Source organism: Triturus cristatus, chromosome 3_2 (genome assembly GCF_964204655.1).
Source record: "Triturus cristatus chromosome 3_2, aTriCri1.1, whole genome shotgun sequence".
NCBI classification, from domain to species: Eukaryota; Metazoa; Chordata; class Amphibia; order Caudata; family Salamandridae; genus Triturus; species Triturus cristatus.
In genome coordinates, this window is record NC_140584.1 from 199,457,302 (window position 1) to 200,610,734 (window position 1,153,433).

The following is a 1,153,433-nucleotide window of genomic DNA, read 5'->3' on the forward strand; positions in this document are numbered from 1 at the left end:
TATTAACGATGGCACGTAAATGCTGGAGTATTCTGGCATGCACCTGTAGCTTAGTGCTGCCCACATATCTGAGGCCACAGGTACATGTCAGAATGTAGACAGCAAAATCAGTTTTGCAATTAAATGTGCCCTTGATGTTTTTGGCAATAGGACTGAACGGTGTCAAATATTGGGAAGTGTTTTTTCCAAATTTACAAGCTCTGCAAGTTGAGCAACGCTTGAATCCCGGCCGGGATTTCAACCAAACCTCTTGTTTTGCTAGCTCAGGGAATTCGTGACTGATCTGGGTTTTAAAGGAGGGTCCCCTCCGATAAGTAACCACAGGGTTGTCTGGAAGCCTGGGGGCCAGAACCAAATCTGTTTTTAAAACAGGCCAGCGCTGTTTTATGATGGATTTAATTTGTCTGGCCTGTTTGCTATACCCGGTGATAAGCCTGGGAGTTTGTTCCTCCCTTGAATCAGTTGATGCAATTGATTCACTGTTAGTAAACAGAGACTCACGGGTTCTAGCATTGGTTTTCTGGATGGCAGTTTTTAAGACTGATTCTTTATATCCCCTACATCTGAATCTGTCTAGGGCTTCATTTGTGCAGGCCTGTAAATCAAGATCAGTGCTACAAATTCGTTTCAACCTGAGCAACTCCCCAAATGGAATGTTGTCAATCGTGTGTCGAGGATGTGAACTACTGGCATGCAAGATGTTATTGCCAGCAGTTTTCTTTCTATGTAGTTTAGTGACAAGACGGCCATCTTTAACGTATAATTTGACATCCAAGAATTCAGCTTCATTTGCGCTTACATTAGAAGTGAATCTTAAATTTTCTTGGTTGTTATTAATACAAGCCAGGAAATTGTTGACACTTTCCAAATTGCCTCTCCACAGAATAAAAACATCGTCTATAAAGCGTATCCACTGTATGACATGTTTTCTGTACATTACACCATGGGTGTGCATGAGGACCTGTTCCTCCCACCAGCCTACGTGCAAGCATGCATAGCTGGGGGAGAAACAGGCCCCCATCGCCACACCTCGCTTTTGTATGTAGATGTTGTCACCAAATAGAAAGAAATTGTTGTTTAGACACCAACCAGTAAGTTCTAAAATCATCTTATTGTGCATATAGCATTCAACAGGTCTCTTACCAAGAAAATGTTCTAATGCACTCAAACCAGTTGTATGTACAATACTGGTGTAGAGCGACTCAATGTCTAGGGTGATCAATAAAAGATCGTCGCTCCACGGAATATCCTTAATCTTGGCAATGAAGTCTCCCGTGTCCCTTACATATGTTGGTAATTCCTTCACTAAGTCCTGTAGGAAGTAATCTATATATTCGGTAACATGTTCTACCATTCCCCCGATGGCCGAGATAATCGGTCGGCCAGGTACTGGTGTGACTAGTTTGTGTACTTTTGGGAGGAGATAAAGTCTTGGTATTATAGGAAATTCCACATATAGGAAATCAAATTCTTGCTTTGAGATCATATTTTCCCTCTTCCATTTGTGGAGCAATTTCAAAAGTGATTCTTTGGCCAGATTGTAGTCCTTGCCTGAAGATTTAACATAACACGAGGAGTCATTTAGTTGTTTCATGGCCTCCTCAATGTAGGCATCTTGAGGCCAAATAACCACATTGCCTCCCTTGTCAGCAGTGGTAACAATATTTTTGTAGTCTTTACTCAGTTTCGAGACCAAGGATAGATATTGTTCCTCTTGTTGACTTTTATAACGCTTCTTGTGCTTGATCTTATATTGCAGTTGTTTTAGATCTTCCACAACAACGTCATGAAAAACATCTATCGAGTCTTTTGGCATTACAGGCATGAACTTTGATTTAGCTTTAAATGGACTGCTGTTTGCGCCCATCTGAGCCACAGAGGCCTCTCTTAGTTCTTCCTGGGTAGAGATTGGAACAGAATTGGATGTGTCATTGTTGGCCAGTTGATGCAAAGTGAGAAATGCTTTGGCGTCTCGAGCAGGCACATTTAAATTTGCGGTGACTCCACTGGTATTGCTATTCGCGGTGTTGCCTGAGGGACCATCTTTGATATTAAAAAACTTTTGCAACTTAAGTTTTCTAATAAAACAGTAAACATCAACCCGGGTTTTGGCATAGTTAAAGTCTGATGGCGGGCAGTAAGTGAGACCAAGGCTGAGTAGTTGTTTCTCAGCCATAGTGAGGGACAGGCTGGAGAGATTGATTATAGCATTATTCTCTACCGCTTTTTGCGCCAATATTGCTTTTTTGGTTTTTTCGGCGACTTTGTGCTTTTTTCTGCGTTCCCTCCTTCTTTTGTTACGTCTTGACTTTTTTTCTGCTGCCTCGTTAGGGGCCTGAGTGTTTGCAGGCGGTCCGAGACTAAAAAATCAACTTCTTCTCCCAAGTCCAGAATCATTGCATTTGGATTTCTTGCAATATAATCACCATCTTCAGATGATGGACTACTGGTAAGTATTTCTTCTTCACTGACAATGTTGATGGAGTCAGTGGTCATTGATGTTGTAGCTACTGCTTGGCTGGTTTGTTGGGCAGCTTTAGTTTGTAACTGTGCAAGTTTATTACTCTTGGCTTTTTCATATTTGCGCGCAAAAGTGTAGATTCTGCCCTGCGCATAATCTTCCTTGTCTCGGGCGAATTTATATATTTTGCGCGCTTTTATCTTCTCCTCCTGTTTTGAAAGCCTTTCATCAATTTCTTTGCGTGTTTTGGTAATAATGTCTCTTGGTCCAAACTTTGCCAGCAGTTCATTGATTTCACTAATTTCCTTCATTAAATTCTCTCTATCAATGGAGGCATACTTAATGAGGATTTGAACCAGTTTAGCTGATGATTCTAGGTTAGTTTTACCCCATTCTCGTAGCATTTCAGGGTTGGGGTTTTCATAGCTTGGAGCCAGAAGAATGCGTAAACCGCGTGGAACACGTCCTTCCTCCAGGTATTTGGTGAGAGATTTATGCTCCCACCACTTTGTCATTTCTTGACGCATGCATTTCTCTAAGCGTTTCAAGGCCAGTTTAATTTGATTTTCCTCGCTACCATCTTGCTCATTAGACACATGTTTGCTGCTTGTTGCAGAATTCAAAGTCACATTGGGGAGATTAGAATATAGGGCGTCTGCTGCTGCCTCTCTTCCCCTTAAAATTTCATCTGACATGGCCGTGAACTTGTATTTGCCTTTGAGATATTTTTTGAACAAAGCGTAGGACCCAAAAAACGATCTTTAACAGAGTCCAAAAACGCTTTTTGCCGCTTTTGATTCCCACCCCACCGCACGTATACGAAGGAGCACTCACCACTGCTTTTACTGAGAAGTATTCAGCATTTTTCACCGTCTCTTTGTTCAGACGTGCCGCCGTCGTTGGCTTCTTTCAGTAATTCATGAACAGCCGCCTTGCATTTGGACAGAAATAATACTGCCGTGGATGGAGAAAGATTAATTGCTGCTTTCCGCAGAACACACCATCAGCGTTATCTCCAGACGTCAGTGCTGTTCAGATCCAAATCAGGTGCAGTGAAGGCTCCCACTTGTGCGGGGGCTGTCGCTAAAGAGTTTCCCTCCAGGGAAGCGAGAAATTGAAGGTTGAATGCAGACAGCCAGCATGTGGGGGGTGGACTTGCCTCGGAAGCAACCTCCTCCCGAAATTGTATGCGCAAACAGAAGTCTTTCACCACAGAACCACCAGGCAGGCAGCAACGAGGAAAAACCACGCAAGTCCCAGTCTTCTTTCGGCAAGTTTATTTAAAAAGGCAAGTTCACCAAATCTGACGCGTTTCGGGCGTCCGCCCTTGGTCACAGATCGTCAGGCAAATGAAAGAACATCCCTTTTAAAGGGTACATTGCACGAATTTAATTAGTGATTTTTTTCTTTTTGCAACACCATGTGATTAGAAACTGAAAACTGAGGACACACTACATATAGCTAACATAGATAGTCTGTTTTCTAAATCACAATTTAATATATATAAATCGAATAACGGGAGGTATAATTACAATATTTACATTTTGTTGCCCAAATTTGTGTTAACATTCCATTGTGAGTTGCCATGCTATATATTTTGTAAATTTTATATCAGACAATTATTGTCAGTGTGCATTGAAAATGGCACATGATATCATGATATATATATATATTAAACAATGTGCCCAAGCATTAAAAGGGCACCCGACAGCACCCCTTACCTTCAGGCGTCTTCTAGCCTCGCTGCAGCTTACCTACTAAGGACAAATAAATGCTTTTAATTTTAAAAAAACGGCACACTCAACCTACTAAGGAATAATGATATTCACTTTAAGGGACCACGAGTCCCATAATGCCTTGTAAACAAAGATTGCACTAAGCCAAGCCCATTGGGGGCGTTTTGTCAATAAAAGCGCACTGGTTAATGAAGTGGATCTTGAATGCCTGTTTTTATCAAAGCCCATGAAGAAGAGGTGTTTAAGCCTCTAAACGTGTTGGCATGAGGACACCATAAGGCACATGAGAGGCAAGCTGCAGCGAGGCTAAAAGACTCCTGAGGGTAAGGGGTGCTGTCAAGTGCCCTTTCAATGCTTGGGCACATTGTTGAATAAATATATATATACATATAAATCCTTCTTTAACTGTAATTACCTGTGCAGAAATTTGTATTGGATTACAAACCAACATGCATATCTTAACTTTTTTTCAAAATAATTTTTTGTCAGGAGATGCCATTGATTTGTTTTGCATACTGAGTTCCTCCTTGTCCCTTTCTCGAGCCAGGACTTCCCCCATAAGTCCCTTTTCCAAACGATCTGCTGGTTCCTGCTCCAATATGCCCTTCCTTTTATCTCGGAGGTTACAGGGGGCTAGCAGACCTGACCCTTTAAAACCATTCCAAAACTTGGAGACAAGCGGAAGCAGGATCCAATGCCTCAATCATTCCGCAGGCAGACACAGCAGATGTTTTTTAGGTCTTGCCTGAACCAGCGCATGCGCTGCTCTGCGAGACATTTAGTAGGTGGATTTTCAAAGTGCTACCGCACGCTTTGGCCGGCCTAGCGCTTGCGTTCACGCGAGCGTGCACGCGCGCAACCGCCAGCTTTCAGCGCCCGATCAGGCGCCATCTGTCTTTCCTCTCGCTTGCTCTCTGAACGCTCCTCCGCCCCCCCCCCCCACCGCATCTCGCATTAATTCGCGCTGCTTTCACTTTCACCGCACACCAAACAGAGCCTTGATGACTGCAGTGACTCGCTCAGGCTTTCGACTGGCTTCAACTTTCCAGGTACTTTCTTTCTCAGCATATACTTGTTCTGCTTCCTCATAAGTCTTGCACTTTTCATGCTAGCCCACCTCAACCGACCCTCATATTCAACCAAAGCCCCGACTCAAGAGAAAACGGCAAACTTGTTCTTTGTTTCTCTTATCCTTTTAGTCAAAGGCATCGTCAATACTGATGGTGACAGGCATTTATTTTTGAGGTTCGGTATTCTGCTTTGAGGTGGGGGAAAGGAGGGTAAAGTACTTTAAATGCCACACACTCGGTGGACCCTTGCCCTGCAATTTTTATTACTGGTGTACAACCGGATAGATTGTGCTTTTAAGACTGCACCAAACCAGCAATGAAGATGCCGGCTACATTACTGGGCTCACTTATTGAAGGGCTGTCCTTTATTCTGTGCAGAGCTTGTGCGTACCTTCCCCTGAAACAGTTGTAGATGTGTCAAAGTGAATGCTCTTTTCGTGAAGTATTCAGCGGTATAGTGGAATCTCATTCTCCAGTTCATTGCTTCTCAAATCATGGAAGTGCTGCTTTTATGGGAAATTGGAGCTGTTGCTTAGAGACGCATATCCTCATACTGTGGGTAGTGTCTACCTTTTTGAAGACATGCTCCACCATCTGAGGAAGTGAAGAGGACCTAATATGGATATACTGTACCTTAGAATAAACAAGCTGGGACATACTATTTTCCAGTTTCTATTCTTCTGATTTTCCTGTCAGCAGTCCACTTTTCTGGTACGAGTGACCTGAGCAAGCTGCAAATCATTCTGATAGAAAGCCCCCATGAATATAGAATTATTATTTGGTTCACTTCATTCAGAACGCTGAGCCAAGAACTAATTATTGTGCACCCTTTCAGCTGTGCTAGATCTGTTTGGGTGCCTTCCGGCTCTTCTGGCTCAGGAAAGTCCTCTATGTGAGGTGAGCTGGTGCTTCATCAGTGACTGTTCCATCTACAAATATCGGAGCTTGTTTCCAGTATGGTGACAATGCGAACATCTCAGTTTTTCAACCCAGTTTCATGAGCATGGCACAAGCTGTTCGAAATTTCCTCTTAGAGAAACTGCAGAATGACCTAGATTTTGAAAGTGGTACATGGACCAAGGCTTCGGCCATTTTGTCTGGGTTAAAGAATAAAATCTTGAATAGGTGTTACTCTAATTGATAATTTCTTATGACGATCCAGACTCTAATGCATCACTAATTTGTGGGTTTTCATCATCTCGCATTCCGAGACATGCTATAGCATCAAGGCAGTCTGTGAACATTGTGAGGCTTGATTTTAATATTTGATAGTAGTCTTGTTTTGTTGTGCGTTGTTTTAGATACTCCTATGCCTTACTGCCTCTACACAGAACGAGATGCTCTGTGATAATGGCTTTGTGATCCAGGCCCAAGTACACGCATCAAATTACTCACATTCAACACCAAGATTGGCCCCAAGCACTGAATATTGCAGTTCCCTGCAACAGAAAACCACCACAGCAGTAAAAACACCACCTAAGAGATGTCAAGTGTTGGCTCCACTCAATTTCATGTCCAAGCAGTGTGAATCTAATGCAGGCATTAGAGGCCAAAACCATCAATCTGGTTAACAAATTGGCTGACAACGCTGAGGGGAACCCCACAGTCAGTAATTGAGATATCAAGTGAATCCGATCAATCATTCCATAAGGGCCAAAACAATAGTCAGAAGCCCCCAGGAAATGATGCGAAGCCCCCAACGCAGGCTTAGTCACATGACATTAGACATGATATTAGTAACACCTCAGCGACAATGATAACAAAAGTGCCAGTGAAATTAATGAGAAATTGAACGCTTTAGATTTATAACCGGAGATCATTTTGAATTTGGAAACTTCACGACTAAACATCAAGCAAGCATCCATAGCTGCGCTCAATATGCAGTCTGATAAGTTAGACATTCCGATGACCTTCTGAATATAATATCCTCTCCATCACAAATACAACCCAGCTGTACAAACAAACTGCATGTGGCCCAATCATAGACAAAGTAAGCACCGTACCAGGCATTTTAATGAGTATTTTAAATGATAGGGAAAACACCTGCTTGAAAATAATGACTAGTCGGCCTACACCCTTATATAGTTGCAATCTACAAACATGATGATTGAGCATCCACAGACGCCGATGCCAAGCAATTCAAACAGTAATCCTGGACTTGTGCCTATTATTGTGCAAGCGCCGCACATCATCGACCAGCTACTCTAACAAAACAATCTCTCCACCCCTGCTCAAACAAAGAGACCGAAGAAACAAGCCACGAAGGCTAGAAAGAATCAGCAGTGTATAGAAATGGACCCCCCATGCAGAAATAGATTATTACCTATTTTTGAGGCCTAGTGTGAGCAACAAGACGTAGCAACTATGAGTACTCTAACAAACTTAGCAACTGACAAAGGAATCTTGGAAATCCAAGAACGTCCATCACAGGATTCATTAGGTACCATGCTACCAAATAATGAAACAGTGAATAACACGCAGAAGGCATCAGGAAGCATCCAGACTCAAACAGGCCCTCTCCAAAGTTCGCCAAATGGAAAAAAGGGAAAACACTCCTGGTGGCGAACTCTTGGTTCAAAGGTAGACCGGATCACCCCCACTGTAAAACAGGAAAAATCGCAACCTGCTCCAATTATGGTAACCTGCAGTGGTTACTGGCAACAAATAATGAGAGGGACAGTTGCAAAGGAAGCATCCAAGGACCTATGCCTGATGGACAAACAACCCCCTTAGTAAGAATTGACCAGAATAGGAACTTTGTGAAGTGACCTGGCAGAGCTGTTCCCAAAGAAGCAACGTCGATAACAACCAGATAGTAATTAATGTTTGTTTAAATCTCTTTATTGAAGTTTTCAACATATACCACCATAATGAAAAAAGAGGAAAAAAGGAATCTTATAGGCTTAGACACCGTGCCATTGACATTGCTAGATACATGCCCTGAAAGGGTCAGGCGAGATCCGCCGGTACAGCTGCGGGTGCCTTACAGGGTAGGGAAACCTACCTAAATTAAAATAAAAAAACAACAATACGTAACCATTACAATCCCCCCCTCAGTCCCATCCACCACCCCCACCCCTGTTCCTTGTCCACCACAAAAGCTATTTAAACTATACTAGTCTCGATCAACGCTCCCCCATTTGTGTGTCAGAAAGGCGTAATAAACTGAGGTATCGGGGACAGGTAACTTCCCGAAATTCAGAGGCTAGTAGGGACAGAAAAGGTTGCCACAACTCAATATATTTGGATCCCTCCCCTGCAATCGTTAATGTCAGTTTCTCCATGCCCAGTACATACCAAAGGCGGTATAACCACCCTGTGAATGTCGGAATGTGCGGAGTACGCCAGTGAGCGAGCAGGTTTTGTATCGCTGAGCCCAGCGCAATAGCTATTTGGCAGCCCCTACGGGGGCGCAGTGGGGTTCAGGAGGCCCAAGAGAACATATGCTGGGAAACGTTGAATTTCTGTCTCAAAGTGTTTGTCCACTTCATCTAACACTTGTTTCCAATAAGGTTGAATATGATCACACTCCCATAATAGATGTACCAAGGTTCTCACTTGATAACAGCCCCGCCAGCACGTAGCCTCCCTAGTACGATCCATGAAGTGAAGGCGTTCTGGGGTATAATACCAGTAAGTCACAATTTTTGTGAGGGTTTCAGTGAGGCCCATGTGGTACGCTGAGTGGCGGGCCCTGTAATAGATCCCTTCCCATTCTTTATGACTGAGCGTCCAGCCTAAGTCCTTTTCCCAACGTGCTCGCCCTGAGCTATAAGTGTGGGCGTGTCGAGCCTGTAGCATCTTGTATAGATCTGATATAAGCTTTTTATCGGACGTGCGTGTAATAAGCCACCTCTCATAAGGAAGGAGATGTCTGTCAGCCACGGAGCGGACTTGGTCTTGGAGTGCCCAATGTCGGACCTGCAAATACCGAAGTCTCTCCACCTTGGGCAACCCATATTCCTGTTTAAATTGGTGGAACGGAATGACTCCCTCCTCGGCATACATTTGGTGGAGGACTCTGCACCCAGAGGGTCGCCACCTAGCAAAGGCTACCACATCCATACCCGGGGTAAAGTCGGGGTTGTCTATCAACGGGGTGAGCGGAGACGGGAAAGTAGTGAATTCGTGTTTGATATTGGTTTGATCCCATATCTCCAGGGAAACCCGCGTTATGTAAGAAGCGTATAAATTAGGGGGCCTGTGGCATTTGCGGAGGAAAGGGATTTCCTGCTAGGGCCTGGCAGCTACCGCCTGGTCTTGGAATAACCAGTGTTTCTCTGACTCCCAGCGACTCCACTCGACCAGATGGCGCAGCTGGGCCGCCAGGAAGTAGAGTTGTAGATCGGGGAGCCCGAGTCCGCCACTCTCCGGAGGGAGTGTCGCCAACCTATGCTTCACTCGCGGCTTCCGACCGTTCCAGATGAATTGAGCAAGATCTGATTGAATCTGTCGTATCCAACCTGGAGGCGGTCGAAGTAGGATGGTGCGAAATAAATAGAGAATCTGAGGGAGAATAGTCATCTTGACCAGCTATTTTACCTAGCCACGATAGGGTGTAGTGCTTCCACCATCCCAACTCTCGCCGGATTTTCTGTCGCAGGCGCGAATAATTAATGGCAACTGTTCTCGAAAGGGAGGGGGCCAATTGAATTCCCAGATATGGGACTGAGTCTGTCGCCCACTGAAGTGGATGTAGCCCTTGTAGATAGTCACGAGTGGATCGTGACAGGGAGAGGTCCAGAGAGATTGATTTATCCATATTCACTTTAAACCCTGCAACCCGTGCAAAAAGGTCCAGGTCTGTTAGGCATGCTGGTAGCGCGTCTCGCGGGTGAGATAAGGAAATCAACACATCGTCGGCGTATAAGCTGATCGTGTGAGTATAACCGCCGAATTTGATCCTGGTGATCATGGGATTGTGCCGCATCTTTTAGGCCAATGGTTCCATATAAAAGGCGAAGAGAAGGGGTGACAAAGGGCACCCCTGTCTCGTACCTCTCTCGATGGTAAATCGGGAGGACGTGTGTCCATTCACGCGGACTGTGGCCTTCGGGGATCTATAGCAATTAAAGATGTATGTGAGGAACTTCTCGCTTATTCCTACTCGCTCTAAATAGGGCCAGTGGACCCTATCAAACGCTTTTTCAGCATCAATAGCGAGCATCATATATTCCCACTGTGTACGCGTGGCTTTCTCGATGAGGTGTAGTGCTCGTTTTGTATTATCGGAGGTTTGGTGTTCCTGGATAAAACCGGCCTGATCCGGATCTATAAGACTAGGCATATAGGGTGCAAGGCGGGCAGCTAGAATCCCCGTGTACAACTTAAGATCTACATTCAACAGGGAAATAGGACGGTATGCACCACACCGTGTCTTGTCTTTCCCTGGTTTGGGAATCAACGCAATAGAGGCCTCCAGGAGATCCCTTGGGATCGCACCGGGCTCGGCGAAGGAATTAAAAAGGTGGGTGAGGAGAGGAGCAATTTGGGCACAAAACGTTTTATAAAAAGCGGCAGAGAAGCCATCCGGCCCGGTTTGAGGCGGGCAATGGCGGCAATAACTTCTGGACGAATGTCTGTCTAGATAGTCAGCTTGAGCTTTGGTCAGAGCTGGCAAAGTGATGGAGTCCAGAAATGCAGCCCCATTCGAGCACTCTAGGGAGAGCTGGAATAGAGATCGGCATAGAATTCGCAAAATGCCTCCGCAATATCTCCATCCTCTGTGGTTCGTCCAGCATCCCTTCGATTAATTTCCTGCACCCTCTGTTTTTGCCTGGTCTTGCTTAGTTTATGTGCGAGAAGGCACCCCCCTCTATCCCTCCCTGTGTAATAGGCATGACGTAATCGTAGTGCTGCATATTCCGCCATGCATATTCCGCCCTGTCGAGATCGAGCGCTGCAAGTTGTTGGCGCACCGCCTTAAGTTGTCTCCACACCCGGGGGGCTCCCGTTCTCTGGTGCATCCGTTCCAACTCTCTAGTTTGTTGAGTGAGTTCTTCTCGCTTGCGTCTACGTTCTACATTATCCGCAGCGGAGATGGCTGTTAGCTCCCCCCGAATGACCGCCTTTAGTACTGCCCATTGTGTTGCAAGGGTGGTGTCGGTATTGGCGTTGTGTGAGATAGTCAGTGATGGATTGCCGTATCCGCTTAACCACTTCTTCGCGATGCAAAAGAGTATCCCGAAGGCGCCAGGTCCTGGGTGGCTGATGCATGGGTGGATGAGTGAGAACAGCCGTTACTGGTGCGTGATCTGAAAGGGAAGCAGCTCCTATTTCTACCTCTGTTGTTAACGCATGTACAGGTGTGGATGCCAAAAGGTAATCTAACCTGGCGTACGTCTTGTGCGCACTAGAGTAGTATGAATATTCGCGGCTATGGGGATGGAAGCTACACCATAAGTCGGTGAGACCTAAGTCGCGCAGACGGATCAGCCCCTCCGTGGAAAGGACGCCTGCTTGGTGTGTGCGTTGACAAGTTCTGTCCAGAGTATTATCAAGTACAAGGTTCAGGTCCTCCCCACCAGGAGAATGTGGCGATCCACCGTGGCTGTTATGTCAGTAAGGACAGAGTGCAAGAACCGTTCTTGGCCCTCATTCAGGGCGTACAAGGAACCTATGGTGAATGTGAAATGACCTAAGGCAAATCTATAAGCCAATAGTCTACCCCTTATTTTGGCGTCCTTGTGAAGGACCTTCCCCCCGAAACTGCTGGGCTACTAAAATGGCTACCCCAGCTGTTTTAGTTGGGCTTGAGGAAAAAAATGGAGTGGGGAATTTTCGGGATCGGAGACTGCAGTAGGCAGATATCTTCCTGGGCCTGCTCTAGACACGACAGAACCGCTGCGCGCTTCACTGGGTTATTAAGACCCCTCACATTGAGGGTAAGTATCTTAAGCGTGTGGGGCGGCATTCACAGAGACAGTAAGACATAGGGCAATGGTGACGTGTCGGCGCAAAGACTACTGAGGTGCGGGTTATCCCTGGCTGTGGGACTCCTTGGTATCGGGGAGCTGCGCTAAGCCTAAATGGAAGGTGGACAAGGAACATTGGATCCCACCCACCCCTCATAAAAACCCTCCCCAAAAAACTAAATTGGGAAAAAGGAAGGCAAGAACATATCGTCCATCATCTGCAGATGATCGGAAATGTGTCGAAATGGGTGGCTGACCAAGGATCAGTATGCCCCCTCCAGCCAACGGCCCAGGGCACAAATCAGGTATTCAGTCGGCCATTTGGTACCGCAGGGTTCAGCTGGGTGGAGACCTGGCCAGGTCTGCCGAGGCCGCAGCAAGAGCGGCCTGTTGGCCTTTTGCAATTTCTGCGGCGGGAGGCTTTTTAGAGCGGCATCTTCGGCCCTGCTGGTGCCATCGGGGCCTGGAGTCCTCCTCATCAGTTTTGGGGCCTTCCTTGCTATCCCCCTCCGCTGGGAGATCTATGCCCAGTAAGCGACAGGCCTCCGACAGGGATTGCAACTGGTATAGTGTATTGTCTATGCGGAAAACCAAGCGAAACGGATTACCCCATCTGTAAGGAATGTTGCGCTGCTGTAGATGCGCCGTGATGGAACGGAAGGATCTGCGTTTTTGTAGGGTGAGGGCAGATAAGTCTTGGTAAAGGAGCGGCGTCTGGTCGCGAAATGTCAGGGGATGTAGCTGGCTTGCTCTTTGTAGGATTATCTACTTGGTGCGGTAATCTTGGACGCAGACCAGAATGTCGGATGGCGGAGCTGATGGGGCCCGCGGGGGGCCTACCCTATGCGCTCGGTCCAGTCGCAACTCCGTCTCTAAAGGTCTGCCCAGGATGTGATTGAAAAGCTCCCTCGTGTATGTGAAAAGGTCTTTCGTATCCTCAACCAATTTCACCTCTCGGATTCGGATATTGTGATGCCGGAAGCAATTTTCTAGATCATCAAGGTGGGTCTGGAGATCAACCTGCTGATCGTGTATCCTAAGCACCTCCTGCTGCAGATCCGCCAATTCCGTATCCCTGCCATCACTTTTCTCTTCTAGATCAGCAACACGTTCGCCGATGCGTCTACATCTCTTATGACCTCTCGGAGCTCGGCAGTGAATTCCTGCTTGAAGGTTTGGATATCCTCTCGCAGCGCAACACACATGGATTCCAAGACCGCTTTTGTGATGGGTTCCGCTCCTTCCTCTCGCCCAGGTGCTGGGCGGGCAGCGCCTGTCGCCATGGCAGCAGTCTGTTGAACGGCCTGTGCTTTGGCGAACAAGTCTTTTAAGTTCTTGTCTTTGCCCCGTCAGGAGGATGACATAGCTCGTCACCAACCAAGTCACAGGAGGGCGTGAAGCTAACTGCGTTTCCCCGGAGTACCTATGATAGAACTCTAGGGAACCTAATGCTGTAGAGTGTCCTGGCCTCCTCGCTGGCTGTGATGCTTGTGTGTCCCAGGGCCCAAGAGTAAGTGTGCCGAAGTGGGGGGCGACCCCGTGTCCACAAGCAGGAAGTGTCACAGCTCCCTCCTGCAGGGCGCCCCCAAGAGGCCCAACCTCCCGACCCTGGGTTGCCGTACTGCCCAATCTGCCCATGTCCCAACATCCGTGGGGGTGCCTCCCTCGCCGTTCTTTCCCGTCCGAAACTCACGCTCACCGAGTGTCACTTGCCTGAGGCTGTCGGGAGATACCACCGCTCCGCCTGATGGTCCGCAGGGTGGGGCCAGGTCACTCTCCGCTAGGGCTCAGTAGCTGTATTATCTAGGACGGGGCGACCCGTGGACTCCCGGGACCTCTGTGCACCCGAAGACGCCACAACAATCCGGATGCCAGAAGCCAGCAGCAGGTAGGTCCAGCAAGTCTCCTGTGAGGGCCTCCAGCGCCAGTGCTGCAGCAGTCTAAGTGGGCCGCCCTAGGTCCGTGCCCCAAGGTGTCCACAGCCGGACTAGGCCGCCATGCACTTCCTAGGCTGCCATGCACTTCCTAGGCTGCAGCCGCTCCGCAAACCCCCTGCTATGTCCGCCGTCCGTGCAGCGGCGCCAGCGACCTGCACGCCGTCACCCACACGAGGCTCAAAGGGCGACTGACGCGAGGCGGTTGAGTCTTAAAGGCCCCCCAGGATGCGCGCTTCAGCCGAGCCTCACTCACCCACGGAGGCCCCTATAGTGCAACCCCGGTGGGCCTCAATTGTTCCACTAAACTCCGGGGCTCTGCCGCTCCTAATAGTTAATGTCTCTGGGCGCCCCCGCAGCAGAGCCACCACAGGAGGGCGCCGGCTCCACTACCGTGCCCTCAATCGTATACGCAAGCAGCTCCGCCACCTGGGACCACCAGCAAGATGGCGGCTCTGCACCTCTCCTTCACCGCTGCTGGCGCTCTCCTCCGGCGCAACCACCCTCCGCTGCTTTCCTACCGGCGTGGAGCCTTCAGCTGCGATCGCCACTCCAGCCGGGTGTTGCGGGCCGCCGCCGCTCCATCTAGAGTGCGCCATACCGCACCGGATGGCTCAGGGCCTCACCTTGCGGCTCCGGGGGAAGGGCGCGTATGCAGCAGCTCGCCCTCTGCAGCCTCCGCTGTGTGGTCCGGCAAGAAAATCACCCTCTCCGAGTCCTGCAACCCAGGCGGCACCGATGCCAAGGTCAGTGGGTGCTGGTTCGGCCAAACGCCGGTGCTGTAGCGGGCCGTCGGCGGGAGCAGTTGAGGAAGACGTCCGCTCACTCCGCCATCTTGGCCACGCCCAGTAATTAATGTTTAAAGGCAAAAGGATGATGGGGCAGCCCAAAAACCAAGCAAGCGAAAACACACAGTGAAGCCGCTCATAGTTATGTTATGTTATGTTATGTTAAGGTAATTTATACCGCGCATGGCTGCCCCAGCAACAGGGCGTCCCACTGCTAGCAGAACTGGTAGCCGGAAGAAATGACGCTAGATGGATGTGAAAAGATGGGTTTTAATCAGCTTCCTAAACACCCAGTGGTCGTGAGTGCTGCGGGCAGCCTGTGGTATAGAGTTCCATAGTGCAGGGGCCAGAGCTTTGAAGGAACGACCCCCTGCTCTACATCGGCAGACTCGTGGAACGCATAGCAGATGAAGATCGGCGGGGCGTAATGCTCGCGTAGGAACATAGGCGGTGCAAAGTTCCTGCAGAATTTGGGGACCCTGGCCGTGCAGAATCTTGTGAGTGGTGCATAGGGTTTTAAACTGAACTCTTAGTTTAATGGGCAACCAATGAAGACGGTGGAGAAGATTGGAGGTATGGCCCTGCCTAGTTGAGGCAAAAAGAGTATGTGCCGCTGCATTCTGTACTCGTTGGAGTCTTGCACTGACTGTTTTATTGACGCCAAGCAGGAGACCATTGCAGTAGTGTAGGCGAGATTGGACAACTGATTGCACCATCAATTGATGGGTGGGAGCATCGAAAAACCCCAAAATGGGTTTGAAGCTGCGCAGGAGGCTGAAACAAGTGCCAGCCACTTTCTTTGCATGGGACTCTAAAGAGAGGGCAGTATCAATCAGAACTCCTAAATCTTTGACAGTGTTTTTCGGCTGCGGGGAGAGCCCAGGATTCCGGTCCACCACTGGTAATCCCATTTGTGGGTGTCGCGGCCTACCAGGAGCAAATACGTTTTGGCAGAGTTCAACTGTAAGTAGTTGTTTGTCCTCCAGTCTGAAATGGCCAGAACATCTGCACGGAATTTCAGTTGGTCAATGGCCGGGTTGTTGGAAAAGGTGAACACCAACTGGGTATCATCTGCATAAGATACCATTTTGATGCTACGTTCTTTGGCCAGGAGAGCCAAAGGGCGGGCGTACACGTTGAACAACAAGTTACAAGTGTAATTGCACTATGTTCAATGACCGTTCATCTCCACAGCTTCCAGAGACTGACCTCAACAACCCTTGGCATTCAAATGACAATGTACTGTAACCAAGGGAATGACATCATAATAAAGGACAGCATGGTTTACATGCTGTCCACTACAACATATCCTTCCTTTCTATAGAAGGATAAAAACTTAGAGAAAAATGTCAAGGGAGGAAAATGAAGGAAGCATAGGAATAATATACAAAGGAAGAAAAAGAAAAAACGCAATGGCAAGCAACAATAAAAACATGAAAATCATGCAAGGTACAGAAGCACAAAAATGAATCACAAGAAGCATTACATTGCGTACACCGTATATAATATGTGAGAACTACAAATCCAAACATTTAGGTGGATTTACTTTCCTACCACTCATGCGTGGTTTACATCGCTGAGTAGAACATTTTCCTCATCACATGTTGACCTTGTAAACCGGTAAATCTACTCTTAGCTTCCTCCCCAGATCTAGTCTTTACACGCAAACCCAATTTCCTCATCTAAGCAGGACACATATCAAAAGTTGCTGCTCTCCCTCGTAACAGTTCAAAAGGACTTTTATTCAAAACTTGATTGGGTGTCGTGCGATGTGCCCACCACATGCTTTGCACCGCCTCCTTCACCTCCAGCCTGTTGCTTACTGCCCATTGTATGCACTCAACCAGCACACGGTTCATGTGTTCAATAAAACCATTGGCTTGTAGGTGATATAAAGCCACTCTGCGATGTAGTATGCCAGATTGAATTAGAAAACTGGACATTTCCTTGGAGGTGAATTGGACCCCATTATCTGACACAATATCTTTGGGGAAGCCCTCCCTAGTAAAGAAGCTTTGAAAAAACTTGATGACTTCTTGGGTGTTAGGATCTACCATGAAATGGACCTCTGGCCTAAGAGTTATCTCAAAAAGACCCTGGTGATACCAGCCCAATATATTGAGTCCCTTCTTAGCTACATAGAATTTCCCTTGTATGCACCTATCCTCAAATATCAAACTGGTCTCAAAAAAAACTTTTAAATCAATCCTCCTGCTCTCATAATATATACTTCTGCCTGGTGCTTCCAGTGATTTTGTCAACCCAAATATGATCAAACAGTTCTTCTGTGATCATGGTCATACATGCCCCAGAATCCACCAACAACTGAAGAGATTTCCCGTCTACAACAATATCGACCACGGGGTCCACACATTTGTCTGACTCATCCTTAACCACCAGGATCAAATCATTCACGGAACTCACCACATCAGCAGACACATCACCTTTATCCTCCGTTTAGACCAAGTTGACTTTAACCCTGGAACCACAAACTTTGGGGAAATGCCCCTGTTTACCACACTTACGACAGGATGCATTCCTTGCTGGACAAACATGACTATTGGGATAATGCAATGGTAACCCACGCTTTGTGCATACATTTTTATGTTGATTAAATCTTTTCTCTGTCCTAACAGCCGTGTTCTTATTAACTCTTTTCACTTTGTTGCTTTTCCCTCTGATCTCTGTTCTTTTACCGCTCTCACAACAGCCTTATCTGATTTTACTAACTCCCTTGATGCCTTTTGTGACGGCTCTATACTCTTAACAATGCGGATGGTCTCTTGCAGGGAGCCATTGTTTAACGTCGAACGTTTTTCCTGTACCTTTTTGTCCTACATTGCACTAGAACCTGGTCTCTAATCAACTTTGTGGTGAAATGTGCAAACTCACATTCATTTTTTTTTTTTCTTTTTTTTAAAAGGAATTTATTGATATCATATAAACCAACTCCGTGAGATACAGAAATAGGAAATACAATCTTAACTATATAATCTTTTAGGGTAAAATGGAAAGGAAAAAAGGAGGAAAGAGGGGAAGGGAGGAGGGAAGGATATAACATTTTGTGAAAATAATTTTTAACATAACCACATACAATTATTAATATCTACTTGAATTTCATAATAAAAAGAAAATGTGACTAATACATAATATTGGTACAAAAAAATAGATAATTAAACAGCTAAAATGAGATCATGGAGGTTTAGGCACTTCTTCAACTCGGGGATTATGGATTTGTGTTGAGTTTGCGGATATATCCAGGAAATGAGTGATAGGTGACCGTAGATATTCTCGTTTTATAGCAAGAGAAATGGGGTGGACATACACTTTATCTAGCCTGTGATTATAGCAGACCCCATACCACCAGGCTTGATAAGAAATATTGTTGGTATTTTTCCATGCTTTAGTAATTTGTTGGAAAGCAACTGCAAGGAGTAGATCTATAATATGAAAATTATTTGAATGTGTTTCCCAGTCAGAAGATACACTACGTAGAAATATATTAACAAAAGTGAAAGGTATTTGTGTGTGAAAGATATTATTGCTTCGCCTCCAAACTTTTTCCCAGAAATTATGCACATGAGGACAGGAGAATAGCTGGCGTTGCAAGTCAGCCGGGGATGTAGTCCAGGGCCAGCAAGAGGGAGAGAGAGAGGATTTATTTTGTGTAATGAGACAGGAGTCAATAAAAGTCTGTTATAAATATAAAATAAAGTTTGGGTTGTATTAGCAGCCCTGGAAGATTTCCTAATTTTATTCCAAACCTTATTCCAGGTAGGAATAGAAAGGGATAGTTGGAGATCACTCTCCCATAAGAGTTCCACCTGTGTTTTATCTTGAGTAACTGTAAAAGAGGATAAACGTTTATAAATTTGAGGTGCAGAAGGGGAAAGAGATAAGACTGGAAGGACAGTAAAAGGTGAAGAGGCCAAGGAGGTATTGAATTTTAAACTATTGTATGTCGATTGAATTAATGAAATTAAGGATGCATATTTAGATACACATGAGGTAGGTAGAAACAATCATGTTTGAGCAACTGAAAAAGTGATACATGTGTTATCTTGGAAAAGTTTATGTACTCAGTGAAGTCCTTTAATATGCCAAACCTTCCGAAAAATAGTTCTAGTATTGATTTTAAGATGTTTATTGTACCATATTTAGGACTGCAAAAAAGTGATCTTTAGGAAAACGGTGATTGGTAAGTAAAGGTTGGAGAATTCTGCAGCTGTTATTAAAATGGGAAGAGAGAGTGACAAAGGACGATGTGTAAAAGATGAGAATTCTTGGAAGGAGAAAGTGTGAAGAAATTGTTTTTCAATAGAAGCCCATAATGGTAATAATGAATCCTCGTTGTCATCTTGAAGTAATAAAGGGGTTTGTTTAAGAGAGAGAGCGGTATGTTTAAAAACCTGGGAAATTAACACCACCTAGCTGTTTTGGTCTCTTAAGTTTATGTAGAGACATATGAGGTTTCCTATTATTCCTTAGAAATTGCGATAGGATAGAATAGATTGTTTCAAAATGTAATTTAGGAATATTTACCGGAATATTAGAGATGTAAAAAAGGACTATAGGTACCAACATCATTTTGATCGTATCGAGTCGACCCCACCAAGACAAATACATGGGATTCCATCTGGACCTGATATTTTTCAAAAGCGTCTGTAGTTCTCTTAAATATAGTAATATGGATTCTTTATTGGGAAAATTAAACCATGAACCCAAGTGTTTGATTTTATCCGAGGTCCAACGAAAACCTGACGAGGCGTAATCCACGGAAAAGCACACTTTATTTAATGGAAGAATTTCACATTTGTCTTCATTTAGTTTATAACCAGAAACAGAGGAAAAAGACTGTACTTCAGATGAGAAGGCTGGCAAAGAGGTCTGTGGCTGTGATAGAAAGAGCAAAACATCATCTGTATACACAAAGTTTTTGTTGATTTGTGCCATATTTAAAACCTATAATCTGAGAATTTGAGCAAATCTTAATTAAGAAAGGCTCAAAAGCAAGTATTAAAAGAAGGGGAGGGAGAGGACAACCCTGCCGTACCCCACGATGTAAAGGAAAGGAAGCAGAGATAAGACCATTAGCTAAGATGGAGGAAACAGGAAAAGAATACAGTAAGGAAATATAATTTATAAACTTGTGACCAAAACCAAACCAGGACAAAGTGGAAAAAATAAAAGACCAACCGAATCTATCAAAAGCTTTCTCAGCATCCAAAGAAATGGCTGCTAAGAAAAGTCCAGTGTTGTCTGAGAGATGTCTACCTTTAATAAAACCACATTGTTCTCGTCCAATTAATAGGGGTAAAAATGTATCTAAGCGTAAAGCTAGTATTTTTGCGAAAATGTTATAATCTAAATTAATTAAAGAAATGGGTCTGTAATTTTTACATAGAGTATGATATTTACCTTCCTTGTGAAGAAGGCATATCAAAGCTTCTTGAAAAGAGCCACTGGATTGTCTGATAGAAATAAAGAAGTGAAATAATTGATGTAATTAAGAAATAGGAGTTTGGGAAAAGTAAGAATAAAATTCATTCGTAAATCCATCAGGTCCTGGAGCTTTACCGCGTTTAATAGAGTGAAAAGTAGAAAGGATGTCAAGTTCTTGGGTATCATCTTCTAACATTGAAAAATCTAGATTGGCAGAAGGAGGTGGGTTTGATCCAGCGGCGCACCAACAACAGATACTCCAATACCATATATTCACCTGGGCCCATCAGTAACACCTACACTCAAATTCACCTGGTTAGCCGCTGGGGGACGTTTGTTTAGCTCATGAATTGATCAGTACTGTAATAATTTGTACTTTTTCCTAATTATTATCACTGATCAATAAGTTCTTTCCATTTGGTCGATGGACCAAATTAGTTGGAATTAATTGATGGTGAGGATGCACATAACCTCTCTTGCAAATAATTAATCTATAATAATAAACACAGACTCAGGCAGTTTTCAAAACATTTATCTACAATTTAAATGTGAGTGTACCATTCAAATACACCACGGACATCTTCAATCATAAGGGAGGAAGATTCAATCAATTCAAATACTCTCACAAATAGATTGACGTTGCTCAGAAAGGAGAGGATAGAGACAGCAGTACATCTGAAAATATACAAAATTTATAAATACCACAGATGGTGTGAAGACCAACCCCCTGGCCAAAGGGCTGGTAAGGGTCCTGGGGAAAGATCAGGGACAAAGACTTCAGGACAGGAGTCCGGACAGAACAGTGAACCTCTCTAGACAGCTGAACATGCCACACCCCTCTCTGACACTCTCTTCCGCCGCGAGATTCTTCCGCGATCTTCTTCTAATCAATTTCTTTTAGATAGGTTATACTCTATTGAATCTTCTTCAGCATCTCACAGCATCATCAATAACTCCGACAGCATCTTCCCTCTCAGCATTCGCTCAGGATCACGCACACCCAACTTACTAAACTACCTTAGTTATACCTTTTGGGATTCATGTACCACCCCCTAAAGTTGCAAAATCGTAAAAATACGAATTCTGAATGGACAAGCAAGGGGCGTTTGGTCATCACACCATGATGGCATAGCACTTTTCTTTGTTCCAAAACCCATCCCCTCTTTATTCTCACCTGAGTTTATTCACAGTTGAAACATTTTTATCAATAATGTTCATATGACTTCAGCCACTGCACTTCTGACATCTGAGTTTCCCAGGGTTTAGCGGTCGATGGCCTTGAATGTGGTCCAATCATGGGATCATTCTTCCAGGGGAAGAAGCGGTCACACATGCGCAGAAGGCTCTCACTCAGTCACTCAGGTTATGGCAAGAAGGCCCAAATTGCGAAGTAATAAAAGGTCAAAAGAGAAAATATTAATTCAAGAAATAAATGATTGCACTGTATACCACCTATCTCTACTCTATTTCCCTTCATTCATTAGTACATTCCCTGCATTAGCTCTTAGTAAATAAAGTGTTTTCTAAATAGCAAAGCAGGTGCCATGCATGTGGGTCTTGAAGACGCCATGTTAGTGCGTTCTGCTCATGCACGAGAGATTCCCTCCGAAGCTGTTAAACGTCACATTACGTAGATGCAAACGCTTGCACAGTAAAGTTTTCCCTGTTGGAGCAGCACTTTTAGTCCGCTATTTGTATTAATGGTTAGAAAACACATAGGCAAGCTTCTCTGTCTTATTTATGTAAATGTAGTATGCAAGGATAAATCGCAAAACAAATTTAATAATTCATGTTAATAAGTTAAAACAAGTAGACTGAGTCCGAGCAAAAGTCACACATAAACGAGTCCGTGCTCCATCAATCCCCTCTCTGATGGCATCTTATGCCATCATAAACTACCCACCCTAAAACAGATACCAACTTTCAGTATTGTCTAAGCTCCAATTCAGTTTCCACTTTCGCTTCTTTCTCATTATTCTCAAAATATTTCATGTCTTTATAAAGCTTGCCTTTCATTTCCTCCATCTCTATTTAATCATTTTCCCTCTTTCTTTTCCTTCCTTTTTCATTAATTTTATATTTTCTTCTTCTTCTACAACACTTACACAGATCATTATTGTTAATGCTATTATTGTCATGCCTACTAGGGGCAAAATTATTTGACCTAAAAGACTTTTCCCTATATTAGTAAACCAAGTCCCTATTGAAGTTACACTTTTTGTTAGTCTCTCCCACACACGGTCAACCTCAAGTGGTTTCAAAATTTCATGAAATTCCGTAATATTCTTTATGTACCCTTTAATTTCCTTACTTTTGTCAGGAATGTAAGTGCAACAATGTTGAACTTTCAACATTCCACAGACTCCACCCTCTTTGCTAATAGGATGTCAAGTGCAAGACGATTTTGTAAAACCATTGATCTAATTGCAACCATTTCTGTATTGATCATCAAGAAACCTCCAGCAATATCAGTCGATAGACGATCAACTACTTTTGATAACTGACAAATTCTACGTGAATTTATTATGACTCCCACTGAAGGTATTATTGCACTAAATATATCACTTATAGTTTCTGAAAAACTAGCTCTCTTTTTTCGTGTTAGTCCATTAGAGTTTTCATTGCTTCCAGTGATTCTTTTTATATGGTAAATTTTCGGAAATAAAATCCCCAGGTAGGAGCTTCCATACCACTGTGCAGGTAGCTTAAAATAAGCATTATTACCACACACATAATAAATTCCTAGAAATACTGCATCAGTTCCTCCTTTTAGTCCCCAACCTCCCGAAATTAGGAAGTTATGTTCACATTCACTGGAACCAATAAATATGTTGTTGTAATCTGTCTTTCATCTATGAATGCAGATCTTTCCTTTCTTTACAAAGTTGAGGGACATCGCAGCATGAGCCTTGCCAGCAGTATAAATTCCCTCCCTTTCAGCCCATGTTGGAACATGAGTTTTCTGTTCAACAGCTTTCTTTTGGAAGTCCTGCCTTCTTTTCTCTACTAAATTCAGGAATACCTTTTCCTCTTCCCTTAATGTACATGTTAAATTGTTTTTATGTGCTTTAACTAAATCTATAGACTTCATTGTCTGGAAGAATTCTCCCATAAACTCTGCACTTTGAGCACTAAATACGGGATTCATGTTCCTAAGAATAGGAATTTCTGAAAATACTATATCTAAGTTTGAATAATAATACTGTAACTTCCCAGTGGCATAAAACAGACTTACTAATACACTACATGATATACCATATGTCAAAGGAATGTGTTGGTATGTGACTCCCTCTGATACTGACACTGGTTATTTCATACAGACATAACAATCACTAACTTCCATTGTGTCAACATACTCTATTAATAACTTTGTGAAGACATTTAATGATGTGTCATTATCTGTCACTGTGAGATGGAAATCTGTCTCATCTGCTACTTGTAATTCTACCCTATCTTTTATATGTAGCTGTGTTCTCATTAGTACCTGTGTCATTTTTTTTGTTTGTTGTCAACGAAACTGCTACTTAAAACTAACCACATTAGTATCACTATTATAATATTACATATGAATGCTGTACAACATCTTTGTACACAATTTAGTTTTGGTTGCTCAGTAACTCTGTGTTCGAGGCATATGACCTGCAGATCACACACTTAGCATAGATCGCCATCTGGTGTTGGGCCCGGATGTTTGCACTTGTTTTTGTCCTGGAAAGTCTTTGGAAGTCATGAGATAGGTGACTCCTCCTTTGGATCATAGTACGCATGGGCATCGGCTCCATCCTCAGATTGTTTTTTTCCGCCATCGGGCTCGGATGTGTTTTTCGCGCTCCAGTTCGGAACCGTTACCGATTCCGTTTCGACGCGCAATCCTTCACCCTTTCTACTGTATTGTCTCGATCGCGAACCCTACTCGTCGCGCATCTCTCCAAGTCGATGTCTTCGATTCCGGTCGTCGACGAAGGCCTTCGGGCCTACCTGGGCCTTAGCATCTGGCTCATGGAAAGGACGCCATTCAAGAAGTGTCCTCGATGTGGGTCGAAGTTTCCCCATACCGATCTGCATGAGGTGTGTAACCTCTGCTTGTCACCGGAGCACGAGGCCGGAGACTGTCCATCTTTCCACTCCAAGAAAACCATTCGGGATCAGCGAGCTTGGAGGACCATGGCTCGCTCGTCGACAGCCTTCCCCAACGACATCTTCCAAGAGGGCGTCGATGTACCAAAGCGGGAGCGGATCGAAGAAGGCCTTGTCAACGCCTCCAAAGCCGATGACTCTGACGTCGAAGAAATCCCTCCGGCGCAGAGGGTCGTAAGTAAAGACGTCGACCCCAACCCCCTCCATACATAAAAGGCTTCGGTCACATCTTCACCTTCGGGCCTAGGTGCACACCGACACACTGCTTCCCACTCCCTGCCCTCAGGCCCGGCAAAGAAGCCTACCAAGTCTTCAGGCGACTCGGGCTCGAGTCAGCCTGCCTCTGGTGCCGAAACTCCGTTCAGCACCGAAAAAGAAACCGCCCTCCTCCTCTGTGTCGACCGCTGCTTCCACCTCAAAGCCTTAGACACTGAAAACAACGAGCACCGACTCGCCGGCACCGAAAAAACACTCGGAGCCGACTAAGAAGCCTCTTCCCAAGAGTTCGGACTCACACTCTTCGGAGCCGAAAAATCATCTGGACCGAAAAAGCATACAGAGACTGCAAAACAACACGGGTCCAAACCTAAAGACACTCCGAAGCCGGTTCCGAAAAAGCCCCCGGAACCAAGACAGTCGGTGCTGAAAACCAAACTTCATCAGAAGAGCTTTATCGACCGGGCCCTGCACAAAAAACTCTTGTTAAAGACCCGAAAACTGGTCAATTGACACTAAGTTCCAGGAAAAGACCACTGGACAAGCCTACACCTCCTCCACCACCTAAGAAGAGGGACATTGCTACATCCCCTCTTAGAGTCCCTTCTCCACCTCCTCCTCCCCCACCACATCATTCTCCTACACAATCTCCTACACCAGTAGACGATGATGACACCTCTTATGACACGGGGGGTGCGGATGATGTGCCACTAGGGGGATCCCAGTCCACCTGGTTCCCCTGACCCCTGGGATGACTATAATACACCTGATGTACCTAATCTCCCGCAAGACGACATCTATCCCTCTAGGCCTTCCCCACCAGAGGACACCATGGGCTTTAATCAGCTCGTACACCGAGCTGCCCAGTACCACGGGGTTGACCTACACACAGACCCTGTCGAGGAGGATTTCTTGTTGGACACTTTCGACAGCACACAAAGGTCAACATCTACTTTACCCATGCTCAAAGGAGTTATTAAGCATGCTCCTGATGTATTTAAAGATCCTGTTAGGGCTCGAGTCATCAACCCTCACATAAAGAAAAAATACAAAGCTGCCCCTACAGACCCAGCTTACATTAAGGGCCCTGTCCCATTAGACTCCATGGTGGTATCCAATGCCAGGAAGAGGGCTAACTGTCAGACATCAGGTGACGCAGCCCCACCCGATAAGGAGTCTAAACTCTTGGACGCCTCCGGCAAGAGAACAGCCTCACAAGCAGCTAACATATGGTGCATCGCCAACACTCAGGCCCTACTAGCCAGATACGATAGGGCACATTATGATGAGTTAGAGTCCCTATTGCAACACCTCCCAGACAAATACAAAAACAAAGCCAACGACCTCATACAGGAAGGTAAACTAATAACCAATACCTCCATTCGATGCGCTCTCGATGTGGCAGATACCACCTCCAGAGCTGTAAATACAAGTGTCCTTTTGCGTAGGCACGCTTGGCTACGCATTTCAGGCTTTAAGCCTGAGGTACAAAGTTCGATCCTGAACCAACCATTCGACCAAGAACACCTCTTTGGCCCTAATGAAGACTCATCCCTGGAGAAAATGAAAAAGGACACGGACACAGCCAAGTCAGTGGGAGCCTTTCAATCGCAAGCTCCCAGACGTTCTTTTCGTCGCTCCTCCTACAAAGGCAACTCCAGAGGCTACTCATCCGACAACCCCTCCACCTCTTAGAAGGCTCCCACCCAGTCATCCTTCACCAGAGGTTACCAGAGAGGAGGTTACAGAGGCAACAATAACAAGGGCAGAGGCAAGACAAACAACACCCACCCGCTCTGCCTCTACCCCTACCCAATGACTTCCCTCCGCTTCCCCCGGACCATTTCACTCCAGTTGGGGGGAAGACTACAACAGTTCCTTCCTGTCTGGACCAACATCACCACAGACAGGTGGGTGCGACAGATAGTTCAATCAGGCTATTGTCTCGAACTTACCTCTACCCCCCCCAACATACCACTCAAACAGCGTCCAATGTCACAAGAACATTTATCACTGCTAAAGCAGGAGGTAATCTCCCTCCTACAAAAAAATGCAATAGAACTGGTTCCCCTGCGCTAGCAAAACACGGGCGTTTACTCCCTGTATTTTCTCATACCAAAGAAGGACGGCTCTCTGGGACCTATTTTAGACCTCAGACCCCTAAACCTATACATACACTCAGACCAATTCCACATGGTCACACTTCAGCAGGTCCTTCCCCTTCTTTCACAAGGCGACTTCCTTGCTACCATAGATCTCAAGGACGCCTACTTCCATATTCCCATTCACTCAGCTCACAGGAAGTATCTCAGGTTTGTAGTGGACGGGCAGCACTATCAATTCGAAGTACTCCCGTTCGGAATCACAACAGCACCAAGGGTATTCACCAAGTGCCTAGCGGTAGCAGCAGCCCACTTAAGAAGACAGTACATTCACGTCTTCCCATATCTCGACGACTGGCTCATTAAAGCCAGCTCATACAACCAGTGTGTACATCACACTCACGCGACTATCCTACTACTCCACGACCTGGGGTTCACAGTAAACCACACAAAATCTCATCTGCAACCGTCCCACATACAACAATACCTCGGTGCCACCATAGACTCCTCAAGAGCGCTAGCCTATCCCACTCCAGCCAGGATAGCAAGCATGCAGGCTCTCCTCCCCAAATTTCAACCTGAACACTCCCTTCCAGCTCGAGTGTTCATGCAACTCATTGGGATGATGACCTCTTGCATATTTTTCCCTTCCAGCTCGAGTGTTCATGCAACTCATAGGGATGATGACCTCTTGCATATTTATAGTGCCTCACGCAAGACTCCAGATGCGTCCGCTACAAGAGTGCTTGGCACGCCAATGGAAGATCAGCTAACAGATCTGGTGTTGGTAGGCGGTCGCACTCATTGCTCTCTACAGTGGTGGAACACCAAAAACCTTTCCAAAGGGCGACCGTTCCTAGAGCCAGTTCCGCAAATTGTCATGACAGCAGACGCATCGCTCTCCGGCTGGGGAGCTCACCTATTACATCACACAATGCAGAGCAAGTGGACACCTCAACAAAAGTTACTCCACATCAACCACCTGGAGTTTCTAGCCATATTCTTAGCCTTAAAAGCATTCCAAAAGGAAATATCAGGCAAAGCTGTCTTAGTCAGCACAGGCAACATGACAGCCATGTACTACATACAGAAACAAGGCGGGACACACTCTCTGCAGCTCTCTCGGCTAGCACAGAGCATATGGAGATGGGCTATACCTCAGAATATATTTCTCCTAGCCCAACATGTCCCGGGAGTTCAAAACACCATAGTTGATCTGTTAAGTCGTCAAACACAACAGATCCACGAGTGGAAACTTCATCTGCAAGTTCTTCAGCCATTCTTTCAAATGTGGGGGCAACCACAGATAGACCTCTTCGCCAACCACGAAAATGCCAAATGCCCAAGCTTCGCCGCCAGATATCCACACCCATTGTCCAAAGGCAATGCGATATGGATGAATTGGTCAGGCAGATTTGCGTACGCTTTTCCGCCTCTCCCACTCATTCCACTGGTGGTGCGCAAACTACAGCAACACTGGCTGACTCTCATTCTAGTTGCTCCAACCTGGGCCAGACAACGGTGGTACACCACATTACTGGAGCTGTCCATAGCTCCACACCAAAAATTAAACATCTTGCCACGCCTCTTAACCCAGAACCGTGGAGAGATCAGACACCCGTATCCAGCTCAGCTCAACCTTGCGATTTGGCTCCTGAGGTTCTAGAATTCGGTTACCTTGATCCTCCCCCTGACTGTATGAACGTCATTAGAGAAGCTAGACGTCCCACCACTAGAGCCTGCTATGCAGCCAGGTGGAAGCGATTTGTGATATATTGTCATAACAACACCATCAATCCCCTAGACGTGTCTATCCAACACATCATAGGGTACCTTCTACACCTCCAAAGGTTGCAACCTAGCCTATACGTCTATTAGACTGCACTTTGCTGCCATAGCAGCATACCTACAAAATAGACAACACTTACCACTTTTCAGGGTACCTGCCATCAAAGCCTTTATGGAAGGCCTTAAAAGGATAATTCCTCCCAGAGTTCCACCTTCACCTGTGTGGAATTTAAACATCGTTCTCACAAGACTAATGGGCCCTCCTTTTGAACCTCTACATAAATGTGAACTACAATTCTTAACATGGAAAGTAGCTTTCCTAGTGGCCATTACTTCTCTTAGGAGAGTTAGTGAGCTACAAGCACCAACTATCCAGGAACCTTTTTTGCAAATCCATCATAATAAGGTTGTTCTACGAACTAATCCTAAATTCCTTCCTAAAGTCATTTCTCCCTTCCACCTCAATCAGTCTGTGGAGTTGCTCGTATTTTTCTCGCAACCACAGACAGTCGCAGAAAGAGCTCTTCATACTTAAGATGTTAAAAGAGCATTGCTTTATTAAATAGAGAGAACACAACATTTTCGTAAGACCAAACAACTTTTTGTGTCTTTCTCACCACCACACAAAGGCAACCCCATATCAAAGTCTGGGATAACTAGATGGATCGTTAAATGCATACAAATTTGCTACCACAAAGCAAAACGTACTTTATCTTTTCCTCCGAAAGCACACACTACACGAAAGATAGGGGCTTCTATGGCATTTTTACTGAACATTCCCTTAGATGACATCTGCAGGGCAGCTACATGGTCTACACCGCACACATTCACAAAACATTATTGTGTAGATGTGCAAACAAAACAACAAGCTAGTGTGGGCCAGGCTGTTCTCAAAACACTATTTCAAACGACTGCAGCAGATACTAGTGGTCGCCGCTAAGGATGGGTACTGCTATACAATCTATGCTAAGTGTGTGATCTGCAGCTCATATGCCGCGAACGGCAAATGCTACTTACCAGTGTGCATCTGTTCTTGGCATGTAGAGCTGTAGATGCACACACGGCCACTGGCCTCCCCGGCTACCTTTATCTGTTTCAGTACCATCTTATTTAGATACAGCATACATGGGCATCTTTCCTCTTTCTTACAAAGCTCCATCATTTCCCTGCTGGCAAAAAACAATCTGAGAATGGAGCCGATGCTCATGCGCACTATGATCCAAAGAAGGAGTCACCTATCGCGTGACTTCCAAAGCCTTTCCAGGACAACTGCAAACATCCGAACCAACACCAGTTGGCGATCTATGCTAAGTGTGTGGATCTGCAGGTCTACATGCCAAAAACAGATGCATACTGGTAAGTAGCATTTGCCTTCTTGCCATTTTAATCTGAGAGGATAATTTCCCCTCTTACTTTAGCACCCAGAATTTTATTTTATTGAAATCTCACTCTTTTTCTTTCACTGGTTTAGGATTCTGATTTTCAGGTTCCTCTCTTATGTCCAAATTCTCAAACTCTTCTAATATAATGTAGGTCCATTCAGGACCTTGATATTTATTGTTCAGAGTTTTCAATCTTGGACTTCTTCGTAAATTTCTCTCTTTATTTTGTCTTGTCCGGGTTTGACTTGAGATCTCATTCACTTGTTCTGGCTTTTCAATTATCCTTTTCAGAACATATCTCAGTCTTTTTACTCCTCCTGGCCAGTTGTCACCTTTTCTGGCTCTTTTTATTTGTACTGCACTTTCACCTTCTTTGTGTTTATTCAATGTTCTTTTATTATTATAGGGGTTTGGCACAATATGTTCTGTTTCAGTTGACTCACTTTCTATCTGTTCCTGTTCAGGTCTTTTGTTTATAATCTCATCCGCCTGAATGTGTTCTTTTTCTTCTAGCTGGTCCTGTTTGGGACTGTCTTTAGCTTGTCCTTCTTCTTCTACCCAAACTTGTTCTTCTTCTCCTTACTGTCCCTCCTCAGGATTGAAAATAGTTTGTTTAATCTACCTGAGTATGTTCTTCTTTCCCTGTCTGTTCCTGCTTAGATTCTGGATTTGCTTTGTTCTCTTCTTCTTGAGCGTGTTCTTCTACACCTATCTGGTCCTCACTATCGTCCTGTCTCTCTAATCTTGTTCTGCTTCTTGTTTGGACAATTACTTCAGTTATATCAATTTCTGGTATCCATCCCTCCTGGCTTGTGCTTGGTTGTTTCAAGTCTACTATTTCAGAATCCAACTCTCTAGATTATTCGACTTCACAACCTTCAGCTACTTCAACTGTCTCAGTCAGTTGTTCAGTCTCAGAAGGGGCTGGTTCCCGTTTGGTATGACTAGCATGAATCCAATTGGGTAATCCTGCACACTTTACTGCAGTGGTAGTAACCAGTATGACTTGACGAGGATCATCCCACCTCGGTGCTAGGCACGTTTTTCTGGCTGGTTTCTTCACTACCACCCAGTCTCCAGGATTCAAATCATGCGCTTGCTTTGGCTGCCTGGCAAATGTGTCTTCTCCAACCTGGTGAGAGACAGAACGCGCTAGGTCAGCCAATCCTTTGCAATAGTCCATTACCAAATCATCATTTATACTCATCAATTTATTTCCAGGAATAAATTCCAAAACCATATTGACTATCAGTAAATATGGTTATCGCCCAATTTTTCCCAAATTAGCATGCTTTAATCAAAGCCATCAATTCAGCTACTTGTGCAGACTTTACGCCATCTACAAATAGCTCATGATCTGGGTCTTTCAGGGGTTCTTCCCTAATGTCAGGTCGGGGTTTTGTACACAGCTCTGTCACATCTAAGCAATCATGATCTATTTCATCCATCACCTCTTCACAGGCGGGATCTGGCAGAGTTGCGGTGTTTAATATTGTACATTTCACTACTGTCACATTTTCTGCTCCCAGAATCACTCTTTCGTACCTAGTCATCCGACTGGGAGTAAGGTGCTGAGTTCGAGTTTTTGTTAGAAGAATCTCAACTGAATGTGGGACGAAAACTTTAACTGTAGTCCCATTACAATAGGTTTACTTTGTTCTAAGCTCATACAAGTAGCAGCAACTGCCTTTAAGCAGCCAGGTAGAGCTGAAGCCACAGGGTCTAAAGTAGCAGAGAAATAGGCTACTGGACGTCTGCTCAATCGATGCCTTTGAGTCAAAACTGAATGTGCACAATTTTCTCTTTCATAACAGAACAATGCAAATGCTTTTGTGTAGTCAGGCATGCCTAAAGCAGGAGCCTCACACGGTCTCGTAATCTCATAAATGCTTCAACGCATTCATCAGTCCAAACAATTGGGTCATTTTCACATTTTCGGGTCATTTGGATTATTGGTTTTGCCACTGTCTACAATATCCAACTACTCCCAGAAACATTCTCATCTCTCTTTGAATGTGAGGTAGTGACATTTGTTTAATTCATTTTATTCTTTCTGTAGTTACTTTTCTGACTCCTCTTTCTAGTGTATGGCCTTAGTATTTTACTCCTTGTTTACAAAACTGCAATTTTTCAGGAGATACTTTGTGTCCTCCTTCTCCCAAATGGTTCAGCAATGCAATTGAGTCAGTGATGCAGTCTTCGCGAGTCCTTAATGCGACCAGAAGGTCATCAGTATATTGCACCAGGACTGACTTTCGGGGCATTACTAGTGTTTCCAGACACTTTTTCAAGATCTGGTTAAAAATTGAGGGACTCTCAGTATACCCTTGAGGAACTCTGCACCACGCCAAGACACGGTCATCAAACTTAAAGGCAAACAGATACTGACTATCTGGATGCAAGGGAATAGACAAAAAGGCTTGGCATGAATCAATTACTGTAAACCAACCTGCATTCCAGGGTATCTGATATAAAATCACTGCAGGATTTGGTACTACTGGACAACAAGGCACCACAATTTTATTTATTTATTTTTCTCAAATCCTGTACTACTCTGTATTTTCCACTAGGCTTTTTAAGTCCTATTATGGGCGAATTGCAAGGACTACTCATGATTTCTTTTAGAATGCCTTGTTCAATCATCCAATTTCTAGAGCAACTCCTGCTTTTACTTCTGGACTCATGTTGTATTGTCTAGTGTTTGGGTAAACTGCACCTTCTTTCGCTGTCACTTTTACTGGATCTACGTTTGCCATTAATCCAATTTCTTTTCCTGTAAAATCCCACACTTCTGGGTTCACTGTGGTTTTCAACTCTTCTGGTAATTCATTTGGAGTCATCAGAGAAAACAATTCATTGGCTTCGGTACCTTGTTTGGCAAGCATGACTTTATAGATAAGATCTTCATCAGGGGTTTGAAAAGCAACACCATCCGGTGTTCAATACATTGTGCAATTAATTTTGCACAGCAGGTCTCTACCTAATAAAAATGTACAGGACTGGAATCACAAACAGTGAATCGATGCATATATTTGAAATTACCAATATGCACCTCCATTGGCCTTGTAAGTGGGGTTTTAATTTGTTGGTTTGAAACACCAACAACTTGCATACTATCTCCTAAGAGGGGTAGGTTTGAATGTCTGCTGTTCTCACAGTAGAACGGTTAGCACCAGTATCCAATAGAAAAGTGATAGCATTACCTTCCACTTTCCCATCAATAAATGGACCTTACTGATCTAAAGGCAAGGATGCGCCAAGTACGCACTCCTCTTCCTCCCCTCTCAGGCACTGTCAATCATCTGAGTCACTGTCATCACTTTTCAAAAGATATTGTGAAACCACAGAATTTTTCTTACCACTTCCTCTACCAATATGCACCTCCATTGGCCTTGTAAGTGGGGTTTTAATTTGTTGGTTTGAAACACCAACAACTTGCATACTATCTCCTAAGAGGGGTAGGTTTGAATGTCTGCTGTTCTCACAGTAGAACGGTTAGCACCAGTATCCAATAGAAAAGTGATAGCATTACCTTCCACTTTCCCATCAATAAATGGACCTTACTGATCTAAAGGCAAGGATGCGCCAAGTACGCACTCCTCTTCCTCCCCTCTCAGGCACTGTCAATCATCTGAGTCACTGTCATCACTTTTCAAAAGATATTGTGAAACCACAGAATTTTTCTTACCACTTCCTCCTGGAAATCCGGCATCCGTACCGTGTCTTTGAGGGTTCACAAAGTTTGGCATAGGAGCTGGAGGCACCTGATACTGTGGATTGACTACCTGCTGTGGCTGATTCACAACCCCTTCAGGTTGCGTCTGTGGGTTTAAATTTTGATTCAGCCCATTATTCTGAATATTCTAACACTCATTTCTCCAATGTCCAAGCTGTCCGCATCCGTGACATGGAAACTTCTTTTTCGCATCCTCTCTATTCATTCGTCCTCTCAATTTACCACCCTTCATTCCTTGATCACTCTGGTTCAACTCCTTGTCAGTCTCTGCATTTAATTTTAGTTCCTGCTGTTCTGCCAATTTCACTTGTGCCCACATCATCTTCTCTTTTAACTTTTTAAGTCTGGCCTCAATATCGTTGCCACAATATTTGGCGTACTTTAAAATATCGTCACTGCTTTTGCTCTGCCAGCAAAGCATATGCTGCTGAATCATCTGACTAATCTCTGGTTCAAGGCATACACAAACCGATGCACAAAATGTCCCATGTCCTTATCGCCAATATTCTCAAAACCGCTGTACTGCTTGAACACCTGTAACAGCCTCTCTTAATAGGCATGTACAGACTCATTTGACTTTTGAGTTGTCCTGTCTATCTTTACCCAATCTGTCTCTTTTGGAGGAATTTTCCCTTTTAAGAAAATAATCACTTGGTGATACTTTTTCATCACGTCATCTGAGGGTGCTCCTGCTTTAGCATCTCTTGGATACTCCTCACTTGGCCAATCAACTGTGATTTTACACTCTGTCCACAAATCTGTAGGTACCACAATGTCAAACAAACCATCCAGGTCCTTCAATAAAACCTTCGAAACCATCACAAACCTCTCAACCTGCTTGTACCACTCCACGGGTTTTTCTCTCAATTTTGGGAAATCATTTGTAAATGACAAAATATCCTGTCTGCTCCACGGGACATGTTCTTATCCACCACCAGGTACTTCTTTCATGGGACACAATCTCTCTACCCTTTCTGTGTCTTTCACTAAGAAAGCAGATGTTGACGCTTCTCTAGCCTTTGCTTCCTCCTTTTTTGTCCACCTAGTTTTCCACTTGTCTATATCTCCCCACTTCTGCAAAATGTTCATTAGCTCTTTTACTTGTCATTTTCTACCAGACACATTCATGGTTTCCAAATCCTTGTCTGTGAATTCCACTCGATAGGGCTTTTGAAACACCTTAGACTTCCCTATGTCTACTCCAATCTCCGCAGCCATTTCCATCAATCTTTCATGATACACCTTTGCATTTTGTGTAATACTCCTACATACAAACAACAATTCCTCTTCATTGTAATCATTCAATCTCCCTAATCCCACATTTCCAGCAATCATTTCCTCTAATTCCACTTTCAATTCATAAATGTCTAAAATCTTTGGGACTGAACCACGTCTTTCTATTCCCTGTGACCACCTCTCCAAATCTTCTGGGGTAACTGCTGTTGTTCTTTTAGTGATTGGAGGTGCCACTGTCCCTCTTGCCCTCCCATGATCAGGTAAACTTCTTTTTGAAGTCCCAATTACTGGCTCTCTTAAAGGGAGATCCATTAATGAAATGACTGAACTGCACTCACTGGTTTGATCTTCCGTTATTATTATTTCTGTTCTAGAGTTGCTCGTTGGGACAGGTACAGTTTGAGAATTTTGAACATTCGCTTTATTCCCGAATAATGGTATAACAGGACCTATTGTTACAGGTACTGTCAGGGCTTCTGTTGGCAAAGGTATTTGATTTATTTTCCGAATCAATTTGTCTCTATTTTTGTTCAGAGCCTCAATTTCCTTCTCTTGGAGAACTCTATTGAATTATCGTGCAAAATTTGCGGAACTAAAGGAGTCCCTAATACTGGGGCACTTGGGGTGACTACTCTATTGAGTCCTTCCTGATATGGGGGAGGATTTTTAGTTAAAATATTCTCTAAAAATTCATTCTCTGATTCACCATATCCTGTCACATTCATGTGCTTTGTTTTTTCTCTACACTTGCTTCCTGTCTGTTCTTCAGCCATCAACACTGGATATAGCCCTTCTGATACCATATCTCTTCTCCATTGTTTCATCTGATCTTCTCGTGGTCCATTCATATATCTTGGAAAATATCCCTTCATTCTCTCTCTTCCACGCTTCTCTCTCTCATATGACTGTCTCACATTCTTCTAAAGCCTCATACTGAGTTAATCTAGGTCTTGTTTCTGAATCATTAATTCTCATTCTCAAATTCTGAAGAGCTCTCCCATTGAATGTACTATATTCTGGGAAAGCTAGCACTCCATCACCTTTGGTGTAATTTACCCAATTCTCCAACCATGAAGCAGGTGTTTTTGGTAGAGGGATAAGGATTCCCTCTCTAGTCAATACAGGCTTGTCTTTCTTAAAGAAATTCTTAATTATTTTTATTAAGGACATTTTTCTCTCTTCTCTATACATTTTGGGTAAGTATCGATGTATAAAATTGTATTCTGCAAATCCTAAAAATCTTCTGTCTGGGCGATTCCCTTCAATAGCCTTTTGCCAATCTGGCATATCATTTTTCCTTTGTCCAATCCTAAAGTAGCTTCTATTTTCCCAACCAATCAGACTCAGGCTCACACTCAATCCCAGCACGGCCTTTTTTGTGACGTCAGTATCTCAAACTCAAAAAAGCTTTATTTCGATTGTATTGTAACAATCATAAAAAGCACAGATAAAATACATCACAAATTTAAAAATAGATACACATTTTTGTCTGATAGAAAAAGTACATTTCATGTATATTTAAGTCACATAATCAAAAGTACGATAAATAGAATAAAAACAATACATCTAAAATGAGCCGCCTCCTCATTCCTAGATTGCAATACTCTTTCTTTGATGCAATATTGTAAGAACATAGACATCCTCCAAGCTACATTCTCATTTTCTAAAAGCTGAAGCTTAATGAACGCAGGGCGACATTGTCTAAAGCCAAAGTTCTGTAAAATTGGCACTATCCAAGTCTTTCGTAACTCCTTATATCATTTGCAGAATAAGACCAAATGTAGAGAGGATTGATTTGACAAACAGTCACATGGACATAGTTATAACTCCCTGGCCCAGTCGTTCATATTGGGGAAAGAGACTAGTCTGTGTATTGTCCCCAATCTAAATCTTATTAATAAAAACACTGGGAACAAATACTAAATATGGCTGCAGATTAAAAGTTGTAAGTACCATCTGATGTTGTAGGACACTGGGCTTAATGATTTCCACCGGCAGTCATGGTGTGTCCAAGAAAGACAGGGTCTTTTTTCTGAGGTCTTTCCTGGGTACCAAAGTGATGGTGCTAGGGTTGGTAAAGTATTTGGGATTACCCATATCTTTAGTAAAATCTTGAATATACTTAATCCATGGTATACTTTGGGCACCGTCCAGCCTAAGACTTTCTTGTAGTAAGACCCTGTTAAATTTAGCCTTTTCCTTCGACCAGATCCTGTGCCAAAGCAGAATTGGTTCAAGTTTTATGAGGTCGGATATATACGGGAGACCCGGCTCCGTATGACAGACATAGGTGGATGTACTAATAGATGCCGACAGAACATATCTTAAAAAAAGAGTTCTCAACCAGTTGAATTAAATTAGTGTCAGCAAAACCCCAAATCCCAGCTCCATAACGACAAGTTGAGACACATTTGGCTTTGTAAATCTCCAGATGTTCCAGCGGTGGTTTACGTCCCAATTTTCTTGCAAAGCCAACAAGAGCAGTTGTTGTTCTGATTAATGCTAGCTTTTTGGCTGTGACAGCTTTTGACCATGTGTCATTATGGCTAAACAAAATGCCTAAATATGAAAAACTGTTGGTTGGATCCCATGACCGCATCTCATTATAAAAGTTTTTGAGATATTAATTTTAAGATCCAAATCCTTCATAAAGTTAAAAAAATTATTTAGGGTCTTTTGTAGGCCTGTCTGGGTGCGAGACATGATCACAGCATCGTCTGCATATAACAATGCTGGAATAGGGCGATTACCTATTTGTGGGAAGTCTTGAGCGTCTTTAAGGAGTGTCTGCTCTAACCCAATAATATAAAGATTAAAAAGGAAGAGGGCTAGGACACAGCCCTGCCTAACCCCCCTCCTAATAGGGAAAGAGGCGGTACACTCTCCTCCCAGGCCAAATCGCACACGTATTTGAGCTCCGTTATAGAGATGGCGGATAAAGTAAATTATGTTTTTGTCAATCTCCATTGCTTCTAAACGTCAGTATCACTCCTTACTACTGACCCCTCCTTTACAATCTGCGTTTGTCACACACACCGGTTGTTTCCACCAATCCCAGCGCGGCACACTGTGACGTCAGTCTCACTCCAGCGACTGACCCTCCCTTCACAAGGTAATGCGATAACATTTCTCACTAACTTCCATTAAATTCTTCGTTTAATAACCACATAAAAACATTCGCTACTCTGCCTGTTCCACTAAATAAAGGATAGATTTCTTTTGCTCACTGCAAGTAACACATTCCTCTTATTCTTCATTGAATAAGAACTTCCGGTTACTCTTCACTCAAGCTCAGAAGAACCTGCTACTCCTTCGGAGTTACCCTTTCTAGGTTATGTAAGACCAAAGTTTCACCAGCGAGCTCTTTTGCTGTCACTCTAGCTCGGAAGAACCTGCTACTCCTTCAGTGTTACCCTTTCTAGGTGATATAACACCAAGATTTCACCAGCGAACTCTGCTTTCAATCACTCACTTTTACACGAAATAGTCCCTAATTTAACACTGCCAGCCCTGCATAGCTTCTCAGTGCTATTCCAACAGGCGAGTAACCTCAGCGCAGTGTGGCTACCATTTACCACCCGCTATTCCTTCCCGGGAGTTCCAGGTATCACTGTACCTGTGTTTCCAGACAACATAAAACGTGACACGAACGGATTTGTTAAAACATAAATCAAAAATCAATACTCCTCACCAAACTAGTCAATAATAACCATAACTCTGCTACCAGAAAACTGATCCAGCGGCGCACCAACAACAGATACTCCAATACCATATATTCACCTGGGCCCATCAATAACACCTACACTCAAATTTACCTGGTTAGCTGCTGGGGGGTGTTTATCTCATGAATTGATCAGTACTGTAATAATTTGTACTTTTTCCTAATTATTATCACTGATCAATAAGTTCTTTCCATTTGGTCGATGGACCAAATTAGTTGGAACTAGTTGATGGTGACGATGCACATAACCTCTCTTGCAAATAATTAATCTATAATAATAAACACAGACTCAGGAAGTTTTCAAAACCTTTATCTAAAATTTAAATGTGAGTAAACCATTCAAATACACCACGGACACCTTTAATCATTAGGGAGAAAGATTCAATCAATTCAAATACTCTCACAAATAGATTGACGTTGCTCAGAAAGGAGAGGATAGAGACAGCAGGACATCAGAATATATACGAAATGTATATTTACCACAGATGGTATGAAGACCAACCCCCTGGCCAAAGGGCTGGTAAGGGTCCCGGGGAAAGATCAGGGACAAAGACTTCAGGACAGGAGACAGGACAGGACAGTGAACCTCTCTAGACCGCCGAACACACCGCACCCCACTCTGACACTCTCTTCCTCCTCGAGATTCTTCTGCGATCTTCTTCTAATCAATTTCTTTTAGATAGGTAATACTCTATTGGATCTTCTTCAGCATCTCACAGCATCAGCATCATCAATAACTCCGACAGCATCTTTCCTCTCAGCATTCGCTCAGAATCACGCACGCACACCCAACTAACTAAACTAGTTATACCTTTTGGGATTCATGTACCACCCTCTAAGGTTGCAATATCGTAAAAATACGAATTCTGACAAGCAAGGGGCGTTTGGTCATCACACCATGATGGCATAGCACTTTTCCCAAACCCATCCCCTTATTAATATGCATTTTTCTTTATTCCCACCGAGTTGATTCACAGTTGAAACATTTTTATCAATAATGTTCATATGAATTCAGCCACTGCACTTCTGACATCTGAGTTTCCCAGGGTTTAGCGGTTGATGGCCTTGGATGTGGTCCAATCATGGGATCATTCTTCCAGGGGAAGTAGCGGGAACACATGCGCAGAAGGCTCTCACTCAGTCACTCGGGTTATGGCAAGAAGGCCCAAATTACGAAGTAATAAAAGGTAAAAAGAGAAAATATTATTCAAGAAATAAATGATTGCACTGTATACTACCTATCTCTACTTTATTTCCCTTTATTCATTAGTGCATACCCTACATTAGCTCTTAGTAAATAAAGCTATCTGAAAGAAAAACGTCAGTTAGATTCCTCACCTTAGAATATCCCCAGGCGTCAGGCTGGATCCGGAAAGATTTTTGTAGCAATACCCCTTGCGCGTCGCTAGACGTCGTCTGCGGCTCCGCATCCGTTGTTGGCGTTGTGCGCCGGAATGACGTCGTCGGAGTACTTAGACGCCGCCCTCGCGCGCTGACGTCAGTTCTTCTTTTTTCCGCGCCAGACAGCGCCGATCCGGGAAGAGCTTACCCCTTAGTCAATTGTTTTTTTTTTTTGTTTGTTTTTTTTTTAAACCGTTTATTGCAGTTTATAGAAGTTACAGGTATGGGCCTACAACCACACGGCCGGCCGCTAGAGCATCAAAAGCATATTACATACACACAGCAAAAAAAAAATTTCTCAGCGGTGCACAGTAGGAAGACAGGAGTAATCAATGGTGCAGGCCTCACAGCTCCATGCCCACAGTACGGTTCCATTTTCTTAAAGCAAAACAACATCAAAAAACCACAACCGCAAGGCAACCCGCGATCCAAAGTGACAACACGTGCTCCATAAGTGGGGGATCCAAACCAGCAGCAAAACTCTGAAGAGGGGGACGGGAGTAGATCAGGGACTGGGGGACCGCGCGCCCGCGGCCGAGGGAGGGGGGCCATCTAGGGAGACGGAGCAGGCGAGGCGGCCGGAAGTAGTGGCGGCTCACAAATACCCCCGCGGTAGGCGTTCCAGGGGCCCCAGAGTTTCATCCACGCCCAGGCTTACCCCTCGCCACATACACCACCTTTTCACGAAACATACACCAATCCATATGCTCTTTCCAGGCCGACACCGCAGGGGGCCTCTGGGATCCCCACAATTGAGCAATATCACGCTTAGCTATCATGTATCCCAGAGTCACCCACCGCGTCTGCGGGACCGAGTAGTCATTTGGTTCCCAGACATTCAGCAAGCATCTCCTCGCTTCAGGCAGCAGCGCGACACGCGTAACCATTCGTAGAACCTCATGCACACCACGCCAGAATCGCTCCACCTTCGGGCACTCCCACAGTATATGCATGAAAGTAGCCAACGCACCACAGCCACGCTTACACACTCCGTCACCGGCAAAACCCATACGTAGAAGCCTTGGCCCCGTCACGTAGACCCGGTGAAGGATCTTGAGCTGGACGAAACGAAGGCAAGCCGGGATGGCCACCTCTTTCGGAGAGGCCACCGCGGAAATCCAATCCTCGTCGTCCAGCTCCAGCCCGTCGGCAACCCAAGCCTCGCGGAGACTAGTCAGCAGGCACGATCTATCGTTAATCAATTTTTTGTATATGAGGGAGATCGTGCTGTCCGGGACATGGCCATCTAGCACTCTGTCCTCCAGGGGGGAAGACTCCGGAATGGATGCAACATCCGGGAAGACGGAGCCCAGCGCATGGCGGACCTGTAGGTACCGAAAGTACTCACTGCCCTGCAGCTGAAACTCCGCCTGCAGCGTCTCAAAAGTTTTGAATCCCCCCCTCGTCCAGAGATCTCCCACCGTGCTGATTCCGATCGTGTCCCATTTCTCGAAGCCCTTCGACGTCCACAGGGAGCCCAACCTCTCAGATGCATACAGCGGAGACGCCCGGGTCAAACGGTCCTTCCACCCCATAGCTGCATTAGCCGCGTGCCAGACACGCACCATGACACGCGTCGGTCCCGTCAAACGGGAGTCGGGCGCGCCAGAGTAGAGCGCTCGATTGTAATCGCCACCGGGCAGGAGCATCTTGTCCATCTCAAATGCCGGGTTCAAGGCGGGCCCGTAAAGGCCATGATTAATTGCAGCTAGTTGGGAGGCCCAGTAATACCGTTTAATGTCCGGGAGGGCGACCCCTCCATCGTACCACGGGAGCGTCAATTTAGCCAGAGCAATACGCGGCCTCCCTTCCCAGAACAGGCGCCGCTGGAGGCCCTCCACCTCACGAAAGTAGCGTGCCGGGACCAAGTCCATGGTATTCTGGAGGGCGTAGAGGAAGCGCGGCAGGGACATCATTTTAAATAAGGCCGCTCGGCCGAGCGGCGAGAGCGGAAGACGCCGCCAGCGCACCACGTCCTCCTTCAAACGCTGGAGGGGGGGCAGCAAGTTCCGCTCATAGCGGGCCTCCGGGTCAAGAGTGATATATATACCCAGGTACCGGAAACCCTGGGAGGCAATCTGGATCGGACAGTCCCGTGGCAGGACCGGAGCCTCCCCGGAAAGCACATAGACACAGGATTTCGCCCAGTTGATGACCAGGCCTGAGTTGCGACCGAAGGAACGCAAAACATCAACCAGGACGATCAGTGATTTGCGCGGGGAGGCGAGATACAGAAGGATATCGTCAGCGTAGAGGGACACACGGTCCTCATGCTCGGGGGTCCAGCGGAGACCACGGATAGAAGGGTGCCACCGCAGCCACTCCGCCAGGGGCTCCAGGGCCAGGGCAAACAGGAGAGGCGACAGGGGGCAACCCTGTCGCGTACCCCGCCCCAGCGCGAATGGGGCCGAGACTCGCCCATTCACTACCACCTGCGCCAATGGGCCCGAGTATAGCAATTTGACCCAGCTGACGAAACCCGGGCCGAACCCAAACCTCGCCAGCATCGCCCAGATATATGGCCATTCAAGCGTATCAAACGCCATGGTGGCGTCCAAGGACGCCAAGATGGCCGGCTCCCGCACAAATGGGACACGCGCGAGCACCCCGTGTAAGCGCCGCAGATTAAGCGCCGTGTTGCGGTGTGGTATAAAGCCCGATTGGTCTTGGTGGACCAAATCGCCCACCACGCCAACCAACCGGTTGGCCAACACCTTGGCGAGGATTTTGGGCTCCGCGTTCAAAAGCGAAATCGGCCTATAGGATGTGACCCGTTCACGAGGCTTCCCCTCCTTGTGGATCACCACAATTGTAGCCAGACGCTGGTCCGGCGGGAGGGAGCCCTGCGAGTGGGCCGCAAGGAACATCACGCGCAGGTGGGGCGCCAACACATCCGGGCGTAACTTGTATAGCTCAATGGGAATACCATTGGGGCCCATGGCCTTGCCGGATGCAACCGAGCGAATAGCCGAGGCAATTTCGTCCGAGGTGGGAGGGGCGTCCAGCGAATCCCTGTCCTCCACCGTAAGGGAGGGCAGTGCGATGTCCCGAAGCAAGGCATGGGAATCTTCCTCCGAGCAGGGAGAAACCGGGGAGTAGACTTCGCGGAAATAATCCGCGAAGCAGGAGACAATGGCTTCCGGCTCAGTGACGCACACACCATCCACGCTCTCAATCAAAGGCACCACGCGGCTCGCTCTCTCCCTCTTGTCCAACCACGCAATCAATTTGCCAGCCTTGTCACCCACATCATACAATCGCCCCTGCTGCTCTCTACTGAGGCCCCTGGCCGCCTCCGTGACGAGGGCCCGATAGGCCGCCTGCTTTAAATGCAAAACATGCAACTTGGCGTCTGTTACCCCGCTCCCCAGGTCACCCTCCAGTTCTGCAATCTCGGCCTCAACCCGGGTCACCTCCTCCCGCTCGCGCCGCCGGGCATTGGAAATAAAGGAGAGGGCCTCCCCTCTAAGAACCACCTTGAAAGCCTCCCACAGGGAGATGGCAGACGGGACCGACCCCACATTCTCATCGAAATAGCGCTGTAAGGATTTGATCAAGTCGGCACGAATGGTGGGGTCGCGCAAATACCATGCATTGATCGGGGCCACCCTGCCATCCCCCCTCGGGAAGACATCGAAATGCAACAACAATGGGGAGTGGTCTGAGATACCCCGTGCCAAATGGCGCACCTCCCCCACCCTCCCTGCATGGGCCGCCGGGACAAGGATGTAATCAAGCCGCGAGAGGCTACCATGGGCCCCCGAGTGGAAGGTGTACTGTTGCAATACGGGATGCTTTAAGCGCCAGCAATCCACCAGGCCCAGCGTGTCTAAAAGGCCGGGCAGCCACGCCTGTGCCCGGGGGAGGTCCCTAGGGGGATGGCGATCCATAGACCCAGAGGCAACCGCGTTAAAGTCCCCTCCAACCACCAACAGGCCACCCGGAAGGTCCAGAAGGAGGCGCCCCAGGTCCGCAAATGTAGTGGCTTGTAACCCAGGCGGGACGTACACTGATATAAAGATAAACACTCTACCCTCCATTCGTCCCACCAGAACAGTGTAGCGTCCCCTCTCATCATGGCGCACCTCGTCAATCTCCAATGGGAGCGAGTTCTTGACCATAATACCCACCCCCCGCGAGCCCGAAGTGAAGCCGGAGTGGGCCGCCAAACGATATCCCCGCCGATTCATTGCATGAAAGGTGTTACCTATAAGGTGCGTCTCCTGCAGGAAGACAACATCTGGTGAAATACGTTTTAAATACTGCAGGACCACACCACGCTTAATCCTATCCCCCAGGCCGTTAACATTCCATGACAACACAGTCAAATCCCTACCCCCCATCATACGTCGAAACAATCGGTCGTCCCCCACCGAGCATCTTAAAAACAACAAAACAGTTGCGGGTTTGCCTTGCGGTGCTAACAAACAACACACCCCCCCCACCCCCCGGTCCCAACAGAACTCCCCCCTCCCTGCACCCCTGCATGAGCCCAGACAGCCCCCCCAAAGTGCAGTGTGCCTGTCGCCCCATAACTAAGTACTAACTAGTCCCCCAGAGGAGGAGGGAAGCCCCCAGCAGACCCCACCCGACCTCCATGGGAGGGGAACATACGAAAGCAATATATGGTAAAGGAACAACATCCCGAGCAAGGCCTATACAGTCACCCCTCAATTCTGATCCGGCGGGCCCTCCCCGCCAGCCGCGCCCCCCCCACCCCGATCTCCAGGCAAAGTATCTAACCAGTCCCCAGCCGCCTCGGGCCGGTCGAAGAAGTGCGTACGGCCATCCACCTCCACCCTCAGCTTAGCCGGAAAGAGCATTGAGTACTTGAGGTTTAGGTCCCTTAGGCGACGTTTAATACCAAGAAAGCTCTGTCGCTGCTTCTGGACCGCCGGAGTAAAGTCTGGGTAGAAGTGTACATCCATGTTGTCCAGCCTGACCGGTCCCTGTTGCCTGGAGGTCTGGAGGATGGCATCTCTGTCCCGGAAATTAAAAATCCGGGCAATAAGAGGCCGCGGCGGGGCACCGGTCTTAGGGCGGCCCCCGGGGACCCGGTGGGCACGCTCCACCGCAAAAAGCTTACTCAGCCCCCGGGGCTGGAGATGGGTCAGGATCAATTCTTCCACGAAGAGATCTGCCGCCTCCGCCTCTCGGCCCTCCGGCACACCAATAATGCGAACATTATTCCTCCGGGCCCGACCCTCGGAATCCTCCAGTCGCCGGTCCATCAGGGCGCTCGCCTGGCCAAGCCGGCGCACCTCCTTCTGGAGGGCCACCACGTCCGTCGTGAGGCTCGTTGTGGTGTGGGCCAGGGAGTCGACTCGGTCGTTTGTTTTTGACAAGTCTGCCCTCACAAGGCCCACATCCACCAGGACCGAGTCAATTTTTTGCGCCAAGGTATCGAAACGCTGGTCCACTGAGGCCTTCATCTCTGCGATGGCGCCCATGACGTCCCGGAGGGTCAGATCCACCGGTTGGGCAGGTGCCTCCGTCGGGCCCACCAGGGATGACCGCGATGTCTCCGGAGAACCCTTCTGGAGCGTGTAGCGATCCATACTATTGGCCTGGTGCGCCGTGCCACGGCGGGTTGTCTTCATCTTCGCCCGGTCGCCATCTTGTTTGGTGGACATACTGGCCCTTCCACCGTCGTGCCAAGATCTCCAAACGGGCCGCCACACCAAATCACGGGTGTCAGGGGGGGGGCGGGGGCGACCACCGGGCCGCGGGTCAACCCACCGCCGGCGGGTCAGCCGGGCACCTGGACAAGGCAACACCACCGCACCCCGCTCCGCAGCCCGACCCCGCTTGAAGCAAGGAGGGCGCAAAAGCGATAGTGAAAGTGCGGGGTACGCGAGTCGCCCAGCCCCGCTCGCCGCTGTTATTCACTTCGTCCCCGGATCGCCCCACTACTCCAATCCGGGGGGCCGGCGAGGAGAAGGCCGCAACCTTCAATCGATGCTCCCACAGGCGTTCGGGGTCCGATTCGAGCCCAAAAAACGGGTGGCGCCTCAGCTCGGGTTCACCGACACAGTCCCCTCAACAAGGACAGGATATCGCCAGGATTAATTCAGGAGGTCGCGGAGGTCCTCGGGAGCCTCGCACCTACGCGGCCATCTTGGTTGCGCGCTAGGCTCCTCCTCCCCTTAGTCAATTGTTGACTAAACTTTTTTTACTCTTTTTGGTCCCCTGTCGACTCGACTGAGGTGCCGGTAGGATGCCCGGGTTTAAAGCCTGTGACTCCTGTCATCGACTGATGTCGGTGACGGACCACCATCGCCGGTGCCTTTACTGCCTGGGGGACGACCACGACGCGGAGTCGTGCCCCGATTGTCAGGCCTTGACCTCGAAGGCTAGGCGGGAGCGGTCCCGTAAGCTTCTCGAGCTTTGGCACTCGGCTCCGCGCCGCTCACGGTCCCGGTCCAGGAGGAAATCCAAGGACCGGTCGCGGAGCCGCAGTCACCATCATCGCTCGTCAAGTCTTTGGGTAAGTCCAAGCGATCTAAGAAGTCCATGAGGCGACACCGCTCTTCAGACTCCCCTCGCCGGTCAGCCGAGGGTCAGGGTGGTCCCACCCCCGCGGCTCCGTCGGAGCCGCGTCCGTCCCCATACCCGCCGGACCCTGAGACTGATGCGACTCCGGCGGAGGTCAGTGCCTTCCTCTCGGCCATGAGGGGCCTGGCTCCGCCGTCGACGCCTGTCGGCGTGCCTTCAGGCCCTGCGGGCTCGACTGAGCGACCTCGCGTGCCTCCGGCCCCGGTGCCGTCGACGACTTCGGTCCCGACGCCGCAGGTCCCCGAGGGACCCAGGCCTGGATCTCTGTCGGCGCTGGTCGACCTCACGACGCCTCCTCTGCCGGCGCCGACACCGGTTCCGCCCCCGGCGCCGTCTCTGGACGGCGCCGTTCCCCGGTTTAGCCCCTGTCCGCTTGACGCCACACCCGACGCCGATGGATGAGCGTTTCATCTACCGCCCGGCTCCGATCATTCCTCCTGTTTATCAGGAATCGGATGACGGGGGCGACTGGGAGGGGTCTGAGGACGCTGTGGCCATACAGGGCCAACTTTCACAGGACTGGGCAGACGAACTGGGGGATGCCAGTGGTCTGGACACTTCCCCGGACGCTGGTTTCATCTCTCCTCCGACTGTGGCCTCGGAGGAAGGTGCAGCTTTTTCAATGGTGCTGCGCAAGGCGGCCGCAGCCCTGGGGCTCGAGCTGCCTGCTGTGGCCGTGAGGACTAACGTCCTCACAGAGGTGCTTCAACCGTCAGCAAGCTCCACTGAGCCTCTGCTGCAGTTCAATGAGGCCCTCATTGACGTTCTGCAGGGCACTTGGTCCAAGCCCTCCACAGTTCCTCCTGTGGATCGGAACGTGGCCCGGCGCCACCACCCTGCTCCGGGCGACCCCAGTTTCCTGTCCCAACACCCCACCCCGAGAGTCTGGTTATCCAGGCCTCCACTTCTCAATCCTTCTTCCCGTCCGCCCCTCCGGATCGGGAATCCAAGAGGCTAGAACAGTTCGGAAAGAAGCTGTTCTCTTCCCTGAGTTTGGGCCTGCGGTCTTTGAACACCGCTTGCCTCTTGGACCGTTTCTCCCACTCTCTGTGGGATACGGTGGAGGACGTACTGCCCCTGTGTCTGGAGGAGGCCCGGACACGTCTCTCCCAGGCGCTTGCTGACGGGCGAGATGCAGCACAACATGCCATACGGTGGGGACTAGACACCACGGACTCGCTGGGTAGGGCGATTTCCACCACGGTGGCGCTCCGGCGCCACGCCTGGCTGCGGTCCACGTCTTTTTCCGGGGATGTCCAGAGTTCCCTCATGGATATGCCCTTTGATGGCACTCGCCTTTTTGGTGAGAAGGCGGATAGTGCGCTGGCTCGTTTTAAGGACTCCCTTGGGTCTCTCGGCCCCACGGCGGCAAACTTCCGCCTTTCGCCCCTTTCGTGGCCAAGGAAGGGGCGCCTCCTCATGTCCGCCTAGCCACCGGCCGCAGAACCAACCTGCACGCGGTCGCGGACGTGGATTCCGCCGTGGCGGTACTGGAGGACAACGTGCTGGTCAGTCCACATCCACCCCAGCAGCATCCGCCTCGAAAGCCCTCCTAGTGCGAGCTATCAGGCCCATTCCACGCCAGTGGGCGGCAGAGTTTGCCATCACCTGCTCCACTGGCGATCCATCACTTCGGACAGGTGGGTGCTGCAAATCGTCCGAAGGGGCTACTCCCTCCCCTTCGAGACGACCCCTCCAGCCATGCCACTGCAGTGCCACCGTATATCGGAGGATCAGTTGAATCTTCTGCGGGAGGAAGTTATGGCCCTCTTGGCCAAAGAGGCCGTCGAGCGCGTTCCTGGTCCAGGAGTAGGCCGTGGTTGCTATTCCCACTACTTTCTGGTTCCCAAGAAGGGCAAAGGGGGCCTACACTCTATCTTGGACCTCAGGAGCGTCAACGGCTTCCTCCGGAATGAACGGTTCAAGATGCTAACTTTAGCTCAGGTTCTGGCTGCCCTCGACCCTGGAGACTGGATGGTAGCGTTGGACTTGCAGGACGCCTATTTTCACATCCCCGTCCTGCCGGCCCACCGGCGTTACCTGCGGTTCACGGTGGGTCAGGAGCACTTTCAGTTCACCGTGCTCCCCTTCGGCCTCACCAGTGCCCCTCGGGTGTTCACGAAAGTGATGGCGGTGGTCGCAGCTCATCTACGCAGATCGGGGGTTCCAGTCTTCCCCTATCTCGATGACTGGCTGTTGAAGGCGGGCTCGCTCCAGCATGTCGTCTCCCACCTCCAGACTACGGCCGACCTCCTGCATTTGCTGGGGTTCTCCATCGACGTGCCGAAGTCACATCTGAGTCCCTCCCAGAAGCTCCTCTTCATCGGAGCGGTTCGCGATTCGGCGCAGTTCCGGGCTTATCCTCCGGAACAGCGGGTCCGGGATATTCAGGCTCTGATTCCCATCTTTCGGCCTCTATCCTAGGTTTCGGTCAGGTTGGTGCTGCGGCTTCTGGGGCTGATGGCCTCCTGCATCCTGTTGGTGCATTACGCCAGGTGGCGAATGCGGGCTCTGCAGTGGGACCTGAAGTTTCAGTGGGCCCAGCATCGTGGCAACCTGTCCGACCATGTCTTGATCTCGGAGGGCACTGCGCAACAGTTGCAGTGGTGGCTCACGGACCGCGATTGGGTCGGGGGCAGATGCCTCTCCCTACCCCAACCGGAGCACGTAGTAGTGACGGATGCGTCCCTCCTGGGATGGGGGGGGGCCATATGGGAGAGGCGGAGATCAGAGGCCTCTGGTCTCCGGCGAAGTCTCACCTCCATATCAACTTGTTGGAGCTGAGAGCGATCCGGCTTGCACTGAAAGCCTTCCTTCCCTCTGTCCGGGGAAGTGTCGTGCAGGTGTTCACGGACAACACCACCGCCATGTGGTATTGCAACAAACAGGGCGGGGTGGGGTCGTGGACCCTTTGTCAGGAGGCTCTGCGCCTCTGGACATGGCTGGAACACCAGGGCATCATCCTGGTGGTTCAACATCTGGCGGGCTCTCTGAACGCCAGAGCAGATGAACTCAGCTGCCGTTGCATGATGGATCATGAATGGCGTCTGAACTCGGACGTGGCGCAAGGTCTCTTTCTGCAGTGGGGAGAGCCTTGGTTAGATCTATTTGCCACCGAAGAGAACGCGCAATGTCAGCAGTTCTGCGCGTTGGAATTACCAAGGCGGCACTCGCTCGGAGACGCTTTTCGTCGCGAGTGGAGTTGCGGTCTTTTGTACGCCTTTCCGCCTATACCACTTCTGCCCAGAGTGCTGAAGAAGATCAGGTGCGACCGGGCCCAAGTCATCTTAGTGGCTCCGGATTGGGCACGAAGGTACTGGTATCCCGAGCTACTCAGTATGTCAATCGATCCTCCGATACCACTTCCTCTTCAGGAGGACCTTCTGTCGCAGCAGCAGGGGACGGTCCTCCACCCGAACTTGTCCAGTCTCCACCTCCATGCGTGGAGATTGAGCGGCGACAGTTGATGCCATTTGACTTGCCTCCTGAAGTCTGTGATGTGATTCTGGCAGCCAGGTGTCCCTCCACAAAATCGGTATACGTCTGCAGGTGGAACAAATTTGTGGCATGGTGCACAGCAAAGGCTGTGGATCCCCTTTCCGCCCCTCTTTCTGAGGTTCTCCTCTTTCTTCTTTCTTTGGCCAGGCAGGGCTCTAATCTGGGCACCTTGAAAGGTTATCTTTCTGCAATCTCTGCTTTCTTACGGCTTCCTGATCAGCCTTCTCTTTTCAAGTCCCCTGTTGTTTCGCGTTTTCTTAAAGGCATTACTCACATGTTTCCTCCTGTCCCCTTCGTAATGTCTCAGTGGGATTTGAATCTTGTCTTGACCTTTCTGATGTGTGCTCCCTTTGAGCCCCTTCACAATTGTCCACTTTGTCTTCTGACTCTTAAGACTGCTTTCCTGGTTGCTATCACCTCGGCTAGACGGGTGAGTGAGCTCCAGGCTCTGTCCTCTAAGCCTCCCTTTCTTTCTGTTCATCCGGACAAGGTTGTCCTCCGGACTCGTCCTTCTTTTCTTCCGAAAGTGGTGACCCCCTTTCACATCGGGCAATCGGTCACTTTGCCTACCTTCTTTCCGCCTCCGCATCATTCGAAAGAGGAAGAGAGGCTCCACCGTCTGGACCCAAAACGTGCGCTGTCCTTTTATTTGGACCGCACCAGACAGTTCCGGGTGGACGACCAACTTTTTGTTGGATACGTAGGTGCTAAGAAGGGGAGAGCCGTACACAAACGGACCATCTCATGGTGGGTCGTCTTGTGTATAAAAGTTTGTTACTCCTTGGCGAAAAAGGACCCTCCTGTTGGGCTGAGAGCCCATTCCACCCCGGCCACGGCGGTGACTACTGCCCTGGGACGGGGAGTTCCTTTGCAGGACATCTGTCAGGCGGCGACATGGGCCAAGCACTATTGCCTGGACAGCCAAGTCCGGAGAGATAGCTTCTTCGGCCGTTCTGTTCTCCAGGACTTTCTGGTGTGATCTTGGTTCGCAGACCCTCCACCGGGGTTGGTATTGCTGGGGTATCAATTCTAAGGTGAGGAATCTAACTAACGTGTTTCTTTCAGATGAACAAGTTACTTACCTTCGGTAACGATGTATCTGTAAGAAACATTAGTTAGTTAGATTCCTCACCGACCCACCCATCCTCCCCGCTCTGCGAACCGACATCTAGGGTTAAGGTCATCCTGTTCAGGGCCCTAGACTTTTTGGCACCAGTGTCGGTCTCTTGCATGGCTCTGCGTTCCTGGCGCGGAAAGCTATGTACAAGAACTGACGTCAGCGCGCGAGGGCGGCGTCTAAATACTCCGACGACGTCATTCCGGCGCACGACGCCAACGACGGACGCGGAGACGCAGACGACGCCTAGCGAGGCGCAAGGGGTATTGCTACAAAAATCTTTTCGGATCCAGCCTGACGCCTGGGGATATTCTAAGGTGAGGAATCTAACTAACTAATGTTTCTTACAGATACATCGTTACCGAAGGTAAGTAACTTGTTCTTTACTAACTAGCAAAGCAGGTGCCATGCATGTGGGTGTTGAAGACGCCATGTTAGTGCGTTCTGCTCATTGCGAGAGATTCCCTTCAAAGCTGTAAAACGTCACATTACGTAGATGCAATTGACGCATGTGCAGTAAAATTTTCCCTGTTAGAGACACACTTTTAGTCCGCTATCTTAATGGTTAGAAAACACATAGGCAAGCTTCTCTGTCTTATTTATGTAAATCTAATATGCAAGGATTAATCACAAAACAAATTCAATAATTCATGTTAATAAGTCAGAACGAGTGGACTGAGTCCGAGCAAGTCTCACATAAACGAGTCCTTGCTCCATCAGGTTAATAGAGGGTAAGTATTGCTGAATATCATCCTGAGGAACTAAAGACTCAGGAGTGTATGGGGTTTGAAGGAATTGAGTGAATTCAGATAGGATATCTTTATTTCTGTAAACTATATGGCTTTAAGAAGAAAGAAGAGAACGAATCTTGGTGCGTAACTTTTTAACTTTAAGATAATTAGCTAAAAGTGTCCCTGCTTTATTTCGACCCCCATAGTATTTGGCTGGGGATTTGAGCAGAAATTAGTACGCGTTTTCAGTAGATATTTTGTTGAATTCGAATTTGGATTTAATTAGCTCATCCAGTTTTTAGAATTTGTATGGAAATCGGAATTTTCTAGTTGTTTAATGCGTGTCATGAGTGCAAAGTAAGTAAAGAAGCTTTTTTTCGCTGGGTCACAAATGAGATAATAAAATCTCTAGAAGCAGCTTTAAAAGCATCCCAGATAATCTGTGGCGACATATTTGGAGTTTCATTTTCAAGAAAGAAAGTGGTAATAAATGTTTCAAATTGTTGGGTACATTTGCAGTCTAAGAGGAGGGAGTTATTGAATCTCCATCTTCGAGTACCTTGAATAGGAGGAAGAAGGTCCAAATCTAAGGTGACGGGTGCATGATCGGAAATTAATATAGAACCAATATTTGAATGAGTGATATGTTGTGTGAGCGCTTTTGAAGCGAATAGATAATCTAAGCGAGATTGGGAAGAATGTACTAGAGAGAAAAAAAGAGTATTCCCGGAGTGTAGGATTGCATGATCGCCAAGCAACCACTAGAGATCTTTGTTGAATAGTGGATGTGAATTGAGAATACATAGGAGAGGGAATGAATTTAGATTGAGAGTGACGGTCAATGATAGGATCCATAACCAGATTACAATCCCTACCAACTAACAAATATTCATCATGAAAGGACATCAGTTTAGATAATATTGTAGGCCAAAAAGTAACATCTGGGGCAGTAGGAGCATACAGATTAAAAAGAGTCAAGGGGATATTATTTAGTAACAATGAAACAGAAACCCATCTACCCACATCATCAGTATCTTGTGAGAGAAGTTGTAAGTCAAGACGTATGTGACATAAAATGGCCACACCATTAGATTACCCACACCCAGAGAGGCAAATACATGACTCGCCCATTGTCGTTTAAGTTAAGGAATTTCTGTATCTAAAACATGAGTTCCCTGTAATAAAGCTATATCACATTTCAAATTAGATAAATGGGAGAGTACCCATTGACGTTTTATAGGAGAACCCAAACCCTTAACATTCCATGTAACAACCTTCAAAGCCATCTACATTAATCGATAAGACATAAAGTATACGCAGTAATGATTAAAACAACTAAAATTTCACAATATGATATACATAATAAAGCTCGGCAAAAACTTGCAAAACCAAACCAGTAAAAATCAAACGCATAGAGAAGTGAATGAGTAGTTGTGAAAAAGGAGAAAAATATAGAGAAGACAAGTATAAACCAGTAAGGAGGAGAAAGTGTAAGGAAAGAAGAGGTAAAAGGAAGAATCATCCGCAGAGGGAGAAAGGTGTCTTGAAAAACATAGGTAGAAAGGACAAAAGAAGAGACAGCTACAACAAACGAAAAACCTATACCAAAGAATTCAAAAACATAACTATGAACTACAAAAAACAGGAACAAAATTAGGGTGGTGAAGCTACATGAGGAAAATGGCATAACTAACCAGACAACTCAAGGCAGACCAGGGAGGGAGGACGTCATCCAAGCAGACCAGGTATAACAAAACGTGCATGAAGGAAATACCGCGCCTAGCAAGAGAGGATAACATAACAGATAAGAATAACATAGGGGAATCAGAAAAACTTAACTAGACCGGAACAAAAGCAACATAGACTGAACAACAGAGCATATTAGACCAATAACAAACACAAGATTAAACACTAAAGTGTCTGGGCACATCCATATCTTCTAATCTGCACTATTCCAAAAATTGTTGTAACAAAGCAGGATCTTCATAATTCGTAGTCCTATTTTTATATGTCACTTTGAAAAGACAAGGATGAAAAAGATTAAATCTGGCATTGAGAGAACGCAGTGTTGGCCTCATATCTAGGAATTTCTTTCTCCGATCCGCGGTTCCTTTGAGTTTAGCTGCTTGCAAGATCTTCAATAACTGAGTGAATTTCAAGAAATATATAATTACTCCTCGAGGTTCGGCTGAAAAAGTTGTCATGGATGGAATACGACCCAAACGATGCGCTCTTTGAATGTTTAGGACAGTGGAATTAGGTAGACCAAGAACTTGTGGAAGGAATGACTTAAAGAATGAAATGGCGTCTGAGCCTTCCAAACCTTCTACTAGACCATAAATGTGTAAATTGTTACGCCTGTTACGGTTCTCCAATTTTTCCACGTGTTTTTTGAGTAGCGCAATTTTGGATTTCATTGAAGGACTTTGGTTCACCGCAACCTGGGCAGAGTCAACTTGTTGTTCTATCTGCATAACACTATTCGCCATAGTAGACCATTTGTCGTCCAAAGTTCAGAGCCTTTTATTTGTTTCCTTCATGTAAGGTCGAAGAGCTCGTATCTCCTCAAGAAGCACCTCCATAGTATTTGGTGGAGGAGACGCAGTAGGTGCAGGAGGATCCTTTTTGATGCGTTTTCCAAAGGATAATAAAAATGATGTGGTCAATTTAGGAGGAAGCTTGTTGGTTGGGAGTGGAATATTAGATGCAGCTATTAGTTATTCCTTATTGGAAATTGATGAATTTCTTTCAGAGTTCTCCATATTGGTTGAGAGAACAGAATAAGGATTATGGTCTGCCAGGGAAGATAATGGTAATGAAGAACCAGTAACACGACAAGTCGATTTTGTTCTCCCCATAAAATGTTGAATATGAAGTTAAAAACACTGAAAATAGCAAGACCGTCATGCAAAATTTATGTTAAAATGGAATTTCAGGGTAGGAACACAAAGGCAGTGTGTTGTTGCAGCCAAAGGAAAATGGTCGTTGAAAAAAAAACAGCAAAAAATATTATGGAAGTAAAGATGTTAAGTCATAATGAAAGTCAATTTAGTTATAGACCATTCCTGTTTGACATGAGGTCTAAATGAGACATAATGACAAGGGTCAAAATCTGTGTGAAAAAGACCATCTCCTCAACAGCAAACTTGGACCATTTAAACTGCTAATTTTAGTTACAGCCTTTCGATAAAAAACTAAACCAGAGAGTCACTATGGCAAAGTTCTAATCCTAAGTCCTTCGCTGCAGCACTGTGTATACTTGAAGCAATGCCAAACTGACTGAATGAAAAATCAAAGTCAGTAAGAAAATACCTTTCATTGTCCAATTGTCTTGCACATATTCATAACCATAAAGAGTTTCCCATTAATAAAAGTAGTGTTAAAACACTGAAGTATAGTCAAGTTTTAGAAGATAACTCCTGAATGCTGCGGTTACTGTTGCGTCGCATCAGGAGAAACAAAATGGTGGGCGCAAATCCCGTGAGGGAAACGCTCCCGCCATAGTTAAAGGGTAAAAATGCTTACCCACAGTACAAAAGTAGACAAAAGGGCATCTAGGGACTTTTACCCAGCGAAGGACCCCATCCAGAGGCTGCAAAGCGGCAGAGGTCACAGGGAAAGCCGTCACTTCTCATGAGCCACCACGGAGCTTCCTAGCGAGCGGCCATCCTCTCTTGGCGTTAAGCCACGCCCCCCGTAAACTCTCATTCTGACGCCAAATATGCAGCGCCGCAACATACGACACAGTGCTCTCATCAGCTTCCTGTTCCCTTGTGAAAAACCTGTCTGGCTACAACTAAACTGCCTTCCACATCAAATTGTTTTTCTAGCATTGCTACTGCCTCCTCAAATTCATCAAGAGCCTCTTGACCCTCAGTAACCTCAAGAGGAGGTAGATGTTCTAGGACAGCCTGCCCTTCAAATCCCAGATTGTGCTCTAGAATAAATCTCTTGCGTTCTGCACTGAAGCTTGTCCCCCCACCGCTACTAAATACTCTAAACCATACTTTCCACCTCACTGGTGGGTCTCCTGGAAGCTGTAAAAAGGGGGGTAGGAGCCTCTACATTTTCATGTTGTCCATAAATATGCACCAACGTTGCGCTACCAACCAAAAGCACAGTTAGAAAGAAAAAAAAATGGAGCTGTGCACGATCATAAAATTAAAGAAACTCACAAACGAATTTCCGTTGTGTCACAGTAGGTCCTACAAATTTTTACCACAGCTCAGAATTTTCGTGAACATGAAGTCAACCAAGCAACTGTCGGAAAAGAGCAAGCCAAAGTAAAGATGAGTCAAATACAGTCCACTGTAAATATTTAAAAATTGTCTGACTACGCTGGCTGTGGCAGAGAAAGACGCTCAGTGCTTCACAAACGGTGCTTTGACGAAGTTCTGATAACCCCTCACGCAGATGGGCGATATGAGGTGAAAGCCCAGATGATCTGCTCATGAGACAGAAGAGAAATAGGCGGAAGATTAACAGTAACAGGCTGCCATCACTGATCAGCTGACCGGCACGCGTTTACGCTTGCCAAACAAAAGTTCTCATGCGCCATCATTTGGGGCCGCAATCTTGAACTGTACGGACCTCCGTGGTCCCAACTGCATTCGCCACCACTTATACACAACCAGGGTGTGAGCTCCTATTTCTGTTTGTACCAGTTTATACAGTCGTGAAATTATATTAGAGTGGGTGGTGGCGTCTATCAGAGTCTGTAGTGGTTGCAGGATAGGGGGTTCAATGGGATAGGATGGATACAATTCCCTGATAGCAGCTCTCAGTCTATGATAAATGAATCTAAATAATAGCGATTGGTTTTTTATATACGTCAGGTCATCAGGGGTAATGAAGGTACCATTGGGGTATAGGTCGCCCATCTGGCATCATGCTATTTTGTTCTTGTGTGACAGATAGCGCAGGGTGGTTCGCCAGCGGTGTATTCGGTGTGTATATGGGAGTTTTGTTCGCTAATTGATTGATGCACTGCCATGCTTGTGAGGTTGTCCGTATCATATTTATTTCCTTGCTTTGACAAATGAGGATGTGTATGTGTGAGTATATTGGATAGTGGTACTGGGTCCGCATCAACATCTTCTACTGCAAGGTGCGGCAGGTATTTTACTGGGTGATACCAATAGTATGCATATTGAGCCTGAGCGCATAAATAGATATCGGGGGCCGTAAAGCCGCCTGCGGCATATGGGAGTGACATGGTCTGTAGACTTATTCGGGCCTGTTTGCTGGCCCGTATCAGTTTGACAAAGTTTGTGCGTATCCTGTTAAATATTGAAGCAGGTGGTGGTATGGGTATATTAATAAATAGATATAACAGCTTGGGCAGTAGTACCATTTTTATTAACGATATTCGATCAGCTATGGAGAGGGGAAGAGTGATCCACCCATTTATTTGTGTTTCTGTGCAATCTATTGCTATGCCATAATTGGATCTAAGTACTATTTCAGAATCTCGATGTATCCAAATTCCGAGATACTTAATTGGATCCTCCTGCCATGTAAGGGGGAATTCCAAATTCGGTGCTTTTGTAGTTCCTGTTAATGGTATCACCGCCGATTTGCTCCAGTTAATTTGCAGTCCCAAATGACACCCACATTTTATATATTCTCGTAATAGTAATGTAAGGTTCTCGTCAGGATCTCGCGTATAATGATATGCTAATGGGTCGCAGATGAAACCGTAGCGCCGTGTGTGCATATTTCTGACGTATTTTGCAAGCTAGCGGCTCCAACGCTATGGAGAAGAGCAGAGGGGACAGCGGACAGCCTTGTCTGGTGCTGTGTTGTATAGATATTATTTCTGATATATGTCTATTTACTTTTATGCGGGTGGTGGACTTAGTGTATAAGAGGGCGATCCAGTCGATAAGCCTTGGTGGTAAACTGATCCTTTGTAAAATCGTGAACATATAGGGCCACTCAACGGAATCGAAGGCTTTAGCTGCGTCTGGTAGTACCGCTACAGCTTGTAGATCTGGATTCAGTTGGTGTAAGAGGGCAAATATAGTGCGCAAATTATGTGTGGTTGATCTCTCAGGAATAAATCCCGATTGATCGGGTAGGACTAAGGTGGACATGAGTGGTTGCAGCCTCGTGTCAATAATCTTGGCCAATATCTTTACATCCGTATTTATTAGTGAGAAGGGTCTGTAAGATTCTGCTTTTTCAGGATTTTTGTCTGGCTTTAGCAAAGCTACTATAAGTGCTTCTCGTAGCTTTGGAGGAAGGATTTTATTGTTATAGGCTTCATCGTACATCTCAAGCAGGTGTGAGATCAATAAGTCTGAGTATGTTTTATAAAATTCCCCGGTGTATCCGTCAGGGCCAGGTGATTTGCCATTGGGCAATGATTTTATAGCGAGCAGTACTTCTTCCTCTGTTATAGGTTGGGCTAGGAATTCGCGATGCGAATCAGATAACCATACCAGCGCTACGTCTTCAAAATTTTGCAGAAGTTTGGATTCTGGTACTGTATGCTGGGTTCTATAAAAGTCGCTGTATGTGTTCACAAATGTTGTCAGTATACCTTGGGTATCACAGTGTATCTGCCCATTGCCATCCTCTATTTGTATCACAGTGTGCTGTTTGTGAAAAATGCACTAGCTCTTAGATGATAAATGCAGACTAACCACTTGCGCACACACCTGAATGGTCCTTCAAACATACCCCACACTGAAACCGGCTTCATATTTAAGTACACCACTCTTGGTACATCTAAAGAGAAAACTATTTGTGACTCGCTTTGGTATTCTGCCCTCCTTGGTAGATCAACCATCTTGGCAATAGAATGGCCCAAAGACCTACAGACTGTGTGATTCAGTAAAAGAGGACTTTATTCATCTTATTTGTATATGCTCCTTTTTAAAGACTGTTGGCATTTTATTACTGAAAAATGCTTTTAACACCTGGGGCATTTGATCCTGTACAACAGCCATAATGAAAGGTCTTGATCCAACTGACCCTCAACTCAACTACAAAATGATGAAATAGCTGATTTTACACGAAATATTTGCTATGCCCGAACCTCCAAAAGGCCCATAAAATCTAAATTAAGTTTCTTAAGACTGCTGGACCCAATGCTGAAAGTCCTATCAAAAAATGTATGATGATTCCTTGATCCAGTATCAGGGTATTTATTGATCACTAATTTAACCAGTATAGATTTTATAATAGTATTATGGCATCTGTTAATGCCATTATGATGATTTTCTGTAGAAGAACTAATTTGGTGGCTTCATATTAAGATGTTATTAATAATGTTATTTAACCATTAATACAATTATTAGTGGCTGGATTCAATGGCACTTCAGCACTTTATGGATGCAATTGCAGATGTTATTAATAACGTAATTTAATTGATAATGCAATCATTGTTGGCTAGATTCAATGGCACTTCAGGACTTTATGGATACCATTTTGGCAGTTTTCAACACTGGAAAAGAAAGTTTATAATGTCCTTGCATTAATTGACAAGATGCGATAGCTATTAGGTTTTATTATACAAATATTGCGCCATCAGTCCCACTGTTCTACTGTTGACGTCATTTTTTAGATCGAGCCTATGGCAGCGCGCATGCGCTGCATAGGAAATCGACCTCTTGGAATCACTTCAGCTTCAGTAGAGGCTCGTGCGTGTGGTGCTCACACGCGATTGGCCTTTGCGTCTGGCTTTAGTACGCAATTGGCCAAAGGCGTGTGGAGGTCCAGGCTTCTTTTGAAATATTTACTCCCAGAGCGTTTTGCTCTCTGGAGCCAGCAGCAGCGCGCAGGAGCCATCTGGTTTTAATTAGCGTGCCTGCACTTGTCTCCCATGCAATGTCTCTCCCCCCTCGTGCAGGCCGTGGTTCTCGGACTCACGGACTTTCACTTTCCCAGAAGTTGGAACGAACGCGCACACACCCTGGTGACCTCTTGTTTTGTTAACTTCTCACCGTCTGCACAGCGCTTCCCCTCTCACTATAGGGCTTCTCTCAGCCTGTTGCACAGTGCTTCTCTTCTCACTATGGGCTTCTCTCAATGTCTGCACAGCGCTTCCCCTCTCACTATAGGGATTCTCTCAGCCTGTTGCACAGTACTTCTCCTCTCAATATGGGGCTTCTCTCACCATCTGTACAGCGCTTCTCTCACTATAGGGCTTCTCTCACTGTCTGCACAGTGCTTCTTTCACTATGGGCCCTCTCTCACTGTTTGCACAGCTCTCTTCTCCTACACGTACCTCTCTACTCACCTTCTCCACACCTCCCCCTTTAGCGCTGCACCTCCTTTCACCCTCTGCACAGGGCTCCCCCTCTCACTGGCTGCACTCCTCCGCCACTAAACGCCTGGACGCTGTTTTTTCCTCACTCACCGTCTCCATGGTGATCCTCCGGCACTCACGCGCTTCATTAAGTGACTACACAGTGCTCTCAACGTTTGCTGCAATGGCTGAAAGGCCAAGATACAATAGGATTTGCCTGACTTCCCGGGGGCGTAATCTGTTGGCCTAATTTGCATGTGGTTGCATCTCTTCTGTAAATGCGTCTATGAGTAAATCAGGCCTGGAGTCCTGTAAAAGAAATGTGCCACACCCACACTTGGCAACAAACCTACACCCATCTAGGCACACACCCTGGCACAGGCACACTCAAGGACACTTATCACCAGTGCTTTAAATGGGCCGGTACTCACCGGTACGGAGTACCAGCACTTTTATATTTTCTCCCCCTGAGTACTGGGACCTTTCCTCGGGAAAGGAGAGTACCGGTACTCATAACGGCACGGTTTTGATGCGGTTGGTGCTGCGCTCCATCCTTGGCAGGTCTTTCTGCACGGCCTACAATGGGTTAAAGCGCTTTTCAAACCAAGCTGAAGCCTGGGCTGTGCTGGTTCAAAAGCGCCAGCAGAGCAGCTCGCTTTCAGTAGGACACAGAGCTGCGTGTGCATCTCTGGAATGAAAGGTCAAGTATCGCTGCAGGGTCCCTTTCAGAGGGGGTCTGAAGGTGACAAAAAAACCTGATTGGTGCGAGCGTGGGCCACATTTTTCAGGGACACAGCTTGTTAATATGCCCATTGTTTTAATCACACGCAAATCTTCGCCCATCAACAATTTAAATGAGAGGGGTTTGCATGAAACAAAATCCCGGCCCTCTAGATTACATCAAAGCATTCACGCTTTAAAAAAAAAAACTGCAGCACTAGTACTGATTTATTGGAAAACATAGCCCCGCCCCCTTGGCACACCCCAAACTCCGCCCCAATCCACTACTTTTTGTGTGAGTACCTGCACTTATGTTTTTTCCATTTAAAGCACTGCTTATCACTAAACTTTGTAGCTTTATGTAGCACCAACTCCGGGCATTAGAGCGTTTCCGTGAGAAGCTGACATTACACTTTTTTTCAGCACAGAGAGGTTAAGTAATTTGCCCAGAATCACAGGATGTTGAGCCGAGGCCGGGATTCTAACCTGGTTCCCCATTTCCAAGGTCGGTAGCTCTAACATTAGGCCACATCTCCTGCCCACCTAAAGGCCCATAACCATAAACAACATACACACATGAGAAGGGATTGGTGGTATGGAATTAATAATTTTAAAAAATGAAACACGTCATGCTAATGAAAGCTTCACGTGTTTTCATGGACTTCCTATGTTGACATTTTGCTACAGTTTGTGTTGCACCAGCACTTACTTCTTCTAAACTATTTTTTTCTTTTTGTGTGTTCTACATTCTGCACCATAACCGAAAACAGGTTTTTATTGTTCACCGTCCTGCGAAAACATCCAGCAGTGAAAACAACAGATGTACTGTGATGACTGGGGAGAGGTTACCAGTGTGAAAAAGTAAAGGACTTAGGTGCACATGCATCAAAATTCTGCAAAACGAGTCCTTATTAGCGATAAATAAGGAATCGCAAATAAGGACTCGCTTTTCGGGATGCATGTACAGATTCGGTAAAATTTAGCGTTTCCTTAAAAATCGCTAAAACTAACCGAAAACACTATAGCGATTCCTTAAAGTAAAGAATAGCAATTTCCGAATTCGGTATTTGCGAATTCGGTATTTGCGAATTCGGTAATAGCAATTTCGCTAAAACGGGTCGCACCAGATGCGGCCTGATGACATCACAACCAGGAAGTCATCCAGCCCATCCCTCATTCACTGCCCTGAGGAGCTCACAGGAGGAGGCAGAGCATACAAGCTGAGCCAAGAGACTTCACCCTCAGAACCCATCCAGACTACCTTCATCCAGGATGGACAAGAATGCACCTGCCGCATCAGACGCCCAGGAAGAGGAAGAGAAAGTTCTCTGACAGGGAACTTGAGCATTTGATCGAGGGGGTGAGCAGCAAGCATGATAAGCTGTTTGGGAAGCTGTCACTCAAGGTGCCCGAAGCAGAGAAGCGCAAGATATGGCTTTGCATTAGGGAGAGGGTGAATGCTGTCGGAGTGACGCACCGCAGCATCGACGACCTTAAGAAGAGGTGGTATGACCTCAGGAAGAGAGCAAAGGAGCGCATTGCCGAAAGGGTCAAGGAAGCAGCTGGCACAGGAGGGGGGCCATCCAGAGTACCTGCCAACACTGCCCTGGAGGAGCTCATTGAGGGGACCATTGAGCCTGAGGCAGTCGTCTGAGTAACCCAGATGGACACCTCCGGCGCAGCAACCACAGAACAAGGTAAGACGCATGCCTGCGCCTATACGCTGCGCATTGTATACCCATGCCCATCCCCCCAGGTCAATCACAGTGTGCAGGGAGAAGTGCATAACACGTATACCCTCACATTAGTATTGCATCATGGGAGTTGTAGTCATGTTAGCCAAGTGTGCATGTATGATCACTAATGCACAATAAATGAGATCAGCAGTACAGGCCCAACAGTGTGTCTAAATATTTAATTTATTGTAGGAAATAAATGCAGAATGTAGTTACAAACTAAACTAACAATGCACTGTTTCACACACAGATGCATCTCCGGTGGACTCTGATGACAGTGAGCGCCTCATCATCTCCGAGACACTGGCAGATACCGATGGAGAGACTCCGCAGGAAGGTCAATCCACACCACCGACAATACCACCACCAACACCAGCGACAATACCACCACCACCACCAGCGACAATACCACCACCACCGACAACACCACCAAGACGCAGGGCACATGTCCCCTCCCTGCAGGTGATGGATACAGAGCCGAGTCCAACACCCACAAGTGCCCCCAGTCAGACACGTGTCACACCGCCAGCCCCACCACCAGTGCGTGGCCGAGTCACACAGCGGCGCAGGTCCATGCGCAGTATTGCAGAGTGACCGGAACAGCCAAGGAACATCTATGGTGGTGTAGAGGCCCAGATGCTGCGTGTTCAGCGCCTGCAGGGGAGACACATGGGAACAATGAATCTCAACATCTCCAAACTGGCAAAACACATGTGCACTCTGATAGATGCTGTGCGGCACATGACCACAGTTGTGGCTGAGGGCAATCGGGACATCAATAAAAACCTACAGGAGCTAACCCGTGCCATCCTAACAGGACAACACAGCGAGCACAGGAGGCATAGGCAGAACTTGCTCCGTACTACTGCATCTACCAGGGCCATCACAAAGCTCTGCAACAGCACTGCAGTTTTGTCCCGCCGTTCCGTGTCACTGCAGGTGGACCTCGGCCATTACTGTGGGGATGTAGCGAAGGCCTTAGGCCAGGTGACCACTGCAGTGGAACACTTGCAGTCAGGGACAGTTAGTGGCAGCAACTTGGGAGTGGAGGAGGGCAGTGAGGCCGCATCAAGTGTGAGCAGCGTATCCGTGCCGGAGACCTGCAACAGGAGGCGCAGTTCGCGCAGCTCTACAGCCACAGACACACAGCGTGGTTAGGTAGAGGAGACACGCGACAGGAGGCTGGGGGTACGTGGGAAGCGGCACTAGACATTCAGTCCCGCATCTCTGTCCATGGTGGTGTAACCATGGGCCCCTTGCATTTTGCTTTTGCACTCCCGTGATGCCAACGGTAATGTTTTCGCCACAATGTGTAGAAGCACTGTAATTTAGTCTACTCATGTTACATCACTTTGACAAGTGCTCATGTGAAGTAAACCTTAGCACTCCAAAATATTTAGTCATGGCTCATTCTCACCTGGCTCTGAAATGATGTTGTGTGATGTATGTCCGCCTCCTTTAACCTTCAGCTGTGTTTGGCACATGTGACTGTCGGTGTTGGGCGGGTGGTTGGTCATCCCGATCGTTGTCGTTTCTGTCCATCTCTATGGGTATCCCCCTTCTGGTTGCAATGTTGTGCAGCATGGCACATACTGCTACAATCCTGCAGCAGGTCTCAGGCTTATATTGCAAAGCACCACCAGTCTCATGTAAGATCCGGAAGCGACTCTTCAGGATCCCGAATGTTCTCTCTATCACATTTCTTGTGCTAATATGTGCTGCGTTGTAGCGTTGCTCCTGTGGTGTTGCTGGGTTGATGTAGGGGGTGAGGATATATTCCCGCAGGGCGTATGCACTGTCACCTACAGGGGGGGAAGCAAAGGCTTAGCGGCAGTAATGCTAATACATGTGTGATACTGATGTAATGAATAGGTATGAGTATGTACCAAGCAGGAGTCCCTCTCCGAATTCTCCATTGAGCAGACGCCTGTGGATGCCACTGTGTCTGAATATACATGAGTCGTGTGTGCTCCCTGGAAATTGGGCCACTATGTCCGTGATTATGCGCTTGGCATTGCACACGACCTGCACGTTGATGGAGTGATAGGACTTCCCGTTACGGAAGATGTACTCATTGGCCGAGGGGGGACAGATGGGGACATGCGTGCAGTCAATGCATCCTATGACATGGGGGAATTGGGCCACCTGGTAGAATTCCTGTTTGGTCTGGTCCATCTGCTGTGGGGTTGTGGGGAAGCTGATGTGGGCATGTATCATTGTCAGCATTGCATCAATTAATTTACAGAAGAAGCATGAAAGTGCGCTTTGTGATACGCCTTCCGCTACCGCTACGACCCCCTGGAAACTTCCAGACACCAGTAGGTGCAGGCTGCATAGGACCTGGACGTGTGCAGGAATGGCATTGGTCCAACGTGTCTGGTGCTGCAGTAGTGGTTCCAGGTCAGCAATTTGGCGCATTATCATGGCACGAGTGAGACCGTACTTGTCATATACTTCCTCCTTATTTTGGCCCAGCAATGTAATGCGCACTCTGAATACCCTCTCCTGGATCCTCCTCCTGCGCTGTGCTGCTGCATTTATTCTCATCCCCCTTGCAAGCACGTAGAGGGCTGCAATTTTATGAAAGGAAACGGGGTCTCCAGGCGCATTTTTGAACGCTTTCTGATTGACTACACCTGTGGTACACTTTGACTACATATTTTTTTTTTTTTTGGTGTGTCTGCAACTTTACCTCCTGGTTCTGATTCCCCTTATTCAGCTCATGCTAAATAGCGATTTTTTAGGTTTTCGGTATTAGCGATTTTTGATGCATTCTTTAGCGATTCTTTATTTGCTACTCGCTAATTCCTGGAGCTATTTGTGTTTTCGCAATTACCGATTCCTTACTTTGCGATTCTTTATGTTTAAAACGTTTTTATTGAGACAAAACAAACCATGGGGGAAGGGGATAGGAGGGCAGGATACATGGAATACAGTCAAAGAAAAAGGGTGCAACTCCAGAGGGTTGGCAATAGGTAGCGCGGTGGGTCAGGGGGAAAAACACAGTAAATGAAAGCTAGAAATACAAGCTGTGAAATCCCCGCACGCGTATCCGACACCCCAAATCTAAGCAATAAACCCCCCCCCCCATCAACACCTCAATAGAACACAATCCCCCACCTCCCATCCCCCATCCTCCCAGTAACGAAACAACAACACTCCCCCCCCCCACCCCCCCCCGTCCTATGGTCCCGCATCAGAGGAATCCTAACCAGGAAGCCCCGCACCCCCCCCCCCCCGCTCCCCGGGGGGTCCCAGTCTCACATGTAAGCTAGTCCGCCGGAGTCACCGGCGGCGTCAGCCTGAGAAGTCTAAGATACCTCGGGCAGGTGAGCTCCCGGAATTCAGTGGACAGCAGCGCTAGAAAGGGTTGCCATAGCTCTTCAAATTGGTCTATCTCCCCCGCAACCGTAAGCGACAGCTTCTCCATCCCCAGCACATGCCAGAGCCGATGCAACCAACCAGTGATGGAGGGGACGGTGGTTGTGCGCCAGTGGATTAGAATGTTCTGAACCGCAGACCCCAGCGCGATTGCGATCTGCCTACCCCTACGGGACTTCAGTGGGTACATTAGGTCATTGGGGAGGCCCAACAGGACATACGCCGGGAGTCGCGGCAGCTCTATCCCAAAGTGCTTATCCACCTCGTCCAAGACTTCCTTCCAGTAGGCGGTCAGCACTGGGCAATCCCAAAGAATGTGTGTAAGGGTACCTTCCTGCCCGCAGCTCCGCCAGCACCCCCTGTCAGTGTGTTTATGCATTTCATACAGTCTCTCCGGGGTGTAGTACCAGTATGTGGACACCTTAGTAAAGGTCTCCGTAAGGCCCGTGTGATATGCAGAGTGCCGCGCCCGATACGCAATTTTGTCCCATTCCTTGTGGCTGAGTGTCCTACCCAATTCCCTGTGCCAACGCTCCCTCCCCGGGTTGTAATAGTGAAACGGCGGGGGTTGTAGGTATTTGTACAGATCGGTGATCAGTTTAGCGTCGGAGGTCCGAGTAGCCAACCACCTCTCATACGGTGTAATCGGACGGGCGGCGGTGGCACGCACCTGGGGCTGGAGGGCCCAATGCCGAACTTGCATGTAGCGCAATCTGTCCAGCTCCGTCAGGCCGAACTCCTGGCGGAGTTGCTGAAAAGGAACCACTCCTTCCGGGCCATAGATCTGGAAGAGTGCCCTGCAGCCCGCCTGCACCCAGTGGGAGAAAACCCCCGGCTCCATCCCTGGGGAGAAGTCCGGGTTGCCCACAATGGGCGTGAGCGGCGAAGGGAAGGTGGTAAGGCCCCGGGCCTCACAGACCGCGTCCCACACACGCAGGGGGACCCGCGTTACAAAGGAAGCGTAAAGATTAGGGGGGCGATGCGCGCGGCGCAGGAATGGAACCTCTTGTAAGGTGCGGCCCGCCACTGCCTGGTCTTGGAAGAGCCAATGTTTGTCGGACTCCCACCTGCTCCACTCCACCAAATAGCGGAGCTGTGCCGCCTGAAAGTACTTACGGAGGTCCGGAATGCCGAGACCCCCCGCTTCCGGAGCAAGCGTGGAGAGGACCCTCTTCATGCGTGGCCTGCGGCCCTGCCAGACAAAGCGGGAGATGTCAGCCTGCATTTGTCGTATCCAGCCCACCGGGGGTTGGAGCGGAAGGGCCCGGAAAAGATATAGTATCTGGGGCAACACCGTCATCTTGACCGCCGCGATTCGCCCCAGCCAGGACAGCAGGCCTTTGTTCCAGCGGCCAAGCTCGTCCTTGATCTTCCTGCTGAGGGAGGCATAATTGGCCGTAACCATCTCCGGTAATGTAGGCGCCAGCAGAATCCCCAGATACGGCACCGTGGACGAGGACCACTGCATGGGGAAGAGCCGCTGAAGATCCCTCCTGGTTTCCGCAGCCAGGGACACGTCTAATGCCATCGACTTGCTCATATTCATTTTGAAGCCGGCCACCCCCGCAAAGGCGTCCAGCTCTCGAAGGCAAGCAGGCAGCGACCTCCTAGGGTCGTCCAAAGTCAGCAGGACATCGTCCGCGTAGAGACTGACGGTGTGGACGTACTGGCCCATCCGGACCCCGACAGCATCCGGATTATTACGAACCCTCTGAGCAAACGGCTCCATGTAGAGGGCAAACAAGAGCGGCGAAAGAGGGCAGCCCTGCCGCGTGCCGCGCTCGATGGCAAAGCCACCGGAGCTACACCCGTTGACCCGCACCGACGCTGAAGGATGCTTATAGCAGTTAAAGACCATGGTGCGGAACTTATCGCCGATTCCCAGTTTCTTGAGGACCAGCTCAAGATACGGCCAGTGAACTCTGTCGAAGGCCTTCTCCGCATCAACGGACAGCAACATCCGCTCCCCCGAGATCCTTGAGGCCTTCTCCAGAACATGCGTCACCCTCTTGGTGTTGTCAACAGTCTGTCTGCCGGGCACAAAACCAGCCTGGTCCGCCTCCACCAGGTCGGGGAGGTATGGACTCAGCCTGGACGCGAGAATCCCCGTGTACAACTTGAGGTCGACGTTTAAAAGCGAGATGGGTCGGTACGAGCCACAGAGGGCCCGGTCCTTCCCAGGTTTCGGGATTACCGCGACCGTCGCCCTCAGGAGATCCGGAGGGATGGCTCCCGGTTCGAAGAAGGAGTTAAAGAGCCGAGTAAGGACAGGGGCCACGGCCGTGCAAAAAGTCTTGTAAAATAGCGACGTGTACCCGTCCGGGCCCGGGGCCTTGCCATGTTTCAGCCGCGCGATAGCTGAAATCACTTCCTCAACATGGATGTCCCGCTCCAGGTGGTCAGCCTGAGCCGGATCCAATACCGGGAGGGTCACCGACTCCAAATAGCCGTCGGCATCCCGTGGCGAGGAGGGCTCCTCAGCATACAGCGCCTCGTAGAAGCCGCGGAAAGACTCCGCCACCTCCGCGTCCCCGGAGACAACCCCCCCGTCCGCGCCCACCAATTCTTTCACAACGCTGCGCTGTTGCGCGACCCGGAGCCGGTGGGCCAGGAGCTTGCCACATCTGTCCCCCCCAGTGTAGTAGGCATGTTTCAAGCGTAGGGCGGCGTACTCCGCCCTGTCAAGATCCAGAGCCGACAGGAGCTTCCTCGCTGCCTTCAGCTGCCTCCACACCCTCGGCGCCCCCGTACGGCGGTGGACCTGCTCAAGCTCCCGGACTTGAGCTGTCAGCTCATCCCTCTTCAGTTGCCGCTCCTTATTCTCAGCTGCAGAGATAGAGATGAATTCCCCCCGTAGGACGGCCTTCAATGCCGCCCACTGTGTCGCCTGCGAGGTGTCCGTGTTGTCATTGTGGGTGAGATAGTCCTGTATGACCTCCCCGATGCGTTGCACCACCGACCTTTTGTGTAGAAGTGTGTCCCGGAGGCGCCACACCCCCCGAGAGGGGGAGGCCGCCGGCCACTGGAAAACGCCGGTGACCGGGGAGTGGTCAGACAGGGTCAGGACCCCGATGTCCGCCGCCGTGGCAGCGGCACGCATCGGTCCACTCACCAGGAGGTAGTCCAGCCGTGAGTAGGTTCGGTGTGCGTGCGAGAAGTAAGAGTAGTCCCTATCCGTGGGGTGCATGGAGCGCCAGAGGTCGTGCAGATCCATTTCCGCAATCCGGGCCCTCCCAGCCTGGGACAGTTCCCCCGTCTGCGGGAAGCGCTGCGCCGATCTGTCCATCACAGAGTCAAAGACAATGTTGAGATCTCCCCCCAAGATAATGTGGCGGTCGGGGGAAGCAGTGACATCCACCAGCGCGGAATCTAGGAAGCGCTCTTGGTGATCGTTTGGGCTATAAACGGAGCCGACCGTAAATGCTATGCCTCCCAGGCGCATGCGATACGCAAGGAGCCTCCCCTTCTGTTCAGCACACTTATGCAACACCTCCCCCCGAAAGGAGCTCGCTAGGAGAATGGCTACCCCCGCCGTCTTGTTCGCTGCCGAGGAAAAGAACTGTGTAGGGAACTTCGCAGAGCGCATCCTATGGCAATCTCGGGGCAATAAGTGTGTCTCTTGCAAAAGGCAAATGTCCGCCTGCGTCCCCTCCAGCAACGACAGGATCGCTCTGCGCTTCACCGGGTTGTTCAGGCCCTGAACATTAAGGGTCACTACCTTTAGGCCCGGCATTCCTCGCAGGGGTCGGGAGCGCCATGCAATGGGCAGGGAGTCAGCGGGTGGGGCGCGCGGGGCCGCAGCGCAGGACAAGCCAAAACAAAGCGGGCATAGACAACATCGGACGGGACCTTCCCAACCCCAAAACAACCCCCTCCCCCACCCAAAACACAACCCTGGCAACTAGCCACCCACAAACTCAAACACCCCATAGTCTCAGTCAAGCCCCAAAACGGGCAAGTCCGTAGAAAAGAGCAAAGTGGACGTTCAGCCACTCACCTCCAACCGCTCCCCCCAACCCCCCCGCCCCGTACCAAGCATGTAAAGAAGCTAAAGACATCTCCCCCCGGAGTGTGTGTTAGGCCGTCAAGGCCACGCTAGAGGAGCCGGTCGAGTCCCCGGCCGCCGCCCTCAGGGCGTCGGCCGTGTCCGCTCTGATGGTAGGGGAGTCCGGGCGCCCCACACTGGTCGCTGAGCGCCGCCTCGTTGACCTCCGCCGGTTCTGTCTCTCCGAGGACCTCCACGACGGCGTAGCTCCCTCCTCCTCCGCCGCCGTGAGCCCCAGGACACCACAAATGTCTTGCAAGGAGCGTAGCTGGTGTAACACTCCGTTCCACCGAAAAATCAGGCGGAAGGGGTGACCCCAAGAGTACGGCGTCTCATGCTCGCGCAAAAAGTCAGTGGCAATCCTAAAGGACCTGCGTTTCTGCAGAGTGATGGCGGAGAGGTCCTGGTAAAGCGCCACCGGCCGATCCCGGAAAGTCAGGGGCTGTTTCCTGCGGGCTTCAGCCATGATGCGTTCCTTTAGTGGAAAGTCGGGCAGGAAGGCCAGAATGTCCGGTGGAGGTGCCGATGACTGGCGCTGCCGGCCAACCCTATGCGCCCTGTCAATGCTGATGGGAAAGTCCGCAGCTTCCCCCAGGATCTCTCGGAACAGGGCCCGCAGGTAGCTCCCCAGATCGGACCCCTCGTCCGCAGTCGGCACGCCACGCACTCGGATGTTGTTCCTCCGAGATCTGTTCTCAAGGTCCTCGGAGTGGGCCTGGAGCTCCACACACTGTTCCCGGAGGCGAAGAACGTCCTGCTGGAGGTGGACTATCTCCTCCGCTCGCTGTTGGCCCTCCGTCTCCACCGCTTCCACACGCTCGCCAAGGCCCTCCACCTCCCTGCGCACTTCTCGGACCTCGCTGGCCACCTCCCGCTTCAGTGTCTGGAAGTCCTCCCTGAGGGAGCTGAACAGTTCCTCCATAAAGGCCCTCGTGACGGGTGGCTCCCCTCCAGTCACATCCGCCGGAGCCCGGGAGGGCCCCGGCGAGGGCTGCGTCCTGTCCCGCAAGTGCTGGGCCCTGCCAAGCATGTCCGGCAGGGTACGATCCCCTTTCTTCGGGCCTCCTCTTCCAGACATCGCTAGCTCCGCAGTCGGGCACCGATCCAGGCGCTCCAGGGATGCTCAGCCGTCGGCTAGCACTCGACCTGGGTATCCCCCACGAGCGAAGTCGCTGCGTCACAGGTGACAAAATGGCGGCCCAGTCCGGTCACCGTCAGCCGCATGAGCTTGTGTGAGACAACCAAGGGGGCCGCCGCAGAGGGGTCTCACCAGCACATCCCTCCGGTAATCAGCCCAGCAGCAGCGGGGGTCACTTGCATCCAGCAGCCAGGACTCCGGCGAAGGCTGCCACCCCTGCTCCTTCGGGGACAAAATGGCGGCCGGGCGGAGCAGGCCAAAACGACCAGGCCCAACGACACCACCGGAGCCCCCGAGGCACCCCACAGTAAAATAAGTTCCACCACCGGCCCCCGTCTGTCACGCACAGGGGCCCAGATGGTCCAACCCCATCAGGGGGTCCGCTGTACCTCGGCTAGGGGTTAGGGCCTCCGCAGTGCGAGGTGTCGCCGTCACCAGTCTGAGTGCCGGGGCACCCGTCCCAAGCCTTCCACACCGACGGGTCCCTTCCCGCAAGGCTCCTTCAGTCACCGTCGAACGGCGGGCCAGATCCCCTCCAGATCGCAACTTTCAGCACCAGTCCCAGCCGAGGCGCCCGGACAGCTCTCCAATGCGCTCCGCCCCTCGGGCTCGCCGTCGTCGTTCCTTGGTCTCGATCGAACTTTTTTGGGGGGTTCCCCCGAGGCGATCCGAATCAAAACAGCACCAATGTGCACCCCTGATGCTCCGCCACGCTCCTCTCCCGCGCTGAGCCTCAGCGGGGGGAGAAAAGCATAAGAAAAGGGCTCTAGCTTGGCCGGGCCGGAGGAGCTACGGGAGGAAGCGTCTGCTCACCCCGCCATCTTGGCCACGCCCCCACTTTGCGATTCTTTAATGTAACGGGGATTATTTTAGCGATTCTTTATTTTTTTCGCTATTGGGGTTGATGCATTGGAATTTGGTGTTTGCCACTCGCTAACAGATAATTTTTGCGATTCGATATTTTTGCGAGGAGATTTTTGCTTGATGCATGTGCCAGTTAATTGTGAAAAACAACATGCCTCTGGCAAGAAGGTTTTGTTGCACTTCGAAAAAACAGAACGGCAGACACTGTTCATCCTTGCAAACATTGTGAAAGGGGCACAATTAATTTATTTATTAATCAAGTTTTATATAGTGTGAACTAGACCCGAAGGTATCCGAGTGCTTTAGAGAGATATATCAGCAGCAATTGCATGAGATACATGTGGAATAAATGAAAATACATAGTGACACTATATATTTACAGCAAAAGACTTACGCCATCGTGGAAACTCCCTGAAACGGGTATTTCTTGAACGAAGCGCATTACAGACACAAGAAAGTCTCTTACTAGTGGTGCAACGCCTAAACACTACAAATCATGAACTCCTCACCCAGCACCTGTCACGCAGTCTAACCTTTCTTCACTTTTCTTGAAAAGTCAATAGGTGTCATGACTGTGGCTAATGAGCCATTGTGACCTTACCTAGACCGAATAACACCCAGACGAGTTCGCTATAGTCTAGAAGCATTGGACAAGCAGCTCGATCCATCACTAGCTGGATGTATACGAGTACCAACCACTGTTGCAAGCCATCAGTAAACTGAGAGAATGATGCTCCAGGTCATAGAGGAAATACAGATTCCTCTATCCTCAAACTCCACCCCAACAAACATGGACGTTGTTTGGGGGTCACCAGGGGTAGCTGCTGCAGTGACTCCTGGAACTACCTTTGCGACCCGTTAGCATCAGCAGTGACAAAACCAGTGCCGGTAACAGAAGCAGCTGCTCCTTATGGACGGCGGTGAGGGCTTTACTCTCCTTCTTTAGTACAAATAGCTGAAATATGACTTTCCCTGGCAGCTGAGGTAATTAAAAAAAATGCTTTTAAATGCACGTATGTTGTGTGCGTGCTTGCAGTTTTAAGTGTGTTTATGTAACACAGTGTGTGTATGTGTCAACGTGTGCGTAAGTGTGTGTGTGTCTGTATGTGTAGGCAGTGTGTGTGTGTGTGTGTGAGTCAAAGGGAAAGTGAAGGCCAAAGGGGAAGTGAAGTCACTTCCGCTACCCCTGGCATTTTGGTGAATTGACGTCCATGCCAGCAAACCCTTTGTGCCCCAGGCCTCTCCAGCTGCCCCCAACTGTATCTCAGTGGATAGCCTCCAATCCTCACCCATGTCCTGCTGCCCCCTAGCACTGCTCTCATTGGCTCTTCCTTCGCTCAGCTCTACCTTTACAGCCCTACAGCCAGGCCCTATGCACCCCCAGATGACCTGCTGCTACCCGGTGCTGTAAGAAGGATGGATAACGCGGCAGACCCTAAAACGGGTGTGAAACAGAGCTTGGTGTTTGACTTCTCGCTGGACAAAGCACAACAATCAGCAAGATATTTTATTCGAGTTTATTTAGCATATTTATCAGGAGTCAAAAGGAAGTAAAACAATCTTGATCAATTAAGTTTTAAAGTAGCAATATATTAGTTATTCAGTTGAAATGAAACCATGCTTTTTTCAGCATTAAAAGACAGAAAGGTGCACACTTCATTAGATCCCTCATGGTTGTCTGAAAACATTTACAAGGGTGCGAGTGTTGGCCTGTCCCGAGGTAATATAACCTCAAAAGTAATGTTGCGACAATCTTTATGGTAATCAGAATTGGGTTAAGAAACTCGTTGAGGTTAAAGCAGATATAGAGTTAGGCGACTGGGCAATGTTTAAAAATTCCTTTAGCGCAAGGAGCGGGAAGTCCAAGTTCTCTGTACCGGGGAGTGTAGACAAGGTATGCAAAAACACTGCTCTAGTTATGGGAAAAGGGTGATGGAACCAGAGCAGCTGAGCAAAGTTAATTGCCCAGTGGACTTGTAGGTAGGAAATCAATTATGGTTTGAACCGTGTAATTGTTATGCTTTCTGTGATTATTCTAGGAAGGTTTTACTATGTTTTATACCGTACATTTCGTTACTTTTGTTAGTTTTTTATTTTTCTTCTTTTTTGCTTGTTCTGCTCCAATTGTAATGCATTAAATTGTCTCAACATGTTTTGTTTTATAAGGGGGAAGGTGCTGTAGTGATAGATATTTAGTCCGTCTTTCATGTGACACTTGCATGGTGTTTCCACTGTAAATGTTTTGACTCGCTCTGTCTTGATATTTGTATGTGTTTGCTTTCAATGGCCCGCAAGCTTGGCATTCTTTCACCAGAGTATACAACTACAGCTTTGACAGCTGCGGTTTGGACTCCATAGAGATGGGACATGCGAGGCGTGGGCTCCTTCCTTATGAATAAGTTTACCTCTATATTTACTTTGAGTTTACCTGCCTTCTTTTGACACGCTACACTGGGTGCCATTGTTACCGGAGAACTGCACCACAGCCCTTTCTGCTTAGGAAATTACACTCCCGTAATTAATACATCCCTTTGCAAGTCCCTCAAGGCCGCTTGGCATTCACCTGAGCCCAACGTTATAAATATGTATTCTATACCTGTACTAACCTAATGTGTGTTTTTTTTGTGTGGTTTTACGTGATTGCCACCTCTTACTTTATTTTACTTTCTCAACTATCCCGATAGTGTTTGTAACATGTATGTATGTAAATCTCCTTATGTAACCTACTTGGTTCTATTGTAAAGCGCTCTGACACCTTTCGGTAAAGTCCGCGCTATATAAACAAGCTTTGGCATAGCCCATAGGTCTCGCCTCTGGGACCTTGTAAGTAAAAAAAAAAAAACTGAAGTATAAGACTTCACGTTCACATTTACTTCGTATTTAGGATGCAGTAAATGTAAACGTGAAGTCTTGCACTTCAGTTTTTTTTGTTTTTTTTTACTTACAAGGTCCCAATGGCGAGACCTATTGGCTAAGCTAATACTTGTTATTATTAAGCCAACTATCAATGTTCATAATTACCTATTTGATTAGGTGCAATTAATACCTTGCTTCGTTGACGACGACAACTATGATGTTTTACACAAAATGCTACACCTTTTGTTTTACTGTAACATGTTTATGGTTTTTGTTAACTTAAACAATAAAGAATTAAATTGAACTGTCCATGATTGCAGAAGAATTATCATTTAGGGCTGCAAGCCTTTTTACATCCAGCCATGTGGCGAGACTCCCAAGAGCGCTTTTTGATAAAGATTTGTCCAGTCCCCCAAAAGTGGGGCCTATTTTGTTTCCTAGAAAGTTGGTTATGTGTGACTCGTGTTTTTGTGACCACTGTTTTGTAATTTATAAGCAGAGGATTCCATTTGGAGATTAGTGTGCATGGCTACTCATGCACTAGAGGGGACTTCCTTGCAATTGTCATTTGTCGATGGCAGACATGACAGAGTGAAAATCTCTGTTGATCATGGCTCTCTTTCTTAGAATGGCAGCACAGAGAGGCTTTCATTATTTAGTATAGCATTTCCATTTTCAGTAAAATTCATGATCTCTTTCCCAGTGTTGCAGGATTTGGCACAGCAATATGCGTGTAACTAACCAACTAGGATACACACCTTGTTATTAACCTGTTCTCACTGGTCTGGCCTATGATAATAAAACCAAGAGCCAGCAAACATCTGGGCATAAAAGCAGGATGCACTTATTCCTAGTTGGAGGAAGATTTTGAACTTTGATTTACACAGGTTTTCCACTTGTTACTCAAAGGTTGAATAACAATTCCCCCTTAAACAAGCATCATGTGCATATCCCAGACATCAATGAGTACTTTGATATCGTGGCAGGGCAGACACCTACCCAAGACAGAAGGTTTCCTGGTGGATGCCCTACTCTGGTTGCTGTAAGTTGATTGGGCGAAGTGGAGCAGAACTGCCCTTTAAAGAGAGTAAAGGACCCCTAACTGCATGCATTTTCATAATGCCCAGCTGTCTGAAGAATCTCCCTTGAGGACATTGCAAGAGATTGAGCCTCAAGATATGTCCTGCTAGATGGCCCTTAAAAAAACAAATACTGAACTTCTCAATGATCACTGAGCTGCAGAGATGCTTTTATAAACTTGCTCCCCATCCAATTCTAATGGGCCTTTTCTGACCATGTACTCACCAGAGTGGCATAGAGTTCCTTTCATAGCCTAGCCATTGACATTATGGTTTGTTGTCTGGAACTGATTATCCTGATTCCAGAACATTTTGAATTTCTTTATAGCTCATACAGTCATGGTGATAGCATGGTTGACTGTAAACCTAATGTCCAGTTCCCATCTGGATCATGTGAAGCCTTGTAGTCCAATATGAGAACAGGAGTTTGTCTATAGGCACACTCCTAACTCAGTTCCAACCACAACTGATTTTCCTGTTCTACAATCCTTGAGAGTGATTAAAAATAGCCCTTTATGCAGGGTCACCCCCAAACGTTTTGCCTTTTTCCTCCTCCTTTTACTGCTTTCGGTATAGTTGGCCTTGGAACTGAGCACTTTACTACTGCTTACCAGTGCTAAATGGTATGTGCTCTCTATCTAAAAAATGTAACATTGGCTCATGCCCAATTCGCATATTTAATTTACTCATCAGTCCCTTTTTATAGTATATTTCATGTGCCCAGGGCCTGTAAATTAAATGCTACTAGTGGGCCTGCAGCACTGATTGTGCCACCCACTTAAGTAGCCATTTCAAAATGTCTCAGGCCTGCCATTGCAGAGCCTGTGTGTGCAGTTATAAACTGCCATTTCGAACTGGCAAAATAAACCTTTTACCAGGCCCAATCCTTCCTTTTTAAATCACATATATCACCCCTAGAATAGGCCCTGGAAAGCCCAGAGGGCAGGGTGTAATGAATGTAAAAAGCAGGGCATGTATTTTTAAGTTTTACATGTCCTGGTAGTAAAATACTCTTAAATTCCTTTATAACTACTGCAAGGGCTATATCTCCTATAGGATAACATTGGGGTTATCTTATTACATTTTATAAGTGTAATTTCCAATATATAATTGATTTAAGGTTGGTGTCTCTGGAATCCTAATTTAAAATCCTAACTTATGTTGAAGTCAGATTTTCAATTACAATTCTGAAAATGACACTTTGGGAAAACGATCAAAGAAATATATGCAAAACAATTACAAAAAAAATCACAAAATAATACACTGGAATCTAAAACGAGGGTGAAAGAAAATTGTTAGCGCTCACTCATATCCACACAGTATACAAGTTGGTGTACAAATATTCAGAGAATCACTGTGCTCAGAGGAATAGTGTTCATCCCACACCCTAAATTCACCCAAACGTTTATAAACAACAACAGTTCTCAAGCACACATTATTGTTTGAAGTCCAAATGAAAATCAAGATCCTTAGTGTCCAGTAATGTCACGTATCCACTCTTTATTGCTTCTCTGCCTACTGCCAACACATGTTTGTCATTCGGGAGTCTTGCCCCTCGACTTCCTTAGGACTAACAGAGAAATAAGACCTCTACTTATAAAAAACAAATAAACGTGGAATTCTTTAGGAAAAGCGGTCACCTTTTGATAAAGAAGGAAGACACTAGACATCAGATTCATTCCAGTACTTTGTGGAACCCCAAACAACAACAGTATAGAATTCCAAATACTCAATAATATCCATTTCAGATAGACTGTAAACAATACAAATTATTGTACAGCCTTATCCACCAATTATAATATGCACATATACCACCACCAAAATGATGAGACACTTCAAATGAACCGTTTGTGCAAACTGTCACATTACAATATCTTACAGGCACATGCCAATCCCTTTGTGTTGCATGCCCATCGCTTCTCCATCTGTATACAGTACAAAGCATTTATATTAGACCCCAATTCCCAGCGCAAAACTCTGCACCCATACCTTAAAAACTCTAAATATCTTCCTGTGAACCAATGAAAAAAATTATTATAACTGAACCATTGTCCATATACTAACTCCACACTATGTGCAGTGATCCATACCTCATTTCTATACTACTATTGCGTATCTGATCCAAGGGTAAGTCAAAACTGTCCCACTGCTGCCAGCACCCAGCTGTAAACAACTGTAGTTCCATTAGCACGTATCGGAGAGAAACGGTACCACAATCAGTATATCAGTTTGTTAAACTACACCCTCTCACCCATTCTTACTGAGGTGGTTTCTCTCAGGAATACCACGTATAAGTGTTGTCGATATACAGTATGCGGCGAGTGCACTTAATGGAATCAGCGTTCCTGACAGGCGTTATCGAGTCATAAAAACCAAAGAGGGTCAAAGGACCTTCAACTTCCATTGTTGCCATCTTAGAGCTTTCCACGAACAAATCATATGAATTAAGTCCCCCCTTCAAATATCACAATAATAGTGAAATTACAGTTTCAGCCCTCATTTGCATTATACTGATCTGCAAGTGTGCAACATATAAGTCATGCGCAAAGTCTTTGAAGGTGAATTATCAAAATCAAATGACCCATTCATTCCAGGTTGAGCAAATTAAATCCAAACCAAAGAGGGACAAAGAACCTTCTACTTCTATTAATGCCACCTTAGAGTTCTCCACGAACAAATCATATAAGTTAAGTTCTGCCCTTCAAATGCCAAAATAATAGAATACATTCAACATATGGGTAATGCGCACAGTCTTTAAAGGTGAATTTTTATAAGTCAAATGACCCATTTATTTCAAGATGAACACATTAAATCGAGACGGAAGTGCCCCTCCAATCCCTGCCATTTTGGACTAATTCATAAACATATTCACTAAATAAAATCTTACAACGGCACACACCATCAAATACAACCAACCGTTGCAAATACATTATCCATCCTTTGTAGATTCCACAACATCAGAGGAATTGACCATATTCAATTGCATGAATTATTTGAATTTTCTCTTGCATACATAAGAGCATTTGTTCTAAAACAAATTCCAGACGTCAAACCAAATTTATGATGTTGGGTCTATCCCATAACTGATAGATGCCCTACCACATATCAGTCACCATCGGGATTGCTATAGGAAATTTTGTATCGCCTGATTTTAGTGCTCGTATAGGCTCACCAATCCTATCTCTCAAGGCTCTTATTATGCTCCCCACATATATGCAAATACATTTGCACACCAGTACTTAGACAACAAACTTAGTGCCACAATTGATATCCATTTGAATCTCAAATTCATCATTGCTAATGCGTGTGGTCCCATCAAGGGACCATCTACACATACCGCAGCAGCCACACTTATATAATCCTATGTGTGTTCTGTCAATCAACTCATCTGCATCTGTTGCCTTGGATAACTCGGACTCAAAAGACTTTTTTGGGATCTTCCCTTCCAAAAAATGATGTCAGGCTGATCTTAGATAAAGTCTCTGAACATTGTATCTGATTGCCACAAATGCCAGTGTCTATGCAAACATTTCTGAAATGTATTTGAGTTCCAGCTAAAGTCCGTGATCACTTGCACTTTGTCTGGACCACCCATATCACATTTATTTGCATCAAGCATACTTTTTTATCCACTTTCAAAATTCTTTTTCTGGCTTTACGAACTACATTTGGATTATAACCTCTACGTTTAAATCTCATCTCCATATAATGTAGACAGTCTTGAAATTCATGCTTCTCGCTGCTGTTACATCTTACCCTCACCATTTCTCCAAATGGAATAGCATTTATCTGACATTTTGAATGTGCACTGGTCGCATCTAGAGTTGAGTTGCTAGGAGTCGCCTAGCGAAATAGCCTATTGTTGATCTTCGTATTCTTGATGTAAAGCTCAACATCCAAAAATACTATCTGTTCGTTACTATATAGGTATGTATATGTTCGAGGCATATGACCTGCAGATTACACACTATGCATAGATCGCCATCTGGTGTTGGGTCCGGATGTTTGCACTTGTTTTTGTCTTGGAAAGTCTTTGGAAGTCACAAGGTATGTGACTCCTCATTTGGATCATCGTGCACATGGGCATCGGCTCCATCCTCAGATTGTTTTTTTCCGCCATCGGGCTCGGATGTGTTCTTGCGTTCCAGTTCGGAACCGTTAACGGTTTTTTCTTTCGACGCGCAATACTTCCCTTCTCGACGGTATTGTTTCAAACGTGTTTTCCAATCCACGCGACCCTTCAACTTCGAAGTCTTCGATTCCGGTCGTCGATGAAGGCCTTCGGGCCTACCTGGGCCTCATCTCCGGCTCATGGAAAGGACGCCATTCAAAAAGTGTCCTCGATGTGGGTCGAAGTTTCCCCACACCGACCTACATGAGGTGTGCAACCTCTGCCTCTCACTGGAGCACGAGGCCAGAGACTGTCCAGCTTGCACCTCTTTCCGCTCCAAGAAGACGATCCGGGCCTGACGAGCTCGAAGAACAATGGCGCGCCTGTCATCTTCGATCCCAGACGACATCTTTCAAGAGGGCGTCTATATTCCGGAGCAGGGTCGGGTCGAAGAAGCCATCATCAGTGCCTCCGAAGCAGATGATTCCGACGTTGAAGACATCACTCCAGCTCAAAGGGCCGTGAGTACAGACCTCGACCCCGACCCACACCCCCCCTCGACACTATCAAAAAAGGCTTAGGTACCACCTTCACGCCCAGGTGCACACCGAGACACTGCTTCCCATGCCCCGCCTTCGGGCCCGGTAAAGAAGCCTATTAAGCCTTTAGGTGACTCGGGTCAGCCTACCCTCGGTGCCGAAAAACATACTCAGGCACCGAAGAAGAAGACGTCCTCGTCCACGCCGACCGCTGCTTCGACATCAAAGCACTCAGCGCCGTAGGCTAGCACCGGTTCCTCGGCACCGACAACACCCTCGGAGCCGACTAAAAAGCGCCCACCAAAAGGCCCCGATTCTTCGAAGCCAGAGACCTCGGAACCGGAAAAAACAACGGGTTCCATCGGATAAAGACACTACAAAACTACACGGTTCCAAACCTAGAACCGCTACCGAGTCGACGCCGAAAAAGCTTACAGCACCGAAGCCCTCGACTCCGAAGGATCTGCCTCCAACAGACAAACTGTTTAGTCCGGATCCTACCCAAAAGACTCTTGTGAAGGATCCTAAGACCGGTCATTTAATGCTTAGCATCAAGAAAAGACCCCTGGAAACGCCTGCTCCCGCACTACCACCGAAAAAGAGAAACTTTGCTACCTCTCCATTAAGGATCCCTTCTCCTCTTCCTCCTCCTCCCCCACCACACCGCTCTCCAACACCATCACCTACCCCAGTAGATGATGATGATGATGACAACACCTCAGATGATGCAGGGGGAGGTGCGGACAATCAACCCCTTGGGAACCCTACCCCTACTGGCTCCCCGGATCTCTGGGATGATTACAGTGTCCCAGACGTTCCTTACACCCCACAAGATGACATCTATCCCTCCAGGCCTTCCCCTCCAGAGGACAATATCCGCTTCAACTAGCTCCTTCACCGAGTTGCCCAATACCACGGGGTTGCCCTTCATACAGACCCAGTAGAGGAAGGTTTTCTCTTGGACACTTTCAATACCACACAAAGGTCCACCTCAATTTTGCCCATGCTTAAAGGGGTCATTAAGCATGCACCAGAGATCTTTAAAGACCCAGTCAGAGCTTGAGTCATCAACCCGAGAATAGAAAAAAAGTATAAGGCTGCTCCTACTGATTCAGTATACATTAAAGGCCCTGTACCGCTAGACTCCTTGGTAGTCTCTAATGCAAGGAAGAGAGCAAATTCCCAAACATCAGGTGATGCACCACCACCAGATAAGGAATCAAAACTCCTGGACGCCTCTGGCAAACGCATAGCATCACAGGCAGCAAACATTTGGCACATTGCTAATACCCAAGCGCTGTTAGCCAGGTATGACCGGGCACATTATGATGAGCTTGAGTCCATAAGGCAGCACCTCCCTGACAGGTATAAAAACGGGGCCAATGAACTCATACAAGAGGGTAAAACCATCACTAACACCTCCATCCTTTGTGCCCTAGATGTAGCAGATACCGCCTCAAGGGCAATAAACACCAGTGTCCTTTTGCGCAGACATGCCTGGTTAGGCATATCAGGTTTTAAACCCGAAGTCCAGAGTTCTATACTCAATCAGCCTTTTGACGAGCAACATCTATTTGGCCCCAATGTGGACGTATCACTTGAGAAAATGAAAAAGGATACAGACACGGCCAAATCTATGGGAGCCTTGCAGTTACAAGCTCCCAGACGGTCCTTTCGTCGCTCATCCTTCAGAAGCACCCATAGAGGCTACTCCTCTGATAGCCCCTTCACCTCTTACAAGGCTCTCACCCAATCAGCCTTTACTAGAGGTTACCAAAGAGGTGGTTACAGGGGGAACAACAGCAAAGGCAGAGGCAAAAACAACTCCCGTTCTGCCTCCACCCCCACCCCATGACTTCCCTCCAGTTCCCCCAGACCATTCCACTCCAGTCGGGGGAAGACTCCACCAATTCCTCCCTGCCTGGGCAAACATCACTTCAGACAGGTGGGTGCACCAAATAATTCAATCAGGCTACTGTCTCGCACTAACATCTACCACCCAAACACCGTCCAATGTCACAAGAACATCTGTTACTGCTAAAGCAAGAGGTAATCTCCCTCCTACAAAAAAGTGCAATAGAACCAGTTCCCCTGCACCAACAAAACAAGGGAGTTTACTCCCTCTATTTTCTCATACCAAAGAAGGGCGGATCTCTAAGGCCTATTTTAGACCTCAGACCCCTAAACCTATACATACACTCAGACCACTTCCACATGGTCACACTTCAGCATGTCCTCCCTCTGCTTTCCCAGGGCGACTTCCTTGCTAATCTAGACCTCAAGGACGCCTATTTCCACATTCCCATTCACCGTGCTCACAGAAAATATCTCAGATTCTTAGTGGACGGTCAGCACTATCAATTCAAAGTACTCCCATTCGGAGTCACCACAGCACCAAGAGTGTTTACCAAGTCCCTAGCGGTGGTGGCAGCACACCTAAGAAGACAACACATCTATCTCTTCCCATATCTAGATTACTGGCTCATAAAAGCCAGCTCATACAATCAGTGTGTACAGCATACTCACGCCACTATTCAACAACTTCACGACCTGGGGTTCACAATAAACCACGCCAAGTCCCAGCTGCAACCGTCCCACACACAACAATACCTCGTTGCCACAATAGACACCTCAAGGGTGCTAGCCTATCCCAGTCTGCCAGGATAGCGAGCATACAAGCTCTTCTCACCATTTTCCAACCGCAACACTCTCTTCCAGCTCGAGTGTTCATGCAACTCATAGGGATGATGGCCTCTTGCATATTCATACTGCCTCGTGCACGACTCCAGATGCGTCCTCTCCAAATGCACGCCAATGGAACCAGGCTCAAGGTCAGCTAACAGATCTGGTGTTGGTAGACGGTCGTACCCATCGCTCTCTGCAGTGGTGGAACACCAAGAACCTTTCCAAAGGGCGACCGTTCCTCTAGCCGGTTCCTCAAATAGTCATGACAGCGAACGCATCGCTCTCCGGCTGGGGAGCTCACCTACTTCATCACACCATGCAGGGCAGGTGGACACCTCAGCAAAAGTTACTCCACATCAACCACCTGGAGCTACTAGCCATATTCCTAGCCTTGAAAGCATTCCAAAATCACATTTCAGGCAAAGCTGTCTTAGTCCGCACCGACAACATTACAGCCATGTATTATATACAAAAACAAGGCGGGACACACTCTCTGCAGCCCTCTCAGCTCGCACAGAGCATATGGAGGTGGGCTATACCTCAGAACATTTTTCTCCTAGCCCAACATGTCCCAGGAGTCCAAAACACAATAGCCGATCTGTTGTGCCGTCAAACAGAACAAATCTACGAGTGGGAACTTCACTCACAAGTTCTTCAACCATTTTTTCAGATGTGGGGGCAACCACAGATAGACCTCTTCGCCATCCACGAAAACGCCAAATGCCCAAACTTCGCCGCCAGGTATCCTCACCCATTGTCCAAAGGCAATGCGATATGGATGAACTGGTCAGACAGATTTGCGTACTCTTTTCCGCCTCTCCCACTCATTCCACTAGCGGTGCGCAAACTACAGCAACACTCCTTAACGCTCATCCTAGTTGGTCCAACTTGGGCCAGACAACCATGGTACACAACATTGCTGGAACTCTCAATAGTTCTGCACCAAAAATTACACCTCTCTCCACACCTCCTAACCCAGAACCATGGAGAGATACAACACCCAGACCCAGCTCAGCTCAACCTAGCGATCTGGCTCCTGAAGTCCTAGAATTCGGTTACCTCAACCTTCCTCCTGACTGCATGAACATATTCACAGACGCTAGACTGCCTACCACTAGAGCATGCTATGCAGCCAAGTGGATAAGATTTGTAATATACTGCCATAACAACAACACTGATCCCCTAGATGTGTCTATCCAACACATCCTAGGCTACTTACTACACCTCCAAAGATGCAACTTAGCCTACACATCTATCAGACTGCATCTTGCTGCCACAGCAGCATATCTACAAAATAGACAACATCTATCACTCTTCAGAGTACCTGCCATAAAAGCTTTTATGGAAGGACTCAAAAGAATAATTCCCCCCCGAGTACTACCTTCACTCGTGTGGAATTTAAACATCGTTCTCACAAGGCTAATGGGTCTGCCATTTGAACCTCTACATAAATGTGAGCTACAATTCTTAACATGGAAAACTGCTTTCCTAGTAGCTATTACTTCTCTACGAAGAGTTAGCGAACTACAAGCACTAACTATTCAGGAACCCTTTCTGCAAATGCATCATTATAAGGTTGTACTCAGAACTAATCCTAAATTCCTCCCTAAAGTCATTTCTCCCTTCCACCTCAATCAATCTGTGGAGCTGCCTGTATTCTTCTCGCAGCCACAAACAGTCGCAGAAAGAGCTCTTCACAACTTAGATGTCAAAAGAGCACTGCTGTACTACATAGAGAGAACACAACCTTTTCGTTTGACCAAACAACTATTTGTGTCTTTCTCACCACCACACAAGGGCAACCCCATATTTAAATCGGGGATAGCTAGGTGGATTGTCAAATGCATACAGATTTGTTACCACAAAGCAAAACGTACATTATCTGTTCCTCCTAAAGCACACTCTACACGAAAGATAGGGGCTTCAATGGCATTTTTATGGAACATTCCCTTAGACGATATCTGCAGAGCAGCTACATGGTCTACGCCGCACACATTCACAAAACACTATTGTGTCTGTGTAAACTAAACAAGCTAGTGTGGGCCAGGCTGTACTCAAAACACTATTTCAAACTACTGCAACAGATACTGGTGGTCGCCGCTAGGAGGGGATACTGCTATACAATCTATGCATAGTGTCTAATCTGCAGCTCATATGCCTCGAACGGAATATGCTACTTACCAGTATGCATCTGTTCTTGGCATGTAGAGCTGCAGATCTACACACGCCTCCCCGGCTACCTTTATCTGTTCCAGTACTATCTTACTATGATCCAAAGGAGGAGTCACATACCTCGTGACTTCCAAAGACTTTCCAAGACAAAAACAAGTGCAAACATCCGGGCCCAACACCAGATGGCGATCTATGCAGTGTGTAGATCTGCTGCTCTACATGCCAAGAACAGATGCATACTGGTAAGTAGCATATTCCTTCATATCTGAGTCAATTGTATTTAGATAATCAAAATCCTATGAACTGAGTCTCATCCCCTGTCCAAATCACGAAACCATTGTCAATGAATAGTCCCCAGTATAAAATGTAGTCACTCCATCTTGCACCACATGGACCCCAGATTTGCCCCTCCTCCAGCCACCCCATAAAGAGTTTCACATAAGGAGGGGCAATTTTGGAGCCCATCGTTGTCCCCTGTAGCTGTCTAAATCATTAATCATTGAATACCTGGAACGACCAACTCCTAAATAGAAATATTCATCAACATTCAGTAAACATTCCTCATGCCACTTCTTGGGTTTCCCACTATTCATTTTAGTCAATTCAAAGGTAGGGTTTACATCAGACTTCTCATAATACAGCCGATCATTTAATTACTTCTAAATCTCCAGATCATAGTCTGAACGGTTCATGACTACAATGTTTCCCTCCTTACCCGCTTCTGCGATCATTAGGTGCAGATCACATAGCAGTTGCTTCAGTGCCACACGTTTACCTGGGCAGAGATTATCCCTGCCCCTACCATGCCTCATCATATTTCTCTTATTCCATCTATCTAGATCGCCACATACCAATTTGTGGAACATTTCCAAGTTACTGCCACTTGTTTATTGCAGAGTCCACCTAGACTTACTCTAGATGCCACTGTCTAGGCTGGACTCTGTATCCTGTCAACCAAATCCTCAAAGACCTTGGGAAACATCACGAGGTCCTCTTCAAAGTCAGTAATAGATACTAATGTCATTATCATAAACACCCTGAATTGTCAACTTATTATGCAAAGTATCCACTCCAATAATGTCATGTCCTCTATTAACTATAGGGTGTATGGCAAAGTACGTTTTGAGTTTAAACCGCCTGATAAATTTAAACAAGTCAGTTTAGAAAGCTGTCAATTTTTAAAGCACACAAATCCCCACTCGCCCCTGGGCAAAAGCATAGCAGTACTCAATGTTTTGTTAGATTGATAATAGACACATCTAGATAGGTCAAATGCAATCCAATTCCTATTTCCTTTTGTTCCAGGAACTGGTCTGCATCCATCTACTCTCATTTGCCCGTTCTTCCACTCCTTTTTCTCCTTCTGGTTATCTTACATTGCCCATTCTCATGTTCATTTGGTTTTTTCCTTTAAAGTTAAGCCTGACTGCTATGTGCCAACCCACCAGAGGGTGAGCAAAAGTTACTTTAGGGTTTGCTTTCTTCTTACCCTTTCTAGGATTATGGCTGCTGCTTCACAAGGGCTCCTACCCCATGACCCAGTTCCTAACAGAGAGTAATTTAACAAATAAATGTCATTATAGTTTAAAGTCTTTAATTTTATAAGAGATGTCCAGCTTCTAAACTATGTACGTAGCATTTTGTTACTTTTTAAAAATGATTTGAGCCAGTGTTTGTACTCTGTCTCTAAATACATATCTTGGTTGTTTCAAGAAATGTTTCTTTTTCTTTTGCAGCAACCGCAGCAGCAGCAGTAGCATCAATCTTCAGCACCAAACGACCCACTGAGAAAAAAAAAAGCTCTAGTTTTGTATTCGAAGATAAAATCGAGCCAGCAGTCTTTCAGATTTGTGGTGAAAACCCCAAAAATGTGAATGACACTGCATCTTGGATTGAAGAATTAATCAAAAATGAGTATTATGACAGCACTATCAAGGATGAGTGGATTGCAGAATTTGAAGAGAAGGAGCACCAAGAATTGACTGAACTACAGAACAGTTTGCAGATCCGGATACAAGTAAAATGCAAGCAGGATAATGCCTCTATTCAAGTTAGTGGTCTCACCAGGGACGTTATGACCGCCTGCATGGAAATACAAAATATGATAAAAAAGATTAGTAAGGAAGCGGGACAAAAACGGCAAGAGGAACTTGTGAGCAACATTGTAGAGTGGCAATATGACAACGGAAGGACATTTGTTGCCTTTCATAAACCGGCAAATCTGCAGCTTGAGAAGGCATTTATGGAAAATTTAGGCACCGTTACGGTCCAGAATGGTAACAGAACTTACCATGTTAATTTAGAAGCTGAATCTGCAACAGATGATAAAAACAATACAGTGAAAATTAAGCGAACTTCAAAGATAGAAGGTAAATCAAAAAAGTTTAAATAATGTTTATACTAGTCTGAAAAAAATAAATCTCCGCTCCAACACACACACATGTACATGTGTTAAGGAACATTACTAAAGACATCACTATGATGACAAACTCCAAAGTGTTTCACTTTTTCACATCTGTTTCTGACATTACTTCCATACATGTTTGCTTTGGTATCCTAAGCGTAAAACTATTTGGAAATGTCTGTTGTGATTCACACCCAATTCATAAACCTTACTGCTTTTTATTTAGTTACATATGTATTTATTCACTGCATAAGAATTTAACGCACTGCAACAAAAAACTAAAAGCAGCAGGTTTAAATCCAAGCTGAAAGACTAATGAACCATCCAAATGTAAGTATCAACCAGAATTTGTACATCAGGCCCTAATATTTTTAATGAGATACTTTTATTTTTTTTTTTTAATAAATTCCTTTTTTATAATAAGTATATAGTGAGTACTATTGGGCGATGTCACCTCACTACAATTTGGGCCCTTGCCTGTCGCGGGTACTTGGGCCTCCCACACAAGTGAGGCACCATTTTTACCGGGAGACCCATGGGAACGCTGGGAGGTGGGAAATTTAAGTGAGCCCGGTGATGCCACAACTTTCCCACACAAAAATGTGTGAAAAAAGTGATTTTTTCAGCTAAAATTGAGGTTTGCAGGGGATTCTGGGTAAGGAAACGTTGGGGGATCCACGCAAGTCATACCTCCCTGGAAGCCCCCGGGTGTCTAGTTTTCAGAAATGTATGGGTTTGGTAGGTTTCCCTAACTGGCCGCCGAGCACCGGGCCAAAAACCCAAATGACCCCCCTTGCAAAACCAGGTGGTTTTGAGATAGGCAATTTTGATGTTACCTCACTAAATTTTGCACCGTTTCCTGTCGCGGGCACTAGGCCGACCCACACAAGTGAGGTACCGTTTTTCTCGTAGGACTTTGAGGAACGCGGGGTGGGTGGAAATTTGTGGATCCACGCAGATTCCGGAACTTTCCACCACAGAAATGTGGGGAAAATTTGCTTTTTTTGACAATTTTTTAGGTTTGCAAGGGATTCTGGGTAACAGACCCTGGTGGGAGGCAGTCAAGTCACCCCATCCTGGATTCCCCTGGGTGTCTACTTTTCCAAAATGTATAGGTTTGCTAGGTTTCCTTAGGTGCCCGCAGAACTAGGGTTCAAAAACTACAGCTAGACATTTTGCCAAAAAAGGGTCATTTTTCACTGCGAAATTGAGGTGTGACCACGTTGCGTTTTGCGCCGTTTCCTGTCGCGGGCACTAGGCCGACCCACACAAGTGAGTACCGTTTTTCTCGTAAGACTTTGAGGAACGCGGGGTGGGTGGAAATTTGTGGATCCACGCAGATTCCGGAACTTTCCACCACAGAAATGTGGGGAAAATGTGTATTTTTTGACAATTTTTTTAGGTTTGCAAGGGATTCTGGGTAACAGACCCTGGTGGGAGGTAGTTTTAAAAAATGTATAGGTTTGCTAGGTTTCCCAAGGTGCCCGCAGAGCTAGGGTTCAAAACCTACAGCTAGACATTTTGCCAAAAAAGGGTCATTTTTCACTGCGAAATTGAGGTGTGACCACGTTGCGTTTTGCGCCGTTTCCTGTCGCGGGCACTAGGCCGACCCACACAAGTGAGGTACCGTTTTTCTCGTAAGACTTTGGGGAACGCGGGGTGGGTGGAAATTTGTGGATCCACGCAGATTCCGGAACTTTCCACGACAGAAATGAGGGGAAAATGTGTTTTTTTGGGACAATTTTTTAGGTTTGCAAGGGATTCTGGGTAACAGACCCTGGTGGGAGGCAGTCAAGTCACCCCATCTTGGATTCCCCTGGGTGTCTAGTTTTCAAAAATGTATAGGTTTGCTAGGTTTCCCAAGGTGCCCGCAGAGCTAGGGTTCAAAAACTACAGCTAGACATTTTGCCAAAAAAGGGTCATTTTTCAGTGCGAAATTGAGGTGTGACCACGTTGCGTTTTGCGCCGTTTCCTGTCGCGGGCACTAGGCCGACCCACACAAGTGAGGTACCGTTTTTCTCGTAAGACTTTGGGGAACGCGGGGTGGGTGGAAATTTGTGGATCCACGCAGATTCCGGAACTTTCCACGACAGAAATGTGGGGAAAATGTGTTTTTTTTTGACAATTTTTTAGGTTTGCAAGGGATTCTGGGTAACAGACCCTGGTGGGAAGCAGTCAAGTCACCCCATCCTGGATTCCCCTGGGTGTCTAGTTTTCAAAAATGTATAGGTTTGCTAGGTTTCCCAAGGTGCCCGCAGAGCTAGGGTTAAAAAACTAGAGCTAGGCACTTTGCCAAAAAAGGGTAAATTTTCACTGCGATATTGAGTTGTGACCACGTTGCGTTTTTCTGCGCCATTTCCTGTCGCGGGCACTATGCCTACACACACAAGTGAGGTACCATTTTTATCGAGAGACTTAGGGTAATTCAGATTTGTAAAGGAACTGTTATTATCTATTGACTTTCGATGCATTTCTGCCTTCCAAATGAAAGACATTGTGTAAAAAATAAGTCATTCTAAAAAATGACTGATAATTCTCATGCTAGTATGAGTATTCCCAATTTCAGAAATGTGCAAATATCTACTGTTTCTAAACTCTATATTTTGTTCCCATTTCAGAAATACATAGGTGTCTTTCATACCGATTTTTCCATGTACACATTTTTACAGAATAATTACTATATACCCGGTACATAATAAAAAAACCATTGCAAGTTGCTGCTCAGTTTTTGGCTCTGGGCTCGTCGGGTTCTTGGTGAACCTACAAGTCCTATATATCCCCACAACCAGTAATGTCCAGCGGATGCAACGGTATATTGCTTTCAAAGAGCTGTCATAATTAGAAGAGGTGAAAATGTTGACACAAAAGACTGTTTTTTTTCAACTAATTTTCAGTTTATCCTATATTTAACTGTTTGTTTCTATAAAAAAACCTTGATGGATTTACACAAATGACCCCTTGCTGAATTCAGAATTTTGTCTTCTTCTCGAAAATGTATAGCTTTCCAGGATCCATTACTGCTTTTGTACCCATTCCTGCCATTAACTGGAAGGAGGTCAAAAGCACAAAAAATTGCAAAAATAGGCTATGTCCCAGAAAAATGCCAAAACTGTTGTAGTGGGTTCGGTGTGACAGATACTCAGGATCAGGCTCAGGGCTCTTAATAGGGTTTTTATTGTGAACAGTTTTTACAGTACTCCGCTCCCCCTGGGTGACTGCTGTCGGTAGTTGCTAGTCCGTCTGGACGTCCTCTTCCGCGAGCTGTCCCTTTCCCTGCCGGTCACGTGGTTAGGTGGTCGGATCTGGTCTCTCCAGCGCACGTGCCCCAAAAAACAAAGGAGAAGCAGGTATCAGAGGGATGCTGTGAACCGTTAGGATTTAGGGCCGGGAGTGAGGGACACCGTGATGGGAAACACTCGCTTCGTGCCTAGGTGCTCAGGGGAAAGGTAATTGGTCCAACAGGAGCTGTGTTGTCTACAGGTGGCTCTCCTCAGTAGAATTTCCCCTTCCCCACCCACCCCGCAACTTTCCCTCGTACCTGCTCCAGCCACGCTCCTCCCCCGGGAACGTGGCAGGGCGCCTCACGGATACGGTGGCCTCCTGGCTTGTCGGTCTCTGGTTCCGTAGCTGTCTCGCCGTGGTGGGTTCTTCCTTCTACCGCTCGGTCCTCTCGGTCAGCCCTCCTCCTCCACTCCAGCTCCCTCGGCTCCACTCTCCTTCTCTCGAGCTCGCGCACCTCCGATGTTCCCAGCTCCGCCTCTCGCTCCTCCGATCTCCTCCGCTCCAACTCGCACTCCGCTCTCCTCCCTTGCTCCGACTCCCGCTCCTTCGATCTCCTCCGCTCTCGCTCGACCTCCGGGGAAATGCCGTCCGTCGCCTCCTTCCTCTGACTCTCCTTTGAAGTCCCGCTGGCTGAGACGTCATCCAGGGGTGGGGCTTCCAGGCAGGGAAACTCCGTCTTAAAGGAACGGCGTCCTTCTTCCATTGTCCAATCGAGGCGATTGTACGGAGCCCAGTCGTCCAGACGGGGCTGTCCCTCAGGAGCCTGTATGGTGACAGAAGAGTATTTAGGACAGTCTTGCACCGGATAGTGGCAGGCAGGGGTGTCTAGGTCTGTATTGCTCCTTGCCCCGTCGCACACCTCCCCCCCCTTGCGTCTCCCGTTCGGGGAGAGGAAAGACCCTAGATAAAAAATCGGCATTGCCATTGTCCTTCCCCTTTCTATGTCTCACAGTAAATGCATAGGGCTGCAAGGACAAGAACCAACGCAGTATCCTGGGGTTCGTGCTTCGGTTCCGGTACATCCACTGCAGAGGGGCATGATCAGTAAACAACAAGAATGGCTTGCCCTCCAGATAGTAGTGCAGTTTGTCGATAGCCCATTTGATGGCCAGACACTCCCGTTCCACTGTGGGATATTTGGTCTCCCTGGGGAAGAGCTTGCGGCTAACAAAGAGCACCGGATGTTCCAACCCGTCCGCCCCTTCCTGTGATAGAACAGCCCCTAAACCTATCTCAGAGGCGTCGGTGGCAAGGATGAAGGTTTTGGAAAAGTCGGGGGATGCTAAAACTGGTTGTGTCGTTATGGCTGTTTTTTTTTTTTTGTTTGTTTTTTTTGAAAAACCTTTATTAGCATTTCAACCAATAACAAGTATGGGCCTACAACCCCCCGGGGCCGGCCGCTAAGCAGTCAAAGCAACAGAGATCCAATGTTAACACAGGCAGAATCTCCATGCTAATATATTCTCGGCCAGTGAACGGCGCAAGTAGGACACCAGGATTAGGAAGGCTTTCATTTTATAATAGGGAAAGACAAAAGGATCAGGTGCCAAACAATTTCCCAGCAGCGAAAAATGGCAGGCAGAATAACAAACGTAAACAATAAACGGCAATCTATCGAGTCAATGGCGCTAAGACAGGAAGTGCAGGATGTAGAGAAGTATCATGACCAGTTCCGCCTGCAGTCCCATGCCCTAAAGCCCAGAAAAACACCCCAGAAATTGTGGCACACATGAAAAAGCAGTGATTCACAACAAAGGAGTTGTACCACGCTGATCCCAGAAAGAAAAACAAAGAAGAATCGGAGAAGAAAAAGGAGGCCATAGAAAAAAAAGGGTAAAGACTAAAGAATCCCCTTCCCCAACCCCCCACCCTGCACCTCTGCAGATGAGTACGGCCCCCCCCCCCCCAGCAGTGTGCCTGTCGCCCTGGAACTAGACCCGAAATATAGAAGAACAGAGAAAAGGGAGTAAGAAAAGAACCCCACCAGACGGGGGGGTAGAGAGAGTATTAATAAACTGGAGGAGGGCCTTCAAAACATGCCCCCGGCTTCTCCCTCCCGCACGGTAAGTTTCCCCCAAAACAAACAGTAAGCAGCACAGAATCGACCATGTCAAAGAAAGATGGGGAGCATTATGCACCAATTATACTAATAGCTATGCCATGAGAGCACGCAACCCCTGAGCCCGCCCGTGTACTAGATGACCACCCCTGAAGGATCAGCCTTATCCTTGACCACTCTTTGCAAGTCTGCCCATGCATACCCCTCGACCCAGCGCCATGTCCAATGTTACAAGGTAAAGGAGTGTCCAAAAACGACCGGGAAGCGACACACACAGGTGGGGCGGAAGTCTCTGAGTACCAACACAGTCCGCATCATGGAGGGACGTCTTTCCCAGGGTTGCCCCAGGATCTGCACTGCACACAAGGTCCAGGAAGGCGGATTCAGCCAAAGTAGACAACTGTTGCTTGAATTTTCCCTGGGTCGCCGGAGGCCGTGCACGGGACGAGGCCACCACCTCCCACTCAGGTCCAATACCTCCGGAACAGATCAGACCCACAGCCAGCCGATCACACGGAAGCATACTGTCCGGAGTTTCCAGCTGTTCACTAATCTCAGGGGTGGCCGCGACATTGTCCTCCTGTGTGCAGTGTGGGAAGTCCCTGTGTACCTGAGGACAGGCAGGCCGCAACCGTTCCGACGCTGATGCCACACCATCGAGCTTACTCCCCAAGACCCCGATGCCATGAATCAAGGTGGAATGAAGGGCACCGAGAGCCTCGAGGAGGTCGCCGTACCCCAGCACAGCTCTCTGCGATCGCTCCGCCACACTCCCAAAAGTCACACACTCCCAATCCTGCTGTGACCCGGTGGACAGGATGGTAGGCTTCATCATAACAAGATGGCCGCCGGGTAGGCCCGACCCGTATTGGGACCGGGACCCAGGGACAAGCGCCTCAAGGTCCACGTCGCTGGAAACAGGGTTCCGGGGGCAGGCAAAAATTTTCCGTTGTATGGTCACGGGCAACAGTCGTCCCCACCACGGACCAGCGCCCGCGAAAATCCGGGAGGAGCCCGCGAGAATCAGGGCGAGTTACGGGCGGCGTCCGGGCAGCTCACCGTCGAAGGCAGGGGCAATCGCCGGAGAATCTCAGAATTGCCACCCCGGGCATGCACTCGGTCCGCTACGCTTAGCGGTAGGAACGACCACGGCGAAAGGTAGGCCGAGGTGTGCACCGCTCCGGTGATCCGACTCCACCCAGTCACCACAGGCCGCTGTTGTTGAACTGCCACCCGGCCAAGGCGTCCACTCGAGGTCCTGGCTCCGGGGCTGCACGGGCCGCAAATTTCAAAGGCACATTTCTCCGGCGGTACCGCCGCCAGAAACTTCGGAGTCACACGGTCGGTTGCCACTCCCATTCACCAATACGAGCGCATAGCGCAGGCTGAGGATCTCATGCAGGATATCCGTGCGGGATGCGGAGGTTCACGGAGCCGGGAGTCTACGCTGCCGTCCCGGTCGCCATCTTGGCTCCTCCTCCGTTATGGCTGTTTTGAGGGTCGAAAAGGCCTGCACTGCCTCTGGGGATGGGTGTAGAAGGTCTCGGGGTTTCGCACCTTTCTGGAGCATGTTCGTAAGAGGGGCTGCTATGTCGGAAAACCTGGGTATAAACCGTCTATAATACCCTATGAGGCCTAAGAAAGCCCTGAGTTCCCTTTTAGACTGTGGAAAGGGGGTCCCTTCAATGGCTCTCCCTTTTTTTGTTTGGGGAGTAATTGTTCCATCCCCCAATACAAAACCCAGATAGTTTACGCAGTGGAACGCCGCCCTGGATTTCTTGGCGTTAACATGTAAGCCCGCTTTCTTTAAGGCGGTCAGGATAGTCTGCACGTGTTGTAAGTGTTCTCGCCAGGTACCACTGTATATGACGATGTCGTCAAGATACGCGGAACAAAAGGCCATGTGGGGTTTTAGGATAGCGTTCATCAGGCATTGAAAGGTGGCAGGTGCCCCATGTAGTCCGAAGGTAAGGACGGTGAACTCGTACAGTCCCTCCTCGGTGATGAACGCTGTCTTTTTTCTGTCGCTTTCCCGGAGGGGCACCTGCCAGTACCCCTTTGTGAGGTGCAATGTGGTGATGAACACCGCGTCTCCAAGTTTCTCGATCAGTTCGTCCACCCGCGGGATGGGATAAGCATCGAACGTCAAAATGGCGTTCAGTGCGCGGAAGTCCATGCAAAAACGCCGCGACCCGTCCGGTTTGGGTACCATCACAATAGGTGACGCCCACTCGCTCCTTGAAGGCTGGATGACTCCTAGTTGCAGCATGTCGTGTACTTCCCGCCTTATGGCTTCTCGTCGAGCCGCAGGTATCCTGTATGGTCGTTGTTTCACAATTTTTCCTGGGTGGGTCTCAATGATATGTTCCACCAACGTAGTTCTCCCTGGTAGATCAGAAAATATATCATCAAACGGTTGTAGCATCTTCATGAGTTCCTCCTTCTGTTGCGAGGAGATCTCTTCGTTTACAACCAGGTCGGTAATCCTGGAGTCAGTGTGGTGACCCGTAGGTAGAAGGAGCTGGGTGTTTTTCGGAGGGGGTCCTATCCACTTTTTCAAAATATTTATGTGGTATGTTTGGAGCTTGGTGGGGGATACCCGCAATCTATAGGTCGTGTCTCCAATCGTCTCCAGGACTTCATAGGGACCCACCCACTCGTTTTTGGTTTTGTTGGCGATCGAAGGTAGGAGAAGCAGGGCCCAGTCGCCTTTCTGTAACCTCCGGAGTTTTGTCCCCTGGTCGTAATACCGCTTCTGTTTCGACTGCTGCTGTTCCAAATTGGAGCAGGCTAGGGTCCGTAGCTTCCCCAGCTTGGATCTGAGTTGTTGGGTGTAGTCGAGGAGGGATCTCTGTTCTCTGTCTTCTTCGGACTCCCACACATCTTTGGTTATTTCTAATAAGGAGCAGGGTTGTCGTCCGTACAACAACTCAAAGGCGGAGCAGCCTAAACTGCTTTGTTTTTGTGCCCTCAAGACGTACAGCGCCAGGGGTAACAGACGGTCCCACTCCTGGCCTTCTGCCGTGAGCATTTTCTTTAGTGTTCTCTTTAGACTTTGATTATATCTCTCGACGAGACCGTCAGTTTGCGGGTGATATACAGAGGTCCGCAGGTGATGTATCTCTAGGGTTTTGCACACCTCTTTCATCAATTTAGAGGTGAAGGGAGTACCTTGATCCGTTAGGATCTCTTTAGGAAATCCAACTCGGGAGAACAACTCCACTATCTTCTCTACAATATGTACTGTTGTCGGGGTGCGTAAGGGAAAAGCCTCAATGAATCTTGTGGCATAATCGACCACCACCAGGGCATATAAGTGTCCTTTGGATGTTTTTGGCAGGGGTCCGATCAGATCCATTCCCACTCTCTCAAAAGGGGTTCCTATTACGGGTAGAGGACGTAACGGTGCTGCAGGGGGTCGGTGTATGTTTTTCCTTTGGCATATCTCACAGGTCATGCAGTAGTTGTGAACGTCTTTATATATCCCCGGCCAGTAGAAGTATCGCGTTATGCTCTCGGTTGTTTTCTCCTTTCCGCTATGACCTGCAGTAAGGTGCGCATGAGCAAAGAACAGGACCTGTTCTCGGAAAGAAACAGGGACTAACAGCTGGTGTGTCCCCCCTTCTGTTCCCTCCCGGTATAATAACTCGTTTTTGATCAAAAATCGGGGAAACTTCTTAACCCCCTGGGCTTGGGACACATGGGCGCTCTCCCAGGCATTAAAGAGTGTGGTATCATTAGCCTGCGTGAAACGAAAACTGCGATCTAGGACCCAGAGTTCCGGGGACATGAGGGCGGACCTGGCGCTCGGACCCTCTAAAGGGGCCGCAGTCATAGACCCTGAGAACAACGCCATGAACTCCGGGTTATCCACCCCTAACAGCATCTCCTCGGGAAGGGTCTTCACCACCCCCACCTTTACCGTACAGGGCTCTTTATTCACGGGATGTATTGTTATCTGGGCAAGAGGGTACGGTCTCACATCCCCATGTACGAAACGGATGTGGACCACTGCCCCTGGGATATACTGGTGTGGGTGTATGAGATGGTCCTGTACCACCGACTGTCGGCAGCCAGAATCAAGCAACGCCCTCACTGTCCTCCCATTCAACTGCAGACTCACATAGAAAGAGCTCCCCATCTCTGCTGAATACAGTATGGACCGCGGCAGGTATCCGACCTCCATCGGCTCCTCGGTGGGTCGCTTCCTCGGGCAGAGTCTCGCAATGTGACCCCACTCCCCACATTCGAAGCACTGTGGCCCTCGGACTGGGGGACCCTCCATCCGTACAGGTCGGAGCCTAGGGGGTTCGGCCACAAACCTCTGCTTCTTGTCCCCTTTCCCGAGGCTTACTCCCTTTTGAACCTTCTCTCCCTCCCATCCTAGGGACTTTGGCTGTGCTCTAGCATAGTTAGCGGCCATTTCTATGGCCTCGTCTAGGGTTAATCCTGAATGCTATCTCAGCCACCTCTGACTGGCATATGGCAAAGCCTCCATGAATTGTTCTAGATATATTTTAGTCATCACTTCCTCCATCGTGCTGGTCGATGGCTTCAGCCACTTGTCGGCGGCCATCTTGAGTCTGACGAACAAAGTTTTGGGGTTCTCCCCCGGTGTTCCCCGTTCCTTCCGGAAGCGTATGCGGTAAGCCTCTCCATCAAGCCCTAGGTGGTCAAGGATGATCGCTTTAATAGTAGCATACGGAACCAGTCCCGAGGGGTTGGCCACCTGGTAGGCAAACTGCGCTTCTCCGGTCAGCAGGGGAGCCAAAAAGTAAGGCCATTTGTCATCCGGCCACCCCAATGCTCTGGCGGCCCTTTCGAAGTTCATTAGGAAGACATCGGGGTCTTCGCCATGGATATACTTCTGTAAGGAAATCCCCGACGGATTAGGGATAGACAGGGGGCGGCGGTCTATGGGCACCGGAAGGGTAGGGACTGAGCTGGTCTTCTGTATGCTTTCCAACTGCGCTGTTATGGTATTTTGAAACAGGTCCCTGTCTGCCTGTGCTGAGGTCATCTGTCGCTGAACCGCCCATTCCAGCTTCTCCTGTCCCTGGACGAGATGTTGGATCAGGGCGTCCATCTTTTCCATACAGATGGACCTTGTGGTGGAAATCCCACTTCTGACACCAGTGTAGTGGGTTCGGTGTGACAGATACTCAGGATCAGGCTCAGGGCTCTTAATAGGGTTTTTATTGTGAACAGTTTTTACAGTACTCCGCTCCCCATGGGTGACTGCTGTCGGTAGTTGCTAGTCCGTCTGGACGTCCTCTTCCGCGAGCTGTCCCTTTCCCTGTCGGTCACGTGGTTAGGTGGTCGGATCTGGTCTCTCCAGCGCACGTGCCCCAAAAAACAAAGGAGAAGCAGGTATCAGAGGGATGCTGTGAACCGTTAGGATTTAGGGCCGGGAGTGAGGGACACCGTGATGGGGAAACACTCGCTTCGTGCCTAGGTGCTCAGGGGAAAGGTAATTGGTCCAACAGGAGCTGTGTTGGCTACAGGTGGCTCTCCTCAGTAGAATTTCCCCTTCCCCACCCACCCCGCAACTTTCCCTCGTACCTGCTCCAGCCACGCTCCTCCCCCGGGAACGTGGCAGGGCGCCTCACGGATACGGTGGCCTCTTGGCTTGTCGGTCTCTGGTTCCGTAGCTGTCTCGCCGTGGTGGGTTCTTCCTTCTACCGCTCAGTCCTCTCGGTCAGCCCTCCTCCTCCACTCCAGCTCCCTCGGCTCCACTCTCCTTCTCTCGAGCTCGCGCACCTCCGATGTTCCCAGCTCCGCCTCTCGCTCCTCCGATCTCCTCCGCTCCAACTCGCACTCCGCTCTCCTCCCTTGCTCCGACTCCCGCTCCTTCGATCTCCTCCGCTCTCGCTCGACCTCCGGGGAAACGCCGTCCGTCGCCTCCTTCCTCTGACTCTCCTTTGAAGTCCCGCCGGCTGAGACGTCATCCAGGGGTGGGGCTTCCAGGCAGGGAAACTCCGTCTTAAAGGAACGGCGTCCTTCTTCCATTGTCCAATCGAGGCGATTGTACGGAGCCCAGTCGTCCAGACGGGGCTGTCCCTCAGGAGCCTGTATGGTGACAGAAGAGTATTTAGGACAGTCTTGCACCGGATAGTGGCAGGCAGGGGTGTCTAGGTCTGTATTGCCCCTTGCCCCGTCACAACTGTGTAAAAAATGTTGGGTTTCTGACAAAAGTCTGGTATCCCCGAAAAGCTGGGAAAATGGTGATTTCAACCCCACAAACCCTTTTTTGATAACATTTGCAGGGAAAAACCCAGAGGCTTTCATTTGCAGCCTGTTTTTCCAATTTTTCCGAAAAAAAACAAAATTTTGCTGTATTTTGGCTCATTTCTGTGACCCCTCCAGGGGAATCCACAAACCCTGAGTACCTTTAGAATCCCCATGATGTTGGAAGAAAAGGACGCAAATTATGCGTGGATATCTAATGTGGTCAAAAAGTTACAGGGGCCTAAGCGCGCACTACGCCAAATAGCCAAAAAAAAGGCTTGGCACAGGAGGGGGAAAAGGCCTGGCAGCGAAGGGGTTAAAAAAAATAGAAATTCACTAAAAAAACAAAGGTTACAGGAACGTTTTAGTTAGGAAATATAATTAAAATAACCTTACAAATTCACTAATAAACCCAAAGACTATAGGGACGTTAAAGTTGGGCTCAGATTTCACTCGTACAAAACCATAGTAATTCAGCAGTTTTAGTTACCTGTTCTAACTGTAACTTATGCCTCTACAATGCACTGCTTATGAACTCGCATATTACAACACTCATTACATGGTCAGAGACATTACTGATGACATCATCCACAGAACCACTCACACTTCCATGCAATATTTCATACACCCACCACCACAACCACTCACATACCCATTCATAAACTCTTACAAATAGTCATGCACTCACTCATGCATAAAGCCACTCACATACCCACTCACATGTACAGGCAGTCACACAACCAGTTACTCACCCATACAGATTCTCACACACCCACTTACTTATACAGATACTAACACACTCAGCTACCTAAACAGTCACTGAGACAACCACATAGTCTCACATAGAGCCTCTCTCACACTCACTCACTTATACAGCCACTCATGCACCCACTCACCCATACACCTACTTACATACCCATACAGCCACTCGTGTACCCTCACACTCACCCATACAGACACTGATGCACCTGCTCATTCACACATACAGACACTCATGCATTCTCTCATTCACTATTTACAGCCATTCATACACGCTCTCACTTACCCATACAGCCACTCATGTACCCTCACATTCACCATTTACAGACACTTACACACTCACTCAACCATACAGCGACTAACTCATACAGCCACTGACACAACCACTCATCTATACAGTCTCTCACATAGCCAGTCACACGTCCATACACCACTTACATACCCACTCACCCATATAGGCACTTACACAGCCACTTACTCAACGATACAGCTACTCACACACCCATTTGTTTACCCATACACACACCCACCTACACTCAGAGATACACAGACACTTATATAATCTATGTTTTAAAAAAGAATCACTCAGTAGTACACAAAGTAAACTGATTTAACTTTTGTGATACCAAAGTATATATGTTTATTTAAAAAAACACTCACAATCACTGGATAATATCATCAATCTTGTCATTGACCATGTCATGAGTGATGTAATATGTGAGGTCATAAGCAGTGCTTTGGGGGGCATAAGTTCTAGTTAACTCGGGTAACTTTAACTACTGAAGTTCGATGGTTTTGTATGATTGAAATCTGAGCCTATTTATAACGTCCCTGCAACCTTTGGTTTTTTTCAATGAATTTCTGAGGGTTTTATAATTGTATTTCCTATCTATAACGTCTATGTAACCTTTGTTTTTCAGTGACTGTATCAACAATATAGAAATTAGGTACTCCAAATAGACAGCGCAGTGATTGTGGTTAGTAAAGAATAGTGAACAATAGCACACAGCAATATATAAAACCAAAAATGTTGACTTCAAAACTCAAGCCTCTCTCTGAACCTAAACTCAAAATAGCCATACAGGTTCCCATATTAGCAGTAAACATCAATTTGAAGTCAACATTTGTATGTCGATGTTTTGACTCTTATGAAAACACTTGTTGAGGAGTCTTCATCAGAACCACTAGCCACCCACAATTATTAAAGAATCAAATATAAGTCCCCTAACTGGTACTTAAAATGAAGGTAAACTGGCTAATAAATAGTCAGGACCAGTTTTACCTCTCATCATGGGTCAAGAGCACAAGTAATAATTTCTTGGAACATAGAATTCACCAACTTGAAGATCAGTAAACAACTAATTTATAAGCAGTTGGTGAACTTGAAATCCAATGCACATTGGCATACCGATATACTCGCCCAAAAATGCAGGAAAAAATCACCTTATTCCACAACAGTATCACCATAAAAAGGTGCCTTTTCATCCTAAAAAGTGCCAAAGGAATAGAATTCCATCTTATCAGTCTCACAGTATATGATTCAACCAATTAAAGTATCCCTGTGTGAATTCCCTTTATAAAATGGTGTGATAATCAAATACTACTATAGTAATAAGAAAAAGTCTCCAGCAGAATTCGATTTTCCTTTAAAAATCTATTTCTTTAAAAACATTTTTCCTGTTAAAACATTTTGACTCTGGCCTTTCAGGCCCTGTTGCCTTTTTCTTACTACTACGAGTTAATATCGTCATTGAAGACCTGGCTCTGCGGTTGAGCCTGCACCTGGGTCATCTTCGCACCTCCCCGAGTTTCCTAGAGTTGCAGCGACCCCCACCCAATTCTGTGAGTTTTATGAGGCCATGCACCTAGTATCTGGGTGACCTTTCCCTGCTGGTACACCTTCAGGGTCCGTGGGTTCTGGAAGGGCCCCTACAGGTTTTCCACCACACCAGTGGGGCCTGAGGATCCATGGACAGATCCGGACCGATCCCGGGCGAGCCACTTCGACCTTCCCTGGCGCCTGTCCCACTACTGACCTCCCTGGCACCGCTGCACCTATTCTTATCATGGACTACGACACAAGCTGGATGGGCTGCATCCAATGCTAACTCCAGCACTGAATGGAGGCATTAGTTCAGGCCAAAACCAAATTCCTATGGGCTTGGACTTCGGGAAGATTAGGAGCGGCCACTGGATCCTTATGAATAGTAGCTTCTAGTCCTCATCGAGGACAACTGGTGTGAGGATTTGGTGGATGCCAGTGGACTAGACATCTCCCCAGATACTGGCTTTGTCTCTCCTCCTACCGTGGCTATGGAAGAGGAGACTCATTTGTAGTGGTGGTGAGGAGGGTGGCTGAGATCCTGGACCTTCAGCTTTCCTCTGTGGCTGTCAAAATGAACGTCTTGACAGAGGTGTCCAGTTGGGAGTCACTTCTTCTGAACTGCTTCTCCCTTTTAATGAAGCCCTCACGGACTTTCTACTTGGGGCCTGGTCCAAGCCCTGCGCAGGGGCTCATGTGAATAGGACAACTACCTGCCATTATCGCCTCACCCTAGGTAACCCCAACTTCCTCAAGTCTCCTATTCCAAACTAAATCTTGGCATATTCCCCACCACTGGACAGGGAATCCAAGAGGCTGGATACCCTAGGAAAGAAGATGTTTTCTTCCACCAGCCTGGCACTGCTGTTGGTGAACAGTGTGTGGCTTTTGGGCCATACTCCCATTCGCTCCTGGACTTGGCTGTGTAAGTGCTGCCTATAGTCTCGAAGGAGGCCCAAGCCATACTCTCCTATATCTATTGCTGATGGGAGGGACACAGCTAAGTTTGCCATACCCAGTGGGCTGAATATGACTGACTCACTAAGCAGAGCGGTTTCTTTGTCAGTGGCCCTTAGGCTCAACACTTGGTTGAAAACCACTGGCTTTTCAGGGGATGTCTATGACTCCCTCCTTGATATGCCCTTTGATAGCCCCAGTCTCTTCAGCAACCACTCGAATTTAGCGCTAGAGAGCTTCAAGGAAAGCAGAGCTACGGCCAGGCCGTTGAGATTTTCCAGGATTCCTCGCCAACCCCACTCTGCCTTTAGCTCCTTTAGTGGCTTTCAGTCTGCACGGCATGCATGCTTCCCAGCCCATGCGTGGCCAAGGACACGGTACCCACAGACCCGGAGGGTCAGGTAATCAGAAGTTGGCCCAGTCCACCAATCCCCCGACAGCCACTGCCTCCAAGCCTCTTTAGTGTGCCAGGGGAGCCATAGAGGGGGTGCCGGCATCAGATGTAAGTGGTGGTTACTATTCCCGCTAACACTGGTGCCCAAGGAGGATGGAGGCCATTGTCCTATCCTAGATCTCCGCCCTCAATTTTTTTCTGATGAAGGAGAAATTCAAAATGCTTTTGCTTGCTCAAGTCCTGTCTGCCCTGGATTGGACTGGATGGTAGATTTGGATTTGCTGGATGCAATCTTCCACGTTTTGCCTTCCCACAGAAGTTACCTGTAGTTCACGGTAGGCCACGAGCATGTGCAGTTCACCGTGCTCCCCTTTGGCCTTACTAGTACCCCTCTGGGGTTCACCAAGGTGATGGTGGTGGTTGCAGCTAATTTGGTGATACCAGGGGTGCCATTCTTTGCCTACATTGATGACTGGCTACTGAAGGCGGGCTCGTCCCAGGCAGTCGTCTCCCACCTCCAGACTATGGCAGACCTCCTGCACTCGCTGGGGTTCACTGTCAACGTGCCTAAGTCACACCTGACCCCTTCTCAGACGCTCACTTTCATCAGAGATGTTTTGGACACAGTGTAGTATCAGAATTATCCTTCAAAACCGAGAGTCCAGGATATTCAGGCTATGATACCGATGTTTCAGAATCTCTATCCTGGATTTCTGTGAGATTAACTTTGAGGCTGCTGGAACTCATGGCCTCCGGCATCCTGCTTGTGACACATGCCTGCTGGCATATGCGGGCTCTGAACCAGGACCTGACGTTCCAGTGGGCGCAGCATCAGGTGAATCTCTTCAACATGGTCCCAATCTGGGAAGGCACTGCAAAAGATCTGCAGTGGTCATTAACAAACCGTGATAGGGTCAGCGGTTAACCCCTCTCCCTTTCCCAGCCAGATTTGACAGTAGTGACAGATGCATCGCTCCTGGGTTGGGTGGCCATCTGGGAGAGGTGGAGATAAGAGACCTCTGGCAGAATCTGGACTCCACATCAAACTGTTGAAGGTCTGAGTGATCTGACTGTTATTGAAAGCCTTTCTACCCTCCAACAAGGGAAGGCTAGTGCAGGTGTTCATGGAAGGAAACACCACTGCCATGTGATACTGCAACAAACTGGGCAGGGTGGAGTTGTGGACCCTTTGTCAAATGACCCTGTGTCTGTCTCTGGACATGGCTGGAAGGTCAGGGCATTTCCCTGGTGGTTCACCCCCTGGTCGGAGCTCTGTGTAGCAGTTTGGACAAACTCAGTGAAAAATGCCTAGCGGATCACAAATGCATTTCCTTCAGGAGGTGATTCAAGGTTCGAGGCATGTGGGCTGCTGAATTCATATCTGTGCATAGATCGCCGCCTAGTGTTGGGTCCGGATGTTTGCACGTTGTTGTCCTGGAAGAGTCTTCAAAGTATCCTGAGATAGGTGACTCCTCCCCTGGACCACAGTGCGCATGGGCATCCTCTCCATCCTCAGATTGTTTTTTTCCGCCATTGGGTTCGGATGTGCTTATCTTAGCTCAAGTTAGGAAAAATTAGTTTAAGGCCAAAAGGCCTTTAGTTTGCGTCGGTACTGTTCCCGCTCGGTATCGACAGCTTTATTGCTTAGTTTAGCAAACTTATTCGAGTTTTTTCGGATCCGTTTAATCCGACCATCGAACTTACATCGACGATGGAATCGAGGACCCCATTCAAACGGTGTCCTGTTTGCCACGCCAAATATCCACATATCGACGTCCACCCGGTGTGCAACAAATGCCTCTCGCCGGATCACGACGAATCAAAATGTATGGCCTGTGCCCGATTCCGATCCAAGAAGACTCTCCGGAATCGACGGGCAGCGAGATTAGAAGCGCAGCAATCGGCACCGGCCCCGACCAACATCTTCAGCACCGAGGACGAGGATGTTGAAAGCGTGGAAGACATGAACTCCAGCCCTGCTTCCGAACACGATTCCCGATCGGAAGACGCCGATGAAGCGCTTTTTCACAGGGAAGAAGCCGACGATGAGGTAGGAGACTACGATGAGGCCTTTGGGGCCGAAGAAGATAGCTCTGGTGAAGAGCAGGGCCTACCCGTCGAAACGGAGGCTATAAAAGTGCGTCATTCTACGGCTCCGGTCAAGGGATCGCCTCCGGGCCTTACCCAAGATCAATCCCACAGTTCTTCGGCCCCGCCTTCGGGCTCGGCCTCGAACATTCAACAAGAGCCATTATTACCCAAAAAGACTGGTTTCCCTTCAACGAAACCAATCGTCGCAACGGTTCAACAGAAACCGAAAGTGAAACTAACAGTGGTCGGCTCGAAGCCCTCGAAGACCTCCACTCCTTCGACGCCAGCCAAGACCATCAGCTCCGAACGCACTAAAAGGGATTTCGGCGCCGAACTCGCTGCAGCGGATGTCGGTACCGACCCGAAAAGGAAGGCCATCGGTACCACAAAAGCGCCTCGGCCCCCGGTACCGAAGCAATCGGCCCCGACCACCAAGGTTAAAATGGCCGCTCCATCGGAGTCCACTTTAAAGGCAGCGACTACGGTCAAGTCATCGACTCCGTCGACCGCTACTGCCTCTCCTCGACTCGATGACCCTGTGGCTCCGAAGAAGTCCACGCCTACCTCGGCAGAACCACTCGGCACCAAAGAACCTTCGGCGTTCTCGGTGCGACAAGTTGCGGCGTCATTGCAACGCATTAGAGAACAAGCAGCCCTCCAGTCCACGTCGGGCCCCGACCCGAAAAAGGCTCCAAAGGCACCTTCGGCACCAACCAACATTACTTTTGGTTTGCCGCCGTCCACGGCGCCAATGATGTTCGAAATCCGAACACGGGTCAGCCAGACAATGTCCCCATCTACTGGACACTCTCCTACTGGGCCTTCACCGTCCCAATTCATCGACGCCGACACCGGCAGACTCATGCTCCGAAAACGGAAGGTCACAACAGAGCAGGCCTTGGACTCTTACAGAATCCCTCTAAAGCAGAAACTGCCAGCAGAATCGGAACCGGTTCTATACGAACGCCTACATACCTCCTATCCGGATCCCCAGTCCTTTTCTCCGACGCCCTCCGACACAGACGTAATGGACGATTACATGGGTGATGAGATCACCTACCCTAGGGATATAGATCCTGAGGAGCAGCAGGACCCAGATCAAGCTTGGGATGACCCTGCAGACCCGGGTGCAACAACAGATACCCAGGACACACAGCTTTATGGCGCAAAAACATCGCCCACAGAGGACACTGCTGCCTTCAATGCACTCATAGAACGTGCTGCAGCCAATCATGGAGTGCAACTCCACTCTGACACAGTTGAGGACGACTTCTTGGTGGACACTTTTGCCTCCTCTGAGAGGACTGTCAAGACTCTACCCATGTTGAAAGGTGTTCTCAAGCCAGCAAAGGACATTTTCAAGGAAACAACAAGGGCACGGGTGATAAACCCCAGGATTGACAAAAAAATACAAACCTGCGCCCGGGGACCCTATGTACATTAGAGGTCAGTTACCTCTGGACTCCATGGTGGTTGCTAACGCTCGCAAACGAGCGCACTCGCAAACAACTGGTGATGCTCCTCCCCCAGACAAAGAGTCCAAGGTGCTGGAGACCTCAGGCAAGAGGATTGCAGCTCAAGCAGCAAACATCTGGCGCATTGCCAATACACAGGCCCTCCTGGCTCGCTACGATCGTTCCCACTATGACACATTAGAGTCACTACTCCAACATCTACCAGACGAGTACAAAGAGGCAGCGGAGCTCCTCATCAGAGAGGGACAACTTCTTACAAACGCATCCATTAAGTGCGCACTAGATGCTGCCGACACAGCCGCAAGGGCGATAAACACCAGCGTCATGTTAAGCCGACACGCTTGGTTAAGAATCTCTGGATTCAAACCTGAGATTCAAAACAACATCCTAAATCAGCCTGTCAACCCCGACTACTTATTCGGACCAGAAGTTGACACCACCTTAGAAAAGATCAAAAAGGACACTGACACTGCAAAGTCAATGGGGGCTCTGCAAACGCAGACATTTCGTAGTGGCTCCTTTCGTTGCCCCGGAAATAGGGGAGCAGCTAGAGGACAGGGGTCACAGCAGACATACAATAAAGGGGGCACACAGAGTACCTACGATAAAAACAACAGAGGTGGATATCGTGGCTCCAGCACCAAGGGCAGAGGACGCGGGTACAGCAACACCAGGTCCTCACCCAAGAACAAACAGTGACGCCCTCTCCCTTCCCCCCGACCACATAACACCTGTCGGGGGGAGACTCCAGCGGTTCCTGTCCACGTGGAATACCATCACCACGGACAGGTGGGTCATGGATATTATCCAGCAAGGTTACTGTCTCGAATTAACCTCCACTCCACCCACAATACCGCCAAAGCACCGTCCTATGTCCGCAGACCACTTAGCATTATTGCAGCAGGAAGTGCTAAGTATGCTGCAAAAAGGTGCAATAGAGGTCGTGCCCGTCAACCAGCAGGGGACAGGGGTGTACTCCCTGTACTTCCTCATTCCAAAAAAGCACGGGTCGCTCAGACCTATACTAGACCTAAGACCCCTCAACCACTACATTCTCTCCGAGCATTTCCATATGCTCACCCTACAGCAGGTTCTCCCGCTGCTCAGCCAGGGAGACTTCCTAGCCACACTAGACCTCAAAGATGCGTACTTCCACATACCCATATACCCGTCACACAGAAAATATCTCAGGTTCACTATTCAGGGGCAGCACTACCAATTCAAAGTCCTCCCCTTCGGTGTGACAACAGCACCCAGAGTTTTCACCAAGTGCCTAGCTACAGTGGCTGCACATCTACGGAGACAACACATTCACGTCTACCCTTACCTGGACGACTGGCTTGTTCAGGCAAAGTCAGCCCAGCATATGTGCCAGCCACATGTCCCTCACCATTCACCTTCTTCACAGTCTGGGATTCTCACTAAATTACCCAAAATCACATCTCCAACCCGCACACGTACAACAGTACCTAGGTGCGACCATAGACACTCTGGCAGCCACAGCTCAGCCAAATTTAGTGAGGATCAACAGCATGCAAATGCTGATCTCAAAGTTCAAACCTCAACACTCCCTTCCTGCGCAAGTGTTCATGCAGTTGATAGGCATGATGGCCTCCTGCATTTTCATAGTCCCACACGCGAGACTACATATGCGCCCGCTTCAGGAGTGCTTGGCACGTCAATGGAATCAGGCTCACGGGCAATTAAAAGACCTAGTGTTGGTGAGCGGTCGGGCATACAACTCTCTGCATTGGTGGAATCCACAAAACCTTTGCAAGGGCCAACCGTTCCAAGAGCCTGTTCCACAAATAATACTGACGGCGGACGCGTCTCTCCAGGGATGGGGAGCTCATGTACTCAATTACACAGTGCAGGGACTATGGACAATACAACAAAAGAAGATGCACATCAACCTTCTGGAACTGATGGCAATCTTCCTAGCCATGAAGGCATTCAAAGTACACTTGTGCAACAAAGTCGTGTTGATCCGGACGGACAACATGACTGCCATGTACTACATACAGAAGCAGGGAGGAACACACTCTCCACAGTTGTCTCATCTGGCTCAGAGCATGTGGAAGTGGGCCATTCAGAGGAACATATTCCTCATGGCGGAACACCTCCCCGGCAAGGACAACCAAATGGCGGATCTGCTCAGCACACACAGCCACCAGATGCACGAGTGGGAGCTACACCCGTCAGTGCTCCAACCATACTTCCAACAGTGGGGTCATCCAGAGATAGACCTATTCGCCACAAACGAAAACGCAAAATGCCAAAGCTTTGCCGCCAGGTTCCCACATCCACAGTCGCAGGGCAATGCGATATGGATGAACTGGTCCGGCAGATTTGCGTACGCTTTTCCCCCAGCGCCATTAATACCGCTGGTGGCACGCAAACTGCGACAGCACTCACTGACACTCATCCTAGTTGCTCCCACATGGGCGCGCCAGCCATGGTACACCACCTTTCTAGAACTTTCCGTGGTGCCGCATCAAAGACTGCGGATCAAACCTGCACTATTAACGCAGAACCATGGCGAAATTCAGCACCCAGATCCGCAACAGCTGAACCTGGCAATCTGGCTCCTGAAGTCTTAGAGTTTGGCTACCTAAACATGCCACCTGACTGTATGGAGATCATTAAGGAGGCCAGGAGACCCACTACCAGAGCTTGCTATGCAGCTAAATGGAAGAGGTTTGTCATTTACTGCAACAACAATGACATTAACCCGCTAGACGCATCCATTCGAAATATAATCTGTTACCTCTTACACCTATACCGGTGCAATCTGGCATACACCTCAATACGTATCCATTTGACCGCAATAGCAGCCTATCTCCAGAACAGGCAGCACCTCTCTTTATTCAGAGTGCCTGCCATCAAAGCTTTCTTGGAGGGACTTAAACGAGTAATTCCCCCAAGACACCCACCAGCACCGGTGTGGAACCTCAACTTGGTCCTCACCCGCCTGATGGGTCCACCCTTCGAACCTCTCCACTCATGTGAGATTCAATTCCTCACCTGGAAAGTAGCTTTCCTAGTGGCAATCACCTCGTTAAGAAGAGTTAGTGAACTCCAGGCACTAACCATTCAAGAGCCATTCATACAGGTTCACGCAAACAGGGTCGTACTACGTACCAACCCCAAATTCATGCCTAAAGTAATATCGCAGTTCCACATGAATCAAACTATTGAACTGCCTGTTTTCTTTCAAAATCCACAGAATGTAGCAGAGAGAATGCTCCATACACTAGATGTAAAAAGAGCCCTCATGTACTATATTGACAGAACTAAGGTCTTTAGGAAGACAAAACAGCTTTTCGTTGCCTTTTCTCCACAGCACAAGGGCAACGCCATTTCCAAAGCAGGTATAGCCAGATGGATCGTTAAATGTATTCAAATTTGCTATCAAAAGGCTAAACGCACGTTAACGATTCCACCACGAGCCCACTCAACACGTAAGTTAGGGGCGTCCATGGCTTTCCTGGGAAACATTCCTTTACAGGAAATATGTAGAGCAGCCACATGGTCCACTATACATACATTTACCAAACACTACTGTGTAGATGTACACTCAAAACAGCAAGCAGCTGTAGGACAGGCTGTTCTCAAAACTCTTTTTCAGACCGCTGCTGCTGGCACTGGTGGCCGCCGCTAATAGGAGGTACTGCTATGTATTCTATGCACAGATATGAATTCAGCAGCCCACATGCCTCGAACTGAATATGCTACTTACCAGTATGCATCTGTTCTTGGCATGTAGGGCTGCTGACATTCATATCGCCCACCCTCCTCCCCGGCGCCTGTAGCAGCTGCAGCTCTCAGAATTACTGTATAGCATGTTCATCACTTTCTGTATCTACTCCATCACGGCCACAATGGCGAAAAACAATCTGAGGATGGAGAGGATGCCCATGCGCACTGTGGTCCAGGGGAGAAGTCACCTATCTCAGGATACTTCGAAGACTCTTCCAGGACAACAACGTGCAAACATCCGGACCCAACACTAGGCGGCGATCTATGCACAGATATGAATGTCAGCAGCCCTACATGCCAAGAACAGATGCATACTGGTAAGTAGCATATTCATTCTCTTTCAGCACTGGGGAGAACCTTGATTAGACCTTTTCACCACCTCAGAGAACGTGCAGCGTCAGCAATTCTTTTTTTTTTTAACTCTTTTATTGAACAAACCTCAGTATAGATGACATAATCACAATGTTGAGGTTACACAATCCAAAATTATCATCTTTTGTTTCCAGTTAAGCAATATTTGCATGTCTCTGAACAAATCTAGAGTCATTATCAGGAAGTTTCTAGTCTAATCTAATGTCCGGCTCCCCACCTTCCTCCCATTTACCTTAATACCTGCGATACTTCTTCCAATCCCCCCAGATTTTATCCCATTTGTGTGGACATCCTCTGGCTTTGTATAGCGCCTTCTCTGCGTTGGAGGCACCAAAGTGCAGCAATTCTACGCACTGGGGTTTCCAAAGCAGCTTTCTCTCTGAGAAGCTTTTTGTCTAGAGTTGTTCTTATGCCCCCTGTACGCCTTTCTGCCCATACCACTCCTTCCCGGAGTTCTCAAGTATATCAGGAACGACCAGGCCCAAGTCATCCTTGTGGCTCTGGACTGGTCTTGGAGAGTCTAGTATCCCGAGCTGTTGAGCATGGCCTTCGGTCCTCCAATCAGGTTGCCCCTTCGGGAGGATCTTCTGTCTCAACAACAGGGGATGTGTTCTCCACCCGAACCAGTCTTTGGAGACTTGAGTGGCAACAGGTGACAGCTTTCAACCTTCCGCTGAAGCGTATGTCATCTTGGCAGCCAGACTTCCCTGCACCAAGATTGTATGCACCTGCCGTTGGGGTTAGTTTGTGGCATAGTGTGCAGAGAAACAAGTTGACTACCTTGCCTACTCTTCTTTCTCAGGTCCTTCTGTTTATTCTTTCTCTTGCCCAGGATAGTTTGGTTTCACAGTCAACGTTCAGAAGTGGCACCTGACTTATTCGCACAGATTCCCTTTCATTGGTATTATCCTAGACACAGTACAATTCAGGGCCTTCCTCCACCTCAGTGAGTCCAGGACATTCGGGCTATGATCCCAATGTTACAGCCTTTGTTCTGATCCCAGTGGGAGCAGCTCTAAGGTTCTTTTGTTTCTTAGCCTTCTGCAGTGGCACATGCGGGTTCTGCAGTGGAACTTGAAGTCCTAGTGGACCTAGCACCCCAGAGATGTGATGGATTCCATTCAGATTTCTGGAGGGTGGCCTGCCTTCTGAAGTGGTGGCTGCTCAAGTGGAATTGGTTCAGTGGCAGGCTCCTCTCCTTTCCCCACCCAGAGCTGATGGTGGTGATGGTTACATCAATTCTTGAGTGATCATTGAAGGGTGGTGGAAGTCAGAAAACTCTGGTCTCCAGCAAAATACCCGACTCCATATCACTCTGTTGGAGCTGCAAGACATGTTATGCCATCAAGGCGAGGCTAGTGCTGGTTCTTACAGACAACGCTGCCACCATGTGACTCTCCTTCTTGCACAGAGGTCTGGTTTGGGACACAGAGGCCGGAAGAGCGCTCGTGCAGACGGCCTGTAAGCTTCAGGAGCCTGGACAGGGTTGCTGGGGGCCTCGATGGATGCACACAACTACGCTCCACAGCAGAGGTCCGTGCAACGGCAAAAACCTTGGTGGCACAGGGGCGGGGAGTGCTCTGTACCTCGCCTGTCATCGGCCATACGATACCCTGGGTCCTGGCACCAGCGGGGCACCCGAGTTGGTTGTGGTGATTCAGTGCTAGTTATTCCGCACCACGTCTGCCTCTCGCCCTGAATCGGTGTCAGTGGTCAAAGGTGCCTGCTGTGATGCAACAACATGGGGAAGACAGACAACTCGCAGTCAAGGTTACCATTTGAGCAGTGGAAATCACAAAGGCAGCAGGAACAAGATAGGTACCCTTCAGAATCGGGCTCTGAAGCTGGTGACGCCGCCTTCGATCCAGACATCAAACAGCTCTTGGCCATCATGCTACGTAGTCTAAATAAGATAGACGGCAAGATTGATGCCCTATCCTTCAGATTGGAAATTGTGTCTGAAAGGTTGTACAAACAAGTGGGCAGGCTGGACAGCGTTGAACAAGGCGTATCTGAAGCGGAAGATTCTATAAATTCAACGACCAGATCACAGACAGCTGTGGAAAAACAACTGCAGGTGGTGCAGGTCAGGGCGGAGGACTTGGAGGCCCGCCCCCGGCGGAATAATCTTCGCATAGTTGGGGTTGTGGAGTCTACGAACATTCCTAATATAGAGCTGTTCATGGGACGCCTTCTTACCACACTGCTGGGCTCAAACTGCTTTTCTGCAATGTTTGTGGTGGAGAGGATGCACTGGTCGCTGGCCCCTAGACCAGTCCCAGGGGCGCCGTTGCGCCCAATAATAGCGAGACTACTCAACTATAAGGACCATGATAGCGCACTTCAGAAATCCAGAGAACTGCAAGAGTTGTATTACGAGGGGATGGCAGTGTCTCTATACCCAGACTTTACACCTCAGGTCCAGGAAGCACGTGGCTTGTTCGTGCCTGCCAAAAGGAAACTGCGTGAACTCAACTTAGACTATAACATGCTGTATCCGGCAAGCTACAAGTCACAGCAGGTGGCAAAACGCATATATTTACTGATCCCTCCCAAGTGATGCAATTCATCAAACACAGGAAATTGCCGGTTCCAAAAATGTCTCCGAGGCTGGCGGTGAAGACGAGACTCATTAGTATGTACAGCTTCCAAAGGTGGAGCTGAGTGGTCCTGCAGTGGATTTGCTCTGTCCTGGGCCAGACAGTGAGTAGGGCGGCTGGACTGAAGTACCAGCCCAAGGATTGCTGATGAACATTTTCCTGCCCCGGGTGCTGCGACGGCTCATTCCAGGGTCCGGGCGATACCAGAAGTTATCTGCTTTCGGAGTATTGGACTGCACTGCTTGCTTGTGGCCCCTACCATGAAGGGGGAGGGCTCTACTCCTGTTTAAATCTTTTGCCGACGGCTGGACTTGATCGACGGGGACACGTATCACAGACTGAATATGATCCTAGCAAAAAGCCGGTTGACATAATTTTTGGGTTGGGGCTGGGTGACATCTGCCCCGCAGTGTGACCCACTGAAGGGTTTTTCCTTTTTCCTTTTTAGTCTATTGGTCTTCACTGGTTAATAAGAAGAGTTGGGGGGGCACAGGAGGGTTTCCATTTATGCACGGTTGGGGGTCGCATAGTGTGGGTGGGGGGATGGCGGAGAAGGGGCGAGACTTACACTGGAACTGCAGAGGACTGCAAGGTGCTTATGAGTATATTGTGGCTGATAATGTTGGATGCATTGCAGGAAGATCTATGACACACAACATTGTTGCCACTCCTGCTGATCATGGGTAGTACGATTCATCTCCTAACATGGAATATTAGGGGGCTCAATGATCATAGGAAGCTTAGGAAGGTTGTTACATACATGAAGCGGCACCACATAGATGTTGCGCTGCTGCAGGAATCTCACTTGACCCCACATAGTAGCATGTTAGCGCACAAGATGCTTCAGGGAAGGGTCTCTGCGGCGGGTTTCACGTCACATCCCAGGGGAGTCCTGACATGGGTGAACCCGACGTCGGGTATTATGCGGTGTAGACACTTGAGACTGACCCCAACGGCCGGTATGTCATTGTGAGATGCCAGAAAGAAGGTCTCGAAGTCATGGTTGTAAATATCTAGGGGCCTAATTACAATGACCCACATTTTTATAATAGCCTGGGTAGCAGCCTGCTTCACTATAAGGACTCCTCTGTAGTAGTAGGTGGAGACTTCAATTGTATCCTGGATCCCCAAAAGGACCGCTCTAATGGTCCTCCGCATCGCAGTTCGGCAGCAGCCGGTGCGATCCTGGGTCTCATGGTGGGTTTAGAATTGAAGGACGTTTGAAGGCGTCTCTCCCCCGACATAGCTGGATTCACTTACTACTCTGCACCGCATGACATCCACACGAGAATAGACTACTGGCTTGCGTCTAAGGGCCTTATTGACCACATCACGGAAAACTTTCTCCACCTGCACACTCTTTCAGTCCATTCCCCTTTACAACTAGATTTGCTCTGCCCAGTCAGGCAGGCGCCTGCTTTCCTTTGGAGATTCCTGCCTTACTCTCTTCTTGATCCAGTATTTGTGACAGAAATCTCCACAGACATTGAAACATACTTCGAGAAAAATATGGGGTCAGTTGACAGCTTCACCACCATCTGGGAGTCCTTTAAAGTGTATATCCGAGGTATGGTCATAGCTAAACACTCTGGGGTGCTCAAATCATTGAGGAATTGACTGACTAAACTTGAGCAGGACATCTCATCTTTAGAGCAAAAGTTTCAGGAGACATGGTAAATCAATATATTGGGCGACATTAAGGGTGCTCTGGAAGAATACCAAGATATAGCTGACAGGGAGGTTAAGCGCCTTGGCAAGTATGCCACGGCCAGGGTCTACGGTGAGAGAGATCGCCCAGGGGCTACTTTGGCAGCACTGATGTGCCCAAAGCACGAAGTGGACGCTATTTTTGAAATATTAGATGAGGGAGGTCAGCCATTGCGTAGCAGTCAAGACATAGCATGTCGATTTCATAGATATTACTCACAACTGTACACCTCCCCCTGATGTAGATGCTATATGTGATTATCTGGAACACATACAGATGACCTGGTTATCGGACACGCACAGAGATGACCTCATGTCCCCCTCTCTCCAGGGGAGGTCAAGGTGACCATCAACTCCAAACGAATCGGCAGTGCCCCTGGCTTACTGTCTCCTTCTGTAAGACATTCCAAGATTTGTTGGTCCCGAACCTCATGACCTTGTATGAACATATGGCCCAAGCTGGCATTATGCCTCCCTCCATGAGAGAAGCCCCGATTATCATGCTATTGAAGTCGGCAAAGACCTGCTGCTCATACGGACCACGGTCCATTATAAATGTTGATACCAAGATATATGCCAAAACTTTAGCTAGTCGATTGGCCCTACTTCAGCCATTGGCGGTTTGCCTAGAGCAGTCAGGGTTTGTCCCAGGGTGCAGCCATACTTCCAATTTATGTACCATATTCAGCACGATTCAGGGGCTTGTTCGGGGGACAAAGCGACAGCAGCATTTTTAGATGTTGAAAAGGCTTTTGACTCCGTAGAGTGGGCCTTCATGAAGGGAGTTTTACAAAGAATAGGGGTAGGAGATATCCTTCTAAAATTAGTAATGACTCTGTACACGCAGCCCAAGGCACGTGTCTGTCTAGGCAGGACAGTTACGACTCCTACACACATAACTAGAGGGACTAGACAGGTCTGCCCACTGTCCCCGCTCCTGTATGCTCTGGTTGCCGAGCCCCTTGCCTGTGTGTTGCGTGAATATTATTCACACATGGGATTGGGATTCCCAGGATATCGGTTGATGATTTCTGCCTATGCAGATGATACCATACTGTATGTTCGTGACCCAGTGAACAACCTCAATCCAGTCCTGGCAGAGGTGGTTCAATTTGGGAGAATATCGAAACTTCGCATTAACTGGTCCAAATTGCTGGTGTTTCCTCTTACCCCGGTGACTACCCCAACGGCGTTAGACTACCTCATGCAATGCACTACAGATTCAATTCGTTACTTGGGGGTTCAAATACATGCCGACCCAGCTGTTGTCATAGCGGAGAACTATGGGAAGGCCGTTTCTAAATTAGAGGACGACATCAACAGGTGAATCAAGCTACTTCTCTCTCTGATAGGTCGCATCTCCTAAATGAAGATGGTTATCCTGCCCAGGTTCCTCTTCCTATTCCTCAATATCCCGATATTACTCCTGCGCTCTTTTAATGTATTCCTTCGTAAACTACTGATTAGATTAGCCTGGGCCGGGAAACAGCCAAAGATCAAATGGGATACATTGACGCTCCCATACGCGGCTGGCTGGCTGGGGGTGCCGGATCTAGAACTCTCTTATTGGGCAGCACAGGCTTCGTATCCTTACAGATGGCTGCATGCCCCTTGTGATCTCCCACATTTGTTTATGGAACGCTGCAGACCCCTTGACTCTTCCACAGTTCCTCTTTACCCTTCTATAGGCTTCTGAGGCCTATATCAGCAATGCTCAGTTGGGAAAGTCTGGCGAGGAGGAGGGGGTGATGAGCAGACTGCCGCCTGAAGAGAATTGTTTCTTGCTGCTTTCTCTGTTATTGAGGCTGTTGTTACATCAGCCGTAGGGAGATGGCTGTACATTTTGCTTTTTTGACTCACCCTATGTCCCTTCTGAGGCCATGCATTCAGGTGCAATTGTGCACCTATTGTCAGGTTTTTGATGATGTAACTTGCCACAACTGCCTCAGCAGTGATCTGGGGATGTCTCGCCTTGTTGGGGGGTGAGAGGGCGGGGGGGGATCAGTTTGACTGATCATATGCACTTGCTATAAGACTTATGAGCTGCTATGGAATAATTGATGTATGTTGTGCAATGTTCTAAAATGCAATAAATAAATAATCATTTACAACAAAAAAAAGAACCTTTTGAGCACTTGACTGTCAGTGGTATCAATGGCGAGCAGTCACAGGTTACCAAAAGGTTTATGTGGGATACAATAAACTCAACAAACACCCAATAGCATGATAACTTGATTTTCCAGCCAAGTGCTCATTTTTATAAAAGAGAAGCACTGTAATGCACTCATTCTACAAAACTCTTGTTACAGCCCCAATGTCCTATGGGCAAGGATAACGAACTCATGAATCCCATCCACATCCCCTCACACCTTCAGTGTTGGGTTAACTCTGGTGTAGGACTCAAGCACAGGTTCAGTGCTCACCCTCTCATCTTTCATGTACTATCTCCAGGCAGAATTGTGCTCTCAGTCTCTCGGCCTTGGGTCACTCACCAAATGAGGGTCATTTTAGGAAGTGTTGACTAGGTCACGCATACCTCAGTCTGTGTGTTCCTCTTTGTGCAGGAAAAGGCGCTGGCCGTAGGTGCAACTGTCCGCTGCTCCAAGCCTGGTAACAGACACAGGGCCAAGCAGCAGAGTTGGGAGGTGGCGGCAGGCACAAGTGTAGCTGTCTTCAGATCAGCAGCTCTCTGCCGTGCTCATGGAGGTTGGTGAGGCAGCGGCTTAGCTGGACAGACCTTCTGGATGCAAACAGGGATGCAGCAATGCAGTCTGCTTTCAGGCTCTTGTCCAGCTGGTCGTATTTGGGGCGCTTCACAGTTTGGAAGTGGCAAAGTATGAGTGGTGCCCTTCTGGTCAGCACCTTGGACAGCTGCACAGTCACTCTGGTTCACATCGGGAAAGTGCTTTGGGCTTAACAGGCAATTTCGTAGCAAGGCAGGCTGCTCAGGCACACTTGGGCAAGAGCTGTGGGCTGTGACTGTAGGGGTTCGCTTGGGCACACGTATAGCTGCTTTCACAGACCAGCAGCAGGCAGGAACTGTAGGAAGCATTAGAAACTGAGAAAAACAACAGAGATGCTGGGAAGGGGATAACCTGGATGAACTAATGAATAATGTACCATGCAATTTAGCAGCTGCTAGGTACTTGGCAACCTCCACTGTTGCTTTAGTTCGCCTGGAAGCACCCACTTTCCCTTTGAGCTTTACTCTTGTTTGTCCTGGTGTTAATCTGACCTGGAAGCTTTCCTAATCCTTCTGTACCCCAGCCACAACTGTCTAACTGTCCATGCCGCTCGCTTCCTGTACATATTTTTCCTTCTGTCTCATGAATCACGGGAGATCAGGGTATGAATTCCCTGCTTTCCTCAAGGATCTCTTCCTCTGATTCTGGACAGAATACCAGCTTTACAACTGCTGTTGGTATTTCTTATTCTTGCCTGCCCTAAAAATCCACTCAGGATTTTCTCTAATTTGATCATCCTTTAGTCACATAAGGTTGACTTGAAGCCTCTCGTAGAGATCCTCCTTTTAATAATCCTGATGTGTGTATTTCATTTGTGGAGAATGAGGCTTTGAGGTCGCCTGGTATCATACTTCTCTCATCTAGCCTTAAATGATCAACCACTACATTCAGATATTTTCCTGAATTAAGTTATGCATCTGTCATTTTCAACTATTCACATCTATTATTACCATTTGTTAGTTAACACAAAATATAGTGAGTGTTTATGTGTATTTAATTCCCCTTTTCGACTGTAGTGGTAGTTAGTAATCTTTATTGCTTGATGATTAAAAACCGTTGCAATACAGTAGACAACAAATGCATTAAAAATGTTACAAGAAATACATAAAACAGACACAGTGACATCACAGTTGACCTTTAAAAGTCAGAACCAATCTAGATAAATGTTTTATGGAAAGATTTAAAAGGGACTCACTTCCCTTAAACCTATTAGTACCAGTTGTCTCTACCGGGGGGGGGGGGACAGTATAACATTTTAATCGCACCAGTAAAGTTTGGCCAGTTTTAGAAGTGTATTCTTCCTACCCCAGTGCATTACGGATTCATGAAAGCAGATATTGTAGTCAGTGAACCAGGTCCGGCTTTAGCGCTAGTGGCGCCTGATACAGCGTGGCTATTATAAAAACCTTTCCTTATGACACCAACCCAGAAAAAGCCTTACACCACTTGTTCATCGGTGGGGCCCATAACACCGAAACACACACTCACTCAGTTTTCTGGATCAGTGATAGGTAGACGAGCTGCAAGACATACGGGGTACCTTATTAATATTTTTACCTAAATAATAACTATATACATTATATACATTTTACTCTGGAATTGTCGGTTCTAAACATAAAGGTACTCCGCTATTTGGGTCGATGGACCAACTAGTAGGAATCAGTTGATGGCAATTAGGTCCAGCTCAATCACAATTAAAAACCTTTTGACAATTATTAATCATATCTTTAATTCTAATACCCACAGACTCAGCTTGAGTTAACATGAGATTTTATCTAGATTCATTTAATAAATTGAATAAGTAAAATTTTATTAGACAAATATTCTAAACATTATTTTCATAAGCATTTAAGTAAAGATTGGAAATAAAAACGAAAAATACTCATTACCCTTGGCATTAGGGCGATGACGAAAATGATTCACCAGAACATGAATCGAAGATCACAGGATAGGTTCCCAAGGCTGGCTGACTGTCCCTCTAACCTCCCCGGGCGTATTCCCTCCCAGGATAGAATCCTGCGACGGTCTCGTTCCTTGTTCCCATCAAAGTTCGAAGTCCAAAATTTGTCAAAGTCTTTTCAGCATCATGAAAAATCGTCTCAACAGACAGTGTCGTGTTGAATAGATCGATGTAGAATAAGTGCTCCGAACCCTATCATTGTAAGCACAAGCTCTTTTATACCCTTTCACTAACTTGCTATACCCAAAATTGAAACTTTTTATTGTCCTCCTTGCCTGAACCGGTTCTTCAAATGATCCATTCATACAAACTCTCGAGATTCATCAAGTCCACAAGTCCTTTTTAACTTTGTTAATATATTTTCAACATATTTCGATAATCATGCATTGGTTTATCTTCTGGAGTTCGAGTCTCCCATCCGTTCCCAGGCTTTTATGCAGAATATTTTGGCACAACTCTTGTCTTAGGTCAGTCTGTCCTTGACATCTCTCACTCCGGGCATAGGCCACACATTCGTGACTGGAACTGCCATTCTGCTCATGCGCGGGGGCCATCTTTACTCTGCACACGCATTATTATTTCTTGAGGACTCTAACCTGTTTTTTCTGTCTGGTATGCTCCTCATGCTCATGAGCACAAGAGGTAGGGCATCTGGCCATTTGAGTCCTGTGGCTAGACGCATTTTCTCCACCCCAGAAGCCTCTGGTCTGTAGGCACAATGCAGCTTTTGTTGAATGTCTAATGCTTCACATATCAGCTGGATAATTTCATTTTGGAAATTACTTCCTCTATCTGTTTCTAGTGTTACTGGAAAACCATATCTAGGAATGAATTCTCTCTGTAGGAGTTTTGCTACAGTAACTCCATCATTCCTTCTTGTTGGATATGTTTCCACCCAATGAGAAAACAAACAGACAACCACCAAGACATACCTCTGTCTGTTACTCGGGGGCATTTCAATAAAATCTAGTTGCATTCTGGTAAAAGGACCTCCTTCTCGTCCTATTGTTTCTAAACTCACTACTGTTTTCCTTCCAGGTTTTAACTGTTGACATATAAGACATCTTTGACAAAGGCGTTCAGCTATAACCCTAAATTTTGGGTTGTATCATGTCTGTTTAAAAAGTCTGATCATTGCATCTCTACCTATGTGTGCCTGTCCATGCTACATCCGTGCCATGTTAGAGATCATGCTATCAGGCATAACTGGTCTTTCATCTCTGTAAACCCAAACTCCATCTTCCTCTCTTTGTCTACAGCCTGATTTTATCCAAATGTCTTTTTCCTCATCATTTGCTTCTTCCTGCAATTGTCTCACTTCTTCCCGCATTTCAACTGTGTTAGTAAACATCAAAGGACATGAAACGTGTTCTTTTTCCCTCCTCCGATTCATTGAGGTTGTATGTCTGGCACAATATTGAGCTATTTCGTCAGCAAATCTATTGCCTTCTGTAATGTAGTCATCACCATTCTTGTGTGCAGCACACTTCACTACTGCAATCTGTTTAGGCAGCTGTAGCGCCTCAAGCAACATTTTCACAAACTCACCATTCCTAATTGGAGATCCTGAAGAAGTCATGAATCCCCTCTGGGACCAGATCCTGTCCAAAATCATGTACCAGTCCGAAGCCATAATGGCTATCTGTGATCACAGTGATTCGGAAATTCCTTCCCAGTTTACAAGCTCGAATCAGAGCAATCAGCTCAGCACCTTGGGCTGAACGTATTCCTCTCAAACAAGATGCTTCCATTTTGTCTGCCACCGTAGGTACAGCATACGCTGCACTTAATATTCCTTCTTTCGTTCTCAAACATGATCCATCCACAAACCTCACATGATCTGATTCTTCTAGAGGTTCATCTTTGATGTCAGGGCGGGGCTTTATGCAGAATTCAAAACATCCAAGTAATTGTGATCAACGTCATCTTTGACCTCTGCATTTACTGCATCAGGCAATAAAGTGGAAGGATTCACACTTATGCATCTCGCAATCGTTACATTGTCTGCACCCAGAATCACCTTCTCATATCTGGTTAATCGACTATGTGTCATGAATTGGGTCTTGGTTCTGGTCAGAAGGATTTCAACTGAATGTGGGACATATACCCTTAAAGGGTATCCCATCACAATGCCTTCACTCTGTTCCAGACTCACACAAGTGGCTGCTACTGCTTTTAGACATCCGGGCAATGCTTTTGCTACTGGGTCCAAAACAGCTGAAAAGTATGCTGTCGGCCGTTTCATTCTTCCACGCCTTTGTACTAGTACTGAAAGTGCGCATCCGTCTCTTTCACTACAGTACAACTCAAATTCTTTCTCATAACCTGGCATTGCCAATGCTGGGGCTTCACACAACCTGTTTCTCAGTTGCTCGAAAGCTTCCATCTCTTCCTCATTCAACACAATTGGATCTTTTACATCACGTTTTGTTAATCGCTGTAAAGGTTTTGCAATCGATGAAAATCCATGTATCCACTGTCGGCCGTAACCAACCATTCCGAGAAACATTCTCACCTCTCTCTGTGTCATTGGGGCTCTCATTCCTTTGATAATCCTGATTCTTTTTGTTGTGAGTTTTCTCATCCCTTTTTCAATCTTATGACCTAAAAACTGCACTTTTTGTTCACAGAACTGCAATTTAATGGGGACACCTTATGTCTTCCTTCTGCCAAATGATTCAATAATGCAATTGTGTCAGTAATACATGCCTCCTTGGTCCTTGATGCTACCAATAGGTCATCAATATATTGGACCATAACAGATTTTTCAGTCATTTTCAAACTTTCTAGAGATTTCTTAAGAATCTGATTAAAAATGGAAGGACTTTCAGTATACCTGTGAGGAATTCGGCACCATGCCAAAATACGCTCGCCAAACTGGAAGGCAAATAATGGGTGGCTATCAGGGTGTAATGGAATTAAAAAGAATGCATGGCACAAATCAATAACTGTGTACCATTCTAAATCATGTGAAATTTGATACATTATTACAGCAGGGTTTGGTACAATTGGACAACAAGGAACAACAATTTTATTCACCTTTCTCAGATCCTGTACTATCCTAAAGGTTCCATTAGGCTTTTTCAATCCCATTATAGGTGAATTACATGGGCTACTCATTATTTCTCTCAGAATCCCTTGTTCAATCATCTTATTAATCACTGGTGTTATTCCTTCAATGATTTCTGGCGTTAATTTGTACTGTGGAGTATTCGGTTAAATTGCTTCTTCTTTTACAGTAATTTTTGCAGGATTAATTCCTTTCATTAGACCTATATCTTCACCCGTAAAATCCCATACATCAGTCTTCACTGTCTTTCAGTTCAGTAGGTATTTTCTCTGCATCAAACACAGGAAATGCATTCTGGTTCAAGTGCTGTCATAGTCATAGTCATTTTATACAGAACATCATCATCTGATGTCTGGAGAGCAATACCATCTGGGGTACAGTAGATGGTGCAGTTCATTTTTACAAAGGATATCACGTCCAAGCAAATTTACAGGACTGCAATCGCATACTACAAAACGGTGCATATCTTCAAAGGGACCAATTTCCACCTCTACTGGTTTAGTAAGAGGGGCTTTAATTTGTCTGTTGGAGACACCTACGACTTGCATGAATTCTCCTGAGAGAGGAAGGTTTGGAATTTCAACTGATCTTACAGTAGAACGAGTAGCACCGGTGTCAACAAGGAAAGTAACATTTACACCATTCACCTTTCCGTCCACAAATGGACCTGACTGAGCTACCTCTAGAGTTGTGCCAAGCACGCACTCCTCTTCCTTTCCTAGGCACCGTCATAAACTTTCATCCGATTCATTTCCATCCGGTCGTAGCCAATACTGTGAAACCGTTACCTGCTCTCCACCGTAGAATCCTGTCTCTGCACTGTATCTTTGAAGATTTACACTCTTTGGGAGAGGTGGCTGCGGCACCTGACTCTGTTGAGTAACTACCTGTTGCTGTGGCGGTTGTTGATAACCCACCTCATTCTGCACCTGTGGATTTAATGATTTATTCTCGGTATTAACTTTTGGAGGTAATTTACACTCGTTTTTCCAATGCCCTAAATTTTCCGCAATTATGACATGGCCATTTCTTTTTAGCTTCTTCTAAATTCATCTGAGCTTTTCCTTTACCAATGTTCATCTGAGCTTTTCCTTTACCAATGTTTGGTTTCATTTTGGTCTGCCCTGCTTCATTAATCTGGTTAATTATCTGGGCTTCTTGCTGTTCTGATACCTTCACCTGTGCCCACATTGCCTTTTCTTTGAGCTTCCCTTGTCTGGCTTCAATGTCATCACTACAATATTTTGCATATCTTAGTACCTCATCCACTGTACTAGACTGCCAACACAACATGTGCTGCTTAATCAGTTCACTTATCTCAGGTCTCAGACCATACACAAATCGATATACAAAGTGACTCATGTCTTTTTCACTCAAACTCTCATATCCACTGTACTGTTTAAAAACTAGAAGCAACCTTTCATAATAAGCATGCACAGACTCCTTAGGTTCCTGAGTTGTTCTATCGATCTTTACCCAATCTGTTTCTCTTGGAGGAATCTTATTTTTCAGAAATGTGATTACTTGCTCATATTTTCTCATTACTTCTGGACCTGGAGCTCCTGTTTTTGCGTCTCTAGGATATTCTTCCTTTGGCCAATCAATAGTGATTTTACATTCTGTCCACAAATCAGCAGGTACAACAATCTCAAACAATCCATCCAAATCTTCCCACAATACCTTTGAAACCTTTACAAACCTTTCCACTTGTCTATACCATTCTACAGGCTTTTCTCTCAATCTTGAAAAATCATTTGTAAATGACAATATATCCTGTCTGGACCTTGGGACATGTACATAACCTCCTCCTGGAATTTCTCTCATTGGACATTCTATTACTGTTGGTTCTTTTTCTTTTACTGGGAAAGCTAAAGTTGCTTTATCAGCCGTATCTTCTTTTCTCCTTATCCATCTACTTCTCCATTTGTCTACATCTCCCCATTTCCTCAGTAACACAATAAGTTATTTTATCTGTGTTAACCGTCCTGAAGTGTTAACATTTTCTATATCTTTCTCACTAAAATCTACTCTGTATGGTTTCTGTAATACTCTAACTTTTGCAAAATCTACTCTCAATTCGTTTGCTGTTTCTTCCAATTTTTCATGCACATTCTTAGCTCTCCAAGTAATACTTTTACACATAAACATCAATTCATCATCCTGATATGTTTTTAACCGATCTGTACCTATAGTTCCTAGAATCAATTCTTCCATGTCTATTTTTAATCCAACTACATCCAAAGGTTGTGGTTCTGTATCTTTCTTCTGCAAATTCTTGACCCATTCATTTAATTCTTCCGCCGTTGGACCCACAGGGGTTGTATTTAAATCTACTCTATTCACACTTTTCTCTGGTGTTTCAGTTGCTGACTCAGCTCCCATAGGAATTATATTTATTGGACTCTGATTTATTGTCGAATCTATAGGTGGAGTTTATCTAACCGAATCTTTCGTCTCCCTAACTTCAGGATAAATCTTTTCTCGTACCTTTTGCATACTGGAATTTAAGGGAATCGATCAGGAATGCTCATCTATCTTTTGTATGTCAAATACGGGTATCACTGGACCTATAGTTACTGGTACAGTTACAGCTTCTACATTCTTTGTCAATTCTTTTATCTTTTCAGCCAAATATTTTGTTCTTGCTAGTTCAGATGCATTATGATTATCAGGTTCTACAGTCTGTGGTATTTTCTGTCTATTAAATGGACTATTTATTTCAGAAAACCGTTCTAGATTTTGATTCATTACAGTTTTCATTGGAGGTGCATTTGGTGTCACCACCGCAGAAACCTGTTGATATGGAGGGGGTCTTTTATTTAATGTGTCCTCCAGCAATTCAACATCTGCATCACTGGCTCCATATCCACACCTTTCTGATACTGTATGCTTCTTTTACTCTGTACACTTTTTCCCTGTTCCCTCCTCAACTGTTCTAGCAGGAAACATACCATCCGTCATATTAGCGTACTGCCATCGTCTCATCCTGTCTTAATGACTCCAACCCCATACTCTTCCATGAACATAACTATAATCCCTTGTACCTCTGTGTCTCTCTCTTTCGTACATCTCATCTTCCCATTCACCTAGGGCTTCAAACTGATTTGTTCTAGGTCTCGGTTCAAGTTTCATGATTTTGTTTCTCAAATTTCGTAGTATAGCTGTACTAAACAAACCAGTTTCTGGAAACGACAATACTCCATCATTCATTTTGAGTATATTTTGCTCAATTTTCCAACCAAATACAAGTATGATAACCATATCTCGTCATCATGTAAGATGCTGGTGTTTTCGGTGAAGGAAGCACTTCTCCCTCTCTCGTTACAATCCTTTTATCTTTCTTAAAAAGGTTCTTGAATTTCATAAGCCATGAAGGTTTCTCTGTCTCTCGTCCATCATAATAAGCCATATTTCACAATTATCTGCCGAAGCAAATTTACACAACTCTTCTTTAATCTGCTTGACTATTCTGACCTATCCCAGCGCGAATCACACTAACACACCAATCGGAAAGCTTTACGTCACTCTCACACTGACCTATTCCAGCGCGAATCACACTAACGCACCAATCAGAAAGCTCCTCGTACTTCCGTGAATGTCCAATCTCAGCGTGACTCACACCTGCGTACCAATCAGAAAGTTCTTCTTACTTCCGCAACTGACCAATCCCAGCGCGGTTCTTATTGACGTCCGCCCTACTCCTGCTGACCCCCTCCTTTACAAAATGTATCGCCATGTTTTATAACTCGTTGATTTGACAAAATCGGTTAGTTACGACATAAACATGTTTCCATTGTCCGTTTCCCTAAACCAAAGAGATAGTTAGTTCAAACATTTAAGAATACTGTTCTGTTCGATAAGTGTAGCACTTCCCTCTACCTTACCCTTCTCTCAAGCAAGAAGTAAACCTGTTTCTCTGGGGATAAAACACATGTGGAGACTACACTGCTCCTGAGAATTAAGGCCAGAGTTTCACAAGAAAACCTGTTGCTATTCCACTCAACACAATTCACACATGAATTTCCCTAACATAACACAGTCCTGTGTTATCACCAAATTGAAATCAGACAATGCAATCCATGTGACTTCTCTTGTCACACAAATCCACTTCCTACTTCCCGGAAGCTTCAAAATTCTGACTACATATAACATGACACAAACTCAACATGGAGTGTTAAACATAGAAATTAATAATCAATAATCCATAATCCCTTAAACTGACCTATAGAAACCATAACTCTGCTGCCAAGAAAACTGATGCAGCGCGGCTATTATAAAAACCTTTCCTTATGACACCAAGCCAGAAAAACCCTTACACCACTTGTTCATCGGTGGGGCCCATAACACCGAACCACACACTCACTCAGTTTTCTGGATCAGTGATAAGTAGACGAGCTGCAAGACATACGGGGTACCTTATTAATATTTTTACCTAAATAATAACTAGATACATTATATACATTTTACTCTGGAATTGTCGGTTCTAAACATCAAGGTACTCCGCTATTTGGGTCGATGGACCAACTAGTAGGAATCAGTTGATGGCGATTAAGTCCAGCTCAATCACAATTAAAAACCTTTTGACAATTATTAATCATATCTTTAATTCTAATAACCACAGACTCAGCTTGAGTTAACATGATATTTTATCTAGATTCATTGAATAAATTGAATAAGTAAAATTTTATTAGACAAATATTCTAAACATTATTTTCATAAGCATTTAAGTAAAGATTGGAAATAGAAACGGAAAATACTCTTTACCCTTGGCCTTAGGGCGATGACAAGAATGATTCACCAGAACATAAATTGAAGATCAAAGGATAGGTTCCCAAAGCTGACTGACTGTCCCTCTAACCTCCTCGGATGTATTCCCTCCCAGGATAGAATTCCGCGACGGTCTCGTTCCTTTTCCCCATCAAAGTTCAAAGTCCAAAATTTGTCAAAGTCTTTTCAGCATCAGGAAAAATCGTCTTAATAGACAGTGTCGTGTTGAATAGATCGATGTAGAATAAGTGCTCCGAACCCTATCATTGTAAGCACAAGCTCTTTTATACCCTTTCACTAACTTGCTATACCCAAAATTGAAACTTTTTAGGGGCTACATTCATTCTGATTGGTCCATTGGAGGGGTGGTGATGGTCACCTCATTGTCCTCCTTGCCTGAACCGGTTCTGCAAATGATCCATTCATACAAACTCTCGAGATTCATCAAGTCCACAAGTCCTTTTCAACTTGGTTATTATATTTGCAACATATTTAGATAATCATGCATTGTTTCATCTTCTGGAGTACGAGTCTCCCATCCGTTCCCAGGCTTTTATGCAGAATATTTTGGCGCAACTCTTGTCTTAGGTCAGTCTGTCCTCGACATCTCTCACACCGAGCATAGGCCACACATTCGTGACTGGAACTTCCATTCTGCTCATGCGCGGGGGGCATCTTTATTCTGCGCACGCAATCACATCTCCCGACAGCGGCCATTTTCCCAGCGAGGCCCAGCAGGCCAGAACGGAACTAATATGAAAACAACATAACAGAAATTAGATCTAGAAAATAAGCCCTTCGGTTTACCACCCACCATTCTAATGACCTGTGTTAGGTGTTACCTAGCGTAAGCGACATTTAAAGCCATTTTACTTACCATCTGCATTCTTTGCCACAGTATATTTTACTACAAATGAAATACATGCAATTTACTTCTACTTTCTACACAAATCACAAACCTATGTTAATTTAATTTCACATTTGTAAATTAATTAGAGTTTCGCAAATGCCAGTTAGTTTCCCGCGTGTAGTGTCTAATTAAAGGTGCATTTATTGATTAATTTATGCATTCAAACAGTTAGTGTTTTTTAAAGTTATGAGGTCATTAACTTCGAAGGGGGTACAAAAACGTTTGTATTTTCACCTGCTCCATCACGCCCTACGCAACAATCATTTTTTACAACTCCCCATGACCTCCTCCTTGTATTCCCTCATGACCACCGGGCTAAAGAGTCCCTCATTTCTCTCCACAGACACCATCTCACATACATTTAATTTGTTTTAAAGCACTGGCAAGGGGTGACTTTATTAATAAGAATATATATATACCCAAACAAACCCTCTTTAGCAACATAAGTAATAAATAATAAAAGAGGGGTGGGGGAACCGAACTACCCCCGACATAAATTCCTTTTCCATAGGCTAAATAATCCACCCACTGCCATACACACACGTTCAATATTTAGTGAAGTTCTAGTTCATTTTGTACTTTTTATTAGTTCATTCTTTCTTTTTGACAGTTAGAAACATTATATCAAAAATATATAATTTCGTTGTACAAATGCCTAACAGTGAGGCAGTTGGCACGTTGAAGTGTGGAAGGTGCCCCTCAGCGAGTCTATTCAAGTATCTCCAGGATGGAATGACTCCAATATAAAATAAATTACATTTATGAAGGAGTTTAGGTCAAATGGGAGTTTTTTGCAGTATAAAAGTCTGTTTCCCCCCTCACTCCCAGACCTACGAATGATATATATCGAGGGGTACCTTCAATTGTTCGTAAAAAAAAAAAAAGAATCTATTTTTTGCAGTTTACATGAAGCTCTTAGTTGACAGTTCGGAAGTCACTGTTCTATATTAGGGTTGTATCTTATGAATTGCAGTGACAAAAGGATACTTGTGACAAAAGCAGTAATCCACCCAGATAGTCACATAAAATACAGATCTGTGATCTGCATGGTAAGAGTTCTTTGCAGCAGGCATATTAACCCCCTGCGCTACTTTATGACAAGTGAAAACTGTCACTAGACAAAACTCCGATCTCTTTCTGTAGCATTTTTAATGCTGCCTGAAAACTGGACACACAAGGAACTCTGTCACAGGTTTTCTTCAATCATAAGTTATTGCTAAATACAGCACCCCCCTGAGGTCAGCGCCCCCTTCCCAGGCCTGCGCCTAGTGCGGACACACCAGTCGCACTATCCTAAAACCGGCCCTGAGTGAACCCGTGAAAGTGCAGGTGTTGCGGGTAAAGTGCAATGTTTCTAAGATAAGATAACTATCAAAGCACAGGATGATTACGGTGCTTAAGCTGTTGTCGTTAGAAGGTGCATATGCAAGGGTCTAGGCGTCTATAGCCGACTGGTGGACCTACGTATACCTGATGAGTCATTTAGGGGGAGGTCTTTATAAGTGTTCAGAGTGATGTTCAGTAAGGGAAGACAGAGGATAAAACCCCTGTCCGCAGTTCCAGGTCGGTAGGCCGCTGGAGGAGTTATCATAACAGGTGCGCATGCAATGGGCTAGGCATATGAATTCTTTAACGAGATTACAGCTGCGTACATACATAAAAGGTCAAGAGCGGTGGTTTGGGCTAAAATCAGAGCTGATAATTGTCTAATCACACCCCTTCCCTTCAACTACTGGAACCATAGCCTCCAACCTTTTTGAGAAAACCATAAAAAATGTCACCAGTGCACAGTTTAGTCTGCTGTCTGATGATTCAAAGCAGGCCAACACTGCCTCCCTGCAAAACCTTATGCCCCGAGCATTATACCTTTTTCGTAGCAGTTCCTGCCGGTCCTCCATAAGGATCAGCACACACACACTATATGGATAATATCTTCCTGACCCTGGTCGCATAGCCGATAGTTCACCTGTTCCTCACATCTTTTCCATGTGGGATAGTAAATTGAGGTACGTATTATTTCCATCCTGAGTTTCATGAACTGTACCTTGGTCTGATCTTTATAAAGTTTACTTAGATAGCACTGTTGTTTCAGACGCTTATAAGTATGGAGAGTCATCCAGCCATGTTTGTGTCGAGACAGGCAAGCCTTATCCTCAAGTAGTGAGAGCTGTTGTTTGCTTACATTTGGCAGCTTTTTGAACTCTTGATGGCTAGTGAAAAAATACCAAGCGCTCATTAGACCAAGCGTGCTTAGGCCTCAGACAAGTAAGCCCTTGCCGGGAAGCTTTGCTTTGTTTCCAGTTTGGACCAAGGGTGATGGCCCAGTGAATCTTCTTTCGCTGACCTGAGTTTGTGACAACCTATCGTACAGGCCACCTTCCATGCCAGTGTTTGCTTAGCAGTGCCAAACTGCAGCCTTACCTGGGCAGTAGATGAATGGGAGGGGAGCTAAAAAATTGTTCTGTAAATCTTGCAAAGCATTGCATCCAGTATTGTGCTATCCCGTCCCTAATGAGCCTCGCTTGCATAACCTAAGGTCAGTAGGACCTTCACTTGGGCTACCTGGAGGATCAGCATAAGCGTAGGACCTTTTAGTTTTGTATAAAGAGACTTAAGGGCAAAGGCCAAGGCTATGCTCTTCTTTCTGAATTAGTTTAATTGGTCGCTATATCTCCCATTAAAGTGGACGCCAAGGTACTTAAAACTTTTAGTTGACACTAACTTTTCTTGCTCCAGAAACCATGTTGGTTTTTGTGATCCAGTTCCTTGAACCACCAGGATCTTAGTTTTCTTTTTGTTGATTGTCAGGACATTCCTAGTTGAAAAAGCTAAGGTAGCTTCATGAAAGCGCTGCAGGCCGATCTTGGCTTTGCTAATCAGTAGAATGACCATGTACAGCAATTTCGAGAGCAAAAAGCCTCCCGGTAGGGGCAGATAGGAATTGAATGAGTTTAGAGTGGGGGTCAGATCTGATAACAACAGGTTAAATAATGTTGGTGCAAGGACGCAGCACTGCTTAAGACCTTGCGTGGTTTTAATTGGCCTGTACAAGCATGACCTGTCTCCGATTTTTATTCTGACCCACGTTTCTCGATTTATTAATTCCAGGGCCCTTACCAAGCCACCCTGGATGTTAAGGAGATCCAGTTTCTGCCAAAGCATCCCCCTGTCTACCCTATCGAATACAGTCTTGTAGTTGATAAAGCCCAGGTAAACTGGTTGGCTGTTGGATTTTGCATGGTCAGATAATAGGTAGAGTGCCATGATGTTTCGAGAGGTCCCTTAATGCTTGGTGGAATGATGTTATTGGCCTCGGTCCAAAGCTGTAGCTCTTCTAGTAGTAACTTTGCAAAATATTTGGCATCCTTGTGAATTAGAACTACCCAATGATAGATCCCAGGGACCCCCTTGTCTCTGCCCTTGAAGATCAGTTCGAGTATCGAGCAACGCCATGAAGGTGGAATACAGTTCAAGTGCAAGATGGTCGAAAAGAGCTGAGTTAATTGTGCAGCCTAGAATGTTGGATCTACCTTCTAAATGGCAGGAGGGATTCTACCTGGGCCACGTGACCCTCTCTGTTGCCCTTTGTACATTTTCTGAACTAGAGGAGTGTGATAGAGCACCAGGATGCCGTGATCACTGCTTCTGGAATGAGGTGACAGAAATTTGAAAGCCTCCAAGCCACCTTCCTGTGGATAAGACTGGTCCGACTGTGCCAGACAGATTGAAGTGGTCATGCAGGAAGTGGTACCAGATTGGTTCTGGGATGTTGGAGTTGGCCACATTTGAGAGATTTCTGCCCACTCTGCCAAATGTTCGTGGAGTTTTTTGACCTGATGTCATACAGTAATTCTGACTAGAATTAGTTCTATCCCTACCTTTGATTATTCCTTTTCTCCACCTTTATATTTATTCTTGCCTTCCTTAGTTTGCATAGTATTATAGAGTGTATTGGCAACCTTTGAATGGTGATCTACAGCAGGTTATTCCTCTCTTTTGTCCTCTTCATTAGGTGATGTATTCCCCCTCCTTGTTGGAGGGTCGAGTTTTGGATATTGGATTACTTTTTTTGGGCTAGGACAGACTGAGCATGCTGACTTGTGAATTTTTCAGTAAACCCTACCTAACAAGATATTATGGGTTGATGCCAGTAGTTGTTTCGATTCTGAGGCCAAGGTTGAGAGGGTGTCAGTGGTGTACTTGATGCGTTTGAGATTAATTGTGTGCCCTTAGATCCTTTGATCTGCTGGGCAGTCATAATCATCCATACAAATATTGAGGGTTATCTCTTGTGGTCGGTGGTTGATATCCATTTGTTCTCCAAAGCCAAATGAGGAGATGGTGTTCAGCAGAGGGAGACTGGCAAGGTGTAATCAATTAAAGATGCACCTGAACTTGTTAAATATGAGAGGCCAGGGGGTTTGTCCAGGACTATGTGGCCGTTTAAAGCAATTAGGCAAAGGTGTTCAAAATTGCCTTGTATACTCTCTTGTCTTCTTTGTGCCACCCAGGGGATATTGAGACGGAGTCATCCAGTGGCTATCTTTTGCCTCTGTGATATCATTTTCAGGTGTGCGCTCATTAACCACATATTGAAGACGCGTGACATCATAAGGTCATTGCTGGACTTCTCCTACTTTCGGCCTTTAGTGATGTCAATCAGCTTGTCAGAGACCATTGTCCTTGATCTAGCATTTGGGTGGATATAAACTTTTGCTATGATAATTCTCTTGGTTTGGCCGTTGGAAATTTTGAATGATAGTCCTGCTACTTCTAGCCCTGCATCGTTGCTGTCTTGTACCCAGGACTCGAGTTCACTGGTGATGGATACGTGAATGTCAAGACCAGCCATGCTGCGCCTGTACTTCTGTTGCTTGATTTCAGGGATGAATAATTTGTGTAGCCCTCTAGATTGTGAGCCTTCTGTGACCAAATTTCTTGTAGTAGGACAGTTTTAAAAGACAGTGGTGATGAACGGTTTCCGGGTCTCCCAGCTTGCTTGTCAATCCATTTATGTTCCAGGATCATACCTTGAGCACCTGATCGAAATGATCGATTTAGTTGGTGTTTTGACAACGTAGCAGTCTGTTTGAATATAAAGCTCCCTTCTACGACTGACATAATGCAAACGGTTCCCATTTTTTTTATATATCAATAGCTGCTTTTATTATATATCTAAATTTATTTTATATGAATGCCCTTAATCGGTATACAACCAATGTTATAAGCAAATATGCATTTATTCTAGAACTGCCATCAGAATGTATTAATGGCTGTCCATATTTCCGAAATGAGAAGTTGTCACCTCACTTAGTCATGAATAACTCATATATTAATGACCATTGGGTGGGGGGGGGGGGGGTGTGATCTGCTGAATGTTATACACCTAATTCCTGTTACTCATGACGTTTTGGGTTTTAATTACAATAGTCTGCCATTTCCATACAGTGTGCTCTAATTTCATTTTCAGACCCTACCTGGAATAGTTGCTGGAGCCCTGTTATATTCCCTAGCTTCAATTGAGATGTCTCTCCAAATTTCTGGCCAAAAATCCAATGACATAGTCTGGCATTGCAGGTTCTGTTGTGGAATGATGTGGCAGTCCCCAGAGACATGGAGATCCTTAAGGAGTGTCGCTGGGATCTATGTTGTCCGAGCAAGACATCAAAAATTGGGAAGAAAAAAGTTGTGAAATACCATTTTATTTATAATGGCTGTGAAGCCACTATTGTGTATGGATTTCCGTCAACGAGAAGTATTGAGTATGAACATAGTAACAGGCATCGCAGACCCTGAGGAAGATAGTATATAATATGTTTAATAATGGCTGGTTTGCTGGCAAAAACAGTGTTGCATTCACCAAGAGTCCCCTAGAGGCATTTGATAGACAATGAGAACAAAGTTTGAGTTGTCTATAATGTCACTTGGAGCCACAAGGTGGAAAAACCTGTTACTGGCAACAAATCATGCACAATTTTATGTTGTGTATGCCACCCATGTCACAAAGAACAATACTCTCTCAATGCTTAAATAAGCAGCACAGGTGTAGAAGTGTCATAGAGGAGCTGAACACATGTCACCGCCCTTAAAAGTACCTGAAACCCTGGCCTTTACCTCACCGCCCTCAGGCAAACCCTTCCCTTAGCCTTCCCATCCAAACGAATACTGGCATCCTGCAACCCTACAAGATTCTCTCCTTGATCCCCCCCACCAAAAATAAAATAACTGATGAGTTGACAACCATCCGTCTTACCTTCAGCTGAAACCTATTGCAACCTCTGCCAATACAAAATAATTACCTTGCTGCATGCCACCCTTCCCCACCAACCTTACTATCTAACTGAAGCTATGCTCTCTGCCCTGAGTGAGTGGCAGTGGCATTGAATGTGGTGGCTCTGTGAGACTCGCTTGTCTGCGCAGCATGCTTATCCATGTCAGCACGTTTCAGTGCAGACATGCATCTTACAGGATGGATAGTGTGAGGTAGCCCAAGAGCACAAGTCATAATCCCCCCCCCCCCCCCTCCACTTAAACCCACGGAGTCATGAGGGTGGTGGATCTCTGTCCCTCAGAGCAATAAATTCAGAACCCAGGTTTTGCTACTAACTCTGACATCAGAACAATGCATAACCAAGTTTCAAGCTTATGTTTACGCTAACAAACGTAAGTGTTATATACTCAAAACATGTGTCTATAGTCACACGACTGATGACCGTTTTTGCTTTGCAACAGAATTGTTGCTCAGTACTGACTTGCCCATCAGACCAGTTTCCTGTTTGAAAATGGTCCGAACATTTGCCTTGAAGTCCATGTTCAAATCTCACAATAATTGGCAATTCTGTGAATTAATATTTGTATGTTTGACAAATGTGAACTTCACTTGCATTTACATAGGTTTTATGAGTAAAAATAAGAATTGTTATAGTATATGTTTATCAGCATTGTTGGTCTCTTTTTTGTACCTAGGAGAGAATGATATCCCTGCACATTGGGAATCAGTGAGTGCCAACAAGGTAAATCAGGTACAGTTATCACCACAAACAAAGGAATACAAGGATGTAGAAGCCCTGTTTAAGAAGACTTGTACTCACACTATACATAAGGTAAATTATCATGATACTAATATGTTGTCAGTCAAGTGGACATCGTTTGTAGTTTTGCCTTTCTTGTATTTTGAAGTGTCTAAATTTCAGGTTAAATATTTGGATAGCAAGGTATTTCTTTATATTGCTTGTTTTATTCTTTCATTTACCTCTTGTGTCGCCAAGAATTGTCTTTGTTTCAATATTTAACTTATGTTCACAAATGTAAATCTTTAACTGCTGAGGATGTGCTGCCATTATCTTTTATTCATTTATTTTTTATATTTTTGTGTGGTGCTTGCAAAGTTCAAAGGCCCCTAGAATGCGTTATGCAAATGTAAGGGGGAAGGAGTTTACAGTGTGATCGATGGAGAAATCGTCCTTTAACTTCACAATGACATTACATTTAAATGGAGTAGAACATTGGAACCAGTCTGGGCAAATACAATGTTGGAGGGTACCGTTTCCTAAATAAGGCGACGTCCCCCTGAGCACAGCAGGAATATCGCTTGATGCGATGTCAAGAGTTCGTTAAGAAATTCACTTCAAAATATAAACAAAGATCTTCAAAGTAGATTGACCAAGATTTTTTATTCTTTGGTTCATGAGATGATATTCAATCCATCATATCGCAACTCCATAGAGCCAACTTAAAGGCATATAAGCATACATTTCCACTTCTCCCAATGCATTTCGGGGAGTGTTTGCCCTTCGTCAGGGGAAAATCTATACAAAAATAAGGCAATGATATCATAAGTAACCAACCCACATTGGTATACCTGCACCTTCACCCAGGTGACATCAGATAGTGTAACGAAAATAAATTGAACAAGGCACTGCATCGTTCTAACTCTCAGATGAGTGAGGTCATATTAGGCGTCCATAAATAATCATGCAGACGTATTTACTGAAGGTATGTACTGACTATTGAAAGTAAAAAACATGCAAAAATCGCAGGTGTGTCAACCAATTAAATAAATAAAGGTTGTAAGTGGACACGGGTGCGATATAGCTATGAGCACTGTTAGAGCGCAACAATTATGGCTGCACATGTTCTAGTGGTGAAAATGTACCGCATGCAAACAATTATATGAAAGCAGGTGAGTAAACGTGGGTGCATAATAGTAATGAGCAATGTAAGAGCTAGTGGATTGTGGCCTCGCCTGTTATAGTGGAAAGCTTCCAGCGGTATAGAGTGTAGCAATTTAACAAGCAGATGATATAAAGTGACAGGAGTGACCGAAACATGCGGAGTGAAGGCTAATGGTGAGTTAACTTACTTCGATGAAGTGGCGATGACTCGAGGCAGGTGCTGGTGTTCAAACAACAGTGTTGTGCACGGGAAGCTAGATAACATTTCGGTGCAGTAATAAAAGACGGGCTACGTGTTTAACGAGAAATGTTATAGTGACTGTAAGCACCATGTTAGACGAGTGAGTTTGTGCCGGTAACCGAGTAGCAAAATATAAAGAATGATACAGGTGAATAGCAAAATATAAGGAATGATGCAGATGAATACACAGTTATAGGGTGCAATACCAATAAAATCAGTGTACAAAAACAGAATTCACAACTCAAAAATATATAACATGTGTAAACCATAATCAAACGTATAAACAAAAGTGAATGAATGCTACCTTCTAGTTTTATGTACCACACTCAACGACCAGAGAGTGATACCTCGAAGCACACAACAACTTAGCACCCTGTTCAGTTAGTTGTGCGTGTTCTACCACATTTTCAAATATAATGTTGACCAAAGGCAGGTGTTTTCAGTGATTTCCTAAATCTAAAAAACTTGTCAGGTGAAGATGAGGATATATGTCTCAGTGTTTTAGTAAAGAGTATTTTACATTAGGCTTGTGCATTATTTATCTACCCAATAAAACCTTAAAATGGTATTGAGTGTCGCGTCTGCATTGACTTAATGACCATAGACTTCTGTTTAGCTTTTTTGGCACCATCGTTTGGAGAGTGGTACCACATGGTGCATTTATAGTTCATACCCAGAGAGGGATTCACGCATAGTGTCTTAAATTTGTTCCTCTGTTTGGTCTGTAGGCAGTATCATGACCTAGCTGCGGAATAAATAATCCATTTACTTCAGGCCTAAGATGGTTATTATTTTGCACTTTTATACTCTTTGTAGATGAGACATCGTCTTTCCATGTGGGCCCTATAGATAATGGTGCAGTAGTTGATTCTGAATCTGCTTGCAGATGGTGCCCATTTGAGAAAAGAGGAGAGGCAGTATTCTGAATAGGACACATAGGCGTGTTTTCAGTAATGTCATTCACTTATGGTGTAATTGACAGGTTTGTATTGACAGTGACTCGAGACAGTCCAGTGGCTGCCCCAGTCATATGGAAATGATGTATGGTAAGCAGGGCCTTATAGTAGGAAGTCAGTCTTTGACACGATGGGAGGAGACAATTCTAGTGCATCCACTTGTAAAATGGTAGTAGTCAGTCATAGGCTTAAAACACACTGTGTTCACTGGAAAGTTTGATGTGACTATGGTGTTGCCAACAGACAATTGTACACCGTGGTGAAACTACCACAAATGTTTGTCACTGATACCATATAGACATTAAAGAGGGTCTTACATAAAAACGTCCCTTGTGAAACACCATTGGCAGCTTTGTTGGCCACTTTTACTTGGTGAAATGTGTTGGACAGGAAAGAGTTAAACCATTGGAGGGCCAGTCTTCCAACACTGCTGTGGATTGCAAATACGCCTCAAGCATACTGTGTAGTCAACAGTGTAGAACACATCCAAGAGTACGGAAGAATTAAGGCACATTCCTGATCCTTTGTGGTATGCAGTGCACGGCAAAATGTTCGAGGCATGTGGGCTGCTGAATTCATATCTGTGCATAGATTGCCGCCTAGTGTTGGGTCCGGATGATTGCACATTGTTGTCCTGGAAGAGTCTTCGAAGTATCACGAGATAGGTGGCTCCTCCCCTGGACTACAGTGCGCATGGGCATCCCCTCCATCCCTAGATTGTTTTTTTCCGCCATTGGGTTCGGATGTCCTAATCTTAGCTCTCTCATTTAGGCCTTTAAATTCGTCGGTATTGTTTTCGTTCGGCGCAAGGTATTTTTGTCAAGTGCGTTCTCGAGTAGATCATCAACGATGGAACCACAGACATCGAATAGCCCCTTTAAGCGTTGCCCTATTTGCAACGCTAAGTATGCTCGTTTCGACGTGCACCCGGTGTGCAACAAGTGCCTCTCGCCAAACCACGACGAAGCCACCTGGATGGCGTGTTCCAGGTTTCGATCGAAGAAGACCCTTCGCATTTGTCGAGCAGCTCGGCTCGAGGCGCAGAAAGCGACGCCAAACCCGGATAACATCTTCGGGACCGAAGATGAGGAGGTCGTGGACCTTGAAGTTCAGGGGGAGCTATCGGATCCGGCTTCGGAGCAAGAATCCGACTATGATGCCGAAGACGAGCGTATAGTAGATGACGAGGACGATGATGTCGTAGAAGAGGTAGGAGACGACGAAGAGGCCCTTGGGGCCGAGGAGGATGGCTCGGAAGATGAGCTAGGCCCACATGTCGCTACAGGGCCCAAAGAGGCACTCGATAAGGCTCAGGTCGAGGTATCGCCACAAGGCCTTACCCAAGATCATTCATCTCGTTCTACAGCCCCGCATAAAGGCCCGGCGTCGACCTACCCTAAAAAGCCATCGGTATCGAAAGCGCCATCATTCGATCAAACGAAATCGAAACTGAAGGCAAAGGCACCTAACTCAAAACCGAAAGTGAAAGAGTCTCTCATCGGCAACAAGGCCTCGAAGCCCTCAGAGCCGAAACCACAAAAGAAGGCCGTCGACGCCGAGAGATCTCATAAGGGCGTCGAGCCAAAGGCGGCGCACAAGACCAAAGCCAAGGTTGCCGACCCGAAAAACTCGGCGCCGAGGATGGTCGACACAGATATACGGAGCGACACGCGAGAGCCGACCCATCCCAGTCCTCGTGTCGAGAACACGGCGTCTGGTTCAGGGTTAGATGCCATGTCAAAAAGGGTATCGAAGGAACGCGTCAAATCGACAACACCGTCTCCCTTCCTAAAGAAGAAAGTGTCGGAGTCGTTACTCCGCATCCACGACACGGCTTCCATGCTCGGCGCAAAAGCACCCCCGCAGCCGAAGACGGTCAGCACAGTTCACATCGCGTCGACGCACATAAAATTCGGACTACCACCGGCAGTACGACCGAAGATGTTCGACGCAAAGACGGGTCCCGAGCCGCAAAAACGGGTCGACCCGAAGAAAACTGTCGACGCACCAACAGGAATGCCAATGGGACAGGGAGCTGTCGAAGTACCTCAGGAAGATGAGGAGCCACGGCAGTTTATCGATGCGGAGACGGGTAGACTTTCAATATATAAAAGAAAGATACTGCCAGAGAAATCAATGGAGCCATACAAAATTCCATTGAAAAAGAAAAGGGCCACATCACCAGTTCTGGTAGAACATATTCAATATTCTGACCAGGAGCCTCAGTCATTCTCACCCACACACTTTGATGTGGATGCAGGGGATGCTGGTGATGTTGAGGACACTTATCCTGTGGACACTGACCCTGAAGATCAAAAACAACCTTGGGTGGACAATACTGGTACAGGGGACCCACAAACTGCTCCAGACACACAGGCATATGTGGTAAAAACATCTCCTACTGAGGACACTGCTGCTTTCAATGCCTTGATTGAGAGAGCAGCTAAAAATCATGATGTACAGCTCCACACTGATCCTATTGAGGATGATTTTCTGATGCATACCTTCTCTACCTCAGAAAGATCTGTTAAGACTCTGCCCATGCTGAAAGGGGTCCTAAAACCAGCTAATGACATTTTTAAGGAGACCACAAGGGCGAGAGTACTAAACCCTAGGATTGACAAAAAATATAGGCCAGCTCCTGTGGACCCTACCTACATAAGAGGCCAGTTGCCTTTGGACTCGGTGGTTTCCAATGCTCGGAAGAGGGCCAACTCACAGACAACGGGTGATGCTCCTCCCCCTGACAATGAGTCTAAGGTCTTGGAAACATCAGGAAAGAGAGTTGCTGCACAGGCAGCTAACATCTGGAGAATTGCCAACACTCAGGCACTTCTGGCTAGATACGACAGGGCGCATTATGATACCCTAGAGACACTGCTACAGCACCTCCCAGATCAGTATAAGGAAGGAGCAGAGTCGCTTATTAGAGAAGGGAAACTCATAAGCAACGCTTCCATTAAGTGCGCTCTTGACGTAGCGGACACTGCAGCTAGGGCTATTAACACCAGCGTCATGTTACGAAGGCATGCTTGGTTAAGAATCTTGGGATTCAAACCAGAGATACAGACAACTATACTCAATCAACCTGTCAACCCTGACTCCCTCTTTGGCCCCGAAGTTGACACCACCCTAGAAAAGATAAAAAAAGATAAAGAGACTGCGAAGTCTATGGGGGCTCTGCAATCACAGCAGTTTCGGAGTGGGTCCTTTCGTCGCTCTAGCAACAGAGGACCATCTAAAAACCAGAACTCCCAACAGTCGCAGTACACTAAAGGAGGTTCACAGACCACCTATAATAAGAATAATAGAGGTGGATACCGTGGAAACAACGTCAAAGGCAGAGGCCGAGGGAACAACAGCTCCAGGTCCTCCGCCACCAACAAACAGTGACGCCTTGTCACTGCCCCCCGACCACATAACACCTGTCGGGGGGAGACTCCAAGAGTTCCTGCCGGTCTGGAAATCCATCACGACAGACAGGTGGGTGAGAGACATTATCCAGTACGGTTATTGTCTGGAGCTTACATCCGCTCCGCCAAACATACCACCAAAACACCGTCCTATGTCCGCAGAGCACTTGCACTTATTCCACCAGGAAGTTCTCAGTATGCTCCAAAAAGGAGCCATAGAACTCGTGCCTGCAAAAGAACAGGGATCAGGAGTGTATTCACTGTATTTTCTAATCCCCAAAAAGGACGGATCTCTCAGACCCATACTGGATTTAAGACCTCTAAACCGTTACATTCTGTCAGAGCATTTTCACATGCTCACCCTTCAACAGGTGCTACCGTTACTCAGTCAGGGAGACTTTCTCGCAACACTAGATCTCAAAGATGCGTATTTCCATATACCCATACACCCATCACACAGAAAATATCTCAGGTTCACTGTTCTAAATCAACATTACCAGTTCAAAGTCCTCCCTTTCGGGGTAACAACGGCACCCAGAGTGTTCACCAAGTGCCTAGCAACAGTGGCGGCACACTTAAGGAGACAGCACATACATGTCTATCCTTATCTGGACGACTGGCTTATCCAGGGAAAGTCAGCCCAACAGTGTGCCACCTACATATCCCACACCATTCACCTTCTTCACAGCCTGGGATTCTCACTGAATTATCCAAAGTCCCACCTTCAACCCTCCCACGTACAGCAGTACCTAGGCGCGACCATAGACACTCTGGCAGCCACGGCACAGCCCAATTCAGTGAGGATCCACAGCATGCAGTTGCTCATAAAGAAGTTCAAACCTCACCACTCACTACCGGCACGAGTGTTTATGCAGTTGATAGGCATGATGGCCTCCTGCATCTTATAGTCCCGCATGCGAGATTACATATGCGCACGCTTCAGGAGTGCTTGGCACGTCAGTGGAATCAGGCTCACGGACAGTTGAAAGACCTAGTGTTGGTGAGCGGTCGGGCATACAACTCTCTGCATTGGTGGAATACACAAAACCTTTGCAAGGGCCGACCGTTCCAAGAGCCTGTCCCACAAATTATACTGACAGCGGACGCCTCTCTCCAGGGATGGGGAGCTCATGTACTCAATTACACAGTGCAGGGACTATGGACGACACAGCAAAGGAGGATGCACATCAACCTTCTGGAACTCATGGCAATCTTCCTTGCAATGAAGGCATTCAAAGTACACTTGTGCAACAAAGTCGTGTTGATCCGGACGGACAACATAACCGCCATGTACTACATACAAAAGCAGGGAGGAACACACTCCCCACAGTTGTCTCATCTGGCTCAGAGCATGTGGAAGTGGGCCATTCAGAGGAACATCTTCCTCATGGCGGAACACCTCCCGGGCAAGGACAACCAAATGGCGGATCTGCTCAGCAGACACAGCCACCAAATACACGAGTGGGAGATACATCCATCAGTACTCCAACCGTACTTCCGACGGTGGGGTCATCCAGAGATAGACCTATTCGCCACAAAAGATAACGTAAAATGCCAAAACTTTGCCGCCAGGTTCCCACATCCACAGTCGCAGGGCAATGCAATATGGATGAACTGGTCAGGCAGATTTGCGTACGCTTTTCCCCCAGCCCCATTAATACAGCTGGTGGCACGCAAACTGAGGCAACACTCGATGACGCTCATCCTGGTTGCTCCAACGTGGGCACGCCAGCCATGGTACGCCACGTTTCTGGAACTCTCCGTGGTACCGCATCAAAGACTACGGCTAACACCCACGCTTTTAACGAAGAGCCATGGCGCAGTTCAGCACCCAGATCCGCAACAGCTGAACCTGGCGATCTGGCTCCTGGAATCTTAGAATTTGGCTACCTAAACCTGCCTCCAGAATGTATGAATATCCTCAAGGAGGCAAGGAGACCCACTACCAGAGCCTGCTACGCGGCTAAGTGGAAAAGATTTGTCATTTATTGTAAGAATAATGACATCAATCCGCTGGATGCATTAACTCAAAACATTATCTGTTATCTATTACACTTATACCGATGCAATCTAGCATACAATTCCATCCGTATACATTTAACCGCACTGGCAGCTTATCTTCAAAACAGGCAGCACCTCTCACTGTTCAAAGTGCCTGCCATCAAAGCTTTCTTAGAGGGACTCAAACGTGTGATTCCTCCAAGACACCCTCCTTCACCAGTCTGGAATCTGAATGTGGTCCTCGCCAGACTAATGGGACCACCATTTGAACCTCTACACTCTTGTGAGATTCAATTTCTAACCTGGAAGGTAGCTTTCCTAGTTGCCATTACTTCACTAAGAAGAGTTAGTGAACTTCAGGCACTAACCATTCAAGAGTCATTTATACAGGTTCATGCCAACAGGGTTGTACTACGCACCAACCCTACTTTCATGCCCAAGGTAATTTCGCAGTTCCATATGAACCAATCCATTGAACTACCAGTGTTTTATCCTAATCCCGAGAATGTAGGAGAGAGAATGCTCCACACACTTGATGTCAAAAGAGCTCTCATGTACTATATTGACAGAACACAAAATTTCAGGAACACAAAACAACTGTTTGTTGCCTTTTCTCCACAGCACAAAGGCAACCCCATTTCCAAAGCAGGAATAGCTAGGTGGATCGTTAAGTGTAAACAGATTTGCTATGAAAAAGCTAAGCGCACACTAACGATTCCTCCGAGAGCCCACTCCACACGAAAGTTAGGGGCCTCCATGGCTTTCCTGGGAAATATTCCTTTAGAGGAGATATGTAGAGCAGCCACATGGTCCACTATACATACATTCACCAAGCACTACTGTGTAGATGTACACTCAAGACAGCAGGCAGCTGTAGGACAAGCTGTTCTCAAAACTCTTTTTCAGACTGCTGCAGCTGGCACGGGAAGCCGCCACTAAATGGAGGGACTGCTATGTAATCTATGCACAGATATAAATTCAGCAGCCCACATGCCTCGAACCGAATATGCTACTTACCAGTATGCATCTGTTCTTGGAATGTAGGGCTGCTGACATTCATATCGCCCACCCTCCTCCCCGGCGCCTGTAGCAGCTGTAGCATTCAGTAATTACTCGTTAGCATGGTCATCATTCACTGTATTACACTCCATCTATGCCACAATGGCGTAAAACAATCTAGGGATGGAGGGGATGCCCATGCGCACTGTAGTCCAGGGAAGGAGCCACCTATCTCGTGATACTTCGAAGACTCTTCCAGGACAACAATGTGCAATCATCCCGGACCCAACACTAGGCGGCGATCTATGCACAGATATGAATGTCAGCAGCCCTACATGCCAAGAACAGATGCATACTGGTAAGTAGCATATTCGATACTGTCAAATCATGGTTAAATACGTTTTTTATTAATGCTTAGCCTGTATAAACCATGGGGAACTCTTAGTTGCATCATTGGCCAAACCTAGACTAGAAGTCACTAAGGAGATTATTTGTTTCCAGGTGTGCACAGAGTTAAGTGTTCATCATGGTCTGCACAACCTTCCCTGAAAATGTAAAATTAAATGTTGATTTGTGGTCTTCCAAGGAGACTGTCCGTCTTCGGCTTCTTCAACAATTAATCTGATAGTGAGAACTTGTGTCATTTGAGGCATTGAAAAACGTGCGGAGGACAGGTGTGAGAACTTGTTGATGCAGAGTAATGATTTTGCCATGTTTGTTAGGATGACCCTTGGGTATTAGCAGCTTGATAGTTCTGTTGCATTCTTGATCTTTCCCATTCTGATCCATTGAATATCGTTGCCAACTAGCAATGGGACTGACATTTTTTCTATATCTGGTTTACTATACAGCTTACTGCGATGCTACCGCATACGCATACATACATCATTTTGATAGATACTACAGCTTGCAGATTCCTCACCTTGTATATCCGTCAGACACTAACCCTCTTATTGGGAATCCTTCCATGAAAAGTCTTGCCGAGGGCCTGGAAGTTAAATGACACCAGTGAAATTTAGCCCCTATTTGGAAATCTATCTCTGTGGCAGTGAAAACATGGTTTAGGTCGATCAGTGTAGCATGACTGTAGCAGTGAAAAACCTGCAATTCTACCCATCAAAGTAAATCCTTTTGACAAGTTAGAACCTCAGTTATATATATTAATAAGTCACCCCCATATTTGTCTTGTCACTCAGAAGGTAGGGTACGTAGTATTTAAAAGAAGGACGTGTAGAACTTTAATGTCAACATGTCCTTATAGTGACTAGCACCCAAAAGCTATTTTTACTGCGATTGGTCTTGCTGTCTTACATATTACAAATCTCAATAATGTATATCGGGAATGTGACTAGCCAAAATAATAATTAAACAGACAATATTAATAGTTATTAAAATCCAATGCAGTGGTGAAGTTGGAGTTGTATTAAATATTAAGGGAGAGTAACTTTTAGAGAGTTACTTTTTCCTTGCCTGAAGTTCCTAGAGAGTAAATTTGCATTTACTCTCCCACTTCTGCCAGCCTGTAAGTAGCATTTCGATAGGCGTGGAAACTATTCCTGTGCCGAGTACAAAGGTATAGGTGTGGATAGTTGGTATTGTTCCTTTGACAGAATGTCTAGTGAGGTTGGGCCCAGGAACTGGATTGACTTCAAAGAGGCTCCCACTGTAACAGGCAAAAATTAGCTGACATCCAGACTGGACCCTTCTTTTGTCCCCTCCAGCCAGGCAGGCTCCAATCAATGTGGACCTCTTTTGAACTTAGATGTCAAATCCTGATAGATAGGTGTGCTGTTTTTTACATGTAAACAACGGGGGTGCCCTTGAATGGAAAGAAAACGGGATACCAAAACAATTATTGTGTATCCACTGTCTGGTTGATGGTTTGTTCTACCAGACTTCAGTCTCTGGGGTTATCGTGGATACAGTGGCTGCCCCAAACTGGATTTTTGTGTTAGGTGTGAGAGGATGCTTGGATTACTATAATAAACTCCCCACACCCACAGCCAGTCCTTAGAGCCTACGTTTAGGGTGGCTGAAGACATTCAACATCTTAAACTTCCCAGAGTGGGTAGGGTTGGGCCCGGAAACCTTGACCCCATTGGTTAGGGTATGACAAGGGGTCATTTCCACCTACTGGCTCATGCCAGGCATAAATGTGGCACTCTGAGGCACCCACTTCAGAACACTCTTAGACCTAAGGAAGATTAGAAGAGGATTAAACCTGCTATCTGTGACTTGGGAAGAGCCCGAAAGGACTGGACCTGCTCTCCCTCTTGTAACCAAGACAAAAAGTGGACTCCAAGGATGATAAGGCTGACATGAATAAAGCTCAAGGACACAACAAGCTAGAAGAGGCGCACCTGCAACTGCCGAGCAGACCAGTGGCACTGCACCCTGCTGTTTGGCCGCTGTCCAACACTATTTGACTCTCTTAGTGCTCCCCTATGGTTCTGGAGGCTTTAGAATTGTATTTCAGTGGGGGATTGGGACTCAAAGCACTTAAGTCAGAAGGAAATTTCTTTTACCAGGGCGAAACTGGTTCATGTTATGATCAGTGTCAAATTACACCTAGGTCCAGGTCTACTGTGACAGTTGACTATCATTGGCACTTTCTGCTTCTTATTGCTATTCCTACTTAAAACTTAAAAAAATTATATCTGTGGTTCCAGTTATTGGATGTTTGTTGTTATTTTGTTTTTTACATTCTGCTTGATTTGTCTAATTTGAATTGGGATTTTTGTTTTGCATTTAGACTTTATTAATGCTTTAGTTTCGCATAAATACTTTACATCTAGCTCTAAGTTAAGCCTATCAGTTCTGTGCCATTGCCAACACGGGGTAAAGGTCAGGTTAATTTAGTGACTATGAGGGTTCACCCTGACAAAACTTAAAATTATTCCTTCCAGTGAATAGTTATCCTCCCCAAATAATAATGCAATTTCTTATATTCAGGACATCTGTCTTTGGTGCTTGGGCCCCAAAATAATACTTTAGCTGGTGCAAGAATTGTGATGTCATGTTCTCCAAGATGATCAAGAAGAGATAATTGTGAGAACGTGTCCTCTTTCTTGCATGGTATGTCCCCACTTTTTGCTGAATTGCTGATGTTCTTTGACTGAGTGTGCCCTGGGCTCCTGTTAATCAGGTACCCAGGGCCTATGTTCCTTCTCTAAAATTGCATTGTAGCCTAAACCCAATTGGCATCTCTGGCCACATGTCAGCCCCAGGTAAATGGTACCACAGGTACCCAGGGCACTGTGACCAGAGAAGGCCTCTAAGGGCTGCAGGAATTATTGTGCCACCCTTAGAGGTCCTGCACCCTGACACACACACACTGCCTTTGCAGGCTGCGTGTCTTGGTGCAGAACAAAGTGAAGAGTCGACATGGCACACATCCCTGTGTGCCATGCCTACAAACCACTACCCTGGCATAGATCAGTCACCCCTCTAGCTGGGTGTACTATGCCAGTGGTGAGGGTACAGGTGCATGAGCCCTGTACCCCTACAGTGCCCAAGTCCATTCCTGGGCACTGTAAATGCAGTGCTGCCATTAAGAGTATATGGTGCTGGGAGTTTGTCATTACGAACTCCACAGCACCATAAGGGCTACACAGAAAACTGGGAAGTTTGATATCAAACTTCTCAGCACATTAAACCCACACTGATGCCAGTGTGAAATTTAATGTAAAATGCACAACAGAGGGCATCTTAGAGATGCCCCCTGAAACTCGACCAACTTCTAGTGACCTGACTAAGTGGTGCTTAGGCTGCCACCAACAGACGTGTTTCTGGACCCCTGGGTCGAGAGCCTGCTGCTCTCGGGAGCCTGAAACAATGCACATCCTGGGACGAGGTGCCAAGCCTCCTCCCCCACGATGGGCAGGGTTCACGAAGAGGAAGCTTCAAAGGCATGCCACCTTTGTGAGCCTCCCCAGACCATTTGCTGCTTTCAGCAACTGGTCCCCACTGGTTCTACCCCCCACTTTGGGCGGGAGAACCAGCAGGAAAAACAAGTGAGGGAAAGAGATGTGCCCACCTCTGCCAACTCCACCCCCCAGGTGGGGGAGGCGAGGTGAAGCACAACTCAGTCCCCGCCATCTTGAGGATGGGAGGACCCAACCAACCAGGGACAGGCTCCTGCCCCCCTCCCACTGGAGGGTGGCACGATAGGGGGTGTACCCACCCCAGGGAAGGGACTCATTGGTCCCTGCCCTTTACCTACCTGTAAGGCCCCTAAATCTAGTCTTTGGGGGCACCCTGAACCTTGCTTCCTCAGATCCAGCCTGACAAGAAGAAGAAAAGAAGGACAAAGAGCCGTGTAGAGCTAACAAGAGGACGACGCCCACTGACTTGGCCCCAGCCCTACAGGCCTGTCTCCCCTCCAACCTGCTCCTGTGATATCCCGGTGTGTCCTGCTGCCAGCAACCTCAAAAACCCTGGAGGACCTGCCTGCCTTCACTTCCAAGACTGCTTCTCCCGTGAACACCGGACTTGTCCAAACTGCAGCTTCTGGCTCCGGCCGGATACCGCGAATCCAGCCCACTCTGCACCCGCCGAACCCGGCCCAAACTCGAGTGGAAATACACAACGAGGAGGTCACCCTGGCGATCCTGACCCGAGATCCGGCGACTCCTGACCTGCCTCAAGACTCCAGTCGATGCCTGCAGCCTAAATCCAGAGGATCCCCTCTACCGCGACCAGAGTGGGTAAGACTTTCCGACGTCGCAAGGCACCCTTGCACCTGACGCCCCATGGCCATGTGTGCCCAAACCAACGGTGCCTAACCAACCCAAGACATCCCAACTTACCCCTCAAAGTGGTGGTCGCACCCAGAAGCTCCTCACCCCAGAGCCTGCAGTGTTTCTTCTAACAGGAGGTGCTCCATTGAAAACAACAGGGCACCCGACCTCAAAACAGCACCCTGCACCCGGCTGCCCTAGTGCCGCTGAGGGTGCACCTTTGGTGCTAATTTGGTTCCCTATTTGCCCTGACCTAAACCCTAGGAGCTTTGCTCCCACAACCCAGTGTCCTGCTTGCCAGCGGCCACCAACCAGAGACCCCCTATCCTCCATAGGATAACATTGGGCCTCAACACTCTGCACCCGGTCGCCCTAGTGCCTCTGAGGGTGCAACAACAGTGCATCACTGACTCTGGGAGACCCCTGAGTCTAACCCCAGAACCTTAGCTCACACAGTCGATGACTTACCTACAAACCGATAACCTGTTTATCTGAAAGAGACACGTTAGTGATAGATTCCTTACCTTAGAATATCCCCGGGCGTCAGACCGGATCCGAAAAGTTTTCGTCAGCAGTACCCCTGCGCGTTGGAAGGTGGCATCGTGCGGCTCCGCATCCGTCGTAGGCGTCGTGATAGCCGGGATGACGTCGCGGCAGCTACTTAGACGCCGCCCTCGCGCGCTGACGTCAGATCTTTCTTTTTCCGCGCCAGCAAGCGCATATCCGGAGAGAGCGGTACCCCCAGTCAATTTTTGACTGAGTTTTTTTTAGACTTTTTGTCTCTGTTCTTTTGAGTCTTTGACTCCTGGTGAATAGGGATGCCCGGTTTCAAGTCTTGCGAGGCTTGTCCCCGCATGATGTCAGTGACGAACCCGCACCGCGAGTGTCTCTACCACCTGGGGCGCGACCACAACCCCACGTCGTGCCCCGACTGCAGAGACATGGCTCCGAAAACTTTGCGGGAGCGGTCCAGAAAGTTGCTTGAGGCCTGGGAGTCGGCTCCGTGCCGTTCAAGGTCCAGGTCCCGCGGGAGGTCGAGGGACCGGTCACGGATCTGCCACCATCATTCGACGAAGTCTTCGCACTCGGGGTCCGGTAAGACGAAGCATAAGAAGTCGAAGAAGCGACGTCGCTCTTCGCCTTCCCCTAGCCTGTCACGTGACACGGCTGAGGGTGTGGGTGGTGCCACCCCCGCGGCTCCGGCAGAGCCTACGCAGTTGCAGATGGCCTACTCGCCCTTCCCGGGTCCGTCAGCAACTCCAGGCCAGCTGCAGGATTTTCTGTCGCCATGGCCCGCCTCTTTGACCTGTCGGGCCCCACCGGCGCGCCTTCGGGCCTCGCAGGTCCGACTGGGGGTCCTCGCCCTTCTTCGTGACGGCTCCCGCCCCGACATCGTCGACGGCTCCAACCTCGGCGCCGCGAGACCCCCATGGATCCATGCATGGATCCCAGCTGATGTCGGTTGCCCTCTACTGACATCGACGTCTACCGCACCGCCGCCGGCGTCGGCCGGTCCCCCGGCTGACCTCGTCCCCGGTTTCCACCCCAACGTGGAGACGGTGCCGAACTGGTGTCAATCGACGCAGATTCCGACCCCTTTCTCTATCCTCCTCCTTCTTTTCCACCTGCCCAGCAGGTTACGGAGGACTGGGAGGGGTCTGAAGACCCTCTCTCAGCCCAATGCAAGTTAGACCCGGACTGGGCAGAGGAATTGGAGAGCATAGGTGATCTGGAATTCTCCCCAGAACCTGGCGCACTGTCTCCTTCTATCGTGGCTACGGAGGAGGGTGGTACTTTTTCAGTGGTGTTGCGTAGAGCGGCAGAGGCTCGCCACCTCGAGCTCCCTACAGTGGTCATCAGGACTAACCTCCTGACAGAAGTGCTTCGGCCGGCGGCTTCCGCAGCGGAGCCACTGCTGCCCTTTAATGATGCGCTTTCAGACGTTCTTTTGGGCACCTGGTCCAGGCCCAACACAGGGGCTCCTGTGGATAGGAACGTGGCCGGACGCCATCGCCCGGCCCCGGGCGAACCCATTTTCCTAACCCAACACTCTACCCCTGAGAGCTTGGTTGTCCAAGCTGCTGCGTCCCGAGCGCATTCCCTTCTGCACCTCCGGACAGGGAATCCAAGAAACTGAAGCAGTTTGGGAAGAAGATTTTCTCTTCCGCCAGTTCAGGGTTGCGGTCTGTGAACACCGCATGCCTGTTGGGCCGTTATTTCCACTCTGTGTGGGATACGGTGGCGCAGGTGCTGCCTCAGTGTCCGAAGGAGGCCCAGACGGTGCTCTCCCAAGCTATTCCTGAGGGGAGACATGCAGCCAAGTTCACAATTCGGTGTGGCCTTGACACCGCCGACTCGCTGGGCAGAGCAATTTCCACGACAGTGGCGCTACGCCGTCACGCCTAGTTGAGGACGACTGGCTTTTCGGGGGATGTCCAGAACACTCTGATGGACATGCCCTTTGATGGCACTTGCCTTTTTGGCGACAAGGCGTATAGTGCGTTGGAACGCTTTAAGGACTCGCGGGCTAAGACCAAGTACTTTGGCCTTTCGGCCACGCACACTCCTTCGGCTTCTGCTTTTCGTTCCTTTCGTGGCAGTACCCCTGCATGTCGGAAGGTGGTGTCGTGCGGCTCCGCGTCCGTCGTAGGCGTCTTGATTGCTGGGATGACTTCGCGGCAGCTACTTAGACGCCGCACTCGCGCTCTGACGTCAGTTCTTTCTTTTTCTGCGCCAGCAAGCGCATATCCGGAGAGAGTGGTACCCCCAGTCAACTTTTGACTGAATTTTTTGAGACTTTTTTTGTCTGGTGTATAGGGATGCCCGGTTTCAAGTCTTGCGAGGCTGCTTCACAACTGTCCTCTTCGTTTACTGACTTTAAAGACTGCTTTCCTGGTGGCCATCACCTCTTCTAGGCGTGTGAGTGAACTCCAGGCTCTTTCCTGTAAACCTCCTTTTCTGTCTGTTCATCCGGACAAGGTTGTGCTTCGCACTCGTCCTTCCTTCTTGCCGAAGGTTGTTACTGCCTTCCACATCGGGCAAACTATCACCTTGCCCACTTTCTTTCCGCCTCTGCACCCTTCCAGGGAGGAAGAGAGGCTCCACCGTCTGGACCCAAAACATGCGCTCTCCTTTTACCTGAATCGCACACAACAGTTCCGGGTGGATGATCAGCTCTTTGTTGGCTACGTAGGCGCCAAGAAAGGCTCGGCTGTACACAGGAGGACTATCTCCCGCTTTGTCGTCTTGTGTATAAAAGCCTGTTATTCTCTGGCTAAAAAGGAGCCTCCGGTAGGGCTGCTCACCCATTCCACCAGGGGGACAGCAGCTATTACTGCATTGGGACGTGGTGTCCCCCTGCAAAACATCTGTCAGGCAGCCACGTGGGCCTCGCTGCACACCTTTGCTCAGCATTATTGCCTTGACAGTCAAGTCCAGAGAGACTGCTTCTTTGACCGTTCTGTTCTCTGTGACTTTTTGGTGTGATCTTGGTTCGCAGACCCACCTCCGGGGTTGGTATTGCTGGGGTATCTATTCTATGCACAAGTTTAACAATATATCTGTAAGAGACATTAGTTAGTGATAGATTCCTTACCGCCCCACCCAACCTCCCCGTTCTGCAAACTGATTTCTAGGGTTAAGGTCATCCCTTTCAGCGCCCTAGTTTCAATGCACCAGTGGTCAGTATATTGCATGTCTCTGCGTTCCTGGCGCGGAAAGTCGTGTACAGAACTGACGTAAGCGCGATGGCGGCGTCTAAGTAGCTGCTGCGACGTCGTCCCGGTGATCACGATGTCTACGACAGACGCGGAGCCGCACAACACCACCTTCCGACGCGCAGGGGTACTGCTGACGAAAACGTTCCGGATCCAGTCTGACTCCTGGGGATATTCTAAGGTTAGGAATCTATCACTAACGTCTCTTACAGATTGATCGTTACAGAAGGTAAGTAACTTGTGCTTCCTCCGTAGGATAACATGGACACTTTTTCTCCAAAAAGTTTTTGTAGTGTGGCGTTTTGAAACCTAAAAATCGCACGAATAACCAAAACGTGTTTACTTACCTGTTTGCAGGAAATGTCCCAGTGCTGAATCTAGGCATCCAGCACTGAGTTAGAAAAGTAATGTGGGCTAGCAGCCAAGCAAGATGGCCGCAGCCTGAGAAAGCTCCGTACCCGAGGGAGGCCTCCCAATTAATCCGCTTATTAATCTGGCACCTGCACAGCCCAAAAGGGGAACTAACGCAATCGGAACACCGACGGAACAGATTGCGACGTCCCGGGGCTCTCAGATCCAGACGACTGCGGACTTCTGGCGAGCTTCGTATCCGGACCTGCGGGAGGCACTGAAGCCGCGTCCTCGCGTGAGCCCCCCTGCTGTCCCGCAGTGAAGCAGAGAAAGGCATGTGGTGCTGCCACGCGCGACTGTTGGCTGCGGCACAGAGCGAGAGATACGGGCGGATTTCAGGCACAAGTGGACCATCGCACACCTAAGGCTGGGTGAGTCCTGAAAGGCGTATTTAAAGCCCCTGAGGCCCCAACCTGCAGAGGAGATGTTTCCGGTGTGACCGCGCACGGGCGACCCTGAGCAACGTGAAGAGGCAGGGGCCCTGCCCTACCCGTCCCGTGCAACTTAATTGGATCGGGCCAAGCAAGTTCTCCAGGGGTTCGCACACCTGCAAACACATTGAGGCAATCCTGGTGTAAAGTGTAGCCAAGAAGGGGGCACTATAGACAGAGACCGGATAAGACATTGCAGCACCATTGCTTCCTTTTGTAAACTACAGACAAGTGTTGTGGTGGCAGGAAGCCCTACTAAAGAGCGCAGGACACCGCTAGGCGGAGACACCACTGAAATATACATAACCGACCTTACGCTGCTTACCCATCAATTAAGAGACTCCCTCCCCAGCCACAACAGCCTAGAGTATAGGCAGCTCTGATGTGACAACCACTGATGGGCCACATAAATACGAACTTGACAGGGTGACGCTACACAGTATTGGCCTACAGACCTTTCACCTCCTGTGACGTGCCTCACCACTCCAGAGCAGGTGGCACCTGGTAATAACGCAACAGACAGGAGCCCAGTGCGGAGTGAAGCTGCCTAACCCTGAGGGCACAGGAGGAGCAGGTGGGAAACCCGAAAGGCCGCGTGTGACAACGGAACACGTGGCGGGCAGCAGCGATTACTGCCTCCCCCCCCCCCTCCTCCCTGTGTGCCTGCGAGGCCCCTGGTGAGCGGGCTGAAATGGGAGGTAGAGGCCAGAGGGGCCCGCCAACTGTGCGATTGGACAAATATGCTTACTGCAAAGACCAGACTGAGAAACCGCCTACAAATAATGCCCAGACTGAGGCCTCAACACCTAATGACCCGGCTGAGGTCACACTGGTGGACATTATGTCCGCCCTACAACAGGTCCAGTCCTCTATCGGCACGATCTCTACAGATATATCCGTAATAAGGGCGGACTTTTCTAAACTATCGGACAGGCTCACGGATGTAGAATCTACGACAACCGCACTCTCCACAGACACAGCAATGCTGAAGCGCCAGATACGCCACCTGGAAGCTGATAATAAGCTCATTCTGGCTAAGCTAGACGACCAGGAAGGCCGCTCGAGGCGCAACAATGTGCAACTTACTGGTGTACCTGAGAAAGTAGGGGGGCCGACCTTGGACCTCTTTGTGGGGGACCTCATAAAAACCCAGCTACAGCCACGAGGACTATCCAGCTTCTTCTCCGTAGAAAGAGCTCATCTTGTGCCGGGAGGGAGACCGAAACCGGGTCTCCACCCCCCCCCCCCCCCCCCCCCCCCCCCAGACCAATACTGGCGCACATTTTCAATTTTAAGTACTCCATCCTCTTCCCAGCGAAACTACGAGTGGAGGCCGAAGGGAAGACCTGGTTCTTTGCCACACCTGAAGAAGCCCGAGAGTGGTTGGATGGATGGCGCCCTACAGCAAGACCTGGTAAGCCGAGAAGCATGAACTAAGCTCACGGGGGCTGCACAGTGCAAGGTCTATGCCTTGCTTTGTCTAGAATGCAAAGAGACGTCCACCGCCCTATGCGGTTGTGAACTATGGATTTGCAAGTACAAGGTTGGCCGTTGCAGTCGACTGACAAGGGAGGACCAGCCGTGGGTCGTTGACAGACTCTCCCCCACGCAAGTACAAGTTTTTGGGGGAAAGCACTCTGCTCAGTTGGGGTGGCGGAAAGTTCTAGGACCGCCGGGCAGGGAGGCAGGGAGGGGGGAAGGGAACGAGGAACAGTTTAAAGTTTTCAGTTTGTATTCATTGATGTTTTTGTTCAGAGGCATGCACAGTGATAGAATACAATGGGTAACACAAAGTACATCACACCCTTACATGGCCAATATCGTAAATGGCGCACCGAGACTCACCAAGGGACGCTGCGGATGACCCTCCCCTAAACCTCAGAGGGCTGACCCCTCCTTTTACTGTATTATTGTGGAATGTGAACGGCTTGGGGGACAAGATTTAAAGGGGGCTGGTCCTCCAATACATTAAACGTAAAGGTCCTGCACTGCTACAGGAATCCCATTTGACGTGCACAGTATGCAAGGCCCTAGATAGATGGGGTACAAGATGTCAGTGCACTCTGAATTTACATCTGGCTCTCGAGAAGTGGGAATCCTGATTAATAAACGTTTCCCACTGATACTCCTGGGTTCACTGATAGATGACCAGGGACGATTCGCAGCGCTGACCTGTCAATGGGAGGGACGTTCATACAACCTAGTTTCAGTCTATATCCCACCAACACTACAGCAAACAACCCTCCAAGCGTTGGGGAAATTTCTACTCTCCCTTCCACAGGCAGAAACTATTATAGGTGGGGACTTTAACGCCATAATCGATGGATCCATAGACAGAAACCCCCCTAGGGTCCCTAACGGCGCAAGCCTCAAATTGGTGGATTTTGTAGAAGCTATGGGTCTCATTGACGTATGGAGAGCTAAGCACCTGCGGGATCGACAATACACGTTCCACTCAGGGGTACACAATAGCCTATCAAGAATAGATTATGTATTCACATTAGCGACAGGGCTAGACGGAATATCAGAGATCCAGTACTTACCCCGGGGCTTCTCAGACCATTGCCCAGTGTATATGACCTACACAACCCACAGTACCACTCGACGTAGAATGTTTCCAATATATCCAGGATATCTTAAAAATCGACAGATAGGAAAGGGGCTACTTTAAAACCACGAAGCAATATTTTGCCGAAAACGAACGCTCATTGGTACCCCCTCTAACATTGTGGGAGGCATACAAAACGGTGCTACGAGGCCAGGCAATCTCATCAATCGCTGGACATAAAAAGACACAAAAGCAACAGATGGAGGCATTAGAACAGGGTGTAGCCGAGGCAGAGGCGGATTATGCACTAGACATTAACGATGGCACGACACATAGGCTAAATCTATCGCAGAAGGAATATAGGACATTTGCATCGGAGGAAGCTAAGGCCAAGCTCACAACTACGAAACAATGCTGCCTACGAGCTGGGTGACAAAGCAGGTAAGCTTCTTGCCTGGTTAGATAAGAAAGACAAAACTAGCCGATGGATAGCCCAACTTCTGTTGGAAAACGGAGATATGACATCAGACCCTCAGCGAATAGTCGACGCGTTGGCCTCGCATTACGAAACTATGTACAAGCCCACAGCCAATAACACCGTAGAGGATAATCTAGCCTTCCTGAAAGACATTCGTATGCCCAAGTTATCACAAGACGCGGCCAAGGCGTTCGACGCTGATCTGACCACAGATGAGCTTACATTAGCCATAGGCGCACTGCACACGGGAAAAGCCCTGGGGCCTAATGGTATCCCAGTGGAATTCTACAAGAGAGCAGCTATTTGCCTTACACCACACCTACTTAACATGTATGAGACAAGTCTACAGGTTGGAGAACTGCCCAGAGATCAGCGCCTTGCAACGATGATAGGGATTCCCAAGCCAGGTAAGCCTCCGCAGGAATGTATGTCCTATAGGCCCATATCTCTGATAAATTCAGAAGCAAAGATACTGGCTAAAACACTGGCAATGAGATTACAACCCTGTCTCACAACAGTGATCCATCCGGATCAATCAGGCTTTATGCCAAGCCGGAACACAGCCTTAAACCTCCGGAGGCTCCATGGTGTTATGGCACAAAGGTGCACTATTGTGGAAGTCGCAGTTATACTTTCCCTAGATGCGCGTATGGGATTCGATATGGTTGAGTGGCCCTTCCTCTTCGCTGTCCTACAACATCTGGGCTTCGGCCCCAAATTCTGCGACTGGGTACGCCTACTCTACAACAAACCTCTGGCACAAGTCGTAGCCAATGGCTGCATCTCGACAGACTTCCCCCTCTGTAAGGGGACGAGGCATGGTTGCCCCCTCTCACCGCTCCTGTTTGCCATAGTGCTGGAACCTCTGGTGGCCTGGGTACGCCAAGACCCGGTCATTCGAGGGATGAAGTGGTCTATGGGGTGGGAAGATCGAATATCACTGTACGCAGATGATTTATTGCTATATTTGACGTCCCCAGCACGATCTATTAATTTCTTACTCGATATCTGTGCGGCATACAGCAGGGCCTCAGGTTATACTATCAACTGGGCGAAATCACTCCTTTACTGCCTGCATGGCCCTCCGCCCAAACTGCAGTGCAACTGAGACATTCAGATCGCAACACAAGGATTTATATACCGCGGCATATATGTCACACATCAGGACACACGTTTTACTGAGGAAAATCTTTCGAAGCCCCTGGATAGACTGCACCGAGATGTTAAACATTGGCGCTCGTTGCCGCTCTCACTACTGGGTAGGGCGGCCCTTTTTAAGATGATGGCACTTCCCAGATTCTTATACTTCCTACAAAATACTCCATTCCCGGTCGACCCCACCTATTTTAAAATGATCAATGCTGAGGTAACCCAGCTGCTGTGGGATGGAAGGTCAGCCCGTAGGGTTGGAATGATGGCGGTATCGCCCTCCCAAACATACAAACGTACTATTGGGCATCACAGCTAACTATGATAAATCAGTGGCTTCATGTGCCTCAAGATGACCCAGCGTACCGTATGGATCGGCATCTTCTAGAAGCGGAAGGGATCATGGGAGCATTATGTAATAGATCTAGAAAGATGACATATACAGGTCCCACAGTGCACATGCTGTATGTATGGAAAGCGACACAGAGAGCATTGGGATAGACAGGGGTTATCACACAAGCGACACCACTGTGGGTCACCCGAGAACTAGGACAATTGCAAAACACCAAGGGATTCCGAGAATGGGACCGGACAGGCATCTCTAAGGTGGGTGACCTGTGGAAGAAAGGCGCAGCCATCCCTTTCACACAGCTACAAGCTACATATGGCTTGGCACAGGCAGAAACCTTCAGATACATGCAGGTTAGACATGCGCTTATGGCAGCAATTCCACCAACCACACAACTCCCAGAGACCTCGCCACTGGAGGACAGACTGCTTGCAGAACACCTAAGGAAAAAAGCCATCTCCCTAACATACCGGAAGACAACCAACAATCAGCCGGACCCCATGAAGGCCCTTAAGGAAAGATGGGAAGCAGACGTAAGCGATTTAGATGAGGAAGACTGGCGAGCGGCCCTGGCGTCCCCTAGAGAAGTAGCTATACCTTCCACACTTAAACTAATACAATTGAAAATCCTACACCGCGTGTACTACACACGAACCCTGCTCCATAATCTAGGAAGGGCAGACACTTCACTCTGTCTCAGGCAATGCGGTGCGATAGGCACCTTCTGGCACACACTTTGGGAATGACCAGCAATTACACGCTTTTGGGAGGCAATCATATATATAATTTCACAGGTGACTAGAGTAGAGGTCCCACCAGAACCAAAGAGATGTTTGCTTAACATTTGGGAACCCACAGATCTCAATCACGCAGATCAAGATTGGGTGGCTCTAGGAATGGTGTTGGCGAAACGCAATATAGCACAACATTGGGGTTCAGGGACGGCTGTGGGGAAAGTGGAACGCATTTCGTGGTAACATTTGCAAACCCCCTCAAGAGGGGCAGATGTCGAAGATAGTGATTAGCTGATAAAAATGGGGTAATCTGGGTTAGGGACGCAACACAAAATAGATCAAAAAACGCTAAGTGTGAGATGTGACATATTGTTTATTGTAAAGATGTAATAGTGGTCACTGATATATATGTTATTCACTGTATGCACTGTGGAATTACCCATTAATGTCTTGAATGTTACATGACAAAATGCCAATAAAATGTTTCTTTTTTATTGTTTAAATCTCTTTATTGAAATTTCAAACATATAGCATCATACAAAAGGAAAGGAAGGGAAACAGGGAACCTTGGGTTGAGACACTATGCCATTGATATCGTTAAGTTTATGTCCTGGAAGTGTCAGGCGAAATCCGCCGGTACAGCTGCGGGTGCTTGAGAGGGTAGGGAAACCTATCGAAATTAAAGGGAAAATGACAACAATACAAAACATAACAAATCCCCTTCAATCCATCCCACCCCCACCCCTGTTCCTTGTCCACCGCAGGAGTTATTGAGACGTAACTAGGCTCGGTCAACGCTGCCCTGGTTGTGTGTCAGAAAGGCGTAATAAACGGCGGTATCGGGGGCAGGTAACTTCCCGAAACTCAGAGGCTAGTAGGGATAGAAAGGGCTGCCACAACGCACTGTATTTGGATCCCTCCCCAGCAATCGTTAATGTCAGTCTCTCCATGCCCAGCACATGCCAGAGGCGATATAACCACCCCGTGAATGTCGGAATGTGTGGAGTACGCCAATGAGTGAGCAAATTTTGTATCGCTGAGCCCAATGCAATAGCTATGAGTCGGCCCCTCCGGGAGCGCAGTGGGTAAGTCAGGGGGTTCGGGAGGCCCAAGAGAACATATGCTGGAAAACGTGGAATTTCTGTCTCAAAGTGTTCATCCACTTCAATTAACACTTGTTTCCAATAAGGCTGTATACGGTCACATTCCCATAATAAATGTACCAGAGTTCCCACTTGATCGCAGCCTCGCCAGCACGTTGCCTCCCTAGTATGATCCATGAAGTGAAGGCGTTCTGGGGTGTAATACCAGTAAGTCACAACTTTTGTGAGGGTTTCAGTGAGCCCCATGTGGTACGCTGTGTGGCGGGCCCTATAATAGATCCCCTCCCATTCTTTACGACTGAGCGTTCGACCTAAATCTTTTTCCCAACGCGCTCGCCCTGAGCTGTAAGTGTGTGTGTGTCGGGCCTGTAGCATCCGGTATAGGTCTGACATAAGCTTTTTATCAGACGTGCGGGTAATAAGCCACCTCTCGTAAGGAAGAAGATATCTGTCGGCTGCGGAGCGGACTTGGTCATGGAGCGCCCAGTGGCGGACCTGCATATATCAAAGTCTCTCCACCTCAGGCAACCCGTAATCCTGCTTGAATTGGTGAAACGGAATAACTCCCTCCTCGGCGTATATTTGGTGGAGGACTCGGCACCCAGATGGTCGCCACCTAGCAAAAGCTACCCCATCCATACCCGGATAAAGTCGGGATTATCTATCAATGGGGTGAGCGGCGACGGGAAGGTTGTGAAGTTGTGTTTAATATTTGTTTGGTCCCGTATCTCCAGGGGTACCCGCGTTATGTAGGACGCGTATAAATTAGGGAGTCTGTGGCACTTGCGGAGGAAGGGGATTTCCTGCAGTGGTCTGGCAGCTACCGCCTGGTCCTGGAACAACCAATTTTTCTCGGACTCCCAGCGGCTCCACTCGAGCAGATCGCGCAGCTGGGCCGCCTGGAAGTATAGCTGCAGATCGGGGAGCCCGAGTCCGCCACTCTCCGGAGGGAGCGTCGCCAACCTATGATTCATTCGTGGAATTTCTGTCTCAAAGTGTTCATCCACTTCAATTAACACTTGTTTCCAATAAGGCTGTATACGGTCACATTCCCATAATAAATGTACCAGAGTTCCCACTTGATCGCAGCCTCGCCAGCACGTAGCCTCCCTAGTATGATCCATGAAGTGAAGGCGTTCTGGGGTGTAATACCAGTAAGTCACAACTTTTGTGAGGGTTTCAGTGAGCCCCATGTGGTACGCTGAGTGGCGGGCCCTATAATAGATCCCCTCCCATTCTTTATGACTGAGCGTTCGACCTAAATCTTTTTCCCAACGCGCTCGCCCTGAGCTGTAAGTGTGTGTGTGTCGGGCCTGTAGCATCCGGTATAGGTCTGACATAAGCTTTTTATCAGACGTGCGGGTAATAAGCCACCTCTCGTAAGGAAGAAGATATCTGTCGGCTGCGGAGCGGACTTGGTCATGGAGCGCCCAGTGGCGGACCTGCATATATCAAAGTCTCTCCACCTCAGGCAACCCGTAATCCTGCTTGAATTGGTGAAACGGAATAACTCCCTCCTCGGCGTATATTTGGTGGAGGACTCGGCACCCAGATGGTCGCCACCTAGCAAAAGCTACCCCATCCATACCCGGGGTAAAGTCGGGATTATCTATCAATGGGGTGAGCGGCGACGGGAAGGTTGTGAAGTTGTGTTTAATATTTGTTTGGTCCCATATCTCCAGGGGTACCCGCGTTATGTAGGGCGCGTATAAATTAGGGAGTCTGTGGCACTTGCGGAGGAAGGGGATTTCCTGCAGTGGTCTGGCAGCTACCGCCTGGTCCTGGAACAACCAATTTTTCTCGGACTCCCAGCGGCTCCACTCGAGCAGATAGCGCAGCTGGGCCGCCTGGAAGTATAGCTGCAGATCGGGGAGCCCGAGTCCGCCACTCTCCGGAGGGAGCGTCGCCAACCTATGATTCATTCGTGGCTTTCGACCGTTCCAGATAAATTGAGCAAGATCTGATTGCATCTCTCTTATCCAACCCGGAGGCGGTCGTAGGGGGATGGTGCGAAATAAATAGAGAATTTGGGGCAGAATGGTCATTTTGACCGCCGCTATTTTACCTAGCCACGATAAGGTATGGTGCTTCCAACATCCCAACTCCCGTCGAATTTTCTGTCGCAAACGCAAATAATTAATGGCAACTGTTCCCGAAAGGGAGGGGGCCAGCTGAATTCCCAGGTACGGGACCGAGTCTATCACCCATTGAAGTGGACGCAGCTCTTGTACGTAGGCACGCGTAGATCGAGACAGGGAGAGGTCCAAAGCGATCGATTTCTCCATATTCACCTTGAACCCTGCAACCCGTGTAAATAGGTCCAAATCCGCTAGAAACGCTGGGAGCGCATCTCGTGGGTGAGATAAGAAAAGCAACATGTCATCAGCGTAAAAGCTGATCGTGTGAGTGTAATCGCCGAATTTGATCCCGGTGATCATGGGATTGTGCCGCATCTTTTGGGCCAAGGGCTCCATATAGAGAGCGAAGAAAAGGGGCGGCAGAGGGCATCCCTGTCTCGTACCTCTTTCAATGGTAAATCGGGAGGACGTGTGTCCATTCACGCGGACTGCGGCCGTCGGGAATCGATAGCAATTAAGGATGTATGTGCGGAACTTCTCGCCTATTCCTGCTCGCTCAAGAACTTGCTCTAAATAGGGCCAATGAACCCTATTGAACGCTTTTTCAGCATCAATAGCGAGCATCATATATTCCCCTTGTGTCCGCGTGGCTTTCTCGATGAGATGTAGGGCCCGTTTCGTATTGCCTGAGGTTTGGCGTTCCAGAATAAAACCGGCCTGATCCGGATCTATAAGACCAGGCATACAGGGTGCAAGGCGGGCCGCTAGGATCCCCGTGTACAACTTAAGATCTATATTCAACAGGGAAATAGGGCGGTATGCACCACACCGTGTCTTTTCTTTCCCTGGTTTGGGGATCACTGCAACGGAGGCCTCCAGGAGATTTCGCGGGATCGCACCGGGCTCGGTGAAGGAATTTAAAAGGTGGGTGAGGAGAGGAGCAATTTGGCTACAGAACGTTTTATAAAAGGCGGCAGAGGAGCCATCCGGCCCGGGGGCTTTCGCCGGTTTGAGGCGGGCGATGGCGGCTATAACTTATACTTTGGTCAGAGCTGGCAAGGTGATGGAGTCTAGAAAGGCAACCCCGTCCGAGCTCTCCACAGTAGAGCTAGCATAGAGATCGACATAAAATTCGCGAAAGACCTCCTCAATATATCCATCCTCTGTGGCCCGTCCACCATCACCTCGCTGAATTTCCTGCACGCTCTGTTTTTGCCTGGTCTCGCGTAGCTTATGGGCGAGTAGGCGTCCGCATCTATCCCTCCCCGTGTAATAGGCATGATGCAATCGCAGTGCCGCATATTCCGCCCTGTCGAGATCAAACGCTGCAAGTTGTTGGCGCACCGCCTTAAGTTGTTTCCACACCCGGGGGGCTCCGGTTCTCTGGTGTATTCTCTCCAACTCCCTTGTTTGTTGGGTGAGTTCTTCGCACTTGCGTCTACGGTCTACATTATCCGCAGCTGAGATAGCTATTAACTCCCCCCGAATGACCGCCTTCAGTGCTGCCCACTGTGTTGCGAGGGTAGTGTCCGTATTCGCATTGTGTGAAAGATAGTCAGTGATGGATCGCCGTATCCGGTTGACCACTTCTTTGCGATGCAATAGAGTATCCCGGAGGCGCCAGGTCCTGGATGGTGGATGCATGGGTGGAAGAGAGAGGACAGCCACTACAGGTGCGTGATCGGAAAGGGAAGTAACTCTTATTTCTACCTCCGTGGTTAACGCGTGGACTGGTGTGGATGCCAAAAGATAATCTAACCGGGCATACGTCTTGTGTGCACTCGAGTAGTATGAATATTCGCGGCTATGGGGGTGAAAGCTGCGCCATAAGTCAATGAGGCCTAAGTCGCGCAGGCGAGTAAGCCCCTCCGCGGACAGGACGCCCGCCTGGTTTGTGCGTTGACAAGATCTATCAAGTGTGTTATCAAGTACCAGGTTCAGGTCCCCCTCCAGGAGAATGTGGCGATCCACTGTGGCTGTTATGTCGGTGAGAACAGAATGCAAGAACCGTTCTTGTCCATCGTTCGGGGCATACACGGAGCCGATGGTGAATGTAAAATGACCCAAGGCAAATCAATAAGCCAACAACCTACCCCGTATTTCAGCCTCTTTGTGAAGGACCTCCTCCCGAAACTGCTGGGCTACTAGAATGGCTACCTCGGCTGTTTTAGTTGGGCTGGAGGAAAAAAATTGAGTGGGGAATTTCCGGGAACGGAGGCGGTGACAGTCTTTAGTTAAGAGGTGCGTTTCCTGCAGTAGGCAGATATCTGCATGGGCCTGCTCCAAACATGACAACACACGCTGCGCGCTTCACTGGATTGTTAAGACCTCTCGCATTGAGGGTAAGTATCCTAAGCTTGTGAGCTACCATTCAGAGAGACAATAAGACCAAGGGCAATGGCGACGTTGCAGTGCAGAGACTACTGAGGTACGGGGTGGTCTCCGTCAGCAAGAAACTTCGATATCGGGAAGCTGTGCTGGGCCTAAAGAGAAGGTGGACAAGGAACAATGAAACCCTCCCCCCAAAACCCCTCCCCAAGAAAGAAGGTAAGAAATAAGAGAGCAAGAACAGATCGTCCATCATCCACAGATGATCGGTAATGTTGCGTAAGGGGTAGTTGGCCAAGGATCAGTATGCCCCCTCCCGCCAACGGCCCAGGGCAAAAATCAGGTTATCAGTCGGCCATGCGATATCGCAGGATTCAGCTGGATGGAGACCTGGCCAGGTCCGCCGAGGCCGCAGCAATAGCAGACTGTTGGCCTTGTGCGATTTCCGCAGCGGGAGGCTTTTTAGTGCGGCGTCTTCTGCCCTGCTGGCGCCACCGGGGCCTGGAGTCCTCCCCATCAGTTATGTGGGCATCCTCGTTATCCCCCCTCCGCTGGGAGATCTATGCCCAGTAAACGACAGGCCTCCGACAGGGATTGCAACTGGTACAGTGTATTGTCAATGCGGAACTCCAAGCGGAACGGATGACCCCATCTATAAGGAATGTTGCGCTGCTGTAGATGCGCCGTGATGGGACGGATGGATCTGCGTTTCTGCAGGGTGAGGGCTGATAAGTCTTGATAAAGAAGCGGCGACTGGTTGCGGAATGTTAGGGGGTGTAACTGGCGCGCCCGCTGCAAGATTTCTTCTTTGGTACGATAATCTTGAACGCAGACCAGGATGTCAGATGGCGGAGCCGAGGGGCCCCGCGGGGGGCCCACCCTGTGCGCCCAGTCGAGTCGTAACTCCGTCTCTAAAGGCCTGCCCAGGATGTGATTGAAAAGCTTCCTCGTGTACGTGAATAGGTCTTTCGTGTCCTCGACCGATTTTACCCCTCGGATGCGGATATTGTGGCGCCGGGAGCGATTTTCTAGGTCATCAAGATGGGTCTGGAGATCAACCTGCTGGTCATGGATTCTAATCACCTCCTGCTGCAGCGCAGCCAGCTCCGTATCCCTACCTTCACTTTTCTCTTCTAGATCGGCAACGCGTTCGCCAATGCTGTCCACGTCTCTGCGGACCTCTCGGAGCTCTGCAGTGAATTCCTGCTTGACGGTTTGGATATCCTCTCTCAGCGCTGCAAACATGGACTCCAAGAACGCTTTTGTAATGGGTTCCGCTCCTTCCTCTCGCCCAGGTGCAGGCCAAGTAGTGCTCGTCACCATGGCCTCAGTTTGTTGGACAGTCTGCACCCTGGCAAACAACTCTTTTAAGTTCTTGTCCTTGCCCCGCCTAGAAGATGACATAACACACCGCCAACCAGGTCACACAAGAGCGTAGGACCAGCTGCGTTCCTCTGGAGTACCTCTGACAGGTCACTAGGAGCTGTAAAGTGTTGAGCCGTCACTCCGTCCGTGATGCTTGTGTGTCTCAGGGCTCAAAAACGGATGGGCTGAAGTGAGGGACGACCCCGTGCCTCAGAGCCGGAAGTGTAACAGCTCCCTCTGCAGGGCACCCCCAGAAGGCCCAGCCCCTAGTCCCCGCGTCACCGTGCTGCCCTCTCTGTTCGTGACCCAGTGTCCGTGAGGGGTGCCTCCCGCGCCGGTCTATCCCAACCAAAACTCACGCACCCAGAATGTCACTTGGCTGAGGCCGTCGTGAGACCACCGCTCCGTCCGATGGTCCGCCGGGTGGCCAGATCACTCTCCGCCAGTCACCAAAGCCACAATATCCAGGACAGGGCTTCCCGCAGACCCTCGGGACCTCCCTGCACCAGAAGACGCCACACCTATCCAGATGCCAGAAGTCTGCCACTATGCGGATCTGCAAGTCTCCCGCAAGGCCTCCTCCACCGGCGCCAACACCGCAGCAAGCAAAATGGGCCGCCCTTGGTCCGTATCTCAAGGTGACCACAGCCAGACCCGACCGCCCAACCCCTGCAGGGCCGCCGCCGCTCAGCAGATCCCGCGCCGTGTCCTCTGGCCCCGCAACGACACCAGTGATCCGTCCTCCGTCGTCCTCACGAAGCTCACTGGGCAATTAATGCGAGACAGCTTCGTCGCAAAGGCCCCCTCAAGCGTGCGCTCCAGACCGGCCCTGCTGCTCCGACCAGGGCCTTATAGACGCTGTCCCAGTGGGCTCACATCCACCCCCGCATTCTCCTCTGGCCTTGCCGCTTCAAGCAATGAGGGTCCCTGGGTGCCCCCGCCGTAAAGCCACCACGAGCCGGCACCGGTTCCACTACCGGGCCCTCAGTCGAATCTTCAATTAGCTCTGCCGCCTGGGCCCACTCGCAAAATGGCGGCGCAGCTCACCTCCGGCGCCGCTGCTGGGTTGGCGCCGGCTCACTTTATGGGCGCCGCCGTTTCCTCCGCCGTCTCACCTGCGCGGCCCCAGCAGCCATGACCGCTGCCTCTGCCAAGAGCTTCAGGCTGCCAGCACTCCTCCAAAGCCGCGTCGGACCGTACCGGCCAGCGCGGGCCCCGCCTCACGGCTCCAGGTTAAGGGCGCGTACACAGCAAGGCGCCGCTCGCGATCTCCGCCGCGTTCGTCGGTGCCCCGTCCGGCACCAAAGCACCCACCGCAAGGCTTGCGACCCCGGCGGTCCAAATGCCACGGTGAGGTGGTGCTGGTATGGCCGCCGTTGGTGCTATATTCGGCTGTCGGCGGGAGAGGAGAAGCAAGACATCCGCTTACTCCGCCATCTTGGCCACACCCCGTTTTAAAAAAAAAGTAATGTGAACATTAACTTACCTGCAATTTACTGAAAAAGCATATTCATTTCAATGTACTGCTCCAAAAAGTTTCCAAGTGTGGAGTTTTGAAATCTAAAAATATTCTTTAAAAAGCACACAAATAACCAAAACGTGTTTACTTACCTGTTTGCAGGCAATGTCCCAGTGCTGAATCTAGGTATCCAGCACTGAGTTAGAAAAGTAACGTGAAAAGTATCTTACCTGTAATTTACTGAAAAAGCCTATTCATTTCACTGTACTATATTTGCTGAGTGTTGCAACCTACTGCATCCCCTCTAAATCAAACAAAGTACAATTTCTATTGCATCTTCAAACTGTTCCATATTCAGCAACTTATTATTGCAAAGTATTTTATGCTTACCTCTGCCAGGCTTGCTTGGTTCTAAAATAAAACAACTGTATATTTTTTTATACAAAAACAATTGGCCTAGAGTTCAGTTCTTGAGTGTGTGAATTAATTTGCTGACTGAGTGTGTACACCAAATGCTTAACACTGTCCTCTGATACTGCCTTACTGCTCGACCACTCTACCACAAATAGAGAGTAAGGTTCTATCTATCTTTAACCTCTGCCTACCTCTGGGGTCACCTGGACTCTATACACACTATACCTCACTTTGGTGTAGTATATATAGAACCGGTTTCCTACATTGGTGGATCTGCGGTGGGATATACAACTTGCATTTGTTGGGCTATTTGGTTACCACCTGATCACACAACATAACTCTTAAATTGCCTTTAGAATTCTGATGTTTTCAAATTGTCATTTTTTCCAAACTACTTGTTAGGGCCTTGCTTAAGTCTCTCTAGAATTTAAAAAAAAAAAGTCACTGTAGTCAAGGGTAGAGGAGTTAGAACTTGTTTGTTAGAATGTCTCAAAATAAGAACCCAGCTAGTAGTAAAGATAACCATAATGACATACAGGACATGGTTGAGGAGCTCGACCCCACCCTTTACCATCACTTGTCTTTCAAGGAAGTAAGGTCCTTATGTAAAGTTAAAAACATACCAATGGGTCCTAATCCAATCCAAAAAAAGCTCCAGGAGATGTTGGCTGAGTATGCAAAGGACCACCCCTCTGAACAAGGTGATGACCAGTCAGATGGGGAAGTAGTGGAAGAGGATGACCAGGTAGATCAACCTCCTCCACTGCTTAGAGAGAAAAGGGCTCCAATAGCCCTGACTCCAAGAATCACCCTCTGGGGACCTAGAGGCCACACAGGTGGCTCAGGTTCTGGTGAGGACATTGAGGACAGCCTCAAGGAGGAGGACAGCCTTTTAGCAAGGCTGACCAAAAGACTGGACCTAGAGACCAAACTCTTGGCTCTAGAGAAAGAAAGGAGATGGGGTTAGCACCCATCAATGGTGGCAGCAATCAAAATAAGGATAAAGAGCAATTTTATGATCCTAAAACCCTCAAAAGGTATTGTCCCTAAATTTGAGGAGGGTGATGATATCACCAAATGGTTCACAGACTTTGAGAGGGCTTGTGACATGAGAAAGGTGAAGAAACCTCTTTGGGGGCACTCCTGTGGGAACTGTTCTCTGGTAACTGCAGAGACAGACTTCTGACCCTTTCTGGGCCAGATGCTGGGTCTTATGACCGCATGAAGAGAACTCTGATTGATGGATTTGGACTCACAACTTAGGAATACAGAATTAGATTCAGGGGTGCTCACAAAACCAGGCCTGGATTGATTTTGTAGACTACTCAGTAAAGGCACTAGATGGTTGGTTAACTGGGCACAATGTGCATGACTTTACTGAACTTTACAATTTGTTTATGAAGGAACATATTTTAAGTAATTGCAGGAATGAAAAGTTACATCAGCATTTGGTAGACTTAGGTCTAATTTCTCCCCAAGAATTGGGAAAGAAGGCAGACCACTGGGTCAAGACTAGAGTGACCAAGACGACCACTGGGGGTGACCAAAAGAAAGGGGTTACAAAACCTCCCCAGGGGAAGGGTGGTGAGAATCCCCTAGATAAAAAGTCTGAGTCTTCTAAAGGGCCCCAAAAACCTGCACAGTGGGGTGGGTCCCAAAACACTCCCTATACTCCACAGCCCTATAGGGGGAAGAACTTTATTCCTGCAAAGGCCTGGTGTAACAACTGTAAAAGGTTGGGACACTTAACTGGAGACAAGGCTTGCCCTAGCAAGAAGGCCCCTAGTCCTACAGCTACTCCTGGTGTAGCAAGTCTCCAGATGGGATCAACAGTGTGCCCAGAGCAAATCAGGTTGCACACTGAAGGAGTTCTAGTTTCAGAGGCGGAAGTTGAGTTTGCCACTGTAGCTGTGTGGCCACCCAACTTAAAGAAATACTTACAATACACTTGGATTAATGGAACTAGGATAGAGGCTCTGAGGGATACAGGTGCCAGAGTCACTATGGCGAGAGGCACACTGGTTTCCCCTGAGCAATATTTGACTGGGCGTACTTACCCAGTCACCAATGCTGACAGTGTTACCACTAACCATGCAATGGCTTTGGTGACATTAGACTGGGGGTGGTTACTGGCCTGAAACAGGTAGTGGTCTCTCCAAAGCTACCAGCTGCATGTCTGCTTGGCAATGACCTGGAAAACTCAGCCTGGGCTGGGGTTGAACTAAAAACCCATGCAGCAATGCTGGATATCCCTGAATTGGTGTGTGTAAAAACAAGAGCACAGAGCAAAAGGCAGGGTGAAAAAGTGTTGGACCCTAAAAGCATGGCCCAACCTTCCAAGAGAAAAGGTAAGAAGACTGGTGAGCCAGCTTCTGTTCAGCAGAAAGATCAGGACCTCTCTCCTCAGGGAGAGGATTGGACACCCCAGAGGGAACTGAGCCTATGGAGCTTGACCCTTACCAGGTTGAACTCTTGGGCCCAGGGGGGACCCACTAGGGAAGAGCTGTTCCTGGGGCAGGAAGACTGTCCCACTCATGAAAGCCAGAGGCAGCAAGCTGTTTCAGAAGCAAAGAGAGATGTCAGTGGTACCCACAGAGTTTATTCGGAAGAGGGATTACTGTACACTGAGGCAAGAAACCCCAATCCTGCAGCCACCAGGAGAGAGGTAGTGTCACAGACGTACAGGGAGTTCCTCCTAACTTTAGCTCATGACATCCCCGTAGCTGGGCATCTGGACCAAACTAAAACATGGAAAAAGGCTAGTTAGCCACTTTTACTGGCCCCAGATGCACCAATAGGTGAAAGAGTTTGTCAGCTCCTGTGTTACCTGTCAAGCCAGTGTCAAGACAGGTGGCCCCCCAAAGGCCCCCCTGATGCCACTGCCTGTGGTGGGGGTTCCCTTTAAAAGGGTAAGCGTAGACATAGTGTGTCCACTTGAACCTCCCACAGCCTCAGGGAACAAATTCATACTACTGGTAGTGGATCATGCCACTAGGTATCCTGAAGCAATTCCACTTAGGAATACTACAGCTCCTGCAGTAGCCAAGGCCCTCATTGGTGTCTTCACCAGGGTAGGGGTTCCTTCGGAGGTGGTTTCAGACAGAGGTTCTAACTTTGTCTGCTTACCTGAAACACATGTGGAAAGAGTGTGGATTGCAGTACAGGTTTACTACACCCACAAACCAATGGCCTTGTTGAGAGATTTAACAAGACATTGAAAGGCATGATTATGGGGCTCCCTGAGAAGCTCAAAAGGAGATGGGATGTCCTCTTACTATGCCTCCTTTTCGCTTACAGAGAAGTGCCAAGGAAGGAAGTAGGTTTTTCCCCCTTTGAACTTCTGTTTGGCCATCCTGTAAGGGGACCACTCTGTCTTGTAAAAGAGGGTTGGGAGAAGCCTCTCCAAGAATCCAAACAAGATATTGTGGACTATGTGCTTGGCTTAAGGTCCGGATTGGCTGAGTACATGAAAAAGGCATCCAAGAATTTTGAGGCCAGCCAGGAGCTTCAGAAGCACTGGTCTGACCAAAAAGCTGCACTGGTTGAATTTCAACCTGGGCAACAGGTGTGGGTTTTGGAGCCAGTGGCACCAAGGGCACTCCAGGACAGATGGAGTGGCCCTAACCCTATCCTAGAGAAAAAGAGTGGGGTCACCTACTTAGTTGACCTGGGCACAAGCAGGACACCCAAAAGGGTTATCCATGTGAACCGCCTAAAGCTCTACAATGACAGGGCTGACATCACCATGCTGATGGTGACTGATGAGGAGCAGGAAGCAGAGAATGAACCCCTCCCTGACCTCCTCTCATGCAGCCCAAAAGATGTGTCAGTAGATGGATTGTCTTTTCAGACACCCTCTCTGCCCAATAGCAGGCTGACTGCAAGCAAGTCTTGCAGCAGTATGCTAAGCTCTTTTCCTTGTTCCCTGGTCTGACAAACTGGTGTACCCATGATGTGGACACTGGTGACAGCGCACCTGTCAAAAACAAAATCTATCGACAGTCAGACCAAGTCAAGGAAAGCATCAGAGCGGAGATCAGTAAGATGCTGGAGATGGGGTTATTGAAGCCTCTGAGAGCCCCTGGGCTAGCCCAGTGGTTCTGGTCCTCAAACCTCACCCACAGCGTGGAAAGAGAAATGAGGTTTTGTGTGGATTACAGAGGGCTCAACTCTGTTACCAAGACAGATGCTCACCCTATCCCAAGAGCAGATGAGTTGATAGATAAGTTGGGTGCAGCCAAATTCTTAAGTACCTTTGACTTAACTGCAGGGTACTGGCAGATTGGCATGGCCCCAGGAGCAAAAGAAAAGACAGCATTCTCCACACCTGATGGGCATTATCAGTTCACTGTTATGCCCTTTGGTTTAAAGAATTCCCCTGCCACCTTCCAGAGGTTGGTGAATCAAGTCCTTGCTGGGTTGGAGTCCTTTAGTGCAGCTTATCTTGATGATATTGCTGTCTTTAGTTCCACCTGGTAGGATCACCTGATCCACCTTGGAAAGGTTTTAAAAGCCCTGCAAACTGCAGGTCTATCAAGGCATCCAAATGCCAGATCGGCAGGGCACTGTGGTGTACTTGGGCCACCTTGTTGGTGGAGGCCAGGTACAGCCCTTACAGCCTAAGATCCAGGCCATCCTGGACTGGGCAGCTCCAACAACCCAGACCCAAGTCAGGGCATTCCTTGGCTTGACTGGGTACTACAAGAGGTTTGTGAAGGGATATGGGTCCATTGTGACTCCCCTCACAGAACTTACCTCCAAGAAAATGCCTAAGAAGGTAAACTGGACAGTTAGTTGCCAAAAGGCGTTTGACACCCTGAAAGAAGCAATGTGAAGGCTCCAGATTATGCCAAGCAGTTCATAGTGCAGACTGATGCCTCTGAGCTAGGGATAGGAGCGGTCGTATCCCAAACTAATGATTAAGGCCAAGACCAACCTGTTGCTTTTATAAGCAGAATGCTTCTCCCCAGGGAGCAGGTTTGGAGTGCCATTGAGAGGGAGGTCTTTGCTGTAGTTTGGTCCCTGAAGAAGCTGAGGCCATACCTGTTTGGGACTCACTTCCTAGTTCAAACCTACCACAGACCTCTCAGATGGCTAATGCAAATGAAAGGAGAAAATCCTAAACTGTTGAGGTGCTCCATCTCTCTACAGGGAATGGACTTTGATGTGGAACACAGACCTGGGACTGTCCATGCCAATGCAGATGGACTTTCCAGGTTCTTCCACTTGTGAAGACTCTCTAGGGCAAGGTTAGTCTCATCACCTTTCATTTGGAGAAGGTTGTGTGAGAAAGTGCCCTCTTTCTTGCATGGTATGCCCCCACTTTTTGCTGAATTGCTGATGTTCTTTGACTGAGTGTGCCCTGGGCTTCTGCTAATCAGGTACCCAGGGCCTTTGTTGCTTCCCTAAAATTGCATTGTAGCCTAAACCCAATTGGCATCTCTGGCCACATGTCAGCCCCTGGTAAATGGTACCACAGGCACCCAGGGCACTGTGACCAGAGAACTTATTGTGCCACCCTTAGAGGTCCTGTACCCTGACACACACACACACACTGCCTTTGCAGGCTGCGTGTCTTGGTGCAAAACAAAGTGAAGAGTCGACATGGCACACATCCCTGTGTGCCATGCCTACAAACCACTGCCCTGGCATAGATCAGTCACCCCTCTAGCTGGGTGCACTATGCCAGTGGTGAGGGTAAAGGTGCATGAGCCCTGTACCCCTACAGTGCTCAAGTCCATTCCTGGGGACTGTAAGTGCAGTGCTGCCATTAAGAGTATATGGTGCTGGGAGTTTGTCATTACGAACTCCACAGCACCATAATGGCTACACTGAAAACTGGGAAGTTTGGTATCAAACTTCTCAGCACATTAAACCCACACTGATGCCAGTGTGGGATTTAATGTAAAATGCACAACAGAGGCCATCTTAGAGATGCCCCCTGAAACTTGATCAATTTCTAGTGACCTCACTGAGTGGCTGCGTAGGCTGCCACCAACAGACATGTTTCTGGACCCCTGGATCGAGAGTCTGTTGCTGTCGGGGGCCTGAAACAATGCACATCCTGGGACGAGGTGCCAAGCCTCCTCTGCCAGGATGGGCAGGGTTCACGAAGGGGAAGCTTCAAAGGCATGCCGTCTTTGTGAGCCTCCCCAGACCATTTGCTGCTTTCAGCAACTGGTCCTACCCCCCCACTTTGGGCGGGAGAACCAGCGGGAAAAACAAGTGAGGAAAAGAAGTGTGCCCACCTCTGCCAACTCCACCCCTCAGGTGGGGGAGGCGAGGTGAAGCACAACTCTCTGAGTCCCCGCCATCTTGAGGATGGGAGAACCCAGCCAACCAGGGACAGGCTTCTGCCCCCCTCCCACTGGAGGGTGGCATGATAGGGGGTGTACCCACCCCAGGGAAGGGACCCATTGGTCCCTGCCCTTTACCTACCTGTAACGCCCCTAAATCTAGTATTTAGGGGCACCTTGCTTTCTCAGATCCAGCCTGACAACAGGAAGAAAAGAAGAAGGACAAAGAGCCGTGTAGAGCTAACAAGAGGACAACACCCACTGACTTGGCCCCAGCCCTACAGGCCTGTCTCCCCTCCAACCTGCTCCTGTGAAATCCTGGTGTGTCCTGCAGCCAGCAACCTCAAAAACACCGCAGGACCTGCCTGCCTTCACTTCCAAGACTGCTTCTCCCGTGAACACTGGAAACTGCAGCTTCTGGCTCCGGCCGGATAACGCAAATCCAGCCCACTCTTCACCCGCCGAACCCGGCCCGAGCTCGAGTGTAAAAACACCACAAGGAGGTCACCCCAGCGATCCTGACCCGGGATCCGGTGACTCCTGACCTGCTTCAAGCCTCCAGTCGACGCCTGCAGCCTCAATCCAGAGGATCCCCTCTACCGCGACCAGAGCGGGTAAGACTTTCCGACGTCCCAAGGCACCCCTGCACCCAACGTCCCACGGTCTTGTGTGCCCAAACCAACGGTGCCTAACACACCCAAGACATCCCAACTTACCCCTCGAAGTGGTGGTCGCACCCAGAAGATCCTCGTCCCTGAGCCTGCAGTGTTTCTTCTAACCGGAGGTGCTCCATTGAAAACAGGGCACCCGACCTCAAAACAGCACCCTGCACCCGGCCGCCCTAGTGCTGCTGAGTGTCCACCTTTGGTGCTAATTTGGTTCCCTATTTGCCCTGACCTAAACCCTAGGAGCTTTGTTCCCACAACCCAGTGGCCTGCTTGCCAGCTGCCCCAACCGGAGACCCCCTATCCTCCATAGGATAACATTGGGCTTCAACACTCTGCACCCTGCCGCCCTAGTGTCGCTGAGGGTGCAACAGTAGTGCATCACTGACCCTGGGGGACCCCTGAGTCTAACCCCAGAACCTTAACTCTCACAGTCAATGACTTACCTACAAACCGATAACCTGTTTTTCATCCATAGGATAACATGGACACTTTTTCTCCAAAAAGTTTCTAAGTGTGGAATTTTGAAATCTAAAAATATTCTTTAAAAATCGCACAAATAAGCAAAATGTGTTTACTTACCTGTTTGCAGGAAATGTCCCAGCGCTGAATCTAGGTATCCAACACTGAGTTAGAAAAGTAACGTAAAAAGTAACTTACCTGTAAATTACTGAAAAAGCCTATTCATTTCAATGTACTATATTTGCTAAGTGTTGCAACCTATTGCATCCCCTGTAAATCGAACAAAGTACAATTTCTATTTCATTTTCAAACTGTTACGTATTCAGCATCTTATTATTGCAAAGTATTTTATGCTTACCTGTGCCAGACTTGCTTGGTTCTAAAATAAAACAACTGTATATTTTTTTATACAAAAATAATTGGCCTAGAGTTCAGTTCTTGAGTTTGTGAATTCTATTGCTGACTGGGTGTGTACACCAAATGCTTAACACTGTCCTTACTGCTCGACCACTCTACCACAAATAGAGCGTAAGGTTCTATCTAACTTTAACATCTGCCTACCTCTGGGGTCACCTGGACTCTATACACACTATACCTCACTTTGGTGTAGTATATATAGAGCCAGATTCCTACAGTAATGCTTACTCTTCTTGGTGCATGCCCTTGACAAATATTGGGTCTGTTCCTTCTCCATATGTTCTTTCACAGATAGGTCTTTGAAGTAAGAGCATCCAAAGTAGATGTCTTACTGTTCAGAAAGATTGGAAACATCACAAGAGGCGTAGAACCATCAGTGTCACTCCTGTTCTTTGGAGATTTCCCTGTAGTTGGTGGCTGCCTCACCCCAACTAAGGCAATTTCAATTCTAAAGACGACGTGCCCAGAGTTCCCAGCACCTTCAGTGAAACCCTGCAGGCGGTAGCCTTGACTTCAGCCATACTCCGGTTATTTTGCTCAGTTCTCACTTCCTCTGTTCCTGCTCGTCCTTTAGAACATTTGTATCCATTGACTGGTCCCAATTGATGCCGGCTGCATCCACATCCTTGGTCAGCCATACTGAAAGCCACCTGAAAGATGATTTGGAACCGAAGGTTCTGACATAGCCTCACCATTTGCCCTAATGTTCAGCGCTCTTCAAACGGCATCTTTTCCTACAGAGGGCATGCCCCAGTACCGTTGGTATTTTTGGTTCTCTTTTTTACTATTCCTTTTTTTGCATTTTCTCCTTCCTTCTGATTGAATAGCTTATGCTACACTACTCTGGTGTCAAGCCATGGATTTTGACCTGCATAATCTCTGAGCTTCATCCTTCGAAAACTATTTACAGGTACACACTTTAACTGTGTGCTATAATCCTCCAATCATTCCCACGTGGAGGCCGCTATCACTGGCATTCCCCAAGTATGAAAGTGAACAATAGGAATGTAAAACTACAATGTATAAAGATCATTTAACCATCAATTCTTGATAACTAGTTTGAGCCGGTCCCGTTTCATTGTCCAGGAGAGAAGAGTGAAGCACAGGGGAGAAGAGGAGCCTAGTCCTGCTCTGCGCGGCAGACACCAGTGCACTGTTGAGTCCAGCCACACTCCTTGTTGGAATGCTGATGCCCCATACTCGAGCCAATCTCTTTTACTGCCCCATTGCTGCAGGTCCGTAATATGGAGTGGGACAAGTCCAACTCCTGCTCTAAGAGGAGATCTCCTGGGACTCGGGAGGCTTGCTGTACTGAGTTGAGTCCTGCTTTTTCACAGTCTCAGGGAAGAACTCTCTTCTTACTTCTCTATCCAGTGGTTCATTCTGGCTTCTGCAGTGTGCAGGCAGCTGTTGAAAAGTGAATCCACACCCAGTGAATAAGCAGAGCAGGAGGACAGCTTTTCCAAATGTTTGACGTAGCCCGAATCCCCTCTGAGCCATAAGAGGCACAATAGGGCCATGGCATCTTCTAGTTCCTCTGGACTTTCAACTGCCCAATCCCTGTAAGAGGGTTGCCTTGACATTTAAGGTACACAGGACCAGAGAGTAGGTGACCCTGTTGCCTTCTCTGCTGATCTACGCCCTTGAAGAAGCAGTAATCAGCACTAACTTTTAGGATGCATTTTTGAGCTTTGAGGGGTCTGTCCCAGTACCAGGGGTGTGTCATCGCAAGGCGAAGCTTCTAGTGGATTCTGTCTAGCTGGCCTTCTCTCTGGAATTTTGAACTTCAAGGTGGACAGATCAGATTGGTCTGATACTGGATCTAGAGTTGCTACATTCCTCCCAGTCTTATGTGGATCTGAGTGCTGGATTCGCCGCTATGCTGTCCTCAGTTACTGCACTTGAGCATTATCCTCATTGCTCCTGAACAGTCCCTAGAAAAATGGAGAACCCAAATCATGGGAGAGAGGGAGCCTGAGAGAGGCCTGTTGGAGAGGAAGCAGGGTGGGTGCAGCATCTACAGAGAAAATGTCCAGAGACACTGACTTGTTGATGAATGCTATAGTGTGTACTATTGAGTGCAGCTGTGTGATTGCAGTACTTTTTGTGTTGCAAACTGAAAGACTGGGCTAGACTCTCACTTTAATGTGTCTGTTGATTGGTTGATGCGCTCTGAGCTGAACACCCCCACACCACCTTCCTGAGAAGTCTGACTGCTCGCCATCACTGCCCTGAGAGGCAAGTGCTGAAAGGGCTGTGCTTGGCCCAGTTTACTGAGCAATCATAGGTCATGCACTGGGATATCAGAGGCAAACAACGTCAACCCCCACGGTAGCCTCTGTCTATGCCTCTCACATGTGGTGTGACAGGCACTCTAACCACTTGTTTACCAACAGAGGGACCATGTCTGTCTTTTCCAGAGGAGGAACTTTCTTTCCATGGAGGAATGGAGAGTGATGTACCACTCCATGGCATCGCTTGGCTTATCCACATGGTTCCTAGGAAACTGACCTTTCAACAACAATGCCTCTCCTCGGGGAACTTGAAGGCCCTGGCGACTTCTATGAAATCCTCCATTAGAACAAGGAGGAGCAGGGTGTCATTAACAACCAGAGGCTCTCTGGCAGCAGTCACGGGCTGGTCTCCCACCTGCCTGCCTTCTTTCAACATTCAGGAACTAATACTGCTCCAGGAGCTGCGAGGCTCCTCATTACACCATCACTCCTCTGCCCTCCTTGCCAGAAGCGTTGATTTTGGCACTTGTTTTAACTCTGACAGCCAAGAATGCTATGACGAACTGCAGCATTAAATAAAATACGAGGCCATTATATGATCTGCATAGTAATGCTTATTGTGTTTTCGGTGGTTTGCAAAATGGGAGTACTATATTATTTTAGGTGCATTCCATTGATAGAGGTTTCCTTTAGGGCAGTCATGGCATCTGTCAAAGAGAGTCTACAGTCTTAATCTTTCCAGGTGTTACCCTCCCTCGCCCTGCGCACCCCTTCCCTTTGTAGTTACCAAAGTTTATCTAACTTTCTTCTGTGCTTTATTGCCTCGTGCGGAGAGGTGTTGTTAGAAATGGGGGTCTCTAGTTGGCATTGGTTTTCACCTTTGTCCTAGTAGGGACCCTTCCTTCTAGTAAGGATTAGAGAGTTACACTCCTAAAATAACCCCTGCTCACTCCCTTGGTAGCTTGGCACGAGCAGTCAGGCTTATCTCGGAGGCAATGTGTAATCATTTGCACATTACCAACAGTAATACAGTGAAAACACTACAAAAGGATACCACACCAGTTTAGAAAAATATCCAATATTTTTATATATCCAAAACAAGACCAAAACAATAAGAATCCCACATACAGGACTTAAAAATATATACTTTGCAAGATATCCTTAAAATTGCAGAAATATTTCAAAAACCCAGCTCTTCCGAGTCAGTAGCTCCGTCTGGGGCTACCACGATGCTGAAAACAACAGAGTCTAACAGTTTCAGCCAACCCTGTCGGTACAGGCCAGCTAAAGCGTAGACAGACTCGTGAAAAGTACCTTTCTCATTGCGGCTGGCACATTGGTGCGAGCCGTTCAGGGCAACCACTGCGCTTGCGTTGCAAAATGGAAGCGTTGCAGGGTGCGGTGCCCTCACGATGCGGTGCAGGCAGCGGCTCGGTGACGATCGTCCAGACAACGTCGGTGAGACCAAGGCTTGCGGTGGGAGGCAGTGCTCAATGCGGTGCTAGCAAGTTGCAGTGCAGGCGACAGAGCTGGTTAGCGGGAGCTGGTGTCGGTCGACCCAGACTGCTGTGTGGTACGAGGCAGTGCGTTGTGAAACTTACAAGTGGTGCCCCCAGCCAAAATGCGGTACAGGTGTCGAAGTCAGCAGGCAGCGACGGCGTTGGTAAGACCATGGCGGTGATGTGAAGCGAGGCGGTTCAGAGTGCTGTGCCCACAGGTCACGGTGCAAGCAGCGGCTTGGTGGCGACAGTTGTCGGTGAGAGCAGGGTTGCGGTGCGAGATGCGCTGTGCCTTATGCGGTGCCTTCAGGACACGGATCCGGCGATGGAGTTGGTTGCCTTTACCTTCTGTGGCCACTGAAACAGCAGTTCCAGAAGTGGTACCCAGAGGTTGGTGAAGTCTTTGAAGTCCCTGAGATTTCAGAACAGGAGGCAAGCTCTGCTTCAATTCCTGGGAGATACTCAGCACAAGTAAAGAAAGTTCAGTCCAGTCCTTTCCCTGCCCATGACAGAAGCAGCAACTGCAGGCCAACCCAACTAAGCAACAACACAGCAAAGGGGCAGTACTCCTGGCAGCTCTTCCAGTGCTTCTTCTTGGCAGGTTCCTTGATTCCAGCGAGTTCTAAAGTTTTAGGCCCCAATATTTATACTCAAAATTCCTTTGTTCTCTCAGGCAGAGAGCGTCTGGGCTTTGTCCAAACCAGTTTAGTCCTATCTGGACCAGCTTCCCAGCAGGAGGTGGAGACAGCATTGTCCAAGGCAGACAGGCCCTATTCAGGTGCAAGGGAAATATTCTCCCCCCACTCTAAATGCAGACCAGGCCTATTCAGGTGTGAGTGAAAACTCCTCCCCCTACTCTGAATGCAGCCCAGGTCTATTCAGCCCAATCCTGACTCATTCAGGAAAGGTAGGACACACATCAAATCCCCCCCTGTGGCTGTCTGAGAGAATGCATATCCCCAGCCCCTGTCACTCCAAAGCCAGATGGTCAATCCACAAACCAGCAGAGGCACACAGGATAGCTAAGCAAGAAAATACCTTCTCTCTAAAAGTGGTATTTTCAACCACAGAACATAGAAGTCATCTTTACTAAAAGGTGCATTTCTACATTCTGAGTTCAGCATACTAAACTCCATTTTCCTATCTTGTCCCAATGGGAAGTTATGCTTATAAGATGTTATAAATAAACTCCCCTTATATCCTATGGGACAGATAGACTTTCCATAGTGAAAAACGAAATGCGCTGTAATTCACTACCAGGACATGTCACCCATACCAGTACGTGTCCTACCTTTAACATACACAGCACTCTGCCCACAGTGGTACCTTGAGCCTACCTTAGGGGTGACTTATATGTAAGAAAAAGGAAGATTAGGGCCTGGCAAGTGTGTGCACTTGCCAGGTCGACGTGGCAGTTACAAACTGCACGCAGACTCTGCAGTGGCAGGTTTGAGATACCTTTACAGGGCTACTTCTGTGGGTGGCACAATCAGTGCTGCAGGCCCTAAATAGCTTTTGATGTTCGAGGCATGTGGGCTGCTGAATTCATATCTGTGCATAGATCGCCGCCTAGTGTTGGGTCCGGATGTTTGCACGTTGTTGTCCTGGAAGAGTCTTCGAAGTATCCTGAGATAGGTGACTCCTCCCCTGGACCACAGTGCGCATGGGCATCCTCTCCATCCTCAGATAGTTTTTTTCCGCCATTGGGTTCGGATGTGCTTATCTTGACTCAAGTTAGGAAAATTTAGTTTCAGGCCAAAAGGCCTTTAGTTTTCGTCGGTACTGTTCCCGATCGGTATCGACAGCTTACTTGCTAGTTTAGCAACTTTATCAACTTTTTTCGGATCCGTTTAATCCAACCATCGACCTTACATCGACGATGGAATCGAGGACCCCATTCAAACGGTGTCCTGTTTGCCACGCAAAATATCCACATATCGACGTCCACCCGGTGTGCAACAAATGCCTCTCTCCGGATCACGACGAATCGAAATGTATGGCCTGTGCCCGATTCAGTTCCAAGAAGACTCTCCGGAATCGACGAGCAGCGAGATTAGAAGCGCAGCAATCGGCACCGGCCCCGACCAACATCTTCAGCACCGAGGACGAAGATGTTGAAAGCGTGGAAAACATAAACTCCAGCCCCGCTTCCGAACACGATTCCCGATCGGAAGACGCAGATGAAGAGCTTTTTCACAGGGAAGAAGCCGACGATGAGGTAGGGGACTACGATGAGGCCTTCGGGGCCGAAGAAGATAGCTCTGGTGAAGAGCAGGGCCTACCCGTCCAAACGGAGGCTATTAAAGTGCGTCAGTCTACGGCTCCGGTCGAGGGATCGCCTTCGGGCCTTACCCGAGATCAATCCCGCAGTTCTTCGGCCCCGCCCTCTGGCCCGGCCTCGAACATCCAGCGAGAGCCATTATTACCGAAAAAGACTGGTTTCCCTTCAACGAAACCGAAACCAATCGTCGCACCGGTTCAACAGAAACCGAAAGTGAAACTGGCACTGGTCGGCTCGAAGACCTCCACTCCTTCGACGCCAGCCAAAATCATCGGCTCCGAACGCACCAAAAGGGATTTCGGCGCCAAACTCGCTGCAGCGGATGTCGTCACCGATCCAAAAAGGAAGGCCATCGGTACCACCAAAGCGCCTCGGCCCCCGGCACCGAAGCAATCGGCCCCGACCACCAAGGTTAAAATGGCCGCTCCATCGGAATCCACTTCGAAGGCAGCGACTATGGTCCAGTCATCGACGCCGTCGACCGCTACTACCTCTCCTCGACTCGATGACCCTGTGGCTCCGAAGAAGTCCACACCTACCTCTACAGAACCACTCGGCACCAAAGAACCTTCGGCGTTCTCGGTGCGACAAGTTGCGGCGTCCTTGCAACGTATCGGAGAACAGGCAGCCCTCCAGTCCACGTCGGGCTCCGAGCCGAAAAAGGCTCCAAAGGCACCTTCGGCACCAACCAACATCACTTTTGGTTTGCCACCGTCCACAGCGCCGAAACTATTCGAGATCCGAACACGTGTCACACAGACAAGGTCCCCATCTACTGGACACTCTCCTACTGGGCCTTCACCGTCCCAATTCATCGACGCCGACACCGGCAGGCTCATGCTCCGAAAGCGGAAGGTCACTTCCGACCAGGCTTTGGACTCTTACAGAATCCCTCTAAAGCAAAAACTGCCAGCAGAATCGGAATCAGTTCTATATGAACGCCTCCACACCTCCTATCCAGATCCCCAGTCCTTTTCTCCAACGCCCTCCGACACGGACGCAATGGAGGATTACATGGATGATGACACCACCTACCCCAGGGATATAGATCCTGAGGAGCAGCAGGACCCAGATCAAACTTGGGATGACCCTGCAGACCCAGGTGCCGCTACAGATACCCAGGACACGCAGCTTTATGGCGCCAAAACATCTCCCACAGAGGACACTGCTGCCTTCAATGCCCTCATTGAACGTGCCGCAGCCAATCATGGAGTGCAACTCCACTCGGACACAATTGAGGACGATTTCTTAGTGGACACTTTCGCCTCCTCAGAGAGGACTGTAAAGACTCTGCCCATGTTAAAAGGTGTCCTCAAGCCAGCAAAGGACATTTTCAAGGAAACAACCAGGGCACGGGTGATAAACCCCAGGATCGAGAAAAAATACAAACCTGCGCCCGGGGACCCTATGTACATTAGAGGCCAGTTACCTCTGGACTCCATCGTGGTTGCTAACGCTCGCAAACGAGCGCACTCACAGACAACTGGTGATGCTCCTCCCCCGGACAAGGAGTCCAAGGTGCTGGAGACTTCCGGCAAAAGGATTGCAGCCCAAGCAGCAAACATCTGGCGCATTGCCAATACACAGGCGCTCCTGGCTCGCTACGATTGCTCACACTATGACACGTTGGAGTCCCTACTCCCAACATCTACCAGACGAGTACAAAGAGGCAGCGGAGCTCCTCATCAGAGAGGGACAACTTCTCACAAACGCATCCATTAAGTGTGCACTGGATGCCGCCGACACAGCTGCGAGGGCAATAAACACCAGCGTCATGCTACGACGACACGCTTGGTTAAGAATCTCCGGATTCAAACCTGAGGTTCAAAATAACATCCTCAATCAGCCTGTCAACCCCGACTACTTATTTGGACCAGAAGTTGACACCACCCTAGAAAAGATCAAAAAGGACACAGACACTGCAAAGTCAATGGGGGCACTGCAAAGCAGACATTTCGTAGTGGCTCCTTTCGTCGCCCCGGAAATAGGGGAGCGGCTAGAGGACAGGGGTCACAGCAAACATACAATAAAGGGGGCACACAGAGTACCTACGATAAAAACACCAGATGTGGATATCGTGGCTCCAGCACCAAGGGCAGAGGACGCGGTTACGGCAACACCAGGTCCTTACCCAAGAACAAACAGTGACGCCCTCTCCCTTCCCCCCGACCACATAACACCTGTCGGGGGGAGACTCCAGCGGTTCCTGTCCACGTGGAATACCATCACCACGGACAGGTGGGTCAGGGATGTTATCCAACACGGTTACTGTCTCGAATTAACCTCCACTCCACTCACAATACCGCCAAAGCACCGTCCTATGTCCTCAGAGCAGTTAGCATTATTGCAGCAGGAAGTGCTAAGTATGCTGCAAAAAGGTGCAATAGAGGTCGTGCCCGTCCACCAGCAAGGGACAGGGGTGTACTCTCTGTACTTTTTAATACCGAAGAAGGACGGGTCACTCAGACCTATACTAGACCTGAGACCCCTCAACCACTACATTCTCTCAGAGCATTTCCATATGCTCACCCTACAGCAGGTTCTCCCGCTGCTCAGACAGGGAAACTTCCTAGCCACACTAGACCTCAAAGATGCGTACTTCCACATACCCATACACCCGTCACACAGAAAATATCTCAGGTTCACTATTCAGGGGCAGCACTACCAATTCAAAGTCCTCCCCTTCGGTGTGACAACAGCACCCAGAGTTTTCACCAAGTGCCTAGCTACAGTGGCTGCACATCTACGGAGACAACACATTCACGTCTACCCTTACCTGGACGACTGGCTTGTTCAGGCAAAGTCAGCCCAACAATGTGCCAGCCACATGTCCCTCACCATTCACCTCCTTCACAGTCTGGGATTCTCACTAAATTACCCAAAATCACATCTCCAACCCGCACACGTACAACAGTACCTAGGTGCGACCATAGACACTCTGGCAGCCACAGCTCAGCCAAATTTAGTGAGGATCAACAGCATGCAAATGCTGATCTCAAAGTTCAAACCTCAACACTCCCTTCCTGCGCGAGTGTTCATGCAGTTGATAGGCATGATGGCCTCCTGCATTTTCAAAGTCCCGCACGCGAGACTACATATGCGCCCGCTTCAGGAGTGCTTGGCACGTCAATGGAATCAGGCTCACGGGCAATTAAAAGACCTAGTGTTGGTGAGCGGTCGGGCATACAACTCTCTGCATTGGTGGAATCCACAAAACCTTTGCAAGGGCCGACCGTTCCAAGAGCCTGTTCCACAAATAATACTAACGGCGGACGCGTCTCTCCAGGGATGGGCAGCTCATGTACTCAATTACACAGTGCAGGGACTATGGACAATACAACAAAAGAAGATGCACATCAACCTTCTAGAACTGATGGCAATCTTCCTGGCAATGAAAGCATTCAAGGTACACTTGTGCAACAAAGTCGTGTTGATCCGGACGGACAACATGACTGCCATGTACTACATACAGAAGCAGGGAGGAACACACTCTCCACAGTTGTCTCATCTGGCTCAGAGCATGTGGAAGTGGGCCATTCAGAGGAACATATTCCTCATGGCGGAACACCTCCCCGGCAAGGACACCCAGATGGCGGATCTGCTCAGCAGACACAGCCACCAGATGCACGAGTGGCAGCTACACCCGTCAGTACTCCAACCGTACTTCCAACAGTGGGGTCATCCAGAGATAGACCTATTCGCCACAAACGAAAACGCAAAATGCCAAAGCTTTGCCGCCAGGTTCCCACATCCACAGTCGCAGGGCAATGTGATATGGATGAACTGGTCCGGCAGATTTGCGTACGCTTTTCCCCCAGCGCCATTAATACCGCTGGTGGCACGCAAACTGCGACAGCACTCACTGACACTCATCCTAGTTGCTCCCACATGGGCGCGCCAGCCATGGTACACCACCTTTCTAGAACTTTCCGTGGTGCCGCATCAAAGGCTGCGGATCAAACCTGCACTCTTAACGCAGAACCATGGCGAAATTCAGCACCCAGATCCGCAACAGCTGAACCTGGCAATCTGGCTCCTGAAGTCTTAGAGTTTGGCTACCTAAACCTGCCACCTGACTGTATGGAGATCATTAAGGAGGCCAGGAGACCCACTACCAGAGCTTGCTATGCAGCTAAATGGAAAAGGTTTGTCATTTATTGCAACAACAATGACATTAAACCGCTAGACGCATCCATCCAAAACATAATTTGTTACCTCTTACACCTATACCGATGCAATTTGGCATATACCTCAATACGTATCCATTTGACCGCAATAGCAGCCTATCTCCAAAACAGGCAGCACCTCTCTTTATTCCGAGTGCCTGCCATCAAAGCTTTCTTGGAGGGACTTAAACGAGTGATTCCCCCAAGACACACACCAGCACCGGTGTGGAACCTCAACTTGGTCCTCACCCGGCTGATGGGTCCACCCTTCGAACCTCTCCACTCATGTGAGATTCAATTCCTCACCTGGAAAGTAGCTTTCCTAGTGGCAATCACTTCGTTAAGAAGAGTTAGTGAACTCCAGGCACTAACCATTCAAGAGCCATTCATACAGGTTCACGCAAACAGGGTCGTACTACGCACCAACCCCAAATTCATGCCTAAAGTAATATCGCAGTTCCACATGAATCAAACTATTGAACTGCCTGTTTTCTTTCAGAATCCACAAAATGTCGCTGAAAGAATGCTCCATACACTAGATGTCAAAAGAGCCCTCATGTACTATATAGACAGAACTAAAGACTTTAGGAAGTCAAAACAACTTTTCGTTGCCTTTTCTCCACAACACAAAGGCAACGCCATCTCCAAAGCAGGTATAGCCAGATGGATCGTTAAATGTAATCAAATTTGCTATCAAAAGGCTAAACGCACATTAACGATTCCCCCACGAGCCCACTCAACACGTAAGTTAGGGGCATCCATGGCTTTCCTGGGAAACATTCCTTTACAGGATATATGTAGAGCAGCCACATGGTCCACTATACATACATTTACCAAACACTATTGTGTAGATGTACACTCAAAACAGCAAGCAGCTGTAGGACAGGCTGTTCTCAAAACTCTTTTTCAGACCGCTGCAGCTGGCACTGGTGGCCGCTGCTAATAGGAGGTACTGCTATATATTCTATGCACAGATATGAATTCAGCAGCCCACATGCCTCGAACTGAATATGCTACTTACCAGTATGCATCTGTTCTTGGCATGTAGGGCTGCTGACATTCATATCGCCCACCCTCCTCCCCGGCGCCTGTAGCAGCTGCAGCTCTCAGAATTACTGTATAGCATGGTCATCACTTTCTGTATCTACTCCATCACTGCCACAATGGCGAAAAACAATCTGAGGATGGAGAGGATGCCCATGCGCACTGTGGTCCAGGGGAGGAGTCACCTATCTCAGGATACTTCGAAGACTCTTCCAGGACAACAACGTGCAAACATCCGGACCCAACACTAGGCGGCGATCTATGCACAGATATGAATGTCAGCAGCCCTACATGCCAAGAACAGATGCATACTGGTAAGTAGCATATTCATTACAGGCCCTGGCACGCTCTTTGCCCTTTACTAGTTATTGACCAGTAAATCAAATCTGCCAATCATGGAAATACCAATCCATAACACCATTTACAACAGGAGCACTTGCACAGTCAAAACCAGGAGGCCAGAAACCAAAAAGACAGGGAAAACTAGCCAAAAGATGCCAGGCCTAACAAGGGTGAACTGTTTTAATGTGCCCCACAGCACCATTCTGCATGTGATGCAAGCGAGAGGGTTCGGTTTTCGCATGCCATTCCAGGACCTGCAGGCCGCCAGCTTCTTAACAGATGTTTACAGGAGGTCAAGTAAAGAGTACATCACTGAGGACATTGGCGACATACGCTGCAGTGAGTAACACTGGGACTCTTAATTGAATGCCTTCTCGTGAGTGGTGTTAGGGGAGTTCGTACAACAGCTGTGCATTATATAGGCTCGTTATATTTATTTGCATGTTGCATTCCTTTTTAGGTCTCGCCTGACCCAGCGCATGCGCTGGTCTGGCGAGACTTATTGAGAGGGCTCCAAAAAGTGCTACCAGGCCAGCCTAGAGCTACAGTGCATGTTCGTGGGCGCGTGCGCCCGCTTTCCCACGATTACTTTCGGTTTCACGGCCGCTTTGATGTTTGATCGTGATCGTAATCGCGATCACTTTCACTTTCGCTGCCGCTTTGCATAGCCAATAGGTCTCGCTTTTGGGACCTTATAAGTATTTAGTTATGCAACTGTTGCATGGCTAAACACTTATAAGGTCCCAAAGGGCGAGACCTATTGGCTATGCCAATGCTTGTTTTACGTGCTTGGGTGTCAGCTGCCACTAGCCCAATACGTTTGTGTCGCACATTTGAAACTCTGCATAAAGACTGACAATGTATTTAAAAAGCAAATCCTTTGCTTCTCATTAGAAGACCTTTTCTCTTGAGCCTGTCCTAGCTCGTGTTTGCTATACAGTGTCTATGATGGTGACCTGCTTACCACTAGTGTTCTAGGGTTTCATACATGTTTGCATCCCTCTGTTTGCCCTTTTGCCTCCTCTCCCTCCCGGAACCTGCCATCTTTTCCTCCATATCCCTTTGCCCGTCTGCATTCTCCCACCTTAACCATTACCTAATCACTTATGTCACCTCATTTCCCTTGCTCTTCCCTGATCACTTAGGAATGCCAGGAATGCGGAGCAGGCCTCGGAAGTGCAGTCCATGTTTGCCTACAAAGACAAACTCGGCATTTCCTGTTTAGAACACACTTATCATTAATCTGCCTTCCCATTCAATGCACCCACCTGTCCACCACCCCCACCGAGTGCCAACGATAATAGCCCGCACATAGGCAATGCCAATTGGCTTTGCCAATGCTTGTTGAAAATGGAGGGAACTTGCAAGGGCACACAGAAGAGCAGGAAGGATACATGCATTATATGTACTGTGTATGTGGTGCCAACACCTAAAGCTCTGCATAAAATAATTTAGACACAACCTTCCTTAGATGCAATCTCTGGAAGGGATAGCTACAGGTAGATAAAGGGAAAGAACCTATGTACTTACTTATAAATGGGGTCAACATGAAAGTAAGTTTCTGTCAACATTTATTGATTCAAATTCAATGCAAATATTCCCTCACAGCAAGCTGCGAGTCACCTGTAAAAAGCGAGGAAAACAGCCAGGCCTTTAACAAAGCCCTGCAAGACCTTTCTTTCTCTGTTAACTTTCAGTTGAACTTATATTCGTCAAAGCTCATCTGCCCAGCTTATGCAGTGTATCTGCTTCAAGGCACTATATTAGCTGTATTCCATGCCAAAGAGAAAGTAAATCTTCTGCAGACGCCCTTGCTCTGGTTAACATTTCCAGCTAACATAAAATATTTATCTTTAGGTTCTGTTGCCCTGGAGCAATTAGATTTGTCTCTGAAATGCAACATTGGTTAGAAATAAGCCTAGTTTTAAATGTCTTTATTGAAATAGTGTCAACATCAAAATACAGGGTCCACAGAACCAAAGAAAAGATAAAAGAACAACACATTCCCCGTCTGGCACTTTCCTCCTTCCCTCTTGTCCTCCTCCCCTACTGTGAGTTTGGGTCTTTCAAGCACTCTGTGCCATCTGCTCCACTGACACATCACTGTTGTGGAAGTGACACAAGGGAGGCCATAGCAGTGCATCTGCCTCTACAAGTCCTTCTCACCCCTCTTTGCAATGTACCATAGTAATTGATTCTGCTCCCTTGAGATTATTCTGTCCTCTAATATATTTGGCATTTGAAAGGTCAGAGAATTGTGTGTTAAGGCGAGCGTCTGTCCCCCAGTCTGAATAGTGTGCCACCTTTCCCAGAGAAAAATCCCAGCCATCTGTTCACATTTTGAGCCTCTGCAAAAGCCAAGACATGATTCTTAAGTAGAAGTTTATATTATTATAAATATTATATTCATTTATGAAACATATCATAAGTTGACTACCAACATTTGAGTAGCTTGTAGTAGCCATCTCATAATAGCCTGAAAATGGCTAGAACTACATGTTTTGTGTGGGGTACAACCACAAGTTGCTTTCAGGCTATTCTAGATACCTTCCTACCACCTAGAATGAAGTCATTAAAGGCCTTCTACAACAATTGAAGAATTTTTGGGGTGGAACATGCAAAGGTAGTGTTTAAAGCAAATATTAGATCTAGGGGGGAGAGACTTCGATTTAAGCACAAGCAAGCTGAAAAATGCAAACAGTGCATTTTAAAAATTTGGTTATCAAAATTGGTAATGTAGCAGGATAGAGTTATGTATCGTTGGGGAAGTTTCATACTCAATATATGATAGGTTGTGTTTGTCAAGTATATAGGAAAAGATGTTGTAACTATCATACTATTTTCTAAGGTAGTGAAGTTGGTTGCCTCAGATTTCTGCCTATTTAGTTTGAAGCCGGAGTCTTCCTGGAATGTCTGAGATTACTCAAAAAACGAGGAAAAGAGTTTCAGGTCCAATAAAGAACAAAGGACATTGCCAATGTGGAAGGAAACTTTAAAGTATTTTATCTGATCTGATTTGCTCACAACTCCATCACCAAAGCGAACGGAAGTGGAGACAATGATTTCTTTGCCTGGTCCCTATAATAAAGGTTTTAGAAAGGAGACCAGTTTAATTAAAATCTACACTTCGTATCTGGTAGCTTGCCATGACTCATTTCAGTAAACTAGGGCTCAATCAATTGCTCACAAACATTATTCCTTAAACGCCCCGTCTAGTCGATATAACGTTTTGTCTTTATCTAGGGCTCAGAGAATTGTGCAGTTCCTAATTCTATTATCTATAATATAAATAGACTTTTAGTTTTATCACTTCCCTGTCACCCCAAATAAAGCTAGATTTGTTTGAATATATTAGCTGATTCAGTAAGGCAGTTATGTTTTTTAAAGCTCTATACAGATGGGGGATAGGAAATATGTTTCGGAAGGATAGCTGGTATTAAGATTAATTTTATCCCCAGAGTACTGTACATTACACATACATTACCGTTATTTCTCAAAGAGACACTGAATAACATTCAAGAGAAACTCATAACTGTAGATATTCGTGGAGTTTTCCCCATTCAAGTGAACTCTGTTGTTTAGAGGCACATATGTTCTGAATTAGCAACTGAAAATGTATCTGAGCTACCCAACGTCGTACTCTAATCAATCTCACAATTCTCAGAATTGCTAAACTTTGGGCAAGTGTTGAGGCTACCTACACTTCTAGGCAATTTATGTTTTGCCTTGGCTTCCACCATTAAGAGGGGACCCTTCTCCCCTAATGCTTGTTTCCGGTCCAGGGAGGACCTGGCTTTGCAGTTCGGGCTGATCAGTTCCCAAGACTGATTTGCATATGGCTGGGTCTGAACTGGGGTGGCAAAGTGAGCTAAAGAACGATAATGGATTAAACCCAGATCTGTGTCTGGGGGTTATTGTCTGAAAAGTTTCAGCGCTCCATCCATCATCTCCTTGTGTTTGCTTTGTTCGTCCTAAGTTGGCAGGGTATGCCCATATGTGGGTCCCTTGCTCACTTTGCCACTGGATTCAAGCGGGTCTGGCTGATGAGGGGTGTTGCCCCAAAACCTGGCTTGGCAGTTCCGGCTGGTTTGCATATGACTGGTTCTGAACTCGGGTGGCACCGTGAGCTAAAGAATGATGATGGATTAAATCCAGATCTGTGACTGGAGGCGAGTGTCTGAAAAGTTTCAGCACTCCATCCATTAACTCCTTGTGTTTGTAAAGTGTAGGGGCGGTCATTTTTCTTACATTTTTCATGGCTCTAGTTAAATATCATGGAGTGGCAGGAATAATATATTGTGGCTTGCTATGTATTAATGCAAATTTAGTGGGTTCTACAGTAAAATAGGGCACATACAAATATTGCTGTCTGCTGTTATCTTGTTAAATCTATGTTTTCAAAGAACAACATATGATATCACTAAATATGAAAGTCACTTCTACTCAGTGGGCCATATTTGTGATGAAAGGTTTATGATGTGGATAACAGGTGCATCAAACATGGATTGTGATAATGTTTAGACGTGTTATACTGTAAAATTACAATAAAAATGTTTGAAACACGACATCCAGGTTTGACACTTAAATAGTAGTAACACAATTAATGCCTGTCTTGATCAGTATAATTGGTTTAAAGTAGTTGCACTTGGTGGGGTCCTTCCTAAGCTTTAGAAGCACTGAAAGTAGTGCTTGGTCCGAAGTTCAGCTTAACAAGTTAGCTACAAATGTCATGTGTATTCAGATAAGTGTAAAGATGGAGAGAAGTAGAAAGCTTTAAAATATGGTAGTTTCTCATTTTCGTCACCTGTCAGAGTCATCTATGTCCCTTTCTCTGATTCTCAATAGCTACTTTGGCACTACGTTTGCTTGGGAGCACCTTGCCTTCTTTATTGCACATTTCATAGTATTTTCAGTTTGATCCTTAGCGGGGCATGCTCTGTTTTGTCCAAGGTTAAGGCTTCTATTTTAAGCCTCACTTATAATACCATTTTGCAGTGTTTATAGCTGCTTCTAGAGCATCTCTAGTTCAGCCTCACATGTCGTCTCCAGTGTAGCTCTAATTTTATTCAGGTGGACAGACCTCATTATTAATTTCCCTGTGTCCTCATTTTCCTATTTTTTCTCTCTTAAGTTTTGTCCCAGTGATTAGCGTGCTGTTTTTGACATCCGCGTTCACCAAAGGATATTCTGACAGGGTGGTTTAGTTTCCAAATCTGATAGGCAGATTAACCAGGTCTGGTGTGATGTGAATTGGAATGTGATCAGAAAAAAATAATATTCCTCGTGGCTGTCTCTCCTCCACTTGTCTCTCAGGGAGATACTAATGAGAAATTAGGAAAGCCCTCCACAAGCTCTGAGATGCAAAAGAAAAGTTGTTGTATGCCCCTATGTGTCTTTCTCTATGTGCCTGTTAACGCAAGGGATAACATTTATTTTTTCCCTGCTTTAAGCAAGCCCCCCCCCCCCCCCCCCCTGCAAATATCCATTAGGTTCTATCCAGAGTCCGATCCATGAGCAGATTTAAGTAGCTACCAGTGACTATATCACTGCGTACGTCTAATGTCTTTTTTTGGTATCATGATGGGAGGACTCCTGGCAAGCCTTCAGGGTTTATAAGTTTAGTACCACAAACGTTTTGATACCATTTTCCTTCACCTCTATTATGCACGTCCCTGTATGTTAGCCTCTGCTTTGAGAATGTCCCCTTGGAACTTCCTCGGGCACAAAATTGCCACATACCCCTACTTTGTGGGAAAGTGCTGAAAAAAATGGGAATATCTAAAAAGAGTATAGTATAGTATAGTCTTTTTCAATAGGTGTTGATTCTGGAATTTACATATGTTCCCCACTAAGTTCTTAAAGGAGCTAGAGTATATGTAGTCTTTTAGCGGGAGGTTTGAGGTCCTGTACATAAAAGCTAAACATTTCTGCCCTTTAAGAGCATTTCAATCTCTAACTTCCTGACAAAGACCCTGTTCATCCATCTTTTCCATCCTGAGAGGATGTTTTAAGACCAGGCCCTAAGTTCCCTTTCTTTGTATATTCGAACAAGAATGAAAAACTGCCCAGTAGCTACCCTTATCTTTTTGCAAGTCTTCAATTAAATCACCTGCATTTTTAAGTAATAATACTAGAGAGAAGTTCTTTGTATATATTGGGTTCATAATCATAGTACCTGACTGGTTCTGTGCTGTACTTAATTGCTCCTCTGACTCTGACCCCCACCCTATATTTTCAGCCATCACCCATTCAACTTTAACAATCTGGTATTTGAAATCCCACCTCAAGTCTCCTCCACTTTGCTGTTGCTTCTCATTGGCTCTTTGTAGATGTTGGCAAATGTTTCTGCTCATACAGCTTTTGAGACGCTCCTGCCCTCCTCCTTGAGATCGTCCGAAATAATAGCTTCAGGGACCTGCATGTGTGTATTCTCCTTTGTCTTCTAAGTTGTCACCCTGAATGTTTAACATCATTTAGCTTAACTGGACAATATCAACTCCTTTATTTCATTTATTTAGACAGATACCATCTGGAAGGGTGTCCCCCACGGGTAATGGCTACTTTTCTTTGTTAGGAAATATGTAGTTGAACATTACTTCTTTTCTGGAGTATGACTTAGATGAAAATCAAATAAATACTGTATCCGGTGTCTCCAAAAGATAGCACCTTGATTTGAACATTTTGATCTTCTGTTGAGAATTTGCAATTTTTCTGTCAAAGCAGTTAACCCTCTTGAGTATGCCTGGACTCTTCTTGTCTGTTGGTCTGCTGCCATACTGTTTTTTAAAAACATTTTAGGTGTCTAGTTTAATCAGCATGTGCATCTTTTGATATGATACAGCAACTCTTTGCAACAAGTCTGTCTAAATATTGCCTTCTTTTGCTCCCAGCTCAGTTTTCATATGTGAATGTTCTTATAGGAAAACATGTATTCCAGATCTTTTTGTTTGCTTGTGCGGCTCTGTGATGCTAATCTATGATTTATCCTCCTCTGCCAATCTTTCATCAACTGTGATATTCCTCATCCAAGGTCTTCTATTTTCTTTTTCAGATCATGTATTTGTTGTTTCAAGTCCTCGCTTATGGATCTAACCTCCTTTTTATTTCTTTATAAATTATTATTTATTAATACTGCTCTTTGTTTGCTGATCGAAAATTGGAGTTCTTGGTCTCAGTCTGGCTACTGTGGCTTATCACCCGGTAGGGTATCCAGGCGCCGGTGTATCCCAATTCACTGCATTTCACCTGATCACATTTTGTCCCCACTCCCAGTTAATTTTAACTCTGGGGAACAGGCTTCACTTGTGTATTAATGGTGAGGCACGTGGGTCTGTCATACTCATTGTGACACTTGTGGATGGTGTTTGAGATCCTTGTGGTAACTGTGGTGCTTGCCATAGTGAACTCTGTGACCTACCTTGCAAAAAGGGGATGGATGCACCTTGAGCTCAGTCAGCGAGCACATGTTGTTAGGAGTTTGATTCACTGAATCACAGATGTACAGACTCTCTTGGCTTTTTCCCCAGTCTGCTGACACTCCTGGGAATCACACCCCACACTTTGACCTTGTTTGACGTGTATGGGGTGAGAGGCCTCTGGGTGCTCCGATGGGCCACTGACCCCTCCTGTGCACCTTGAATGTAGGAGCTACGGAAGCTGACCATCAATCCAGATTTGTGCCGTGGTGATGTCACCTTCCTTCGCTGTCCATCATAAGTGTTGAATGGCATCATGTGCTCTAAGTGACTTTTTAAGTAAAGTGGAACCCAATGAGAGTGAACATCCAAATCCATTGATGGCAGTCGGGTTAGCAAAGCATGCAGACCATCTATGTTAGCCCTTCTGTGCTCCCACCAGTGGGTTTCAAGGCTCTCCAGGATCAGAAGGTCCCTGATATCTGGGCCACCATTCTCCAGCAGTGTTCTTCTGTCTTAGGAGATATCTCAGTAAGGAATTGACTCTTCATTCATTAACTCATTCACCGAACCCGTGAGCTGGTTAACCCATACCGATTTCTGCTGGCTCTGGTGCGCTTCCTTTTGCCTAACTGTGCTGTCTATCAGATGGCAACTAGTCTGTCCAGTTTACCTTAATTAATGTAACGGGGAGGGCCTCGGAGGTTGACTCATAAATCAAAAGGATGTGATGTTCTAGAGTGAAAAAGGACTACCCTGCTTCAGTAGTAGAAATTATTGGAGTACTTTGTTAATCCACCAGAGCCAAGCTCTATTCAGGAACAAGAAGGTCACACACCAAGGTGGTAGTGCTGTAGATTCACATGCACCCACCTTCCGCCCCAGAAGCCTTTGTTTATTGCAGATACTTTTCTTTCTTAGCATGGTCATCTCCTTCTGTATCGCTGAGCTCCATTTCCATCCACACCCGCCAGTGCGGAAAAACAATCTAACAATGGCGCTCATGTCCATGTGCATTATCAGCAATGTACCTCGTGACTCAAGGACCTCTTCGAAGAAAGCAATTTGCACTTGTCCAAGTCCAGCCCCAGATGGCAGAAGGATGCAGAGCATGTAAATCTACAGCACTACATATCACAAACAGATGCTTAGTAACATTTTCCTTTCAGGTGAATGTCCAGTGTCTCTATTCTAAACATGAAGTGTGACATGTGTCAGACGTTTTCTTCCAGACCCCAGCGAGAAAGAGTAATGAAGACCCTTTATTTTTCATTTGAATACAAGTCAGACAGGTTCGGAAAGAAAGACTCCTGCTAGCCTTCTTCAGGTATAAATGCTCCAGGACCAAATACCAATCTGAGGAGGAATACCTCTGAAAACTTCCTTTTATTTTGTTTATTGAGTTTACTAGTATGTAACTACAAACCAACAGGAAGGAATAACCTCCCCAGTAACAGAAAAGTGTGGTACAGGTTACTGTGATATACGTCAGTACAGTTCAACATTGGAATCTTACCCAGACCATATTTCTATAGCGTACCGTTACAGTTTAATATGCAGCTCCTTTTTATTGAACCATCATGTTACATTTTATCTTGTCTAGTCCTCTCCATTACCACTGTGTTGACCAACGCCAGTTGGCTGCTCATCTGTTTGAAACTCCAGTAGAGCCCATAAATGAACCATTCATCCTTGCTCAGCAGCTGGCATGATTGTCACCTCGTAATGTTTAATTAGCTATTGCCATTGCTGGGCCCATATGTCTTTGAATCTGTTCTAGACTAAGGAGGCATGAGTTCCAATAGGCCTGGTTTGTATAGGGATTCTGGCATGTAGTATATCCTATGTATAAATTTGAAGTGTATTAACCCCATTCACAAGCGCAGCCTACTTAAACTCGTCAAGCACACATACAAAACCCTACACACAACAGTACCAGAATACCTGAACAGCCGCATACACCTTAACCAACCCACCAGATACCTACACTCTGTCTCACTCATACACACTCCCCGCATATGCAAAACCAAAACTGGAGATCGTTTATTCTCATACATCGCACCTAAGACATGGAACGACCTCCCTCAACACATCAGGGCCTTCTCTTGACTTCTTGAGTTCTACTAGAAGCTGAAGAACCTGGCTGTTCGTATAAGCACATTGGGCACCACACACCTACACACTTGCCCCAGCTCCTAGATACCCTCTAGGATGATTAGTGCACTATACAGATCAACATTTGGGGAGAGGAGTTGGCCTAACGGCTAGGGCACTCGACCTCGGACCTGGGGAACTGGGTTCGAGTCTCGGTAATGACGCTAAACATCCTGTGATTTTGGGCAAATCACTTAATCTCCCTGTGCCTAACAAAAAATTAATGTGTGTCCTAATGTAACGTAACGTAACTGGTGCTATGTAAAGCGCTCTAATACCTGATTGGATTCGGGTCAAATTCGCGCTATATAAAAGTCTAAAACAAAAAAACATAACCTTGATTTTATTTAGGAGAGAGTACTCCTGTTTGTGTGCAGCAGTATTCCCATTGCAATTCAGAGGGGACTTTAGCTCCATCGCCCATTTAATTTTGGCCCTTGGGGAAGACACTGGGGCTTCCTCCTGCATCATTTTGTATACTCGCGTCTCAAGCTCCTTAAAAGATGGTGTTGCTATTACCCTCTCTAAAGTGCGAATCTCCTGTAGAGAAACCAGGAATTGCTCATTCGCCCTCCAGCATGTTTCTCTAAGTTTATAATATAGGAAAACATCCAATGCCGAGTGTCCAGTGCACCCCAGCACTGTGCTTACTGAATGAAGGTCTCACTGGGATAAAGGTCTCCCATACAGTTTAGGTCAGTAAGTGTAATTGTTTACATACCTTGTGGTTGCATGTCAGTGGAAAGCATCTATTGAAGGTAAACAGCAGGTTTTGGGTATACAGTGCATTCATTTTAGCATGGTTTTTAAGTTTGTTACAAGCCCATACTGCATACCTTGTAGTATCTATTTCGACTTCCGGGCACCTTATAGGGGAGCAGATTATTGTGTTAAGGTGCAGCAGTCTAAAATTGTTAGATTCTACTGCAACATGCAGTTGGCACAGCTTTAAAGTGGCAGTAGGGTAAGTTACTTACCTGTAATCCTAGTTCTCTTCCAGGGGATCCTCATCAATAGCCATAAGCACATGAATAGAATATCAAGCCCATTCCCTCATCCTGCGGGCAAGTAACCATAGTACAATCAAGATACATAGTAAACAGAAAGCATATAAAGACCCCAAAACCAGTTAACATTGGAACAGATTCCTTAAGGAGGCCTGACCTACATGGATATCCGCTCTGGAGTCAGAATCCAGACAGTAATGCCTGGTAAATGTATGGACCGATTTCCAAGTTGCAGCCTTGCAAATCTCAGCCATCGGTACATTGTGTAAGAATGCAACCGTAGCAGCCTTGCCCCTAGTAGAATGAGCTTTGGGGGAGGCTAACAGAGGCTTGTTCGCTATTTGGTAGGCCAACTTTATACAAGACACTAGCCATCTTGAAATGGATCTTTTAGAAGCTGGAAAGGCTGTTCTAACAGAGCCGTAGTTTACAAACAATTGCTCAGCTTTTCTTATGGAATTTGTTCCCTCCAAGTACAATTTGAGAACCCTCTTTGGGTCTAATGAATGCAGAGACCTTTCTGCTGGTGTAGCAGGATTGGGAAAGAAAGAGGGAAGAGAAATTGTCTGATTTACATGGAAATCAGACACTACTTTGAGCAGGATGGAAGGGTGAGTTCGCATAACCACTCTATTATGATGGAAAACCGTATACGGTTCCTTAGAACAGAGTGCTTGGATTTCACTCACTCTGCGTGCTGATGTAATAGCCACTAGAAAAGCTACTTTCCATGTAAGGTGTTGTAATGTGGCCTTATGAATGGGTTTGAAGGGAGGACCCATCAATTTGGACAAGACTAGATTCAACTCCCAAGCTGGAGAGGAAGGTCGGACAGGGGGATAAACCTTCTTCAACCCCTGTAGAAAATCCTTGACCACCTGAAGTTGAAAAAATGAAGGCTGGTTATGCGATTTTCTATATGCCGTGATGGCAGCCAAATGCACTTTTATGGATGTATACTTCAAACCAGATTTGGCCAAGTATAGCAGATAGGGCAAGATTACCTCCTCTTGCCCTTGAATTGGATTCCACCCATTACGCACACACCACAAGTAAAACCTTTTCCATTTAAAGGAGTATGAGGTCCTCGTGGATGGTCTTTTTAACTCCCGCAAAATGTCCATGCAATCTTGAGGGAGGTTCAAATGTCCATACTGCAGGACTTCAGGAGCCATGCTGTCAGGCTGAGCGAGGGAAGACTGGGGTGCAGGATCTTCCCTCCCATTTTTGTCAGGAGGTCCGGCCTGCACGGGAGTCTCCGATGCGGGTGCAGTGAGAGGTGCAACAGGTCCGGATACCATCATTGGCGAGGCCAGTCTGGGGCTATGAGGATCATTGTCATGCTTGATCGAATCAGTTTGGCCACAACCTTCGGAATGAGAGGGAGGGGTGGAAAGGCGTATGCAAACGTCCCTGACCAGTCTATCACAAGAGCATTCCCCCTCGTTTCTGGTCGGTAAAACCTGGATGCGAAGGCGTGGCATTTGTTGTTTTGATCGTCCACAAAAAGGTCGATGAAGGGATGACCCCATTGATGAAAAATGTCTGCCACCACCTCGTCGTTGAGCACCCAGTCTTCTTGTTCGTCGAAGTGACGACTGAGGGCGTTCTGCTCTCCCGGTAGGTGCACTGCTGTGATCGATAGGTTTCTGGCTAGCAGCCAGTGCCAGATCACCTGGGATTCCAGAGACAGAGGGTGAGAGCGTGTTCCACCTTGTTTGTTCAAGTAATACATGGTGGTTGTATTGTCAGTTTGTATTAGGATCGATTCGGACTGAATCGACGGTTGAAAAGCCTTGAGGGCTAAATGAACCGCCCGCAGTTCCAGCATGTTGATATGATAGGTCCGTTTCCCTGCTGATCCACCTGCCCTGAGTTTGCAGATGACCCAGATGGCTCCCCATCCCTGAAGGGACGCATCCGTGATTAGGGATTGTGTTGGCGTAGTTTGATGGAATGGGACTCCCACCAGAAGATTCTTTGGTTGTAACCACCAGAGAATGGACATCTTCGCTGCTGGCAAGAGGAGAATCCTGTTGGTCCACTGACCCGAGGATTGATCCCACTTGTCCTCCAGATCTTGTTGTAACGGTCTCATCCTCAATCTGGCGTTGGGTATGAGAAAAATACAAGAAGCCATCGACCCCAGCAGAGAAGCCACTTGTCTTACTGACGGCTGATGAGTTTGGAGGATGACGTTGCTTTTGACTCTCATTGATGACAACCTCTCCTCCGAAGGAAACACTTTTCCGAGGTCGGAGTTTAGGGTGGCGCCCAGAGAGTGGAGTGATTGTGTCGGTTGAAGAACCGATTTTTCCACGTTGACGTGAAGGCCTAAGCATTGCAGGAGGTCCAAGCAGATGTGAAGGTGTTCCTGCACCATGTGGGGGAATGATCCCTTCACCAGCCAGTTGTCCAGGTATGGATACACGAACAGACCTTGGCGATGTAATGCTGCAGCTACCACTGCCATGCATTTCGTGAAAACCCTCGGGGCAGATTTTAGACCGAAGGGTAAGATTTTGAACTGGTAATGTTTTGTGCCCACCATGAACCGCAGGAACTTGCGATGCCGTGGTGTGATTGGGATGTGAAAATACGCATCTTGGAGATCCACCGAACACATCCAATCACCTTTTCTCAGATGTGGAAATATTTGATGGAGCGCCAACATCCGAAACTTTTCCTTCTTGATGAACTTGTTCTGAGAACGTAGGTCTAGAATTGGTGTGAACTTGTTCGGTTGGTCCTTTTTCTGAACAAGGAAGTATCTTGAGTAGACCCCCTGTCCTCTCTGTGCAGGAGGGACCTCTTCTATGGCCAGTTTCCTGAGAAGGGTCGACACTTCCTGACGCAGGAGATGTGTAGCTGACTGGATTTCACCGGAGGAACCTGTCTTGGGGACGCGCAAAAACGTAGTGCGTAACCATTGTCTAGTATATTCAGCACCCACTGGTCTTTGGTGATGTTGCGCCACTCTTGACTGTAGTTTGAGATACTTCCTCGCACTGGAGTGTGCAACGGTGCTAGAGGAAGCAGAGACTCATTGCTTCCCTTGAGTTTTTGTTGCGGAAGAGGATTGCTGCTGGTGTCCTCCTCTCCTCTCGAGGAACGACGGCCCTGGAACTGGGATTAGTTCTGCTTGTTTTTCAACCATTGAGGGGTTTGAACCCTCTGTTGGTAATTTTAACGATTGTAGGGCTTGTAGCGTCATCTAAATTCCTTTTTCTTTTCAAGGCCTACGGCCTTCAAGGTGTCCAACTCAGCCTTCATTCTAGCCATTACCTCATCTGCATGTGATCAGAACAGTGAGGTGCCAGAAAATGGGAGATTTAAGATGCGATGTTGCGCCTCTTGTTTCAATGCAGTCAGACGCAACCAGGAAGATCTTGGTGCACATATGCCATGTGCATAAGAGTGAGCTGACAAAGACACCTCATCCGCCGCAGTGCTGATTATTTGGTTGGCCACCAGTGCACCCTCCTGGTGAATTTCAGAGAAATCCTGCTGGTCCTCCTTCGGGAGTTTGTCTTTGAAGCGCTCCAGTGAATCCCATAAGGACCTGTCATAACGGCCCTGCAGAGCCGCAGCGTTAGTAACTTGAAGAGAAGACGCCGAAGAGCCGCAAGCCTTCCTCCCCCAAGAGTCTTGTGCTCTACTCTCCTTATCCGGAGGAGCTGAGGAGGAAGAAGCAACTGCGTGTGTCTTCTTTGCCGCTGCCACAATGACAGAGTCCGGTGGCAGATCCGATTTGAGGAAAAAAGGATCTGAGGCAGCGGGTCTATATTTCTTTAAGATTCGTGCAGGAGCTGCTTTAACCTATGATGGAGTAAGGAAAACGTCCATTACCGGCTCAGTGATACCAGGGACCAAGGGTAGTAATGGTTTAGTCGCAGACCTCTGATGGAGTGTCTCGAAAATTATAGACGTCGTGGTCTGAGGAGCTGACATGGTGATTCCCAGCTTTTGTGCTCCTCTGGAGAGAACGTCATGAAACGTGTTCACATCGTCGATGGGTGACACCCTAGAAGGAGGACTATCCGTGAGGGTGGGTGAGTAGTCACTCTTGGATGAGTGCGTCGAAGAGGAGGACCACGATGGCGTTCGCCGCCTCTTGCGTGTACTCTGAGTCGATCTGCGCTCAGGAGATCTGCCTCTGCGTTCTCTGGTCCGTGTAGTGGGGGACCTGTCCACTTCCTGCACACGACATTGTAAGGGTGATCTGTGCAGAGGACTGGAATAGTCCATAGTTCGTTGAGCGTGACCCGTTGGTACTGTTTGCCAATGATGGAGAGGTTGGAGCCATCTGGGCGAAAGATGAATTGAAGGAGATCGCCGTCTCCTTGGAGAGCCTACCGGTGACCTCGGAGGCTCATCTAAGTGAACAGACGGTTCGCGTGACGTCGCAATTGTCCGGGGTGAGCTCCGGATAGAATGAGAGGACTCTCTGTGACTTCTGGAGAGAGATCGGCGTCTTGATGAGCGATGTTACGTCGATGGAGAATGCCTCGACGTCGATCAGCTCTGTGTCACCATCAGTGGTGAGCTCCTTGATCGTGATTGTCTCTTCGACGTCGATTTCACCTTCGACGTTGTATGATGTGACGACGAACCCTTGGAACATACAGATTGCACCATCGACGTTGAGCATGTAGGAGACCTCAACGAAGAATGGTTGGACGGAGAAATCCTTCTCAACGTCGCTTCATGGTGCCTGTTCGATCCCTCTCTTGACGTTGACCGTCTGCTTGTCGAACGACGTCTGCTGTATTTCACATTGGGCCTCGACGACGAATGTTCCTTCGACGTCGGCGAGGATCTGGCTTTCGACGTCGAACGTCGCTTGGACGACGACGGCGGTGATGATTGCCTTGCCTCTGGTGACGAGGCCTGTCTCGACTGTCGCCTGGTTGACATCGACGGAGACGCCTGCTTCGACGCCGATCGCTGGTGATCCTGCGATGGCGGAATATGTCTCGACGTCGAACATCGCCTGGTTGACGTCAACAGAGACGCCTGCTTCGACGCCGATCGCTGATGACCCTGAGACGGCGGAACATGTCTCGACGTCGACCTCCGCCTCGTCGGTGACGACGGAGAGCCATGCCTCGACGTTGGGCGAGCCTGCACCAACGGAGATCTACTCCTCGACGCCGATCGTCGCCAGGATCCAACGTACCTCTTGTCTTCCTCGACAACCGGTGTTCTCTCGACGGCGATGGTCTTCTTGTCGACGTTTTCGTTGCCAATGAAGGAATTTGCGGCGCCGAGCCCGACGCCGATGGAGAGCAGATAGGAACCTTACTTCTAGATGGAGTAGTGGCTCCCTCTTTCCTCTTCTTCATCGGAGACCTGCCTCTTGAAGGAGATTTCTTCTTCTCAGCCAGCCCATAGAGGCGAATCCTCTCCCTGTCCTTAAGAGTTCTTTTGGACAGTAGCTGGCAATGCTGACAGGCCTTTGGATTATGATCAGAAGGAAGGCAGAGAATACAGACAGGATGGGAGTCTGTTTTAGCCTTCTTCTTGCCACAGGCAGGGCAAGAGTCAAATAGAGAGGGCATTTTTGACTAGAAAATAATGCTCAACTCTCTCAAAAATAGCAGAGGTATACTCCAACAACAAAAAGACATCGAAGTAAAAAGCTTTTGACAAAAAGAGAGAAGTATTTTCTGACAGAAATCAGAAAAAGAGTTAGAGCTGAAGTAACCAGGGTCCTGACAGAAGGTGCCGGAAAGAACTGACCTAACTATCACCCCTGAAGCATGATGGGAAGCTAGGGGTCATGGCTGCCTTAAAGGCACGGTGCCAGTTTATCTGTGTGTTTTTGTGGGTTAGCTTTTCAGCTTTCTACAGTGAGGTTTTTATGCAATACAGCCTATGTGCTGACAATGTTTTTCTCATTCTTCACTTGTGAGATGGTGATTTCTTCTGTTTTTTTAAAAACAGTTTTCAAATGTGCATTTTCTCCCTGCTTTTATTGGAGTGTATATACAGGGGAATTTCTTACAACATTGTTCAGCATTGCTATGGAAGGCTGCATTGTGTTTTTATTTATGTGTATATATATATATATATATATATATATATATATTACCTACTGGCGGTCGCCAGTAGGTAGTTATAGTTAGGACCCCTTTTCCATAGGAAAACCTCAACATTCTATTTTGAATAACTTTGGCGCCGGTCGATGAATCCTCGCGAATTTCTCAAAATAGGTGGGGCGCTACGCTCCGCTCCTACCCTGAAAGTCTCGGGGGGATTCGTCAAGCGGGGGCTGAGATAAAAGGGGGGTCCCAAAACGCGTTTTTCCCATGCATTTTTCCATAGGACCTTTAGAACGAGCTACAGCCCGAACGGCTGAACAGAATTACTAGAAATTTGGCAGAGAGGTAGTCCCTAGGTCAAGGAAGTGCCTTTTGTAGGTTTGGTGTAAATCTGTTCAGTAGATTCTGAGAAAATAGCCTTTAAATCAATATATATATCTGAGCCCGCTTACGGTACGCTTACCGTACGCTTACCGTAAGCGTACGGTGGCGTGCGCGAGCGCGATTCTGATTGGCTCTTAGATCTTAGTAAACATTCGAATCGGCCGAAACCAGGAAGCGGCGGCCGCCATTTTGTCTCTCGCACTGAGTGTTGTTTATCAAACAAGATGGCCAAAAACATGTTACGGGGCTGTTTTGACAACTCCCTCCCATATAGTCATGTTGAGGGAGTCCCCAAACATCCCCCAAGAGCAGAAACGGTTTTATTTTTTTTTCGGCAATTTCGCCGAGTACGCTTACCGTACGCTTACCGTAAGCGTACGGTAAAAAAATAAAAATAAAAAAAACACTATCCACACTTACCCCACCCCCTGTGCTTTTGGTGGCCGTAGGCCACCAAATGTACAGGGCGTATTAATAGGTAAAAAAAACTAAATTTTGGCAACATGAAATTATAAAATCGAAATAAAAAAAACACTATCCACATTGACCCCACCCCCTGTGCTTTTGGTGGCCGAAGGCCACCAAATGTACAGGGCTTATTAAAGTTGATAAAAACCGTGCACGGAACGAACTGCGTTAAGTGGGCGCGCACGCCTCGAATGGCGTAAAGTAACTTAGCATTTAAAAAACCGTACAAATTCACTGAAAAAACCATAGGTTTCACACACGTTATAGTTAGGAATTAGCATTTAAAAAACCTTGCAAATTCACTGAAAAAACCATAGGTTTCACACATGTTATAGTTAGCGGAAATTTTACTGATAAAAAACCAGTGAAATTGCCCCGTTATAGTTAGTGCTGGCAACTATAACTCAGACATGGGCAAATAAGTGTCTAAATACAGTATTAGCATCAGCAGAGGATTGCGGTCGCGTGAGTTATAGTTGCCAGCACTAACTATAACGGGGCAATTTCACTGGTTTTTTATCAGTAAAATTTCCGCTAACTATAACATGTGTGAAACCTATGGTTTTTTCAGTGAATATATATATATATATATATATATATATATATATATATATATATATATATATATATATATATATATATATATATATATATTTTGAGCTACATATATGTTGTATGTTTCCGGGGTCCCTCGCATGGGCGGGAATATTCATGTGCTTATGTCTATTGATGAGGATCCCCTGGAAGAGAAGTATTTGTACTGGGCCTGGGCACACAAATTGTATACTTTTATGTCTGGTGTGTTCATCCCTCCCGTTCAAAAAGGATCATCAGGATTTCCCATTACAGGCTTGGCTGTTTACCTGGCCATGCTAGGCAGGGCAGGCTTCATCTCAGCCTCACGAAAAATGCTTTGTTAAAAGCTATAGAAATGTTGTTAAATACAGAAATCTAGGCAGCAGTATATTTTTTGCTAGTGCCAGGCATCCGCCATTAACAAAGCAACTTGATTGACCTGTCTATTTGATGTTGTGTTTTAGTTAGTACTACCCCATAGTTGGGGGGCGTGGCCGAGCCGCGAGCTAAGATGGCAGCGCGGCGCTGAAGCTCCGCCGCCGGCCCGGCGCTAAACCTCCTTTCCTCCCCTCCTGCCGCGGGCGCGGTACTCCTGGCGGCGCCGCTGAAGATCCTGAGACCCCGGAGCGAGCCGCGACGATGATTGGGGCGCTCGAGACCGGCTGAGGACGTATCGCTCTAGGTCCCAAGATGGCGGGCGACTGCGGGCTGCACAGACGGGAGTGTGAGACCGGAGGCCTCCCGTGAATCAGGTACCCGGGGACGAGGCGTGGGGGTGGCGTTGAGCGCCGGGGTGCGGGCTGACGGGTGTCTGCGGTCCTCTCTGCGCCGCTGCGGGCTGGGGGGTGCCGGGTGCCTGGATCTTGCCGGGCGTGTCCTTACTCGTGTCCTCCTCCCTGGGGCCCCTGGTCGTGCGGACCGGGGGGAGGCTGCGGGGTGGCCCGCTGGCGGTGTGGGGGGGCCGGTTGGATGCTGCGCTGGTCTCGCGCTCGGGCTGTCTCCGCCTCTCTCCTCGGGCCTGCTCTGGACGCGACCTGTGTACTGCGGCCTGGTCGTGCTGTCTTCCCTCGCCCTACCTGGCTCCTCTGGGGCTAGGCTGAGGTCTGCTTCACTATGGTCTCCCCCCATTCCACTCTGGGCCCTGCCTGCTGCACCTGGTGATATCCCGGACCGACGGCGCGGTGTAATCGGGTCTGCGTCGGCATCCGGTGGGCACTGCGGCACCTGGGGGACCTGGGCGGCTTGACAACAGGCTGAACTATCCTGCCGGACTACTGCTGCGGCATAGCTGAGCCGACCTTACTCTACAGGCAGCGGGCTGGTGGCCCTCGGACAGTTGGTGGCATGGGTCGCGAAGACCCCAAACAGAAAACATTGCCATTTGAGAAACTCCCTGAGCAGCCTGCGGGGGATCGCCCTGCCATGCCGGGCCCGGCCGAGGGGGCGTCCGGCGGCCCGCTGACCGATGCCCCGTCCCCGGACTGGCTTCAGGAAATGCGTGCTGGCTTCAGGGCCTTGGATGGCCGCTTCGATGCCCTGGACAAGACGTTGGAGAACATGGGGGCTAAGATCCAGGCTCATGACCAGCGTCTGGGAGAGGCTGAGGCCCGGATCTCTACTCTCGAGGACAAAGCAGTACAGGAGTCCAAGCGGGTAGACAAGCTTGAGCGTATCTTGAAAGAAGTGGCCATCAAGAACGAAGACTTAGAATCGCGCAGTCGGCGCAACAATGTGCGGATAACCGGGGTTCCGGAATCCACGGCCACGGGCCGGCTTGACGTTTTTGTGAAGCAGTTGCTTACTGACATTTTTGGGAGAGAAGCCTTCACTCCGGGATTTGTGGTTGAGAGGGCCCACCGCTCCTTGGGGCCGCGGCCTAACCCGGGGCTCCCGCCGCGCCCGCTTATTCCCCGTATCATGAACTTTCGGGACCGTGACACTGCCCTGCGCCTAGCCAGAGAGAAGGGTGAGATCACTTGGCAGGGCTCGAGACTTTCCTTCTACCCCGATTTCACGGCCACGGTCCAGGAGGCCAGGCGGAAATATGCGGGTGCAAAGGCTGCGCTGCGAAATCTGGGCCTCAAGTATGGTATGCTCTACCCGGCTCGTCTACGGGTCAACATCGAGGGCCGTACTCGGCTCTTTGATACCCCCACGGCGGTGCAGGAATTCTGTCGCACCTACAAGCCGCGTCGGGGCCCGCCAGGGGGTGACGAGGATGGACGTTCCCCCCCTCGCAGTGGCTCTGCGCACAGCCAGGACCTGTTTGCGACCTCCGGTGTCGGCTGAGACGGCGCCCAGGCTCTAACTTAGCTTACATTGACTCTTGTTATTGGAGGATTTTTTGAATAATTGGTATATATTTGCTATGCAGCGCTGGGTTGACTGCGGATCGTCGTCACCCCCCTTTGGTTGAAACCGTTGGGAACACTTCTGGGTTATGATGCTCTACCTTCTTTTTTTGGTGTACATTTGGTATCACTATTTCGAGCTATGTTTTTTTCTTCCAGGTTGGGGATTGCCTCACGTTTGCGTGGTTTGGCTGGGTGGGGGGAGGGGGGTGGGGATGTTTAAGTTTGTTTTTCATGACTTGGCTGTGTGTGAGCTGTTATCTTTGGTACACGGAGGCGCAGCATCGCTCCTGCTCCTGCTACGAACAGTTTGGCATCGATGGCCCAGATAGGTCTGAATGTAACTCCCGCCAATCTCTCCTTAATGTCTTGGAATGTCCGTGGCCTAAATAATCAGCGTAAATGCAAACAAATACTACATTACTTGAATCGGCACAGGGTCGACATTGCCTTTCTTCAAGAGACACACTTACACCCATCGGGGAATACCAGTTTTGCATCTTCCTGGGGCGCCCACCGCTATTTTTCCAATTTCAGCAACTATGCTAGAGGCACAGCGGTCCTAATTCATAACAGGCTCCCGTTCCACTGCCAGACATTCCTGGGGGACAGGGAAGGGCGTTATTGCATTGTGAAAGGAGTGCTGATGGGGCACGTGGTCGCTCTGGTATGTGTATATGCTCCTAACACGGATTCCCCGGATTTTTTCCACGCGCTTGCTGCCCAGTTGGCCTCCCTAGCACCCGCTGCCATCCTGCTTGGAGGCGACCTCAACTTGCTACTGAATGTGGGGCTCGATAGCACCTCCGGGGCCACTGACTCCAAACCTAGGGCTAGACGCGCGCTCCTGGACCTTTGCACCCGTTTCTCTCTCACTGACGTATGGCGCAGGCGCAACCCAGACACTACGGCCTACACACACTTCTCTGGGCAACACAACACCTGGACCAGGATTGACTACTGGCTCCTATCCCCGGGCCTGTCCCTCTGGTTCCGCGCATCAGGGACCCTCCCTAGAACCTATTCTGACCATTCTCCTGTAGTACTGGGTTTAGAAGTTCCCCGCCCGGAGGGGTTTGAGCGGCAGTGGCGCTTTCCCGGAAGGGCACTTCTGGATGATCTCTTTGTCCATGAGGTGTCTGAAGCAATAGAAGACTATTTTGCGCTAAACACTGGCTCGGTAGACTTGTGGGCTGTCCTATGGGAGGGGTTCAAGGCCTATATCAGAGGGGTTTGCATTGCTAAACAGGCTGGGGTCCTGAGGGCGCTACGCACAACAATCACGCACTTAGAGGCGCGACGGTCGCCCTCCGACGAGGTGTTTGCCAGGCGCTTGAGCCTCCTGTTGGACTTTCGGGAGGCTGCGGACAAGGAGATCCTATATCTGGGGAAATATCGTGTGGCTCGGCGGTATGGGGAGGGGGATCGGCCGGGGCGCACGCTCGCACAGGTTCTGAGACCGCCGTATAGTAAGTCCCTGATAACCGAAGTGCGGGGAGTAGATGGTACGCTCCGCACGCACCCCGCTGAGATTCGGGATGAATTCCTGGCCTATTATACTGAGTTATATACCTCCAAATTGGGTGATTCCTCGGCCGCTCGGGACGCCTACCTGTCAGAAATTGCGCTCGTGTTTCTGGATCGGGGCATGCAGGATTTTATGGCGGAGCCCATAACGGTGGCGGAGGTGCGGGGAGCGATTAAAGTACTCCGGAGCTCTTCTGCTCCGGGTCTTGATGGCTTCTCCGGAGATTTCTACAAGGCCTTCTCTGATCTGTTGGCGCCTAAGCTCATAGAGGTCTAGGCGGAGGCGTTGGAGCGTGGTTCGCTCCCAGCTACTCTTCGAGAGGCGGTCGTGGTCCTGCTCGCGAAGCCAAACAAGGACCCATCGATGTGTGGGTCGTATAGACCCCTTTCCCTCTTAAACACCGACTATAAGATTTTAGCCAAAATAGTGGCCAACAGACTTTCCCAGTTGATGGAATTCATTATCTCGCCCATGCAATCGGGCTTTATCCCCCGTCGCTCGAAGTCGCTGAATTTGCGGACGTTATTCACTGTTCTGCACCGAATTAACCCGGCCACACCTGCTGCTGCGATCCTACTTGACACCGAGAAGGCGTTTGATTCCTTAAAATGGCCATTCTTTCTTGCCGTTATGGAACGCATGGGCATGCCGGCGAATTTTCTGGCCACGACTCGTCTCCTCTATAGCCGTCCCACGGCACGCCTGCGTATCAACGGTACGTTATCCTGACCTTTCTCTCTAACGCGTGGCACGAGACAGGGCTGTCCGCTTTCCCCGCTCTTGTTCATTTTAGCCATGGACCCCCTGATTCGGCATTTCCAGGAACGACACCTCCACAAGGGTCTTCAGTTTAGAACAGGCCCGTTGCTTGCCTCCCTTTACGCAGGTGACACTATCCTGTATGTAAGGGAGCCGCATATCAATCTTGCCCCCCTGATTCGTGAGATCCTACGCTTTGGTGGCCACTCGGGACTGGGCATAAACTGGCACAAATCCATCATATTCCCATTGACTAGCGGCACCTCCCCGTGGCAGTGTGAGTTCCCATTGGAGTGGTGATCGGATTCAGTACGCTACTTGGGCATTCAGATCCATTTGAGCACAGAAGAAATCATCTGCCTCAATTATGGACGCGCGGTGGCGCGGTTGGAGACGCAGGTAGAGGGTTGGTTGCGCCTCCCGCTCTCCATGTCGGCCAGAATAGCCATCATAAAAATGATAGTGCTCCCCAAATTTTTGTATCTGTTTAACAATATCCCGGTTCCCCTCACTCGGTCTTTCTTTTCCACCTTGAGGTCCCTCCTGATCCAACTGGTCTGGGGCGGGAAGCACCCCCGGATTCGCTGGAAGACTCTCACACTCCCACTAGATAGCGGAGGCCTCGGCGTACCGGATCTGTATCTCTACTATCTGGTCGCGCAGTGTGCACACGCCTATGCCTGGTACCATCCGGACGCTCGGATCCCGTTTCTGCGCCCTGAGGCGGACTTTGTTCTCCCAGGCCAGTTGGCTGCCGTTTGGCCTAAGGGTATCCCCAGAAGCCCAGTGGATATCCAAACAGTGTCCACTACTAGCTGGGCCTGGAAGAAACTTTTGAGCTATTTAGCTCACCCCCGCCTATACTCCTCCTCGCTCCCTATCCGCAACCCGGGGCTACTGCCGGGCACAGATGAGGCGCTTGTGCAGCGAACGTTAAGCAAATTTAACCTCACCAAGATGGGAGATTTATACCCTGGAGGGCACATATTCTCGGCGTCGGAAGAGGCGCGTTTCAGCGAGGCTACATTCATGGATAGGTTCGTTCTTCGCCGACTCTATTGCGCGGCCAGTTCAGTAATTGAGGGTTTCCCCCTTGAGCCTGCTTCCTTCGAACCCCTTACCATCGTTATTGACAGAGATACGGGGGCCCACATAGTCTCGAGGCTGTATAAGGCGTGTGCGGCTTTGCTCCCTTGTACGGATGACCGGGCGCGGGCGGAATGGGAGGCGGACCTGGGTAGGCCTATTACGGATGAACAGTGGACGGCCTGCTGTAAGGTTACTGCTACGGTGTCACTGAACAGTCGTCACAAACTCCTTCACTATAAATTCCTACGACGTTGGTACATGACCCCAGACAGACTCCATTCCATTGACCCTGCACGACCTCACCTCTGCTGGAAGTGCTCGGCACCGCATGCAGACATCGCACACTTGTCCTGGACTTGTCCAAGGCTGCAATCCTTCTGGACACAAGTTTACAAGGTCTTGGAAGACATGTTAGAGCTTACACTTGTTCCCGCTCCAGAGGTTGCGTTGTTGGGCTATACAGCAAACTTCCCTAAGAACGTTCGTGGGCTGGCCGCTATGGGTCTGCTTCTGGCCAAACGTGAAATCGCCAGGCGCTGGGGGGATAGACGGGCTCCTACGGTCAAATCGTGGCTCACTGCCATGGCGTTTTGCAGCGCGAATAGCGAACTCTACTCCAGTCTCCTTCCCGCGGCGGCACGTCCTAGGGACATCTGGGGCCCTTACAAAACATACATTGTGGCCCTCCCCGGTTCCCCCTCGTCACCCGCACATTCCGGTATAGTTCCAACGGGAGTGGGGTAGGCGAGTCGATATGGGCGTTGGGAGAATGGGGACGTCACGGAATGAATGGGTTGGTATGTTCCATGGGGCGTTTCTTGTGGGGGGGGTAGATGGCATGGACTTCACATGGGTAGCGGGTGTGCGTGGAGGGATGGGGTGGCTATGGGCCCTGGGTGTGGATTGTTGATGTCAGTTTCATCTGTTTCAATTTAGACAAGTATTGATGGTGGATTGATCAAGGGGGTTCTGATGTCGGATGCCATCCATAAGTTACACATCTTGTCAGGGAGCTGGAAGTGTTCTGATGTACCTCCATACTTTGTCATTGGTGAACGCACAGCTATCATTTGTGTATCGTTTGATTTTGCAAATCTAAATAAAGCTTTAAAAAAAAAAAAAGTACTACCCCATAGTTCTCCTTGGTGTTCCTGTTCACCCAAATTCCTAGGTACTTTAAGGAGGATTCGTACTGTTGTTGTGGATGCTCAGGCTTGCTACAAGTAGATGACGTCAGGGCAAACTCATTAATTTAGCCCAATATATACTGATAACTGAAAGCAGAGCAACTGCAGAAAGTTCTGAAATCACAGGCACAACAGTAACATCTGGTTGCCTCACAGTATTACTTTGTCAGTATATAGTGATATTATGAGATGTAGAGACGTAAAGTGTAGCCCTCTTTCCACATGAGGTCAAAGCCTGGCTGCCAGTGGTTCCATTGCTATAGCTAAAAGGATGGGCAAGAGAGGGTATACCTGGCACGCCCCTCTAGTTATTGCCAGTGAAGCTGATGTTGTCCCATTTTGTCTGATATATACGCTGAAGGCTTTTTATAAAAGAGTTTTGTCCATCTAAAGACATTTATGATTGTAACATAACATGTTTATTTGTAAATCTCATTCACTTGTAGGCATCTTGGAGCTTAATAACAGATGTTTATTGTTACCCAAATCAACGGTGCTCATTTAATCGACCTCAGATGGAGGAAAGGCTGAGTAGACGTGGTAGGATTTTAACCTGTTACTATGCGGTTGAATACAGGGCCTTGCAGTGGACGCATTAGTCCACTGAGCCACCAGACCCGGCATTGTCTTGGTGTGCATCAGCATATGCAATATGATGCATCTTCCTGCAGGGTTTGAGATCTCCTACAGCAAATGGAAGGATGGCTCATCACCTAATTATGATCAGCTGTGCTGCGTGCATATGAGCAGTAGGATGCATTGTATTTTGCGTCCAACCATGTGGTCCAGTATCTCAATTCTGTATAACACGTAAAATATGTCTTCAGTAGGAGGCCTATATCAATTTAATGCATATGTAGGTAAGCCAGTACTTAGTGTGTTTTCCGTAGGTTATTCATCTACATAAATTCCAAGTAATGAGCCTAAGTGGGTGCATTGTATTCCACTGTATGTTGTGTTAATGTATGCAGATATTGTCTGAAAGATAGTGCATCTGTAATGTGTTGTGCCAGGCTTTGTATGCAACGTTCAGTATCAAAAGGGGAATTCAAACTATTTGTTAATGTTCGAGGCATGTGGGCTGCTGAATTCATATCTGTGCATAGATCGCCGCCTAGTGTTGGGTCCGGATGTTTGCACGTTGTTGTCCTGCAAGAGTCTTCGAAGTATCCTGAGATAGGTGACTCCTCCCCTGGACCACAGTGCGCATGGGCATCCTCTCCATCTTCAGATTGTTTTTTTCCGCCATTGGGTTCGGATGTGCTTATCTTGACTCAAGTTAGGAAAATTTAGTTCAGGCCAAAAGGCCTTTAGTTTTCGTCGGTACTGTTCCCGATCGGTATCGACAGCTTACTTGCTAGTTTAGCAACTTTATCAACTTTTTTCGGATCCGTTTAATCCGACCATCGACCTTACATCGACGATGGAATCGAGGACCCCATTCAAACGGTGTCCTGTTTGCCACGCAAAATATCCACATATCGACGTCCACCCGGTGTGCAACAAATGCCTCTCTCCGAATCACGACGAATCGAAATGTATGGCCTGTGCCCGATTCAGATCCAAGAAGACTCTCCGGAATCGACGAGCAGCGAGATTAGAAGCGCAGCAATCGGCACCGGCCCCGACCAACATCTTCAGCACCGAGGACGAAGATGTTGAAAGCGTGGAAAACATAAACTTCAGCCCCGCTTCCGAACACGATTCCTGATCGGAAGACGCAGATGAAGAGCTTTTTCACAGGGAAGAAGCCGACGATGAGGTAGGGGATTACGATGAGGCCTTCGGGGCCGAAGAAGATAGCTCTGGTGAAGAGCAGGGCCTACCCGTCCAAACGGAGGCTATTAAAGTGCGTCAGTCTACGGCTCCGGTCGAGGGATCGCCTTCGGGCCTTACCCGAGATCAATCCCGCAGTTCTTCGGGCCCGCCCTCTGGCCCGGCCTCGAACATCCAGCGAGAGCCATTATTACCGAAAAAGACTGGTTTCCCTTCAACGAAACCGAAACCAATCGTCGCACCGGTTCAACAGAAACCGAAAGTGAAACTGGCACTGGTCGGCTCGAAGGCCTCCACCCCTTCGACGCCAGCCAAAACCATCGGCTCCGAACGCACCAAAAGGGATTTCGGCGCCGAACTCGCTGCAGCGGATGTCGGCACCGATCCAAAAAGGAAGGCCATCGGTACCACCAAAGCGCCTCGGCCCCCGGCACCGAAGCAATCGGCCCCGACCACCAAGGTTAAAATGGCCGCTCCATCGGAATCCACTTCGAAGGCAGCGACTATGGTCCAGTCATCGACGCCGTCGACCGCTACTACCTCTCCTCGACTCGATGACCCTGTGGCTCCGAAGAAGTCCACACCTACCTCTACAGAACCACTCGGCACCAAAGAACCTTCGGCGTTCTCGGTGCGACAAGTTGCGGCGTCCTTGCAACGTATCGGAGAACAGGCAGCCCTCCAGTCCACGTCGGGCTCCGAGCCGAAAAAGGCTCCAAAGGCACCTTCGGCACCAACCAACATCACTTTTGGTTTGCCACCGTCCACAGCGCCGAAACTATTCGAGATCCGAACACGTGTCACACAGACAAGGTCCCCATCTACTGGACACTCTCCTACTGGGCCTTCACCGTCCCAATTCATCGACGCCGACACCGGCAGGCTCATGCTCCGAAAGCGGAAGGTCACTTCCGACCAGGCTTTGGACTCTTACAGAATCCCTCTAAAGCAAAAACTGCCAGCAGAATCGGAACCAGTTCTATATGAACGCCTCCACACCTCCTATCCAGATCCCCAGTCCTTTTCTCCGACGCCCTCCGACACGGACGCAATGGAAGATTACATGGGTGATGACACAACCTACCCCAGGGATATAGATCTTGAGGAGCTGCAGGACCCAGATCAAACTTGGGATGACCCTGCAGACCCAGGTGCCGCTACAGATACCCAGGACACGCAGCTTTATGGCGCCAAAACATCTCCCACAGAGGACACTGCTGCCTTCAATGCCCTCATTGAACGTGCCGCAGCCAATCATGGAGTGCAACTCCACTCGGACACAATTGAGGACGATTTCTTAGTGGACACTTTCGCCTCCTCCGAGAGGACTGTAAAGACTCTGCCCATGTTAAAAGGTGTCCTCAAGCCAGCAAAGGACATTTTCAAGGAAACAACCAGGGCACGGGTGATAAACCCCAGGATTGAGAAAAAATACAAGCCTGCACCCGGGGACCCTATGTACGTTAGAGGCCAGTTACCTCTGGACTCCATCGTGGTTGCTAACGCTCGCAAACGAGCGCACTCGCAGACAACTGGTGGTGCTCCTCCCCCGGACAAGGAGTCCAAGGTGCTGGAGACCTCCGGCAAAAGGATTGCAGCCCAGGCAGCAAACATCTGGCGCATTGCCAATACACAGGCGCTCCTGGCTCGCTACGATCGCTCACACTATGACACGTTGGAGTCCCTACTCCAACATCTACCAGACGAGTACAAAGAGGCAGCGGAGCTCCTCATCAGAGAGGGACAACTTCTCACAAACGCATCCATTAAGTGTGCACTGGATGCCGCAGACACAGCTGCAAGGGCAATAAACACCAGCGTCATGCTACAACGACACGCTTGGTTAAGAATCTCCGGATTCAAACCTGAGGTTCAAAATAACATCCTCAATCAGCCTGTCAACCCCGACTACTTATTCGGCCCAGAAGTTGGCACCACCCTAGAAAAGATCAAAAAGGACACAGACACTGCAAAGTCAATGGGGGCTCTGCAAACGCAGAAATTTCGTAGTGGCTCCTTTCGTCGCCCCGGAAATAGGGGAGCGACTAGAGGACAGGGGTCACAGCAAACATACAATAAAGGGGGCACACAGAGTACCTACGATAAAAACACCAGAGGTGGATATCGTGGCTCCAGCACCAAGGGCAGAGGACGCGGTTACGGCAACACCAGGTCCTCACCCAAGAACAAACAGTGACGCCCTCTCCCTTCCCCCCGACCACATAACACCTGTCGGGGGGAGACTCCAGCGGTTCCTGTCCACGTGGAATACCATCACCACGGACAGGTGGGTCAGGGATGTTATCCAACACGGTTACTGTCTCGAATTAACCTCCACTCCACCCACAATACCGCCAAAGCACCGTCCTATATCCTCAGAGCACTTAGCATTATTGCAGCAGGAAGTGCTAAGTATGCTGCAAAAAGGTGCAATAGAGGTCGTGCCCGTCCACCAGCAAGGGACAGGGGTGTACTCTCTGTACTTTTTAATACCGAAGAAGGACAGGTCACTCAGACCTATACTAGATCTGAGAACCCTCAACCACTACATTCTCTCGGGGCATTTCCATATGCTCACCCTACAGCAGGTTCTCCCGCTGCTCAGACAGGGAGACTTTCTAGCCACACTAGACCTCAAAGATGCGTACTTCCACATACCCATACACCCCTCACACAGAAAATATCTCAGGTTCACTATTCAGGGGCAGCACTACCAATTCAAAGTCCTCCCCTTCGGTGTGACAACAGCACCCAGAGTTTTCACCAAGTGCCTAGCTACAGTGGCTGCACATCTACGGAGACAACACATTCACGTCTACCCTTACCTGGACGACTGGCTTGTTCAGGCAAAGTCAGTCCAACAATGTGCCAGCCACATGTCCCTCACCATTCACCTCCTTCACAGTCTGGGATTCTCACTAAATTACCCGAAATCACATCTCCAACCCGCACACGTACAACAGTACCTAGGTGCGACCATAGACACTCTGGCAGCCACAGCTCAGCCAAATTTAGTGAGGATCAACAGCATGCAAATGCTGATCTCAAAGTTCAAACCTCAACACTCCCTTCCTGTGCGAGTGTTCATGCAGTTGATAGGCATGATGGCCTCCTGCACTTTCATAGTCCCGCACGCGAGACTACATATGCGCCCGCTTCAGGAGTGCTTGGCACGTCAATGGAATCAGGCTCACGGGCAATTAAAAGACCTAGTGTTGGTGAGCGGTCGGGCATACAACTCTCTGCATTGGTGGAATCCACAAAACCTTTGCAAGGGCCGACCGTTCCAAGAGCCTGTTCCACAAATAATACTGACGGCGGACGCCTCTCTCCAGGGATGGGGAGCTCATGTACTCAATTACACAGTGCAGGGACTATGGACAATACAACAAAGGAAGATGCACATCAACCTTCTAGAACTAATGGCAATCTTCCTGGCAATGAAAGCATTCAAGGTACACTTGTGCAACAAAGTCGTGTTGATCCGGACGGACAACATGACTGCCATGTACTACATACAGAAGCAGGGAGGAACACACTCTCCACAGTTGTCTCATCTGGCTCAGAGCATGTGGAAGTGGGCCATTCAGAGGAACATATTCCTCATGGCGGAACACCTCCCCGGCAAGGACAACCAGATGGCGGATCTGCTCAGCAGACACAGCCACCAGATGCACGAGTGGGAGCTACACCCGTCAGTACTCCAACCGTACTTCCAACAGTGGGGTCATCCAGAGATAGACCTATTCGCCACAAACGAAAACGCAAAATGCCAAAGCTTTGCCGCCAGGTTCCCACATCCACAGTCGCAGGGCAATGCGATATGGATGAACTGGTCCGGCAGATTTGCGTACGCTTTTCCCCCAGCGCCATTAATACCGCTGGTGGCACGCAAACTGCGACAGCACTCACTGACACTCATCCTAGTTGCTCCCACATGGGCGCGCCAGCCATGGTACACCACCTTTCTAGAACTTTCCGTGGTGCCGCATCAAAGGCTGCGGATCAAACCTGCACTCTTAACGCAGAACCATGGCGAAATTCAGCACCCAGATCCGCAACAGCTGAACCTAGCAATCTGGCTCCTGAAGTCTTAGAGTTTGGCTACCTAAACCTGCCACCTGACTGTATGGAGATCATTAAGGAGGCCAGGAGACCCACTACCAGAGCTTGCTATGCAGCTAAATGGAAAAGGTTTGTCATTTATTGCAACAACAATGACATTAACCCGCTAGACGCATCCATTCAAAACATAATCTGTTACCTCTTACACCTATACCGATGCAATCTGGCATATACCTCAATACGTATCCATTTGACCGCAATAGCAGCCTATCTCCAAAACAGGCAGCACCTCTCTTTATTCCGAGTGCCTGCCATCAAAGCTTTCTTGGAGGGACTTAAACGAGTGATTCCCCCAAGACACCCACCAGCACCGGTGTGGAACCTCAACTTGGTCCTCACCCGACTGATGGGTCCACCCTTCGAACCTCTCCACTCATGTGAGATTCAATTCCTCACCTGGAAAGTAGCTTTCCTAGTGGCAATCACTTCGTTAAGAAGAGTTAGTGAACTCCAGGCACTAACCATTCAAGAGCCATTCATACAGGTTCACGCAAACAGGGTCGTACTACGCACCAACCCCAAATTCATGCCTAAAGTAATATCGCAGTTCCACATGAATCAAACTATTGAACTGCCTGTTTTCTTTCAGAATACACAAAATGTCGCTGAAAGAATGCTCCATACACTAGATGTCAAAAGAGCCCTCATGTACTATATAGACAGAACTAAAGACTTTAGGAAGACAAAACAACTTTTCGTTGCCTTTTCTCCACAACACAAAGGCAACACCATCTCCAAAGCAGGTATAGCCAGATGGATCGTTAAATGTATTCAAATCTGCTATCAAAAGGCTAAACGCACATTAACGATTCCCCCACGAGCCCACTCAACACGTAAGTTAGGGGCATCCATGGCTTTCCTGGGAAACATTCCTTTACAGGATATATGTAGAGCAGCCACATGGTCCACTATACATAAATTTACCAAACACTATTGTGTAGATGTACACTCCAAACAGCAGGCAGCTGTAGGACAGGCTGTTCTCAAAACTCTTTTTCAGACCGCTGCAGCTGGCACTGGTGGCCGCTGCTAATAGGAGGTACTGCTATGTTTTCTATGCACAGATATGAATTCAGCAGCCCACATGCCTCGAACTGAATATGCTACTTACCAGTATGCATCTGTTCTTGGCATGTAGGGCTGCTGACATTCATATCGCCCACCCTCCTCCCCGGCGCCTGTAGCAGCTGCAGCTCTCAGAATTACTGTATAGCATGGTCATCCCTTTCTGTATCTACTCCATCACTGCCACAATGGTGAAAAACAATCTGAAGATGGAGAGGATGCCCATGCGCACTGTGGTCCAGGGGAGGAGTCACCTATCTCAGGATACTTCGAGGACTCTTCCAGGACAACAACGTGCAAACATCCGGACCCAACACTAGGCGGCGATCTATGCACAGATATGAATGTCAGCAGCCCCACATGCCAAGAACAGATGCATACTGGTAGCATATTCAATCTGAGGATATGAACCACACTCTGTTTGACCCTCCCTCCCTGGCCTCCCAAACTTGCCAGAGATATCAGCCCTTCCCACCCACCACCCATGTAAAACATGAACTCAGGTCACTATTTACATAACAGATGAAACCAGCAACGTTGCTGCAAATTGAAGTTTCTAGCCTATGCCCATATCCTATTTACCACAGCAAAGGGTATTTGCTGATCAATTTTTAAGGAAAGGGAACACTCAGTGGAGGGGTGTCTCACGTAGCGAGTTAGTAGCCTAGGTTGGTGCTTATTGGAGTGTCCAGTTTATGCCATATATACATTAGGTATCTCAATTGAGGCCAGCCCTTTCGATCGGTTTTACTATATAGGGTGCAACAATGTATAAGAGGGACCAAAAGATCCATTCTGCAACAGCTTTTTCTACCTATTTCATGCATTGAAAGGACAAGATGATGTCCAGGGTGTGCCCCTTTGAACCTTACTTGTAAGTATGGGAAACTGCAGACTCAATTGTGTTACTCAGTCTGACTGTGTGCTGACATTTACACCAGTCAGTGGAGTGGAAAATATAATGATGCAGTCCTCTAAGTGTGTTGGGTGTTCATCTGTGATTCTGCGGTTCTGCTTTTAGGTGAGCAACCAGTCATCCCCTAGAAACACAAGCCAGATCAATTGTATAATGACTATGTTTCCCTCCATCCAAGTCAAGTTTTAATAGTTGTCGCTTGTGGGGTCATTTTTTTCCTCTGTGCTGCCACATCTCATGCAGAGGTCCTGCTATTTGGAATGAATTCTTTCTTTTGGTCTCTTAATTGGTGGCATCAGGAACTTGGGAACCTCCCTATCCCAGTCACAAAGGTTAGACACCTTGGAGTCTGTTTTGATAGCAAACTGTCCTTCGAGGGCCAGATCAATCACATTAACTCTGCCTCATTTCTGTACGTTTAAATTGCTTAGGAAAGTTCTTCTCTTCATTCCATCAGAACTGCACAAAGTTGGGGTGTTTTCTTTCATTGTATCAAAACTAGATCATTGTAACACTTTTAAGAACATCCAGAAGAGATTTCTTAATAATCTACAGACTCGTCAGAATGCGGTGGCCCGGCTGCTGCTGGGTATCCCTAAGCACAAATCTGTGTTGACACCCTAGTCTAACTTCATCGCTTCTAATTAGGAAGTGCATCGATTTCATGGCATTATGTATTGCCTTCAAGTCTTTGCACAATATAGGCCCTGAATATCTTCAACAAAAATTCCTGCTTTATATTCCAGTTAGGCCTCTTTGATCTACCTCCGGGTATAATCTAGTGAGTTCCCGATTTAAAAGATCTTCTTGGGGTGGCAGAGCTTTGTAGCCTGCACTGCCAGACTGTGGAACTCCTTGCCCCTTAACCTTAAAAGAAACGCTGATCTGTTGGCCTTTAGAAAGGCACTAAAAACATGATCTATACTTGCTAGCTTGCATTGAGAAGTCTCGTATTTTTCTTTTTGGTTAGCGCCTAGACACCTTTGGGTATTAGAGTGGTTTTTAAATCTTCTTTTCATTTAATTTATTTCACTGTAGGTTTTGCTTCAGAAATTTCTTGGTTTGCATTGGGTTCAGGAATACATGCAGTTTGCTATTCATCAGGATTTGGACATTGGTGGGGGTGTAAAAGGCTATATTGGATCCCACTTTACTGATAGAAATTCTTGTCTGCCACTTGCATGACAACTATGACATTAGAATAAAATTAATTGTTATTACTGTTGTAGGGGTTGCAGTGTTGTTTTTCAGTTGTGAAAATTGAAGAGTTGCACATTGATTGGGCGGGCAGGTGTCCCTAGGTAAGGCCCCAGTGATTTGTGTCATTTTTAATTGAGTACAGTACAGAGGGGTGAAGGGAGCTTCTCATGAAAATGCTTATGAAATCTTTTTTCAGCATACTCTTCCATTCTCCCCCATGTTCCCTGATTCAGGCATTCCCATGATACACAGTTAATTGATGTGAGATCTTCCTTCAGGGTCTTCATTCTTAGCTATGATAACTTCCAAAACTTTCTCCATCTGGTGTTCTCTGTGTGTGTGAGGCATGTGCTTTCCCAACTACCGGAGGGGGTCATCATGGTTATCTACCCGTTGTTTCATGGTGCCCAGTCAGTTTGTAAGGTTGTCAATCTTGGAGGCAATTTTTCTAGGCAGTGTAATTTCAAGCAAGAGGAGTTGAAGATCTAGTTCCTTATCCACACAGGTTGTGTTTTGGCTGTTTTATTCACAATTGGCTCTCTGGATGTGGCTTGATTACCCGTGCGTCTCATCTCGAACATTATCCTTCCTTCCGTTCTTTCCATACTGTTTGCCCATTTTGTCCACTTTTGGATGGAAAGGGGAAGCAGAGATCCCCTCCTATAAATGCCTTGTGTTCTTGAAACCATACACTGTGTAGCCCTGGGCTGGCTAATGTTCTATGTTTGCTCTGTGATTGTCAGCCCAGTGAGTAGTGGATTTGGCATGTATCACAGCAGGTTAGTAGAGTCTGCCAATAACCTCTGTATCAACAGGGCACCTAGTGTCACATGCTCCACTGTGGCAGTTTTGTTCAGCGCAACTTGTCCTGCGAACAAATCAGCCTGTACAACACTGCTGTGCTTGCATCGAGGGTGATGGCACCGATTCTCTACACCGACTGTGTGTGCTGTTGTAAATTGGTGCATAGATTACTTCTTACAAGTGTTTCTGAATTGTATCCTATGTTCACGCTCCTTCCCCCAGGTGTTGTATGCTTCTTATGTAGCTTTTGACTATGAGAAGGAACTACTTGGGCCCTCTTCACCAGCCCCACCATCCAAAATGATTACATTGCAACTGTGGAGCGTCTTGCTTGTGAATGCGGGCTGCCAATTGCTGCTTATGACGCTCGCTATGGAGTGGCGTGTTCTTTAATTACAGGTCAGCTGCATCCTCTGCACCGTCCACTCCATGCTCGTGGTCCAGCGGGGCCACGCCATGTGGTGCACCTCTGGGCTCTAGCCAGTTTCAGAAGACTGGTTGAATTATACATTAGCCTCAATCAATCAATCAGCGCGCTTTACCAACCCCTGATTGATTGATTGAGCCTCACCTCCTTAGCTGAGGTGGTGGCTGCGCACCCCAGTGCATGGGGTTCATGCCCCCATGGCGGTCCTCAATCATCACCCAGGTGGTCTCTGACAACCAGAATGGAGCAAGGCTACAACTCACGTATACATCCAATAGAGCGACTCTCAGCTAGATCGCAGTGCCTGATTTTATTAGGGTTTTGAAGCTGCCAGGGTCCCCTTATCTGACGGTACACTTCTTGGGATATTATTCTGTCATCTTGTGTACCTTTCTTTTTGCCCAATGTGAACTCCAGCTACTGATCTTTGAGATCCTAACCTTGGCCAGCGGAACCTCACTTAAGTACGACCATCTTGCTGCCTCGATCACTGGCTCTTCCATACCTATCTAAAGTTGTTTGCCTTATTATCTTTGCCCCTTAACCCACACACCTCAAAAAGTTCTGCATCGAAGATATCTGCAAGAGTCCTACTTTCTGGGTGGTTCCATGTGCAAGTGCCAAGCTTGGGGCCAACAGTAGGCGTGGGTGTTTAGGCTTAACATATCCAGCAGTAGGATTACATTTTATATTTAATTTGCTAACCAACAAAAAGCTGAGCCCACAGAAGTTGAATAGTCCTGTTTGAATTATGAACTACAGACAATGATGTGCAAGACACGTTTTCAAGTGGATGAGGTAGGACGGTCAAGAATGTAATTTTATACAGGCGGAGTTTCAGCTGCAGGGCAGTGAATACTTTCGATACCTGCAGGTCCGTCACGCACTGGGCTCTGTCTTTCCAGACGTGGCCGCCATTCCGGAGTCCTCCCCACTGGAGGATAGAGTGCTAGACGGCCACGTTCCGGACAGCACGATCTCCCTCATCTACAAGAAGTTGATTAATGACCGCTCGGGCTTACTGACTGGGCTCCGCGAGGCTTGGGTTGCCGATGGGTTGGAGCTGGACGACGGGGACTGGATTTCCGCGGTGGCCTCCCCGAAGGAGGTGGCCATCCCGGCTCGCCTTCGCTTCGTCCAGCTTAAGATACTTCACCGGGTGTACGTGACGGGGCCGGGGCTTCTGCGTATGGGCTATGCCGAGGATGGACTGTGTAAGCGTGGGTGCGGTGCATTGGCGACCTTTTTACATATTCTGTGGAAATGTCCGAGGGTGGAGCGATTCTGGCGTGGTGTGCATGAGGTCCTGCGAGCGGTTACGCATGTCGTGCTGGTGCCTGAAGCGAGGAGATGCCTGCTGAATGTGTGGGAACCGACCGACTACTCGGTTCCGCAGACGCGATGGGTGACGCTGGGTTATATGATTGCTAAACGTGACATCGCTCAACTGTGGGGATCCCAGAGGCCCCCGGCAGTGTCGGCCTGGAAAGAACACATGGATTGGTGTATGTTCCGGGAGAAGGTGGTGTATGTGGCGCGGGGTAAGCCTGGGGCGTGGCTGAAGGTGTGGGGCCCCTGGAACGCCTACCGCGGGGGTATTTGCGAGCCGCCATTGTTGCCTCCCGCTTCACCAGCTCCGTCCCCCTAGATGACCCCCTCCCTCAATCCCGGGCACAGAGTTTTCCCAGTCCCAGACCTATTCCCCTTCCCCTCCTTCGATTTTAGTGTATGGTTGGGGTCCCCCCATTTGAGGAGCGTATGTTGTCATTTTCGCTCTCGGGTTGCCTTGCGGGTGTGGTTTTATGTTGTTGTGTTGTATAAAACGAAACCGTATTGTGGGCTCAGAGTCATGTGGCACACGTGGCTGATACCTCCTGCTTTAGCGTCTCTGTAACGCCAAGTGCCTTATTGTATATATGTCATTTATTCCTGTCATTTTAGCGGCCGGCCGGAAGGTTGTAGGCCCGTGCCTGTATATATTTGAGATTGCAATAAACGGTTTCAAAAAAAAAAAAAAAAAAAAAAAAAAAGAATGTAATTTTAGAATCTGTTAGCAGGGGCAAAGAATTGAAACAAATGAAAGACCTGTAACTTGTTACGGTAAGAATTGAATGGAATTGAATTTGGTTGGCTAGATTCTGTGCGAAAACTATGCAGCTGGGAGAGTTAGCATATTGGTAGATAGATTTTGAGTATTTGATTAGAAAATGTCATGCAGTATGTTTCTACATGTTGTTGAAACTGTATTGCAAACGGGACTTGATTCTGTAGTGCAGAAATTATTGGTAACGGTTATTGATTTGCATGCACTCACACCTAAGGCTTTTTTTGTGTTAACAAGGTCATACAGTTTCTTCCTAGAATTGCCAAATCAATGGGCTCGTGAGAGCAATGGCAAGAGATAACTTTCACACAGTAGGATTCAAAAGGTAATAGGCCTACATTCTATTAAATACATTTTCTGCAATGTGTGAAGTAAAGTAATGTTTTTCACATTTATTTTGCTGCTAGAAGTCATTGCTTCAGTTCATGTTCGTGTCCTGGGAAAAGAGACTAAGTAAATGTTTTTTTGTAGATGGAAAGAATCCAGAATGTTTTCCTGTGGAAAAATTACATGATCAAGAAATTGAGCATCGATGATAAGAATGGTAGCCAAAATAACGAGAGGCTACTTTTTCATGGAACAGCTCAAGCCCACCTGACCACAATTCTTAAAAATGGATTCAATCGAAGTTTTGCAGGAATGAACGGTACAGTATATGCTGCTTTGTTGTAGAAATGATCAACAACAAGAGAAATGCCAATACTGATTCTTATTCAATCATTCATTCACAAGATCACACAAATCAATTGCTATGATCCTCAAACTGAATTCTTTATTTTTAAATTGTTTTCAATTTTTGTTCTTGGAATAATGTTTCTTTGAAGGTTTTTTTTTTTTAATTTGATGCATATAATAGTTTCTTGAATTATTCAATATACACACGAATCCCACAAATAACACTGAAAATAATATACAAATCACATGACATAATACATGTACAACATAATACCAATACAATTTAAAAAAAGTTTTTGGCTCTGGTTCTCTACAGTTTCAAACCTCAATAGTGTCATAATTCCCCTGACTTCTCTGTCACTGGAAAATGTTGCTAGGTATTAGCAGAGGTGGTGGCCAAATAGTGACCCTACTTGGCCCACGCCCCAAAAAATATTTTTTAATTACATCTCTTTTGAGATTGGGCAATTTACAAAATTGATGCCAGTTGTGGCAACCCATAGGCGTTCAGATATGTTTTTTTCAGAGAATCACATAGATTGAATTTAAGAGATGGAGCTCATTAAATGTTCTGTGTCCTGAGGAGAACCCTCAAAGAAACGCGTCCGGGTTCGAAACGCGTCAACAGCATTTGTTCCGGCCAAATAAGTGTGCAATTTTATGTGTTATCACTGTGGCTCCCAAGAGATTTCTCTTATTGTTGAGTATTTAAGGCCTGGCCTTACTGATTGAGGACCAAACCCTTTTGTGTTAAGAGAATATTGTAGAAATTATGCATGTTTGGCCAGATGATTTTGTTCAGCAGCGGGATTGCAAAATCAATTTGGTATCATGCCCAAGTCTTTTGTTTTTGTATATTATTTTCAATAACCCCACAACTGAGGCCTCTTAATACTACGTGAGCCTCTTATTGTTTTTGAAAACTTTGAAGCACACTTCTCGGTCATCCGCTTCTTATGAAGGAGATCCTCCCCACCTAGACTGCTTTTATGCTTCCGTGCAAGGCTGCACTAACAGCAGCTTTGTAGGGGCTGAAAATCTATCTCTACTCTTGGGGCTTTAAATGTTCACAAGGTAACCTGTGAAAGTGGTGTCACTCAGTGGCATCATTGCTGTATCTTGCTTATCCTTGGGCTTTGTACGTTTGGGAAAACTGAAAAGGTGGCAGTACACTTACAGTATGTTGCCATATTCTGCAAAGTAAAATCTTTTCTTTGGTACTTTTATATAAAATGTCCAGATTATTAAGTTCTACTGTAGGTTGGGTCAGCAAAGTGAACGTCGGGGAAAAATTGCACCCCTCTTTACTCATTTAGTCATAGTGCATCTTTTGTTTTTAACTTTGTTTATTGAATTTACAGCACAGTACATACAATTTGATCTCCAGAATGATATCCATGATGCAAACATCACAGAACATCAATAAAAGACAAAGAGAAACATTACACATGTTGAGGGGCTTTTCACAGTAGCAGTGGGTCTGCATGGCAAGTCCAGAGGTGTGCAGGGAGGGTGATGGTGATCCAGTGTTGTGCTGCAGATAAAGACAGAAAGTGCCCATATGTCCCTAAGTCGAGCAGTGGGATGGGCTGTCTCAGCATATTGTTCCGACATGTCCTGACTGTAAGCATCATCTCGTAACCTCCCCCTCAAAGACAGCACCCTCCTCTGCATCCACCTCACAGCCACACACCTTTTGGTTAGTACAAGTACAATGGGGGCAAGGCGGTGGTACAAGGGGGGTAAGTTTGAAGTATCTCCTTGTAGAGCCATCTGAGCTTGTCCAGCGTACTAGCCAGGAATGTAGAGTATAGTTATGATAATGAGGGTCCTGTTTCATCCTTTCTTATGTATGTCATAAGGAGCTGCATGTTGGGCAATGGAGCAGGGTACATGGAGAGGCTAGTCCTGGTCGCCAATTAGAGCCTGAAATAGCATTAGGCTAACACTCACAGCAGGCACAGAAACCATTATATGAGATAAAAGCATTGTTTTCGAATAGGGCCCTAGTGATGTATATATCTGCCTGCCACAGTAGCCTTCTAAACACCTTCTCGCCGGTAGGAGGTAGTAGGGGATTATCAGCCACCAACAGCACCAAAGACTAGGGAATATTATGATGCAGTTTCCGGGATAGCTCACACCATGCCTGGCTCATCAAGGCATGCACATCTATGCCCTGCCTTGTCACTAAAGGTGGTGTGCCTATACGGCCCAGCAAAGAGTGTGGTCGTGCTAGTTCTTGCTCAGTGTTAAAGTGCTTATGCATGTACTTAGTTAGTGTCCAATATTTCAGGTAGGGAGCCTGCACCCAAGAGCGCCATTCTGCATAGGCTGCATCATCACTTCCCAACTTATCCAGGGTTGTCCCCCACGCCATATCAATCAGGAGAGAGTCTGATAAAATTGCTGGGCAAAGTAATGCTGGAGATATACAGGGATATCTGTGAACAGGTATAAGAGCTATCACCATCTTTGTTAAGGAGATCCTCCCAAGGATGGGACAAAGGAAGTTGAATTCACCTCTCAATGCTCGCTTTAATTTTGTTGAGGGCAGTTCTATAATTACTGTGGATCAAATCATCAAAATCCCAACTGACTCAGTCCCCAAGGTATCATACCCTATCAGGGCGCCATCATAAAGAATGTTTCAATGTTGGCTCCGCACAGGCATCAGTCAAAGGGAACACCTCTGGTTTTAACCAATTAATTTGTAACCCAGAGTATCCCCCAAATCAGTAGGTGCCAGGTTGACCTCTCGTTCTTGTATGTACAGTATGACATTGTCGGCGTGCAGTGTGAATATTAGCAACGTACTGCCAAGCGGCAATCTACGATGCAAATGCAACTCTTGTATGAATTAAGCCAATGGCTCTATAGCCAGTGCAGAGATAGGAGGGGGGACACCCCATTAAGGTGCTACGGCTGATCACAAATGAGTTCAAGTGCAGAGTGTTAATGCGAACTCTCGCAGTTGGAGTTGTGTATAAAAGGCTATCTGAAAGAGACACGTTAGTGATAGATTTCTTACCTTAGAATAACCCCAGGCCTCAGACTGGATCCAGATAGTTTTGCTAGCAGTACCCCTGCGCGTCAGTAGGTGGCGTCATGCGGCTCCACGTCCGTCGCTGGCGTCGTAAGCACCGAGATGACGTCACGGAGACTACTTAGGCACCACCCATGCGCGATGACGTTTTCCGCGCCAGCAAGAGCAGATCCGGATTGAGCACGTACCTTAGTCACTATTTGAAAACTCTTTTGAGACTTTTGTCTCCTCTTTTTTCTCCTGGTGCATGTAGGAATGCCTGGATTTAAGTCTTGTGGGGCCTGCCGTCGCAATATGTCGGTGGCGGACCCCCACGATGTTTACCTCTACTGCCTGGAGACCGACCACGACTCCCGGTCCTGCCGGGACTGTCGGGCCATGGCCCCGAAGGCCTTGAGGGAGCAGTGCTGGAAACTTCTTGAGGCCCAGCACTCGTCCCAACGCCGCTCCAGGTCAAGGGACCGTTCCCGGGACTGCTCGCGGGGCCACAGTCGTCCTCCAAGTCTTCGCCCTCGGATTCCGGTAAGCGACGACATAAAAAGAAGTCGAAGAAGCTTGTTCGCTCTCCAACGTCCCCCCGCCGGTCCTCGGATGCGGACGTGGGTGACAGGCGCTCCGCCCCTGCGGCTCCTTTGGAGCCTGGGAGTCTTGCGGCCTACCCGCCTTACCCGGGTCCGTCGGCGACTCCCAAACAGGTGCAATAATTTCTTGCCACCATGGACCGCCTTTTTAGGCCTCGGGCTCCCGCCGGCCGCCTTCGGGCCCCGCAGTCCCGTGTCCAGATCCTGTTGGGCCGTTGGCGCCACTGACGGACCCGGCTTCGGCGCCACAGTATCCTACGCCCTTGGCTCCAGCACCACGAGGTCCGGTGCTGCCGGCTTTGGCCCCAGCGCCGCCTCTGGTGCCGCAGTGGGTGCCGTTCGTTCCGCCCTTGCCCCAGTTCCAGGACCATTTAGTTCCTGCCTGGGATCCGCATTGGGAGACGGTGTTGGCCCGACCCCGGCCGGCGCCATTCACGGCGCAGTTTCCAACGCCGTTTGTCCCTGCTCCGGCTCTACCGCCGCGGCCGGTTCATCCTGCAACAGAGGTGAAGGATGACTGGGAGGGGTCTGAGGACCCTCTTGCCTGTCAGTGTGACTCCGAGCAGGACTGGGTGGACGATCAGGAGGACGCCGGCGACCTCGATGTCTCTTCTGACCCGGAGTTTGCCTCCCCTCCACCTACAATGGAGGAGGGCGCTTCCTACACGATGGTGCTCCGTCGGGCTGCTGAGGTCCTCAACCTCGATCTTCCTACGGTGACCCTCAAAACTAACCTCCTCACTGAGGTGCTCCAGACAGCGTCTACTTCGTCAGAGCCACTGCTTCCCTTGAACGACGCCCTCACCGATGTCCTGTTGGGCACTTGGTCGCGGCCGGCCACGGGGGCCCCTGTGGATAAGAATGTCGCTAGACGTCACCGTCTGGCGCCTGGTGACCCCGCGTTTCTGACCACTCATCCCACGCCTGAAAGTCTGGTCATTCAAGCCTCGACGTCGCAGAGTGCCTTTCCCACGGCTCCGCCGGATAAGGACTTTAAGAAGCTGGAACAGTTTGGTAAGCGGTTGTTCTCGTCGGCCAGCTTGGGGCTGCGGTCGGTGAACACCGCCTGCTTGTTGGGCCGCTTTTCCCACGCAGTGTGGGATATGGTTGCTCAGGTGTTACCTCAGTGTACTGATGAGGTCCATGCTGTGCTTTCCCAGGCGGTTGCTGAGGGTAAGGATGCGGCTAAGTTCGCCATTCGGTGTGGTTTGGACACCGCTGACTCGTTGGGCACGGCGATTTCTCCGACTGTGGCGCTGCGTCGCCATGCCTGGTTGCGATCCACTGGGTTCTCGCCTGACGTCCAGAGCTCGCTCATGGACATGCCCTTTGATGGCACTCGCCTGTTTGGCGATAAGGCCGACAGTGCACTAGAGCGCTTTAAGGACTCGTGGGCCACAGCTAAGGCCTTGGGTCTTTCCACGAAGAGCCCAGCCACTCCTGGGTTTCGTTCCTTTCGTGGCCAAGGCAGGGGCTCCCAGGCACGTTCCTTCAGCAAGCCTGTGTAGAACCAGCCTCAGCACGGATGCGGCTTCCGCAGGGGCGACTCTGAGAATCAGCGTGGCGGGCAGTCCACCTCCGCCCGCTGCTTCTACCTCCAAACCTTCCTAATCCAAGCTTTGTGAAGCACCCCACGCCAGTGGGTGGCAGGATTTGCCATCACCTCCCCCACTTACACGGTGTCACATCGGACAAGTGGGTGTTGCAGATCATCCGCAAAGGTTACTCTCTTCCCTTTCAGTCGGAGGAACACTTGGCAACTCTCCAGCAGGAAGTTGCAGCCCTCTTGGCCAAGGGGACCATCAAGTGCGTTCCTGGGCCGGAAATAGGGAGTGGTTGTTATTCCCACTACTTTCTGGTCCCCAAGAAGGACAAAGGGGGCCTGCGCCCCATCTGGACCTCCGGAACGGCAATCGCTTCCTCCGGAAGGAGAAGTTCAGAATGCTGACTCTGGCTCAGGTCCTGGCTGCCCTCGACCCTGGAGACTGGATGGTAGCTTTGGACTTGCAGGACGCAAATTTTCACATCCCGGTCCTGCCGGCCCACCGGCGTTCCCTGCGGTTCACGGTAGGCCTGGAGCATTTTCAGTTTGCCGTGCTCCCCTTCGGCCTTACCAGCGCCCCTCGGGTGTTCACGAAGGTGATGGCGGTGGTCGCAGCTCACCTGCACAGGTCGGGGTTGTCAGTCTTCCCATACCTCGACGACTGGTTGTTGAAGGCGGGCTTGCCCCAGGCAGTCGTCAACCACCTTCAGACTACGGCCGACCTCCTGCATTTGCTGGGGTTCTCCATCAACGTGCCAAAGTCGCACCTGAGTCCCTCTCAGAAGCTCCCCTTCATCCGAGCGGTTCTGGATTCAACGCTGTTTTGGGTTTATCCTCCCAAGCAGCGAGTCCGGGATATTCAGGCTATGATTCCGATCTTTCAGCCTCTGTCCCGGGTTTCAGTCAGGATGACCCTCCGGCTCCTGGGCCTGATGGCCTCCTGCATCCTGCTGGTTCAACATGTCAGATGGCATATGCGGGCTCTGCAGTGGGACCTGAAGTTCCAGTGGGACCTGAAGTTCCAGTGGGCGCAGCATCAGGGCAACCTGTCGGATTATGTCCAGATTTCGGAGGGCCCTGCACAACAATTGCAGTGGTGGCTCACAAATCGCGATTGGGTCAATGGCAGATCCCTCTCCCATCCCCAACCGGAGCACACAGTGGTGACGGACGCGTCCCTCCTGGGATGGGGAGGCCACTAGGGAGAGGCGGAGATCAGGAGCCTCTGGTCTCCGGCAGAGTCCCGGCTTCATATCAACCTTTTGGAGCTTCGGGCGATCAGTCTTACACTGAAGGCATTCCTTCCCTCTGTCCGGGGAAGTGTGGTGCAGGTGTTCACGGACAACACTACCGCCATGTGGTATTGCAACAAACAGGGCGGGGTGGGGTCCTGGACCCTATGTCAGGAGGCTCTGAGCCGCTGGACATGGCTGGAACATCAAGGCATTACCTTGGTGGTTCAATACCTGGCAGGTTCTCTGAACGCCAGGGTGGACAAACTCAGTCGCCGGGTGCATGATGGATCACGAATGGCGTCTGAACTCGGACGTGGCGCAATGTCTCTTTCAGCAGTAGGTAGAGCCTTGGTTAGATCTATTTGTCACCGAAGAGAACGCGCAATGTCATTAGTTCTGCGTGTTGGAATTTCCAAGGTGGCACTCGCTCGGCGATGCTTTTCGTCGCGAGTGGAGTTGCGGTCTGTTGTACGCCTTTCCGCCTATACCACCACTTCTGCCCAGAGTGCTGAAGAAGATTTGGTGCAACCGGGCCCAAGTCTTCCTTGTGGCTCCGGATTGGGCACGAAGATACTGGTATCCGGAGCTACTCAGCATGGCGATCGATCCCCCGATCCGACTTCCTCTTCGGGAGGATCTTCTGTCACAGCAGCAGGGGACGGTCCTCCACCCGAACCTGTCCAGCCTCCACCTCCATGCGTGGAGATTGTGCGGCGACAGTTGACAGCTTTTGATCTTCCTCCCGAAGTCTGTGTTGTCATTCTGGCAGCCAGGCGTCCCTCCACTAAAAAAGTATACGCCTGCAGATGGAACAAGTTTGTGGCATGGTGCACAGCTAAGACTGTGGATCCCCTTTCTGCCCCTTCTTCCAAAGTCCTTCTGTTCCTTCTTTCCTTGGCCCAGCAGGGCTCTGCTCTTGGCACTATCAAAGGTTATCTTTCGGCCATCTCCGCTTTTTTACGGCTTCCAGATCAGCCTTCCCATGCACTTTTAACCCCTTTAAGTGGATGCCTTTTAATCCATTTTATTGTGGCTATTTTATCATTTTTTTGTACATTTTACTGTATATTTGCTGCCTGTTTTTATCTGTTTATCTTTTATGATCTGCTTTTGGAAGATTGAATAAAGATTATATTGATTGATTGACCTCTTACTTTCAGTGCAGCATGCCTCAGAATCAAAGGTTCATTTATTTCATTATATTTGCTTGTATGGCATGTTCTCCGAAGCACATCACCAATGGTCCACTGATGATAAATAAAAAAATGAGATGCATATTCCTCAGTGGGTACAAAATGTAAATTAAATAATGACATCATACTACAGGAAACTTGCCTAGGAAGGTGCTAGAAAGTAGGTGATTTTTCAGCAAGGCTGATAACAGTGGGCACAGAGCAGATGGTGAGAGGGAGAGTGTTAAAAAATGTTGGTGGTTCAGAGGATTTGAAGCGGCGTGGAACACACTCATGATGAGAATGCCATGCTAACTGGAGTAGAAATGGCTTCTTCTGTACTTGACCCGCATGAGGGAAACCTCAATCACTTGGAGAACAGACATGCACTTAGTTTCTGTGCGCTCACAGGTTCAATCTTTTCCAGCGAAATCCACCTCACAGATTGATCGCGGTCAGCCAAAGTCCTTTTTTATTGGCCACACCTATAACTGCCACTCAGAAAGAGGAGGTATGGCTACACTTTCCTTCCTGCATTATGTATGTCTCTCCATACTTTGAATGCTGATGTGAGGGCTTCCTGTTGGTGAAGATGTAGAAGTTGACATGCCAGGAAGAACAGGACCTCTGCATTGAGTATGTTTGCATAGTGTTGATGAAACATAAGGGTGACATTGGCCTGTAGCATGTTTTGGAAACCTGATCGAGAGTAGAAAGGTCCAAGAGTGTGCATGATGTAGAAAGCATTTCTTAAGACTTGGTTCACTTACAAGCCAAGGGAAACTGTGGAGTTCCTGATTGCTTCCAAATTTTATGTTTAAACAGTTTTTGTTGATGGGACAAAATCTGGTACCAGAGAATTATAAGTGGTAGTTTTTCCATTCTCTGCAGTCTAGAGTCTAAGTTTTGGAAGAGTCAACTTTGAGGTTGTCACACAGCATCCGTTGATCAATGCCTCAGAGGCAGTAGTAATGTTCCATTACTTCTAGGTGCCTCTTTTCCAATTTTATGATGGTCTGCATATTGTCTTATAGTTGTAGCAAGTTATTTTGAAGGACTTACTGAACTCTGCTAGGGCACTGAAATGGACTTTGAAGAGGAGTGGCGAGACTAAAGTGCCTTGAGGGTTTGACATAGTCTGTGCTGAAAGGAGCTGAATTAAACGAGGAGAAAGAGTATACTAGATCTGAACAGGTAGAAGGAGATCATTTTGGATGTTTCTTAAGATGCATAGTTCCTCTAGCCTTATGTGTAAGACCCTGGTAGCGCACGCTGTCATTGGTGGCAGACGAGTCCTGCAGAAGTAGTGCACCCACTCCATTTTTTAATACAGTGCGTTTCAGATCATCCCGATGGTTTAGTGCTTATGCTTTAGTGGAAGCTCTTTTCAATGAAGCCAGAGATCCGAACAGCTCCTGCAATCAGTCTTCCTAATAATGGGTCATGGAGGTTGGTTGGTAGCTTGCTGACTATGTGGGGTCGATATTCCACCTCTGGATGAGCGGTTTGATGTGAGTGTTCATAAGGAGAACATGGAAGGTCCCTAAAGTGAGACAGTTCTTGAGGATGGTTCTCCCTCAGGATACAGCTTTTGGGAGATCTTAAGACGTGTGTGACAAAAAGGGTCTGCCCAGAGCCAGCTCATCTACTTGCCTTGACTTGTTCTTGAATTGGGACTCTTCATTTTTGTGAGACTGGTGTCTTCTTGTGCCATTTCTTTTGTTAATCCTGATCTGATTGGACTAACTGTTGGTTGTCTTGCTTCTGGGACACTGTGTCCATGTCCTCTTTTTAGAGACAACTTCATTTGTGATGGTGTTGCCAAAAGACTTCAGAATCCACAATTTCGGTGGTGTACACTTGGTAGTGAAATTCGGAGAGGCTTTTACAAAAAATCTTTTGTCAGGGGATTTGGCTTTGGAGATCCACTAGGAATAGTGGTTAAACTTTGGATTCTTGCTGGATGATTTTATAGGCCCTGTTGCAGCGCTGAATGTGTTTTGTATCCTTTTGGTTGTTTGATTTCTTCCACAGACTTTGTGGAGTATCCTGTTTATAGTTTCTTGCCTGTCATACACATTTTCCTCTATCTCAGCGATTGGTTGATCAAGAGTGAAAGCAGCCATTAGTACCTACAGCATACATGGGTAACCATTTCACTTCTTCACAGTTTGTGGTTTACCATAAAAGCAGCCAAGTCTCATCTCCAACCCCTCCAGATCCAACCCTTTCTGTCACCTGCAAAGTCTGCCAAACCCTCAAAGAGATGTAGCATTGAGTCAGCTTGCACCTGTTTTTTAAGCCATGTCACCTCACATTAAGAACTGTAATGCGCCTGGCTGTATATGCGTCTGTTGTTGCACTGCTTGTTAGCACAATGGTCACAAGCTGCAGGTCACACTGAAGATCCAGTGTTGGTAACGATCAGTGTCTATCGCTCTCTGCAGTGGTAAGACAGCAACAACCTGTTGTGGGGTAGGCCTTTCTTAGACCCTGTTCATTAAGTCACCATTACCATGGACGCCTCTCAAGCTGGGCGGGGAGCTTATCTCAATCACAACACAGTATAGGATGTGTGCACTGCACATCAACCGATCCGCCACGTCAATTGTATGGACTGTGGCTCTCCACCTCACCATCAAAGTCTTTCTACTGCTTATTTGAGGTATAGTAGTCCTGGTCAAGATGGACAAAATGATTGTCATGCACTACCTTAAGAAGCAGGTGGGCACTCGCTGTCCCTTTCCTTGCTAGCTTAAACAATTTGGCATTGGGCCACTTATCACATTCACCTAATGGCAAAGTAACTTCTGCGGGTGAAACGACCTAGCGGACCTCTTAAGCAAGACACATCAAGAAATCCACAATTGGGAACTCCACCATCATGACCTACACCAGTATTTCAATCACGGGGGCACTTCTGAAGTCGACCTGTTCACCAGCCTGAGAACACAAAATGCTCAATCTTGCCTCCCGTTACCCACACCCTCAGTCCATCAGAAGTGCTCTATGGATTAATAGGTCAGGGATATTTGCCTATAATTTTCCGTCTCTACCACGCCTTCCATTGGTGGTGGGGAACATGCGATACACGTTGCAGACCCTCATCCAGGTGACTGCCACCTGGGCTAGGCAGCCCTTCTGGATATGTTGAGCAGCCTCAGCGAAAGGCTTCCTAACAGGCCGGACCTTCTCACCAAGAACCAATGCCAGTTCAGGCACCCAGAGCCCAAGCAACTCCGTCTAGCGATCTGACACCTGAGGTCTTGGAGTTTGGTTATTTGGGCCTCACACATAAGGAATGCATGGACATCCTGCAGGTGTACCGCAGACTGCCACATGTGCATGCTGTGTTGCAAAATGGAAACAATTTGTCCACTACTACATTGCCAACAGGATAGACCATCTAGGACCTCCTTTCTAAGACATCAGCTACCTGCTCCACCTCTAGAGGTCAGGCCTAGTTTACACATCAATATGACTTCATTTAACAGGAACCATCTTTACCTCTTCTGCATTCCTGTAATTAAGGCATTCATAGAAGGCCTCAAGACAGTCGTTCCTCCTGGGGTTCCACTAGCACCAAAGTGTGGACCTTTAACATTGTGCTTACTAGACTCATGGATCCCCCTTTTGAGCCCTTATATTCTTGCCTGCTCCAGTACCTTTCATGGAAGGCAGGGCCAATGGAATTATGCAGCAGAGGAGCACAAAATTAAGCTGTAGGGTTGAACAATTTCTGCGGCAAGAAACTCCAAACTATGCGGCATAAAGCACCAAATTTTGTGATGGTATTACTTCATCGTTTTGTCATTTTTACACCTCGTAACAGTGTCTGTGGAAAACAGTTCACCTTATTAGTAAAGAATTGAACCCCAAATAGACCAATAAACAACTTGAAGATGAAACTTTCCAAAAAGCATTCTGGTGACCCACTTACCGGAGTCGCCATATTTTTTGTAACTTTTGATCCATTTGAGCTAGAATCAATAGTTATTTTAGGCTCTTGTAAAGTAAATTATTTTTAAAATTATGAAGACCGTGCTTGACCATACTTTATCCTGACTTGTCCTTGGTGCACAGAGTCTCCCAGGTACACAACCTTGGCTGTGTTTGTAATTATATTTTATTTATCCTCTTGTAATCTGCCTCCACACATATGTATCTGGTGGACTTTAAGAACCCCCTGGTCCCTGGTTTTTGTTTTAAGTAGAAGAACTTTGGGCCTGCACATCTAGGCCAGAAGGAGCAAATTTACCTAATTGATTTATGCCTTCATTTCGCACTGTCCGATTACAAGTTTTCCATTTGTAGCTTTTTTCGCATGCAGTTTTACTGCGCAGTAAGCTTGCATGCTAAAAAGAACAGCAGCTATTATAAATTGTGAGGAAACAGTGCCTACATGAGGAATTTGCACCAACAATTACCAACGGTGCAGAACGGGTGGTAAATGGATTACAAATAAATGAAACCATAAATAATGAACTTATACAAAGAAAAATGTCATAAAATGTTATATTATTACTGTCGGCAATCAGATCAGCATTTTGCCATATATATATATACGTTACGTTTTATATGGGCAGTCTATTGCTAACATAGTGTGTCCTGGCAATACTCTAACATTTTCATATGTCTCGCTCAACAGTTTCATTTCCTTATTGGTATATTTAACTTGCATATCCGTCCCCAGTAAATGATACAAAGTGTACCCATGCCTAGAAGTTAAATGCAACTGGTGGACAGCAGCACCTATTGTGCCATCCACTACAGTGGCAGTGCAAACCTGGTTTCATCCCTACTATTGCAGCATGTCTGTAGCAGTATAAAAACTACAAGTCAGCCTGTCGATCTAAATTCTATTGACCTAGCACACTTTCCTTTCAAAAACGAATTAGTCACCAATATGTAGGCTGTGTAGCCCACAAGGCAGGGTGTATGTTATTTTAAAAGTAGGACATGTACAAATTAAATATTAACATGTCTATATAGTGACTAGCACCCAGAAGCTATTTTTCATGGTGGCAGGCTTAGCTGTCCCATGTAGAAAATCAGACTACAGATTAAAACCCTAATACTGTATCTCAGGAATAGAACTAGCTGGAAAAATATTTGAACCATTTTAATAATTAATAATTTAAAATAGATTTTTAATAAATAATGAGGAAAAGTAACAATAAGAAAATTGCCTTTTCCCTGTCTGAGTTTCTGAGGGGCTAATTTACATTTGTTCTTCAACCTCTCCCAGCCAGTGATTAGCATTTGATTAGGTGAGAAAAGGGATCAAACAATAGGCTGACCTGAATCGGCAGTGATGACTCCTCAGAACCTCACAGACTATGCAGGGTTGGGGGCATAAGTTTTAACTGTACAGTGTCAAATCCTGCTTGAGTGTCGAATCTTATTTGACAGGTGTGCTGGGTTTACATATAATGCTTGGGGCACACTTGAAAGCAATTCTGGTTGCTGCAGAATCATGCTTTTGTCCTATCAGACATCTGTCTCTGGGTTGTACATTTAACCCTTGGTGCACATTTGAAAGGAAAGCAAACGGATGCCAAGACAATTCTTGTGTATCCTCTTCTGGTTGCTGTAGAAATGTCTTTTCATCCTACCATATGTTTATCTCTGATAATATTGGGAGTACAGTGGCAGCTTCAAACTGGATTTTAGTGTTCGATGTGGGAGGACACTAAGATTACCATAGTACACCCCCACACACACCCAGTCCTCAGAGTCTACATAGAGGGGCTCATTACGATGTCGAGCAGAAAGCCTCCGTCCGACACCCTCTCAGATTCGGGACCGACTGACTTGTGGTCGGCGGTTCCGACCGCTGGATTATGATGCGACCGAACACTGTTCGATCGGATTTCCATTGTTTCCTATGGGAGCTTGTGTTACGCCTGGGAACCGGCCGTAACACAGGCTCCTATGGGGAAATGGGGAGTGTGTGGAAAACCCTGCACCCTTTCGCCGGCACCCCATGGTGCCTGCCACATAGTGCAGGGTACCTTGGGTTCCCCCTCGGCCACCAACCATAGGCCGCGGGGCTAAGGGGCTCTGCCAGGGGCCCCCAAAGTCACTTTCCGACAGCCTTTCCATGTCAGAGAGGCCGAAGCGGAAAGGCTATTGGAAAGCGACATCGTAACTCCGCGAGTCAGTGGAAACCGAGTCGGAATTACCGGCCGGTTTACGTTCTGACAGTGAAAATAGTAATCGGGAAGTCAGACTGTAAACTGACTGAGTCGGTCAGAAGGGCTCCGACGCAGTTGCAAAGATTCTGACTGTCGGGCAGAGGCTTTCCGCCCAACATCGTTTTGAGCCCCATAGTGTGGCTGAAGCCTTTTGCCTCTACCAGACACCCTGTGAATCTCTAAGTGCTTCCGCTGAGGTTCTGGGGGCTTTGAGAGTGTACTCCTCTGTTGGATTGGGACTTAAAAGACTAGGTCAGAAAGTAAAACCTCTGACCAGGAGAAACCTGGAAGGTGTATCCGAACCATGCTCCATCACGGTCAGTCTCAAGATACGCTAGGTCCCGGTCTACTGTGACCATTGTACTTTTTAGCACTACTTCTACTTAAAACTTCTTTTATCTCTGGTTCACCTTGTTGTTTTTTTGTATTTTTCCAATCTGATTTGGGATTTTTATTGGTAGTTTCACTTTCTTACTGTTTTGGTACTGCATAAATACTTTGCACATTTCCTTTAGCCAAGACTATCTGCTCTGTGCTATAGCTCCCAGGCGGTTGAGCTCAGGTTAATTTAGTGACTTTGAGGGTTCTCCCTGACTAGGGTTGTGATTCTTCCTTGAGGTAGGTAGACACCACCCCAAATAATAATCCAGTTTCTTACATGACTATTTAAAAAAAATTATAATAAAACTTTATTTTTAAGTAAACCACTAGCAAACATCCCAAAAGAAGTACAGAGAAATTGCTTATACAGCACGCATTCATTTAGGTGTAAAATGAGGATGGAACACAATGTCTTAAGTACCAGTGCAAAAGGAATGCATAAGAGATGCCTAATCTTCCAGTAGCATATTTAAAACCTGTAATTATGGGTAAATCCTAATTTAACAAAACCTACAGGCTGGACATGTGGTCTAATATCTCCTAAATTATATCGGTGATGCACTAGAATCAAGCATAATGATGCAGCCCCTGATGAAACTTTTTGTGGTACTACATTTTCTGCCTACAGGGTGAAAGCAAAGTTCCGTTGGCCATCTTCATGGGTTGTTATACATCCCCTTTTGTAAAGTTCTGTGGTCCAAAAAGTGTGTATCAGGAACAATTGTGCCACAGCATATCACTTTCACAATTGACCCTACGACAATAAATGCTACCAAGGCTACATGCAATTTCTGTTAGAAGATGTCCTTATTTCACAGCAATTTCTAGTGCTGACGACCTGTATTAAGTAAATGTCTCTCTAGATATCTCTATTAAGGTGAACTTTTTTGGCAGAGGGAGCCTAAGCATCAGAAAGTTGTGCCGTATTTCAATCCTCCTAGAGCATACTGGAGACTCCTGGTGGGATGATGTCAAACTTGTGGAAGGGGAGGAAAATGACTACTAGAACTGCCGTAATTTGGGCAGAGTTTGATTTGATTTCTGGTTTTGTATAGCGCTCAAATGCCCAGAGGCATCTTGGCACTGCTGCTGTCTGGGGTGATGCTGAAGGGGGCCAAGTTGGTACCGAAAACAAAAAAACGAACGTGAGAACGTCCAGGTTTTTATTAATTTCCTGAAGACCAGGAAGTTAGAGCATCTCCTTATGTCCAACGGTAGACCGTTCCAAAGTGTAGCTGCCTTCAGAAGAAAGCTCCTCCCACCACATGTAGCATATTTTGCTCTTGGGGGGGGATAACAGCATTGCGTCTGAGGATCTGAGCTTTCTGCCTGGGGAGTACCAGGTAAGTTTGCACGAAAGTAGCTACGACCTGAATTATGTAATGCTTTAAAGGTTATGCATAAGTTCTTAAACTCTATACGTTATGATATAGGTAACCAATGCAGTTTGACCAGTGCTTGCGCCACCGACTTATGTTTGGGAATTCCGGAAAGAAGTCGCCCTGCTGCATTTTGCAGTGTTTGAAGTTTTTGTAATTACTTTTTCCAGATGCCAGATATGTATTGTTTGTGAAAATCCCATCCAATGTGTGACCTTATGTGTGAATAGGACCCTCAATTTTCTGGTCCAGTCCCAAAGTCTCCATGAGCTCTAACAGTTGGATGGTATCATTATCCATTCTATTTTCTAGGTGGAAATTAAAATTGCCCAGTACCAGGTAATCCGAGCTAGTAACACTGTGCTCTGTTATAGTGGTTAGGTTGGTAAGAATTGGTTCCGTTGGCCCCGAGGGGCGATACAATAAAGTGCCATTTAATGAATTTGTTAATTCAGTTTGGAAGGAGATGGTTTTGCAGTTAACGGCATTCATGCCTGGGGTATATTTTATCGTCATTGAGTCGCTAAACCCCCACCTCTTTTCAACTTTCTGTCAAGGTGCACCATTTTGTATCCCAAAGGTGTGGCTTCAATAATGTCTGGGCCAGAAGCTTCATCTGCCCATGTTTCTCTGATAAATATTATATCTGTCTTGTAAGTGTCGACATGAAGCACAAGTTCTTGTTTGTGCTTGACAAGGGATCTCGCGTTTATTAGGGAGCATTTAAAAAGCTTGCCTTTATGCGTGCCTACTTTTGTCTTGTATTCTATGTCCATGAACCTCATGATTGGTAAGTGCGTGAGGGATAGCTTGCAGTTGGGACAAGAGGTTAAGTTTAGAGCATGGTCCGGTTCTAGTATAGAGCAGTTTGGTTGCTTACCTGCCGCTGCCAATGCTCTAAGTTCTCCACTTGTATAATGTATTAAGTGGTTCCTTCCTAAGTTGAATTGGGCAGGGGTTTCCGGCCCTTGGCACGATCTGGGTGCTGACGGGCACAGACGGAATTGCCATTGGCGCGGACGTGAAAGGCTGCTCATAAGTATCTCTCCCTCTCCCAACCACTAGTGCGCTGACTGTGATGGCGGACCCGCTCTAACGGGTGCCGTTTTGCGACATGTAAGCTCCAAAGTGTAAATGCAGGATATAGAAACCGATTCAGTCAGGCAATTTTAAGTTAAAAATGTGCTTTAAAATTATTAAAATGAGCAAAATCAGAATGCGGTTCTCTCAGTCCGGCTTACGGTCTCCCTTTAGCTGAGGCCAAGGCAGCCCACAGAGTTGTGTACCACATGCTTGTCTCATGAATCCCTCTTGAAATGCAAAATGTAGCAACGATAACTGTCCCTCTCCAAAAATGGTGATCATCTCTCAGACAGCTTGGTCTACTGATGGATAGATCGTCCATTTGCTCAGCCAGATCGACCTGACAGTGCCTTTGCACACACCTCATATAATGCCTTATTGGAGTGCAATGGCAGAAGGAAGATCTTTGTTCTTGATGAACCATCACTAGTTGCCCTATGTATTCAGCAGCACGTTGTTGGCATGTACTAAGTGTCTGTAGGGCATTTAATCTGATCGAGACTTTTAGCCGCAGATTCCTTACCTTAGAATTATCCCCAGGCTTCAGACTGGATCCGTAAAATTTTCATGAGCACAAGCCCGGGCTGATAGTTATGTTTGTTATGTTATGTTATGCACTTTTGTATTGCGCACAGCTGCCCCAGCTAAGGGGCGTCCTGGCGCATGGCAGGCAAAGTGCAACAGAAAGCAGAAAACACAACACCAAAAAAGAACTAATTAAAAAGAAACGTTTTCAACGCCTTGCGAAAGGCCAAGAGGTCAGTCCGAAGCCGCAAGTCTACTGGGAGGGAATTCCAGAGTTCGGCCGCCCTCACCCTAAAAGAGCGACCACCCGCCCGACACAACCTGTAACGGGGGACCAGCGCAAGCGCATGGCTTCCCGATCTCAAAGCGCGGGAAGGAACATACCACGACAGGAGGTCAGCAAGAATTGGCGGACCAACTCCCCTCAAGATCTTAAACGCCAGACACAACACCTTGAACTGGATGCGTGATTTGATGGGGAGCCAGTGCAAAGATCTCAAGACGCCTGAAACAGAGCTCCTTCGGGGTAGGCCTACGATGGCTCTAGCCGCAGCGTTCTGCACTCGTTGAAGGCGGGTAGTCTCCGCCATATTGGCCCCTACCAAAAGCGAGCTGGCATAGTCCAGGCGAGATAATACCGTGGCCTGGACTATCAGCTGCCTGGCCTGATAGGTGGCATCGTTTGGCTCTGCGTTGTGTAGTCGGCTCCAGAAGTGACGTGCATGGTGCCTATATAGACACCTCTCCAGCGCGTTTACGTCAGTTCTTTTCTTTCTGTGCCGGTCCGCGCAGATCCAGAGGGAGCTACTCCCTGCCATTACTGCGGAAGCCACCCACAGGAGCCCTCATCAGGCAAGATGGCAATAAGTAAAAGGCCCCTTTATTAGGTCTCGCCTAGCGTTGCAGCGCATGCGCTGCTCACTCGGCGAGATATATTGGAAATGAGGAGTTTGAGAAGGGGGCTTGAAGCCCCGCACCTCATTTCCATTGGCTGGCGTCACCGTTTATGGTAAACGGTGGACTGCCATTGGAAATTAGGGTTTTTGGTTGACGCCCTTTCGCCTCCGATCCGGACTGGGTCGCCTGCTTTGCTGCTGTCGCAAAGCACTTTCTTATCTTTATGGGGCCATGTGTTTCTAATTAGAAACAAGAGATCGATGTGTTTTTTTTGTTTTTTTGTTAAGGAGCTTGGGAAAGGGGGGATGGAGCGTCCCTCGTCACTAATGCAGTCTGCTTTCTTTTCAGCGTGGTCCGCTTCGGTTGCGCTTGTTTGTTAATGTTGCGCTTTTGTGGTGTTTAGCTTCCGCTCCCAGACCTCCCCCAGTTTGTGTCGGAGTTCCAGTGTTTGGGAGCAAGTTTCAGGGCAAGTCGACCTCTGACACAGTCCCGAGCCAGGAAAACTTTTCTGCCGCCGCTCCTCGCTAATTTGTTGCTTTCTGCCTTCACTCGTGACCGTTCTAAATAGTGGCGGCCATAAACCAGACCCGAAGGACACATTCATGATTTGGTAGGTATGGGGAGATTATGGGGAGATTAAGTGATTCACCCAGAATCACCTGATGTTGAGCCGACGCCGAGGCTCGTTTTTAAAAAATCGTTTGCTTGGTGGCCGGTTCACATTACGGCTGGTGGCAGCTGATAGTAGTAGCAGGGCATAGGTCAAACCCCCTTACCCTTAGTGGAAGTCTGCCCACTGGCTCTCCAGTCTGTTCACTGTATGAGTAGGATTTGGGAAACGTAAGCTTAGGTACCCGTTTATAGTTCCACCGTATATATGGAAATTCAAGTGCTGTAGGAGGCCCCTGTCCATTCGTGGTGGTCAGTGCTTGCTGTCCGTGGTCTCTCTCCGTGTTACACAAACTCCAAATAGGCAATTACCACACGCACTCAAACACATACACATTTTTTAAATACTCTACCGACGACCATCTGTTCTTAAGACACCTAAAGGAGGCACCACCGCAAACAACAAAGAACGGGCTGGCGCCTCTCAAAGTGATAACAAGCTGAGTGAGGCATTCAGAGATGTGTGGGAAATATAGACATCCCGATAGCAGGCGCAGTCTCCCACTGAGCTATCCTGCCAGGTGGAGCCCTGGTCTGTAAAGGTCGCATTCATTTACGGAGATACCCAGGGACATTTTAAAATACTAAGGAAGCAGTGTGAACACGTCACAGACTCAACATTATGGCTTAATTTGCATCGGCCCCATTCATTTATTGTATCGGCGTGGTTTGTGTAGTGCTCCCTGCAAAAGGATTCGCCTCAAGGTGTTTAGTTTAGCGCACATTTCCGGTTGACGATCGACCATTAGCGGGAGGATTAGGTGACCACTGGCCTAACTGAGTCTTAACGGCCAAGTGCACCCATGTCCGTGCGCCCGCGCCAGTCAGTCAATGCTTTTCTGCCAACCAGGTGTTACATTTTGGGGCTTGTAGTCAGGGCCAACCTTTAGCATATGTGAGCTGGACCCAGGACGCCAACCTCCAGAGGGGCGCAGGGCAGGAGCTGTCTGCAAGAAGCCTCACTTCGAACTGGGACACATAGACAATTAAAGAAGATGAGTGTGGGGGTTGGGAAGGGTGCGCCAATTGTGTTTTGCCCAGGGTGCTCCCTGATCAAAGGCCAGCTCTGTTTGCGGTCCAGCTTTGCCCATTATAAATGTGATTCTACATTTCGTCACTGCTGCTGGCAGATTGAACCAGCCATGGCAGGTTGATGAGGGTTGGGAAAACTCTGTTTTCATTACTTTTCTTAGTGTTTTTACTTTTGCAGTTTTATACAGCGCGGACTCGACCGGAAGGAATTGGAGCGCTTTACTTGAGCGTCAGTTACATTACACAAGGACACCTTCAATTTTGGTAGGTACAAGGAGATTAAGTGATTTGCCCAGTATCACAGGATATTGAGCCGACGCGGAGACTGGAACCTCCTTTTGCGGTACCAAAGGAGGCAGCTCTGGCCGTTATGCTACATTCTCGATGAGCCACATGCAGCTCAGCTGTTAATTTTGCTGGGGGTAAGAAATATGATGGGGGTGGAAGGTTTTGGGGGGACCCGGGAGGGGTATTGGCTGCACTATTGTAACACCTCACTATTCGTTATTGGGAGGGGTAACTAGACGATTGAGTCCATTTCACTAGAACATTATGTCCTAGACCTGGAAGTTCAAGTCCCCATCTGTTGGATTCTGGGAGGGGGCGGTGATGCCATCAGCTAGTTCTTGCTATTAAATCAACAACTTTGCATTTTGGGTTGTGTAGTTTGCATCCTACCATTGGACGTGTGAGGTAAATGTCAGCGCTAGCTGAAAGTGTCACGCAAGGCACGGGACTACTTAACAGCTGTAGGATTTTGTTTAATTTGAAGTGCAACCAGAAATGTACAACTTTGCAATAATTTGCAATATGCATGCCACCCAGGACTGAAACATAATTGCGCTGGTGGCATAGAGACATCCGCAGACACAAGAGTGGAGGAGGGTGGGGGGCGTACACTCATCTGCTTTGCAGACCGGTTTTACACCAGGGGAAAGCACCACTCAGCAAAGCTCTTTATCCTGTCCTTCTTTAGTTCCTACCATTACACACTGCAGGACTACAAGTACCAAAATGCAAAGGGTAAATCAAACCTGGACGAAATGCCGCAGCAGAGAGGTGCTGCCCTCACTCGAACGCGGAGTCAAATGTAAACGTGTGAACTATGGGGGCGTTTCTGTGATGAGCTATGAAAAGTGCCTGCCCTCATCCTTTCCCCTGCAGAAGGGGTGCTGCCTGCGTGCAGGTGCTTGAAGGCGGAGTTTTGATAAGCACGGGACGAATTTGTGAGGAAAAGGGATTTTGAGTGCAGTTGCAAAAAGCAAGCATTTGCAATGCAATAGGTCTCGCATTTACGCGAGTTTGAGCTATTGGCATTGTAAATGACAATGCCTTATATTTATGTTTGGGTTTTTAAAAAAGGCATTGTCATTTACAATGTCAATAGCTTAAAGACGTGTAAAAGCGAGACCTATTGCATTGCAAATGCTTGTTAGGACAGGTATGCAGTTCTGAAACTCATTGAACATTTTACAATTCTAATTCATCGCCTCAGTAATACAATAACGTATCCTAACACCCTCCACCTTTGAGCCTTCCAACAATAAAATCCCCAAACCATTGTTGCAACAATCAATCCTCACCATCCCCTTTCTTTCATCCACTGACCTTCACACACACCTCAGCCATCGCTTTCCTGTGTTCCCTCTGCCCAAACCCTCTTTGAAATGCCCCCAACCCTTCCAGCCTGTCTCGAGCTCCACAATTTTTGCAACCAAGAACCCCCCCCCCCCCCCCCAAAGGTTAGACAGAGAAAACCCCCAGCACACCCGACCAATAGTGAAAAAAGGGGGGAGCTAAATTTGATCTGTCGCCAAAACAACTAGCCCCGAAAACGGCCGATGCTTGAGAAAAAACAGGCTGTTGCCAGAACAGCATAAAACCTGCTAACACCACCTTTGAATAGCTACGGTTGAGGCAAACTTTTCACTAATATTGAGTAAATAGAGCTCATTACCTACGAAACGACAGGTGAACTCCATCCTATCTAAATAAACAGAAAATCTTCTTTCTTATGTCTGTGTTTTCTAACCAACCTATATTATTGATGATACAAAAATGATGCATTTCCCTCTTGACTTTACATCTAGCCCTCTCAACTCAGGTGAAGATTTCAGCACCATGACAGCCTCTCCTAAGAGTCAACGCAGTCAATATCATCTTCATCCCAGCCCAGGATTTAACCACAGTTTTTAAATACTTCTTCATATCTTTAATCAAACCCAAACCTGATGACTGAACTTAGTCATTTTCACTCAAATGTAAAAGCAAAACATCTGGGCACATTCATAACTGAAACCAACTTAGATAACCACTGTAACAGCTGTCTCCATTTCATACCCTTCTCCCCCACCAATCAATATTGATTTTGTCACTGCGGAATACCAAATTTCTTCCAAAAGACTGCTTTTCTGCTTGTTTCGCCGCCCACTTAATAAAAAATGTCCAAACATCCAAATAGAAAAGAAAGCCGCTGCAGTACTCGCCATGCAACCTGAAAGAAAAACAAGAACTAACAAGCACATAAATGCTAAGCATCCTCAATGTCCCTAATGTATCGCAAGCAACAATCAGAGGACCACTGTCATAATCTTTTTACATCACTGAGGGAAAAATACAGTCTTGCTGCTTCAGAAGCAGCACCAATTCTGAAAGAATAAGTACCAAAGCTTTCAAGGACCTTCTCCAGTGTGACAAGCACCTTTGAGGCTGGGAGCCTTGCACCGTTTTGGTGTTTGAAAACAAGTCCTGAATTTGCTCCCCGGAAATCCTGCCAAGAAATCACTGGACATAGTATGCCATTAATTTTATTAAGTGTTACTTTCTTAGAGCGTTACAAAAATATCTGAATAGTTTCGCCTGAGGCGGATACATCTTTAACTTTCAGACCATCTAAATGGCCCCTACCCAACAATTCCAATATCCTAAAGGCACCAACACATGCATAAACTAAATAGCAACTGCTCAAAAACAGACTAACGTATGAAAGGAAGGCTCCTAACCATACAAAGCAATAGTTTAATTGAAACCGGATCCCTAATAAACTGGCCTCTCTTCTGTTTTTTTGGGCCATACCTTGTAACATACACCTCCCCATCTCACCAGCTGAAGGATCATTCCCCCCCACATAATGAAACTGAGCATGTTATCTCTGGCAGCCATAATACTTGTTCATCTTGAGATCTACGAGATGCACCCATCCATAGAAGTTCTTCCCAAGCTCTTCTATAAGCTGTCCTAGTACACACTGTCAAAGATTTCTCCACCAGCTCAAGTATTCTCAATCTGATAGCTCCCATACCTCTTGTGGCACCTGTGTTTTCTGCACATCTGCTCCGGACGCCAAACCAGGCAATGACATTCACTGACAAGACGTGAGGTCATGGAAGATGATGAATCATGTGAAACCACCCCCCCACTGCTTTTTAAGTACTACCAATTGTGAAGAAATAAGGTCAGGGCCAGTAAGTAAAAGGACCTGCCATCCTTCCGTCTGCCACTTCCTTGCCCAGCTTCTACCTCACAATCTGAGAATGTTCTTTGGTTGACTTTAAATTGCCAGCAAACCTGCGTGCCCTAGGACCCTGATAACCAAGTCAAAAACCTTCTTTAAAATCCCATTCCAACCTTGTTGCCTCCTCCATGTTAGGGTAAAATTTCAGCCACTAACTTAAACTGTCAAATCTAATTGGAGTAAAAGCCCTTGTAACCAGGTTGACAGAATCCACCCCTACCCCCCTGCCCTGACCACTACTTCCAAAGCTTGTGTGGTCCCCAAAGCATTGAAGAATTGCATGTTTGTCCCCACATTATGAACATGTGTGCTTGTACTTACAGGGGTTCCATAGACAATACCCTCTGTTAAAGCTCCTGAAGGACCTGGAATTGGGATTTTGGCCTCTATTCCATGTCTTCCCCACTCTGCCCCCGAGGTGGGCCTGCCAAGAAAGAGCCGGTGCGGAATCGCTAAACCGCTTGCTGTGTGCAAGGTGTGGGATGTGTTTGTGGATACATAATTCATTGTCCGCTTACCCACAAGGTTTATCATAGCTGAGGAGAAACCGAGCCCGAAACTCTTCATCATAATATACTTAAATATAGACACTGCTCACTCAAGGAACTTCTCACAGTAGACACTGGCAAATATAAAAAAAGCTGAAGTCCATGTGTCAATTGTTGTGGGAACCCTCGGTCTTTTAGCCAACTCCCAGTCTTCTTTTCCAGACCCCTCCTTAGATTGCATTCCCTATGAAGTAGCTTGTACCCTTCTACAAATTCACCCCTCAGATGAGCTTCCAATGGCACAGATAACCCCATGTAAGACAAACATTTCAAGACATTAGATTTTTCATTTTTGTCCAAACCTGACTGGGATATTTCCTCAATGACCCCCTTGGAATCATCTTTTGCATTATTCCCTTGATCTTTCTTACCTGCAGACACAAACTCCTCATTGATTGATTCAGTCCCTACACTTTTATCCACCACAGCAGGCCCAGATAACGTGAGAGTTTTTAAAAAAATGTTCCTTACTATTCCCCCAATTAATCCACCACTGACTCTCACCTGTTCTCAATGTGCTGGTTAGTTCTGGAGATGCCTGCCTTCTACTGCCCCTTTCTTGGACTCTCTTCGTGCCAGTAAATCCAACCCGTAGTCCCCTGCTGTAACACAAGACTTTTGGAAAATAATTTAGAAAAGCCCCCCCACTCCCCGGTCAACACCCTTTGCTTTTTTAAGATCTTTACATTCACACCAACCTGGTATTTCCCTCTCTTTCAATTCATCAACCTCTTCATCATAATCCAACTCACATTCCTATTGATCCACCACACGCACTGAACTCACACATGGACTTTCACCACACCCCCATCGAAACGCTTCCAATCCTCTGTTTTGGTGGTTGGCACCATAATTTATTTTCCTGTATTGTCGGGATGGTTGCACCGAACCTCTCCCTCTCTTCGGGCCAGTCCGCCCAGGATGCTTTAGCCCCAGCCGGCAAATCTTCACTGTATCTGGTATTTCCATGAAGTATTCTTTCTCCCCTACCCCCGCTGCCCCAACCGATGCTCTGCAAGCAGCCAAAAACTGCAGACTGTGGTCCTGTCTTCACCTTGACTTGCACTATCCTCTACTACAACTGCCTCTCCAGGAACCCAGATCCTTCAAGCTTTCTTGTGCCCCCTAAAAGTATCTGAAAACCCCATACCTGACTCCTTACAAAGCAATCTCACCCTGGTTATGCAGTGTTTTTCTTTTTATTATTTTTTCTATAGCCTACATCTTCTCCCACCACTCCTTAAGCAGCCTCTGGCATAGGTGACTGGACTGTATTCACAAAAACATCACCATTCATGGAGCATTTCATTGCAGGCAGGATCCTTTCAACACAAGACTCCTCACCTTTTTGTGGCACCTCTTTCATTCTATTTTTGAACAAGCATTGGCATAGCCAACAGGTCTCGCCTTTGGGACCTTCAAAGTGTTTCCCCAGAGCTTTTAGCTTTGCCATTGTGTTCAAGCTATGTTGTGGAGCGTTGTGGCTGCTGTGCAGCATGTTGAAAGGTTAGAATAAAAAAGTCTTATAAGCATTTTTGTTACCTTATATATAACCAAGAAGACATGATGTGCAACTGAATGACCTTATTAAAAATAAAATTAACATAAAAAATGATTTCTAGTTTTGTGATTGTTGTCCCACTACTGTGGCAGTAAAATTAATATTTTTATGGTGTGTTTACAGTGGCAGATGAGGTGTTATTATAATGTAACACACATTTTCACATAGATAAGCGTGTTTTAATGAAAACGCAAATATATAATTATTAAAATCCAAAGAAAAATGGGATAGTGTGTAAAATATAGGCAACAGTATTTCTTAGAAGGGCTGCTACGTAGTAAGTTCCTTTTTACAAATGTTTAGTAACACTGAAACAATCGCTTAGGGAAAACAGAGAAGCTTTGCTTAAAATCCATCAGTACTTCAGCAGTTGTTGTAAAACAGACAACAATAAGTTGTAATGTTTTTAAAATAATTTGTGTGCTGATTACTGCACTGGCAATACGGTTATTTATAACATAGGGCCTTTTTAGGTGCTTCGAATGTTTCATCCTTGTAGCCTGGGCTTTAATTGTGCTGAAAAAACGGGGGGGGGGGGGGGGGGGGAGGGTGAGGAGGGTCTCTCAAAGGGACGTGGCCAATGTAATTAAGGACGTGGCTTAAAAACATTGAAACAAAAATCTGTGCATGGTTAGCATAGTGTGGATGGAGCCTGACTGGTATTTTGCTGCTTCTGTCATTGCATCCAGATATATAATACAACGAGTAATATTACACTTAAAACAAGCATGGACTATTGGTTTTGTCAATGACTGGTAGTTGAATACGATAAAAAAGCAACAACTGTGGCTTTGTTGTGTATATAGAACATTGACAATGCTTCAGTTCTAAAATGATGAGTGTGAAAGAACCATAACCAGTGTCTTTGAAGTTCCTACTAAAGGCAGCGCTGAGTTAAGATTTTCTTTTCACCGAGGGTGAGGGCAAAAATTGAGAAGTTTTAACTGTAAAACGGATGAGTCGGGAGGGATTAATGCAAAGTGGCCGGCAAGGAGAAGCACATATATGAGCAAGAAATACTAGGGCCACAAAAAATCACAGAGTAGAAGGTTGTACGGGTATGGGAGAGTTATGGGAGGGAGAAAAAACAGATAAGAAACATTAAACTGAAGCACTGGTGCAGAGAAGCACATAAAGTATGATGATGGAAAGCATAGAAGGAAGGCAAATGCAAAACACGCAATATCCTCTTGGCAAATGAGGTAAACATAGATCATGTAAAACTGGCACGCACCTAAAGCACTCCAATACCTTTGAGTCGGGTAGAGGTTGCACTATTTAAATTAGTGCAAAAATAAATGTAATCATAAACGTGTTTATCTTTGATACATACATGGAATGGGGGGCAGCACACTTGGGCTGCCGGGGTCCCGTGGAGGTCAGGGTGTCCTGTGCTTTCCGATAGCTGTGGAAGGCAGCAGCCCAGCTCCAATCCCTGTGTGGTGGTCGAGGAGCAGTAGCAGTAGCAGCAGCAGGTAAAGCTCTGGTCTGCAGCTCGTTGTCCCAGTTGCAACCATGCACACAGCCCCCGTGCCCAGGCTCCAGCAGCAGGAAGACACAAAGCAGTTAACCGGAGCGCTGGGGTGCAGAGAAGCACATGGTGTTTCCAAGTAACACGGAGACCGTGATTAAGGTAACACGTAATCTCCCTCCCAAAAAATTTATCTGAATTTGGGTAATGTAATCAGAGCACATGTAAAGCGCTCCGATACCTTAACAGTCAAAATGCAAAACACAATCAGCTCTGTTCCTTAAAGTTAAAGTGGCGCCCTTTATAAATAAATAAAGGTGCGCAATTTTGAACAATTAAGAACTGATGCTTCTGAAGAAGCAAGCTGGAGTGTTGGGGGAAGGCAAGGGGAGATTAAGGAACTGGCTCTGCAGGTAGCGCCGTGGCCCAACGAGTGGCGAGAAAATGGTGTAAAGAACCAGCACTCATCCGCTTTCAAAAGCCAAACTTTCGGCGACCCCTACCTTTTGGCTCTTTAGGAAAACTAGAAATTCCATAACAGTGGCATACAGCAGCCTTGAAGCCGGGGACTTGCATATGTTTTTACCCAACCGATCAGCACCAAAACATAACATGAAGAGCTGCCGACTTTTGAAGCGGAAAGCTGTTTCAAATCTCGGCATCGACTCTCCTGTGCCTACAGACATGCCCAACTGAAATGTAAATAAATCCATGGCATGGCGTCGGTGTCCTTCCGGGGCTGCGGAGCACCACACAAAAGAAATGTATCCATCTGTGATCCCTAAAGATAATGAAGGAGTCAGTGGGCCTTCCGGGGCTGAGGAGCACCAGAAACAAGCATTGGCCGCGCGCACGAGCGGCCTCGAGATGCGATCTGTGGTGGGGGAGGGGGTGATGTTGGAGTTGTGTGCGCGCGTGCAAAAGGGAGGAACAAAGCCCGGGAGTTGTGTGTGTGCACATGCGGTAAAAGAAATTTTTTAAAAAGCACGCGAGTGGCTAAGCTGGCGGCTGCGTGCTTGCTCGCGCGCGTAACCGCAAGCGCTAGGCCAGCAAAAGCATGTGGCAGCACTTTTAAAAGCCACTTACTAAATGTCTTGCAGAGTAGCGCATGCGCTGGCTCAGCCGAGACCTAAAAAGGGGACTTTAAACTGAGTGCTCCCCCTGAAAGGCACTTGTAACTTATCAGCGGTTCCCTGCCGATATTGAACAGCCTCTTCCCGGCTTAAGGGTGGATGCAGACACAGCGCTCTGCACAACGCTCTCTCCCATCAGAGCCAAAACCCCGGGGCCCGCCTCTAACTAGCTGAGCATTTTGATACAGGCATGCGTGTGCGAAACCCCTCCCACACCTACCAGATGAGGCTGATTTCCAATGCGGTGACGTAAACACAACCTCTGCTCCGGTCAAGTCCACGTGCTTCATCTACTTCCCTTGACAACGAGCACTGCAATTTAGAAGTTTGTTTTGGCGATGAACATGCAAGGACTGTTGCCGTGACTCTGCTGGCATCAGCACGTTTAGGCCGCTCCAAACCAACCCAAGCTTGTGAAAGAATGCCGGATTGAATTAATCTTAATGCCTCCCTCACTGCAGCTGCTTTATCTGCCATACCCAAACCGTCTACCACTAACAAGGCCTCACTAGTAGAACAAGTTAAAAATGGCTAACCCTACCATAGGACCACAGCGTCAGAATGACTCACCAAAAAAAAACCCTAACAAACACATAAGCCCCACCCCTGCGCAGCTCCAACCAATGGCTGAACCCTAAAGGGCCTGGAATCTACCACCTGCCCGAAGCTGCCTGGGGATGGACATCCTACAGATGCCACCCACAGGAGCCCTCATTCCTAGCCCTTTCGTCTCTTTAGTTAACGTTATGATAAGTCTTCTGCTGAAGGAAATGGTTTGTGCTGAAACTTGTATTCATTAATGACTTTATTGCAGGGGTCAGTGAAGAAGTAACGTTTGTATGAATTTTGCAGTACAAAATAAAGGAAACAAGGTTACTGAGATCCCAAGTTGTTGTTGGTGTCAACCAGACCACCCCCTTCACTTTGTTCCCTTGTGCGCTTCCCAAACCCTAATCGGCTGCTTTGTTTTGGGAGGTAGAAATGGGTAAGTGGAGCGCTAAACTTTCAGGCAGTAGAGAATTTGATGGATTGAAAAGGTCAATGATACTCGCTACGGCTAAGTGCCACGTTTTCACCATTTTATTGTTTTTTCTGGATTCCTAAATCCTATGTGGAAAATTAAGTCCGACTGAGTGGCAAACATTGGTAACATGAAAACCAGGGATTGGCAAATTCAGGTAAGTATAGTTCACTCATAATCTTGTTTTTCCGCAGAATATCATTGCAGTAATACATTGAATATATTAATCTAGCACCTTGCAAGCATGTATTGTAGTATATTGGTTTAGTGGCATTTTCATTGTTAAGGTCTGGGAAGCTAATGGTATTTTTTGGCTGCCTCCCGGCTTCATTCACTCGCCTTACAAAGCCTTTCCTTTGTCGTCTCCACAGCTGCTGTATATGGAAACGGAACGTATTTTGCTGTCAATGCAAATTATTCAGCGCATGACACGTATTCTAAACCTGACGCCTCAGGAATGAAATACATGTATCTTACCAGAGTACTTACTGGATTATTTTGCGTGGGAAAACAAGGAATTCTTACTCCACCAGCAAAAAGTGCTCAAGACCCCACTGATCTGTATGACAGTGTGACGGACCGTCTTGCAAACCCTAGCATGTTCGTAATATTTAACGATGTTCAGGCTTACCCGGAATATTTGATCAGTTTCAAATAACCAATAAGCATTTTTTTCTGCATATCCTTGTCCTACTAAAATAAATCAATTAAGCTGTACAATCCTTTAGGAATATGTAATTAACACCTCAGTTCTTTAGCCATCAGCTGCCTTCTTCCAAAACAAGTTTTTTTTAAATATATTTGTACAATAAACATGATGCCTTATGTAATCTATATATATGTATGTGTGTAATAAAGGACTTTGCCTTATGTTTTGTTTAATTGCACCTTTACATACAATTGTAGATATGCTTGTATTTGTTCTGTGCAAATGTTATGTTGTGTCAGAATAATCTCGCCTAATTCCCACATTTCTCATTGTGTTGAAATGCACAAACTTTTCACTGCTTCACGTGATGTGAAATCTTACATTGTGTTTACTGGGGAAATTGATTCGGATACAAAATGTTTTGCCAAGAAACATTTTCTACTAGAACCAGTTTCCTCTCTGTATTTTTTTGAGCGAGTTTTACCCTACAGAGAAAAGTTACTCGAGATAGAGGAGAAATGTGTGCAGGTAATTTTTCATTATTTATTTACCATTTTTTCATTATTTATTTAGCATGTGTTGTACAAAACAAATCTCTAATTTGACATGCCCTTAGTATTCATTAAGGACAGGAGTATTTTGCAACGATGCACCTTGGACAAATCGAGTGAATTTGACCTGTGCAGGTTTTCTCTTGCACAAAAGGCCCTCACACAAATACAATCCTATACTCATTTCACTCCAAATACTCTGCCACGAGCATCTTCTCTGCTTGTGCAGGACACCTCACCTGAATAGTCCTGTAGACGGTTTGAGATGCTGTTTTGTCCTTTTTCTCCCTGGTAGTATGTTGCCTTTTGGCAGCAAGCCCTTCAAGAGCAACAACATATTTGGCTTCTTCTTGCTTCCAAATGTTGTACTATGCCAACATCGTCTTTTTTGGGGCTTAATGAAAGCCTACCTAAAGGCTCCATAATATCATAAAACTTCACTCCTATTGGATTGCGCGTCCTATAGCATCTGGTGATCCCCAACATAAGTAAAGAATTTTTCCAGAGATGAATCAAAGTGCTCCTTTTTTGTTGACTAACTGATAGTTTAGTTTGGCCTAAATGTGCACACTTCTGGGCTATAATGTAGAGAGCTTAATAGTTTCTAGCAGACTGAAAACTCCTGGGCGTGTACAGTTAGTGTACATCTGCCGCAGCCTATAGGAAGACGGAACCTACTATAAATAGACCCTTCACACCACATCCACTATATCCAGGCACCTTAGCTAGGGCCTTCTGGTTTTGCTGATTTGCAAATGGACAGGGAATGTGAAAGAGCACACAAGCACAGGAGGATGCTCGGTTTATATGTTCTTCTGTTACTGCTGTTAACCAACAACTGTTAAATGACATGGAAAACGTTTTAATACAAACTATGTCCTCACAGTACAGTACAAAAACCTCTACAAATTTACTCATGAAGAAAAACTCAAGCAGCACCCACCACTAAAATGTAGGCACTTGTTGATATTCAAGAAAAAATATACTTTTTCACAAAGAAAAATATTTGTTATGACAGATGTATGTACTGACTGGGAACAGCTGTGACATAGAAGTGAGGACAGGAGATACATCTGCTTGCAACCTTGGTGTTTCAGGTGGACATGAGGACGTAAACCTAGCCTGTGCTCAAAATTCTGGAGCGGCATACATTGGAAGAGAAATACACAGAGATGGTTCAGACTTGGAGATGAAGCACTACGTTGAACAGAGGGCATCTTTTAATAGGATGGTAGTGGTGGCTGAACTGACACATGCTGGATTAGAGGGCATCTAATGAACAGACCGCCGAGTAGTAGAGAATGAATGCGAAGACCATGAGAGGGAGGTCCCTAAGTGTCTCAGTAGGATATACACTGGTACCATCAGCAAGCACTCCACATGCGCTCATGAAAATACATACTTATACCACATGGTCTGGGACTTCCTGGGTTTGCAACTTTTTGCAGGACTGTGGCTGAATTACTTTCCACTGCGCCTGGTAGACCAAATTTATATGGACCTAGACCTGTTTCTTGAGTATTTTGTCTAGACCAAGGAAACTGCACCCTGATCGCAAGTTCATAAACTTGGCCCTTGATTGTTGTTCAGTGGAATTTGCTATGACATGGAATTTAGCTACCTCAATAGTTTAGAGTTGGCTGACTACATGATGTGATGAAGTGGGTTTAAGCGGAAAGGAGAGTGATTAGAACCCAGAGTGCCAAGAAGGTACTGGATATGTGGCCATTGCTTGTGATCCTCTATTATTTCAGCTGTCCAAAAATGTGTATAGATCACCCTAGACAAGTTGAATAGTTGTGTTTTTTTTATGTTCAAGTTTTCCAACATATATAAACCATTAGTGTTATCGAGTCAGATATTTCATTAACTTACTTTTGTCATCCAACAGCAACTCTTTCACTTAGTTTGCAGTATCACAATCTTTAAGATATGTTGGATAGAGAATACATTTGCCCCATGCATAAGCGGTAAAGAGTGGCAAGGTTGAATATGCTTTAGAAGAGTCATTACAGAGCACTTTAACCCAGATTTACTAAGGATTTGTCCTGGTAGAAAGTGACGCAACGCCTTCCATTGTACTTTACATTGGAAAGGCGCCCTTTTCTCATCTCAAAAACGCTTTGGGCTGCTTTATATCACTTTGCATTAAATTTAGGAATCCAAAGTGAAAGTGTATGCTTCCAGTACAAATCCTATACTAGACAGTTCACACTTTGTACAATGTAGCAAGGCTGTGCATTGCACGAGGCACCCTGTTTGCGCACCAGCACAAGGAATGACAGAAGCTACAGAACAATCTTAGTAAATATGGCTCTGTGCTGTTTTTTCCCTTGCAGATCACAATCCATCAGTACTTATAGAGCGGTACTAATCAATGCGGGGGGTATCTAGGTGCTGGTGAGCCTTGTCGGTTGAAGTGCCAGGTCGTGAGCTCCTTCCCGAAAGTGGTCAGCGACGGGGCTGTGCGTGGGTGGGAGTTCCAGGATCTGGCGGCAAGATATTAGGAGCATCCTCCAGTGCGGGTGCGGCGGATACATGGTGTGCTTGTAAGGAACAGATGTGTGGAGTGAAGGTTTCTCTTAGGTTGGTGGAAGGTCAGACAGTGGTTCATATAGTGGGCTCCGATGTTGTGGAGTGCCTTGTAAGCATGGGTGAGAGGTTTGAATTGGCATCTCTTCTGTACGGTGGTCCTTCGGATGGTGGAGATGTGACTTTTTGGAAAGGCCAAGGATGAGAGACCGCTGTGTTCTGGATAATTTGGAGTCTTTGTATGAGTTCAGTCGAGGTGCCTGCATAAAGTGCGTTACTGTAGTCTAGTCGGCTGGTGATGAGTGCTTGTGTGACAGTTTGCCTTGTACTTGTGAGGAGCCATCTCAAAATCTTACCGATTAGACGAATAGTGGAAGCAGGCTGAAGCAACTGTGTTTATCTTGCATTTCATTGTGAGCTTGTTGTGTGAAGCAATTTTGATTGCTGGGTTGCCAAATCTGAGCCATTGCCTTTTAACCAGTTCTGTACACTTGGCAGGTGTCCCCTTAGATGTGCAACAGCAGAGCTTTACTGTTCTGGTCAAACATGGAATATCAACCATAAAGCTAAAAAGAAATAAAGGAGGCGAGAAATCAATAAGCCTTTGGTAATTATAGACATCACACCTGTCACAGCCTTCCAGAAATCAACGATTCCTAGGGACAGCCTTGCTAAACGAAGAAAGATTCCTCATGCAAATGTGAACACCTGTGTTCTAGGCTTACTGCAGGGTCAAACCTGGGAAGAAGTACCAGGTTGAAATAAACTTGATTTACAAATTTAAAATGTTTACGTTTGTGTTGGTAGTTCATAGACAAAGTTTGTCTGTGCACAGCACCATTACCATCATGTTTCCTTTAGTTCCATGCCCAGATAAGCCTCTCATAATTTGCAGGCAGGCTGTACTACATTCATGTAAGACTCTTTAAACCTGATATATCCTTTGGAACCTCAGAGCCTGGTGGGTGGGATACATTTCATCTTCTTCATTATTATGAATTCTGGCACCTCTGCTGGAAAGTATATGAAACTAGCCAACATTGCCTGCTGCAGTCCAAAATTGCCAATATAGCTTGCTCTTCAGCACCTTGGTCTTCTCAAAATTGATCTAACATCAGAAATACTCCTTTAAGTAAATGTTCAATGCTTACCGTAAACCTGCGTGCCAGTATTTCAGTTATTGCTTTACCCTGCTTGAGAATAAATAGCAGAGACTTATTAGGAAGAGCTAAAGCAGGTGGGTACAACTGCATATGACCTGTTTCCATTCCATCTATCTCATTGCCCAGTGTGTGTCTGAATAAAGGTGGTAGGCTTAGGCAACCTAACTGCTGAGATTGTTGAACGGGAGCCTGATTCCTCGCCACTGCAAGAGGCAAATGACAAGCTGGGTGAGACCAATAAGTGGTAAAGTGCTAGAGCAACAGTAAAAATACCTTTTTACATTTGTGATCGCAAAACCTCCCATATCATATGTAGTAAAGTTCGAATTTCCCTAAAACATCTGGCATGTTTTTCAGTCCATACTAGCCTGAATAATAGAGATCATAATCTAGCACAGAAATGGTATAAAAATAAGATGGAATAAAAAAATGTTAGTAAATAAATATACACTTTTGGGAACTCTACTATTGTGATTAAAGGTACTCAACGTGCCCAATGCAATGGTATTTTAATTCATCAGACCACCTATGCAACCCAGTTCTTCACTGTCAGTCCTTAATTTTCCTGCACCGCCACCCCTTTATCTCTGTGCACGTGGATCCCAAGGTACTTTACCAAATTGTTAAACCAGCTTAAAGTGTATGCAATCTTTGGATGCTTCACTTCAGGGGTGAGTGCGTATGTTTGGGGGTTTCCCCAGTTAATCATTTTTGCACACAATCTGCTAAATCAAATAGTAGTCCAACTAACGGTTGGCAAATTGATTACAGGATGTTTTTAAATAAAATAATGTTATCTGCATATAGTGATACGTGCCTAGAAATGACACTCGCTAAGCTGACATCTCTAGGCTCCAATGCTAGCATAGGCGATAAGGGTGATTCCTGCTGTCTGGCCCTACTAATATGAAAAAGTGTGGAAATGTTATCAATACTGAGGACTTTACTCCTTGAATTAGCATAGAACAACGTGACCAGATCTACCTATAGGGATCTAGCTCCATTCTTAGTAACACTGTCATTAGAAATGGCCATTCGAGCTGATCAAATACTTTCTCAGTGCCTAGGAAAGTTTCAACCACCTTCAACTCTATGCGTAATAAATCCTGTGTTGTCCAAGACAACCAGTTTAATTCTGTTTTGCTATAACTTGCTAGAAATCTGTGATTCAGATTTAGCAGATTCAACTAACCACGCAAGTAACGAGGTACGTCATGCTTTACAGGTTTCATCAGAGCCGTTATAAGAGCCTCTTAAATGGCAGAAGGAAGATGGACAATATCTAGTGCTTTTATTTATACCTTTGAAAGGTGTGGAGTCAATAACTCATTAAATACTCATGTGTAAGGCCATCAGAACCTGGTGCCTTACCTCCAGCTAAGGTGTCTATGGTAGCTTTGATTTTGGCTATATTACGAGGTTCAAATAAAAGTCCTCTGTGTTACGCCAACTGCCGTTTATCTGTAGTCTAACAACATCCTCGATATATAGAGATCAGTATAAACGTCCACAATCTCCAGAAGTATTGTGTTGCAGAACTACCATGCCTAAATCGGATTGTCAAAATGGAATTTTGTCTGTATCAAGTCCGTAAGCTAGTATTATACCTGGCCTCTCTCCTGCACTGTCTTTGCATACTTGTCCAAATATTTAACCTCACAATCTGCTGTTGTTGTGTATGTAAGTAGGGATTTGCTTATTTCAGCAAGGGTTGATGCTTCCTTTCTGTCAGCATAATGCCTCTTAACAAAAGAAAGTTCCTGTTGATTTATATGTGTTAATATTGACTTGAGTAAACCCAATTGTTTAGACGCTCTTAAAGCACATAGCACTTTACTGTTGTTGGAGGCCAAGGCACGCCACACTCTTCTCCCGCAGGGGGTGAGCACGCAGCACTTTCCTCCTGCAAGGGGCCTTGGCGAGGACTCCATCTCCCAGAAGGCGCAGCGCCAGGAGGCGCTGCTGTCATCCATCCGTGCCCAGAGGCGCATAAATACAGCCCAGGGCTCCCGCAGCACGGGACGTGTGTGGTTGTGCCCGTGCTGCACCCAGAGGAGGCTGGGCTGGGCCTACCCCCTTACACCTGTCTGTCGAGACAGAGGAGACAAAATGTACTATTGATCTCTCTTTTTTATCTACTGGAGGTCCAACCCTTAGACTAGCTTTGATCGTGTTGGTATGCCATAACTGGAAATCTCCTATTGATGATTAAAATGATCAAAAGGAGGGGTTATAAGGAAAAGCAAGGGGGTGGAGCTGCTGGGACCCTGGATGCATTCTTAACGTGGGCTGAATCTGTCCTTTCTCATGAAATTGAGCTAACTGAGAAAAGGCTTTCCTTGGACTCACTTATTGCTCAAAAACGTTATTCCCTAGGTGGAGGAGCCTTAGGCACTGATCACCCGATTTGTGGGCAATCAGTAAGTGAGTCCTGCACCGCTATAGCTCCAACGCCAAATTTATCCTCATCTATTGACACCACATATGAACGTTGTAAAGCCACTCAGGAGAAGTTAACGTCTCTCCAAGTGGAGAATAACTACCCAGAGCCAAGGACTAGGAAGAGAAAGGGAGGTGGTCCTTAAAAGCAAAAAATATTGAAAAGGGTTTGCACAGAGAAAAGCACTGGAAACGAGGAATTGGATTCAGGACTTCCCTTACAGTCAAGATCTACTAGAGCTACAAGGCAAAAGGATATTATTAATCAACCCCACTTGGGGAATGACCACATTCATGACTCTGACTTGTTGAAAAGAATAGATTATGGTGACTGTACATTTAAACCCTATATTGATATAAACGAACACAAATAGAGGAAAAGTTATCTTCCTTGGAGGTCTCTTACTTATCGAACCAAGCCCCCACCCAAATACTAGTGAGCTAATAGATGATGCGAGGTTGACTCCACAGCCAGGTAGTGTGCTTCCTGAGGTGATCGATAAAATGGGAAGTCGCGACCTACGACAAGCAACAGGGTTGTCTACTCATTTGTCGGGTTCTATTCGTGAATCAGCTAAAATGTTTAGAGCTACTGTACATAATATTCAGCATCAGATCCCAAACTACCATAGATAATACTGGCTGCACTACGTCACATGGCGAACCTCAAGGATCTAATGGGACTATGAACACCCACCCCTATGTTAATCCGTCTACCTCTACCCTCTAAGAGGGTGGAGCTCCAGCTTCTTGCTCGGGAAGGGGGGCTCCTCAGCATTTAGCAGAGGCTCAGAATTCCAAAGGAAGGTTAGATCTCCCGCCAGCGGCCTGCCCGTATGTCATAGTCCTAGTTAATGTTCCTGAACTGAAAGCAAATCTATTATAATCTATGGAGCAGTTAATTCATAAATCTCAGCATTGGCTTTCTAACTGTATAGACAAAAACTTTAATTTGTATATACATATCATTATGGCTCGGAGGGTTAATTGGGTAGGAAGAGCTCCCAAGACTATCAAAGGTGATTGCATTATACTAAATTTTGACAACCATCATATAGTGGGTGATTTATTAACTAAGTTACCAAGTATTCCATAATTTAATTCTGAAATTTGTGCCCTTCCATTGGGTTTCTTTTACACACCTTATTTCTCACCCCAGCCACCTCTTAGAGTACATAATCCCCAGAAGCCCTTTTGTCTTCCATTTAACCAGTCTCTTCCTCCCTCAGTTTCACCTTTACCTCTTAGTAATAGATTCGCTGCATTGGAAGGCATGCCTATATGTGACTGACTGGATGAGCAGAGCCCAATAGCTAATGGTGTTGGTGATATAGCAATGCAAAATGAGTCTTCTATGCCCACTGTCCCTTCTGTAATTTCTCAACCACAACTAAGTACGCAGATAGACAGTCTGAATTTGTCCCAGACATCGACACATCAAGAGAATACTTTAGAGTCTGTTGCGGTAATTTCTTGGAATATCGCTGGCTACAATTTAAAAAAGTCTAATATGGAATGGTTGTTCTGGTTGTGAGGGTTTTTAGTAACTCAGGAAAATCGGCGCTCTGCTGGTAAACACGAGTATAAATAAGAACAAAGTATTATGGTGCCACCAGGTAAGGGGATAAATCCTCTAATCCCTCAATTGCGTATGGGAAAAATCCCACACAGTTACAGAATTCAAAAAGAGCCTGGGCACACATGTAAGACAGTTGTACAATGCAGATGTATTCATACAGATCTAGTAAATTTTAAAACCATGGTCAATTATCCATGTTGTTAGAAAGTTATTCCGTCTTTATTCCATTTTCATTAGAGCAAAACAGAAACCAGCCAACACGTGTTTCGGCGCATTTGGAAATCAATTCCACTACTTCCTCAAGGCTGGAAAGGATACAAAAGGTGTTGTAAACAGTAGGAGGTATGTTGTACAATAAAAAACGACTTTTATATTTTAGAAAAGGTGACATCACACTTTTAAACGTGGAAACCCTAATACCCATACTTTGTATGCATGTTTATGAAAAAGAAGTCAGTGAAAGGTGAGCACAACATGTTCTTTGTGGAACACTCCAAGTGAAAGATATGGTGCCAAACATATCATATCCATGTAAATAGAATGTTGTGAACTGAAAATCACATGAGCTCGTGGACGAAGTTGTAAAGGATACCAAGCTGATTCTTAACTTGTACACACAATTTGCACACTGAGAACTATATTTAGAAAAAGCTTGTGAGTAAAAACGAAGTGTATTTGTGACGGGAGGAAAATATGCGACAGGGAAAAAATAAAACTACCTGTCTGAAGATGAGAAATTCTTGGTAGTCTATAATCGCAATGAAAAAAATGGGAGAAAGGACGACCACAGTGGTTATTGAGTCCAAGGCGAAAAAATTAGAGGCCAGAAAAGTGAATTAAGTGAGATTAACAATAAAGTAGAGCGCTCACCGCTCCGCCGGTGATAATTCCGATCCGGCTGGTCAATATGTGGTCCTTAAGTAATGGACTGTTCAGTTTAGGAAACGTGTTGAAATGACAAATCGCGGAAAGATTGTCATTCAGAGAGAAAAATGGATGACTTGCGAGTCTTATTATAGGCAGAGCACAAGGAGCGGGATATTTACCCTGATATTGGTGATCCAGAGTTTTAAGTATGCCGCGAGTCTTCTCTGGGAAGGTGCGATCGTAAATATCAATAAGATCTGAAAAGCAGATCCCATATTAGTATCGCACAATGGGGTTAACCTATAACACAAAGTCGATTACAAAAGTAGTCGATGTCTGTGTGTCAGGGAAAGGAATCCTTACCTCAAGCGTGTGCACTAATGCTCCTCGGCAGTATTCTGTGATACGGACCACGTGATCGTAATACCGGAAGTAGTATTTAAGCTCCTGTTTGTAGACAAAGACTAGAACAGCAACTGTCTTCCGATCAGAAACGGGAACTTTATTGTTCCATGTAAGGAACACTACTAAAGTGTCAAAAAACGTGTGTTACGAGGTACATAATGGTAGAGAAAAATGCAGAAAAGAGAACGTAAGTCTACCTGAGAGTCATAAGCCTGGTGTATGGACATTCAAAATGTAATAGGATGCGAATTTGAATATATTGGAAACTAAAAATGTAGAAAGAATCAAAATGTCACATTCATGGGCAGCATTCGATTATCGATATGAAGGATTAGGCAAGAGTGTGGAGGACAGACTTATTATCAAAATAATGTCAAATCTGATTGTGATAAGTAAAACATTATACAATGTCTTGGTGGTGACATACACTTGTCAAGTAATCAATCCTTTTACATAATGAAATGTCCAACATTTAACATATGGGATACAGCGATATTGCGCATTCATTTCTAATGGTGAAATACTCCCGAGCTGAGATTGACAATTATATATAGAAAGTGACATCAATATTGCCAAAATGGCATGACATACAAAAGCCACAGATATCATTTCCAAAAGTGTATGAACAACAGTAGCCACATATATCACTGTATTTCATAATGTACATGTATCATATGTTACTACTGCGTGAGTCAGAAACAACATTTGCACTATTGTTTTAGTCTCCTAAGAAATATTGCATTTCATGGTCACAATTAAGACCATGTTCCACTGTACGAAGGCGCATGATCCAAGTGGCTTCAGTGCATCTAAGTTTGAGCTCCCTGTTGCCACCTCATACACTTGGTTAAGTTACGTCAATTCCAAACAAGGAGAAGCGTTTCTGTACTCCTTGTGAGGGACAGACTGCTGCATGTAGTGCTACTGGATATCTAGCATCCTGACTGTGTAGTGCTCTGACGTTCGCTGATTCTGTCCTTCAGAAGTCTTATGGTGCTCCCCACATATAGCTTGCCACAGGTGCACTCAATGACATATACAGCAAACTTAGTGTTACAGTTGATGTTGTGTCTGATATCCTAGCTTTTGTTGTTGAAGTCAATGAAACTGAGAGTGCCACGTTTCGCCCATCTGCAAACCCCACAACAACCGCACTTGTAGAAACCTATGGTGTGTTGTGTCAGCCAGGTTGAATTGTTGGCAGTGCGTGGGACAGTAGGGCTGAGTCGGTTTCTAAGGCTCTTTCCCCTCCTAAAAGTGATTTGAGGGTAACTGGTAATGTGATCTTTAAGCGAGATGTCAGCTTGTAAAATACCCAATGTTTAGTGAGGCTTCTCCTGATGATGTGGTTCAAACTTTTAAAATCAGTAACTAGTCTCACCGGTTGATGTTTTTGTCGTGTAGGGATGTTGATTCCTAATGTGTCAGCTCTCTGTATATTTGTGATCCTGTTCTCGGCTTTCTTAATGGTGTTAGGTGTGTAGCCTCTCTTGGTGAACCGATGTGCCATGTCTGTAAAACAGTTTTGAAACTCTGTCTCCTCGCTACAGTTCCTCCTAGCCCTTTGAAATTCGCCATAAGGTACTGCCCTTATCTGGTGTAAGGGATGGGAACTGTTTACATTAAAGATGACCAATTACAGAGCAGACTTTTCCGCAAGGAAACGTCATGCAATGCAATTCTACACACAAAGTTCCACACTCAAAAATGTGATTTTGGACGTGCTGAATTCCATGGTAAATTTCATTTCATAGGTATTGGTGTTTAGAAGTATAGAATTCATTCAATTTATCAGACCATAGTAGGAGACAAGTCGTGCCCCAACTGCCGGGCCTTGACGTCGAAAGCTAGGCGGGAGCGGTCCCGCAAGCTCCTCGAGATCCGGCAGTCGGCTCCGCGCTGCTCCAGGTCCCGGTCGAGGAGGAGGTCGAGGGACCGGTCACGGAGCTGCAGTCATTACCGCTCATCGGGATCCAAGTCCTCGCACTGAGGTAAGTCGAGGCATAGCAAAAAGAAGTCAAAGAAGCGACATCGCTCTTCCGACTCCCCTCGCCAGTCGAGCGACTCGGCCGAGGGTTCGGGTGGCACCGGAGCCGCAGGAGTCGCATCCGGCTCCACACCCTCCGGTCCCTGGGCTTAATGCGACTCCGGGCGAGATTCGAGACTTCCTCGTGGCCATTGAGGCCTGCTGGCGCGCCTCCGGGCCCCGCAGGTCCGACTGGGGGTCCTGGCGAGCCGGCGGCTTCGGCGCCGTCGACTTCGGACCCGACACCGCAGTCCCCCGTGGGATCCAGGCCTCGATCCCGGTTGACACCGGTTCACCTTACGACTCCTCCGCCGGTGCCGACCCCTATGGTGTCGCTCCTGGCGCCGTCCCCAGACGACGACGACCCCGGTTCCAGCCCCGGTCTGGGTCCGACGTTGGAGCGGCGCCGCTCGGCGCCGTCTCCGGCGTCGATAGGTGGTGAATTCACCTATGACCTGGCTCCGTCTGCCTGTTTATCAGGACACGGATGAAGGGTGGACTGGGAGGGGTCTGAGGACCCTCTGGCACAGCAGTGCCAGTTAAGTCAGGACTGGGCAGATGAGCTGGGGGACGCCAGTGGTCTCAACACTTCGCCTGACACTGGTTTCATCTCTCCTCCTTCCGTGGCTACGGCGGAGGGTGCTACGTATGCTGTGGTGCTGCACAGGGTGGCCCAGGCCTTGCGCCTGGAGCTCCCTGCAGCGGCCGTGAGGACTAACCTCTTCACTGAGGTGCTTCAACCGCCAGTAAGCTCTTTGGAGCCTCTGCTGCAGTTTAATGAGGCCCTCACCGACGTTCTGATGGGCGCTTGGTCCAAGCCCTCCACAGTCTCTCCTGTGGATTGGAAAGTGGCGCGGCACCACCGCCCAGCTCCGGGCGACCCCTGCTTTCTGTCCGTACACCCCACCCCTGACAGTCTGGTTATCCAGGCCTCAACGTCCCAAACCGCCTTCCCGTCCGCACCTCAGGACCGGGAATCCAAAAGGATGAAACAGTTTGGCAAGAAACTGTTTTCCTCCCTCAGTCTTGTGTTGCGGTCCATTAATACAGCATGCCTTTTGGACCGTTACACACTCTGTGGGATACGGTGGTGGACGTGCTGCCCCAGTGTCCAGAGGAGGCCAGGACAGGGCTCGCCCAGGCTCTTGCTGAGAGGTGGGATGCAGCACGATATTCCATTTGATGTGGACTTGACACCACAGACTCGCTGGGTAGAGCAATTACAACGACGGTGGCGATTCGTCGTCACGCCTGGCTGAGGTCCACAAACTTTTCGGGGGATGTCCAGAGCACTCTCATGGACATGCCCTTTGATGGCCGTCGCCTGTTTGGTGACAAAGCAGATAGCACGCTGGAGCGCTTTAAGGGCTCCAGAGCTACGGCCAAGTCCTTGGGTCTGTCGGCCCAGCGCCAGCAAACTTCTGCTTTTCGCCCCTTTCGTGGCCAAGGAAGGGGCGCCCCCGCACGGTCGTCCAGCCACAGGCCGCAGAACCAGTCTCAACGCAGTGGCGGACGTGGATTCCGCCGTGGCGGAGCAGGGGGACAGAGAGCCGGTCAGTCCACCTGCTCCACTGGCGTACCATCACTTCGGACAGGTGGGTGCTGCAAATCGTCCGAAGGGGCTACTCCCTCCCCTTCGAGGCGACCCCTCCAGCCATGCCACGGCAGTACCACCGCATGTCGGGGAACACTTGCAACTTCTGCAGGAGGAAGTTACGGCCTTCTTGGCCAAGGGGGCCACTGAGCGCGTTCCTGGCCCAGAAGTAGGACAGGGTTGTTACTCCCACTACTTTCTGGTTCCCAAGAAGGGCAAAAGGGGCCTACGCCCTATCTTGGACCTCAGGGGCATCAACGCCTTCCTCCGGCAGGAGAAGTTCAAGATGCTGACTTTAGCTCAGGTTCTGACTGCTCTAGACCCTGGAGACTGGATGGTAGCGTTGGACTTGCAGGACGCTTATTTCCACATCCCCGTCCTGCCGGCCCACCGGCGTTACCTGCGGTTCACGGTAGGCCACGAGCACTTTCAGTTTACCGAGCTCCCCTTCGGCCTCACCAGTGCCCCTCGGGTGTTCACGAAAGTGATGGCGGTGGTCGCAGCTCATCTGCGCAGATTAGGGGTTCCAGTCTTCCCCTATCTCGATGACTGGTTGTTGAAGGTGGGCTCGCCCCGAACAGTCGTCTCCCACCTCTAGACTACGGCCAACCTCCTGCATTCGCTGGGGTTCTCCATCAACGTGCCGAAGTCACATCTGAGTCCCTCCCAGAAGCTCCTCTTCATCGGAGCGGTTCTGGACTCGCCGCAGTTTCGGGTCTATCCTCCCGAACAGTGGGTTCGGGATATTCAGGCTCTGATTCCGATCTTTCAGCCTTTATCCCGAGTTTCTGTCAGGTTGACCCTACAGCTGCTGGGTCTGATGGCCTCCTGCATCCTTCTGGTACATCACGCCAGGTGGCGGATGCGGGCTCTGCAGTGGGACCTGAAGTTCCAGTGGGCTCAACATCAGGGCAACCTGTCCGACCACGTCCTGATCTTGAAGGGCACTGCAAGACAGTTGCAGTGGTGGCTCACGGACCACGATTGGGTCAGTGGCAGATCCCTCTCCCTACCCCAACCGGAGCACACAGTGGTGACGGATGCGTCCCTCCTGGGATGGGGGGGCCACATGGGAGAGGCGGAGATCAGAGGCCTCTGGTCTCCGGCGGAGTCCCGGCTCCATATCAACCTGTTGGAGCTGCGGGTGATCCTGCTTGCACTGAAGGCATTCCTTCCCTCTCTCCGGGGAAGTGTAGTGCAGTTGTTCATGGACAACACCACCGCCATGTGGTATTGCAACAACAGGGCGGGGTCGTGGACCCTTTGTCAGGAGGCTCTGCGCCTCTGGACATGGCTGGAACATCAGGGCATCACCCTGGTGGTTCAACACCTGGCGGGCTCTCTGAACGCCAGGGTGGACGAACTCAGCTGCCGGTGCATGATGGATCACGAGTGGCGTCTGAACTCGGATGTGGCGCAAGGTCTTTTTCAGCAGTGGGGAGATCCTTGGTTAGATCTATTCGCCTCCGAAGAGAACGCGCAATGTCATCAGTTCTGCGCGTTGGAATTTCCAAGGTGGCACTCGCTCGGAGATGCTTTTCTTCGCGATTGCAGTTGCGGTCTGTTGTACGCCTTTCCACCTATACCACTTCTGCCCAGAGTGCTGAAGAAGATCAGGCGCGACCGGGCCCAAGTCATCCTTGTGGCTCCGGATTGCGCACGAAGATACTGGTATCCCAAGATACTCAGTCTGTCAATCGATCCCCCGATTCGACTGCCTCTTCAGGAGGACCTTCTGTCGCAGCAGCAGGGGATGGTCCTCCACCCGAACCTGTCCAGCCTCCACCTCCATGCGTGGGGATTGAGCGGCGGCATTTGATGCCATTTGACTTGCCTCCTGTAGTCTGTGATGTCATTCTGGCGCCCAGGCGTCCCTCCACTGAAATGGTATATGCCTGCAGGTGGAACAAATTTGTGGCATGGTGCACAGCAAAGGCTGTGGATCCCCTTTCTGCCCCTCTTTCTGAGGTTCTCCTCTTTCTCCTTTCCCTGGCCGAGCAGGGCTCTGCTCTGGGTACCATCAAGGGATATTTTTCAGCTGTTTCGGCCTTCTTAAGGCTTCCCGATCAGCCTTCTCTTTTCAAGTCCCCTGTTGTCAACAGATTCTTGAAAGGCATCACGCACATGTTTCCTCCAGTTCCTTTCGTGATGCCTCAGTGGGACTTGAATCTGTTTCTTCCTGATGTGCGCTCCCTTTGAGCCACTTCATAATTGCCCCCTCCGTCTTCTGACTCTTAAAACCGCTTTCCTGGTTGCCATCACCTCTGCCAGAAGAGTGAGTGAGCTCCGGGCTCTTTCATCTAAACCTCCTTTCCTTTCTGTCCATCCGGACAAGGTTTTTCTGAGGATTCGTCCTTCTTTTCTTCCTAAGGTGGTTACTGCCTTTCACATCGGGCAGTCCATTACCTTGCCCACCTTCTTTCCGCCTCCGCATCCCTCAAAAGAGGAAGAGAGGCTCCACCGTCTGGACCCAAAACGTGCGCTCTCTTTTTATCTGGACCGCACGAAACAGTTCCGGGTGGACGACCAACTCTTTGTTGGCTACGTGGGTGCTAAGAAGAGACGGGCGGTGCACAAGCGAACTATCTCTCGGTGGGCCGTGTTGTGCATTAAGGTCTGTCATTCCTTGGCTAAAAAGGATCCTCCTGTGGGGCTGCGCGCCCCTTCCACTCGGGCCACAGTGGCTACTACTGCCCTGGGACGGGGAGTCCCTGTGCAGGACATTTGTCAGGCAGCTACATGGTCCTCACTGCACACGTTTGCCAAGCATTACTGCCTGGACAGCCAATGGCTTCTTTGGCCATTTGGCCGTTCCGTTCTCCAGGATTTCCTGGTGTGATCTTGGTTCGTAGGTTGGTATTGCTTGGGTATCTATTCTAAGGTAAGGAATCTAACTAACGTGTTTCTTTCAGATGCACAAGTTACTTACCTTTGGTAACGATATATCTGTAAGAAACATTAGTTAGTTAGATTCCTTACCGCCCCACCCATCCTCCCCGTTCTGCGAACCGATATCTAGGGTTAAGGTCATCCCTTTCAGGGCCCTAGTTTCATGGCACCAGTGTCGGTTTCTTGCATGGCTCTGCGTTCCTGGCGCAGAAAGCTATGTACAGAACTGACGTCAGCGCGCGAGGGCGGCGTCTAAGTAATCCGACGACATCATTCCGGCGATCACGACGACGGACGTAGAGCCGCAGACGACGCCTACCGACGCGCAGGGGTATTGCTGATGAAAAATCTTTCTGTATCCAGCCCGACGCCTGGGGATATTCTAAGGTAAGGAATCTAACTAACTAATGTTTCTTACAGATATATCATTACCGAAGGTAAGTAACTTGTGCGTCAGTTTGGCTTCAGAAAAGGGAAAGGCACTGTGGATCAGTGCCTGAACCTGAGCCTAATAATTGCAAAATACACGGCAGCCAAAAATGGCCATTTGTATCTTGCCTTCATGGATCTGTAAGTAGACTTTGACTGCGTCTCACAGCCTAGGCTGTGGCAGATCATGGAGGCAATGGGGATCGATCTACAGATTATTAACATTATTCGTTATCTGTACTCAGGTGCCTCAGCTTGTGTTTGTTATGTAAAGGGAGGTGAGTGTACCAGGCATTTTAAAATTGCTAGAGGCGTGAGACAGGGGTGCGTCCTCGCACTCTTCCTAGTTGCACTCTACACCAATGATGTTGAACCTGCTCTGCTGGGATCCACTCCAGATGTTCCTTATATTAACTCATTACAAGTACCAATACTACTATATGCGGACGACACAGTGATTTTAGCTCGTACTAGCAATGTGCTGCGTCGTTTAGTGTTGGAATACACAAAATTTATGAACAAGTTAGATATGAAAATTAACTATTCAAAGTCCTTTGTCCTAGTGGCAGGCTCAAAGCAGCGGAAACAGCCACAAATTAATACTGAAGGGGGCAACCTGGGAGTTGTGGATTCTTTTAATTATCTAGGGATTATTTTTGATCATCAAAATAACTGGCAAAGTATGGTTGTAAATAGTGGGCTACAGATGGAAAAGAACATTGGGGCTATTTTCTAATTTATGAAAACACGTTGGTTCTAAACCTGTTGAAGCAATAAAGACAGTTTATGAAGCAAAAACGGTATGTGCTGCCACTTATGGAGCATCTGTTTGGGGCACCAGAGATTGCTCGAAACTGCAATGTATAGAAGACAACTTTAAAAAAAAACTTAGTTTCATTGCCAAAGTCATGCTCTAATTTTAACTGTCATATGGAAATGAGAGTCTTTTATATAACTGACAAAATTTGTGTGGCTCCAATTTTAAGTTGGCACTCGGTATGGCGGAAGGAGACCCTCTCATTGACAAGGGATATTGTAAATGACGTCTTGAAACTAGATGGTGTGAGTAATATCAGTTGGTTACGCTATGTTGAATCCACTCTTAAAGCAGCTGGGCTACATCATCTTTTTGTAGACCCTACAAACTACTGGTCTATTTCTAAGGAAGACTTGAAAAATAATTTGCTATCTAGATTGAAGGCAAGAAGGGAGGTCTTAAGTGTTAAGCTGTTGACAGTTAGAGCATTCCTGGCAGACCCTAGCATATTGCAAATGGATGTGATCTCAACATATCTATCATTCATCACTAATTCACAACACAGATATATTTTGGTGAGATTTCGGCTGAATTGCATCCCCTTGATGCTGGGCCTTCCCTGTAATATCTATGTAATTTCCGATCTCCCAGTTTTTACATGTGATGATTGATCTATTCGGAATGATATGCACTTTTTGGTTTTTCGCAAATTTTATTGTGATGAAAGGAAAAGGTTTATTGTCCCCCTTATGCATAAAATGAATTTTAGACAGTGTTGTGTGGCCCTTTACTAACTGCAGTTATTATCTGACCCTTTTACATGTCTTTCATTGGCGTCTTTCTTTTTTTATCTGCTCCAAAAAAGAGACGTTGAATCTGCTAATTTTTTATTTAATAGAGGAATCAATTTATTGAACTGTGTTAATAACTGTGTGTGCTGCGGCAACCCTACTATCTTGGTGAAACAAATTTTCATATGTGACCTTGTTATGTTTTTATAAACAATAAAAAGAGTTTAAAAAAAAAAAATAACTGTGTGTATATGAACTTCTTCCTTTTTTACCTCTATAATAGGAATAATATATTTTAACGTGTTTCTTTCTTTGGTAATTTCGCTGTAATCCTTGTATTTTAAGCTTACTGCACTATTGAGAAATGTTTTATTTGTAGTATACTTTTTATGCCTTCATTGTGTTGGCGAAATAAAGATATTTCTGACTGACTGAATGACTTGAGTAAACCCAGTGGTTTAGATAAATCAATACTCTGATGAAAACTTTAAAGGGTTCCCAGACTATGGTATATTGAGGTACTGAGCCTATATTTGTCTCAAAATGTTCTACGATTCTGAGTGTGTCTCTCAGAAAACCACATCCCGAAGCACATCAGCTACAGCAATGTGATGTGTGAACTGGAAGCCCTATCACCAACGGCACTGGAGAATGATCTGAGAGGGTATGAGGCCTATGGTGCTAAATTACAGACAAAAGCCATCCATCTATACAATATGATTTAAGCATAGAAGAGTAAAAGGTAGACCCTCTGATTCTCCCTTGGAACTCTTTCCACATCAATATTAGCCAAATCCGTCATTTGACAAAAAGATATAGTGAATTTAGAAGTGTATCTTTCATGTGTCTTGTATCTGGTCAGTTTAGGGGCTAGTGTTCGATTGAAGATTTTCCTACAGTATATTTGTAACCTAGTGTTGCTGACAAACAGCCATAGCAATATCAAAATATTGTGAAGAGTCATTACCGTCAGACTAGTTTTAGTTAGGTCACAGTTTCCATGTGAAAGGCACTTTTTTCTTAATACATTTGGCCTTATTCAACGTATCTGCACTTTCCCACAAAAAAATACATCCATTTTGGCTTCATCTTGGAAGGTCTGCCTGATACTGATCCGTCAAGTGGGTGGCAAGAAAAGGGGAATGGCCCCCAAACCATCAATTTACCATTTGAATTCCTATGGGAAAATCTGCACTCTGATACAGAAATAACAGTTGAACAGATTTACACTAAATTTAATACTAAGTTACTTTACTAAGAAAGTGGACTTTTTATGTGGTGTAAAGCTGTTCATTAGTTATCAAGAAATTTGCATTTAAAGAGGTGTTTGAGTTGGGCATGAAGGGGTTAACGGTCCATAACAAGTTATCAATATGTTGTGGACTGATTGACCAATTTAAAGAGGAATAGTCAGTCCTTATTGGCTGGCCCACGCATTAACAATAGGTTGTGGCAAGACTTGGGCATGGTCTTGTCGTCCTGAAAATGGACTTTAAAAAATATAAGGGGTCAGGAAGAGCACCTCCTGAACCCTAGGGCATGAGGTGGGGTGCCTAAGAGACATTCCTTGATTGGGTGGCCACAACATGGATACAATGTTGTGGCACCTATTAAAGGAGTTGGGGACATGGTCCCCCTTGAAGTACATTGTAGTCACACAAAGGACTACGAGGGTGATGCAGATTTTAAACACAATATAATGTTTGTTGCTGGTACTATGCTAATTTTTAGAAATTGTGTTTTGCTAAGGTTATTTTACCCTGTGAAAAATGCTGATCCTCTGCTGGGATTTGATGAACTCTGTTTGGAAGAAAACTGTTCATCATGATTTTCTTATGGAGGTGTAGTGGAAGCTAAATGAGAACTCCTTTTCTAGACTTTCAGAATATCTCCCTCAACCATGTGAGCTCTAAGCCTGATATTCTGAGTAAAACATGTACTTCCACCAGCAGCAGCCTGTCAGTTGATTCCTCAGGGTCCTACTTCATCTTGGCCCAAGTAGAGCGCTGATATTATGTATTCATGAGACAAGTGTAGCACACCTGAAGGTCATCTTGATGGAATTAGAGCTGTAGAACTGAAAGCATGTCCTTTAGAAATTAACAAAACGAAGGGGAACAATTTGCCATAGAAATTATGGTTAGTGCTCTAGAAAGCCAAAATGAGGACACATTTTCAGTAAATACTCCAAAATCTTCCTCATCCGTGTCAGAACAATAGTCTGGTATGCTAAAGGAAACATACTCCAACACCAGAAGCAGCCTTTTAGGTGAATCCCCAGTACTCTGCAACTTCACTACAGAGGTCTAATGTGGATGAAAATCTACAGATATGCATATTTGTATTGCTACCTCCTGGATTAAGTGCTAAAAAATTTAAAAAATGCAAAATACCTACATTGCTTCCATATAGACACAAAGGGTAGTTTATGTTGTGGATCGAGGTGCATCTCCTGCTGAAAGACTATGTATTCTAAGTCTATTGAGGTATGGTATTACTAATCTTCTTTTCTTTGGGTGGTTTAGCCTGCTGACATTTCACAATAACAATGAATTTGTATTGCCTTTTAGCATAGATATAACACAGAAGGTAGACAGTACCACAAGTTAAAAACAAATGTGCACTTCTAAACTTTATCCCTTAACCCTAACATTAAACATCCCACCCACAATCAATAACCCGACCTCTTCACTACACCTGAGATTACACCACCCGCTCTCAGATAAACAAGTACACCCCCAGACGATGGCCCCACTCCTATGTCACCCCCATCCTACTATATCAAAGGTATTTTTCTAGCAGGCCTAGTATTCATAGTGTCTCGTGACATGCCAGTTTCCCCTGCTGAGTTATGCTACCATGGCTAACTGAAGAGCTGTGTCTTAGTAGTTCAGAAATTTAGCATGGGTTGTGTGGGAAACATTGCAGAGGTTTTGGCATCAAACTTTCATGTGCATGTTCAATAACAAATCAGTGAACTGGAATTTACCAAACTGGACCACCAGATGTGTTTCTACGAATACCTTGACTCTCCCCTCATCGCTGGATTTCAAAGGTCCATTATCCAGATTTTATTGTGGCATGATCTTGCCTTCAAATCTCCATTCTGCTTCTAAGTACGAATCATTTTCAGATGTTAGGATTAATTCGAGGTTGTTGCATCATCTTCCAAAGCTGACATTATATTGACTCCTGTGTCAATCGTGATGAAATCGCTTATCACACGCCTTTTTGTTTTGGCGAGTTGAATAGTGTGGGTAAATATTTTGTTGTCCAAATCTTTGTTGCTACCGTAACATATCTTGCAAGAGAATCTTCATATCACTTTGGGTGCTTATAGTGTCTTCCACTTGATATTTTCTTCTTTCTTTGTATGTGGTATTTTTCTAGCACAAACCTAGCCAAACGGCAGCACAGCACTCCATGGTCAAACACAAGTCTAAACTCAAAGAGTAATAGGAGAAGAAGCTGGGTTGTGTATAGTTAATGCATTGTGATGTATTGTTCTTCTTAGACCTGACAGCCTTAGTGGTCTTCCCCCCAATATTTTGGGTTCCTCTTACACTTTTCTGACCTTGTTTTTGTGCATTTTACCACTGCTAAAGTGCTTGTGCTCTCCCCTAAACATGGTAATATTGGTTCATCCCCAATTGGCATATTTAGTTTACTCACAAGTCCACAGTAAAGTGCCCTACATGTACCCAGGGCCAGTAAAGTAAGTGCTACTAGTGGACCTGCTTAACAAGACAACAATGTCTCAACTGGAAATCATTCAGAGGCAAATTTCAGATCAATAATGAAATCGCAAGGAAAAGGACGGGAGACCACCAAGAAATTAGAAAAAGGGTTTTGTATTGCAGGTAGTTATAGCAGCACTACGGTACAATAAAGGTACAAATGACCAAAAAACACAAATGTGAGCACTGGGCGTGCTGGTGATAGTGAACGGCGCAGTGAGCACAATAAGTGAAGACAGCGTGAACGGCGATAAAATGATAATGACAATATGGTCAAAATATGATTATGTACAATCAAATTTAAACAAATTTGTAAATGACCACAGAAAAAAGCCAAAGTTCTTTGCTGGGGGTTGTCACTAGTGGACCTGCAGCACTAATTGTTTCACCCACATAAGTATCCATGTTACCATGTCTCAGGCCTGCCATTGCAGAGCCTGTTTGTACAGTTTAGACTGGAACAGGGGTGGGAGCACACCGCTTCACCTCCCAGCAAGTTTCGCCCCTGGCATTATGGTAAATGCAGTCTCGTGTTGCTTGCTTTGCTAAAATATTTACGAGTGTTTCGCCAGAGTTTGCGCAGATAGTGCTGATCTCTAGACACATGTTTCTGGTTCTTTAACTGTCATCAGTAGAGATTACAGACTTCAAATTTGGGGTTTGCTGAGTAGGCTGCCAAACATCACATCAGGTCAGGTACCTCTCACTGGTGCGCGGGTGCTTCTTCCACGAGCTCGCCAGCTCAATGACTCACAGGAGTGCTTTTAAACAGGAACAGGGGTGGGAGCACACTGCTTCACCTCCCAGCAAGGTTCATCCCTGGCATTATGGTAAATGCAATCTCATGTTGCTTGCTTTGTTAAAATATTTACGAGTGTTTCGCCAGAGTTGGCGCAGATGGAGCTGAACTCTAGACATGTGTTTCTGGTTCTTTAACCGTCATCAGTAGAGATTACAGTCTTTCAAATGTGGGGTTTGCTGAGTATGCTGCCAACATCTTTCTCAGGTCAGGTACCTCTCACAGGCATGCAGGTGCTTCATCCATGAGCTCGTCAGCTGAATGACTCACGGGAGTACTATTAAACAGGAACAGGGGTGGGAGCACACCGCTTCACCACCCAGCAAGGATCGCCCCTGGCATTATGGTAAATGCAGTCTCATGTTGCTTGCCTTGCTAAAATATTTACGAGTGTTTTGCCAGAGTTGGCGCAGATGGTGCTGATCTCTAGACACGTGTTTCTGGTTCTTTAACTGTCATCAGCAGAAATTACAGGCTTCAAATTTGGGTTTTGCTGAGTAGGCTGCCAAACATCACATCAGGTCAGGTATCTCTCACTGGCGCACGGGTGCTTTTTCCACGAGCTCGTCAGCTCAATGACTCACGAGAGTGCTTTTAAACAGGAACAGGGTGGGAGCACACCGTTTCACCTCCCAGCAAAGTTCACCCCTGGCATTATGGTAAATGCAGTCTCATGTTGCTTGCTTTGCTAAAATATTTCCGAGTGTTTTGCCAGAGGTGGCGCAGATGGTGCTGATCTCTAGACACGTGTTTCTGGTTCTTTAACCGTCATCAGTAGAGATCACAGGCTTCAAACGGATAATAATCCAGAAACACGTGTATAGAGCTAGCCAGCACTAATCTGCACCAACCTGGTGAAATACTCGAAAGAACTTTTTTGCAAGTACACATGCTTGGCGAACTGCATTCACCATAATGCCTAGGGGCGAACCTGCTGGGAGGTAAAGCTGTGTGATCCCACATTTGTTTCCTGTTTAAAAGGCTCCGTCAAGCCATTTGAGCTGACGAGCTCGTGGAGAGGCACCTGAGCGCCTTGAGAGGTACTGCGATCCGAGAATACTTTGGCAGCCTGCTCAGCAACCCCAAATATTTGAAATGCCTATTCTCTACTGATGACGGATAATAATCCAGAAACACGTGTATAGAGATGGCCAGCACTAATCTGTACCAACCTGGTGAAATACTCAGAAGAACTTTTTTGCAAGTACACATGCTTGGTGAACTGCATTCACCATAATGCCTAGGGGCGAACCTGCTGGGAGGGGAAGCAGTGTGATCCCACATTTGTTTACTGTACAGTTTAGACTGCCATGTTGATCTGGCAAAATAAACGTTTTTCCAGGACTAAACCTTCCCTTTTTATACATATGCCACCCCGAAGGTAGGCTCTGGACAACCCAGAGAGCAGGGTACAATATATCAGGCCATGTACTAATAAGTCCTACATGTACAGGTTGCAAAAAAAACAAAAACTTTTAAGTTCCTCATCTAACTATTTCTCCCATAGGATAACATTGAGATTACCTTATTGCATGTTGTAGGAGTCATTCCCAATTTGGAAGATATGATTGAATCTAGTTTGGTGTCTCTGGTATCACAATTTAAAATCTAAACTTATGGTGAAGTCAGATAATGAATTGCAATTCTGAAAATGCCATTTTTAGAAAGGAAAAAAAAAAAAGAAATGGGGGGGGGGGGCAGCACAACTTTAAATGTTATACAATCCTTCAGTTATGAAACCATAGCGTTACATCCTTTTCTCATAAGGAATATTTAATCTTTTGACATAAACATATTATGATCATGGAATTTCAAACCACAGGAATCTTTCCCATTATTTAAACAAGAAGCATATCCAAACAAATACAATACTGTTATTGTAACAGTCACATGAATTTAACAATTCTAAAACAAGATCATTACATCCAGAAATTAACAAATGTAGATGACATAAGCTTCTTCAGGGGCATCACTGAAAAACAAGAATTAACGTTGCGTTACTATGAAATGTACATTTATGCAGAACAATAGCCACCTATTTTCCCATTATCTTATGAGACACGTAGCCCATTGCCAAGATGGGTTGTCAAACAGTACCCATCACATCCTGCTTGAAGATCTGTCACAGTATGTGGAGATAAAAAGGAGGATGACCCAAGTGAAACTGTCAAGGAAAGAGTGAAAAAAGGAAAAAGAGAAAGCTAAAACCAAGTTACTGACAAAACATGCGCCAGGAGAAACTATACTCAATGGATGTGTGAAATAGCAACATGTAAGGTTAAACTGACCCACTGCAAAAACACGAGCTGTAAAAATAATGAGGACTCACATGGTGATAACTGCGCAAGGTAACTACATGAGTAAGGTCATGAAAGATGAAAAATAAGCTCATACTTTCTCTGAATGAGGCAGTGGTGATAAAGTATGATAATTTTCGTGATGGACAAATACTCGACCTCTTTGCTCCCCAAAGCCGCTGCTACACTATACTGAAATGACCAGGAGGTACACAATTATTATATTCATAGTGCTAGACCTCAGGGGAAAATATAGCTCTCACTACAAAAAGTACTCTTAGTGACTACAACCAGAAAAATGCTTACCCTTTAGCGGACGCATCTCTCTTAAAGACTGCTGACCTGTAAAAACGGAAACAGCTATGAGCGCCTTGCCGGTGGAGATGCTAACAACATAAACAAGGAACCAACTTCTTGAGATATCCCTTACCGTGGTTTATGATAACATCCGAAGTATCCTGTATAAAATACAGTATTGTATTTGTTTGTATATGCTTCTTGTTTAAATAATGGGAAAGATTCCCGTGGTTTGAAATTCCATGGTCATAATATGTTTATGTCAAAAGATTAAATATTCCTTATGAGAAAAGGATGTAATGCTATGTTTTCATAACTGAAGGATTGTATAACGTTTAAAGTTGTGCGCACCTGAGTCCAGTAGTCAGGCTGGCTGCTGGCCCCCCCTTTTTAGGTCTCGCATGCGCAGCGCGCATGCGCTGCGTAGGAAGGCATTCAGCCGTCACTCTGCTAATTTTCAAGCTCACACTCGTGCTTGTGGCGGCATCCACCTTGCGAGAGCGAGCAGTGGTGCGCCACAAGCACGAGTGCAGTTCTTGAAAATGAGCAGACTGCTCTCCCAAGTGCACGCGCACACCACTCGCGGGCTCACCTCCTGCTCCCCCTCTCTCTCACAACCTCTTCATGTGGCCACTCCCCTTCCTGTATGCGACGCTCGCCGGGGCCGCGCTTGTTTTCCCTTGCCGACGCTGCAGCGGCTTGGAGCAGCCTTCCGCCCGGACTTGGTATGTTGACACCTCCTCTCCCATGGTACGCTTTTATTTTAATTAATTTCTGTGCACTCGCTGCTTTTTCTGCCCATGCTGCAACATGACAGTATAGTTGCCTGCATAGCTGACGCCAGCTTTCTCTGCCCGCGCTGCAGTGCTATACAAATGCAGCCACCATAGTTGCATTCCCCTCCATTTGAAATACTGGGAACAACTTGCTCTCTCCGGCACTGTTGAACAGTCAGTGATATCTCCCTGGATTACTGTGTGCCTTAACTGTAGTGCCCCATGACCTCACTCTGAGGGCTGCTCCCAAACAAGTGCACCTACTTGTTAAAAGTGTCCCCTTCTGGCACGTAGGTCCAGATTTACGACATTTTGGTGGTAGCCCGTTGAATTACCCATAACATGGCATGGTTGCACTTTGCCTGCCGACCCACAATCAGACCAGCTCACGGTGGTACACGTCTGTAAATGCTCACTCAAACATCTTAATAAATAGTTGGTCATGATTTGCTCGAAAATGAAAAGGCAACATTTCTGCGTTTACTGGCTATTACAAATCTTGGCCAATGTATAAAGAGTGATTTAACTGGTATGTTCAGGGTTTACATAAACGTTCAATATATGCGGATAGTGTTCAAGGGTCTAGGACCTCAGTTAAGGTATCCTTTTGAACTGCTTTATTCAAAGCGTGTCTAAACTCCGGATGTTGATCTACACTGATGCATACTTTTCCTGTTACTTCTCTCCTTTCAACTCAAACAAGTAAGTCTTGGTCTGGTTTAACAGTCATGATGGAAGGAAAAAGGACATTGAGTAAGATGTGACTGCTATAATACCCTCTGATTGCAGTCCAAAACAAGCATTGGCATAGCCAATAGGTCTCGCCTTTGGGACCTTATAAGTGTTTAGTTATCCAGCACAATATCCTTGGTGCAACAACATCAACTGTTGCATAGCTAAACACTTATAAGGTCCCAAAGGCGAGACCTATAGGCTATGCCAATGTTTGTTCTTTAGTTGCAGTGTGTAAGGTACAAACCGTCAGGCACTGCACACTGATCATTAGATTGAGAGATTTTAAGATTGATGTAGCTTAGTGAGGAGTGCATGGTCCACACTACCCCATTACTTTTAGAAAGGTGGCATTTTATTACTTTAATATAACACAATATAGGGCCAGAGGTGATTTAAAGACCACTAGGGGTCGATTTCCCTATTTAAAAACCAATACCACAAAGAGGCCCCTGGGTCTATTAAATATGGAAGTGTGCTATGGGGGTGTCCCTTAAAAGGACAGTTTCCCTTACCCACCCGGTGGTGCATACTTCATCATAGGGTATGCTGGACCATCTTTTCCACTTCACATTTCCAATCAAGGTTACTTTTCCTTGCCAAATATAAAATAGCTTTTCTCACTCTATTGAATCTTTCTAGTTCACCATTTCCTTTAGGGTGTTAAACAGAAGGGCATTTATGAACTATTCCATTTCTTTCTAAATCTTTCTTGCACTCTAAAACAGTAAATTCCTTGGTAAGCTTTCTCTAGGAAATAACTTATCCAGGACTTTAGAAATCGCATTAGTATATGCTGTTTCTACAAATTCCACCTCTTGGCAATTTGTAAAATAATTCATAGCCATTATTACAAAAAACCTATCACCCATAACATCAACACCTATAGTGTCCTTCACCGAATCAGGACCATTCATAAGGTGCAGAGAGGGTGGTTTGTGACTTATCTGCACCTTCACATTCTACATGAGTGTACCAAAAATTCCATATCTTTATCTCTTACTTTTTGTTGATACCTAATGATGATATCTTAATGTCCTAAATGGCACAATTCCAGAATTGTCTTCCTACGTTGGACAGGAGGAACCGCTTTGGAACTCCTGAGCAATTTGCCCTCATCCATAGAAAATTGATGACTTATTTCCCCAAAACACTTGACTCTTTGTCCTACATGTCACTTAAGAGGGCACCAACACCTCACTTATTCAGATACACACTTAAGTTCTTCATCCTCATTGCTATCAGCCATCCCTTCTTCATTTTGTATTCCTTTAAACACCTCATCATTCAGCCATGCCACGCTATAGTCCTCCCATATTTTCTTCGGAATCTCCTCTGAAGGTAACTGGCTTAAGAAATCAGCTGCCCTATTTTGCAACTCAGGAACATACTGTATGCCATACATGTAGCCCATTAATCTCATGGAAACCTTACATTTCTCGGTGTGGCATTGAGCAACCCCTTGTAGCCGATACATCTACCAGAGGTTTATGATCACATCTGACTTGCATGTGAGCCCCATACAAATTGCTTGAAGTGTTCCAAACCCTAGATTTGAAAGCTATGGTAACTTATTTTACCATTCATTTATTTTTGTGGTAAGACAGCCCCAAAAACTTACAACTTACATATATAGTAATGATGGTCTGTTAAGATGTTTCAAAACCTTGAATAGCATTAGTGGTACAGAAATCTGATATTTAATTCTAAACAATTCCTGTTGAGAAGAATATGACCATACAAACTTTGTTTTTCAATAACTGCCTCATAACATGTTTTTTTCCGCAAACGTTTGACACATTTAGAATATAATTTAAGGAGCCCTAATAAGGACCTCAATTCATCCTTAGTAGGGTGCATTGTTTTTTTTTTTTTTTTTTTTTGAAACCGTTTATTACAGTTTATAAAAGTTACAGGTATGGGCCTACAACCACACGGCCGGCCGCTAGAGCATCAGAAGCATATTACATACATACAGCAAAAAGTCTCTCAGCGGTGCACAGTAGGAAAACAGGGGTAATCAATGGTGTAGGCCACATAGCTCCATGCCCACAATACGGTTCCATTTTCTTAAAACAAAACAACATCAACAAACCACAACCGCAAGGCAACCCGCGATAGTAGGGTGCATTGTTGATGGCTTTTAAAAATTCCTCCTTGGGTCTAACACCATCTACACTTATTTCATGTCCTAGATAGTTCAACTATTGAACCACAAATTAGCATTTGGTTTTCTCAGCTGTTAGTCCCCGATCTGTGAAAATACTTTGAACCGTTTTAAGTCTTTGGTCATGTTTACCCTTTTCTCCTCCCATGACTAAAATGTCATCCTCAAGGTACATCCCTTCAGACATGGAGCTAAAAAATACTACTGCCACAGAGGCTGAGTCAAACAGCATAGATACATATTGAAAACACTCCATGGTGTCAGGAACGCCATACACTTCTTGCTAGCTGGATGTGAGCGAATTTGATGGTATGCAGTTGAAAGGTCAATAGATAAGAACCACCTCCTATCCTTATCATGAGAAGCATTTCATTGATCCTTGGTAGTAAAAATCTTTTGACAGTGAGGTTTTCTGGACGAGTAGTGTTCAAAATAATGTCCAAGGCTCTTTGAACTATCCAGCCTGAGACAGATGGTACCTCTTCAGAAACATAAGAGTTTACCCATGACTTTACTATCCTTTAACTGTCTTTCTTTCCAGAGAAATGTCATTGTCATCTATTGTTTACAGGGGTTCACCCTTTGCAACCATTGAAGGTAAGGCGGTGCTTAGGGAAAATGTTTGTGCAGCACACATAGTGGAACAACTACTGTAAATGTGCACCAAACAATAGTATATGCTGTTATCCAAAAATAATTTACTATCTTTTTGTAAAGCAGTCCTTGGTAACAATGGAAATAAACACCCAGAAACCAGTGAAGACAGCAGGCTTCCCTTTTTTTTCATATCCTTTTCTGCACAGTGGTCCCACACAATGTTGAAGGTAATTACAGAGAACCCCGTAAAGAAAGAAATCGCACAGGACTCTGTGACTCCAGGAAGGCCTGGTGGATAAATGTTCACTGTGACTATTATCCCTGTTCGATATGCGGATTGAAAAAGGCTTTGGATCATTCGAAGAGCCAGGTCTTGAGGTCCTTCCTGAATGTGGGCAGGGTTGGTGAGCGTCTGATGTTCACAGGGAGTTCGTTCCAGGTCTTGGCTGCTGTTAGAAATGGGATTTCTGGCTAGCTGAGACTTGCGCCAAAGTGAGGCAGAAACCACCACTCTAGTCAGGATAAGGGAGTTACACGTCTAAAATAACCCCTGCTCACCCCCTTGTTAGCTTGGCACGAGCAGCCTGGCTCCTCTTAGAGGCAGTGTGTAAAGCATTTGCACATAACCAACAGTAATACAGTGTACGCACTACAAAAGGACAACACAACAGTTTAGAAAAATATCCAATATTTTTATATAATTAAAACAAGACCAAAAACGATAAAAACTCAACAATACTATACTTAAAAGTTCACAGTTAAAAAAAATGCTGATTAAAAAGAGTTCCTTGGGTGGATAGCTCCGTCCGGACTTCCACGGCGTCGTGAGCACAGAAATCAGAAAACAGTTCTGGCTGACCGCGGGGTCGCTGCTAACTACGGTGTCGGGAAGACCCGCAAACAGTACCTTTCAGAGATGACGGGCGATGGGGCCCTTGAAGTCACTCGCGTTGCAGGTTGAGCTCCTTTCTGATGGGATCAGGAGCGCTGGCGCCAACAGGCATCGGGTGCTGCGGTGTGAAGTGCAGCGGTGCGGCGTGTGGTGCCCCCAAGTCGCGGTGCGAGCAACAGCTCCGTGGTGGCGTCAGATGGCGTCGGTGAGACCAGGGTCGCGGTGCGAGATGGAGGCGGTGCGAGTCACGGTGCTAGCAGGTCAAGGTGCAAGCAGCGGCGTTGTCGTTGCTGAAGCGCTGTCATCGGCTGATGAACTGGAGTGGATGACACCAGCGTTGGTGGGCCAAGGCTGCGGTGTGGGATGAGGGAGGTGCATTGTATAACTTACCAGCGGGGCCCCCGAACCTTAGTGCAAGCAGCAGCGCCGATTTCGGCAGGAAGTGGCGGCGTCAGAAGGCCACGGCGTGGTCATGGAGCGAGGAGGTGCAGAGTGCGGTCCCACAGGTCGTGGTGCGAGCAGCGCTCTGTGATGGCGTCAGCAGGCATCTTTGGTGAGACCAGGGTCGCGGTGCGGCGTGGCGGCAGTGCCCTCTGCGGTGCCAAAGCTCAGCGTGAAGCAAGGCGGTGCGGAGTGCAGTGCCCACAGGTCGCGGTGCGAGCAGCGGCTCGGTGATGGCGTCAGCAGGTGTCTTCGGTGAGACCAGGCTCACAGTGCGGCGTTGCGGCGGTGCTCTCTGCGATGCCAAAGCTTCGGCGTGAAGCAAGGCAGTGCGGAGTGCGGTGCCCACAGGTCGTGGTGCAAGCAGCGGCTCAGTGGCGGTGTCAACAGGCGTCGTCGTTGGGACCAGGGTTGCGGTGCGGCATTGCGGCGGTGCCCTCTGCGATGCCTTCAGGACACTGGGTCGGCAGGGTTGGCGTAGACGTCGTCAATTTGCTTTTCCTCTGTTTGCAGCACAAAACACACAGTCCCCAGTGCTGCGGGCAGAAGAGCTTGAAGTCTTTGTTGTTCCTGAGACTTCGTGAACAGGGGGCAAGCTCTACCTCAAGCCCTTGGAGGGACTCACAAATTGGATCGCAGAAAGTCCAGTCCAGGCCTTTCACTGCCCAAGACAGAAGGAGCCACTGCAGGTCAGTCCAGCAAAGCACTCAGCAAAGCAGTCGTTCCTTTTCGCAGCTTCCACGGCTCTCCTTCTTGGCAGTCTTCTTGTTCCAGATGAGTTCTAAAATTCAGGGGTCTGGGACACAGCATTTGTAGCTAAAAATCCTTTGATCTTTCAGGCAGAGGGTGTCTGTGCCCGGCCAGAACCAGTTCTGCCTTCTCTGGTGTAATTTCCTGGCAGGAGGTGGAGACAGCATTGTCAGAGGCAGGCCAGGCCCTTTGAGGTGCAAGGAAATTCCTCCCCCTTCCCCACATCGCAGCTCAGGTCTAATCAGCCCTTTCCTGACCTATCCAGACCATCTGGAGCCCCTCCGGCCCCCCAGCCTTCTGTCCTCCAAAACCCAGACAGGCAATTCACATTCCAGCAGAGGCATACGGGATGACTGAGCAAGAAAATACCCACTTTCTAAAAGTGTTATTTTCAAATACAATGTAAAAATCACCTTCACTAAAAGATGCACCTTTAGACTCTGAGTTGAGGCATACTAAATTCTATTTTCTTACCGAATTCCCTGGGCCAGTTATGTTTATAAGATGTTATAAACAGACCTCCCATTCTATCCTATGGGAAACTGGTAGCCTTGCAATAGTGAAAAACGAAAATGGCTGTAATTCACCATTAGGACATGCCACACACACCAGGGCATGTTCTACCTTTTACATACATTGCACCCTGCCCACAGGGGTACCTTGGGCCTACCTGAGGGATGTCTGACATGTAAGAAAAGGGAAGGTTAGGGTCCGGCCAGTGTGTGCACTGGCCAAGTCGACATGGCAGTTACAAACTGCGCGCAGACTCTGCAATGGCAGGTCTGAGTTACCGTTTTCAGGGCTACTCACGGGGGTGACACAACCAGTGCTGCAGGCCCCCAGGTAGCATTTAATTCACCAGCACACGCAGTGCACTTTACTAGGGGCTAACAGGTAAATCAAATATCCAATCATGGAAACACCAATCTATAACACAATTTACACAGAGAGCATATGCACTTTAGCACTGATTAGCAGTGGTAAAGTGCCCAGAGTCCTAAAATCAACACACACAGGTCAGGGAAAAATAGGAGGAAAAAGCAAAAGGTTTGGGGATAACCCTGCAAAAAGGGCCATTTCCAACAGCTGCGATGTAGGAGAAGGCTCACCCGCCTGCTTTGTTCCAGCAGATGCGCGGGACGTCTGCCAGGGTGAGGTCGGCAGAGCGGAGGTTCCTCTTCGGTACGTGGAAGGAGACTCTATCGTTGAGGTATTTGGGTCCGATGTTGAGGGATTTGTAGGTGTGGGTGAGGAGTTTTTAGGTGACCCTCTTCTCGACGGGGAGCCAGTGGAGGTCTCGTAGGTGTTGGATCATGTGTGTGTGGCGTGGTGTTCCAAGGACGAGTCTGGCTGCGGTGTTCTGGATGGTTTGGAGTTTGTGTAGAAGGGTTCTGTTGATCCAAGTGTGTAGAGCGTTGCCTTAGTCTAGTCTGCTGGTTATGAGCGCATGGGTGACGGTCCTTCTGCAATCGGGGGGGATCCATTTGAAGGTCTTGTGGAGGATGCGTAGGCAGTTGAAGCTGGTGGAGGCGACGGCGTTGATCTGGGGGTTCATGGAGAGGGGGGAGTCGAGGATGATGCCGAGGTTTCGTGCGTGGTCTATAGGGGTGGGTGGCTTCCCGAGGGCGGAGGGCCACCAGCTGTTGTCCCAGGCAGAGGTGCAGGGGCCGAGGATGAGGTCTTGGTTTTCTCTGAGTTGAGCTTCAAGCAGCTGTCTGTCATCCAAGCTGTGACGTCCTTCATTCCTTTGTGGAAGCAGAGTCTGGTGTCTTTGGGGTTCCTCGTGAGCGAGAGGATGAGCTGGGTGTTGTCGGCGTAGGATACTATGCTGAGCCCATGCTGTCTGACGATGGTGGCGAGGGGGGCCATGTAGATGTTGAAGAACGTCGGGCTGAGCGATGATCCTTAGGGTACTCCGCAGTTGAGGTCAGTGGGTTCGGAGAGGAAGGGAGGGTGTTGATCCTCTGGGTTCTGCCGGAGAGGAAGGACTGGATCCAGTTGAGGGCGGCTCCTTGTATCCCTGCGTTGTGAAGTCTGGCTGTGAGGTGAGAGTCGGTGTCGAAGTCTGCGGAGAGGTCAAGGAGGATGAGGGCCGCGGTGGGTCCCTGGTCGAGTAGTAAGCAGATGTTGTCCGTGGCGGCGAAGAGGGCTGTCTCGGTGCTGTGGTTGCTGCGGAATCCAGATTGTGAGGCGTCAAGGATGGAGTTCTCTTCAATGAAGGTGGCCAGCTGGGCGTTTGAGTCTCTCTGTGAGTTTGGCAGCGAAGGGGAGGAGAGAGATGGGCCGGTAGTTTTTCAGGTCAGTTGGGTCGGCTGTTGGCTTCTTGAGAAGGGGTTTAACCTCCGCCCGCTTCCAGTCGTCTGGGAAGATGCTGGATCTGAAGGAGGCTTTGATTGTACATCCTAGTACGGGTGCATTGGTGGCGGCGGCCCTGTGGAATATGTGCGGTGGGCGGGGACCGTTGGGGCCCCTGAGTGGTTTTTCTTCATGGTCGCCGTGATGTGTTCGGTGGTGGTGGGATTCCAGGTAGTGACGATTGGCTTGGCGGTGGTGGGGAGGGTGGTGGTGTCCGGCGTCTGTACGCTGAAGTTGTCGTAGAGGGTCTGGATCTTCTGATGGAAGTAGGAGCTGAGCTTGTCACAGAGTTCCTGGGAAGGTGTGACGTCCGTGGCTTCGCTGGGGGGCTTGGTGAACTGCTGTATGACGTTGAACAGTTCCTTAGCATTGGCCGCGTTGGTCTGGACTTTGTCTCTTATGAAGGTCCGTTTGGTTTCTCTTATGCGCTGGAGGTATTCCTTCAGGGCGCACGTCAACACAGAGTTTTTCATTGGCTTATTGTTTCAAAGCTTGATGGGATTTGTAGTTTTTTAGTGTTCTTGACTGCTGCTATTTAAAATAAAGAAAGTTAAGAGAAGCATAATAAGAGCCTCTGGTCTTGCCATAAAAAGGGAATCCAGATCTGAATCCTGGCTTTGCTTCATAAATCCTGTGATTCTGGGCAATTTACCTAATCTAGCCTTATCTGAAAAATAAAAAGCATAACTAACCTGGTGTGCCCTTTAGGCAAGTTTGCGTTACATAAAAATGCAGAGTAGAAAAGAATAGCTGTCATGGGCAATTTAAGCATTGAAAACTAAAGCACCACAACAAACTATGGACATTGAAAGAGGCCAATGACACAGGTAGTGGTGTAAGCTTCCTTAAAACTGTCAATTCAAATTCTGAAAACACTCTGGTGCACATCCTGCTGTGCCATAAAAGGGCGCTCAAAAGAGACCGAGAGGAATAAGTATTATGTGTTTTGAAGTGATACTCATGAAGGCACTAAACAAAGTTCCAACAGTGGTGTGCCTTGGAAACTAGGATAAAGCGGACAGCGTAAAGGAAGAGAGAGTGGACAAGGAATACACTGCAGTAGCAGAAACAGCAGGGCAACAGAATGAGAGCTAGCAATAAAGACCTCATAAGAAGCACTTGTATCCATGGCACCGAAAGGAAAGTGGGATGTACGGGGTCAAAATGCTGTTGCTCAATGTGAAGGCAGTCAGAAGCTGAAGTGGGCTGATCAGCTGCCCAATTCTGCATTCTGCAGCAGCAAAAAGTGAATGTCAGTTGAACAATAGATGAAGGAGGATAGCTGAAAGCCCCTCTATACACGTATAGTATATCGAGATATATATATATATATATATATATATATATGAGTAATACATTTTAATGCCTACATTTCCGGTGGTTCGTGGTTCTCTGTTCGCCGAAACAACAGTGCCAAAGTACGGAGAATCTTTGTGGTTTTATATATTTATTATACATGCCAATAGACCCGATTCAGGCGGGAGACTACCGATTTTTCATCCAAAAATGGCTTTATTTTAGCAGTCTCCTGCCTGAAATTGCATTTTCTACAATAGAAGTCAATGGGGAATTTTCATTCTCCCAATTTTTTGTTTTAAATCTCCCATGTCCCTGTCCTAAAAGGTTAGCATGTATGATATATATAGAAGATCAAGGCCCTCTGGGGCTGAAATGCGTAATGGCGATTTTGCTGCTGAAAGGAAAATAAAGAAGAAACTTTTCCACTTATTTGGTGTCCATGCTCCTATCTTTGGCGACAATCTGCAGTGGAAAGTGGAGTAGTGTGCGATATAATATATATATATATATATATATATATATATATATATATATATATTCACTGAAACACCCATAGGTTTCAGGAGTGTTATAGTTAGCTGGACATTTCCCTCGTACAAAACCCTAGAAATTCCCCCGTTATAGTTAGTTCAGCTAACTATAACTTGCGCGCCCCGCAATGCACTGCTGATGACGTAACATATTACATCACTCATGACATGGTCAGTGACATCACTGATGACATCACTGATGACATCTCAAATGACATCACTGATGACGTCATCCATTGAGTCTGTGTCTCTGTAGAGTTTTAATATGTTTAATATATATAGGAAAAGGCCAATGGAAGAATGAGTGGGTGTATAAGTGTGTGAATGGATGATTTTGTAGGTGTGTGACTGACTCTATAAGTGCGTCATTAAATGTATCTTACTGCAGACTAGTGACTAAACTGTGTGAATGTCTGTATCTGTCTGTCTGTTGGTGTATAAGTGGCTGCATGGTTTTGTGAATAGCTATATGAGTGTCTATATGGGTTATTGATTGGCTGTCTGAGTATCTGTATGGGTGCCTGAGTGTTTGTGTGGGTAGGGTGTGTGTGACTCTGTGAATAGATGTGTGAGTGGGCGATTCTATGGGTGCATGGTTTTAAGAGTGCATCTGTGATGGACTGTATGGTTGGGTGAGTGTATGTATGGGTGTGTTAGTGATTGAATGTATATCTCAGTGATACATGTGTGAGTAACTACATATGTGAAAGGCAGGGTATATGTGTGTAAGAGTATATAACTGGGTATATGTGAGAGTGTGTGATTGTGAGAGTGGCTGTATGGATGAGTGTGTGCTTGTATCAGTAATTGTATAAGAGTGTAAGAATGTGGTAGTATTTTTATGAGTAAGTGAACTTGTGTGTGTATAACTGTATAGGTGAGTAAATTGGAGTGTGATTAATTATGTGCATGATTGACTAGGTGTGTGAGTATGTCTATGGATGATTGGCGGTGTCTGAGTGTCTATATAGGTGTATAAATGCATATGATAGTCCTGTACTGAGTGACTGTAAGTATGAGTGACTCTACAGGTGAGTGAGTGGAGGTGTGTGTAGACCTAAGAGTCAATGAGTGGGTATGTAGTTATTGGTATTGGAGTATCTATGGTTTTGAGAATGGCCGTCTGAAATTTTGAGTCAGTGTATCAAAGGTTATATTAGGGTGTGAGAAGATGCACTAATTTATTACATGGATGATGTCATCAGTGATGTCATTTGAGATGTCATCAGTGATGTCACTGACCATGTCATGAGGGATGTAATATGGGACGTCATCAGCAGTGCATTGCGGGGGCGCGCAAGTTATAGTTAGCTGAACTAACTATAACGGGGGAATTTCTAGGGTTTTGAACGAGGGAAATGTCCAGCTAACTATAACACCCCTGAAACCTATGGTTTTTTCAGTGAATTTCTAAGGTTTTTTAAATGCCAATTCCTAACTATAACGTGCATGAAACCTATGGTTTTTTTAGTGAATTTCAAAGGTTTTTTAAATGCTAATTCCTATCTATAATTTATCTCTAAAGCTATGATGTTTAATGATTTTCATTGAATTTCTAAATTTTTCAATTTCAGTGTCAATTCCTTTAATTATGTTTTTTTAAATACTTTTTTACACCATTTTTGAACTTATTTTTTCAATTCTTTTAAAAATTAAAAAAAAATTTTTTACATTGTTAATTTTGTAATTTTTTAAAAAAATATTTTTTAAACTATATTTTCAAATCTTTATTTTGTATTTTTTTCCCTTTTTTTGGGATCCGCGCACCCTATGCGCACCGTTCTCGATCCCTACGCGAAAGCATCCGCGTACAGTAAGCGTTGGGTACGTGTTTGGTGCGCGATTGCAATGCGACCGGTACGCAACTTCAAGCCTTTACGCGACACGTATGATGCACGTTACGCGATGCTTACGCGGTTCCGCGATGCGTCATGTGCGTGCAAGACGCGGTGGGTGCACAAATCCCACGAAATATTTAACATTTAAAAAAACATATATATATGTATTTCATGTGAATATTAATTGAAGACAAACTCTAAACTACTCATAAAAGTAATATATTTTTACATCTAATCCTATATTCTTTTTAAATTCAATTTCGCGGATGCGCGCTGGGTGCGTGCTGCGTAAGCGCACGGTGCGCGGATCCCATGTGACCTGAAAAAAAGAGATTTGATTGGTTCATTACACTTCCTGTTCTAACTATTGAAAGACCCCACCCATTTCAATCATTCTTCTTTGACCTTCTTTGGAGGAGCATCTCTTTGCAGAGAAGAAGCTTTTTTGAATAAGTTTTCACTTAGCTCAAACTTTTTTCTTTAGAAACAATGGCTTCAGGGCAGCAGGCATCTCCTGGATCTCCTCATTCATCTGAGGGTGATTTTTTGGAAGAGCCAGCACACCCACCACATTTTTCATTTGTGGTGTGGAAATTTTTCTTTCACGTATCCTGAGGGGCAAACAAAAACCAATGCCAAAAAATATTCCTGCGGAACTGCGAGCATGATGAAACATCTGAGGACCCTTCATCCAGTAAACCTTGCTCGGGAGGAATGCCGCAGAATGAGAGTCGTTCCTGCTCCTTCGGATTCATCGCAGCCAAGCACTTCAAAGGGGGATCCTTCTGCACAAAATTTGGACATCCATCCACAGTTCCAAAACTTGAAAGTACTCTGCATAAAATGCAATGCTATTGTATGCTACTGGGAGCAGTCAATTGACCTAATCTGAAGTACATTGTTTTGTTTTTTCCTTTTTTTTTGTTCAAGAAAATCCCAAAAAATTTAAAAATTGTTCAAAAAAAAAAAAAAAAAAAAGAAGAAATAAAAAGTTCTTCTAAGAACTAACTTTCCTGGTTTAAAAAAAGAGCTATATTTGTTTGTTGGTGTGTGAAAGTTTAGATGAATGTATGTGTAGTACATAATTGACTGAATGAATGCATTAATAGCGTATGGTGAATGTATAAGTGCAGAACTATGAGGAAGTGCTGCAGCATCACACAGTAACCTCTTTAACTGCAGTGTGCTGTAGTACTTCCGAAGCACAGGGATGTAACATATGTACATAAATATGTTCCACATCTATGCTTCTCTGTGCACGGCTGCTTAAATTGCAGCCATGTGGTGACACAGGCCCCCTTGCACCATAGTGGAAGGATATCTGTGTCATGTGCTGTTTGTTTTTGTGCAGAAAGACACACCTTCCTGCACAAAAACAATCAGTAAACGCATTTTTCTCCTTCAATGTATGCTGAACATTTTAGCATGCATGGAAGATTTAAAAATGAGGAGAAAAGAAAACAATTCTCCTTGTTGTGCTTTCGTACACCAATTTTAGAATGGTGCACCATTCACACACATATCGAGATTCATGATTTCTGATAAATCTAGACTTGTGTCTTGTTCTAGGAGTATTCAGTGCAATCATGCACAACAACACTTATAGAACACCCTTTCAACCCAAAGTGGTGTGTATGATGAGCGATCACTGTGCAGTGATGGAGGGTATAACACACTAACTCATTATACGCCCCTGATGTTTTGATGTTTATACATAGCCTGTGAGTGGAACCCTGCAAGACAACTATTATTATACCGCTGTCGTGCCACTACATGACTGACCTTGCTAAACTCTGATAGTCGTTATGTGAGCTTGTACCAGAATGCACTGTTCTCTGACTGTTGTTAAGTTTTATGTTTGAACATCTCGAACTGTATATCCATCTGAAATTGACACCTACAATATCATCTGTAATGAGAGATGTGGTTTTCTCTGTTTTGGAAAATGCTAATAAACAAATTTAAAAAAAAAACAATTGTTAAATATTTAATTTATTTTAAATATGTAAGTTATGGAATAGTTATTCTTATCATTCAATTTTTTTATTAAGAAAATTATAGCTCATATATGTAATGTTTGAAGTGAAGTATTTTTCCTTCTCTTGCTTTGACTGCAGTAGGAATAGTAAAATTAGCCTCCTTGTAGTTCAACACTTTCTCTACTTTTGTGCTGTTCGAAGTGAGAATAGTAAATTTCACCCCTCCAAAATCAAATGCTTTCCCTCCTGTTTTAAGAGACTGGAGTGGTAATAGTAAATTTCACCCTATCGAAATCCAACGCTTTCCCCACTGTTACAGAGACTGGAGTGGGAATAGTACATTTTACCCATCCAAAGTCCAACACTTTCCCTACAGTAGCGCTGTCTGGAGTGGGAATAGTACATTTTACCCCTCCGAAATTCAACACTTTCCCAACCGTGGCATATACTCCAATAGTGTTCATAATATTGGTCAAATAGATTTTATAGCATTAAATCATTTTTTTAATATTTGTTTATATTTTTACATTTATTTTGATGTTGATATTTTTTGTAAATGTGTTTTTTGATGGTTTTTTCAACTTTTAATAGTTTATTTATTGCTTACTTCAATTAATATTTTTTTTTCTTATTCAGTTATTTATATTTATGGTTTTATTTTGTTTGATATATAATTCATTCATAAAAATATTTAATTTACGTTAAATTCATATTATATTACATTTATTAGTATGGATATATACATATAACGCGACTCAACCTACTATAGGTACTTAAAAGACATGCATATTTACAAAAGAACTCTTGAAAGGAATGAATCACTGTCGCATTACGGACTTCCAAGTCCCAGCTAACACTGGTAGTGATGTTGCACTCAGCAGACTTCCACTGGGGGGCATGAAATAAAAGAAGCCACAAATGATAATAATGCAAATCTCAAGAGTCATTTGTGCAGCCCAGGAAGAAGGGGCTTGACCCTGAAATGTGTCGGCATAGCAATTGAAAAGATGGAGCGGGAAGGAATGTTTGAGCAGAAGCCCGGAGGGCCGAGCACTGTCGAGTGCTCTCTCAATGCTTAGGGCATTTTGTTGGTTTAATATTCGCACACGGTGGCCCGGCCGTGGGGAAGGCACCATCGCCTGCTGGTAAGAGAAATTAGTCACCAGCTGGGCGAGGCTGAAGTTCCAAACTGATTGAAACTTTGTTGGCACAGTGCTTGTGATCAAAGCAAGCATCTTTAACGCGACTCAACCTATTATAGGTACTTAAAAGACATGCATATTTACAAAAGAACTCTTGAACTTACTGAAAGGAATGAATCACTGTCGCATTAGTGATGTTGCAAGGTACGTGACTCCCAGCCTATACGCGACACGTTCGATGTACGTAACGCGACGTTTACGCGCTGCCGCGATGCGTCATCTGCGTCTATGACGCGGTAGGTCCGCGGATCCCGCGAAGTATTTAACATTTAAAAAAACATATTTATGTATTGCATGTGAATATTAATTGAAGACAAACTCTAAACTAGTCTTAAAAGTAATATATTTTGACATCTAACCCTATATTTCTTTTTAATTCAATTTCGCGGATGCGCGCTGGCTGCATGCTGCGTATGCGCACAGTGCGCGGATCCCATGTGACCTGTAAAAAAAAAAAATTTGATTGGTTCATTACACTTCCTGTTCTAACTACTGAAAGACCCCACCCATTTCAATCATTCTTCTTTGAGCTTCTTTTGAGAACCACCTCTTTGGAGAGAAGAACATTTTTTAGACTAAGTTTACACTTAGCTCTAACTTTTTTCAACCAAAAATGGCTTCAGGGCAGCAGGCATCACCTGCATCACCTCAAACCTCTGAGGATGAATTTTTGCCGGAGTTACCACGCAAAGAACGTTTCTCTTCAGTGGTATGGAAATTTTTAACTTTTCCCGAGGGGCAGAATAAAACCAATGCCACCTTGGTCACATGCAAGATCTGCAAAAGAGTCCTATCGAGAGGGGATCCTAACAAGAAATACTCTTGCGGCACAGCAAGTATGATGAAGCACATGAGGACCCTTCATCCAAACAATCTTGCAAAAGAAGAGTGCCGATGGATGAGAAACGCTCCTGCGCCATCCACCTCATCGCAGCCGAGCACATCAAGAGTGCATCCATCAGACCAAACATTGGACATCCGTCCTCAATTTCAATTTTTAAAAGTGCTCTGCACTAAGTGCAATAAGACTTTGTGCTATGGCGAGCAGTCAATCGATCTGATCTGCCGCCGCCAAGAAAGTCATATTTGCTATTTTTTTTTTATTGTTCCCTGAAGTTCATTCTTTGGTTTCTCCTGTTTTGTTTTTTTGGGGGTTTTTTCAGAAAAACCAAAAAAATCACAAAATTGTTCAGAAAACCCCCCAAAAATATAAAAGAAGAAAAAAAAAGTTCTTGTAAGAACTAACTTTCCTGGTTTAAAAAAAGAGCTAAATTTCTTTATTAGTGTGTGAAAGTTTAGATGAATGTATGGTTAGTACGTAATTGACTGAATGAATGCAATAGTAGCGTATGGTGAATGTATAAGTGCAGAACTATGAGGAAGTGCTGCAGCATCACACAGTAACCTCTTTAACTACAGTGTGCTGTAGTACTTCCGAAGCACAGGGATGCAACATATGTACATAAATATGTTGCAAATCTATGCTTCTGTCTGCACGGCTGCTTAAACTGCAGCCATGTGGTGACACAGGCATCCTTGCATAATAGTGCAAGGATATCTGTGTCATGTGCTGTTTGTTTTACTACAGGAAGACACACCTTCCAGTACAAAAACAATGAGAAAATGCATTTTTCTCCTTCAATGTATGCTAAACATTTCAGCATGCATTGAAGATATAAAAATGTGGAGAAATTAAAACAATTCTTTTTGTTGTGCTTTCCTACACCAATTGTAGAATGGTGCAGCATTCACATACATATCGAGATTTCTGATTTCTGATAAATCTGGAGATGTGTCTTGTTCTATGAGTATTCAGTGCAATCATGCATAACAACACTTATAGAACAACCTTTCAACGCAAAGTGGTGTGTATGATGAGGTTGTATTTACATGGAGTAGAAAAAGTACACAGAGCGCCTTTTCCTCTTTGTAAATATGAAAGAATGTCTTGTGCAATAACTATGTTACAAAAAGTGACATATTTCTGTTTTAAAATTGCTTCCGAATGATAGAAGGTAAGCACAGAGTTTTGTCTGCAAAGATGCTCAAAGAAGAATGATTGAAATGATTGCGGTCCTTCAATAGGTACAATGGGAAATATTATGAACCACTCAAATCTGTTTTTTTGGAGGTCACATAATATCCGATAACAGAGAGATTTCAAAACTACATAGGTATAAACAGAGTGTTTTTAAAAACTTGTTCAATCTTTGTAGGTTCTTGCAGATCTGCCCATTCTGCATATTAATACTTAGTTAAACTTACCTTCACAGTAATAGAAATTAAAAATGGTATACATTTTTTTCAGATTTTTTTTGCAATGTAAATTGATGTAAACTGCTTATTTTAGAATTAGGATCTGTAAAGAAAAGAAAAAATAGTTATAACATGTAATAATACATTTTTTACAACACAGCATAATTTCAACAAAGTAATTTGTTTGCCTTTTTTGCTGTTCTCAGAATATATTGAATTTCACTAGAAATAGTGATTTCAATCGTACTCATCACTTAACAGCGGCCAAAAAAAAAACAATCAAAAAGATTGTTTAAAAAATACCCAACATGCTATTCTCAGTAAAATACCACAAAATACTAATCACACATATATGAAATGCTTATGGCTAACAAAATGTTATAACTTTAACTTATAAAAACTGTAAATGTTGTCGCTTAAAAATATTCACCGAGTCAATGAGCACCAAAAAGTCCATAATTCAAACATATACCTTTCCTTGAGGGCAAATGGTATTTTTGCACTCCTTTTTATGTAAAATGTCCAATGGTAGTCCTATTAAATTATAATAATAAATTCCTCAGAGAGTGAATTATCTTCCTAAAACTTTGACTTTAAACCAACTGGGAATCATTACAAAGTGTCCAGCCTTTGTCACATTTTAGATAGGCAGTGTAATGTCCAGATGTTGTGGAAGGACCATCATGGAAAATTATTGCAATTGCTACAAAAGTCCTTCCTGATATTGATAGTTGTGTTGCTACAAATTGTTTTATTAAAGTATCCAATTTTCTTCCATCAGCTGTACAATGTTGCATCATTAAAATTATGTATTGTCCATATTTTGTTAAAAATAATGTGGATAACATTTCTGATTTACATTGGCTACACTCCATGTTTTGATTTGCACCTTTAACTAATTTATTGAAAGACACTGATTTACAGTCTGGTAATGTTAAATACAGAAATCTTTCAGTGTCTACATTAGTGGTACATGTATACATGCAATTTTCACAATGATGTTCCCATTTGTAAGAAAGGCCAAACATATTTTCTATTTCTACACCTTCATTTTCAAAAATGGTAAGCATATACATTAAAAATTCCTGAGCATCTTGTTGGATATTTTGTGTAAATTGTGTAGAACCAGAACACACATCCAAAAGATTACGAACATCTGAAACAGATTGTATTTTACTTTGTATCTGTTGTCAATTTTTCATAAACAGAATGCAACAGAGAACAAAATCTTTTTTGCCGATTCTGCATAATTTGTTCTTGCAAACCTTCAAGATAAAAAACAACATTGACCACTACATTAGCATAGCAGTTGACACCTGAACTATTTTCAAACTGATAACCAACAATCTCTTCAACAGTGTCCAATTTCTTTTTACATGCAATCACAACATTATCTTGTTCTTTTTCCTTCTCGACACCTTCGGAACAGATATTCTCAAACCTTCTTTTTCGACCAACCACACGCTTTTCAAATACAGGATATTTACCTAAATTTGGAGCATACACCCTTCTTAACCTATTATACTCTTTTACACAGTTTGCATCTGCAGTAACCTTTGTCTCATCAAAATCAATCAAAAACAAACCAGATAATGTTCTGACTCGCGACAAAGCAACATATGCCATACCCTCTTTAAATACAGTAGATCCAATGTTCACCAATGCACTGTCTACACTTAATCCTTGAGATTTATGAATAGTCACTGCATATGCCAGAGAAAATGGAAATTGTTTCCTACGGACATATAAATCTTTAACAAGCAAAAAACGAACTGAACAACGACCAATTTCTTTAACTTCTTCAATCTGATCAAATTAAATTTTTAAAAATTCAATTCCTTCTTTTTTCTGATAATTAGAAAATCCACCACTTTACCCATTGCGCCATTAACTAAACCTTTTTCTACATCCAAATTACGCCTTAAAATTACCCGACAGTTTACACACGCATATAGTGTCTTTTCTAAACCAGCTGTTTTAGATATTTTTTTTCTAAAGAATCCAGTTTTGTTTTCAACTTTCCCATCAAAATAATAGTGATTCCTTCATGCTCTATTTTATCGATGGCTTCCATTTTTATAATTTCTTCTTTTTCCAGTTTCAATAGTTCTTCGTTGAATATGGAACACTCGCGCAGTGTTGGCATTAAGCAGATCACTGATTTATTTTCAGCAATTTTCATGTACACTTTTGCAGGAACTACATTTTCATTTGGAAACACATTGCAAAGTAAGAATTCAAATTCTTATATCTTGAAGAATACTTCCATATTTAGCATCATTTGCCTGTCGCATATTTGTTGTCAGTTCTTTGTATTCAAAATTAGTCCAAATGTTCACATTACCAACGCTACCAAGAGACTTTATGGTATCTTCATGTGCAAGTGTTTTAAACACCGGTTGTCCTTTTACCGGAGTCAGTTGTAGTAGATCTCCAAAAACTATGACGTGTTTTCCTCCAAATAACACGTCATGCTCTTTTTTAAGAATTTGCTGCATTCTTAAATGCACAAAGGCAAGCATAAAGTTTGAGACCATGCTCACCTCATCAATAATGAGTAGTTTCATTTTCTTCAGGACTCTTGAAACTTCACAACAAGCTTCTCCAGATAGCTTGTGGTATTCCAATTTGTTCTCATGCTCTATTGGTAGCATTAGTAAACGATTTAAAGTAATTCCTTTAATGTTATGTGCTGCCAACCCAGTTGGAGCAGTGACAACACAAGACAAATGTGAATCAGTTGTTTTCTGCAGATAACTTGTAATTACTTTAATTAAGAAACGTTTTCCTGTTCCAGCTTGACCATTCACATATATTCGGATAGGTTGAAATGATGTAGATGAGCACCCTTTCTTTTCATGAAGTAATCCATGGTCAATCTGCTTTTTCACTTGTTCATATATTTGTTTTTGATCAACATTTAGTTGTTGTTCCAAGTTTCCTAACTGTATTACATCTTCTTGAGCTTGATACATTGCTATTTCCACCTCATATATGGCAGTTGCTGCTTCATTTTCAACAATTGGTTGTCCAAGTGGATCTTGACTCAGTGCAGCAGAACTTTGACTGTCATGAGAACTGTCTCTAGCAATCTCAGCTGCAATTGTAGCTTCTTGATCAATTTCATCATTCAACATTTTCACATAATTTGCAATCTCCAAGTAATTCCAGTTCTGAACGCCATGGTTTGAACATTTGCAAAGGGGCTAAATAGTAAAATTCCCTTTTATCAGCAGTGTCGCAACTCAGTTTCCTGTGATTAATTAAATTCCAATTCCTTTGTTTCACCAGACATCCTTCGGAACCAATCACTGCATATTTTCCATCATTGATGTTCTCTGTAGTATTCCGTTTAAAAGTGTAGTTTTACAGCACTTCATAGAGACACATGTTCTCAAGATGATGACTTCTGTTTGGGTAATATGTGTCCAACATATTTGTTTTCAAAATATCTGTACTTTCTGGCTCTCTTTCTGCTAAATATTAAATTTCTTGAACAGATTTCAGTACCCGATTTCGCATTCCTGTAAGACCTAGACTTACCCAAATGATTCTTCTACTTTTGGAATATAGACTTGCAGATGATACCCGATCTGAACATTCATATGCTCCAATTTCACGATGCGATAACATCTTCAAACTGAAACTGTATAATTTCTTACTTAGAGACTTCTCGTGAGAAATCTCTTCCCACATTTCTTTCAATTCAGTCTTTTCTGATTTAGTAATGTAGGATGTTACATATCGAGCAACAGCAGTGGAATTGTCCGCAACATACTGAATATCCATGTTAGCGTTCCACATAGATTAAATAACTGGATTGTAGTCATTTATGTATTTTGATTCTTCGCTTCTTCTTAATTTGTAGGTATTTTTCGGAGACTTTCTTGTGATGGTATGTCGCATAGCTGACATAAAACTGTTCACTCTTGCTTTGGATAATACAGGACGTGGAAATCCAAAACGACATTTGGTATAGAACTTATCCTTTGACTTGTACTTTCGTCGACAGTATTTTCCACACCTATGGCTTTGGAATCGTAAAACTTGTTGTTTTAAGTTTTTATCTTCTCTGCTATTGGGTACAGCACATGTGGCATAATCTTCGATGAAAGACAAAACAGTTTCATCTGAATCTGTTCCAAATTTGGGGGCGTACTTGATCCATAACAACATATGTAAATGAGGAGCACCTCTTGCTTGATACTCCTTTCTCCAAAAGAAATCCACAACTTCTCCAAGAGGAGGATTCTTTTTATTGTAGATGAAAGACATCATAGCTTCAAATCTATGATTGAAATATCTGCATACATTAACAGGATCCAAAGAGCACATTTCTCCAGGTGTCTTGTATTCAATATTTTTTATATTGGAATTTATCTCTCGAAGAAATTCAAGTAAATCATCCCAAGCATACTCGGCACAGCTTAGTGTAGCAAACCATGTAGGAGTCCCCAGGTTCCGTAGCATACATTTCAGTTCTCCAAGGTGACGGTACCAATATTCATAAGTCCCACGCTGACATGCCATCAGATTAAGCGACTGAGATTCTAAATGATCATCTCTCTGATGCACTTTATCCATAAAGTCCTTTGCAGTTACATTTTGCAGATGCATTCCAGTTTTTAAAATGTGATTTACTGCATATGAAAGTCCAGACAAGTCACTTTCAAACAGCAGATGAAACATATAAGGGATACATTGTCGAAATCTTGGATCTTCTGCATATAATCTTGTTGTCCGATATTCAGATGCAGGAATCTGCACAGGACGTTCATCATATCGTCCACCTTTTCCTGTTGGAAACAATTGCAGGAAACAACAAGCTTCCAAGCTCTCTTCCCATACACTCATGGGACTTCCTGTTGCTTTTTTCATTTGGAACAACTCAATCGTATTCCCCATCACCTCTTTGGAATGAAGTGGATGTTCACTGTAATGTTCATAGAATTCTTCACATCTGGACATATCCACTTTTTCTATTTGTCCACTTAATCTTTCAGTATCTTCTGCTAAATCTATTTCTTCTTCTCGTACAAACACATTTCTATAGCACTCATTATTTTTTAACAGATACAATGATGCCTTTTGCACTTTTCTAACATCCACTAACTCTTGCCAGATTTTCTTATTCTTAGTAGGAACACCATTAACTAGAATGACTAGTGGCTCATTTTCTGCATGGTCTACATCAATAGTTTCAATATTTTTCCTTAAATCTAACGGTAAATACACAACTCTTCCTTTCAATCCTCTTTGCAACTCTGATGGAGGTAATTTACCTGTTTTAGGCTTCATATGAACAATAGCCTGAAACGGGTGAACACATTGAATGAGAATAGACTCATACGTATTTAAATCTATCAGCTCTAGATTATTATGAACAGCTCTAGCAGGCATTTTATTCTCATCTAATTTGTTATAACAATATTTGCAAATACGCTGCTCAGATCCCAAATCAAAACAATCCTCTACCAACAAATAAGTTGCAAATTCCACCCACTTATCATTATCCTCTATTTCACTTTTTAAATACAGATTGACACCCCTAGTCTGATTTTTATAGTGAGTTCGCCGACAACAAATACAAGAAACATTTGGTCTTTCACCTGAAATTACCTTTAACTTTGTGATTTCATCCTCAAATATTTTTGTAATTACGGGTTCTAAATTGTCTTCAACATTTTGTTCTACTAATGTGTCAGTTTCTGCACTCTCTTGCTGAGGACCAAAGTAACAAAACTCAATATTATCACAAACCTTTTTCACATCTGATACTGACCCACGCAAAAGAGCACTGTTCAACTCATTTAACTTAGTGCTGGACTTTTTGCATAATACAATCTTCTCACTAACTTCCGCATTTGAGTATGATGTACTGCCAGCATTCTGAAATGGTGAAAAACGCTTTGACAAACTTTTCTAGAAAGACAAGCCAGAGAATGACCTTGCAAACCAGTATTTTTTCTCACTCTGCAAGGGTCTAGTCCTTGCAACACCTTAATCTTTTGATTAACACTTTTTTTACTATATGCTTGTAAAAAACTACATAATTTATCAATAGATTCCTGTCGTACACTACAAATACTACTGCAATCCCATGTGTACACAGGGTGTTTAAGACGTCTCCCTAGAACTTCATCAGCTATCACTTCTTCTGCATTTCTTTCAACCATTTTCTCTTTCTCAATTGGACAACCATCTCTAACCTCATAACCTCTACCACTGGTGTCAACTGCATACAGTACTTTCTTGCTCTGTAAATAACTCTCTTCATTAAAGAAAGGCTCTGAACTGGAACTGTGTTTCCATTCTCCCAAAAAAACATCACAACATTTTTTTCTATTAATTACTCTTTTCCTCCTACTTTTGGCCTTCATTAAATGGATTGGTTTATCTAGTGATCGAATTCTGTTTAATACTAAAATGAATAGTTTCCTTTTTACTTCAAAAGCCTTTTCAACAATGTTTTCAATATGCTTATTCTTTTTATAAAATAGAGCCCTCTTTTTATATTTCTTTCAGCAAATTATGTACTACTCTCTTGTAAAATATTTTTTTGCGTAATTCCTTATACTGATTTTGCCTTCTTTTACCATACTTTGTCTCCTTTGACTGAACAGTTGCTTTTTTGCTTTTCCTCTTATTTTTAATTTTTTTTCTAGTTGAAGCATTCTCAGTGGTTTCAGCATTCTGTACATTCTGTTTGCTCCTACAAACAGTTTTAATAAATTGCTTTGTGATCTTGCCAGAAGATTTTTTCTTTTTAGCCACATTATCTTGTACATTCAATACTTGTGGTTGATGTTTCTTCAAGTAATTCTCCTGTCTCTGTTCTTTTCTTTTTCTTTTTTTTCTGGCATGATTTCTCTATTTTAACGTTGAAAAACAGTATCTGTAAAAAAGAATCACAAATAAATGTATATTAATAACTTTCAAATGTATACTATTCTATTACTGTAGAAACACATTTTATATAAAAGCTGACTAAGAAACTATAGCCCTGAAGCACAAGTGTAAAGATGGTTAAAATACTACATGCATAGTGCATACTACTTTGAAGCAGTTCATGCCCTAAAGCCTACCTCACTAAAAGACTACATGCTAACTGACTGAATGATTACAGTACTATAAGCAGACACACTGGGTGAGTGACAGGGTGTTTGCTAGAAGTGTATGAATACTGACATGGATATTGATGGTGTGAAAGACAAGTGTGCGGTGATTAGAGACCTACATGCATAGTGGACACGTGTTTGAATCCATCCATATGATAAGGCCTGTCTCAGTGCAATAGTACTTGGATATTGGCTGAATGTTTTGAGTATTGCAAGGAGAGTGCCAGGATGAATTTATAAGTATTTGTATTTTGGTGCAGTAAATACATTAGTACATGGTGCTGAATAAGTCACTGGAGAAGTATTAGGGGAGTGACAGAGTGCTTGCGGGAACTGTATGAATACTGTCTGGGATATTGAAGGTGTGAAAGACAAGTGTGTAGGTGGCTAGAGACCTACATGCATACTGGATAGACGTTTGAAGAAGTCCATGTGCTAAGGCCTGGCTCCCTGCAGGAGTACTTGGGTACAGACTGAATGATTCGAGTACTGCAAGGAGAGTGCCTGGGTGAATTTATAAGTGTTTGGGTTTTGGCACAGTGAATGGATTAGTCCATGGTGCTGAATGGGTCACTAGAGGACTGCAAGGGGAGTGACAGGGTGTTTGCTAGAAGTGTATGAATTCTGACTGGGGAATTGAAGGTGTGAAAGACAAGTATGTAGGTGGCTAGAGACCTACATGCATAGTGGATAGACGTTTGAAACAGTCCATAGAGTAACACTTGGATCACTGCAAAACTACCTGAGTACTGACTGAATCATTAGAGTTCTACAAAAAGAGTGACTGGGTGAATCTTTTTAAGATTTTGGATTCTAGTGCAGTGAATAGATTAGTACTTACTGCCAAATGAGTCAGTGGAGGTGTGCAATTAAAGTGACAGAGTGTTTATTGGAGTTTATAGATACTGACAGAGAAATTGAAGGTCTGAAAGGCAATTGTTTTGGTAGTTAATGGCCTCCATGCATAGTGGAAACACATTTGAATCAATCCATGTGCTAAGGCCTGCCTCACTCCATTAGTACTTAGGTACTGACTGAATGATTACACTATTGCAAGAAGCGTACCTGGGTGAATTTATAAGTGTTTCAGTTTTGGCGCAGTGAATGCATTACTACATGGTGCTGAATAAGTCACTAGAGCAGTGCAAGGGGAGTGACAGGATGTTTGCTGGAAGTACATGGATACTGACTGGGGAATTGAAGCTGTTAAAGACAAGTGTATAGTATGTTAGAAGACTGCATGCATACTGCATAGACATTTGAAGCAGTCTATGTGGTAATGCATGGTTCACTACACAAGTACCTGGGAACTGACTGAATCATTAGACTACTGCTAGGAGAGTGCCTGGGTAAAACTTTTAAGTTTTTCAGTTTTGGCGCAGTGAAGAGATTAGTACATGGTACTGGATCAGTCACTGGATGAGTGCAAGATGAGTGACAGGATGTTTATTGAAGTATATAGATACTGACTAGTTAATTAAAGAAGTGAAAGACAAGTGTGTAGGTGACTAGAGGCCTTTATCCATACTGGATAGGGGTTTGAAGCAGTCCATGTTGTAAGGCCTGGCTCGCTGCATGAGTACTTGGATACTGTCTGAATGATTAGAGTACTGCAAACAGAGTGCCTGGGTGAATTTATAAGTTTTTGGGTTTTGGCGTAGTGAATGGATTAGTGCATGGTGCTGAATGGGTCACTAGAGGAGTACATGGGGAGTGACAGGGTGTTTGCTGGAAGTGTATGGATACTGGCTGTGGAATTAAAGGTGTGAAAGAGAACTGTGTAGATGGATAGAGGACTGCATGCATAGTTGATAAGCATTTGAATCAATGCATGTGCTAAGACCTGCCTCACTCCGTTACTACTTGAATATTAACTGAATGTTTACAGTATTGCAAGGACAGTTCCTGGGTGAATACATAAGCAATGACTGCCTTCTAATTCTACCAAAACTTGAGAACAGGAAAGTTTTTAAGCAGTTATGCATATTCGATAATATGAAGTACCCAAATGCTTCTCTCACAGTGGTTCCCAAATGCACACAGACTCACAGTGTGATTCTAGACAAGCAACACTATCCCTAGGAGTTTACCAAAACTCATTCACTACTGTGGAAGGGGTAAGGGTACTGCACACAATCTACATATTTAAGTACTGCACTTTAGTGTCAAAGCCTGACTCATTTAATCAAAGCATAAGCAAAGACCGGCTTCTAATGCTACTAAAACTTGACAACAAGACAGGTTTTAAAACATTTATCTATCAGCAAATACACGATGTTACCAAATACTTCTCTCAGTTTACCAAAATGCATTCACTACTGTGGAAGGGGTAAGGGGACTGCACACAATCTACATATTTCAGTACTGCACTATACTGTAAATACCTGACTCATTTTTTTATTTTTATATTTTTTTTTAAACATGTTTTTATTGCAGAGTTGTAAACAAGGCATCCAGTAAGTCAACCTGTACACGCACGACATCTCAAAGCTCATCTGTCGTTATAACAATGCACACAGCCATTCAGCCCACATCCCGGGGGCCGGGCGGCGTTCCATCACAGTGACTCAGAGTGTCAAGGCGATCACCTCACAGAGATGTCAGGTCAACAGCGTAATATAGTATCTGCTTTTATACCCATCAAACTCCCTCCCCACAAACGCTGCCAAATATAGTCAGCCACTCAGAGTTGGCTGCACCAGGATTATCCTTATCCACAGCACCGGTCCACATTAGCTCCCTCCCTTACCTGACTCATTTTATCAATGCATAAGCAAAGACTGGCTTCTAATGCTACTAAAACTTGACAACATGGCAGGTTTTAAAACAGTTATCTGTCAGCAAATACATGATGTTGTGGTAAATAAAATTCCTTTACCGGGACTTAATTTGATACAGAAACATAATAAAATAGCTCAGTAAAATGAGAGGCAGAATCCGTGGTATTAGAGGTTCGGAATGGGCTTTATTCCAATGATCGATTATAATCGGTTGCTCCAAGTTCCATCACCACGGGGGTTCAGGAAGTGAAGTACATACTTTATTGACAAGAAATGACTTTTATAGTACATACATTACAATGAAGCGAATGCAGTAGGCGTAACAATTGATAAGGAAAATGACGATTCATATGCGTAACCGAAAATGGGTGTAATAAGGAGTAAAAAGGAACATAATTGGTTATGATGTCATATATAGGTGGATCTATAAGATAATACTTGGCATAGATGCGCGCGCAGCAGCATGACGAGTAATTGACGTGCAACTAGGGGGTGAAGGGGACTTGACATTTAGCTCTACATGTGGAGACGAAAAGTCTGGGGGGTCAAGTCAACCTAATCCCAAATCATATCTAACATCCTATGTTTAAAGAACTATGTTATCCACAAAAGAAGGACTCTCGGACAGAATCTATTCTATACTGACTGTGCATGCGTGTACAAGCGTCTAAGTGTCTACACTGAATGCGAGGGGGTAGGAATATTCCATGGTAACGGGGCTATGAATTACTTGCATGAGGACAGAGAAGCCGGGCCTTTGCTCGGTCGCTGGAAGAATGTTTACTTAAACTGCTAGACAGGAATGCATCGGCTAAGGAGTGAAGCAGATAATTCGAAGGTGAAATACAGTTCTTGGCAGAGAATAGGCTGATGTCAGGCTTCGTGAGCCGCGCAGAGAATGAGACAAAGTTCATGGTCACAGATGCAGGCTCAGACTCGAGTTTTCAGAGGCAGAAGGAAAGAGGAGTTTGATGACAGAATCAGGGCCTACTTGCCTGGACTGTAAAATGGCATAAGTGAACCATACAAAGCCGGTGGCCTTTCATATTTAGGAATGGAATATCCGGCCTATTCATGGCGGATCTGACAGAGGACATGTTGACGGTGGACGCACATGTATTTGCGTCTTCATAACTGGAACTGGAGGGAACATACATGTACTTGTGACATGCACATAGAACCGTTGGGGTCCAAGATAGGGGACATAACTGATCAGAAAAATCCATATTTCCACATTCCCTCCTTGTCCCCTACTTGCCCGTTAAGAGATATCAATCTTCATCAATCCATTGATCTGTTCATATAACATCATTTGTTCTTCTTTCTTCTTCCGTGACGAATGAAATCTTGGTGGTGGAATACACGATGTGGCACACAGGCCACAGATCGCTGGTCCACATTGTAGACATAGACAGCAACTGAATAGTATGAGAAGGCCAATACCTAGGAAGGATAAAACTCTCCATCCCCAGGCTGATATCACACTCCAAAACCAACTGGACCAAGTCCAAGTGCCTGGGTTCTGGTGTATCTGGTTTACAATCTTATGAAGGCGAGTGATGGCTTTATATACAGATGGCGAATTTTCTGGTATGAATACGCAGCAGCTTGATCCGATGACCCTACAAGCTCCGCCCCTATCAGCTAGGATGACGTCAAGGACAAGACGATTTTGAAGCACAACAATCCGCATAGCAGACTGCTCTTCTGTTAAATTGCCTAAGGCGGAAATAGTCTCATTCACTACTGCTTCAAGGGTTCTAGTTAATCTACGTATCAGCTTACTATTAGTAACAGTACCTATATAGGGAAAGATGCCTTTATTAAAATCTACATACTTGTCCCATGCCGTCTCAGTGTAATCGACAATGGGGAGATCTCTCCGCTCTCTGTTGTGTACTAAATGAATATTTCTATAATAATCAGGAGGAGCTAGGAAAACAGGTGGCAAAAGGAATGCAATGTAGCAGGTACCATCCCAATCTAGAGGTAGACGCATATATGCAGTCTGACCACATATAAAGTAGGAGTGGCGAGAAGCTCTAAATGAAGATTTGCCTTGATCACTGAATTCTACTATAGTAGTGCATTTACTATGGCCCATATGTATGGAACCAACCTTTCTTACACACAATTCACCCTTCGCTGGGAATACTGACATGGTGGGCAAGACTAGTTCAACTTCGGATTCGACATTCAGAATCATGAGATTAGGTGTAAAATTACCTAATCCATATACTTCATTTTCTAGATCAGTTCCTGTTCTTTTGGGGCGACCCTCCTTGTCAGGGTAGCAGACCTTGAGTAAAACTAGGTTCAGGTTTCCCCATACCCAATGATCTTGGTAAACTGCTGTGTCTGAGTCTATGGAATTGATTAAACTAAACCATGCTCCACAGGAGCCATTATGTGTAAATGGATGTGGAAAGAAAGGCAAGACTCCTTCATAATTCTGATAGGGAGGGAGCCGGCCACACACCCAACAATTAGTAGCATTACTAGTCTGGTGGGAATGATGTAACATACTAATGAAAGTGTTATTGCGCAGCGCAAGTCTATAAGACAATTCATGCGGAGGTAAATCACTAAAAGAATGTTCAGCAGTAACATTGTAAACATGTCTAGAGATAGGGTAATATATGTGCAACAATATACTTGCAGTAATTATTAAAAGACTCAAGAAAAACAAGATTAATAATGTCACTATGCAGTGGCTACGCAGTGATTTACAATACGCCTGTCGTTTCAACATTTTCCGGGTGTTTTCTCTACTCAGGTCCAAGGGATACATGTCAGAGACAATTCAACCGCTTCACCTTGGAGAGGACTTAAACAATCAAATTGCTCGACTGGTTGGGCCTAAGCTTTAGTTTATAGTGTTCAGAGTTACTCTGTTCAACAAAAGGAAGTTTTGAGTCAATGGGTGAAGTCACACGAGGTGGGGTGTTTACATCTGCAGGAAGTCCATGAAATTTCTTGATATGACTTGAATGAATCCAGCCTTTCCTGCCTTCAATCTTCACGGCTGTTCTTGTGGTCAGCAGGACCAACTTGGGCGACTTCCACCTGGGCTCCAGCTGAGTCTTTCGGTCGAAATTCCTCACAAGTACGATGTCCCCCGGAACTACGTCATGGGGTTTCACCTCAGTGTTGTCGGGAAAGGCTGCAGCTACCTGTGAACGACAAGATTGTAGTGCAGACATCAAGGAAGCCAAGTAATCTGTCAGCATATTACAGTCAACATCAGTGATTTTGCGAGGTATAGGCGTCCCCCACATATTTGGTGGTCTACCGAAGATCACCTCATACGGGGATAGCCCTGTTCGAGAGTGTGCTACCATTCTCATGTAAAAGAGTGCAACTGGTAACGCTACTACCCAGTCGACACCTTTCTCTCTGCATATTTTGGACAATCTGATTTTCAGTATCTGGTTATGTCTTTCTACGAGACCTGCTGCCTCGGGGTGTCGGACACAGTGGAATTTCCACTGATATCCTAACAGAAGTGAAACATGTTTCATTAATTCGGATGAGAACGGCTGGCCGTTATCTGAGTGAACAACACGTGGTAAACCGTATCGTGGGAAGAATTCTCGAACCAACTGTTTAGCAGTAGTCGGGGCAGTGTAATCTGAAACCGGGTATGCCTCTGTCCAACGGGACAGAGCGCAGACAACTACGAGAACATATTTGAATCCTCGACATCGTTCCATCTGGATATAGTCCATCTGGAGTACTTCAAAAGGGTGATTAGGAGGATGAAATCCACCCTGTTCTACGGGAACGCTTTTTCCTGGGTTAAACTGACAACAGATCATACAGGTACGGACCTTTTGTTTGGCTGCTGCTCGTAAATGTTTATTGAACCAAATGTGTTGAATGCTGTCTAGCATAGCTTTTTCTCCTAGATGTGCTGGACTATGTATAGTGTTAATTATAACTTGGACCATTGAATCAGGAAGGAACCATACAGACTTTTCCTTCATCATCCATCCTTGGTCCGTTTGGATCCCTCCTAATTCAGTCCATTTCTTTATTTCGTCTGGTGTAGCATGTGTCTGTATGTCAATTACGTCAAGAGTAGGATCTTTAACTGTCATACAATGTGTCGGTATCGGGACTATTGTCTTTGTCATGTCGGGGGTTTGAGTTTGAGCAGTCTGTTTAGCTGTTCTGTCGGCTAGATCATTGCCTTGGGAAATGATATCAGTAACCTTCGTATGAGCCTTACATTTCATAATTGATATTGCAGTGGGTAGATGTATTGCATCTAATAAGGCATGAATGAGGGGTCCGTGCTGAATGTGGGCACCGTGGGAAGTTAAATAACCTCTCTCTCGCCACAGCACGCCGAAGTCATGTACAACTCCGAATGCATAACGTGAATCAGTGTATATGTTGACTTTTTTATTCGTGGCTTGAATACAGGCTTGTGTCAGAGCGATAAGCTCTGCGGCTTGAGCTGACAAAGTATTTATACGATTAGTTTCAATGACTTCAGTATCTGTTGTGACTGCGTAAGCAGCCACTAACTCTCCTGTATTTGTTCTCATACATGAACCATCTACATACAATGTCAGGTCTGGATCTGACAATGGGACATCGGTTAAGTCTTGTCTAGGTTTTGTCGTTATAGTAATAACTTCAATACAGTCATGAGCTAGTGGGTCTGTTCCGATTACTGGCGACAGTGTGGCAGGATTTAATGTGTTACAGCGTCTGATTTCTATATGTGGCTGAAACAATGTAAGTTCGTACCCTGTAAGTCGCGCTATAGTCAAGTGTTGTGTTTGCGTTCTATTTACAAGAACCTCTACTGCGTGTGGTACTTGAACTGTCAATGGATGTCCTAACACTATGGCATCGCTTTGTCTGATTGCTAAAGCTGTCGCTGCTACTGATTTTAGGCATGCAGGCAGAGCCTGGGCTACGGGATCTAATGTACTAGAAAAATAAGCACATGGTTTGTGTGCTCCTGCTTGTTCCTGTGTGAGTACTGACAAGGCAGTACCTTCGCGTTCTGTAACAAAGAGTGTAAACTGTTTTCTGTAACATGGCGTTGCTAAAACAGGTGCTTGACATAAAGCTTTCTTTAGGCTTTCAAAAGCTTGTGTATGTTCTTGAGTCCAAGGGAGAACAGTCGACGTGGCTGCCTCCTGTGTTGTCAACTGAATGAGTGGTTTTGCTAGAAATGCGTACTGAGGGATCCACTGCCTGCAATATGACGTGAGGCCTATGAAAGCCCGCACCTCCTTTTGTGTCTTGGGTATTGGCATGTTAGCTATTAACTGAATGCGTTCGGGTGTGAGCTGCCTTCCCTCCTTGGACAGCGAGTGTCCAAGATAAACAACTCGCTGGACACAGAATTGCAGCTTAGAAGGGGACACCTTGTGCCCCTTTTCGGCTAGAAATTGTAAAACTGTCAGTGATGCTTTTTCACATTCAGGTTCGCTTCGGGCGGTGATAAGCAGATCATCAACATATTGAAGCAGAGCAGTGTTAACTGGCATGTGGATACTATCTAGTTCTCGTTTCAGTGCTTGGCTATAGATGCTGGGGCTTTCTGTAAATCCTTGAGGTGCGCGTGAGAATTTAAAGCTACGTCCATTTAAACTAAATCCGAACAAATATTGGCTTTCCGGATCTATTGGGACGCTGAAAAAGGCATTCTTGAGATCAATTACAGTAAAGAATGTCGCTTCGGAATCAATAGCTGTCAGTAATGACGAGATATCTGGGACCACCGGAAATTGTGGCACAATGCATTTGTTTAACTCGCGCAGATCAATACCCAATCGATAGACTGGCGGGGCCTTCGGATCTGTTCGTTTAAGAATCGGAATTATCGGTGAATTACATACATTGGAGTCTGTTTCCACAACTACTCCTTGGGCAATGAGCTTGTCAATGATTTTTAGTAAAGCCACTACAGCATCTGGTGGTAACTTGTATTGTCGCATTCGTGGTAGCACCACTCCTGCCTTTAATGTGACTCGATATGGTGTAATATTCATGCATCCAACATCAGTAGGGCCTTGTGCCCATAGATGTGCAGGTAAAATCTGCAGTCGGGGATCCATGTCTCTAGACACATAGTGCCCTTTAAAATCACGTAAAAACAACCTTACTCCTTCCGGAGAACAACATATTATGGCTCCTAGAGCTTTCAGTGTTTTTATTCCTAACAAGTTTTCTGGGCATGATTTAGTAAGCAATAAATCTGTAGTTCGGGTCAAAGGTCCTATCGTAAGTGGAAGAGGCTGTGATACTTCATTAACAATAGGTTTTCCTGAAAAACCAAGGGAAATATTCTGAGAGCCTGAGAGGGGTGCCCCTGGAACTTCACTACGTTTTATAGTTGTTCGACTTGCCCCTGTATCGAGTAAAAATTTTCTATCTTGGCCTAATAATTCACTATGTACATAAGGTCCTTCTTGATCTACTGGGATTTCAATAAGGGGTAAGTCAATTTCCCTCTCTAGGCTAGTTCATGCGTATCTCTGATACTCAGGATATTCATACTGTGCGGTCTGATACATTTGTCGTGTTGTTGTCTGTGTGGCAGCAACAGGCAACGGTGGTGCAGCTGGCACAAACTGTATTGGCTGTTGTGCGGCTGGCATGGCCTGTGCATGCTGCGGAGCTCCTTGTTCATTCTGATCTTGCCTGAGTGGCCGTGGTCTTTCTTGTGTTTTACCTATGGCGATATTATGTTTTAAAACTGGACAATCGTGTACGTAATGACCTGGCTTTTTACAATAATTGCATGTCCCTTTTACAGGTCCTGCTGAATCGGAATGTGTCATACCCTTTTTATGTCCTTCAGCTGGAACTGTCTGGGAAACTAGCATTTTCATTTTCGTGTCTTTCATGCGTCTGTGTTCATGTTCTTGTTCCTCTCTAATTCTATTGTGATGGTACTGTAACATTTGTAACATTTGTGATGGAGTGTTACCTTGCCAGGTACTCTCGAATTTTAATACTCTATTCTTTACTTGGGGCAGGGCATTTTCTACTAATTTTGTTACAAACAGATGCGGGTATGATTCGCTACTTGCTTTTAGGCCACTATTTATACCAAAACATTTTTCAAATCGGGCATAGTAATCACTAGTGTCTTCATCTTGCTTCTGCTTACAGGCTGAAATTGTACCCCAATCTTCCTTTTTCGTAGTTAATAAACGTGGCAGTACCTGTACTAGTAGACCTGGTAGTGCTTTAGTTTTATCCCCAAGTCCTGCTCCTGCAGTTCGGGCCTTTTCTTCCGCTTCTAATACTGACCATTCTATCTTTTGGTCTCCTACCTCCCACTCTTTTTCCTTGAGTTTCTCATAAATACCAGCAGGCATCAATACCTTTAATATTGTCATAATGTCGGGATAGGTATACTCTCCCATGAGTAACATGTCTTTAATTTCTCGGTGAAAACCCGCTGGATCTTTGTCATGACTGGGTACCACTTTCTTCATTTGTAACAATTCTATTTTCGATATGGGCGTATATACAAATACGCGCTTAAACTCGTTGTCCTCGCCTTTTATTGGGTGCACTTCTCGTAAGGGATTCTGTCTATCCATGTAATACGTTGTTCTTTCCTTGACGGGCAATGAGACATGCTCTGAGCATACAAAAAGAATATACTGCTTTCTTGATTCTAGAATTTCTTTAATTAATTTAGCACCTGAACCTCTCCACTTATTCATAAGCAATTCAGTCAATATGTCAGGCAAGGGACCAGGGTCCGAATGCTGACTCTGATATAGTATAATGAGTTGTTGAATCATATAAATCCCAGCTAGCCTCTGTTCATCTGGGGTGAGATTCAAAAATGTGCGTGCTACTGTATCATCACTATATTTTCCGGGACTGTCCACCCAATGGACAGCTGCCCTGGCTAAATCTTGTTCATCCATAGAATCGAGAAAATGATAACCCCTTCGTTCTCGGAGTAGTTTGTCGGCGGTTTGGAACGAATGCTCGTTAGACCTTATATTAATTATAGGTATTTGGAAATTCCTGTTATTATCTGGACATATCGGACGTATCGAGTCAGTAAGACGTCTGTTACTATTACAAGATCTTCCTCTACCTACATAGGCTATGGTGTCTGACTGTCTCGCGGGCAGTCCTGACCCTTCTTCCTCGCTTTGTTCGAACTCGTCTACCTCTAATCTTTCTTCGTGTAGGCGTTCTATTTCTTTACGGATCTTTCGGCACATGGCTATTATACAATTTTTCTTATCATGTCTACCTTCTGATATATTCTGGCTCCATCTGGTAAGAATTTGCATTGCTTCCGGGTCTACCCCCGGTCGGTCTTGATTTCTGATCACACAGTTTATGAGGAAACGTAACAGTTCCCCCTGTATCTCCACTTTCTGGTATTCCATAGCTCTGTTAATACATTCTGGATCTCGCCCTGTTTGGACAAAATGATATATTTTATCTAGATGCGCAGTCATTCCTGGTAACTTCCCTAAATACACTGCGGCTCGTCTGATACGCAATGATGCCAGGGTCATTTCGTCCTCTTTACTGGGCACAGGGTCATATCTACAATCTATAAGAAGTTCCTTAAGCGTACGGGCACTTATGAGTTTGGGTGTACGTGAATGTGCTGACTCTTGAAAAGTAAGTTTATTTATTCTGGGTGGCGTAGAAAAAATATTGGTAGCACCTCCCGTAGCCCCATCTGGGGTGTCGGGTGTGAAAGGATTCGTTGAACGTGACACAGCAACTATAGGTGTGGACACAGCTATAGAAGTAGCTGTAGGAACAGATGCAGAAACAGATGTGCTTGCCGGAACTTGTGACTCGATCTGTTGCTGTAGGGATACGGGTACTGGATCTTGGCGTTGGACCTCCCTGGTATGCGGTCTATGTGGGGCGGAATTAGCATACTCGGGAGCTGCGTCATCTAAATATGAGGAAAGAAAAACATCTTCTGCGGTTCTAGGATGCCCCTTAGGATGTACCTTTATTGGGAATAATGGGGGTGGCAAGTCTTTCGGTATCTCTGGAGTAGCCTTAGGTAATCCTTCGGCTAGAAGGGGATACATACCATTCATAAGGGCATTTCTTTGTCGGTCTACTTGTTCTGATTTTACTCGGATTCCTTCCTCAATCTATAGATTTTCTCGGACTTTATTGGAATTCTCTTTACTCTTCTCTTCCTGTCTACGTGCTTTTTCTGTACGTCTATGAGATTCTTTACGCCATAACTCAACGGCATCTTTCTGTGACTGTCTGACTTTCCTTTTCCATAACTCTTCCTCGACTTTCATGATGCACTCTGCATCCCAGGTCCCCGCTGCGGGCCACCTCTGACTTTCTGGTAATTCCTTGGTATAGTCTACCCATAAATCAAGGAATAATATAGCGTCTAAGCCATGTTTGTGATACATGAAGTGCCCTGGAGTGTCCCTAGGAGGAATAGGGACGGCTTCTTCGAGTACCCCTTTTCTAGTAGTGATCTGTCTTAATTTCGAAAAGAGCGGCATATTGACAACTGATCCGATACTTAATCTTGAACACACTTAATACAAAAGCACAATAATGAACAACCATTCATACCACAATATGCAGGACGTTTAACACATTAAACATTAAACATTAAACATTTTTTTTTTTTTTAACCTTTAAAATAAACAACAATGATGATCGTCTGCATAACTAATCACCAAGCATAATTCTTGACAATAACTAGATACTTCGGAATACTTGATATACTGCTAAACAGTACAGATACACTGCTAAAACAGTGCAGACCGGATTTGTGTACCCAAACCCGTCTTGACCGGCACAACCTATGTGCACGTCAGAAATGCCTCCCCAGTAATGGTACTCACCGGGTAGCTTCGGAAACGGAAGGCCTCGGCAACTGGACTTGAACCGGACTGGACTCGACTCGACTCGTCGGAAACTGGACTCGACTTCGAACTGGTGGGCCTCTGTATACCTCGGATCTTGCTCTCTCAGCTAGGCTCTGGTCGGGATACTTCGCACTTCTCACCGCCTCGTCTGGGTGTTGCTCGCAGCCTCAGTCGCCCCCGCTTGACCGGAGGGAGATACAGGAAATCCTGCTGGTACGCGTTATTGTCCGTCCAGCTGTGGCAGGAGACCGGGCCTGCAACTCACCGCCGGCGCGTGAGATGAGAAAGTGTCCCTGTTCGGGCGCCATTCATGTGGTAAATAAAATTCCTTTACCGGGACTTAATTTGATACAGAAACATAATAAAATAGCTCAGTAAAATGAGAGGCAGAATCCGTGGTATTAGAGGTTCGGAATGGGCTTTATTCCAATGATCGATTATAATCGGTTGCTCCAAGTTCCATCACCACGGGGGTTCAGGAAGTGAAGTACATACTTTATTGACAAGAAATGACTTTTATAGTACATACATTACAATGAAGCGAATGCAGTAGGCGTAACAATTGATAAGGAAAATGACGATTCATATGCGTAACCGAAAATGGGTGTAATAAGGAGTAAAAAGGAACATAATTGGTTATGATGTCATATATAGGTGGATCTATAAGATAATACTTGGCATAGATGCGCGCGCAGCAGCATGACGAGTAATTGACGTGCAACTAGGGGGTGAAGGGGACTTGACATTTAGCTCTACATGTGGAGACGAAAAGTCTGGGGGGTCAAGTCAACCTAATCCCAAATCATATCTAACATCCTATGTTTAAAGAACTATGTTATCCACAAAAGAAGGACTCTCGGACAGAATCTATTCTATACTGACTGTGCGTGCGTGTACAAGCGTCTAAGTGTCTACACTGAATGCGAGGGGGTAGGAATATTCCATGGTAACGGGGCTATGAATTACTTGCATGAGGACAGAGAAGCCGGGCCTTTGCTCGGTCGCTGGAAGAATGTTTACTTAAACTGCTAGACAGGAATGCATCGGCTAAGGAGTGAAGCAGATAATTCGAAGGTGAAATACAGTTCTTGGCAGAGAATAGGCTGATGTCAGGCTTCGTGAGCCGCGCAGAGAATGAGACAAAGTTCATGGTCACAGATGCAGGCTCAGACTCGAGTTTTCAGAGGCAGAAGGAAAGAGGAGTTTGATGACAGAATCAGGGCCTACTTGCCTGGACTGTAAAATGGCATAAGTGAACCATACAAAGCCGGTGGCCTTTCATATTTAGGAATGGAATATCCGGCCTATTCATGGCGGATCTGACAGAGGACATGTTGACGGTGGACGCACATGTATTTGCGTCTTCATAACTGGAACTGGAGGGAACATACATGTACTTGTGACATGCACATAGAACCGTTGGGGTCCAAGATAGGGGACATAACTGATCAGAAAAATCCATATTTCCACAATGTTACCAAATGCTTCCCTCACAGTGGTTCCCAAATGCACACACACTCACAGTGTTGTGGAAATGTGGATTTTCCTGATCAGTTATGTCCCCTATCTTGGACCCCAACGATTCTATGTGCATGTCACAAGTACATGTATGTTCCCTCCAGTTCCAGTTTCCAAGACGCAAACATATGTGTGTCTACCGTCGACATGTTCCCTGTCAGATCCGCCATCAATGGGCTGGATATTCAATTCCTAAGTATGAAAAGCCACCGACTTTATATGGCTAAGGTACTCCATTTTTACAGTTCAGGCAAGTAGGCCCGATTCTTTCCTCAAAGCCTTTCCCTGCTCTCTGTCTCTGACAGTTTCAGCTTGAGCTCGCATCTGTATCCATGAACTTTGTCCTACTCCCTGTGCAGCTAACGGTGCCTGCCTCGGCCAGTTTTCGCCTGCCTGCCAAGAAGCTGTATTTCACCTTCGAATTATCTAGTTTGCTCTTCAGCCGATGCATTCCTGTCTAGTGATTTAGGTAAACATTTCCTTTAGCTCACAGGCAAAGGACTCAGCCTTTCCGTCCTCCTGCAAGTGATTCATAGCCCTGTTGCCATGGAAAGTTTTCTGCCCCTCGCTTCTCATATAGACACTTAGACGCTTGTACACGCACATACAGTTAGTATAGAATAGATTCTGTCCGAGAGTCCTTCCTTGTGGATAACATAGTTCTCTAAACATAGGATGTTAGATATGATTTGGGATTAGGTTGACATGACCCCCTAGACTTCTCGTCTCCACATGTAGAGCTAAATGTCAAGTCCCCTTCACCCCCTAGTTGCACGTCAATCACACGTCATGCTGCTGCGCACGCATCCATGTTAAGTATTATCGTATAGATCCACCTATGTAAGATAATGAGAGCCAATCATGTTTCTTTTTGCTCCTTATTACGCCTAGTTTCAATTACGTATCACTATGTTAATTTATCTTATCAATTGTTACGCCTTTTTGCACTTGTTTCATTGTAAATGTATGACCTATAAAAGTTACTTCTTGTCAATAAAGTATTGTACTTCACTTCCTGAACCCTCGTGGTGACGGAACCTGAAGGCCGCGACTCGAGTCGGCCATTTTGGATGGAATAAAGCCCATTTAGAAAACCTCTTATACCACGGATTCTGCCTCTTGTTATTCTGAGCTATTTTACTTTATTTTAAAGATTCCGTATGAAATTCAGTTTCGGTAAAAAGAATATTTACCACATAATGGCGCCCGAACAGGGACACTTTCTCATCTCACGCGCCGGCGGTGCGTTGCAGGCCCGGTCTCCTGCCACAGCTGGACGGACCATAAACGCGTACCAGCAGGATTTCCTGTAAGCTCCCTCCGGTCAAGCGGGGGCGACTGAGGCTGCGATCAACCCAGACGAGGCGGTGAGAAGTGCGAAGTATCCCGACCAGAGCCTAGCTGAGAGAGCAAGATCCGAGGTATACAGAAGCCCACCGGGTTTTCCGAAATCCCGATGTCCAGAGGGTCCGCTGTCCGCAGTCATCGAGTCCTGTCCATTCTCTGAGGCCTTCCGTTTCAAGGAGCTACTCGGTGAGTACCATCGCCGAGGAGGCGTGTTGACGCGCACATAGGTTGTGCCGGTCAAGACGGATTTGGGTACACAAATCCGGTCTGCACTGTTTAGCAGTGTATATGTACTGTTTAGCAGTATATCAAGTATTCCGAAGTATTCAGTTATTGTCAAGAATTCAGCGTGGTGATTAGTTAGGCAGACTGTCATCATTGTCGGTTATTGTTAAAATGTTTAATGTTCAATGTTTAAAGTGTTCAAATGTCTTGCATATTGTGGTATGAATGATTGTTCTTTGTTCGCTGTTCATTATTGTGTTTTTCGTATTAAGTGAATTCAAGAGTAAGTATCAGATCAGTTGTCAATATGCCGCTCTTCTCGAAGTTAAGACAGATTACCACCAGAAAAGGGGTGCTTGAAGAAGCAGTTCCTATTCCTCCTAGGGACACTCCAGGGCATTTTATGTACCACAAGCATGGCTTAGATGCCATATTGTTTCTTGATCTATGGGTAGATTATACCAAGGGATTGCCGGAAAGTCAAAGGTGGCCCGCAGCGGGAACCTGGGATACAGAGTGCATCATGAAAGTGGAGGAAGAGTTATGGAAAAGAAAGGTCAGACAGTCACAGAAAGACGCTGTTGAGTTATGGCGTAAAGAATCTCATAGACGTACAGAAAAAGCACGTAGACAAGAAGAGAGGAGTAAAGAAAGTTCAAATAAAGTTCAAGAAAATCTATTAATTGAGGAAGGTATCCGAGTGAAGTCAGAACAAGTAAATAGACAAAGAAATGCTCTTATGAATGGTATGTATCCCCTTCTAGCCGAAGGACTACCAAAGGCTGTTCCAGGGATGCCAAAAGACTTGCCACCCCCGTTATTTCCAATTAAGGTACATCAAAAAGGGCATCCCAGAACCGCAGAAGATGTTTTTCTTTCCTCATATCTAGACGACACAGCTCCCGAGTATGCTAACGCCACACTACATAGACCGTCTGGCGGAGGGGTTCAACGTCAGGATCAGGTATCCGACCCCGTGCAACAGCAAGTCCCGATACAAGCTTCGGCAAGCACATCTGTCCCCGCAGTCGATTCTACAGTGGTATCGACACCCATAGTTGCTGTGTCACGTTCAACGAACCCATTCACACCCGACGCCCCAGATGGGGCCACGGGAGGTGCTAGCAATACCTTTACACCACCCAGAATAAATAAACTTGTCTTTCAAGAATCAGCGCATTCACGTACACCTAAATTCGTAAGTGAACGTACGCTTAAGGAACTCCTTGTAAATTGTAGATATGACCCGGTGGTTGGTAAAGAGGACGAAATGGTCCTGGCATCATTACGCATCAGGCGAGCCGCAGAGTATTTAGCAAGGTTACCAGGAATGACTACGCATCTAGATAACATATACCATTTTGTTCAAACAGGACGAGATCCAGGATGTATTAACAGAGCTATGGAATTCCAGAAAGTAGAGATACAGGGGGAACTGTTACGTTTCCTCATAAACTGTGTGATCAGAAATCAAGACCGTCCGGGGGTAGACCCGAATGCAATGCTTATTCTTACAAGATGGAGCCAGAATATATCAGAAGGGAGACACGATAAGCAAAATTGTATAATAGCCATGTGCCGAAAAATCCGTAGAGAAATAGAGCGTATTCATGAAGAAAGATTGGGAACAGACGAGTTCGAGCAAGATGAAGTGTCCGAATCAGGGAATTCCGCAAGACAGTCAGAGACCATAGCCTATGTAGGCAGAGGAAGATCCTGTGATAATGCTAGATGTTTTTCTGATCCCATACACTCTGTATGCCCAAATAATAGCAGAACGTATCCGACGCCTGTAATAAATCTGAAGTCTCCTGAACATTTGTTTCAAGCCGCAGATAAAATACTACGAGAACGAAGGGGTTACCACCTCCTCGATTCCATGGATGAGCAAGAATTAGCCAGATCAGCTGTTCACTGGATTGACAGTCCTGAAAAATACGGTGATGAGACCGTAGCACACACGTTTTTTAATCTCAGTGCAGACGAACAACGTTTAGCTGGAATCTATATGATTCAGCAACTCCTTATATTATATAAGAGCCAACATGCTGACCCTGGTCCTTTACCTGATATATTAACGGAACTACTCACGAACAGATGGAGAGGTTCTAGTAACAAGCTAATTAAAGAGATATTAGTGTCACGTAAACAGTATGTCCTTTTTGTAAATCCGGATTCTCTCTCGCTGCCCCACAGAGAAAGAACGCCGTACTATATGGATAGACAAAATCCTTTACGAGAAGTGCACCCAATAAAAGGCGAAGACAATGAGTTTCACCGTGTATTTGTTTACACACCCATATCAAAAATGGAATTATTAGAAATGAAGAAAGTAGTACCTAGTCATGACAAAGACCCAGCGGGTTTCCACCGAGAAATTAAAGACATGTTACTAATGGGAGAGTACACCTTTCCTGATATTATGACGATATTAAAGGTGCTTTTGCCTGCTGGCATCTATGAAAAACTGAAAGAAAAAGAGTGGGAAGTGGGAGACCAAAAGATAGACTGGACAGCATTAGCAGAGGAAGAAAGGGCCCGAACTGCAGGTTCAGGGCTCGGGGATAAAGTTAAACTGTTACCAGGTTTACTAGTACAGGTACTGCCACGTCTATTAACTACAAAAAAGGAAGATTGGGGTGCAATCACAGCCTGCAAACAAAAGCAAGATGAAGACACAAGCGATTATTATGCTCGATTTGAAAAATGTTTTGGTATAAACAGTGGTATAAAAGCAAGTAGTGACTCATATCCACATTTATTTGTGACAAAATTAGTGGAAAATGCATTGCCTCCAGTGAAGAATAGAATATTGAAATTCGAGAGTACCTGGCAAAGTAACACTCCGTCACAAATGCTACAAATGTTACAGTATCATCACAATAGAATTAGGGATGAACAAGAGCACGAGCATAGACGCATGAAGGATACAAAAATGAAAATGCTAGTTTCTCAGACAGTACCAGCAGAGGGTCACAAAAAGGGTGTGACACATTCTGGTGATTCTGCAGCTCCTGTAAAAGGAACCTGCAATTACTGTAAGCAACTAGGCCATTATGTACACGATTGTCCAGTCCTGAAACGTAATATAGCTACAGGTATTGCAAAAGAGAGACCACGATTAGTTAGACAAGATCAGAATGAACAAGGAGCTATGCAGCATGGACAGTCCATGCCAGTTCAGCAACAGTCCATGCCAGTTCAGCAACAGTCCATGCCAGCCTCACAGCAGCCCATACAGTTTGTGCCAGCTGCACCACCGTTGCCTGCTACTGCCACACAAACCACAACACGACAAATGTATCAGACTGCACAATATGAATATCCTGAGTATCAGCGTTACGCATGAACAAGCCTAGAGAGGGAAGTTGACTTACCGCTCATCGAGATTCCTGTAGATCAAGAAGGACCGTATGTACATAGTGAATTGTTAGGTCAAGATAGAAAATTCTTACTCGATACAGGGGCAAGTCGAACAACTATAAAACGTAGTGAAGTTCCAGGGGCACCCCTCTCAGGCTCTCAAAATGTTTCCCTTGGTTTTTCAGGAAAACCTATTGTTAATGAAGTATCACAGCCTCTCCCACTTACGATAGGACCTTTGACACGAACTACAGATTTATTGCTTACTAAATCATGCCCAGAAAATCTGTTAGGAATTAAAACTCTGAAAGCACTAGGAGCCATAATATGTTGTTCTCCGGAAGGAGTAAGGTTGTTTCTACGTGATTTTAAAGGTCACTATGTGTCTAGGGACATGGATCCCCGACTACAGACTTTACCAGTACATCTATGGGCACAAGGCCCTACGGATGTTGGCTGCATGAACATTACACCATACCGAGTCACATTGAAAGCAGGAGTGGTACTACCACGAATGCGACAATACAAGTTACCACATGATGCTGTAGTGGCTTTGCTGAAAATCATTGATGAGCTAATTGCCCAGGGAGTAGTTGTAGAAACAGACTCCAATGTATGTAATTCACCGATAATTCCGATTCTTAAACGAACTGATCCTACTGCCCCACCAGTATACCGATTGGTTATTGATTTGCGTGAACTAAACAAGTGCATTGTACCACAATTTCCTGTGGTCCCTGATATATCATCATTATTGACAGCAATTGATTCCGAAGCAACATTCTTTACTGTAATTGATCTCAAGAATGCCTTTTTCAGCGTCCCAATAGATCCGGAAAGCCAATATTTGTTCGGATTCAGTTTAAATGGGCGCAGCTTTAAATTCTCACGCGCTCCCCAAGGATTCACAGAAAGCCCCAGCATCTACAGCCAAGCACTGAAACGAGAACTTGACAGTATCCACATGCCAGTCAATACTGCACTGCTTCAATATGTCGATGATCTGCTGATCACCGCGAGAAGCGAACCTGAATGTGAAAAGGCTTCTCTGACAGTTTTACATTTTCTAGCCGACAAGGGGCACAAGGTGTCTCCTTCTAAGCTGCAATTCTGTGTCCAGCGAGTTATTTATCTTGGTCACTCGCTGTCCAAGGAGGGAAGGCAGCTTACACCAGATCGCATCCAGTTAATTGCTAACATGTCAATACCCCAGACACAAAAGGAAGTGCGGGCTTTTATAGGCCTCACTTCATATTGTAGGCAGTGGATCCCTCAGTACGCATTTCTAGCAAAACCACTCATTCAGTTAACCACACAGGAGGCAGCCACATCGACTGTTCTCCCTTGGACTCAGGAACATACACAAGCTTTTGAAAGCCTAAAGGAAGCTTTATGTCAAGCACCTGTTTTAGCAACACCATGTTATAGCAAACATTTTACACTCTTTGTTACAGAACGTGAAGGTACTGCCTTGTCAGTACTCACTCAGGATCAAGCAGGATCACGCAAGCCATGTGCTTATTTTTCCAGTACATTAGATCCCGTAGCTCAGGCTTTGCCTGCATGCCTGAAATCAGTGGCGGCGACAGCTTTAGCAATCAGACAAAGCGATGCCATAGTATTAGGACATCCATTGACAGTACAAGTACCACATGCAGTAGAGGTTCTTGTGAACCGAACACAAACACAACACTTGACCATAGCAAGACTTACCGGTTATGAACTGACATTGTTTCAACCACACATAGAGATCCGACGGTGTAATACATTGAATCCTGCTACACTATTACCTGTAATTGGAACAGACCCACTAGCTCATGATTGTGTTGAAATCATTGAAATAAAGACGAAACCTAGACAAGACTTGACAGACGTTCCATTGTTAGATCCAGACCTGACGTTGTATGTAGACGGATCGTGCATGAGAACAAGTACAGGAGATTTAGTGGCCGCGTATGCAGTCACAACAGACACTGAAGTTATTGAGACAAATTGTATAGATACTTTGTCAGCCCAAGCAGCAGAACTTATTGCTCTAACACAAGCCTGTATTCAAGCCACAAATAAGAAAGTTAATGTATACACTGACTCACGTTATGCATTCGGAGTTGTACACGACTTCGGCGTACTGTGGCGAGAGAGAGGTTATTTAACCTCCCATGGTGCCCACATTCAGCACGGACCCCTCATTCATGCCTTGTTAGACGCAATACATCTACCCACTGCTATATCGATTATGAAATGTAAAGCACACATGAAGGTTACTGATATCATTTCTCAAGGCAATGATTTAGCTGACAGAACAGCTAAACAGACTGCTCAGAATCGCACATTAGACATGACAAAGCCAATAGTTCAGACACCAACACAGTGTATGACAATTAAGGATCCCGCACTTGACGTAATTGACATACAGACACATGCTACTGCAGAAGAATTAAAGAAATGGACTGAACTAGGAGGGATCCAGACAGATCAGGGATGGATGACGAAGGAGAAATCTGTATGGTTTCTTCCTGACTCTATGGTCCAAGCCATTATAGCTACAATTCACAGCCCGGCGCATTTAGGAGAAAAAGCTATGCTAGATAGCATTCAACACATTTGGTTCAATAAACATTTACGAGCAGCAGCTAAACAAAAGGTCCGTACCTGTATGATATGTTGTCAGTTCAACCCGGGAAAAAGTGTTCCCGTAGAACAGGGTGGATTCCAGACTCCTGATCATCCTTTTGAAGTGCTCCAAATGGATTATATCCAGATGGAACGATGTCGAGGATTCAAATATGTTCTTGTAGTTGTCTGCGCTCTCTCCCGATGGACTGAGGCGTACCCAGTATCAGATTACACGGCCCCGACTACTGCCAAACAGTTAGTTCGAGAATTCTTCCCACGGTACGGGCTACCACGTGTTGTATATTCAGATAACGGCCAGCCTTTCTCATCCGAATTAATGAAACATGTCTCACTTTTGTTGGGATATCAGTGGAAGTTCCACTGTGTCCGACACCCCGAGGCAGCAGGTCTCGTGGAACGACATAACCAAATTTTGAAAATCAGATTGTCTAAAATATGTAAGGAGAAAGGTGTTGACTGGATAGTAGCCTTACCAGTTGCACTATTTTACATAAGAATGGTAGCACACTCTCGAACAGGGCTATCCCCGTATGAGGTGATCTTCGGAAGGCCACCAAATATGTGGGGGACGCCTGTACCACGTAAAATAACTGATGTTAATTGTAATATGCTGACAGATTACCTGGCTTCCTTGATGTCTGCACTACAATCTTGTCGTTCACAGGTAGCTGCAGCTTTTCCTGACAACACTGAGGTGAAACCCCATGACGTTGCTCCGGGGGATCTGGTGTTTGTGAGGAATTTCGATCGGAAAACCCAATTGGAGCCCAGGTGGAAAACACCGAAGCTAGTCCTGCTGACCACAAGAACAGCCGTGAAAGTGGAGGGCCGCAAAGGATGGATACATTCCAGCCATGTTAAGAAATTTCATGGACTATCCTCGGATATAGACACTGTGCCCTGCACTCCCTCACAGACTGATTCAAAACTTCCCTTTGTTGAAAGGAATGACTCTCAGAACTATAAATTAAAACTTAGGCCCAAACAGTCGAGCAATTTGATTGTTTAAGTCCTCTCCAAGGTGAAGCGGTTGAATTGTCTCTGACATGTATCCCTTGGACCTGAGTAGAGAAAATACCAGAGAAATGTTGAAACGACAGGCGTATTGTAAATCACTGCGTAGCTACTGTGTGAGGACATTATTAATTCTGTTTTTATTGAGTGTTTTAATAATCATTACGAGTGTGATTTTGCACATATATCATCCTATTTCTAGACATGTTTATAATATTACTGCTGAACATTCTTTTAGTGACCTACCGCCACATGAATTATCTTATAGACTTGCGCTGCGCAATAACACCTTCATTAGTATGTTACATCATTCCCATCAGACTAGTAATGCCACCAATTGTTGGGTGTGTGGCCGACTCCCTCCCTATCAGAATAACAAAGGAGTTCTGCCTTTCTTTCCACATCCGTTCACACACAATGGCTCCTGTGGAGCATGGTTTAGTTTACTAAATTCCATAGACCCAGACACAGCAGTTTATCAACAACATTGGATATGGGGAAATCTGAATCTAATTTTATTCAAAGTCTGTCACCCTAATAAGGAGGGTCACCCCAGTAGAACAGGAACTGATTTAGAAAATGAAGTGTATAAATTAGGTAATTTTACGCCTAATCTCATGATTTTGAACGTCAAATCCGAAGTTGAATTAATTCTGCCCACTATGTCAGTATTTCTAGTTAAGGGTGAATTATGTGTGAGAAAAGTTGGTTCCATACACATGGGCCATAGCAAATGCGTTACTACAGTAGAATATAGTGATCAAGGGAAATCTTCATTTAGAGCTTCTCGCCATTCTTACTTTATATGTGGTCAGACGGCATATATGCGTCTGCCTCTAGATTGGGATGGTACCTGTTACATAGCATTCCTTTTGCCACCTGTTTTCCTAGCTCCCCCTGATTATTATCGAAATGTTCATTTAGTACACAAAAGAGAGCGTAGAGATCTCCCAGTTGTCGATTATACTGAGACGGCATGGGACAAGTATGTAGATTTCAATAAAGGTATCTTTCCCTATATAGGTACAATATCAAATAGTAAGCTGATACGCAGACTCACCAAGACTCTTGAAGCTGTAGTAAACGAGACTATAGCCGCCCTAGGCAATCTGACAGAGGAACAATCAGTGATGAGAATTGTTGTTCTCCAGAATCGTCTTGTCCTTGACGTCATCCTGGCCGATAGGGGCGGAGCTTGCAGGGTCATCGGATCCAGCTGCTGCATATTCATACCAGAAAATTCGCCATCTGTATATAAAGCTATAACACGCCTTCATAAGATTGTAAGCCAGATACACGAGAATCCAGGCACTTGGACGTGGTCCGGGTGGTTTTGGAGTGTGATATCAGCCTGGGGATGGAGAGTTCTATCTTTCCTAGGTATTGGCCTTTTTATGCTCTTCAGTTGTTGTTTATGCCTACAATGTGGACCAGCTATTTGTGGTCTGTGTGCCACATCATGCATTCCATATCAAAGTTCTCGTTCAAAATGCCGGAAAAAGAAGGAAGAAGAAATGATGCTCCATGAGCAAATCGATGGAATGATGAAGATTGATATCTCTTGAAGGGCAAGTAGGGGACAAGGAGGGAATGTGGAAATGTGGATTTTCCTGATCAGTTATGTCCCCTATCTTGGACCCCAACGATTCTATGTGCATGTCACAAGTACATGTATGTTCCCTCCAGTTCCAGTTTCCAAGACGCAAACATATGTGTGTCTACCGTCGACATGTTCCCTGTCAGATCCGCCATCAATGGGCTGGATATTCAATTCCTAAGTATGAAAAGCCACCGACTTTATATGGCTAAGGTACTCCATTTTTACAGTTCAGGCAAGTAGGCCCGATTCTTTCCTCAAAGCCTTTCCCTGCTCTCTGTCTCTGACAGTTTCAGCTTGAGCTCGCATCTGTATCCATGAACTTTGTCCTACTCCCTGTGCAGCTAACGGTGCCTGCCTCGGCCAGTTTTCGCCTGCCTGCCAAGAAGCTGTATTTCACCTTCGAATTATCTAGTTTGCTCTTCAGCCGATGCATTCCTGTCTAGTGATTTAGGTAAACATTTCCTTTAGCTCACAGGCAAAGGACTCAGCCTTTCCGTCCTCCTGCAAGTGATTCATAGCCCTGTTGCCATGGAAAGTTTTCTGCCCCTCGCTTCTCATATAGACACTTAGACGCTTGTACACGCACATACAGTTAGTATAGAATAGATTCTGTCCGAGAGTCCTTCCTTGTGGATAACATAGTTCTCTAAACATAGGATGTTAGATATGATTTGGGATTAGGTTGACATGACCCCCTAGACTTCTCGTCTCCACATGTAGAGCTAAATGTCAAGTCCCCTTCACCCCCTAGTTGCACGTCAATCACACGTCATGCTGCTGCGCACGCATCCATGTTAAGTATTATCGTATAGATCCACCTATGTAAGATAATGAGAGCCAATCATGTTTCTTTTTGCTCCTTATTACGCCTAGTTTCAATTACGTATCACTATGTTAATTTATCTTATCAATTGTTACGCCTTTTTGCACTTGTTTCATTGTAAATGTATGACCTATAAAAGTTACTTCTTGTCAATAAAGTATTGTACTTCACTTCCTGAACCCTCGTGGTGACGGAACCTGAAGGCCGCGACTCGAGTCGGCCATTTTGGATGGAATAAAGCCCATTTAGAAAACCTCTTATACCACGGATTCTGCCTCTTGTTATTCTGAGCTATTTTACTTTATTTTAAAGATTCCGTATGAAATTCAGTTTCGGTAAAAAGAATATTTACCACAGTGTGATTCTAGACAAGCAACACCATCACTAGGAGTTTACCAAAACTCATTCACTACTATGGAAGGGGTAAGGGGACTGCACACAATCTACATATTTAAGTACTGAACTTTAGTGTCAAAGCCTGACTCATTTTATCAATGCACAAGCAAAGACTGGCTTTTACTGCTACTAAAACTTGACAACATGACAGGTTTTAAAACAGTTGTCTGTCAGCAAATACATAATTTTACCAAATGCTTCTGTCACAATGCTTACCCAAATACACACAGACTCACAGTGTGATTGTAGACAGACAACTATCCCTTGTACAAAACACATTTACTAGTCTACAAGATCTAAGGTGACTGCACACATTGCAGAAAATCTACTACTACAGATTAGTACCAAAATGTTTCTCTCAAAATGAACACAGACTCACTGTGTGATCCTAGACAAACAACACTATCCCTTGCACTATACCAAAACACATTTCTTAATCTACAAATACTACATGGCTCATTTTGCAAATTCATAAACAATGACTGATTTCTAATTGTACCAAAATATAAAAACAGCACAGTTATCTGTCTGCAAACACATGAAAAACACAAATGCTTATCACAGAATTATTTCTACATGCACACACACTGTCAATAAGATTGTAGACAAAAAAAAGTACTCCCTGCACTTTAGCAGGAGAAATACATTATTCTGATTAAAATCAAAATAGACCACATACATCCCCTCACAATTAAATAACTCACCTTTCAAGTTGTTTTGTAGATTAATAAGTATATCAATCACACACCAGATTTTCTTATACAGAATCTCTGCACTGTGCACCTGTCAGCAAAACCAAAGAATGGCAAAGTTTCCTCTCATTTTCCACACATATACATGTAAACATCAAATCACATTCCTTCCCACATAAATTCAAAAGCTAACACACATTTCTATTGGTTAAACAATTCAACCCTTTCCAAATAACATAAATTTGAACCCTACCCCCAATCTGCCTTCTGCCTGTTACCATAGAAACAGGTCATGGAACACTGAACTGAGCACACATGTCAGAAGTTCAGCACACAATGTTGCTAATCAAAACAGCAAGTGTGCTTGACTTTTCAACATATCAGCTTATCATATATAATGTTCCTTTCGATCACTTTTTGTTAACCAATAAGAATCAGGCGTTTAAAAAACAGAAACATGCACCCTACCTTTCAGTGTAGAAGGTTGTCAAACAACCAATGATTTCTTGTCTTTTTTCAAAACTGCATCTTAGCCACCATTTTAGAAAAATCTTACTTTTCAAACTGCCATTTTATTTACAGAGACCATCTGAGTGCATCCAGACCTCCCTTCAAGATGCTTAGAGTGTGGATTGTGGGACACAGCCATATTTGCTGGAGCCAAAGGTATGCAGAAAACAAAGGCATTCACAAAGACCTAGGTTTGCCAAATGTAGACATTAAATGGATTGGACAGAGAGGGTTAAAGTGGCACCAATTGATGCCATTGGTAAAATCCTTTGTGCATATCCAACACCCTGACCTCATAATAGTGCACTGTGGTGGCAACGACCTAGGCACTTTGACTGGTGTAGGTCTGGAAATGCTTATGAAGGACACCTTTGCAGAATTGATATCACTTTTTCCCAAAACTGCCTTTGTGTATTCTAACATATGCCAAAGGCAGAAAAGGAACTGGTCCAATCATTTTTGTCCACAAATTGAGAAAGCTAGGAAACGTGAATAAATCTGTTTCTGCTTTTCTCCGAGACTATAGAATGGGGTCCATTTACAATAACAACCTGCGCTTTCATATGCAAGAGATGTATAGGAGAGATGGAGTACTCTTTACTGATGAAGGAAATAGAGTCTTCCTCAACAACTTTTGACTCTGTATAGGTACTTACTTATAAGTACCAAAAACTCTCAATGAACACAACGGCTCTTTTTAGAGCCACTCAATAACAAAACACTTAAGCTTGATGTTTATCTCCCAAAAATTTCTGTTTTTCTTCCTTGGATCCGCACACCCAACACGTTAGGAACAGCGCACCCAACGCGAGAGAAACCGTGCACCGTTAGGATGTGTGACTCCTAATTTTACCGTAAAAAAAAATAGCCCCTATCACTAATTTTTATTATCCCCGGGGACCCCATCCCCCGGGGCTTATAAAAAACATTGGAGACCGTGGTGGGAGCCCCAACGACCCCAGCCAACTCCCCGTGTCCTTCGGGAGCCGGCATTGCTTCTCCACATGGGGAGCTGCTGACATGCAGCTCCCCGTGTAGAAAAGCAATATCGTTTGGATTTTGAAAGAGAGAGCAGGTTTCCCTGCTCTCTCTTTCTAAATCCTAACAAAGTTTGCTATGGGAGGGCGGGAGACTCCCGCCCTCTCATAGCAAACAACAGTGTCCTGGAGGTGGGCACCCCAGGACACTGTAGGAGCCGGCCCTGGGGGGTGGCGGTCCCCAGGGCCCTCGAGGGCTCCAGGAGGGGGGCCACGCAGCCCCCCTCCCCCTATTAAGGTCATCAACATTTTGCCCCCAGGATTAGGCCCACCTGGGGGCTAATTATTAACGAAGCGCGGAAGCCCGCGCTTCGGGTTTTTTTTTCTTTTTCGCCTGGATCCGCGCACCCTGAACGCATTTCGCCGTTTAAAAAAAGGGGGAGCCCCAGGGGGTCCTTCTGGGACCCCCTAAGCAACACTAGAGGGTCAGAGTATCTCTACATTGCCCCCTTTACATCTTTCACACACTTATTTCCCCTACTTAATCAGCCTCGCTTCTACCGAGGCACAAAATGGCTGCCAACAGTACCTGGTTTCGAATGTAGACAGACACTTGACAGCCAATTAGCATTAAGCGCATGATCGGGAGGGTGCGCCCTCGGTTTGCAGAGGGTGCGCTTAGGGTGCGGGGAGGGTGCGCGGATCCTCCGAGGCCATAGATATATCTATCTTTTTAACTCTATTTTTCTCAGGAACTACTGAACGGATCTACACCATTTATGCAAAAGGCACGAGTCTGAACTGAGGACTACCTCTTTGCCAAATTTGGTGTAATTCCGTTCAGCATTTCGGGCTGTAGCTGCGTCAACAGGTCCTATGGGAAATTGCATGGGGAAAACGCGTTTTGGGACCCCCCTTTTTTCTCAGCCCCCACTTGACGAATCACCATGAAACTTTCAGGATTGGAGCGGACCGGAGCTGGCCAAAAGTTTGGAAACTTTCGCGAAGATTCGTCAGCCGGCGCCAGACTTATTGGGAATAGAATGTTGCGGATTTCCTATGGAAAATAGGTCCTAACTATAACTACCTACTGGCGACCGCCAGTAGGTAATATATATATATTACAGCTCCAACTTGCCCACAATTGAACAGCACTCAAACTCAACGTCAGGTGGCAAACATTTATTCATGGGTATGAGCAGACTCCTGTCTGCCGTTCCGTTGAGAAAGCCATTTTCCGCGAGTTGTGCCTGACGCGTTTCGAAGGTTGTTACCTTCTTCTTCAGAGGCTTTACGCTGGAAGTGAATGCGTGCCTGCGGCCTCAGTTTCTCCCATATGCTGCTAATAACACCCCCAAATGGGCTGGTCCATCACCATTCTCAGCATTCTGGGAGGTGTAGTCCCGGCCAGTTTCTTCCTTTAATGGTGGCACTAATTTCTGTCACGACCTCAAGCCACCAGATGGGCCACAGCAGGCAGTGTCCGCTCTAAATCCCCTCGTTGAGTTTCACAAAGCAGCTCTGTATATACCATGCTGCGTGGCCCCCTTAGTTCACGGGGTGGTGCGCGTTCGGCGGCTGGGCAGCCGCCCAATATTACAGCTCCAACTTGCCCACAATTGAACAGCACTCAAACTCAACATCAGGTGGCAAACCTTTATTCATGGGTATGAGCAGACTCCCATCTGCCATTCCGTTGAGACAGACATTTTCCGCGAGTTGTGCCTGGTAGGTGCCCACTAGAAATCTTCGGTCCACAGGAACTAAACTAGTCGTAACTCCTGTGATCAAAAAGGCCAGCTGGGGCAGCAGAAGCTTCATCACATGCGCCTCCAAAGCTTGGAATGAGCTTCCACTCCACCTGAGAAACTCTCCAGAACTTCTCTCCTTCAGAAGGGGGCTAAAAACATGGCTCTTCACTAAGTAATTCTCTACCTTCACAGACTTCCAGCAGGCATGCACAGCGCCAGGACACCCAGGGTAAACGTGCGCTATATAAGCTCCATTAACATAACATAACAAGAGCTCCGCTATAAATCTCACTTTTCTTTGTCACGTGTTGGCAAATGTATCTAAATGATTTCAGTCGACCAAAACGCATGCATTTTTACATAAATGGTACAAAAATGCACACTGTAATGTCATACTCCACATCTTTGACAATTTCTAGAAGCTGTGCTCTTTAGAATTCAACTTCCGTAGTTCCGTTCAAGTGACATTGCGTCCTTTGCTGATTCACTTTCGCTTACTCCTAAAAATGTTAGCATTCTAGTCTTTTATATTATTGATGGTCTCTACCCACTCCCTGCACAGGATAGATTCAAGCTTTCCTTTCGACCAATTAGGTCGTGGTGACGTACCTTCCAGGGTCATCCCAGAGGCGAATGACGTTCTCTCCATGGAAACCGTCTCGGCGCCGCCGCAGAGCCGTCATGGCTGCCCGGCTTCTTGGCAGCCGCTTCTGGTCGTCTCCTGCTTGCTTCCTAGCCATGCTGGTAGCCCTGTTGTTCTTTCAGTGCCGCCAGGCTTATGGCAACTGCCGCCACCACGTGCCTAACCCCGGGGAGGTAGGTCATCGCTGGGGAAGTGGTCTGCAAGAGAAGTGTTAAGTAGATACTGTACAGCTTTTGTGGTTGTGGAGCACGATTGGGGAGACAGTGTGTGTAGAGAGAGGGCTTGTATGGAACGCACTCGTGCCGTCCTTTCTGTTGTCAACTGCGATGTCTGATGCCTCTAACTAACACATTTAGGGGGAGTGTTTTTGAACGCTTTAGGCGTGACTGTCGGGTATCATACACTAGAGTGTGTGGCACTTTGTCAGATTGTGTGTGGGTCCGTGGGAGGGTGTGCATTGGGTTAATTATTGGGGTAATATGTATAGGGATGAGATGATACTTGAAATCAGACTGGGAGGTCACTGTTGGGATAACGGTGTGGGCAGTGCTGTAAGTGATTACAAAAACTAATCTCTGGGATCCCATAAATTGATGGGCAGGGTGTGACTTTGAAAAAGGGGTGGAGTCACGAGGGCGGAGTCATGAAAATTAGAGGCTGTTGGTTGGTCTACATTTATGTTTTGTCAACAAGGATAAATTTGACAGTAATTCTGTTTTTGCTTACTTAATTGGTCGCTAAGAACCAGGATTCTAGAATATTTTGTGGAGTTTTTGTTCCTACTGCAAACATCTTTGTGTGCTCAGCAGTTTTCACGGGATAATAATAATAATAACGATAATTAATACTCTTGCTGGAGAGATCTGTGTTTAGTCTTGTCACAGTTTTGACTCGTAAAGTAGGATTAAGTGTTAACGGCCCTGCTGGAAAGCACATTGCGTACGCAAATCACGGATTTGTATATTTTGTACACTGGTAAGTGGATTATGGCTTTTGACACAGAGATCCTTTTGTTACTTGAAGTTCATTAGTTGCGATCCATTTGAGCTATGAACCGCCATCAAGGAGCTGCGTGCAAACTGTAAGGCATGGGTTTATAATATTACTGTTTTTTCCCTCTGAATTTGTCATTATTCCAAGGTTGCTAAAAAAAAAAGTTCCTTTTGGCATTGATAAACCTTATTAGAAAAGATAATCCAAACCGCTCTGTTACATTTGAAATGCTGTCTTTGTGTTTCTCCCAACCAAGCACTCTTAATATTTAATGCCTACCAGTACAGATTATATGTGTTGTAATTTCATTTATATAGCGCTTACTACCCCTGACGAGGTGTCAAAGCGCTTTTTCGGTTAAGTGTGACTCCCACACCTTGTAACCTTGAGTGACTTTTGTATTTCCTGTACATTCATTTATTTTACACACTTATAAGATTTATTGTCACTCTATAATGTGTGTGTGTGTGCTGTAGCATTCTCTGACACCCTACATTTGAAGGAGTTGCACTATAAAAGATTAAAAGATACAAAAAATGACTACGTGCTATTGAAACGTATTTGTTTAATTACTCATATAGACAAATACATCAGTCGTTCTTACAGTGCAAACATCACCTATATACAGGGGTGAAACAGTCAAAAACCTGACTCCAAATCATAGTTTCTGTTAACTACTTGTGAAGTCAGAACAAGCTGAGTGCCTTCTTTTCCTTCAATTCCATTGACTTCTAGGTGTTAGGCTCCAGATGACTCCTAGCCAGGGGGTGGGAGTGGGGGAGTGGTAGGGGGGACCTTAGAGATGGGTCTATGAGAGGTAACAATATTGGGAACACTTTGTTTGTTGAGAAAGCTAATGGATGATAGTGCCTGTTTGCGAGCGCAGTTTGGATGACACTCGGGGTTGGAGAAAAGGTTGAGGTCATCCTTTAAGGGGGAAGCTGTTTGGTTGTATGTATGGACACAATGTATGTATGGGATGTTCTTTTGGGAGGTGTTTATATCATGTTTTTTTACATAGTCAGGCCAACCACAGTCTGATCTGCATATTTTCTGTTTCATATTGTAAGAAATTGGACTATTAGCTGAGGAGATGAAAACCCACCTCAATTAATATATGGAGTCATTGTCGGGGTGAACCACCAAAGTCACCAAATAAACCTGTGCTTAACCCTTTGGTAGCTTGGCACAAGGCAGTCGGGCTTAATTTAGAGGCAATGTATAAAATATTTATACAGCACTTGCATAGTAAGGAAGGGAGAACACAAGAAAGATCGCAAAGCAATGTCCAAAAATAGAGGACATTTTAATACATGATATGACACCAAACAACAAAAATACAATAGATGGAACTGGAAGTATCTATCTGTTTTAAAAGTTTGAATTGAAATAGTCGCAAAAAGCACAAAGTGCCAACCGTGAGTATCTGATTGTGCTAGACTGGGTAAAAAGCTAAGGCTGGCGGTGATGGAGCGTGAGTCATATACAGGGACCAGGTTCGTTCCGGTGGGAAGTTTCCCTTCAGACTTAGAAACTTCTATGGCGAAAAAGTAGTAGTTGACGAGTCTGGCAGGGTAAGCTGCAAGTCGGATCTGAAGTGCGGCTCGGCAGCGACAGGTTGCTGAAGCGTGGGATCCCAGTGCAGTCATCGACTAAGGCGGGGCAGCTCAGAGAAGGTGAGGTCCAGAGTCTGTGCCCAGGAAGCCCTCAGCATCAGTCTGGTGAAGCCTTCTACTTTCAGACTTAACATTTTTTTCTGGATGCCAGATCTCCTACAGTGGGGCATGCCAGCAAGCTGAGTCCCAGAAGTGATTTAACCGTGACCCCTGTCTCCTTTGGTTCTGCAGGCATAAAGTTGGCAAATAGTTTTAAAGTCCCAGCTCTTACAGAATAGGGACATGAGGTGTACATTCTAACACCAGCCAGTGATCCATTACCTGGGGGCACCACTTGAGGGGGTTAGGACTCACTCTAACAGGGCCAGCAACAGGACCCACTGCAGATCCAGTTGAAACCTATCTGCTGGTCGGTTGCCGTGAGATAGGCCTCTGAAAGCTGGTTCTGTCCCAGTAGTTCAAACAGGTTAGTCAGCGGATGCTTGGAGTGTAAGAGCACTGCATCTCTTACACATTGCTTCTTCCCTGAGACCCCACCTCAACATATTCAGAAGGGTGTGGTTTAATCTATGAAGGTATCTAAAGTGAATGATTCATTGCTTACTATTGGGCTTGAGAGCACTAGTTTGTGAACAGTATTTCCTTTCCTCTTCAGATACTTGGACCTGAAGTTCTGCATTCCATTTATCTCTGCAGTTGGGCATGAGGATGGTGGCTTCCTCTAGCACTGAGTTCTAACAAAGTATTATTAAACATTTGGCTGATTCGAAGCAAGTATGAGCTCCAGTGTGTTAAAGCAAGAGTTCCAAAGAAATGAAGGAGTAGCCGATTTACTAGGCGATAATATAGAAAGACGTACAATGGCATATAGGTGTCTTTAGCAGTGATTGTTTTTAGTTCAGTGAAGCTGCCCTCACTGTACAGAATCACTCCATTTTGCAAGGTTAACATTTTCTTGCCAATCTCGGATAGGCATTGGTGGCCTTACAAAAGCAGGTCAGTAGATTGCAGAGAATCAGGCTTGCTTTGATTTTCAACTTATCCCATGCTATCACAGTGCGTATTGTCATATCTACATACGATAAGTGCAGAGGACATTGCTGACGAATGAATGCTGCCAGGGGAGTCAGAGCCATGTTACCTTTTTCTACTGTAAATTAGGGCTTCTATTGCTGGGGGGTTGCGAGGCATGGAACCAGTAACATGCATATTGTGCTTGCACAACACAGATACTGCAGTTGTAGATCTGGTGCCGAAAAGTCATGGAATGGGAGTGTTAATTTTTCCCTTTTACAAATTGGCTGTTTGCCAGCCTGTGCTAGTTTAATCATGAATGACCTCAGCGTCTGGGAGGAGATTTTCTAAGTTGTACTGGGATGTTAACAAAATAATATAACTATTATGGCAACACAACCATCTTTATCAGTGCAATAGGCCTTGGCATAGACAGTGGAAGCTTAATCCATCTTGTTATCTGATTTTCTGATTTAGAGATAGTAATCCATAGTTCTCTCTATTAATAGTGTCTATGTCTAGATTGATCCTTTTGGCCAGATATTTTGCAGAACCCTCTTATCATGCAAGGGGAAACACTGACACAAACTTTTTGATATTAGGAGTGAGAGGGAATATTATTGATTTACTCTAATTTATCATAATCCCTGATAGAAAAATATCAAATTTGTCTCCCTAAGTATCGGTCAGAGACTAGTGACCTCCTCACCTAAAGTAAACTTACAATTCTTCGTGATATTTGTCTGAGTGCAAACCCTGAGTGATGGTGTCTTAGTTTGGCTGCTTGGGGTTCAAGTACTACTACAATTATTTGGGGGATAGTGGGCACACCTGCCTAGTACCTATAGAGATTTTATTGGTGATTAGACTAGTCAATTAACTGTGACTTGGAAAAATCTTGCCCAGTCTATAAATGACTAGGGAAATCATGCATTCTTAGTATGGAAAAGCGATATTTCCATTCAAGGCAGTCAAAACTCTTTAGTAGTGTCAACGAAGATTGCAGTAACTTCTGTTTGTAGATGAGAGCAAACAGTGTTCGCAAATTATATGAAGTTGAGCACCCCGGAATAGACCCTGCCCGCTCTGATGGGACCAAGTCTTGGAGGATATGAATCAACCTATTCGCTATAATTTTAGAGAGTATTTTAGTATTGCAGCTTATGAGCTACAGTGGTCTATACGAGTTGTAGTTGTAATGTGATTTCCTTGTTTTGAATAGTGTAATTAGGAGTGCTTCCCTCATAGTGGGTGGGGGCAGAGACTTTGTGCAAGCCTATTCAAATATTGCCACCAAGTGTGGAGCCAGGATGTCAGCCAACTCTTCATAAAATTCAGATGGGAGCCCGTCTGAACATTGGACTTTACTGTAGGAAGGTGGAATCTGACTGCATGGTTACCCCCACTTTTTTCCTGATGTTTTGCTGGTTTTTGACTAGTCTGACTGGGATCCTGCTAATCAGGATCCCAGTTTTTCTGCTTTCTCCCTAAATTGGTTGTGCATGTACTTTAGGTACACTCCAGATGGGATTCTGGGGTGCCCTTATAAGTCTCTAGTATATGGTAAATGATGTACCCAGGGCATAGGTACCCCAGAGGCCTCCCTGGGGCTGCAGCATGTATTATGCCACCCCTCAGAGACCATTCAAACTGACACAGCAGGTCTGCTACTGCAGCCTGTGTAAGGTGGTGCATGCACCCCTTACTTAGATATAGGTTCCCTATATCTATTCTAAATCACTGCACATATAAACCTATCAGTGACCCCTCTGGCAGGCCTCATCAATCCTGAAGGCAGGGCGCAGGGTTTTATGTGAGAGGGTGCCCATGCACGAGCAGAGCCCCTCTCCAGCCTTCGGAACCTATTTTCCAGGGTTGTTTGTGATGCAGCCAACCATATATATTTAAGTGTATTATATCTTCGCGGTAAATGCTAACTTTAAAACTGTTGCCTAGAAACATGTCGTGTTTGGTGTCAAACACCTTGGAATCATACCTCCGCACCAGTAACTGGTGTGGAAGGTATGATTCCTCCCTTGTAGAACCACTACTGTGGGTCACCGCTCTACCCGGTATCAGCTTTCTTGACCTGGGCATCACAAAATGGATGCTGCCAGCCACAGACAAGAGTCTGCCCTCCTGCTGCTGAGCCAAGCTCGAGTGGGGGAAGGCTAGACAATAGGTTTCCTGTCACAGGGTGTGACCACCTCCCAGACAGGCTTTAGTGTATTGGGGCTGGGTGGGTGCACTCTGAGAGTGGCAGAAAGTCTGCACTGAGGGCACATTTGGTGTCCCTGTGCATAGTCCAGCTCAAACTGGTTGCAGGAGCCACTTGCTCCTGCTATGGCGCGAAACTGGACAAAGGACATGGGTGAAGCCACCCCTCTTTCCTGACCCTCCCATAGGTGGGTCCCCAGAGTTTGTCCCACCCCTTCCTTGGGTATAAAGTAGGAACCCTGACTACAGGACTTTAGATTTTACCTGGACTAAACTCTGCTACAGAAACCAAGTACAGCGACGATCTACACTACGCTGGATGACTGAAGAATCTCCCTTGGAGTAAAAGAGTTACTCCCCTGCAAGGCAGGCACCTTTAACGCATCTGACCGGTTTGCATCTCCCGAGCTCCTGAGAACTCCGAAGATTTCTGCAACACAGGAGGTGGGTTCCCGAGGTCTCTGAGGTCGATCTGCTCTCTCAGCAATTCTGAGACGAGTATCCCTTGTGGGGACCGTGCAACCCGAACCCATGTGCACCGTGTACTTTTGCAGTATTTCCCCCGAAGATTTCCATCCTACACTCCATGAGTGTTCCGTGGTCTGGTATTTCGTGGATCAGCTCGAGGTCCCTTCGTGATCCCTAGTCCGTTGGCCTGTAGGTCCCTGTTAAGTTAACTTTCACTTTCCTTGGGATTTCCTGGTTGCTCCGGACGTGCCCTGACTCTCCATAGCTTGGAGAGTCCCTAGGACCTTGCTGGTCCTCACCGAAGCTGATTTCCTCTGCCCACGTGTGTTGCAGTTGCCAAGGCTTGTTGGTGTTCGATCCGGACACTGACCCCCCAGCACTCGACATCCTTTGTGGGACAGCTCACCTCCGGACTTTGGTTGTCGCAGACATCTCCTGGTCCCCGTGGCTGCAGAGTCAAGCACTGGGCATTTGTCTATCGTGCCCCTGGTCACCGTTAGTGACCCAGACTCTGACCCCTCTGCTTTCAGTTCTTCTCACCTCGGATCCAGGCTTGGATTCCACCAGACACTTTTCATCTTCCTGGCAGCAGCACTTTTCCGCATCACGCCATTGAAAACGACGAAGGTTTCCGACATGACTTGACCCCTATGCACCCGGCTCCTCTGGGATAGGTAACACGGGTACCTCAGTACCCTCAAGGGTGCTGGCCTTAGAACCTTCTATGTTTGAAAGAGTTTGTTTAAAGTCCTCTCCGAAGTATCCTTAATCTTTAAAATTCCAACCGCGACTTTCCCATAGAGTTATACGGAGTTCGCGCCTGTGTTCACACACTGCACCCGTCCTCCGTGGGTCTCCTGTGTCACTACTTAGGGGGGTTTCTTGGGGTCCCAGCGATTCTACGTGCTCTAGGCACTGTATCTAGTTAAGTCATGGTTGTTATACCACTTTCTTAGTATACGGTTCGGTCTCCCCCTGGAGCCTGCTGTGTATTGTGCTATTTACTGTTGTTCTAGTGATTTAATATTGTGTGCTTAGTGCTCTAATCTCATAAAGAGGTTAGTAGAGAGTGTTTAGTAATAAATACATATATGTTATATGTCTCTTCTGTGGTTCTCCTTTCATTTGGTCATTCAGGAGGTTCTGATCTGGTAAAACAAGCTGCTTTACATTGCTTCGAGACTTAGCCTGAAGGCTGATATCCATAGCTCCCACTAGGATAGCTTTCAATAAAGGTTGTCTTTGACCTCATCATCAATAAGGATCGTTTGGACTGGTGCAAGGTGCCCACTTTAATTAGTGGACAGCATATACCAGGCCAACTTCTCACATTTATTATCTGGCAACCACAGTAAACCGTTGTTACAGATATTGCCTATGAGCCCCTCCTACCCATGCCATAAAACGTCTTATAAATATTAGTTAATTTCGGCCTCAGTGTGACAGTGTTTATTGGCTTATAATTCAGAGTGTAGTAGCCTGTGAAACAAGCAATGTTTTTGCTAGCTTCATAAAGAGGACCCTCTTGGTGTTATTAATGCAGACAATATCATTGGCCACCTGTGGCTGTTTCATCAAGGTAGCTAATGATTTGTCTTTGTATTCCCCTTCTCCATATTTTCATGCTGTGACATGTTTGCCAAGACAGTTGTCTTCTCATTCTGCAATTTCACCATACTTTGAAACCTTGGGCCTAATATTTGCTAGTATCGAAGTATCATTAGAGTTTGAGTTTTCAGCTCCTTAATTTTCTGTTTATAGTCTCCTGAATTGATCTCAAAAGTCTTTAGGCACTCCATTTTCTTTGACAATACATAGCCTATGAGTCATATGTTGAACACCTCTCATATAACATGGTGTCTACCGAACCTTTGTTGTTACAAAACATTTCTGTGATCTCATGCCTGTGCTTTTCCCAGATTACTCTAGCCATGAGTGCGTGTGATGGTGCCTCCGTTGTGGTTTGTTCCAGGAACTGTATTCTCAGCAATACCGGGGTGTGGTCAGAGAGAGTCTTGGCTAAATGCTGTACATCCACCGCACAGGAACATCCAACACCATGGAATCATTTAGCCATTCAGTTATCTAGTCTTGAACATGTGGTATTCACAGATGGAGTAAATACACCTTCGCAAAACACTTGTTGCATAACTTTAACGTCTCCCCCCCCCCACATGATTATCTTGGGTGTCACAATGAAGTATTTGGCTCCACTGGTTCCTAAAAAGAAACGAGGGGCTTGCCTGTGTTTGGGCCTTAACGTTTGACAATAGTAATATGTTTACCTCTAGGATACCCTGTACTAACATGACCTCGTAGATTAACTGACGATGTGTAAAAGTGGCGAAAGAGGATGCTTTTTCTTATAAGAGTCGCTACTCATCTACTACAGGAGGAGTATGAAGACATGTAACAATGCCCATCCCACTTCTTAGCAAACGCATTTTACGATGTGTTAGAAGTGTTTCTTGAAGGAGGGCAATGCAGAGTCTGTGTAATATACAATAACTTGACATACTCACAATATTAATAATCCAGGTTATACATTTAAAAGGGATTTCCTCCATGACAAAATATGAGTGATTTTAGGTATGCAATACTAGGTATAAAGCAAAATGTTGCAACCTCTTGACTGATGTGACTGGTACGCCAAACCAATGTTAAGCCTGGCTTAACTATGTGTAATCTCATAAGACTAGCCCAACACTCAACTCCTATCCCTCCCACCACCTACACTGGCAACCCCAACCCACCAGCGAATAATGTACTCATTCCCCACTCCAAGCTTTAAAACATCCCCGCCTTGTATACCAGAGGTCCAAAGGAGACTGTAGTACCTAAACAGAAACCAACATAATTTTAACAGTGCAGAGTGACATTCATGGCAGCCAGAACCCTCCACTGATGCCGGAGGTGACAAGAAGTAACTGCATCAAACAGGGTTGTGGAATTCCTATCTCCAGACGCCCAGGCCATATTGTTTGGAGTCCAGGCCAACCAGCTTTCACGTTTACTTTGTCAGATGAACAAGTAGGCCCAACTCCCTGAAGCACAGACCCTTTGGTTGTCAGTTTACATTACGGATCTGTGAAAGGATTCTCTGTCACCAAAGCAAGATTTTCTTTTATGTGTGTAAATGATTCAAAATTATTTATATGATTCATAAATGCAACACCTTTACTGTTAGGGTCTGCTCTGTAAGTAAATGCAGTGAGCTGTGTGCTCAGCTTGCGTTACTTACAGCGATTCTTGTACAAGAACATGTACATATGTTTATTAACTTTACCAGTTTGTCTACTAATAATGCTCCTTGATTATATGTAGTATATGCAGAAGTCTGAACACAAGATTAATGTTTTTTTTTTCTTGCTTTAAAAATAAAATGTATGCACAAAAAACTGCAACTTTACAGAAGTGGTCTACTAAACTGTTGCAAAACAGATATAATTTCTCCGCGGCTTCTTCTAGTAAAATGTTTTTGATGTATATCGATGTTTTTTTTTTTTAAATGAGGAACTACCATGAAATTATATTGGTGCACAATTTGTAATTCAAGACACGAAAGTGCACCCACAGATACGTATTTGCATTGCTGCAAATTTACGACTTTAAGTATTTAGCAAAATGTAGTTAAATATGCCTAAAACTTGCACCTAGCAGTTTTGTAAATTCTGTTGTCGCATGACCAAATATACATAGATTCAAATCCCTGAGGTCCACTCAACCTTTCATTTCAGAGATGTGGAATTATAAAAATATTCTACTTGGCAAAAGGTCAACATGAAACAAAAATCCACATGTCTGGAGTGAAAATTACTTTTCCCACCTGCTCTGTAAAATATATGTACCAGGACAGAAATGTTAACATTCTTAGATCTGTATTTCATTTCCATGGAACAGACAAAAAGTGTTCTGCCACCATGCTAAAATAAAATATATATTTTTTCCTGGGGAAAATGCCATTATCCTTACTCACTCAAAACTACTACAAACAATTATAGTTCTTTAGTTAACTTAAGGTACTGCAGTTTGGTTATCCGTAAAGCCGGTTGCAGCCCATTTGCATGGGCAGGTGCTTCTGCAAAATAGGTATACTGACAATGACTGTCGATAGGTAATGATAATTGGGTCTTTTAAGGCCTCTCACATGGTGACGTGGTAGTAAAATGTAAACACGCGTTGGCAAAGTCAATAGGTCTCGCCTGTGGGCAAGCTATTGAGTTTGCCAATTGGGCTGGTGTGGACATAAGTAATGGGAGGGCAGATGGGAGGAGTGAACGGGACAGTGAAAAAAGCGCTATGAAGCAGCCAGGTGTGGCCGAATTGTAAAGCTTTTTTTTTCATTTAGGCAGTTGGGGGGGGGGGGGGGTTGGGAAGGAGAATTAGCAACATGGATGGGTGCGGGCAGGGAAGAAGTAACACAAACGGTGGTGGTTGGGGAAAAAGCAACACAGGCAGAGGGAGGAGTATGAGCAACACATAGCGGTTGGGCGCGAAATAAGCAATACACAGGTGTTTCCTCTAATATAACCCCAACAACACAAGCTTGATTCCATGTTTATCAAGAAAAGTCCAGAAACACTGGAAGTTAGTACTTCTGACCTTTTTTTTGTTTTGAATTTGTTTGTATTGATTTCACATAACAGTGAGCCAGACATCGTATAGCGGTATATGGTCATAGAAGTACATGGCATAGTTCACATGTTTACAACCAATTTAGGATAACACATATTAATAGTGTCGGACAACCATGATGATCCCTGTATGACGTCACTCAGTGGTCTAATATCGTGAATATGCGTTTCAACGGCTATCAAATACGGTAAGTTTTCAGCATTTTCGTCTACACCAGGAGTCCAGCCAAACATGTCATGATTAGTCAAATCTATCAGGATCTAATACAGTTATAATATTCTAACAAAAAACTCTTACCCAACCCCCCCCCCCCCTCCCCTCTCCGCATGCTCGGTCATAAATATCTAACCGTAGTATTTGCACATTTTCTATATCTGCAGTTGTGTGTGTTGTAATTCCAAAGAGTAACGTAGCCAAACTATACAGTCCTGCTAACTTACACAGTATAGCCCACTAGGACTGTGAGGAGCCCATGTGTCCCACAGCTGTTGAGGAAACCCCCATGCGATATTCCGAGTCCGCCTCAGTAGGACAAAATGTCCATCGCAGTGTATTCCTCTATCATTGCATTCCAGCTCAACGAAATCGGTGTTTTTCGTAGGCCTCTATATTCCTCTCGTTTTAGTTCAGCCCCCTCCGCCTTGCCCCACCTCAACATTTCCGTGTGCCAGTCCTGTAGGGACGGGGCCCTAGTAGCTTTCCATCTTGTGGTAATTGCTCTCTTGGCCAGAAGGGAGCGCAAGGTTAGCAAAACAGGAGGCAGGGTTACCCTTCTTTTCACGGGGCCCTAGTTCCTGTATGCAGTATTCCAAAGTGTCATTCTGGCGTACCGGGGCTATATTTCATCAATATTTTGAATATCGTCGCCCAGTAGTGTCCCATTCTAGGGGAGTGCAAAAACAACAGTTGGACAGAATGCAGAACAATGTCATACATTCACCCCAGTACAGAGATCTGGGCCTAAATCCATCGTTATTTTGCTCACCATGCCATTCCAGTTTGAACGCAGCCATATGCAAATCAGTCTTGACCCTGTGCCTCATGGGAACAGACCAGCCCGAACTGCCAAGCAAGATCCTCCCTGGAGTGGAACCAAGCATCCTAGGACCGGTTTCGGGGTTTCACCCCTCTTCAGCCAGGATAGCTTGATTCCAGTGGCATGGAGAGCACGGGACTCAGGTCTGAGCATACCCGTCCCACTCGTGGTGACAAATGCAAATACAACAGTTGATGGACAGAATGCAGAACAATGTCATACATTCACCCCAGTACAGAGATCTGGACCTAAATCCATCGTTATTTTGCTCACCATGCCATTCCAGTTTAAACCCAGCCATATGCAAATCAGTCTTGACCCTGTGCCTCATGGGAACAGTCCAGCCCGAACTGCCAAGCAAGATCCTCCCTGGAGTGGAACCATGGTGGCATGGTGAGCAAAAGAATGATGGATTTAACCCAGATCTCTTGACTGGGGGTGAATGTTTTGATTTGTTCTGCATTCCGTCCATCAATAGTTCTTCTTGCATTTGTCACCCCGAGTGGGACGGGTATGCTCAGACGTGAGTCCTGTGCTCTCCATGTCACTGGAATCAAGCTATCCTGGCTGAAGAGGGATGAAAACCCGAAACCGGTCCTAGGATGCTTGTTTCCGGTCCAGGGAGGACCTGGCTTGGCAGTTCGGGCTGGACTGTTCCCATGAGGCACAGGGTCAAGACTGTTTTGCATATGGCCTGGTCTAAACTGGGGTGGCATGGTGAGCAAAAGAATGATCGATTTAACCCAAATCTCTTGACTGGGGGTGAATGTTTTGATTTGTTCTGCATTCCGTCCATCAATAGTTCTTCTTGCACCAGTATCATGTGTACCAACCGCGCATCGGGTGAGTGGCAGCGCGGGCAAGCATCGTCTGCCCCCAGAAACATAGCGCTCAAGTCTGTGTGGGGTTAAATAAGCTCTGTGTAACAGCATCAATTGAATACATTTAAATTTTGGATTCCGAGAGACCTTCTTGGGGTGCCCCAATATAATGTCCCATTCCTTGGCTGTAAATGCACGGCCTACGTCCCCCTTCCCACTTATCTCGTAGCGGCCATAAGGAGACCGCCTTCTCAGTTCGAATCCCGTGAGTTAGCCATTTAGTCAGTCGTGCCCCATTTCCCATTGGGTATTGCATGGTGAGTAATGAATTCATGGATGTTTCAGTGTCTTCGGGCAACCATGTAGTGCATATATATCTGGATGTATGGGCGTGTAAGAGAAACCGCGTTTCGGGGGCACCATGAACACGCACAAACATTTCATGTGTCCTTAATACACCGTCCGAGAAGAATTCTCCTACCAAGGTGATGCCCGCCCCAGTCCATGCTTGTAGTGCGTGATCAGTGGTCAGTCCCAAGCGTGTAGGGATACCCAGCAGTGGAATAGTGGAGGCATACCTTGTCTTCTGTCCAGTGTACCTCACTGCACTCCGCCAGTAAGCAATAGCTAATTTCAATAAGTGGGGTGTCAACGGCAATAGGGGGGCCTGTGGTAATAAGAGCCTGTGGATGACCCCCTTGTCCCTGTCCCGTGACGACATGTCCAACTCTTGCAAATTACGTCCTGCCAGCCAATGGCGACCAATCTTTTTCAGTGAAAACAGCCAGGCCTGGAATGCCTTACCTTTGAAGCTGCGCGTTATTCAAGACCTTAGGCTCTTTAAAAAACAACTGAAAACTTTTCTTTTCTCTGGGGCACTCTAATGTTCTCTCCTCAAGGTTCTGCATGCAGCATTCGCGCCAGGACACTTTTGAAGTATTAGTGCGCGTTATAAGTACTATATAACATAACATAACCTAACATAACAATATGCCAACCATTGCAACTGGCTGGCATAGCAATATGCACGCAAATCCGGCACTCCCATCCCCCCTTGTTTCGTAGTGAGTTGTAGTTTCGCTAGACTAATATGTCCTCGCCCTGTACCCCATATTAGGTCTGAGAGTTCAATATTTTAAAGATCCTCGTGGGGACAAGTATCGGCAAGTTGGTGAAATAGTAAAGGAGCCTTGGCAGCAGCACCATTTTTATGATGGCTACTCTACCCGCCACTGATGGGGGCAATGAGACGCAGAACTGAACTTGAGATTTGAGAGCGGCGATCACACGCACAAGGTTGCCATCCAGTAGGTCAGTGGCATTGCTCTAAATTTGTATTCCGAGGTATTTAAAGGTATCAGGTGCTATGTGGAAGGTCAAGGGGCCAAACGTGAAACGCCCGCTTCTTGCAGCGCTGTCAAAGAAATATGCGTATGACTTGGCAGCATTAATAGCCAGGCCAGAAAGACCTTGGAATGACTCGAAAATGGAGGGCATTGGGTGAGGATCCGCATGCATGTCTTTGATATAAAGAATGAGATCATCTGAGTATGCTGAGACCGTGTGGGATGTACGACCACGCGTTATTCCCTTACAGGCTGCGAAAGCACAGAGTCTGTGTAGAAGCGGCACCAGCGCCAGAATAAACAGCAACAGTGACAAGGGGCAGCCCTGCCTGGTTCCCCGCTCCACCACGTATTGCCCTGAGATATGCTGACCAGTGCGTGCCCGCGCGGTGGGGTTCGTGTATAGTAAGCGCACCCACGCTATATTTTCCTCAGGTATACCAAAACGTGCGAGGGCATAAAACATATAGTCCTAATGTAAGGAGTCAAATGCCTGCCTTAAATCAAGGGATATGCAACCTTCCCTAGTTCCCGTGTCTAATGTGCCCAGCATGACCTGGTGCAGGCGTCTAATGTTGATTGCAGTGTTCCTACCAGGTACAAACCCACATTGATCGGTGTGTATTAGTGTGGGGATAAACTGACCAAGGCGAGTGGCCAACAAATTACTTAGGATTTTATAGTCCGTATTAAGGAGCGACAATGGTCAAAATGAGCAGCACATCCCTCCCGGATTTCAATAAAGAGACCACCAACGCTTGCAATGTAGTAGCGGGGAGCCCACCCTCTTCTAACGATTCGCGGAATATGCATTGCAAACGAGGAGTTAGTAAATCGGTATATACCGTGTAAAATTCAACCGGCAGACCATCACCCCCTGGGGTTTTATTACACGGTAAGGCCTTAATCGCCTGCCGGATTTCCGCCCCTGTAATTGGTCGCATTAATTCATCGCGTTGTTGTTGCGTGAGTTGGGGGAAGCGTAAACCGCCGAAGAAGTGTTCAAATGCAGTGTCAGGGAGTCCAGGTAACGGACCGTAAAGGTGCTCATTGTAGTCCCTAAACGCGGTATTGATGTCCAATTGTGTGGACACCACTGCATCCATACTGTTCTGAATTTCTAATATGGGTGTGGGCAAGGGAGCCTTCCGAACCAACCGCGCCAGCAGCGGCCCTGATCTATCAGTTTGTGTGTGCAGCTTCTGTGTACACAGCCGGTCATCAACAACCCGCAGTTCCTCAAGTAGTTCTACGTATTGAATGTTAGCCTCCCGCAATTGTGTTAATTGTTCATTTGTCCCTGTAGCCTCCCCCTCTAGTGAGGCTAAGCTACCCTCTAGTTTCGTGAGCCGCTCTATGAGAACAAGTCGAACCCCTGTCTTGGTGCTAATTGCCACTCCCCTGATGACCGTTTTAAAGGCATCCCATTCCATCTGGCGAGAGCTAGCAGACCCTGCATTCTTCGAAAAATAGTGAGCAATCGCCTCTGAAAGGGCATTGCGGAAGACCTGATCCTCCAGTAACGCAGGTTGTAGTTTCCGAGTCGGTATAGGAGTTAAAACCTTGCCCCACTGTAAAGTTAATTCCACTGGGTTATGATCTGATCGGGTTTTACCCATATGGAGCACCGAAGTAATGGACCCCATCAGGGCGCCGGAACATACGAACCGATCTATCCGAGAGTGTAGTCTGTGTGGTGGCGAGTAAAAGGAGTACTCCCTGTGCCCAGGGTGTTTTGCCCGCCATGCATCATGGAGTTCCCATCCCTCCGTCCATCTTCCAAGCGCTTCTGCTTGTTTCTTGCTTTCAGTGGCATGTAATGGGGGAGGAGACCTGTCTAAGTCGACATGTAGCACAGCATTGAACTTGCCCCCTATTATCCAAGGATATTCAGCCCAGTCTTGCAAGGCTGCGCTCAGTGTAGTGAGGTATTTATCCTGGTCAATGTTCGGTGCGTGTATACAGCCCATAACTACATGAGCCCCATCCAACAATCCATGAAGTTACACATATCTGCCGTTAATGTCTATTTTCTGCTCTAAGAGCTTACAAGGGACGTTATTCCGCATCCACACCGCCGCCCCCCTGGAGAAAACTGAATATGTTGTAGCAAACAGTTGCCCCCTCCATTTTCTCTGCAATTTGGCTGCCTCGTCAGAATTAAGGTGAGTTTCTTGCAAATAAGCTATTGCAACCTACCTTCTATTATGTTGCGCCAGGACCCGGTGTCTTTTATGTACTGATCCCAAGCCCCTCACATTCCACGTGCAGTAGGTGTATGTATTATGTAATGCCATCGTGGTGCAGAGAGCGCAGTTGCCAGGTGACCTGTGGGAGCCGAAACCCTGCAAACAGAAACTGTCTACGAGCATGCATCAACATAGAAATTCCCCAATACTAGGTTCCCCCATTGAACATCAGAGGACCAAACTTTGAACAGAAGTTCAACATGGATTTCAAACCATAAATGCGCCATCGCAATCGCCTGGGGGGGTAATGTCAAATCTGCGATAGTTCGTAGAACCAACGTATTATTGCCCATTCGAATATGTCTTGGTTACATTAGCACACTTCCCTATAAAGCTTATTTACACTAGACCCACAAAGCAGCCATCAACAGTAGTACATATATAATGCAGAACCTCCGTATACTTTACCACTCCCGGGCATCTCGGAACACAGCATTAGAAGTCTCTGGCAACCTGAGCCGTAATCAAGGGGAACAGCGTTATGCTAGTGTCAGAGCGCACTCTGTCGATATCCGATGAGTGCCCCGATGTCGCAGCAGCCTGGGCATAATGAGCAGCCAAAGCAGCCAGTGTAAGGAGTGCATCTTCCTCACTGGCCGTGATCTGTTCTGACGTTGGTCCAGTGTCCACAGTGGACCTGGTACTACCATGCCCCGATCGGGGTAGTCCAGTCGTTCGTAACGGGGAGGCACGACGCAGTTGTCCCGACGGTAATGAAGTCTGAGAAGTCTCCGGTGTAAAAGTTACTTCAAGCCAGTCCACTGCTTCCTCTGGGTTATCAAAAAAATATGATTTTTGTCCATAGACTTTCAGTCTAGCTGGGAACAGCAGTGCATATTTCAGGTTGCGTTCACGCAGGTTTTTCTTGACTCCAAAAAAGTAGCTCTAGCTTTCTGGACTGCCGGGGTAACATCCGGGTAAAGAGAAATTGTCTTGTTCTCGAAACGCACTTGGGCATTCTCTCTGGCAGCTCGCAGGATAGTGTCGCGGTCTTTGTAATGTAGTATGCGTGCTATCAGCGGGCGGGGCGGAGCAGGAGGTCTGGAAGGCACCCGGTGCGCCCTCTCCACGCTGTACAAGGATGTTAGGTCCTCCGTTGCTACATGGCCTCTCAGCCAGTCCTCTACAAACTGCGTGGGGTTGGATCCCTCGCTGCGCTCCGGTATACCAAGTATGCGAATGTTATTGCGGCGGGATCTCCCTTCCGCATCGTCCACCATGTCCTGCAAGCCTTTCAATTGACATTGAAATTGTTCGAGTTGAGTGGAGTGCTGGGTCTGCTGGGGAATGAGATCATCCAATGCCAGTTTATTCGATTTGACCTTGTCGGCAAGTTTTTTGTGGTCTGCCTGTAGTAAGCTGAGATGAGTAGACATCGCTCCCAAGCGCGTTTCCAGTGCCGTTCGTGAGTCTCATATTTCTTTCAAGATTAAGTCCAGTTTAGCATTGTGGAGATCTGCAGAAGTGGGAGGTATCACGTCATTGTCTGAAGCATTGGAGGGGTCACTGCCAAATGTGAGCTACATTTCTCCATCCGCGGCAGCATCCGCTTGCCTCTTTTGAGTTCGCCCCATCGTGCCTCGGCGTCTGCCCGTTTGTCTCTGCTCCAGGGTGGTCGCTCGGGGGGCCTCTGGGGCACTTCACCTCACAGTTTATACACACAGGTCTGTTCAGGTCCCTGGTGCCCACAAACTACTCCTATAGGCACAAGTCATGTAGGTCACAGGTCTTCAGTCCCATCCATGCATGGGTTGCACGCTCCTCGTGGTCACTGTCAGAGCCACTAGTCGCTGCGTCACCCACAAGTATTGGATCAGTCCCAGCAGTGATAGACTTTACTGCACCTTCAACCCAAGCCAGGGCGCTTCCCTACAGCCAGGGTAGTCAGCAGGTGGATAGCGTCACCGTCTCCGGCACGTGTGGTCCCGAATCATGGAGGGCTGGGGCGCAATGTACATCTGTGGTTCTTGCAGCAGCGCGTTTGGTCGGCACAGTGAAGGCGTAGCGCTTACATTAAAAGTAGGGGCAGCGTGTGCCCAACACTGCCGTCAATCCCATGCAGAGTGTGGTCGTCAGTATGCAGCAGGATGCAGCGATGCCCAGTGCTAGATCAGGGGGCGCCCCCCACAGGCTCTTGTAGCAACTTCAGGGTCCTCTGCCAGCATTTGTTCTCGCACCAGGCCGCCTCTTACCCACGTCCTCACTCGCTTCAAACCCGGGCTCTGTCGGCCGCATCCGCCATCTTTTTTTCGGTGGCTATTGGTGTGGCGCAGCAATGCAGGACAAACGAACGCTTGTCTCAGTCGCCCTTCATAACACCTCCGATCGGGAGCTGCGTCCTCTGTTTCCACGTCAGTGTCGCCTCGAAACTCTGTAAGCACGGCAGGAACTGCAATCTTTATCTGGGCCGCCGTTCAACACACTCGGCTCCACCCCTCATCTCGCCACGGCCCCAGCCCACCAGAAGCAACACAAATTTAGGCAGTTCAGTCGGGCGTCAGGCGTCCAGAATACAGCCTCGGGGTCTAGAGAAGTTCCGCAGTTCAAGGATGGGTGACCCAGCCTCGTAGGTCCAGCGAGCCTTAGGATATTTAGCTAATTGTCAGGGTAGGGGACGGAGATCTTTCAGCTCACATCCTCCATGCCCGGCAGTTGGCCACGCCCCCCGTACGTCTGACCTCTACTTGAAGTTCTGGAGTTTTCAATCACAAAATTAAAAAAAAATGTGATTTAATTAATTTAACCTATACATTGACATTTGCAGGGTATTCTGGGTAATACACCATGTTGGGATTCAGACAAGCCACATCACCCTGTATTGCCTGTGTCTCCATTTTTCAGAGATGTTTGCGGTTGGTAAGTTTCCCCCGAGTGCCGACTGACTCCGGGCCCTAATACTGAATACATCCCCATGGGCTCTTCTCCCATGAAAAACATTAACTGGTGTATAGTGTGGAGATCCCTGCTTGTACACATGTTAGATTACTCCACTATCAAAAGCCACAGGGAAGCACGGATGTGGTCATGCCATGTGAGGAAGACTGAAAGAAACTACAATGTTGTGGGGAAAAAAAATTGAAAATGTGACAAATTATTTAGCACCTTGTCCCGGACATCCAGTAACAGTGAGGGAAAGCTAGCACCCAATAATAGAAATCTTATCCTGTACAAATCTTAAAAACATATGGTCGTGGTATTGGGGATATGAAATTCCTATCTGCCAATGCCCAGGACCTGTTGTTTGGGGTCAAGGACAAAAAAGGTTTGATGTTTATTTTGTCCACTGAACAAGTAGGCCAAATCCCCTATATCACAAACCCTTTGGAAGCCAATTTGTAGTCTCACTATACGCCTTTGACAAAGAAACTTCTCTTCTAGAAAGATGTACATACATATGTTTAAGATGTCTGAAATTGTAAAATCTTTTACTATTAGGATAAGTGCTCTAAAAAACGCAGTAATCTTCTAGCTCAATTTCATTACTGGCAGGGCTTCAAGTGTAAAACGATGTACACTTTTGCACAATTTAACAATTTATGGTTGCTTATAATGTTCCTAGTGTACTTCTAGATGATATCAAAATGTTTGCAGTAGAACAGAAGACTGGTGATGGTTTTCAAAATAAAACATACCCAAATAATATTTGCCATTTCCATTTAAAAAAAAGATAAAGGATACAGCCAGTTTTTTTTACACTCAAGCCATTTAGAAGGGTAATTTTACTTACAGTTTCTCCTAAAGCATACAATTTAAGTAAAATAAGCTTTTAAAGGAGAGGAAAATCAATGTAAAATTATTACAGCTCACGAACACAGTAAATTTAGGGCCCCATTCTTAAAGTCAGAGATTGCACACATAGTTTATGGATTTAATGGTAGCACAGATTTACTGTTTTCAGAAGCTCACAAGAGTTTACAGAATTAGGTATGTAAACCAAACTCCTAGCAAACGTTTATGATTTCCATTTTCACAAAATCAAACAAGCTTATAGTAGCTTATATGAATGTCAGCAGAGCAAGCGCAAATTCAGTTGCTAATGCTTTTCTTCAGGAAGAATGTATTGTCCCCATTGGTACACTATGTCCCCCCTGCACCTATTTTGTGGGAGAGTTGATCCTGTTCAACCCAGAGGGTTAATCCTGCCATTATTAGGGGTATATTTCCAACTTTTTCAAGGTAGGAATGGGTTTGAGAGAAAACTGTGAAATTCCCTTAACATGTACATTTGTGAGCATGCACAAACTCGCAAGGTATTACAGCACTGGAATTAACACTACCGGTTTCTTTCCAGCCCCTGTAAGTAGATTTGTTCCCACAAAATCTTCCAAAAAAACAAATCATTGAGTGCAAAACCAACTTTTGTATATGTAATTGCAAACTACACGTGTAAATAACTTTGGGACTCTGGCCTATAATACGTTTAACGATCGTGCTGAGTTCATCTACATGTAAAAAGTATGCAAGTCTTTGAACTAGCTCTTTGAATCTGCTTATTAAGCTTACAATTAGGGAAAATATGGAAAACACTGCACAGTAAAATGAAATAATCTGCCCAAGAATTACACAATGTAGTCAAATGAAGATCAAACTGTAAGCGGTCTCCTTGATCAATTGGGAAAGTAGGCACTGGACCGTAAATATAATCTGGGTTTATTGATATTAACATTTTGAGAAATAGCGTGAATGCTTAAAAGTAAGTTTGCCACAGCACTTTACAAGAAATGTAATCGAAAATTAAAGAAAACAACTTCAGCATAGCGATGGTGCTGTAATATTGAGAGCTCAACTGTACTCTCAACAGCTGGCCTATACTGAGCCAATTCATAATAGGCATTAACAAAGTCAATAGATTGCGCCTTTCTAACCAAACACACAGCTATTGGATTAGCCTATGGTTGTCTGATTTGACTTCGCTTTAAAACAGAAAAAGAATTCTGGCACACATGCCTCACCACACATGCAAACCCATGGGCAGCAATTATTGAATGCTTTTCTTGTTGTCTGGAAAAAAAACCTTTCACGATGTAACCGGCAGTGCACAACCACGAATGTGCAGGATCACCTGACCATTTTGGATTTTTTTTCATAACAAAAAGGCATTGCAAGATGGCCATTAATGCATGTGCATGCGTATCAGTGGGCTTTTCTGTTTTTTTAATTTTTTTAAACTGAATTTCTGGTCCCAAAGTTGCTAACTGCCATTTTTGAATGCTACATTCAAAAAATGAATGCCCATACAGAATGCCACTCGTAGAGAGTTAAGTGAGTGACCTAGCAGCAGTGTACAGCTGCCGGACCCTTGTCAAAGCAATTTATTAATAAAAAAATGTATAAGCACGGGGACAGGGGAGCAATGAACAACAACAGGTGCTAAGAACCGATAGTAAGACGGGTGCATGCTACATGAACAAGTGAACTGGGCCAAGAAAGTTAGTTATACCCCAAAAAAGAAACACAGTCCCATCACATCAGCAGTGGAAGGATAAGTCATCCTATTCAAAATTAGTTAGGAGGAAACGCTCCAAGGGTAGAACGGACTCAAGAATAGGTAGACAAATCAATAAATAAAGAACAGGGGAGTAGATAACCTATAAGAGAGGTTATCTTTGGATCTACTGATCCAAAGCCCATTCTACGTACTATAAACATTAGAAATAGACAACACACAGTTGAAGCTGTCTTAATGCAAGACGTGAAAAACACACAAAAAAAGCTGTCGTATGACCAACAAACACTAAAAGACAAACCCACAAGTTATGCAATCTCATTCACACAAAAAACTATACACTAGTCAATGACAATACAAATTAAAATACTGGCCCTGCCATCATCCTAAATATAATTATCCAGACCTACATGCTGTAAGTGGGTAAAATCATACTGGAAAAGGCAGACACTCATGCAGATGGGTCTGTGAGTAAATTACCCGATCACAGGGACTATGAGAACTGGATTTATAAAGGAGAAACTGACAAACACACATATGAGACCATGTTACAGAGCACTGGAAGAGGAAGACACCATTGTACACTGGGACAAGAGAGGCTGACACAACTAGGACACGAGTCACATGTAGCACACCGGGACATGGGACAGACACTGACTGACAGAGCATTGAGATAGGAGACACTGATTTGCAGGGGATCAGAAGCCACTGAAATACTCGAAAAGGAGACCTTGACATGTTCAATTAGGGAGACAGTGATGTGCATTAGGATGGCAAGAGTGTGAATCAAGTGGCAGACACTCACTTGCACTGTGGCACGGACACACTGACACCACACTGGGTTAGGAAAGCTGCCAACACTCTTGGAGAGGAGACAGCACACTATAAGCAGATCCTGCTGTGACACTATGATGTGCTTGTTTTTGTCCCAATGCGTACGTACAGGGCTATGAGACACTGACACAGTGAACTGACATTACTATTATTCACATATTGGAAGCGGTGTGCTTGCTTATGAGGGGCGAGAGTTATGTACTGATGCTCTGGTATGGTTGTGGTGACTGATGTCACTGTCTTGGCGACTGGGTTGTTTTGTTTTAACCACCTGAACAACCCTAGCATTTCTAATATTATTATCAAAAGACACAAACGCAACAATTTTCACTTCCTTGGTCCAAAATTGTTGTATACCAGACACTGGAGTCTTCCCCTCCTGCCACAGATCAGGGGTGACTTCTCAAACTGTCTCAGTTCAGTTTTTCCAGTCTTACCCATAATGTATTTTTCTGGTATGATATACAAATACCTGTTCTTGATGAACGTTTGATGCTTCTCCTAATATTTGTCTTTATGCTTAAACCATTCTTTTTTTTTTTCTCTTTTCTACCCTTCCCTTCCTTGGATAGATAACCTTGTTTCTGTAGGCCTCTTATTTTTTTTTTTTTCTCAAAAGAGGAATAAATCAAAAACACCTAACAGCCAAAACCAAAGTAACGGGGCTAACACCTCTAAAAATCCCTATCTACTCTACCAAAGAACATCAAGAGTTCCCAGTGTCATTTACTTCAAAGCCTCATTGGTAAGCTTATGTACAGGTCCAGACGTTGGCGGTCTTGACCACCGGCATGGGTTGCTATCTCTCCAGAGATAGTTTTTTCAATGAAAGTCTATGGTTTTTGACAGTCCTTGGTCTCAAATTATACCTAGGCGAATCACAATCTGGATGCTCAGATAGAGGTATTGCTATGAATTCGGGCTCAACAGGAGTGACGTTGATCAATGGATGCGCTACTTCTTCAACCAGTTCACCATCATTTAAAGATACTTGCTGTGGAATTTGTTCACTTTCTAAATCAGGAATCTCTTGCTCTACTCATTGATCATAGGGCAAATTCAGTGGAGCTTTCTTAACGTGGCTGGCATGAAGCTAGTGTTTGTGCCATCCGGTAATTTGAAACATGTACCATCCACAAAACACTCTCCCTGTGGGTCATATGGGCGTATCTGTCAGGTCTACCCGTCCCTTGGTTTTCTTGAGTGGTGAACACACAATCATTGTGTTCTTCTCCATAATCACTGGGGAGGGGTAGCACTGTGGCCTGGTTCAATACATTGCAACGTTTCAGAATTATATTTGGAGCAAAAACTGTTAACTCATACCCTGTTAAGCGTGCACTGGTCAGGTGCTGGGTCTGAGTTTTGTTTAGTAGATTGCCTGACAACAGTAGCAGCAGCTTCTACTGAGCGCAAACAATTTGGCAAAGCCTTAGGTACTGGATCCAGTGTGTAGGAAAAATAAGCACACGGTCCATTCCTCCGCCATGTGATTGTGTCAAAACAAATTAAACACAGCCATATTTCTCATGGACAAACTAACAGAATTCCTTCGCATAATCGGGGTTACCCAAAGCAGCTGCATTGCATAAAGCATTCTTTAGTTGTTCTTTAGTTGTTGAAAAGCATGCTCACACTCGTCTGTCCAAGGGAGTGGGTTACTAATATCCTTAGATATTAGAGCAAGCAAAGGTTTTGCAATTAAAGAGAAGTTGGGTATCTTCCTGGCCTCAGTCCAGCTCCCTGCGGTCACGGCGGCACATAATGAGGAGCTCGCCGGGCCGCTCTCCCTGGAGGAAATCGGGGAGGCGATACAGTCCATGGCATCCGGGAGGACACCGGGGCCGGACGGCCTGCCCGCGGAGTACTACAAAGAATACCGTGAGTCCCTGGCGCCGCTCTTGCGAGAGCTCTACAACAAAGCGCTGGAGGAGGGGTCGCTTCCCCCTTCTCTGCGGGAGGCGTTCCTGGTCTCTCTGCCCAAGCCTGACAGAGATCCCACGGCGCTGGGCTCCTACCGTCCCTTGGCAATGCTTAACGTGGATTACAAAATCCTTGCAAAAGTGCTGGCGGAAAGGCTGGCCCCGGTAGTTCCTCACCTGGTGCACACCGACCAGAATGGCTTTGTCCCGGCACGTTCAACGTCGCTGAACATTAGGAGATATTTCAGGGTGGCCACTGAGGCAGTGCATAGGTGGCCCAGAGCGGGGTGCCTCATACTGGATTTGGAGAAGGCATTCGACTGCCTGGAGTGGGGTTACCTGGCTGAGGTGTTGCTGCGATATGGGCTGGACGGGGGCTTCCTCAAGATGGTCGACCTGCTATACAGGCGCCCCACGGTTCGTGTCCGGCTGGGCCCATACGTCTCGGAGGCGATACCGGTGTGCCGCGGAACCCGTCAGGGGTGCCCACTGTCCCCGCTCCTGTTTGCCCTGGCAATCGAGCCTTTGGCTGCAGCTATGCGGGCGACTCTGGGGGATGGTATACCGCTGGGGGACGCCGTCCACCACGTGTCGCTCTACGCGGATGACCTGTTGGTCTATGTTCGGGATGTGGGGCGTGTTCCGGAGGAGCTGCCACAGCTGCTGCGAACGTTCGCCGCTACTTCGGGGCTTCGTGTGAACGCAGCCAAATCCTGCCTGTACGCCTTTAGTGCCGGGATTGACGATCCGAGATACTGTCTGGACGGCACGATGGTCCAATGGAAGGAAGACACCTTCCGCTACTTGGGGATACAAATTTACCGATGCCCGGCTGACCTTTTCGACGGGAACTTGGGGAGGGCGGTCGCGGCGCTCAGGCAGCAGGTGCGCTTCTGGGGCGCGCTCCCACTGACGATTACGGGCAGGGTGGCGCTAGCTAAAATGGTCATGCTCCCCCGCCTACTATATTACTTTGCTAACTTGCCGATGTATATTCCCCCCGCATTTTTTGGTAAGCTCAATCAGCTGCTGCGGGAACTCATCTGGGGCGCTGCCAGGCACAGGCTGGCGCTTGCGAAGCTGCTTCTGCCGACAGACAGGGGTGGTTTAGCCGCTCCTTGCTTTGAGCACTACTACCTGGCCGCTCAGCTACAATGGGTGGCCCGCTGTCTGGCTGACAGAGGCAGGGACGACACGGCCACGGAGCTGGCGCCTTACTCCCTGGAGCAGCTTACCAGGTCTTTCCATCCTCTCCACAAGGTCGCGCGCCCGCTACCACTCCTTCTGGACGTGGCGCATAGGTGTTTTCGGAGGGCCTTGTTCCTCACTCGCGCTATTGTCCCGTATGCGCTGGCTATACCGTTGGAAGGCTCACCTGGTGGGGGAGGAGTGCTCACGGCCCCCATGCTGGCGGATTGGTGGGGAGCTGATGTACGCACGCTGGGGGATCTGTACCGGGAAGGCGAGCTCATAACATACGAGACCCTGGTATCGGAAGACGGGCTCCCGCCCGGTGGGTTTCTGACACATCGCTCGCTGATAGCGAGCATGACGGCAAAATGGGGGGATATGGCCACGGAACCCACCCAGCACTTGACCATGCAATACTTACATGTCATGGAGAGGGGAGGGCACCTGATCCGCTGGTTTGCGGCTTCGCTGAGGGAGCTGTCGTCCGTCAGTTTGGACCGACTTCGTGCATAGCGATGCTCACGGTTGAGGCGCAAGCACGCACACACCAACGCTCCCCGGGGGGGGATGGAGTGGTGGGGAGTTCCTGACTGACGGGGGGGGTAACACATATGTATGTATAGTTCATGCTGCCATTGTTAGCGTTTGATGTTCTGGATAACCTTTGGGAATTGAGGGTAGTTTGCCTGTTCACACTCCCTGAAAGGGGTGGGTGGCATTCGTGTGCAGGCAAGGAGCCTGGCTGATTCACAGTTACTACTGTCGCTTCTGATGTGAATCCCTGGAACTGCCCATGAGACTGCAGCTGGCTCCGAAGTGGGCAGCGATCATAATTTGACTTGAATACATATCGGGATTGTAGTTATTGACCCTGATACGGGGAGATCCCCTGCACATGCCTATGAATACCTGCTTGCCTGTCATGTCAAATGCCAAAGAATGTTCTTGTTTAAACTAATAAAAACAGATTCAAATAAAAAAAAAAGAGAAGTTAGGTATCCATTGTCTGCAAAAGGAAGGCATACCTATAAAGGTGCGAACATTAGATTGGGTTCTGGGGCCGTTTCATTTTCTCTACCAAATACATTCTTTGTGGGTGCAGTCTTCTACCCCCCCTTTGACAGGAGGTGACTTAAATAGGCATCCTCCTGTTGAGAATGTTGCATTTTAGATAAGGGCACTTTATGTCATACGAGTGCTAAATAATGTAACAAATTAACTGTTGTCTCCTTACAACATTCCTCTGTATCTGAGGCAATTAATAGGTCATCAATGTATTGGAGTAATACAGAGCCTTTTGAGGGGGGTAAAAGGTCTAATTTATTCTTCAAAGATGGACAATATATACTAGGGATCTCTGTATAGCCCTGAGGAGCTTGAGTAAATTGTAAGGAACACACTTTAAATGAAAATTAGAAAAGGTATTGACTTCCTTTAGCAATGGGCACTCTAAAAAATATATTTTTTTTAAATCGAGCGCAGTAAAATATTAGCCTGAAGACACAATCATGGCATGTCGGGAAAAACGGGATATTGGGGTACTACAATGTTGTTAATGGCTCGAAGATAAATCTCTTATCTATATTTATCAGGGATTCTCTCTGTGTTTTTTTTTTTTTAAAGAACTGGAAGTATAGTTTTTTTTACGTGGGCTGGCTTCTGTTTCTTTTATTATACCCTTATATGTTAAATCAGAGAACATATTTGAGACCTTCCTCTCTCTCCTGGGATATTTTTTATTGAGGAATGCGGGGTAAGGGAACACCTTGTTTAATAGTGATTACTATGGGATCTATGTCCATTTTACCATCATCTTCTCCTGATGCCCAGACCGTTTTATCAGTTGCCAGTAATTCAGATGGTAGATGAGTAACAGCTGTATTCGTAAAACATTTGCTAAAGTTAGCAGAAGCCATTGAGATAAACACCATCAGGAGAACAGTACATGTTAGCATTCAGTCTTCCCAATGGGTCCAGACCTAATAAGTTCTTAGCACAATTTCTAGTGAGCACAACTGGGGCAAAGGTGGTGAAGGGACCTATAGTACCATCTAGAGGTTTGGAGATGGGGCTTTGGATGGGGATAACTGAGAATCCCACTGATGTATTCATTCTGCCGGAGAGGGGAGCCCCTGGAAATTGGTCATGAGCCATAGAGGTGCGAGTGGCACCTGTATCAACAAGGAAGTTGCGTACATCCCCCTTCTATAACCATGGTGACATATGGACCTACTTGATTAACTGGAATCATTACCCTCTTTCCAACCTTTCCATTGCTGTCCTATTGCGAATACTCAAAGGTATTGTAATCAATGTCAGTATAATCTTCATTATAGAAACATCAAAATTATTCTGACGTCTATTGTCATTCTGACGCTTAGCTAAATCTTGCCTATTTGTGCCACCTCTCCCTGTACCCCAATTGCTTGGCCCTGTAGCTAGGGCATTCATTCTTCCAGTGACCCTGCTAGTAGCATTAGGCACACTGATTTTGGCCTACTCCTGATCTGTGTTGCTGTGCCGGAGCTGATGAGGCTCTGCCAACCCCTCTTCCATGCGCCTCTCCCTTCACATTTGCTATACCGTTTTGTCTTCCTCTGTCTGGAACGGCTTGCTGTAGCAAAACCTTTGTCTTCCATTCTTTCATTTTCTTATCATTCTTTTCTTTATTTTTTTCGGGTAAATCTCATAATATGTAGACATTACCAAAAGATCCATAGGTTCTTTAGTTGGCCAGGTGCTCTCTGATACTTTATACAACTCTCCTAATTTTTTCATCAGATTATTCACAAATTTGTCAGCAGATATTCTTTTCCCTGTGACAGTTGCCAAATCCTCACCACTGTGAGCCCTGAATATTCCTTCATCCTAGTGAAATAGACCGAGACTTCTTCTGTAGGCTTTTGTTTACAAGCTGTTATTGTATCCCAATTTACGTCTTCCCTTGGTGGCATTGTTTTTTATTGTATTTTTTTACGTAGCGCAAACTTGACCCTGTATTGGATATCAGAGCGCTTTACAGAGCACCAGTTGCTTTACATGAGGACACGCATTCATTTTTCTTAGGCACGGGGAGATTACATGATTTGCCCAGAATCACAGGATGTTCAGCGTCATTGCCCAGACTCGAACCCGGTTCCCCAGATTCGAGGTCGACTGTCCTTGCCGTTAGGCCAACTCCTCCAATTTAGCCATAATACGATCAGGTAAATCAAGTATAAGTTGATCTGGTCTGTCTCCTGGCCTTCTCTGCGTGTCTAGATTTTCAAAATGGCTCCAGTCATGCCCAAAGTGTGCTACATCATCATGTCTACGTAATCCATTCTATATTTCTCTGGGGAGATGGGCATCAAAAAATAGATCCAAGTCCTTTAATGACATTACACATAATTTAGTGGCTCACTCTAGGGCCTCATAAAACCCCTTTGGGTTTTGCCTAAAGTCTGGCAAATCTTTCTTTATTGCCAATAATTCATGCCTACTCCACGGGGTATGCACAGATTGGGGAATGAGTTTCTGAACAGGAATGCCAGCTGCAGCAGGGGGTGCAGGAAGGGGGTCTATTTCCCTCATAGGATATTCTCCATTAATTTCTGATATTTTGTTCTAACCTTAACACCCCAATGCAAACAATTTTCAACTGCCTGGGGGACATCTGGGGAAGGGATCATGTGACCTTGCGCATCATGCCACACCTGTAACACCTCTTGTGGGGTATTTTTATTACGCCATGTCCACCAGTCCTCTATCCTTTCAGTCATATATTGAATGAGTATGTTTTGCTGAAAAACATCAAACCTATTTACAGTTGCCATAACAGCATTCATTGTGGCATTATTTATGTCATCCATCCATCTATGGGCTATCCATTTTAGTTCTTCTGGGTCAGCTCTCTGCGATCCACATCTGGTATTAGGTCTCTCCCTCCATCTTCCACTCCTATCTCTCAGATTACTACTATGCTTGTGAATCAAAAGTGGGGTACCTGCAGGTGTGTTTCCAGCAGATTGGGAGACAGAGGGGGTTGATCCAGCCAATAGCCCTGGTAAAAAATGTACCTGAGGGGTAGTCTGTGCATTTGGTGCAGGTATCGCTTGTCCTGTTTGTGACTGCTGTTGAACAACAGGCAGATTGATTATTGGTCTGGGTGGGATAGGCAGTTGCTGACCTGGTAATGGGGCAGGAAAAATTAGTACATTTGGAATGGGTACGAGAAGTTGATTTCCCTGCTGACCCATCGTAGTTGTACATTTTGTGCCTGTGCGGCAGGTATGGGAACCTAAGGCACATATGGTGGGGGATTCTCCAATACAGTCTCTAATACCTCATCCCTATGCTCATGTTGTTTGTCTTGTGTCACATATGTCTTGTTAGTGGTTAGCACTTCCTTTTTCTCTTCTTGTTCCTTCTTCATTGTAGCATGTTTTTCCCATTTATTGAAACTGTCCCACATTGCTTGTCTGACCTTTTTCTCAAACAAGCATTGCTACAAATATTGAATTTTATCTAGATCAAATGAACCATCCAGCGGCCATCTCAAATCCTCATTTCCCTTAGTATATCGATGCCACAGTCTGTTCCACAAGTTCACACCTTTCCCATATTTTGTCATCATCTTCCATGCAGGACTACCCTCAACCGAGACTGGTTGAGACTCATCCAGGCGTGGACTCATGAAACCGCAACAACGGCACCGTGAAATATATTTTATTAATTTGCTCATTGTGCCTAAAAGTTAAAGACCATCTAAAGGAGGGAACTTTCCAATAAAATCAATACAGACCTATTTATCAGGTCCAACCTGAAACCCAATCAATGTAATGCAATAAAATTCTTAATACCAAAATCTAATCAATTATTCAATATGCCTGTTACCATAATAACTCGGAACAATCTCAGCAGGTGTTTGCTGAAGACGTCCGACTCTCTGTACTCTGCAATTTAGCCACTTTCCCTCAACCAGTTTGGAACCTCTGCCAGGGAGATCCTGTTGCCAAAGGACAGCAGTTTGGGACTTCAGATGGCAGCTGCAAGATACTAGTTTCTTCAAGGAGGGGCCCCCGCAATCAATTAGTCTTGGGCCGTGTCCCCTCCGCCACAGACACAAATGCTGTTGGATTTCCAACAAAGAGGTCTTATTTTGGGCGCCATTTGTGAAAATTCACCCCTGCGCCCTGGGTAATTCCACTCTTGTCCACTTAAATCCAAAGGAGTACAGGTAGTCGGAGGTAAAACAGAGCAGTTTAATCACGCTTAAGCGGGTGCAAACCAACAACACAAGAAAAACATGTTCTGTTAAGGGAATGAACAGCTGAAACAATTCTCCTTTCATATTTATACTAAATTTCAAAAAAGTCTACGTGCAGACTCCTCTCCCCTCCCCTAGTTTTTAAGAATTTTCCTTTCAGTTATACATACAAAAACAAATAGCTAACCACACTACATTTTCAAGGTGAGTTATGTGGGCGAGACTCACAAGGCTTGACTACTTGCAAATTGGATGGAAAAATTGTGGCTTTCCATCTTGGAGAGGCACAAGTGATTAACAGGGTGTAATTATTCTAGCAACCATTCTGTACTTTCCAAGGGCATGGAGAACAAAAAGGAATGCACAATTCAACAGGTACATGGAAAAATATATCAGACAATGATGTACAAAGTCAGGTAGATACAAAAATGTCTACACTGACATTCATATCCTATAACCTTTTCCTCAGTGGGAGGAAACAAATGACAAGAAGGGACAAAGAGGAAAGATTAACTACTAGCAATCAAGCCTTTATAAAAGACAATCGAAGTACCATAAGGAATTGGGCAGGCTGTAAACCCACAAAGTGTAAACAAGATTTCCAAAGACCACACAAGCGCTGCCTAGGCACGACCTAAAAATGGCTAAGGAAGCTTTTCAAGCTGAGCATCAAGTAGATCAGTGGTTTAACAGTGGGTAAAATAAAGCGCTTTTTCAGAAGTAGATTCGAAATACTATTCTAGGCAAAAACCATCTTCTCTTTAAAAAAAAGAAAATTCCTCGTGAGCACAAACTTTCTTGGATTTTTTTCCTCAGTGTATTTTTAGTATGACAGGACTGCCCTGTTCGTCTCAAATTAGATTCACCATTCACACCATGCCCGGCTCACTTACGCTCTAAACTTTCACATTTGAAGTGACATCTTTGATCTCTGCTATCTCCTCAATCTATTTCATTGAAACTTGTTAGCAGGATTTTGTTGAGCCTCACTTTTGAGGGGAGACATTTTGGTGTCACTGTCATGTTGACTTGCGTATGTAGCAATTGCTAGAACACAGCTTTGATAAGTGCCTTTGTTGGTCCTTCAGGTGCTATTGAACTCTGCAGCTCAAATTGAGGTGGGTACTCGCAAATGTCATCTGGAAAATCCTTTTGTGCACACACTCCCCAGATCTGCACCGTAGCTTAAATATGTTTTAATGAATTGTGGATTGCGCAAAAGGTTATTGGAAATCAGATTAGAAGTTCTACCACCAGGCTCTTGTTCAGCTATAACCAGGGTTTATGCTTGATGTTGCATAATAAGAGTCCAAGGATGGGGTTGTGAGCCTTTACTTTCTTAGCTGCATTCCTTCCTCCTCAGATTTCTTTTGACTTGTCATTTTTCCTTCTGAAAGAAGATGAAAAGGTGTGGCTATTTCTCTCCTGTGAAAAACTAAAGAAGGGATATGTGGAGTACTTGAATTCATTTCAGCCTTTGTTAATTGCTGTGGTCTGCAATCTAGTCCATTGTTGATTGACCAACATGCCACCCCACACTTGCCCCTGTTCCAATAGCAATAGTATAGTGCAAACTGCTACTTTCCTCACAGAATCAAATGCAACCCTGATTACATATGCCTCATTAGGAGGGTGTAGTTTGAATCCTATAGGACAATGGGTATTACACCACACTTAGGTGCCTCACCGAGGATCGCAAAAAAAGGAAATGAACAGAAGTTAGGAGTTTATTGCTTTATTTATTTCAACCACTCGTAATTATTCTGGGCCACAATCCAGCCCATCGTGTTTTTTCCCACTATGACACGTCATTCATGAACCAGCCATTTGGAAATCAGCAGTTTGGTTTATGATCTTCCTGACGTTTCATGCTTGTTGACTTCTTTTCTTCCTAAATGTATACCTCTGTAATATGTTGAATTTGATTCCCCGCTAAAGGCAGGACGTTGATAGTTAACCAAAAAGCTCCCTCGTATGCTTGTTATGTTTTAAGTATGGACTACTTTTTTTCTTTTATGAGTCATGTCCTCCGTTTCTCGAAGGTGTAAAGGCAAATGCTCATGAATTGGGTGTAGTTTAACAAGTGATCCTTCTGTTAAGTTGCAATCTTCAAATATGTGCATAATTAATTAATATAGCCCAAGCATGCATAGAAATTCTGGCTATTTCCACTGCCTAATTGAACAGCACTTATTTTCTGGGGAATGGCTTATCTGGGCCTACCCCCTATCAAGGGAGTGGGAAAGGAAAGCCTGGATGGCATCCTTTGTGATTTGATCTGGACCAAAGGCAGGCTGCGAATAGCACTAAGTAAACTTAGCAGCGGCGGCCTTGCGGTCCCGAATATGGAATTATATTACTTGGCCTTCCAGCTGCAGTGGGTGTCAAAATGGATGAGTGGACACGGGTTAGCGGACACTGCGACCACGGCGCCGCCGTAGCCGCAGTCCTAGCTACAATACTACTTTCACCCTGTAAATAGTCTCTCCTGTCCGTCCCAGATCCAAGTATCATTGGCCCATAAATGCTACAGAAGAAGCCTCTATCTGAGCCGCGATACGCCTCCCTATGCTCCACTGTTACCATTAATAGGCACCCCTAGGGGTAAGGGGAAAGTGTCTGACACTGAATTACGAGCGTGGCATGAGGCAGGCTTAGACGCAGTGGGCGATTTTATATGCGGAGGGCAACCTCCTCACATTTGCCACTCTATCCATGGAAAATGATATCCCTACTGGCCAATTTCTATTGCACGCGGCAATAGTGCGTACCCTAACGGCGGCCTGGGGAGACATCACAACTGAGCCCCAAACGCATTTACTTGTACAATACCTGCATGTAATGGGGGAGGGCTTCCACGTGGTACACTGGCTGATGGAAGCTCTCCTGACGCACACTCTGAAGCCGTTGATGAGACTTTGCGAAAAGTGGGCCGCAGACAAAGGACGTTTGTGGATTGACAAGGAATGGGCGACAATTGCCGCTGTTTCGACTTATATACCACGCAACTCAAGATTCAAACTTATTTAGACATACATAATACATAAGGCATACCTTTCCCCTGATAAGATTAATGACTATTTCCACCTTGATACCTCTGCTTGCCCCCGGTGTAAATTACCTGGCGCTGATCTACTAATAAGCTGTGGTCTTGTGCCTCGTTATGGCCCTACTGGCATGCAGTAGTGGACGCATTGACAGCCTGCACTGCGGAGCCCTTACAATTCAGCTGGGAAACCTGTGTCCTGGGGCTGTACTCGCGGACAAAAAAAAAACAGAGTAACATCCAGATTCAAAGACCTGGGCTTGATAACGGCAAAATGCCTAATCACAAAACGATGGAAACACACTGTCCCACCAACGCCGGATCACTGGGAGAAATCCTTCACAACATGGAAGCAAGCCGAGAGCACAACGCTCCATAAGGAGGAAACTGCGGGATTGCGCAAATATCCGATTGCGCAGGTCTGGGATGAACTCCTCAAAAAGCTCCCGCACCCAGATGCTGCGGAACGAGATTTGCAGCCCCTTAACGGCACTAATGCGACCACAACACGCTGTCCCCCCCCCCCCCCCCTCCCCTCCTTGACGCAATGGCAGGGATCGCCACCACTCTAACATAGTGGTTCGGGCACGACACGATCTCATTGTGACACCCCCTGCACACCGCTACCATCTCCCTAGACTTTGCTGTCATCGTTTCCTCCGCTCTCGCAATGCACTGACCCTCCTACTCCTCCATATCAACCTTACGGTGCAGCCTCAACACGCTAATGATGGCACTCTTTTGTGTTTTATTTTTTTCTTTGTTAATAAGTCACAGTTCACTTAAATAGACATCGTCATCAGACTCTTGGCACGGACACATAGAGACAACGAGATATATTCACAAAAGTTCCCATAACAAAGTTTAGCCACAGATGCCACTGCAACATGCATATGTAGATGTTATATCTTGTCTTTTCTATAATTGCATTATCATTTGCTATTCCCACTATTGTTGATACGTGATTGATATGATGTAGAACGAACGAATATTGGGCTGCCTGTATTAAAAGAGAAAACTTTCAATAAAAAGATATTTAAAAAAAAAAAAAAGGGAGTGGGAAAGGAATCATCCTGTACTTCTGGTTCCTTAAGCAGTGGGTTGAATAATGTTATATCTTGAAGGACATTAGTTTTATTTAGGGTTTCCAATCCAGTCTTGCGTTTAGAGGCAAAAAGCACCCATACTCTGTTTACACACCTGGGTGTGAAGATGCAATCTTGTTTAAAGTTTACTGCATGCATATTTGTTTGAAGAGCCTGGATATTTCCACTATCTATGTTATTGAGGGGATGGTCATCAACCTGTGTCTCTGGTTCCAAATAGAAAATATTTAAATGTTTTCGGACTGTAGCTTTATTCACGGTTTTAAATCCTTTTTGGCTTTTAGGGGCAGCCACTAATCATGCTAAATGTTTGACAAACGTGCAGTTTTCTGCAGCATTACTGAATGCTTGCTTGTTAAAGAAGCATGAGACCACTGTATTCTATCTCTTGAATGAAGAGAAGCCTGATGTCTTGTTTCTAACAGAAACATAGCTTACAGAATTCTCTAATCCAACAATAGCAGCAACCATCCCTAATGGCTATCAAATCCGTAGGAAGGACAGTATTAAGGGCAGGGGGGGGTTGCAATAGTCCATAAAAATGAATTTGATTGCATGCCAATCTTCTTGAGCAATTGGAAGGTGCAGAAGGGTTAGACTTGCGCCTCACCCTTTCCTCCAATCAATCAGTAGTCGGAGCACTTATCTATAGACCAGCGGGATATGCCGGCCCTTTTCTTAGATCTTTGGGTAGTGCCCTGCCGTCCTGGACTATTAAATATGCTAATTTCATAGCCGTAGGTGATTTTAATCTCTATATGTATTGTATTGGAATGGCATTTATATAGCGCTTACTACCCCTAACGAGGCGTGAAGTGCATTTTCGGTGAATACCACACTATTTTGGAGAGACATAGTGGAGGGTTTGGAAAGGAAAATGGTTTGCATTTTTATAGTGCTTGCTACCCTTGATGAGGTGTTGAAGCGCTTTTTGGGCGAGTAGCACGCTACTCTGGAACCCATAAAGGATTAATGGTGAATTAGTATAGTAGAATATGAAAGTAATTAGAGTGGTGGATATGTTAGTCTGTTATTTGGATTGCGAAAGATAGTAGAGGGAAAAGGTTTGCATTTGCATAGGGCTTTCTACCCCTCATGAGGCGTTGAAGCGCATTTTCAGCGAGTAGCACTCTACTTCGGGAACCCATAATGGATTAGTGGTGAATTAGTATAGTGAAATATGAAGTAATTTGAGCGGTGGATATGTTCGTCTGTTATTTAGGTTGAGAAGGATAGTGGACGGATACAGGAGGGAAAAGGTTTGCATTTATATAGAGCTTGCTACCCCTAATGAGGTGTTTAAACACTTTTCGGTGAGTAGTACGCTACTCCGGACCCCAAACAGGATTAGTGGGAATTAGTATAGGGAAATATGCAATTAATTTGAGTGGTGGACATGCTAGTTTGCTTTTTGGATTGAAAAGGAAATAGTGGAGGGATAAAAAAGGGAAGGGTCTAGAATGTATTTTTTTGAGTTTATAGCCGTAGAAGGGGATTTGGGATAAGTAAAGGGGAGGTGGAGGGGAGTTAGTCTAGGGAAATACGAAATTATTTTGAGTAGTGGGCATGTATGTCAGGAGTTTATGGACAAAACAGCAGACCACGAGGTAGTTTCACTTTTAGAAACTGTCCTCCTTGGGGATTTCCCAACATTTGTTTAATCCATCACACCAAACAGGTCCTATTCTAGACCATATCTTTGCCAACATTAAACTACATCCAATTGTACTCCTGCCATTGGTTTGGTCAGATCATTACTTGATCAAATTGAGCTGGCAAAAATGGACTAATGCTTTTCTAAAATCAGATAAAGCCAGAGTTTCAGAGATATTATCTTTCGGCTCTATCGCGACAGTTTTATGGCATACCTTTTGGCCAAATGACCCCCCACCCCCTGGCCCTCAACAGGATACATTTAAGAATCTGTGCATAAAATTTGATAGTGACGTTTCTTTTCAACCACAAATTCAATTGGTGATGGGCTCCCGTTTTGTGATGCTACACATTCTGAAAAAGTTCCTTCCCTTACTCTCTTTTCCCGCTAAAAGAGCGGTCTTTCAGATTGGACTATGGAAATGCCTTATACTTTGGTCTTCCAGACAACTTCTTAATAGACTACAAGTGATCCAGAATTCGGCAGCTCAAATTCTCCTGAATCTCCACCCCCAAGGTCCCATATTTTCCCTCATTTGAAGGCTCTTCACTGGCTCACAATTAAAACAAGCATTTACAATGCAATAGGTGTCGCATTTACGTGAGTTTGAGCAATTGACATTGCAAATAACAAAGCCTTTTATTTTTGTTTTAGTTTTTGAAACAGAAATCAAAGGCATTGTCATTTACAATGCCAATTGCTTAAAATCGCATAAATGCGAGACCTAGTGCATTGCAAATGCTTGTTTATATAGTAGGTTGGGGTAATACAGCTTGTTGCCACGTGTAAAGATACACTTTGAGACTTGAGTTGATATGTGATACCTTTATTTATACCTCAATCAGGAACACACAGATTGAAACCTCCTTCTAGGACTACACCTTGTGCCGTTTATCGTTCCTTCCAACCGGCTTTCTCCCGAACTCGTGAGAGTTCTACATGACTGGTTAGAACGACAACAATGACTACATTCCTACATTCCGTCAATAACATTCCTAAATTCCATCAATACCACAGCTTGATTGACCCACAGCATCTGCTGTTCCTCAGGGGCGGGGCAAGGCTGTGGACCCTTACAGCCCTGCCAAGTACCATCCCTATCAGGGGTTAGTTAGGCTAACGCATTTTGGTGCTGATGTACGCATCACTGCACTCATTGCCGGCCCTAAATAGGATTGTTCTGGACAGCGACCTGAGCAGTAAGAACATTTAGAGTTTGTTGCAGGGGTGGACGAGGTCGTTGTGGTGTGAGGAAGTTGGGAGGGGGCAGGGAGTTGACCGGGTGCTAACAATTAGGCTGGAATACATTAAGGGCTGATTACAGAGTCTTTAACGGGACCGATTGAGACAAAGTGTGTCGCCTTGCCCGTTGATGTCTTTTCAACAAGGTACCTGCTCTAACGTGATCACGCAAGGTCTGATTGGCATGAGAAGCATTGACACTGGCAGGCTGAGGCAGTTTTGTTTTTGATTGCCTCTCAGCAGCTGTCGCATTTTAATGGCCTGGCACCTTTTATCCACAACTGCCCTGGCTGGCCGATCTCAAGATTGTTGGAAATTAGCCAAGACAAGAGTGTTGCACAAGGGGAGTCTCACGTGACTGCTGTAACATTTAAAAAATAATCGCTGGTATAAAAAAAAATCACTCACAATATATAAATATTGTTGTGCATCTGTTTCAGATTATTCCCCGGCCTTTGCCATATCAGCATCGAGGTTTTTACCACACTGTCCTGCAAGATTCACCTGATCATTGGCAATTTATCATGCGCATGCCATTATTATCATGATTCCACATAACCATGCCAAATATCATGTGGCTATTAACACTCACATGTTATCACCCCTGTTTCAGATTCACTCTCGTTTGGGTGTCAGTGCCGCTTATATGCAGCCAGTCTAGAGCACGCATTGTAATTTGTTCTAAATCCAAGACAGCATGTTTTGGGCATGCTGAATACCTGTCTGAAGTAGGCTGTTCAGGCACATGCTTAACAGGGCAGTCCTTTTTACGCCGGCCTGCAGCCCTCTGCTGGAATCTGGTCACGCCGTGTGACGGGCAGGGTCTGTTCTTGTCCTGCAGCCCTCGACCCCGGTTGGAATAAACAGCACCTACACTCCGCATGTGTTACTCCCACCACTTCAATGTTAATGGGAAATTAAATGTATCCCCAGTTTTCCAAAATCGTCATCGTTTAAGGTTCCACATGTTGGTATGTGTGTATTAGTGACCGCACACAAACGTCGCAGCTGTGTTATACTATGAAGGTACACAAAAGGGCAATTCTTTTTTGTTAAATGTGTCGCAATACCTGGCACACATTAACAGTGAAATATCATGCATACTCGCCCTGAAAACAAGCAAAACAGAAAGCAGCTCCACATCCGGGCCGGGGACGAGACCTGGGAGGGCGAGGGCTGCCCGCGCATGCGCGGTACCTGTAACTTTCGTGTGCCCAGTGGCGGCCGGTGCAGGGAGCGCCTGTCCCCTTCCGGGGCTCCCGTGATGAAGAGGGAGGTCCGGCGCCAGAGAGGAAATGCGGGAGCTGAAGTCCCGGGTCCCAGGAGCGGGCCTGGGTGAAGAGCGGCATATAGCAGTGCGGGGCTCCCATGCCTAAGGAGAGAGCCCCGCGTCGTGCTGGCAGAAGTATAGAGGAGCTGGAGTGCTCCGGAAGGTCACCGCAGCCAGCCGCCATTCAGGAGGATTCCCCCCGCAGACTGGGTGAGTGGGGAGATTCTCCATTTGTCCAGTGGTTGTGCCGATGAAGGCACAGTGTCAATGTTTATTTCCTGAGCGGACCCGCCGTTGCGGGCAGCTCCAACGATGGGGCGAGTTTTAAACAAGCGCTCGCCATGACGTTTTCGTTTGGCTTTTTCTGCCGTGGCCTCGCCTGCTAAAAGGTTTCTTATCTTTATGGGGCCATGTGTTTGGCCCCATAAAGATAAGAAACCTTTTACTTAAGAAGGAAAGCAGGCGAGGCCGTCCAAGTGGGACGGCAGAAAAAGCCGAGCGAAAACGTCACCAACAGCTCTTTCCCAATGGCTGGCAGCCGTTTAGCATAAACGGTGACGCTGGCCAATGGGAAAGAGGGGCGGGGCTTAAAGCCCTTTACTGGAAAAATCCCCAAAACATTAAATCTCGCCAGCGAGACTGCGCATGTGCACAGCCTACGCTAGCAAGACCTAAAAAGGATTCTTTTTAAAACACTGGTCCTTGCCCACAAAGCACTGCAGGCCACTGGGACAGGCTATCTTAGGGAAAGGATTAGAGTATGCCCCTTCTAGAAGTCTCTGTTATTCTGCCGGACAGTTGGCTAAGATCCCCAAGATACAGCGAGCGAGATTTGGAGGCCGGTCTTTCTCCTATCTCAGTTTGGTTACCTGGTATAAACTTCCTTTTGGAGTTGCGTACAACAGCTGAGACATCAATGTTCAAGAAAATAGTAAAAACCTGGATGTTTCCACAGGAATAGTGCCACTGTTTGCCTGTGCAGATAGCCTTGAAGGCAGCACCGGGACACTTATCAGAGTATCTGTGCAATTTATACATTTCAAAATCAAATCAGAAATATAACCGGACATGTATCTATTTTGTATATCAGTTGCCACTGAATCGTAACTTTAAAAAAAAAAAAGATGCTGCACAATACCCTGGGAACTGTGTTGGAATGCTATCTGCAAGCTCTACAGATACTTGCAGGCACACCTAAACAAGTAATAAGTGTAACAATAGTGTGGATATTGTATCACTATACTACCTGAGTCTGTACAGTGGGTCATTTTACCATGGTTCTAAAACGCCAACTTCTGGTCTAGCTGACATGCTAATCAACCATGAGACATAGTGGTTTGTATAGGTCACCAGAACTCCATAGCAAGCAATATTTGATGTGTGACTAATAGAAAATAAATAAATGCATAGACATGATACTCATTTTATGAAATATGAGTGTTTAAACCACTGTTAAAACAATATTATAATTATGATCCAAAACCTAAAAAAGATGATTTCCCTAATCATGACTGTCTATGGTACCATAACACCACCTTAATTCACTACTTATACACTTTAGACATGCTCTGTAGGCAAAACAGCCCTACTTTCGGTAAGTGTTGGACAGGATTGTGCCTAGCAGTTTACGTGGGGCATGGACAACAGCCATGCTCAGTGAGAACTGGGTACAGGGTATGGTCTTAAATCATGTATATTATTACTTGCATTACTTGCATTGCTAAAGCACTGAGCAAAGGGCAAAACCACTAATAGCACCACTCGCCCCCGTGCACGAGTGTGAAAAACGTTAAGAGACTCTAGCCTTACTTCAGGTGAAAAACATTACTTCTATGAACTTTTATATGGTCTCAAAACCCTTCATTGATTTTAGTCTGTTCCACTATGCATGTTCATGCCTACTCATGCTTTTTTATGGCCCTTCCAAATTCAGGGTTGATGTCACCACAATAGCAATCCCACAATGACAAAGCAAGTGTAACATAATTACTGTTATTCCAATAATGAACTCCTATGCACGACTATCCCAATTTCCCCAAAATTGTTATTTCAGCAACGCCTCCAGACGTTTTCATCCCACAGTATTTCCCTGCCCATACACATACACCATCAACTGCATGAGCCATTTCAATGTCAGTCATTTCAACAAGAATGGCAAGCACTCTTGCCACAAGAGGGTCTAGAGATACTGGCATCAAAACAGTGCACATACTCAGACACATGCTAAAAACTAGTTTGGGGTGTCAGAGAGCCAGCCTGCAACATGGTTGCAGACTAGCAGGGTTCCAGCGGCAGGTAGCCATGAGATTGCAACATCTCTTTTTCTAGGCACATAGGATAATGCTGGAACGTGACCTAGATGCCTTACTACATCACAATGTCAGAGGTTGCTGTTGAGGTACAATAACTGGTGGCTTCTTTTGGTAAAACTAAACTATATAAAAAGTGATGGATGGAATATGTGAATTCATCTCAGCCACTGGTAATTACTTGGGCTGCATCCCAGTCTTTCCTTATTTTGCAACCATGCCACCTCAGCTTGGACCAAGCCATATGCGGATCTGCCTTGACCCTGTTCCAATAGGGATAGCCCAAACCTTGTAGTTCAAATGAAACCTTATTCTTTGGCGGCCCCCTAAGCCTCTGCTGGGAGCCTCTGCTTGGCCAATAATTGTTTTACATTCAGGGACACAGTGCCTTGCTTGGCATAAGAAAAGAGGATTTTGAACTTCAAAGGCAACAATATATCACTTTATTTTGATTTCATGATGGCGGTACAGGAGAAAGACTAGTTTACCTTTGGTGAATAAATAATTACAACAAGCTGGGGATTCAGTATGCCGTGCTCTACCCAGCACGCATAACAATAACTCACCAAGCAAACCGCATATTTTCTCCAACCCAGAACAACCTTTGTCATTTCAGAAAAAAACTGAAGCACTCCAGCCCTTGACAGCGGGACCAGAGAATGACACAGCAACACCATCCTATTTACTCTATATAAGTGATCCTGACCAACATGATTCCATTTGTCATGCATATTTATGATGCTAATATGAAGTCATACTGGTAGTGATTTCCACTATATTGGCTGTGACCAATACATCCATACATTATTAGCGATCCTTATTGCAAGTTGCCTTGGATACACAATGTGACTATCTGTTCTCAAATGGTGAATCTTATTGCACTCTCTCTTTCTCTCAAAATCTAGAATCATACTCCAAATTTACAAACATTGGGGCAGGTTCAAAGTGTAATCACAGCTCACACAATATCCTATATAGCTCCAGTACTGCAATCAATTGGATTATGAGCAAAAATAGTGCCTTCATCAGGAAATTCGAATTTTATAAAATATTTACTTGTCCAAGGAACGTGATTCTTCAGAAATCTACCTGTCCTGTAAAATACGCTTTCCATAAGAAATTCAGCATCCATTTTTGGAATGAACTTTTGAAATCTTTGACTAAAGTTAACAAATTTCAAAAATTCTCCTGACTACTGTTTACATATATGCAGATTAATGAACATAAATCAAGGATCCCATCATTTAAAATATGATTGATTTAAAGTCATTTTTGAGCATAACATGGGTCTGTCTCTTCATAGATCGTTTTAAAGCTCAAATTTGTCAAAACGATTGCAGCAAATTTCCCTAGGCTTGGCATGCACATTAAATGTACTTGTCCTACATGCACACAACATGATAAAATCTGCTTTGACAATCTGAGTCTCCCATGGGCGACTCCTATGCAATGGATGAGGAACGTTGCTCCACTGCCTGGCTCAGAGCCAGTAATGAATTAAAACGATGTTCTTGCATCGTTTTAATTTACATTAGCTGGCTCTTAGCTAGCGCGGTTTGGTAGGGGGTAGGGGGTTTAGAGTGCTAGTGTACTCTACTCCCTAAGTGCGCATATGTGTTTTGGCCAGCTGTCTCAGGCAAACCAAAACACACATGCGCACTTAGGTTTTCTCCAGCCCAGCTGCATTGAGCAGCCGGGCTAGAGAAACCCCACAGACTCCCTGGTCTGAGCAGGGAGTCTTTTCTGCCTCCTCAGACCAATCCCTGCGCTGCTCTGCAGTACGGGTATTGGACAGGAAGTCTGTCCCAAGGGGTGCTGGGAACAGCAGACAGGACGAGAGGAGGCAGCGCGAGGAGACGCAACGCTGGAGGCAGCCGCCGGCAAAAGGTATGTTTTAATTATTTTATTTTTTATATTCAATTCCTCCTGCCCCACCCACCCATGTCACTACCCTTCGTGTATTTCGTCCGCCCCCACCCACCCGGCTCACCACCCTTCGTGTATATCGGCCGCCGCAGGAATCTCCTTTCAGTCTTTCCAAGACATATCTATAATGTGGTACAGTCTGATGTTGAATATAAACCTGCAAAACATGATATGCACAGTACACCACAAAGCCATTACAAATTATGTCCCCAGTCTACAACCTTTTTAATATGTATGAGGATCTCAAGTCGCAAGTCTATTGATGTTCCTCCGATCCGCACCTTGGTGATGTACTCCTTGTCAGAAGTGCACTGTGCACTCCTTTGTTAAGTTCTAAAACTCAATAAAACTGGTTGAAATAAACAAAGCCATTACAAATATGAGTACTGCAGGTTTGGTCACTTGTGAGTCAAAATCTACAGGTATTCCATGAGGAACCTGCCACAGAGTCTACTTCATTAACCTTTTGGAACATGTGGAACAGAGCCTAATCGCATTTAGAAATGTTCTAGCGGATGGGTGTATAGACAAATGACTGGAAACACGTTCTAGCAAATGTAAAAATTGTCCTTTTGAGGCACAGTATATAAGGTGTCCTATTAGTCAACTCAGGGTAGTAATTTTTTTATCAACCACTAAGGGATGAAATGCTGAGATACCCGATGCAGAGATACAAAGTTGTTTCCAGCAGGATACAGGTAGATCCCTGAAGAAGGCACAACACTGGCACAAATACACATCCATATGAGTGTTCATAATTTTAATGATCAATAGATTTCTTTTTTATTGAGCCAGATGGTAGGATGAAACTTTTTCTTTTTTTTTTTTTTTTTTTTTGAAACCGTTTATTGCAATCTCAAGAATATACAGGTATGGGCCTACAACCTTCCGGCCGGCCGCTAGAATGACAGGAGCATATGACATACATACAAAAACACTTGGCGTTGCAGAGGAGCAAAATCAGGAGGTATCAGCGTCGTGGGCCACATCACTCTGACCCCACAATACGGTTTCATTTTACACAAACAACACAAAAACCACACCCGCAAGGCAACCTGCAATCGACAGTAACAGCACGTGCTCCCCGAATGGGGGACCCCAGCCATCCACAGGAGTCTAAAGAGGGGAAGGGGAACAGATCGAGGACTGGGGGAATTCCGTGCTCGGGGCTAGGAAAGGAGTCAACTAAGGGGACGGGGCTGGTGAGGCCGCAGGCAGCAATGGTGGCGCGCAGATACCCCCGCGGTAGGGGATGAAACTTTTTCAATCACTTTTAATTGAATTTGGTTTTCGTATACCACTACATGTTAAGAATAACCTTGAAGTACTAAGACAATAGAACAAAAAGCTTATAAGATATGTTCTAATTTTATACACATTTTTATTTACTTTTCTTAGTAAGCCAAAATAATTTTCAGGTTGTTGCTGTTATATCACGGTCTGTCTTTCTTTTAATTACCTTGTTATTGAAACATAACTTTTTTTAGCGTCTTTTTACGACAGCTTTAAACTATCTGGGTGAACTCATGCCATCAATTTTCCCAAGAAGTAGAACTGGGAGCACAGAGAGTGTGGGCTTTGAGGTCACTCCCTTTATCCATTGCCTTTCCTGTGTTTTTCATGATTTGCAATTGATTGCATGGGCTGTTCATCAAGGCTGTGTCATTTCGTGAATGGTTGCATTGTGTTTTGGTGATGGAGTTCAAGTAGATCTTTTGTTAGTGGATGTGGCATGACATATGGCTTGTAATTCAGTCTTTGTCAGGCTGAGTCATCCCTAGTGCTATTTACTAAATTCCCATTGAATGTTCATTTGTTTTACTTTTCTGTCAAGATAAGATGTTGGAGTTTCAGCTCTTTTTGTTCACTAAGTAAAGATGTGCATGCACATCGGCTTTCTTAGAGATGGAACGAAAATAATGGCCCTTTCTCTAATCAATATTTTGCTGTTTGTGATTTTAAAGGTCACCTGTTATAATGGAGATGCCATCTTCTGACTCCTTTTTTATCATTCCTTCCTTTGAGATACAACCTAACTCTGTTACTGCAGTTTGTTCAACAAAGGAGCCATAAATTCAGCTTCTATATTATTGTTGCCCAATATGTTGCTTAATTATGCCAGCTAAGAGCAACACACACTAAGTTACCCAAATATTTCTCTAACAAAAAACAGGCCTATTAGCTTTGTCAATTATTCTTTTGACGTGGGAGTATTAGAGGATACCCCTGCTGTTCATTTGTTGATTGGTGAGGGAGTTGTTAACTTCAGCTTTTATCCCTGCTGACTACATTCTTATCCATAGTTCCAGTGCACGTAAAGTATTAAATGGCCCACTCTTTGAAACCAGATCATGTGTTCACATGACAGTGCTTGAGGATAATTTTGTATGGAGGTAGGATAGCATTGTGATAAGGAAACTTTCTGGGTCCTGTCTCAATGCTATTACACTGGTGAGATCTTGAAACAGTGGTGTATCGAAAGTTGAAGAGGCCCCCCTGCAAGGTTCACAGAGGGGCCACTGCTTCGGATTTTATCCGGAGCGATAAGTCCCGAGAACTGTGCTGAGGGGGCCCCCTGCAGCCCGAGGGCCCCCCGCACCATGGGAGCTACGGGGGCCTGTGTTACGCCCCGGTCTTCAAACAGCACCACGCACCTACGTGGGCGGGTAGGGATAAGCAGGGGAATACATCCCACAACAGTTCATTCAATAGAATTGGTTTAATTGAAGCCTGGTTGTGTTTGGCATGTAAAGTAACTAGCAAGGAAGCATAGAGGTGAGTGTAGGAGTACTTCATGCCACGAATAAGGAACAGGAGATACAATAGAGAAGAAGATCGCAAAGATACGATCTTTAGTGAATTGTGGGGACAGACTGCTATAAAGGGGACTGGACACTATTGTTAAAAAAAAATAAAAAAACTTGCTAAGGTGGAGAAGTCTGTCTCAGGGTAGAGTTGAGGTTGGGGATAATTGAAGCCCTGGTTGTTGACTTGGAAGTTATGATGCCTGTGCTGGGACCTACACTAAAGGTGATAGTAGACCGTCTGGATGTGGCAATTTCAAAGTCATTGTCATTGTGAAGGATAGGCTGGAATTGTTAGAAAATAGATGGGGTTCTTCCGGTCCTTGATGCTGAGGGTAGTGTGACAATGGTGGTGTGGTTTTATCTTTCAATCCATCTGATTACTCTGGTGCCTTGTTGGTGAAGATGAAACATTTATTACCACGTACAGCTTTAGAATCCTTTGGGTCCACAGAAGGTGAAAGTATCTTGGTTGTCTTGCAGGGCCACGACTGGTGTGATCCCGTGCAATGAACAATGACTTAATTGAAGGAGGATTTAAAATAGGGAAACAAGATTCCTACGTTTTCCTGTTGTTAGCACAGTAACTCAACAAAGAAGCAATAGATTATGGTTATTGTAAGAGAGGTGCTCAGTCTCTGGGTCCAGGCATTTGTGTGATTTCCAGCCAAACTTGGTGTTAAACAGTGTGAAAGCCATATATTTGTTCACCACTGTTGAAGTGGTTTAGGTTTATGGGATAATATTAATCTGTACTGGTATGTTCTTTTTGCCCCCAGTTGTCGGCATTCTATTTCTCAAATGTGAGCGGTCTTGGCATGTCTGATGTGGAGGATGAAGGATTCTGTTTTGATAGTTTAGAGACTGTTAATTCTCTGCAGGGTTTATGCCTACTTGGCCTTCTGCCCCCCCGCCCCCATTTTTAGGTCTCGCCTGACCCAGCGCATGCGCTGGTCTGGCGAGACATTTTGTGAGGGCGCCAAAAAGTGCTACCAGGCTAGCCTAGACCTACAGTACACGTGCGCGCGCGCGTCGCACTTTACCGCGATTACTTTCGCGGCCGCATGGCCGCTTTGATGTTTGATCGCGATCACTTTCGCGGCCGCTTTGATGTTCTCCGTGAGGCTTCAATAGATTGCAGCAGTTAAAACAAGCATTGGCATAGCCAATAGGTCTCGCTTTTGGGACCTTATAAGTGTTTAGTTATGCAACTGTTGCATGGTTAAACACTTATAAGGTCCCAAAGGCGAGACCTATTGGCTATGCCAATGCTTATTTAAAAGGTTCCCTATTTCCTGAATCCCCTATTATCTCTCTGTGGTAAAGCTTTTAGTGTTTGATGCTTATGGTACATCTTTTTGATAATGGATTGGAGCTCTATAATGGTGAATTTGGAAGGATCATTGAAGTTAGTGGTTTTTAGGTCTCGCCTTGCTATCGCGTAAGCGATTGCAAAGCGAGACTATAGAATACGGGTTTCAAAAGTGCTCCCAAAAAGCGGCTAGCACTCGCACAATCACGCGCATCGTGCCGCCATGCAATCCGCCTTTTGGGAGTACTTCAAAGGGTCCGCTCCCCCGCCCCCAAGCGCGCGCGCGCCACGCTCCGCCGGGCTTGTCTTTTTCTTTTTTTAAACTTCAAGCGCGAGGCGCGTGTGCGGCCAATGCTTGTTTCACTTGCCCGTTATTCCGCATTGCTTCCAGATAACACTACTATAGACGTAAAAAGGTTTCTCGGACAGAAAGCTTTTCCATCACGTCTATGTGTGACTGTAAACTAATGGCATGCAGGACTTCGTTGGGGGCGAGTATGGTCTTACTCCTCACAGTATCCGAATTCTATCATCTGGTTTGAGTTAGAGGTAGATTGAAAGGTTTGAGTAAATCACTGGAGACCCCGACCTTCGTGCCTTGAAGTTGGATTGGCATGAAAAGGGTTGTGAAATATCGTTCGTCCCCCAAGACACATCGCGCCAGGTTAGCCGAGAGGGGGCGGCTGTCAGACTGCAGGACACATGCTAAATACGTTTAACTTAGGTCCAGGCACCAGGTCTGACTCTGCTCGCCTCCGCAGCACCGCACACCTCCCCCTCTGCCCTCCCCCAGGCGTCCCGCGAGGAGGACTGTGAAAGAGAGTCTGCCTCGGCAAGGGAGGCCATTCTCGCGGCACCGGAGCCCTCTGCATCATCGCACACCAGGAAGGCCCCGCTCACCAGCTGCAGGCGCACGAGGCAGGTCAGCGTTCATTCAGCTGCGGGTGCGCGTGCTGCTTCCACTCAGAGCCCCTTCGAGTGCTGCCTGCCTGTAAAGTGATGGATTCCCCCCGCCTCCGGAGGACTGGGCTGCTGGCCGCGCTGCTGACTGCCCTGCTAGGACAAGGTGAGAGACTCTAAGCCTGGAGTACTTCGTCTCAGTGCTTAATTTGAGGAAAAATCACGAGCGCAGGTTTCTTAGGAGCGCAAAATTGGCGCTCTCGAATGGTTAGATTACGGTTAGCTTGTGTAGCTTTGATTTCCGTCCTTTCTTCCACTTCCCTACGTCTTCTCACTTTTGCACATTCCTCTCTATTTCAGTTTTTGTATCTTTATTTTTGTTCCCCCCCTATTTTTTTTTGCTTGTCGCCAAATAATGATGAAAAATAAGTTCATGGAAGTGGTTCCCCAAAATCAGTGCCGGTTCCACCACCTGCAAGTTCCTGCGCAAATTAAGCACCGGTATTTCTTAAAGTTAGGGACTCCATAGCCGATCTGAGGTTTAAGCAGAGTGAAGGGGCCTTCCGAGGAAACCAAGCGCTGTGTTTTAAAGCGTGACTTTTATTGGGGCCTTGAATGTGAAGCAAGGTACGTGGTTTCGCAAAGCACGAGGGCATTGAAAGTTCACTTCAGTTTAAAGTTTAGCTTCCTTCCTATAGGCAGAGCAGCATTATCAAAAACGCGGGTCAGCAAGTCCGTTATATTTTAAATCGTCGTACCTAAGACCCCGTACGAGAAGTTACCAGCGCTGTGTTTTTGCTTTGCATTCTGGTACTGTTGTGATCATGACTAGGACGCTTATATTGCAAAGAAAACAATCGGGAGCTCTCCGGCGTAGATGTTATAGGTTTACTTGTGAACTTCCAGGCATTGTTAAAGCCAAGGTGTACCACATGTGTGGTGCAAGGATTGGTTTCTTGCATCAAAGGTTAGGCACACACGTTCTGGCACGCTTGTACGTGTCAGAAAAGCCTCACTCTTCTGTGTGCACAATATGCAGTTATGTATATGCTGCTGGGCTGCCCTTGGTGAGCAAAGCTACTGCACACCGAACATTGCTTGAGGAGGGAGTGCAGTGAGAATGGTGGCGCGTGTATCGCACATGCGCTGTACCTAAGCAAGATTAATAGAATATTGTGCCAGATGTTCAAGCTCAATGCATTCTGGGTATTGTAGTTATGATTCACTTCATCTGAAATAGTACCTCAATAGAATGCTGTGTAAAATAAAGGCCAAAACCCTTGCGCCATCTTGTAAACTTGCATTTAGGAGGGTTCTGCTTACTTCCTAGTACAGAAGACAATACAAATAACACATTTCATAGCAAGAGTGCCGTTTTTCTTAGAATTCTGCGCCTTATAGTCTTACTTAACCCTAACCCAGGACAAAACTAGGACCACCATTCCTACAATTCAAAGGAAACACCAAGACTAGGCTATCGAGTTATTCATTGAACTGGGAAACATGGCAGATTTGTAACACCCCTGCAAAGGGTTTTGCCCAGCTTTTAGAAGTGCCTCGAAACATTACCTATTTGCTGGGGAGAGTGAGCGCTGCACATAGCATCCGTAATTGAATATATAACTTGGTAAAAATACAGACATGAAGCGTATGCATGAGATAGATAAATCCATTTACAGATGGATTTGCAGTTTAATATTGAGCACAGAGCTGCAGACTGACCACAACCTGTGATGTTGCAGCCTACAGTGAGCTGTTGGTCCATATTGACCTATCTATGTAACCACCTACTCTCTTTCTGAAAAAGCATTTGGTTTGCATTTTCTGCATCTCCAAATGTGGCAATTTCCTTTGTTTATCTTGAGCGCGATGCAAAAGAATAGAACACAACGTGCATCGAATTAAGATGGTTATTTGCACACCCACGTGGGTCTTCATCACGGGCACTTTATGCACATGCTGCAGATTAAATGTGGGCGATCCACTGAAAGTTCGAGCCTGGCTCAATTCGAACTCATGTTGGAACCTCGATCCCATGACGAACTGGACTTTAATGTGTCTTCTGCCTGCCCCCCTCGCTCTACCCAGAATGTGGCTTACTGGCCAAAGCTTCCGACTTTGGAGCTGGGTAACCAGGCTGAAGTCTTGGCGTTGGCTCAACATACTGCGATTCTGGGAAAACCACTTAATCTCCCCATGCCTGAAAAATGGAATCTGACATTGTGTAATATAACCGGTTTTTATGTAGAGCGCTGCAATAGCTTCCGGTCGAGTTCCCTGGTATATTCAAGCTGCAGAAAAATGCACAGATAGGTAAAACAAAGCATGAAATAACAAGCATTTGCAATGCAATAGGTCTCGCATTTACGCAAGTTTAAGCTATTGGCATTGTAAATGACGATGCCTTTCATTTATGTTTGAAAAACGAAAACACAAATAAAAGGCATTGTTATTTGCAATGTGAATAGCTCAAACTCGTGTAAATGCGAGACCTATTGCATTGTAAATGCTTGTTATATACAGTGTGTGCCATTCCTCACCTTCCTACGTGGTTTACTATATGTTCTTGGAATAAGTCATTGAAGCCTATCTTTTCTAGTTGTGCTAGTTTTCAGAGCAAGTTTTGTTGCAGTCCACTCTTGAACAGTTTGTAAATATGTTTTTTTTCTCATTAGAAAAATGGAATGGAAAACCTTCAAAAGCTTCCTCTTTGATTTGTGATTTGCTAAATTATTTCAACAGGCGTAAGTTGCGAGGAATGGTGATTTTATTCATTGTTGTATCTTTGAGCAATCATATAGTTTACATCTAGTGTACACTTAATTTTGGAATACCGGCATGGTGATTCTGTTGCAAGTTTGACAGTTCATTGCTGAAAGTAAGTAACTGGGTTAAGCAGAGAAAGCGTCCTGATCTCCCCACATATATCACTATTCTAAGCATAACAATTTGTAGTGACAGATTAAATAAATTGATTTTCTAAAATATTTGGTCAAACACACATTTCTCCTCTGTATGTCTTCAGTGCTTTTACATAAATATATTTAGGATATTTAATGTAACGTGTTCTGTTGCTTTGATCCTGTCAACTGTCAATTTCAGTAGGGCTTCAAGAAAGGCAGAGATTTTAAAAGTTAGAAGGATCAGCTTTTCTTGCTAACAGGTTTTTGTTGGACAAATGTTTAGATTATTAGGATGTAATAGAGCAGGATTGCAGACAATAGGAGTGTTTGATCTGGTGGCTCTCTATTCATTTAAGGAATTTCTCTTCTGGTGATGTAATGCAGGTCGAAATTAAGTATAGATGTGCCTTCGAAATGTTTGAGTCTCATTGGGTGGATGTAGAATTTGTTCTGTATACACAACCTTTTGGTATCTGGTTGGCTGATATGACATCATTAGTTTGGTACTGGTGTGGGACTCCTACTCGAGTATTGTGTATTACACTGGGCAAACTGTCTTGAAAGCAACCCATTCATTGTTTGAAAGCCGCTGGACAGCCATCAGTGTGGAACAGATTTATCCGTGCTTTTTCACGTTCTATGATGATTCAGGTGTCTTGAGTTTGTAAAAGTTAAGAGGTTGGTCGTTGTCATGAATTAATCCCTGTAGATGCCATTCTGTGGTAAATAACCACTGTGAGGAAGAGTGATCCATTGCAGCTGGAAGAGTAGAAGTAGGGTCCCAATCGAAAGTGCAGTTGGTAAAATGTATTCTTGATGAAGTTCTTGACTTTTGTGGCAAGAGACAAATTTGCATCCAACCTGAGTCCTCAGGCCACAGAATTTGTGGCAGGGACTTGTTGGGGTCGGGAGGGGGGGGGGGATGGGAGGCAGTGTGATGGCAATTATCCGTTACCAGCTGCTGTTTAACTCACTTTTGGGGTTTATTTTGGCAGTTGCCATTTCTAAGCGTCCAGTTTTGATGTTCGTTGGGCTGTTCTTGAAGTGATGTTGATTTGTTCATTACTCTAATATTGCATCAGATTACCGCCATCCTACACGCTGAAGCTCAAACTGTGGCTGCTGCGCATGGTGCCAAAGTCATCAAAGATACACTGAGGTGAGTCTTACTCTGTACCAAGCCCTGGGGATCTCTCCAAGAGAAAGGACTAGAGGCATACCAGTGGGAAGCCAGTTTGACCTAGTGGGTTCTATCCGCCAGAAAGGAGCTGAGATTGTTTGGGATTGTTCCACTAATTGGGCAGGTTGAAAAGAGCTGTTCACGAGTGGAGTGCAGTTTTGTTTCAAAGTTGCTGAGAGACAGAAAGAGGGTCAAATTGGAGCAGCTGCTCCTGATTGGGAGATACATGCAGCTCTTGCCTAATTAATGAGCTCTAACTGGAAGTTGCTTAGGAGATGTTGTGCTCCAAATGGAGAGTTGTGTGTTTACCACCATTTACAAAATCTATTGCTAAGCCAGACGGGGCATGAAATAGCCGCTGATCAGCTTCAGGTAGGGGTGGAAATTGATCAATCTACATTTAAGCTGTTGTTTGACATGTCCTTGATCAAGTGAATCACTGATATTTTTTTATGTTGTTTGAGGGCAAATTGTCTCAATTTGATTATTTAGCACAGCAGATTGTATTTGATGGGATTGTCTTTTAGTGAAATTACATCCTTCTTCGTTGGAATGGCAGTAAGTTGTTCACAGGATGAACTCCATCAGTGGTGGCACTTCTAGCATGTAGTGATTTTTGTCTCTATTGCAAATGATTAGAAAATTACATAGTTGTTGGGTTAGAGCCACCTTGGTAGATCAAGATATGACTGCTATGGTGTGATATCTATAGTGTTTTTAATAATTAGAAGCCTTTGCGATGGTCTGCAAAGAAGCCTTTTTTTTCAACATGATTGGGATAGATAAGGTAGGTTGTGGCAGTCGTATCGAGGTTGGTGCGATTTCTGGCTTCGAAAGCAATGGTCTTCCGAATTGTGAAAGTGTCTTAGTAGTGAGCTTGACCAGGATTGGAAGCTGATCATGCAAGGAGAGCAGGCAAATGGGAATGCAAAGGTTGCAGCCTGCTAGACGATAAGGGCCAGGCTTCGATAAGCGTACGTTTGTTATCCAGTTGTCTGAAGCTGATGTTTTCCGTATTCTTCTTAATTGATTGATCCGCCACGAGCCCAACTCTTCATGTTGTAATACAGGATGGTACACTTTAAGATAAACCTATGCAGGTGTCAGAAGACTGTACAAAAAGGAGGCATGCCGGTCCTGAGAATCCAGAGGTTTCGAGAGGCCATACCAGGTGACAGGAATTAGGGAGAATCCACCATGGAAGGAAATTTTGACTATGAGAGTGGACAGGGTCAGTTACCAGTTAAAACCATGGTCCCTGTTAACTTCTGAAAGGAACTACACAAATCACCATTAACGAAATGCTGTTTTACAGGAATACATTATTTTTGTTTTTCTCACGTGGTATTGTTTTTTCTCACAGTAATCTATTAACTTTCACTGATTACTACCTTCACCATAGGTAATGTGATATATTTATCTAAAATTAAGAGCAAAGCGAAAACATATTTATTTGGTTGTGCCAATATATCACACCCTTTTATAAATAGTTTATTTAGCGCTCAAGAAAATGACACTTCTCTATCGGTGTAGGCCATCATCAAAATGTCTCATACATGTTAACTCACTTCGTAGTTTCTTAAATGTTTTCGCCAATTTTTTCCTTCGAGAATCTAGTCAGTGGTGCCTAATAGATACACAAACATTGCCCCCGCGATTATAGCCAGATTCCAAAGTGTCCTTCACCGTGCACACAAAAAGGAAAGGTTATGCCTTACCAGAACACAAGGAGTGAGCACATTTTATTGAGTTATCCAAAGACAAAAGCACATACACGTACTCCAAAAAAAAATCAGGCTGCAAGTGGACAGATTGAATACAACTTTAGGATTGAGCAGGCTATTACAGTTCCACGGTGCATCAATAACCGACTGCAAACAAAGAAGGGGCCCCCGCCCCACATGGGGAAATGTAATCCAGCTGGGGGATAATCCCAGCCCCTTCCTCCAGCGTCCTGCAGTAGAAACTGGCGAACCCTACCTGTAGGTATCTCTCCAATCATCTGCTGTATCTTGGAACCCACCCAACTCCCCCATCCCCCCCCCAGCCCAACTAATCTCTCCTCCCCCTCCCCCCTCCCCTCTCGGCATGCCGCTGAGTTAAGAATAGGGTCAGAGCTGAAACCTCGGACAGGACAGTGATAGTCCACAGTTCATGTGTTCCGAACCTCAGCTGTCAGTGTGAGGGACAAATATTCACCCAAGAGCATCTCCTCGTGTGTGCGCCCTGCTCCGTGCGCCAACAGTGCCACCCAGCTTTAAGTATCCGCTGCTGAGCAAAAATATGTTCAGGCCGGATGCCACAGGCGGTTACGGCGGTCAGAGATGGCAAGGGAGAATTAAGGTATGATATGCATGGCATCTTAACAGAGTTCATGCACACATATGAGGCACTATATGCGTCGCAATCTACGGCAACGCCGAAAGAGATAATGGAATATCTGGCTGATGTCGCGATTGCATGGCTATCGGATGCGCAGAGAGCGTACTTGTCTGCGCCTATAATTGAGGAGGAGGTGTCAGAAATCATTAAATCCCTTCCTAATGGGAAAGCACCGGGACCGGATGGGTTCACGTGCGAATTCTATAAGGCATTTGTAGATCAATTGGCACCTCACTTGGTGGAAATGTACGGTGATGCCCATGAAAAACAGAGGTTACCGCCGACACTACGAGAAGCCACGATTATAACCCTATTGAAACCTAATAAAGATCCTGAATGCTGTGACTCATATCGGCCATTATCCCTAATCAATGTCGATACCAAAATACTAGCCAAGCCCATGGCCACGAGGTTACAGCCACTAATGCCCAAACTGATATTGCCGGACCAATCGGGGTTTATCCCATCTAGGTCCACAGCTCACAATACTAGAACATTATTTGCATTATCGCACTATTTAACTCCCAACACCAAAGCAGCAGCTGTGCTTCTTGATGCTGCAAAGGCATTCGACTCCATTGAATGGCCCTATTTGCAAACGATTCTACAGCGAATGGGATTTCCGCCGGTATTTCTTCAGGGGATACAACTATTGTACACGGCGCCAACAGCATGTATTAGGGTTAACAAATACATATCTGAACCAATACGTATAGCACGGGGGACGAGGCAGGGATGCCCATTGTCGCCCCTGCTGTTCGCGATAGCGTTAGAGAAATTGGCCTATAAAATTAGACAAAAACATCACTATTCGGCGCTGCAATTCCCACAGAGACCCCTGCATATTTCATTGTATGCTGATGACATGATGCTATACGTGCGTGATCCTGAGCAAAACTTAAATCCTTTACTGAGGGAATATATCCGGTTCGGGCAACACTCGGGCCTCAAAATAAACTGGTCTAAGTCTCTGATCGTGCCGCTGACGGACACCACCGGCCCATGCGCTCTGGACTACCGTGGCAAACAGACCTGGTTAGATACTTGGGTGTCTGGTATCACCGTGATCCGGAAATAGTAATTCGTACTAATTACGGAAGGGCAATTGGGGCACTAGAGGATAGGGTAGAGCGATGGATTCAACTGCCGCTATCCTTAGCAGACCGCCTGGCAGTGGTAAAGATGGTCATCCTACCTAAATTATTGTATCTATTCAATAACATTCCGATCCAGCCTCCACCGGAGGTTTTCCGCAGGATCTCCACTATGACTCTTCGATTAATTTGGGCGGGCAAACAAACCCGAATTGAAATGCGTGCTCTCACACTGCCATATTCACAAGGGGGGTTTAGGGTTCCCGATTTTTTCCTTTATTAGTTATGCGCACAGGCTCAACATGCACACGTTTGGTATCATCCAATCCCATATCTTACACACGCGGCGATCGAAGAAGGCGACGCGCACCCGATTCTACTGAGGGCTATTTTAACTCACCAGAGGCCCCCGCTGCACACTCGCGATATAAATACTATTGACACGACAAACAAGGCTTGGCAGATTATGGGCAGGAAGGCAGGTAAATTGCCGCTGTACGCGCCGAACTTGCCGCTACAATATCACCCCGAGCTATCTGTCACCCAGGAGGACGTAGGTATGGGATTGCTTAGGCAGGTGGGATTTGTTACTATGGGAGATCTATACGAAAATGGGGTCTTCAAATCACTCGTAGAGCTGACATTTATTCGTAATCAAACACCGACTACAGGGAGCGCTGAAGGCGTTATATCCGACACACCCTGCGGAGCCGCCGCAGCTGGCTACTTTGCAATTACTGATCACGACCACCACGGTTAAGCGATTGGTTTCGAGACTATATACAACACTGCAAGACGACATAGCGGGCACTACATATAAAGCAATGGGCAAATGGAGCAGTGATTTAGAAGATCCACTAACAGTGGAAGAATGGACTGCTGCTTGCTCTCTTACTGGTATGCTGACACCTAATGGAGGTCTGCGTATGATACATTACAAATACCTCCATCAAACCTATTACACTCCTGCAAAGCTTTGTAAATATGGTCTGCGGGCAGACTCTAAATTTGTTGCTGTGGTGCGGAGGTCGCAGATTTCATACATTAGGCATGGTATTGCGACGCAGTGGCTGGGTACTGGGCAACAGTGACACAGATGGTGGGGACGATGGTGGGTGTTAATATTGCATGTACTATCCGAACATGTCTGCTAGGACTGCTCCCTGGAATAAGGGCGACCAAGCGAAAGTTCTGTGTTGTTGCATTGCTTATGGCCAAGAGAAGGGTGTCGTTGTGTTGGGGCGGTAGGAGAGCGCCACGGATTCGGCAATGGATACAGGACCTGACGTATTGTAAAGAAACCTTGCAAAGTTATGAGGAGGAACTGCCGACGGACTACTGGCAATACTTGGTTCAATACTTACAAACATATCAGGTCGACTAATTATAATTGTAAGTTCGCACTGTAATTGCTATGATCTAATGTAACATGAATGGATTGTCCACAATGGATGAAGAATGTTGTTGCACCATAGCCTGTAAGTTGCCTATATGTTGACTTTGTATGTTTTCTATTGGTAACAAATGTCAATAAAAAAAATAAAAAAGTATCTGCTGCTGACTCCCCCCGGCCAGGAGAGCCCTCGGTATTTCCAGGTGGATGTTTTACCAGCTCCACCAATGCAGCACACACTCTCGCCATCTCCAATGATTTGTCACTCCCATTGCGGGCGGCCATACGTAACCTGCAGCTCTCCTCTGCCTCCGCCCATTTCACTAATTCCCTAGTCCAGCGTGCTAATTTGGGACCCGTCCTTGACTTCCAGTGGCTGGTAATCTCCCTCTGGGCCAAGACCAGCCCCAGGTCAATAAACGTGCTTGTGATTTTGGTCTTGGCAGTGTGTGGAAACCAATGCAACAAGCAACAGCTCGGTGTGAGCGCTACATCTCTTTCAGTTGCTGCCTCCAACCCAGATGTCACTCCCCGCCAGAACTCGCAAGGAGTGAGCACATGTCGCCAATTCAACAAACACCTTCCAAAACCACTGTACTGAGGACTGACTGATTCTACCAAAAGTCTTCTGATTCTCAAATGAGGCAGAAGAACAGGCTCACCAAAATCCCAACATATCAACTGATGCACTGCAGACATCTTTGTGGGTGTCTGCTACCTCTGGTTTGGGTAGATGGAAAGTTCCAGACAAAGCATCAAGTTGTGCATTGGACAGTGAAGCTTTCAGGACAGAGCACACATGAATTACACTTCAAAAGGCAACCACATGAAGCGACCAGTACAGAACCAAACGCAAACTCATAACTTCTCAGCGCATGTAAGGAAAACCCTACTCTTTTATGGCAGTGGCAAACATCAGCTTACAGAAATGTGCATCACCCATACAGTATGAATGCACAATTGAGAAATTGAGAAACTGCTCTGATGTATGATCTTAAAAAAAGAAAACGGTTTTTCGTATGTGCATGCATGACTGGCAAACACTAAACAACAGCTAATTTGTTTTTACTACCAGATTTTAGTTTACATTGCGCTCTGTCTTTATGCTGGAGCCCTTGGTGCCTGCAAAGTTGTGTTGTATCTGTGCACAAACAGTTTAAGTACATAGGGCATTCAATCAAAAATATATATATGTGCTGCAGGGAGATGCCATGTACACAGAAATATATAATGCATAAGGTCTTTATCATGCGTTTTCAAGGGACATTTTTGTATTAGTACTTCGCTCCAATAATCTATAGCTTAGCATGTACCATACAAGTTGTTTTGCTATTTGTTTCACCCACATTCATATATCTTCCCAGCAATCGAAAATGCCATTGCAAATGTAGAGGAAATTTACAAGGATTATGCTTTTAATCTTCTTTTGCTACACATAGTAGGAGGGACAATATCTAAAAACTACAATACCTATAACGCCATGGCTTCATCTAGACATCACATGATAACAGTAAACCAGTCAACACATTATCTGTCCCCCAAAAAGACTCTTAGTCTTCCCACCCTATTTTCGTGCAGTGAGTACAAATGTTTCACCTTCCAATAGAAAAAAATAGAAAATTAGATGTCCTGAACGTTTTAGATGAACCAATTAATGATACATTTTTTAAAAACCTTAAAATATAACTAGTCATATTAACAGCCATGATATAACCAGTCATATTAACAGCCAAGAAAATATAAATCATCAGTAAGTAACACACTTTAGCAGACAGCCCTAACCCACTCAGGGAATCAGTCATTCTAATCGGACAAAACAATGTGGAAGAGTTAATCCATGCCTCCGTGTCCTTAATAGAACTGTAACTTTCGGTATTTAGGAAATTCCCTGTCCACCCATCTACTGCAGCAGCTGGACCAAGTTGATAAAATATATTGTGGTTGCCCAAAACTTCCATGCCATTAGGGACAGAAGTCTGTCTCAAATCCTAGGATGGAGGTCCCACATTGGGGCTAAAAAATTTTGGTTTCTGAGGTGGGCAATTTCATCAGACTTCTAGAATTACTGTGAACCATTTAGGTGTCCGCGAATCTAGACTTAATAGCATCCACTCTCGTCGTTGCCTTTTTCTTTCAGCCTCCACACAAGAAATTGTCAGAAATGCAATTGCATGAATATACTAGAAGTTCTGGGAACTAAGCATGCCTTCTTCACGCTGAGTGTACTAGAAGTGACTCTGCTAATTGTTTCCTGGTGTCAGCCACCACATGAGAATCTTCAGAAATGTTGGGGGGGGGGGAGAAGGGTGTTAATACATAATTCAGACCCTCAATCCAACCCTTCTCAACCCATACTTATAAGGTCCCAAAAGCGAGACCTATTGGCTATGCCAATGCTTGTTTTTAGAAGTGTTAAAAATCTTTGCCCAACCCTGATGACGTGATGACGTCCTAGATTTGGTACATTCTAGGTGGTTGACATGTCAGAATATTGAGATGTTGGCCATCCTCGGTCTGATATAACACCTTAACTTAGTTTCTCTACAGATCCTAAACCATCCTGCCAGCACCTCTAGACACTTGATATGAAAGTGTATTTCATCTTCTGTCCACCAACCTCCAGTAGAGATGTCCTTATAACGGTCTCTCCAGCCAAGCCATCTGGCGATTGACTCTATTTCAAGTGTGGACCCAAAAATCGTCTGACTGTTCCACACCGCTGGGTGGGCCAGCCACCTTGATATTTCCACCCTGGTGTCCTTTGAGATGTGCACTTTCTTTGGATAACATAGATTTTTCTGAAGATGCTGAATCATTCATCTTTATGGGGTCCTATAATGCAGTGGCCCTGGGAAAAAAAGCCCTAATTGACTGGTCAACAAATCAGTGACTCGGAGGGTCACCTTGTTGGCCAACAAGACTTGCTTCAGTTGCTTCTTGATAGTCCTTAGTTTATCCTTCTGTAGCTGCGATGTTGCAATCTCCAAGTTTATCATGAAACCCAAGAATTCCATTCTCCCCCTTGCCACTAAATCTGACTTCTCCAGGTTTAGCAGGGACCTCGAGTCTTCCACTAGTATGGTTCTCACCTGCACCAATGACCTTCTCCTTAGCCATGAAGATAATGTTGTCTAGGTAAATTATTAACCAGGCACCTCAAGCCCACATCTAGGTCACCACCTTATCAGGAAGATGATACACCATGATAGGAGTACCTTGAACTCCCACACATTTTCTTTCCAAAGGAATTGGAGGATTTGCCACTGAATGTGGGCAGGTATGCGTTCTATAGGCCCAACTAGACCATCCAATCAGTCTCACTCAGGATGCCCTACATTTTAAAGTTTTGTTTAGTGAACAATGGTCCTTGTCAGAAAATAATACAGGGGAAGTAATATAGAACAGAATCCATTCTATATGAAAACTATCCAGCCGAATAATGGAATTTAATCCAATTTATTTTAAGTAATCCAAACATAAATAACAAACACTAGACATAAAAGTGAAGTGGTTCGTGAAGATTTGGTGACTTATAAGTGAGAGAGAAAAAAACAATCACAAGACATTCTGGCAAAAAAAGAGAAAGCTTGTTGAAAATTGTGAAAGATGAAACGAGCAAAATAATTCACACGACCGTGGCATAGTTGTACAAAGATAATTTGTGTGCACGGTGTTTAAAAGGTCGACGACGTTTCGATACCGTTTACAACAATAATGGGATCATCATCAGGACAGAGAATGAGTGCCTGAGAACATACATAAGAGTCTAACAGTTGTTAAGATACAGAGAATTTCAACGAGGGAAAAAATGGGGAAAAAAGAAAGAATAATATGCGTGTTAGAGAACAAATTAAAGCAAAGAACACATTATGTAAACAACGCACAAGTGTGTTCTGTTGTGAAGAACCTTGGGTGTCAATTAGGAGAAAGCGCTGGGGGTGGTATAAGGTGAGAGCGCAGCGTTAGATCAAGGGAGGAGCTTCAATAAAGCAGCCTATCTAAAGAAACTGAAAATGCACTGATTGCCTAAAGTTGGGTACCCGGAGAATAGGGATATTAGACTCCGAGAATTAGAGCAAGGAACACATTATGTAAACAACGCAGGGGTGTGTTCTCTTGTGAAGAACATTGGGAGTCAAATTAAGAGAAAGCGCTGGGGGTGTTATAAGGTGAGAGCGCAGCGTTAGATCAAGGATAAGGAAGGAGTCTTGATAAAGCAGCCTATCTAGCGAAACTGAAAAAACGCTGATTACCTAAAGATGGAGACCCGGAGATTAGGGATATTGGACTCCGAGAATTAGAAGGAAAGCCATCAATCTGAAAAGGCTAATGATATAGTTGCTGGGAGGCGGTCAAAAATAAAACAACATACCAATGGCGGCCAAGATGTAGGAGTAACCGGCAAGGAGGGAATAAATCCAAGATAAAAGTGGCCGAGGCAAGGGAACCTGTAATATAAAAGGAGGGAGAATGGAAGGCACGTGAAGCTAAGGGTTGGAGGTTTAAGAACCGCATCATGGGCCATCGGTTCTTAACTTCATGTGCGTTGGTATTGGTTATGTCGGTGGCAGGGGTCATTTGAACAACAGTAAGGATGGCAATGCAGCAACAATGGTCAATGTGCCGAGTAGATGGGCGGCAACTTGATGCTTGATGAGAGGAAATTTTACCTGTAACGGAGAGAGGGGTCGTTACGAGGGTGAAGACACCGGGGCAGTTGACGTGCTGGGATGCGCGTGGGGAACGGTTCCTTACCTGGGGATCAATGAGAGAGGATGTGCTCGAGGCTGGGGGTCCTGGACCGGGCCGATGCCGATTTCAGGTAGCGCAATCGCTTGGTAGTGCTATCAGGTTAGAATACAAGCCCACGATGCGGTTCTTAAACCTCCAACCCTTAGCTTCACGTGCCTTCCATTCTCCCTCCTTTTATATTACAGGTTCCCTTCACTCGGCCACTTTTATCTTGGATTTAATCCCGCCTTGCCGGTTACTCCTACATCTAGACCGCCATTGGTATGTTGTTTTATTTTTGACCGCCTCTCAGCAACTATACCATTTGCCTTTTCAGATTGATGGCTTTCCCTCTAATTCTCGGAGTCCAATATCCTTAATCTCCGGGTCTCCATCTTTAGGTAATCAGCGTTTTTTCAGTTTCGCTAGATAGGCTGCCTTATCAAAGCTCCTTCCTTATCCTTGATCTAACGCTGCGGTCTCACCTTATAAACACCCCTAGCGCTTTCTCGTAATTTGACTCCCAAGGTTCTTCACAAGAGAACACACCCCTGCGTTGTTTACATAATGCGTTCCTTGCTCTAATTCTCAGAGTTTAATATCCCTATTCTCCGGGTACCCAACTTTAGGTAATCAGTGCATTTTCAGTTTCTTTAGATAGGCTGCTTTATTGAAGCTCCTCCCTTGATCTAACGCTGCACTCTCACCTTATACCACCCCGAGCGCTTTCTCCTAATTGACTCCCAAGGTTCTTCACAATAGAACACACTTGTGCGTTGTTTACATAATGCGTTCTTTGCTCTAATTTCTCCTCTAACACGCATATTATTCTTTCTTTTTTCCCCATTTTTTTCCCTCGTTGAAATTCTCTGTATCTTAACAACTGTTAGACTCTTATGTATGTTCTCAGGCAATCATTCTCTGTCCTGATGATGATCCCGTTATTGTTGTAAACGTGATCGAAACGTCGTCGACCTTTTAAACACCGTGCACACAAATTATCTTTGTACAACTGTGTCACGGTCGTGTGAATTATTTCGCTTGTTTCATCTTTCACAATTTTAAACCAGCTTTCTCTTTTTTTGCCTGAATGTCTTGTGATTGTTTTTTTACTCTCTCACTTATAAGTCACCAATTCTTCATGAACAACTTCACTTTTATGTCTTTGGATACAGGATTGTATCCCACTATTGTTTGTTTTTTATGTTTTGATTACTTAAAATAAATTGGATTAAATTCCACTATCCGGCTGGATAGTTTTCATATAGAATTGATTCTGTTCTATATTAATTCTCCTGTATTATTCTCTGACAAGGACCGTTGTTCACTAAACAAATCGATACCCATAGGTCCTTGCTTACCTTACTGGGTTCCCTTGTTGTTAAAAAATGCTACATTTTAAAGTGGCTACAGTTGGACTCCCTGAAGTTGATGAACTTGTCTCAGGCCTTTCCCATTCTTTGTGATGAGGAAACTCTATTGAGGAAAACTCTGGGTGTAGAAAGGACCTTTGGATTGCTCACTTCAACTCCAATTCCTTTATTTCTACAACCAATAATTATGTCAGTTCTTGAGGGCAGGTTGAGGGGCAGGTTGAGGGGGTAGATCTCCGCCTTCGAGGCTGTGTGAAAGTGACCCGGGACTCGATACTGACGTCACAGATTCTGAAGAAAGCCAATCATTTGACATTGCTTTTCTTCACTTTTCAAGCCCTTGGATATACTGCTTCCCAACCTTAGTAGGTTGGAAGTTAGTGAGCTCACCTGTAATGCTCACAGCCCCATTGCTGCCCCTTTTTATTGAAGTATCTGTCTCTGGACCTTGATCTGGGTAGAAAGGAGGGGATGAAACCTAATTGGTCTTGCCATTCCTGCTGCTTAATTGCTTGGATTAATTGACGGCCAAGTAGTCACCCCCTGTTATGCCCAGCCCGTAGGAGAGAAAACCTTTTTCACTGAATATTGTGCATTCTCTGGTTCTGTGAAGATCTTGACAAACTTGCCTAGATCTGTTACAAATACCTCTCTGAATTGGGTTGCTATTGCCTTGGGACCCACCTCGAGGCTTATTCTTACCAACTTCTGATTTACTTTTAAAGGAAAGGATTGCTTGATCTCTCTAAATCTTGTGCTTCTATAAAGCAAAATATTACCTGAGTCCACCTGACAAAGATCTCTGGTCAGTGTGGTCCTAAGTCTCTCTGGCTGTTTCAGCCATCTCCTGAATTTTTCGACAAGTGCCTCAGCAAATCCTGCTATTTGGCATGCAATGCAGGACCTGTCAATACCCCTTTGGGAACTTTGCTATCCCTCCTAGAAAGGTTACCATCTTGGTATCTAACTCTAGATTGAATGTTACTGTATTAGTGGGGCATCAAGAGTCTGGTTTGGACGTAATAAGCCTCTTAGAGTTTACGTGCCTGACAGATCCTGGTCTGAGGGAGGGTTCATCTGCTTACTCCCGAACTTTTTTTTGTTGCTCCTTGTTTGCACGTGTCTAATGTAGACTCATGGCTCACAGTGCACGGTTATCCATTCACTTTCCAGCGCTTACCATGAATGGTGCAACCTCTTTTCGTGTTATTTAAATAATTCAAGAGACGTTTCTATTTAATACTATTCCTTCTGTTTATTGTGGTCAAGAAAATATGATAACTTGATGGTTCACTATGTACTTTGGATGTTCCAATGTATTTCGAAGTATGCCCTTCATCGAGAGGCCAACTGGGAAGAAATGTTAAATCGTAAGCGTTTGTGCCACAAAATGGAAAAAAAGACTTACAATTACAAACATTCAGCACACTTGTTTCATGAATATTACTGAACAGTTCAAATTCACTATTACAATTCATTTAGCACAAAACCAATTATTATTAAACAGTCTCATTTTACACAAGTTGGTCTTCATGCCAAACTATATCTTTTTTTCATGTGATCAATTTCCACAGGATAGGTAATTCATAATAAAGATACAACACAGTTGTTGGCAGTTAATTAAATAGGCTGTGACATGTGAGAAAGGCCCAGTTGACATAGATGGAATGCAGAAGGAAAAGGATGGTTCCTCTTCAATAACAGGTGCTGATCAGTCATCATTTAAGTGCTTGGCATTCTATGCAGTCGCAAATGTCAAAGGTCACACTTATTCTGTGGATCCGTGCTAGTGGTTGACTGTCACGGGAATGAGCTGAATCTAAAAACTTTTGAATATACTTCTCAGTGTACGGGGCTAGATTTCAGGCCCGGATAGATATATCATGGCTTTTGTGTTGTGTTATGCAGATTTGAGAGTACACTATTCTTACCCAGAAGAGTATCCTGTCGCTGAGCAGGTGTGAGTCTAGCCCAATGTGGGGCATAATGGCACTACTTGAATAAGGCAGGTCTTCAGCTTCTTGCGGAATTAAAGGAGTGAGGAGGAGGTTCTTATGTGTGGCAGCAGGTCGTTCCAGGCTTTGGGAGCAATGTAGAAGGATCAGCCACTTTATCTGGTTTTCTGTATGCAGGGGATGTGTGCAAGGAGAAGTTCGGACAAGCAAAGGTGTCAGGAAGCTTTGTGGAAACTGATGCGATTTTTGAGGTCTGCTGGGCCAGTGTTGTGTTGCCTTAAAAGTGTGGGTGACGAGTTTGAATTGTGCTTGTTTGTGCATGGGGAGCCAGTGGAGCCTTTTCAGGTGTGGTGTGCTGCGAGTGCAGCTGTTCATGTGAGTTGCTGCTCTCAGGGGTTAACACAGGCCCCCCCGCAGCCCCTGCGGTGCGGGGGGGCCGAGCTACAGGGGGCCCCCTCAGCACAGTACTCAGGCCTGAGAGCTCTGGATTAAATCCGGAGCGGGGGCCCCTCTGTGTACCTTGCAGGGGGGCCCATTTACCTTTCATTACACCACTGGCTGCGCTTGCTTCCAATTACAGAGTGAAATCATTATTCAGAGGACAATTACAAAATGTAGCATCTCAGCCGTAAATTGTTAATGTTGAAATACACAGTTGATTTTGTTAATGCTAAATTATTTCTTTATGGTTTATTCCTCTTAATTAAGACATACTCTTGTTCTTGGAAAAGTTTGAGTAATTGTACTGTTTTTCTTTTCACCAGGTAATCTACAAAGTTAATCTTAAAACAAGTCGTATTACAAAGAGAAATGTTGATCAACAACTCAGAGTGAAGATTGTGTATGATCAGAGTGTTGAAGAGTGAGTATCTTCTTCTTATGATAAGTTAAGAGTCATGTGCTTTAAAGTGGAGAAAAAACATTTGTTTCTCTTTCTGTAGGCTACCCCAAGAAAGAAGAAATCTAGTGAAGGTATGTGAAGAATTTGTTTTATTTAATTTGAAGAGCATACAAGTAATCTAATATAATTTCAAAAAGTTAAATTATTTAGTATAAGTAAGGCAGTGTGTCTCCCCTCTCTGCTTGCCAGGCATATTTGCTGTTTTTAAGTCTCGGCCAGGCGTGAGTAGCGCATGAGCTGCTCTCGACATGGCTAGGGCCTTTTGGAATCGATACGGATTCCAGGCGTGCACACGGTGGAACAGAAGATGTGCACGCGGGGACTGGATGCTTTACTGGCGGCGTGATACTCAAGACTTTTTTTTCCCGCCGCCAGTAAAGCCAATCCCCGCGTGCACATCTGTAATAACACTCCGTATTCATGGTAACCCCTTAATCCCCTTCGCTGTGCTTTTTGGTTCTCACAGTGACATGCCGCATAAAGATAAAAACAAAGCGTAATAATTCAATAATAACGAACAAGAACATCAAAAAATAACTCCCTTCCTCCACTAAGGAACTTCGTTGAAATCTTTCAGGACGTAGTGCATGTTGTGCAGTGCTCTGCGACGTGGTGATTTATGAATCAATTGGGATTTCCTGTAACCCTGGCACGCACCGGGCTGCTGGTCGCCGGCGTTTTGAGGATGGTTAAATACATTATGAAAACCAATGGAGACATATATTCATTGAACAAGGTGGGGCTAAGGCCGACCCTTGTAGACGCCACATCTTATTTATCTGAAACTAGAGGTTTAGGGGCAAGAATAGAGCTTGTTGTCAGTTTTCCAGGAAAGAATGAATCCAGTTCCAAGCTTTTTCCATAATACCCTCCTTTTTTAATCTTGGCAGTAAAATATTATGGGATGCCGTATATAATGTGGCCGATAAATCAACGAAAATGACCCCTGATTTTTTAAATCTAGATCTAGGATACTTCTGATAAATTCTGTAACCTCAAGAATTGCTGATTCCGTACTAAATCTTGCTTGAAAACTTGATGGAGACAAATGAAGGTTACCGTTCTTTTAAAAAATGCCCAGTAATCTGAGCATTGACCAAAGTTCCCAGCATTTGTCCCATTGCTGGAAGTGACAAAATCGGTCTATAGTTGCTCAGGATTAACAGCTCCACATTAGCCATTTTCAAAAGTGGTTGAACAAGTGTCTTTTAACAGGCGGTTGGAAATTTTCCTTGGTTAAGGGACAGATTGAATAATGTTTTAATCGGAACATTCAAGAGGTTGCAAGCTTCAAGATATAAGGAGAGCAAACATGGTTTGGAGACCCTGATTTGAGCCTAAAGATAATTTGTTCTGAGTCTACTAAAGATATTGGTTCAAACACTGTGAGGCAGGATCCAATGATATTAGTGATGGTATCCATAGTTGATACTGTTTGGGTGTTAATTCTCATTCCTTCCAATCTTGAATAAATGCTTTCCAACTTTCATGGAAGAACAAAGAGTGGTTCTTGAGATGCAAAGACCTCTTGTTTAGCAGTCATTGGATTAAAAAAAGATTTCACAATCTGAAAGATCGTTCTCGAGGAGTTTTCTGCTTCTCCAATTTGTTTTGTAAATTAATCCGCTTTTGCTTTCTTGATATGTTTTTCAAACTTTTTTTAGGGCTGTTTTATAATTTGCCTTATCTTCACTTCTATATTTGTGTCTCCATTCTCTTTCTAACTGTTTACATCTATGTTTTTCAAGTTGCAGAGTCTGTGAGAACCAGGCTGATGCAGGGGAAATTCTCTTTCTAACTCCTTTTTGTTTTTTATAGATGCCTCTTCATTAAAACCTTGAACAAGGACTGAATTAAATGACTCAGCCGCTTCCTTAGTTGCATCAGATGAATTAATATTGATATGTGAACAAATTTGTTCTAGATTTGCATTGGTTTGTCTAGTAACCTTTCGCTGAATATCCAAGGTTGTCCATAGAAAAGGAACTAAAAAGTGGTTCGACTAAGTTAATGAAAAGGTTTTTCCACAACTAAAGAGGGGTTATTAGTAAATATTAGATCAAGTTAAGGGCCACCTTTTGTGTGGGACCTTCAACTATTTGTAGAAGGTTAAGGTCAGACATGGCCCTCACTAATAGTGCTGCAGCCTAAAAATTGGGGCCGTCATTGGCTGGTTCTTTAGGCTCAATGTAGTAGTGTTTATGCTTAGTATGACTGCTTCTTGTTTTAGAGATTGTCTGTGACTGAAGGTTGAAGAAAAGAATGTGATGTGAAGTTTGGTGATGTCAGTAACGCTCAGTGGACTGAAAATGGTAAAGGAGGCTAGGGGCATAGGTGGGAGATTTTTTTTTTTTTTTTTTTTTTTTTTTTGAAACCGTTTATTGCAGGTTGTAAAAGTTACAGGTATGGGCCTACAACCACCCGGCCGGCCGCTAGAATGACAAAAGCATATTGCATACATACAGTAAAAGTCTCTCGGCAGTGCAGAGCAGTGAAACAGGAGTAATCAATGGTGCAGGCCACACAGCTCCAAGCCCACAGTACGGTTCCCTTTTCTTGAAACAAACAACACCATAGGTGGGAGATTTTGCTGGAAAGCGAATGCTCTATTTGATGTTTATTTGAATCTTTGTGAAATTGGAGCTGAAATATGCCATGAGGTCTTAGCATTATTGGTTTAACAGTACATATATGTTCTTTAGGATGCCTGGCAATTTTGAATAGTATTTTAGTCTGTTCTTTTGATTTCAGAATTCTTCTAGGATATTGAGTTAATAGGTTTGTGCTCTGGTTTCTTGTTAAGAGCATCTTGTTTGATGAGAATCGGACCTAGCCTTCTGACACATACGTTACTGGTGAGCCTTTTCAGAACTGTCTTGTCGTACATAACCATTTGTTAGCTGAATCTGAATCCGTTTTTTAAACTTTTGTTGACCAGTTCAACTGTTTTAAGAGTCTTTGATGCTACGTGCAAACTGTATAGCAGAATGTCAGGGGTGGCATCTTCCTGCATAGTTCATTGTTTTTCATGATGTATGTGACCGATTTTTCTTGAACCTGTCTTCATATCTCCAGAGAATATCATTGTTGATGTGTTTGTCATCTAAGTGGGTCGGCTTTGCACGTAGCGCAGTAGGTTGCGGTAGGATGATTATCAGGCAGTGAAATGGTCATAATAGTAGCCTACTTTCCAGGCTGCTTACCGACTGAAAGGTTTAAGTCCTGTGTGTGACCTGTGTTATGCCTGAGGTTTGTTGTTTTGCAGTGTTGATGAATAAGGTTTATTATTCCTTTTTCTCCCTTGTGTTTTAATCTGTACTTTTGTTTTTCTTGTTTTCTGTGTTCTCTTCTTAGCAATGTTTCTTTCTACCAGTGTATCCCCGTTCAAATGTCTACAGCTAATAACACAGGTTTACTTATTTTTTCAAAACCTGCTATACCATTCTGCACTGGTAACTTTTATATAGGGGAAAAGAAAAATGTGTTTTACAGGAGAGACTGAGAGTGTCCTTGACAAAAGAAAATGCACTGTCTTCTATCTTTTTGATTGAATTATTGAAATTAAATGTATAACTGAAGCAAAACATTTTTCTTTTAACTACCAGAATGAACTTTTTCCGCAAGCAATCTCTTATTTGGAGAAAACATTTCAAGTCCGTAAGCCAACTGGAGCTATATTGCTAAGCAGGTATGTTCACTTTTTCGTATGAATAGTACTTATGTTATGCATAGGTTTATTTGCTGAAAACGTATTTTAGATATACAGATGGAAAGGAAATTATATGATCTCCTGCATACACAAGGCTTTGAGGACATTTCTGTTCATCGTGTCAAGTAGGTCTAAATCAATACTCATTTCTTGGTATGAATACAACATTCTGTTGTTACTATTTTTAAATTGTATCTAAATCCAAATCGAAGCAATCCTATTTTTGTCAAGCGTCTGTTGTTTCTTACCTAATTACTCTCTTGTGACTGAGTGAACCAATATACTTCTTTCTACAGGATGTGCTTGCTCTTTGCTGTCACTGAGATACTTTCGGTATTGGAGGGTTAAGCCTGTAAAGGCCATCCTGCAATTGCTCAGTAAAAGTCCCAGTTCTTTATTTTTAATGGGTGTATTATAACTTGAGGCTAGTTCAGAGGTGCATAAAAGATGACTCCTAAAGAGGGACAGTCCTCTAAAATACTTTTAATGGATGATATATATTACTTCCCCTGTCGTTTTTACTTTTACATCATTTATTCATATACAGAAAATTGGACACTTCCATGCCCTAATGTTTACTGAGTCTTATAAATCCTAAATTGCCGAACATGGCATAGTTTTTCAGTTCTGTGCACTAAACCTACATGGTACTCTTACCATAGACCTTACTAATTCAAAGAGATGTATCTGAAAACAGCCTGTGTAAGTTAATCTATTCAAACACATTGACGAAATTTGATTGTGCAAAACAAAACTACTTTTTCAATTAAAAAAATGTCATAAGGCATCAACTTGTGTTAATGACTTCTCTGTTCTTCTCATTTTGCTGACAATTTACCATGTGTATTATACCAGGTTCAGAACTGCTTGTTGTTTAAAAAATGTAGCATATTTAAAACCTGAATAGGCCTCTTCTGTGGACGTCTTTGGAAACAAGCTTCCCTTTCTCCACTTTGTTGATCACATTTGCTAGCTGCAAATCGGTTGTTTGGGTATTGCTGTGAAAGTTCATTAGCAATTTTTTGGGCGCTGGGAGCAGGTTGGGTCTCCAATTTTTCTCTCCTAATTTTCACTTTGCCATTTGTGAAAGGATACTGGGCATTAATTTATTGCCTCTGAAGTTCTCTGCATTTCATTCAATCTTTCCTTTAACAAGAGCTACTTATGCTCAATGAAAATTATGCTGAGCTAGCTTGAAAATTTAACTATTCTGATCATGTGGGTAGCTGTCGGAATTTGGGCTATTGTGAAATTGGGCCTGGGCTTGATGGGCAACCAGGGACATATACAAAAACCCAGATACTTATGAATGCTAGACAGCCAGGGAAGACCAGGGTGGTATGACTTGCATGACTCCAGCTACTTTTTCTTACCCAGGATGCCATGCAAACATCAAACTTTGACTATATTCACACATTTTCCTCATATTTTTTAGAGGAATTCCTACCACCCAGCATTCCCACACTTGTCCAGCTAAAATGGTACACTGCTTTTGTGGCTGCGCCAATTACCTGTGAAAGGAACCGGTCAGACCTTGGACCATATGAAGTCAATGTGATATCAATAAAGTCTTCACATGGTTCTAGTTTTGTTAATTTTCGATGTTTTGCGTTAGGTACACCCACAGATGGAAGGCAGCATTTCAGTCGAATGAACAGTGGAAATGCAAGGTGGCACAACGTTTGCCACTGTCTGGAAGTGTGAGAAGGATGTGGAATACTTTTGTATGGCCTTTTTTGTTTGTTTTATTAACAAAATAATTTGACATGAATTTCAAAACAAACCTAAACACACTATTCTATTGTGGCAGTTCACGTTTCTGCCAATTGTATGTTGTGCTGATTTAAAAGCTTTTAATGTCATGCTAAAATTCTTTATTTATATAGTGGCATTTGCACTCTATATGTAATACTGGCAGTGTTACTACAGAACATTTTGCAAATTGTCTCTTAAACATAACAAACACCTCTGGTTATGTTTATTTAAGTATTTCTCGTTCTGATTTTTGTCAGAGGTATTTCATGTACGTTTCCCTATCAATTATTTAGTTTTAATTCTGTTGTAAGATGACCCCGCGAAGAGATTTTGCACAGTTTCACATGCCAAGAATTTCGTACACATGCCAAGAATTTCGAACTGAAACTTTACATCGATGCTTGGATTTGTGCCGCTTTGTGAATGAGTTATAATTGTGGTTGCAAAGAACAGGTGGGTATACCCACTACTTTTTTCAAGTTGATTGCCATAACAGTAGAGACATCAGAAATAAAGGTGGTTGCTTGCACTGAGTGGGCACTTGAAACTTGTTTTGTTGTGTTTCTGGAATAGACAGTGTGCCACAAATCAATACCTCAGGAAGAAAGATGACTCTCACAGATATTGTCGAGGAGCCTGTGCCGAATACACCCGTTGTGGCCCTGCCATTGTTCCTGAGGAACATCTTCAGGTAACTAACAATATATGCATCACTGACACTGAATTAACTTTTTCTTATTCGTTTTTTTCTTTTCGGAAAAGCTACGCCAACAGTGGTTTTCGATTTGTTTTAGAGTTTTTCTGTACACTTCTATCCTAGAGAGCTCAAAGCATTTATTAAGACGTACATTTGACCGGATCGGTTGCTGATGTTTTTGCCTTGCTCTGAAACATCCTATGAGTGGATTCCTGCCTTATGGTACCTAAACTCTCCAAAGTGCAGCAATGTGTATTTTTAAAAAACTCTAACCTGGCGAATTGTTTTGTGCAATTTAAATAGTCTGCTGGGAAGCATTAATGAACTATTAGAGTTTTTAGGCAACATACTGACTTTATGGTCTGGGGAGATGGTGAGAACGTATGACCGGTTAGTTTTGTGTTGAGTAATTCCCTTTCACCTCTTCTTCAACTCTCCCACCGAACGCTCACTGCATTATGGGGTAGATGACCAGCACGAACAAAGGAAAAACAAAAAGAGGAGAAGGAATATTTTCAGAAATGCAATGTCATGAAAAGTAATGATCTTGAATGCTAGTCATGCATGAGTTTACTTGTGTGGTATTTTGTGAAACGTTGTAACTTTACACCACTATGTTTCGGTAAAAGTCGCTCGCTCCTCTGTTGCCACATAGCAGTTCCACATAATCACTAATGATACTGTGAATCCTTAATGGCAAAAAAAAGATTTTATGGGTTTTTTATTACAGTTTTGATCTATCTCGCCCATGTTTGACTGTTTTGTATGTGAAAGTGCAATATTATTCTTCACCAAAACAAGTAAAAGTTAGTAAGGGAAATTATATTGCAGTGCGTTTTTCGATGCAGGTGCAGATTGCTAAGGGGGACATAAAAGAAAACTTCACAAGGAATGTTTGCCCCGCCATGAAATGAAAATGAAATGAAAAGAGATTTGTAAAGCGCATGGCTGCCCTTGAGCGTCCCAGCGCTGAAACAAAACACAGGACCACCACCCAAACACAACTAAAGCAAAGCCTAACGGGGGAAGAGATAAGTTTTCAGTGCCTTGCGGAAACGCACTAGATTGGGTTCTTTCCGCAGGGCCGTCGGCAGAGCATTCCATAGTTGGCCTGCATTAATAGAGAACCGGCGACCGCCGGACTTCACCTTTTTGGCTCTGGGTATCACCACAAAATTACCATCATCCGAGCGAAGGGCTCGCGTAGGTTTGTAAGGGCGCACCAGGTCTCTAAGGATTGAAGGGCCTGATCCTTGCAAAGCTTTGAACACGATGCAAAGGGATTTAAATTTTATGCGAGCTCGGATTGGAAGCCAATGCAAGGCCTTGAGAGCAGGCTTAGCTGATGATCTTTTGGCAGTACCAGTGAGCATTCTTGCAGCCGCATTCTGAGCTCTTTGGAGCACATTCAGGGTGGATTCTGGTGAGCCAAGGAATAAGGCATTGCTATAATCCAGCCTTGACATGACTAATCCTTGAACCAGAAGTTTTCGGGAGTTTTCCGGGAGTAGCGGGAGGATCTTCCGTACTGACCTGAGCAGTCCATAGCAGGTCCCTGCCACTCGTTTAGCTTGAGTGGTCATTGACAGTTCAGGTTCAAGCCAAACCCCCAAACTTTTTATTGCTTCTTTGGGAACTGGGGGGGCACCTAGACTGTCCGGCCACATGGATTTGGGGAGAGTTGAACATGGCTACCAGATAACCCCTCCTCCTTCTACCAGAGCTGCTAGGCATTCCTGGACAATTGTCTTTTATGATTTTGGCTGCACAGCGCTTGCTCTGTGCTTGTGAAATCTCTTGTATTTAATATATCTTAAAAAGGGGCTCTTATCAGTTTCCAGCTCTGACTTACTGTGTTCATTTGCTTTTGTGCGGAACTTTTTAGTTAACTTCCCCTGGCTGCAGGCATTTACAGTACTTCTACAAAAGCTGTTCACACTGTTTAAGCCCCATTCACTGTCAAGATAATATCTCTTCCCACGGAAAAGGCAAACCACTTCCAAAAGTATGCTTGAATGCTTGCTTTTTATTACTTAGTTGTGTAAAGCAGATGCTTTTGCCTTAGAATGTTTGTGGCATTTCCTATTCATGCCTCTGGACTTTCTTTGCACTTTGTAGGCATTATCAGATTGATTTTTTCAACTTAATCTATTTAGTCATTATGATCAAATTCTAAATGTTGTAATAACTTTATTTTTAACATGCAATGTTTAACATTCAAGAGCTATGCTATATTTTACTACTAAACAGGCAGCCACAAGTGCCATTTCCTTGCAGACAACAGGGTTGTGATTTGACTGACGCAGCAGGTGCCCAAAATGTGTTAGAACTCCTCTAAACACTCAATGTTGCTATATTTTACGACTATACAGGCATTCACAATTGCAGTTACCTTGCAGTTAAAAATGGTGCAGTGGCACCGGGGCAGAAAGTTGTCATAACTCCACTAAACCCCTAATATTGATATATTTTACTACTACTATACAGGCAGACACAATTGCAGTTATCCTGCAGTTAAAAGGGGCTTCATTGAATGGTGCAGCAGGTGCAGTGGCACCGCGGCCAAAGGCTCTAGGGACCCCACTGCACGCAGAATATTGCTATATTTTACAACTAAACAGGCAGTAACAAATGCAGTTATCTAACGGGCAATAGGGTCATGGTTTGAATGATGCAGCAGGTGCAGTGGCACCGGGGCCAAAAGTTGTCATGACTCCTCTAAACACCAAATATTGCTATATTTTACTACTAAACAGGCAGACACAAATGCAGTTATCTTGCAGGCATTAGCAGCATGATTTGAACGGTGCAGTGGCACCAGGCCCAAAAGTTATCAGAACTCCTCTAAACATATCATATTGCTACTACATCAATTAATTCTAATATTTCCCTCTTTCATTTTTCAAACATTTGCTATAACTTACCCGCACTATACCACTAGTTACAGCACAATATATTCCCTTTTTGTACATAAACAAGTCAGAACACTTTAACAGACTTTCTGTAACTTATATTGTACAACGCCTCTGCAAGCTACAACTTACAACAAAAACAGCTTATTATTAATCACATAGGTGAAACCTAATGCATTTACCAATGCTTGTTAAATAGGTGAGCACACATTTTTTTTTTCTTGAGACTTATGAGACACAGTGTCTTCTCATGCTTGGCATCTTGCTCAGTCACATTGCTGAGCTCTTATCTAGTCCCCACTTTATTAGTCTTAAAAAATTCAATTCCTGTAGGCCTCAGTTTGCATTTAATGATAAGCTGCACCAGAGCTGGCAGCCTTTAATATCTAGCTGAGAAATTAACTACAGCTGATGTAGAGCAAGCACCACACCAAAACCCTGGACACCGCCAGAATAGCAACAAAACCAACAGCAACAAATGAATGTGCCATTCAGAAAGGAGCTGAAGACACTACTCTTCAGAGGACATTATTGGCACACATTAGGGTTCAACACCCAAGAACATCCTGCTTCATTGTAAACAGTCCTGAATCATAATGCAAGGGTCACTCCCTTGTTCAGCGCTCCGCTGCTGTCTAGCATGACTACAAAGCTTGACCCTGTCTGATTTAATGTTTTTCCCTCCCAGTGCCTCGTATATGTTCATCACATCCATGCTGTGTTGCAAAAAAAAAAAGAATGGTATAAGTCAAGTAAATGTTACACGGAGGCATATGGGCTTAGTTATTCTTTGTGCAAGGCCACCCAGAAAGGACACAAACTTTTGGAGTTGAAAGACCGAGAACGACAAGTGCAGACTCCACCTTGGGTAACCCTGTAGTGCTGATCTGGCGTATCCTTACTGAGCTGCTCAGCTGGCCCCGGTAGCATTAACGTGGTTGCCACTGAGTTATGCAGTGGCACCTGACACTAGACAGCATTTCAAGAAGTTCCTTATACATTAATTTGTTTGAGGTGCTGCTTTACATCAGCCTGGTTCAGATTCACCCTCTGCCCTACTAGAGATGCTGCTGAACCTTGTAGGCCCATTGCCTTCAACGCAGTAGAGCATCTGAGCCAGTAGTAATGTATACAGGAATGTGAAATAGAAGGTATGTGTTTGCATTTAAATACATATCTGACCCTCATCTATGCCTCTTTAAATCCTGACAATAGATAAACCTGATTTGACTAATAGCAACCAGATCAATTTGACATTATGTATTAATCAAAAAATCAGCCAGCATTCAGTAGTTTTGTTTAGAAATAGTAAGGGCACATGTGATTAAGTAATATGTGGAGTTCCTTTTAGCAGCAATAACCTAAAGTAAACATTTCTGTAAGAGTTTATCAGCCTCTCGCATCATCTATGAGGAGTTGTGGACCACTCCTCCTTACAAAACTGCTTAAGTTCATCGTCATTAATGTCAGTGGTGTTCGTACATCCCTCTGCAAACACCAGCTGAAAGCACAGATGGCTGAAAATGGACTGCACCACTCGGGATTAACCTGAAAGAGTTGCTCAAAACCATTTAGCGCCTTTGTGTACCCGATTACGAAACATTTGCTTCCTGAAGTAACACAGCACCTACTGTTTCCAGGCCCCTTTAGACAGACATAAGACCTATTCTGACCTCTTTAGGAGGATGGAATTCTTAAGCAGCTTTAGAAATGGGAATACTTTCCTAACCCACTTTTCATGTTCTGGATTATGAGCTGGATGTAACTGCCTACAGGCCTTTCTCTGCAGTGCGCCCTCAGAGATTTAGCTGTGGGTAAACAGCAATGAAGAAATACATTCATGAAGGATTGATCATGACATATCCCTTATAAACAAAATGCATTGTGTTACAATTGGAGTACTAAAGTAACCATTATGAAGAATACCATAATAAAGGAATTCTGTGATGACAACCTTCACTTTTGCATGGTAGGACCTTCATGGATAATTATAAACATTATGATATTCTCACCTGCATGTTGAGATCCCATGACCTATCTTAAATATATAAACCACATACTTGGGGAAAGTCTGGTATTTTCAACACATGTTTAATGGCCTTAACAAGGGAAACAATAATACGTAATATACCCTCCTCACCCCACTTGCAACAACCACCCTGTGTGTTCTGTGCTTGGGCCCTCCCGCCATTACTTTCTGCCTCATACAACTGCAAGTGGCTGTTGCGCTTCCCTGAACTTGAGTTGCCTTTCCCATCCAAATCAAAGTCCATGCCCACCTTAGTCCAGGTGTTGTGTTCGGATGGTAGACATGTCAGGCAATATTTAATATCATTAAAGGGAGACTGCTCTCGCATGGCCTGTGGAGCGCTGTGTTCTTGGGCATGTTGAGTCTTGACAATACGGGGTCCCGTTGGTCTGCTGCTGACTTTTTGTTTCCTACCTGCTGCATGATCGGTCTGAGGGGACCGCAACGCTTGTCTGGTGCTCCTGTGTACGCCCAGTCACCGGCCCTCACAACACAAATGGACTACATATCCCAGCATTCCCCCTAAGGCGCACTGTTACTCCCGTCATCCAGAAGCGCCAGGAGGCACTTCATAAGCCATCGCAGGCTCCCACAGCGTGAGACGTGCGCGGGCGAAGCCCCGGCCAAGGGCGGACCCATCCGAGACTGACAGAGGCTGGGCTGGGCCACATCTCTAAGACTTGGGACTTGAGGTATTCTTAGACCCTCTTAAAGACTTTGCTGTGCAGATTCTATGTTTTGTATGTTTACCTGTGCTGCGATTTGAAAATGAGTAAACGTAAATACATCGCAGGGCAGGGGGTGGTGGGGACTTTAGATGCGTTCATACTGAGAGCCGAATCAGCATTGATTCATGAGATAGATTTAACACAGTGTAGGTTGTCACTAGAGCCACTGCCCCAATTTAAGATAACTCAGGATGCCCCTGCTTCTCTTTCTTTGCAGCCTAACAACGAAAGTCTCCCTCGGGTAAAACCTGTGTCAAATACCGTAATAGAATCCACTTCTTCCCCAGATTCACTAAGCATACGCAACAGCCCTTCTATAACAGATAAAGTGCAGAAAGTTGTTATAAACTGTAATACCTCTCAAGAGCCACCCTTAAAGAAGAGGAAGAGGAGGGGCACACAGAGACTAAACTTCAAAGCAGATAGCCCAAGAATTACGAGACGGAAAACAAGAAATAACGTTAGAAATATCAGTCAGGGACCTACTATTCCATCGCAGTTAATGGTAGCAAATAGTTCATTACCTCCATCACAGAAGGATGATTTCTGGAAAAGGATGGCGATCATGATATCTGTTTTAATAGACCCACTGGCCCAAAAATTGACGTCAATAGAGGATAGGCTTACGAGACTGGAGGGGCCCGTCATGAGCATCACTGATGATGTTCATAAGATAGTTAATGGGGGAGATGCTAGAATAACTAGGGGACATCCAGGAAATAGCGTAGTGGCAAATAATCATGCGGTGGGCCTGCCTGGCGACCAGCGGCTACATTTATGCCCCAATTTGAATACTGACATGATTAGAGATCAGTCCCAGAATCAGCCCCTCAATCAAATATCCTTGCCTCCTGCACCACCTTTACTTAACCAGCCGAGGCTACGGCAACAATCTGGGGCACTAAATCTTGGAAGTAATCAGGGCCCTAAACCTCCCACCATGGTACCTATAACAAGAGAAGGAACTGCATTGATACATGGGGCGGGAGTATCTGCATCTACGCATTCTTCGGGCTATAATCAGGGTAACCAAATTAATATAAATTTGAACTTCGATCTCCCACCCGAAGCCACACCATATACGATAGTTTTGGCTAATGTTCCGCCTCTTTTCCATAATGACGGTGAGCACTGGTTTACTCTAAGGAATAAATCATTGTATTTATTGTCTGGTAGTACTGGGCTGGCTGACTGCTCTCTTTTCAGAATTCAAAATGGCACGGCGAATATCTTGGATTGGTAAATCATTTAAGTCCCTGGGAGGAGACTGCGTGGTCTTCACTTTCAGATCACCCAGATTAGTACAGTCTATTCTCAATGTTGCAGGGACTCAGTTTATCTCCGCCCATAACGTAAGTATATTGCCTTTAGGGAACTTTTATCAACCGCGCCGATTTTCTCGTGGATATCCGGGAATTAGCCCTGTGGGCGAACTACCCCTAAGGAACCATTGCCCCAGATACTCTATCCCAGTTAGTAATCGCTTCGGCATCCTTAGTACGTTAGATGAACAAGAGTGACTCACTACCCCTCCAAGCCTCTCTGTAGACAATAATTGTTGTGGTGATGAGATTCATAAAGATAACAATCCTGTAGCCCAAGACCAACAAACCCTTTATACTATGGAGGCTCAGGACATGGCCCCTATGTACTTAAGTACTAAGGCTACTAATGAACCTAGAAGTATTGCCATGATAGAACAGCTTCCAATTAGCAGAGATTGTGAATTAGTGAGCTTATCAGATACACCATCCCAAAATGTTATTATAGAGAAAGTATGTTGTGAAATAATATCCTGGAATATTGCTGGTCTGTTGTCTAAACAGTCGAATCCCCTTTTTGGGGAATTCATAATGACATTTAATATTTTATGCTTGCAAGAAACATGGGCAAAGGAGCCAATCCATATTGATGGTTTTAAGACATTTCACACTCCAGCTATCGAAGGGCTTAGCGGTAGAGCAAAAGGGGGACTTGGAACGTATATATCAAATAGGCTGGAAACGAAAAAGGTAGAGCTTATTACCGGGGAACCTTATTACCAACTAATGTTAATCCATGTTGATGGTAATTATTGCATACTACTGATACATTTTTACAATAACATACCTCTAGCCTTAGTGAGAGATGTCTTAATGCAATTGCATAACAACCTGCAGTCTGTATATAGGAAAAATCACAGAGACATGATGTTGGTTATGGTAGGTGACTTTAATTGCGCACTTTGCCCAAGCGAAGGAGGGAAAACTTGTGGCGTTGTGCCAGAGAAAGGTATTGGCAATACCCATTTCCGTCATTCCCCTTTGGGGGATTTGTATAATAACTTGATTTTTAGTATGAATCTGGGTTTTGCTAATGAATTAATCAACAAACCTGCACCTATGCCCCATACTTTCAACGGTAGGGGTTGTCATACTACCATAGATTACATTCTTATATCAAATAGCCACACTCATAGATTGAATTCATTTCATGTGGATGATAATTCTCTGAGCGACCATTACCCACTGTGTCTCTCAGTTTTAACACCATCTAACAAGCTACACAGGCAAGATGTAACAGACTAGATTTTATCAGACATCACTATTAATAAGATAAATGGCTATAACCAGCGATGGTCGAAAGTGGACCCTGTCGCTATTACCAGAAAAGTGATAAGCAAGTGTAGCTCAGCCATCGATTTGTGTTTGGATGAGGCAGTATCTCCAGCTGGCATTCTTTCATCTTTTGAATTACTATCTGAGGCAGTAAGAGATTCACTATTTGTTACAATGGAAAACAAAAAAAACCCTTGTGGGTGGTTTGATTCAAAGTGTTCTCGGGCTTACTCTAACTTGAAAAGGGAACTACATAAGATTCCCAAAAATGTCGAAAATATAAGGAGGGTAAGAGGGGAATATAGAGTGGTCCTAAGGGAGCGAAAAGCCACAGTGAGAAATGAGGCCTGGGAATCCCTCCATGAAGCATCCTTAAGGGGTGATAGCTTGGCTTTTTGGAGGGTGATTAAAAACACCCTTTTTGAATTCTAGTGAGGCCGTCTGTAGAGGTCGCTATTGCCGAGAACCAGTGGATTGACTACTTCTCGAGGGTGTACAATACTGATGGAAATATTGTTACCTCCTTCACGAGTACACTTGGGGAAATTATTATTAATCCTGAGACCATGTATTCTGATCTTAGGTTTACATTGGAGGAGGTAACCCGTGCTCTTACTGTGAGCTCAGGGGGGGAAGGCCCCGGGCCCGGATGGGGTCCCCATAGATCTTTTTAAATCTAACACTGAACTATGGGGACCAATTATCACCCAGGTTTTAAACGCTAGTTGCCTCGCCCCCTTTCCAACTACATGGGTGGAATCTACCATCGTTCCAATTTTTTAAAAGGGGGATCGTCAGGACCCGAAGTGTTATAGACCTATTTATTAGATGCTCAGACTAAAGTGGCCGGATGCATAATACTGGAACATCTAAGTGAATGGGCGGAGGAAAACAACATTCTGGCCGATATACAATATGACTTTCGGACTGGACTGGGGACAGTGGAGCGGAGTCTAAATTTATCTATTTTAGTGGGCAAGTACATGCGAGTGAAAAAAGGTAGATTGTTCTTAGCCTTTGTCGATCTCACCGCCGCCTTCGATTCTGTGAGACATGAGTATCTGTGGGCTATCCTAGATCAGCTAGGGGTAGCTTCACAAATTATCCATTTCCTCAGACACCTATATTGCGAAGATAAGGCGCGGGTACGCTTTGGCACAGGTGGAGAACGCACTGCCCCATTCTCCATTAGGAAGGGGGTCAGGCAAGGTTGTGTCCTGGCCCCCTTCCTTTTTAATCTCTTTATTAATAAATTATGTGAGGAATTAATTAAGGACAATCACGACTTCCCACAAATAGCTGCACGCCCCATTCCTGCACTTCTTTATGCAGATGATGCAGTTTTAATGTCCCGCACGCAGGTAGGTCTACAACGGGTTTTAAATAGTTTTACTAAGTTTATGGGCCAACTGGATCTTAAGGTGAATATCTCTAAGACTTGCATTATGAGATGTGGGCCCGGGAATCACAGATGTAGGGACATGTTTCTGGAGGGCCAGAAAAAAGAGCATACTATAAGCTTTGCATACCTAGGAATATTGTTCGATCGTAATGATTCCTAGACACGAGCCATGGCTAGATCAATGATGGCCCTCACAAACTTTGCGAGGAAACTAGGGAGAAGACCACCGCGGGAACTCATTCAGATTTACAAAGCAAAATGCGTCTCTGCAGCTATGTATGGAGCGGCAGTATGGGGTTTTGCGGAGACTCAGTCGCTCCAAACGGTGGATAACATCTCTTTGAGATATATCCTAGCTGTCCCCAGTAGCACATCTGCATATGTCTGTCACTCAGAGCTAGGTTTGCCATTTATCTCAGACTTGATAAAAATGGAGCCAATTCTCCTATGGCACAGAATATGGTCTAAACCTGAGACCAAGCTAAATCAGGATGTTTTAGCAGACAGTTTAAAACTTGAAGCAGCGTTACTGATCCCGTGGCTGAGGTTTATTAGAAATGTTATGCTTGATCTCGGCCACTTGGAATATTACATTAACCCGAGCTCTATGTAATCGATCAGTAGAAAGGAATTTAAAAAACGGGGACCGCTTCATCTGGACTCTATTAGACTAGCAACTGTTAGTTTTGAACCCGCTGGACCGCGCGCCAAGCTGCCGAAAGGGACCCGCCGAGATATACTAAAGTGGCGTCCCTTGAGCGACCATCTGGTAGCCGACATAGGTGAAGGAGGGGGGGACCAATGGTGCCGGACCCAATACATTCTTGTGCAATTTGACCCTCAGAAGTAGGTCGTTTTGAGTCTCCCGAGTCTCCGGTCGGATCACCTGTGCTGTGCGTGGGAGGAGGAGCTGCTCCTTGTTGCTGCTCGGCGCTTGCCTGGGGGTGTCTGCGTTTTCATTCCCGCTCACTTTTCTCTGTCTGTTGTCGGCTGCCTGTTCGTTGCACTGGCCTGAGCTAGTGTGTCTCCTCTCACCTCATGGGTGGCAGGAGGGATTCAGCAGCCTGGACAGCGAGCACTTTTGAATTTTGAGCTAGCGAGCGAAGCGAAGCGGCGCACAATGGTAGCGCTGAGCCTGCGGTGAACTTGACCTGGGGTATCGCTTCATTCTGTGCTGAACTGGACACATCCCCCTTTCCTTTAAACAGTGCTTGTTCGTCACTAGTTTACAAAAGGTATCCCGAAACTAACCTCTATTTAAGACAGTCTCAAGCAAGCAATTAAGAACTTTGAACTGAACCACTGCCCCACAGTGGAACTTGATGCGACCCCAAAGAAAGATGGCCGCGAAATCTGATTATAGAGTTTAGCTCCCATCTTTCCTGGGGGTAGGACTTTAACCTCACAGCAATGGGCACCAGAAGCTTCTACTGATTTTCGGATCTTCCTTTAAAGTACCTGCTCCCTGCACCAGAAATCAAATGACAGGATTATTTATACAGAAGCCAGCACAGATTTTGCACAAGATCCTGAGCCACACGAGGACCATTGACAAAAGTTTTCTTTGACATACCTCCCTACAGATACACACTCTTCTCCCGCGGACCGCCCAGACTACTCAACCCAGGGGGCATAGCGACATGAGCCGCATCACTTCCGCGCCAACCGGCGCATGAAGCGACATCGGGGCTCCCGTGTCGCGGAATGCCTGTTTTGTTTTCTCCTACCTGCTGGTCGGATGCACTCTCTCCTCCCGCGGACTGCCCAGACTACACAACCCAGGGGGCATAGCGACAGGAGCCGCATCACTTCCGCGCCATTCGCCGCATAAAGCGACATCGGGGCTCCTGCGGCGCAGGACGTGCGCGGTTTGCCCGGGCCAAGGGCGGGCCCGTCGGAGCGCGACAGAGGTTGGGCTGGGCCACCCCCTTAAGAACTTGGTTGCGGATTCTTCATAAGTCGCTAACGGTAATACCTGTGGTATTGACATTGTCATATTACGTTATACTCCTGCAACTATACTTTGTCCATTATGAGTAAGAGGAAACCAGGACAGGGTGCGGCAGGAACTCTGGATGCTTTTTTACAGAGGGCAGAATCTGTACTAATTGAGGAGATCCAACTTACAGAACGTAGGCTATCACTTGAACCCCTCCCTTCCCAAAATAGACTTTCCCTAACACCATCACTAGTCGGATCTAATCTAACGACCACTCTTGAGGCAGATTCTTTTCATGCTACTTTATCACTTCGACAAGACCCAGACTATGTGATAGACGACTCTTCTTCTATTCCCTCGCCCAGCATCGAAGTCCTGCTAGGCCCAAAGTTAATACTAGAGGTCAGAAAGCCAAAGCAAGTATAACTCATACGGCTGATCCCCCAAAAAATAGAAAGAGTTGTGGTCCATGTAAACAGAATAAACCTGTGCAAAAAACAAATGGGAAGAAATTGAGAACCCCTGTAGATCCAAGTGGACATAATGAACGCCCCTTTAGTGCCACTAACATCATCCCTCTTACTACGACTGGAAAGATTGTGGATAGCAATCTTGAAGAGAATTTTTGGGGTAGACTGGTAACAATGATAACAGCATTACTGGATCCAATTTTTCAAAAAAGATCAATGGTGGAAATCAGGCTTGCCAAGGTGGAAGAGCTGGTAAGCTGTAAACCATTGGTCCCCCCCGCCACCAACCCTAAGTTCAATTCAGTCCCGCCTAATAATAGGACGAAGAGTAGCGAGTATGGCCAAATTGTGAGTTTCCCTGAACCTAGACAAACGCAAGTAAGGAGTTCTTCTGGTACTTCTCGCAACTCTACTCAAACCGGTCATCTTCCCAAAAAATGCCACTCAATCCCAGAACCTAGCAATGCAGCCAACTTAGTAAGTGGCACATTAGGTGCTAGGCAGCCAGGGCAAAATTAAGTTAATGACTCTGAGAGAGGTCCAAAATTACCCGATCACCGAGATATGTCCACAAAATCCCCACAAAACTTAAACTTGCCCCCTGAAGCAACCCCGTATACGATTATTCTCACAAACGTACCCCCCTTTCCAAATAAAGCCTTCGAACATTGGTCGACTCTGAGGAATAAGTCTTTATATTTCCTTGGCCTAAGGACCGGCATTACTAACTTTCTTTTTTCTAAATTCAAAATGGTAAGGAGAATAGGGTGGGTGGGCACCTCGGCAAAAACTTTTAGTGGCGACTGCGTTGTGTTAACCTTTGGCTCGACATCTTTGGTGCGCGCAATTCTGGACAGGGGAAGTACAGGGTCTTTTAACCCTAATGACATCAATATTCTCCCCCTTGGCTACTTTTACCAACCACCAAAACACTTTAATTTTTGCTGGCCACCACTTGATGTAGGAGGTGATCACAGAGGGAATAGAGAGTCTAGATTCCGGATTCCTGTGAGTAATCGATTTGATGCATTGAACCAGTTGGAAGATGTTGACTGACTGGCTCCGGGGCTTTATCCTCAATCCAACTTGGAACTTGACTCCCTCGAAAGTAAGAGCAAGTTTGGACTAATTAGGGTAGGAAATACATACCCTCTTACTCCCCATAATGGTTGTCAAAGGGAAGAGGATATGGGGAAGATAGCTTTAATTACGAATATACTTCCTAACTTTGCGGATAGCTTAAATGTACCACAGCTACCCCACGATCCAGTCGAGGACCTATTAGGGCTAGTAACCACCACACCACACCACACCACACCTGGTGATAAATCTCCCCTCTGTCATATTGTATCATGGAATGTGGCCGGCATTCGGTCAAAGCTAAGTAATCATTTGTGGTGGGATTTTGTTCTAAAAATTGACATTTTATGTTTCCAAGAAACATGGTCGAAACAGGTGGTCCATATGAATGGGTTTAGAACTTATCACATCCCAGCAATAGACGGTCTGAGCCGGAGGGCCAAGGGTGGTCTTTGCACTTATATATTGAGTGCTTTGAAGATAAAGGAAATAACGATGTGTGCTAACAACCACTATTTCCAAATACTTACATTGGATATTGATGCAAAACATTGCCTAGTTTTAACCAATTTTTACAATAATAATCCCCAAGCCGATGTAGGAACTGTTATTAAGAATATTACACCCTGATTGAAATCCATTAGCAGAAGTAAGGCGAAAGAAATGATAATGCTATTGGCAGGTGATTTTAATTGTGCGCTATGTCTCAATGCTAAGGACAATCTATGCGGGTTTCCAATTGAAGAGGGGGTATGCTCAGCTCACTTCCGGCATTCTGCCCTAGGGGAAAAACTAAATAAATTGTTTTTTTCTCTTGACTTGGGATTTGTAAATGATCTGTCCAACACCTGTCTCTATGCCTTGGACTTTCAACGGTAGGGGGTTATTCTCCACCATAGACTATGTTTTAATGTCAAGTAACCACGAGCAGAGTCTTCACTCATTCCACGTCTCGGACATCTCCCTTAGCGACCACTTCCCTTTGTGCCTGTCAATAAAGCTAATGCCAGATAAAATTAAATCTAGCACAAACGACCAGTTGCTAGAAAATATAGTTATTGGGAGTACAAATGGTTTTTCTTTTCGTTGGTCCATGGTAGATCAAGCAGCAATAATTAAGTCAGTAGTGAACAGATGTAAATCTGCCATCGAGACCTGTTTGTCCGAAACAGCCGCCCCAGACAAGATTCTCGCCTCTTTCCTGGTGATATCCCAAACCATAAAAGAATCCCTGCTCAGACGTAAAAATAGTAAAAAACACGTGAGTGGATGGTTTGACTCTAGGTGTACGCAAGCACACTCTCACCTAAAAAGGGAGTTACATAAATCCCCTAGGAATTTGGCTGACTTGAGGATCGCTAGATGGGAATACAAACAAGCAATTAAGACAAGGAAAAATACCCTGAAGAAGGAGGCATGGAAGGCATTACATATGGCCTCTGTGGCGAATGATAGTTCGGCTTTTTGGAAGGCTGTTAAAACACCCTTTCTTTCACCTAAGGCTGGCCCTACCATCGAAATAGCAATTAGTGAGGGAATATCTGATAAGACGGGTAGTAATGATCAGGAGGATTATAACTTTAATTTATCCCATCACGGCTCTGGCTTGTCATTTACCCTAGATGAAGTGGAGAGGGCTCTATCTAGAACTCGGGGAGGGAAGGCCCCCGGGCCGGATGGGGTTCCCGTGGATTTGTTTAAAACTAACATTTCTCTATGGGGGCCTATCATAGCCCAGGTGATTACAGCTAGCTGTAGTACCTCTTTTCTACCTACCTGGGTAGAATCTACTATTGTGCCTATTTTTAAAAAGGGGGACAGGCAGGACCCAGCATGCAATATGCCCATTTCTTTACTCTATGCCTTTACAAAAGTAACAGGTAGAATAATAATAGAACGCCTCCAGGATTGGGCGGAGGAAAACTCTGTTCTGTCTGACCTGCAGTACGGTTTTCGTGCCGGGCTTGGAACGACAGAGCAGGGTATAAATCTATCAATCCTGGTGGGGAAATACACAAGAGCAAAGCAGGGAAATCTATTTTTAGCTTTTGTGGACCTCACAGCCGCATTCGACTGCGTGGTCCACAGCAAACTCTGGTTTATTTTAGAGGATATGGGGGTTGATGTTCAGGTTATTTATTTTCTTAAGCGTTTTTATTGTGATGCTAAGGCACGTGAGCGATGTGGATTGAAGGGCGAATATTCGGCTGCATTTCCAATTAAGAGCGGAGTCAGACAAGGTTGTGTTCTGGCCCCGTTTCTTTTTAACCTCTATATTAATGGGCTGGGGAACGCCCCTCTCAAAGACAATCAGGATTTTCCACAAGTGGGAGGACGTCCAATACCAGCGCTTCTATATGCGGATGACGCAGTGTTGATGTCCCGCACACAGGTTGGCCTTCAGAGAGTGTTAGAGAGCTTCTCTCTTTTTATGAAAAATCTTGGCTTGAGAGTAAACTCCTCTACGACATTCATTATGCGTTGTGGCCCTAGCATTAAGAAACCCAAAGACATGTTTGTTACAGGGCAGAAGATTGCGCACACCGATACCTGGGGACAAGCAGTCTTAGCAAAAAAGCTGGTACTCCTACGCACAACAGCAGCCCTAACTACCTTTGCTAGAAAGCTGGGAAAGAGACCACCTGAGGAGCTTATCAAGATCTACAAGACAAAGTGTGTCTCATCTGTTTTATATGGGGCAGGAGTCAGGAGTCTGGGGGTTTATCGATTCGCTCGCAATCCAACGCATAGAAAATTCTTTTTTAAGATATATTTTATCAGTTCCGAATAGCACTTCATCATATATATGGCATGCGGAGTTGGGGCTCTCTTTCATTTCGGATTTAATAAAGCTAGAGCCTCTTCTTCTTTGGCATAGGCTATGGACTAAAGAAGAGGCCAAGTTAAACAGGGATATTCTATTCCCATGGATAAAATATGTCTGTAACACTCTAAAAGATCTTGGCCACTTAGAGTATTTTACGAACCCTCTATCTATTCGACAAATAACAAGGAAAAATCTGAGAAAAGAGGGTCTTTTGCTGTTGGATTCTAACAGAGTGTCGTCTGAAATTTTAAAACCTACCGTACTTCACAACCAGATGGTTTTAACTACTTTTAACATTCAGCCCTATTTAATCTATGTACCCGGAGTTTGATAGATTTTTATTAACTAGATTCAGGCTGGGAATATTTTATAGACTAGTTACCTTGCCTACAAAGAACGATTGGTCTCAACATCTCCCTCCTTGCCCTTGTGATAATAACTCTAATCAATCTATGATCCATGTAATGTTATTTTGTAAATTTTATATCCACTTGAGGAAATTGTATTTGGTACCAGTTTTAAAAATGTTTGGGCTCTGCCAAGGTCGACCTGCTTTACTTGCATTACAACAGCTTGATAATGCGCACATTACTTTTAGAATTGTAATTTATTTGAAGCAAGTCTTGAGACACAGGAACTGTTTGTTTACTTACCCTCTTCTTTGGATACAACACACGTGAGTTTAATCACGTTTTTAATCCTATAATGTATTTATACTGAAATTATATTTATATTCCTTTAGGCTATGAAATGAATTGTTTTTTATATTGGTATGATATTTTTAATGTTACAAATTATGTATTATTGTGTTTTTCTATGTGATTTTATGATTGTCTTATGTAGCAATCGAATAAAGCTTACTGAATTGAATTGACTAGCAACTGAGAGCTTAAAGCCTACTGTCCAGTATAATCAACTGATTTTATCCTCTTTTAGTATCCAGTCTTATCTACTGTTTGTACCTGGTGGCTATGACCGGTTCTTATTAACCCGTTTTAGATATATTTTCCACAGGCTAGTGAGCTTCCCAGGTATGAATGATTGGTAGCGAACATTAGGACTGTGTCCATGTGACAACTGCTCGGATCAATCGACAATACATGTCGTTTTATTCTGCAGATTTTACAGTAACCTGAGGAAAGTTTGGATTGTCCCGACTTTAAAGGAGCTGGGCCTGAGACAATGCCGTCCTGCATTGCTTGCGCTGCAGCTCCTGGACGATGTACACAGAACCTGGAGAATAGGCATGTTTTTAAAAAAAGTATTTAGCCACAGGAAAACTATTACTTTGTAACCATGGAGACCATTATGATTGTTTGCATGACGAAAATTTAACAGAATTATGTACTGTTTATAATATTTTATGGTTTTAACAAATGAATTGTTTATATGCACTTTTATGATTGTCTCAAAAAACAATCAAATAAAGTCTCTTTTGATTTGAGTCTTGACACTATCTGGAGAAGACCTGAAACAGTGCTCCTACACAGCTTGACTGGGGCCCCTGGTCAGCTGAAAGTCATATTTTGTCCTGGCTAGATCATGGGGCATCTTTTGCCTCTCCAAAGTGTATGTCTTTGTAGGTGTACCATGTGCCTCGTTTGGTAGCAGTATTTGTTTTGCCTACAGTAACATAAGGACTAACTGGTTCCGTGAACCTCTTTCCTTCTCCCAATTCACCTATGGCATCCACCATACAGCATCCCAGTTGATCAAAATTCCTGTGGCCTTATCTTTATCAGCGAGTACTTCAGACAAAACACCTTAAAGAGGGGACAGCATCATACAATATGCAAAGTCAGGCTTCTTCCCTGTATCCTTTCCAGTCGATATCTGGCCTTTCGTCTGTGGCGTGGAGATGGATTGGTGTGAGGTACTAGCTATGGTATATTTTATGGGCAGATTCCATTTTTTTCTACCATATGTGGTCATCCTAGGCACTCTTACTTGCAAGTCAGCATTTACTTGCTAATACTGATAGCTGGAGAGAAAGGTTAAGTAGTCATACGTGGGTATGCAGTTCTTTTTAATTATGTGTGTTATTTTCACAGCTGCTTCTAGTTCATTTACTTAGCTGGGCGGACATCAGCCATGGTGAATGAAGGGTGCCTAAATGACTAGAACTGTAGACGTATTGATTTTTCCTTCTCCTATTTTGAGAACCGAATTGGATTATTTTAAGCTATGCGTACCAGCAGATCGAACTAGTTAGCGTCTGCATTTATCTGGCAGAGCTAGCGACGGTTTTCAGTTTTGTTAACTTTAGGTGGAGCAGCCTTCCTGTAAAGAGCACCTCAACATCCCTGCCTTTGTTATAAAGATTAAGGTAGTCAAACATTAGTGGCTGACTTCCATTTAATTCTGATAATTTTGGCTATAGGTACGATTTTTAAGTAGATAAAATGTTCTGAGCCCTTAGACTTCGTAAAAGAATCGATCCACCATTTTACATCTGGGCACAATATTCCTGTACATCCAGTCAATATAACGGTGAAGCAATATAAGAACAGCCAGCCTGCGATTTTGAATGATTTTTAGCTATCCACTCTCTGAGCTTACAAGCACTCTGTAAAATGTGAAGTTTGCTGCAGTCTGTTGAAAATGTACTATAATTGCTTGCAATGTGAGACTGAATAATCTGTGACTTGTTTATCATAAGGTGAGCTTAATTTAGTGCATTGCCGTTGACTTTGAGTGGAAAGGCAATAAGATGGACGGCAGACTAGTGTTTAATTAGAAGAGCTATATGTGCATTCTGTTTACTGTACAACATAACATACCATGTATTTGTAAAGTGCACGTTCACCCAAGGCTATCCTGGAGCTAAATAACAGACATTTATTGTCACCCAACTCAATGGGACTCATTTTATCGACCTCAGAAGGATGAAAGGCTGAGTGGACCTGCCTGGATTTGACCCTTTGGCCATGAGGTCAAACTCTGGCCCCACATTGGACGCATTAGTCCACTAAGCCACCAGATCCGGCTATATCTTGTCACCATACTTTATGGTGTTAGTGCACTTGCAGTGCTCAATATGCATGCTTGCACACATCCATTTTTTTAGTGTCATTACCCTTAATGATAGGAACCAGGAACAGGGATTGCTCTTTCCCAAGCTTTTGTTTGGTTTTAAAAGCTTATCTGAGCTCCGTGGCCCAGTTGTGTGGACTAGCGCTGGAGGCAGGGCTTGCCGCCGCTGGGGTTTGAGTGTCTTCACGCACCTGTGCTGGGATTAGCCCCGCCCATTTTGCCTACTTACTCTCTCACTCCCTCCCGCTCGCATTAGATTCAATGTTTGCACTCCTCTGAGGCGGAAGCCGGAGGTTTGACTGCTGAATAATTTTAAATTTGTATGCTTGCTGTGTGCTTCTATTGCACTCCGTGTTTTTAATCACACGCTTTTTCACCCACCCTGCACTGCCGCTTTCTACGCCCGCTCCTCGCGCTGACGATCTGAAGCTGACGCGCTGGTGGCAGGGCTTGCCGCCGCTGGGGTTTGAGTGTCTCCACGCACCTGTGCTGGGATTAGCCCCTCCCTCTTCTACTCCTATATAATTGAGACTATGTCCCGACCGCGCAGCGGGCGGGCGCAGCGGGCGCGCCAAAGGCAAGCCCGTCTGCGCCCGTCCGCGCCCTGAGGCGCCCAGCGGCCCGTAACTCTGCCCATTTGGGCCCTCCATCTGGTAGCTTAGTTCCCTACTCCTCTGAGGAGCTTCACAGCCTTAATATTACCTCTCCCTCTTGTACTCCTCTTGACTGCTCACTCAAAACTTCATCAAAATGCTTGCACTGTAACTATGCTTTCTCCGGTTATACTGTACCTTCAGTACCATCAATCCCTCCCTATTAGTTTTGGAGTATCAATTGCAGATCTCTGCCCAAAAATAGTGATCACATTTTCGATTTATTGTCTTCCACCCAGCTAGATGCCCTGTTTCTAACGGAAACCTGGCTTCAGGCGAGTTCCGGCCCTGACATAGCTTGCGCCCTGCCACCCGGTTACGTAATAGTCAGGCAAGACAGAGCCACCGGAAAAGGTGGGGGGATAGCGATTATCTTTAAAGACACTTATTCCTGCTCTCTGGATGCTGTCCCTTTACCAAACTGTGAAGCCGCACTTTTCAAGATAGCCGTCTCTCCTCGACTGACACTATCAGGCTTACTTATTTATCGTCCCCCTGATAAACCTACACAGTGGCTAACCTCATTTGCGGACTGCGTAGCCCCCCTTGTCATGAAGGCAGCAAACTTCACCATCTTGGGAGACTTAAATCTCCATCTAGAGGACCCACAGAATCGACTAAGCAGCACATTCTTATCCGATTGTGAAGCTATTAATCTAATACTTCGCAATAAAGGTCCTACTCATCAGGCAGGACACTTACTTGACCCTGTCCTCTCTAACATTCTGCTCGATTGCACCTACCCTGCCCTCCCCCTTGACTGGTCCGATCACTATGCTATTCATTTCACTCTTCCTGCTGATCTCACTAAGTGCCTGTTCCTTCCTGGCACTAGAAATTACCTCAGAGCCTGGTCTAAGCTAAATATCTCGGCCTTTAACGCCTCTCTTGTGGCCAATTGCCCAGATATCAACCTTGGGTGCACTGCTTTGGCTCAGGAAGTATCTCGCTGGCTAACATCCAATATTGACCACCACCTGCCACCGCGTCTTAGGCCATCTACCCCGCATCTCGCCCCCGCCCCTTGGTTCACAGATGCCTTAAAAGTTACTAAATCCAAATGCAAACATTTGGAGAGGTTGTGGCGAAAAACCTATGCCCCAAATGACAAATCAATCTACCGTGTAGCACTCAGGCAATACCATCAAGCCTGCCGAAAAGCAAAAGCTCTGTTTGTGTCACAGTCGATTGAAAAGGCCATAAATCGACCGAAAGCCCTCTTCTCTACGGTCAAGAAGTTAGCTGGCTCAAATACTGTCCCCATTCCACCCGCGTTAGGGGAAGCGGAATGCAATTAAATTGCTGACTTTTTTATATCTAAAGTCGAAACTATCTACAATGCCCTGTCTCGAGCTTCCCCTATACCCCTGCCTGACTCCTCCACCTGAACCTTATCGAGCCCACCACCCCAGGACACATTGATCTCCGAATGGCCTCAGCTAGATTCCAACTCGCTACATGCCTGTTTAACTAAAGTCAATTCCGGCTCTCCTCTGGACCCTATTCCTTTGAGCATCCTTCGACAACTTTCCCCTGATGCTCTACTAATTATTCAAGAGCTCCTTAACTCCTCATTGCGGGAATCCTTAGTCCCGGATGAATGGAAAAGGGCTCTGGTAGTGCCACTTTTAAAAAAAAAAAAAACCCGGTGCAGATCCTAAAACGCTTGCCAACTTCTGGCCCATCTCTTTGCTGCCCATGTTCTCAAAGATCTTGGAGCGGCATATCAACTTACATCTTACATCTCATGTGGAGACCACTGGTTTTCTACATCCATCCCAATCAGGTTTCCGCTCCCATTTTTCCACTGAAACAACCCTTTTGGGGGTTACGGAGAACCTACGTATCCATCTCGATCATGGCGAGACCGCGGCGCTTATTCTTTTAGATTTAAGCGCCGCATTCGACACGGTCTCATATTCTATCCTTCTGAGAGCCCTGAGAACTGCGGGTGTGACTGGCTCTGCTCTTGACTGGCTGGCCTCTTTTCTAGATCATCGCACCTTCCAGGTTGTCTCGTCCGGTTCTTCCTCCTCTGTTCGCTCATCTGCGTATGGTGTTCCGCAGGGGTCTTCACTTAGCCCTCTGCTCTTTAATATCTACGTGAGACCCCTAGCTACCATCGTGGAAGACTCTGGTCTTTCCCTTTACTCGGTCGCCGATGACACTCAGATTCTCTTTTCCCTTCCATCGGCCGCTGCTAACTCCCCATCTGCTCTTAAACTAGGACTTAGTCGAGTTGCAGAGTGGATGCAGGCGAATCTCCTGAAATTGAATGGAGATAAAACAGAGGTGCTCATCCTGGGCAAGCAAAAGCACCTCTGGGGCCCTTCAAATTGGCCGGCAGAAATGGGCCCATTGCCTCTTCCAGCGACTCAGGTTCGCAATCTTGGATTTGTTATGGACGAATCACTCTCCATGCGACACCAGGTGGCTAAGGTAGCGGCCGCCTGCTTCTCCATTCTGGGGTGGCTGCGCAAAATCTTGTGGATGCTCCCAGTGGGGTCAAGACGCCAGGTGGTCCAGGCTTTAGTCACCTCTCGCCTGGACTACGGTAATGTGCTCTACCTTGGCATTACCCAGGAGCTCCAGCGTAGACTTCAGCTGGTACAGAATTCAGCGGCTCGCCTCCTTTGTAAGGTCCCTTGGAGATCTTCAATCTCTCCTTTTCTTAGAGACCTTCACTGGCTCCGTATTACAAACCGGATTTAATTCAAGGCCCTTTGTTTTTTGCATAAAATCAAGCAAGGGTGGGCCCCAGGCTATCTTAAGGCCCTGGTTCAACCATACTTTCCATCCCGCACCCTTAGATCTTCAGCTCAGGGCAACTTTGTGATTCCCCGTTTCAAACTTTCGAGAATGGGCGGCTGCTCCTTTTCTTGCGTCGCCCCCAGACTGTGGAACTCTCTTCCGGTCACATTGAAACTTGAACCATCTCTACTGAAATTCCGCAAAGACCTCAAAACCTGGCTCTTCTCTCTTTAACAACTGCGATGGGTAATCATTGAATCTATTGACGCCGGGAGACCCCTTGTGGGTAGCTGCGCGCCCTACAAATTCAACTACAAATACAAATACTAGCCACACTCTCTGCTCATGCATCCTGACCCGGGTACTGCATAAATATGATTGTGATAAGAGGGCAGGACAGTTGCAATACTACATCATTTATACATTTGTGTACATGACCTTCACATGGTGAAACTGATTATACTGTATCTTCTAGATGCCTTACATAACGAACGGAGTGATTAATATAGTGCCTTGTGGCTCTAAACATTGTGTTGGCCCTACAGGTTAAATACAATTTACTAACATAGTATACTTATCTAAGCAAAGTGCTTCTATTAAAATTAATTTCAGTATCAAATCTATTTTTGACCCAATCGCAATAAGTATAGTTGTTGCCTGCTAGTTAATGGCTTAAACAGGAGAACCAACAAACCAATGTGCAAATGAGAACTTTGTGTTTTGATAAAATGGCTCCACATTTCTTAGCATCTTTAGTAAACCATCTAGGTGTCCAGGAAACCAGCTTTAACCAAAATGTGTGGAGAAGAGAATCGGAAGAAGTCTTGGCCGTGTGTCTCCCAACCACAGTAATGCAACTCAGAAATGAGGAGGAAATCCACAACATACTCGATTGCTCATGCTTTGTTAATGCCTCTTTCTGGTCATACGTTGGGCTTGATTCAACCTCATATAAACAACCCCATAGATTTACTCAAAACAATGTGGATCTCTAGAAGTAGATCTTTGTTAGAATTACATTTTTAAATCATTCCCGGTCATTGAGAAGGGAACTTCACAGTGACTTTAAAGTAGCAGTGTGATGTTAACACAGCCTTAATTACCTTTAACATTGTCACTTTAGTCACACCTTCACCTCATTAAAAAAAGACCCAACTCCCTCCCAGAAGCTGCCTTACCTCGGATGTCTCCTGCACATTGTATGTGAAGGTAGTCCCTCTGAGCTTTTCTAAGCCTGCTCCAGGGAAGTCTATGTGCTTCATTTTTTCCTCAACATTTCTTCTTATCTCATTCGATGGGCAGCATTCTGATCTAAATGGAATATCTTGGGAGTTTGTAAAAGCCATGCCTGAGTCCTATTGAAAGGCCACTTAAGGCCTTGCAGCTCCTTTGGAAAATAGATTTCTTGTCTAGGATCCTCATCAATTTTGCATTTAGTAGTTGCATCCAACCCACAGAACCACAGACTGCAAGATATGCAGAACATTTACCCAAAACCCTACAGGACAGAGTAGGTTAACTGTTGTGTTTGTGGCTGCAGAGTTCAAAGGCTGATTCCCCTCCCACCACCTCCCATTGATTCTGACCCACAGCCCTTTGCCAATCTGAAAAAAGTGATGCCCTGTCATCTATGCAGTTGATAAAGTTGGTGTCAACTAAGACACCTTTGACAACACATTCTGTTAGGATTTTCAAGGTCATCCAGAGAAGGGAATTCTGACTATGCTGCTGCCTGAATACCTCACTCAGTAAAATGTCACCTTTGCTACAACACACGTTTCTGGACACAAGAATGGGAGGGTAAAAGTCAATTTCTGCCTGCCTCTAGCCCAACCTAGTGAAGCAAAATGCCAGGACATCGATAAAATAGAGGAGCCAGTAGAAACGGGCAAGTAAGGTGGCGCAGAGGAATACCACGTCCCCTGCCAGCCATCTCGGGAACACCACTATAATGGGAAATGGTAATATTATTATGAACTGTGCCATGAAGAAGAGCAGTATTGTATTGAGGAAATGGGGTTAACTGCAGACACTGCTAAGTTAGCATAAGTAGTATATGCTTGGCTGCCATTCTGCCGCTTTTGCACACAACACTACATGTCTCTGTTCTCGTGAAATACTTTGCTGGTGCTGCTTCACATGAGAACTGTCTACCTTTCACATATCCTGCGGGGCACCACGCTCTCTGTCTGCACAGCCTGTTCAAGGTTGAATAACAATGTATGCTGTTGATTCACTTTGGTCAGTCCCCCGCACATAGATATGACATGAAGCACAGCGGCCCAACTGAAACTCGGGTGCTTTTAATATGGTATTACATGCATGAGAAGGCACTTGGAGAAAACTTTTCCAACATAGAAGAGCTGTGCTGGTCCTGAGATGTAATTCACTGCATCTGATCTCGTAGGTATGGGGTCTCGCTGACAAAGCCCGGAGGTCTTCTATAATTTTTCTAAACTAGCTCATAAGCACGGGGAGGGTGGTAAAAGGAGCTATAGTCCTGTATCCACTGTTGTTATAATATGATTTCCTCTTTTGTGTTTTATGGAATTGTAACAATGCTAATTATATTGTTTTTATGCATTATGTTGCTCGTATTGGCTAGAGTACTGTACCTTAGAGCATGTTAGTTAAAAATAAACATTTTTAAACTATACCGTGTCTCTGTTTACTCACGTTGTGGACAAGTAAGAGTGTGAATTGTTTCCCACTATTCCTGAGAGTTTACTAAGTCGCATGTTCTAGGTTGTCTAATCATTGGTAGCTTCGCTGTAGTACGGAGAACGAATGCAACACTATTGCTAATCGGTTTGAAGTTCTGGGCACTGAGGTGGCTTTTTTGGTACACAACAATACACCGAGGTCCTGGTTTCCTGTGCAAAGTTCTGTGCATGAGCAGAATCCCTGCAACATGGCGCACCTAACGTTTGGTCTGGTACATATTTACGAGACGCTTTAGTAGTGCTTATACTTGTCCACAATACCCTCACTCCTGTTTTCTGTTAAACAATGGTGACGGCATAACCTACCTGTATTGATACTTTATATGTATTTTCAAGCTTGATATTATATAATGGTTTTCTCATTCATATGAATTACGAACCTGTTGCGCTGGCAAGCTTTTACGTTGTATTCCTTTTCTTAGTCCGTATGGCTGAAGTCGATATTGCCAGTCCGTCATATGGAGTGCCAGACGCTGGCATCGCACTAATCTTTGTGGCTGGAGCCAGTCCGGCTTTCCACTTTGAGGTATTTTACTCTTGGGTAACGTTTCCGGCAGTGAACGGTGATGATAATTTGTTTCATCCATACACTCCCACTGCAATACCTGTAGCGTATCGGCCATATACGACTATCGAGGTTCCGATTTCAGCATGGCAACACTGTATTTGGTTTAATGGCGCCCTCCCCCACACCGTGCCTCCGGTCCGGTTAGGCCCTTTGGCTAGTTTTAACCGGGTACACACCACATCCTTGTTATCTAGCAGCCACTGTAGACTAATTGCGTGTCTTGCACACCTCCTTGATTGAGGTGCATAGAGCTCTAGTACAATACATTTCCTGCAACCTCCAAATGGGAGCACCTGGGGTTGCGGCACAACGAGCTGGCCCGGTCAGGATGTCTTTTAGTCCCGTCATGGTTAATTCGGTTATGGGCAAGCGACCACAGAATAAGGATGATTTACCTTACTGGCTTGCTAAGAAATTTGACCAGCTGGAAGCGGTATTTCCTAATAATTCTCCTGTGGAGAAACACAGGATCTTGACAATAAGTTTGCCGAAAGACTTGGGGTAAAGTGTTCGCAACAGTGTATGCAAAGTGTTTTGGCACACCTTCTATGACTGTGCTGCCCTCCGTGATTAATCGTGTTCATGATGAGCACGGCCCAAAGGTGGCAGTGGAGTTTGGGATGAGGCTTGTCAGAGTGTTTGACGTAGTTGCTGATCTTATACTTGCGAACGTCAAGGGGGATGCGGTTAACTTTCAGGTGTCTAACGCTTTGCGTCTTGTCCCGGAGGAAGCGAAACCCCGAGTGTTACCAAAGATTATTGCAGATGCCTATAAGATCATTGGACGCAATAGTTTGGGTTTTAATCCTTTTGCTAAAATACCGGCACAACAGCAAACTCAGACGACGCAGTCTAATAAAGACGACTGTCCTATTTTTTCTAAAAAGAATTGGAAGAATAAAAAGCAGGGGAAGCAACAAAGTAACATGGGTCACGTGCAGCGTCACCGGTACCCGAGCCCTCCGAGCGCACTTATGATTTGCGCGACCGCGCGAGAATTAGGTCTCCTGATAGGTTTCAGATGCCTGATCAACATTCTCCTTGTTCTTCACAGGAAACATCAGGCTCAAAAGCCGGTGGAGGTGTTCACCAGGAGCGCAGCAGAGGTCAAAGTGCCCCGCAAGGACACAAGCAACCTCGACAGACTGACGGTAAAGGAAAGCAGGACGATTTTCCTCGCCAGCGCCCTCTGTTTCAAAAAAAGAAAGTTGCTGCTTTAACAGCAAAATATGCCACGGACAGGGAGAACCTGCCTTCGGAATCTGACTTGAGCAGTAACGCTGCTAGGCAGCGCAGCGGAGGTTACCATAGTGCGGCAAGCACTGCGTCCATTTCTGGAGGCGACAGCAACTGACACTTTCATCATAGTAGAAACTGCTGACACCTGAGTGGCTCCCCTGATAGATTATATAAAATTGTATTTTTAATTGAAGGTGATATACAATGTGTTATTAAAGGGATTTTGTGGGAAATCTGACTTCTTCCTATGACATCTTGTTAGCTGAGGCAGACTGGCCCCCACCTTTTGTTTTAGCCGCTCCTCGAGGGGAGGAGGTAATTCTCCCTAGTGTTTCACTCAATGTAGCCAAGGAGCAAGCAATGGCTTTTGCGAAAGAGTGGGCTTTGGTGCTTGCACCGGCTCTGTACCGTACTCCGGTGCGCTGGGAGAAAACCTCCCCGCCTCATGAGATACCATTGCGGTCAATGCCACAGCCACAACCCCAATATCCTCTCCGGCAGGAAGCTAAAGCTCCCGTTTCTGAAATTCTTGAACAATTAGAGTATCAAGGAGTGATTGAGACGTGTGTCACCGATGAATAACCCTCTTTTTACAGTAACCAAACCAGATGGGTCGTACCGCTTAGTTTTGGATTACCGACATTTGAACTCTCATTGTCGTAACTGTGCGGTTCAGAATACCCATAGCTCAGGACTTGTAGACAGTCTTGTGCGTAAAAAATATAAAACTACACTTGACATTTCCAATGGCTTTTGTAGCCGCAATCTGTCCTCTATAAGTAGTCAATGGACAGGATTCACCTTGGGCGGTAAACAAAAACAATTGACAAGATTGGCCATGGGCTACAAAAACAGCCCTGGTGTTTTTGCCGCACGTTTTGTCTCTCTGTTAGATGACATAGACCCTGATGCGTACTCTTACGTGGATGATATTTATCTCACGGACGACGAATTATGGCCGCATCTTTGTCGCGTGGACCGCATCATAATTTTGTTTGCGGACTACAGTTACAAATTTAACTTTGCAAAATCACACACAGTGTTGTTCCTGGGCTATGAACTCAATAATGAAGGTAGAGGCCTAGCGCCTCACTTCTTGGAGAAATGCACACGTTTGCGCTCTCCTACAACCCTGAAAAAATGTGCAATCTTTACTGGGATTTTTAAACTTACATTCCCGATTATGCCCAGCGTATCAAGCTGCTGTATGACTTGATACAACCTACCTTTACAAAAGCCTGCTGGCTTCCGGAACATTCAGCTATTCTGCAATCCTTGCAGTCTGATCTTCTTGAATCTATATACTTATTAACGCGTGATAACCACACAAACCTGGTGATAAGAATAGTGCCGGGGGTTTCACCTACTTGACATTTAATGAAGGTGACACAGTACCAATTGCTTACAAGTCACATTTGTAGACTTCTGCTGAACTGCGTTTTTCAATAGTTGAAAAAGTATTGACCGCAGTCCAGATGGCGATCCTGAAGGAACGTAAACTGGCGCAATGAAAACGCATGATGGTTGTAACACCATATCTGGCTATTGAAGCTGTGACAAAAGCCAGTGTACCAAACTCAAAAGCTTTACATCCGCTTTGGATACAATGGGCTACTTCGTTGACCTCATCTGATGTCACCTATATCTTTGACTATTCCTTGCAAACTCAGAAGTTCTTACAGTATGAATTTTTCTGATGGATAAATCTGCCAGTGGATTCCTCACCTTGTAAATATCCCCTGCGCCAGCAACATTCGGAAACTTTTGTAGCAGTCCATGCCGATGAGGTCGAAGACGATGTCACAGAGACACGGCTCAGCTCGCGACTCCGCTGACAACACCAGATCCATAAGAAGACCTCGCTGGCGTTATGACGTCAGTTCCCTTTTTTCTGCGCCGTCGACTCTTAACGGTTTTCGGGACTCTCTCTGTAGCTTTGGTTTGATACTTTGTTTTCTGCTGGTATCTCTCTCTTCTTCTTGTCTGCAGCTGAAGATGTCGACAAAGAAGTCCGGTTTTAAGCCTTGCAGGGAGTGCGGTAAGCACATGTTGATAACGGATCCGCATGAAGACTGTGTATGGTGCCTTTCATCGGACCACGATGTCAAGGGATGTTCTTGCTGTCGCAAGATGAGCACAAAGGCTCTGAAGGAGAGGGAGGCCAAATTATTCATCGCCAGGATGAAAAAGGAGAAGAGAGGTCGGAGAAGATCGAGGTCGGCGTCTAAGTCAACTTCGGGACATGCTTCCAAGTCCAAGAAACATAAGAAAAAGAAGAGTCATGGATCTCGACATCGCTCGGACAGGGATGCGGCTCCGAGATCGACCTCACCTTCTCGACGTCATAAGAACTTTGTATCTCCTTCACCTGTTTCTGTTCCTCTTTCTCCTGTTGGCCTGACATCGCTTGTTGCTTCACCGGAGCATTCTCCGGCTCCGGCTCCGGCTCCATCTCCGGCTTCGTCTCAGGTTCCAATTGAAGAGCTTCCAGCTCCGGGCGAGCCTTCGGCTCCGCAGATCCCACCATCGGCGCCGATCGGCCCAAGTCCGGTGATGCCTCAGCCTGAGCATATCCATCGTTTCCAGGCCCAGGTCAAGATCCTACGCATTATTTGAATGCAATGTATGGGGTCTTTTCCAGAGCCTTGTACCCCTCTGGTGCGCCTTCGGGTCTCATGGGTCCTATGGCTTTCAGTTTGGGAGTTCCTCAAGCTTGCCCTCAGGCTCCCTTCATGCCATTTTTTCCGGCGACGCTGTCTTGGCATCTACCAGCGCCGAGGACATTGACGCCGCTTCCATCTTCACCGGCACCGACTCGGCCTCGTTCGATGCCGGCTGTTCCTTTGGATCCATGCTCGATGCCGGCTCCGGCGCCGTCTGATTCGGTTACGGCGCGGCCGACTCCTGCTGCGAGGATCAGATCCAGGAGAGAGGCTCAAAGGGTACTGGAGGAACAGAGGTACCAGATGGAAGAAGTGGAAGAAGGTGAGCTGATGGAATCAGACGATCTCTTTGAGGAATTTAAGGAGGCTAGTGGCCTGGACTTGTCACCTGAATGGGAGATTACTCCTCCTGCTGATGCTCCTTCAAAGGATGTGGCTCCCTACCACTCTGTTATTAAAAAGGCAGCTGAGCTTCTGGATCTGCAGTTACCATCTGCAGAGTTTTAAACCAAACATCCTTACAGAGGTTCTACACTCTCCCTCCTCTGTATCGGAGCCTTTGCTTCCTTTTAATGGCGCCATTATTGAACCGGTAATGGAAGTATGGGGTAAGCCCTTCTCTGCTCCTGCGGTCTCTAAGGTTGTTGCAAGGAGGTATAGGGCGGCTCCAGGGGACCCAGACTTTTTGACATCCCATCCTTCTCCGGAGAGTCTGGTGGTTCAGGCTGCATGTTCCAAAAGATCTTCAGGTGCTTTTCCCCAAGTGACAGGGATGCAAAGAAGTTAGACCAGTCAGCCAAGAAAGACTTCTCTTCTGCCAGTATGGCTTTAAAATCGACGAATGCCACCTGTCTTTTGGAATCCATGCTCTTATGGATTCAGCAAAACAACTGGCCCCAAAACTGTCAGAGGAAGATAGACTGAACTTTAATGAGGTACTGTCGGACACCCAGGCGGCTGCACGTCAGGTAATCCAAAGTGGCTTGGATACCGCTGATTCTGTCGTAAGGATTATGGGCTCTTCTGTTGCCACAAGGAGGAGTGCATGGCTCAAGTCATCCGAGTTCTCCCCTGATGTGCAGGCAACACTTCTGGACTTGCCTTTTGACGGCTCTGGTCTTTTTGGCAAGAAAGCGGATGCTGCACTTGAAAGATTTAAAGAGAGCAAAGCCGCGGCCAAATCTCTGGGTCTGCAAACTCAGCCTAGGGGTTCGTTCAGGAGGTACAGGGGCTTTGGAAGGTCATCCTCTCGTACATACAGACAGCCCCAGAAGCAACAGCAGCAGAACACTCTGTATAAGAGCTACAGAGGCAGAGTCAGAGGTCGTACTCGAGGTCGACAGCTCTCCTCCTCCTCCTCTTCCTCAGCCCCTCCCACCACTGCAAAGCAGCCCTAGATCCACCATTCTGGATCATGCTGGTCCTGTGGGGGGCTGGCTTACCCATTTTCTACAAGATTGGGAATCGGTTACTACAGACCTTTGAGTTCTAGATCTTGTAGAAAATGGATACGCCCTTCCCTTTCGGGAATTCCCTCCAAATTACCCTCCTTGCCAAGGTGCTTGCTCGGAGGACCACCTTCTTGTCCTGCAGGAGGAAGTCCTGACATTACTGAATAAAGGTGCGATAGAGGTGGTTCCAGAGCGGGAAAGGGGTCAGGGATGCTACTCCCGGTATTTCCTGATTCCGAAAAAGGACTGCAGATTGCGTCCAATCCTGGACCTCAGGATCTTGAATCTTTTTCTGAAGCAAGAGAAGTTCAAGATGCTCACCCTTCCGCAGGTTCTTAAAGCACTGCATCAGGTGGTCTGGATGGTGTCGATCGACTTGCAGGATGCGTATTTCCACATCCCAATCCTGAAGTCGCACAGGAAGTATCTCCGGTTGACGGTAGGTTTGCAACATTATCAGTTTGCGATCCTCCCGTTTGGTCTTACTACTGCACCTCGAGTCTTCACCAAGGTGATGGCAGTGGTGGCAGCCCATCTCAGAAGGTCGGGGATTTCAGTTTTCCCCTATTTGGACGACTGGCTGATCAAAGCAGAGTCTCCAGAGAGGGTGCTTCATCATCTGCAGGATACAACTCAGCTGTTGTACAAATTGGGTTTTTCGATAAACGTACCCAAATCTCACCTGGTGCCCTCTCAGCGCAACCTGTTCATAGGGGCGGTACTGGACACTGCTGTGTGTCAGGCATTCCCACCTCCACAAAGGATTCTCGACATACAGGAAAGGATTCCCTTGTTTTACAATGGAGCGGTCGTTCCAGTCCTGAAGGTTCTTTCGTCTGCTTGGTCTGTTCGCCTCCTGCATTCTGTTGGTAAACCATGCACGCTGGCACATGACGGAACTCAAGTGGTGCCTCCGCAGGCAGTGGTAAATTAAACCACAACAAACCCCTTCAAGCCAAGATTTACAGCAGAAGGCTTATCCCACAAAACAGAAAACACTGTTATATAATATCTAGTGTTTATTATCAAAAAATGTATTTTTATATATATTTTCTTTCCTATTAGAATCAATCTTTATATTTTTCTCGGAGAAATCATTACAAATGAGCTCTTCATCCAGTTTAAGAAGAGTCTCTAACATTGACGAAGCAATACATTTAGTCACAGTACATACATCAACAATTCAAACATACATGTAATTAACATTTAGAAATAATACATAGAAAAGGACAAAAAACAATGAGAACACACAATAATATACATTAAAACCAAAATGTAAAACACAAATGCGCCGACGCGCGTTTCGGATTGTCATGTACCATTCTTCTTCAGGGCCCTGATGTTGTATTCAAAAGGACAGAAAATCCAAACCTAACTAGTACAATGGATCAATATATCCGATTATTATTTTTTTCAAAGTATTTCTTGATGCTTCGTCAGTATCATTTCTAAATAAGATGGTGCACGATTTATGAAGTCCCTGAAAATAATCCAGAGATAAGGAGTATCCGGCTGCTAGAATGATAAACAGTCAAGAACTAGTTGAGATGATATTAATGCATCTCCATATAGGAAAATCTCTTCTTCGGTTTCTTGAAAATCTCCACATACCCAAGACTGCTACTGCATTGCGTCACGTTAGTAGCTACCGTAGCGGACCGCAATATTCGGAAACAAATCAGGTGACTTGCGTTTCGTTCTCCTGATTGAAACGCTGACATTATAATGCGAGTTTGTTCCTAGGACATACCACCTGGGAGACTTTATGTTTTGAAGAGACTTGGTGACTCAGAACCTGTGAGGGAACTCCCCTCGACCAAATTCTATTGACTTTGGCCATAGGATATAGTGCGAAAGGAAATTTGGGAAAACGTGTCTTATAGCGATAGTGGTATAATTGGAGAGACCCACTAAAATTCAAGTTAACAAATATGAACTTCTGATAAACATGGACTGTTGTATTTAAAAGACACTATCCTAATTTTGAGAGATTTTCCTATATGGAGATGCATTAATATCATCTCAACTAGTTCTTGACTGTTTATCATTCTAGCAGCCGGATACTCCTTATCTCTGGATTATTTTCAGGGACTTCATAAATCTTATTGAGAAATGATACTGACGAAGCATCAAGAAATCCGTTGAAAAAAATAATAATCGGATATATTGATCCATTGTACTAGTTAGGTTTGGATTTTCTGTCGTTTTGAAAACAACATCAGGGCCCTGAAGAAGGATGGTACATGACAATCCGAAACGCTCGTCGGCGCATTTGTGTTTTACATTTTACTTTTAATGTATATTATTGTGTGTTCTCATTGTTTTTTGTCCTTTTCTATGTATTATTTCTAAATGTTCTTCACGTGTATGTTTGAATTATTGATTTATGTACTGTGACTAAATGTATTGCTTCGTCAATGTTAGAGACTCTTCTTAAACTGGATGAAGAGCTCATTTGTAATGATTTGTACGATAAAAATATAAAGATTGATTCTAATAGGAAAGTAAATATATATAAAAAAAAATTTTTGATAATAAACACTAAGTATTGTATAACAGTGTTTTCTGTTTTGTGGGATAAGCCTTCTGCTGTAAATCTTTGCTTGAAGGGGTTTGTTGTTGTTTAATTTACTGTGTTTTCCCTGCTATTTCCCCGTGATATTAATATTACAGGGACCCTTTGATGTATAATTGGTTCCGCAGGCAGTGGTATCAGCACAAGGGAGATCTCAGGGAGTCTGTGAGGATCTCCAGAGAAGCTGCAGTGGATCTGTCTTGGTGGAGTGTGGAGGGCAATCTGTCTCAAGGGAAGCCCTTTCATCTACCTCCATCGGTGGCCAAAGTGATAACAGATGCATCCACTTTAGGGTGGGGTGCGCATCTGGGGGATCTGGAGATCAGGGGTCTTTGGTTCCTGGAGGAAAGGTTGCTTCACATCAACCTTCTGGAATTGCGGGCAATACGTTTGGTGCTCAAGGCCTTCCTCCCTTCCCTTCGCGGTCAGTCGGTTCGGGTCCTGACGGACAACACTACCGCGATGTGGTATGTCAACAAGCAGGGAGGAGTGGAGTCGCATTGTCTCTGCAGAGAGGCTCTGCGTCTCTGGTCCTGGGTTCAGGATCATCAGATTTGTCTGATGGCAAATCATCTGGCCGGAGTTCTGAACGTGCGTGCAGACAGTCTCAGTCGGCAGTTCTCCGCCAACCACGAGTGGAGGCTCCATCCGGAGGTGATTCATCACGTCTTCCGGACGTGGGGAACTCCTCGGGTAGACCTGTTTGCCACTCACGAGAACACTCACTGCCCTTCATTCTGCAGTCTCCAGTCTCCGATGTAGGGAGCATTGGGGGGCGCGTTTCAGTTGAGTTGGGGCACTTAACTCCTTTAAGCGTTTCCTCCCATACCCTTGATTCCTCGAGTTCTGAGGAAGATTTGCCAAGACCGGGCTCAAGTCATATTGATCGCCCCAGATTGGCCAAGAAGGGTGTGGTATACAGATCTTCTCCACATCTCCTCTTGCCCTCTGCTCCGTCTCCATCTCAGGGCAGACCTTCTCTTGCAGTCGCTGGGGCAGGTTTTACACCCCCACCCCCAGAGCTTACACCTTCATGCCTGGAGATTGAACGGGGCAACCTGAATTCTTTTTCTCTCCCGCCAGATGTGGTAGATGTAATTTTGTCTGCCAGACGTCATTCCACCAAATCCATCTATTCCTATAGGTGGTCTAAATTTGTTCTTGGGTGCGTAGATAAATCTATTGTCCCTTTGAGGGCTCGTTTATCAGACATTCTTCAATTTGCCCTTTTTCTTGCTCAGCAAAGCTTTGCAGTAGCCACTGTAAAGGGATATCTTTTGGCGTTGTCGGCTTTCCTTTGCTTGCCGGATCAGCCGTCATTGTTCAAATCACCTATTGTTTTACGATTTCTGAAGGGCCTTACTAACAAGTTTCCTCCTACTCCTTTTATTGTGCCTCAATGGGACTTAAATCTTGTCTTAACTTACCTGTGGGTTCTCTCTTCGAGCCCTTACACAAGTGTCCCTTGAGACTGATGTCTTTCAAAATGTTTTTTCTCATTGCGATCACCTCGGCAAGGAGGGTAAGTGAGCTTCAAGCTTTGAGTTCAAAACCCCCATTCGTGACCATTCATGCTAAAAGAATGGTATTCAGGACCAGGGCAGCTTTTCTGCCTAAGGTGGTAACTCCTTTCCATCTGGGGCAGTCCATTACCCTTCCTACCTTCTATCTTCCCCCTCACCCTTCCAAGGAGGAGGAGCGGCTTCACTGCTTGGACCCTAAGAGGGCGGTGAGCTTCTACCTTGATAGGACTAAGGACTTTCGAGTGGACGACCAGCTGTTTGTGGGCTTTGTTGGCTGCAGAAAAGGCAGAGCGGTGCACAAGCACACTCTTTCCAGATGGATTGTCTTGTGCATCAAGATATGTTACTCTTTGGCCGGTAAGGAACCTCCAGAAGTTTTAAGGGCTCATTCTACTAGGGCAAAGTCTTCTATGTCTGCCTTGTCTAGAGGTGTTCCTGTGGAGGACATTTGTAGAGTGGCAACTTGGGCCTTCCTCCACACTTTCGCGAAGCATTACTGCTTGGACTCCGAGGTGAGGAGGGACGGACACTTTGCTCGTTCCGTCCTTCAGGACTTTCTGGTATAGAAGGGTGGACACCCTCCTCCGGGAGTGGGACTGCTGTGGGAATCTTTTCACAAGGTGAGGAATCCACTGGCAGATGTATCCATTAGAAGAACAAGTTACTTACCTTCGGTAACGCTTTTTCTGGTGGATACAGTATATACCTGTGGATTCCTCACTGACCCACCCGCCTCCCCGTTGTCCACCCTTGTATACCTACGATTCTAATGATGGGGTTTCCAAATTTATTTGTTACTGTCAAAGGTAGTGTGTTATTTATTGTGCCTTCCTATATTATCTCCACACTGTGTGTGTTGTTTTGTATATTATGTACTGTGTATACTGTGTATATATTGCTGTCAGTCCGTCCATGTGCCTCGAAGGCACGGAGAAAAGGGCGGAACTGACATCATCATGCCGATGAGGTCTTCTTATGGATCCGGTGACGTCATCGGAGTCGCGAGTGGAGCCGTGTCTCTGTGACGTCGTCTTCGACCTCATCGGCGTGGACTGCTACAAAAGTTTCCGAATGTTGCTGGCGCAGGGGATATTCACAAGGTGAGGAATCCACAGGCAGATACTGTATCCACCAGAAAAAGCGTTACCGAAGGTAAGTAACTTGTTCGTTCATCCTGCTCCTCCGTCAATGCGCCCGCTCGAGGACTACCATTGTATCATTAATACTGACGGTTCTCCGCAACCTGCGACCGGATCAAAACATTCTTACTCGGCAGACTGCACTATAGTGGCAGGTACCATAGTGAACGGCAAGTTCAAGTCCAGTGTAGTGCACACGCAGGCACTAGGCGACTGTACCACCCAGTTAGCGGAGCTGCGTGCTCTGGTGCTAGCACTGGAGTTTGTTGATCCTATTGTGACTACCTTGATTGTGAGTGACTCTTACTACTGTGTACAGTCCTTAATGACACCTTATTCTTTTGGTCACAGAATGACTATTGTGATTCTAAAGGCAGCGCAATTATGCATAAAATGCTTTGAGTTCGAGTCGCAGACCTTAAAGAACGTCTGCCTCTCACACAAGTAATTCATACTCTTGGCCACCAGTGTGTAGGAGTACACGCGGTCGGTAACAGTTTGGCTGATATAGCAGCTAAAACCGCAGTAGCCATATATTCAGTTACAAGATCCATGACTAAGATTGATGATGACATCTTGGCAGCTATAGCTGCTACGGAGAAGGGAAGAAAGTACCCACAGGGTTTCCCTTTGAAATACACTTATCATTTAAGTCCCTATAATGTTCCCTATGTGGGAATTAATGACGTTGGTGACCGGTTGATTCCCAACGAGGACCGCATGCTAGCATTGATAACAGCCACGCACGAAGGCATGGGCTCGGCTCATGCAGACGTTTCGGCGACTGTCTCTATCTTGCAGCAACGTTACTGGTGGCGTGGGTTATATAAACAAACCCGTAATTATGTGCTTTCTTGTGACATTTGTCAGCAGATTAAACCTTCAACTGCAGCACGCCCGCCACAAACACAACTGTACATTTCTAATAAACCATTTAATTGTGTGTATTTAGATCACTGTGGTCCGTTTTCTTCAGATACTGCATATAAGTTTATCTAGGTTGCAGTTGATTCGTGCATACATTTTCTTTGGGTTTGGCCACAAAGCAGTTCTGACACACAAATGTCATCAGGGATTTGCGTGTCTTTGCGGGAATTTTTGAATGTGGCACCTTTCATTCTGACCAGGGTCCCGCATTCTCCTCTAAGGCGTACAAGGATACCATGAGGTCTTTGGGGGTGCAAGTCAAATTTTCGTCTCCATACAGGCCTTAGGGCAATTCAGTTGTGGAGCGAATGAACCGTGATTTAAAGCAATCTTTGACAGCTAGAGTTATAGGTACTGGCAGGAACTGGTTCGCCCATTTATATAGTATACAACGTGCTCTAAATAATCTCCCTAGAAGATTTCTGGGTGGACGGACCCCATACGAAATGCTCTTTGGAATGAAAATGTTTGTTCCGGACCTTGATGGTCTAGACATGGCGGCGACAGCCGCATCCTTTGACGTAGATAATCATTCTGATGTGTTACAGAAGCTACAAGAGACTCGAGACGGTCTAGCAAAGGAATATTTACCCTCCGCCATTGAAGCGGCGCTGCAGATTCCGGTACTTGGCTGGCTACCCAAGATCAGAGGCCTGGTCCGTAAGAAGGTGGAGAACAAGAAAGAGTTTGGCCCATCTTATCGTGCATCTGTCCCAGTGCTTGGCGTGAAGGGCACTCGTACAGTTATTTTACCACCGCCGCCTGGTTGCAAAGATAATGTGAGGACTGTGAGGGTCTCAGAACAGAGCAGGCCAGCATCCACGGGAGCGAAGATGATGTCTCCCCTTTCCCCAGAGACCACGCACCCCAGCTGAGGGAACAGCTAAAGAGGTACGTAATATCAGAGAAATGGGAAGACCGGAATGAGCCACCAGGAAGGCTCGAGTGGGTTCTGTGGTGTAGATGGGCAATGGAATGCGATAACCTGTAGTAAGAAACAAAACACATACAGGGTATAGATTAACACTATAACACTTTCTAGCAGGTAATCTCTCTAATAATGCAATCGTGTGTACTTTCTCACTTACACATATTCTCTCGAGGGAGATTCAGAGAATAGGATTGTCACAACATAACTTTTCTCCCTTTGACCAATAGGTAGTTTGCACCGTATGTTGTACAAGGGTAACTGAACTGTCTTGTTAAATATCCTTATGTTCAGGAACTATGGACAACCAAAAAACGAAAAGAAGGATCCACCATATTAAACAGTCCCAGTACTCCACTGACTTGGACCTATATGAGCGAGGTTCAAAATGCACACGAAACGATCCCCCAGCACTTGGAGTATACTTGCGGTTTAGCTGAGAGCAAGTCAGTTGAAGGCGCTTCCTAGCGCGTGAGGAACAGACACGTGAACTGTGTCAGTAGCGTTCTCCTTTGGCACCCAAAGCAATCAATAAACAAAAACTCCGGACTCCCCCGGGCTGTCTCTCCTGGTAGCGCAACCCAGCGCGGGACGATAGACAGCACGGGTCAAGGGTCTCTGCTTCCGAGAGCGTCTCCTTACAGGCAGGAGACAGGCAGTCCCTACGGGTCCTTGCGTCCGAGCGCCCTCCTTACAGGCATGAGGTGGGGCAACTATACCGTAGCGTTCAGCGCTACTTCGCGCTAGCGGTAACAATAAAGTTCACAATTTAAATGGGATAAAAAAAGGAAAAAGAAAAATCCAATAGCGCGACCAGCGCTTCTAAACCAGTCTCTTATACCGGTCCCAAGGTATAAACAAAAAGGGTCCTTGTACTCGACAACTGAAGGTCCAGATAACCCAGTTCAAAACGAATGTCACGAGGAAGTGCAACGAACATCCACTTCACCAGCTACAGGATCAAGGCGTGGCTCAAGCACCAAACAACAAAGCCAAGCACCTGGGAGTTGTTACTGCTTGCTTATAAGCTGGCTCCAGTCAGCTGCTGCTTCCCAGTGTATTGTGGGAAAGTACACAATCATGCTGCCCCTAATGCATTATGGGACATGTGGTATGTGGTAAGAGCTAACAGTACACCCCCCCAATGCTCCTTTTTAGGACGAGGTTTATCGGGGTTTTTAGTGTGGAACCTCTTGATCAAGCGAGGGGCATGGATATTTTGAGCGGGCTCCCAGGTTCTGTCTTCAGGGGCATATCCTGTCCAATCAATGAGGTATTGCAACTGACCTCTATGAAAGCGGGAATCAAGAATGTCTTTTACTTCGTATTCTAGTTCTCCCTCTATAGAAATGGGAGGGGGTGGAGGCTCAGGGAAGGAGGGAGGAAGATAGGGTTTGAGTAACGAAGTATGAAAGACAGGGTGTATTTGTAGGTCAGGGGAGAGATCTAATCTGAAAGTAACAGGATTGAGGACCTTAGAAATGGGGAAAGGTCCAATGTATCGAGGGTGCAATTTTCTTGGACCGGGCAATCTGAGATTTTTTGTGGAAAGCCAGACTTGGTCCCCTTCTCTATATTCGGGGGAGAGACGCCTGTGTTTGTCTGCTTGTGTCTTCATTGCCTTTTTGGCCTCATTTAAATGAATCTTAGCCTGTTCCCAAATGGATTGGATATGTGAATACTGATCTGTGACTGCAGGAGTGTTCGTGAAGGGGAGGGACAGAGGTAGAAACCGTGGGTGGTGACCAGTGATAAAGTAAAACGGAGAAACCTTAGAGGCGGAATGCGTGGTATTATTGTAAGCAAACTCTGCCAAAGGCAATGCGCGGAGCCAGTCAGTGGTAGTAGAGCTTATCAAACACCGGAGAAATTGTTCGAGGGTCTGATTGGTCCTCTCTGTCTGACCGTCGGTTTGGGGATGATATGCCGAAGAGAGTCGGTGATCAATTTGCAGAACCTTGCACAATCCCTGCCAGAATTTAGACACAAATTGGGGACCTCTATTGGAAATAATGACTGACGGTAATCCATGTAATCGGACTATATTGGAAATAAAGATGTCTGTGACACCTATTGCTGTAGGTACTTTCTTGAGAGGGATGAAATGAGCCATTTTGGACAGCATATCTACTACTACCAGGATTGTGGTGAACCCTTGAATTGATGGTAAATCAGTGATAAAGTCCATGCTAATGGACGACCAAGGGGTATCCGGAACGGGTAAAGGCTGTATCAGGCCGGCTGAAGCACAATGTGATGTTTTCTGTCTAGCACAAGTGGCACAGGCGTTAACAAATGCTTCAATATCTTGATTCATATTCTTCCACTTAAACCATCTTTTGCAAATGGACACGGTTTTTTCCCCCCCAGGGTGACCAACCAGAGGTAACGCATGACACCACTTCATGATAATGGCGCGGGTTTCGGGAGAGGGGATGAACAGGCGATTCTGGTGAAAAAACAGGTCCTTAGTTATAGTATTGTCTGTTTCAGCTAGCCATTGCTCCCTATCCATGGATGCATAGGCACGAGAGACTTGTTCCATAAAAGACTCCGTCTTATTCATGGCCGCTAGTATCTTATGTGCAGGGATGATGGATAGGGGTTCTTCATCTACTTGTTTCTGTTCTTTGCCTAAGCGTGACAATGCATCTGCTTTCCCTTGCTGAGAGCCTGGGCGGAAAGTGATTACAAAGTCATACTCAGAGAAGAACGAAACCCATCTCATCTGGCGAGGTGTAAGTGCTCTTGCTGATCTATAAAATTGAAGGTTTCTATGGTCAGAGTAGATGGTGATGGTATGTGGTGACCCCAACAGGTAGTGTCTCCATTCCTGAAAGGCCATCTTAATGGCCAACAGTTCTCGTTCTCCGATGGTGTAGTTTTGCTCGGCCTGGGATAAGGTTTTTGAAAAGTAGGCTACGGGATGGAGAGTACCTGTTTGAGGATCTCGCTGTGACAAGACCCCTCCTACTGCAAACTGGGAGGCATCAGCCTCCACATAATACGGTTGTGTTTCATCTGCATGTCGTATTATGGGCGCTGAAATGAATTTATTCTTTAGGTGACAAAAGGCTTCTTCCGATGCCTCAGTCCACTCAAAGATTACTCCTTTCTTCAACAGTCGTGTTATAGGGGCTACGACTTGGGAAAAGTGATCAATAAACCGCCTATAAAAATTGGCAAAGCCCAGAAACTATTGTACCTCTATTATTGTCTTGGGACTTTTCCAATTGGTGATGGCGGTAACCTTCTTGGGGTCCATATGCATCCCTTCTGGGGAAATCACAAACCCCAAGAAATCCACCTTTTCAACATGAAGGAAGCATTTATCTGCTTTTGCAAAAAGATGGTTGTCTTGCAGATGCTGCAAAATTAACCTCACATGAGTCACATGATCTTGAGTGTTCTGGGAATAAATCAAAATGTCATCAATGTAAACGATAACAAAAACATCCAAATATTCTCTTAAAATATCGTTGACAAAAAACTGAAAAGCTGCAGGGGCATTGCAGAGCCCAAACGGCATCACACAATATTCGAAGAGTCCCAACTTTGTGCGGAAGGCCGTCTTCCACTCATCTCCTTCCTTAACCCGGATCAAATGGTAAGCCCCCCGTAGATCTAATTTGGTGAAAATCTTAGCTTTTCTCACCTGATCCAAGAGGGAAGAGATGAGGGGAAGAGGGTATTTGTTTTTAATGGTAACCTTGTTCAGAGCTCTGTAGTCCAAACAGGCTCTCAAACCCCCTTCACGTTTCGGGATAAAAAAAATGGGGGAAGAAACAGGGGAGGTGGAGTGTCTGATGAAACCTTTTTGCAACATATCCTGTAAGTATTCAGACAGATAAGCGGTTTCTGGTTCTGTCAGTGCATACACTCGACTGACCGGGAGTTGTGCCCCTGGGATCAAATCGATCCTACAGTCGTAGGATCTATGCGGAGGTAAGGATACCGCTTGTACCTCATCAAAAACTCTTGCAAACTCTACATATTCTGGAGGCAATCCTACTTGTTCAGGGGAAGATATAGCACAACAGATCGGATTGTGCCAACTTGCCACATCTCTATAGCAATGAGTCAAACAATAAGAAGATCGTAGTGTGACTGTTCTGGCTGTCCAATCAATGAGAGGGTTATGCACTTGTAACCATGGAACTCCCAAGATTGCACCAAAGTTAGGAGCATCAATCAAATCAAAAGAAAGGACTTCTGTATGGCCGTTATCACATATTACCAAAAGGCCAGGAGTTTCATACATAATCGAACCAGACGATAGTTCCGTACATCTACGGCTCGTACTTTTTCGGGTTGAGCTTTAGGGATGAATTCAATCCCTAATGATTTTGCCAAAGAGATGTCAAGAAAATTGCCCGTAGCTCCGGAGTCAATCATAATGGCCAAGGCCTTTCTTATCTGTGAGGCTAAAACCACTACCACAGGAATGGTAAAATGTTTAGGGACAATAGCTACTGTATTAGCCAAATAATGTGAGACCTTTACTTGGGAAGGACTTGAACTAGCGATCTCAGAACCGTTCAAGTCAGTTAGTTTTCCGACTGGGACACGGCTGCACTTCTGGGGGTCACAATCTTTCCGGGCAACTTAGGTTTCACCAAGCATTCTTTAGCAAAATGACCGCTCTTTCCACAATATAAACATAAATTTAATCGTCTACGTCTGTCACGTTCCTCCATAGAAAGAGGGCATCGAATCCCTCCTATCTGCATAGGTTCGATGGTTTCTTTTATGTCTTTCTTCTCGTTTTTACTGAGAAAAAGACGCGTATAGTCTCCCTTGGTTTTCTCACCTTTCCTCTCTGACAATCTGTGATCAAGTTTTACCACCAGATCAATAAAAGAGGAACAATCCTCAGGGGGATCGACTATTTGGGACAAGATGTCTTTCAAGTCGTCCTTGAGGCCTCGGTAAAACAAGGACGTTCTCTTTTCCTCAGGCCATTGTGTTTCTGTTACTAAGCGATTGAATGTGGTGATATATGTCAACAGATCTTTGGAACCTTGTTTGAGATTTAGCAATTCATTATCGCTTGCCTGCATATACGAGTGACGATCAAAGAGACTTCTCATCTTCTCTTTAAATCTATGGAGGTCATAGAGTATGGGATCATCAGTGTCCACCAAGTGCACTGCCCATAACGCAGCATTGCCACTAAGGTATGAAATGATGAACGCCACTTTGGCGGCGTCGTCGGGAAAGGAAGCGGGGCGACACAGGAATTGAAGATGGCACTGGTTCATAAACACCCCGTACTTGCTACTATCCCTATTGAACCGTTCCGGCATTGCTAAAGGCGTGGGGGATGGGGATACCACCGTGACATTAACCGGGGTTGTGGCAGGTGTCCCACTACTAGAAACAGAGGTGGAAGAGTGGAGCTGGAAGTGAGCGGGGTGGATGGGATTCTTTTTTACCTTGGGAATAGTGTCAGGGTTTACTGCGTCCATCTGTCTCTGAGTTTTCATCACCCCCAGTTCAGTTACGAGGCGGTGATTTTCGCCTCGCAAGATGCTGATCTCAGCTTGTAAATTAGAGACTACTGTCATTAACTCAGTCAGGGAAGTTTGAGAGGCATCTAGAGATGCTGCCTCATCCATCTTCGCTCAGGGGATAGTATAAACGTGGGCTTGGCTTTTCTGTGAGGACTGTGAGGGTCTCAGAACAGAGCAGGCCAGCATCCACGGGAGCGAAGATGATGTCTCCCCTTTCCCCAGAGACCACGCACCCCAGCTGAGGGAACAGCTAAAGAGGTACGTAATATCAGAGAAATGGGAAGACCGGAATGAGCCACCAGGAAGGCTCGAGTGGCTTCTGTGGTGTAGATCGGCAATGGAATGCGATAACCTGTAGTAAGAAACAAAACACATACAGGGTATAGATTAACACTATAACACTTTCTAGCAGGTAATCTCTCTAATAATGCAATCGTGTGTACTTTATCACTTACACATATTCTCTCGAGGGAGATTCAGAGAATAGGATTGTCACAACATAACTTTTCTCCCTTTGACCAATAGGTAGTTTGCACCGTATGTTGTACAAGGGTAACTGAACTGTCTTGTTAAATATCCTTATGTTCAGGAACTATGGACAACCAAAAAACGAAAAGAAGGATCCACCATATTAAACAGTCCCAGTACTCCACTGACTTGGACCTATATTAGCGAGGTTCAAAATGCACACAAAACGATCCCCCAGCACTTGGAGTATACTTGCGGTTTAGCTGAGAGCAAGTCAGTTGAAGGCGCTTCCTAGCGCGTGAGGAACAGACATGTGAACTGTGTCAGTAGCGTTCTCCTTTGGCACCCAAAGCAATCAATAAACAAAAACTCCGGACTCCCCCGGGCTGTCTCTCCTGGTAGCGCAACCCAGCGCGGGACGATAGACAGCACGGGTCAAGGGTCTCTGCTTCCGAGAGCGTCTCCTTACAGGCAGGAGACAGGCAGTCCCTACGGGTCCTTGCGTCCGAGCGCCCTCCTTACAGGCATGAGGTGGGGCAACTATACCGTAGCGTTCAGCGCTACTTCGCACTAGCGGTAACAATAAAGTTCACAATTTAAATGGGATAAAAAAAGGAAAAAGAAGAATCCAATATCGCGACCAGCGCTTCTAAACCAGTCTCTTATACCGGGTCCCAAGGTATAAACAAAAAGGGTCCTTGTACTCGACAACTGAAGGTCCAGATAACCCAGTTCAAAACGAATGTCACGAGGAAGTGCAACGAACATCCACTTCACCAGCTACAGGATCAAGGCGTGGCTCAAGCACCAAACAACAAAGCCAAGCACCTGGGAGTTGTTACTGCTTGCTTATAAGCTGGCTCCAGTCAGCTGCTGCTTCCCAGTGTATTGTGGGAAAGTACACAATCATGCTGCCCCTAATGCATTATGGGACATGTGGTATGTGGTAAGAGCTAACAGATAACAGATGCATCTCAGTGGACAATGTCAAACTACAATGCCTGGCCGATTCTACATTGTATGACACCTGCTGCTTCCTGTCCAACAATATCCAGGAATACAGTCTTGGCCAGTTCCGACAACATCAGGCCTGACACTGCTATAGTGATGACCGCTGTTACTGATCCTTTGCTAACTCCTCTGGCTTGCAGTCTTCATGAAGAAACTGAATATGCGTATCCCGCTACAGAGACATTGCCTGGTTTACAAGACAACACACTAAAACAGTCACGTTTTTCTTTTGACTCTAACTCCACATCGAGTCCCCCATCCAAACTTTATGTTTTTGTCATCTGGTTTAAAAGAAATTATGTAGGTCCTCCTTGGACATACATTTGGTTGGTGTTCATCGCCATTTTTTTGTTCATGTCGATTGGATTTGTGACATTTTTCTTCCTTTTAATAAATGGTCACTACCTCACTTAACGTTCTGCAATAAAAGTAATTGATGGAACTTTGGCACCGCACTCCTCATCACACATCATGAAAAGGGACCAGACTTTTGTGAACATCTCTGTCTGGCCAGTTGCGGATGGAATAGTTTGGGATGCAGTAAACTTCCAAATTCATGGCCCCACAGAGGTGGTTAATGTTCCCAATGTACTTCGCGTTTCTATGGGAGATGTAGTGAAACATAACATACGCTCTGATTGGGACGTACAGGCCGTTCAATCTTTATTTTCTGATTTGAAGTATTATGCTGCATTTGATGCTGAGGATTTGTATTTAAATACTGCAAATTATGCTGATTTATTTTGTTACCAGCATTATGGCCATCATTACCTGCATAAAGCTAATACATTTAGAAATGTTTTTAATTACACACAATGGGAATATTGCCCAGCTCCCATTGAAGGCAGTTCGAAAACGCTTTTGAAAAAATGTGTATATTGAACTGATTTTAATAAATCCAATCCGGATTCATTTTATTTGAAATTGAATACTACACCCAATTCTAAAGTCATGCTCACCCACACTGAATTAGTGTATTCTAAATTCTTTATTGATCAACTGGCAGTGAGTGGCTATGAGCTGTGGAAGGATACAGCAGATCTTATGTCTGTTTGGGGCTATAAGTTCTGGTAGGTACAGGGCTCTGAAGCTTTGCATCGTGTGTGTCTTATCCCAATACAAATCTTATTCTTGAATAGTTCGATTTATCAAACAACCTGTTTGGGTTTGTCCACTGCAAAACAAATGAATGCACCTAAAATACCTGCACTGGCCGATTATGAGAACTGGAATAATCATACAGATTTGGCCGTTGATGATTTGCAGTTGTTGCTTACCAATTATACTTTTAATATTTCTAGCCTGGACCCACAGAGTTGGTTGGTTTGGCAAATAAGTTCAGATTCTTGCCAACGCCGTTTCCTAGACAAGGCCCCAGAATACACTCAGGATAGACCTGATCTGCGTTTTTCAGACTCCCCTTCGGTTACTACCTATTCAGTAGGAAACTTATGTCAAATTTACGGCATTTAACTTGACAGATAAACAACAGTTTATGTCCATGAAGGATTCCACATACACTTTGTTACATATTGAAAAATTAGAACCTTTACCTTTTTCTGTTGCTGAAAGTAATTCAGCAGTGTGGCTCATCCATTGGGTAATAACTCTGCCATTTTCCTTGTTTAAATTTAGTTCATGTATGTAACATTATCCCTTGGGCCGCTATGAACCTTTAGGTAGTGCATTTTTTCACTAGGTGTGGTCTTTACCATTGGCATACAGATGCTTACAGGATGACAGAGAGGTGTACCTCACTGTGATTCCTCGCCTGATCATTCTCTTGTGTGTAAGAATGTACAGTTGCATGGTTTATGTTAATTAAAAGCACCAAATTTGGCGTGTATTTTGAAGGGTCATCCAGTACCAGCTATCACACCTACGTTTACCCTGCTAGCAAACGGTAGCGAATTGCTTTTAAATAATGAAGATTGCTGCGGCATGCTTGCTGGCATTCCTTACATTGTAACAGTCTCGCAGCGTGTGGTTTGCTGTAAAAATATGCTTTTTCCACCCCCACATGGGAGGCTCGACATCTCGATTTGGCCTTCCATTCCGACCTTGAAGGCAGAGTTCAACAAATTTAGCAGAATAAGAGCATTATTGTCCCAAAAAGAAGTTGCTCTCACATCTGCCCGTGAGACCTTCGTCCTTCACGTGGCTAACACCTATACATAGGTACATGCGCTTCTTAATACTGATCTCCCACTACATTTCGGTGCGTTGATTCACACTATCTTCAATGCTTCTAACACTACAGGCATTACCCACTTTTTTCAAGTTGTGGGATCTGGCCTTGTGACCCCTTTTCAAACTATATTTGGTGTGATCCCAGCATTTATCCATTCTATTTTTTCCAGCTTCTTCGGTGTCTTACCACTATTACTTGCACTAGCCGCTGGAATTCTGCTGTTAATTTGCTTGCTCCAAAATGGATGCTCTTCCTGTGGCACCAAAGAGCCAGGACCGGCTGCTGCTGCTGCTTCGTAGTCATATGCTTGAATGCTACGGTACTTTGCCACTGGCCACTCTGAGCGTGGCTTATGGATTATCTTTTCGTTTTGGTTATTTCGCTTGCGTGCAACCAGTCTTTCACTGCCTGGAATGTTCGTTTTAATGGGCATTGGATCTTTGCCTCTCCAATACGGTGTCTCCTGCCCTGGATTATGACCTGCTAATGAGTCCTCTAGTGGCGCATGAGCTGGAATGTTCTGGTGTTGGGATTATGGCCTGTGCGGCTGCGCTTGGAGTTTTAGCGGAATGGGATGTCTGTGCAGCTGCACATGATTTCCTACAACAAAGTGTTCTTGAGTTACACGCAAATTGTCCACTGATGGTGCTAGGAGCTCCCATTGTTGCTGAACATGTATGTTCATTCTCTTTGCTGGAATGGATGGCTGCTCTCTTTTCTGACGATATCAATGACTTCCTCTTGGAGGCTGTTGCAACATACTGCTCATACACCTTAATGGATTAACCTGGATGACTTCCATCATCAGCCGGATATTTTTTGAGGTCCTGGTTTCCTGCGCATTGTTCTGTGCATGAGCAGAATCCCTGTAACAGTATCATTATGATCACAACCTTGAAGAAGAGCAGTATTGCAATCAGTCCATGGTAGATATTCCTACAGCTATGCTTCAAGATCTTCAACAGTTGTTGGCAGACTTTTATACGAGGTTTCCAGACCAGACAAAGGGTCCACCTATTTAATAACTACTTGTATAATCTCGATTTCAACAATGGTAACCTAAGTTACTTTGGCTGGCTTTACCAAGGCAAGCTCATCAGTCACAACTGCAGTTGCCATCACATCGACCTCATGAGCCTCAGCAGCTGTTGAACCCTTCTCACCCACTGCAACAGAGTCTATGCTAACCTCCAATGCACTGTACATCTGCTTCCTTTTTATAGGAAGGATGTGACGGTCGGTGTATATCAAGAAGAGAAAAAAGGACATGAAGAGGGTGACTTTATAGCTCCAACCAGGAGAGCGTCCATCTCGCCTCCTGCCAGTTGACAAACTGACGACACTGCATGTTTTCATCTTTAATTGAGAGAGCAACATAATTTGAATTTCCAGTCCCCAGTAAGGACTAAGATTGCTTACTCTATAATTCTAGAGACCTACTACACAAAACCATCAATCAATCCCTATTGTTGATCCCTTAGGAGTGAGGCTGACTCTGGGCAAACTGACCCTGATCACCACCATCAACAGCAGATGTCAGTTTTACTTCAGCAGGAATGCGTTGCTGGGGTTGTAGGAAATGCGTTTCAATCTCGCGGTTAGGGTTCTTTGCAAAGGATTGTCTTCCACTTCCCCCTCATCCTGACACTGCTGAGCAAGATGAAGAGAGAGCCATGCTGTCTGACTGTTGTTAAACCAGAATGTTCCAGGCATTGCTAGTTAACAGAAATTCTTCTTCACTCTGAATTACCGCACATCTGACACCAACTGCAAACCTTCTATCTCGCTGCAATAGCCAGATATTACCTCACAACCCAGCGTCAAATTGGAAGCGTTTTTGTGCGTGATGTTTTGATCCACTCTCTGCTTTACCCTTTGAAATCCTGCTGTACTTACTCTTTTTGGTGCGGTCTGTGTTGCAACATGCATATATCAAAGTACATTTTACAACTATTTCCCTCTTTTTATGATTTGACTTTTTCTTTTAGCCAGTGTTTAATTTGAACCCTCCGATACTCATTTTTGGGCATTGGGCCTTATTTTTTGCAAACACAAAAGGAAGAAGAGAAAAATGGAAAAACAGTGACTAAAGGAGAAAGCACAGATGAAAAAGAACCTGCAAGTGTGTGATAAAGAGAAAGGAAGTGACGAAAGGTGGATTAAAGTGGCATGAGGTGAAATTAAGATAACACAGCCTTGATATTTGGCACCCCGATTTTCGATTTCTGTTTGTTGGCTTTTGTTTGATAGCCTCATCATATTGCAAGAAAGGCACGTTGATGGGATTTCCTCTTAGCATGTTTGTTGTAACTTCAGGTGTAGTCTGTGCATAAATCTAATTGGTGACAAGTTTGAAGAATAGTTTTGTGAATGGTTCTTTCCTGGGCTAAGATGGTTTATGTAGTTTGCGGATACAGATGTTTAAGGGGATGATCACATGATCAGACCAAACCACTACAAATGGTTTATGAAAGGTTGGTTCAGCATAGTTAATTAATACCAGTTCTACTATCACTTTAGACACACCTCTTACACGTGATCACTATTGTATAACAGCATGATAAAATAATTTGGCAAGCCCTTTTTAGGGCTATCCCTCCACTGAGATACTTGCCATTCTCATAGTAACTAAAAGACAGTGTTCACTCATTTGATAAGCCCGCTTAAGCCTATTTATAAAGCATACATAAAATATATTTCCTGGAAAGTTGTGCTGTTGTTGATGCTCAAGTCTGCAAGGAGTTTCAGCAAAACTCAAGCTTGCTCCTTAACAGTCTTATTGTCGATTTCACAATGACATAGGTCCTGGGTAGGGTAGGATATACTGGGATTTGTATTTCGGCAGACAGGATATCCTTCACCATTGTGACTGATTAACCCATACACCAAGATCCGCCCTTAGACACTTTGAAAAAAGAAACCAGCCAATCACTTAATTCCAATGATACCCCGTAATACCAATCTGAACGATGTACATCCAGGTTCGCCAGGCTTGAGATAAAGGAACTGCCTAGAAGTGACCTGTACTTGTAGGAAATAACTATTTTCATATCTCAAATCATTCCTTGTCAGAGCTTGATACGATCAGAGTTGAGGTTTGGATTGTCTGATAATTTTTTGTGACTTATTAATGAGAAGTTAGGAGTGTACAGACATTCATCCAAAGACATTTTGTGGTGAAAGACAGAGGGAAGGATCAATGCTGTGGCTCTAGATATGAAATTGGAACAGATGATCCATAGATCACAGAAAAGCTGCAAGGGAATTGTTGGTCAGACACGTAAAAGTGAATATGTTGCTCGATGACAGCTAGTTTACCAAAAAGTCCTTTTTATTTGCAATTTTTTCAGAGAGATGACAAATTCAAAATTAATGGACCATAGTGTAACTGTTTCTCACTAGAAACTTGTGGGAGAGAGAGGGGAACGTTTTAATAAATATGTTGACAGCCTTCATCATTTCATGCAGCAGTAAAGACACCCCTTTGAAATGACTGAGTCTGTTCGACTACAACACTTCGTGACCGAATGATATGTGGATGACCATATAAAGACACGTCTATTGGATGTCCTGGAACATGGATCGAAAGTATACTGAGAACTGAATCAGGAGAGATTTGTATTGAAAGAGAAAAACTAGGTTGACATAATCACTAAAGCTAAACTTCCCTGCTTTAATTTCCATAGTAAGAGTTAGCAAGAATTTCTCAAGCACATAGAGAGATGGATGTAGCAAAAGAAAGGGGTGAGTTTATCGAGGACATTCTGTTGCATGATCTTCTTCCAACAAACCCATTATTTGATGGAGATGCTGCAACCAAACCAGTAAAGCTCAAACTTGTTCAAGAACTCGAAAACAGACTTTCACCTAAAGAATTTGAATTACAAAAGGGATCCTAATTGAAAACTGCTGCTGTTTTAGACTACGTCACAATTGCGAATGGTCAAGGTTTCATCCATGCAAAACTTCGGAGAGTTCATTCAGACTGATCTTCAGATATGAAAGTCAGTTTGCACCTTGCAAGAACTGCACATTGTCTTTGACAGTTATATTGAACTATCTGTCAAAGAATGTGAGAGAATCAGACAAATGTCTACAAGTGGAACAATTGACCTTGCCTGCATCAATAATACGACACCTATACCTGTGCAACTTGATATCTGAAAGAAACTATTAGTTATAGATTCCTTACCTTAGAATTGCCCCCAGGCGTCAGACTGGATCCAGAGAATGTTTTACGTAGCAGTACCCCTGCACGTTGGTAGGGGGCGTCAGTCGACTCCGCATTTGTCGTGATCGCCGGGATGATGTCACGGTTTCAACTTAAGATGCCGCCCTCACGCGCCGTGCCAGCCAGCGCAGATCCAGAGAGAGCGGTACCCTTAGTCTCTTTTTGACTAACTATTTTTTTACTTTTGCTGACTACTGTTTAAGTTGTGTTGACTCCTGGTGCATGAGGGATGTCACGTCGGACCGGCTTTGAGGCTTGTGACACCTGTCACAAATTGATGTCGGTTACGGACCCTCACTTTGTGTGCCTCTGGTGGCCATGCCTGAACTGGGGTGGCAGAGTGGACTAAAGAATGATAATGGACCTTTGACCCTGTCACCAGGCAGGTCGCTCCCCCCATCCGCCACGCAGCCCCCTGTGGGTTGAACCTCCGTTGCCGCTTTTGCCGTCTGACTGCTCGCTCCCTTTTTTATTCTGTACCCCATGCGCTTGGCTTTCTGTGCCACTTTGTTTTTTCATTCTGTGCCCCTGTGTTTTTGCTTTCTGGTGCCCCGGTGCTCTGTTGTCCCTCTCCCGCTGTCTTTTCCCGCCGTTTTGTCCCTGGGTTTTCCCCGGATTTTCCCCCGCCGCTGAGCCCCTGCGGCCTGCCCCCTTCACTCCCATTGGCCGCCCCGCTTCCACCTCCCAGCTGCTCCTCCCTCCCTCTGCCCTCATATGGAGGCCACAAAGGCGTGCCTAAGGCAAGCCCGTCTGCGCCCGTCCGCGCCTGGACCGCACCCAGCGCCAGAACCCCTGGACCCCGCACCCCTCGCAACGCCAGACTGCTTTACGACGCAAGCACCCTCCACGCACTCAACACCAGACAAGACCACCCCTGCTTCCGGGGCCACCCCGAAACGCACCCAGGGGCCTTTCACCTGCCGGAACTGCAGATTCACCAGCATCCAACCCTCCACACCACCAGCCAGAGAACCCAACCACCTCCGCTGCATCCTCCTCAACACCCGCTCCGCTCGCAAGCACGCCATCGAACTCTGGGACATCCTAGACTCCACCGCCCCGACGTCGCCTTCCTGACGGAGACCTGGCTGAACGCCACCTCAGCACCAGAGATCGCCATAGCCATCCCACAGGGCTACAAGATCTCCCGCAGAGACCGCACCAACGGAGTGGGAGGAGGAATCGCCATCATCCACAAAAACTCCATCAAAATCTCAACGAACACAGATGACACCCTCACCACCGCCGAGCACATGCTCTTCCAGATCCACACCGACCCCAACACCACCCTCAGAGGACCTCTCATCTACAGACCTCCCGGACCCCGCCCACAGTTCAGTGACACCATCGCCGACCTCATCAGCACCCACGCCCTCGCTTCCACGGACTACATCCTCCTCGGGGACCTGAACTTCCACCTCGAGAACAACAACGACGCCAACTCCACCGCCCTGATCGACAACCTCGCCAACCTCGGACTCAAACAGCTCGTAACGACACCAACTCACGCCGCTGGCACACGCTCGACCCCATCTTCTCCGCAAGCCCCCACGTCTCCTTCAACCACACCACCGAACCACACTGGACCGACCACAGATGCGTCCACATCACCTTCAGAAAACCCACCACACACCACCGCATCCAACAGCTACCACGCCGCTGCTGGGGCAAGGTCACCGAGGACCAACTGACTACCGCCCTCGCCCTGAGACCACCCACCGACCCCCACCGACCCAGACACCGCCGCAACCAACCTCACACAGTGGATCAACGACTGCGCCAACACCCTCGCCCCTCTCAAGACCTCTACAACCAACCACACCAACAAGAAAGCCGCCTGGTTCACCGAGTACCTCCGGATCTCCAAGCACACCTGTCGGAAGCTGGAGAAGAAATGGCTCCACGACCGAACACCAGACAACCACACAGCCCTCAAGAGCGCCACCCGCAGACACCACCAACTCATCAGGACCGCTAAGAAGACCGCCTTCAAGGACCGCCTAGACAACAACGCACACAACACCAAAGAGCTCTTCAGCATTGTGAAAGAACTCTCCAACCCCAGCTCCAACACCAACGACATCTCGCCATCTCAAGACCTGTGCGACTCCCTGGCCACCTTCTTCCACCGCAAGATCACCGACATCCACGACAGCTTCAACTCCGACCCCCCACGCACCCACCACCGAGTCCACCACCCCTGCGACTACCACTCGCACCAGTCGTCTGACCGTCTGGTCCAGCGTCAGCGACGAAGACACCATCAAAACCATGAAATCCATCCACTCCGGATCCCCATCGGACCACTGCCCTCACCACGTCTTCAACAAAGCCAGCGCAACCATCGCGCCCCACCTCCGGAAAACAATCAACTGTTTCTTCGAGACAGCATCCTTCCCAGAAAGCTGGAAGCACGCCGAGATCAACGCCCTTCTGAAGAAGCCCAAGGAGAATCCCAAGGACCTCAAGAACTTCTGGCGCATCTCCCTGCTCCCTTTCCCGGCAAAAGTGACCGAGAACATTGTCAACAAACAGCTGACCCGCTACCTCGAAGTTAACAACATCCTGGACCCTTCCCAATCCGGTTTTCGCAGCAACCACAGCACCGAGACCGCCCTCATCGCCGCCACTGACGACATTCGGACCCTGATGGACAAAGGAGAAACAGCCGCCCTCATCCTCCTGGACCTATCAGCAGCCTTTGACACGGTCTGCCACCGCACCCTATCATCACGCCTCCATGACGCCGGTATCCAAGAGAAGGCCCTGGCCTGGACCACATCCTTCCTCTCCGGCAGAACCCAGAGCGTCCGCCTCCCACCCTTCCGCTCCAAAACCACCAAGATCATCTGCGGCGTCCCACAGGGATCCTCCCTCAGCCCGACGCTGTTCAATATCTACATGGCCCCCCTAGCCCACGTCGCACGACAACCCAATATCATCTCCTACGCCGACGACACCTAGCTGATCATATCCCCCACAGAAGATCCCCACACCGCCAAAGCTAACCTCCACAGAGGAATGAAGGCCGTAGCCGACTGGATGAAGGACAGCAGACTGAAGCTGAACTCAGACAAGACAGAGGACCTCATTCTCGGACCCACCCCATCAGCCTGGGACGACTCTTGGTGGCCCACGTCACTAGGCACAGCCCCGGAACCCACGGACCACGCACGCAACCTGGGGGTCATCCTCGCCTCCACTCTCTCCATGACCAGGCAAGTCAACGCCGTCTCCGCGTCCTGCTTCAACACCCTCCGTATGCTCCGCAGGATCTTCAAATGGATCCCCCTCGACACGAGAAAAACCGTTACCCAGGCCCTCATCACCAACAGACTCGACTACGGGAACGCCCTCTACTCAGGAACTACAAACAAGCTCCAGAGACGACTCCAACGCATCCAGAACGCCTCAGCCCGACTCATCCTCGACGTCCCCCGCCGCAGCCACATCACACTCCACCTGAGATGCCTGCACTGGCTCCCCGTCACCAAAAGGATCACCTTCAAGCTCCTGATCCACGCACACAAAGCACAAAAAAATACCTTGTGCGTGTGTGGAAAATTAGTTCCGACTGTCACACATATGACAATCTTCGGTGCAGTGAGTACAAGAGATCAGTTCTACTAAGTGACCTTCCACCGACATCATATTCTGTGCGTGGACACATTAAAAGAACATTCTACTTGACCAGAAGATGTGTTAATGTTTTGTATCATGCATATGTAGAGAAAGATCTGTGTGAATTTGGTTGAGAAGGTATTAATGGGGTGCTAAAACCTGTAACATTTCTAAAGCCTGTACCCACAGAACTTATATGTACTTGCAAAAACCTGTGCTAGAGGAAGACATCCCTGTCGATATGCTCTTCTCAAATTTTCAACATTCTACAAATGTGCCACAAGCGATTGGTGAAACAAATAAATAAAGTGAACTATGAAAATGTGTCATAAACAGGAGTGATAACATTTTTTTTTTGCATATTCAGATCACAAACATTGTTTGGTGTATACATAAAAGGATTAAAAAACACATTTTTTTTTCATTTCTATATATGTCTCTTCCTCTATTATAACTGCCAGTCTGGAAAATGGCGGAAGGGTTGCTCTGAGGAGTTATTTTCTGTCTCTATAAGATTACTTGATTCCCAAAACCTATGTTTTGGCACCAAAATTAGGTATATAGGTCTCATGGTTCCTGAAATATGACATCACTGCAAGATATCCGCTAGTTTTAAAAATGTCATCCAGAAAAATTCTGCTAAGTTACTTCTCTAATGATCCAAAAACTCAAATCAAAAATGAAAATCTCTGGCCAACAATTTTTTTACAGAAGTATATCAGGGTGCTGGGATTAAGTATGTAGAATGAATTTTGTGCTCCAGGCTAATAGTAATTGACTGCTTGTTTTTAATTGCTCTGTTTTAGCAATGTATGGTGTGCAGTGAAAACGAGTGGTCATGTGGACCTGCTGGTTTACCAGTCCGAGAAGGCATTCAAGATGCAGACTTTGTACTCTATGTCAGTGCACTAACTACTGAGAGGTGCGGCCAAGAAAATATCGTTGCTTACGCAGCATACTGCCAATTGGAAGCAGAAATGGACAGGTAAGATAAATTCCATTTTGTGTGTCTTTCTCAACTAAACCTGTTGCGTTTCTACATTGAAATGTAATCATGTACTTAAAAAGTTATCAGTATTTTGGGGATTTTATTTCAAATTAAAATGTAAATGTGTACATCATGTTTTCAGCTCAATATGTTATGACCGCTTTAACAAATCTTTTTTTAACAAAACTTTTCATTTATGTTTTCAAACATAAGCAAGGCATCAACATAGGCAAAGTACTCAATGTTATAGCAGACACATTTACAGCTCATACATGTTCCCTCCCGATCCAGTATTGTACGGCTGCCCGCTGAACTTCCACCCTGATGGTCATGCACAAGGAAATGTGGACCCCTGCAAAATGCAGGCACTCTTCCCATATTTCCTCCAGCGGTACCAGATGTTCCGATATTTTACCAGGGAGCTTCTGGCCTTATAAATAGTCTTCTGTCAGTGTACACCTGTAAATCCCCCACCACTCCTTTAGTGGGGGGAGGGTTGAGGCATCCCACACACCCTTGCAATATCTCGTTTTGCAACCAGGAGATCTATCCTAACCAACAACCATTCCCTCCTCCCTGCCATCCATTGTCCCCAGAAATACTATTTTATGGTCAAAGAAAAAAATGCATGACCAATTTCCCCCTCCAAGCATCTGTGTACCTGTGTCCAGTACTGTGACATTACTGGACGGCTCCATGTAATATGTAGGAATGTACCACTGGCAACTTATATACATTAGGAGGGTAACCCGTCCCATATGCCACAGTTTGGAGAGGTGGTAATTAACTCTGTGTGGAAAATTAAATTGCATCAGTGTAATGTGTGCTGAGACAGCTAACCCTCTAGGCACCATTTTTGCCTCAAGTCTATTCCTCCTCCTCTTGCTCCCAGAGTTCTAGGTTGTACTTCATCCTGAAGCTCAAGAAGGAGTCAGTGGTGTTGAGCATCAATGACCCTTTCTCCCAAGCTGATCCATAGTAATTGCTTCAAGGGGATGAAATTCTGGGGCCACCACAAGCAAGTATCCAAAACACTCTAAGGCATGTCCAATTGGGAGGTAGCAGAAGAATTGGGCTTTGTGAAGGACAAATTAGTCAGCCAACTGCTAAATGATTTGACATAACTAATTCTCCACACATCTCCAAACTTCAAGATACTAATGATGTCCCAGGGGTTAAACCCTTTTAGCCTTGTTACCTGAGCGAGTAGTGCCCCGTGCTAAAAGGGAGTTTCAGTGGATACTTTAGCTTGCCATCTGATGTGTTTTAAGGCAGCTTTACAACATTAATTCGGGATTATGGCATTTGGAGACCCTGTGTGACGTACCAGGCCACTTTCCAGCAGGGAGTACTTATCAAATAGCTTTAGTATGTCCAGATGTAGCGACACTGCCATGTCTCCTCTGTCACAGAAGAGCCAGTCTATTTAGTGGACTTAGTTGGGACACCTAGTAATCCAGATGAATATTGGGGAACCCCAATCCACTATCCAAAGGGGCTTAAAAACACTTAATGAAGAAAATCCTTGGCACTTCACCCTTCCAATGGAAGTTCACAAGCCAAGAATGTATGGATTGGAAGAACTGTGAAGGAGGAGACAATGGGTCCTTCTGCATGATGTATATGATTTGCAGTAACAAAAATGTCACCCATCCCTCCGTTTCTTGCTTTAATTTTATTGAGTAGAGTGTGGATCTTGAGATTTCGGCTTAACATGGTGTCACTAGAGACCATCAGACCCGGGTACTTAGTGGGTCTTGGCGATCGTCAATTGGGAATATTGAATTTTCTCTGCCCAATATGAGCATATATGTGGCTTTTCCCAAAATTTACTTTGAGACCAGAAGCATCACTTTAGATATGTAGCATCTGCAATATTCTAAGGAACAAGCAGTTGGGTTGCTGTATAATCAAAAGTGGATCATCTGCATATAGCAAGACTGTCTTATGGGTCTTTCTTCCATCCTTAACCCAGGTGGCTGTATTACAGACACACAGATGAATGGAGAAAGTGGGCAAACCTGATGCATATCGTGGATCTGAAAGAAACAAGTTTGTTAGATTCCTCACCTTACAATATCCCCAGGCGTCAGGCTGGATCCGGAAAGATTTTTCGTCAGCAATACCCCTTGTGCGTCGCTAGGCGTCGTCTGCGGCTCAGCGTCCGTCGTCGGCGTCGTGCGCCGGAATGACGTCGTCGGAGTACTTAGACGCCGCCCTCGCGCGCTGACGTCAGTTGAGGGGCCTGGCTCCGCCGTCGACGACTTTGGTCCCACGGGCCCGACTGGGCGACCTCGCGAGCCGGCGGCTCCGGCCCCGGCGCCGTCGACGACTTTGGTCCCGACGCCGCAGGTCCCCGAGGGATCCAGGCCTGGATCTCTGCCGGCGCCGGTCGACCTCACAACGCCTCCTCCGCCGGCGACCCCTCCAGCCATGCCACCACAGTACCACCGCATGTCGGAGGATCACTTGAATCTTCTCTGGGAGGAAGTTACGGCCCTCTTAGCCAAGGAGGCCGTCAAGCGCGTTCCTGGTCCAGAAGTAGGTTGTGGTTGCTATTCCCACTACTTTCTGGTTCCCAAGAAGGGCAAAGGGGGCCTACGCCCTATCTTGGACCTCAGGAGCGTCAACGCCTTCCTCTGGAAGGAGCGGTTCAAGATGCTCACCTTCGCTCAGGTTCTGGCTGCCCTAGACCCAGGAGACTGCATGGTAGCGTTGGACTTGCAGGACGCTTATTTTCACATCCCAGTCCTGCCGGCCTACCGGCATTACCTGCGGTTCACGGTGGGTCAGGAGCATTTTCAATTCACCGTGCTCCCCTTCGGCCTCACCAGTGCCCCTCGGGTGTTCACGAAAGTGATGGCGGTGGTCGCAGCACACCTGCGCAGATCGGGGGTTCCAGTCTTCCCCTATCTCAACGACTGGCTGTTGAAGGCGGGCTCGCCCCAGCAAGTCGTCTCCCACCTCCAGACTACAGCCGACCTCCTGCATTTGCTGGGGTTCTCCATCAATGTGCCGAAGTCACACCTGAGACCCTCCTAGAAGCTCCTCTTCATCGGAGCGGTTCTAGATTCGGCGGAGTTCCGGGCCTATCCTCCGGAGCAGCGGATCCGGAATATTCAGGCTCTGATTCCCATCTTTCAGCCTCTATCCTGGGTTTCGGTCAGGTTGGTGCTGCGGCTTCTGGGGCTGATGGCCTCCTGCATCCTGTTGATGCATTACGCCAGGTGGCGAATGCGGGCTCTGCAGTGGGACCTGAAGTTTCAGTGGGCCCAGCATCGTGGCAATCTGTCCGACCATGTCTTGATCTCGGAGGGCACTGCGAAGCAGTTGCAGTGGTGGCTCACGAACCGCGATTGGGTCAGCGGCAGATCCCTTTCCCTACCCCAACCAGAGCACGTAGTAGTGACTGATGCGTCCCTTCTGGGATGGGGGGGGCCCCACGGGGGAGGCGGAGATCAGAGGACTCTGGTCTCCGGCGGAGACTCGGCTCCATATCAACCTTTTAAAGCTGAGAGCGATCCGACTTGCACTGAAGGCATTCCTTCCCGTTGTCCGGGGAAGTGTGGTGCAGATGTTCATGGACAACACCACCGCCATGTGGTATTGCAACAAACAGGGCGGGGTGGGGTCGTGGACCCTTTGTTAGGAGGCTCTGCGCCTCTGGACATGGCTGGAACATCAGGGCATCACCCTGGGGGTTCAACATCTGGCGGGCTCTCTGAACGCCAGAGCAGACGAACTCAGCCGCCGGTGCATGATGGATCCCGAATGGCGTCTAAACTCTGACGTGGCGCAAGGCCTCTTTCGGCAGTGGGGAGAGCCTTGGTTAGATCTATTCGCCACCGAAGAGAACGCGCAATGTCCGCAGTTCTGCGCGTTGGAGTTTCCAAGGCGGCACTCGCTCGGGGACGCCTTTCGTCACGAGTGGAGTTGCGGTCTGTTGTATGCCTTTCTGCCTATACCACTTCTGCCCAGAGTGCTGAAGAAGATCAGGCGCGACTGGGCCCAAGTCATCTTAGTGGCTCCGGATTGGGCACAAAGCTACTGGTATCCCGAGCTACTCAGTATGTCATTCGATCCTCCGACATGATTGCTTCTTCGGGAGGACCTTCTGTCGCAGCAGCAGGGGATGGTTCTCCACCCGAACCTGTCCAGTCTCCACCTCCATGTGTGGAGATTGAGCGGCGACAGTTGATGCCATTTGACTTGCCTCCTGAAGTCTGTAATGTTATTCTGGCAGCCAGGCGTCCCTCCACTAAAACGGTATACGCCTGCAGGTGGAACAAATTTGTGGCATGGTGCACAGCAAAGGCTGTGGATCCCCTTTCCGCCCCTCTTTCTGAGGTTCTCCTCTTTCTTCTCTCTCTAGCCCAGCAGGGCTCTGCACTGGGCAGCTTGAAACGTTATCTATCAGCTATTTCTGCTTTCTTACGGCTTCCTGATCAGCCTTCTCTTTTCAAATCCCCTGTTGTTTCTCGTTTCCTTAAGGGCATTACTCACATGTTTCCTCCTGTCCCCTTCGTAATGCCCCAGTGGATTTGAATTTAGTCTTGACCTTTCTGATGTGCGCTCTCTTTGAGCCTCTTCACAATTGTCCCATTCGTCTTCTGACTCTTAAGACTGCTTTCCTGGTAGCTATCACCTCGGCTAGAAAGGTGAGTGAGCTCCAGGCGTTATCGTCTAAGCCTCCTTTTCTTTCTGTTCATTCGGACAAGGTTGTCCTCCGGACTCGTCCTTCCTTTCTTCCAAAAGTGGGAACTCCCTTTCACATTGGGCAATCTGTCACCTTGCCCACCTTCTTTCCGCCTCCGCATCCTTCGAAAGAGGAAGAGAGGCTCCACCGTCTGGACCCAAAGCGGGCGCTGTCCTTTTATTTGGACCGCAACAAACAGTTCCGGGTGGACGACCAGCTTTTTATTGGATACGTGGGTGCTAAGAAGGGAAGGGCAGTACACAAGCGGACCATCTCGCGGTGGGTCGTATTGTGTATAAACGTTTGTTACTCCTTGGCTAAAAAGGACCCTCCTGTAGGGCTGAGAGCCCATTCCACCCGAGCCACAGCGGCTACTACTGCCCTGGGGCGGGGAGTCCCTTTACAGGACATCTGTCAGGCAGCAACGTGGGCCTCGCTGCACACGTTTGCCAAGCATTATTGCCTGGACAGCCAAGTCCGGAGAGATGGCTTCTTTGGCCGTTCTCTTCTCCAGGACTTTCTGGTGTGATCTTGGTTCGCAGACCCACCACCGGGGTTGGTATTGCTGGGGTATCTATTCTAAGGTGAGGAATCTAACTAACGTGTTTCTTTCAGATGAACAAGTTACTTACCTTCTGTAACGATGTATCTGTAAGAAACATTAGTTAGTTAGATTCCTCTCCGACCCACCCATCCTCCCCGTTCTGCGAACCGACATCTAGGGTTAAGGCTATCCTTTCTAGGGCCCTAGATTTTTTGGCACCAGTGTCGGTCTCTTGCATGGCTCTGCGTTCCTGGCGTGGAAAGCTATGTACAAGAACTGACGACCGAGCGCGAGGGCGGCGTCTAAGTACTCCGACGTCATTCCGGCGCACGACGCCGATGACGGCGGACGCTGAGCCGCAGACTACCTCTAGTGACGCGCAAGGGGTATTGCTGACGAAAAATCTTTCCGGATCCAGCCTGACGCCTGGGGATATTCTAAGGTGAGGAATCTAACTAACTAATGTTTCTTACAGATACATCGTTACCGAAGGTAAGTAACTTGTTCCTTAAGGGAAGGGCGCTGATAAACCGCCATTTACTCGTACCTGTGTCCACGGGCATGCATGCAGTATATTCTAGAAAAGGAAGCACTGACCAAGGGCCATCTTTTGGAGCATCTTGAACATGAAAAGCTAGTTTACAATTTCAAAGGCCTTTTCTAAATCCTTGGACAAAAAGAACTGCATCTCTTTATAGCTTCCCTAGGCACCACAGACTACATGCAGCCATCGAAGACAACACTTTGTGCTTCTACCTGCCATAAACCATTTTGATGACTGTGTATTATGGTATAATTTTCTTGTCTATTCTAGTGGCTAGGACTTTCCCTAGGAGCTTGGCTTCTACGTTTATAAGCGATAGTGGTCTGTAAGAGGCACAAGCATTAAGAGCTTTGTTTTGCTTCAAAATAATGGTGGCAGTGTGCCACCTCCGGTCATATGGTAGTCCCCTCACCTCTGAAGCCTCCTCGTACATTGCCAGACAGTGCTGCCACAGTAGTGAGGCATATTTTTTAAAACATTCTGTTGGGATACCAGTGGGACCTGGGTTTTGCTGGTGGGCGTGTCTGTGATTACTTGTTCGATCTCCAGTTCAGAAGTAGGTAAGTCTATTGCCACCTTATCTGCGGCTGAGAGGGCATTTAGGGGGAGATCTCATATAATTGGGCAGTCGGTTTATCTATCTATTATATTATATGTATTTCTTCTCAGTGTCCTGAAGTACTTAAGGGAGCTTTGCCGGCGTTATCAATCAAATCACATCGTAAGTCAGCATTACTTTCAGGTTTTAATCCCAACATTTGTTGGCCCAGATCCAGGGCTAGAGCTGCTGCATTGGCTGGTCGTTCTTTTTGTCTGATTATATTTCGTTTTTCGTAAATGGGGTGCATTTTAATTGGGGTGTTTGGTTGGGAGGCCATTTGTGTTTTCAACTTGAGGTCTTCTTACCTAGAGAGATCAACATCTAGGTTTGGTTATCATAACATTTGGTGGCTATTCAGGGAATTACTTGATCTGAGGTTCCTGGTGGTTGTCTGGAAAGTACTTACAATTTAGATTGACTCTCTCTTTGACTGTTAATGGGATTATGACTTGAATACAGGTTTGAGGTAGAGGTTCCTTAATATACTTAATTGGAAGGTTATTCCTCTAAGCGCAGTACTGACTTTGGGTATAAAGGAAAGCTCCTACAAGTTTAATATGAACCTACTTTTTTTGCTGTTTTTACTTAGTTTCATGTGTCAGTGCTAAACTTCATGTGTGCTGTCAGTATAAAAATCAGATGTTTGTTTAAATATATTTTGGGCTCTAGTTTGTGGAAACCACACTCTTCTGTTACAGAACCTAGAGACTACATTTATTTATTTAGGTCTCTTGTAAAATGATGGTTGTCATCATACAATAACTTGAAGATGTTTTGTATAGAAGTAAAGCAATGCAACACTATATAAAGTCGATAGATAGAAACCAACCTGCATTATTCAAGTTTGCTACTCAGTAGAGGGGATTCAGGCAAATTATTTAAGAGTTCTATTTTAAGATCTTTTGTGAATAGGAGGTAACTTGGTTCTGCTTTCATTGGGGTGTGCAGAAAGTTTAACAGTTTGGAATCTGAGACTCACTAGGGACGTCCACCATGCATTATGGAAGGAGAATTGTGTATTGGGTGTATTGTGACCTAAATAAAGGTTCCTAATGGGAATACGATGTAGGGGTAGTTTAATTTTTGTTGTTATATTGGGCCTTTATTCCATTAGGCATTATGGGGAATGCAGTGTTGCTTGAATTTAATTCTGGCCTCTTCCAGGAGCCAGTAGAGGGTGGGTTTGGCAAGGTGAAATGTGCACCATTTCAGGCAAGTCTTAGTGGTTTCATTTAGGAGTATTTGAAGATTTCAATATCAACAACTGTTATCATTATCTTCAAATGGTTAGGTTAATTTATATTGTCTCATATAAATTATTTGATCTAAATAGGAAAAAAAAGAACAATAATAGCAGTTTACAGCATACCGGGGTTTGTTGGGCAGTGAGAATTACTTACTAGTACAATACAGTTTTAATTTTTGTTGGGTATATATGATTTGGCAGAAAGGGTTGTTGCAGGGATTCTGCCCAAAAACATAACAATGCATAGGATTATGGGACCTTGGTGCCTATGGACTGAGTCATACTACCACCTTAGTACCCATGAGCCCTGGACCGACTAACTATAGTGTATTACTTGCTCTCCTACTCGCTCACAGAGAAATAAATGATTAGATAACCCAGAACACAACACTCCCAGATCTCTCAGGAATCACGGTAATAAGACACACCCTTTCGCTCTCACTCTTGTACTTGTCCACAATAAGATCTGACCGAGACACGAACAAGTTTAAAATATTTATTTTAACTAATGTGGTCTAAGATGAAGTATATGTGCCACCACAAGCAGAAAAATGCATAATACAAGTCCATAAATCATGAAGGGAGAGGTCATTGTGAACAGATAATTTAGTCTAACCTCCCTCCCCTTGCATAGAAGTAGTAGTATTATATATTAGATGATCTCTGGGCTTTGTCAGCAGACCCCATACCTTAGCCGATAGAGTTTAAATCTACATCATAAGTGCTGTCTCGCTCTTCTCCCTGGCAAGGTCCTGTGAGAAGTTGGCCTGATATATGATGTCACTAGTTCTAGTGTACACCCTGTATCAGTCCAAACAACCCTTATGGTGATTGGTTGTAAAGTCAACCTTATAGACCAGCTATCCTAGTGGTAGCATGGACAAGAGCAGTCTTAGGCTAAACTCTGTATGGCATGTGAAGCCAGCTGTTATACCATTACAATCCCCTGAATACCAAATGAAAGGACACCACACCAGGTATATATAAAATTAGGATGTATTTATTCTAACATATACCCTCAGCACTCTTTATGAGTTCAGAGGTCTAAGCACAACAATTTCTTAATTAGCATACGTTAAGTTACACAGGAAAAATACAGTTAGGCCCAGGGGCCACGCAAACCATATACTCAGAAAGTGGTATAAGTACCACGTCACGAACAGGGAGTAGGCCTAGGGCCTAGGGAATCGCTGGGGCTACACTACCCTACCAATAGTTAGGAAGTGGGAGGCCCACGGGAAGCGTGTGCAGTGTGAAAACACACACGCGGGTTACATTAAAGTCAATGGGAATGTAGCAGTTAGAAATAGGAAGAATAAGGACACTTCCGAAGTAACTAGGAGGAAGCAACTAAAGACTTAGACACTTGGATAGTCAATATCCACTGGAGCACCGGAGTACTCTCGTTACCTCACCCACAGGAGACGGGTGCATAGGTGTGAAGATGTGTCGGGTGTCGTCGCTGGATCCTATGGATGCCTGAAGAACAGATGCTGGCAGGCGGCCAGGAGGAAGATGTCCGGTGGATCCAAGGATGGATCTTGAAGGAAGAACACCTGCAAGCAGAGGGGACAAAGTCTGGGTCACTAGCCAGTGACCGTGTGGAGTGTGGAGGGCTGATCTTGGGTGCAGATGGTGCTCGGGGTTGGGGCTTCTCAATCCCCAGAGCACAACTTCGAGGATGCCTCAGAAGCTGCGCTGGAAGCTACTCGCCAATTTTCCCAGGTAGCCGGTCCCACGTCTCTCGTTGCCTCCACGGATCTCAGCTTGGATGTGAATCAGGGTCAGAGAAGTCTGGAGGTCAAGGCGCTGGTCGGGCTCTGCAGGCTGTTCCTCGTAGAACTTTAGGCAAAGCAAACGGCAGGTCACTTGTTGGTGCCTGTTTGCACAGGGTGGCCACTCCTTGGCCACAAGGGAGATTCTTCAGTCTTCTTGTCGTCGAATGTCGAAGGTCCAGAGTTTCGTGTCTAGTTTCAGTTCAGGATAATCCAAAGTCCTAGGGACTCAGCTCCCACTCTTATACTAATCTGGGGGGGCTGGGTTACCTGCTAGGTCCCTCCTATGGGTGGTACCAGGAGGGGGGTGGTTTCACCCCCTTCCCTTTGTCCAGTTTCGCGCCAGAACTGGGGCTGGAGTGCCCCAGCACCGGTTTGAATCGGACTATGCATGGGACACCTTGTGTGCCCCAGGCAGTGTCTCGTTTCTTTCATCCCTCCCTGCCCCAATACACTAAGCCCTGTCTAGGGTGGTGCTAGCACCTCCCAAGGCAGGAAACCTATTGTCCAAGCCTCCCTCGCTTGAAGGACTCCCAGCAGCAGGAGGTCAGACTTATGTCCGTGGCAGCAGCATCCATTTTGTGATGCTGGGGCTCTGGTTAACTTTAACCGGGTAGTAGGATTTTAACATGTCTTCTCCCTCTAGAAGGGGGGGAATACTATCCTCATCGCCAGAAATGGTGTGAGGGTAGTATTCCAAAGCGTTAGACACCTTACACGACATGTTTTGATAAAGCCAAACCATAGTTACCATAACCGTTTAAGATTATAAGGCACTTTAAGAGTATATGGTAGGCGATATCATAGAACAGCTATAAGGACATGGTTCCGAAAGCTGCAGACAGGCCCAGCTCATGCTAGAGCACCACCTCACATGTTACCAAGCACTCTGCCTTCAGGATTGTTAAGGCCTGCCATAGGAGTGGCTGAAAGGTTACCCATGTGTCTATATATAAGGTAGGTATAGGAATACTATACCTAAGCAAGGGGTGATTACACAACCTTGCCCCAGCTGAGTGATCAGCTAGTTGTGTCATGATGGGAGGCCAGCCAGGGGTGGCATAATACATGCTGCAGCCCCTGGTAGGCCTAGGGTACACCCATGCCCTTGGTACCTAAGGTACACTGTACAGGGCCCTATAAGGTGATCCTTACCAATTGGGTTATGTACCTAAAGTACATAGTATGAATTTAAAGAGAGAACAGCTGGGCTGTGGGTCTGATTAGCAGGCCCACAGCCACATCTAAGTCGAAAACCAGTGAAGCTAAAGCAAAAAGTGGGGGTTGACCATAGGAAGCAGACCCTCCTCTCCTACACAACCCCCCCCCCCCCAAAAAACTTAGGGGCATTAAACTTAACTTGACCAGTTGAGTCTTCATGTTCTAAGTGGAAATATCTGGAGAGTCCATCTGCATTGGCATGGTCAGTCCCAGGTCTATGTTCCACTGTGAAGTCCATCCCATGTAGGGAAATGGACCACCTAAGAAGTTTCGGATTTTCACCCTTCATCTGATTTAGCGACAAGAGGGGCTTATGGTCTGTCTGAATCTTGAAGTGAGTGCCAAACAGGTATGGCCTCAGCTTCTTCAGGGCCCAAACCACAGCAAAGGCCTCCCTCTCAATAGCTGACCAACGTTTCTCTCTAGGGGTCAGCCTTCTACTAATAAAAGCAATGGGCTGGTCTTGACCATCTATATTCAGTTGTGAAAGAACAGCGCCCACACCCAACTCAGAAGCATCTGTTTGGACAATGAAATCTTTGGAGTAATCTGGACTTTTCAGAATAGGTGCAGTGCACATGGCCTGCTTCAGTTCATCAAATGCCTTCTGACAGCTTACTGTCCATTGAACTTTCTTTGGCATTTTCTTGGAGGTCAAGTCATTAAGTGGTGTCACAATGGACCCATAGTTCTTAACAAACTTTCTGTAGTACCCAGACAGGCCCAAGAAAGCTCTGACCTGTGTCTGGGTAATTGGAGGAGTCCAGTCCTTTATGGTCTGGATCTTGCTCTCCAGTGGTTGAACCTGACCCCCACCTACTAGGTGGCCCAGGTACACAACCTTGCTCTGCCCTATCTGGCACTTGGTGGCCTTGATAGTGAGGCCTGCCTTTTGCAGGGCCTCTAAAACATTCCTCAGGTGGACCAGGTGATCCTCCCAGGTGGAGCTAAAGACAGCGATATCATCAAGATAAGCTACACAGTAGTCATCCAGGCCTGTAAGGACTTGATTCACCAACCTTTGGAAAGTGGCAGGTGCATTATTCAAGCCAAAGGGCATTACCACAAATTGATAATGTCCTCCTGGGGTTGAGAAAGCAGTTTTGGCCTTTGCACTCTCAGCTAGTCTGATTTGCCAGTAGCCTGCTGTCAGGTCAAATGTACTCCGAAACTTGGCAGCTGCCAATCTGTCAATGAGCTCATCTGCCCTAGGTATTGGGAGGGCATCTGTCCTAGTGACAGCATTGAGACCTCTGTAATCTACGCAAAACCTCATCTCTCTCTTACCATCTTGGGTGTGAGGTTTTGGCACAAGATCTACAGGACTAGCCCAAGGGCTCTCTGAAGGTTCAATGACTCCCAGCTCCAACATCTTTTGTACCTCAATTTTTAGGCAGTCCCTGACATGGTCAGGTTGCCTGTAGATTTTACTCTTCACAGGCAGACTGTCACCAGTGCCCACCTCATGGGTGCACCAGTTTGTCTGACTTGGGGTCAGAGAGAACATATGTCTGTAGGCCTGCAGAACTTGTCTGCAGTCCTGTTGCTGATGGTTAGTGAGGCTGTCAGAAAAGACCACACCATCAACTGAACCATCATCAGGGTTCTAAGTCAGCAGGTCTGGGAGAGGGTCACTCTCTTCCTCCTGCCCCTCATCTGTAGCCATGAGCAAGCCCATGTCTGACCTGTCAACATATGCCTTTAACCTGTTGACATGAAGCACCCTATGGGGGCTTCTGGGAGTCCCAAGGTCCACCAAGTAGGTGACTGCTCCCTTCTGTTCAACAATAGTGTGGGGTCCAGACCATTTGTCCTGGAGTGCTGCTGGGGCCACTGGCTCCAACACCCACACTTTCTGTCCTGGCTGGTACACAGTCAGCACAGCCTTTTGGTCATGCCAAGCTTTTTGGAGTTCTTGGCTTGCCTCAAGGTTTTTAGAAGCCTTCTTCATGTACTCTGCCATCCTTGAGCGGAGGCCAAGCACATAATCCACTATATCAAGCTTGGGTTGTCTGAGAGGTCTCTCCCATCCTTCCCTTACTAGACATAGGGGTCCCCTTACAGGATGCCCAAACAAAAGTTCAAAAGGGCTGTAGCCAACCCCCTTTTGTGGGACCCATTTGTAAGCAAACAGAAGGCAGGGTAAAAGGATGTCCCATCTTCGCCTAAGCTTGTCTGGTAAACCTTTTATCATCCCTTTTAGGGTCTTGTTGAACCTTTCCACAAGTCCATTGCATTGTGGGTGATAGGCGGTAGTGAATTTGTAGTTTACACCACACTCCTTCCACATTGCAGTTAAATATCCTGACATGAAGTTGGCACCTCTGTCAGAGACAACCTCCTTTGGAAACCCCACTCTGGAGAACACTCCAAGTAGGGCCCTTGCCACAACAGGAGCTGTTGTGGTCCTCAGGGGTACAGCTTCTGGGTACCTGGTGGCATGGTCCACTATCACCAGTATGAATCTGTGCCCAGATGCTGTTTGGGGGTCCATTGGTCCAACAATGTCTATCCCCACTCTCTCAAAGGGAACCCCCACCACTGGTAGTGGTATTAGGGGGGTCTTTGTGGTGCCACCTGATTTGCCACTGGCTTGGCAGGTGACACAGGAGCGACAAAACTCCTTGGTATCTTCTGACATGTGAGGGACAAGTCTGTCCCAAGTCTTATTCTGGCCTAAGTGTCCTGCAAGGGGAATATCATGGGCCAAGGTAAGAAGGAAGCCTCTGAAACTCAATGGTATGACCAACCTCCTGGAAGCACCAGGCTTGGGGTCTCTAGCCTCTGAGTACAGCAGCCCTTCATCCCAATACACTTTATGGGTACCTTGAGCATTCCCTGCAGCCTCAGCAGCAGCCTGCTGTCTGAGGGGTTCAAGAGAAGGACAGTCTAATTGTGCCTGCCTCAGATCTGCCCTTGAAGGTCCCCCTGTCCCAAGAAACTCAACCTGGCCAGGTTCCAGTTCTTCTAGGACAGTTCCTTCAGGGCTCTCAGAATCATCCTCCTGTGAGGGCTGATTCTCTACCTGAGGCAGGGGGGAAGGCACAGCCTTACCCCTACTGCTCTTTCTCTTGGGTTGTGTCTGGTCCATTGTCCCAGGATCCAGCACTTGTTCAGTGTTGCATTTCTTTGCCTGTGACCTAGTCACAGCAAGGACATGTGCATCTATTCCCAGCATTTCTGCATGGGTCCTATACTCCACTTCAGCCCAAACTGAAGTTTCAAGGTCATTTCCCAACAGACACTCTACAGGAAGGTCTGAACTTACCACAACTTTCTTGAGGCCAGTTACCCCTCCCCAGGAGAAGTTAACAATTGCCACACTATGGGAGGTAGTGGCATTGCTAGCGTTGCTCACTAGGTAATTCTCACCTAGCATGATCTGTCCAGGGTCCACAAACGCAGGAGTCACCATTGTGACACTAGCACCTGTGTCCCTGTAGGCCTGAGCCATCCTATGGTTGATTAAAGGAGTCTGTCTGTACTTGCCCAGGTTACTGGGGCTCACAGTAGAGGACAAAGCTATGTCCCCATCACAGATCAGAACAGCCTGAGTTGGTATTCTGACTAGGCCAGAATCCACTTCAGTTCCCAGAGTTAACCCTATTACACCCTTTTGCTGGGAACCACCACTTACAGCTGGACTAGGGGGTACAGTTGCCTTAGGGGCAATGGTGGCTGGGGGCTTGTCCTTTTTGGTGCATTCACTATACCAATGGGAATTGGACTTACAATAGTTACACCAAGGTTTCTTTTGGCCATCTTTCTTTTTATCCTTTTTGGGACCACCCTCCCCCTGAGCCTTTTGGGGGCCTGGTGAAGACTTCTGGTCTTTTGCTTTCTGCTCATTACCCTTCTGGTCTGCCTTTTTCTGATCACCGCCCTGGTTCTGGTTTTTCTGCTTAACTCTAGTCCTGACCCCCTATCTGCCTTCTTTCCCAATCCTTGGGGAGAAGTTAGGTCCGAGTCAATCAAGTGTTGATGCAGCAGCTGGTTTTGACAGTTGTTAAGGATTTGTTCTCTCATGATCAAATTATACCATCCTGTATAGTCCTTAACCTTACTACCCAATAACCAGCCTTCCAAAGCCTTAGTGGCACAATCTACAAAGTCAGTCCAGCCCTGAGTCTGTGTCTTCTGGGTATCCCTGAACAACAACCTGTATTGTTCAGTGGTTAGGCCAAACCCATCAATCAGAGCACTCTTCAGGACAGTGTAGTTGTCTGCATCCTTATCACTAACTGTGAGGAGCTTGTCTCTACCTTTCTCAGAGAAGGAGAGCCACAAGATAGCTGCCCACTGACTTTGGGGTACCTGCTGTACTTTGCAAGCCCTCTCCAAAGCAGTTATCCATTTGTGGATGTCATCCCCACACTTGTAGGGAGGGACAATCTTGCTCAGGTTTCTATTGTCATAGGTCCTGTCTCTATCCTTGGGGATAGTGCTGCCACCAGTGGGTTCTAGCCCACTTAACTTTTGCTCTTTGGCCAGAGCAAGTCTCTCTTTGGCAAGGGCAAGTTCTTCCCTTTCAATCCTCAGATTGACTTCCCTCATTCTGGCCTTATGCTCTTTTCTCTGTGGAGAAGCCATTCCCCTGTGAGAGGAGGCATTGGAGCCATTAGAGACATGGGAGTGGATAGATTCCCTGGAAGGGGATCTTCCTCTCCTATTTTTCTGGTTAAGTCCACTTGAGGGTCTGAATGGGGGGACCCCATTCTGACTCCCATGTAGGCTTAAGTTAGCCTGACTTGGTCTTCCAACTTGGACCTGGCTGTCTACCTCATCTCCTGAAGTCCCTTCTGACTCATCTTGATAAGTATAGTGAGGGGAGTCTTCTGCAGAGGGCAGACCCTCATTTGTACCTAAGGTACCATCCTGGGAGGCTCTCTGAGCATCATACTCTTCTAAGATCTCCACTAGATAAATGAGGGTAGGGTTGGAAGCCTGTTTTAACTTTCTGGAGGTACACAATTGTCTCATCTCCTGAAAAGTTAGGGTATCATATATAGAGGGTATCATTCTAGGATATCCCCCTCCTGAGAGAGAATCATCTTGATCTCCTCTCAGAGACATGATCTAGTGAGGGTGTGGTGTGTGCACCTACCTACACTAGTTGTATCTACTAAAACCTCTCTAGTAGTTGTAGTCAGAGTGTGCTAGGCCCTTCAACCTACAACAACTAAGTTCAGTAGAACTTAAGTATTCTAAGATTTTGTTTTATATGTCCCTTACAGTACCTAATGTGATCTTTCAATTTGATATCTCAAGATTATAATGGTATCACAACAGCAAGCTCAGATCCCAACCGCTGCTCACCAATGTGAGAAGTTGGCCTGATATATGATGTCACTAGTTCTAGTGTACACCCTGTATCAGTCCAAACAACCCTTATGGTGATTGGTTGTAAAGTCAACCTTATAGACCAGCTATTCTAGTGGTAGCATGGACAAGAGCAGTCTTAGGCTAAACTCTGTATGGCATGTGAAGCCAGCTGTTATACCATTACAATCCCTTGAATACCAAATGAAAGGACACCACACCAGGTATATATAAAATTAGAATGTATTTATTCTAACATATACCCTCAGCACTCTTTATGAGTTCAGAGGTCTAAGCACAACAATTTCTTAAGTAGCATACGTTAAGTTGCACAGGAAAAATACAGTTAGGCCCAGGGGCCACGCAAACCATATACTAAGAAAGTGGTATAAGTATCACGTCACGAACGGGGAGTAGGCCTAGGGCCTAGGGAATCGCTGGGGCTACACTACCCTACCAATAGTTAGGAAGTGGGAGGCCCACGGGAAGCGTGTGCAGTGTGGAAACAAACACGCGGGTTACATTAAAGTCAATGGGAATATAGCAGTTAGAAATAGGAAGAATAAGGACACTTCCGAAGTAACTAGAAGAAAGCAACTAAAGACTTAGACACTTGGATAGTCAATATCCACTGGAGCACCGGAGTACTCGTGTTACCTCACCCACAGGAGATGGGTGCATAGGTGTGAAGATGTGTTGGGTGTCGTCGCTGGATCCTATGGATGCCTGAAGAACAGATGCTGGCAGGCGGCCAGGAGGAAGATGTCCGGTGGATCCAAGGATGGATCTTGAAGGAAGAACACCTGCAAGCAGAGGGGACAGAGTCTGGGTCACTAGCCAGTGAACGTGTGGAACCAGGAAGGAACCAGACGATGTTGTGCAGAACACAGGTGATGTCTTGAAGCTTGTCTCTGCAGCTGCGTGGACCAGGAGGCGTCGAGGATGATCAGACCCAGGGTACGAGCTGTCCCACGAGGGATCTTGCTGCTGGCGGAGTCGACGTCCCGATTGGAGTCAACAAGCCTTGGCAAAGGCACCCCACGCGGAAATGGAAATTCGCTTCAGGTGCAGACCAGGAAGGGCTGAGGTGCTTCTCTTTCTCAGGGAAGCAAGGGCCAGTCTGGAGGAGCCAAACCAGCGGTGAAAAGTCAAGGGTTCATCGTCACTGAGGCTACTAGCCAACGGGCAAGCAACCGGACAGACGCGTTGAGCAGGAAAATGCAGAAGGGCCCCACGCAGAACTCGTGGAGTGTGGAGGGCTGATCTTCGGTGCAGATGGTGCTCGGGTTGGGGCTTCTCAATCCCCAGACCACAACTTCGAGGATGCCTCCGAAGCTGCGCTGCAAGCTACTCGCCAATTTTTCCCAGGTAGCCGGTCCCACGTCTCTCGTCGCCTCCACGGATCTCAGCTTGGCTGTGGATGTGGATCAGGGTCAGAGAAGTCTGGAGGTCCAGGCGCTGGTCGGGCTCTGCAGGCGGTTCCTCGTAGAACTTTAGGCAAAGCAAACGGCAGGTCGCTTGTTGGTGCCTGTTTGCACAGGGTGGCCACTCCTTGGCCACAAGGGAGATTCTTCAGTCTTCTTGTCGTCGAGTGTCGAAGGTCCAGAGTTTCGTGTCTAGTTTCAGTTCAGGATAATCAAAAGTCCTAGGGACTCAGCTCTCACTCTTATACTAATCTGGGGGCTGGGTTACCTGCTAGGTCCCTCCTATGGGTGGGACCAGGGAGGGGGTGGTTACACCCCCTTCCCTTTGTCCAGTTTCACGCCAGGACTGGGGCTGGAGTGCCCCAGCACCGGTTTGAACCGGATTATGCATGGGACACCTTGTGTGCCCCAGGCAGTGTCTCGTTTCTTTCATCCCTCCCTGCCCCAATACACAGCCCTGTCTAGGGTGGTGCTTGCACCTCCCAAGGCAGGAAACCTATTGTCCAAGCCTCCCTTGCTGGAAGGACTCCCAGCAGCAGGAGGTCAGACTTATGTCCGTGGCAGCAGCATCCATTTTGTGATGCTGGGGCTCTGGTTAACTTTAACCGGGTAGTAGGATTTTAACATGTCTTCTCCCTCTAGAAGGGGGGAATACTATCCTCATTGCCAGAAATGGTGTGAGGGTAGTATTCCAAAGTGTTAGACACCTTACACGACATGTTTTGATAAAGCCAAACCATAGTTACCATAACCGTTTAAGATTATAAGGCACTTTAAGAGTATATGGTAGGCGATATCATAGAACAGCTATAAGGACATGGTTCCGAAAGCTGCAGACAGGCCCAGCTCATGCTAGAGCACCACCTCACATGTTACCAAGCACTCTGCCTTCAGGATTGTTAAGGCCTGCCATAGGAGTGGCTGAAAGGTTTCCCATGTGTCTATATATAAGGTAGGTATAGGAATACTATACCTAAGCAAGGGGTGATTACACGACCTTGTCCCAGCTGAGTGATCAGCCAGTTGTGTCATGATGGGAGGCCAGCCAGGGGTGGTATAATACATGCTGCAGCCCCTGGTAGGCCTAGGGTACACCCATGCCCTGGGTACCTAAGGTACACTGTACAGGGCCCTATAAGGTGATCCTTACCAATTGGGTTATGTACCTAAAGTACATGGTATGAATTTAGAGAGAGAACAGCTGGGCTGTGGGTCTGATTAGCAGGCCCACATCCACATCTAAGTCGAAAACCAGTGAAGCTAAAGCAAAAAGTGGGGGGTGACCATAGGAAGCAGACCCTACTCTCCTACAGGTCCCTCTCCAAGTGTGTCCTCCCTATTCGTGTATCCGAATAAGACCAAAGTTCGTGGTCCCAAACAGCAGCTGCATCAGTATTTTTTGTCTAAGGACTAAGGCCTGGCCAGAACAAAATAAAAAGGGGCATTGTTCGACCTTGCTCACGATGTACAGACAAAATCCCAGGAACCTGCAGAGTGTTAACACAGCGATGAGTTCTCATGTGAAAACAGTCATAGAAATTATTGCAAAAATAAAGTTGTTTAGTAACGTGCGCAAAGCAGCGGGCAAGCTGCAGCGTGTTCAATGTCCCCAGGGGCCGTGTGACAGGGTAGAGTCATGGCACATCAGTTTTAAGTCTTGTGGGGTCCTAGTCCTCTAGGAATAAAGAAGAAGCTTATTTATTTCCAGCATCAGTCCTTTAGGAACCCATCAGAACAGAGCCAGACCTCATTCTAACCATCAGGTACGGCATCCTATAGGGTTATGCCATTGTTAGTTGATCAGTCAAGTAGCAATGCATCCAGGCTCATGCTAAATCTGTACTCCCCATCTTGTGCCTTGAGCCCTAAGAACACTGCTCTTAACATTCGCCAACCTGAATACATTTAGAAAGCACTATGCCCAGATCGATAAACCTGCACTCCACTCGAGCATTTTCTGTTTGCTCCATGTTACCAAGCCAGTAAATCCCAGGATTATGCAAACCCATCTTGCTCATCACCTTTGATATTTTTTGAGTTACTGTGTGCCGAAAATGAGCTAGTATCAGTATAGCTCCGGACCATATGGTCGAAAATGTGGTTGATTCATGCCACTATTTGAAGAAAGTTCGTTTTTTAGCATTAGTGTAAAATGGCCAACATGACAATTATGGGCTCTATCCTTAACGAAAGTCACGAAAGTGCACCCACCGGTTTCTGACCTTTCATTGAAAAGAGATTTACGACTCAAGAATATATTTGAGTTTACAGGTGCAAATGTGGAAACTGTATTCATAGCAACTTGCGAATTGATTTTTTTGGGCAGCAAATATACTCTGGTATATTTGCTCATGTAAGAATCTGCTGAGAGATTGCAAATTAACTTGTTAAATATTTTTCAGTTTTTTCTCCAGGAAGAAAATATTTCCCTCCACAAATAAATTCCTTTCCCTATACACCCACCTTTCCCCCCCACCCTACAAAAAGTTTTACTCCTGCTCTTGCCAGGAGTAAATGTTGATCTTTTCTAGTGTGGGAAGAAATAGTACAGGAGTTGGTGAAAACCCTTTAGCTGTGAATTTGTAGGTGTGCACAAAGTCATGGGACATGCCAGCCCTGGACCTAACATTTCCAGCCTACTTCCAGCCCTTGTATGAAGATTTTCAATGAAATAATTGGAGCGTGGTTTGAATCCAAACCATCCTGTAATACGAGCCTTGACTTAATCAGAGAGACTACTATTAGAGCTTTGACATAATGAAATAGCTGACATTTCTCACCTAACTTCATGGCACAATAAGGTACATGTGGATTTAGTTACAGGATAAGTAGATTTCTGAAGCATCCCGTCTCTTGAACAAGTAGATAATTAAAAGAAATTCTTCCAGAAGACTATGCATCTCCGCTGTTCTGAAATAGCTCTTAATAAGTTTGCTTCATAGGTGTCTTCCTCTGGTTTATACGTTTTAACATGGAAGGGTTTAATTTGAATCAGGGTTCAACTCATGTAGGCATTGGTAGGCAGGCAATGACACTGCTGAGTACCGTTTCTCAGAGGGCAAAATGTATTCCAGTTAACCTTAAGGCGGACAAGCTAGCAAACTTTTCACATAAACTAATTGTTGCAGATACAGGAGGACATTGTCACATATACGAAGATAGTATGTGACTTGCCATTACCTGTCACAACCTTTTGTTTGTTTTCACATCGTACTTGACAAGTAAGTGGCTCTCTGGTCAGCCGGAATATCAAGAGGGGCAGTGCTGATCTACAGTAGATGCCTAACTGTATCTGCCAGTGATCAGACGATATTCAGCCTGTGCAGACTTTTATTATTGGTTTGGTATACAATAATTTGAGCCACTGTAAGAACAGTCACCCAAATGTCATGGCTTGCAAATTGTAAAGGTAATACAAGTTAGTCTTTTTTTCATTTCAATCTTTGTACCCCGTGACCAGCCTTAATCAAGTGGGAAGTTTGAAGAAGAGTGTGAAATTGTTAATGCATGCAGAGTTGCAGGTCAGCTTTGTCTTGATCATGAATAAGAAGTCTGAATAAAAGGGGATTCCCAGGGTTGTGGCATTCGGGATTGAGAGGTGCAAACCCAAGACTACCAAGCCAGTTAATGGAGTGGAAGTGGGGTAGTGTCCTCCTAGGACTAGAATTTTATTTTTTTCCTTGTTTAGGCGCTTAAAGCTTTTCTCTTGGAGAGTTGGATATGGTTGAGGCAGTTAGTGATGGTGGAAATTAAACTATATTATTTTAGAGAGTGATATATATTCAAGTGTTGATAGAAGACCAAGTAACAGTTTAATAATGAGGAAAATGTAGAACCTGTGATGAACTAATTTAAGTCAGCGAGAGGAGGATTCCACGTGTACCTATTGAGCTCAGTCATGGATGAGTGAACTGGTTCAGTTAGAACATTTAAGAAGTTGATAAGAATCAAAGCAGCTTGCTGGCCTTCATCAAAAGTGATGAGCTCTTATCTGATGTCTGCCAAAGAGGACTCCTTTACCTTAACATGCCTATACCATGATTGTAGGTGATTCAGGCACTGGTGTCATTTCACATATTCTCGTAGTTGATATGTGATTGTGTTTGTAAAGAAGTTTGCTAGGCTAAAGAAAACTGGAGATTGGATCGCAGTTTGTCACTGCCTGAGCGGTTCTCCTGTGGGTTTCTTCAAATATGGGATGAAATTTGCATCTTTCAGTTAACTGGAGACTAAGCCTGGTGACAGAGGAATTCATCATTGTGATCATGTCTTAGGTCAGGGAAGAGAAATGGCTTTTTCCATACAAGGTGTGAAGCGTGGTTCCACTGGCAGTTAGATGATTTTTAATCATTGAGGCTAGCTTAGATAGTTACTCTTCTGGATGTGGTTTGAAGAAGTTAAGCAACGAATTTGGATGATCCGTGTGAATTGGTGGGTGTGGAGATAGTTGAGAATCATTTACAATGGCGTCACACATCTTTATGATTTTTGATAAAAAAATATTAGCTGTGACTTTGATCTACTGATGAATAGATACTCAGTTACGGGTGCTCCTAGTTATATTTCATGTGACCTTCGGACACCTTCTAACAGCTAAAAAGAACAAATGGGACAAAAGGAATTAAAGATCCTTTGTTAAGTGAAACCTTTGCAAGCAGGTTGCAAAGGAGATGTAAAAGCAGAGCCTTATTTAACTCCTTCAGCATGCTTTTATACACAACACATAGAGTTAATGTTTAGGGGCCTCTTCACAAGCCCCAGTACTGGATACACCCTGTATTGTTTCTCATTGGGATGCTGTGCTTCAGGCTGTCATGTTGCTTGTCTCCCCCAAAGTTCTACCTTTCCTCTCCTTCCAAGGAAGGCCTTAGACAAATTCATTCTCCTCCAGAACTCTGTCTTCCCTTTTTCATCACCCTATAATATTGTACCCTTCAGACTGCAGAATCGCTTTCCTCTATATATAGCCGTACTGCAGGATATCCAGACCGTCTCTAAAGTTGGATGCCTTTTTCAAGTAGTATGTAGAACAAGCAAATCACATTGCCAAGTGGAGATGACTTAGTTCTCTGTATTGACTTCAGAGAGCTGTGCCAGTTGATCTACCTGCAAAGGAAAACCATGGCGGGGGGGGGGGGGGGGGGGGGGGGTAAATTATGTTTTGTGGGTATCCTCATTTCTAGATGCATCATGTGGCACTTTTCACAATAAGTAGATTTTAGACCTGATGCTGGTATAAATATGCAAGTGTTTTAAACATAGTCCATGAAATGCGTCACAATTTATTTCCTATTTAGTTTTTCATCTGCAGTAACCAAAAGCTACAAAAAAAGAAGAATGTGAAAAAGGAAGATAAACAGCTGATTGACTGGTGCACTGATGTGCTGCATGTGAGCTAGGCATAATGACTGCCCTGCATTCATTGTTCTGTTGCTGGTAGTGCGAGTACCTTGTACGAAGTCTCACCCATGCCTTCTCCTCATCATTCACATGTTCCCTCTGTTGCATGGTCTTGCTGTTCTTTAACTTCCTTTTTGTGTCCAATTGCAGGCATACATGTGTTTGAAAAATCAGTGGGAATAGGTAAAAACAGCTTTGAAAAGTTTTGAGCGATTGGTTTCTAATGGGTATTTCCGATTGAAACTGAATATTTCCCACCCTCCAATAGACCTACATGTAGACCAGCTTGTCCAAAAAATGTGCCATTTCTAAACAAGTGTATGGTCAAAAGAGTGCCCTGATCCCAAAAATGACAAAGCCTTTTACACCTTTTACTTTGTTAGCTAGAAGGGTAAAGAAAAAGAAATCCACCCCATTCTAAGTTTCTGAACCACCGAAAAATTGGTGAGGAAAGAAAAGTTCAGGATGTTGGCTCTACATAAAATCTAATGACTCTTAAATAAGTGGAGTGGATGTGCTTGATATGCCTTCATGGTTTACATCCCTACTTGAGTTGAGCACATTACCTTCTTGAGTTTCACCTGTTACCCTCCTGGGTGATGGTGTGCACTACAAATCTGCATTACGTAACTTTGTTCTACATTTTGGCGTAAAAATTAATCTCCTCATCCATTCCCCAAATGCACAACAGTGGTTTATAATATTGAAATATAAATCTACCCACACTTAGATGGTTAACTTCTAATTGTTGACTCTCATCTGAAAGATTTGCTGAAATGCCAAGTGACAGATTAACATAAATGCCCACACAAACCATCCAGTACTTTAGAGAAGTGTTGATGCAAGCGTCATACAAGTGCATCTGTTGGAAGAGAGACAACATGAACACTACATCAATGTCTTGAAGATCAGTAGTAACAGACCACATGTCACTGGGAGGACAAGCTCTGTCTAACATAAAGAGCTCTACAAGCGGTACCATGATGGGCCCAGTGAAAGCATGAGGTGAAGGGGGAAGAACCTTTCAGAAGCAATCACGCTCCAGCTAGTCTTAACAGACTTTATGAGCTGAAGAGGTCACATGGATTGCCTTACAATTCAGGGAGCAATTCACCGAGATTATTATCACATCAAGATATTGGTGCTGATGGTGATAAAGTTATCTTTCAAGCCCTTCCTGATCTCCATGAAATCGGAAATTGAGAAGGTTCAAATAGATAGAGATTTTCTGTTCTACTTCAACAGCAAGCAATGAGAATGAGAAAAGAGATCCAGGATTGTGAGGAAACAGGCTTTTTCGCAGGTTGACCCCAACCTGTTGCCCCCATTTAGACTACTAAGCACAGGTGTAATGGCTCTTAAATACCCTGACCCCTGCTAATCAGGACTTGTGCATGTGCTCTGACCCTTAAAAGGTACATGTTTAATCGACTTCTCCCCAGTTGGCATTACCTGACTCACTTTCAAATCCCTAGTATATAGTACCAGGTGTACCTAGGGTTAAAGTGTCTTTAATGGACTGCAATACTAGGTGTGCCACAATTGGTGAGACAAGGCAAAAGCATTACTCCCAGCCTACCATTGCTGGCTGGCAGAGGAGTTTTACACTGCTAACTCGACTTTGCCATTGCAAGCCTTGGCAAAGCCCAAGCCTCCTTTTCTGATGGATACATCTGCCAGTGAGTTCCTCACCTTGTGAATATCCCCTGCGCCAGCAGCATTCGGAAACTTTTGTAGCAGTCCACGCCGATGAGGTCAAAGACGACGTCACAGAGACACGGCTCCGCTCGCGAATCCTCGGCGTGATGACGTCAGTTCCCTTTTTTCCGCGCCGTCGACGCCAACGGATTTCGGGAATCTCTATCTGTAGCTTCACTGTTACTTTGTGTTTCTTCTGGATTTCTCTGTCCTTTTTCATGAGAATGTCGACAAAGAAATCTGGGTTCAAGCCCTGTTGCGAATGTGGAAAACATATGTCGATCATGGATCCACATGACGACTGTGTATGGTGTTTGTCTTCAGACCATGATGTGGATGGATGCACTTGCTGTCGCAAGATGAGCTCCAAAGCTCTCAAGGAAAGAGAGGCAAAACTCTTCATCGCGAGGATGAAAAAAGAGAAGAGAGGAAGGAGGAAGTCGAGAACCGGGTCACGGTCGAGGTCGGTGTCGAAGTCGACTTCCGGGCATGCTTCAATATCCAAGAAGCACAAAAAGAAGAAGAGACATTCTTCTCGACGTCACTCTGACAAGAGTACGGCTCCGAAGTCGAAGTCACCTACTCGAAGCCGTAAGGACTCTGTGTCTCCTTCACCCCTTCCGGATTCACCTGCTGGTCCTTCTTCTCCAGTGGATTCAACGGTTCATTCTCCGGCTCCGGCTCCATCTCCGACGCCGGTTCCATCCCCGTCTCCGGCTCCGTCCCCGGTTGAGGAGCTTCCAGTACCGGGTGAGCCTTTGACGCTGCAAATTCCACCGTCGGCGCCAGTTGGCCCGAGTCCGGTGATACCTGATCAGTACCCTGCGTTCCCTGGACCAGGTCAGGACCCCTCGCATTATTTAAATGCGATGTACGGGGTATTTTCAAGAGCCATGTACTCCACTGGTGCACCTTCGCGTCCCACGGGTCCTATGGCGTTCAGTCTGGGAGTGCCTCAAGCATATCCGCAGGCCCCTTTCATGCCATTTTTCCCAGCGGCGCCGTCTTGGCATCTACCAGCGCCGAGGACATCGACGCCGCTTCCCTCTTCACCGGCTCCGACTCGACCTCGCTCGACGCCTGCTGCTCCTGTGGATCCACGTTCGACGCCGGCACCGGCGCTGTCGGATTCGATCACGGCGCCACCGACGCCGGTTGTACGAATCCGGTCTAGGAGGGAGGCTCAAAGGGTGCTTGATGAACAATGGTACCTTTTGGAAGAGGCGGAAGAAGGAGAGCTTGTAGAGTCGGATGAAGTTTTTGAAGAACTTAAGGAGGCCAGTGGCTTGGATTCATCTCCTGAGTGGGAAATTACTCCACCTTCTGATGAACCGTCAAAGGATGTGGCTCCATATCATGCAGTCATAAGGATGGCAGCTGAGCTGTTGGATCTGCAGTTGCCTACAACTGAATTTAAATCAAACATTCTAACAGAGGTACTGCATTCTCCTACTATGGTTTCAAAGCCATTGTTGCCTTTTAATGAGGCTATTATAGATCCTGTGATGGTGTGGCGTAAGCCTTTTTCTGCTCCCGCAGTTTCCAAGACAGTTGCCAGAAGGTATAGGGCGGCTCCAGGGGACCTAGAGTTTTTAACTTCACATCCCTCGCCTGAGAGCCTGGTGATTCAGGCTGCTTGTTCAGGGAAATCTAAGGGTGCATTTCCTCAGGTCCCGAATGACAGGGAGGCTAAAAAACTAGATCAGTCGGCCAAGAAGGTCTTTTCATCGGCCAGTATGGCCCTTAAATCTACAAATGCCACTTGCCTTTTGGGACGCTATATTCATGCGCTCATGGATTCTGCAAAGAAACTGGCTCCAAAGCTATCTGAGGAGGATAGAGTTGGCTTTAATGAGGTTTTGACGGATGCCCAGGCAGCAGCACGCCAGGTGATACAGAGTGGTCTGGACACGGCGGATTCAGTGGCAAGAGTCATGGGGTCTTCTGTTGCCACTAGGAGGGGTGTGTGGCTTAAGTCTTCAGAGTTTTCCACTGATGTGCAGTCAACGTTGCTGGACTTGCCATTTGATGGCTCTGGACTTTTTGGTAAAAAGGCTGATGCTGCTCTTCAACGTTTTAAAGAAAGCAAGGCTACGGCTAAGTCTTTGGGCCTTCAATCCCAGTCAAGAGGGTCGTTTAAAAGATATAGGGGTTTCGGAAGGGCAACCTTTCGTTCCTACAGGCAGACCCAGCAGCAACAGCAGCAACAACAGCAGAGCTCTCTGTATAAGTGATTCAGAGGCAGGATCAGGGGTCGCACACGTGGCCGTCAGCTCTCCTCCTCCTCTTCTTCCTCTTCCTCAGCCTCTCCCACCACTGCAAAGCAGCCCTAGATCCGCCATTCTGGATCATGCTGGTCCTGTGGGGGGCCGGCTTACCCATTTTCTACAAGATTGGGAATCTGTTACTACAGATCTTTGGGTTCTAGATCTTGTAGAAAATGGGTACGCCCTTCCCTTTCGGGAATTCCCTCCAAATTACCCTCCTTGTCAAGGGGCTTGCTCACAGAACCACCGTCTTCTCCTACAGGAGGAAGTCCTGAAGTTACTACAGAAAGATGCGATAGAGGTGGTTCCAGAGCAGGAGAGGGGTCAGGGATGCTCCTCCCGGTATTTCCTGATTCCGAAAAAGGACGGCAGATTGCGTCCGATATTGGACTTCAGGATCTTGAATTTTTATCCGAAGCAAGAGAAGTTCAAGATGCTCACCCTTGCGCACGTTCTTAAAGCGCTGAATCAGGAGGACTGGATGGTGTCGATCGACTTGCAGGATGCGTATTTCCACATCCCCATCCTGAAGTCGCACAGGAAGTATCTCCGGTTTATGGTAGGATCGCAACATTATCAGTTTGCGGTCCTTCCGTTTGGTCTTACTACTGCACCCCGAGTCTTCACGAAGGTGATGGCAGTGGTGGCAGCCCATCTCAGAAGGTCGGGGATTTCCGTTTTCCCCTATCTGGACGACTGGCTGATCAAAGCGGAGTCACCAGAGAGGGTGCTACATCATCTGCAGGATACAACTCAGCTGTTGTTCAAATTGGGCTTCTCGATAAACGTGCCCAAATCTCACCTGGCGCAACCTGTTCATAGGTGCGGTACTGGACACTACTGTGTGTCGAGCATTCCCTCCTCCTCAAAGGATTCTCGACATACAGGAAATGATTCCTTTATTTTGCAATGGAGCGGTTGTTCCAGTCCTGAAGGTCCTTCGTCTGCTCGGTCTGTTTGTTTCCTGCATTCTGGTGGTCAACCATGCACGCTGGCACATGAGGGCGCTCCAGTGGTGCCTCCGCAGGCAGTGGTATCAGCACAAAGGAGATTTCAGGGAGTCTGTGAGGATCTCCGGAGAAGCTGCGGCGGATCTGTCTTGGTGGAGCGTGGAGGGCAATCTGTCCCGAGGAAAGTCCTTCCATCTACCTCCATCGGTGGCCACAGTGATAACGGATGCATCCACTTTAGGGTGGGGTGCGCATCTGGGGGATCTGGAGATCAAAGGACTTTGGTCTCCAGAGGAAAGATTGCTTCACATCAACCTTCTGGAATTGCGGGCGATTCGTTTGGCACTCAAGGCCTTCCTCCCTTCCCTTCGCGGTCAGTCTGTTCAAGTCCTGACGGACAACACTACCGCGATGTGGTATGTCAACAAGCAGGGAGGAGTGGGGTCTCTTTGTCTCTGCAGATAGGCTCTGCGTCTGTGGTCCTGGGCTCAGGACCATCAGATTTGTCTGATGGCAAATCATCTGGCTGGGGTGCTGAACGTACGTGCGGACAGTCTCAGTCGGCAGTTCTCCGCCGACCACGAGTGGAGGCTCCAGCCGGAGGTGGTTCATCACATTTTTCGGACGTGGGGGACTCCTCGGATAGACCTATTCGCCACCCGCGAGAACGCGCACTGCCCATCATTCTGCAGTCTCCAGTATCCGATGCAGGGAGCGTTGGGGGATGCGTTTCAGTTGAGTTGGGGCTCACAACTCCTTTACGCATTTCCTCCCATACCCTTGATTCCTCGGGTTCTGAGGAAGATTCACCAAGACCGGGCCCAAGTCATTTTGATCGCCCCAATTGGCCAAGAAGGGTGTGGTACACAGATCTTCTCCACCTCTCCTCGTGCCCTCCGCTCCGTCTCCCTCTGAGGGCAGACCTCCTCTCGCAATCGGAGGAGCAGGTTCTACATCCCCACCTCCAGAGCTTACACCTTCATGCCTGGAGATTGAACGGGGCAACCTGAATTCTTTTTCTCTCCCGCCTGATGTGGTAGATGTAATTTTGTCTGCCAGACGTCATTCCACCAAATCTATCTATTCCTATAGGTGGTCTAAATTTGTAATCTGGTGTGGAGAGAAGTCAGTTGATCCTTTGAGGGCTCGTTTATCTGACATTCTGCAGTTTGCCCTTTCTCTTGCTCAGCAAGGATTTGCTGTGGCTACTGTTAAGGGATATTTATCGGCTTTGTCGGCTTTCCTTTGCTTGCCAGATCAGCCATCATTGTTCAAATCACCTATTGTTCTACGATTTCTAAGGGGCCTTACAAACCGGTTTCCTCCTACTCCCTTTATTGTGCCTCAATGGGACTTAAACCTTGTCTTGACTTATCTGATGGGTTCTCCCTTCGAGCCCTTACACAAGTGTCCTTTGAGACTGTTGTCTTTTAAGACTGTTTTTCTCATTGCAGTCACCTCGGCAAGGAGGGTAAGTGAGCTTCAAGCTCTAAGTTCAAAACCCCCGTTTTTGACCATTCATGCTGAAAGAATGGTACTCAGGACCAGGGCTGCATTTCTGCCTAAGGTGGTAACTCCCTTCCATCTGGGGCAGTCCATTACCCTTCCTACCTTCTATCCTCCCCCTCACCCTTCCAAGTAGGAGGAGAGACTTCACCGCTTGGACCCTAAGAGGGCGGTGAGCTTCTACCTGGACAGGACAAAAGACTTTATAGTTGATGACCAGCTCTTCGTGGGCTTTGTTGGCTGCAGGAAAGGCACAAGCGCACCCTTTTCAGATGGATTGTCTTGTGCATCAAGATATGCTACTCTTTGGCTGGTAAGGAACCTCCAGAGGGTTTGAGGGCCCATTCCACTAGAGCTAAGTCTTCCACTTCTGCTTTGTCTAGGGGTGTTCCTGTGGAGGACATTTGTAGGGCGGCAACTTGGGCCTCCCTCCACACTTTCGCAAAACATTATTGCTTAGACACTGAGGTGAGGAGGGAAGGACATTTTGCTCGTTCCGTCCTTCAGGACTTTCTGGTATAGAAGGGTGGACACCCTCCTCCGGGAGTGGGACTGCTGCGGGAATCTATTCACAAGGTGAGGAATCCACTGGCAGATGTAGCCATCAGAAGAACAAGTTACTTACTTTCGGTAACGCTTTTTCTGGTGTATACAGTATCTGCCTGTGGATTCCTCACTGACCCACCCACCTCCCCGTTGTCCACCCTTGTATACCTTTAGTATATGATGGTGTTTCAAAATGTATTTGTTATTCTCAAAGGCAGTGTGTTATTTCTTTTGCCTTTCTATTTATTCTCCACACTGTGTGTGTGGCTTGTATATTATGTACTGTGTATACTGTGTATATATTGCTGTCAGTCCGTCAGTGTGCCTCGAAGGCACGGAAAAAAAGGGCGGAACTGACGTCATCACACCGACTAGGTCTTCTTATGGAGCCGGTGACGTCAGCGGAGTCGCGAGCGGAGCCGTGTCTCTGTGACGTCGTCTTCGACCTCATCGGCGTGGACTGCTACAAAAGTTTCCGAATGTTGCTGGCGCAGGGGATATTCACAAGGTGAGGAATCCACAGGCAGATACTGTATCCACCAGAAAAAGCTTTACCGAAGGTAAGTAACTTGTTCTTTAGGGCTCGCGCCCTAGCGTTGCAGTGCCCAGCACTGCTCGCGCAGGCAAGAGCCCTTTTGTCCGGGGTTTGAAAATGGAGCCTGGAATCGCACACGCTTGTGCGCGTGCTTTTCCTTTTGTGGCCAGCTATTGTCCTTTGTGAGCGTCTTTTTATTAAGACAGCACGCAATTGGCCAAAGTTGGGCGCATTGCTCCGCCCATGGCCTATTGGTGTCTTTTACGCGCTTGGTGCGTGTAATAGACACCAATAGGCCATGTGGTTTCAATTATCATGCCCAGACACGGGCGTGATAATTGAAATCACATGGCACGGGGCTGAATTAAAGCAAATGGTGAGCAGACGTGCAGCTGAGGGCGCCCTCCCCTCCTCACTGGGGCCGGGCTTTGCGTGCGCACGAAAGGCGACTGGAGACACAGGCCGTAAATCAGCCACAAATGTAAACATCGTATAATCACACCGATAAAAGAGTGAGTGCAGTGAGAAGATAGTGGGTTGTCATTGCGGCTGTGAACACCGGCTACAGCTTCTTTGTAAAAGGACCCAAACGTATATTGCTTCTTTCCTGTGCACGCCCTCCACAAATTCACCTTTTCATTTATTTTTAAGCAGTTACATAGAAAAAGGCATATTTCTCCACATTTCAATAAGCTGAGTCTCTCTTGTATTTCTGCACACGCACTAATGCAGACGAAGCCCCAGTTGTCTTAGCACTCAAACATTGCGCAGTGGCTGTGTGGGCTCTAAGCCGTGCCCGGGGTGATGCCAACGGCAGGCTGGTTCTCCACAATGCCCCCTCCCTGAGCACAGCGGCTCCCGCAAGGCTGGGAAGCTTTTTCGGGACGCGTGTTGTGTCTAGCGAGAACTCCCGATCGCTTTCTCCTGTCAGGCGGCCGGCGTCTCTTTTCAGCCCTGGCAGGCAATAACCACCCTCCTCTTTCCCTTGCACGAAAGGCAGGCACCGCTGCCGCCAGTAAATACAAGCCCCGGCCAGGGCTCCATTCTTGGGCTATTTGGCCATTGAACCGCTCAGTGCGAGTCTCCATATTCCCTTCCCTCAAAATTGCTAGGTGGCATTTTGTTGCTGTATTTAGAATCACTCTGGTAGGTCGGACTGTGGGGTAATGCATGCTTAATTACCTTGCAGATGCAGGTTCTACGGAGTGGGGCGGCGGCTTTCTGAGCTGTGCTTCACATCAGCGAGTTTCATATTTCCTGTTTACTTTTGCCCCCTAATTCTTTTTTACGATGGCGCTTTGCAAAATGGCCCAATGGTAAATATGTTTATAAGGGGTGACAACACCTTAAAGCTGGCTCCATATTGCTGTGACACGAGCGTTTAATTATCGTTTTAAACAAAGTGCAGTTTTGAATTTCTGTAGAGTGTAAACAAAAATGAATTTCTTCTGCGCACTGGATAATTGTATCAAAACTGTATTTGGAGAATGCTAGGCAATAGTTTAATTTCTAGATACATTTATGTAAATTATCAGGAATATAGACGTTGAATTGAGTGTCCGCAGAGGATGCTTGTTCTTGTATGCTTATTGACACTCAGTTTATCGACACCGTGAAGCTGAAAAGCTGAGTTAGCCCTCCCAGGCTATGAACTCGTGACTGCACATAAGAGAGGTTTTAACTCGCTGACACAGTTTCCCGGCTTTATTAGGCCTCTCCTGAGCCAGCGCTTTAGCGCTGCTCTGGCGAGAGCTTTATCAAGCCGAATTTGGAAATGCAGACTAGTGGCTTTTCAGGCCTCCAAATACAGTGCATGTGCGCCGGGCGCCCGCACCGTTTGTCAGCCTGCCTGATCACTTTCGCGGCCACTTTGATGTTCAGTGAGCCACGCGGCCACTGACAACATCAAAGCGGCCGCGAAAGTGCTCACAATTTGCCACCCCCTCCCTTTTCCCACTTCCTGCTTGTTAATTGAGCCAGCGTGACATGGTCGCGCCTTTCTTTTATTTGCCTTTCTCGTGCCTACTGTTGTAAGCAGGACAGGCTCTTCTGCAACTTTTTTTTAAAAAGTGAACCAGCGCGGCATGCCTCAATGGCGGCCACGCTTTTATTTGCTGTTAATTGTGATCTTGCGATCACCGAAGCAGGCACATGCGTTTTTTGTCTGTTTATTTACTAATGTTTACAATAGCGACACCCGTGCTTTAGTTTTAAGCATCTTAAGCGCGGGTGCCTCTATTGCTTCAAAAGTAAATGAATAGAAAAAAAAATCGTTTTTTGTCTATTTTTTTTACTTTTGAAGCAGTTGCAGCACCCGTGCTTTAGCTTAAGATGTTCAAAGCTAAAGCGCCGGTTCCGCAATTGTAACAAAAGAAAACAAATATAAAAAGTGTGCGGTCGCCATTTTTCTCCTATTTGTTTACTTTAGTTTCAGTTGCGGCACACGTTCTTTAGCTTTAAACATCCGAAGCTAAACGCGGGTGTCTCGACTACTTCAAAAGTAAAGAAATAGAAACAAAATGCACATTTTCTATTTCTTTACTTTTAAAGCAATTGCGGCACCCACGCTTTAGCTTCAGATGTTTTAATCTAAAGCGCGCGTGCCGAATTTCATTTTTTTAACACTCATTAACCACTGCTCTTATGTCCCCCACGTAAACCCCGCAGCTGCACTTTGCTCTGCACATTCCTTGCAATCCTAATAACCTGGAAGAGTGAAAGAGCGCTCTCATCCAGAACTGCCCCATTCCCTCACAAAACTACCCCTGCATCTCTCCCTCAAACACCCCCACTCTGATACGGGTCTCTACCTACTTTAAGGAAGCTGTTCATGTAAGGGCGTCAATCTTCACCTCTCCTCTGTACCTTTGTCCAGCCCATGCAGCCTCCTCAGCTCTCCTTGCCTAAGCATTCGCATAGCCAATAGGTCTCGCCTTTGGGACCTTATAAGTGTTTTCCCAATTAACAGTTGTTGTTGCACCAAGGATATAGTGCTGCATAACTAAATACTTATAAAGTCCCAAAAGCGAGACCTATTGGCTATGCCAATGCTTGTCTTGTATGCTTTACCAGTGTTTTGTTAATTATTTGGGTTCTATAAATAGTGTCATGTCTTAAAACACACAAACACATATATATATATATATATATATATATATATATATATATATATATATATATATATAGTCACTTAAAAAACCATAGGTTTCACACATGTTATAGTTAGGTGGATATTTCGCTCGTAAAAAAACAATGAAATTCCCCCGTTATAGTTAGTTGAGATAACTATAACTTGCGCGCCCGCAATCCTCTGCTCATGACGTCACATATTACATCACTCATGACATAGTCAGTGGCATCAGTCATGACATCACTGGTGACATCATCCTTGTGATAGAGTGGCGGTCGCGCGAGTTATAGTTATCTCAACTAACTATAACGGGGGAATTTCATTGGTTTGTTACGAGCGAAATGTCCACCTAACTATAACATGTGTGAAACCTATGGTTTTTTAAGTGAATTTGCAAGGTTTTTTAAATGCTAATTCCTAACTATAACGTGTGTGAAACCTATGGTTTTTTCAGTGAATTTGTACCGTTTTTTAAATGCTAAGTTATGTATTTATTATTATATTTTTTATTTATTTATTTTACAATAAACTACGTCTTAAAAATGTTTTTGTTTTTTTAATGGTTTCGCACCGTGCGCGCACCCCGCGATTTTTTTTTTTTTTAATTAAAATGTTTTTTCTGCCTTCGGGGTCCTTCAGGGACCCCCTGACAAAGGCTAGGGGGTCAGGAACTCTCTACCCTGCCCCCTTTTCACGTTCGCCACCTTCCTTTTTCGCTCTCGGACTCAAAACAAACAAAATGGCGGCCGACACTTCCTGATTTCGACGGATTCGAACGTTGACTGACATGTAACCACCAATCAGAATTACGCTCGCGCACGTTAGGGTGCGCGCACGGTGCGCGGCTATAGATATTTGTGCTTTTAACTGCAATTTTCTCAGGAACTACTGAACAGATTGACTCCATATATGCAAAAGGCACTTCCCTGACCTGAGGACTACCTCTTTGCCAAATTTCAAGTAATTCTGTTCAGCCGTTCGGGCTGTACCTTCGACTAAAGGTCCTATGGGAAAATTCATGGGGAAAACGCGTTTTGGGACCCCCCTTTTTTCTCGGCCCCCGCTTGACGAATCCCCCCGAGACTTTCAGGGTAGGAGCTGAGCGGAGCGCCCCATTCGTTTTGAAAATTTCACGACGATTCGTCAACCGGCGCCAAAGTTATTCAAAATAGAATTTTCAGATTTCCTATGGAAACACGGTCCTAACTATAACTATCTACTGGCGACCGCCAGTAGATAATATAGCGAAATTCATTGTGGAACGATCACAGCCTTCCGTCCTCTCCATCTCTGTCCCTCCTTCTTTTTTTTTTTTTTGGAAAACCTTTATTGACATTGCAAATAAAGACAAGTATGGGCCTACAACCCTCGGGGCCGGCCGCTAAGCAGTGAAAATAACAGCAAACAGATTTTAATCACATGTAGCACCTCGGGAAGCAGATTTTCCATGCTAGTATTCTCTTGTCCACCGAATAGCCCAAGAGGGGAACCAGGATATAAGAGGTTTTCATTTTACAATAAGGGATAGAAGGATCAGGTGCCAATCAAGTTCTCAGCAGCGAAAAAAGGCAAGCAGAATAATGAACGTCAACAATAAATAGCAAGCTATCAAGTCAATGGCGCAGAAACAGAAGGTTCAGGATGTGGAGGAATATCACGAGCCGTTTGCGCCTGCAGTCTCCTGCCCTAGGACCCAGAAAACCCCACTGAAGTGAGGCACAACTGAAAAAACAATGATTGGCCACGAAGGACACCTACCGCACTGACCCCAGAAAAAGACAAAGAAGAATAAGAAAAGAAAAAGGAGGCCATAGAAACAAAGTAAAGGACTAAAGAAGCCCCTCCCCCACCCCCCCACCCTGCACCTCTGCAGATGACTACGGCCCCCCCCCGCAGCGTGCCTGTCGCCCCAGAACCAGACCCGAAATATAGAAGAAACCGAGAAAAAGGGGAAAGAGAGGAAACCCCCCCTAACAGAAAAGGGGAGAGAGTAATAATAAACTGGAGGAGGGCCTTCAACCATGCCCCCGGCTTCTCCCTCCCGCACAATATATTCCTCCCCAGCGCAAACAGTAAACAGCAAAAATTCGGCCATATCGAAGAGAAATGGGGAGCATTATGCACTGGCTACACTATTAGTTACGTCGTGAGAGCACACAACCCCCCAGCCCGCCCACCTATTAATTGACCACCTCGGAAGGATCAGCCTTATCCTTGGCCACTCTTTGCGAATCCACCAGTGCATACCCATCGACCCACCATCATGTCCAAAGTTACAAGGAAGAGGAGCGTCCAGAGAAGACTAGGAAGGGACACACACATGTGGGGAGGACGGTTCGAAACATCAGCACAGTCATCGTCATGGAAGATCACCTTTCCCAGTACTGCCCCAGGGCCCGCGCCGCACACAAGGTCCAGGAAGGAGAAATCGGCCAGAGCAAGCGATCGTTGCGTGAAGATTGCCTGGGTCGCCGGAGGCCGCGCATGGGACAAAGTCACCACCGTCTGCTCAAGTCCAAAACCTCCGGAACAGACCGACCCCACAGCCAGTCGACCACACGCTGCCGCAATGTCCAAAGTTTCCATCCGTCCCTTATCCACAGAGGCGGTCACGGTACTTTCCTCCTGTGGAAGGTGAGACAGAGCCTTATGTACCTGGGGACAGGCAGACCGCAACTTTTCCGACGCTGACGCAATACCATCCAGCTTCCTCCCCAATACCAGGGCGCCGTGGACCAGGGTGGAATGAAGGGCTCCGAGAGCATCTAGAAGGTCACCGTACCCCAGCATGGTCCCCCGCGCTCGCTCCGCTACGTTCCTTTGCGCCACACACTCCCAATCTTGCTGTGACCCAGTGTACAGGATGACAGAGTCCATTCCATCAAGATGGCCGCAGGGCAGGGCCATCCCAGATGGGGACCGGGTCTCAGGCACGGGCGCAGCAAGTTCCATATCCCTGCAAACAAAGGTCCGGAGGCAGGCAAAATGTGTATACAGTGTGCGGCCACAGGTAACAGTCGTTCTCCCCCTGGGCCAGTGTCCGCGAAAACCGGGAGCAGCCCGCGCAAATCGGGACGAGCCACAGGCCGCGTCCGATCAGTTCACTGGCGAGGGTCCAGGCGATCGCCGATAAACCCCTGGAATCGTCACCCCGGGTATGCACCCGTCACGCTACTCTCGGTGATAGGAGCGACCACTGCGAGATTCAGGCCAATATTCGCGCCGCTTCGGCAGTCCGACTCCACCCGGTCACCAATGGCCGCTGTTGGTAAACTGCCGCCCGGCCATGTTGTCCACCCGAGGTCCCGGCTCCAGGGCTGCACAGGCCGCAAACTTCAAATGAGCATTTCTCGGGCGGTACCGCCGCTGGAAGCTTCAGGATCACACGATCGGTTGCCGCTCTCGATCACCAACACGGGCATGTAGCGCAGGCAGAGGATCACATGCAGGATTTCTGTGCGGGATGTGGAGGTTCACGGAGCCGGGAGCCTACGCTGCCGTCCCGGTCGCCATCTTGGCTCCTCCCCTCTGTCCCTCCTTCTTGATGCTGCCACCCCGCCCACCCGTTCCTTTACCACCCCACATCAAAGATTTCCTAATTGTTGTGGGTCCATGGGGACACGCTCCAGGTATTTCCCCTGATTTCCCAGTAAACACGCACCGGCCTGGCCCTGGTGTTGCCAAGTCTGAAACTCCGAGCTCTTCCCTGAAACCTCTCTCTGTGTCGAAGGCAAACTTTAACCGAGTGCATCCTTTCCAGGGAGGGTCAAGGTCCGACACCAGAGGCTCCCAGTAACAGAACACTCATATCTGGCAGGCTGCCATGCCTTCCTGTTCGGTTAACGACCTTCCTGGTAATAATTGAACTGAGGGGCAGGATTAGTTACATTTGCACTACAGCAGGGCAGTTTTGCAGCGACGTTTGTTCTAACCAACCAGAGCAAGAGTGAATGACAAAGACTCAGGGCAAACATTATAAATATATAGCAATCTTTGCGATACACCTAGTGAGGCAAAGACAATATGCAGAGTTCACTGACCCCCCCACCCACCACTGCTCCTTCTGGAAGGTAACTAATTATTTCGGAAATAAAGCGACCAACAAAACCCTGAGCTTACTTCAAACTACCCGGTACAGCGTAAGAGTTTGAAAGCCTACATTTCAGCCAGATACTCTGAACACACTCATCTGGTGGGTCTTGTTCCCTGCCCATCTCACCTGGTTCCCAAAACATAAAAGAAAAAAACCTAGGCTGATATCATTTCAGCAGTAAAACATAACATAACAAAACACAGCACAACACGACACAACCTAGACTAACACAACATAACACAGCCTAGCCTAACACGACATAACACAGCCTAGCCTAACACGACATAACACAGCCTAGCCTAACACAACATCACATAAGAGATATGTTCACATGGCATTATAAGTAGAGCTGGAAATAAAAGAAATTTAAATAGCTGTACGTTTAGAAATAGTGCTTCGATCACTAATATAGGTAGTGACGAACGGCTGCTGGTACTTTCGTACCGGAGTTTGCATTTGCTGCTGGAGGAGGTTGGCCCTGAGGGCTCTGTTGGTGTCTTGCTGTGTTCAGCGACTGTTAATTCATTACTAACAAATGGCAAACACTTGGTTATCAGACAGTAAACAAATGCTGGAGAGCATGCGTCTTTTCCGTAAGAAGTATGTGTTGGAAGAGGTAGCAGGTTGGTGTTAGGGAGGATGAAAGAGTTTACAGGATGTCCCTAGACGCTGCCTGCAGCTATGTGTCTTACATTGGGCGCCCTCTGCTCTCTTCTCTGTATTCTAAAAGCGTCCAGAACATCGCAGTGCCCAATGCATAGCTAAACCTTAACCTTAATAACCTTAATAAGGTTCCAAAGGCGAGACCTATTGGAAAGAGTGGTGTTTAACAAATAACGTTAGAAGGAGTCCACAAGTTAAACGCTCTCTGCTGACATCTGTGAATGTTCCGCTCATGAATTTGAATTTTGCAAAGACTTCAAAGTAGGTAACTTGTGTGATAGAAAAATGTCTTCTTGAGACTACACATTCTGAGAAAAAGAGTGCTGCAATATATAAAGCTCATTTTCAAAGAGCGAGAGCCAGGGAAAACCAGCACAATCTGTGCATCAAGCATTCCGGGAGACATTTCACATGTTAGTTGCATCCTTGATTTTAAACTGCACCAACAAACTCTAGTACGTCACTTTTTGAAAGAACATATCACACTGCCAGAGATCTTTGGCATGGGGGAGAAATACCAATATAGCTAGCATCTTTAATGGAGACCACTGCTGTCCAGCTTTTAGACTAAGCGCCCAGGGGCTTATTTACATGCCCCTTGCGCCACTTTTGCGTCATTTTTAACATGGGAAAAGTGACGCAAAAGTGGCGCAAAGGGCTTGTAAATAAGCCCCCCAGTTCGTAAATTTTCCATACGAATAACGCATTGACGCGCTTGGTTCTGCACTGTAAAGCCTGTCCTTTTCGTTGTTAAATGGGTGCGTTTGTAATGTTCGGGGTGGGACACTCAAAACATTTCCTATCAGTTGTTTATTTCAAATAATCTCCAGAAAATGTAATACACTTCTGAACTTAACTGAAAGAGAAGCACGCACGATTAATCTCTGCGGAGGCCTGCTGAAAATAATTAAACATTTCTCCCTGAGCTCGATGAAATTGTATTAGGTGTCATCCAGGGTCACGGAGGAGGAGGAGGGAGGAAGCAGAATGGACAGTGGGGGAGGGAGGGAAGGGTTGTTGAACACAAAAGAGCAACAACAGACAAAGGGGGCGGACGCAGTGTGAGGATGCACCAACAACAAGTGGATGGTAGTTTTAAAGCAGCATGTGGGCACTGGAGGAGGGCTGGGAGAGTGCACTTAAAACAAGCTGGGTTTGTTATAAGCATCACTGAGAGCTTGTAAAGCCCGTGCGAGGAGAGGGCAGGAGGCGAGCCGCTCAAGCTGCAGCTTTCACTTCAACTCACCTTTCCAGCCCTAGTCGAGTTTGATGTGTCTGGGTCAGGGACCGTACTTTTTTATTATTCATGGTGACACACTCCCCCTGCCTGTGACTATCCTAAGCAAGCTCACAGGCCCTCTTTAACCCCTTCCCCGTTCATGACGGAACCACTCCGTCATGAGCCACGGTTGCCGTGTGCTCATGACGGAGTGGTTCCGTCATGCCGCGACCGTTGGCGGCCGCTCCTCCCACGCGGCGCTGTTTTCCCGCCTGTGCGGGGGGACAATGCAACTGGGTGGAGTCATGACGGAACCACTCCGTCATGAGCACAGCTCAACCGTGGCTCATGACGGAGTGGCTCCGTCATGAGCACAGCGCCACCGCTCTGCCCCCCCACACCCCCCAGCGCTGCGGCGGAATTTCCGCCGCAGCGAAGGGGTTAAAAGTATTCGTAATAAAGAAGCTGCAGGAGGGATGTGACTGTACCGATGAATACCCCTGCAACTACTGAACTCAAATACACACTCGTGAAAAAAGAGGTTGTGTGATGCATCAACAGGATATTACTGTAACCCTCTGATCATGCACATTCAAAGGATACTGCTCACTTGTGCATGCTTAGTGTGGGTTAATAGATGACACATGAGTAAACTCAGATAGACACTACTTCCGTGCACATGCTCAGTGTATGTTTATTACATATGACCCGTTCAGACGAGATACAGTATATTCAGATGAATGGTTGCGAACATCCGCCCCTTCACTAATCAGGAAGATACAACTTTTTACTATATCGCATTTTAGAAAGGGGAGGGCATTTTTTCCACTAAAAATGCATAAAGTTAAAGCACATAATTGCAGGGTCTGGAATCAAACCGCTGGCGCTGAGATTTGTGAACTGTTCTGTGCATCAATCAGAAGACAGGGTACACAAGCCATCTAAAAATCCAAACATAAATGTTGCCCAAAAGCATGCTTGAAATACGTGCAGCGGCATGCTCAAAGATAAGGTAAAAAGGTATCTAAAAATCCAAATACAAAATGCTACCAAAAAAAGCACACTTGAAATGCGTGCGTTGGGAGAATAGCTAAAGGACAAATAGTGTACAATGTGAGGAAAAATACTGGCACAGGAACATTCACAAAACAAATGTAATGGCTGCTAATAAAACAAGCAGGAAGTGGGATAAGGGAGGGGGGGTAGGCGGAGAGAGGCACGCAGGCTGACAAATGGTGTGCACTTTCGCGGCCGCTTTGATGTTCTCAGTGGCCGCACGGCTCACTGAGAACATCAAAGTGGCCGCGACAGTGATCACGCAGGCTGACAAATGGTGCGTGCGCCCGGCGCACATGCACTGTAGTTGGAGGCCTGAAAAGCCACTAGTCTGCACTTCCACATTGGTGGAAAACAGGATACCATTTTGTTTGAATTCGCACAATCAGACAATGTGCATAAGCTCCTTCTCTGTGTAACTCCTGCAGAAAGCGCACACGCTTATGGTATTTTTTTCACCTACATACTGCTTATTAAACAAAAGTTTACCGGGATAGCGTGAATATCATTGAGCACACGCCTGTTTTAGAAGTTACACGCTGCCCGCGGTTACACGCTACCCGTGGCGAAGTGTCCCGCAGTGTGCCCCCTATTTTGCATTTTCTGTTTTCCAAAGGCGTCCACAACACCGCAGAAGCTAATGCAGTACTACCGTTTAACTACACAGTAAAAAGTAGCGTAATACCACCCAGGTGGAATTGTTTTTTCCAACTACGTGAAGTAACAAACATGTACTGAACAGGACGGACGGAGTGTACATCATTGGTCAGGTGTTTGTGGGGTTGTCTTAAACATGGTTTAACACTCGAGTCGGGACAATGTCGAGAGGACATAGAATCGCTGGGACCCCAAGGTGAGTAGATAGGGACCCCATGGAGGACCGGTGCAGTGTGAGAACAGGACAGTGGGCTCCGTACAACTCTATGTGAAAGTCTTGGTTGCAGTTTTAGATATTATGGACCGTTCCCAGTGGACTTCGAAGAAATCCAGTGGAAGACAGAAGGTTGGAGAGTCACCCTACCCATGGATACCGAAGTACCCAAGTTACCTATCCCAGGGAAGCCAGGTGCATAGGAAAGTGGCGTCGGAAACCGCAGTCAAACCCATTGGAGGACTTCGAAGAGCTGCTGCTGGGAGGGCAAGCAGAGGGGACAGAGTCTGGGTCACGAGAGTGACCAGGGGCTCGGTAGACGAATGCCCACCAATGTCGGGTGCTTCAGGATAGTTGACGGTGCAGCTGCGGGGACCAGGTGACTTTGAAGACGACCAGGAGCTGGATCCAAGCTGTCCCACGAAGGATGCCGAGTGCTGAGGGGGGTCGATGTTTGGCGGGAGCACCAACAAGCCTTGGCAAAAGCAGCCCACGCAAGAAGTCAAGAAAGTGTACGGTTCGGACCAGCAAGGCCCAGGAGACTCACCACAGCAAGGGGAGTCGGTGCAGGCCTGAAGCAACCAGGGGAGCCCAAGAAAAGTAAAGCTGACCCACAGACCGGAGGCACAGGAGTCGCGAGAGGTACTAGAGCAATTTCACCAAACGACTGGCCATGGAGCACGTGGTGCGAGGAGGTCGAAGATCTTGGTAGAAAATGGTGCCAGAGGTTGGGGCTACTCTGAGCCCAATGCACGTGTTAAAGAATTGCCAACAAGCACATGTACTTGCAAATGTATGTAACAAGTGTTCGGGTATTGCAGCCCCCACGAGGGTACTGGCCTCAAACTCGGTAAGAGCGCAGCTTGGGCCTCGAGGGACGTAGAAACCCACCTCCTGTGTTGCTGGACCCTTTGGAGTCCGTAGGAGCCTGGGATCAACAGACCTGTCAGCAGTGTTGAGGTGCCTGCGAATGCAGGGGAGTGATTCCTTCACTCCAGGGGTGATTATCTTCAGTTGTTTTTGATGCTCCACGGGTCCTGCACGCCTCCCTGTGACAGGATGCCTATTGTTCTGCCTTCCCCTGCTTGAGCTTGGCTCAGCAGCAGGAGGGCAGAAATGTGTCTCTGGTCGGCAGCAACCATTTTGTGCTGTCCGGAGTTAGAAGGCTGGTTCCGGCAACCCCAGGGACTCCTCGAAGCACGCTTCTGAGGGGTGGAATCATACCTCCCACACTGGTTACCGTTGTGGGGGTATGATTCCAATGTGCTTGACACCAAACATGATAGGGTTTGTTTCAGCCGTTTTAGAGTTGGTCATCACGCGGTCGCGTAATGCCCCTCTATATATAGTGTATGGCTTGCTTCACTGACAACCCGGGAGAATGGACTCTTTAGGCTGCAGGGGTGCCTTGCTCATGCAGGGGCACCCTCTCACTTAGAACCAAGCACCCTGCTTTCGGGATTGTAAAGGCCTGCTATAGGGGTGACTTATAGGTTTTAAGTGAGTGACCCTATATCTTTAGTAAGTGGTGCATGCACCAACTTACACAGGCTGCAATGGCAGGCCTGTAGTTCCAGTTTGCATGGCCTTTCATGGGTGGCATAATACATGCTTCAGCCCATGGGAGGCCTCTGGGGCACCTATGCCCTGGGTACATGTGTACCATATACTAGGGACTGAAAAGGGTACCCCAGTATCCAATCTGGAGTTTACACAAGTACATAACATAACAGTTTAGGGAGAAAGCACATAGACTAGGATCCTGATTAGCAGGATCCCAGTCAGACTAGTTAAAAACAGTGTTACATCAAGCAAAAAGTGGGGGTAACCATAAGAAGCAGATCCTACTTTCCTACAGGTTCTAACAGTAAAGACCACCATAGTCATGTTTACTGTTGGTAGGCTAATAGCCCCATTGGCGAGTGCAGAGTTGCAGGCTGACATCTCAGCCCTGGTAACTTTTGAATGAGACTACTAAAGTTGGTACATCAAGGTATCAAACGGATCAGTGCATTAAATCTGATTTAATGATTAAACTGAATTTAATGTCACTGGTGGGCAAAGTGTAACTTTAATAGGTTGCCGCTTTTGTTGACCAAGGTTTTCAGTGCCCGCTTACGATTGCACACAAAGGTATGTTCTCAAGACAGTCTTCTGGCCGCCTGGGAAGAAGTGTAAACAACTCCCAGGAAAGCTTACAAAGGTTCTGCTGGGGAGAAGATGTTATCTCCTCCTGGCAGGAAAAGCCACACAGTATGTGATACCAAAACACCAGTTTCTCAGTGGCGATTTTCCCATGGGCATGTAGCCCAGAGGTAGCCACACTTCTAGGGTGAGCTTCCAAGATCTGCACACCACGAGTGGGGTTTAGCCATCTTGAGAGTGGGCAGAATAGAGCACTCTGGCATAGCTAGATGTCACACTTCATGGCAAGTTGTCATCAAGGTGAAGGGATCCAAGTAGCCCACTAGGTAGTGACGTGACTGCCCGTAAGGGTGCTTTCTGGGCATAAAAGAGGCAACTCTGGCCCCCTGTTCTCAGATCTTGCCTGGACTGGAAAAGAGGACCGAAGAAGAACTGCCTTGCTGCCCTTGGGCCTGGCAAAGAGAGACTGCACTGAAGTTGGACTGTATTTGCTGCACCTTGGGCTAGCGCAGAGAGGACTGTGTGTGTGGTGTTCTACTCGTGGAGAGGTCCATCAATCAATCAATCAATCAATCAATCAATCAATCATTTGTAAAGCGCACTACATACCCGCGAGGGTCTCGAGGCGCTGGGGTGGGGGGGGGGGGCGCTACTGATCGAACAGCCAGGTCTTGAGCATCCTCCTGAAGGTCAGCAGGTCTTGGGTCTGTCGTAGACTCAGTGGGAGGGTGTTCCATGTCTTGGTGGCGAGGTGGGAGAAGAAGGATCTCACGCCAGTGGTTGTTCTTCGGATGCGCGGGGCAGTGGAGAGTGAGAGGTCGGCGGAGCGTAGCTGGCGGTTGGGGATGTAGAAGGAGAGCGGTCTGTTGAGGTAGGCTGGGCCAGTCTTGTAGAGTGCATTGTGTGCGTGGATGAGGAGCTTGAAGGATATCCTCTTGCTGATGGGGAGCCAGTGCAGGTCCCTCAGGTGGGGGGTGATGTGGCCGTGGCGTTGTACATCGAGGATCAGTCATGCCGAGGCGTTTTGGATGCATTGTAGTCGTTTGATGAGCTTAGTCGGGGCTCCCGCGTAGAGGGCGTTTCCGTAGTCGAGTCTGCTGCTGACGAGGGCCTGGGTGAGTCTTTCTTGTATCTGTCAGGATCCATCTGTAGATCTTGCGGAGCATGCGGAGGGTGTTGAAGCAGGAGGAGACGGCGTTGACCTGCTTGGTCATTGAGAGCGTTGAGTCGAGGTTGATTCCCAGGTTGCGTGCGTGGTCAGTGGGTGTCGGGGCTGCTCCCAGTGCCATCGGCCACCAGGAGTCGTCCCAGGCTGAAGGGTTGGAGCAGAGGATGAGGACCTCTGTCTTGTCCGAGTTCAGTTTCAGATGGCTGGTCTTCATCCAGTCGGCGACGGCCTTCATTCCTTCGTGGAGGTTGGCTTTGGCGGTGATGGGGTCCTTGGTGAGGGAGAGGATCAGTTGAGTGTCGTCGGCGTAGGAGATTATGTTGAGGTCATGCTGTCGGGCGCCGTGTGCGAGCGGAGCCATGTAAATGTTGAACAGAGTCGGGCTGAGGGAGGATCCCTGGGGTACACCGCAGATGATCTCGGAGGCTTCGTACCGGAATGGGGGGAGGCGGACGCTCTAGGTTCTGACGGAGAGGAAGGAGATGGGCCATTCCAGAGCCTTGTCTCGGATTCCTGCGACGTGGAGGCGTGCGCGTAGTGTGCGGTGGCAGATGGTGTCGAAGGCAGCGGAGAGGTCTAGGAGGATGAGTGCTGCGGTCTCGCCGTTGTTCAGCAGGGTCCTGATATCGTCGGTGGCGGCGATGAGGGCGGTCTCGGTGTTGTGGTTGGGCTCTGAACCTGTATAGAAGCAGAGACTCCAAGAGTCAGTTGGCTCACTTTCTGTTCCAGCACCAGAGCTACCAAAGCTGGAGAAGTCTGCCTGGGTGTGTTGGTAGCCCAGATCAGCGGGTCATCGCTCACCGCTGCAGTGCAGCCTGGGAGACCGATTTTCGACACTCAAATGTTGCACCCGAGTCTGCTGGACCCGTCATCTGAGTGTAGTATGGTCTCCAAGAAGGAGAGCTGTCACCAGAAGAAGGGAACCACTGGTTTTGTGGTGTCCGGAGATCAGTAGTCCAGTGGCAACTGGACCTTTGCTGAACCAAAGTGGTCTTCAAGGGACATTGACTCCTGTGGCCAAAGTCGCCCCACCAGGACTGTGTGGGCGAGGAGTAACCCCAGGAAGTTCCCTGTTGACCGCACAGCATCCTTAGCATCCTTCAGCATCTTCAGCATTGGGACCACTCCATAGACGTCAAAGGGAGATTGCCATTAAAGCGTGAACTAGACTGTAGACTGCCTCTTCTTGGAAGTAACTGTTATTTGGAACTTTGTTGGCCCTCCCACCTGATCCCTTCTGGTGGTGTTCACCCAAAGTGCCCGGAAGTGACTGCATTTACTTGGAAGATTACATTAGGTCCCGCCCTGTTTTATTTTGGCTAAAGGTTTGGAAAATCCAGCAGCCTTATTAACAAGGGAGATTCTGGCAGATTGTCTAAAATGTGATAAGGGCGGTGATATCCCTTGGCTGGTCCAAGTACGGGCAAATTTGACTCCGGTCAATCTAGAGCATATTTTTAATAATCTAGAGCATATTTTTAATAATCCTGAGCAACTAGATGGAATTGATGGAAAGACTATCCGCAAAGTTTTAGATCAATATTATGGGGATGCGAGATATGCCCAGGAATCCGCCAAAGTATCTGTGAAACAAAATATTTTAATGACGGGCGAGGGCGGATCTCCTTTATGCTCTCCTATTAGTTATCTCTTAAGGGATATTACTCGCTGGGAGCGAAGCCTTCTTTTTCATCTTAGATCGGGCTCAATAAAGTATCTGTTGTGCTTCCCTATAGGTTATCAACCTAATATTGAGAACTTGGTTTGCCCATGTGGTAACTTAGGGAAACAGTCTATATTACACTTTCTGTTCTTTTGCTCTTTTTATCAAAAATATAGTATGCAGTTATTGATACCGTTTTTCAGGGCAAAGGGCACAACGGATTTTAAGGTTGCATACAAAATTATTTTCCAGCTTAAAGATGATGATATAACATATAGAGTGTGCACCGTCCTGAAAATGGCCATCCGCTCACGTTTTGCTATGAATTGATGATTGCTGGATTAGGCTGTACAATATGTATTTTTGGACTTTGTATTGCTTGTATTTACATTTTGTACTGGGCACATCTGCACTTTCATTTAATGCTGCTAACTGTAACCTTTCTGAGATTTAAGGATTTGCCCGTCTTTAGTTGCTCTTCCGTGAAATATTTGCACACTGTTATTTTAACATCGTCGATTATATCAAGTTATGTATAATTTAGTAATATTTTAACTGATTCGTTTTAATGATGAGTTTTATTTTTAATATTTTAATGATGACGGACTATGTATGTGATTATGAGTAATGTTTGTACTTTAATGGATAATGCATATCCGAATAAAGATAATGATGATGACTGCATTTATCTTTAACATAAGTTTTCTTGGGGGAGGAGCCAAGATGGCGACCGGGACGGCAGCGTAGGCTCCCGGCTCCGTGAACCTCCGCACCCCGCACAGATATCCTGCACGAGATCCTTAGCCTGCGCTATCTACCCGTGTTGGTGAACGCGAGCGGCAACCGGCCGTGTGACCCCGAAGTTTCTGGCAGCGGTACCGCCGGAGAAATGTCCGTCTGAAGTTTGCGGCCTGTGCAGCCCCGGAGCCAGGATCTCGAGTGAACGCCGTGGCCGGGCGGCAGTGCAACAACAACGGCCTTTGGTGACTGGGTGGGGTCGGACTGCCGGAGTGGTGCGAATGTCGGACTGCGCTTCGCCGTGGTCGCTCCTACCACTAAGCGTAGCTGAACGAGTGCGTGCCTGAGGTGGCAACTACAGGACTCTCCGGTGATTGCTTCAGCCTTCGCCGGTGAGCTGCCCGGACGCCGCCCGTAACTTGTCCCGATTCTTGCGGGCTGCTTCCGGATTTTCGCGGGCGCTGGTCCGTGGTGGGGACGACTGTGGCCCGTGACCACACACCGGACACATTGCTTGCCTGCCCTCGGAACCCAGTTACCAGTGCCATGGAACCCGAGGCGCTTGTGTCTGAGCCCCGGTCCCGATCTGGGATGGACCTACCCAGCGGCCATTTTGGTATGCCAGAGTCCACCATCCTGTACACTGGGTTGCAGCAGGATTGGGAGGGTGTGACTCTGAGGAGCGTAGCGGGGCGAGCGCCGGGAGCTTTACTGGGGTACGGTGACCTTCTCGAGGCTCTCGGTGCCCTTCACTCCACCCTGATTCACGGAGCCTGGGTGTTGGGGAGCAAGCTCGATGGAGTGACATCAGCGTCGGAACAGTTGCCGCCTGCCTATCCCCAGGTACACTGGGACTTCCCACGCCGCGCACGGGGGGACAGTGTCGTGGCCGCTGTGGTAAATAAAAATTCCTTTACCGGGACTGAATTTGATACAGAAACATTATAAAATAGCTCAGTAAAATGAGAGGCAGAATCCGTGATATTAGAGTTTCGGAATGGGCTTTATTCCAATAATCGATTATAATCGGATGCTTCAAGTTCCATCACCACGGGGGTTCAGGAGGTGAAGTACATACTTTATTGACAAGAAGTAACTTTTATAGTACATACATTATAATGAAGTGAATACAGTAGGCGTAACAATTGATAAGGACATTGACGTTTGGTCTGCGTAACCGAAAATGGGTGTAGTAATGAGTAAAAAGGAACATGATTGGTTATGATGTCATGCATAGGTGGATCTATAAGATAATACTTGGCCTAAATGCGCGCGCAGCAGTATGACGTGTGATTGACGTGTAACTAGGGGGTGACGGGGACTTGACATTTAGCTCTATATGTGGAGACGAGAAGTCTGGGGGGTCAAGTCAACCTAATCCCAAATCATATCTAACATCCTATGTTTAAAGAACTATGTTATCCATAAAAGAAGGACTCTCGGACAGAATCTATTCTATACTGACTGTGCGTGCGTGTACAAGCGTCTAAGTGTCTACACTGAATGCGAGGGGGTAGGAATATTCCATGGTAACAGGGCTATGAATTACTTGCATGAGGACAGAGAAGTTGGGCCTTTCTGCTTGGTAACTGGAAGAATGTTTACTTAAACTACTAGGCAGGAATGCATCGGCTGAGGGGGAAGCAGATAATTCGAATGTGAAATACAGTTCTTGGCAGAGAGTAGGCTGATGTCAGGCTTCGTGAGCCGCGCAGAGAATGAGACAAAGTTCATGGTCACAGATGCAGGCTCGGACTGGAGCTTTCAGAGGCAGAAGGAAAGAGGAGTTTAGAAGACAAAATCAGGGCCTACTTGCCTGGACTGTAAAGTGGCATAAGTGAACCATATAAAGCCGGTGGCCTTTCATATTTAGGAATGGAATATCCGGCCTATTCATGGCGGATCTGTCAGAGGACATGTTGGCGGTGGACGCACATGTATTTGCGTCTTCATAACTGGAACTGGAGGGAACATACATGTACTTGTGACATGCACATAGAACCGTTGGCGTCCAAGATAGGGGACATTACTGACCAGAAAAATCCATATTTCCCTGTGAATAGTGCACACCTGGACTCTCCGGACAGTATATTAACGTGCGATCAGCTGGCTGTGGATTTGGTCTGTTCCGGAGGTTTCGGATCTGAGCGGGGGGTGGTGGCCTTGTCCCGTGCGCGGTCTCCGACGACCCAGGCAACGTCCAAGCAACGGTCGCCCGCCCTGGCTGATTCCGCCTTCCTGGGCCTGGTGTGCAGTGTAAATCCTGGCTCGGCATCGGGAAAGACGATCCTCCCTAGAGCTGACTGTGTCGATCTTCAGAGCCCTCTACCCTACCTGTGTGTGTCGCTTCCTGAGTTTTATTGGACACTTCTCTTCCTGGTAACATTGGACATGGCACTGGGACGAGGGGTATGCATGGGTGGGTTTGCAAAGAGTGGCCAAGGATGATGCTGACCCTTCCGAGGTGGTCACCTACTAGGCGGGCGGGCTCGGGAGTTGTGTGCTCTCATGGCATAATTGTTAGTGTACCAAGTGCGTAATCCTCCTTACTCCTCTTTGACAGGGTCGATTTTGTGTTCTTTATTGTATGCTTTATGGGAAACCGTGTGGTGCGGGAGGGAGAAACCGGGGGCGTGTTTTGCAGGCCCTCCTCCAGTTTATTAATACTCTCTCTACCCCCCCGTCTGGTGGGGGCTCCTTTCCCACTTCTTTTCTCTGTTCTTCTATATTTCGGGTCTGGTTCCGGGGCGACAGGCACACTGCTGGGGGGGGGGCCGTACTCATCTGCAGAGGTGCAGGGTGGGGGGTTGGGGGGGGGGGATCCTTTAGTCTTTCACCTCCTTTTTCTATGGCCTCCTTTTCTTCTCTTATTCTTCTTTGTCTTTTTCTGGGATCAGCATGGTAGTACTCCTTTGTTGTTAATCACTGCTGTTTCCGGAGTGCCATAATTTCCGCGGAGTTTCCTGGGTCTTGGGGCAGGGGGTTGCAGGCGCAAATGGCTGTGTCATTCCTCCACATCCTGAACTTACTGTTTCAGCGCCATTGCTTAGATAGACTGCTGTGTATTGTTTACGTTCATCGTTCTGCCTGCCATTTTTCGCTGCTGGGAAACTGTTTGGCACCTGATCCTTCCATCCTTTTCTATTATAAAATGTAAACCTTTATTATCCTGGTCTCCTACCTGGGCTGTTCAGAGACTGGGAGTATGCTAGTGTCGAGATTTTGCTCCCCGAGGTACTGATTGTGATAGTCCTGCTTTCTGTTATTCTGATTGTTTAGCGGCCGGCCCCGGAGGTTGTAGGCCCATATGTGTAATTGCTTGAAATGTCAATAAAGGTTTTCAAAAAAAAAAAAAACATAAGTTTTCTTGAAAAATATTTCAAGTGTCAAATTTGAAAATGCTTGTTTGCAGTTAAGTGAAAGCAGTGATTTACTGTTTCTTCCAGTTATTGTTTCTCCGGAACCCTCCGGTGGAACTTTGTCATTTTCGTGTCTATAAATTCATTAAAATACAGTATTTGTATACATTTATGTCGGATTTTTTAAGGGTCTTGTTTCTTTCTTCTCCAGTTGTTTGGATGCTGTTTTTTAAATGCTTCACGCTTGTTCCTTTGTTGAAGCCAGACTACTCGAAGTCACTGCTACCCAGCGTTAAGCTAAGGTTTGACAAACCAGCCTGACTGACCCCCAAAAAAGGTTGTGAGTTTGTTGAACAGTGAGGTCTCGAAACCACACTACGTAATAATAAACCACATTTTCTCACAAGGGTCATCTCAAAGAATGCCCAAAGAATCATCAGTAACTCTCCCTGTTGTGAAAAATTTAAACATTGGTGCCTCACACAGGTCTACCTCAGAAGAACACGAATGGGTCATAATTGTGGTGGAGAATATCACGAGGCACACCTAGTAGCTTCAGTAAGAAATGCAAAGTACATACAATTGTGTCGATATATCCCAAATCTAATTCCAAAGGGAACGCCTGCTAAACTGTAAAAGATGAGACCGTGAGCAGCACGTGTTGAAACTGTTCACCTATCTTTTTGTAGATAATAGGTGTTGGTGTTCTCTTCCTCACTATGAGGGAACCCCCCCACCTAGGATTTTCTGATGAGCTTTCTGTTGGAAAGGCTGAGACATTACTTATGATCACTGATACAAAGTGTCAGGTTGCATGTTCATTGTGAGTCGAGACAAGAATGTGGTTGCAAAATGAAAACTTATAGTTTATATGTTTGATCCAAGAATGCAGCCAACAGTGCTCTGCATTGCTAAGTTCCCATAGAGGTTGTTCAGAACATGAAGTACTTTTAAGTTGGTTCTTAGAGGAGCAATGTTATAGTCTCATGTGGTTCTGAACTATCACCGGTCTAACTCTGAGTGACAACAAAATCATCTTAGAAAAACTGGCCTGATTTTTTATCTTTGCTTTTATCCCATTCATCTTCTGCTGAAGGTCATTCTGAAGCTTAAGGAATCCAGCACAAGATTGATTGTGATTGCTTCTGCATACCAGTGCTGGTTATGGAATTTCTTGTAGAGTCTTGGGAGCCACCCTTAAGATTCTCTGTTAAATAGATGTCCTCTTCAGGTTGGAAGATAAGATCCTCCTTGACTGCCTTAACTGCTTCACTCCTGAGAAGCACACCTACAGTACATTAATTTGAAACTTCCTTTCACGTTATAAATATATTGAAAGAAGCAAATATCTTACCACGAGCTCCTTGTATTCCTTCAAGTAGTAGGTGCTCTGCATGTGGAGCAAGGACATGAAAATTATTTCAGATACTTACCAGGACTAGTCACTACCTCCATACATCCTGTACCAGGCTAAATCTGCCCAACCGTTTCTTCTATAAAAACTCATCTTACTGCCTTTCCTATGAAGAACATGGCCTTTTCAGAAATCTTTCTTTATCTTATGGCAGACTATTCTCCTGTAAGAAGACCATCTCCTCCCACTGGGAATTAAATGTAGGCCTTACTAAATTGATTTACTCTCCCTTTGAACCTTTGTATAACTATGACCTTCATTATCTTTAATGAGATTTAGCCTTCTCAGAATAGTTATTGAAATACAGGTTCTGTAGTTTCATGAAACTGATAACAGTATTCCATAGAAATAAGTGTCTCTGAAATCTCATCCTTAATTTTTTCTGAATGTGCATTCGATTTTGATCTAAACCAGGCCATTTTCTTTCTTGGTTTTTCTCTCATCTGTCCTCGCTTAACAGACCGATTCCTTCATAACCTGGATGTGCAAAGGCCATTCCTAGGTGTAGGGATTCCAAATGTTAGGCTGTGTGAGAGAGAAGCCACAATTGTGGTGTGAATTGTTTATGCACTCTCACATGGTCACAGCCATCTAACCCACCAATGTCCGATGGTTTCTGGAAGCATTCCTCTGCTCAGTATTTAGTAGCTTGACTCAGTGAGCAAGGACTTTGTCATAGAAAATGCATATACTGTGTTATCGTAAGGCAAATATGAAAATAAAAAAGATTTGTCCTCTGTGTGAATGCCCGTGACCTAAGCACTGTGTATATCCCACCAATTGCGGACCAGGCTGAATAAAAGATGATTGAACCAATTGAAAGTGTTTGGCTTCACTTATCTGGAGGAAATGTATCTAAAAGGACTAAACTTTAAGATTTTCTCCATCACTTTTTTTTATTAGGCTTTGCTTGCTGCCCCTGGTTCTCTGTGAATGTTTTTCACAAGTTCTGGTATTGGTACTACCTTGACCCAAATACCCAGCTCTTCAGTACTGGTTCCTCTGACTCTATTCCATTACTTTGATTTGGACGGGATCGCTAAAACTCTGTTTCCAGGGCTGCAAGAAATTCCGAGTACCAAATGGTAACATTGAATTCTTCCATTGCAGTAAACATGTACTTCTGTTTAAGGAACTTCTGAACCTCTAGCCTCAGGTGGGATATTCCATACTGGTAAACAGTCACTTCTGGCAGAGAAATGACCACGTTAGCCCCATGGGTCAGCAGGAGACTAGGTTCTCACCAGTCCTGAAGTAATTTGCTGGTAGTATAAGGTAGGTAAAGCAGGAGGCAGTTCTCTCCAAAGATCTTTAGTAGCCAGTAAGGATTATTCAGTGCAGTAAAGTCTTCTGTCTTTGCGTTTCTGGCAGATTGTCACCCTTCAATCGGTCAAGCTGGGTGCATCAACAGCTAAATCAGTCAGCCCTTGGTGGTGCAGTCTCTCGGACCTTAATACAACTCCCTTTGTTCCTTCTCAAAGTTCGTCACCAGATTATTTTACTTGCTACAGTGGGTACATTATTTATGGAATCTTAATTATATCAAAGTTCCAGCTGACAAAAATCCAAAAGTTTTAATCATTTGGCCCTCCCAATTCCGCCCACTTAACTTCAGGGCAAACTCCTTTCCTCAGTAATTGCTTAATCCAGGCCTCCTGCAACCAGTGACCTCTGATTGGGAAAGCTGCTGCAGATTCTATTCAGGCACTCAAGTCCCACTTGGTAGCCACAGAAGAGCGCTCCCTCTCATACTGAACATCAAGTGGCCATTCCTTCCATGAGGCAGCTGGCAAGTAGAGTCATCTCAAGGTGTGAGGTGAGTGAGATGTCCTTGTAATGCACCGCAGCTGAGCTCTGGAAGAATATATTCCATATGTCATTGCTCAAAGTAGGTGCCGAGTTCTGCGACTCCGCACTCCCTATCATTATGTGTGCAGAGTTATCTGCACCCGGAGCCTGTACAGTTGTAGTTGATAACCCCGCACAGGTAAACATAAGGAGTGCAAAGTCGTAAAACTCCAGGCGTAGTTTGTTAATTATATTTTGTTATATGTTTTGTAGTACTTCAAAATGTACTGCAAAGTGCAGTTTGTGAATTATGTCCCCGGTTTCCACATATGCTTCAGATGGGATTTAGATGGCATTTTCTAATCAAATGTTACAAATTAAATGTAATTTTACATTTTCTATATTAGGCAATTTGTCCGCAGCAGAGGCTACCAAGAAAACACGTACTCTGAAATTCTATTATATGTTAGAGGCTAACACAAATATAAAGACATGTTCTACACAGACAGTTGCCTTACCAGAGAGACTACTAAAGCAATTAGGAAATACAATTCTCATCATCAGAGTACATCTGACTGAGACTGTGCACCAGGCGAAGGCCTCTAAAGGAGGCCCAAATATCACTAGTTTATGATATGTCACTTTGCTCGGTTTTTCAAGTTCTCCAGGATTCCGTGTGGCCGTGTACAAGGAAATTACTTTGGCATTATGGTCCAGTTTTTGTAAGAGAATGAAAGCCCTGTGATGGGTTAAATTCCTAGCTCAGCTTCATGGGTATGTACATTACATTAATAAACAGCCGGTATGTCTCCCTGGTCATTTCAGTCAAATTAACACTGGACTGACTTGTGATTGAGGTTCTCACTCTGACATGGCTGTGAAAATGAACCGATGGCTGATTGACACTACAGTACATTATGGAGTTCTGGAGTAGTGTTCCTGCCGTAAAGTGTCGCTTTCAAATTCCCCTGTGTGGGACTACTGTTTGTCGTTCTGTTTTTATTGCTTTTTTGACACAATTTTAAAAAATTGAAAATGAAACGGAAAATGGTCTTCAGTTGGTATTTCCAATGTTTTAGGTTCTTTTTTAAAAATCAAACATGTTCCATAATCCCACAAACTGTCACAGCATGTTTACTGTTTCATACCCATCATGGAGAATTAAGATTACATGTAACGTGTATTCTCGGATCTTAGGCATTGGTGGAATCAGGGCCACGTGGGAAACAATACACGAAAAGGCTTCATTTCTATGCTGATATAAACGCGGCCTGGGTGGTTGATTATGTTAGTGGGGCTGTGACGCAGAAAGTGAGATAGTTGGTCACATCAAGTTTGCTTCATGGTGCATAAGCAGCATAATGCGTGTGTATGCCAGTCTGTTTTTGGAGACCATTGGCACCTAAAAAGAAACATCAGTAGCTGCTGCATTGTGGATCTCTGCTATAGAATTGTAAAGCTCGCTCCTGGAAATCAGGCTTCACCTTCTTCAAGCACTATATGTTAACTGTAACCTGGAGTTTCAAGTTATTTAATGTGGCCTTAATGACCTAATTTGTTGACTGATGTTGCCTTATGCTGGCTATGCATTTGATGTTCCTCCCTTGGTATACTTTTCTTGCCATGAAAGTCTGCGTATAATTCCAGTAAAGCTATTAAAAACGTGCTTACCCAAAACAATCTCTTCTTTCCTGCATGAGTATCTTTTATGGTTTAAATCTTTTTATTGAAATTTAGTAACATACAGCATGTCCGGCATCTCAAGATATATAGCATAGCAAGGGCAGCGTAGGCCCAAAGCGGCTTGATTACTAACGTCGAAGTATGAGAATAAAATGCCCGAACATGAAATTAAACTTACTTTTACACCCCCCGCCCTTCCCTCTTCCACCAGGATTAAGCAAAATGTCGGGGCCATCCGGGTCTTAGCACAGAGTATCTTTTAAACTATCATTTTCCTTACATGATTTTGAGTGGTAGGTGTTTTTCACACATTTCAATGTCCTCAAGAACTAAACAATCTGATATCTCCCTCGTTTATTCACAAAATAAAAAACGCATTCTTCACACAGCAGCTGAAGAAGATCTAACATCTAGGGTATAGAGAACATGTCCATACTTACACGCCATTGTTACTTACAGGTGAGTAACATTTTGATACTCTTGCTTTGTCTCTGCTTTAATGCGGATGCATTAAATGTGTATGCTCCTTTGTGGTCATTGTTTTGAGATTAGTATTTATTTTTCTGTTTTTCAGACCAATAGCTGGATATGCTAATTTATGCCCAAATATGATCTCTACTCAACCTCAGGAGTTTGTCGGCATGTTGTCTACAGTGAAGCATGAAATTATTCATGCCTTGGTAAGTTTTTGTTAAAAATGTTATTCCATGTCAGGGGATCCCATTTGATAATCATAAGCACCTAATTGACCCACCCACGTACAGTATCCCAGAGTACTTTATAGAATAAGAATATATTATTTTCTCTAGAAAGGCCACTTTTTCCCTTTAAAGTTAACTATAATTTGACAGCTTATTGAAGGCTATGTTGGCCTGTTTTCGTTTATTTTTCTTGGAAAAAAAAAGGCAAATTTAATGTAATAACTCATTGAATAAGGACTAGTGACAATAAAAACTCTCAGCATATTTGTGGGCACTAGATAGGATACAGCCTCAAGAGGCTAGAAAAACAATGCTGCACATACCACCCATATATCCCAACATGCCCTGTCAGTGACGGTTTCTCAAATTATTTTTTTCTGGCTCTTGGCAACAAGATCCTGAAATACAGAGGCATTTTTGTAGAAAAATATTTCCAATCCTTTTGTTTTGGTTCTGCATTTGACATCTTTGGGCATCAGCAGTATTTATCTTCTGTTTTCTGGAAGAAAGTATTTCATTTTTCTAGAGAAATGTTATTTCATGAGGTAGGAAGGAGGCACAAATTGAGCCACACCGCGTCTACTTAGCCTGCATCTCTGATTACCATTATCCGGACAATTGTCCCCACTATCAGAATAGGTCAACAAGGACCCTCAAAGATGGGGGGGTACTCATCAGGGAGTTCTGAAGGACATGGAGCGGGAATGGTCTCTAGCATAGTCCACTCTTTATTCTCTATGGATTTTCAGAGGGAGATCCAATGAGAAGTCCAAGTGTGGAAAACGTCATCGGTCTTGGATGAGTAAATACAAATGTTGTATTTGCAAATATCAGATGGTAAGTGACATTGCTGGGCAGCTAGTCATTACAAATCATAATTGCAAATCACAAATATTAGTATGAGACATTAATCAAGTGGCCAGATTCCATCGGGGCTCATTGTAAATTCTTTCAAACAAAGTTTCCCTTCATTTTCACTTATCCCGCGTACACTCAAGTGACTTACCTTTACCAGCTGTGACCTTTTAAAAGGCCCAGTGTGGGCTTATGGAGATTCTCTGTGCTGTCTACCTCTTACACTATGTCATCTCTATTTTTGGGGGTGACGCTAAGTGCGTAATTCTGGCTCAGACTTGTGTTGGAAAACCCCTTCAAATGTTTTTTTTTGCTTCTCATTGTGTCAGAAATCTTGTAAGGAGACACATGTTTCTTCTGGTCTTTGGAAGTGTCCCTTTTATGTGCTCTATGGCTAGGATTCCTTCTCTGTCTCTGAAATTAGTTAACCCTGAAAATGATGTGAGTCCCTTTCCTGGACAGCTGGAGGAAGTGGGCTTACTGTGCTAGTTTGTCGAAAATGAACTTATTGTCAGGGATGGTCTGATGGATTAAAGACTGCAGTTTCTGATGTCTGACTCATTAGTCTGTGGTGCTTAACTGACTTTGGATGGAAATGTGAGGCAGCGGAGAATCTCTTTCCCCACACTAACCTCTACTGCAGACTTTTGAAAAGTTTCATCCAGGTTTAGTGCTTTGGTTTCAAACCAGGTGTTCTCGACAGCCCTCTTGCTTAAATGCTGCTTAGTCTCCATGGTCTGTTCTTCTCTTGACCTTCATAATACTACAGGCCTGCCTTATACTAAAGAGAGGAGTTTCAAGTCAACAGATTCAAACGAATATAAAAGTCTGGGCCCCTCTGGCATGATAACCACATAGCCACACTTAGGATTCAACTTGGGACATTCTGTAATTTTTTTACATTTTAGAGAGTACATACTTTGTCAAGTAGTTAAAAAGGTTAATTATGCAGTTACAAATGTTAATTGTGCATGGCTATGAAAACATTTCACATACTTTTCTGGTGAAACATATGAGGTATTCAATTTAAATTGTGTTTCTCTTGGGAGTAAAAAGAACGACATATCAATTTTCTAAATGCTTTGTTTTGAAGGGTTTTTCTGCAGGTCTTTTTGCTTTCTACTATGATGACAATGGAAACCCTTTGACAACAAGACTTCCTAATGGATTGCCACAATTTAATGACAGGTATTGTAATTGTATGTACTGGCTACAGTGTTGTTCTGTTCCATTAGTTAGAAAAATTTATATTTGTTTTATTTCTGATGGATACTTCTACTGGCAGATTCCTCACCCTTTGAATATTTCCAAGCAGAATACTGAGCCTTGAAACCTTTTACAGCACTCCTCCACAGGTAGGTGGCACTGGCTCCATCTCGCTACCAGAAGCTGCGCCCTTCTCAAAGATCTGCCTATGGTGCTCTGGGGGAAGCATCACAGTTGTGCGACAAATACGGCCTCATGCATGCTAGGGCCATTAAGGAGCGTAAGGCCAAACTTTATATATGGCCTATTTATGCACCCATCATCTGGCTAGCTGCCAGTGCGAGGTCGATATTAGCCACTAAGATGGGCTTCTTGACATCTTCTAAATTCTCTAAGGAAAAGAAGAGGAAGCGCAAGAAGAGTAGAAGGGATATAGACACCCCTCAATGTTGTTCGGGGTCTAGATGTAGGTGACTTTTGTACACTGAACATCCAATGGAGTTCTTTTCAGAGCAGTTTGACATAATTCGACCTGGACAGCGAACATCTCTGGTGCCCCCACCAGGCCTGTCCCACTCTCACATTCAACCTTTCCTTTTACTCACCAATCCTAAATGACGTGGCCCAATTCCTACATGCCATGATGGCATTGGTTAGGCAAACTATCTTCTCCTGAGGTGTGCCACAGCGCCCATGGATCTTTTAGGGGCTCCGTGTAGATTATCACTGGTGGGTCTGCCCTCTGCATCATTTTACCCCAGGCTATCCCTCAAGAAACACCTCTGGCGCCATCCTGATGACGAGGACCTCACAGGTGGTGCTTCAGTTTGCATCGTCAATGTCGCCCCTGCAGGCACCGATACCTTCACAGGAATATCCTTCGAAGACCAAAGTATATGTGGTCTATGCGTATGACCAGAGAATATCCAAGGAAGGTAAGTATAGAGAAAAATAAAAAAAAATCCTTGCTATCGTAGTGGAAAATTTTAATTCTATTATGGGCATGGAGGCAAGGATTAGGCTGTTCTCTCTTCACTTTTATTAACCAGCAGCCATTACCAACATTGTAAAGTCTGAAAACAACAACATTCAAAAACTACAGTTCACATGAAACCATAAGGAATCCGTCCATCCAATCCACGGCCAGCATTGCCCTTCAAGATACCCTGCAGAAACTCCTTCTTCCCAAGTGACCATAGCCAGAGGTTTAGGGAATCAATCTTGTTTACCAGAATCCGCCCCTGGGAAAAAAAACACAATGTCTGAGATCTACTATCTCAAATGCATCCTTTTTCTACAGGAGAAAACGCAAGTCGGAAGATTGCCAGACAAAATGAAATCACATCGCAATGAGGAATAAGTTAACTTTACAGAAATCCATAATTACATGTCTCATGAAATCTTTCATAAAGAATGTACCAAACATCACCTAAAATTAGTTGAGTAGAAAAGATTAACAGAACCAGGGTGGGCTAATCTACACCTCCTTGTCCTTAATAAAATTGAAGCTTTCCGTTAAAATAGCTAGGACATTTTTCATTCTATGTCAGGGCCTAGAGGCGATGATTAGGCTGATTTAAAGCTTTTCCAGCTCCTAGAGATTGCAGGTTTTGGACTGGTTTGAAATAAAACTTCTTAAATGTAGAATCCGAGGACGAGTCTCCTGCATTGAGGATATCCTCTATTCGGGCACTTAAAGACAAAAAAGCCTTTGAGGCAATAGCTCCTCTCACAGAGTGAACCCCAAACAACGAAGTGCCAATACCAGCCTCTTGCATGGCCCACCTGACCCACCTGGCAATAGTAGGGGAGGAAACTGGTTTATGAGGTTTAGTGAGGGCAATCAAAAGTTGCCTTTCCCCCCAGAGAACAGAGATCCTCCGTCATGGATTCGTAAGCTTTTACAGCTCTGACAGCACAACTTTGGGTGATTGATATAGCGGACCACCGCTACATTGTCCATCTTGAGAAGGACACAACATTGGACTTTGTCCTTAGTCCAGCATTCGACTGTAAATGACCCCGCCATAAGCTGCAGGCCGTTTGTACGGAGGGCTTGTTCTGTGAAGGACCATTTTCCTCCTGTGGAGTACTCTCCCCAGCGGGCAACCCAGCCTGAACCGCTGGCATCGTATTTGATAACCAGATCTGGTTGGGAGCCAAAAATGGCATGCCCGTTCAAGGGGCCCATTTCTGATAGCCACCATTTTAGCTCCTCTTTGGCCTCCCGCGAGAGGGGCACCGATTGAGAATATGTGAAACCTCGTTGCAGGTGGAAGATCTTGAGGTGTTGAAGGGCCCAATAGTGTATGGGGTCCACGAAGATGGCTTGTAACATTAAAGTTGAAACCACTTAACTGGAGGCTGCTGGAGCAGCGAAGAAAGACGGAGAAATAGCGTCCACTGGGGAACTTGAAGGGCAATGCTGCCTGTGGATTGGATGGACTGTTTCCCTATGGTTCATGGCAACTGTCATTTTTGAAAGTTTTTCTTTTCTGATTTTTCAATGATGTTAATTGCTGCTGGTTAATAAAAGTGAAGAGAGAACAGCCTAATCCTCGCCTCCGGATCCTGCCATAGAATCACAGCCTGAACCTTCAAACAATGAAAAAACAAGTTAACCCTTTTGGATAGTTAGGAAAACTTTTTTCATTCTTTCTGTACAAACCAACTGTAAAATACACAAACATTAGAAATTCTTCTGTTAGTTACCTTAAATTTATAATTTACAGACCACCTTAAAATATATATAACTTGCGCATACGTGGTGTATTCAACTCGGTAGCCACACTACATTAACTATAACTCACCACTCTACCATGCACCATGTTTTAAAAAAACATATGATTTGCAATGTCATAACTATTATTGTAAATAATAATATTTTAGATGGTATAAATGATAATATATAAAAGGGTATAAGCAGTGCATAGAGCAGGTGCGAGTTATAGTTAATGCAGTGTGACTACCGAGGTGAAAACACTGTATGAAGGTGCGCATGTTATATTAATTTGAAGGTGTTGCTTAAATTATGAATTAAAGATATAAGTATAAGTTTAGAAATTTAAATTTTTGTGTACTTTAACCTTTTTCTTTTGTAACACATTTTATTAGTCTACATGTGTGAAGTCCAATATGTCCCATATATACAACCATTTGTACATGAAAATATACAGTAATCAAATAAGAAAATATTAAAGAACTAAAGAAAACACAAAAGAAAAGTCTATTCTGCCCAATCCGCTCACCCTCCCGCATCACTGACACATAGAAAAGCAAACTAAGCCTGCTGTAGCATAGAATGGATTTTGCCTGCCCATCTCGAAACCTCTATTTATTCTTTAGTTACAAGCAAAGTTATATGAATTTAAAGTTAGTCAGTAAATTATAAATTTAAAGTACAACTATAACTGAATAATTTCTAATGTTTGTGTATTTTAAGCAGTAGTGTACAGTGTAATGACATAGAGTGGAATAGCATACAGTGAAATTGTGTAAAGTAGAATAGCATAGCCTGGAGTAGCGTAGAGGGTACTAGCATAAACTGGAGTAGGGTGGATTGGAGTGGGGTAGAGTACTGTAGAGTGCAGTGGAGTGGGTTGGAGTAGATTGGCATACAGTGGAATAGAGTACAGTGGAGGAAGGTATAGTAGAGTGTTCTAGAGTTGTCTGGTGTGGAAGGAGGCACAGTGGAATACTATACTATTACACTATAATGTGGCTACTGTCACTGTGTAATAAAAAAATAAATAATCTATCTATCAATCTATCCCCCCCACCTTTACAAGCAGTAGGTAGTTATAGTTAGGACCATGTTTCGATTGGAAAAACGTTTTTTGATTTGCCTGTATCTTTTGTGCCGTTTGAGGAATCTTCACAAGATTTTCCCCAAAAAAGTTCCCCGGTGAATATTGTTGTGCATGGAGAGTTTCGGGGCGATCTGAAGTGGGGTCCGAGCAAAAGGGAGGGTCAAAATGAGTAGTTTTCCCATGTTAGTTCCCATAGAACTTTAGTCGAACCAGCAGCCCGGAGCACTGGACGGAATTACACCAAATTTAGCAGAAAGGTAGAAGTGGTTGTGCAGGTCACGCTTTCAGTTATTTGGCGTAAATCTGTTCAGTAGTTGTTGAGAAATTTAAGAAAATAAAGATAGGGATATCTGTGGCTCCTTTGTGACTATTTTGTGAAGATCGCGGCGACTTCGCGAATTGGCATGCCAGTAGGAATGCTGCGATTGGCTGCCTGCATCGTAAGCAGAAAGTTAAAGCCGCCATTTTAGGAAACGGAACACGGTCCCAGGGCTGAAAATTCACCCCAAAAGTAGTATAAGGGGACAGGGTAGAGGTACTTTGACCTCATGTTTGACATACAGGGGTGTTAATGAGACAAGCTATGTGTCGAAAATGGATTTTATTTCGACACATGATAATCGCGAAGTCGTCACGACTGTGCGCGTGGTCATGACAACTCTGTGAATATCGGCGAACAAATAAAAGAATACATTTACAGATTCATTCAGACACTAATGCATTCACTCAGAAACTCATGCAGCCACTCACAGACCCACACAGACTTGCACACCTACTCAAAAGCGAAGTCACTGAAGTCCCAAACACAGACCCACTCAGATACTTATGCAGCTACTCACAGACTCACTCATATTCACACACACCCACTCACACACCCACACACCCACTCACACACCCCTTCAGAGACCCACTCACAGGCTCTTGCACTCAGGCACAGACCCACTGGAAGACTGATACACCCCTTCACTGACCCACATAGACTTAAGCAACTACTCACAAACCCACTCAGAGATTCTATAATCACTTCTATAAATTCCATGCACTCATTTAATCATCCATGCACCACGCGTGCCCTCATTCAATCACCACATACATACTCGTGCACTCATTCATTCATGCAGCTTATCTTTTTTTTAAACACCAAAGGCAGTTCCGAAAAGAACCTTTCTTCTTTTTTTTTTAACTGTGTTTTTAATTTTAGGGGGTATTTTTGTATTTTTTTATAAACTAAAATGGCAACTAGGTTAACAAAATTGTGACGGAAAGCACCAAAAACAGTGCAAAATATGCAGGAAAGAAAATGAAAAATGTGCAATTGTGCTAGCTTGCTGCTTCCACTGCTCTCTGGCTGTCAAAATTACATTACAGAACAGGCAGTAAGTGCCCACCTCCTTCAAGTCCGGATATGGTTCAGGCTTTTGCTTCTGAACTTCTGCAGGAACTGGCTCTCCAGGCTTAGATGGTGTAGCGCTGGAGGTTGATGTTTTCTTCCCATCTTTCTCCTTATGCGCTATCTTCAACAGTTTTTTGTGGTTTGTCTTCAGAGGGTACAGCATAGATCTCCATAGTTTCACAAGAATATTTCTTATCACTACCTCTAGAAAGAGACTTAGTACACAAGGTGCACTTTACCAGCTTAGCTCCAGTTTTAGATTGGCCGGAAGGGATGGTAAAACATTTCCAAACAATACTCTACTTTCTTGTTGGTAGCTTTTCATCAGAGGACTCCCCTTCTCCTGCTGCTTCCTCCTGCTTCTCAGGCGGAAGATCCACTTCAGCTCCTGCAGATGTAATTTTATTTTATAAAAAAAGGCACACAAAAACCTGAAAAACAGGTCTGTATTATAAAGTGCAGGACAGCTTCTGGAATACTGCTAACTGCAGCTAGAATATAGAATAAGGAAGAAATAGGTGGAAACTTAGTATGAAGTAAAATGAAAAGTGTCTCCTCCAATCACATGATTTTCGCTCACGAACACAGACATCACCGCGAACACCAATGTAAGTGCAAACACCGACCTTGCGGCGCAAACATAAAAATTACATAAGAAGTGTTTTATAATATAATTACTTCCAGAAATACACGTTTCTATAGAATAATATTAAAATACTAATGACAATAGCTAATTAAAATACATTTATATATGTGTATCATACTTTATTTTATTTTTTTAATAGTCGAGCTTAAACGCAACACCAGAAGCCACGTATCGCAGCGTTCAGCATAGTGGCGAACACCAGTGTCATCGTGGAGAATGGTTTCGCCGCGAGCAATAAAAATATTAAACGAAAAATATGAGAAAAGAATACAAATTACTTGACACTAAAAAACACACCCCAATTTCGAAACCTTACAGTTATGAAATAAAAAAACATGGACAATCACTGAAAAAAACAAATGTTACAGGGACATTATAGTTAAGAAATAGAATTAAAAATTTCTTAGAAATTCACAACAACAAAAAAAAAGGTTATTAAGACGTTATAGTGAGGCTCACATTTCACTTGTGCAAAACCAGTGAAATTCAGCATTGCAGGGTGCAAGTTATAGTTAGTTTAGGTAAGTAAAACTGCTAAATTTCACTGGTTTTGTATGAGTGAATTGTGAGCCTAACTATAACGTCCACCAGTAAACCTTGGTATATCTGGCCTAAGTATTGTATGCTGCAAGCATGCAGAAACAAAAGGACAGATCTGGACTACAGGACCCAACCAGACTTTCGCAGGGGTGTCAAAGAACTTTTCCCCATAAAGTCAGCGCCACTGTGGATCACCTAAAATCAGTGACTCTTAAGGATTACAAAATGTCCTTTCATTTGACGACGTCTGGTTAGATTCTTAGACGTACTCTGACATCATTCCGCGACAAGAGTTACCTCAGATATGTTTTATGTTGTAGTTTTGCCATTCATTGTAGGCTTAAACTTGGATATGAGGACACATTTGAATCAATATACTTTTGCGGAAATTTCACTCCCCATTTGTTGCAGCATTGTTGTTGAGGTGATACTCTTGCTAGAGACCGTTTGATGCGTCTTCGTGGTGGTAGAAAGCTTTCTGAATCCAGTCTTTGACTGACTTAGTTCATAAAATGAGAAATCTACAATAGGAGGGCCGTATCCGCCAGAAAAAAGAAAATGTTGCTAAAGGTAAGTAATTAGTCCTTTTTAAAGGTGGAAGTGCAGTTGCCAACTTGCAGTACATCTTACAAGGAATTGTTTGCATGTTTGGAATTCGAAACAACCCTTTTTTTTTTTTATAAATATTTTTTTTCTTTTATTAAACAGTCTCGACATACAGGTAGAAAATTAATTAATCAGTCGATTTAAGGGTTACAGTGAAATCAAGTTACATAGAGTACAGCAATTCAGTTATATTGGAAGTCATGGGGATGGGGAATCATCATCATCGGCTACTTGGGGAGGGGTACATATCCCGCCCCGGTATGTATTCCAGGGGTACCAAGTCTTAGACCACTTGCGGGGGCAACCACGGGCGATGTATACTGTCTTTTCTCTTAACATGCACCAGTCCAAATCTTTCTCCCAAGCTGTAACCGTGGGCGGATGTGGGGCACCCCAAAGCTGAGCAATATTTCTCTAAAACAACCCTTTTTTGAAGTTTCTTTTGCCCACTGCTTAACACTGATTGACATTGCTTTTTTAAAAATTCCATTTTGATCACTAATGCTATAGGTTTTGCTGCTCGAGGGTCATTGACTTGTGCTGTTGTGTTGGCAGTCCAGTATTACTTAAACACTTCCGTTCGACTCTTTATATAATTGACATTGTTTGTGTGTACCAAGCTGACGTTTTGTTTAATGTGGCAGCGCTGAATAAGTTACATTTTGTCCAGTGCATTTTGCTTAAATTCACGAAGACCTGATCAATTTAAAACTTGTTCGCTTATTTACTATCTCCCTAAAGCCTTGGCTTATACCAGTGGAGTGAAAAAGTTGTTCGCAGAGCAGTGAGGATGTGGGATGTGCGAGGTACTAAACTGCTACGCCATGAAGTGTTTCTTCTAGTCACCCCTCGAGTTGTGGTAAGTATTTCTTAAAGTCCCAGAATCCGTTTTTTTTTATTTTTTATTATTCAATTGCTCGGTAAAGGACGCAATTTCAGCTATCTGAGCAAATATGATAGAACCCTCAACCACTGTAAAAAGAATGAGTGTCACTTTCCTGATTACCTGTTTTTCGAGGCTCCCTTTTGGAATTTCATCTTAAATGGCTCGTCTAGCTTGACCATTTGTAGAACAGTTGATTTTAGCTTTGTGGGTGATGCAGATTTCCAGAAAACCCAGTCATTGGAAATGCATTTGACTTATGATTCAAAGTGTCCAGAAATTGCTTTCTCAATTTGGGTATGAATTAAAGAATTATTGAAGGTTGCTTTTCTTTTTGGTGCCTTAATGCTTTGTTACATTCACCAAGCTGAACTGGAACATAGTAGGATATCTGCTCTGCTCCTAGTTGCCCATGCCAGGTTGATGTTTGGGATCCAGTAGTAGTATTCCTCCAGTAATCTGTCAGTTTTCAGAATTAGATAACCAGTGCCTAGCACTCCGTTATGGGTCCAGGAAAACCCCCAGTTATATAATGCCTCTTTTTCTAGATTTTGGCCTGCCTCTTCTGGTTTATGTGGAAAGAAAAGTAAGCCAGAGCTGGGCAATATTATCAAATTTAAAATGGAGTTTGGGAAGGAGAAGAAGAAAGCACTTGGCTGCAGTGGAGTTGTCTGCATCCGCTGAAGACTGGGGGAGCATGTGGTGCCTTTTTTAGCTTTTGAACCCGACTTAAGAGCCTAGTGAATCCTCTAAATGAGTACTCCGTCCACTACACTCTGACAAACACTATTTGCCGCAAAATAAATATAGGGCTGTCTATTGTGGCACCCTTGTTTTCCATTGCCTGCAGCTAGGGACTGCCAATGACGTATCAGCAGTATCTTGCACTATCCAGGCCTGTAAGGGAGGAGCCTTGCAGACAAAGTACCACAGTTTGACGATGCCGGCAGACAAACTGAGTGCAGCCATGGTAGTGTCTGAGTGGTGGGAATAGCTGGAGGAGGAACGAGAAAATACTTTGAAGTGGTGCTGGCACCCACAACGAGCGGAAGCACTTGTAATCTGCCTTTCTCCAGAGCTGTCTCAAAACTTGGACCATGTTTAAGCTCACTGCATGGTAGTTTCCCCCATGTCCCCATGCCTGAGCATGGGAGGTTGAAACCTACTTTTATTCTCAGAGGGCTGATGAGAGGCAGCAGGCTATTTTTTCAGTGACTTGCAGAGGTATTGGAACCAAGTTTAAAAAGGGATGTCATTTATGGTCCAAACCAAGGATTGTCCCAGGGGTATTGCAGATCCAGAGAGGGTGTTTAACTCCACGATTTGTACTTTGATTTGACATTATTCATGCATGATGTGTCTACGTGTGATTATAATGTGTGCCAATGGCTTTATAATTCTGAAATAAAAACAAGTTGCAAAAAAAAAAGTCGAAAAAGAGAAATGCAAAGAGCACATTTTTTAAACCCACACACTCCGCTGTGAAAAATGGGTGCATGCCGAAGATATGTAGGAGGAGTCTGAACTGATTAATTAACAGAGTCTGTTACTGATTTTCCAATGAAAATGGGGGTTGTTGCCAAGCTGGTCGGATTTAGTGAGCTCCATGGCCAATACCCATGTCACATTAAATGCAATATATAGTTCTCACCCCAGGAACTCTGTGCATCTGTGTCACGTTGGAAGTACCCCGACTACTGGTGACACACAAGGATTATTGGGGAAAAAAACTACTCTTAGTGCTACTCAACCTGCTTGTTAAGATTGTTGCTGGTCTGGAAATGGACTGAGGACCTCATTCCCCTGCCCATAACAAAGGCCAGGAGGCTGGCCTAATATGCCCCTCCCCTCCCCCCCAACTAATGCGTGTTCTCGGACAGCCATAATTTGTGTGCACCAGAGGCTTATGCAACAGCTCTACAGATGGGCCTGAGGGCATCACCTGAAACCTAGAACCAAAATCCAGTCTTGGGACCTTGGGGTGAGAAGCAGGGGCGAGGATTAAGAGATGGTGCCAGTAGTGATGGGCTTCTCCTCCATGAAAGACTGCATCCGCCTTCTATAAGACAGCCAACTGATTTTCTGGAAGGCATAGGTTGGCATGAGCGCACAGCTTGCTGGCGACAGATAGGGTTGAGATGTCTACTCCTCCGCATAAGCTGTTGGAGCAGCCTGTCACTAACACAGTCCATTGCACTGGGAATAGATAGAACTTCCAAACTAATTGAGCATAGCAACATGGCGTCATCATGAGTACTTAATTAATTTAATTAGTGTGGCGCTGAAAAGGAGAATACCAGCTACAGAATGAAAGCTGTGAAGTGGGCGAAAAGGTAATGTGTGCTCTCGCAGGGAGTTGAAACCCCTGGTGTCAATATGGAATTGAGTGATGCAAAGCGCACAAGAGAAGAGGCAACATGGTCCATTCCTAAAATTCTCCGCATTCAGCTGTGCAGGCTAGTAAACAGGAAAACTTGTAACACGGAGAAGTGCACCGTAGCTGTCACCTATGCAAGGTGAAAGCTCCCAAACTCAAACGGACAAATTAGACCCTATGTTATCATCAATAGGAGAAACGGGAGGGGCCTTTGAGTGCAAACTGCGTACAGTCACACTGGACATCGGCCATTTGAGGGCAGACAAGATGAAGTTATAAAGGGGATTAGAGAGACAAAGTCCACACTAATATTGTTTCCGCCAACAGTCAAAGAGCTTCATGGTCCGATCACCAAATATCCTTAGGGAAGGGGAGTAATAACATTCAACTTATTGGCCTGCCAGAAAGAAAAAAAGGGGCCAAGAATGGGACTGTACGTAGAAGAATAGCTGCCAAGCCAGGTAGCAACAAATGATCTGTGATAGTCCATATGCTAAATTGCAGAGTCACAAACTGTTGATTTCAGGTGGCGAGAAAGCTCATCTGTACACTGCGGATATCAAAATAATAGTATTGTTCCCAAACTTCATAGCTGCAGTCCAGCAGCAAGGGAGTAGTTTCTAGAAGTCAAACAAGTCCTGAGGGAGCTGAGGCTGAAATGCATGTTGCTGCACAACTGGGAATAACGGACGGAGCAACCCAAAGGTTGTGAGAGAGTGGGCAGATGACTGAGCTGCAACCCATAAGAAAAGTATTTCCGACTGGCATGGAATGGAAAACACCTTATGAAGAAGCCCAGAAACAGAACTATGTCATCTTGGTCAGAATCCTTTATTCAAAAAGAAAAAGGGTAGTAACAGGTCTCGTGCAGCTGGAACAAACGTGCTGTGAATCCTCAGGGAGTATGTTTGATTTGGTGGAATCGTGGGGAGTTCTTCCGATGTACTTGGCTTATCAAAGATTTTGCACAGAGATAACACCAGTGATTCTGATCACGTAATATGAAAAGCATGTGAAGGGCTGGAGTGATCCACCTGAGCCATAACCAGTCTCCTAGAGGCGGGAGACATGGCTAACTCCCAGTGCAGTTGCAGTTGAACGTCATTGCATATTGAGTATTAATGGGCAAAAAATTAGTTCACACAGCCAAACTTCACATACAGTTGGGAGGCAATATATAAGGCAACAGCTCTGAGAAGAGAATGGCAAAATGAGCAGCAGAAAGCCACGTTCTGATGGATACATCTGCCTGTGGATTCCTCACCTTATGAATATCCCTTGCGCCAGCATTCCGCAAACTTTTTCCTAGCTCTCCATGCCGACGAGGAGGTCACAATGCTACGGCTCGGTTATGTTATGTTAACAAACTTATAAAGCGCATGGTTACACTTAGAAGTGTGTTTCCCCGCGCTGCGATGCGGCAGCAAGAGCAGGTACTGAGGTCTATTCAAGAGGAAACAGGAGAGTCTTTAGTTTCTTCCTAAAAATGCCTTCAGCGGGTTCCAATCGGAGGCATACTGGCAGTTTGTTCCAGAGTTGGGCTGCCAGAAACCGAAAAGAGCTGCCCCCCATCCTGGCTCTCTTCACCGTCGGGATACAAACTAAACCCAGCCCCTCAGACCTGAGGCGGTGGGTAGGAATGTAGGGGGTGAGAAGGTCCCGCAGATAAACTGGAGAGGTCCCATGCATAATGCGGTGGCATACACATAGTGCCTTAAAACGAGCTCGTTCCCGGATAGGGAGCTCTGCTCGCGACTCTGCATGACGTCACCAGAGCCATAAGAGAGCATCGTTTTTTTCCATGCCGTCAACGAGTAATGGTTTTCTAGCACTCTCCATACCTGTTCAGTTACTTTGTTCTTTTTCTCAATCTTTAACTGTAGCTGTTGAGATGTCTTCTAGGAAATCCGGCTTTAAAACATTTAGGGAGTGTGGGGGTCACATGTCCATCACTGACCCCCATGAAGATTGCTTATGGTGTTTGTCGTCGGATCACGACATGGTGGACTGTTTCGGTTGTAGGAAAATGAATCGGAAGGCACTTAAAGAACAGGAGGCCAAGTTATTTCTGGCCAAGGCGAAGAAGGAAGGAAGAGGGCGTAAAAAAGATAAGTCGAAGTCGTCAACTTCGCATACATCGAAGTCGAGAAAACATAAGAAAAAAAGAAGACGTAGATCTCAACGCCGTTCAACAAAGGGTAAGGCTTCGAGGTCGCCTTCGCCTGCTCCTTGACGTCGCCAGAAAGACTTTATATCTCCTTCGCCATCACCTCGTGAGACTCCAGAGAGGTCTCCTTCGCCTAAAGGTGCTCCAGTGAAGTCTCCGGCGCCGAGGGATTCACCGGGTTCCAAAGTTGAGCCGGTGCAGAATGATCCATCTCCTCCTGTGCCTGAAAATAAACCGGTGGATTAATCAGTGGATACGATCGTTCCGACGTCTGATACTCCCCGTTTGGATACTGGCTCAAATCCGTATCCACAGATCCCAGCTCCAGGTTCGGATCCATCGCGTTTTTTTAATGTAATGTACGGTGTGTTTGCAAGGGCGGCTTTCCCATCCGGAGCACCTTCTGGTCCCGTGGGTCCGCTGGCTTGACACTTGGGTGTGGCCCAGCACTATCCCCAGGCACCCTTCGTGCCTTTCATGCCGACGGCAATGTCATGGCAGTTTCCTTCTCCGAGGGTCTCGACACCGTTGATGGAATCCCCGGCGCCGTCTGGTGGGCCTTCCTTTCGGCCTCGTATGGATCCCATGCCTCCTTGGGAACCTCCTTCGACGCCGGCTCTGGAGCAGTCTGCGCCGCGTGCGGCGCCACCGACGCCGCTTCCGTGGAATCGTTCAAGGAGAGAGGCGCAGAGGTTGTTGGATGAAGAGCAGTATCATAGAGAGGAAGTTGAAGAGGGTGAATTGGAAGAGTCTCTAGATGAATTTGAGGGAATTCAGGAGTCAAGTGGATTGGACTCCTCCCCTGAGTGGGAGCTCTCTTCAACAAGGGCTTCTCCTCCTCAAGAGGTAGCTCCTTACCATATGGTTATAAGAAAAGCAACGGAGCTTTTCAACTTCCAGTTGCCTACTGCTGAGTATAGGCCAAATTTGCTAACAGAGGTCTTGCATTCGCCTTTTTCTACAGTTGAGCCCTTGTTACCCTTTAATGAAGTCTTAACGGAACCTATCCTAGAGGTTTGGCGTAAACCACTTTCTTCGCCTGCTGTTTCTAAGGATGTGTCTAGAAGATATAGGACTGCACCAGGGCATCCACTTTTTCTTTCTTCTCATCCATCTTCAGAAAGGTTAGTGGTGCAGGCATCTTGCTCTAAACAATCTTTAGGCGCTTTTCCTCAGGCTCCAGCTGACAGGGACTCTAAGAAAATGGAGCAGTCGGCTAAAAAGGTCTTCTCTTCGTCTAGCATGGCACTAAAATCGACCAATGCTATCTGTCTGTTGGGCTGTTATATACATGCTTTGATGGACTCTGCAAAACAGTTGGCTCCCAAGTTACCTGGAGAGGAGAGCGGAAAATTTATGGAGGTTCTGTCGGATGCTCAGGCTGCAGCTAGACAGGTTATTCAATCTGGTCAGGATACGGCCGATTCGGTGGCCAGAGTTCTGGGCTCCTCCATAGCTACAAGAAGGCAAGCTTGGCTTCGATCCTCTGGATTTTTCCCTGATGTCCAGGCTACTCTTCTTGATTTCCCCTTTGACGGATCTAAACTCTTCGGGGAAAAGGTCGATTCAGCACTGCAAAGGTTTAAGGATAGCAGAGCCACGGCGAAATCCTTGGGATTGCAAACCCAGACAAGGGGTTTTGGCTACAAAAAATATTGTGGCTTTGGAAGATCATCCTTTCGCAGCTTGTGTCAACTTCAGCAGCAGCTGCTGCAAAATCCACTCTATATACGTCTTATAGAGGAAGAGACAAAGGACGCCAGTGTGGTTCTGCCCGCAATTTCTCCTCCTCCTCTTCTACCTCCCCTGCTCCCCCTGGTACCTCAGGAAAGCAGACCTAGATCACCCATCCTGGATCGTGTGTGTCCTGTAGGGGGTCGGCTGTCTCACTTTCTACAGGGTTGTAAATCGGTCACATCGGACCTTTGGGTTTTAAACCATGTAGAGAATGGGTACGCCATTCCCTTTCGGGAATTTCCTCCTCCTTACCCTCCTTGCCAAGGTTTTTGTTCAGAGGACCATTTGCTTCTTCTACAGAAGGAGTTTCCTGATCCTCAAAAAGGACGGCAGGTTACGTCCGATTCTGGACTTCAGGGTCTTGAATTTTTACCTGAAGCAGGAGAAATCCAAGATGCTGACCCTTGCTCAGGTTCTTATGGCGCTGCAGCAAGAGGACTGGATGGTGTCGATCGACTTACAGGATGCGTATTTTCACATCCCCAATCTGAAGTCGCACAGGAAGTATCTCCGTTTTACGGTAGGGTCGCAGCACTACCAGTTTGCGGTCCTCCCGTTTGATCTTACTACTGCACTTCGAGTCTTCACAAAGGTGATGGCAGTGTTGGCAGCTCATTTCAGGAAGTCGGGGATTCCTGTTTTCCCCTCTCTGGACGACTGGCTGCTCAAAGCGGTGTCGCCAGAGATGGTGCTTCATCATCTGCGAGTAACATCTCAGTTGTTGTTCAACTTGGGTTTTTCAATCAATGTGCCCAAATCTCACCTGGCGCCCTCTCAGCGCAATCTGTTCATAGGTGCGGTACTGGACACTACTGTGTGTCGCGCTTTTCCTCTTCCACAAAGAATTCTCGACATTCAGGAGATGATTCCTTTTTTTACTATGGAGCGGTTGTTCCGGTCCTGAAGGTCCTTCGCCTGCTCGGTCTGTTCGCTTCCTGCATACTGTTGGTCAGTCATGCGCACTGGCACATGAGGGCGCTCCAGTGGTGCCTCCGCAGGCAGTGGTTTCAACACAATGGAGATCTCGGAGTCAGTCAGAATCTCCAGCGACGCTGCAGCGGATCTGACTTGATGGAGTGTGCAGGGCAACCTGTCTCAAGGCAAGCCCTTTCAACCTCCTCCACCGGTGGCCACAGTGATTACGAATGCCTCCACTCTAGGATGGGCTGCTCATCTGGGGAACTGGAGGTCAAAGGTCTTTAGTCTCTAGAGGAAAGATTGCTTCACATCAACCTTATGGAATTGCGGGTGATACGTTTAGCACTAAAGGCTTTCCTTCCTTCCCTTCGCGGTCAGTCGGTTCAGGTCCTGATGGACAACACAACCTCGATGTGGTACATCAACAAACAGGGAGGTGTAGGGTCGTATCGTCTCTGTCAAGAGGCTCTGTGACTCTGGTACTGGGCTCAGGACCATCAGATTTGTGTGTTTGCAAATCATCTAGCCGGTGTGCTGAATGTTCGTGGGGACAGTCTGTCGGCATTACTCGGCCGATCACGAGTGGCGGCTTCATCCGGAGGTGGTCCATCACATCTTCCAGATGTGGGGATCTCCTCAGTTGGACCTGTTTGCCACCCAAGAGAACATGCACTGCCTGCTGTTTTGCAGTCTCCAGTATCCGATGCAGCGAGTGCTGGGGGACGCATTTCAATTGGATTGGCGCTCACAACTTTTTTACGTGTTTCCTCCCATACCCTTGATTCCTCGGGTTCTGAGGAAGATTCGCCAAGACTGGGCCAAAGTCACATTGATCGCCCCGGATTGGCCAAGAAGGGTGTGGTACACAGATCTATTTCACCTCTCATCGCACCCTCCGCTCCGTCTCCCTCTCAGGGCAGACCTCCTCTCACAGTCGCTGGGGCAGGTTCTACACCCCGACCTCCAGAGCCTGCACCTTCATGCCTGGACATTGAACGGGGCAACCTGTGTTCCTTCTCTCTCCCGCGGGATGTTGTGGATGTTATCTTATCGTCCAAGCGACGCTCCACTAAGTCAGTTTATTCCTATAGATGGTCTAAGTTTGTTAAATGGTGTGGGGAGAGATCCATTGAGACTTTAAAGTCCCATTTATCAGATGTTCTTCGGTTTGCTCTTTCCTTGGCTCAGCAAGGTTGTGCTGTGGCCACGGTTAAGGGTTGTCGGCCTTATCGGCAGTTTGAGTTTGCCTGATCAGCCGTCTTTATTTAAGTCTCCTATTGTTTTGAGGTTTATAAAGGGCTTTACCAATAGATTTCCGCCTACTCCCTTTGTTATGCCCCAATGGGATCTAAATCTTGTTTTGACTTTCTTGATGGGTTCCCCGTTTGAACCCTTACACAGCTGTCCTTTGAGGCTTTTGTCTTTTAAAACAATCTTTCTTGTTGCTATTACCTCAGCGAGGAGGGTAAGTGATCTTCAGGCTCTCAGTTCAAAACCCCAGTTTTTGACCATACATGCTGAAAGGATGGTCCTCAGGACCAGGGCTGCTTTTCTGCCTAAGGTGGTTACTCCCTTTTATCTGCGGCAGTCCATAACTCTCCCTGTGTTTATCCTTCCCCTCACCCTTCCATGGAGGAGGAGAGACTTCACCGCCTGGACCCTAAAAGAGCGGTGGACTTTTATTTGGACAGGACAATGGACTTGCCTATGGACGATCAGCTCTTTGTGGGCTACGTTGGACGCATGAAAGGCAAGGCTGTGCACAAGCGCACTCTATCCAGATGAATCATCTTGTGCATCAAGATCTGCTACTCCCTTGCTAGTAAGGAACCACCTGAGGTTATTAGAGCTCATTCTACTAGAGCCAAGTCTTCCACCTCCGCTTTGGCTAGAGGTGTTCCTGTACTGGACATTTGTAAGGCAGCGACTTGGGCCTCCCTCCACACTTTCGCAAAGCATTATTGCTTGGACTCCGAAATGAGGAGGGAGGGTCACGTTGCGCGCTCTGTCTTGCAGGACTTTTTGGTATAGTGACCACTGCGCCTTCCGGCCTGGTCACCCCCACGCTCCTGTGCCTGTGCTCCTGCAAGTTCACCTGCATCCGGACCTGCACTACTCCAGCACCAACCAAGACCAAGACGAGCAACAGCAGCAGCCACCTGAAATGCATCCTGCTCAACACCCGCTCCGTCCACAGACACGCCGTAGAGCTCTGGAACCTGCTCGACACCACAGCCCCAGACGTCGCCTTCCTCACGGAAACCTGGATGAACGCCTCCTCAACGCCCGACATTGCCATCGCCATCCCAGACGGCTACAAGATCATCCGAAGGGACCGCATCAACCACACCGGAGGAGGCATCGCCATCATCCACAGGAACACCATACGCATCACGACCAACACCGACGACACCCTCGCACCCGCCGAGCACCTGCACTTCCAGGTCCACATCAACCCCAAGACCACCCTCAGAGGCACCCTCATCTACAGACCCCCGGGACCACGCACACAATTCAGCGAAGACATCGCCGACTTCATCAGCCCGCACGCCCTCCCCTCCGCTGACTACATCCTCCTCGGGGACCTCAACTTCCACCTGGAGAACAACAACGACCGCAACACCACCACCCTGCTGGACAACCTCGCCAACCTCGGACTCAAGCAGCTGGTCACCACCCCCACCCACTACGCTGGACACACACTCGACCCCGTCTTCTCATCCAGCAAGGACATCGCCTTCAGCCACGCCACCGGACTCCACTGGACGGACCACAGCTGCGTCCACTTCAGCTTCAGAAGGACCACGATCACCACCAGCAACAGGTTGCACGCAGAAGCTGGAACAAGATCACAGCCGACCAGCTCGCGACCGCCCTGAGCAAGAACCCACCCACCAGCGCAACGAACCCCAGCCAAGCGGCCACCAACCTCACGAAGTGGATCAGCGACTGCGCAAACGACCTCGCCCCTCTGAAGACCCCGACTAGCAGACCCGGTAGCAAGAAAGCCCCATGGTTCACCGACGAACTCAAGAGCTCCAAGAAGAACTGCAGAGCCCTCGAGAGAACCTGCCGCAGAGACCCAACACCAGACAACATGACTGCCCTCAAGCTCGCCACCCGAAAACACCACCAACTCATCCACGCCACCAAGAAAACCGCATTCAAGGAACGACTGGATAACAACGCACACAACAGCAAGGAACTCTTCAACATCGTCAAAGAGCTCTCCAACCCCAACGCCGGTAACAACGACATCACCCCTTCACAAGACCTCTGCAACTCCCTCGCCTCCTACTTCCACAAGATCGCGGACATACACAACAGCTTCAGCACTGAACCGACACACGCCACGACCGAACCACCGCCCCCCACCACCACCCTCCGCGCCTGGACCCCGATCAGCACCGAAGACACCGTCCGCACGATGAACTCCATCCACTCCGGATCTCCTACCGACCCCTGCCCTCACCACGTCTTCAACAAGGCCGACGCTGTCATCGCACCCCACCTGCGGGACATCATCAACACCTCCTTCGACACCGCTACCTTCCCGGAGAGCTGGAAGCACGCCGAACTCAGCGCTCTACTAAAGAAGCCATCAGCCGACCCCACCGACCTCAAGAACTACCGCCCCATCTCGCTGCTCCCGTTTCCTGCTAAAGTCATCAAGAAGACCGTCAACAAGCAGCTGGCCGCCTTCCTCGAAACGAACGGATCCCTCGACCTCTAGCAGTCTGGCTTCCGGGCCAACCACAGCACCGAGACCACCCTGATCGCAGCCACCGATGACATCCGAGCTCTGCTTGACAACGGAGAAACAGCGGCCCTCATCCTCCTAGACCTCTCCGCGGCCTTCGACACTGTCTGCCACCGTACACTAGTGCAGCGTCTCAGCAACGTCGGAATCCAGGAAAAGGCACTGGAGTGGATCATCTCCTTTCTCGCCGGAAGGACCCGGGGAGTCCGCCTCCCCCCGTTCAGATCTGAAGCCACCGAAGTCATCTGCGGCGTTCCTCAAGGCTCCTCGCTCAGTCCAACCCTCTTCAACGTGTACATGAGCCCCCTCGCAGACATCGCACGCCAGCACAACCTCAACATCATCTCCTACGCCGATGACACCCAGCTGATTCTCTCCCTCACCAACGACACCGCCAGAGCCAACCTCCACAAAGGGATGAAAGAGGTAGCCGAATGGATGAAAAACAGCCGCCTGAAACTGAACTCGGACAAGACGGAAGTCCTCATCCTGGGATCCTCACCCTCCACCTGGGACGACTCCTGGTGGCCCCCCGCCCTAGGCAGCGCACCCAAACCAACAGACCACGCACGCAACCTGGGCTTCAACCTGGACTCCACCCTCTCCATGACCAGACAAGTCAACGCCGTCTCCTCGTCGTGCTTCAACATCCTACGCATGCTACGGAAGATCTTCCGGTGGATCACCACCGAGACCAGGAAGACGGTCACCCAGGCCCTCGTCACCAGCCGTCTGGACTACGGCAACTCCCTCTACGCCGGAACCACCGCCAAACTCCAGAAAAGACTTCAGCGGATCCAGAACGCCTCAGCACGACTCATCCTGGACATCCCCCGTCGCAGCCACATCTCCGGACTCCTGAGAGACCTGCACTGGCTCCCGGTCACCAAGAGAATCACCTTCCGTCTCCTCACCCACGCACACAAAGCCCTACACAACCAAGGCCCAGGATACCTCAACAGCCGCCTCAACTTCTACGCTCCCAAACGCCAGCTTCGATCGACCGGCCACGCCCTCGCCACCGTCCCCCGCATCCGAAGAGCCACCACAGGGGGACCGTCCTTCTCCTTCCTTGCCGCCAGGACGTTGAACTCCCTCCCGACCCACCTCCGCCTGACCCAGGACCACCTCGCCTTCAGGAAGCAACTCAAGACCTGGCTGTTCGAGCAGTAGCGGACCCCCCTCCCCTAGCGCCTTGAGACCCTCTGGGTGAGTAGTGCGCTATATAAATGCTTTGATTGATTGATTGAAGGGTGGACACCCTCCTCCGGGAGCGGGACTGATGTGGGAATCTATTCATAAGGTGAGGAATCCACAGGCAGATGTATCCATCAGAAGAACAAGTTACTTACCTTCGGTAACGCTTTTTCTGGTGGCTACAGAATCTGCCTGTGGATTCCTCACTGACCCACCCTCCTCCCCGTTGTCCACCTTTGTATACCTTAAAGGGTTCTTTGTTTGATATGTTGTTTTACATTGTTTCTTCTTTCTATCTGGTACATTTATAGGAAATGCTTATGATTTTTAGCTTTCCTTTTGATTATACACTATGTGTGCTTGTTTGAGTATAGTGTACTGTGTATACTTTGAATCTGTTGTCGCTCCACCTGTTCGCCTCGGCGGCACGGAAAAAATGGGAGGAACTGACGTCATCACGCCGACGAGGCTCTCTTATGGCTCCAGTGAAGACAAACACCATAAGCAATCTTCATGGGGGTCAGTGATGGACATGTGACCCCCACACTCCCTACAGGGTTTAAAGCCGGATTTCCTCGAAGACATCTCAACAGCTACAGTTAAAGATTGAGAAAAAGAACAAAGTAACTGAACAGGTATTGAGAGTGCTAGAAAATCGTTACTCGTCGACGGCGTGGAAAAAAAGGGAACTGACGTCATCATGCCGACGATGCTCTCTTATGGCTCTGGTGACGTCATGCAGAGTCGCGAGCGAAGCCGTAGCATTGTCACGTCCTCTTCGGCGTGGAGAGCTAGGAAAAATTCTGCGGAATGCTGGCGCAGGGGATATTCATAAGGTGAGGATATTGTATTCACCAGAAAAAGCGTTACCAAAGGTTAGTAACTTGTTCATCAGGCTAATTCTTTACTACCCCCATGGCCCCGGAAGAGACCCAGTGGTGCTAGATTCCTGAGATTGGGTCTATTTCAGTTTTGGATGTTGATCATTTGGAGCCACATCCTGGAGCGGGGTGATTACTACTAATTGTAATGTTGAAGTTAAAAGATGTTCTAAGTTGGTCACTAGGGTGCAAACGTGTACAGGAATTGTAGAACTGTACACGTAAGTCCTTGCATGCATTTGCCCAGCAGGGGAAATAGTGCAAATGAAGGTAGTCATCCAATAGTCAAGCAGAAGACACCACAGATCACAATGGATACTACTATGCATGTGTGCCCATAACTATAAAGTAATATCCTGGAATGAGGGAGGGACACCCAGCTAAATGATGCAAAGAAAATGGCTCTTTATGTTGACTGGGTGTAGATATGGCCTGCCTACAAGAAACCCATTTAACTAAATTAAAGTGGTCCAAGCTGAATAAAAAGTAGAGCGGGTAACTCTTCTATACAACATATTTGTTCTATGCTAGAGGAAAAGTGATATGGGTGAAACCTGGGGTTGCTATATGTGGTACAAAGTTTGCAAACCGATCCTGAAGGTAGGTATGTGATGGTGGATGGGTTAATGGATGAGAACCCTGTTGCCCTCATTTGAAGGTATGCACCTACTACAATCCAGATTGATTATTTCTGTACCTACTGGGTCATGTTCTTCAGCATATACTGATCCTGTTGTCATTAGATTGGTTGACTTTGTGTGCACAGCACTTGGGCTCCAACTGTAGGGGTTAGGGTAAATTTCCACTGCTGATCTGGGGCCTTTCCTACTCCGGCTCTGAAAACTGGACAAGTACAATCTTTTCCGCATTTGACTCTTAGGTATCGAGGGCAAGTTCTCACAAACTTGACAGAAAGGTAATGTAGGTTAGTGTATCTGGGTGCAGTTTGTCTTCATGGCACTATGTTCTTCCTCTCTATGAGTCCTTACCCAGATGGCCGCTATTGTCGCCCCCCTCTGGGATATTGGTACATAGTGTTACTGAAGTGCAAATGCAGCCATTCCTTGCTGTCAGCCAAAGGCACACTCTGTATTCAATCCTAAACCATTGGGGTACTGGAAAGAATCTTTTGGGTACCTCTGTCTTCCCGTATCAGCTTGGGCTGAACTTCAGCATGTCTACTGTGTGGGGAAAGGTAAGCAACAAGTTTGCTGGGCTGCAGGTGGAAGTCAGGTGCAAGCTACATCTCTCTGCTCCTCATACAGCCTCCGTCCTTTGATTCTAGCACACAGGTGCAGAGACAGCTGCAGCAGTCTCTGATGGATGTGGGTAAAGCAGCCCTGCCTGGGCCAAGGGTAGTCCCTGCCCGTATTGGGCCGTCAGTTTTCAGGGCAGTTACGGTGCTGGTTAGATTGAAGGTAAGGTGAGGCCCCATCCAGGCCTATGACGATCACAGCAGATGCAGCCCTCACTGGACCTTCGAAAATCACACAGTTGTAGCCTCTCTCCAGGCCTACGATGATCACCCCAGTTGCTATTTCTGCCAGGAACTGGGATACAATTCCTGGGGCCTCTGGACACATGGATATCCCTATCTTGCTCTTTTACAGTCAACCCTCTCTGGATGACCCACAGCCACCTGCAACGTGCTGGGCCTCTCATCGTCTGGCCAGTCTGTCCTCATGCAGGACCAAGCAGCTTCTTTGCCTCTCTCAGGCAGGCTGGCTTCTGCAAGCTTCAGGCATGCCCACAGCTCCTCCAGCCGAAAGTGTAGTTTTCAGGTGATGCCCCCTCACCTCTGGAAGACTGGTTTTCAGGCAGACACCAACCCTGGCTGCACACCAGTCCTTTGAGCACTCTGTGGAGCACTTCCTCCCATAGCCATAAATGACTTGGAACTGGAACAAAGTGAAGTGGTTTGTGTTCCACTTTTATTCATAACTTCCAGACTGGGGGATATGGATCCACTGTCTCCCAAGTGTAGAATAAGTTTGCAATGGTTCTTCAAGTGTCCTCCTTGTGCTACCCAATAGACACAGCCTTTGTGTTGAGAGATGCTTCTCACAGCATGCAGCACTCGGGCTGTCTCTAACCGTGAACATCGACAACAGAGATACAAAGAGGTGTGAGGTTTCTGCATCTGATTATCAGCCCAACAGAAGGAGTAATCTGGGACAGACAGAAGGATAATTGGGAACAGACTCCCCACACTATCCCCCCTGAACCCTCGCCTCATGAAATATTATCCTATATGAATACCACCATTGGGAACATAGTGTTCGCTTAGTCCCTCAATATGGACAAAGTCTCACAAGCTCTGCGCTGATCTGGGATCGAATGGTCCTAGACAGGCTCCTCATTTAATCTATCCACAGGTAACTGGGACCTGTCTGCGGTGTCCGGCCCAGGATCCTTGAGACAATCCACCCGAGGCCCCCAGGCTCGGGCTCTATCAATCAAATCATGCCCCCTCTTCACCTCTCAAAGTTAGACTGCATTCTCAAATTCTGCCCACTTAACAATGGCTTCCCTCCATTTAGCCAGCCTGGGACCCTTAGTGGCCTTCCAATTCATTATTCTCTCCCAAAACGGGTATCAGAGCCAGGTCCGTAAAGCTAGTAGTAGTCTTACATTTAGTTGGGCATGGGAACCCCCCCAAGCAGACTGTAGGAGTACAAGGAATCCTCTGTTGGGTAATCTCATTATTACAGTCCATCACTTCTTCCCAAAGCCCGGTCAGAGAGGGGCAGGCCCTCCCCACAAGAAACATTTCACCTCCATGCTCACCACATCTGCGACAGGGTGTCTCAGTCATGCAATAGAACCTATTGATTTTGCCAGATGTGAGAAAAGCTGTGTCCAAAAAATAGAAATTTATTAACTTGAACCTGGCATTTCTTTTTTTTTTTTTTATAGTTTTTTTACTAAACAACTTGAATCGGTGGGAATACATGAATCAGTCCGGCAGGTTACATACATGGAGGAATTCATTAGGTGACATAATGACAATCACAGTGACTACTAGAGTAGAGCAGAGAAATATCATGGGTCACATGCTTTATGGTGAGGACAAGTCATCTAGTATGGGATTGAATGGAAACCTGGCATTTCTTGATACTGCACGGATGCTTTCAAGGATTTTTGCCCAGTCCACATCAGTAAGCTGGAGTTCTAAATCTTCCTCCCACTTCACCCGTAGGTCCTCTGGAGGGGTAATATCAGCCTGCAGGGCCCGATAGAGACACGTAACCGCTTTAATACGGGCAGTCGTGGTACAGAGCAGGTGGCAGCATTTGTGGGTCGGGGTTCAGCTGCTCCAGTCCCCCAGTGACTAAAAATATTAGCAACTTCTGCCTGGTGCAACAAGACTTGGCCCCCCGGTAGCTCAGACTCCGCAGACAGGTTCTCAAACAGGAGAAGTTCTCTGTCCCTGAAGAGATCCCCCACCCAAGTCACCCCATAGGCAGCCAACTCTGTCAACCCACGCAAGACTCCGCCCGAGCCACCAGCTCCAGCCACTGCAACTGCAGGTCGGGTGAGTAAGGCGCTTGAGTCCGGGTGCGCTGTAAGCAGGGCTGCCAACAGCGCAAAACAACAAGCAGCTCTTGGGAACCCCCTGAAGATGTTGACGGGGGGAGGTCAAAAGGACCCGAAACAGGTCTCTAGAATCTGGGATCAAGCATCATCCCTCCTCATCTGGGCTTACTTGGGAATAGATCCACTGGTCGAACGATGCAGCTGTGGTGCCTGGCAGTAAGCTTCTAGGTCTGGTGCAGCCAGCCCCTCCTCCGCCACTGGGTGCTGTAAATTGGACATCGCCACTCTGTCTGTCCCCCATACTAGCTCAATCATCCAGTGACTCAAGGTCCCAGAAAAGCCGGCAAGGAATAATTAGCGGCAACGCCAAGAAAAAATAAGGTAGCCGGATAGTGCCACCGTCTTGGCCACAGTGACTCTACCAGCCCCGGACAGTGCAAGGATGTCCAAAAGCCCACAGTAGTGCGTAGTGCCCTAATGACTGCACCAATATTACCTTTGAGGAGGTCACGAGGGTCATATTAAATCTTAACACCTAGATGTTTCATACAGGTCCTTAGCCATGTCAAGCAGCGCAAATCCGAGGGCGGAGGAATACCGCCACTGAATGGAAGTTGATGGGATTTCTGTCAATTAATGCACAATCCCGACACCCTCCCAAAGTGCTCCAGAAGAGCTAACGCTTCCGGCAAGTCCACACTGACATCTCGTAGTAATATTAACATATTATCGGCATAAGCGGTGAAGTGAGAAGCGCCTCGGATCTCCAACCCTTGATAGAACTCCCCAGTGCATGCACTGCTAGTCAGTGGCTCCACTGCATTTGCGAAAAGTAAAGGGGAGATTGGGTACCCCTACCTCGTCTGAGTGAAAACAGGATATTGTGCAATCCTTCAATCTGAGAGAATTTTAAATAAAGGATGTGAGAGACACTGAAACAAAAAGAGCATTGTTTTTAGTGAAAAACTATATGACAAAAGGTGGAAAAATCTCTGCGTTTTAACTTATAGGAACTATAAGTGTAGCACGTCCGGTAATATGCCAGAGACAAATTGGCAGTTTACTGGCACAGTGGTTATGCAGCACAGACATGTCAGGCCCTGTTACGGCTCTCAGAACCCAAATGGGCTGAGTATTAAACACATAGGTACAGATCTATGAGGAGATGCTTTCATCCTATAAGATACTACATGATATTCCAGATTGCCCAAAGGAGCATATGCAAACAAATGTTGGGTCTGTCAGATTGGAAAAACTCACATCGCTCCAACCAGAGGAGTTGGATGCCAATCTCACACAAGAAGAGATAAGCAATCAGTTAGGTAAATGGGGCCCATGGACTCTCACCAGGACAATGTTCTTTAAAGCATTTAATAGAGTGCCCTCCCACCACCACAAAGGAGGTGGTTTATAGTATCGCTGTCCAAGCCGCATCAAGATCCTTTGGCTCTAACCTCTTACCATCCCCCGATTTGATGCTTTATTTAGAGTACATTTTTAGGCAAACTCCTTGCTAATAATAAATCCCCATTATTAAATGGTCTGGTGCACCAGAATCGTACATATCCGGAACACAGAGAGCATACACTCTTATATGTGTTTAAAGTATGTTCATCCTGATTTGATATGCTTACAGTTGTTTTGATAAACTTGGAAAAAGGCATTTGAAGCTCTAAGTTGGAAATATCTTTTTGTAAATTTGGTCTTGGCATGGGCCTCAGGAAGGAAATGCTGAAATGTATTGCATTGCTTTACTCACCCCCAATAGCAATGCTGAAGATGGGAAAGGTTGTATCAGAAGCATGGATTGGGGCATTTGTAAAGGCTGTTGTCTCTCCTTTCTGGCAATTGAATCTCTTGTGGCAGAGTTTCTTAAAGATGAATGGCTTCAAATTAGGTGTAGTATACACACTATTTCCTTCTATATGGATGATTGCCTTTGTACCTTGGAAATGCAAAATCGCTGGATCTGCTATTGTGCATTGTGGAGGGTGTTGAAAGTTTACCTGGTTTGAAGATTAATTTGGCCAGTCCTGTTCAGCTTTTTTCCTTTTTTAGACACATGAGTGGATGTGAAACAGAGACACTACTGGAGATGCCTCTTATGTGGAAGCTGGTAATGCTCAGATACCTGGGCATGCATGTCTATCACTCAGAAGCTGACTTATTACTGGGTAATCTTTAATGAGCAGTGGCAAGTATTAGGGCAATGGCACTATTCTGGAGAAAAAATAGTACTTTTGGGGATTGGCAGAATAGCTCTGATCAAAATGGTGGCCATTTGTCTCCTGCTGTATTTTTTTGTGACACTCCCACTTCAGTTGCGCAGAAGGGTCTCTGGCGAGCTCTACAGAGTATAACAGATGTCATTTGGGGTGTAACAAAACATAGCACTTCACTTAGAAAGCTGCTGCTCCCCATTGTAGAGAGTGAGATGAGTGCACTGGATATCGAATTATACTTTAAAAATACATAGTGAAGTGGCACATGGTAGAGTGGCGCAGAGTGGCATAGAGTGCTGTGGCGTGGAGTTTAGGGTGCAGAGCAGAGTGCAGTGGCAGTGGTAGAGAGTCAGTTGATTAGAGTTCAGTAGTGGAGAGTGCAGTCTTGCAGAGTAGTGCAGTGGCATGGCGTAGAGTGGAGTGGTGTGGTGTAAAATGGCATAGAGCAGTGGCGAGAGTACAGTGTTGCAGAGTAGGATAGAGTGACGTAATGTGCAGTGGCGTAGAGTGCTGCAGAGAGGAGCATAGCAGCATAGAGTGCAGTGGTGCAGAGTAGTTGGTGTACTAATGAGCTTTATGACATGTGACTCTGTGTCTATTTGATCTGGTGTTTTCGCCCATTGACGACACCTCCGACCACATCTATTAGCTCACTTGTATTTTCTCCAAACGTGGCATCTCAGTCAATGAGCTTTCAAGGCCTTCCATTTGTGCATGTTGTACATCGTATCTCAGGCTTATTGTGGGTCACTGTTGTCCATTTCTAATTTGGATTCCAAAATCTGAGAAGACAGTTGGGCTGAAACCTTCATAGGTGAATGCGCAAAAGCCTCTGCGTAGGGTATTTCCAACGTTGACAGAGATGCAGTCGAGGCTGTTGATGAGTTGGTTGTAATGGTCTGTGCTCTCTATGGTGAGAGTAGATTCTCTGCCTTCGACAGGGGAATGATTGACATCCGTGGTGAGGTCATTGATGGTGTTGGTGTTGACAATGATTTGGACGTTGATGCTATAGTTGATGATACATTGGCTGGAGCAGTAGCAGTGGACTTCCCTATATGGGTGATCTTCGATGCTGGTGGAATCTTCTTCGTCAACAATTAAGGGGACTTAGGGTTTGATTTCGATCTTGGCAGACAGGTTACTCCGTCACAACAGTGACTGATAGCCCGTCTACCGAAATATAAATCCCATTCTATCCTATGGGATTTATATTTCGGTGGACGGAATATCCATTACCGTTGTGACGGAGAAACTCGTCAGCCGAAATGTAAATCGGGCCCTTAGTCTTCGACGATGGTACCGGTTTCTCGATAGCTACATTTTAACAAAATTTTTCCCAGTGGCTAATATAATTTTTTTTTTTTTTAATGTCTCTCTGAGGAGAATCCAGACATTTCTTACGAGGAAATGGCTGCAGTTACTTTTTTTAGAGAATTCCATCTCGTTTTTGCGCCACCTTCATATAAGATCCAGGTGGAATGCTTTTTTTTTCTTTTTTTTGTTTTACATTTCTGTGAGTTATTGTAAATCTTGATACTTTCATGGATCATCTGTCATCTTTTCTGTTTTAATCTCCCCCTTCAACTGTTAATACATTATCCCCCATCAATGCTTTTGAGTTGACATTTATGCCGCATTATTCTATAATGTACAGAAACCACAAAACTCAAATAAACTTAACAACTTGTGAGGTCAACTTGTGAGGTCTGAACAGTAGCATTCTGTGTATTTCTGGGTGGTCATATTGGAAGGTACATGTCAAGTTTGTTGATTTGTTGGTCCCCCATCACAAGTGTAGTTCAATTTGTAAACATGCATTTGAACACACCCACAGGTATAAAGCTGATAACAGTATTGGGTGTTCACCACCCCTGTTCAATCATATCTGCTTCCTCCAAATTACAAAATCATGCAATATGTTATCCCATAGGGCTGGTGTTGGGCGCTTTCATAATATTTAGGCTTCTTTCCCCTTTAGCATCACGCCCTCAGCTCAGGCCCCCTTCACAACTTCATTCGTCCATCTGGTAGTATAATGGACCTTCCACTTCCTTCCAAGTAATTGCCATCACCCTCTTAATCAGCTCCAGCACTAGATCTTCAAATCAGTTACTTATGTTTTTGGCTTTGGGTGTTGAAACAGTGACACTAAAGAAGCCTTTGGTTTTGCAAAGCCCTCTCTGTGTAATGCAGGTTCAAGGAGTAAGGTTGCCTCCCTCCCTGAGGCTGGCAGTTAAGGGACAGCTCCACAGCATAATACAAAATCTGCCACTGGGGATTTGCATCAGCAGAACACCAGGGCTTCTAAGCCAGATATCTTATTTAATTTCCAGGGTATTAAGCACGTTTGATTAGACTAAGTGTACTTAAATCGAGTGTTCTAGAGACATTCCGTCTGTACATTAGAACCTTTTTGCACTCCTCATCTTCTAGTTGTCTTCCTAGGTTTCCCCATTTGCCCTAGGTTTGTTCAGGTTTGTTGCCATCATTTTATGTAAGGTTTTGATAAAGACAAGTCGCAAGCTTGCTGCCAGCTCCCACCGTGAATAAGCGTTGTTGTAGTGCCCCATTTACTGTGTAAAGTGTCCTATGCCCTATATGTTAAAAACTGACTAGAGGGCAACTAATTTTCTTTCATCATTTTCCAGGAGGCAGGAGTCTACCCAGTGCTCAGTGAGCCCTTTCGATGACATAGCAGGAGAACCTGTCCTGCGGAATGAAGGAACAAAACCATTCATCAAGAAATGTCACCATGTCTGGGCCTTCAGCCCCCTCCGGAAATCCCACAAATCAAAGATTAATCTGGCAGGCCTAGTTTTCTGAATCTTCTAGTCTCCATAGTATGACCTTCGTTGAGGAATGGTTCTCCGTGACCTACCTTCGCAGAGTGGCAACGGTGTCCTCGAGATCTGTGACTCCACTGTGGTGACTCGTTCTACCACATTTCGGAGGTCCTGGCGCAGCAGTGTGATCTCCGAGCCCACCTCACCCACCCTCTCCTTCAAGGTAACCCGGGAAGACTGAATGGCCAGGAGGAGGGCGTCATTGTCGGGCATAGGCTGCGCTTCTGGTCCCCGGGGAGGGAGGTTTGTATTGTAGATTCATGTGTGGGTTGACCAGGAGCAGCGGGTGAGAAAGGTAGCTCGAGGTCATCGAAGTCCAGCAGCAGGAAGTCAGGGCCCCCCAGTGCCCAGGCAGGCCACACTGGACTTATGCCGGCCGCTTCCGCCCGGTGTATAGGGGTACTCCAGTGCTACTACACCTGTGTCTCTGCTAGCAGCGCAATCCAAAAGACATTCTGCCCCATGTGCTGGCCCCGCAATGTCCATCTGTTCCCACAGCAGAACTCCCCGATTTTATCATGCAGGCCGTAGGCCCGGGGTCCATGGCCACAATGGCACCCGCAGGAACCGACCTAGTTTGTGGCGCCAATCGTATCACAATCTGCCATCGCTAGTAGAGGCCCGGGCTCCACCTCTTTCTCCAGGCCTGTAGAAAGCCTCTAGTGTGTAGGGTCACTTCCTGGGAGTACCTCAGTATGTAGATCTCTTTGCTCCAGGGCCCATGGCTCCAGCGCAGGGAAGGGATTTGCTGTGGGCCGCGAGGTGCAGCATGTATGCAGGATAGTACCACACAAACACATCTAGCCTGCCATCTTGCTGGCCAGGTCCCTCTCTCTGACCACATTCTTAAACGCTAGCTACTCTGTCGAGGCTGGAGGGGACCTGTCCTTGTTGAGTGTAACATTTTCTTTAATGGCTTCTCGGAATGATCCATCCATCTATGACCCTACTTACAATCTCCAGATAGGAATAGGCTGCATTTGCCTCTTCAAGGGCATTACCATCAACATGGGACTATGATTCTCGGTACCTGTGATCTATTTGAGAAAACTAAAACCCTTCCTTGAAAGTGTGGACCTCAAAACCGCAGGTCAGGCGTTAGTTATCTCCAGGATTGAATACGGCTGCTCTACCCTATCTGGCCTACCAAAGATATCCACAGCCCCTCTAAAAGGTTGCCTCAATGCAGCAGCTAGACTCTTAACTGGCTCAAAAAAATGTGACCACATTTCACCACATATGAAGCTCAAGCTGGCCTGTATCGCACACAAAGCCTTGTACACGAACTACCCGGCATATCTCGCCCAGAAAATCGTGGTATCTGGGGGATTCAGAAACTCCCGGTCCGCCAAAACCGTGTGCTCCAGCCACCCCGCTTCTGCATGGAAAAAACTTATAACCAAGCGTTCTCTGGGGCTGCACCAAGAATCTGGAACTCGCTACCGCCCTCCAGCAGAAGAATACCTTCTCTGTTAATCTTGAAAAAGGAACTAAAACCTTCCTATTGAGCAAATTCCTCCAATAACTCTCCTTTGTCCTTTTGTTTCTGTGCATAATTTCCTGTACGGCTTGTTCCTTTCCGTGTACCAATTTCTCACTCCTTCAAATGTTCTGCTGGTTCTCTTCCTTTTGCTATCATATCTCCCCTCTTATACAATTGCTGGTTTTCTCTTTTTTTATCGCTGACATGTCGCTCTGCTGATTATTGTACTGTATTGATTATTGTGTATAACTCTAGCGTTTGTCCTAATGTAGTCTATTCCCTAATCCCCATCCTTGTGTTTTGCCTATGCCTAACCTGTACGTAACGTGTTATCCCTGTAAAGCGCTCCGATACCCTAACGGGCAACGTTCACGCTCTATAAAACCTCAAATAACTAAATAAATAAATAAATTGGCATAAGTCCTTAGTGCAAAACACCTTATCCAAGCTTATATGCTTATCATGCATTGGGGACGAGAACAAATAGTCTCTGTCCTTCATAAGTTATAATCGCCAAACACCCTTAATACCTCAATCATCTGTCCATTTAGTGAAACCCCAGACCGCTTCAATAGGTTGAGAGTTAGGCAATGGCAGTGTGGACTGGTGAAGGTCAAGGACAACATCAATGACACTAATAAATTTCTTACCTAAGATCATAGAGCATCGTGGCTCAAGGGCTAGCTGCAATGAGTTGGTGGCGAAAAACACCAGCTGGTCTTGATTGGGAGCATAAATTCTCCCCAGCAGTATCTCAGTACAATTTAATTTCCTTTTCACCTGTACATAGCTGAACTCATTGTCCAGACATAGAAGGCTTTAAAAGGTATGCCAGATCCCACCCATACTAGCATCCGTATGGCAAAGGAAGTATGCTCAGTGGCATACACCTGTCCCCACAGCAGAACTTCCCGATTTCATCAGGCAGGCCGTGGGCCCGGGGTCCATGGCCACAATGACACCCTCAGGAACCGACCCAGTCTGCGGCACCGATCGGGTCACGATCTACCGTCGCCACAAGGGACTTTTGTTCTCAACCAATGTTCTTGATAGGGAAACATGTAAGCCCTATTGATGCACTCCAGAAGACCTATCACTCTAATGCTATTGCACCGGTCCCTGCCCTCTCTTGTCATTTGCCCTATATTCAAGGAACTGGACTCTCTCCAAAAGCTCTGAACTTTGGTACTGAAAATTATTGGTAGTGGGCAGATTTCATTCCAGGCCTCTTCCATGCTTTTTACCCTGTTTGATGACTTGCGCTGGTCTTCGCACAAGATGGCAACTTCATCTATCACCATGTCAATGTGGGTCTTCAGAGCTTTCTTGAAAGTCGAAATTTCCGCTAGTATTTTTTCCAATTTATTTTGTAGCCCATTGTTCGGAGCCAGAGCCCAACCTCCGAGGGAGCCGAACTGCCCTTCCAAATACTTGTGTTGCAAGGCCTCCCTGGGCGTTATGGTCCTAAGTTATTTTTGTTCTCCCCATGCCAGCAGGACTTTTCACAAGGCAGACATAATAAATGAGCACCTTTTTAAACTATTTCTGTAGTGCTGTTGCTATCTAGCAGTTCATTCAATTTCAAATTATCTGCCCTTGAGCGGTCACCTCACAGGCCGAGCCTTGGGACTGTCTCGCACTTCCTTTATGGTGGAACTTTGCTACCAATGTGGTGGTCCAAACCCCTGCACTGCAAAATGCCTCTTCCCTGGGCCCAGCGGTGGAGTCCACCCCATTATCCCGCCCCACCTCTTACTGCAAATGCCTAGGTTGGTAGTGCTCTGACGTCACCTCGCTTCTACTTAAGCAATTGTCCACTGATCATCTAATCAGCAGTCTGCAGATCCAGTGCCAAATTAACTGTGCACTGTGTCCCCCTTTATCAACAGCACGCTCTCTAGAGTCTTTCCAGCTCCCTCACCACTTTTGCATGAGCCCGAAGTGTCCCCTCTGGAGGCCACCACCACCTGCACCTCCTACGGTCACCTTTCTCCAGTACAGCTAAGACCCCTGGGATGCTTTAGGAGAGATTTCCCCTCGTTCCGTTCCTGGTTTCCCCCTAGAGCGCCTAAGCCTCGGCGCTTTATTGCCACAATGACTTGTGTGTGTCTACAAGGCCACCATTTTATAGCATCTGGCTCCTCCACGTGGCCTGACCTCTGCCACCTCTGTTTAGCTCCCAGATTTCCACCCCTCCGCTCGGCACCTCGGATATTCCACCTGTGCCTGGCCCCACCGCTGCTACCAATGTTTTTCGACCTGCCTCTCTAACAGGACTGCCCTACCCGAGCTTTGCCCTTATCCACCTGTGTCTATTTGGGAGGTGCTATCTAGTCCTCAGAGCCTGTCCAATTCCTTCTGCAATATCACTCTCAAATTTCATCTCAATCAAGAACGCATGGTCCCCTACATGAGGTTGGTGCTTACTCCTTCCCCTCCAGAACCGGATGCCATTTGTGATCTTCAGGCGTCCAGGATAACCCTTGGATTGACAGATGTGACTGCGAACTAAGCCCGAAACTGCTTGCTCCATGACCTGTCATCCGCGCCCCCATTCTGGTGGAGTTCCCCATCTGAACTTCCACCTACCGTCAAGAAACCCTTGCTCCGTCCACCTTGTCCAGACACGCACATCTGTCAATGCCGCATTAGAGGACGTTTCTTCTTCCACCCCGCCGAAAAATCCTGGAACGCTCTGCCCCTCCCCGTCCAAACTGCACCATCATTAACAGGAAGGGACTCAAGACCTGGCTTTTCAACTGAATTCCCGCAGTACAGTGCCTGGATACCCTCACGGTTGATAAGCTGTGCTGTACAAGAACTGTTTGATTGATTGATACTTACCAATGCAGGAAGCAATATGCCCTTTACCAGACTGTTGTACCTGTCTCCCTGAACATGTAACGTTACTAGGTGACCATAAAATTTTGATATTTCAAGTCTCTAGTGGGAATAACAAAACGCTTGGAGGTGCAGTCATTTATAATCCTCAGGGCTGCAAGCCCGAATTCAGTGCTAACCTACTAGCCCAACTTTTTCCCTCCTGCCTGAAACCAAACTACTTTCTGGTTATAGGTGATTTTAATATTGACTACGAATACAGGACTGACTCTGGGGCATATAACTAAAAGGCATTCTTAGGGTCTCCTCCAGTTCAGGCAATGGTGGATACCTTAGACTCTGTGATAACTTCTACACTGGACGTATGTGCCCCGAAGATAGTTACAAACCTATTGGAAAATCACCTTCTGAAAGGTGGTACTCATCCAACCTTAAGCTCCAAAAAATGAAATGTAAATTGTAAATTTAAATGTAAATTGTTAGAACACAAATGAAGAACTACTAAAGACATGAACGACAAACTATCTTATAGAACTGAACTAAAGAACTACTACACAGCCCTTAAACAAGCAAAGAATGCGTATTTCCTGAAACAAATCGAAGCTCACAGCAATTCAAACAAAGAACTATTTTAGTAAGCTAGTAACTTTTTCTCCGACAAAATTATCCAAATTTATTCTACTTTTAATAAACAGCCATCCCCGAGGACACTGACTGGGAAACCCTGGAACCCCATCCTGGTGCCCGCTCTCATGTAGGGAATTTTGTCCCTTTCACTGAAGAACAAGTTGCTAAAGCAATGTCCGAGGTCAAATTGTATTCTCTGCTCGATCCCTGTCCACATTTTATCTTTTCGTGCCTTATACCAGTTCTTTGCCCCTATGTCACACAAATCTGTAACCGCTCATTAGATACAGCTGTGTTTCCTGAGTATTTGGAAATTCTCTATTGTATTCCCCCTGGCAAAAAAAAGCCGGCATAGAGGTCACCAATCTAAAAAAACTGTAGACCTATCTCCCAACTTCCCAATTTGTCTAACGTTTTCGAAAGATTGATCAACTGACAACTTATCGACTACTTGAAGACAAATGAGGTTCTGTACCCTACTATGACTGGCTCAGGTCTTCCAACAGCACCGAGGCCACTCTGCTGGCCGTACTTGATAACATCAGACTTCTGCTAGACAGGGTAAAGCCGTCGCCCTGATCATTTTGGACTTTTTGGCGGCATTCAACATTGTTTCACATGACCAAGAACTTTATATAAAAAAGGGCTGCACTCTAAAACCCTTCAATGGTTCTACTCTTTTCTGCGGCATCGAACTCAATCAGTACAAATGTATCTAACCCCAAAACCATCAAATGCGGTGTTCCGCAATTAGCCTCCCTTAGCCCAACCCTATTTAAAGCCTATGTCTCTCCCCTGGCTACAATTGGTAGGAAATGGGGTTTCAGCATCTGGTTATATGCCGATGATACCCAGCTGTTGATTGCGTTTGAGGAAAATTATGAGACCACCAAAAGTAATCTGAACCACTGCCTCTCTGAAAGAAGCCGACTAGATGTCAGCTGATTGCCTGAAACTAAATGCTGAAAATCAGAAATATTGCTCTTTGGCAATGTACACTCAATCTGGGGACACAACTTGGTAGGCCCAGCCATTGGGCACTGCCCCTGTGCCTAAACGTGTGGTGAAAAATCTGGGAATGCTGGTAGATGATGCACTAAACGTGCAGGTCCAAGTCTGAGTTCTCTTTGGTAAATGTTTTGCTAGGCTGAAATTGCTCAGGAGACTTTTTATGTGGATCCCTTTGAACTGGAGGAAAACCATTACCTAGACATCACTGATTAGCAACCTGGACTACGGGAATGCGCTTCATGTCGGCATGGCTGACTATCTTTTTTCCCGACTACAGGTTCTTCAGAATGCTGCAGCCAAACTGCTTCGTAACAAAACCAAGTACAGTTCGGCCTCGGCCTGCCTGAAAGAACTACACTGGCTGCTATCAGACAAAGAGCCAAGTTTAAGCTCTTATGCTAGCTGCACAGAGCATCTTACAAACTTGCCCCTAGGATACTGCAGGACAAATTGGAATTCTATGTCCCCTCTTGTGACCTTAGGTCAGGCAGCCACCCTCTAGCCAAAACCCCACAAATCAAGAGTTAGAGCGAGGGAGTCGCTCCTTTACCTATCTGGCAGCTGCCAACTGGAACAACATCCTGTGAGTTTTTTAAAGAAGCTGAAAACTTGTTTTTTTTTTCAGGGCTCAATTAGTGAGACTCATGGATTATGGCTCCAGCTTCAATGTATTTATCATATTTTACCTTTCACTTTAAACAGTTTCCTGTCTATCCTAGCGCCGTGATGTCCCTTAGAATGAATGTTGCGCTTTACAAAATACAAAAATACAAACAAAAAAATACCATGTTAATTAAATGTGGTATTCCAGGAAAAAGTCTTAGAATCATAAAATTAATATTTTGAAAACGACTTTAATTTTCTCATACCACCTTCCTTTACACAGCTTATACTGATGTTTAAAAATATCAGATAAACTAATTAATTTCCAGAACAAATTTAACCAGCTGTAAGATACCAGCTTCAGTTTAACATTTCCAAAGCAATGTAGATTTATTAACAATCACTGTTGAATTTCTCGTGCATTATAGAATGTGTTTGTCTGTATCTATATGATGCCTCTACCACATGTTTTATACATAGGGGAACGTAGGAGGGACTAGACTATTTCTAAAATCCTTATCTGTTGACCAAACTGAGGACAGCAGTACCAAGGCTACAGCCTCCTGTTCCAACCTAAAAATACTCTTGATTTTTCCAACTATTCCTAAAAATGTTAGATATTGTAGGTTATTCACTTGTTTTATAGGCAAAGCACACTACAAAACGGTAAAGGCATTTAGAGTTCTTGTTTAAAAGTGCATGCTAATGGACAAAATTATCAAAGCAGATTTACTTAATCTAGATAATACCAATGACCCTCTAACCCAGAGTGATACACATTTTACAAGAAACATTTAGTAAATTACTCTGGAGCCCTTTAGGTGAAAGATTGAAGTGAGGAATGTGAAAGGAAGCAAAGCTAATCGGTAGTCACACCTTCCATGATCTCCATCTGAGGTTGTCATAAGCCAGAATCTGTGTAAATATCTGCCGTAATCATAGACACAGTTTGATTTATTCCCACAAGTAGTATTCCGATCCTCACCACAAATACGAAGTTATGGCAGATGCTGGCACAAACCTTTGCGGAAGAAGGTCCCAGTAACATCAAATAATACTAGTGCATTTGTATTATGAACGTTCATGACAGGGGGTAACTTGGGACTTTTGGCTCGCAACAGATGTTTACTGTTGCCCATCTCGTGGTACTCCATTTGTTGATATCAGAAGGATGAAGACTTAGTGGACCTGCTGGAATTTGAACCTGGGACCATACAATGGATGCTTAGTTCACCGAGCCACCATAACCAATGTGTAATGTGATTTCAGCAAGTCACCTTTTGGCCTAGTGTGGTTTGTGCATTTTCCTCATGAAGAGTGATATGATTTTATTGTACTAATACCTTTCATGTTGCTAGAGATGGCGGGTGGGAGGGACCCAGTGATTGCCAAGAGGGCACAGCATTCACTATTCTGAATTAAGCGCTTGCCCTTGTAGGAACATTTGACTTCAGGACTTATAGAGAATTTTCATAATGTGGGAGATGATTCTCTGAGGCAAGTTATCACACAGGGCAGTTGGGTGGCATTAAAAATGTGTAGCAATAGAGATCTTGTCCAGTTTTATGGTTCAGGATAGCGGTATGTCTACCCAAATGATACCAAGATTAATTCGTATTATGATGCCATTTCGGGTGTAACTAGGTGAGAAGTTTGTGTTAATTGTCATAGGTTTGGTTAATGGGCATAGGGAGAGAATTGTTAAATAGAAGGCAGAAATGTGGGGTCCCTAGTGTACAAAAGTGTGGCAGGAAAAAATAATTATTTAAGTGGCAAATTGCTCAATGATTCTAACAAGGAAGCACCTAATTATACACGTGTTTATCAAATGTTACAATTGAGGTCTATCTCGCGTGGGTCCTTATCTTAATGATGTTTGATAATTCTATACTATAAACATTTTGAAATCCCTGCCCAAATAATAGGTTTTTTTTATAGGTACCTACACAATAGAATTTAAACCTTTCACTAATTCTAACTTTCAGTATTAACATATCCATCCATCTTATGTTTTGGATTACACATGCTTTTGCACACCTTTTCACAACAATTAATTACATATTTTGTATTCCTTTGTCCATGATGTCAAAATCTTAAACCGCTATGAGTTACCTACAGCTCGTTTGGTTTACCCACATATTGCCAGTTTAGAAGCATTAGCACATTGTTTTTAGTACAATTCCATATAGCAATATTTCCATACACTTTCTGTATTACCAGCTTCAGAACTGTGAACGGTTGGCTAATTAGACTAATTACAGATTTGTGGGCTATTTTGAAATTCATTTTAACAGCTGTTTGTACTTTCAGGAAGAGGCCCGAAACCATTTTAACTGCCCAGTTCTTGAAGGAATGGAGCTTGAAAACCAGGGTGGTATGGGTACGGAGCTCAATCACTGGGAAAAAAGGTTATTAGAAGTAAGTATACCTTTAGTTTTATGCACCAATACAGTTAGTGCCACTTTCATCTTGTAGATTTCATTAAAAAACGCAAAGTACTTCCATTATTACTAAACCACAACTGTGTAGTTTATCAGGAGAAACCGCCTTTACCACGCGGACATTACCTCGTAATGTCTTTATGACGCACCCATTACTACACAAGGCTTTACCACAAATTGGGTGGTAAGGGTATTTTTAGGGTTTAGGGGTGGGTAACTGTTTTGGGTGGTAAGGGTGTTTTAATGGTTTAGGGGTGGGTTGGGGTATTTGGTGGTAAGAGTGTTTTTAGGTTTTAGGGTGTGTAAGGGTTTTGAGAGATATGTGTTTTTTTAGGGTTTAGGGGTGGGTAGGAATATGGGATGTAAAGGTAATAAAAAATGGGGGTGTTTGGGGGTTTCCCCAAATTTTTTTTTCTTCAATCTATCTATAAATTTCATTTGCCTGTGCTCAGCTTAGATTTGTTTCAGCACTCTGCCTTTTTGCTGTTGTTCCTGTGTGCCCTGCCCACCACCTCCCAGCGACCCTCCCACCTCCCAGGACCTACTAAATGGATTTTGACACAAGATTGTAGAAGGAGCGTCCTCCACTATTGTTTCGGTGAATGTGGAGGGTGTGGAAAGGGAAACGGAGCACAGGAGGCTGGAGGGTTGGTGGAAGTTCAGGTGGTGGTTGATGTATGCTGGTCCTTGATTGTGAAGTGCCTTGTAGGTGTGGATCAGCATGGTATTATTATTATTATCATTGCATATGTTTATAGTGCATGACTACCCAACAGAGTTTCCCAGCACTTCGGGTACGGGTAGGGCAATCTGATGGCTATAAAAGCAGGGTCTTTAATGCTTTACGAAAGTTAGAAAGGGAGGTACAGCATCTCAGGGATTCAGGAAGAGAGTTCCATAGTTTAGGGCCATGGAAGGAGAAGGATCGTCCTCCCATTCGGGACAGTTCCACTCTTGGAACTACAAATTGAGATTGATTGCTAGAGCGTAGAATGCGAACAGGATGATACAGGGATGCCAGATTTTGCAAGTATTGCGGTGCTGCAAAGGTATGGATTTGTGCATATAGCACAGAGCTTTGAAATGTATTCACTTATCCACTGGAACCCAGTGTAGTTGGCGGAGAAGTTCAGATTCTGAGGAGTGTCTAGGGAGGTGAAACAGAAGCCTTGCTGCAGAGGTCTCAACCACCTATAGACGTCTTAACAACGCCTTGTCAGCCCCTGGGTACAAGATGTTGCTGTAGGAAGGTGGATCTCTGACTATGGTTACCCCAAACTTTTTGCCTAGTGTCTAGCTGGTTTTTCGACTTAGTTGGCCTGAGATCCTGCCATTCAGGGTCTCAGGCTGTCTGCTCTCTCTTTAAAATGGACTCCATGTACCCTAGGTACATACCCAATTGGTAAGGATCACCTTATTGGACCCTGTACAGTGTACCCTAGGTACCCAGGGCATAGGTGTACCCTAGGCCTCCCAGGGGCTGCAGCATGTATTATGCCACCCCTGGTCTGGCCTTCCAATCAGACACAACTGGCTGATCACTCAGCTGGGGCAAGGTCGTGTAATCACCCCTTGCTTAGATATAGTATACCTATATCTACCCTTGTATATAGACACATGTGTACCTATCAGCCACTCCTATGGCAGGCCTTAACAATCCTGGAGGCAGAGTGCTTGGTAACATGTGAGATGGTGCTCTAGCATGAGCTGAGCCTGTCTGCAGCTTTCGGAACCATGTCCTTATAGCTGTTCTATGATATAGCCTACCATATACTCTTAAAGTGCCTTATAATCTTAAATGGTTATGGTAACTATGGTTTGGCTTTATCAAAACATGTCGTGAAAGGTGTCTAACACTTTGGAATAATACCCCCATACCATTTCTGGTGATGAGGATATTATTCCTCCCTTCTAGAGGGAGAGACATGTTAAAATCCTACTTTGCTGTTTAACTCTCACCAAAGCCTCAGCATCACAAAATGGATGCTGCTGCCACAGACACGAGTCTGACCTCCTGCTGCTGGGAGCCCTCCCAGCCAGGGAGGCCTGGACAATAGGTTTCCTGCTTGGGGAGGTGCTAGCACCTCCCCAGACAGACTTTAGTATATTGGGGCAGGGAGGGCTGAAAGGAATGAGACATGCCTGGGGCACACAAGGTGTCGCATGCATAGTCCAGTTCAAACCGGTGCTGGGGCACTCAAGCCCCAGTCCTGGCGCGAAACTGGACAAAGGGAAGTGGGTGTAACCACCCCCCTCCCAGGTCCCACCCATAAGGCGTGACCTAGCAGGCAACCCAGCCCCCCAGATTAGTAGAAGTGTGGTAGCTGGGAGATTAGATTATCCTGAACCAGCAACTTGAACAGAAACTCTGGACCTTCGACATTCGACGAAAGAAGAAGACTGAAGAGTCTCCCTTGTGGCCAAGGAGTGGCTACCCTGTGCAAACAGGCACCATCAAGAGACTTACCCTTTGCTTTGCTGAAGTTCTACGAGGGACCGACTGCAGAGCCTGACCAGAGCCTTGACTTCCAGACTTCTCCGACCCTGATCCACATCCACAGCCGAGCTGAGATCCGTGGAGGCGACGAGAGACGTAGGACCGGCTACCTGGGAAAAGTGGCGAGTATCTTCCAGCGCCGCTTCTGAGGTACCCTCGAAGTTGTGCACCGGGGATTGAGAAGCCCCAACCCCAAGCACCATCTGCACCGAAGATCAGCCCCCCACACTCCACGAGTCCTGCGTGGGGCCCTTCTGCATTTTCCTGCTTGCCGCGTCTGTCCGGTTGCTTGCCCGTTGGCTAGCGGCCTTTGCGACGACACACCTTTGAATTTCCACTGCTGGTTTGGCTCCTCCAGACTGGCTCCGGCTCCTCTGCAAAAGAGAAGCACCCCAGACCTTCCTGGTCTGCACCAGAAGCAAGTCCTCCATTCTTCGTGGGTTCCGCTTGCCAAGGCTTGGTGAGTCCTAGTTCGACTTCGACGCCGCCGACAGCAAGAGCCTTCGTGGGACAGCTCGCCTCCTGGTCCTGGTCGTCCTCGACGTCTCCTGGTACCCGTGGCTGCTGCGACAAGCTTCACCCCTTCACCTGCATCTTCACGACATCGCCTGGTTCCTTCCTGGTTCCACGTGGTCACTGGCTAGTGACCCAGACTCTGTCCCTTCTGCTTGCAGGTATCCTTCCTTCTTGATCCCGGCCTTGGGATCCACCGGACACTCTTCACTGACTGCCTGTCAGCATCTTTCCTTCAGGCATCCATAGGAGTCGACGACGAAACCCGACGCAAGTTCACACCTATGCACCCGCAGCCCGTGGGCTAGGTATCTTGGGTACTCCGGTGCTCATCAGGGTATTGACTATCCCAGTGTCTAGTTCTCAAGTCTCGACTTCCTAGCTACTACAGAAGTGTCCTAAATCTTATTAATTCTGAACTGTACTATTTTTATCGATTATACGCATTACGCGTGAGTGTTTCCACTCAGCACCTGAATTCCGTGGGCCTCCCACTTCCTAACCTTGGGTAGTATAGTGCAGCCCCAGCGATTCCCTAGGCCTAGGCCTATCCTATTTCCGTGACAGTGGTCCTTATACCACTTACTTAGTATATGGTTTGCGTGGCCCCTAGGGCCTAACTGTATTACTTACCTGTGTGACTTAATGTATGCTTGAATAAGACTGTGTTGTACTTACCTCGAATCTCATAAAGAGTGCTGAGGGTTTGACTAGAATAAATACACTTTATTTTATATATATATCTGGTGTGGTGTCCTTTCATTTGGTATTCAAGGGATTATATATGGTATAACAGCTGGCTTCACATGCCATTCAGAGTTTAGCCTAAGACTGCTCTTGTCCATGCTACCACTAGGATAGCTGGTCTATAAGGTTGACTTTACAACCAATCACCATAAGGGTTGTTTGGACTGATACAAGGTGTACACTAGAACTAGTGACATCATATATCAGGCCAACTTCTCACATTGGTGAGCAGTGGTTGGGATATGAGCTTGCTGTTGTAATACCATTGTAATCTTGAGATACTAAATTGAAAGATCACACAGATATTGTCTAGGTACATATAACATAGATTATAATACTTAAGTCCTACTGGACTTAGTTGTTGTAGGTGGAAGGGCCTAGCACACCCTGACTACAACTACTAGAGAGGTTTAGTAGATATAACTAGTGTAGGTAGGTGCACACACCACACCCTCACCAGAATCATGTCCCTGAATGGAGATCACACTGATACTCCCTCAGGAGAGGAGAAACCTAGACAGATTACCTCTAGATATGATGCATTCACTTTCCTGGAGATGAGACAACTGTGTACCTCCAGGAGATTAAAACAGGGTTCCAACCCTACCCGTAGACAGCTAGTGGAGCTTCTGGAGGCCTATGATGCTGAAAGAGCTGCCAAGTATGGTGCCATAGCTGTAGATAAGGGCCTCCCCTCCACAGAAGAGACCCCTGACTTAACTGATACAGATGAGTTAGAAGAGACCTCAGAGGAAGAGAGAGGTAGCAAGACCCCAGTCAGAAGACTTAGTCAGGCTAACTTAAGCTTGCATGGGAGCTTACATGGGAGCTTCCCTTACAGGCCCCCAAGTAATCTTAAAAAGAGAGATAGGAGGGGTAGGTCTCCCTCAGGGGACTCTCTCCACTCCTATCACTCAAGAAGCTCCAATGCTTCATCCCACAGGGGGATGACTTCCCCCCAGAGGAGAGAGCATGAGGCCAGAATGAAGGAAGCTAAACTGAGGATTGAAAGGGAAGAACTTGCCCTTGCCAAAGAGAAGCTTGCTCTGGCCAGAGAGCAAAAATTGTGTGGGTCAGAACCCACTGGTGGCAGCAACATTCCTAGAGATAGGGATAGGTCTTATGATCATAGAAACCTAAGCAAGATAGTCCCCCCATATCAGAATGGGGATGACATCCACAAGTGGATGACTGCTTTGGAGAGGGCCTGCAAAGTACAGCAGGTACCCCAGAGTCAGTGGGCAGCTATCTTGTGGCTCTCCTTTTCTGACAAAGGTAGACACAAGCTCCTCACAGTCAGTGATGAGGATGCTAACAATTACAAAGTCCTGAAGAGTGCTCTGATAGATGGGTTTGGCTTAACCACTGAGCAATATAGGTTGTTGTTCAGAGACACCCAGAAGACACAGACACAGGAATGGTCTGATTTTATGGATTGTGCCACTAAGGCTTTGGAGGGTTGGTTAACTGGCAGCAAGGTGCAGGACTATACAGGATTGTACAACTTGATTATGAGGGAGCAGATCCTTAGTAATTGTCAGAACCAGCTTCTCCATCAACACCTGGTACACTCAGATTTGACCTCTCCCCAAGAATTGGGAAAGAGGGCAGATAAATGGGTCAGGACCAGGATTAGGCCTACAAATCAGGGTGGTGACCAAAAGAAAGATACCACCAAGCCTCAAGAAAAGGGTGGGGATAAAATAAAAGAGAAATCTTCCTCAGGGCCGCAAAACTCCACACAGGGTGGTGGGTCCCAAGCTCCCTCCTCTACCACAGTCAAAAAGCCTTACTGCCATGAATGTAAAATTCCTGGGCATTGGAAAACTGACAGCAGTTGCCCAAAGTCTAAAAACAAAACTGTTCCTACAATTACTCCTGTCACACCACCTATTACTGTCAGCAGTAATCCCTCAGGTGGTGGGAGTGCCCCCAAAAATGTGGTTGGGGTTTCTTGGGGAACACAGGGGGACACTGGCTTAGCCAATTCCCCTACAGCAGCTACTCTTGTCTGTGATGGTGGCATGGGGTTTGCCAACTTCACTGCCTGTCCCAACACTTTGTGTAGGTACAGACAGGAGCCCTACATCAATGGTAGAAAAGCTGAGGCCTACAGAAAAACTGGAGCTAGCATCACTATGGTGGCCCATAGGCTAGTTCCCTCTGAGCAGCTTTTGCCTGGTTTCTCATACCAGGTAACTAACATTGATGGCAAACAGAACAGTCATCCCATGGCAGAGGTATGTCTCAGCTGGGGAGGTGTCACTGGCCCTAAAAGGGTGGCAGTGTTCCCAACCTTGCCTGTAGACTGCTTACTGGGGAATGACTTAGAACTCTCAGCTTGGGCTGGAGTTGAACAAGACGCCCATTCTAAAATGGTAGGCCTTTCGCAAAAGGGTAGTGGGGTTGTGCCAGCCACAACCCCTGTCCAAGTAGATTTCCTCCCTGAAAAGGTTGGATGGGCAGTGGTAGCCACAGCCCAGGCAAAGACAGACTTCCCTGTAGAGATTGGCAGAGCTGTGACAGTCACAGCACAAACCCAAACTGAGTGCCTCCCTGAAAAGGTTGGCAAGGCTGTAATGGTCTCAGCCCATACTCAGACTGACATAGGTGTAGTGAAGCCTGAAACTATGGATCACTCCACACAAACAGAGAGTAGTGGGGAGGAAGAAAAGTCTCCCTCTCCCCAGACATTAGGAAAAGGTCAGCCTCCTCAGGGATCTGACCTCACCCCTTGTGAAGGAACTGCCCCAGAGGTAGCCTGGCCTGGCAGAGCTTCTGATGTCAGTGGCCCCTTCCAAGGTGGGACCCAGTCTGGTGCAGGTAGCCTGCCTCTCTCTACCCTGCCTCAGTCAGCCCAGGGCTGCAGAGGTCAGGGAGGCCAGTGGACCCCAAGAGGGCCCCTGTCCACAAGAACCCCCCATCAAAAGAATGAAGATTGCCTGGCTAGTAGCCCTAGCCAGGTGATGGTTAAAAACATTCCTGAGGGATCTCCTTTACAGGTAGTTAGGGACCTCCCCCAGAGGGATTCTGTTGGGCACAGGCAAACATGGGACCTTAGGGCCCCAAACCTGACCTGTCCCTCCAGTAAGCCCACAAAAGGGACCCAGCCTCCAGCTTTAGGTAGCCAGAGGCTGACCCTGAGAGCACAGTGCAACTCAGTTAAAGAAAGGAAGCCATCCATGGTGGAGGATGATTGGAGGAAGCTGAGGCCTCACTTTGAGGACCCTCACTTCAGTACTCCATCTCAACACCAGCCTTTTACTTTGCAAAGACACACCAAAGGTAGAGATTCCCTATGGTGGAGACCCTATGATACCTTTAGGGTGAGGGATTGCTTAGTGGACCATGAGACAGGGGGTAACCATGCCAGTGCTGGTTCTTCCTTATATGGCCACTTAGGCAATAGAGGCTTACCTTGTCAAGGACAGCCTTATCTCCTTTCGTTGGGGGGGGGGGGAGGGGGGGGGGTTGTGTAGGAAGGTGGATATCTGACTATGGTTACCCCCAACTTTTTGCCTAGTGTCTAGCTGGTTTTTCGACTTAGTTGGCCTGAGATCCTGCCATTCAGGGTCTCAGGCTGTCTGTTCTCTCTTTAAAATGGACTCCATGTACCCTAGGTACATACCCAATTGGTAAGGATCACCTTATTGGACCCTGTACAGTGTACCCTAGGTACCCAGGGCATAGGTGTACCCTCGGCCTCCCAGGGGCTGCAGCATGTATTATGCCACCCCTGGTCTGGCCTTCCAATCAGACACAACTGGCTGATCACTCAGCTGGGGCAAGGTCGTGTAATCACCCCTTGCTTAGATATAGTATACCTATATCTACCCTTGTATATAGACACATGTGTACCTATCAGCCACTCCTAGGGCAGGCCTTAACAATCCTGGAGGCAGAGTGCTTGGTAACATGTGAGATGGTGCTCTAGCATGAGCTGAGCCTGTCTGCAGCTTTCGGAACCATGTCCTTATAGCTGTTCTATGATATAGCCTACCATATACTCTTAAAGTACCTTATAATCTTAAACGGTTAATGTAACTATGGTTTGGCTTTATCAAAATATGTTGTGAAAGGTGTCTATCACTTTGGAATAATACCCCCATACCGTTTCTGGTGATGAGGATATTATTCCTCCCTTCTAGAGGGAGAGACATGTTAAAATCCTACTTTGCTGTTTAACTCTCACCAAAGCCTCAGCATCACAAAATGGATGCTGCTGCCACAGACACGAGTCTGACCTCCTGCTGCTGGGAGCCCTCCCAGCCAGGGAGGCCTGGACAATAGGTTTCCTGCTTGGGGAGGTGCTAGCACCTCCCCAGTCAGACTTTAGTGTATTGGGGCAGGGAGGGCTGAAAGGAATGAGACATGCCTGGGGCACACAAGGTGTCCCATGCATAGTCCAGTTCAAACCGGTGCTGGGGCACTCCAGCCCCAGTCCTGGCGCAAAACTGGACAAAGGGAAGGGGGTGTAACCACCCCCTCCCAGGTCCCACCCATAAGGCGTGACCTAGCAGGCAACCCAGCCCCCCAGATTAGTATAAGTGTGGTAGCTGGGCCCCAGGAGATTAGATTATCCTGAACCTGCAACTTGAACAGAAACTCTGGACATTCGACTAAAGAAGAAGACTGAAGAATCTCCCTTGTGGCCAAGGAGTGGCTACCCTGTGCAAACATGCACCATCAAGAGACTTACCCTTTGCTTTGCTGAAGTTCTACGAGGGATCGACTGCAGAGCCTGACCAGAGCCTTGACTTCCAGACTTCTCCGACCCTGATCCACATCCACAGCCGAGCTGAGATCCGTGGAGGCGACGAGAGACGTGGGACCGGCTACCTGGGAAAAGTGGCGAGTATCTTCCAGCGCCGCTTCTGAGGTACCCTCGAAGTTGTGCACCGGGGATTGAGAAGCCCCAACCCCAAGCACCATCTGCACCGAAGATCAGCCCCCCACACTCCACGAGTCCTGCGTGGGGCCCTTCTGCATTTTCCTGCTTGCCGCGTCTGTCCGGTTGCTTGCCCGTTGGCTAGCGGCCTTTGCGACGACACACCTTTGAATTTCCACTGCTGGTTTGGCTCCTCCAGACTGGCTCCTGCACCTCTGCAAAAGAGAAGCACCCCAGACCTTCCTGGTCTGCACCAGAAGCAAGTCCTCCATTCTTCGTGGGTTCCGCTTGCCAAGGCTTGGTGAGTCCTAGTTCGACTTCGACGCCGCCGACAGCAAGAACCTTCGTGGGACAGCTCACCTCCTAGTCCTGGTCGTCCTCGACGTCTCCTGGTACCCGTGGCTGCTGCGACAAGCTTCACCCCTTCACCTGCATCTTCACGACATCGCCTGGTTCCTTCCTGGTTCCACGTGGTCACTGGCTAGTGACCCAGACTCTGTCCCTTCTGCTTGCAGGTATCCTTCCTTCTTGATCCCGGCCTTGGGATCCACCGGACACTCTTCACTGACTGCCTGTCAGCATCTTTCCTTCAGGCATCCATAGGAGTCAACGACGAGACGACGACGACGACGAGACCCCTGACTTAACTGATACAGATGAGTTAGAAGAGACCTCAGAGGAAGAGAGAGGTAGCAAGACCCCAGTCAGAAGACTTAGTCAGGCTAACTTAAGCTTGCATGGGAGCTTACATGGGAGCTTCCCTTACAGGCCCCCAAGTAATCTTAAAAAGAGAGATAGGAGGGGTAGGTCTCCCTCAGGGGACTCTCTCCACTCCTATCACTCAAGAAGCTCCAATGCTTCATCCCACAGGGGGATGACTTCCCCCCAGAGGAGAGAGCATGAGGCCAGAATGAAGGAAGCTAAACTGAGGATTGAAAGGGAAGAACTTGCCCTTGCCAAAGAGAAGCTTGCTCTGGCCAGAGAGCAAAAATTGTGTGGGTCAGAACCCACTGGTGGCAGCAACATTCCTAGAGATAGGGATAGGTCTTATGATCATAGAAACCTAAGCAAGATAGTCCCCCCATATCAGAATGGGGATGACATCCACAAGTGGATGACTGCTTTGGAGAGGGCCTGCAAAGTACAGCAGGTACCCCAGAGTCAGTGGGCAGCTATCTTGTGGCTCTCCTTTTCTGACAAAGGTAGAGACAAGCTCCTCACAGTCAGTGATGAGGATGCTAACAATTACAAAGTCCTGAAGAGTGCTCTGATAGATGGGTTTGGCTTAACCACTGAGCAATATAGGTTGTTGTTCAGAGACACCCAGAAGACACAGACACAGGAATGGTCTGATTTTATGGATTGTGCCACTAAGGCTTTGGAGGGTTGGTTAACTGGCAGCAAGGTGCAGGACTATACAGGATTGTACAACTTGATTATGAGGGAGCAGATCCTTAGTAATTGTCAGAACCAGCTTCTCCATCAACACCTGGTACACTCAGATTTGACCTCTCCCCAAGAATTGGGAAAGAGGGCAGATAAATGGGTCAGGACCAGGATTAGGCCTACAAATCAGGGTGGTGACCAAAAGAAAGATACCACCAAGCCTCAAGAAAAGGGTGGGGATAAAATAAAAGAGAAATCTTCCTCAGGGCCGCAAAACTCCACACAGGGTGGTGGGTCCCAAGCTCCCTCCTCTACCACAGTCAAAAAGCCTTACTGCCATGAATGTAAAATTCCTGGGCATTGGAAAACTGACAGCAGTTGCCCAAAGTCTAAAAACAAAACTGTTCCTACAATTACTCCTGTCACACCACCTATTACTGTCAGCAGTAATCCCTCAGGTGGTGGGAGTGCCCCCAAAAATGTGGTTGGGGTTTCTTGGGGAACACAGGGGGACACTGGCTTAGCCAATTCCCCTACAGCAGCTACTCTTGTCTGTGATGGTGGCATGGGGTTTGCCAACTTCACTGCCTGTCCCAACACTTTGTGTAGGTACAGACAGGAGCCCTACATCAATGGTAGAAAAGCTGAGGCCTACAGAAAAACTGGAGCTAGCATCACTATGGTGGCCCATAGGCTAGTTCCCTCTGAGCAGCTTTTGCCTGGTTTCTCATACCAGGTAACTAACATTGATGGCAAACAGAACAGTCATCCCATGGCAGAGGTATGTCTCAGCTGGGGAGGTGTCACTGGCCCTAAAAGGGTGGCAGTGTTCCCAACCTTGCCTGTAGACTGCTTACTGGGGAATGACTTAGAACTCTCAGCTTGGGCTGGAGTTGAACAAGACGCCCATTCTAAAATGGTAGGCCTTTCGCAAAAGGGTAGTGGGGTTGTGCCAGCCACAACCCCTGTCCAAGTAGATTTCCTCCCTGAAAAGGTTGGATGGGCAGTGGTAGCCACAGCCCAGGCAAAGACAGACTTCCCTGTAGAGATTGGCAGAGCTGTGACAGTCACAGCACAAACCCAAACTGAGTGCCTCCCTGAAAAGGTTGGCAAGGCTGTAATGGTCTCAGCCCATACTCAAACTGACATAGGTGTAGTGAAGCCTGAAACTATGGATCACTCCACACAAACAGAGAGTAGTGGGGAGGAAGAAAAGTCTCCCTCTCCCCAGACATTAGGAAAAGGTCAGCCTCCTCAGGGATCTGACCTCACCCCTTGTGAAGGAACTGCCCCAGAGGTAGCCTGGCCTGGCAGAGCTTCTGATGTCAGTGGCCCCTTCCAAGGTGGGACCCAGTCTGGTGCAGGTAGCCTGCCTCTCTCTACCCTGCCTCAGTCAGCCCAGGGCTGCAGAGGTCAGGGAGGCCAGTGGACCCCAAGAGGGCCCCTGTCCACAAGAACCCCCCATCAAAAGAATGAAGATTGCCTGGCTAGTAGCCCTAGCCAGGTGATGGTTAAAAACATTCCTGAGGGATCTCCTTTACAGGTAGTTAGGGACCTCCCCCAGAGGGATTCTGTTGGGCACAGGCAAACATGGGACCTTAGGGCCCCAAACCTGACCTGTCCCTCCAGTAAGCCCACAAAAGGGACCCAGCCTCCAGCTTTAGGTAGCCAGAGGCTGACCCTGAGAGCACAGTGCAACTCAGTTAAAGAAAGGAAGCCATCCATGGTGGAGGATGATTGGAGGAAGCTGAGGCCTCACTTTGAGGACCCTCACTTCAGTACTCCATCTCAACACCAGCCTTTTACTTTGCAAAGACACACCAAAGGTAGAGATTCCCTATGGTGGAGACCCTATGATACCTTTAGGGTGAGGGATTGCTTAGTGGACCATGAGACAGGGGGTAACCATGCCAGTGCTGGTTCTTCCTTATATGGCCACTTAGGCAATAGAGGCTTACCTTGTCAAGGACAGCCTTATCTCCTTTCGTTGGGGGGGGGGGGGGGGGGGGGGGTGTGTAGGAAGGTGGATATCTGACTATGGTTACCCCCAACTTTTTGCCTAGTGTCTAGCTGGTTTTTCGACTTAGTTGGCCTGAGATCCTGCCATTCAGGGTCTCAGGCTGTCTGTTCTCTCTTTAAAATGGACTCCATGTACCCTAGGTACATACCCAATTGGTAAGGATCACCTTATTGGACCCTGTACAGTGTACCCTAGGTACCCAGGGCATAGGTGTACCCTCGGCCTCCCAGGGGCTGCAGCATGTATTATGCCACCCCTGGTCTGGCCTTCCAATCAGACACAACTGGCTGATCACTCAGCTGGGGCAAGGTCGTGTAATCACCCCTTGCTTAGATATAGTATACCTATATCTACCCTTGTATATAGACACATGTGTACCTATCAGCCACTCCTAGGGCAGGCCTTAACAATCCTGGAGGCAGAGTGCTTGGTAACATGTGAGATGGTGCTCTAGCATGAGCTGAGCCTGTCTGCAGCTTTCGGAACCATGTCCTTATAGCTGTTCTATGATATAGCCTACCATATACTCTTAAAGTACCTTATAATCTTAAACGGTTAATGTAACTATGGTTTGGCTTTATCAAAATATGTTGTGAAAGGTGTCTATCACTTTGGAATAATATCCCCATACCGTTTCTGGTGATGAGGATATTATTCCTCCCTTCTAGAGGGAGAGACATGTTAAAATCCTACTTTGCTGTTTAACTCTCACCAAAGCCTCAGCATCACAAAATGGATGCTGCTGCCACAGACACGAGTCTGACCTCCTGCTGCTGGGAGCCCTCCCAGCCAGGGAGGCCTGGACAATAGGTTTCCTGCTTGGGGAGGTGCTAGCACCTCCCCAGTCAGACTTTAGTGTATTGGGGCAGGGAGGGCTGAAAGGAATGAGACATGCCTGGGGCACACAAGGTGTCCCATGCATAGTCCAGTTCAAACCGGTGCTGGGGCACTCCAGCCCCAGTCCTGGCGCAAAACTGGACAAAGGGAAGGGGGTGTAACCACCCCCTCCCAGGTCCCACCCATAAGGCGTGACCTAGCAGGCAACCCAGCCCCCCAGATTAGTATAAGTGTGGTAGCTGGGCCCCAGGAGATTAGATTATCCTGAACCTGCAACTTGAACAGAAACTCTGGACATTCGACTAAAGAAGAAGACTGAAGAATCTCCCTTGTGGCCAAGGAGTGGCTACCCTGTGCAAACATGCACCATCAAGAGACTTACCCTTTGCTTTGCTGAAGTTCTACGAGGGATCGACTGCAGAGCCTGACCAGAGCCTTGACTTCCAGACTTCTCCGACCCTGATCCACATCCACAGCCGAGCTGAGATCCGTGGAGGCGACGAGAGACGTGGGACCGGCTACCTGGGAAAAGTGGCGAGTATCTTCCAGCGCCGCTTCTGAGGTACCCTCGAAGTTGTGCACCGGGGATTGAGAAGCCCCAACCCCAAGCACCATCTGCACCGAAGATCAGCCCCCCACACTCCACGAGTCCTGCGTGGGGCCCTTCTGCATTTTCCTGCTTGCCGCGTCTGTCCGGTTGCTTGCCCGTTGGCTAGCGGCCTTTGCGACGACACACCTTTGAATTTCCACTGCTGGTTTGGCTCCTCCAGACTGGCTCCTGCACCTCTGCAAAAGAGAAGCACCCCAGACCTTCCTGGTCTGCACCAGAAGCAAGTCCTCCATTCTTCGTGGGTTCCGCTTGCCAAGGCTTGGTGAGTCCTAGTTCGACTTCGACGCCGCCGACAGCAAGAACCTTCGTGGGACAGCTCACCTCCTAGTCCTGGTCGTCCTCGACGTCTCCTGGTACCCGTGGCTGCTGCGACAAGCTTCACCCCTTCACCTGCATCTTCACGACATCGCCTGGTTCCTTCCTGGTTCCACGTGGTCACTGGCTAGTGACCCAGACTCTGTCCCTTCTGCTTGCAGGTATCCTTCCTTCTTGATCCCGGCCTTGGGATCCACCGGACACTCTTCACTGACTGCCTGTCAGCATCTTTCCTTCAGGCATCCATAGGAGTCAACGACGAAACCCGACGCAAGTTCACACCTATGCACCCGCAGCCCGTGGGCTAGGTAACTTGGGTACTCCGGTGCGCATCAGGGTATTGACTATCCTAGTGTCTAGTTCTCAAGTCTCGACTTCCTAGCTACTCCAGAAGTGTCCTAAATCTTATTAATTCTGAACTGTACTATTTCTATCGATTATACGCATTACGCGTGAGTGTTTCCACTCTGCACCTGAATCCTGTGGGCCTCCCACTTCCTAACCTTGGGTAGTATAGTGCAGCCCCAGCGATTACCTAGGCCTAGGCCTATCCTATTTCCGTGACAGTGGTCCTTATACCACTTACTTAGTATATGGTTTGCGTGGCCCCTAGGGCCTAACTGTATTACTTACCTGTGTGACTTAATGTATGCTTGAATAAGACTGTGTTGTACTTACCTCGAATCTCATAAAGAGTGCTGAGGGTTTGACTAGAATAAATACACTTTATTTTATATATATATCTGTTGTGGTGTCCTTTCATTTGGTATTCAAGGGATTATATATGGTATAACAGCTGGCTTCACATGCCATTCAGAGTTTAGCCTAAGACTGCTCTTGTCCATGCTACCACTAGGATAGCTGGTCTATAAGGTTGACTTTACAACCAATCACTATAAGGGTTGTTTGGACTGATACAAGGTGTACACTAGAACTAGTGACATCATATATCAGGCCAACTTCTCACAGTTGCCATAGTCCAGTCTGGATATCATCATGTCCTGGATGACTGTTCTCTGGGCAGAGTAGGGGAGTATCCACAAAATCTCCGTGAGCCATTTCATGGTGGCAAGACATGTAGATGCTACTCTCGCCACTTGTGGCTTCATAGACCAGGTGGAGTCGAACCAGAAGCTAAGATTCTTAACTTTATTGGTACCCAGCATTGCAGGCCAATGCTGGGTGCCCCATAACTGAGTGTTCCTTCCTAACACCATCACCTCTGTCTTGTCGCCATTCAGTTTCAAGGAGTTGGTGTTCATTCACGTGGAGACAAGACTGAGGCAGGGGTTGAGGTCCTCGGAGTTAACTACCTGGCCAGACGACAGCGAGAAAATAATCTGAGTATTGTCAGCGTAAGACTAGAGTCAGCCCGCAGCCTTCCACCAGATCTGCTAAAGGGTGGATGTAGACGTTAAAAAGCATGGGGCTGAGGGCAGAACCTTGCGGAACTCCTGAAATAAGTGGGAGGGATTCAGACTCTGCGTTTGACGAGAAGACCTGAAATTTGCGATCCGTAAAGTAGGAAGAGAACCAAGACAGTGTCGTGCCTTGGAGGCCCATTTGGGTCAGTCTGTCGGCCCTTAAAATAACAATCTACGAGACTTCACAGTTAATGTCACTGTTTCTCTGCAATGTGTCACATGTATCTGATAGAGACATCTAGCTGCAGATTCCTTAAATTAGAATGTCTCCAGGTGTCAGACTGGATCCGGAAAATTCTTTGCAGCAGCACCTCTGTGCGTCGGGGGACGGCGCCACACGACCCCGCCCTGACGTCATCCATGTACGTGACGTCAGTGAGGTCATATTAGTCCCTCCCGGCGCGCTGAATACAGTTTCCCTCTTTTTCGCGTGCATCGCGGATGCGGAGTAAGCGGTTCCTCTGGCCTGTTTTCAGGCCCCTTTTGACACTTCGCGTCTAGAACAGTGTGCGATGCCTTCGGGCTTTAAAACCTGTACCTCCTGTTAACGGCAAATGTCCGCGACAGACCCACATCTTATCTGTATGTGGTGTTTGAGTGAACACCACGACTCGACAGATTGCGACACCTGCCAACACCTCAAGTCGAAATTCCAGCGGGAGCGCCGGATGAAGCTCCTTTTGGTTCGACTGTCCCGGTCAGAGTCGTCTCGTCGTCCGGACTCCTCGTCGCCGACAGGTCCCTCTGGTTTACAGTTGCGGCGTTGCTCGCCCTCTGGGGCCCGGAGATGTCAATCACCCCTTTTGAGTAAGTCGCAGCGCATGTCGCCGAGGTCCACGACCTCACTTCCGCCTGTTGTTGGGGGCACTAGTTCCCGGAGCCCTCCGGATATGCTCCCCCGGGAGTCGCCCATCCCCTAAGCCGGGCGCGGGGGCGACTCGGACCCAAATGGAGGCCTATGCCGTGGCTCTGCAGACCTCTCTTGGGTCCGCTCCTGTCCCAGGGGCGTCCTCGGGGCCTCCGCTACTTGCGGAGTCCCTGACCGACTCACCGATGGGTTCGCCCCGGGCGCCAATTAAGCCTTTGCCCCCCAGGGACGAAGGAGATATGGTGTCGTCAGGGTGCGGCCCGGCTGGTTCCCCCTCTATGACCCATAGCACCCCCGCCGTGCCGCATAGTCCCGAGGGGCTCCCTGTGGCGTCGCAGGTGGCTGCTGGTGCTCAAAGCCTTTCTTCGACCACTCCTCGGCCTTCTGGACAGGTAGCCGCCTGCCCGGAGCCGAGGTCGGTGCTGTAACGGTGCCGAAAACTCACCTCCCCGGCTCCGACTCCGCATCCTACTTCAGAGTCGGAGCCTGTTGTAGTTGAGGCTGAGTCGGCACCCGTGCAGCGCCGGAAGCTTGCCTCCCCGGCTCCGATGCCATCCCCTTCTTCGGTGAGTGGGCTTGTTGTGGTGGATGTGGAATCGGCACCGGATGGTGCCGACTCGGCGCCCGATAGAGCCGAGTCGGCGCCAGACGAGGCGGGGTTGGCGCCGACCGGACTTATTTTGGTGCCACGTCGGCACCGGGTTGTAGATTCTTCTCCGGAAGCTTCTGAGGAGAGTTTGGCGTCTCCTTCACATTCGGCTACGCCGGATCTATCCTTGCCTGTGCCCCCCTTAGAATTTGTGGACCCGGCATTATCCCCGCCTCCTCCGGAGCCCCATCATGAAGCCCCATTCGTCAATGGGGCTTCTTTCCTGTGGGCATTGGTCGCACCCTCAGTGTATTGGTAGACTTAGTTTACAGCCCTCGCCTACAGATGAGTTGCTGTCCCCTCCTCGGAGGGCTACTGAGGCCGGTGTGGCGTTTCTTAGAGTAGTCTCCTTAGCCACTCGTGTTCTAAACATGCAGCCCCCTTCGGTCCCCTTGCCTGTGGACCCTCTGCTTGGTGTCTTTAACCATGGGTCGGGGAATGTGGAGCCGCTTCTGCCCTTTGAAGCTTCTCTTTATGACGCCCTTTTGGGCACCTGGGCTCGGCCGGCTTCCGGTGATCCGGTAGCTCGTTCTGTCTTGCACCGCCACCAACCTGCTCCACATGATCCAGTTTGCTTATTTGTTCACCCAGACGTGCAGGGGTTCATTTTGAAAACTGCCTTCCCTTCCTTGCCTCAGTTAATGCTTCCTCCCTCCAGGGAGTCCAGATGGCTTGAGTCGTGGGCTCGTAACATCTTCGCCTCCACTAGTGCTTCCCTTCGTTCACTAAATACAGTGTGTGTCTTGGCTCGGACTACCTCTGCATTGTGGGACTGTGTAGAGTCTTTTTTTTCGGACGCCTCTGAAGGCGCTCGTGTTGACCTCCTTCATCTTCTTCTTGATGGCCATGACCTTGCTGAATTCACGATCCGCTCGGCCTTGGATACTGCCGATTCCTTAGGCCGAGCTATGGCTGGTTCGGTTGCCTAGAAGCGCCATGCTTGGTTTGCGGGATAGCATCTTCCCGGAGAATATCCGGCAGTGACTTGTTGATCTACCCTTTGATGGGGTTTTATTGTTTGATGCCCACGCTGATTCGACTGTTCTGCGTCTCCTTGCTGGCTTTCGTCATGCGCCTTAAGCCTATATTTCCCAGGTTTTCTTTTTGCATGTTCTAAGGTGGTTACCCTTTCATTTAGTATCCTTTCGATGCCTTATGCGTAATGGGCTGGCAATAAGCCTACTGTGGCAGTGTTCCACTGGTTGTTGTGTCTGACCTCCGACTGTGGTTTACCCTAAGAGGTGTTCCCTGTTGTTTGGGGTGTCCATACTCCAAGTGGGGTACTTGTATGCTATTATATAGCTCTGCTTTATGTTATGTGGGCCTAGAGATCCTTTGGGCTCTATGCGCTCCCTGGTGCTCTTATCTTGCCGTTGTACGGTGTTCGATATTGTGACTTGGCCCAATCATCTATCCGTCATGGGTCGTCTTGCTTATATGCGTCATTCTCCTTGGGAGATCTTCATGGTGTTTTTCAAACTTAGAATGTGGACACCACCTGCCCTTAATGCACTAACGTGCTCCTATACCACCCATGTTGCATGGTCGTGGCTCGTTTACCCTTCTTTGATTAATATATATATCTATATCTATATATATCTATAGTGTGTGTGTATGTATATATATATATATATATATATATATATATATATATATATATGTATATATGTATAGTGTATATGCAAGTTACCGTGGGTACTCTTCTTCCACCATCTCTACCTCTCCTCGCTGCTACGAGGTCTGATCCTATATCTCAATAAATCAGGGACCTTTTTAGGGCTGCACTCGGGATTGCCCTTTGTCTACGCTGCAGGGTGTCTTTCAGTACACTTAGGTGCACTTCGTTGCTTTTCCTGCATCTTCAGCATAGGGTCCCTTTTTCGTCCCACTACCTGGGTGGTTCCACGGCTTTACACTGCTCCCTTCTTGGTGTGCAGATACTGAACGATATCTCTCTTTCTGGCCAAGGGTTCTTTTTTACTCCCAGTCGGAGGATGTGGTCTACAAATCTCAGATTCTTTCCTACATTTATAGACCTATTGGTACTCGGGTGCCTATGCTGCCACTTCTTCGGACGTGCCCCTCTCATGGGGTATCACCCTATCCTATGTCCGCTGTACCAGCGGGACAGCTCTTCTGATGTCCGTCATTTTAGGGTCTGCACCCTACAACTGTATTTCATAAGTTGGTTCTCAACTTCTAAGCTGCCTGGCTGGGCAGTCCTATGCCCTTTTATAGCTCCGCCACCTTGTTGTCTCTGTGGCTGTTGGCTCTGTGCATATTTCAGTGATGGCCTGCATCAGTGTGCCCTGCTCGCCCCTGCGCCCCCCCCTTTTTTTGGTGCCTGGGTGGGCACTTGGCGTGTTTCTTGTTCTTTCCTGTCCTTCGAGGACATTGTTCAGTTTCTACTTCTTGCCCTACGGTTCCTGGTGATAACTTCGCCGGCCTTCCTTCCATGGGCTAGCCTGGTAGGCTCTGGTATGGTTGCATCGCTTCGTGTTTTCCCCCAACCTTTGCTTGGTGTCCACATAGTGCGCCATTACGCTGAAGGTGGTCCCTCTTCCTTCTTCGTTCGGGACTCTCTCTCTCTCTCTTTATAGCTGGTGCCGTTTCTACATCTCGTACTTATACAGGTGTGGTGTAGCACCATTGTGGCACTTTTTTATTGGGACGCCTTGCCTCCTGTTCTCTTTTGCTCTTCCGAGCTAAGTGGGTTGCTGTCTGGTTGTCCTGCCACAACCTTACCCATTGTCCGTCACTCTGTGGCCGGCTCTCTGCCTGAGCACTTTCTGTTGTTCTGTCGCAGACCCACCACCCCCCTGGGGTATGGCTATGGTATCTATTCTTAAGGTTAAGGAATCTGCGGCTAGATGTCTCTATCAGATGTACGAGTTGCTTACCTTCGGTAACGATATATCTGGTAGAGACGTTGTCTAGCCGTAGATTCCTTAACGCCTACCAATCCTCCCCGCTCTGCGAGAATCTTGCAAGGTGGGCTTCTCCTCTTGCCTCTCAGTTGCCATTGGTTTTCTTTCAAGGGTGCTCACATAGTTGCGCCCCTTTCTGAATTACCATATGCGGCTGACTCCCTCCAAGGGGCTTTTTCCTGTAGATGGTGCCTTTTCATTCACTGTCATCAGGAGATTCTTCTTCTTCTCCGGCTGTCTTCCCTCCCGCCGACCTTCTCCATTACCTAGAGGCTTTTGTCTCCTATATAGTCGTCTTCTTTGACGATCTCTTCAGCTCTGTTTCACACTTCCTTTGTTATAAGGGAAGATACCTTCTTCAAGTACATTGCTGTACTTTCTGTAAGGATGATACCTTCTTAAAGTACATTTCAGTTCTTTCTGTGCTCCATCCTTGTTGGAAGGTACAGTTCTACATGGTTAATACCAGTTACAGTTCTACATGGTAATGACAGTCTATTTTTTGGACTTCTTGCTCACAGTTTGGGAAGGACCTACGCTTCACTATGCGGGGTTCTTTCTCACAGCGTAGTTCTGTCTTTTATGATGGTGTTTTGCACCATCCGCCTAATTTATTTTGCGGATTTTTCATCCTTCGCACACTGTTCCCATACTTTCACAGTTTTTGTTGGTGGCTCTGCGTTGTGCAGCGGAAAAGTTTCTCCGAAGAAAACTGTCGTCAGTGCGCCGGGAGGGACTAATATGACCTCGCTGACGTCATGTACGTGGACGACGTCAGGGCGAAGTCGTGTGGTGCCGTCCCCCGGCGCGCAGAGGTGCTGCTGCAAAGAATTTTCCGGATCCAGTCTGACGTCTGGGGATATTCTAAGTTAAGGAATCTGCGGCTAGACAATGTCTCTACCAGATAAATCGTTACCGAAGGTAAGTAATTCGTACGCCAGTGACGTACATTTCATTTTTTTTCCTGCACCCCAAGGCCCGGAGCTATTGAGTTTGTATTGATATTTTCTTTTGCCTAAATTGGTGCGACATTATGTTCCTCACAAACATTGGCGCACACCCCAAGTCATCTGGAATTAAAACCTGTGCTATGTATTGCTAGCATATGTCCGATACGGACCTAAAGTTTTTTTTTTAATCACCTTTTTTAAAATGAATAACACAATATGCAAGCCAACACATTTCAGCCGTGATAACACAGCAATGCAAGCAGTCATCCCACCGCGGTCCATAGAAGTATATTGTACAATCTTTAACTTATCAGGAGAGACAAGTTCTATACAACTGAAAAACATAGAACTCAAGTAAATAACAAGCCATGGCAGCATCAGTCGTGCAACAAACCACCTAAGGTTCATAGAGCTTCCCCTGCACTCCCTCAGTGCGAAGGCCCTTGCAACCTCCCTCCTGCCAACCTCCCGGCATGATAGGACATATAGATCAGAGTGTACAAGTATCTGATCTACAAATTCTCTGTGTTCTTCATTCCCCCAATACTCTTATGCGCGAATGCAAATGTGGAGACTAGCCTCTATGAAAAGGAGGCGTCATGCTTAAGACCCAGTATCCTAATCTCATGTGTCCGGATCTGTTTGGGGCGTTTGTAAAGTGTCCGTAATGCCATCCCAGTATTCCGCTATGGGTCTCTTCAGTAGTCCACAGGCTTCTTCTTCCCTGAGCGCCGCAGTCTCAGCTCTGCCCCGCTTAAGTGTTGCCGACCTGCATTGTTCCACCCCGGGTGGTACTCCAGCCTTCCAGTGCATGGCAATCAATCTACGAACCATTAACAGTGCTAAGTTAATGAAGTGGTTTGGTTTGCTCCATGCAGTGCTGCGCTTATATAACCCTAAGATACTGCTTGCCATGTTGCAGAGGTCATCCTGATTGATAAATCTGCCTGTGGATTTCTCACCTTTTGAATTACCCCTGCGCCTGCATTCCACAGAAATTCTTTACTTAGCTCTCCCACGTCAACGAGGACGTCGTAATAGCACGGCTCCGCTCACGACTCCGTATGACGTCACTGGAGCCATAAGACGACCTCGTCAGCGTGCTGACGTCCTTTCCCGTCGACTCGTAAAGTTTTTTTTCTGAGACTCTCCATTTTGCTGTGATTACTTTGTTTCCCTCCTCTTCTTCGTGTTGCAGTGAGAATGGCTACTTCGAAGAAGTCTGGTTTCAAGCCCTGCAGGGAGTGTGGGGGATATATGTCCATCATGGACACCCACGATGACTGTCTTTGGTGTCTTTCTTCAAACCACAACGTTGAAGGGTGTTCGTGCTGTCGGAAGATGAACCCAAAGGCGCTGAAAGAACGTGAGGCCAAACTCTTCATGGCGCGGGCGAAAAAGGAGAAGAGGTGTCGTAAGCGATCAAAGTTGTCAACCTTGCATACTTCGAAGTCAAAGAAGCATAAGAAGTCAAAAAAAAGACATGGATCACGACGTCGTTCTTCGAAGGGCAGGGCTTTGAGATCAGCCTCTCCCGTACAGTGGCGTCATGAAAAGGACTTTATCTCTCCATCGCCTTCTCCTTCTATGCAGGCGACTCCGGACCACTCTCCGGCTCCGAGGGATTCTCCGGCACCCAGAGGCTCACCGGCGTCCAAGAATTCTCCGGCTCCCAGGGAATCTTCTCCTGTTCCTGTGGCTTCACCTGTGCGGGCGCCGATGTCTCCGGCTCCGCAGCCTCAGCCCCCCGTATGGCTCGATTGGATTTGCATTCCGTTTCTTCCTTTCACAGGACCAGGATCGGATCCTTCACATTTCCTTAATGCGATGTTTGGCATGTTTGCCAGGGCATCCTACTCTACTGGTGCTCCTTCTGGCCCACTGGGTCCGCATGCCTTTAATTTGGGCATCCCCCAGGAGTATGCCGAAGCACTTTTCGTGCCTTTAATGCAGACGGCTCCATCTTGGCAGTTTCTGGCGCCGAGGTTTTCGACTCTGATACCTCAATCACCAGCACCGTCTGGTGTTGGGCCAGCCTCGTCCCGGATTCGATCGTCACCGTTGCCCACTTCGGAAGGTCCTCCTTTGACGCTGGCGCCGTTGTCACCGACTCCGCGGCTGCCGATGCCGATCCAGGAATAGCGTTCCAGGAGGGAAGCGCAAAGCCTGCTGGAGGAAGATGAGTACCAGCAAGAGCAGGAGGAAGGGGAGATTCCCTACTCCGTAAACGAATTTGAAGGTCTACGTGAAGCTAGTGGCCTTGATACTTCCCCGGAGTGGGAGCTTTCTTATCCAAAGGCTTTACCTTCACAGGATGTTGCTCCTTATCACTTGGTCATCAGAAAAGCTGCTGAATTGTTGGACCTTCAGTTGCGCTCAGCTGAGGTAAAGTCAAATATTCTGACAGAAGTGTTAAATTCTTCTTCCTTTTCAAATGAGCCTCTGCTGCCTTCCAATGAGGCGTTGACGGAACCAATAATGGAGGTGTGGCAGAAACCCTTTTCTGCCCTTGCAGTTTCTAGATCAGTGGCAAGAAGGTATAGACCTGCTCCTGGTGATCCAGCTTTCCTTTCTGCCCATCCATCTCCAGAAAGCTTGGTGGTTCAGGCTTCTTGTTCCAAGCAGTCAACTGGATCCTTCCCTACCACCCCGGGGGATAGAGACTCGAAGTAGAGCATTTGGTCAAAAAGGTGTTTTCCTCAGCAAGTATGGCGCTGAAGTCAACTAACGCCACATGTTTGCTAGGATGGTACACTCATGCTCTAATGGACTCTGTCAAGCAATTGGCTCCTAAACTTCCTGAAGATGATCGTGATCATTTTCTTGAGGCACTCTCAGAGTCACAAGCAGCATCCCGTCAGGTCATCCAGTCGGGTTTGGACACAGCGGACTCGGTTGCCAGTGTCATGGGTTCCTTGATTGCTACTAGAAGGCATGCCTGGCTTAGATCGTCAGGTTTCTTGCCAGATGTTTTGGCTACTTTACTGGATGTACCCTTCGATGGGTCAAGGTTGTTTGGTACCAAGACGGACTATGCGCTGCATCGGTTCAAGGACAGTAGGGCTCCTGCAAGATCCTTGGGCCTGCAGTCCCAGCCCAGGGGCTATGGATACAAAAGGTAACGAGGTTTTGGGAAGGCGGCTTCCTTTCAAGGCTGTCAGCAGCCTCCGCAACAGTAGCAGCAGAACCCTCTGTACAGGTCATACAGAGGAAAAGGTAGAGGCCGTTTTCAGGGAGCTTCTCAATAGCAGTCTTCTTCCTCCTCCTCTTCCTCCCCTGTCCTCACCACTGGTACCCGGGGAAAGCCGCTCTATATCCCCCATCTTGGAGCATGCTGGTCCTGTAGGGGGTCGGGTGTCCCATTTTCTACACGATTGGAAATCTGTTACCTCAGACCGTTGGGTTTTGATTCTTGTGGAAAATGGGTACGCCCTACCTTTTCAAGAGTTTCCACCTCCTTACCCTCCTCGCCAAGAATGGTGTTCGGAGGACCATTTGCTACTTCTGCAGCAGGATGTTCTTGCCTTACTACAGAAAGGTGCGATAGAGGTGGTTCCAGAGCAGGAAAGGGGTCAGGGATGTTACTCCCGTTATTTCCTGATTCCCAAAAAGGATGGACGACTAAGACTGATCCTGGACCTCAGGGTTTAGAATTTTTAACTCTGGCAGGAAAAGTTCAAGATGCTGACCTTAGCTCAGGTTCTTTTGGCGCTGCAACAGGAAGACTGGATGGTGTCAATCAACTTACAGGATGCGTATTTCCACATTCCTATTCTGAAGTCGCATCGGAAGTATCTCCGGTTTACGGTTGGGTCGCAACATTACGAGTTTGCGGTCCTCTCGTTCGGTCTCACTTCCGCACCACGTGTGTTCACAAAGGTAATGGCGGTGGTGGCAGCACATCTCAGAAGGTCGGGGATTCCTGTTTTCCCTTATCTGGACGACTGGCTGCTCAAAGCAAAGTCATCAGAGATGGTATTGCGTTACTTGCAGGCAACGACACGATTGTTGTTCAACTTGGGTTTCTCGATAAATGTGCCCAAATCTCACCTGGTGCCCTCTCAGTGCAGCCTGTTCATAGGGGCAGTACTGGACACTACTGTATGTTGAGCTTTACCACCACCGCAGAGGATTCTCGACATTCAGGAGATGATTCCTTTGTTTCACAATGGAGCGGTTGTTCCTGTCCTGAAAGTCCTACACCTGCTCGGTCTGTTCGCTTCCTGCATTCTGTTGGTCAACCATGCACGCTGGCACATGAGGGCGCTCCAGTGGTGCCTCCGCAGGCATTGGTATCAGCACAATGGAGATCTCGGGGAGAAGGTCAGAATCTCCAGAGACACTGCAGTGGAACTGTCTTGGTGGAGTGTGCAGGGCAACTGGTCTCAAGGAAAGCCCTTTCATCCTCCTCCACCAGTTGCCACAATGATCACGGATGCCTCCACTGTAGGGTGGGTTGCTCATATGGGAGATCTGTAGATCAAAGGTCTTTGGTCTCCAGAGGAAAGGTTGCTTCACATCAACCTTTTGGAATTTCGGGCAATACGTTTGCCTCTCAAGGCCTTCCTTCCCTCCCTTCTCGGTCAGTCGGTTCAAGTCCTGACGGACAACACTACCGCGATGTAGTACATAAACAGGGAGAGGTAGGGTCGCATCGTCTCTGCAGAGAGGCTCTGCGGCTCTGGCCCTGGGCTCAGGGCCATCAGATTTGTGTGATGACAATCATCTGGCAAGAGTGCTAAATGTGCATGCGGACAGTCTCAGTCGGCATTATTCAGCCGATCACGAGTGGTGGCTTCATTCGGAGGTGGTCCAGCACATCTTCAGGATGAGGGGGTTGCCTCGGGTGGACCTTTTTGCCACTCGGGAGAACGCGCACTGCCTGTTTTTTCTGCAGCCTTCAGTATCCGATGCAAGGAGCGCTGTGGGACGAGTTTCAATTGGATTGGAGTTCAAAACTCCTTTACAAGTTTCCTCCCATACCCTTAAATCCTCAGGTTCTGGGGAAGATTCGTCAAAACCGGGCCCAGGTCATATTGATTGCTCTGGATTGGTCAAGAAGGGTGTGGTACACAGATCTACTTCATCTCTCATCGCACCTGCCGCTCCGTCTCCCTTTCAGGGCAGACCTCCTCTTGCAGGGGCAAGCTCTTCACCCCCACCTCTAGAGCTTGCACTTTCATGCCTGGAGATTGAACAGGGCAATCTGAGTCCTTTCTCTCTCCCACCGGATGTGGTGGATATTATTTTATCGTCCAGGAGACACTCCACAAAATCTATTTATTCCTCTAGGTGGTCCAAGTTTGTGAAATGATGTGGAGAGAAATCTATTGATCCTTTGAAAGCCCACTTATCTGACATTCTAGGATTTTCACTTTCCTTGGCCCACCAGGGTTGTGCTGTGGCTACAGTAAAGGGTTATTTGTCTGCCTTGTCGGCTTTCCTCTGTTTGCCGGACCAGCCGTCTTTATTTAAGTCTCCCATTGTTATGAGCTTCATTAACTGCCTCACCAATACGTTTCCTCCCACTCCCTTTGTTATGCCTCAGTGGGATTTGGATTTAGTGCTTACTTTTTTAATGGGTTCTCCTTTTGAGCATCTTCATAGTTGTCCGTTGAGGCTTCTTTCTTTTAAGAAGGTCTTTCTGATCGCCATTACCTCAGCCAGGAGGGTAAGTGAGCTTCAGGCTCTTAGTTCTAAACCTCTGTTCTTAACCATTCGTGCAGAAAAGATGGTTCTCAGGACAAGGGCTGCTTAAGGTGGTTACTCCTTTCTATTTAGGACAGTCTATTACCTTCTATCCTCCCCCTCACCCTTCCAAGGAAGAGGAGAGACTTCATTGCCTGGACCCTATTGGGCTTTCAGCTTCTACCTGGACAGAACCAGGGACCTAAGGCTGGATGATCAGCTCTTCGTGGGCTACATCAGACGAATGAAAGGCAAAGCTGTCCACAAACGAACACTCTCCAGGTGGATCATCTTGTGTATCAAGATCTGCTACGCCCTGGCCAAGAAGGAGCCTCCTGAAGGTATTCAAGCTTATTCCACCAGAGCAAAGTTGTCGTCTTCTGCTCTGGCTAGAGGTGTTGCTGTTGTAGACATCTGTAAGGCGGCAACTTGACACTCCCACCACACCTTTGCAAAGTAGCAGTAGCTTGGATTCGGAGGTTAGGAGGGACGGCCATTTTGCACACTCTGTACTGCAAGATTTTTTGGTATAGGCAGGTGGACACCCTCCTCCGGGAGAGAGGGACAGCTTGGAGATTCAATTCAAAAGGTGAGGAATCCACAGGCAGATATATCCATCAGAAGAACAAGTTATTACCTTCAGTAACACTTTTTTGGGTGGATACAGTATCTGCCTATGGATTCCTCACTGACGCTCCCGCCTCCCCGTTGTCCTCCTGCATATACCGAAAAAGTTCTGTCTGTTTGACCATGTCATTTTATATTTGTCATTTTCATGCATACAGTTTGTTGCTAGGAAATGCTTTGGTTATTGGCATTTCCTTTCTTTTTATGGGTATAATATAAGTATTTGTATATATATTATGTAAACTGGGTATATTTGTGTTATGTTGTCGGTCCGCCTGTTATCCTCGAAGGCATGGAAAAAATGGGTGGAACTGACGTCGGCACACCGACAAGGTCTTCTTATGGCTCCGGTGACGTCATACGGAGTCACGAGCAGAGCCGTGCTATTATGACGTCCTCGTCAACGTGGTAGAGCTAAGAACAAAAATTTCCATGGAATGCTGGCACAGGGTTAATTCTAAAGGTGAGGAATCCACAGGTAGATACTGTATCCACCAGAAAAAGTGTTACTGAATGTAAGTAACTTGTTCGTGTGGCCAATTAATTCACCAAACTTGTTTGTGACCTCTAGCCAGAGGTCCAGAGTCTGCGAACAATTCCAAAACATATGTGCCATTTCTGCCTCTGGCTCCATACAACTCTGGCAAGTAGATTTGGATCCTGGAAAGATCCTTTGGAGTCTAGCCGGGGTGAAGTAGGCCTTGGGCAATGTGTTGTGCTGGATATACTGGAACTGGGCATTACGGCAGACCCTATGTGGATATATATGAGGGCCCTGTCCCATTCTTATTCTCTCAGTTCTCGATCCAAGTCTCCCTACCAAGCTCTGCAGAGTTCCAGTACGGGGTCCTGTGATAGGAGTGAAAGGGCACGAGACAGCCATGTAATCAGGCGGCGTCCATCTCTCATTGTGTTATGGGGCCATCCATACCTGCACGTGTCTCCTCAGGAAGTACCGGCATAGGCAAATCCCGCAGGAACTCCATGCGAGAGGAGTGTTCAACAGGTGGGGGCGCAGCATATAGTGTGGTAAGATAGTCCTGAAAGGCTAGGTTGATGCCCCGCTGGGTGTGGACAACATTGCCTTGGGTTGTACGGACACTAGTTATCACCGGGGGGTCGGGTTCGATATGGGCTGTCTGTAGTTCCGTTTGTTTATTGGGGTCAGTCACCACCTCTTGTTCCAATATAGTCAGCTGTTGCTCCACGGCGTGTAATCGTTGGTGCGTTTCCTGGCGAGCCCTCACTAGTTTTCCTATTGATGCCCCCCGTACTACCACCTTGAGCGCATCCCATGCAATTAAGTCCCAATTGTCAGCTAGATAATTAGTAATGGTGGTGGAGAGGGCTGTCCGGAAAGGGGCGTCCTCTAAAAGCTGCGGATGTAGCCTCCAGGTGGGCACAGGGGTGGGCACAGTACCCCAATTTAGTGTAAGTTCTAGAGGGTTGTGGTCTGAGAAGGTTTTAGCTAGGTAAGTAGCGTGGCAGACCTGTGTGATAATGGCTCGAGAGCAGAGAAATCTATCAATTCTAGTATGGAGACCGTGCACTGGGGAGAAGAAAGAGTACTCCTTGTGTGCAGGATATAGACATCTCCGTATGTCCGCTAGTATCGAGCCATTCACCCAGGTGGCAAACAGTGCGGCCAACTTAGTAGTAGTCGCGCAGTGAAGGAGGGGGGTGGGATCTATCTAGGGTGATATCCAATACAGCATTCCAATCTCCCCCCAGCACCCAGGGGATACCATCCCAGTCCGCCAATGCAGTACCCAGGCGGCTCAGGAAACGATCCTGTTCAAAATTAGGGGCATATACACTACCCAGGATTATCAGGGCACCATCTAATGTACCCTTCAGCAATATGTACCTCCCCTGGTCATCAACCCGACGTTCCAGTTCCAGAAAGGGGACCCCATAACGTACCCAGATCGTCGCTCCCCTGGCGAACACCGAGTAGTTAGTGGAGTACATATGTCCCCGCCATTTTTTGCGTGTTTTCACCGTTTCCGATTCTGTTAAGTGGGATTCCTGTAGAAACACTATGTGTTCTTTACGCCTGAGGAGATAAGCGTGTACACGATGTCTCTTCTGTATCGTCCCCAACCCACGTACGTTCCATGTGACTAGATTATAGGACCCTAGGGTGGTAGTCGTTGTTGGCATGATATTGTATGTAAAGAAAAGCTACCCTGTAGATAGAGCCTGTAAACCATTTGCGACCAGGAGTCCCCTTCCCCATGAACTATAACAATACCCGGCTCCGCGCCTGAATTACGCTGGGCCCAACAAAAATATACAATAATTCCACAACCAATAACAGTGCGTACGCTAGTAGGGGGGGCCACCGCCCTTGAACATGTCCATGTGTACGGTAGTGTCCGTCACCTGGTGGCTCCACGGGGCCTGCATAGGGGGGATTATGAATAAGCCAAACTGAGACGGTGGTACCGCCATAAACACATTTGCATATACAAAAATAAGACTTCGACCCGGAGTCCCTGCACCCCATTTCCCCTGTGCTTGCTGGGGAAAAACACATAAAATGGTCCATTTAAGCAACAGTGTTCACCCTCAAGCATTATCATATCGGTGATTTCAAAATAACAAATAACAGAGAGCGAGTGCAAGAATACAGAAAAAGGATATGATAAGTTTCAGAAGTTAGTGTCTATGTCCTCTGCATTACACTTGCCGGTCCATGTTCCAAAAAAGGGTTCTGCACTCAACAGGTGGGTCCTGCGGCTATTGATTATCGATTGTCATCTGCCGCCCTGGGGGTGATTGTATGAAAAAGGATAATACTTTGTTCGGAATCCGAGTTCAGGGTACTGTCCTCTGAATCTGTGGTGGTTTTGAGGAGGTCCTCGCGGCAAGCGCCAGCAGTGGCCAAAGCCCTCTTCTGGTCCCGGCGCTGCTGTTCGCGCGATGGCCCCATTCCACTGTTCTCCTGGCTGGGGGTCCGGGGTCGGCGAGAGCCTGATTTCTGAGGAGTCGGGATTTTCCCGAACCCTGCGGTGATGTATCCGGATGGCTGAGCTGACTAGGCCCTATACACATGACTTCCATCCATTCCTCGGCATCTGCTGGGCTGTCAAAGAATTGAGTTTTTTTTGTCATAAATGACCTTGAGTCTGGCCGGGTAGAGTAAGGCGTATTTGAGTTGCGCTTTTTGCAGTTTTTTCTTAACCGCCTGGTAGGACGCACGCTGTCTCTGGACCATGACAGTGTAGTCGGGGTATAATAAGATGCGTTGGTTTTCAAACTGGATTATGGGTTTTTCCCTCACTTCTGTAGCAGCGTATCCCGGTCCCTATAGTTCAGGATTTTCACTATCAATGGGCGGGGTGGTGCGCCTGGTCTAGGCGGCCCGGTTGGTATTCGATGGGCACGTTCGCAGAAATACGAGGAGAGCCCCTCCAACGCTATATGGTCCCTGAACCATGCCTCCATAAAATCAGTCGCCCTATTACCCTTGCTGCGCTCCGGCAAGCTGATCATGCGGATGTTGTTGCGCCTGTTTCTACCCTCAGCATCCTCCACTCTGTCCATAAGGCCCGAAACTTGTTGCTGCAGTTGGTCGTATCTCGGTGGAATTCGCGGTCACTCGCGGGTTCAGGTCCTTGAGGGATTGTCCATGGTCCTTGATGGTGTCTGCTAATTTCCCGTGGTCCGCCCTGAGGAGCGTAAGGCCGGTTGTAAGTGTACCGAGCTGCGCCGCAAACTCCGCCCTGGAATCGCGGATTTCCTGTAGGATTAGATCTAATTTGTCTGGAGCAGCCCCAGTCGGAACCGGAGAGGTGGCCTCGTCACGTCTACCGGAGGGGGCCGCCCCGGTAGGGGGGGCCCCGCCTCTCGCTGGCCCTCGTGTGTCTTCACTTTGGTTCGGCCCATGACGCGGGAACACTGTAGTGGGATAGTGCGCTCTCCACTCCGTAGGTGCCCGAAAATTACTGTTCATGGAACTCCGTATGGTCGGGGGGGAGGGGTCCAGGCCACCTTTACGTGGATGACGGGTGCCGGACCTGGTCCATAGTGCGTCCGTTGCAGAGAAGGGTTGGTAGGATCAAGCAGCAGGGAGGGACTTGTATCTGAGGCAGCGGTGGCACCCCTCTGTCGGTCCCACAAATCGACAGGTCAGAGGAACAGATCTGCCTCATAACGAGCCAGCTGGCCGGTGTAGGTCCCAGACTCGCATGGTCGGCCAACCAGGGCAAACTGTACAGAGGTGGCACAGCCTCCGCACTCCAACCCCCCCCACCGGCCCAGTCCCACTGATTCCAGCAGCGATTCTGCTACACTTTCCGGCCGGCAGGGGAACCCGAGGTGGACAATGGAGGCCCTGCCGCCGGGCGCGCATGTGAGGGGGAGAGCAGCGGCACCACGGGGGTGAAACTGGGCGATAACTAATAATTATTCAGTGTCCCATTGGGTATGGTCCATGACCGGTCCGGGACTCCAGAAGGAATAAACCCCTGTATCCAGTGTGGTTTTGTTTTTCAAGGTCCCACCAGGCTTCTGGCCGCGCTAGGGGAGTCGGGGGGGGGGGGGGGGGGAGGGGGGGGGTTGGGTGGGGGGGGAGGGAGGAAGTGGAAGTCCAGCCACGCGCCCCAGCCTGTAAATTGGGTGGTAGGCACACCGGGGCAATCCTCCCCTCTCACCGCCTGTCTCTTGTCGGATCCCCTGGGGAGGGCAGCACGTTGTTTGCCTCTGTCGGGCCTCAGCGCGTCAGCGCTACTCTCTGCGACCTCCGCCTGGCACTCTCCGCTCCAATCTGGCAGGTCTCCCGCAGTCCGCCCGCGCAGCCGGGCAGGCAGCACTCCGGAGCATATGCCAGTGTCCCCGACTCTCCAGATCGCCGCCAGCCGTGAGCGGGAGTAGGGGGCGGGAGCCACACCCCACAGCGCTCCGGGCCGCCTGCAACGCGCTCGGACTACTCCGTAACGCAAGTCCCAGGTGCAGCGTGAACACCACCGCAGGTCGGCCCGGGCTCTCCACCGCTCCACGCCACGGTTTAAATGGGCCCCCAGGGCTTCCAGCGTAGTGGGGGGACTCCAGGGCTTCGGCCGTCAGGTGTTCCGGACGACGGGTGGCCGGGGGAAGGCAGCACCAGGAATTAACATCCCCGCAGGCACCGGAGCTCTACCAGGGGTCGACCGCCATCTTAGGTGGCTAGCCACGCCCACCCCCCCTAAGGAGAGCAATTAACTGCTTCTGGGGCCACGCGGAGGGGGTCAGCTGCGATGACTGGAACACGGAGAGGGGTGGCCCTGCGCGGAGGCACCACCAGGGAACAATGCTGCCACCGAGGTCCCCCCAATAGGCCAGGAATCGCCCCCCCCTTGCGTTGCGCAGCATTGAGGCCTAGCTGCAGGACCTCTGTGAGGGGGGACCCCACCAGAGACACACGACCGGGGATTGGATAAGAGACCTGCGGTTGGGGGTGTCCAGTGAGGCGGTTGAGGCGATTGAGGGGGCCCACCCTGCCCCTGGTGCCCCGACTGGGAGATTTGCCGGGTGTGGGGGGGGGGGAATCGGCTACGAGGACAACTCTATTGAGCCCGGGGGGGGTGGCCTCTGATCTTCCTGTGAAGATGGACAAGCTTAGAGTGAAACAATCGGGGACGATCCTGGAGCAAGATGAAGCATCGCGGGACCAGGCACAAGGCAGCCTGGAGGCGCAGCTACAGGCGGACCCCATCCAGCAACAACTATCCAAGATTCTGAAAGCCATCTCGGATACCCAAGACTACACTTTACCAAGATATCAGCACGGTGTCGGTGGGCCTCGTGCTCCTTCAGGCGGAGCATCGGAAACTGAACGTGAGGGTCAAGGTGGTGGAGACAGGCCCCGGGGAGCTGACCCCGTGCAGATGACCCTGACTAAACAAGTGGCAGACCTCATGGAAAGGGTTCTGACCTTGGAGCGCAGAGCCAAAGATGGGAAAGCCCGTAGTCGGCGGAACAACATCCAGATTGTGGGGCTCCCAGAGTGGGTCGAAAATGGAAACATGGTGGCATACCTGGAACTGTGACTCCGTGACGCAGTTCTTCACCCTTGAGAGGGCCCACTGGGTGCCGGCTCGCTCGCCCGCCGGTGCCGGGGCACCCACCCGCATCCCGTGGTTGCCCGCTTTCTGCATTATAAGGACAGAGACATTTTATTACAAAATGCCTGCACAAATGGTCCCTATACACTGAAAAATAGCACAGTTTAAATTTTCCCGGATTACACCCTCGAAGTACAGCAGAAGCGGACCTCTTCCTGGCAGTCAAGAAAGCTTTACGGGAGGAGGGCCTTCAGTACTCCCTCATGTTCCCTGTGCGCCTCCATGTGACTCTTGAGTGCAAGACACACTTCTGTGAAGACCCTAGGGAGGCTTGGGACTGGATCGAGGCCTATCGAACCGAGACCCCCCTGGAATATGCGGGATTGTCTCCCCCCCGTGACCGAAGGTCACAAGTCCAGGAAGAGACCTAAATGGCGGTCCGAACGCATCCGTCCAAAGAGACCGAGTCCCTCACAGACTGAGCAGGAGCGCAAAGCGGCCCTACAGGCAGTCCCCGAGATTTTCCGAGACGGTGGCCCCTCATCGGAAGCTGGGTCACCTTCCCTCAAGGGATCCGGGGGCTCGGACCTGGACACCTCTGATGAGGCCAGCATTGACCTGTCCGCAGTGATGCCCAAGACTGCAGATGAGATCATTTAACATGGGGCTCCCCCCCCCCCCCTCCTTGTCTTCTCTGCATGGGGGCCCCCCCGGTCACTCCGGTGGGACCACTAGCCGTCTCATTAAATGGTGCTGCAGCAAGGTTGGAAGATTATTGGGGCCAGTGCACTACAGGCACTGCATCAGGAAATAACACTGTGCGTTTAAGCGCATTTTCCTTTGTAACCACGACCACCTCGTAGGCTCTCGCCGTGGCTGGCGCGGGCCTATTTTTGAACTAGAAAGATGTATTCATGGTTTGGGCAGAAGGCTGTTGCCTGCATGCCCTGGGATCGGGGAGTTGTTGATTGGTTTGGGGTTACTTTGAATGTATATTGTTTAAGTTTTCAAATCAGATTGAGACATGCTCTACAGTTATAGGGGACCGGGAAGGGGTTGGGGTTGTGGGTCGGAGAGGGGACTTACCACGAATATGTCGCACAATGAGCTGAAGCTCCTCACTTGGAATATCAGAGGGATGGGGTCCATGTCCAAGCGGCACAACATCTATAGCTACCTGAAAAGACAAGGGGGTACAGATAGCTCTCCTGGAGGAGACGCATCTTCTGCAGGGGAAGATGGATCATCCGCACAGGAGGTGGAGATAGCAGGTATTCGTCCCCAGCTATTCAGCATTTGCCCTTGGGGCACTGATATGGGTCAGACCGGGGGTCCCCTTTAAGGCCACTTGCGCCATAATTGACGGAGAGGGTAGATATGTCCTGCTGGTGGGACAGCTCCTGGGGCGGGAGATTACACTGGGGTGCATATACGCCCCAAACATTGACCAACTGGGTTACCTGGCTGACAGGGTGGGGCAGGTGATTCTGGGTGGGGACTTTAATTATGTAGCCGATGTGGCGCTTAACCGCTTAAACCCCCCACTGCCAGGGACCCAGGCCCGCGGAGTGGCGGCAGGCCTGTGGGGAATGCATGGCCCATTGGGACCTGCGGGACATTTGGCAGCTCCAGCAAATGGTCAATTAGGAATACTCTTACTATTCCCCCATGCACCAACTTCACATGAGGCTGGATGCCCTTTGGTGCTACCCGGGGACTGGCAACCTCATTAAACACACTGAATAATTAGTTTGTACTTTCTCGTACCATAGCCCCTTGATAATATCATACCAAGCCCCCATGCGAAGGCCCCCGATCCCGAGGCTCTACCCCTCGTCATTGGAGGGTGTTCCGTTCAGGGAATCTCTGAGGCCTCAGGTGGATACATATTTTGTCATGGGTCAGCCCTTGTGGAATGGGAGGCATTCAACGTAGTCGTGAGCGGACAAACAATAGGCATCCGGAGGGAGCTACATCGGAAGCTCATGACTATTGAGGGATGCCTACGCACATTGGATAACCCGCTGGGGACAGGGGCCCGGGCGCACACCAGCCTATTAGCTATGCAAAAACAGCACATTGAGGCCCTCAAGACGCTCCAGTCCCACAACTATATATGGATAGGGTGCAGGGGGAGGAGGGGAGAGCAGGTCGCTTGCTAGAATGGTTCATTAGGCCAGGCGCCCCAATCACACACATACAGACTGATACAGGTGCATCCGAATTTGACCCGGACAGATTAATACTGTTTCAAAGCTACTATGAATCACTGTACTCAGCCCCGCAGGAGGCCCCCAGACATATATTGCTGCATTTCTGGCCCGCTGCCCCTCAGTACCGTAGAGGAGTTGGTTGAGGAAGAGCTAGTCCCATAACCGTCCAGGTTGTTCGAGGGGCCATTGCATCGCTCGCCAGTGGTAAGACGCCGGGCCCAATTGGCCTCCCAATGGAGTTTTATGCACAATATATTAATGAGCTGGCCCCCACATCTGGTCACCCTATATGCCGAAGCTCTAGAATAAGGCCACCTGCTGAACTCTACGCAGACTGCCACTGTGGTTCCCCTCCCCAAGGTGCCCGGCTCGGATGTTGGAGTGAGGGACTTTCGACCCCTATCCATGCTTAATGCAGATTTTAAAATATTGAGCAAAATTCTGGCTTCCCGACTACTCCCACATATGCAAGACCTGATAAACCTGGACCAAAATGGGTTTATCCCGGCGCGCAACACCTCGTATAACCTACGGAGAATGTACTCTGTTTTGTGCCATCAGGAGTCAAGGTCTCTCCCACGGGCTGAACTTCTCTCGGTCGACCTCGAGGAGGCATTCGATAACGTGATCTGGGCCTATCTTTTCGAGGTTATGAAGAAACGGGGATTTGGACCAATATGGATGAAATGGGTTCAGTTGTTGTATGCTTCCCCCACTGCGCGGGTCAGGATGGGAAAGACCATCTCCTCAAAATATGTGATAGGGCGTGGCATCGTCAGGGCTGCCCCCTATCCCTGCTTTTGTTCGCGCTGGCGATTGAACCTCTGGCGCGGCTCTTCCGTCTGGGGGGGGTGATGGACTGGGATTGACATTGGACGGACGAACTCACATTATTTCGCTATACGCGGACGACCTACTGATTTATCTAAATGCCGCGAGGGGTGAGGCTGAGAAGGCTGTTAGGCTTCTGGAGGCCTTTGGGAATTTGTCAGGTCTGCGGGTTAATAAACGCGAAACACATCTGTTCCCAGTGGCTGGACTGCTTCCCGACCACAGGACCTCCACGCGGAACTTAACTGGGCCCCTGACACATTTAAAATCTGGGAATCCGAATCTATAATTCCCTGGAGGATTTGAAGGAGGGCAACCTCGACAGGTCAATGCAGGCACTCCGGTCTAACGTGATCTTCTGAGGCACATTGCGCCTTCCCATAATGGCTAGAGTAACATTGACCAAATGGTCATGTTGCCCTGCCTTTATAGTTTGACCCGCTTAATGCATTGGTGCGGGATCTCATTGGTGTCACTACAAACTCTGCGGCGCCCTATGATTGGGGGAGAGGGGCTGGGGGTGCCAGACTTCAAGCTTTACCAACTAGCACCGCAGCTGCAATGGGTGTCCCAATGACTGGAGGATGTAAACCCAGAGGAAACTTTCTTATGGAGCCTGGGGCAGCAGCCCCGCTTACTGCTAGCTAAGCTCCTCTGCCTAGCGACTAAGGTCTTGTACGGTACAACCCTACAGACTACCGCCTTGCAGTGTTGGAAACACTGCGTGTCCAGATTGCCAGACTCCCCGCGTTACTCACCGGCACTGCTGCTGGTCGGGTTGCCCAATTGACTCTCGCAGTTGATTTTAACGACTGAGCAGCTGGCGGCCTGGACCGAGGCTGGGATCGAGAACGTAGGGGACTGTTACTTAGATGGGAACCTTCTCCCTTTTGCTGAACAGGTGGAGGGCTGTGGACTCCCGCCGGGGCAGTTACTTATGTACGAGGTACTGGTTCGGGTGTTTAGGAAACTGTGGGGAGAGGCCCGGTAGGAACCAGTCTCCTGCGTTACTGCACTCTCTGGTTACCCTGAGAACGGCAGGCCATCAAATCAAATGGTTTTATAGATTGCTGTTAGAGGCTTCCTTGACCCCACTCTTGCATTTAAGGGACAGATGGGAGAAGCTCCTAGACAGAGGCTTCACGGACCCAGAGTGGAGTAGGGTATTGGAATCTCCCCCAAAAATCTCACACTATACTCAACTTAAATACTCGCAATTTAATTTTATGCACATGTCCTATATGACCCCGCATCGACTTTTCGCTGCATTCGGGGGGGGGGGGGGAACCAGGGAGTTGCCCGAAGTGTGGGCACTTAGACGCGGACTTCCTGCACATGACGTGGAGCTGTGGGAGGCTGCAGATCTTCTAACAGGCAGAACTTTCTAGGATCAATGCTGCGCTGGGGTGAACCTTGGGATTAACAGCAGTAACGTGCCTACTTGAATTGTGTCCCCGCCCCCATAAACGGAAAGTAGGCAATAGATTTATGGACCTCGCTTTGCGGTTGACACGGAGACACATAGCAGTGACATGGAAACAATCGATGGGACTACAGACTACCACCTGGAAACAGCAGATGACTAAATGGACTGGGGCTGAAGGCAGGGCGCTGCATAGAAAATAATTGCGGGGTCTGCGCCAGCACACGATTGCAGATCTTTGGAAGGACACCCTACATAGTTGGGAGTACCCGAGCCATGTTAACTGCTCGGACGAAGATAGTGAAACACCTATGCATTGATTGATGTTCTTCCCTTCCCCCCTCCCCTGGGCAGTGGAACACCACGACAATGTACGACTGCGCACGGGGTGCTTTGCAACGGGTGCATCTGAATCGGGAGACGCCCCTCGCATTCACATACCCCTTCAGGTCCCTTCTGCTGACCCAAACGGGAGCCATTGTTGGTCTCAATCTTTTTCTTTTATTTTTTTTCTTCCTTTTTAATACTAGTTATACTGTTTGTTTCCAGTACGTTGAGAGCTTATTATAAGAGTATTTTATGGCAATAAAACACTCCCTACCCAGCTGTGTCACCGTAGGAATGGGAACGCACATCACTGCTCATGAACACACAAATACGTAGGGCATAAGTGCAGACACTATTGTTATTCCCGCTGGCTAAAGCGGAAATATTTGCACTGCGCCAAAGGGAAACTTTTCTATACACCTAATGTTGACTGATGCTTAGCGTAAAGAACATGGAACTCCGAAATTGTTTGCTAAGTGATAACCTGATGTCCTATTCAATGACAGTATTTACTACAGATATATATTGGTTTAACAAAATACCAATAAACAGATTCACCCCCCCCCCCCCCCCCCCCCCCCCCCCCCAAAAAAAACAGACTGTTGTAATACCGATTTTGGACTTCAGTAAGATGATAGGAGAAAAATTGAGTGAATGGCTAACATTGAAAAACTGCAGAGGAAAGAGCTGTGGATGGGGTAACTTAATTGAAATATTTTTACTTCAGATTATTCACAACAAACTCATGTATTGCTTATTGAGCTGATACTGTTAACAAGCATTGGCAATGCTAATAGGCCTGACTAGTTTTAGGCGTATTTTCATTGTTGTGTGATATGTCTTGCTATACTAACAGAAAACTCACAGAGAGGCACTCCAATGGCAGTCATTGCTTTGATTTACTCGCAAGAAACTCACTTGAAATGTCCCACACATTTGACAGGAGAATGTCACTCATTCAAACACTGAACCCATAGATATTTCACTCATATTCAATCTAAATACTTGGGAGCTATTGTAGCATGCTACCAGTTTCCCTCCCTGTAGCTTGTGCCCTCAGTGCCTTCTATCTGCTGGCACAGACAGTTGCATAGCAGCCTATTTAGAAGCCTAAGGTGCCTGGGTGCTACAGCAGCTTCTATCACTCCTAGTATCTGCGTAATTATAGCAGCACCAGTGACCAGCCGCAGGCAGCCAGGGCACTCTTGTTAATCCACCAGAATCAAGGAATCAACAGCCCTCAATACATCAGAGTGGTATAACCAGGGTCATCTGCTTGTTCTGCAAGAATTAAGCCCTGTACAGCATAAATGAAGCAGGACTCTTTTCTCACCACTATAACCTAACTGGCATTGGCAGGTAATGTCACTTAATGTTTAACAATGTCCAGTTCCACCATGGTTTACTCTGCTGTTTGTGAAACTGGTGCCATTTTGAAAGCACCTGTAAGCTTTTAGGTGGTGTTTAGAGCTATACAAGTGTATGAATGCATAGCTGGATCTTCCCTGTGCTCTAGGTGAGGTAGCAGTTACTGCAGTATTGGAGAGGTTGCCCGTTACAATTTTTTTCTCTTCCAGGGGACCCTCCTCAATAGCCCTAAGCACTGAATAGTCCCGCACATGCACGGGGGCCCTGGAGCACTTCCAAAATACATGTATATATGCACACATCAATCTAAAAAATTATTTGCACTCATATTTGCAGCCTATAAACAGTCTAAGAAGTCCACATTTTCAGTTCAATTTTAAAAAGAAAACATTTGCTTTCATATAAGTCAGCATAGAGTATAAGTGAAGATAGCAAACTCTTCACAAATTTTCTTTAAAAGGAAATAGATATGAAGGGCAGAATTAGCCAGTAGGCCGCAAGTAATTCGTTCAGCTACTGCATCTGGCACTGTGCCATTAAGAACCTCACAGTATCCTAAATATCCCATTATGCCCCACAAAGGACAGGTCAGTTCATTTTTCTGGCTCCTGGAAACAGGATACTGGGGCACTGCGCTCTGCCTTTTTGGCAAACATCCAGAGATACGATTTATTAAAACTTATTTTCAGCTTTTTACTTGCCATCATTTTAGGATTAGAGTAATTTAACACATTTTTTCTGACTAAAAGTGGTGATTTTCTTTTCCAGAATGCCTTCACTTTTTGTAAAGTGCCTTTCCTGTGGGAAGAACATGGCTCAAACAGATCCACGCAGGGTCTGTATCCACTGTCTTCCAGAAGACCACTATTCTAGCTCATGCAGACACTGACAAACTCCCCAAAGAAGATAGATAAGACTTCCAAGAGGTCCTTAATGAAGGAATGCTAGTCTCAAATCAAAATGGCAACAGCAGATTTGCCAGACTTGGCACGCAAGGGTACTGCCATGGCATCTCCACACGATGGAACTCTTGGCTAAGACTGACTGGTCTAAAACTGGAAGAGTAAGACAGTATTGCTAATTTACCATTCTCAGGCTCAACATTATTTGGCTCACATGCTGACAACAAAATGTCACGATTAAAGTTTGAAATGGACACTTTAAAAGCAGTTGGCCTGGAAAAGAGAAAGGAGTTCAGAAGGTGATACAGGCCTTACTTCCCTCGGAGGGATCAAACCCCTCATTGGTTGCAAGAACAGAAGCGGCAACCAAAGCAACCATACCACCAGAGGAAATCTTCTAGAGGGAAAGGAGGTCTCCAACACCCACTAACTGCATCCGCTGGAAAACCTCAAGCAAAACAATGATTTCCTCCTTCTCTGTCGCCTACTCCAGTAGGAGGAAGTGTAAGCAATTATGTCCAAGAGTGGCACCAAGTAACCAAAGACAAATAGGTCTTGAATGTTGTGTAGAATGGATATCCATCGGACTAGCAGTTAGATCTGTTGCAGAAGAAAGTCAACACATTGATGCTGAAGACCACAGTGGAGAAGGTTCCGCACTGTTAAAAAGGATCGGGAATGTACTCCCTGTACTTTCTGTTCCGGAAGAAAGGATCCAAACAAGAATTTAGACCCATAATAGACTTAAGAAGTCAAAACAAATTTATAAAAAAGGAAACATTCAGGATGTCTGTATTTCGCCAAATATATCTCTATTTACAAGGGGACTGGATGTGTGCTATAGCTCAAGATGCCTATTTCCACATACCGATCGTAGAGAAGCAACAAAACGTTGTATGATTCGTTGTAGACTCCAAACATCTTCAATTCACAAGTCTTCCATTTTTGCTAAAGTAAGCACCCAGGATATTTTCTAAATTCATGGCTGTCGTTGCAGTGCATCTCAGAAAGCAAAAGATATTCGTTTACCCCTATCTAGATGATTAGTTAATAAAGAGTCCATGCTCAGAAACAACTCTAAAGCATTTCCAGATATGTCTGGACTGCGCTTGGGCTGAGTTTGCAGAGTTCCGCTACATGGAACTCCCCAAAGTGACCAAAAAACTGTGCCGTCTGACGTGGAGTTCTGCAAGCGGCGGAGTGCGTTAGGAGGCTGTTTGTGCTGATTTTAGCGCTGGGTGTTTGTCCCGCACTGGAAAATCAACGCGAACGCCACAATGCGCAGAATCAAAGGGCACTGCTTCTTTCTGCCGCTCGAGTAGCTATTCTACTAGAGTGGCAGCTTCCTCAACACGAACGGACGGTTTCTCAATGCTAGCAGTAGCGGCCATCCTTAACCGCCCACATTGAGAAATCTCGCCAGGAGGTGGTCTGGAGTAAGATTTTCCTCACTCACCAACTTAACGTTGGCATGCGAGACCGAGGAAAAAACTCACGCTACACTGAGCGCGGAGTGGGAAAAACGCCGCAAGCTCCGGGAGCGGAGCGGAATTTCACACCCAGGCCTAGTCTGGACATGTTCTCACGACTAGGTCTTCAGATCAACATAGACAAATCAATAGTACATCCTATGCAAAAGATACACTATCTGGGTGCTATTCTGGATAAACAATCCACAACAGTGTATCTTTTGGAGCAAAAACTGTCATCTATCCACCTGAAATGTCTCGCTGTGTTGCAAACTCATCATCCTTCCTCTCTATAGATATCATCACTTCTGGGATCAATGGCATCTTGTATATCAATAGTTCCCCATTCCAAACGTCACATGAGACCACTGCAACAGTGTCTGGAGGATGATGGATTTAGGCCCAGATCTCTGTACTGGGGTGAATGTATGACATTGTTCTGCATTCTGTCCATCAATTGTTGTTTTTGCATTTGTCACCCTGAGTGGGACGGGTATGCTCAGACGTGAGTCCCGTGCTCTCCATGCCACTGGGATCAAGCTATCCTGGCTGAAGAGGGGTGAAACCCCGAAACCGGTCCTAGGATGCTTGTTTCCAGTCCAGGGAGGACCTGGCTTGGCAGTTCGGGCTGGACTGTTCCCATGAGGCACAGGGTCAAGACTGATTTGCATATGGCTGGGTTCAAACTGGAATGGCATGGTGAGCAAATAAACAATGGATTTAGGCCCAGATCTCTGTACTGGGGTGAATGTATGACATTGTTCTGCATTCTGTCCATCAATTGTTGTTTTTGCATTTGTCACCCTGAGTGGGACGGGTATGCTCAGACGTGAGTCCCGTGCTCTCCATGCCACTGGGATCAAGCTATCCTGGCTGAAGAGGGGTGAAACCCCGAAACCGGTCCTAGGATGCTTGTTTCCAGTCCAGGGAGGACCTGGCTTGGCAGTTCGGGCTGGACTGTTCCCATGAGGCACAGGGTCAAGACTGATTTGCATATGGCTGGGTTCAAACTGGAATGGCATGGTGAGCAAATAAACAATGGATTTAGGCCCAGATCTCTGTACTGGGGTGAATGTATGACATTGTTCTGCATTCTGTCCATCAATTGTTGTTTTTGCATTTGTCACCCTGAGTGGGACGGGTATGCTCAGACGTGAGTCCCGTGCTCTCCATGCCACTGGGATCAAGCTATCCTGGCTGAAGAGGGGTGAAACCCCGAAACCGGTCCTAGGATGCTTGTTTCCAGTCCAGGGAGGACCTGGCTTGGCAGTTCGGGCTGGACTGTTCCCATGAGGCACAGGGTCAAGACTGATTTGCATATGGCTGGTTTCAAACTGGAATGGCATGGTGAGCAAATAAACAATGGATTTAGGCCCAGATCTCTGTACTGGGGTGAATGTATGACATTGTTCTGCATTCTGTCCATCAATTGTTGTTTTTGCACATGGAGGATCATGGAAGCAATGCTTGAACCGCAGGAAACAGAAACTAAGTTGGTCACAGTGATGGAAGTGGCCCTTAGGGGCTACTCAGGTTACTCACAACCACCTGCTATGACTTCCCAGAAATGAAGAGTCGGTCAGACAGTAGAGAATACAAACTTAAATTTATTAGCAATGCTCTGCAGAGGAGTCCAATCTGGCCCGCACCCCAAGATGTTTGCCGAGGGATTGACACCCCCCCCCCCCCCCAACAATCTGCAACACACAATTAACCTTCCCAAGAAACTCCAACCTCACCCATTATGGAAAGTTACCGGCCTGGGCCGAACATGAACAAAGGAGGCACAGAAGGATGAGCTGCCATCTACCAGATGGTGGATGCATGTTATCTACAATTCAAGGCTACAGGACCGAGTCTCAGCGTCTCCTAACGTGGGAGCAGAACTACAGCTACTATAGGTATGCGAAGGCAGAATAGCCTATTCATTAGTGAGTCAGGAAACAGCCTTGGACACAGGGAGAAAATAATAACGTGTTCTGCTGAGGCAAGCAATACTAATAATGAGGCCTAGTACGGGCATAGCCTAAGCAGTATAATAAGGATTGCGAAATACAAAATGGAGTCAGATGCTAACTGGGGCCTGCACATTATAGGGATAACTCAGTGGGTTGCGTAACATTAATACAAATGGCGTCTATTTAGCCACACATTGCTAACCTAATATAGCATGAAACGAGTGCATTGCGGGAAGGGGACTTTCAAACCTAACAGACCCTCCTTTTAGAATGAGTGGCTAAATGCTTTATTGAGGCTATCCGGTAGGGTCTTTACAATTCTAAGTGAGGAGAAGGAAAGTGCATAGTCACTCAAATTTCAAGGGAAAACAAAACAATACATGGGCATTGAAATCACCTAATATTCAAAAATGCCCTCATCAATGAGCATCATGTCCTGAATTTCCTGCATCATCATAGTAGGGATCTTATCTCATCTTGGCAATGTAGGGGTAGGTGTGAGTTTACTCACACAATAGGTGTAACAGGCTGGAAGGCAATTAATGCATAGGCAACATGTAAAGATGACACCTGCGATGGCTATTAGACCAAATAATATTTTCCAACCCCATGATGTCAGCAGACCCCAGAGCCTCCCCGTGAGGGACCATGAACCATTATCCTGGTGGATAGCTGAAGCAAGTCTGTTTAATTTCTGTATTGCGGAGTACACATTAGGGGCACTATCCGGTACACACAGCAGCTGCTGCCGATGAAGCGGCAAGCTCCACTCCTATCGGGCAGAATGATGTCTAAAACCATCCGATTTTGAAGAGAAACCAGCCTTGTAGCCTGAACCCCGACTGTAATATTAGTCCGTATACCAGCAGTAGTATTAATAACTCCCTCAACTACTCTAGCAAGGAAAGGAATATTGCGACTATTGAACATGGGACCCCAGAACGGCAGAATGCCCTTCATTATGTCAGTAAATTGCTGTAGGGAGGTATCTGTCTGACCAATATCGTCTGGATTGACAACTCTCTTAAATCGATGCACCTGGAGGTCCCTACGCTGTAGCTTATGACCCTTGTGGTAATTGAACGGTGCAATCTAAACTGGAGGTAAGAGGAAAGAGACATAACACCGGCCAGACCATCCCCTAGGAAGCCATGTATAAGCCTGTTCCTCACAGATGAAATATAAATTCGGAGGTGTAAGCCAAGGAGGGCTACTAGTAGTGTTTAATCGGTTTGTGTAGTTACAGTGGCTCTGCCCTACTGAAATGTTCCCTGACCCTTCAAAACAGAAACTAGCTTTTGCATTGATCACAGGGACAGGCATGGCTCTGTCTTCAGTGATATTGTGTTCCTGGAAACATTTAAAGTATTCAGTGACATTAATTCCTTGGAAATCCAACATTTCATTTCGTAACCACATGACATTTTCATTAGCCTCAAAAAAGGTTTATACAAGCGTCTGGATGCAGGGTACCTTCCTTGCCACCTGCCCCAGGTGTATATCCCTGGTGTACCACTATATACTCTAACACCGCTTCGTAATCAGCCTGTACCATTTTCATAGCGTCAGCATAATAGTGCATGTAAACCATAGAGAGCAGTTGAAACCAGGCTTCACAGCTACCCAAATATGACAGGGGCAATGACACCAACAAATCGTTTTTGTGCATAAACTGAGGGGAGTAGCCCACACATCCAGCAATTCATGGCATTAGTAGTGCTATGCACCTGATTAAGCATCTGAACAAAAGCATTCTGGGCATAAGTCTGTCTATATCTCTCTTTATGCGGGACCAGTGTAACAAACGAATGCTCAGCTGGAGCCGGGGTAGTCCCCATCAAGGTGTGCACAGGATAAATTGTTCCTCTAAGTACCAGACCACCCCAAATAGTGTTATTGTTACCAGGAGAAAGAACACTACCACCACTACCCTACTCCCAGTGGACCAACTAGACCACCCAGGACCATTCCGCTGTAGTTAAGGGGCCGCTAAGGGCTGCTCCTCCCTCATGACTGCACGACCAAACGGGTACATCAAAAGAACCTTAGGAATTGGAGCCACAGAAATAAAAACCGACCAGAGGGGCACAAATCACCCAGCGTCCGTCTAGAGCCTCACTGGCAGGCTCCTATTGGTCATCAACGATGGTGCTATGAAGCACTCCCACGGAGGAGCTGCGCGATCGCAACCCTTGCTGGAAACAAATTATCTTCTTTCAGGATAGGGTACCCTCCCTCCTGGGCAAATACCCTCAATGATCCTGTCTAGTGTCCAGGGCAGTGCACCAGTGCAGCTCACACTAGTCTAATACAGGCAACTTAGGCTCGGCACCTACGCCCTAAGCTCAAGCCCTTCCCTAACTCCTGGACTGTCCTGCTGGTGCACCGTCCTTCTTTCGGGGCCGCAGGTTGTACCTGGTGGCACCGGGCACTGTCTCATCAACAAAAAGGCGAAGAAACTCCGGGTCAGATGGGCATTGAGGCTCAGAACCCTGTGCACCAAGAGCAGGCGTATCTGGGGCGACCCTTATCTCTGGGGGAACCGCCTTGAGCAAGGCTGAATCACTTTCTTCGTCTGTCAGCACCCACCTCAATCAGGCATCAGAGAAGGTAAAAAAATGGGGCACTCGCTCTTCTGCCTGGTCAGCTATGACGTTGAGAACTCACCGATCACACGGAAGCGGAAGAGGCGCCTTCTTGATGTGAGTCCCATGGACCCAATGTTTTCGGCCCTCGAGCTTCACGGCGGAGCGGGTTGCAAGCAGGACAAGTAGAGGCCCCATCCAACTCGGCTCCAGGCAGTACTTCCATTGAAAATGCTTGAAAATACAAAATCCCCGGGCTGTAGCTGGTGCCCGGGCCCCCCTGGTACTGGTTGCAGCGTGGCATGAATCAGTTTAGACAATTCATACAGATAATCTATCAACAAGGGGTACTCTATCTCGGAAAAGCGCTTGGGTCTTGGCACGCCCCAGACATTGGCAGGGCGCCCAAAGACCACCTCGTACGGGGACAACCCTGTTCTAGAATGCGCTGTTGCCCTGGTAGACAATAAAGCTAAAGATAACGCATCTGGCCATTGCAATCCTGTGTTTTCTTGTATCCTTGCTAGTTTCAGATTGAGAGTACCATTGTACTTCTCAGTTTGCTGCATGAAACTTCTGCTGAAAATGTAAGCCCTTGCACACCAATTCAATGACTCTTGAATTGAAGTGACTTCTGTTGTCACTCCAGATCACACGTGGCAATCCATAGTGCGGGAGGAACACTTTTACAAGTGCCTTCGCCGTTGCCATAGCTGTGTTCTCATTAGTGGGATAAGCCTCAATCCATTTACTGAATGCGCAAATCACTACTAACACATACTTTTAGTTGTTAAATCGTTCCATTTCGATTAAATCCATCTGAAGAACATCGAAAGGGAAGGAAGGTGGTGCAAATTTACCTGCCGGTGTAAGAGTACCTTTCCCTGGGTTATGTTTCAGACAGACAATCCAGTGCTTCACTAGGTGTGCAGCTACCTTAGAGATATTATCATTCTGCCATACAGGGTCCAGTAGCTTACAGATTCCTTTGGCACTAATGTGTTGTAATGCCAAACTTAGATTTCCCCTGGACCAAGGTATGTACCGTCACTTTCCCAGGGAGTGAATATCCGTTCCAAACTTATGGAATATAACATATACACAGCACTTCCTAAGGTGGGCAAACTTTCAACACTCCCCCAAAGGCAAGGCAAGAAAACAATATAACATATGAGTCTCCTCTAGACCAAGGTAACACACACAACACTTCTCTTGAGCGAGATATAATTTACACATCACTTGCCAGGAGTAGAACAACTTCCTATAACACCATTACCTGCTAGAAGGGAATTCACCCATCCTTCTACAACAGAATACTTGGCCAAGAAGAGTCCACACCTCCTGCTTCAAGGAAAAGACGAATTCAAATATATGGAATATATAAATTTATTAACACAATACTTCAATTGCGGGCAGGCCGAATATATATTGGTCATGGCAGACTCTCACATATCAAATAACTGATTGAAATACACAATCAAAGCAAATATATATATATAAATATATATGTATGGATAGAAGAATCAGAAAAGAAGAAGGAAAGGAGAAAATCAGTAAAGAATCAAGAGACAGTTAGTAGCAGAGACACCTCACCTACTGCTCCATCATTTCACCCCACTTCGCTCAAGGGGAGTCCATTGCTTGAACTGGGCGAAAGCTCAGAGGTGAGACCAGCCTCCACTCTTCCGTGACGGCACGTCTGCTCCACGGCGTGAACTTCCACCAGGCCAGTGTAGGCTCCTCTTTTTAATACAAATTCAACCACAGCGAAGCTTCTAGCAAGCCTCGCCCCCTCGTTCTCATGAGAGCCCGTACCAGCCTGCTCCAAGGCCACAGCAACGGTTGATCAGGCCTTTGCTATGGCTCCGAGACAAACCATGTATATTCCTCTGATAAGAACCAGTTCTCTCTAGTCAGTAAAAACAGGAGGAAAGCAAAACGTGCCCTCTTCTTCGTGCAGGCACAGAAAATAGCTTCAGTCATGAAAATGGAGTTAGTTAAGCCATGCACACAAAGTCCCAAAGCAAGATGAAATTGAAAAGCAAGATGACATGAGAACATGTCAAAGGCAAAAGTCAGCACTACCATAAAGCAAGGTAAAGTCAGAAAACAGAATGACATTAGACCACGTCAAAGCCAATAGGTCAAAGTCATAATTCACCTAACCCAAATAACATTATACACTTAATCCCTCAGTATCCAACATTGAGCACATGTGTGCACCACCACCCACAACACTGCACCTCAACATCCCATACCTTCTATTCTTGGCAAGACTATTCCACTAAAAGACAGCAAGATTACAGGACAAAAGAGAAGCAGGCATATGCAAACCCATCCTACATTAGGGCTAGGGTAACATAACACACTTAAGTCAGTACAAAATGGTGGTGGTTGAAGGTCATCATAGGGTGTCAGACCACAAAAGTGGCTCATTCACTACATATGTGTGGGACCGTGGGCTGTGGTCACAACAGGGAGCACGTAGGCATTTGGCAGCAACCATCTCTGCTTCCCAGACAAATCAGTCCAGCACCCATCCTCATCCAAACGCCCTGCACTGTCCTCCCATTTTGCCAGTTCATATATGGTCTCCTCTCTCTGTATTTCCCTGACATTCTCTAAGGTGTCTTCAAACATTCCATTGTCTGAGACGCACCTAGCGGGACCTGCCACAAACATTTTGGTCATCTTTGATCGAGCTGTCTCCTTAGCTGTCTGGTCTGCAAACGCATTTCCCCTCCCAACATAGTCTATGATAGCTTTGTAGGAGCTACATTTTATTATTGCCAACTTATGAGGGAGTGTCAATGCTGATAGCAATCTTAGTATCAAAGGACCATGCTGTATTCTCAGCCCATGCGAGGTCAAGAACCCTCTCTCTGCCCAGAGGCCCCCGAAATTATTGGTCACCCCAAAAGCATTCTGGCTGTCAGTGTAGATATTAACAGCCAGTCCCTCACTCAACTCACAACCAACTCTGCAGCTTGGGCCAATTGGTATGGGATACGGGATGTCTCGACTACAGTGTGTAACATTGTGATTGCATAGGCTGCATCTGGTAGTTTGAAACAAGAGCCATCAACATATAGTTCCCCTTGGGGTTCAGATAGGGGAACATCAGTCAGGTCTACCCATCCTTTCGTTTCATCCTTAGTCCGAAACAAACAATCAAGGACATCACTGTCCTTTTCTTCTTATAAGGGAGGGGTAGAAACAATGGCTGGATTCAGAGTAGCACAGCGTTTGATGGTAATGTGCGGTTAGCCCATATTCAGTCAGACTGCCACTAGTAAGGTGCTGCGTCTTTGTTTTATTCAATAGCGTATCCATAGCATGAGGTATTATTACTGTGAGATCAGTATCAAGGACGAGCCCTGCAAATTGTCTAATAGAAACTGCCACCGCCGTGGCAGCTCTCAGGCAGCTCGGAAGCGGTCTGGCGACATTATCAATAATAGGAGAGAAGTAAGCTCAGGGTCTCTGCGTACCACCGAAACCCTGTGTTGGAACAGAAAGCTTGCAACCATCTGCCTTGTGTACGTAGAGCACAAAAGGCTTCTGGTAATCAGGAGCACCAAGCACAGGAGCGGAGTAAAGCGCAACTTTTAATTGCTCAAAAGCTTGCTGGCATGCAGGTGTCCAAGGCAAGGGTTCATGCACATCATTGGTGGTAAGGTAAAGGAGGGGTCTTGTTAGTATGGAATAGTTAGGGATCCAAAGACGACAATACAAAGTTATTCCAATGAGCGCATGTACCTCGCGTTGGGTCTTAGGAACAGGCATATAAGTAATAGCAGCTATGCGTTCAGGTGTTAGTCTGCGACCCTCCTTCGACAGTAGGTGACCTCCTGTCGACAATATTGAAATTTAGAAAGGGACACCTTGTGTCCATGGTGTGCCAAATGTAATAGCAATTTAACCGTGGCCAGTTTACAACCATCTTCAGTGTCCGAGGATACAAGGAGGTCGTCAACGTACTGCAACAGCACATTATCAGGAGGAAGGTCCAAAGAATCCAATCAATTTTTTAAAGCTTGGCTATAGATACTAGGACTCTCTGTATAGCGTTGTGGAGCACAGCAGAATCTAAAGCTCCGTCCGGCTATTGCAAATCCAAACAGATATCTACTATCTGTATGGATGGGGATGCTGAAGAAAGCATTCTTTAGATCGATCACGGAAAATAATTTTGCTGACGGGGGAATCATTGTCAAAATAGGGGTAATATCCGGAACCACAGGGTATTGGGGAACCACTATTTTGTTCACCGCTCTCAGGTCAATTACAAAGCGATAAACATCATGGTGGGCATCAGAAGAATCCAAAGGTGTCTTTTTAAGCCACTGTCTCGTCAACCACACCAGACTTAATCAAATCCTGTATTATTTGCAATAAGGCCTTTTCTCCTGCCTGGAATATCTTATACAGGGGAATACGTGGCAATACAGCATTGTCCTTAATCTGTATGGAGACCGGTGGAATCTGGAGTAACCCCACTTAGCAAGGAGGGGGGCATCTTTTTAAAGGCATTGTTTGGCACGGGCCACCTGCGGTCCAACAGTCATGTAAACGCCGCCTGGAGAGCAAAAAATCGTCACATGCAATCTTGTTTACAAGTCCAATCCCAACAAATTCTCCCCACAATTTGACGTCAACAGAAATGGTGAGTCAACCGTAAAAGGGCCAATGGTAAAAGCAAGAGGTTTGGAAATGGGGCTAACAACCGGTACGCCTGAGAAACCCACTAAAACATTATTTTGGCCAGACGGAGCTGCCCCCGGGACCAGTGAACGGGAAACAGAGCTATTCATGGCCCCTGTATCAACTAAGAACTTCTCGGTCGTACCTTGTAAATCAGCAGTGACATAGGGTCCACATTGATCTACAGGTACCGGAACTGGTCCCTTGCCCTGCCCATGGCTGTCCTAGCTGTGACACGACCCCGTCACTTCATCCATGTCATAGTCGTCATGATAGTACTGTCTGCCTTGGGGGTCGTCAAAATAGTTCCCGCTCTGTCGATTGTGCAATGTATTCTCTGACTGCACCTCCTCTCGGCCTCCTCCTCGTCCACGTCCTCTAAAACCCTGACCTCTCGGGCCCCCCACCTTTTTGCGCCAATTCCGGACACTCGTTCCGCCAATGTCCCTCCTGCTTACAGTACGCACATTGATTGAGCCCAAGAGGCACACTCGAAGCACCACCACCCCTGTTAGACCGGGGAAGCAGTTGGGCTGAACCCAACCCTCTTCCTCTTCTACTTCCCCTCGCAACTTGCTGCATCAACACCCTCGTCTTCATATCCTTTGACTTTTTCTCTACCCTTTCCATGTCCTCGTTCTCTCTATGTTCATAGTACTGTGCCATACTTAATATTATCGATGGGGAGGAGGTCGTCCAAGTACTTTCTGAAGCCTGCAACCTAGTTGCAATATCGGGTAGCAAATTAGTGACATATCTGTTAAAAAATAAGCGAACGCCACCCTCCTGTGACAAGTCATGACCACTAAAGTCTAAAAACACCCCTTCAAATCTAGTGAAGAAATCTGACACACACTCGTCCTTCTTCTGACGACACGCAGTCAATTTATCCCAGTCCACTCGCTTCGGCGTGATAAGGGAGTGCATGTAAGTGATGATACGCCCCGGCAACGCTAAAAGTTCCGCTTTCGGCTTGTCGCCGGGCTTACGCTCCTTATCCCATGCCTTGATCTCATCCCATGATCCACCCAATTCCAGTGCATGATCCTGCGCATGAACCTGCCTCCATATATCTACCAGTACCACAGCTCGAAAAATAACTCTACATCCGCTAATGTCATCACTGTGGAGGAGGCCGCCTCTTTCAATTCTTTACAGTATGCAGCCGGGTTTTTCCGAGGGTCTGGTAACTGGCTCTTTAAGGAGAGGACCTCACTCCTCTTCCAAGGAGTGTAAATCCACTGTTCCGCGAACCAAGCGTCGACCCACGGTCTGATTACAGTATCCGTGGAGTCACGCAGTTCTGGTATTTCAGGATGGTAAATGGGATGGACTTCCCTCATGGGATTTTGGTTCCCTATGGTCGGAACGTTTTGAAGCAATCTGCCTTGGTAACCCACTAATGTCGTTATATTGCTAAAAACCTAATTGGGAGCCATATCTGTAACATATACCCTGTCCCGTATGTCATAGATAATCTGCGGCGCAACACCCTGAAAACACTGATCCCACAGCCCTATTAGTGTTGCCGACATATGTTTAAGGGCATGCTGCTGTATGAAGGGATCATAATCTTTCATCAAACTCCACACATCCTCCACACCATAGATCGGGTTCCGGGCCCACTGAGCCACCTGATTTGCCACCATTTGTTTTTCCTCATCACCCACAGCAGAATGCACCAACAGTTTTCCCAGGCGGTCACGTGCTGCTGCCCAAACCGCCTCATGCATCCCACGCACAGGCGTTTAAACAGTCGACAATGTTTGGGGTGCCGCACCCAGGGGGGACAGAGCAGACACAGCGACAGGTACCATCATATAGGGAGACAGTGTGGTAGGGGTGAAAGGAGACTTAGCAGTCGAGACTGAGCCAATGGACAGGACAGGACAGGAGAGGTAACGGCACCCGCGCCTGTGACTGACGGGAATAGAGGGGAAGCAAGTGGGGCCAGGGCTCAAGCAGTAGCACTAGAAACAAACACTAGAGAGGGCGGCACTAGAGGCCAAAGACCGGGATGTCGGAACTATCGGATACATCCGGTCAGAGGCATAAGGTGGTGGGGGGTGAGAATCCAATAGCTCTTCAACTGACTCATCACCGTCCTCTCTAGTAACACAACATTTATTAGTCTGTAGTCGAAACTTTCTATCTGCGCACTCTATGCCTTTCTCTATCTTTTCTCTCTCATAGGCTACTGCTTTCTTAGTAATAGTTTGCGTCTGTCTCTTTCGGGACTCTTTCTCCGCTCTCATACGTCATTGCCTTGCTTCCTTTTGCCATACTGTTAAAGAATCAAACATCGACTGCCTCCTCCTTTTAGCGAACAGTTTGTCTTGCAGGAAACTCCATTTCTGTTCATCAAACGAGCCAGTAAGTGGCCATCGTAACTCAGGATTGTCCCTTGTATAGTTATTCCACAATGTGCTAAACATAATAGGGCCAATTTCATGCTTGGCGTATACCTCGAAATGTGGGGTACCCTTCGGAGGCGCAGGCTGGCTCTCTTCCAGCCGAGCATCAGTAGAACAACATCAACATCCAAAACATCCTAATTTGCTGAAACAAGGCATCTTAAAACAAAACCAACAAACACACGCTGTCCCCAGTGAATAAGTATGAAGCAGACAAACACAATAATAGAGGAAATAGACAAGAGAAAAATTGTTCGAGATCCAACTCAAAAACGGTCTGAAAAACGCCCACTGCAGTCCGGAGACTGTACCAAGTTCAAGAAGACCGGCTCTAGCCCCAAACCTTTTCACTGCATTGACCAAATCAACAGTTGGCCTGGCAGATTGTTCACGAGCAGCCCCAGACCTTTTCGAGTACAGGCCAAATTTCCGGTTGGTCTGGTAGACTGTTCACGAACACTCTGTGTCTTGTAAGGGTCCACAAAACCCACCAAGTTCAAACCGAGACGGTCCAGAGACCGCACCAAGACACAGCCCATGGACTCGTGCCGTTCAAACAAGGCAGTCTGAAAAATGTACCCAGACAGTCCTGAGACTGCACCAGGAGACAGCCCAAGAATGGCGCCATTTTACCAAGAATCAAATTACTCACCTGGTGCGAACAGGTAGAGTCAAATTATTCTCCACTGCCGACTCTCCGGACCAAACGGTCAACTCCAAGGTTTTGCCTTTTCAGAACTACAGCCTGTGACCACTAGATTGGGGGGGGGGTCGGATCACCTTGCGGGGTCCCTGTTCAGGCGCCAACTCAAGGAAGTGGCCCTTAGGGGCCACTCGGGTTACTCACAGCCACCTGCTATGCCTTTCTAGAAATGAAGAGTCGGTCAGACAGTAGAGAATACAAACTTACATTTATTAGCAATGCTCTGCAGGAGTCCAATCTGGCCCGCACCCTAAGATGTTTGCAGAGGGGCTGACCCCCCAACAATCTGCAACACGTAATGAACCTTCCCAAGAACCTCCAACCACGCCCACTATGGAAAGTTGACGGCCTAGGCCGAACATGAACAAAGGAGGCACAGAAGGATGAGCTACCATCTACTGGATGGATACACGTTATCTACAATTCAAGGCTACAGTGTAAAGTCTCAGCGTCTCCTAATGGTGGAGCAGAACTACACACTCGGATAGGTATGCGAAGGCAGAATAGCCTATTCATTAGTGAGTCCGGAAACAGCCTTGGACACAGAGAGAAAATAATAACGAAGTGCAGTGTTATGCTGAGGCAAGCAATACTAATAATGAGGCCTAGTATGGGCACAGCCAAAGCAGTCTAATAAGGATTGCGAAATCCAAAATGGAGTCACACATGCTAACTGGAGCCTGCACACTATAGGGATAACTCAGTGGGTTGCATAACATGAATACAAATGGCGTCTATTTAGCCACACATTGCTAACCTAATATAGCATGGAACGAGTGCATTGCGCGAAGGGGACTTTCAAACCTAACAACAGTCCGCACTCCAGTCTCTCCCATTGTGGACCAAGTCGAAAAATCTGAAAGTGAGAATCCCCTTCCATCAGGATCTCTCAACCCAAACTCTTGTTACAGATGCTTCCCTCAAAGGATGAGGTGCTCACATAAAACATTTACAGACTCAAGGAATTTAGTTGGACAAAGAAACCCCTTACCATACTAGTCTCCTAGAACTGAGTGTTCCACCTAGCAATGAAGTTGAAGTCCTTCCTTCCTTTGATAAATACGAACTCCCTGTTCGTTCCAACAGACAACAACGATGCATTACCTGGACAAACAGGGAGGGACACATTCCAGATCTCTGTCCTACGAATCACTGACCATATGGTAATGGTTCATAGAGAGGAACTTAACAGTTACAGTAATACACCTTTCAGGTGCTCAAAATACAGAAGTAGATTTCCTCAGTTGTATTGTTCAAGACAACCACAACTGGGTTCCAAATAACGAACTACTGGAGGAAATCGTTCAGCAATGGGGTTACCTTCAATAGACCTGTTAGCAAATGTAGAAAACAAAAAAATGCCACGACTATGCCCTTTTGATCGAATAGTCAAGGACATTTCTCTACGCTTTTCCACCCATCCCTCTTCTTCCAGCAGTCTTGATGAAGCTGTACAAGCCCAAGACCAGAATGATACTAATAGCGCTGGAATGGCCTTGACAATGAAGGTTAACAGACCTTCTGAGCGTCCGCACAAGAGGTTGCTGTGCAGGCAGGATCTCCTTTTCAGGTTGGTAGGTCATATTCTGCATCCCACTCTTCCATCCATGCAATTGACCACGTGGCTCCTTAACTCTTACAATATGGCCTTCTACAACTACTACAAGGCTGTATGGACTCATATCCTTCTACAAGAAAATCCTATGCTTTGAAATGGAATAGAATCACGTAATTATCACATTGAAGTATTGTTGCCATCCGTGCTTCATCGAGCAAAGTCTTATTGACAGTTCTTCCCTATTAAAGCCATGAGTGCCTACAGAAAATCCTCCTCACAAACCTCATTTTTTAAAATTCCTGTAGTAAAGAATTTATTAGAGGGTCTTAAGAAGGTTTTCCCTCCAGTTAGAACGCCCTCTCCCCCAACATGCTTAACATTGTTTTATATAGATTAATGAGGCCTCCTTTCAAACCTATTCACAAAGCTTCTTACAACACCTTACATGGAAAACACCTTTCTTAGTCGTAATTACTTCAGCATGCACAGTAACCGAGAGTAGTCTCTGATTTACACATTAATCAAACTATTTCTTTGCCTACTTTTTCCCACATCCTTCAACTCTGGCGAAGAGGTCTCTCCATTCACTTGATGTATCAAGGGTACTGAAATTCTATTTGCACAAAACTAGAGCAATAACAAAATCAGTTTGGCTTTTCATGAATTATGACAATGGTTTGCCTTCTATAAAACAATCAATATCAAGATAGATAATTTCTTGTATCATTTTTGCATATCAGTTGGTGACCAAACCCTTACCTGGTAGGCCAAACACTCATTCTCATTGAGGTAAAGGAGCTACTTCTTTACCCCTAGGGATAACCCTTCATAGGATTTTGCGAAGCTGCAACCTGGAGCACTAGGCATTATTGTCTAGATTCAGATTCCAGGGAAGATACTCCAGTAGGGCAGGCATCATTGAGGAATCTTTTTGGGGAATTATTGGGATTGTCTCGATTTCTTGTCCTCTCTCTGAGATTTGGGCTTGCTATTCTATTCAGTGCTATGACTATTGATGAGGATCCTCTGGAAGAGAAGGAAAAGTTACTTATTTGTAATCCTAGTTCTCTTCCAAGGGTATCCTCATCAAAGTCTTAAGACATCCTTCCTCCTCCCTGGACAAAAAATACTACAGTGCTCATTAAATTTAACCCAGATCCTATATTGTCCCATAAAGCCCTGATCTTACTGTCACCTGTGGGGCATAATTGGATACTGAGGGTACTATGAGGTTCTTAAATGGACAGTGCCAGTTACAGGAGCTGAATGTATTACTTGCAGCCTATTGGTTAATTCTGTCCTTCATTTATTTATCCTTTTAAAGAGTGGCTGTGAAAAGTGTGCTATATTCATCTATAGCATATGGTGAATTATATACAAGTAAATGTTTTCTCCTTTAAAATGGAAATACAATTTGGACTTAGTCCCGGGGCTTGCCATCTACCCCTGAAATCCTCCACGCCATGAGCCACAACGAGCTCGTTAATATCAGAGGATGAGGAGCACCGTACGGATCCTTGAGGAGACCCGGGGTCCGGGGGAGTAGGATTGGAAAATCCCAGGAAAGTTCCAGCAGAACTGGAAACCATACTTGAGACCTCCACAGAGGTGTGATGAGAACCAAGTCCGCCTGCTGTCTGCGAACCTGAGCCGTCACCCGGGTAATCATCGCAAAGGGAGGGAACGCGTAACCGTGATCCATACTCCAGTCCTGGAGAAACGCATCCGTGGCCGCTGCCCGGCGGTCGGGCCTCCAGCTGAAAAACTTCGGAAGCTGGTGATCTAGGCGGGATGCAAAAAGATCCACTGTAAACGGACCCCAAAGATCGCTGAGGGAGGCAAATACCGAGGGATCCAACTTCCAGAGGCTGGAGTCTCGGAAGTGACGAGATTGATAATCGGCCTCCACATTGTCCCGGCCCGGTAGATACTCCGCTGTGACCGAGACTTGACTGTCTAGGCAATACTGCCAGAAGCTCGCCGCCAAGTCTGAGAGGGCTTTCGACTTGGTGCCCCCGAGATGATTGATATAACGGACCGCTGACACATTGTCCATTTTCAAAAGGACGCAAGACTGCACTGAGTCCTTGGTCCAACATTTCACTGCAAACGAGCCGGCCAGAAGCTCGAGACAGTTTATATGTAATTTGCGTTCGGCGGGAGACCACAAGCCTCCTGTGGAAAGCTCCCCGCAACGTGCGTCCCAACCCAGCTTGCTGGCGTCGGACTCGATGACCAAATCCGGCACTGAACCGAAAATGGCCCTGCCATTCCATGCCTCCATGTGTGATAGCCACCACTGGATTTCGTTCCGAGCCTCGTCGGACAGGCGAACCTTGTGGGAGTATGGAAACCCCCTCCGAAGAAAGTACGCCTTGAGGCGTTGAAGGGCCCTGTAGTGGAGCGGGCCCGGAAATATCGCCTGAATAGAAGCCGACAGCAGGCCCACGACCCGGGCCAGCTGGCGGAGGGACACGCGCTGTCGAGCCAGAACGCGACGCAGCTCGTGGCGGATCTTCGCAAGTTTCCTGGACGGCAGACTGAGAGTGGATGACACGGAGTCGATGACGAACCCCAAAAAGGTGACCGACTGAGCGGGATGGAGAAGGGATTTCTTCCCATTGATCACGAACCCGAGGTCCTGCAGCAAGGACACTGTCATCTGTAACTGATTGGCTAAAAGGATGGGACAGGGAGCCATCAAGAGTAGGTCGTCCAAATAGACGATCAATCTGACTCCGCGAGCTCTCAGGAACTCCACCACTGGTTTGAGCACTTTTGTGAAGCACCAGGGAGCGGAAGACAGCCCGAAAGGGAGTGACGAAAACTCGTAAATCCGGTGACGCCATTCGAACTGAAGGAAACGGCGGTGAGGCCGAAAAATAGGAATTACCAGGTAGGCGTCCTTCAAATCCAAACGAACCATCCAGTCGTGAGGACGGAGAACGTCCCGCAGGAGATGAATACCCTCCATCTTGAAATGGCGGTAGACTAACCACCCGTTGAACTCGCTGAGGTTTATGACTGGACGTTTGCCTCCATCCGACTTGTCCACTAAAAAGAGGTTGCTGATGAAACCGCGCGGGTGACGCGTCGCTGGCGAGATGGCCCCCTTGCGAAGCAAGGAAGCCACCTCCTCGTCTACTAGCTGAGCATCGTGACCTGAAAACTGAATAGGGCGAGGGGGAACCCGTTGCATAGGCTGTCCGAAGTACTCTATGTGAAACCCCCTTATCGTCTGAAGAACCCAGGCATCGCGGGTGAGCTGTGACCATGCCCCGTAACAACTTGCCAGACGCCCCCCTATTCTTTGAGGGGAAAAAGGGATAACACTCACCGGAGTTTGAATTGGAGGTTCCTCCTCTGTGACCTCTGCCTTTGCCGCGGCGTCCTCTCGTGGGGTAGAAGTTTCCAAACTTCGACTGATCCTGATACTGACCGGAGCCTCTTTGGTTGTTTTGGTGACCTTGGCGACCGGTCGAGCGGCCCCTCCCTCGACCGGCCCCGCGAAAAACACGTGGGAACACTTTTTTAATAGTGGACTGCGCCCTGTCCAGTGACGTGAAGGTATTCACGAACTTGCCTAATTCCTTAATGAAAGGTTCACCAAAGAGACCTCCTTGGGCGACTGCCCCTGCTTCCGAATCCGCTAAGTCGCCAAGTTTCGGGTCAATCTTAATTAAAAGGGACCTCCTCCGCTCGGTAGAGAGGGCACAGTTGGCGTTGCCTAAGAAGACCACCACCCGCTGAGCCCAACCCGAGAGGGTTTCGGGGGAAATCATCGATCCCGAAGCTTTCACTTCCTCCGCCATGTCGAGGATTTTTGTGGCGGGACCCAACACGTCCAAGAGCTTATCTTGGCATGCTCTCCAAGACCTGTCGATGCCCTTCTTAGGGTCTCGAATAAATTTTTGGAGGAATGTCAACATCCTTGGATCAATGTCCGGGGTCAGGGCTACCTTCCCCTCCAGCGAGGGGCGAGGACACTCCGCTCGAAGACAACTGCGGGCCTCCTTTTCAAGTGGGCGCCTAATATGCTCCGCGACGTAAGTCGCTACCTTGTCAGCTGGAACCCAGTCCGAAGAGCGAGGGTGAACAATATCATTAGGGTCCAACATGTCAGAAGGAGTAGGAGGAGGTTGTAAGTTAGAGGGCCCCAAAGGGGTCTGTGAGGGCCGGGTCGGGAGCCACGACCTGGACGGGCTGGCATCGGGATCCCCAGAAGGACCTGGGGGCGAAGGGGGGGGATCGAGGTTAGGAGCTAGCGAATCGCCCGCACCCCCCAAGGGTTGGCTATCAATGAAGGCCCGCTTGAGGCGCTCAAAAGCGTCCACGTCTACCCCGGGGGCCCGGGGGCGTTTGGGAGGGGGAGGCCCCTGGAGTTCCTGGGTAGTAGAAGGCAGGGACGATCGACGCTCAAGTCGCAAAAATGCTTGTTCTATTTTTTGCGTCAGCCTGTCCTCCAAAGGAGATATGGCCTGGTCCACCGCCCTGTAAATAGAGGTGTCAACCGCCTCATAAAAGGCATCGCCCCACGGCATATCTGCTAGAGGATCCTCCTCTTCCTCTTGGTAATCCCCGTAAAACTCCATTATGGGGAAAAGGGCGAAAGACTTTTGCGCTGCACTCGCAGAAGTATTATTACAACTGGGTGTCAGTTGACAGATTTAAACGTGGTAGAACCACACTATATTTTTTAATACAGGGTGACTAGCCCTGAGGGGACATAAGCTGGCAGAAGCAAATCAAATCGAGTAGTGCAGAAGACTGGGCTGGAACGTCCCCAAGGTACGCCTAACGGCGAGTACAAGACCTCCTGGGAGGCGTCAGCACTAATGTGCAAAATACCAGACTCGTGTTCCCCGTTATTTACGCAAACGCGGGAACCGAGCGTCACAAATGCAAGTAATTGGCCCGCGAGCTGAAAACTGAAGCTCGCGAGGCCGGTACAGACCACAGTCGGCGTTCCTTCTCAGCCCAGAGCTCCGGAGGCACCTAAACGCGCGCGCGTCTCTGGAAACCATGAAAACCAGAGACGCGTCGCGTTCAGTCACCGCCTCTCGCGCCCTCAGGCGGCGGGAGGACCAGAGCGCGCCAGCGGAGCCGCGTAGGAGTGGGAGACGACTCTCACTCCCGCGGCCCAAGACGAGACGAAATTCGTCACAAAAACACACCCCCTACCATAACGACGGGGAAAATAAAATCATTTACACCATAACGGCGAAAAACACAATGAAGAAGAAACGCGTCTACTGCAAAATATCATAAACGTAACCATACACTCTCAACTGGAGCGAAACAACAGGTATGAAAATACATGTATGAAATAACCAGAATGAATAACAAGTAAGAAGTTTTTCACAAGCCCCCCAAACAGCATAACCCTGAGGGACTTAACTGGCTGCGCAGCAGCGAAGAAAGAGGAGATCTGGACACTAACAAGGGACTATATCTACAGGAGAAGCTCTGATTGGACACTCTTAATCGTTTTGATTGGTTGTTACCACGTTGTTGTTGACTACTGTTTTTTCCCGATGTCTCATGGGAAACGTAGTCTTTGTTGTTCTTTCTGTGCTGCTGATGAGAATAAAGTGGAGAAAGAAGGCATAATCCTCGCCTCCAGTCCTGACATAGAATTCATTTTTTAGATTGAAGAGTGTAAATAGTTTTTTAGATTGATATGTATACGTACATGTATTTTGTAAGTTCTTCTGGGTTCCCACCTGTGGGTGGGACTATTCAGTGCTTATGACTTTGATGAGGATACCCCTGGAAGAAAATTAGGATTACAGGTAATCCTCTCCGTGGGATTTAGCATTGAATTAAAAACAACTTTTTATTTCTGCTAATTGTAGGGTGAACAGGTTTTCAAAAACCAGGACAGGAATTAAGTGTTAGAATAGTTATACAATAACATGACTCACTTACATAGCACTTCCTCATTTGGCACAGACTACTGGGCTGTAAGTGAAGTTCAGCCATGGAGATCTGCTATGCCTGTGATGGTATCCTATCTGATCGGACTTGCTGCCTGTTCACATTCAGCCATTTATACCAGAAATCTTGGAAAGCATGGCCTGAAACAAATATATTGTTGGAGTGGGATTATGTATAAAGGCATAAGACAAAAATGGTTGACAAGGTTGGCCCTTACCCCTCTCTTGCAGCACTGGTGAGAAAAGCTCTGCTGGTAGCATAGCTGCTAGACTTCCCAGGACAATGCATGGCTATCTGCTTCAGACAAGTTTTTTTCTTTTCGTTCTGGTGCTTGTAGTCCTGCTTTTGTCATGATATAAGAAAGACTAGAAGATCAACAACGCAAAGTAGATACATGTACTGGAGCAGCTAGTCATGCACAGACTTTGGAAACTTGGCAGGGCTGTGGTACAGCGATGCATGCCTTCTTATCATGCTGAGTATGAGATCAGGTCCAATGAAGGTGTGAAAATAAGTAACATTTTACACGTCATGCTTGTGCTCACTCAACCTCAAAATTCTGCAACAAGTATTTAATTTAGTGAAAAATATCAGGATGCTGTAACGGATGTGAGAAAAGGGTGCCTACTCCAGAGAATCTGCGACATCTATTACCTTAAATGGCCTCTCGATATGTCAAGGTGTACTGTGAGGTCTACTTTAAATGGTGTCTGATCTTTCACAGGGTGCAAATATTTCCTTTTGACTGTTTGTTTTCCATAACTTTAACGTGCCATCTTGAAGCTTCAGAGAGCTAGGAGAGACTGTAGGCAAATAGAAATGCTAAAGCATACCGGTATCCACAAAGTCCCAGCAGAGGGAGCCTCCTGCTGACAGAAGTACGAGACAAAATGCTCTGTCCCTGGTGGGTCGTCATCCATTCAGGTGGTTGTCTACAGTCTATCCAGTCACCCCGCCCCACCATTAAGCATCCATGCATTTCACATCCATTAACCATTTTTAATCAATTTCCAGTAATTTATATTGACTACCCCTCCATTGATCGCTCCAGGCACCATCTGAGACCCTTAAAACAATACTTCGGATGACCTCTAGACAAAACACTAGAGGTGATATCCAAAATTGGGCAAAATGGCTCAAAGGAATTAAACCAAATCTGGCAGAAAGCTAGATCTTTACCCGAGAAGCTTGCTTTTTGTGACTTCGTATAAACTCATTAAGTACTTTTTGAGACATTTAGGTTGAAAATGTATAGCTTTTTAGGCCGAGTTTGTTCGGCTAGTCCGGCTAATTGAAAAGATATGATTTGATTGTCTGCAAATATATTTGAGAGCCATTTTAGGCCTCTTGGATTCAGTGCCTGTGTCGTAGGGATACACTGGACCTGTAGGCCTTATGGGGGGACTGCCTATTGTGACGTAACTCCCAAAAATATTATTTGCAGTATTGCTGGAACAATCTTTTGGAGAAAGGAAAAAGGGCAGGATAACCATTTTTTTTTTTTAATATATTTTTATTAAAACATTTTGTTGAATAACATTGATCTGTACTTACATTTTCACTGCTTGATGTTACAGCGTTACAGTCAATTAATACAAGTTTTCACTTTTGCGCACACAAGCCTCCACTACTATCACACGTCTTCGTCCGAGTCGCTGCCCTCCACTGGAGGGGTGCAGATGTTTCCCCGATATATGTTCCATTTACCCCACACTCTTTCCCATTTTTTTGGACATTTCCTATTGGTAAATGTGGCCTTCTCCGTTACCATGATCATGTCCATGTCATTACACCAGTTCCGTAGCGTCGGGATAGTCCCCACTCCCCATTGTTGCGCTATGTTTCGTTTAGCTATTATCATGCCCGTAGTCGCCCACTGGCGTTCGGCGTGGTTAAGGTCTGTTGGACCCCAGACATTAAGCAGGCAACATTTAGGCTCAAGCGAAACATGTTTCTCTGTGACCTCCGTGATTGTCCCCACCACTGCCTCCCAGTATGGTACTATCTTTGTGTAGTCCCATAAGGTGTGATAAAATGTACCTATGGCATCACAAAGGCGCAGGCAAAATGGGTCAGAAATCCTTCCCATCTTGTATAGGGTAACCAGTGTGTAGTAGGATCTATGCAATAGTTTAAACTGCACCAGCCGCAGTCTAGACAGGATAACCATTTTCAATTAAAAAAAAAAACCTCCAGGGGTGATTGATGATTTTTTTTTCTCCAAATCAGTTGGAGAGGGGATGACGTGAAACACCCTCCCCAAAGTGCTTTTTGCCCACAAGGGCTCCCATGTCCCTGGGGGTCGTTGCATAAATGAAATGGTCTCAGGTCCCCAAAGCACTTAAATGTGGGAAAAAGAGTGCTGCTGTGCACCCCCTCCACATTGTGGTGTGTCCTCCCGCTCCCTTCACTAGAGGAGAGGGGGCACACCGCACATGTATTCCCTGTGCTCATGGAGCAGGCACAGAACATAATCGTGCCGTCATAGACTCTGTTGGCCAGACAGGTGCCAGCTTGGCAGGTCTCCTTGTGGTTGGTTTTATGGCTCTATTTTGTGGCCTGAAGAATGTTCAAGAAATTGTCAAACGTTTATTAGTTTTAAATGAAAATTATTAAGAGGTCTATTATGATGTTGGCCGGATCGCCACCACCATGCGGGCGATCTGCCCTACATCATACCCCGCCCGACACCTATTTCCCCCCTGCCATATTAGTATGGCAGGGGGGACCCCGGCGGACAAAAAGACCGTCCGCCGGTTTTCCGCCGGTCACAGAGATGACCGGGCGGAAAAGGGGCCTGATATGGTGGCGGTGTCTGCTAGACACCGCCATCTATATTAGGAAGGCAGCGGGAAGCAGCTTTTCCGTGGCGGCGTTGCCGCCACAGAAAGGCATACAGTTTCCTGAGTTGGGGGCCCGTTGCGGGCCCCCAGGATGTTGGGAGGGTGGGGAGGGCACATGAGGGGTACCTAAGGTACCCCCCTGCATTTTCATGGATGACGTGGCAGGCACCGCGCGGTGCCTGCCACGTTGTTCATGCAAATGCGCACCTGCCTTTTATGTATTGCAGCGGGTGCTGCTGACAGCACCGCCCGCCGCAATACAAAAAATGTGGGATGCGCCCGCCAGTGTGGCAGGCCATCCTAATTGTCCATGCGGGACCGCTGCACCCTTAGTGCGCAGTCCCATTTCCCGGGGCGATGGCCACATAATAGACCCCTAAGTGTTCAAATCTTTTTACAAAAATGATTACTATTAAACATTGTGCATTTTAAGACCTGTATTGGATTGTGGTAGTTGATCAATGATTGTGGTGACGTTTTGACAAAGCAAAAAGGTCTGCTTTTTATATGTTGATGTGCAGACCCCTGGATAAAACCAATAGGCTTGCCTTTTATATTTTGGTGTTCTGACATTTTGACAAAGCCAGTGGGTCTGCCTTACTTAAAATGACCCCCTTTTATTTTATATTGTTACTTCTGTTTTTTATCTCAGAAATTAACTGAAAAATCAAAGCTTAAAGTGAAGTCATACCTACGTATGGTAGTAATATCTTACTTTACATTCAGAAAAACACATAAATTCACTGGAAGAGCACAGGTTAAAGTGATATAGTTCATCGAAAGTGTCAGTTAAAACGTAACATTTTAAACTTTAAAAACTCACAGAAATTCGCCAGTTATAGCTAACTGAAATAACTATAACTCGCTCAATCACCATGCACTACTTCTGACCGCACATATTGCATCACTCATGACTTTTTCTATAACCTCATTTATAACATCAATGTGACGTCTGACATAACATAGTTGATGACCACACTGTGCTAAACACGGAGCGAGTATTAGTGTAATTTGACCCAAAATTGTCTTTGAGGGGTTCTAGTGACATCATAGATGTTTCCATTCAAGAATGCTGGAATGGTAATAAAAGCCCACATAACACATGTACCCAATAAAGTATTTTATTTAGATATTACAGGTGTATTTGGTTTAAATTGCTTAAGAAGCGTTTTTATTTAAGAGGCACTAAATGGAATTCGAATGTTTAGGTTTACTTATCTTGAAAGAAATCTTAGTAAACGATGGACAAGGGGAAGGATCTCTTGGATTTATGTGATTCTGTGGCTACAGCATTTCCCACATAAATGTGGATTTACCATATACCACATAATCTGCTGATTTCACATAAATATTTCTAGCTCAAAGGGGTGAAAATATTACCACCAGAGAATGTGCTGCGTAATTTGCTTTTTTCTGCATCATTTTGTTAACATTGCTGCATAACTTTACTGGCCCTGACAATGGCAAAGTTGTGCAGAGTGGTTTGAGGGGCTTTCATCATAATGTTGTAATTCATATTTCACAAGAAACTGTGAAATATGGGATATGTTCTATGTAAGATAAATAGATAGGACAAGATAGAGGTAAACAGACTATTACATCGAGATAAGCAGATCGTGATGGATAGATGGGCAGATAGACATACATACATACAAGAATTAAGATTGATAGAAACTGGTAGGACAGAAATAGACAGTTATGTAGATAGATTATGGATATTTGAATAGCAAGGTAGAAATAGAAACAGAAACAGATGTCTCTCCCTGTTTCTGTCTCCCAGGGTCCTGCCTTCTCTCCCTGACTTCCTTTGTCCATATCTGTTTTTCTGTCTCTGCCGCTCTCACTTTCTGCCTCTTCCTCTCTTACTTTCTGCCTATTCATGTCTCACTGTTCCATCTTTCCCTGCCTATGCTGTTTTTTTAGGTCTCACAGATCTAGTGCTGGAGCGCGTAGGCGCTCCTCGCTCTGCGAGGCTCATTGTCATTGATACACTTTCAGAAGGGGACTTGAAGCCCTGCCCCTTCTTCCCATTGGCTTGCGTCATAGTTCAGGCTAAACGCTGGCTTTCTATTGTAAAGGAGGCTTTTTAGTCCCTCCTTGTTACCGCCCTGTCTCCTTTTGGCTCCGCCCACCCAGACTGGATCCTCTACTTGCGGCGTGATATTGTCTCCTTTAATTTGTCAGTAGACACTATGCAAGGCTTATTGTCATCGATACACTTTCAGAAGGGGACTTGAAGCCCTGCCCCTTCTTCCCATTGGCTTGCGTCATAGTTCAGGCTAAACGCTGGCTTTCTATTGTAAAGGAGGTTTTTTAGTCCCTCCTTGTTACCGCCCTGTCTCCTTTTGGCCCTGCCCACCTGGACTGGATCCTTTACTAGCGGCGTGATACGGTCTCCTTTAATTAGTCGGTAGGCACTATGTTTTTTCATTCACCTTGGGCAAGGACGGCCGCGTGTTTATTTTTGCATCGCGCTTTCACTTAAAGTGAAATCGCGATGCAAATATAAAATAGCGTCAGCCTTTGTGCAATGGCGACAGCTTGTTGTTTTTGTCATGTTTATTTTTGTTGCAGATTTATATAGCGTGAACTCTTAAGACGGGTCTTCTTTTTGTACGGGTCGTAGGGGCAGGATAGCAGGCAGGCAGGCAGACAGTCAGACAGATGTTTGCCACTATTGAGGCCCTCCTCTGCCTCTCAGTCCTTCAGCTGTATTAGAGTTTGTGTCCGCACAGTCGTCATGATACTGCTAAAATGAGCCTGGTTTTTATTGTCTGCGGTATAGAGGCAGTGAGTTCCTGCTGGCCGGCTCAAGCCCACGGGAGCTTGGTGTCAATCGTTAAACCCAATGGTAGGCTTATATGAGGAGTTTCACCATTTTCAACCCGAAGAGGGTTCGCTGCATTAAGTAACTCAAATGCAAACTCACCACAATCCCCAGACCGCAAGGGCACACGCAGAATCACAACTGCTAACAGTTAAATCAAGTGCAGAACCACCGCAGCCCTAACAATGTAAATAAGCGTGCACAAACACCACATGCACAAAGGCAGAATGTCCACTGCTAATAGTTCAAACGTACACAGAACCACGTGACATACACACGTAGAAGCCCCAGTGCTCCAACAGGACAAGTACATACGCAGAACCCCCACTGCGCCTAAAGCGCAACTGCAAATGCACTTCCGAGGCTCTGCAGTTAGAGTTTAAAATGCATAAAACAGGGCAAGTTCCCTTCCCTTCTGGTGCTCTAACAGAGTGCACTGGAAAGACAATGATGCAGTGGTGTATTAGACTCATTTTAATTAGTTTATTTTTTTACTGTGTTGATATGAAACCAATTCAAAAAAATTCTGTAGAACGCTATTTTTGATTATTATTTTTAGTCATATGATCCAATTCTCCTGTCCTCTCTCCCCAGCTAAACACTTTTTCTCTCGCGTTTCCTTTCTCCACTTTGCCTCGTCACCCGACCCACTCCCCGTTTGAAGAAAAAAACCAAATATGCAATAGATTGGGGGACGAAGCAACACGGAGGAAGGGCGGGCAGGTGATAAGGAGGCAGGAGGCGATAAAAGAAAACAGGAGATAGAGGCTGGAACAAGCGCACACACAAGAAAAGGTGGGGCAAGCGTACAGACAATGGCGGATGGAGGGCAGGACTGGAGCAAGCACAGATTAGGGAAGGTGTGTGGGATGGGGGAGTAAATTTGCCTGATAGGAGCTCACTGAGAGTGAAGGATGAGCAGGAGAGGAAAATGGAGGGAGAGGTCACGAGAGGCCCCTGGAAACACACATGGGCACGAAGAGTCCCTTCAAATTGGGCACCCTGACAAAAAAACAAAAAAGAAACACTTTTAATTGAAATCCTGTGCAGATTAGAGCAATTTCTGATCTATGAAAACTGGCTTTTAATAAAAAAAATCGGAGCAGATCCGGGCTTCTATTCGAACACTATTTGCCCTCTCAATTAGACCTTATTGTATCTGGGCGTATATTCAAGTACATCGAGCTCCAAGTTAAAAATTATGGTTCACTGCTGCCAAATGGAAGTGTAGGGGTGGGAGGGACTCTGAATAAACAATCCCAACCACAAAGCTTAAGCAAAATAAAGGGAAAGTTTGCAGAGGAATTACCAAGAAGCCATCGCTGAATGCTTCCACTGTAAAGGACACCAAAAGAAGGACAGGTGTATTGCTTAAAGATCCTGAGCTCTATCAGATCCCTCCTTTGAGAGACAGCTGGTTGTCCGTCCAGGTATCACCTAGAATCCGGATGACAGGCAGTTAATGATGTCTCTCTGCTCAAAGTTCTACAACAGAGTACCACCAACAATCAAGGTGGATGTAGGGATAAGTTCATCATGACAGCAAACATCCTCAGAAATGCAGCCAACTTTTTACACATTCTCTTGGAAGATTTAAAACCAGCATTTGCAATGCAATAAATCTCACATTTACGCGTGCTTAAGCTATTGGCATTGTAAATGATAATGCCTATTATTGTTTTATTTTTTAAACATAAAAAAAAGGCATTGCCATTTATAATGCCAATAGCATAAACTTGCGTAAATGCGAGACCTATTGCATTGCCAATGCTTGTTCTCAATGTATCTCTGCCTGCCTTTCTCTGTCTCTGTCTCTTGCCCTCTTTCTCTGGCTATACCTGTCTCTCGGCCTCTTTCTATGTCTCTTTCTGTCTTCCTGACTTTTGTGTCTCTCACATATTTCTATCTCTCCCAGTGTCTGCAATTTATCTAAGTCTCCATGTGTTAAGTAGAGAAGTTCAATCTGTGGATTCTTCTTTGCTGTGCATTATAACTGAGGACATACACAATGGTAGAGAATGTACCTCAGCTTTTTAATCATTCATACTTTGTTAGCTGGCCATTGCCCTAATGCAGCCAGTCTTATGCATGTTTCCCTTCCTTTAAACAGATATTTGTTGAGGCGCCTCGAGACTGCTGCAACCTCAACAAATCCAATAGTCTTTCATGCTTCTGACGATAATCATTTGACTTAATGTTGTCATTGCTATGGCCCTTAAATATTTCTGGCTACAGGCTTGTTTATGGTGGTATATTTCAGTTCTTGTCAAGTTGAAGGACATATACTGAGCAAACTTAATTTAAACATTTCTCTTCGTGACTTGACATGCCATCGTAGTTTTAAATGTAAAATCTTTTCAGCGGTAGAAGCGGATACTTAAATCCGCACAAAGGCCTCTTGGTGTATGCCAGTGTCCCAACAAATTCAGTTAATAAGCATCGTTGGTATTCTCTCCTCCTGTTCCTCTCTCAATAACTTAGTAAGTCCAGCCCAGCTACACACTGTCCTGCTGACTCCTAAACACCAGACAGAACAAGGTCCTGAGTGTCCAAACAGCTCTTCTAGCTTTTGTTGCACAGATTCAACCATTCCGTGGGTCAGTGGGTTATACTCTTGCTGCACTACTCTCCCACAGCCCGAAGAACCTAATGGTGAAGACCTCTCCGTTTTATGCTGTCAAATAGGAGCGAAATCAATAGCCGGACAGGCAGTCAGGCCAAAAACACATAACTACTTTACCTATCAAGTGCTGCACACTGTGGCAGCAGGTGGGGGTTTACAGCAAACAACTGCATTATTTGTACTCACTCCTATCCATGGGTCATTACTACTTTTTCATTAGTCTCTTAAAGTGCCTTATTTTGTCGTCTTTTACAGAATGAAGCTATGACTGGCTCTCATACACAGAACAGAGTGTTCTCTCGGATTACATTGGCATTAATGGAAGATACTGGGTAAGTTTTTGATGGTCGAATTACTGGAGCATATGCGAAAATAATGGTATTACTTCGGAAAAATCATCAATATCTGTTTGCCTCCCTAGTGAAGGTGTCCGAAAGCACGCTTATAAACTGATACATAGTCCATGGTCCTATTGATAAAAAGCCATACCATGGCGTAGCAAGGGTTCCATAGGCCCTAGTGCAAGCAAGATATATGTCCCTAAGCTTTGGTTGGGTAATAAAATACAGTGGGTCCCTCGAGGTTGTGTGATGGAAAAACGCATGCCTCAACAACGCATGTCTTAACCACACGGTCTAAACCCCAACCGCGTCTTCGCCACGCTTGCCTTTACCACGCAATTTCGTGGCAAAGACACGTTTGGTAAATGGGCATGTGTGGTAAAGATCACACTCCTGCCCCTCTGCCCTAAACCCTAAAAACACCCAGAACCTAAAATCCCTACCCCCCTACCCCAGGCCGTCTTCCCCCTCGACCTGAAAACTGCCCCTATCCTGGCCCCTACCCTGAGTTCTTCAACTCAGCCCCCTTAAAACTACTCTGACCCAGCCCCTTCCCTGAGCCCTAAAATAAGCCCCCACCCCTAAAACCTAACCCTACCTACCCCCGCTGCCCCCTTAGCCTTAAAACTGCCCCTTTCTTGTCCCCTGCCCCAAGCCCTAAAACTCCTGACACCCCCAGCCCTGAAAATTACCTGACCCCCAACCACCAAAACTACCCCCAACCCAAATAATCTACCACCACCTCTGTTCCCTGCCCTGAACACTAAAACTCCCAACTATCCCTCCACCTGAAAGCTGCCCTGATCCTGTCCCCTGCCCTGAGCCCTACAACTTAGCCCCATACAAACTACTCCGACCCCAGCCCTCTCCCTGAGTCCTAAAACAAGCCCCACACCTTAAAACCTAACCCCACCTACACCCGCCCCAGCCCAACTGCCCCCTCAGCCTTAAAACTGTCCCTTTACTGTCCCCTGCCCTGAGCCCAAAAACTCCCGACCCCGCACCCCTAAAAACTACCCCAACCTCGCCATCCCCGAAACTACACCAACTCATATAATCTATCCCCACCTCCGTCCCCTACCCTGAGCCCTAAAACTCCCGAACCCCCCCCCCCCCCGCGTTGTCCCTGTAAACTAGCCTCACCCCCTCCCAGTCCTGAAAACTACTCCACAACTCCTACAAACTAGCTCCCACCCCCTCAAAACCCAACTTACCTCTCCGCCTCATCCTGATCCTTCCTCTTCCTACTCTTACGCCTGGCAGCAGCAGCAACTAGACCGTGTATATGCCTTAACCATGCATATGCGTAGTTAAGGCATATTCGTGGTTTAGACGTGCATGGTACCGCCTGCGCTGTTCAGCCCCTCGTAGTTCACGCTGCATGGTTAAGGCTGTTTCCCGTCCCTCGAGCCTCCTTACCCAGTGCCACTACATCCACAAAGCGCCATTAATAGCTACACCACTAACCTAAGTACTTTGTGTCCGCACCAACATTTTGTTAAGCAGAAAAATGAAATGGTGAAGTGTATTGGGTAGGGTTAGTTACTCTTAAAGGTCCTACTTCCGGCTGCAGCGCTGTTGTCAAGCAATCTATAGGAGCTCAGTTTCTGTGAACACACAGCATATCCAGGTGCAAGTTTCACACATTCGGTACAATCATGCACAAATCACACAACTTGCACACATCCACTCTCGTCAAACATACATAAAATAGGTACAACACCTACCAGCCTCACTCACCATCAAGAAGTTGCCTGTTTTCTGCTGACTGCTAAGACATGGAACTTGCCTCACAGTTGCACACTACATTTTATGCGATCTCGGCTTTTCATTCAGGCTGTTGATCAGATTTTCTTTTAGTGGGTTTTCTTTTTATCAGAGTTGTATTATCTTTCTTAATATTTTGATCCTTTGCTGGACAGTTTCTGACTAATGCCTGTTATAAGTTACTCTATGAATCAACTTTGGGCCTTCCATTTGTAGTCTCCCAAACTTGAACGTTTAGTTGTGATGGCAAATCTCCCAATGCATTAAAGCATGCTTGCTTGTTCATAGAAAATAGATGGTAGATTAGACACTTCTAAAAGATGGATATACATTTACAAATTATGGTGCTAGTAATTTCTGATGAATATCTGCACATATTTGACATCTTAAGTTTAACAGTGAAGCAAATCTAACTGGCCCTTTGTTTTTTCTGTGTTAGATCTACTGTTGACATGCTTTTTTATTCCCTTGCTTTTTCCTTAATCAGACTGTTCAGTCATGTTACCTAGGCTGCTTTGTGCATTGCTAAAATATTCACTGTAACGGTTGACTTACTATAGATATTCTGTATGTTAAGTGCCCACTAGCCCCAAGAAAGATTGTCAACTTTAAAAAAAATGTATTTACTGAATTTGAAAAAAAAAGACAATACATACCAAACAAAAATGTAATTGGAAAAAACAAGAAATACAGTCACAGTGTACATACATGTTGTCCAGGTAACATATCAGAAATCAGTATACGGATCCGAAGGGTTATACATTCAGGGGAGCAATATGCTAATCCAGCAGAACATTATATAACCAGTTATAGACAAACTTTATTCACCAATGCAAGGTATCTCATGGGAACAGCATAGAAACAGTGCTTCCAAGACAGCACGTAAGTCTCTCTTACCCTGCAAGAGCCCAGAGTGAAAACTGGGATGTGGTGCCCCCAATGCCCCGGCATCCCTCTCAGTGCACCCCCCACAACAATGAGAAAGCTGAGTTTCAGAAAATATTCAATCTTTGCCAGCAAGGTAACTCTGATACAGGCTCCAAATGTTTTTAGGGCGGCTCTGAGGGGGAAGCAGCTCGCTGTATAATTCAGATTGTGTGTTGCAGTACAGAATATCTCTAGACCACTGTACTATGGTGGGAGGTGGCCCTCGGGCCTAGTATCTTCACGCTTAGCTATCAGCTAGCCCATATCAACCAATCGTTGTATGTCTTTTCGTACGTGTTTACGGGCCTAGTAGCTTCACGCTTAGCTATCAGCTAGTCCATATCAACCAATCGTTGTATGTCTTTTCGTATGTGTTTAGTATAGCCAAGGAGAGCTAGCAAGAGGTCAGGCAACAGAGGTTCTCCTGTAATATCACCCAACTTTTGGAATATTAGTACCCAGAATTTAGCAATATCAAGACACCGCCAAGCTAAATACATAAATCCTGCTTGTTCCGCAACACATCTCTCACATCTCGTAGTGTCCCGAAGGCCATATCTATGCAATCGGGTGGGAGTATAGTATACCCTTTTGAGAAATTTAAGATGAATAAGTCGATGCCGTCAATTTAGAGAGACATGCTGTGTGGAAAAAAAGGGGGAGGTGATTGGGTAGAGGGGGCGGAAGCGAGGTTGATAAACCAGGTGATTCAATGGTGTTCTGAATCTCTGCTGCCTTCAAGAGAGGAGGACGGACGTTGTTTAGCAGGTATGTGACGGGGGTATAGAAGAAAGCGAGGGGGAGAGCGCGCAATGAATGAAGTGCGATAAAAATGTTTGCGAGAGTACGCGAATATTTATCAAAATAGGATGCTTGTTTTTGGTAGTTGCGTGAAGAGAAGGGTAGATGTTTAGAAAGGCATAAGAATCATGGTTTGACGGAGAGGGAGTATTTAATATCGGGATATTGGTAAAGGGCTCGTAGTGAGTGGCTACCACAGAGGATGGGGAAGAAAATGAGGTTTTGTTTGAGGGCAATAGGTGACGCGGTTACTGTATAGGAATGTTTAGGAAATTACAACTGAATTAAATATGCATACGCAATACAAACACAAGATAAACTATAGGACGCTTTTAAATTTAATCGGGGCAAATAATATTGTTGAATTCTATGTATGTTTTTTTAAAAATGGAGTGGGATTGACAAAACATGTGTCTTAGAAAACACAGCAGTGCACTGTACATTAATGTTTGTTTAATTGTGATTTTCAGTTACCCCTGACGAAGGGCCCCTGGAGGGCCCGAAATGCATTGGGTTTCAAATAAACTGCTTTTGATGAACTTTGCATTTGTACGTATTCTTGACTGAGAGGTTCGGATGGCCCATCTTGAATATGAGAAACACAGAAAAATGGCACTTTCCTGCATGTGGATTTAAACTGTCTAAAAAGGTTGAAATACGGATGAAAAAGGAAGAAAACGGATGATATGAAAAAATGAATTGCAAAGGCAATAGCAACTGTGCCATGGTTTGGGGCACGAAACATGCCCCAGGATGATGTTGTTTAGTATACAACGTGCTGTTGGGGCTGGGCACGTCACCATTGAGCACGCAACGATTAACTGGAAGGACTGACAAAATTTGATGGAAAGGTGTGCAACCCGCTCCCATATAACTCTTCGCAGCAATAGCGCCATTTGTCGTCTTCGAGTGTAACCTCCAAGTCAGGCTGCTACCCCAACCTGGCCTTAATAAAGAAATTCTTCCGGTAATCCTGCGCCATGCCATATATCCTGGAGACCATTTTATAGGGAGAGTCTGCATGCAACATCAAGGAGAAGGGGGCCACCTCAGGAGGCTCTATCATCTCCTCACCGAGCATTTCCCGGAGCGCCTACCTAACACTATAGTGTCTTGCTTGCGCCTATCCGATAAAACAGCTCAACACCCGGTGCAGCAAAAGACTTTAACACAAAACAAACAACACCTTTAGAAAAGGGTTTTATTTTACAAAATGCACGGACTCTTTCTCTTTAAGAATAAGGCTTGGGGTTTTATTTTACACAATGCTCTCTAACAGAAAGGCTTCCCCGGTTCTCAAATGCACAAGGTTCAAATACACAAAGAGATATATATGTTTATATGCAAACAATAATAATACACTTGGTAAATATAATGCATGAATAATACTGATGAATAAACAAGCAGCAAATAATATGAAATAAGACTCAAGCAAATATACTGGACGTCCTGCAAGAGATCAGAAAGATCTATATATATATACATCAGATGATTACTTTGGATGTGCACCTCAACTCACTCCTACATGACAAAGAAAACACCTCAAATGATTAAAGCCACTGGCCAAACATCACAATGGCAATAACCAAAACTCAATACATCACCTGGAGCAAACACTCCGTCTCAGACTGGGGAAGTAAACAGCCATGATTGAGAGCCTCAGCAACCAGAGTTCCACTGTCTGAGGTAGACTCGTCCGCGCCCACTCAGATTCCAAACTCCCGGTTCCCGAGTCTGCAACCCTCAGCTTTAAACACACTAGAAGGTTCGGGAAAGACCTCCCCCCGGGCCAGAGGAATCTTACCAGAACTGGCCAGGTTCCAAGCAAGCATTCCCATGGCAGAAAGGAGTTCTCACGTCCCCTTCTCCAGATCTCTCATGTTCCAGCCTTTATCTTGACAAAGCTCACAAAGCCTTCCGGGTACATAAACAATCCTTCACAAAAACAAAAAGACCTTGAACGTGAATAACCCAAGCAACTTGCAAGCACTGCTGTGCAGTAAGAAAAGCTGAAGCAAGGCAAAGCCAGAAAACAAGATGACATGAGGCCATGTCAAAGCCAATAGTAAGAACTTCATAATTATCATCAAAGTACAACACAATGCACAATTGTGCACAACTACTTATAGATTCACACACTTCATCTCTCAATGTACAACACCGAGCACATGTGTGAATCACTGCCCGCAACACTGCACTTCGAGACCAAAAAGTACATTCCACAACTCTCTCTCTCTCTCTCCCTCTCTCTTATGCTTTCGAATGCACATCCCACACGTTCTATTCTTGGCAAGGCTCTCCTACTCCGTGACAGCTCCCACTGAAAGACGGCAAGATTACAAGAAAGAAACTTGTAAGAGAAGCAAGGCATATGCAGGACCGTCATACATCCAGACTAGGATAAAATAACACACTAAAGTCAGTTAAAATAATGGTAGTCAAAGGGCATCATAGGGTGTCAAACCACAAGAGTGCCTCTAGCACTACATATAGAAATGGAACATCGTTAGTGGGGTGATATCTTGCTTTTCTAAGATTCTGTCTTCCCATCGTCGACCTATTCCATCTTCAAATAGAGCCCCTATTTTAAGGATGTATAGAGACGCCAGGGCGTGTGGAACTTCCTGCTCATTAGTCACCGGATGTCAAAACAAGTGCATTACAAAGTAAGCATTTGAGCCCGGCATAAAAAACATTTCTGATGGATCCCTTAACTGTAGCTTCATCACCTTTTGAATACTCCCAAGGCATTAGACTGATCTCAAAACGTTTCAGTAGTACTCCTGCACGCTGACAGATGGGTAGTGTGGCTCTGCGCCAACATCATTCCACTTCAGAAGTGACGGTGAGGGTGGCATATAAGAGCCACCCATTTGCAGTGACATAATTTCCTTTCTTTCTGCGCCACCAGATGCAGATAGGGAGCCATCCCTATTTTCTGCTCAAGACAATTCTTGATTTGATTTTTTTTTATTTATCACCAAAATGATACGAGAGTGGAAGGGAAATGTCACTAACTAAAACTACAGGGGTTAAGTCATGTAGGGACCGTCACAAGTAAATATCTGTGATAGATCCCCCTCAGATATGTCTTTGGTGCTTGGGGTGAGAACACAACTTCAAGGCCTGGGTGACAGAGCCCAGATGAACCTGAAGGCCAAACGGGACCTTGAGTCGAAGCTTTACATAGCTAAATGTCGGAAGGCTCCATGTTGTGACCACTCGAGAAGACAGGACTATTCCAGCTCCTGAAGTTGTTCCAATGGCAGATCCTTTTTTTTTTTTTTTAATTCTTTTTATTGGCATTTATAGTAAACAGAGTGCGGATATTTGCACATACAGATTTACAGTAAACATGTGCCCTTGGAGCACCGTGTGCAGCGGATCTCACAAACTTAGAGTGTCAGGGTCCCCGCCCTATCCTATGTCTAGGCCCATCCCACTGACGAACGCTGTGGATGCCGCATTACATGAGGGCTGCTATGAATATCCTTATCCCCTGAGTGCGTTGTCCCTCCGGTCGGTGAAGCGCGGCCAATTAAGTACTATAAACGAACTGGGAGTGCACCATATCTGGAATTATAGTCAGTGTGTGGCTAACGTCGTGGAGCAGTTTCCTTGCCTGTCGCAGCGCTAGGTTTTCTCAGACGCGAGGAAGGGTCTAGGGAGGGGAGGGGCAAGGGTCGATGGCGGGAGTGTAGATCCCCGGCCGCGCATGGGGCGGATAGGGTACCAGCTACAGGTCAGGGTTAGGGCCCATCGGATACCCGGGCCTCTCGGTCATCTCCCTCCTGAGTTGCGGGGGCCTCCTGGAAGTCAACTATTCGCGGGCCCGCCGCCGGTTGTATTTCTTGTGTGATGGAATGCATGAGCATCGCCCATGACAGGGAAATCGGGTGTTTGCGGTGTCCCCGAGCCTCCTCCGTTCGAAGCAACGTCTCCTCCGCTTTCCCCCACTTCTTAACTGCCACCACCCATGCCGCCATGGGAGGTCCCTCCGGCGCCTTCCAGTGCATAGTAATGCATCGTTTAGCCAGGATAAGTCCCAAGAAAGCAAAACGCCTCTCCACCTTCTTATTCTTGTGTCGCCCATGTATGCCTAAGGCGCTGGCCTCCCACGTGTAGAGATCCTGCAACCCAGGGACTGCACGAATGGCGGTATGCACCGCTTCCCAGTAATTATGGAGTGTCGGGCAATCCCATAGCATGTGTATGAACGAGGCAGCAGGTTCAAGACACCTAGGGCAGGCGAACGGTGTATCAGGAAAGTATTTCTGTAGTTTTTCAGGAGTGAGGTACGCCCTGTGTAGGATATGTAACTGTATGTTCTTGAAGCGGTAATTACGGGACACTTTTTTGGTGTATTCAAGGGCCCTGATCCATTCCCTGTCGTGTAGGGGCCTGCGAAAGTCCTGTTCCCATTGTTCCCTGAGGGGTGCAAGTGTGGGTTGCCTGAGGGTACGTACGGCCTTGTATAACCAAGTAACTAAGTGTCGCCCGGGTCCCATCTGTAGTATTGCGTGGATAACCGGGTGTGTGGGGGGTTCTGTATCAATCACTCGCCACTGTGTGCGACAGTCAGTGAGAAGCTGTCTATGTCTCAGGAACGGACCCCTAGGGAGCTCAAAATCCTCCACCAGCTCGTCAAAAGTCCGTAGGTGCCCCTCAGCATAGAGCATCCCCACCTCCGTCACTGCGTGGTCTGTCCAGGTCTGCAACATACTCTCTGTATACTGTGCTCGGCCCCTGGGGAAACCCACCAGCGGGAGAAGCGGAGAGTACGGTAGCGCCGCCCGGTCCATACGATGAACACGGGCCAGGCAGGCTCGCGCCGTGCTGACCTGTAGGGGTCCACCTGGGATTGGCGCTGCATCTGGCAGCAGCATACGGTGAATCGTGGAGGTTGGAATACGCCCCGTAGTGGTGGTCAGCTCTCCTCGTGCCCGGTCCGCTGTCCAGCGTGCCACCCATTGCAGCTGTGCAGCTAGAAAATACGCCTCGAACGACGGGGCCGCCAGCCCACCCTGGTCCAGGGGCAGTTGTAATTTCGCCAATGCAATACGTCTGCGGCCAGAGCCCCAGATGAGGGACCCCAACAAGGTATCGAGCTCGTGGAAGAAAGAACGTGGGGGAACCACCGGGAGGTTGGAAAAAAGGTATAACGGACGTGGCACCAGGATCATTTTCGCGACCGCTGTCTTTCCCGGGACTGCCAGTGATAGATCGTGCCAAAAGTGAATAGAGGATCGAATGCCACCCATCACTTTTCGGTAGTTCCCTTCATATATGTCCTTCGGTGTATGATATAGTCGAACTCCCAGATATCGTACTGCCTGGGGACTCCAGGAGAGATCTACGCTCCCCATTCGGACATGGCCCCGGGCCCCGTCCGGCGTCAGGGGATAGACCGTGGATTTAGTCCAATTGACCCTTAGGCCCGCCACCTCCTCAAAGTCGTGTAGGATGCGTGTTATCGAAGTCCGGTCAGCTGCGATGTCCCGGACATATACGAGTACATCGTCAGCGTATAACGGTACCGAGTGGGTGGAATCTCCTATTGGGATGCCCCAGTCCTCCCCCGTTCCAATGGCAGATCCTTGTCACGATTGAAATCATCAGGTAAGCCAAAAAAGAAGCACAAGCCTTCCAAACAAGACTTGGCCCCTTCTACCACTCTCAAACTCCTTCAAAGGCGTGGGGGCATGAACCTTCCTCTGAGTCCCATTCCCAGATTCAATCTCTTTTAGAAACGATTCCGACTCTTGCCCTGAAGCAACTTAAATTTCTAAGGCCATTGGCAACACTGCAGCAGATAGAAGACTTTTTTTTTTCTTTTTTTTCAAAGACCTTTATTACAGCAATCCACAGCAGTACAGCATCACGCCTACAACCACACGGGCCGGCTACAGTCTCTAATGCCCCCTTTCGACCAACACAGATATACACAGCCATATGACCGTCAACCCGGAGGTCCGGAGGCGATGCACTGCAACACATCATGCGTACTATCTCAGCTTGCTTCTCATCAGTCCAAGGTCCATGAAGTTAGTTTAGTGTCCCTTATACGCTCCCGTGCTGTGTAATAACAGCGAAAACAATCTTGGGGTATTAGTGTCCAAAAGTCTTATGCTAAACAGAAGGTCGTGCTTGCTGTAGCTCCGCCGGGCACCCAGCTGCAGCCACAAACAAAACGGGTTCTCAAGCCTGATGGGCCATAGGCCTGGAAGTAGCGCCCACCACAGAAACCTCGAGAATAAGCAGCAATAATGGGTATATGCCAATAAAATATTCCACAATCCCTGCAGAGCAGACTACGCCTCTCACCCCAGTGGTCCATCTACCATGTCCCAGCTGGTGACAATTTTACCAGGTCCCCTCACCTCCGCAACCCCTACGGTAGCCCCCGCACTGTGCATACCAACCATCCAACCCCGCAGCATCGTCAGAGCCACCAGAGCTATAATGCAACCCTCAAATAGGACATCTCAACAATGTACTCCACCCTTCACCAAACCTACACATCAACACAGCAGATCCCAAGCCAACTGCTCCTAACTTCGTGCTATATGTGCAGGACTAGTCCCCGCTGCCTCTAGATTCCCATCTCCATTTGAACTGTCATTAGCTGCCAGGTATGCCCTGAACGGATCCCATATGTCTCTGGCCCTACTACTCAATGGCTGTGTGTCGGCGTATATTGTGTTTTGTTCCTGACAATATAGTAAATCATCTATCCACTCCTTAAATTTCGGCGCACGGCCTCTCCCCCACCGACATGCAACCCTCCGTTTCGCCAGTAAAAGTGCAATGTTCCCAAATTTCCGATGCACCTTGGGTATCTGCATAGTATATCCCAGTAGCATCATTAGTGGGTCTCGGTCAACCGTGTCGCCCAACATATCCTTAAGTGCTGCGTGGACCTGCGTCCAGTACTCAGACACCCTTGGACACAGCCATGCCAAATGCAAAAAACCGGCCCCCTCCGAGTGGCAACGCTCACATCTGTCATTGTCCGATATGCGAAACCGCAGCTTTCTTTCAGGCGTGCAGTACAATCTTTGCAAGAACTTATAATGGATGATCCGTAATCTGCAGCTGGCTGAGATCTGGGAAGTGAGCTCGCAACAATATGCCCACTGCGCCTCTGTTATGTCCCTGCCTATATCTACTCTCCACTGCCTGAGCGCTCTACACTCGCCACTCCCACTATGCCCTCGGATACTCCGGTACAGGTGTGAGACCAGATGCCTACCATCCGCGGAAGTAAGCAAAACCTGCAAAGGCATTACTATGTCCGGTTCCTCCGGAAATTGCGGTATGACCGCCCTCAGTCCCTGTCGCAGCCGGATATAATAAGACGTCGAGCGGTGTAGGCTGACATCCCTGAAACCATTGTTCTTTCGTTTTGAACTGACCATTCAGAAATAAATCGCCCCAGTATCGGATCTTCAACTTAGCGCACATCCCCCGAAACCCCCCTTCCTGCAGCAAGGACAGACTTGGGTGATAAACCAACGGCAAAGTCGGTGCATATAAGAACTGAAGCGCGACCCTGCGCAGAATCCGTTGCCACGCATCTATCGTGCACGTCACCGTAGTAGCCGGTGTCTCAATCGCGCTTACTGGGCCCTGAATAACGCCCCTCAGTGGCAAAGGCCGAGCTATCCAGTCCTCCACAGCCAGCTGCGGCATGAATGGTGTAGGTGCAAACCAATGGTATGCAAACTGAGCCTGAGCACTCGGGTAATAGGCCAAAAAATCAGGGACATCAAATCCCCCGATACCATAAGGTTGGGTAATAATCGACCACGCTAATCTAGGTTGCTTCCCAGCCCAGAACAATCTAATCAGCTCTGAACGTAGCGTCCGGAAGAAAAAAGCCCCCGGGTAGTACGGGACGTTCTGGAACAAATATAGGAAACGGGGCAATACCACCATTTTAATCAGTGAGGCTCTACCGGCCATGGTAAAAGGTAAAGAGATCCACCGCGTCACATCTTCTGACAGTTTAGTGATGGCAGTACCATAATTCAATCGCAGCGTCTCCTCACTAAGCTGCGAGATCCGGATCCCCAAATAGCGAAGATCCGAATCACACCATTCAATCGGAAAGTCCAATGAAAAGCGGACCACCGCGGGGGTCAGGGAAAAAAATTGCGACTTCTTCCAATTGATGTGTATACCCGACAGTCGGCCGAACACCAAAAATTCTCTGAGCAGCGGATTGAGGTTAAGTTGCGGATTCACCACATACAGCGTTAAATCATCCGCATAAAGTGACACATCTATTTGACGTTGGACACATTTAAAAGCACTTTGCTTGTGCAGCTGTCGGATACGGCATGCTAATGGTTCAATCGCTATCGCGAACAGTAATGGGGACAATGGGCAACCCTGTCTGGTACCTCTGGTTAATGAAATCGGGGCCGACATCTCACCATTAACTAGTACTCTCGCCTTCGGTTCAGTGTAAAGCAGCTTTACCCATGCCACGAATATCTTCGGAAACCCCATCCTGTACAGAATAGCGAACAAATAGTTCCACTCAACCGAATCAAACGCCTTGGTGGCGTCAAGGAATACAGCAGCCACCGGCAATTTGGGCGCTATTGTGTGGATCAGTGAGAATAAGGTTCTCAGATTACTGGCCGTAGTCCTCCCCGGGACAAACCCGGACTGGTCCGGAAGGGCTATTTTAGTCATGAGTAAAGAAAGCCGATTGGCCAGGACCTTCGCCAATATCTTAGCGTCACAATTTAGCAAAGAGAGCGGCCTATATGCATCGCAATCAGTAGGGTCCTTGCCCGGCTTCAACAAAGAGGTAATCACCACCTCCGGCATTGCCCCCGGCAAAACTCCCACCTCCAGAGACTCCTCATAGACCTCCTTGAGCACCGGGGCCATAATATCGATATAACATTTATAAAATTCCCCCGGCAGCCCATCAAGGCCTGTCGCCTTACCATTATTAAGGGACATAATTGCTTCTCGGATTTCATCCAGTTCGAACGGGGCTCCAAGAAACTGCCTATGGTCATCACTCAGCCAACATAACGCCACATCATCCAGAAAATCTCCAAATTCGACCTCCCCAGCGCTATGCGCAGCATATAGCTCCTCATAATGTGCAGTGAATAGGCCTAAAATACCTTTCGTATCCTGATGCGTTACACCTACCGACGTGTGTATCTCCAATATGTGTGAAGTGCAACGCGGATGTCGAGTAATCTCTGCTAATGCGCGCCCCGGTCTCTCACCCTCACAATATCTTCGAGCCTGCCAGTATTTACCTCTAAATTTAGCCTCCCTATCCGCCTCCTTTTCATATTGCGTAAGCCTCTCTCTAAATTCCTCATGACTTAGGCTGATCGGCTCCCGGGCCATCCTAATTTCCAGTTCCTTAAGTTCCATCTCTAATTTCCTAAGCGCCCCTCGTATGTCCCTCAGTACCCCGAAGCTCTTCGAAATGTAGTAGCCCCTGACCGTCACCTTAAACGCTTCCCAGATGGTATCTACACTAGCCACCGAACCTTTGTTGCGGGGGAAAAATTCTGCAATCTTCTCTCCCAGCTCCGTTTTAACCAGCGGATCCAACAGGGCCGTGGGTTGCATACGCCAAGGTGGGGCAGCCCTCCCATAGCCCGGGACTGCCACCTGAACCAAAACTGGACAGTGATCCGAATATGACCGCGGCAGATGTGTGACTCTACCCAAGTCCGATACTAGTCCACGAGACAGAAAACAATAATCAAGTCTGGCCCATGTGTTAGCATATGTTGTAAAGTGTGTACCCTCCCAAAGCCCAGCATGCACGAACCTCCAACTATCTATCAATCCTCCTTCCTCCAGTATACCTGCTAGAGCCTCCCGCGCATTTTTATTGTACTGGGGACCGCCATCAGACCTGTCCATTCCCGGGGCCAGTGCGACATTAAAGTCCCCACCCCATATAATATGCATGGAGCCAGTGGTCAGTATCTTTCCCCACAGCTGTGTGAAAAAGGCGGGCGAATCCACGTTAGGACCGTAACAGTTTATTATCGTGACTGTGTCAGTGCCAAGCCTGCCCCATAACAAGACAAACCTGCCTTCTGCGTCTGCATACTCCCCTAGTTTCACAAAAGGCACCGTCTTTTTGATTAGGATCGCTGCCCCTCTGGCATACCCTGAATATGAGGAGAAACTCCGTACCGCCACCCATTTGCTAGCCAAGGCATAGGTTGGTCGGGGGCGAAGGTGCGTTTCCTGCAATAATGCGATTTGTACCTGATGCTGCTCTAAATAGGCCATCACCCGTCTGCATTTTCTAGCGTCATTTAAACCTCGTACATTCCATGATAATACTGTGATTTTCGCCATCCGTACCGTATCAGCCATCATTCATCAACTCCCCACATTCCGAATAACCACCTGACGGGAAGTACAGCCCACATACCATGAACCCGTGTGTTTAGCAATAGAAGCCACAGCAACCTCAGCATTGGACCTTCATGGAGAATCAAAGCAGCATTCCAATAAACTTCTGCCACCTCCCTCCTCTGCGGACAAAGACCCCACATCAGTCCCAAGTCCCCCACCCCCGCAACCAAACTCCAAACACCCAACCCTTCAGTAAACCCCATATACCCACCCCCTCCCACTGAAGCAAACCCCAACCTGCCATCCATGTTCCCTCCCCTCCCCTCCCACAATCGCGCCAAGAACAAGGGCTAGTCATTTCCCCACATCCCAAATAAATTCTAGGGTATTTCCCTTCGGGGATCATATCTAGGTGGCACCACTAATTCCCCCTCATCCTTGCCAAACTCACAATGGACTTGTAGTCTGACATGATGACCCAGAGGGGTGCCCGGCGCTATAGTAATAGGCAACTGGGGTACCCCATGAGCACTCAGTACTAACCATAGATGATAAAAAAAAAAGGAAGACCACACACCGTATAACCGGGGAAGCTGCACATAATGTGGGGTAATCAACATTCCCATCCAAGTCCCCCAACTCCAACAAAACGCAATAAACATTCAGAATACTGAGTCCGAAGCAATGTATGACGCAGCCAAGTTCCCCAGACTTAGTTCTCATGCATAGTGCTCACTTATCCCCTTGGTACAGTATACAATCAATGTTCACCCCACTCACTGTTCACCATCCGCCAACTCCTCGTGCGGTGTCGCCAACTCGTCGTCCGCCCCAGCAACAGGCTTGTGAGCACGCTTGTATTGCTTGAGAAACTCCTCCACCTGCTGAGGGTTTGTAAAAATGTTTTGTCTCCCCTGGTACGTGACCCGCAGCCTAGCCGGGTAGAGTAAGGCATAGTCCATTTGCAAGTTCCGCAGCTTGGCCTTTACAGCTAGAAATTTCCTGCGCTCCTCTTGGACCATGGGAGTGAAATCCGGGTACAAAGTAAAGGAGTTTCCATCATATGATAGTGAGCGCGTGCCGCGCGCCACCTTCAGGGCCGCGTCGCGATCCCGATAATTCAGCAGCCGGGCTATGATGGGCCTAGGGGTCGCACCTGGCTTTGGTCGAGGGCCCAGGGCACAATGCCCGTTCCACTATAAACTGGGAGGAAAAGGCGTCAGAACCAATCGCCGCTAGCAACATCTTCTCTACATACTCCTCCATTTTGCCCATATTTGTCGTCTCCGGAATCCCTACTATGCGTACGTTATTGCGCCTACTTCTCGCCTCCAAATCCAATAACTCGCAGCAGGTTGTCCATCCTGGAGAGCCGCGAGGTGTGTTGTGTCATTGTGTCCTCCGATATCCATACGCGACGACATCCGATCGACTTTGTCAGCAATCGTCGCAAACCCTTGGCGCATCTCACGCAACACATCTTGGAGGTTAGTTGCCGCTTCCGGTGAATCCCCCATAGCGCCGCTCGCGCCATCCGGACTGTGAATCACCTCCACAGATTTGATCGCATTCTTGCTGGAATCAAACGTGAGCCTGGGCTGCCTCGCATCCGTTCTGCCCATGTTGAACGGCAGGCCGTACAGTATAGCGCACCGGAATGAGGGGCACTCCGAAATTCCCCAGCCAGCAGATCCAATACGTTACAGGCAACCGGGGGTAGCGAGGGGTGGGAGAGGACACCCCAGCCCCAAGAGAAGGCAGGCCTCCAATGCGACCCCACTCCCAAGCCTCAGCTCCCCAGAACAGGCACCGCTGCGTTCACCAGTTAAGTTAGTGGCGCCAATGCACGGGACAGTGTACTCCTCCTACACCAACAATGACTGCGAATGAAATGCACCCTCCGCACCATCAGTAATGGCGCCAAGGCCCACCAGCAGCCTCCCAGCGTCGCTATCCAGCTTCAGCAGGCCCAAGCGCGCGTCTCACAGCAAGGAGGCCACGCGTATCCCGCTCCGCTCCTTAGACCTCTCCAAAGAGTCACATCCTAGGACACAGAGTCACGGTCGTAAGCACAGTGGCCAGTCCGCGGAACGATGCCCCAGGCGCCGCAATCCGCCCAGCCCAACACAGCGCCGCAGCAAGTGCAAGTGCGCTAGGCCTGGCCGCGGCGTTCGTCCCTTGTGGATCTTCGTTACCTCAGTTCCGCACCCGCTGGGGTCACTGTATTATAGGCTCCACGGCCCCAGTCCTAGGCCTCCGGCCCAGCTCCAACACACTCGCCAAGCGCAATCTCAGGCAATGCAACCCCCTCATCCGGGGATCCTCCCCAACACTCCAGCGTCTCCGGTGAGGGAGGAGGGAGCAAACGATGCACCTCTGCAAGCCGACCTGCAGAGCCTCAGAGCTCAGCGTAGATGCGCCTCAAACACACCGCTGATAGATTCATGCGGCATCCGGGTAAACGCGGCCCTCTCTTCCTCAGCACCCGGCACAGCAATCGCATCCAGTCCACATAGGGGGGGGGTAGCCCCTCCGCCCCCACCCTCAGCAATGCCACTGCCAGAGGCTCAGCGCTTCGTCTGCCACACCGGCGCGGCCCCTCCAGAGGCGCCCCGCACCACTCCCAAGCCGGCGGCCTACTTCCGTTACCACAGCCGCGGTCTCAGCCGGGAGCGACAGCCCGTCAGCCGCTTCACGTCTTCCAGCCGCTTCGCCCGCCAGAGCCCTCGGGACGCCGCTCTCCTACTGCGGACCTTCGACGTCGCTCACACTCGGTCAGCCTGCGCCGGGACCCACGCTCAGTCGTCGTGTGCGATCACAGCACCCACACCTGCCTTGTTAGGATAAATGACCGGATAATTGCCACCGGACTGCGGGAGCCCTACAAGAAGGCAGCCATTCGCTAGTGAGCCACCTAGCGCCCCCAGCAGATAGAAGACTTTCACTGGACCATTCTGCATCTCTTTGGCACCCTACTGGCTTCCTCTGATGCACTTTTGGGCCCCAAGGAATTATGAGGACCTCCAACTGAAATCCCAGTGATGGATCTGCCCTTTCTGCAAGGTAGAACCTCCAAACCAGCTGCGGGATCTGCAACACCTACATTTTCAAATTCTCTCCCGTTGCCACTCCCTGCTCTGGATCCCTGTCAGTCCAGGAGAAAGAGTGCTGGATGACTCCGAGCTGAACTCGCCTTGACGGAGGCTGGTAGCAGGCATTTGGCAACTCATCAGACTCTAATAAGTTACTTTTGCCTGAATGGAGAGCTCTGGTTCTCCACAACCGTTTTTAGAGCATATTCAGGCAACGACCAATATGATGATGAAGATAATCAAGTAACTCTCTACACTGACTATAACTGGTACAAGAAGCTAAATGATGCCAGTGGCCTAGACTGTTATCGATACACTGACTTAGTTTCACCAGCTGGGCTTGAACCCTGAGGAAAGTGCCCATCTTCTCTGTGGTGATGCGGAGAGCAGCAGATGCCCTTAACCTCCCCACTAATGACCATGTGGGTAAATACAAATGTTCTCACCAAGGTCCTACAACCTAGGCAGACACACACAAACCCACTTCTGCCTTTTAATGACGCTCTGAAGGATACCCAGCATGGGGCATGTGCAATGCCATGTTCCAGGCCTCCAGTAAACAGACAAAGAACCTAGTAACATTGCCCTACTATGGTTGTCAGAGCCTTCTTGACACAACATCCACGCCTGAAAGTCTACTGGTTCTGGCATCCACAAGCAGGATAAACCCAAATGGTTTCCTTACCACTCCACAGGACCATGAATCTAAACTTATTAAAACCTTTAGCAATCACATGTTCTCATCGGCTAGCCTGGGCCGGCACTCTGCCAATGCTTGCTGGGGAGCTACTGCCATGTGCTTAGGGACATGTTGCCCCTGTGTTACCTGCTCTTCCTGAATACTTATGCCCTTTTCTCACACAGGTCCTCCAAAAAACCCGCAATGCAGCAAAATATTTGTCATTAGAAGTAGTATGGACACTGTCTAAGTAGAGTAATTGGTACCAGTGTGGCATTCAGATGACATGCCTGGAAGAGGTCTATGGGTTTCTCTGGAGATGTCCAATCTTCTCTCGTAGACATGCCCCTCAATGGCGCTCAACTTTTCAGCAAAAAAGCATATTTAGCCCTTGAGTGATTTAAAGATTGCAGGGCCACAGCTTGTTCTATGGGGCTGTCTGCTCCTACGCGACAATTCCACCAACATTTTCGACCCAACAGTGGCTGTAGTAGGTGCTACTAATTTGGTCAGCACTAGCCTATGCAATATGCCCAGCAGTCTCCACAGCCATTTTGTGTCCAAGGCTCTGGATCACACAGTTTGCATGGACCGCAGGGGCAGGGTGAAGCCCAGTCCTCCACCCTTCAGCTGTCGCATCACTACTTCACACTGCCACCCTGTTGGAGGCAGGATACAGCATTTTCTTGCAGATTGGAAAACAATCACTTCAGCTTAATGGGTCCTGCTAATAGTCCATCAGGGTTAACCCCTACCATTTACTTGTATGCCCCTGCAACTCCACCATCCTTAAGTTAGCTGATGGTTGACCATCTCTCTGTTGCAAGTACAGACCTTGTTTGCCAAAAGAGCCAGAGAGAGGTTTCCTGCTTCAGAAATATGCACTGGCTGCTATTTTTTAGGTGCAGAAGTAGGACTGAGGCATGTGTTCTTTTTAAAAATCTGTGCCCTCTTAATGCCTTCCTGTGAAAAGACAAATTCAGGATTCTCAACCTTGCCCGGTTCTTGTCAGCCCTTGATACTGGTTGGCAGCATTGCCCTTGCAAGGTCTTGTCTGTCCTTGAACCTGGAGACTGGTTGGCTAGCTTGATCTTTTCGCCACCACTCAGAACACTTAATGTCAGCATTTTTGCTCATTGGAGTTCTCAAGACAAATCTCTTTCTAAAGAGTGGATTCCTGTATGCCTTCCCGCTGCTACCTGTCCTGTCTTGAGTTTTCAAGAAGATCAGGTATGACTGGGCCAAAATCATCCTAGTGGCACCAGTTTGGTCAGAAGAGTGTGATTCCCCCTTAACTCCTGGGCACGAGCATTTGTCCTCCAATCAGGCTGCCGCAGGGTGCAGTGGATTGAAAAAGTTGGACGTGTACTTTTAAGTTTTGCATGTCTTGATGGTGAAAATCTCTACTATTCGTTTTTTACTACTGCAAAGCTTACCCCTCCCTTAGGATAAGATTGGGTTAACTTATTACATTTAATAAGTGATAACTTTCAATTGGGAGCAGGTAGGAATGGAATTTAAAACCCTCTATTTGTGGAATTGGATTTTAAGTCACAATTCTGGAAATGCCAAGTTGGCATTTTCTTGTCCTAACCATTTGGTGCAAGTAGCCTGTTTCCTGGGTCACATGACTAGGTGCAGTTGGTCTTTGTGTGTTGCTACTGGACAGTGACACAAAGGAGCATGTGTTGGCAGGAAGGGCCATTTATGATTTGGTGAGGGGGAGCTGTCACCTACCACACTTGCACATCACAAAGGCTCTGTCTGGGTCTGGGCACAATCAAAAAGGGTTTGGCACTAGTCTCTTGTGACCTCTGACAAGTTGGGGTTAGGGCATAGAGGCAGGAAACACCAAACTCTTCTGGTGTTAGAAACCTCCAGAACCTTCTCCTACTTCAAAGCGGGCGCCAGGGATAAATATTGGACCTTCATATCCATCTCTTTAGTACACCTCTGGACCAGCCGAAGATGCGGAAATACGTTTGTGCTGCTGTGCAAGAAGGACTCTGTTGACCTGCTGCCTGAGTGAAAGGACTGAACCTGTATCTTGAACCCAGGACGACCAAGGCTAGCTTCCTGATCGGGGCCTCAGGGACAGGCCACTTTGAACCCAGCAACTGGTGCCAGTCCTAGACCCTTGGAAGTGGGCCTGAAGGTGCTCTGCCAGCCCAGCTGTAGTCCTGTGAAGCAGAACTAATGCAGCGCGATGCATTTCCTTGACGCCACATCGGAACCGCAGCAGTGTGTCGCATCCATGACGCTGGACCTTACATCATAGCTCGCATTCTCCCCGGAATCGCTGCTGCGTATCGCCTCATTAAGGCAGGACTCCGCATCGCAACCTTGCAGCATTTTGGAACCATTGTGTGCGTCTCCTCTAAAACGCTGGACTTCGCATCGCAAGCCCTCGTTGACACTATCCTCAACAATGATGCAGGACTCCGCATTGCAGCCCGCAGCTTCTCGGAACTGCCACTGTGCAATGGATTCACTATGCAGGTTCTCGCAATGCTCCGCAAACCAGGATTTATCAAACATGTTCAGCAGGCCTAATTTGCTCCCTGTTTCTGGACCACACTCCATCGCGGTCTGCCTGAATTTGTGACATTATCCCTGTTTGGCGCGACCAGATAATCACAGTTGGCGCTTTGTGCCTGCAGGCAATGTGTTTACTTAAAACTTTGAAATAGTATATTCCCGTTTATACTGATTGGAATGTTTTTATTTTGGTGTCAAACAATGTATTCAATCTTAATTTATTTTTCTAGATTTGTGTGGGAATTTTCTTGCATTGTGTTTTCACTTTATTACTGTTTGAAGTGCTCCATAACTACTTTACACATTGCCTCTAATTTAAGCCTGACTGCTTTTTGCCAAGCTACCAGAGAGTTTGAGCACAGGTTAAATTGGGGTTTGCCTGTGTTTCACCCTGACGGGAGGGATGACAAGTCAGTAGCGTACCCCAATAAAGCCTCTGCTTTAATATGCCTAACATTCAGTTCCAGCTTTTAAGGAATTCTTGCCCAAGTTCCCAGCCCTAACACAAGAAAATACAAAATGGGGCAATTAATGCTGGCTCTGATCTGAATCACTTAATATTTTAAGGGTAACTGTGTGTGAGGTACTTTCCAGGTCTGCGAAATACCTCTTATTCACTCAGAAATAAGCATAACATATGGAGCCTGTATTTTGTTTTCCTGGATAATTGCCACAGATATTGCCTGCCAGAATTGGTTTGGGGGAAGTTGTGTGGTTATGGCTATTTATTCCAACCAGTATTAACTCTTTGCAGAGAACACAGCAGACTCAAAATTCCAATCACTCCGCAAACTGGTTTCCTCAGGGACCAATTTCACCCTGTATTCTTAACAGAGGCCTAACTAGAGGATGAGGGAGAACTTGGGGAGAGGATGTAGCCTTATGGCTAGAGCAACGAACCTCGAAGCTGGGGAACCGGGTTCGAGTCTCGGCAGGGATGCTCAACATCCTGTGATTCTGGGCAAAACACTTAACCTCCCTGTGCCTAACAAAAAAAATAACTAATGTGTCCATCTGTAACAAAACTGGTGCTCATGAAAAGCGCTCTGATACCAGATATCTTTGGATCTGAAAGAGACATGTTAGTGATAGATTCCTTACCTTAGAATTACCCCCAGGCGTCAGACTGGATATGGAAAGTTTTTGTCAGCAGTACCCCTGCGTGTCGGAAGGTGGCGTTGTGCAGCTCCGCGTCCGTCGTAGGCGCCGTGATCACTGGGATGACGTTGCGGCAGCTACTTAGACGCCGCCCTCGCGTGCTGAAGTCAGTTCTTTTTCCACACCAGCAAGCGCAGATCCGGAGAGAGCGATACCCCCAGTCAATTTTCGACTGAGTTTTTGGGGATCTTTGTCTCTGTCTTTTTTGAGTCTATCGACTCCTGGTGTTGTAGGGATGCCCGATTTCAAATCTTGCGAACTTTGTCCCTGCATGATGTCAGTGACGGACCCGCACCACGAGTGTCTCTACTGCCTGGGGCACGACCATGACCCCACGTCGTGCCCCGACTGCCGGGCCATTGCTCCGGAAACCTTGCAGGAGCTGTCCCGAAACTTGCTTGAGGCCCGGGAGTCGGCTCCGCGCCGTTCAAGGTCCCGGTCCCGTGGGAGGTCGAGGGACTGGTCGCAGAGCCACCACCATCATTCAATGAAGTCTTCGCACTCAGGGTCAGGTAAGACAAAGCACAAGAAGTCGAAGAAGTGCTGTCGCTCTTCGCCTTCCCCCAGCCTGTCGCGTGACATGGCTGAGGGTGCGGGTGGTGCCGCCCCCGTGGCTCCGGTGGAGCCTACGGAGTTGCCGACTGCCTACCTGCCTGTCCCGGGTCCGTCTGCTAGTCCAGCCCAGCTGCAGGACTTTCTGTCAGCCATGGATCACCTCTTTGGCCCGTCGGGCCCTGCCGGCGCGCCTTCGGGTCCCGCGGGTTCGACTGGGGGTCCTCGCCCTTCTTCGGCGATGGCTCCGGCCCGACGTCGTCGACGGCTCCAGCCTCGGCGCAGCGAGACCCCCATGGATCCATGCATGGATCCCCGCAGACGTTGGTTGACCTCGTATGACCTCCACCGACGGTTACGGCACCGCCGCGGGCGTTGTCCGGCCCCCCGGCCTATGTCTTCCCTGGCTTCCACCCCGACATGGAGACGGTGCCAGACCGGTGTCGATCAACGCCATTTCCGACGCCGATGGGGAATTTCTATCCCTTTCTCCATCCTCCTCCTTCTTTCCCGCCTGCCCAGCAGGTTACGGAGTACGGGGAGGACTAGGAGAGGTCTGAAGACCCTCTCGCAGCCCAATGCGAGTTAGACCCGGACTGGGCAGAGGATTTGGAGGACGCAGGTGGACTGGATTTTTCTCCAGAACCTGGCGCACTGTCTCCTTCTACTGTGGCTACGGAGGAGGGTTGTACTTATTCAGTGAGGTTGCGTAGGGCATCTGATGCTCTCCTCCTCTAGCTCCCTACAGTGGCCGTCAGGACTAACCTGACTAAAGTGCTTCGGCCGACGGCTTCCTCTGTGGAGCCGCTGCTTCCCTTTAATAACGCGCACTCAGACGTTCTTTTGGGCACCTGATCCAGGCCCAACACAGGGGCTCCTGTGGATAGGAACGTGGTCTTTACGCCATCGCCCGGCCCCGGGCAACCCCAATTTCCTCTCCCAACACCCTACCCCTGAGAGCTTGGTTGTCCAAGTCTCTGTGTCCCTGAGCGCATTCCCTTCCCCACCTCCGGACAGGGAATCCAAGAAACTGGAGCAGTTTGGGAAGAAGATGTTCGAGGCATATCAGCTGCAGATTATACACTGTGCATAGCTCGCCATCTGGTGTTGGGCCCGGATGTTTGCAGTTTGTTTTTCCTCTTGGAAAGTCTTTGGAAGTCACGAGTTCGGTGACTCCCCCTCTGGTTCGTATTGCGCATGGGCTTCGGCTCCATCCTCACATTGTTTTTTTCCGCCATCGGGCTCGGATGTAATACTTCGCGCTCCGGTTCCGAACTTCCCAGTTCAACGATCGACGCAAAAATCCTCGCTCATCGAGCTTCTTCAGATAATAAATCATCTTATTCATCTTCTCTTCGGCACTTCTTCGATTCCGGTCGTCGACGGCGGCCTTCGGGCCTATTCCGGCTCCGGTCCCGGCTGATGGAAAGAACTCCCTTAAAGAAGTGCCCTCGATGTGGGTCCAAGTTTCCCCACACCGACCTTCATGAGGTGTGCAACTTCTGCCTCTCCCCAGAACACGAGGCCCGAGACTGTCCCGCCTGCAAGTCTTTTCGCTCAAAAAAGACTATTCGAGATCGACGGGCTAGACACAACATGGCGCACTCCTCGACCTCCGCTCCAGTCGACATCTTCGGGGACGACGTCGAAGCTCCGGGACAGCAGGACGTCGAACAGGAGGACGACGACCTCGTCAGCGCTTCCGAGGCCGACGACTCAGATGTGGAGGACATCACCCCGGCGCAGTGGGTCGTGAGTACAATACCCCCTCCCACGGCCACGCCGATACCGAAAAAGGCTTTGGTCACACCTTCGCCTCCGGACCTAGGCAAGACCAAGGACACTGCTTCTCACACCCCACCTTCGGGCCCGGTAAAGAAGCCTATTAAGCCTTCCAGCAGCTCGGGCTCGAGCCAGCCGACCACCAGTGCCGAAGAAAAAATCGGCCTCCACCTCGAACCCGGCACCGAAGTCTTGGATGTCGAAACCTGCTCCTCCGGTGCCGACCAAACATCACAAGGCTCTCGGCACCGACCAAAAAATCGGAGGTTCCAAAGAAGCACGGCTTCGATAAGCCTAAAAAGCCGTCGGCCCCGAAACCTTCGGCACCGACCGAACAACCAGTGTCGCAGGAACTTTTCACACCGGATCCTCTGCAGAAAACACTCACCAAGGATCCAAAAACTGGACACTTGACATTGTCTTAAAAAAAGAGGCACTTGGACAAACCAGCTCCACCTCCACCTCCAAAGAGAAAGGACATTGCTACCTCTCCTTTCAGGGTGCCTTCCCCACCTCCTCCACCCTCTCCACCTCCACCCCCTCCACCTCTTCGTTCCCCCACCTTGTCTCCTGTCCCAGACGATTTGGGTGACCCTTTTTATGATCCAGCAGATGTGCCACAAGACCCCACCCCTACTGGATCTCCAGACCCATGGGATGGTTATAACAATCCGGACATCCCAGATGTCCCACAGGATGACCTTTACCCATCTAGGCCATCCCCACCTGAAGATTCCTTGGGCTTTCACCATTTGTTACAAAGGGCGGCACACTACCACGGGGTGGAGTTACATACTGACCCAGTGGAGGAGGATTTTCTCCTAGACACCTTTGACGATGCACATAGGTCTACTGCCATTCTACCTATGTTAAAGGGCGTAATTAAACATGCACCTGAGGTTTTTAAAGACCCAGTCAGGGCTAGGGTCCTAAACCCTCGTATAGAGAAGAAATACAAAGCCGCCCCCACCGACACTTCTTACATTAAAGGCCCTGCACCATTGGATTCCCTAGTGGTATCTACAGCTAGGAAGCGCTCAAACTCTCAGGCGTCAGGCGAAGCGCCCTCACCTGACAAAGAGTCCAAGCTCCTAGATGCGTCAGGGAAGCGCACTGCGTCACAAGCTGCCAATATATGGCATATCGCCAACACACAAGCACTGTTGGCCCGATACGACAGGGCGCATTATGATGAGCTAGAGACCATCATGCACCATCTCCCTGAAAAGTACAAGACTAGGGCTAATGAACTGATTCAAGAGGGAAAAACAATAACTAACACCTCGATACGCTGTGCCCTAGATGCAGCAGATACAGCCTCCAGGGCCATAAACACCAGTGTCCTTCGCCGTCTCCATGCCTGGCTCAGTGTTTCAGGGTTTAAACCGGAGGTACAAGCCTCTATATTAAACCACCCATTTGACCAAGATCATCTATTTGGCCCCAAAGTAGACGAAGCCCTCGAAAAGATGAAAAAAGATACAGACACGGCGAAATCCATGGGAACCCTGCAGTCACATACTCCCAGGCGCTCCTTTCGCCGCTCTTCCTTTTGGGGCATGGGCAGAGGCTACTCCTCGGATAGTGCATCCACGTCCTAGAAATCCCCTCCTCAATCTACCTTCACAAAGGGTTATCAAAGAGGCGGATACAGAGGCAATAATAATAAGGGCAGAGGCAAAACAAATACCGCCCGCTCTGCCACACCTCCTGCCCAATGACTTTCCCCCGCTCCCTCCAGACCATTCCACTCCGGACGGAGGCAGAATACAACATTTCCTTCACGTCTGGGAGACAATCACCTCAGACAGATGGGTGACACAAATTATTCAGTCAGGGTATTGCCTAGAATTAACATCTACCCCCCCTCCCCCCCCCCAAACATTCCACCCAGGCACCGCCCTATGTCTCAAGAACATACTGCGCTACTAACACAAGAGGTGATCTCCCTCCGGCAAAAAGGAGCAATAGAGCAGGTCCCCATAAATCAACAAAATTTAGGGGTCTACTCCCTGTACTTTCTGATTCCAAAGACGGATGAGACTCTACGACCTATCCTAGATCTCAGACCTCTAAACACCTACATACATTCAGACCATTTTCACATGGTAACCCTTCAACAGGTTCTTCCACTCCTCTCCCAGAACGATTTCCTCACCACTCTGGATTTGAAAGACGCATACTTTCAAATCCCAGTACACCAGTCTCACAGAAAGTACCTCAGATTTGTGGTGGACGGGCAACACTAACAGTTCAAGGTGCTCCCGCTCGGGGTAACAACAGCACCAAGGGTTTTCACCAAGTGCCTAGCAGTAGTGACTGCACACCTCAGAAGACAGCACATTCACATCTTCCCGTATCTGGACGACTGGCTGATAAAAGCCACGTCCTACCAACAATGTGTGCAACATACCGCCGCTACGGTCCAACTACTTCACCAGCTAGGTTTCACGGTGAACCATCAAAAATCCCACCTGGTACCATCACACACAAAACAATATCTCGGAGCCACCATAGACACCTCAAACGCCATAGCCTATCCCAATCCTGCCAGGATTGCAAAAATACAGGCTCTGCGTCAAAAATTCCTATGTCAACACTCTCTCCCAGCAAGAGTGTTTATGCAGCTCATAGGGATGATGGCCTCTTGCATCTTTATAGTCGCCCATGCAAGACTCCAAATGCGTCCACTCCAAGAGTGCTTAGCGCGCCAGTGGAACCAGGCCCAGGGACAACTGACAGATCTGGTGTTGGTAAACGGTCGCACCCATCGCTCTCTGCAGTGGTGAAACACCACAAACCTTTCCAGAGGTCGACCGTTCCTGGACCCGGTCCCACAAATAATCCTAACAACAGATGCATCGCTCTCCGGCTGGGGAGCTCATCTGTTACATCTCACAGCACAAGGCACATGGACGCCGCAACAGAAGTTACTCCACATCAACCATCTGGAGTTACTGGCGATCTTCCTCGCCCTAAAATCCTTCCAGACGCAGATTTCAGGCAAGGCAGTCCTCATTCGCACAGACAACATGACTGCCATGTACTACATTCAAAAACAGGGGGGCACACACTCTCCACAGTTCTCTCAGTTAGCACAGAGCATATGGAGATGGGCAATTCCACAAAAGATTTTTATCCTAGCCCAACACGTCCCAGGAGTCCAAAACACCGTGGCAGATCTGCTCAGCAGGCAGACACAGCATATCCACGAGTGGGAACTTCACCCACAAGTTTTTCACCCGTTCTTTCAGGAGTGGGGGCATCCACACATACACCTATTCGCCACCCACGAAAACAAAAAATGCCCAAGCTTCGCCGCCAGATATCCACACCCATTGTCCAAAGGCAATGCGATATGGATGAACTGGTCAAACAAATTTGCATACGCTTTTCCACCTCTCCCACCAATTCCATTAGTGGTGCGAAAGCTACAACAGCATACCCTAACTCTGATCCTAGTAGCTCCAACATGGGCCAGACAACCGTGGTACACCACACTGCTGGAACTCTCAGTAGTACCACTCCAAAAGCTACACCTCTCATCATGCCTCCTAACCCAGAACCATGGAGAGATCAGGCACCCGGACCCAGCTTAGCTCAACCTTGCGATCTGGCTCCTGAGGTCCTAGAATTCGGATACCTTAACCTTCCCCCTGATTGCATGAACATTATCAGGGAAGCTAGACGCCCTACTACTAGAGCGTGCTATGCAGCAAAGTGGAAAAGATTTGTTGTTTACTGCCACAACACAATCAATCCTTTAAATGTATCCATACAGCACATTATATGTTATTTACTCCATTTACAAAGGTGTAACCTAGCATATACTTCCATTGGGTTACACCTCGCTGCAATTGCTGCTTATTTACAGAACAGGCAGCACCTCTCACTTTTCAAAGTGCCTGCCATCAAAGCCTTTATGGAAGGCCTCAAAAGAGTAGTTCCACCCAGAGTACCACCCTCACCTGTCTGGAACTTGAATATAGTCCTCACACGGTTAATGGGACCCCCTTTCGAACCATTATATAAATGTGAGCTGCAATTTCTCACATGGAAAACACTTTTCTAGTGGCCATCACTTCCCTCAGAAGGGTTAGTGAAATACAAGCACTCACTATACAGGAACCTTTTCTCCAGATGCATCACAACAAGGTTGTACTCCGCACCAACCCCAAATTTCTACCCAAAGTCATTTCTCCATTCCATCTAAACCAGTCGGTAGAATTACCAGTCTTTTTCTCGCAACCCCAAACAGTTGCGGAAAGGGCCTTACACACACTGGATGTTAAAAGGGCTTTACTTTACTACATCCAGAGGACACAACTTTTCAGGAAAACCAAACCGCTATTTGTCTCCTTCTCCCCACCACACAAAGGCAACCCTATTTCTAAATCAGGGATAGCTAGGTGGATTGTAAAATGCATACAGATTTGCTACCACAAAGCAAAACGAACGCTATCTGTTCCCCCTAAAGCCCACTCTACAAGGAAGATAGGGGCTTCTATGGCATTCCTAGGGAACATACCACTAGATGACATCTGCAAAGCAGCGACATGGTCAACACCGCACACCTTCACAAAACATTACTGTGTAGATGTGCAAACCAAGCAACAAGCTAGTGTGGGCCAAGCTGTACTAAAAATACTATTTCAAACAACTGCAACGGATGCCGGTGGTCGCCGCTAGGGTTGGGTACTGCTATATAATCTATGCACAGTGTATAATCTGCAGCTCATATGCCTCGAACGGAATATGCTACTTACCAGTATGCATCTGTTCTTGGCATGTAGAGCTGCAGATCTATACACGCCCACCCGCCTCCCCGGCTACCTGTATCCGTTCCAGCCTTATCTTATTTAGATACAATACACATTGGTTTCTTTACTGTTACTACTACGCTCCATCTTTCCCTGCTGGCGAAAAACAATCTGAGGATGGATCCGAAGCCCATGCGCAATACGAACCAGAGGGGGAGTCACCGAACTCGTGACTTCCAAAGACTTTCCAAGTGGAAAAACAAACTGCAAACATCCGGGCCCAACACCAGATGGCGAGCTATGCACAGTGTATAGATCTGCAGCTCTACATGCCAAGAACAGATGCATACTGGTAAGTAGCATATTCCTTTCTCTTCCGCCAGTTCAGGGTTGCGGTCTGTGAACACCGCTTGCCTCTTGGGCTGTTATTCCCACTCTTTGTGGGATACGGTGGCACAGGTGCTGTCTCAGTGTCCGGAGGAGGCCCGGACGGTGCTCTCCAAAGCTATTGCTGAAGGGAGGGATGCAGCCAAGTTCACGATTCGTTGTGGTCTTGACACCGCTGACTCGCTGGGCAGAGCGATTTCCACGACAGTGACGCTACGCTGTCACGCCTGGCTGTGGACAACTGGCTTTTCAGAAGATGTCCATAACACTCTGATGGACATGCCTTTTGATGGCCCTCGCCTTTTTGGAGACAAGGCAAATAGTGCGTTGGAGCACTTTAAGGGCTCACTGGCTACGGCCAAGTCCCAGGGCCTTTCGGCCACGAGCACTTCTTCGTCTTCTGCTTTTCGCTCCTTTCGTGGCCACAGAAGGGGCGCCCAAACACGTTTGTTTCAGAGCCACAGGCCTGCGCAGCAGCAGTCTCTGCACAGCCACGGAGGTGAGACCCGCCGAGGTGGGTCACGGGGCCAGCGGGTGGGTCAGTCCACCACCACCACCCCTGCCACCACTGCCTCCAAACCTTCCTAGTCCGGTGTTTCAGGCCCATCAAACACCAGTAGGCGGCAGGAATCGCCATCACCTCCCTCACTGGCGCACCTTCACTTCGGACAGGTGGGTTTTACAGATAGTCCGAAGGGGCTACTCCCTCCCCTTCGAGACTACTCCTCCAGCCATGCCAACACAGTTCCACCGCATGTCGGGAGATCACTTGACACTTCTCCAGCAGAAAGCTGAGGCCCTCTTGGCCAAGGGGGCCATTGAGCGTGTTCAGATGCCAGAAGTGGGTCTTGGTTGTTATTCCCACTACTTCCTGGTTCCAAAGAAGAACAAGGGCCTGCGTCCTATCGTAGACCTTCGGAACGTCAATAGCTTCCTCCGGAAGGGGAAGTCTAAAATGCTCACAGTTGCTCAGGTCTTGTATGCCCTAGACTCGCAAGACTGGTTGGTAGCGCTGGACTTGCAGGACGCTTACTTTCATATCGCCCTCCGGCATTACCTGCAGTTCACGGTAGGCCACGAGCACTTTCAGTTCACGTTGCTCCCTTTTGGCCTTACCAGCGCCCCTCGGGTGTTCACAAAAGTGATGGCGGTGGTCGCAGCTCATCTGTGCAGATCAGGGGTTTCAGTCTTCCACTATCTCGACGACTGGTTGTTAAAGGCGGGCTCGCCCCAGGCAGTCGTCTCCCACCTCCAGACTACGGCCGACCTCCTGCATTTGCTGGGGTTCTCCCTCAACGTGCCGAAGTCGCACCTGATTCCCTCTCAGAAGCTCCTCTTTATCGGAGCGGTTCTGGACACGGCACGGTTTCGGGTTTATCCTCCCGATCAGCGAGTCCGGGACATTCGGGCTATGATTCAGATTTTTCGGCCCTTGTCCTGGGTTTCGGTCAGGATGACCTTGAGGCTGCTGGGCCTCATGGCCTCCTGCATCCTGCTGACCAATATGCCAGATGGCATATGCGGGCTCTGCAGTGGGACCTGAAGTTCCAGTGGGTGCAGCATCAGGGGAACCTGTCCGAGTACGTCCAGATCTCGGAGGACACTGCACGACAATTGCAGTGGTGGCTCACGAACCAGCATTGGGTCAGCGGCAGATCGCTCTCCCTTCCCCAACCAGAGCACACAGTGGTTACAGATGCGTCCCTTCTGGGATGGTGCGGCCACATGGGAGAGGCGGAGGTCAGAGACCTCTGGTCTCCAACGGAGTCCAACCTCCATATCAACCTTCTGGAGCTCCGGGCAATCCTACTTGCACTAAAGGCATTCCTTCCCTCTGTCAAGGGGAGAGTAGTGCAGGTGTTCACAGACAACACCACTGCCATGTGGTACTGTAACAAGCAAGGCGGGGTGGGGCCGTGGACCCTATATCAGGAGGCTCTGCGTCTTTGGACATGGCTGGAACATCAAAACATTTCTTTGGTGGTTCAACACTTGGCAGGTTCTTTTTTTTGTTTTGAAAATTGTTTTTATTAGTCAACAAACACATAAATTGACGGCCCCTGTATCCCCAGAGGTATCGGCCCAAGCAGCACACTAATCATGACATTGACAGTTTTATCATAATAGGATACTTGGAATGCATTTCAGATGAAAACCAACTCCCCAACTCTTCCCCCCCACCTCCCAGCTCCCTCCCCCCGACCGCACCATACTGTATCCAACCAACGATAGCGTGTATGAGCATAAGCCGGACAGATCCATCCCCAGTCCCTGCGTGTACCCCCCCCCCCCCCCCTCCGGGGGAAGCTAGATGAGCCTCTCCTCCCGCTCCACTGGAATTGGCAGGTTCTTTGAACGCCAGGGCGGACAAACTCAGCCTCCGGTGCATGATGGATCACGAATGGCGTCTTCACTCTGAGGTGGCGCAAGGTCTCTTTCAACAGTGGGTAGAGCCTTGGTTAGATATATTTGCCACTGAAGAGAACGCGCAATGTCAGCAGTTCTGCGCGTTGGAATTTCCATGGCGGCACTCGCTCGGCGACGCTTTTCGTCACGAGTGGAGTTGCGGTCTATTGTACGCCTTTCCTTCCATACCACTTCTACCAAGAGTGCTGAAGATGATCAGGCGCGACCGGGCCCAAGTCATTCTTGTGGCCCCAAACGGGGCTCGAAGAGTTTGGTATCCCGAGCTAATCAGTATGAGCGTGGATTCCCCGATCCGACTGCCTCTTCGGGAGGATCTTCTGTCGCAGCAGCAGGGGACGGTCCTCCACCTCCTTGCGTGGAGATTGAGCGGCGACAGTTGATTCCATTTCACTTGCCTCCTGAAGTCTGTGATGTCATTCTGGCAGCCAGGCGTCCCTCCACTAAATCGGTATACGCCTGCAGGTGGAACAAATTTGTGGCATGGTGCCCAGCAAAGTCTGTGGATCCTCTTTCTGCCCCTCTTTCAGAAGTCCTTTTGTTCCTTCTTTATATGGCCCGGCATGGCCCTGCTCTGGGCACTATTAAGGGCTACCATTCTGCGATTTCAGCCTTTCTCAGGCTCCCTGATCAGCCCTCTCTTTTCATATCCCCTGTTGTAAATAGATTACTCACCGTTTCCCTCCTATTCCTTTTGTGATGCCGCAGTGGGACTTGAATCTTGTTCTTACCTATTTGATGTGCTCTCCCTTTGGGCCGCTTCACAACTGTCCTCTTTGTTTACTAACCTTAAAGACTGCTTTCCTGGTTTCCATCATCTCCGCTAGGCGCATGAGTGAGCTCCATGCTCTTTTCTGTAAACCTCCCTTTCTGTCTGTTCATTCGGACAAGGTTGTGCTCCGCACTCGTCCTTCCTTTTTGCCAAAGGGCCTTTTTGCCTTCCATATAGGGCAAACTATCACCTTGCCCACTTTCTTTCCGCCTCCGCACCCTTCCAGAGAGGAAGAGAGGCTCCACCGTCTGGACCCAAACCGTGCGCTCTTGTTTTACCTTAATCTCACACTACAATTCCAGGTGGATGACCAGCTCTTTGTTGGCTATGTAGGCCCCAAGAAAGGTCAGGCTGTACACAAGAGAACAATCTCCCGCTGGGTCGTCTTGTGTATAAAAGCCTGTTATTCTCTGGCTAAAAAGGAGCCTCCGTGGGGCTGCGGGCCCATTCCACCAGGGCAACAGCAGCTACTACTGCATTCGGACGTGGTGTCTCCCTGCAAGACATCTGTCAGGCAGCCACGGGTGGGCATCGCAGCACACTTTTACTAAGCATTATCGCCTTGATAGCCAAGTCCGGAGAGACTGCTTCTTTGGGCGTTCTGTTCTCCGTGACTTTCTGGTGTGATCTAGATTGCTGGGGTATCTATTCTAAGGTAAGGAATCTATCACTAACGTGTCTCTTTCAGATGCACAAGTTACTTTCCTTCGGTAACGATATATCTGTAAGAGACATTAGTTAGTGATAGATTCCTTACCGCCCCACCCAGCCTCCACGTTCTGCGAACTGATTTCTAGGGTTAAGGTCATCCCTTTCAGGGCCCTAGTTTCAATGCACCAGTGGTCAGTATCGTGCATGGCTCTGCGTTCCTGGCACAGAAAGTCGTGTACAGAACTGACGTCCGCGCATGAGGGCGGCATCTAAGTAGCTGCAGCGACATCATCCCGGCTATCACAACGCCTACGACGGATGCGGAGTCGCACAACGCCACCTACCGACGTGCAGGGGTACTGCTGACAAACTTTCCGGATCCAGTCTGACGCCTGGGGGTAATTCTAAGGTAAGGAATCTCACTAACTAATGTCTCTTACAGATATATTGTTACCAAAGGTAAGTAACTTGTGCGACAAGTCTACACTATGCAAAACTATTTAAAAAAAAAAAAATAATTTAAAAAAATAAGATTTGACACAGACAGCAGAACCAAAGCAGGATAGCTTTTCAGGCCCCAGTAGCAGATGAGTTGTAATGTAACCCATGTTTCTTGGAACATAACAGTCGGTAAGGATTACTAAACGTGGACATTTCTCGTTATGTCAACATTGCAGCAGGCAAGATGCATTTCATGCGGCACATTTACTGGAAGGGATGACGAGTCATTTCTCATTGTTTCAATATTGCAGCAGATCAGCCACATTTCATGAAGCAATGAACAGTTATCTTTTAACAGCCTATTTGAAGACTGTGACACTGAAGACTTCATGCTTTTAGAGGATATTGTGTTCTTTTAACTAGGTTTGTCTTGCTATGGTATCTTTCATAACTGTTTGCAAAGTTTCTGTCTTAAACCCTGGAGTGAGAAGAAACACCTTTCCTTTGTGTATTTTCTAACTAAAACTAACATAGCACCTGAAAGCTACTACCTGCATCTAATCGTGGGCATGAGTGAAACCCAATCATGATGGTTGTCTCTGTATAACAAGATGTACTTGTCACTCTAGCTGTGCATTCTTATGAGCTAGTGTTGTAGGTAGGTAGTTATATGCTCAGTGTGAATGTCTTATTCTAACTGTATTGAAGGCGTGTCTCAGTAGCAATGTTTGTTTGAAAATATTGTTTCAGGTGGTACAAAGCCAATTATAGTATGGCGGAAAAACTTGATTGGGGAAGAGATAAGGGCTGTGACTTTGTGATGAAGAGCTGTAAATTTTGGATGGACAAACAGCGAGAGGGGTAAGGATTGTTTCATTCAATTCAAAAGCTAATTATTCTCATCCCTTAGAAAAGTGTTTTGGTGCTGGAAGCTAATATGTATTTAGAGCAATCACAGGAGAAATGATCGCAAACTGTTCTTATTGTGCTCTCTATTTTCTTCTAGCCCAATTCATAATGGAACATGACTGAGCTAAACTTTTGCCCATTTAAAGTACTCTAGATGTGAATTAGCACCCACAAACATAGTATATAAAGATCAGTTGATAACAAACTTTAATCTTGTATTTCTTAGGAACAATTGCAGTCTGTAATGTAATCCAGGAAGCATAGTAGAACAGGATTTAAAGGAGTAAAATTGTTGCTGAACAAGGTCGTCAAGGGCCCTGTCCTAACTAGCAATCATCAAGCCAATATGTCTGGTTTGCATTTTGATTTGCATTGTGAGTTATGAGCCAGTGTTGTTTACTTTGACAATGCTTCTTAGCAGCGGTTCAGAAGAAGCATGAGAAGGAGCGACCAGGATCACTGAACAGCAGCAGCTGCTCCTTGCATTCCGGTGGTGACACCGTAGGAAGAAGAGTACATCCAGATACACAAGAGCGTGTCAGTGAGACTAAAATGCTCCTGTGGGCTGAGCCAAGATGTGATTGGCAGTGTCTCAGGTCAGTGGCAGCAATTTAGGGCTGACTCAGTCATGCAGCCTCTGCTGTGGATTTGCAAAATCTCTAAGGAAATAAACATTCGGTTTCCTAACGTTCAGTCCATCTGGAGCTGCTGGGTCTTCTCTTATTATTGTATGGGTTTCCTGTCAAATCCCTTTTTTTGTTAAAAAAATGTCCCTTCCCAAGCCTTCAGTCTTTCAGCCATGTGCAAAAAATGTCTTTGTTGGTTACAGACCTACATTACAGTTGTTGGTGATGCCTCAGATGAGACCAAACTGTGGTGGTGTGGTCAGCAAAACAACGATGGATTAAACCCAGATCCTTGTGACTGGGGGTGAATGTTTGCATTGTTCAGCATTCCGTCCATCATGTGTTCCTTTTGCTTTTGTCACCCTAAGTGGGAAGGGTATGCCCAGACGTGCGCCACTGGATTCAAGCTAGCCTGGCTGATGAGGGGTGAGGCTCCGAAACCGGTCCCAGGATGCTTGTTTCCGCTCCAGGGAGGACCTGGCTTGGCAGTTCAGGGTGGACTGTTCCCATGAGGGACATGGTCAAGACTGATTTGCATATGGCTGGGTCCAAACTGGGGTGGCGTGGTGAGCAAAAGAACGATGGATTAAGCCCAGATCCTTGTGACTGGGGGTGAATGTTTGCATTGGTCAGCATTCGTCCATCATGTGTTACTTTTGATTCAGATCAAACCATGTCATCAGTGGTTGCACTCAGTGCCCTTATTCTGGCGCAATACTTTCTGGTGTGGGACAGCATTGTTTCTGTCTTTTAAGGAGGAGTCTGGCTAAAATGCAACTCAAATAAGCACTTTGGGAGGTATTCTTTAGGGAGATCAAAGGGCACAGGAAATATAAAACATTTTTCTCATCAGGAACATAAAGAGAAAAGGAGACATACAGGAAATTGTTGTTCTTGCTTCAGACCTGATCCCTCATAGTGGAGAAACTGAAGCTTGGCTTAACCTAAGCAAGCTACCTATTTCTGCTGGGGCTTGAACAGAACAAATCTAACAAGCCATACTGTCAGTCATTCCATCACACAGACCATCTTGTGCACCCTCAGGACCTGCTGCTGCCCCAGTGGTGCAGCACTAGTGACTTCGACCCTAAGCATGACTGTTCTGATAACTACAAGTTCAACAGCACCCAGCGTAGTTGTTAGAACACATTCAACACCTGCGGCATGCAGCTCTTTTAGTAGCATAGGGCACTCAAAATGTTTTTGGGAGGAGGAAAGACACTATCGGCATATGTGTGTAGACCCCCAAAGACGCACCTATTACTGACCTTATCTTAAAAACAGGCGGAAGAGGTAGGCCCTGCTAATTAGCAAAAATTGAGATGTCAGAGATGAAGAAAGAAACAAAGCCACAGATGCACTCAAGGTTCATGTTTAGTGCTGACTCAAATGCCTTTGAAAGGAATTTCTTACTGCTAGCCCACCCGGAATGAGGATGAAGACAATAAACCAAATAACTTACTGCTGCAGGAGTAGTCATAAGTAAGGCTCCTTGTTGATCACCATGAATCGGAGAGGACTTAATGCCTCCACAGGGTGAGATTTTCCAGTTGTTTTGGGTCATATCACACAAGAACAAACTACTTTTTTGCTGTAATAAAAAGATCTGTGGTGCCTTAAGAGCTCTCTTTGTATTCTGAAAAGTAGAATTTGTATGTGTTCAATCAAATCCTGCCTTAGGAGCTTCAGAGGTGGTTCTTTTATTCAGTGAAGTGCTCCCTAACACAGACTTGCAAGCTTGGGAGAAATGTCAATCGATGCTTGCAGTGGCTTGACATGCTGAAAAGAAACACATCTGCACCCAGAGGTCTAGTGCTTCTTAGATATTCTCACAGCCATTTGCCATTGTTTTTTTTTTTTGAAAATTTTATTGAACAATAAATCAATTACAAGCATGGGCCTACAACCACCAGGGCCGGCCGCTAGATTCCGAAAGGATCATACAGTACTTAAGGCAGTAGTCGACTCCCGGGGCCCGGTCCCGTACACGGCTCCGGATAGTACTAGGGAAGCAGGATACATAGGTTTAACATAAATAACAAATAAAAACAAAAGGCGAGGCATAAGGACAAAAAGTGTGGGTCAGGCTACCTCCGGGGGACTCTACTTCAGACCTTCAAATAGCTATCAAGAGGAAGGAGTACTGATAGGTCGGGGGGGGGTCACGGGAGAGGAACGTCTATATTCGGTTATTCCAAAAGTCGCAAGGAACCATCAAGGGTCAGGGGGACAAAGCAATATCGGTGTCCACTAGGGGAGGAGTACAGATACCCCCACGATACGCGTTCCATTGCCCCCAGATTCTACCCCATGCCCCCGGTTTACCACGAGCCACATACACAGTCTTCTCCCTGAACATGCACCAGTCCATGTTCTCCTTCCATACGGACACGGTGGGAGGCCGCTGGGAACCCCATAGCTGCGCTATATCTCTCTTGGCAATCATGTTCCCCAGGGCCGCCCACCGAGTCTGAGCCGCGTTATAATCATTGGGCTCCCACACATTCAGGACACAGCGACGCACCTCTGGCAACAGCGCAACCCCGGTGACTTGTCCCATGACCACATGAACCCGGCGCCAGTATTCAGCCACCTCACGGCACTCCCAAAGGATATGGAGAAAGGTGGCACTGAGCCCACATCCCCGCTTACAGAGCCCGTCTTCAGAAAATCCCATCGAGACCAAACGGGGACCCGTCACATACACCCGGTGGAGAATCTTAAGCTGGACCAGGCGGAGACGGGCTGGAATGGCCACTTCCTTGGGGGACGACAGTGCGGACTGCCAGTCCTCGTCGTCCAGTTCCACCCCATCCCCCGTCCACGCCTCCCGGAGGCGCACCAAGAGGTCAGCCCGATTATTGATAAGTTTTTTATAAATTAAAGAGATAGTACTGTCGGGGACATGACCATCGAGTATGCGGTCCTCGAGGGGCGAAGAAGCCGGGATCTTGGTCCCCTCCCCAAAAACAGAGAGCAGGGCATGCCGAACCTGGGCGTAGCGAAAGAACTCCCTTTCCGTAAGTTCGTATTCGCTCTGGAGCGCCGCGAATGTTTTAACCGCACCCTTAATCCATAAGTCTCCCACTCTACTAATACCAATCGTGTCCCAACGTTCAAACCCCTTCGTTGTCCAGAGGCTTCCCAGTCGGTCGGAGGCAAACAGGGGAGTAGCACATGTTAATCGCTCACTCCAGCCCATGGCTACATTGGCCGCCCTCCAGATCCGTACCGCAATCTTAGTAGGGCCCGTAAGGGTCCGTCCAGCCGAGCTGGAGTAAAGTGCCCTGTTATAATTTCCGCCGGGAAGCAGGAATTTATCCATCTCATACGCCGGATTCAAGCCAGGCGCATACGTGGCATGGTTAATGGCCGATAGCTGTGAGGCCCAATAATACCTGCGAATGTCGGGAAGCGCGATGCCCCCGTCATACCAGGGGAGAGTAAGCTTTGCCAGAGCGATACGAGCCCGTCCGTCCCACACCAGTCTCCTCTGCAGGCTCTCCACCTCCCGAAAGTAGGACACAAGAATGACATCGAAGGAGTTCTGAAGTGCATAGAGGAATCTGGGAAGGGACATCATTTTAAACAGCGCTGCCCGACCCAGCGGGGACAAGGGCAGCTTACACCACCGAGCCGTGTCCTCCCTCAAACGCCGAAGTGGAAGCAGGAGATTCTGCTCATAGCGAGCCACCGGGTCCATCGAGACGTATATTCCCAGGTATTTAAAGCCGGACAGAGATAATTGGATCGGAAGCCGAGGCGGCAAGAGAGGAGGGTCGCCGGAGATAGGATAGACACAGGATTTAGACCAGTTGATCGTTAGACCCGAATTTCTCCCAAAGGAAGTCAGAACATCAAAGAGAACATTAAGCGACTGCCGCGGCGAGGTGAGATACAGGAGAATATCGTCTGCATACAATGAGACCCGATCCTCGAAGCCCGGGGCCCACCGGATCCCTCTGAGCGAGGGCTCCCAGCGGAGCCAAGCAGCGAGCGGCTCCAGGGCAAGAGCAAAGAGCAGAGGGGACAACGGGCACCCCTGCCTCGTACCCCTACCGAGAGCGAAGGGCCGAGAGACCCGACCATTAACCACCACCTGAGCCATGGGTCCCGTGTAAAGAAGCTTCACCCAGCCAAGAAATCCTTCCCCAAAGCCGAATTTGGTCAAGACAGCCCAGAGGAATGGCCACTCGATGGTGTCAAAGGCCATCGTGGCGTCTAAAGAAACCAGCACGGCCGGTTCGGAGAGGTACGCCGCCCTGGCGAGGGCGCCGTGAAGACGCCGCAAGTTAAGAGCGGTGTTACGGTGAGGGATGAAGCCGCATTGATCAGGATGAATCAGATCGCAGATGACGCTCAACAAACGATTGGCAAGGACTTTGGCCAGGATTTTAGGCTCTGCGTTTAGCAGTGAAATAGGCCTATAGGAGGCACAGCGGTCTCGTGGCTTACCGTCCTTGGGGATCACGACTATCGTAGCCAGACGCTGGTCGTCAGGCAGGGAGCCTGCCTCAAGGGACTCCTGAAACATACGACGGAGGAAGGGCGCGAGTTTATCCGGGCGCAACTTATATAATTCAATAGGCAGACCGTTGGGACCCATCGCCTTGCCCGAACGAAGGGACCGAATCGCAGATGCAATTTCATCTACGGACAAGGGGGCGTCCAGCTGCTCACGGTCTTCGACGGACAGGCAGGGCAAAGCAATATCCCTCAGCAGAAGGCAAGAGTCTTCCTCGTCCCTATCAGTCACCGGGGAGTACACGGCCCGGAGGTGGTCAGCAAAACATTCCACAATCTCGCCAGGCTCAGTCAGACACACTCCATCCGAGACACGCAGCTCCGGGACCACACGATTCACTCTCTCCTTCTTATCCAGCCACGCAATCAACTTTCCCGCCTTGTCCCCGGCATCATACAATCGACCCTGCTGCTCCCTATACATCGTTTTGGCAGCGTCAGTGACAAGAGACCTGTATTCAAACTGTTTCAGGCTGAGGGCATGGAGCCCGTCCGGAGTGACACCCGTCTCCAAGGCCGACTCCAGCCCCGAGATGTCAGTCTCCAGCTTCACCACTGCCTCACTCTTATGCTTCTTAGCCACCACTATCTGGGAGAGGGCGTGTCCGCGGATTACGGTTTTAAAGGCTTCCCACAGGGACCTTGCGGACGACACCGACCCCTCGTTTTCAAGGAAGTATTGGTCCATAGCCTTAACCAGACTGTCGCGAGTCGTAGGGTCTCGCAGGTACCACGGGTTGATGGGAGCGATCCGCCCTGCAGACCGCGACTCGGTGTCAAAGAGCAACCACAGCGGGGAATGATCGGAGATACCCCGCGCCAGGTGCCTAATCTCTCGTATCCGACCAGTCTGTGCCGCGGGCATAAGGAAATAGTCTAACCTAGAAAGACTCCCATGCGCCCCAGAGTGAAAGGTGTACTGACATTGGGTCGGATGCATTAATCTCCAACTATCTACCAGACCGAAGGTCTCCAGCAGTCCACCAAGCCATGCCTGGGCAGCGGGGAGGGCCCTGGGTGGGTGACGATCCAGGTCACCCGAAACCACCGAATTAAAGTCCCCGCCCATGAGCAAAAGACTATCCGGAAGTTCAAGCAGCATTCGACCCAAGTCCGCAAAGGTGGAGTTCTGGAGGCCCGGGGGGACGTAAACTGAGACCAAGGAAAGGGGCTGCCCCTCCCACCTTCCAGTCAGACACACATAGCGCCCTCTGTCGTCCGAGATTACCCCAGTGATATCCAACGGAAGTGAGGATCGCAGGAGAATGCCCACCCCCCTGGAACCAGTCGTGAAACCAGAATGGGCCACGAGGCGGTATCCCCCCCTGTTCATTGCATGACAAACATTACCAAACAGATGCGTCTCCTGGATAAACACCACATCAGGAGTCAGACGGCGCAAATACTGCAGTACTACACCCCGTTTGATACGGTCCCCCAACCCATTGACGTTCCACGACATCAGCCTCAACCCGTCCCCCCCCATCCCCTCCAGCAGATCAAAGGCCCCCCATTCAGTAGCACAGTTCCCGAATCTGGACAAAAATCAGTACCTCGCCCTGCAAACGAAAAACACACAGCAAAACAACCCCTCCCTCCCCCCAACCCCCCCCCCAAAAACAACTCCCTGCACCCCTGCGGGCCAGAAAACCCCCCCAACTTGCAGTGTGCCTGTCGCCCTCCTAACCCCATTCTACGAAAAGACCCCGGAGGAGGAAAGGGACCCGTCCCCGCCCGCCCCCCACACAGGTCCTAGCGAGACAAAATGAACAAAAGAAGTAAAACCCATCTGAACAATGCAAAATGGCAGAATCAAGGACCAAAAGTCACTCCAAAGGGGACCCGTCACCTTCGGCGCCCGCAGAGGGCCCAGGACGGCCACCTCTGTCCGGCAGCGAGTCCAGCCAGTCACTCACGGCCACAGGAGAGTCAAAAAAGGCAGTCCGATCCTCATGTTCCACTCGGAGTTTTGCAGGGTAGAGCATAGAGTACTTTAGGCCCAGTTCACGGAGACGACGCTTCACCCCCTGGAATCCCATCCGCTGTTTCTGGACAAGTTGGGTAAAGTCCGGATAAAAGTTAATGGATGAGTTCTCATGACGAACCGGGCCGTGGACCCGTGAGGCCTGCAGAATCGCATCTCGGTCTCTATAGTGGAACAGTTTGGCCACGATAGGCCTCGGGGGGGCCCCCGGCCGCGGCCGACCGCCCGGAACTCGATGTGCCCGCTCCACGGCAAAGAACTTGCTTAGGCCTGCAGGGGCCAACTGTTGGAGGATGAGTTCCTCGACCAGGAGGTCAACCGGGCGGTTGTCAGAGGACTCCGGTACGCCTATGACACGGATGTTGTTGCGTCGAGCCCGTCCCTCGAAGTCCTCCAGCCGCCGAGCCATCTGATCGTTGACCGCCTTAATGTCACCCAGCGCGGCCTGCAGGTCCGACACATCCGCACCAAGGGTGGAGGTCCGCGCATCGAGAGCCTGAACCCTCTCGTTCGTTTTGGAGAGGTCTGCCCGAATTAAGGTGACATCGATTGCCACCGTGTCGATTTTACGGGCCAGGGCCTCGTATTGCGTGGCGATGGTTTCCCTGATGCCATCAATGGCGCCCATGATGTCCTGCAGGGAAAGCTCCGGAGAAACGGTCGTGCCACCGCCGGCGGCATCCGGGGGGGGGGCCGGTCGCTCCAGGAGACCCTCTGCCCTGAGTGTAGCGGTCCATGTTGTTGGCCTGGACCGGTCCCCCGCGGAGGGAGGCCTTAGTCTTACGCCCCTCGGGGCCCCCCTTGCCCCCCATGTGGTCACGGATAACGAAGGGGACCGCCGATCAAGAGTCGTAGGGGCACCGGCACCGCAGACCAGCGCCTCACCAAGGACCACAAGATAGCGGTGCGGGGGGACCCAAGGCGATGGGCACACTAGTGGCCGGTGGAGACAAGGCCTCGTGCAGAGGCCAAGGAAACACCTCGCCACATCAAGTGCGTTCGCAGGCCAGCCCCCTGAAGTCCAAAGTGAAACCGAAAGTGGTAGAGCGGCCACTGGCACCGCACTGCAGCCGCTGTTGTTCAATTACGACACGGCTCCACGGTTCACCCTCGCCCCGGGCACCTCCGTCGGGTGGGTCCCAAAAGTTCGAACAACGACAAATCAGGATTCCCAGGTCCGATTCGAGTTCTGAAAAGAGATACGTGCTCAGCCGGTCTTCATCTGCCAGATTCCATAAACCACATCAGGATATTCTCAGGATAAATTCCGAGGAGCAGCAAGGGTCCGGGGAGCCCTGCGCTCACGCGACCATCTTGGATGCGCGCTAGGCTCCTCCCCCCCATTTGCCATTGTTAAACTTTATTTCGGCCCCAAAGGCCATAAAAGCAACATAAGATATTACAATTCACAGTTAAAAATACCCAAATCAATTCGCAGTTGTAAGATATTGCATAAAAACATTCATACAATACAAGAGGAAAATATTTAGGCTTTCGAGTTAATTACAAAAATTTCCTACGTTTTATCCACATAACATTGAGAAACCAGGAAACTGCAAAGACTATTAGAGGTTGGGTGTCATACTTCAGAACTCTCAGAGCCTTTTCGCACTCTCTGAATCCCAGGTTGTTACATATAGGCTTGACCCAACGTTTTCTTTGTAGATGGTATATAGGACAAAAAAAGAAAACGTGTTTTTCGTCCTCCAGTCTATAGCCACAAGCCGGGCAGGCAGTAGTGTTGTTTACATCCCACCTGGAGGTGAAAGACCTGAGCGAAAGACTGCCCATTCTCAGTTGTCAGTAAAGCTTCCTAGCAGCCGGGGGGCAAATCAAGTCTAAAAACTCTCTCCTATAATTATCTTTGATTTGAAGGAACTCGACCGTCAGCCTACCGATATCAGAACACTCATGCAGACGCATGAGGTGATAATTTCTGAACTGTTCGGCCAGTTTTGTTCTTGATAAGGCAGAGCATGAAGCCTCCGGAGAGGCCCATAAGTTAGGTAGGCCAATCTTGGTACAAGTATCCGTAACAAATCTCAACCAGGGAATATTCTTGCTTTTAATTAGGGGCCAAACCCCCTTGAATTCCCCCCGATAGGAACCCAACTCTGCGTTGGACCAGAGTCTCTTCCAGTATATCAGTGGACGCAGTGTTACCGCCTCTTCCATGGGTATCAACCCACAATCCAACCTGATAGGGACCAACGGGGAGCTAGGGGGCAGACCCAACAGACTCCTCACAAAGAAATTTTCGGTCCCGATCAGGCTATGTATTCTAGAATGACCCCACAATTATGCTCCATAAGTGGAGGCTGCTCTTACTTGGGTCCTGAAGATTTCTATTGCTGGTGCCACTGGTTTGGAAACCGAACCTCTAAAGAGTTGGGAAATTCCCCCAGTGGTTTGGGCAAGTTTTAGCACGGAGTTAGCAATTTGTCCCCCCCCATCCAAAGTTTTCTTGGAGTATGATCCCCAGATATCCGAACGTTGTTACCCGCTCAAGGTAAACACCATTCAGTACTGGGTTTGGCCGTGTGTGCTTGGGGGGGGTTAAGAATCATAAATTTAGTTTTAGCTAAATTAATCTCCAGGCCTCTTTCGGCACAGAAATCCACAAAGCCATCCAAGATGCGCTGGATACCAGTTGATGTTCGCGACAACAACAAGGTGTCGTCAGCGAACATCAACGCTGGCACCGTACCCGTAGCAAGTCTTGGCACATCTGTGTCCCTGATACCTTCCAGATGTTTAATGAGCCCGTTGATGTATATACAGAATAACGTGGGTGCCAGCACGCATCCTTGACGGACTCCACGGTTAACAGGGAAGCGGGCGGACAACTCTCCATGTTTCCCGCATCTGACCTGGGCGAAGTTTTCCGTGTGGAGTCTACTCAAAACATCCAAAAGATATAAAGGGACATTGAGAGCCCGGAGAACCCTCCACAGGTTTTCTCGCGGTACCAGGTCAAATGCCGACCTCAGGTCAACAAAGATGAGATAGAGGCTGCCACCCTCTAGACTCACGGTCTTCCAGTGTATAACCTGAAGTCGGAAAGTCTGGTCAACAGTAGAGATTCCCTTTCTAAAACCCGCTTGCAAGAAACTTAGGATGTTGTTATCTGTCTCCCAGGTCTGTAATCTGTCCCATATTATACGTCCAAACAGCTTCTGTGTGGTATCAATTAGGCTGATGGGCCTATAATTTGAGGGTTGTAGGGGGCAACCTTTCTTGAATATCGGCACGATCTCCGCACCGGGCCAAGACTCTGGGAGTTCCGCACCCATCAGAATAGAATTAAATAGAGAACAGAGATACGGCGCCCATATCTTTGGTTCCGAACGATAAAGATCGCCAGGGATTTTGTCCAGTCCCGGCGCTTTGTTAGGTATCAGCAGATGTATAGCGATTTCCACCTCCTTTATCGTTATCGCCATAGCAGCCTCAGCTCGACATACAAGTCTGGGGGGAAAGGTAGCTATAGGTAATGTGTTGTCGTTTAAGCTTGAATAAAGGCCCCCATAATGAGCTTCCCATACTGCTGGGGCTATATTAGGGAATGAGGTAGTTCCTGATTCTTTTCTGCCATTGCTAACAATGGACCAGAAGCCCTTAAAGTCCTTAGCCTGCAAACTTAGTCTTAGCTCCTTCCACATGTCAACCTCCCAGGCCTTTCTTGCCCTTTCTAATGTTTGTTTATACTGTGCCCTCAATATTTTAGTCCTGTCTTTATCCAAGGCCTTAATAGCCATGAGCAGGTCGCTCTTCGACTTCCTGCACTCAGCAGAATACCACAATTGCCTTTTGGGCAAATGGGGCCTCGCGTTCCCAATCGGACAGAACACTTCCGAGAGTTTGTTTACTAACTGTAGATGAATGCCTGTAGGCCCGGTCACCCCTTCTATGGGGATACGGTTAGGCCCAGCCTCAGCCATTCCAATGAGATGGGGTAAAGCAAGACTATAAATTTCTGACAATTTATTTGGACTGGCAACAATACGGGGCCATCTTACTCTGCGTCTGTTGTTATGCAGGATAAGAGGTTGTACTATGGGAGATACTGATATGTCGTAGCTACTCATACCCCAACTACCTGGTTTAAGTGTCATAACCAGGGCGTTATGATCACTATCATCCCGTTCTGACACCCTGAAATCGAGCACCTTATCCCACGATCTAGTTTCAATAAGAATGTAGTCTAGGATAGAAGTTTGTCCAACTCTGTTAAAGGTAGCTCATCCTGGTCTATCAGAATCAAATCTGCCATTACATGCCCTCAAGGATAGAGAGAGAGTGAGTGCGAAAATCTGAAGAACTAAAGGAGTCCAGGCTTTGACCTTAGGAATCATAGGATCAGGAATATTCCGGTGTTCATTTTCGGCAGTTGGATCGTCTAAGGCCGACACACTAAGTGGTTCATATTGGCAATTAAAATCGCCACCCACTATCACGGAATATCCAGGGTCCAGGGACAGGATGAATTTATTTAGCTGTTCTATGACCTTAGATTCCCGGCCACCCTGGGAGGGTCTAGAATAGACATTCAGGAGAGCCAAGTGGATGTTTTTAGGCAGCTCAAGTAAAATACATTGAATGTCATCTGAATTAGTGTGGAGCTGCCTTGCTGAGGCACCCAGGTGGAGAGCCACCCAGGTGGTAAGGCCCCCTGATGGTCTCCCCCTACCGCTAGTTACTGCTAGTGTGTTAAAAGATACAAAGCCCACCCTTTGGAAGTTTTCTAAAGCCCATGTCTCTTGCATTAAACAGACATCGAAATTATCTATGAAAGTGCCCCAGTCTTCACATATCAATTTGCTCTTGAGGCCTGCCACATTCCATGAGAGCAGACTGGTACTCGACTTTGATTTGCTTGTGGCCGGAGTCTGGTCAGCAGCAGAACTGATAGTAAATGGTGAGATAGTTGCCCTGTCCGGGATTTCCTGCACAAGCCCATTTGCCGACCCTTCCATTGCTATCAGCCCCCCCAACACTGGAGATGAGTATGGCTCACTAGATGGACTCTTAGTGTTTTTCCGAGATGAAACCTCTTCCACAGCCAAGCTGTGTGAAGTTTCTGATAGCCCCAGAAGGAAAGGGTTGAATTTCCAAACCAGAGAACCTGGATCGGTGACCAATAGCCCTTTCTTTTCCCCAGTGTGAGCAGTCGGGACACTATAGTTTGGGCGTCAATCCACCTGGTCAAGGGTACTATATCTGTTGATATGGTGGAAAGCTTCAAGTGGGGGCGGGCAAAATCGATCGTGGACTTGGTTTACATTAGAAGGGCAGAGAAGGGGGTCCAGCCCTGCCAGTTCTCAAGCTATCCACCCCTCCCTTACGGGAAATATCAATGCCAAAATTCTGGGGTCCCGGATAAAAATAGGTAAGTGGGAGAGCTTTTATAGCTGAATGGGGACTAGTGTAGCTACCAGACTGGAATGTACAAATGTGCCTAACAGAACTAGTTTCTCTAAAATTGATTACAACACAATCACCCGGAACGTCCTTGATTCTTTGACCTACCCAGTTTATCCTCCTTGCGAATAATATCTCGCTTCTGCACTGATTCGGGAGGGGTTTGTTACAGTTTAACCAGTGCATACATTCGTTTTTATAAGTCGGGGAAAAGCCTCCCTTGATCCATGATTCAGGGTGGGAACACCTGCGAGAACCACCACATATGGCACAGATTCAGGTGGGAGATCCAGGCAAGGTAGTTTGGGAACGAGGGGATACCCTGACTGCTTGTGTAAAGTAAAGTCAGGTTCTCTTAACTCATGCGGTGGATTGTCAATGGCATGACTCGCCCCACTCCTTGAAATCCCTGCGGAGGTTGATGGAATATGGTCATTGGAGACTGCTTGGATGTCGTTGGCCAGACCCTTACCCTGCAAAGTAAGTTGTTCCGTTGTATCTGTCAATGCATTAAGTAGATTAGGAGCAGAGCAAGTAGACTCGGCTACATTTTCTTTAGTTCCCCCCCTATCCCATGTCCCCTTAGCCCCGGACAATACAGCAACCAATGATTCTAAATTAGAAAGTCTATTTTCCATAGAGTCAAGTCTGTTTCAAATGGGGCGACAGGTCGCAATAAGTAGCTGTTCCATTCTTAGCCAATAATCTTTATTCGGTGCTGGTCCCATCAGGCCCTCAGAACCTCCAACTGTCAGGTCTACGTTAACCACGGGGTCAGATTTTCCAGTGTTTGCCCGTTTTTGAATTTTAGATCTTTTATTGGGCAACACTGTTCCGCCCCGCTTAGGTTTCACGACCTGTTCTGTCAATTTGGCATGGGTAGCATCAATACGTATGGGTAGGCCGGATCTAGTTGTTCCTGCAGAGTTCATAGGTGTGGGAGAATCAGGACCAGTGGAGTCACCTCGTTCAGATAAATTGCAGACATTACTATTTGCCATTACAGCAACATTCTCGTTTTCTCTCAAAAACAATTAATTAGTGTCGAAGGCTGGAGTAGGCAAGTTTGTAACTACAGGTGACTTTGCTAGAGCATTATTGCCCAGTGATGAGCGTTTAGTAAACACTTGGTCGAGGGAGAGTCTTTTCTCAGTAAGCTCAATTTCCTTCTGTAAGACTGACGCGGCCCTCGAGATAAAATTGTCCAGGATTCCAGCCACTCCAGGCCCATAGAGAGACTTCCGGCCCTTCTTCGTGCCAGCAGTGGCCATTGCCTGCTTTTGTGAAATACTGTAGGGGTGATCAGATAAATGTGTGCCTGATAAGCATCCGACACACTAGGACTCGGCAGTCAGTCCAAAACGGAACAAACGATAACTTCACTCACATAGTGCTCACCTGGGGAGCCAAGAGATGTGCCCCGTCCCGGCCTCTGTCGGTCTCTGACGGGCTCAGACGGGCCCGCCCTTGGCCCGAGCTTCGCCCGCGCTGTGTTCCGCGCTGCGAAACTACGCACACGGAATTAATACGATACACAGGGGGCGGAGTCTGGAGGAAGAGGCAGCAGCAGGAAGGTGGAGGGCTGCTGGACCTCGCAGTCCTCGAGTCAGGGATCCGTTTCCAGCAAATGCAGGCTCACGAGCGGCTCCCGCGAAGCGGGGGCCGCGAGGATTAAAATAGTGTCCAGGGGCGGAGGCTAGAGGAAGAGGCAGCAGCAGGAAGGTGGAGGGCTGCTGGACCTCGCAGTCCTCGAGTCAGGGATCCGTTTCCAGCAAATGCAGGCTCACGAGCGGCACCCGCAAAGCGGGGGCCCCGAGGATTAAAATAGTGTCCAGGGGCGGAGGCTAGAGGAAGAGGCAGCAGCAGGAAGGTGGAGGGCTGCTGGACCTCGCAGTCCTCGAGTCAGGGATCCGTTTCCAGCAAATGCAGGCTCACGAGCGGCAGAGGGGTGAGGCTCCGAAACCGGTCCCAGGATGCTTGTTTCCGCTCCAGGGAGGACCTGGCTTGGCAGTTCAGGGTGGACTGTTCCCATGAGGGACAGGGTCAAGACTGATTTGCATATGGCTGGGTCCAAACTGGGGTGGCGTGGTGAGCAAAAGAACGATGGATTAAGCCCAGATCCTTGTGACTGGGGGTGAATGTTTGCATTGGTCAGCATTCGTCCATCATGTGTTACTTTTGATTCAGATCAAACCATGTCATCAGTGGTTGCACTCAGTGCCCTTATTCTGGCGCAATACTTTCTGGTGTGGGACAGCATTGTTTCTGTCTTTTAAGGAGGAGTCTGGCTAAAATGCAACTCAAATAAGCACTTTGGGAGGTATTCTTTAGGGAGATCAAAGGGCACAGGAAATATAAAACATTTTTCTCATCAGGAACATAAAGAGAAAAGGAGACATACAGGAAATTGTTGTTCTTGCTTCAGACCTGATCCCTCATAGTGGAGAAACTGAAGCTTGGCTTAACCTAAGCAAGCTACCTATTTCTGCTGGGGCTTGAACAGAACAAATCTAACAAGCCATACTGTCAGTCATTCCATCACACAGACCATCTTGTGCACCCTCAGGACCTGCTGCTGCCCCAGTGGTGCAGCACTAGTGACTTCGACCCTAAGCATGACTGTTCTGATAACTACAAGTTCAACAGCACCCAGCGTAGTTGTTAGAACACATTCAACACCTGCGGCATGCAGCTCTTTTAGTAACATAGGGCACTCAAAATGTTTTTGGGAGGAGGAAAGACACTATCGGCATATGTGTGTAGACCCCCAAAGACGCACCTATTACTGACCTTATCTTAAAAACAGGCGAAAGAGGTAGGCCCTGCTAATTAGCAAAAATTGAGATGTCAGAGATGAAGAAAGAAACAAAGCCACAGATGCACTCAAGGTTCATGTTTAGTGCTGACTCAAATGCCTTTGAAAGGAATTTCTTACTTCTAGCCCACCCGGAATGAGGATGAAGACAATAAACCAAATAACTTACTGCTGCAGGAGTAGTCATAAGTAAGGCTCCTTGTTGATCACCATGAATCGGAGAGGACTTAATGCCTCCACAGGGAGAGATTTTCCAGTTGTTTTGGGTCATATCACACAAGAACAAACTACTTTTTTGCTGTAATAAAAAGATCTGTGGTGCCTTAAGAGCTCTCTTTGTATTCTGAAAAGTAGAATTTGTATGTGTTCAATCAAATCCTGCCTTAGGAGCTTCAGAGGTGGTTCTTTTATTCAGTGAAGTGCTCCCTAACACAGACTTGCAAGCTTGGGAGAAATGTCAATCGATGCTTGCTGTGGCTTGACATGCTGAAAAGAAACACATCTGCACCCAGAGGTCTAGTGCTTCTTAGATATTCTCACAGCTAAAAAGCCTTGTTGGGTAGGCTTTTTCAGTAAAATTAAAGTAAAACACCATGTCTTCAGTTCCTTAAGAGTGTGGGTGCTCTTGACAAAAAAGGTTGTTGCATCGGTAAATTTGTCACTCTGCATTCCAGAGTTCAAGCTCGGTCACACTGCTATCTCCACTGACCAGCTCAAGGAAGAGGAGCTTCTTGTCCAACAGCATCCTCCTCCAAGACACCACCCAAAAAAATGAGCGGCCACTTCCCCCTTCTCCGTTTCCCACACTGGTGGGGTAGGGAGGGTAAGTATTGTCAAACACCTGGACAAGTGGGCAAGATGACAGGTGGGTCTTGTATATTGTTCAAAATGGTTACTCACTCAGGATCAAGTCCCCCCTCGTGCTGTCCCACTAAGGAAAACATTCTGTCATCAACGAGCCATATTGCAAAAATTAAAGTAGATGCGCTGTACCAAAAGGAAGCCATAGAGGAGAAGGTCCCATTCTCTATAAAAAAAAGGGACTTGGAATATACTCCCGCTACTTTGTGGTCCAGAAAAAAGGCCCAAATGGAGAGTTCAGGCCCATTTTAGACTAAAGACTTCTGAACACGTTCATCTGCAACAGGAATTTCAGGTTGCTTGCCCTTCACCAGATCTAACGCGAACTCCATTAGGGGAACTGGATGTGCGCCATCGATCTTCGGGATGCCTACTTCCACATTCCGATTGGCAGGAAACATCGGACATTTCTGCTCTTCAGAGCGGCATCCAAGCATTACCAGTACAAATTACTGCCCTTCGTGCTCAAATCAGCACCTCACACGTTCTCGAAATGCATGGCAGTAGTCTCAGCATACCTGCGGAGGAAGACAATATTTGTCTACCCATACTTAGACGACTGGCTGATCAAAAGGTCCTCCCTGTGGCTAATGCAGGAACATTTTCAGATCTGCCGCAAAACCCTACAAGATCTGGGCTTACAAGTCAACTTCAAAAAGTCTATGCAAGTACCGGCTCAAAAGATACACTACCTGGGAGCGACTCTAGATACAAAAGACGCAAGAGTGTGTCCTTCGGAGGAGAGATTACCCTCAATAAATATGAAATGTTACACTCTCCTCCACTCTCCTCATCCATTGGCCAGACAAGTGGAGTTATTACTGGGGTAGATGACTTTTTGCATCTTCATAGTCCTCAATGCCAGGTTACACATACGGTCACTACAGCAAGCTCAGGAAGATCAGTGGTCTCAGTTTTTGGACCTCTGGGATGACAAAGTGGTTCTCTCACAAGATGCCAGACAGTCGCTTGCATGGTGGATGAAGAGTCAACACCTCATGGTAGGACTTTCCATTCACCAGGAACTTCCCATGAAGACTCTTATCGCGGATGCTTCTCTTCAGGGTTGGGTAGCTCACATGGGCTCGCTACAAACACAAAGCCTGTGGTTGGACAAGGAGCAGCTGTACCACATCAACATGCTGGAGCTGAGGGCAGTCAATTTCGTCCTCAAGTCTTTTTATTCATCCATAAAAGACAAGCTCTCTCCTGATACAAACAGACAACACAACCACAATACATTACTTGAACAAACAAGGAGAAACTCAATACCGTCACCTATCACAAAAGCACAAGCCACCTGGAAGTAACTAATTACCAGGGGCCTGACAATCTCTGCCATCCACCTGCCAGGGACACTAAACACCCAAGCAGACTCTTATTCGCAACTTTGCTGAAACTCACAACTGGATTCTAAATGAAGTTGTCGCACAAGACAGCTTTTAGGAATGGGGGCAACCGCAAATAGATCTGTTTGCAGATAAAAACAACAAAAAATACCAAGGCTACGCATTCAAGGGCTCCCGACCTGGATTAAAGTGGAATGCCCTTTTGATAAAATGGCTAGTAAGATTTCTCTACGCGTTTCCTCCTATTCCATTGATTCCTTCAGTGATCAACAAGCTCTACAGGTATCAGAAAGACCACCCAAGAGGTTGCCATGCAGACAGGATCTCCTTTGAAAGTTCTGAGGACAGCTTTTCAATCCCAACCTGCCCTTGCTGAACTTGACAGCGTGGCTCCGGAGTTCTTCCAGTATGGACACATAGGTTTTTTCACAGGACTGTATGGACATTTTGAGAGAGTCCAGGAGCCCTCGACCAGAAAATCATATGCATCCAAGTGGAAACTGTTCTATTTGAGGTGTGCACAGAATGGTCATCATCCGATTTTGGGACAAGAAAATGCCATCTTACCTTATCTTCTACATTTAGTGAGGTCTGGCCTGCAGTTTCCATCTATAAAGTCACTCCTTGCAGCTATTACTGTCTACAGAAAGTCTGCCACACAGGTGTCCTTCTGTCAAATGCTTGTTGTCAATGAGCTCCCAGTAGGCTACCCTCTGGTAAGATCACCTTTCCCCTCCATGGGAACTCAATGTGGTGCTCTCCAAACTAATGCCACACCCACCCCCACCCCCCCCCCCCATTCAGATCAATGCACAGAGCTTCCTAACAACACCTGACTAAGAAAGCAGCTTATCTAGTTGCTGTTACTTCATCACATAGAGCCAGTGAAATCCAGGCTCTATGTGCCAAAGTATCCTATCTGGTATTTAATGCAAACAGGGTAGTCATGAGAACACATCCGAGTTTTCTTCCCATGGGGATTTCCGATTTCCATGTTAATCAGACCAATTCTCTTCCAATATTTTTCCCTAACCCTTCCCCACCAGCGGAGAAGGCTTTGCACTTGTTAGATCTTAAGAGAGTCCTTAAATTTTATTTAGACAAAACAAAAGTTATCAGACAATCTGACCATCTGTTTATCAACTATGGTCCAATGAGAACTGGTATAGCTTCTTGCAAGCAAACCATCTCTAGGTGGATAGTCTCTTGTGTAGTGCTTTCCTACCAGTTAGCCAATAAGCTCCTACCTTCTATTCCCAAAGCCCACTCTATGAGGGGCAAGGAGGCTACTGCTGCTCTTCTCAGAAATGTACCCATCGAGGAAATTTGCAAGGTTGCAATATAGAGATGGTGCATACTTTTACTAAGCATTATTGTCTTGACTCAGACACTCGGGCTGATGCTAAAGTAGGGCATGCTTCTTTGCAAAACCTCTTCGAGTGATTTATTTTCAGCTGCTATTAAATGATTCTATTCCGAAGGGGAGTGGGATGGGCTAGCTACTCTTTTCAGTGCTTATGACTATTGATGAGTATCGCCTGAAAGAGAAGGATAAATTGCTTACCTGTAATCCTAGATCTCTTCCATGGGAATACTCATCAAAGTCATAAGCAACCCTCCCTCCTCCCCGAATGAATACTTAAAGCAGCAGCGGTTATATTGTTAATACACTAAAGCAACCTGACCTGTCACATGTGGGGCATGGTGGGATGCAGGAGGTACTGTGGGGTCAAAAAAGCTTATGACTTTGATGAGTATTCCCCTGAAAGAGAACTAGGATTACAGGTAAGCAATTTATCCTTCTAGATCACTAATAGTTGAATCTGTCTGATAGTGTATCACATGTTTCCTCTTGAAGGATTACTCATGTTTGCCAGCATTTAAGAATTTCTGAGTGGGAGATATTTAAGTTTCCCAATGATCTTCTTAGGATGAGTAGATTCTTTATCAGGGTAAATTAGAGTCATATAACCTGATGAAAAGACAATCAGCAATTGAAACGTAGAGAATATGGATTGTTGTTTTATAAAGATTTAGTTTTGGGGGCTAACAGCGAGAGTAGCAAATGGAGAAAGTGCAAGGAAAAGGGCATTGCCTGGTTGAGAGTGTATGCAACGTCTCACATATTATGGAGAACAAGTATTGTTATGCAGCCAAAGACCAAAACTTCACATGCATGACTGGGGAAAGTGCTAGGCAGGAGAGAGTACAGAAAGGAGTACAGTGATCAAAGTTTTTCAGAGGAGAGAATAGGTAGTGGGTCTGGAAGGAAATTCAGTGTGAAAGGTGTCTGGTCAAGAATGAGGTGAGGCAAGAAAGTAACAGATGTTAGTGTGAAGTGGGGGCAATGGGAAGCCAAGGAATGTTCCCCTGCATATTCTATTCAATTGATGAAAAAGTCAAAGAAGCAGCCAATCAGGATGACTCAATTTAACATCACCCATCCTACAGATGAAATTAGATCACTGCAGTTCCCATCATCCATCCACACAGCACAGGAAGTGACATCAATGGTTTTCTGCCAAAACTGTCTTGAAAGTAAGAGCCAAGCAAGAAGACTTAATTTTGCATCATCCATTTGCACACCACCCACCGCCCCATGTGCTACTCCTCCCTCCCAGGACCTGATTAATGGCACGCTATGCTAAAGGCAAAACCCATCTGCGCCTGTCCAGGCCTAGATCACACCCAGTACTAGGAATGCAGGTCCTTCACCTACCAACCTGCGACCTTGCCACGCTGCTGTGTGCTTTCATCCCTGGCCTCCATGCTCAGTGATGCTACCACGCTGCACCACACAACACAGAGGAAGCACTAACATGCACTCTTGGACAAATTCTAATGTACTCTCAGCAAGTTCTCTTTCACTCTCCCACCCACCACCTTCACCACTCCCACACCAACAGCACCCCATTCGCTCACTCCCACACAAACCAGCCACCCACCAATGGTCACACAGACCACCCATGCAGCATGCCAAATTCAAATGCATGCTTCTCAACACCTGCTTAATTACCAAACATGCCACAGAGATACTGCACAACAGGGCTGCGAACCTACACTGGTCCTCAAGGATACAAGGCTAAACTCAACCTATGCACAGACATTACTACAGCCCATCCCCGCTGGCTATTGGATCGCCAGGCAAGACCGCACAATCTCGGAGGCGGTGTCGCCATCATGTTAAGAGACCGCATTAGTTACAGCACCTAACCGACACTCCTACAAGCTTCACGGAAAACCTTATGTTAAAGATACGCAGCACAGCTAGCTTTTTCATGTGAGGATCCCTTGTATACAGACCAACAATGTCGCTGGTGACATCACTGACTTCATCCCTCATCTTCAATGGCAGCACCTTCATCCTTCTCCTAGAGTTTTTGTTTCACCTAGAAGATTGCACTGACCCAAACTAAATGGCTCTTCTACAAAACCTCAGAAATCTGTCACACCCAGCATGTTACCAAAACCACCCACAACACCAGACACCTTTTGGACTACATTTTCTCCTCAATCAGCAACATCACAATCAACATTCCAGCAACTATGACCTGTACCGACCACGTCCACTTCAGTTTCAGTACACACTTGCCGCACTTCCAGATCTGCCAGCTTCACACCAGCAACTTGCTAAAAGCCATCAAGAACCTCAACAGCTGAATCACTGCATGCGCCGACTCCCTGGCTCCCCTCGGTTTCAACCCAACTGCAAGAGTCCGATCACAGGCCAGCTGGTACACAGAAGAACTCAGGCAGAGGAAACGCTACTTCAAGCAGCAGGAATGCACATGGAGAACAAGTCAAAACACCATGGGTAAAGATGTGTTCAAATCTGCCCCAATATGCTACCACCACCAGATATGGAACACCAAGCGCACAACTTTCGCTGATTATATCAACGCCGACATGAACAGCAGCAAATAAATCTTCACCATCATCAAAGGTTTCACCAGGCTTCCTGCCATCTCCAGTAACATTGCCCCCTCACAAGCCAGCTGTCACCACCGTTGAAACTGCCGCTACCATAAAGATCATACATTAGAGGGCTCTATCTCACCCTTGTCCCCACTACGACTTCACCAAAGGACTCCTACCGATCAGCGAAGCACTAAAACCCATCCTCAATGCCTCCATTGACTCTGCCACATACCTGGAAACATGCCACTGTCACGCCCCTGCTCAGGAAACCATCTGCTGAATCTGCCATGCTCTCCAACTACAGACCCATTTCCCTCCTACCATACCTAGCCAAAGTCTTAAACTAATCAACTGACACCTCATCGACCTTAGCAACCCCCACACAGTCCGTATTAACCACAGTACAGAAATAGCACTCGTCCCCGCCACAGGCGACATCTGCATGATCCTTGACAGAAAAGAAACAAGTCCAGGAGAATGAGTGCTGCTATCTGCAGCGTTCGACACTGTCTAGCAACCCATCCTCAGGCACCTGCACAAGATTGTTATCCACGGACCCACCCTCTGCTGGATCTGCTCATTCTTAACAGATAGAACACAAGCTGTCAGCATGGCACCTTACTTCTCAGTAGCCCGTAAACTCATATATGGAGTGTCTTTGTTTATCGCTCAGCCCCATCCTCTTCAATGCATACATGATCTTTCTGGTCAACGTCACCTGCTCGCACAATATCAACATCCTCTCCTATGCCGACGACACACAACTCATATTCTGCATGACAAGAGTCATTAACTGGATGAAAGCAAACTTTCTCAAGCTCACTACCGACAAGACAGAAGTGTGGAAATTCGATCTTTGGCAAGAACATCTTGCCATTGGACTCAACTGTTGGCAGAACGAGGACCCACCCCCAGCACCCACGAACCTTGGAATCATCATCATCATCATCACATTGGACATGAACGCACAAGTCAACGCCGTCCCTGCATCCTGCTTCCACAGCTTGATGTGTTGAGGAAGCTATTTAAATGACTCCCAAGCAACACCAGAAAAACAGTCACTTACACCTTAGTCACCAGCAAGTTGGACTACAGGAGCACCCTCTACACCGGGATTGCAAAGCAGTTCACCAGAAGACTACAAACCATCCAGAACTCAGCAGCCAGACTCCTCCCAAACCCCCCACCTAGAACTCTCATCACATCGCACCTCCAGAAGCTCAATGGCTTTCAATACACAGGCGTGCTCCTTTCAAACTCTTCACACACACGTTCAAGGCACCACACAACTCAGACCCCTCCTACCTGAACAGTTTCATTTCCTTTGACCAAACCAGCTGTTCACCTCCGCACTGCAGAATACCTACTCGCCCACATACACAGAACCAGAACAGGACGATGGGTGTTCTCTTACATCACAGCTAAAGTGTGAAATGACCTGTCATTCCACATCAGAGCCTCATCCTCTCTTCTTAAATTCTGCAAGAAGCTGAAGACCTGGCTTTTCAAATAACCTAACTACCCTAGGCATGGCTAGGCACACCAGCTCAGAGCCAGGAAACCTTCATGGGTGATAGTGCTCTTAACGACCCATAACATAAACTACTCAGTGACTAGTAGTTCACTGGTAAGAATAAAGTGATGTAAACTGTTGAAAGAAATAACCTTTCTATGTCTGACTCATCATAAGCCAAAGACGGGAATACAGCTTGGAATCTTTAAAAACCGTAGCCTTTTCAGTTTAAGCTAATATTATTTTGAAACCTTTTTCTTTACAGGAAAAAATTGGTGATTCCGTATTGTGACACATTGAGGAGCAATCCATTACAGTTAACTTGCAGACAGGACCAACGAGCAGTAGCTGTATGCAATTTGCAGAGATTTTCCAAACATTTACCACAGGAATATCAGGTATTTGATATGGTTGCTTTACAAAAATGTCTCCCATGCATTTTTTTATTTTATTTTTCAAATGCCCAAGACCATACTTTAACTTCTGAAATTAAGTTTGTTATTGTAAAATGTTGAATATGAAATTTAGTTTAATGCTTCTTCCACTAGCACAAAAAGGGCAGGAATATTGTGTATATAAAAATGTGAAACTGGAAACCCACCACGCACCACTGCACCCCACAGATGCCGCGCCGCTGCTGGAGCAAAGTCACCAAAGACCAGCTTTCCACCGCCCACGCCCAGAGCCCACCCGCAGACCCGATCGACGCCGCCGCTCGCAACCTCAGACAGTGGATCAGTGACTGCACCAACACCCTCGCCCCGCTCAAGAAGCCCTCCAACAGCCACACCAGCAAGAAAGCCAGCTGGTTCACCGAAGGCCTCCAAGCGAACCCGCCGAAAGCTGGAGAAGAACTGGATCCGCGAACGAACACAGGAAAACTATGCACCACTAAAGAACGCCACCCGCAGACACGACCACCTCACCAGATCCGCTAAAAGGGCCTCCTTCAAAGACCGCCTAGACAGCAACGCACACAACAGCAAAGAGCTCTTCAACATCGTGAAGGAACTCTCCAACCCCAGCTCCAATACCAACAACATCCCGCCTTCGCAAGACCTGTACGACTCACTAGCAACCTTCTTCCACCCCAAGATCACTGACATCCACGACAGCTTCAACGCCCCGTCCGCCTCGGCAACCACTGAGACTCCCACCCCCATGACCACCATCCACACCAACCGCCTGCTCTCCTGGACCAACATCAACGACGACGACACCATCAAGATCATGAACACCGTCCACTCCGGATCCCCTTCAGATCCCTGCCCACACCACATCTTCAACAAAGCCAGCACCGCCATCTCACCCTATCTCCGGAAAGTCATCAACATCTCCTTTGAGACAGTGACCTTCCCGGAGAGCTGGAAGCACGCAGAGATCAACGCCTTGCTCAAGAAACCCAAGGCGGACCTCAAGAACTTCCGACCCATCTCCCTGCTCCCGTTCCCGGCGAAGGTCATCGAGAAGGCCATCAACAAACAACTGACCAGCTTCCTCGAGGAGAACAGCATCCTAGACCCCTCCCAGTCCGGGTTCCGCAGCAACCACAGCACCGAAACCGCCCTCATCGCCGCCACCGATGACATCAGGACCCTGCTAGACAACGGAGAAACCGCGGCCCTCATCCTCCTGGACCTGTATGCCGCCTTCGACACAGTCTGCCACCGCACCCTACGCACACGCCTCCACAACGCCGGAATCCAAGAGAAGGCCCTGGACTGGACCACCTTCTTCCTCTCTGGCAGAACACAGAGCGTACGCCTCCCCCCCCCTTCCTCTCCGAAGCCACCGAGATCATCTGTGGCGTACCTCAGGGCTCATCCCTCAGCCCAACGCTGTTCAACATCCACATGGCACTGCTCACCCACGTCGCCCGACTGCACGACCTCAACATCATCTCATATGCCGATGACACCCAGCTGATCCTTTCCCTCACCAACGACCCCAACCCCGCCAAAACCAACCTCCACGAAGGAATGAAGGCCGTCGGCGACTGGATGAAAAACAGCCGTCTGAAACTGAACTCGGACAAGACGGAGGTCCTCATCCTCGGATCCACCCCCTCTGCCTGGGACGACTCCTGGTGGCTGACTGCACTAGGAACAGCCCCAACGCCCACCGACCAGACACGCAACCTAGGGGTCATCCTCGACTTCACCCTCTCCATGACGAAGCAAATCAACGCCGTCTCTTCCTCCTGCTTCAACACCCTCTGCATGCTCCGCAGGATCTACAAGTGGAGCCCCACCGAAACAAGGACGGTAACCCAGGCCCTCGTCAGCAGCAGGCTGGACTACGGAAACGCCCTCTACGCATCCAGAACGCTTCTGCACGCCTGATCCTCGACATCCCTCGCCGCAGCCACATCACACCCCACCTGAGAGACCTGCACTGGCTCCCCTTCAACAAGAGGATAACCTTCAAACTCCTCACCCACGCACACAAGGCACTCCACAACATCGGACCAGCGTAGCTCAACAGCTGACTCAGCTTCTACACCCCCACCCGCCAGCTCCGCTCCGCAGACCGCACCCTCGCCTCTGTCCCCCGCATCCGAAGAGTGACCGCCGGTGGCAGATCATTCTCCCACCTCGCCGCCAAGACATGGAACACCCTCCCCATCCACCAACGGCAGACTCAAGACCTACTGACCTTCAGAAGACTCCTCAAGACCTGGCTCTTCGAACAGTAGCAGCACGCCCCCCCACCCCCTGGCGCCTTGAGACCCTCACGGGTGGGTAGTGCGCTCTACAAATGCTATGATTGATTTAAAACATATGTTGTGTGGTGGGTATTACACCCCATAGATTTCCCTAGCACTCTGAGGTGACTGTTAACTTTACGAAGAAAAGGAAAACTGATTCCTTCCCATCTCCTTCTCTTAGTTGTACTTGCAGAAATTAAGGGATGCTTAGAGTCTTACAGAGCTGTTGGATAATTAATTACTGTAAAATGGGTTAGTATAAATGGCCCTGACCTGGACCCCAGAGTCAGTACACAAACAGACATTGGTATTTGTTATGGTTATCATAGTTTATTATGTGCTAATAATATATAAATCACGTGAGAAAGATTTATCATAAATATGAATACCCTTGTGATAACTAATATTATTAGGGTGAATAACAAATATATAGCCCCAACATTGCTCATCTCACATTCCTAACCAATACGTTTAAATCTCCCTATTTGCCTTGTTGTATTACTTTATTTATAATTCAGTTTATTGCTGAGCCTTGCAATATATCTTCACATCTGCAGAACAGAAGGTCTTCGGTGAAGTGCCCAACAGACAGTATGCCTCACAGAAATCAGTTTCTATCTCTATCCCCTCACTATTTAGGGACGTTTATACACATTCCTCTTCTTGGTAATTCAGTGGGGGAGGTAGGGACTTATTTGCTTGTAATTCTTTGTTTGCATCATCATTCTGAAAGTATATATTGATTTGAAATATTTGTTCTTGTTACCTTTGCACCTCATTAGCAAGGAACTGAAGCCTAATTACAAGTGTATTTTGGAGATAAGGCTTCTCAGATAGCCACAAAGTCCATTCCCTTACATAAATAAAGCAAGAAAACTCCCATTTATTTCAATGCATGGTTTTCAGGCCTTGCTGCTCTCATTCTAAGCGAACACACTTAATACAGCATAACTTGCAGGAACGCATACTATTGTATGCAGGCCTTTAATGCATATTAACGTTATCAAACAAAAATTTGAGTGTTGCTATAATTTATGTGGTGTTGTGGATTGCACTCTTGATTGTTCTAAGGTATCGTGCCTTTGTTTGAACTAATGAATTAGCATGAATTAGCAGCTGAGTCCAGAACTCTTCAAATGAGTGAAGATATGCACTGACTTGCACTTGTCAGTATCCCCTTTTGTGCCGCTTTATAACCTCTGTGTCGTCAATTTTCAGAAAAGGTATCTTTTGATCCCTCTATTAACTAAAACAATTGTACCGCTTTGATTTTATTGTTTAAATTCAGTTAATATATTTTCATTGTAGTATCGGTGAATCCATTTTCAATTATCCTTTTAATGTACGTTTCCCATCCATGGTGCATTTTTGGATGAATTGGCACTTCATCCGGGGCAGCTCTTGTTCTCGTGAATATGCAAACAAATCATCTGTATGAAAGAAAACATTTAAAATGGCGGTCCTTACAATTGCTACATTCCTTCTTGAAACAAATACTATGTTGGTGCTTAATAGATGATACATGAATCACTCAATGTGATCCCATACTTTAGTTTTATTAAGTTAGAGCATGAGCCAGTCCTTCACAACGGCTTATTGCGTTGTCATGGAGAGGTCCATTCTGGAAGTTCCTAAAAAAATGTAAAAAGTTAATATTTTGTGAAGTCATTTTGTCTTTTCTATAAGTTGCTTGCGTCACTGTGTTTTGGCGTACTTCATTGAAATTGTTTAGACCTTTTCCTATAGTATAAAGTTGGCTGTAAGCATTAACAGGACATATTAAAAACCAGCAGTATGTACTAAGAAAACAAATCTGAAAATTATAGTGCAAAGGATAGCCCAAAAATGGGGTGAAAGCCCAATAATAGCATAATGATTTCAGGTGACTCAGTGGCTCAAAGTTTCCTCTGTTGATTGGCAGAACGAAATGGGCAAATATAAAAGCAGCATTGAATGATCTGCTCATCAACCAGAAAAGGCTTGGAGCTTAAAGAAAATTTGTATAATCCACAACAATTGTTTTTTATACCCAGTTTTCCAGTTACACCAGAAAAGTGGGCATTTTATATTTGCTGCATACCATCCCCTGATTTTATTTTGTGAATTAAGTGGATGTAGCTATTTCTAATTAAGTTAGCTAATCAAAGTGGATAGCTGACTGAAGACCGATTCTATTAATTGAATGTTGGAATCTGATTCTTGGCTTCTCTACAAAAGGTGTTGATATCTTACAGATTCTAACTAGGTTTAAAAAGAGGGTACATCGGCATGTGTTCAAGACAATTGGCCCTAAACAAGTAAGTTGAACTTTTTAAAAGGAAGATTTGGTACTAAGGGGTTGTGTTCCCCTTTTGCTTCTCTACACCTCCAGTCTTATCCAACTGTAGTTAAACGTTCATAAAGTGAGCAAAAAGCTAAATGTTGTGGCAAGGAGAATAGAGAAGTTAATTACACAGGAAAATACTCCCATCTCTCATAAATAGATTAAGATATTGTTCATAACAACAACTCGTAGTTTGTACCTTTAGCATGTCACACATTCAACCCATCACGATGAAGAAAGAATTTTCTTTAATTGCCTTTATTTAATATAACAGTGAATCTGACACAAGTCGTTTTTATATAGCACATTTTTACTGTAATTATTTTTCCAAATAAATATATAATTTATACATAAATATTATTTCTTTGCTAGACCAAGTAGGGCAGATTCTATACAGTCTTCTTTGTTATGCCCTGAATAGTATTCTTCTATGTCCATTTTTGAGAAGTGAATGGAAACGTTCCAAGTTTGAGGCTATATTTTGATTATCCATTTTCTTTAGTTAATTTGACCACAGTAGACATTAGTCTAAGTGAGTGCATTTCGACAACTGGTCAGTGCCTTTGTTGGGTTTTCATCAATAATGGCATGGTACAATTCATCCCCTATTGCTTGTCCAGTTTTGGTGCCCCTAAAACGTAGTAATTCACAGACTTTCCCCTAAGGACACAATATCCCAAACTCCCTGTTAGAATAGAGATTATTTTCTATTTGGGAGTATAAGTATTTTCCTAACCTTGTTAAATTCTTTCTTATTAGGGCTTTCATACTATCAGTCCATTGGAATTGCTCCTGGTTTCCGAAGCCCTGGGTTATTCAGTTTCTAGCTTTCTTTTGCAAGTGAAGAAATTGTATATGGTTATGCTTTAGTTATGTCCATTAGGAATGGGTTGCATATTCTAGGTGATGTGCTGTCTGTGATAGCTGCATTAGATGTTTAAAATTATTTCCTCAGTGCTGAAATTCCCCTTAATTTCATAGAGCTGGTAATTTGAAGTCTTATTTACAACCTTACAGGACAGATGTTTAATGTGTGAACTTCTTATGGTGTGGAGAGTCAAGTAAGACCAAAAATAAAAAAAAAGAACTCAGGCAGTTACATGTGACGCAAATCAAAACAATACTCATTGTCACAATGAGCATATAGCAGCAAATCTGCCCTACACAGGATTATATGTACAGTACAGGGTCAGTGTGCAGGAGTCAATGACATTTCGATGCTATAGAAATACAAGGATTATCATCAGGACATTCAATATGTTAAATAATCATAATAGGGAAGTACTGGAGAGAGAGAAAAAAAGAAAAAAATGGTGATGATTAGTTACAAACCAAATAATTGGTCATAATGCATTCAATAAGGGGCAAACATAACAGTTAAGGAGGGGAAGACCTTGCAAGGAAGCATGTTTCAGAATACTACCTATAAGGTACACGGCTGTCGGGATGAATCGGTAAATTGAATAAGGGAGGTAAGTACCGGGGGAACAGTGTCTAGTAAGAGCCCAAAACATGCCTGTAAAAGAGGTGACAAATAGGGCCATCAGGGAGATTGATACAACCAAAGTAATACCAATGTCCCAGGGGAATACACAGGAAACAATTCCACCTAAAAAGCAATGGCCAAAAATGAATAGGTAGAGATAATTGAACAAACCCAGGATGTAATAACACAAAGTAGTTGTTGGGTTTGGAGATGAAGGGTGGCTGTTGATTGCTCGGAGTGTGTCCCATAAGGAAGGAGACAATCCACTTAAGGGTATTTTGTTGTATGCCGATGTTGTGGAGTCTGTTGTTGAGGGTGTGGTGGGAAACGATGTTGAATTCAGCAGAGAGGTCGAGGAGGATCAGGGTCATGGTTTTCCGCGGTCGAGGAGGGTTCTGATGTGATCTGTGGCGGCGATCAGCCCAGTCTCTGTGCTATGGTTGGTACAGAATCCTGATTCGGAGAAGTCATTGTAGGTGTTTTTGTTCCAGCTATTCAGTGAGCGGATGGCCTTCTTGAGTACCTTGGCTGGGTAAGGGAGTAGGGAGATCAGTTGAAAATGTTTTAGTTCTCTGAGGTCGGCAGATGGTTTCTTTAGGAAGGGTCGGACTTCTTCATGTTTCCAGCTGTCCGGGAAGTCCGCTGTGGAGATAGATGTATTGATGATGCTGGTGAGTTCCGTGCTGATTAGGTTGGTTCCGAGTGTGAGAAGGTGGCCTGATATATGCTGTCCACTAGTTCTAGTGGGCACCTTGTATCACTCCAAACAACCCCTTATGTTGATAGGTTAAAGACAACCTTTATTGAAAGCTATCCTAGTGGTAGCTATGGAGAGCAGCCTTCAGGCTAAGTCTTGAAGGAATGTAAAGCAGCTTGTTTTACCAGTCTATAATCTCTTGAATGATCAAATGAAAGGACAACCACACCAGGTATATATTTAAAATATATGTATTTAGGTTAACACACACCCCTCTAGTCTCTTTATGAGACTGTAGTTCGAAGTACTTAAGTTACAAGATAGCAATCATCAGTAAAAGCACAAATACACGTTTGGGCCCTAGGGGCGTACCAAACCATATACCAAAAAAGTGGTATAAGAACCAAGACTGGAACAGACACTAGGCCTATTGCATCTAGAATCGCTGGGACCCCAAGGAACCACCCAAGGCAGTGACACAGGACCCACGGGGACTGTATGCAGTGTGTAAACACAACCACGGGTTCCTATTATCTTCTATGGGCAATGTCGTGGTTGGAAATTTAAAGATTAGGAACACTTCGAATCGAGTCTGGACCAAACCCTTTTGGACTTAAGAAGTTCTAGGGCTAGCACCCACGTGAGCACCGGAGTACTCGAGTTACCTCACCCAGAAAAGCCGGGTGCATAGGTGTCATTTGGTGTCGGGTCGCGTCGTCGATTTCAATGGAAGCCTGCAAAGAACTGCTGCTGCCGTGAAGAGGAGAAGTGTCCGAAGAGATCCACGCCTGGATCTAGGATGTAAGGAACCTAAGCAGAGGGGACAGAGTCTGGGTCACTAGCCAGTGACCGAGGGCAGGATGGACCAATGCCCACAGATGTCGGGTGCTTCAGGTGAGGTGATGGGTGTCTTGACTCTTCAGCCACGAGGTCCAGGAGGCGTCGACGAAGTCCACGAGCCGGATTCGAGCTGTCCCACGAAGTCTGTCGAGTGCTGCGGTGTCGGCGACCAGAATGGACCCAACAAGCCTTGGCAACGGCAAGTCACTGGAATTCAGAGAAAGGACTGCGGTGCAGACCAGCAAGGTCTGAGGGACTCACCCAACGGGGGTAAGTCGGGGCACGTCTGGAGCAACCAGGTAAGCCCAATCAGAAAATGAGTTGCCTTCGTCGGGACCTGCTAGCCAGCGGGCTAGTGATCACGAAGGAGCCTCGAGCGGTCGCACTTGAAGCTGGCCCACGGGTCACTCGTGGAGTGGAGGCCAACAATCTTCGGTGCAGGAGGTGCTCAAGGCTGGGGCTACTCGGAACCCAAAGCACAACTTCGAGGAGGACCAGGAAGATAGTGTTGCTGAAAAAGTTCACCGTGTCCAGGGGTCACGGTTCCACGATAGCCACGGGCCTCAGATTTGCTGTGGACTCAGTGTAGCCTCGGAAGTCTGAAAATCCACCTCTGGGGATGCAGAGACTTCGGCGTCCGGCAGGAGCTTCAGAATTGCAGAACGGTCCGTTGCTTCTTTGGTTCCTGCCAAGCAGGGGAGTCACTCCTTGACCCAAAGGGAGATTTCTTCCGTCTTCTAGTTAAAGTAGAACGTCGAAGGTCCAGGATATATGTTGCAGAGTTTCGTCCAGGGTAATCTAAAGTCCTAGGGACTGGATTCCTATACTTAGAGTTAGTCCATCCCCTAAACTTACTATAAGGCCCCACCTATGGGTGGGCCAGGAAAGAGGGGTGGTTACACTCATTTCCTTTGTCCAGTTTTGCGCCAGAGCAGGGGTAGGTAGCCCCTGCAACCGGTTTGAACTGGGCTATGCACAGGGACACCAAACGTGCACCCAGTGCAGGACTTCAAAGCCCCAGAGAGTGCTCCCGCCCAGCCCCAATACACATCAGCCTGTCTGGGGAGGTGGGTACACCTCCCCTTGACAGGAAACCTATTGTCCAGGCCTCCCCTGCCGGAGTTTCGGTCAGCAGCAGGAGGCCAGACCCGTGTCTGTGGCAGAGGCATCCATTTTGTGATGCCAGGGCTCAGGAAAGTCCTACCGGGTTTAGCCAGTGTGAACATGTCTCTCCCTCTAGAAGGGTGGAAGGCTACCACCGCCGCCAGAATTGGTGGGGGGGGTGGGGGAGGGGTAGTATTCCAAAGTGTTTAACACCAAGCACGACATGTTTTATTGCAGCCATCCCAAAGTTAGCATTTACCGCGAGGTTATAATGCACTTAAGAGTATATGGTATGGCTGTATCACAGAACAGCCATAAGGAAGTATTTCCGAAAGCTGCAGAGGGGCTCAGCTCATGCTTGGGCACCCTCTCACATAAAACCAAGCACTCTGCCTTCAGGATTGTCAAGGCCTGCCATAGGAGTGGCTTATACGTTTATATGTGTCTGTATGTGGTAGTGATATAGGTAGCCTATACCACTGCAAGGGGTGCAAGCACACCCTTACTCAGGCTGCAGTAGCAGACCTGTGGTTCCATTTTGGAGTGCTTCCCAGGGGTGGCATAGTACATGCTTCAGCCCCTGGTAGGCCTCTGAGGTACCTATGCTCTAGGTACATAGTATACCATATACTAGGAGCTTATAAGGCACTCCAGAATCCAATTAGATATGTACCTAAGGTACATGGAAACCATTTTAGAGAGGAAGCAGCTAGGCTGTGGTCCTGATTAGCAGGGCCACAGCCAGACTAAGGTCGAAAAACAGTGAAACACCAGCAAAAAGTGGGGGTACCCATGTGAAGCAGATCCTACACTCCTACACCGAGGTTGAAGAGACGGTGGGGACAGGGGTTGGTGGGTGCCACGGAAGACAGGATGGCTGAGGTTGTCAGGTGTGAGTTGATTGAGGCTGTTGAGGTTGAGGGCAGTGGGTTGGAGGTCGAAGTTGCTTTAGAAGGTTGGGGGCTTGCTGTAGAAGTAGTCTGAGAGGTGTCGCAGAGTTCCCCGGAGGGCTGGATGGTGTTCTCTGTGGCTGCTGGTTTAGAGAATTCCTTGACTCTTGATATCAGCATAATTCGTGGCTCCATGCTTCTGGTGTGGAAAGTTGTGAGAAGAAACTGATGTTAGCACACTGGGGTTGTGCCTTACAGGAGGCGCTGAAGCAACGCTGTTTGCCACCCTTGCCTGCCTGCCACTACCGGGGGACTTCATCCTGCAGATAGCATTGCGCCAGGAGGTGCTGAAGCACGCACGCACTTTCCACGCCAGGAGGCGCATATAATCGGATCCGGGCCCCGCAGCGCGGGAGCCTGCTAACGCGGTTTCCCATCCTTGCCTGCCTGCCACCACCGGGGGACTTCATCCCCCAGACAGCCTTGCGCCAGGAGGCGCTAAAGTAGGCACGCATGCACTTTCCGTGCCAGGAGGCGCACATAATCGGATCCGGGCACCTGCAGCGCGGGAGCCCGCTAACACCGTTTGCCGCCCTTGCCTGCCTGCCACCACCGGAGAACTTCATCCCCCAGACAGCCTTGCACCAGGAGTGCTGAAGCACACACGCACTTTCCACGCCAAGAGGCACATACAATCTGATCCAGGCCACCGCAGCGCGGACGCTCGTGGGACACTCGCGGGCGTGCCCTGGTCAAGGGCGGGTCTGTCTGCGCCCGTCAGAGCCCAGAGGAGGATGGGCTGGGCCACCCCCCTAAGGCTGGTATTGCAGATCCTTGGAGTTAAGGTCAGAGTTTTTATTCCATTTTATTTTTGTTTTGGTTCCAGAGAGCTCTATTGTCATCGAAGTACCTACTAGCTTCCCCTGTCCCCTGGTGGTTGCCCGCAATCCTGCCCACTACCGGCTTTTTCCCCTCTCCAATATTTTTCTGGCTGAGGTTGGGCCCTTATAGTAGGGCTCAGTGAGTGGAGCGATCCTGGCCAAAAGTCTGCAAGATTACTCAAACGTGCCACTTGTAAACATGGGAAAGCGCAACTGCGTGGGGAAAAATCAATCACAACCCCCACAAACTGCAACGCCCAGACAACAAACTTCAATTGATAGGATGCTTCAGAGGGCACTAGGAGCAGTGGCCACGGAAATTGAACTGACTGAAAGGCGCCTATCTCTGACCATAGATCTAGCTGTTCCCCTCGTTAGCCAGAACGTTCCAAGCTCCCCAGCCATTAAGGCCCCGGACCTCACCCAAGGACACGCGCATTGGATCACAAGTCACCCAGCATCAAGCAGCACCCTGAGGCTGCTCACCCTGGTCCAGCTCAAAAATGCAAACGCAAACTAACAACGAACACGGGGACCAAACTGAAGAAGTGTCCCGCAGAACATGTGGCGATTGATGACTCGGGAGAGGTTAAGACGGGGGCTTCCTTGCAAGGAGGCATTGAGCAACCAACTTGGGTACATACATTGGTGATGGATCTGCAGGCCCAAGTGAGGGACATTGTAAAAGACGAAATTAATAACTTGATGGAGTGGGTAGACAAACTTGCGTTATTGGTTGAAAGCTGGGTTGGTAAGACTGAGGCAATCTTAAGGGGGAATGAGTCTGCAAATCATTCGAAATCACAGACAGCCTCTTCCATCACCAGGTTGGAATCCACAGTGACACGTAACACCCCCCCCAACTTAATTCAAAAACACAATAGCCAAGAGGGAATAAGTAAACGGCTGAGTAGCCTAGCTAGGCTAAGGATAGTTGATAGTACTGACTGCTAGGGGCAAACTCAAGGAACTGAGGCAGTGAGAAATCGTAGCTCACACACAGCAAGGTCACCGGTTCGTAAATACTTCCCACAGGCGATTAGTCACAGAGGTGGTGCGAAATTTGCCCCACGAGAAGAAAGTAATGAAGCAAGGCCTGTCTTACTCTTCATCAATCTCCCATCGGCCTCAACACCATACGTAATCATTCTAACTGGTGTCCCAGAGCTAAATGAGGGTTCCAGGGAATCTCATCCGGCACTAAAAAAATAAATGCATATTTTGGTTGGCCAAGTACCGACAATTCTCCTATAAGAAGGCAGACAAAATACTTATGACACGCAGGGTGGGATGGCTGGGCTGGAGGCTGAAAGATGTCTGAGGGGACAACGTTATGATTAACTTCAGGACCCCAACGCTCGTACAAGCACTCCTAGACGGGAACCTTCGAAGGGTGGATGGGGGCATAGGGTCTCTCCCACCGGGCTATTTTTATCCCCCAGGACTTAACCCATTTTCAATTCAATTCAGCTTTATTCGATTAAAATCATTAATCATAAAAGCAAAAGCACAATGCATAAGAAGACAATAAACATAGCTACATTAACAGTTGATTCCTTGATTTAAAAATGAATTTTTAAAAATGCGGCGACGGAAGCTACAACATAGGGTGAATCTAACATTTGTAGGGCTAATAGTGCAGGGCGACACTGCCTAACACCAAAGGATTTCAAAACTGGCAGAATCCATCTTTTCCTGGGAATGGTATAAAATTTGCATAAAAAGACAACATGTAATGTGGATTGGGTTGATATATCGTCACATGGACAATTACAAAGAGATTTAGACCAATCATTACAGGCAGGAAAACTTAATAACCTGTGGATAATTCCCAAGCGGAAACGGACTAACAAAAACCTGTCAAAATCTCCAGTAACAATTGTTATGTACGGTTGTATTAAAAAATGAGTGGAGATCAACTGATGTGCCTGGACAGAAATCTTCTTCAGTTCTATAGACAGTCTGCAGTCATTTAAGTAGTCCAAGCACAGTTTTTTCAAGTCCTTTCTCGCAATCAGGGACAAAGAGGTAGGTTCATCATAAAATTCACAGTGATCCAGTTTACGAAAAAAAAATTTGATATAAGTTAGCCATCTTATCCTTGGCGCCCCTTCCAGCTTTAAAACATCTATAATAATGTTACGATTCAAGGCCAGATTATCCGAGGTCCAAATCCTATGCCATTCGAGTATTGGTTGTATTTTAATTGTATCTTCTAGATAATCAATTCCCAGTTCGGCGTGACATATGTAGGTAGATGTAGAATCTGGTACTGCCAGTAGAAACCGTAAAAATTTGTTTTCTACCGTCTGCAGGGAGGAAACATCAACAATCCCCCAAATACCAGCACCATAGGTGGCAACAGAGACACGTTTTGCATTATAAATTTTCAGCAGCTCAGACGGGGTCTTCTACTCAGTTTCTTGCTAAGATTGTGGAGGGCAGTCACAGTTCTGGCGAACAGGGCCCTCCTGGTTGCCAACTTAATTTATTATCAAATAAAATGCCCAAATATGCAAACGAATTGGTGTATTCTATCGGCTTGTCGTACACATACATGGTCTTTAAACCCCTGCTAATACTACTGCCACTAGTCATAGCAAAGGTTTTAGAGAAATTAATGGTAAGCCCTAAGTTGGACATAAATTTCTCGAATGAAGAAATTACACGTTGCAGGGCAAGTGGGGTACGGGCCATTAACACGGCGTCGTCTGCGTATAATAGGGCCGGAATGGTTCTTGAGTCTATTTGGGGGAGGTCACTGCAGTTTTGTACGAGATATTTTTCTAGGCCATTAATATATAAGTTAAAAAGGAAGGGAGCGAGAACACATCCCTGTCTCACTCCTTTTCCTATCTTAAAATCAGTTGTACATTGGCCCTCCATCCCATATCATACCCTGGCCTTAGCCCCTGCATAAAGCTGTCTGAGAAAGGTAACTAAAACAATATCCACACCAAGCTCATCTAAAATTTCCCATAACTTTGCGTGTACAACGCAATCGAAGGCTGATGATAAGTCAACAAAAGTTAGATATAAATTACCCCTTTTGGCCACCGTATATTTATTCATTAAAAGATTTAAATTGATACAGTCCCCATACCCTTGCGAAAGCCATATTGGATATCACATAATATTCCCTGGTCCTCAGCCCAATCTTGTAACTTATTTAAAATAACTCTACCAGCAATTTTCATAGCAGGGAAATGGGGCGATAACAAGCCGGATTATCTCTGTCTCCTTTCTTAAAAATAGGAACTAAAATGGAAACTAGCCAAGTTGGAGGAAGACTGTTTTCTACAGATGCATTAAAAAGTGAAGTTAAAAGTGGTCCCCATAATTCAAGATTAGATTTAAAAAGATCTGCAGGGACACCGTCCGGGCCTGGTGCCTTGCCCCATTGGCTGGTCATTATGGCCTCGATTACTTCCTGTAACTCGAAGACCAAAGGCTTTTCACTTTGGGATCCCCGGTAAAATGGCTCGATTACTTGGGGCCCAGGAGGATCCAAAGCAACGACAGGGCAATCATAGAGATGTGTATAATGACTGATCCAGTCATTTTCAGAAATTGCAATCTCTATGTTAGCTCTGTCCGAATTAATTAAAAAAGGAGCATTAACAGCCTTCCAGAAGGCTGCCGAGTCTTTCAATACGGCTGCCTCCTGTAATGCCAACCACATCAGCTTTTTTAGCTCTTGTTTCCTGTTTTTCAGGGCAATTTTGTACTTCCTTCTAGCATTACTGATGCTACGTGTATTTTTAATTTTGGCATGGAGGACAGACTTCAGCTTTGAGTAAGCTTGAGTGCACGAGTGATCAAACCATCCGTGCTTAACTGGTTTGCTTTTGTTGGTTTCAACAAAGAGTGTCGACTTAATAGTTGTAGCAATTATTGCATAGTTCTTCACAATCTCGCTTGGATCGCCCTCTTCTTTTAAGCAATACATAAAGTTGCTATAACAGTCGGTGACTATTTTACTCAAGAGATCTTCACGGTTTACACGTTCCCAACTTAATGCATAGCCGTTCTGCCTACTAAGTTTAATATTATTGATATCATTAATATTTCTACCCCTCGATTTTGCAGTTTGGCATTGTATCATCAGACTTAGGCTTATTGGGAAGTGATCACTTAAAGCCAGGTCGTGTGTGTTAAATTTCTTTACTCTAGGAGAATGCCTATTGAACGTCAAAATAAAATCTATTGTGGACAAGACGCCACGGCCGTTAAAGGTTGGGGAAAAGTCTGTCGAAGGGATTGTTAACATGTTACAGAAACCCATATCATATGTTAGTAATATGTAATTGAATAAGTCCCCTTGGACCGTGTGCGCAAAGTGCGGGAGGCAATCTTCATCATTAAAATCATACGTTAAACCACAAATCCCTTTGCCTATATGTTTACATAAAGAACAGTTAAAATCACCCCCCCACAAGATAACTATGTCCTTGTCCGTTGAGTCGTGGAGCCTCTCAAAGATATCTAATAAAGATTTCAGAAAACTTGAGAGGAGATGCTGTGGAATGTTATTATAAAAATTGACAATGATCACGTTCACAAGTAAATCACAAGTTAAACCAATGAGTTGATAATAGGGTCCATCCAGAAAATTACATTTATCATAGGTCACGAGATTTGAGATGTAAGTGCAAAGGCCACCCATTGCTCTACCACTGGGGGATGGAACAGCTGGTGTAAAGAAAGTTCGGTATCCAGCCAAATGGGCAGACTCTACTAACCAGGTTTCTTGTAGACAAAGAATGTCAAAATTCCCTATAAAATCCAGCCACAAGTTATTAGAAATCTTCGATTTTAGTCCAGCAACATTCCAATATACAATTTGAAATCCCTCGTGGCCCGTTCTAGACTTATCCCCCCTGCTCCCAGAACCCAAAGTTGTTAGCGATGACAATAAGTGCATGGGGATTTGAGGATCTATAATGGATCCCAAGCCCAAGGTCATGTTATTATCCTTAAGAGGAATTATAAGGGTCATAGGGTCAGGGCTAGATCTATCAATACCAGCAGGGGGAGGGGGCCTAACACAAGCCTTGCGAGTACTCTTCAGCCTGGTCGCATTGTACGCATTATTTTGCATAAAATTAGCTACAGGTTGTGTCGAACAAATCTCGTGAATCGTAATAGATAGACATTTCCCAAGATCTTCAACCGTATTACCCCCTGGCTTAACCAGTCTACTCCATCAATCTACCTCTTCTAATGAAGGTAGATGCTCAAAACGATTGTATGTCTGGATGGAATATTTATAACCATAATCTATAGTTGGGGTTCTTAGTTGCGGGACACTGGGCTTGTAAAAAAAAGCCTAGAGGAACCACGCCAATATTGCCTAATGCCAATGCGTGGTAATCCATGCTACGCAATATCCAACGTACAAATTGGGGAGTCTTAACATTCAGAACCACGCAATCACCCGGAAAGACTTTGGGATCTCTTCCCAGCCAACTCACCCTTCTTGCCATCTTAAACTCCATGAACAACCTATCGCTTTCACCCACCCTAGATCCCAACCAAGCTAAGGACTTATTTCTTAACACCTGCCAGGGTTCAGGCAAATCATCTCTCAATTTTGGGACATTAGTTAATATAATTGTATAAGGCGTAGCAGCAGGTGGTAGGTCCAAAAGAGATGCAGGTAGAACGTGAACTGGGTTTACAGCTAATGTGGCATTATGCCGATTACCATCATCGACATGACAATCAGCCACAATTTGCCTGGGAGGAAGGTGCTTGATCGTCGAGATGTCTTAGATTCGACTGGATACTCCCTAGCTTTAAAAAGGGCTTGCCCTTATCCTTTTTAGGTCTCGCTGGCGTTGCAGCGCGAAGCGCTGCCGCCAACGAGAACTATTGTTGCCGTGATGTCTCTCAAGGGAGACAGACCGGGGCACGCGCAGCGATCGGGGTCTGTGGACGCGCTTCACGCACACGCGCGCGCACACACCCCGCCAATGCCGACCCCCGTCGAAATTGTACGCATTTGCATTTTTCAATGTCGGAACGGCACTGCTGTGCGAACGCCACTGCTGTGCATGTTCCGGAAACTGTTCAGAAGGTGCAGCACTCCCTCTGGGGAGTGCCGTGTGTCTGTTGCTAGTTTTCTAACACCGGAAGTTGCTTCCTGACCAGCGTGGGCAGTAAGTATTACTCTCCCTGCGGGCTTGGAGAAATGCGGGGTGCTGTTTGCATCTGCGAGGTGACGTGCGCTTACTTTTTAGGTGCTAGGATTGTTGGGAGATCGCACACGTTCACTTCAGTGTTGTATTAAAAGAAGGCAAGTGGGACTCTTGTGTGGTTTATTTTTGGCACAGAGCTGGTATGCGGCAGGAGGATCCCAGTCCGTTTTCGGGAGAGATACATGCCTTTGGCTTTATTTTGCCTTTTTTTTGGATTGTTTATTTGCATTGTATTCTATCATTTTGGTGGGCTTTCGAAAGCTACAGGTCAGTCCTTAAACTCTTTACTTATTTGTGCCACAGACCGATTAAAACAAAGTCGCAGGTGCGTTCCTGGGACGGACCCGACTTAAAATATGTAATTATCGCATTATTTTCTTTGTAAGTGCTACGCTTCGCAAAACATTACAAAGTTAATTGATGTTTGTGCAAGTATGATTTTATCAAGATCGTTTTGGATATAAATGTTACAATTTAAAAATCGATATGGTAAGTGGCCTCGTCAATGACACTTTTAAAGATGCTTTTAATGTTTTTCCTAGTTTCCGGTTACCTTCCTTCATCTTGGCTCGCAAGTGCCCAACACCAGTGAGTTTTTGCATCGCTGCCACAATTACTCCATCATTCATGTGCAGTTAAGGGTGTTAAAAAAAATAAGTAAACAAGCATTTGCAATGCAATAGGTCTCGCATTTACGGGAGTTTGAGCTATTGGCATTGTAAATGACAATGCGTTTTATTTATGTTTTACAAACAAAAACATAAATAAGAGGCATTGTCATTTACAGTGCCAATAGCTCAAACTTGCGTAATTGCGAGACCTATTGCATTGCAAATGCTTGTTTAATGAGCGTTCACTGTTCCTACCACCTCACCTAGTACTGGGGTATTGCTTGAGGGTTTTTTGGCAATGGCAACGTTCGCTTTGGAGCAGGTTAGCATTTTGTTTGCTGCTCGTGGTTCGTCAAGTTGAAACCGCAGTTCCTCGTGTGTTTTATTGAGGTTTACCCTCGGCTTAATTTCCGCTGCCTTTCCTAAGGCTGCTGGTGTACTGCTAACAGCCGTATTGTCATTCAGCGAAATGTATTCCTGCCAACTCAGTCTTATTTTACTTGGTCGATATCACGCTCTTAAAGAACCTGGCAAAATATGCCTCCATAGATTTCTAGCACGCCGCTCTAATTGCAAACGTGTGTGCTCAAAAATGTTTCTTCACCATTAACTTTAATGGCATAGGTCTGGCTCAAGAACTCTGGGTCGAGGAGGGGCCATGAGCAAGCATGACTGGGTTACCAAGATGCACGGGGAAGCAGCAGGCACACAGCATAGATTTTTGGGAGATCTGTTTTAGGCACTGAGGGTATCTGTCCGGTTTTGCAATGTCTAAGAAGTTACTAATCTTAGTAATACTGGATTTTATGTTGATCATCATTATGCCCAGTTTGCTGGGCTATTGGACATCTTTGCAGAATATGCCAAGTATCCACTAGGCTTAGTCATGCGCAGGCATTCTGGTAGGGAAGGGGTATTCTGGCTACAAGACATGCCTGACACATTAGAGCTGTAAATTCTGGGTGCAACAGGATGATTCCTGAAAGCATGTCTAACCTCCGTAGCAGACTTAACCTCCGCTGGCACATTGAAATTGAACTCTGAGATGGTGGAGGTACTTTTCATTTAGGACACCTCCCCTGCACTTCCAACCCTGACCTTCCCTTGATGACCCCCTACCTTGAGTCAGTACCCAAGCAAGTAAACACAGTCTAAACCCTGGGTAGTATGTTGTATTCGGATTTAGTTTTTACTCGTCAGTCAGCTGGTTTCTACCAATTTTCTTTACCTGAGAATATTGAGGCAACCAATCTCTTTCCTCCATTTGGATGGCAAAAAAGCTTATTTTTCATGTTGCTATCACAGCCTGGTAAGATTATGAAAATGTGCTTTACTTGGGCTTACCCAGATCACAAAAACGTTTTCATGGTGTCCAAAATATGGCAGCTTGGCTCGGATTTGGTTTGGGAAAAGATGAATCAATACATTCTGATCTGGCAAAGCTTGCTTGGACATTAATTAGCAAAGAGACTCTCTTTTAGAGTCGTATTTGTTAATCATTTATTCACGCTTGTGCCTGAACCAAGTTTTTGCAGAAGAAATTGTCATCTCTACTCACACGTACCCTTAGGTGCATAATAGGCTTATCAGAAAGTTAGTTCTGCATTTCAGACGCTCCAGTTTAGGTGGCCACTCATTTCATACAGGGGCAGTTTTGTGGAACTCGCCCCCATTGTCTTTGTGCCTAAATCAAACTTTGGCATCATTTTACTAGGAGCTTAAAACCCTTCTATTGTGGATTTAAAATCTCCATACTGTGATCTGCAGCACCAAGACACCCTTGGTAGTGTGCTCTGATCAGTGGAAGTTGAGGCAGTGTGTGTGCCATCAGCCCCAAACATAATTCAAACAAGCATTGGCATAGCCAATAGGTCTCGCCTTTGGGACCTTGTAAGTGTTTAGCCATGCAACAGTTGTTGTTGCACCAAAGAAATTGTGCTGCATAAATAAATACTTGTAAGGTCCCAAAAGCGAGACCTATTGGCTATGCCAATGCTTGTTTATCCTAGGTTTAGGTACACTAGGGATGGGTAATGGCGCGTCGATGGTTGGCGAAGGTTTCGAGTGTTTAAATAATATTTCTTCGATCGCGCCAAGCCTTGTGATGATGTTACTCAGGGAGTCTCTAAGGAACATGTCCATAGCCTCAATCTTAGTTTGTATCGCCAGTGTATTAGAATGTGGTAAAACATGGGTGGGAGTTGACATGGCACCACGGGTTACTTTTTTCAATTTGGGAGGGGGTTGGATTTTTTGGTCGTTTAGTGGGTGGCTGAAACTCAGTATCCTGGTCAGTGAGAGAAATATGATCTGAGATATCTAAAACACACCCATTACCAACGACGATGGAATCATCTATTACTTGCTTGTTATGATTTAATAATGGATCCCCCGAGCAAGTTGTGGCAACCGTACTGTCACGAGAGATTGCTTCTTCGACAGAGACAATTTGCTCCTCCAGTGCTCCCATAGCGCCCGTGAGGTAATTTAAGATGGAAACACAGGGTCCCTCCCCAGATTTCATCTGCTTCTTAGGTTGTGAGCTTACAGCTTTTCTTTTCACCGTTGTAACAGGGTAAAAAGGAGAGGAGCTAGAGAGGCAGTAAGTCGAACAAGAAGGGAAAAGAATACTATCAAGGGGGTCACAGATGAATGGAAAGCAATACCAAACCAAAATGTGTTGGAATATGAATAGGTAACTTAACAATCAGTTGGACGTACACCTCCAACAGAGGTTCATAAACTAATAGGCAACAAGTACTTATCTGTCGCAATGGTTGTAGCAAAGGATGAAAAACCAAAGTCTATGGCCCAGCCCAGCCTACTCCTGGTTATGACGGGCTAGGACGGGCCCGTCTTCGCCCGGGCCGCGCCCGCGCGCGTCCCGCGCTGCGGGACCTCGTTGCCGGTAATAAGGGCTCCGCGAGGGACCGGGTACAAAGTGCTGTGTGCAGGTCCTGGATGCCCAGGGGCTGTGCAAAAGAGCTTCTTCCTCCTCCAAAGACCGAGGTAACCCATTTAATAGAAGACAGGATGGCTATGAGAGGGGATGTCGAACCAGACTAAGCAACTCACTACTCTGGGACAGAACCGAGCCAGTCCACTACTCTGTAATCTACCACTCTCAAATAGATTCGACACTTTTGAATCTGTAGATTGACTGGCACGTATTAGGCACCCATATGGGAGCTCTGACCTACAAGGGGAGTCCTTGGGTGGTTTAACACAACAGGGGCCGCCCACTCAGGGGCATTGGTATCGAAATCAAAAAGGGGAAGAGGCTGCGGTCCAGGTGGTGGGAGAGAGTGGAGTAGAAACCAGAGGATGGAATGGGTCTCTACCATCCAAATACTTCCCGACCAACCGTTGGAGAGCACACAGGCATCTAAACATCAAACGTGGGTGACCGCAAACCCCCTAGATAACATAGCTGGCCACCCTGTTGTCAGTAATGACCTACAGACGGCAGGGTTGGAGGTGATTAACCCACTGCCCCCAGGTTACGCAGTGAGGCAGGGTCCCCAGCTCCTCATCCCAGAAATCTGCACAGGTCCTCCCAGGCTACAGTTTCTTTCTTGGAACATAGCAGGACTCACCTCCAAACTGGACAACCCAGAATGGGGGTCATTTATAGTACAACATGAGATCTGCATGTTCCAGGAAACCTGGGCCAGGGCGGACAAACACAAAGTGAGCTATGCCTCATTCAGTATAACAGCTACTAGTGTGGGTAGGGGGAGGCCATCGGGGGGAAATATGCACCTGGGTTGGTGCACATTTGGGTTGTGCCGTAAAAAAGATAGAGACAACATCACACAACATCCTTTGTATTTTTCTGACCTTCCCTACGAACATCAGAATTGCTCTGATAAATGTCAATTCACGCCCGGTCCGCTATGGCCAAGAATCCCCAACTGACCGCCCTTCTCCCAACAATCCCTGACAACTTCTTGGTAATTATAGGCGGGGACCTTAACTGCCAGTTTGAACCATTGAATGACCTGGTTACAGGTAACTCAAGCGATGAATTTGAGTTTTACTGTACAGTTAATAAAAACCGTTAATTAAAACCTTTACAATCACGCATTTCATTTTTGACATTTTGTCACAGAATAAAATGGATTGTCAATAAAACACAATAAAATGTATGTAAAATATGACCCAAGGATAAATTTGAACAGCAGGAAACAAAGTACAGTGGTATGCTGAGAAAGAGCAATGTGCAAGACCACCATATGACCTATGCAGAGATTGGTGTATGTACCATGCATGTTCCAAAGCATTCGTTGGAAACAAACAATCAATTCCCTGAGGATATAGACTAAACATATCGGCAAAGAGTGGTCAACCTCATGAATCCGGTTCTTAGCAGCAGGTTAGGGGAAGAACCAGGAGGAAGAAAGCCTGGGCATGGAGAAGAAGTGCAGAGTGCAAAGACAGCAATTACTACATCTGCAGGATTCTAATAAAGGTCGTAAATATTCTGCTTATTTTGCAGCGAAGAGAGGTACCGAGTACAGAGCGTCTGCTTGCTAAGATTTTAATATGAGGTAAAACAGTGCATTCATAACTCAAGAGATGAGGATCTCTAATGGGCAATCCCAGAGCCCAACATTCCTCCAACATGGGCGTGGTCTCCATTAGCGTTGCAAATGAATACCCTCACACTGAACCTCTCATTAAGAGCGTGCAATGGTCGCACAAAATCTGATACTCCTGGGAATTACACCTTTAACAGACTGGGCCAAGCATCTATCATAGATTACATTCTGGTAGAAACGAAATCTTGGCATAGGGTGCTAGACTTTAAGATCATGCCCCGCTTTGATAGTGATCACAACGCTCTTATAATAGAGGAAACTGCACACTGTAATAAGAATGCATCTGAAGTATTAACACTACCGGACTCTAGGTTAAAATTGACCAACTGCAGGAGGAGAGTACGCTGGGGTGATTTTTGCCAATCTCGAGACAAGTTGGCCTCATTATACCAAATAATCATCCCATGTTCGAGGCATATGAGCTGCAGATTACACACTGTGCATAGATCGCCATCTGGTGTTGGGCCCAGATGTTTCTAGTTTTTTTTCCTCTTGGAAAGTCTTTGGCAATCACGAGTTATGTGACTCCTCCTTTGGATCGTATTGCGCATGGGCTTCGGCTCCATCCTCAGATTGTTGTTTTCCGCCATCGGGCTCTGATGTATTCTTCGCGCTCCGGTTCCGAACAGTTTCCAGTTCTCCTGATCGGCGCGCAATCCTCCCCTTTACGCGGTATTGTTTTCGATCGCGATCTCCACACTCGACGCGATTCTCATCGTCCAAAGTCTTCGATTACGGTCGTCGACGAAGGCCTTCGGGCCTACCTAAGCTCCGGTCCTAGCTGATGGAAAGGACTCCATTCAAGAAGTGTCCTCGATGTGGGTCCAAAATTCCCCACACCGATCTCCATGAGGTGTGCAACCTCTGCCTCTCCCCTGAACACGAGGCTCGAGACTGTCCGGCGTGCAAATCCTTCTGGTCCAAGAAGACCATTCGAGACCGAAGGGCGAGGAGAACTATGGCACACTCGTCGACAGCGATCCCAGACGACATCTTCGGAGAAGGCGTTGATGCTCCAGAAGAACAGCACACCGAAGAGGGCCTCGTCAGCGCCTCCGAAGCCGACGACTCAGATGTCGAGGACATCACTGCGGCACAGAGGGGCGTGAGTACAAACATCGATCCCCACCCCCTACCCTCGACGGCATCGAAAAAGGCTTTGGTCAGGCCTTCGCCCTCGGGCCTAGGCACGACCAAAGACCTTGCTTCCCACACCTCGCCTTCGGGCCCGGTTAAGAAGCCTATCAAGCCTTCTGGCGGCTCGGGCTCGAGCCAGCCTACCGTCGGTGCCGAGAAATACTCTTCCGCACCGGCGCCGAAAAAGAAAATGGCCTCCTCCTCCGCACCGAGCTCCACACCGAAGCACTCGGTGCCGAAGACAAGCACAGGCTCCTCGGTACCGACACCGTCCCCGGAGCCGAGCAAAAAACCCAAAGCCATAGACACCCCGAAACCGAAACTCATCTCGGAGCCGAGGAAACAACCAGCCATCTCGAAGCCGCACAGTTCAAAACAACGAACCGATGCCGACTCCAAGACTAAAAAAAACGACGGCACCGACGCCTTCGGAGCAGACGGATCGGCCACTCACTGAAGAATTGTTTTGGCCTGATTCACTACAAAAAACACTTGTCAAAGACCCTAAAACTGGACACTTGATGCTCAGCATCAAAAAGAGACCGCTGGACAAGCCTGCCCCAGATCCACCTCCAAAGAGGAAAGACTTTGCTACCTCCCCTTTGAGAATACCTTCACCCCCTCCTCCACCTCCTCCTCCACCTCATCATTCCCCCACACCCTCTCCTGATGAGGATGATGACGATGTCTACGATGACACAGCGGACGAACCCCCTGACCAACCCACAGGGGACCCCACTCCTACAGGCTCCCCAGACCCATGGGAGGACTATAGCATTCCAGACATCCCTAACGTCCCGCTGGACGAACTTTACCCTTCAAGACCGTCCCCCCCCGGAAGACACAATGGGGTTTAACCAACTACTCCATAGGGCTGCACACTACCACGGAGTGGATCTCCATACAGACCCCGTGGAGGAGGACTTCCTCCTAGATACCTTCGACACAACACACAGGGCCACTTCCATCCTGCCCATGCTTCCAGGGGTTATCAAGCACGCGCCGGAGGTCTTTAAAGACCCGGTCAGGGCCAGGTTCATCAACCCTCGCATCGAGAAGAAGTATTAGGCCGCCCCTACAGACCCCACCTACATCAGAGGGCCAACACCACTAGACTCCCTAGTAGTGGCCACTGCAAGAAAGCGTGCAAGCTTCCAGGCATCAGGCGACACACCACCACCTGATTAGAAGTCCAAACTCTTGGACGCATCTGGCAAGCGCACTGCATCCCAGGCGGCCATCATATGGCGCATCGCAAACACACAAGCGCTTTTGGCAAGATATGACAGGGCACATTATGATGAACTAGAAGCCATAATGCAACACCTCCCTGACAAGTACAAAAATAGAGCCAACGAGCTAATCCAGGAGGGTAAGACCATCACCAACATCTCCATTCGCTGCGCCCTAGATGTAGCTGACACCGCCTCTTGGGCAATTAACACCAGCGTCCTCCTCCGTAGGCATGCCTGGCTATGAATTTCAGGTTTCAAGCCAGAGGTGCAGGCTTCCATCCTCAACCACCCCTTTGACCAGGAACATCTGTTTGGCCCAAAAGTTGACGATGCCCTGGAAAAAATGAAAAAAGACACAGATACGGCGAAGTCTATGGGAGCCTTACAGTCGCACCCTCCCAGTCGCTCCTTTCGCCGCTCTTCCTTTCGAAGCACCTCCAGAGGCTACTCCTCCGATAACACTTCTACTTCCTATAAAGCCCCTACCCAATCCACCTTCACAAGGGGTTACCAAAGAGGCGGATACAGGGGCAACAATAATAAAGGCAGAGGTAAAACTAACACCTCCCGCACTGCCTCCACCCCTAACCAATGACCTCCCTCCACTCCCCCCAGACCATCCCACTCCGGTCGGGGGCAGACTCCACAATTTCCTTCCTGTCTGGACTACTATGACCTCAGACAAATGGGTACCACAAATAATTCGGTCAGGCTACTGCCTCGAACTTACATCTACCCCCCCAAACATTCCACCCAAACAACAACCAGTCACAGGAACATTTGTCACTACTAAAGCAGGCGGTAATCTCCCTCCTACAAAAAAGTGTGCTAGAACTAGTTCCTACCCACCAACAAAATATGGGAGTTTACTCCCTATATTTTCTCATACCATAAAGGGACGACACTCTAAGGCCCATCCTAGACCTCAGACCCCTAAATCACTATATACACTCAGACCATTTTCACATGGTCACACTCCAGTAGGTACTTCCCCTGCTCTCCCAAAATGACTTCCTTGCCACCCTAGACCTCAAGGACGCCTATTTCCACATTCCTGTTCACAAGGTTCACAGGACGTTTCTTAGATTTGTAGTGGATGGTCAACACTATCAATTCAAAGTGCTCCCATTCGGAGTCACCACAGCACCACGGGTGTTTACCAAGTGCCTAGCAGTAGTGGCAGCACACCTGCGTAGACAACACATCCATGTCTTCCCATACCTAGCCGACTGGCTCATAAAAGCCAACTCATACAACCAGTGTGTACAACACACTCACGCCACTACCCAACTACTTCACGAACTGGGCTTCACAGTAAATCACACGAAGTCCCATCTGCAACCGTCCCATGTAAAACAATACCTCGGTGCCACCATAGACACCTCAAAAGCGCTAGCCTATCCCAGTCCTGCCAGGATAGCAAGCATTCAGGCTCTGCGTGCCAAATTTCAACCGGAACACTCTCTTCCAGCTCGAGTGTTAATGCAACTTATAGGAATGATGGCCTCTTGCATATTCATAGTACCTCACGCAAGACTCAAGATGCGTCATCTCCAAGAGTGCTTAGCGCGCCAATAGAACCAGGCCCAGGGTCAATTGACAGATCTGGTGGTGGTAGACGGTCGTGCCCATCGCTCTCTGCAGTGGTGGACCACCAAAAACCTTTCCAAAGGGCGACCGTTCCTGGAATCTGTTCCTCAGATAGTACTGACAGCGGACGCATCGCTCTCCGGCTGGGGAGCTCACCTACTACATCACACCATGCAGGGCAGGTGGACGCCCCAACAAAAGTTACTCCACATCAACCATCTGGAGTTACTAGCCATATTCTTAGCCCTAAAGGCCTTTCAAACGCATGGACAATATGACAGCCATGTACTATATACAAAAACAAGGGGGCACACACTCTCCCCAGCTCTCACAGCTATCACAGAGCATATGGAGATGGGCCATACCCCAAAAAATCTTTCTCCTAGCCCAACATGTCCCAGGAGTCCAAAACACTATGGCCGATCTGCTGAGCAGACAAACACAACAGATCCACGTGTGGGAACTCCATCCACAAGTTCTTCACCCGTACTTTCAAATGTGGGGGTACCCACAGATAGACCTCTTCGCCACCCACCAAAACGCCAAATGCCCAAGCTTCGCCGCCAGGTATCCACACCCGTCGTCCAAAGGCAATGCGATATGGATGAATTGGTCAGGCAGATTTGCGTACGCTTTTCCGCCTCTCCCACTCATTCCATTAGTGCTGCGCAAACTACAACACTCCCTCACTCTCATCCTAGTAGCTCCAACTTGGGCCAGACAACCGTGGTACACCACATTGCCGGAACTATCTGTAGTACCGTACCAAAAGTTACACCTCTCTCCACGCCTCTTAACCCAGAACCATGGAGAGATCAGGCAACCGGACCCAGCTCAGCTCAACCTTGCGATCTGGCTCCTGAAATCCTAGAATTCGGTTATCTAAATCTTCCCCCTGACTGTATGAATGTCATTAGAGAAGCTAGACGGCCTACCTAGAGCTTGCTACGTAGCCAAGTGGAAAAGTTTTGTGGTCTATTGTCACAATAATAACTTCAATCCCCTAGATGTGCCCATTCAAAACATCATAGGCTATTTACTACACCTACAAAGATGCAACCTAGCCTACACATCTATTAGACTGCACCATTGCGGCCAAGTCAAGAAAGCTTTATTTGACGATTGTCATAAAAGCGTACAAAATTTATATATATACAAAATAGACAAAACATATTAAAATAGTTTAAAACAATAAATAAGGGTATTTGCAGAAAGATTGACATTTCAGGTTCTGAGACGATTTACCCAGCCAACATTTTGCTCCTAATCACCCATGCCCTTCCAAGGAACTTAGCAACAGAAATATGTGATACGTGCTCTACTGTTGTACTTTTGTACTGACATTTACTATGATGTACTGTAGCGTATAGTAATTTTGATTCGTAAATTTATGACTCATATTACACTAATGGACTTGCTTTATATATGTCTATGCTGTAACAACCAATAAAAAACTTTTGAAATAATAAAAAGAAATATAAACAAGTGGTATTTCGGCAGAACGCAAAATACGTACTGCCACCTTGGCATTTCTGGTGCCCAACTGTCGGCACATTGATTTTAGCCAGGTTCGGCGCGGAATTGCATAGGATGGACATTGAAACAGGAAATGATTAACAGATTCAATAGGTGCAATACAGCCAGGACAATTAAGCACATTGGTCACAGCCTATCTAGATGAAAACTCTCTTACTGGGAGACTGCCAACTCTAAATTGAAAATAAAGCTTCCTATCCAAAGGATTAGTAATGTCATCCCAAAAAGGTGCCAAGGAAATGGTATCCTTGAAATAAAAAAAAACACCAGATAATGAGAGCGGAGCTGCGGATCTAAAGACTCGAGTGGCTACCATTTCCCAGTACAAGGCCTTCAGTACTTGCTTAGACGGGAAGCTAACGTTTAGTGGATCCTCCCACAAGGTTTTTAAGCCCAAGTCCTGAAGTGACTCATATACCCTTCGGAGCCACTTGACTTTATGAAAGGTATCCAATTTGATAATATCCATGAGACCAAGAGCAAAGAGCCTAAGTTCAGGAGTAACCCATAAGCGCCGCCAGTACAGTATGGGGCGAAATGAGGCGATTAATGCTATTGGTCTCATTCCTAGGTCATAAAACAGGGGGCAAAGGGGAGTACTCTGAGGTAGTTTAGTAAGATTTCGAAGGAATCTATTTTCAGAGGTAGATAATTTATGTACGTTATCAAAACCCCACAACTCAACTCCGTAGAGCGCGGCACCAACCACTTTGCCATCATACACCCGAAGTACAGGGTCAATGGGTTTAGTCAAGGATTGGATATGTTCTTTGCTTAGCGCACCAGAGAGTTGAGAGTGTTTAAGGGATGCCAGATCTACTTGCTTTTTCCATCCCAAGTCGTGTTGAATACAAATACCTAAGTAAGTAAAATCTTGAACCTGGTCCAATGGCAAATTATTCATATACATTTTGCCTTTAAAAGATTTGGACTGGTTGAAAGTCATAAATTTTGATTTTAAAACATTAATTTCAAGCCCGCGGACTAAACAGAAGTCCTCAAAGATACCTAAGGAGTTCTGTAAGCCACTCGGGGTTTTAGCAATAATAAGACAATCGTCGGCAAACATTAAAATAGGAATTTTTGCACCTGCCAATGAGGGGGCGTCAACATTTGCATCTATTAATATTTTGGCCACGTCATTAATATACAAAGAAAATAAAGTTGGCGCAAGGACGCAGCCTTGCCTGACCCCCTTCTGGATAGGGAACTGCCTAGTCACTTGGCCTACACCACCCCATCTAATCTGTGCAAAATTTTCAACATGGAGTCTAGCGATTAGGGAAATTAGAACAGCTGGCATCCCCATTTTGTGTAAGACAGCCCATAGGGATGCCCGGGGGACAAGATCAAAGGCTGCCCTAAGATCAATAAAGGCAGCATATAGGCTGCCACCCCCCAAATAAACCACCTTCCAATAGAGCATAGCAAAATGCAGCACCTGATCAACGGTGCTTATTCTAGCTCTAAAACCAGCTTGTAAATGGGAGAGAATTGCATTATCTGAAGCCCAATCCAACACTTTGTTCAAGATCAGCCTGCCTAGAATTTTTTGCATGGTATCAATCAGGCTGATTGGTCGATAATTTGCAGGGAGGGACTTATCCCCTATCTTGAACACCGGAATGATTTCGGCACCTTTCCAGGAAGTGGGAATCGGGGCACCTCTAGCAATCAAATTGGCTAAAATTAGGATATAATTTCCCCAAGATTCGCTATTACTCAAAAAAATATCAGCAGGGACTCCATCCATCCCAGGGGCCCTTCCGGGAACCAACGATTTAAGGGCATCAACAACGTCACCCAGGGTAAAAGCGTCTTCCTTATAAAAGGTAAATTGATATTTGGGGGGGGGACACATGTCCTCTTCAACGGCATATAGGGACTCGAAGTGCTTGACCCAAGCATCTTGCGAAACCCAGTTTTGGGGTTTATCAGGGTTACCCCCAGGACCCCATCTAAAGACGGACCAGAAACGTCTCATATCCTTTTGGGCACCTGCTTCCCTAAGATCCTGCCATCTTTGGAAATCCCACGCTCGCTTGGATTTAAAGATTGCTTGCTTGTAAGCATATCTAGCAGAGCGAACTTTAAGACTATCGCCAGATTTCAATGCGATGCCCAGGTTCGCACGAGCAGCTCTACATTCGGTAGTATACCAACGTGGTAAAGGGTCATACTTGGGCATAGATGATTTGCAGGTCCTTACAAAAATATTTTTAAGTTCTAAAAAGAAGGAATCATGGATCGACATTCCAGGTATACAATGTAGTTCCAAAGGACACTGGTTATACGCAACCCCTAAATCCTGAATGGCAAGCTCTAGACTATTAAAAATACGGGTTAAACATTCTTGACTTTGGGCAACCTTAGCCCATTTAACATGGCGCAGATCGTTAGCGATGACTACATCTTGGTGGTGCTGAGGAGAAGAATCACTAGGGGCAATGGGGGTCACCCAAAACAAGGTAGACAGAGAGAGAGGATTGTGATCACTCTCCAGTCTGTCTATAACCACCATACCCCTCAGGGCATCCCAAAGATCTAATGATGGCAGAATATAATCAATCCTGCTAGTACGAGAGTCACTCTTGAAAGTAATGGACCCTGACTTATCTTGCTCAGACCTGCCATTTGTTGCACGAAGCCCCTTGTTCAAACAAAGGGCGTTGATCTGGATTGCCAGTTCTGACCAACGAGTGACAGGTTCAAGATCTAGTCTTGGAACACCCCATAAACCACCCTCTACCTCCGAAATGCTCCAATCAACACCAAGTAGGGGTTCAAAGGTTGTATTAAAATCTCCACCTAAAATTACATGGGAGTGCTGAGAGTAAAGAAACAAAAGTTCATCCAAGCGAGCTATAGTATCAGACTTCTTTCCACCAGTACTTCTGGCATAGACATTATAAATATCCAGCAATTTTCCATTTTTGAACTTAAGGTTGAGAAGCTGGGTGTCTGGGTGCAAAGTAGGAAGCTCCTTGACAACAATACCAAGGTCCTGTCTAATCCAAATAGTAAGACCGCCTGAGGGGCGCCCCTTTTTGCCCTTAACTGCCGGAACGTTAAGTTCTAAAAACCTAATAAAAACTGAGCCTCAAGTAGCCAGGTCTCTTGGAATAAGCAGATATCATAAGAATTAATAAACAATGCCCAGTTTGGATCTTTCAACTTAGATTTTAGTCCTGCAATATTCCAGGACAGGAGCGTCCCAGACTCTGGGTGGGTTGCACTATCATCCTGATGGACCTCCGGGATGCTACTCTGTTGATTTATCCTTGCCGGATCAACTGAAAAACCTTGCATTTCTGCACTGGCCAGAGTACCTAGCTCGACATTAGGGGTTTTATTAAACAGGAAAGAACAAACAGGAAAAACAGCTGGACTAAACTCTTTACACAGTCAGTCATTTTGTTCTAAACATGACTCTCCCAGAGGCAGATTAGAAGAACCATCTGGGCAAGAAGACCAAATAGGAGTGGACCTCATTTGGATTGCAGAATAATCCGGGGAACAGCTTCTGAACTCAAGATTAATTAAGTTCTCTGCAATGGTAGGATCGATAAGAGTGACCTCAATATAATCCACCGCTCTACCAGCCTGAGAAATCCTACATGCTCCAGCTATATCAGCTCTAATTACAGAGCGGCAACCCCTTACGTATCTAATCCAGTGAATAACCTTGTTGATCAAGGATTCACTGGTTTCATGGTCAGACCCAGAGGACAAACTAGGGACATTCACCATATACATTTTTTGTGAGTGGGGAGTGCGAGTGTATGACCCATAAGTTTGGACTTGGTGATGAGGATTACCTCTAGAGCTTATACCAGATCTCTCATTTACAAGAGAAGGGCCTCCAGCACAAGTTATAACCTGACACATACCAGAGGGGGCTCTAGTAGGACGCCTAACAATAAACTGGGTACAAGCAGGGGGACAATCAACCCTTGATGGAACTAAGAAACGAGACTGGTTACTCAGAGAATGGGAATCTTGGGGCAAAATCTTACCACATACATTAGATGGCACACATAGCCTATCTGTCACTTCTAAAGGGGCCTTAATCGGACCCCCCCTAGACGTGGAAGGATTAGGTTTGGAATAGGTGTCAGAGCACAGCTTAGATTCTTCAAGTTTTCTGACAGTAACCGTTAGAGTTTCGATCTTAGTTTGCATAGATTCAATCAAGGAGCAAAGATTTTTCAGTACCACCAATAAAGATTTCATGTCATAATTGCTAGATTCAAGACCAGTAAGACCCTCGGGTAAATTAGTGGTAGAACTATCCTCAGATGCAGAGGCACCCAAATTAGTGTCCAAAAATACAGTGGAAGGCAAGGCGGGGCTACAGGTATCGACGTCAATTTCACCCAGAAGAGAAAACCTATTACTACAAACAATGTCTACAAACAATGTCTTGAATTTGAGATTTCACAAGCAGGTTGAAGGGGGGAAGAGGCTTAAGAGGAAGAGCTTGCCCCTCAGCCAACGATACTATAGGGGTAATAGAAACCGGTGCTTTGTCCCTCACCCCCTTTATCTGTTCCAGTTTATCTTATTTAGATACAACACACATGGGCATCTTCACTGCTTATTACTACGCTCCATCCTTTCCCTGCTGGCGAAAAACAATCTGAGGATGGAGCCGAAGCCCATGCGCAATACGATCCAAAGGAGTCACATACCTCGTGACTTCCAAAGACTTTCCAAGAGGAAAAACAACTGCATTCATCCGGGCCCAACACCAGATGGCGATCTATGCACAGTGTGTAGATCTGCAGCTCTACATGCCAAGAACAGATGCATACTGGTAAGTAGCATTTGCCTTCTAATGATAGTGATAGTGACATTCAGTGATGTGGAAGACTAAATGCTTAATCTTCTTTCTAGGGTTTTGAGCATGTGGCAGCATTTATCAACATGCGTTTTCAAGGTTGGGCTGATTTAATTCAAATTTAAAGTTGGGCAAGGGATCTCTTTTGAAAATGTTCTGAATTTTCTGACAAGCCGGAAGGCATTATGGCTGAAAATACCAACTTTACAAAGTGATCCCATTGTATAGTGTAACGACTTAAGAGCGTGGATTAAATAAAAGAAAGGCTATTTTGGACCTGACCTTTAATACACACCCACTCATGATGAATTGTGAAACTGCGACTTATTTCTGGGCACATAAATTCACAAAAAACCCTTAATGGACTCTGCCACCAGGGAAGTATTTTAAAGTATTGTCTGTTGACAGTGGTATTCCCAGCACCAACCCACCTTTGCAGGTGCATTATTATGGCGCCTACTCAAGATAGACCAACTTTATTATGGCGCCTACTCAAGATAGACCAACTTTAACTCACTGGGGAAAGTTATAAATTGAACATTCCTGTCATTTTCGGAACTGCACTCTGCATTTCAGTTGTTTCTCTAAGACCCACCCTTCTTTCCCCCTTGCTGCTTTGGTGGTTCAGCCTGGCAAAGTATATTATTGAGTGCTTAGTACTGTTGCTAAAATGCTAGGCATTAGGTGCAGTACGAGTGGCTCTCATACAACAATATTGTTTTTTTTATAACGGTCCTTGTATCACTAAGATGCCACTGATTTAAGCTTGAAAATGGCTTCCATTTACACAGGGTGTAAGAGATTCACATTGTTGGGAACTGGATATAGAGCTCAAGAATGAAGGATTACTGGCAAGTGTAAATTCTTTCTTAATTGTTAGGTTCTGTTGAGAGGATTCGTAATCCTTTTTTGTTTGCTGCTTTTTTACAGTACTTTGACCATCTAAATGGAGTTGGGACTGAGGATTTGGCATATTATGGCGGATCAGTAGAAATTGCTGACTATTGCCCTTTTAGCCAAGAGTTTAGTTGGCATTTAAGTGGAGAATTTCAACGTAGCTCAGACTGTAGAATACCAGAGAATCAGCCAGGTGAGTTGGCTAGTTTTTTGTACTTTTATTCTGTTTTACTCTGTCTCAATATATCAATTTTTAAATAGTAATACTTTTGGTTTCTTTTTTGCATTATACATAGTGAGTGTTTAATAAAACATCTTTACATGCATGTGTTACTTATGTTAAATAATTCAAAATGTAAAACAGATTGTATTAGAACTTTTCTGAATTTGAGAAATTGGATCTTGCGCATTAGGCACCATTTTAAATCTTTGCATTTTACAGATTAGTTCTTTGGTATTCCTTTTACTTTTCAGCATTTATTTGTCAGCCATGTCCGACTCAGATTCTTAATCTTGACCATTTTAATGTTTCTGCAGGTTACACCATACATACTGGTGTAGCAATGTTTCACCACAGAGATTCATGCCTGGATGCTCTTTCAAACTAAAGCAAACAACTAAAGTTTCTGTAGCAGGAGCTTGTGTAGCATGGACTTAGTAGGTCTCCTACTGTGAGGGGGGACTCTAAAATATTGTGAGACTTTTGGTGAATAGATAAGTACCAACAGGTCACAAATGTAAACTGTTCAGTTGTCATTGTCTGTTAATATAACACAACTTTTGGTATTTCTTTTTTTAACACTGTCCAACAAGATTCTCTGGGAAGATTTTATGAGAAACACAGTAACAAATTATTGGGTATTTGTTAGGTTCTGTGCTCAGAACCTGAAGCATGCGCCACCTTGCTAACTACTGTCAAGGTGGAATGTAGAGTGCTGGTTAGCTTGAGACGGTTGCTGGCTGCCGCTTGCTCTGCTAGTCGTACCATTACTTCCTCTTCAAGAAATTGTTAAAACTCACACTGTGAACTGTGGCCATTTAAGGACTTTTTTAGTGGTGATGAGTGGAGACAACCCCGCTGACTTCCTGAGCAGGCATTTTTCAGCGATTTGATTTATTCCTTCATCTAGGAAAGAAGCGCATTGAGGGTCGTTAACTTGATGTGGTTGGATGACGTCCGGAGGAGCCACAGGAGTCGTTTGTTAGTTTTTTCGACTGGAATTGTGCTGGCTGTGGCACATACATTGACATCAGCGTTCCTCTGACTTGCCCAGTGCTCGACGTGTGGCAATCAGGCCTAGTGCAGCAGACTTCTCTTGTCTGGCAACCACCAAGCTATGTGATGCACGTCGGGATGACAGCCATATCGCCTCGACCGCTGCCTGGCAATCTCAGAAGCATGTGTCCAGTACACAAGCTTCAGTGTTGAACTTCGTAAAGGAGCTACGCTTCGCATATCAGTGATACGCACAGCTCTTCAGGCCAACACTTTTGCGCAAGGAGCAAGTGTAGTCTTCGCGACACTTGGCGTGTCGGTGAATGGCACACCTTTTTCAGGCCTGTATTTCTGCTCTGGCAGTGTCCGCAACAGTGCGCATCGGTGATATACACAACTTGGCATTGTGTGTACTTTTGGGCTTAATTCAGATTGAAGCATTTCTACCACTTCATAGCTGATACGAACAGTGCATATAGTTAATATGTTGTTTTGCATAATGTGTGCACTTTTTGGTGATGCGCACACCTTTTAATGACTTGCTGTTTAAACCTTTGCTACAGGAGTTTTTTTAACATGCAGTTTGGGCTTTTTTTTGCCTAATGAAGTGTCTAGGAAGTCATTTTCCCATCACCACTTTTAGTTTTGTCCTGTCTCATGTGACATTGCTATGAAATGCTGTACTGGTGAATGCATATGTTAGTGTTGCATGTTTTAATGTGCAATTTTAGTGTGCATTTATGTTCAACATATTATGACTGTCACTATAGTAAAAACATACAGAAATTCAGCAATCTGTGCTACCACCTTCCACTTTTCTCCCATTTCGGGTAACCCTCTAATCAAATGGGAAGCTTGGGTGGAAGGTTTTGAAGCATATTTGGAGGACATAGAAGAGGAGGTGTTTACCCAAAAGAAAATGTTGGCTCTGTTTGGGAACCAAAGGCAGGAAAGTTCTAAAGCACTTAACCGTAGCTGTGATGATGGGGGAGTGGGATGCTGTTGACTATTATGCTTCTGCTAACAAAATGTTGGATTCTCGGTTCAAGAAGAAGCGCAACATCATTATGGAAAGGCCCAAGTTTTACATGAGGAAGCAACTTCCGGGGGAACAAGCGGAACATTTGGGTGTCATAGGTGTGGCAGCAAAAACCATTTAGGCAATGCTTCCTCATGTCCAGCTGTTGAAAAGACCCTTGCAAAATGTAAGAAGGGACACTTTGCAAGGGTATGCAAATCTAAGGCAACAAATTTTAAACCATAATCCAAACGTGCTTTCTGGTGAGTGTACATCAGAAGGCAGCTCTGAGTCAGATATTGAAGAGGGAAATGTAATGATGATCTCTTATTCAGCTGAAGTATAGGAACTTGAGCAAAACTAGGTGCTAAAGTTAGATACCATGCGTGTCAAGACACCATTCTGTCAGATTGCTGTCGCCGGTATTTCGGTTTCCATGATGACAGATTCTGGGTCATGTTTTTTACCTTCATTGGTCCTGAAGAGTGGCACACATTTTACAATATTATTCTGAAGAAGTCACAAGTTAAACCCATCCCATATGGGGGTAAGCCAGTGGAAGTTCTGGGAGAATTTGACAGTGTTTTGAGTTTTAAAGGTCATAGTACACCTGCCACGGTCTACATAACAAAGGATGGATCTTGTTTACTAGGGTTGTTTGAGCAAAGGAATGTAGGCATCATTCTGGACTAGAGCAGGTGTTGCTTAAGGGTGAGTGCAAATTGGTATAGGCGGTAGAGGTAGGGAGTTGGAAGGCATCCTTTCCTGAAGTTTTTAGCAAAAAGTTTGGTAGGATCAAGGGTTTTTTCTCACCGCATAATTTTGAAGGAGGGGTCTAGCCTATAGTTCCTAAACCCAGAGGAGTACCTTTTTCTATGAGGAAGGAATTTAATCTGGATCTGGAATCTTTGTCAACAAGGTATCATTGAGCCTATTGAGAGCTCTGACTGGTTGTCACCTGTGGTTTTGGGCAGGAAAGCAGATGGCACTCTTAGAATGTGCACAATCTACTTGAACTCTGACTTTTGTACCACACGTTGTTCTGCCAGCTTTCAGGATCTATAACCACCAAAAAGCTTATATTTGTTGGCATGTCACTCATTTAGTTCTGGAGCCCAGGAGCCATTTTCTTTGCAGATAAATACATATATCGGGAAAGAGAACAAGTATCTCAAAGAGTACTGGGACAAAGACTATGCCAACGGTTTTATCGAACATGCACAGCCTCCTAAAAACTGATCCTTTTACTTCACACCGAAAGGTACAAGGCTGTGCATTTCTGCATTCACTATATAAGACTTTTAACAGAATCAATGTGACGTTTTTACTGTCTCCCCTTGTTTTTGATACTCTGGCCAAATGAAGTTGGTATGCCGTTATGCAAAAGTGGATTTGCGAGGAGTTTCTCACTCTGTGGCTTTGCTGGATGTAAGTGCTGATGTTTTTCTGTAATTATTGCTGCGTAAATGAGCCTAAAGGACACCTCTTGGGCTTTGTCATGCCACAGCTTCTTTACATTTTTTTTTTTAAATAAAAAAGTGCTACAAGAGTTTATGGATGTAATTGCAGCACAGTTTATTCCAAGGTCTGACGAACAACGTAGGCAACATGTGATGGCAGATATCAGCCACTGACATGAGTTAGGATCACTACCACACCACATTTCAAGTGAAAACTTCACAAAAACATCACACCCTGCTCAGGGTGCATGTCACAGCAGACTCATGATGGGCTACCGGGGGTGGAGGAAATGGAGATGAAACAGCGGACCATGGGCCCCCAGTCCAGGACACAGGGCAAGCGGATGCCTGAGGTTCCTTGGTTCAAAGGAGCATTACTCTGTCCATGCTTTAACCTTTTGCTGTAGGCCCAAGATACTCTAGAACTCCAGGCCCTTGTAAGAAACGTCTGGGTTCGAGTGAAACCCACAAGAGAGTGTATTTATAGGTTGTAGATCTGGGGCATTACTGAGGGAAGGTAAAGGCATTATGGGTGCAGACTATTGTAAGTGGCCCCAAAGTGGGAGGCGGAGAGCAAGGATATGGGCAGAGTTATGCCACTCAGCAAAATGAAGAGTGAGGGACTGGCTTTATTGATGGTATTCTGTTAGATTAGAAGGCACACCGTCCTCCTTGTGCACAGAACCTGAGCTTTTCGAATCCATAAGTTTATGTGCGTCAGTGCAGGTTTCAGATCCCATTGCCTGGGAGCACAGTGAAAGACAAGTGTTTGGTCTGTGACGACTGTGGAGTCGAGGACTAGTGGTTGTGAGGGGAGATGTTTGAAGCTGCCTGATCTGTTGACCCCAGTGTGGGAAACATAACAGTACAAAGAAGGCACTGCGACACAGTAGCAGCAAGAGCCTAAACCATACAGACCATATTAGAGTTTTCATTTTTATTGGCAAAGGGTTCAACGGGCTAAATGTTTAGAGCTGCAGTATGAGGATGGGAACTGAGTTTTCAAGGCTGGATAAATGTTTGATGGGACCACCGGGGGACCCCTGGTCAAAGTGGGGGGGCGATGAAATTTAAGGATGCCCCCCCCCTCCTCCCTATTATGTTCTCCTTGTCTCTGTATGTTTGAAGTTTGATCCCCAGGAAAGGTTAGGTCGATTTGAGACGGAGGTGCTGAAAAAGTATCATGGGTAACAGTAGGAATCGTAGGGCTTCCCCGGTGGAAATCCATTATAATATCTTCGAGTCAATTTCTGTTTGGCAGTCCTGTCCAGGCTGTTATCTCATGTTAAGTCACTTCCCAAACCCCCTCCCCAGCCCACCCATGGAGTATCGTCCCAAGCCATCCTCTCTCCCTCTTAAGGTATCCTTTAAGTCCTTCCCTTTCCACTGCTCTGTTGCACCCCTTCCTTCTAGTCTGGGTCACTCACAGTCCTCAGCATGGCATAAATATACTCCTATCATATTGCGGGATGAGGTGGCACATGGGACTCAAGCCCCTCTAGTAAAAACGGAATAATTACTACAGTAGCAACTGTTACCGGAAAGGGGGTGGTGGGGGTCAGGGGGTGGGATGAAAAAAAAGGAAAAAAAGACTTATCTGAAACGCCAAGCTGCCGCCTCTCCTCCGTCCTCTTCCTTCTTACTTTCTCCAATCCCGGCCGGCAGCAGGAAGAACCCAGGCACACAGGTTCCCCTGAGCCAATCACATTGCTGCAATTCAGCGTTGTGATTGGTCTGAGTACCGACAGGGACAGGGAGCCTGTGCATGTTCGTCACCAGGCTGTGTAATGCAGCCTGGTAGGGAACATGCAAAGCACGCATGACTGTTTGACAGGCCCAAGAGGGCCGGCCAACCAGTCATGCTCACTTAGGAAGTGCAAACCACTCCTCCCCTGCTCTGGCCAGCCCCGCCCCACCCCACCACTGACTAAATAGGAAAAATAAAATAATAATAACAGTACATTATTATTATTTTATTTTTCCTTTTCAGCAGTGGGGCGACACTCCTCTGCCTTAGCGGAGGAGCCGCCACTTAATTACAAAGCGTGAACCATAATGGAGGAACTGAGAAAGCAGCATTTTTTTTCCTGCATTTGAGGTACATTTAAAAAGATGAGGGGTGCTACGATTTTTCTTATTAGAACAATGTACTGTTTTTTTCCCTGGGATTTGTAAAAATGCTCCTCTCAATATTTTAATGTGCTCAGGATGGAGCTTTGATATGCTAGTGCGCGACCCTTGTTTACAGTATTTTGTACAAATGCCAAGATAACGTTTTTAAAAAAAAGCTGTGTTGACACGCCTGTGGAATACAATTTTTGCCTACAAACTTGAAGTGCTCTTTTCATGTCATACTTTTAGCAGTGGAGCAACTGTTACATCTACATCAAGCTGCATAAAGGTAGAACAAATTCTCCGAATTTTCTTCCCATTATTGTTCCACTGTTCTAAGAATGGATCTTTTTCTGAGAAAATAAAAAAAAAACGTATTAAATGACATGGAATGCACAGACGTGCACACAAGTAGGTACGGTCTGCTTAATATGAAGTCCCTCAACTGGAAGGGTTGAAGAGGGGGGCCGGATCTTTTCCCTCAATTTTCTACCCTCTTTTTTTCATAATAGTGTTGTGTGAAACAGGCAAGGAGAAAGGAAGTAGACAAATGTGGAAGAATCATTGGATGCTGGAATCCACTCAGAGTTTTTATTAACTACCTCCTGTTGTCATATTACAACCTATACATGTGTTTGTAGTTGCTACCTCACGACCTAGGTAGTACATAGTTCTGAGAACATTTCAGTGATAGGCACCTTTTATTCTTCAGAAACAAAAAATAGGTGTAGCTTTTTTTTCATGTCCTCGTTTGTAAAGACGTTGGGTAAAATTACCTCTCCCTCCATGTGTTTGCCTATGACAGTATTGGTGGTCTCATGTTTTAGTTTATCACATAAAGGTATCTGGATGGGTATGAAAAAATTGCAAGCCAAGCGTCACTGGCCAACAACAACTTCTGCTGGGAACATCCTAGTTATCATTGGATTTGTTCACTTTTATCAAAGTTTTTTGGGGGGATTTTTTTGATAAACAAATTTGTATTGATGTTGACAACATAAGAGTACACCAGCCATACAGCACAACACCATGAAAATCTAGGACTGCAAAAAGAAGTTAGTGCCACCCAGTTTACAGACATTGATAAAGGCATAGGAATATGAATGCGGACATTCCTTTTATGACTAAACCGCACCCCCCAACCATTTCCCCCAAACCCTATGGTATTTCTTGGGACATCCACCTGCCTCATACATAACTTTCTCTTTTGTGGCACACCAATCCACCCCAGCCCTCCATCGTCCGACACTCGGAGGTTCAGGGAGCTTCCAGGAGGCCGCAATGTCCCTTTTGGCAACCACCATTGCTGTAGTGAACAACAGCTTTTCGTTCCGAGACCCATCCAACCCATCAGTGATGCCCAGGATCGTGTGCTTCGGGTCATGGGGGATCTCTCACTCTAAAACTTCGGTGAGTTCCTCTTCAATTTCCCCCCAGAACCGCGCCAAACAGGGGCATGCCCATACCACATGGAGGAAGTCAGCTGGGTCGTGGCCACACCTAGAAAAAGCGGAGGTTGGGCTGAATCCCGCTCGGTGAAGGCGCATTGGGGTGAGATATGCAGCATGTAAATAATAGAGTTGCACCAAGCGTAATCTAGCGGATGCAGTGACCGTCCTAGGAGCCATAAGGGCGTCCCGCCAATCTTCCTCCTCCAAGGTGCCCAAACAACCCTCCCACTGAGCCCGCAGTCGGTCCAGTGAAGTAGGGGTATTGTTGATCAGTGTGCGGGAGATGCCACCCTTCCCTATGTCCCCAAACATAATCTGAGCCTCAGGCGGGCTGTCATCAGGAAGACATGTACCTGTGGTAAGGTGCGTGTGGAGGGCATAACGCAATTGCAAATACCTATAGAATTGTGATTGATGCAGGGAATATCTGCTTTGGATGTCTCCGAAGGACCGCATGTGATTCCCACCCACACATCGCCTAATTGTGAGATGCCTATAAGGTCCCAAGCCCTGAAACCCTGCAGCGCGCTAACTTCTTTGAGCCAGGTCCCCTGCCACAAGGGCGTACATTGTGTCAGTGTGTGTGTCCATTTGATGTGCCGCAGTGCAGCCCGCCAGGCTAGCAACACTGAGCGCGTCACCTCTGGTAGACGCGAAGAGATAGGAGCCCCGTATAACATGGCTTCAATCCTGGTGAGGCCCAATTCCTCGACCTCGAGGCTGTAAGCCGGGTCCGACCATCCCCCATTGAAACAATCATGTAGGGAGAGAAGTCGCATGGCCAGATAGTACAAATAGAGATGGATCATCCCCAGACCCCCATCGAACAAGGGGATCCTGCAGACATTGAGCGCCAGTCGGGCCCTACCTTTCCCCCACAAAAACTTGTTGGCCATGCTATCGAGTTCACGAAACCAGGCCTTGGGAAAGCACACGGGGGTGTTTTGGAGAACATAGAGGAAGTGGGGGAGCACCATCATTTTAAATAGGGCGACCCTCCCCATAGGGTTCAGGGGCAACGACTGCCACTTCTGGAGGTCCGCCTTGGCCCGTTTCACCAGGGGAGTGACGTTAAGGACCCAGCAGAGCTCAGGGAGCAAGGTCAGCCATATTCCCAGGTATTTGAAGGATTGGCGGCGAAGAGGAATATTGGACGGCCAATCGAAACATTCGCGGGACAGGTGGAGGGGAACTAGAACCGACTTGTCAGGGTTCAACCGAAGGACAGAGGCCCGTTCGAAGGAATGCAGAGACAATGGGGGCCTGATCAGGCAGGGTCTGCTAAGTAGATGAGGACGTCATCTGCGTAGAGTGCAATTTTGTCTGGTTCGGTGTTGGGCCACTCCCAGCACCGCACATGCTCGCACGACCGCATCAGGGATGCCAAGGGTCCATCACCAAGGCAAAGAGCAGGGGGGAAGGGGACAACCCTGCCTTGTTCCCCTGCAAACCGGAAAGGGCTCTGACAGAACCCCGTTCACCAGTACACAAGCCAAGGAAAGGCGTAAAGAACCTTGACCATGGCGCGAAAGCGGGGACCAAGTCCCATCTTGTCAAGGACATCCTCTAAAAAAACCCAATCCACCGAGTCAAAGGCCTTCTCAAAATCCACAAGAAGAATCGCAAGATACGGGGTGAGGTGATGTCAGTGGTCCAAGGCTGACTGCACTCTACAGAGACAGTGCCTGTTGCCGCGTGAGGGAATGAACCCGCATTGGTCGGGATGAACCAACGTGGACAAGTGGGGTTTGAGTCTCTGGGCGAGGATCGTGGCGAACAATTTAACCTCGGTATTAAGGAGAGAGATAGGGCGGTAATCTGCACATCGTGTCGAGGGCGGCTGGGACTTAGGAAGAACCGCAATGGTGGCCATATCCATCTCCCGTGGGAAGGAGCCCTTTTCAACAGCCTCCCGGAACAGTCTTGCAAGATGGGGGGTGAGAAGATCCCGATACTGCATGTAGTACTCTTGAGGGAGACCGTCCGGGCCCGGTGTCTTGCCTGAGGAAATAAGGGCAATTGCTTCCCCAATCTCCTCTTGTGTGATTGGGCGGTTAAGGTCTTCTTGACTAACGGGATCCAAGCTGGGAAGGCGGCCACCCCCCATCTCCAGCATTTCTGCGAGAGAAAGAGATGGAGAGCGAGCCTCATACAGTTGACGGTAGTAGGACCCAAAGGCACGGGCCATCTCCTCTGGGCAACAACACACCAAACCATCCTGCGCCATGATCTTGGGAATTATGCGGTTCGCCCTAGGATATGTGGTAAGGCAATGGAGGAGAGAGCCATTTTTGTCGCCCCAACCATATACCCTGGCGACAGATGAGCGCCAAAGGAGTTTGGCCGCGTCCAGCGACGACTGCTTGATTTCTGAATGGAGCTGGGCAAGAAGTCTCGCATCGGGGGCTTCTGGGGATTGGATGGAGGCACGTTCCCCATGTGGTAATTTGTTCTAATTGGGCTTGCCGCTGGAGCTTGAGCTGGCCCTTTGGCGACCCCCCTGATTGTGGCCTAGCCCGCTTCTCACAGGACGCCCGGTGAGGAGACGGATCCGTCGTTAGAGAGAAAGTAGTGTCTGAGTTCCTGTCCCACCACCTTCCGAAACTCCTTGTCTTGGAGGAACCAAGCATTGAGTCTCCATGTTTGCTGCATAGAGGCGGGGGGGGGGGCGGGCCGTGCAAATTGTTACCGGGGAGTGGTCGGAGATACCCTGTGGGAGGATAGCGACATCCTAAATCCTGAGGCAATCCGTTGATGGAGCAAAGATGGCATCAATGCATGCCTGCGTGTGATGCGCCGCCGAAGTATATGTAAACTGTTTAGAGTGTGGGTGCCATATACGCCATGCATCGCATAGACCTAACGACTCGGGCCAGGTCGTCAGCTGCTTCGCTTGTGTGATTCTACTAGAGGAGGGGGGACCTGTCGCATCAAGGTCAGGTGTGGAGACCGCATTAAAGTCACCCCCGAGGAACGTAGGGATGCCAGGAGGTCAGCAGATTTGGCTAGTGTCGTCGTCAACATTGAAGGAGGGGTATAGAGCAACACAAGATTGATGGGGCTACCGTTTAGTGTGCCGCTGAGGGCCACAAAGGTACCCTGGGCATCAAGGGTTGTCCGCATAGTCACAAGAGGAAGAGAACGTTTCACTAGGATCACCACCCCTCGGGATCCCCGAGTAAACCCCGAGTGCCAAGTCGTATCGTAGCCGTAGCGTGTTAAAAAGGGGCAGTGATTACCCATCAGATGTGTCTCTTGTAACAGTAATATGTCCACCCCAAGGCGTTGTGCATAGCGCAAGACCGCTACGCGCTTAAATAGGTCCAGGAGGCCGTTAACATTCCAAGACATGATGCACAGAGAAGTGCTCAGTAGAGGTGTGTCAGGCATGTTGGCAGGGTGTGGCGGTTTTGACAATCGAATCAAGAAGGGGCGCCTGAGGGCCTAGTATAGTGTCCAGCGGGAAGTCTGCGTATCCCACCGGTTGTGAATCCGGGGGCCGTGTGAGAGCTGGTGTGACAAAACTAAAGAACAAAGAAAACAAAAATAAACCGCAAATACGGGACAATGGTCCCCTCTACCCATCCCCACCCCCCACCCTACACTTCAGGAACTGAAGCATCTGTCGCCCTAACAATAAACAAGTGAAACAAAGACCAAACTAGAATGCTTGGGAATGGGGAAGCATGGAGGACCCCTCCTCATGACAGAATGTATATAAACGAGTCCATTGGGAAGAAGAGAATGATACGAGTCTAAACACAGTCTCCTGCTGCGGGGCTAAGCCTGGCAGGCAGGGACGAGTTCAGGCCAGGTCTCTCAGGAGCGTCGGACTACGTGAGAGGTCTGTGTCTGGAAGATCAAGCAGAAAAGTCCGGGCGAAGCACCTCCACGGTCCAGGCGGCCAGAGGAGTCGGACCGCCTCCCGGCTAAAGAGTCTGCAGACAGCATTATTGGTTGTCGGGAGTGGCCCGGCGGGGAGTCCGACTGGGCCCGTCTCGGCCCGCGTCGCATGCGGGGCGGTTGCATTGAGGCTGGGGAGCGAAAGGTGCGGGAGGGATGAGTCCACCGCCCCCCCCCAGGGGCGAAGTCCGGTCGCCGGTCCGCAGGGGGTGCTCCTCCGTTGCCCAGGCCCAGGCCTCAGTAGGAGAATCAAAGAACAAGGTTTTGTTAGCGAACGCCACTCTGAGGCGCGCCGGGAAAAGGAGCCGGTACTGGATGTTGAGTGCTCTCAGTTTCTGTTTAACTTCACCAAGGGAACGGCGCATGGGTATAGTACGGGAAGATCATGATTGCATGGTTTTCGTAGTGGAGCTACTGCTGTTTACGGGCCTCAGCCAGGATGACGTTGCGGTCCTTGAAGTTGAGAATCCGCATTATGATTGTTCGGGGGGTCGCACCCGGCAGTGGTTTGGGGGCAAGGGATCTGTGGGCCCGCTCCATCGCAAACCATGGGGAGAGGGAGCCCTCGGGGACCCATGATCATAGCCACCTGTCCAGGAATTCCACCGTGCGGCCTTGCTCCGCTCCCTACGGAAAGCCCCCCAGGCGGAGGCTATTGCGCCGGGACCTGTTTTCCGCATCTTCTGCTTGGCGATGCAACTCTTGGGTATGCGACTGGAGACGAGCCACCTGTCCCTTATGTTGCTGGACGCTCAGCCGTGGAGATTCGGGTTTCGGTCTCCTTGATCCTGTCTGTGGCATTTCAGAGGTCCTGCCGGATGATAGTCATGTCCACTTGCACCTCTGCTATCTTGCCTTCCACTGAGGTTTGTGAGGCGTGGCTGGCTTGTAGGATGGCGGACAAATCTGCAGACGGTGGAGGCTCCTGTTCAGCGGGCCCCCCAGTTGCCCCTGCATCTGAGGTGGTGAAGCGGTCCATTTTGATTTGGGTGGCAGGTGTCTTCACCAATCTATCAGTTCTGCCCATGGTAACACTCAGCGGAACTGTAGAGTCCCAGACTCCTCGCCGGTAACCCCCACAGCAGGGAGCTGGTGGTCCTCTTCAGATAGTCCAAGGGTAAGTGGAGGAAGCAGCCAGAACGAAGTGGAGACACAATCAAATCCGCCGCCGCCCAACTTTATCACGGAGCGCTGAGATGGTGTAGGAGCCGAGAAGCCAACTGTCGGCCGCACCCCTTTGGGTCACAACTCGAGCGTGCAGTGGTGTGGGGAGTCCGTCCCAGTACGACGAACCGGGGACCCAGGCCACGCAAGACTGGGGCCCTCTGATGGAAGCCCTCACTCACAGCCGGGCGCCGCCAGATGCGCGCGGCCGAGAGCCCCTGCTGTCGGAGCTGTGGTCGCAGGTGATGGCGAAACAGCGTCAGGATATTGGGCACAACATGGAGGGGGTCCGCCTCCCACCGGGTCCTGCGCTCACCTCAAATAAATGGCGGTAAGCCGGGGGGCCAGGAAAACGGCTGGCAGGCCCGGTCATGGGATTCCCGCCGCTCGATTCATGTGGCCGATGCCCTCCCTGGAGCCACCTCCAGCCCAGGGACCGCAGTGTGCCTCGGAGCTTCCCCTCGAATTGACTACAGGGCCTGTGGGAGCCGGTTCAGATATTGCGCAGCCCAGAGGGGGGAAGAAGGTAGATCCGATCAGTCTAAATAGCAAGCAGAGCCACTCAAAGCCGGCTCCTACCCCAGTCAGGCTGGGAGCTTCCTCGGGACAAGCCCGCAACTTAGAGGCCCCCCCCCTCCTCCGTCCAGTTGTCCGGATACCAGGCCCCAGAGTCTTCACAAGCCCCACGTTGCGCAGGGGGTGACAACCACTGACCTTCAGCCCCCACTGCCCGATGTGGCAGCTGATTAAGCAACCACGTCGCTGGGGAATGTCTGGGCACAAGCAGGAACGACATCCCAGGAGAAGGCCGCGTATTTCCAGCACACCAGGCCCGCTCCTCCCAGCGCCGACAGGGGGGACCAGGAGGCAGAAAGAAGGGGAGCAAGCACCGTCTCGGCCTGGGTCCTTGGGCCTTCAAAGGCCGCGCGGTGCGTAGGAGGCGCCAGCCGCTCTTCTCCAGCCCCCGCTGTCTGATGCGACAGCCGACGTCGCGGCAGGACCACTGGGGGAGGCCGGGGCACATGCGGGGAACACCGTCCCCAGAGCAGGTTGGCAGGATACCGCTCGCCAGGTCCACCCCTTCCAGCGTCAACAGGGGAGACCAGGAGGCGGGGGGAGAAGCGAGTGCCCCCCCCCCCAGTCCAGCAAACTCTTCCGGGTAAATCAGCAGCAGATATCGGGCCGGGTGGACACCGCAAAGGCAGCCTGCCCCGTGATCAGGACAAGTAATTACATACAAGTAATTACATACTAGTAGATAAAGAGTTGTTTGATCTTAAAGCAGTGTTTACAGAATGACATTATTATTTAATGGGTACCAGGCATGTGGTTATGGATACCCAGCTTACACAAATATTTACAGTTTATAACATCTTCAGAGTGCTTACTTCCAGACAACTGAGGTGACCAATTGTATTGCTTTATTTAGATTTTATAATCACCTACTGCATGCATCAACAATAACAAGGTGGATGTCATTTTCCATATCATGGATGACTTGAACAGAGCACCTTCTGGTGATAGCATCCTCTCACTTAAAGTTTATTGATCATATTGATACACTGGACTTTGAGCTGTGTGTGGTACGGCTGCTCTCGCACCAGAAAATCGAATCACTAAAACAGAACACGGTTATAATCTCCAAACCATACAGAACACCGCAGCCAGACTCGTCCTTGGAAAACCAACAACACGAGCACATGACCCAGCACCTATGAGACCTACGCTGCCTCCCCATCGAGAAGAGAGTGATCTTCAAGTTACTTACCCACGCCTACAAATCCCTCCACAACATCAGACCCAAATACCTCAAAGAAAGAGTCTCCTTCCACACACCCAAGAGGAACGTCAGCTCCGCCGACCTCTCCCTCATCTCCTAATTTGATGTCACGATTTAAAAGGTGATTAAGACATTGGATTTACATCATTGATGATTTTTTGTGTCCGGAATGTATACTGCAGGTACAAGTTCTCCTAAAAATGCGGAACATGCTGAATAAAGGTTAACATCAAGCTCAAGTGCCCTTAGAGCCAGTTCCCATCCCTTCACAGCTGTTGTACTCAGTGTGATTAAACCCATATCATTAGATGAGAAAGATAGGCGGTGCGCGGATGCTGGATGGGAAGTGACCGATGCTGTGGAGGCGAAAATCTCTTGATCTTAACCCTGTCCACATCCACATCTGCACTGCCATCTGGGGGCCAGAGGATGATGGCAAGACCGTGGATGGTCCAACTCGGCTGGCAGAAGAGGTTTTCTATAGGGGCGTCAGCCAGGTGAGTATGGTCAAATGGTGTCCTTTGCTTTAGTAAGTTTTACACAAAAAAGTAGAATTGCTTTAAAAGGCATTGCTTTGGCGATCTATGTGAGCTTCCTAGCCACATAATAGAGATGGCAGTGGCCCAAGGACATCCATCTATGATATCTTGTTAATTAAATCAGTTTAGCCCAGTTTTCAGCCAGAGGAGCATTCTGTTTAGCACAATCCTTGACATTCACCCCTTTCTATCCTCCCCCTCCTCCTTAGAGGCAGCTGCTTCCCATTCTCTTCACTGTAGTAAGTAGCAGTCTGAGGCTGACATTTTGTGTGTTGCTCAGAATGGTTTTGGAACGCTTCAACACGGGAAGGTCACAGTTCACACTACCCGTTTCGTCGCGAATGAACATCCTGCTCCATACCCACTTACGAGGGATGGAAAGTGATGACTCTTCACTTGCTGTGGCCGAGCCTCCAAAGCTAAGCTTTGCCTGGGCTACTGACTCTGCCAGCTTCCTCTAGATCCTTATCCCAGGTAAGTGCATCCTGGATTAGTGAGAAGAGCAGGGTCCGCTTTAACACTGGTGGCGGCCTGTGCGACAATGTTTGTTGGCTCCCCCCTCATTGACCACCTCTGCCATGTATTCCCTCACTAGCACAAGTTTCAATAAACATCGTCTCTCAGATTCTTTTAGCTTTATAGCACCCCTCTTACCAGTGTAAGGTGTCGGAGCACTTTACATCACACACATATTGCACAGAGACAGTCAAGTCAAGTGACAGAGACAATCATAGGTGTGTAAATCAGTGTATAGGAAATGTTACATCAAACAGGACTACAAGGTGTAGTGTAGGAGTGACATGTCCACGATACTGGTAGGCAATATAGTTTGAGTCCTTATTCTGGAAAAGCCCAATTCAGGATATGAAACCTAACACCGTTGTCATGGGTTCTTTCCTTAATAAGAAGAATTGTTTTATACCCAAATGAACCCCTTAGGCGAGATTAGGATAGTGAAGACTGAGTTTTTTTTTTTTTAGCTTTAACATATGCAGATTGAATGCAGCTCTTTGATGACAGTTAATAGCTTAATGTTCTGTTTAAGGATTTGGATTTATAAACTGTAGTAACAAAAGGATCTCTCTTGAAGAAGCAGTAACTCACTGACCTATTTACATTATGTGCACTTTGTGATCTGCATGGTACACGTTCTTAGCAGCAGGCATTTTAACCCTTGCGCTACCTTAAAATGAGTCGAAACTTCCACTAGACAAACCTCCGGTTTCTTTCAGTTGAGACGATTAATCACCGGAGTTATCTTGACATTTTAATTGATGCCAGGAACGCGGCAGCAGGCGTTTTAAACATGATAATATACTTGCAAAAATGTACGCCCCCACCCCAAGTCAGCACCCGGTGCGGTGGCACCGGTCGCACAGCCCTAGAGCCGGCCCTGCAGAAGAGGCAGCAGAAATGCAGGTGTGAGCAATTGCCCAGCTTCTCTTCCTTCAACTCCTTGTCCAGTAGTCTGATCTAAAGTGTCCCGTTCACTAAGGTTTGTGAGCACCTATGTGCATCCTTAAGTGTTTTTGGGTGTGTAAATAGGCATTTGTGAGTTCTAAATTTCATATTCTGGTTCATAGACTCTAATAATCTTAATTTTAAGATTATAAATTATCCTTCAACCGCTGAAAATGTAGAAGTGTGATAGATTCTCTGCTGTTGTAAGTTTAGGGGTGGCTGTGGGTAAAGAGACTGGGTGTCAGAGGGGCAAAATGCAACAAAAACTCATTGATGCAGTGGCGGCTCCTCCACTAAGGCGGAGGAGCGTCGGCCCACTGCTATTTGAGCAGTGCAAAAATAAAATTATAATAACAAGACGTTATTATCATTTTATTTTTCTGTGCAGGACTGGAGCCAGGTCGGGCGGGGCAGGGCTGAGCACAGTGAGGAGTGGGTTGCACTCCCTAAGTGCGCATGAATGTTTGGCCGACCCTCTTGTGCTGCCCAAACATTCATGTACACTCACAATGTTTTCCACCTGGCTGTGTTGCACAGCTCGCTGGAGAACATGCCGAGGCTTCCAGGCACTGCCTGAGCAGCCAAACAGGTCGCTCAGACCAATCACGATGCTTCTCATGCAGTGTTGTGATTGGCTGGGAGAGTCTGCTGCCAGTGCAGACGGAGGAGAGGCATGCGGCGGCTGGGGCGAATGGACGGTACGTTTATTTATTTTTCTTTTTATTCATTTCCCCCCTACAGCACCACCCCGGTTCCAAGGCAGCCACCACTGCATAAATGTATAAGTTTGGGGGCATTCAGAAACATTCTACATGGAGATCCAGGAAAGAATTGTAAAATGAGTCCCTTGGCTGTTTGAGGGTAACTTTTTTTTTTTTTTAAAGAATTGGAACAGGACACCACAACATTTCAAGCTTGTAGGGTAAGGATGTTTTGCCACAGTGAGAAATTATTGTAAAGAAAAAAAAAATTGCTCTTTTCCACATGCCAGAAAGCATTCTTCTGTAAGTGTAGGCGAGGATGAGTATTCCTTAATGTCATGGATTTCCAGTACTCTCTGATTTGGATCAGTTTTATAAAAATCGGTTAAGGAGTGGGACTGAATTTTTAAAAGGTGCTGTGAATTGAACCAACTGTGTTTTCTTTAAACCTCTGAGCACATTAATGGTGCTGTCCCAGGGATGTTGAGAGGAGTGTTGTCACGGAGAGTTGCACAATTCTGATGCAGCTACTGCTGTGCAACTTGTGTGGGTTGCAGAGCTAGGAACATGGTTGGGTGAGCATTACGACCCTCACTCTCTTGTAAGGTGTAAACTTGATTGCTTCAGTGGCCTCTACCATGGATCATTTTTATCAACTATGAAAAGATTACAATGAATTCAAAACTTTGCTGACAGACTACTCCTACATGTAAAGCTACAAGCCCACATCTCCCCTGCCTTGAAGGCCCTACATTGGTTACTGGTTGCCAGAACATCCTCCTTCAAGCTGCTTTATATCACCTACAAAACAATACGTGGAACGGGACCACTTCATCAGGAATAAAATCGCCAAATACATGCAACAAATGAACCTCCCTCCAGATTGGCACCTCGACTCAAAATCCCAGCATACAAGAAAAAAGCCATGATTGGTACATCTTTCTCTGTTCAAGAAGCCAAACTATGGACTTCAAACATAAGATCCACAGATAACTACCTTATCTTCAGAAAACGACTCAAGATTTGGCTCTTTCCTACATGAGCACCTTACTCAAAACACACATGTACAGCTTATGTTTGTGCACGTATACATGTATAATTTGATTATATGTATGTATTTAGATATGTACAGTTCTTTGTACAGATATATATATATATATATATATATATACACACACACACTACATATGGTTTATAAATATATAGATATTCTTATAGGTCTGCTTAACAAACATGGATATTACTTATGGTTAAAATATATATATTATTATATGCGCAACATGTACATGCCATGCCTTTTTTTGGCTAGTTGCAGTAGTTTGCGCTTAGGCCACCCATAACTTTTTGTCCACATAAGGTATTCACGCCAAATTTGCGTCCTTTTTTCTAATATCCTAAGTATTGTAAAGGTACCCAGGGTTTTTGATTCCCCCCGAGGAATTAGCCAACATGCAGCTACATTTTGGGTTTCTGGGGGAAAATGGGAAAACTGTTTTTTTTTCCTCCTGCAAATGGTATCAAGAAATGGTTTGTGGTGCTAAAATCATCAACTTATCAGCTTTCAGGAACAGGCAGACGTTTATCAGAAAACAAAAATGTTCGACACAGTTTTGGCATTTTATTGGGACATAGCCTATTTTTCCTGTTTTTTTGTGCTTTTAACCTCCTACCGGTTAGTGGTAGAAATGGGTGTGAAACTAATCATGGATCCCGGAAAGCTATAACATTTCTGAAAAGTAGGCAAAATTATTAATTCAGAAAGGGGGCATTTGTGTAGGTCCTTCAAGGTTTCCCTATAGAAAGTAACAGTTGAAATAAAAGAATATTGAAATTGAGTTGAAAAAAAGCAGCCTTTTGTGCCTACATTTTCACTTGTAACTTCTTCCAACCATGCTAGATTTTTGAAAGCAATATACCATTACGTCTGCGGGCCCCTTCTGATTGCGGGGGTATATAGAGATTGTAGGGTCACCAACAACCCAAGTTACCCAGAGCCACTAACTGAGTTACACCTTGCAATTGTTTTTCATTGTGTGCCGGGTATACGGCAAACCTTTTGGTAAAATATAAAGAGTGAAAAATGGGTATCAAGGAAACCTATGTATTTCTGAAATAGGAACAAGATATGGAGTTTAGAAGCAGTTGTTATTTGTGCATCTCTGAATTTGTGGGTAACCATATTGGCATGTGAATTAGAGGGTGATTTTCAAAACTACTTATTTTTTACACACTGGCTTACATTTGGAAGGCAGAAATGCATAGAAAGACAAATGGTCATAAAACTTGTGCTACTATACTGTGTTGCCCAATGTCTCCCGATAAAAATGAGACCTCACTTGTGTGAGTAGGCCTAGTGCCCGCGACCTGAAACGGGCTAAAGCACAATGTGGACACATCACTTTTTTTGTGTGAAAATTGACCCTTTTTTTGCAATGTGCCCAGCTGTGTATTTTGGGCCCTAGCTCACCCGGCACCTAGGGAAACCTTGCAAACCTGTACATATGTGAAAACTGGACACCCAGGGGAATCCAGGATGGGGTGACTTGTGTGGCCCTCACCAGGTTCTGTTATCCAGAATCCTCTGCAAATCTCAAACTTTGTCAAAATAAAAACCACAATTTCCTCATATTTTTGTGATGGAAAGTTATGGAATCTGCAGGAAGCCCCAAACTTCCACTCACCCAGCATTCTCCCATGTCTGCAGATCAAAATGGTATCTCACTTGTGTGGGTAGGCCTAGTGCCTGCTACAGGAAACAGCCAAAACACAATGGGGACACATCACATTTTTCCAGTGAAAACTGACCCTTTTATTGCAGTGTGCCTAGCTGTACATTGTGGGCCCTAGCTCAGCCAGCATCTAGGGAAACCTAGCAAACCTGTAAATTTTCAAAAACTAGATTTGAGGCAGGTGTGGCTTGGGTGGATCCCCCAATGTTTTGTTTTCTTACCCAGAATCCCCGGCAAATCTCAAATTTAGCTAACAAAAAACAAATTTTCCTCACAGTTCTGTGATGGAAAGTGGTGAGATCACCGGGCTGTCACAAATTTCCTACCACCCAGCATTTACCCAGATCTCCAGATAAAAATTATACCTCATTTGTGTGTGTGGGCCAAGTGCCTGTGATAGGAAAGGGCCCAAAACCTATTGTGGAGACATCACAATTATCTATCACGAAACAAACAATCTGGTTTTGCAAGGGAGTAACTTGCGTTTTTGGTCCTGGGCTTGGCGGCCAGCTAGAGAAACCCACCAAACCCAGACATTTCTGAAAACTAGACAACCGGGGCAGTCCAGGGAGGTGTGGCTTGCGTGGATCCCCCATTGTTTTCCTACCCAGAATCACAAACCACAAATTTAGCTAAACGCATTACATTTTCCTAAATTGTCTTTGCATTTGCCAAGTGTTAAGCAGCACGAGCGCAGTGATTGGCATCATATTGTGTGTTGATCACTTGGAGTGAACAGGCCCTTTTTACCTGTGTCACTGAAGTGAGGCCAACAGGCTCATTCATTTAAAATTCTCCCTTGGCCTTTGTGTGTAGTGCTGCACAGTGCATGTGTGGTACACATGTGCTTGGGTGTATGTGTACCTGTGAATGGTATTATACAGGCGTAATGCAGTGCTGTGCAGTATGTATAGTGTGTATAGTGTATGAATGTTCTGAGTGTATGTGTGCCTGTGAATGGTACAATACATAGAAGATCACCGCGTTGGACCCGCAGACAATCATTTGAGGTGGAGACTTTAAAGTGACTCTGGACAGCTCATTTGACTGACTTGATCCCAATAGCTGCTCTTGTCCAGTGGCTGCACAACTACATGCAATTATGACAAACAGAACCTCAGATCACTTCTGATGAACAAATATTGGAACTCGCTCCCATGAATTTGCTACACCAACAAGGAACATTTGATACGATCACCTCTCCCAATGTAGCATTTTTAATCAATCATCAATACCCAAGATGGATAATGTTGTACTATGTGTTACTTTTTGATTTACTTATATGTTTCACTGTTTTCCCTCTCCTTGCGGATTTATTATGTCAACCTTGAATCTGCCTATTACTTGTCTTGTAAAGCGTTCTGATACCTTCGGCTCTAGCTAGCACTTCATTTCAATGAGGGGATGACACTGCTGTAGTAGAATGGAGAACAAGGTATAGACTTTCAGTTGACACGGCTTCCACAGTCAGTCTTCAGATCAGCCCTAAAGTGTTGATGGACTAGTTAAATTAGATAAATGTTTGCCTCTTTGAGGCTAAGCCCATCGAGTTCTATGTGTCCTGCATGTTTAATGCGGTCAGAAACATCTGTGCTGTATTTGTTAGGCTCCAACCAACAGCTCTTTACTATCACAGGACATCTATTTCTGTGATATAAAGATCTCCCCACGACAAACTTCCTTCAGGATGGATTCCGATAATACAACTGTTGTGGTCTCAAGAATAAAAGTAAATTGACGTGGGTTTGAATGTAAATTGACATCTCCTTATTAAGATCCCAGCCTTCTGATCCTCCTTACTCCTCCCTCTACAATCTGTATCACCCACCACATGAGGCTTACCTATACTAACTTGCTTTCACTTTTGTTAATCTACTCAAGTACAAGTGCAATAATAAAACACAACCTGTTTTCTAATCATTATTTATTTGTTTTAGCCCCATCTAGAAATTATGGTGCAGAAAAATATGGACCCAGTTCAGTGTGTCTCTTGCAGAAATCTGCTTTCATCATGGAGCAGTGCACAAAGAAGTTGAGTTATCCTGATTGGGGCAGCGGATGTTATCAGGTAACTGGAGTAAATGTATTGTTTTATTGATTTGGACGTTTCAAATTGAGCTGGCAAGATTTTAGAGGCTCACAGGATTACAGTGATAATTTTTGAAGAGCCTATGCATTTGTCATACAATCCTGTGTGCAAACAATTCTTTTTACTTGCAGAGGATAATCATTCCACTCCATTCTCTTTGTAACCCTGCCCATTCTCAAAAGGTATGCTCCATGTTCTCAAGATCTTTAAGTCCAGGGCTGGTAGTTGCAAATTTTCTTTGCCACAGTTACACTATGGAACACTTTACCCCAGTTGTTCTAATGCTGACGAAATCCTTAAAGACGTGTTTATTTGCTAGCTAATCTTTAGGTTTAATTTGCGCTATTCCTTGTGGTTCCTACTTAGTGCCAGGATGCCCACAAGGGTAACAGTGTTTTACAAAACCCATAAATAAATAAGAAAAGAAAGAAAGAATGAAAAAATTAAGGAAAGGAAAATGTTTCCATTTCCTTTAATCACACCCTTCTTTTCTGCCTTCTTCACTTGAAGGATAAATGCAAGGTTGTTTTGTTTCTCTTAATGTTTTAGAGCCTAATACTGACATTTTTAAATGCATGTTTTAAATATTTCCTGTAATTATTTTAATTAAGGAAATCATTAACCTGTCCCTTTACAGAATTTTAAAGGCAGTTGACTATCTAGCTGTCCTTAGTGCAATAGGGTATGGGTGCCTCCTGTTCATTCCGTGTGTAAAATATGTACAAATATCGCGATGTCATTTACTTCATTGTTCCAGAGACGTTTTGATTCATGGGCATAGTAGGCGCAAGTCCAGTCCCCTGATAGAGCTACATCTGTTCTGCACAGTGTATTGTCCTCATTCTTTACCAAATTGTGTTAAATGCCGTTTTCCTTTAATTTATTTTCTATTGCAGACATTTTGCAGAGACCTGTTTTGTTTATGTTTCATGCAAAATTCACAGAAAGAGTTTTAGAGCAAAACAGGACCTCAAATAGGGGCAATGGGAGAGGGTCACAGAGATTATGTGCAGTAATATTAGTCAGACGCTGCTGCTATACAATATTGAAAACACGCGTCACTATCCCTGAATATTAGATGTAAACTTGTTTAGAATTTGGACCAATGTGCCTGTGCACTGTTAGTGACCTGATCAAAATGCGCGTAAAAGAGCTGATATTGGATCATAAATTCAAATCTGTTCCGAACAGGGGCCCCAAAATATGTACGGCCAGGTCTCCAAAGTCCTTAAGATGGCCCTGCATTATTTTCACTTTGCCTGTTTCGGTTTTTTTGTGACGGAGGTTTTGGAGGTTACGGTTTTTCTTCTTTCCCCATGATATGTTTATGAATGTAATAAAACCTCACGTTCTTACTCCTAGTCTCTTCATCCTTTTTTATTTGTATTATGTTTTTTTTTTAAATGTGATCTTAAAAACATCCCTCGGTCAACCCTACTGTTTTTTTGTGTACTGCAAAATGAACCTCTGTCTTCTTTTAGGTGGAAATTACAGCAGTTGTATGCCAAAAGAATTAATGATCTGATACAAGTCAACATCTTTTCTATTTCAATGTTTTTCTGGCAACGTTACCGGAGTTACTCAAGGGCAGCTCTTCAGCTGGCTACAATGTCTATTAATTTGGGTTTGCGGGCATGTAATGGTCGCACTAAATCAGACAGGAATGCTGAATACACCTTTGAGAGGGGTGGATCTAAGTGTAAGATTGTTTATATCTTAATGAACGTAAAATTATGGCCCCACTTAGATATGGCAGTGACACCTTGCCCACAGAGCGACCATAATCCCTTGCTTCTATCACTGAAAGACCTTGGGCCTGATTACAATCTTGGTGGATGGGATATCTGTCACAAATGTGACGGATATCCCATCCACCATATTAAAATTTCCATAGGATACAATGGACTTGTAATATTGCAGATTGGATATCTGTCAGGTTTGTGACGGAGTACACCAGGCCCTTGTTCTCTGCACCTACGCCATAAGCTGCAAATAACCTGAAGTCAGTTAAGTAGCTTTATTTTGAGACAAACTCCGTGTCTGTTGCAAGACTGTATGGTGTTTTTGCAGATACCTTTGACGCATACATCAACACTCTTGTGAATGACATACCCTTCACTGAAGTGCATAATTCACTGTTTAATATCTAGAGAAATTTCTTCTTGAAGTTTTACCATCCAACGCATCACACATGTCCCAAGGTCTCTCGTTGGTATAACACGGATTGTAGGATTGGCAAAGGTAAACTACTGGATGCCTTCAAAAGCCATGTACAATCAGATGTTTGCAAAGGGAGGGCACAATACAAAAGAACCTTAAAAACTAGTCAGAGGAACTGGGAAGATGGGAATTAGGAAGATCGTCTAATTGCTGTAAAGCAGAAAGATAGCAAAACTTTCTGGCATATTTTAGCACATGGAAGTAAACATACTTTTACCAATATGGTACATTAAATACAACCCAACAAATGAGTACAGCACTTACTTACCTGACCCTACGGTAGAAAACCTCAAAATGCCTCTAACCAGGCTAGATGATGCTACCATGGACACAAGTGAGGAGCGTGGAGAAAATGTTTGTTTACTTTTCTCTTCAAGAAATGTTAAATGCTTTCAACTTGCTGAAGGGGGGTGGAAGGCTCCTGTGCCAGATAAAATAGCTAATGACTTGTACTGCCACAAACTGCTATTTGGACTTTCTACATTAATTTGTTATCTAATGCCATCCTAGCAGGGACTGCGATCCCTGACACCTGGGAAGTTGCAGAGATCATCCTCTTCTATAAGATGGGGATTGGAGATGACCCACCGAACTACAGACCTATTAGGCTTCGAGAAACTATACAAAAAAGTTTCACCAGGCAGGTCTTGGATAAATTGGATGGGATCAAATCAGAACCTGGCCTCTCTTCAAGCGGGCTTTCGCTCAAAGACTAGAGTACTGTTGATCAGGTTTTTCGATTTGCTTTTTATTTATTGAAAATACATGTGCATTTGAAAAGAAAATATATATGTTGCCTTCGTAGATCTCGGGGCTGCTTTCAACATGATCCCACTGGGTCTATTATGGAAGACACTGAGGAATATGCGAGCCCCATAGCACCTGGTACCTATTCTGGATAGCCTGCTTGAACAGAAATATGTTCAGGTGCGTTGGGGAGCCAATGACGATTTGACTGAGAGAATCCTAATTAAGGGCAAGGCTGTGTCCTAGACTTGACGCTATTTTCAATATATATCAGCTATGTGATCTATTTTTTATTGCATTTTAATAATGAGTCTCTGGTTTTCGATGGTGATAGAATCCTGGTCCTTTTGTTTGCAGATGATTCTTTACTGCTATCTAAAGCCCCTATGTGCCTCCAAACTCTCTTTAAAAAAATCCTAGAATTTTATATCCACGATGCTTTGAGTTGAACATGTCAAAAACTAAATATATGGTGTTCAAAGCCTGCAAGAGCAGTCTAATTGTGGATGGTAATGTTCTCCAGTTTTGATTGCCTGGCTGGGCATTAAGGTAGCTTGGGGTCTTCAAGTCAAGTAGAGCAGCTTACCAACTCAACATAAGGCTATGGCAATTTTATGCATGTTTAGAGCTACAAGGTCAAGATCGGTTTCATCTGATCTAGCTGTGTATATGGCAAAAGCACAAAATGTGGCACTTTATGGGGCTGAACTTTGGCGTTGATATAAGAACATTGGGACGAGCCTGTTAATCCTGTTTTCCTGTCGGCCTGCTTTCATCGTGCCATAGAGGGGGAGAGGAACTGCAACTCCCGGCACCACTGAGCGGCGCGCATGCCGCCTGCGTCACGCTTTCACGCCTGGAGGCGCTTTAACACTGGCCAGGGCTCCCGGGAGCTCATTAATCCGGTTTTCTTGTCTGCCTGCTTTCATCGTGCCATAGAGGGGGAGAGGAACTGCAACTCCCGGCACCACCAAGCGGCGCGCACTGCGCCTGGAGGCGCTTTAACACCGGCCAGGGCTCCCACACTGTTAATCCTGTTTTCCTGTCTGCCTGCTTTTATCGTGCCATAGAAGGGGAGAGGAACTGCAACTCACGGCACCACCGAGCGGCGCGCACGCCGCCTGCGTCACGCTTTCGCATCTGGAGGCGCTTTAACCGTTAATCCTGTTATGAGAGCAGCTTACCAACTCAACATAAGGCTATGGCAATTTTATGCATGTTTAGAGCTACAAGGTCAATATCGGTTTCTTCTGATCTAGCGGTGTATAAGGCAAAAACACAAAATGTGGCACTTTATGGGGCTGAACTTTGGGGTTCATATGATATAAGTACATTGGGACGAGCCCGTTAATCCTGTTTTCCTGTCTTCCTGATTTCATCGTGCTATAGAGGAGAAGAGGAACTGCAACTCCCGGCACCACCGAGCGGCGTGCCCGCCGCCTGTGTCACGCTTTCGTGTCTGGAGGCGCTTTAACACCGGCCAGGGCTCCCACAGCATGGCATGCATGTGGGCAGGCCCTTCTGCGCCCGTCCGCGGCCGGCGAGGCTGGGCCACTCCTCCTGGCCCACAGGAGCCGCCGATAACTGGTAAGGAGGTACAACAGTTGTTTATCGTATTCCGCTGGAAATCTCTTTCAGCGGGGCAATGGGCAAAAGGAAGTTACCGCCGTCTGTAGGGAAGTTGCCCACAAAAAGTGCACCTTTCACCAAGTACATGAAAAATGCCGCGGGTTGATAAATAGCGAGATCGTTCATGTGGAGGAACAACTTGCAGCCACTTAAAATGCATTAGACGCCGTATTAAAAGAATCTGCATCAGAGAGTGGGCGTGACTCCTCAGCACCCGCGAGTAGTGGGAGAGATAAGGTTTCTGAGATTGAGCTGCACACCACCGATATAATTAATAAGGACACTGTCCCGAATTTGGCAAATCCTTGTAATTTAAGTACCCCATTGGAGATTTCTGCGCTATCCAATAGTACAGACTTGCTTTCCCCGCCAGCAAAAAAGTCAAAACAACTACCTTATCTGATTGACGATATTGGGGATAACCAGATAGCGAAGGCTAAATCCAAGCCAAAGCCATAAAAAGGAAGAAAAAATGCTGGGGCGGTAAAGGGAGATAATAATCCCATAGACTCTGTACAAAGGCCGCAAAATTTTGAAACTTTATTTAAAGAACTTCATGGCAAACTAGATAGTATTGAGCGACGTTTGATGTCAGAAATCAAACTAGTTCAGAAGGATGTGATCTACCGAACGGATCTGGTTGCCGAACTACTACCCCTAAAAACACTGAGCAAGACTATTAGTGCTAATAATCCAGCTGTAAGGCCAAAAGAAGTATCAAGTACCTCTATCTCCGCTGGTGAATTTAAGCAAAGAACAAACCTTTCTGTACCATCATCAAGGGGACCGCTCAAAAATACGATCTACCCAAGATCAAAGGCCCAATAAGGATGACCTAGCCCCTCCCCCAGACCTGTAAAAACCAACCTGGTGGACAAATTAAACAGGTCCCCGCAAGATAGCAATAGTGTCAAGGAGCCGTTACATCTCATCCCCCAGGCGACCCCATACGTTTTTGTTTTGAACAAAGTCCCTAAATTAGTCGACAAAAATAGTGAATCATACAAGACTTTGAAAAATCAAGTGGTACACTGGATCTCTGTAAAGACTAACTTTGGAACTAATATGTTACAACAGAACATCATAATGTTAAGGAGAGTGAACTGGGTGGGTAGCTCTAGAAAACAATATCAAGGAGATTGTGCTGTGGTGAATTTTCGTAGCAGGGACTTGGTAGGGAAGTTGATGGAAGTATTTTTAAATAATCTCACTGAGCCTTGTTTTAAACAACATGATTGTATAACTGCTGTTCCACTCGGTTTCTTTTATAGAACTAGAAATAGCAGATTAAGTACAATTTACCGATATGATCCTTTTTCAATCGCTCCCTCATATAACAAGTATGCACCCTTGAGAAGATGTAGCGATATTGATTGACAGAGGGAGGTTGTGGATGAGCCACTAGTTAGAAATGTGGATTATACCTTAAACTGTAACGACTCAGAGGCTGATCTGAGTGTACAAATTTATAGGAAGGATATGGGCGAGCCATCCAATTACTCTTTCTTGTAATTAGATGGAGGTCGAACCTGGTATACAAACTCATGAGCTTTTACATATTATGTCTTGGAACGTGGCAGGGATTAAAAATAAGATTAATGACGAGGACTGGCTAAAAACGATAGAGGTATGCACTTTAATCTTGATACAGGAAACCTGGCACACGGAGTCCTTTTTTTATTAATGGCTTTCAAACAACCTGTACTAAGGCTAGCCCCTCTAGAATGGGGAGAGCAAAAGGATGTTTAGCGGCCCTAATTGCAGTAACCTCGCCTTGAATATGAAGAAAAACCAATATTACGTCACAATATTATCAGCATTTACATTTCTATTCGGAGGGGAAACAGCTCATTATTGTAATACATTTTTATAATAATATCTTCGATAATACCAAATCTAGGGTCATTAAGTTATTAGAAGAAGACCTGGATTGTTTTATAAAAGGAGTGGGAGGAGATTATATCCTCATATGGGCGGGTGACTTTAATTGTGAGAAATGCGAAATTGTAGCGGGGAACCATGTGGATATTGTGATCGCTTTGGTGATGAAATTCCCCATTTTCCACATGATTCTTATGGGGAAGCTATCAACAATGCCACTCTTAAATATAATCTACCAGTTATGGAACCAGACAACCTCGATGGAGAAACAGCTACCCAAACATACGTAGGGGCTAGGTCATCCTCGAATATAGATCATTTTATTGTGTCAGACAATTGTAAGGGTCTGGTGGAAAAATTCCTGATCAATGTAAATTTGCTTAGCGACCACCACCCGCTAATTATGTCCTTGAGACTCAGCTTGACAGGAAAAGAAAGAGGTAAGGCAGCGGACATAAATATCAAGACTCGAGGTAACAACGGAGTCTCCATGAAATGGTCGGGTGTGAACCCAACCATTTTATGGATAACCTTAAAGGGAAAATACAAAAAGATATAAATATTTGTCTGAACAGTTCCTCTACAAATCCGGTAACCATAAGCGCCTTTAGTAACATCATGACTGAAATAGCAGGTGACTTAATAGCTAAAAAGAGGACGAATGACCGTAATCATAACCCCAGATGATTTAATCAGGAGTGTTCAAGGTTAAATAGGGAATTAAAAGCCGCCCTGAAAGCTAAACCAAGGTACAGTGCTAGGATTAGTATTTTGAGGAAAGGTTACAAAAACACTCTGACCCAAAGGAAAATGGAGATTCGTGAGGAGGCCTGGGAAAAATTCATTCAGGCTGCAGAGACTCAAGATGCAGTTTTATTCTGGAAATCAATTGATCACCCTTTCTTCAGGAAGGACACTGCAGGGAAAATCAATGTTGCTGTCCCTCCGGAAGATTGGATAACGCATTTCGAGGGCATTTTTAATCCAGAAGCTGCTAAAGACACTAAACGCAAAAATTGTAAATTTATACTAGTGGAACCTGTAAAATCACCCCTAATAACGCCAGATGAAATTAAATCCGCACTACAAAAAAGCAGCAGTGGCAAGGCCGCGGGACCGGATGGGGTACCCATTGACTTTTTTAAACACAATATTGATTTCTGGACCCCTATTTTATTAAATGTTTTTAATGCCACTTTAGGAGGAGTGCTGCCTGCATCCTGGGCAAAAAGCGTTATTGTACCCATTTTTAAAAAAGGGGATAGAGGGAAGGCTAATTGCAACCGTCTCGTATCCCTTCTTGATTCAACCTCCAAACTGGTGGGCAGAATTATGCTGGTGAGATTAGAAAGCTGGGCCACTGAGAATAACATTTTAACAGAGGCCCAGTATGGATTCAGAAGGGGTCTAGTGACAGTGGAACAATGTGTAAATTTGGAGCTATTGATAGGAAAATATACACTAGCTAAGGAAGGGGTTTTACATCTTTGTTTCGTAGATCTCACTAGCGCTTTCGATCTTGTAAACCACGCTAAATTATGGCAAACATTGAAAGGGCTAGGCGCGCCAATTGATATAATTATATATTTATCCCAGATTTATACATTTTTAACCTCCAGAGTATGGTTTGGTACAATGGGTGAATGTACCCCAGATTTCAGGGTAACGCGTGGACTACGACAAGGATGCGTCCTTGCGCTCCTCCTATTTTCTTTATATATTAATAATGTGGATCCCTTTTTACAAAACCAAACAGTAGATGCCCCAAAAGTTGGGCCCGCCCCACCCCAGTCCTCCTATATGCAGACGACGCTGTCCTGTTATCAAGAACAGCGAACGGTCTGCAATGTCTAATAGCAAAATTTACGTTCTACATGTCTGAAAAAGATCTCTAGCTAAATCTAAAAAAAACTTTTGTTATGACATGCAGGAGGAATAGGCTGAAGAATAGACAACACCATGTGGGAGAGGCCGTGATTAATAGAGTTTTCACTTTTTCATATTTGGGATTACTTTTTAATAGGAGCACGCATATAGATTCTTGTAATTTGAAATTATTAAGAACAATGGAGGGTATTTTTAGATTCTCAGCAAAAATAGGAAACAAACGCATACAGGAAATTCTCGCCATGTATAGAAGTAAGTGTGTTACAGGCTCCTGCTATGGGGCAGCTATATGGGGAGACCTAATAGTGCCTCTTTACAAATCCAAGGAAACAAATTCTTAAAAAGTGTTGGCAGTCCCAAGTTCCACAGCCAATTACATAGTTCACAAAGAATTGTCTGCACTGTATTTAAGCGATCTTATAAATACGTCAGGACTCACTTTTTGGCAAGGGATTTGGCCAAAAGATGAGACCACATTTACCAAGGATCTAATCATGGACTGCTTGGCCCTCGATCGTAGTAGAAAAATTCCTTGGCTAGATACTGTAAGGTAGACTTTGATCGAAAGAACCCCGTGCTTACTCAGGACTATAGTAAAAGTGACTTGAAGATAAGATATATTACTACAAGGGAATGTGAAAGAGAGGCTGAAGTCAGACTAAAACAAAGTGTCATCTTTTATTTGTGAACGCCCATCAGTAATAGGCACACAAAGATCCCTAACCTTGGTAAGAAACATCCAAAATAGATTTTACCTAATGAGGCTTAGACTAGGCACACTACATCATAAAATAGCATTTCGTAAAATGGAAAAGTGGTGTCATAACCTCCTGAACTGTCCGTGTGACGTACAGTCTACTCAGTCCATGATGCATTTTATATTTTTTTGTAGTTTTTATAGGGATATCCGGAAATCTGGTTTAAAACCACTTTTTGTATCAAATACTCTTTTTTATTATAAACACGCTTTTAACTTTATATGTTGCCTGGAAGATATAAAAACAATGAATGCTGTTATTCTTTTTATACAAATTGCAATCTGGAGAAGGGATTACTCACATATATGAAAAACCTGATGACTGTAATTAGTTGTGTCATCCCTCTTATCCTGACATATGTCAACACTTTGCACCTTATGTATTTTCATGATATAGGCTATTTTGCACTTAAAACAATGTAAAAATGTGTATTTTAATATGAAGAACTGAGTGATTATGAAATATGCTGTTTTTAACTTGAATGATTAACTGTCCTTTCTGATTAGAATGCTTTATGGATGTATATTTTACACCAAATAAAGCTGAATTGACTTGACTTGACATTGGGACTAGCAGAAAATAGATTTGCAAGATTGTTACTCAGTGTCCAAAATTGTTTCCCACTCTTGCCTGTGTTCCTTGACATGGATGTAAAAAGAATATCCCATATTTCAGCTCTGAATCCATTATTGTACTGCCTCAGGGTTTGGTCTTTTCCAGAATTGGAATATTATAGGAATAAACTTGGAGAACTGCTAGCCCTGGATGGCATCTGTAAGACTTCCTGGCTCAAGAATGTGCACATGTGGCTTTGTAAACTGGATTTTAAAGTGATGTGGGACAACCATGGTAATATTAACCCCTTGAGTGCCCCGCCCTTTCCCCGCCCTGTGCCGGCCCTTTCATTAGCGGGCGGGGTTCATGACGAGATAGTCTCGTCATGGGCACAGCGCAACCGCGGCCCATGACGAGACCATCTCGTCATGGGCACTCAAGAGGTTAATAGACGCACTGCAGTTTAATTGATGATTGTATATTGGCATAGTGTTTACGATGGTTGGCAATAAACTTCAAAAAGTGGGATACTGACAAGCCAATTTCTTTTACTTCAAGCCTGTGCTGAGTTACGAGGTATTTTAGATGCCATATAGCCACCAACAGAAAGAAGCCTGTACATTAAATTTAGGCTCGCGACCTTACATGAATGGTTTCATGCATAAGTGGGGCAAGGGCGGTTTGAGTACTGATCTTTGTCTAACTTGTCATGCTGCAACAAAATCAGAGGTACATTTCTTGCTCTTTTGCTCAGTCTACCAAGGTGCCCAAAAGAAGTGGCTGCGTCCAGTGTGCAAGGCCCTGGGTATTTGAAAGTATTTAATTGCTTCTAGGATTTTTAAAATGAACACATCCACTTTTGTCGTCTTTGCAGTGAGTAAAATTTTAAGTATTGCTTGGCGTGCACAGAAATCAATTGTGGATGCTGCACCTGAGATTTCAAATTAATGAACTGGACTGAAGTTCTATTTTAAACCTGATATTTGAATGTATGTTTTGTTGGATGTATATACTACTGCTTTACCTTTATATACCTGACTGATGTTTTATGGAGTTATATCGTAAAAAACATTTTAATGGAGTTAGGGTGAAAGAATCATTTGATTGTTAACTTGTTGAACTAAGGATCGAGAACTGTCAAACACAGTTCACAATATTTACTTCAATAACAGGGGTTAACAAGACATTGGGTCCATTAAATTGTATTTGATTCTCGCTGCCAAGCCTGAACTGTGCATTGCCTAGGTTTCTACGCCATTCTGTTAAAGAATAAAGTAAGTTATGCTTGTTAAAGGTACGTAGATGTTATCAAGGTCACTTACATATTTCTGTCTTGAAAAGGTCTCATGTTCTCTGCATGGCTTGAAGGTTTGGGTCCAGAAAACTGCATATTTATGTAGCCGTGCAGGACAAGTGTTGGCCATCAGTATCCAGATGAATGGCTGGGTATATGGGGGGAACCTGATCTGTCCTTCCTGTTTGGACTTCTGTGAATCCTGCCCACCTGAACGGGATCCACCTCCTATTAATGTCACAAAGACCATTCCAATTGGTAAGTTAACTAAAGAACATTTCTTTTCTGAGCAGAATGATTTGTACACTGTCCTAATTACAAGTTGTGTGATTGGTAATTACACATCTTTCTAGTGCCAATACGATTACAAGGTTTACAGAGTACAAAATTGCACCAGGCTATACCAATTGTGTGTCTTTTACCATATTCACTGACATTTCCCACCTGCTAAAAGTGACCGTCAATGTCATTAGCAATCAAACATATACAGGGACAGTTGGGAAATGTCAGTGTCAAGGAAAGCTGCAGCACTGCAAAAGGGTCTTCATTCTATTGAAGTTGAATCTAGGTTTCCACTCATGTTTTGTTTTTTAAGTAATAATCATTGTTTTGCTATTTTTTGTTAGACCAGTGACTCTTGGAAATTACACACACCATAATTTTAAAAACCACTGGCATAAAGCATTTAATTTAATCTTTTACCTGGCTCTATAATGACATCATTTTTAATGCGGTCATTACAAATCTCCCCACCGTCCGTGCCAGATGAGGCTGCCAGACCATACAGGAAAGCATTAGCATCTACTAGTCCTCAAGCCACTTTTCTTCAGAATTGGACAAAATACACCTTCTCCATCTAGACAAATGCAGTGTAATATTTCGATAAAAACCTGGTCAAAATTATCTGAGCTTTTCAAGATACAAGTACATACGTTTGCGCTTGCCTTTCCAGATTTCCAGTGAGGTTTAGTGTTTTTCAAAACTAAGTCCAACCGCATCTTGACCAGTAAAGAACAAATTGTTGGGAGTGGGACGAATCTAAAATATTCAGATAATACCAAAAAGTTTTTCCTGACCACTGCTTATTTTTCTTTTAACCTAATCTAACAATTCCATAAGATTAATTACTTTAGCTTTAGAGTATTAATGGCCAAATAGTCATTGTCCCTGTTATTATCACCAAGGACTACGTACTTTTTGAATAGAAGTCAATTCCTTTCCTTGACTACACTTTTTTTTTGTAAAGACATTTTATTGATATTTTCAGCTTGCATTAATAAACAGCAATACAGCATCTCAACGCTTATAATGGAATGAAGTACTGCAACCCATATATCGGTCATTTCGTACAGGTGTAAGGAAGAGCAGTACGCTGTGAATGATCGATTAATACAGTGATTTAGAGTTACAAAGGTGCAATGCCAAACCTACTATGAAAACATTCCCCATCTCAATGCTTGGTCCAAATAGTGTGTTGGTATTGTAGGTGTATCGCTATGATGTACTGTGCTCAGGTATCTATGCCAATTTATGGGGAACTAACGAGGAGCCCATGGTATTGGTAGCTTTGCAGGTAGTCAGAACAGTCAAGTCAGAGGGCAGAAAGTGGTGGGTTAAGGTAAATGCGGCTCGTCCTATCGGAAGTTGGTGGGATTTAGTTGGTTGTCAAGTGGGCATTCTCGGGAACGGAGGTCATCCAGCAATGCATTCCAGGCCTGGGCCTCATTTGGCATCCCTAAATAGATTAGCACCTTCGCAATCTGCTTACCGCAGTAACTCAATTTTCCATTTAGAAACCTGCGGCCCCTAGTGTTTTTCCAATTAAGCCTGATTTGTTGCTTGGTCAGTATTAAGGAGCAGTCAGCAAATTTGTTAGTAACTCTATATTTAGCAGGTCTAGGGAACATCCCCAGTAGACAGGTCATGGGTGTAAATTTCGGTCCGTAATAACATTGATAATGCAAACCACTTTGTCCCAGTACTCTGTGAGGTGCAGGCAGCTCCATACCATATGAAATAAATCAGCCCAAATCACATCACACATTGGGCACCCTGAACGGGCGTTTGGGTACTATTTATTTATTCTTTTGGGATTGAGGTACGCCCTATGAATATAATTTAAATTGATTAGCTTAAAGCAAGCGTTTCCTAGATACGCGGGGAATTACAGCCTTTATTTTTGACCAATCCACTTGAGACACACGGGTACCTGCATCTGCCGTCCATGCGTGCTTAAGGTTATGGAGTGGGGTGCATGTGTCCACCCGAAATGCAATATATAGTCCCGTGATTGCCTTATGTTTGCCTTAGGAAGTGCAGAGAATATGGTATCCCTGTAATACTTTAGATTCGGCCTGCTAGTTGCACCATTTCTGCCTCAGGGTTCTATACTTTTCTTCCTTCTAATTCACAATATAATGTTCGAGGCAAATGAGCTGCAGATCACACACTTAGCATTAGATCGCCATCTGGTGTTGGGCTCGGATGCTTGCACCTTGTTGTTGTCTTGGAAGAAGTCTTTGTAGTCACGGGATAGGTGACTCCACCCTTGGACAATAGTGCGCATGGGCATCGACTCCATCCTTAAATTGTTTTCTTCCCCCATTGGGTTCGGATGCAACTTTTGCGCTCCGGTTAGAAACTTACTTTTCAAACTTTTTCAACGCGCACAACTTCATCAAATTCTTCCGATTGACCTCGCCATCGAAATCTTTGACGCGCCTTTCGCCGCTTCGATTCCAGTCGTCGACGCGGGCCGCTGGGCCTATCGACACCGTAAGGCCTACGGCTCATGGAAAGGACGCCGTTCAAAAAATGCCCCCAGTGTGGAGAGAAATTTCTACACAGTGACCATCATAAGGTCTGCAACCTGTGCCTCTCGCCAGAACACGACGAGTCCAGCTGCCCAGCCTGCGCCTCTTTTCGATCAAAAAAGACTATTCGAGATAGTCGGGCACGACGACACATCATGGTGCAGAGATCAGCTCTGGAGCCAGAGGACATCTCCGAAGAGGGTCCAGATGTCCCAGAAGAAGATTCCGAAGATCTGGAAATCGTGTCGGAGGCAGAAGACTCGGACGACCCCATCACTCCTGGTCAACGAGTACTGCTGCCCCTACCCCAACCCCACCACCGAAACAGAAGGCACTGGTCAAGACTTCCCCTTCTTGGCCCCAGTCACGACCGGCCCCCGGGCCTGGCTCCGAAGAAAAAAGACAAGCCTTACGGTAGCTCGGGACCGAGCAAACCGCATGTAATAGTCCCACCGGCACAGAAACCAAAAGAACACTCGGCTCCGAAATCTGCTCTGACTTCTTCCACGCCCAAAGACAAACAGGCCCCGAACACCTCGAGGCCCATAGATAAACCGGCTTCGAAGACTTCTAAGCCTAAGGATCACACCTCGGCTCCGAAACCTAAACCTTTGGAACCGAAAAACAAGCCTAAGGATTCTACCACGCCTCCTAAGGCCTAAGAGCAAAAAACTCAACAACAACCCCGCTCCAAACTGAAAAAACTCAAATTCAGCATTAAAAGACCCACAAGGTTTCATTCAGGGGAATGAGCCTCTGTCACAATATAATGACTTGTTCTTACGCCCCCTTGTCACTCAAACCACATTCTACATCAAGGACAGTAAACATCTGCTGAACCTACTCAAAGAACTATAATACCACAATGGAAAGATACTGTGTCTCGACGTGGAGGCACCGCACACCAGCATGAAGAGAGATTACTTGTCAATACAGACCTACTTCTCTTTGCAAGATTCGGAATAGGCAGCCCCTATCCATTAGCTAATGTAACTGGCTAAACTTAGTTACAGAAAACTACTTCACCTTTAAGGCTAACATCTATCTGGGCGCCATAGAACATCGATGGGCAGCACATTTACCCCAAGCATTGCCTGTCTCTATGTGCATTGGTTCAAGGAACAAAACATTTGCGCTAACAACCCCTTCACAGACGGAATTTGTCTTTGGCTTCACTACATTGATGACGTTTTGGTCATCTGGCATGGAGACGACATGACCATCGAGCATTTTCTTACTTGTCTCAATAGTAGAAACCCATACCTGAAGTTTACCATGACTGCTGATAGACAATCGGTATCTTTCCTTAACGTCACCATTATAGCTCAAGGATAACAAATTGACAACCTCACTGTTCACAAAACCCACGGACTGGAACAGTCTCCTGCATTTTAACAGCACCCATCCCCAGGCACCAAGGGAGAATCTCCAGGTGGGGCAATTTTTATGGATAAGAAGGAACTGTTCTGAGGTACAGGGTTTTAAGAAGAAAGCAGAGACCCCGATACACCAACTCCATTGCAAACAATACCCCGACAAGATAATCGCAAGGCACAAAAAAGAGCACAGAACATTCTGAGAGACGCTCTTTTGGAATTCAACATATAGCAAAACAGTGATATTCGCCAGTAATTATAACACCTCGTCCAATATTACAAAAAGATTGTTAACCAGCACTGGTGCATCCTTACATCTAATCAACTGACCTTTACTAAACCCCTTTGCTCTTTCAAGAGGAACAAGAGTATTAGGGACCGGATTGTCCACCCAAAAATCATGGAAAAAGACTACAGAAAGACAGAATACACTATGGAATCTTCCTCGAGTATCAGGCCACTTTCCCTGTGGCAACTGCTCCGGGTGCCCCCTAACAAGACATTCAAAAACACTAGACCTAGGTTTTCCTGTGCCTTGGGAACAGAAAGTGCACACCAAATGCAACAGTTGCAATGTGGCATATGTAATCAAATGCCCTTGTGGCCTCGGCTATACTGGAATGACCTTGAGCAAACTCAGGAGCACCATTCAGTGCAAGAGAACATCCACTAAACTTAACACATATTATTTAAAGAGGAATCACAGTGACAAAGATATGTGGTGGTCAGTAATTGAGAAACCAACAGCACAAACAGGGGTTACTGACAGACTCCTCGGGAAAGAACAAAGATGGGTATACAGGCGTCAGACTAATATGGCAGGGCTCAATGATTGCACCCCATGGAACCAACTGAGCCTACAGTAAACACAGAAGCCCCATAATGTCATCCTTCAGATATACAGAACTTTCATGGTCACACTCTTGGGGGCAGGGTTCATGGCATTTATCAACAAGCGCTTTTTCAAGTATACTCTGCACTCACGATCCATTTTATAAATATATATGTCAGCGAATCACCTTAATTTCTTTACCATTAGGGGATGTCCTCAGTGTGCCCATTATCCGGTCCCTCTTCATATGCCTCCTTAAGAATGGCGATGATGACCGCCTTACAGTTTATTTTCCCATTTGGACATGTACATTCACCCCCAGTTTATAGGGGGTGAACGTATTCCAGGTAGCGTCAGTGAGCACAACTAATTGACACCTTTTTGACACAGCACAATCAGACACCATTTTACCATGTATAACAGTTGACATATAAGCAGAATCAGGAAAACGGCAGTGTATTCCAACTTTAAACCTCAGGAATTATGCCACTGATTATATTTGAAGCGCGCTGTCACCAGAGATAGGAGCATGGTAGGGAATTCATTTTCCAGTCCTGCACATGCATAGTTTTCAATACAGTGGATTTTACCACAGGATTGGGACACGCTTCTACATCCAACACGGGTGTCCAAGACCAAAACGACTCCATTTCCCACCTACCCCGGGGCATGCCTTACATACGCACGTTATGCATCACAAGCTTTCTTCACCACCTCTGACCCAGTCCAGCTGAATTCTACATGGAGGATATAAACCCCTCCTCTGGCCGCACTCAGAGGTACCACAAGCCAGGCCTAAGCGGATCCAAGTGGATAATAGATAGGATGAGGTATTTTTTATTTATATGTAGCTTCCCCTAGACCCATTAATATACAAAGAGCTCCCTGGAATACGGTTAAGCCCATCCTGACCTTTAGGGGTTAGGGTGAACCCGATGATAAAGCATGCCACTGCTAGAGTGGGCGAGGGTGATTATAAAAAAGGATTCATTTTCTTTTTTCCATCCTCATGCAAAGGTGGTGTATAGTTGAGAAGCGCACCATTTCTCTCTTGAGGCAGGAGATACCCTTACATTATGGGTAATTTGAGTTCAGGGAGAAAATATCCTTTTCTTCCTTTGGTTCACATAAAGACCTCCCTTCCCTTCCGAGAGGTAGGGCCCCTGACCTCCCTTACCATCGGTGTGCAGGTAACACAAACATGCACCATCTTTTGGTAATGGGAAAAATTTAAAGTGCAGAAAAGTTTTCTGCAAAAATGTTTACAATATGGATTCTTTTTCTACACTTTAAATGTCTCCCACTTAAAATATTGGCTGTATTGTTCAGTAATAACTATGGGACTGTGTCTACCAGCCACATGGAACAAGATGCCTGCTGTGCATGAATGCAACATTTTGAAATGGAGAAAATTAAACTGGAGCATTAACTTTGTGTATGTGGATTCTATCAAACTCATTTAAATTTTCTTCCATTTCAAAGTGTCACATTTATAAACAGGAAGCATTTTGCTCCCAGTGGTCTGAAGATCCGGTACTACATTAAGAACAGTAAAATTCTGCCATTTGTTTAAATGTGAGAAATTCGAAGTGAAGAAGCCTACTTAATAAAACAATCAGACCTGATTGGCTTAATTGAAAATGGAGAAAAAAATTGTCTTAATGTTTCATAGAAATAATTTTCTTCACTTTATATTTCTCCTATTTAAAAAAATTACTGTATCTTTCAGTTATAGATATGGCACATTGACTAATGGCCAGTAGGAGCAAGAGCCCTGTCATTTGTTTACAAACTTAGCATTGATACTAGCAAAACGTGCAATCACCATGAGATGAAAGGCCGTAAAAGCACCATCACTGATGGACTGGTATAATGAAGTGGTCAGATGGGGTGGAGCAGAAAGTGCAGAGTTGAAGCGGGAGGAACATAGGGGTTTGCGGAAGAAACCTATTTCAATGGAGTGGAATATGATACTGGAAGAATTTATAGCCACAGATGTACAGGCACTACTGACCGGGTAAGACGAGCACCAAACTATTGCCAATATATTGACAGGTAGAGTCCAGGATGTTGTAGGCCTATACTACACTATAGGAATGGATTGCTGAATTTGTGGTACTGTTTAAAAATGTAAGAACTGCTATGCTGACTTTTAAACATGCATAGAAATATATTGCTCGGTCTGTAGCTTAGAAGAGGGGTGGGATATAGTTGAGTTATTTGTGGATGGGGGATGGGTAGTTTAGTTTCGTAGAATTTTAATATTTCACTATATGTATGTACCAAAGACATTTCGATGGACATCAAAAAAACATTGCATGTATAATTGCTACGTTTCCCAGCTACGTAGTGCTGGTAAGTGACAGTTAGTGGCATTATTGTTCATTATCGTGCTTAGTTATTGTGTGGAACACAAATGTGGATTTAACATGATGTATATCTGTGCATAAGGAGGTTGCAACACCACAAAATGAATAAAATATGTTATAAAATAAAAAAAAGAGCAGTCATTTGTAAATGAAACAATTTGAAATGGTAGAAAATTAAAATGAAGAGGTAACCTAATCATTATGATAACTTTTCATTTTAATTTTCTCCCATTTAAAAGCATCATTTTGTTCTCCCGCTCCAATATCGAGTTGACAAGTACTTTTATGTAAGAGTTAAATACCTTACTGCTTCCGTTCTTCACCTCCGTGCCCCAGTCTGGATCAAAAATCTGACTGAGCACTGCTCATTATCAGGCACTGCTATCTGCAGCCTGATGATAATGATGACAATTAAACACCGCCATCCCTTAACTTTAATAGGAAAATGTGACCCAGAGTTTATTAAAACATGAACTCAAGGCTGCTAGCTGCTCTGAAGGTGTCTGCGAATCACTGGTAGCTTGCGATAAACTGGTTAGGGACACCTGGTCTAGATGGGCCACTAGTAGTAGACATGGACCTGCTCTTTTGTAGGATTAAATGCCACGTAATACAAAAAATACGTTAAACATGTTTATGACCCTTTCATGGAACACAGCCCAGCAACCCAAGTTAAATAGGCCACTGTATGGGTATATCCCCTTTCATCTTCATTCTTCCGGGGTTGGTGGGGGCTGACTAGGCATCGTCAAGGCAAGCCCTCTTCCTCAGAATCCCTCAGTTGGCTGGCAGTAGGAGTCGCGCCCTTTGTTGAATCATACATCACGTTCTGTAAGTCAGTACATGGATGTCGCTTATCTGTATCAGATGATTCTGGGGAATAGGCCAGGCTCTCCCTCATTCTGTGGGATCTTGATCTGCCTCTGCGTCTGGTGCCCCCATTAGCAGTCGGTGTTTCCATCCAGTAGGGTTTTGGTCTAGGAGACCTTGGTCCTTAAGCTTGTTCTTCATTGTTACCCAGTCTCATGCATCCTCCAGAATCACAAGGAAGTGAGCTCGAGAGTTGTGGAGTACGTTGAGCTTGTCTGGAAAACTCAACATATTTTTGGGGTACATGGTCTGAGGTTCTGCTTAATGGCATCAAAGGACTTTGTTTTCGTTGAACTAGTTTTGGTTTAATCCGGGAAGATCATAGTCCGAGTGGAAAGGAAAGTTAGGTTTGCTGCCCTTCTGGCATCCGAGAGAATCATATATCTGTTTCTGGAGTTGAACATTTTTGCAATCATGAGGACTGGGGACACGCCAGAGAGTGGCTCCTGGTCTAGTGATCTGTGGGCCCTCTCCACCACAAACCATTGTGAGAGTGGTCATTTCGTCTTATAATACTGAGACCTGATCTTTTGCTCCCGATACCCTATCAGTCACATTTCTGAGATCTTGCTAGAGGGGGGGTCACAACCACTTTCACTTTTCCTACATAAGTTTCTAAGGCCATTCTGGAGGCTTGGATCGCCAGGTGGATGGCCGAGGTGTCCGTGGATTAAGTAAGTATCTGGCCCAAGGGTGCTTCAGAGGTTGAGCCTGTGACGAAAGCCAGTGGAGTGGTAAACTTGTCAATGTTTGGGGGGAGGAAAAAGACGGACCCCGAGAGGAGTACAGTATGTGCATCAAATGAATATTGAGTTTGAATGGTATAGAGTGTTTGTTGCTTTTTTTCAGGAAACATTTTTGTACATAAATGATATAGGAGAATGAAATTAATATTACAATATGGCATTTTGAAACTGAGATATTCCAAATAAATTTAGGTAATTCTGATATGAAATGTTTTTTGGTTTTCATTTAATGCCTAAGCAAAATTGCTTTCCATATAGTACTCTGTATAAATATACACTGTTGGATTAAAAAGAAAAATAGAGTCAAAATAATTTATTATAGTAGCCAACGGGGATTTGTATTGTTTTCTGTACATACCTACAAATAGATTGTATGGCATGCCTTATTATTAATAGTTTTCAATGTGTACAAGAGAATATCCTAAACATGCTGGAGACCCAGTGGGGGAGGGGCTCTACTCTTCAAATCAGATGAACTTCCAAACTCTACACTGCTAGAGAATGAGTACTGTTGACCATAAAAAGTATCCTGAGGTATGTCATCCCAGAGACTCCTGCCCTTGTAATCGTGGGTCTAAGATGTATTGCGTTAGAAGCTGCGGGGAAGGTAGAATGGACCTGAAATCCCAATGACTGCTAACGTCCACAATGGCAATTCCAAGATGGAGATTAGAATATAGTAACTATCTTTAGAAAACTTGTATCTACAAGTATGGGGAACCATGGCTATGGAGCAGGGGCATGGCTCAAATTAGTGGCAGCATGGTGAAAACACTGAACTTTCAGGAATCAATGATTATCTCCATTTGATTTGATTTAAGAGTCCTGTACTTAGTGTGGCCACACAGAAGTTCTTAGTAGTTAAGTACTTGCTGGTGCTTTTGGTTGCCATGATATTTGTTTTTTTGTGGTTCAAATAGGTACTTTTGTTTTGGCATCCAAACGTTGCTGTTCTTGCCTGGTTACATAGCTTAAGCGTCAAGCCCATTTTGCTTGCATTTGTTGTATTAATACCTAAACAATATTTACAGGAAAAGCAGATTTTGAAAAAAACCTACACAATGGTGCTAATTTACATACTGGATAACGGTGTGTAATATTGTCCTTTTTGTTGTACAATTGATGATTTTTGTCATTCATTATTGTAATCGTGACGAACATTAAATATAGATATGATTAAAAAACTGAAGTAATTAGTGTTAATTAACAGGCATGCCAGTTGCATATAAATCCATTACAGATATTCACAAACAAATGTAGAAAAAGGATTGCCATATTCCCTGAATACTGGCAATATGATGACAAACTGATTCATGAATATGTTGCAATGATGTTGGTCCGTATGATTATTTGTGCAGAAGTCATGTTTGCACCGCATGATTAGTAGAGTGTGAGAGTAACTGTATGTTTTTTAACCCTAGATCTATGCTCTCGCTCTTCAAGTCCTGTTGCGACTCTGTGGCTGCTCCTGGGGAACCTGCTTCCTTTGCTGGCCGGATTTCTTCTTTGTGCACCCCGCTAAAGGAGAAGCAATGGTCTTGGGTAGTCTCCCTCCACACACGCCATGAGCAGAAATGTACGTGGACGGCTGATGTGCTTGAACCTCTTGGAGCACTAATGTGGAATTTTCACCCTGTCATTTCACAGGGGAAAAAGGATTTCTGTGTTGTTGTGAAGTTTTGTGACACAGAAGCCATGAAAATATACTAGTTCAGCAAGTGCTGAACGAAGCAACAACTTTTTTAGATGAAGACGTGACTTGAGCGGTCAACAAAGTGCCAGTATTTTCTACATGGTACCAGAGTTTCCAATAACAGTGTGGAAAGTTCAGCTCTCCTCTGGTATCTTCGAGTCTTCGACCAACTCCACTTTCGCAAAGACATACAATTGTGTGTCGTCACTGCCAGTAATGTATACTACGCGTATTTTCTTTGTGTACATCATATAATTTCAGTAAGAGTTGGAAAGCTGGTTGTACCCATTTAGAAAGGAGCATATTTGATGCTCTGTTGACTCTGACCATTCTTATGAGCCATGATTGCATCCTTCTCTGGATGCTTAGAACAGTGGCTTGTTCTGGGAGTCCTTCATGCCCACAGGATGGTGATGGTCAAATCCGTTTTTGTCTTGACTGAACCCAGTTCTTCTTAAATTCTTTGAGCTTTTATCATATTTTATTGGCATACACTGCAATGGGGCAGTCTTCCTTTGTGTGAGCTATAAATGTAGCCTTGTACACTACATTCATTTTGGAGGCAGGTCTTCTGGAGTGATATAGCGCTATTCTGCCCTATCCTCCCTGTTAAGTACACCTTTAACCCATCCCTTCGAAGTTGACCTGTGAAGAACTAACCTACTTTTCAATTAAGTCCTATTTTAGTATGTACAGGACGATTTCACAGTAATAGAGAAAGTTGTCATGCCTTTGCCAGGCGAAGGCCAAGAATCTGGAAAAATCGTGAGTGCACCATTTACAATGCTGTAATTTACACTTTTTTAGCATACTACTTGGAGAAAAACTCCTGATATTCTAATAGTGTGTTCCATAGTTGAGCTGGCTCAAAATAATAGAACTGAACTTGTTCATAAACACCAAAAAGTGAGAGAGCACTTAAAAAATGTTGCGGTGATACTTTTGACCTAGATGTCCTGTTTAGCTTTGGTAGTTCTGGGAAGAAAATCCAATTGCCCCATTACTACCCAGGTATTGTCTGACTACAGACACACATGTAGACAGGTGTGGAGCATACCAAGTGGGGAGCTCAACTTGAAAACTTATGCGTTGTAAAATCCCTTCAAGTTGACTAATTTGCTACTTTTTTCAGTATTGAGAGCCTTCTCAACTATGCTCATAGATGATAGGGATAGGTGGTCTGCATCCTTCCTGTCAAGGCCACCATTGATGCCTTTTAGGCTCCTAATCTGCTGCTAACCTGGCCTCTACCGAATCTATGGATAATGGAAGGTGTCACTCCTAAAATGTGAAAAACAGACTACTAGTACAATCCAGTGTGCAGATGTACTTGAACTAAAGCCATAACTCCTAACCTATGTGAAAGAAGTACAAGAGAGAAACGAAACTAAAATTGGCCGTTAATGGCTGTTGACCTTCATCAGTCTTCACTATATTGTTACTGGATTGCATCCTCTCTGGAGACAGCACATCAGTCTTAGAAGGGATGATTGTATTTCGTGCACTGGCACTTCATCTGGCCACTGAACAGTTTTATACCATACCAGACAGGGAAGAGTGGTAGTTAAGTTATTCAACCGTACATATAAGAGTCCCTAAAAGATTTAACAACTTGTTGGGGCAATCCAATAGAGAAGCCTTTCCATTAGAGATGACTGCATTTCTCCATTGCAATATCTTCCTTGGTATTAATAGAGCTAGAATATCTCAGCCCTTGTGCGTGATCATGTTTTCCGAAAGAGAAATATCTCTTTCCAAAAACACGTTTTAATTATTGTCTAGATTTTTAAAAAGCACACTGATTTGCATTACAAACTATGTTTAAATATGTAAATGCGTTTAAAAGACTTGTTAATTTTTCCTTTAAAAAGTGCAGGAAACTGATTTAACAGGACATTTAAAGATGATTTTGACAATGGTATTTATTTTACACACTGCTAAACAAAGTTTCAAAACCACCTAGTGTGACTTTTGACTTTGCATTACTTAAAAAAAAAATGTAAGCAGTCATTTGGCTTCTTTCTACAGCATTAGGTTTCTCTTTACTATCCTAAACATTTCTGTTGAACTACCATTCATTGATTTTAGCATTATTTTGTCTCAACAGTTTTCCTCAGCTGTACATTCTTTCACAATGCTGGTTAATTTTTTTATGTATCCCTCCTGCGAAGTCAGAGTCATGTTATGATGAACGCACTTTATGTATTGTCTTATTAACATTCACTCTGTTGTGGATTGTAATATTTATTAGGTGCTTCACTTTAAAAGATTGAGGGACTGCCAGGTTCTTTAAGGCTGAACTTGGCCTGCTAGAAAAGAGTATAACTACTTCTGCCAGAAAAGGTGCTGCCTCCTTGAAATCTGGGTTCAACTCAGAAAGAGAGCCAAGTATCCATGCCTCCACCTTAGACGTAGCTGTAACCTATGGTCATGCTTCCAAGCAGTCCTTCAGGGCCATGCAACCACCACTGCTTTTATATCACCAGGGTGACAATGAGAGTTTTAGTGGTGATTTGCTTGCCAAGTACTGATATCGCCATTCAGTACTTGAACGATGAAGATTCACTCAACATTGAAAACAACCTCTGTAATGCCAATCTGAAGAACAAGTGCCACATCTATCTAAGGAATCAGAAGAAAACCCAGGAATCTTGTGCACGTTTTATGGTCATTGCTAGTCTTTACAGGTCAGAAACCAGTTCCGCTGAACCCTTGTGGTCACAACCCAGAGATCTTAGTTTAAGGCAGCTTTTCTCCAACATGTATAAACTATTAATTTATGGATTTTGGCAGTTCTCTGCAAAACAACCTTCAATAAAGTGGGGAACTGAGCTTCCAGGAGAGTGACCATTGAAGCAAAAGTGTTTGCGTAGCAAACATCTGTTGTGTTTGAAATTGAAACTGTAGTTTTGAGCTCTTTCTTACTTTTTGATGCAATTCTACAGGAGTCTTTGTTTCTTGCAACTGTTTCGGTGAAATCCTACAAACCGACGAGAAAAAAAAATAGGACAGATGGGATGGATTCTCTATTCCAAAATGTAACTCCCATCCTACAAATTATATGATTGATTTGGCAGTTCAAAAGAGCTCCCTAATATCTTTGACCTCTGTTGCTTCCCCCGCTTGAAAAGAGCAAAAGGATGGATGCTGTGGTCAAGAAAGCTAGTAGAACTTCAGGTGCATCCCGAAGGGTAGTGAATACAAATGCCTGTCTAGGTTCATATGATATATCCCTTATGGGATTCGGTAGAATCACCGCTCTTCTGCATAGTGGCATAGGACCAGAGTTAATGAAGCCATGAAGGAGCAAATGATTGATGGAATAAGTTCTATTTCTCCCAAATAGGTACCACAGACAAAATTATGTTAGGTCATTCTGCCCACAGATAGTTCCACACAATCTCCGTGAGACACATCCCATATCTCTGTCTTATGCTTTTGAAATCTGATGCCCAGCTGAAAGACCTAATCCTATATTTTTCATGCTTTTTTGTTTTTACATCCCATGTTCATGTAGAGGTCCACAAAATGAAAGCTGGAATGGGTACATCATGATTACGCTGGTAATTTTGGCCACCCCTTTACTTCTATAGAAAAAAGAATTGGTGTTAAAAACGTTAGCTGTTGATGAATAATTCAAACGCATATTCCTCACTATGTGAATATCCTCACAGGCTGCGGATCTGGGAACTCGAAAGCAGCACTCCTGCATGCCTATAAGTTATGTTGAGCTGCTCCACACCGACATTGTCCACTCCATAAGTGATAACTATCATGACAAAATCAAAGACATAAGGAATAAAAACTGTTGTTCTGGTAGTCTGTTCCACAAGGGGTAAATATAATGACTGCTGCCCTCATGGGAAACATTGCTAACAATGAAATTAACTGAGCATGCACTTGGAGATCAGTCTTTATTGACTTGTCAGACACACAAATTGGTCTGGTTTTAATCCAGAGATTTGTTTAGCTTGATGTGTCAATTCCTTTTCAGTACGCTTCTCTATTCCCCTGTACTGGGGATGACCGTACTATTTTATTCAGGATTAATGGATATTAATGATGATCCCACAATGAAAAAGGGAATGTTACATACTTGCAATCCTAATTAAGAAGGCAAATATTGTGACATGCAAGCAAATAAAGTTCACCAGAATGTGACCTTTCCTTTAAGCAAACAAACACATCATCTTTAATAGAAACACTTGATGAGTTGGTACCCAATAAGCTGTTCCACAGACCTCCAGGCAATGGACCTTAATTGCCTTTTTGGTGGTTCATTAAAGTCCTGGTACAAGGCTCCCACTGCTCCTAGGGGTCTGGCTGTAGGCATCGTGTGTTACAGTGTGCTTGAGGTCTGCTATGCAATTGATTTCCTGTTCTTCTGTGAAAAGCTGTGATCTTCCATGTGCATTGTCTTTACTCAGTGCAAGACAGTTGCAATACCAAACGAAGTTAGTATGATAAAACCTAGTTCCTTGATGAACATTCCATTGTGGTTTGTGCTACCATTTTTTCAGATGTACCAGGGCTACCTGCAGTGCAGAAATTTGGTTCTGCACTGCTGGTAACCCTGGCACATCTGAAAAACATTTCAGAGGAAGCCCATGAGATACCCCTCAAAACATATGTGCTCTTGTAACTAGGGAATCCAAAAAATCCAAGTGACATATCCATCCCCAAAAACACCAATATTGGCAGGCCATGTGCCTGCTTTCATTGGGGAGCTTTAAATCTGTCTATCCTTTCTCTAGTTAGTACCAGGTTACAATTCTGAGATTATTGCTAATCTCTCATTTCACCTGCCATCATAAGACAAGCAAACGCCTCAGAGCCTAACCTATCGACCTTCATGCCATTGAGCTGCTCCCTTTGAAAGGAAGCGATCACAACGTACCCTTAAGGTGCTAAACTGTGGAAAATGCACTGTAAGTTTTCACTTTCCTCTCCACTTTTTCAGGCTGACCAATCTTTCCCTATTTTTAAGTTCAAGATGGTCAGCTTGGCCTGGATTCTACCCTACATTCGGGTGGAAGATAGAGTCTGCACACACTAGACACTCTTTTCACTAAGGTGCTGGTAAAATTGGCATCCTTTGTGTCTTCCGCTGGAAGACTGCATGATCGTTGCCTTGTTCTCAACACAGTCCCTGCAGAACATATTCTCTGAGTACATCAAAATGTCGTTCTATGCCAGAAGCTTTGAATCATTTAGCACGCTTTCCAAGCCTTCTCAACTTCAATACTTTTCTTTTCAATCCCCTGGCCAAGGTCTCTTCCATTGTTGAGCGATCTGGCCGTTTCTTGTCTTCTGCCACTCTATTTTGTCATCATGGTAGGTTAAAGATCTGGCCACTGTAATGCTTTACAGGACAAAGAAGTTCTTTGTGTTTTGATGTGTCCTTGCACCACCCATTATTTTTAGATATTACATATTAAAATTAGAAGCACAAGTATCAAATGTACTAGATCACACCTTTAAAGTAATTATAGTGTTATATGTTGAGACCCTCACGGGTGAGTAGCCGCGTTCTACAGATACTGATTGATTGATTGGTATCATCCTATTTGCCTGGCCAACGTTCGATGCTGCATTTCCACTTGATAACATTACAACATAGTTTACTCTTTCTTTGTACACTGCCTTGAAAACGTTGGACATAACTATGTGTAGGGATAGTTCCACGCTGCCTAACCCCCCAAAAAGGCAGACTCCCCCAGGTTAGGGGAACACCTAGAACTGTGCACCATCAAACTTGTCCTGATTACAATCTCAAACAATTTAGGAGGAGTTCTTACAACAACATCCTTGCAATGAAAAACAGTAAACATGTGGCAAACAATGTGAATTTCAACAAGTGTTCTAGTGGGCATTATAGTCAAAATGTACAATGTTTTCCAGGTATGATATCATAATAAGCTCATAAGTCATCCTAAGGGCATTGTCAGAAGCATGTAAAATCCCCTATAAATATTAAGCTGGTATCCTCAGAGAATGTTGATCAATTCAAAATTCAAACTTTAGTGAACTATTAATACAGGTATTCAATCGTTTCTTATTGAACAGCATTATGACTAAATAATTATGCCAGTACATTTCTGTTTACCTTATTTGAAGTAACTTCATGCACTGTAGACCCCAAAATCACATCACCAGGTTAGCTGAAGGAGGACAGTACTAGAATTCCTACCTTTGAAGCACCTAGCTCGATTTAAACTAAGAGTAGATTTTAAATTTGATTTGTCACCAGGTTTTATTCAAACATAAACTAATTAATAACAAAAATGTTTTTCTAAAATGTACTGTAGCATTTAATTTTAAAAAGAATTTCCAAATGCATCTTCTAATTTACCTCAAATATGAGAGCTTCTTTTGTTTAATGTGGCAAAGCCATGAACTATATGTACTTGACTAGCAACCTAGATGTCTTGCCATAATTTCTGTGAACGTTTCTTTGGATAATAGATTTAGTGTGGCCATTCTCATACTTTTGTTCAGGTGAGCAGTTGGAAGTGACCATTGCTGATAAGTGGTACATTACAAAACTCTGTATTAAGTAAAGGAAAGCTCAAAGTGGGACATGAGATAATGCTCAACATCTTACTATGAAACATCCTGGAATATGATGCTGTAAATATTGTTAATGTGTTTTACTGCTTAATACTGTGATTTAAAGTACTTGGAAGTAGATAGCAGCTGGAAAATAAGTTACGTATCAGTAATATAGGTTCTCATCATCCTTCAGATTAGTAGGCAAACTTATCATGCCCAGTCTTGATCTGTATCGGTCATTTCTTTTTGATTTAACTGTGCCATAGCTGCACATCCCATTATGTACAATGGGGGTAAGAACAAAAGGGTCCTAGTCTGCTTTACACACCTTTGGTACTGTGTAGGGCTGATAAAATCATTGTTTGGGTCTCTACACAGGAACCTTGGATACCAGTCAATTACTAAAAGGAGGGTACTTCTCGGGATAAGATGTGGTAAAGACAGCTGGCATGGCCCTTATGAGTGTTTGTTTTGGGAATAATTTGCAAACAATAATTTAGTTATTGGACGCCTTCACTTGAAATTTCAGACTAGAATAGCCTTTCAAAACGTTACACTACATTATTAAAGATGCCTCTAATTTCATGCTCTGTATAGGTGTTTTGGAAACGTGTTCCATACTTTTTGCCTTTGTGTACATATGTCTGGAAATTATATGCTATTTATTTCAGAAGTTGTTGGTTAACAACTGCAAAACCGGGAGAACAAACATGGGTAGCATCTGATGACCTAGGAGTTATGTTTCCCTTTTATCAGATTTAAATTCCATGTTAAGATGGCTAGGGTGCTGGACCATTAATAAAAGACAACACTTCTCTGATAAAACAATGAATTCTGAGTGGGCGAAGTGTCCAGAATAATTGGCAGCACAGATCCCAAATGACTGAACTCATCTAGCCCTTGTATGAGTCTACCCAATGTCACTTGCATGTAGCTCTTTGGTTATTCCTCTTTCTGCTGGTGTACGTGGGATACAGGGAAGTGCACTTGTGTTACCTAAAAAAATGAAATGCCTCACCTTTGATGAGCTTTCTGAACTATCCCTTAACTATCTATGCTTTAGATAGAGATGGGAAGTGGTGTTCATTAAAGCATTTGTTTTCACTGCAAAGTCAGATTATATGGTCTATATTGCCACATCTGACTAATTCCATAAAGATGGGCTGTGATGTGTAAAGCCTCCACACAATTCTGTTTCACGCCTAGCTAAACAGAAACTGCCATCAACTCTCTTGGCCTATATTTAAATGTATGCTAGATGCTGGGATACTTCTAATAAGAGGTCTTTGATGGATTTGTTACACCGCCAAAAATAAAAAGCTTTTATGGTGTTATGATGCTTGCTAGTTGGTGTTTGTTATGGTATGTTAGAAGCTTGGACATATAAAACGTATTTATTTATTATTTACAAACCTAATGCCATCAGAGCACATGTATTCGTTGAGGGAAGTACTTCTGTATGTGCAGAGCAGTGGAAGCCTTAAACTGGATAAATACCTCAGCTAATAGTCATGGAAATTGTTAGGTTTCATCACTGATAAAGCTGCCTTTTACATTTTAACTATTGCCATTTATTTCCACCGTAAACTAACATATTTATATGTATTTATACTACAAAAATTATTGGAGCTTATTTTGAACATGTTAGTTCCTTGGTAAAATAGACGGCATCTGTTAATGTCATGGTATTTGTTTATCATACCTATGCATTCTTAATAAATGCACTGTCATTCTGTTTGTGTTTCTGTTACATTGCTTTTGAACTTCACTGTTCCTGCTATCTTAGGGTCATGAAGCTTGTATTGTTCATCTTAAACTATAAGCCTGTCCCAAAACAATGCGACTCTGTCACTTCTAGAGATTTCATTCATGTATAGCGTTGGTTATCACTTCAAAAGAAGTAACCATTCTTTTTTGTATGGGTTTATATATGAGTACACATAAGGAAAAGGCTGCATTTCAAGTGATTCACGAAATGGGTCATTACAGCTGCAGGAGCGACTATCATCATACCATCTTCCGCAGTACACAGGCAATCATGTCAGTCTCCAGTTGGGCAAATATATTGTACATTAAGGTCCTGTTCACATTTGTTTGTTTGTTGTTCGTTTGGTCATCTATCCAGTGCTGATGCCTTAGCTGGGTAAGTGTGAAAATACAGGATGCTGACTTCTCTGTTTGTCTTTCATAAATTTATATGATGTCACATATTCCTTTCTCAAGCAGAATAGTTGTTTTTCCTATTTTCATTTTTGGGTACAGGAGAAGAATCACTGTAATTTGGTTTTGATGAAATGTAAAACATTAAGAATGTTCATGCTGTCCCCTTTGTTACACTCGTTTCTAGCTTTAGATTGCTACCATCTGCAAGGCACACTAAATCATGACTCAAGCAATATCATTAGTCATAAGAGTACAACATTAATTTGAGGACGGCTGGCAGTGGGTGTCATGGGTGTTCATTCTGATGTCCGTTTTACATTCAAATTGTTAGTGACTCTTTGATTTCTTCGTTGCAGTAACTAACCCTAATAAAGCTGAATAAATAGCCATATTGTCAGTCATATAGAATATTATATTTCCTACGTGATTTACAAAAAAATTGATTAGTTGTTGTATCTACTAATGTCCTTAGTTATACTGCTGTATTCTAATCTAATAATATTGCCCCTTTCATTTTAAGGTACTCATTGAAAAATAATAATCAGTAGGTTGTAGTCACAAATGTGAAATTATAATGGCTGATTGATACTAAAACATCTCAGTTGGAAATAACAAATCAGCACAAAGACTCAGAGGGGGGAAAACTTACCAGGCAAGATAAAAAAAATTGCTGGCCCAAATCACCAAACATTTTCAGTCAGTAGGTGTGACTTAATCCTGACTAATGTATAATTTACGCCTAGGTTTCCATGAAGAAGACACATTTACTCAAGACAAAATAAGCTTTTGGAATAGGGCCCCTGGTCTGGGAAACATATTGATTGTTTGACGAGTGTGCAATAAATAGCCTTATGTTTTGATGCCTTTTTTACTTGCAGATTATGTAAAAATATATTATATGAGCTATAAGTTTGCACTCATGTTACCTATGTTATCGATAATTGTTACATTGGTGTGTGTGTGTAAATATATGTGTGTGTGTGGGTATGTATGTATATATCTCAGAAGAGTTATGTTGGACTCTAGCACCATAATTGTTCCAAACAAAGTGCAAAACTCATTATTTACAAGAGTAAATCATATTTCCAAGTGTCAGAGCATCAGACCATCTAGAATAAGATTTGTAGTAAATAATATCTTTGCATGTGTCACGTATTCTAATATGAAACAGGTGTCATTCTGATCTGCACAGTGTAAAGAATTGTATCTCCCTGTACTAAAGTCTTCTGTAACTGCCCATCAACTAGATTATTATAGGCTTGGGCCAAACTTTCCATTTACTTCCAAAATTAAAGGAAGCATTAACTAGCCTACAATTTTAATACTGTTTGGGGGATGGAGGGTTTTTGTTTTCTTAAATTAAAATGCATATTTATTGCATTACAGTACATTGTAAGTTTTCTGTATCCAATTTCTGGTCCTTTACATGTAGGCATAACTTTTTTATATATGACAATTGAAACAAAACAATGGCGTTGCCTGGTCATCAACTGATAACCATGGTTATTAAAAGTTGTTTTTTTTTTGTTTTTTTTAAATAAAACAGTTTTTTTTATACCAATAGGCAGTACATATTTGTTGCTGAAAGATGTGTGTTTCTTAATTCTTTATCACGGGTATTTTCAGTCTACCTCAAAGATTTCTCCTACTTAATGTGTGAAAGAGCAATGTGTCTAATGAATAAAGTCTTAAAAGAAATGCTTCTCAGGTTTCATTGAGTATTTCATTAATGTAGGAAGGATAAGCCATTTACAAACTTGCTACATAAAATCATTAGAAAAGTACCTACATGTGGGAAATATTTGAGAGCACCTGAAATGTCAAACCATGCAGCACCGTTATAATTTATCTTGGGTTTTAACCCAATATAAACTATAATCATGCAAAATATTACATACAATGTTGATGCTGATATGCCAATTGCTAAATCTTACCTTCGGAGTAAAGTGTGGCTACATTTAGAAAATATAAAAACAACTGTACTACTTAGTTTTGTAAGCATGGAATACCACTATCCTCGATTTGTTACTCTGTTTTGTTAGCACTAGATTTTGTGTGTGTGTTTCAGACAGATAGTTTGGGTCACTTCAGTGTGCAAATGACAGGAGGCTGCTGGCACAAGTTTAAGAGGCACAGGAAATCTGCACCCTGTTTAACAAAGATCCAAATTAATCTGAATTGGTGATTGCAGTGTATCTTTCCAACTGTGCCAGAACAGTTCATTTAGGTAAACAGTGTTTTTTTTATAATTAAGGCATAGTGTTGTTTGATATGACAAAAAGATGCCAAAATGCCTCTAGATACATAGTGCTACCTATAGCTATTGTCTAAAAGCTATTCATGACTGTTCATCATAGTTGTCTAGTCTTTTATTCAGTGTTGCACATTACCATTTGAATATTTGCTGATATTTCTAAGACTAGCTAAATGCACAACTGTTTGTTTGTGCTTGGCTCAGTCCACGTGATCTACTGTGCAGGGTTTGTACTCACTCCAGGTCTGTTCAGAAGGCATTACTGTGAGCCACTTACCTGCCTATGAACTGAAAACAGATTTGTAAATGTTTAGGTGTAAGTATAAAATACAGAATGAGTAGAAGTACCCGTGAAATGAATCAAAGTGTTTACTTTTCTCAAAATTGTACAAATATTTTATACAGGATAACATTTTGTGTAAATTGAACTGTGTATTAATAGTCTACTTGCATTATCTAAAATTTAGAACCTTGTTTGATGAGTATGTTATTCAATAAAATCATTAAACAAAAATTCTTCCTTTTATTTTTCCCCAGATGAGCACATTAAATTAATCAAATACACAGGGCTGCATTGGTCCATGTTTATTTGTATGCTGTTGTGATATACATATGTTACATGACGTTAAAATAAAAGCTTGTTCTTGCTGATTACTTCTTAACAAAATAGTTAACTCTGCATTTGTTGATAACATCAGTATAGCTTTATCTGTAAAGTTAAGTCGTTAGTAACCAGATGTCAAGCTCCACACAGTTTAGGAAACAAAACATGATGTAGTAAAGGTCACCTTTTACAATCAGATATTGGGTAAAGTTGTAAACTGTAACAATCTAATAATGTATCCCAAACTTGAAACAGTGCAATAACAGCGAACAGTCTGCAGCCCGTTCATGTTTCACATGGTCTGATAGGAGCCATATAAACTACTCTCTAAACTTGAATGACTACCTCTTCTGCTCTGGGCTGTGGAACAGTAAAGACCAAGCACAAATACATTGGGACTTTGCTAATGCTGTGAAATAAACATTCAGTTTCACTGTAAGGATTACTATACCTCAAGATTGTGAGATATACATTTAACATATAAAAGTAATTATTCTAGGTTAAAATTTCTTGCATTAAATTGCCACATTTTCCCCATGTACAAATGCTATAAAATGCAGGGATGAAGGGTTAAGAGGAAAATTGGTTTATCGCATTGTGTGTTTATTAAAGTGAAATTATTTAATTATTTAGGGAGGTGAATAGCCTTATCGTGCACAGTATATTCCATAAAAATGAGGATATCGCATAGACACATGATTAGTGTTATAGCCTTCACTGAATCAACAACTGCTAAGGACCTACCTGTGAATGTGGGTTAGTTGCTATTATATAGTTATTTTGCACAAAGTGGGTTGTAAACGTATTTACTGCCCTCTGTTGAGTCACTCATTCATCTACTTGATATTGTTTTTATAGTAATAACAGCAGTTTCTGCTACAATAGCAGCCTCATATGATGAACAGATTCAAAATAAGAACGTGGACTTGAAAAGTGTGCGTTTGCAGCAAGAAGTTTAAGTACCGGATTCCTATTTTTTTTTAAATTTAGTGAAGAGTCTCCGTTTTAAGTATCTTTCACGTTACTACATTTGAAACTGTGAATCTACACCATTTCACTAGAAGCAAAAAAAAATAAAACTGCTAAAATGCCGACATCTTGAATGACTGGGATTTTCCAATGATCTTTAATCCCATGTTAATTTTCCAGATTAAATGTCAAGCCAGTGGTGTTTGTCATGCGAGAATGTTGTTTTCCTTTAATGCTTCCAGATCTTAGACAAGTCCTAGAATGAAATTATGCACTATTAAAATATATTAACTGAAATGTTATAATGGTTAATATGGATGCATTGGTAATTTAAACTAATGTAATGGTGTAGAGATTGCTTATTGGGAAAATCAAAAATCTAAATCTACCTGTGGTTAGTAATACAGTGGATTTCTGTTACTTCCCACTTATCAACGTTCCAGGTCTGACTGTTTACAGCAGCTACGGTGCTATGACAGAGTTAACACACTGTTGCTTGACAGTCACCTAGAATATTGGAAAATGTTGAAAACCTTGCAGTCAAAAATAATCTCTCGACAGCCTAATACATTCTGTATTGGGTTCTCTGCACCCTGACAGTCAAGTGGCTTATCACAAATGATTGGATCTGAAAATCAAACCAGGCCTTTACAATGTATGCATAGAACATAACAGTTTGACAAATCTATGATCAGATTCTTGAAGGCCAGAACATTTTAAATAATCTTAGAATGCCACGTATGATCTAATGCTTTCTGAAAATTGGAAAACGGAGAAAAGTAGGTCTTGTTCCTGGTTACAAGTGTTCTGGATGGTTTTGTAGACAAGAGATGAATTCTTTGACTGGTGTTCCTTCATAGCAAATCTTGTATACTGCTATGAATAATGGAAACCTGAAAAGGGAAATTGATAATGATTTGTCAGTAGGGTTTAAAATAAATGTTGATATTTATAGTTAAACAGTGATGGGTGACAACATATTTGATATGTGACTTGATCACTTCACGTCAGGAGTGTGTAAAGCTGGATCTATGACTTGAAAGCAACTGAGCTGAAAATCACTGATGCTATATTCTGAGTGGCATGCTCAAAACAATAGGGAACTAAAGTGAAAATGTGCATCCTAATTTTCACCTTTCTAAAACGACAGCAAAGAAAGGTTCAGTAAATTTCTGTGTACATTTTCACAACTAAAAAGCGTTCCGGAGCATCCTTGATGCTCTCCACATAGATGCTCTTCACACTGCTGTTGTATTCTCTTTTTAACACCAGTAGAGGGCAAATTAACACTATATTCATTATGTGAACCATTTTAGATAGCACCAATATGTTTTTTAACTTCAGACTAAACATTCCTTAGGATTACATTTTCACAGCAGCGATGGTTCTTTTTTTTTTTCCTGACAGATTACGCGATGAGCTGTGTTACAGGCGCAGTCCTCAGGAAAAAGCTCACATGGTCTTTCTCCATTCTCTTGAGTTTTTCTGCCTCCGGTCGACTCACTAACTGTTCCCTGAAGACCCTAACGGAGCATACAAGCAAGACCCTGATATTATAGCCCCTCTCAAGCTCTAAATAATTGAGAATTTGTACTAAAGTTGCCACAAGTTATGCATCTATTTTTTTGAAAATTCTTTTTATTGGCATTTAGTTATATAAACGTACATGTATCACTTTTCACATAAATGATTGGAACATATACGTAACGGGGTAGACCATCGTAGAGTTCGATATTACATGTACATCATGGTTGGTACAAGTTATGCATCTATTGTGTAAATGGATGCTTCTCCCAGGAACCTCATCCTTGCTATGTATCGATCCTTAAATAATACAATGTTGCCAAAGCCTAGTTGTTTGCCTGTTAGGGCAGTACACAAACCTCTATCTGGCAGGGGTGGAGGCAGACATAGATTGTCCAGCTTTCTCTTACCAGACCATAGCCTTTCAAGTTTTTTTCTTAATCCTCTTTTTGCTACAGCTGCTGGTAAAGTGAAGTAGAACATAAATGATGAAGGGGGTGTGGCCAAGTCCCTATGAAGCCACCACCAATTGCTCCTCTCCTCTTGGTGTGCTTCTGGAGGACCTTCGCCTCTAGGCACTGTTCTGGGTATTGAGGTGTTGGAATAGCTGTTACAGGTTCTGCTTTACCACCAGGAACTCTGTTTATATGCTAGCCATGCTGACCATTTGTGCCCAGCTTTAGAATAATCAATTTAGAATCTTGCAGATCTTATTTGGGCTTGAACTCTATTTTGGAATATGGCTTTATGCTGCCTCAGCTAACCAACCCTCCAGTTGTTTTTGTTAAGTTGCTGTTCTTTCCAGAGTCCTGCTGGAACTAATTGAAAATCACCAGGAATTGAGCCTGCAGTGCTTTGCAGGTAAGCCACACCACAAGATTGGACCAGGTAAGACATTTAAATAACCTCTTAAAAGTATAGAATGTGGTGAGCAAGGGCACACCACATTGCATAATGAAGAACACATTTTACACCACAAAGGTATTGCACAATACATACCTGTTACTGAGAGATGTTTCCTACTTCACAAACATTCACCCGTTTGGCCGGAGGACTAAAGTTTTAACAAACTAATTTTGCTGTTTGATGAGAGCTTCAAACAACTGCTCTTACAGCTCCGAAGAAATCTGCTTCTGCTACATCATTTAGTCCTGCTGCTGAAAGCATGCTCAGATTTGCCCACGCACCATTGCAGACACTGTTGGCATCTCAACATTAACAGCAATGTAGTTTACTTTCTTCTTCTTACCACAACCAATTCAATAAAAATTGAATCTTTGGTTCAAGAAAAGGTATAATTTGCCATTGACCAATAAAGCTAGTAAGCTAACAAAAAACGTAAGAATCATTTTTAATCCTCTCTATGCTTTGATAACGGCTTACTGGGTTTAAAATGCAGCTTGACATTATGCTATTAAAGACAGAGGTTGAAAGCTCAATTAAAAAAAAAATACTTTAAGCACAAATGGCTTAGTCAGAGGCCTGAGAATAGATAAACATGTAAGTGAAGGCTTTTGGAGGGTGGGTGTCATAATGTGGCATTCATTAGTTACTGGGTAGTATCCCTGGGTATTTCTCACTGTTGCAAAGTTGCCCCCCTTTTGGGTGGTTACCCCCCAGTTTTCCATTTATTTTGGAGTGAATTGCTAGCTATCTTAAACACCAACAATGGTTAACTATTATCCGGAGTATGTGCTCTGGCCCCTAAAACATGTCAAAATTGGCTTCAAAACTGATTTCTGTATTTAACTTGAATACTGCTGCCTGGACCTGTCACAATCACCCTGTGGATAGGTAAGAAACCCTGTTAAAATTAAAATGTGTTACCCCTAAACACACCCTGCTACCCACAAGGTACTGTGCATAATATTTAAGAATGGAACATGTGTAACAACAGAAATGGCATGTTACCCCTGTGACTAGGCCCATAATAACATTGTTAGTGATCAGGCTGTATGTCACTGGTACATAGGAAAAGTCAGATTATACACTTTATAACACTTGACCTATTCCATCTACAGGCTCCATTCAAATACTTATTTCTCATTTAATCAAAACCAATCTAATGGCGAAGTCAAATTTATATTCAATATATAGGAAATGTAACTTTTAGAAAGTTATCTTTACCCTGCCTGAAGCTGTTGAAACTAACTTTCAAGCAACTGCCCAGCTGGTGCTTGGCCTGAATTAGGTGTGAAAACTGCTCCCAGAGCAGAGACCATTGCTGGGAAGTGAGCAGGTGGTTTCTTCACCTGACAGGAAGACCAGCAGTGGTGTGTCTAGGAACTTAATTTACTTCAAAGGGGCTTTCCTATTCACAAGTAAATGTTAGGTGACACCTGGAATGGGCTCTGTTTTTGTCCCCTAGTCAGACTAGTACCAAACCCAGTGGGAGGAGCGCTACCCCAGAACTTGATTTGAGTAACCAGAGAGAAGCAGACTGCTCATTATATGACCACCCCTCCCCCCTGTTGTTGGGTCTCTTATACATGTGCTCATGTGGTTGCTTGGACACCAAGAAAAAGTGTGAAAACTTTTATAAACATTTGTTTCAGAGCCAAATTACCCACCCCGCATCTTACTGAATTTCAGAGTTGCCTCCTCTCAAAAGGTCTAGCATCTCTGAAAAGTTGCTTTCTGTTTTGGGATGCAGAAACTTTTGCAAGCGAAACCTCAAAGCTACAATTTCAGATTCCTGCAGCAGGGAGACAACTTCTTCACACAAAAAATACCAAAGTCCCTTTTTAAATTAGGACTTTTTAAAACGTTTTGACTTCCAGACTTTTACCAAGACCAATCGACTTTGTGTATCTGTTCATGGCTCCTTCGCTGTTCACCTCAAATTGCACTTAGGTCCATGTCTATTGCTTTCATAGATTACTATTGGCGCGTTTTGTGTTTTTAGAGCTATTTTCACTTAAATCTTCTGAAAAAAATCATATGTCCCTTTCCCTTTGTTAACTTTTTGTCATTTTGGTATTTTTTTCTTTTTTCACTTTAATGTAAAATTGCTTGTGGAATTTTATTGTCTTGTGTGTTACCTTGTCAATTGTTCCCTCTGCTTAAATAGTTACGCATTGACTTTGAGTTAAGCCTGACTTTTTTGTGTCATGTTACCAGAGATTGAGCACAAGTTTATTTTATTTAATTTTTGTGACATCTAGCAGGTGGTGACCTTATCTTTTGAGGTGGACATTTATATATAATCTACTTTCCTACACACCATTAGAGCCTCCCCGGTACCAATACGATATCACTTCAGTTGGATAACTTAGTCACTAAACTTTTTGACCTAAACTTGCTATTGGTAGCAAACTCAAGCAAGTTTACTCTGACGTGTGGTAGGGGTTTAAATTTCATGATTGAAAGGTTGCCTAAGCTGGTAACAAAAATACTTGAGATTCATGGGAGGAGAGAGCCGTAACAGTGCAGATTTTAGGTTCTATTTAATCCCATAGTTGTTCTCAAAATGCATCCTAGCTTAGATGCTAATTTCTTGAGAAAAGGCTTGAAAATATACCCCCTTCATGGGCTTGCTCATAAAAAACCCTTCCAGGGCATTAGGGATTTTGCCTCGCAGGAGAAGAATGAGGGGGTCCCTTTAGGTATTCTCTATAACCTTCACCAGCCTTTTAGATGCTGCTCTTTGAAACCTCAAACTTTCAAGACAGAAAGGTTTGTGAGCTTTAAGGCCTTCTGCGCTGATCCTGCTTTACGACAAGGTGTTTTTTTTATCTACTGTCTATTGTTTCCTATATATTCCCCCTTCAAGGACAAAGACTGGAAGGTATACAAATCCGCTATTTGCAGGGGAGCAATCTAAGGAGACACAATTCAGTAAATCATCCTGTTAATTATGTTTTGCTTTTCTACTGCTTGGAAGCCATTGTCCTAGAAATAGCACTACCAACATGTAGTTTGGAAGCTAGCGACTATTCTCCTCTCGTAAACAAACTTGAATCGTATCTCTGGATTCACCTGCACTGTTCAGCACCCTGTTGCTCCCTTTCTAGGTTTGTGATGCATAAATACCAATACGTACATATTGGGGTGTTCTTAATTGAAGCCATGTACTCTCTTCAATGAACATATCCTTGTAGTGGAAATGTGACCTTCTCCAATTCCCTTCATAACTGTTATTAATACCAAGACTAATGCCAGTGGCTTAGCCACCCTTCGTAATCACATTATTGGATGTTTTGCCCTGCTGTTCCTGCTGGAGCTTAATTTTCTGATCAGAAGGGTAACAATGTGCATGCTGAGAAGACATATACAAGATTGCATTTAACATAGGAGGTAGTAACCATTAATTTCACCTGGTAGGATGAAGAGGCTTGATCTGCCAAAATGTCTTCCCAATCTTTACATCCTTAACATCAAGGAACAGGCATGGGAGCACAGTGGTGTTTGCACATTTAGGGCCATATGTACAAGGAACTGGCGGAGTGAGGCATTAGCTGTCACGGCCTAACGCCTCACTCCGCCACTTCAGGAACGCAAGTCTGCACCATATTTACATATGGTGCAGCCTTGTGTTTCCCCCTGTGCTGGCGCTACACCTAGCAGTGAAGCGCCAACGCAGGCACCCTTGCACCTTAGTGCAAAGCTGTCTGCGTGCAGGGGAGGATTGTTTAGTTGTAGGAAGGTGTCCCTTCCTGCGCATAAACAATCCTGAAATGCCATTTTGTCACTTCTATGTGTGCTGCTTAATGCAGCACACATGGAAGTTACAAAATGTCATTTTTTTAAGGATAGTTTATGTGCAGGAAGGGACACCTTCCTTCACATAAACAATCCAAAGCATTTTGCTTTTTCCATGTGTGCTGCACAAGGCAGCACACATGGAAAAGCAAAAATGAGGAGAAATAAAGCATTCCTCCTCGTTTTGCCAAGTTAAGACCAGGTTTTCCCTGGTCTTAATTTTGGCGCTGCCTCCTATTTACGCTGCCCTTGTAAATAGGGAGCAGTGTCAAAATCAATGGGTGTTGCGGTGGAACACCCACCACAACACCCATTGCCCACCCCTTTCACTCTAAGCATAGTGAAAGGGGTCCTTATTTACAAGGCAGTGTTAAGCCACATTAAGTGGCTTAACGCTGCCTTTTAAATGAGGGGAGGCCCCGATCGTCACCACAACGTCACTGAAAGTGACGTTCTGATGGCGATAGGAGCTTGTACATATGCCCCTTTGTTTTTCTCATATTCACAATTTTTTCAATATTTTATTTTGTGAACAAAGCAAGTCAGAACAGTGCACACAGTGGTTCATAATAAATCCATCTAAGCTAACACCGGCGACATACATTCATTTTTTAACATCTACTGTTCTCTAGCCCAGTCCATAATAAGACCCACATTTTCCCCAGATTTTGCCATGCTTCATAGGACATCCCTGTGCCACGTATATGTGCTCCTCCTGCTTCACGCACCAGTCCATTCCCTAACACCGTTCGGTTAGGGAGGGAGGACCCATCCAGTTCCAGTGCTTAGCAATATTTCTTTTGGCGATCACAGCTCTAATCCCCACTAGGGTGCAATCTTCAAGTGGGCCCCGAAGTCTTCCAGGATCCCTAGTAGGGCGAGACGTGGTGAAGGGTCTATTTGACTCTTTGCCAGTACGTTAATATAATTGGGCAGCCCCACACCATGTAGAAGAAATCCCCTATTGATTTCCAGGCAGCGGAAACATTTAGGTTGAAGTAATCTGTGGGCTTGCCACAGCCGGTGGGGTGTGAGATATGTAAGTTAGAGGTATTTAAATTCAATGAAGGGCAGTCTCACTGACTAGCGTGCGTGGGGGTCATACAGCCATCCCTTCAATCACTATCATCCAGCGTTCACCAAGACCTGACATGAAATTGTGGAAATTATTAGCCACTGTTTTATAAATTTGGGATATCCCTCCTTTTCCCAAGGGACCAATGAGTAGTTTAGTCTCGAGTGGACTATAATCTGAAAGAGACAATTAGTTATAGATTCCTTACCTTAGAATTACCCCCAGGCATCAGACTTGATCCGGAGAATTTTTTCGTCAGCAGTACCCCTGCGCATCGATAGGTGGCGTCGGTCGACTCCACGTTCGTCATTGGCGTCGTGGTCGCCGTAATGATGTTGCAGTATCTACTCAGACGCTGCCCTCGCGCGCTGACATCAGTTCTTTTTCTGCACCAGCCAGCGCAGACTAGGAGAGAGCGGTACCTGCAGTCACTTTCTGGCTGACTTATTTTGCGACTTTTGTCGACTCTTGGTGCATGCAGGGATGTCCAGTCGTCCTCAGCCCGGCTTCACGGCTTGCGACACCTGTTGCAAGCTGATGTCGGTTAAGGACCCGCACCGCATGTGCCTGTGGTGCCTGGAGCATGACCATGATCCCAAGTTGTGCTCCGACAGCCGGACCATGAATCCGAAGTCTTTGCAGAAGCGGTCCTGAAAGCTTCTCGAGGCCCGGCAGTCCGCTCCGTGGCATTTGAGATCCTGGTCGCGTGGGAGGTCGAGGAGTCACCACCACTCGTCATCGAAGTCTTCGCACTCCTCAGGTAAGTCGAAGCACAAGAAGAAGTCAAAGAAGCATCGTCACTCTTCGACTTCTTCCCGTCCATCGGCTGACGCATGCGGATGGTGCCTGTCCTGCAGCTACGCGTGCGGAGCCTGACGCATCGACTTCGAGTTTCCCTCCGTTTCCGGTAGCCAGAGCGATCCCTGCCCAGCTTCGGAGTTTCTACAAAGTGATGCATGCCATCTTTGGGCAGCCCGACTCCGCCGGCACAAGGGCCCTGGGCCTTTGACTACGGCCCCGGCACCGCAGGGTCCCCTTGGATCCAGGCCTGGATCCGGATCAGCGCCGGTTGACTTTGTAACAGCTTCCCCGGTGCCGATTCCACCTGCACAACGTCCGCACCCGACGCCTGTTGAGTCCCAATCTGGCGTCGACCCCGGCCTCCACCCTGACTTGGACACGGAGCCGGACTGACGTCGACCGATGCCAGATCCGACGCCCAGCAGTACTTTTGTACCTCTATTCTACCCTGACGTTTTCCACAGGCCAGATTGGCAACCAGAGGAGGGTGAGGAGGACTTGGAGGGGTCTGTAGACCCTTTAGCTGACCAGTTGGATGAATCGGACTAGAGAGAGCAGTTCGGGGAATCCAGTGGTCTGGATACCTCCCCATTACCTTGGAATGCTGTTTTCCTCCTACCGTGGCTACGGAGGAGGGTGATTCATACGCAGTGGTGTTGCGAAGGGTGGCCAAGGTCCTCAACCTTGAGCTACCTACGGTGGTGGTTAGGATAAATCTCCTGACGGAGGTGCTTCAACCTGCAGCGGCCGCTTCGGAGCCCCTGCTGCCTTTCAATGAAGCCCTTACTGACATTCTTTTGGGCACCTGGTCCAGACCCAAAACACAGGGGCTCCTGTGGATATGATGATTGCCAGACGCCACCGCCTGGATCCGGACGACCACTCTTTCCTCTCCCAACACCACACCCCTGAGAGCTTGGTGGTCCAAGCCTCTACGTTCAAAGGCGCATTCCCTAGCGCACCACCTGATAGGGAATCCAAAAAGCTGGTCCCTCTTGGGAAGAAGATGTTTTCTTCCTCCAGCTTGGGACTGCGGTCGGTAAACACTGCATGTCTGTTGAGGCGTTACACCCACTGTGTGGGATACGGTAGCGCAGGTGCTGCCACAGTGCCCGGAGGAGGCCCAGGCCGTGCTTTCCCGTGCAGTCGCCGAGAGGAGAGACGCAGCCAAGTTTACCATAAGATGTGGACTGGACACCGCCGACTCGCTAGGCAGGACGATTTCAACGTCGGTAGCCCTTCGACGCTACGCCTGGCTGAGGTCAAATGGTTTTTCCGGGGATGTCCAGCATACCTTGCTGGACATGCCTTTTGATGGCCGTCGTCTGTTTGGCGACAAAGCGACAATGCGCTAGAGCGCTTCAAGGGCTCCCGGGCTACGGCCAAGTCCTTGGGCCTTTCCATCACCCACCCTACGCAGTCTGCTGTTTGCCCCTTTTATGGCTACGGAAGGGGTGCCCCGTCATGTTCCACCCAGAGTGACAGGTCGGTGCAAGCTGTCCAGCCCCTGCGCAGCCGGGGACGTGGGACACACAGTCGTGGGTCTGGGGGCCAGCGAGCAGGCCAGTCCACCAGCGCCCCCTCTGCAGCAGCCTCCAAACCCTCCTAGTCCGACCATTCAGGGCTACCAATCGTCAGTGGGTGGCAGGATTCACCATCACCTCCCCCACTGGTGCACCATCACGTCGGACAGGTGGGTTTTGCAGATAGTACGAAGGGGCTTCTCCCTCCCCTTCGAGACTGCCCCTCTATCCATGCCAGCTCAGCACCATCGCATGTTGGAGGATCACCTGGCCTTTCTCCGACAGGAAGTTACGGCTCTCTTGGCCAAGGGGGCCATTGAGCGAGTTCCTGCCCCAGAAGTAGGTCGTGGTTGCTATTCCCACTACTTTCTGGTGCACAAGAAGGACAAACGCCTGCGTTCTGTCTTGGATCTCCGGAACGTCAACCGGTTCCTCCGGAAGGAGAAGTTCAAAATGTTGACACTAGCTTAAGTCCTGTCTGCCCTGGAGACTGGATGGTAGCCTTGGACTTGCAGGACGCTTACTTTCACTTCCCCGTCCTGCCGGCCCACTGGTGTTACCTGCAATTCATGGTAGGCCACGAGTACTTTCAGTTTACTGTGCCATTTCCAAGTCGAAGCCCAAGACCTGGGCATCACAACATAACTATACTGCCAGTGGTTCGATGGCCAGAGTAAAGAGTGGTGAAAGAGGTTGACTGTGTCTAGTGCTTCTACAGATTAGAAACCTTGGACAGAGGGCCCCATTTACTCATACTTGAGCTTGACATATCCACCCACCATCTTCACCACACCTCATCACTCCACCCCATCAATCATGCTGTCCCATGATATAGGTATTGCATGTCTCTCAAGCTATGGTGGGGTTTGGCTTGTTTACTTCTATATCTGCATGCAATTCCCTGTCAATGTTGGGTTTCGTGGTTGCCCGTAGATTGTGCAGCCAGAAAGGCTTGTCGGGGGTCCATATATCTTTTGGTCAGGAGGTTATCGGCAACATCAATGTGTAGAGTAGATTTCTGTGGGGTCCTTACAGATTGTGTGGTCTTTGATCCAGTTAAGTGCCTTAGGTGTACTGTGGCTACCCCAATAGATCGCAACCCGTGGCCAAAGCTGGGTCAATGCCAAGAAGAGTCCAACCTATTGTAGTATGTTGTTAACATACCCCAGCAGAAGCAATAGGGGGTGGGGTACTAGAGCGTGAGCAGTCATTCTAGCCAACATTGTGATAATTTTATTTCAGTAGTAATGGATCATAGGGCATTCCCATGCCAGTTGTAGGAAGCCTGCATGGTCCTCACTGCAGAACTTAGTTATGAGTGCAGGACGGGCATATATGGTGTTGCCGAGCTAGTTTACTGTAGGCCCTGTGTAAACATTGGATTTGCAAACGTTTATGGCAGTATTTTAGGGGCACTTGATCCGTTTGAGTACAGCAGTATTTACATTGCTAATCTTTGAGAGGTGTGCCATGGTCCTGAACCTATGCTCGCCGAGCTGGTACTGCTTCTATTGGCTGTAATAAAAACACACTGGCATCCATCTTGCCCTGTCCGCAGAAGTTATAAGTTGCGTTAGTGGGGGAAATGCTGGTGGTGCTACCAGAAAATTTGGAATTTGCTCCTGAACTGTGTTGCATAATCTCGCAAAAATAAAGACATCCTCAGCCCAGCACAGCACCATGTGACTCTGGGTAATAGCTCGCTTAATCTCCCTGACGGCCCCTAGCGCCTTCAGACACTTAGGGGTGATTTGTTCGCGCTTTCCAAATATCAGGTTTATTGTTTATTTAATATACGGGCATGTACAGAGTCTTTAAAAATGTAATCGGCATGCCTCATCATGCCTTTTAACATCAGCAAACTTTGACCCCTTGGTAAGATGCTGCCCTGGAAATAAACTCCTGATATGCTACATTGTCTTCGGGAGGTGATGGTTTTGCAGGATATAAATCAGGGTCATTATGCATTGGTGGATCAATATTATAGTCATCCCATGGGTCTGTTGGTAGTTGACTATTGTCATAATTATCATCATCATCCCCTATATCAGGCTGTGTGTGTGTGGAGAACCCTGAGGTGTTATGTGTGAAGGGTCTGAGCATGGCAATGGTAGTAGTGGTAAAGATATTGGAGGGGATTGAGGACTAGGGTAGATAGGACTTGTAGCCATGTCCTTCTTCTTTTTTAGAGAATTTTTGTAGCTAGTGTCCTCTGAGATAATCTTTCTTTTGGAAGAAGGTGTCACACCTTTAGCCAATATATGTCCAGTGTCTGGATGAATATACATTTTCTTTTCCTTAGGGTCCAGTTTCTCCTGTCCAGGATAGGTTCTGGAGGCTTTTGAAGAGTATCTTTTAATTTCAGTGCCAAACTGAACTTGTCCTTTTTGTCTTTTGGAGCTGAAGGTTTCGGTTCCGAAGATGTCTTTCCTCGACTCAGTCAGTTAAGCCTTCCGGCTTGGGCCCGTTTTGGTGCTGAGCCTGAGGGTGGGGCATTGGAAGCAGGATCTCGGTGCGGATCATGGCCAGAAGGCAGTGGTGGTGTGGAAGCCTTTTGTTTAATCAAAGAGAGTTTGAGGGGCAAGGGGGCTTTGTTACTCACGGCACCCTGTCCTGGTGTAACGTTTTCGGACTCTAACTCGATTTCCAGCTCGGAGTCCGATTCTTGGATAGAGAAGATCTCCTCCTTTTCTGCCGTGGACGCCTCCATCTCTTCGTGTTCGGCGTCTTCCCCGAAGATATCCGGAGTGTGTTCAATGTTTTGTTGCTGCATGTCTTTTTGTTGAGCCCGACGATCCGACAAAGTCTTTTTCGATCGGAGCACAATCCTCTTCTTTGTGCTCCGGAGAGAGGCATAAGTTGCAGACTTTATGCAGGTCAGTGCGTGGGTACTTGGAGTGGCACAGAGGACAGAATTGAAACGTAGTCCATTCCATCAGCAGAAAACTGGCTAATAGTGAACAGAGTGGAAGTCAACAGATGGGGCTAGACCTGAAGGCAGCCCATGATGTCTTCTCGATCGAAGATGGAGAGTTTTCCGATTTAGCCAATACACAGAGAATAGTGAAACGCGTATGAGAACAATACCAACGAGGGTACAGTGGATTGCACACCAAGGGGAACCCGAAGGACGGTTTAGAACTGGAGCGCCACAATTACTGTCAGAACCCGCTGGCGGAAAGAAAACAGTCTAACAATGGAGTCAATGCCCATGCGCAATATCACCGAAAGGAGGAGTCACCTTACCTCGTGACCGGAAAAGACTTCTTCGAAGAAAAACAACTGGCATACATCTGAACCCAACACTAGGTGGCAGGAGTATGCAAAGCATGTGTATCTACATCACAAATGCCTCAAACTAAAATATTTAGGGGGATGGTAATATTTTAGAATAGGTAAAGAAACTTAGGTAGGACTACTATTTTGATCAGGGCCACCCTCCCTGCCAAGTACAAAGGAAGCTTAACCCATGTGGTCAGTTGACGCTGTACAGTGTCTATGGCTGGGCCATAATTTAAATGAACTATAAACTCTACCTCTCTGGGCTCACTCTTGTAGCGGAAGCATGTACATTGTGTCCCCGTTAATGGTGACACCGGATTGTCTGCCAAACCTGATAATTTATCTAATCAGTGAGGACACAGTAACATCCGGGTGGCTTACAAAGAGCAGTATGTCATCCATGTACATTGATAGCAAGTGTGCACCGTAGCAGAAACACAGTCCTCTCTGCATATGTCGCTCTTCGAGAAGGCAGGCTAAATGGTCCATGGCTGTTAGAATAAATAATAATGGCAACAGGGGCAACCCTGCCACGTATCTCTGGGTATCTGAAAGGGTGCTGATAGGAGGTCTTTGATTGTGACCCTGGCAGTAGGGTTAGCGTAAATTAAACTGATAAGGACCTGAAAGCCGTTCGGGAGCCTGATACACCAAAGCTCCTCCATCAGGAACAGCCAGTCCAAGGAATCAAATGCCTTCTCTATATACAATAATAATATGGCTGCTGCAAGCTCGGTTTAAGTTGGTGTAAGACAGTAAACACCGCACAGAGGTTAATGGAGGTGGAGTGATGCAGGACAAATCTGACCTGCACTGGAGATACCATCTTGTCAAGCATGAAAGATAGCTTAGTCACTATTACTGTTGCAAGAATTTTATTATCACAGTTTCAAAGCAAAAGGAGTCTATAGAAGGTGCAGCAAGCAGCATCCCGACCAGGTTTAAGAAGGACAGAGATGATGGCTCGGCGCAAGGCTGGGGTTAGAGTACTGTCAACAAGCACTGCCATGTAGACTTCCATGAGATGGGCTGCTAATATATATTTGAAATCTTTGTAAAAATCAATACACAAGCTGTCGCAGTCCAGGGCTTTGCCTCCTGGAAAAGCATCTATGGCGGTAACTATTTCCTCCACCGAGATCGCGTGGCGTAGAAATTGCTGAAGGCCATGTTCTAACCAGATCAGAACTACCTCATCAAGGTAAGTTGGTATATTTGTATCGGTCACTGAGTCGCGTCTCACATAGGCGCTCATAATATGTGTCAGGATTTTGTCGTTGTCCACTAGCGACGTTGCCATTACTAGATGTAATAGTATGAATGTTCCCCTGTTGCAGTGCAGTAACCAAGACAATGTCTTACTGGGCCGCTCCTACTCGCCAAATGGGGGGCAGTAGTGCATTTTTGCCCAAAAACATGAACCGCTTATTCCGCTAGGTTTTGTTAGTCCTGTAGCAACCAATGCTGGCACCCCAAAGTATCTCGAGTCGGGGCAGATGTGGCCTGGGTCTCGATATACTTGAGCTAACGCTCCAGCATGGTCAAATGTATTCATATGTCTTTGAGAATACCCTTATGTTTGGCAATTGCTACCCCTCTAATGCAAGCCTTGAAAGCCTCCTAAAGCATGGCATACTTCTCAACTCTGCTTTTATTATACTTAAAATATTCCAGAATGGCAGTACGCAATTCGTCCCGTTAGACCTGGTCTAAAAGTGTCTCTGGGTAAGCACCAGCATGGTCTAAACAGGCATGAGCACAGGAGAAACGGCTATAATTTAACAGGAGAATGGTCAGAAAGAGTACGAGGTAGATATGCAACATCTGTGGACGAAGCCCTCATGTCAGGTGTGGATAACCAATAGTCTTTTTAGGAAGAGGAATGGAGTGATGAGTATAGTCTCTATGGAAGGGGTGTAATTGACGCCTCAAAACCCTCCTCAAGGATAAAGCAAGGAGCTCGGGGATGAGCGCATCGAACACCTGTACTATTAAGCTCTGTGTTTAGCACCAGATTGAAGTCCCCTTCCCACACTATGGTATCAATTTCGAAGTGCCACAGAATAACAAGGTTTTCGAAGAAATAAAATAATAAGGTGAAGCAATATTCGGTGCATATATATTGACAAGTGCCAACTTAACTTATCCAAGGGAACCTAACAGGACAAAAAACCGCCCCTGCACATCCGCAAGTAAATGGTGTAAGTGAAAGTTAACCAAGTGGGCGAAACAAGATATAGGCCCCTCTTGAGTATGAGCTATGCAAAGAGAAAAAACATTGAGAACCCCATTTGCAAGCAAACTCATAATGGGGTCGAGGTGGGTGTCCTGTAGGAATCAATTTCAAAAGAGTGACAATCTAGATAAGCGAGTATTTGGTGAGTCTTGCATGATCATTCAGCTCCTAATGTTCCAGGATATAGAGACACCATCTTTGTGCATTGTGGCAATATTATGCAGCCTGTGTTTCTGATACGACCGTCTAGTACTGCATTACACCAACGGTTCATATACACTATACCTCAAAATTTACAAAAATCCAGGCTGAAAACACCCCAGCCGTGCTGACTACCAAACAATCAGTTGCCCACCTCCACTACAACATAACCTTCATAGTCCTTAAGTAAGCTAAGCAACAAACAACTTCAGAAACGGTGTAAGAAGAAAAATAAATCAATTTAGTGATTCACACTATGGGGCTTAGCAGGGCCCCGCGACACACACATTGTACAGACATGAATTACAGTGTTCAGTATGAACCGATGAGTCTCACCATGGCTCAGTGAGTATTTATTATCCAGGGTGTGGCGAAAAGACCGGGGCTGTGAGCAATACAAAATACTTCCCCCTAATATCCTGTTGTCATCCAGCATGTGGAAAAGATGGGGAGGAGAGTGATGTAGCGGGAGCAACATAGTCCAAATAGTGACATAGCATCCATATGGGCCACCGCAGTCCCTTGTCAGCAGCCTAGGTTGCCGCATGCCGATGGTGGTAATGAAACGGGAGGTTGATCTCGGAGATTTCCGATCGGATCTAAGTGACTTGCTAAATTTAGTAGCCTCCTCCGCTGAGGTGAATGAAGCCAGGCAGGGTATATCAGAGCAAATTTCACATTACAGTGGAGTAGTGTACGTTTAATGCGCCTCTTGTATGGCAACTGTAAATGTCCGGGAAGATAGAAATCTGTGAGCCTTGGTACCACAGCGGGCACTTCTCTCAAGCAAGCTAGAGAATGGTGTCCCGGTCTTGATAGTTCAAAACATGTGCAATTATATGTCTCAGCATGGAGCCTGGAGGGGATTTGGAGCTCAACGATCGGAGCGCCTGCTCCACCAGGAACATTGCTGACAAGCTGTTGTGGCCCAACAGGTCATTCACAAAGGATTCCACAAACGTGGCCCTCCTCCCCATGGGCGTGCACTCTGCTATACCAGCTACCCGAATATTTTTTCTGTATGACCGGACCGTCCAATCCTCATTCTTTACTTTCATGGCTAGGGTCAATTTCTCCAAAGGGCCAGTTTGGATTTTGTTTCAGTTAGGTTGTCCTCTAGGTCGGAGATCCTCCTTTCTGCACCATCTATCCTAGTCAGGTGGTGATCAATCCGATTCATCAGGCCATCTAGTCTCGCTGTCAAGTTGTCAATCTTAGCATCACCTGATTGGAGACTGGTCTTGAGTTCCTGGAGAAGCACCATAGCGGAGTCAGCCCCCTCCATTTGTTCTGCCATACCAGAGTGACTGCCGTCTGCCGCCGAGTATGTGCGGCAGGGTGTTCTTCTAGCATCAAAAAAAGGTAGCCTGTCTGGCATCGGTTTTCCCCATCGCAGCAGTAAGTAGGGAGACAAGGCAACGTAAATGAGGTAACTAGGGGAGAGGCCCAGCAGCCGGTCACCTGCAACCTAGAGGTAAGATAGTCTGTCCCAGACCTCCGGTGATCTGGTGTGGGAGCAGTCCTCTGCTATTGCAGGTGGAAAATTCCACCACGCATATGAAAAGAGCAGGGGAAATGATGGTGGATCTGCTGATGGCCTGACCAATCTTTAAACTTTGTGATTAGAGCAGGGTCAACGGGGGGATAAGGCCAAAGTAAGTGTCAATAAATAATTTAATTTGTGATGTGTTACATAAATGAAAAAAAATTACTTGAAATTTGCCAAAATTGAATAAGAAAAAGCAAACTGCTTCACAAAAAGGCAAGTTTCAATTTTCATCTGTGATAGATTATTTCAATAAATTTCAAAATGCGATAGTGGTAAAATTTTCCCCGAAGATAAACCTGTATCTTTATAACTGTCCTTCCAATATTTTATGGGAGTTAACGTCAACGTTTGTTGCTCCACAGTACTGTCAACTAGCACTTATAACATTCCTGGCCCAATCATGAAAACCACAATACACTATTGGCGCTTTAGAGAATTAACACCTAAAAACTTGTCCTGAGAGGCATTAACAACTACTAGAAATGACTAACTAGCGATTGATCAGAATTACTGAAAACAGATGGAAACAGTGGAAGTGAAAAGCCGTGTTAATATAGTCACTGGACATTCATCGGCCACACTGCTTTACAGAGTAGATCATTTGGATTTAAGGGGTAAAACTTCTTTTAAAGACTGACTAATGGACTTTGCTTCTAATAAATATATTTAAAAAAGTACACAAAAGCGGGTTGTGGGTGGAAAAATATGTAAAAGGAAAATAGGTATATAAAGACAAGTTAGTGAACTTTACGCCCCACCGGTTTGGAAACATGCCACTTCTGCATTGTGCCATGCAGTAGTTCAATCTACATCCAAGCCCCAGAAGCCTGGCGTTTAACACTTTTTAAAATGCTGTTAGTTGGTGTAAATTTCAGAAAACATTTACGACCCTTGGCGTCACTGTTTGTGATAGCAGGATGTAGAGAGAGAGCACTACCAAGAGTTGGCCACGCATGCCTCAAGCAGCAGCATTTCTAGGAATTGGCGTCCCAAAAAAAGGGCAGGACCTGACAGGCTTCCATAAAAATGTCTTTTGTATATTTTCCTGAACATCAGTTGTATTTTCTTTCCATAACGTTTCGTTCACGTACAGGAAAGAAAATGCAACTGAAATAAAGTTAAGGAAAAAGTACTAGAAATAAGAACGATTTTATTAAAGTTACTTTGGGATACAGCACAATACAAGCTGAATGTAGTGTACATGGCTGCAGTCTGCTTAGAAATAAGTTAGTCTCTCCATCCCTCATTGTATAACAGTCACAGGGTCTTTTTCTACGCGTTTGTTTACAAATACCGCATCAACTGCTTTAGATCACACTAAGGCATGTTGCCGGACCAACTGGTGTTGAGTAATATAAGTACGGGCCTCGACTTGTGATTTATCTTTTAGCTGGTGTGGTGGGGTAAGGGGGTGCATTCAGAAGCGTCTGGTGATTAACTTGGGGGAGCATATGGTTCAACAAACGGTATTAGGCACAACAGCGGCTGGCACCCCAGGCTATCCTGCAAGAATTACTACTCCCGAAAGGTTGGACACTCCCTTTTATCATAAAATATAAAGCATGCACCAAACGAGTTCAAGGGAAAGTCTTGTAAAAGACCTCGACTGCCACGGGCTGCTTGGAAAATGAAAGCGCGCATGGTGGGCTGAATGTTACAGGAAAGCATGTCATTTCAAGTGGCGGTCTGTGGGGACGGCCTGTGCCTCATTGGTGGCGGTGGTGGAGAGAAGATACCGGCTCCCCTGCCTTGGTGATCGCTGCCACAGGCTGTTGCACATCACCTGGAATGAAGAAGAAAAACAAGGTGGAAGAGACGCGAGACGCTGTGCACGTCGCCTGTCCGGGCGCGTGCCATCTGTCCCCCTTCACTAGCAAAACTGACGACTATAGGTCTTGCCAAGGCGAGCAGCGCATGCGCTGCATCCCTAGGTGAGACCTAAAAATGTACAAAGCAGAACAAGCAATAGACGGAAGCAGTAGGAGGAAGAACAAGGAGGAGAAATAAAAATGATGGAAGAGAGAAAGGTACTTTGAGATACGGAACAGAATATAGGAACAAGTGTGAATAAAGGTGGCAAACGAGCCGTATTGTCTTCTACCGCAAATTCTAACCAACTCATTTTTTTGAACTATGATATTTTTGTTGTGCGACTGAAATAAAGCTTTCAGTTTTCACCTCCAGAACAGATGTTTGCGCCATGTTGTGACTTGCATTGCCTTATGGCGTAGGATATATGTGTCAAGAGGTGCAGAGAAACGTCATTCTGCGTCATGCTAAACACATGTAGGATTCTTTGAAAATCTGCAACTCCTTCTAGCTCATTATGTGACTTTTGCTGGTGTGGCTTCCTTGAATATACCTAAGGCCTGGTGTGTAAAAGTGTATTTGCGACACGACCTTCGTACATCTGGCAGTGTGCCTATGAAAACAGACCACTCTAATGCTCGTCCTCATCCAGGGGCGGCTGGTGAAATTTGAAAGTGGTGGGGCGTACACTGATTGGTATACTTCACCGTTGCGAGCGAGCGTAGCGAGCGAGCCCGAACCCCTATAAGGAGGGTTCGGGGGGGTTCTCCCCCCGCGAAAATTTTGAAAAAAGAGAAGAGAAATGGTGCATTTTCAAGCAAATTTGAGAAAGCAAGAATGTTAATAAAGCAATTGTGAAAGTGCAGTTATTACATTAATAAAGAGATGTCATATAACATAGGTAGATGCTTATTCAGTATAACCACAGAGCTTCATAAGAGACTTCGAGATACAATGCATTGCTGAGTAATATCAAAGGAAGCATTTTTTTATGAGCCACAGTGCTATACCAAGACTGCAATATAGAAAGAAGAAAAACATGAAAAAGGATCAAGGTGCTGAAAAATAGCCTTGAACATAAGCTTCCCAGCTCAGGACATGAGCTCAGCAGCACCCACATGTTTAACGGGCATACCTGCCTGGCCCAGGGAACTGGAAACCAAATACTGTGGAGTATTAAATGTTTAACACGCCAGAAACCAGCTCCCCACCTTCAGTCTTCATGCTGAACAGATCAAACATTCACCCCCAGTCACAGATCTCGGTTAAATTCATTTTTTTTTGCATGCCTGAACGTTTATGATCTGGAACAGGCCACTTGAATAAAACAGGTCAATTTCACAAAACATAATACATCCCTTGCACCTGCCTTACAGGTTAAACATATGGCTCACTATACATCATTGCATATCTAAAAATCTAAAAACCAGCCTGAAAAACACAATTACAAGGCAAAATTACAAATTATACGGAGAAAAAAGCTCAATCTTGCTTATAATAGGTGCACACGACAACAGTAATCGCCATATCGGTTGCTGATGCCTGCTCTAGAAAGTAGAGTAGGTTCACTAAGTGTGACTGAGTGCCAAAGAGATCAAAGAAATTAGCAAAATCCACAAAAAGGATTTCCATACAGGTAAAACAGATGAATAAAAGAACAAAGAAAACATGGAAGCAATAAGAAGGTCACCAGACACCCCAAATCATCTGCAAAAAAGACCAATACAACAGGTGCCCAATAAAGCCCTTCAAATGTATTGAAGTGAAGGAAGCGTCCGATTTGTAGTGGAGTATTATTTTAATACCAGGGGCAACATCAGAAAAAGCATGGCTGAGACATGAGGATGTTGTATTTTGGAAGGGCCAGTCTTGCTTCTGGTCACTATGGCCACCTGCCAGATTTAAAACCTATTCAACAGGCTAATGTATAACAAGTACTTGTAAGTTAGGCAGCAATGTTCAAACAAAATGCAGGAGTGCAGTGGGAAATATTGCAAATTAAAATCAACATGAGTGGTGAGAGAGAATTTCAGCATGCTTGAGATAAGGCAGGCAAAGCATGAATCCATCCATAGAGACTAACAAACTTTTTTTTGCCAAAGCCATTCATAGAGTTAAACTAGCATTTTTAAATCTTTCACTTTTGCCAAGTCAGCCACTAAATCATATGGGACAATTATCAGCAAATTTCCTCCAACAGGCCCCACACCTGTTGAGGTAATGCAGCTGACAAACTTTAATGCGCCATGCCCGCGCACATTATGTTCACGTAGTGTGTACATCTGGGGGTAAGGGAAAACAAAAGATCTACTGCGTCATGTGGATGTTGCACACCATTATGGTACATAATTACAATCATATTAAGTTTCGAATATATTTATATCGGGCACAGGGAGCGTAAATGATTTTCCCAGAATCCCAGGATTTTTATTTAGTTCTTGAAGCTGGCATCAGAACCCAGGGTCCCAGGCTTTAAAGTTAATAGCTTAGCCACTAAACAACACCTCAACATCACTTTCCAAACCTATATTTTAACTTGCAAATTATTGCGCACGATGAAGTCCTGCAGCCATAAATGCCACAGGACTACGCATGACGCCACGGTGTGAGCTGCACATTCTCAGTAGCAGCATAGCGCAGTAAACAATAACCCTATGGCACTAATTGTATGCATTTGATGAGTCCGTCCAGTGCAATACATTAAAATATATAATAAATACATAAGTGTGTGCCTGCCCATATAACTACAAGCCCTCATTAACCGCCTGCATGCCTGTATGTTTCCTACAGAGAATAATTCTTAAAAATGTGACTAAACTTTGAAAAATGTCTGTCGCGTGCACTCCCCCTTTACCTCTGTGCTTATAATGTGTTGATTATATCACGCTATACCATAGTGGTTCCATTTCTGAGCAATGACTAGCATGTAATGCTAATTAAGAGGTTTAATTGTATGCCAAATGCCGGTAGCTTGTGTTATCTTTCAGCTTTTAAATGTCTGTTGTCACGTAGCATGTGTGCTGAATGCAAGCGGGGGAACATGCTTGCTCCATGGTAGCAGTCTGACTCCTCCATTGTCGTACGATCGACTTTTTAAGCCCTGCACGTCATACACATGAAACAGGATAGGCTTGTGATGTGTGCCCGGCCTCACATCACATTTTAAAAGAATATATGCTTCTTCTACACTCTTTTCAGGTGGGAGATTGCTGTGGCAGACAGGATAGAATTGACTAGAATTGCCTACTTATTCATTCAAGACGTGTGCTCAGTCAGGCTTACGTTTTCAAAGCTCCTTTGCTTTCACTGGAGTTCAGGTGACACTGGGCAACTGGTTTAGTAGGCTAATAAAACGGTTATCTACATCCGTTTTCGGGACCACCGTTTTGATCTTTGTGCTCTTACAGCCAGATTGTTTTTCTGTTTATTTATTGACACTTCACATTGACGGGTCGCTTTATAGTTGGTCGTACACAGTAACCTTTTGTGCAGAGAAGACTACTTATAGCGACTGACTGTGCTGTTGACTAGCAATTGGGACACAGGCACCCGGTAACTAAACTAAGCAAGTACCTATAAAACGGGCAACACAGTGTAACACTTTCTTGCAGTAAACCCTCCAAGTCTATATATCACAGTTTCTCGTGTTACGTACACTTCCTTTCAACAGCAGATGACATGTCATTCTAGTATGTCCCTAGTTTGTACCCAACATGTTGGATCCCTGGGTAGGGTTGTGTCTCCGAGGACACTCGGTATCTCCTGGACGCCTGCCCATAGCTGTCAAATATTTGTTATAGGGGTTGGGGGAAATGCCTTTGCACGAGGCGTTTGTGCCTACTTCCGAAGTATCATGAAGTTCCCCCAACTTGAGTATACACACACGCTGTAATACAATACTAAGAAAAAAAAATACACAACCCCTTGTTTAGGACCGATTTTTGTGTTTCGTTTCAGTTGCGGCTCGCGGAGGGGGGGGTGTATGTGTCGCGCGGGGAAGTGGGTTATTGCAGGGGGGGGTATCGCGCGGGGGTGTTAAAATAAATTTTAAAAAACTAGTTATCCTACCTGAGCTGAGGACTCCTGAGCACGTCCGCACCGCCTCGGGTCATCCGTTGGAATGGCGCCTACTGTACAGCCCCTCTCAGGCTCTCATTGGCTGTCTGGCTGAGTCAGCCAATCCTGGCGCTGCTAGCAGCGCCAGGATTGGCGAGGGCACGGGTTACTGCTCGCCCGCCTGCCCATTAGGGGATCGAGGTTTGAGCCTTTGCTCAACCCTCGGTCTCCTAATGGGCATGCGCCAGCCAGAGCAGACACAAGTGCGCATGGCTGGGCACGGAGCGAAAATTCGCTCCCCTTCCCCAATCATGCGCACTTGTGCTGCTGCCTGTTGCTCCTGCCTGGTCTGTCTGACAATCATGTCAGTCAACATGACGACGGACCGCCCACCCCCGGGTGGGCGGTCCGTTGTCATTCTGACTGACATGATTGTCAGATCTCCTCTTTGATGAACTTAAGTAAACTGATTACTTAAATTCAAAGACGCCGTCGCCGACGCTGCGGGCGGGGGGGCTACGCCCCAACGCCCTAATGGATGCACCGCGCCTGTCCTCATCACTCATTTAAAATAGGAAACATTCACAAGGCAAACGTTTAAAAAACAACTGACAGAATATAAATCATTCAAAAGTTAGAAAGGAAAATACTACTTACTTTTCAGACAGGTTTTTCTGTTTTAGAATTTTATAGACTTCTGCCGAAGCTTGTGGGCCTTGAAGCTTTTGTCCATTTAACATCTCTTTCTCTAGTTCCTCAATTGACTAAAATAAATACAAAAAAATGTGATTTATTCATACAAGTAGAACAAAGCGTTTTTTTGTTCTTATGCTACATCTCTGGCCATGAAATATACCCCACTGAACCTGCCTTTATGTTACACGAAGGAGGTTGGTAAAGAGTAACATTAAAGGGATTAGGATTAAGATACTTTTATGGAGACTCTGCTACTCTGGGTGAGAAGACTATTTCTAATTATCAACTGGTCGGTACCACACGATTTAATGGCGTCACTAGACAATATTTCCAACGCTGTTAAACAGATTTGTGTGCTCAGCACCATGCACGTATTTTCGTGCCCTTCTTAAGAAGCCAATCAGTGTATGCTTTGGTTTCAGAGGGAGGGTGGTGATAAAGGCAACAGCCAATGGGTCAGGAGCAAATTAGGCACGCTGAAGGTAACCTTTCCTATTCCTACAACCTGGCTCTGTCACATTCTCAACTTGTGGCTACATTACACAGCACTGACCATAGAATACAGAGTAGAAAGCAACTTGGGTCAGCAGTCTAGATACACAAGTTATGGAGAACTTCATGGCCAACTGATGCATTATTCTGGACGAAAGCCTTTAGAGCAGCGGTTCTTAACCTTTTGACTTCTCTGGACGCCCACTGATTCACTGAAATCTAAGGACCTATTTGAGGAATTATTGGCAGCCAGGGACCCCCGACCTGGTCAATTTCTATGATTTGAACCTTAAACAAACTACACAACAATATAAAAACAAGTACACACCAAACAAATGCTCAGATATTGAAATATTTTGTTTAATTGGCAATAAAATATAGAATGTTTTCACATTTTTGATTTTGCTTCATTTGTATGTATTTTATTAATTTTAATATCATTTAATTTTGTAAAAGAGTTGCAGACTCCCGGAATAGGCCTAGTGGACCAAGGGATTGTCGACCACAGGTCAATAACCACTGCTTTAGAGCACAGTGGCTGCATGATGCATTTGCTGTTGCCCATGTAGCCACCTTATCTATGTCTCTATATAACGGCACCATAGCCACCTTAGCTCTGGTGTGTGATAAATGGAGGATCAATGCTTTACACAGAGGAGCATAGGAGATAACAACCACGCCAACAATCTTTGCCTTCTGTCGCTCAGCCAGCATGATTGGTAAAAGATTGACAAAGAGTAGGTCTACAGAATTTAGCTTCTATCATAATAAAGAAACTCCTGACTTCCCAGTTCAGCATCTCCATGGCCGAGAGGGTATGTGGATGCGTAAAGAAGTTAGGGAGAAAAATGTCTTTGAACTAAAAATCCGTCATTACTTCAAGGTAAAGGATAGAATAAGATTCTGGATCACAGTGTCCCAATGGATCCTGTGGTAGGCTTCTAAGCACATGCAACCTGAAGCTCCACCTGGCTAAAGTTACACGCACCAGAAAGGATGTCTTCCTGGAGAGAAGCTCCATTTTATAGGAGGTTGTAGGTTCAAATATTTTTTACATAGCGCTCACTAGAATGAGACTGAGGGGCCTATATACCAGGTGGTTTGCATCGCTCTTGTACCACACAACATGATGCAGGGGCGACGCAAACCTTAAGTCAGATTTATGAAACCATGCATGGCCACTTTGCGTGGTCCTGTGTGGCTCCATAAATCTGGAGTAAGGCAACGCAGTGCAAATCCCTGCATTACCCTACTCTGCCCAGGGAAGGCGTTCCATGGGCATGTGTGGGTGTTCTCACGCAATTCTCATGGTTTTTGGCTCATTCCTAAATTTACCAGACCTAGGAATGCTCCAAAAAGAAAGATACGCCTTCTCAGGTGAGGCGTAAAGAGGAGAAGGAATATGCTACTTACCAGTATGCATCTGTTCTTGGCATGTAGAGCTGCAGATCTACACACTTGTGCATAGATCGCCATCTGGTGTTGGGCCCGGATGTTGGTAGTTTGTTTTTCCTCTTGGAAAGTCTTTGGAAGTCACGAGGTCGGTGACTCCTCCTTTGGATCGTATTGCGCATGGGCTTCGGCTCCATCCTCAGATTGTTTTTCGCCAGCAGGGAAAGATGGAGCGTAGTAGTAACAGTGAAGATGCCCATGTGTGTGCTATCTAAATAAGATAAACTGGAACAGATAAAGGTAGCCGGGGAGGCGGGTGGGCGTGTGTAGATCTGCAGCTCTCCATGCCAAGAACAGATGCATACTGGTAAGTAGCATATTCAGTTCGAGGCATATGAGCTGCAGATTACACACTTGTGCATAGATTATATAGCAGTACCCACCGTTAGCGGCGACCACCCGTATCTGTTGCAGTGGTTTGAAATAATGTTTTCAGTACAGCCTGGCCCACACTAGCTTGTTGCTTAGTTTGCACATCTACACAGTAGTGTTTGCTGAAAGTGTGCGGTGTTGACCATGTAGCTGCTTTGCAGATATCATCTAATGGGATGTTCCCTAAGAATGCCATGGAAGCCCCTATTTTTCGTGTAGAATGGGTTTTCGGGGGAATGGATAGCGTTCGCTTTGGTTTATGGTAGCAGATTTGAATGCATTTTACAATCCACCTAGCTATCCCCGATTTTGAGATGGGGTTACCTTTGTGTGGTGGAGAGAAAGAAACAAACAGTTGTTTGGTCTTACGGAAAGGTTGTGTTCTCTGAATGTAGTAGAGTAAGGCTCGTTTGACATCCAGTGTGTGAAGAGCCCTTTCTGCAACGGTCTGTGGTTGCGAGAAAAATACTGGTAGTTCTACTGTTTGGTTTAGGTGAAAGGGAGAAATGACTTTAGGGAGGAATTTTGGGTTGGTACGGAGAGCAACCTTATTATGGTGCATTTGGAGAAAGGGTTCTTGAATGGTAAGTTCTTGTATCTCACTGACCCTTCTAAGGGAAGTGATGGCTACAAGAAAAGCGTTTTTCCATGTTAGGAATTGTAGTTCGCATTTACGATATTTAAGTTCCACACAGGTGAGGGTGGCACTCTGGGGGGAATTATTCTTTTAAGGCCTTCCATGAAGGCTTTAATGGCAGGTACTCTAAAGAGTGAGAGATGTTGCCTGTTTTGTAGGTAAGCTGCAATAACTGCGAGGTGTAGTCGAATGGACGTATAGGCTAGATTGCACCTTTGTAGGTGGAGTAAGTAGCCTATTATGTGTTGAATGGACACGTCCAGTGGATTGATGGTGTTGTTATGGCAATAGACAACAAAACGTTTCCACTTGGCGGCGTAGCACGCTCTAGTGGTAGGTCTTCTAGCTTCTCTGATGACGTTCATACAGTCAGGGGGAAGATTTAGGTACCCGAATTCTAGGATTTCAGGAGCCAGATCGCAAGGTTGAGCTGTGCTGGGTTCGGGTGTTAGATCTCTCCATGGTTCTGGGTTAAGAGGTGTGGAGAGAGGTGTAGTTTTTGGTGCGGCACTACAAATAGTTCCAGCAGTGTGGTGTACCACGGTTGTCTGGCCCACGTTGGAGCTACTATTTTGTTTATTTACATTATTGTATGTCATTTTTGTAAAACCTTTTTTGATCTAATACATCATGACCTTTTTCTACCTAATTCTTTCAGAGTCTTCCTTATTCCTATAGTAATGTCTTGTACATACGACTTATCTGTCTTGTTCAAATGATACCTGTTGAGAATCATTGTTGTTTCTTATACTATTACCCCAGTCTCAACGAGGTTTAAGGGTTTATGCTCCTGTTGTTTATTATCGTGATAGCCTTAGAGCGGGAAACGTTACAGTGAAAAGGAGTGAAAGTAGCGGTCGAAAAGGGAGCAGAACGCTTACCGCAGCCGCGGTCGTATCAGAGACGATATCTGGAGTAGGAGAGGGGACGAATTAATTAAGTGAGCCAAGGTGGTTGGAACATAAGCGCTAAGCGTGAGGGGATGTTGAGACTTACTTTTAGTATGAAAGGAGAGTCGTGGCCGATAGGCTAGGATATTGTAATATATTCCTCGTCTCGGATCGAAGGACAAGGGTCAGCGGAACTTGGTAGGGGTTACTGCGAAAGTAGGCGAAGGGTGACAAGGTAAGGGGATAGTTGCGGGTAGTGAAGAGGGTTGGCAAGCATGTACGAACAGGCAGGGAGCTCTATCAGTTGCATAAACACTCGAGCCGGAAGGGAGTGTTGTAGTGCGAATTTTGCGCGTAGAGCTTGAATGCTTGCAATCCTGGCAGGATTAGGGTAGGCTAGTGCTCTTGAAGTGTCTATGGTGGCACCGAGGTACTGTTTTATGTGGGATGGTTGGAGATGGGACTTCTGGTGGTTTACTGTGAAGCCCAGCTGGTGGAGTAATTGGATGGTGGTAGATGTGTGTTGAACACACTGATGGTATGACCCAGCTTTTATCAGCCAGTCGTCTAAGTATGGGAAGACGTGGATGTGTTGTCTTCGCAAATGTGCTGCTACCACTGCTAGGCACTTGGTGAATACCCGTGGCGCTGTTGTGACTCCGAACGGGAGCACCTTGAATTGGAAGTGTTGTCCGTCCACGACAAATCTGAGGTACTTGCGGTGAGCTTTGTGCACCGAAATGTGAAAATACGCGTCTTTTAGATCTAAGGTGGTCAAAAAGTCATTTTGGGATAGGAGCGGAAGTACCTGCTGAAGCGTTACCATATGAAAATGGTCGGAGTGTATGTACGTGTTTAGGGGCCGGAGATCTAGGATGGGCCGCAGAGTCTCGTTCCTTTTTGGTATGAGAAAATATAGGGAGTACACTCCCATGTTTTGTTGGTTGGCAGGAACGGGTTCTATTGCCTGTTTTTGAAGGAGGGAGATTACCTCCTGCTTTAGGAGTATTAAATGTTCTTGTGACATTGTGCGCTGCCTGGGTGGAATGCTTGGGGGGGTAGATATTAGTTCTAGGCAGTAGCCTGATTGAATTATTTGTATCACCCATTTGTCTGAGATGATGGTAGCCCAGACGGGAAGGAAATGTTGGAGTCTGCTCCCGACCGGAGTGGAATGGTCTGGGGGGAGTGGGGGGGGTGGGGGGGGGGAGTCATTGGGTAGGCGTTGTGGCAGAGCGGGCGTTGTTTGTTTTGCCTCTGCCTATATTATTGTTACCCCTATAGCCGCCTCTTTGATAACCCCTCGTGAAGGTGGACTGAGTGGGGGATTTGTACGAAGTGGATGCGGTGTCTGAGGAGTAGCCTCTAGATGTACTTCGAAAGGAAGAGCGGCGAAAGGAGCGTCTAGGAGGGTGTGACTGTAAGGCTCCCATGGACTTCGCCGTATCCGTATCCTTCTTCATTTTTTCTAGGGCCTCATCCACCTTTGGTCCAAATAGATGTTCCTGGTCAAAGGGATGGTTAAGGATGGAGGCTTGTACCTCCGGTTTAAACCCTGATATTCTTAGCCAAGCATGGCGACGGAGGAGGACGCTGGTATTGATGGGCCTGGAAGCTGTGTCTGCTGCATCTAAGGCACAGCGTATAGAGGTGTTAGTGATAGTCTTACCCTCTTGAATTAGTTTGTTGGCCCTTGCTTTATGTTTTTCAGGGAGGTGGTGCATTATGCTTTCTAACTCGTCATAATGTGCCCTGTCATATCTGGCCAATAGCGCTTGCGTATTGGCTATACGCCACATATTGGCTGCTTGTGACGCAGTGCGCTTTCCTGATGCGTCCAGTAGCTTTGACTCTTTGTCAGGTGGTGGTGCTTCGCCTGACGCCTGGGAATTTGCCCTTTTGCGTGCAGTGGACACCACTAGGGAATCTAGTGGTGCTGGCCCTCTGATGTAGGAGGGATCTGTGGGGGCAGCTTTGTATTTCTTTACAATGCGCGGGTTAATGACCCTGGCCCTAACTGGGTCCTTAAAAACTTCTGGCGCATGCTTTACCACTCCTTTAAGCATAGGTAATATGGAGGTAGACCTATGTGTGGTGTCGAATGTGTCGAGGAGGAAATCTTCCTCCACGGGGTCGGTATGCAAGTCTACCCCGTGATAGTGTGCCGCCCTTTGAAGTAGATGGTGGAACCCCAATGAGTCTTCTGGTGGAGATGGCCTGGAGGGGTAAAGGTCGTCTTGTGGGACGTTGGGGATATCAGGGATATTGTAGTCGTCCCATGGGTCTGGGGATCCTGTAGGAGTGGGGTCCCCTGTGGGTAGGTCCTGGGGGACATCCCCTATGTCATCATATGGGTCCCCGTGATCATCATCGTGTGGAGAAGGGGTGGGAGACCGATGAGGTTGGGGTGGAGAAGGTGGAGGAGGTGGGGAAGGTATTCTGAACGGAGAGGTAGCAGAGTCCTTCCTCTTTGGAGGCGGAGGTGGAGCAGGCTTCTCCAAATGTCTCTTTTTGGAAGAAAGTGTCAAATGACCAGTTTTTGGATCCTTGGTGAGTGTTTTCTGCAAGGGATCCGGTGTAAATAAGTCCGGTGAGGCTGGTCTGTCCGTCGGCGCCGAAGGCGTCGGGGCCGTTGGCTTTTTAGGCTTTTCCGTGCCGGTTCGTTGTTTGGAACCTGGTTTAGGAACCTCTGGACGCTTGGTCGGCGCCGAGATGGATTTCGGCCTCGAAGTGTCTGTGCCGGTGGCCTTGTGTGCTTTGGTCGGCACCGAAGGTGGTGTTGGTGCTGAAGAGCTGGGTTTCGACCCCGAGTGCTTCGGTGCGGAGCTCGGTGTCGATTTGGTGGTCGGCTTCTTTTTCGGTGCTGAAGCGTGTTTATCGGCACTGGGGATAGGCTGGCTCGAGCCCGAGCCGCCGGAAGGCTTGCTTGGCTTCTTCACCGGGCCCGAAGGTGGGGTGTTGGAAGCAATGTCCTTGGTCTTGCCTAAGCCCGAAGGCGTGACCAGAGCCTTTTTCGGTGCCGGCAGGGGTGTGTGGGGGGGGGGGGAGGGGGGGAAATCAGTACTCACGACCCTCTGCGCCGGGGTGATGTCCTCCACATCTGAGTCATCGGCCTCGGAAGCACTGACGAGGCCCTCTTCGGTGTACCGCTCTGGAGTGTCGATGCCTTCTCCGAAGATGTCGTCCGGAATCGTCGTCGAGGAGTGCGCCATAGTTCTTCTGGCTCTTCGGTCCCGAATAGTCTTTTTGGTCCGGAAGGACTTGCACGCCGGACAGTCTCGAGCCTCGTGTTCAGGGGAGAGGCAGAGATTGCATACCTCGTGGAGATCGGTGTGGGGGAATTTGGACCCACATCGAAGGCACTTTTTAAATGGAGTCCTTTCCATTAGCCAGGACCGAAGCTTGGAGAGGATCGAAGGCCGCCGTCGACGACTGGAACTGAAGGTCCGTGCCGATGAGAAGGAGCGTGGAGTGGGGGGAGATCGCGATCGAAACAATACCGCGGTTTGGGGTGAGGATTGCGCGTCAACCGTCAAACTGGAGGCTGTTCGGAACCAGAGCGCGAAGATCACATCCGAGCCCGATGGCGGAAAAAAACAATCTGAGGATGGAGCCGAAGCCCATGCGCAATATGATCCAAAGGAGGAGTCACCGACCTCGTGACTGCCAAAGACTTTCCAAGAGGGAAAAACAAACTGCAAACATCCGGGCCCAACACCAGATGGCGATCTATGCACAAGTGTGTAATCTGCAGCTCATATGCCTCGAACATATATTTAAGCATTCTGAATCACACATAGAAAGAGGAATATACCTCCCAGGGTTGTTTTTGTGCAGGCAGGTGTACCTGCCTGCACAAAAACAATCCTGCATGCAACGTAGGCACTCTTGCACCATAGTGCAAGTGTGCCTACGTTGGCGCTAGGCTGCCAAAAGCCAAAAGGACGCCAGCGCAAGGGAAAAGGTAGGAATGTGCCGTATTGCCTGAAATATGGAGCATTCTTGCCCTTTCTGTCACGCAGTGCAGGGCAGCAAGGTGACTTGCTGCGCTGCGCTGCACTGCACTGCACTGCTTGACATTCTCGTAAATAGGCACCTGTGTCCTTAAGAGTGCTTATGAAGCCTGCCGAAGGGAAATGGTGCCTCATGCCTGTCAAGTGACTTTTAACAAGCTCATTGGTGGTTCTCCTCACATGTTTCTATAGGTCTCTCGCCGATTCATTGGTCTTACAGGTGTTCACTTACATGGTTGATTCAACCAGATGCCTCAAGAAGGGCACACCATCATCCACCATGTGAGTGAATGGATCTAAAAGAACCATAGCTGTTTACTCTTGTATTCACCTCTGGTGGAGAAATTCCCGATATGTTCAGGGATGCCACAGTGAGTGAAGGCTAGTTCGGCAGGATACAAACCTGCATACTTCCTCTCTCCATTGGTCAGAGCTCTTTCCTCTGGTGAGGCAAGTGTACTTCTTCTGAAAAAGATCTGAGAAGTAAACTTGATGGGACCAATCTAGAACCACCATGATGGTTGAACACTCGAGGCTGTCCCTAAGTCTTGTAGGACTCAGGAACAGAAGAGTCAGAGGAAATACATAGATTAATACTCCTCTTCAGTCTTACATCAGGCTGTCCCCTAGGAATGTTCTCCTTTGCCCAACCAGGTGGTGACTTTATTATACATGTTTATATGAGTGACAAAGTTTTTGATGGATGGGCATTTTCAGACCTCAAAGATGGAAATGAGGACTTTATGGGGAATCCCCCTCTTGTGAGTAGAATGGAGGCCCAGCCTCACACCGTCTTCTCTGTGGTTGTTAACTCCTGCAATATGAGACCCAAGCAGGAATACACCATGAATGATTGCTCACTACCACAACTGTCCTACTACCTGGAAGGGTGGCAGGAAGTGTGTGTTCCCCTCCCTTCAGATTCAGAGGAAGGCTGAGATCTATCTGTGAACACTATTGCCACTCTGGATCTCACTGCTGAAAGAAATGCTTCAGCACATGAATACTGCCTTTCACCTCCAACATGTTTATGTGGACAAATCTAATCTTTCCTACTGACAGAGCACACCACCTGTACTCTACAGAGTATGTTGTGACTGCAAGTTGAGAATGAGCTAGGTAAAATAAGCATCCCATTTTTTGTTTGGGAGCATGTACCAACACCTTCTGAAGATTGCTTCAAAGGATGGAAGGACTGGGATAAAATTGGAGGGGTTGCCCAGCAAATGACCCCAGCAGTCTTCAGAGAACAAATGTGAAGACTGCAAAGGTGAACCACTCTGCTGCAGGATACCAGTTGTTCCAGAAGCCTGTTAATCCTCCAGGCAAAAGGTATTGAGCTATGCCCCTTTCTGGAAGAGAAAAGGCCTTTGTGGGACTTAAGTTCAATAATCTTCCTATAAAATGAAATCCTTAAGGGAAGCAGAGTTGTTTTGTGTGGGACCCAGAGAATGCAAGAGTGAGCAGGCTTCTGTGAAACACATTTAGGCTGAATGATGTTCAGGTGAGGTGGTCGTGGCAGGGATAACAGAAGACTTTTCTCAGCTACAGAAAGGCAACGACTGCAGCTCAAAACTTAAGTTCTTGGAGAATCATCTAATTGCCAGATGGCAATCTTTAACACTGGTAGTAGTTTCTTACCATGAAGCACAGGTACCTGCTGTGTTCCTACAAAACAGTAAGCATCTTGCAGGTCCACCTAAAATGGATGATTGCACCAGAACCAAAGTTACCATCTGGATGGAACTTGTATGCAGACAGAAACGGATGATCTAAACTTGGGCATAATTGATCAACCTTTTTCTTTACAAAGAATTGAGAGTACTATCCCTGTCCTACATTTGAGGGCGTAAATGGCTCCTAGAATGCAAAGCCTGTTGAGCTCCACCAGCAGAAGGCATAATGACTGTGGAAGAGACGACTTAGAAGGAGGCGGTTCCGGGAACAGTTGCAGAGCATGATCATGTACCCCTAAAAGGACAACTGCATTCACTGTAATCTGGCATCAATGATTGTAGAGATTGGAAACATTCCATCCACAGCGCCTCATGACGTGTTCCAAAGGAGGTTGTTGAAATCCAGTATAACGCTTTGGGAATTTGTGATTTCCATAGAGGCCTGGAAGATGGGTTTGCACTTCCTCCAGCTTTCTATGGAGGCCTACACTTCCTATCTCCTCTTGGACTGCAAAGCCCCAGGAAGCAAAAAGGGGCTCTGGCTTTGAATATCTGGAAAATCTATGAGGGCTGTGGTCTCAGTAGCACATGCAGTTACATGTCTGTGACTCTGTTCTTCTTAAACTGCCAAAGAACCTCATTGGTGGAAGGACCAAGTGCGTTTTCCCAATCAAACGGAATGTTGACGTCTTGATGCATGGCCTTTGGTTAAGGTCCCAAAACTTTAGCTGTGGTTGCATGTGCCATGCCAACTGTACTCGTGTCTATATTATTCTTTCTCATGATGAAATTAAATCTCCTAAGTGGAATGGGTGCCCTGTTACTCTGCGTGGAAGCAAGAGGGTTCCATAGGTTCCCTATACTGATTAAAGCACTCAGACATGCATCAAATGACTGTTCCCCAAATAAACCGCTAGCAACATGATACACATGACTTCAAGCCTGCCACTGCAACAAATGCAACAGGCACTGATTTAAGTAAAGGATACAAAGGAAAAAAACAAAAACCTGATAGACCAAAATGGGCTGAGACCTGTATCTAGCATGTCACTGAGGGCCATATTTATGACCCCAGTTGCACGGCGCTTGTACCACGCAGCGTGATACATGCGTAATGCAACAGAAAAAAAAAATTATGAACCCACGCAAGGCCACTTTGCGTGGCCCTGAATGTCTTCATAAATCTTAAATAAAGCAACACTGCATACATCGCTGCATTGCCTTACTCTGCGTTAAGGAAGTCTTCCATGAACATTGCATGGTGTTCCCATGCAACTCCCATGGTGTTTGATGCATTCCCAGATTTACTAGAACTGGTAAACATGGGAATGCACCAAAAAGATACACCTTCCCAGGAGATGCGTAAAGAGGAGAAGTATCTTTATTCTGCAGCACACATAGATAAAGGAATATGCCTCTGTGGATTGTTTTTGTGTAGAAAGGTGCCCCTTCCTGCACAAAAACAATCCTGCATGCAACACAGGCACCCTTGCTCCAGGGTGCAAGGGTTCCTGCAGTGGAGCTAGGCAGCCAAATGGCGCAATGCAGGAGAAAATGCAGAAATGCGCTGTATTCTTTTAAATACAGCTCATTCCTGCCCTCTCCCTCTCACACAGTGCAGCAAGGTGACTTGCTGTGCTGCGTGATAATGTCATAAATATGCCCCTGAGTGTGGGAAAAGCACATGCCAGCTAAAATCAATGGGCATAAAAAAGGGAAGTGCTGAGTGTGCATACGTGAAGGATGTGGGCATAAGGCATACCAGAATATGACACAGGCATACATGGTACCTGGTTTCCTGTCCTGCCACTAAGTGTATACAAGGGGAAAGAGCCACGACGTAGAAGTACTCCTTTTTTGGAGGGGGTGGGGGGGGGTGTAACAGACCATGCCCTTCCCTATTCAGCAAAGATATAAAAATTGACCCGTGTTGTTACTTTTGTAAACCCTGAAATCAAAAAGATCTGAAAAATAGTCGAGCTGTTTTAAAAGTAATAGGAAAGTACTGAACAAACCAAAATGAAAATGATGTCAATCAGTTTCCATTTTGTAGCCCTTCAAAATATTCCCTCGTTACAATGCACTTCAGCACAAAGTTCCCTCTGTACCAGCTTTCTGATGTCAGATGACGTTCACTTAAATTAGTCAATCTAAAGAAGTACTGAACGTATTTTGGGAAGTGAGGTATGGTGTGCAAGACGGGATGCATGAATTTGTTTATCTTGTATTGTTGGTTCTCCTTAGCATGTCTCTGTAAGTTGTTATACTCTGGGGCTGTGGTTTTCTCCAAGGTGTATTCCACGAGGTCGATGAGGATGAAAGGAGACAAGAGTGGTGATCACTGTCTTTTGGCAAAGCGACTACGGAGCCTGTTAGCAAGTAGCTGAAACCCTTTACTGGCGGTCAAGATGGTAACCTATTACTAGATGATGGTTGGCATGTTCCTTTCCTCTTCTAATTTCCACACACGTTGAGAAAAGGAACTGTTTTTTTAAACAGTGCAAAAAGGGTGATTTAGCAATTTATCTATATAGATTTCTATTTAAATAAAGATTTACTTTTTTTTTTTAAAATCGCACAATGCAGTACAACAAATAAAGAAATACATTTGCTGTGGTGCAATGCGTGAGAACGGAAGATATCAAATCTACTAGGATCTGACGCTGTTTTGCTCTCCTCTTGTGTAGTGAACTTTTCACTGCCATGCTCCAATGCAGACTCCCTTGTGCCATAGTGTAAGGGTGTCGGCATTGTAGTTGGTGTAGCTTTTGCAGTACAAAAACTATGCACTAAGACATTTCTTTTTTTTTTTTTTTTTTTTTTTTTCTTTTTATATTTTTTTTTGAAACCGTTTATTGCAGTTTATAGAAGTTACAGGTATGGGCCTACAACCACCCGGGCGGCCGCTAGAGCATCAAAAGCATAATACAGACATACAGCGAAAAATTTTCCCAGCGGTGCACAGTAGGAAAACAGGAGTGATCAATGGTGCAGGTCTCCAAGCTCCATGCCCACAGTACGGTTCCATTTTCTTAATACAAAACAACATAAACAAACCACAACCGCAAGGCAACCCTCGATCCAAGTGACAACACGTGCTCCATAAGTGGGGGATCCACACCAGCAGCAAAATTCTGAAAAGGGGGACGGGAGTAGATCAGGGACTGGGGGACCGCGCGCCAGCGGCCAAGGGAGGGGCGCCATCTAGGGAGACGGAGCCGGCGAGGCCGCCGGTAGCAGCGGCGGCTCACAAATACCCCCGCGGTAGGCGTTCCAGGGGCCCCAGAGTTTCATCCACGCCCCAGGCTTACCCCTCGCCACATACACCACCTTTTCACGAAACATACACCAATCCATATGCTCTTTCCAGGCCGACACCGCAGGGGGCCTCTGGGATCCCCACAATTGGGCAATATCACGCTTGGCTATCATATATCCCAGAGTCACCCACCGCGCCTGCGGGACTGAGTAGTCATTTGGTTCCCAGACATTCAGCAAGCATCTCCTCGCTTCAGGCAGCAGCGTGACACGCGTAACCATTCGTAGAATCTCATGCACACCACGCCAGAATCGCTCCACCTTCGGGCACTCCCACAGTATATGCATGAAAGTCGCCAACGCACCACAGCCACGCTTACACATTCCATCACCGGCAAAACCCATACGTAAAAGCCTTGGCCCTGTCACGTAGACCCGGTGAAGGATCTTGAGCTGGACGAAACGAAGGCGAGCCGGGATGGCCACCTCTTTCGGAGAGGCCACCGCGGAAATCCAATCCTCGTCGTCCAGCTCCAGCCCGTCGGCAACCCAAGCCTCGCGGAGACTGGTCAGCAGACACGATCTATCGTTAATCAATTTTTTGTATATGAGGGAGATCGTGCTGTCCGGGACATGGCCATCTAGCACTCTGTCCTCCAGGGGGGAAGACTCCGGAATGGATGCAACATCCGGGAAGACGGAGCCCAGCGCATGGCGAACCTGCAGGTACCGAAAGTACTCACTGCCCTGCAGCTGAAACTCCGCCTGCAGCGTCTCAAAAGTTTTGAATCCCCCCCTCGTCCAGAGATCTCCCACCGTGCTGATTCCGATCGTGTCCCACTTCTCGAAGCCCTTCGACGTCCACAGGGAGCCCAACCTCTCAGACGCATACAGCGGTGACGCCCGGGTCAAACGGTCCTTCCACCCCATAGCTGCATTAGCCGCGTGCCAGACACGCACCATGACACGCGTCGGTCCCGTCAAACGGGAGTCGGGCGCGCCAGAGTAGAGCGCTCGATTATAATCGCCACCGGGCAGAAGCGTCCTGTCCATCTCGAATGCCGGGTTCAAGGCGGGCCCGTAAAGGCCGTGATTAATTGCAGCTAGTTGGGAGGCCCAGTAATACCGTTTGATGTCCGGGAGGGCGACCCCTCCGTCGTACCACGGGAGCGTCAATTTAGCCAGAGCAATACGCGGCCTCCCGTCCCAGAACAGGCGCCGCTGGAGGCCCTCCACCTCGCGGAAGTAGCGTGCCGGGACCAAGTCCATGGTATTCTGGAGGGCGTAGAGGAAGCGCGGCAGGGACATCATTTTAAATAAGGCCGCTCGGCCGAGCGGCGAGAGCGGCAGACGCCGCCAGCGCACCACGTCCTCCCTCAGACGCTGGAGGGGGGGCAGCAAGTTCCGCTCATAGCGGGCCTCCGGGTCAAGAGTGATATATATACCCAGGTACCGGAAACCCTGGGAGGCAATCTGAATCGGACAGTCCCGTGGCAGGACCGGGGCCTCCCCGGAGAGCACATAGACACAGGATTTCGCCCAGTTGATGACCAGGCCTGAGTTGCGACCGAAGGAGCGCAGAACATCAACCAGGACGATCAATGACTTGCGCGGGGAGGCGAGATACAAAAGGATATCGTCAGCGTAGAGAGACACGCGGTCCTCATGCTCTGGGGTCCAGCGGAGACCACGGATAGAAGGGTGCCACCGCAGCCACTCCGCCAGGGGCTCCATGGCCAGGGCGAACAGGAGAGGGGACAGGGGACAACCCTGTCGCGTGCCCCGCCCCAGCGCGAACGGGGCAGATACTCGCCCATTCACCACCACCTGCGCCAACGGGCCCGAATATAACAATTTGACCCAGCTGACGAAACCCGGGCCGAACCCAAACTTCGCCAGCATCGCCCAAATATATGGCCATTCGAGCGTATCAAACGCCATGGTGGCGTCCAAGGACGCCAAAATGGCCGGCTCCCGCACAAATGGGACACGCGCGAGCACCCCGTGCAAGCGCCGCAGATTAAGCGCCGTGTTGCGGTGCGGTATAAAGCCCGATTGGTCTTGGTGGACCAAATCGCTCACCACGCCAACCAACCGGTTGGCCAACACCTTGGCGAGGATTTTGGGCTCCGCGTTCAAAAGCGAAATCGGCCTATAGGATGTGACCCGCTCACGGGGCTTCCCCTCCTTGTGGATCACCACAATTGTAGCCAGACGCTGGTCCGGCGGGAGGGAGCCCCGCGAGTGGGCCGCAAGGAACATCGCGCGCAGGTGGGGCGCCAACACATCCGGGCGCAACTTGTATAGCTCAATGGGAATACCATTGGGGCCCATGGCCTTGCCGGATGCAACCGAACGAATAGCCGAGGCAATTTCGTCCGAGGTGGGAGGGGCGTCCAGCGAATCCCTGTCCTCCACCGTAAGGGAGGGCAGTGCGATGTCCCGAAGCAAGGCATGGGAATCTTCCTCCGAGCAGGGAGAAACCGGGGAGTAGACTTCGCGGAAATAATCCGCGAAGCAGGAGACAATGGCTTCCGGCTCAGTGACGCACACACCATCCATGCTCTCAATCAAAGGCACCACGCGGCTCGCTCTCTCCCTCTTGTCCAACCACGCAATCAATTTGCCAGCCTTGTCACCCACATCATACAATCGCCCCTGCTGCTCTCTACTGAGGCCCCTGGCCGCCTCCGTAACGAGGGCCCGATAGGCCGCCTGCTTTAAATGCAAAACATGCAACTTGGCGTCTGTTACCCCGCTCCCCAGGTCACCCTCCAGTTCTGCGATCTCGGCCTCAACCCAGGTCACCTCCTCCCGCTCGCGCCGCCGGGCATTGGAAATAAAGGAGAGGGCCTCCCCTCTAAGAACCACCTTGAAAGCCTCCCACAGGGAGATGGCAGATGGGACCGACCCCACATTCTCATCGAAATAGCGCTGTAAGGATTTGATCAAGTCGGCACGAATGGTGGGGTCGCGCAAATACCATGCATTGATCGGGGCTACCCTGCCATCCCCCCTCGGGAAGACATCGAAATGCAACAACAATGGGGAGTGGTCTGAGAAACCCCGTGCCAAATGGCGCACCTCCCCCACCCTCCCTGCATGGGCCGCCGGGACAAGGATGTAATCAAGCCGCGAGAGGCTGCCATGGGCCCCCGAGTGGAAGGTGTACTGTTGCAATACGGGATGCTTTAAGCGCCAGCAATCCACCAGGCCCAGCGTGTCTAAAAGGCCGGGCAGCCACGCCTGTGCCTGGGGGAGGTCCCTAGGGGGATGGCGGTCCATTGACCCAGAGGCAACCGCGTTAAAGTCCCCTCCAACCACCAACAGGCCACCCGGAAGGTCCAGAAGGAGGCGCCCAAGGTCCGCAAATGTAGTGGCTTGTAACCCAGGCGGGACGTACACTGATATAAAGATAAACACTCTACCCTCCATTCGTCCCACCAGAACAGTGTAACGTCCCCTCTCATCATGGCGCACCTCGTCAATCTCCAGCGGGAGCGAGTTCTTGACCATAATGCCCACCCCCCGCGAGCCCGAAGTGAAGCCGGAGTGGGCCGCCAAACGATATCCCCGCCGATTCATTGCATGAAAGGTGTTACCTATAAGGTGTGTCTCCTGCAGGAAGACAACATCTGGTGAAATACGTTTTAAATACTGCAGGACCACACCACGTTTAATCCTATCCCCCAGGCCGTTAACATTCCATGACAACACAATCAAATCCCTACCCCCCATGATACGTCAAAACAATCGGTCGCCCCCCACCGAGCATCTTAAAAACGACAAAACAGTTGCGGGTTTGCCTTGCGGTGTTAACAAACAACACACCCCCCCCACCCCCCGGTCCCAACAGAACTCCCCCCTCCCTGCACCCCTGCATGAGCCCAGACAGCCCCCCCAAAGTGCAGTGTGCCTGTCGCCCCATAGCTAAGTACTAACTAGTCCCCCAGAGGAGGAGGGAAGCCCCCAGCAGACCCCACCCGACCTCCATGGGAGGGGAACCTACAAAAGCAATATATGGTAAAGGAGCAATATCCCGAGCAAGGCCTATACAGTCACCCCTCAATTCTGATCCGGCGGGCCCTCCCCGCCAGCCGTGCCCCCCCCACCCCGATCTCCAGGCAAAGTATCTAACCAGTCCCCAGCCGCCTCGGGCCGGTCGAAGAAGTGCGTACGGCCATCCACCTCCACCCTCAGCTTAGCCGGAAAGAGCATTGAGTACTTGAGGTTTAGGTCCCGTAGGCGACGTTTAATACCGAGAAAGCTCTGTCGCTGCTTCTGGACCGCCGGAGTAAAGTCTGGGTAGAAGTGTACATCCATGTTGTCCAGCCTGACCGGTCCCTGTTGCCTGGAGGTCTGGAGGATGGCGTCTCTGTCACGGAAATTAAAAATCCGGGCAATAATAGGCCGCGGCGGGGCACCGGTCTTAGGGCGGCCCCCAGGGACCCGGTGGGCACGCTCCACCGCAAAAAGCTTACTCAGCCCCCGGGGCTGGAGATGGGTCAGGATCAATTCTTCCACAAAGAGATCCGCCGCCTCCGCCTCTCGGCCCTCCGGCACACCAATAATGCGAACATTGTTCCTCCGGGCCCGACCCTCGGAATCCTCCAGTCGCCGGTCCATCAGGGCGCTCGCCTGGCCAAGCCGGCGCACCTCCTTCTGGAGGGCCACCACGTCCGTCGTGAGGCTCGTTGTGGTGTGGGCCAGGGAGTCAACTCGGTCATTCGTTTTTGACAAGTCTGCCCTCACAAGGCCCACATCCACCAGGACCGAGTCAATTTTTTGCGCCAAGGTATCAAAACGCTGGTCCACCGAGGCCTTCATCTCTGCGATGGCGCCCATGACGTCCCGGAGGGTCAGGTCCACCGGTTGGGCAGGTGCCTCCGTCGGGCCCACCAGGGATGACCGCGCTGTCTCAGGAGAACCCTTCTGGAGCGTATAGCGATCCATACTATTGGCCTGGTGCGCCGTGCCACGGCGGGTTGTCTTCATCTTCGCCCGGTCGCCATCTTGTTTGGTGGACATGCTGGCCCTTACACCGTCGTGCCAAGATCTCCAAACGGGCCGCCACACCAAATCACGGGTGTCAGGGGGGGGGCGGGGGCGACCACCGGGCAGCGGGTCAACCCACCGCCGGCGGATCAGCCGGGCACCTGGACAAGGCAACACCACCGCACCCCGCTCCGCAGCCCGACCCCGCCAGAGGCAAGGAGGGCGCAAAAGCGAAAGTGAAAGTGCGGGGTATGCGAGTCGCTCAGCCCCGCTCGCCGTTGTTATTCACTTCGTCCCCGGATCGCCCCACTACTCCAATCCGGGGGGCCGGCGAGGAGAAGGCCGCAACCTTCAATCGACGCTCCCACCGGTGTTCGGGGTCCGATTCGAGCCCAAAGAACGGGCGGCGCCTCAGCTCGGGTTCACCGACACAGTCCCCTCAACAAGGACAGGATATCGCCAGGATTAATTCAGGAGGTCGCGGAGGTCCTCGGGAGCCTCGCACCTACGCGGCCATCTTGGTTGCGCGCTAGGCTCCTCCCCCCCACTAAGACATTTCTGACTTTGTATGTGCGCTGTAGGATGCAGCACACATGCAAAGAGGGAGAAATGAAAATATTTCTCCTCATTATGCCTGCTTGAAGGAAGCCCAGAATTTTAGCAAAAATTCCTGTTAAAAAATCTCTGTAGATAGAGATTTGAATCAAAACCCATTGGTGGTTGCATGGGACTGTCCATGCACCATCCATGGAACGCCTCCTCGACACAAAGTAACGCAACAAAGTGCATTATGCAGCTCTGTGTTACTCTTGGTTACAATGCAGAACAAATTGTGACTTGCTTTGGATTGTAAATTGCACCCCAATACTTTAAAAAAGTAACGCAAACCAGACATAAAGTACCTGTAAATTTAAGCCATCTATATTTATTGTCAAATTTTCATAACTCTGCTCTAAGAGTAGAATACTGCTGCCTTGCTTCAGGACAAACTGTGTTGCACTGGGTTTTTGGAATGCATATCCACGTCCCCCAACTCTCACCCACAATGCAGCTTCAATAGCATGAGCTAATGTGCATGTGGTAATGGACACCGGGACTGCATCTGGTGGCTTTTGCACTGTCCCTGACCGTGCTTTGTGACTAGAAGAAATTTACATTGGCATTGCACTTTTTACATTTGTTTATGCGCAACAAAACTAAAATACAAGCACAATACTAAAAAATGTTGTTAAGAGTTTTGTATGGCTCAAGCTTTATAACTTTCGCTCAAAAACCATAGCCAGGGTTCTGTACTCTGAAGGAATGAAGAACACTTTCACAGCGCGACCGTCATAGGAAACGTCATGAGTACATAAATTAATTTTGTAAAATTCTGTTTTTTGTACAGGGTTGCTTGTGATTCTGTTTACAGCCTGTTACCTACAGATGAAAACGATTTCTGCCTTCCATCCCCCTCAAGTTACCGGTAATGTAAGAAAACAAATAATATATTTTAGAGAAGTGGGGTGACAGTTCTAAGATGCCAAGGCCCAGATTTACTATGGTTTTGTGTTGGGCTGCATCACTTTGGTGGATCAGCTGATACAACTTGATTTTTGGCATTAACAAAGCTGCTTTACGTGGTTTAGTAAACACAAAGTAACGCAACGCAGCGCACAGTGCTGCCATGCCTTGGGTAGACGTTACCTGGGTGGAGTGTGGGCGTTCCCATGCATTCACACATATATTTTGACGCAAACCCAAATTTACAAAGACTTGTACACCTGGGTATGCACCAAAATGGTGTTCCAACCCAACAGATATAACGAGGAGAAATATTTTTATTTGTCCTTGTTATTTCCTCTTTCCATCTATGCTGCAATCTGCAAAACACATTGAAAGAGGAATATGCCTCTATGGATTGTTTTTTTTTTTTTAGGAAGATGTTTCTGCACAAAAACAATCCTGCCCATAAGGAAGGCACCCTTGCACATGGTGCATGTGTTCACAAGAAGAGAGCAGAAATGCTCCATATATTTGTAAGTATGGAGCATTTCTGCTCTCTCCCTTTCACGCACACAGTGCAGCAAGTTCTCTTGCTGCAACCCACATTACGTGAAATAATAGTAAATAAACCTTCAAAATGCATTCCTGTGCCAAATAGAGAAGGGAAGATTGCAAAAAAGGACTGAGCAAGTTGTGGGCTTAATTCACAAAGCTGTTTGCACACCTACTTTTGCCTATGGGGCAGCATTTACAACAGCAAAATCTGTATTCACAAATAGATTTACGTACACTTAAATTAAAGTACTATTGCAGCACCTTCCAAATAACCGAATGTGCGACAAGGGGTGGATTGTGGTTGTGTCTCTTAAAGGAGCTGAACATCAACAGACCTCCCATTTTGAGATATTCACAAACTTTTGCGGTAAGTTTTTCACCCTGAAAATGGACAGTCTACTGTCTAAGGCAGAAATAACAAACTGTTTTCATGGTGGAGAGGGAACTCATCGGAGGGTGTGAAGGGGAAAAGGTTTCTCCACTGGGAAAATACTATCCCAGCAAGGAAAATTTGTTTGTAAATGTAATAAATCATTACAATTACGCATACAGAAATGTGGACTTGCTGCATTGGTAAATAATAATGAATTCCAAAGAAGTTGGAAATACCTGTGAAATGTAGGGGTAAGCCTATGGGAGCAATGTCTGACAGTCTGGCATGCTTTTTCCCAATTGACCCTATGTGTTTCAACCTTCCACAATCAACTGATTAGACAGCACAGTTCAAGAAGTGCTGAGGTCTATTGCAAGTGACCCTCAATCACCATTTACCTTTCCAGTTTTTGCAAAGGCCTCTGCCACTTTTCTGTTACGTCCCCCGTAGCATGTGGTAATAAGGTCAGCAACTCCGCAGCTTTCCAGAAAGGTAGCAGTGGCGACTTCCCCTTTGCAGAAGAGTTTAGCAAAAGCCACCATCTCCATGAGGCCTAGCCGTATGACTGCCGCCTTAGTGTTGTCGCCGAATCCCAGTCCGTCGCAGAAGCCGGCACCCACAGCGACAATGTTCTGCAACCGAAGCAATGGAAGAGCGGACATTACCAAAACATGTCGGTAGAGTTCAAGGAACACAGATATAACTCACAACATTATAATATCACCATGCTGACACTTTATGAGGTGCTATATTTGATGTTTGTCTGTTTTATGAAGTCTGTACTCTGTGACTTAGCAAGGGTGTCTTGGCCATAATGCAAGCAGGGAAAATGCGTATGCATCTGCACCTGTTGGCTAGTAGACGACACCCATAATTCGGGTTAAGGGGGCACTTCACTTTCTGTGGCCCCGGTACATTACACTAATGACAGTGACACCCCTCTCTGCACGGCAACCTGTGTCCTGCAAATACGTCTTTTACACACTCCATTTCAGCTCTTGGCCTGCTATCACTAATGATATAATCCTATAGGCAGCAGGTGAAAGCAACTACTGAAGAAACATAGACTGCATGAAAATAGACTTAAAAACATCTACTGCCGAAATACATACCATACATAAATAGCTTCTAAAACAAGCAATGTCAAATGTCAGAGTTCGAAACAGGAAGAGTCACCACGACAGCATGGGCAGCTGTAAAATACAGGTGACCTTTGCTGTTACACGTTCCGAGGACGGGTTGGGGACAGTGGATTCCAAGAGTATTGGAATTTCTGAAACTTGTGTGCTCGTATCACGGAGCCGTCACTCTGGTCACCTGTATTTTACAGCTACCCATGCTGTCGTGGTGACTCTTCCTGTTTCGAACTCGAATATTAGACGAAGCAACATTATATTCTTACTATTGCCTTGAAGAAGTTCCAGTGTGGAACGAAACGCGTTGGCTGCGAGTCTTTTTACAAGAAAATTAAAAGAATACTTCAAAAATATTGTTTGGACCTGGACTTCTTACTGGTGCACCTTCCTCTTTTGCTCTATTTTGCACGCAAATGTTGAACGCGGCTATCGGTTGTGCTAGTTGGCGTTGGGTAGTACCGTCGGCGCAAGCACCCCTCTCCCACCCTCACCGCCAGCACCACTATGGTGCATCACACGAGTATCCGCACTACAGTTTAGTAACTCTGGACACTACTGTGGTTCAAAAACCGTGCTACAGCTGTGTGTACATGTTTGAGCAGCACATATGATCCGGGAGAGGCCCATGGCGTCACGAGAGCTGCGCCTATGAGCGGCGCCTATGAAAGGCTATGGGTGTACACATACATTTAATACGCTGTTATTTATTGCCTGTGTACTACAAGTAAATAAACTTGTCATTTTGAAAATGGGAAGAAAGCTTGGACCTTGAGAGCTCGGACTCCTCTGCGCCGGAGAGGGACAACAAGAAGTGGATGCACTCGTATGTTGACAACAGAGTCCAAGATAAACACATGTTTTCCTTGTAAACTGAATCTGGTGAATTTCACGCCTGGGAGCACGTGTCCCACGGCACCCATCGATCACGGCTCGTGCACCGCACGTCATAGGCCTGGATTACAAGTGGAAGTGGCCAGGACATTCTTTAAGGCTTCAGGGAGCTCCCTGAGGCCGGATGAAAAACGTTGATTTATTATTGTTCGCAGGTCTGCATCTCCGCTCAGTCTGTGCGGCTAGCTCAGTGGGTTGGGCTTCCTCCAGTCTGATGAGTTCAAATTCGAGCAGGGCCTACTCAGCATTTTATCCTATAGATATTGATAAAATGAGGTCCAGTTTGTGGCGTGACCTGCTTTAAAACTGAAGGCTGCTCTAGAGAGGAATGGTGTCGCATAGCTTTAATTGACAACATTAAAATGTTATAAAATCAATATAATGTAACAATGCTCCTAAAATATTTGCATTTTAGAGTAATGGACACTTGTTAGGCTTTGACAAATGGCTAGACGGATCAAGGATAATGTTCTTGAGCACACTGTGATCTTGGACAAATCACTAACCTCCTTGTGCCTCAGTCCTCTTATCTGGACAGGTTAGACGCCTCTGAAAGTGGCTGAATACCAGAGTAAGCCAATATATGTCAATAATTGGACTGTACTCCTTACAGATCACGGGATGATCACCCAGGGTCCCTGCTCTTTTGATGACAGGGAAATGGGCCCATAGCTGCATTTGTCATTTGTACACTGTTCCTTTCATTGTATCAGACCTCTATGAGCCTGGTCTACGACTCTCCAATTTATGATGAGCAAACTCTGCTATGTATAATTCCATATATGTCATCACAATATTATTTTGTTGTTATTAGCATGTGCTTATGATAGTGTGCCTATGTTTTATGCATGTAAATGCCTAATGTTATCATTTAACACTAATGCAGAATGTTGCTGTTTTATATAGGAAACCTAGGGCCTAATGTATAATTTGGGCACGGCCTGTCATTCCGCTGGGGGGGGGTGGGGGGGAATGGAGTAAATGACTCCTTGCCCAATGTGGAGGGGCCGCCCACCAAATTTATAAATGACTGCCAAATAGGCAGTCATTTATAATGCATTGACAGGAACTGCTGTCACGGCGGTTCCTGCCAATGCATTTGACTGTTTGGTGCAGGATGTGTGAGTTTTTATTTTTAAACAGAAAATCACATAACGGGATTTACTTTTTTTTTTTTTTTTTTTTTTTTTTTTTGAAACCTTTATTGACATCGTAATCAATTACACATATGGGCCTACAACCCCCGGGGCCGGCCGCTAGACACGAAAATCACAGCAAGCAAGGCTATCACAGTCAGTACCTCGGGGAGCAAAATCTCGTCGCTAGCAGACTCCCAATCTTGAACAGCCCAGGTAGGAGATCAGGATAATAAAGGTTTACATTTTATGATGAAAGGATCAGGTGCCAAACAGTTTCCCAGATAACGAAAAATGGCAGGCAGAGCGATAAATGTCGACAATATACAGCAATCTATCTTAGCAATGGCACTTGAAACAGGAAATTAAGGATGTAGAGAAAGGACACGGCCATTGCGTCTGCAACCCCCTGCCCCAAGACCCAGGAGACTCCACGGAAATTATGGCACTCCGGAAACAGTAGCGATTGACAACAACGGAATACTATCCTACTGATCCCAGGAAAAGGACAGGAAAGAATAAGAGAAGAAAAAGAGGCCATGGAAAAAGGAGACGAAAGACTAAAGAATCCCCCCCCCCAACCCCCCACCCTGCACCTCTGCAGATGAGTACGGCCCCTCCCCCCAGCAGCGTGCCTGTCGCCCCGGAACCAGACCCGAAATATAGAAGAAACAGAGAAAGGGAGTAGAAAAAGAGCCCCCACCAGACGGGGGGGGTTGAGAGACTATTAATAAACTGGAGGAGGGCCTACAGAACACGCCCCCGACTTCTCCCTCTTGCACCATATGTTGTCCCATAAAGCAAGCAATAAAGAACCCCAAATCGACCCCGTCGAGAAAGGAGAAAGAAGCAGTGCATACTTAGTACATCAACAATTACACCGTGTGAACACACAACTCCCGAGCCCGCCCGCCTAGTAGGTGACCACCTCTGGAGGGTCAGCATCATCCTTGGCCACTCTTTGAAAACCCACCCATGCCTACCCCACGTCCCAGAGCCATGTCCAATGTCACCAGGGAAAGAGGCGTCCAATAAAACTCAGGAAGCAACACACACCGGTAGGGTAGAGGGCTCAGAAGATCGATACAGTCAGTTCCATGGAAGATCGTCTTTCCCAATGCCGATCCAGGATTTACACTACACACCAGGCCCAGGAAGGCGGAATCAGCCAGAGCGGGCGACCATAGCCCGGAGGCTGCCCGGGTCATCGGAGGCCACGCACGGATCGAGGCCACCCCCTCCCACTCAGGCCAAAGACCATCGGTACCGACCAGATCCACCGCCAGCTGAGCGCACGTTGACATTCTGTCCGGAGAGTCCAGGCGTGCACTATTCACCGGGGCGATCACGACGTTGTCCCCCCGTGCGCGGCATGAGAAGTCCCAGCGTACCTGGGGATAGGCAGGTGGCAGCTGCTCCGACGCCAATGTCACTCCATCGAGCTTGCTCCCCAACACCCAGGTGCCGTGAATCAAGGTGGCGTGTAGGGCACCGAGAGCCTCGAGAAGGTCCCCGTACCCCAACGCAGCTCCCGGCTCCCGCTCCGCTACGTTCCTCAGAGTCGCACCCTCCCAATCCTGCCGAGACCCGGTGTACAGGATGTTGGACTCTGTCGCACCAAAATAGCCACAGGGTAGGTCCATCCCAGATCGGGACCGGGACTCAGACACAGGCGCCTCGGGTTCCATGGCACTGGTGGCAGATTCCGAAGGCAAACAAACAGGGTGTCCGGTGTGTGGTCCTGGGCCACAGTCGCCCCCACCACGGACCAGCGCCCGCGAAAATCCGGGAGCGGCCCGCGAAAATCACCAGAGAGTCTTGAAGTGCCACCTCGGGCACACACGCGTTCAGCTACGCTTTAGGCACCCACTCCCTGGCGACTCGTGCGGCGGGGGCCGTAAAGCTATGCCCCAAACTGCGTCAAATTTTAGTGTTGTTATAGGCCACGTTAGGAATGGGGCGAGCTCAGGTACCTGTGCGGTTCTTCCCGGGCACCGTCAGACACCAACAAGCCAGAAGGGATCCAGCACGAGCTCCACACCCTCCGCCGAGCTCCCCCCCAAATGAGTGGGCCTCCTATTCAGTTCGTCGGCGCAGGCAGCACAACAGTCTCTGCTAACGGTAGGAGACCAAGCGTTTCAGGCTGCACTGAGCCGCACCAACCTGCCGAGTCTCCCCGCTCCGTTAGCTCAGGATGACAAAGGCCGGGGCAGGGGGGAGCGGACACCACCAGCAGGTCAATGGCCCTCGAGCCGGGCTCGGAAGAAGGTCCCCGCGGCCAAAGCGGCCGCGACAATAGAGCACGGCGATGCGCCGTGCTATCGCGCCACCGCCGTGAAAAAGGGAAGCCGGCCAAGGGCGTCTCACCAGGGGCCACAGTCAGGTGGGGGCGTAGATCGGATGCCCCGGTGCAGGTCCAGGCAATTCTGAGGGCAAGCAGTGGTCCCGGTGAAGCGGGGACAGCAGGAGTAATCCTTTGTTAGGGACGAGCCGCCGCCATCTTCCCCCTCGCGGCCGGCTCGCCCCGCCTCACCTCGGTCAGAGCGTTTCGGTGCCGCTCCGGAGCCCAGTCTCGGCCCCCCAATCCTCAGCGCTGCTGCTGCCGTGTGTCCGCCCAGTCGCCGCCCAGGCCGCTCGGGACAAGGATCCCCTCGCCGGCCCCACAAGTTGCGGCGCCACCGCCGGGTGTCCAACGGCCCGGCTGGGCTCGGCACTGTGCGTCCCGGCTTCAGGCCCTGGCGAAGGACGAGGCTTCCGGGGACGATTTCTCCGCGGTTGGGCGAGCTACGAACACCGGAACCGGCGGGATGGGGTCCGTCGGTATTCCGGTCACGGGATCTGTCGAGGGATGAAGCGGATCAGTGGTCAGGATAGTCGCGGGCGAGGATGGACGGCGGAGCTCCCTCACAACGCGGCCATCTTCAGCCCATGCTTGGCTCCTCCCCGGGATTTACTTTTTAACAAGCATTTGCAATGCAAAAGGTCTCGCATTTGCGAGAGTTGGAGCTATTGGCATTGTAAATTTCAATGCCTTTTATTCATTTGTTTTGAAAACCTGCAAGTTGTGCATAAACACGCACCTTGTATGTATAGTCCTTGATTACGAGAAGCAAGGCTGGCAGTAAAAGAGACTGCCAGCCTTGCTTCTCATAAGCAAGGACTATAAGTACAAAGTGCTTGTTTACACACAGATTGCAGGTTTTCAAACGCATAAACAATGCCAATAGCTCAAACTCTCGCAAATGCGAGACCTATTGCATTGTAACTGCTTGTTTTCATTTCCTGGTAGATTTTTCTCTTTCTCAGTGACCATACCTAGATTTAAATCATCTGAACCTCATTTTTTAATATAGCTCAAAAGTGCTTTTAGATTTCTAACATACACAATCAGGGACACGGGTTTAGTGCAACTGGACTGTGTACATTGATGAGCCAGGTTAAAATGAGATAGACAGGTGAAATGTATGCATTTGGCATTTATGTACTGATGATGCGTTTTAGTGAATATGGTCACATTTGATCACTTGCACTCATGGTCAGTACTTCGGCTGTAATGGAGAAGGTGCCGATAAGTGTGTGGCTCCTTGTGTCACCTCCCTGCCGGAACATGCAGAGCTGATCAAGGATGCAGATTCTCTACCAAAACTTTCACAGCTGTTGCTCAAGTGTAGAAGGCAATGCAGGCACGGCAGAGAGAGAGAGGGTTGGGCTTGGGCCATCAAGGAGGTCCTGACGATTCAGCAAAACCAAGACTTCTGCTGTAGAGAATTCCAGCTGCATCCATCCTGCCACAATGTGCTTGAGTAATATGGCCTAACCCCCAGTACAGGCAAAGGGGTTCTTGGCCACACCAGGGGGCTTGAAGAACAACACATCGGCATTTCCTTGTGCCATGTGGATGTTCCAAGTTGTATCATTTGTTCAACATTTGGGTTGGAGTCTAAGCCATATGCAATGTTAACCCTTTCTAAAGTACATCTGTGCTAAAAGGGGCTTGGACCAAAATTCATTTGGGCCCTTAAGGTTGTCCTAAAGCAACCAGAGAACCTGTTCGGGAAATTAGCATTTATGCTACCATTTGAAAAGGGAAAAAGGAAAAGAAACAAAGAGGACAAAGGGGTAAGGAAAGATGACCATTATCAATCAGATGGTAGCTCATGCTCCTATTAACTCCTCATTGGCAAACGCAACACCATGCAGCCCACAAACCTGGGCCCATGAAAGAATTCCAGGAGTGTTTTTGACCAAGGTTCAGGTGGATATGAAAGATGAACCACGGGTATATGCCATCTAACTCTTTGCAATAGTCCCCCCGTGTTCTCTAAACAGGAGGGGAGTTGGGGGTAACGGGTTGATTATTTAAGCACAATATAACCGCCACAGAAAACAGAATACTGCTAATCAAAGTTCAGTCCAAGAGACAATCAACCGAGAAGCACAATTCCAAAGGCAATATTTCGACCAAGATGGAAAGATTGTGAAGTACAAGGGAAGAAAGTCCCCGACTTCAGACAAACTAAGAGAGAGGATCGAGGACAAAATGTCATCTTAAATATAGCCAAACATTCTCGCCAGAACCCTGATTTTGAAAAACAAGGTAAATACCTTGTTACAGATCAAAATATGTCAATTTGCAATTGGATCCAAGGATCTGAGAATAACCCAAAGGTTCCATCTAAAAAGAGACTGGCCCATAATCACAGCGTGCACTGTGGTGGATTGTGGGAAAGTAAATCCTACCATGGCACTATTGAGGAAGTATGCCTATTTGAAGATTGTTTTAGACAGTCAATAAAAGTGACATCAGGCTACCACTAGCAGAGTGGAAGTGCAGTTGAAGTTCCTAAAGGTAAACTGTACCGCGGTGACAAGTGCTCGATGAGACAATTCTATTTCAAACTGGCATGTCCCATGAGTTGCAGATGTCTAACTGGCATTCTGTGCAAAATGGGCTGCAGTTTCAAAACTGGAAAAAGGTTACAATTTCTAGGTTATTGTACCATGCCCTTTTTCTTTCTCTTTTATGTTACAGTATGTCTTTTCTTTTTTCTATGCCATGTTTTCCTTTTTCTTTGTCTGCCCTTTCCCATTTATTGATCAAATATCTTCCCCCATGTTTTAATGTTGGCTTTGCGAAAATGGCTCTGAGCGGAAAGTGTTTAATTATAAACTTGGAAACTTGGATTAATCATGTACATGAACCTTACTTTATCGTACTCTGGTTGAATAATTTAACATGCAGGTGTTAATGTCGCTTTTAGTGAAATAGAAAGAATACAGAAGTTCTGAAGATAGAGAGTTGTGCCAATCACTCTCTGATGAGTAACAAAATGGACCCAGGTATTTTTTTGTTTTGTTTTGTTTTTTTACACTCCCCTTCAATAACCCATTAGGCATGCAGTCAGTTTGCATCCCCTCCTTCCCAGTTCCTGGTATTATTTCTGTGCCTAGATGGTATGAAAGAAAATATGATCAGAATATTGATGCCATCACAGAAACATGGGGCAAGGAAAAACATGATTCATGTATAACCACACAGTTACCACATAGGTTGTGCTAGTATATTCTTGACCAGCACATGCATAAGTAAAGCACATTGATAGTGAAAAAAAAGCCAGTAATTGCACAAGAAATTAAATTAGAAAGCTAAGTAAACATTTGCAAACCCAACAGATCTGTCTTGCATCTTTGAGTCCTGAATAAAGCATTGAAAACCCTGCTGCAGTGACAAAAAGAAGTCATAACACAATTGTTTACTGTATACAAAGTATCTATAAGATAAATAATGTAATATGTGATGATTCGATGTACTGTTGGGGTGTAAAACAGTCCATCATGCATGTATTTCAAGCACACATTAGAAGTTAGAATGATGCACCAAACATCGAATAACAAGAACCATGAGAGAAATATTGCTATATATTGTAAAGCATTGGTAACAACAGGTCTAGCCGGCAATACCGCTGCTAAGCCAGATCTGAAAACACAGAGATGCACAGAAGATGGCCAGCACAGCAAATGCACTTCTATAGAAGTCATAGATCAAATCAGTGAGGGAAGGGGCATAAACATTTTCAAATATGCTAGCAATTCAAAAAATATCTCCTTTGTCATTGCTAGATGAGAGCCTTGTCACCGAAGCCAATGTTCCTGATTTGTTCCCTCATCTCTCTATGGACAGCACTCTGCTGCTTGCTTGCCATCTCTGTTTGTTTAATCTAAGTCCCAAGACACACACACAGAATAATTGTCTTTGCTGCGGCAGATTCTTAAGAAGGCGCACTGTAACAGATTGATGAAGAGCATCGTGAAAGGATGCCAAGTCTTAAACCTATACTTTTGTTCCGAATTTAGGATAGAAATCGATGAGGATGGCCAAAAAGTGACCGACAAAGAAGCAAAACCGAATAGAGCACATACCAGACCATATTAATCCAATGAGGAGTTCCATCAATAGTGGAAAGAGAAGTTTCAATATCTATCTTGGTGACACCTCTTCCCTGCACCACAGCGTTTGGGGAACATCAAGGAGCAAATTAGACCAACCCAGAGACAGTTAGGATACGAAACTAGAACTCAATGGAGGATGGGCCTCAGTGCTTGCATTCCCTGCCAAAGTTCTCAGACATACACGATTTGAATTAATACAATAGAGTGTTTTGCAAAGAACTTACTTAACACCACATTGACTAAACAAAGTTAATCTAGATACTTAGGATACCTATCCAGGTGGTAAGGCATGGGAAATTGGCCTCTCTTCCATATGTTTTAGTGGTGCCAAAACATTACAACCTACTGGGGTGAGGTTCCTTCCATGAACATGCTCATCAGAAAGCTCTGCCTAAAGGCTGCCCTTGTGTGTTAGTGCGCTTTGCCTTGGTAACCTGGATTAGTGTTACAGTTTAGGGTAATAATGAATAACTGTTCACCATAAACCGTTCTCTGAATGCCTGATAATGCGCCTCCAAACAAGTAAGTTCTATTTTTTCTCTAATTGTTTTTATTGTTATTTCATGTTTTGGTCAACGTGGACATGTGTCATTAGACAGAACACTTTATAACCATCACACAATGAGTCAACCAATAGTGTTATCCTCCCATCGCAAGATACACAATGACGTAAATGTTACATTTACTTCCTTTGGCAACAGAGCAATGTAGTAAGTTCTAGTTAAGGCCTTTGCTAAATAGGTATCACATTTTTCCGACCACCACGTGTTGAGTTTTTCAATGCTTGTTGGAAACTAGAATGAAAAATTGCTTGTTTACCCTTCGCCTACGAGGGTCAAATATTATACGTTTTAATTGGTATGCATGATTATAAGCAATTCAGAACACATTGTCATAATGTGCAGCAATGAGATTCATAATATTTCATTACGTGTGGTTAACATAGATGTCTATGATACTATATGTGTAATTGCATTTTAGCTTTATACCTCTTGTGTAGTAGATTTAATTATTTTCATAATTTTGTCATTGCCATTACCTGATGGGTTTTGTAAACCCGGTGGCTGTATTACAGTAAAGGCACGTTTTCATTGTTTGGCCGGGCACCCCGGCGCAAACAATGAAAATGTGCTGTATTACCATGAATGCGCTGCCCCCAGGGCAGCCACGAACTCGCGCTACCCCCAGGGCAGCGCATTACTGTGAAAAACGGCGTGGCTGCTTTAAAGCTGCTTCATGTTTTTACACTGCAGGTGGCAACCGGCCTGTACTTTGAAGGGGAATTAGAAATCCCCTACCAGGCGGGTGCAGTCAGCGACTGCACCAGCCTGCAAGGGGATGTCGGGGGTCCATAGGACCCTCTTCCACCCACCTGATGGCTGCTCTAAGGGGGCACACTAACAGTGCGCCACTTTCTAGGTGGGGCACTGTCAGTGCGTCCCCTGAGAGTGTCTTTGCCTCTGCATCTGTAATACGGACCGGGCGCAGAGGCAAAAGGATCCCCTTATGTGCATGGGCCACGCCCCCATGCAAATTAGGGAACGCCCTCTGAAGGTAGCACTGGCACTTTAAGTGCACCAGCGCTATTAGTATTACAGAAGGTGCAACACAAGCATCTGCGGCACCTTCTGTAATACCAAAGTACCCCGGGGTGCACAAAAAAGGCACAAATGTCCATTGTGTCCTCGCAGCCCTTTCATAATATGGCCCCAGCTGTCCTTAAGTTTATGACTAATGTGCATAGGGGCGCCTGAAAGTTTCCACATTATGGCACCTTAATTACCTATAAGCTTGTACCCAACATGAGTTGTAAATACTTACCTTGAGGATCATGGTAAATGTGTATATCATTATTGCACATTGGTTAGCCTGACAGTTTTTAATATTAAACTTTGGATAGGCTGCTACTGCTGGATTGTCTTAGGGGGGTGTGCTCTCAAACCAGTCTACACACCTTGTGGAAGTCAAATCTTTACTGTATAGCAGGATAGGGTGGATGGTTGAAGAGGGTTGGAGCGTCTAATGCGATTGTTTACTATTTGCTTGCATTGCCTTTGTATTTTGATGCTTATTTCAGTCTTCTGTATATTACTTTATATTTTGTAATTCCCGGGTGTCTTTGTGTTCCATCTGCAACATTTTGTCCTGAGGAAGGGCATATCTCCGAAATGCATTGGGGATTGTATTCCCATTACTTTGGTTGTACAGTTACAATGTTGAAAACTGATTATATGCTTGGAGGGAAAAAAATAATTTAAGATTGAAGAGTTGCTTAATGGAATCAATTTGATCAATAGAATTATGGTTTCATAACTCTGATAAATTACTAATACAGTAGAGTAAACACAGTTGATTTTTCAGTGGTGCCCAGCAGACCTTTTTTCTGCACATTGCAACGGTACCCAGTCTAAGGATGATCGGGTGAAGACACACAACAAACTTTTCAACTAGCTAAAAGTCTACTTATTAAATCAGAGCTATCAGCAACTAATAAAATAGGGTATGCGTGAAAAGATGGTGACCTTTCATTTTTTGGTTTGAAAAAGAAAATTTACACATCTCTCTTAATCTTATACCTTTAACAACAGAACTATCTCTCATGTTAGAGTAACGTTATAGAAACTACATAGGGGCAGACAACACATGTGGGTTAAATCTTCAGACAGTGGAAAGCAGTGATAATGTCAAAACTATTGGAACAAATTGGATTATTATTTGGGGTGGTGACTACCAACCTCAAGCAATAATCACAACCCATTTCAGGGTGAACTACTAAAGTCACTAAATTAAGCTGAACTCCAATCCCTGGTAGCTATGGCACATAGCAACAGGCTTAATTTAGGGAAATATGGAAAGTAGTTGTGCGGTACCAAAAGAGTAATAAAGACAAAATGTAGAACAACAATAATCTCAAACCAAATCAGAACAACAGAGTAAACTTTAATAAACAAAATGAAACCAAAATTACAAAAAATCAAATAAGGGCAACTAGAGATATGAATGATCAAAATTTGAATTAGGATTAGCACCAAGAAGCAAAAAGTGCCAATGATAGTCAATAGTCACAGTAGACCTGGACCTAGGCGCAATTTGAGACTGGTCACAATGGAGCACGAGACTGATACTCCAACTAGGCATGTCCTGGTCAAAGATTTTACCTTCTGACTTAGTCTTTTAAGTCTCAATCCACCACAGGGGTACACTGTAACCCCCCCCCCACCCCCAGGACCTCAGAGGAGGCACTTAGTCTCTGCATGACACCATATGAGTCTCTAACAGCACAGTTCAGTCTAAGTCCAGTTGCCACTGGTCAGTTGGGCAGGTGTAGGAAAGGTCTCTTCCAGCTTGCTGTATCCTTTTAGCTTGAATAAGAGGTCACCCTTATGACAATTGGAGCCCACTGCTTTGTCCTGGGTGCAAGAGGCAGCAGGTCCAGTCCTTCAGGGTTTCTCTCAGGTCACAGGTCCAGTCCTCATCTTCCTCATGTTCACCAGGGTTCTGACGAGGGTGTTTGGAAGTGCCACATTTATGCCTGGCCCTAGCTAGTGGGTGGGAATGATTCTTTGGCACAACCTAACCAATTGGCTAAAAGTTCCCGGGGGTCAGCCCTACCCACTTTGGGTATTTTCAAGATGGCAAACGTCTTCCACCACACTCAACTTGGGCTATGAGAGCTGGGAATAAATGTGGGAGTATACTATGGTAACCTTAGTGTCCTTCCACATCTAACACTAAAATCCAGTTTAAAACAGCCACTGTACCAACAAACAATCCAGAGACAGATGTCTGGTATGACAAAAGCGGGATTCTTCAGCAACTAGACTGTGAATATACAAGAATTGTCTTGGCATCCTGTTCCATTCCTTTAAAGTGCACCTCAAGTGTTATGTGAGAACTCAGCAGATCTGTCAAGCAAGATTTGGCCCCCAAGCCAGATTTGACAGTGTAATATCACATAAGATGCTCACAGCCCCCAACCTTCTGCTGAACTCAAAATAATTCATCCCTGCTCAATCCGGTTAACCTGTCAATCACAGTCGCCTATTGAAAAGCTCCCGGGAGGAATGCCACACCTCACTCATATCTTATTTAAGCCAAGTACAGACTGGGGGGAAGCTGGAGAACTAATGCAAAGAAGTATTAGGATTTTAATCTGTACTCAGGTTTTCTACATAGGACAGCTAGGCCTCCCACAGTGGAAAATAGTGTTTGGGTGGTAGTCATTATAGGGACATGTTAACTTTACATTTCTTCATGTCCTACTTTTAATACTATGCACCATGAACATTAAGAATCCAGGTTTACGGTGACATAGGTGTTGAAATGAGAACTAATGTTTAAAAACAAAAAACACTGGAGTTCGGCAGTTACAGTTTAGTGAGCTAACTATACCTTGCACCCGTCATGTCTTGCTTATGATGTCACATAGTACATCATTCATGACATGTTGAATGACATCATTGATCATTAGAAGATCAAGGGTGACCAGACCAGACATACTTAATGATAGAGGTGTTAAGAACCAAAAAACTACAGTCAACTTGCAGTCCTTCTTTGATGGCCATTGTGTAGGGGGTGAAGTAATACATCTAAATACATGCATGATAATGATTGGCATCACTGAAAGCATTTGAAAAAGGCTTGTTAGCCGAAACGAGCCATGCTGAGTGAAGGTTTGCTCCAGTTTGTTCCTGGTGGAAGGAAGTTTGCTGGTTAAATACTTTGTGCAAGCCACATGCACGCCGGAGGCACCCGTCATTAAAGAATTCGGCAGGTATTGTGGCAATTGTTGGATTATTAAAATGGAACCTGACAGAACCACAGCAGCCCAATGAAGGAATGCGCCTGCTGATAGAAAATCAGGGCATGCTTACATGGAAAGGTATCCGTCACTGAGACCGGCACCTTCTGGTACAGGAACGTGAAGGGGCAGACGGCAGCCGACAAGGGGCATATCCTGTCATGTAATTTGCTCCAGATTTACATCACACAGTGGCATGAAAACGCTATCAGCATGGTATGAGGATATGGAACGATCTTTCCCATTATGTGAATGGATAGTCATGAAAAAGGATTGTCATCATGGAGTTGGCACAGCATTAGAAGATCAAGGGTAACCAGACATACATAATAATAGCGGTGTTACTAACATGTGAACTTCAATCAACTTGTAGTCCTTCTTTGATGGCCATTGTGTAGAAATAGATGTATGATAATGGTTGGCTTCACTGGAAGCATTTGATAAAGGCTTGGTAGCCGAAACACGTTATACTGAGAGAAGGAATTACATTTTTAATTGTGCAGAGTGGAATACATGCAGTTTTAACCCTGTGGAGTGCTCCGGTTTGTTCCTGGTTGAAGGGACTTTGCTGGTTGATTACTTTATGCAGGCCACATGCACGCCGGGGGCACCCACCATTAAAAAGTTCAACAGGTATTGTGGCAATTGTTGGAAGATACCAAGCCAAAAAATCCAAAGAATGTATCGTGACAAATATTTTTTGGGGTGGTATTTCATTCAATAATCCTTTACCACTTTTCTGGATCTTGTAACACTTCAAATACATCTTCATTACCCTTCTTCCTTGACTCAAACACATTTCTGTCATTTTCCAAAGGCATTATTTTCTTCATGGTTTAACCGGTTTAGCTATTTATTTCTCCACCTATTTATTTCGGATTATTTTTAAGCAAAGATGTGTTTCTTTTACAGTTCCCATTCAAGTGTGCAAGGTGTAAGTTGGGAACATTTTCAGTTGAAGGTCCATTAAAAAACACACCAGACCTACTCTTTCTTATTATTTTATTGTTCTACAGTATTACAGTTTCTGAATTATAGATGCTACATTTAAAAACAGAGACAGCAAAGTACGCTTACACGTTGAACGCTGAATTTTCACATGTAATTAGTGAAAACTATGCCATATAACTATACTATTCTAATGTATGCGTAAACGTTAGAAATATCAGTATAAAGTTTGCAAGAAATGTCCCAAGCATTTAGTTTTTTTTACATTTGACAATGGACTGCCTTTGCAATAAAGGAAGGTTACATCTTGTGAAGGAAGCTTACATGATATACAAAAGGGCTTTGAAGATATCAGCTACATACAAAGGGTAACGTCATCTAAAGGTGAACAATGGGTTGGGACACCACCCCAAGCGATTGCCAGTGGTTAGACATATTACAAGCATTCCTCTCATCACCTTTTGTGTGTTTCAGGTGAAGAGCCATCACATGCATGAAAATAGAAGAAATTACATCTCTTGGGGAACAGATACATAATATGCAGATAGAGGAAACAAGCAATACATTGAAATGGAAGCTTTACAGTTATCGAAAGTGAATGGACAGTAAAATTTGTTGGCAAAGGGTCCCATTTCAAATGAAAAGTATGAAATGCCACCTCGCTGGCAATGGTTATCAGAGCACTCTAGGAACCTAACTAAATTTAGAGATGCAAGCATTGAAGTAGGAAAAACAACTGGAAATGTTATATATCAGAAACAGAATGAACGTAAAAAAGTCACTTCCCTTTGCTAACAATATTTAAGTACATAAGATAGAGAGGTGTAAAGGACCAACTTATCTGAGCATAAAAAGGGCAAACGAACCGAAAGGGCCAGTTCTATGACCTAACGAAAAGATGTAATCGGCAACAGCAGAACAGTAAGAAGTTGAACTGCATTACCTTAACTAGAGATGCCATATAAAAAGTCAAAATAATGTTTAAATCCCACTGAGGAACAATAAACAGAGTATGAGGGTACAAGTAAAGCAAATCTTTAATTAAATGTGCACGTGTGGCAATTAAAACATGGAAGGTTGGTCAGGAAGATGCATTCATTGAGATATAGTTCCCTGCCAGCCTCTAAATGTAGCCACCCTAAGCTCTGCTGTGCAAGAGACAATGGAAACCCCAAGACACTGAACAAATAAGATGTAAAAGGATTAATGCCTTCCAACTCACAGAACTGCAAAAACATTTTCTAGCAGCTTGCGTAGGATTTAGTGGTAGGTTTTTCTGGCCCCATGATGAGATCTGATTTACATCCTCAACAAACACCTGAGTTGTGTTTTAACATCTTCCTTCTGTAGGACTAGGCATGGCCTGGGATCAGAGCAACCCAAAATGACACAGTGAAAAGCAGTGCTGGGTAGGGACTGCTTTGCTGGACCATATCTAGGCAATGCATCATTCCTTTTAGCTCCCACATTTGCTCTACTGCCTTTGTTGACCTAGAAAACAGGACAGAGGGAAAGAGACCTGTCAAGACTTCCAGAACCATAGCCAGCATTAGATCAGTGCCAGCAAAAGCTCAACGGTCATTCAAGCAGGGCTCCAAGTATCCATGTGGGCGAAGGCAGCATAGAGTCACCACGTTGTTCCTGCGGCGCTGTGTATTGAACCTGAAGAAGCGAGTACCCCAACATGGCCGCCGAAGGGGATTACAAACAGCGAGGAGTGAGCGCTCTAGTCTTCGAGAGCGCGCGAGCAGCTGTGGAGATGAAGCGCACAGCTGCTCAGGAATCTGCGCACTTCAACTGACCTCTTCACCGGAGTCACAGCGCGGCTCTGAGTGAAGTTCTTGTTCTGAGGGAATTCCTGTCAGCGCTTCTGTTTTGGTTGTTCTTATCGCATGCGCAACGTGGGATTCTGGCAAGTGACTTATTTGAAGAATTCGTAGTATGTATTTAGTTGGTGCCACTTCACGAAATTCTAGTTAATTATCTCAGGTTCCAGAATTGGGGTTAGTACTCCTTCACAGTTCAGTCAGTTCAATAGGACAATATTAGTTTACTCATAGCTAGGGTTTTAAGTCATAGTGTCTACTTCAAAGTTCATCCCTAGAGTCGGAACTACTCCATTACTATTCCTCAAGAGTGTTGTCTGTCCATTCCCCATTGTTCCTTCGATAGACTCTTGTGAGGATAAGCAGAACATCGCCTGTCATCAATCATCTCCAGGGCTCGTACAGATCATATTGTGGGTAAGAGACTTCGCCTGTATTTTCCAATTATTCACAGCAATTGTCCAGAGTGTACATTGAGTTCTTTTTCAGAGATAGTGGGCATAGGAATCTGTGTCGACTCCAGTGTTACTGAAGATCCTGACAGATTGAAGTGCCAAAAAAAAAAAAAAAAAAAAACCTTTCACTCGAGTCGACATGGCTGAGGGATTTGATATGAACTCCTTGGCGGGAATCCTAGAAGGGTTACAGACCCAACTTACACGTTCCACAGAAGAGAATAGAGTCCTGAGGGATGAGGTAAATAGGTCCCAACAAGAAACTCGTCACGTTCAACAGAAATTAGAGGAACTCTTAGCGGGGACAACTCCTTTACCTAGCTTCAACTCCTCTCAGAACTCTAGTGCAGAAGTGGCCACGCAAGTAATTCATTCAGTGGCACCTATTGTCCCCTTAGCCAACCCAGAACGCTTTAGCGGGGACCCCCATAAGGCCCAGATTTTCCTGACCCAATGTTCCCTACATTTCTTGTGCAGATCAGTGGTGTTCAAAGAGGATCAAGCCAAGGTCGCATTCATGTTGTCTTACTTGAGCGGCGACGCCGCAGCTTGGTCTATGCCGTTGGTCTCTCGAGACGATGCAGCTTTGTACGATTTCAACCGTTTCAAGAAGGAATTTCTACGAATATTCGACAGAAGAACGGCCAATCAAGCCACCGACAACGAACTTCTAGACCTTAAGCAAGGCAATCGAGAATTGGTGACATATATAGCTCAGTTCAACAAACTAATCGTCGAGACAGATTGGCCCGACAGTAAACGTGCGGCGATATTCTATCGTGGTCTCAAAGATGAAATAAAAGATGCATTGGCGCAGATCCCGAAACGTCCTCAGGAAATCTCAGAACTTATTGATTTAGTTCTTCAAATAGAGCATCGATTGTTTGAAAGAAGGTCAGAAAAGAAGCGAGACTACAAGTCGTTTGTGCCACGCCTAGACCGTATGAGATCCGAACCCTCAAAACCTGATACGGGTACCGGGGAGGAACCAATGCAAATAGGTTCCATCAGGGGCCCTCTCTCTCAAGAAGAAAAAGATAAAAGGCGAGCAAATCAGTTGTGTTTGTATTGTGGTACCTCGGGACATTTTGTGAGGGAGTGTCCGAAGAGAAACAAGAGTAACCAGGGGTTAAAAGATCGATCCCACCAGTAACAGGAGTTGCCCTGGTGGGATGTTCCAAACAGTCAACTCATGAGCCTCAGCAACAGATTAACACATTGCAGTCAGCGGCCCCCCATCTTACAGTATTTTTTACAGTCAAATTCGGAACCCAGAATTTGGAAGAAGTCTCAGTCATGATTGATTCGGGGGCCACTGGGAACTTCTGTGACCTGAGATTTGCGCAAGAAATGGGCATAAGGGCGATCAAGAAGAAGAATCTCGAAGTCGTAAAGGCAGTCGACGGCTCCAATTTAACTTCAGGACCCATAGTAGAAGAAACAGAGACCTTAGAATTGGAAGGATTGCAGGGTCATCGAGAATTTATTAGATTTAACCTCATAGACGCACCCCAGTTCCAGCTGATTTTAGGGTTACCATGGTTGACCACGCATAACCCGGTTATCGATTGGGAGAGGAGAACAGTCAAGATGAACTCGGAATTTTGTCAGAGGAATTGTTTTACTAAGAAGTCAGAAGAGTGCGAGGGACCGCCGGCTACAGGGTTGGCCAAGTTGTCGCTCCACATCTGCACTGTTAGCGCAGTGGAAATACCAAAAGAATACCAAGATTTGGCGAGTGTGTTCGACAAAAGGAATGCAGAGAAATTACCACCACACAGAAGCTATGATTGCAAGATCGAATTGGAAGCCGGTGCCAACCTGCCCTGCAGTCGAGTTTACGCACTCACCGAAAAAGAGAACATCTACCTCAAAGAGTATTTGGAAGAGTTTACCAGGATGGGTTTCATAAGGCCATCACAGTCTCCAGTTTCATCTCCGCTTTTCTTCCGGCCAAAGAAGGATGGGACTCTCCGCACGTGTATCGATTACAGAGCCTTGAACCAAGTTACAGTGAAAAATCGGTACCCATTGCCACTAATCAATCAACTATTGGATCAAGTCAAAGGAGCAAAGATTTACACCAAGCTTGACCTGCGTGGAGCTTACCATTTGGTGAGAGTAGCCGAGGGTGATGAATGGAAAACAGCCTTTCGGACCAAGTATGGGTTGTTTGAGTATCAAGTGATGCCTTATGGGTTGAGCAATGCCCCAGCAGCATTTCAAAACTTCGTTAATGATGTTCTGAGAGAATTCTTGGATCGAGTGGCTGTCGTCTATATTGATGACATATTGATTTTTTCCGACAACTTGGAAGATCATGTCAAGCATGTGCGAGCTATACTCCAGAAGCTTTTGGATAACCACTTGTACGTGAAATTGGAGAAGTGTTCTTTCCATGCCGAGAAGGTGGAGTTCTTGGGATTCATGTTGTCCGCAGCAGGGGTCGAGATGGATAATTCAAAGGTCCGTGCCATTCAGGAGTGGTCATCGCCAGGAAGTGTGAAGGAAATCCAAAGTTTTATTGGTTTTGCCAATTTTTACCGGAGGTTCATTCCTAATTTCTCGTCTAAAGTCACTCCCATCACACACCTGCTAAAGAAGGGACAAAAATTTGTGTGGACTGCAACGGCAGAACAAGCCTTCCAAGACTTGAAGACGGCCTTCATTAGCGCCCCCATTCTAATGCACCCTGATCCAGAACAAGCCTTTTTCGTCGAAACTGATGCATCAGACTTCGCAACCGGAGGAATTTTGTCACAGAGGAACAAAACGACGGGACAACTGCATCCGGTGGCCTACCGGTCCAGGAAGCTGTCGGACACGGAGCGCAATTACTCCATTGCCGACAAGGAACTACTGGCTGTTCGAGAAGCATTCCAAGATTGGCGACACTACTTACTGGGGGCCAAGCATACTGTCACTGTGTTTACAGACCATCGCAACCTCCAATTCCTAAAGTCTGCCAAAACACTTTCGCCACGTCAATTGAGATGGTCCTTGTACTTCTCAGAATTTGACTTCGTGATCACATACAAACCAGGTGCGAAAAACGGGAAGGCCGATGCACTGTCGCGCATGAACCCAACAGCCGAAGAGAAACCTTCAGTCGAAGAACCCATAGTCCCATTGAAACAAATAATCGGAGCCATGCAAATGAAAGAATTCGATGAACAAATTCAGCAAGTCTGCTCAGAAGGGGATCTTCGTAAGTGGGCCGAGGCCGATGCTAAAAGAAACCTTGTCGAAGGACTCCCATATCATGAAGGCAAGCTATATCTTCCAACCAGAACACTCCAAGAAGAGGCTTTGAGAGGTTGTCACGATGATCGGATGGCAGGCCACAAGGGGGTCAAGAAGACCGAAGAACTGGTCCGGCGACACTTTTGGTGGCCGGGTCTGGCAGCCCAAGTAAGACAATATGTTTCGACCTGTGAAGTCTGCATCAAAGGGAAGCCCAGTCGTCAGGCCCCACAAGGGTTATTGCAACCCTTACCTAACGCACCCTACCCCTGGCACACCGTGACATTAGATTTAATAGTGGATCTGCCCTCTAGTCAAGGTAACACAGTGATTTTGGTGGTGGTGGACTCATTTTCTAAAATGGGACATTTCATTCCTTTCAAGGCTGTACCCACAGCTTCGCAATTAGTACAGACATTCAACCAACACATCATTCGGGCACACGGAATTCCACAAGTAATCATCTCAGATAGGGGGTCACAGTTCATGTCGAAGTTTTGGAAGACCTTTATGCACAACTTAGGCGTTGACGCACGTTATTCAACTAGTTACCACCCCGAGACAGACGGTCAGACCGAGAGGTTGAACCAGGAGCTAGAACAATATTTACGCCTCTATCTGTTAGAGCAGGATGTGGAATGGTCCGAATTACTGTGGACTGCAGAATTCGCATACAATAACGCAACTCATGATTCCACAGGGTTCACTCCATTTTACTTGAACACAGGCAGACATCCAGCTATCACACTGGGGAGACAGATTGGGGAGGTCCCTGCCGTGGCTAGAGTAATGGGGGAGCTGCAGCGCGCTTACAAAAGAGCTTTGAGCAATTTAATCAAGGCCAAACAATCCTATAAAAAGCAGGCAGACAAAAAGAGAAGACAAGGCCCACAGTTTAAAAAAGGGGACCAGGTGTGGCTATCCACAAGGCATTTGAGATTAAAGGGTAATCGGAAGTTTCAGCCTAGATTCATAGGGCCATTTAAAATTCAGAAGATCATAAATCCTGTAGTGGCGAAGTTACAATTACCAAAGTCACTGAAAATTCATCCGACCTTCCATGTTTCCCTTCTGAAGAAAAGTCCAGACAAGGTCAGATTAAAAAACTCTCCACCCGCCATAGTGGCAGAATCGAGCGAAGAATACGAAGTCAGCAGAATCTTAGATTCCAAGGTGACAAGAAACAAACTGTATTACTTGATAGAGTGGAAGGGGTACGGACCTGAGGAAAGGTCGTGGGAACCAGCAGTCCATGTAAATGCCCCACGACTAGTTAAGGCCTTTCATCAGGCACACCCAAACAAGCCCGCTGTGGAAGGAACATTCTTGAAAGGGGGTACTGTCAAGACTTCCAGAACCATAGCCAGCATTAGATCAGTGCCAGCAAAAGCTCAACGGTCATTCAAGCAGGGCTCCAAGTATCCATGTGGGCGAAGGCAGCATAGAGTCACCACGTTGTTCCTGCGGCGCTGTGTATTGAACCTGAAGAAGCGAGTACCCCAACATGGCTGCCGAAGGGGATTACAAACAGCGAGGAGTGAGCGCTCTAGTCTTCGAGAGCGCGCGAGCAGCTGTGGAGATGAAGCGCACAGCTGCTCAGGAATCTGCGCACTTCAACTGACCTCTTCACCGGAGTCACAGCGCGGCTCTGAGTGAAGTTCTTGTTCTGAGGGAATTCCTGTCAGCGCTTCTGTTTTGGTTGTTCTTATCGCATGCGCAACGTGGGATTCTGGCAAGTGACTTATTTGAAGAATTCGTAGTATGTATTTAGTTGGTGCCACTTCACGAAATTCTAGTTAATTATCTCAGGTTCCAGAATTGGGGTTAGTACTCCTTCACAGTTCAGTCAGTTCAATAGGACAATATTAGTTTACTCATAGCTAGGGTTTTAAGTCATAGTGTCTACTTCAAAGTTCATCCCTAGAGTCGGAACTACTCCATTACTATTCCTCAAGAGTGTTGTCTGTCCATTCCCCATTGTTCCTTCGATAGACTCTTGTGAGGATAAGCAGAACATCGCCTGTCATCAATCATCTCCAGGGCTCGTACAGATCATATTGTGGGTAAGAGACTTCGCCTGTATTTTCCAATTATTCACAGCAATTGTCCAGAGTGTACATTGAGTTCTTTTTCAGAGATAGTGGGCATAGGAATCTGTGTCGACTCCAGTGTTACTGAAGATCCTGACAAGACCCTCCCTATACGGGCTAGGATATATGGACGGTTGGACTACAGTAGGACAGCAGGACTATGGAAATCCCCAAACTGGGGCACTGATTTCTCTACACCTGAAGTACTTCTATTTGTTTGAATAAACCCACTGAACGTGTTAGGAGGACAAACAGGTATGTGAACACATTTCAATTTTAGAGTGTAAGTAATATTCATCATTGTAAACAGAATTTAAGAAACATAGGTACTGATTTAGAGTTTGGAGGACAGATTAGTGTCCATTAGGGCACCGTATTAAATTACTCAGTTATCCTGATGGACATCCAGTCCCCCAAATTTAGAGATGCCAAGTGGTCCAGAGGACACGTCTTAAAATTGTCAGGAACCACTGTCACAGTGGTTCCTGTCAATGTTGTTAATGTTTTCTGGACGGTGTCGTCAACTTTTACAAAGTTTTGCCTTTTTTTAGGTATTTTTTTTCTGGCCCTCACCGCCCGGTTTTAAGTGGCGGTGACGAACAGCAAACAATTAAATTAAGCAGCTGGTTGGATGGCTTACTTCTAATGGCACACACTTCGTTGGGTCGTCAGAGGAGTATACCGGAGATGGAGCTGGAGTGAGCTCAACTGTCAGCATACTGTCAGCCTCTTTACCAGTAAATCAGGTGGGCTTTACCATGAGTTCGGCAGAGAGGGTACTCCGTCGCTGTTGCAATACCTTCTCCACCCACCAAATTGTAAATCAGCCCCACTGACTTTAAGTAACTTCAAAACTATTTGCCCCCTCATTATTTAATAAGGTGTCCATGATACACATTCCAAGGCACTCCGTTAAGAAGTGCAGCAAGCATGGCGAAAGCTGGGGGGGAGTTTAATACTGAACTAAATCCTAATGCTGTTTGGGTTATGGATGGGTACGGGGAAAGGAGGAAACAGGCTAGATGACATGGGAGTAAGTGAAGGGTTAAACGGTGGCAGTCTGGAGGATCCAAAGGACTTTTACAACACTTAGGGCCCAACTGAGAAAGATTCTGCTGTAAGTAGACGCGGCTAACTCTTGAAATCCTGAACTAAGTCCATGAAAATTCAGGAGTATATCAGGGGTACTACAAGAGAAAATCAAAGGTCAGTCTTTGAAAATCAAGCTCCTCATTGACCAATATTCTGCTTGTAAGCACCTGAGGCAGGGACATTTCAGAAATTACACCAGCAGGAGGGGGTAAAACTCTGGCTAAGGAGAGAGAGAGTGAGAGTGAGAGTGAGAGTGAGAGTGAGAGAGAGAGTGAGAGAGAGATAACGATATATATGCTACGGATCTAATTAGCCATGGTCAAATTTGGAGTATGAAATAAATTCTCTTATCACTACTCATTTATAGCTGATCCTTTGAATGTCAAGAAGAACAGGGTCACCTAATGCCGTCTCCGTTGATTATTACGGGTGTAAAAAACTATCCCAGTGCAAGTAACATTTGTGCTGGGACTCGTCTGTTTTTGCACCCAGTTAACATCTGTGCACAAACATATGGAGAATATAGCGCACAAATGTCAATTAAGCCATTGCACACAGGTCTCCATCGCCTTTTACCATCAGGTGAAATCTGGCTGTGACTGCTAATGAAAACACAAACCTAGTTTAATTTCCTTTCATCTTCAAATTTGAATTGTTGCTGTAGCAATCACGTATACAATCTGTATCCGTTTTAGCACTGACTTTTGAGTTTAAATAACCCAGACTAGCCATAGAACTACACTTCGAGGAACCCTTGTCTACAGACCCCCCGGACCTCGTGCTCCATTTGCCACCGCTGACCTCATCGCACCCCATGCCATCGCCTCCATGGACTACATACTTGTCGGAGACCTGAACTTCCACCTTTACAACCCCAACGACCTCAACTCCGCCACCTTCCTGTACAACCTCGTCAACATCGGATTGAAACAGCTCATCACCACGCCTACCCATAACGCAGGACACACCCTCGACCCCATCTTCAAGGGAGGCAACAACATCCACTTCAGCCACACCACACAACCCCCATGGACAGACCACCACTGTGTTCACTTCCACATTGACAACCCCACGCCGCCTAAACCCGCACCACGCCCTCCTCGAAAGGAACTGGAGCAAATTCACTGAGAAGCAGCTTAACTCCATCTTCAACCACAACGCCCCCACCACTTCGACCGACACAAACCTCGCAGCCAAAGAACTCCACAGATGGATCTCCAACTGCGCAGACAAGCTTGCACCCCTACGTAACCCGACAAACAGCACCCCAGGAAGGCCATCTGGTTCACTGCTGACCTCCAAGAGTCCAGATGCACCTCCAGATGCCTCGAGAAGAACTGGAGAAACAGCAAGATGCCCGAAGACCGCACAACCTACAAGAACGCCATGACAGAATACCACCAACGCATTAGATCCACCAAAAGGACCTTCATACAAAACAAGATCCTCGCCAACTCCAAGGAACTCTTCAGTGTCATCCAGGAGTTCACCAAGCCCGCCAGCGAAACCAAGGACTTCACCCCTTCCCAGGACCTCTGCAACCAACTCGGATCCTACTTCCATCTGAAAATCAAGCGCCTCTAGGACAACTTCAACGACCAGACACTCAACTCCAAGACCACTACCCTCTCCAGCAATGCAGCCAGCCCACCATCTCCTCCTGGACCCCAGTCACCATCGAAGATACTGTTTCAACCATGGAAGGCATCCACTCAGGGGCCTCCACGGACCCCTGCCCACCACACATCTTCCACAGAGCCGTCACCGCCATCCCTCCAGAACTACGACGCACCATCAACACCACCTTCAAGACCCGCATCTTTCTCGACGACAGACGTCAGACCCCTGCTCATGAAGCCCTCAGCTGATCCCACAGACCTCAAGAACTACCGGCCCATCTCCCTCCTCCCCTTCACAGCCAAGGTCACCGAGAAGACCGTCAACGCACAACTTACAAAATTCATCGAAGAAAACTCCATCCTTGACCCCTCCTAATCCTGGTTCCGCAGTAACCACAGCACTGAGACCGCTCTACTCGCTGCCACAGACGACATCCGCACCCTCCTCGACCAAGGACACACCGCGGCCCTGATCCTACTCGACCTCTCTGCAGCATTCGACACCATCTCCTACCGCACACTCACCGCCAGACTCCATGACGCCGGCATACAAGGAACGACCCACGACTGGATCCACTCTTTCCTCACCGGAAATACCCAAAGAATCAGACTAGCTCCCTTCCCCTACGAACCCACAGAAATCCACTTCGAAGTACCCCAAGGATCATCGCTCAGCCCCACGCTCTTCATTAACTACATGGCCCCCCTTGCTGCCATCGTCAGACAGCACAGACTCAGCATAGTATCCTACCTACATGACACCCAGCTCATCCTCTCCCTCACCAAGGACCCCACCACCACCAGGTTCAACTTCCAGGAAAGAATGAAGGACGTCGCATCCTGGATCAGCAGCAGCTGCCTGAAGCTCAACTCGGAGAAGATAGAGGTCCTCGGACCCACCCCCTCTGCATGGGACAACACCTGGTGGCTCACCACCCTCGGCAGTCCTCCCGGCCCCACCGACCACGTGTGGAACCTCGGCATCATTCTCGACTCCTCCCTCTCCATGACCTGACAGGTCAACGCCGTCACCTCCAGCTGCTTCAACACCCTACGCATCCTCTGAAAAACCTTCAAAAGGTTCTCCCCAAATCAAGAAAGACCGTCACCCACGGACTCATAACCAGCGACTATGGCAACGCCCTCTACGCCGGGATCAACAAGTCTCTACTCCGCAAGCTTCAGACCATACAGAACACCGCAGCCATACTCGTACTCGGCACCCCTCGACACAAACACATCACCCAACACCTGCGGAACCTTCACTGGCTCCCCGTCGAGAAGAGAGTCACCTTCAAGATACTCACAAATGCCTCCACAACACCAGACCCCAATATCTCAACGAAAGAATCTCCTTCCACCGACCCAAAAGAAACCTCCAATCTGCCAACCTCGCCCTTGCCGAACCCCCTCGCATCCGCAGAGCCAGAACAGGCCAAGACCTGGAACGAGCTCCCGATCGACATTAGATGCTCCCCCTCCCTGAACATCTTCAAGAAGACACTCAAGACCTGGCTCTTCAACTGAACAGAGCTGCTACCCCCCAGCGCCTTGAGACCCTCACGGGTGAGTAGTGCGCTTATAATTCCCCTGACTGATTGATTGATTGACCCTGTAAGTGATGCACCTATTATTACACAATGACAGAATTTCTTGTAGTGCCGAGTGAGCTTTCATCACTGAACTATTTCTATCACTAGACTGAACATTGACCAATCTTTATCAACATTTATCCCACACACACAGAAATGATTAACAGCTTCGATTTATCAGATCAATGATTATACAGCCCAGAAACCACATATATCCCCCCGTGCTTTACTAATAAATCTTAGTTATTCTAAATAGTAGAAAATGATAAAAGACCCATCTACCATGAAAAACAGCCTTGATTCAACCAACCTTTAACGCCCCACAGAGCTCCACGGTGTCACAGTCTTCGACTACAGTGATCCTGAAGTTTGGGGTCTGCAGTAAATCCTTGAAGATGGCACCGTGCTGCTTATTTGTGCACCCTGTGAAATAAAATGTTTTTGTCAGAATTATATTAAATGTTAATATGGTGTATAATGGAAATACACACAAAGCCTTTTCCTTCTTATCTAATATGCATTGCTCGTTATACCAAAGTTGGGATCTAATTGCTAGTCATGGTATAATGTTGCTAGTAATGCTGCATTAGTTTGAGGACCTTTCTTTCAATTTCACATTTTTGGGGTTTCATTACAAACACGTACACATTCAATAACATCATACAAATACATTGAAAAAGAGAGCATTACAAGACGTAATTAAATCAACCTGAGACTGCATACTGGTTGCCTGTGACATGACATTGTCAGAAAAGCTTTAATAAAAATGTAACTGGACTTGTTCGTGGAATCCACGAGTAAGCCTGGAGTACTACAAAAGTAAGTCACACTAAATGTTTTTGCAAATAGGGCCTTCAGAGACTGATTAAGTATTGAAACTCTTGTAGACCAGACACACTGGGTGGAGTAGGTCAAACATGAAGATGGTTCTCTTTCATCAGCCTCCACCATTCCTAAAAACATGATTTTTTTTTCCAGTGGAGCAGAATAATATATGTATCTATAGTGCTAATGGAGAAAATATCTCTAGAATGACCGCTCTGTGGCCTAAGAAGTGAAGCTGAACAGAGTACTTTATTAATCTCCTACTAATACCGCAGGGTGCCTTCTGTAGCCCCTATGGATCCATGCTGTTGGACTTTATAAAATCAAACATTATATGGACATTGGCATTATTGGTGGGTTATTGTGTGTATTGTTGCGGTCCAAGTCTCTGTGCTGAAATGGTTTTTTACAGGTTCACTCCCATTTTTTGGCCCACTTTCTGACTATTAGGTACTGGTGTATTGACTCTGTAGTGCACTGGGCCCCGCTGACCAGGCACCAGTGCATGTGCTGTGACCCTCAAAAAGTGTATGTTTAATTGGCTTATTCTCAATTGGCAGACGTTAACTTACTTATAAGCCCCTAGTATATGATACCAGTGGTGCCAAGGGCCTGTAAGTTAAATGTCCCTCGTGGACTGCAGAACTGGTTGTGCCACCATGAGTGTGACAACATAAAGCATGTCTCCCAGCCTGCTTCTGCGGAGAAGTAGAGCAGTTTTAAACTGCTACTCCATTTTGCCATTTAAAGTAACTCCAAACCCCAAACCTTTATTTTTTATATATATATCAGTCATCCCCAAGGCAGGCTTAACGAGTTCTAACGCTGGGTGCTGTATACTGAAAAGTAGGACATGTGTTTTTACATGTCCTGACACTAAAATCCTGAATTGCAGTTTTACTGTTCAAGGCTAGTAGCCCCATTGGTGCTAACTCCTTAATAGGACTACTAATGTTTGTACTTCAAGGAATCAAAAGAATTGTTGCATTAAACCAACTTGATGCTCAAGTCGAATTTAATGTAACTTTTGCACAAATGGCAACTTTAGAAAGTTTCCACTTTGTTACCCAAAGTTTTTCAGTGACTGTTAATGGTTGCACACAAGCTCATGTCCTGAAGGCAGCTTTCTGCCCTTCTAGAGAGAGGTGTGAATAACTCTCAGGAAGGAACACAAAGGCTCTGCTAAGGCAGGAAGTGTGACCACCTCCTGTCAAAAAGGCCAAACACATTGTGAGCCCAAAAAAGAAGCCAATGGCAAATGGTAGTTAGAGGCGGGAGGAGCTGCTCCTTTTTTTTTTTTTTACAGACAGGCTGGCAACAGGGACAGAGAGGGAGAAGCTGTTACCAAACAGTTTTATCAAGGGGTGTGTAGCCCCCAAGTAGGTGCACCTCTGGCATGGGCTAGAGTGCTCCACACACCTAGAGAAGAGTTCTGTCATGTTGGGAGTGGCTACTCTGCGATAGCTAGATGCCACACTATTCAGGAATTTGTCATCAGACGGGACACACCTAGTAGCACGATTGACTAGTCAGCCACTACATCCCCCTGAGATCATAGTGGGCATAAAAGTGGCTCCTAGACCTCAGATTATGTATGTACTGAAAAGAGGACCAAAGAAGGACTGCCCTCCTGTTCCCTGGACCCAGCAGACAGAGGTTGCACCAAAGACTGTACTGTACCTGCTGTTCTTTGGGCTTGCAAAGAGGGGAGTCTGCCTGTGAGTGCCCTGTCAGAGTAAAGATATCCCCAAGCCTCAGAAAGAAGTGACTCCAAGAGTCTGTTGACGGACTTCCAATTACAGCTACAGGGCCACAGGGGCTGAAAAAGTCTACCTTGGCAAGTTGGTAACCAGTGGTAACTTGTTTTTGACTGGACTTCACCCAGACTTCACCCGGACTTCAAGGACCATGACTCCTGTAGCAAAAGTGGCCCCACCATGTTCATGGAGCAAGGAGTAACCCTAGGAAAACACCTGTCAATGGATCAGTATCCTCAGTATTCTTCAGCTTCCTGTTTCCCTTGCAACAGGCTCACTTCACTGAAGTCGAAACACACAAACCACGTGATGCGAGCGTTCTTGTCATCTCGCACAAAGCCGGGTGCTCAACTAGCATGCACCCTTACAGAGCAGCGCATGAGAGCGGATAAGCAGCAGAAAAAAAGAAAATAATAGTGCGCTTTCACAAACCTACATGCACAAAAGGGCAAGCCTACAAGAAATAGGGGCATACTCAATGCGAGGGATCAACACACAAACAGGAGGGACATATAACAAACATTGCTCACTGAGAAACAAGCCTTTGCGAAAGACACGCAAAGCAATCAATTAAAAGCGATGAGCGGGCTATAAGCCCACAGAGCAGATACAGCATGTCTTGAAGAGCCAGCGCATGCGCATGTGCGGCTGAGCCTTGACTTAAAAACAAACAAAACGTTGTTAACCAGTTCACAAAGGCTGGGGTGAGGCTGAGATAAGACGCCACACACTGCCCAGCCCAACCTACAGCAGCTTAAGAAGTGGAGGCTGCTGCAGCAGCCTGGGCTGAGATACTCTGGGAAGAGTGGACTAAAGCCTAGGCTAGAGCCGGGAATCTGACAACTGGCACCACAGGGATGTAACAGGTACCGAGAATGACCTACTGCTGATTCCTAACAAGCTGCTCCTGTTAGGACAGATTTAGGGGCATGGATAGGGCACTGAGGGGAAACGTGAGCATTAACGTGGCCTGTAAATGGGTGTAAGACATTACTTTGAGAACCTGCTGTCCTATAGTTCTCAGGGGAAACTGCTAAAATTGCAATCTGGGACTCTTAGGAACGTTGGGGGCTATGCTGATCATGGGGATGAATTCTGACGTAAGTGTTCAGCAGCCAAGACTTCAAAGCACTTGACTCAACTGACACTACCAACAGCACACACCCAGAATAGAAGCACTCTCACAATACTGACAGCAAGCTGCGCTCTCAGAAACCTCACGTACTAGCAGTCACACACTTCCAAAAGCACTCGGGCACACCTTACAGAGCTGCAGCCTCACGCTGATGAGAGAACTCACTCACCTCACAGAGAAGCAATCATGCACTACCTATAGCACTCTCACACCTCTTATACATCACCAACAGAACTCTTGCACTACTAAAAAAAGTAGCTGTCACATATAAAGGAACAGATGCAGATACACATACATGTATAACTCTTGTAACTTGCAGTCTCATACCATTCCACAGGCAGATTTCTCACACCCTTCAGAGTAGCAGCTACAGAACCCCAATAGGATTCTTGTGCTTCTCACGGATTCGCAGTCAAACGCTGCTGACAGCACTTTTGCACCTCTCAAAAACAAGCAGCCCACACTAATGAAAGAACTCTGATACCTCTCACTGATTAGCAGTCTCACGCTAAAGGCAGCACTTGCACCCCACAGACTGGCAGTCTCACACTATCAGCAGCTTTCTCACATCCCTTGCAGTATCAGTCTCATACTACCAAAATCACTCTCACTCCCATCACGGACTAGCAGTCTGATATGACTAGAAGCACTTTCCTGTCCCCCAGAATGGCAATCTCACACTACTGACAGCACTCACACTCCTCACAGAGCAGTAGTCACACTACACACCCCTCATGAAGCAGCAGCCACAAGCTAATAGAAGCTTATACTACTCACAACTAGCAGTCTTGTACTATCAATAGCACTCAAACCCAGAGCCACATTGGCCATTTACCCCATCAGGCATTTCATAAGAAGGCTGGAGTGACTGGTGGAAATTTTTGAAGGGGGAGGGCTGAGCTGCCATCTCGGTCTACAGCCCCCTGGGGTGTATGGCAGGAGGCACTGCAGAAGCAAAAAGAGAGAAAGTCTGCATGAGAGAGAGGATGAGTGGGTGAATGAAAGAATGAGTCAATAGGTGGATAAAGAGACGCATGACTGCAATGATGAGTGACTAAATGCACGGATTATGAGCGAGTAAGTGCCTAAACAGATAGAGAGGGCTATATGGATGGAAACATGGGGGGACTTCCAATAGTAAACCAGACCTTTTGGCTTTTGTCAAACCCGGTTTCTTTTGCAGTGAGCATATTACAGGACAGCATGCACTCTCCACTGCTTGATGCCACTCACTCTCTTTTTGTTGCAAAGTGCTACCATCCTGCTTGCTTCCTTTTTTGGGCAGGTGCATACTTGTTTTTCACTTTTTTTATTTTGATTTAAAGTTCTAACATGGCCATTCACTATGTTAGAATTCGCTATGTTAGAATGGTAAATTAAAAATGTCTGCCATATGTCACGACACATACATACATGCACACATCAAAACACACCCATGCACACGTGTCACAGGTCATATGTGCCACGACCAAGTGAGCACATGGGTCAGGACACATGCGTGCACGTCAACAGCAATCTAGAAATCGGTGTCTGAAATAGAAAACCCACTGTAAAATTGTCAACTGTCTTGACACATGCGTTTGTATGCAAACCCTAAAAAGAACTGACAAAGCCAATAACTCTGCCTTTCACAGCTGAGACTTTCTGACTGTGGCAATGCTTGCTTTTATTTGTCTTTGACCCAGGTTGATTGTTAGTACCACACACAGTTCAGACCACCATGCTCCCTACTGTAGCTCCACAGTTTTGTATCAAATTGAACAAACAGCCGTATATGGATCCTGGCCAAATGCTATGTTTACTCAACTAACAACCCAGTAAAATGGCAAACCAAAAAGATACTTCATTTGGCTAACAGGTTGATGTTAGAATCGGAAAGTAGTATCTTGTAGTAGCTTTAGGAAACATCTCAAGACTTATCTGTTTACTGAAGATCATTGTAGAAAGTCTGGTAGACCCCCCAGCACTGGGATGCCCAATGGGTAGCCACGCGCTTGATACATTCCTTGAATTGAATTGTAATATTTTAAAGCATTATTGCTCACTACTGAAGGGGTCAACTGTTGTTAATTGCCCACCCTTCAATTATGGCCTGACCTGAAAGCGACGATGTATAATGAGAGGAAGAGTTATTAATGCCGACCAGCATGAGGGCTATAAGAATAGTAGCGTCCATCCTCCTAATCTCAACCCAGACAGACAAACAGCCCTGCGGTCCTGTCTCCTACTGATTCACACAGTCAATGAGACTGCGGCACGGGTACTCAGTGCCAGCCTTCTATTTATTCTGATTGGCTGAACTAATCCCAGCATTCCATACATTTTGCTGAAACAAGATGCTGTCTTTAGAATAACTCAAAGGGTTGGATGGTTGCGCTAGAGTTGATCCCACAAATCTCATCTATTTAGGATTTGAACTGTCATAGGATAACAGAAGTTCCAATTCAACACCAATCACTATCCCTGCTAATTTTCTTTTAACAAAACGAAACACCTTTCAGGCACAAAAAACAAGGCAAACATCTCTTTCGTGGCCTCGATGTTAGTCAATGAAAATATTAGAATTCTGAACAGAGTGTAAATAATCACTGATGTGTAGAATGGGAAATGAGACCGCATATTTGCCTTGTAATAATATGTTAATTACCGACTGTTGTTTCACAGAACTTTTCATCAGCCACTTCACTGGCTATGTTGGCACCCATCAGTACACTGACTTCAATGCCAAGTTTCTCGCGGATGATGTCTGATATGAGCTTCAAGCCGTCCGGACCTTCATCCACTCCCTGCAAGGACAGATGCGAACAGTTGCATTCTTTCAAAGAGACATCTGGGACAGAGTAGGAAGGAGTGTTTAGGTCAAAAGTGCCCAGCAGACCCAGTGCAGATAGTGGGCGCTGGCAATCAATGGTGGGAACCGGGACTTGTTTTTCATCACCAGTCTTTGAGCAAGAGAAAGAAAGTAAGAAAAAGAAACATAGGAAAACAACAACAAAGGGAGAAAGCAGGGGTCTGATAGGACCTGCAGGAGTAAGATAAAAAGACAGGAAGTTTAGGGTGGGGGAAAAAGGAAGCATGAGGTGGAATCAAGACTAGAAAGCTATTTTATTCAGGAGCGCCGGAGGTGGGCTGCTGACAAACATTTAAGTTTGCTAATTTTTTATTTTATATTTTTCTTCATAAATTAGGCCATGAGGGTTCCAGTAGTAGGTGTAAATTATACCACTAAAGTCTTAAAAGGTAACACTTTGTTAATATCAATTCAGAGATCATAACAATAAGAAGACGTCTTTTAATATGCTTATGGTCTAATTGCAGCAATACCAAATTTTAAAATTATACCAAATAATGATCCTTAATTGACCTCACCTGAAGAAAATTTTGAGTTGACCTTGCAAGGACCACACCGGCTTTACAAAGATGTGTGGAGCAGACTGATTACCCCCCTGAGGTGATTACTACTACTACTAGAGTGCAATTGTGTGTGCTGTTCATAATTAAAAGGGTCTATTTTCCTGTACTCACTCCATAATTAACTGTTCCCTCTAAGCAGCCCCTGTCCTCTGCTGGCCGGCAGTCCATCTCATGACTGACCCCTCAACTCTGGAATAGACAGTGGCTCACAGTGCGACCAAACCTCTCTTTCGCCCCTTCGAAGGAGATCTCAAACCCTAATTCATCCACTGTGTAGGTAGGTGTGCGCCGCTGTCAACATTTGCTTTTCAATGTTGTGGACCTGCCCAGGGTTTAGACAGTGCTGTATTGTGGAATGCCCCAACCAACTACACCCCTGGTATTCAATGGCGGTCTCTAGATCCTGCTACAAACTCACACACAAAACTGGAATAATCAATCCTTTTCCCATTCTGTAAGACGGGCGTGCTGGGTATTTACTGAATGTGTTATTACCTTAATCAGTGAGATCCCGAATGCTCCGCTTTTCACGTGGCCAACCAGCTGTCCACAAACACGGCCAATGAACTGATGCGGTAGGACAAAAACAAGGATATCTGCGCCAGTGGCAGCCTCAACCACATCCGGTACAGCGACCTGAAGCGGAAAAAGCAGAATTAAAGAGAGCTTTAGTTCTCCACAAAGCACCATATGAAGTCAAGCAATACAGATGGCCTAGACCCAGAACTTAATTTGTAAAAATCGTTATAAAAAAAAAACATAGGCCCAATGCTTTACTGCACAATTAATAGGCTGCTGAATACCAAGGCTTTCTTGTTTTGATTTCACATGCCTTATTAATTCACCACCTCACTCTTCCAGCCTCTTGCAGGTTCCTTTTCATCTCCTTCTCACTCTTTTCCTATCTTTCTCTTCCTCCATCTTCATCCATCGGGTGCCTGCATCTGTCTGGCTCGGATAAATAAGTTCCAGTTCCCAGAAATGACAGGCAGCGCCAACCACAGCCATCCGCTGGCACAAATGAAGAGCTGCATAAGGCTTATTGTTGGATGTCTTTTCGGCGGATATGTGATGATACAACTCAATCATTTAGATCAGGGTACGTTACATCACGGTTAATAAAACGCAAGTCATTACAACGACTTGCGCTAGAGGCGCTGGACTTAGGAATAGTATGATTTACTATTCCAACTACAGTGTGTGTAACAGTAGGGAAGGTGTTGGAATAGTAAATCATACTATTTCTTAGTGTAGAGTGCCATCCAGCGCAAGTCGTTGTAATGACTGGCGTTGTAATGACCGCGATGTAAATGTATTGCGGTGCAACGACCGCGTTGTAAAGGTCGTTCTCCCTTTTCGGCACATACAAAAAAGTGTTCGTAGTTTAAGTTTCAAAATTCTGTACCTAGAGGCTGACATGGCACAAGAAACCCTGAAAGTTGTTCTCGAAACAATGATGGCTCACTCCACACCGGGTATCCCTTTGTTTTAAAGTGAGGGCATATATATATATATATATCTATATACAAACTCTGAAAAAAAACAAAAGGTTACAGGGACGTTATAGTTAGGTTTAGAATTTACCTCAGGTAACTATAATTCATGCTCTAAGGTAACTGTAACTTGCACCCTTGCCATGCACTGCTAATTACTCCACATATTACATCACTCATGACATCTTCTATGATGTCATTGGTAACATCAGTGCAACATTTGCTTTAAATAAATTGGCTGAGAAAACTGTGCATGGCGGGTGCACGAGTTGTAGTTACCTTAGGGCACAAGTTGTAGTTACTTGAGATAACTATAACTGCAGGATTTGTATGGTTTTGTGTGTGTAAAATGTGAACCTAACTCTAACGTCCCTGTAACCTTTGTGTTTTTTCAGTGGCTGATTTTCCTACATATAGCAGGGCCTGTGCACGGTGTGATCTGGTCTGGTGAAACAGGTTATCCGCACAATGCATGGGTGTCATATGTCAGGACACCCCACTAGTGCACTGAAAACCTTGATCAGAATTGTGCACACATAGGATTGGATTCCTAAGGCAGTAATTGCTTGGAGACACTGGATAGGTACAGTGACTCTTGGTCTGTTGCCTTTGTTTTAGTTTTAGGACCTTGATCAAAATTGTACTTACAAACTTCCTTTGAGTACTTCGAGGGGCAGTGCAATTGTCAGCACAAGAGTGCTCTACAGAGTTGGGGACCTTTCTTTACTTCCCTATATCACCCTTGTTCTCTAGTTTCTAAATGCTTTCCTAATTTTAATCTTATGGGAAATTCTGCAAGGTGAACAGACTTGTCCACTTGAGCAAATTGATCCCTGCAAGGGATGCCTGATGCTGTGAATCAGGTTTTCCCACTTAGAAGTAGAGTTAACCTTTTTTAAGTCTGCAAAAGCCAACCTCTTGTGTTCAGTACATAGAAAGTAGTCTTTGGTAGAACCCCCTTCAAACTGTTGACTTGCTTCTGTGTTCCCCTTATAGCTTTTGGCTTGTGACATTGTCAATCACATCTTGGATCAGCCCAGAGGAGAATTTCAGTCTCACTCTCACGCTATTGACTGTTTAGGTGTGCCCTTCCACCTCCCAGATTATTTTATAACAGGGACTCATGGTAACCACCTCACTTTGGTAATATTCAGTTCTTCTCATACATAAAGTGCATCCAAAGAGCAATCCTTTTGTTGTTGTTGCTTAAGGTATGACAAATTGATTTTGGGACTGAAGTATACAAAAAAGTAATGGATGGAATGCTTGAATTAATCTCAGCCACTGTTATTGCTCAGGTGGCACCCCAGTTAATCGTTATTTTGCACACAATACCACCTCAGTTTGGACCCAGCCATGTGCAAATCTGTCTCGACCCTGTTCCAATAGGAACAGTCCAGCCTGAACTGGCAGGCCAGGTCTTCCCTGAACCAGAACACAAGCAACCCAAGACTGGTTTCACCTTTATAAGTGCTCCCCAGTAAGGTATAGCTTTGTGCCAGTGGTACAGTGTGCATAGAAACCACATCTGGGCATACCGTCCCACTCAGGACATCACTCTGAAGTATACAAAAAGGCGACAGATTGAATGCTTAAATCAATCTCAATCACTGGTAAATTACTCAGGACTGCATTCCAGTCCATTGTTATTTTGCACACCATGTCACTTCAGTTTGAACCCAACCATATACATATTAGTACTGACCCTGCTCCAATAGAATCAGTCCAAGTCAAACTGCAAGGTCAGGTCCTCCCTGGACCAGAGCATAAGCAATGCAAGACTGGTTTCGCCCTTATTGGGGCTCAGCAGCTGAGGATATAATGGTTTCAGTGGCACAGAGTGCATGGGCCCACGTCTGAGCATATGCTTCTACTTAGGGCGTTAAACTGAGTATGTAAAAAAGTGATGGATGGAATGCTTGAATTAATCTCATTCCAATGGTAATTACTCAGGGCTGCATCTGAGTCCATTGTTATATTGCACACCATGAATGAAACTTCCGTTGAACCCAGCCATATGCAAATCAGTTTTGGCCCTGCTCAAACAGGATCAGTCCAACCGTAACTGCCAGGCCAGGTCCTTACTGAACCGGAACATAAGACTCAGAAGTCTGGTTTCGCTCTTATTCAGGCTCATCGGTCACGTAGAACTTGGTTAAAGTGGCATAGTGTGCAAGGGACCAACGTCTGGGCATCCCCATCTCACCTAGGGTGCCATACTGAAGTAACAAAACCGTGATGGATGGGACACATCCGTGCATAACGATGTTCTGGGATGCAGTCTGAGTAAATACTAGTTGCTGAGATTTATTTAAGTATTCCAACCATCACTTTCCCTGTGGCGAAATCACTTTCCTACGAGTGTTTCTAGGTTAGGAAAACTATACAAGAATATTTGTGACTCCTACAAAGTTCGGATTTTGTGGGCGTTCTAAAATCATGGACTACCTCCCATCTCAACCAGTGTCCCCATTTCAGACCCCTTTTAAAAAGTATCCATGTTGAAAAATCTGCCAGGTTCCAAAGGGAGGTGGAGGTGAACTTTAGATTTCGCTTTCAAAGTGTTCCAAAGATGTCAACATCCAAAAAATTGCATTCAACATAAAATTAAGAATTTCCCCCCTAAATTTAATTTTGCAAGGCAACTCTCCTGCTAAAAGTAGTTTTTTGCAAAAAAATTAATCACAAAAGCTTTACAACCTTCATAAATTTCAAGAAGCTTGGAAATATTGCTTTGAAAATGACCACAGAAGTCCCTGGAAGAGGTTTCGGGGTGCTCGAAGGGGGGTGGAAGGGGGTGCATGATGTGTAAGTCCTTGGTTTATTATGTGGATTGGGATGGATACCATACACAGGTATTTTTCGCTATGCATTGTAATGATGGCTATATTATGTTGATGACTGTGAGCAAAGTTAATAAAAAGATTTAAAAAAAAAAAAAAAAAATGACCACAGAATATTAGTGTTTTGTATCTCAATAATGACAGGTCGCACCGTGGAGAAAAACTGAAACGCAAAAGTTGGAAAATAATTCGATTTGAAAACTCAATGTAACATGCACGGAGTCTTAAACATACACTTTTGTGTAAGTTTACTAATTTTTTGGCCTTCATGATGTACAAGTTTAATTTTACTAATAGTAATTTTGCGATAGCGGAGACTCTATCCGTTCTCCGCCTCGACTGCAGAGTCTTCGCAGTTGTAACATTTCTATTATTGAAATTAAACTTGCAGTTTGTGAATACCAAAAAAATGGCATACATACACAAAAGTGTACACTTTTCTTTGTGAATCGGCCCTCTGTGTATATCTGATCAGTAATGGCCAATCTTCTGCCTTTTTTAAGGTTCCAAATTAAAAGCGGAGGGAGAGTTACCCGGGAATCCCCTGAAGTATCCTTGTGTTCACCAACACATCCCACTGTCCTCAAACAATGTTTTACTATCTTCACACAAAACAGGGTGAAACTGGTGCGCTCGCTAGACAACTTTCAGTACCCCTGCTTCATACCATACCTCCAAACTCTTCTCCCATCTGTCACTACCCATTACTAATATTCATGTAATGCACCTTTGTCTGTCAGACAAACCTGTGCTCTCAAGCTGCCTCTGACTACCCGTCTACAATATTTTGTTATTTTTTATTAGATGGCACATTGTTTGTCAATGATTCAGCTGAATTATTTTTTTAGCCCAATCATTAAATCTTCATAAAGTATTATTTTTTCCCAAAATTATTTTGCAAATGCATGTTCATACACTGCTTTTCTCACTTTGCTTTTTTAACTATTCACCCAATCCTGGATTCTGAAAAAAAATAAATCTAAAAATATGAATTGTTGAAACCTAGCACAAACAAATGAGTTAAAAGTTTTATCAGAGTGAAGCCAAAACAGATTTTGCAATATGAATCTGTGGTGAGCACATGTCTATGTCATCACTATCCCACAGGGAGTACAATGGTGATCTGAATCTTGTGCCGTGTTGAAAATACACTGTTGCCCAACTATTTTTTGAAACTCTTCACACCAACTGCTCGAGTCTCTTGCCCCACTGCAAAAATGTGAGAGCTCAGCAGTTATCCGAGACGACAGTCACAATGCGCAGCAGAACATTTCCTCTTAAGCAAGAAGAGAGATGTTGAAACTAAACCAAAGGGCAGTCGTCATCATGGCTTCAGCTGCTAGCAGCAGTTACTGGGGGAAAGTTACAAGCTGTCCTCAAAACATCATAAATATTACACAGTTTTTGCATTTTGCGTCTAACATGTGTGACAGTGACCACTGTGCTAGAAGTTCAGTTCCAGGGTGTGAATAAGGATGATCAACTAACTCGGTGTTCTCCAAAGTCGGTTCTGGAGGGCCGGATCCATGCCAGATTTTTAGCATACCCCATTTAGTTAGTTAATGTAGTTATCTGAAAAATCTGGCATAGATCTGGCCCTCCAGGACCGACTTTGGAGAACCCTGAACTAACTCTATGTCATCATGGCCAGTCTTCCCAGTGCTCAACTATTCACCTACAAATCATTGTTATAAGGTATGATGCTCGAATAAGTTCAATACAAAACAAGGCCCCATTGCCCAAAATGCATTAGGTTGCCACCCAAAAACCTAGGGCTGGAAGCGCTGTCCATAATGATATTAAGATGGTCACACTAGTGTGAACAGAGTTGCTCAGGCTTCAAGGTGCCGACTTCGGCCCTGATTTATCGCTTGCTGGACAGAGTAGTGCCCGTTGGGATGGATGGTGGCGGACATTAAGTCTGCCGTCCCAAAGGTACTCATCAAGTTTAGAGATGGCCGCAGCCTAACAATCATCTCTATACCTCGAAAGTTGCCACCGTACAGCAGTTCCCTTCAAGGCACAGAAATTTGGAGAACAGCCATCATCGGTTTAGCTACCCTTTCACCAAACTTTAAACTTTTTTTTTTTCTTTCAGAAACAAAACTACTAAAGCAGGAATTTATTTCTAAGAAACAAAAAACTAATGACTGCACACACTGGGAGTGTGTTGACTTTATTCCTACATCTCCTACTCCGTCATGCCCGCACAGTAAACTTTCCGTTGGCGGAACCAAGAGGTACTATGCCGACATAACGATTACAGTCTGCTCATCTGTAAATGAGAAGCGACTGACCGAGAGTATGGCGGACCGGGTATTCCAATTCGTGATGAAGTACCCTGTCCCACAAACTCTAAATCTGGCCCTTTGACTACAAGAATTGCTGATATTTCTTAGCAGAAGTTATTTTGAATAGTAAAGACATTTTTAATATCTTTATTTTAAAGAATTGCAAGACTAAACAACGTCATGACAGACCTCCTAGTTGGGAGAAAACTTTGCATGCATGCCTGCAATCTACTGGCCTTCTTGTCAGTATGCTTTATGTTTTGTAAACTAAGAACAAAATCAATATAGTAATCCTCCATGCGGTCATGGCTGTGCGGAGAATGGGGGACGAAGAAGGAAGGTTAGAATACTTTATCAACCCTTCTTATATTTCTCTAAAAGTAAAACCCCAATGAGCGCCACCCCTTGAGCTACACACCTGCAGCTTTTCAGGTCTGTACTAAAACACTCAAGTATTGCTGTCTGAGGGGGGAAGGAAGTGAGGAACACTGAATTGGAATTATGTGTGCATGCAAGTGCCTATTGCGCGTATACTAATGGTTGTTCCGTAAAACCAATAAAATATAAAAAAAATAAACACTCAATTAATTCCCAGTCAACATCTGTTTACCATATTCGTTTCTGCGGCCGTTTGAGGTTTGCCAAATGCGTTCTTACAATCGCATTTACTTATTTTATCAATTTTATGGAGGAATTAGGTATTCAGCGGTGTAGACTGGTTCTGTCATCCTTCTGTGGAAAAGAAAGGCGTGCGCCACTTCCACCTTGTAGAAAATCATAATCTGCTCCTCATGCAGAACTTGAAGCTTGGTTAGCTGCAGTACCATTGGCTGTATTTCATTTTCCATAGGATCTTTTCTTGTCTTAGAAGGATGCCAATAAAAAGTCCTCCGTGGTGTATGGAGGCAGCATTCCTCCCATGGGGAACCAACTCCCTGTCCTTCTCCCACCACCCTTCCTCCCATCACCTTGCTCTTTCCAGGCACCCGCACCATGTGATTCACTGAGAATGGATTTGCTGGCTTTACAAGTGGTAAAATGTATCCAAGTGTCATGCTCTGGGAATGGTATTTGGTCCTTACACCACAATATTGTGGCCAACGCTGTTCTCATTGGTGGTTCTGAGTAAAAAACACCTCGTCTTCATGAAGGCTGTTCAAGGCAGGCCTTTGATGGAGCAGGCTGTGTATATCGCTATCACTCTGCTGCCTGAACTTTACACTTAATCCATTTCAAAGTGAAACAGTGGTATTGTTTGGAACCCCATTGTCTCCAGGTAAACGTAAACATACCAGTGAAAAAGTCTGCTGGCCAGCAGAGCTAAAATGATTCAGACTAAAGTGCACAGAGCAGTTCCTTGTTTTAGTAAGTGCTCTCTGGAAACGTGAATGTGAAGGAGGAACAGTAAACTAGGTGTCAATGTATGCTTTGTGTGGAAAATTCAAATCTCTGAAATGTTATATACTTGCTCTTTATTCAGTACAACTAAGGTGGCCAAAGTGCTCTGTACATGTCCAGTATCATGTGTTTGGTTCTGAGCTTTCATTTAATAAGTCAGTACTTTCTGGGAGTTGTAGGGTCCGTTTAATTCAGATGAACCAGCGCCCCCTTTTTCATGAATAGGCCAGTTCTGGATGCACGGTGCATATAGGCCGATGTGGCAATGCTGAGTGAGTCGTGCTAGTTTTAGAGAAATTAAGGCAGTGAAGTACTGCATGTGTTTGATCACACCAAAGACGCCATGGATGAAATCTGCCTCCATGCAGAAAGCACTGTATTGTTACTTTCCAACGATCATTCCAGAGGTGTCAAACATTGGATGTGCAAGACGTCTACGTATTCCTTCATTCAAGTGTTTTAAAAAAAGGACAGGCTTAGTATTAAATGGCCATTAATACCACACTTTATTTCTCTACCTCAAATTTGATTTTATCCTCAGAAGGCTAGTGAACAGAACTGCATGCATCCAGCTCTGTCTCAGCCTGTTTGTCTATGCGCACCTGCATTTGCTTGTCTAACTGTATATTTGGTGGGTAGGACTCAGTGCTTAATTTGAGCCGGTGATTTCCGGTGGTCAGCACCGGCACTTAATCAACACTGGAGCTTTTGATAAGCACCAGTTAGGGACACATTAATTTATTTGGAGATTAAGTGATTTGCCCAGAATCACAGGATGTTGAGCAAACGCTGAGACTCGAGCTTGGTTCCCCAGGTCCGAAGTCGGCAGCTCTGGCCTTTACACCACATCCTTTCCCCACTTTCATGGTTAGTAGTTGGTTCTGTTTTAGGAGGCACTAACAGGAGAAATGTGCTGGTGCAAGCTGCCTCCTGACGAGAGCCCCGGCACTTTATTATTTTATTTTTTTACAAATAAGCCACTGGTAGGATTGTTTCTGTGATTGTGACAATTTCTGTGTGCATGGGTATGCCTGCGTCAGTGGGTCAGTGAGCATGGATCTTGTTTATCTCTGTTTGTGTGTGTGCATAGGCATAGGTGTCTGTATGTCTATTGGCTTGTACACATGTGTTTGTACAGGTTTTTATGCAACAGCAATCTAGCTGACAGCAAAAGAGAAAAGTGCATTGAAGCATCAGGAAGAAAACTTGAGGGGGACATGATTACAAAATCAAGCATTTAGCTAATGGATTGAGGGAAAGAAAGTATGTAATCATGTTTGGAACAAAGGGGGGTGATGGCATGGTTCATATATTTTACAGTGGCATACAGTACAATATCATTTTAACTGACCCTAACTCTCTTTATTCTGTGTGTGTTGCTGTGCAGCATTGTACAGCTGAATTACACTGTGAAAGTCAATCGAACGTTTGTTTCACAATTAATCAACTGCCCGCTCTCTCTGACTTACCACATTTTTAGGCAGCTTGTGACCCGGAAGATACTTGACATTTTCGTGGTCCTCGTTTATGATCTCAGTCAGTTTCCTTCCGTTTATTAGTTCTTCAAAAACCCACAAGTTGACGATGGGATTGAACCTGTTGGATTTCCGTACATTGCCACCAATGATCTTGGCAATCGCAGAACCCCTAAGGAAGGAAATGCCAGATTATTAAACCCAGTAAGACAATTGTACACCAGATATAATCATCAAAAGGTTGGAGTAGATGCTGAAGCAGTCATGTCGTCCCATGGTGCCACTAAAAACTCTTACCAAGCCTTGGCAAATCCAAAGGTTTTGACAATTTCATAAGAAAGGGGTTTTCTTAAGCTGCGCTAAGACACACCAAACAGCATAGCACGAGCAGCAGTGGTGCAGGTTTCTCTTCTACAACACACAGAATGAGTGTAATCGGAGTTGCAGCACTGTAATCGTTCTGATACGGAGCAAGTACAGCTTAAGTAGAAGCAATGCAAGTATACACACACACACACACACACATACATCTTGATTTTTTTTTGTTGAAACTTTATTTTTCAAATTGCATTATACAAATACAGAAACAAATCGGCATCAATACAGCGTACATAGACATATTGTTGATATTATTAAGGGCACGTAGCACAGATGGTCGCATCCCGGGGGGGAAGGTACCATGGGGTCACATAAGTATTCAGAAGCATATTACAGTGAGGCGGGAGCATGGGACATGGCAGTGATTCCCAGTATGCATATAACTGGGGTCAGTCCTCGCACTCCGTGGCAAAGGCAGGCCCACTTTCTACATCCAACCCACTCCTCGCCATCAGTTGTATCCTGCGAGTAGGACTCCCTCTCCACCACCCCAGAGGAACACAATTCCCGCCAAACTGTGAGGTCTTCTTGCAGCTTCTCGTCCCTTCGGGTGAGTTGCATGTGTGTTTCTTCGGCTAGGGACCACTCCCGGACATCTTTAAGACAGCTGGGCACTTCTGGGCCCCTCTGCCCCATCCAGGTTATAGCTACCCTACGCCTAGCAAGCACTAGCATTAATTGTAGGAGCTTATATGGGAGTTTCCTATTCTTTGGTTTCCAGACAAATGCAAGTAAACAATTCAAGGGTTCAAGCTGCATCCGAATGCCTGTAGCCGCAACAATCCTGCCCACCACCTCCACCCAGAACTGCTTGACCAGTGGACAATCCCAAGCTAAATGTAAACAGCCTGCTTTCTCTGTGGCACATCTAGGGCATCTGTCGCCCCTATCAGGCAAGATACGGTTCAGGGAAACCGGGGTTAGGTAGGTACGATGCAGGAAGTTAAAATGCGTTAATTTAAACCTGGCATTGCAGGAGACTCTTCGCGTGAGGGCGCCTATGCGTGCCCATTGTTTCTCCTCCAGCTGGAGAGAGAGATCCTTCTCCCATGCAGCCCGAGATGGCGGCACCGGAGGGGCAGAGTCTTGTTTCATAGCCTTGTAGAGGAGAAAAATCAGTTTACGTCTTGTACCGCACATGAGCAGGATATCTAGGGTGTGTGTGAGGGGTGGAATATCTGGGAACTGTAGCCAGGTGGACTTCACTACGTCCTGACACACATATATACACACATATATATATATATATATATATATATACACACACACACACACACACACACACACACACACACACACACACACACGTATGTATATATATTTATATATATATATACACATATAAAACGAACGAAGGAGGTTGTCCTTCCTCTCCCAAATTGAAAGGCACTCACGGGTGTATTTTTAGTGAAAATACTTTATTGTGCAGACCCCCCTGCACTGACAGACGCGTTTCGCCTTGCGGCTTTATCGATGTCAGTTTGCCGTGTAACAAAAAGCAGTATTTAAACATTGTAAGTCACATAATCATTCAGTGACAGAAATAATGGACTAACGTTGCATTGCAGTCCTAAAGCCATGGCAGACATCTTAAATGATGTTTATAAGAAGATATTACAATGCTGTACTGCTAAAGAGTGAATAATAAAGTGCATAGTGCAAAAAAAGAAAAATTTTAAAACCATTCGTTTTTACAAAGAGGGAAGAGCAATACATGTTAATACCTGCTAATTAATGTCAACCTATTTTCATGTATTTCAAAATCATTTAGCAGTATTGTTGATGTAATTTTATATTCAATTCATTCCTTGTATAAGGAGATTGCTGATACCCAACGTATAACACCAAATCTAATGAAGTTGTGAACATTTTTAAGAAAAACTGGCACATATTGGAAACAGAGAATGTTTTGAAAAAACATCTACCAAAGCGCCCTTTAATTACTTACAAACGTTGTCAATCTTTGAGAGATCACTTAATACATAGCCACTACGAAGACCCAAAAATGATGAAAAATAAAATTTACATATTGGGTTTTTTCCCCATGTCTACGCTGTAAACCCTGTAAAAACAGTAACAAAGTAACGACCTTTGAGGGTAGACCGGGGGATCCCAGGCCCATTAGACAAATAAAAAAGCTTTTGAACTGTAACTCTGATCACGTCGTGTACTGCCTGGAGTGTCCATGCTCCAAGCGGTACATTGGTAGTACAATACACCCGGCAAAAACACATTTTGGAACATCTACGTGCAATAAACAATAAAGATGCCAATTATCCTGTTGCACGACACTTTGAACAACATCATCAAAGCAATAGAAACCTCTTGAAATACTACTGTATAGACCAGGTAGGAAGAGATGAAAGAGGTGGGCACAGGGTTAGGAAATTGCGGGTGCTGGAATCAAAATATATCATTGATCTCCAGACCAAAACTCCAATAGGATTGAATAACGACGAAGAGTTATGGGTTCATCTTAAGTAAATAAATACACCTTTCTCATTATCTGTAGACAAAATTATCAGATAAGATGGGTTAGTAAGTAAATAAACCCTATTAGCAAATCCCAACCTAGCACTTTATGACATTTGCCCATCCAGGGCACAATTGTGGCAAACAGGGGTATCAGCAATCTCCTTATACAAGGAATGATTTGAATATAAAATTACATCAACAATACTGCTAAATGATTGTGAAATACATGAAAATAGGTTGATATTAATTAGCAGGTATTAACTTGTATTGCTCTTCCCCTCTTTGTAAAAACGAATGGTTTTAACATTTTTCTTTTTTTGCACTATGTTCTTTATTATTCACTCTTTAGCAGTACAGCATTGTAATATCTTCTTATAAACATCATTTAAGATGTCTGCCAAGGCTTTAGGACTGCAATGCAACGTTAGTCCATTATTTCTGTCACTGAATGATCATGTGACTTACAATGTTTAAATACTGCTTTTTGTTACACGGCAAACTGACATCGATAAAGCCGCAATGCGAAACGTGTCTGTCAGTGCAGGGGGGTCTGCACAATAAAGTATTTTCACTGAAAATACACCCGTGAGTGCCTTTCAATTTGGGAGAGGAAGGACAACCTCCTTCGTTCGTTGTATGAAGCGCTTCACCACCGCGGAAAGAAGCACCCAGGACGTAGTGGAGCGGCAATGGTGACGGACGGTTTTTGAAAAAAAAAAATATATATATATATATATATACACACACACATATATATACACATATATATACACACATACACATATATAGAGTCCAAATCCCCACTCAAACAGTATAAGAAGGGTCCGACACAGCCAGGATGCATACGGGAGGGTTTATTCAAAATGAGTTCACAGCGCAAACTAAGTAACAATGCGGCAGACGCGTTTCAGCAATTCAGCTTTCTTCAGTGCCAGTTACAATCAAAAGAGTCTCGCACCTGGTGGCTATTTGAATGTTCACTTGACCACTCAGAGAGTCTTGCTCGAAGCTCCTCCTTTGCCTTTAAAGAGATATTGCAATTCACGCTGCTAGAACGGACTGCTGCATGCTGGTCTTTGCAGTCCATGTGCGGATCCCCCTTAAGTAAGTGGGAAATCCGAAACACCAAGTGGCGTCCCATCAATGTGGCCTCCGGACTACACCAACCGCAGCTTACCGTTGATTAGATGTCCTCACTGAGACCCCTCGATGCTCCCTGCAGTCAGTGCTGCTCCTCTCTCCCCACGCAGTAATATCTTCACACAGTGATGTTTTCATCCGCGTAGGGGGGCGCCGCGTTGTGCATTTGAAAACACAAGTCCAAAGGTTGCTGGCTAACGCGGTGCTGCCTGATCGAGAGGGCGTGTCGGAAAAGCCAGTGCCTGCAATGCTGGCGTAACATAGAGTCCAAATCCCCACTCAAACAGTATAAGAAGGGTCCGACACAGCCAGGATGCATACGGGAGGGTTTATTCAAAATGAGTTCACAGCGCAAACTAAGTAACAATGCGGCAGACGCGTTTCAGCAATTCAGCTTTCTTCAGTGCCAGTTACAATCAAAAGAGTCTCGCACCTGGTGGCTATTTGAATGTTCACTTGACCACTCACACATATATATATATATATATTCAATGAAAAAACCAAAGGTTTCACACGTTATAGTTAGCTGGACATTTCACTCGTAAAAAACCAATGAAATTCCCCCGTTATAGTTAGTTCAGCTAACTATAACTCGCGCGCCCGCAATGCACTACTGATGACGTCACATATTACATCACTCATGACATGGTCAGTGACATCACTCATGACATCACTGATGACATCTCAAATGACATCACTGATGACATCATCCAGTGAATGTGTGTTTTTCTGAAAATTAAATATGTTTTATATATGTATATCTCAAGGTCGATGGAAGAATAAATGAGTATATAAGTGTCTAAATTGATGATTTGTTTCTGAAAAATTGATTGTATAACTGACTAAGTGTATCTTTTTGAATACATGGCTTAGTGAGTAATGTTTAAATGTGTAAATACCTGTATCAGTCTCTCACATTGTATATAAGTGGCTGCATGGGTTGGTGAGTAGCTACATGAGTGTCTATATAGGTTAATAGTTGGTTTTTTGAGTATCAGTATGAGTGTCTGAGTGTCTTCATGGTGCGGTGGGGGGTATTACGTAGTGCATAGATGCATGAATGAGTGACTCACTGTTTGTATGTGTTGAAGACAGCATGTGTGCAGGACTGTATGGGTGGATGAGTGTGTGCATGGGTGTGTTAGTGAGTGAATGACTGTCTCAATAGTGTCTTCATAAGTAACTACATATGTTTTAAACTAATATATGTGAGTATTGGTGTTTATAAGTGAGTATATGTGAGAGTGAGAGATTGGTAGACTTCCTGTATGAATAAGTATGTGTTTCTATAAGTGATTGTTTAAAAGACTAAGTATGTGTAAGTTTCTGTAAAAATAAGTGTGGTGGTGTGTGTATAACTGTATATGCAAGTAAATGGATGTTTGATTCTTTATTAGCATGAGTGAGTATGTGTGAGTAACTCTATGGATGAGTGGCATTGTGTAACAGGATGTATAGGTGTATGAGTACATATGATGTGTGAGTACATGTATGAGTGACTGTATAGGATTGTTGGTGGATGAGTGGATGTGTATGTGGATCTTAGAATTACTGAATAGGTTGTTGTAACTGTTATTGGTATGTCCATTTTTTTGAAAATTTTAGTCTCTATTTTTGAATGTTTGTATCAAAGGTTATATTAGGGTGAGAGGAGGTCTACCACTCTGTCACAAGGATAATGTCATCAGTGATGTCATTTGAGATGTCATCAGTGATGTCATGAGTGATGTCACTGACCATGTCATGAGTGATGTAATATGTGACGTCATCAGTAGTGCATTGCGGGCGCGCGAGTTATAGTTAGCTGAACTAACTATAACGGGGGAATTTCATTGGTTTTTTACGAGTGAAATGTCCAGCTAACTATAACATGTGTGAAACCTTTGGTTTTTTCATTGAATTTCTAAGGTTTTTTAAATGCTAATTCCTAACTATAACGTGTGTGAAACCCATGGTTTTTTCAGTGAATTTCAAAGGTTTTTTAAATGCTAATTCCTAACTATAACGTGTGTGAAACCCATGGTTTTTTCAGTGAATTTGCAAGGTTTTTTAAATGCTAATTTTTTTTTTCTTCTTTTTTTTTTTTACATATTTTTATTTTAATTTTCTATCCTTTTTTAAAGACTATGGTTAAATTTTTAAAATTCTACAATATGTTTTTTTTTTACATTTTTTATAAAATAAACAGGTAAAATTTATTAGCAATACATTTTTTCCTTTTTTTTAAATTTTTTTTTAGTGCGCGTACGGTAAGCTTACGGTAAGCGTACGGTTTACGCAATGTCCGTAATTTATCTACGCTGTTTGCGTATAGTTACGCAATTTGCGTAGTCGTGCGTACTCCGCGTGGGGCGCGTACGCGTGTACGCTACACGCGCACGTTACGCGGAAGTGTCGGGGAGTGACTGTTATGCGCATGCGCGCGAGCGCGTGTCTTTTTTACGCGCATGCGTACTTTTGCCGTAAGCGTACCGTAAGCGTACGGTAGGTCATGTGATCATGAAACACAACTTTTGATTGGTTGAAACTACTTTCAGTTCTAGAACTCTCCTACACCACACCCATTCCCCTCATTTCTGCTTGTGATCCCTTAGGAGAAGGAGCTGGGTTGTCTTTGTGATACGATGGCAGAACAGCAGAGCTCTTCTGAGAGTGAGGCTAGCAGCACTACCTTGAGGCAGAGAGCGAGGAAACAAAAGACCTCTTACGTATGGGAGTATTTTACTTTTCCAGAAGGCCAGCAAAAGGTAAATGCACCCTTAGTGACTTGCAAGCTGTGTAAGCGTGTACTTTCAAGAGGTAATCCTGACAGGAAGTATTCCTTTGGGAATCACACCATGATGAGACACCTTAAGGATGTACACAGAAGGACACATGCTCGACTTACTGAAGGTAACCCTTCAGTAAGTCAACCAAGCACATCCACAGCAGCTCAGCCTGGACCATCATCTGCAGGGCCGAGTCCTTCTTCTGCAGGTCAGGTGAGCCCTTCATCTGTGGGGGGAGCATCTCCTTTTTCTGGTCCTCTGGAAATTAACCCTCGGTTTGCGAGGGTTGAAGTACGGTGCGCCACTTGTCACGATCTAATTACTTATAGGCAGACCAGTATTTCCCTAGTGAACAGTAAAATAGATCAGCACACTTGTCGTACCGTCTAATATTCCCAATCTTTCTTTCCTCTGTCCCTGCATGAACACAACGGCTCTTTTAAGAGCCAACCTTACCTTTCATCTATTTTTTATATATTTTTTTAAAAACTTTTTTTTATTTTTTTTTTACCGTACGCGTAATTTTTTTTTTTTTTTTTAAAAAAACACTAAAAATCAATTATCATTTTACAAGGTCCTTGAGAGACTACAATTAAAAACTGAAAATGTGATTGTAGAGAAGTGGAAAAAAGGGACCATGACATTATTGACTTACCATACCCACTCAAAAAAAGATTTATTCATTTAATTTTTTTTTTAATTGCTTTAAAAATGGTTCTAGTTTTCGAAAATGTGCTATCTCAATCTGAAAAAAAAGAAAAAAGTGTTAATATTTAATAAAACATTTTATAATACAGTACACATATTTACATATTTTTCAAAAAATATTTTTGCCTTTTTTTTGCTGTTTTCAGAAAATATTGCATTTCACTATAAATTGTGAAAGCAATTGCATTCATCATTTAACAGCAGGCAAAAAAAAAATTAACAATCTCAAAGATTGTTTTAAAAAAGCCCACAATCTCTTTTTGCATAAACATAACTTTTTAGAAATGCATAATATTCTTAAAAAATATCATCTAATATCAATACTTATTTCTTTAAAATACCGTCTGATATTTTTGTTTCAGAAGTATAATCACAATAATATATCTCAAATACATCTGGTTCCATTTCCTTTAGACCAAATAGTAATTTTAAAATTCTTTTTTTGTTTAATTTCCAATGGTAATCCAATAAAAATCTAAAGTTTAAATTGTACAGATGTCACCGATTCTCTGTAACATTTTGGTTTCCGAAAGATTAATTAATAATTAAATAAGTCCACAATAGAATTGTTTACTTTTCCGCATGGCCAAATAGTAATTTTAAAAATCTTTTTTGAAAAAATTTTCCAATGGCAATCCAATAACATTCCAAAATTTAAATTGTGCAGATGTTACCGATTTTTTCTAAATTTTTGGTTTTCCAAAGTTTCCTTAAAAAATGGAAAAATTCCACATTACAATTGGTTACCTTTCCATTAGGCCAAATGATAATTTGTTAAATCTTTTTATTTGTAAATTCCAAATGGTAATCCAATAAAATGGTAAAATTGTTTTGTCCAGATGTTGTCAAATCTCTCTAAAATTTAGGTTTCAGGAAGATTAGATAGGAATTTGCTAAATCAAAAGGCAAACGTTGCTTAAAAATCAATTGGGAATCATTACACATATTCCAGCCTTTTTCACATTTAAGATAAACTGTGTAATGACCAGAAGTTACAGTAGGTCCATCATGGAAAATTATTGCAACTGTTACAAAAGTTTTCCTGAAATTGATAATTGCTGTCCTGTAAACTTCTTTATTAAAGTATCCAATTTTGAACCATCAGCTCTACATCGTTGCATCATTAAAATTACATACTGTCTGTATTCCTTTAAAATTAATGTTGAAAACATGTCAGATTTACACTCACCGCATTGCATGCTATGATTAGCATCTTTAACTAATTTTGCAAAAGTGACTGTTTTACTCTCTGGCAATGTTAAATAAATAAACCTTTCAGAATCAACATTAGAGCCACATATATTATAACAGTTTTCACAACTATGTTCCCATTTATAAGAGAGACCAAACATATTTTCAATGGGAACCCCTTCTTCTTCCAGTACCTGAAGAAAATAAATCAAGAATTCCTGTGCGTCTTGCTGTACATTTTGAGAAAACTGTGTTCGTCCTGACCATACATCTAAAACTTTTCTAATTTCAGTAGCACTTTCTATTTGAGTTTTATCATTACTCAGCTTTTCAAAAAGGAGACTCAGCACAGAACAGAATCTTTTTCCCTGATTTACTATTATCTGCTCTTGCAAACTTTCCAGATAAAATGCAACATTCAGCACTACATTAGCGTAGCAGTTGACACCAGATCTATTTTCAAAATAACATCCTACAACCTGTTCTTCATTTTCCTTATTCTTTTTGCTTGCAAATACATCACTCCTCTTTTTTTCCTCCTCTCTACATCTTCATTACAGATATTCTCATTTCTCCTTTTACGAGAAACTACACGTTTCTCCAACACAGGATACTGACCTAAATGAGGAGCATAGCTTCTTCTTAATCTATTATACTCCTCTACACAATTTGTATCAGCACTAACTTTTGAATCATCAAAGTCTATCATGAATAAACCTGAAAATGTTTTCACTCGTGACAAAGCAACATATGCCATACCTTCTTTGAACACAGTTGAACCAATGTTCACATATGCACAATCTACAGTCAATCCTTGAGACTTGTGAATAGTTACAGCATATGCTAGCGAAAACGGAAACTGCTTCCTACGTACATGTAAGTCTTTCACAAGCATGAAACGAACTGAACAACGACAAATGTCTTTAACTTCTTCTATCTGATCAAATTTTATTTTTAAACATTCAATTCCATCTTTTTTCTGATAATTAATAAAACCCACAACTCTTCCCATAGCTCCATTAACTAAACCTTTTTCAACATCCAAATTTCTCCTTAAAAATACTCTACAGTTCATGCAAACATATAGATTTTTTTCTAATCGAGCTGTTTTGGAAATGTTCTTCTCTAGTGAATCCATTTTTTTCTTCAGTGTGCCTGTTAATGTGACAGTAATTCTTCCATCCTCAATTTTGTCCACTGCTTCCAATTTCCTGATATCTTCCTTTTCCAATTTCAAAAGCTCCTCATTGAATATTGAGCATTCACGTAGAGTTGGCATTAAGCAGATGACACTTTTGTTTTCTGCAATGTTCTTGTATATCTTCTCTGCAACCATTTCTTCCTTTGGAAATAAATTATGTAGCAGCCGACTCTGTAATGCTTTTTTGCCAGCTTCTGTGAGTAGTCCAATCCTGATATCTTTCAGAATACTTCCATATTCTTCATCGTTTGCTTGCCTCATATTAGTTGTAAGTTCCTTGTACTCAAAGAAGGACCAAATATTTGTATTACGGATGCTTCCCAATGACTTCTTCGTGTCTTCATGTGTCACAGTATTAAACACTGGTTGTCCTTTAACTGGAGTAAGTTGTAGAAGATCCCCAAAAACTATGACATGTTTTCCACCAAATAACACGTCATAGTCTGTCTTCAGAATTTGCTGCATTCTTAAATGCACAAAGGCAAGCATTAAGTTTGATACCATGCTCACCTCATCAATAATGAGAACTTGCATCTTCTTCAATACTCTTGAAACTTCCAAGCATGCTTCTCCAGTTAGCTTGTTGTATTGTATTTTGTTCTCATGCTCCACTGGTAACATTAGCAAACGATGTAAAGTGATTCCTTTTATGTTATATGCTGCTAACCCAGTTGGAGCAGTAACCACACAAGACAAAGTAGAATCCGTTTTTTGCTGTAGGTAGCTTCTGATGACTTTTATTAGGAAACTTTTTCCAGTTCCAGCTTGTCCGCTTACATACATCCTGATTGGATGAAATGATGTGCATGAGCACTCTTTTTTTTCATGTAGAAATCCGTGATCAATTTTTTTTCTGATCTCTTCATAAATTTGTTGCTGCTCTTCGTTCAGTTGTCTTTCCAAATTTTGTAAGTCTATAAATTCTCCTTGAGCTTGATTCATAGCCGTTTCCACTTCATTCATGGCTATTGATGCTTCCTTTTCAACGATTGGTTGTCCTAGGGGATCTTGACTGAGTGTTCCTGAACTTTGGCTGTCCTGAGAACTGTCTCTAGCTATTTCTGCTGCAATTGTAGTTTCCTGTTCAATTTCTTCATTTAACATTTGCAGATAAGTTGTGAATGTATTGCATTGTATGCTGTCTTTGCAAGCATTAAAAGAATCTTCATAGCTTTGAAATTCTCCCAGTAGTTCATCCTCTGTACGCCATGGTTTAAACAGCTGTAAATTCCTTTTTGTCAGTAGTGTCGCAACTCAGCTTCCGGTGATTTATCAAACTTCCTTTTGTTTGCTTCACCAAACATCCTTCCTCACCAATGACTTTATATTTTCCATTGTTGATGTCTTCTGCGGCTTTCCGTGAATAAATGTAGTTCTGCAGCACTTCATAGAGACACATGTTCTCCAGATGATGACTTCTCTTGGGATAATATGTGTCCAACATGTTTGATTTCAAAATATCTGTACTTTCTGGGTCATTCTCGGCCAAATATTCAATTTCTCCAACAGATTTCAGTACCCGATTTCTCATTGCTGCAAGGCCTAAACTTGCCCAAATTATTCTTCTTGATTTCGAGTAGAGACTTGCAGAAGATAACCTATCTGAACATTCGTAGGATCCAATTTCTCGATGCGATAACATCTTCAAACTGAAACTGTACAGCTTCTTACTGACAGTTTTCTCGTGAGAAATCTCTTCCCACATTTCCTTCAATTCTGTTTTTTCTGATTTCGTAATGTAAGACGTTACATATCGAGCAACAGCAATGGAATTGTCAGCTACATACTGTATATCCATGTTAGCGTTCCACATGGATAAAATCACTGGGTTGTAGTCATTTATATTTTTTGATTCTTCTTTTCTTTTAAGGTTGTAGGTATTCTTAGGTGATTTTCTTGTGATAGTATGTCTCACAGATGACATAAAACTGTTAACTCTTCCATTTGAAAGAACAGGTCTAGGAAATCCAAATCGACATTTAGTGTAGTATTTATCTTTGCTCTTGTATTTCCGTCGACAGTATTTTCCACACCGATGACTTTGGAAACGTAAAACTTGCTCCTTTAACTTTTTCTCTTCTGTGCTTTTTGGTATAGCACATGTTGCATATTCTTCAATGTAAGATAACACTGCTTCATCAGCATCTGTTCCAAACTTTGGGGCATCCTTGATCCACAACAGCATATGAATATGAGGAGCACCTCTTGCCTGGTACTCTTTTCTCCAAAAGAAATCCACTACTTCTCCTAGAGGTGGATTTTTTTTATTGCAGATGAAGGACATCATAGCCTCAAATCTATGATTGAAATATCTGCAAACATTAACCGGATCCAATGAGCACAGTTCTCCTGCTGTCTTGTATTCGATGTTTTTAATGTTTGAATTTGCCTCTCGTAGAAAATCCAGTAAATCATCCCAAGCGTACTCCGCACAGCTTAGGGTAAGGAACCATGTTGGTGTTCCTAAATTCCGTAACATGCATTTTAATTCACCATGGCGTCGGTACCAATATTCATTTGTACCACGCTGACAAGCCATCAGATTGATCAGTTGTGTTTCCAAATGATCATCTCGGTGCTGCACTTTCTCCATAAAATCCTTAGCAGACACATTTTGTAAATGTACTCCACTTTTTAAAATGTGATTTACTGCATAAGACAGTGCAGACAAGACGCTTTCAAATAAAAGATGGAACAAATAAGGAATACTTTGTCGAAATCTGGGATCTTCAGCATATAGTCTTGTAGTCCGATACTCAGAAGCTGGAATCTGTTCCGGACGTTCATCGTATCGTCCTCCTTTTCCTTTAGGAAACAGCTGGGGAAAACATAGAGCTTCCAAGCTCTCCTCCCATACACTCACGGGAGTTCCTTTTGCTTTCTTCATCTGAAACAGATCAATATTGTCTCCCATAACTTCTTTTGAATGAAGAGGATGTATACTAAAATGTTCATAAATTTCTTCTTCCTTTGACTTGTCCACTTTTTCAATTTGTCCAGTTGGTGTTTCTGTGTCTTCTTGTAAATCTTCTTCTTCTTCTTCTTCTTCTATATAAATTGATTCATACCATTTGTTATTCCTTTTCAAATACAAATTTGCTCTTTGTACTTTCCGTACATCTACCAGCTCCTGCCAAATCTTCTTATTCTTTGTAGGTACACCATTAACCAGAATAATTAATGGTTCAGTTTCCAAAGTATCCGCATGTGATCGTCGGGATTCGGCGGGCTGGAAAAGCAGGCAAGGAGGCCGTATATAGTGTGCAATAGTCTACTTTATTGTGTCCCAGGCACGGCGTACAACAGGATAGTATACAGGTCTTCAGCAGGAGAAGGGCGTAGAGACGATGTGGGGTCCCGTCGGTTGTGGTCGTCGTCACCGGAGGTCTTCTGCTGTCCAAGCCGCCGACGTTGATCCCAGGTAGGGGGGAAGGACGGACACCTCGGAGGGCAGTGAGACAAAACACAGAAGGAGCCGTTAGTCCTGCGGACACTCTATGTCGCTGCCGTAACCTTCACCGGGAGTGATAAAAGAGGAGGGGAGTGTGAGGAGAAGGGACGGGGAGGAAGAGGGATAAGTTGAAGAAAGATGGGTGTTCGGAAAAGGGGTTGAGTGGGGTACTATTTACAAAGCGTGAGATGCTGTACAACGGATACTGATAGATCCTATCAGGGTACAGGGGTGCTAACAGGAGAGAGACTATATACATCTATCTACAGAGAGTCTATGGTACACACGGGCACTTTAGAGTGCTATACTGAAGGAAAGCTGGTACTCACGGGCTCCGCCGTAACTCTCATCCGAGTTACGGCCGCTTTCAGCCTCCTCCGGGGGACTCCACCAGTCTTCCGACCACTCTTCTGGTTCGCCGCTCTCGTCCTCACCTTTCGTCGTATCTCCTGCCGAACTCTCCTGCCACGATCCTTCGACGACTTCTCCTTCCTGTCTTCCAGCTTTTCTGTCTCTGGCGGGGAACGGGTAGGAGGGACTTCCGGGAGTCAGGGGTTGTCCTTCCGGTGGGTCGTCGTTCGGGATTGGCTCCTGTAAGAGAAAGAGGGGCGGGGTTCCTGGGGTCACCGCGGCTGTGGTTGAAACCCTGGATGGACTGTCCGGGCCGGGAGGATTGGGCGGAAGGGATGCCCCGGACAGGGTAAGTAAGGGGGGCCAGATCCAAGGTAGGGAGTCTCCGTTACACCGCATCAATAGTTTCCATATTTTTTTTCAAATCCAAGGGCAAATACACCACTCTACCTTTTAAACCTCTCAGTAAATCTGAAGGAGGTAATTTACCAGTTTTGGGCTCCATACGTACTATGGTCTGGAACGGATGAACACATTGAATGAGTATAGACTCATATGTATTTAATTCAGAAAGTTCAGCAGGAATAGCATCCAATTCTAAATTATTATGTACAGCTCTGGTCGGCATTCTATTTTCCTCTAACTTGTTGTAACAGTATTTACAAATACGCTGAACTTCACCCAATTCAAAACAATTTTCAAGAAATATATATGTGGCAAAATCCTTCCACTTATAATTATCTTCATTTTCACTCTTTCTGTAGAGATCAACATACCTGGTTTGTTTTCTATAATGAGTTCTGCGGCAACAAATACAAGTAACATTTGGTCTTTCATTAGAGATTATTGCAAATTTTGTTATGTGATCATTAAATGTCTTACTTACAGAGGGTTCTACATTCTCTTCCACTTCTTCCTCATTTACTGTGTCCTTCTCTGCACTGTTTTGTTCAGGACCAAAGTAACAAAACTGAATTTCATCAACAACCTTCTCTACATCTGATACCGTTCCACGGAACAGAGCCCTATTCAATTCATCTAACTTTATTGCTGGACTTTTAGCAAAATACAACCGTCTCACAAACTTTCTCATTTCAGTATGATGAACAGCCAGCATCCTAAAATGATGGAAAACACTATTACACACTTTTCTAGATAGACAAGCCAGAGAATGACCCTGCAAACCAGTATTCTCTCTCACTCTGCATGGATCCAAACTTTGAAGCACCTTAATCTTCTGTTTTACACTTTTTTTGCTATATTCTCTTAGAAACTCACGAAATTTATCAATAGATTCCTGACGCACAGTGCAAATACTACTACAATTCCAAGTGTACACTGGGGCTTTAGGACGTCTCCCCATAGCCTCATCCGCCATCACTTGTACCTCATCTCTTGGAACCATTATCTCCTTCTCCATTATGCAACCATTTTTCACTTCGTAAGCACGACCTCTGGTGTCAACTGCATGCAGCAAACTATTACTTTGAAAATAGCTCTCTTCATTAAAAAAAGGTTCACTACTTGAACTATGCATCCATTTTCCTAAAAACACTTTACAAAAGTTTGTTCTGTTCACTACTCTTTTCCTTTTGCTATGTGATTTCAGTACATTAACCATTTTGTCTAATGTACGCATCCTATTCAAAATTAAAATGAATAGTTTCCTTTTTAATTCTAATGCCTTTGCTGCAATGGCTTCAATTTCTTTTTTTCTCTTATAAAACTTTGCCTTTTGCTTATATTTCTTCACATCCTTTATCAAATTGGACATAACTCTTCTCTGAAACATTTTTCTACGTATCTCTTTAAACGCTGTTTTTCTGTTTAAGTTTATCTTTTTAGTTGCAGAAGGTATATTTGCATTAACTAAATTCTCAATTTTTTCCTGTGCTTTTCGATTGAAATCATTCTTTCCAGTACAGACATTTTGTACATTTTTCCTTTTTTTGAATATGTTCCTTAGAAAATTTTTTGTCTGCTTACCAGAAGATTTTTTCTTCTTCCCAACATGAGCATCTTCAACTAACTTAGGTCCTCCAGTTGTCTTCAAATATAGGTTTTTTTTGTGGTCTTTTTTTACTCTGGATTTTGTAGGCATCTTAAATTTTGTTCACTGCTCTTCAGCAATACCTGAAAAAAACTAAAAAAAAATTCCTTTATTTTAATTAAATATATTACTACATTTGTTTTCACATTAGTCACAAAACGAAATTTCTTTGCCAATTTGAAAGCACACTTACTGCTCTTTTTTTTGGCAAGTGATAATCACTTTTACAGACTGACACATTATGAATCCACTTTTCAGATTTTTTAAAAAGCACATGTCCAAACTGCTTTTTCAGACCAGCACCATTTGTAACCTGGGTGACTGCCTACACTCCAGCAAGGGCAACCAGCCTTAGTGATGCTGAATGTATTTGCATTACTGACTGAAACCTCAAACCCCACTCGCTTGTCAATACTGTGCATGATTCCACATGGTAAGCAGCTGGGTGTGTGCTAAGAGTCTGCTTCTGCACCAAAAAACTGGCTCCCCCTTTCCTTCTAATGCAACTGTGAAATCAGCAGAGCAATACGCAATAAATCTCTGCCTGTAATTCCTATTTGCACACAGAGTCATGTTTTCACATTAGTCACAAAACGAAATTTCTTTGCCAATTTGAAAGCACACTTACTGCTCTTTTTTTTGGCAAGTGATAAACACTTTTACAGACTGACACATTATGAATCCACTTTTCAGATTTTTTAAAAAGCACATGTCCAAACTGCTTTTTCAGACCAGCACCATTTGTAACCTGGGTGACTGCCTACACTCCAGCAAGGGCAAACAGCCTTAGTGATGCTGAATGTATTTGCATTACTGACTGAAACCTCAAACCCCACTCGCTTGTGAATACTGTCCATGATTCCACATGGTAAGCAGCTGGGTGTGTGCTAAGAGTCTGCTTCTGCACCAAAAAATGGCTCCCCCTTTCCATCTAATGCAACTGTGAAATCACCAGAGCAATACGCAATAAATCTCTGCCTGTAATTCCTATTTGCACACAGAGTCATGTTTTCACATTAGGCCCTTAAACGAAATTTCTTTGCCAATTTGAAAGCACACTTACTGCTCTTTTTTTTGGCAAGTGATAAACACTTTTACAGACTGACACATTATGAATCCACTTTTCAGATTTTTTAAAAAGCACATGTCCAAACTGCTTTTTCAGACCAGCACCATTTGTAACCTGGGTGACTGCCTACACTCCAGCAAGGGCAAACAGCCTTAGTGATGCTGAATGTGTTTGCATTACTGACTGAAACCTCAAACCCCACTCGCTTGTGAATACTGTGCATGATTCCACATGGTAAGCAGCTGGGTGTGTGCTAAGAGTCTGCTTCTGCACCAAAAAATGGCTCCCCCTTTCCATCTAATGCAACTGTGAAATCACCAGAGCAATACGCAATAAATCTCTGCCTGTAATTCCTCTTTGCACACAGAGTCATGTTTTCACATTAGTCACAAAACGAAATTTCTTTGCCAATTTGAAAGCACACTTACTGCTCTTTTTTTTGGCAAGTGATAAACACTTTTACAGACTGACACATTATGAATCCACTTTTCAGATTTTTTAAAAAGCACATGTCCAAACTGCTTTTTCAGACCAGCACCATTTGTAACCTGGGTGACTGCCTACACTCCAGCAAGGGCAACCAGCCTTAGTGATGCTGAATGTATTTGCATTACTGACTGAAACCTCAAACCCCACTCGCTTGTGAATACTGTGCATGATTCCACATAGTAAGCAGCTAGGTGTGTGCTAAGAGTCTGCTTCTGCACCAAAAAATGGCTCCCCCTTTCCATCTAATGCAACTGTGAAATCACCAGAGCAATACGCAATAAATCTCTGCCTGTAATTCCTATTTGCACACAGAGTCATGTTTTCACATTAGTCACAAAACGAAATTTCTTTGCCAATTTGAAAGCACACTTACTGCTCTTTTTTTTTGCAAGTGATAAACATTTTTACAGACTGACACATTATGAATCCACTTTTCAGATTTTTTAAAAAGCACATGTCCAAACTGCTTTTTCAGACCAGCACCATTTGTAACCTGGGTGACTGCCTACACTCCAGCAAGGGCAACCAGCCTTAGTGATGCTGAATGTATTTGCATTACTGACTGAAACCTCAAACCCCACTCGCTTGTGAATACTGTGCATGATTCCACATGGTAAGCAGCTGGGTGTGTGCTAAGAGTCTGCTTCTGCACCAAAAAATGGCTCCCCCTTTCCATCTAATGCAACTGTGAAATCACCAGAGCAATACGCAATAAATCTCTGCCTGTAATTCCTATTTGCACACAGAGTCATGTTTTCACATTAGTCACAAAACGAAATTTCTTTGCCAATTTGAAAGCACACTTACTGCTCTTTTTTTTGGCAAGTGATAAACACTTTTACAGACTGACACATTATGAATCCACTTTTCAGATTTTTTAAAAAGCACATGTCCAAACTGCTTTTTCAGACCAGCACCATGTGTAACCTGGTTGACTGCCTACACTCCAGCAAGGGCAACCAGCCTTAGTGATGCTGAATGTATTTGCATTACTGACTGAAACCTCAAACCCCACTCGCTTGTGAATACTGTGCATGATTCCACATAGTAAGCAGCTAGGTGTGTGCTAAGAGTCTGCTTCTGCACCAAAAAATGGCTCCCCCTTTCCATCTAATGCAACTGTGAAATCACCAGAGCAATACGCAATAAATCTCTGCCTGTAATTCCTATTTGCACACAGAGTCATGTTTTCACATTAGTCACAAAACGAAATTTCTTTGCCAATTTGAAAGCACACTTACTGCTCTTTTTTTTTTGCAAGTGATGAACATTTTTACAGACTGACACATTATGAATCCACTTTTCAGATTTTTTAAAAAGCACATGTCCAAACTGCTTTTTCAGACCAGCACCATTTGTAACCTGGGTGACTGCCTACACTCCAGCAAGGGCAACCAGCCTTAGTGATGCTGAATGTATTTGCATTACTGAGTCCAACCTCAAACCCCACTCGCTTGTGAATACTGTGCATGATTCCACATAGTAAGCAGCTAGGTGTGTGCTAAGAGTCTGCTTCTGCACCAAAAAATGGCTCCCCCTTTCCATCTAATGCAACTGTGAAATCACCAGAGCAATACGCAATAAATCTCTGCCTGTAATTCCTATTTGCACACAGAGTCATGTTTTCACATTAGTCACAAAACGAAATTTCTTTGCCAATTTGAAAGCACACTTACTGCTCTTTTTTTTTGCAAGTGATAAACATTTTTACAGACTGACACATTATGAATCCACTTTTCAGATTTTTTAAAAAGCACATGTCCAAACTGCTTTTTCAGACCAGCACCATTTGTAACCTGGGTGACTGTCTATACTCCAGCAAGGGCAACCAGCCTTAGTGATGCTGAATGTATTTGCATTACTGACTGAAACCTCAAACCCCACTCGCTTGTGAATACTGTGCATGATTCCACATAGTAAGCAGCTAGGTGTGTGCTAAGAGTCTGCTTCTGCACCAAAAAATGGCTCCCCCTTTCCATCTAATGCAACTGTGAAATCACCAGAGCAATACGCAATAAATCTCTGTCTGTAATTCCTATTTGCACACAGAGTCATGTTTTCACATTAGGCCCTTAAACGAAATTTCTTTGCCAATTTGAAAGCACACTTACTGCTCTTTTTTTTGGCAAGTGATAAACACTTTTACAGACTGACACATTATGAATCCACTTTTCAGATTTTTTAAAAAGCACATGTCCAAACTGCTTTTTCAGACCAGCACCATTTGTAACCTGGGTGACTGCCTACACTCCAGCAAGGGCAACCGGCCTTAGTGATGCTGAATGTATTTGCATTACTGACTGAAACCTCAAACCCCACTCGCTTGTGAATACTGTGCATGATTCCACATAGTAAGCAGCTAGGTGTGTGCTAAGAGTCTGCTTCTGCACCAAAAAATGGCTCCCCCTTTCCATCTAATGCAACTGTGAAATCACCAGAGCAATACGCAATAAATCTCTGCCTGTAATTCCTCTTTGCACACAGAGTCATGTTTTCACATTAGTCACAAAACGAAATTTCTTTGCCAATTTGAAAGCACACTTACTGCTCTTTTTTTTGGCAAGTGATAAACACTTTTACAGACTGACACATTATGAATCCACTTTTCAGATTTTTTAAAAAGCACATGTCCAAACTGCTTTTTCAGACCAGCACCATTTGTAACCTGGGTGACTGCCTACACTCCAGCAAGGGCAACCAGCCTTAGTGATGCTGAATGTATTTGCATTACTGACTGAAACCTCAAACCCCACTCGCTTGTGAATACTGTGCATGATTCCACATAGTAAGCAGCTAGGTGTGTGCTAAGAGTCTGCTTCTGCACCAAAAAATGGCTCCCCCTTTCCATCTAATGCAACTGTGAAATCACCAGAGCAATACGCAATAAATCTCTGCCTGTAATTCCTATTTGCACACAGAGTCATGTTTTCACATTAGTCACAAAACGAAATTTCTTTGCCAATTTGAAAGCACACTTACTGCTCTTTTTTTTTTGCAAGTGATAAACATTTTTACAGACTGACACATTATGAATCCACTTTTCAGATTTTTTAAAAAGCACATGTCCAAACTGCTTTTTCAGACCAGCACCATTTGTAACCTGGGTGACTGCCTACACTCCAGCAAGGGCAACCAGCCTTAGTGATGCTGAATGTATTTGCATTACTGACTGAAACCTCAAACCCCACTCGCTTGTGAATACTGTGCATGATTCCACATGGTAAGCAGCTGGGTGTGTGCTAAGAGTCTGCTTCTGCACCAAAAAATGGCTCCCCCTTTCCATCTAATGCAACTGTGAAATCACCAGAGCAATACGCAATAAATCTCTGCCTGTAATTCCTATTTGCACACAGAGTCATGTTTTCACATTAGTCACAAAACGAAATTTCTTTGCCAATTTGAAAGCACACTTACTGCTCTTTTTTTTGGCAAGTGATAAACACTTTTACAGACTGACACATTATGAATCCACTTTTCAGATTTTTTAAAAAGCACATGTCCAAACTGCTTTTTCAGACCAGCACCATGTGTAACCTGGTTGACTGCCTACACTCCAGCAAGGGCAACCAGCCTTAGTGATGCTGAATGTATTTGCATTACTGACTGAAACCTCAAACCCCACTCGCTTGTGAATACTGTGCATGATTCCACATGGTAAGCAGCTGGGTGTGTGCTAAGAGTCTGCTTCTGCACCAAAAAATGGCTCCCCCTTTCCATCTAATGCAACTGTGAAATCACCAGAGCAATACGCAATAAATCTCTGTCTGTAATTCCTATTTGCACACAGAGTCATGTTTTCACATTAGGCCCTTAAACGAAATTTCTTTGCCAATTTGAAAGCACACTTACTGCTCTTTTTTTTGGCAAGTGATAAACACTTTTACAGACTGACACATTATGAATCCACTTTTCAGATTTTTTAAAAAGCACATGTCCAAACTGCTTTTTCAGACCAGCACCATTTGTAACCTGGGTGACTGCCTACACTCCAGCAAGGGCAACCAGCCTTAGTGATGCTGAATGTATTTGCATTACTGACTGAAACCTCAAACCCCACTCGCTTGTGAATACTGTGCATGATTCCACATAGTAAGCAGCTAGGTGTGTGCTAAGAGTCTGCTTCTGCACCAAAAAATGGCTCCCCCTTTCCATCTAATGCAACTGTGAAATCACCAGAGCAATACGCAATAAATCTCTGCCTGTAATTCCTATTTGCACACAGAGTCATGTTTTCACATTAGTCACTAAACGAAATTTCTTTGCCAATTTGAAAGCACACTTACTGCTCTTTTTTTTTGCAAGTGATAAACATTTTTACAGACTGACACATTATGAATCCACTTTTCAGATTTTTTAAAAAGCACATGTCCAAACTGCTTTTTCAGACCAGCACCATTTGTAACCTGGGTGACTGCCTACACTCCAGCAAGGGCAACCAGCCTTAGTGATGCTGAATGTATTTGCATTACTGACTGAAACCTCAAACCCCACTCGCTTGTGAATACTGTGCATGATTCCACATGGTAAGCAGCTGGGTGTGTGCTAAGAGTCTGCTTCTGCACCAAAAAATGGCTCCCCCTTTCCATCTAATGCAACTGTGAAATCACCAGAGCAATACGCAATAAATCTCTGCCTGTAATTCCTATTTGCACACAGAGTCATGTTTTCACATTAGTCACAAAACGAAATTTCTTTGCCAATTTGAAAGCACACTTACTGCTCTTTTTTTTGGCAAGTGATAAACACTTTTACAGACTGACACATTATGAATCCACTTTTCAGATTTTTTAAAAAGCACATGTCCAAACTGCTTTTTCAGACCAGCACCATGTGTAACCTGGTTGACTGCCTACACTCCAGCAAGGGCAACCAGCCTTAGTGATGCTGAATGTATTTGCATTACTGACTGAAACCGCAAACCCCACTCGCTTGTGAATACTGTGCATGATTCCACATAGTAAGCAGCTAGGTGTGTGCTAAGAGTCTGCTTCTGCACCAAAAAATGGCTCCCCCTTTCCATCTAATGCAACTGTGAAATCACCAGAGCAATACGCAATAAATCTCTGCCTGTAATTCCTATTTGCACACAGAGTCATGTTTTCACATTAGTCACAAAACGAAATTTCTTTGCCAATTTGAAAGCACACTTACTGCTCTTTTTTTTGGCAAGTGATAAACACTTTTACAGACTGACACATTATGAATCCACTTTTCAGATTTTTTAAAAAGCACATGTCCAAACTGCTTTTTCAGACCAGCACCATTTGTAACCTGGGTGACTGCCTACACTCCAGCAAGGGCAACCAGCCTTAGTGATGCTGAATGTATTTGCATTACTGACTGAAACCTCAAACCCCACTTGCTTGTGAATACTGTGCATGATTCCACATGGTAAGCAGCTGGGTGTGTGCTAAGAGTCTGCTTCTGCACCAAAAAATGGCTCCCCCTTTCCATCTAATGCAACTGTGAAATCACCAGAGCAATACGCAATAAATCTCTGTCTGTAATTCCTATTTGCACACAGAGTCATGTTTTCACATTAGGCCCTTAAACGAAATTTCTTTGCCAATTTGAAAGCACACTTACTGCTCTTTTTTTTGGCAAGTGATAAACACTTTTACAGACTGACACATTATGAATCCACTTTTCAGATTTTTTAAAAAGCACATGTCCAAACTGCTTTTTCAGACCAGCACCATTTGTAACCTGGGTGACTGCCTACACTCCAGCAAGGGCAACCGGCCTTAGTGATGCTGAATGTATTTGCATTACTGACTGAAACCTCAAACCCCACTCGCTTGTGAATACTGTGCATGATTCCACATAGTAAGCAGCTAGGTGTGTGCTAAGAGTCTGCTTCTGCACCAAAAAATGGCTCCCCCTTTCCATCTAATGCAACTGTGAAATCACCAGAGCAATACGCAATAAATCTCTGCCTGTAATTCCTCTTTGCACACAGAGTCATGTTTTCACATTAGTCACAAAACGAAATTTCTTTGCCAATTTGAAAGCACACTTACTGCTCTTTTTTTTGGCAAGTGATAAACACTTTTACAGACTGACACATTATGAATCCACTTTTCAGATTTTTTAAAAAGCACATGTCCAAACTGCTTTTTCAGACCACATGTGTAACCTGGTTGACTGCCTACACTCCAGCAAGGGCAACCAGCCTTAGTGATGCTGAATGTATTTGCATTACTGACTGAAACCTCAAACCCCACTCGCTTGTGAATACTGTGCATGATTCCACATAGTAAGCAGCTAGGTGTGTGCTAAGAGTCTGCTTCTGCACCAAAAAATGGCTCCCCCTTTCCATCTAATGCAACTGTGAAATCACCAGAGCAATACGCAATAAATCTCTGCCTGTAATTCCTATTTGCACACAGAGTCATGTTTTCACATTAGTCACAAAACGAAATTTCTTTGCCAATTTGAAAGCACACTTACTGCTCTTTTTTTTTGCAAGTGATAAACATTTTTACAGACTGACACATTATGAATCCACTTTTCAGATTTTTTAAAAAGCACATGTCCAAACTGCTTTTTCAGACCAGCACCATTTGTAACCTGGGTGACTGCCTACACTCCAGCAAGGGCAAACCGCCTTAGTGATGCTGAATGTGTTTGCATTACTGACTGAAACCTCAAACCCCACTCGCTTGTGAATACTGTGCATGATTCCACATGGTAAGCAGCTGGGTGTGTGCTAAGAGTCTGCTTCTGCACCAAAAAATGGCTCCCCCTTTCCATCTAATGCAACTGTGAAATCACCAGAGCAATACGCAATAAATCTCTGCCTGTAATTCCTCTTTGCACACAGAGTCATGTTTTCACATTAGTCACAAAACGAAATTTCTTTGCCAATTTGAAAGCACACTTACTGCTCTTTTTTTTGGCAAGTGATAAACACTTTTACAGACTGACACATTATGAATCCACTTTTCAGATTTTTTAAAAAGCACATGTCCAAACTGCTTTTTCAGACCAGCACCATTTGTAACCTGGTTGACTGCCTACACTCCAGCAAGGGCAACCAGCCTTAGTGATGCTGAATGTATTTGCATTACTGACTGAAACCTCAAACCCCACTCGCTTGTGAATACTGTGCATGATTCCACATAGTAAGCAGCTAGGTGTGTGCTAAGAGTCTGCTTCTGCACCAAAAAATGGCTCCCCCTTTCCATCTAATGCAACAGTGAAATCACCAGAGCAATACGCAATAAATCTCTGCCTGTAATTCCTATTTGCACACAGAGTCATGTTTTCACATTAGTCACAAAACGAAATTTCTTTGCCAATTTGAAAGCACACTTACTGCTCTATTTTTTTTTTTTTTTTTTTTGAAAAACCTTTATTGACATTTCAAGCAATAACAAGTATGGGCCTACAACCCCCCGGGGCCGGCCGCTAGGCAATCAGAGCAATAAGGCTCAAATGTGAACACAGGCGGCACCTCGGAGAGCAGAATGTTCATGCTAATATAGTCCGGCCAGTGAGCAGCGCAGGTAGGACACCAGGAGAAAAAAGGTTTTTCATTTTATAATGGAACAAGACAGTAGGATCAGGTGCCAAACAATTTCCCGACAGCGATAAGAGGCAGGCAGAATAATAGACGTAAGCAATAAACAGCGATCTATTGGATCAATGGCGCAGGCACAGGAAATTCAGGATGGGGAAGAATATCATAAACAGTTGCGCCTGCAGGCCCCCGCCCTAACGCCCAAGAACACCCCGGAAACTGTGGCACACATGAAAAGGCAACGATTCACAACAAAGGAGGTGTACCACGCTGATCCCAGAAAAGAAAATAAAAAAACAAAAAGAAGCGGAGAAGAAAAAGGAGGCCATGGAAAAAGAGATGAGAGACTAAAGAATCCCCTCCCCCAACCCCCCACCCTGCACCTCTGCAAATGAGTACGGCCCCCCCCCCCAGCAGTGTGCCTGTCGCCCTGGAACTAGACCCGAAATATAGAAGAAACAGGGAAAAAGGAGTAAGAAAAGAACCCCACCAGACGGGGGGGTAGAGAAAGTATAATAAACTGGAGGAGGGCCTTCAGAACATACCCCCGGCTTCTCCCTCCCGCACGGTGAGGTCTCCCCACAGCAAACAATAAGCAGCTCAAAATCGACCATATCAAAAAAAGGATGGGGAGCATTATGCACCTAATATGCTAATGGCTATGTCATGAGAGTACGCAACCCCTGAGTCAGCCCGTCTACTAGATGACCACTCCCAAAGGATCAGCCTTATCCTTGACCACTCTTTGCAATTCTGCCCATGCCTACCCGTCGACCCAGCGCCATGTCCGATGTTCCAAGGTAAAGGAGTGTCCAAAAACGACCGGGAAGCGATGCACACAGGTGGGGTGGAAGTCTCTGAATACCAACACAGTCCACATCATGGAGGGACGTCTTTCCCAGTGCTGCCCCAGGATCTGCACTGCACACAAGGTCCAGGAAGGCGGAATCAGCCAAAGCAGACAACTGTTGCTGAAATTGTCCCTGGGTCGCCGGAGGCCGTGCACGGGACGAGGCCACCACCTTCCACTCAGGTCCAATACCTCCGGAACAGATCAAACCCTCAGCTAGCCGATCACACGGTAGCATACTGTCCGGAGTGTCCAGCTGTGCACTAATCGCAGGGGTGGCCGCGACATTGTCCTCCTGTGTGCAGTGTGGGAAGTCCCTGTGTACCTGTGGACAGGCAGGCCGCCACTGTCCCAACGCTGATGCCACACCATCGAGCTTACTCCCCAAGACCCCGACGCCCCGAACCAAGGAGAAATGAAGGGCACCAAGGGCCTCTAGGAGGTCGCCGTACCCCAGCACAGCTCTCTGCGATCGCTCCGCCACACTCCCAAAAGTCGCACACTCCCAATCCTGCTGCGACCCCGTGGACAGGATGGTAGGCTGCATCGCAACAAGATGGCCGCCGGGGAGGCCCGACCCGTATTGGGGCCGGGACCCAGGGACAAGCGCCTCGAGGTCCACGTCGCTGGAGACAGGGTTCCGGGGGCAGGCAAAAATGTATCCGTTGCGTGGTCACGGGCAACAGTCGTCCCCACCACGGACCAGCTCCCGCGAAAATCCGGGAGCAGCCCGCAAGGATCAGGGCGAGCCACGGGCGGCGTCCGGGCAGCTCACAGTCAAAGGCAGGGGCAAACTGCGGAGAATCTGAGAATTGCACCCCCGGGCATGCCCTCAGTCCGCTACGCTTGGCAGTGGGAGCGACCACGGCGAAATGCAGGCCGAGGTTAGCACCGCTCCGGTGGACCGACTCCACCCAGTCACCACAGGCCGCTGTTGTTGGACTGCCACCCGGCCAAGGCGTCCACTCGAGGTCCCGGCTCCAGGGCTGCACGGGCCGCAAAGTTCAAATGCACATTTCTCCGGCGGTACCGCAGCCAGAAACCTCGGAGTCACACGTTCGGGTGCCACTCTCATTCCCAAACACGATCGCATAGCGCAGACTAAGGATCTCGTGCAGGATATCCGTGCGGGATGCGGAGGTTTACGGAGCCGGGAGTCTACGCTGCCGTCCCGGTCGCCATCTTGGCTCCTCCCTGCTCTTTTTTTTTGCAAGTGATAAACATTTTTACAGACTGACACATTATGAATCCACTTTTCAGATTTTTTAAAAAGCACATGTCCAAACTGCTTTTTCAGACCAGCACCATTTGTAACCTGGGTGACTGCCTACACTCCAGCAAGGGCAACCAGCCTTAGTGATGCTGAATGTATTTGCATTACTGAGTCCAACCTCAAACCCCACTCGCTTGTGAATACTGAGCATGATTCCACATAGTAAGCAGCTAGGTGTGTGCTAAGAGTCTGCTTCTGCACCAAAAAATGGCTCCCCCTTTCCATCTAATGCAACTGTGAAATCACCAGAGCAATACACAATAAATCTCTGTCTGTAATTCCTATTTGCACACAGAGTCATGTTTTCACATTAGGCCCTTAAACGAAATTTCTTTGCCAATTTGAAAGCACACTTACTGCTCTTTTTTTTGGCAAGTGATAAACACTTTTACAGACTGACACATTATGAATCCACTTTTCAGATTTTTTCAAAAGCACATGTCCAAACTGCTTTTTCAGACCAGCACCATTTGTAACCTGGGTGACTGCCTACACTCCAGCAAGGGCAAACAGCCTTAGTGATGCTGAATGTGTTTGCATTACTGACTGAAACCTCAAACCCCACTCGCTTGTGAATACTGTGCATGATTCCACATGGTAAGCAGCTGGGTGTGTGCTAAGAGTCTGCTTCTGCACCAAAAAATGGCTCCCCCTTTCCATCTAATGCAACTGTGAAATCACCAGAGCAATACGCAATAAATCTCTGCCTGTAATTCCTCTTTGCACACAGAGTCATGTTTTCACATTAGTCACAAAACGAAATTTCTTTGCCAATTTGAAAGCACACTTACTGCTCTTTTTTTTGGCAAGTGATAAACACTTTTACAGACTGACACATTATGAATCCACTTTTCAGATTTTTTAAAAAGCACATGTCCAAACTGCTTTTTCAGACCAGCACCATTTGTAACCTGGGTGACTGCCTACACTCCAGCAAGGGCAACCAGCCTTAGTGATGCTGAATGTATTTGCATTACTGACTGAAACCTCAAACCCCACTCGCTTGTGAATACTGTGCATGATTCCACATAGTAAGCAGCTAGGTGTGTGCTAAGAGTCTGCTTCTGCACCAAAAAATGGCTCCCCCTTTCCATCTAATGCAACTGTGAAATCACCAGAGCAATACGCAATAAATCTCTGCCTGTAATTCCTATTTGCACACAGAGTCATGTTTTCACATTAGTCACAAAACGAAATTTCTTTGCCAATTTGAAAGCACACTTACTGCTCTTTTTTTTTGCAAGTGATAAACATTTTTACAGACTGACACATTATGAATCCACTTTTCATATTTTTTAAAAAGCACATGTCCAAACTGCTTTTTCAGACCAGCACCATTTGTAACCTGGGTGACTGCCTACACTCCAGCAAGGGCAACCAGCCTTAGTGATGCTGAATGTATTTGCATTACTGACTGAAACCTCAAACCCCACTCGCTTGTGAATACTGTGCATGATTCCACATGGTAAGCAGCTGGGTGTGTGCTAAGAGTCTGCTTCTGCACCAAAAAATGGCTCCCCCTTTCCATCTAATGCAACTGTGAAATCACCAGAGCAATACGCAATAAATCTCTGCCTGTAATTCCTATTTGCACACAGAGTCATGTTTTCACATTAGTCACAAAACGAAATTTCTTTGCCAATTTGAAAGCACACTTACTGCTCTTTTTTTTGGCAAGTGATAAACACTTTTACAGACTGACACATTATGAATCCACTTTTCAGATTTTTTAAAAAGCACATGTCCAAACTGCTTTTTCAGACCAGCACCATGTGTAACCTGGTTGACTGCCTACACTCCAGCAAGGGCAACCAGCCTTAGTGATGCTGAATGTATTTGCATTACTGACTGAAACCTCAAACCCCACTCGCTTGTGAATACTGTGCATGATTCCACATAGTAAGCAGCTAGGTGTGTGCTAAGAGTCTGCTTCTGCACCAAAAAATGGCTCCCCCTTTCCATCTAATGCAACTGTGAAATCACCAGAGCAATACGCAATAAATCTCTGCCTGTAATTCCTATTTGCACACAGAGTCATGTTTTCACATTAGTCACAAAACGAAATTTCTTTGCCAATTTGAAAGCACACTTACTGCTCTTTTTTTTTTGCAAGTGATGAACATTTTTACAGACTGACACATTATGAATCCACTTTTCAGATTTTTTAAAAAGCACATGTCCAAACTGCTTTTTCAGACCAGCACCATTTGTAACCTGGGTGACTGCCTACACTCCAGCAAGGGCAACCAGCCTTAGTGATGCTGAATGTATTTGCATTACTGAGTCCAACCTCAAACCCCACTCGCTTGTGAATACTGTGCATGATTCCACATAGTAAGCAGCTAGGTGTGTGCTAAGAGTCTGCTTCTGCACCAAAAAATGGCTCCCCCTTTCCATCTAATGCAACTGTGAAATCACCAGAGCAATACGCAATAAATCTCTGCCTGTAATTCCTATTTGCACACAGAGTCATGTTTTCACATTAGTCACAAAACGAAATTTCTTTGCCAATTTGAAAGCACACTTACTGCTCTTTTTTTTGGCAAGTGATAAACACTTTTACAGACTGACACATTATGAATCCACTTTTCAGATTTTTTAAAAAGCACATGTCCAAACTGCTTTTTCAGACCAGCACCATTTGTAACCTGGGTGACTGCCTACACTCCAGCAAGGGCAAACAGCCTTAGTGATGCTGAATGTGTTTGCATTACTGACTGAAACCTCAAACCCCACTCGCTTGTGAATACTGTGCATGATTCCACATGGTAAGCAGCTGGGTGTGTGCTAAGAGTCTGCTTCTGCACCAAAAAATGGCTCCCCCTTTCCATCTAATGCAACTGTGAAATCACCAGAGCAATACGCAATAAATCTCTGCCTGTAATTCCTCTTTGCACACAGAGTCATGTTTTCACATTAGTCACAAAACGAAATTTCTTTGCCAATTTGAAAGCACACTTACTGCTCTTTTTTTTGGCAAGTGATAAACACTTTTACAGACTGACACATTATGAATCCACTTTTCAGATTTTTTAAAAAGCACATGTCCAAACTGCTTTTTCAGACCAGCACCATTTGTAACCTGGGTGACTGCCTACACTCCAGCAAGGGCAACCAGCCTTAGTGATGCTGAATGTATTTGCATTACTGACTGAAACCTCAAACCCCACTCGCTTGTGAATACTGTGCATGATTCCACATAGTAAGCAGCTAGGTGTGTGCTAAGAGTCTGCTTCTGCACCAAAAAATGGCTCCCCCTTTCCATCTAATGCAACTGTGAAATCACCAGAGCAATACGCAATAAATCTCTGCCTGTAATTCCTATTTGCACACAGAGTCATGTTTTCACATTAGTCACAAAACGAAATTTCTTTGCCAATTTGAAAGCACACTTACTGCTCTTTTTTTTTGCAAGTGATAAACATTTTTACAGACTGACACATTATGAATCCACTTTTCATATTTTTTAAAAAGCACATGTCCAAACTGCTTTTTCAGACCAGCACCATTTGTAACCTGGGTGACTGCCTACACTCCAGCAAGGGCAACCAGCCTTAGTGATGCTGAATGTATTTGCATTACTGACTGAAACCTCAAACCCCACTCGCTTGTGAATACTGTGCATGATTCCACATGGTAAGCAGCTGGGTGTGTGCTAAGAGTCTGCTTCTGCACCAAAAAATGGCTCCCCCTTTCCATCTAATGCAACTGTGAAATCACCAGAGCAATACGCAATAAATCTCTGCCTGTAATTCCTATTTGCACACAGAGTCATGTTTTCACATTAGTCACAAAACGAAATTTCTTTGCCAATTTGAAAGCACACTTACTGCTCTTTTTTTTGGCAAGTGATAAACACTTTTACAGACTGACACATTATGAATCCACTTTTCAGATTTTTTAAAAAGCACATGTCCAAACTGCTTTTTCAGACCAGCACCATGTGTAACCTGGTTGACTGCCTACACTCCAGCAAGGGCAACCAGCCTTAGTGATGCTGAATGTATTTGCATTACTGACTGAAACCTCAAACCCCACTCGCTTGTGAATACTGTGCATGATTCCACATAGTAAGCAGCTAGGTGTGTGCTAAGAGTCTGCTTCTGCACCAAAAAATGGCTCCCCCTTTCCATCTAATGCAACTGTGAAATCACCAGAGCAATACGCAATAAATCTCTGTCTGTAATTCCTATTTGCACACAGAGTCATGTTTTCACATTAGGCCCTTAAACGAAATTTCTTTGCCAATTTGAAAGCACACTTACTGCTCTTTTTTTTGGCAAGTGATAAACACTTTTACAGACTGACACATTATGAATCCACTTTTCAGATTTTTTCAAAAGCACATGTCCAAACTGCTTTTTCAGACCAGCACCATTTGTAACCTGGGTGACTGCCTACACTCCAGCAAGGGCAAACAGCCTTAGTGATGCTGAATGTGTTTGCATTACTGACTGAAACCTCAAACCCCACTCGCTTGTGAATACTGTGCATGATTCCACATGGTAAGCAGCTGGGTGTGTGCTAAGAGTCTGCTTCTGCACCAAAAAATGGCTCCCCCTTTCCATCTAATGCAACTGTGAAATCACCAGAGCAATACGCAATAAATCTCTGCCTGTAATTCCTCTTTGCACACAGAGTCATGTTTTCACATTAGTCACAAAACGAAATTTCTTTGCCAATTTGAAAGCACACTTACTGCTCTTTTTTTTGGCAAGTGATAAACACTTTTACAGACTGACACATTATGAATCCACTTTTCAGATTTTTTAAAAAGCACATGTCCAAACTGCTTTTTCAGACCAGCACCATTTGTAACCTGGGTGACTGCCTACACTCCAGCAAGGGCAACCAGCCTTAGTGATGCTGAATGTATTTGCATTACTGACTGAAACCTCAAACCCCACTCGCTTGTGAATACTGTGCATGATTCCACATAGTAAGCAGCTAGGTGTGTGCTAAGAGTCTGCTTCTGCACCAAAAAATGGCTCCCCCTTTCCATCTAATGCAACTGTGAAATCACCAGAGCAATACGCAATAAATCTCTGCCTGTAATTCCTATTTGCACACAGAGTCATGTTTTCACATTAGTCACAAAACGAAATTTCTTTGCCAATTTGAAAGCACACTTACTGCTCTTTTTTTTTGCAAGTGATAAACATTTTTACAGACTGACACATTATGAATCCACTTTTCATATTTTTTAAAAAGCACATGTCCAAACTGCTTTTTCAGACCAGCACCATTTGTAACCTGGGTGACTGCCTACACTCCAGCAAGGGCAACCAGCCTTAGTGATGCTGAATGTATTTGCATTACTGACTGAAACCTCAAACCCCACTCGCTTGTGAATACTGTGCATGATTCCACATGGTAAGCAGCTGGGTGTGTGCTAAGAGTCTGCTTCTGCACCAAAAAATGGCTCCCCCTTTCCATCTAATGCAACTGTGAAATCACCAGAGCAATACGCAATAAATCTCTGCCTGTAATTCCTATTTGCACACAGAGTCATGTTTTCACATTAGTCACAAAACGAAATTTCTTTGCCAATTTGAAAGCACACTTACTGCTCTTTTTTTTGGCAAGTGATAAACACTTTTACAGACTGACACATTATGAATCCACTTTTCAGATTTTTTAAAAAGCACATGTCCAAACTGCTTTTTCAGACCAGCACCATGTGTAACCTGGTTGACTGCCTACACTCCAGCAAGGGCAACCAGCCTTAGTGATGCTGAATGTATTTGCATTACTGACTGAAACCTCAAACCCCACTCGCTTGTGAATACTGTGCATGATTCCACATAGTAAGCAGCTAGGTGTGTGCTAAGAGTCTGCTTCTGCACCAAAAAATGGCTCCCCCTTTCCATCTAATGCAACTGTGAAATCACCAGAGCAATACGCAATAAATCTCTGCCTGTAATTCCTATTTGCACACAGAGTCATGTTTTCACATTAGTCACAAAACGAAATTTCTTTGCCAATTTGAAAGCACACTTACTGCTCTTTTTTTTTTGCAAGTGATGAACATTTTTACAGACTGACACATTATGAATCCACTTTTCAGATTTTTTAAAAAGCACATGTCCAAACTGCTTTTTCAGACCAGCACCATTTGTAACCTGGGTGACTGCCTACACTCCAGCAAGGGCAACCAGCCTTAGTGATGCTGAATGTATTTGCATTACTGAGTCCAACCTCAAACCCCACTCGCTTGTGAATACTGTGCATGATTCCACATAGTAAGCAGCTAGGTGTGTGCTAAGAGTCTGCTTCTGCACCAAAAAATGGCTCCCCCTTTCCATCTAATGCAACTGTGAAATCACCAGAGCAATACGCAATAAATCTCTGCCTGTAATTCCTATTTGCACACAGAGTCATGTTTTCACATTAGTCACAAAACGAAATTTCTTTGCCAATTTGAAAGCACACTTACTGCTCTTTTTTTTGGCAAGTGATAAACACTTTTACAGACTGACACATTATGAATCCACTTTTCAGATTTTTTAAAAAGCACATGTCCAAACTGCTTTTTCAGACCAGCACCATTTGTAACCTGGGTGACTGCCTACACTCCAGCAAGGGCAAACAGCCTTAGTGATGCTGAATGTGTTTGCATTACTGACTGAAACCTCAAACCCCACTCGCTTGTGAATACTGTGCATGATTCCACATGGTAAGCAGCTGGGTGTGTGCTAAGAGTCTGCTTCTGCACCAAAAAATGGCTCCCCCTTTCCATCTAATGCAACTGTGAAATCACCAGAGCAATACGCAATAAATCTCTGCCTGTAATTCCTCTTTGCACACAGAGTCATGTTTTCACATTAGTCACAAAACGAAATTTCTTTGCCAATTTGAAAGCACACTTACTGCTCTTTTTTTTGGCAAGTGATAAACACTTTTACAGACTGACACATTATGAATCCACTTTTCAGATTTTTTAAAAAGCACATGTCCAAACTGCTTTTTCAGACCAGCACCATTTGTAACCTGGGTGACTGCCTACACTCCAGCAAGGGCAACCAGCCTTAGTGATGCTGAATGTATTTGCATTACTGACTGAAACCTCAAACCCCACTCGCTTGTGAATACTGTGCATGATTCCACATAGTAAGCAGCTAGGTGTGTGCTAAGAGTCTGCTTCTGCACCAAAAAATGGCTCCCCCTTTCCATCTAATGCAACTGTGAAATCACCAGAGCAATACGTAATAAATCTCTGCCTGTAATTCCTATTTGCACACAGAGTCATGTTTTCACATTAGTCACAAAACGAAATTTCTTTGCCAATTTGAAAGCACACTTACTGCTCTTTTTTTTTGCAAGTGATAAACATTTTTACAGACTGACACATTATGAATCCACTTTTCATATTTTTTAAAAAGCACATGTCCAAACTGCTTTTTCAGACCAGCACCATTTGTAACCTGGGTGACTGCCTACACTCCAGCAAGGGCAACCAGCCTTAGTGATGCTGAATGTATTTGCATTACTGACTGAAACCTCAAACCCCACTCGCTTGTGAATACTGTGCATGATTCCACATGGTAAGCAGCTGGGTGTGTGCTAAGAGTCTGCTTCTGCACCAAAAAATGGCTCCCCCTTTCCATCTAATGCAACTGTGAAATCACCAGAGCAATACGCAATAAATCTCTGCCTGTAATTCCTATTTGCACACAGAGTCATGTTTTCACATTAGTCACAAAACGAAATTTCTTTGCCAATTTGAAAGCACACTTACTGCTCTTTTTTTTGGCAAGTGATAAACACTTTTACAGACTGACACATTATGAATCCACTTTTCAGATTTTTTAAAAAGCACATGTCCAAACTGCTTTTTCAGACCAGCACCATGTGTAACCTGGTTGACTGCCTACACTCCAGCAAGGGCAACCAGCCTTAGTGATGCTGAATGTATTTGCATTACTGACTGAAACCTCAAACCCCACTCGCTTGTGAATACTGTGCATGATTCCACATAGTAAGCAGCTAGGTGTGTGCTAAGAGTCTGCTTCTGCACCAAAAAATGGCTCCCCCTTTCCATCTAATGCAACTGTGAAATCACCAGAGCAATACGCAATAAATCTCTGCCTGTAATTCCTATTTGCACACAGAGTCATGTTTTCACATTAGTCACAAAACGAAATTTCTTTGCCAATTTGAAAGCACACTTACTGCTCTTTTTTTTTTGCAAGTGATGAACATTTTTACAGACTGACACATTATGAATCCACTTTTCAGATTTTTTAAAAAGCACATGTCCAAACTGCTTTTTCAGACCAGCACCATTTGTAACCTGGGTGACTGCCTACACTCCAGCAAGGGCAACCAGCCTTAGTGATGCTGAATGTATTTGCATTACTGAGTCCAACCTCAAACCCCACTCGCTTGTGAATACTGTGCATGATTCCACATAGTAAGCAGCTAGGTGTGTGCTAAGAGTCTGCTTCTGCACCAAAAAATGGCTCCCCCTTTCCATCTAATGCAACTGTGAAATCACCAGAGCAATACGCAATAAATCTCTGCCTGTAATTCCTATTTGCACACAGAGTCATGTTTTCACATTAGTCACAAAACGAAATTTCTTTGCCAATTTGAAAGCACACTTACTGCTCTTTTTTTTTGCAAGTGATAAACATTTTTACAGACTGACACATTATGAATCCACTTTTCAGATTTTTTAAAAAGCACATTTCCAAACTGCTTTTTCAGACCAGCACCATTTGTAACCTGGGTGACTGTCTATACTCCAGCAAGGGCAACCAGCCTTAGTGATGCTGAATGTATTTGCATTACTGACTGAAACCTCAAACCCCACTCGCTTGTGAATACTGTGCATGATTCCACATGGTAAGCAGCTGGGTGTGTGCTAAGAGTCTGCTTCTGCACCAAAAAATGGCCCCCCCTTTCCATCTAATGCAACTGTGAAATCACCAGAGCAATACGCAATAAATCTCTGCCTGTAATTCCTATTTGCACACAGAGTCATGTTTTCACATTAGTCACAAAACGAAATTTCTTTGCCAATTTGAAAGCACACTTACTGCTCTTTTTTTTTGCAAGTGATAAACATTTTTACAGACTGACACATTATGAATCCACTTTTCATATTTTTTAAAAAGCACATGTCCAAACTGCTTTTTCAGACCAGCACCATTTGTAACCTGGGTGACTGCCTACACTCCAGCAAGGGCAACCAGCCTTAGTGATGCTGAATGTATTTGCATTACTGACTGAAACCTCAAACCCCACTCGCTTGTGAATACTGTGCATGATTCCACATGGTAAGCAGCTGGGTGTGTGCTAAGAGTCTGCTTCTGCACCAAAAAATGGCTCCCCCTTTCCATCTAATGCAACTGTGAAATCACCAGAGCAATACGCAATAAATCTCTGCCTGTAATTCCTATTTGCACACAGAGTCATGTTTTCACATTAGTCACAAAACGAAATTTCTTTGCCAATTTGAAAGCACACTTACTGCTCTTTTTTTTGGCAAGTGATAAACACTTTTACAGACTGACACATTATGAATCCACTTTTCAGATTTTTTAAAAAGCACATGTCCAAACTGCTTTTTCAGACCAGCACCATGTGTAACCTGGTTGACTGCCTACACTGCAGCAAGGGCAACCAGCCTTAGTGATGCTGAATGTATTTGCATTACTGACTGAAACCTCAAACCCCACTCGCTTGTGAATACTGTGCATGATTCCACATAGTAAGCAGCTAGGTGTGTGCTAAGAGTCTGCTTCTGCACCAAAAAATGGCTCCCCCTTTCCATCTAATGCAACTGTGAAATCACCAGAGCAATACGCAATAAATCTCTGCCTGTAATTCCTATTTGCACACAGAGTCATGTTTTCACATTAGTCACAAAACGAAATTTCTTTGCCAATTTGAAAGCACACTTACTGCTCTTTTTTTTTTGCAAGTGATGAACATTTTTACAGACTGACACATTATGAATCCACTTTTCAGATTTTTTAAAAAGCACATGTCCAAACTGCTTTTTCAGACCAGCACCATTTGTAACCTGGGTGACTGCCTACACTCCAGCAAGGGCAACCAGCCTTAGTGATGCTGAATGTATTTGCATTACTGAGTCCAACCTCAAACCCCACTCGCTTGTGAATACTGTGCATGATTCCACATAGTAAGCAGCTAGGTGTGTGCTAAGAGTCTGCTTCTGCACCAAAAAATGGCTCCCCCTTTCCATCTAATGCAACTGTGAAATCACCAGAGCAATACGCAATAAATCTCTGCCTGTAATTCCTATTTGCACACAGAGTCATGTTTTCACATTAGTCACAAAACGAAATTTCTTTGCCAATTTGAAAGCACACTTACTGCTCTTTTTTTTTGCAAGTGATAAACATTTTTACAGACTGACACATTATGAATCCACTTTTCAGATTTTTTAAAAAGCACATGTCCAAACTGCTTTTTCAGACCAGCACCATTTGTAACCTGGGTGACTGTCTATACTCCAGCAAGGGCAACCAGCCTTAGTGATGCTGAATGTATTTGCATTACTGACTGAAACCTCAAACCCCACTCGCTTGTGAATACTGTGCATGATTCCACATGGTAAGCAGCTGGGTGTGTGCTAAGAGTCTGCTTCTGCACCAAAAAATGGCCCCCCCTTTCCATCTAATGCAACTGTGAAATCACCAGAGCAATACGCAATAAATCTCTGTCTGTAATTCCTATTTGCACACAGAGTCATGTTTTCACATTAGGCTCTTAAACGAAATTTCTTTGCCAATTTGAAAGCACACTTACTGCTCTTTTTTTTGGCAAGTGATAAACACTTTTACAGACTGACACATTATGAATCCACTTTTCAGATTTTTTAAAAAGCACATGTCCAAACTGCTTTTTCAGACCAGCACCATTTGTAACCTGGGTGACTGCCTACACTCCAGCAAGGGCAACCGGCCTTAGTGATGCTGAATGTATTTGCATTACTGACTGAAACCTCAAACCCCACTCGCTTGTGAATACTGTGCATGATTCCACATAGTAAGCAGCTAGGTGTGTGCTAAGAGTCTGCTTCTGCACCAAAAAATGGCTCCCCCTTTCCATCTAATGCAACTGTGAAATCACCAGAGCAATACGCAATAAATCTCTTCCTGTAATTCCTCTTTGCACACAGAGTCATGTTTTCACATTAGTCACAAAACGAAATTTCTTTGCCAATTTGAAAGCACACTTACTGCTCTTTTTTTTGGCAAGTGATAAACACTTTTACAGACTGACACATTATGAATCCACTTTTCAGATTTTTTAAAAAGCACATGTCCAAACTGCTTTTTCAGACCAGCACCATTTGTAACCTGGGTGACTGCCTACACTCCAGCAAGGGCAACCAGCCTTAGTGATGCTGAATGTATTTGCATTACTGACTGAAACCTCAAACCCCACTCGCTTGTGAATACTGTGCATGATTCCACATAGTAAGCAGCTAGGTGTGTGCTAAGAGTCTGCTTCTGCACCAAAAAATGGCTCCCCCTTTCCATCTAATGCAACTGTGAAATCACCAGAGCAATACGCAATAAATCTCTGCCTGTAATTCCTATTTGCACACAGAGTCATGTTTTCACATTAGTCACAAAACGAAATTTCTTTGCCAATTTGAAAGCACACTTACTGCTCTTTTTTTTTGGCAAGTGATAAACACTTTTACAGACTGACACATTATGAATCCACTTTTCAGATTTTTTAAAAAGCACATGTCCAAACTGCTTTTTCAGACCAGCACCATGTGTAACCTGGTTGACTGCCTACACTCCAGCAAGGGCAACCAGCCTTAGTGATGCTGAATGTATTTGCATTACTGACTGAAACCTCAAACCCCACTCGCTTGTGAATACTGTGCATGATTCCACATGGTAAGCAGCTGGGTGTGTGCTAAGAGTCTGCTTCTGCACCAAAAAATGGCTCCCCCTTTCCATCTAATGCAACTGTGAAATCACCAGAGCAATACGCAATAAATCTCTGTCTGTAATTCCTATTTGCACACAGAGTCATGTTTTCACATTAGGCCCTTAAACGAAATTTCTTTGCCAATTTGAAAGCACACTTACTGCTCTTTTTTTTGGCAAGTGATAAACACTTTTACAGACTGACACATTATGAATCCACTTTTCAAATTTTTTTAAAAAGCACATGTCCAAACTGCTTTTTCAGACCAGCACCATTTGTAACCTGGGTGACTGCCTACACTCCAGCAAGGGCAACCGGCCTTAGTGATGCTGAATGTATTTGCATTACTGACTGAAACCTCAAACCCCACTCGCTTGTGAATACTGTGCATGATTCCACATAGTAAGCAGCTAGGTGTGTGCTAAGAGTCTGCTTCTGCACCAAAAAATGGCTCCCCCTTTCCATCTAATGCAACTGTGAAATCACCAGAGCAATACGCAATAAATCTCTGCCTGTAATTCCTCTTTGCACACAGAGTCATGTTTTCACATTAGTCACAAAACGAAATTTCTTTGCCAATTTGAAAGCACACTTACTGCTCTTTTTTTTGGCAAGTGATAAACACTTTTACAGACTGACACATTATGAATCCACTTTTCAGATTTTTTAAAAAGCACATGTCCAAACTGCTTTTTCAGACCAGCACCATTTGTAACCTGGGTGACTGCCTACACTCCAGCAAGGGCAACCAGCCTTAGTGATGCTGAATGTATTTGCATTACTGACTGAAACCTCAAACCCCACTCGCTTGTGAATACTGTGCATGATTCCACATAGTAAGCAGCTAGGTGTGTGCTAAGAGTCTGCTTCTGCACCAAAAAATGGCTCCCCCTTTCCATCTAATGCAACTGTGAAATCACCAGAGCAATACGCAATAAATCTCTGCCTGTAATTCCTATTTGCACACAGAGTCATGTTTTCACATTAGTCACAAAACGAAATTTCTTTGCCAATTTGAAAGCACACTTACTGCTCTTTTTTTTTTGCAAGTGATAAACATTTTTACAGACTGACACATTATGAATCCACTTTTCAGATTTTTTAAAAAGCACATGTCCAAACTGCTTTTTCAGACCAGCACCATTTGTAACCTGGGTGACTGCCTACACTCCAGCAAGGGCAACCAGCCTTAGTGATGCTGAATGTATTTGCATTACTGACTGAAACCTCAAACCCCACTCGCTTGTGAATACTGTGCATGATTCCACATGGTAAGCAGCTGGGTGTGTGCTAAGAGTCTGCTTCTGCACCAAAAAATGACTCCCCCTTTCCATCTAATGCAACTGTGAAATCACCAGAGCAATACGCAATAAATCTCTGCCTGTAATTCCTATTTGCACACAGAGTCATGTTTTCACATTAGTCACAAAACGAAATTTCTTTGCCAATTTGAAAGCACACTTACTGCTCTTTTTTTTGGCAAGTGATAAACACTTTTACAGACTGACACATTATGAATCCACTTTTCAGATTTTTTAAAAAGCACATGTCCAAACTGCTTTTTCAGACCAGCACCATGTGTAACCTGGTTGACTGCCTACACTCCAGCAAGGGCAACCAGCCTTAGTGATGCTGAATGTATTTGCATTACTGACTGAAACCTCAAACCCCACTCGCTTGTGAATACTGTGCATGATTCCACATGGTAAGCAGCTGGGTGTGTGCTAAGAGTCTGCTTCTGCACCAAAAAATGGCTCCCCCTTTCCATCTAATGCAACTGTGAAATCACCAGAGCAATACGCAATAAATCTCTGTCTGTAATTCCTATTTGCACACAGAGTCATGTTTTCACATTAGGCCCTTAAACGAAATTTCTTTGCCAATTTGAAAGCACACTTACTGCTCTTTTTTTTGGCAAGTGATAAACACTTTTACAGACTGACACATTATGAATCCACTTTTCAGATTTTTTAAAAAGCACATGTCCAAACTGCTTTTTCAGACCAGCACCATTTGTAACCTGGGTGACTGCCTACACTCCAGCAAGGGCAACCAGCCTTAGTGATGCTGAATGTATTTGCATTACTGACTGAAACCTCAAACCCCACTCGCTTGTGAATACTGTGCATGATTCCACATAGTAAGCAGCTAGGTGTGTGCTAAGAGTCTGCTTCTGCACCAAAAAATGGCTCCCCCTTTCCATCTAATGCAACTGTGAAATCACCAGAGCAATACGCAATAAATCTCTGCCTGTAATTCCTATTTGCACACAGAGTCATGTTTTCACATTAGTCACTAAACGAAATTTCTTTGCCAATTTGAAAGCACACTTACTGCTCTTTTTTTTTGCAAGTGATAAACATTTTTACAGACTGACACATTATGAATCCACTTTTCAGATTTTTTAAAAAGCACATGTCCAAACTGCTTTTTCAGACCAGCACCATTTGTAACCTGGGTGACTGCCTACACTCCAGCAAGGGCAACCAGCCTTAGTGATGCTGAATGTATTTGCATTACTGACTGAAACCTCAAACCCCACTCGCTTGTGAATACTGTGCATGATTCCACATGGTAAGCAGCTGGGTGTGTGCTAAGAGTCTGCTTCTGCACCAAAAAATGGCTCCCCCTTTCCATCTAATGCAACTGTGAAATCACCAGAGCAATACGCAATAAATCTCTGCCTGTAATTCCTATTTGCAGACAGAGTCATGTTTTCACATTAGTCACAAAACGAAATTTCTTTGCCAATTTGAAAGCACACTTACTGCTCTTTTTTTTGGCAAGTGATAAACACTTTTACAGACTGACACATTATGAATCCACTTTTCAGATTTTTTAAAAAGCACATGTCCAAACTGCTTTTTCAGACCAGCACCATGTGTAACCTGGTTGACTGCCTACACTCCAGCAAGGGCAACCAGCCTTAGTGATGCTGAATGTATTTGCATTACTGACTGAAACCGCAAACCCCACTCGCTTGTGAATACTGTGCATGATTCCACATAGTAAGCAGCTAGGTGTGTGCTAAGAGTCTGCTTCTGCACCAAAAAATGGCTCCCCCTTTCCATCTAATGCAACTGTGAAATCACCAGAGCAATACGCAATAAATCTCTGCCTGTAATTCCTATTTGCACACAGAGTCATGTTTTCACATTAGTCACAAAACGAAATTTCTTTGCCAATTTGAAAGCACACTTACTGCTCTTTTTTTTGGCAAGTGATAAACACTTTTACAGACTGACACATTATGAATCCACTTTTCAGATTTTTTAAAAAGCACATGTCCAAACTGCTTTTTCAGACCAGCACCATTTGTAACCTGGGTGACTGCCTACACTCCAGCAAGGGCAACCAGCCTTAGTGATGCTGAATGTATTTGCATTACTGACTGAAACCTCAAACCCCACTTGCTTGTGAATACTGTGCATGATTCCACATGGTAAGCAGCTGGGTGTGTGCTAAGAGTCTGCTTCTGCACCAAAAAATGGCTCCCCCTTTCCATCTAATGCAACTGTGAAATCACCAGAGCAATACGCAATAAATCTCTGTCTGTAATTCCTATTTGCACACAGAGTCATGTTTTCACATTAGGCCCTTAAACGAAATTTCTTTGCCAATTTGAAAGCACACTTACTGCTCTTTTTTTTGGCAAGTGATAAACACTTTTACAGACTGACACATTATGAATCCACTTTTCAGATTTTTTAAAAAGCACATGTCCAAACTGCTTTTTCAGACCACATGTGTAACCTGGTTGACTGCCTACACTCCAGCAAGGGCAACCAGCCTTAGTGATGCTGAATGTATTTGCATTACTGACTGAAACCTCAAACCCCACTCGCTTGTGAATACTGTGCATGATTCCACATAGTAAGAAGCTAGGTGTGTGCTAAGAGTCTGCTTCTGCACCAAAAAATGGCTCCCCCTTTCCATCTAATGCAACTGTGAAATCACCAGAGCAATACGCAATAAATCTCTGCCTGTAATTCCTATTTGCACACAGAGTCATGTTTTCACATTAGTCACAAAACGAAATTTCTTTGCCAATTTGAAAGCACACTTACTGCTCTTTTTTTTTTTTTTTTTTTTTGAAAAACCTTTATTGACATTTCAAGCAATAACAAGTATGGGCCTACAACCCCCCGGGGCCGGCCGCTAGGCAATCAGAGCAATAAGGCTCAAATGTGAACACAGGCGGCACCTCGGAGAGCAGAATGTTCATGCTAATATAGTCCGGCCAGTGAGCAGCGCAGGTAGGACACCAGGAGAAAAAAGGTTTTTCATTTTATAATGGAACAAGACAGTAGGATCAGGTGCCAAACAATTTCCCGACAGCGATAAGAGGCAGGCAGAATAATAGACGTAAGCAATAAACAGCGATCTATTGGATCAATGGCGCAGGCACAGGAAATTCAGGATGGGGAAGAATATCATAAACAGTTGCGCCTGCAGGCCCCCGCCCTAACGCCCAAGAACACCCCGGAAACTGTGGCACACATGAAAAGGCAACGATTCACAACAAAGGAGGTGTACCACGCTGATCCCAGAAAAGAAAATAAAAAAACAAAAAGAAGCGGAGAAGAAAAAGGAGGCCATGGAAAAAGAGATGAGAGACTAAAGAATCCCCTCCCCCAACCCCCCACCCTGCACCTCTGCAAATGAGTACGGCCCCCCCCCCAGCAGTGTGCCTGTCGCCCTGGAACTAGACCCGAAATATAGAAGAAACAGGGAAAAAGGAGTAAGAAAAGAACCCCACCAGACGGGGGGGTAGAGAAAGTATAATAAACTGGAGGAGGGCCTTCAGAACTTACCCCCGGCTTCTCCCTCCCGCACGGTGAGGTCTCCCCACAGCAAACAATAAGCAGCTCAAAATCGACCATATCAAAAAAAGGATGGGGAGCATTATGCACCTAATATGCTAATGGCTATGTCATGAGAGTACGCAACCCCTGAGTCAGCCCGTCTACTAGATGACCACCCCCAAAGGATCAGCCTTATCCTTGACCACTCTTTGCAATTCTGCCCATGCCTACCCGTCGACCCAGCGCCATGTCCGATGTTCCAAGGTAAAGGAGTGTCCAAAAACGACCGGGAAGCGATGCACACAGGTGGGGTGGAAGTCTCTGAATACCAACACAGTCCACATCATGGAGGGACGTCTTTCCCAGTGCTGCCCCAGGATCTGCACTGCACACAAGGTCCAGGAAGGCGGAATCAGCCAAAGCAGACAACTGTTGCTGAAATTGTCCCTGGGTCGCCGGAGGCCGTGCACGGGACGAGGCCACCACCTTCCACTCAGGTCCAATACCTCCGGAACAGATCAAACCCTCAGCTAGCCGATCACACGGTAGCATACTGTCCGGAGTGTCCAGCTGTGCACTAATCGCAGGGGTGGCCGCGACATTGTCCTCCTGTGTGCAGTGTGGGAAGTCCCTGTGTACCTGTGGACAGGCAGGCCGCCACTGTCCCAACGCTGATGCCACACCATCGAGCTTACTCCCCAAGACCCCGACGCCCCGAACCAAGGAGAAATGAAGGGCACCAAGGGCCTCTAGGAGGTCGCCGTACCCCAGCACAGCTCTCTGCGATCGCTCCGCCACACTCCCAAAAGTCGCACACTCCCAATCCTGCTGCGACCCCGTGGACAGGATGGTAGGCTGCATCGCAACAAGATGGCCGCCGGGGAGGCCCGACCCGTATTGGGGCCGGGACCCAGGGACAAGCGCCTCGAGGTCCACGTCGCTGGAGACAGGGTTCCGGGGGCAGGCAAAAATGTATCCGTTGCGTGGTCACGGGCAACAGTCGTCCCCACCACGGACCAGCTCCCGCGAAAATCCGGGAGCAGCCCGCAAGGATCAGGGCGAGCCACGGGCGGCGTCCGGGCAGCTCACAGTCAAAGGCAGGGGCAAACAGCGGAGAATCTGAGAATTGCACCCCCGGGCATGCCCTCAGTCCGCTACGCTTGGCAGTGGGAGCGACCACGGCGAAATGCAGGCCGAGGTTAGCACCGCTCCGGTGGACCGACTCCACCCAGTCACCACAGGCCGCTGTTGTTGGACTGCCACCCGGCCAAGGCGTCCACTCGAGGTCCCGGCTCCAGGGCTGCACGGGCCGCAAAGTTCAAATGCACATTTCTCCGGCGGTACCGCAGCCAGAAACCTCGGAGTCACACGTTCGGGTGCCACTCTCATTCCCAAACACGATCGCATAGCGCAGACTAAGGATCTCGTGCAGGATATCCGTGCGGGATGCGGAGGTTTACGGAGCCGGGAGTCTACGCTGCCGTCCCGGTCGCCATCTTGGCTCCTCCCTGCTCTTTTTTTTTTGCAAGTGATAAACATTTTTACAGACTGACACATTATGAATCCACTTTTCAGATTTTTTAAAAAGCACATGTCCAAACTGCTTTTTCAGACCAGCACCATTTGTAACCTGGGTGACTGCCTACACTCCAGCAAGGGCAACCAGCCTTAGTGATGCTGAATGTATTTGCATTACTGAGTCCAACCTCAAACCCCACTCGCTTGTGAATACTGTGCATGATTCCACATAGTAAGCAGCTAGGTGTGTGCTAAGAGTCTGCTTCTGCACCAAAAAATGGCTCCCCCTTTCCATCTAATGCAACTGTGAAATCACCAGAGCAATACGCAATAAATCTCTGCCTGTAATTCCTATTTGCACACAGAGTCATGTTTTCACATTAGTCACAAAACGAAATTTCTTTGCCAATTTGAAAGCACACTTACTGCTCTTTTTTTTTGCAAGTGATAAACATTTTTACAGACTGACACATTATGAATCCACTTTTCAGATTTTTTAAAAAGCACATGTCCAAACTGCTTTTTCAGACCAGCACCATTTGTAACCTGGGTGACTGCCTACACTCCAGCAAGGGCAACCAGCCTTAGTGATGCTGAATGTATTTGCATTACTGACTGAAACCTCAAACCCCACTCGCTTGTGAATACTGTGCATGATTCCACATGGTAAGCAGCTGGGTGTGTGCTAAGAGTCTGCTTCTGCACCAAAAAATGGCTCCCCCTTTCCATCTAATGCAACTGTGAAATCACCAGAGCAATACGCAATAAATCTCTGCCTGTAATTCCTATTTGCACACAGAGTCATGTTTTCACATTAGTCACAAAACGAAATTTCTTTGCCAATTTGAAAGCACACTTACTGCTCTTTTTTTTGGCAAGTGATAAACACTTTTACAGACTGACACATTATGAATCCACTTTTCAGATTTTTTAAAAAGCACATGTCCAAACTGCTTTTTCAGACCAGCACCATGTGTAACCTGGTTGACTGCCTACACTCCAGCAAGGGCAACCAGCCTTAGTGATGCTGAATGTATTTGCATTACTGACTGAAACCTCAAACCCCACTCGCTTGTGAATACTGTGCATGATTCCACATAGTAAGAAGCTAGGTGTGTGCTAAGAGTCTGCTTCTGCACCAAAAAATGGCTCCCCCTTTCCATCTAATGCAACTGTGAAATCACCAGAGCAATACGCAATAAATCTCTGCCTGTAATTCCTATTTGCACACAGAGTCATGTTTTCACATTAGTCACAAAACGAAATTTCTTTGCCAATTTGAAAGCACACTTACTGCTCTTTTTTTTGCAAGTGATAAACATTTTTACAGAGTGACACATTATGAATCCACTTTTCAGATTTTTTAAAAAGCACATGTCCAAACTGCTTTTTCAGACCAGCACCATTTGTAACCTGGGTGACTGCCTACACTCCAGCAAGGGCAACCAGCCTTAGTGATGCTGAATGTATTTGCATTACTGAGTCCAACCTCAAACCCTTAAACTATTCTTTTAATATACCAGTACACCTTAATTTATTGTGAAAACATAGTCCATATTATTTTACTTGTTCCTCACATTTAAATTTCTCCCAAAACAGAAAATAATAAACACAACTTCAACAAAAAGAATTGCATTTCTATTATTCATTTCTTAATTTACCATATACATCCCCTCTCAAACTCTAAACTCACCTTTAAAATTAGTTAGTTGTGAAAGAAATGTGGCACTCAAACAGCAGATTATCAGAGCCAGGATCTCTGTTCTTTACACCTCTCTCCTCTCAGCAAAACCAGATAATGGCAAACTTTCCCTCTCTTTTTCCACACATATACATGTTAGTTTCAAATCTCAGTGCTTGCCCCTTTTTTTCAAATGTAATCACACATTTCTATTGGTTGAAAACCAACCCTTTTCCAAAAGTACCCTTCCCCCAACTTGACTTCTGCCTAGTACCCTTCCCCCAACTTGACTTCTGCCTGCTACCATAGCAACAGTTCATGGAACACTGCTGTGTGGAGTTAGGTCAGAAGTTCACCAAACAATGTTTCAATTCCACAGAGCAAGAGTGCTTGACTTTTCAAACCTAACAGCAAATCCATAGTACTGTTCTTTGGTAACACATTTTTCTGTACCAATACAAAACATGCTTCTATTAACCCCTTCAGCACTGTGCGGATTCCCCCGCGGTGCTGAAGGGTTCGAGCGCGGGCGGGGCCATGACGGAACGGTTCCGTCATGAGCACAGCTCAACCGATGCTCATGACGGAACCGTTCCGTCATGAGCATGGAAGGGGTTAATTTACACATACAGCCTAGTTTTTATTCTAGAATGGTATGAAACAGCCAATCAGTTCTTTTAAAAAAAAAAAAAATATGTATGCCTCCATTTCCAAACTGTCTTTCTTTTCATATTGCCATTCTACTGAAAGACACCTCCTGAGTGCATCCAGTTCTCCTTTGAAGATGTTCACAGTGTGGATTGTAGGGCACAGCTATGTCTTCTGGAGTGAAAAGTATGCAGAGAAAACAGATGTGGTGAGAGACCTTGCTTTGCCAAATGTAGACATTAAATGGATTGGTCAGAGAGGGTTAAAGTGGCACCAATTGATGCCATTGGTGAAATCCTTCATGCACATCCAACACCCTGACCTCATAATAGTGCACTGTGGTGGCAATGACCTAGGCACTTTGACCGGGGTAGGTCTGGAAATGCTTATGAAGGACACCTTTGCACAACTGTTTTCACTTTTCCCTAAAACTGCCTTTGTGTTTTCTAACATATGCCAAAGGCAAAAATGGAACTGGTCCAATCATTTCTGTCCGCAGATTGACAAAGCAAGAAAGCACGTCAACAAATCTGTTTCTGCTTTCCTCCGTGACTATGGTATGGGTTCCATTTACCACAACAACTTGCGTTACGACATGCAAGACATTTATAGAGGAGATGGTGTGCACTTCAATGATGAAGGGAACAGAGTCTTCCTCTTGAACCTTAGACTCTGCATCGGTACTTACTTGTAGGTACCACTAAAAAATCACTTCAGAAACACAACGGCTCTTTTTAGAGCCCCCTAATATCTAAACACTTAAATCTGATTTTCATTTTTTTTTTTTTTTTACTGTACGCTTACCGTACGCGTACCCCGCGATTTTTTTTAAAATCAATAAATGTTTTCTTTGTACTTTTCTGTCCTTCTTTGACCCCCTTACAAATGTTAGGGGGTCTGTAACTCTCCTCCTTGCCCCCTTTTCAAGATATCACTCTTTTTTTTCTGAGGGAAACACACGTAATGGCGGCCGCCGTTTCCGGGTTCGACCGATTCGAATGTTTACTAAGATCTAAGAGCCAATCAGAATCGCGCTCGCGCACGCCACCGTACGCGTACGGTAAGCGTACCGTAAGCGCACCGTAAGCTGGCTCAGATATATATATTTATTTAAAGGCTATTTTCTCAGAATCTACTGAACAGATTTACACCAAACCTACAAAAGGCACTTCCTTGACCTGAGGACTACCTCTCTGCCAAATTTCTAGTAATTCTGTTCAGACGTTCGGGCTGTAGCCCTGTCTAAAGGTCCTATGGAAAAATGCATGGGAAAAACGCGTTTTGGGACCCCCCTTTTATCTCAGCCCCCGCTTGACGAATCCCCCCCGAGACTTTCAGGGAAGGAGCGGAGCGTAGCGCCCCACCTATTTTGAAAAATTCGCGAGGATTCGTCGACCGGCGCCAAAGTTATTCAAAATAGAATGTTGCGGATTTCCTATGGAAACGTGGTCCTAACTATAACTACCTACTGGCGACTGCCAGTAGGTAATATATATATATATATATATATATATATACGCATGCAAAACAACTCCCAGCACTTCCTCTCGGCGAACTGAAGGAAACGGAACACCAGGACGAATCAATGGCAGTATACTCTTTATTATTATTTACTCCTCATCTCCATGACGCGTTTCGGGCATCCCTTTTCCTACTGAGATTGCCCTCTGGTTTCAAAGGGGTTTGTCACATTGACAGAGACAGACACAATGTGGCCTGCTCCTATTTTATTCAAGAGCAACATGTAAAGTGAAAAGGGACATCTTTATCGGATCCTGTAGTGCAGGGGGTCTCTATTCAGCCCAAGGCCATTGAATTTCTGTGAGATATGGGAGACTTAGAGGTCCCTCTGCACATTCTACAGGTGTGCCCCAACATTTTACGTTACGTCACTGTCAGCATCTGTTCTTCCCTTGCCATGCACTGTCCCACTCCCAAGGATTCCCACCTAAGCACCAGCCTGGAAGTGTAGAGGAAGTGTCTAATTATGCATCAGAACTGATGCACAAGTCAGGCAGGAAGCACAAGGACATTACACCTCTCCTGAAACTCAGAGGAGAGACATAAAATGCATCCAAATACCCGAGGATGAATTTATATTCCAACTCTATCCATGGAACAATTGGCAAAAGTGTTTATGAAGCTTGCTGTACTTTCAGCAAATGAGGAGAGTAATAATACAGCCCTACCATTGGGCCTGCTTGAAATGCTCTTGCACGTGCACGAGAGACTGAGAGTCACTGATAGAGAGCTTTAAAGGACAGAACACCAGCAGTGAAATGAGACAAAACATGTCCAGGATAAAAGCAGCTTTCACCTGGCCTTACCTCGGCTGTTTAATAGAGGTGCATTTTAGTTCCTCGTGAAATTGTAGGTTTTCAAGAATTAAACTACTATCAGTGAGCTCTGATGGACAGGGCCGGACTGGGAACCCAAAGCAGCCCTGGCAAATCTTGTCAGACCAGCCCCCATACAGTGCATAGCACACACAGTGAGCGAGCCCGACCACTACAAGGGGGTTTGGGGGGGGGGGGGTGTCTCCCTCCAAGAAATGTGGGGAAAATGTTGCATTCAACAACACATTTTACATTCTATATTAAATTGTATTCGTTTTTAAAGCATAGTAAACGATGTTCTCACAGTGCACCAGGATACAGCAATCTTTATTGGGGCTATTCAATGATTGCCCCATTATCACCCTCCAGCACTGCCTTTACCTCTCCATAGCACCTCACTCACATGTATTTTATTTGTATTTTAGCGCCTCTTATACCAGTGTAGGGTGTTGGAGCATTTTACATCACACACAAGCACACAGACAATGAAATACAGATGTGTAAATTAGTGTATAGAAAATGTTACGAAGACAAAGGGGACTACAAGGTGTAGGATTCACATGTCATCCATACTGGTAGGCATTTTTTTTTTTAAGAGTGCTTGGTCTGGGGAACCACAAACTTAGGATTCAGAATGTAACACAGTGGTTAGGGTTGACTTTGATAATGAGAATTTACTTCTACTCAAACAAATCCTTTTTAGCAAAATTAGGATAATTAAACACTGGGGCAAAAACATAACTTTCTAACCTAGATTACGATTGTAATTTATGAACTGCACAGTAACAAAATGGTCTCTCTGACAAAAGTCGTAAACCACTGAGCTACGACATACAATACTGCTCTGTGATCTGCATAGTACACTCTGTTTGCAGCAGGCATATTAACCCTCTGCGCTACCTTAGGTGAGTCAAAACTGCCACTAGGAAAAACTCCGATCTCTCTCCAGCAGCTGCATTAATTACCGGAGTTATCATGGCACTTTTATTGTTGCCTGAAAACGGCTGTATACAAGGAACTCTGCTGCACTACTACAAAAGCGGCCCCCACCCTTCCAGCCTCCAGGGGAAACGCCCGATGCCTGATATGACCAGTCCAGCCTTGCTGATGGGGACACATTACACCATTTCCTCAGCGCAAAAGAAGATTGAAAGTAAGGTGTTTAATGGCTGGGAGGAGTTCTGGCGCCCACCAGCTCTACTCAGTATCTCGTGGATGGTGCTACTAATTGCCAACGCCCCAAATGCGTAGCCTTGAATCCATCTCATGCCTCTTTAATCACTACCAGACACTCCATGCCCCTTTATTTCACTTTTGCGGGTTCCTCCTTTCTCCTTTTTCCATCTTTTTTTTCCTTTCCCCAGTGTGCGTTTTCCCACTCTTGTTCTCAGTCAATGTCTGATGAGGAAAAAGAAGTGCCGGACCCCAAAAATAAGTGCATGTGGGAACCACAGGCTCAAATTAATCACTGCTTTAAGGTACAAGGAGATTAGGTGATCGTTCACAGTTACAAAAGTGCTGATGCTGGGATTATACCCCGTGTCTATAGGTTCAAAACTACAAATGTAGTCACATGACCTTATCACCTTTTTTTCTCTTTCTTGTACGCATTGTGCTCAGAACAGGCCATTTTGCGGTATGTTGACGTTATACAAACACCAGTGCTTTAAATGGGGGAAAAAAAAGTGCAGGTACTCATCAAATTGAGCTGTGACCTGGGGCCGTGGCAAGAAGACGGGGCTAGGAGGGCGGGGCAGTGGGCGGGGCTAATGACAAGAATTTTTTGGGGTGCGAATAATGACAAATTGCTTCAATCTGTAATATATTTTTGATACCCTTGCATGTATTAAAGATACTTTTAACATTCTCTTTAAAAATGTTGCATATGAAATTGGCGGTGCACAAATGGCACATCAATCACATTTATTATGCACAGATTCAGCGACAATCACCTTTGAGTAGCCAACTAAAAAGGAGAGGTGGTGGACAAAGGTATTAATTTGAAGGGCATACAGATGAAACCAGGGTGGGGCGTGGCAAAATGGTTGAAATGCCAATTCCAACCGAGAAACCCCATTCCTTGCGCTATAGTAAATGGACCCTTACATAGTAGCAAAGCAAGTGGAAGGGGTATACCCTTAAAGAAAGGGTATTCCAATATCATCAGTGGCAATTGGCAGTACAAAAAAACACAGACACACACACTCACTCTGTTGGATGATAACTAATTAGTAAAGTGTACATTTATCCCTTGAGGTATTTTGGTGCTTTCTGAAAGATGCATATTACCCAAGTCAATGTTACTCATTTTATCGACCTCAGAAGGATGAAAGGCTGAGTGAACATCCTATGATTTAAAGCTAAGACCAAGAGGTCAAACACACATTTTTTAAGTGGATGCATTAGGCCACTGAGTAACCACAACACTAACCCCCACCCTACTTCTTGAACATCTACCAAGTACCAGCTAAACCGGGGGCAGGCCTGCTTTCATTGATCTGCCTTACTTCTAACAGTGCTGCTCTGATAGCCACAGTTGCCCATTTGGGTGGTGGGGGCGGGTAGAGGAGAACCAGTGTAGCTATGAAGCACATTTCACCTAACTTGTTTGACCCTGACTATCTCTGCCTGCATCAGTGTCTTTCCTGAGTCTCGACACGAGAAGCACCACTGTGAAAAGAGTCTGCTACCTGCACAGCTCTAACAGTGTGAGGAGAGGCAAGGGCCTACGGCACATGACTGACCCACAAAAGAGTTTGCTGTAGGCTAAACATTCCATGTTTAGGGCCACCAGTATCACCGTCTTTAGTATGCTTTATCTTTCTGGTTATGGACTAACAGAATGCTATACAGCACTGACCTTGATGTGCGGCCCCCCCGATCAACAGCTGCACTAGGCTGCACCCTACTCGACTAAGAACGGACATCAAAAAGATGTTAAATAAACAAGCAAGCATTTATTTAAAGGTTAAGTGAAGTTAAAGAAAGAAAGTAACTAGGGTGTCTTGCACCTCTTAACTTTACCAACACTCATTTTAAACACATCTTGCAGCAAGAGTGTAAACTATAAATAAAGTCTCTTCCCAATTAAAAAAGTGTTATTTAACAACATGCAGAACCGATTATCCTTATTACATCAGATTATACCAGTGCGTTGATAAGCATGTTTTCATTTAAAGTGATAGTTTTCAAACGTGAATTTAATAACATGAATTCTTCCCTCCATCCTGACAACAATGCCAATATTGAACTTATGTTCATCCTCTTGAGCAGCCTGGGTTCCTATTATACATAATCACTATAATTTATCAATCAAACACCGGGGAGAATTTTGCAAAGCGCATAGCCTGAAGTAATATTGCGAGGTTCTCCTATATGTGATAATGAAGTAAAAGGAGGGAAATTATAAACAACTGCGTAGGATCACACAATTTGTTAAAGTGGGGAAGCCAGGATTAGGTCCAGATTTTCTGATTCCTGGTCAACTGCACAATGTGAAACCAGAAAACCTGGGATTAAGCCTGGCTTCCCCACTTTACCAAATTGTGTGATCCGAGGCGAACAAAAATGTTGGTGAGAACCCATGATATTTCACTGATCCGCTTGTTAGGCACAAATCTAAACACCACTTCTGGTGTAAATTGGAGAGTTGTATAAAGGACAACAGCCATACAAACGGCAAAATACTGAAGACCAAAACAGTGTATAGCACCCCAGGGGCCATCGAAAAGGAACACTCCACGTCTGTGATTTTTTAAAGGCCTGCTAGCCCAGATACCAGTTGCAGCTGCCCAAACATTTTAATTGTACCAACTAACTGGCCTAAATAAATGCCATAGAACCGGACCAAATACAAAATATAATTGGGTTGGGGGGGGGGGGGTGACCCCAAATAAACCCACCTAAAGATCTGCCCTTGGAGAGAGGAGCCGGGCCAGCATCGAGGACCGGAGCGAAACACAGCAGGAGAGGCAGAAACAGCAGGAAAGGAATTTATTAGATTCCTTTTGTATTGTTCCTGCCTCTGCTGTGACGCAGGATTTGATGGGCCCCTTGGAGAGATGCAATGCAGGGCACCAGTGTGAAGCGCTGCAGCCGCCCCTGCATTACACAAGCACACTTAGTGCTTGTGTAATGTCCGGTTACTTACCGGTAATATACATTACTCTGAGTCGTAGACCTCCCCGTTACAGTCCTTAGCGTATGAGCAATAGCTCCTCCCACAGAACTTCCAAGCAAAACTCCCTTAGCCCATCCCTATCCTCCAGGCCACTCCCACATCCTGTGGCTCATAACCCCTGACCTACTGCAGCACATCCAGTACCACCAAGCATAAGAAGCCAAACAGGGAGGGAGGGATGGGAACCAGGACTGTGACGGGGACGTCTACGACTGTGAATGAGTATTATCGGTAAGTAATCGGACATTACCTCCTCGTCAGACCTCCCAGTCACAGTCCTTAACGTATGAGCAGATACCAAAGCAAGGATCGGCTTCACCAAAAAGCAGGAAACAGACCTCAACAGCACAAGCTGAAAGTCACCCCACCCTAACAGAATGCAAGGCAGCATCCCCAAAAACAGTAGACCCCGTCAGGCCCACAACCAATGAAAATGGGATATAAGGGCAAGTATAGAACCGCAAGCAGCAGCCCCGTAGGGCTCAGTCAGATGCCCCCCGAACCAGCACAGGAAGGAGCCCCCGCACCGACCAGCCACACACTACACCCCCAGAGCGCACCACAGTCACCGACCAAGAGGCGCATCAGACCCCAGCCGCGCTAGGCAAAGGCCACAAAAAGAGAAGCCACCCCACAAAAAGGGAGCACGAACCAAGGACACCACAAGAGCCTGAACAACATCCAAACAGTGCAGTCGCACCACAACCCCAGAAGGAGGAGTAGGATAGAACACAGGCAGAACCAGACTGTCCGATCAGGCAAATGAGGAGGGAACAAAGGAAGGAACAGATCTGAGAACGACCCGAACCAGAAAGAAACGCCCAAAAACGGGCTCAGAACAAAGCAAGGAGCCCAACACCCCAGGCCGAGGTAAAAGCGACAAGAAAAACCAGCGGGATCGGTAGAAAGGTAGAGACCCCGCCGCCAGAGGCTCCAAGGGAGCAGACGGGAAGCCCACACCATCCAACGGAAGAGCCCCACCAGGCGGAAAGGACAGGATCCGGGGACACAACAGGAAACAACACCTCAACAACCGGGACAGCAAAGGAACAACAGGCGCAGAGGCCAGACCCCGAAAGGCCCACACCGCCGCTCACCGAGCCTGCAAGGAGGACACAGCCAGACCCAAGGCGAAGCCAGCATCCAGGAATCCAAGCCACGCACAGGAGCCACCGTCAAAGCAGACTAGTCCCAATCCAGACACCAACCAAGAAAAATGGCACCCAACGCTGAGCACAGGAAAGAAGAGCCGAAGGGCGCCGGGACAGTCAGAGAAAGAGAGCCAACCAGCCAGAAGCAAGCAGACTAGACAAGCCCTGGACAGAGGAGGACACCCCAGGGGAACAGGAACCACCGGCAACAGCCAGCAAGGGCCCACCACCAACCTCAACAACAGAGGGAACCGAGGCCTCCTTCTCCAAGCAGGAGACCCCAAGAAAACAGAAGCCTGGTCCAACATGACCCGCAGCAGGAACTACGGAAGCAAGGCCATCGGAGGAAGGCATACCGCAAGCCTCCCCCCACAGAAAGGACAGCACAGCCACCCACCTCCAACAAGACCAGAGGGCAAAGCCCCACCTTCAAGGTGAGCACAGGGGCAGTAAAGAAGCCCAATACATGGACCCCACACTACACCAACCGCACCCAAACACCGCCGACAGCAAGCGGACGGACGACAGGGAGGGAAAACACCCGCACAGGCGACCTGCCGCTGAGAGAAAACCACCGGCAGAAGCAACGGGGACAGCAAGGCCAACGTAGCCCCCTGGCAAAACAGAAGCCCCAACAAGGAGAGTGAGGCCACCGCACTCCCCAGCCGGCAGCCAGGACACACCACGTCATAACAGAACGTGTTTACAGAAAGCATCCGTAGGCATCTGGGCGCTGAAGAACAAACATCCAGTGTCACCCTACAGCAAGCACCTCCAGAAGAGAGTCTCGCATGGAGTAGTTCGCAGAAAAAAACAACAGGATGTGCTGCAGGAGGTCAGGAGTTATGAGCCACAGGATGTGGGAGTGGCCTGGAGGATAGGGATGGGCTAAGGGAGTTTTGCTTGGAAGTTCTGTGGGAGGAGCTATTGCTCATACGTTAAGGACTGTGACGGGGAGGTCTGACGAGGAGGTAATGCAAGGGCGGCTGCAGCGCTTCACACTGGTGCCCTGCATCGCATCTCTCCAAGGGGCCCATCAAATCCTGCGTCACAGCAGAGGCAGGAACAATACAAACGCTGTGCAGGGTAATAACCTAAGTACCGGAGGAGTTGATGAAGAGGGTTTCTCGCTGGGTCTGACTGGCGACGGCAAACCCCTTCAGGATTGTGCTCTTCTTCTGTGCTGGAAAGGGTGATCCTGTGGCTCTGCTTTCCGTCCTGCGCTGGGAAACCGAAACAAGAAACCCAGCCTAAACGGGCCTTTTCAAAGGGATTCCTAACCTTCCAGCCGAACAACTACCTGGCGGGTGACGTCAGACGTTGCTTGGCTGTGCCATGTCACTACCGATGTGAAACCGGTGTGAAATGGCCATCGTGTGAGCATGTGTCACAGAGTAAAAATGTGACACATGCTCACTAGAACTGAAATGCCGACCTGCTTGAATGAGTACCGGTACTCTCCTCTGTAAGGAAAAAGTGCCATTTAAAGCACTGACAAACACTGAAATAAATATATTATAAATAGAAAGGAGATAGCAACCTCGTAAGTGTACTGGAGAAATAACTGCAATTTCTATTATTTTACATATCAAGCAATGCCTTAAAGATATGCAAATTAATCTTCTTATGCTTAAAAAAATCTAATTATTTTCCATGTAATTGAAAAAATGTGTAATGCATACTTTAACTGATGTACACAATTCTGAACTGTTTCTCAAAGCCCCTTCTTAATATATAACAGAAAAGACGGATTATTGAGGCTGCACTATCTGGTGAGATCTGCAGGACCAGAGTCCAAATCCCACCAAGGCCATATCAGTTTTCCATTGTTGTGCGGTCAGTGTATAACATTTAATTGAAACATTCAGTAGGAAAATCGTAGCAATACCCTTTATTGAGAGTATTTCGAAACGAAAGAAAAGCAAGTTATATTACGTATTATGATATTCAGCGCTGTGTTGCTCCAAACTAGGGGGCATATTTACGATCCCCTTGCGGCGCCGTAGTGTTACTTTTAGTGACGCAACAAAGGCGCAAGCCACAAAGTTATATTTATGAGGCCAGGCAAAGCGGCTGTGTGTGGCTTTGAATGGCCTCATAAATATGGAGGCTTATTTACAAGCCCCTTGCGGTGCCCGTAAGTAACTTTTTCCCATATTAAAATTGCCGCACCGGGAAGCTAGAGGCTTGTAAATAAGTCCCAAGGAGCAAGGCAAGGCAGCACAAATCGCTGCATTGCCTTACTCTGCGCTAGGAGGTGTTCCATGGGCTTTGCGATGGGTGTTCCCGTGCAACACTCATGGATTTTGACGCATCCTCAAATTTACAAGACCATGTAAACCTAGGGATGCGCCAAAACCATACGCCTCTGCAGGCGAGGAGCAACGGGGAGAACTTATTTCTTCTCCTTTTTTCCTCTTTCTATTTGCAGCACACATAGAAAGAAGAAAAAACCTCCCAGCATTGTTTTTGTGGAGGAAGGTGCCCCATTCTGCACAAAAACAATCCAGCATGCAAAGCAGGCACCCTTGCACCATGGTGCAAGCGGGCCTGCGTTGGCGCTAGGCTGCCAAAACGGTGCGAGGAAGGAGGAAAGGACAGGAATGCACTGTATGCCATAGATACAGGGCATTTCTGCTCTTTCACTTTGACACAGGGCAACGCAGCATTGTGACTTGCTGCGCTGCCCCAGGCCAAATCCCCCTAAATATGCCTCAAGGTTTGCGCCATGTAAATCCCAACACACGTACAGATATATTTTACCCCCCTTCCTATTCCATTCTTCAAAAGGTAAAAAGTGTTTGTGGCCCTATGTTTATGAGGAAATAAAAAAAAACTATGTTTATTTTTCCCCAAACAAAATGAAGATGTTTAAAGACATTTGTGATTCACTCTAAAAAAAAAGCTCACAAAATATCCAGGTGTTAATATATAGTTGCGGTTTTACCATACACACACATTTCCATGAAACACCAGTTTGCCAGATTTTGATATTTTTGGGAACAGCTGAAATAAAATAAAAAAACATTACTTGCGAGGGAAGCAAGTGGAACTGGTTTGAATAGGTGTGGAAGAAAAAAAGTTTATTAACCACAGAATGTTCACACGCCCAGCCAAGTAAAGGTGAGGTTTTTTAATGCATGCATGCCTACAGGCTCTGATCTAAGAAATGCCAAAAAGAGGAATTAAATATGACTCGCTGAAGCTGCGCTAGTCGACTACTTGGGCCGCACCAGGAGTGCCCAGTGTACCCCCAAAATACAGAATGCAGGAATCTAGCCCCTGGTATTCACAATACCAGGGCTTCCATAAACCAGGTAGCAGTACTACTGAGGGATTGTGACCTAGTACCATAGAGGCCCCTCTGAAAGGGGGCATAACATACGGAAATCAACGCTAGAGAACCTATTTCATCTTGTGCACCTGCACTCTTCTCTGTACCACTCCACTCTACGCCTCTCTACTCTACACCACTCCACTCTACGCCAATGCCCTCTAAACCACACTACATTCACCACTGCACTCTTAGCCATTGCACTGTACACTACTCTACGCCACTCCACACTATGCTACCCTACTTTACAACACTGCACTCCTTTCCACTGAACTGTATGCCAATGCACTCTACACCATTTTACTCAAAACCAATGCACTCTACGCAATCTACTCTGCACCAAATCACTCTATGCCACTATACTCTATACCACTGCAGTCTACGGTACTCTAGTCTACTCTGCACCACTGTACTCTGCGCCACTTCTCCCCCACGCCACTCAAATCTGCACCACTGCACTCTACGCCAGTATACTCTGCAACACTTCACTCTCTGCCACTCTACTTTATACCACACTACGTCACTAAACGTTAAGCCACTGAACTCTACGCCACTGAACGCAATGCCAATCTAATCTAAGCCAATCCACTCCAAGACCCTCTAATCTACTCTGCACCACTACACTCTACGACATTACTCTATACAACTGCACTCTACGCCACTTCACTCTACTCTGAAACAATCCACTCTGCCACTGCAGTCTACGCCAGTCTATCGCATTTTGCGCCACTCCACACCGCTGTGGCACTAAAAGACTGAAATTCACAAAGTTTAATTTTCTACACCAAACATACCTCTGACCTAAGAAAATCGGGGACATCTTTGGTGGTGACCCTAGATTGTGTCCTAGATGTTTATCGCAACCAGCAGACTTTTTCCATATGGTATGGAATTGCCTAGTGATACAGGGGTACTGGGCGCATATTATTAGACATTTAGGTGAATCCCTTGACAGTGAAACTAAGGTGTCTTCTGAGATCTGTTTAGTAGGAGGGATTAACCGACCAACGCCCAAAAGAGTGGGCAATAAACTGATAGACCTGGCCCTTTTTTTTTCTTTCTTTAAAAAAAAAAATCTTTATTGAAAAAAGATAGACCTGGCCCTTGCAGATAGCTAGGACCTGGAAGACGAATTCAGGTCCTACATATACTAGATGGAAAACAGAGGTGTCATACTGGGCTACTGAGGAAGAAGAGGCACATTTAAGGGAAGAGGCGAATGGGCCACGCAGAAGGCCTCTTTCTGATATGTGGAAGGAAGTCGCCCAAAGCTTTATAGAATATTCTAACCCTCTTAGGGCTCACGGTGAGTTTTCCGCTTAGGCCCTAAAAAAATTCCAAGATTTTGAAGAAGGCCCCTCAACCTAAAGAGACATGGATGGGCTAGAGCTCCCTGAGGCACCTGCTACTCTGACTGGCTAGTTAATCACTATCATTGCCCTCCCGGACAACTCAACCCTTGAAACAGTCAGAATAATACAAACCTGTGCATGTGACTGTTTATTTTCACAAATGTTTGTATGTAATACAAGAACCTCGACTCCATAATGTATATGTGTGTAGATCGATTGAAAATGTATAACATATGCATAAATATACTACTATGCATGCATATCATATGATTTCATGGCAATAAAAAGAAGTTTAAAAAAAAAACATACTCATGGCGCTCCTGGTCAAAAAGCCCCCTATGGTTTCTTAGAAATATGCACTACACAGAACCAACAACCGAGGCATCACCAGTAATATGTTTTCGCTACCCAACTGGCTGAAGTATCGAATACAGTATACATGTAGAAAAGCTAGACATTTCTGAAAAGGTGAAATATTTCTGGTTCAATGAAGACCCTCCGCCTTCTTCTCAAAGGCATCGATATACATTACATGACATGGTGGTGACACTATGCAGATTAGTAAAATAATGTACTACTCTTCACTTACACACTGAAAGGAACCCCCTCCACAAATCTCAGGGGCCAGTGCTTGAAATGGAAAAATAGAAGTGCCAGTACCCTGTACTAGAGTACCTGCTTGTTCCTGAGAAGTGTCGGTACTCTGTACAAGCGTACATGCTTGTTCCTGAGAAGTGCAGGTACTCTCCAATTAGAAGTACTACATTTCTCTTGAGAAGTGCTGATACTCTCCCTCTCAAAATAAAAAAGTGCCGGTACTCAGTACCAGCCCATTCAAAGCACTGTCAGGAGTGTAGACGCCACCTCTGTCACATCCCCACATATACGTTACAGAGCTACACATTTATTGGGCCAGACTAGTCAACAAGCAGACCCCGCGGAGTGATGGCTTGTGAAGATATGCACAGAAATGCAAATGGCAGCTTTGCCCAGGTTGCTTTAGATTTAGTGAAATTAGTCCAGAAACACCACTGGTATGCAGTGGTGCACTGATCCCAGCACCTGTTGACTGGTTCCCTAAAGGCAGATTTTCCAGTACAACCTTTGGTAACACGCCTTGTTGCGTTTAGGTGTTCCCAGGCAGGAGAGCAGAGTAAACATTCTGCGGTGAAAGTGTGATGCATCAACACTAACTTCAAGACAGTTGCAGATCCATTAAAGTGAAAGTACAACCCTAAATTGTTGTGTTTCACAATATCATGGTTCTAAACCAATCGGACACAATATCGTGTCCAAGATATCAACTACCAACATATCATGACAGCAAGTATTTATAAGGAACTATACATTTAATATTTTTAACTCCACATCTACTTACCTTGGCGTAATGTTGGTTGTCGATATAAGGGATGCAGTATTTTGGCACGTCTACATTATATCCACTACACTGTGGTATACCATCCTCACCACCAAATTACGTAGCACTCATGCAATCGTATCCTGATAGTAAACAATGCAGTGTCAACCAGTAGAAATGACTTACAGCTCATTAAATCTCAATGTTGAAGTAATGTCAAGTTTAAAAACACTTTAAAAGTGCTTGGCTCTGTCATATGCAGGTCCTTTGGGCCAAATAACTGTATATGTGTTTCTGAGAATGGATTCCACTTCCATAGAAAAAACATGGGCTGGGATATGTTGCGGTCACAGGGAAAAAGCCCAGACAAGAAATGACCAAGGTTTGGAACAGTGATGAGTGAGTGGCACCACAAATGGGTGGGCCACGAAGGTGGCAGAAGATGTAAGAAATAACAAGGAGCAGGAGAAGCAGGAGAAGAAGGAGGCAGGTCCAGAACGTCATGTTAACATGAACTCAAAACTGACAACAACTTTTGGTATTCTGAACTGCACACTGCACAACTGCAGATGGGTAATAACTCACACAATTGAAATCAGGATCTGCTACCCTGTAAGTACTTAGACCTGATCGTGTTCACTGAAACCTGGATTACTAGACGCTCCCAACCACTGTCACATCTTTTGTTACCTCCAGGTTATGTCATCCTCAGAATTGACAGTACAGATAGAATAGTAACTCCTATATATATAGAAATCCTTAAATGAAAAATTATTCAGGAACCAAGCTTTCAGTACTTCAAATGCCTTGTAAAGAAAAGCAAGCTAACACCACAAAATCCATCATTTGCAAAATTATGTATAATAGTCCTGGTCACAATAACCTCTTTCTAGAGAAAGACACAGAATGTATCCGCTCTAAGAATCTTGAAGAAACTGACTAATCCAATAACAATCTACCTGTAGTTTTCAGCATTCACTCGGGGGCCAATGCCAACAATGTGGCAGACAACCATCTGCTGCAGTTCCATAACTCCAAACACCACATAACAGAGGCGTTTCATTAGACCTCATTACAGCCAAAGAGGGCCATTTAAATGTTAAGGTGATGATTATTTATGACTTGTCAGATTCTCGTCAAATTCCTATTGAGATTTCAATCCCCAAAACAGTACTGAAAGGACATCCCCTGCACTGGTTATACTAATGACTATCAACACCAACAATAACGGCTTATAAGAATATTGACGACAGAATATCGAGGGACAAAATATCAAAAGGTAAGTGCATATAGGGAAGTATAGATTTGCTACTTTTAAATCACATCTACATACTTTGAAGATATATGTACCGCATAGGTGCATATTTGTGGAGTTAGGTATACAAACTCTAGACTTACACACCTGTTGGTGTTGGTTTTTATATTGTGTCCTGGATATTCTGTCCCATCGATATTGCGGGTTTGATATTCAGGACGCACACCCTTTGCACCAGCTTCTTATATGCAGAAACATGATAGATATTGATACAGCAGCATTTGGCCCAATGCCTCTAACACTGATGTCTCTAGCAGTGATGTAGCTCAACTAACAACTAGCAGCTGTCGCACTGGAGGGAGTGGGACATTTTCATTTGAAAGGTAAAAATCAAAACAGTGAGAACATTGGTTGTCCAAAGATTTGACTTAGTAAAGAAAATTAGTTAGAGCACTGGAAAGCAAATTCGATAAAATCAAATTCATTTGTAGGATTAACGCTCTAAAGACAGCAAGGAATGTGTGTGAAAATCTTCAAAGCCAAATCTGCCTTATTTCACACTTGGCTTAGTGAGGGAAAACAGTGCAAAGAAACTATTCCACTCGCTCAACAAGACAACCAAAGCATTGCAGCCCCCTATCACAGTCGGCTCAAATAACAAATGCAACAGGTTGTCATCTTTTGACTAAAACCAAAACGTGAGAGAGGAAATACTGAGAAATGAGGCTATTACCCTTGTAAAAGAAGCAAAAAGGAAAGACTCTAAGAAGTGGGAAACATCTGATTCTATATCAGAAGAAGCACTAACTAAACAAATATGAAATCCACGCCTGCCTTCACACAATGAAAACACTATACCCTTCTCGCTAACAAAATGAACAGTGATACATTAAAAGCACCCACATGGTTGTAGACAATTAACAGATCTCTCCAGCCTGGATCATTCCCAGAGTGAAAGAAAGACAAGCCAAGCCGCTGCTAAGCAAACCACCAGCAGACATTGATCAACTCAATTCAATAATAACTTTATCCGGAGGCAATTAGCCATCCATAAAAGCACCATATAATACAATTCAGTTATAAAAAGCATAAACAATACAAAATACAATTCATAGAACCAGCTCAGAGTATATGCCTAATTTTACAATAAAAGCACAATAGTAAAATTAAGTTTAAAATCAAATCACAATACTACAGTATATCAATAATAAAAGGACAGGTGTGCAACAGTTAAAAAAATAGAAAAAAGAAGTACAATCATATCTAGGAGAATTATTTCGCCCATACCTCCTGTAGCATACTTGGCTGAAATACCACGGAACTAGAGCAGAGGAGAAAACAAAAACCTAATATTGGGTTCGCCATGTGCTCCCCACCTACCCTAGCAGACACGCTTACATCTTTTTAATTATAGGAGCATAAGAATACAATAAATAATGTGTACTTATGACGTATACTACCACCCAGCATAACACCATAAAAACTTTCACACTATGTCTCATTACTCTGGAAGAACTAAAGAAATCTTCTTTCTGGCGTAGAGAACAGCCCACAAGAAAGATGCCATACTGCAGCTAATCTCCAAGGAAGGCAGAGATTGTAGGTATAAATATGCAGGTCGACATTGCGTAAAGTGTACACGTCTTATAATTGGTAGTTAAAATTGTAGACCTGTCATTCATATTTAGAAAACTGACCAATCAGTGAAAGGTGCCCAATCTTAAACGAGTCAAGTTAAACCTATGTCTTGCATTTAAAACTGCTTTAAGATAGGGTTTCATTAAAAAAATTGGTTAAAATCATTTGAATTTTCAAAACACTGGGTTTAAAAATTTCGGATGTATGTCTAAGATTCTCCAGATGTGTCATGACTTCATTTTTTTTAAAGAATCGCTACTGGTGAGGTCTGGTGATTCAGGCTTCTCGAAATACTAAGAGTGGCCCAAATCATACTCAGGGTGGCCCATTGATCAACTCAACAACTAAAGACTGGATACACTGTTCCCCTTCATGGGCAAAATGTTAGAAAATATTGCCCAATTTGAAGAACATATCAAAAGAAATAACCACCTTGACTCAAAGCAATCAGGCTTTAGGGGCAGTTGTGTCACTGAAAAAGCCATACTAACTGTGCTTGCCACTGCTCTAATAGTCATGGACAAAGAAGAAGCCTGCATCCTAGTTCTTCTGGATCTTACTGCATCTGGACTACATTACAATTCTACATACACTTCAAAACCAGATATGGATTTATAGCACTTTCTTCACTGGTTCCGATCATATCTGAAGGACAGATAAAACACATTTAAAATCGAGAAACAATTGTTATATCATTCGCCTTTTCCACATTGAGTACAACAAGGTTCCATCTTGGAACTCACACAGTTTAAGCTCTATGTTTAACCACTAATCAAAGACTTAAGGGATATTGGTCTGAATGTCCCTCAAAACACTCAGATGTATCTGAAAATAAGACACAAACCTGGGCCTTATGAAGACACAATTGTGGTTCTCTAATCTCTTTCTAAAATAAAGTCCGAACAAAACAAGGTTCCTGCTCGTTGCTCCTAAAACAATTGGCATTATTCTCATAACCTGGTATATCAGAGTTTCCTTTTGGACGGGATGGCAAAGGCCATGATCTTATAGAAGGTGATACTCAACATGATTGCCGAATAGGGCAAGACTTCAGAGTCAGAAGGCATAGTCATATCTAGGATTTGAGAAAGACGGAGGTATATCATCTGAGTAGAAGCATTACATGAGAAGATCAGCTGAGCTGTATCACTGGGGTGGTAACATTTATTTGAGGTTTATACATATGCATGTTAACAGAGATTTATATAGTGCAAAAGTGCCCTTAGTCGGGCTTTGGAGAGTAGTCAGTATGGAGCGATGGCCTTTTCTTTTCTCCTCTTTCACCTTCCTATGGTCTTCCTTCAAAAGGGGTTGCCTCAGACCATGGGAGTCACACATGTGATATAGAATATAGGGTTTGCAAGTGTTAGTGTTGAATTTGATTGACGGTAATATATGTGTGTGACGTGTGACTTCTGAATTTTGCAACAAAAAAATCATTAAAAATAACTGTGTATTTAGGATTGTATGGGGAAGCTGAATAATGCAAACACGTGTGTGCAACAGCAAAAGATGGCCCTATGGAAAACACAGGAAATAATATTTCTTTGCACTGTATTACACTTTGTCTACTTTGGCCTGTTCAGACAAGAGTCATTGTTTGAATGGTGTTGCCAATCAAATGCCATGGGTATCTTAGCAACATGAGGCCATATTCCATGTTGTAGCAAAGCGTCAGTCTACTCTTCGGTTACTCATGTTGACCAACCCCTCATTAGTCTGCACTCGCGTATCTTCTTATTTAGTTAACAGTGGCATGCTAGACCCGAAATTTCGACTACATGCACTACAACAAAAGTTCACTGAGATGACAGCGACATTTGCACAAACATTTATGTGCGTTATAGATACAGATAAAAAGAACAACAGGGAGAGATATGTACATTTATAGTCAGAAGCCATACAACAGTATGGCACGTAAAAAACTATACATTTGAAGAAAACAGCAACTGACCATTTGTGATCAGTAACCATAAGGCAGATAAAAGACTGTGGGAATAAAGACAAAGATGCAGTTAGTACATGAAGGTAACTTCGGGGTCACTTGCTAGCCTGAGGAGATATAAAGCCATGACATACTGAGCACAGTAGAAGTGCAATAAAAAATGTATATACATTGATATTTCGATCATTAGCAGAGTAAGTGTATTGCCACAGCAAAGTGACCAGCTAGGGCAGATTTAGTACATGATCCTTTGGTTTACATTTGAGAAGGTAAACTTAAGAAGCAAGCCTTTTATCGGTGGATAGAGTCCCTGAAAAGGTGAGTTTGAGGATAAACATTTTTTTTTTTGCTTCTTGGGTCCTGGTTTTATCAGACAATTCCAGTTTTTGTGTGAAGTACATAGGGAAATGTAGGTACATGACTTTGTAGATGAGACAAGCTATCTTACATGTGGAGCAAGATTTAAGCGTTAGCCATTTAAGGGAGTCTAGAATGAGAGTTATTCTGACCAATATTTTGTAAGTGAAATCCAAATTGCTGCAGAATGGTGGATACATCTGAGTAGGCAACAATTAGACAGTCCGTAAAAACTGAGTCACCAGTTTGAAGTCATATTTGGAGATGAAAAAATTGATGTTAGGAAGCATCTTCAATTTAAGCCTGCCTCTCAGAGAAAATACTCCCTGTGCATCAGGGACATTTTTCTTTTGTTTTCAGTGGATGCAGTTTCATCACACACCAGTTAAGCAAGGACCTCTTGATATGGCTGTAGACCATGAGAGTGGAGGCGAGAGCCTTTGTTTAACTGTTAGGCAAGCCGGTCCTCTGCCAGTGTCTAAAAGACTTCTTATGTCTTTTGAGGGTTACATTTAAATTCATCAGAGTCATCCATGAGCTGATGTTTAATAGGAGTTGGGCTGTTGTGTCAATTTTGGCTGTACCATCGATTTACAGCTATACCAGCTACTTATGGATATAAAACATGCCTTTTTGCCCTGAATATGCTTAAAAATGTTGTGCGTTGTCATAGCATCTGACACCATTGTCAAAGGCCAAGAATTCCTAATCAGTGGACGAATGACACAAGAGCACAAATACATATTTATGCAGTACATGCTTTGCCAGAATGGCAAACAATTGTGCAGTGCAGCACTGAATAACAGTCATACATCTGTGATGTTATCGGCCAAGCTGAAAAAGCTGTATGAACGCCAAAATAAAGATGTCCTATGGCACAAGGGTGAGCCAACATCAGCTTAGGTGAGACGCGTATTTGAGGTACATCTTCCAGTGAAATGTAAATAAGAGGACAACCGTTGAAGGGTACGCCACGCTGAAAGTGAAATCCACTGAATGACGATATTCTGGTTGACCCTTGTTTGAACTTGGATTTATCTGGTGTTACGAATTCACCCAAAATTTGGTCAGGCTATTTTAGAAGATCTGGTTTGTGTGGAAACCCAATGATATTCGAGCTGTGCTAGTCCCTTTACACACCTGTTGCTCACACCCTAGGACGCAAAACGATTTTGAACTGCACACATTGACTTTCAGAGCAAAATATATTTTATGCCGGAAAGTTGGCTGACGCTATGATTTGCACCAGTGCACCATGAAAGCACTGACGTAAAGCAACAGTAAATCTTGGCCTAAATTTGCAAACGGTACCGTTTTTCCATAGTTATGATTTTAAAAAAGACAAGCCTACCTGGTGCTTGAAGGCTTCAAGGTGCAACAGCTCATTTTGCACACCTGCTCGTTCTGGGTTATTTTATAAAAGGGAGTATTTTTAAATGCGGTTCGTACCCTAGAACCGGGTACCAGAAATATTGTCCACAAAATGGCATAAGAACGCAAAAAAGAAAGCAACTGTATTCAAGAACTAAAACAGCAGAACTGGGAAAATGTCTAGAGTGAAGAGGCCCTCCAATTAATCTCCATACATGGGTGGGATGCTACCAGAGCTACCAACAATGCTAGTAACCGAAATCATTAAGGCAGGAACATTTATAGTTTGTCCTCTTAAATAGCAGCATTAGTTGGGGTGTGCGGTGATTATCTGGTAAGTAGTGGTTCCTTTTCAAGAGGTACAACAGTGGGGTTTTCAGCTTTCTTGAGACTTGTGGGTACTATACTGTTGGGTGCAGGATTTTTAGCCCACGTATTGCCGTTTGTGCAACGTTCCCTTTTCGGGGAAGGTGTAAAGTATGTGTTTTTGGCGCATAACTAAAAGATGCATTGTCACATTGACAACCCTCTTCAAGGGTGTCTGTGATGAACTGTAAATCTGAGCACCATGAGTTCTCATAATCTGATCTTCATAATCCTACTACCTGTCCCGCCGTCCTACGTATGTCAGGCTAAGAAACCCAGACTTACGGAAGAAGCAACAGGTATCAGTTGGTGGTATTTCGATTACAATCGCATATCTAACCAGTCATACCTTCAGTGCAGGACAAAACCCTGAGATGTAGCTTCCTTTGTGATGGTGAGAACTTTGAGCATGGTAATTTGCAAAATAGGTGCATTTGCGACGGCAAAATAGGTTTATATTATGAACTAATTCCATTTTAGGAGTCAGTGAACTTTTACTGACGCCTAAATGAGATTGTGAATGGGTACCGATTCACAATTTGAAAGGGGTGAGCTGTAGACATCTCTTGCAAAATGCGAATTGGTATGAGATATATCAATGTTATGCTTAAGTAATACGGTCACAAAACAATGAAAAATGACTGACTCTCAAGTTGGGGTGGTCATGCATTCGCAAAAGGGAAGGGGTCCCCATGTGACCCATTCCTCTTTGTGGATTAAAAAAAAGTCTGTTGGGGAGGACCACTGCCAACACTCAAACAAACATTCTGAAAAAAGTTTAAACGCCGCCCAATTTATTCTAAAGAACAAGCATTAAAAATGCAATAGGTCTCGCCTTTAATTAAGTTAAAGCCATTTGCTTTGCTATACAATACCATTAGCAAAGCAAATGGCTTTAACTTAATTAAAGGCAAGACCTATTGCATTTTCAATGCTTGTTGTGATTTGCAATGAATTGCAACGTTGACCTGGGTCGCGAAGCCATTCGTGACTCACATTATCACTTTTAATTCACCTTCATTAATGCATGCTCGCATACCTGGCAGGGTACTTGGTGCCCTATCACATTTCAAATTGGGCTTATGAAAAGGCAGACCCTGTCAATGTACGCACCACAGATCTTGCGCTTGTGAAAAAAATACTTTTTGTACAACTTGGTCCCCAGTAAGAGTGAAGCCTACAGCTCTCCAGCTGTCACACGAGTGAAGCCCACAGCCCTCCTTCTGTCACAAGAGTGAAGCCCACAGACTTCTATCTGTCACAAGAGTGAAGCCCACCTCTTGCAACAAGAGTGAAGCCCTCCAGCTGTCACAAGAGTGAAGCCCACCCCCCACCCCTTTTACAAGAGTGAAGGCCCACAGCTCCATGGGCAAGCGAGCCTTCAGTGATTTTATGTGTGAGGGGTCAAACACCGTGCGTGCACGACGGGGGCTCTTATGTTGTCTTCCAGGGCCCGCCCCCTCGCGCAGTACACGAGGTATGCCCCCACCCACCCCTTTCCCCGCTCAGCCTCGAGGGACACGTTGAGCAGTGTGCATGCACGAGGGGCACCACAGCCCACACCCCAGCTCTGTGGCGGCCTCGTGCTCCTCAAAGACCCCCCCCACGTGGGAGCAATGCCAAGGGGTACCATGAGCGCATGCGTGCACACTGCACCCCCACCCCTGCTTGCACGCCATACCTGCAGCACACGCACACCCCACCTGCAGCACACGCACTCTACCTGCTGGTGCACACGCACTCACAAGAGCCGCCCAGCTCCGCACATGCACAGCCTGCACCAGAAACAGCCACGAGCTGCAGGAAGTGTGCTCACATGAAAGAGGCAGGGATCGGGGGAGAGGAGTGACGGAGGGTCAGGGGGATGGTCCGGTGTGTGCAGGAGGAGGGACCCGGGGCATGCACACCAGGAGGAGGGCACAGGGGGCGTGCATTAACACTCACAAACACTGCCAGGCACTGGACAGAGAGAGTCAGAGGCAGGGATCGGGGAGAGGAGGGACGGAGGGTCAGGGGGAGGGTCCAGGGGGACGTGCACTCACACGACGTACAGGAAAAAGCGGGCACTGGACAGAGAGTGTCAGAGGCAGGGATCAGGGAGAGGAAGAGTATCGGGGGGGGAGGGTCCGGGGGGCTTGCACTCACACGCCGTACAGGAAAAAGCATTTCTGTTGCTAGGACACGAAAATGCAAAATGGCGTTGGGCTGTCCACAGTCTGTACGGACTACGGACACGCGCATGCTGTCTGCTACGGACAAAAGGCAAGAGCAGCCATGTTTGTCCATGCAGACGCGTGTAAGCAAGCCCTTCGCAGAATCGATTCCAAAAGGTACTCGCAATAGTGAGAGCAGCGCATGCGCTGCTTTCGCTAGGCGAGACCTAAAAAGGGCTGCATTTATAAAAACCAATCTACCTTTTTTTTTTTTTTTTTATTTTATTGTGCAGAGAAAAAGGGTACAAGCACGGGCCTACAACCTCCTGGGCCGGCCGCTAGTATTCAGAAATGATCAAGCAGTTCAAAAAACAATGACTGGCCCACAGGGGCTCTGCTAAATTACAGGAGATCAGACTGCACATAAGGGACGTCAGGATATACCCTTTTTTACATAAATATCAACAAAAGTAAAGAAAAACAAAAAGCAAGGCCAATCTACCTTTTTAAATGCGATCACAGACATGGTAGTCTACTGACCCTAGCATCCCATCATCCCTGTAATGGTATCCAATTAAAGTAAGTTGCATTTAGTGACCAACGCCATTCATATTCATTAGGTAGGCCGGATTGCGGCCCACACTGAATGGGAATTTTAAGAACTGACCTATAAGTACATCAGTCGGTTTGCAAAATTTAATACCGATGGCAAAATACTGGGTGCAATTTAAGGTCAGTATTTTACAACCAGCATTTTATATATCATGGCCCAGGTTTCCTGATGACAATGTGTTTTTACAGAGATGCAGAATGGTATGGGCGTTGATCCACTGGTGAGTAGGAGATCACTTTTGATGGGAATTAGATTCAAGAAATATAATTTCGTCTATGTCTCTATGCAGAGCTCACACCTCTGTAAATTTGTTAATCAGTATTTAAGTTATGACAAACCATGGTGCTATTTTTGTAGTAGTGCACTGCAATACAGTGTGTGACTTCTACACCTCAATCTCTCAGTGGACCCAGCCAAATCCTGAAGAGAATAGGAGACAGAATGGTCCATGGTGCACCGTAGATGGATTGGAGGTTGGGGAGATCCTCATTGGTCGATGATGTTTCAAATCACAAGAAAATAAATACTACAGCATTACAAATCAGAGACTGTAGCATGTCATCTTTCACTTTATGTGGTTGTGGTTCTGCAGTGACAATGACATCCCATTCCATTTTCCTTCATCAATAAGAAATCGTTTTCAGTGGAATGGATGGAGTAAGCATTTGTGAATGACTTTGGAAAGACACCGTTGTAGGGATGTGCCTAAGACTCAGGTGAGTAAGGACATGTTCACCTACAGTGAGAAGATAAACAAAGTTCTCTTAAAAGATTTTTGGCATCTGCGACTACATCCAAAAAAACATTTCTTAAGGACAGAAACGACTGGTTCACAGGTTGGGTAGAACCTGCAGAAGATTTCTCCTGAATCATTACTGATATAGACTCTTGGGACCTTTTTCTATTAGTCCCATCATCTTGCTTCTTTTGCCTAATTTAAATTGGCCAACTTTTTAAAAAATAAAGTAGCCCAGAGGCAGACAGTTTTACCATTTGGTGCATTCTGCTTGAATTTGTTGTGTGTTTCATTTCTCTGTAGTGGCTATAGTGAACAGCTTTGCAGAAAACTACAGCACTGCTGTTCTTGGACTTTGAATGTTTGTTAAAGTTTTCTGATGCTGAACAATCCGCATGTGATGTCCATCCAATACATTCATATCCCCAGACCGTCTCATACAGAGCTATTTCTAGAACTTTTCCAACATTCCTCTCTGAAGCAATAGGGAATCTGACGCTACCGAGTTTGCCCCATAATCAAATCTGTCTGCACTATCAATCTTTTTTTCACTAATCCACTACTAGTGTCAGACCTTGGCCACGGTTATTCTCCACAATGTTTTTCCAATATATTCAATATGCTATTTATTGTTGGTCCTTCGTCAAGCCCCTTGGTGTGTAGGTGCACTATATTAAACAGAAACAGAATAAACAAGGAACACAACACATTAAGTTTGCTTGGACACCACGTTATGTACAAAATTCTTTGTACAGCGGATTATTATCATATATCTATTACCTTTAACCCTAGCCCCCTGGTAGGGTAAGATGATATAGGGTTTCATTGTTCCTTATGTTATGAAAGTCTTGATGGTTCATGATGTTTTTAAGGTTGCACAAATGATATATATGTTTGCGAGTTAATGCTAATGTTTTTTATTTAGCAACAATATGTCACGGCCTGTATTGTGACCTACAACGTGCATATCACATGCAATGTTGTCCCTTTCTCACTTGTATATATTGCTCAATCTGTGGATTCATACGTTCTTATTATTAGGCGACAGACTATTGAATCACGTGTTTAAGCTTTAAGGTAAAGAGGACTTTTCTATACTAGGAGGCTCTCTCAGGAGCAAGCAACGTGGCCATGGAGGTGGATGACGGACAAACAAAAAAGCTGTGCTGGTTCCTGACAAGCTATAAGTATGCAGAGATCTGGGCAAATTTCAACAAACTGGTAAAGAATACAATGCAGGATTCTGTTAGCCCTTTTCTATAATTTTAGTGATATATTTGGATTTAGTTTCCTATGAGTAAATGTGTTAATTATCAGCATGATAATCCTAAATGTTGTTTACACTCTATGTTCATTTATAATTAGGGCTCCCGGTTTTATGGTATTTATATTTTTGTCATTTCCATCTGTATTTATCCATATTTATTTTTTTACTAATTTTACCTGTATTTATCCATATTTATTTTAGGTTTTGTGAAAAAATGAAGCTGAAATGTGTATATTTCTGCACTTATTTAACCAGTTAAAGTGCACTCGTGCCTGAACGCCTGACTGGTTTCAATGATATATACACACACTCAAGATGGTAAAATATGCACTTGTACATTTTAGTATCAAGGTTTTGCAAATCTACTGCTGTTTAAGGATCTTCACTAAAATCCCTATTTTTTTTATTCCCTTGCTTGTCAATCGGCAGAAAAATTGGCCTGGCAGTCATGATTGACAGCATTAAGAATCACTCCAAAACAGCCCAGGTTTCCGTTTTTATCCACATTTAAAATAAATAATGACAAGAAAATAAATGGTTTTATGTCTGTATTTATCTGTAAAAATCAGTAAAAACGGAAAACAGGGAGCCTTATTTATAATAAGGATGTATAACTCCACACCACTGTTGTATTCCTTGATTTCTCAGAACCAAGGTAGGGTGTGGGGCCAACATAAACAAATGACCCTGCTAGAGTCTCTGGCAGTATTGAGCTGCCCCCATGATGCAGCCCATGGATGGGAGAGTCAGGCCCCTATTAGTACAGCTCTGCGGGCCCAAAGGCTCTCTGCATAGGCCCGAGGGTTACGGAAATCTACTTGCATCATCAAAATCCTTTGGCTCGCAACCCTGGGGTTCAAACCTTAGTCCAGAGGCAGATCTTTCACACAATTGGCCGCTTTTTAGGTCTCGCCTAGGCAGTGCGCATGCGCTGCTCTAGGAGATGACCTTTAGAAATTGGTCTGCCCTTTTCGAGCACTCGTGCTTGTGCTGGCATCCACCTTGCGGGAGCGAGCACGCTAATTGAAAACAGATGGCCCGCGCGCCGCTGCTCGCTCCCGCAAGGTGGATGCCATACACAGGCACGAGTGTTTGAAAAGAGCTGTTTGCATTTGCCTGCTCACGCGCTTGTGTTTGCTTTAACTTTCAGCGCGAGGTACGCGCACTTGTTTATTGTCTCTGCTTGGAACTAAACCGATACGGGGCGAAGCCACTGCTTACAATGAGACACGTAGATATTCAACCAAATCCTGATTTTGAAATGCCCATTTAAGGTATCTGAACTCCAGCATTTGTTCTGGCGGCAGATAATTTACTGCCAGGCCTCGAATGCACAGGGTACATCGTCGAAGGCTGCTTGTCCTTTCTATCCGTGGCTCTGATAACTGCAGCATGAGACCACAAACACAGGCAGAAGGGTATCTAGCCACTTAAGTATGTAAACAGTCTGGCCTTTTCACAAAGTGGAAAAATATTTTTTGTGCACTGTTTCTCAATATCAGCATGTAAAAATTCAGTGTGCAACTGTGTCAACATTGTTTTGGCCGGAACCAGTAAACCTGTAACCTCTTAAAGGAAGAAAACTTAAATGTGAAACGAGTTTGTTTACTGCTGGGATTTACCGAACAATTACTGGTCGAATTTAGATCGGTGCTTTCAGATAGATAGTGTGCGAAATATCTGCACTGCTTAAAAGTAATGGATGTTAACTTGATGCAGCAGGCTCTGTTCGTGTCCAGGATATATAAAGCCAGCTGTGTACACAGTAGGCCTTCATTCTGTCTATTGAGTTATTACAGATTTTTTTTTCTCCAGAAACGCTAGTTTGCCCTCAATCCGGGATTCCAAGATTTGCAGTAATTATTGCAATGCATGCTATTGCTAGCAAAAAACATTCATTTGGAGGTTGACGCTTTGACGTTCAATCTAAGACACAGAATGATGTGGTAATACCGCACCCTGCAGTGTTGTATTCACCAAGAGCATTATTACCACAGGAAATGCCACGCAGATGGTAACGAACCCCTTACTTCTGCTTGTTTTGGAAGAAATAGTCTAATATACATACGAGTACACAGGGTCGACCAAACCTTCAACTGCCGGACCATTTATCTGTTCAATGACGATAAAAAATGGCACAATTTTGTCCCTTCTCCTAAAATGGCGTCATGGTTCTCTTCGAGGCAGTCTCTGACAACGGCGCTTAATGGAGTGAAAATCATGTGCGCAACTAATACTTATGACTCTCATCTGATAAGTGTGTACAGCAAATGTATAGATGACTTTGCAGAGTTAGGGTTACATTGTGCATTCAGTCATGGAATAAAGCTCACCAGGCACCACCGATGTAAAATGTGCATGCATAATGTCAGTGGCGTAGCTAGAGCTTCTGGCGCCCGGGGCTATCCCTCAGATTGCCGCCCATGGCAGGTAGCAGGGGTGGTTGCTGGGGGAAAAGTACGTATTTGCTCTGGAGCCCAATGGAGTCAAAACGTGTAGCTTGGCTCTATTGTGCCAAAAACCTCCAGCTGATTATTGATATATAGAAGTTCATTTCACACAAGGCTTAGTGACTTATAGAAATCTCACACTGCTTTTGCCTTACGGCTCAGGGCAAGGTGAATACTCAACCACGTATGGTTTGAAGTATCCTTCAAAATTTCGCACCTAATGTATTAGCATTTAAAACATATCTTCCATTGAATGCAACACAATGTTGGAAACTAATTGGGATACTTAGATTTCACGTTCTGCTGTGCAGGTCAGTTCAATGGTTAGAGTCCACTGTTAAGTGTATTCGAAAACAAACGCTCACAGGTCACAGAAGCATGAATGTACTGAGGGTAGCATGTTGAATTGGAACTGAATTATTTCATTCAAACGAAACAGAGCACGGGAAAGGTAAGCAACACGTTGAAGAGGATGTAGCCTTAGGGCTAGGGCGGTCGGACTTGAAGCTGGGGAAACGGGTTTGAGTCTTGGAAATGACACTCAACATCCTGTGATTCTGGGCAAATCACGAAATCTCCCCATGGCTAACAAAAAAAATGTAGATGTCCTTCTGTAACGAAACTGGTGCTCATGTAAAGTGCTCTGATACCCGATGTCTCGGGTCTAGTTCGCGCTATATAAAACAATTATAAAGAAACAAACTAAAAAACCACAATGTAAGCACTGCTCGGTGCGACCTCTCAATTATACACCATTACAACACCCTTCCTAATTTATTTGACAATACCAGGGAGCTGAAAGATCAGATGTGTCTCAAAATAAAAGTGTTAATTCAGGAAAACCGGAAAGCAATAGCTGCTGCCATCACAAACCTCAGGATAGGAAGGACAAGTGACAATATTTGGTTGGACTGACCCAGAAATTTTAACTGTAAACCACCAAATTCGATAGTCATATGACATACAGACTTAATGTTTATGACACTATTTCAATTAAGTTAATTGTTGTGTTCCAATGATCAACCTGTGTGACAAGTATGCACCTTGTCCAAATTTCAAATTAAGATTCATGTTAAAGGTCTGGTCTTTTTTATCAGTACTTTTTTCACAAATTTTACTTTACATAGTATTCTTTCTGCTGAACAGTCTGCTACCTGCTAAAATATTCTCTACTGCCCACCAGTTAAAGCCTTAAGTATGAATCGGTTATATCCAGCGAGCCCAACTCGATTCAATCCATCAGTAGCTTTGGGGAGAAGTAAGCCCTCAGCATGCAAGCATGTAGATATATCAATCAATCTGGTATATGCTTCCTATGTTTGTTCCTTCTACTCTGGCAAAGGGGTAGTGTCAGAAAATGAAGCTAGTAAATGGAGCTATACCAATAATACTCTTCACTCAACATTAGGAGACAAAATGAACACCATATTGAATGATAGCGCTTTTATGGCTCAAAGTAAAAAAACATTAATTAAAATTTTCAGAAAAGATAACTCAAGTATAGAAAAAATATTCTGCAAATGATACCATGTGTTGATACCTTCAAAACAGACATGCACCCATGTAATCACATTTGGGGAAGTGAGGGAGGGCATCAAATTAAATCAAAGGGAAAAAAACTTTACCTTGCAGCCTGATGTGACAAACATTTTTTAAAAGGTGAAGCATAGTTTACCATGAATAAAGTGTGCATGGCGGTTTTGGTGCTTCCCTACATACTGCCCTGTTGCCATTTTTTAACAAATCATGCTGGAGTGGCGTGATAGGAGGCCACTTACAGACTTAGTAAAGAGGCTAGTTCAGTGGAGCGCTGAGCCATTGGTCTAGATCTTTCTTGCAATGCTAGTTCCTTACTCAGGCAGTATTAGTAACAGATCACATCTCACGGAGAGTGCATTGTTGTTATGCGCGGTGGATGGGCAGCGAGCTTGTGCTGGACACCGGAAGCCAGGCAGGCATGCACAGCTGTGCTGCATCAATTTTGAAGAAGTCCGAGGTAGCAGTAGTGCAAACAAGAGGGGTGGTAACCCCTTTTTTTGCACCACCCACTCAGGACACCTTCTGAATCAGGCGTATGGGAAGTGGTGAAGGTATAAGGCACGATGGTGATTGCCCAGAGGGCAGAGGAGCGCGCGAGTCTGAACATTTCATGGCTCAAGAGGGTGGATGTCTCTGGTCAGCAGAGGAAGAAGAAAGCCTGGAGAGTGGGAACCCTGTGGTGATAGAGGGACCCCTAGCTTGACAACATCGTGGTGAGCCACAAAGGGGCCAGGCAACCAGGGAAGGGTGTCTGGTGGAGCCATCGAGAGAAAGGACCAAGGAAGGTGACTAGGGTAGACCCTGTAATCAGCAGTCTGAGCTACATACTCGTTACCCAAATCAGAGATTCAAAGACTTTGTACAGCATGTCCAGGTAGAACGTTCAGAACAAAGTGGGAAAGGTATGTAGTGAGCCACCTGGCCACTGTAGGGCTCACCTATGCCCCGGAAATCATGGATCAAGTACCCTCTAGCCGGGCACCGCCAGAGGTTTTAAATAAAGGGGTATTGAACCGCATGTGGTCTTTGTACCTATACAGCAACCAGTGCATGCGTGTCTTCATTGGTGTGGGGCTGGGCCTATCTGTTACCACCTACATAGCTTCCCTGCGCCATCAAAACTCCCGCACTTTAGGAAGGGCAGTACTCTCTTGTGGATATATATCCATCGCTGTAGAACGCTAGGGAGACTTGCCACTGGAAACCTGTGGGTAACCCCCACAGCAAAAGTAAGAGCATGAGTGACAGTGGGTCCTACTGCCACTGGAAAGAGTGCAGTACCATGCAGTAGACTCCCTCACTGCCACCCTCCACTAGTGCCTTTATCTATCTGTAGTTTACCCCACCCTGTGACCTCCTGATCGGATTCCCTCACTGCCATGCTCCGCCAGGGCCCCTCATCTCTCTGTAGTTCCCTCCCACTCCATGACCTTATCCTTGGATTCCCTCACTGCCACCCTCCATTAGTGCCCCTCATCTCTCTATATAGTTCCCCCCACCCCATGACCTCCTCCTCGACTTCCCTCACTTCCATCCTCCACTAGTGCCCATCATCTCTCTGAAGCTCCCCGCACCCTGTGACCTCCTCCTCGGATTCCCTCACTGCCACCCTCCACTAGTACCCCTCATCGGTCTGTTGTTCCCCCCTCCCCGTGACCTCCTCCTCGGATTCCCTCACTGCCACCCTCCACTAGTGCCCCTCATCTCTCTGTAGTTCCCCCATCCCGTGACCTCCTTCTCTGACTCTCTCACTGACACCCTCCACTAGTGCCCCTCATCTCTGCGTAGCTCCACCTCCATCCCGTGACCTCCTCCTCGGATTCCCTCACTGTCACACTCCGACAGCACCACTCATCTCTCCGTAGCTCCAACCCCACCCCGTGACCTCCTCCTCGGATTCCCTCACTGCTACCCTCCACCAACGCCCCTCATCTCTCCGTAGCTCCCCCCTCCCCTTGACCTCCTCCTCGGATTCCCTCACAGCCACCGTCCACCAGTGCCCCTCATCTCTCTGTTGCCCCTCTCTCATATCCATTTCATTTGTTGTATAGCGCTACTTATATCAGTGTAGGGTGTCACAGTACTTTACATCACGCACACATTATACAGAGACAATAAATCAGTCTACAGGGAGTGTCACATAAGCCAATGAGGATTACAAGGTGTAGAAATCACGTCATCCATACTAGTGGGCAGTATATTTTATGAGGGTTTGGTCTGGAGAAGCACAAACTCAGGATTTAAAGAGTACTCGAGTGGTTGGGGGTTGGCTTTACTGAAAAAAATGTATAACTGCCCAAACAAACTCTTTTTAGCAACATTAGAATAATTAAAGACTGGAGAAGTTCTAACTATATCACAACACAAAAAAGTGAAGTTTGTATGCAGCTCTTTGATGACAGATCATAGGTCACTGTCCTATGTTAGGATAGTAACTTCTGAACTGCAAGTAACACAAGGATATCTGTGACAAAGGCAGTAACCCACTGAGCTATTCCCATAAAATACAGTTTATCAGCATTTAAAAACTACCAACAAGACAAATGGCTGTTCTGCAGCAGGATCATAAATCGCCAGTTATCTGATTTTTTGTTATTATTGTTGTAGTCAATCGGTGGCAGATTCACTGCGAGGTCCAAGACTCCTGTTTGGGTGGGCCAGGCTCATGTTTGAGTGGGCCTGGCCCACCCTCTAGAACCGGGCCTGCCTCCGCTACTGACTGACTTTACAGCCACGAACCCGACACCTGTGGAATACCAAGCAGGGCCCGCAGAGGGGGTCAGAGCTTTCGCCGACGCCAGGCTGCTGGGCCTCCTCTGTTTCCCGTAATTTCTTCCTTTCTAGAATGTCAAGTTACGCCGTAGGTTTTACAGCTTCAGGTGATAAGTGTTTTCCAGGCAAAGTGTGTAACTGTTCAGCCCGAGCCGGGCCCCCTGCACAGAGCGCCCTGTGTGTTCACCGAGCAATGGAGAGAAATTTTCAGCCATCTTACCTCAGGCTCTCGTTGGTCGTGTGTAGACTACACAGTAGTGGCGGTACCATGGAGGTTGGTTCTGCTGCAAATCGCCCAGCCCTCCCCTGACTCGTCTCCACTAATGACGAGAGTGCGTCGTGGTGGCATGCGCAACTGCTGTATTTTCGGCGCGGGGGCTGGACAAATATGGTGCCCAGGGCCGTCATTGGTAGCGCTTACACACGCTACAAGGTTGACGGCCCTGGGACCCAAAAACACGGGACGTCGCGCACCGCACCACCACCACTACGCTTGGTGGTGCGTGCGCTGCAGCATTTTGCAAGCAGGTGCGCTTGCACTTCACTGTAGTTACTAGTGTCGGGGCGGGGGCCGCGCGGCACTGGTAGCCCATGGCGGCCACCTTTATAACTTAATTGGAGACCCTGACACTACTATCCCCAAATAAATGATAAAGACCGCCGCCACAGGCCACCAGTGCCGTGCGGCCGCCGCCCCCAAAATAGTGCCGCCTGGGGTGGACCGCCCCCCCCCCCCTAGCTACGCCCCCGCATAATGTGTGAGATTGACAATTTATGAGGCATGGTACACAATTTAATACTTTCCACTGGAAAATAGTATCACTTTGTTTTGATCAGCACATCCAGTGTGCTGTGGAGACTTACCCACAGCCAAAGGACAGCACATGGGCATTGTGTTCCACATGACAGATTGCATTATTCACTCCATTGTGGCAGCCTTAGTTTCTGGGTTGTGACATACAAAGCATTAAGTAGCTTAGTATTGCAAAAACGAACATCTTTAATGATGCAAAGTATCCGCGAGACACCTTACCCCCACCTTGTGAGACCCACCCTTGGCCAGGGTTATTTCACTGACATAATCCAGCATTTCAAAGTTTGTTCATTGGCCCCAATGTTTAAGAGCCCAACACACCATGGCCTTGGCCAACAAGCCTACCCTGGAAGGCAACAAGCAGCTGCTACAGTAGGTAAAGCTCCTTAAAGACCACTCATTTCTTGGGGAGGAAGGGAACGATCCTCGTGGGGTTTTAGTAAATAACTACATTGTGATGCTTAACCATTTGTTGAACGGATGATCATGCTTCTGGTTAAAAAAAACAGAAGAGCGTTAGCAATCAGCATTTTACCCTAACTGTTGTGGAGAAAAACCAAACATCTACAGCAGGTAGGCACAGCGTAACTCTACAGAGTGCATCTTTACGCTCCCCCACCTCAGAAATCTGCAAGCACTTCTCCTTTCATTCCTTTTTTTTGCATCATGTAGCGCAAATGAAGGTATCAAAGCACTTTACATAAGTACTAGTTCCATTACAGAAATCTGCCCGGTGGGTGATAATGTGCTGCGTGGCTAAACACTTATAAGGTCCCAAAGGCGAGACCTATTGGCTATGCCAATGCTTATTCATATTGTACTTGGGGAACACTAACGTAAGAAGTGCCAAATTGTGCCACTATGGCATACCCACACTCACTGGTATTACAGCGGAGAGTGTGAAGACCCTTCTGACACACCAAGCAACCATTTTGGAGGAGATCCTGTATATTCAGGCCAGGGAGGTGCCTCATTTGTGTGGGTTGTTTCTTTATACATGAAGGAATCTTTGGTTGCCCCTGCATGGGGTCAATTACAGAATGTGCACCAGGGCAGCACATTACCCCCGAACTATCACAGAATGTAGACCACGCAGGAGTCTCTCTAGGTTTTGTGCTGGTTTCCAAAGGCAGACCTTTGGAGAGGTACAACAAGGATGGTCCAATACTCGTCCAAGGCATCTTCTAAAATATGGCCACTTCAGGCACCTACATTACAGCCATAACAGGGTGCCAGGCTGTTACAAATGGCTGCAAAATGGCCCTGCTGTTTAGGGAAGGCAGGATTCAAATGTCAAAATATAATTTTGCGGGAATTCCGAATATCCTTGCGCTGGACCTGGCATGAACACACACATTCACTGAGATCCCAGCCTGCAAGCTGCAGTGATGGACTGCCCAGTCCCGAGGGGTGGTAGCCTGCCTAAGCAGGCCCTGGATCGCCGTGTATAGACTCTGGACCAGGACCCCCCTAGACCAGTTTGGAGAACTTGAGGGCCCATGGTGCCCCTTACCAAAGGCAGGGGTGTCAGGCACACAATCAGATAGTTTAGGGTTAGATCCCTCCTCTGAAATTGCACTTGTGATGAGCACAGGCGCACAAAGATACACACCTGATCAGAGTGCCCATACATAATCAAATGCATGAAGGACGTTTCGCCAGGAGCCTGAAGAGGTAGCCTTAGTTTGGTGAGTTGAGTGGTGCCCTCAGGGAACTAGCGAAACCAAACTTGCCCCCCCCGCAAACTACATGGAGGAGCCCCCTTTCAGACTCAGTCAGGAGCTATCAGGCAGGAGTACTGTGCTGAGGGGGGCCTCCTGTAGCTCAGGGTCCCCAGCACCGCGGGGGCCTATGTTATGCCAATGCCTCAGGGTGCAACATGGGTCATTGAAATGCTACCATTGTAAACCCTTGCTTAAAATACTTGGGGAGTTTTTAACGTTGCCCAAATGGTGACGGACTTAAATTAGAATGGTAAGCAAGTCTCCTAAACTATTTAGGAGAAAGTTCAACTTTCCCATATGTTCTAGGCCTGGAGTTAGAATGGTACATTTTACCTCTCAGTGTCCGCCACAACCGCTACTGCCCTGAGACTGAAACTTATGGCAAGATGTACAAGATGCGGCCTTTCACTCTCAATGGCATTTTCAAGTTTGCGAAGAAGCCAGCAAGTACAGAAGGCAACCATCTCAGACAAGCAGAGATTTGTGAGCGCCCACACTTGAAATGTTGTGCACGCACTGCAGAAACTGCTACAGCACAGCCAAATGCATTGTTTGTCCTCCAAATAAAACAAGCATTTGCAATGCAATAGGTCTCGCATTCACGCAAGTTTGAGCTATTGACATTGCAAATGACAATGCCTTTTATTTGTGTTTTCGTTTTTAAAACAAATAAAAGGCATTGTCATTTACAATGCCAATAGCTTAAAGTAGCGTAAATGCGAGACCTATTGGATTGTAAATGATTGTTTTAAAATGTGGGTGGTGTAGGGGAGAGATTGTCAGAGAGTGATGGGTGACAGGACACAACGTTTACTATGGTGCAGGAGCGGGCACACGTGTGGCTAGCTCAGGCTGGAGCTAAAAAACAGACTACCAGTTCCGAAAATGTAAACAGTATTTTTTTAACAGCTCTGCCTAACGTTGAAAGCTGGTAGGAGGGTGTTCCTTGCACAGCTAACATTTTAATGAAAACCCAAATTTTAAAAAATCCACAGTACTTGGTCTTTAAAGACCTGTGAAGAGTTTGAGCGTGCCAGAGATAGGACTCCAGACACTGCCCAGCAGAGCACACAGCTGCAGAGAGACATGAAACACACTAAGGAGAAGAGAGGGGGGAGCAGGAAATAATTGAACTTCAGAAACAGAACAGTTGTGTATAAATTCAATTTTTTTATTCCAGATTTGTATAGCACAAACTCAACCAGAAGGAATTTGAGGGATTTACAAAAGCACCGGTAACATTACACATGAACGCATTCATTTTTGTAGGCACAGCGGGATTAGGTAATTTGCCCAGAATCACAGAATATTGATCCGAGGCAGAGACTGGAAACCTAGAACCTGGCCGCTTCGCCACATCCTCTTCCTTATTGCAAGCAGCCACAGCACCATTGAACATTATAATGCACCCTTGCACACTTCTAAAGTCCGATCATCTAATTTCCAGACTTCGAGCCAACATTCTTTCATTATTCTTTTAAATAATACGTTCAGATTTTCACTACGCTTGAATGAATTAGTTTGACCGTCTTCTGGTTACTCTCAAGTGTTCAATAAAGTTTGTTAAAATAAACTGGATAAGGGCTCTCCTGAAACCAACCTTGTCCGTCTGTTCCCGCCTCCTAGGCTGTTTCGCCCAATGACTCACGGCAATTGGTGTCTAAACTAGCAGCATTGCCCACAGCTCGCCGGCCTTTATTCTACATGGAGCTGAAAACGAGGGAAATTTGGAGCAGTGAGCATGGAGCTAAAAGCAAAGGAATTGTATCAGCTGCTCTCTGTGTCTCTTTCGAGATAAAAATGAAGAAATGTGCAGTTTTAACTCAAATAAGTCTGGCAGGATGGGAATGGGTGTAGGAGAGCTCGCACGGAGCAATGCGATGACCGAGGCAAGAGAGGCAGTGAATCTAATTATGGGGACTATGGCGATTTCCCATCAGCGTGCCTTGCTCAGCGTGTGGCGCATGCGTGGTATGGGTGTTTGGGTACGCAGCTGATAGCTGGGGCACGTTCAGAGACCCGACTATAGCGGACCTAACGCTAGGGTGCAGTCCGGAGCAGTGGAGAGGGCTTGGGAGCAGTACCGGGGCACGTCAGATCGCCGTATTGGATCGAAGGAGGTAGCACTTGGGAAGCCTTCACAGCAGCGAGAAAAAGCAGACGCACTACCGCCACCATGTACAGGCACTTGGGCCCGCAGCGCTCCCCGTCCCGAGATTTTAACAGCATCGTCCAGATCTGCAGCGCAAATGTTCAAAGGATCAGTGGCAACAGTGAGTATGATGGCACAAAATTGCTGACTTGCCTTGGAAGTGGAACACGAGATGTGCACGTCGCGTGTCTGTCTGTACGTGCGTGAATTACAGGAGGCTGGTGAGGACGAAAGCGAAACTGCATGCTGGCTTGCGAGGGAAGGGGGACAGGAGATGTGCACGCCGCGTGGCTGTAGGCGCGTACACCAACTCAAATCCGCCAAAAGCCTGCGCGTGCCCATCTCCTGTCCCCCTTCCGAGGCAAGTCAGCAACAATAGATCTCGCCGAAAGCAGCGCTCCGCGCTGCGTTCGCAGGCGAGACCTAAAAACTCAGCCAAGTCATGAGTCAAGAGAGCTCGGCCAAGAAGGAAGGGGGTATATGACAAAACCTGTCCGACCAGCTGGAGCTTGAATCCGGCTGCTGCGGTGGGTGCCGTGCGCCAGATTCTGACACTAGTGACTAAAGGGTACTTTTGTTTTCTCCTCCTGTGGAGCAAAAATAATTGAACACATCTTCGAATCTGAGCTGGGATGAAGCTCGAGACACTGGGCGTGGTCCAGCAGAAATAATATTTCCGAGGGTCACATCAGGAAAATGGCCACCCAAATAAGATAAAATATATTTTGACTAAACATGAAGGTCAGACCATCCTGATGAATGTGCAGTCAGTGTCATGAAACCCTCTCTAATTTTAGTGCAGGCAGCGGCCACTCCTAAGGGGTGTTTCACATTATTCAAAATTTGACCTGGGGTTTCCGCACTCATCCGAATAAAAATTTACCAGTTTTCTTAAACCTCTCATTGCACAGGAACCTGCAACACAGTTAGATATGTTCAAATAGTATAACATACACATTCGTCTCGTAGGCAGAAGCTGCTGAGTTTTAAGTCAATGTGCACAAAAACACATTTTAAAAGAAAAAAAACGACATTAGAATAATTTGGCATTTTGGATAAACCAACATTTTGAGTAGTACAAATAGCCCAGATCCCTAAACTCGATCTCTTGGGTATATTGAAAAAAAAAGCTTATCTTTCTTTGATTGACATTTTTATATTTACATTTTTCCTTATGGAGTGTAGCATGGTCGTTACGCAGTGAAAAATCATTGTAAGGTGTGGACCGGTTTATAGCTCTGGGTATCATGGCGATTTTTGGACACCTCACCTAGATGATGTATATCTGAGACTGGAAGCGTCTGATGGACATAACTATATATATTTTTTTAACCATTCTTTAGTAGAAAAACTTAGAAATTAAGTGACCCCTTGCTGAATTTAGCATTTTTTGGGGGGTTTTCAAATATATGTATCTTTTCAGATTAACCCACGAATTTCACATCTTCTTCACCCACAAAATGCAAACAAGTAAAAACTGAAATAAATAGAAAATACTTTGAAACTGAAAACCGGTGGTGACAAAAATATTTTTTTTTAACCCAGCCTGTGTATTAAAGCTGGGAAGAGGACAGTCATAGCTGAGCAAAATTTTTGTTGATACAATTTTTAGAGAAAAAAAAGCACTTATTTACAGCACATTTTCCCAATTTTTGGAAAAAAAGTTATGAAGGCATAAGCACAAACCACCTAAAATACCAAATCAAGCATTGCCAAAGCCTGTTGGTCTAGCCCTTCAATGGCAATACCCAACCTTTTGGGTTTCCCAATGCTTTTTGAAAATACTGTTCCGCATTGGCAAAAATAAAAGGCTTGTTTGCCACGCAGAACAGCACTGGCAACACACATAAGAGAGGGTCACCACAACGTAATGATGTATGTAAACATGCACTACCATGCATGCACACAAATGAGATTGAACTTTTTTTTTAATTTTAATTTATTTTTTCAAGATGGTTGATGCCAATCTTTGAGCGGTAAATTAAAAAAAATGCGGGCAAAAGTACAGCAAAGAAAAAGGAGTAGCCTAGTAGCAAATTGCAGCTGGCGTGCCCTTCAAAAAGATTAATTACAAAAATAAACTTGATGGAAATGGGCAGGGTAGCAAAGGTGATGGAGTAGCAGGAGCACGTGAATGCAGCCGAGTGGTGGGCATAATGGGGGCAAAGTGTTGGGGGAGTGTTAGACGGCGACCTCAGAGGAGCCCGGAAGGGAGTCCTGACTACCCTGAGACCCACCCTCGAGTATCGTAGCCGGGCACTGGCGGGAGACTCCTCAGGTGGAGAAGTCTCGTATCGAGGATCGTACTTCGGGCACCACACGACACAGAAACAACACACCGTGCGTTCTCAGGAACCAATCTTTATCAAATAGGTTAGCGCTGCAAATATGTACAAGGAGAGCGCGGGCTCAATGAGTCTCGGAAGGGATAGGGGGTAGCGGGACAGTCTTTGGCACAAAAGTTCAAGGTAAGGATGTACCCGGCGCACAGCTCACAATCCTCGAGCTGGGGGGTAGGCTGGTTGTCGTGGGGTCCGGCGGGACCAGTGGAGTCTGTGGAAGCCGCGAGTCACTCAGCGGGCTCAGGTACAAGTTCGGAGGTCTTACGATCTTCAGGGAGCCGCGAGTCACTCAGCAGGGCTCAGGTACAAGTTCGGAGGTCTTACGATCTTCGGGGAGCCGCGAGTCACTCAGCAGGGCTCAGGTACAAGTTCGGAGGTCTTACGATCTTCAGGGAGCCGCGAGTCACTCAGCAGGGCTCAGGTACAAGTTCGGAGGTCTTACGATCTTCGGGGAGCCGCGAGTCACTCAGCAGGGCTCAGGTCGTTCTAAGTTCCAGGAGCCGCGACCACGTCAGCAGGCTCTCGTTGTTCCAGCGTCGAATCTCCGGACAGTCCCAGAGCACCCCTGGTTATAGGTCGACCCCCCTTTGATGTCCGGAGTCTGTGCAGGCAGGGGTCTTGTCACCTGGGGGTCGCTTGTCGGGGGTTTCCGGCCATTGTCTTTTGATCCTTTCAGGCCGGGTCGGGAGGAGTCCCAGACACCCAGCAGGCGTGGAGCCAGCCTTCAGGGAGGCCGGAGGGCCGATCGAAACCCATCGTCCCAGGGGAGTTCCAGAGGTGCGATAGAAACTGCTCCTCCCTCTCTCAACCCCTGGAAGCGGGATGTCCTCCAGCCGGAGTGGCGCCTCTAGGCCCGGGTCGCGCTGGGGCCGGGCGGCCATCTTGGTGCATGGAGTGGGCACGCGGGCCCGGGGTGGCCGAAAGGAGAGAGGCCATGGACGAGGGTGTCCGGGTTGAGTGCGTGTGTTCTGGTGGAAAGGCTTGGTGAGGCCGGGGGATTGGGGCAGCCGGCAACAGGTTAGGTGATGTGGGGACCAGTAGAGCCATGTTACGAGGCCGGGTCCAACACGCGTCCCCCCCAGCTGAAAGCCGGAGAGAACTGCCCATCATCTTGGGGGGTTCTCTTCGCTGAGGCGGAACAACCGGGAGAGGCCATCGGCGTTGGCGTGGTCCGTCCCAGGACGGTGTTCCACGGTGAAATCCATCCCCTGAAGGGAGATTGACCACCGCAGTAGCTTGGGGTTTTCTCCCCGCATCTGCATAAGCCATCGCAAGGGCCGATGATCGGTTTGGACTTTGAAATGGGTGCCGAACAGGTAAGGGCGTAGTTTCTTGAGTGCCCAGACCACGGCAAAGGCTTCGCGCTCAATGGTACTCCATCGCTGTTCTCTGGGTAACAGCCGCCGACTGAGGAAGGCGACGGGCTGGTCCAGGCCTTGGTCATTCATCTGGGACAGGACGGCCCCAATGCCATGCTCGGAGGCATCGGTCTGGACTACAAACTCCTTGGAGTAGTCGGGAGCCTGGAGGACGGGGGCCGTGCACATGGCCTTCTTTAGGGCATCGAACGCCTCCTGGCAGGCGGTTGTCCACTGAACCTTTTTTGGCTGTTTTTTGGATGTGAGTTCTGTGAGGGGGCCGACAAGGCTGCCATACCCCTGGATGAATCTGCGGTAGTAGCCAGTGAGGCCCAGAAAGGCTCGGACCTCCGTTTGGGTGGTGGGGGGTTCCCAGGCCACGATGGCGTCGATTTTTGGTTGTAGAGGGGCGACCTGGCCACTCCCGACCTGGTGCCCCAGGTAGACTACTGATCCTTGTCCAATTTGGCACTTGCTGGCTTTTACTGTCAGGCCTGCCTGGCGCAGGGCGGTTAGCACCCTCCGGAGGTGCTGGAGGTGCTCACCCCATTCGGAACTGAAAACGGCGATGTCGTCCAGATATGCCGCGCTGAACTGTTCTAGCCCGGCCAGGACTCTGTTTACCAGTCGCTGGAAGGTGGCCGGGGCATTTTTCATTCCGAAGGGCATTATGCGGAAGCGGTAATGCCCATCTGGGGTGGAGAAGGCAGACCGCTCCTTGGCCCCCTCGGTGAGCGCAATCTGCCAGTATCCGCAGGTGAGGTAGAAGGTGCTGAGGAACCGTGCTGCCCCGAGTCGGTCAATGAGCTCGTTGGCTCGTGGGATGGGGTGGGCATCGGCTCGGGTGACGTCATTGAGCCCCCGGTAGTCCACACAGAACCGGAGCTCGGGGGCGACACCGGGGGCCGCTGCCTTCGGGACCAGGACCACGGGGCTGGCCCAGGGACTGTCATATGGCTCGATCACTCCCATGGTCAACATCTTTGAGACTTCAGCTTGAATGCAGGACCGGACCCGGTCGGGGACCCGGTAGGCTCGGTGTCTCACCGGCGGGCTGTCCCCGGTGTCCACGTCATGGACACACCAGTCGGTGACTCGGGGGATCAGGGAGAAGAGGTCGGCAAATTGTCCTAGTAGCTGGCGGCAGTCCTCTTGCTGCTGGGTAGTGAGAGCTGGGGAGAAATTCACTCCCTCCACGGAGCCATCCTGCTCCTTGACACACAGGAGGTCCGGGAGGGGATCGGACTCATCTTCGGCCCCGTCATCGGTGGCCAGCAGGAGGCTTAGTTCTGTCCGCACGAAGTGAGGCTTGAGGCGGTTCACGTGAAGGACCCGGAGGGGATCCCGGGGCGACTGGACGTCCACCAAGTATGTGACTGGGCTCTTCCGCTCAATCACTTTGTAGGGCCCGGTCCACCTGTCCTGGAGGGCGCCTGGCTTCACGGGAGCCATGACCCATACTTGTTGGCCCGGCTGGAACTCGACCAGAGTGGCATTCTGGTCGTACCAGCGCTTCATCTCTTCTTGGCTTGTCTCTAGGTTGGCCTCGGCCAGTGCTCGGAACTTCCTGGTCTGGTTCCGGAGGGTCAGAACATAGTGGAACACATCTCGTGGGGTGGTCTGGGGTGCCGCCTCCCACCCTTCCTTAACCAAGCTGAGGGGACCCCGGACGGGGTGTCCATAGAGCAACTCAAACGGGCTGAACCCTAGGGACTTCTGGGGGACCTCTCGGTAAGCGAACAAGAGGCAGGGGAGCAGGACGTCCCACTTACGCCGGAGGGGCTCTTCTAGGCTGGTGATCATCCCTTTCAGAGTCCGGTTAAACCTCTCTACTAGGCCGTTCCCCTGGGGATGGTACGGGGTAGTGAATTTGTAGGACACTCCACATTGTTGCCACAGGGACGTCATGTACCTCGAGATAAAATTAGTGCCGCGATCGCTCACGACCTCGCGGGGGAACCCTACCCGGGAAAAGATCCCCATCAGGGCCCGGCCCACTACGGGGGCCGTGACGGTGCGTAGGGGGATCGCCTCAGGGTATCGGGTGGCGTGATCCACCAGGACCAGGATGAAACGGTGACCTTGGGAGGTGGGGGGGTCCAGGGGCCCCACGATGTCGATCCCGACTCGTTCAAAGGGGGTACTGACGACCGGGAAGGGTTGGAGGGGAGCCTTGCGCTTCCCCCACTCTTCCCGCTAGCTTGGCACGTGGGACAGGACTTGCAGTGGGCTTCTACGGCTGCTCTCATCTTAGGCCAATAAAAATGGGTCACGAGACGGCTGTAGGTCTTGTCTTGACCCAGGTGGCCGGCTAGGGGGACGTCGTGGGCTAAGCCCAGGAGGAAGTCTCGGAAGCCGAGGGGTACCCCCAGCACCCGACCGGATCCCAGCTCCACCGACTTCTGCTCACTATACAAAAGGCTATTTTCCCAATAAATTCGGTGCGTGCCAGTTTGGTCGCCTGCGGCTTGGCCCTCGGCCTGGCGCCGCAGTCCGACCAGGGAAGGACAGGTGGCTTGCTCCCGGCAAAACTCCTCCCGGGTGGGTCCACCCTCGTGGCGCCATTGGGCCAACTCGGGTAGATCGCCTAACTCAGGGACCGGGGCGGTGTCGGACAGGGAGGGCTCGTCGCTGGCGACGGGCCCCTCCGATGGGGGGACGGGAGGACCCTCGGGGGTTACTGCTCTGACTTCTTCGGTCGGGGCGTCTTCGACTTCTCCCAGGGGGGTGAGTCGGGCTGACATAGATCGGGTGGTGGCGCACACCCACTCGGGGAGCCCCATCATCCCTAGGTGGGCCTTGCGTTCGATGTGCTTCCAGGGCGAACTCTCCAGGTCGTTCCCTAGGAGGCAGTCGACCGGCTGGGAGGTTCATACGGCCACCCTCAGTTTACCTATTACTCCACCCCACTCAAACGGCACCAGAGCTACCTGACACATACTCTCCCTATTATCGGCGGAAATGACTGGGCAAAAGACGTTGGGGAGGATCTGCTCCTCGGGGACTAAGTGCCTGAGGACACCGGTGATGCTGGCCTCGGTGTCCCGCAGGGCCTCTATTTGGTGGCCATTGATCTTAACGAGCTGCCCGTATTTCTTCGTGTTGGAGGGCAGGAGGCTACCAGGGACCATCTCCCTATCTCCCAGGGATACTAGGGCCATGGCTGCGGGTTCCCATTCCCCGGCTTCCTCAACCTCCTCCCCCAGGGCTACGTTGGCTATCTGTCTTGCAGGGGTGTTTTGGGTGGCCATGGGGCACTCTGGGTCATTGGCGTAGTGCCCGGGCTTCTGGCAACGGAAGCAAGTGACGGTTACCCTGTGTCCCCGTCTCCCGGGGGGTCCGGTTACTGGTGGGGGGGGCGCTGGGAAAGGTGGAGATTGGGTCTTCGGAGGACTAGGCTGGGACTCTCTCTGGCCTCCCTGGTTCCCCCCTCCTCTCTGGCGGGGTGGTCCCTGACTGGCTCGGGGGTATTCTCCTACCATGCCCCGGGTGACACGGGTGTTGGTCCAGCGGTCTGCTTCCACCGCCAGCTTCCTGGGATCGGTGAGTTTGCTGTCGAGCAGATGCTGGCGTAGTTCCACAAAGCAGTTCGCAGCCAGGTGTTCCCACAATAGGAGGTCGGTGAGTTCCTCAAGAGTGGTGACTTTGCTGCCCTTGACCCACCCATCGAAGGCCCGACTAAAAAAGTTCACATATTCTACCCAGGTGGTGCCCGGGATTTTCCTGCAGTCCCGGAATCGTTGACGGTACATCTCGGGGGTGAGACCGTACCTTGTGAGTAGAGCTTCTTTCATGTGGCTGTAGGAGGTCTGCAGAGAGAGGGGCAGGTCGAGCAGGGTGTCTCTTCCTTCGCTCGGAAATCGTCCCCACAACCCTGCCCCCCAGTCCTTCTGCGGGACCCGATGGGAGGTCATGGCGACCTCGTAGGCCCTGAACCATTGCTGAATGTCATCGTTTTTATAATATTCCTTGACCACATCTTTGGGGATGTGGACCTTCTGCTCCGCTGGGGAGGTCGCCTCTCGGTTTCCGGGGGCCTCCCTTCCTTACTTCTGGCCTTGAGTTCGATTTCCTTCAAGCTGCGTTCGTGCTCCAGTTGGAGCTTCCTTCCTTCGTGTTCCCGTTGGAGCTTCTTCTCTTCTAGCTCGCCTTGCACGCGTATTTGCTCCACTGCTAGCTTTTTCTCTGCTAACTTTAATTCGCCTTCGATTTTGAGCTTAGCTAACTCGAGTTCGTGATTGCGGCTTCTCTCTCTGTCCGCGAGTTCCTCCGGGGATAGGCCCCCTTCTGTTACAATGTTTCGCACCTGATTGTTGCTGCTTTCGCCTTGGGAAGGTTCTGCCTCGTCGGGGTGCTCCCCCGTGTTTTCCGGGCGGGAGGCCCCGGTATCCACCCAGGCTTTCAGTGCTTTCTGCAAATCTTCCTTGGTGTTGAGACCGGTGGTAGCGATTCTAAGTTCTTTGCAGAATTGCTTTAGTTCTTTGTGTGTGTATTCTTCTAGTTGTTCCACCTGGAACACCCTGTTGGCGTTGATTTCTGCGGGGATCACGGTGTTTCCTTCTGCCATCTTTGTTGGTAGTGCGTCCGTCGTTCACAGTACGATCTCTCGGTGATGGGCCCGAATCCCACCGCTGCCACCAATGTTAGACGGCGACCTCAGAGGAGCCCGGAAGGGAGTCCTGACTACCCTGAGACCCACCCTCGAGTATCGTAGCCGGGCACTGGCGGGAGACTCCTCAGGTGGAGAAGTCTTGTATCGAGGATCGTACTTCGGGCACCACACGACACAGAAACAACACACCGTGCGTTCTCAGGAACCAATCTTTATCAAATAGGTTAGCGCTGCAAATATGTACAAGGAGAGCGCGGGCTCAATGAGTCTCGGAAGGGATAGGGGGTAGCGGGACAGTCTTTGGCACAAAAGTTCAAGGTAAGGATGTACCCGGCGCACAGCTCACAATCCTCGAGCTGGGGGGTAGGCTGGTTGTCGTGGGGTCCGGCGGGACCAGTGGAGTCTGTGGAAGCCGCGAGTCACTCAGCGGGCTCAGGTACAAGTTCGGAGGTCTTACGATCTTCAGGGAGCCGCGAGTCACTCAGCAGGGCTCAGGTACAAGTTCGGAGGTCTTACGATCTTCGGGGAGCCGCGAGTCACTCAGCAGGGCTCAGGTACAAGTTCGGAGGTCTTACGATCTTCAGGGAGCCGCGAGTCACTCAGCAGGGCTCAGGTACAAGTTCGGAGGTCTTACGATCTTCGGGGAGCCGCGAGTCACTCAGCAGGGCTCAGGTCGTTCTAAGTTCCAGGAGCCGCGACCACGTCAGCAGGCTCTCGTTGTTCCAGCGTCGAATCTCCGGACAGTCCCAGAGCACCCCTGGTTATAGGTCGACCCCCCTTTGATGTCCGGAGTCTGTGCAGGCAGGGGTCTTGTCACCTGGGGGTCGCTTGTCGGGGGTTTCCGGCCATTGTCTTTTTATCCTTTCAGGCCGGGTCGGGAGGAGTCCCAGACACCCAGCAGGCGTGGAGCCAGCCTTCAGGGAGGCCGGAGGGCCGATCGAAACCCATCGTCCCAGGGGAGTTCCAGAGGTGCGATAGAAACTGCTCCTCCCTCTCTCAACCCCTGGAAGCGGGATGTCCTCCAGCCGGAGTGGCGCCTCTAGGCCCGGGTCGCGCTGGGGCCGGGCGGCCATCTTGGTGCATGGAGTGGGCACGCGGGCCCGGGGTGGCCGAAAGGAGAGAGGCCATGGACGAGGGTGTCCGGGTTGAGTGCGTGTGTTCTGGTGGAAAGGCTTGGTGAGGCCGGGGGATTGGGGCCGCCGGCAACAGGTTAGGTGATGTGGGGACCAGTAGAGCCATGTTACGAGGCCGGGTCCAACAGGGAGAAACAGAGGATCGGTGCGGAGGATAAAAGAAAAAGCCTGACAGGGATGGCTGGTGAAGCAACTGACGAGCTGGGAGGGGAACAGAAGCAATATACAGGGTATAAAAAGTTTTATTTATTTACTGGAAGGCTACATTTTTCAGCCCTCCTGGAAGTTTATCGAACAAAGAGAACCCCTATCTTAACATATGGTTCAGAATATATTCCTATAAATCGATGGGGTTTTTTAAATCTCAAAGAGGGAAAATTCTTGCGTATGCTTACTACTACAAGCCACTCTTGTTCAGGCACTCTGATTGGAATTAGGGTTAGTGAGTGCATACGCGAGAGCTAAGGCAAACCTTGTCAGGTGGGCTTGCAACATACTACATGCACCTAAAGGTATATTAAGAACAATTATATCTCAAGAAACTTTTAAGGCTGATCCATGTGTATATACTTTTAAAGGAAATATAGAGATTGCTTTAGAGCACTTCAAATGCTCCAAGAACCTTTTACAAAGTTGGTCCCCGGAACTCTTGAAGTTCTTTTTGTCAAAATCTACTCCGAGGCTGAGCTACAAAATAGATAAACTTTATTGTCAACAGTTATTGCATTACAAGCTCTCAATACCTAGGGTGGAGTATAAAGAGATCCCAAAATATTTGAGTTTTACATTGGACCATAAGGTTAGGCGTTGCATCCTGATGCTAAGACTGAGGACACTACCGTTAAAAGATATAACAAAAAAGTGGGGTGGAAATTTTTACAAAACCGGCCAATGTGATTTGTGCAATGGAGGAATCCAAGATTTGGTACATGTCCTATTTGTCAGTCCAAATAGCAGCTTAGTTGATGCATGCTCCCGATTTTTAAAACCGATTTGTACAAAATCTAATATTTTTAGAACTATGGATCTGATTGAGATTATAAGAACTCCACCTGATGAAGTTGTATGTTACAAAGTTTTTTACTTTTTTTAAGTGTTATTCCCGCTATTTTAGAGATGTATAAGATAAGAATAATAATCTTTTTTGCTTATAAAGAATTTCATGATATATTGTAATACTATGGGACTGGAAATCTGTATATATTATTTTAACATATTGTGGATTTTGGATGACGTCTATATCTATCAATACATTTCAAATTTCGAGAGCACAGGGGATGGGGACAATTGCTTAATTTGTAAAAGAGTAGGCCCAAAACTTTGCTCAGAAGGCAGGGCTATTGCATGTTGGCTTTCCAAATACCAATGCTACGTAGACTCAATTCCACCTCTTGCCTGTTTAATTCAGTACCAGACACTCTCTGCCCCTATATCTCACTCTCACAAAATTCTGCTTTCCCCTCTTTGTCACAATCTTTCTGTCTTTTTCTTCCTCTTTCATTCCCCCTTGAGGGTGTTTCTCTCTCTTGCTCTGGGTCAAAGTCTGATGAGGAAAAATAAGCACCAGTCCTAAGGATGAGTGCTGGTGAGCCCCTCCTGCAACCACCAGATCAAATTAAACACTGTTTAGTGGGTATCTGAGTGGGGAGCAGCTCACGCGCAACACAGCAAGAAAACACAATCACTCCCACAGAGTGCTGAAAGTAAAAAGTCGTTCCCTGGATGTAAGAAATGGAAGGTTACAATTAAATTATTCAGAAGAATGGTAAAAAAATCAATTTTCGAGGCGAGAAACAAACATGAGAAAAAGTATAAAAGCCACTAAGAATCAGGCAAAGGTGACTGACAAAAAAGGCAACCAATAGGTCAACCCAAAGTCCACCCACTGCAAGTACTGATAAAGTACACAATAGGTATTTTACAACAAAATAATGCCTGTTGGTGAGACCTAAATATGAGTCAGCACTGGGGTGGGGGGGAACCCTCATCTCTTAAAGAGTTATATCACAAAAGGTAAACTAAAAGTAGGTGTTTTCATAGTACAAATGTTCACATGCCTTTAATCTGAGCTGAATCAATTGACTAACAGGGTGTAAGGCATTTGTGCTGTGGAGAGTGTCACGGGAAGCATGCACTTCAATCACTCGTTGGCCTCCAGATTAGACTCATACTGCCTGCAAGGTTCCAGGGGAGTACAATCTGTGTCTGTACAGTGTCCCAAGGCCGTCTCGCTTTAAAACCTTTAACCAGGAAATAAATCTCCCCAGCTGCCCGGGAGCCACGTCAGGCGGGAGGCAGACAGTGAAAGGTGCAAGGCAGCACAGTGATCACTGTAAACAGGGGATTTGGATAATAGTAAGGATCGGCGTCCTGCCAAGGTCGACAGGTCTGCTGGGCCACTGATCTGACTACAGGTCTACACACCTTGCAGGCACCTCGGGGGCAGGCTCAGGCTGCTGTGAGGCCTTAGGACCCCTGCCTCTAAGCTTACAAAAGACAACGTGCAGTACCCCCAAGGCCGACAGGTCTGCTGTGGCACTGATCTGACTACAGGTCTACACACCTTGCAGGCACCTCGGGGGCAGGCTCAGGCTACTGTGAGGCCTTAGGACCCCTGCCTCTAAGCTTACAAAAGACAGCGTGCAGTACCCCTGGCGCAGATCCGTTACATATCACTGATCCATACGAGCTGCAGAGACACGGATGCTTGTGTTTGTCCTGTCCCTCCCTTGGCATCCTTGTACCTTGTTTAAAAACACCTTCTCTCTGTCACGGGCACGTTGCTGTGCGTACTATTTTTATCGATGTTCCCAATATTTAAATGCAACAATTTCGTCTTGGCTGTGATTTCAGGTTTCATTATGAAAAGCGCTTTAACGAAAGCGCTACATCTTCTCAATAAATAAGCAAATGTTACCGTGTTGCTGCTTTCTGAAGCGGGGTATGTTCTGAGAAGAAATGGCATGTTGTTACGTGGGTCGGCGTGTAACAGCTGCAGTGCTACCGGGGTTTAGGAGTTCGAGAGGCTCAACACCTTTATTATGCAAATGTGTCAACCCCACCAAGTGATAGGTACCCTCTCCTGACTCTTCTGTGATAGGCTGTGAGTAGAATCACTACACTGTCCTAGTATGAAGATGCAAACATGTCACGGCAGAGGAACCCAGTGTGCTCCAGGCCTGCGACATCTCTCCTGCTTTCTAATAACTGCAGCGCACTCGCTACAGTTTGCGCACACAGCTCTCTGAGCCTCAGGCTCTAAGGAAGGTGAGGCGAACTGCTTTGGGGGTGAGCGAATCGAAGTCAATGAAGATTATTTGGAGGACGAGGAAGGTTTTCGGGGCAGGTGTTTCCTGAAGTCAAGTCAATGGAAGGCATTTTGCTTTTCCACAAGCCGGGTGACACTCCTTAAAGGAAGAAGGTGGGGTGAGAGGTAGGAAATATGTAAAGGGGACAGGCAGCCAGCCTGCACCCCTTTCCCCAGCCCCCAGATGTAATGAGTTTAACAACCTGCTGCTCGTATGTACGTGTATATGCACCAAGACATCTGTGCAGAGGAGGATAGAGGTTACACGTGAAAATACAAAAAGCAAAATACATATTTTGCAATAATGTAGGCTGCAACACTTCGACTGCCAAACTCTCGACCCTATCCTTAAATAGCCCCATACAAAACTGTCGTCTTGTATTTTAACTCCGGATATCCAGCGAAATACACATTCTACACGTTTCGGGATTGAGTTAATTCTACGTTGTAGCTCATGTCCCTGTCTTTTCAGGAGGTTCCCGACTGGAAACATAAGGGGCGAGCGGCTGGATGGCGTTCCTTAAGTAAACGCATCGAATGACTTCACTGTTGGTAAACAGGCTTCATATTTTTCCAGGTGCGTGTGTCTTAGACAGCTGAACACATGCAACATGTGTCACTGCTGACTGCAAGTGTGTGAAGGAACGTAAACATAACGCAACTGCCTGCACCACAGCTGTGCAGCTTGCAAACAGTACAATAACATTCAACTAGCCTCACTGCAGGCTGCACGAGTCAGTCCGCGAGACAGAGAACACGCAGGACATATGTTATATTATACGCCGCGGGCACACGTCGCGGAGGCTTCATTGGACGATGGCACCTACCAGTTTCCAGAGCCGACGATGCAGACCTTGATAGGCGGCATGTTTCTTCTCTCCCTGGTGATGTGGACAGAGTGAGACTTTCCCTCGGTGCCCAGCAGCAGTAGAGTGAGTCAGCCGCTCCCGCCTCGCCTGCCCGCGTCTCTCCTTTTCTACTTCACCCAGTGTGCCTTCTCCCTGCTTTGGCATGCAGCGATAACCATCAGCACTTCCTGGCAGCGCCCTGCAGGGAGGCGTCCTCGTATGATCCTGCTCGGACCGGAGGCGGGGCCACGCGGAGCAGCAGCCCTCACTCACGTGCAGGCAGGAGGGAAGCCGTCAGACTGACAGAATATCTGTGCAGGACAGAAAGGGGGACCGAGGTTGGGAATTTATTGTGCGGCGCCAGTCAAAGCAGGGCAAAGGGGGACTGGAAATACCGTGCATAGGCGAGCTATGAGAAGTGCACGTCAAGCAGGCGAAAAGTCGAACCATAGCAAGACGGTGGGGGCTTGGAGAGGCCACATTAAAAGAAGATGACTACGAAGGAGAGAGTCTTTCTTCTTCCTGACTCTCAGTTCGTTTGTGGCAGATAAAGGCATAGGGAGAGGCAGTAATGCACACAGGATCTATCAGCTTAGCTATCAATGGTTCCACACTGAAGTAAACAAAAAAGTGATCAATGGTGCAGTGCAGGTGCAGTGGGCACAGGGCTGGACCGAATAGGTTGCTCGTGGGCTGGCGACTTTGGCGTATGTGTGACTAGAAGTCCCGCCCCCCACCCGGACTCATGCAGTGACGTTGAATTTAACATCACAACCGAAAGCTCTCAGAAATCCTGAAGGGTTACCTCATTTCAACCGTAAGTTCTAACGGTTCCAGACCCCACAGGTCAGGGTACGCCTTAGCGAGCGTATACCGCCGTGGTGGTCTAACACTAGGTCCTGAAGAATGCTTCATGTAATATCGTAAGAAGCAGAAACATGTCGACCACTCTGTTTATATTGCACCTTCTCTAGGACGTAGCTGGTCAATTTATTACCAGAGTTCTCACGTCCACCACACTATATATTTTTTAAACTGTGTCCAGTTGACCACTATTAAAGTCGTTTATTGGTTTAAATTGTGACACATTTTAACCAGCACCATCACTGACTGCACTGTCTTCACTCACAAAGAATCCAGCTCCGCTGTAAATCAGGCGTTGCAGCACACCGGGGAGACATTCGGTCTCTCCGGTGGGAACCCAATGATGAAGCATGTCACCAGCTAGGCTGGTGAGTGAGGGTTCTTCTAAAAACATAGTGATTCACCCCCGTGCCTTTTGAAATATCTTAGCACTGGCCCTATTCTGACGGACACACTCTTTCTTTGTTTGTTTATCTATACCAGCCCTGGGGGACTAAGAGTGGCTCCAAATAAAATTCCCTCTCTCTCTTGTTGTTAAATTATATTTAAGACATGGGAGAGCAGGGCCTAGGCCCAGGGCACATCGCTTAAGAGGGGTTCACTGAATTTACCTCCCAATGGATTTTAATTTTTTTTAGGTCACAGCTGTCTGGTTTACTAAAGACATCTTGTGGACATTCAAAAAGTCGACTTAGGAATGCATTCCGCCTGTTGCTTACTGTTCCATAGTGCCTTCTGGGCCCCGGACTATGTAGCGCGCGGGCTGGGGTTGCCGCGCTAGCAATGAGGAGGCCGACATGCTGGTACTAGTGGGAGTAACCTCGCCCCCGAGCGGGCGGTCCCTTTTATTACTTCCCCGCAGGCCACGCCTGGCCTGCGGATGGGGTGCCGCGGTCCGCCTATAAGCTAGACCGCTAATTATTAAATCCCTATCCAACTTGGTCAATGAAACAAACAACCTCAAACAGTTCAGACAGTTCACACACATAGGTGTTGGTACTTGCGTGGACTCCACGGGCGGTGGCCGGATGCACTCAGCAGGTAAAGTCCTTCAGGCGCTGACTCGGGCGAGGGTTTGGTCTCAGGCTGTACCTTTGGGGGCAGCCCTGCAGCCGCGGGGTGTTGGGAATCTCGCTCTCTGGCGCTGGGCCGGACGGCATCACGGTGTTAGTCTCTGTGGTCTCTGGTGCTGGAGTATTTGTCCCGTCTGGTTGTTGATCAGCGGGCCTCCCAGGGTGTGCTGGCGGGACTTCTTTGAACCATGACACATTCCGGGACATCTCCTCACCTCCTCTTTGAGCGGTTACCATGGTCCCTCGGTTTGCGGTGACTGTCCAGGTCCCCGGTTCGTAGTTTGTTTTGAACTTCCCTCCCGGGTGACGGTCTCGCAGAAGGATGGTTGTCCCCGTGCGGAGTGTTCTTGGTGTGGCCCGGCGACGGAGGCTTACTTGTTGGTTCCGGCGGGCTCTCCGGTCTTGCGCGTTCTCGGCCTCAAAAGGTGGCGGTGACCACCCTGGGCAGGTGGGAAGTAGATCTCTTCTTGGGCCATGGAGCATCAGTGCCCACGGGCTCCTATCCAACTTGGTCAATGAAACAAACAACCTCAAACAGTTCAGACAGTTCACACACATAGGTGTTGGTACTTGCGTGGACTCCACGGTCGGTGGCCGGATGCACTCAGCAGGTAAAGTCCTTCAGGCACTGACTCGGGTGAGGGTTTGGTCTCAGGCTGTTCCTTTGGGGGCAGCCCCGCAGCCGCGGGGTGTTGGGAATTTCGCTCTCTGGCGCTGGGCTGGACGGCATCACGGTGTTAGTCTCTGTGGTCTCTGGTGCTGGAGTACTTGTCCCGTCTGGTTGTTGATCAGCGGGCCTCCCAGGGTGTGCTGGCGGGACTTCTTTGAACCATGACACATTCCGGGACACCTCCTCACCTCCTCTTTGAGCGGTTACCATGGTCCCTCGGTTTGCGGTGACTGTCCAGGTCCCCGGTTCGTAGTTTGTTTTGAACTTCCCTCCCGGGTGACGGTCTCGCAGCAGGACGGTTGTCCCTGTGCGGAGTGTTCTTGGTGTGGCCCGGCGACGGAGGCTTACTTGTTGGTTCCGGCGGGCTCTCCGGTCTTGCGCGTTCTCGGCCTCAAAAGGTGGCAGTGACCACCCTGGGCAGGTGGGAAGTAGATCTCTTCTTGGGCCATGGAGCATCAGTGCCCACGGGCTCCTCTGTGTGGTGCAGTGGGGTGTGCTCCGGTATTCCCGTAGGAATTCATGGAGCCTCTTTTCCGGGTCCACTTGTTCAACTCCCACTATTCAAAACATCTTGTTTAGCGTGCGCATAAAGCGTTCAACGTCGCCATTGGCTTGTGGCCACTGAGGGGTTACTCGTTGGTGGCGTATTCCTCTCTGTCTTAGAAAAGTGGCAAACTCGGCACCTTGAAATGGTGGGCCATTGTCGCTGCATACCTCGTGGGGGAACCCAAACATAGCAAACACCTTCTCCAGGTTGGGCCCCACGTGGTTGAACGCCGTGGATGCAACTGGCTCTACTATGGGGTACTTCGAGAATGCGTCTACGAGTACTAGCGTGTTCTTCCCTCCGGAGAAACTCCCGAAGTCTATGCTCACTCTGGACCAAGGAACGGTGCACACGTCTTCAGTGATCACCTGAACCGGTCTTTCCGGGCCACTGGTCACTTGGCACAACGGACAGCGCCGGACATGTTTTTCCACCATCTTGTCTAGCTCTGGGAACCAGACCTTCTCCCTCATTCGTGCCTTCATTTTGGTTATTCCTTGATGCCCTCCGTGGGCCAATTGAGTCGCTCTGTGTTTCAGGGCCTACGGTATTACTAGCCTGGACCCTCTTAGCAAAATCCCGTCCCTTGTGGCGCTGAGTTTGCTCCGTATCTGCCACATCTTCGTCAGGTGCTCATGCTCTTCTTGGCTCCAGGAGTTGGCTTGCCGCAGGTAGTTTGTCCACGATCCTTCTTGGACTGCTTGCAGAGTTCTGGAGTATACTGCATCCGTGGTGGCCGCTTCTTTGACGTCTTCCAGGGTCATGTTCTGGGGACAGGTTGCAGTGGATACCAAGTGGACATAGTGTTCCGTGTCTTCGGCGTCGTCTTCTGCCTCGACCGGAATGGGGTGTCTGGACAAAAAGTCTGCAGGGTTTTTGGCTCCCGGCCGGTATGTCACTTCCATTTCGTACGGCTGTAGCTGCACCGCCGATCTCTCTATACGCGGAGGGGGGTGAGACGCCGTCCCTTTAAAGAGCGGAACGAGGGGCTGGTGGTCGGTGACCACTGTGAATGGCTGTCCTTTTAGGTATAGATGGAAGTGGTTGCAAGCCCACTTGAAGGCCAACGCTTCTCGCTCGACTTGGGCGTATCTCGTCTCTGTGGGTGTTAGGGACTTGCTGGCAAATGACAGGGCCGCCCAGCGGCCAGGTTCGTGTTCTTGGGCCAGTACCGCGCAGAGCCCTACTGGGCTTGCATCGACGAGCACTTCCGTTCTTTTAGCTGGGTCGAAGTACGCCAGCGTGGCTTCTCCCAGAAGGGCATCCTTTATTCCTTGAAATGCCTCCTCTTCTTTTGGTCCCCATTGCCATTTTGCCTCTGCTCTTGTGAGGGCCCGCAGGGGTTCCGCTCGGGTGGCCAGTCCCAGGATGAATCTCCCGCAGTACGTAGCCATGCCTAGAAAACTACGCACTTCCGTCGGTGTTGTCGGCGCGGGCGCGTCTTTGATGGCCTGCGACTTCCTCGGGTCCACTTGGATACCTTCTTGGTTGAACACGTACCCAAAGAATTTCAGGGACGGCTGAAAGAACTGGCATTTGTGTGTGTAGGGTGGCTCCATGTTCACTGAGATGTTTCAGCGTGTTGCAGAGATGTTTGTAGTGATCCGCGGCCGTTGCTGAGTGTATTAAAATATCGTCGCTGACGTTTAGCACTCCAGGTAAGCCTGATAGCATTTCTTGTATTGTGTTTTGGAATACTTCCGCCGCCGCCGATATTCCGAAGTTGAGTCTTTTGTATCTCCATAACCCTAAATGGGTGCTAAAGGTGGTGATGTAACTGCTTTCCTTGGATAACGGAAGCTGGTGGTATCCGGCGTTCAGGTCAATTTTTGAGAACCATTTTGACCCATTCACATCCGCGATGGTGTCATCCATCGTTGGCGTGATGTGACGTTCCCTTCGTATAGCTTTGTTCGGCAGCCTCATGTCGATACAGAGGCGTATGGCTCCTGGCTGTTTTGGCTTTTCCGCAATAACCATCGGGGACACCCAGGGCGTCGGTCCGACACTTTTTCGATGATGCCTTGTTTTTCCAAAGTCTCTAACTCTTTTTCCACTAGCGGCCGCAGGTGGAATTGGATCCTTCTATGCCGCAGCGCGACTGGGGCCACTGTTTTGTCGATGTGTAATTTGACAGGGTCACATCTGATACGTCCGAGCCCCTGGAATAATTCAGGGAACTGACTGAGTAGCTCCTCCACTTGGTGAGACTGGATTCTCCTTGCGAACGAAATGAGTCTGAGATCTTCTGCCGTGTGGCTGCTCAGTAAAGTGTCCGCTTCCCTGTTAATGATGTGGATTGTTGTTGTTACTTCGAGGTCGTCTGCCTTGATGGGAACTATGATCTTCCCTTTTAACGGGAGAGGAGTGTCTGCCCCGTAGGCGTAGATTCTGGTCTTGGATGGCGTCATTGGAGGGCATGGCCGAAGGTGGCGATACTGCTGGAGGCCAATGACGTTAACTGTTGCTCCAGTGTCAATGACTGCCTTTATTTCTGTTCCCGCCACTTGAATCATGCACGTTGGCTGGGGCCTGCGGCGTTGCTTGAGTTCCTGCGCAAACGAGATCAGGTATGCTTCTCCGTCATCGTCGTCTGAAGAGTCTTCACTCGGTTCTTGGTATCTCCTGCCCTTTCTTTGCGTGTCTTCCGGTGGCGTCGATTCTGTTACTGACAGTTGTCGTACTGCCCGCGTTGGGGGTCTTTGGTTCCGGGAGTCACGACCTCTGGCGCGCCTCCTGCACACGGTGGTGAAGTGGTTGGGTATTTCGCAGTTGGCGCACGTTTTTCCTTGCGCGGGGCAGTTTTTTGCGGCATGTGGTTCATGACCACAGTATCCGCACCTTGGCTTGGACATTTCCGGCTTCGGTCTCCTGAACGAGTCCCCTTTTTGCTTGGTCCGAATGGCGTCTGCACGCTCCGTCTTGATATTGTCGGACCGTCCTTGGGGCTTGATTAGCGCCTGGTCCATCTCGTTTGCCCTGGCTGCCGACAGGTCGTGTGATCTCGCCAGTATTAGCATGTCTTCGAGCACAATCTTCGGTTGGCGCAGAATGAGCCCTCTCAGCGTCTTGTCCCGACACCCCTGGATTAGTTGTGCACGGATCTCTTTCGGTTGGTCATCTTCCGTGCACGTGCTGGCAAGTTCCTGAAGGCATGCATAGAATGCGGCCATGGACTCTCCCTCTCTCTGCCGTACTTGGCGTAACTTGAACCGTTCGAAATCTGGGTTCAACTGCGGGTCGAAATGGGCGTCCAGCGCGGCTACCGCCGCATTATAGTCGGCCGCCGCTCTTGTGTTGGGCAAGTGTTTGAATAGTTTGAAGATTTCGTCTGTCTCCCGGGTTACGATGAAGTAGTTGTTGAGGCGCTCTATCCAGATCTTCCATCGGGGAGAGGCTGTCGCGGGGTCCTCCAGTTCACTGAACGGAGGTAGGACTCCTGATGCCGCATGCCTGAACGGTATGCGGGCCGGTGCCGCCACTTGGCCTGGTGCTCTCGCTTGGTCGTCGTTCCCCATAGCGCTTGGTGTCAGAAACCACTGGGTATGTTGTGGCAAGTGACTTACTCCTCCCTCGCCTGATGGCTTCCGCAGAGGTGGTGGTACAGGGCGGAGGGCTCGTCTTCTTGCTGTGTAGGCACGTGGCGATGTGGGCCATTGTCAGTGGGCGCAGGTGTTAGCTCCGCAGGGTGTCTTGTAGGCATGCGTGCCTATCCGCAGCTCCCTTGTGAAAAATCACCCACTATGCGGGGGCCATCTGCCCAGGCTACTGTGAAAATGTCCTGATTCTTTTCCCTTTGTTTTTTTTTTTCCTTCCTCCTTTCTGATGCTTGGCTGGCGGGGAACAACCTTTACAACGCAACTTTTACAACGCACTACCTTTACAACGCATTTTTTACAACGCATAATCCATTACAACGCATGACATTACAACGCATGACACTACAACGCATTTTTAAAAACTACCTTTACAATGCATTCCATTACAACGCATACTACCATTACAACGCATACCATTACAACGCATAATATTACACTACACTATCCAACACTTACCCTACTGTTGCACCCCCTGGAGTTAGAATAGTAATTTTTACCCCTATACTATCCAACACTTACCCTACTGTTGCACCCCCTGGAGTTAGAATAGTAATTTTTACCCCTATACTATCCAACACTTACCCTACTGTTGCACCCCCTGGAGTTAGAATAGTAATTTTTACCCCTATACTATCCAACACTTACCCCACTGTTGCACCCCCTGGAGTTAGAATAGTAATTTTTACCCCTATACTATCCAACACTTACCCTACTGTTGCACCCCCTGGAGTTAGAATAGTAATTTTTACCCCTATTCTATCCAACACTTACCCTACTGTTGCACCCCCAGGAGTTAGAATAGTAATTTTTACCCCTATACTATCCAACACTTACCCTACTGTTGCACCCCCTGGAGTTAGAATAGTAATTTTTACCCCTATACTATCCAACACTTACCCTACTGTTGCACCCCCTGGAGTTAGAATAGTAATTTTTACCCCTATACTATCCAACACTTACCCTACTGTTGCACCCCCTGGAGTTAGAAAAGTAACTTTTACCCCTATACTATCTTATACTTACCTTAAATGCAATTTAATATTATGCGTTGTAATGGTATGCGTTGTAAAGGTATTATGCGTTGTAATGGAAATGCGTTGTAAAGGTAGTTTTTAAAAATGCGTTGTAGTGTCATGCGTTGTAATGTCATGCGTTGTAATGGATTATGCGTTGTAAAAAATGCGTTGTAAGTGCATGCGTTGTAAAAGTGTGCGTTGTAACGTCATACATCCTTGGCTGGCCTTTTGTGCAGTCCCCCTGTGTGTCCCTCGCGTTGCTGGGGCAATGTGCAGGGTTGTTTTAGTGGCTTTGTTGTGTTAGCTGCTGTCTTGGCTCCTTATGAGGTATGGGCGCGTGGGCTGCACTCACCATGTTTTTCTTGGGTGCCTGTGAGTCGGCCGGGCGTCTTTCATCTAGGCCCGGTGTGCGCGCGCACCTATTATCCGCTCCGTTGTTAGTTATTTTTTTGTTTTTTTCCATCCGGCCTCGCGGTGAGGGGCGTGAGGGCCGGTACGCGGGTCCTGATATCTCCCGCTCGTCGCCAGTGTTCCGTAGTGCCTTCTGGGCCCCGGAGTGTGTAGCGCGTGGGCTGGGGTCGCCACGCCAGCAATGAGGAGGCCGACACGCTGGTACTAGTGGGAGTAACCTTGCCCCCGAGTGGGCGGTCCCTTTTATTACTTCCCCGCAGGCCACGCCTGGCCTGCGGATGCGGTGCCACGGTCCGCCTATAAGCTAGATCGCTAACTATTACACTTACCATTGGCTTTGTGGTTTGCAACTCACGTTATCTGGCTTTCTATTTGCAGGCTTTATTTGCTTTAGCCTGTCCAGCTCAAGTTTGTCCCGTTGCCCAAATCCTGTTCACTGTATTCTTCCGCAAACTCGCTTTCTCTAAAAAGGTAACAAGGCCTTTAAATCTTGTTCTTATCTTGTCACATTTGCTGTGCATTCAGAGGTCAACTGTCGGGCTGTGTTTTCCAAGGAGCTTGGTGTTCATTTTTCTTTCTCTGACTTCAAAGTGAGAGTATTTATGTGACAATCATGCTGGCTACCGGGGTCTGCTTGAAGGAAAGCTGTACAATGTTATTTGTTTTTCTAGCACACAGTATGTGAATGTCTGTGAACGAACTGTGCTGACGATCAAATTAATACATTGGGTGATGACATTTCCACACATTATTGCTTGTGCGCTGTATAGTTTGATCAGTAAAACTGTATGTGAGTGCAAATGTAATGGTCAGTTCAATTAAAGATGTGTTGTCTGTAATGGCAGGATGCTACCATACCATGCATACTCCACGTTACCTCACTCCACGCCACTTCCCTGTACTGTGCACCACTCCACACTATGCCACTACACTCCACTTCACACTGCTCCACTGCACTCTTATCTGCACCACTCCACTTTACACCAATGCACTCTACCCACACTACTCTACTACACACCACTGCACTCTACACCATGCCACTCCACTCTATGCCACCATACTCTGCAACATTGCATGCTATGCCACTGCACTATACTCTGTGCCACCCCACTGTATGCCAGTGAACTCTATGCCAATCCCCTCTCTGCCACTCAAATCAATCAGACACCACTGTGCTCTACTCTGGAATAATCTACTCTGCGCCACTCCACTCTACTCTGCACCACTCTATGCCACTGCACTCTACACCACTTTACTCAAAACCAATGCACTCTAAGCCAATTTACTCTGCACCACTGCACTCTTCTCCACTATACTCTACACCACCCTATTCTACTCTGCGTCACTGCACTGTATACCACTCTACTCAGCACTGTGAGAAGTTGGCCTGATGTATGATGTCACTAGTTCTAGTGTACACCTTATATCAGTCCAAACAACCCTTATGGTGATTGGTTGTAAAGTCAACCTTATAGACCAGCTATCCTAGTGGTAGCATGGACAAGAGCAGTCTTAGGCTAAACTCTGAATGGCATGTGAAGCCATCTGTGATACCATATATAATCCCTTGAATACCAAATGAAAGGACACCACAACAGATATATATATATATATATATATATATATATATATATATATATATATATATATATATAAAAAATAAAGTGTATTTATTCTTGTCAAACCCTCAGCACTCTTTATGAGATTAGAGGTAAGTACAACACAGTCTTATTTAAGCATACATTAAGTCACACAGGTAAGTAATACAGTTAGGCCCTAGGAGCCACGCAAACCATATACTAAAGAAGTGGTATAAGGACCACTGTCACGGAAATAGGTTAGGCCTAGGCCTAGGGAATCGCTGGGGCTACACTACACTAGCAACAGTTAGGAAGTGGGAGGCCCACGGGATTCAGGTGCAGAGTGGAAACACTCACGCGTAATGCGTAAAAGTCGATAGAATTACTAGCAAGTAGAAATTAACAGTTTAAGGACACTTCTGAAGCAGCTAGAGAGTCGAGACTCGGAAACTAGACCCTAGGATAGTCACAACCCTTGTGAACACTGAAGTACCCAAATTACCTAGCCCACGGGCTGCGGGTGCATAGGTGTGAACTTGCGTCGGGTTTCGTCGTGGACTTCTATGGATGCCTGAAGGAAAGTTGCTGACAGGCAGTCAGTGAAGAGTGTCCGGTGGATCCCAAGGCTGGGATCAAGAAGAGAGGATACCTGCAAGCAGAAGGGACAGAGTCAAGGTCACTAGCCAGTGACCACGTGGAACCAGGACGGAACCAGACGATGTTGTGAAGATTGCAGGTGAAAGGTGAAGCTTGTCGCTGCAGCCACGGGTACCAGGCGACGTCGAGGACGACCAGGACCAGGAGGCGAGCTGTCCCACGAAGGCTCTTGCGGTCGGCGGCGTCGAAGTCGAACTAGGACTCACCAAGCCTTGGCAAGCGGAACCCACGAAGAACGGAGGACTTGCTTCTGGTGCAGACCAGGAAGGTCTGGGGTGCTTCTCTTTTGCAAAGAAGCGGGAGCCAGTCTGGAGGAGCCAAACCAGCAGTGAAGATTTCAAGGTGTGTCGTCACAAAGGCCGCTAGCCAACGGGCAAGCAACCGGACAGATGCGGCAAGCAGGAAAATGCAGAAGGGCCCCACGCAGGACTCGTGGAGTGTGGGGGGCTGATCTTCAGTGCAGATGGTGCTTGGGGTTGGGGCTTCTCAATCCCCGGTGCACAACTTCGAAGGTACCTCAGAAGCTGCGCTGGAAGATACTTGCCACTTTTCCCAGGTAGCCGGTCCCACGTCTCTCGTCGCCTCCACGGATCTCAGCTCAGCTGTGGATGTGGATCAGGGTCGGAGAAGTCTGGAAGTCAAGGCTCTGGTCGGGCTCTGCAGTCGGTCCCTCGTAGAACTTCAGCAAAGCAAAGGGTAGTCTCTTGATGGTGCCTGTTTGCACAGGGTAGCCACTCCTTGGCCACAAGGGAGATTCTTCAGTCTTCTTCTTTCGTCGAATGTCGAAGGTCCAGAGTTTCTGTTCAAGTTGCAGGTTCAGGATAATCTAATCTCCTGGGGCCCAGCTACCACTCTTATACTAATCTGGGGGCTGGGTTGCCTGCTAGGTCACGCCTTATGGGTGGGACCTGGGAGGGGGGTGGTTACACCCCCTTCCCTTTGTCCAGTTTCGCGCCAGGACTGGGGCTGGAGTGCCCCAGCACCGGTTTGAACTGGACTATGCACGGGACACCTTGTGTGCCTCAGGCATGTCTCATTCTTTTCATCCCTCCCTGCCCCAATACACTAAGGCCTGTCTGGGGTGTTGCTCGCACCTCCCAAGGCAGGAAACCTATTGTCCAAGCCTCCCTTGCTGGGATCACTCCCAGCAGCAGGAGGTCAGACTCGTGTCTGTGGCAGCAGCATCCATTTTGTGATGCTGGGGCTCTGGTTAACTTTAACCGGGTAAGTAGGTTACAACATGTCTTCTCCCTCTAGAAGGGAGGGATAATATCCTCATCCCCAGAAATGGGATGGGGGTATTATTCCAAAGTGTTAGACACCTTACACGACAAGTTTTGATAAAGCCAAACCATAGTTACCATAACCGTTTAAGATTATAAGGCACTTTAAGAGTATATGGTAGGCTATATCATAGAACAGCTATAAGGACATGGTTCCGAAAGCTGCAGACAGGCTCATCTCATGCGAGAGCACCATCTCACATGTTACCAAGCACTCTGCCTCCAGGATTGTTAAGGCCTGCCATAGGAGTGGCTGATAGGTACACATGTGTCTATATGTAAGTTAGGTATAGGAATACTACACCTAAGCAAGGAGTGATTACACAACCTTGCCCCAGCTGAGTGATCAGCCAGTTGTGTCATAATGGAAGGCCAGGCCAGGGGTGGCATAATACATGCTGCAGCCCCTGGTAGGCCTAGGGTACACCTATGCCCTGGGTACCTAAGGTACACTGTACAGGGGCCAATAAGGTGATCCTATCCAAATGGGTTATGCACCTAAAGTACATAGTATCAATTTAGAGAGAGAACAGCAGGGCTGTGGGTCTGATTAGCAGGCCCACAGCCACATCTAAGTCGAAAACCAGTAAAGCAAAAGCAAAAAGTGGGGGTGAACATAGAAAGCAGATCCTACTCTCCTACAAGCACCACTTCACAGTACATCACTATACTGTATTCTATGCCACACCATTGCACTCTGTCACTTGTGCTACTTTAATCTACTGTGCCCCACTTCACTAGACACTGTACTCTACGCCACTTCACTCTATGCCTCTCTACTCTACTCTGCACCACTCTACTCTATGCCAGTCCACTCTACTCCACTCTAATATGCACCACTACACTCTAGACCACTCCACTCTACGCCACTACTCAATTCCACTCCATTCTATGCTACTTCACTCAACTCTGAAACAATATACTCTAAGTCTCTGCACTCTATGCCCCTTCACTTTATGCCACTATACTCCACTCTGCAACACTGCACTCTATGCCACTAATCTATGCCACTCCACTCTACTCTAAAACAATCTATTGTACGCAACTGCACTCTATGCCACCCCACTCTATGCCACTGCAATCAACGCTGCACCACTCCACTCTAGTCTGAAACAATCTACTCTATGCCACTGCACTTTTCGCCGCTCTACGTCTCTGCGGTCGACGCTATACCACTGTACTCTAAACCACTGCTCTCAGGGCCAATGCACTCTACACCACTTTACTCAAAACCAATGCACCTACGCTAACTACTTTGCACCACTGCACTTTACGTCACTGTACTCTACAACATTCTACTCTATACCACTGCACGCTACGTCACTCTACATCACTGCACTCTAAGCCACTCTTCCACTTTGCACCACTATATTCTTCTTCACTGCTCTCTACACCACTCTACTCTGCGCCACTCTATGGCCCTGCACTTTAAGCCCCTGCACTCTATTCTGCACCACTCCACTCTACATCATTACACTCTACATCACTCCATTCTACGCCACTGCACTCAACACCACTCTACTCTATACCTCTGCACTCTACCCTAAACCACTCCACTCTATTCCACTTCACTTTACCGCACTCTGTGCCACTCTACTCTACACAATTGCAATCTATGCCACTGCAGTCTACTCTGCACCGCTCTACTCTATGCCACTGCACTCTACGTCACTGTAATCTACGCTAATGCACACCACACCACTCAAAACCAATGTACTCTATGCCACTGCACTTCAATGCCAATCTGCTCTGCACCACTGTACCGTACGCTCCTTCACTCTAAGCCACTCTACTCCACTCTCCTATACTCCACTCTACCCCACTCCACTCTATGATACTCCATTCCATTAAATTCTGCTCCACTGACATTCTACTCCACCCAATGCCACTCTACTCTACAACACTCTACTGCACTCTAAGCCATGCTACGACACTACTCCACTCTACAACGCTCTATGCAACTCCCTCGATGCCACTCCATGCCACTTTACTCCATTCTATTCTACGGCACGCTACTCCATTCTGACACTCTATTCCACTCCGCTGTGCCACCCCACTGGACACCACTCAACTCTACAACACTCCACTCTATGACAATCTACTCCGCTCTATGCAACACCCTCTATGCCACTCCACTCTGCTCTACACCACTCCATGACACTCTATGCTACTCCATTCTACTCAACTCTGACACTGTATTTCACTCTACACCGCTCAACTCTACGCCCTTCCACTTTATGATACTCTACTCCCTCCACAATACTGTACGCTACTTAATAACACTCCACTCCTCTCCACGCCACTCAACTCTACTGTATGCAACTCTACACCACTCCATAACACTTCACTTTACAAGACTCAACTCCACGCCACTCCCATTTACCCCACTAACTTTTAGCCATGCTGAACAGCACCCACTCTGGTGTACAACATTGCTAAAACATATTGGCAAAACCAATAGCTCTTGCATAGGGGATCCCTATTGGCTTTGCCAATGCTTTGTTTTTTTATTCCAGACTACCAGCACCTGTTCACTTTCTTCTGGTCTCCCCATAAATCTTTTTGTTCCCTTCCCTCAATGCCTTATTTTTCACCTGTTTCCATTTCTCCTTCTCCGCATTCTTTCTCCCTCAATCCCCCGCCCTATCCAGTTTGGCCCAGAATAATGGAAGGCACAAATGTGCTTTTCACTCCGGGGCACTAAATGAGCAGAGGCCAGCCCTGAGTGGCCCTCAATCACATCATCCAGCTACGCTCACTGTCCATAGGTCCATGAATGCTTCCTCTGTTGTCTTGTTCCTCTTCTTCTCCTTCTGCAGCATCCTCGCTCTTGGCCTGACCTCTTGATTGGTGGTCTTACTCAGTAGCTTGTTTTTTTATTTTTTTAAATTTAATTTATTTATACTTTTTCAAAACAATACAAAGCATGCAGACTAGAGCACAGACATAGCATCAGGGCAGGTATACAAATGAAACGAACACAGTAGACCAAGAAAAGTGATCTGAAGGTCAAGAAAACACGATGAGCGAATAAGCCATGCAATGGGGCAATAGAGACATCGTAATAAGGGAAACCACACACTACACATTGTAGCAGCATTCAATCATAAAGCGCTTGCAGAAAAGGGGAGGATTAAGGGGGAGGCTAAGGGGGACGCATGTCAAAGTGTCAAGAATCTGGGGGGCACAAGCAGTTGGCACAATGTAGGCTGTGTATCATCAGCAACAGGAACCGGATGAGTAAGCAAATATGTGGTGAGGGGTCCCCAGTCATCGCGGGGCCGGGAAGAAATCGGGAGTAATTCAGCAAATGTATACATTTGGTCCTGCCAGAATACCATATCTTGGATCCATTCCTTAAACTTAGGCGCCCTACCTCGACCCCAACGACATGCAACACGACTTTTGGCGAGGAGAAGGCTGAAGGAGACGAACTTCCTGTGCTTCGTTGCTATGGGCGCGGTATAGCCAAGAAGGGCGAAGAGAGGAGTGCGTGGAAGGTGTAACAACGTCATTTGTTCCAAGGCTTCCAAAACCCGGAGCCAGTACCTCTGCACGGCAGCGCAGTCCCATGCCAAATGGAGAAAGTCAGCCCCTGCAGCCCCACATCAAGTGCATCTATCATCGTCACGCAACCGAAAGCGATGGAGTTTAACAGGTGTATAATATGTACGATGGATGCACTTCTAGTGGAGTATCCGGAAGCGGACACTGGATGTGCTATGTTCCGTTTGCCTGCAGCAATAGGTCCACTGCTCTTCAGTTATAGTGAGCTGCAATTCTGCAGACCATTTATCTTTGGAGGAAGTTTGTGAAGCCGCTTGCGTGGTGTACAGAGAATGATAGAGGGAAGACACTAGATGAGATGGTGCATTTCCAGTCAATATAAGGCGAAGAGTAGCGACCTCTGGTGGCTCCCTAGGGAAGGAAGGGGTGTGGTCCTTGAAACCCTGCCGTAACCGGATATATAAAAAAAGGTCCATGGGGGAGGGGGGTATGTTGGCAAAGAGCTGCTGCGAGGTGTGGAACTTGCCCTGGAAGTAGAGGTCCCCCCAAGTCTTAATCCCATACTTAACTAAGGTTCGTTTAAACACTCCCTCCAGAAGGACCGGCATCTTCGGATGATGGGACAAGGGAAGTAGAGGTGAATAAAGCATGGGGGCCCGGGTTCTGGCAATGATATGTTGCCATGCCTTAACAGTGGTAGTGATCGGGGTCTGGACCTCAGCACGACCAGCACCAGTAGCAAATACTCAGAAGCTTGTTAATGGGTGCATTTGGTTTACATAATGTGAGAGCAGCTAAACCGCCATCATTCGATCGCCCCAGCCATATCTTGTCCAGCATATAACTCCATCAATCCAGCATCAGCAACTCTTGGTCAGATTGGGAGCATTTACATCAAGAGGCTAGGTTTCAACATGGAAACAATCATGGCCAGCCATGCTTTGCAGACTTTGTGGACAGGCGGAAGAATCCCTTATACACCTAGTGTGTATTTGTCCAGCTGTGAACCATTTGAGAATGCATTATTTACTCTAAACATCCCGTTCCTTCAAAGTTAGATCTTGTCGACCAGCCATAATGCTACTGCTAAATAGCCATTCAGTACAGATCTCATGTAGGGCAGCCAGATTTCTGCAGAAAGTTAACCAACTATTATCAAAATCAAACACATAGTGTTCACAGGTATATCGTAGTAGCATAATAACAAGTACATATGCCATTTGCAGATGACTTTTAACCACACCTGCTATTTGCACAAAACTTTGAACCCTGTAATAGATGACTGATAACCGGAGGTCTTGTAATATTAAGTTTACATTTGCACTTTGCACATGACATCAGTCAAGAATTTGATGACTTATGCACACTTAGCACCTCAAACACACAACCATTGCTAAACACATGATTTTAGCAACGTCATCGAGGATCCGCGCGCATTCGCACTTTTCGCACACTATCATTACAAAGAAAGTTGATGACTGCCAACAATGAACGACAGCATTGTATTGAGAAATTGCAACGCTGTCTACGATTTTAGCACATGATTTTAGACATATGTCAAAAGATGTACAAAATAGAGAAATAATTTATACACAGATTATTGTTGACTTATGTTGATGAATATAGAATTTTGAAAAAAGGACATTGCCCACTTTTATTAATCATTCATTGTTTCTGATAAATCAATGATTTTTAACACAAATTGTAATGGGTTTAATTAACTATATGCAATAAAAAATTACTTTTGCTATCATGATCCTTATGTGTGAGGTTGATGTTTGCTTCTTTTATCAGGTGCTGTTAGCTTTGTGCTACTTTCATTATTTTTTATTCATTCATCAGCCTTCTAAGGTAGGTGTGAACATCGCATGGAGGCACCAGAGCTGTTCAACAATCCACATGAAAATTATTAGGACATCACTAAAAGAGTACAACAACAGTGGGATCAATCATGTGAACCACTGATTAACAATATCCCTTTTATAGGATTCAAATGCTAATAAACACATGTTTACATAAAACGCTACAGTATGAAGGGACTGCTTTAGAGCTGGATTGGGAATGGACAGTACGCCCATTCCTGGAGGAAGTGCTAAATTTAGATAATAATCCACTGGTGGAATCTCTTGCAGTATTAGGGCTTAAAAGACCTGCTGAGGCATGTAAAGGGATTAGTCTTCAGTTGTTTCTTGATTTCAACAAGGTGGGGGCTTGCTTCAAAGATCATTTTTCCACACCACTGATGCCATGCCAGAAAAGGATTGGTCTTCTCTGTTTACTTTTTAGTGACTAAAATATCCAGGAGTAGATTGTTCTTGCTCTTCGAAGATCTCAGACCTCAAACCTTCCTTTCTCCTCTGAGTTAGCTGGAGTTTGTATGTGAACAACCCATGGCACTCTCTTGTGATCCAGAGTGACATGGCCACATTTCATCATGCCTGGCATTAGTCTAGCTGCAGCACGTAGTGCAACTCTTAGAGGTACAGAAGAAGATTCAGGACAGGATGTCAAACCTAAATTCATCAGCGTTGGGTCCATACTAGATTCTCAGGATACCACAGGCACCTACATGAGTTCTGTTTGGATCCACTTTATGTACATTTAGCTTCTGTGGGTATCCCGAAGATCTCATATGGATCCACCACCTCTGATTTAGGTAGTCCGGGGAGGGCCAGTACCTGCACCAAACCTTGAAGTCAGTTCTAAGCAGAACAGATGTCCTGACTAAATTGATAGTCACAGAAATGTGTTTGTGTTGAGTTTAGGGTGAAATGTATGGGTTTTCTGAGGGTGAAAGTGAGGCTGGACATCCATGAAAGTATAGCTTCTGTAAACAGAGATAAATGAAATGTCTTTAGTCTTCATGACAGAAACAGCTGTTCTCATCTGTCTGAGGGGTTTGGAATAAGAAGATACACTGGTCCTCAAGCCCCTAACACACCCCAAAGTGCTGCACCCACTCCAGCTGTCTGATGTTCTCTATGGTAGAGATTCTGAGTTATAAATGGGTGTCATTTGCATGATGGTGCACCAGGTGAGTGATCCATGAAGAGATTTGAAAAACAAAAAAAGTGATGGATGGCATGCTTGAATTAATCTCAGCCACTGGTCATTTCTGGGGCCTCATTCCAGTCCATGGTATTGCCTCTCTGCTATTCTAGACAGAAACTGTATAAAGGTTAAACAAAAAGTGTGCTACAAAGGAACCCTGGAGAACCCCAAATTCTATAGGGACTATTTCTGACTCACTCTCCTCAACTCCAACCTCTTTAGAAGGATTTGTCAGGAAAGAGGACCAGTTCCCTGCTTCACGGTTACTCTTGTTTTCACAGGTTGGAATCATATATTGTTCTCATCAGCACAGTAATTGTTTTACTGTACTGTAATAATAAAACCAGTTTTTTTAATGCAGCCACCAATACCACAGTTTTTGCGTTTTCTGAGTGCTTTAAGAAGCGGGTGTAAACTATTATCCAATGTAATAATACTCAATTAATCGTCCTTAGAAGGATGAAATGCTGATAAGGCGTTGCTAGGAATTTATTATTCTCATTTCAGTTTTGGAGTATTTGGAGATAGCATATTTTTGAGGGCCCTTGCTGTAGACTGAAGATAAAAGCATGTGGGCACATGTGTGCAAAGTCCACATACTCACTATGTGTAAGAGCTTTGAAATACAGGTGGGCTTTGACCTGAAACTCCAGGATCGCGTTTCCATCTGTGTGCACATCTTGTGCAGTGGGGGCTCAGGAGGCAGCTGACAAGGGGAAGGTCTGCCCACATGATTATCAGAGGAATTGTGCAGTCTGGACGACTGTAGCATTTTTTGGCTTTATCCTGGTAAAGGAAGTAGCCGAAGGAAATTTTACCAGCCATTTTGGACTGCTCGCCACCATTTTAAGGCAAGGCGACCCAATGGCGGATCAGCGGTAGAGTAGGGAAGAGATTTTGGCCTCTCCCTCCCATCCCTCGAATATGGTGTAATGAGGGCTGCATACAGTGTTTTTGAGTTGCAGGCCTTAAGATGCTTTTGTTTGGAACAGGTGCGCAGGGGAAAAAGGTTGTTAAATGGTAGTCATTTTGAGACAAGTGATATGGCGGTTAGCCGAGAAGTTTGCATAGGTTTAGATAGTTTGATCGTTGTTGCCTTCAGGGAACCAGGCTGAAAGGGAGGGTGTGCACAAGCTCACACCTGGACGTGCCAGGAAATATTACTTGATGTTAAAAATACCCTAGAAATTCACTGAAAAAAACAAAGGTTAAACTAATGTTATAGCTATGTGGAAAATTCAGTGGCAACGAAATGTTTAAAACTAAAAATAACACTGAAATTCATCAGTTATAGTTATCTCAAGTAATAGTAACTCGTGCCCTAAGGTAACTATAACTCGCACCCTCGCCATGCACAGCTAATTATCCCACATCTTATTTCACTCATGACATGTTATATGACATCACTGATAATGTCACTGCAACATTTGACATTTTATCATTGATGGCAAAACTGTGCATGACGGGGGTCAGAGTTATAGTTACCATTACAAATGTTGCAAACCCTGTGAATCATTAAGGCCACTTGGGTGTTTGTTGGGCCTTGCTACATGGACCCAGGCTTGTGAACCCAAGGCAGGTGGACTACTGTGGATCCAAAAACCCTCCTCTGGGGTGCACAACCACAGAGAAGCACTTGATAACCATGGAGCCATACTCAGAGGTTCACTAACTCTGGCCTGGGTTTCACAAACCCTGCAACAAGATTTTATTCCTTTAAACATATGAGGGTCCCTGTGGGACAATCCGCATGACTCAGAGGGTCAGAGAATGCTCTTCCTGTCTCATTTTTGTGCTTCTCATTTGCATTTTTACAGGATACGGGGAGCAAGCCATGTGTCTTGTAATTGGGACTGCAACTGAAATTTACTGTTGCAGTCAGCAACTCACGTCCTTCTGGACACAGCAGACCTGAAATGGACGACAGGAGTAAAAAGCTCTCTCCTCCAATGAGGGCACTTTTAATTTAAATGTACCTGAGTTTAAGGACTGTCTGTAAATTAACTATTTAGAAACCCCTATTGTTTAACCCTTTCAAGCCCACTCAACACATTTTTGTAAGCATATTTTCTCAAAATGTACTGAACTGATTTACACGAAACCAAGCAAAGGCACTTCCCAGAGTAAAGTTCTAGTTTGATGCCAAGTTTGGTGTAATTCCATTCATCATCGTTTTCTGTAGTGACAGAAATATTCCTGTGGGAGTTACAATCAGAAATGCTGCTTTTTGGCACCTCCTTTCAAGAGTTATCCACTTGACAGATTTGTATGAAACTCGAAATATCAAGGGTAAGCTAAGCATGCTAAATGACTACCAAGTGTTGAACAGATCTATAGAACTGGTCTAAAATTATTAGCAAATTAAAACTTTTTTTGACCCGCTTTTAACTTTGCGATCCCCATTTCAGTCCTACATGAAACCTTGTATTCCTGTACTGGGCTTAACCTTTTAACAGCCTTACAAATTGTATGCAGATTCATTAAACAGCACCAACATTCTTAACACAGAAAACTATTTTGACCTAGATTTAACTTTACTGCCCTTGTTGAATTTTGTGAGAAATTAGGTGATTGATTGACTGGGGAGTAAACCCTGGTCAAGCAACAGAAACATTCCCTGGCAGGGTGAACCACATAAAGTTACTAAGTTACTCCGTGCTGAAAGCTGAGTAGTTTGACAGAAAAAGCAGTCAGGTTTATGTGTAAATTATTTATGTAGCACACAAACAGTAATAAAGTGAAAAACAATACAAGAAAAATCCCACACAAATTTAAAACATTAGAGTAAAATGTAATGGATTATTTGATACCAAAACAACAAAAATACAATCTGTAGAACAGGATTTATGAATTTTCAAAGTTTTTAGGAAAAACGAACGGTTAAAAGATTCAAACGCGAGGGGGCGTGGCTAGCGGGCAACGAAAATGTACGCAACCTAAAGAGCTCCGCGATCGGCGATCCTCCTCGTCGCAAATCCTGTCATTAATCCGGCAGCCGCAGCCCCACGGAGGGGGCCGAGGGTGAGCCGATGCCTGCTGGGTGCCGATCTTGACCCGCGGGTGGACTGGAGCGGCCGCCGCGGCGTGAGGCTGAGTGAGGGGATGGCGGCCTACCTGCACAGCAGAAGCCGGGGGCTGGAGTGAGCGCTGCTGCCGGTGGGTGCGGGTGGGCGCTGCGGCTGCGGGCGGCGCTCAGCTGGATGCCGCCCGTTGTTGGGCCGGCCGAGCCCCTTCAGGGAGGCGGTGTTGGACGGCGACCCCGGCGCCTGAGGTGGAGGACGAGGCCCACACCCTCGGGGCCCACGTGAGGCGATACGCGGCCCCAGCGTCCAAGGGCCGGCACGCATGCAAAGGCGAGTATTCCCTGCACCATCTCCGCGCCTGATCCGACGCGCCTGGGGGCACGGCGCTTCATCCCTCTTCTGAAAGGGCTCCACGATGCTGTGCTGACTGTCCTCCTACAACACACAGCGGCTGAGGAATGGTGAACACCACATCGCCTCCATAACGCACCTGAGATACACGGCGCTGCGTGCTTCCTTCAGGCGGGCCCCCCCAGTGCTGGCCGCTTGCCCCCCCTTCGATTGGCGCCTGGGGCCGCGTGTCCGTACGGGCCCTGATGCTAACGGTGGTGGCATATATTGGTGGACTAGAGGCGACCGTTGAGAACTACTGAGTCCAGTGGTGCGCTGGTCCTACCAGTGCGGAGGAGGAGTCTCCGGAGGCGAGGGGCCATTAACCCGCTCTGGGGGATCGAGTTTGGCGCTTTGTAACAGGAGAGACAACACGCCGTGGGAAACCAGGAGACGGGGTACAGTCCGAAAGTCCTCACTAAAGGCAGGGGAGGCGGCACGCAGGAAAACCGAAAGGCCGCACGTGGATGCCACTCCCGTGGTCAGGCAGCAGCGATTACTGCTGGTACAACCCCCCCCCCCTGTTTTCTCTGAGACCCCGAGGACGACACCGCGATGGGGGGCCGCGGTCACAGGACGGTTCAGACCAATAAGTTGGACAAATACACTTTCAGCAAAGACAACGCGGCCCCGCCGGCTGGACCCTCCGGTGTAGTGGATGGCCCGCAGACCGGAGGAACCAAGGAAATAACCCTACAGGATATTATGGCCACCCTCCACCAGGTGCAAAGGTCGATTGGCACAATATCTACGGACATCACGTTTCTCCGGGCGGACGTCTCCAAGATAAACTCCAGAATAACGGACGTGGAGGCCGCGACAGCGGGTCTCTCCACAGATACAGCCACACTGCAGCAGCAAGTGCGATGGCTAGAACACATCACAAAGCAAATGGCTGCCAAACTTGAGGACCAGGAGGGACGCTCGCGGTGGAACAATGTCCGCCTGGTTGGAGTACCTGAAACCGCCGGGGGGCCCGCCCTGGACCTGTTTGTAGAGGACTTAATCAAAACGCAATTGCGGCCTCGTGATCTCTCCAGCTTTTTCTCGGTGGAAAGGGTCCATCGTGTAACGGGGGGACGACCCAGGCCAGGCCCCCCCCCCATCGGCCAATCCTGGCACGATTATTCAATTTCCGGGACCGAGATGCGATTCTTCAGTCGACGCGTGTGGCACCTCCACTGAAGGTGGACAATAGCACGATCTCCTTGTACCCGGACTACACGGCGGCGGTCACGACACAGCACAGAAACTTCCTCGATATTAAAAAATAGCTGCAGAGCCGTGATCTGAAGTATGCAATGCTGTTCCCAGCAAAGCTCCGGGTTGAGGCAGATGGAAAAAGCTGGTTCTTCTCGACTCCGGAGGAGGCCCGGGAATGGCTGGAGGGATGGCGACCGACCGCAAGCCCTCATGGACGGGACCGGCGCCGACAGCGGCACACCTCAAAACCTGGAATGTCCTCACCGGCCAGAGAACAGGCCCCTGCGACTGGCATGCAGCAATCCATGGAAACTCACACGGGCTAGCGCACCACTTGTCTACCGGCAAATACGGCCAGCAACTGGACTGACGACAACGATCCAAGGACACAATCACCTAGCATGAACGAAGCACAGATCACTGATTCGGAACTCGGTGGCTCACCTATGATGGCAGCCGTGCAGCGAACTTAATGGCTCTCCGAGGCACAGTCGGCTGCCATAGACTGACTATCCTATGAGGGGCGGATGTACGACGGTCGCTGCACAGCTCTAACCCCACAGCAAGTACAAGTTATGGGACGGAAGCACACTTCTAAGTTGGGGTGGCGGGTAGTTTCAAATTCGCTGGGCAGGGGTGCAGGGTGGGGGAGAGGGAATTGGGGAACGTTGAGGGGGTTTTTGTTCGCACCAGTACACACACAAGTTCAGATTAGGCATAATACAGGGACAAGATGGGTGGGAAATGGCACACGGGACGGGACATACATCTTGCAGCGAAATGGCACATAGGGAAACCTTAGCGCATTCGCCACCGGACCCTGACACTCAAGATGGGTCGCAGTATAAGCTATGCCCTCCCCTTACTATACTCTCATGGAATGTGAACGGTCTGGGTGATAAAATTAAAAGGGGGCTTGTCCTGCAATTCCTTAAACGTAAAGGCCCAGCGGTTGCTCTAATACAAGAGACACACTTGGTGGGCTCCACGTGAAAGGCCCTGGACAGGTAGGGTTATATAATGGTGGCACATTCCGACTTCACCTCTGGATCCCGGAGAGTGGGTATCTTAATACATAAACACTTCCCTCTCCTTGTACTGGACTCATGGACAGATGACCAAGGGCGCTTCGCAGCCATTGCCTGCCAATGGGAAGGGCGCCCATACAATTTGGTCTCAGTATATATCCCACCGGCTTTACACCTGACGACATTCCCGGCCTTGGCTAAATTTCACCTATCACTCCCACCAGGAGAACTTATAATAGGGGGCGACTTTAACACCACAATGAATGCGTCAATAGATAGGCAACCCCCTAAAGATTCCACTGGACTAAATCGACAACTTCACGAATTCACGGAGGCGATTGGTCTAGTGGATATCTGGCGCCTTAGTCACCAACGGGAGAAGGGATACACGTTCCTCTCTGGGGTACACGGCAGCTTGTCCAGGATTGACTATATATTTATGCTGGCAGCGGGGCTAAATAACATGCAGGAGATTGAACACTTACCTCGGGGGGTCTCGGACCACTCTCCAGTGTTGCTCACCTGCAGTTCACATACCAGGGGGAGACGTCTCATATTTCCGCTATTCGCCGGTTTCCTCAAGAATCCCAAAATTGGGAAGGGACTGGTCGAGGCCACAAAACAATACTTCACTGAAAACACGCACACAGTTTCATCCCCGGCAATGCTGTGGGAAGCCTATAAGACAGTGATCCGGGGGCAGGCTATTTCTCTGGTGACGGAACACAGACGGGGTAGAAGGCACCAGATTGAGTCCCTGGAACAGGACGTGGCTATGGCAGAGGTTGCATGCGTAGGGAACCCTAGAGAGCCAGAGAAACGGCGGTTACATTTAGCGCAACAGGAATATAAAGCCTACTCGTGGGAAATCTAAGCTGTCCAACACCCAAAACGTCGTCTATGAAATGGGGGATAAGGCCGGTAGACTTCTAGCTTGGCTGGCAACTAAGGAAAAAGCGAATAGGTGGGTGGCGCAACTCCGTTTGACCACAGGAGAACTCACACGCGACCCGGAGCAAATTGTTCAGGCCTTCGGGACGCACTTTCAGCAGATATACACGGCCCAGGCCACAACTACGATCGCTGACAATCTAGTCTTCCTCAGGGACATACAAATGCCAGCACTGAGCCATCCGTGGCTCAGGATCTGGAGGCGGACCTAACGGGCGATGAGTTGCTGAAAGAATTAGGGGCCTTGCACGCGGGGAAGGCATTGAGGCCAAATGGGCTCCCAGTGGAGCTCTACAAAAGAATAGCGACTCACCTGGTCCCGCCTATGCTTGCATGTTCCTGGAAAGTCTGGAAAGAAAAGAACTACCTAGAGACCAATGTCTTGCAACGATAGTGACGATTCCTAAACCAGGCACACCACCAGAGGAGTGCGGGTCATATAGACCAATCTCATTAACATCTCACTGACACTGGGGGGCGGTCATGAATACAATGTCACGGGTCCTGGGGGTAGAGGTTCTTCCCGAGCCCAAGCAGTGCCTACTCAATATCTGGGATCCCACAGATCTTAACCACATGCAGCAGGACTGGGCTACCCTGGGTATGGCGCTGGCGAAACGGAACAAAGCACGCAACTGGGGACTGCAACAAACTCCCACACTGCAACAATGGTACCTGGACATGGATGCTGCTATGGTCATAGAGAGGGCAGTGTATATACACAGGGGTTGCCCCAAAAAATAGAACAAGATTTGGGGTAGTTGGAATACCTTTCGTGGGAATATATGCGAGCCCCCACAAGAGAGAGATGCAGTGGATGTTAGCGACTAAGGACATTCGCAGAAACAGTGATCTATAGTCCGCGGCTGCATTCTGAAACTATGTGTCTGTATCCCTATTATAAAGTTAGTGATGATGCTTAATCGATACGACAATGTATGGTCACTTGTGCTAAGTACCTAAACTGTCTACGACATAATAACGGTGTACTGCTTATTGGTTATTTCAAAATAAAAATATTCTAAAAAAAAAAAAAGATTCAAGCGCCAACTGTGGATATCTAGTTGCGCAAGAAAGGTTCTAAGAAAAAAGTATGGAGAACCACAATACAGAGCGAGTTGGATACAAGAAGGGCCTCCCCACTCCCTTTTTTGTCTGTGCTGGCTAGCCGACACCCTCCCTCCCGCGTTTCGTTGTGCATGTTGAGTAGCCCCCACCCTACCTCATTCCATTGTACCGGTTAGCTTGACCCCACCGTTGTCTGTGTTGTCTTGCCCCTCACCCTCACTCCCTCAGTTCATTGTCTGTATCGCCGGTCCTCTCCCTCCTTCCATCATCTATGTTGGCCCTTCCAACTGCAACAAAAAAAGTGCTATGATGTGAACACCGCTAGCTGCGTCATAGCACTTTTTTTTACACCCTCCTCTGTCAGTGTTGCCTTCCTCCTCTCTCTGTGTTGCCTCCCACCTTCCCTCCTGCCAGCAATAACAAAAAGCATTATGATGCGGCCAGCAATGGCCACATCATAGCCCTTCTTTTAAACTTTCAGCCATGCTGCTGTACATCTTGACAAGCCATTACGAAAATGGGGTAACACGTATACGCGGTTGAGCTCACACATAGCTGGAGCCTCAACGGAGACAGACACGCCGTGACTGAGCACATTCATTGTGCCTTTGCCCCGATTGAATCATATATCTTGGTGATACATTTAGCGGCCGATCCAACGCAGACGGATCACACACTGGCGGATGACGCGCTTAAATGAATAATCTGTGACACCCAGCCCTGCATCCATTGGAAGTCGGGATACCTCCTTTGATTTAAGTCCCTTAAATCTGATCAGGTGTTTGATTAAGACCACCTTCCAGTCAGGTTGCCCCCCTTTGGTCCTGATGAAGACCCGCAAGGCCAAGGCTTAAAAATTCCTAAGGCCACCAAGACGGGTCGAAACGTCGACGCCCACTCTCTATTACCTGGGACACATAACAGTTCTTCGTGCTAGACCACTGACTGGGTCGTTTTTTGAAGCATAACAATATAACTCTGAAATTGACAAATGTGACCAGGCTCTTTGGAATTTGGACAGTGAACTACAACCGATCCCTATTGTGTAACTCGATTGAATGTCCTTATAACTATGTAATTTCCATTTCTTGTCTCACTCACTCACCCTTTAATCACTTTCTTTTGATGCACGTTCCCTTTGGAGCAACCTCGTACTGCCTTATCAATATTTCAATTTGGCAAAATAATAAACGTATGTATAGTAATTTACAATGAATTGGATGTTGTTCTTTGTTAGATTGAATTGCATATTGAATATTGTGAGCTCCGTTCTTTAAAGGATTGCTGTTTTCGAGCTCAGGATCAGAAAATTATTTAACTAAGCGAAGCATACGGCTCATATGTATCAATAAGTGGTCAAGGACCATTGTTTTTGGTATCGTACATCTTGAAAAAGTCGTTAACTTGCATAGTCGAGACCAAGTGCCTTTGTCAATGCTTCTGTTTCAGTTTTGTAATCTCTAAGAAAAGCACCAGAGCTGGTAAGAGCAGCCAATTTAAGTATTGACAAATGGCATAGGCCTGGCTCTATTTTTATCGGAAAGCTTTTAGTGGCCATGTATTCTGCATCATTTCAAACTGTTTATATAAAGATCATCTAAAAAAACAATACTAATTGATAAAAATCATTGATGGGTCTATATGGATGAACTGTATGCAGTCTCCAAGGTTCCGCTTCCTCCTTTGGAAGTATCCCACTCTATTTTTAAAGCTATGCGTTGGAAAGACTTGTCAACTGCCAAAATTATTAAGGTAATCAATGATTTGAAATTTTTTAAAAGCAGTAGGCCAAGATGGAATTGGGGTTGCAGTATTAAAACCATATCTCCAAACATGGGAGACTAACCTTAAAACCTTAAGTGGTTATTTGATTTTTATTTAGAGTCTGGGTTCATTCCCTACATTTGGAAAGGGAGTAATATAATCCTCCTCTTCAAGACAGATAATCATAATGACCCGAAAAGTTATCCTCCGATAGCTGTTTTGGATGTGACTGGTAAAATCTTTGCAAAATGCCTTTTAACAATGTGGTAGCCTGGGTTTAGTCAAAGGACCTCCTCCTCCTCATCGAACAATGTGGAGTGAGGGAGGGTTCTTCAACAGTGCACAACATGCTAGCCATAAAGATGATCGCAGAGAATTAAGGTGCTGATTAGGATGGCGGCACTCTATTGAGAACGGGACCGCCCAACAGGCTGTCAGCGGTACCGACAGAGGCATTGCAATGCGACCACCACCACTGCAGTCGCACTGCCTATGTTTTGCATTGCTGCCGGTGCTGCTGGCTGCCCCCAAAGTCCCTTTACGTCTGCCTGGTCACGGTGCTGCTGGCAGACTGGTGGAAAGGGACATTGTATTCCCTACAGCGGTGCCTGGCAGGCACCGCCACCATTGTAGGGAATACAACCCCCTCCTCCACACCGGCGGGCTCAAGGAGCCCATCTATTGCGTGGCGTGGCGGTCGACTGCCAACCATCGTCCACCATCGTAATATGGCGGACGGATTACATGGTTACGATGGCGGTGTGACAGGCTGTCGGTGGCGGTCCCCCGTCATCGGAATCGGGCCCTAGGTGAAGATAGAAAAATTCAAACTATATGTGGCATTTGTAGATTTTAGTAATGAATTTAATAAAGTCGATCGTCCACGGTTAAGAGCAGTCTTCATCTATTGAGATGATTAGACTACAACTGGCCTTAACTGACATTAATTTCAAAGCCTATGCTCAATTTTTACGTTACCTATATAAGCTGTTTTTTAGCCCTTCTTGTTCAACATATGAAGAGGCTTTTCATCTTATGTCGAATCCTCCCTCAGTGACTATATGCTACAGGTTAAAAAAAAAATCATATTTAAATTTTAGTGCAAAAACCGAGGGGTCATAGAGGGGTCATAGTGATATCACTTAGAGATGCAAGTTGTCACTTTGTCAAATTATTAAATCAGCAAGAATTCTAGGGTGAATTTAGGCTTTTTTCTATCATAATTGTTACTGATGATATAATGTTTTCTTTTTGAATACCTGTGTTATTGCTTTTGTTTTAACATGTCATATTCATATCATATTTCCAGAGTTTATTGTATTGTAAAATCATTGTTGTATCTCACTTTTTAAGGACTTCACTTGAGTTGTTACAATGTCTTCTTATTGTAATAATCAAACATAACATTGCGATGACAGAAAATATCATACTACATTGTATTGAGACACAATACAACAGAGGGCGAGCACCACTGATTTCTTGGACATTCCAGGTACCCCGACCTCCCAAACATTCCAACATTTTTCACCCCTTCATGCAAAATTTCTTAAGACAGCTCCACAGGATCCTCTCGATTGACAGGTGTGCATAACATCCCTCTATATTCATTCCCCTTCCCCCAAATGTTCGGCCATTTGTTTGGGTCACCTCTGCCCTTATATACCACCCTCTCAGACTGCATACCCCAGTCCATGTCTGCCTTCCATTCCCTCAAAGTTGGGGTGGATGTAGCCCTCTACATCTTAGCTATGTTGCGCTTGGCCACCATTAAACCCAGTGTCACCCAAAGATGATTCTTGCTGTTCAGGTCTGCTGCCTCCCCTATATTTAATTGGCATCACTTTGTCGATATCGTCATGGCCCCCCTGCACACAGTCATGAAACAGGATGTCACCGCCCCCCAGTAATCCCGGAGTACCACACAGTCGCACAGCATATGGAAGTATGTGCCCTGACCACCACACTCCCTAGGGCAGAACGCTGACTCAGCCCTGCCCATCTTAACCAGCATTGTGCAGGCATGATAGGACCTTTGCATCATCTTAAGTTGTGTGAGACGAAAACGGGAGCCAACTCTCTAGGGGATGCCGTTGCCTCCAGCCACTCATCATCTTCCAACTGCCAGCCGCGGTGCCTCCATTGGGGCGTAGGGGCGTAGCCCCACCAGCCCTGCTGGACCCGCGGCTGCCAAAATAATTAAAATAAATCATGTCAAAATAAAAATAAATGTACGCCAAAATATGCGTGCTTAGCGCGATATTTATCCGGGCATCACCCGACTGATTCGGGACTCGGGAGTGCGCAGGGGGGGCGGTAGTTGTTTTCCTTCCCGGTTCCCGCATGTATGCTTCGGGCAGCAACTTGCCCGAGCATGCGCAATAAAGTCCCCAGGGCCTAGCTAGTAGGGGGGGGGGGTGGTTATGCTGGCGGCACCCCGGCCTGGCAGCAAAAGGGCGACAGGGCGAGCAGTTGGTGTGCCCTACAAGCCAATCCCGGCGCTGCATGCAGCGCCAGGATTGGTTGGTCACCGCGCAGCACAGCAGGGGCAATCCATATTGGATGCCGAGCGTGGGTGGTTCAGCCGCCCTGCACAATGGCCAATCACTGTCTCTGACTTAATGTAGTCATGCAGTGATTGGCCATTTGCGGCGCGCGGCGCTGTTGGGATCCGGTTCTGCCTGGTTACAGGTAACGGTCGGGTTCACTCCTCGCCTGAGTCGCCTCGTGGATTGAAGTCCTTTGATTCTGCCAGCAAGCGAAGGTAAGTAAGTGATGCGGTCGGTCTGTTTAATAAGATGCGGTTTTGATATTTCTGGAAGCTCCCTGTAATCATGCTGCATTAGACTCGATTTATCTGCCGCCGTTCATTGTTGCTATTGATTGATTTTTAAATTAGATGAATGCAATCAGTAAATATGTGACGTGACGTAGTTGTTCACTGGCACTACAATCCCGCGAGTTTCCACACGTTTCTGGACCGGCCGTCGCAGGCTCTGCCCTCCCCCTATTCTTCTCCTAGTTTACGTAAAGGCCAGGCCCCGGGCCCGGTGGTAAATCTCACTCAGAGAGGCCGATGTCCAGGTATTGTTTTATGCGTTCATCGATCTGACTGGGTCACCCTGACACTGCTCAGCCAGGGGAGGAATAGAAGTGGGTGGCGGGGGGTGGCCTACCTTTGTGTTTGGCTAGAGGTGGGAGGGGGCTGCAGAGAGCACCCATTGTCCAGCGTGCCATCAAAGCTGGCCGCCGTGGCCACCGTGCCAAGCCAGTGCCGCCACCCCACATCACTGAGCCGCCAGAGGGAGCGCGTGTGAGGGGCTGACACGTACGTACCATCCCCAGACAAGTGGGTTGGGGGCATGGCAGTGTGTGGGGGTGTGATAAGCGAGAGAGTGAGGGTGCGTCGATAAAAGCGCAGCAGATAGAGATTGATGGACCTTTGAGGGGGCAGAGGCAGGCGAGTAGAGGTGGGTAGTAGGCGACTCAAAGCAACTCCGAGCCCTGCCACTCCCAGAGACAGCAAGTCCATCGCCAGAGAAGAGGCGCGCTCCGGGCACCATGCGGGCACTCTCTGCTGTCGGCGTTCTCCTGCTGGCTTCGGCAGAGTATGTTTGTAGGCCGTGATTGGGTGGTATTAGTGCAACATATCGACATATTGAGCCACTGACTGTTGACACAGGATTATGTGAGGCCGGTGGGGGATGTTGTCGCAGCATCATGGGGCACAAGGTCATTAATGCCAGCTCCTACACAGGTGAGGGAGGCCACGGCATCAGGGGACAGTGGGCAATGCCAGCTCTTGCGCAGGTGCGGGACGCCTCTGAACGAGGGTGGGCAGGGGCATTAATGCGAGCTCCCACACAGGGGCTCAGGCTCAGGAGGCAGATGGTACCCATGCCCTCTCTGGTGATGCCTCCCCGCGACACCCTCCTTCCCTTAGGCAGCAGCAGAACCCAATACAGTAAAGGCACCAGTACTATGTCTCACATCTGTGTAGCCGAGAGTTGTAAAGAATGTTTTTAACATACGTACAATTAAAGTGCAATGTGTTTACTTGATGCACATTTTTGTGCAGTTTTATATTGCGTCAACGGGATCTGATCACATGAGCAGCATTTACATTCCACAAGGTCACATTTATGCTTTTTAAGGCACATGTAGGGCCGATGCGTCACTCAAACCTGGTTCCCCAGTTCCAAAGTCAGCTCTGGCCATAATGCCACATCTCTCCTTCTTTTAAATGTGTCAGTCGTTGCTGATTGTAAAGTAAATGCTAGTGAAATGGCCCTTGTCACACAGAATGCCTTAAGACAATTTTGGTATTAGCTAATCGCAAATTGCATAATGGGTTTTGTGGAATTGATTAAATGCAGAACATCGGAGCTCTCAAGGTTCAGATGTCTATTGTTCAGTGAGTAAATGGATATTTTAGCATCAGGGGTGTGACGTTTTTTGCACCTGCAAATGTCCCAAGTTCCCAATTTTTGTACATCGTGAGTGTTGCAAATGTTTCGAGCTTTCCTTCGTCTTTACTTGGGCAAAGTTTTTCCAGTGCATAGTGAAACATGGCCTCCGCAGTGTGAATCCCGCATCTTGCACATTTGCAAAATCATTTTATGCAGGGAAATGTATACATCATTTTTAGGTCTCGCCTGGCGAACGCAGCGCGAAGCGCTGCTGTGCCAGCGAGATCTATTGTTGCTGACTTGCCTCGGAAGTGGGACAGGAGATGTGCACGCGCAGGCTTTTGGCGGATTTGAGTTGGTGTACGCGCTTACAGCCACGCGGCGTGCACATCTCCTGTCCCCCTTCCCTCACAAGCCAGCATGAAGTTTCACTTTCGATTGCCATTAACCCCATGGTCCCCTCCACAGTCCCGTGATTCCCGCTTCCTTTTTAACACAAGAACGTCTGGATACCTGCCCCCACAAACCAGCCCTCCCGCAGACGGAGCTCAGGCAAGAGCGCAACTTCTGCCCCCCCACCCCCATTCCTCGCCGCCTCACCTCTGGGGGCAGACTGGTCGCGGTGCTCTGCCGGTTGTTGTTGGTTCTCCGGCCCGGGCCCTTGGGTGCCTTCTTACCCTTGGGCTTCAGAGCGGCGCTGCTCTCCAGGCCCGAGCAGAAGAGCTCGGCCATGCGGACCTCCATGGCGCGGCTCCGACCCCCGGACTCCCCGCCCCCCACCCGGCAGCAGCGGCTCAGTTCCGCAGGCCCTCTGACACCAGGCCGGAGCCGGGCCTGCGAGATACACAAGGGGCGGGGCCACAGCGAGCGCACTGGAGCATTTAAAGCACTGCTTCGACTGGCACTGATTTCGATGATTGCTGCGGGATCACATCAGACTTGCACAAGATCTCTCCCAGGATTCCTGCCAGGTTCCGAGCGCACACAGGAGGGTGGCTGAGCGCTCTGCCGTAAGAACGGGCTTGTTTTAAAAGCAGCCGCGGTACTATCCATAGGCAACTCCAGCCTGAGCAGTGCCGTGTGTGTGCAGCGGGGAAGCTGCAAGGAGCTCGGATGGGGGAAGGCTCAGGATCCTCAAGTGTAAAGTTAGCAACAGATGCCGCGCTCACTGTCCAGGCTCCGCATGATCTACAGCGAAATCTCTGCAGATAGTTAGAACGAGCATTTCTCGTAAGTGTTTGTGTTTTATCGTTGTGTCAGCGACGCGTTGCACTCGTTTGACTACTTCCTTATTCTCTGACTCCCTCAAAAAAGTCATGCCCGAGGAAGACCTCCCCCCTACACCTCCGTCCAGCTACGTCATTGTCTGAGCGCTGGAGCTGCTTTATGTCCGCTGCGCTATCCAGAAGTCGCGTGACCCCCCTCCCACCTCCCCACCCGCTCATCATGCCGGCCGCGACTAGTGTGCCACATTGAGGCTGTCACTCAAGCTGGTAAGTGCCCGCGGCCTGTACAAGCTGCTTGCCGTGACTGCACTTAACCTTCACCTTTGGCCCCTGCTTGTCCTTTCCTCACCCTGCTGTCCCCGTGCACACACAGCTGCACCAGGCCTTGAGCACTAAACTCCTATGTCTCGCACATAGGTCAGGATCCCGCACCCTCAGTAGCGCTGCAATTACCGTCAGCGTGACAGCTCGAGTGCGCTGTTAGTGACCCTGCCTCACTGTTCATGTGCCAGGCTGCGCGTCTCGGCACAACAACACAGCAGGTAATGCTGGAGCCCACGGAAGTCGAGAGTTATACAGACGCCAAAGTGCAACACCCTCACATTTCATAAAGCAGAATTACAGCCCGTCTCCTATTGCCCTGAATGTCAGTCAAAGGAAGTGTCAGGATCACCACATACACAGCCCATGGCTACTGGCTTTGCTGAATAAATGCCCCTTCACTAGAAGTTCCGTACACAGCGCACCTAAAGTATGTGAAGAATCCAGCCACACACCGTGCTGCTACACCCTCCGCAGCCTCTGCCGCGAGTCCCCAAACATGTCTACAGAGTCGCTGTGTAAGTGCAAGAGTGTGTAAGGAACCGTGTGATAGCAACATCCTGCTGGTCACAGTGCAATCCAGCTTTTCCGAGTTGTTTCCACCGCCTGACCCTCTTGCACTTTTGAAACGCCCACCGCAGTGCCTTCAACGCTGTGTGTGCTGTGCAGGTCTCTCTCCGCAGTTCCTCCAGGGTCTGTGTGCAGGCTTTTCCCCTATCACTTCAACCTCGCCATGAAGTGCATCCTCAGGCTCGTCCTGGCCTTCCAACTGGCCCTCTGCGTGTGCCTGGCTCAACAACAACGTGAGTTTATCAGCTGCGTGCTCTCACTCAGGGGGTACTCATTCAGTGGCACACCTAGAGTGCCAGGGGCCCTGAAGCAAGTAAGGAAATGGGGTCCCGTCCTCTGGTTTCGTAGTTAAAAACACACTTTAATTTTTTTTTTTTTTTTTTTTTTTTTTTTTGAAAAACCTTTATTGTGCACAGTTGCATCATCTTACAACGCACAGTCACCGTCCAGGCGGCGAAGCAGTTAAGCAAAGCGTACGCTTCCAGATGTTAGAACACAGCCATTCAGCCGACAACCCGGGGGTCCGGCGGCGTTGTACAGGGTAGCATGCGTACAGAAGGGAGGTGCGTGCGTTGTGAAGAGAGTAGGTGTGTGGCGCTGTTTATGCGTGTTTGATTTTTTGTGGTGTCCCAGGTGCATGTTATCGGCGACAGAGGAAGGCGCTGTGATCCAGCCCACTCCACGGCTGCGCCGGCTGTCACCCAGGCCCCAATCCGGAGACCTATTGGACGCCGCTGTTACCCCAAAGTGTAAACGCCTCCGGGCAGCCGAGCGCCAGCATCATGCTCAGAGTGTGGGCCGAAGCGCGGCAAGGATGTTGCAGTATAGCTCACAGCGACCTATATGGCAGCGCATAGATCCGGCGAGTCTAGTATGCAGCGTCGTAGTCCATATCTATCCCGTGTATGTAGGGCAATAGTATGTGTTAAGGTTAGGGTCGTGAACTCAAGTAGGGTCAAGGGGAAGGGGGAAGAAGGGAGGGGGAGATCATTCTGCGGTAGAGCAGGAGGGTCATCATCCGCCAAGCTGGGCACAGCGGGACTGCGTAGCGTGCGCGGGAAGCCGCGGGCCAGGGGAGGGGGAAAAAGAAAGAGGGCCTTAAAGAAGGCTGGAATTCCCCAGCGTCCGTGCCCGCACCCGCCCACCCTGTGTGTAGGGCGCCCCCCCGCTCCAGAGAAGGAGCGGCCCGGCAGGGCAAATCGGCCACGCCCCCCCCGTCCGACCCCCCATCCGGACACTGCGAACGTCCCCGCAGGCCGTGGCAGCAGCGAGCTCCGTGTGTGTGGTATAGCTGCGTAGCGAGTACCTCCCAGCGGCAGTCCCATGCAGGGCGGCAGTGTGGGGCATCAGGGGTAATCAGGGGTAAGCAGGGGGGGGCAAGAGCCATCCCCCTAGCAGTCCCGGGGCCGCCGCCGCCCCGCCAGCAGGGGAGCGACAAACCCCAGGGATTCAGGTTATCCCCCTGTCCTGGCAAGCCCTCTGGAATGTCACGAGGAGATTATCCCAAAGTTGGGCGATGGGGAACTTCCGGAGCCCTGCAGTTTCCTAGCGAAGAAGCACTGCGCTCTCTGCCTGCGCCCAATTAACAAAAGAGGCTCTCCAATGTCGAACGTGTGGGGGGGGGCGGTTGCCTTCCAATGCTTGGTGAGCAAGCGTTTGGCCGTTATAAGACCCATGTCCCAAAAGCGTGCCTGTACTTTATTGTCTTTTGTGCGCCGATAGAGCCCTAGTATGCATGCTTCCCATGTATGCGGGAGCCGTCCATCAGCCCCGCGCGCGAGCAGTGTCAGTACGGCGTCCCAGTATGCCTGTACCTCTGGGCAGTGCCATAGCATATGTAAGAGGTCCGCTCCCGGTAGTAAGCACCGCGGGCAGGTTGCATCTGTCCTCGCAAAGTACCTGTTAATTTTTTCGGGCGTGAGGTATGCGCGCTGTAGTATGTAGTACTGTATAATTTTAAAGCGGGGATTGCGTGGGATGTTCGTCGGACCGGTCAGTATCAGTGCCCATTCTTTGTCCGTCCAGTCTCTTCCCCTATCTGTCGCCCAGCGCTCCCTCAGCGTTAATGTGGATGGCTGCGAGTGCGCCTGTAGTGCCTGCGCCAGCCAGTGTACGATGTGCGCGCCATGGCCCATAACATGTAGGTATTGCATGAAGGCATGCACCGGAGGCTCCACTGCCATGTCGCCCCAGGAAGCAGTGAGTGTGTGCAAGAGGGAGGCGTGTAGGAGGAACTGTCCCACCGGGAGAGTCGTGTCTTCAGCCAAGTTGGCGAACGTGAGCAATTCGCCATTCGCATATAAATCGCTCAGTGTGTCCACCCCCGCCTGATCCCAGCCAGCCAAGTGGGCCTCCGTGAGCGGCCCCGTCGGGCCAGGCATACCCAAGAGCGGCATGCTCGGGGCATAAGGCTTAGTAGCACGCGTGAGACGAAGGCTCCTCAGGAAGCATCTGCGCGCCACTGCCAAGTAGATCTGGGAAGGGCAGGGTGTGCGGGTGAAACAGCGCATTCATTTGCGTTTGTGTCCATGTAGCCGCATGCGTGGCAGTGTCCTCGAGTTGCTTGCCGCTCAGCCATCCCGCCACCCATTGCATCTGTGCCGCAAGATAGTACAATTCCAGGTTAGGAACCGCCAAGCCCCCCGAGTCTGTGGGCATATATAATTTAGCCAGCGCCACTCGCGGCCTCCCCCTGTTCCAGATGAGGGAACGCAGCAGCACCTCTAGGTCACAAAAGAGCTTGACGGGCACATACAGAGGCATATTCGCAAAATAATAGAGTAGGCGAGGCAGCACAATCATTTTGGTCAGTGCCACGCGGCTGGGCACGTTAAGGGGTAGGGTGTTCCAGAAGCCAATCTGCGCTCGGACAGAAGCGATCGCTCGGCAGAGGTTCCCTTCCAGGATATCTGCCGGTGTTCTATATATCCGTATCCCTAGGTATCGGAAAGTGGTGGGATGCTATTGCAGTCTGTCCCCTCCCAGCCGGATGTCACATTCAGGTACGTCTGGGCTAAAGGGGTACGCCCCCGACTTGGCCCAATTGACTCTCAGGCCCGACATTCCCTCAAAGTTGCGGAAGATGTCAGCAAGGGAGGCGGGGATGGCAGTTATGTCCCTGACGTACAGCAGCAAGTCGTCTGCATACAGTGACACTGCGTGCAAGCCATCCGCCAACGGGATTCCCCACTCCAGCCCGTGTGTTCTGAGAGTCGTGGCCAGTGGCTCCATGGCCAGTGAGAAAAGCAATGGCGACAATGGGCAGCCCTGGCGGGTGCCTCTGCGGACTCGGATGGTAGCTGAGAGGAGGCGGCCCGTGCGGACTCGGACTGTCGGTCTGCCGTAAAGCAGATCAATCATGGCCCGGTATCCCCCCCTCAGTTGATACTTCTCTGTAACCGCCCGCAGGTACGGCCACTCCACTGAATCGAAAGCTTTCTCCAGATCCAATATCAGGCATCCCGCTCTCGGCCATTGCTGCGTAGCGTATTCCTGTACCCGGAAGAGGCGGCGTATGTTGTAGGAAGTGTGGCGTGTGGGGACAAACCCATTTTGGTCGCGGTGCACTAGGGCGGGCACATGGGGGGCCAGTCTTCTGGCCAAAGTAGAAGCCAGGATTTTATAATCTGTGTTTAGTAGCGCCAACGGGTGGTAAGAGCCCACCTGTGTACTATCCTTGCCCGGTTTAAGAATAGATACTAGCATGGCCTCATTTAATGTTGGGGGTAAAGCGGCATCTTCCGCTGCCGCGGTGTACATCCTCAGCAGCTCCGGAATGAGAACATCCGAGCCGGCCTTGTACAGCTCCGCCGGCAGTCCATCCGGGCCCGGTGTTTTGCCATTTGACAAATTAAAGATGGCTTCTCGGAGCTCGTCTGGCTCCAGTGGGGCACCCAGCTCGTCCTGCTGCGCAATAGTCAGTTGCGGCATTTGCAGGGGGGAGAGGTAGTCAGCTATAGCCGGAGGAGGGACCGCCAAGCGGGAGCGATACAGCTCGTCATAATGAGCCGTGAAGGCATCGTGGATACCAAGCTGCGTGTATACCAGTTCCCCCCCCCCCGTCCGCACAGCCGCTACCGGGGTCGAGCGGGCCTCCTGAGAGATCAGCCACGCTAAAAGCTTGCCAGGTCTGTCGCCAAGGTGATGCGTTCTCGCCGAATGCGCGGCATAATTCACGTTTCGGAGTCGCTCTAAAAGGCGTGCATGTTCCGTGCGGGCCTCGTGTAGCGGGCCCTCGTCGCCAGCCACAGCCCCCTCCTCCCGTAGCAGTAAGTCCGACTCTAATCTAGTTAAGTCCCTCTCCAATTGATGCCTCATGTGTCCCTGCGCATGCAAGCAGTGTCCCCGAAGCACCACCTTGAAGGCGTCCCACTCCGTCTGTGGAGTGGACGCCGTGCCAGCATTATCCTCGAAGTATTGCGCGGCGCGTGTAAGCAAGTTATCCCGGAAAGCCGCGTCTAGTAGCAGCGCAGGCTGCAGGCGCCAAGTGGGTACAGGAGGGTGCGGGCGTGCCCAGGCTATTGACATGAAGTGTGGATTGTGATCCGAGTGCGTGCGGCCCATGTATTGCGTGTCCGTCACGTGGGGTAAGAGGGCAGTGGAGGCCATGAACCGGTCCAGTCGGACATGTAAGTCGTGAGCGCCAGAGTAGTAAGAATACGTCCGCGTCCCTGGGTTGCGCTGTCGCCAAACATCGTGTAGGTCCCATTGCGCGGCCCATTCCAGTAGTGCTTTTGTGGCTCCCCGTGTAGAGGCATTAGCTGGGGGCGGGAAGGAGCGGTCCAGTGTCGTATCTAGAGTGCAATTATAGTCGCCCCCTATTATCCACGATGTTGCGTGCCAAGGTGCCATGACCGTTGAGAGCCGCGCCAGGAAGCTACCCTGATCTACATTGGGGGAATAGAGGGATACCAGTGTGAGAGGCTGGCCATCTAATCTGCCCTGCGCAGCCGCATATCTGCCCTCCCGGTCCACTACCACCTCCGTGGTTTCCCAAGGAGTCCCAGGGCGGACCCATATCAGTGTTCCGCGAGCGTAGGAGGAATACTCCGTAGCATATAGCTGCCCTCGCCATCTACGGCGCAATGCCTGCACCTCGGCTCCGTTCAAATGGGTTTCTTGGAGTAGCGCTATGTTGATTTTATGTCACTTTAGGTATGAGTATATATGGTAGCGTCTGGCTGGCGTGTGCATTCCTCTGACGTTCCAGGTGCATATTTGTACATTAGCCATAGCAGTTATGTGTGCGTGTGCGCCTCCCCCCCCCCAAGGCGCGGCCCCCCGCCTAAGGGCCCCCCAGCCCCAGCAGTCCGCTTCTGCCATGTAGCCATCGTGAGTGTCGTATACGCAGTACCATGATCTCCAGCAGGGTAGTGGGATAGGGAAAAAGGGGAATGCAAAAGGCCTTAACATGGCAACAAAGTCCAAAATACCAAAAGGTCGGCCGCACAACAGGTCGCCGTCCAAACACTCAAGTGAGCTCGCAAACTATACAGTCTAAGGGGGTGCTTGTGGTTTATGTTCTAATAGTAATCAAAACAGTGCAGTCTTGGATGTGCCCGGTGTCTCTCCCGGGTGTGGTGTGCAAGCCCCCGCTGGCCAGCGGACGTCCAGTGTCTCTTGTTCCATGCCGTGGCAGCTGTGCGCCCAGATATCAGTCAAGGGCGGGCAAAGGTGCCAGGGGGGGGCAAGTCCCGCCCCAGCCAGGCCAAGTCGCAGCAGGCTGGCAGTGAAACGCAGCGGGGCACACCCTTGTTTCTGCAAAGTAGGTGCATGAGTCGCATGTGGATAAGTAGAAAATGTACTTACAGTGGCCAGCTCCGTGCTCCAGCCCCCCAGGGCAGCGACAGTGTGAGCGTCGGTAGGCCCGGGGCAGCTCTAGGGTTAGGCGGGGCAGCCAGGCAGGAGCTCGGGCGGGTTCGCGCCATGCGGTAGATATCAGTCCGTTCCCAAACTCCGTCAACCAAAGAGATCCACCGTCTGTGGCGTGACCTCCGGGGGTCCCCCAGAGCTCTGCGTGTCCGGGAGTCCATAAATCGCCTCATCGTCCGTTGAAGACGCTGCCGGGCTGGCGCCCGGGTGGAGCGACGGCGCCGGGGAATTGCTGATTGCCGCCACCTTGCGCAAGGCATCCTGTTGTTCCTGGTGAACTAGGGCCGCCGGCGGGGAGCGGCGCACTGCCTCCCCGAGCAGCGGCGGCGTGGGCGACCTTCGGCGACGTCGCCTCCCCGAACCTCTGGACCTCTCCATCGTGGTAGTTCCCGGCGCCCTTCGCGGCGCGTCAGGCATTCCTTCATCCAACCAGGCCTCAGCCTCCCCAGGGCTCATGAAGAAGTGCGTTTTGTCACGTACCACTACTCGTAATTTGGCAGGGAAATGTAGCGAGTACTTGAGGTCCGCTTCGCGCAGCCTTCTTTTTACAGCCAGGAAGGAATGCCTCTGTCTCTGCACTCTTGCAGTGTAGTCCGGGAAGAACATCACCGCAGCGTTGTCTATGGTGACTTCCCCTAGGTTCCTGGCTTCGCGCAGTATCGTGTCCCGGTCGCGGTAGTTGAGTACTCGAAGGAGGAATGGTCTGGGGTTAGAGCCCGGGGGGAGCGGTCGCGTGGGCACGCGGTGGGCTCTCTCCACCACAAAGTAGGGGGAAAGCGTGCCGTCTGGCAGCAGGTCTCGCAGCCAGTCCTCAGCCTTACGGGCGGGATCCACTCCTTCCCATTTCTCCGGGATGCCCACGAGGCGGATGTTGTTTCTCCGTGCCCGTCCCTCCGCATCCTCGGCCCTGCCCTCCAAGAGTTCCATTCTGTTTAGGAGGTCTTGCACCTTTTTGTCCGTCTGTACCGTCAGTGGTTCAATCACCGCCACCTTATCTTCCAGGGTCTTGGTGCGATCTTGCAACTTCTTGTGATCAGCTCGGAGGTGGGTCAGATCTATCGCCACGCCATCGATTCTGGTCTCCAGAGAGGTGCGCGTCTGTTGCAGCGATTCTTCCATCCGCTCCATGGCCGCCAAGACGCTGTCCAGTTTCGCCGCCACGTGATCGGTATCCATCCTGAGTGCCGCTTTCGTTTGCTTCCCCTTTGTCGCTGCAGGTCCCGACCCAGTACGTGTTCGCGCCCCTCCAGGCATAGAGCTGGTGGCGCGCGCAAGGTAGCGGCTCCCGACGTTGTGGGGCAGGGGCCCGTCGCTCGTGGTAGGTCACCCCAGCGCCTCCGGGGTCGCCGTTGCGGGCCCCGCGTCGTCTCGAAAAACACACTTTAATGGGGATAAATTGGAGCCATCTCACCCATGGTCCTCGGTGTCACTGCACCTGCTGCTCCCAACTCTGGCCCCGGTGTCACTGCACCTGCTGCACCATCAATATATACGCCTATATCTATTCAGCCCCCGGGGCTGTCGGTCCTTTGCACAGTCACTGTAGGCGCGCGCTGCTGTCATTAGGGTGTCCACCTCACTCCATGTCCTGGTGATCACTGTTTACATTCCTTTGCTTTCAAGACACCGTGATGCATTCTGGGTGTTGCAGTCCGGATTTGCTGCCACCAGTCACTGCTCTCACTAGAGGTTGTGTTTTTTCTCTGTGCTGGGAGTCTCTTGGTGCTCTGCACGCGCACTCAAGAACCGTCACTTCTGTCTGTCCACCCGCAGGTACCGTCACTACATGGTGCTGTCTCAGTTCTTTCAAGGGTGTCTAATCTGACTCTGCTCTCACCACCGTTACTGTTCTACCCACAAAATGGAAACTGGCCGCTTTCTACTTGCACTCATGGCCTCTTTTTACCGACTTCACACCCCAGGGCTGTCAACGACTGCCTCTACTGTCTCCTCACACTCGGGTTGTCAGTGCTGTTCGTTCACATCCAAAGCTGCTTGTGTTTTCCGCTGACAGTCACTGTTAAGTTCAGGCACTGCATCCTGCTCACTGCGGGGTTCTGTCTGTCTTATACGTCGACTATATATATGCTTTCCTTAAATCGGAGTTTCCACTACTGTCAGTTCACACGTGGGCAGTGGCTGCTTTGTTTCACAAGTAGGTGGTTGATTCGTGTTGTATTGCAGCATTTATATATAGCGCTTACTACCCTTATATGGGGCACTAAAATACTTCCCTACATGGGTAGCATGCTGCACAGTGCAGGCTGTGTGGTTGGAAGTATAGAATTGGCATTTTTTCTGATGTTATTGTTTGTTACTTGCGTCTGTATGACACCATAGACTGTGCAGGTTGATGGAGGAGTTGCTCTTATATAAACAGTGTTACAGCAAATAGCTTGGCATCAAAGGATACTTGTTTTTCTTTTTTTTTTTTTTTTTTACTTTAATGAGCACAGCGCTATACAAAGCAATAGGTGTTGCTTTTGGTATAGTAAATAACAATGGCAAAAGGCATTGCCGTTTACAATGCCAATAGCTCCAAAACTCGCAGTTGCGAGACCTATTGCATTGTAAATGCTTGTTTTACCTGTTTACCTTTGTTAAGGGGTGGGAGAGCGCAGGTCCACAAGGTAGTTCTTCAGCAGAAACGCTTCTTAGCTTCAAGGCAGGTGATAAGAGTGATAAACTATTGGAAAACACCTTATGTTCACATTTCTAACCTACCGGAAGTCGCAAAGTTTCCCATAGACATTCGTGAAGGGAGCAAAAATCATTTGCAAGTTTGTTCACCAATATTGAACATCAAGCACAGAGATCCCGCCTCCCGGTCAGCGGAAGCTCTGGTCTCCTCTCCCTTCTGAAAGTGGTAGGGTCTCCTATAATTAGCAAATGCGAAGAGGGTGCGAATATTTCAGTACTGCAGGCGAAAGCCCCCGCCTTGATTTTCCACTTGTGCTCGAGGACTCCTGGTTGAAATTCCATTCGGTGTCATACCCACATTCCATTGAATAGAAGCCATGGTGAATGATGCGTGGTGGAGGGCTTGTGTGGGTGGTGGGGGGGGGGGGGGGGGGGGAACTTGAGTCTTACCCACCCCCGTCTGGCAACACTGCTATTAGGAACGATGGGTCCTATATCACACAGTCGGAAGTGAAGGGACCAGTGGGGTGGGTGTAGGAGCAAGGCTGCAGCTTCCACATGCAGCTGTCAAGTCCATAGTGCTTAGGGCTGGTCATAGAAGCACATCTCTCCAACTGCGTAATACTAATGCTGAGGGCACATACACAGATCGATGTATTTGTGAAGGTGAGTTACAACATATATAAAGAGAATTGATGGTATAAAACTTTTAAATGACTAGTGTTAGGCGTTAAAAAAACTGACGTGGAACGGTTTAAGGTGGCGATTTGACAAACAGGATATGAAGGGTGGGTTAAGGACAGGTGATTTCTACTATACGGCTTGATTGAAATGCTAGGTGGAAAGGTGCTGAGGGTTAATACCGTCCTCATTCTTTCATGCCACCATGGTACCATCTACTGTGAGCAGGTTCAGTCTTTTCGTGTCAGATATTAATCCCCTATATTGTAAGACATAACCACTATTAAGCTTGACAACTTTCTATACATCAATAGGTTACTTCTGCTAAAGTTTACAATATGCCCTTAATCTCTTCATATCTAGAGGTAAGTCTCTGATGCGTTCCTAATTGTGAATTTATAAACCTTCATCTTCATATGTGCCCCTTTTTCTCATCGAATGTGGTGTCTTGCCTGTGAGGCTAATTGACTGTAGGACTCATGGCAACCTTTTGTGATATAACAGAGGCAGATGGTCATGTGATGTCACTCCTGCAGTGTCATTAAGGGCATATTGTGAAACAGATCGCTCAGTTGCTGATGACATACATTATTTTTTCCCAGAGTCGCAAGTAAGTCTAAACTTAAATGATTTCCTGTGCCATACTCTGTACCTTAGACTAACACTCTTCCATCCCCTTTTCACTTTGCTTAACGTTTCTTTCTTGAGTTAAACTCCCTTTCGGAAGCCATGCCACATTTGCACCGCTGCACCGTGAGACACAGGCTGTCTTCGCGCTAATATATATCACTTTGATTCTGTTTCATTTTGCAACTGGCGGCTAAATGACCATCAAGCAGAACACGTCACACTTAGGTTAGAGTCCCAGGTAAAACAAAATGCTTTATATTTTTAGCTTCTGCTTCAGCATGGGTCTTTGAGCTGCAATGACTCGCAAGTTGGGTTGCATGCGTGTGTGGCGCGGGCTTAGCGTCTGGTTTGGTTTCTTCTGCACTGTTTGTGAAGTGAAAAATGACTGCTCTGTGTTTTTTCCCCACAGTCTTTGTTTCATTACCCTACTGTTTCAAAAATAAATTGTTATCTTTTCATTTTCAGCACCTGACAACCTGAAACATTACCGCATTTTGGGGCAATTTTCCAGCAAACAACAAGAGGACCCCAACCTCCTTTGCTGCTCTCTCACCCGACCCCGGCTACAACCCAGCAAACACCAGTGTTAAAGGTAAGGAAACTGATGCTATATATTTTTTTACATGGGAGTTAGGGCTATGTATGTATGTGGTCACTCTCAAGGCCCTCAAGCAGTGTCTTTCAGTGCCTCCAGCAACCACTATGGCACAGAGAGGCAGTAGGCAGTACGGCTCTATTTTTAGCAGTCATTTGAGATGTATTAGGATAATGCACAAGATATATGTATAATGTATTTATACTGAAATTTCATATTATTGCACTGCACCTTATACGTTGTACTTTTATTATTGACAGGTTTCTTTAATATATATATATATATATATATATATATATATATTGGTAAGGCCAGCAACACCCCATCATGAATACAGTACAAGAGCTGATTACAAAGTCATTCCAGTCACGGCCACTTGAACAAAAACTACAGTTAAAACAATTGGGACCTCATCAGCCTGAAATAAACCTACAGCAAACTAACCAGGACAGAGGAAAAATGTCAAAACGTACATTCTCAAATGCCTGGTACACAAAAGCTGATTGGCTTACAGGGTGCCCTATAAGAAATTCTCTGTTCTGCTTCCCCTGCTTGCTGTTTGGCGGTGACTTTTCTTGGACACGGCAAGGAATGGTCGACCTGAAGCACATCGCTGAAAAAATAAAGAAGCATGCGCTCACAAGAAATCATCTGGAAAACCTGACAAGACTGGGAATGTTGGGGGAAGACGCACCAATTGAGCAGCAGATAAATGATGCGTATCGCAAATCCATTCAAAAACACAATGAAGCTGTTGATAAGAACAGACAAAATCTATCCAAGATCATTGATTGCATTCGTTTCTGTGGTGCTTTCGAACTGGCATTGCGAGGCCATGACGAATCAGAAACTTCCTCAAAACCTGGGATCTTCCGAGGCCTAGTGGATTTAATGTCAACCATAGACCAGGATTTGGAAAGACATTTAGCACATGCTACAGTCTTTAAGGGCACCTCTAATACAATACAAAATGAACTCCTTGACTGTATGCTCGAAATTATAAGAAGCCATATTGTGCAAGAGTTGCGAAACACAGACTTTGTGGCTATTCAGGCTGATGACACCACTGATGTGTCCACTCAAACACAGTCCGTGTTAGTGTTTCGGTACCTTGACAGTGACAGAAACATTGTGGAAAGATTTTATGGCTTCACGCATTTAAGTGACTCTAGTGCAGCAACCATCACTGAAGCAATACTGTGTCAACTGGACTTAATTTTCCCGGACCTGCCTCAAAAACAAAAGCTTATCGCACAAAGCTATGACGGTGCATCCGTAATGAGTGGGAGCCTTAGTGGAGTTCAGAAGAGAATTCGAGATGTGTACCCTAATGCTCATTTTGTGCACTGCTACGCCCACCAACTCAATCTTATTATGCAACAGGCGGTATCAAAGATCAGAGAGACACGAGTTTTCTTTCAGGATATCGGAGGCATAGCAGCATTCTTCACACGTTCCCCCAAAAGAACAGAAGCCCTTCATGAGATTGTGGACAAAAGCGTACCAAGGGGATCCTCAACTCGTTGGAACTTTCACATTCGTACAGTCAACTTAATCTTTGAACAGAGGGAGGGCCTTGAGAAATGTTTTGTCGCCATAGCATCCAGAGCAGACTTTGATCACACAAGTCAGAATGAAGCCCATGGCTTTATTAGAACACTACAAGACAAAGAGTTTCAGTTCTTACTGTTTTTATTTCATGACATAATGATTCCTGTTGATGTGTTATACGATCAGTTGCAAAGAAAAGACCTAGATACTGTCTCTCTGAAAGCCAATACATCTGCATTTGTACAACAGATTATGAAAGTGAGAGATGGGGTTGAAGATTTAGAGAGCAAACTGCCGGAGCATTCTGTTTTTGCAAACCGCAGACAAAACATCACCTCTCTGGTTCGAATTGGAAAGGAGATATGTGACATTGTAATTGTGCAGGCGAAAGAACGTTTTTCGTTCACAAAACATTTGGTGAGTGCGACTTTATTGCAAAGTAAAGAGTTTGCACAATATGATGAATCCTTCCCTGAGCGTGCTCTGAATCAGGCTGTGGAAGCATATCCTATGCTCAAAAAAGAGCAGCTGAGAACTGAGTTAACTGTACTCTACGGAATGCCTGTGTACCGGAAGGCCACAAGCGCCTTGACTTTGCTGAGTTTAATTCATAAACTGCATATGGAAAACTCACTTACAGAGACAGTGACTTTACTAAAAATTGTGATTACGACTCCAATGACAACAGTAGAAGCTGAACGATGTTTTTCAGCCTTAAAGCGCATAAAGACATTCCTCAGGAACACCATGCTAGAGGAAAGACTAAATGCTTTGGCGATGCTATCTGTAGAGAGCAAGCTAGTCCAAAAGATACCGGACTTCAACATGAAAGTAATTGACAAGTTTGCTACACTGAAAGACAGACGTGCGGATTTCATATACAAAAAGTGAATGCTGCTACTTGTTTGAATACAAAAAATTCTGATTGAGGTAAGAAATGCATTGTTATCTCTGTTTTTAAAAGTTTTGTAGTGTTTGTTCTATTTGGAGACTACACAGATTTGCTCACCTTTGTTCACTGGCCGGACCTGTCTCCCGCAGGGTGAACGATTCGTTGCTTGTGTTGCCTATCAAACCTTTCCCCTTGGCAAATTGCGAAAACCTTTATACCATTTATATTTGGGGTACTTGCGTGGACCTATGTGAAGTGTGTGTACAAAGTTCAGCTCAACCAGAATCACGGTAACAGCGCATTGCGCTGCCTCTTTTATATTCAGTATATTGTAAGACTGTTTTTCTTCCCCCGCCTTTCCTTGTTTTGTTTCCCTGTTTTCCCCTTGCTTGCCATTCGTTACTCTAGAGTCTAATATTCAGTATGTTGTAAGACTGTTTTTCTTCCCCCGCCTTTCCTCGTTTTGTTTCCCTCTTTTCCCCTTGCTTGCCATTCGTTACTCTAGAGTCTAATATTCAGTATGTTGTAAGACTGTTTTTCTTCCCCCGCCTTTCCTTGTTTTGTTTCCCTGTTTTCCCCTTGCGTGCCATTCGTTACTCTAGAGTCTAATAGAGTCGGAAGGCCGTAGGGGAAGACTGTGGACTTTTCTTCAAGTTCCTGACGCTCCTGCGGAACGAGCCTGGCAACCATTACACTGCTGTGCAACTTCTTCTACTCTTAGAGCTGAGATTTCCATGAGTCTTATAGTCTGAATTCAGCACCTGAGCATAATAGGACAGAATGTATGAAGCTCTGTGGTAATACTGAATAAGCAGCTACCTATGTTATGCCATCTATTAATGTAATAACTGCACTTTCACAATTGCTTTATTAACCTTCCTGCTTTCTCAAATTTGCTTGAAAATGCACGATTTTTCTTCTTTTTTTTCAAAATTTTCTTGGGGGGGGGTAACCCCCCCTAACCCCCCTTTTGGGGTTCGGGCTCGCTCGCTGCGCTCGCTCGCTACGGTGCTGTATGCTAATTCGTTTGCGCCCCACCACTTTAAAATCTCACCCACCGCCCCTGCCAAGTGCCCCACATCATCTGCCTAGCTTTCTCGAAGACGTGTCAAGACTTCAGGGGAGTTATTTAGGAGTTTACGATAAATTATGGAAATTGCCCTTTTCTCCATATATTCATCAAGCAGTCTGTCTTCCAGCAGAGTGGACTCATGAAGCCCCTCTCCCTTTGGTAATGTGCCAAATAGAGTATGACTGATCTGGACGTAGCGATATGTCTCCGTGTGTGCTAGTTGGTGATCCCTTTGTAAATACACAAAGGATATCACTTCCTCTCATGCTCACAGATCTCCTACTCTTGACAGGCCTATTAGGTTCCATTTATGAAAGTACCGTTGCTCGGCCAGAACACCCAGTTTCACTGTGTTCCATAATGGAGAAGCACAAGTGATCCTACCCCACCATCCCAATGCCGCCAGTGTAACATGCCTTATTTGAATTGTGACTGAATAGGGAATGATTTGTAGCGTTTCCCTCCATAGATGGCTAAAAGGTAGCCTCCCGGATGCATATTTTTCCTTTCCATTCGATGTGCGGGTTCATATTAGGAAGGTGAACCCAATGATTAACTGTTGTAAGCTGGGCTGCCCAGTAGTATTTTTGATGGGCTAGGAGTACTATTCCATTGTCATGCCAGTTACATTGCCAGTTTCGGGCGGGATATTGTAGGGGCTCCACATCCGAGAGGAGAATACGAATAGCAGTGCCCACCGCATGGAAGTATGAGGAGGGCGGAACCACGTACAGTGTGGTGTGTAGAATATAGAGAATGCAGGGCAGGGCCATCATTTTAAAAAGTGATGCTTTCCCCAATAAAGACAGTGGCAGTGGCAAGGCTCTCCAGTGCTGGACATCACTTTGCAAATGTGCAAGTGGGGCTCAAGGTTGTGTTAATAAAATATATCAGGGTCTCTGGTGATTAAAATCCCAAAGTAGCAGAACACTTCCATCACCACCCGTGCTGTACAGTCACTGGGAGGCATGGGGTATCACCATGGAGTACATAAATTAATGATTTATCTCTATTTATAGTATACCCGAGTATTTACAATACAAGTCAAATATGTGTAATATTCTAGGTAGTGTGTGTTCGGGTCATCTACATATAACAGGATATTTTCTGCATAGAGGGAAATTTTGTCGTTCCAATCTACGAACCATTTCAGCACCCTGATAAATGGGTCACCCCTTATCCACACCGCTAACAGCTCCAGCACCAAGGAAAAAATCAGTGGGGAAAGCAGGCAGCCCTGCCTCGTGCCTCACCACAACGGGATGGCAGTCGATTTGCCCCCTTTCACTGTCACTTGAGCCAGTGGATCTGAATATAAAAGCAGAATCCAGGTCAGCAAACACAGTTTGAATCCCTGTTCTCCAAAACAGTATACATAAATGGCCACTCCACCATTTCAAAAACCATCCGTGCATCCAGTGACACCACCACGGCATCCTCTTGGATGTCGGCAGCCCGGCCCAACACTCCAGGCAAGCGTCTCAAATTAATTGCAGTATTTCTACCTGAATAAAGCCAGACTGGTCCGAGATGACCAGCGTCCGAATGACCTGGGCCAATAGTTTTGCTAAAACTTTTACTTCTGTGTTCAGCAGCGAGATGGGTCTGTAAGAGGCACAGACATCAGGTGGTTACCGTCTTTATGGATTACCACTATATTGGCTATGCTCTGATCTGCTGGTAGCGTTCCGGCTTCTTGACTTTCTTGAAACATTTGCAGAAGGAAGGGGGCAATTTTGGCAGCTGTGAGTTGGTATAGTTCAATGGGCAGGCCATTCGGGCCTCCAGCCCTCCGAGTATAATGCCCGTAAGGCCTGTGAAACTTCATTATCGGTGAGCTCCTGTTCGAGGAGGTCTCTTTCAGTCGATGTAAGATGTGGCATACGGAGGTCAGATACCTGTTCCTGTGCCTCGTCAATGGCAGTCGCAGAAGACAGGGCATATATTTGTGTAAAATAAGCCAAAAAGGCATCAGCTATTCCCTGTTAATCTCTGACCCAGATCCCCTTCTCATTGACCACCTCAAACACCCATCTTGACACCGCCTTTCTTTTGTCCAACCACGTCAGGAGCTTGCCTGCTCTATCTCTTACCTTGTAGAGACGGTGTTGGGTTGCGCGGCATCGGACCCTGGTCGCCTCCTCAGCAACATTACTGTATTCTCTGCACTTAAAAGTCAAGCGATGTCGCACCGTGGCATGGTCATCCAAGCCAGGCGGGCCTCCAACACCTGAATTTCCCGATCCAGGGATTCTAGATTGGCTTTCTTTTCTTTTTTGTGTCTCTCAATCAGGGATATACCTCTTATAACCATTTTAAAAGCCTCCCATAGCCCCCGTGTGGAGTCTACCGTCCCCTCATTCTCTGCAAAATAATGGTCAGTAGCCTCCTGATGGCCTGCTTGAATTCGGGGCACCTTAAGATAGCAGGGGTTGAGCACGATCGCGAGTCTCTGACCCAGACATCTCTAAAATGTCCTTCCATTCTAATGTTCCGAGATAACTCCATGTTGCAGGGAGCACTTGGTCCACAAATACCACTAAACCCAATCTCCATGCAGGCAGGACTGTTCTTACTGTCCATCTCCCCATCATCTCTTCAGACTTTAACTTTTACTCAGGGTTCTCTTTCTATAGTTCCTGGCTTTCTCCTTACCCCTTTTTTCTCCTTTGACCTTTACCTTTCTGACAAAATTAGCCTCCCTTGCCTCCACCTCCTCTGTAGCTAGACTTCATGCTTCAGTGTACGGTCTCCTGCAACCCCTCACTCTTAGTTTGGCTTCACTTTCTTGACAAGGGTTTTTTCTGCTTCTTTTTTGGGGTTTCCCCTGCTTCTCGGAACCAAAGGTTTCCTTATGGCCTCTTTATGGCTCCCTCCAGGAAAACCATACCATGCAGTTAACCTATATCTCCTGTTAGGAGTCAATTTTTGCTGCAAACCAGATTCATTCTTTCCTCCAACTTTCTTTTTCCACCTGAACCATATTTTTATTTCATTACAATCGTGCATAGCACAGATTTAAACATTTGTTTCCACTTTTGCCTCTATTCTAGTTTTCCTTCAAAATGTATGAAGATTTTGCCATAGCTGTGGAAAATATTGTAAGGACTCTGTCAGCCTTGTTTATCTATTATAAAGCTAACTTTTATGTGATCTTTTCTGGGGAACTACTCTATGTAGTGGACTTCTGCTACTCGAACTGTGGGCATTTCTTTGGAAAGGCTATCTCCAATCTCCAGGTACCTACCTCTACTTGAAAGATTTTCCTGCCTGCTGTATCACTCCTGTGTGTGAGTCATACATTGCCCTGAGCACACAATATTGGTAGATCGCTGTTAGTTTCTTGATTTGCGATACTGTTTATTATGTACTGTTTTTTTGTGTTTTAAATGTACCGACTGTACAGCTCTCAGACTACTCTTAGGCCTAGAAAACAAAAACAAAAATACATTATAAAAAGAATTACCAATTGCAATGTTATTCATTATATAATCCTCAAGTGGATGAATGGCTCAACTTACCCTACAAGAATTTGTACCCATAATCGCCAGGTGTTTGTGTTGCACTAAACTCACTGAGCAGGCTTAATTTATATTAAGACACCAGATGCCGCCATGCCACTATAAACCACAGTGCTCCATTACTGGGTTTTTAGTGAGCGTCCTATGTTACGTAGCTTGCGCAAGCAATGGCTTAAAGTAATTTGTCTTCGCCTCAGCATTGTCACTTTACAAGATTTTCTTCATGCACTTTATTGCCCACCAAATGAAATGTTCTGTGCTTATGTTTTTAACTTTTTTAAAGGATTTTTAGCTATTTATTAAATTCTCTGGAAGATTGTGCCGGCCCGGCCTTGTGGGACTGATGGCTTGCAGTGTACCTATTACGGTTCGAATACTATGTTTTTATAATTCTTGTACTTGTGATGACTGTGTTGTTTTGTCTGTACATGTTTATGTGGCCCTCTTTGAGAGCCAAAACATAATAAATAAATTTGATTTGGGAATTTGATTTGATTATTAAGACACCAGATGCCGCCATGCCACTATAAACCACAGTGCTCCATTACTGGGTTTTTAGTGAGCAACTTAACAGATGCTGGGTCTTGTACTACTAGTACACACAAACCGGACTAGGTATCAGACATCAATAAATTGTAAAAATGATCAAAACGGAACCCTTGTGATCCTTCTGCGGTTGAGGCATCTAATGATAGTGGGATTCAGATAAGATGACGACTTTGGTAGCAAACATATGTGCGTTCTGACAACAATGATTCCAGTAAGAGATTTCTTTCTTTAGAATCATGAGCTTTGGTTTTACCTTGTTTTTTAATCATTTATTTAAAAAAATGGCGTTCAAAAATGGCAATGTGGAATCATAGGAGTGGAGTGCATGACTAGTGAGTTTAACTAGAATACCTATACATTGCACATATATTACTTTACATTTGTTCCTCCTACAAACTGCTCTCTACAGAAATGCTACATTAATAGTCTTTCAAAAGAGTACATTATATTTCAATATAAACTTTGTGTTTTGTTTTTTTAAGAGCTCTCAATATTGGCATGTAGACAGGTTTTAAACACTCCAAATTTGGGCAGATAAGGCCACATCCTCTAAGAAGTCCTATGCCATGTGGGACATTTAACGACAGGCCTTGCTTTTTAGCCAACATCGCCTTGCACACTGGAACTTGTAGTTTTACTGTTCTTATTATATGTGTTGTCTTAAATGGCACTGCATGCAACATACCATTAGATAAAAAAGCCAAGATTATCTGAAAAGGTTGTATGTGACATGATTCAGCCCCTTGTCTCTTCAGCTGTCCTCATGTTACCTCAAATAAGGTATTTGATGCATAGCTGCAAAGTTTCCCAGGTCCATGTGTGATGTACTGGTCCAGTCCAGGATTTTTTCGTTTGAATTCTAGGACTTGTAGTCCTGGTTTGTAATGAAATAAGACTACAAGTCCTAGAATCCAAAGAAACATGCATTGGCATAGCCAATAGTTCTCGCTTTTGGGACCTTATAAGTGTTTAGTTATCCAGCACAATATCCTTGGTGCAACAACATCAACTGTTGCATGGCTAAACACTTATAAGTTCCCAAAGGCGAGACCTATTGGCTATGCCATTGCTTGTCTAGTTTGACATTTTAGGATGTTTATCAAGCACATAGCTTTTCTATCAACGAACGGTGCTCGGGACTGGCTCCAGTTAATGCTCTGGTTTCATGTCATAACACTAAAAGATTCCTCTTTTACCGCCAACGTTGAATCTTCTATATAAGTTAAAACGTTCGCTATTTGTTCTACCTTTTCTATTATCTCCGAATATCGAGCTCCCTAACTCAAAATCAAATCATGTTTTGAAGCGGCTATGATTTTGAAATGCAATTAAAACTGTTACGGTAAAAATAAAATACCCGATTAATTCAACGTTGGTAGCCGCTTTGACAATTGAGGCGTCTCCCAATAAGTGGAACTATAACGAGAAAGTGAGATGGGCAGGCCTTTGTTTTTTTTTGTTTTTTTAAAGACCTTTATTGCAGACTTACACATTACACAGCTTACAGCCTACAACCCCTCGGGCCGGCCGCGGAGGATATACACCTGCAGTCAGTAGTAAAGCACACAGCCCTGTGCCGTCAACCCGGGGGTACGGCGGCGTTGTAAGGTACGAGTGTCGCACAGTGTGACGAAGGATAGTGCAGGACTCAATTTTCTCTTTTTTCAACCATAAAACATAGGCATATTGCCAAACTGGCGTAAAGGCGCCTAACAGTCGAACTGCCCCCCCCCCCCTCCCCCCTAATGAAACAAGGTCATCACGTTCAGCACCATAAATCGCCTATGTACCGGTGATGCGACCTCCGCATCCCACTCTATAGCGCCCGGAGCCACAGGAGCGTTGGGGTTTTACAGATCTCCTGAGCCTTCCTGCCCAACGGGAGGAGGCTCGCAAATGCCCCCCCTGAAATCATTCCAATTGGACCACACTTCAATCCACTTCCGGGGGCACCCTCTCGCTACATACACAGTCTTTTCCCGCAGCATACACCAGTCCATGTCGCTGTGCCAATCCGACACTTTGGGTGGGAGAGGACTTCCCCAGAGCCTGGCTATGTTCCTTTTCGCCACCATTTGTCCGAGCGTCACCCAGAGCCTCCCTTTCGGTGACAGGTCCGTTGGCTCCCATATATTGAGGAGGCACCTCTTGGCCTCCGGGCGAATTCCCACCTCCCATACCTCCTCCATACACTGCACCACCCTTCTCCAGTACCGTTGAATCTTGGGGCACTCCCACATCACATGGAAGAAGGTACCCGTGCCACCACATCCCCTCCTACAGAGTACTGAGTCCGCCCTCCCCATCATGTGTAGCCTAGTGCAGGAGATATATACTCTGTGTAAGATCTTTAGTTGGATAAGTCGCAGTCGGGCTGATATCGCGACCTCACGGGGGGAGGCCAAAGCATATAGCCATTCTTCGTCGTCTATCTCCAGCCCATCAGCTACACATTTTTCTCTAAGGGGTAGGAGCATGTCGGGGGGGTTATTGATTAGTTTTTTGTACGTGAGTGATATGGCGTGTTCTGTGAGGTGCCCATCCAGCAACCTATCTTCAAGCGGGGAGGTTTGTGGTAGCTTGGTCTTCGGTGGGATATTAGCCTGTAGGGAGTGTCGCACCTGTAAGTATCTAAAGTATTCGGTGTGTGCCAGCTCATATGTGTCTCGCATTTGGGCGAACGTGCGGATCCCTGTAGGGCCCCAGATTCCTTGATTTGGGAGATGCCGATCAAGTCCCAGTTGCGGAACCCCTTGGTGCGTCCCAGGTTGCCTCATTTTTCGGAGGCCCAAAGTGGCGTGGCCATCGTAAGGACTCCTGCCCATCCTAGCTTCCGCTGAGCAATGTGCCATATCTGTACCGAGTGAAGTGTAGGTCCGGTGAGTTGACGTATACCCCGTTTGGAGTAGAGCGCTATCTCCTAGTTTCCCCCGGGAAGCAGCCATCTGTCCATGCCATAGGCGGGATCATTCCCGTCTCCATACGTACCCTGGTTTATCGCGGATAAGTGGGCCGCCCAGTAATACTTGCGGATGTCAGGGAGGGCTATACCGCCGTCGTACCACCCCAGTGTGAGTTTGGTCAAAGAGATTCGGGGTGACCCGGCCCAAAGGAGGTCGCGCAGTGCGGCCTCGATCGCCACAAAGTAGCCGCTGGGGACTAAGTCTGGATAGTTTTGTAGCGCATAGAGAAACCGTGGTAGCGCTAGCATCTTAAATAGGGCTGCCCGGCCCAGCAGAGACAGTGGCAGGTGCTGCCAGGATTTGGCCTCCCTTTGGAGCCGAACTAGCGGTGGCTTGAGGTTGTGCTCATATGACAGGGCCTTGTTATTGGTAATGTACACTCCCAGGTACTTAAACCCGTCCTCTGCCACATTGATAGGGCAGGTGTCCGGGAGCCGCGGAGGTTCACCACGTAAGACGTATAGGTGTGATTTGGCCCAGTTGACCCGGAAGCCCGAGTTACGACCGAAACTTGCAAGTATGTCGAGTGCCACAATTATCGACCTGCGCGGCCTATAGAGGTACAGGAGTATGTCGTCGGCATATAGGGAGATTCTATCCTCCCACCCCTCCGCCCATGAGATACCTTTTAAGTAGACAGCCTGCCTTATCCAGGCCGCGAGTGGTTCGAGGGAGAGGGCGAAAAGAAGGGGAGAGAGGGGGCAGCCCTGCCTGGTCCCTCTTTCACTCATGAAAACCTCGGACAACTTATTGTTCACCAGCACCCGCGCCAGGGGTTCAGCATATAATAGACGCACCCACGCTATGAAGTGAGGTCCGAAGCCCAGTTTGCGCAGGACCGCGAACATATACGGCCACTCTAAGGTGTCGAAGGCCATGGTGGCGTCCAGAGAGACCACCACTGCGTCCTCCTGTAGTCTGTGGCACTGCCCCAGTACGCCGTTAAGCCTTCTAATGTTGAGGGCCGTGTTGCGGTGGGGCATGAACCCCGACTGGTCCGGGTGGACCAACGAGGGGAGCACCGATCTGAGCCTATTGGCCAGCGTCTTCGCCAGTATTTGGGGCTCTGTCTGTATGACGCACATGAGTCTTTGGGTTTCCCCTCTTTCGGTATTGCCACTATGGTCGCAATACGCTGATCACGGGGCAGCACCCCCCTCTCTCTACTTTGCTCGAACATGTGTTTCAGATGCTTGCTAATGGCGTCCGGCTGGAGCTTGTAAAGCTCAATTGGGAGGCCGTTGGGACCGAGCGCCTTACCAGGGCGCAGTTCCCCTATTGCACGCTGAAGTTCGGCCTCAGTGAGTGGGCTGTCCATAGCCTCCCGATCTTCATCCGATAGGGAGGGCATGCGAATGTCGGTTAGGAGGTCTATGGAGTCCTCCTCCGGCCGGTCCGACTCACGCCTGTAGACCTGCTGGTAGTGTCTCGCAAACTGTTCCACTATTTCCCGGGGCTCTGTAACTATAGTCCCGGACTCGGTACGTATTTCTGGCACCACCTTACTGGCTTGTTGTTTTTTTGCTAGCCAGGCAATAAGTTTCCCGGCTTTATCGCCCCGATCATATATTCTACCAAGCTTGTGACGAGTCACGGTCTGGGCCTCTTGGGTCACCAGTGCTTTATACTCCGCCGCCTTTAACTGCAGTTTGTGCCTGACCTCCCTGTCCCCTACCCCCGGCGCCTCCCTCTCCGGGACCTCCAATTCCGTCTCCAGTGTGGCGACCTGCCCGCACCGCTCCCGCCGCCTAGCCGATATGGCCGAAAGCGCCTCTCCCCTAATCACGGCTTTAAATGCCTCCCACAAGGTGACGGGGGATTTTACCGAGCCAAGATTCTCTTCGAAGTAACGGGAGATTGAGTTGGATATCTGCTTCCTGGTGTCCTCATGTTTTAAGTGCCATGCGTTTATTGGTGCTATGCAGCCCTCCCGTTTATTCCCAAATGTGATGTGCGTACAGACCGGTGAGTGGTCAGAAATGCCTCTAGGCAGAAGCGCTGCCTCCAGTACTATCATGTCTTGTTGTAGCAGAGTAAGGATGTAGTCTAATCGTGAGAAGGAATGATGCGGCCCCGAAAAGAAGGTAAATTGGCTGTCCGTTGGGTGGAGCAGGCGCCAGACGTCCGTAAGCCCGAAGGCCTCAAGAAAGTCCGCCAACCACCCCTGCCCCTGGGGGGCTGTCTATCCCGGGTTCCTGACACCACTGCGTTAAAGTCCCCTCCCAGCACCAACTGACCCTTTGTAACGCCCTGAACGTCTCAGGATCGTTTAACAGACACGACAATGAGGACGCAACCACTTGTGAAGGGTTAGTTCTTTTAATGAAGGCAAATAAAATACAAAGAACAAACAAAAGTTATAGTCACTGGAATCCTCCAGGCTAAGTACGTTACCAGCCCACAGCACGGATGGTCCTAACCGTCCTCTGCATATACGCCGATCCCGGCGTATGCCAACAGAGGGCAGAAATGAAATGGCCGACAATGCCAATCGGTAGGCTGTGAGGGGCACGAAGAGTGTTGGGGAGAATCGAGGAGTCAGGGAAACACCCAGCCGGGGTCTCTACCTGAAGGGAGCAGCCGCTCAACCTCTTCCTCAGACTGCACCGGGACGCGGAGTCACCTCCTGGTGATGCGTCACCGATACCCCAATCACAAGCAAGAAGACTGAACCGAGAGCAGCCGCTCGATCGATCCTGTGGACTTCCGAGTCTGTAACGCGGCAAACACCTCCTGGTGTGCGTTACAGCTGGCAGTCCCTGTGTCTCTGGTCGGGCTGGGAGTTACGACTCCAACCAGCAAAAGCGCCACTGCGCTTGGACTCAGCCGAGTCAAAAAGCGAAGCTCAATGGTTGACCGGTAGAGCTTCCGGGTCCTTCACAGGTGACGATGGGGCAAGACACGGCCCAGGGAGTAACGACTCGACCTACCTCCGTTCTTGCCTTACTGGAGCACCACTCCGGAACACTGCTCTTCACGAAGCAGGTACGCCGGTGTAAACACAATATCCGACAGCCTTGTACCTCCCGGTTCCTCCCTTTATAGGGCGTGTTTTCCTTGAGTTATGTAACAGCTCTCCTGTTTACATAAGGGCGTGTTTCCCTTGAGTTATGTAACAGCTCTCCTGTTTACATAAGGGCGTGTTTCCCTTGAGTTATGTAACAGCTCTCCTGTTTACATAACCTCTCAACCGCTAAGCATCCTGGGAGATGTAGTCCGTTTTCGCTGGTTACCGTTTTCCTTCCCTCGTATGACAGGAATTCTTGACACCCTCGGGAAGGGAAAAGAGTAGCGTGCCCAGGTCCGCGAAGGCCCGGGTTTGGAGGCCAGGCGGGATGTAAACAGCTAGTAGGTTAAGCGTGCGGCCCTCCCAGCGTCCAGACACTGCCGAGAAGCGGCCCTGTGGGTCTGTCTTGATTAGGTCTATATGGAGGGGCAGCGAGCGACGCAAGAGTATCCCCACCCCCCTCGAGCCGGAGGTATAGCCAGAGTGAGCCGCCAGGGTGTAGCCATATCTATTGAGGGCCTGACAAACATTCCCCATCATATGCGTTTCTTGCAGTAGCACTACGTCCGGCTGGTGCCGCTTGAGGAATTACAGGACTATGGTGCGCTTGAGTCTGTCCCCTAGTCCGTTAACATTCCAGCTGAGGACCTTCAAACTTGTTTCCCATCTCCTAGCCATAACTGTAGCTTATTAGGGTGCTTAGGCAGGCCTTTGTTAAAGGGACAGTGAATCCTATACTATCATTGGTTGAGTTTGTGCATAACTCTCATGTTCACCGCACAAAACCACGACAAACCCCATGTGATCGTAAATCTAGCGACAATTACGCAATTCCAGTTTAGCTGCATCGATATTCGGCTACCGAAAGATTATGAATCCGTGCATTTGTTTAAAAAAATCATGGTAAATTGATCAAAAATTAAATATTGTTTTTTATATATTTCAGGTAAAGTCCAAATAGTGTTACTGATTGGCCAACAATTAGCATAAACCCTTTAGTTTTCTTTCACTTGTTATAAATCACTTATTCTTGTTATTTAGTAGTTTTAAGATGGCAGCAACTTTTTAGGTGATGACAGTTTGTCGAGCTAATAGTGAATTTTGCTCAGCCTCTTTTTTTTCTGTCATTACTCGTGTCTACGATTAGCAAACGCTTTTCGGAGTGGGTGGACCTTTGCGTACAGCAGGTTGTCGCCTTCTGATTGTTTTTCAGGAAGATTGTCAGCAAATGTCTCTGCGTGAATAACAAAAAACGGCCATCTTTAAATGGAGACCGCATGATGTTCCTAGGACTTTTAACATAGGAACTACAATAGGTGTTTGTCATTATACATATTAGGTTTGCAGTACATCAATTTGAAATCGTATATATATTTTTTACAAATCCAGGAGATTAATTTAAGATAGATAAAAAAATAAGAACATTAAGAAATGCACATGCTCACTTTTTCGAAGATCCATTACAGTTTGTGTTTTCTGTTATTTTCAGTATTTTACTCTTAAAGAAGGATTTTTTTCAAGTTTGGTTTCTGATCTTCTCGTTGAACCGTGACGTTCTAGCATTTTTTGGTTCTATATAACATGCTCCTTAACCAAAATGGCGCTATTTTGACTTCAGAAGGGTATCCCAGCGTCTGTTCTGCAGGGCTCCGGAAGCGTAGTGGCTGTGGTGTCATTACTTGACCCGCCTCCTGCTTTCCCTGTGTCTCCCTGGGAGGCGGGTGTAGGGTTCGCCAAGCCGGGGCGGACTTTGGAAAGGAGGCGATATTCTGACTCCGAGATACTTCTCTGAGCTGCTGTACTGTAGAGGGCCTGGGAATGAAGAGGACGAGGAGGAGACCGCAGGGAGCGGACCACGGGAGGCTGTAGCTCCCGGGGGTGGGGGCTGCAGTGTGGTCAGCGTCCACGGAGTCGCCATGCAGGGGGAGACCACTCCGGTCAGGGTCTGCGACACCGAGAACAAGCTGGAGGTTCTGGGGCTGCCGAACAAGAGCGCCCCCGGCCCTCGAGGGCCAGGGGGCACTGGCTGCAGCGGCGGAAAAGGCTGGCAGTACAGGTACATTTACCCCTCCTTCTGCGAACTGTCACACTGTACTGTAGTTATTCATCCTCCGAGGCCAATGCAAACAAGATACGTTTAATGCACACCGTCTCAAGTACACCCATCACCTTTTTAACACCCCTGACAAAGAGCGGCAGTTCATCGACGCCCATGCAGAGCGCGCAGTACCCGGAGCTGAAAGTATGATGATGTTTTACCCAGACATCATTCTGGCATTGCATTTATCCTAAGGGCCAGCCAAACATGCGCGGTTCATAAGCTCCAACGAGATGAACTCTCACAGAGACAGCCAGTAAAGTTAGAGTAAAATTATGGTATATTTAGCAAATACTGGCACACAGGTCCAGCCCACACCCCCTTTGTGCAGCATTCTATCATTGTACTTTTTTTTCCTAAGGATGAAGACATGCTACCACGCCTGGTACCTTCAGCAAGTAATTTAATCCTTTTACTTTAGGAGGGTCTGCTAACTCCTTCGCCAGAAACTTTATCCACTGATTGCAGTCATTCCCTTGTGTGCATGATATACATACGTGCACATCTAAAGTTCTCAGTTACACATTGTATGGCAAGTAAACAGTCAGTTAGCTATTAAATAGGCTAAACAAGCAGAACCTCGCCTTCTAATAGTTGTATTTTATTTTTCACAAATACTCACCATGCAACGTGCATTCGCTTTGTATAAGCGTTAAGTGTAAAAGTGGTGACTTGGCAGCTGTGTCAGCACAAGTAATGTATCTAGTATCCTGTCATAGTACCACTCTCAGTAGGTGGCAGTACACGTGGTGCATGCTGTCTTAACATAGTAGCCTCTACAAGCTATGATCATCCTACATTTGCTGGATACCATTCTTATTTTTCATGATATCTTATACGTTTTCTGCATACCTTCCTTAATTTTCATTCTGTCGTACCATGCCATTCTATGAGCAAGGGCAGGCGGTACAAGGTTACTGAATATTAACTTGTTGTAGCATTTTCTGTTGAGTACTACCACCATATACATGATCAGAAAGTGTGACAGTGGAGGCATCTCCATGTACCCTAATGTCAATGTTGTCTTCCTTCTATGTACCATACATGCTTTAGAAATATGGGGTAAAACTGCATATCGAGTATAGTGCATACATACCTTCTTGGCACTGCCGTGGCATGCTTCTGAAGATCGATGGGTAAACGTATAAAACATACCATCCTCAGATCCCGTACCTTTCAGGAGCCACAAGTAAAGTGTCTATCATCCTAATATACAATTCAGTCTTCCCATTTTTAGTCCTCCAGTGCTCAATATTCAGCCTCGGGAGTATGAGTTGGCAGTAAAGGTACAGAGTTTTCCTTATAAATGCTGCACTCTATTTCTCCTCTTGCATGACCGCAGGCACAGTTGATCCACATGCACTGTTATCCTATAGAGTTCTTCTTCATCTCTCATTCCTGCTCCATAGCAGCCAGTACAGACCATCCCTTCCTTACTCACTAGCTCCCTCATCACAGTTGTTACTCACCCTTACCAGACACCACAAATACCTGCACCAGAGCCATATCATGGACCATCGGGCAGCACCTGTAAGGCTATACCAAAGGTGTAACCTTACAGGTGCTGTCAGATGAGTGACACCGTGTCCCATTTATTGTTACCCTAACTAAGTGCCATGGACAAAGTGAATCAGTAGCTCTCTCCCTTCCGCAGTGTATTTATTTATACTATTACACTGCTGGCTTTGTTCCATAATGTCCCAGAGAGAGCATCATTACTAGAAAATAAATGCCTCTTCGCCACCAGAGTTATTTCCACATTCCTGTATCAAATGAAAGTTCTTCCACTTCTGTATTATCTTCACTTAAGTCATGTGCCTTTCTAGGGTGTACTCTCTTTTGGTTTTACTTAAGTTTTTATTTGCATTTAAGATTGTGGTTCGCTCAGTTATTTGCCATTGCAAGATATTTTCAGGACACGGACTGTGGAATGTTCTACACAGTGATCAATAGTGCTTAGTCTCTTATCGAGAGACTTCTTTGACTTTCTTTCCTCTGGAAGGTTGTGGTTTCTATGGTTCTGGCCGTTGCCTCTCTATCTGACAACCACGCACCCTTCGTATGTATGTATATGTGTGTGTGTGTGTGTGTGTGTATATATATATATATTTGTGTTTCCTTTAGAGTTCTCCAACTCTATATTGTAAGCATGACTACTGTCTCTCAGCAATATGAGTCCCAGTGATTTAACTTGTTCAGAGTAGTTGAGCCTTACTCCTCGACTTCGTCTGTATTTTCCAAAAGTAAAATACACAACTTGAATATTCTAGGATGGGATCTGCCTTAATCTGCTTGGAAGAGGCATCTTTTGCTATCCTGCAGTGCTGTCACTCTCCCTCTCTCCTTTTACCGACACCCCCATCTGCCCCTTTCCATATTTCTAATTTTATATCGGAGTTGCAGAGTAACTCCTCATTTCTGTGCCCACATGCCAGGTTAGAACACAGCAGCATTATAAAATCGGGTAAATGTATGTACTAATCACTTTATATTTTGAAACCAGCCATCCAGACTGTTCTATTTTCCACCTGGACTACTATTCTCGTTCTGTTACAGCGCCACTCTGTTGTCCATTATCTTCAAAAGTATTTTCACCTCCAGTATTGGGTTTCCTGTTTAGCATTCTTAGTCACTTCACACTTTGCGCCTGGCTTTTCTATGCGACTCCTTCTTATCTCTCATTTCCAGTGCTGCTTACTATCTTTGGTATTTAAATCTATTCCTAGCATTACACTTCATTCGACTTGTTTATCTGTTGGCATGTACTTTTCAACCCCTGCTTGTTCTTGTCCTAATCCCTCTACTTGATATGCCCTTCAGGGATCATTATTTATTTAGTTACCTTTTCAAGTTTTCTCCTTAGAATTCACCCATTTTCCCTACTCTAATTTTTAAATCTTTTCTCACAATATACTGTTTTGCATTTTAACAACTCATACGGTAGTTATGCTATATTAATGAAATCAAAGACGTCATTTGGTGTAACACCTGTTACCTCTTACTTCCCATTTCATACCACTGTCGCTACCCTTGCTTACCTTTGATCTCAGCGGTCAAGGGAGAAGCAGTAGGAACAGAATGGAAACAAGCCGTTAGGAGCCATGCTTACTTTCTGTAGTTTCCACCCCATGATATTCTCTTAGCCATTATGCAGTGAATAGGAGGCTGTTGCGGAACAGGGTGTCAACCTAGTTATGTCATTATTACGTTAGGTCATTGAATCAACATCCATGTTTGAATACCAGTAATTAAAACGTCCCTGTTAACAGTGTAGTTCATTTATTCAACAAATAGCCCAAGTGCTACTCGTACAGGTTCTATACAGTGAGCTGAACAAGATCTTGCCAGTTTCTTACAATCATCCCTATCGTTGACGGCATATGCCAACATCAGTCTGCCACAATAGCTTGCAGTCCTGAATCATTTTCGTTGTATCCAAAGCATTCCAATCATATTTCCTATCTGCCCTTCAGAATGGCAGTCCTTTCTAAAAAATGTAGCACTGCATTTCTTTTTAAAGGCGATGGGTTTATCTCCTTGTAGTTTTTCTGTGATCTCAGAAGCTTTCCAGTCACCCCTCTGCCTGACCAGAACTCCTTCCCTCTAGCAGTTTCTGGTTGCTCACTCTCTAAATGAAATGCCAGCCCCTCCCATATCCTCCTGAATCTCACTTCTCATTAGCCCCTCTTACTCTCCTTTAGCACTGTTACTCTTTTAGAGCCAGCACTCTGTAGCATCCTTTGGTCGCATGAATATGTTATAGAAACTCCAAATAAATAAATTTTGATTGCAGTGTACCTTTTGTCCATACTTCTTTGCAAACACCCACTGTTTGTATTGATTTTTCCATGACGTTTGCCTTAGCAAATAACTCATCAGTTAATTTTCTAAGGTTTGCAAAATCTTACTAATTGGAGGATTCAATTTCTAATGGTCTACATATTACTCTTTAAAGGTCATTGGGATGGACAGTACAAGTGCCACCATATTATGAAGCATATTCACTTTGTCATTTGTGAACTTTGGCTGCGTTTTGAGTCTTTACCAACATCATGCTCGTCAGTGAGTTTAGAAAATCACAGGAGTTTAGGTTGGATGACAACAAATATTTAAATAAGGAGTGGAACTAGAATTGAAGGTAATGTCATTCTTGTTTTTACTGCTTTATCCCCCAAAATTAGCTGTATTCGAGCTTTTGCCAAGGGTGGTGGTTGAAGCAACAAAGCGAAGCAGGATCAGAAAAGGATAATTGCCTGGGAAGTAAGCCTCAAACAGGCATAAAGTTAATCAGATAATTCTTCATTTGAAGAGCTTCTGGAGAGCTTAAGCTCTTTAATCTTGTTCCAATAGACTACCGGGGTACAGGCAAGATCAATCTATTTTTAAACCAATGATTTTCATATCAATTTAGACCGTTTCTTATTGGATGATTGTGTAAAGGTGTAGTCAGTTTTAAGTGTGCCTGCTAATGGTCATTTCTGGTTCTTAAAACACAGATTTGTTTGTTACTACTGTGCGCTTCTTAACTACAGTTGCTGTATAGACAAAAGAGCATGCTCTCACGGTTACAACTTTGTGCTTTGTAAGTTAAAGTGAAAGGTTCTATTGCTCTTCTGGTTCAGGGGGTGGAATGCAGAGGGATTGTAATTATCATGTATGAGTCATTCTGAACTAGTTGTGTGACAGTCTGCAAATTACAGTGCATTGATCTGTTAGATCAGTAATAAGCAACACTGTGTGGGCTATTCATCAGCATATTCACACTTAGACTTAATGAGTAGACGTTATCAACATAGAAAGAGGTGGTCGAAAATGACACACATTTTAAATTGGAAGGTTTCAGGAGACATTTGAGTGGAGGTACCGGTTGGGTCTGATTTAGATGCTAGTGTCATTTCATGGTTGTTGACGTTGTGGCTCTCTGAAAGCCAATCATTAAACACTCTGGTTCAAACCTGTCTTCACCTTATTATAATAAACCTTTTATAGCACATTTTTCGACTTGACTATTGTGGCTTCAGCTCAGGTGTTTCACACAATGCAAAACAAAAAACAACACAGTGAAATGCTACATCATGAAAAGTTTAAAAGCATAATTACTTTTGGTTGCTCGCTAAATTAGACTTCTTAGCCCCTGATTTGGGCCAATAAATTGGCATATACTGGGGACAAAAGTAGGCTAATACTGGCAGTGATTGACACCGAGCTATTGTTACTGGAACCTCCACACAAATGATCTCCCGGATTTTAATAATAATGTTTGTATCTGGTAGGCTTCAAAACAAACAATGGTTATCGCAAAGAGTCAGTCTCGGGTCAGTTTATGACATTTGCTTGATATAATCTCATTTTTTTTTAAAAAAGATGTTTATTAGCATTTTGTATCATTCAATAACAATACAATCAAAAGCAAGCACTTACATGAGACAAACTACGGCACAGCTTCCGTTGCACTGTCATCCCCGCTGTTACCCAATGGTATACTAACTGATTTATTGCTCCCCCTGCGATTGCTTGATATAATCTCATGCTAGAATCTTCAGCCCTGCTCACCAGAATTTGTAAACTCTTGTTAGCAAAGTGGAAACAAGAGTCCAAGTGAAGCAGTTTGTGGACGACACTGCCTGGCATTTTCTTTAGAAAATGGGTTTTCATGTTTGTTGGAAATCCTAGTTTTCAAGCCAATGTATTGCTAATCTCCGTGAAATGGATCAAATTTACCTTTGAGCATTGGAGGACAAAATTAATCCTCCCAGAAACGTGCCTCTACACCCAGTGGATTATACCAGATGACCTATTATTGCCTTTTCTATACTTTTGCAACCAGTTTCGGAGTTTCATGTTGCTAGTCTTTTTTTTCTCTCTCCCATTGTAGGACACAGATTTCCGCCTCTTGAGTGTCTTAACTTTAATTGAACAACTTCAGCAAATGCTGTTTTGGGTTGCTTGTAGGTGTATGGAACATCCACCAGCCTACTCCGCGCAATTACTTACTTAGCAAGCTTAATCAACGAGAGTTACATGTCAGTTCTTCTGTGGAATGTGCTTTCTCCTCCTTGAACCTCAAGCTGAGAATTATACTGAACTACTTAGGGTCCGATTATGATGTTGTTAGGAAACTTTCCCGAACAAATCGGTTCCGGACTCGTTTCCTACTGAATCGTGTCCTGCTAGTCCGGATGACCGATTATGATGCTTTCCAACATCGTTCGGTCGGACTCGCATTGACGTCAATGGGGCCTGTTTTCCGAACGCGAAAAACGGGCTCCCATTGAAATAACTGGTGGTTGAGGAAAACCTTGCACCGTGTGGCGGGCACCCTATGGTGCCTGCCACATTGTTGAGAAGAGTGGCCCCTTGGTTGAGAAGAGTGGCCCCTTGGTTACCCCCACGGGCCACAATCTGACACCTCTGGGTGAGGGGGGACTCGCAACTGGCCCCCAAAGACCGATTCGAAAGCCGTTTAGTCTCGGACATACCGAGTTGGAATGGCTGTCTAAATTGGTCATCGCAATCACTCATCTGAAAACCGTGCTCATTGAGCTGAACGTTTTGACTCCGAAAGACTCCAACCGACCCAATGCCTTTTGGAACCGATTCGGATTGCTCGTATGGTTTTCGGACATTGTAATCGGTCGTTGGGAAAAGTGTCTGATACGGTAGGAATCAAGGGTTCAGAATCTGATTCGACAAAACTGCATCCCATCCGTAGCCCTTCCTAACCGTCATATTCAGGCCCTTAGTTTGGAATAGTTTTACAAAAATCCACGGTGGACTTGGAATTGTTAACATAGTTAAGTTCGATTCAGCAGTTACACGTATTTTAGAACACTAGCCTTGGGCTGAACTCCTGAATAGAGGTAGATTTCCTGATGTTTAAAATTAAAATGATGTTTTGGGGAACATCAACAGTCCAAGCTTTAATGCAGGTTCTGGATTTCACGTTTAAATAGTTCCTATTATTACCACATTTTAGGTATAATCTAAAAACAATGTTTATCTGTCTGTTGTGGAACATCTAATGTGGATAATAGCAATTCTTACTTTGGATCAGCTCAATGCTTACCAATAGTTGGCTTTCTATTCAATCTTATTTGCTTCTTATTTCATTTATCCTTCCTCTTGGGTTTTCCAGCCACGTACCATAGCTCTGTATCATCCATTTTAGGTCTCACCTGACCAAGCGCATGCACTGGTCTGGCGAGACTTTTTGTGAGGGCTTAAAATGCTACTATGGCCGGCCTAGAGCTACAGTGCATGTGCGCGGGCCCGCGCCGCGCTTGATCGCTTTCACTTTCGCGGCCGCACGGCCGCTTTGATGTTCTCCGTGAGCCAATGCTTGTTTAAAATTCTCGCGTGCTTGCCTGCTTTTACTTTTGCCGTAGCGCGCGTGCACCACTCCTGTGCGTTTTAAAAATGTTTCTTTTCGCGCGCGTGCTGGAAGGCAAATTGAGTTGAAAGCATTGTGCTTAGCCAGGTAAACAATATCTGCCCAACAAATATATACACCAGCTGGAAACTCGTGGTGTGCCTTCCGTTTCTCTAACTGGAACCTCATGTTCAATGGGGAAGGTAAATTGGCAATCCCAATAATGGAGTTCCACTTATCTGCTTTGGGCTAAAACAGACTTCAGATGAACCGCACAATTTCTCTTATAAGAGAAAATTAATTACATACATTTTGTGGCTTGCTTTAAGGTGGCAACTACTAATCACCTTACAGAGCAATAATTCACTTTCGGCTACCTCTAAAACGCTCCCTACTGGGCTGCCGTTCATTTTAAGTAAACTCCTACACGTTCGGTATTCCTGGGCCGATGTCACTTTCTGTACCATCCGTCATTGATATGTACTGGATGTTGTACGCTGCTCTGTGCTCTCATCATTCGTTCCTTATTGAGTCCATGCCATTAAAAATGGGTGGCCATCTACTTCTGGAAACATTTTCAATCATTTGAGTACACTTCTGGTTATATCATTCTCTTTCTTACTCTTGGCTTGCGTTCACTTACAAAAGTAACGTGTGAACATGCAAAAGAAGCAAGTTAAATTTGCAGGGTTTCAAATGTATGCTTTGTAAATTGAGTGCTGCGATTTTCAGTTACTGCATAATTCTCTAAGCTATTTCACTAGCTGGACCTTGTGACAAATGCATTAAATCAGCGAGCTCAGCTATCTTATACAGACCACAAACTGTGAAGACATGGCACTGCTCTGCAACATGTGCGTTAATTCTCGAAGCTACTTTTTACGATGATTCAAAACTGTGTGGAGCTCACTCGAGTGCATTAATCGCCTGAATTTTCTTACGGATTTTATAGTCATTTATTACACATGCCTATCTTAAAACGCAGACTGGTGTTGTGACCAATAGACCTAGTGTTCCTTTAATAGCATTCTCTCATAAATGTGTTTGGGAACAGACTTTGTAAAACTAATCCATACAAACTGGTGAGAGACCGTTTCACTCAATGTAGCCATAGGTGGACTGTCTGCGTTGTTCACTTTGCTCCCAATGAAGCGCCTTAGTGACCTCCCTTTTAAGCTCCTCCAACTCCAGCTCCCAATTTGTAGGTCCCTGGAATAAAGATTTTTCATGTGCAACAATGGATCTCTCGGCCAAAGTCGGTTGCCAACTAAGTTGATCTGACAATGGACACCTGTGCAGTGCTAAACCTTTCTCTCGTTGAAGCCGCAGCAACACGCTCCAAATCACAACAGCCTAGCTCTTCAAAGAATTTAAGACTGATTGCATTCACGTTCCATCCTCCACCCCCTCCCTTCTCCCACTCCCTCCTCGTCAGCTTCATTTTCCTTTCAGTGGCCAGCTTTCAGTGCTCTCTCAACGCTCCTCCACCCCTCCTCCGCCGCGTCTGCGTTAATTTGAAACGTATGTGCTTTCACTTTCGCTGCGGCGGGCGCTCGCGCCCGCACCACTTTCACAGCCGGGCTTGTTTACAAATTATCTCGATTCATTCACTTTAGTGTGGTTCTTATGTGCTTTCACTTTCGCTGCGGCGGGCGCTCGCGCCCGCACCACTTTCAAAGTAGGGCCTTCTGGTATGTTTTATGTCGAGGGCTCCGGTTCTGTGGTCATGTGATGTGGCTGTCTGATCTCTTTGGTCATGCAACAACCTCAGTGTGACCCAATATGTTGTTTCGGAGGGGAGGCTGCCCCCAATGTTCAGAGGGCTCTAGCAGGGAAATGCCCTCGTGACACGTAGCGGCCAGTGCATTCCTCTCTTACTTGATTAGTCTAGCTGCTTTTAAGCAACACTTTTCCCCAGGTAATTCCTTGTTTATAGCGTATCAAACTAAATATGACCTTTAAACATAAAATAAATCTTATTTGGCTCCTAAGGCTTTCTCCCACAGAATGAGCGTAAAAACGCCGCCTGACTGACATTTATAGACATTTAAAAGCATGTTCTTTCTCTTTGTTTTGCATGTCGCTGAGAACGAGAAAATTGCATAGGAAACTGTTTCACAGTGAAACATAACACATGCTTTCCTGGAGTTGAATCTCGCATGAGGCATCAGATGTCTCAAATGACTGACTGCAGCTTAATCTGCGCTCCATCAGTGCCAAGACTTGCGCATAAATATGGGCCCCCAGGGGAGGTGCTGCTCATCCCTCCCGAAGCCGGCACAGCATCTTGTCCTCTCAAGAGCCCGTCTGTGTCTGCCGGCAGCGAGGCCCCATGCACTCCGCCTTGTTGAAGTTCTCCAGTCACTATTGAGCTAAGAGGGGCCTGTCTCTGGGCTCTGCCATTGCTGGGGAGCAGTAGCTGCAGGACAACCAACCAATGAGTACGGGCCTAGGCTTTCCTTTTTAGCAGTGTCGAGCAGGCCTTGTGACGTTTGCTTGCACCCAGGGACATCTTAAGGATGTTCGGGGCCCTGGGCCACACGTATTTTGGGAGGCCCCGTTTGTAACCGTTTTGAACATTGGCATAGCCAATAGGTCTCGCTTTTGGGACCTTATAAGTATTTAGTTATGCAGCACAATATCCTTGGTGCAACAACATCAACTGTTGCATGGCTAAACACTTTTAAGGTCCCAAAAGCGAGACCTATTGGCTATGCCAATGCATGTTATTGGATGACTTGTATCCTACCAATGCTTACATTCAAGAAACGTTTTTTTCCTACTTTCTGTCCACGGGAGTGCACAAGTTTACTTGTTATTGCACTCCTGTCCAGCTCTCCCCTCAAATATACACTGGGGCTCGCTCTGTGTTGGTGTCTAGCCACCCACTTGTTCATTGCTTCCCCCACCCTTTTCCTCCTGACTATTTTCTGCTAGATATCTTAAAATGTTTGTTTCAAACCCTGCCCCTGTGGTGGTGGCGGCATGCCCCTTTATTGCTCCCCTCCTTTCTTTTCTTTTTTTTTTGTCTTTGTGTAAATTGAATTTGGTCATCTTTTTGGATGGTCCGGCAGGTGAAATTTGCTATAAGGCCACTCCTTTGACTTTGATGGGCTTTTGTGCATATTTCTTTTAATTGACTGCTCCCAGATTGTGTTGATTACTCTCGAAAGGTAAATTAAGTGTTAAAAAAAGAGAATAGCCACCTCATCATGATGCATATATGCATGGTGCTGCACATATACACCACAACGCAACTGCAGCGTAATTTTTTTTGTGTGAGTGTGTGCAGATCGGGCACGGCTCCAGGAATTTTTTGTTGGGTGGGCCAATGGTGCATTTGGGTGGGCCACTGCGGGCCCAATTTGTCTTCTTCTAGCCTACAAGCCCTAGATTACATTATATTTACTTGCAAACAGTCACCAGTATACAACGGATCAATTCTGTGTGTATACAGAGCATGTGGAGAGTTATTTGAAAGTAAGAGTGATGTCTGGATGTAAGTGCCAACCCTCAAATTCCAAAAGGCCAGGTTTCAACACAAGTACTTCCAGGCCCGATTATCCACTTAACGACCATCCCTCTCCTGTGCACCTTATCTCACAGATGACCTTCGGGCCTCTGCCCCATATCAGCCACCATCCAGCTCTACTTTCATTATTCTCATAAAAAACATTAGTAAAATCACCTTCAAACCTAAAACATTGAATATAGCAGTAAATATAATTAGCACACACTTTAAAATATGTTCCACAGTTGCCCTAATGACCTGATTGCTAATTAAATAAAAACAGAAAGGCAATGACAGGACCGGTTTTATCGCTAGTGTGAAAGCCTTTTTTGGCGCCTCACCAATGAACTTTTTCTCCCCCGATACCATTACTACCACCCTCCAACAGTACCCTTCATGTCTCTGTAGCCTCCTCTCATATAAATTTCATTTGTTGTATAGCGCTACTCATATCAGTGTAGGGTGTCATAGTACTTTACATCACACACACATTATATAGAGACAAAAAATCATAAAAGTATGTAATATCGTCTACATGAGCCAATGAGGATTACAAGGTGTAGGAATTACATGTCATCCATACTGGTGGGCAGTATACTTTAAGAGGGTTTGGGCTGGGGAAGCACAAACTCAGGATTTAAAGCATACCCTAGTGGTTGGCTTTACTAATAAAAATGTATATCGACCCAAACTCTCTTTAGCAACATTAAAATAATGAAAGACTGGGGAATTTCTAACTTTATAGTAACACAAAAAAAGTGAAGTTCTAACTATACCATTCATGTTTGTATGCAGCTCTTTGATGACAGTTCATAGGCCACTGTCCTATGTTAGGATTGTAACTTTTGAACTGCAAGTAACACAAGAATCTCTGTGACAAAGGCAGTAACCCACTGAGCTATCCAAATAAAATACAGCTTATCTGCATTTCAAAACTACCAACAGGCAAAGGACTGCTCTCCAGCAGGATCATTAATCACCACTTCTCTGGACAGGTTTTATTGTTGCCTTGCATCCATGACTATGATAATGATGTGCCTTGCTGGGCCTGTGCAGATTTTTAAAACAAAAACAAACAGTAACACATTCTCTTACCTACTCCTTGTGTCACAGCCTGATCTGATAAGCAGCTGCAGGAGTCAGGAAATGTGAATCAGAATAAACAAACTTCTTTTCTCAAATGCTGAACAGAAATGTAAATATCCACGCAGCAGCACAATATAGTAGGCAAAAGTTACTCGGTGCCAAAGAATTTGTTCCCTTTGCCATGCCCCTATTGTACGTGCACGACACAGCCCACCCGAACCCAGGCCCAATAACGCATCTCCCAGAATATGAAGAAAAACAACGTTCGGAGGAACGTTTTAAATGAAAGTGCCCATTTTCTATTGGCCTTCATATCCTCACTGCGAGGGCCAAGGCTCATGTTTGGGTGGGCCAGGCTCATGTTTGGGTGGGCCAGGCTCATGTTTGGGTGGGCCTGGCCCACCCGGTCTGCCCTCTAGAACCGGGCCTGGTGCAGATGCTGTTTTGCTTCGGCAAACATAAATTACCTCCTCGTCTCTCTCTCTTATTTCCATTACACAGTGAGCCCCTGTGCCTCGTAGACACACCCCCTAGCCATACAATATGTTCTTGCCCCCTCACACCTCCTGTTTTTTTGTGCCTGTAGACACTGAAGGGTGAGTACGGCGTGCTCGCTCCAGCGAGTCTTGATTTTAGTGGGTTTGATCTTACGGCTCATCTTCTTCGGTTGTATTTCACACGGCGTGCATTATAAATTTGGGGTTTCTGCACGACTACATTTCTTTCGCTGAGCGTGATTTTGTTGTAGTGGAGGCTGGGGAAGCAGCACGGCATCTTCGAGGGCTGGTCTGTACATGTCCGAGAGGTGCTCTGATTCAGATGCGGACACGAAGCACGGGAAACAGCTGAGCTGGAAGGCCTGAATCCGGGGAACTCCTTGGACTGTGGAAATCCCTGACAGGATGGCGCAGGGGCAGCATTTTGCTGCACGCTTTCAGCCTTTCCATTTTGCATGATTATGGGAATGCTGTGCCTCTTGGAGAATGTAGTGCATGACTGTGCTCATTAATTCTTGCAAAACAGTCACTAGTGGCAAGACAATATTTTTTTAATAAAATGTGTAGCTGTGCTGTACTTATTTGATCGGTTGTTACCTGACCAGTGACCTGGCCATGTTCTCTTTGGTTGTTGGTTTTCCTCTGTGGTTTTCGGATTGGTTTTCAGTGACCAAATCAGGGCATAGGCAGTATTAAAGCTATCCGGGTGCTGGGTTTTGAGTATCATTTCTTGGTGACCATCGAATACAACCATGCAGAGAAGAGAAAGAGGATGGAGTCTGATTCGGAGAGTGACAAGGAGACTGGGCCTGCTACCCAGTACCCTGGTGGCGCTGACTTTCTGCCAAGGAGGTGCAGGCCATGATCGATGATGCAGTTGCTAAGGTGTTGGCATCTAAGAAAAAGTCTAAATCAATGCAATTGGACAAGCCTGGAGATTTTGACTCTGGATCTGATTCGTCTTCATCTATGCCTAAGGCTGCTGGTGGGAAGTAGTTTTCCTGTTGGGAGTGGTCTTATATTGGATCACTTAAGAGCGATTCTTGGTTTGGAGCCATCTGCAGTTCATGAGCAGGGAGAGATGTTTCACCAGTATTTCACTCCTGCTGGGGTTGCTTTGCCTCTTCACCCTCTGATTAAAGAGTCTGTATTTCGGGGGTAGAAGGAACCTGACCATTTCCAGGCCCCCAGATTCATGATGAAGGCTTAGGTCTTGGAGCGGGAAGAGGATTTGCCACATTCAGTGAAGGTGGATACCATCATGGCTCTGCTTTGTGGACGGTCTTCCTTGAGTGCTGAAGACTGATCCCTGTCTGATCAACTAGACAGGAAGATTGGTGGGGGCTTGAAGAAATCTTTTGCTGCTGCTTATCTGGCCTTGAGAGCAGCATTTTATGCAGCCCTGACTTCTCAGTCTTAGGTCAAGTATTTTGAGATTTTGTCTGATAGACTGCAGGAGGGCTCGGCCATTTCTGAACACTTGGTGAGCAGGGAGCAGAAATTGAAGCTATGTTCCGATATATTGGCAGATGTGATTAATTCAGCATCAGTGTTATCAAGTGCTTCAGTTACGGCTCGGAGGCACTTATGGTTGTGTGATTGGAAAGGATTTCCTGATGAGTGCTTTTTAAAGGTTACATTTTTGATGTGCGCAAGCTGTTCGGTGACCAACTGGATGAAATTATTTATAAAAACCTCTAAAAATCAGAAGCATACTTGGTCCTGTAAATCCTCCGCTTCTGAGTCTTATGGTTCCTGGAAAAAGAATGCATTAGACAGTAGGAAGGAGTCAAAATTCTATGTGACAAAAAGGAGGAAATATCATCCAAGAAAGGGGAAAGGTCAGGCTTTTCCTATCAATCAATCAATCAATCAATCATTTGTAAAGCGCACTACATAACCACGAGGTTCTCAAGGCGCTGGGGGGGGGGGGCTGCTACTGATCGAACAGCCAGTTCTTGAGTGTTCTCCTGAAGGTCAGCAGGTCTTGGGTCTGTCGTAGGCTCAGTGGGAGTGTGTTCCATGTTTTGGCGGAGAGGTGGAAGAAGGATCTCCCGCCGGTGGTAGTTCTTCGGATGCGCGGAACGGTGGCTAGTGAGAGGTAGGTGGAGCGTAGCTGGCGGTTGGGGATGTAGAAGGAGAGACTGTTGAGGTAGGCAGGGCCGGTCTTGTGGAGTGCCTTGTGTGCGTGGATGAGGAGCTTGAAGGATATCCTCTTGTTGACGGGGAGCCAGTGCAGGTTTCTCAGGTGGGGGGTGATGTGGCTGTGGCGTGGTACGTCGAGGATTAGTCGTGCCGAGGCGTTTTGGATGCGTTGCAGTTGTTTGATGAGCTTGTTCGGGGCTCCCGCTTAGAGGGCGTTTCCGTAGTCGAGTCTGCTACTGACGATGGCCTGGGTGACTGTCTTTCTTGTATCTGTTGGGATCCATTTGTAGATCTTGCGGAGCATGCGGAGGGTGTTGAAGCAGGAGGAGGAGACGGCGTTGACTTGCTTGGTCATTGAGAGCGTTGAGTCTAGGATGATTCCCAGGTTGCGTGCGTGGTCTGTGGGTGTCAGGGCTGTCCCCAGTGCAGTCGGCCACCAGGAGTCGTCCCAGGTTGAAGGGTTGGAGCCGAGGATGAGGCCCTCTGTCTTATCCGAGTTCAGGTTCAGGCGGCTGGCCCTCATCCAGTCGGTGACTGCTTTCATTCCTTCGTGGAGGTTGGTTTTGGCGGTGATGGGGTCCTTGGTGAGGGAGAGGATCAGTTGAGTGTCGTCGGCATAGGAGATTATGTTGAGGTCATGCTGTCGGGCGACGTGTGCAAGCGGGGTCATGTAGATGTTGAACAGTGTCGGGCTGAGGGAGGAGCCCTGGGGTACTTCGCAGATGATTTTGGAGGCTTCGGATCGCAATGTGGGAGGCGGACGCTCTGGGTTCTGCCTGAGAGGAAGGATGTGGTCCATTCCAGAGCCTTGTCTCGGATCCCTGTGGCGTGCGCGTAGTGTGCGGTGGCAGACTGTGTCGAAGGCGGCGGAGAGGTCTAGGAGGATGAGTGCTGCGGTCTCACTGTTGTCCAGCAGGGTCCTGATATCGGTGGCGACGATGAGGGCGGTCTCGGTGTTGTGGTTGCTGCGGAACCCTGACTGAGAAGGGTCCAGGATTCTGTTTTCTTCGAGGTATCGGGATAGCTGTTTATTGACGTTCTTCTCAATGACTTTGCCCGGTAATGGGAGCAGAGAGATCGGCCGGAAGTTCCTGAGGTCTCTCTGGGTTTTTTGAGTAGAGCGTTGATCTCGGCGATTGTCCAGCTCTCTGGGAAGGTCGTGGTCTCGAGGGAGAGGTTGATGACGTTGCACAAGTGGGGTGCAATGGAGCTGCTTGCTTTGTTGAAGACTTGTTGCGGGAATGGGTCTGACGGAGAGCCGGAGTGGATTGTGAAATGAAATGAAATGAAATTAAATGAAATGAAAAAGGATTTCTAAAGCGCATGGCTGCCCTTGAGCGTCCCAGCGCTAAACAATACACAGAGCCACTACCCCAGGACACCAAGAGGAACCTACAGAGGGAAAAGATAAAGTCTTCAATACTTTACGGAATTTTGCCAAATTTGGTTCTTTACGCAGGGCCATCGGTAAGGCATTAGATAATTGACCCGCATTAATGGAAAACCGGCGGCCACCCGTTCATCTTTTTTGCCCTGGGTATCACTACCAGGTTCCCATCATCAGAGCGAAGGGCTCGCGCAGGTTTATAGGAGCGGACCAAATCTCTTAGAATGGGGGGACCCAATCCTTGCAAAGCTTTAAACACTATACAGAGGGATTTGAATTTAATGCGCGCTCGAATTGGTAGCCAATGCAAGGCCTTCAAGGCAGGCCGAGCCGAAGAACTTTTGGCAGTACCAGTGAGCATACGCGCAGCTGCATTCTGCGCTCTTTGGAGCACATTCAATGTGGATTCAGGTGCCGCAAGGAAAAGGGCATTACTGTAGTCGAGCATCGAAAGCACCAATCCCTGCACCAATAGTCTCCTGGAATTATCAGGGAGAAGCGACAAGATTTTCCGTGCTGACCGAAGCAGCCCGTAGCACGTCCCCGCCACTCGTTTGGCTTGAGTAGTCATAGACGGCTCAGGTTCCAGCCATACCCCGAGACTTTTTATGGCCTCCTTAGGGGCTGGGGGGACACCCAGACTGGCCGGATTGTGCTCATGGTCTTGAAGGTGTCATTGATGCGGCGCTGGCCCAGGCTAGCAGGGGGTTGTAGTCTATGATGTGAGGAGAGTCTGTTGTGTTGCTGTCTGTTGGGGCTGTCTCGGTGTTGAAGCTGTTGTGGATGTCTGCTATCTTGCGGTGGAAGAAGGTGGCGAGGGAGTCGCACAGGGCTTGCGACGGCGGGATGTCGTTGGTGTTGGAGCTGGGAGAGTTCCATCACAATGTTGAAGAGCTCCTTGCTGTCATGTGCGTTGTTGTCGAGGCGGTCTTTGAAGGAGGTCCTCTTGGCTGCCTTGATGAGGTGGTGGTGGTTGCGGATGGCGTCCTTGTGTGCTGCGAGGTTGTCTGGGGTCTGTTCATTGTGCCGTTTCTTCTCTTGCTTCCGGCAGGCTTGCTTGGAGGCTAGGAGTTCTGGGGTGAACCAGCTGGCCCTCTTGCTGGTGTCTCTGTAGGGGGATTTCTTCAGCGGGGCGAGAGTGTTGGCGCAGTCCTCGATCCAGCGTCTGAGGTTGTGGGCAGCGTCGTCGGTGTTGGAGGGTACGGTGGGTAGGCTGAGAGCGAGGTTTGCATGAAGTTGATCTTCGGTGATTTTGCTCCAGCAGCGGCGGGGGATCTGTTGGGTGCAGTGGTGTGTGGTGGGTTTCTGGAAGGTGAAGTGGATGCAGCGGTGGTCGGTCCAGAGGAGTTCGGTGGTGTGGTTGAAGGAGATGTGCGGGCTTGAGGAGAAGACTGGGTCGAGCGTGTGGCCGGCGGAGTGGGTGGGCGTGGCGACGAGTTGCCTCAATCCGAGGTTGGCGAGGTTATCGATCAGGGTTGTGTTGTTGCTGTCGTTGTCGTTCTCCAGGTGAAAGTTCAGGTCTCCGAGGAGGATGTAGTCGGTGGAGGTCAGGGTGTGCGTGCTGATGAAGTCAGCGATGGAGTCGCTGAACTGGGGACGGGGTCCGGGGGTCGGTAGACGAGGGTGCCTCTGAGGGTGGAGTTAGTGTCTGTGTGGATCTGGAAATGCATGTGTTCGGCGGTGCTGAGGGTGTCGTCGGTGCTAGTCGAGACCCTGATGCTGTTCTTGTGGACGATGGCGATTGCGGGTGATCTTGTAGCCGTCTGGGATGGCTATGGCGATGTCGGGTGCGGAGGAGTCGTTCATCCACGTCTCTGTCAGGAAGGCGACGTCCGGGGATGTTGTGTCGAGCAGGTCCCAGAGCTCGACGGCGTGTTTGCGTGCGGAGCGGGTGTTCAGAAGTATGCATCGGAGGTGGTTGAGGTCTATTTTACCGGGTGTTTAGTTGGTTCTGAGGCTGGTGTAGCTGCAGTTCCGGCAGGTGAAGGGACCGTGTGTGCGTTTCGGGGCGACCTTGAAACAGGTGTGGTTCCGTCCGGGGTTGAGAGCATGCAGAGTGCTGGCATCGTAGTGGCGGCGTTCCTTGTGGCGGGTGCGGCGACCAGGGGTTCTGGCGCTGGGCGCGGTCCAGGTGCGGACGGGCGCAGACGGGCTTGCCGTAGACGCGCCCGCAGTGCGGCCATGAATTGGCTGGCATATATGGGGAGGTGGGAGGGAGGAGCAGCTGGGAGGTGGGAGGGAGGAGCAGTGAATGGGCAGTCAGGGGGGCGGGATGCAGCAGCGGGAGCGGAGTGGGACGACGAGGGCACAGAAGGCAAAAGGCACAGGTAATGGGGCAGCGAGTGTTACAGAAGGCAAAACGGGCACAGGGTTACCAGGGCAATGAGGGAACAGAACGCAAAAAGGGCAGAGAGACACGGGGCAGCGAGGGGAACAGAGGCAGGGAAAACAACAGGCACAGAGCAAGTACAGGCAGCGGGGGAGGACAGAGAACAGCAGTAACGAGCACAACAAACACGAAAAACAGTACAGGCAATACAATAGGAAACCAACCTAACTCAGCAGCGGCAGACCCACAGGTGGTGCTGTGCGGCGGGGGAGCGACCTACCAGGTAGGGTCAAGGGTCGCTCTCCTTACCGCGCAGCGGCCGGCATATATGGGGAGGTGGGAGGGAGGAGCAGCTGGGAGGTGGGAGGGAGAAGCAGCAAATGGGCAGTCAGAGGGGCGGGGCCGCAGGGGATGCAGCGGCCGGAGCGGAGCGGGACGACGAGGGCACAGAAGGCAAAAGGCACAGGTAAGGGGGCAGCGAGTGTTACAGAAGGCAAAACGGGCACAGGGTTACCAGGGCAATGAGGGAACAGAACGCAAAAAGGGCAGAGAGACACGGGACAGCGAGGGGAACAGAGGCAAAAACCGGGCAGAGGGACACTGGGCAGCGAGGCCAGATCATCAGAGCACTGGTCCTGACTATCCTGTTAGCGTTTGGATTATGCACTTTTCCCAGCTCTGGGCAAGTTCCATTTCAGATCTCTGGGTAGTGAACATTGTGCAGAACGGTTTTTGTATAGAATTGAGTTCTTGGTCTCCAGACTCGGGTGCATCCGTATACCCGTCCCTCGGAGGCAGGAAAAAAGTAAGGCGCTGCTTGACGGATTCGCAGCATTACTTTTCAAAAAGGCAATTATCCCAATTTCTCCTCAAGAGCAGGGCAACAAGTGTATTCTATCCTGTTTCTAGTCCAGAAACCTTCAGGGGATTATCAACCTATGATGGACTTGAAGAAACTCGATGGATGGGTTAAAACTAGGATGCTGTCCCTCAACAGCTGATTCCGCGGGTGGCTCCAGGGGATTTCATCGCAACTATAGACTAACAGGATGCGTACCTGCATGTCGAGGTGCACAAGAACATTCAGAGGTTCCTCCAATTTCCAGTAGGGGATCGACACTTTCAGTTCTAGTTGTTTCCCTTTGGCCTGCAGTCGGCTCCTCAAGTGTTTACTAAGGTGCTGGCACCCTTGGTAGGCCATCTTCACCTCCGAGGAATAGCAGCCTTATCTGGACGATTGGATTGTGGTAGCTTCATGCTTTTGGCAAGCAGAGACTCTTGTTAAGATGGTCCTGCAGTTATTACAGGATCCTGGGTTTCTGATCAGTTGGGAAAAGTCCAATCTGGTACCTTCCCAGGATCAGACTTTCATTGGGACATGTTTCTGGCCTGCTGAGGGGAAAGTGTTGTTAACTCTTCAGTCCCATATCTTGGAGTTCATGTCACATCCTCCTCTGTCCCTCTGGATGAAGGTTCAAGGGGATTTGGCAGCTTTTCTGTGTGTGGTTCCTTGGGCGAGGTGGCATTTCAACATCCTGATGTGTTTTCTCTTAGCTCATTGAAATCTGCAATCTCTGGATCTGACTTGGTTGGTGCCCATGACTGAGGTAATTAGTCAAGAGCTGGGTTGGTGGCTACGGCAGGGGAACCTGGAGAAGGAGGTTTCTCTGTTTCAGATGGATCCAGTGGTCGTCACTACCGATGCCAGCAAGACAGGTTGAGGAGCTTGATTGGAGTTACAGAAGGTCCAGGGGTTCTGGTCTCCAGTCCAGGCTTGCTGCTCCACCAGTTGGAGGTAGCTTTAGGCAGTTTGGCTTTTCAGCATTTGTCAGAGGATCCAAACTTCTTGAATTTATCTTTTACATACTGGGAGTATGCCCTGGTCCTCACATTTTGCCCTCTGGCTCCATTCCTTGCACATGAGAGGGTGAATATGTAAGCTTAAGGATGTTCATCAGAAATAGCGTCTTGTATTTTGCAGTCTAGATGTCCTTCCACTTAATCATGTTCTTACCATGGCAGAAGTTTGAGAACTGGTGTAAATCTAATCCATCATCAAGTTTTTTTGTTTTTTTTGAGAGATGGATTTTTGTTGGGTCTGGCAGTGATGCAGCGGAGTTTACCAGCTCTACGCACTCATACACACAACACTCATTTGGGCCCATATACATTCATACACGCAATGAGCTGGCAAATATCCACTGGTCATCATTTTTATTTTACCCTAGGAAACCTTTACACCAGTATTCTTACCATTCCTGTCTCCTGAGTAAGTGAACGTTCAATAAGATCTAGTAGTAGATTAGAATAGGAGGAAAGACCATAATGCATTTAACTTTTATTTTAAAGAACCACAGACTCAGAAGGAGTTTTAAAAGTTTATCTGAATTAATATTTTTTTGTGAGTCAATTCAAATACACATGAATATACCAGAAATCTCCATCAGGAAAAATAGTACAATTAGCTTATAATCAGTTTGCATTAATAAATTCTTGCAATAGCAGCACCTGAGGAGAGAAAGGACAGAGAGCAAGTACGGAGCCTTTACCCTACAGATATATTTACCTAGAATGGTGTGAGGACCCCGACATCAAAGAGTCAAGGATTCAGGACGGGTTCGGGACAGGGAAAGGTGACCTCTCCTAGTGCAACGCCAGCGTTACACCTCTCTCTGGTGGTACTCTCTCCAGCTCTGGCACGTCTGGACCCCTTCCTAGATGTGCCTCCTCGGTTGTTCCGTGAATTTTCCCTAGTGTAGGATTCTTCAGTCAGATTGCAGCAAAATCGGACAGCATCTCAGCTTAGCATCAGCATCTCAGCACCAAGTGTGTCTAACTATCTAGAACTTACCTCTGTTATACCAAATTCAAGTTTATGATCCACCCCCAAATGTTTCAATTCCATGTTCACCTGGAATTTGATTGGGCCAAGCAGTGGGGTGAGGACATCACACCATACCAAGTGCAATATTTTTCTTTAGTCTATTGTCTAACTTCCCGCCCCTTAATTTTAATACCCACAAGCTTTATTCCCACAAGCATTTCATATTCTGATCGATAAATTTATGGTACAATGTTTCTTTGACTTCCTCTCATAGGGTTCAGAAAGTTGAGTTCCCATGTCCTTGCTAGGCTTAGGGTTTGGCAGTCGTCCCATGACTTCATGGACTTGAGAGCAGAGATGTAAGATGCATGCGTGGTTGCGACAAAGGATGAGGACATCAGTCACCCTCCAAGGCCCAAATGCGAATATTAATAAAGTCAGAGAGAAACATGTTAGAATACAAAGTTAAATGAATTCACCGTATACCACTTACTTCTACTCTAACCTCATTTACTTAATAAATCTTTCGCATTAATAGCTTAGTAGTGCGTGCATAGGTTAGTTTCAGCTCGACATGTGCATTACTTTAAAGCAGCTATTTTAGAAGCTATTGCGCAGTGCTTGGGCACCATTCAAAGGACTATCACTGACTGTCATTTGTGATGCTACTACATGGCTGGCCTCTCATATGTTATTGACCCTCTTTTTACTTAAAGCTGGGTTGGGAGGAACGGGTTCATCCAGTTTTGGCTCACTGTGTGAGAACGCTATTAACAATAAGAAAATTATGCTAAATTTAGTTGTGTTTAAGTTAATCTGATCCGTCCATGACCAGGTTTCGTTAACATAATTTCACATTTTCAAAAACAAAGTACACTTTTTTTTTTTTACGTGAGAAACCATTCTCCGCATGCATGTGCTTGTCTGTGTGCTTTTCTATTACTGAAGATCAGAAAATAGAAGCCTTGCTCGTAGTGGTGTTTACTTTATTAATAAATTGAATTAATGCGCCTTCCTCATGTGAAAGGTGTGTTCAGGATATTCATCTTAACATTCAAGGACCCTTCATCAGTTGAACAGTCTGCTGTTTTTCTGTATTATATAAATGTCATGCCATCTTCATTTCCTATGTTTATCTCTTTATTAATATGCAGCAAAGTAGGTGTTTGCTAGATGTATCTTATTTGATGTATCTTGTGTATTTGAATGATGATTGGTTTATGTGAAAGTATCTTTAGTAATCCAACCTTATGTCATTACACACTGAGTGCGTGGTTTCTTTGCCTAAAACCCTATACAATACCAGACTTTCTTGCTTTCCTAACTGTACAGCCTCTGTCAGCCTGTTGATTTATACTTGGACTTTCTCTGCCTATTAAACTTTAGTGGACTCTGCGCTAGTCTGTCATTTCATTTATACTTGGACCTTTTGCACTTGCGTTGGAGGCAGACTATATGATGTTCTTACCGAACTATACTTTGGTTCTGTCTTCTACTTGCTTTAGAAGTACACCTTTTGTTAATTCTTTTGCATTTTTTGATACTGACTTATAATTGCTGATGCTCCATGGTTTAACTGCTTTTTGCCTCCTGTAATGTTTCTAATTTTGAAAAAACTCTTATGGTTTTGACTTGGATTCTGATCTTATAGACGTTTCATTTATTGGTGTTGGACCCATTCTTATGAAAACGTAGACTGTCCCGATCCAACGCCTCAACAATCTTGTTTTAATTAGAACCTTGACACGTTTTGGATTCAATTATAAGCACTAATTTGAGTTAAATTAATCTCATGCTGTGCAGTTCTTGTTGTTAAGGGTTGTTGCTTACTTAGATTTATTATCGCCAAATACCTTCTGCTTGGGTGTACACTCATTAGTAAGGATTGGGACGGAAGATGGATGAGAAGGTTATGGCCTGGTTAGTTACTGGTAATCTTCATTACTGTCATTCCTGTTTTCATAGTCATTTTCGTGTTATGGCAGGAAGCTCCTTTTCTAGGTTAAGGTAGATATCTGGTTACATCGGAAGCCATATTGAAAGGGTGTGACATACTGGTCATGTTTTTTCATTCAGAATGTTTGCTTTGAACCCTCAGGGCTCTCTTTGGTTCAGCTCAGAGAAGCGGTCTGTGGGTGAGGTTCTCTATCCTTATAGCCCGCGATAGTGGCTTTACTGGCCACTAAAGGCCAGCTCCAGCGTTAAAGGGCCCGGGCCGAAGGCTACGGAGCGCTATAAGGCTATTAGAACATTATGCCACTAGAGGAAAGAATGTTCTAGCAAATAAAACAAAGGCCTCATGGAGCCCGAGGGTATTACATCCCCTCTGGCTCCGTGACGCCTTTGTTCACAGCAACAGCTGTGAAGGACAAAATTGGAATGTTGGAACTCTGGGCTACGACCAGCCATTAGAAGCCCGGAGCACTCCATTTTTTTCAATGAATCTCCCAACATTCCAATGTTCTAATAAAAATAAAAGCTCATTTAGTTTCACACTACAATCTTGGTATAGCACTTATTTTACAAAGGGGCAGTGTTGTTTTTGCTTTTGACTTGGTTAGTTAGACAAAATATGTACTTCGATATAGAAGTTTATTACGAAGGATGAATTAGGAAGTAATGAGATGAAAAGTACAGAACTGGGCCATAAACACTTTGTAATTCTCTGGACACACTGGCCCTCTCAATAACATTAGAGGCAAACCGGAAACAGTTGACTGAAAATTTGAAAATATGAAGCCCTTAATTTGAACTCACAATTTAGAACATCTGAGCCTGCCCTCATAAACAAAGCAACAGATGCCTGCGACGTTTCATAGAAAACATAATGATTTGTTGAGGAGCAGCAATTGCTCCAATACACAACAAGCATTGACTAAGCCGATAGCTCTCACCTTTTTTTTTTTTTAAATATTTTTTTTTTTGAAAACCTTTATTTCAAAATTCAGGACACAGCTATTCAGCCGATAGCCCGAAGGTTCGGCAGCATTGAGAGTTAGATACAGTGATGTGTCCCCAATACAGTTCAAAGAGTAATGCAAAGGTCCAATTTTAAATAAACACAGAAAAAACTCACAACAAACCCCAGCAAGGCAGTACATTGAAAGCCCATGGCGAAAGCCCCCAGGGGAGGCCGGACCCCACTCATCTACTAGTTACAAGACTGTGTACGGAGGAAGAAGGGGGACGGCAGAGGCCCAAAACGGTTCCTAAAACCAAACTGTGCTGGAAAGTAGGTCAGGGGGAAAGCTGTTCCTCGGGAGGTTCCAGATCCGGGGCAAGACCTATTTCCCCCCCCTGTATTGGTTCCACCGCCCCCAGATGGCGTGCCACTTCCGGGGGCGACCTCTAGAGCAGTAGACCGTCTTCTCCCTAAACATGCTCCAGTCCATGTTCTCCTTCCACGCGGTCAGTGTAGGGGGTCCCGAGGAGCCCCACAATCGCGCGATATCCCTTTTGGCTACCATGTTACCCAGAGTCACCCATTGGGTCTGCGCCTCATCGAGGTCAGTGGGCCCCCAGACGTTCAGGAGGCAACACCGCGCCTCCGGCTGTACCGCAGTGCCCGTCACCTCCCCCATAACTGCATGGACTCTCCTCCAGAACTCCACAATGACACCACATTCCCAAATGATGTGCAGGAAAGTACCCACCATACCACATCCCCTTCTGCACAGGCCGTCCTCCGAGAATCCCATGTGGACCAGCCTTGGCCCCGTCACATACACCCGGTGCAGTATTTTAAGCTGCACCAGCCTCAGACGCGACGGGATCGCAACCTCCTTAGGAGAAGAAACCGCTGACTGCCAGTCCTCATTATCCAACTCAAGGCCATCCCTAGTCCACTGTTCTCTCAGCCCCAAAAGCATATCTGCCCGGACGTTAATCAACTTCTTATATATGAGCGAGATCGTGCTCTCGGGCATATGACCATCAAGGACTCGGTCCTCAAGGGGAGAGGACTCCCGCACCTTCTCACCCTCCACGAGGACTGATCGGAGGGCGTGACGCAGCTGGATATACCTGAAATACTCTGAGGGCCCTAGCTCATACTCAGTCTGCAACTCCTCGAATGACTTCACCCTCCCCTTATGCAGCACATCTCCCACCTTGGATATACCTATCAGGTCCCACTTATCAAAGCCCTTCGTATGCCAGAGTCTTCCCAATCTCTCCGATTCAAACAATGGGGTAGCGAGGGTGAGCCTATCCTTCCAGCCCAACGAATCAGTCGCCATCTTCCATACACGCACCGCCACTCCTGTGGGCCCCGTGAGGGACGAGTCTAAGGACCGCGAATACAACGCCCTGTAGTAGTTGCCGCCACGAAGCAGCCACCTATCCAGGGCATACCCAGGGCTGAGGGCAGGGCCATAAAACCCATGGTTGATCGCGCTCAGCTGCGTGGCCCAATAATACCGTCGGATGTCTGGGAGCGCAATGCCCCCATCGTACCATGGGAGCGTCAACTTTGAAATAGCTATTCGCGGCCGCCCATCCCACAGCAACGTCCGTTGGAGGCCTTCGACCTCCCGAAAGTATTTGGCCGGTACCCAGTCCAAGGTGTTCTGGAGGGCATAGAGGAAGCGGGGAAGAGACATCATTTTGAACAGGGCCGCACGCCCAACAAGGGAGAGCGGCAGCCTCCGCCAACCTTCAACATCTCGCCTCAAGCGCGCCAAGGGGGGGAGCAGATTCCTCTCATAGCGCACAGCAGGATCCATGGATATAAAAATCCCCAAATACACGAAACCCTGCTGGGCAACCTGTATCGAACATGTTCTAGGGATCGGTGGGACCTCTCCACTAAGAACGTACAAGTACGATTTGCCCCAATTAATCACAAGCCCCGAGTTCCTACCGAACGATGCGAGTACGTCACAGACCACTATAAGTGACTTCTTAGGTGAGGCAAGATACAGTAGGATATCATCGGCATAAAGCGAAATACGGTCCTCGTGATCAGGCGACCACCGAAGGCCCCGTATATCCGGGTGCCAACGTATCCACGCAGCCAACGGTTCAAGGGCGAGGGCGAACAACAGAGGCGACAGGGGGCAACCCTGCCGAGTACCCCTACCAAGCTGAAACGGAGTAGATGCCCGACCATTCACCACAACATTCGCTAGTGGCCCCTCGTACAGCAACCGAACCCAACTCACAAAACCGCGACCGAAACCAAACTTGGCCAGCACGGCCCATAAGTATGCCCACTCCACCGTGTCAAAGGCCATCGTGGCATCAAGAGATGCCACAATAGCCGGTTCACGCAGCGTGCCCGCCCTGGCGATGACGCCATGAAGACGCCTAAGGTTTAATGCTGTGTTTCGGTGCGGGATGAAGCCAGATTGATCCGGGTGGACCAAATCGCCAAGCACCCTACTCAAACGGGTAGCCAGGAGTTTGGCCAGAATTTTCGGCTCAGCGTTGAGGAGTGAAATGGGCCGATAGGAGGCGCACCTATCTCGGGGTTTACCCTCTTTATGTATTACCACGATCGACGCCAGCCGCTGATCCAACGGAAGGATCCCATCCCCCCCGCGCCTCCAAAAACATGGCGCGCAGGTGAGGGGCGACCCTATCCGGGAACAGTTTATACAGGTCGATCGGCAGTCCATTCGGTCCAGAGGCCTTACCCGAGTTTAACGCGCGAATCGCCCCCGCCACCTCGTCAACCGTTATGTCACCATCCAAATCATCCCTATCTATGTCAGAGAGGCAGGGCAACTCGATATCACGGAGGAGCTCAGACGAGTCCTCGGGCGGCCTGTCCGACACAGAGGAATAAACCCTACGAAAATACTCGGCGAAACACTTCACAATCCCCTCAGGTTCCACAATCGCCTCTCCCCACTCTCCCGTCAACTCTGGCACCACTCTATTGACCCGTTCTTTCCTGTCCAACCACGCCAGGAGTTTCCCTGCCTTATCACCAACGTCATACAGGCGGCCCTGTTGTTCCCTACTGAGGGTCTTAGCGGCGTTCGTAACCAGGTCCCTATACTCCGCCTGCTTCAAGCAAAGCTCATGCAGTGAGGACTCTGTAACCTCCTCCTCCATAGCCCCCTCAAGGGCCGCGATCTCCTCCTCCACTTGCCGCACCTCGCCATCCCTCCGATTCTTGGCAGCCACCACCAGGGAGAGGGCTTCCCCCCGAAGCACGGTCTTAAAGGCTTCCCACAGCGACACCGCCGAGTCCACGGTTCCCAGATTGTCCTTAAAGTAATTATCCACCTTCTTTACCAGGGCGCTGCGCATCTTGGGGTCTCGGAAATACCATGGGTTGATGGGGGCCACCCTCCCTCCTCCCTCCCGACCTAGATCCAGCCGGATCCACACTGGCGAGTGGTCAGAGATACCGCGTGCCATGTGCCTCGCCTCGGATATCAACGAGGCATGTGCGGCCAGAGTGAGCAGATAATCAATCCTGGAGAGGCTACCATGCGCCCCGGAGTGAAACGTGTATTGACTCTGTGTGGGGTGCCGGAGCCTCCAACAGTCTATCAGACCAAACGTATCCAGGAAGTCTGGAAGCCATTTCTGAGCCCCCCCTGTGTCCCTGGGCGGGTATCTATCCAACAGTCCGGAGCCCACAGCGTTGAAATCCCCTCCCACTACCAGCATTCCCCCCGGGAGAGTCAGCAAAGCCCTGCCCAGTTCAGCAAGTGTGGAGGCCTGCAGGGCCGGCGGGACATAAACCGAAACCAAAACCAAAGTCCTTCCTTCCCACCGCCCCGCCACCGCCACAAACCTCCCCCTATCGTCAACAATGGTGGAGTCCACCTCAAAAGGCAACGATGCTCTAACAAGGATGCCCGCACCCCTGGACCCAGAAGAGAATCCCGAGTGTGCAATGAATTTATACCCCTTCCTATTCAAGGCATAGCACATATTACCTATGAGATGCGTCTCCTGCAGCAGGGCAACATCTGGCATTGAGCGTTTCAAAAATTGCAAAACAATCCCCCTCTTGATGCGATCCCCCAAACCATTAACATTCCAGCTTATAACACTTAAGCCCCTACCCCCCATCCTCAAACGGAAAGAGGCCCACCCCACACCCGAGGAGCCACCATGGAACAGCCCTGAGGATAATCGTCATGCCTTGCAGAAATAAACCCCCCAACAACAAACTCAAAATCCCCAAAACTCCCCCCACCCTGCACCCCTGCTGCAGCTTACAAAGCCCCCCCAACTTGCAGTGTGCCTGTCGCCCTACAAAAACAAAAAATCTACAAAAAGTACCCTAAGGGAGGAAAAGAGCACCCCTCGTCCTCCCGCAACCCTCCACAGTTACTGCACTCTGTTCGAATCTTCAAGTATGGTAAAATCAAGTCAGGCCGGCTCTGAGATCTCAGCCCTGTCCATCCCGGCCACTGTCTCCATGCTCGGCTGTGTCATCCCCCGTCCGTCGCCGGGGCAAAGCGTCCAGCCATTCGTCGGCCATAACAGGAGAGTCAAAAAAGAATGTCCGATCTTCATGCACCACCCGTAGTCTGGCAGGGAAAAGCATGGCATACTTCAGATCCAGTTCCCGAAGTCTCCGCTTCACCCCCAGGAAGCTCTGTCTCTGTCTCTGCACCTGCTGGGTGAAGTCCGGATAAAAATTCACCGACGCATTCTGGAAGGGGACTGGGCCCGTCACCCTCGAAACTTGCAGGATAGCGTCCCGATCTCGAAAATGAAAGAGCCGGGCGACAATCGGCCGCGGCGGGGCACCCGCCTTAGGCCGCCCGCCCGGCACCCTATGGGCCCTTTCCACCGCAAAAAACTTTCCAAGGCCCTTAGGCTTCAGATGATTGAGGACCAAATCCTCCACAAGCAGGTCCGCCGAAGCCTCATCCGAGGACTCCGGGACCCCGATGACGCGCACATTGTTGCGCCTGGCCCGGCTCTCGAAGTCCTCCAGCCGGCGGGCGGCGAGGTCACTCTCGGCCCTCAGCTTCCGAACCTCGGTCTGCAGATCCGCAACATCATCAGTGAGGCCCGTGGTCTTGTGGTCCAGGTTCTTAACGCGCTCGTTCGTCTTGCCCAGGTCCGAGCGGATCAGATTGACATCTACCAGGATGGCATCCACCTTATGCGCCAGGGCCTCGAACTGTCTCCCCATCGAGGTCTGCATCCCGTCGAGCGCGCCCATGACATCCTGTAGGGAGAGCTCCGGTGTCCCAGACGAGTCCTCCTTCTGGGCATCCGGCGCCTGGCTCGATCCACTCGGCGATGCTTTCAGGAGGGCGTAGCGGTCCATACTGTTGACTTGGGAATACGTTCCCCGCCTGGTGGACTTAGTCTTCAGCCGATCCCCTTCTGCTTTGCCCGACATAATGGACTCCGGGCAGTCCAGTGCAGTTAAGACTGTTCCCTCTCAGCGAGAGGGATAAGGAGTGAGCAGCCCGCCGAGCGTCCTTGGGGTAATAAAGCCACCCAGAGCTCTACAGTGTCCGGGCAGACAAAGGGAACGAAATCGAAAGTGAAAGTGCGAGGACCTCCGTCCGACAGTTCACACCTCGCCAGGCCGTTGTTGATCAACTAGGAGTCGGGCATCCTGCCAACTCTAGCCCCTGGCATCCCCGGGAGTTAGGCCGCAATCTTCCGCCAGTCGTAAGTCCGGTTCCCGATGGGCGATCCGACCGCGGGTAGCATCAATCGCCTCCCTGACAACTCAGCAACACGGTGCCATGCATACCATCAGGATTAGAGACAGGATAGTCGACGGAGGGCGCGAGGGTCTCTGGAGCTCTAAGCTCACGCGGCCATCTTTGTCAAGCGCTAGGCTCCTCCCCCAGCTCTCACCTTTTTGATGCAAGTGCCAAGCTGTTGACTGTGCTAATGTTTGTCTGTAAAGTATTGTTAAAGTAAAAGCAAAACACATTTCAAAATAATTGAGGAAAAGCAAATACATATCTTATTGTATCTCAACTTTACATTGAATTTAATGTTTTCAGTCTTTATAAATGTCATTTTTAATTTTCACTCGGGGAACTCTGAACAGAATTGAACAAGAAAAAGTAAGTATCAGAATGTGAAGGGAAACTCTTGCTAAGACCTAATATACTTTTCATGCATTAAGCCATTTGTTGTCATGCAGTAGCCATGGGGGCAGATTTATGGACCTTTAGGAGAAGTGTCATGCCATGTACACCTCAGATGTCTGTTGAGTAAGTTAAGTGTATAGACGTTCACCCAGCGCCATACAAGCGTTTGTGTGCCAAATGCATGTACTTTTATTCTCAGTGTGGAATTAAGAAGATAAAACAAACCACCCTTAAAGTCCTCTCTTAAGCTTTACCTCAGTAAAAATATTCCCGTTTCTGTACTTTTCTAGACAAGGTGTGTGGGGTGGGGAGCAACACAGCGCAGGTGGTGGTGGGGTGGATTTTTGAGGGGGGGGAAAGCAGCACATGAGTGAGAGAGCTAGAAAACGTATACTTTCTCATGGATTGATAAATGAAAAGCAGAAAAATAATCGCCTAAATTTGTGCAGTAGGATGATACAAGTTAGCCAACCAAAAGGATTCTAAAGAAGCTATGCTCCAAGGAAGGGACAAACACAGGAAGAGGAAGGTAAGCCATCAAAAATATAAACAAGCAATGGAGAGAGGCAATGAAGCCACTAAATGTTAAGCAGTGGGCTGGCTGTAAGTTCACAATGTCTTTCGCACAGAGCTAGCTTGCACTGTCTGGTAGTCGAGCTCTAAAAAGGGCTATTACTGAACGAAGCAATGATGCTTTTTATTTAGGACTAGCCCGTTTGCTAAAGTACTTGCAAAACTAATATATTGAGTTACAACTAACAAGTTCCTTCCAGTCACACCGACAGTGTTAAGGAAAGTCGGTTCTTCGCTTTGCAACTCTGACTGTAGCCTTTTTGGCCAGCTGTGACAACAAATTATGTTTGCTTTCTCTTACTTCATTGTGTGTTTGGGGATTTAATTAAGTCCCTTGATGTTATAGATCTAACTTTATCATGGACAAAAATGTTGAATCTAGGTGTTTCTAGAAACCTTTGATAGCCTAATTGCAGAACTATACACTGATACATGGCTCTTGTCTTCTCTGCAAACAACATTTAGTAGGAAAGTTAAGATCTGTTATTATACCAAAGGTCACCAAGCATGTGTCTTAGCTCCATATGTGGTATGCATCTTTCTTAGCTTCTTATACAACCCTGGCACAAATCCCCCAGAATTAACCAATAATAGGCAATAAACTAATTTTGCTATCTTTTACTCGGATGATGTGCACAAGTTTGAACAGAGGGCAATTGGCCAATGGAGTGATCGCCATATATGCAGTGTCTGCATAGACTGTGATGATTCAAAGATGAACTCTGACCGGACCCAAATTACGGTGAAGGCACATCTTACATGGACTGGGGTTAGTTTCTAAATTAGAACGCAGGGCAAAAATCGCTTATGGTCAAAATGACCCTTGAAAATCTTTTTAAATCGCTCATAAACTACATTACATATGGATTGTTCTGTGTATATTGAAGTAATATGTTCATATACAATGTATAATACATTGAGTAATTGTAGTATGTTGTGTCTGTGCCCACATACCCTGTATGTCTGCCCAGTTGTCTGGAATGCCGAGGGTGAATGAAGTAATTGAATGTCGATGAGTGGTGTTGAGTAGGAGTTAGGAGAGGGTCATGTTGAAATGAGAAAGTTAGACACCACACAGAGGTATAGTATGTATACTATGTATAGTAATACAAATATACAAAATAACATTTTACGCATTTTTAATTACATAAGAACTGAAAAAATTAGACAATGATAAACAATGAGAGTATGAAGTTGATCGAGTCGACTTGTTTTCTACTGATTGTTGTTGTTTTTTTTAAACCTTATCTTTATTAGCATTTAAGAGAATTCCATAATGCAGTTCTCAAAACTACAATTAACCATGTTTCACAGTGTTATACCATATAAGTCCAATCTGAAATCTGTGACCATTATACAGTACGCATTGTTGTCATCTGCACAGTTCAATAAAAGTAGTGTCAGGAGCAGTTGTGTGGCAACGGATAGCGATTGTAGGGAAGAACATTACCTCACGGTCAGACCTCCCGTGTGGACAGCTTAGAGTTTCAGTGATCATGAGACGTTTACCAAGCCACCAGTGCACGAGACTGGATTCCAACCCATCGAGACTCAGTCTTAGAGTCACACATTTAGGATCTGTACGTTGGCATCACAATTGCAGCTGAGAACAGTATGTCTATAATAAAAACAATGAAGTAAGAAAAGGGGAGGTAAAGAAGGAGCAGATAGGCAGGAAAAGAGTGAGAGGTATGACGGGGGTGAGGGGAGTCTAACGCTGCTAGGAAGGCGATTCACAAGGGTGCAGGCGCTACCGCAGCTAGGGCAGCGAGTTGTCACTAATGGCGTGTGAGGAAGGATCAAGGCCAGCTATGGCGACAGGAGTTTCAGGGGTCTCGGGCTCTGGAGTGGAAGGGCCATCTGGGGGTGCAGTTTGAATTGGTCCATTTGTGGGTTTCCAGGGACTATCTGGGTCTGGGGGGCATACTGCATACTCAAAAAGGGGTAAGACCCGCAACCTCGGTGGTTGCAGTCGAGCATGTTCCAGTCTGCTTAAATAGTACACCAGTGGTTTCCATAGTTTAGTAAATTTAGTGTCCTGGAGTTGCAAGCGTGCTGTGAGTAGGTTGGGGCAGGCCAACCCTCCCCTGTCACGTGAGAGCAGGAGTATTTTGCTAGAGGAACGCGGCCTATTCCCCCCCCCCCCCCATATAAATGCGATTGGCTCATGCTGAAGGCCCTGAATTTGATGTTCCAGGATGGGCGTGGGTAGTGTCTGGAAAAGGTAGAGTATCTTTGGAAGGATCGACATTTTAACTGTGTTCAAGCGCCCCAGCCAGGAAAGTGGTAGGGACCTCCACGCTCTTAAGTCGGCTATTACGGCAGTTTTATGCTCCTGCCAATTGGCTTGGGACCATGTAGCCAGATTAGGGGTTAGATTGAGCCCCAGGTATCGAATGGAGTGAGATGCCCATTGATAGGGAACGAGAGATTGTAGCGCGGCAATATCGTCCGCAGGGATCGTGAGATTGAGAGCCCATGATTTTGCATGGTTAATTTTAAGCCACGAAACCCGTTCAAACGATTGGAGCAACTTGTGCAAGGCCGGCAGAGGTGAACATGGGCTTGACAGTGTGAGAAGGAGGTTGTCCGCGAACAGAGCTATTTTGTTATGCCATGAATGTCAGTAGATTGGCGGTTCATGATGGCCAGTAGCTCCACTACGAGAGCAAATAGAAGAGGGGATAAAGGGCACCCTTGTCTGGTGCCCCTGAGAATGGAAATGGGTTGTGTGAGCTGGCTGTTGACCTACACCCGGGAAAGCGGGGAAATATAAGGGGCCAAAATTCGAGCAATCCTCTGCGGACCTAACCCTATTTTCTGCAAGACAGCTCGGAGATATACCCAGTCTACTCGGCATCGAGCGTTAATAAGCAGTAGGGTATCTTCCAATGGTGTGCCTTCCCAACTAAGTGTGCAATGTGGCGTACGTTGTCTGCCCCTTGGCGTTGGTGAATAAAGCCCACCTGATCTGGCTCAATAAGGCCTGGGAGGTGTATGCTGAGACGTTTAGCTAAAACTTTAGTGTACATTTTTAGATCTGTGTTTAGGAGTGCGATGGGGCGAAAGGAGGAACCGAGCGTAGGGTCTTTCCCCGGCTTGGGAATTAGGGCGATTTCGGCCATAGCCATATCCATGGAGGGTCCTACTTCATCTGAAAAAGAATTAAAGAGACGAAGCATATGAGATTGAAGCTGCGGTAAAAAGGCGCGGTAGAATCGAGACAGGTAAACCATCCGGGCCCGGGGTTTTGCCGAGAGGGAGATCTTTTAGAGCGCTGGCGAGCTCCACTGGAGTGATAGGCTCCTCTATCAGGTGAGAATGATACTTGCTAATCGGGGACCACTCACAGGCCTCCAAGGTGGCCAATTCCTGGTCCGGCGACTTCTGGGCATAGAAAGAGGAGTAATAATTCTGGAATGCTTGGAGCTTAGCAGCCTCAGTAGTGGCCCAAGTCCCGTCTCCCAGTTGAAGTTTAGCAATGTGCGCTTTGGCTGCCCGCGTTCGAAGGCGGTGTGCCAGGACTGTGCCCACCTTGTCTCCCCCATCACAATACCGCTGTCGCAGGACGAGAAGGGCATGTTCGGCCTTGTTGGTTCTATGTGCCCGGATCTGGCCTCTGAGCATGGCTAGGCGCCTCTTATGTATCGCCAAAGGATGCTCCTGGTCTAACCTCTCCAGTGCCTTTATGTCGCGTGAAAATTTGTCTTCAAACAAGCGAGCTTTCTGAGCCCGAGCAACAGCAATGGATTTGATGCTACCGCGAATCGTAGCCTTGAACGCGTCCCAGAGTACAGGGAGTGGAGTCTTCGGGAGATCGTTGGTCTCAAAGTAGGACGTGCTGGCGGTTTGAAGTTCCGCCGCGTCCACTGGGTCTCTGAGGAAATGAGGGGGGAAACGCCACCGGGACAAACGTTTGGGGCGAGAGAAACAGCTGTGGATAATGAGTTACACATGAGTGTGGTCAGAGACTGAGATATCAGACATAGATGACATAGATGCCGAGAGGGTGTCCTTGACGAGGGAGTGTGAGACGAAGAGGTAGTCAATGCGCGAATAGGAGCGGTGGACATGGGAGTAACAGGAGTAATTGCGTATGTCCGGGGAATGGTAGCACCAGATATCTTTAAGACCTAGTGCAGTTAGTTGTTTCTTTAAGGCCGCTAACATGGCTCCCGTCCCGTGGAATGAGCCCTCGCTGCGGTCGAGTCCCACCTCCCATACCAAATTGAAATCTCCCCCCAGAATGAGATCAGAGTCATTGTGTGTTGTGCTCTCTCGCAACCCCCGCAAGAATGAGTCTTGAGTCTGGTTCGGTATGTAAATGTTACATAGGGTGAGAGTGCGGTGCCCAATCTTGACCATCACTTTGAGAAATCTGCCATCTTTGCTACAAACTACTCTGGAATCCCCCTGGGGGATACCCGCCCAACAGAAGATTGCTACTTCCGCCGACCTGGTAGTCGCAGAGGCCCAAAATTGAAGAGGGTATTGAGGATGCGCCATGCGAGAGACATAGTCTTTTAGGAGGTGGGTTTCTTGCAGAAAGATGATATCCAGATTTTGCAATAGAAGATAGCGCACGAAAGCCCAGGCAGAAGGGCTGGAGTGGGGTGTAGGGCAGTCTCCCCCCCCCCCCCCCCCCTCCTGCCCCCCTATGGAGGGCTAGAGAGCCCCAAAGCCGTAGTGTTCGCTGTAGAGTGCTGGGTGGAAGAAGGGCGACCTGTCCAAAGAGTCCCCCCATATTCTCAGGGGTGCCCCCCACTAGGGGTGAGAGTAAGAGAGGAGAAGAGAGCGAGAGAGAGAAGAAAAAGAGAGCATAAGATTTCGAGCAAAACAACGGCCAACAAAGTCTATTCAAGTCCGGGGACGGGCCAGGCACAGGCCAGCCCGGAGATGTCACTCTCCAAGGAAAAGAAGCGGAGGCGGGTCATCGGAAATCAATATCGCCCTCTAGAAGCGGAGTCCGAAGCCGCCGTCGGAACACGATTTGGGCACAGGATAGCGATAACCATAGAGTGTCCATGAGGGAGTGGAGCGTTGATCCCATTTCCGCAAGGGACCTACTTGGGGGGGGGGGGGGGGGGGTAGAGAAAAGCAATCAGGCAGTCAGCGGGTGTAGCGTCCAACCATTTGTCAGATGGCTGAGATGCTGGTGGCGAATGACCACCCTCCAAGGAGCGGATATGCTGTATAATGTCCTGTTTCTCTTAGGATGAAGTGTAGACTCCCCAGGAGGAAGGACGTCTGGCGCGATGTACCTTAGTCCATTGGGGTTTTGCCTGTTCGCGGGCCCCGGGAGGTATGCACGAGGGGCTTGTGGGTGGTGTGTCTGGGATCTGGAGTAGTTGGCAGCTTCTCGGAAGGACCGTAGCACACGGAGCTTGGATTCCCACTGGAAGATGAGCGCAAACTGGTGTCCCCATTGGTAGCTAACACCCAGTTCCCGGAGCTTATCTGTTATAGGCCGGAAATCCCTGCTGCGGCGGAATGTTGTGGGAGCAAGGTCCTGGAACAGTTGGATGGGAGTACCCTTGAAGGTGAGCGCTGGTTTGTCTCGAGCTGCTTTAAGGATGGCGTCGTTCTCTGTAAAAAATGGACCCGGGCCAAGATGTCAGGGATGAGGCCCGGCCGTCCAGGGGGCCCAGACACTCGATGTGCGCGGTCCAAGGCTGGCGGAGATGCATCCTCGTCTCCCCTGATGTCCTGAAACAGTTCTGCCACAAAGTCAAAATGTCGGATCCTTCTGCCCCAACAGGAACCCCTCGCAAGCGCAGGTTGTTTCGGTGTCCCCTATTTTCCAAGTCCTCCTGCTTGATCTGCAACTCAATGTGCTGTTCCTCCAGGTTGGCCAAGCGCTGCCATAGGTGTTCCCGATCCTCCGAACGGGCGTCAAGTGTCTTTTCTAGGTCGTCCACTCTCCCTCCTAGCTCCACCACATCTCTCCGGAGTTCTTTGACACAGGCCTGAACCTCTGATCGAAGAGAACCGATTTCAGATTTGAATCCGTGCATGAAGGTGGCCATAAAGGATTGCGTGACAGGGTCAGAGGGTCCCCCGGCTGCCGATGCCATGTCCACTGCTGGGGCTGATCCTGGTTTGTTCCATATAGCCGTGGCTGGGTTATCTTTAGGGGCTGCGGGAGCTTCCTTTCCGGTCTGCGAACGAGTCCCGTCTCCCCAGAAGTGGTGTCACGAGCAGGAGAGCCCAGGTGAGTAGATGCCACACATGCACTGGCAGTTGTCCGGTCCAGCTAAGGAGGTCGAACCCGACCACAGAGACTTGAGGGCGTTGATGCGATGTCCAGTGCAGGAAGTGAGATCTGAAGGCAGACGAAGGCCAGTCCCTCAGGGTCCCCCTAAGTGGTACACTAGGCCGTTCGGAAGGTGCAAAGCACTGACGGGACCGAGGAAAGGGCAGAGGCCAGGCAGGTGCCAGTATTGCCCCCTCCAGCAGGGCACAGCAGTAGGGTCGCCCACTCTGACCAGGCAGTAGTTTCCGCAGTGATGCTGAAATTCAGTGGTATCCCAGGAGGTCGGCCAAGTTCAAGAGGGGTGCTCGTGGCGCCGCATGGCGAGGCGTCCACTTAACCCACGGTGCAGACAGGCAGCCATATACAGCGTGGACTCGCCAGGGCAGGCTGACAGGGTCATTTCACCACAGCGGAGGATCGGGAAGGGTTTCAGGCTCCGCAGTCCAGTATCCAGTGGCCAAGGCTGCAGCAAGAGCGGTGCGGGCATGCGACTCTGGTGAGGTTGCGTAGGGGCGCCTCTGTCCTCGGGACGACAATCCAGGTTGTCAGTGTGATAAGAGGCACCCCAGCGCCGTGTGTGAGCCATTTAGGGGGAACGAAATCCACTAGACACCCCCCAGAGCTCAGGGGGACACCAGGTGACCAGTGTCTCGCCTCTGGTCTGGCCGCAGACTGGTGGCATCCCGCGCTCTGTCTCGAGTAGGCTCGGATCCTCAGCAGAGCCAGCAGGGGCGTCCTAAGGACGCAGCTGTGTTCAGGGGGGTACACCCAGGGCAACAACGTCCAACGCCGCGCCCCTGCTGAGGCGCAGTCCTGCAAGAACCAAATCCCCGCTGTGCAGTACCCGATGTTCCCCGATTAGTGTCAGCCGGGATGCCCCAGGAACGAACCGCAGTCAGAAATGCCTCACCGGAGTGGATAGATTGTGTGTCCGGACCCACACGGGACTAGTGCGGGAGGGCGGTGAGAGTCGGGAGATGGCGGGCGGGCCAAGCCCGGGTGTAGTGGGCCACTTGTAGAACCCTCCAGCCTGCAGATTATCTCCAACCAGGCAGATTGGGGGGGGGTCCCGCTGGATGTGGGGCGCTTCTGCTGGCGAGTAAGCAATTCCACCCAGACCCCGTGAGGTATCCGGACTATGGATGCCTAAGATGGTGGTCCGACAGGTCACAGTCTGGCAAGGCACTCCCCGGTTATTGATGCCGGCACTCCCCAGTCCCCGTACCTTGGCTGCTCAAGTGGTCCTGCTGTCGCCTGCAATCCCTGGTCTGAGGTCGCCGATCAGAGCCGGGTTATAATCATGGGCGCCTCAGGCTGGAATCTGTAAAATGGCAGTCTCGTTCTCGCCAGTTGGTGCAGTCCGCCTCACTCCACGGCGCTGCCAATTGAAGCAGAGGAACAACCGCGCTGGCTCGTCACGGCCCCCGCACTACCTCCAGGGGCCCATGCGCCTCTCCTCCGATTAACTCCCCATCAGTGGTCACAGGTCCACGATGGGAATCGTCGTCTCAGGAGCGCACTGGGCTCCACAAGATGGAGGGTGCCCTCTGCCTCTGCTCACACCGCTACCAGCTGCTCTGGGGAGTCACCAGGCCCCCGAACAGCACCCTGGGCCCCTCCAGCCAGTCGCCCCCAGCTGTTGTGCTGTTTAGAGATGCTGATTTCACCACCGGCGGCCCTGAGCTCCAACGGCGCGTCTAACTCCATCTGCAGCGAGATCATGCCCCCCCCCCTTTTTTTTTTTTTTTTAAACATGATGATCTGCAACTGTTGTGGTTGAGCTGTTTAAACATTTTTTTTTTTATTTTTTTTTTTAACTCTTGTTATTAAACACACATCGGCAAATAGTACAGCACAGAGGATCGGGCAAATTATACATCACAGTACAGCTGGGTGGAAGGATATATACTCATTACAAAGGAGAGGAACATTACGAAGAAATGGGGTCTTCTTGTTCAACGCTGCGAGGTGGAGTGCAGATCTCTCCTCTATAGCTATTCCACAGGCCCCAAATATGTGACCACTTCCCGGAGCACCCCCTTGCAATATACACAGTTTATTCACTGACCATGCACCAGTCGAGGTTCCTTTCCCAGGCTTCTAAGGTAGGCGGATGTGTAGCCCCCCACAATTGAGCAATATTTCTTTTGGCCAACAAACTCCAGAGTGGCCCACTGCGTCTGGGAGGTGTTCAGATCTGTGGGCTCCCATATGTTTAAAAGGCATCTCCTAGCCTCTGGACGGAGGGAGATACGTAACACCTTGCTGATTATGTTGTGTACTTGGATCCAATAAGAGTGTACGTTCATGTACACTCCCAAATGACGTGCATGAACGTACCGGTGAGGCCACATTGCCTCTTACATACACCCGTGTCAGCCCACCCCATGCTCACCAATCTGGGTCCCGTGATGTAAATTCTGTGTACGATCTTAAGCTGAACCAGTTTCAAGCGTGCTGGAATAGCTACCACTCTGGGGGAAGACACTGCAGCCTGCCAATCTTCATCGTCTAGCTCTATCCCGTCCTGCACCCAGCTATCCCTCAGTGCTTGAAGAGGGTCTGCCATGTGGTTAATTAACTTTTTGTATATGAGTGAGATCGTTTTTTTTCGGGTAGGTAACCATCCAAAACCTTGTCCTCCAGTGGAGAAACCTCCGGGGGATCAGATCCCTTCGGTAAGGAGGACTGGAGCGAGTGCCTAACCTGTACATAGCGAAAATACTCAGATTCTGCCAGTTCATATTCACTCTGAAGCTCCGTAAAGGTCTTGGTCCCTCCCTTCCCCCATAAACCTATGATCGCTGAAATTCCAATAAGATCCCACCTTTTCGAAACACTTCGTTTTCCACAGACTCCCCAATTTCTCCGAGTCCCAGAGAGGGGTGGCTAATGTTCACTTGTGTCTCCATTCCAAAGAGCCAGTGGGGTCATGCCAAATTTGAACGGAATGTTTCGTGGGGCCTGTTAAGAGGAATCGCTTGGGTCGGGAGTACATAGCTCTACCATAGCTCCCTCCCGGAAGGAGCAGCTTGTCCATGGCGTAGCCTGGGTCGTCTGTGCGACCAAACGTACCATGGTTGATTACCTACCAGCTGGGAGGCCCAGTAGTGTTTGTTGATGTTTGGAAGACCGATTCCTCCATCGTACCAGTTTAGTGTTAGTTTATTTAGTGCGATTCGAGGTCTACCATCCCATAATAGGTCCCTTTGCAGGCACTCAATTTCCTTAAAGTAACACGCTGGATCTACATCTAAAGTGTTTTGGAGGGCATAGAGAAATCGTGGCAGGGCCATCATTTTAAAGAGGGCGGCTCTGCCCAGGAGCGAGATGGGGAGCTTCTTCCAGTTAGCAATATCACCTTTGAGTTTCTGAAGAGGGGGGGGAGAAGATTCTGGGCATACCTGACCGAGGGGTTAAGAGAAATAAAGATCCCCAAATATTTAAATCCAGCAGTGTTCATTTGTATTTGGCAGTTTCGGGGAGGAACAGGGGGGGTCTCCCCTCAGGACAAATAGTAAGGATTTCCCCCAATTGATGGAGAGTCCCGGAAATCTGCCAAAAACTGTTAAAATATCTAGAACAACTATAAGGGATTTTCGAGGGGAGGCCATATAGAGCAGTATATCGTCTGCGTACAGAGATATGCGGTCCTCCCATCCGGGGGACCACCGCAGCCCTCTTATCATTGGATCCCAACGGATCCATGTTGCTAGAGGTTCCAAGGCTAGGGAGGAGAGGGGATAATGGGCACCCCTGACGAGTTCCCCCGACTAAGAGAGAATGCAGCTGAGACTTTATTATTTACTACCACTTGCGCCAACGGCTCAGAATACAGAAGGCGCACCCATTAGATAAACTCTGAACCAAATCCAAACTTAGCCAGGACTGCCCATAAATAGGGCCACTCAATGGTATCAAAGGCCATGGTCGCATCTAATGACACAATCATGGCTGGCTCTCGAAGGATGTGGACTCTATCTATCACCCCGTGCACTCTACGTAGATTTAGAGCTGTGTTTCTGTGGGGCATGAAGCCGTACTGATCGGGATGTACTAAATCACTGATCACTTTTACCAAACGGTTCGCCAGGAGCTTGACCAAAATTTTGGGCTCAGCATTCAGAAGAGAGATGGGCCTGCCTGTACGAGGCACAATCTGTTTTGACCTTTCCATCCTTGTGAATGGTACAATAGTGGCTATCCTTTGCTCCAATGGCAGTGTTCCTGCTTCTCTAGATTCTTAAAACATTGTTTTTAAGTAAGGGGCAAGTTTCTCTGGCCTAACTTTGTACAGCTTGATGGGAAGCCTGTTTGGGCCCAAACCTTTCCATGAGTTTAACGAGCGGATTGCTTGGGCTATCTCTTCCGTTGTAAGGGTGCTATCCATGTAGTCGTTGATCCGCCTCAGAGTGGGTAGATACTGTCGTATAGACTACTTGGAAATGATCAGCGAACCTGTCCACTATTTCCTGCGGCTCTGTAATTGGGACATCCCCCTCCATTCTCAGCTCCGGAACCAAGCGACTCGCCCATTCCCTCCTGACCAGCCATGCAATAAGTTTCCCGGCCTTATCCCCCAGATCATAAAGCCTTCCCTGTTGCTCCCTGCAAGACAAGTGTTTGTTTTATAGTTGTGCTGCTTCAGGTTTAATAAATGAAGCTTATCAGGCGTTACCCCCAATTCCAAGTCACCTTCCAACCTGTAAATGTCAGCCTCGAGGTCAACAACTTCTTTTTGCTTCTCTCTTTTAGAGCCAGATATCCACGATAAAGCCTGACCACTGATAAGTTTTAAACGCCTCCCACAAGGACTGGGCGGACGATACCGACCCCACGTTGTTAGTGAAATATTCGTCCATGGTCTTAATAAGGTCTTTACGGATCTTAGGATTACGGAGGTGCCAGGGATTGATTGGGGCAAACCTCCCCACTGTGCCCCAGCCCACAAGAAGGTGGATCCAAATTGGCGAGTGATCAGAAATACCTCTGGCTAGGTGTTTATGTTTAAACATTTCTTGGTTCTGTATAAAATCATCTGTAATTGTACATGTGATTCTGAGGCTTTGTTCCTTCAAGGCATCTTATTCAGAAATTAAATCAGTCAGGTGTTTCGCTGCTCGGCACATTTTCCCAAATTTGAGGATTCCGCTCTTCCTGTTTGTTCTCTTCTTCGTCCTCTCTAGACTATTTTGTGAGTTCCTCTAACTCTTTTTTAGTCAATACTCCTCTTTTTAAACCTCAGTTAATTCTTCAATTTCATCCTTGAGGATGTCGACTTGCGCATCACCTCCCGTATGCCTGGTCATCGGAACAATGCATTTTGTTCTTGGTCAATAGTAAGGAAACCCTTAAAACCATTCAGATGTTCTTTCCGTAGATTTTTACATCATGCATTGACTATTTCATGCTTGTCAAGAATTCCTGTCATGCGAGGGGAGGAAAACGGTAACCAGCGAAAACGGACTACATCTCCCAGGATGCTTAGCGGTTGAGAGGTTATGTAAACAGGAGAGCTGTTACATAACTCAAGGAAAACACGCCCTTATGTAAACAGGAGAGCTGTTACATAACTCAAGGAAAACACGCCCTTATGTAAACAGGAGAGCTGTTACATAACTCAAGGAAAACACGCCCTTATGTAAACAGGAGAGCTGTTACATAACTCAAGGAAAACACGCCCTATAAAGGGAGGAACCGGGAGGTACAACGCTGTCGGATATTGTGTTCACACTGACGTACCTGCTTAGTGAAGAGCAGTGTTCCGGAGTGGTGCTCCAGTAAGGCAAGAACGGAGGTGGGTCGAGTCGTTACTCCCTGGGCCGTGTCTTGCCCCATCGTCACCTGTGAAGGACCCGGAAGCTCTACCGGATAACCATTGAGCTTCGCTTTTTGACTCGGCTGAGTCAAAGCGCAGTGGCGCTTTTGCTGGTTGGAGTCGTAACTCCCAGCCCGACCAGAGATACAGGGACTGCCAGCTGTAACGCACACCAGGAGGTGTTTGCCGCGTTACAGACTCGGAAGTCCACGGGATCGATCGAGCGGCTGCTCTCGGTTCAGTCTTCTTTGCTTGTGATTGGGGTATCGGTGACGCATCACCAGGAGGTGACTCCGCGTCCCGGTGCAGTCTGAGGAAGAGGTTGAGCGGCTGCTCCCTTCAGGTAGAGACCTCGGCTGGGTGTTTCCCTGACTCCTCGATTCTCCCTAACACTCTTCGTGCCCCTCACAGCCTACCGATTGGCATTGTCGGCCATTTCATTTCTGCCCTCTGTTGGCATACGCCGGGATCGGCGTATATGCAGAGGACGGTTAGGACCATCCGTGCTGTGGGCTGGTAACGTACTTAGCCTGGAGGATTCCAGTGACTATAACCTTTGTTTATTCCTTGTATTATTTTTGCCTTCATTAAAATAACTAAACCTTCACAAGTGGTTGCGTTCTCATTTTCGTGTCTGTTAAACGATCCTGAGACGTTCAGGGCGTTACAATGCTTGACTTTATCCATTGCCTGATTAATACAAGTGATGTAATCAGCAATGTTGAAGGGCTTCCAACACTTAATATCTAGATTCCCTTCAGCATCTATCGCCCTTTGTATCTGTTCTGTAGGATGCATCTGTAACTGGCCTTGAAACGGCGAATCACACTTTGGTTAAGAGGTTGGAGAATGGAGGTGGTATGGGGGGGGAGGGGGAAGAAATGTGACTTCAGCGTCTTTATATGCTAGCCAGAGGGCCTCCATATGGATAGGAACATTATCTAAGACCAGCAACACTTTAATGTTAAATCCTTTTTCATCAAGGTAACTCCTGATTTCTGAAATGAAACCCTTGTGGAACTAATCTAGAAATAATGCTGCTGTTGCCTTTTTTTATTTGACAGAACATAGTCAGAAAATTTTTGTTATGGTCTTTTAGGACATGGGAATTTGCAGCTCTGTAAAGCAAGCCTGGCTATATTAAATGCCCAGCAACATTGCACACAACAACAATACAATCTTTAGCTGATTTAAAGCCAGGTTCTTCTTTTGTTGATTTTGAAATGTAAGTGTGGTTAGGCATTTTTTCCCAGAAGAGCCCAGTTTCTTTCAAATTTTAAAAAATGTTTCAAAAGATATCCCTTTTCTTCTATGATTTCTTTAATTGTTAGGGTGGTCTTTTGCTACCTCTTCACCTCGGTAGTAATGTAGATTATGAAACTGACACATTCTTATCAACTCTGTGAACTGCATCGGTTAGTCGTTCATTTTGAAATGGATACCAAAATAAAAGAGCTCATGAGATAATTAACTTTTTGCCATGGCCAAGAATGCCATACATGTAGCCAGTCTGAGTCCCACATTTATTTTCATATCTTTGAAGTTTTCCCACTCATCCCTCTCATTGACTGTTTCATTCAGTAAAACAATACAGGGTTACATGCTCCAAATGTGGCTGCGATTATGCCTGTGGCACAGACCTGTAGGAGCAAGAGAGTTTGGATGCAATCTTCGCTAGTAGTGTAAAGTAGCCCAACTGCAGTGCTTAGTATGAGAGTAAACACAAGGAGATGAGGAACGGAGCGCTGGAGCTTTTCAGACACTCCATCATCACTCTTTAGCTCACTTTGCTACCTCAGTTCAAACCCAGCTATATGCAAATCACTCTTGACCCTCTGCCTCATGGGAACAGTCCAGCCCGAACTGCCACTCCAGGTCTTCCCTGAACCAGAAACAAGCATCCTGGGACTGGTATCTGGGTAACACCCTTCATCAGCCAGGCTAGCTTGAATCCAGTGGCAAAGTGAGCAAGGGACCGTACCGGTGATTCTACATCAAAACACCATTATCATAACGCAATAACAAAATTGTAATGCAAAGATAACAGTGCAAAAATAGCAATAAACATAAAATATCAACAGAACATACTTAGCCATGAAAGCATGAAAAGAACCCAAATAAGGTAAAAACGTAAGCTAAAAATGTAACTCGAATACATAGGTGAGAACCCACGACTAATCCCATCCTCGTCGCCAAAATTCTGTAGTGATTAAGTCCACTCAGTAGAGATGATTCAAAGAGGTTTATTAGAAGATTGTACAGGATCACAGGGAGACCATGAGTAGATCAGACCAAGACCCCACCAGGAGCAGCCAGCAGGCAGCTCAGCCCAATCAACTGTCATACTCACTGCAGATTCCCAACATTCTGCCAGCATCATCACATTAACATTCCACTGATGGTAGACTGACAATGCATTAGCAGGATATAACAGTCTGGGCATACCATGCCAACTTAGGGCGAAAAAAGCAAACGCAAGGAGATGATGGACGGAGCGCTGAAACTTTTCAGACACTCACCCCTAGTCATAGATCTGGGTTGAATCCATAATCATTCTTTAGCTCACTTCGCCACCTCATGAGGCGGGATACTACTTGTGCCTGGAGGACAGGATTTTTATGGGCTACCATAAAAGGAGTGACTACAATGAGTACATATTCCCAGATCCGCTCTGGCACCACAAGTCTTCCTTTTCTTCCATGTCCTTTTGGCTACATTTTCTTAACGCTCAGCAGATTTCTGGTTTAATGTTCTGTCGTGTTGGGTGCCTAGAGGCGATTGTCTTAACAATGATTACTGTACAAATGCCATAAATAAATTAAAACATGTTGCATGGGTGAATGAGTAAAATGAAATACCTTTTAGAAATGCAGAATGCCGCTCTTCTCAGGAGCGTAATACATCTCAGAAAAACAAGTTGCCTGTTGATGTTTTGATTGGTTCTAAAAATACATCCTGGCATTACTTCTGCTTTGATGTCAGAGATGCAAAACCACTGCAGGGGAAGTAAACCCTGCTGTTCCAGGAAATGTTTAGCTTCTTTGGTTGGCGTTGGGTTTATATCTGCAGCATCAGCAGGAATGGCCGCCTGCAATTCTTTACGTCCAGTGGGGGGAGGTCTTAGGCAAAGACTGTTGACAGGTGTCCTGCTACACCCATATATATCTTGCAGGTACTCTTAAACTAAAGGTTGATTTTATCACTTGTGGGTTGTGTTGTGCTAGTCACATCTGTGTCTGAATTACATTAGGTTTGAACGGCAACCATTTGAAAAAATGATTTTCATCCAAAAGGTAATGCCATCAAAAAAATTTAGTCCAACTGGGCGTCAAAAGCAGTGACTCATGTTGGAAGGGCTGGCATTAGAAATGTGTCATTGTAATGCATGGCGTAAAGCCTTCTAGAATCAAATAGGTTTGAGTTCAGATTAGAACTTTGCTGTCACTAGAAACCATTCCTGTGTTGACACGAAACAACATCGTCAAATCAATGTAAGGCTCCTTTCCAAGTACTTCTACCATGGTTTTGAGCAAGCAATGAAGTAAAACAGCCACCACTTCATCGGCATATTGATTGTCTACTGTGGTTCCCAGAAGATGTTAAATAGGGGAGCAAGATGTATATTAAAAACAGGATGGTGGCAGCTCTGCGGCTCTGCACGAAAAATGAAGGTCCAGAGAAAGACCTAGTGACCTCTGTGGGAATGATTCTGTAACAGTCTTAATGCGTCGAGATCAGCTTGAGCTACGCGGTTAGTATCCTCAACAAGAGGAGAGTGGTCCACAGTATTGATACTGGAGGGCTGAGCCAGTTTGACTGGTAAGTGAACTGCTCCTTCTTTGGTGTAGCTCAGTGCATCCTCCCTGAAACTGAGAAGAGCGCTATCTGTCCTGTGTCTGGGTCTGATAACTGTCTGCAGCCGCATCTAGATCATTTTTTTCCAAACTTTGGAGAACCACAACCCACTTTTTAGCATGACAGACATCCGCCACCCATCTTGCTGTAATGGACCTGAAGCAGGTGATTTTTTTTTTTTTTTTTTAAAGTAACTAAAGAATCGTGTGGTAGTGCACTGTCATTTTAGCACATTTTCCATTGAACTGGGCACTACATTTGCACAGACATACAATTTTACTGATAAACCTATTTCACTCACAAGTGATAATGTGTGGAAGTCCGATTTCAGTGAATATTTATCATTTGCGCCTTGCCAAGAAAGTGTCTTAATTTGCTTTGATCCTATTAAAATCCTTGCTTCCATCACACTTCAGAATGACATAAAAAGTGCTTCATTTTCGCTTTCCGAACTTATGAATGTGTACAGTTCATAGATGGGTATTTACATTTTTTTGTATGTTACAAAAAATGACATCCTACAGTGTTTCTTTTCCCACTTTCTGTCCAACAGCAGGATTGTCACATTCACTTCGCTTTTCTTTCTCTGACTGCAAAGGGAGTTTGTGAACACCATTTTCGATACACATAAAAAAATAAGTAGTAATTTGTCAGAAGACCTACCCTGACATTTGACCTCTGTCATTGGAGTGCAGCAAATATGACAAGATAAATACAGAATTTAAAGGCATCTTTATGTATTGCCTGTACTTTCACTACCCACCAAAAATCAGGTCACCACCCACAGTTTGGGAAACTCTGATCAAGATCCTTCTCTAATGGCAAACAACCCTTTTTCTGAGGACTTTGGCTTAGACCAGCCGGTTGTAGCTGCTAGAGTGGTGAGCTTTAAATTAGAGCAGGTGGTATATGGAAGGAGCATCAATGGGAGCAAACGGCTCAGAGGAGCATGCTGGTGTTGGACCGCCAATTTCGTTTGTAGGTTCCAGCGAGAACAGAGAGGATTCTTCTTCCTCAGCAGATGTGGGCTACTGTATGTAGAAGGAGAGATCCGAGCGGTGGCTCTAAAATAAGGAGCACTGTTTAACAAGCACTGCCATCCCAAGCCTTATTTTATTAACCTCTCAAAAAAGTGAGTTGAGATCGTCAAAGTTTGAGAGATGGTTGAACTTCAAGTAGATACGAGGAGATGTGGTGTTGATGTTTACCAATTTAAAGAGACTTCTGGACTGGCACTCAGTTACATCATTAGATTCAGCCAAATGATGTTTGTTTTAGTTTCTTGATCATTTGTAATAGATTAATCAAACATAGGTCCCCATATTGGCTTCCATCTGGTGTTCCGTCAGTGATACGCCTTCATTTGCTGCGGTTTCATCTTCTCAAGCTAAGTTTTGAACCAGGGGACTCTGTGATGTTATATATGGTGGGAAATGTTGGTAGTCAAGATGTCATTAATGGAAGTTAAGTACATCTCAAAGGCTGTGTTGCAGGAGCCTTAGAATTTAGCTGAGGTGACTTCGGTGAGACCTTCTATTCACTAAGGCATTTGACAACAATGGTTCAAGAGTACTTTACAGAAGGGTTTGAGTGGTGACCTAGAAGGGGTGATAGCACTGTGATGTTGACCCAAAAGTAGTCCGACCAGGTGCATTTGCTGATATTCCGGAAGGATATGTATGTATATTTTGCAGAGATTGTGTCTAGAGTGTACCCTGTACAGTGAGTAAGAATGTTAACCAACTGGTAAAATCTAATTTCCCTCAAAGAGGAGGAAGAGAAGGAGGCCATATTATGATTGGTGACTTCTAATCAGTTTCCTAGTATGTTAATGGAGGTATGTCAAATTCCCTGATAACCAATCACTGGAGTGCCTATAAGAGGAATATGTTTTCTCACAGACGGTAGCATAGAAGCCACACAGGGATACGTTTGGGTGAAGGCATTCACATTCTGCCATGTGTCAGAAAGAGGGATGACCAAGGTTGATAAACAATAAATAATGTATGGACCTCCACCTCGTGCCCAGGCTCTCCTGATGTATTATTTGGTGATCAGAAGGAGCAAAATTAGCTAGTGAAACCCCCATTATCTGTCTCAGCAAAATAACCGATGTTGCTTTTCTTAGAGGCTAAGAAGTCCTAAAATACCTCTTGGTGACAGCATTTTATAAGTTGTACCAGGCGAGGACTGGGTTTCTGCTTCCCTCTTGTTTTGAGGACAGTAGGAAAATATTGTGATTTTTTAAATTTTTTAATTTTTGTCGTTTATTTTAATAATCTTTGGATTTGGGGCTATTTTTAAATTATTATATATGTAGGACGCACAATGCAGCAAACAGTTGCTGGCCTGTCCTTGGCCATTGCAGTGTCAGGTGCTGCTTATTGTCTGCACACCCATGATGCCTGCTGAAGTCAGGAGTGCTGTATGTACGGAAAATGCTCCAGAAAGAAATGATGGAGAATGTAGTCTTTAAGGGCTAGTTGTGGTTGTGCTTTACATGGCTGCAAGACGGTCTCTATGGGTCTGAACGAGTGCAACCAGAGCCTGCAAATACAGGATGCTGGTGTGCAGCAGAGGGCTTTCTGATTAAGTAGGTTAGAACTTGCCCTCAAGTGCCACACAATTTTCAGAACTCCCCGATTCCATGTCCATGTCTCTTGAAGTCAGTAACATAATTCTTAGCCAAGGTGGTGTCTTTGAAGCCTTCGCCATCCAATATTGCTTTCTGACATTGAGCCAAAGGGAACATGCCATTATCTTGCTTTCTGGATACACTGCATGGAGCATGTGATATATCACTCGCCTTCGTCATTCAGGAGACTGCAAATTACCTCTGACACAAACTCTGAGTCAAAGAGTTCTCTCCTGGGAAACTCTAAACTCAATTCATACCAGAAAGTCCTCTACAAATGATATTGTGGCTTTCCACAAGGTTACCAAAAAGGCAGAAAAGAAGTGGAACATTAGAACCATAACACCAGTGATTTTAGAAGCGTTTTATTTGAAACTCTTCCAGCAAAGCAACCACCAGACCTGTTCCGTGCACCATCTCATGTGCATCACATGATGCCAAGATATGCAGATTCAAATCAGACATTTCTCAAAGAGAATCCTCAGGCTTAATCGTGTATACCCCTGGAGAAACTGCAGGACAGTGGATGCTTGGGTGGCAGGTGGTGAGGGGGGTATGAGTGTCTGACTTATTCAGCCATCCTGAGAACCACTTGTTCCACTGCCCTTCTGGAGCAACATGGCTGCACCTTTAAGGACTTCATAGAGTAATTATCTGAGTTTCTCCTCAGAGAGATGGGAAAGCGCTTTTAAGATATAATGATGGAATGATAACTTATGACCATAAAGTAAGTAAGTATGGCTACACATAAAGCTCCGTAACCTCCAGTAATGGCCTTTCCACAAGGGGCTGCTTGTGATTGAGTTTTATCTTACTCCCCTGGCCTCAACCTTCCCTTTCCATGTTGCTCTCTCTTTGATCTTACAAAACTGAAGAAATAGAAAGAATAAAATGTGATGCTGAGGAACTCAAATATGTGGGAATGTAGACGAGGACACTTTCCCAAAGTCCCAATTTAAATATTTTTATGAGTAAATCCTAGGAAAAAACTCTGCCCCTACTTAAACGTTTATACTATAATGCCTAAATTAATAATTTACCATAGTGCTCATCCTTAATTTTACTCTCCTTCCACCAGGTAGAGAACAGGGAGGGGGAGAGACTGGGAGGGAGATAAACTTGTGACTAAAGTTAACAGACATTACAGCTCAGAAGCCTCAGAGGTGCCTCTACTGAGCAAAAGGTAAACCATACTCCAATCCGAATCCTCCCCACTATTGTCTGGAGAACAAGATCACTCATCCACACAACTGTTGCGTTCCTCGGGAATCAAATGCTTCATCTTTGTAGCCACCTTTTCCAGACTGTTGTCACCGCATTGCCCTTAAGAAGTGTTGTGCAGCCTCTGCGATAGCAAAAACAAAAAATGCTTAGATGAGCAATGTGATTGGGAACCACATGGATTCATCCTGACAAGAACTCTTTTGTGATGACCGCCAATACTTCTCAACCAATGAGTGCTGTGGATAAGTTTCAAGTAAGTATGGAAACTGGTGTTCTCCATTGTCACTTTACTCAATTAGCTGTCAGTTCATTGCCACTTCTTCCCAGCTTGCATCGCCCAGCTCCACGGAGACTGTACCTATGCCCCTCTCTTTGCTGGAGTAGATGCTGGTGAAGATTTAATGGACCCATACGTCCAACATTGTGGCACTTGCCTCTCCCTTTGTCAATGCCCCCTATAGGAATGATTATACTAATCTTTTAAGATGACCATCCTCGGGCATTATGACAGGCCCATGATCCATATCGTGAACATTGAACACTTTTTAGGAGATCAATTTTAGTTTCCAGTTTTAACCATTGGGGCAACTGCACTTTACTCATATTTGTGGGTCCTTTAAACACCATCCTCTTGATATTGCACAGCTGTTTCCAGTCCGGTCATAGGGTAGTCCAGATGTCTACAGCCCACCCATTATCTCTTCAAATGTCCCTTCAAGGGCAGGCATGTTAACCTAATGTGCAGTACTGAGCTCTATACCTCCCTCTCTGTTTCTTTTATCATGAATGTCACCTGTAAGAGCTCCGCCTTGTCTTTCTTATATTGGTCCTTTTTTGTATTTCTGTGCTTCTCTGAATCTTGGTGGTTATTGAGCTCAAGAAGTCATTTCTTTTCTTCGCCTCTTTCTGTTTGTTTTCTTTAGCAGCCATCTTATCTGGCATGTGCAATCTCTTATTCAGTTTCACTGCAATTTGGAATCCCTGTGCACGGTCAAGAAACAATAAGTCAGACTAGTGGCAGGTAAGCATACCACTTTCCCTAGGTCTGCACTTCTTACATGAACCTTTATACCACTTACACGTTGTCATCTTGGGAGAGTTACACCCGGAATACAGTTCTCCTAGACAGTAGAGGCGGTGTTCTGTGTCTAACCCCAAAGCTGCACTGCTGCTTCAGAAAGCAGTAACCATCTTGGAGCCCATTATGCAGCACCAACAGCAGTCCTCCTAGCGTCAAAACGTCAACAGAGGAAGAGGAAACTGGCCACCTTCAGTCTATATGTGCAGTGTCTCCAAACTTTTAAACGGTAACCCCACCTACATCTAGTGCCCGGTGCAGAGGGAGGATATCCACATATCTTCTGGCATAGAAGAGGATAAATTAAGACAATTGTTTCTTCTTTCTCTGTGGTCCGCTTTCTCGCCTTTTGGAACCTCCTGTGTAAATGGTTTGATGTTCTCTTACTAAGTATTGGTAGCCTCACTTTCGGCTTTTAGAATGAAATTGCATTCTCCCCAATTCATTAGTCTTGCAGTCATTGGCTAAGGGAACCACTATGCACGTTTTGAGCACTTTGAACAAATAAGAGTTTTAAATGTTAGCAGGATGGAGGGGATTTCTCAATAGCTGTTCTACAGTTCTTTGTATGCCCTCTCCCTGTTGTCATGGGCGCTCACAATGTGAATATTCTTGTGCTGGGAATGACCAGACTCCGCCACCTTTCAGGCAACTTTGACCACGGGATCATTCAGCAGCTCTCTAATTATCTTTTCTTTCAGGTTACTTCGTCTTCCAGAACGTTAACATTTTTCTCTGTGTTTGTTACTGAGAACTTTGTGGATTCGGTATTGCTCCTCATGAAATCCAGTTTTCTTTAACATTTTGTCAGTTACCCATGTCAGATGCAGCGTAGATTCACCTTTCTTCCCATGTCCTTTGGAAGGGTGGTTGTTGTGGAAAGGACATTTAGATTCTCACATTGTGTCAGAGGGACATAGGGGCTAAACAAGCACACATGTCCCCAGTAAAAGCACATAACACGACCACTAGGGTTGGCACAATTTGCTTATGTTTTTCTCCTCTGTGAAAAGCAGTCTCACCTATTCGTTTTAATCGATACAAAACATATTTCCCTTCAGTATGCTGTTATTTCCACCTTTTCAAATTTGTGTTAAGTAGGTTGATGTGCTGTACCAAGGACCAAGTAAACACAAAGCAGCATGGGGTTGCTTGTGTTCCTCTCTTAAATGGGTTCTCGGCTTAGTACTTCCCGTTGGAGCACAGCAAAGGTTGATTCGCATATGACTGGCCCGAGTCTGTAGTGGCACAACGGGTAAGAGAAACAGAAACTGGAATGTGACCCAGAATAATTACTTGTAGCTGAGATTAATTCAGCATTTCACCCATCAGTTTGGGGTTTTTCTTAGTGGTTACAATTCTTGCTGCTGCCATGATTTCTGCTTTCGTGACTTTTGGTGTTACTGCTTTGGGGACTCAACTAGTTTCTGGGGTGATCCCTTCTGATGTTATAATGTTGGTTGTTGGTGTGGACCACACTGTTGCAGCTGTTGTCATTGCTATATCCCTATTATGATAGCTGTTGTTACTGCTCTTGTGGCTGCTGTGATATCTGTTGTCGCTGCTTTTCCCCCGCTGTGTTAAGTTTTGGTCTTTGCTGTAGTGACAACTCTGGTCTTTGCTCTGGTTGCATCTGTGGTCCTTGCTGTGGTTACAACTGTGGAGGAAGCTGTTGAGACAGCTGTGGTCCCGGCTGTGCTTGCAACGATTTTTAGGTCTCGCCTGAGCCAGCGCTTTAGCGCTGCTCTCGCGAGAGCTTTTGTAAAAGGGGGATTTGGAAGTGCAAACCAGTGCTTTCAGGCCGCCAACTACAGTGCAGGTGCGCCGGGCGCGCACCATTTGGCAGCCTGCTGATCATTTCGCGGCCGCTTTGATGTTCTCAGTGAGCCGCGCGGCCACTGAGAACATCAAAGTGGCCGCAAAATGATCACCATTTGCCACCCCCTCCCTTATCCCACTTCCTGCTTGTTAGATACATGTGGCCCTAATCCGCCAGGCTGCACCACATTCACTGAATCACACAATCACTGCATCCTTTAGAAGCCGAATACTTCACTATAATAACAGTTCGGATGCTACTGCCGAAATCAAGGCAGCAAAGACCACTGATGCACGCCTATGTTTAAAGTGCTGACTTCAAATTCTACCTAAACACAGCTTCTCCGATAAGAGCTCACTGAAGCATGTAGTTCGGCGCATTACTGCTGAATTTGGAAACAGGCCTTGTATGACTCTCCCTATCTGTGCCTCTGTTTACTTAGCACTTGCTCTCTCTATCTCTCTAAAGGGTGCTTTTTTTTTCCAGACAGCTAGTAAATAAAGATAAATCAGAAATATAAAACATGGAATAAAACTTTATGGGCAAAAACTGACAACCTCACACACCCATGACAAACTTGCCTTCAGAAAATGAGTAAATGAAATTAGAAAACGGAAGTCTTTCCTCCTACCTATTTATAACTCTTGCTCACTCTAAAATGATTTCTTTGCTGATATTTACTAGGCCGCGCATCTGTATATAAATATTTGACAACTTTAGGAAACTAAATTTGAGCGACATGTTTCTCACAGGCTGCAATTCCCATTTACATTCACAAAAGCAAACCAAAAACACCGGGAGGTTTCATAACAACCAAACACTGCAGATGAAAAGTTATTTCCATTCCTGGTTAGAATACAAAGGAGGCAGAGACGGGGGAAACGAAAACAACTTTCACAATGACGTAAATCAGGGGCTGTATTTGGTGAACCCAGCGCCTGTTTTCTGTGCCTGCAGAGGATTAATTTAACACGATATTTCTGAATTAGGCACTGATTTTCAGACATTTCAGCTCAGAAACAGTGAGCGGGGGCTTGCCTCTCTCTGAGAGCCCTACAACAATGCACTAAACTAAACAAAGATGTGAGGTTAAATTAATTCACTTTACACATGCACATGGGAACATGCGCTCACCTCTGTGCGGAGCCAGTCCAGCCCATCATGATAAGGCGTTGGAACTCAACCAAGTATCAATTCCGTCCCAAAATAATTCCCTATGGGCGTTACAGTGGAAATATCTTTCCCGTATAGTTGTGATACATTTTACATTTTTGCAGAGTTTTATATAGCGTGCACTTGACCCGAATCCAATCAGGTATCAGAGCGCTTTACATAGCACCAGTTACGTTACATGAGGACACACATTTAAATGATTTGCCCAGAATCACAGGATGTTCAGTGTCATTACCGAGACTCGAACCCAGTTCCGGGGTCGAGCGCCCTAGCCGTTACGCCAACTCCTCTCCCCTAGATGTTCCCTAGCTTAAAAACAAGCATTGGCATAGCCAATAGGTCTCGCCTTTGGGACCTTATAAGTGTTTAGCCATGCAACAGTTGCATAACTAAACACTTATAAGGTCCCAAAAGCGAGACCTATTGGCTATGCCAATGCTTGTTGCTGTTGTTGCCACTGTGGTGGTGGCTGTGGTCACAGTTGTTGTCGCTCCTGTTGTCCCTGCTTTGGCAGTGACGTAACAAAACTTGAGGGGTTCCCCCCCCCTGCAAGGTACATGGAGGGCCCCCCCTCTCCGGAGCTTTCAGGCCATAGTACTGTCCTGAGGGTGGCCCCTGCAGCTCGGGGGGGGGGGGGGGATCCTCTCCACAGGGGCTGCAGGGGCCTGTGTTACGCCACTGTGCTGTGGTTACAGTTGTGGTCGCTCCTCTGGTCTGTGCCATGATAGGAACTGTGGGACCTGCTGGGTGTGCAGGGTTTTGCAGCTGATTCTGCTGCAATGGGGAAATTGTGATAGCTGCTGTTGCTGCTTCTATGGCCCCAGCTGTTGTGGCAGCTGTGGTTCCTGCTGTTGGTGCTGTTGTGGTACTAAATATCTCTGTGGTTTCATCTATGATTACTGCTGTGGTCCCTACTGCTATGGCTGTTGGTGTCCCACTGTGGTGAGAGATGTGGTCTTCCGCATTCTCCACTGTATTTACAGCTGTGCTTTCTGTTGTGGACCCTGTTTTGACTGCTATTGCTCCTACTGTGGGGCATCTGTGTTCTTTGCTGTTGTACAGTTGTAGATGCTATGGTACCTTTGGTGCTGTCAGCTGTTGTTGTGCTGGCAGTTGTAGCAGCTGGCGTAACTGTTGTATTCCTAGCTATAATCGCTGCAGTAGCTGCTGTCCCAACAGCTATTGGTCTAATGTAGTACCTGCTTCCCTAGAAGCGAAGTTTTGCTGTGATTCCTACAGTGCTTGTAACTATTACCATTTCATTGGATGCTACTGTTGTGTTGGCTTTAGGTGCAATAGTTGTGTCTAGTGGTGTGGCTCCCATTGTTGCTGATGTGGTCCATGCTATGGTAGAAGCTAATGTCGGTGCTGCTACTGCTGAATATGCCTCATTTTCCCGCATGCTTTCTTTGACGCATTCCATTACAACACGGTCATTACAACGACCGTGTTGTAACAACGCATGCTATTACTCCGCAAGTTGGAACAATGACTTGCTCTAGGGTGGGGGCGCGCTGCATGTTAGAATAGTATAATTTACCATTCCAACTCCAGTCTGTGCAACAGTATGGAAGGTGCTGGATTTTAAATCCAACACCTTCTAACCCCTAGAGCAGGTATTTCCAACCAGTCGATCGCGAGCTACTGGTAGCTCGCCGATCCCCTTCTAGTGACTCACAGCCTTGTTTTGGGGGAAAAAGTAGTTAAATGTTTATATTTTAAAATGTAAACACGTAACACTTTTTTTCCGTTGTAAAGATAATTTTGTTTTGTGCGCAGGGTTCTTCATTATTTAATTTAACCCAGCAGCGCCACCTGTCTTATGCTGCACAGAACCGCACTTGGAGACACCGTGGTTCCTTGCAGCAACAACCGTCTCAGACTCTGCCATGCCGTTTTCTAGGGCCTGAGCATTCAAGCACAGGCCCTCCCTCGCAGCACCCGGGCACCGGAGTCTTGGCATGGGGCTGCGACTGTGGGGCTTGGGAAGTGTCTGATAGCAGCGCCCAGGACACAGCCGGACTTCTGCCAGAGTCCTGTCATCAGACTCCAGAGAGCAGGACGGGCTTTCCCTCAAGCGATTCCTAGGTACGTTATTGGAACTGCTGTCGCTTTTTCAGAAAATGTTATTTAAAAAGCTGGATTTCACTTAGCCTTTCTTTAAGAGTGGGGCCGGCAGGGCAAGGCAAGCTGATTTTTTTTTTAATTGGTCACTGTAATCGTTTTGCCTTACTAACAAACATTACTTGTCTTAAAAATAGGAAAGTATAATGTTCTGTGTTATTACACTTGCAAGGAAGAGATGATATGCATTATTTTTTTTGGTGTGTTTCATAGAACAGTAGCTGAAAGCCTAAAATAAAGTAGAATGTCGTTCTGTGCTATTGTAACAGTTAGTGCACTTGCTAGGGAAAGATAATAAACATTTTTTCTTGTGAATCACGGCAAAAAAATAATCCTTATTTATCTTTCCTTAGGAGGGGCACTAACTGTTATAAGAATAACACCGAACAACATTACACTTTTCCATTTTAGGCTTTCAGCTATTATCCCATCAATCAATTCATAATAAATGCTTAATATCGTTCCCTAACACATGCACTAACTGTAATAACATGGAACATTATACTTTTCTATTTGAGGCTTTCAGATCAATTCCCAACATCGTATTGCTATAGTGTTGCTGAGCAGTCCGACGTCATTTGAATGATAACCATTTGCAGTTTGAATTTGTGTTAATGTCCGGCCTGGAAGGTTTTTGTTACCCATGTGGAAAACACTTCAAATAAGGTTAAAGAAGGACAGAGAATCACAATTATAATGCTCAGAGGTACTTACAAGACTTCCAAGAAATTAAGACATTTTCATGATTAAAGGTGGGGAAGACAATTATAGACTGTCTATTCCAGGCTATAATCTCAGCTAGGCCCTTTATTCTCATTACATTCTGTAATCTGTCACTTCAAATGGGAAGCCTGGGATCGCAGAAGGGGATGGAAAATGATAAACATCTCAGTAAATTGATAACATGTGGGTGACTTCTTCAGAATTGCGACCTGAAACTACCAGATTACACAGCATTAGAGGGTCTCATGTAGTACCATACTAAAGTTAAGACTGATTTTCCGATTTGTTTTTATTTGAGCTGCATTGTAATTATTTTGGTGATCATTTACAACTAAAAGTTCTTGAAGCACGGTGACAAATCTGGCAAAAACCATCACTGATTCTAGCAAGGGAACTCCAAGTATTTGGACCACACATAGTATCTGGCTCCATGGAAATTAGGCTTAAAGTCAACAAAGCTGGGTGTAGGGGGTCTTTGGGAACAATGTACGAGTTGCTTGGCCTTTAGTAGCTCATGATGACTTTCACTGGTCAGAAGTAGCTCTCGCTACAAAAAAGGTTGGAGACACCTGCCCTAGAGCAAGTTGTTGTTCTGGCTTGCGGTGTAATGTCATGCATTATAACGCGGTTGTTGTAACCGCGTTGTAATGGCATGTGGTGTTCCGGTTTCGGGGTAAACTATGCTTACCTACCGCTATGGTGGCAGCTGAGGTTGATTCTGTGGTCCCTGCTTTGATTACAGCTGTGATCGCTGCTCGAGTTTCTGCCATGGCTGGAAACTGGGGTTGATGTTGTGCTCTTTGCTATGTGTGCTTGTGCTGCTGTCGATGCAGTTGTGGCCGTCTTGTCGCAGATGCTGTACAGTGGCTATCGGTGGTGTAGTCCGTACAGTGGGGACAGCACTAGTCTCTTCTGTGGTTGCTATGGTGGCAGTTGTATTAACTGCTGTGAACTCTCCTTGTCACTACAGTGCAGCAAATGATTTGCGTTTGGGTTGTTGCTCCAGTTGGGGAAAAGGGGCTTGATCCCAAGCCCTTGTCAGTAGGTTTCTTTTTTGATATTCACGTAAGCTCTGGCATATAGTCAATACTGCAAGAACAAAAAAAGTCTTTCTACCTAGGCGACTGTATATTGTTTCTTGACACTCAAATGTTCAAGTTGTCAGGTGCCATATATGCCTTTTGTTGGATTAAACTACATCTTTTTGCCATTATTTCACGGAGTCTGTGCCTGACTGTTGTTCTACTGCCAGGATTGGGATTCAAAATATATATTGTGATCAAGGCCGTGGCAACACGGCCGAAACGCGTCATGCCTACTGACTCTAAAGAATAAACCTTTTCATACTACAATCTTCAGCGTGTGGTGGTCTGTACCTGTTCCAGCTATCTACTGGAGTCTGGGAACTCCTCTTGTGAGATATATATATATATCTTCTGCTTCTGCTGATGACATGTGTGTCTTTATGAAAAGAAAATATTTGTAATATATGTATAGCTAAAAATGTATGGAAGAAGACATGGGTAAATAAGTGTCTAAATACAGTATTCGCATCAGCAGAGGATTGCGGTCGCGTGAGTTATAGTTGCCTGCACTAACTATAACGGGGGAATTTCATTGGTTTTTTATCAGTAAAATTTCCGCTAACTATAACATGTGTGAAACCTATGGTTTTTTCAGTGAATATATATATATATATATATATATATATATATATATATATATATTCACTTAAAAAACCATAGGTTTCACACATGTTATAGTTAGCTGGACATTTCACTCGTGAAAAACCAATGAAATTCCCCCGTTATAGTTAGTGCAGGCAACTATAACTCACGCGACCGCAATCCTCTGCTGATGACATATGTGTCTTTATGAAAAAAAATATTTGTAATATATGTATAGCTAAAATTTAACGGAAGAAGATATGGGCAAATAAGTGTCTAAATACAGTATTAGCATCAGCAGAGGATTGCGGTCGCGTGAGTTATAGTTGCCTGCACTAACTATAACGGGAGAATTTCATTGGTTTTTTATCAGTAAAATGTCCAGCTAACTATAACATGTGTGAAACCTATGTTTTTTTCAGTGAATATATATATATATATATATATATATATATATATATCATTAAGTTCAATATTCAAGCGCGCTCTCAGGACAAACACAAGAAAACAAGGTGTCCGTTGTTTAATTCACAACGCGTTTCACCTCCAGCGAGGCTTGATCACGTGAATAATAGACAACAAAAACAGCACAGCATAAATGGAGTTTCATGATGCGTTCTGATGACGTACACCTCGTGTTTAGTGTTGCGGACATATTGGAAGGGTGCACAATTCATAGGCCCTGATTGAAAAAATTGTCTTGAGTGTTCATCTTCTAAAAAAAAAAAAAGCATAAACAGCAACAACGCAGTACAAGGTGGTACATCGGACAGTGCAAGTGAGGCATCAGTACAGAATAGCATAGGACAATTTACAGTGGATGTAGTTGAGGAGCATGCACAGAGTATGAAAAAGCAAACACCCCGAGCCAACAGGAGCGGACACGTTAAGACAAGGACAGGTACATATCAGTAGTCAAAAGAACAGCATGCTAAATGTTGGCCACAGACAGTAAATAGGTCGTGAGTGGTGACCAAATATCACGGGGTCGGGAGGCCATTGGCAACTCCTCAGCATAACAACATAACTGATCCCAGCAATAAGTCAAGTCTTGCAGCCACAGCTTGGTGGTGGGGGCCACTCTACTCTCCCAGCACATGGAGACCCTCCGCTTAGCCATCAACAACGCTATAGCCACAAATCTCCTATAGGAGACCTTAACAACAGCAACATGACCAAGAAGACAAAGCAGCAGGGTGCAATCCAGGGGAATCCCCGTCATGTCATGTATAGTCTGTACAACAGCCTCCCAATATGAATACACCCTGGGACAAGCCCACGCCAAATGATAAAAATCAGCATCTGGGGCACCACACCGTTTACAGACAGCGGATTCACGCAAACCATACCGATGCAGCTGGGTAGGCGTATAGTATAGCTGATGTGTATATATTTATAGTGCACCAAGCGCAGATTCCCATTGGATGTCAGCCGCCCAGTGAGACTACAACATCCCTCCCATTCGTCATCTGTCAACTCGCAGGACAATAGGGCATTCCATCGCAGCCGCGCCGGCTGAACCAGAGGAGGGGCCTCACCTTGGGAGACACAGCTTGGTGACCAATTTCCCCTTAGAGGAGGTAAGATAGAGGAGCTGCAAGGCCTCCAGTGCAGGCGGCTCCGCAGGAAATTTCAGATATAATTCCCGCATGGCTGACCGCAGCCTAGTATATACAAAAAGTTGCATGGCGGTAAGAGGGCCGTCAGCAGCCAACGAGACAGCTGTAACAAATCGGCCACCCGGATACAAGTCTTTCATTGTCGTCAAATTCATGCTGCCAAGTGTCCGTAGGGCGCCCACCTCCGTAGTAACCAAGAGGGAAGAATGGTGAAGCAGGGGCATGTCAGGAGCATAAAGCGTCAGCTTCCGCGCACGCCTACCCAACTCCCTCCACGCTCCAACCGTGGTCTGCACCGTGTCAAATTCCCCTTTCTCGAACACCGTATGAGTGTTAACAAGCATGGCTTTAAGCGGTATAGGATGCACCACCCCAGCCTCCACCGCCACATGGGGAATATATGCCGGGTCATGCTGCCAATAATACACAAAGTGGGCCTGCGCACACAGATAATACAGCTGAAAATCAGGCGCCGCAAAACCCCCCTGTGCATAGGGTAGCGTAAGCGTTTCCCATTTGAGGCGAGATTTTTTCCCTCCCCACGCTAAAGTGGTTAACAAGGAGCGAAGAGAAGCGAAGAAGGGACGTGACAGAGGTGCCGGTATATTCAAAAATAAATACAAGAAACGGGGGAGTATTACCAGTTCTTATTAAAGATAGCCGGTCCGCAAAAGAGAGAGGTAACTTTATCCATCGAGCCACCTGCTCCTCAAGGCGCGCGACAGCGACGCCATAGTTGGCGCGTATCACCTCCTGGGGGTCACGATGGATCCAGATCCCCAAGTATTTCACCGCATCGGAACTCCAAACCAGGGGGAAATCGAGATCAATAGGAGATGTGCTGTCTGTAAGGGGCAAAATTAAGGACTTGGACCAGTTTATTCCAAGCCCAGAGAATCGTTCAAAGCGAACATATTCTCGCAAAAGTGGGGATAGGTGAAGGGTCGGTTCACAGACATATAGCACCATGTCATCTGCGTACATGGATACGGCCAGCGGGCGCTGGAGAAATCGTAGCGCCGCCCGAGAGTGTCGCTGTCTTAGGATACAAGCCAAGGGCTCAAGCATAAGCGTGAACAGAAGCGGCGAGAGCCGACAGCCCTGGCGCGTACCTTGGTGAATGGAGATGGGCCGCGAAATGTGCCCATTGACCCTTACTCGGGCGGACGGACAGGTATATAGCAGCTTGATCCAGTTGGTGAATACGAAAGGCACCCCCATACGGTGCAAGATCGAGATCATATACGACCATGAGATGGAGTCAAAGGCTTGTGTGGCATCGAGGAGCACCGCCACCGCAGGTAGCGTGGGCTTAAGGGCATGCATAACAGCAAAAAGGGTCCTAAGATTGTGGGAGGTGGAGCGGGAAGGCACGAAACCAGATTGGTCTGGCAGGACCAGTACCGGCAGGATCAGCTGCAGTCGTGTGGCCAGGACCTTGGCCAAAAGTTTTACGTCCGTGTTGATTAAGGAGAGTGGCCGATAAGAGGCACACCGATCCGCCGGTTTGCCCGGTTTAAGTAGGGCGATCATCAGCACTTCTCGCAGCTTAGGGGGCAGGCATTGGGCCTCATAGGCTTCCTCATAGACCTGAAGCAAGCAGGGAGCCAGAATATCAATATAGGTTTTATAAAACTCCGCTGGCAGCCCATCAGCACCAGCAGACTTACCAGAGGGAAGAGCGGTTATAGCATCCCGGATTTCGGCAAGAGTGAGAGGGTGCATCAGAAATTCTTGCTGCCTACAAGAGATCCAGACCAAAGCGATATCATCCAAATATTGCCATAACTCAGCCTCATCGGCCGCCGGGCGGTGAGCGTACAGGCCCTGATAGAAACCAGCAAAGGTCTCCAGAATGCTAGGGTTATCGTAGTAAGTGCCAGTATCGTCGGCAATCGAATGGACAGTGCAGGAACGACTCTGTGGGTCCCTGATCCGGGCCGCCAGGGCTCTGCCCGGTCTGCCACCCTCACCGTAATACCTGGCTGTACTCCGGCGGGATAAATGACGAATCTCCTGGTCTGCCACAGCATTGTATTCAGCCACCTTGGTCCTTATGAGCGCAAGCACAGCGGGATCAGATTCCGTCTCATACCGCCGCTCCAAACCCGTCAACTCATGCTCCAATGCAGACATTGTACCCCTGAGCGAACGAAGCACTCCTGCCTGAAGGCCAATGCAGACCCCACGTATGCTCACCTTAAAGGCTTCCCATAGCATCCCCACCGTCTCACCCGAACCGCTGTTTCTCTCAAAGTAATCTGCAATGGTCTCCCGAACACCTTCACAAAATACAGTGTCTAACAATGCAGACGGTTGGAGCCGCCACTGGAAAGGTGGGGGGACATATGTCGGCAAAGCCAAACGAAGAAGTACCGGGGAGTGGTCCGAAAGCGTCTGAGGCAAGTGTGCAACCCGCGACACCCAATCATTAGCATCATGGGTCAGCAACCAGAAGTCTATTCGAGACCAAACAGAGCGAGCAAAAGAGTGACATGTGCCTTCCCGTTCATCAGGGTGCTGTAGACGCCACACATCCACCAGCTCCAGCAGCGCCATACCATCACGCAGAGCTGTTGCTGCTCGTTTGGGAGGTCTGTCTACAGTAGAGACTCTGTCCATGTCCGGGTCCAGGGCTACATTAAAATCACCCCCACAAATAAGAGTGTAAGGTGGCAACCTATAGAGTTTCCCCCATAATTCATCGTAAAAAGAAGGGTCGTCAACGTTGGGTCCATATACATTGACTATAACTAAGGACCGATTGTAGAGTGTACCCTGTACTATGATGTATCGCCCACCCACATCTTCGTCAATAACATGCGGAACAAAGGGGGTGCCTTTTTTGATCAAGATCATAGGAGGAATAACAAGCTGCAAGTCGAACCCCTGCCCATCTAGTGGCAACCGATGCGACCGCCTGTTTAGTAAGATGCGTCTCTTGCAGGAGAGCGATGCGAACATTATGACGGTCAAGATAGGAGGTCACCTGTCGGACCTTACGGGGGTTAAGTCCTCTCACATTCCAACTGAGCCACGATATCTCCCCATCAGTAGGGGCAGTTATGTTACGGCTCGAGAACACACACCAACATCAAAATATAGATATTCTGCTCCCAACCCCATCCCACCATACCCAGCATACACAGTCAGTGTACCATTCAAAACCGTACAACCCCCCAACATACCACCCACCCACTCCAGCAGAAGAAAAAACTGCCGTGACAACCCAATAACAGCAAGAAGAAAAAAAATGCCATAACAGGTCGCGCAATAGACAAAGCACATATAGAGGAACTCCATAGAGGAGATAGTGCGACCAGGTCATAAGTAAAAACTGAAAATGCAACTTTTCGGGGAATTCCCATATGGGGAAGCTCCAGAGGCCTCTAACACCCTGAGATGTACAGGGTGGGCCGAGATTAAGGGAGAGGAGCTACCCGCATCTGGCAACAGCGAAGTCCAACCGCCCATGCCCAGTACCAGAACAATATCACCCCTCCCCAACACATCCAGCAATTACAGGAACAATAGAGGGCATTCCTTCAAGGCCACACAGAGTAATGCAATCAGGCAAACATATCTAGACAGCAAGATAAAACATCATTAATGAAGCCAGTGTCGAGGTTAGACAGCGAAGACTGACGTATGGAGACACACCGCTCGCCAACGGGCAGGGCAGAAATGACCAACAATACACTCCAATAAGCCAGTCAGCATCAGTCAACCAACAGAGTCCGATGCATCCATGTTCTTAGGTGGCGGCGAACGCCGTGGCGAGCGACGCTCTAATTGCCGGAGAAATTGAAGCGCCTCCTTAGGAGTAGAGAAGATGCGGAACTTTCCGTCGTGATGAATCCGTAAGCGCGCCGGATACAGCATGGCATATGCAATATTAAGCAGTTGCAATTTTTTCTTCACAGTTTGGTATTCCCTAAGCGCCTGCTGCACCGCAACTGTAAAGTCAGGAAAGAGTTCCACTTTCATTCCCTGATAACTCAAGTGTGAGTAGAGTCTCAACGAACAGTTCCATAGGCCCCGTATTGGTTGATTCTGCAATTCCTGTAATGCGCAGGTTATTCCGTCGAGACCGAGCCTCAATGTCCTCATTTTTGGCCTTAATAATCTCCAAAATCTTTTCCATACTGGCACAGGAAGTACCGACTGCCTCCACTCTGTCCTCCGCCTGAGAAATACGCCGTTCAGCCTCAGTCAGCTGCTCACCGTGCTTATCCAGCCTGGAGGCCATATTGTCCATACGCAAATTTAAGGTGTCAATTTTTGCGTCTATAGTGTGCAGGCTCTGCTGCATTGCGATCATCATGCCTTCTAACCTGGCCCCAGTCCCTCCCTCCGTGCCAAGGTCAGCATCAGAAGCAGCCAGTGACTGGGGCTTCCCGATGCAGACCGCCGCCTGTGCGCCAATCAGGAGTAGAGAGAGAACTAGCAGGCCAGCATTAGCCCCCCCACCAGCAGCCCAGGCATCCGCAAGGCAACAGTAGGCCTCCCAGTCCCCGCCGCAATATGCGGGCGCCGAGGCAGGGGGTTCCACCCAAGGAGCTCAAGGAGCTCGTCACCCCAAGGACACCAGGGCAAGCGGTAGCAAGGCGCCAACGCCGCGCAGAGCTCAGCCGCCAGTCGCGGGACTCAGGACCGGCAGGTCGCGCCACACATAGCCAAGGGCCCCACCCGGCTCTGCAGCGCTATCCAGCCGGTCACCAGCCGCAACCAAGCGAGCGTCGTGGGTCTGCCGTACCTGCAGAGCGCAGATCCACACAATGGTTCCAGGCTGGTCTCGTCGCTAGCTGCTCGCCGCCGCCGCTCCACAAAGCGACAGGCGCCGCCTTCCAGTTCCGCCAATGCTGAAGGTACAGTCCCCAGGGAGCAAGGGGCCAAGTGCCCTTCACGAGGCGGGCGAACGGAGCCCACACCACCGCGGGATCCTCCACTCGCCAGGCGCGTCTCTCACCGGGTCCGCCAGCCGCAGCGAAGATCCGGAGCTCTGGACACCGTCCCCCCGACAGTAGAAACACCGGATGACACTTGGAAATGTCTTTCAGCTAGCTTAATGGGCGCTGCCAGTCATCAGGAGACGCACCCAACAATAGCAGAGATTTTGCTGGGAATGTTTCGCAGCTCGAAACAACGGCTCCAGTGAGGTCCCGCTGATCGCCGCGCTCCGCCGCCGCTCCCAGCTCCCCAAATCAGCAGGCACCGCTCATACGCTCCGCCGATGCCGGCGGTAGAATCTCCAGGGAGCATGGAACCAACAGCCCCGCAATAGGCGGGCGAACGGAGCCTGCACCACCACCTTATCCTCCACGCGCTAGGCGCGTCTCTCTCCGGGTCCGCCAGCAGCAGGCAGCGACGGAGCGCCCCCACAACGCCTCAGAGCCCCCTGCGCAGCAGACGGAGGCGGCCAGCAACCAGAAGAGCCAACAGCAGCACAGGTATCAGCCTACAGCATGCCACGAGGCGCCGCCATGAGCCACCAGGCCGGGAGGCAGAACAGGGAAAATCAGTCTTAGCAGGCCAGCATTATTCACCAGAAGAGATCACCGGGATGCAGGAGCGTCGAGGAGGGCAGATCCACACCAAGAGTGCATGGATGGCAGGTAGGATTCAGGATATTGGGCGGATTAAAATCTCGGCCGGCAGAGCAGCACTAACAGGCGGCCATCTTGCGCGGGCTCTCTAGCGCCCCCCGAGTGTTCATCTTAATACAATTTGCGTAAAAACGTCAATTGGATTGTATGTAAAGCCTGTATGTCTCTGCTCTTATAATGCATATTTGTATAAAGCGGTTAAGTGGAAAAATAATAAGCATTGTATATGGCGATCCATAACGCATAAATGCAGGAATTTATAATGCTATCGGTCAAAACAATCTAAACAGTAAAGACACACATCATCGCTTACCACATGTGATCCTAGGATAATTGTCATGTGACATTAGTACTTAACTCCCACCTACAACGATGTTGATATTCATCGATGTTGGCTTGTACAGGCCCACGCATCATGCGTGAGTAACGGGACTTGTGTATAGTCAATAAAGTTATCTTTTGTTCAAAAGACCCAAAGAATCCTTCTACATATCAGTAAATAAGAGCAGATAATTTCTATCATGCATGCTATACAATGTGCAACCCAATGACACCTTACACCTTTCTCCCAACATGAGAACAACAAGGTATTACCCAGTGGTCAGTCGCTGTCCCTATAGGTAGTTTAAGTCTACCTAAACTCGAATGCATGTACAACTGTAAAACATATAGCTCAGATCATGCTAAGTTAGCCTATTGAAAAAGGACTGTAAATCGTACCCAAATGGTACCATGTGGCAATGATCAGCAAGGTGCACAGGGAATAACACAAGTCCGCCGCACTCATAGTCACCGACCCCATACTGCAAAGTCGTGCTGTCAATGGCATAATAGTGAATGTGCTCTGTTGAGAAACAAGAACTAGAGAGTAAAGGAGTGGGGACCATGTGTACAGTGAGTGTCTGTGACTAGGCCCTTCCTTTCCATCTGCAAAGTGAAAAAGAAAGAGAAAAAGAAGAGAGAGAAAACAAGAGAAAAAATAAATACATTAAAATAATGCTTTTTTTAAAAACAGGATAACTTAATCCTATTACTTACAGTAACATCATCACTCTTCAAAGTGTCTTATAACATCAAGGGCACGTTATAATTCATGGAAGATAGATACAGAACTACAGAGCCACAGAATTACACAGCGGGGTATATGTTCTACCTAGAGAAACAGCCTTTAACCCAAACAAAATGATACACGTAAATGTAGGCGAAATGTTCTTGTCATTATAAAATCAGTTATTCTTTAAGGTGTACGGAAAACTCCTCTTCCTGATTCAACCCTCCCGGCATTTTGGTTTGGAAATCAATAATGAGCTTGTACTCTCTTTGTCGTAATTTAAGTACCCTATTGCCCCCTCTCGGATTTTTGCTAATCTGTTCAAGGATGATATAGCTTAATTCCTTAGTGTTTGAAAAATGTCTCTCCCTGAAATGTCGGGCCACAGGATATTTAGGATCATAGTTGGTAATCGCAAGAGTATGTTCCAGGATTCTTTTTTCGGCCATACATGTAGTGCTGCCTATGTACCAAAGTTTACATGTACATTCTATTGCATGCATCACAAACATGGAGCTACATGTAAGAAACTGGGTAATGTTTTTGTTGACCCCATTGTGGCTCACTTGTTTGTGACATTTACTGTACAGACATGCCTTGCAATGGCCACAAGGAAAGAAACCTTCAAGAGCCTTGGCTAAAATTCTCTTTAGTCACACCTAAAAAGTGTGTTTGCTAAAGAGTTGTTGATTTATGAATCTCGGCTGGTTTTTTAACAAGCTAATCCTTTTTTTCTCTCCAATTTAGGTGAGGTTAAAGCTGTATCAGTTCTGTACATTCATGAGTTGTAATATTCTGTTTTTCTTTTTTAAACAGTGATCACATGGAAAATGTATGTGGCTATTTGATGAAATACACAAACTTGGTGACTGGATGGCAGTACAGGCGAGTACATTTTTGTTCGAAATACTTGTTCAGGGGCAGAATGGTGGAATTTTAATGTGAAATGTTAAACTCGTCTTACATGTGTTCTTTGACTGCAGATTAAAACAACCACTTAAACATTAACCTGAAGGGTAAAAAAAAAACATACCTTGCGGTTGTGGGTATTTCAAGCATGGCCTGTTTCAAGACAACAGATAATTCATTAACTCTACAGTTGATTTCCCTAGGTGAGCCTTGCACCGTAAATCCACATTTTTAAGTACTTAAGTTTTAGCTTTACTCCTTATGTAAGAATGTCGCAGGCAGTAGTGGAAGCAGCGAGGCTAAATTTTTATGAACAAGTTATATCAGCACCACTCTTTGCAGATATCAAACTATCACACTTTTGGAGAGGATGTGGCCTAACGGCTAGAGTGGACAACCTCGAACCTGGGGAACCGGGTTTCGAGCCTTTGCAGGGACGCACAACCTCCTGTGATTCTGGGCAAATCACTTAATCTCCAGTGCCTAACAAAAAAAATGAATGTGTCCGTCTTAACGCAACTGGTGCTCTGATACCTTCGGGTCTAGTTTGCGCTGTATAAAACTCAAATTAAAAAAAGGAAAAAATCAGGGAAAGGGAACACATGATGGAACTAAGAGGAGCTCAGAGAACCAAGCCTTCTTGTACTAACCATTTTTGTGCAATTTTATCACACACCTCCTGTTTAAGCTGTTTTTGTATTACTCAGAGACGTTTTAAGACATGGGCAAAGTGGGCTCTGGCCCAGGGACCCAGCCTTTTAACCCCCCCCCCCTTCTTCCCCCCCCTTCCGATAGAGGCAGCTCTGTTCTGAAGTCTCTCCCTGATGACCTTGAATAATCGTTAAACATATTGTCTTAAATACAGTTTTCCCTAACTTTATTTTTAATGTGGGTGATACGTGAGCGTCTATTACAGACATTCTGCAGAGAAATGTTGTTTGTTTTAGCAACGTCCATATTTTTTTTTATTTTAGATCAAAACCGGACCTCACTTATGAGAAACGGGAGGGTGTCACAGATATTACTTGCAGAATTATAGTGAGCTGCTGCTGTTACAATATTGAAAACGCACGGCACTGTCCCAGAAATGAGATGTTAACACATTTAGAATGTCAGTGACATGGCCAAAGAGGGCTTGAAAGAGCTCAAATTGGATTATAAATTCAAAGCTGCTCCGAACAGGGGCCCCTAAAATCCTTTAGATGTCCCTGGTAATAATGATGAGATCTCACCTTATAGGATGTAGGCTAATCTGAATAACTTTCTTTTTTTTTTTTTTTGAAAAACTTTATTATGCAAAAAAGCATCATTACAAATATGGGCCTACAACCACCAGGGCCGGCCGCTAATATATACATGTCAATTGCTTGACGTCACGAAGCAGCGACTGATCCCCAGAGGCTCAGCAGGGTTACAGGAGATATTCTCGGCAACTCAGAAGTTAGGCAGGATACAAATATTTTAAATTTTAAAAGAAAAGAACAAACAAAGAAACAATGAAACAAAACTCAAGGCGAGAAAAAGTCTAGACGGTGTCGAGCGCCGATGGGGGGACCACACCATACCAGGTAGAAAATCAGGAGGACAATAGAGATGAACAGGGGGGTTGGGAGGCAGCGGGGAAGTCAGAACAATCAGCAAAAAGGGTACAGTATTCCAGGAACCTCAGGATCAGGGGGACAGAGAAATGTCCGGAGTATCTTCAAAAGGCTGAATAACTTTCTTAAATGTAAAATTTAAAAATGTTACCCCCCACGCTATTGGACACAGTCTAGGTTTAGGACCAGAAATATGAGCCGGAGTTAGCAGTAGCTTGGTAACCAGACATGTGAAATCACCAAGAAAAATAACGTGGGCAAAAATAGAACTAATGAATTGAACTCCACAGGTGCGTTTGTGTTTCTTAAAGCAAGAACCACATGAAACTTGAAGTTTTTTCAGTTTTTTCTTTTAGTTATTATTTATCAGTGGAACTCCTAGCATATTTGATGGAGATAGACCACTTGATCAGGTGACTATTGTGTAACAAAGCCTAGTATGATAGCATATCCCTATATGCAGGTGTATGTAGCTGCTCCGAGGGCCTATATGCATATCATTTTGATATTTTAGGGTATACATCACAAACTCTGGTTTCAAGGTCAACTGGAACAAAGCTCGAGTATAGAAGATTGCATTATCATGATTTATGCAAATTCCTAACTGCTCCTTTCAGCTGCTCTTTTCAGGTAGCACGAAACAAGTTCAGTTATTTTGGCATCATGATCGCTAGATACTGGGGGTATTCGATAACAGCAATTTAGAGAAAAACAAAAAGTCACCCCTGAGCACTCAGTAGAGTAATATTTTTATCCAATAAAAATGAGTCTTTGTGTGCTGGGCATATTTTGCCTATGTCAGAACAGTGATATAACTGTATTTTGGGTTTACAGCCCTGAAGAAGTCACGTTATGACACACGACGAAAGACGTGTTGGCTGTAATTGTCCGAATGTACTACCACATCAAGCTGTGTCTTGGAAACATTATCCTACTGAGTATCGGATACTGGATACCTGAAGAAAGAACTGGATTTCATATAAACACACAGACTCTTCCATTTCTATTAGATAAAAATATTACTCTGAGTGCTCAGGGGTAACTTTTTGTTTTGCTGTATCCCTTCTGCTGTGAGGATTAAGGTGGTTGAATTAGTAGCTAACCTCTCTCCCCTTGGAGCACCAACCTATATCAGTTATGTATTGTCACACTGCCCTACTTATGTGTTGAGCGCCCGGTCCCTTGGTTTCTTGCCTGGTTACCAATTGGTGTGTTGTCAGCACAATTTTGAGAATTTGCAGTGCAGCTTCAGGTAGAAAGTACAACATTAGAGACCTCCTGTTGTCTCTGCTAGATTAGTTTATGGTGATAATACTTCTGTAGTTTGTCTGTGTTCTGCAGAATACCCCTTTCTGGTTTATCAAGGAGTTTTGTTATAAAATTGATGAAATGCTGCAAATGCTTGGGAGGGGCGTGAGTCCATATAAATATCACTAGTGATGTTAAACAAGACTTTCTCTGAGTGCAGCATAACCTTCCACAATTATTATTCGGTTTCTCCATTGACTGTAGCCAGAGCTGTAAGCAAATCCACATCTGGATGCGATGGATGAATGGGTGGATTTAAGGGTGTATCTGCATGTACTTTGCGCAGATAGCGGGCCTCAAACACTTGGTCCTGATGGAAAAACATTGAGTCTTAGCCAGCTATTGAATGGTCAAGACAAAGACTTGTGCTACTTTTATCACTTAGGCACCATGTCAGCATGATCAGCAGGCAGTTGTTGCAGCGCTGAGGGGATTACTATGGCAGTGACTCCATTCATTTGGGATGATCTTAGCCAGTTGGTGGACTACGGAAAGAGGGCTCCTCGATCAATCATTAAATCCCCCAAATGTTAGCCCTCACGGTCAATCTGAAGACTGATTCTGTACATAGCAACGCTCTTCAAAGCCCCAGTCTTACTGCATATATAGTCCTACTTGGTGAAAAAAAAAAAAAGATGGACGAGATTAAAGACAAACCCTGAGAAAAGCACTGATTTAGCAGTCAGTTTGCAGTATCATTAAGTTTCTTTGTTTATTGGCTGCTAGAAATGGCAGTAAGCACTACTCATTATTGGCATCATTACATTTGCTTCAGCCAGACATTTCAGGAACGTCATTTAATGGACGCATGGGGGTGCAGTTGCAATATTATTGTGCCCCCTTGCAAACCATGTGCTTGCCCTGGAGATCAAGGTTACACAGTCAGGCGTTAAGGCATCTTGGTTGCCGGAGAGCTGGAATGGGCTCTTTATGAGCCTATTCATATCCTTGCAGAGCAGTACCCACAGTTTGCTTCTTGTTCTGCCCTGTTCTCCCCAAGCATCCTCCTACGGCGTCCACTTGAGCTGTTGGTGAGGCCAGGGAGGGGTGTGCTCAGGCACCACTGCTCTAAGAAGTGCTGCTCCTTCTCTCACTGTGAGCTTGCAATGGGATGTGAACTATAGCCCCACATGACTTAGGAATTTTCACCCAAAGTTTGAGGCAGGGAGAGTAGAAACCACAGCACTTTGATTTTCCCCGAGCAGTTCTAGCATATTATGCACAAACCTAGCTTGAGGTGTGACCCCTTGATATTACTGACCTCGCTATAAAATATATCCGTAACCATATTTCCGAAACAAAAAATGTCATGGCAACACTCTTGCGACCCTGTCTCTTGACGACTGATTTGATATGTTTGCATAGAGTGGGAATAATGAAGGGGTTGTTCTCAGTCTGTAAAATATGTTTTGAAATTTGTAAGAATTTGGTATTAGGGGTTTGCACGTGCTGCACCCGGTGTTCCAACAGCCTAAATACCTTAAGAATTGGAAATGTTGGGTAGAACAGTTAGTCTTGTTGATAGTTAGGAGTTGTTGGATAACTGAGTATAGTGTTCTCACCAGGATGTAGCGGTTAAAAGTAGCAACAATTTGGAGGTGGGCAGTACTACAGCCTAGGTGCCATGGATGGTTCAAAGATTAGGGTGAAAATTGTATACTTCTCTTTTAGATTAGGAGATAGCCAGACAATGTGATGTGAGGGAGGGTGGCCTCAATGGTGATTAAAGGCGATATGCATGGTAACGTTAATTAACAGGAGAGTAGTAGTAGAGCGGAAAGTCCACTGGCTTTGTCAGTAATCTACTTTGACCATCACTAGGGCCTTAATGAGAGATTCCGCAATTTGAAATGGGAAAAGGGATGGGGTTTTGCTGTTTGGCAGCTGGAAATTTGCTGCAGTGGTCATTTTGGAGTGAAGCGATTCCAGTTGCATGCTGAAGTTTAATATAGATCTTGGTGCACTATGGGTTTACGCTCACACTACATAGTTGGAAATGTTTATTTGCTGTCCTCTGATTAGTCGTGTGTGTAATTTGTACAAAAAAAAAAAACATTATGCCAGTTCATGTGGGGTGTGGGGTCCATTTGGCATTGAATGCTCCTGTCATATAACACGCTAGATTTACATTTTTTCTGATTACTGTATTAGGAATAAGCCAGTTCAATATGGAAACTTCCCTAGCTTGGAGATGAGTTTCGAGCCTGAAAAGCTGGTTGCCGAGAGTATGGAAATCTATTTCTTACATTGTCAGCGTTCTCCAGCCACCCCACTCAATATAGCTACATATGCTTCCCTCGGCTCCCCTCATGGTGCACGTCACTTTTGTGATAGTGACTTATTTTGAAGTGATTTTTCAACATTCTTGGAGGAACTAATTTTCGACCGGCACCTTTTTATAACTTTTTAACTCAGCAAACATATCCAGTTGAACACATTATGTTAGAATGTTTGGGGGAAAACAGTATTCATATACATCCTCCAACATACCACCAAGGTGGCTACAAGGTCTAAGTCCAAGCCGTAAGCATTAATGTAGAGTCAGCCATTTCTAGGCTAGATCTTTTAATCAGCACGCACGCGCACTGACTCTGTCCAAAGATATTTAAATAGTGCATTAATCGCTAGAAGATGTTAAATCCACATCATTACTGCAGGAATGTTAAAGAATGGTATCAACAAAGTGAAGGCAACGATTGCATAAAAGTTAGCTTGCGGAAAGTGGAGGATAAAGTTGCAGCTTGAAAACAAAACAAAATCCAAACTCAGTCGTCTAGATGTACGTGCAATGAAAAGTTTAGAAAACCGCAAAGGGCAGGCATAGTACAGGCAACAGCAGTACACATACAGAACAGGTATATTATGTGGGCATTCAGCTGCTGCTTTCACGCTTTGCCCCCTCTGAGTGCCCTAAAAATTTTGAGTTGAGCACAACGGAACGATTGAGAGTTTCACAGCTACATATATGAAATATTCCTCTTTCACATTGTCCCAGAAAAACAAGGTGCAATGTTAAAGGTAAAAAAAAAAGAAATTATTTCTAAGAAATAACATACACATACTCATACACAAATCGCTTGCACATACTCAGATTGCGCTTGCCCCAGAAGAAAATGTTGGGGGGATGATGCAGTAGCTGCGCACACAATAAACACCACATGAGGACCAGGCATTATCAGGAAATGCCAGGAGTCCAGTTACTACCAATATTTACGGGTTATTCAGAGTGAGCTCTTTATACTTAAGAAAATTAGCAGTGCTTCAATTAAAAACTGATTACTAAGGATTAATCGTTATGAATATAAATTCACTTTCGCATCTACAATCTTCAGGGTCTTCAGTTTGTCTTCTGATAACTTGAACGATGACTCTAACCATCCAATAAACATAAATTGTTATTACATAATAGCAGTCTGGGTATGTACCATTCAATTTAAGAATTGCTTATAAACGCTGTTATTCTATCAAAATTAATTAGGAATGACAATTTCTGGTGCCTCCAAATTCCTTTAGGATTTCCCATCTGACATTACAGCGGTCTGGGGATTCTAACATTACTTTGAAAAGGTGCTTAATACTCCTTACAACTTATTTAAACTGTCATTGTCACTGGGATTACATAAAGAAATATATCCTTTCAGACTTGCGGATGTCAGATTACTGTGTCGTATTAAAAAAATTCTTGTTACAGGGCTGAATGATCTTTTCACCCCGGCACCTCTTTAATAATAGGTTCCGCTTTGCAGTAAAATAATTCTTAGGCCAGTTACTTGCATTTGACCTTTGCTAAAAGCAGTCTTTGTTACAATATGCAGAATTTTGATGAATACTTCAAACCGCAGTTGCCTTGCCTTTAGAGTATTCCTAAGGAGCTAAACTGGACAAGGACGTTTTCAGAGATGCTCTCCTGCGAGCCGCTAGGTGTGGCTGTGAGACTCGGCGTTGACCTTGTTCTTCTCCGGAAGTGACCGAGTGGAGCACACTTCGCACGCAGATCTGGTGCACTACTGTCTTTTTTTTGTCGGTTAAAAAATTATTTCAAATTCCTTTTTAATGTGCATGGGAACACTGTCGCCACCGAAGATTACAGCGTTAAAACCATGATGTGACTTTTGGAAACAGATGTGTGTGTTTTACTCGCACGAGGTATGCCACTGGTGTTTGGGCACAAGGCATGACTTGATGTCGTGCGAAGATTGTGTATTCTTGCAACCAAAGGCGATCCAGGACCAAGAAGCTAAGCTTTATATCACCGAACATCGAAAGAAGTCCCAGACCTAGCTGAAGTCCCACTCTGAGTCAAGAGCATGGACCCGATCCTGCTTTCAAGGTCGTTCCTATGACCTATATTTCTCAGTCGAAGTCGTCCACTAAGTCAGAGTCAAAGAAGAAGCATAAGGAGTCAAAGCGGGACTTTACTCCGTCGCGCCACTCGGGAAGTCAAAGGGAGTCAAGGTACCAATCAATCGTGCTTCTGTTCCCTGATCGGAAAGATGATTCCACAATAGGTCCTGGTGCGTCCTAAATTTCCCAAGCCATCAGCGATGAAACAGCAGATTGAGGCCATGCTGTGTATTTTTCACACTCTTCTGTCTCCATCTGGCGTGTCTTTGGGCTCCAAAAATCCGCAAGGGCCTCCAGTCGGGTTACCCCCATCAGATCTGTCCGCTGTGCTGTCTAAGCCCCTAGAACCCACTTCGTATTACGCACCAACTGTGGTGCAGAGTTCCATTCTGGCTCCAGGACCTGCGCTAGTCCATTGTTCATGGGTGCTGGTCCTCACTTCGCCGGAAGTTGAGCGCCTGCAGACTCCAGTGTGGCAATTCATCACATACGACAGATGGGTCCTCTAGATCGTCCAGCAGGATTATGTCCTCCCATTTCTTTTCGACCCACAACAGCTTCTTCCCACATCAGAGCGACATTCAGAGACAGACCTTTTCATCTTGCTGCAAGAGGTACATGCTGTACTGGGTAAAGGGGCTATTGAGAGGGTGCCGATTTCCGAAGTACGGATGGATTGTTACTCCCGCAATTTCTTCATGCCGAAGGAGGGCAAATGCCTTTGTCCCATTTTAGATCTTTGCCATCTGAATTCCTTCTGACTGAAGGGCAAATTTAGAATGCTCACACTAGCCCAAGGTGTGTCTGCCCTGGATCTGGGCAAATCAATGGTTGCCTTGGACTTGAAGGATGCATTTTTTTATGTGCTCATCATGCAGTACCACAGATGTAACCTAGCATTTTCAGTTTGCTGTGCTCCCCTTTGGCCTTTACCAGCACCACAGTGGTACCGCCAGTCTTCGAAAGTTGGGGATATCTGTTTTTCCCTTCCTTAACGACTGACTGTTGAATTGGTGTGCTCGCCAGTCATTAGTGAACCACTTCCAGATGACTGCAAACCTTCTGACATAACTGGGGGTTCTCAATCAATGAGCTGAAGTTATGACTAACTGCTTCGCAGAGGCTCATAAGAGCTGTTCTGGACACAGTGCAGGTCAGAGCCTTTTCTCTGTTTCAACGAGTTCAGGGCATTTAGCCTCTGAGCTGATGTTTCAGCTTTGGTCCTGCATTCCAGCGAGAGCTGCTCTGAAGTTTCTTGGCCTGCTGAGCTCCTGCGTCCTGCTTATTCACTTAGCAGGTGGCATATACAGGCTCTGCAGTGGGATCTGAAGTGTCAAGGACCTCGGCACCAAGGAAACCTGTTGGGTGCTATCCAGGTTTCAGATCTGCAGTTGTGGCTGCTCAACCTGACCAGAGGCGGATTCCTAGCTCTTCCTACGTTCCCCTTCCCCAGCACACCTCTCCCCTCCATGAGATGATCCTGATTGATGGGTCCCTGATGGTCAGAGGACTCTGCCAGGATCCTGGCTCCACATAAATCTGTTGGAGCTACAGGCCATGCACCTGGCTTTGAAGGCCTTCCTGCAGTTCCTCAAAGAAGGCGGGTGCAGTTTCTCATGGACAACACCACTGCCTGGTGGTCTTGAATAAGCAGGGTGGAGTTGGGTCCTTTGCCATGGTGGAGGCTTGAACATTTCTGGAATTGGCTGGTGCATCAATGCCTATCCCTGATGGTGAACCACCTGGCAGGACCTTTAGACACCATGGCAGAAGAGCTCATTTGAATGGTTGTTGCATCCCAAGGTAGTGCAAGGCATTCTCCTACAGTTGGGGAGCAAGGCTTCTTCCTACAGTTGGGGGAGCCCAAGTTGGGTACCTGGTTAGATCTCTCCACGATCGTCAAACACACAGTGTTAAAACGTCTGCACATTGGAGTTCCCAAGAACGCTCTCACTAGGAAACGGGAGAACAAGACACTTGTCTCTCCTTCCCAATTTCTGAAAAAGACCAGGAACAACCAGATCCAAGTAATTCTAGTGGCTCTGAATTGAGCCTGGAGAGTGTGTTAACTGGAACTTCTGGCCATGAGCATTTGTCCTCCGTTCATGCTGCTGCATCGGGAGGATTTTGTGTTGCAGCAACAGGGCAGGGTTCTGCACCAGGTCCTGAGCACTCTACACCTTCCTGCATAGAGGTTGAGTGGTAGCAGTTGACTGTGTTCAGTCAACCACCGGGGGTGTGGATGTGATTCATGCTGCCAGACGTCCCTCCTCAAAGTCTATTAATGCTGGGTGCTAGGACACATTTGTAATGTGGTGCGGCGTCCTCAACACAGAACCCTTACAAACCAAACTATTGGATGTTTTGTTTGTTTTGTCTTGGGCCCACCAAGGCCTTATTGTGGGCACTCTGAAAGGTTATTTTGGCCTTTTTGCATTTTCAGGACTGACCTTGTTTAAATCACCTGTTGTCGATGAGGTTTATGATGCCACAGTAGGTTTATGATGCCACAGTAGGTTTATGATGCCACAGTGGGATCTTAACGTGGTCCTGATGTTCCTCATGTGCACACCTTTCGAGCCAAGGCACAGCTGCTAGTTGCTTCTTACTTTAAAACCGGTCTTCCTCATTGTGATCACCTTAACTCGTCGCATGAGTGAGCCCCAGGCTCTCTCGGTGCAGTCTCCCTACACAAACTTTTCCCCATACAGACTAGTGTTGAGTAGAAGAGTGGACCTTTTGCCGAAAGTTGACTCCTTTTAACATTGGATATTCTTTGCTCCGACTCAGCCCCTCAAAAGAAGAGGAGAGACTTTTCAGCTGGACCGCAAAAGAGCTTTAAGATTCTACACCCATCACACCAAGGACCCACAGGTGGACGATCGGCTTTTAGTAGGGTTTGTTGGACCAAAGAAAGGTAAAGTGATGCAGAAACTGACTGGTGAAGGTGGGTAGTCCTCTCCGTTAAGAGCAGCTATGCATTGGTTAAGAAGCTACCTCTGGAATAGCTGAGGACTCATTCTACCAGTGCCAAAGTTGCTACCACTGCTTTGGCATACAGCCTATTTTTGACATCTGTCAGGCCGCGATTTGTGCGTCTGTGTACACATTCACAAAGCACTTTCGCTTTGACAACCAGGTCCGGAGGACAGAACATTTTATCCTTTTGGTCCTGCAGAACATTTGGTCTGAGACCACTACACTGAGCCTCAACCATTGGGAAGTACTGCTTTAGTATGTATTCTGAAATGAGGAGTCAGTGGTTAAAAATAGCCCTAGGTAGAACAAGTTACTTATCTTCGTAAGACTCTTTCTGATGAATACTCTATCAAACCACAGACTCCTATCCACCCTCACACCTCACTATTCCGTGGAGTGACCTCTTTTACCATCTAAAAAGGTCCCAAATTGGAGATTTGAACATGAGTATCTCCAATTCTTCATGCTCTATATCTGAGGGAGCGGAAAGAGTCGGACAAGAAACTGGACGTCAACGGGCAGTGGTGGCACTTATTGGAACTATGCTCCATCACTTCTGGGGCATAACAAGGCCATAGCAGAGTTCATGGCGCCAGCCCATGGTGACTAAGAGCACTGCTGTGAAGGAGTCTAGATTGTCTGGCACCCTGGAAATATTCTAAAGGTGAGGAATTTGCAGATGGATGACATATCCATCAGAAAGAGCTTTACCACAGTTAAGAAACTTGTTACATGAGCCTTTTCATATAATACATTTCTTCTGAAACCTTCTTGGGGTTTGCTTTAGGTTAAATGCAATACAAAAATAAATTCTCCCTGTCGGTTAAAGTTTGTCATTTACACCAGTGCGGTTAGTCGCAGTGCTTTCGTGTCACTTTATCTCTGTATTCTCTACCCTTTCCTTCTGTCACCAGTATGCTCTCTTCCTCTCAGTCCATCTGTCTCCCACTGTACTCTTTATTTATTTATTTTTTCTCCCCCCCCCCCCCCTACTTTTTTGTTTCCTTGTACTTTCTCCATCTCTGCTCTTCTCTACCCTTCTACTTCTGTTCTCCTGTCTCTACTATGTATTTCTATCTCACTCCCGGTCTCCTGTTCTTCGAACCACATCTTATTTTTTTTAATTTGTCCATCTTTGCTTTTTCTATCCTCTCTTCTCTCTTTTCTCTCTTTCACTTCTCTCTACATATTTCGGTCACAATGTTTCTCCCTAGGGGTCAGCAGACAGCTTACAAAGGTCTACTTTGAAAAAGTCATCTTCACTCCGTTAAAGAATGATCTGGACAGCTGGGCTCTGCACTTTGAAAGGTTTTAGGAACCAACACATATGCCTTTATTTAAACCATAGCTTATTTAATGTTGTTTAAGAGGATGCTAATCACAAGTTTTTTTTTTCATTTTTGTAAAAAATATTTGAAGCCTTTTTATATAACCCCCAAATTTGTGTGTGCAGGTTCTTTGTCTTGAACAATGAGGCTGGGCTGCTGGAGTACTTTGTCAGCGAGCAGTTAAGGAATCAGAAGCCCAGGGGCACCCTGCAGCTTGCTGGAGCGGTCATTTCACCCAGTGATGAAGACTCCCATACCTTCACAGTGAACGCTGCAATAGGAGAACAGTATAAACTTAGAGGTAGGGTCTGTGCTCACACCTTTGTCTGTCTCCTATACTACACTGGAACAACGTGAAATAAATTGGCACTTTATTCTCATTTATTTCGAAAATACTGTGATTGCCATTTTCTGGCCTGTAACGCTGAAAAATTATGACATTGTGAAAGCCTGGTATGCACCTGTTTGTATCTGCCTGAGGCAGATTTAGTGGTTGGAATCAGATTAAAAACTGCTCCCCGTTCACAGTGCATGAGAGCTGTCAAAATACACACAATGAGCAACGTAGGCATGGCAACCGGGAGCACAACTTTGCAACAATGTCCTCGTCAACACGCACAATACAGACTATAGCAACATATGTAGTGCATGCATGTAAACAAGGAGGAACAAGAAATACTCCCAGAGAAATTACAACATCCCCCTAGAAAGGCAAGTAAAACATGATGGCTCCAAGGATAATGTGAGAACTATACCTTTATCAGTTGTAATCATGAATGAAGCTGTACCGAGATATTAAAATCTAGCCTCTTTTTACTGCCCCTCTCAAGATTTGACATCAACTTAACCAAGGCTTAGAATAGACACAAACTCCTACTACATAAACACTGTAAAAATCGATACATCTTGGATACATTCTCAAGTGTGATTGGAAAAAAAACATATTTGATGTAAAAAAATGATATATCACACTGAATTTGATGTAAAAAGTGAATTGGTTGCTTACTAGTGCTTCTTAGATGGTCAGAACTTGGTGTCTTGAGGGAAGAACATTTTTGTAGACTACATTTCTGGTGATTACCACCCTATGTTTACTACATACATTTCACAAGACACTAAGGGATCAATCAGACAGACCCATCTTGTCAAGTATATGGAGTCTCGCTGAAAATCTTTTTGCTCTTGTTAACAAATGTTTCATTGTTACTGAATTAATATTGCATGTACAGAATACAGAAGATTTTAGCAGATTGAGGGGATTGCCCCGGCAGTCTGAATATATATTAGTTATTCTTGACGTGAAAAGTTTCTTCACAACATTAAAGAAAGGGATGGTTTATATGCAGTTAACTATTTAGTGAAAGAATCATTCTTTCAAATCTTTGAGGTGCGACTGGATTTTATTCTGCATCATCAGTACTTTATCTTTAATGAAACCTTTTTTGTCAAGTCCAGGGGATTTCCAACGGCTCGTATGTGGCCCTGCAGTATGCCAATCACCTAAAGGGATCCTGGGAGAGAACTGTGGCATGGAGTACAACATACAAACGTTGGCACAAATATCCCACTTCGACTCCCCTATGCTGATGATTTACTGTGGGTCAGGGCTGGGGAGATAGAACAGAATTGCATTTCAGCCCTCAATGCGAAAGATCAGAATCCTGGCTTCACATACAAATAAAGCAAGAAATAAATGCAGTTCTTAAAGATAAAGTTCTGCGCCTGTAATGTTGAGCTAATTACCAACATAATGTAGTCCTCGATCAAATCAGTCCTTCATGACCACCGCTGGCACCCTACAAATTCTATTCAGTGTATGCCATTGGGTTAGCTTTTGTGGACCCAAAAGATTTGCACAGGAGATTCTGATGTTAAGATGGAGGCCTCAAAGATGCTTATAAGTTTCCATGCTAGAGAATACACGGAGAAAGTAATTTCTTCATCAATATATGCGGCACAGAATTGAAAGACACATCACCTACCATGTGGCCATTAAGGCAAGTAATGAGATTTCTCTTTCCAGGTTTATTACAACACGTATAAAGAGAAGGAAGCAGTTGCTTGGATTGTCGAACAAGCATTGAATAATCTTGAAACTTGATCCTGATCTTAAGTGTAGGGGTTTCTCCTCTAGGATGCCTTTAAAGTAGTTTAATTACCTTAACTTGCATCTAAAGTAATGTAGGAACCACTCCATTAACAAAAACTATTAAAATAAAAAATAATTGAAAGAATTAAATGTTAAAATCAATAAACAATCATTACTTATATTTAAAAGTACGGTATAGTGTAAGATTTAATTTTTGGGGCAAGAAAGTGTTAATCTAATATACAATAATTCAACAAATATTCACCAACAAACTAAATATTCATATAGTGTGGCAAGGCATAGAGGGAGTTTTAGGCTAGTTTGGTTGTTTGTGTGATGAACAATGTTTGGAGTATATCTTTTGTTCAGCCAAATAATATTTTTATTTGCTGAAATGTTCTTTATTATGATGACAATTCGTATATGATTTGAAGAAGAATAACGTAATAATGAATAATTATTTTTTTATTTTTTTAAAAACACTATTAACACATACAGAAACATAAATGCACCTTGCCTCATTACATCATATTCCAACGCAGTATCACCATTAGCATAGTGTCCTTTCCAGATAAGCCACAAAAATCAGTATCCCTACACACCCCACCTGCGATAGCCACCCCCAATAATGAATAATTGTTCTGAAATACATAAGATTGTATGTGCACTGATTCTTTGGGTTAGGGCGGTACCTTTATCCTTCCCTAACCTTTATCCTTCCCTAGTAAATGAAAGTGACTCTGATAGGTTTGTAGAATTCCATGCAAAACTCTGCTTCTTTAAGTTCAACTCAAAAGACGCGGTGAAAATACCCATTAATCTTCCTTTTCTCCGCAATGATCACTGTTTCATTTGGTGACTAAAAAACGCTACCCATATGTGACACCCCTCTCCCCCCCCCCCCCCCCCCCCCCCCCAATATATTTGGGTTCTCACAACACCGGTTAGTGGCTTGTATTTCAGGCATGCAACCTCACCTGTAAACATTTGATCTGAGAGCTGGGGAGAAATGCATTTACATGGATAATTATTGCCTGGGCATGAGTGATGGCTTACTGATTGGAAATAACTTTTTTCAGACCTTCACTTAACCTAATTAAATGCTCGCATCTCTCCTGCAGTGCTCTTGCACCCCCTTTAGAGAGACCACAGATGATCTTTAGTGGCACCCTTATGCAAAACTTAACTTCATAGAGAACTCTATCTGGACTCTTGTTTCAGACATCCTGGTGATCAATCAATTTCAACAAGTCTAGGGTGTCTGGAAATGTTCAGGACTTCCAAAGTGTGTTTCATTACATTGCCTATATTTACTGTATCGGCCTCTAAAAGTTTTATTTGTATTTTTAGCCACAGACGCGAAAGAAAGGCAACACTGGGTCAGCAGACTTCAGATATGCACACAGCATCACACAGAAGCCATCGGAAAGGTATTTTGAGTAGTGGTTTATCTTCACGATTGATAATTGTAGGGTTTGGGTTTTATGGCACTCTCTAATATATACATGTAAAGAGGCAATGATCTATGGCTTGAGGAGCCTGGAGATAGATTAATGCTTCAATAAGAGTGTTCCTGTGGAAATCGTTGATAAAGTTACTGTATGATTATCCACAAAGGTCACACCTGAGTCATCAATTACCATTATATATATATATTTTTAATGAACATAGAAACATTAACTATATATAATGTGGAGTAATTGTACTAAAGGAGGATTGATGCACCAGTGATTTTATTAATTTTTGAGTACATTAGTAGTTCTTGACAATTGTGTATAATTCAGTTGCAAGTTTGTATTTTGGTATTCACAAAAAGCATATATTTTAAAATATAAAAGTAATTTAATATCTACACGAGCACAAAAGCACTAGCTAAAGTAAACAAGCATTGGCATGGCCAATAGGTCTCGCCTTTGGTAGGTGTAAGTAGTTTTGGTGAATGAGTGCTTTATAAGTAATATTTTGCAAAGTGTCCTCTAAAAGAAAATGTTGTACCAGTTGTAGCAGTGTAGTTGAAGGCCTATAAAAGGTTTGTTTGGGCAAGGCCCTAAATCTCTGCGTACTAGATACATAAGAGGCTGTTTCTGGAATGACAATATGTCAAATTACAGTGTGCTGCTCCTCAATTATTAGAATTCACATAGGAAAGGCACACGCATTCAGTCCACGGAGGAGAGAGCGAGACGCAGCTCGCTAGAGTGCGAGTGAGTTAAATGGGGAAATAGGGTTAAAATAAAGGAGGAGGAGAGATATAGAAAGAGGGGATGAGACAATAACCGGGAGAATGCGAGAGGCGCGAAGGGGCTAGGTTTAGAGTTTTTAACAGAAACGCATAGGAGGGGTGCAGGGGAGAGAGAGTAAGTGACCTTTAAAAAGAGAAAGGTAGGCACCTGGAGAAGGTGAGGGGAAAGAAGCGTAGTCCATTTCTTTTTTTAATTTTTTTTTTTAAGTAAAGCTAAGTTGTGATGAAATAAGGTTACGAACAGGCCATGTGGTGTGTTATGAAGACAGTGAATTAAACATTTCTGATAGAGCGAATCACTTTATTTATCATTGTATTGTAATTGCATTTATATAGCGCTTACTACCCTGGACTCAGAGACACTCCAGCTGGTTTGAGCTAGCGAGTCTCAAAATAGCCCTTTCCAGGTTTTGGTGGCAAGGTACGGGGGAGGGTTAAATTCCAGTACTTGTTGGCTTATCTCAAGTGGGAGTAACATGCTGAGAATTAAACCAGTTTAATTCTTAATGTGAGCTAAGTGAAAAGGTCCGGGTTGGAGGACAGTTCCGGTGTCGTTAAAAAGTATTTGTTTTTGGGCCTTTGAACCATAAATCGCTTTATGTACCTCTTATTGGTACGTGTCCTGCTTCAGATTACACCAGCGTGTACCCAGGCCATTGGGGGCGCCCACACTACATGCTCACGTTAAATTGAACTGCCCACATACAAGTGATTGGGGAACATACTTATCGATTAGATTTATATAGCGCTGCTAGATTCTGACGGGTGGCAGAGCGTTGCAACCAAGCCTTCTGTCACCATGTAAACAGAAGCTGTGTGCAGGGGTAGACGGACAGCTGTGATATATAAGCATTCCTCTGCACACTAGTTCCCAGCAGAGGCTCTCTGTGCGCTCTTCCATCAGCAAGGGAAGTGTGTGTGTGTGTGTGTGTGTGTGTGTGTGTGTGTGTGTGTGTGTGTGTGTGTGTGTGTACGTGTGTGTGTGTGTGTACGTGTGTGTGTGTGTGTGTGTGTGTGTGTACGTGTGTGTGTGTACGTGTGTGTGTGTACGTGTGTGTGTACGTGTGTGTGTGCGTGTGTGTGTGTACGTGTGTGTGTGCGTGTGTGTGTGTACGTGTGTGTGTGTGTATGTACGTGTGTGTGTGTGTATGTGTGTATGTACGTGTGTGTGTGTGTATGTGTGTATGTACGTGTGTGTGTGTGTATGTGTGTATGTACGTGTGTGTGTGTGTATGTGTGTATGTACGTGTGTGTGTGTGTATGTGTGTATGTACGTGTGTGTGTGTGTGTGTGTGTGTACGTGTGTATGTGTGTGTGTATGTGTGTGTATGTGTGTACGTGTGTATGTGTGTGTGTGTATGTGTGTACGTGTGTATGTGTGTGTGTGTGTGTGTACGTGTGTACGTGTGTATGTGTGTGTGTGTGTGTATGTGTGTGTGTATGTGTGTATGTGTGTGTACGTGTGTATGTGTGTGTACGTGTGTGTGTGTGTACGTGTGTATGTGTGTGTACGTGTGTATGTGTGTGTACGTGTGTATGTGTGTGTACGTGTGTACAGACGCGAAAAGGTGATCTATAAACCTATTCACGCCAGTGAGGATAGACGACCCATTTTACCGCCAGCTCTGAAGTGCCTGTACTTTACCATTAGAAGAGACATTTTATTATATAGGCGCTGCATGTGTGTGTAATCACACTGGCCTCTGCCCGACCGAGCGGCACCTATCACACTTGCGAGGTAAAACACAATAGCTCCGCCTGTAAACCGGGGCAGTGCAGGCGGTGTATATTTTCGCTTGTGTGCAGGCACAGCGCAGGGGCAGTTACGCTCACGCCTGCTTCTCCTGCACGAGCCGGCTTCTTCTTTTTATGTCGACCTCTTGAAAGCTCCTGGCTGGGAGGCGCTTGGCAGTGCCTTATAAGAGAGAGGGTGCAATGTGTTACATTTAAATACGTGTATTGTGCCCATGCGGTGCATTTCTTGAGGGTGCTGCAGCCTGCGCACAGCTGCCATCCGCCTACCGCTGAATTTGAACATTTGATCTGCAAGTTTCCATATATCGGACGTTCAAATCGATTATCTTGAAGCCGATGTTTACTTTATATGTTTTACATCACGGGTAAAATGCACAGGCTGTTGATACGAAATCGTGCTATAGACATTCCTAAGTGTTCGAGCGATATTGTGCAACTTTTAATCCTTTGACCAACAGATTTTTTTTTTTTTTTTTGAAAAACCTTTATTACAGTTTCAGAGACATACAAGTATGGGCCTACAACCAACAGGCCGGCCGCCAATGCACACTATAAGCATAGACACATCTTAACAGCCACATCGGTGAAGCAATAAGAGAGCTACTGGAGTGCTAATCAACTCAGCCAGCCGCAGCCCATAGACAAAGAAAGGTTTCATATTTTTAAAGAAAACGAAAAACATCACACACACAAGGCAGAGGAGGTCAATAGTAGTAACATGTGCTCCCCGTATCGAAGGGGTAAACAAACACAGACCAACAGATTTTGTTTCAGGTTGTTCTGCCAAAAAACAATAATTTAAAAGCCATTCTTCATAGAACCCCGAACATTTAACGTAACGTCATTACAAGGAAACAAGGAACTAAACAATTCATGGGCAACAGCGCCACCTAGTGCAATATTTGGATATCATCAACATTAAATGAGAAGGTTGTAACTGTGATCACTTTCAAAACGAGAATGGGGGCGCGGCTTCGAGGCTGAAAGCTGTAAAGTCATTAGTAACAGGATACTGGATGCCTGTAGAGGTTGAGGGCATGTACATCGTTTACCTTGCGGGAGCGAGCAGCAGCAGGCACGATAATTGCAAACAGATGGCGCCGCTGCTCGCTCCCGCAAGGTAAATGCCATACATGCACGAGCACTAATTGGAAACAGTGCAAAACATGCAAGAGTGTCCACAAAAGCCCGGAGTGATTCCAAGAGGTCACTCCAATGCAGCGCTTGCGCGCTGCGTAGTCGAGACCTAAAAAGAAAAGTGAATAGAATGTGCACTCTTTATTGTACGAAAAGATCTGTCAATTTCCAGTTGAAAGTTGCAGGTTTGGCCCCATGACCATAAACGTGAATAGACCTTACTCAGGAAAGTTTAAAATAGAGCGAACATTTGTCATTATGTAGTTTGTTATTGGCACTCTGGATAAACCTTCAATTTAGCGGTTAAGTGATAGTATTACAATAATCAGCAGAGTAAGAGTGGTGACAAAATACTTATTCAAAGAAGTGATTTCAAGGTAAGAGGTCAAGACCTAAAACAAACATAAGACTTAATCTGGAGACTGAGTTAGTGACGACTCCATTTGAAGGTCCATAAATAAACACCGGGAAACTATTGGGTCTCTTGTCTCGTTCTTGCCATTAGGTTTAAATACTTTTCTTATTTACATTTTCTTGCTGTGTTCAACTATCCCTGGGATAATATAAATGGGTACATCAAGCTCTGAAGCGAACAACAAGCAACCCCCCCCCCCCCAAATAATTCCCCGTTCCAGCCGTCTCCTCCCCTCCTCACCCACCGCTCCTGTATCAAAATCAGGTTGCTGCAACTTTAGAGTTTTCATCTTCTTGGGCACCATTCGTAGGCGTGTCTGGTCTTTTATATACCGTCATGATGTTGGCGGATTGTAGCATAATAGTCATCGAGCTTAGAGCGTTCCAAGATTTTTAGTGCTCTGAGGTGCTTTGGGAAGGACAGTTCGATTAAGTTTCTGCTAAAGTAGTCCAGTAAGCAGTCCCATTGTTTAGTGAAAGCTTTCACCTCGCCCAGCGCCAGTTTCAACAGTTTCTCCATACTTTGAATCAACCATAGTCTTTCGATCCATTTATGTTCAGATGGCGGTGTTTGCTATCCCCAGAGGCTGAGGATGGTTTGTTTGACTGCAAGCAGGAGGTGGGATATCGGTTTGCCTAGCATACTGTGAAGCGGATAGATATGTGGTATGGGTCATCCCAATAGAATTACCTTGGTGCACATGTCAGGTCTGACCCAGTGATGTGGTTAATAGTGGTCAGTATTGAGGACCAGAAGGAGTGCATTTTGGGAGAGGACCAAAGTATGTGGTAAAAGATCCTTCCGCCATGCATCCGCTCCAACAGAGAGGACTACCCCCTTTCTTCATTTACACTAGGCATGTTTGGGTGTAGTGCTAGAGGTATAATTTCTTTAGAAGAGTTTCTATCCCTCCAGAGTGAGAGGCATAGTTATTAGCCCAGATGATTTCCTCCTATTGATCCTGATATAGGGTGATGTTTAGCTCTTTCTCAAGTTCCCATGGGAATGCATGTTTGGTGGGCCACCATGTGGTATGATGGAAATGGCACATTTGTCATCTGTGCAGTGTAGAAGGTATTTTTCAAAGGGCGTAAGAGTTCTCGTTCCACCACCCTGTTTAATTCTAGGGTGCGATAGCCAATGGCATAACTGCAAGTATTGGTATTATTCTGCCTCTGGGAGGTTGTTCTCTTTTAGTTGCCCAAAGGATCTGTCCGAGCCCTAAATATACATCTACCTCAGGGTTTTGCACCCTCTCCAGCCATTTGCCACATGGGGTTCTGGCCAGGTCTGGTGTGAATTTACGGTTTCCCCTAAGGGTATGAACGGGGAGAGGAATGTAATGAGACCATGCTTAACCCCGACCTTGTCCCAGACCTCTAGTGTCGCCCTCGTGATTTTGGAGACGTATAGTGTTTTCATCCGGCCTGGTCGAGGGTGCCAGAGGATTTACCAAAGAATCTTGTTGACATATGATTGACATGCACCATTCCTTGTCAGTTTCTCGTTGTGTCCAGTGGAGAAGGTGTGTTGCGGCATAGTAATGGGCCAGATTAGGCATTCCCATGCCCCATAGTCGTGGACATAGTGTATCCTGTGTCCGACAAATCCTCTCTGCCTTGCCCTGCCATATAAAGGTATCGCAGATCGACTGAAGATAGATTGTGTATTGTCTTGGCATATGGAGGGTTAGGGAAAGAAAAAATATAGTACTTTAGGCAATCTAGTCCATTTGTTCGCTGTTTTCTACCGAGGGGAGAGAGAGAGAGAGACTTACATTTCCAGCTGTTAAGCTTGCACCGGACGCCTCATTTCAAGCGCTGGAGGTTGATATCTCTAGTTTTTGCTAGTGTGGAGGCCAGAGCTAGGCCCATAGTCTGTATGTGAGGGGACCCATTGCAGTGAAGTGAGCAAGTGCACCTGTTGCATCGTTGTCCAGGGGTTGGAGATATTTAAGATTTCGGATCTGGTGATGTTGATCCTGAAACCCGAACCTCCGTGGTAGAGATGAATCTCCTCCAGCACCTGGGGAGGGAGCCTTTGGGGTCCATTAAAGACAAGAGGATATTGTCACCAAACGCAGTCGGTGCAAGAGCTAGTTCTGCCAGACTGACTTGCAGGCGTCATCCCTGGCAGCTTCCAGACCACTAGACCCCCTTCTCAACACCTGCAAAATGACTACCAACTTGCTGAAAACGTAAAATAACGTAATAATGTTGTTTCTATATAAATATTATGGATTGCATTCCCTCGCTTGGTTCATCTGCATTACACTGTTTTAGATCATGCAGTACTTCTAAATCAACACTGAGAGTACTTTTCTACACAAGAACAACAAACAGACTTATTGTGGCTCAGTGCAAAACTGACCGTGAAGTTAGTCTCCAACTAGGTTCTAGGAGTCTGGCGAGCCATCCATTGTAATGAAGATACATCCGTTTAATGAGATACAGAAGTACAATAACGTATCATCTTTTGTAAATAAAGTCTCTTTTGTGAGATTATAATTTAATCTTGGGAGTTTCATTGGCTCTTCTCATTGTGCATGGATCATGTGCCAGCAACTTTGTGCCCAGTCTGCCTCTTGCACATGATGCTTCTCAGTTGAATGCTGTACATGATTCTTTACTGTTGTTCCCGGCATTGATCCTATTTTCCATCAATACGAATCTCTCACGGAGAGTCCCTTGATGTTGTACTCTAATTAGATAATCATCGTTGATAATACAGCAGTGTGTGCCTAGCTTTCGAAGTGTCGCCATTAGCACTCCGTGATGGGTAGGGGGACTCGAGGAGCCTGTACTAGAAGAGTCTCATTGGATTTGCAGAATGCAATGTCTTTATTGCATCTAAATCTAAATGTCACCGAGACCACTATACAGATGAGCACTTGTGAACACACAATAACATGCTTTGCTCACATTTTTTCATAACAGAAAAACAACACTTTCTCTCCGAATATTTACATGGCATTGTTGAACAAAAATCAGCTAAAAAGATGTGTATTCCCACATGGAGAGTACTTGGATATAAATTTGTTTGGCACACACCAAATGAATGCATGTTCTCAGTGTGCCCATTTTTCTCTCAGAACAATCCTCCTCTGAAATCTCGCAGCTTCTCCATTGCATCCCAAGGAAGCGGCAACTCCCCTGCTTTGCAGAGAAGACCGAGCCAAAGTGCTGCTTCCTTCTTCAGTGTTGGGCTTCACAAGGTGCCGCCGACCGGCAAAAGATCTCAGATTCTGCCGCCGGATCATCTAGTGGATGTCAGAGAGGTAAGTTGTGTACGTTTGAAGTTACATTCAATATACTTTGAGTTGTCCTTGAGTAGTCCTTGCTTTCTATGTAATTTTGACATATTTAGAAATGAATAACTAAGCGATAATTGATCTTGTTTCTGTATTTAAATGGCATTATCCTGTTGTAAGCCTAACCTAAAGTTAGATGTACAGCGCTGAGGTTCATTATTATGCTATTGAATTGGCTTGGTAGTTGGTACAGCATCAAAGTATTGTAAGATTGTAGTAAACATTTGATAGCTTAAAACATCAAGGGCTGTTGAATCAAGATGCTATCCTCTCCAGGCGCATCTTGTATAGACGAGGGTCATCATTTTTGGGCTATTATGTTTACTCCTTTTCTGTTCCCAATCATTGTTTATAGCTGTGTCATGTTTGATATAAATGGTGTAATTACGTGAATTTGTTTTAAAGTGAAGAACTTAGTTAGTCTCTGGGATTTTTAGGTCTCTGTTTTAGACAAAGCCTATTGTTTAATTAACATATACTTGTGGTGGGCTTTCGTTTAGCCTCTTGATTACGATTGAAAGGCTTTGTTGTCTGTTTTCATTCCCCATTCTTCATTTAATGCCTTTTTTTTCCCATACCTTGTTTTTTGCCCTGCTTAAGACTATTTCAGTTTGTGTTAAGGAACCTAGACAAGAGGCTCTCTGTGTTCCAGTATGGCGCCCCTTAGTTCCAAGTATTGGTAAAATAGGGAGCTGTCCAGTGAGAAGCCAGTTTGAAGTTCCTGAAAGGATTTTATATGGGTACCTTCCCACATGTCTTCATTCTAGATATGCCTATCCAGTCCCAGCTGTGAAACCCCTCTAGTCGCACCACCTTGTCCAGCTAACGGCCTGCCCAAAGGGGGGAGATCTCAAGGGTTACTCTCCAAGTAGCCCCAGTCCATTGCAGCGTCGCCCTCTGACTAGAACACCACTTTGGTCACATCTGGGAGCGACCCCAGGATAGGCGCACCATACAGCAGATACGTTATTTTATCCAAACTGATTAGTGCTATTTCACCCCCATCCTCCATTTCGTCACATCCCCGTGCATCCAGTCGTTCACCACCAGGGATTGTACCTAATCAAATGTTTTAACAAGTCCTCAAGTTACTTTGTTGCTACCTTCAGCTTTTTTTTTGTTTAATTCTCGAAATATTTGAGACCTGTTTCGAGTGTGATCCCATTTGCAATAGCCCATCCTTGGCTTCCACTACAGTAATTTTGCCTTTTCCCGTTCCTTCACTTGAGTAATGTGTGGTTTTCTGATGAAGAATATAGATTTGGGGTCACAACAGAGTGGTTGCATTGCCTTGCAGCAGCATGTAGGGACACTAGCACCACAGACGGCAATGTCATGCATATTTTGGGAATGCTTTTATTGCAGGTGGTTAATTTCAGCATAGCGGAGGGACCCTCCTAAGGAGAGAGCTATTGTAACTGGGCAGGTAACCAGTTATTTATGTCAGTGGTTATTTATTTGTTTTCCTTGAATCCAATACCTCTTTAAGTTGTTTATTAACAACTTTCTTTTCATAAAGTAATTCCTACTGTACTTCTGTATCTGAGCCATGTAAATAACCGTTGTTACTCTTGCACAATGTAATATTACTTAATTTACCAACTTCAAAAAGATGGAAGGCTTTGTCTGGATGCGAACTTCTGACATTCAGATCATTGAGTGTCTCAGCAGTGACTGTTCAATTCACTGAGCCATCCTGTTGGCTTATGACAGCTACAGCAGGGGGTAAACAGCGCTTACAACGAATTCTTTTCTCCGCATGGAATTACAACGCGGTTTTTACAACGACCACGTTGTAACAACGCATACCATTACCCCCGCGAGTCGTAACGACGACTTGCGGGGGGGCAGAAGGTGTTAGATTTAAAATCCAACACCTTCCCTACTGTTGCACAAACTGGAGTTGGAATAGTAAATACTATTCCAACATCCAGCGCCCCCCTCTAGAGCAAGTCGTTGCTAGGACTTGCAGGGTAATGGCATGCGTTGTTACAACGCGGTCGTTGTAACGACCGCGTTGTAATTGCAGGTGGAGAAAAGGATTGCGTTATAATGAGGCATATTCACAGCATGGTTACATATTAGGGATTTTAAATGGAAAGTGATATTTGTGAGTGTTTTTTCAAAATTCCGTCCCAAGGTTTTGTCCGGATACTTATTCTATTTTGAATACTGGTTAAACTACTGCAAAATCCAATTAATAGTGGACTCCTTTTGTCTACGTGCCACTTAAAATACTCTGAGCATTTATGCTTGCACTGAGCATCTGATCCTTAAATCTGGTCTAACTAGGATCCAAAAAGAGTCCTGGTAAAAAAATGTAGTGAGATCTACATTGCACCATGTGAGTGAATGTGGTATCCAGGGGCGGCTGGTAACCATTGAAAGTGGTGTGGTGAGCAAAGTACCCCATTGATTTCCAAAAAACAAAATTAAACAACATCTCCCTCCAAAAGCCAAAAAGAAAACATAAACACGAAAAAATCACTACACTGACCTGCATTACACATTTATAATAAAGAAAATTGAATGGTACTTACCCACGGGCTGCACGCCCTCCTATGTGTTATTATGCTGCCTGTGGTAGGAAGTGCTTCCCTTACCAACGCTGCTCTCATGCTGTTCTTCAGCATGAGAGAACTGCCAGGATTCGATGAAGCGGGTTGACTGGAGGCTGCTTCAGGCCCTGGAAGCCTATGCTTGCTCTCCACTCAGCTGTCTAAGAAAGCTCGGGTTGGAGAGCTTCAAAGGGCCCATTTCAGGCTGGCCATCGTAAGACAGCCGGCCAAACAGACATGCGCACTTTGGAGTGTCTGGCCAGGCACTGCTCCAGCCCTCCATGCTGCCAATCAGCAGAGGACACGCCCCACATTTCTCCGGTCTCAGGGGCAGGCTGGCGGTGGTGCGCCTCGGTGAAAAATAAAATGGCAATGAAATAATTTCATTGCCATTTTATGTTTCACTTATATGCGCGGCTCGCCGCGGGCGGTGGGTTCATGCACCCCTGTCCTCATGAATAAACCACTGCTGGTGATAACCCTGTTGATCATCGAGTGATACTGAAGTCGATACTTAAGAAGAAAATGCCATTAAAGAGAGTGTAGAATAAACCATTTTAGGATGGTGATTGATTTGAAAAGAGTGACCCTCTAAAAGTCTGCTCGGGTATTTATCTTGTTAGCAGTGAACGTGATCCAAAAGAGTGCAATACCCTCAAAATGAAGATGCGTTTATGGGTGTCGCGTGGCAAACGAGCACAACTCTGTTCAGTGGGTTTTCGGACTGGTTGTGGTGGTGAGTGGGGGTTCTACTCCTTACCCCAAAAAAATCTTCGAGGGTTTCAAACCGTGCAAATCACATCACTTTGTTAAAAGTATTGGCCAAGCCCATTCAACTATAAGTGGAGCTACCTAGCTCGCTGCTGCGTGGGAAACGCCAGTGTGCACGAATGTCCAGCCCAGCTGTGAGAAAGTGACCGAAATGAGCACAGTGTAAAGCACTGAGGACTTTACTAGGACAGTTCGAGCAGTGCTGGACAAGACCCGAAGCGTGTGGGAATCGGACTGCAATGAAACTGCTGCGTCCTTTGTATCTGTGGAATGCTGAGTCAGCCAGCGTGACTCGTGACGCATCATGCAGTCCGTCTCCCCCTTCCTTCCGCCCTGGACCAGGCGCGAATTGATTTGTTTTGCTTGGCACACTAAATGCAGCCGTCCGAGTGTTTTGTGCTGGTGAAGTAAGTAACGATGCGTGAAGTCTTCGTTGCTTGTAGGATTCTTTATTAAGTGAAATGTAACACACCCACAACCAGGTGCCGGCGCCGCATACCAGGATCTCCGACAACTGAATAACGTTGTCAGAATCCTGGCATGTGACGTTCGGCTCCCGAACATAGAATAACACTTGAACAAACACATACTACGCAACCTGCATCCTCGAGCCACACAGTAGACACGAGGATGCTCAAGGATGCCATCACGAGCACATATTACAACTTCTCCCTCCCCACAAGGAAATAAACGCAAATAAAAGCTTAACAACTATACAGAATTCACTGCAGCATAAGAGTACATGAATACAATGAAACAAGGCCTACCAGAAGCTATAACTCTAAGCATCAAGACAAAATATAGTCATTCAATTTTGTAGGTAATCTCCTACAACGAACCCCCAATTCTGAAGAGGAAACACTTGCATCTGAGTTTGTAACAACGGAGTGATCACCCACACAATGTTCCAAACTAGGAAGAATAACAGGAGTATGAATGGAAGGACTTCTAACATCACTAGGAAGAATAACAGGAGTATGGATGGAAGAACTAACATTGGAAGGCAAATCATGTAGTAAATGAACCCAATCAGACTCCTCTAATTCTTGACTGGATAACTTACGTAATGAATCAGCTTGAGAATCAGAAAGATGAACCAATGATCTTTTATTCCACCACCCTCTACGACCAAGTAAGGCGGATGCCTTACTGACACCAGTGACTTTCACTGGATGAGAATATCTTGAGATTCCCTTTGGCACTTTCTTGGGATTCTTAATAAGAACCCACCCACCAACTTCTAGTTGTGAAGAATCAAAAACTTTACCTTCATCATGAACACTTTTCATTTGGCTCTGTTTTTGAGCAACTCTAGCAGCTACCTCACTGTTGCAAAAATCTTTTTTATTTCTGTTAACCAACCACTTTGGACACAAGTTGGTATGTGCAGCTCTACCTCTTAGAAGCGAGAAAGGTGACACCCCAGTGGTACAATGAGGAGAGATATTGTAAGCCCATAGCTTAGCTTCAAGAAAATCTTGAGTATCCTGTTGAGAAGACAGAGCTGTTTGAATGGCATCTTTAACTAACCTGTTTGCTCTTTCAACCAGACCGTTTGACGTCGGTGAGTAGAGAGCAACTTTAAAATGTGTAACATCACAATCAGTAAGAAAGGAACTGAATTTTTGAGAAATAAAATGGGTACCATTGTCTGACACCAAAACAGAAGGCGAACCTTCAAGAGAAAACACCTTCTTCAAAAATTTTATAGCATTATGAGAACTCGGAGAGTCACAAAACATGTGATAAATCCACTTAGAGTGATAATCAATCAACAATATGATGTATTTCAGATCATGTTGCAACCACTCATAAGGGCCAGAGAAATCTAACCCAACTTTTTCCCAAGGTTTAGTGGGATAAGGTACAGGATGCAGTGGAGTGTTCATGACTTTCCATTTTTTGTCTGACAATAAACACTCTGGGCATGAGTCAATGAAATGTTTAACTTGTGATTCTAAGGATGGCCACCAATAGTATGACTTGATGAGTTGAGAAGTTTTAGAAATTCCCAAATGACCTTTATGAGCAAATTTGATAATGTCATTCCTAAGGGCGGCAGGAGGAACAAAATAATCATGTCGCATGACTATGTTGTTAACCAAAGACAATTCAGGTGCCACCATGGCAAAAGCTCTCAACTCATTCGAAAGTTTCCTACTCTCTGGCCAACCTTTTACAATGTACTGAGACACAAGTTTAAGATTAACATCTTTAAGCTGTGCTTCTGACCAAGAATCCTCAGTAATATTTGGGCAAGAAGAAACAGCATCGAGAGTAGCAATAACACATTCTGTATCTTCTGAATTCTCAACTTCTGAGGGATCGTGAAAAGCCATGCGAGAAAGGCAATCAGCCCTGAAGTTCTTCCCTCCAGATATATGTTTAATTGAAAAGTGAAATTCTTGCAACTTAGACAGCAGTCTAACCAATCTAGCGGATGCCTTGCCCAGACCATTCCCAGTTAATAACTGTGTCAGAGGTTTGTGATCGGTGAAAAGATCAAATTGACGACCCCAAATATAATTCCTGAACTTCTCAATGGCCCAAACACAAGCAAGAGCCTCGCGTTCAATGGTACTGTAATGGGTTTCAGACGGTTTTAACATTCTAGAGGAAAATGCGATTGTGTGCTCTTTTCCTGCAACCCATTGACCCAGAACAGCACCCAATCCAGTGAGGCTAGCATCCACCATGATGAAGCATTTAGATGAATCATGAAATGGTTGAAGGGCAGGTGCATCCATAATAAGTTTCTTAACTTTAAAGAAAGAAGAAGAAACTTCTTCGGACCACTCAAATTTTGAACCTTTACGGAGGAGAGAACGTAGGGGCTCCACCGTTTGTGCGTATCCCTTAACAAAGCGGGCATAGTACTCTGCTAGCCCTAAGAAAGACCGCAGTGCATCCTTGTCTTTGGGAGGGGAAGCATGATCAATGGCCTTGATAAGAGACATTTTCGGCTTAATACCCTCAGGAGAAAGTGTATGACCCAAATATTCTAACTGTTGTGTTGCAAATTTACATTTCTCTGTCCTGATAGTCATGCCTGCCTGTTCTAACTTGCTTAACACCGAGGATAATTTGCTCAAATGGGTATCCCAATCCTTAGCATAGACCAGTATGTCGTCTTGATAGGCTTGTACCCCGGTAATGTTCTTAAATAGATTGTCCATAATTTTTTGAAATACACTGGCTGCAGAAGCCAAACCAAAAGGTAACTTAAGATATTTAAATACACCAAACGGTGTAACGAAAGTTGTGAGTTCCTGGGAATCAGCTGTTAAGGGAACCTGATGATAAGCTGAACGCAAATCAATGAGTGAAAAAAACTTGGCCCCTCCCAAATTTGCCAGAAGTTCATGAATCTTGGGAAGGGGATGGCAGTCAATTAGAATGTTGTTATTCAAAGTGCGCAAGTCCGCACATAATCTGACCTCACCGGATTTTTTCCGGACGATAACAATGGGAGAAACCCATTCAGAGGATTCACAAGGAGCGATGACGCCATCATCACACAGTTTTTCAAGAACAGCTTTAAGTTCATCCTTAGCACTAAGAGGCAAGGGACGTACTTTGTGCACAAAAGGTTGGGCATCTGACTTCAATCTAATTTGATGCTGATACCCTTTAACGGTTCCTAACTTCTCAGAAAACAACTTTGGAAAAGTATCCAACAGTTTTTTGATGTCAGAGTTGAAATCAACAAGACCTAGACAATCAGTAATTGGTTGCAAATCACTTCTAGATCCCGCAGGACTATAACCCTGAGGGGGATCTCCAAGAACAATTGGATTGTCTGAACCTGGAATAAGGTGTAAACCCATTTTGGCCAAATCTTGCCATCCAATGATGTTACGTCCTCTAACCGCAACATAAACTTTAGTAAAAATTGATCTTCCTAAGCATTCTAATCTATAATTGAAATATCCCAACATGTCTATGTCAAACTCCCCGAAAGCTTTCGGATTGATGTCAGTTTGACATAGAATGATAGAACCTTTCCATTTATCATGAAACATGACATCCGATAAAATTGTTATGGGAGACCCAGAGTCTGCCATTATGGGTATTTCCACGGTACCAAAGTATGCAGTTCCTAAAGGACCCCTCACGGCATGAGAAGTATGAATGAAATTGCATTCAATAGACACTACCATGTCTTGAAACTGGTCTGAACAATCATTTACAGCCACAGAGTAATCTACGCTATTGATGCTAGTGGACCTTTTTGACGATCTACATAAACCTTGAAAATGACCAATCTTTTTACATAAAATACACCTTTTACCAATAGCCGGACACATTGGATAGTTACTCAGGTGTGATTTAGAACCACATCTATAGCAGAACGTATTTCCTTTCTTGAATGATTGTTTGTTAGGTTTATGTGTGGAAATAGCGTTCACAGAGTTGACCACATCTTGTGTAGGCATCTTGGAAAAGTTGGACGATTGGTCTTGTTGGAGGACCTTAGAAGTAACGATGGATCTCTCTATGCTCTTTGCAATGTCAATTGTTTCTTGAAGAGAAGGTTTCCTGCAACTAAGAAGACGTTGCTGAATTTTCTTTGAAAAGCAAGCAAAAACAAATTGATCGCGAATGTAAATCTCAGGGTCAGCCTCAAATTCACATGTTGAGGCTAAAACTCGTAATTGTGCAATATACTCTTCCACGGATTCTTCTTCACTTTGTTTCCTTCTAAAAAAATTATGCCTCTCAAGCATGACATTTGACTCCTGATCATAATGATTTGCGAGTCTTGACAACGCCTCTTTATATACGTTCCAATGATCAGCATCACCAGCTTCACCAGCAGGGGTTGGGAATTTAGGTAGATTCTCAAAAACGTGTTGTGCAGCCAGACCAAGACAACCGTAGAGAATTGCTACTTTACGCTGAGCAGGGAACTTAACAGCATCAATTGCTACAATATGATTTTCAAATGCTTTTACCCATTGACGCCACGGAATGCTGGGTTTCCCAGGTTGCTGCAAAAAAGGAGGTGGTTGCGCAAATTGCTGTGGAGAAGCCATTCTTCTGATAACAATTAATGTTAGAAACGTAAGTTAATGAAGAAATGGAGGTGAGATAGTTTAAATCTAAAAACAGTGTATAGGCAATGTGAAAGATATATTGCGATGAGAAAAAGAGACTAAAAGTATGTAAATCAATAATTGGAAGGTGAGCCTGTCACCGAATACGAAGGCTCCAAAGTAAATGACTTAAAATTTTTAAACAGAGAAGGTGTGCCTGTCACCGTAGAAGCGTGCAGGCTAAATCCTACCTGAACACGAAGAAAATGCTGTTCTCTCTGTGAAGTATCAAAGGTTACCAAGGTAACGAGTTCAGCAGGCTCAGATAAGGCTGCCGCAGTCAACGCGCGTATGCGTCATGCATTACTGCGCATGCGCGAAGGTACGCGTGACAGGCGAATAACAAGCGCCGAGACACAGAGACAGCCAAACTTGAAAATCAGGGTCCGGAAGGTCACCGTGTGAGCGAAGAGGATCCGGAACGCAGGATCGACGAAAACTCCCGCTGAAAGACGTTGAAAGCAATGAGCAGGAACTCGCCGATACTTGAAAAGTCCTGGCTGGTGGGTGTAGGACGCGTAGCTTCGTCCGCTCGTCGCCAGATGAAGTAAGTAACGATGCGTGAAGTCTTCGTTGCTTGTAGGATTCTTTATTAAGTGAAATGTAACACACCCACAACCAGGTGCCGGCGCCGCATACCAGGATCTCCGACAACTGAATAACGTTGTCAGAATCCTGGCATGTGACGTTCGGCTCCCGAACATAGAATAACACTTGAACAAACACATACTACGCAACCTGCATCCTCGAGCCACACAGTAGACACGAGGATGCTCAAGGATGCCATCACGAGCACATATTACAGCTGGCGAATATTTGACTTTCTATCTAGGTGTCATTTTAGGTACTCTGTTGTTCAACTTGGTCTTTGCTTTGACGCCCGTCCAGTCGAGAAAAAAAAGGCAGTAATAAAGTAGACCCCTTTATATGAAATATTCCCTAGCAACTGAAAACGTTTGGATGATTTAATGATCAGCAATAGATGAGTTTGATTTTTTTTTGCGCGATCAGTTATTTTGGATGTATAGCTCCCCTCCAACTCTCCCCTAAAGCTTGAAATAGTTTCAGATTTGACATGCACTTGAATCATGTGGTTTGTTCATATGGAGTCCCTCGTTGCAAGTCCAACATCCGTTTTCGTCGGTTCGTAGCAACATTTACTTTGTGTCGCCCGTTCTTCTGCCTGTTTTATTGAAAATGAAGAGGGCCCAAGCATCAACCTAGAGCTAGGCTTGGCAAATCAAACTGCTACCCATGAATTCAATGATAGTCCTTCGAAATGTGCGCCCCCATCTCATCCGTTCTTGTAACCTCACTGTGCCACTTTGGGGAGCGTTTTGGGGGACTGAGCCGGGAGAGTTGATCACAGGCCTGCTGCCCTGGTCTGTGCGTTGTCCGCTTCACCATAGAGGTCTCTTATTGCCCTGGCTAGGGCAGGCATGAGGGCCCTGGTAAAGCATATTTACATGGCGGACATAAAGCAAACTTCATGTGCTCTCATGGCAAATCTGTCTTTTTTAAAATCGCAGTGTGCTCTATGAAATGTACAGTATGATTATCGTTCTTACCCAATGCAAACCTTAAAATGCATTTAATATAGATTCATTTCATTTAATAACCTAACCTTCAATTGTAGCTGCCTTACTTGCGTTTGGCGTTCTAATTGTCCGCGCTGTAGAGTTACACGATGTAGCGCTGCCACTGTAGTGATTACTGTATGTAGTGGAGGCGCGCCAGCGAAATATCCTCTTCACATTTTACTTCTTCTAATCACTTATCCCATTTGGTCCTCTTACGGGCTTTTTTTAGGTGACCCCAATAAGATCTGGCGACAACTGCACTGTCACACCTGCCCTAAAGAAGACAAACAGGAATGCCAACTTTAAATTCCGAGTCTTCAATGTCCATGCAATTTTCATTTGTATTTATTGTAATCGAACAGCACAGCTCCTTTGCTTATAACAATAAAATCTTTACAGCTGTAGATGTGGTGAGTATGTGAGGGTGACATAAGAATGGAAGTAGTCAAAGCATGAAAGAATTTAGAAGGGGTGGTATTAAGTCGATTTAGGGCTTTCTGGAGAAGGAAGATTCTTCAGGCCTGATTACGATTTGGCGGTGTGGCAGGGGGCCGCCATGCCAGTCCCGCTTCCACTCTGCCAAAGCTGTACTGACACCAACTGCCAGATTAGGAGTTTTCTCCTGGTCTGGCGGGCGGTGCTTTGGCGGTTCCAGACAATGAGCCTTAGAAAGGCACCACAATAGGAACGCCAAAGCAAGTTCCTGCATGGCATGGACTGTTAAGTCCCTGCCGTGCAGGAACTAGGCAGGTATGCTGACAGGGGGGCACACCATTTGCCCCCTGCATGCATCCCCATGGCCCTGAGGCACCCGGCAGCCCTGTAGGCCCCCCCTTATTTTCTTCACCACCACAGTTTCCTTGGCAGGCTCACCTCCATGAAAACTGTGATGGTGAGGGAACTCGTAATATGCTTGTCCGTGCTGTTGCAGCACCGCCAGCATATTGCGGGCCTCACCCTGCTGCAAGACTGTCAGATTGCGGATCCCCAGCTGTTACAGTGGTTCTATGGTGGTCCGACCGCCCAACTCGTAATAGGGCGGTTGGACCAGCGGTGCCCGCACTGCCACCGTGGCTACGGGGGTCCATCGGACCCCGCAGTCCTAATCAGGCACTTAGACTTCAGCAAAGTTCAACAGTGTCATCTTTGTTTCTTGTTTTGGGATCCTCTTTTTGTAATATATCTTTGCTGCACCCTTTGTGTATAGAGTGGGAAAAGTGCGTGCAAATCATCCTTTTCCAGGAGTAGAATGAGGGAATGTGGAAAGTTTTTTGTGAAATATTACCAACAAAATGTATTTCATACAATGCGTAAACTATATACACATAAGATTAGGAAGCACATAAGTACCCATGAAAGGCATTTGAATGATTTATATATTTATTTATTACAAGTTTTTATATAGTGTGTACGTAGCTGCAACGAAACAGTTCAGAAGTAACAAATGGAAACGTGCACTAATATTAACCATTGAATGTGATCAAGTAGAGAACAATATTTCCAGGCATTGATGCCTCTAGATTGCTAGGTGTAATTTTAAATGATGGCTGTTTAGGGTCTTACAAAATAAGGGTAGATTAGATTAATTTGAGCTTCTCTGGGAGTTGATCTCTATCCCTCCTGACTCACCCCAAACCTCATTTTACTACCCCGTGGTCCGAAGTCAGGCACCCTGGCCGCTGCGCCACACCTCTTCCACTATGATCTCCAAAACAACCCTTTATAAATTCTTCCCCTCGTGCACCCCTCCTTTGACTCATCCCAAACCTCATTTTACTACTTTAATCTCCCTAATCCCTTTCTAGAGACTCTTCTCTCCTACATCTCTCCTTTACTCATCCCAGACCTCATCTTACTACTATGATCTACAAAATATCACTATCTAGACTCCAGTATCCTATTCAATCCAACTAAAACTCATGTGTCCACTGCTCAAATTGACTCATATTTCCGTATACTAATCCTCCACTAATCCTTTTTGGTTTTAGAGTAGCGTGCTACTTGCCGAAAAGCGCTTCAGCGCCTTGTCAGGGGTAGTAAGCGCTATATAAATGCAATTACAATTTCAAAATCTGTGGCCTTGCATTCATGGATCTAATTTCTTCAAGTAGGAGACAGCAAATACTTACCTAAGAGACTATATCCTTGGGCAGTAGTATGGCTCTGCAGTGCGTAGGTGTACAACCAGTTCACAGATTTACAGTTTAGTAAAGAATATTAATCTTTCCCGACATCAGTCCTTTTGCAGAGCATGTTTTGCAAATTAGCTGTGCACAATCCAAATTCACTTTTGCTAGTGCTCACAAAGGGGTATGTTGCACATGAAGGGTTGGGGGGGGCGGGGGAGGGGGGTTTCTAAAATGGTGTGAGACCATTTTCTGGGGTTCTGGGGCACTGTTCTATTACAGGAAGGACCGCAGATGCTTTGCATCCCCTTCTGTAATACTGATAGTGCTGGCACACATATAGTTCAGCGCTATCATAAAAGCGCATTCCTTCCATTTTCCTGGGGGCATGGCTCATCCAATTGAGTGAAAAAATTGTCTCTGTGCAAAATTGTGGACACGAGGGCAAAGATAAAGAGTCTGTCAGGAGACCAACTGACAGTGGCACAAAAAAAAAGTGGCACACTGCCAGTGCACTCCCAGAAGCCAGCTCTCTGAAGGAGTAAAGGGTCTCACAATTACCCCCTGGAGGTAGATACCCAGTGTACCTGCCTGCTGTTGGATCTCTGCCCCTCCCTTTGAAGTGCAGGCTGGTACTGCTGCTCAGTGAAAGATGGAGCGTCCCCTCGGAGCATCCGCTCGGTCTTTCGTTCAAGAGCTGCCCCAGGGCAGAAACGAGTTTGTGGTTGCCCTGGTGGCATCACATTGATAGGTATATCGTGAATTGCCCCTACAGCAGATGGGGCATTGTGCCCTTACCATAATCTGTCCACTTGAATGCAGTTTGTACCATTTGTATTTAGTTGTGTGCCAGCAGGGCTAGTATGATTAACAGCTGGTATGAGTGCCTGGCATTGTCAGCATTGCAAGAGTTGCCCACCTATTCCGCCAGTAGCCAAGTTCAGCTGCCCCCCTAAAGACAACCAGCCACCTACCGGGCAGTCTCCTGCTTCTCCCTCCCGTTGCTCCATCTCATCCCATTCATTTGACTTTGGTGACCTTGAGACTTTGGGAGTACTAGATAACCGGATTCACTATCTAGAGGCGTTTTACATATTCTTTTCTCTTGTACCGATGTGGTGGTACTCAATTTGTAGTATACGAATACTTTGACTCAAATCATCTATTTTTTTCCAAGCAGTAAAAGGGCATGTGCAGATCCAGATGTTGTCACACAAAGTGAAGATAATACTCTCCTGAAACAAATAGTTCGGAGCTCAAGAACTACATTTTTCATACCAACAAAATGGAAGCCTTCTTCGGTACTTGATTAACAGAAAACATGTACTCCTTATATTATTCGAATTAGCCTCTTCCACAAACCAGATAGAAAACTGAATCCCCTACCCCACTCAAGTTGGCCTATTATCACTAATACCTTACCAGCAAAGTTACAACCACTAACCTAAAACTGCTAGCCAATCATCAACTTGCATCCAAGCAACCCACTAGCCAGTGTAACTCCAGCCTTCACGACTGTCACTCGACTGGCAGTTGAAACCATAAGCAGCAAGATGATGGGCTTCATTCGTGGCAGTGCCCTGCCCAGGCAGTTACATCTAGGACCAGCTAAAGTTTCTTGCCTGTATAAGCAAAAATAGTAATGGTTTTCTAAATCAAGGCAATTCCCCAGACATCCTTAAAAAGATACCAATAACCTCATGCCTGAAAATGCATGCGCCAATACCATTTCCAACCGCTCTTACATTTCTAATATCCTGAGCAAGGCTACAGCCTTGGAAAGGACGGCTTTTCTAGCCACCTTTCGCTGCGCATTGCTGACCTGGCTGTGACTGACAGTCTGGATTCAAGCTTACAGTAGGAGCTGTATTACCTTGAAGGATATCTGGGGAAGCTGTTAAGAATATTCAGATGAATGCCTACCACGCTCTTTCATTGACAAATGACATCACTAACCTCATCGTCCTACTATGGTGCCTTCAAGATACAATGGCCATGAAGTGGTTACAGTATGATGGTGACCTCACTCCTGCAGGGACTCATGTGACAAGTAAAGGAAACTCAGTTGTTTTCAAACTCACGAAATGCATTGTGGGATTCTCCTAGGATCACCCCTCTCACTGTGGCTTTTTAAAGCACACTTGCAATACTTGGCTATGGTTATCGGCCTAAACAAGTTACCGTCTCAGACATGTGGGTTCTGCCCACATTGTGTTCCTCCTGTGAGTCCAGCCGGATGATCACCCGGATAATGCAGGCTTACTCATTCCATGTTCAGGGTCTGATGAGACGAGAGCCTGCGCCTTAACCGATCACAGGCTCAAGGGCTACTGTTGATAATATGAGCCCACGGCAGGTACAGTTCTAATGTCCATTGGCCCTGGACACAGACAGTTAGTGGTAGGGTTTGACCCAACCATCTTTCACCTCACAAGTGTATACGGTAGCCAAGACGGTGCACCTTCCGCAGTGCACTCAGCCAAGTCACATGCTGCTCGCTTTCTGTCTCTGGGTGGACCTAAGAGACTTTGTTTTTTCTTATGGCCTTCTGCAGTATGTTCAGTGTTATCCCTTCAACGTGCATGAAAAATCTCAGATAGTGAAACACTGCCCCGCAAGACTGGTTCTAGTGATGAAAGGTGACACTGCAGAAAGCTGTCCTTGCAGCCCTTGCACTGGATGCCAGAGGAAAGTGAATCCTCTTCAAGATGCTGTACTTGACCCACGAAAAGACTAGCTCTCCGGCTAAGATCTCCCACTCGTAATAGGACCACGACAGTGCTATTCAACAAGAAAAGGGTTGAGACGCAAACATTCAGGGTGTAATGATTAAAAGGCTGGAGAACACTGAGCTTGGCAGTGGCACAACAACTAGACCGCTGCAGGTCTGGATGGACAGTGGACACCGCTCCTCTCAGGCCTTCCTGGTGCAGATGCGAACTTGTATGAATCCTCACCAAATAAAGCCCAGCAGACAGACATTCAGACGGCCTGGCCTTGACTTGCACTTCACAACCACTCAGCCATGTGACACTCTGGGAAGGGGCCAGGCCCGCCTCTCTGTGGGACTTGGCCCGTCTCGCAGGAACTGAACGTGCTGTGCTAAGCTCGGGAAGTACCGGACTTGTTTCTCTCTGTGCTGTGGTCTATCCCCTCTCTTGGTGATAGGAAGTCAGAAATTACGGAAATAAACAGAGCGCGTGCTGGCCATCTGCCACGTCTCGTTACCCTTCAAACAAGGCACGCCTTGGGGATTGTTTAGATTTTTTTCATGACCATTTGTTCAAAATACAGAAATCAAGTGCTAAAGCTGTTCGTTTGTAGCACAAACGACTCACTGCTCGAAATTGTGGTTTCATTTTGAAGAAATACAGCTGAGACTCTGTGAACACTCAGTGGCTTCACAGATTTTGATCTCTTAACAAAGAACACGGCCTACTATTCGAGGAAGAGGAGAGGTTTCAAAAACAAATTTTGTGTGACCTGCTTCAGGGCCTGCGAAATCAGCCAAATAATGTATATAATCAGAGCACAAGTCCTAAAAAAAGAAGTGGGGGGGGACTGACCTAGTTTGGCAGTATGCATGTGACTTCGCGGCATCACAGGAATTGACCTCATAGAAAGTGGCATCATAACCCACGACTTTACAGGAAGTGGCATCACAAGAAGTAACATCAGATCTAAAGCCTTCACATATATGCTTAGCAGGTCTATCATGTGTACGTTTGAGCGCATTGCGAGGATAATAGCACAGTGAGCTATGGAGGATGATACGTGACTTCTACACCTTGCAATCCCCCAGTTTTATGTAACACATCCTGTACATTCATGCACAGACATATGTTATTGTACATATAATATGCATTTGTTGATGTAAAGCGCTCTGACGCCCTGCATTGGAATGAGTAGGGCTATTCAAGAAAAAATAGTGGTACTTAAATAATTTCAACGCCTGCTCAGGGGAAGTAAACTCTGTATAAATGCAATTTGTTTTGTGTAAATACTGGGAAAGACCAACACATACAGTGCGTGCATATCTCCTAAACAGGGACTGAACAAAGTGCAAAGCTGCCTCCCTTAAGTATGTGTGAAGAGCTAACAAGGTGTGAACCTTTGTTTCCCCTCCGCTTCATTTGCATCAGGTGTGAGGCTCCCGACTGCTCCCAGCCAGGAGACTGGGCCTGATGACCCCTCAATTTCGGCCTTTGTTATGGACCCAGCAGGAGTCTTAAATGAGAAAGCCCTGTCCCCGCCTGCAACGTGCAGGCGCTGCTGAAAGTGTCCCGGTGTTTGGAAATTACACCGGGACCAGTTCAGCACATTATTCAGTGGGGCCCAAATTCTTGGCAGGGTGGACGGCGTTCACCCTGTGAAAAAAGTGGGTGGACGCTGTGCTCTGTATATAATAGCACTCAGTCCTGGACAGCACTCATTCTAACCTATATCTAAACAATAACAATATATATGGGATCAAGTACCCCGTGCCATACATTATAAGGATATTGCAAGTCACACTGGAGTTCAATTTTCATATAGAGGAATGAGGCCAAAGGCAGAGTTCCTTTATAAGGTTATGGAACTCCGAGGTGACTTGCAATATTCTCCTCATGTTTGCCAGAGGGTACGATATCCATATAATACATGGTCACTTCATCACCTTTCCAACAAACCACTTAAACCCTTGGTGCATAACTCTTTCAAATGAAAGAGCAAGAATGTTTGCAAACATGAGGAACAAAAATAAATCCTCTAGTGCAAAATTAAACGCATCAAAACCCTGTTCGATATTCGTTGCAAGCAGACATTAGAAACAGTTCAATACAAGTCAGTTTAAAAAAAAAAAAGCTTTAGTAGCTCGGAATGTGTAGGAACATGCAGAAAGATTCTAGGGAGCGCGAAAAAAAGTCCTCTCTGCTTGTTATTTTGAGCTAAAAAATATAGCTGAAGAAAGAAAACCGAGGTTCCATTTCCATTGATTTAAAGAGCTGCTTCACTTATGCTCTGTGACCTGACCTGCCTTTCACTTTGCTTCTGGCTCTGGAAACCGGCATTGTGATGTTAAACCTTGACTTTATAATTGGCAACTGGGTGCATCACACGTCGCTGATTATAAAGAAATTAGAGGCAAGTGAATATACAGGGATTACAGAATCCTGTGCATTATGATATAATAATGCGTACTGTAGGGTCCCATTTCTGCCATCAATCTCAATATTTACGTTTATCAGGATAGTCCATTCAATCTTTGTCCTGTGGAACAAATCTCAAAATGTTTTCATTATTTGTACTCAACAGAGCAATGTCAGAGGTTGCACTACAGTATTATAATCAAATGTAGGCCTCTTCCACCTTATAAGGCCTAGCACTATCCCTGAAATTAATTAATAGCATTGGAAGTAAAGATCCTCGTTTTCTTACATTAATGAGACAAAATAACAATCATTGAATCATCTAAAGAATGAAAATTTGAATGTTAAGTTAAAAAAAATGTAAAGTATATTTTACAACAGCACATATCTCGAAAGATATGCCCCAGGTAAGAAATAGAATAAAATTGTAAATGTAGTTAATGAAATGCCAAAAGGTAATGCAGAAACTGCCTTACGTCAAATATCTTTGAAGCTTTTAATGTTTATTAATCTCTAATTCAAACAAGAAAGAATGTAACCAATTACCCATACATATGTCAAATACAAGTGATGTGTTCAGAGTTTATGGTGTACTTTTACAACAAAAGGAATATATTGAAAAGAATTCCAAAGTTCTAAAGGAATGTGCTGCCTGAATCTGACCAAGGTAATCAAATACTGGATCGGTGTCACATAATTGGACTTGTATTTACTGTCATATCATTTGCTGTCGTTGGTTTGTACTTATGTTCTCCTTTCTATAATTGGTCTATGTTGTGATGTAGTTAAATTAACATTTGGTGTTTGACAGCAATTTTCACACAACTGTTCAGACCCATTCTTTGCATTCTGCCCCTCTTAAACATAATGGCTGCCTCGCATTGGTTGACAAGTTGCAGATTATTGATAGATTTTCAGGATATTTACTGCCATCAAATGACACCCACTTAGAGTCATTGTATGGATGGCCTGAACGTCTAGCGTAGATGTAGCCTCATGGGTCAAATTTGGTAATCCATCAGTGGATTCAGTGGTTTCTAGTAACACAAAAATTCTAGTTAATGTGCAGGCGATCACTCTTTCAGAAACTGTACATGTGATCTGCTCTTATACAATACATACATTTTACTGCAGTTGGCTGAATGACAAAGTTCCATTTTGCTGGGCTTTCTCCCTTGAAATAAAGGAGTTATCTACAGTTTGGAATGTGTATTCGGACACAGCAGCTTTTGTGCATACAGTTTAAATAAATGTTTTGGCTTAAGTTATTTTTATTTACAATTTAAGTCATATCCTTCCCGCCTCACGAATATTTGTTGTGAGGCAATGTCTCAAAGGGGCAGGAAAGTTCACGATATACTGCTGGGGTCCCTCATGATTGATCAAAACCTGTGCTAATGGATTTGTATACGGTGCATTCAGATCTTTAATGTGTAACACTATCCTTCCTCTTGAGAATAAATCTGGAATACTGTTCATTTCAAGAGGTTGCATTTCCTGAAGGTTAGATTAGAGTTTCATGCAATAAATTCGTACAGTGAATCATTAATACCATAAGAAAAATCTAATGACCTCAATATATTTTTCCCAGGAAAAGGAGAAGAATAAAATTAACTTAATTCCAAAGATTCTTAACACAATACAAAATAATACTCTGGAGAGCCTTTACAAATACCTAATGTAATGCGGCACCCGATGTAGAGAGTGGGGAGGAAAAAGATCAAAAAGCTTGCCAAACATTTTTTCCTCAGGATTTGTGTTAAAGGCTTTGGGCATATGTCCAGTATGAATAGCTCGATGAATAAGCATTCTTCATCAGCAAAAAACGAAAACATTCTAGGTTGCCTGTTTAAGAAAAAGAGAACTCCACGGGAAAGCGCAGGGTAGCACAGAATAGGAGATGGGTAGCACAGAATAGGAGATGGGTAGCACAGAATAGGAGGTAGGATGGTGCAAGGAAACATGGGGGGTGGGCGAAAAACCAAAGGAGGTGAGGGGAGTGGCTTGAAAAATAAATTGGAAAAAACGTGGGTTGGGTAGGATTGAGGCAATCACTGGCTGAGCTCTTGCGAGGGGAAGTGGGAGCAACATGGAAAGCAGGGGCAGGGTTTCGAGTCGAGAAGCTGCATATCCGTACAAGAGAGAGAAAACTCTTGAATAGAGAAGCAGATTAAGAGGGCTGACCCTTGCTAGTAGTGATCCTCGGAAGCGTGTATGCCCCACCCCCCTTTTCATGGACCCTAGCCGAACAGATCATGAGTGTGTGGGCAGAGATGCCGTTGGCGGCAGGCGTAGTGGGCGGCGATTGGAATGACGTTATGATGGTGTCGCGGGACCGCTGTTCGGGGAGTGGGGTGCGAGGCGATGATCGCCCAACCAAGCTACGGGCGCTTGCAGAGGGCCTCAATTGGGTGGATGCATGGCGGCGGCTTAATGGGAATGCGCGGGCATATACCTATCTTTCTGCCGTTCATGGCTCGTTCTCTCGGTTGGACTACATTTTCCTCTCGGGTGCCGCGGCGACACGGGGGATGGAGGCGGATATCCTCCCCCGTGGTTTGTCGGATTATTCCCCTGTGTCGCTTCGTCTGCGGCTGGGGGGGGTCAGTGGGCAGTTTCGCTGGCGCCTTTCGGGCTGGCATCTTCGGCAGGACGACTACTGTACCCGCATGACGGAGGCTCTGGATCTTTACTGGGCCCGAAACGTGGGCTCGGTGTCGGGAGTTGATATCCTATGGGAAGCTTGGAAACCTACGCTGCGGGGAGTTGACATCTCGTATAGTGCGGCGGCCCGCCGAGCGCGTGAAGCGGGATTGGTTCAGGCGGAGCGGGAGATTCGGGAGCTCGAGAGCAGTAGCCAGGGGGAATCCGGTGGGGCCACGCGGTGTCAGTTGCAATATGCCCAGCAAACATATGCCTCGCTCCTGCTGGACGAGGCGAGGCAGGCGTGGTTAGCTACGAGAAGTCGGGTGTGTCAGTGGGGAGCCAAATCGGGGACCATGCTTTACAGGCTGTGTCAGGGGCAGCATGCACAGACCCTCCCGGGGATCACAGATAGAGCGGGCCGGGTGCTGACTGACCCTGGCGCCTTAGCGGACAGCTTTGCGGCATACTACGCGGAGCTGTATGAACAGCGGGAGACCATAACCGGGGAGCTCGTGGATCGGTTCCTTGATGATCTCCCCCCTAGAGCCCTTTCAGATGAGGCACGCGCAGACTTGGATCGTCCGCTCACTGTGGATGAGTTGGGGACGGCGTTGGGGAGTTTGTCCGTCGGGAAGGCCCCGGGCCCGAATGGGTTCCCGAGTGAGTTCTTCAGCAAATACTTTCTGCAGCTGGGGCCCCATTATCATGCGGTGGTGGAAGATGCTTGTGAGCGGGGGGTTTTGCCGGCTGATTGTCGTATTCCACAAGCCGGGCCGTCCTCCTGAACAACATGCCTCTTATCGGCCGATTTCCCTTCTGAATGTGGAGGCGAAGATTCTGGCCAAGGCCCTGGCCAACCGGCTCTTGCCTTATGTTTCTACTCTGGTCCACCCGGACCAAGCCGGGTTAGGGCGACGCGCCATAACATCCGGCGTGCACATGTGGCGATAGCTGCGGTCCAGCGGCGTGAGGCTCGGGCGGCTCTCCTGTTGGCCGACATAGAGCTTTTGACTCTCTTATCTCTTTGCCTTGCTGCAACGGCTGAATCTGGTGCTGCGCTTCTTATCCTATTTAACACTTTTGTATACCGATCTTACAGCCTTGGTTCGGGTGGCGGGGGCGGCCTCGGCGCGATTCCCGGTGAACCGGGGGACGCGACAGGGTTACCCCTTGTCGCCATACTTATTTGCCCTGGCCATGGAGCCGCTGGCCGCGTGGGTTCGTATGGATGCGCAATACACGGGGTTTGAGTGGGAACATGGCCTGTCGGATCGCATTGCCCTATGTGCCGACGACGTGTTGTTCTTCCTGTCGGATCTCGATAGAACCGGACCGCGGCTGCTTCGCATGATGCAGGTCTTTGGGGAGACGTCCGGGCTATACATGAACCCGAGGAAATCCACCCTGTGGGTGCTGGGCGGTCGTGACGTGCAGGGGGAGTGGATGACGTCTCTGCGGATTGCGGCCGGAGGGCTGCAATATCTGGGGGTCTTTTTGACCGACATGCCGACGATCGCCTGGGAGCGCAATGTGGTGCCGGTGTGGGAGAAAGTATGTTGTGATGTTAAGCTCTGGGCGCGTATGCCTCTCACCATTTGTGGCCGTTCTGCCATCTTTAAGATGGTGGCGCTGCCTCGACTTCTCTACCAGCTCCAAAACCACCCTTATGAGATTCCTCTCAGTTGGTTTCGGTGGGTCAATGCGGTGCTCAGTCACTTTCTGTGGGAGGGGGGCTTGGCCAGGGTGTCGCTGAAGATTTGCTTTTTGTCCGTGTACGATGGGGGACTGGCTACCTCCGATATCTTGTCCTATTATTACGCCTCCCATCTATTGGTCCTCAACGAATGGTGGTATGGAGATAGGGGGGACCCGGCATATGCGGTGGAGAGGCGCCTCATGGACCCACATGCAGTGCATACCCTACTCTACGCGACTGCCACCGGTCACTCAAGTGGTGTTTCGGGTGTGGAGCCGGGCTCTGCGTCATATTGGCTGGTGGGGTAGGCTTACCCGGGAGACCCCGTTGTGGCAGAACGGGCTCCTCCCTCAGTTGGCGACCCTCTCTGGATTCAGGGAGTGGGACAGAATTGGGGTCTCTACGTTGGGATCGGTGGTCCAGGGCTGTGTGATGAAATCCTTTGAGGTCTTACAGCTTGAGTATCAAATGCCACGGACGCAGTTCTTTAAATACCTCCAGCTGCGCCACGCCCTCGCCCCTAGATTGGAGGGTCTCCAATCCATTCCTGAATACAGTCCCCTTGAGGCCCAGGTGTTTATGGGGGATCTCCAGGAGAAGAAAGTTTCTAAAATATATCGGTCCTTGGTGATTCATGGGGCCCCATCCCTGCAGGGTCTGCGGGAACGGTGGGAGACGGATGTCGGGCCGTTGGACGAGACGGACTGGAGGGAGGCGCTGGCCTCCCCCGTGAGGCTTGTATAGCGATCCGCCTGCATCTCGTCCAATTTCGGTATTTGCACAGGACCTATTACACGCGGGAGGTGGGGTCTTTGGTGCACACGGTCTGGCACTGCCCTGCAGTGTATAGGTTTTGGGGGAGAGTGTTGGGGTGCTTATCCGAAGTGTTGGGCTGGGATCTCCCTGTGGACCCCCGATTGGCGTTGCTCCATGTTATGGCTGATATTGGGGGCAATATCTATAAGCGCCACTTGCTGCTTCTGGGCCTAACGACAGCCAAGCGGGATCTAGCCCGTGCGTGGAAGGCCCCGGTGGCTCCCTCTCTCAATGTTTGGAAACGGGGTCTGGATTTCAATATGGGTCTGGAGCTACCGATCTTTAGGGCGCGTGGGTGCCCTCGGAAACACTTCAAGATTTGGAAGCGGTGGGCCGATTATAGGGGCATTTTCCTTGCACCGGTCCCTGAGGATGGAGATTTGGGGCCTCCTTGAATGCCATGCGTGGTACGGCATACTAACTGTGTGGTGATGGTTCTGGTGGTGTCTGGCAGTGGTGCGGTCGGGGGGAGGGGGTTGGGCGTTGGGAAGGGAGGGGGGGGGTTTCTTGATCAATGCCGTATGAATAGCTCTTCATTGTTCCTCTATACGACAAAATGTCAAGTGTTGTTGCTATTTACTATGTGTCAGTCTCCCCTGGTTTGTCAGGGGCCTGCAGCCCTTGCCTACTTGATTAATAAAAAGTGTTGTTAAAAGAAAAGAGGGCTGACCCTAAACCCTTCTATGTATTTATTTATACATATATTTTTATTATGATTAAAAAAATTTTTTAGGTTGCTAAAGATGTATATAGGCGGCAGTTTGGGCCAGTTTGATAATGAGTTATTTGCGATGCTTTGAGAATCTCTGTGCGTCTTCGGGCTTGTAGACCCATCTCGACAGTGGCATACAGACTAAAATGTGCACTTTTTCTTTCCGATTGATGCCTCCGGGCTTCATCTTTTATTTTCTTTATATTGAAAATGCAGCCAGTTTTGATTCTAAATCGGTCTGGTTGTAAGTGCTCTTTGAACCGAAAATCATTCCGTTCTACACATTTACGCCCCCTCCGGTAATCCCACACAATGAATGTTTGGAGAATGCCTGGAAGAGTGCACTCAAAATCAATCCGTTGCATTTCTGACTGAATTACCACCACGACGAAGAATAGTCTTCGTCAGCGAGCAGCTCTAAAAGGCTGGTGGACCACTGCAGCCCTAAATAGTATATTCCGGTGATTATTTGACTGGGCACTTTCTTTATCTAATTTCCTAAAAGAAAAGTAAATAAATGTTATGACATGCATAACAGGGTAGGTGAACAAAAAATGCGAAATTAGCATGGCCTTTTCAGTGCTTAATTTGTAAAATATGAAGTGCAGGTGCTCAAATGTTTGGAGGCCACACCTACTTTTCTTCGGCTCCACCCATTTCCTCCACTGGCTCCACCCACTCTATTGGCTCCACCCACATCTTCAACTGGCACTGCTAAAAGTCAGATGTAATACCCGATCGATCTGAATTTCAGCAAGGGATGATCACGCATTATCATCACACACAGAGGTTCTAATTTCCTGTCTCTGCCATCCAGAGCAGTGAGACAGGGTTATGGCGCTGGCCCAGGATGCCGGCATGACACGTCGCGTCTGTGAACTTATGATGTTTGGTAAACACCATTCTGAAAAGGAAACCTGATCACGTAGACTGACTGATGCAGTCAGATAATACATTCCTTCCCATCCCAAGGCTTTCCAGTCAGTTATTCAATTGTTCATAGGCCAGAGGCAGCAGATTGCATTAATGTGCACCAGCAGTGATGGGCAATTTAGGATTTGCATTTCTACAGATCGGACAGAGCCAGAGGGATATTTATTTTTGTAGCAGTCGGTTGGTAAAAATGTCTTTTAATGCATTTTTTAATTGTGGCAAATTGTGCTGCACAATTGCCATTACTGCCTCAAATGGATGTACTTTGGCCCCACTATTTAGCCTCTGCCTGCTTAGGTCTTGTGACGCCTGAACTGAGGTCTGTGGGCGAGAAGTGAGCATGTACTGGAGTATGGCCTGCAGCTTGTCAATAGAGGCTATGAGCTCCACTGCAAAGACAGACACGTAGCCACAGAGTGCATTCTCCTGGCTGCCTGTACTCATGGATCTTCATACAGAAAGAAACCCAAAGGAACAACAGTTGCATCATCCTAGATATTCCATCCATGCTCAGTCGCATGCTTGCAAACTTTTTTTGCAAGAAGTGCTTTTAGAACGGACTGCCGGTGCGTGCGTCGTCGTGCGTGCAAAAGATTTAAACTTTAAAGCCTGAGCCACTGCCAGTGAGCCTGATGATTCAATCTGGATATGCAGTACTGGGAATATGGCCAGTCAGGATGACTGGGCCTGGGTATTATAGGATGCTGCCAGGCTGGCCAGCGGGAGAGGGAGTGAGTTAGCCCAAACTCCTCTTTAATGAAATTATTTTGGAGCGCATACCATGCGCTCGATTCCAGTCATAATGTGTCAGTGACGCCTCAGAAATTCGGACAGAGTGTTATTTTACAGTCCGACAGTAGACCATCATCAGTTCATGATATTTTTAGTAACTGTCTTGCCTACATAATTGTACCCCATGCCTGATGGAAGGAAGAGGGAGTCGGTGCGCGCGTCCTACGTGCACAAGAACTGGTTTCAACTTTAAAAAAGCCTGAGCCAGTGAGCCTGATGAATGAATCTCAATCTGGATTGAATATATATGCAGAATGCAGTACTGTACAGTACTAGGAATATGGCCAGTCAGGAGGGCTGGTATTACAGGATGCCGATGTTGCCAGGCCAGCCCGCCAAGCATTTGGGCGAGTGACTGAGTGAGCCCAAAGTACTACTCTTTATTAAAAATTCTTTTGGAGTGCATGCCATGCGCTCGATTCCAATTAAGATTTGTCAGTGAGTGACGGCTCCGAAATTCGGACAGAGTGACAGTGTTATTTTACAGTCCGACAGTAGACCATTAACAGTTGGTTCATGATTTAGTACCTGTCTTCTTCACTTGCTTGCATACATAATTGTACCCAGCCTGGCATGATGGAAGGAAGAGGGAATCGGTGCGTGCGTCGTGCGTGCACAAGAACTGGTTTCAACTTTAAAAAAGCGAAGCCTGAGCCAGTTTTTTATTTTTGTATTTTTTATTTTAATGCAGATTTATATAGTGCAAACTCGACCGAAGGTATTGGAGCGCTTTGCACTTTACAGAGCACCGGTTACGTTACAGGACACATTCAGGCACAGGAGAAGATTAAGTGATTGGCTGATGGAAGGAAGAGGGAATGGACGCCGCCTCTTGCCTAAATTTTAGGCAAGGCTCGGGGTTACTCGGAGCATGCGTGCCCAAATTAATTACCCGGCGGTGGTAGTGCGGTACCCTGCCGTTTGTTTAGTGAGAGTGAGACCTGAGACCAGCACTGCCTGAGACGGGGTGACCACACTGAGAAAGTGAAGCCAAACTACATTTAATTAATTTGTGTGCGGGTGCGCGCCATGTTTGGACAAGTCAAGTCAGTGTCTCAGAGAGCCAAGGGCTGGACTGGGCGGGCAAGGCCTGCCTTGGCTTTTTAACTTCCAGTACTCTGGCGCCGGCAGGCCCTAGGCTATCCGCGGTGCCTATCGAGATGACCTACGGCCGGCGGGTGTGCTGTGTGGCGGCTACTACTTGCAATTCGTTAATCTGAATTAATGATCATCACACACAGAACCGATCACATCCTTATAATTGACTCTTGTGCCGGAGGCAAGCTGCCTACCACCACCACGGTGATCTGACGACCGGACGGGCCGCACCGTCACGCCACCATGCTCCGAGTCCGAAAAAAATAAAACAGCGTTGGTTTTGGCATGGCATGTAAGACATCACATCGCTAGTTGGCTACTACTCTACTACTAAGTAAGTTAGTGATTAACTTCTTACCTTTACTCGTGGTGGGCCAGCAGGGAGTCAGGGCACACATTGGCTGCACTAGTCTCACACTGCCTTCAGCCTTTAATAAATTATTAGGCGGCCTGTACGCTACTCTAGTACCAGACAATTCTGGCTGACAGATGCCTGCCCAGGCTCAGGCTGCCGCTGTCCTGTCCCCCGCCCTCCGGCTCAACCACGTCGTCGTCGGGCGGGGTGGGGCTGAACGAACGACGACTACTTGTGCTGAGCTGCGCTGCTGCGGTGGTTATGTTAGGCCCTGGGACGTGGCAATCTGAAAAAAATCTGCGCGCGCTGCCTGCAGAATAGCCCACCGTCCTCACCTATTCAGAACCAAAATCTAGCCCAAAAATCTTTAATCTCCTCTGACTTGGGGGCTGCTCGCTCACAGCTCAGGGCAGGCTAAGGCTAAGTCACAGTGACTGAGAAGAGTCCCAGCCGCAAGCTGCACTGTTAAGCACTGGCCCGTGACTCACTCGGGAGACCGGAGACCTAGACGTGAAAAACATGCTGCGGCTGCACCGTACAGTACAGGGTAAATTAAATATATATATCGATCATCGTGCAATATGTGACGTGCCCAGCAGATGCGTGTAGACCCGGCCCTAATAATTAAGTGCCGGTGCCAAGCACCGGAAAGCACCGGCACAAATTAAGCACTGGTCCTTTTCAACATCCTGTATATTTATAATTTAAACGGAAAGTGCATTTTACAGAATAGAAACGTGCGTAAAAATGTGCGTAATGTTAAACAAAAATATAAAATAGAAGTATTTGCAAGTCTGAAAAGAAATTACAGCCTTGTCTCTGTTTTGTGCGATAAAGAAATTGAAAGGTATTGAAACATTTGTCCATTATTGAAATTTTCCTTTGTTGAAAGCCTCCATCTTTCTGGAAGTACTGCTCTGCAGAATCAGATGTTGCTTCCACAGCGAGGTAGAAGTTTGCCTGCCTCCGTGTAGGTCTAGGGTTAAGTTGGCGTTACATCAAACATCGAAAAGGTAATGGTAGAAATGCTTGCAAATAGTCTAAACCACAAGCAATCACTCTGGGTTGCTTTCCAACCCATTATTTTTTTTCGCATTGTGCCACTCAAGTCATAGCCTTATAGAAATCAGAGTTGACCCTGCTCCTCATGGGAACTGTCCAGCCTGAACCGACAGACGAGTCCCCTTCCAGAAAGCAACCCCAGACCGGTTTAGCCCTTGTTGGGCCTAGTCAGTGAATTATGGCTTGGATACTGTGGCACTGCGAGCAAGGGACCCACATCCAGTGTGGGCCATTCCATTAGGGCAGAGGAGAGTCGCCCCCCTGCTGCCAGCGCCGCTGCAAAGGAGAACAAATGCAAAAACAACAGTTGATGGACAGAATGCAGAACAATGTCATACATTCACCCCAGTACAGAGATCTGGGCCTAAATCCATCGTTTTTTTGCTCACCATGCCACCCCAGTTTAGACCTGGCCATATGCAAATCAGTCTTGACCCTGTGCCTCATGGGAACAGTCCAGCCCGAACTGCCAAGCCAGGTCCTCCCTGGACCAGAAACAAGCACCCTCTTCAGCCAGGATAGCTTGATTCCAGTGGCATGGAGAGCACAGGACTCACGTCTGAGCATACCCATATATGGGCGTTCATGTAGGCGGCCAAAAGGAAAGCATAAAATGTTATGACAGCATAAGTCTTTTTCACAATTCGAAGTACAGAGACAGCTGCAGCAGCTAATGTTACTGGACAGAATGTGTAATAATCCTACGTGTCAAATAGGCGGCTGTAATTACCGCTTGAAAGATGGCGTAGCGCGGCGAGTCAGTCTCGGCCAAGAAAGCATTCCCATGCTGACAACGCGTAAACCCCCTCCCCCCCCCCCCGGAACACAAACATGTAATATTCATTTGTCATAATCATCACTCAATAAACACTGGAGTAGCGCCATCTAGTGACCCAAATGCCCCCCGGGTACCATGGAGGCTCGCCGAAATGCAGTGTGCTCCTCGGCATAGATGAGCAGAATTGAGCGAGGCTGCCGCCCTTACCGCCGCATGGACCTTTGGCTGCAATTGTGAGCAAGACAATCCAGGGCAGGGAAGCATTGTCCTGGCGGTACAGCATCTACAGTGAATGCACATCATCAAAATTGACAACATGAAAATTGCTCTGACTACAAATAAAACCTTCCCTTTCGACAATAACTACCACAAAGTCATATACATGTGCTTGAGTTGCCACCAAGCGCCGCTGCAGATTCCCCCTAATTGCACCACATGTGTGAGGCAGCTGCCATTACTGCGAACAAGCACATCACGTTGAATTGCATGCACAACAAGATAAAATGTTCAAATTCAAAACTCAGGCAATAAAATAAACGCTTACAATAAGAAACTGCCCCGAAGCCATAATGACAATTTGCTTGCGTTCAACCATTATCACCACACGCTGCCATCAACCACCCATACCCTGTGCTGAACGGGCTCGGGGCTCGTGCATGAAACCAGACCAATGCGAGCCGGATGGCGGTGTGTTCCGTGCTCTCAAAGTGCAATTTTTAAACATTTTAGAACATCAGATTAAAACCAAGCGCTGCGGGTAGCCTCACGGAAACGCTGCCCTGAATTGACTCCGGACTCGTGTATGAAACCAGAACAATGTTCGCCGACTTGCGTTGTGTTCGTGCTTCCGCTATGCAACATTTAAACATCTTTAAACGTTTAAGACCTCTTTGAAACCTGGAAATTCAGCCCAAGCGCTGCAGGTAAACTCGCAAACATTGCCCTGCCTTACTCGTGCGCAGAACCAACCGAAACGATGCACTTGCCATCCGTGCACGGCAAAACGCCCCCTATGGGGATCGAACCTGCAACTTTGTTATTCTGAGGGCCACACTGTAAGCGCTTGAGCTACCTCGTACATAAGACGAAACAAGTAACTCGGTTTAAATAGCCATCAGCATGTGAGAACAACTATTATTACCTCGTACATAAAACAAAACATTATACAACGTTTTAAATAGCCGTTAGCAAGTGAGAACAACATTATTAATGTATTAATTGTAAAATAAACGCTGCCGTGTTATATAACGATTGTACCCCGGTCAGCGTTGAAGCGGCTAGTGTGGGCCTCCCGATGCCGTGACCTCGTACCTTTGCCGTCGTAACAAGCGGCCTGGAGATTGCTGCTTTAAACGCTTTGCGTAAAACAGCCCCCCAGCTGCGCAACCGAAGGCCTGCATCGGCCATACAGTGCACTACGAACAGCCATGTCTGCGCCATCGGTAACCATCCTCTTTGCTCTGACCCCCATTGCTGATCGCCACAAACTCGCATCGCCATTTCGAACTGATAAGTAGCTGGCTGGGAGAGTACATGCAGGCCTTACGCTGCGTGTGTCGGGAGAGAACTCTAAGGGGCATCGGGGCTGCCTAACTCGTACGTCCCTGTATTAGAGGTCTTGGGCGAGCAGCAGACCATCCCTATGATGGAAGGGGGGCAATTTGTAAATACACCGCTTGTTAAAGTGTGGTGTCCGCTATTACATGACAGCACACAACAGGGTGCTTGGTAAACAAGGAAGTAGTCCCTAAATAAAAAGATAACAGCCCAGCAATGGAACTAAACTGTAGTTGGTCGGTGCTGCTTCCTGCGAAACGGAAGCAAAACGGAAGTGACGTATCGGATCGAAAGCCAATGATAAGCCAGCTAACGAGAGCAATGCCAGAGTTAACCAATGGCAAGTGGCAGGAGAAATTACCCTCAATATTGTGTTTACTATAGGTCTTGAAACAGCGCATGCGCTGTCTAGGCTCGACCTAAAAATAAAATGGTAATAAAATGCATTTATTACCATTTTTTTTTTCCCTTTCCCCAGCCGAGCCCTCTTTGTGGAGGTGGGTGGGGAGGCACCGCTGGTGACTGGCAGCATGGGAATGGTACGCACTCAACCTGTGTACACTGCGCAGGTCATTTTGTCAGGCCGTCTTGTGACGGCCAGCCTGACTTCCGCAGTGTAAACCTCTCCACCTAGCTGTCTAAGACAGCTACGTGGACTACAGACACAGGCCCCCGTTGCCTCGAGGAGCGTCGAAGACGCCTGCTCCAGCCAATCCTGGCGCTGCTTTCATGCTGCTCATGTGCCGCATAAAGCAGCTTTGGAATTTTTGTGGAGAATTCCACTACTGCAGTCAGAGCTCTGAGGGATTCACTATGAACCAGAGAAGGCAAGCCAGTGGAGGTAAGAGCATATTTATTTTTCATTTTAATTAATTTTCAGCCTCCCCTCCTACTTGAGAGATGTCCGCCGTAGTACGTTAAACACTGTTTCTAACGAGCCATGACTGACAGCCACATGTGGCTGATACCCTAAGTATTTGGGTGGTTGCCCTACCAAACATTTAGGTTACCAGCCGCCACTGCCCATAGCTGGGCATACCCTTTGCTACTTCTATTGTTACATCAAACACACAAAAGGCAGGCACTTCGGGGTGTAAAGCGATATGCTGGAATGCTACCCAGAGCGACTGCGGGTGTTTTAGACCATATGTAAGAATTCCTCTCATCGTCTTTTGTTTGTTTGAAGCACTAAATTGTCCTAGATTTAAACAAAGTGAGATCAGCACCACTAGTGCTTCGGACATACGGTCTTCATGTTCTTTTGCTATTATTTTACAAAATGAGAGGGTGAAGTAAATAACCCTGTGGAATTTCAGTAGAAAATAACATTCTAGTATGTACAGAGTGTGTCGGACTCTGTTAAGTTGTTTAGGAAACCTTTCTGTCTCTCACATGCTCTCTCACTGTCTCATATCGCCTCCCACATACTTTCTCTCACACATGTTGAATTCATAAGTAGGTGTCTTCAGGTAGTCTTAAATCCAGCCATGGCGTTGGAGTATTTTAATATATATATTGCTCAGTATAACGTTCAAGCCTTGTTCATTCTCTCTGTATTAAGTAGTATTTCCTGGCCGTTTTTCTTAGTAGCTAAAAAGATATTTTGAAAGCTAAAATAAAAGTATATCTAAACTGAAGCAGTGTAAGTTTGTCTAATTTTCGGTTCTCTGTAAACGTCTCCGTCATTTGAACAGATGATGTCTCAGGCGGAAATGCAGCAAAGAGACCTAATAAAAGGTATTGAATGCCTTCCAACTGGGGGTCACCTCACTTCCTTGGATCAAGATCTTTTAATGCTAAAAGCCACTTCCATGGCCACCCTGAACTGCTTAAACGACTGCTTCCACATCTTACAGTTGCAGCACGCGTCCCAGCAGAAGCGCGCCTTTACGTCAGGTAAGCAGTTGCGTCGCCATAGATGGTGTCAATGGTGTATACCATGTCGGAGTAAATATGTGCCTGTGTATGTAAAGTAATATTTACTACTTTTTCTTTTGTTTCAAGTTATAATATTTAGCTTATCCCCTTTGTCTTGAGCCTTACCTTAAAAAAAAAAAAGTGGTTTGCAAAATTCAGAACATTCAAAATAAATACACACATTTTATTATTTTATTTAGCCTGTTTATGAAGGAGTACAAGGACCAGGAGCATCATATCAATTCACATAAAAAATAGAATACAGGAATATAAAATGTAGTAATAAAATGCTGTGTAAATTAGTGACCTGCTTTGTAGGCTAAAAGAATAATAACACATATAAACACAAGAAAAAACAATTATTTGGATGTACATGCCCAATTGCGTATTGAGGAAATAACAAAGAAAGATGTAAATCATCCCATCAGTAGGGACATTTAAGGATTTTGGGGGCACTGTTGCCAACAACTTTGGATTTATGATCCATTTTCAGCTAAATCGCACCCATTGATCATAACCCGAAAGCTAGGCAGTAGTAAAAGAAAAAAGACAAATGATGGGCAGTTGCTTATTTAAAATCTGCACCCGTACCCTTTTACATCCCTCCTTTTCTCAAACTGGCCTTGGATTACCTTGATCCACTTACAGCACACGGATTGCCATGGAAGCGGACCATGGGGCAGCCCTGTATGAGGCCATGGTATATTTTCCAACATTCTGCGACCAAAAGAGGTATAGATGGTTATTACAGCTTGACCATTTGGATAAGTTAATGAGGGGCCCTGTCTTCACCGAATAACAAGAGACCCTTTGAAACCAAAGCCCACTTTGCCCATGCCTTAAAACGTCTCTGTTGATGTCTGAAATAGTCTTAATATCATGAGACAAACCAATGACCTTACCTTCAATTAAGATTAGGGTTCCTGAGTAAAAGAAAACTCGTCTCCGTCATGGATACTGAGAAGCAGAGGCAAGTTACTAGTCCAGGAGAAAGCGTTTGAGTTCATGTTTGAAAGATTGAAGGCATACTGCTTGTGGGGGCAGCATTCAAGCAGATTAACAGCACTGTATGTATGAACTCATACAGTGGGGCAACTCAGTGGGTTCAGGCATCTGCTTTTAAACTGCCTATGGGGGCTGCTTGCCACAGCTGAAATTCTCGCAGATTGACTTGTGTACACATGGTCTATAAAGTGAGTCCTTTTAAAATTGGTAATCAAAACTACTATTACAGTGAACAGCAATAAAATAGAATTTGCGAATTAAACTACACAGCCGATGTTTTATAGCTACATTAAGTGATGCTTTTACTGCACTTTCTCATGTTCAGATGCCTGAATTACAAAATGTGGTAGAACTTCACCACTAAGTTGACAGTATCAGCCCTCGCCAAAGTTCCAAAGTGGGGAGGTCAGAGGGTAAGCGTGATTATCTTATTCATGCCCAACCCATCTTCTATGCTTTCACTCTTCAGGCCAGATTTTTTAATGGGCCATAGCAATTGGTTCCTGATTTATCGAAGTTTTATGCAATGTATTGCCTGCTCTTTGTTTAGTTTCTGCTGCATAAAGTTCTCTCTCACTGCTTTACCCGTGCATCCGATTTTTACCTCTGAGGCTAAGTTCAAGGGACGCGGGTCCTGCAAGTGACATAGCACAGGGCAAATGTCTGCTGCCTGTGGTACCTGCACCATCATGCTTGTCCCAACCACAGGTCGCCTTTGTCCGAACCAGGCCCAACATGTGAGTATAGTCTCTGTCAGTAACCGCAACTATGCTCATTCCTTACTAGGCCAAGTTTACCTTTCTTTATGAGAAGTTATCTATCAAGGAAAAACAACTTATTTAATAACAGTAGCTGGTGATCGGACATTTGAGATAGTTCATGCTAATTACTTCATTTTATATGGTGTGTCTTATCTATGTATTGCTCGTTTTTAAACCCATCTGATTTGGCAGATAGGGGAAATTGATCATAGCCATTGAAACAATTTATTATGCGACCACTTGTGGCCCAGACCAGTTTTAAGCCAACATTGTGATTTGGTTAGCCTAATTCCACAGAGGGGACCTTAGGCACTGAGCAATTTTCCTCTAATGACTGTAAGTAAGACCTAAATGTAAAACCCTCTAAAACTTTGTAAAATAAGATAATAGCGACACTGCACCTCTTATCAGTCTCCCTTTACCAGCAATCGGCCAATCACTGAAAGGGCCATGATGGCCTGACCTTCTATGTCATGCTGTTGTTGATTCAAAAGATGTCAACGTTGATGCTGATGGCAAGAAACTTGTCAACCAGAGCATCATTGACCCAATGAGGGTCCTTCTAGCTCCATGCTCTTGATCCGGATTTCTACCCGATGTTCTTGTCCTCCTCAGAGAGCCACGAGCCTAATCTTGACGAACACTCGACAAAGAAACAAATTTGTCTCCACCAGCTATGCCCCCAAAGGATCTTCCAGTGGGGTCCCAAGTAGCGACAGACCCCCTAACCCAGTAAGGTAGATTAGATAAGAACCTCCTGTTGAAATTCTGTAACGCACAGGGATGGGTTCCAATCTTGGCGGGACTTGCTTCTTTTTGTGGTTAATAGAGTACCGCTAAGTATGGTTGTAGTAAAATCTGTTATTTAGAGCTGTCTGAAAATGCTAAACTCTCGGAGCAAACCTTATAAATACGCAGTATTATTGTTATTATGCCTTGACCGGCCTTCTACAAGTGTCTGTTTATGAAGATGTAGACTAACTATTCAGTTGGGTCATCCCTTCAATGTACCATGGCCTCTCCTGGACAATGTATCTAGGTCCAAGACCGGTTATGCGAGTTAAGCTACATACTCGCATGCCCTTCTCTTTTTAGATTTGATTTGCTGATCTTCCCAAATAATGTATAATCAGTAAAAATTGGAACAAAGAAATGTATCCTCTTGTCTAATTATTAATAAGCACAGTGAATCATACTGATGCAGCACTGACCTCCTAGGTAATTTTGTATGCTTCTCCTGCTTTGAAAGTGTCTCTATTCATGATCATCCTCTGCGGAGAGTCACAAAACCAGTCCCTCATCTATGCTCCATTATTATAGCTCAGGCATATTTCTACTATTTTACCGATGACTTATCATGGGTTCAATAGCATATTTTTAAGGTTATTCCTGGGAACGCTGAACCACTTCAGAGGTAAAGCGATTGCATTAGTGAGGTAAGCTTTCCATGCTGCACTTCACACTTTGCCTACACCTTTAAGAGTGCATTCATGCCACAGTGCATGGTGATTTGAGGTTGCTTTCAGTACTCTTCCCTCCTGCATCCAGCAACCTTCCCAGACCGCTCACCTGGGCAATCCAATTTCCCTCCGTGCTTTCCTCATTTCCATTTGTTGGTACCTCTGCAGGATAATCACAGCTAAATCATTGTGGGCAAACCATGTAGCTCCATTGCCTCTAAGAAGCGAGATGGCAAGACCCGCGTGGCCGAGACCCTCTCCCCAGTCCGTACCTACCTCTGTGGAAGGTGTTTCAGGCTCCATAAAAGACCATCAGCAGGCAATAGACAGACTATGTCTCGAGCCGAAATGTTTAAAATTACTCTTCGCAAGCTTGAAGATGTAATAATGGTGTTATCCCACTGCAGGATAGTCGAACCAAATCATTTAAAGGGCTCCGGTCCGTACAACAGAAACAAGTCTGAAGATCAACCCCAGAGCTACCTCCGTTTGTAATGTAACCCCTTGAGTGGGCTGTATATAACCACAAAAATACATATTTAAACTCTAGTAGGTTCAACTCTGCTGTTTCATCCCTCTAAGGTGATTGCATGTATTGCCTATGAGCCAGGCACTGCCTGTTGCTCATAGAAAAAGCTCTGGAAAAGTATTCATTAGCTATCTCTTTAAAAAGCGGGTTATTGTTGATCTAGGAGCTAAAAGAGAATTGCGGCAGATCAAGGCTTCAAGTCCACTAACACTAAAACAGTTATGTTGTGCTAAAGTGAAGGCTCTGGTTAAAATTCTATTCTCACAATCACAAATGAGCTCCACGATGCGTGGAGAAGGGAACAAGAGGCGCGGGGTTCCAGGAGCTAGCAGTCTTTGACAATAAATGTTAACCACAACAAGAGCTGCTCCTAGTGTAGTGACCACTGTGAAGTTATGGTTAAATTGTGAGTGATGGCATCTCACAAAATGTGACGGACTGGTCTCACACACCACCTGGTGTCATGCTTCATCATTGACCAGTCCTCGCCCTCTAAAACCTTTGTTTGATAGAGGGCAGGCATTCACCTGACAGGGATGCACTTCTAAACTAAGTGGGGGCCCGTGAGCAAGTGAGTGAGAGTAAACATCATTATAGTTATCAAATTGTGTTTTAATGTGACTGGTAACTATATGATATTAAAATCAGTGGACGGTGTTTGGGGAAATAATTGACTCCTAACCGTAGTGTAAGCGGTTGACATGTTTCTGCCGTATTGGCCCAAGTGGGTCCAGGGCATTCATCAGGACATTAGTACAAAGAATGGGGGGGGGGGCTCCGTTCTTACCAACTGGTGGTAGGAAGATACCACTGTGCGGGTGTGACCTGTGTCACTCTCCACTTTTGAAATGGCCTCTAAGTTCTAGCCTGGAATAAAAAGTGCAGATAGAATATGTAACAACATAACTGGGTCACAACAGGATACTGAAAACAATACATGCACTGATTCAGTTAATAGTGAGTGACTACTCATGTGACATGTGACACTCTGTGTGTACACAATTCAAGAATGATGAAGTGATATAAGATCTCCCTGTTCTTACCCAAAATACCAAAACTACTTGCCACATGGGAGTAGGGGAGAGGAAAACCCCTGTTGTCAAACCCTGTAAAGAAGAACACACAGACCGCAATCGGCGTGAATTGTAGTCTCAGGTCAGAGAAAATAAATAAGTAACAATCCTACATGAAAAGACTTAAAAACGAAAAACCGTCATCCTGCATTCAAGCACACTCTTACTGCCTCCATGGGCGTCCGCAGAAATTTTTCCAGGGGGGGGCGAACCTGGCAAATGAAGGGGCGTGGCTAATAATAATGGGGGCGGGGCTAAAATGGCAGACAATCCGGATCGGGTAATGTTCAGGCCAACCTGAGAAAAACAAGCATTGGCATAGCCAATAGGTCTCGCCTTTGGGACCTTATGACTGACTCACTGACTGAAGAACTTATATAGCGCACTTCTGCCAAGGCGTCTTGGCGCTGGGTAAGTATGATGCCGGCAGTATAAGTATTTAGTTCTGCAGCAGGTCCCAAAGGCGAGACCAATTGGCTATGCCAATGCTTGTTGTTATATCTGGGCATGTTGAGAGGCTAGGGGACTGGGTCTCGATGTCAGGTTGGGAGCACAGCAATGACCTACTCAATTTTAATGCGTAGATAATACAACCGGAGGGGTGAAATGAAAGGTTCACTACCAGGAATAACAGGAAAGTAGAAAGTTAGGCTGGTTAGAAAGGTAAGGAGGGGTAGAGGCAGGCATGGTGGTGAGGGGAAAAACAGATGCATGCTAGGAGAGCGCTGTGAGGGAGTGAGGCGAAATGGGAAGAGGCACTGAAGGTGGGTCGGGTAAAGACCGTAGTGAGGCAAACAGAAGGGTAGCGAGGGGTGAAGGGTAGACAAAGAAGTGAGGTGTAGAAGTAAAAGATTCAGGAGCAGAGACAGGTAAATAAATCAAAGCTGGAGAGGGGAGAATAACGCAGTCGTAGAACCAGAGAGGGCCAGGTAGAGAGAGGGAGAGGTGTGTCAGAGACGGGTAGAGACAGCTGAGGAAGAGGGAATAATAACGACTGAGGTAGACAGGCGAGGTAGAGGGGTGCGTTGATATAAAGGAAGTGCAGAGATGTGTCACAGATGTTACTGAAGAGGAAAAGAAGTAGAGATATTGAGAAAGAAGTAAGGCACAAAAAGAAGTAAGGGGTGAACAGAGGTAGAACGAGTGGAAGGGGAGAGAACACGTAGAAGATGAATGGCAGGGTAAAATGAGCGATCAGGCAGTGAGTGTGAGGAGTGGGATACAGAGGCATATGTGGCAGTGAGCGCGAAGTGCGGGGTACAGAGGGATATGTTGTGGCAGTTAGCGCAAGGTGTGGGGTACAGAGGGATATGTCGTGGCAGTTAGCGCGAGGTGTGGGGTACAGAGGGATATAAGGCAGTGAGCGTGGGCAGGGCCGACTTTAGCGCTCGTGGGGCCAAGTGCGATAATGCTTTTTGGCACCCCCAATGACCACCTCCACTACAGGTTCTTCATAACCATCCTTTCACAGCGCTCCTCAAGCCTCCGTAACCATTCAGTCTCAGGTGCATTTAATTCATTTTATAGCGCCGCTCCTATCAGTGTAAGGTGTCACAACACTTTACATCACACAGATCACATAGAGACAATCAATCATAGGTGTGTAAATCAGTGCATAGGAAATGTTACATAAGAGAGAGGACAAGAAGGTGTAGGAGTCACATGTCATCCATACAGGTAGGCAGGATAGTTTAAGAGTGCTTGGTCAGGAGAATCAGAAACCTAGAATTTAAAACCTAGCACCATGGATGGGGGGGTTCTCTTTATTAATAAGAATTGATTTCTACCCAAATTAACCCATTTTGCCACATTAGGATAATGAAAAACTGGGGGGAAATCATAACGCTCTAGCCCAGTTTGCATGCATCTTTGCTAACAGTTACTTGCTCACTGTTCCACATTAGGATTTTAACTCATAAAGAGTTATCAACAATATGGTCTCTCTGACAAAAGTGTGACCCACTGACCTATTTACATTACATTATACGCACTTTGTGAGCTGCACGTTCTTTGCAGCAAGCATAGTAACCCTCTGCGCTACCTTAGGATGAGTAGAAACTTCCACTACACAAAACTTTGATCTCTCCCTCTCTCTAAGGAAGTGCATTAATCACTGCAGTCATTTAGACATTTTTATAGGTGGCTGAAAGTTTCTAGGAGTCCAGGAAAGAAGCAGGTGCTTTTAAAATCATCATATTGGGGCCCCCTACACGAAGTCAGCAGCCGGTGCGGTGGCACCGGTCGCACCGCCCTAGAGCCGGCCCTGAGCACGGGGAGTGGGATACAGGGGGACATGAGGCAGTGAGCGTGGGGAGTGGGGTGCAGGGGGATATGAGGTAGTGAAACACAGGGTCGGGACGTCCTGCCAGACATGATAGGGTGCATACTGGCAGATAGATATGTTATTGACACAAGTCTGTGTACATTTTAGTGGGATCTGAAATCCGGTCTATGCTGCAACCTCAGTTTTTGACTTGGGAGAATAATGCATCGACCCCCCCTCCCCCCCCCTCCCCGAACTTCATTCAGAAGATCCCTTGCTCTCAGGCTACAGAGTGTTCAGGGCCGGCTTTAGCGCTGGTGGCGCCCTGTGCGACAAAGTTTGTTGGCGCCCCCCACGGGCGCTCCCCACAGACTCCCACACTACTACCCTTTAACAGTACAGTACCCCCTCAAGTCTCCATAACCACTCTCTCTCAGATGTATTTAATAGTACCACCTGTACCAGTTTAGGGTGTCAGAGCACTTTACATCGCAAACACTACTCAGATGCAATCAATCATAGGTGTGTAAATCAGTGTATAGGAAATGTTACATAATACAGAGGACTACAAGGTGTAGGAGTTGCATGTCATCCATACTGGTAGGCAGTATAGTTTAAGAGTGCTTGGTCTGGAGAAGCACAGACTCCGAAAGTAAATCAGAACCCGATGGTTGGAGGTTACATTTCATAATGATGATTTTTTTTTACCGAAAGGATCTCTCTGACAAATGCACTGACCTATTTAAACTATATGCATTTTGTGATCTGCATGGTACACATTCTTTGCAGCACACACATTAACCCTCTGTGATACATAAAATGAGTTAAAAATACCACTTGACAAAACTCCTTTTCTCTCCAGGAAGAACATTAATCACCAAGTTATCTTGACATTTTTATTTTTGTATGACAATTTCGGAGACCGGCAATGCAGCAGGTGCTTTTAAA

The 1,153,433-nt window shown here is 46.2% G+C and overlaps 4 protein-coding genes across 5 annotated transcripts in view; 3 read left to right on the forward strand and 1 right to left on the reverse strand.

Annotated features, from left to right (window-relative positions):
- The window catches only part of PARP14 (poly(ADP-ribose) polymerase family member 14), a 924,447-nt gene extending 669,138 nt beyond the window's left edge, over positions 1 to 255,309 (forward strand). Inside the window, exons 15-18 of the mRNA XM_085647500.1 lie at positions 87,282 to 87,914; positions 135,872 to 136,008; positions 225,248 to 225,422; positions 254,811 to 255,309. Coding sequence (XP_085503626.1) covers positions 87,282 to 87,914; positions 135,872 to 136,008; positions 225,248 to 225,422; positions 254,811 to 255,097 — 1,232 coding nt within the window. The 3' untranslated portion in view covers positions 255,098 to 255,309. The remainder of the gene's footprint in view (positions 1 to 87,281; positions 87,915 to 135,871; positions 136,009 to 225,247; positions 225,423 to 254,810) is intronic.
- An 80,011-nt stretch (positions 255,310 to 335,320) lies between these two features.
- LMLN (leishmanolysin like peptidase) lies at positions 335,321 to 766,612 on the forward strand. The gene is made up of 17 exons (XM_085647501.1): positions 335,321 to 335,493; positions 401,701 to 401,798; positions 401,878 to 401,908; positions 405,443 to 405,525; positions 407,875 to 407,992; positions 463,997 to 464,175; positions 520,015 to 520,120; positions 522,090 to 522,184; positions 529,938 to 530,055; positions 560,597 to 560,704; positions 630,661 to 630,737; positions 664,587 to 664,697; positions 688,022 to 688,154; positions 721,365 to 721,524; positions 742,803 to 742,933; positions 753,973 to 754,183; positions 764,353 to 766,612. The coding sequence occupies exons 1-17, from the start codon at positions 335,359 to 335,361 to the stop codon at positions 764,451 to 764,453; spliced, it is 1,995 nt and encodes a 664-aa protein (XP_085503627.1). The 5' UTR covers positions 335,321 to 335,358; the 3' UTR covers positions 764,454 to 766,612.
- A 9,551-nt stretch (positions 766,613 to 776,163) lies between these two features.
- On the reverse strand, positions 776,164 to 962,929 carry LOC146857015 (glycerol-3-phosphate dehydrogenase 1-like protein). The gene is made up of 8 exons (XM_085647502.1): positions 962,659 to 962,929; positions 864,722 to 864,899; positions 855,723 to 855,863; positions 854,461 to 854,599; positions 848,407 to 848,519; positions 821,216 to 821,449; positions 800,581 to 800,687; positions 776,164 to 778,059 (listed from the first exon to the last, which is right to left on the reverse strand). The coding sequence occupies exons 1-8, from the start codon at positions 962,697 to 962,699 to the stop codon at positions 777,963 to 777,965; spliced, it is 1,050 nt and encodes a 349-aa protein (XP_085503628.1). The 5' UTR covers positions 962,700 to 962,929; the 3' UTR covers positions 776,164 to 777,962.
- Positions 962,930 to 1,022,516: 59,587 nt separating this feature from the next.
- Positions 1,022,517 to 1,153,433, forward strand: part of OSBPL11 (oxysterol binding protein like 11) — a 305,858-nt gene continuing 174,941 nt past the window's right edge. The window contains exons 1-6 of one of the 2 annotated variants that reach the window (XM_085647503.1): positions 1,022,517 to 1,022,915; positions 1,091,175 to 1,091,243; positions 1,102,950 to 1,103,125; positions 1,106,264 to 1,106,343; positions 1,113,554 to 1,113,739; positions 1,145,172 to 1,145,373. In XM_085647503.1, the coding sequence (XP_085503629.1) occupies positions 1,022,776 to 1,022,915; positions 1,091,175 to 1,091,243; positions 1,102,950 to 1,103,125; positions 1,106,264 to 1,106,343; positions 1,113,554 to 1,113,739; positions 1,145,172 to 1,145,373 (853 nt within the window). In that variant the 5' untranslated portion in view covers positions 1,022,517 to 1,022,775. The remainder of the gene's footprint in view (positions 1,022,916 to 1,091,174; positions 1,091,244 to 1,102,949; positions 1,103,126 to 1,106,263; positions 1,106,344 to 1,113,553; positions 1,113,740 to 1,145,171; positions 1,145,374 to 1,153,433) is intronic. The other variant, XM_085647504.1, reaches the window with a different exon arrangement.

Coding starts and splice junctions, on each gene's coding strand:
- LMLN (XM_085647501.1), top strand. CDS start 335,359: ATGGCTGCCCGGCTTCTTGGCAGCCGCTTCTGGTCGTCTCCTGCTTGC. Junction 721,525..742,802: donor AATACCAGAGAATCAGCCAG/GTGAGTTGGCTA, acceptor TATTTGTTTTAG/CCCCATCTAGAAATTATGGT. Junction 742,934..753,972: donor GGGGCAGCGGATGTTATCAG/GTAACTGGAGTA, acceptor TGTCTTGAAAAG/GTCTCATGTTCTCTGCATGG.
- LOC146857015 (XM_085647502.1), bottom strand. CDS start 962,699: ATGCCGCCTATCAAGGTCTGCATCGTCGGCTCTGGAAACTG. Junction 848,520..854,460: donor GTTCTGTGAAACAACAGTCG/GTAATTAACATA, acceptor TTTATTTCACAG/GGTGCACAAATAAGCAGCAC. Junction 800,688..821,215: donor CCTTTGCAAAAACTGGAAAG/GTAAATGGTGAT, acceptor TATTTATTTTAG/TCAATTGAGGAACTAGAGAA.